This window comes from Melospiza georgiana, chromosome 2 (assembly GCF_028018845.1).
Source record: "Melospiza georgiana isolate bMelGeo1 chromosome 2, bMelGeo1.pri, whole genome shotgun sequence".
Classification (NCBI taxonomy): domain Eukaryota; kingdom Metazoa; phylum Chordata; class Aves; order Passeriformes; family Passerellidae; genus Melospiza; species Melospiza georgiana.
The window spans coordinates 76,116,244-77,156,027 of record NC_080431.1 but is presented as its reverse complement, the minus strand read 5'-3'; the positions used below and the strand labels follow the sequence as shown (position 1 = coordinate 77,156,027).

Genomic DNA, 1,039,784 nt, shown 5'->3' with positions numbered 1-1,039,784 from the left:
TCTCTCCCCCACCTCCCCCCCCCCTTTTGCTATTTTTACCACGGAAGTGAGGGAAACTAGGAGGTTTCCCATTTTTTTCTCACCTCCTCAAAACAGAAAACCATTATACAACTGCTTGGTGGAAAGTGCACCAGGCAATGCTCCAGACACAGACACTATTCTGACATAAGCATAAAGGCCACTTCATCTTTGTTTTTCCCCGATGAGACCGGCAGCTCGGCATGGGAAGGACTCCCTCTATGGACACTACTTGGCACAATGGGGCTTTGAGCACAGCTGGACCCAGGGCAAGCAACCATAAAACAAATGATAATAAAACAGGCAGGGAGAAATCTCTGCCGTGCTGCCCTGCCTGCTTACCCGACCCCGGTGTACTCTCACATCCTTAGGCATTACTTCAAGAGCAGATGGTGCTCTGTGGTAGAGCAAACGAGCAATTATCCTCCTGACACCCTGCAAGGCCTCCCCACATGCGATTGCAAGAAGTTACTTCACCCCAAGCTAAGAGCTGTTGTCTGGCTTCTCAGCACAATTGGATGTAATCAAGTTTAATTTGGTTGGTGCAGTAACTCTGAAGACTTTTGTAACTGGATTACTGTTGGCTCAACGGTCATGTGCCATTATATCTGCTGGAGAAAACAGAAGCCAGAATAAAAACAGATGCTTTCCCCCTACTCCTCCTTCCAGTGACACCCCTCCAGGATATGAGCTTGACCTGTACAGCCAATATAATGAACTAAAAATTCTATTAGAAGAAGGAAGTCATTGCTGTTGTATTATGTCCAGGCCTCTTCTACAAAGTGTAAATTACTTAGAATATATATCTCTACATTTGTTTACAATTGTTGACCGTGCACAGCTTAGAACTAAAACTACTGGAACAGAGACCTACTATGCATGTGAGCCTTTAGAATTATAAACTAAACAAACTATATATAACTATACAAGTAGGGAAGCTGAGACCATGAGCAGGAGTGAGTGGCTGCTGAGGATGGATTCGCCCAGGTCCTATTTTCCACTTTTCCTATTTTCTCACCATCTGAGAACCAGGAATATACAGAATGCTGTGTCCATAGCAGACCTACAGCTTTCCTGCAGGTAATCTACAGGTGAGAAAGGGGCATCTGGTAAATGTAACAGCCAGCAGCATAAAGACCTTATTTTCAGACCCCCCAGCTGCTACCAGTGTCAAGTCATAGAAGAAGCATGTGAAAGTCATCATACTTTAGGTCAAATTTTGCAAATTCAAGAGCCTGTTGTCTTTTGTAATGCCCCTCAAATGCTGACAGTTAAGACACACCAATATACTCCCAAAAGAAGCTGAGCACAGGCAAACAAAGACTGAAATATGGAAATATTTTCGCTTTTTTAACAGTGAAAATAATCACTGGAGCAGTGCATGGAGGGGATATGCCCTTGTGGTTTCAAAGCATTTTAGCCCATCTAGAGTGTATTATTATATTCCTGGCTGAGATGTCGATTGCATTTTAAACAGACATCTCCTAGAAGTCTAAAGTGTGAAGAGATTTCACTGAGATCAGAGCAAAAGCTGCTCTGCAGTTGCCAGTCCCAAATGCTGCACAGCAGCCACCCTCCCAGCTGAATGCTGTTAAGCTGTGGTTGCAGGCATATGCATCTCTGCTTTTGGCCAGATGGCTATTTTAAGTTTCTAATGATCTGGGAAATGAACACTTCATAATGTTCTGTCTCAGAGGGTTTAGCACAAACTTTCTTCCTTTTATCCGTGGCAGCACTGTTACAGATGGTATTGGATCTCAATTAGGGACTGGAGTAACGCAGTGCTAAAAACATCGTGTTTTAGCATGTGCTCCAAGGACATGGCATCATAACCCTGCCTGGCAAGTCATCCATCAAGTTCATTAATAAATAGGCCCATGAAATTTGTTAAATACTTCAACCTTATACTTCCTAAATCACCGTGAACACTAATAATTTATTAATGCCATTAGTAATAACGGAATTTGAAAGACTGTTTGAAGCCACTGTATAAACCAGGCCCTCAGATTTGATTTGTGAGGTTATTTGAGTTTTGCAGGTGGCAAAGTTCAGTCCCGTAGGGTGATCTGGAAAAGCACCAGCCATGCATGTTTACAGAGAAGCACCTAAAGCATGCTTTTCCCAGAACTCCAGCTGCTGTGCAGAGCCCCATGTCGGCAGCTATGACGCCACTTACACGCTGCTGAGCCAGCCTGAAAGCACATGGTGATTTATTTATACTAAACAGCTGCAGAGGTCATTTCAAGTGCTTCACAGAGATGCCATCATGTGAGCCCAACCTGCCAAAAAGGAGACCTCCTTGGTTACAGTGATGACAGAATCTCTGCAGTAGGTAAGTTCTCACAGCTGCATCTCCTGGAGCTGCAAACTGGCTACCAGTTGAGCACTGAGTTTCTGTAACTTCATGCAGAAATGGGAGAAACCTGTTCTCAGCTCTGATAGTGCAGCCTGGAAATGAAACCCTCATCCTGACCCTTGCTTCCCTCCACAGCCTCTGGCAAGTCCCTTCATCTGTCACTGACCTGGAGTGTCCCAGCTGTGTGAACAGCCCTGGCAGCACTGACACTGAGGGGTCAGTCAGCCTTTGGGCTGGCTGTGGTGGGAGTTCAGCTGTCTCCTGCCTGGATGTGCAGCCCACGGTCACAACGTTCATCAACGGAGCAGCAGCAAAGCTGGGGGAGAAGCAGAAAATGGGAGACCTGTGTCTCAGAAAAATACGGATCATATGCCTGCTTCACACAGCTTTAACCACGGTACTGAGCACAGAGAGCCCAGGATCTTCAAAGGGCCATCAGAGATACTGGAATTATTAGTCAAAAATCACTTTGAAGGTAAAGACACCATGGAAGTATTACCAAAAAACATTGTGTCAGTGAAGTGTAATTATTTTCCACTGTGACTGGAAATGTAGCCTCTTTTTAAAGCCATGACAGATAGTAGGGAATAGTTCCATACTGAAACTTAAATGTTTACATGATTACCAAAGCCTCCTACCAGACCACATTCTGAGCAGTTTGCATACTTTTTTGCCAGCAACCTGTATGATCAATGATTTCTAAAAACTCTGAACTCCATTCTTTCAGCACAAGTAGCAATACATTAACCTGCTGAAAATAGGAAGACACAGATATCAGTGTAGAGCAAAGCGCAAGATTAAGCCTTGCAAATAAAATTAAAAATCTACTCTATAGGCTGCCTCAAATTATTCAGAAATAAAATCAATTTTAAGAGCAATAAAAATAAACAGCAGGATTGCTATCTCTGAAAGGCCTCAGGACATACAGGGATAGATAAAAATCGCTGAAGCACAGTCTAGGATCTTAGAAATGCCAAAAATGCATTTGAAACCAGATCAGTTGCAAACATCCTGCCTTGTTTCTGGTGTGGCAGTGCACCCAAAGGCAAATAGAGGGAAGTCTCATGAGCAGGCACCAAGCAGGGATTTGGTTGATTTGGGTCACTTCCATGCTTCTGCCACACATCTTCCTTAACCGTGGGCAAGCAGATTAATTGCTCTGTGCCTCAATTTTCTGCAGTAAAATAGTGTCAGCAATAAGAGCTACATGGATTCTAAAGTAATTTCATCCGTATTTCACTCACAATAGAGCCTACAATTTCTGATGTAGCTGGTACATGACTTTTAAATGGCCATACAGTCTTGTCCCTCTCTGGCCCTTTATGTGAAAGCTCTCCCTTTACAGCATCTTTTCTGTACCCCTTGTGCAGCAGACACTGCGGCACAGCAGCCATAAAACAACAGGAGCCATAATTTCTTTGAACTCTGGGTCAAACTTGTTGTTAGCCAAGTCTGTAAGAACGCATATAGTAAATTACATATGTCTCTTTATCAGCAGGATCATAAAATAAAACTTTACAACCCTTCTGAAGGTCATGGCTCTGCAACAAACAGTAAGAGAAAACAATAAATTCACTCCCAAGACCACCATTTTTGTGGCTTGAGCGGCTTTGGATAGGTCTGAGGAAATTAGAACTCTGTCAATCTTTATACAAAATCTTATTTCTCCTTTGGACCCATCTCTCATTTGTCCCTAAGTGTAAGGTAAAGGCTAAAACAACAGTCATAATGGCTGTTACTGGTTTCAGCAACAGCAAAGCCACGTTTATCTCTATATACACATTTAATGGAAACAATGACAAAAGTGTTTCTTGGCAAATTAGCTCCCCCTCACCCCCTGAGGAAAAGCACATCTATAGGCTATTCCCAAAACAATCAATATTAGTCCAGCAAGCAAAACTGTACTTCACGTTTCCCATCAAAGTCTTGGCATTCCCTCAAACAAGCGATGCCTTATAAATTACAACTACTACTAAATAAACCAGAGAGAGAACTGCTGACCTGGGCACCTTGCTGTGTGTTTCCCTCAGGTCTGGGGGCCTGAATGCAGGTAATTCAGCTAAAATCCCTGTGCTGGTCTGCTGATGTTTAAACATTTGGCTCATGTACCTTTTTGTCTCTGCTTATACAGAAGGTACAACAGCCCAGGATCTGAGCACTGCCACAGTATCACAATGTAACTCATAAAGGAGAGAACAGCAATCTCTACTCCTAGCTTCCAAGTGCGCATTTGCTTTCCTGTGGATTTAAAAATGAGAAGACTGGAACAGGGTGTTAGTTCTGCAGGTATTATTTTTTCAATTGAAAATAGAGTACATTGGGATACTTTGATCTTACACATTAAAAAATTAAGTGAAGGGATTATCTGATATTCTTGAAGTGAAAAAAACAGACATTTTCCTCTAAACACTCTTCTGAGAGGCTGACATTTAGTTATGCAAAATTTATGGTGTAGCTCTTTTATCTCCCATCACTCTGTTCTAATGTTGCAAAGCTACCGATGCAGTAATCAATGACACTCATTCTTTCCTCTGAAGCTCAAAGTGAGGACAAACTTGAAAAGAGGCAAGCATGGGCTACTGAGGAACTGAAACTTCAAGAAATACTCACAAAATGATGCTAGCAGAGACAGTGCTAGTCACCTGGGCTTGAGAAGTGACTGTTAATGGCACTAAAAACACCCTAGCACTAAAACCCCACTGTGCACTGCAGTCAGCCTAGGAGGTGATTCCTGTGTGCAAAGAGTAACAGCTTTGTATTTGAAGAAGTGTCACAGTTTTTATCTGGCTTCAGCCACTGTCAGGGCGCAGACTCTAAGAGAAGATGTAGCAAGGAAAGCTGCTTAAATTAAAATCTTGGTGCATTTCCCTGCTTACATGTCCAAGAGAAATGACCTCCCCGTCCTCCAGATTAACTTCCGTTTCATTCTAGAAAGGAGATTCAAAGGAAATTCACGACATTCCACATGGAAATCCCAGAAAAAAACATGTCACATTCCTTGGCAATACCAGTCCATGTTATATATACATAGCACAAGGTGAACAATGCCAGCCTGGAGGGAGACAGTGGCTCCCACCCTTGCTGTCTACCCATAAATTAAGTTTCTCACAAGAATGCCAATCTCGGTGTTAACCCTGAGCAGTATCACAATGCAAAAAGGGCCTCAGCCTCTTCTCTCTCTCACCACTAGCAAAACCAGCACATGTTGAAGGCTGCTACCAAGACTAGACAACCTTTTCTTCCCCTTCTGAGCCATCCGGTTACCTCTCTTGGGACCACCCTGCTCAGCTCCTGCTTCATTTGCCAAATTACCAGGGGTAGTTTTTTTTAGCTTTTGGACCCAAGGGCAATGTCCCCTTAGCTGACTGGAAAGCCAGCTCATCAAGCACCTTGAAATGAACCAGGACATGTAGAAGACTGGGGAGACTGCTCCTCATGGATACCTAGTTGCAAACTCACAAAAAACCACTCACAGTGCATCCTTGTTACTTCTTTGTTACTTACATCTACTTATCTGCAAATCAAAGGTTCAACCTTTACCTTCAGTCATGCAACAAATTCTGAAAACGGCTAAGAACAAAAGGTGGATTAGACCAGTTCTTTGTTCTTGCCCTGTCACCCTGACAGCCACCCTGCAAACCTGTTTGAAGCAGTTGTGTCCTTCCAGTAACTTGTGACTCATGTCACATTAACCTAGAACTTTTTGGCACCTTCCATTGTATTCTTTTTTACATTTTGTTTTTCACCTGTCGCTTTTAGCTCCACCTTGCCCATCAGATCTGGCATCGCAGAGCAGAATCAACAACCTCCCTTTGATGCCAAAACCAACGCAGGCAGCCCGGAGCTGCTGTTGGGGATTGCCACCTGAGTGGACAGGAGATGTTTTGCCATCACCCCACTCTCTTCTCAGAAGTTAGGCTTCCACTTCAGCCACTGTCATTTACAGTGACTGTGACAGAATCAGTGACTAAGGACCTCAATAAGGACACCTGCTCATTGCAAGTCATTTAGGGAACATGCTATGGATGAGGCTCTTTGGCAGCTGTACTCTTTCCACATCTTTCTGCAGAGAAGTAATTCCAAAACATAAAGGCCAGCAATAACACTTTAGACAACATACTAAAGGAGAGATGGTCCAAATGCAGGAAGATACTTCAGTGTCTGATGTGGGAACTTCTCAGTGGTTTTAAAGGGAAGGCAGGTGCTCAAACTGTTTTGTGGAACCAGACTTGCCAACTCAGGGCTGTACTGGGAAATGCAAACCAGCAAACACACAATTAACACCTGCCTAATCAAGTGGATGAAGGAGACATGAAAACATCTTGATATGCAGATGTCTCAGTGCACACAAGAAACCCCCAAAGCAATGACCTCATGGTGATGTTGCTTGCATGATCATAACAGGTAAAAACCCCAGCCATGGAGCACACCGACACATGGCAGGTGCCACATGACATAAACAGGTATTTTTAGATGCTGCAGGTGCAGTTCTGCACAGCCTTACCAGAGAGAACTGTGACTGCAGAATTACCAGTGCAGTGCTAGTTGATTACAGTTTTTCAATTTCTTCCATCTACTTGGAAAAGAAGTTTTCAGGGCTGTCCTGCAGCCACTTCTTGTAGTGTGTGCCCATATACGTGGGGTTCATCAGCAGGAAAGCCACTACTTTGCTTTTCCCCTTTATATACATGGTTTATACTCCAGCCATAGTGGGCTCCAGAGTAGCAAGCACTATGCAAATGATAATTTGCTGGACTGTGATCATTTGGAAGGGAAGAAGGATGCTGGAAACCCTCAGTTCAAGTCCCAAATAAGTCACTGGTTTCCAGTTGCCTCAGGCAAGTCACTTGCTCTTCCCATAATACTGTCTTCAAAACAGAAATGAGTATTTCTTTACCTGGCAGAGAAGCTGAGAGCATAAACCCATTAGAGACTGCCAAGGAGTTCAGATCCTATAGTGATAAGCAATTACTTAATACACAGCAATGCTTGGGAGCATCTGTTGGTTGTTTCACAATACAGACCAAACTGCTTGGTCCAATGAGCACATGAGAGATTTTTGCAGCAACAACAACAGAAAAGCAAAGCAACAACAAAACCCCACCGTGAACTGCAAGTTGGCTCTGGAGAGATGGATGGATGAATGGACTCTTATTTAAATGAACATTTCTGTCTGCTGTGAATGTGTGCTTTCTTGTAGACAGAAAACAGATACCCTCTGCAAAAGTTGTGCAACTAATTTGGTTACACAGAAAATGAAACCTCTACCAGACACTGAAGGACACTCTCTCATGCTGAGAGCTACAGTTTTATAACAGAAGAAGAAATCATACAGAGTTATAAAACAACCCAGTGTACATCTTTATTGATGATTCACAAAATCAAACATCATTCAACAAACTCATTACAGCAATTCCAGTATGACATTGTTCCTTGCAAGGTTTGGCTGACTTTTCCAAGGTAAACAATATTTGCTTTTAACTCGGAGAGGGGAGAATCATGCTTTACAGTAGCCATTTCCTGACTGTAGCAGTAGCAAGTGTATCACAGCCATGACAATATTTTAGGTCACACTTCCTTATTAATATTTCACATAAAACCCCCTGCTACCTTCAGTGCTTGTTCAGTACTTCCATGGCATGTACTAGTCTCATGAGAATCATAACCCTTTAGTTAAGTGGGATTTATTAATACTCCAGAAGTGCAATGAAGACATGAGCTGCTATCAAATTAACTGCCAGTGTCCTTCCATAATCTCACCAGAACATACATTATTTTCAATAACCCAGTATTAAACTGACCAAGAGTTTCACTGATATAAAAACTTCCTTGATTTCCCACTGAAACACACTCAGTCATATCCTGGTATGTTATATACACACAGTTACACCAGTGGTTTTCTCCATGTGAGTCAACTGCTGAGCTAGAGGAGACAGGAGTGAGAAAATCTGGGGAAAGGAATAACATCTTTGATATTGTCAACTCCCAAGATGTACTGCAGGTAGCGTTCAAACCCCATGCCGAAGCCTCCATGAGGAACTGATCCAAATTTTCGGAGGTCTAGATACCTGTAATTTAAACAGACAGTTACATTTGCAGCACAGTTACGCTGACATCATTAAAGTGAGCTTTTCGTCCAGGGTTTTGCTTTCTATCTTAATTACTTCCCTTTGACCCTAACCACTGTGATTTCTCTGTTGGTCAGGGGCATGAAGAAGCAGAATTGTATCAGCAGAAATCCCAAGTTTAAAATCCCAAAGCACCAGCATAGCTGTGCTTTGCCAATACACTACAGCCTGTTTTTTTTGGAGCAAGAACGTATTTGGGTAATGAGGAACAGCTTGAGCACCATACCTCTGCTCATATTGGAAACAACTCTGTAGTTTTAGTACCAAAAATGTTCCTAGCAGAGACACAAACCCAGGTTCCTACAGAATCACTTCCACTACTGGAGGTGAAGCTCTCTGCTTGCACTTGTCTAGCCTTTGCCATGTTGGTGTGGAAATCTGTCCTGCAAATTCTTTCAATTTCCATTTGCTTTTCAATTGCCTAAGTAATTTAATTTCCAGCAATTTCTTTAGAAGCTTAACTAGGTCCTGCTGTCTGTCTACTCAACATTCCTTCCTTTTTTTCTTTTAAGGTAATTGTGATGGTGTTTTGCTACTTTTTCCCCAATCACTCTTACAGACTGATTCATTTATTTCTACAGTAAGCCAGAAAAAAAACCCCTTGAACATATCTTCTCTAAAAATGAGATCTGGAACAAGACATTTTATTTTGCAGAACAGCACCTGTTGTGCACAGAAAACTCAGAAAACGTTTGGAAGCAGATACTCTGAGTATATGGGTGTCAACAAGATTATGATGGTTCTTCTATAGTTACTCACTTCCCAGCTGGACTGTGGCTGATGTGATACTGTATTTGCAGCTATAAATTGTCCCTAACAGTTTTATTTTAATAGAAGTGAAAACATCTCAGTGCTTCTATTGATTTCTGGGGCCACTTCTGAGGTTGCTGAGGGCACCAAGTTATTCTTTATATAAATGCACCAGTAGGGGATTGAGTGACTCCAGATGTATTACTTGCTTCTAATCTTGGTATATGAATATTTCATCATCCCAGTTAAAAAAAATCAAGTGCACTTAAATATAAATGCATATGTTTTACTACTTATGCAGTGGAGTAGAGGGAGGCAGAACAGTGTGAAAGAAATTAAGACTGGATTGATTGCAATAAATGGCTTCCCAAATTTTACATACTGTTAATGAACTGCAAGGAAACATTATATTTGTGTGTATATGTACTTATATATGTATAAATATGTAAAATATATGTTATGTATATTTGAGTGTAGTTGCTTGGACATCAGATCTTTCTTGGCTTGAAGACTGTATTTTAACAGAATGAAGACAAAGCAATGCCCTTGGTCACCCTTACTTGCAAAATAAGAACACTCTCCCACAAATTCTATAGCTGCAAGATTGCCCTGTCACTCAGTTTGACAGTATGCCTTTCATACCATGAGATATTATTTTTCCTTACTGCTCATTAGCAGTAGTTAAAATTTGAGAAACCATTTATTACACTCAATCCAATATTCAGGTTTTTTCTTCCCCTGTGTTTCTCTTCTCCCCTCCACTGACCAAATAGCAAAAGGAGAAGCAGAGCTTACTTCTTGCTCATAGCACTGAGACACACAGTGAAGTTTGCAAGTTGAACAGCAGGCCCAAGAGTGGGACATGTTTTCTGATGACTGAGACCCATGCACTTTTCTCTCTGTGCTGCTGGGTGTTGGCTTGGCTCACTAAGGCTTGGTGTATGCACCCCACATCTTGTGATGAGCATTGTGCCCAGGATAAGAACATGCAGCCTGTGCAACTGCATGGTGGTCTGCATCTCTTTCCCCTTCACACAGACTGCATTAAGAAGAACTTGAATCTCTGCAAATACCCTGAACTGCTCCTGGGGAGCTCCACTGCACAGCTTTACAAGGGCTTGCAAGGAAGGTGATGGGCAGACCTGATGCTGAGGGTGGTGACTCACAAAACACGCATAAATGTGAGGGATATGGGTGCTGGTTGTGGCAGATCAGTCTGACCCAGCTCAGAACTGCCAAAGCAGCTGGTAACTACTGTAGCTGTAATCAGGAATACAAGTAACAGCACAAACTTTTCTGATGATGTCTGTAAGTGCATCAGCCTTTGCAAAGGCAGTTGTGACTAAGCCCAGCATCTTCTCTCCCTTTTTCCTGGCAACAGAGTTTATAAAGTCATTGTAAGAAGATGAAATAACTCAGCTACTTCCAGATGAACAATAGTAATAAATTCTACCCTAGCTTATCCAGGACTTTGATCTGTAGATCTCAAAGCACTTTGAGAAGCCATTTTGGCAAAAGGAGCGAAACAAAACCCATCAAAGTTAATGGAAAAAGTCCATTGAATTAAATGTGCTGAGGATCAAGACTCTGAATCCTTTCTGATGACTGTGCATAGAAGAAGCAGAAAAATTGAGAAATTTTCCATTCTTCACAGATGAAAGAAAAAGTAACTGCCTGCAGATAAAGAGAAAAATCACTTTAGGCTGGAAAATGCTCCCTGAGGTTTTCCTACATTCAATAGCTCAGAGACATTGGATGTTTCTCACCTCAAAAAGAGTCGTGAAGTAGTCTAGCTGTTTTTGCCAGTAGAGTTGAGCAGAGTTGAGCACTCTATTGGCAACTGGTGGACTGTGCAGTGTTATTCCACAGGAGAAGTAAGTTTCTGTGACCCCAGCTTGCCCAGGTGTTCCTGCTCTAGACCTGAGCACTGGTGGATCTTCAGAGATTTGAATCTTACTAAAGTGTGTGCTATAACAACATCCTCCAGCAATGAATTCCAGGAGCCCGTTATGTGCCATGTTAGAACATTTCCACTCATCCTTTTAAAAATTTATATTCTTTTATCATCATTGTGAGCTCCCTGTGTTGCACAGCAAGGCACTATGAAGAGCAGTGCTCTCCTAGTGACCATTCATAAACAGAATGTGCTCTTTTCAGTCTCTTCAAAACATATATAATCTCAACCTTTTATGCAATCCCCTTGCTATGCTGAAGGTTCTGTGGCCATTTTGAAAAAGGTAAGGCTAAAAGAACAAAGATACTAGTCCATGAAACTGAATATTCTACTGGGTGTGTGTAAGAAAAACCCCCCTGGCTTTCTGCCTGCCTCTGTCTGGTCCAGCACAGCATTCCAGTTTCTTCCCAAAGAGGAGTAATAGGACTAGGTGGCTGTCAAGGACAGTGATGAGCTACCTGTTTTCACTGGGCTCTGAAGAAGGTTAAAGGATGAGGTGAGTGTAGTCACTGGCCATGGGCTCCAAGCAGCTCATCAGTGCTACTTTGCCCTAAGCCCAACTCCTCTTTTACGCTGCCACACAAGGAGCCAACAGAACACTCTGACATTCAAGTTTCAAAGGTTAGCAGATGTTAAAGACCACAACAGAGCTCAATCTTCTTCATCCAGAGCAGGAGCAGGGCCAAAACACAGTAACATCCACTTGAAGACAGCAGACAACACCTGCTCTGCTGCTGTGTACTTTCACCAGAAAAAAGTTACACCAGAAGATCAAAAGGGTGCCTGGACTGTAAAGGCTCAGTATGAGACAGCTGTCTCCACTGAAGCACATGAAGACAACCAGAGTAAGGAAGCAGTGCCTTACACGTAGGAAGACTGTCTGAAACGCTGCTCACTCTGATGGTTGTGGGAACCTTACCAAGTACCTGCTTTGTTACTTTTAAAATGGCATTTGGAGGCTGCAAACAGGATCAAGTCCCCTGTTTACAAGGCAATATACTTAATACTCCTTGGTCACAGAGAAATTAATATAATTTATTATTAATATTATTAATTATTAATATATATAATTACTCCCAGAGTACCCTCATCACTCAACTTTCCCACCTCATTTTCACACACCTCTCAGTTTAGCCAAGATCATAATCTACAGCTCTGAGCTATTTTCCATCTACAATTCAAAGGAAAAAGTGTAAAAATAAGATAAAATAACTACAAAATCAAGCCAAAACCTACTTCAACTCATATTCTATATGGAAAGAAATTTGCCTAACAGGAAAGATGTAGTGTACTGAAGAAGACTCAGAGTTTGACCATGTCACTTTATCTATCTTTTGAAAGCCTTCCTAAAAGGTAGGAATGGCAAGAAGCAGAGCAGCATTTCAGATCATCACTTGCCTCTGCCTTATGATTCACCCACGAACAAGGCAATTCTGAAACTGTCCTAGAAACAGCCAGACCTACAATATCCTCTTGCTTAGTGGAGGGAATAAAACAGGTAGAATCAGAGGTATGGCAATGGTTAAGGAACTTGAAAGGAGATCACATTCAAAAGTCAGCAAATATTATATTTAAAAAGGAATGACTCAACTGTTCTTCCAGGAGTTTGTGAGCCAGCTTTGAAGACTCAATTCAATCACTAAATTGGAGGAGATTAATTTTAGTCTTTCCTACCACCTCCACTGAAAAGATGGATGCTGGCAAGGCACCTACCTGTATTCTGGCAGATTTTGGACTGCAGTCCAGAAGCATCCAGAATTACTATTATCCTGCACCTTCCTAGGACACCAGACCCTGCTAAGGCAGGGGGTAACAACAGCTTTAATCTTCTCCAGGAAGTTTCATTGTCTGTGATGGAGTGGAGGGAATAAAGGAGGAAAGAGTCTCCAAAACAAGATTACAGCAGGAAGAGTTTCCAGAATGTGATTGTTACGTATCACATGAAAATGCAAATGAGTGACAGGCAATGTCCTCATCTTTTTTTGAGGGAAGCATGAGGCAGGGCTGCACTGTCTTAGTAGTACTTAAAGGCTCTGCCATTGAACACCAGATCTCCTTGGGCTGCACCTCAGCATCTAACCACACAACTTATCACCTTGCTCAGGATAATCCCTCCCTCTGATAAAGGGATATGGTGTATTCTGGACCACAAATACAACAACAAAGGAAGAAATTAAATTCACCCTGTTTGCACATGGATGATGTGAAGATCTGCCATACACTGGGCTGTTCCTCAGTGATTTCATATTGAGGGAAGATGAGAGTGAAGAACTTATACTTTGCTTTTTTTCAAAGCAGCTTTCCTAATGATCAACCCAAATACTGCAGAATATTTAAAAATACTTTTCTAAATTTAAAATTCTCTGCACTACCCCTCTCTCAGTAGCTGTGATGAAGCACATACCAAGAAACACTAAGAACCTTCTGTCGTTTTAATGGGTTAAACTGTTAATTCAAAGGTTGATCTGTCTCCTTAGGAGGACAGTTTTAATTGCTTTAACTGCTTTGTTAGGGGAGATTTTTCGACCCAATTGCTCTGTCAATTACAAAGGGAGTTATTCATAGATCTCTTAAAGGTCACAAATTGCTGTGGTTCTGTAAGCTGTTTATCTCCTGCATGGTGGTCAGAATTGACCCAGCTTCCAACACAGCCTAATGATTTAATATCAAAAAACATTATGGGTTATAAATTAACCCACCTCATGCAGTCCTGAGAGGAATAACCTGTGCTGTGAGTGGACAAATTGGAATAACCTGTGCTGTGAATGGACAAATTGGAGGCATAAACTAAGTAGCATTAGATTAACCTTTGTTTAAATGAATTGGCTATTTCATTTAGACTGGCAGTGATGGCAGGGCAACAGGGCCAAAAAATTGTTCCCTCAGAACCAAACAAAACCAAACCAAAACAAACAAACAAACAAACAAAAAAACCAAACAAACCCCCAGTTATTTAAATAAGTATCAAAAGAAGAAAAAGAGCTTGCAGAACAAGGTGGCATCTTACCATTGATAGGCATCTGTGAGTCCTAATCTGTGAAACAAAAAAAAATTCCTTGTAAGTAAAGGAACAGAGTTATTCTGCACAAGCAGCACTTGCCTGGAAGACTAAGCTACTGAAAAAGGGAAAACCTGGTGAACTACTGTATGAAGCATGCATTAGGAGACAAGGATCCTGTTTTTTCTCTCTAAGGTTATGCTGGTTCTGCAGGAAATAGAATTTAAAGGTCTAAAGTATTTGGGCTTAACAAAACCAAATCCTGAGGACTCAAAATGGAGAAAACCATGTGAAAGGAGGTGTGATTTACAAAAGACACCCCATTTGTACCTTGAAATGCTTTCTATGACTTTCCTGACAAACAAGAAAGTCTGGCTTCGAACTCCACATGGACCCTTTTCCTCCTCCTAAGCATTGTGGAATCAGATACTGGCAGAAAGCTTTGACTGAAAAAATGCAGCAGGGAACGTTGTACTTTACATGAGTTGAAGCACGCCTGCTTCAGAGAGCTTACAGGGAGAGTAGCAAGAAACACAGGGAATATCATCATCCTACACTAACAACTGAGAACTAATGTTCTGGTGATTTTAATTGCCTGGTGCCTTTTGGATTCATTATGCTGAAGTAGATTGTGCTCTTCTCCACTGAATAGATATATCTGTGCGAGCATGTGGCTAATTTAAGCAACAAATTAATTCCCAGTGTGCAAATGGTGCTACTCTGGGATTAGCCTTCCCCCAGTATAGCTTTGCACAAATGTATGACTGGCCCAAACTGAAGTGTTTAAGTGCTGGATGGGACTTTACACAACCTGATCTCATGGAAGGCTCATGGCAGCAGGGCTGGAACTAGATGGTCTTTAAGGTACCTTCCAACCCAAACCATCCTGATTCTACAAAATTTTTGAACAATCAGATAGGATCCAGAGAGCAACTGTCTATGGAGAATTACCCAATACGTAAAGTTAATTATTAACTAAAAAGCAGCTTTGATATTCTGACATTGAAGTTACCAAAAATTACCAAACTAACACGATGCAGACTTAGGCAGCAGGGAAAGAGAAGCCCCTGCAACCCAGTACAGGTCTTGAGCAGTTCCAGTGAAGCTTCCCATGAAACTATTAGCAAAGAGCCATATTCTCTGAAATCAGGCCAGTCACTGAGGCCAGCTGCATCACAACTGGCAAAGCTTCTGACCAAAAATGCCATTTCTCAGTTACACAATGTGATGACAGATATCTAAGTTCTGTATATGTGACAACTTCCACATTCATAGTCCACTTTCAGCCACAAAAACTGAAGAAAAGGATCCACAGCAAACCCTGCTCCAGACAGTCACAGCAGAGCTGAGGCATCCTACTGCCCTGGGCTCTTAGCACAAAGAAAACTTTTCTTCTCTGATGAGCTAAAACAGAGGTGCTTTGCACACCTATGACAGAAGCACAAGAACTTCTTCACCAGTTTGCAGTCACCTACTCATATAAATAGATATCACAAAGACAAAAATAGGCTTCTTTTAAATACTACTATCTGGCTTTCCACTCCTCTGTCTTGCCAACCACAGCTGCTAAAACACTCTCCTGCTCAGGCTAGTCTCCTGGCATGTGCGGATTTTCCATACCTCTGTAAGCGTGATTCGAGGAAGGGCAGGCGCTCCTCTCTCAAGCTGCCTCCACACAACTCCCCTACTCCTGGTACAAGGAGATCAACAGCTGCAACCTTCAAAGACAGAAAACTATTTGAAGTCATTTCACATAGCCACACAGTGATTAGCAGAAGAAGTTAACACTGATGTTTTTTTTTGTAAAACCCTACTGTAATTCTTCCAGAGTCCAGGACGCTTAGGAAGGATTTTCACATACTTGAAAAGTCTTTTGTTGACAGGAGAAGGCTGGGAGGAATTTTTGCAAGGATTAACATCAGAAATTTACAGAAAACTGAAATGACAGCACTGATGTCTCAGACTGAGGACATCTACTGATATCTCAGACTGAAGACATCTACTAAGTGGTCTGAACTCACTCAACCACTTGGTTGAATCTCACCAAGTTACTCTGGTGACAACCTGTGTGGGGTTATAAAGAACCCAACAGCAGCTCAGAAAAAGGCAAGGACATGTGGGCAAGCTTTCTGAAGCCCTGATTCCCTGCTCTGATGCTGTTGCTTCAGCCCTATGTATCCCCATTCCTATAACCAGTTATAATGGATATGGTAGCAATGGCACTCATGCTGCATCCAAGTGTTAGGATCCAAGTGTTACCCCTTAGGCTGTTAGGTTTGGGCTGTCTTCTCTGGTTTGTCTTCTGAGGTTATTTTTCTTATTCCACAGCTGAAATGTTGCTAGAATTAAAGCCACTGAAGACACACTGGTGAATGGTGGTGTTGTTGCTCTTTTTAGCAGAAGCAATGCTTCAGGTTGTCTCAATTCAGTTGAGAAATCACAATTTCAAGGCATGAGATTTGATAAAGAGCTTATTTCTTCGGCCCATCTGCTATTTGAGCATTACATGGATGCTACATTTGGATGACAAGAGAATCACAGACTACTTGGAGCCATCCAATTCTAGGCCTTTCACTTAGAAGTACAGAAGTTTACCAGGAAAAGAAATAAATTATGGTAAACTTATCTTAAGGCAATTAAGCAAAAAGTTAACACTGCCCCAACCCCTGTTGTTCCTGCTTTGGGTATTTTCTTCTACAACAGAAAAAAAAATGGACAAGATCATCTGATGGTCACATCTTATCTTGAACTTCTTGGGAGCAGGCCCAGCAGATGATGTCTATCAGTAGGCCAAGACATGTTCCTACACAGGAAAGTGGTGGAGATGTGACCCATGGACTCACCGTGTGTTGAGGTCCATCTTCATTGTCCCGCATGTAGAAAGGTTTGAGGTCGTATGGGTAGTTCACCACAAACACAGGAACATCCCCACAGTGCTTCACCAGGTACTTCTCATGTTCTGTCTGGAGGTCACAGCCCCACTGTAAGGACAGCAAAAGGGGCCTGGGAATCTGCTTTGGTGCCTCTCGCCCATGGCAAGAGACCCAGCAAAATCCCTGCACATAGAGAGATGCGCTGCTTTGAATAGCATGAAACCAAGCAAAGCAACTTCTCATACAGGTCACTGGGAAGTAGACAGTTTCTCAAGTTTTCAGGCAGAGCAAAGCATGTAAATAAATATGATTTTACTTAAGAGAACAGGGCCAGATGGTCCCTGTATCAAGCACAAGCATCTGGTATCAAATCAGAAAACCTAAAACAAGCAAAAAAAAATAAATCCCAGCCCCAAAAACCCCAAACCACATGCTCATATCTAAAGGAAAACAGGCACCTCTCCAAAGCCAGCTCACTCGACCCAGCCAACCAGCCTTATTTCAGTATTACCTCTGGTGTATAGAAAGCAGCTTTCCTAGGCTGATTACTCTCTTCCCTGCTGTGTCCTGTTACATGCTACATTAATCCCCACTTAAGAAAACCTAGCACCCTATTAAGCAATTCTTTGTTATCAGAAACCATGGATATTTGCAATTCCCTTCATTTTTCCTTTTTTCCAGGGATGCTAAAAATCCTGTGGCTTTTGACTTGAGACCCCCAGTCTGTTCATAGGACATCCAATGAATATTGGGAGAATGGAAGGGGAAGAGGGGAACAGACCTTTCCCAGACTCTCTTCATATTAAAATATCCCAAGTTTGCTGTCTCAGATCCAGGTAGCACAGAGAAAAGATTTGAGGTTCTACACCCACTTGTGCACAGAGATGAGACAGTTACCCAACTAGCTATGAGGGTGGCTTCAGCCAGAGGGTTATTTTCCTTGAAGTATCATAATGAGATAATGATTAAACAATATAGACATAAGATGAGCACCACCATAAATGCTGTCCCATACTGGAGTGGGTGTCCATTTGAAATTGGGCAAAATATGATTTTTAGAAAACCATAACCTCATAGCTTTAGAAAGACTAGCATGTTGCTCTTTTTCCTAGTCAACATCTATGCTTTGGAAAGGCAAGGGATTCCCTTTACCTACATCTACATTACATGGCATTTTCACATGGTATGGGTTTATTAATCCTTGTCAAACTTTGGGTGCTATCCTCTTATCTTTCCTTTTCTTGAGAACTATTACAGCAACTCTTCTTAGATGATTGCTACTGTATCTGTAACACTCTCAGCACACTCACATACAGGAAAGAGAAGTGCCTTTGCTAAAGCCTTGGTCCTTCAACTGCAAGCTCATCACTTCCTTCCCTGCAAGTGTTACATGTTCTGCTGCTACGCATCTCACTCCTTGTACTGCTCCCATTTCAACCCCAAAGGGCAAAAGTTACACTAGATTTACAACCCAGCAAACAGGTTGTAATTGGATTTACAACCCAAAACCACCCCAGGAGGCAGATAATCTGTGCAAAGTAACAACTCTTGTGGTATCAGAGAAGGAGAGACAGAGGGAGAGAATGGAGATTCTACAGAGTTCAGGCTCTGTATAGGGACAAACCAGCTGGCAGTGACCTACCTCTGGCTTGAAAGTGAAAGTTTGAGGAGCTTGCTTCAAAATTTCCACTGCTTCACTGTAGGAAATTCTGCAAGAGGAAGAAAAAAGTCTTTAGGATAACTATGAAAGGAACAACAAAGTTTTCTGGCTAAGTGCCGTGCTGGAAAATTAAGGAGGCATTTCCCCACCACCATGCCAACTTGTATGTAATGTCAGACTTCTCAGCAATGCTTCTTTGGACAGAAACCAAAAAGCATTTAATATGGCAAGAATCCTATGTTTTCCTGTGCTTCAGCTACATGCAGGGCAGGAAGTGCTAAGCTCTCAACAGTTCTGCATTATTGCAATATTGCATTTTAGTCAGAAGTGAACTCTGCAGGGAATTGCTTCATAGAAATGGGTGGATTTTTTAAAGAAAACAATATGTCCTCATCAGCATAGCTACAATAACATAGCTCTAGTCCAGGGTGTGTTAGGCAAAAATAACAGCCCAGGGTGCAAAAGGGCTTGTAGCTCAAATGTTTCCACTTTACTTTAAAAACCATGAGATTTACGTGCAGCAATGTTTCTCTACTTCTCTGGCAGATTTGAGAGCAGATTCTCCACCAATTTCCACCAGCACAAAAGAACAGCATCATGGCAAAGCAAACAGAAAAAGTGCAGTGAACAATGCTCCAGGTTTGGTAACTGGAAATCAAGACTCAATGGAAGATAATATGGCAGCCAAGTTATCCACATACCAAGCCAAATGTTGTGGACAGAGAGAAGAAAAGAATAACATGATCACAATAATTTCATCTGTGCATCACTGGCTAATCCACTTAAAAACCAAATTCCCTAAGGAGTACAAGCTCTTTACACCCCATTACAAGGTTTCACTAAAGCAAGGAAGGCTTCTGGAGGAAATACCTCAAGAAGGAATATATTGCTCCACATGTTTGGGTTATGTGAGGCCACAGACCAAATGAGGTGTATCACTGGCACAGGTTCAACACACGTAATCCATGTGTGTAAGCCAGGAATGGCCCAGATCTGCCAGCAGCTGGTGGAGAGAGAGACAGAGAGGGAGAAAGAGATGATCTGTCCTCTCTCTCCTTTTCCTTGGAGCATGGGAGAAGATGAGCACAATTTTGTCCTTTCAGGAGTATCAGTTAGGTCCAAAGAGAGAACTGAAATGGGGAGATGCTAACTTCACTGAGGACTCCCATGGTACTCCTGCAGGCAGAGGCACAGGGGGGATCCATCATGATCCTGTTGCCCAGCTGTGGCTGTAGTTGCCTAACAAGATAACCAGTGCTGGGATGAGCATGCCTACAATGTTCTGTGGTATAAATGGAGAGCTCCATCATTTGAAGAGACAAGCAGAAGTAGGGAGGATGTGGCACTCTCGGGGATCAGTGAGGGAAACGCAAAGCCTTCAGCTCTTTAGCACAAAGAGAACTAGGATTAGGAGCTACACAATCAATTGGGAATAGAAAACCAATTGGGATTGTTAACTGCCATAAAATACTTTCATATAAAGAGAGCTACTGAAGTGAAAGTGTGAATGAAAGCAGAGCATCAAAGCCAAAACCAAGCAGGACTGTGAGCAACCAATGTGCAGGCACATGCTGGAAGGAGAGGATCTTGTCCAGGGGAGCAAAAGCCAAAGGCTGCAGATTCAGGTGTCAGTGTCATGCAGAGCTGAAAGGGCATGCCTGACAAACAGTAAAAGGGAACTGCAGCTCGTGCTCTTTTGGAGACATTATGCTAACTCAGAAGACATTGAGTTGTGAAAGAAAAAGAACATATGCAAAATAGGAACTCTTTCCCCAAAAGCCCTCTGCAAGATCATTTTGAAATAGTACTTACATCATAAATTTGTGCTTCAGCATTTGTTCCAACCTGCCCTTGGTCAAAACAAGAAAAACATAAAACATGTAAAGCCACCCTTTATGGTTCAGAAGAAAACTCAGGAAAGTGACCTCTCTCTATTTTGTAATTTGTAGGATTGCATTCTGATATAGATATGGGTCAAAATCCACTCCTGGCTACTCAGTGCTAAAAGGGTACCCAATTATTGAAGTTGATGATTCAGAAGCTACCAGATGAAGTGACAACTACAGTTCTACCACACCTGCTACCAGCTACACAAAATTGTGTCCTCTCTCTGTTGGCTTGAACAATCACTTAAGCTTAAGGTGATATTTAGCTTTTCAGTTTCTTAACAGAGGACAACACAGTAAAAAAAAAAAAAAAAAAAAAAAAAAAAAATTAAACAAATTAAGTCTTCCTATAGCCAAGAACCAGCAAAACACATGACAGGATTGCAGTTCTTTCCTGTCACATGCATTACCTTCTGTGCAGGAGCTATGTATTTATGAAAAAGCTCAACATCACGAGGACATTTGGAGAGCACAGTGCTTGTCACGGTCTTGAAAAGATCTTCCATAACCTAATAGAGAAAAAAGGAATGCATGAAAAATGAACATTGCTTAGGTGTCCCAGACTATAAATGAAACATGGTACACATCAGCCAAAGAGTACAGAAGGAGTTTCTGTCCTTCTGCATGGCCAGACTGCCTAAGAGGGAACCACCTCACCAATACTCCTAATTAGCAGGCTTGCTTAGTAGGTGAAGAGGACTGGGGCTTTGATTTTTTCTATGGGTTTAGGGTTTCAGTGTTGGCTGATGGAGTCAGTATCTTCAGTCACGTCTCTCCAGTAGAAAAAATCACAGCTAAAATATTCAAGCAGCAACCCTGGCTAGCCACAGACATGTTTCAACCATTTGTGGGTCTGGTTTCAGATTAATTCTTAGTGAGGCATCTGTCCTGTAATGAACAATTCTGGATTTATGCTTTGTAGTTAGAAAAGGCAAAACTGAAGGAAAGAGAATAAACATGCAATGTGTAGAGCAAGCCCATCAAACAGATCTCAGCTAGAGAGACTCTGTGTAGTAAGGGCAAAGTGAACATGTACAAGATGAGTGGAGAGCTAAAGCAAAGGACACATCAATGCAGGGATGTTTGAGAAACTAAAAAGATGTGGTTCCATTTCCCTAAACGAATGTGGATTAACTAAATGACATTATCATCCAATTTGGATATACTTATCCAGTAAAACGGGCTTCACTCATTAAAAAATTAAAATGCCATTAAAAGCCCCCACATGGGATGCTGCTGCATTTTCATCAACATGTTTTAAGAGTCACTTTTTCTTTTGGCTAAGCAAAGCAGACCATCCAAGACACTTGCAGTTGTGCAGACTAAGAGTTCCCATGGCTCCCTGTAATCTTACACCAGCACAAAGCAGGTAGTTGACACTTATGGTATCAACTGATCATCCCACCTCTTATTCAAAATCACCCTCCTAGTCTCGTTTTCTTTGTCAAAACAGAGCAATGCAGCTGGGGCTGTATGTCATCTCAGCCTGGGATGGGACAAGGTTTTTCCTAACAAAGTGCATCTCAAAGTTCTGGCACATTCCTGGTTGGTTGTGGATTTTTGGTTTGTTTTTTTTTTTTGTCAGTTTTAGGTGGGGTTTTTTTGTTTTTGTTGGGGTTTTTTGTTTTGTTTTGTTGTTTGGGTTTTTTTGTGAGCGTAACAACTGTTTCATTAATTGCAGAGCTGAGAGAACTGAAGTTTCCACTAATGCTATCTAGGTGAGCAGCAGCCCCTAGACACCACAAAGCCTGTGCCTGTGGAAAGATGAACCTGTGGAAAGATCTCAAGAAGAAGCAGTAGGTCTATGCCTTACAAGGAACCAGATCTTACAGGGTAAGAGGAACACAAGGCACAGAAACAAAGCAGCTGGGCTACTGACATAGCCAAGACGAGATTTCAGGCATGTTCTTCAAACTTATGCTTAGATGAACACTCTTCACACCTGCCCTAAGCTGCTGAAACATTGCTCTGTGCTGGTGAACAAGCTCTGCATGCCACCAGCCTAGTGGAGCTGGTAAAGCAGTCCATTTGTACTCCTCTGAGCCAAACTCAGACTCAAGACTCCTGCATCAACCTGGGCTCTCCTTTTAAAAAAAAGGAAGATGCAAATAAGGGAACAGCATTATCATATGCAGATGAACAGTTTTACGCCTCCTGGTACTCAAACACAGAGGAAATGAAAAGCCAGCATTCCTGCTGCTGAGTGGCAAATAACCAAACAGTCAGCTTTGAACTTTCTTCAAAGTAGCTAGAAAAAGGCTTATGCAAATGAAATTAGAAAACTTCTTAGCAATTCATCTGGTTTCACCAGGCAGAGACGAAGGGATTTTACATTAAGCTTCCTCTTTCTAGAAAATGAAAGTATCATCTGGTTTTGGAAAGGCATGTTGTTTAATTAGCACTTTTTTTCCTCACTGTGCGATAAAGTAACAATTAGGTTCCCACAGCATTCAACATAAGCAGCTTCCTCTTGTGGAAAAAAGATGTGGGTGGTATGGGAAAAACAATCTGAGAAATATTTCCAGGTTTGAGACTGAGGTTTTATCCTGGCAAAAAAGACAGACACGTGGGTCATACACTGGCCTCCTCACTGCTCTTATTTATGCCAAACAAGTACTAGGCACAAACAGTAGATGGAAAAAAAAAAAAGAGGGAAAAAAACCTCTCAAATTGAGAATTTATGTCTTTAAGCAGGTAGCATAATGAAGGACTGCAAAGTAGGCCATAAGAAAAATGAGTGGAGAAGTAAAATCACTGGCTTGCTGGTTTACGGGAACACATGAGTGTGAGATATAGGTGAAGTGATTGGTTTGAACATATTCTGGAAGATACATGTTTGACAGGAGACTTAAACAGGGGAAGAAAGGCACTGGAAGCACAGCAAGTGGCTCATCTCAGAGGTGGGGCCCTGGATGTCCCAAAAGCCCAATAATATGGTCGCTTCACAATGGTGGTGTGGAAACTGTGCTGGTAGGGGGGCAAGCAAGGAGGACAGAGGTTAACACTTTCTCCCTTCCCTCAACCCTTTTAGCCTTTCTCTTTTGATGTTCACGTTTGAAACTTCAGCAGTATCAACACTGGCCTTCCCCAATGTGGCAACTCTGTTGTTTAATGGTTAACAGCTCAGTTTTGATTAGGAGCAGCTCCGTTGCTTAATTTTTACCCTGGATCTTTTGATACTGCAACTTATCCTCTTCCCAAATAAAATTATGACCAGAGTTGAAACAGAGCAAATCATCAATAAAACAGCAGCAAAAGTCAGCAGCAGCAATTGAAGGTGCTGTGCACTCCAAGAAAGGTTCAAATCATCATTTTTATTACGTAAGAAAGATTACATAAGAAAAAATCACACAACCTGCCAGCAGGATTTTTATGTATGTATTTACCTGGGCCATGCATATGGATATAGTGTAGATCACAGGCTCCTTACATATGAAACACTCACCAGTGGACCACTGTTGCTGCCCCCATGCTTGCTCACACCCACTCTACATGTGCACATACACACAGAGGGGAGGATTCACATCTGATCTTGGTCATAAAATCTCCTCTCAGCAATACAACCAACAGCTCAGGCCCCATTTTGGAGAGATGCTGTTGCTGTGCAAGGAAAGAGACTTGTCTGCCAGACCACTGCTCCACTGTCCATTGAAGCTGAATGCTGATAAAAGTTAGGGAAGAGAACAAGCCTGAGCTATGGCAGCTGGATACTACTTCAGACAAGGAACCTACAGTCCTGCAGATAGCCCAATGTCCCTAAAGAGTGTTGTGCAAAACTCCTAGAACAAACCCTTCTCATGTGATTACCAGTGTTTGCTCCCTCAAGACTGCAGCCAGACCTGCCCACGTGCCTCAGACTTGCTACTGAAGACGGAATGCTGAGTGAAAACTAGTCTGGAAATCAAATCACATACATGTTTTAGATCCAAGCTCTCTAGAGCTGACACCCAGAATGGGTACCTGATTTCATTTCATGCCTCAACTCCCCTCTGTAAAATGGAGGTAATAATGCTCCATGTCACTAGGCTGTAATGACAGCAAATTAATTTTGATGAAGTACATAACCAGTGGAAGACAATACTCCTGCCCTCAGGACACAGCTCAAATACTGAGTGTTAAATTGCATGCCCCATCTTAAGAGATATATTCTCCATCCCTTAAAGAGACAGTATTCTAGGATATAATCTTGTTAAGGAAGACTAACACTATGCATAAACCCCTGACAATGCCCTCAGGAAAACTTCCTTCTTGCATTTCCTAACTTTACAGCCTAAATAATGCCTTTTTTACCATGGCTTTGTATGTGCTTTTGATGAAATTCAATAACGACTGTATCACATGGCCTCTTTGAGACTCCATTAGTGTCATGAGTGAAGTGGGATTCTTTAAATATACTGCACTGCTGATACAGTGGAATGAAAAATAGAAAATAATGGCCTACAAATACACCTACATGACACAGCAGTGAAGAGGGAGGGAGGGAGTGACAACAGGCATCTCAGAGGACAAATAATACTGGGGACCTTGGTTCACCAATTCAGGTACTGGGGGGCTGATGGCTCTAGGGGTTCCAGAAACTTCTACAACTGTACCACTTCTCCTGTCTGTCTGACCTTTTCCTAAATCCTTCTCTTTCTCATCCATTTTGGAGGAGAAAAGAGGTCCCTCCTTAGACACCCTTACATATACCCTGCACACTAAAGCAGAAATACTATCACCCAGCCATGCAGCATGAAGTACTGCACTGAGCACACGGGACTTTCCACAGAAAGTATTGTGAAACCAGCACTGTGAGAGTAGAAGCTCCTTTGTAGCACTAAAACACATTTTGGCACAGAACAGAAATTTAGATTGCATGATTAAGACACATGAGACTTCACAAGAACTGTGCTACTAATTTAGGAATAACTGAGCTCTACTTTGTGCAATTACAGAGGGGAAAAAAGGCTGCTGCTCTAAGACTTCAGACCCTTTGTTCCCTAATACATGTAGCTTGGTTATTAAATCTCCTTTTTCCCCTTTTATTTCATAATGAAAACTATGTTTCTTTTGGAGCTTTGGCTGAAAGATCTCAAGCCTCACCAGTGAATGGTAAACATGCACATCTTTGTAGCAAGGCTCTTTAATGGTGTATAAGCAAATACTTCAAGATGTCCCTGAAGAAGCTGAGCATTCCCAGCACAGTAACTTGCTCAAGTGAGAGATACTTAGTCCAAATGTCCAATAGCAATTTTAAAAATAAATTTTTAACAATACAGCTCCTTATGTGAGGACAAAGTTCAGATAATAACCCTGGCCAAGAGCCCTGAAGGCTTTCAACTGGGCGTTTTTCACTGAATAAAGAACTTGCAGATGATAACCAACAGACAAAATACCTGATGGGCAGATACATAAGAGAACACTGGATTTAGGTCAGTTACACCAGGAGAGACACTTAGGTTTTAGAGAAACTAGCAGGGTTTTCTGTTGATTGAGGTTTTTTATTTGGTTTGTTGTAAGGGAGATTGCTCAATGGTTTAAAAATAAACAAAGTGGGAACTCCACTTCCCCAAGTAAGAACACCACAAAATTAAGCCTGTTGCAATACATAATCACTATGAGAAATGCAAAATAATGGCTGCTAGGAGACTTTCTGTTATAGGGAAAGGTGCTTGTCAAAGACTTTGAGACAGAGGGAAGATTTAAAGAGAGCACAAGCTGAAATTTCACAAAATACTTAGCAACAACAAAGGCAAAAATTGAGAGGGAAAGTTCCTCCTTTCTCTACAAATAAAAGCCTTACAAATTCCAGAACAGTTCTCAAATCTAATTCTCTGAATTGTCTGAACTGGCTGTTTATACTTCAAAACCAGGAAGTTAAGGTTTTCCGCATGAGATATGTTGATTCTGTGTTGAAGGGCTCGAACACCACTCAACAGAAGACCCTGCTTACTATACTAGATAAAAGTAGTAAGGAATTCAATTGACTCCTGATTACCTAGAGAAACAAGGGGGCTCAGGAATTAAGGTGTGTACATATACACAGGTTGTGCTCTAAGAATACACAAAGCTGTGGAGAAAAGGAGAGACAAAAGAAAGAGGAGGATGCTATTCATGATGGAGCACAGACTCCCAATAGATCAGTCCACACAGCCCAGTGTCATGCAGATATCCCAGATTCAGAAGCAACACACAGAGCACACCAACTGTGCTCTCAGGCTCTGCTGCTTCAGCGCTGTTTATGACCCATGCTGAAGAAACCTGGATGTTATTTTATAAATCTGCAGCCAGTGCCTCAGATGTTTTTCTTTATAAGGTTATTTTTTCAATCACTTTCTACAGAGCTTATCTGATAAATGAGAGTGTGTGTGTATGTTTACATACAAGTCCTACTGGGTATAAACTGGCTTATGCTGAGACTAGTAAGGTGTATAGGCATCCATCATGTAGTTAAACTGCATCTGAGAGGTCAATCCTTAAAAATCAAAAACCAGCTGATGAAGGATTTTCTCCAGTCTTCTGCTAAAGCCACAGTGAACAGTGTATGCCAGAAACTGTTGTTTCTTCTTCATATTTCAATGCAGATTTCAAGGAGGCCTTTACAGAGCACACTGCTTAAACACTGCTCACTCAGTGGAAAGGTGCTGAACATTTTGAAAGGGAGAGTGCCACTCATTAGCACTAGTCAAGCACATTTACATTCCCTGGCAATACAGCAACTGTGGAGCTTCCCATTCAGATGAGGGCTGTGTGCACCTATATCTTTCTATCCAAAGGAAGCAAACTCTCCTCCTTGGGAAATACCCATGCAACCTCTACTTGGTTCTCACAGGGTGAGAGGAGCTGTGACCCCAGCTGAGGGCAGGGACCACAGGAGGAAGAAACACTGGTACCAGTCCTGCATAGACATCTGGAGTGCCCACCTGCATGATGTCCTGAAGGCTTTCAGTGAAGGACAGCTCAGCCTCCACCATGTAGAACTCTGCCAGATGCCGGCGACTCTGCGAGTTTTCCGCTCGGAACGTCGGGCCAAAGGTGAACACGTGAGTAAAAGCCCTGCAAAGCAGCAGGGAACAGGGCAGGTCAGGTCCAGCACACAACTGGGTCTGTTACACCTAAAGCCCTCACTTTTCTCCCAGCATCTAGAAATAATCATGTTTCCATTTCATCTTTGACCAGTTTAATGGCACTGCTGAATAAGCTGCTGTTACGTTCCTTCATCCAGGCGTGGAGAGAGGTTATTCACGCCTTGTGACTCAGAGATGTTGCACAAACACACTATTCGGCTTTCTCTGAACACAAGTCATGCTCAGGACACTTTTTGTAAGTGTGTGGGAATAAAACCCAACATTCTGCAGAACTGGATAACTAGAGAAGCATGTAGATACTATACCGATCATGCTATCCTCATCCACGTGCCTTTACACTTCTTTGCCTGCAATGCCTGACCTTCACAGATGCTGTGAGACCCCAGTGCTCACCAGAGCAGAGTGCGCCGTGCAGCTGGAGCTGCTGGGCACTGAGGGGTGGCCAGTGAGGCCCAGCAGGACGGGAGGTGTCCGGTGTGCAGTCCCCCTCTAGTGGTACGACAGAAGTTCATTGCTCAGAGAGCCATGGAGATAAAGAACTGGGCTCTTCCACACAGCCAGAAATAGCTCAGCTGAGAGGGGTCCCTACTGCAGACAACACATGGGGAGAGCACTTAATGCTGAAGCAGCCAGTGCATTTCCTATTATGAAGCCATTTCTCCAAACACCTTCTGGGGAGTCTATTTAAATACATCCTCTCTTGTTCTGCAGTCATGTCATGCTGTGATTCCACTTCCTTCATGAGAAACCTTCCTATCAAACATCAAGACACCTTTTTGATTTTACGTGGGAAGCTGCATGTCAAGCAATACCTTTTACACTGTGATCTATGAGCACATGAGCTCCTGGACACCCTCAAGCCAGTGAGAGCTTCCCAAATACATGCTGTGACATATCTATGTTTCCTCTCATGCTTCATGGGAAGAAAAACCATGACGGGGGAAGAGAGCGAGCTGCTTCAGAAAAACCATGAACTGGGCAGCTGCTAACTTTGGTACATCTTTAACTTGGTGTTATTTTTAGCTGCAGACAGCATGTAGGAGAAAAAGAACCCGATCAGTAGAGATTAAGCACAGTTTGACACTCATGAAAGGATGCATGCTAATTGCTGGGCCTGGCATTTGACTTGCATCTTGCTCTGCAAGCTTTCAACTTAAAAAGGATGTTCACTGAAGTTTCTGAACAGGCGAATTTTGTTCAACTGAAGTTTAAATAAACAACACTACAAAAAGCAGCATTTTTCCTTCGTCCCTTATGGAGACATCTGTGCTACAAATAAAGGAACACATGCATTCTGCTTCACTCATCTGTTCCCTCATGTCACGTGTTGGTTAAAGGTTATGATCCAAAGAAACAGCACTTTCTTTTTCCTTGAGTTGCTAATAGCAAACACACCAGAAGTTTCAGGTCAAAACTCTGAACATATAGCCTGCCTGTAGGTTTCTTTTCCCCATGGCTCTGTTTTCCTTCCTCCAAAAAACACACTTTCTGTCTGCACTTTGCTCTTTTATCTGTCCTCTCTCATATATGACCACAGCATCCGCAACCAACTAACCAGATTTTGCAGCAAACATCTTCCTTCAAGCATCATTTTCAGCATGCCACTATTCCCTCTGCTGCCTTTCTCACTTGCTGTTACTGTAACCTTCTGTTACTCCATTATTCTCCTTCAAACTGCCCTTCACTGTAGCATCTACAAAACCTCAGCAATGTTTAGATAAGTGATGTACCAAGACTATTACTCACTGCACAGGTCATTCACTATTCTTTCATCAGCTCCTTGTGATCCCCCATGTGTAGCCACCTGTTGTCTTGAGTTATGCAGAAATTCATGTTCTTCCTCACATGGCCTTCTTGGTTTGTTTTTTTTCCCATGCTACATGCACCTGGCACAACAAGGTCTCCAATCCAAAGTTTAAGAGTCTCAACTGCTATAGCAATACAAACAACAAATATAAAACACTGAGTCATGCAGTCAAAATCATCTTATGTTTAAGGCAGAACCAGTCAAAAGTTTTTGTTTGCCAGGTTGTGGAGGTTGGCCTGCAGTGGGAAACAGGAGTTAGAGGCAGGTTCTTGCTCTACCTGCCCCCGTGTTTCAGGGTTTTGCTAAAATATTTCAATTTGAGGTCCTGCAGTTAAAGAAAGATTTTTTTCTAAATAAATGAGTTTAGTCACAAGTTCAGTTTGTGACTGAGCCAGGATCAGACACGAGATGAAAATATTGTGAAAAGCTTACAATTGCTGTAAGTACTCATTCAGGTCTGCTCAGTATGATGTGCAGGTCTCTAATGTCTCTCTGACATGAAGGCCTCAAAGTAACACTGAAAACTGAAGTGTGACACTAGCTGGCTTGCATGAGATCCTTTCCCACAGAGCAACAGCCTGGCTTCAGGGAGAGATGTTTCTCAGTGCCTGTCCATGCACAGACACTGACACTTCAGTTACTGTAGGTTACTGGGGCAGGACAGTCTCCAGCAACACAGGCTACCAAGAGCACTTTGAACTGCACTTATTTCCTACTGATCAGCAGGCCAAGCATCATGACTAGTTACTCATCTTCCAAGGGGCTTGCTGCCTGCAAGATACCTAAAAGTAATCAGAAATAAAAAAAACCCCACCCTCTTATTGCTCCAAGATGTCAGCCATGGTCAAACACTTCATAGTCAATTTTGTACTGCAAGAATAAAGCCTCTCTGTGCCCAAGACAGCTTTTAGGGAGGGCAAGTGCAGAGCAACTCCCACAGGAACCAATTTCTGTCTTTCCTCAGCTCTTGCACACAGAGAACCACCTATGTTTACAAAACAAACCATTACCACTGTGACTCTCTGGACTACCCCAAGGTGACAGTAAATATAAGGGCCTTGTGATAGCCTGTAGAACCTAACATCACTGGTGTGAGGCTGAATTTGTCTGACCCTTGAAAAAATGGAAAAACAACACTCACCCCTAGCCCCCTTCCCCATCAAATAAACCCCCACCTGCAGGGAGGGGAGGAATCATTCATTTCTCAGGCTAACTGTAAAGGGGAAAGACAGATATGAGTAACTGTGAGAACTTCCCCAGGATCCTGGGACCCTGGCAAAGGGAAACTAGCCAGATGTCACACTGGCAAAGCGATCAAAGGAGCCCAGTAAATACAAGTCATCTGGTAACAGCACTGTAGCGCTGACCAGAGGCCTGGACATAACAGAGAAACACAGCTGAAAGTACACTGTTAGTCACTGTTATCAGCTCTGTGCATGAACAATTATTTTCCATCCAGGCATTTATATACTGTTTACTGTGCCCTGCCATTCAAGATGTTAAGCAAATGCCCATTATACAAATCAAGTCTTTATTTGTACTTCATCTGCTATAAAAAAACATATCTGTGATTTGTTACTGCTGTAGCACACTGAGCATGCACAGATATACCAGAAAAGAGGGATGGGAGTTGCCTCTGCTCTGATTTCATGGTACTGAGAGCAAATCCAGTTATTTTGTTCTACGTGCATTCAGCACCTAGCACAATGGAGCCTCAGTGCAGTGCTGTGACTCCTATGCTCTATGATGCAAATAATCAATCATTTAACATTCCCAGACCTCTGCAAGACTTCCAGCATTTAAAAATAACTTGAAAATTCTGTCTAAGTCACCAAAGGTGCCTAGGTCAGTTTGGGTTGTGGGCACGCACGAGTCTTTAAAAAAAAAAATCAGTAGTGCTAATTCCTCATCTCCAACAAAAGCATACACACAGGAGAGGAAAAAAAAAAGCCAACTAATCTGTTGAGCCTTTTTCCCCAGCCATTACAGGCAGAGCAGTAATGTCTGTAACACTCTCCTCGTATGTGCTACCAAAGAACACAAGAGAGGCTTTGAAACGAGTCCTTTTGCAGTCAGCTTTGCCCAGATCAGAGCTCTGGACAGCAAGCCTGAGTGCATTTATGCAGTTCACAGGCGCTGCCGGGGTCGACACCACAAGAAGGCACAGAGCTGCTTAATTAATTGCTCCCTTTCTGTGACTGTATTTCCCTCTGCCCAGTTCTCTGGGAAAAATTGAGAGCTTAATGTGGAGGCCAAGAGAATACCCACAGTACTCCTTCCAACACACTGAAACGCATCAAAAACCAGGGCCCCATCCTGCAAACACTGAGCTTTCTCACCCCAGCCCAATGAAGGGCCCAGTCACTTTTAGCTACAGGGTCTCAGGAGTCCCTTTGGACACCAAAGCAGTACCTGGAAGGGCTGCTGGGACACAGCCATCCTCTGCACAGATGGAGGTGGCTCACTGCTGCACAGGCCACCCTTGTGTTCTCCGCCCTATGAACAGCCAGGAAGGGAGAACCATCCCCCCTTTCACCTTTACTTCACACACTACTAAAACAGTCTCCAGAAGCAGTCACCTTTGGGAGCTCTCTGCCATGCAGAATGAAAGCTCATTTTGTTTGAGTTCACTGACATTTCATTACAGAGGAAGTGAGAGGAACCAATAGAGAAGTAATAAGTATCCGTACCCAAAGCTGCTTCAAATCATTCTTTTAATTAAACTCATGCAATGTTTGTAGGCCTCAGCGTCTCTGCCTTACTGGCAACTTTAATGGTGCAATCCAAATAGAATTAATTGTGCTGATGGTTCCCAAGCCAGGAATGGATCGTGCTCCTTTTCTGAGCCAGGACTCCACGCTGCTACCGAGGTAATAAAGACTTATTTGTGCTGTCGAACCAAGGGCATATAACTCTGAACAAGGCTATTAATCAAGAAGATGCAATCCCTGCACAGTCACCTTACAACCAATGCCAAGGTCACACCACACAGTAGTGACACAGCTGGAGGCAGAAGCTGGTTCCTGTGACTCAGGGCTAAGCACTAAACCACACCAGTACACACAGGGAGCAAAGATGTTTCTCAAAACTTCATCACCCCAGTGATTTCTACTGTAAGACATAAAAATACACTACCAACATGGCAGATGGGGAAGAATTCATTTTCATGGTGCCCTTGCTGTCACCCCAAAATACAAGACGTACATTGATTACTCTGGCAATATCTGTAGGGATGAGTTAAGCTGAACAGTGACTTGTGCCAAATCTCATCTTTGGCCATGCTAAATGAATACAGCATGTAACCCTTCAACACAGGGTGCTCCCTGCACCCTAATCCACCAACTCCTCCCTGCCATACACATACTAAAATCTAGATTGCAAGAAAATCTAGAAACAGTAACTTCTAACCCAAACACAAAAGAACACACAATGTCAGCAGAGAGGGAGAAACTCTCAGCAAGGTGACCCTGAAGCCCAGGAGTTTATCTATCCATTGTCCTTTCTCTTAGGAAGGGAAAAAGTTAATAAAGTGAGCCATCTGATTTAATTCCACTCTGTCCTGGCATGACCATATTAATTTTGAGCATGGAGGACCTGCCTGCTCCACTGAAATAAGCAGGTGACTTTGCTCAGCTGCCAAGATGCACCAGTTCGCTGCAGTGATTGACCTGAACATGAATGGGATTGTTCAGGGATTCTGAAATTTTGAAAGATGCTCTGGCCCTGTGCACAAAACCACATACACAGGCAATGATTCAAAATATCAGCCCAATGTTTCCTGGGTCTAGTTTTGGAGAAGCTGGAAGCCCAGAGCACCTAATGATGAGAGTGAGGTACAGATGCTCAGCAGTGGGGACAAGAGGCAGAATATTTTAAATCCTTGAGCTAGGTAGACTGTGTTAAAAAATACTTGTCAGAGTTGGACAGAAATATCTGCGTTTTAATCTCAGTGCAAAAATAATGCTCCCATTACTGTTGTCTGGTGGTTTGTATTCTGCCCAATGAAAATATACATTTCTGTTGAAAAGGCAGCAGAAGGGGCTGAATTTTACCCAGAAAAATGAGGTTTTAAAGACTCCCCACAGGCCATTTCTGCTTGCCTTCTGGGGAAAGGCAGATGAGAAAAGCTGCATCTTGACAAAGACTTTTGTAGCAGTACGTGAGGCTCAGGCCTGGGCAGCAGAGCTGGTGTGCTGAGTGCTGAGGTTTTGGCTCATGCTGCGACGAGATGGGACTGTACTTCCTTTTGTAAGCAGCCAAAAATAAATACATAAATTAAAAAAAAAAAAAAGAAAGCTGTCTAAGTTCCCAGACAGGGACTGGGAAGTGCCAACTTCCCCCTGCAGCCAGTCAGAGTGAAGCAATGCAGCAGCTTCTATTGCTGCAACTTCCAAAGGGCAGGGATCCACGATGCCCGCGAGGCTGCGTGTGCACAGCACCCTCCTGCCACGCTCCAGGACCTGCTCTCCCCTTGCCACAGCCTCTGATCCAGCTTCAGCAGCACAAAACAGAAGATGGGACAAGGATCCTTCCCAGGTCATCCCCTCTGCTTGAATACGATCCAGGCACGCTCAAGTAATTAACAACAAAGTGACCCATATACCCTAATTACCTGGCGATCACCCAGAATTTGTTTATTAAACCTCTCAGCAGAGCTAGACACTGGATTGTTAGTCTACAGATGGCAGGAGAACACGGGAAAACTGAGACAAAGGACATTAAGAGTTACTCAGAGACATACAAGTCATCTGCTCCAGGCTTAAAGACCTCATCAGCCTGGGTCCTCCACCCTTCTATGCAAGTGTTGTACTTCATTGTCAGTGGAGTCTTGCTCTGTCCTAGTTTTGATATTATTGTTTCTAATTAAAGTCAATAAAATGGCTGATTAGCAATGAAAACTCAAGCTGGGTTGATGAAAGCCACCAGAGTAGCTGAGGATTTATTCAAATAATCATTTCCCATTCTCTAGCTAACAGAGATATTCTACAAAGGAGTGATACAAAATGTTCTAAAGATTTAAATAAAACAGGTAGCTAAAATGTTTTTCAAACTTAATCGTCCCATTGACTCCTACTCTAAGGCATTAAAATACATTACCAACACGTTAGGAGGGAACAACTGGGTTAAATCTTTTTCCTTTCAAAGTGGAAAAAATCCATGTTCTATAAAAATTGCATTATAACAGCCAGGAAGAGGATAATTAATTTTAATTTTTTTTCATTTTTCAGATGAACATTGGTGTTATGAATTCTGCAAGTATCAATCACAACACAAAAAAGCATCAGTGGGTGCAATACTGAACAAAGGGAGTCATGGTTCAGGCCACATTCCAAAGTTTGGGTGTAACTATTTAAAACCTCCAAAGCCTCAAATTCTACACCAGCTAAACAAAGTAAACAACTGTATAAAAAAAATTACTAAAATCCATATAAAATGCAACATGTTACTGCTGACTACAACACGTATCTATATTCTATTCTCCTTTAGTACAATGGCAGCAAATCGAAGAACTTCAGGGCATGTGCTAATGGATTTGTGCATCTATTTCAAGGAAAGCTGCGGGAGCAAATAGGGATGAAGTTGCCTGACTTCACATCTCATCCTGGAGCCATCTCCTGAGGGACAGAGTCTCCTTGAGAAGCAGGAGCTGCAGCCTGGACACAAGGCAGGTTCATGCTCTCATAGGGTATTAAGTTTGCCATGGTGTTGTTTTGCTCACTGATGGTGAGCTGAGCTGCCCACAGGCTTCTTGCTTGCCTCAGTCACAAAGTAAAATAAGTTTCCAGGAGTCACCACAAACGTGGCAGAGGAACATGTGGGCAGAGGGTTGTGACAGCCAGTACTGTCACTCACAAAGCCACAGCTTCTTAACCCCTGCAGCTCTCACAGCATTGTCCAGGCACACGCATGCAGTGGAGCTGCAAGGCCCCCCACACGTGTGGATGCTGGGTTCTCCTGCCACAGACCCTACAGCACCTACCACTGACTGGACAGGGATGATCAGGTATTCAGAGAAGGAAAAGGGACTGTGCACTGGATTCAAGACAGAAACACACTGGTTCAACTTAGCTTACTTGTAAAATGAGGACCAAGAATTTCAGCTGAGGACATGTTTCACCAGATGAACATGAAACTGTCTCTTCTCTTGCTCCTTGCACTTGATTTTTACGGCAAGGACATAACACAAAGAGCACATAGTTCAAGACCGCAGGGATTGCATTCAGCCCTGCATGTGAGGATCCCAGAACATGGCTGAACTGCAGCTAACCTCAGCACTCATGCTTGCAAGCAGATTACCTGCTTACCCTACCCAAAATGTGGAGAGGAAAAAAGGACCAACAGGATATCCATGTGGCTCTAAAGCTCCAACTAGCCAAGCAACTCTAGACTCACTGTTGTACCTACAGAGTTCATCTATTTGGCCTCCCAGTAATACAAAGTCATTAACAATCACTGCAGCAGTCATGAACCAGACTGAAGTATGCAGTAATTGATTAAAACCAGACATGTCACGGTTGCTTTTTATAGATCCAATTAAGTGTCAGCCTAATTAATGGAACTTAGTGCACTAATTATAAGAGTCTGCATTATGACTCAGACTCAAACAAATGTTGTGCAAGAAATGTCAGAAATTTTTTTTCAGACATCCAAGATAAATAATTACACTTATTTTTGTTACTTCTTAGCAACAGGAATGTTATACAACTGGACATCATTCCTGCAGCTGCATTCAGAGGAATTTAAAATTGTACAGTGTAGAGCAAATATTTGTTTAAAGACAATGTAATCTGTGTCATCATTAGCAAGTCATTTTGGAATCAAATTTTAAGAGCGTGTGTTGCCAGACTGCTGAGAATGAAGCCTCTTTTATGGAAGGCAGCCTCAAACACATCTCTTTTGAGCTCTGCAGTGTTTTCTTGAATATCAAAATGACAGCTCTCTCTCATTCTCCATCCTCCATGCTTTGAAAAACACTGAAGTACTGGCATTTTAAAAGTGAAATCAGTGTGATTTTAGTACCTTCTGCAAACAACAGGAAATTCACTGAGTTCAGCTCTCTACAAACTCAGGCAGACACAGCCAAAATAGTCTGGATGACTGAAATGCTTTTTAGATCCTCTCTGCAACCTGCAAAACCAGTTGTAGGATTGCAGAGAACATCTGGATTAGGCAGAAGAGCAGCAGAATAGATGATGGTTTAGCAATTGAGGGGATGTGCTTGAGGAGAGAGGGACTAATTACGCTGCATCTAAACCAAGCTTGATAAGTAGATGTTAGCAGGCAGAAGTCTGAATGAAAGGCTGAGATTTCAAGTTAGCAGGAAAAAACAAGTATGGGGATGTTGAACTGAAATTGAGCTAGAGAGATAATTCACTAAGATGGTATTGTGCCTGAAATAGGTGGAGAGGACAATGAGAACAAAGGAAAGAAAAAAACTTAGAAGAAGAAAATTACTTGGGCTGGAAGGGAGCTCGGGAGGTCAATGGTTCAGTCTTCTGCTCAAAGCAGGGTCAGCAAGAAGGCCAGACCAGCTCAAGGCTCCACCTAGCTGCGTTTCTGGTGAAGAGCACACAGTGTCTCATCAATCTTGTTCAATGCTTGACTGATTTCTCCATTATTTTCCCACCTATGTCCACTGAGAACTTCACTTTTCTCAACTTATCCCCACTGCTTCTTGTCCTCCTGTCATTCACCACTGCAAAGAGTGGGTCTGTCCTTGGAGAACCTCCTTGCAGGTCCTAACAGCTGCTATAAGGCTGCCCCTCAGACTTTTATCTGCAGGGAACTTCAACACAATGTGAGATGAACAAGAGAGGAGAAACCTAGTGAGGGCCTGATAAGAGAGAAAAGAAACAGGGCTAAGGAGGGCAAGGAATGATGAGATAATGTATGCTGCTAATCAGGGAGGGGATATCTCCCAGAAGTTTTAAGAAAAGCAATTTTATTTAAGCTTATGATGCAAAAGGCAGAACAGACAGGGCCTGGGATGAAGTGTGGCACAAGGGAAAAACATTGATGTTAAACTATTAACAAGAAGGGCTGAAAAGAGAGGAGCATGTGCAGCCTGTGAGAAAGGAGAATAAAAAAAATAATTACTGCAGCCAGTGAGCTGTACTTCTTGACAACAAATGACTTTGGCTGTCTCCAGTATGGTTCTGAATCATCTTCAGCTGTCAGAGACCATCCAGCCCAGTTCAGGCCCCCAAGGGGACCTTTGTCCTCACCAGAGGACTGGGGGGCAAGGAATATCACATGGACTTCACAGCAAACCAGTGACATTTCAAACCAGATATGAGGACACAGACAGCCCTGTACTTGCACCACACACACTGGCTACTGACTCACAGGAGACTGAAGGGGAGAGCTCTATCATTGAATAAAGACTTTTCTGGAGACCTTAAAAAGCCCATGGATTTGCAGCAGCTGACAATGATTCAGACATGCTGAGCAGACAACCTAGATGCTGTCACTGCTAAGATGAGGCACAATGAAATGAGAAGTTGTGCCAAGTAGGCTGTGTGTATCATACTGAGAGACAAGATGAACTCCTCTGACCTTGCCTTCAGTAACAAGCACACAGCACAGCAGACGGTCAATAAACAGGAACATCTCTCTTCCCACTTTTCCTCAAAGAAAAAACTCATCAACTATAAATGGCTCACTGCTCTCTCCGGTGATCAGGAACAGCATCCCAAGCAATCCTGCCATGAAACAGAGCCCTGGACAACACACAAGCGTGGGCATTCAGGTCTGCAGATAAACTCTCTGCAAGGACACAGAAGATGTGATTCCAGACTCATCTGGTAAGTCTCCTCCACACCTCCCTTTCCAGCCACTGCTTGGAGGTTGCTCATGAGCTCTGTAAAGCTAAAAGCTAACCCCAAAATTACATGACTGCGTACCTGACCTTCTGCTCCCCTTCTACATACACCTCTCCAAGGACAAATTCCTACCTGCCTCTCACACCTATCCTGCTCCACCTCTACTTTCCAATGGACTTATGCAGGATCTGTCCCTCTCCCAAGTCCTACAAGTCACAAGAGAATATAGGTCAAGACTGGATGGGGAAGGTTCTCCTCAGCATTTCTATCTCAGTCTCCTCCCACAAATTCTCAGGAACAAAGTGTTCTCGAGAGCCTTAAGACTGCAACATTTAACATTATATCTAAGCTAAAGTAATTTTAGATGACTAGATAATTTTATAGATGTGAAGAATTTAGTCTGGCTAAAACAAAGGGTAAATTTCATGGAATCAAATCCAAAACAGATAAATCTTTACTGTTTTACCTGATTTGTTTATTGGGAAGACCAGAGTATTTCCATTTTGGAGGTGGAAAACTCACTTTTTTACTACTCTAAGACTATGAGTGAAAGTCTCAAGTCTGTCAAAAAGAATGTTCACTTTTATAATAGGTTTGGTCTTCATCTACACTGAATTTTCCCAATAAATTAACTAAATTAGTACACTGAGCAGCTGGCATGAAATCAGTGCAACAACCCTTATCTGAAGGCACATTTTTCTGAGCAGTTGCAATGTGTGTTCTCCTCAGACATGGTACTTCAGCCAAATCACTGCTGGCCAGCTGGACAGCTGATAGAGCCTGTCAGAGACCAGATCTCAGGCAGGTAGCACTGCAGTTGTTTGCCATGTACCAAGGGGGGCTCATAATGAACTTATGGTGACTTTAAAAACACTTTTAAAGTGATCAGTTACTGTGGAGTGGAAACCTTCTGAAAATGGGAGGGATAAAATCCTAGCTTTGGATAATGTGAACTTTAAAGATTGGCCTTTTCATCCAGGAGTTCTGACCTGTATTTCTAATAGTGTTTGCTGTCCATGCCTCAATATGCAATGTCGAGAATCAGTGCTGGAGTTTTTTTATGTAATCACTGTAGCACAGTTTATTGGCTGCTGATAAATAGCTGCAATGAAATTGTTCAAAGGGCAATTTTTGCATACAAATCAAAACATAGAAATTTTTTCAGAAATCTTTCTGCCTGGTTTGTTCTTCCTGAGTGACATGGTCTCTTCTCAGACCAGCTCAATGTCTGCAATATGCAGAAACACTCAAGCCAGACATTCTTGATAGACGGGGTGTTTCTCATGTGGTGCCCTGCCTGCTGTGGCCAAAGCACAGGTCACTTGGCAGCAGATATTAGCTGTGTCATCTCAGATATTAGCTGGGGCAAGTTAATGAGGAAGAGGTTTGTTAAATTGAAGGGGGAGAGATTTTGGTCCCTGGAAAATGAGATGGCATGGGTTTGTGTGCGTTAGACTTAATTGACTGTCATGCATTGTGACCTTTACTGAAAGATGTAATTCAAGTAAGTCCAAAGAAGGAACGTGGATTCTAATGATCAACCTGAAATACAATCTCTCTCTATTACATCAGGCTGTACCCCCTAAATAGTACACAGCCTCCTCTAAGATAAATTCAGCAGATTACTTGTCTGGTAAATACTTTTTCCATTGATATCACTCAGATGCACCTTGCTCTCTAAGGATGGATAAATAAAAAAATCAATGCTCTTCAGCATGCAGTACATTACAGCTTCATGTTCCTATTTTACAGTAGTGTGTTGTTCTTACAGACATTTTGAATAAATCTAGGGCCATCTAAATTTAGATGTGTTTATTCATAATGGAGCATAGCTGTTCTGGGAACCTGCTCCTTTTATTTTTACTTTATTTAAGTACACTGAGTTTTTGAGGCCTGCAGCTCAAGTGGTATTGAATCCCTTCAGTCTTCAAAAATAAATGAAGTTCTTCTGGATGCAAAAGCACAGCACAGATACATCACACAGCATTAACTCTCTAGATGCTGTGAGTCCCTCCAGAGCATAGAATTATTAAATGGTTTTAGAAGTGACCCCAAAGATAATTTTGTTCTAACTCCCTGGCCATGGGCAGGGACATCTTCCACTACCCCAGGTTGCTCAGAGCCCCACTCAACCTGACCCTGAACACATCCAGAGATGGGGCATACATCCCTGGGTGTGTTCAAGTTTCTCTGGTAAACGTGTGCCAGTGCCCCACCACCCTCAAGTAAAGAATTGGTTCCTAGTATCTAATTCAAACCTTTCCTCTTTCAATCTGAAGCCATCCCCCCTTGCCCTGTAACTCCATGCCCTTGTCCAAAGCCTCTCCTCAGTTCTCTTGTAGCCCCTTCAGTACTGGAAGGGGCTCTAAAGTCTCCCTGGAGCCTTCTCTTCTCCAAGCTGAACAATCCCAGCTCTCTCAGTCTGTGTGCACACAAGAGGTGCTCCAGCTCTCTCTCTAGGCTGCCCTCTCAGCACCTATCATCCAGCCACTGCTGGCATTTCTGGCAGATAACCACAGCAGATACCTGATGGATACCAAAATTACCAGCTGGGAATATCCCACAGACAAAGACGAAAACTTCTAATTTTGCTCACCCTGCCATTACTTCCAAATGGAGCTGGCCAGAAACTGTCAGGAAGGCAGGCACATTGAAGAAATGGCTCTTTTCCACTGAATCCTCTTCCTCTCTTGATGTCTGTAACAATGAGGAACAAGTCAGACCATTGGTGTTTAAATAAAGAGCACAGCACGCAGCTTATTTTCCCTCTTTTCAAAGCATCAATTTTCACTTTCCTACCAAGATGAACAGAGAGGAGGAAGAGAAGAATCTCTATCATTTGTAGTTTGAAGCTTCATACAGCATTGCCTTCAAAATTCAATTTCAAGCCTGATGAGAAAATGGAGGAGTGTTTTCTGTGTCAGCCCCACTTTCAGAAAAAAATTGAAACACAGTGTTATTTTCTTTTCACAGGGAAATGAATTTGTTTCCACTGGAAAAAAGACAAACAGAAATAAAAAAAAAGCAGTGCAATATCCTCTTAAGATCTGTTATTCAGTCTTCAAAAATATCTCAACTGAAACAATATTAATTTGGAGACATCACAGCTTACGCATTATATAGGCAGTGAAAAATAAACTATGTTTCATTTCAGCTTTTGCATGGTTTTTTTCAGGTAATCAGATATTTTAAGTATAAAAATCTACAAGTAATAGAAAATTTAACAAGTTCAGTGTTCCATTATGAAAAACCTCAAAAGAAAAAAAAAGTCCGAAGAGACAATAGGCACAGATTTTAAAAAATATATACAAAAATTCATCTGAAAACAAGAATAACCTTTAATATTTACTGTGGGTGTCAAGCACTAGAACAGGTTGTCCATAGAGGCTGTAAAGCCTCCATCTGGGGAGATATAAAAAACTCAGCAGCAGAGTACTGGACAGCTCGCTCCAGCTGACCCTGTTTGAGCACAGTGAGATGGATTAGATGATCTCTAGAGGTCACAACTCAGTGACTTTTAAAGAAACATGAGGATAAATTATATTGTGTATCAACATCTTGTATATTTCAATGTCATCCCTAAACTTTGGAGGAGCCAAAGATTCAGGAGAAAAACAGAATGAAACCTCAAAGCTAATCTGAGGTCTGACTGATCTACATTCACTTCCAAACAAAGACTTTCTTCTGAAATAAGTTTGAAATACCCAAGGTGTAGCTCCTAGGAGTCATGCTAAGTGTTGCTAGTTCAGCTAAGTATGCCACTGCCTCCAGCCACCCCACTCCCCAGCTTGCTTTGTCACAGGGAGCCTTGTTCTCCAGCCTTTGATGGCCTACAACTTGCCATTTTTCTCTTATGAGCTTGAAGGTGTTGCTTTTGTTCTCAAAAAGCTCTGCTGCTCATCACAAAGATAAAACAGTGACTTCCAAAAACCTCAGATCACAAGGCAGTTTTATCTCTTCACAGCATCACACTGAAGAAAAGAGCAAGCTTGCCTTGTTCCACAGAGATCAATGAAAATATGACAATTTGTGGCTCTAACCCCAGGACTGCTTCCTTTGTTTCAGAGGTTCTGTGGTTCTAAAAAAACCAAACACCAAACTCTGAGGATGCAGAAGCAGGTCCCTACTGTTTTCATCAAATAAACCCAGAGCATTTGCTCAAAAACAATAAGGATATTAATAAACATCAAACATTCACATACTGTAGCCCCAGAACCATGGCCAGAACACTAAAGAGAAGAGCCATGGTTTCTGATTTCTCTTTTCCTGCAAGCTTAGTTCAGACATTCCTTGTTTCACCAGTGAAAAATCCCACCTAATCCTAAGGATGCAGCTTCTAAACAATGAGAAGGAGACAAACTAGAAGCAAGAAAAGAACAAGAAGTCAGCCACAAAATCTCATTGCTCCCCCCCAATCCACAAACAGGATATAACTGTCTCCAGGAGCTGGGGCCTGGTTTATTTATAATGACTTTGTGTAATTTTTCATTCTTCAAATTAGATGTGATCTCAGAGAGACATAAGGAAAAGAGAAACACAGTGACTAAATAAAGCGAGACAATCTACAACTCAACTGGGCTCCTGAAAACCTGCAGCCTGTTTGAGAGGTCACTGAGAGATCCCAAGATGTTTGTCTGCATTGTGAGCAGCTCCTGAATGGCTTCAGACAGAAGGTGAAGCATAAACACAGCAATATTTAGATTAAATGTTACTGCCACATCACCATCTGATCACCTCCCCTCTCCACAGCTGCCCACTTACTCTCTCTCATCCTAAGGCACAATACTCAATACAATGGCACAACACAGCTCATGCAGAAAACTTTTCTGTGCAGGAAAAATGAAATACCTCCCTTTTTGTTCAGAATGGACACCTTCAGCAAGGGGAGATTCCAAAATTAGCAGCTGCACATTTCATAGGTACAAGTATCAGCTAATCCACTGGAGGTGATTCCTCCACTTTATACATTTGAGCACAGGCCAATGTTCCCAAGTGCCTGTGCCCCAGATTCATGCTCAGCCTTTTAGATCAAGATGGCTTCTTTATTATATGAAACCACAGCAACTGGTACAAAATAAACAAATGGTAGGGGACACTATCCCTTCACTGCTTACACTGGCTGAGACTGGTTTTCATGTCCATGACCAGCAAAATGAAGCAACAACACTGTGGTGCTTCTACTTCAATTAGATGGACGCTTCTCCCAATTCCCAACCCCAAAACAAGGACTTGATAAAAGATTAGGAGGTGAATTATGGGTGTCCTTTCAAGCTCTTTCCATCCCAGAGTTGACAACTACCCAAATTACAATGGGGGAAAAGGGAGAAAGAATCTGTATGAAACATCTTGGTGGCTCAGAGCAAATGTGCTATAAACATGCTAGTATTTGACATCAGCTTCAAAGGCTTTTTATTCTCATTCTAAATACAAGAACAACTGGATTTAGTACCTGTTTTGTTCTCCATCTCCTCAAATGTCTAATGATTTAATTTAAAATTATTCCCTTTGATGTCAGTCTTGTATTAACTTCTCCTTGAGGCAATTAGCTTCAGGAGAGTACAAACTGTTTGATTCTGTCTTACACTCTATGCAAGCCAAAAGCATGAAGGGATCAGAGAGGACTTGAAAAGCTCACAGAAATCATTGCTGTAGCTCTAGCCCAGGCCCACACAACCATGCTGCTGCAGCTTCCCAGAAACACATCTTTAATCCAGATTTGCCCTCTGTGACACCCCATTATAAACATTATTGGATTTTCCTTTTCAGACAACCCCTGCAAAATTTCTAACTTCTAAGAAGTCCTCCTTGCAATTCCAGTCCTAATTCTGACCAGCTGGACTTGCACTGAGCAACAGCAGCTGGTTCTGCCGAGACACACATCTCATAAACATGTACTGGAATGCATAACATCTCATAAATACAGACTGGACAGGCAGATATGAATCAGGTAGAAATGAGGAGGAACTGGGAGAGCTAGAACATGAAACAGCCAGCTGTCCCTCAGCTCAGGTCCAGCTTACCCTGATCCCTGCTGAGCACTTCTCTGAAATACCAGTCTCTCAGGCACTGGCTGCCTCCCAGAGCATCACACATCTCTAAAAGGTTAAACACCTTACGGACACTAATACTGTGTTGTGTTTAACTGTGATTCTCCCCAGCAGATCCCAGCTTTCTTTGGTGCTGACAAGGATATTTTTCAGTAGTACCAAAGGGATGGTAGGAGTAAGTTTCTGCATCTTCAGGAGCAGGTACATATTGCTGGTGCCACAGCTGGCACAGCCACAAACCTGCACCATCAGGAACATAAAAACTTTGACATTGACTCCTGTGAGTGAGGGGCAAAAAACCCTCGAAAACTCAACAACCTCCAGATGCATTTTAGAGAAGAACTATACCTGGGCAGTTCTTCAGGCTTACAGTTAAATGTCCTTTCAAGCAATGAAATGGCCTGATCCAGACCCTGGCTTCAGCCAGGTGCCATGAGGTGTGCATGGGAAGAGACAAGGCTCACACAGAGCACATTTTACCTCTGACAGGGAGAGTGCAGCACTCCTTACACATAGAGAGTGGTCCCAGGAAGGAATATGGCCACAGGTAATAAAAACTACATGTGAGATCTTCTTTAAGGAGCTGTGAATGCATGATACAGCTGTTATACTTTGGAACTCACTGCATACTGAGTTCTCTTAAAAGGCTGCAGCTGGGCAGCAGGGAAAGTGGCTGTGGAGACCCACACTGAACCAGCTGGAGTGTCCTGGGCCAGACAGGCTCTTACAGAGCACTGAGAAGCCTTCACCTTCTCCACATCAGATGAAAGCAACCATACAAAGAAAATTTTCCAGGCAGCAAAGTGGAAAAGAGAGCAAGAGACTCAGAAAACAGGGAGTCTTCAACACTGCAGACAGAGTGGGAGGCTACTGAAAATAGCAGGGAACAGACATGCAGCTGGGTCACAGGGATGAAAGTACGGCAAATTTCTTAGGACGCAGCCACAGAAGGTGACTGAGTAAAGTTTCTTGCAACATAAAAAGCTGCTAAGAATTCTAGACTTCAGAAGAAATAAAAAAGAAAAATAACCAAGAAACCAAAAAAGCAAGGAAAGAATCTGTGCTGAGGTGTAAGTGCTAAAACTGCTGGTATAGGGGAATTATTTTCAGATTAAAATAGAAAAAGGGCTATCTGCCCCTGCTGATCTGCATTCTCCCTATTTCAAGAATTACCTCATCCTGCTCTGGATGATACTAAAACACTGCTTTCAACAGTCAAACTTCTTCTAGTATTTTCAATATATTTACTTTATAGAAAGAAGCACAAACAAGATGCTTTCTCCCCTACATGCTCCCACTACAGGAAGACACTGTCAACAGTGCAGAAAGCCACAAGACGGTGTTGCTGATGTGGGTTAGGTTCTGTCTAGTAGTCTTCACACTTCTGGTAGTTTTTCCTCAAACCTACACTTTTCAGGTGGAAAAGTTTCCTCCGGAGTTGTTAGCATCTTGTGACTTATTTATTCTTTAAAATGTCCTCTGCTTACTGCACTCTTTTCACCATTACAGTACTTCATTTTAAAAACATTTAGTTGATTTGCCCAGCAGAGAGGGAATATGGATTCTCCCCCATCCCAAGTCCTAATATGAGACCCAAAGCTATGTACAGACTCATCAGTAAATCCAAAACCAAACAAAGATAATGAGGAAGCTGAGCATATAAACAAACAAATCCTACAGGATTAAGAGTTTTGGGAATCAAAGACCACATTTCAAAAAGCCTTTTCATTCTAACTTCAGATACATTTTTCCCCATTTCTTCAACTCACATGTAAAAACATATTCATACTCTCTTCACTTTCCATCCTTTCAAAAGAATGCACAGGCCTGAGCAGCCATCAGATGTTAGTCAGAGGATTAAAATTGTGCTAGTAAGAGAAAACAGCTATTTAAAGGCAATAGTACATAGTGGGTACATAAGCAGCCTCTACTATAGTCCTAAAGGCTATGCAACCAAAGCCTTCAACTTACTTCACCTGCAGCAGATCAGCAAAACTGGTGAGACTATTAGTTCTACACACTGCCCAAGGGAGCTAAAAAAAAAAAAAAAAGAAACAAACCCAAAAGGCAGAAAAACTCCAACCTGTTAACAGCAGATGTACTGCAACTACTACAAATTCAGGAGTATTAGGACACCAATTCTGGCTGCAGCTAGAAGACGGGTCTTAAAGAACAGGATTTAAATATTTTTTGAAACCGAAGAATCTAATTTGAAGGTTGTTTTCATCAACTCCCATCACCAGAAATCTTAGTTCCTCCTCAAATCTAAGTGGAACATGAATTTATATTCTCCCTTGTCCTGTTCAAACAGTGAATTAAAGGCTAGTTTAGAAAGTGACTGAATACAGCAGACAAGAATGTCTCGATAGTTGGTTTGGTTAAAAGCACATGAAGATTCTGGGCTTTGCTGCAAACACCATACCCTTATTATTATGTCTGACACCCTTCTGTGACTCCTATTTTGTGTCTGACAGCATTACATACATCACATGACATACAAGGCAGGCTCAATCTTCTCCATGTTTTCACTGTCAAAAAATAGTATCAGTGCTCCAGCGGAGTGACGTGACCCCAGCAGGATAGCAGGCAGCCTCAGAATTCTGCTAGCCAGGACCAGTTGTGAATAGGGCTTTGCAGAAACAAAACTAAGTCCTAAATTAAGCCAGACAGTGAAGTTGTAATCAAAGAAAAAAACAGGAAATCAGGGAGAATTCCCCTCCTCCCAGCAGCAAGTGGGTTTGTGAATTCCTTCCTTTATGGCACAGGCCATTTAATGGGGCCTGACTTGGCATTTAGTGCACACCTTTCAAGCTGTAGTTACATTTCTCCAAGACAGGTACTATTTGTACCTCAGCAATCCCACTGGAGAGGAATAAAATATCCACCTTGAACCACGCATTTAGATAAGATCCAGTTTATACAAGTTTCAGGCTCACAGTTTAGCACCTCAATCAGCATTTGCATCAGGGCTGCTGTCACCACCAGCCACCTACGCTGCAGTCCTGCATCCTCTACAGCTTTCAAGTGGATACAATTTGTCCCGAAGACGCAAAACACTGTACAGCTGCAAACTGCATAATGTTTCCATCATTAAGTGTCACTTGTTTTCACGTCTTAATTTGCATGCAACAGCCTGGAGTGAACCTTGGGTAGCATTAAGGCATCTCAATTAAACAGGAACAATTTAGTTTAGCTAATCAACCCTATTGTCCCAGCAAGCAAAAAGCTGAGCCACATGTACTGGTCTGGAAGGGAATCACTGGTAGCACAGGTTAGACCTTGAGATCCTGGAGAACAAGCAGACAGAAGCTTTTTTTGTCACAAGGCTGTGCAGAGTGGAAGACACGATCTCACAAGTAACTGCTACCTCAACAAATTTTCTTTTGCTTACAGATGAGTCACCAGCAAAGCTGGAGACAATACGCATACGAGGCAATGGATGCTGTTGTTTGAGACAGAAGACTGAAATTCACATACAGAAGTATAACAGGCAGTGGGATTCTGTATGATTAATGACTGTGGGGTCAGGAATCATGAGAAATTTGTGGGGAAGATCTTAGTGGTTATGGCTGTGTTTCAGTTTCACAGGAGGTTCTGACCCATGATGTGAAGTATTCTTATAACAACAGATTGTGGCAGTAATTTGGTGTTTATGGAGAAACTCGACAATATGGGGGGAGAATTCCAGCACACAACAGGAGTAGCTTGTAGGGAGAAACCTGTATGTACAAGCTGGTGAAAAGGAGTTTCAGATACTGCTGACTTTTTTTTAAAGAATTATCACATGATTAATTATATTCTTTGTTTCAAAGCTAAGAAATACTTGAGTGTAGTAGTCTGTCCTGAATGGCCCATCCCATCTCTTGGGCTCTTATGATCACATCATTCTGTTTACTAAGATGTTCCACCTCCCTCTGTTATTCTTTGTAAATTTTTCCACAGCACCAGGAATAGAACAACCTCATCAGTACAAAAGGTGATGATTAACGCACAATATAGCAACAAAATAAAAGATAATGTATCTGTTTAACTGTCTAAATTATTAGTTGAAACAAAGGATTTCTTTATTAAAAAATCACAGAAGTACATAAAAGGGTTTATGAAGAGAAATATTTCCTCTAACCATTAATAACTCAAGAACTGCTTTACAAAAAACCAAACCAAACAAACTTTATGAAACCCAACTTACCTCAATTTGAAAGAGTTCCCCAGCACCTTCACAGTCATTGGATGTAATTATGGGGGTATGAATATGCACATATCCATTATCCTGGAACAGACAGAACAGCAAAGTTAACAGCTGTCACCCTGAAGGATGACATCAACCAGTACACATAACTAGGCCATTAGCCCCCAGCCAGGACAGCACATGGAGTCTTTTGGGCAGCTTCTGGGACAGATGACAAACTAAATGCTACCATGATTTATACATCATTGTTTACTATCAGTGTGTTTTCCTCCAGGTTTCAAAACCAAAAGAGATTTATGTCATTACTATGAGTTTTTTGCAATGGCCTATTTCCATACCATTCTCCTTTCTTCTCACTTCCCCCAGCATTTTTATAGTTTTGGGCAGTTTCAATCAAATTCACCCCTAAGACCTCAACACTTTGTTTCTTTCAGCTTTTTGGAAGACAGTGGTAGGCAAGGACACACTTTGTGTGCTGCATTAAGAGACGTGACCAAATGTGTTGGATGACAAAAATCACGTACTGGATGAAAGAGACCTTAAAAACACCCAACCACCCATAAAGTGTCAGTCCTACTTTGCATCTTCTAAGATACTGAAGTCAAACTGATTTTAAGAGACAGGGTATACCCTGGCTTGGTTCTGGTCTAGGTACCTGCAGAATTACACATTCATGTAATAGTTCATAAATCCAGCAGAGGCCTCTGAAACCAGTAAGGCTGAATGAAGAGAGCCCCTGTTCTTTGGATTTCTCTGCAGTGCAGCCATGGCTTTTAAAACAGCTGCAACCCAATATTCAGTGGATAGATACATCTTAGCTGCACAGCTTTTACCAGAATAATATAATTCAGCCAGTCACATGAGAGGTCTTGGTCCTTATCACCAGCTTGTTAAGGGACTAGGAAGACAGAAGTAGTATTTACTGCCCACTCTAAAATTAATTTGGAACAAAAACCTCACATGGACATGCAATGCATTTTGTGGGAGTACAGTAACACCACCAAGAGGGAGCAAAGTCCCTGCAGTCAGCTCTAGGCTACCTTGGTTACAGGTGCAAATTCCTTGGCTCCTCACTGGGATCCAGTTACTGCACAGAAGGAAGTCTGGGATCCAGAGCTACTTGCTTTGCCTGGAGAAGGAAGTTTCAGTCTACCAGTACAAAATGCAGGCCTCTGACACAGTTCTCTGCATATTCAGGGCCCTGCTGGTGACATGGCCTCCCAGATCCACATGAGATGTTAAAAAATGCCTAAATTCCTTATACAGTGGTAGCAGTTGCTGTAAAGAAGCACGCTTCACATAGAAGATCCCTTACATGCTTTGGAAAGTACTGCAAACTGCACAGATCTGAAATAAGAGAATCCCCATAAAACCTCTTGGATAATTCCCCTTATAAAAGCTTCTAAAATAATTCAAGTTGCATTACTGGCTCTCACAAACCTGGAACTTAACCTACAGAATGGAATTTGCCATTCACAATGCAACTATCTTACTGTGCCTAGGAACAATGTTCCTATCCCACATGGACCACAATTCTCAGAAGATTTAAAAAGGACATTTTAGCTTTCAACATCCAAACCAAAGGCACTTGGCACTAGTCATTCATTCCTGGAAATGAACAGGCTAAAATAGAAAGGTTTTTAAAGTTACAGAGAGTCTTGATAATTTTGTGTATTCAAAGAGCTCCACTTATTTTCTTCCACCATTAAGCTCCTTACAGCTTTGCCCAGTGAAAATGGTCAAATTATACTTTGTAGCTACGGTATGTTCTGACATTGTCAAGTTGGAAATTGCAATATTCTTGGGATGATGCAAGTGGCAATTTTAAGACTTCCTTCCATTAGAGACAGAATAAAACCACAGACATTCCTGGTACTAGGAGAGTTCTCACACAAGCATTTATAAATATCAGGTCTGGGACCAAATCTTGCCTTATTCCTTTAAAAATAACTTTAGTGTAGCTGCTGCTGCTAAATTGATGATAGAGTCTATTACAAAATAGAGTTCTGCTCTTGAGCACTGTAAACAGGAAGGATTGTCAGAGTCTGAGCAGGAGGGGGTTTGGAGAAGCAAAGTCTGAGTAAGGCTGTTTTGTACCTCGGCTGCCTGCCTGTCCAGGTTTGGAAGCACAAAGCGTTGTAGGCCATGCCATCTAGTGGCTCGACACCGGCACAGACTGATTCCCAACACAGCTGGCCTCTGTCTTGGGAGCCGGCACAACGCTGAAACCAGCAGCTTTACCTGACATGGGACCCCCCACCCCGCCCCAACAAAACCCACAAAACTCATTCAAACACCATGCAATCCCACACAGGCAGTTGTCAGAGCAAGTAAGCCTTCTTTGCCATTGCAGGCAACAAAGACCAGCTAACCTGGAACCAGAAATTCATCTGAACATTTCTAACCAGTTTCTTAGGCCACACTAATTATTACAGATGAATTTTGTCATCAGAATTATCTGAATGTGATTCTATTCTATCTAAAGCCAGCTTATCTAAACTAAAACATGCTTATTTCCAGGAACAGCTTTAAAGAAAGGCTCAGGTGTGCTAGAGGACTCACTACCTTTCTTTTTCTAGTCACACATGTGACTAGAATCTATGTGACATCTGGCATCAGAGCCAATTCACTGCTCCCCTGCCTGCAAAAAGTCTGTGCTGTGCTCACAGCTTAAGAGTGACACATTCAGAAAACACAGGTGGCTCCCACCCATGAGTTTCAAATGCACCAGACCAGGAGTGTCATAACGTCAGCCAACAGCATCCACACAGACTTGCATTGCAGTAAGAGGCAAGAACTGAGAATAACATGAAGCTCTGAGTCAGCTGGTCTGTGTTCCTGCATCACAGATTTTTCCATGTGGGCGGAGGTTTCTGTCCAAGGACCATAAGGTCACTGCAGAGGATGGGTTAAACACAATCATATTATGTTGTGTTCCACAGACCACACACTTGCAGGCAATTATACTGCAACTCTGTGAAAGGGATAAATAACAGGAAATGGGTGGAAAGACACTGACAGGCCACAGATGCACTAACCAACATAACCAACTGCATAAGCAACAGTCTGGCCAAGGTGCAGCCAGGCTCTGGCCTGGAAAGAAAACCACTGTGTGCAAAATCCATGTCATGCTCCTTTCCCTGCTAACCTGCTCCCATAGAGCCAGCCTGGGTGGAGTGTTCTACTCGAGAGGCTGGGTACAGAAGGGATTACCTGGAAGAAGGAGTGGATGCTGGCAGTGGCCTCACTGCGGATTCGCAGCAGGGCGCCCAGCGTGTTGTTCCTGCAGCGCAGGTGAGGGAACTGTCGGACGTACTCCAGCGGGTGCCTCTCCCTCATTTTCAGGGGAAATGACTGGAAACAACAAGGAAATCAAAGTAAGAGGATGAGAACTTGGGAGTCCATGCAGTTTTATTGCTATTCACAGAATGCCATCTCGCCCTACTAAAACTCAGTCACCATTACAGAGCACAGAAGAACGAGATGCTTTTGCCTATCCTCTCTGCTTATTTTGTGTATTTTACAATGCATACAGCAGAGCAAGATCCATGAACATGAGAGGAAGTATCAGCATTCTAAAAGACTCCACCTTTTGGATGTTGAGCCCCTCTGAAACCCAGCTGTTCACCTCACTGCTGCAACAGCAAGCTGGTTCTGAACGTGCCTGTGGCAGATATGGCTCTTCCAGCTGCATAACCTGGAGTGTCTTGCCAGTTCCACTGTTTCTCCAATCCATGGTAAGCCACCTGCACAGGTAAGTGCTTCAGGGTGGGACAAAGGCATACTCCTAACTGTCAGCCTGTGCACATTTTCCATGGAGAAATGGCTCTGTCACAGAAAAGAGCTTTCATGGTGATCCGATGTTTCTCTTTTGATGCACCCTACAGACACCGCTGACAAATCAAAGTCTGCAGGATCACTCAGACTTAAAGAAAATACAGTTTCAAGCATGTTTTGTTGGATACTTGGCCCTTCAAGAATTGATTTCTAGCAGTCCTACCCCTTCTGCTACAGTGACATACCCAAATATCACAAGGTCCCACCACATGAATGGTTTCAGCTTGCAGCTCCATGTTTTGCATCTTATGAGGACTTTTGACAAGCTTCCCTTGCACTTCCACTGCACTTCCAAAAGTCAGGTCTCTAAGAAACAAAGAAAAAACAACAGCTTAACTAGGTGCTGATACAACTACATCCAGAAGAGAGATTCCTGTTAATTTAGCTGGATTACTGAGGATCACAAGAGATGCTATAGCCATAGAGCTTAACTGACGAAATGAAAAATTATTAAATGCAGAGGTGGGAATGGGAAGAGACTCACAAAGATATAGAAGAATTTAGAACAAGGCAGGAATGTTGGACAAGCAGGGAGAACAGTGACAGGTTTTTATCATAAGAGGCTCTTGGTGGAGACAAATGCGGCTGGCCAGTCCCTGGCACAGGGAAGGAGGCCTAAGCAGACCCCTCCAAGCACTGCTCAGCACATGTATTTCTCCAGTTATTTCAAATGGACCTACCTCTTTTCCAGGCTGGGATCAGCAACCACCTGGAGGCTTTCCAAAGAACTCCCATCATTTATGTGCAGGAACAAAACTTCCTTCTGGGATCGGACAGAGCGAACCCAGCCCTACAAGTAAAAGAAAAAGAGATTTGTTATTTTTTGGCAGGAACGCTGTGTGCTCATGCTCTTCTTCCAGCTGAGCTGGACACACCACTTCAGGCCTACTTCAGTTTCTTACTGAAATCAAAGTAACTGTTTCTTTAGAGGCAAAAAAATAATGATAATAAAAAACAAAAAGAAAAAAGTTAATGTCAGTTTTTGACTTCAAAGCAGAGAGAAACGAATCCTTAGGCAGAGACATCCTTCTGAGGCAGAGTCTCTTCCTGAGAACAGCAAGGATTAAAAAGATGTACCTGCACCTTTGGGGAGCCGAGAACACAATGCAATGAAGCACTCTAAAGATGTAAAGTGTTTTGGCAAAGTACATATTCCTATAGGTGATGTCCCTTCCAAACTCTTCTTACTAAAACAGGAGAGACCAGTAATGCACTATTCTTCATTACAATACACTCAAGACCATTCTGATGGTTTCCAGTATCAGTTTTGTTGTTGCATCCTTGTAGTAAGGTTCCAATGTTTCAAATCTTCCAATCTGTTCACTACTGGTTTATGTGCCCTAAAATGCTGGACTGCTAAAACAATGTTGCATGTTGCAGCCAATAGATTCACATGAAAAACTATGTATTCATGCAAAACAAAAATAAAAATTATTGCCTCGGATGTTTTTCCTTTCATCTCAAAAACCAAGACTGCTTCATTGAGCCCATGGAGAAAAAAAAAAAGCTATTAAGAAAAAAATTTAGAAATACTTTGTTGAGTTTCATGAAAAGCATAAAACTAATGATACCCCAATTCTTTGTAACAGCAAAACAGGAAAACTGACCATGTACAGTGCAGGCTAAATGTCTTAATTTGAGTTTTTTAAAGACATATAAATTTTAATTGCTTTTTTATGGGAAACATTAAGTCAGTACCAAGGCAGCAAGCAACAGTAATAGCATGCAAAATGTAACTCCCATAGTTGCTGCTCAGCTCAGCAAAGCTGAGACAAAGCTGGCCTTCAAAGCAAAATTATCTGCTGAGAGCCTTGCAGATCAAATTCTAACAATATTGTAGAGAACTAAACTCAGTGCTGATTAAACAACCAAACTGCCTCTTTTCCAGCCAGTTTCATCTTTTTCTTAACTGGAAGGGACCAAATAGTCCCAATGACTTCAAACTGGGCAAGTGCTTTAGGGATTTTTTACCAGGAAAACGAATTCAAATCCATCTACTTCTGTCACCCAGACAGAACAAACCAAGAATTAAACAGCACCAGAAGTAAAGTGTGTTATAGTTTTAAGAACTACTACTAGCACAGGCAAGCATTACACAGGCTTGTATAACATGCTTTCCATACTCTATGTAAGAACCATAGAAGATTTTAAAGACATGAATCTAGTGAGTCAGACAGGGTAAACCACCAGAAGGAAGAACTAATGCAAGAAACATGATCATCTGGGCATCCTCTTATTTGTATAGTGAAAGTATAAGGTATTTCCTACAGTAACCTGCCTGAAGCTGTTGTGCTTATCCTCTGTATTCCAGGAACACACCACGTGTGTTATACTGGATGCATGTTTAATGTATAATGGCAGGTATTTTTCCTCCCCACAAACACTCCTTAACAAAACACACCAAAAATGAGCAAAGAAACATTCTCAAGAGCTTTTTTTGCCACCTCATCAAGCAGTTCTGGAATCTTTTAAATAGGAGGAATCTTGCATCCTGCAATAGGAAGGAAAAGCACACCCACAGGCTTGTATTGGAGCAGCAGAGGCTGCAGCAGCAATGTTCTGACCACTTCATACCTACCAGAATAAATGTACAATAAAAGTGACAACCCTGACTCTAACAATTAGACTGCACATTCCAACAATTGGGCCATTATAAGGTTGGATTTAAGCCAGACCAGATTCCTAGCCCATTTTAATACAAAACCCCCACATTTTGGTAGCAAAGGGGAAGAGCAAAGCAGCAAGGGTCTGGAGGACAGGGAAGATGGAGGAATGACAGTATTGCAAACTTTAGCATCGGTTTATTCTAGCTTGCATTATTCATCAAACTACATCCAAAAAGAACCGACACTGGATGAGCTTCTTCCTACCCTATTAGGCTTAACCTATGTGTGAGCAGGAATACCAGTGTGTTACAAACTGGTTTTTGGGTTAGTAGAATTACAGAAAAGTTTGAACCGGAAGGGCCCTTAAAGGTTATCCAGTTCTAATCCCACTGCCATGGGCAGGAACACCGTTCACTAGACCAGGTTGCTCCAAGCCCCATCCTGGCCTTGAACACTTCCAGGGATGGGGCAGCTACATCTTCTCTAGGCAACCTGTGCCAGTGCTTCACCCCTCTACAGTGAGAAATTTCCTTCTTATAAATCTAAATGTATCCTCTTTCAGTTTTGTTTAAAACGGTTACCAAGTACCCCAGTCCTTTTCATATTCGTCCAGAAATACTGACAAGTGCATAGCCCTGCAGGGAAGCAGGGACTCTGTGTGTGCAACCACCGCTCTGCCAGTTGCAAACACCACAAGAAAGGGGAACAATCCCATGCCAAGGAAAAGTGCCCCATAGCTAAAATGCCCATTAATTCCAGGCCATCTTGGTTCACAAGAGGAGCCAAATACAAACGTCAGGGGAAGTGTTACCGATGGTTCTACTGACACTGCTCTAAACCTGGACGTATGTGGCACAACACCTGTGAAAAAGCTTTAAATACAGCAGCACACAGGCAATGGCTCGCTCTCCGGAACAGATAAATCCAACGCAGCGGAGAGCACGTTCAGCACAACCCAACACGGTGACAACGCTGCTCCGCACACGCCGAGTGACCCCGAGGCTCCGCTGGCTGCGACAGCAGGGCGGGAGAACGGACACACAGAGCGGCTCGGCACGGCGGCACAGCAGATCCGGGAGCTCAGCAAAACGCTCTGCAGGGCTCCCGCTTCGCTCCATGAAGCACGGGCGTGGGCCGTGCCCCTCCAGGCCCTCCTGTCCCCTCCGCTCGGTCCCTGGGCCGGGCGCCCTGGCACACACACCCGCACTCTGACCGGCCCCGGGGGGCACACACACCCGCACTCTGAGCGGCCCCGGGGGGCAGGGCACACACACCCGCACTCCGAGCGGCCCCGGGCACACACCCGCAGTCTGACCGGCCCCGGGGGGCACACACACCCGCACTCTGAGCGTCCCCGGAGGGCACACACACCCGCACTCTGAGCGGCCCCGGGCACACACACCCGCACTCTGAGCGGCCCCGGGGGCACACACACCCGCACTCTGAGCGGCCCCGGGGGGCACACACACCCGCACTCTGAGCGGCCCCGGGGGGCACACACCCGCACTCTGAGCGTCCCCGGAGGGCACACACACCCGCACTCTGACCGGCCCCGGGGGGCACACACACCTGCACTCTGACCGCCTCCGCCGGCTCCCGCGCCCCCAGCGCCTCGCGCACCCGCAGCCGCACGGCCCGCGGCAGGGAGGCGCAGCGGCGCAGGGCCCGCCACCCGCCCCGGGCGCACAGCATGGCGAGGCCCAGCGGGGCCGCTCCCCCAGAGCCCGGCCCGAGCCCGGCGCCCGCTCCCGGTTCCTGCACGGGCCCACGTGAGTCCGCCTGCCTCCCGCCGCCCCACGTGACGGCCCGCCCAGCCAATGGCCGCCCCGACTGCCCCCGGCCAGCCAATCGGAACAGAATGAGCCTCTCGGCCCACCTGTTCCGCCTCCCTGCCGCAAGCGGCTCTGGGAAATGTAGTTCTTCGTATGGGGTGGCGGCTCCTAGCGGGACACGTGGGAATGGCATCCCCGCGAGTGGGAGTGAGGATGCTCCGTGGCCACGAGAGGGATCCCGTGTTGGGACACAAGGGATCCCCGTGGCGGGGGTAGGGTATCCTACTGATCGTTGGGACAACCTCAGCAGCAGCGCGATCTGGAGGTGGCGTGCGGTGCTTCTCGGGGGGCTTCAGCCACTCTCCTGTCCTTCTGGGTTTCTCTCAGGGAGCAGTGGCTCTCTCGTGCCCCTCGACATTCCTCACTGCGAAAAATGCCTATTTTATGATTGGCTTTTCTCAAATATTAAAATTAATATTATATGTGTTGTGTTAGAAAGTAATGTTGTATTGATTCTCTTAAGTAATGTGTTAAGTTTTAAGTTATAAAAAATGTTAAAATATGCTATGTAGGATACTTTTTTTAAAGAAAGGACTTGCAGCGAGATAGCAGCCACAGGACACCTAAATCTTTCAGAGAAAAAGAATTTATTGCTCCCTTATCAGAAGAAATGAACTTCTTCCCGCCTCAACGGCGCTGTTAGGATTCAGAGGAAGAAGCTGACACTGACCAGACAGAATCCTGTATTTGAGTGGAATTTATGCATCATGTATGAAGTGTATGAATATGCAACAGGCTATTGTTTTTAAGGGTTAATTCTTTGTTAATGGGTGTCCTTTTTCAGGCTCGTGCTGCCCAGAAAAAGGTACGTGGACATCCATAACTCTGTGTATCTATTGTGTAATATTGTCCTAATTCAAATTGTCCAAATTATTATTAATCTAATTGTATTGTTATTTTTATGACCCTTTTATTACAACTAAACTTTTAAAATTTTAAAAAACAAGTGACTAGTGTTTTTCATACTCCCTTTTCCTGATAATAGGTGCACTACTTTGGTGTGCTCTTCAAGCCTTGATGATGAATAAACCTTTTCTCCGGTTTCTTTTTGAGGCTTATGCCCCTCTGTCCTTCCAGCTCTTGTGGGTGGATGGTGAGGAGCAGCCATCAGGGTCTCCGGCCCTGCAGGGAATGACTTGGCAACAGGGGTGGGCTTAAAATTGGCCATGACCCAGCAATGTGCTCTTGCAACCCAGAAAGCCAATTATATCCTGGGCTGCATCCACAGCAGTGAGGCCAGCAGAGCGAGATGGGGGATTCTGCCCCTGCTCCTGTGAGACCCCACCTGGAGTATCCAGCTCTGGGGTCATCAGCACTGGAAACACATGGACCTGTTGGACTGAGTACAAAGGAGGCCACAAAGGTGGTCAGAGAGCTGGACACCTTGGCTATGGAGATGGGCTGAGGCAGCTGGGGCTGCTCAGCCTGGTGAGAAGAGGGCTTCTTCCTTACTGCAGCCTTCCAAACTTAAAGAGGGCTTGTAAGACAGACAGAGAAACCTTTAGTGCAAAGATAGGGGACAATGGTTTTAAAATGAAAGAGTGTCGATTTAGATTGCACACGACAAAGAAATCCTCTGCTGTGAGGGTGCTGAGGCTCTGGAAGATGTTGGCCAGGTTGGCTGCCTCAAACTTTGAAGTGTTCAAAGCCAGGTTGAATGGGGCTTGGATCAGCTTGGTCTAATGGAGGGGTCCCCTGCCCATGGCAGGAATGTTGAAATTAGATGGTATTATAATGTCCCTTCCAACCCAAAACCTTCTGTGATTTTCTGAAATGTGTAAAGCCCTTGCTGCTTCCCCATGCAGCCTGGCCTTTGCTGCTCTGCTTGCCTGATTCCTGCCTGTCGCTGTTCTGCAGCTTCCCTGCAGGAGGGCAGCAGCTGAACACGCCTGCTGTGCTTGTGGTCAGAGGTCGCCTCATTGCTGGGCTTTGATCATTGCAGCACTGAGGGTCACACAAGAGAGCAGCAGTGGGATGCTCCAGGGCCAGGAGGTGCTGGGAGGCAGCTTTGGTAGTGACACTGCTTGCAGGGAGGCAAACCCTTTACCTTGCTGTAAAGTCCCAGGTAAGAAAGGAATTGCTGGCCAGAGGCTGCTTTTGGAAGAAACAAGCGGGGCTTGTGGAAAAGAGTGAGGAAAGCGTTTTTTACTTTCTCATGTGATTCTTTTTATCTGTGCATGAAAAGCTTCTTGTTCTCAAAGTCCAAAACTGCTTGCCAGGGCCTTCCTTCACCTCTGCTTTTGCTCCAAGTAAGCCTATGTCCCCACCCCTGGCTCAGTCCTGACCTGTGCTCTGGCCTGCCTGAAACACCATCCTGAGGAATTAGAGCTGCAGGGCAGGGCCACAGACATAACCAGCTGGATGAGAAAGACACTGAGAGGTAGGACAGGACACCTCAGGGGTAGGGTGCAGGGAGGGATAGAAGCACATCCTCAGGCAGCAAGGACAGCTTTGCCAGTATCTGACCTCTGTGCCACTGCATGGAATCGTGCAGACTGCCTGGACACACATGGGATACTGCCTCAGTGCTGGATGGAAACACAGAGGCACACATGTCTTTGTACTCCTCAGTGAGCAAAATTAATTTTATTTTAATGCCAATCACCATCCCCTCCTGTAAGGGCCAGCACTGAGCTTTGCTGTGTGTTGGTACACTGCTGTGCTGTGGTTTCTCAGAGAATCACAGTGCAGGAAGGGGCTGGTGCTGCTGCAGTGTCAGGCAGAGATACAGGATGTGAATTTGTAGGAAAATAGGTCTGTCATTCAGGGAACTCCTGGCTTAATGTGAGAATTAAACATGTGTGTAATGACTGCTCAGTGCATGTCACATGTTCTCTGTGCCTGGTCACACATGGTGCATTCCTTACTGCTCTCAGCTATGGGGTTTTTTTCTCCTGTTCTGCCATACTGCCCAGAATAATTTTTCCAGGGTTATTTGATTCATTAAACCCTCTTTGGACCACACAAACAATTAATGTAAGGAAGTATTAGAAGATAGCACTAGCGACAATGTCTAAACATACCAGGAAAGGGGTAAGGTCCTTCCCCTCAGACCCATCTGCTCTGTGGGTACACCTGTGGGTAATTGGAGGCAAGGGCATAACACAGGAAAGTCTGGCCTCAAGTGTTTTTGGACCAGACTTGAACTTTTCTCATCCAGGTGAGTATCCTTCTCTATAAAGTCCAAATGATATCACTATATTTTTGGGGGAAGTGGAGGTGAGACTGTAGTCAAATCTTCTGCTCCTGCTGTCATAAGTGGTGGGGCAGCCACTTTGTCTAGTAATGAGGGATATCAAGAGTAACAAAGAGAGAGATCATAGAAGCTCTGGGTCTTGCACAAGGGTGGAACAGAACCATGGCACCTTAGCATCACTCCCTCTTCTACCTCTTGCAGTGGTGAGGGTTACCCGGCCTTCACCTGATTAACCATCCTTCCCCAGTCTTCATGCCCCAGGAATTCCTTAGCCACACATCTCATGGAATAGCTCATGGAAATCCCTTACCCACACATCTCACAGCATAATCTCAGGGTTGTAGGCCCCAGTTTCTATAGCTACCCATCTTCTTTTCACTGCTGGATGCTGTCCTCACTGGCCAGCAATTTGGCACCATCAGAACCACAAACATTAGCCCCAGGGATGACCCCAGATCTCGGGTTCTTCAAGTAGGTCCTTATGGGTCAATGCAGTGCTGCAGCTAACTCCCAGCATTTTTCCTCTCTGGTACATAGACTGGGTGTTCTGGAGATGTTTCAGGTGTTGGCATAGACATGGCTGTGTATGAATGTATGTTTCATTTCTTGCCATGCGGAGCAGAACCCTTCTAAAAGCTTTCCAGAGAGCACTGGTGCTCTTTGTGGATCAGAGTAGCAATGTCAGTCTGGGCTGGGAAGCAGAATGCTGGTAGTCAGGGTGTCTGCAGGGAGGGAGGTTTAAAAGGATGATGAAAAAATAATGGTTCTTCTGTACTCATGTCTGGGTTTAGGAGACATGAAATGTTCCCAGTAGATGTTTCTGGTAGAAGCAGAATTTGTCTTCTAAGATGGTCCTTCACTGAGGGAAGAAAGAGAGAGGATTGAAGGTGAATGTGGCTGGGAGATGTGTAATGTGAGGTCATGTTAAAGGCAGTGCACTTGGAACAAAGGATGCAATGACAAATGGTTTGAGGGAGTAATATGTATGATATCTATTCCTCCTGTGGCTAGGAGTGATTCCTGAGGAGCACTGGCCAGCACTCTTCATCTCTCTCTTTTTTAGTTGAACAGCAAAAATTTCTCCCATGGTAACAGAGCTGTGGGGTAACCCCAGCTAGCAGGTTTGTTCTGCAACAACGTTTTATCCTTCTGAAATGAAGATCAAGTGCTTCAAAAATGAGCAGGAGGAGATGGACAAAGTTGTGTTTGAGGACCAACTCCTAAAAGAAAGTTAATCTTTCCAGATCCTGGTCATTTTGGAAGTCACACTATCACTGTGGCCACACTATCACTGTGGAAATGGGGAGATGAAAAAGTGTTGGGAAGAGCTATTCCTAGCTCTATGGGGATGGCAGGAAATCAGAAGAGATACCTTGAGGGGAAGCAGTGTCTATGTTCAGGCCTTTACTCTCTGGGCTGTTCTTTCAACAGAAACATGCTCTGGATCTGCTGTGAGCAAAAAGGAGGCTGGAATATTGGGCTTTGTGCTGGCTTACTTCATGATGACACTATCAGAGGAAAAAGAAGTGAATTATTCATGAGCTAAGTAGAAAACCGTTCTTAATGGGGCTGCAGAGAGATATTTTAAAGCCTGTAAAGCTTCACTAGAATTTAGATTTACCATGATAATTTCATTGGGTTCCCAGCATTCAAGTGGGTTTTATATCATCCAATCCAATATCTGTAGAAGCCAGTGATAGCATTTAATTTATTTTAATTGGTGTTAGATTGGGCTTTCACTGATGAGAAGTCATTTCAGAACTATCATCAGTTGCTGAAAGTTCAACCCAGTTCTCTGACACAAAGTCCTAGGCTATGGTTTGTTAGGAGTATTAAATTAGCTACTTATTCCCAAATGTCTCCACATTGCTTTGATGCAGACATATTTTGTAGACTCTGGAAGCAGACACATTCATACTTATTTTTAGAAGGATTAAATACCTTTCTTTGCAACTGCACAGGGGAAAAAAAGAGAGACATTATCTTCCAAAAAACTTTATTCTTATTCTCAAAATGCAGGTTTGCTGAGTAACAGTACCTTATCCCAGCGTTTGCTTTCTAATAATTTATAATTACTAGAACCACAAACAAGTACTGGGTGAGTCATTGTTCAGGGGTATTTTTCCTGGTGCAATGAGGAATATCCCTCAGCTTAATCTTGTACTGTTAGTTTTTTTCCTTAGCAAACTCCCTTAAGCAAGCCACATCTAATGTAGCCCTTTGCCCCTATTAATTCTCAGCCTATGGATTTAGGTCTCCAGCACCAGGAGAACCTGAATTCCCTGCCCACTACCACAGCTGTTAATAACTAGGGAAAAAAAAGACTTGGTGCAAAAAAAAGTTGTAACCCCCTTTGTTGGACCCAAACATCAGTTTCTCAGAGAACTATGATGAAAACAGCATACTCCATGCGTGTAAGTTTTCCAGCCTGCCCAGAGCCTGCTCTCATGGCACCTGTGTTGTTCAGAGCCCTGCATTATCCAAGTGATAAATGCTTTGGGTAAGTCTCCAAGGTGATCTCAGAAACTGGATTCCTCTGCCATAAATAAATCCTTTATGGGAACAGCCCAGTGCTGCCAAGGGCTCTCTGAAGGTCAGCTGACCCCACGGACCTTAGCAGCTCTCTGCTGTGGAGTAGCACGGATTGTTGGGATGAACATGGAAATCACAGGGTAATCATTCAGTGCTGTGAATATGGGAGACTGCTAACAGGAGCCTGGAGGAGCCTTTCCTGTCCCTCAGCTTAACTGGCAATGCTCCAAAACTTGTGTCAGAAGTTCCTCCACCCACTCCTGCTCCTTCTTTCTGCAGGGCTGCCCTGCTTTCCTACTGCATCCACAGAGGAAGTTGACATGGAAAGGGACACTCTGCTGGGTGATTAAGTCCACAGCAAACCTCTGAATCTGTGTGTGTCTCTTGGATTTAAAAGAATCTGTTGCTCCCTGTTTTTTTCCCAGCACTGTTCCTTTCCTACTAACTGTGGTCCATGTTAGCAGGGCACTGCCTCATCCCCTCTCAGAAGAACTCTGAATTTGCAAATTGGCAGACTTGCAGATTCAAGGGTAGTCTCAGGGACTGATGCTGGGCCACTGAGGCTTGGATGGAGACTACTCCTGCATTAAGCAGCAAGAGGAAGGCTACAGCTTCCCAGCCCTGCACCTACGTGGAGAGAGAGAAGGGGGAAGTACACAGTAGCATTTCCAAGGAATGTTTTGTATTTTGAAAGATTTATCTGAGGGTCTGAAAGGATTTAATAACTGTGAACTAATTAAGCGTACTAATTAACCCAGTGTTTAATCTCAACTCTTCGTTAGCTTTCTGTGCTACTGAAGCAGAGATGTAGTCCCATATATCATGACATGCAGCCACTTTGCTTAATTGTGATTTCTCTGCACATGGTGCAGGCACTGAGCCGCTGAGGTGATGAGAGGAACACGAAGGCCCACGTACAGGAGAAAATTAGAGGGGCGAAGCAGCCCTGTGTGACTAACAACCTTGAGATTATTTCCATGAAGAGGATATTGACAGCCTAATTTGTTTCCCCTCCCCATTATCTCTGGTTTATTCTCATTGATGCTGCTGTTTTGCTAAGGGAGGTGGAAGCAATCTGCTTCTGAGCACATGATGACAAAATGTCCATGTTATTCCTTTGTCCCATCCTTGTCACTATGGCTCCAAGCTGCACTGCTGCAACCAGGAGGAGGATGCTGCTCGCTTTCCCCCTTCATGATGCTTCCCCACGGGCTTGCCTTTCCATGAAGATTTTTGCTGATGCTACTGGTACTATTTTTGTGTGGAACCCACAGAGTCAACTCTCAGATCTCCATGAGCTGTTTCCTCAGTGCCACAGAAGAAGAGGCATCTGAAATAAATGCCCAGCTCAATCCAAAAATAGATCAGGACCGATGTGACTTTCCTGTATCCAGGGCTAAATAATTGTCCTGGTTCTGGAGCTGTGGGAGACCCTGGAGCAGGTGAATGTGGTGGAAGCAGGAGACGGTGTGCTCCACAGTAGAAACAGAGACAGAGGATTTAGAAGATTGAACATATTCATACGCACAAGGGCCATCATCCCAAGGCATGAGGACATCATCCCAAGATTGTCTCCTTGTGGATGCGATCTTTAGCGGGGGACATCTGAAATCCTGTCATTGCTTCTTCTCACAGCTGGCCTGAAAACTATGCCTGGGAAGATACCATGAACCCCAGACTGCCCAATCAAGGGCAGAATAATTGCCCCAACAGCACTCTTTGAACCAGCAGCTTCAGTTTGTACTCACCTGTAACTCCATCTCCGCACTGTTTACTTATTACTACTCACATAAACGTGGGATGGAGGTGAGCTTCTTTCAGGTCCACAACCTCAGCTTGTAGTCACGATTCCTTTAGGAGCTACTCACTTAAAAGTGTCTGGAAATGAGTCTGTGTGAGCAAAGGGTCATTAAATTAGCTGAGAAAACAGGCTGCAGTGGGGGAATGCAGAAGTCACCTTCCTTGGAAATTACCAAGGGAGAGCTAGGCACAAATCTGTATTGAAGGTGTCTTAGGAGAATGAATCAGACCTGCCAGGATATGGGGAGAGGGGGAGATGACCCACTGGGGACTTTTTTTCTGAACAGAACAAGCAAACGATTTTACGAGACCGACAATCCCCCAGTGTCTCCTTGTGCAGCCCTATGCAGCCAGCGGAGGAAATTGGTAACTGTACCCAGCAAGCCTGTTTTTAATTAACAAATAATTATCTACAAATTGCTGTAATTATTGCCTTGGATTCCAGAGGACAGGGACGTTAGTGCGAGATGAGCACAGTTTCCTTGCGAGTGAAATATTTTCCCTGCCTTATCTACAGAGCCCTGCTGCTGTGAGGTTTGGGACTCGGCAGTGCTTTCCTTTGGAGAAAGTGATAAAACATCTTGGGCTGGCTGGAAAGGGAAGCACGCTGGAAAAGGCACCAAAGGAAGGGCAGTTTCTTACATTTATCAGGTTGTCTGTCCTCATGCTGGAGTGTTTGGGGGATGCCAATTAAGACATAAACCTCATCAATGAGTGCCAGGAGAAGGGTTCTTGCATATTCGTGAGACAACAGAGCAAAATGAGCATCCTGATTTGCGATCATTCAATGAGAAAAGGATAAATCCAGCTTTGGAAAAAGATGATTAGTATTAATCCAGATCAAATGGAAGGCATGGTATTTCCCTGAGCCTTCAGCACTGAAGGATGCTGGTCTGGACAGAGTGCATCAGTGGCCATGACCACCTTGATCACTTTTTGTTGGGAGGGGACACAGAGCACTTCTACCTCTTTTTCTTCAGGCTCTGCTGCCAAACCTCATGGTGGATATCCACAGCAACCACTTTTTCACAGTTACAAAGAAACTCTCCCATGGCAGCCTAAGTACTAAACACAGAGATGTTTATTGTCCTGCAGGGCTTACACCCTCTCAACAAATCTAACGGGGAAAATCCACTCCAGCTTTCAGGAGAGGCACTGAGAGATGGCAGTATATCCTGGCTGGATGAACACAACCTGCTGAAGAGTTCCTGAGCCCAGACTTCAGCCCTGCTAGGTATGTTTAATCTCTGAATTCTGATGCTTTATCCTGTCACTTCTAACTGAATCCCCTCAATGTTGCCACTCGCTGCCAGGGTTTCCATGACAGCCTCCACTTCAAGAAAACAGGGTGCTTTTTATTATTCATCCATGGCATGTACCTTATGCTGCTGTGAAATGTTGCCTTTGTTTTTGCTGCTGTGTACTATGCCTTTTCCATGCAGATACTTACCATTTGGGGTAGGGGGACCCTGCAGCACCTTCCAAGGTGATGTGCATTGCCAACTCTTTTCAGCATCCCTTTGGTGGTAAGAAAACCCCATTTCAGTGAAAAGATGTGTTTCTGTACTGGGGAGGAAGGGAAAAGAACAGGGCAAGCTGAGACCTTGGCCCTGCCCTCACCCTCATCTTGCTTCTACCACTGGGACAGCATAAAAGCCCTTAATCCTTCTCAGAAATATCTCATTTGCCCTGAAAAGACAGAAATGGCAGCTGATTTTCTTCTTTATGGGCTTGCAGGAGGAATTACTTTGTATGCATGAACCTGCGTCCCTCCTGATGCCCAGTATGGTCTCCAGTGTTGCCCGGTCTCAAGGAGCTTCATGCTCCTCAGACCCCCTGAGGTTTAAGCTCCTGGCATGAGCTCATCCTTTCAGAGCTCACACTGGGACCTCATCTGGCACAGAAAGGCATTTCTCAATCATTTCAGGGCTCCTTGTCAAGCTTCCCTTGCTGATCGTGTGAGTGAAAAATTGCTCGCTGTGAGAGCTGGGTCTCTGCCCTTAGCGTGGCGCCCTAAATGCTGAGACCTTGTTGAGAATCAGTAATGCTCCTGCCTTGTTCAAGGCATGGCTGTGGCTCAAATATGTGGCTCTAACAGGAAAACAAAGAAAAATACACCATGTTTTGGTGTTAGGATCAAGTGGCTTTTTGTTCTTTTTTTTTCCTTAGTATCTATTCTCTCCCATGCACTGTGGCCTTTAAATAAATGGTTCCTAATAAATGAAAATAGTTCATTGACAAAGAAGCTGTCATGAGGAATGATTGATTGTATTTAATATTTTATTTTCAAGATTTGAAAGAAAAACTCTGAAATATCCTTTGGCAGGTCTGTGAACCTAATGGAGTGATTCACAGAGATACAGAAGGAACAGAGGGCTTGTTACAAGCAGAGCGGGACAGTATTGGTTGTGTTTCCTTCACACTTTTGCAACATGGCTGGAAAATACTGTGGGGAAAAGGCAAACAAATGCAAAATTCAGGTTCAGTTGTTTCAGGCCTGCTGACAGGAGAAAAACCAGGGTTTTTTAACGACTGTATATTCATAATATTTAAAAACAAAGAGAGAAAATCAGCTCTTTGTTGAAATGTGAATTTTCTTTTAAATTGGAATGTCTGTAGGCTATTGTGCCCAGCATCACTGTGGTGTTCTGTACCAGCCAACTTTAATGCCTTTGGAGTGTTCCCATGGGAAACCAGTATCCTGTTGTTTTACTGGGCTGCACTGGTGAAACAACTTGTCCTAAATCACACAAAAGGTCAAGGTCACACATGGGATTTGAACTCTGACCTTCTGATGTCTCCTTCTGTGTATGCACCATCAGCTCTTGTTTTTCTCATGCCTCATTTCACTCCAGATAGTTTCGCCTGCCTTCAATCTCTCCCAGCTGCCGATGATGCTCCTTGCTGCCTCCAGCATATCCCCACAGGGGACATGTCCCCATGCAGGACATTTTTCTGAAAGACTGGAGAAACTCATCACCATGTGTGAAGAGACCTGGTCATGGTCTCTTCTCAAAGTCAGTTTCTTTGTGGGCTAGCTAGTTGGAGCTTTCCCCCCGTGCAAAATCAACAAAAATGAGTATAGGAACAACAAGGTTTCAGGAGAAGTTCTGACCTGTTCTCCAGGTGAAAGTCACCTCCCAGTTAAGGGACAGCAGTGATCTTGCTTAACTCCAGAGCCTGCCGTGCAGGTGTCTGCACTGGAGTTGTTCCTTCTGCCTTCACAGCTATTGGTGACAAATAAGCTCCTCTAGGGACCAAGATGCCCCATCCTGAACTAGAAATCTAAAATAGCCTAGGTGCATGCCTCATCCTGGACTGGACATCTAAAGCAGCCTAGGTGCATGCCACAGGAGTGGCTGTGATGGCACCCTCAGGTGGTGAAGCCTCTGTGGTTGGATGTACCCATTAGAGCTTTGTTGGCTGCAGGCGATCCTTGAGGAGTTAGATCCACCCTGGAATGCGGGGGAGAGATTTTAAAAATATCTCTAGTGGCTTTGCATGTACAGGTGAGACCTCACTGCTGATAGAAAGTTTCAGGTGTTCAAAATGCCCAGGTTTTTTTCTTCCAAGGCACGACTTGCACGGGAAGCTCTTTCACCTTGATTTTCCTTCTTTTTCGGTTACTTCTTCCCTTTTGTCACTAGATGACAGCAGAGGACACACATCAAGGACTGCTCTGAATCCAGGGCAGGCACCACTTCTGCACCAGGCAGTTCATGGCTGGGTGCCCCAAGGCACTCACTTTTAATAACTCTTTACCTACTTATTTATCTGGCAGATTATGTACAAATGCTGTATTGAGTCAAATCTTAGGCTTTTTGTGTGGAGCTACTTGAGTGCATTTTCATGCTTCATCACTTCCATCATCCCCATCCTATTTTTAAGACTTTTTCTCTCATATTTACTTGATGCCTTTTGTTTTATACTTGGCTTGTGCTCTCCAAATCCATTTTACTTAATCCAACAGGAGCCCTTACAGATATAAGCAACTGAAGCACACTCCAACAACTTGCTTCTGTTCAACACTGTCAGACATAGAGCTGAGCTCCCAAGAGATAGGTGGTTCTTGAAGGGAGGATTTCTCTGATAACTGGAAATTGGCACCTAAATATGAGCATAAATACTTTAGATAGGATGGATGAATGCATGGATGGATGGATGGGTTTTAGAATGCAAAGTAATTACTTCTTGGTGGAATATGGGTCAGATAACTGACATAGTTAGCTAAAGGGTGAAATGGATGATTAAAAAAAAATTACTTAATTATAAATAATTCTGTTATCAGGAATACCCTTACCAGATAACAAGAAAGAAAAGGTATGGATTTTTGACACACGAGTCAACCAAATGGGTGATCTGTACCTGGGGTGCTCTGAAAGAGGCTGATTCAGTCTGTGGTCCAGCAGAGAGCTCTGTGTGAGCACATGGGCCTTGTCTGATGATTAACTGAACCAGGTCTCTGATCTGTACAAAGGTATTCTGTGGGGAAGGTATGATCTATGTTCCTAGGAAAGGCCAGGACACTTTAGGAGACATTCTGGTTGATTTATTCATAGTTTCATAGGAGATTCTGCAACAATATTTCACAAGGAGGATTTTCATTACAAAATTCTCAAACCTACATCCCCAACAGCAATCTTCAGTGCCTGCAGCTTTTGGGCATGGTCCAGGATTTTGTTCTTGTCAAAACAAGAGCAGAGGAGATACTGAGACCATTTGAATCTTTCAGATATTGCAAAATTAGAAAATGTATCTCAAGCTTCTTGTCAGTGACTAGAAGCTCACACATTGATTCTTACAGAGGTTGTTGCTGTTGCCTGTTTTACCTGCGGTGTAATTTATAATCTCAAAGGCAATGATAACCTGCAGATACTGGGAGTCCTTCATAGGCAGTCCTGTGCCCTGTGCTCCTATTGGCTTGAACCATGCAGGATCACAGTCCTAAGGAGCTGTTGTAGTGCATCCTGATGGAAAGAACTAAAACAGCCAGCATTTTCATTTCTGATCACTTGGTCTCTCTCCCACAGCTGGACGAAGGACAGAAGAGGATATTGTTTCTTTGGTGTCATGCTCTAATTGTTCCTAATAGACGGAACTTTTTAGGGAATGAGGCTTTCCAGTTCATTGTAACTGAGAGGAGGGCAGGAGAGGAGGGGGAATGTGGGGAGAGGGATAGCATGGGCAATCGGAGAAAGATATTTAAACTTCTGCAGCTGCAGGTGAAATATTCATAAACAATCATGTAAATATACCTCATTTCCACTGATGTCACTGATGTCAAATGCTTCATCCACACATTTGGGAGCTGCCCTGTCCCCAGGCTCAGGTGGTGGCTGATGGGTCACCGGGAGAGTCTAACTGTGTTTGGGAGCATGCCCATCACCAGCAGAGGACCTTGAACATCACTTGACATGTCCCAGAGCATGAAGCAGTTCCTATCTGAACCAGTTAGGATCTGTCCATCTGTTTCATGTCCTGTTTTAAAAACTGTGAATCAAGGTAAAATCCAGCCTGGAGGTGACAAGTATCTAGGTCATCCTGGCCATGTCCACAGCTGGCAGGGTGGAGAAGGGAGGGGAGAAGGGTGGCACTTACTGATGAATGAGAGCTGAAAGCAGCCCTTTAGGGATTCTGGTACAGACTGAATGTTATAGATCAGCTACTAATGACCTAAAACATTCACCTTGAGGTTCAAAGGATGACTTCTAAGCCTTGTTACTGCAGTTTTGGGACTAAAAGGGGTCCTGAAAAGGCCCTACAGGCTGAGCCTTGGGAGAAACAGCCTGCAGTTAGTCAGCTACGTGTCTGTGGTACCAATTGAGCTTTTAAATCTGGAAGCATCTGCCCCAGCAGTGATTTGATTTTATGCAACGAGTCTCATGCTACTGTATTGCTAAGCATGTCACTAAATCCTTGCACATCAAAGGAACAAGTAAATCAAGCAAAACTGCATAAGCCACTCTACATTCAGTTTTGGCAAAAGGTGCTTAGACAACCCTGGAGGCTGCAGTCCTCTAGCTAGCAGCAAAACTCACATAAGCCCAGAAGCAGTGCAGTTTTTCCTGCACCACCAGGCAAATGGCTTGCAGCTGAGATTGGATTAGAAACTGTCCTGGAGTCAAGTGGTCCAGGGGTCTAGTCCTGAATTTGATTAAATTTTCCTGGTGGATTGAGACATTATACTTAACCTTTTTATATTTCTATTTCTGGGTCTATATTTTTTCCATGAGGAAGATGAGAATTAATTAGATAAGGCTTTTTAGTGGAGGCAAAAAAGCTTTGCAATTGTTAAAGATTCAGGTTTACCCTTTGCTAAGCCAGCTTGTTGGAGCTCCTGGTGTCAGTATTGTAGTGCAGAATTTGTCTACAATGCTAATGTTAATATTCCTTATTTGTACTCCTGATCATACAAGAACTGATGCCTTTTGCTGCTCTGCAGGCATCAGTACAACAAGGAAATCACTTCACAAGCTCAGCAGCTGTTCTCACTCCCTGGGGCCATGGTCCAACACAAGAGCTGTCATTCTGCAGCACACACTGAGGGAGAAATCCCTGGGACAGGTCACTCACTTGTGTCTGATGGGTGACAAGGGTGGATAGATTGCTTGAAGGCTTGGTAGAGGCCACCATGGGCTGTAGGGGAGAAGATGCTGTGGTGGCTGTGGTGGAGAAGATGCAGTGCAGAAGTTGGTGTGGCTGAGTGATGGGGTGAACATGTCACTGCTGCCTGCACAGATGATGGAGGCCCAGGGGCTACCTTAGATGGGATGCCCACTATGACATGATTTGCATTCAGTGAATGGAGGTCTGAGGCTCATTGCATTGCCCAGGTGGCAGCACTTAGTGCAGTACAGAGGCTATGGGGGTCCTGGGACATCTGAAAGAAGGCTGATAAGTGCAATACAGAATCTGTGAGACACCTATACAGTCTTGGAGATTGGGCAGAACACCAGAACAATTCACATGCATTGATCAGATAAGTGTGGGCAGCCAAGTAGAACTGCAAGTCAATACATCCCATGGATACCAGGGAATGGTTCAGCCTGTAGGGAAGCAGACACCTACACCTGCATGGCTCAGTTGCTCTCCCAACTCCACAAGCGCCCTGATGAGCTCTTCACATATTTCAGCCAAAGCTCACCTGTGGCTCATGTAAACACTGCGCGTAGACACCGACATGTTGGGATTAAACCACTCTCTGGGCTCCTCCTAAATCAGATCTTCCACAGCAGAAAGGAGGGATCCTCTCTGGAGAGTGACCATGCTTCCTATAGCAAAAGGAGGTAAGAGCAGGGTTCTCAGGGTGTTTGGTCTTGCCCCGAGATAGGTTCTCATTTGAGACTATCCAGGTCAGGAGAGTTAGGGAAGGCCTAATATTTCCTGCCCAGAGCCCTTTGTACTGCAATTCGCTAGATCTCTTCCTGCCTGAAGTCCTTTCCATCATAAATATAATTCAGAAACTCAAGGCCTCTATCCAAATATACCAAACCTCTTGTTCCATACCAACTATTTACTCTTTCTTGCTGTAGCTCACTGTTCATTGTGCCTGTCCCACAATAAATGGGCTACAGTCACCAATGTCGTTTCATGTGGGTAAAGTGAAACCCAGTTAAAATGACTTTTGGTCAGTCCTGGATTAAAACATGTTGGAGTTTATAGACCACCATCCCCCCACAGAGCATTGCACAAGAAACAAATGGAACATGTCTCCTGGGGATCTTTCTCTCTAGAGAATCCAGATGCTTTCAAGGCGCCTGGTAACAGTACAAAATAGTCTGCTATTAAAATTCAAAAGCAAGTAAAATAGCCCTTCCCTGCAGGGTTTCTTTCTATGAGGCATTTCTGATGAGAATCCAGAGTCTCTGCAGAGGCCTGGCATGTGAAATACAAATTATATAGCTCGCATTCCCCTCTTTAGAAGTGACTGTGTGAAGCACAAAATCCCTTTGCAATTCACACTCATGATGAGAGGCAGCTCCTTATGTTCAGACCGCTCCTCTCAGCATGCCCTGGGCTGAAGGCCTGCAAGGCTTGTAGCGCAAGAGCTCCCTGCCCTTCCTAGGGTTGTCCCAGCTCAGGGGAGAGCACATCTCCTACATGCTTCAGAGCACAGTGGAGGGTCCACAGACAGAGCCACCCTCTTGCTTTCTCTAGCCACCTTGAAACACACCAGGGCTGCATTTGTCCTTCCATCCCTGTCTCTGAAGCCTTCCTGCTGACATTGGAAAGGGCATGTGTACAACTACACATTTTGGGCTGTTTTGTCCTGGGGATAGGTTAAAAATGAGTCATGGCCTTTTCCACAAATGACTTGCAGAGCGGAGTTTTTCCACACAGTGATCCATTATGAACCCATAGGTGGAGAAGATAATTATGACTGGTGTAAAGCTGTGCCTAATTTCCCACTCCATAAAGGGGAGACAATAACTCCCTTTCCTCTTGGAGGTGTGTGACGATTTAATCACAAGGCAAGCTCTGTATTTATAGATTTTAAAGACATCGCGGTGATTTTGTAGTCCCGCCTCCGGCATAACAAAGCTCAAAGCACATCAGCCATAAATGTCTGTGTTGAGTTCAGAATTTTGAGTTTGTAGCACATTTCTTAGAAAGACATGAATGTAACCAATCTGAAAGTATGTGTGCCAAGTTTTGAACCCCATTTTCCATGCTAACTTACTCACAGCATTGTATTTTCCATTTATAAATACAGCTTGGGAATAGAGTCTCCATTTTGTGCTGTCTGTTGATTTTATACTTACCCCCCATTCACTGCAAGATTGCAGTAATGTCAGCCTGCCAGCACCCTGATCAAAGAAAGAATCAGCCACATCCCTGAGAGATCATCACTGAGAAATTGTGGATAAAACCATGTATGTTCCTTTCACCAGCTGAGTGATATGGCAGAAAATTGTCTTCCTTGGGCTGTGAATGGCAGAAGGAACTATTACTCTTTGCAGCTGGGTGGGTCTATGTGTTTAGCCCTTCTAATTCATCATTTTCTTTGTGTTCATGTACCAAATTACAAAGGACAAAGGTTTTATTCTGCAATTTTTCCAAGAAAGTGAAGATAATCTCTGCATGATGTCCTGATGAATTAGCATAATTTTTTGTAAGCATATATAAGGATGGCTCAAATTGAAATTTATAGGAGAGGTATGCCCACATGCCCATGAGTCTCATTTAACAAACACAAGAATACATTTGGTGAAAGAGCTGAATTCAATTCTTTTCAATTAAAATATTTTTCATATAGTGAAGAACCTAATTATTTTGAGAAATCAGTTTAACCTGCTGTATTTCAAAAGAGGTTCAGTTTTGTTGTTTGGTGATGTGACAGACATTTGTTGTCCCCCACCACAGGATTTTGCTCTTGTAAAAGCTTTGCCTGGCAAGAGCTAGTGCAGCCTAAGTTATTTTTCTTATGCTGTTGAATGTGGCATCACCATAATAAATTTGAGGACATTTTTTCCCCCTACTCAACATGGGAGGAAAGGATGTCCTTCCTGATGGGATACATGGAGAAAAGGAACCTCTGACTATCTGTGAGAAGATTTAGGGCTCAGAAGATAAATTTATCCTTTGTCATATGCAAGTAAGCTAATCTGAAGACAGAGGTGCTGGTTGACCTCTACATGCCAGGAAGGTCTGGCCCAGGGGCACAGCATCCTCCAAAGTCTGCAGTTTATGAAGACTGTAGATCTCTTGTTCTTTCTAAAAGTGACATGACATGATTAAAAAATTTCCATGCCAAATGTTTGTGTGTTTTCTCTCACCTGCTGATCATTGCATCCTCTGAAGAGTGAAACTGAGAGCAGGTAGGCCTAGTGAGGTGGCAGCCAGGGAGAAGGTGTGGAGTCTGAATGCAGAGAGTTATGCCTGCAAGGAAGACTGAGATGAAAGAGCTGTACTGAATTATCTGACCAGGGACCTGCAGCCAGGAGGGCCAGCTTGAGTCCAGACCAAAACAGATGTGAGGGGACCTACAAACACTTTTTTGCAGGATATAATTTTTGTGTCTCCTTCTGGTGACCTTCCTGAAGTCACTCACACACCATGCACTGCAGGATCATCACTAGCCAAGAGGAGTTCCTATGAGTGCTCTCTCTTGGTGCTGACAGTGAGGGAATTGCTTGGATTCTCTGCACTCAGGTTGCTTCTCCATCCTCTTTTCAGGGTAAGGAGCCATGGCTCTCCCTGACTCATGGAAAGAGCACCTGGCTGATCATTGCTGAGGAGAGAGGTGACAGACTGGCAGCCAAACAGAGCCGGGGTAAAGTGTAGATGTGCATTAAACACCTCAAGTTTCATGGTCTCTTTACCTACTTGATTAGCATGACCATTAACATGAACAGTGCTTGTCTGAACTGTTTTGTGGGAGGCTGGGGAGGTCCCACGCCATGGGAAGGTGACATGTGTTCAAGAGGGATAATAGTGTCTCTTCTGTGCCTGGTAAAATCATAAAGAAGTTTATTCTGGGAGTTATTGCAATAATGCTTGAGAGACAATGCAGTCATTAGCCATAGCCAGTCCATAAGTGTTTTGTGCTCATGACTACATGAGGATGAATGAATACACCAGCTGTGGTGGTGACTCTGGCCTTTGTAGGCATGAAACCACAAGGGCTCAGGACAGTACAAGCCATCCAAAGCATATTAAATTTTGTCTTTTACCCACTGAGGAGAGAGACAAGGACACTTTGCGCATAGCTGGAGCTGGCACACAGCAGCACTGGAGAAAAAGCTTCACAAATCTTTATTTGGAACAAGAAGTGGCCAGTGATGCACCCAGAGCAGAGCTTGGATGGTGAATTCTTCACTGGGCGAAAAACTGGCTGGATGGCCAGGTCACAGGTGACTGATTAGGTGACAGGGCAGAACCATGGCTGTCTTGCAGAGCCACCTGTGATGTCACTGGAGACTAATTGGCTGATTCAGTATGAATGAACACCTGGCTTTTGCAGTGTCTGACTACCATATGTGATTGTTTCTTTTTCCAAGGCATGAACGTGGTCCGACAGGGACAATCTGCTGATGCAGGTTACACAGAGTATCTGCTTACACAGATACTGTATTCACAATCCCCACCTATTTTCCACTAGTAGTCAGCTGGAAGACAATACTACCTGCAGGACATCCAAGCACTGATAACAGCAATAAAATTCCAATTTTATTTGGAAAAGAAAGGATGTATTCCTTTGAGGATCTGCATACCATAAGAGGTGGAGCAATAAAACCAATAAGGGCATTGAAGCAAAGACAGATGAGAAGGTTGTGAGACAGCTGGACGTTTTTATGGAGAAAAGTAGAATTAAATTATATGTTGATTAATCAGGTAGGTGGGGCTGAGACTCCCAGAAATCAGAGAGGCAGATTAGAGGTGAGATAGCTTTTTCTTATTCAGTAGTTCCCTACTTCCCTTTTTATACCTGAAAGAATATGTTCCTCATAGAAAAATATTTTACACAACTTCATGGATGAGCCTGAGATGGCCAGAGTTTTGGCTCAATAGTGTGGGCATGGCTGATGCTAGAAATGCCTCACTGTCCTGTTCCATCTCTTGTCCAAGAGCGTGGTACCGTTGCTGTGGCTTTGGGTTGTGGGATGCTAACTTGGCAATTGAAAAGTCATCTTTTTGCTTTTCCCTCCACTCATCGTCATCCTTAGGTGACCCAGGCTTCCTTCCTCACTCCAGCCCCTTCTGAACCTTAATGAATGCTTGAAAACACACAGCAGCAATTTGAAAGTAATGTTGAAAATGGAGAGCAATGATTTCGGCTTTTCATAAGGATCTAGAATGTTTGGATTATTTTCCTCTGTCGGGGTTTAACCCAGCCAGGAACTCAGCTGCTTGCTCACTCCCCCCAGGTGGGATGGAGGAGAGAATCAGAAGGGTGAAAGTGAGAAAACTCATGGGTTGAGATAAAGACAGCTTCATAGCAAAAGCAAAATCTGTGCATGCAAACAGAGCAAAACAAGGAATCCTTCACCACTGCCCATGGACAGGCAAGTCTTCAGGCATCCCCAGGAAAGCAGGGCTACATCCTGTGTAACAGTGACCTGTGAAGACAAATCCATCACTATGAGTATCCCCCACTTCCTCCTTTCCCCAGCAGGACACCCTAAGGTCTGGGATATCCCTTGGGTCATTTGGGGTCAGCTGTCCCAGCTGTGTCCCTTCCCAACTCCATGTGCACCCCCAGACCCCTCGCTGTAGGGGTCAGTGAGGAGCAGCAAAGGCCTTGGCTCTGTGTGGGCACTGCTCAGCAATAGTGAAACCACCTCTCTGTTATCAGCATTGTTTGCAGCACAATCCAAAACACAGCCCCGTAGCAGCTACTTTGAAAAAAATTAACTCTGCCCCAGCCAAAACCAGCATATCCTCCCACTTGGTTACTTCTCTCCTTTTAATAAATCAAATAAAACTGTAGGAGCACTGCATTTCATCTTGTCTGAACTGTTATATTTCATCTCCTGAGTGGGTGGGTTGGTTTTTGTGGAGGGGAACAGCTCAGAGCCTGAAAACATGAGAGATGACTCTTTTAAGCTTTTCTGATTTCACGGAAAGTTGCCAGATAGCATTTTAATTAGGATCTATCAAAACCAATCAGGAAAAGAAAAAGGTTTGTCAAGTTCTTAGCAGCCGCTAAGCTTTTTAGAGTTTGTAGGATGGGGTTTTTTTGCCTTGTGCACAAATTTATTCATCCTAACAATTTTACAGCTCTGCTCCCTTGCTTACAGCACATCTCTCTGCATGAGAAACCTCTTCTATCATCTTTGCTGCTAGCTCCATTGGTAATTTTCCTGCTGGGATGGGCAGGAGCACTCAGGCATTGCCAAGGTAGAGATTAGATTTTCACTTTGCAATTTGGAATCTTTTTTCCTGGTGCTAAAACCATTTTCCTTGTGTGTTGATAATGCCATTATTTCTGTTTAGTCTCCAAAGTAAGTTTGGAACTCAAGGATCCTCAGGATTCACTTAGTGATGTAAAACATAAGCATGATAAATAACCATATTATATAGCTTACTAGGGAAAAAGGGGAAACCAGCACAATCTTAAATTAGAACATTTTCTTCAGCAGATTTTAGTGGAAAAGGTTTTTTCCACCCATTTGTAATTCCACGATGTGGTTCACATTATCTCTGGAATTCTTTGCTCTGTTTGTTGCGTTTTCAGAGATTTCGGTCCATAGGGAGTGAGTCAAATATTGAAAGTTAGGATCATCTTGAAGTGTTTTGCTGGATCAGAGATTTCATTATCAAGATACTGGTCACACCATCTCTGACATCCTGGAATATTTCTTGTTCAAAAACACAGTTTAAAATAAAATTGTTCACTTTCGTGTCTGATACAGCCACTGAAGGAAAATATATGACAGCTGGAGGCTGTAAAAACAGGGTAGGATCACTGAACACATCTGGAAATACTTTAATTACTGCACAGTCAACTTTGAATTATTTGGTTCCTATGTAAACACAAAACTAGTAATTAAAGTACAAGACTTTTAACTCATGTGGATTGCCATCTTTTAACTACTGGTTTGGAGAAGGGAGGGGAAAGAGAAGGGGTAATTTTACCTTTGTAGATTTGCAGGCCAAAAGCACCATTAGATGTGACCAGCTGTGTAACAGACTGATGAATTCCACCCCATTGCTCCTCTTTTGAGCCCAAACCCTTGAGTCCACCAGGGCGTATTTTCCTGAAAGACAGTGAATCTTGGTAGAAGAAAAACAAGAAATGATGCTACACATTGGACAGTGGAGGGAATACTTATTAAATGAATTTTAAGAAAGCATAAAGTTAATTAAAAGTTCATTCATTTCCAAGTTCTTTTTTGAAATAATCTAAGGATGAAATTTAAATTTGATTTGCAATAAACCAGTTACAAAGAGCCATAGTTCTATCTGTAATTAATTATATATTTAACTTAAGATATGTTAATAAAAAAATAATGGAGGGCAAAAGGATATGCAATCAAAAATCAGTCAACTTGGTAAATTATTCTGAGGAATTGCTTCAAATAAGCCTAAATTTGCTGACTTGCCATGAAACTTCGCACAGTTGGCTCAAGATGAGAAATTAACTGTGCTGTAAAAGTAAAACTGCTTTAAATATATTTTTATTGCATGGAGACAAGTGGGGATTTTTATACAGTATTAGGGAGGGCTTTATCTGCTGGTCTCCATTTTTGGTCAGCAAATCTTTCCTGTCTGTGTGTGCCGGGCTCTGTGAAAGCAGTGCCCAACTGCAGGTGATGTTATTGCAAAGCATTGCCTTTGCCTTGCCTGTCTTGAAACGCTGCACACCTTGGCTCTTCTGGATTTGCTTCTGTGCTCAAAGGACACGGCCCTGCTGTGCTGGTGGAAGCTGCATGAGATTTCCTCATCTGGATACTCGTGACCAAGCTTGACTGAAGGGAAACTCAAGGTGGACAAAGCCAAACTGGCATCCTACACATGAAACCAGCTAAACTTGCATGAGTCAGTTTGTCCTTGGGAAGCCAGGACTCCACAAGCCCAGGAGCCTGGTTTGATGTCCCAACTCTGTTCTGTGTTTCCAGCAGAGGTGGGAAAACTTGTAAAAAAATCCTGAATTTTTGAGTTTCTCCTCTGCCTGCTTTTTTTTTTTTTTTTTTTTTTTTTTTTTTTTTTTTTTTTTTGTTGTTGTTGTTGTTGTTGGGTTGGTTGTTGGTTTTTTCTCCCTTCTGAGGCCCAATGTAGAAAACTTAAAAATTTGAAGAAATGCCGAAAATGTACTTTATGTGGAAAATAGCATTCAGAATAAAACCTGGACATTTTTAGAGTAAGTATTATATTATTGCTACTGCACTTCTACCTTTTGCTAATAAATATTCCCAATGATATCAATATATATAAAATTGTATAATATTAATAGCGATGATTTCCACAGTTTTTAGACTTTACTACTTGTACTTCACAGTGCTTTGTTATACTGAATTATAGTGAATATATATAACAATGCCTTTTTCCCTGATCTTTCCTCCTGAATGATGAAGATTTTCTTCTTTGTCTGCAAGACAATATAAGAGGATGTAATCTTTCTTTTTTGCAAGTCAACAATATTGATGCTTTTTATTTTCAAGTCTGTAATTTCCCTACCTATTTTATCAGTATTTATAAAGATAAAACATATGCAGGCACTTTTGTATGCAGCACTATTGTATGTGTGGAGTGTATTTGTCACCATTGGGAAGTAAAGAATTTAATAGCACCACCAAAATATTTTGGTAGCATATAATGATAAAGAATATATTATTTATTAGATATTAAAAAATATTGAAAAATATTTTAAATTACAGATATCCATTAATCTTTTTCTTAAACATTCCATTGAAATTTCAGATAAACAGATCTGTGGTGTTACTTTCCTTATTGAAATCAAATTTCCTGCTGCAAAGGCTAAAAAACTGAATAGCAATTTGCCACAAGGTGATGGAAAGCACCAGGAGGTAAATACAGGTTACAGCTAAGAGAAAAAGGGGCTTTAGAGAGAGAACTAAAATGGGCTGCAAAAGAAGCAAATGGGAGGTGCAGAAGACACAAACAACAGGAGGCATTCGGTGATGCCCATGGATAGATCTCTCTTTGCAGCTGCTGAGACTTTACCTTTCAGGGCCTAATCTCACCCAGCAGGTTTTCTCAAAGGAAAAACATGGAGCTGCTGTGGAATTCCAGCCTCTTCCTCCAGATTGCAGTGGTGGCAAATTCACCTGAACATCACTTTTACCAGGAAAGGGTTTTCATATTGCATAATGTCATTGCATTATCTCATGGCTACAGAGCAGAGGAGTTTTTGCAGCTCCTCTTGTACAGTGTCTTATGTGTCTCGAGGTGTCTCTGCTTTGTGTGGTACAAAATTGTTGTAAAAATGTAGGATTGTAAAGTGATGCACTCAGAAAAACCCCAGTGCTAATTGTACCCATACAGCAAGGCTCTGAGCTGACTGTCACCTCTCACTGCTGAGATGGTAACAAAAATTTCTAAAGAAAGCAGCACCTCGATGCACAAGAGCTGTCAAAAAAATCTCCAAGTTCCATCTTAGGATCTGTTAGGAAAACAATACAGATCAAACCACAAGATATCATCATGCTGTACAAAACCCTCAAAGAGATCTTGTGCAGTTCTGCTTCCTCTGTCTCAAAACCAATCTACTAGAAGTGGGAATAGCAGAAAGGAGAATAGCAAGGATAATGAAAGATATGGCTTGGTTTCTGTACATACAACTGAGGAGGCAGGAATCTATAAAATCATGAGTGACAAGAAAAAGCCAAACAGGGAATAGCTAATTGTGGTTTCCAATGCAAGAATCATTAAATTGGAACGATGGGAGTATTTTACTGCTTAAAATGAAATTAAAAGGAACCATGTTCCCAAGGTGTAAAGGCTGTATTTCGTTCCACAGCAAGGAAGTGAAGTGCTGAAGTGCTTGCAGCAGAATACTGCTGGTGCAAAATTTAGACTTAAAAAGGTGGTCCAATTAGACATTTACTCTGCCCTGGCAAGGCATTTCTTGTGTGAATTTGGAATTTGGTGAAAAATTCTACCATACTGGACTTACAGACCTCGAATTTATCTGTGCAAGAGTGTCTGGTACTGGGGTTTTGATGAGAAATTTTATGCATGGATTCAAATCTTGTGGCAAAAAAACCTGGCTTTGGTTACCACATATCCACAGCACTAAAGGGACTGACTGTTGTCACTCTTGTAATAGAGAATGCAATTCCAGTGCCAGTTGTAGGATTTGAAGTGGAGAACAAACCAAGAAAACCACTACTGATAGCAGATACTCTCCTGAGAGTATTTCATGAGGCTGTACTTGAAAATGATACAGGGAACATTATAATACATGCATGTTTGACCAAAAAGAATTATCCAGTTTCAAAACCAACGTGGAATAAATTTACAGAATCAGCAGCTGAGTGTGACACATCACTGGAAGCAGCCATGGTTTTGATTGTGCACTGGCCAGGGAGTCACACGCGTAACCAATACTTCCAGTTCCACCTGAAGTGTTGAAGTGGCAATTCACGACAAGCTGGCTGAAGACAGCCCCACTGCCTTCAGAGGTGCTGTATTGTTTGAAATGCTTCAGAAAAATACAGGAAATGTAAGTGGATGTACCTTGAAGAGCCTAAAGAAGGGTATAAAAAGAACTGTTGGGAGTAAAAAATGCAAAGTGGACACAGACAAGATCTTGAAATGTGTGAAATGTGCTGAAAACTGCAATGAAACAAAAACTTGTGCTAATAAATCAGGACTTGAAGCTGTGGACCACATGTACATGACACAAGAGTGACTATTTGTCAGCTTTAGCATACTCGTCCTAACACTAATTGCTTTAGTGGAAAAACTGGCACCAAATCCATCATCAGTCATGCTAGTCTGATATTTCCCAGATGTAGGATCCCAGCAATAATTAGAAGCAAAAATAACCCTCTGGTTCAATAGACGAGACTTCAAACAATTTGTAGCTGTTCATGAGTTTGAGTTTCTCCCTGCCTCAAGCCCTGCAGAAAAACGTGGTGGAGGATACCAGCAAAGGTAGATGTCTACACAGTGGACCCCAAAATCTGAGGATGGGTGAGGAGGAACCTAAAGGTTCAAGACCCTGCAGCTGGCGTACACGTTGTTACCACAGAGGATCAGGGAGATACAAACGCCGGAGGAAGATTTGTGGAAGAATCAGAGTGCACTTGTAAGCTATTCTGAGTAAGAGGAATAGGGTTATGAAACCTGTCAAAATAGCCCTAAAAGTAAAGGAAAAATGAGAACATTGCAGAGCGGTAAAAGAATGAGCGGAGGGACAGAGATGGATGGGCCTCTTAGAAGAGCAGCCAGCACACACAGTGCTTCTGGGAGCTCCTGAGAGACTGACTGAGTGCTGTTAAAACAGTTAAAGTGGAGCTGAATGTGTATTTTTTTCCTAAGTGCCATAATACAAATTGCAATGTGAGCTAATTTACGGCTGAAAAACAGGGAGTTGTGTTATGAGGATATTGATTTCCAGGGTAGGAAACAAGGTGATGCTGACAAGAGATGGCCAAAAAGGAACCAGCAGGCTTCTGGAGTCAGTTAAATGTCATTGCTACAACTTGACTTTTCTAGTGCATGTTCAGCTCAGGCTGTTGTCCTGATGGGAGCCTGAGCCAATGTCTTGACTCTTCCTCCATGAAAACCATGGCCAAAACCTTTCCCTTTGAGCATCCCAGGCTGGTAACAGAGCAGGACACAGCCTATGTCTTCCTGTCTTCTGCTTACAAGTCGTGTAGTGTGACTTTGAGTGTCTCAAGTTGAAGTGTTGCCAGTTGTTTTACCCTTAAAACAATCAGAGGACAGAAGTAGGCTGCTCCTGTGGTCTCCCCTTCCATCTTTCTGCTATGGCTTCATGCTGAGCTGCATGGGGACTGCATGAACTGCCAGGAATTCATGCTGGACACAGACATAACATGGCAGAATTATATGGACAAGGTGAAGTGCACTAGACACAGATTATGAATTCTTGAAATAGAGTAATACCTTGTTTAGTGGGAGAAGCCCTCTTAAGCTCAGCTAGGGGAGCTCAGCCTGAGTGAGATCCACCACCTGTGGATCTTCATCCACCTACAGCCAGGTGTTCTTCACCTCCTTGCTGTTCACCCCTGGACAATGTGTTCTTCCAATGCAAAACTCATCACATCATTCAAGGAAAAAGCCTGAGTATCCTCATCTCTGCACCGTCCTACCCCAAATTGCTGTTGGACAGTTCAGCACACTGATCACCATTAGATCTGCACTGGTTACCTGGCTTCAGCACCATCAATATTCAGTCCATCAATGTGCAAATCCTACTCTGGGAAATAAATATCCATAAAATGTTTTGCTGGAACTCCCAACCAAAAGAAGGGCACATGATGCTCCTAGCTGGGCTGTACAGAAGACTGAAAGTAAGGTTTTCTGAAATTGCTTCTTGATTGAGAATATGTGTCCCATTAATCTTTTAAACAGAGCAATGTGAGCTCAGCACAAAAAGATAATGGAGCTCCCAATGGCATCCATGGCCCTTAGGACAAGGGTAGCAGTGCTTGGACCTGACTAAAAAGTCATTTAGGTGGATGTGGTATTCTCTGGAAGTGCCTAAAATACCACAGGCTATGTGCTGCCCTGCAGGTATTGAATGGAGATTCCTCTCCTGTCCTGCTTGGCTGCTTCTCTTTCTGCAGGTGTGCTTCACAAACTTATTTGTTGCCACTTAACCTTCCTTAACACCCCAAATCTGTCCCTGGCCTAAGGGTCCCCAGTATTACGAGTAATGACTGTGAGCTGAGGCTGAGTGATGATGTGGACCTTGTATATTTGGCTCGTGCTGGGTTTGCTCCACACTGAACTCCACACAGGCTGAAGGAATGGAGAATCCCTACCTCCACCATGTGGTGCTTGGAGAACCTCTGCAGAAGGAGAGACACTCATTTGATTCCTCTTGCAGCAGGTTTTGCATTTGGATTCATGGCTGTCATTGTTCATGTGTCTTGCTGAGCCTGTTTGATGAGGGGCATAGCATCATATGGCCTGAGCAAAAATGTTTATTCTGCTGTCCTGCTCTGAGGGAGCTTCTAATGAGAGAGGGAGCTCAGAGCTCTGGGCCCTGCTTCAGCAAACATTTCTCTTTTGCATCTTGGTCTTCACAGCTGAGACCCCAACCAGGTCATCCCTCTTGAGTTGATTCTGGATTCTTCATAACTTCTGGCTTCTGTGTTTCAGCTGTTGCAGTCATTTTTTCCACCAGGTAAAATCAGGAGGAGTGGGATTATGCCCAGCTACATATCATCCAAAGCACAGGTGTCTGGAATAGCCATGGGGGTGTGCAGATTTGGACTGAGGCCGGGCAGAAGCTAGGTTGCCCACAGCTTGGATGAATACTATCACAGCTGTGTCACAGCTGTGAGAGGGACACAGCAGCAGCCCAGACTGCAAATGCAAGCAGGGCTTGGCAATGGTCCTGAGAATGCTTAACTCCCTGGTGTAGGTAATCCATTAAAGGTGTTTGGTGGTTTTTTACTCCCTTCTCATCCTGTTATAAGGCCAGAAGCATTTGTGAACCGCTTGCTCATCTCATGAATATATAAGACTTTCCTTTGGCTGTAACCTCCAGTGGAGGCACTGCCAATGGCTCACAGGAGTCTTGGCAAACCAAAAGATTTGCTTTTCATTACCATTTGTGCCAGTGATTCATGTTATCTTTGGCTGGCTGGTTCATTGATGTTCCTCTGTTTCCTCAGGTCCTTGATCTCTGTAGCCCGAATGCGGTATATACGTGAAATTATTAACTGCTGTGGTTGCTTCTCCTTCACACAAATCCAGACACTAACACTTCACAAATTAGTACAGAACAAACAAAGCCAGATTAGAAGAATTGCTGAAGCTTTTCCTCTCTTATTTTTTTGAAGTGTGGTTTAGCAAAATCAATTCTAATCTCTTCTAAAAAATTATGCCAGTAGCAAAGTCCTTCTGAACTTTAATGACTATTTCCCAAATATGACTGGGAAACTCCTGCTATTTTCAGTTGAATAGGGAATTTTACAGAAGGTTTTTGTGAAAATAGATAAAATATTCTGATCATAAACAGCAAGTGATAAAATAAGGAGCTTCTAAACCAGACTGAAAACTGACTGCTCTGCCGTGCAGCCAAGAGGCTAATGTTTCATGGAGGTTGCCTGCAGTGCAAGTCTGCTGGGCTATCATTTCTTAAATCATAGTGGTTTGCTCGATCTTCCTTTGAGGGAAGAGAAGGGAATGTGTAAAATTAATGTCAGCAGACCCCTAGTCTCCACCAGAAAATGGGTTGTAAAGTGCATCTTTGCCATTCTACATCTTCCCTCTGGAGATGGAAGATATTCTTCTCCTTCTATTGGTTTGCAGTTTATTTTGCAATTTATCATCAGTTTTGAGTTTCTTTGCTCTTCCTTTTATTTTTATCACCCTGTGATGTCACACTGCAAAAAAATAACATTGTCTCTTTGAGGCACTGTGGGGAAAATCTCAATGGCCCATGGGTATTTGTATAAATAAACTCTTTTGCCATTCTTTAGGGCTGTGCTTGTTACCACCACGAGGCATTTGACCCAACATGATTTATTTCTTAAAATGGCCTCTTACAGTAATTCAGACCCAACATGGCTCTGAATTTGCCAATGGCATCAATTACAGATTGGGTTACACTTTCAGTTCATTGTCCCTCTGCAAGCCCTGAACGGACCCAGGAGTAGCTGGACAGCGTGATGTTGTCTGGTAGATAAATTTAAGACTGATGGAAGACCTGCATTCAAGTTATTGCAGCACAGAGGGATAAGATTGAATGGAAAGGAGGAAAGCAAGTCCAGATAGAAATGCTGGATCAAATCCTCCTGATGAGGATTTACACCCCTAAAGGGTTCACATCCACTGTGGGCACAGCTCAGCCCAGGTGCAGTAGTGTGTGGTTCTGCATCAGAGTCAAGACATCATCTGTGCTCATCAGGTGTTTCTCCACTCATTTCAGTGGAATTTAGATTATCATGGATTTAAAACTTCATCTTTTCCACTTCTGTTAGAGTTCACCTATAGACTCTTAATGTGCTCCTTGGGGAAGATGCCTTCCCTTTCTCTTTTCATTCATGCCCTTTCCACCTTTCTACCCAAATCCTTTTCCTCAGGTTGGGAATATCAGTGTGCAGCAGAAGAGCAGCTTGGGACACTTCAGCTGAATGTGACTGAAACTTGCCAGATTCAGGAAGAACATTCATGAATATTTCTCACTCAAGCCACAGTCAGTGAAAGGATTAAAGATCCTCTCAGATTTCTTCAATTTTAATATTTTTTAACCAGTTGGAAAACCCTGACATTGGAGGAAAGTCATACTCAGGAAAGGATCATAAAGGCAAGAAGAGGGACTGCAGCTTGATCTTTGTACAGTTCATCACTTCTTTTGTACAAGCCTCATTTCAAAGGATCATAGAATACTTTGGATTGGAAGAGACCTTAAGACCACCTCGTTCCAGCCCCACTGGAACAGGCAGGGATACCTTCCAAGAGACCAGAACCTGCCCAAGCCAGTTCAACAATAAACTCCAGCATAATGGGATTTGAAATGCCACTGTAACAACAGCAACAACATAATTGCCTTTGTTTATCATAAAGTTCCTTTTAGCTAGTTTTATTAAGGCTCTTGGGCTTAGGTGCTAATAAATTAGCATAAATTGCCATCTTATTAATGGCTCCCACTCTAATCTTCCTTGTGATGAGAGAGATAGGGGTGAAAAGTCTCAGAAGAAGTTGCATTTTCTAGCAGGTTGTTTTCTTATTACTATTGTGTAGCCTAGTTTTTATTATTGTGCGGTTTATTTTTATTATTGTGTGATTCATTTTTGGGAGTTGGGGTTTTTTTTTTGTTCTGTCTAATTGTAATTAACTAACAGTTGAGAAAGTCAGCCTTGCTGCATCACCCTCAATTGCTGGAGTCCAAGCTGCAGCTGTAATTTAGAGGGTTGGAATAATCACATAATTACTCTGCAGTGATTACAGGAGGCTTGCATGGTCAGTGGATAAGAGAGATTAAATGGCAGTGGGAAAAAAGAGGCAGACATATGTTACTAGTTAAGTTAACCACTTTATGTTAATCCTGGCCTACCCAGGGAAAGTGCCACACTCCTGCCAGAGGATGGTATGCACAAAACCTTTGCCCAGACTGTGGGGAGCATTGAGGCCTCATGCCCTAGTTCCATTGAGTGGAAAGATTAATTTTCCTAGAGGAAAATAGGAAGATTAACTCCTGGAGGTAATCTGCTTTTCCTTACTCTGGCATTGCTTACATGGCAGTCTTATGTGCAATTTCACTGAGATGGCAACCTAAACCTGGTGGGCGGCAGCAGGAATTGACTCCCATCTATCTAGAGGAAGGTCAGGTACAGAATTTGGCCCAACAATGCCTCAAGATGTGCCTGGGAGGCAAGTAGTCTGATAACCAAATCATGTTGCTCTTCTGTGTTAAAACAATATATCTCAAATCAGGTCTGAATGCTTAACATGACAGTTTGGAAGGGCTTAAGTGAAGGGGTGTTTTTCTCAGGCTATTTACCATGCAAAAGAAGAAGCGTTATTTTATGTCTGTTACTGATTCTCCATTAAAAGCAAGCCTTAAAATCACAATTTTTGTTATTAAAAAAAAGGAGACTGGTGAGATTGTAACAGGATGCTGCAGCCCTCCTTTTCATATAAGAAATTGTTAGGAATCTTTGTTCCCACCTTGGCTGGACACATGGGACCAGCAAAGCAAGGAGCAATGTGGGAACATTGTTCCCCTTTACTACCCTGGGGCTCATCCTCAGGACTGACCCTGCACAGAAACCCATGTGAATTTAACAGGTGTGTGACAAGATTAGATTCAGGGTGGCCATGGGCTTTACAAGGCATTTATGGGCACAGTTCTGGAGCTGTATTCCCCAGGCATCCCTGGGTGCTGTAGGGTGACACAGAAAAAAACAGAATATTTCAGTTGGAAGGGACCTACAGGAGTCCTCTAAGTCCATCTGTCTGACTGCTAAGGCTGACCAAGTTACAGCATAACTTTGAGGGCATAGTTCAAAGGTCTCTTAAACACTGAGGGGAACATCCCTGTGCTTTGGGGAGCATCTATAGGAAACCTTAATGCATGAAGCATGCCATCCCTGCTCCCAGCCCTGTCCTAACTTCTCAGCTCATGGTATGATTTTCAGGAGGGTAAATCCACTCACAGAAGTGTCCAGAAGAGCTGCCATCATGGATGGTCTGGAAAAGCTGATGACTTCTGTGCATGAGGACAGTGCTTGGCTGAAAGCAGGACATTCCAGACTCTGAGCAGAGGTGACCGCTGGAGATACTGGCAAAAGCCACATTTCCCAGGAGCCTGGCTTGCTTTATTTCCCTAAAAGCTTGGAGAAAAAAACCTTCCAATGAGATACAAAACCTGTTTTAAAACAGTGCTGGATGTGGTCCCTTGGTGGGGAAGGGTGGCTGTCTCAAATCTGCTTCCCAAACATCGCTGTGTTATCAGTTGTACAGGTGCAGTGTACATGAGGGCAATGAAGACAGGATAGCAGGGGATTAGTAGGACATTGCAAACAAGTTTGTGCTAAGTGGCTTAGGGTTCACCCTGTCCTGCTTCTAAATACTGACTTCTGCTGCTTTCACCTTCCAAAACACATAAGCCATTGATTATGATTAGTAAATGAATTCCTACAGATAAACTTCAGCCATTTGTTAACAGCAAGATGTGCCCCACCACCTTGTGTGCTTGTGTGTGACATTCAGAACTGAACTCGTGGTGTTTTGGTGCAGGGTGTCCATGCTGACATTCATCTGGACAGCCAAACACAGGATTCCATGCTATGAGAGCATGTGGCACGTTTACCCCTTCTGAAAATCAGTCCTAAGACCTGTAAGTACTCATTCTTTTGGGCCTTGATAACCAACATGGCATTACAGTGCAGAAAAAGATGGGGAGTACTGAAGAGATCCTTGGTTCCCATCGCTCTGTCTCTCTCTCTGCAGATCCTCTGCACCCATGTAGCACTTGAGTATCTACAAATAGAAGAATAACTATATGTAACTCCTTCTAGAAGGACAGAAGAAGTAACTAAAACAAAAATCAATTAATACTCTGCTGACACAATTCACATGGGGGAAACAGCCTTTCTCCAGGATGAGTCAGGTTCTTGGCTTTGGCTTTCACTGAGTTTTTTACCACTGTTTTCAATAAGAAGGCGTAGTTGCATTGCATTTAATATTTAATGGCAAGCTTGAAAATATTCCTAAACTCCATGTCACCCTTCTGCATGCCCTGGGCCCTGCTTGACTTGATTGTCCAAATCTACCAAAACTCTCAGCCACAGAGTAGATTCAGAAGCAATTTAAGATATCGTTACCTCTAATTTGTTTTTAATTCCTAACTTGGAATCCCAGAGAGCTGCTAGCAGTTTCAGAGTGATTGTGGGGGTTTGCTCCTGGTCAATAAAACTCCTTGGAAGAAGGCAGAAACTTTGCAGGATGTGGGGGGCATTTCATGCTGTCACTTCTAGGCTGACTCCTTGCAGCATCCCATTCAGATTCTCCCTTTGCAAGAGAGCCTGGCAGCAGCCAACAGCCTACATGTGAGCAACTTGGGCTTTTCCCCTCTTTATTAGGACACTTGGGGGCCTGTGAGTTTTTCTATCCTTAGCATTAAGGGTAGCTTTTGTGTCCTGACATAGGCTTTTGTCACCTTTGTGTCCAGTGTGTGGTAAGGCAACGTGCCTGTGCCAAATGGGAGGGAGTCTACTTGACAAAATCTTCCTCTTCTGCTCTTGAACTTGTGTTGCTTCACCTTAATATTTGCTCATGTGCAGAGCAGGGGACTGTTTTCCTGCAGTAAACCAACACCTTTATGCTCCTAAAACACATCAGCATCCAGCTTGCCCTCTGCCAAGGGTAACACCACCATCCCCAGACAAAAAACTTGTCCATGGCGAAAGACCATGGCAGGTGCACCCAGAGTGGTCCTGTCCCCACAATCAAGGGCTGCAATAAACCCCTACTCCCACACAGAGCTATTCTGATCCATGTAGAGGGAGTCAGGGCACCCAGAAGATGCCATGAGCTGTGTAGTCGCAGCAGGTAGTGGGGCAGCTCTCTCCCCTCTCACAGACCACTGCTCACTCAGCAAAATCTCTTGGACTCTCTGTATCCACCTCTGTGGTGCCGTGGGGTGGCTCCAGGAGAAGGGACAGAGCAGATGTCACTGTTTGTGGGCTGGTGGAGCCAGAACAGGAGGAAACATCGTTGCAATAAAAGAGCAGAAGTTGCAATTAATGGGGAAACGTGTGCCTTTCCCGATGAAATGCTGCCTTCCCCAGTTCCCTGTAGCACTTTTTCAGGTGCTAACATCCATCCTCTCTGCTCCACACCTGCTTGTTTAATCTCCAAACCAACTTCTTAGAAAACCTCTCCACTATCCATAAAAGCTGCAGACGGTGACATCAGTTCACGTTCCCTGTGAGATGATTATTTCTGGGTTAAAATATCAAATCCTGCACAATCTCTGGTGGATGCCCTGGCGTCAGGGCTGTCGACTCCAGGAGGTGGCAGCCTCGCACAGCGCAGGGCTCTCGTGTGCTCGCCTGATCCCACCCAGCTATTCGGAAAGGGCATAAAATATTTATCTGCAGATGTATTTGGATCTGATTCCCCCCCACCACCTCTTTGTATCTGAACGATCTCTTTCTACCTTTGCTGGCATGGCAGTTTTCCAGAAAAACGAGACTTCTCAATCTTGTCTGTGTTCAGGCTTAAGCAGGGTTGTGTGGGTTTTTTTGGGTTTTGGTTTGTTTGCTTGTTTGGGTTTTTGTTTAGTTGTAGGGTTTTTTTGTTTGTTCGTGTTTTTTTTGTTGCAGAGTGGAAAAAACCCCAAAATTATAACTAAAGGCTTTAAAGCTAATCCGAGGTTTCTGGTACGTAGAAATCATTAAAATCCAGCAGGTTTTACAACAGAAAAGGTGAAGTGAATTTGCAGAGTGCATATTTTTCCTTTCCCCGTGCTCATATTAAAGGTTGCTCATAATATTGAATGAGCCTTTGGCCAGAGACGTGCCGAGCCTTGCCCCTGTTGATCAACAGGGATTAAAAAAGACACCTGGGACTGTTCATGCCGAGGTAATGAAACAGGAATCTGAGGGCTCTGGAGAGCAATTTGAAAAGTTTCTTTTCTTATTGCTATGGCTGGGGCAGGCTTTTCCCCAAATTTAGTATTCTGTCCGGGAGAATATAAAATAATGAGACTCCTGCTGCTTCCTAGGGGAGACCCTTGAATTGCCTTGGAGATATCACCGTCAGCCTGAGGTTTTTTTCTGTCTAAAGCTGATCTGAAAAAAAGGAGCACAGAAGAAAGCAGGGGGAACATAAGCCTGGGTTGATGCTTTCTGGGGGTCAAAAATTACTTTTATCTTTTTTTTTTTTTTTTTTTTTTTTTGTTTTTTTTTTGTGGGAAGTTGTTTGTTGATTCATTTTACATAAGAAACACCAAGGTTGGGGAGTTCACTACTGAAAACATTTCTTTGGAAAATGAGAAGAACAGGGTATTGGTCACAGTGTGCTCTCAAGGTCTCTGCAATCGATGAGGAAGGGATGCTATGAGGCTGAAAAAACACAGGGTGTTTCACTGTTGTCCATTGAAAGGATCAAAAGCTGTCACAGTAAAAAAAAAATAGAGAGCAGCTGCTGGAGCAGTCGGGGAGGAGAATGCAATGTGGGTTTACAGCAGACTGGCTTTAGGGCATGAGGAATGCAAATGCCAAGGAGTTCCACCAACATGTTCCTTGCAAGTCAGGAGGAGCAAACCAGAGTGCCCCATGCAGAAGTTTGGGAAAAGCTGCTAAGAAAAAGTGAGTCAAATAAGGAGAGATCCGTTGCTGTTTCAGCTTGCTTTTAGCAGCTCTAAAACTGCTCTGGTGCTGAACATGGGCTTGTTGTGTCTCTGATGTTGCCCCTTGGGCTCTCACTGCTGGCTGCAATCTCTGACGGTCCCCCAGGAAAGCCATTATTCCACACATTTATGGCATGCTGGGGGCTGCTCTGCAGAGCAGAGCCCTGGCTGGCTGCAGCTGGGCTTGCAGACAAGGTGAGAAGGGCAGATGTGCCACTACAGTGATTTTTTATGGGGCCCTGTGGGCAAATTGCACCTGCCACACAGCCACTCCAGCTCTGAGGAATAAATGTAAGAAGGTTAGCAACCATCTCTGCTAGCAAGTTAAGTGAAATGGGGAGCTGGGCAAATCATAGAATGGTTTGGGTTGGAAAAGACCTTTAAAAGTCAATTAGCCCAACTGCCCTGCAATGAGCAGGGACAGCTTCCCCTAGATCAGATTGTCCAGCCTAGTGTTGAACACTTCCAGGGATGGGGCATCCACCACATCTCTTGGTGACCTATGCCAATGTTGTATCACCCACATCATAGGGAATTTCTTCCTTAAAACAGAGGCTCAACTTATCATATAATTTGCTTCCAGTCATTTGAGTGGTGATGCCTGGATGTTGCTCATGTTTCCCTTTGGATGGGTATGAAGGTTCAGGGACTTGGAGCTGCAGCTGCAGAAAGTGCCACCCAAACCCGGCTGCTTTTGGTAAGCTGATCCCTGAGATTTGGGGAGGGAGAAAGTGTGCTGGGGACACTGGCCAGCTGTGGGACACCAGAAATAAGCAGTGGCTTCAAAGTAGTTTGGGAGGCTGGATCACAGTAGCCAGGGGGATGAGCCAACAGATGATGAGAAAAACTAACAATAGAGTTTGCAAACCGTGCTGGGAATCCAGTGAAGGAAAAATCCAAGGATAAATCCCCTGGGTGAAAGCTGCTTTCCCCAGGGTGAAAGCTGCTTCCCAGCTTCTATCCCTCTGGATACAGATGACCTAGTCCACTTTCAACCCATTGGGATGTAAAACTGGCTATGCAGCTTGTGGAGGGTGTGCCAGCCTTCTGCTGGGAATCCATCTTTGTTAGGGCTGGTGTAGAGCTGGCATGTCTGTCATCACCCTGGACCCTTTCTGAGCTGCTCCTTTGTTCACTGGAGCAAAAAAACCAGGTCTCATGTGAATGGCTGAGCAGCTGGGCCACCACCTGAAAATAAAAGCCACAGGGATAAAGGAGAGCTGGCAGAGCCCCTTTTCACACAAAGGAGAATAAACATATGGAATAGGTTAACATGTGAGGTGGCTGAAGTCATGCTATAAATAAGTTCAGGAGGCATGTCGACAGGCTGCTGGGAAAAAACCCACAGTGGGGAGGAAGGGATTGTGGATATTAGGATGGGGGTGAAGGGATCCAAAAGATAAGCTTATGATAAAGGGAAAATAAGCTGGAGAAGCAGACTGGTCTCTTCCTCCAGCTGTGCTGTGAGTTGGAGGAAAGACCTGTTTCTGACCCACATGTCTGAAGCAGCAGTGATTGGTCTATTTGGCATTGGTCTATTTGGCATAAGGAAGGTTTTGCCCATAAAACTGGAGAGTGTTGAAGAGAGCTGGCAGCATGGTGTAAGAAAGTGGGTGTTAGGCACCTCTGGTTTTGAAGCTGCCCTAAAGGGTGGATGTGTGGGTTTGGAGGCTGGTATGGATCAGAAACACATCTGGAGAGGGGATGTCTCCAGTCAGTGTGTTGCTGGGAGAGGAAAGGGTGAGGGTACAGGGAAGGACCTCAGCTCTGCAGAGCACCTTGTCGAGGAGCAGTGGCAGAGTGCAGAGACCCCTCTGTAAATTCTCCTCTGCAGCGAGGCATGAAGAGCTCACCTCATGATGGAGAGAGAGGAGAGAGGAGATGCACTGCAGTAGTTCCTGAGGCTGGTGGAGACATGGAGGCCCAACAGTGCTCTGAGAAAGATCAGAACCTACTCCTGCCTCAGCCTCCAGTAACATTAATTTCTGTATGTCATCAACAGACATCAGAGAAAGGAGTGGTGAATTCAAATAAACTACTTGGGTGTAGTAGATGATTTTTTGTAGCCTTGGCCAAGCAGCTCTTTAGGAACTAAAATATGACCCAAGTCCACCAAAGCCATCCATCTCCAAGATTTGATGTAGTCTTTTATTTTCTGTGTAACAGACCTCTTTATTAACTCTGTGCTGGAAAGTCCCAGTGCTTTAACAGGAAATGTGTTCTGAGCTTTGCAAAGGAAGGTATTTCCAAAATCCTCACATGGACAAGTATCCCCATGCCAAAGAGAGTAAACATCCTACGCTGTGGTACTTGCAGATCCAGCCAAACCTATTTTACCAGCTACAACAGCCACTTTTTTGTCTGCCATGGTGGGAAATGAGCTGGGAATCTCTAGAGTGAGAAGCCAAGGTTTGATAAACTGGAATTTTAAGTGATGTTAATGGTGGGTTGCATTTCCAGGGAATGCAGCTGATGGGTTTTAGGGGATTTCTGACGCTTATCCTGACAGCAAACTCCTGATGTCTGCTCTGTCTTACTGGAGCCTGGTATCATTCACAGCAGAAAGGAGACATAAGAGCCCCTGAGCTGCATTCTTTGAAAATCAAACCCTTCTGTTACTCAAGTAAACGCCAAAGACATCTGTTTGTCTTGCAAAGGTGACAGAGCATCTGTTCTATGGTAGAATTGTTTAGGCTGGAAAAGACTGCATGATGGTCAAGTCTAACCATCAACCCAGAAATGCCAGAAACATGGACCTAAGTGCAACATTTCCATGCCTTTTGCATCCCTCCAGGGATGGTGACTCCACCACTGCCCTGAGCAGCCTGTCCCAGTGACTCTGGTGCCTGTGAGTGCTGAAATGCCTGGGTCACTATGTGTGTCTTGTGTGAGTCACCGTATTTTGTGACTTCCAAAATTCCAGTTAAACTGAAATGTAGGCACATAATTCCCTTTGCAGATCTGGGCCTTGGAGCAAATGTTTTAGTTCAAAGTTTTCCCTACAAATGTAGAGAAAGTAACCTAATGTGACGTTAGCCTATAGACATCACAGCCCAGTGGAAGCATCATCAGATGGTTCCTCAGAGTTAATTCATCCATTCATTATTAATGTGTGCCTGGAATTTCAATTTACTCTCATTAAAATGTGATTGATGGTAAAGATACAGCACATAACAGTCACACTGCACCAGCTCTTTCTTTGCACTCAGCAGAAAAACCTAAGAGCTGCTTCATGAGCAAAACTGGGCATTTTGCTTTGCTTTCTGTGCAAAAGTTGGGCTTCTCTGGTCTCTCTACGGTAGCTGCTTTTCCTTTGTCTCTTTCATACTTCATTACCATGCTGTAAATTGAAGGAAAGAAGAGCAAACATAGGAAATGTCACTACTGGGCTTGCGGCTTTAACGCAGGCACATTTAAAAGGTGCTCAGTGGGGTGAGCACTCATGGGGTGCCCCATGCCTGGAGCTGGTGATGGGGCCCTGGTAAACAGAGCGGTGTCACCATGGCACACGGTCACTGCCACCCTCCTCCTCCTCCTCTGAACGTGCGTGATGGTTTCCCGTGTAGCCTGGCCAGGCTCCAAGCTATGCTCTGAGCCAAACCCTGGCCTGCAGTCATACAGGAGTTAAGGCCTCATTAGTTTCTTATTCCCATGTCAGCAGGCTGTTAGCAGGCTCGGAATTGGCCAGCCGGTTTCTGGAGAAGAGCCAACCTGCAGCAGCACGGGCTCAGTCCCCAGCAGGCTCTGCTGCTGCTGCTGCTGCTGGAGAGATGCATTTTGCATGCATCCCATGACACTGGCCCCACTTCTTCTTCCCTCAGGGGACCCCTCTTGAATGAAGTTCTGTAGCTGATGGTCCCAGAACTTCTATGCTAGACTTTGTTGTCAACCGAGGCTCCTCAGAAAATGTTTCTCTACCAGCTACTTTTCATCTTTTCCCTGCTCTCCAAATTCCTGTGTGTCTTGATCCAGAATAAGCTTCTCTTGATTGCTTAGTTCTCCAGAGAGCTGTCTGTAACCCTGTGTGTGGTGTTGGATGGTGCTGTCCTCTGTGAAGCAAACATCTAAAGAGTTGGCTACCCTTTCATCTCTTGAGCCAAATTTTCAATGCTAAGTCAGAATCAGCAGGATCCAACCTGGTCTTCAGATCTTCTTCTGGACAGCTCCAGCCTTAGCCTGCAAAGAGCTGCTCTTTTCATCTGGCACTAGGCACAAAATCTACTGGCAAGAGATTTTCTTCCCTTGGATGCGTGTGGGGGAAGTACTGTTGCAAATCATGCTTAAAATTCAAGCTGGGCAGAAAAGCTTTGAAATGCCTTTAAAAGGCTGAGCAAAACATTTATGTATGGCTGAGTAACCTATCCCTGGAGAAGGGAGAAAGGGAACTGCTGGTGCCCCAACTATGATTGGGTTTTTTTCACCTATTCCTTCTTGATCTTGTTCATACCTTTTTTCTTTTCTTTTCCTTTCTTTCCATCCTTAGATCTCCCTGGTAATATGGTCCATATGTTTATTGTCCTTCCAGGGAAAGCGATGCCAGCATTCACATTGCACACTTCTACTCTGCCACGTTTTCCTAATGTGCAGTGGTTTGTTAGGAGGAATTTCAAGGCTTTCCATAATTTCCAAAGTTGGCAATTAGATTACTGCCTCCCCTCTGCCTCTTACAGTGAAAATAAACTCCCATTTCCTTCGCTTTCCCTCATACCAATGCCCAGGAATTTCCGAATGTTTTGTGATTTCTCCAAAGCTTTGTTCCTCCAGGTAACTGCAGAGTATCTGAGACAAGGTCATGGATCCCATACACAGATCTCTAGCTGAGATGTAGCCATTCCTTTGCTAAGCAAAACCTCTTCTTGCCCCTGATTTCCACACTGTAGCTTGACACCTTCTCAGTTGTTTTCTTTTCTGCAGCGTTGAAGATGGGGAAGGTTTCCTGCCCTGGGAAATTAACAGCTTTTGATGCCACACAAAGAGTATCAGTTTCTGGGTCCTTTACTTTGCTTTTTCTCTGTCATCTTTCTGTTTCCCTGTGATCCAGCAGGAGATGTGATTGTGAAACACTCTCCAGTCCTCTGTGTACATCTCATGGGATGAGATGGTGGTGGGTTTGGTAAGGATGGGAAATTGCAGATTCAGAAATAGAGGAGAATTTTTCCAGGCTGATTGACCATTTTTTGAATCACATCAAGTGCCTCATTCAGGAAAAATTTCAGCTCAGGACAGCAAGATTTTGCATAACTAAATTTCACCATGTCCCACTTACCCTTAAGAGATGGATTCTGCAATGGTACGAGCTTAAAAGGGAGGTTCTGCGAGTTCCAAGGCATTCAGTGCTGCTTTCTGAAAAGCTGTGAGAGCTTGGTAGAGATTACATCAAACTTGCCTCCAGGAAAATAAAAAATAGAGACTGTAGGAGCTAAGCAGTTAAACAGGAAGAGAGAATTCAGGGCATGTTCACGAGGAAGTTTTGCAAATCCCAGTTAGAAAATCTCAGTAATATTTTTGGGATAGGTGAAACAGAGACTTAATAGGAAGAAAATTTCCCATGCACTGAGGAGGAACTGTTCCTAGCCAGAAGCCTTGAGCAGAGGGGATCAAGTACAGTGCTTCTTTCAGAGAAAGAAGAAATTGCTGCTGAAAGAAAAGATATCAACAGTGTGTCTGAGTAGCCCTACGGATTGCTGTTCATTTATGCTAATAACGTTGAACAAAGAGAAATTTCCCCAGCAAGTGGCACTTTTTCCAGACCTGTGCTGTCAGGCAGGAAGTTCAATACGGATTTGAGTTGTTTGAGATTTGAAACTTGAGCCATTCAGAAGACCTAATGGTCTTCCTGTCGGATTCTTTAAATGACAAAATTCCAATCTTCTTGCTATTGGCTGTGAATTCATGCCAAAATTTCATTAACTGTTTCTTCAGGCTTTTTATGTGAGTTATCACAGCCTGAGATGGGAGTATTATCCCCATGCCTTCATTCTCAAGAGCTGACACTTCTTTCTTTAGCAAAAGAAGAGGATGCAAAGCTGTCCCCTATGGTTAGGGGACAATTTCTGTCCTGGTTCAGAAGATGTTTGATGGTAGCGTTGGTGTGCTCCTTAATTGTTTAGAGGCGGATAGTGAGTGTACAGTTTTCTCTTTCCTTGTTGAGTGTAGGAGCTCTGAGATAAGGACAAAATTTATGTTTTCTTTAATATATGATAATGAACTTTAACCTCAAACAAATTAAGGCCACATGACCAAAAATCTGTGATGTATTTCCTTTTCCTCCACTGATGACAGTTACTGAACTAGCCATGTGTTGAGTATAGCATAACACTGAAAACCAGCACACAATGACATTGTCTGGTTTGCTATTTCAATAGAAATTCTGGTTCAGGCCCCTAGAAGGTCTCCACCATTTCTCTCATTTCCATTCTGTCTGACAGTAACATATCTGTACCATTTCCATGATTAGGAAGGCTCTACTAAGGTAGTGCCAAACTCTTTGGGCAACAAGATGATGAAGGATCCTGTGTAGCATTTATTTTACACCATACCTGAGCATTTTTTAAAGCCATAGAGCAAAAGGATATTTGTCTAACTTGAAAAAAAAACAAACCAGAAAAAAGACAGCTCTTGTGTTTCAGGTGGATTCTAAAGTTGTTAAAAAATATTTGCTGACCTCAGAAAAATGGAGTTCTCTCACCTTGCAATGAGTCTTCAAGCCAAGCAGCAGAGGAAGTAGGGAGATATGGCTTGAGCTGTCTCAAAGGAATCAGATTCAGTTTAAACCTCTAGATTACCCATTTATTGCCATTTATTGGAACTGGTTTCCCAGAGAGTGGGAATTACTTTTCCCTGAATTACGCAAGAAGATGTACACCTTCCCTTCCAAAAAGAGTCTGGAAAGATCCTGTTTTCCAAAAGTACTGAGGGAAGCTCTGGATGCTCAGCCCTATATCTGATTTTATACTCTAGGAATGTTTTAAACTCCTCACAGACATTTTATATTCATGGAGTGTGAGTTTTTTGTGATACAGCTCTGGGTGAATATTGATTTTGTTCCACGCTCCACAAAGTTGCACTTGTGCGCTGTGGAGAGGAAAAGCCCTGGATTAAAGCTGCTGTAAGAAAATTCAGTCATGCAGCTCATGTATGTGGACTTGTACAGATTATGGGCATGCTTTATCTCCTGGATTAAAGCCTTCTGCCTTGGCCTGAGAGCTGGCTGCACAGGGACACACAGGGCACGTGGGAGTGCACACTCTCTGCCAACTCATTTTGTTGCTGTCTCACCACAGTTCATTCTGCCTTCACACTTGAGACTGTCTGAGTGTAGGAAAAATCACCTGGCTAGGGAAGGGAAATCTAACCCCACGTGATGACTTAGATGCTTCCTTGGAGCATACCAAGGAAGCTGTCCAAAGCTGCCCTCTAATTTTGGATCTTGGTGTGCAACAACACAATCCTGCCAAGTAAAGAAGCTCTCTTTAGGTCTAGGTGTCAGCGGCATGAGTCTGAATACATTGCATTTCTGTTTCCTTAGTCTGGAGATGTGGAAGAAAATCTGAAACAACACCTGCTGCCTGTCAAATCTGAATGAAGTTGCTGGGGGTGGGAAAAATAAGTGGGGAGAAGAAATCTACTGCTGGTTTTGTCCATGTTTTACCTTTGCCACTCATCTATTTGGTAAAATCATCTGCTGTCTGGGCATCTGCCTGTTGCTTAGCAGCAGAACTGTTCTTCTGATGCTCTGGAGGACTTTATCTGGGGACATGTCAGAGGAAAGAACTGGTCCATTATTGCTCTCAAACAGTGGATTTATTTTTTTCTTTATCCATGACTTAGAACAGCAAGTAATTTACAGAGAAAATACCTTGTTCCTCAGTAATTCAGTTTAAGGATGTATAGAAAGAATCTGGATGTCTTCTTTAGTACTTTATGTACTCTCTGAGCTTTAGAACTCTTATTAATTCTCTAGTACTCATGAATTTTTGTTATTCACAAAATTTATCTGGGTCTCCTTGCTGCCAGTGCTATCATGGGTGAGTGTTTGCTCATTGAATAAGACGTATGTGTCGTTCTGGTTTGTTGATAGCATCGTGAATCAATAGCTGTCAGGGGATGGTGGATAATTTGTGCCTTGCATTATTGCTTAGGAGAAGGAGGGGAGGTGTTCAGGAAATCAGAGAACACAATGAATAAGTAGGCACATGGGAATTTGTTTTGTTCTGCATTGGCATCCAGCTAAGCCAGAGGTAAAACTTCATGGTTTTTGGTGCAGCACTAGGTGACTGGCCAGGAGGATGGCACAGGAGAAGCAGGCCAGAGGTACATGCTGGCTCTCAGGGCAGTGCTCAAAAGCCACTCATGCTGTTGTCCCATTCCTGAGCATACCAGAATTGACGTGTGCACTTCACTATTTGTAAATCCCTTTCTGCCTCTGCACAGCCTTGGTCAGCCAAGCCCCATTTGAGAAGGCTTGCACACTTTCACCAGCACAGATGGATCCAGAGGGGCAGCAGCTGAGGAAGCTGATGTTTGAGCAGATGATGCACAGTGAATAGTTTGGAGAAGACACATGACAGCATGGGACAGGACAGGAACAGAAATCCAGCCTCTGCACAAGCGGCCAACTCCTTACAAACAGCACTGGAATCGTGTCCTGTGAGCTCTGCTCTATGATCTCCTTTTGGAAAACCTCATCCAACTTTATCCCGTTGTCCAATCCAGTGCAGCTGCTGCACTTTCTGCCTTCAAATTCCTGTTGGCTGATCTCAATGTGAGAGATGCTCTCCCATAAGGGCCTGTGCCCAGAGCTGGACCTGCAGAGTCCACCACTGAACTGAGCCACTTCTGACTCCTGCTGGTGCTGAGCACATGCTGGCCTGTGGTGTTTTCCTGCAGCTCAGCCTCCTCTTGTTGCAGTGCCAGAAGAATTAGGAAATTCAGTGACAGAATCACAGCACCATTAAGGTTGGAAAAAATCCCTAAACTCATAGAGTCCAACCATTAATCTAACAGTACCCTGTTGCACAGCTTAACCAGGGAGGTTGTCAACCACATTTACCTCAGGGACCAAAGGTTGCTGAGAGCTCTGGCCCAAGCCCAGCCTCTCCTCTGCACTGCAATCCTGTTGCTAGCAGCCAAAATCTGCCTATTAGGTTCTCCGCTGTCTCACATCCCTGTTTCCTTTCTACTCTCATTGTGTGATGTTCTTCCCTCAGAGCAGAGGTTTACAGGCTGCCTCTGTGCAATCCCACCTCCAATCCAGGAGCCAGTGCCAGCCCCATGCTCCAAATCACACCAGTCACAATGTACGTCCTGTTGCTGCCATTCCTTGGAAGAAGAGTCCCTCAGCCTTCTTTCTTCCACTTTTGAATGTGTGACCCAATCTATAATTTTTTGGCTCTGATGGCCAGAGCACACCTTCATGTTGGCCCTGGTGCAGAAGAGCAACTAATGGGGGATGAATTTAGACCTGGAACGCAGCAAACAGTGTGGATAGACATTGGCTTTCTTACCCAGTTAGTCTGGGATGTGTTGGCACCTGTTCAAGCAATTTCTTGTTCAACCTGGACATTCCTATCTACTTCTGTAACACTAGTGGGTAATGTTATGCAGCACTGAGGATAAATTCAAGGCCCAAGTGATTCCTGTGTTGTAAAGAGGCATTTTGAACTTCTGGCACGAGATCTGACTGGTGGCGCCCGTTTGAGTCAAGTCTGTTGCTGTACACCAAAGCTCACCTCTTCCAGCTGGCACAGCGAGAGCTGGCTGCCTTTCGTCTGCTTTGCACCTCATCAGCAGCGAGGATGATGCTGGAACCAATTTAGGTGGTGATGTGGTAGACAGTGCGTGAGGCAGAGCAGGATGCTGGGAGTGGCTCCGCATCTGTCTCCCATCACGGGCTCTGGCTGGGATTTCTCGTCTGGCTGTGGGAAGAGCAAATCTCAGCGAGCGAGGAGCATGTGCACCCGCAGCACACAGTTGTGGTGGGATTGCAGCTGGGGAGGGAGCAGCCTTTAATAAGCAAGGTTAAGGCATTAGCTTGGGTGTTGCAAGATCTGGGCTCTTCTGCTGGGCTTGTGTCACTCGCTCGTGAGATTTGGATCTGTTTTTTCAACCCAGCAGAGCCTTAAGCTCTTCCACAGTTGTTAGAATGCACAAAAATGGTCTTGATGGAGAGTGGTGCAGTTTGACATTTGGAAAGAAGTGTGAGGCCAGTTTATTGGTGAAAGGAGCCTTAGAAAATGCAAGGCATTGTTCTGACCCTCATTCATGGAGTAGTTGAGGTTGGAAGGGACCTCTGGGGGTCACCTGTCCAACCCCTCCCATTCAAAGCAGGGTAATGCTTCTTGTGCTGCTGGCTTCCAGCAATTTCTTTACTGGTTGTGCAAGGCTAAGTGAATTCTGAATTTTTAAATACTGTTTCATTGCAAAATTCCTTCCATTGTTTGTCTGGTCTGCATATCTTCTGAGTTTGAAAGAGCTTTTTGGGCTGAATGGTGCCAAAATGTGGAGTGGAGTCTTTCCTCTGCACATCCTCTGCTCCATGGACAAATGCCTGGAAATCAGTCTGATTCACAACAGATTTCAAGCCTGTGGATCCCCAGAGGGATCCTCTGTTTATTTCTGAAGGCTCTGGTGAGAAGAGAGATTGCATTGCCTGCACAGAAGTGTTTGAGTGATATGAGGGCCTGTTCCTCAGCTGGAGCAGATGACGCCCATTTGGCTTTGCCACAGGGCTCTGGGCCATCAACAGCCCTTGGCTGAGCACATGGATGCTGAGAAGCTCCACTGTCCCAGAAGGAGAGCAGGAGTGAGCAGCTGGAGGAGAGAATACCAGTGACCAGAAGTCTGTTCACCACGGCCACATCTCCAGCGCAACTGCAAGCCTCAGCTCACAGCAGGAACTGTGAAGAGTGCCCTTGGTTTGAGAAGGTTGGGGCAGGGCTTAACCCTCCTCTTCACACCTGTGCTTCCTGGGTTTTGGAAACTTTCCTCCAAATCACAGCCCTCTTAGAAGCTCTCAGACATTCCTTCACCCCTAGTTTAAATAGTAGTGCAACTTTATTTGGTAGTTATCTGTCTCCTGCCCAGCACCTCATCAACAGGGCACAGAGCTTACGTCTGCCTCATGTGGGCAGGCATCCTTTTCCAATTTTTTTGCAAAGTATGAAAGGCTAACAGAAGAAAGCTGGTTGCTATCTGTGCCGCTGCTTAATCCTCAGTCTCCAATTCCCGCTATCAGCACTATCAAGGAGACTTTTCTCTCTGCCACCATGTTGCAGAACTGCAGATAACATAATCCTAAATCCCAGGTAAAATTTTGACCCTTCTGCCGTGCAGCTTTATTTTTGAAAGCAAAGTCTCTTGCATCAGATGAATCACGGCTGGTAATATTCTCCTTCAGCCTATATTGCCTTAGCATCAAACTAAGCCCCATGTGCTTTCTGCTCTCTTATTTTCTGAAACCATTTTCAGTTTTCATTTGAAAATGTCTTTTAATATGGCCTTGCATGTAAGACCTTCTGGGAAGAGGAATCAAAAAAATTCCATGATGCATCTTTCCCTCCTGAAAAGCTTTGATTTATGGCTAAGAGGAATTATTCTTGCTGCCCATAAAGTAATTTTTCAAGCATGTTGGCCACAGACCAGGTAAGATTACTTCCAAATCCAGATAGCTGTGGATTTATCAAGCCATCTGAAATGCACATACACATGTACATATGTTTAAAAATATCCAGTGGGGCATTTTTGTTTTCTGTTACATTGAACAAATTCAATCAAATTCATTAAGTTCCCTTGGTTTATTACCAATGGAGTTGAGACTGGGCTATGGTCCAGGGACTGCATCTGTGCAGGTATTATTACCATGATCACCTGCACTTGTCATAGACCAGATTTTTCTGTGTGCTAATTACAACCATAATGTGTGCTTTGGTTGCAAACAATAATGTCTTATAGGAACACACTTTTATTCTTAACTGCATTACAGTAAAGCACATGATTCATGATGGCATCTTTTGGAAAACCCCAAGTGGCTGGAGTCTAAGCAGTATGGGAATTTATGATGAGCAAACCTCCCAGTTCCTGTGGATGCTCTTGGACACAGAGTGGGTGAACTTTGTGGGTTAATGCACTAATTAGAAAGGGTATATGGAGGCCTTTTCCAGGCAATGAGCAGCTACAGCACTGGGTTTTCATGGAAGCAGCTGTGACCCTGCTATCTCCAGCCATGTAGGTTGCTTGGCATTCGCAAGCAATATTGGCTTTTACGTGGATGTGGGTTAAAACCTTCTGCTGACATCTTTATGGAGTGTTTAATTCTGCTTTAAGATTAGGAAACTATTATTTTTGTCCAACATCAAGTTCTCATGGCCACTTGGCAGTGTGACTGCAGAGGCAGGAGCTGGGGGAAAATCCTGGCGCATCACAGACTGGGGATTAAAATCTTGCAAGCATGCTGTCTCCTCTGAACCTCACCAGTCCTGGGCTGCTGCTCCTTAAACAAGTTCATGGCCCCTGTGCCACTGGCACATTGTGAGCTCAGCAAATCCAAACTCCCGTGGTTAATCTGGAGGTGCCAATGGCAACTTCCAGTGCAGGTCCTGACCAGTGTGGCATCTGCTGCACCAAAAAGGAGGGCAAACCACCTGTGTAACCTGACATGATTAGCTTGGATTACTGAGCAGAAGAGTTTGACCAGTAAATGAGAAAGTCAGTCAGAGGGAAAGCCAGGCTCTGTATGCCTCATTGTGACCACGAGCTGCTAGTTCGCTGTGGTGTCCTGTAATGCTGTGGTGCCTGAATGCACCTCCTGCTCCTGCACCTGCCCAGAGCCAGGGGCTGCTGGAAACCCTTCCTAAGCCCTGAGCCAGTTCCATAACATGGCAACAACATTTGACTGCTTTAGAAAAGCCACCTCAAATGGTTTCTGCATCCCTAGAATCTCACCTTCTTGACATCAAATGCTCACTCACACAGCTTGAGGGCCTCTTCACAGCCAAGTCAAATAAAGTACCAAAATTGTAGCCATGATTTTCTGAACTAGTTTGGAAAATTTCTCATTTTGGGCACCTGACTTAGTGTGGTCCTCTGGAATCTAAAAGATGTGCTGTGGTCCTGTTGACACATGTCAGGTTGCTCACATGAAAACCCCTAAAACTTTCCAGTGACAGGAAGATCTTGCTGCCTTCCTCTCTTTGTAAAAAGAGTTTGTTATGAAATGTATCATACATGATTATAAAACCTCCCACCTTCTGTTTTGTGTCTTTCAGGGTGGAACTAAAACAAGCCACACACAACAGTTTCTCTTTGGGCCTTCATACTTAAACGTTATTTTTTCCCCCTATAGTAACAGGAGAAAAATAGGCAGTGACAACTGATGGAAGAGGAATTTGAGCATCTGGAACACAGTAAAATCCAAGAAAACAGTGAACTCTGTTAGATTTTCTCCCCACCCTGAATTCTGAATAGTTTTTCCATCCCACAAAAACACTCATAGAAGGGAGATGCTTTTCTCCCTGTTTAACTGTAACAGAAAGCATGCTGTGAATCAAAGGTGCTTCCAAGAGCATCTGGAAATATTTCCCACCCCAAGCAGAGACTGGTGATGCCTGCTGTGAATGATTTGCAGCATCCCCCCCAAAAAAAAACAAAAAAAAGAAAAAAAAAGGAAAAAAGAAGTGGGTGAAAGAAAACTCAGCTAGGACATTTTCAGGGGACAGCAGGTGGAAGAAACAGGGGCTGGATGTGGGTCAGCAGGTGGTACCCCATGGTGACACCAGTGTTTGCTGCTGTGAATGCAGTGCCCCTGGTCCTGGGCAGCTGCCTGACTCTGTGATGGGTCACACAGGGCTTGCTTCCAGCTGTCCTGGTGTCTTTTCCAAAAGCAACAACACGGTTAAGAGCAAATCTTGGTCTGTGGAACCCCCTGATTCCCACCTGGGTGGCAGTGTCCTGATTGGCAGTGGGGGAACCCCCAAATTCATAGTTACTGTTCAGTCCCATTGCTGGGGCACATTTCTGTGGTGCTCTTTTGTTGGCAATACCTGACTGTGGCCATTTCACAAAGTAAAGAACATCCTGAAGCAATGGTGAGGATCACTTTGGTGGGTCTGGTACACAGAGTCACCCCCTTCTATATCCAAACCATCTCTGCTGCAGGCAAGTGCTCCTTTGAGCTGGAGAGGCAGTGATATATCCTGGGACTGTGCTGCTTCTCCCAGGGAGACCAGGAGGGATACTGATCTCTCATCAAACCCTCTCATTTTAAGCAGGGAAGCCTTTATAGCCAGTGTGGAACTGCAAGAATTTGCTTTTCACTTGACATGCTCTGACACGTATTTCCTACATGATCTTGGCCAGTTATTTGAGATCTCAGTGTTTCAGTTTCCCATGAGAATATTAAGACTTCCCTTACGTTGAGGTTGTATTCCTTACTGCCAGGGAGGGGCTAGAGGATCACAGGAGAGATGGATGTTACACCTATATGTGCTATAAGCAGCTCTCAGCGAGACATTTCTCCCTTTCTTCTCTGCTCCTCACTGCTGGGGCCTCCTGTGTAGCCAGTTCTGCTTGCAGTGTGTTTCTAGGAGCTGGTAGATGTGGGCTCCTAATGATGCCCCTTCTCCAGACCAAGACAGCCATCAGAAGACACACAACTTTGACTGCAGGCTCACCAGAGGGTCACATATGCCATCTGCAAGGGCATGGTCAATTCAGCCCAGCTGCCAGGGCTGCCTGTGCTCCAATTCTCCCACCTGCTGCCCCTCTAACCAGGGCGGGTTGGGTCTACTGCTCTGTCATGGGCAGTTCAAGTAATGGACATAGAGGGCTTTTATTTAGGACTCGTTAACGTGAAGAAAGCCTGAGATTTTCTGAGCCTAGGAGAGAACAGCTTCTGCAATTAAATGGATGTTGTTCAGCACAGGCTTTTCCCTTTTGCTGGTTTCCTGGTGGTAAACTCCCAGCAAAAGCCTTGGAGAGCGATACGTGGAGAATACATAAAGACATAATATGGCAGAGAAGAAAATCAGAAATTTTTCTCATGCGTTTGTCTGTCTGTTGAGATGTATTTATTATCAGTTTCATGTAATTTTATATTTTCCAATGTATTTCAGATATATGGTATGATATAAAAATACGGAGTCTCACAACAGTGTTATAAATGATTGGAAATTACCAGCTGGGAAATTTGTCTTCTGCAATATATAACACAATGGAAGCACGTTGTATTAAAAAAAACCCCAACCTTATATTTAAAAAAAATAAAATAATAAAAAAGAAATACTTGTCATAAGCAATCTGTTTCCCAGGAATATTCTGGATACAAAGTGGAGATTTATAAACCCTGCAGTGTGTGCAGAGAAACTGGATGAAAACATGAGTTGCTGGTTGGCGTTAAACTGCAGTGGCATTCCTGCAGCTCTCTGCGTCCAAGCCATGTGTACAGCATGGATCACTTCCAGCCGGGAATCCAGCAGTGCTGCCGTCCTCCTTTCCAGAACTTGGGAAGACTGCACCTCCCTGGTGGGGCTTGCATGGGTACAGGACAGATGTTTGCTAGTCAGCAATTGCCCTTGCTAAGCTTTGGACGTGATTCTGGGCCTTTTCTTTTTCTCTCTTTTCCCCTCAGAGACAAGGAAATAAATTACTTTAATTCAGCTGAGGATGCGAAGAGCTGCTGTTCATCATGGAAGAAGTAGATGTTTGCATTTTTTGTGAAGGTAACTAGATTTCTGAATAACATGTATTTCAAAATAATTGTGCATCCGTGGGAATTCAGTTCCTGTTTTTGTGCCAAATAACCAGACATCTGTCAATTGATATAAAACTGGATGTATTCAACTTAATAAGTAGCAGGCTGTTGCTGTTAGGCCCTGCCACCAGCTGTGGCAAGTGCTATGCATTTGGCTATTGATGACTCTTGGTCCACGTGCCAATAGCAATAATAAGGCTAACCAAAGTGGCTCATGGAAAGATGAAAAAAATCCCTAGATTTTCATCCCAGGTTGGGAAATGGGCAGCATCTACTGTTCTCACATTAGCCAACACACAGAGGGATGTAGAATGAGAGTGTAAAGGGCCAGAAGCGATGAAAAACATACTTCACATTGCATTTCTGTGAAAAATTGCTTCCAGGAGCATGATGGTGGGAAAAAATGGGCCCACTGACCTGATCAGAGAAGGCTCACTTGAGCAGCAGCCAGGACTTGGCTGGGGCAGGGATATAAACCTTCATGCCTTGGTCTGACCAGATGAGTGCTAGTGGATTCCATTCACAAAAGGAGGAATAACTCATATTTTAATGCAACGGGTAGCCTGATGTAGGAGTCCTTCTATTTTATGGCATTTGTGAACTGTCTCTTTCTCCTAGTCTCATAACCATCTGGTAGTAATTAATATCCCCTTGGAAAGCCAGGAATTTCTTTTCCCCCCAAAGACACGTAACTTTCCATGCTTCCTTGACTCTTCACAGAGCCTCCAAGAAAATCTCTCCCAGCTACTTGCTAAAAAACAGTTTTTAGGGAATAGATTTACTGCTGAAGAATATTTCAAGCTTTTCCTTCCCATGCAGGCATCTTCTGAGGCCACATTCCCAGTCTGTTCCCTTGGGTGGGATGAGCGCACGTGGCCAAGGAGGTGTTGGTGAGGGAGAGACTCATGGCAGCCACGGCAACTCTGAGCTCAGCTTCACCTCCCTCATGGCCAGACAAGAGGAACAGTGAGTTCTGGAGCATGGAGCAGCTGCCCTAGTGCAGCCATCTGTCTTGGGATGAGATGGATCACAGCCCCATTGCTCTGGACTGACTGTAATGGGGGAGCGTCACAATTAGCGGGATGGATGGCAACACTTTGGAGCCTAATGGTGGGCGGGATGGACACCTCCTTTGATCACTTGTGTTGGAGGAGAATCTGCTTCTGCTATATGTGACAGGTCTGAAAAGGATCACTGACAGCTTTGGCTTCATGTGTGCATGAAAATCTATCTGTTCTCCTGGATGGCTGGTGGCACAGTGACCTCAAGGCTGGAACAGAATCCTGATGCAAAATGAATACCTAAAAATGGGCAGAGATGTATTTATGGGGCTGAGAGTGGATTCACTCAGTCCTTTTTGAATATACTAAAAATAAGCACAAACACTAATGGCCTCTTTAATGGTTAGAAAGACATTAATGTTAATGGACTTCTCTCCTTGCTATCCACTCTCTGACTAAAATGTGTTTGGTGTCATTGGCCAAAGTCAGACAATATCACCCAAACTAATTCTGTCTGAGTGAGTTAATGAGCAACACAGGCACTCCTCTAGGGATTTCAGGTGGCACAGCTGTGAAATATTTAGTGAGATAAGGACTGATGCTGTTTCAAAATAGTCCAAAGAAACACATCAAATCCAATTTTTGAAATGCTAGGACTGTGTCCTCTGCATACTGCTGTATTTTCTGTCCCTGTTTTTTTTTAACAGAAATAGCCAGGGAGCAGGGCAGGGTGGAGGAGGGGAGGAGGGGAAAGGAGGAAACCCACTAAAGGCAAATGTGGGAGAATTTGATGTATTTATATAAACCTGTATTTTTCCTATTTCAACTCTTTTTAAATTTTTTTTCCTGGAGATGGAAATTTTGTTCTTGCATTTTATAATCTTGCAGTATCACCTTTCCGCGAAACTGGGGAAAGTGGAGGGAAGATGGGGAACGCATTTCTGGTAATATCCAGCTGCTTTTGTTAGATCACCCGCTAATTCCCAGTCTTTGTATTCCGCAGCCTTATTTACATTGCATTATCATTTCATTTATGGGCCCCTCGGAGACCTCGGTCACTTTGGGGAGCTCTCTAAATTTGCCTTTCATCACGTATTAATGAAGTGTTAATAGCTGGCCCCAGCCACTTGTGAGCGAACATGTGCGGAGTGTTTGCGCCGTGCCCCTGGACATCTGCCGCCCCCGCCCCGGCAATTCCCGCTCGCTGCGCTCCCATCGGCATCCCCGCCCTGGGAGCCAGCACAGGGCACCTCTGGGTGCCGGACCGAGCTCCCGAGGCTCCGAGCACCGCGTCGGGTGGCAGAGCGCAGGAGAGAGAGGCGAAGTCACCGAAAATCGGGCGGTTTCTGGAGGCCGGCGCTAGGCGGGAGATCGGCGGGATGGGCGCGCATCTGGCAGCTGGCTCGCTCCAGAAATGAGGCAGAGCAGGGGCAGAGCAGGGGGGGTCGGTGACTTTTTCCTGCCCAAATTGGCAGGACAGGAGGTCTGAGCCTGTGCCACGTTCCCCAGTGCACTCAGGGATTTGGGGGTTTTGACTTGCCTGTTGCTGCTTTAGCAGTTACTTCTGTCAGTGTTTGTTCTGTCTGGTTATTGATTTCTTCCATGCAGTTCTTCCATCCAAACAAGAAGAAGAAGAAAAAAATTTAAATGAGCTGGGTAAAAAATGGAGAATGTACAATCATGAGAAACTTAACCTTTCTTTGCTATTTTTTTAAATTATTTTTTCCACAAAAGGCAGTTTGCAACTTCACGGGGGGAAATCCAACCCTTTTTGTTTGTTTGTTTGTTTGTTTGTTTGTTTGTTTGTTTGTTTGTTTTTTCCCCCAATCCCCACTATGAGGGAGCTTTTAATCGACTTTTTTTCTTAGGTTGTCAGGAACCACACATTTTCCCTATTCCCTTCTATTGCCTCTTGTGCATTTCTTTACCTTCCCTTTTTTTGTCTTCAGCCGCCGCTGGACACCTTCTGCCCTCACCTGGCAGCGCTCAGATCGCTGCTCCTGAAGCACAGAGAGGAATAAAATCTGATGCCCTGGGAGATGTTCTCCTGGGCGTCGTGCTAAGCTCTTGCAGGATCCGAGTGCCGCATTCGTGCCAGTGATGGGAAAAGGCACAGCGATTTATTTTAAATACACTTTCGGGAAGAGCTTATTGACAAGTCCTTGATGAATGCTAAATAAATGCATCTCCCAGACGTCATGACTGTGTGAGGGAGGGGGTGATAAACATTCTGAAGAAGATTTTAATGTCCCAAAACAACCCTTCCTGAGGCATGCCCAGCATCTCCTGGCCGCCAAGGCAGCAGGGGGCTGTGGTGGGGATAACGCAGATCTGGCTGTGCAGAATGGGCCCCGATCACTTGGGAGGTTGTGGGGACACATCACCTTCCACACGAGCAGTCTCTTTACGAATTCAACATTCCCATTAGCCAGGGGTGACATTTGCAGCCCCTCCAAAGGACAGGGACGTGTTTCTTGTAGCCTTTGCAGCCTGTGTTGCAAGATCCATCACAAAGCCCAGGTGCAGGGATGCTGTGGCTTTCAAACATATTCAAGAAGCACGCTGCCTCCTTTTTTTTTAATGCACCTCCCATTAATTCTCTAGGATATGTGATAGGATGCTACCCTCTTACCGCTGACCTTTTAATAACAATAAAATCATTCAGGGGTGCACTTTATTTTGATTTATCATTGCACAACATAAAGGGATTATATATCAAAGGAGGCACTAAAATGATAAGACTAATAAGAAGAGACCAGAGGAAGATGGGGAATAACTGGAAGAAGTTTCATTGGTATTTTCAGTCAAAGGAGATAGGAAACTATGGCTTATCTTGAATAGCCTTGGGAATGATTTTTTTTCTCCTTTCCAGCAGCTGAAAATGCATAGATCATGTCAAAATAAACTCATATTAAAAAAAAATGTACAGGCTATGTAGAATTTATCTCCAGTAATTGGAGTACTGGACATTTTCTGCAGGCTTCAACTATGTTATTTTTTTGTATTTAATTTTTTTTCAAAAAAGGAGATTTATCCATAGCTGTCATATATTTTGATTTTATTTCATTTTTATTATCAGAGCAGTCTGATCCATTGGCAGAGCAAATATCAAAAGTTAGGCTGACAAACACTTCAAGAGTTTCTTTTAAGAGAAAAGATGTTAAAAGGGAAATGATTGCTTTAAACTTCTTATTTTATCCCCCTTACACACAAGCTGACAGGTAACAACCATGGTGTTTGGAGCACAAACACGTTTGTCAAAGTGATGTGTAGGACAACCAAAATGCTTTGTGAGCTTGAGTCATGTTTGAATAGATTCAGTAAGAATTTCCAGGGAAACTCTAGGATTATCAAAACATTACTTTTTTTCCTTATGGATTAATGAAAGTGAGTGTTTTTACATATTTAAGTGGTATTTAAAGAAATCTTTATTGTATAACAGCCTTTTTGTTGCAAAGATGGACTTGTGGTAAAAGAAAAAAAATTTTAAAAACATAACCCAAATCATTCTGTACAGAGTTAAAGGTTTTGTGTGAGCTTTTTACCACTGTTTGGCCCAAAAGTCCAAACTCTCCCTTCCAGCTCTACCCAGCCTCCTTTCTTCCCCACTTTTTCAGCAGAGCAGCAGCTGCACCGGGGAGGGACTGAAAACAGGAGGCTGAAATTCAGCTCATCAGCTTGGACACAGGAGGTTGCCCAGTCCAGTCCCTTTCTGCTGCTGCAAGCCTTGGAAACTGGCAGCCCTGAACATTTCATCAGCGCCGGGATTTGGGTGGCAGCTGGCGGAGGAGCTGTGCTGCGGGCCGGCCTTGCTGGGTGAGGGTGCTGCGGGTGCAGCTGCTGCGCTGGAGTCCAGTGCTGGCTGGGCCTGTGAGGCCGTGCAGCCTGACCAGCCCCAAAATGTCACAGCTGCACCCCCCGTGTGCCCAGCGAGGCCTAAATCCACTGCAGAGCGAGAAAAGAGGGAAAACAAGGAGGAATGAGGTCTGAACACACAACGGAGGAGGTGCTGTAAGGAAAGAAAAGAAACAAATAGTCTTAATTATGGGGTTGGTGCGCTGTTTTGTGGGCTCCTGTCTTTGAGAATCCACGGATGGGTGAAAAATGAGGGTTAATGGGGCACGGGAAGGTCACAGACACTGGCATGAGGGGAAGGAGGCAGGCAGCAGCCAGAGCTGGAGAAAGCAAAAAGGAAGAAGTGAGATTCAAGTGTCTGAGCAAGCACAAGTGGGGCTCTGATGCTCATTGCAGTCCCAGGCTGAAATGGGTACTTCAGCCCATTGCTGAATGAGGACCTTTCTGAAAGACATTTTTGGCTTTGCAATTTCATCCTGGTGGCTGCTTTGGTAGCTGAGCTCCTCACAGCATGTTTCCTGCTAGGATGCTTGGGAGCATGTCATTTCTTATTCCAGGAGTGAGTGGAAAATAAAAGATGAAGAGGAAAAGCCTGAGTTCAAAAGGTTGGGTTTCTCCATCAAGTTCAGCTGAATTTATTTTACTGTAGAGCCAGTTCATCCACTTTCCTCAGGATGCTGGTCCTGTGGACAGGGGGATGGCCAGAAGACACAACCAGCCCACCTGAGACCTCAATCACTTTGTTGGTTGTACAGGAGTGTGTGGCAGTGGGTTCTTCTTCTACATATTTGAGCTAGAAAACTAAATTTAGGAGGAAAAATTTGGCCATCTCTAAGTACTTTTGTGTCGCACAGTGTAAAAACAGGACTGCTTTTTATGTCTTCCCAAGGGTTTTCATAGAGGTCTCTACCTTTCCCTGCTTGATCATAGGAAATATTGAAAACATCCTTGGACCCTGATCACTCTCTTGCAGAGTTTCAAGGCCAGAGCCAGCACAGATGGCATTGTTAGACATGAGAGGGGAATGTAGGAAAAAAAAAGATGAGTAGAAAAGTGCATTTCAAGAGTCGTCAGCCCTCCAACTTTGAAGTGACAGGGCATGTTTGCTGCACTCATTTCCCAAGGTCCCCACAGAATTGCTGAGAGGAAGAAAGCCGTGTTTAGAAAAGCTGCCAGATGACAAGACCTGGGGATGTAGGGCACGGAGCAATCACACGGTGCTGTGCTTGCTCAAAGTGCACCTGCAGGGAGGAGAGCAGGGATGGGAGTGTGTCTTTGTGCCAGTGGGGGGGGGAGCACAGGAAGGGATGGAGAATCTGCTAAATGCATATAAATACATCAAAATCTATCTTGAGGCTGCTCCTCTGAAAAAGCCACACTTATTTCTCTATGCACAGATATTCCTGTGTGAATATACAGCTCCATTTCAGCTGCAGGCTGTGAGCAGCACACCTTGGGGTGCCTGTGTGCTGTGCAGGTCTAAAACCCCGAGTTTCCTAAGGCCATGGGCATGCAGGACACCTCCCTTGGTGCTGCCCTATCAAAGGCTGGAGGTGGCTTTTTCTGACGTGACATCCAGAGGCAAGGGAGCACTGGGGAGGCTGTGGAGGAGACACAGAGCAGTGCCATCCACAGAATCCTCTTGCCCCAGTTGTTTGCCCCAATGCAGAGCTGACCCAAGCAAGAATGTACAGAAGAGGGCCCTAGATCAAAAGCAGCACATGTGCAAAATGACAGACAGAACACTCTAACCTCTTACAGCTGCCACTTCAGGCTCTTGGATCAAAATCCAGGCATGTTGAGGTCCTCCAGGTAACGTTCTACACGTGTCCAGTGCAACTCTGGGTTTTTCTTTGTGCTCCTCCTTATCCACCTTGTTTCTGGAACTTCCTTCTTGCTGCTGTGGGCTGATGGCTCCTTTTCCTGAGCCACCACCAGAGCCTGAGGAGTACAAACAACACTCCTGAAATGGCCCAAAACTGTCACTGCTGCAAGGCAGTTCACCAAAAATTCTTCATCAAAAGGCTTGTCAGGCAATAGAACCAGCTGTCCAGGGAAGTGGTGGAGCCACTGTAAGGATGCAAAATGTGTGATGATGTGGCACTTGGGACATGGTGTAGTGGTGGACTTGGCAATTAATGGTTGGATTTAGAGGCTTTTGCATCCTAAAAGATTCTGTGATTCTGGTTGCATAAAACTCCTGGAGGACATGAGCGTCTTCTAGATGGAAAATAACAGCATAGCAATGAGTTAACAGATCCCTCTCATCTCTTGCTCTTGGAGGCAGAAATCAAAGCAACCTCGTGGTCTCCCTGGTTTGCAGCATCTCACTGGTGGTGTGGCTCTGCTGAATAAACTTGCTGTAATTATCTGCCCACTGACTCCTGCTTGAGAAACCCTGAGATAAAAAAATTTTCTGAGCTTTGGGTTAAAAAACCCCCCATTGTTCCTTGAGAGAGAGGCTTGGAGATGCTCAAGCAGACTAATGCAGCAGGTTGAAGTCCAAACTCAGAGATGTGTTTTGCCTGTGGTTCTATTTAATTTAATTCAGAGAGTGGGAGATGAGCTGGTTTTAAAGCCCAAGCATGCTGTGCTGCTAACAGTAAGGATGTGGCGCTTACCCTGTTCCTGTATTCCATCCCATCCTTCTCTGAGTAAATCCTGACAAGGATATGCTGGCTGGGCTTAGGAAGGCTTGTGGTTTTACAAACACTATGCTGGAGGAGAAGGAGGTGTTGAAGTTTGTGGTTTATGTAGTGGGTTGGTGATTGGAGTTGGTTTTTAGACAGAACCCAAGAAATGTTTTTAAAGCGTCCAACTCACAATCATTCATGATATTCCCTTGCCTGGACTGTCACCGTTTCAGCAGGCTGCATTTAAAGGAGCTCCTTTGCCCTGGAAAATTCTCTGCAAAGGATCACCACCTAAAAATGACTGTTTCCAACTAGAACTGCCATGATTTGACAAAGGCTCAGCCAAGTTGTTTCAAAGGGATGCATTAATGACCAGATAATTTTTTAAACCTCATCTCTTTGCTGAAGAGTCTCTGTCCCTGCTCTCAGCAGCAGCTCAGCTTTTCTGTATCTTGAATCTCCACCCTTGTGGAGGAGGGCCAAAAGCATTGGGGGCACTGGATTGCAGCCCTCGACTTGGCCCAGGGTGGGGCTGCAGCAGCGCCCTGTCCGTGCTGTGCAGGAGGGGAAAGGGAGAGCGCTGCCGCCGGGATTTACCTGCCCGCGCTGTCTCATCACTGCATGGAGCACCTCACACCACACACCTGCAGCGGGACAGTGCTGGAGGGACTCAGGGGAGCTCAGGGGAGCTGTGTGATGTGACGTGTGATGCTCTGTGCCAGCCAGCCAGCAGCACTGTTTTGGCCCTGAGAAGGGTCATGAGGCTGAGCACTGACTCCTGGAGGGGTGACCCACCTGAAGGCACACTGCTTGTGTTCCACCAGTGTTCACTTCTCCCAGACAAATAGAATCAGCATTCTTTGGTTTTAGTACTTTTCAAGTATATATGAGGTGTGGTCCATGGTTGAGGCTTTAGTTGCTTCCCTGTGGGAATGCAGGACAATTTTTTTCTTTGCTCCCACCCTGACAGCCTGGAGAGACTCCTTGTAGCATTCTGAAAGATAAGCCAGAGTCCTCAGGCTATGGCCCCTATTAAAGACATGATGTGATAAGTCTGCCCAGGCCTATCAGACTGGCATGGCAGGGTGGCTGTCCCAAAAGCACTTGATTTACTACCCATAATATTTTGATTAAAACATTGGTCTTATCTGGCACAGCCACATGAGGCAGAGACAAACCTAGTTCGGTGACAACTTGACATGTTGCCATTTCCTTGGCTACCCTCGGGGATTAGTCCTTGGTCCAGTGCATTTCAATATCATTATCAATGATTTAAGGCAGGGTCCTTTTCGATGATAAACTGCAGGTGGCACAGGAAGTGAGGGATGGCCAGTCACAGGGGAATCTGAATTCCTTGGCTAAGCACAGCTTAGGAAAAGGCACATGAGTAACAGCCTGATGCAAACTAAGGCATCTGATTTGGAGAAAGCAGACCAGACCAGACCCATGGGAAACCAGAGGCTCAGGGGAGGATGTCAGGGTTGCTGTGTAATTATCTCAGTAGCCACTTTCTGGGGCAAAAAAGAAGGGGACAATGCCCTCCTCTGGAGATAAAAATCTCAGATGAGCATAGGAGCGAGACCCTGCCCTGTGCACAAGGTAAGTTAAACTATCCTGCTGAAGGTAAGGTGGCCAAGCACATCAGAGGTTGGAAAAACTAAGACTATCCAGCAGCTGGAAAATGGACTTTGTGCCATGAGGCTGCAAGAGTCCATCGTGCTCAGCATGGCACAGAGAGAGCAAAGGGGGAACTTGGTTGGTGTCAAGGGGACGTTTGCTTTGCAGGATGGCTTGAGGAGCTGCAGTTGGAAAATAAAGGCTGTGGGACAGGGCCCTGAAAGAAAAGGCATATTGGTGGAGAAGATAAATAACATTCCACAAGGAATGGCCAAGCAAGGGTAGAAACCTCAGGGAAACCTTGCAGGCATCAATATGGACCAGCAGCTGGACTCCCCTCACCTTGCTCAAGACGTGCATGCAAAGAGGCCTCACCTGGCTCCTGTGGCTCTGCCTGGTGTCAAGGGAGAAAGAGAGATGCTGTTTATTTCCCCTATCACAGCCATCTACCTCCAGAGGAGAGGGATTCCACACAGAACTGGGCTTTATTCTAGAAGACCCAATTTCACTTGGTTTTGGAGAGCAGCACAATGCTCAGGCAGTAAAGCTGGATAGCAATTCCCTGCTCCTCCTCCAGTGATCACTGCCCAGTCCTATGCTTCATTTTCCCATTAGGTTCTCCCCAAGGACCACCAAGGATGCTTCCCTCCACACGTTTTCTGAACATGCATGTTTTTGGCCTCTGTTTCCTGAAGTTACTCTGGATTTTTTCCTGAAGCACCAGAGCAGGCTGCCAGTGGGGCTGGGCCAGGCAGTGCCAATAATCACAAGGGAGTTTCCCTGGGTCACTGTGGAATGTGCTGCAGCAGCTTCTCCTTCCCCTCTGCATGAAGGAGGATCAGATGCACAGGTTTCTGCTGGATGTATCACTGAATCCAATGCTATCCTGATTTGTTAGGCATCTTTTGGAGTTCAGAATGTAGTTTCTCAGTTACGTTATCCTTCTCCTGGAATGGGGGCTCCTGCAGTAGAGGGAGGCTCTGAATCCCAAGCATCACCTCCTGGATTGGCAAAGCCTTGGGGCACCTGCAATCCCACACCCTATGTACAGGTGGGAAATGCACCTTCAAGTGCAAATTTCAGGAGTGGGGGGACATTTTGGTCAACTCTTTTGCCAGGTGCATCTCCCATGTAGGGGCCAAACAGCTGGGGTGAAGAAATCCAACATTTTCACAGAAAAAAAGAAAACACTATTTAAACACAAAATATTCTTTTATTTGTCACTGAAGGCTACACATGGTCATTTCTGTCTGTTTTCCTTTTTTTTTTCCTAGAAGGTATCTACATCTGCACTTATTTACAGCCTGGTTGTATTTACACAGTCAAGAATACAGTATTAGAAACACAAAGTATCGAGAAAAAAAAATTTCTCAAAAAATTAGTTCCAGACTTCAGGAAAATTATTACACAGGGTAATGACAAGAGTCTTCAGTGCTGGGCTTACAGATGCAGCTTTGATACAAAGTCCTCTTCTCGGCTGGAGCTGCATTAGAAGTCCTCTCACAAAATAAACATTTTACTTTATAGAAAAGTGTGATTCTTTGATTGGTTATTTCAACAATATCTATGAACTGTCCAAACATTTTATTTTTCTTTTTTGAAAGTTTTAGTGTTTGCTTGAACAATTTCCATGTCTAAGGAAAAAAAATTATATATATATGTATATATTTTTTTTAGTTAATTTTAATTTGTCATTTTCTATGCTCCCCGGAAAGCACTGACCTCTGGAATGGGAGTTAACAGCTGAGCTATGTAACACTTGGTCAGGAACACAAAGTTTTATTGTAATTAAAGGAGAGTACAAAAGAAACACAGATTTCCCTAGGGTGGGCTGGGTTGTTTTTGACTGGGGTGGCAGAGGATGGAAAATTGCCACAGGAAATGGCCCCCAGGACGTGCAATGGCCCTTCATCCAGGAGGGAGAAGGGGGGTGCTGGACAGGGCCCTCCGTGCCCCCAAGGTGTCTGTTTAAAGTTTGCTCTACAGTCGCAAGTAATTTTATTTAAATATTTTCAAGAGATGAAAAAAAACCAACCCAAAACAAATAAACCAAAAAATAAAAAAAAGCAAACACAAGAAGGCTTTGGGTTATTTTTTTATTTTTACAAAACTCATGGAAATTCTTTGGTGTAACGGGGGACTACTTAGTGATCATAATAAAATGAGTGATTATAATAAAAAGAGGTACTTGAAAAACTAGCTTGTCCTGTGGAGGACTGTAGCAACAGGAGCAAAAATGCCCCAGGCCATGCTCACCGTGGGATGGAGGATGCTGCTGGCCACATGGCAGCCAGACTTTATCCCATCAAATTCATCTCTGGCGTGGAGGCACAGTGTTCATATTCACCAGGTCTGGCAGTGCCACCAGGGCGAGGAGATAAACTGAGTAAGATTTAACAAGCAAAGCGATCTCCCTAGCTCCATTATTAATGTTACAGGCAGTCGTTTCTCCTCCCCTTTTAAAAAGCAGCCGCAGGACTAACCATGATCCCTGGCCCTGGTTTCAATTACGCCGAGATTGAATCAAAACAGACTGCTGTGCCGTAAATACGAGGGGGGCCCTCTCTGTAAATCGTAAAATTGAATTCTAAAATTTCATGTTAAGAGCCTTGTCTTTGCATAATGGATTGCGCTGCCATCCATCATGGTGACACTTACAAGTCACAGCTGAAAAAGTACTTTATTAGATTTTTTTTTTTTAACAATTTTGATTTATTCTGGTTACACTGTCTGTATAATAGACTGAGCAGAATTTCATGCCAGTCCCTACACTCAATAAAGCAACTACAGATATATTACAGAAATCCCTCACTGTTCCTAAGTTACGGCCAAATGGTGTCTCAGGGACTGCTCCCAGTCATCTGTGTCTTCTAAACCTGAATCAAGCACCGGCCTCTTAATGACCTTCATCTCATCAGCTCTCGCCTGGTGTTGTTTAGCATTGTTGGCCCATTTTCACTGTGGCTCTGATCAATAGCTCTGATGACAAAGATATGATGAGCTGCGTGACTCCCTCCGGTCACTGCTGCTTAATGATTTTTCCAAGTGCCAATCTCCAGTTGAAAGGGGAAAAATAAAATAAAATAAAGATCTCAGAGGAAACAAATGTGGCATTTCTCGTGATGCCTAATTGGTCTTGCTCCTCTCCCTCTGGGCTGGGTTCACAGGATGTTTTTCAGCTGCAGAGTCCTCATGGCACTGCTTATGTTTGGATGCCACACCAAGTAAGTCACATCACTGTCGTTCCTTCAAAGGGAGCATGGTTCAGTAACAGCTCCAGCTACTGAAGACTTGAGCTGTTGCCCTTTATTGCTCTCACTGAGAGATGCAGCCTCTGCTCCAAAGCACTGCATTTTCTCCTCTGAGCTGTGAGATTTGGTCAGGATCCTTCTCACTACTCTTTGGACTGGAGACAAGACCAGAGTTGAAAGTAAGTGAAGTTACACCTCTGTATTTTGATGGGGAACTCCTTTTGGTGAGGGCTGAGTCCTCTTTTTGGGAGTCAAGAACGAAAATGACTTCTCAAAAATCAAACCTTAAAGCACAGTGACGTTTTCCCCAGGAGATGGTCTGCCACACCTTTCAATGGGCCTTTGAAACAGCATCTAGAGCAATTGTTGGCATGCTGGAGGGAAGGGATGCCATCCAGAGGGACCTTGACAAGCCTGAGTGGTGGACCGGTGTGAACCTCATGAAGTTCAGCTGGGGCAATCCCAAACACAAACACAGGCTGGGCAGAGAATGGATTGAGACTAATCCTGGGGAGAAGGACTTGAGGGTATTCATGGACAAGAAGTTCAACACGACCCATCAGGGAGCAGTCACAGCTCAGAAAGCCAAACGTGTCCTGGGCTGCATCACCAGCAGTGTGGGCAGCAGGGCCAGGGAGGAGATTCTGCCCCCTGCTCTGCCCTAACCAGATCCCACCTGGAGTGCTGCATCCAGCTCTGGGGGCCCCAACACAAGAAAGATGTTGAGCTGTTGGAGCAAGTCTGGGGGAGGCTGCTAAGATGCTCACAGTGTTGCTCAGCCTGGAGAAGACTCTGGGAACCCCCTAGAGACCCGTCCAGTGCCTAAGGGGCTCCTAGAGAGCTGGAGAGGGACTTTGACAAGGGCATGGAGTGACAGGACAATGTGGCATGGCTTCAAAGAGAAAGAGTAGATTAAGAATTGGGAAGAAATTATTTCCTGTGAGGGTGGTGAGGCACTGGCACAGGTCGCCCAGAGAAACTCTGCCTATTCCATCCCTGGAAGGGTTCAAGGCCAGCTTGGATGGGGTTTTCACCTTTTAGTGAAAGGTGTTGCTGCCCATGGCAGGTGGTTGAAACTGGATGATCTTTAAGGTTCTTTCCAACCCAAACCAGTCCCTGATCCTATGATAGGGAGTTAAGTGCTGTGGGATTTGCACCCAAGACCTTCCACTCTCATGGAAGCATTAAATTACTTCACGCCTGCACATAGACAAAGCAAGAAGGGCCAGGCAACCAGAATGGTCCCTTGGGGAGGCAAAATAGACAACAAAAAAGCTGGGAAGGAGCTACAGGGCCATCAGTAAAGTGAAAATGCACTTGGGTTCCTGTAGAAAAAGCATTTTTTCACTAATGAATGGGTAAATTTAGTGCTTCAGGACTGAAAATGTTTTGCCATCTAGGTGAGGTGGAAAGCTTTCACAGACGCTGAGGATTCAGGAATGTAGTAGCTGTCTTTGGACAGGTTTTTCCCCAGTATTAGACAGCCATCCCTATTAAATTTTTGTTTTGATAGAAAGGAGCAACATATACATATATATATTTTTATAGCTATATTTTTCCCCCTTTTGACACAATGTCCATAGTTTCCATACGAGCTGCAGGCCCCGGAGAAGACTGTCATGGGCCCAGCAGGCAGACAGGTGTAGTCACATCCCAGTGCTGCTTGAGGATGCAGAAAAATGCAACACGAGGGTCTTGCCTTGGCCATGGCACAGAGCTCTGGGCTCCTGGCTCTGGGCATGCTGGACAAGCATGGAGGGACTGGGAGACTCTTGAAAAATGGGTGAACTCCTCAAAGTCATTAGCTCATGTAATAACCTGAAGAGTCTGCGTAAGGCTGTAGAGGTGCCATCTCAGGCTGGCAGGGTTCCAGTAGGAATATTTTACACTCCAATCTCTTTTCTTGACTCCGTGGAAAAATGGCCCATTTATTCTTGCACTGCACCTCTTAGCATTGTAACACATGGATGCAGGTGGATACAAAAGCATCACTTTTCTTCGGAGCTGCTTGGAACGGGGCAGTGTAAATGGGAGGCACAATGAGCTCTCTCTGCTCTGTGGGTCTTTTATCAGGGGTTCATACCTTTTGACCCTGCCTCCTGCAGGTCTCTTTTCATTCCATTCATGCTGTTTGAGACACTCACAGCCATCACAAGTTTGAGGTTTTAAGAGGGATTTGTCCCTAGTGTGACTTGGAGAGAGGGAAGCAGGGAGCTGGACAGCACTGGCAAGAAGGTGCTGCTTCCTTTGAGTAGGTGGTTACTGCTGGTTTGGTTAACACTGCCCCTGACCCCCACCTGTGCATCCCCAGGGCAACCCAGGCTTGCCAAGCACTTTATACCAGCCATACAGGTGGGAATGCCATGGCCTTTTAACCATCCCTGGCAGGCAGCAGCCAAAGCAACTGCTCCCTTGTAAAAGCCTGGAGCAGGTCTGGCCAACATGTCTTCTCCCACCTGGCTCTGCCAGAACTGGATACCCTTTCCAGCTGCCTGTGGTTCACTCCTGCCAAAGTAATAAAGGTTGTGTGCTGCAAGGGGTGGCTCAGAGTACAGCACTGGGACACAGCACCAGCATCAACACCCTTGCTGCAAGCAGGAGAGAAAAGCAGAAAATCAAACCCATAACATTGGTCATTGCCACACAGCCAAAGGTATTAGGGATTCGGAAATGGAGGAGGAACAGTCTGTTAGGGGAATTTCCATCCCATCACCTTCCTCCTGGCAAGCACCCGGGAACAGACAGGCAAGGCAGACGGAGCTGGCAGCCGGCTTCTATGGAGAAGCCGTGAGAGCACCGGGGCTGCCAATGTTTCACTGCTCGAGGACTGCATGGCCAACACACACCCCCGCTGTATCTGGGGCTCAGATCCTGCAGAGGGGTGCCAGTCTGTGTTGGAGGATGGCAGTGGTAGTGGCATGAGTGCAGAAGAGCTGCCTCTGAGTACACAGGTGCATTGTAGGACTCTGAGTAAGGAAACAGCCTTGGCATGGAGTTGTCTTGGGTTATCTCTCTGCAGAACCGGGAAAAGCCAAAGTGGATGGAATTAAAAAAAAAAAAGAAAAAATCAGGGCTGAGCTGTTCCCAGAGAGACACAAGAGAGCTCTTACAGTCAGTACATATGCAGGCATCAGTGTGATAGAGACATCTATCTAGGACCAGGGTTGGCCACCTCCAGCCAGAGCTCCATTGAGAGGTGGGTAACACTTCCGCCTGCAGGAACAGCACAGGACTGTTTCAGGCGGGGAAGAGGATGCTGAGCTCATCTCCTTGCTCCCTTGAATTTCAAGGACTCTTCCAAATACCAGAGCACAGAGGTTATGTGAATAAAAATTACATTAGCATGCTGAGCAACTTTGTCAGCAGTTTCTTACTAAAGCACTTGGTCCTCTCTGTAGTGGGCATTTCCACTGAACCTCCCCCTCGTCACTGCTAACAGTCAAGTGGGCTCTCCATTAAATTTGAGCTCATGTAAGAAACAGTGAGAGGGTTGATTTCATATTCTCCTTCTTGTCCCACCACACACAAGCTGTTGCTACTTATTAAACATTTTAAAATCCCTGCTGCCAAAGTCCCCAGGAGACATTTATCTGCCATAGTCATAAACGACTTGCCAGCATGCTACTCCAAACTGCATTTCCCAGCCAATAAATACAAGCTCCAGAATCAGGAAAAGCAGGGTTTGGCTCTAATTTTCAGTGGTATGTCACTGGGATACTATAACTACTTTTAAATTCAAATCAGCTTCCTAGAAATTAACTGGTTTTATCAGATACAGCACAGTGGACTGTTAAACACGTAGCCTCATGTACTGAAACACTATACATTTAATGAAGTTATGCCATTAGCAAATGTACAACATGGGTGCATTAAATCCACCTATAGAACAGCTCTACGTATGAGAGAGGATTTATTTTAGCTTTTCTCAATAGAGCAGGAGTCCCTTTTCTTGGCTTTTGCTAGGTTATTTAACTAAAACCAGGATTTGCGCACACACAAAAAACCCCAAAAAGTATCTACTCTCATAATGAAAAAAGACCAATTTTTTCTCTTTTTTTATTCCAGTTCAGGAAGGAAGAGAATCATCTTGCAAGGTAATATAATCAGTTCCTTTGCCTCTATAATCTACTTCTGCTCAGCAGGAGCCCCCAAAGAAACACTTTATGTCCCAAGTGAAACGTGAAAACTACTTGTAAGGTCCCTTTTGAGGCACATGATTTGGACGGTCACTTTCAGAGTATCAGACTCAGCGTTGTCTTCCATCTCCTTTCTTTCTGGGAAGAGCTCTCTGGCATGCCGTGGGCTCCCCCTGCTCCAGGTGGAAGGCTATGTCCCTGCCCCAAATCAGAAAGGGTTAGGATGACACAAGTTAGCACAGACACCCATTTCGCACTTACACCTAAGGACTTACGTTGACGACTCCCCACTTCAAATTCCTCACAAAGAGGGGGAAAAGAAACAAAAAAACCCAAAACAAACAAACAGAAAAAAGGACAAGAGACAGTAAATTTCACTGTGATCACACTACGGCAAAATATACCTTTTGTTCATTGCAAAAAACGCATGAAGGCCAAATTAAAGCAGGAAAAAAGTATGTTGCATGAGTTACAGTGCAACCGTATTATTCCTTCTCTTTCTATTTTCCTCCCACCCCACCTTGTTCAGTTTAGAAAAAGGATTGAGTACAACACAGTCAGGTAAGTGGCCACAAAAGAGTAGCTGTCTTTGGCAAGAAGTCACCGCATTGACCCTCTCTGTCACCTTCTGCCCATTTCGCTCTGTCTCATGAAGTGGATGTTGTTGGCGCTGTCTGAGAGTTCAGGGTACTGCTCCACTGAGATCACAAAATAGCCATCGTAGCCCTGTACCCGGCCCGTGTTTAGCACTTGTTGCTTCTCCCCTTCTGTCCACGAGCGAATACCCTCCTCCCCATCCCGCAGTCTCTGCTGTTCCCGGGACCAAGCTTGGGTGACGGCGCGCTGTCGGGCCAGCTCCAGGACGCGTGCCTTCTCCTCGTCCAAGGTGGTCCCGTAGCGCGTGTTTAGACACAGTGCACCGTACTGGAGCTGGATGTCCGTGTAGCGTCTAGTCCTCCCACTCAGCACTGTGTTGATCTGGGACACTGTCACATTCACGCCGTTCTCCAGGGTCCTCCGCCCGCCGCTGAGGCCCAGGATGGACAGGTCGCCCTCCGACGGCCCCTGCTTGATGAAATAGTGTGTGTCCACCCCGTCGATGGTGAAGTGCAAGTTCTCCAGGTAGTGGGCATTGTTCAGGATGGCTGCGATCCTCCGTCCATCCTCATTGGCCACGCTGATGATGTCCGTGGCCACGCGCCCGTCTTTCATGGCGAACTTGACGCCCTTGCCAAAGATGGAGCCTCCAGAAGCAAAGTTCTTGTTCTTCTTGACGTGCCGGCATCCAGCGATGCTGGAGCTGTAGATCTGTTCAAAGCGCTCCAGGGTGACAAAAGCCTTCAGCTGCTTCTGCACTTCACACTGGACCCCCAAAATGGACTGAGCAGGGAGAGAAAGAAGAGAATGACATATTAGAAAGAGAAATCTGATGACCCAAAAGCATTATTAGGATGCTGGAGAGCAGGAGAACATACTGGAGACATGTAATGAAGAGCTCCATTATTTTTTCCCCCTTATCACATTTTTTCAAAATTTTAATTCCCTTTCATGGGAGAGAAATGTTGTCCCCTCCTAATGCTCATTGTTTCTGAAACCTGAACTGTATTAAATCTCACAGACTGAAGGATGTAAAGGTAGAAAATTATTTTTTTGCCTCAGTGGTGTGGGCGTTGAGTTTGGATGCATAATTAGGTTGTGTTTCAGTGTTCTTCTGCATATAAGAAACAATTTGTCTTGTGGCCATGATGCTTTACCAAATGCTTTCAGCTTTTCTGTGAAACGTGGAAGTATTTCTAAAAGTTTCTTCTATTTTAACTCCACATTGTAACTCCTTGTGCTCCTTGCCCCGCATGACCTGTATGACCCTCAGAGTGGCCATAACCTCTTGATATTCCATTTCAGCCTGCCTAAAGCAGGTTGTTCAAAACTCAAGGAAGGCATTATATCTAAAACTTATTTCCTGGAAACCCCCTACAATTTGCAAGGCTCCCTGAGTTAAAGCCAACCACACCTGATGCTCAAGTTTTAGCTTATTTTGAAGCAAAAATTGAGAGACAACAGCCCAGATCATTTGCAGTCCAGTGCAATACAAAGGCACTTTTGCTGTTAGGGTATAATGGAGCAAGCACACAGTGAGTCAGCAGCTCATCATTACTGCAGAATGTTCTGGAAATGCTCCCATCAATTCATGGCAGTGCTGACTTACAGACTCCTGTTCACGAACAATTATTTGCTCAAATTTCACAAAAGCAAGAGGATTCTATGACAAAACTCTCCTGGCACTGCCAACGGCTCAGTTCAATAATGTAATGACACACAGGATTAAAAATAGGCTACAAAGTTTACTCCATTCCAATTATTTCGAGGAAATTAAACACCCATGAAGGATATTGCCCTAAACTGTCCATGAACTAGAGATTCACATCCTGGGTGCAAGAAGACAATTCAGATGATGCAGGCATTTTAGTGTGGACCTCTCACACAAGAGTTGTAATATAACAAGGGAAGTGAAATAAAACCTAATTTCCATGGTGGCCATTATGGGGTCAAAGGGTAGATAGAGGTCCAATTGTGTCAGGAACCCACATTTTAAAAAAGGAATCCACTTGCTGTGGCAGTTACGTCCAAATATGGACAACACTGGACAAAACTAGACCAGTGAAGAGCTTTTTGCTTTTATTTCCAGCACATCAGTCTCAAGACATTCAATGGAGACATGATGTTAACAGCTTGCTGATCCACAGAGAATGCCCAGAGAAGGTGGGGTGATACAGAATGACATAAAACCATCTCAAGTCTAGATTTCAGCCAATCATACATAGAACAACACATATTGACAAGCATTCTATCCAATCTTATAAAACACACGTAATGGTAGTTAAAACAAAGACTGGTTCATAAGAGACAAAGAACAGAGCTCTATTCATGCTAACCTTCTAAAGATATACATTAAATAACTTTGTTGCCATCTTAAAGCCAATTCTACAGAGGCCTATTGTTATTTGTCACGCATGCTCTACTGCTTGGGAAACTTTCTGCTTGCTTGGGAAACTTTTCTGCTGTATCTGCAATGCTAACAAAACTTCAACCTGAGGCCTATACTTTCTTTTTAACCATTTCTTAAAAACTTTCTAACTTTATGGATTCCAGCATTTCCCCCTCTCTGTTTGACTTAGAAGCTTTTATTTTCTTGTCGCTTGCTACTTGCGTTTCATAGCTCTATTGCAAAATTTCTGCTTATTATCTGTTGGAGACTTATTTGCACTAAACTGAAGCATTGCTATATTATGGCACAGCAACTTAATGCTGTGAAGGCTCAATCTTTGAAAGAGATATGAATCACGTTTGGCAACAGTCACAAGTCATTGTTCGAAAAACTCTGGTCAATTCCAAGGCCTTCATTCAAAACTTTCGTTCACGTTTATACTTTCGTCTACTGCTTTCGTGAGATTTCGAACACTCTCTGTGCTTCTACTTCTTAACTCTCTTGCCTGTATGACAAAAACTTCTCGGACTTGTTCATCATTCGCTAAACACAACAAAGTATACAAGGTACTACTATCAATATTAGTATTAGAACACTTAATACGTAAAGACTTATCTTGCAAAGTTGCTTTAGCTAAGGTGCAAAACTCTAATTTTGAAACCAATAATTTAGCTAGGAACTTCTATCTTCTTTAATTTGGGCTGTCAGATTCTTCAATTTTTGAATGCTTTTGTGAATGGATTCAGAATGATCAGACAAATTCATACAACACAATCTTTCAAATTCTTTACAACTATGCTTTTGTGCTAGTAAAAGAAAATCAATGGCTGCTCTGTTTTGAAGAGCAGCATGTCTAATACTATCAAAATTGGTTAACATATCACTGATTGCAGAGGATGTGGCATTAGCTTGTTTGCTCAGCCAGCATCTAACTCAATCTAATTGTCTCAATGCCACTGCTGAAGCTAATTGGGGTAAAAATATATCTGCTGAAACCCTTCTGGCGGCATTCTAAGGCATAAAATCACTCTGAGGCCTATACTTTTTTTTTAACCATTTCTTAAAAACTTTCTAACTTTATAAATTCCAGCAGCCATTTCCAGGGAAGAGTCATAAAGTATTAAAAAAAAAAAAAAAAGGGATTGAGCATTGCCACATTGCCACTTACTAAGAAGTTATGAGCAGTTTTGACTGTTAAAAGGGAAATCTATAAGGGAATAGAGGAATACAACTTCAAAAGCACATTTTAGGTTGTAAAACATTAAAATTCCCAGAAATTACTTTTGTTCAAAGTGCTGAGCAGGCTGGTGTACCTTCTCTGTTTCCCTTTTTGATTGACAGCATAGCAGGTGGAGCAGGAACCAGTTTCCTATGAAAAAGGAGCTCTTTCTGGTTTTCTCCATCCTGCCTGTGGGGCATCTCACACGTCCCCTAGAGAGCAATATAATTAACAGACTGGTAGGGAGCCGAGCCCAGCTTCTCTGCCAATTGCACAAGTGCTCTAATTATGCAAAAAATGGACGTAATTAATGTAGATGTCAGTGATGATGGACATGGAACAATTAGTCTTCTAGGCTTCATAAAACACTTACTGTTCTAAACAAGTGCACACTGCATAGCCTTGGTAATTAGCTACTTCCTCTTCAAAGAAGTTGAAATGGAGAGTTCTTCTCAGGTGTATCTCATATGGGTTGACTCCAGGTGGTCCCTTAGCCACTTTGTATGTCATGCTGCCTTTCCAACTTGCCTCAGCAACATTTACCAGTGATGGGAAAAGGCATCTCTCAGCACTCATACCAAATCACTGCTCACTCAAGGATGTAAATCAGGTCTTCTGGCTACACTGCTATGTCCTGTGATCACTTATGTATCACCATATACATATACATCACCTTGTTTACCAGCAGGGGAGTGATAAAGAGTCCCTGGAATTAATTGCACCATCTACTGATTATCACCTTGGAGAAGGGAGCTCGGGGAGGTCAGGCAGTACTGGGCATGGACGAATAATTCCCATCAGAAATTGCCCCTGTTCCCCTTCAATTTTGTCTTCATCACCTTATTCTTGATGAGCTGCAGGAACTCCAGTATGTTCTCGATTATGAGCAAATTATTAGGTAAAGATCCTCTATTGATGTCTCCAAATTAGGTTGCCCCAACAAACCAGTGGATCCGGACACCACCATAATATCAAAATTCACAGGCAGAGACCTACCTTCAGGTGTCTTAATCAAGAACAAGAGCACAATCAAAAAAGGGTTTTCTATTGAGGACTGGTTACTTCTGGGCTCTCCCCACCTTTTTTTCACATAAGGAAGTAGGAAATGAGATGTGTAAAGCTGTAATGCTGAACATTCACCATCACTTAAAATCACAGACTGGTTTGGGCTGGAAGGAACCTTAAAGACCATCTACTTCCAAACCTCCTGCCACAGGCTGGGGCAACTTCCACTACACCAGGTTGCTCAAACTTAACTATTAGCTATCAACAAATTCAATAACCAAATGCATCTCTGTTACCTTGAAAACAAGCCCAGGATGACTTTGAAATGACTTTTTGAGTGCATTTCTTTGATAAAAGAATGTATTTGGGAACAGCATTCTGTTAAAAGGAAAAGCAAACACATCCAACAGAAAAAAAACCCCAACCAACAAATTCAAGCAAACCAGAGCACAGCCAGCGTGTATGCTGTGCTGTGAATATAAAGAGGGTGGAGGCAAACAGATTGTAGTAGTTCAAAGAAGCAATGTATCCCTGACTTTAAAATTACCATTTCTGTTCAATCTTAGAACTCATTTCAATGAACTGGCAAGGAAAAGAAACAAAAAATTTCCATCCAAAGCTGCAGTGGCATGTGCTATTCTCTAAAAATTGCTACTGCTTTTAGCAACTGTAAACCAAGGCATCTATAAACCGGTTTTACAGACGAAAGAAGGGAATTTATCGCTATTTTATTTCAATATTTGTTGCTCGATGTGAGTGACAAATATGCTGGATTTGTTTTTTCTCACAGTCTTTTTTAATCAGATGTCCTTAGGTGACATTTCACTTTATCTAGTAACAACCCTTTGGAGAGAAGAGAACGACCTTCATCATTTGTTCTCTGCTGCACAAAGCTCAGGAGAGCAGCACATTACCAGGATCTCTGAATAGCCTCTTGCATTTTACCAGCACCTCTTGAGGATTTGAAATACCATTGCCAGATCCTATCATCTGTTGTTTTTAAATACCGCCTTCCAGTGTGAGACTGAAAGCTTTAATTTCCCATCAAGGATCCAAGATGTGAAATACGTGAACATGTTTCCAAGTTTCTTTCTATCCTTGTGCCATTATAGACAGATAGGTGTTTCTCTTACCACCATATGGCTTACAATGCAGAAAGCCACTTTTTCCAATAGGTTTGGAAGTTATTTCTCTGATATATGATTCATTTTTAACTCCTTCCTATCTATCACAGAATCACAGAAAGGCTTGGTCTGTAAGGGACCTAAAAGATGATCTTCTTCTAACCCTCCCACCAGGATGCTCCCACTAGACCAGGCTGCCCAAAGCCCCATCCAACCTGGCCTTGAACAATCTCAGGGATGGGGTATCCACAACTTGTCTGGGCAACCTGTGCCAGTGCCTCACTGCTCTCTGGGTACAGAATTTTTCCTAACATCTAATCTATACCTCTACTGTTTTAATTAAAAACTGTTCCCCTTTGACCTATCCCTATTTGCCAGTGCAAAAAGTTGCTCTCCCTCTTTTTTATAAGCCCTCTTTTTATTTACCTTGTAGCTCTCTGTTAACAAAGCCATTGTTCAGCCATCAGCTCCTCCCTATATTCCATGTGGCCATAACCTGGAGACAAGTCTCTGTTTGGATGTGCCCACCAGCATGGCTGCACTGCGGGCTCTTGGGTTTCCAAGAGGTGACGTGTGGGGCAGCAGAGGTGAGCCGTGGGCCATCAAGGCCAGTGCTCTGGATGCTGGCTGGCTGGGAATGAGCCAAACAGGAGCACTAACTCGGGCTTAGAGGGCAGGTCTCTACCCCACCACTGCATATGACTGTATGGGGATAACGAGGTTGAGTTCATTAAGCAGATTTCAAGTGTGGAGAAGTAAGAGGATTTGCCTCTTCCTCTTGCTCATCACTTTATAGATTTCTCATCTATTTTCATAAAGCCCCAAGAGCTTAATGTTTTTGAGACTTCAACTCTTTTCCCTGCATTGGATTCTTCGAAAACTGACCACTGCATTTGTAAAACATAACTGGGAGCTGATGGACAGACATGCAGACAGTGTGGCAGTCCAAGCCCAGGCCAAAGCAACTGCAATGTCAGAATACCTTCCCTGAATGATGAACACTGGCAGAGCCAATCCCTGAAACAGACTGTCCTTGGAAGAAGCTCTGCCAGAAAGCACAGCCTTATAGCTCACGTCCTGGCTGAGCATCCCAGAGCAGCCCTTGCCTTTAAAATGCTGCTCCAGAGGGGATGCCAAAAACTACTTCTCCAGCAAAGCCTGTAACAGGCACTGCAGAAAACAGGACCCTTCCTGGAGACAGTGCCCATGGGATGGAGAGAATGGTAGTTATAACAGGATGTAGATAATGATACAAGTGCTGACTCCAAAACACCCCTCCCTGGAAACAGAGTTGTTCTGGCTCCAACAATTACCTGACAGCTCAACTAGACAAAACAAGGAAGGGGAGAAAAAAAAAAACAACCAACAAAAAAACAGAAGAGAAATTGGATTCAGGTGCCGCAGTTCCACAATATGCCAGAGGTCACCCAGAGTCCCCCAGTGGCCAATAACACTGAACTTGTTCAACAAACAATTTAGTGACAGCTTCACAGTCGTGGGGAGGAGGGGGAAGTGCTGCACAATGGAGTATTGGATTTTAAATGTCACTTCAGAGCTTTAGGGGGTTAGTGCAAGGCTTATGACATGCTGGCTGTTTCTGAGGTGGCGGATGCTCAAAGTCAGAATTATCTCTCCTGTCTTCCAGACTGGCAAGGCGAATACCAAAAATGTTTTGGAAGGAGATGCTAGAGCCCTCTGGTTATGCACTCTGAAGAGGGATGAAGCAGCCATTTATGGGTGTTAGTTGCATTGTTATTGTGCTCCTGCTAGTTGTTTCTCTCTGATAAAAGAACAGACTTATTCTGCTGGGCCAACTTTTATCAGCAATGCTAGTGGAGTAGCTCAAATATACTTTTGTCTATCACAAGGAGGTAAGTGACCCAGAGAAATTAGGAATCAGAAGACATGGAGATGAGAAAGTTGTGGTACATCATTCAGTGATCAATGCCTTGTCCCGGCTACTTTTAAATGATAAAAGATGTAGAGCTTACTCTGTATGCTCTGCAATACCATTTTACAGTTTGATCAGTCTTATTAACTGAAAATGTTTCCTGTGCTTTCATTTACCTTGGTTTAATTTTGTCACTTCCTATGTGAAATTTTCAAAAGTTTTTATTTTCTTCTACATGCTTCACCAATAAATACAGAGACAACCAGTGACAAGGAGGACTGGACTGTGTTTGGGAGTGTGTATTGATGCCTCGAAGGGTTGGGAGTGAACAGAACTTCATGGAAGCATCAGTGTTGGATGCATGGATAGGCGTAGGAGAAAATGGATCATATATTCAGGCATCATATGTGAATGAATTTGGAATATGCAAATGTATGCCTGCCTACAATATGCTGGGTGCAACAGAAAGCAAGGAAATCCTGCTCTACAGCGTTGAGGAACCCTCGCTCTCACAGCACGATCCTGCAACTGTAGACTGAAATAAAAATGCTCATGTTTTGTGGCTGTCATAACAGGGGAAGAATATGAAACAGCCTGCAATGGTTAAATTCCATTTTCAACATCTGAGTGCAAAGGGACTCATCTGGAAGCATGACAGCTGTATAAAGCCCTCTTTTAATGAGCAGGGCCCTGCATAGCCCTCACTGCAACTTCTGGCTTTTAAAAATCTGTGTGGGCCATGGAGATTTCCTTTTCTTCTTATTGCTCATTAAAGCAGATTCACCTAAAATAGGTGGACAGAAGGGAGGGTTCTCCTTGATTTTATTTCCAGTTCATCTGCCTGTACGAACAAGGGTCAGTCATCACCTCAAGCTGTCACTCAAGTTACTTGGCTATTCAATAAGTCAAATAATGATAGTATAATACACATGAAAAAGTTATATATATATTACATACTATAATACACATAATGAAATAATGATAAAACAATAATATAATATTACCAATAATAATAATTTCTGTGGTGGTTCTGTGAGAGTTATTATCTACAGCACATAACAGTACAGAGATGGTCTTCTGTGTAGTCTCTGGGTGAGTCTTCCCTTTTTGCCTACTCCTGTACAGCTTTGCCCAGGGAGACTGTCTCCCAGCAGAGGGGAGAAAAAATCCTGAGGGTCTCTCTCATTAGAGAGATAACTTCCATTAGCATGTTATTGTTTAATCCAAGGAAATAAGATACAAAAAGGGAGTCTCTGTGCTCCAAACCACAACTGAGTTCCTGCACTGTAAAAGTTTTCAAGCATCAACCCAGCGATGGTAATTTTTTTAGTTCCACCAATATTATTAAGTGACACTTCAAATAAATTTCTTGTTGAAGTTGAAGCTGGTGCATTTTAACTTGTCTTCAGCACGGCTGTGAGGCTGAGTACCAATGATGGACTGACATTTGACTACTATCAATCTACAGTAATTTGTTTGTACCTTTGACTGATACCTTTTGTGGTTCAGGAAACGTGACCTCCTGGTTTAAGATGCATACCTCAAGAATCTTGCAGCAGGTCATCAAGATTTCAGTGAAGCCATAGGTAGAGAGGCTAGGAGGGCAGATGGAATCAATTCCATTGCCTACTGTTATCATATTATTAGCAGAAATGTGGAGAGCATGTCCTGATCTCCCCAGTCATGTTGGTGCCTCACTGCTCTTGCAATGTTCAAACAACCAGCAACAGCAAGTGGGAGTTCAGACTAAAGAGGATTCAGACTAAACAGATGAAAGCCTCCCCAGAATACAATCAGGCTATGAAATGGAAGAGAATCCTGAGAGGTAAGTGACTTTCAAGGTCATACACTGATAAGCAGTAGGGCTGGGACTTAACCTAGGGCTCTCTAATCCTGACCCTGTGTTCTAACTTTTAACAGTGCTGCCTCTGTCTTTCAGTTGAGTAAGTACCAATAGGAAGATGGGGAAATGATTAGGCTGTAAAAGCCTTTTTATTGCCAATTTTATCACTGAATTTTGCACCAGCATCTACCAAAATGCCTTGGGAAACAAGCCTGTTTTTAAAAGCAGGACACAGTTACATGGGATTTAACCTGGTCAGGTAAAATGAAAGTTTAATATAATAAAAAAATTCTTTCTGGAAAGACTCTCTGCAATACAAAAGAACTTCCTATGCAAGTAGTGTGACTTCTTGTTTAAGATATTTTAAACCAAAATGAATAGGTTTCTAGAACAAAACCCCCCAAACTTTATAAACCAATTCTCTATCAAGATTCACTTTTTTTTAACTTCTAAAAATCCTGGGTACAAAGGCCTTGAATTTAGCCTGCAATATGTGACAATGAAAGAAAGAAACAGTAACACACCACTTCACTGAGCAACCACCAGAAAATATCACAGGAAAAAGCCCCATTACATTAGGGAACTTAATATGTGATTATTTGGTCAGATTTCAATACTGGAATGGGGTTTGACTTGCTCTTCCTCTCACAACATGCTGGTAGAGCTTTTTCAACCAACATTGCAAATGGGTGGTTTGCTGATAAGGGCATGAGATACAGTATGGAGTTACATGAATCACCTTGCTATTGTCCCATTCTTGGGTTTTCATCTGTGTGTGGATTAGCTCATAGGATGGCTCCATGGCATCCATGTCTGGCTTGGGGTAGCCGGGGATGACATTGTGCAGCTGGAACCCAAAGGTGAGCAGCCAACTGTTGACATCTGCAAGGGAAGAGAAACATAAATAAGATTATCTGATCTCTCAAGCAGGATTGCCCAGGAGAGGGCCCACAGGCGGATGCCACAGTGGCTGGCACTGCAGCAGTCTGGACAAAATGATGAGCTTCTGCTTTGTGTGAAAAGCAGAAATCTTAATGGTCCTACAATGAGCCATGTGCCAAAATCTGGCCTTTCCACCTCCAGCCAGAGCCAAATCCTGTTCTTTCCCAGCTCTGAAACAGAAACGTTGGCAGTGAGCAAATGGCCCAAATCAAAGCCAGCTTCATGTCTGCCCTTCATCAGCAGAAACCAAGCACTGTTTGAAGGTGTGCAGAAGTACAGCAACAGCAACACACCTGGAGGCTGAGATGCTCCAGCCAAGTGGGTAGTGTTATCCACTCTTACAGTCATCTCGGAACACCTCAGCCCCAATACTTCTATCCCTGAGGACTCTCAAAGGGCCTGTAGGCTGAAGACTAAATTTAGAGCTATGTACCAGAATACCAGGATATCCAGGATGGACAGCTCAGGCATTTAGCTGGTGCCCACAGAAGAGGCTCTGGACATATACACTGCTTTTTCCATGGATTTCCACCTCAGTCCAGAGTTTCCTGGCATCTTTCATAAGAAGCTGCAGTTTGAGTATTAAACCAGTGTAAAGTCACATCATCTTTTACAGTGGTATTTATAATTAGACTTCATACTACCTGCAAGGTACATTATAGTGAAAATAAGTGTACAGACACGAGAGGTATTTTGCTTGGGTACTTTTTATAAACACCTTTAAAAAAGTCCATGAATGGTGAGAAAACTAGTGGCTACCAGTGATAAATTATTGTCTTATACAGAAGAGGGACCACTAGCACAAAAGAGAATGTGATGGAAAACCAGCCATTTGGGACATCATTCCTGCATTTACTTGCCAGTATATTTTAAAGTCTTCCTTGATTTTTGTTTGCACAGCTATTAGGAATAGCAGGCAAAAGTTAATCTGCTGGAGGAAAAAATTATGAGGTTAGGTAACTCCTAGATCTGCTTGGGATTAGCATCACTCCCTCCCTCACTTCAGAGCATTTGATGAGCCTTCATTTAGCTCCAGAGGACACACCTGCTACAATCCCTGAGCAATATGGTGTGGATTTGGCACATGATAGCAATTGCAAGGCAAAAAAATGTATGAAGGGGAAGTTTAACTAATATTAGCTCCCAGGAGTCTTAAGTGTCTGGATGTAACTGGAATTTTTCTTGGTGATTGCTCTGCTTCAAGCTGGAAGTGCAAAGGCTTGACTTTCATTTTGCTAAGCTCAATAAGTGTTGTTGAAACCATCTGAAGACAGAAAAAAAATTAAATAATAAAATATGCATCTTTGAATATTTTTTCTTTATTCCCATGAGCCTAAATTAATGTTTTGAAGAACTGGTTGGAAAAGAAATTATGGATGCAAGTGGCAAAAAATGCCGTTCCAGATGACTGGAGAATGAGGAGCCAAACAAACACACTATCTGTTGCTTGTTTTCCTACAGGCCAAAATGTTGCGATTGGGCAGATGTCCAAAAAGCCCTTGCGACAATCCATGTGGAAGAGGGAGGATTTCTGTAATAAAAACACTTCTGTTCACTCAATGTACAGATTGTTTTTGGAGTGTCTTTGAAACAGAGAGGCTAGGGGGGTATGAGAGAAATGAAAAGGCTCATTTGATTATTTTGTTGCCTAGTGCTAAGACAGCCTGCCTCCAAATCCTTCTTATCTCAAATGAAGAGCTTTGATGTACATATTGTGGACCAGGTGGTCAGGAGAACAAAGTAAAACAGTGAAGGTCAGCATTGGTGCAGGAATAATTTCCCAAGCACTTCAAAAATGCTAGAAAGAATACAGAGCATGGATGCTGAACTGTTGAAAAATATGTAACATGTCTGGAAATATCCAATACAGGTTTTTTTTTAATACTTCCCAGAAAACTGACTTCCAAAGCATTTGCAACAGGAGTTTGTTCTTTTTTGGGAGAGGTGTTGGAATACCCAGAACAAAAAACCACCAAAACAAACAACCTGAAACCATGAGAGGAAGGTATGGAGCTGAGAAAACAGAGGGGAAAATACTAATTTGCCAGGAGGCAGTGACAACTTTTTTGACAGAAAAGTACATTTCACATCACAGAGGTTTTTTTCAGCTACAGTAACCCTGCCAACACATTTCACAGTAAATTCATTTGAGGGCAAAGAAAAAGAGTGCTTAATGCAGACACATGTAATGGAAATGTCAGTTCAATCCATCAGGATTGCTGAAGCTGGCAGCAAAGCTCTGTGCCATGAAGTGTACAATCACTAAAATATTCATGTTTAACAATGGGCCTTGAAAAATATAAATACCTGCTTCTCCTGCTCTCCCCTCCACATACCTTCAATTTCTTTAAGCTCAGAGACCTCATCATTGTGGACCAAAGCATGTGCTGGTCACCCATGTCCTGGGCACTGAGCTCCCCTAAGGACAAACAGGTCCCAGTGTGGGAATGCAGGGACAGAGAGGTGTTCCCTGTGTCCAGATCTGGGCAGATTTGGTTGTGATGACAAGGACAGTCTTATCATGGGTCCTGTCCACAAGGTGCCTGGAAGCCTGAGCAAAAAAGTGCTGGTGCAGCAGCCTCATGTCACAGCACTCATCCCATAGCATGGCCTGATTCTTCTATGCACTGGGGGAGGAGAAACTTGAAAAATGTATTTGTGCTCTGTATTCTTGAAAAACTAAAAATAGAACTTATAAGGCTGCGGAAAAAAAATATTTGCTGCATATAAAATATTAGTGTATCAGTTTTTGACATCTTGATTTTACTGTCAGAGTTGTGTGGGAAGCTGTGCACCTGTTCTAACACAGGGCTAGAAAAAAATATTCTGTCCTTCCTTAACTTGAGCAGGAAAACAAAAATCTGTCAATATGCCACAAAGCAACAATTCAAAAACTAGATCTGTTCAGACCAAAAATTTCCAATTAACTTCTAAATTAAACTCCATGTTGATTTTGATTCCTTATTTGTCTTTTCCGGTTTTCAATCACTAGTTTACACTTAACTTGAGAAAGCTGAAAATCCAAAATCCATTTTTGTTTAAGGACATTCTGGAATTTGTCATTTAGACAATTTTGATAGCTGTTTATGCTTCTCCTGAGAAATCTCTCAAGCTCAACCCTCCCCCATAAACAAATTCAGTTTGACAAATAAGCATTTTCTGATAGGAAAAGTTATCCTGAGGTATTCCCTTCCAGCCTTTATTATCAGAGTGATAGCAACATACAGGATCTTAGCCTGCATTTTTGACATATTTACTTCCCTCATGGCATCATCTTCTCAGCTCTGGAGAAAACAACTTTTCATGAAAAAAACCCCATGATCTAATCCTTATGATTATTGCAGAAGAACCTGAAAGCACAAATCCTAATGGCTAGAAAAACAAGTAGGATAGATAACCCAAGATTTTTACTTTGTAACATTTATTTGCTATTAAGCAGATCTTGTAACTCAGGGGAATGCAATTATTGTTGAATTTGGGAAGGTTGTGATAGATGCAGCAGGAGAATTTAAAAATTTCTATCTCCTTAAGAAGTATGCACATTTGATGTGTGATTGTGGCACTTGGCTTTTCAATGGGAAGTATCTAGAAAAGAGTGCCACCAAAAAGTCTTCTCAAACTCTCCTCATTGCTACCACTGTTGCACACAGTATGAAACTAGGTTTGAGACTAGAGAAAGGGGATAAAACAAAGCTGACTGGAGATTAAACTGGGGGCAGCACACCAATGGTAGAGGGACAATTTGCTAGTGAGGTCCTTCAGGTTGCCATCTCAGTACAGGCAGGGGATGGCAGCAAACATTCAAGTGTAATCAGATGGCCAAGAAGGACAGTGCCATCCTGGGCAGTACCAGCAATAGCGTGGCCAGCATGACCAGGGAATTGACTGTCCCCCTGTACAGGGCACTGGTGAGGCACACCTTCAATCCTGTTCAGTTTTGGGCCCCTCAGTACAAGAAGGAAATGGAGGTGCTGGAGCGTGTCCAGAGAAGGGCAGTGGAGCTGAGGAAGGGTCTGAAGTACATGTCTGATGAGGAGCAGCTGAGCAAGCTGGGGGTGCTTAGCCTGGAGAAAAGGAGGCTCAGGAGGGACCTTATTGCTCTCTACAACTGCCTGAAACAAGGCTGCAGTATATGGTGGGGACTGCTCTGTTCTCCCAGGTAACAAGGAAGAGGAAACAACCTCAAGTTACACCAGGGCAGGTTTAGATTGGATTTTAGGAAACATTTCTTCACAAAATGGGTTGTCAAGGTCTGGAAGAGGCTGCCCAGGGCAGTGGTGGAGACACCATCTGAGAAGGGATTTAAAAGACATGTAGTTGAAGCACTTAGGGACAGTTTAGTGGTGGATGTGGTAGTGCTGGGTTAATAACCGGACTTTATAATCTTAGGGTCTTTTCCAAACAAAATGATTCTATGATTCTATGTATATAGGAAGGCCATTTAACATACAAAAGGATTTTGTGTAAAAATACCCCAGAGCTCATATTACAGCAATTTTACAAAGTTTCAGGGGAAGTAGTTCAGAGATTGCATCAAGCTTTGGGGTAGCTGTGGGCCAAAATCTGTCCTCTAAGTCTAAAGTACCTTATTTTCTTGACTTTTTGTAGACACTGTTGACCCTGCAAGGCCGATTAACTTTGGGCTACATAGCTAGTGGTGTAGTAGTCATGTAGACACTCTGAAATGGCTGACTGTAATGAAATGTTTGAATTGCTTTGCCATTCTGTTGAAACAATTCTGTATGCCATTTGTTTAGTTGCAAACAAATCTCTAGGCAAACTGCATAAACAGAGATGCCCCTCTAAAAAGAGAAAGGTTATCAGGACATTAATTGGCAGCTAAACTTCAGATATCTGAGGGGATAAAAAACTCTAAGCAAAATAAAAAGAACAAAACCTAAGAAGAGAAAGGAAACAGGTTTGGTAATTACAATCTCCATTTACGCTAATGAATTAAACATGCCCCTTACATGGGGGTCCAATGGCAATCTAAAACTTATGTCCATTAATTAAAGAATGGAAAACCTTATGGTGATCAGGGCACTGAGAGAGGAATTACCTATTGTACTGGTTTTGGTGAGGATAAATTTCTTTATAGTAGCTGGTGCAGGGCTGTGTGTTGCATTTGTTCTGGAAAGTGTTGGTAACACAGGGATGGTTTTGCTACTGCTGAGCAGTGCCCACACAGAGCCAAGGCCTTTTCTGCTCCTCACCCCACCCCACCAGCGAGGGGGCTGGGGGTGCACAAGGAGCTGGGAGGGGACGCAGCCAGACAGCTGACCCTGACTGACCCAAAGGATATCCCAGACCATATGGTGTCATGTAAAGCTGGGGAGGAAGAAGGAAGGAGAGGACGTTTGGAGTGATGGGGTTTGTCTTCCCAAGCCACTGTTTTGTGGGATAGAGCTCTGCTGTCCTGGGGATGGTTGCCTGCTGATGGGAAATAGAGAATGAATTCCTGGCTTTGCTTTTCTTGTACAAGCAGCTTTTGCTTTTCCTATTAAATTGTCTTAATTTCTGTCTATGGGTTTTCTCACTTCTTCAGTTTCCCATCCCACCTGGGAGGAGTGACTGAGCAGCTCTGGTGTGGGGCTTAGTTCCATCTGGCGTTAGACCATGACACCTATTTGCCAACGGCAAGCTTGTAAAAAATGCTTATTAATTTAAATATCTTACCTGTCATGTAACATTTGATATCCTGAGAATTGCTAATGGGGTTGTTGTTTTTGAACATATACAAGTTGAAAGGCATTATGTTATTGCTACTCAGATGCTTCCACATATCATGGTCCGGACTTGTCCAGCGACCCGCTAGCACATCGTAGTCTCTCCGCCCCATGTGGATGAGCTTCGTGAGGGGGTCATACAGTCCTCCATGGTAGCCGATGATGATCTGGAAGTTGGGATTAGTGTCCATATAGATCTCCCCATATGCTGTGTACAGTATCTGCTTGATCATTAAGCCAGTCCCACTGAAGACAGCCAAAGGAGTGCCAATGTTATCGCAGGCTATGTAGAATTCATCGCCGCTGCTGAGCTCCATTGCAAAGAGGTGGCCCTGGAGGTCATAGTACAGGGAGGTGATCTCAGAGCTCGAGTGGTTGTACAAGTGGGTCACCTTAGTTGGGTTGGTCAGATCTGCGTAGAAGAACTGCAAGTGGTGGCCATGGTTGGTTTTGCTGGAGACTCTCCTTCCTAGGCCATCATAGCGGTACTTCACACTCCACCCACTTGCTTTATTGTAGGCTTTGATGAGCAGGCCAGCTGAATTGTACTCAAAAATATCATTGCCCCTTTGCTTCAGGAAGCCATCTTCATCCATTTTGTACTGCACATCCCCCAGTCTAGTAATCCTATCCCTGAGGTCATACCTGAGTGGTGTAAGGCGGGCACTATTCCCTGGACTCAACAGATGGAGGTTTCCATTTAGGTCATAGCTGTAACGCCAGAGAGGTTTGTCATTGATAGACACAGTCTGCAACTGGCCATCAGCATCATATTCATATGAGTAACGAGTTGTGTTTGCGTAAGGGCCAACCTTCAGCTCCTTCTTAACCACTCTACCCATGTTGTCGTACTGCACAGTCATCCAGTACATGAGAGACCGGAATATTTCATACTGGACCTCCTTCATCCTGCCATAGGCATCAAAATGTTTAGTGTGGGTCATGACAGCAGTGGTGATAATCTGGTTGATATCATAGTAGATGACCCCGAATTTACCGAATTGCTCAGTTTTGCCTGACACGTCATCGTACCTGTAGAGATCGATAGGCAAAGGTGTCTCGTTGATGACCGCTTGCATGCTGGTCACCCGGAAGCTGTTGTCATAGTTGTAGTCAAAGCGTGCATTCACCATGCCCTCCTCAGTGAAGCGGAAAATCTGTCGGTCAATGAGGGGCCCTATCTGTCTGTACCTGATTGTGCAGGTGAACCCTTCATTCTGCAGGTTTATGGTCTTCAGCATGCCCGCAGTTTCGTCGTACGTGAAACTGATCTTTGTGGTATCGTAGAGCATCTCGGCTAACTTGGACAGCTTCCCATACTTGTAGATGACACGTCTCCCAGTGCCCAAGTACAAAGTGTGGAGGAGCTGCTCATCCTCTGTGAAGTCCTGAATTACTGAGGCATTGCCTTCTGGTGGCCGGTAGATGTTCCTGTAGTAACCAATGGAACGAATGGTTTCCAAAGTCTGACGGGCAACGTTGGGCATGGTCACCGAGGACAACCGGTCATTCTTGTCAAACTCAAAGATGTACTGTCTCTGGCTGTGAAGGAGCAGCACCATGGACTGGATGGAAAGAAGAAAAGTATAGATTATATCCCTGTTTTTCCAGCAAAATTATACTCTCACAGGACTTGGAAGATTCCTCAATCCAAAGAGCAGGGCAAGTATGAAAAATCTCTGTGAACCATAGAATTCAACAGTGAAAGGTAAGAAGCTGTGCACAGCACATCAAGTATCCTCAAACAGGAGTGGTCAGTGGAAGAAGCAGTTAATGCAGTGAGGAAGGTCCAAGTTCAGAATGCTCAGTTTTTTAAATCACTACCCTATAACTGTCTTACCAAAGTGCCAATAGACTTTGAAAGCTAACTAAATAAGATTGGTACTTAAACAATGCTTGAAAAAGTATCCCCCAACACCCTCCAATGATGAATTAATTCATTGTGTCAACCCATCTTCTATTATCCTCTTCCTCCAAACTTCTGCCTGCATACTTATTTGTTCCAGGATTTTTTTTTGCATATAACAAACAATCCACATAGATTGTATAACACAAGGAGTAAGTCAATACTTTTTCCTTTTTAAAAAGATATGGCACAGCTACAGTTTCCTTAAACTGTTTTAGGGAAACAAAAAAATTCAAAAAACCAGGAATAAAAAATTCCAGTCCCACATATATAATACATGGATCTGTGGGTAATTGAGCAGGTAATGCTGAATGGTAATACCTAGAAAATATAAGTTCCATGCTAACCTACAGAGTGAAGGCCCTGGGAGACACTGTAAAGTGTGCTAAAAGTATGGCTGAATTAATGTCTTACTTATTAATTATTATGTATTTTTGTAAGTAGAAATGGACCACTTGAAGAATGCAGGATGTCATACTCTATAGGTCATTGTTTTTCCAATGTTTTCATATGGAAAATCCGGCTGGAAATTCCTACTGCTCACTCTGTTGACTTTATCTGAGCATATTTTATATTGCAGTCAATGAAATAAAGCAAGACTGTGCTTAAAAAATCATGTGTCAAAGCTTCACTGTTCACATGCTCTCAGCATGACTGGGAAAAAAACATCTCTGACAATTTTCAACTGCTCTGTGGTGGTCTGGCATGAAAGCCACTTTGTGCACCTTAGTGGGACAGAAGAGGAGGACCGGACCGTAAGGACCAGCAATTAGCTGAGATGAAGGAGTGCAGCTGTACTGATGTCAAAGGAGAAAACCCATGTGCCTCAAATGCACCATCTCTGAGCGGTAAGACCATTCTTACCTTCTCCAAGTAGGTGTAGCTCCATGATTTACCATCAGCAAAGATTCTGGATGTAATTCTGCCAGACTGATCGTACTCCATCCTTTCTGACATTGTGCCCCTCTGAATCCCTGCAATGTGTCCTCCTGGGGAATAGGTGACATTGACCCCATTCAGTCTGCTGCTGGGTGACCAGAGACTGGGCCTCCCTGCCTGGTCGTAGAGGATGCGGAGCGTGAACTTGCGGTGGTCATCATAGATTTTCTCAGTCCTTGTCACACGATCAAAGTCAAGGGACAGCAGGTTTCTGTTGTGAACCTACAGGAAAAAGAGGGAGAATTAGGAAGCTGGAAACAGTGTAAGTTAGAAACACTAGCCTTGTTTCACCAAGTACCTCTTTACACCACACTGCAGAGTATCCAGCTGTTGATTGCTACTGGATAAGACACAATTTTTAAAGCAAAGAGTTATCCTAACATTGCTTTTATTGACTTCAGTGAGGAGAGAGGCAGAAGTATGGTACTTTTGAAACACCACAGTGAAGGAATATTGCTCATATCTCAAATCTAGATTTAGGACTGCTACAGCAGATGTGACCTACAGAACACAGAATGACAACTTATTGCAAGGAATATTTCCAAGATATTCTACTTATCAAACCTTGAAGACTGCGTCTTTTGCTTTCATGCATATCAGAAAACACTTGTAGAAAAGAGATGGATGTTGTGCCACCATAGCAGAAATCAGTGGTTTGCTCTGAGTTTACTGAATATAATGCAGGCATTGGAGGTTAAGCATTTCTCCTGAGATGAAATGTGGAGGCTTTAACCACTGTAGATCTTACAAAGACCAGGAGCTGTCCTGTAAGAGCTGGACCTTTAACTTCACTGTCTTGGGGTTATTCAGAGTGGCATAATTATACTCTGATCTTTGGAAATACAGAGGCACTCGAGATAAGCAAAGGTATTTACTTCAAAGGCAAGAGCAGGAATACATTTCTACTCAGGGATTGCAGTGCACAGCAATACAAAAAGGAGCTGATAATACAACTCATCTTTAGTCATGTGTGCAAGGAGACTTACAAAACCACATCACCACAGGAGCAAGGTACTGGTTTGAAAGCAAGGAGGAAAACCAGTATTCCCAGTAAGAGCTTGCAAGTGAAGACAGCTCTTTCTCCATCCCACCACTTCCAAACCTCTTTCAGCTAGGGAACATCTTTCTTCTGGAGGGGTATAGGTTCTTCTTGGATGAATCTCAGACTCCAAAAAGCTGACTTGGTTTTCAGTTCCCTTTGCAGCTATTCAGCTACAGTCAGTAAACCAGAGTCTGCTGCTTGCTATGAAGTTTTCAGATTTAGTTAAAAACACTGCCCTATCCTGCTCTGGGTAACACTGACACTCCTGACTGAAGTCTTCAAAAACATGCAGATGTGGCACTTGAGGACATGGTTTGGTGGTGAATATGGTGCTGGTCCTTATTTTAGTTTGACATGTAGGACTTTGTACGGTTGGACTTGCAGAGAAAGGATGGGGTTGAATCAACAAAGAGGTTCCTTAGCCCTGAAGAATAGGAGAGGGAAAGGCTGAATCACTGCAGTGCTTTTGTCTTGCATGGGCAGACATCTATGCGGAAGCCTAGAGAATGGGGACATCAGAAAGACAGAATTCAGAAAAAGGTATCATAGGAGCTGGAGAGAGAAGGAATTGTTGCCATGATGTAAGTGTGAGGATGATGCAAGAGGCAAGTGCAACAACAATTTTCAATTTATGGATAACAAGGATAAAAGGTACATATGACTTCAGGGAAGAAACTCTGTAGAAAGGTAGACAATGCTCTAATTAAATATGTGTGATATAGAGTGTAAATGTGCAATGGGAGAGAAGAAATCAGCCACTATAACAGGGAAGCTAGAAAATAATTAAAAAGGTATCAAAACTCTTAAGTACAGATGCACATGAGTAACTAAGAGGAATTTGGTATCTCCTAGGCGCTTGCTGCTATAGAGAGAGAAACACAAGAAGCAATTCCTTGCAAAAAGCAGGAAGTAATAGCATCTCTGCCTCTCATATATTCACAGAGCAGCTCCATCCTGGCAGCTGCAGCTTCTTTTGCTCCAGGTCTTTGCCAAGAAAGCTGGGAAGAGCTCTTCTAGGGCTGGAACAGTCATCCAGGCTGAATAAGGTCTTCCTGAGATGTATGTCAGCAGCAGTGCCACTCACTGGGCTGGAAGGGCCAAACAGCAGGTCCCTCGATAGCTCCTTAAGCTCAGTCCAAATGTCCTCTGACTGGTGCCATAAATTGTTCCACCCTCCCTATGCTCTGGTAAGCAATGTCTGTGTGACTAGTTGGAACCAATCTTGCTTTTCCTGTATTTTATTTTTTAATGATTTGTTTTCTTCCGCTCTCTTGATGTACTGTTTCTTTCATCTGTGAAGTGCTGCAATGCAAACAGTAACCCCTCAAGGTGATAAGCAAAGTGAACTCTACCCTGCCAGTAGCCTCTGAAGAGGGTCTAAATCTTTTTCATACTTGTTCAAGGGCATGCCTTGTATAGAAGTGAATTTTCTGCAGAAGAACTGACAGGGCTGCAGGCTGCAGTCCAATAACTGTGTTTTATGGTGAGCAGCTAAATAAGGTGCCATCCTCCATCCCAGACCTTATTCTGGAATGGAGTCTGAAAACCTCCTGCAAAAAGGTTTTGCCCCTCAGAGTGTTTGACAAGGCTTGTGATCAGCACAGGATCAAGACAGGGTAAATTTAAATCCACAGTTCACAGTGGATTTGACATCCCTTTAAAATGTGTGAGGCTAAATTTAACCCCTAACTCACGTTCCACAGTACTTTATTCAATCCCTTAGCTTCCTCTGCAGAAAAAAGAGCATAAAGACACCACCATCTCTGATTTCTCCAATGCTTTCTTTGGCACTCTTTTAGCTTAACTGATAATTAAACAATGTTCATTGACCTCCCTGGGAACACTAGAGTACAAAAAGGGAGAGGATTTTCATGAAAACAGCCTGGCAACCTTCAGCAGAGGAGGGCACAAATGCTCTTGCAGTGAGGACTCCAGGTGCCAACAACATCCATGTGATGAATGGCTGCCTACAAAGGAACTTCCCCAGCAAACTGCTAAACCTGTTGGAGTAGCCATAGCCAGACCTCAATGTCCTGCAGAAATTGTGGAGATCATCCTGGAACACCTTTATTAGTCAGCATAACAGGAATGGTTAGCACCATATCCCCTTCTGGTCATGTTAGCTATGGGGATTTCTGGGATACTAGGTCTTGATGCCACCACTAACCTGCTGCCAAGGTCTTGGGGAAAAAAAGTGAATTATGACAGGAGTTACCATACCAGGTTAAATAAATAAAAGAACTGAGCCAGCAGCTCTGTCTCTTTTTGTTGTCCCATTTGCTCTACTGCCAGAGATTATTTTACATCCTTCTTTATTGAAAACTCAAGTTTGTTGAATAAAGAACAAAAAAAAAAAAAAAAAAAAAAAAGGAAGAGTCCTGTTCCTTGAAGCAGGATTTACTTAATTCTCTCTCTGCAAATGAAGTCTGTTGCTGCTGTTGGCCAGGGACAGGTGGAATTCATAGCCAGCCAATCTGCAGAGAGATGTCTCACCACCGGGTGGGTGGATAGAGAATCACAACTTTTCATGGGGTGTGTGGGTGTGGGACAGAAAAAGTGAAAGGGGCTGCTTTAACATATTTGTGATGCTTTACAGCTGCCTGGCCAAGTACAGAGCCACGTCAGCACTGATGGAACAAGGAAAAAGCTATCAGGGTTGTCCCCTTTCCCTTCATCTGTGCAGAAGTCTCTGCTGTGTGCCTTATCCATGCAATAAGGAACTGTGTTTCGGGTTATTTCCTAGGGAGGCAGGTCTGGAAGTGGCCTCATCTTGCTGGGTGCTGGCTGAGCTCATGGCAACAGGCTGCCAGTCCACAAGCACACCATAGGAGGAAAAGGCACAACCCATAAAAAATGGATCCTTGTGATGACAGCAGAAAGGATCACTCTTTTACACTGTCCAGATCCTCACTTCATGAAATGATGCTGGAGCCTCCTTGGGATGTTCTTTCCCCATGAAGCACTACGCATTGCTGCTGTCTCGTGCGAGCAGTGGGGTGAGGGGAGAACAGAAGTAGTAACTTAGTCACACATAGCAGAAAAGGGTAACATTTCCCAAAATCAACATCCCAAAAACATGTTGAATTTAACTTTCCTAAGTTTCTCTCCTGCCAGAGAAAGCAGCAATTATTGGTGTAAGGGAAGTGGGGAACATCACCCAGAGAATATGTTAAATGTTGTGCAATCCCCAGGGAGGCAATTAGCACCTTGCAGGTTGTTGTATAAGGGGTGCAGATGCTGCCATGCATGCACAGACACAGAGCTTAAAACATCTAGTACACCCTCAACAACTTTGAACCCCCGAACACAGCCATAACTGAGTCCTTTGACCATGTAAGACGCACTTCTGATTCACCAGAAGGGTCCTGATAGGCTCAAAATGTGAATAAATGTTGGCAGATTTATAGGGATACCAGCAACTAGCCTGAAAATTAATTTTGCACATGTTTTTCCAACTGTAGTACAATATAAAACACAGATACATTCTGTGTTTGAATCTACTACAAAAAATTTTGGGACAAAAAACCTGATATGGGCAGCTAAGCTGTGGTTAAATGAGTGGAAACTGTTTTGAATACCAAATAGCTGTGACCCAGCTGCAGATTTCAGAAGGCCCTCTCTTCTCAGAAAAAGACCTTTCCGAAAATTTCATCAGTTATTAAAATGAAACAAAATATAAAATAGAATAGAATAGAATAGAATAGAATAGAATAGAATAGAATAGAATAAAATGGAATGAAATAAAATAAAATAAAATAAAATAAAATAAAATAAAATAAAATAAAATAAAATAAAATAAAATAAAATAAAATAAACCCCTCAGGACAAACCCAACCCAAAAAAGCGTGGTGACAACTGATCTGCAGATACACAGCAGTTCACACTGAAAGAGCAGCTTCAGCTTTCATTACTGTTTGCATATTTTTTTCTGGTAACAAAATATGAGGCTATCAATGCACAGGGAAAAGAACAGAGGCTGGGGTGGAGAGATTGAAGAGAAAGACTTGACAAGTGTGAGCGAGGAGAGACAGGAAAAATCACACCAAAGTGGCAGAGGTCATGCAGCAGGGAATAGGGAGAGGTGAAGAGCAAGGACTGGGAAACACATATCCTGAAACCAGAGCATTGATATTTACTGCCAAGTTTAAGTGTGAATAAATAGCTGCAGTCCTTTTGCTGGGGTGGCATTACACAGCACTAAGCATTTTTCTCAGAGGGTCTGAATTTGCCAGGTGCTGAGCAGCTTCCCAGGAACCGTTCATCAGCCTGTGACTCTGAGACTACCAAGGTACAGGGTGAGTGCACAGGACTTGCTATTACAAGTTCCCAGCTTTGCCAGCAGTTAGCAGATGAATTACAGCTTATTGTGCAAGATCTTTAAACAGCCCTGACAAGTATGAGGTGCGTTGTGCGGAACAATGTTTTCAAAACACATCAGTCTCAAGCACAGAAAGGTCTAGGCACTCCTGGAGGGAGAGTACTGTCAGGCTGTAGCTTCTTGTAACACTTCAGGAAACAATAGCAATTGTGGTGCAATGCCTTGTGAGCCCAGTTCTTCAACAGGTTCAACAGACTACCAATTTCAGGAATCCAGAGTTTTTTCTGAGGTTTCCCAGTGAACAGTATTCACAGAATCACTGAATGGCTTGGATAGGAATGGGCCTTAAAGATCTAATTCCAACCTTCCTGCCATGGGCACAGACACCTTCCATTAGACCAGGTTGCTCAGAGCCGCATCCAACCTGGCCTTGAACACTTTCAGGGATGGGGCAGCCACATCATCCTTGGGTGGTCTGTGCCCGTGTCTCATCACCCTCACAGAAAAGAATTTCTTCCTAATATCTAATCCAAACCATCTTTTTTTTCAGTTTGAATTCATTCCCACTTGCCCAATAACGCTATGTCCTTGCCCTAAGCTCCTCTTCAGCTCTCTTGGAGCCCATTTAGGTAATGGAAGGTGCTCTAAGGTCTCCCTGGAGCCCTCTCTTCTTCAGACTAAACAACCTCAGCTCTCTCAGCCTGTCCTGATATGCTTAGAAGGCTTTCAGTGCTCTGCTCTATGACTACCAGCAGCACAGGTAGAAAACACCTGCACTAACTGGTCTGGTATTTTCTAGTTACAACTGTCCCTGGTTTGCTTGAACAGCCTGAGATGATGGATCTGTGTGTCTGATGGGAGGTCACACATTCCCAGGGATGCAGAGGACAGGTTGGGAGATCAGCAGCATCACCTTTGATGGCTAAGGGAACATCAGCACATAAGGAGGCATAATGATATACTACAGTCATAAAGGTTATGTCACTGAGGGTAAACAGACAATTCTCTGTCCTGCAGCTCCATCCCTCTTGCAGACAATACAAATCATACCTATCCCCTTCTGCCACGAGACTGGGGACCGATGAGATGGGAAATGGAGGCCAAAAGTGCTCGTGGTTCTCACTTACCCTCAGCCGACGTCCAAAGACGGTGACCTGCCCTCTCGCTTGCTCCTTCCTCTGCCTCCACTCCACGAGGTTGAGGCCGTTGTCAATGGGCAGGGTGACATTCCTCTTACCCACCGTGGGGTTGACCGTGCCAGCCAGCAGATGTGGCTCGGTCTGCAGGGCCACCTCCATGCCATTGGCGAGCATCAGTCTGAGGGAGCCATCAGCACCGATGTAGTAGCTGTTTCGGACTTGGTCTGAAGACAGAAAAGAGTTCTTAGCTGAACTTTGGTGATACAGCTCCAGCTCTTTGTTTGCTCCCTTGCCTAGGCTGCACGAGCATTTTGGATGGTTGTAACCAAACACACTCTGTTACTCACCTGTCCCACTCAACGGGAGCAAAACATCATTTTCATCAGGGAAAGTAAACATGTTCAATTGCTTTTTCATTCTGATGAGGTTCGGCACCTCATATTCTTGCAGAAAGCCTTGCACAGGTTAAAAAAGTGAAAAACCATGTAATCCTTACCAAAGGATGCAGGTTCAAACCTCTTCCTCTAGGCTAAAACACTATGTGGTGAGATATTTGTTTTAAATCAGTCTGACTGAAAACTTTCCACGCTTTTATATCCTAAAATCCTAATTTCACAACAGTATATGAGAAAGTGGGGCCACCTACTTTCCTCAGCTCATTCACTGTCTCACAAGTGACAGGAAATTGCACAGCAAGTTAATGCTAACCAGTTCCCCAAACAACAGCCAAATCCTTTCCCTTGAGAAAGCTTTCAGGAGGCAACTGAAGTCCTCATGTTTGGAGAGAAAGCAGAAACATTAAGCTCCCACACGTCTCTATACATCTGGCCTCCACTAGCTCATCAAAGATCAGATTTTGAGGCCAGTATTAGGGAATTCAGGAGTAGAAGAGAAGAGCAATCTCTCTTCTACATCCTTCAGGAATCAGGCAGGCTGAAAGCTCATCCTTTGAATCTCCAGCTGGCATTTATCTCTGCAGAGAGTGGCTCATGAAGTGTAAGAAAGCATGAGACTTAGTGCAGAATGGCTTTAAAACATATTATACAAACACTGCCTTATCTGAAGCTCTTCAAAAGCTGGAAAATATAACCATTTCTGTCTCCCAGGCTGCCATAAACTCTTAATTGTGAATAAAAACACCCATTGAAAATTTCCATTAAGGGTTTTTCCTTTCTGAGGCAAGCTGGGTTTTGTTCACTAGTTGCTCTGCCATAGCTCAGCAGGAAACAAGATCACACTGAAATTACCATTTCTTGTCCTCAAGAAATAGATCAGCAAAGAGAACAGTTTGGTATAGTTAGGGAAGAAAACATGACACCAACTGGTCCTTTTTTATGTGGGTTTCATACTGTTCCTGTGGTAGCCAGCTGGAGTTCTGCCACAGAGACCTCAGCAGAACCACTGCTCAAGTTTACACAGCAGTGATAACGAAACCACTGGGGTACAGGATTTTGCCCAAAAAACATACAGCAGTGATCCATAATGCAGATCCAAGTATTTTAGCTCTACCACTGAGTATGTAAGTTGATGGTCTTTGACACAGACTCCAGCCAGATCAAAGCCCCTACATGCTTGAGTCTGCAAATGGAAAGAAGGGCCAGCAAGTTGGCTGCCACACCTCTTAGATGCGTGGTTTGATGCTAAAGTACAAGGAGATGGGCTTTATATCAAATCAATGAAAGATCCCTGAACAGTGAATATATTCCTCTCTCTTTTTTCCTTCACCAGCAAGCAGAGGAAGGCTTGAAGGTTTACCTGAAATTAATCAGACACATGATGTTCTCTTTGTGTTACATAAGCACCACAGAAGGGTTATTGTAACCAGTGCTCTGGTACAGTGTGGGGAATGTAAATCCTCTACTTTCAAAATTTTCCCAAGAGAAGACTCTTCCCTGGCTCTGGAAGGCATTTCTCAAGGGCTACATGAAATCCATAGGCCGCTGAATGCTGTATTTTAGACTGCTCTGGCTCTAGGGCACTACTGCCCTACTTTGGCGTTGAACAAATGCTCATTTTGTCACTAGTCCAGAAGATAAAATCCCACTGGAGTGTTGATGTGCCTGTTGTAGAAGCTCCTAATATCCTACAGGAATTGCAATCTTCTGAAAATGCCTTCTCAGATCTCACCTGTTCACAGTGTGATCCAGATTTCCTGAAAGGTTCACCAAGAAGTTGGTTCACCAATCTACCTCTTCTGCAACATTATTCAAATCTTTAAGTGAGTTTCTTCAGATGCAAACAGTTTCATAATTCTATACTTCTGAAGATAGTTAAGCTGTTTGTAATTCTGCATGTCATAATGGCCGGATTGTCCCTGTGCCAGAGGGCAGGACAATGACAGAATTGACTGTGGCATCATTATGTAACTGTGCCTTCAGTGCTGAGCGTATAAATCACACCACAGTCAATTTTATCACTAAAGGGCCCCCAACAGTGGGCTCCATTGCTTAATTAGGCTCTTGAGGTGAAGCCAACCTCATGTCTGTGCTGTTGCCACTCATCTTAATGTGAGTGAGATGGGGTGGGGTAGGTTGCATCTGTCTAGCAGTAAAGAATAAGAAAGTCATTGTATTTCCCTACAGGAATATGGGAACAGTTTGAGGGGGCTAGAACCCTCTCAGCTGTTCTCTCCAGAAGGGTAAAAGCAGTGTTTCAGGCTTTCGCGTTTTTAGTTTTCAGGCTTTTCATAGCAGGTACCTTCTTGTAGGAAAGGCTGATGTTGTTACAGGGAGGGGGAAAGAAATCGTATCCCAGAGATGTGGGAATAAATGTCATTCTGGAACATGCTTGCCCCACTTGGAGCAGTTTGTTCCTCACAAGGAGGGAAAATGTTTCACACCCCACTGTAATCAGTCACAGCCAGAGTGAATGAGATCTGGGGAGTAAAGAAAGCAGAGTCTGAAAGTTCCCTCCCTTTCCCCAAGCCCCAGAAAATAGGTGTGATAGCTCATCCTGATCCCAAAGAGGCTTCAGCTTTCAGACCCTGGAGATCCAGGCTGGCACTGTGCAGTACAGGCTCTGCCAGTACCAGCATGTCAGCACAGTGGTCCCCTGCTATTTATTCCTCTTTTATTTCCCACTTCATTCCCTTTTCCTCCACTGAATCAGTCCTCTGCTTCCCACCTTCCTACCACAGGCACAACCGTGCTCATTTCCCACAGCCATAAACTGGTCCCACCAGTCCTACCCCACCTGCCCACTTCTCCTTTGTACCTCTCCACGCTACCTCTCAGTTCAAATACAGACCTTTTGGGCACAGAGATGGTCATTTTTCTGGATGCCTCCTTGTGAATGTTTGAAACACCAGTGAACAAAGAATCAGATCTCCAGCAACCAGCTGGAAGCCTGTTCCAGAAGGATAGCAACTGTTGAGTTAGAAGCCATTAAGAGACTGAAGCAAAGGGGTTGGCTGGAAGTGTGGCTTGATTTATGCAACCCTTTTAGTTACTACAATAATGGTAATGATGATGGAGGACTGTGCTGCATGAGCCTGCATGGCAAGGGGACTGACTGAGAATGGAGCACAAAAACAGCTGCAGAGCACCCACGGTGCTAGGGAATGAGGCTAAGTAGGTGTGAGAGTGTGTCTGTACCAGCATGTGGGGAGCTCTGGTGCACTGAGAATGCAGGTGATTTTTGGCACTGGGATTATCAAGGCGACGCCTGTTTCCTGATCCATTGTGTGCAGTCTGGAAGGGAATGGGGGCCCAACCCACCTTGGAGCAGGGTGTAGAAGGCCCCTGATGCTGACAAATTGGTTGTAATTGTAACATCATCCTTGCTGGAGGTTTCCACCTGGACGTGCACAGAGCTGTCGGTGTCGCTGCGGAAGCTGCTCACTTGCCCAGTAGGGAAGGTCACGTTGGTCAGGCGGCCAAAGCTGTCGTATCTGAAAGAGAGAATGTAATGAAGTCAACAGCATCAACAGAGGACGAATTATCCTATAAAGTAGAGATCAATTCTTCAACTCATCATCCAGATTTTTCAGAGAGAAAAATGCACTGTCACTCTTTCAGACAGTCTTGATTTTTTTTGTCCTCATGAGAAGAAAATCACAGCTTTTAGCTGAAGAAATTGAAGTAAAGAATAGAAAAATACTAAATACATATTAGCTTGTACTTACACAATATTTTTACAACACTCCTCACACCTGCACTATGCGTCTTGTTTAAAAGAGTAACTTTATTTCCCATCTCAAAAGCAGTGGCCTGTGCATCCTGTCTAACAGAACGAGGAATTTCTGAAGCTCACCAACTGATTTGTCTGATTGTGTCCTGAGCTCAGTAATTTATTTTAATTTTTTTTTCTCTATCTAATTTTAAAAAGCTGTATATTAAGGTAGCAGCAAGGACCAGATTGGCCACATCAGATAGAGAATTTCCTTTGTGAATGTGGTGTAGAGTCCTGAGCATAGATGAACCCCCGTGTCTACCTTTTACTGTTCCTAGGACCATATGGAAGTACTGATTTAAAAGTGTAAAAAAGCAGACCAGTTTTCACCCCTACTGTGTCCTTGGCCTTTCCAATGAAGAATCAACATAAGCACCATCTGGGAAGGTTTCTGTGATGTGGACACCTGTGTGCCAGGGCCCAGGTAAAATAAGCTTCATACACGGAGGCCCCACAGCAGTTAACAGGCTGGAGGAGTTATTTTTTGGTAAAAAGAAAAACAGACACATGTGTCTAGAGCCCTCCTGAGTTAAGGGAGCAAACACCTCATTATGCCTCCCATCTGTGGCACTACAAAAAGTTTCACAGACCCAAAAGGCTGGCAAGGGACCTTTGCAATGAGGTTATTGTAGCTGAAATGGAGAGCAATAGGGAGCTCTACTGGCCAATCTGTGGAGGGCTGTTGAACCTTCTGATGAGAGGGACCTTCAGGGAAGGGGTATTTAAATAGTTAGGGAGAAACAGAAAAATTCCAGCAATTCAATTAGGGATAAATGTTTGGTTTTTTTCAAGTCCTGCCCACAACTCTTTTAAGAATGATTTATATGAAACTAAGTAGATTGTATTATGAAAATTTATCACTTGGGGAAGCAAAGTAAATGGTGGGCACCCTAACAATGGGTGTTCTGAAGAGGATTATAATAAATTGCTTATTGTGTCTACTGAGGATGTGACAGAAAGTAAATGGAAACAATGAAAATTCAGATTAGAAGCTGCAGAACATTTTCAAGGCCCATGGTTGCTCCAAGCAGAGGAATAGATGGAGCACTGCAAACCCCACTGTCCAACTCTTTTAAGAATAAGTTAGAGAAATGTCTTAGAGGGGATCTGGATACAGATGATCAGACCTTGGAGGGAGCAGATGGTTGAGGAGCTCTTGATGCTTTTTTTGGGACTACTCTGAACTAGGGAATAAGAAAATACACCCCATCTAATAACAAAACCCAGAAAACAAACAAAAAAAAATCCAAATAGAAGAGAGGAGTGGAGTCAAGGGGAGGTGTGGGGGGAAGGCAGGGCAGGGTAGGGTAGGGTAGGGTAGGGCAAGGCAGGGCAAGGCAATGACAAGGTGCTCTTGACCTGTAGTTGATGAGAGACCCATCAGCAGTCACTGGACTGGCTCTGCACTATACAGAAAAAAATTTGTCTCCTCTTCCACTCTCATTTTGCCAGATTCAAACACAGTGCTGGTTCGAATCACACTTCACTTTTGAAATATGGTGGCAGTGATTTAATGTGAGGAAGGGCTGGTTGAAAAGATTTTTGCCCAAGTTGGGTTATAGTGACTAAGTGGGTGACCTCATTGCAAATCTCTGCATCCCTCAGGTTTGGAGAGATCATCACATGAGGCTTTTCTTGCCCACTGAGCAAAAGGGGAGGCAGAAGGATAGAAGAAAGTATTTGCCCTCCACAGTCAGCCTCTGAGTCATGGATTATCCAAGCCTTGCCCTTCCTCTCAGATGTCCTGGCAATCAATCAGCCATTTGTAAAATGGAAAAGAAAGAAGAAAAAAAAAAAAAAACCCCAAACAAGAAAAGGTTGAAAACAGGACTGCATTGCAGGAGTTTGGCAGAGATCAGTTAACGCTTTTCCAAGCAGCTAACAGCACACAGCCTGGATCTGAGCTGCATCTCCATGCAAGAGCCAGAACTACAGTGCTCCCAGTACCAAACTATTTACTCCAGATTTGTGGCTGCCCTGTTTGCACTGAGACAAATGTGTTTTGCTTGTACTGTCTCCAGTCACCTGCACATCTCTTCCTAAAGCAGCATGTGAATCTTAAACAGAAAACATCACAGGCAGTCTCTTTACCCCATCTGCTGATACAAGACACAAGGGATATGACTTAGTCTTTCCTCTGAGCAGAGAAAACATTGTTATCACTGAAGGTGTGTTGTGTAACATCCCACATTCCTTCTACCACAACATCAATAGTCCTAGATATACAAATCAGTCTGAAATGTAAGGGTAGAATCAAGTTTGAAAACGTTCTGAAATTTCAGTAAGATGAATCTGAATTGGGCATCTCTGACTTGGTGGATTAGTAGGTGTGAGGGATTTATTTCTATTGCCTCATTTAGATTTTAAAAATAAGCTGCTCCTAAAAGTAAGCCTGATTCACCTCCTGAAAATAGTGTCACAAATCTAGATGTGTTGCACTGAAGTCCAATGGGTGTAACAGGTGTATAAAAGGAAGCAGGTCTGCAGGTTAGGGAAATAAGGAGTGCAAAAGCCAGGATGCAGGCAGAGAGCTTGTTCAAGTGGTAAGAGCTGAGTCAATGTCCTGTGAGTCACAGCTTTTTATCTTAATTGAATGGCACTCAAAAAATGCTGAGAGTGAGCACAAAACCTTTACTCCATGCAAGTCCTACTTATGTGCTCCCAAGAAAGCCTCAAAACCCTGTGGATACTCAGTTTAACAGCCCCCAGCAGCAGCAGACAGCCAACTCTTTATATTCAACAAATCAAAGAAATACAAATTGATTTGGGGTGAAAGGGACCTTACAGATCACCTTGTTTCACCCGCCTCACCATGGGCCAGGACACCTTACACAAGATCACACTGCTCTGAGCCCCATCCAGCCTGGCCTTGAACACATCCAGAGCTGGGGCAGCCAGATCTCCTCTGGGCAACCTGTGCCAGTGCCTCACCACACTCACAGTTAAGAATTTCTTCCTATCATCTACCCTAAAACCCACCCTCATTCAGTTTAAAGCCATTCCCCCTAGTCTTAATGCAGGATGCTCTTATTAAAAGGCAAGCAGTGCCTTTTTATATAATATTATGCAGTGTAAAAGAAATATTATTTTACATAGTATTTCTGTAGTGCCTTTTTAGCAATATTTTTATAATATTCCTGGACCTCAAGCTTCTAGCACCCTCACAAATTTGCCCACCTCTGCTGGGCAAATAAATCATATTTGCAAATATGCAACTGGAGAAACCTGCCAGTAACCTTTCCTTGTGCAAATTAGGCTAAAATAGCAAGAAAAAAAAGAATGAAAAAGCGTGATGGTACTTAGACCTCTGTGCACACATTCTTCTTGTGAAGTCAAAATGACTAAGTACAATGCACTTAATTTACATGGATACATTTTTACAGCTGTACAAAACTCACAGTACTTCACCAAAAGCAAGGACTCCTATTTGGGACTTTGGATCCTGAGAAGCAAGGCTACTTTTGGACCAGAACAGTCTGGAATGATCTGCTGGTACTGGTTTAAGATGTCTGCAGAAGTACATTAGACTTTTGGCATATCCTTAGTCACCCCATTAACCTTCTTCAGAAGGAACTAGGACCATCTGTGTTTTCTGCATGTGCAGGAGCTGCTGCACCTCTTTGCCCAACAGACGGACAGGAATCTGCCAAGGACGGGCTTTGGGGGGGACAGCTTACTGATCTGCAGCTGCAAGAAGATCCTGCCTTACAAAGGAAGAAAAATGAGAAGATAGAACAATGAGACCATTCCAATTTTTATTATTATTTTTAACGGGTGACAGATGAAGTGTAAAATGCTCACGTCCAGACTAAGGCTCCTTTTAGCACTGTGGTGGCAACGTAAACGGAGGTGTGGGAAGCCCATTAGCATGAACACACACAGCATTTTCTTCTTGGCAAGCAGTTCTTCTTCTCTTTTCTGTTTTTACTCAGAACTGGAGCATTTTCCCCCTTTTCCCTGATTTAGCTCACAAACACATACCTGTCACATACCCACAGTCTCCCAGGAATGTGCAGACTTGCACATCCCAGAGATAATATGCTTGACAAGTTAAATGTGCTGATTCCTTCCACCTCTGCTTTCAGCCCTATAAAGGCCCTTACAGGGCACACCTCAGCTTGGAGAGGAAAAAGCCAAGCAACTGGCTCTTATGTAGCTGCAGGTGTGCCCTGGTATTTGCAGTAACATAAATCTCTCCTAGTCACCTCATTTTGCAGCTAAGCTGCCTAGCCTGTTTCCACAGCATCAGGATTTAGGGTTGGGCCAGTTTTCATCACAGCCTAAGACTTCTGTGTTCTCCAAATGCTCTGAAAGCCCCAGAATTAAGGAAATACTGAAGCATGGGAGTGCACACAGCAGCCACTTGGAGCAATGAATCCATCACCTGCTAACACAGCTGCTGCCTCCCATTCAAACCTGCTGCAAAGCCGCAGCACTTACAATTACAGTGGCAATTATTAGGCCAGCAAAGGAATCCGTTACCATCCATTCCCAATTGGAAACGTACTTAGCTAAGGTTCAATGCACAGAATTAAAATGGTATTTGGTGCTTATGAGGTCTAATTGTTGGCTTGTAAACATTCAGAGCTTTCATTTATCACATTACCATTGTGTAGAGACCTGGACCTTGGGAATTAAAGAGCATCCTTAGTACCATCTATTCAGAAATCAATTTCTTGCCTGAGTTTCTGCATTTCCTCATTTTAGCCTCTTCACATTTCATCAGCCTTTTAAAACACAAGTCAAATAGATCAGAAAAAAACTCACTATAATAATACTGCATTTAGTGCCAAAGTGTCTAAATGGACCTTGCAAACTATATTTTGCATGTGATTATACCAACGTGCACCCAGTGCCTCTTAACAAGCTCGCCTCATCCCAATTTTTCAAACAACATTAAACACAACATTAAAAACAAATCTATAGCAGACAAACTGATAATACTCAAAAATGCATGAAGGCAAGTCCTCTCCCTAGTGACCAAAGACCAGGTTGTGGTCACAGTCTACTGAATTTTCTGACTGCCCAAGAAAGAAGAGGAAGATCTCGTTCTAGCTTTATGATATTCATAATTCCCTTGATTCTCAACTAAACTTTGCTATCAGGCATGAACTTCAGGGCAGGGCAGTGGCTCAAAATGTGACCTCATGACTTACAGAGGGTACTGGAGAACTGCTATTTTATCATGGCACCTAGTGGAGCTTCACTGCATGTTTGTCAGAGGAACAATATCGAGAATCTCATCATTTTATCATGTAGAAATTGTGGAACAAGTGGAACCAAGAAATCTTGCTAAAAGAGGAGGGAGGAAAAAAAAGCCAAAGGTGTTTCTCATACTCCAGTCTGCTGCAGGAGTAGAACAAAACCCTCACTTGAACTACACTAAATCAAATCTTGTAGAACTCTGTGTATGATCTGATAAATCACAGTCACACCAACCAGGGCACTGCCTTTGGCACTAAAAGCTGCTGGTGCTGGGTGGGACCTCTGCTGAGCCCTGGGGGTCACTGGGAAGCCATTCAAGGTCCTCCTGCATACTCAGTCCAGCTGGCTCCTACCTTCCATCCATTACAGTGTGTGAGGTTTGGCAGAGTTAGGTTCTCTGTAAAACAGCCTCCAGTGTTATGGGGTCAAAACTCCCTTACCATTCATATGAAGACCTGGCTCCATGAGATCCTTTGCCCTCCAGACAACTGTGAGTGACTTCTTGGGTAGTCCGTGAAAAGGTTTTGAATTTCTGGGCTTGGCTGGAGCAATGTGTAAGTGTTTGAGTCTGTACGGGAGGAGGCGACCTTCAAAACTAATTGGACACACACAGGACCTAAGTAAAAGAGCCTCATCTGGGCTAAATAATGCATAGAAGGTTTGACTTTGGCTGAGAGGGAAATTGAGTTAATGTACAGTGATAACATCTCAGTGAACTAATCAAGATAATTGCTGTATTCTTGATTTAAACAAATCCATTAATAAGAATTTCCGGATTCTGAAGCAGACAAACAGCAACTGCTAAGAAACTTTGTAAAGGCTGGTAGCAATTTTTTCAGGTCAAGTTAAAAAGCAGCAACAACAAAGCAGCAAGTACTCATACAGCATCCTTTGTCTTTTACTGGAAGAGTGGAACAAGAAGTCATTTCCCTGGCTGAGTTTCCAGATCAACTTCCTTTGCTGCTGATTATCACTGTTACTGTCACCAGTTCAATGGGAAGAAAAGTCTTTAATCCAGTTACTGGACAAGCTGAGCTGCACTGCATTAACTGACAGCTAATGTCAAGCCCACTGCAGGGGCAGGAAAGGTCTACATAATGCTAAAATCCTCAAAGTAGTCATAGACAGGTCTTTGGAGACAGGCTAATTATTGTGGGGAGCTAAGTTTCACTCAAACAAAAAGGGAAACTGCACACCATTATACATTGAGTCTTACTCAGAGCTAAACCTGATAAAACAGGATTGTTAGAGCAGGCTTGGGTGTAGGATGTGTGAAAGGAAGAGCTGTAAGGGCTGCGAGTGAGACTGCCATTCTCTGAAGCCAACACCAGTCTCTTTCCCCACAGAAAGGCAGGGACAATGTGCCAGTCCCTGGAGGACCTGGATTCCCTGGTGTGCCCTAAAGACAGACCTCCAGTACTCCATCAGTACATCCTTCCTCCTTCCCTCCTTTGCAGAGTCACGCCAATGTGCCCACATGTCAGAGCTCTTTGCAGCCTTAAGGTAAAGGCTAAGAAATGGCCTGGTAAGAACAGCACCTGGAGGAGAACCAGAGATGCTGGCTATGTTGGCTGGAACTAGATGTTCTTGAAGGTCCCTTCCACCCCAAGCCATACTGTGATTCCATGATGAACATGTAGTGATGCCACTCTCACAACACCACTGCTCTGTGATGCTGGGTTTCTGATTTATGGTCCTTTGTAGACAGTCAGGTGAAAGGTAAATATTTTGAGGATGTTCTTCATAGTAGAAGAACATGGTGCCACTGGTGCAGTGTAAACTTGCCAGCTGGATTTACTTTACTGTTAACTTTTTAGGCAGCAGTGTCCAGCTTGCCCTGGCACACAAACAATTCTTGTCAGCTGTGAGGAACATGAAACTTTTCCTCAGAGTCAGATTTGATGCCATTATTTCTTTGGCCATGAGCAAAACAGAAATATGAACTTCACCCTTCCCCTCAGTCAGGACTGAAAACTCCTTTAGAGCACCTTCCAGCCACTCATGTTCACAGGAATTCTCTAAACCACTTAAGCCTTCCCAATGTACATTTCTTGCTGTTCTGGCAGAGAAACCAATAACATGAAAGTAGTCAATGTTGATTTTATTTGGTTTACACCATCTTCTTCAGCTTCCTTGATAACAAGGAATTTAGACTTCATCCTGCCATGCCTGCACTCATCTCTGCAGCTTGTGTTTCAGTCATGCAAATTCTCTCTCTGGTGAGATTACATTAGAAGAAAGGCATCAGAGTCCTGATCTAAGATACAAAGAAATGGAGAATATACTGCTTTCATGGTTGGTTACTCTACCAGTTAGGTCATCTCGGCCTTAAAAAAATCACACCTTCTTGTCAACTTGAATTTCTCTAGCTTTGCTTTCCAGTCCCATACCCTTCTCAAGCCTTTCTCTGTTAGACTGAGAGTCCCTCTCTAGGCAAGAGCTTTGGCTGACATGTTGTGATCTGGACACTTCCCAGTCTCATTCATGTTGAGATAAATAGATCAAGTCTTTCTTGTTCTCCCCATGAATGAATTTTTTAAGAGTTTTTCTGCCCAGCCTTCAACTTCCACAGTTCTTCATAAACTGCATTTTTATGACCTGACAATATTAGTCATAGCAATGCTGCACAGAGAAAAAATCACCTTCCTACTAGCCACTACAAGTAGAGTGTGATGAGTAAATGCATTCATTTAGTTTGTCCATCCAAGCAACAAGTTAGACAGATTTGCCATGGAATCATGTGAGGATCACACTGAAGACTTGATGCCTTGCTACAACTCTGAGAGCTAAGGCTTAGCCCACTTACATGTGTACCCTGGCATCAAGACTGTGCAAGAACATATCTTGTTTAAATGAAACCTACTTTACCAAACAATTGAAATACGTGAATCTTATTTCATATTCTAATTTTATCAGTCTGATTTTATAATCTTTCCCTGGTTACACATACAAAACCTGGACAGAATCAATCCCTCTAAATCACTGATCTGCCTTTCAAGACCCTAGTGGATAGGACAGGACAGGACAGGACAGGACAGGATAGGATAGGATAGGATAGGGTAAGATGGATGAAAAAGAATAGTCTCCAACTCAAGCATGGGAGATTTAGGCTGAGCATATAAAAAAGCTCTCTAAAAGTAACAATAATACAGGTAAATACATTGTTATCACTAACAATATTTATAAAAAACTCAGATGACGGACAGGATCCATTTTACCGAGCTGTAGACATCTGCAACATAAACATCTGTATCCGAACTCATCATTCTCTACTACCTTTGCAGAGATAAACTTCCAGAATACAACTCTTCTCATCTAAAGGAAATACCTAACATAACTCATAAGAAACTCTGAATTGGCCTTTTTCTCTCCACCTGCCTGTAAAGGGTGGCTGAAGTAACTAATTCAGATATAGACTTTTACCCTGTAGTTTTATATAGTTGCATCAGAAACTGTCAGGAACAGTTAAACAGAGATAAGTGATCACAGGTTTGGATGAGGTATCTCTGAAGGCACAGTCACAATTCTATATTCAGTGATGCTGTGCTATCCTACAGTGCTGACTTGCTCTAGTCAAGATTTTCATAGTCCAGCCACTAGAGAATACTGTCTTCCATTTAGTTCTAAAAAGCTTTCTTATGACTCTTCTGAAGTGCATTAAAGGACCAGAATGATGACTTTCACAAATGCTCTATTTTGTTGGACAGCAAGAAATAATGGATCACTGTTATAAATATATCCACAGAGCTAGTTGGTTTTGAGCTTCTGTCTCATTTTATCTCCTTTATATTTTCAGTTGCACTTTAAAATAAAAGATTATGTTTGAGGTATAAATCTGACCATTATTAGCTGTAATATTTAGTTTGCTTCACTGTCTGTGGCTGCATCTGTTTCCAAGCACAGAACTATTGGGTTCTTTGCAAAAAGAAAATACCTCCTTGATTTAGCACAATGGTCCTGACAATATAGCTGGCTTTCACTCCTGTGGAGAAAAACACCCTCTTTTTCCTCCCTAAGGTCTTCCTCAAGCAAATTCAAAGTAAGAGATGGAGAGTACTAACTTGGATTCACTGAGGAATATTGCTACAGTAATTGCAAACAGAACATTGATAAAATGCTAATAACGTTTCAAAAGATTCATCACAGAGTTTCCATCAGTTCTTTTCAAGGAAAGAGAAGGAGCAGTGAGTATTAAGCAAAGAAACTTGAAACTGGGCCTGGAACATTTTAAGGAGAGAACCAAAGCAACCACATATCAACACACAGATATGTGGATTTAGCCAGCTTTCCTTTCCTGAATCCCTTTTTTTCCTAGCAACTTTTTTGTTTATCATCTTGGGAACTGCCTATTCTATCCAAATTGGATTCTTACAATGGGTCTATTATTATGGCAGCTGAACACTTCCATGTAACCATTCAAACCACGTGGGAAATGATGTACTTAAAGGAGCATTTCGAACAGGTTACACTTGTAAATAAAAATTAAACTAAGGAAGAGGGAGGGAAAGGGGCTCTCAACAACAGGATGAATCCTTCTAGGTGCTCCTCATCTAGTTATCTATCTTTGTCCTTTCTTATATCAGAAATGTGTTCGCTTCACTGTATTTAAAAGCAGGGAATTGCTAACAGCAGTACAGAGAAGATGTACAAATATTCAAGATACTGCCATCTCTGGGTCTTTCAGTGCATCCTATCTTCTCTCTGCTTAAAAACTCTTTGGGGATAGTCTTGAACAGTTCCAAGACTACTCTCAAAGCTTAGTGAGGCAAATTGCAACAGGAGGAATTGAGCAGTCCATTAATTACAGAATTGTTTCCAGAGCAAGCTCTCATTAGTCATTGCCAGTTGTCATTCTACACCAGACACTTCAAACAGGCTCAACAAAGACACTGCAGTATAGGAGGTAGGTGAAAAGCTGTGAAAAAAGAGGCTCTGATGGAACTTTCATACTTCCAAGGCTTTCAAAGCCAAGAAAAATTCTCTGACACACAACCTAAATCTCCAGTCCTGACTACAGCTAAGGAGAACCAGGTGTCCAAATTACTTAGAAAAACTCAGCAGAAATTCTGTTTGACTTGACTTGGTAGAGGGAGCTTATTCAAGCACTAATGCACCTACTGCCAGTACCTAGTGTTTGCATGAAATCCAATACTCTCTGTTCAGGCCATTTTATTTGCACAATAATTCTGATCAGGGAATTAAATTCTACCAACCTTGCATGGTTCAGAGAACACACAATGAAGTCAGCAGTGCCAATATCCATAAAATACTTACTCATAAAATGTTGTCCAGCCATTTTCATTGCTTTTAGTGGCAAGGAGACCAGAGTTGCCGTGGTAAGTCATCATGGCTACTTCATGCCCCTGTGTTGTCACACTCTTGAGTGCACTGTTGGTGCCAATTGTCACCCAGTAGACTTGGCCATCGGGCACCACCAGCCAGAGGGGCATTCCTGTGGAATCTCTTCGGATGTTGACTAAGTTGCCATTATTGTCAGTGATCAGGGTTATATCTCCGTCTCCAGAATAAGTGAAATTGTAAAGATAATCTCCAGTGGTAAGGCTCTGAGTATAAAGGTGCTTCCCACTGGTGTCAAACAAGTACAGTTCCTGGTCTATGGGTGAGGATAACTCATAGAGATTTTGTGTGTTGAGGAAGGGTTTGTTTTTCCGAATGAAGCGGATTCGGATGTTGCCCAGGTCGGCGACGTACAGCTCCCCGTCGGCGCACACGGCGAGGGAGGAGGGCGCGTTGAGCTTGGCGTCCTTGGCGTAGCCGTCGTCCCCCGAGAAGCAGTCACAGTTGGCATCGTTCTTGCAGTCGCAGCTGCTGGGGGCGCCGGCGACCAGGGAGATCTCCCCGTTGGTGGTGACCTGCCTGATGCGGTTGATCTTCTTCTCGTCGGTCTCAGCGATGTACAGCACCCCGTTGTGGGACACGGCCAGGGCGGTGGCGGACTCCAGCGTGGCGTGGATTGCCACCTTGCTGAGGAGAAAGTGATCCATGCCTGGCACCTGGCAGTGCATGGGCCTCCCTGCCACGATGCGCACTTGGTGGTTCTCAGAGATCTGCAGCACAACATTGTTGTCGAGGACATAGAGCGAATTATCCATGGGATTCACTGCCAGATCTGTGGGCCATTCCAGACGAACCTTCATGGTAAAAAACCACAAGGGAACTTTTATAGCAAGACATTTTTCTAGTGCATGATTGCTATAAATCAATCACAATGGGGATGGAATCAACATGGATTAAAGGGGGAATGGGTGAAAAACCCCACAACTAATTATTACTTGATAGGTGGCCACAGAGGATTTAACCTGCAGTGAGCAAGGGGGCCTTGCTCCTGGGCACGTGAAGCAGTCACAGGGAGACACCCACACTCTGCACTGGAACATTGGTGGGAACAGGATGATGGACAGAGGCAAACCATTCTACAATTTTCCCTCTCCAGCTTTTTGAACTGCTGGAAGCTGGACCTCATAGCAGAGACCTGGGACCGTAAATTTTGCTGTGTGAAGTGCTATGAAATCGGACACACAGAACAGTGATTCTTTTACTAAAGGATTTTTCACACAAGTGGCTGAACTCCTCTTGGCAAATGACAAGGAGGGATAGACACAAAACTGGCAGCTGTGCCAGCATGTGTGAATATCTGTTATAACCTATGGTTTTCTGCTTTATGCTGCAAAAATGCAGAATAGCAATTCACAGGAAACTCAGGCAATTTCAGTTCATGGAGTAGAATACTTGTGCCTTCACGGTGATTTTCACATTTTGTTTTAGCATAATGGAAAAATGGGTTCAGGAGTGACATATCCCAGTTCTACACTGATAATCCACTAAAACAGTGACTGGCAACACCACAAGTGAGTAAGAACTAGAATGACTTCATTTCTAGCTCTGCTCCTGCAATACACTCTTTTCAAGTGTGTCTTCTCTTTTAGTTGCTAAACCTAAAAAATGCTTGCCAACAGAATTCAGAACATTTTTTTTTGTAAAAAACTCCAAGTTGTGCATTTTTTGGATTATTTTATTTTATTTCAGGTGCATATAGAAAAAAAATTGGTCTTGTGCTGATGGGAACCTATTCACTCCAGTATAGTTTCTTTGTTTTGAACCTTCTTTTCCCACCATCCATCTCCATTGCTGCTTCCTCTCATTTGTCTGATATGACTAAGTTTAGAGGAGTATTTTGTAACCTTATTGGAAGGAGGAGTGGATGCCAGCAGACTCAGGTCCATGAAACCATCTTTCACTGTGATTTTACTTAAAACTGAGTAAGGAGAGACCAGGTAAGATTCAGGAACACAGGAAATTTCTATTTTTAACGCCTGTAGTTCAACATCTCTGCTAAAGCAATGCTTAATTTTGATGCTCCTATATGCCTTTTCAGCATTTATTTTAAAGGATCAGATGTAAGGTATTTAGTTCATTGTGTCTTCTAACGCTTGAGTGTGTGAGGCTTATTTTCATTGCTAAGCAGTTTGCTGAGCTCTGTCTACTCTGGTTCTCTGCTTGCAAAATCTCCTTCCTTTTCTCAGCTCCTGGCCTATTTTAACCCTTCTTGTAGTAAAACATTATAGCCTGTGGTTTTCGCTTTAATAATTCATGCCTCCATCCCTTCCAGTGGTCTTTAAGCTCTGCAGTCTTCAGTTAGCATCAAGAGCTGAGTTTATTCTGAACTGACAAGGGAATTTTCAATTTCTTAAAAACCATTCCTTGTCAACAGTGGCAGCTAAATATTTAATGTCCTCATGTCCCAGGCAGCCTCAGGGACCTGGCAGAAAGGACCCTTCTATCTGCTGTAAATGATGAAAAGCTGCTTCCCAAGCTGGATTTTATTTTTTAATTAAGCTTGTATTCAGTATGTTTCTCTACAACAGGAGTGGTTAATCTGCCAATCCCAGTACAGGTTAATCTAAAAATGGTTCCTGTCATTTTGTGACAGGAAAAAAAAGTCTTCAGCTGATACATGTTAATCTCAGAAGTATTTGAACATGACACTGGTTTACATAGAAACTACATAACCTGGAAGTAAATAATTTCTAAAGTCTGATTATACAACCGTCTTCTGCTAACTGACCCTGAAATTCACATGAAGAAAAAATTATCTCTGTAAGATGAGAAACATACTACAAGGTGGCCTTTAACCATCAAAATTTCCCTTCTATAAAAGGCAGAAAAACTTTTAAAGTCATAATTTCAGCTTGTTCATAAATTACAGACAGTGGGAGCCAGTTGCAAGGAAGCAAGAATAATCTTTTCAAATTAGAGGGAAAAAACAAGAATAGATTCCATATGGGAGCATGGAAATTATCTAGGTAGTTACAAAAAGGAAACGCCACTGACATCTATTGTGGCTGAATAACAGTACTTAGCCCTCCAGCTATGATCTATATTTTCATAGGAGAGGACAACATTCCTGCAGGCAGGCAAACAACAAGTGGCACAAAGGTTTCAAAGGACACTGTCCTAAACTGGCACAATTTGACAAGTTGGCCAGTGCCACACAAAACGGAATGCTGGGCTGTAACAGATTTCTCTTCTGCACCATCCAGCAGTAAAGCAATCAAAATCAAAATGAGATTTCCTCTTCTTTTTTTCTCTCCACCTTGAAGCCGCAGGACTTAAAAGCCCAGCATGATGGTAGCTGCAACCAATTTGCAATCTGATGCGATTCAAGATTCTTGTTTTCCTGCTGTTGCTAATTTTGGCACCACATCCTCCAATCAGTATTTCCTATGTTAATTTGATTCAGGTCTAAAATTGTGCTGGGCCAAATTAGGATGAGGAGAAGAAAAGAAAAAAAACTGTGATTAGCTAAGATGTTATAATGGAGCATGGCATATAGTCCCTGGCATATAGCGAGACATGATGGTAACAAAACCTGCCTTCCCAGGAATCTGTGCCTTCCCACTGACTGGAAACTCTGAAAGAAGTCAGTTGTGTGGCTGGGACATCTTCAAAAATTTCACCCCCAAAAATCTATGAGTTAGGGCAGTCAAGTCTTTCCTTCTGTCCTTCCTTCTGTCTTTAGTGGGTACTTCTTTTATGATCTGGTCAATTTTATACCATAAATTATGTAGAAAGCAACTCTCCTTAAGCCCTTACCTCTTTGTCAGACCTGCTGGGGAAGCACATAGACATGCAGGTAAGGGTGAAGGTGCAGGCTTGCATTCTGTAAAAACAAAACCAAACCACTGTCTTACCTGAGAAATGTCCATAACAGAGTCACAGCTGAGAGGCCGAGCAGATGTCAAGTCATTGGAACCCAACACAGTGGAGATTATTCCATTCTGATCAATCCTCCTAATCATGGTGCCATCCACAAAGTAAATCAGCCCAAACTTGTCCACGGTGATGCCTGGAAAGGATCAAAGAAAGACAGTCAGAAAGTGATGGCAGCCTGACACAAGAGCAATATATCTGAAGGCATTCCAAATGGATGAGAGGAGAGCTGGGCATGTTGGAGTCCTGGTTATCAAGAGCTTTGAACTGGCAGCATTCCATGGAAGGTACTTTTCAATGCAATTCAGAAATCCCTGCTCACTCCTGGAAAAGGGCATGGCATTCGGTGAACTGCCGAAATGAAAAGGTTTCCTAATAACTGCGTGTCTTGCATGATCAGGAACCTGGTTTTATTGCTCATGGTATGAATGGTAAGCCATGCACGTAGAAATGTTACACTAATGAATCTTTCAAAAATGGCAATAAAAAAAGGCTGTGAAATGTCCATCAGGTCAATCAAATTCCAGAGGGATAAATGAGAAAGGGCTTTCCCTGGGATAATCCTACTAATATACAGTGTTTCACCTGATTCTGAACTCTGCAAGTGATTAATTTCATTGCTCAAACCTCCTTTGTAGACATACTCCTGTCAGTGCATTTGAGGTCTGCTGACAGCAGTTACAGGCTGCTGATCTCATTTCTTGCCCTGCAGATAGTGCTCTACACTTTCCAATTAGACCACATAACAGTCTATGAGTGTGGTCATTCTAATTTTACATATCAGAAAATTAACAGATAAGGCAATTCTCACAAGGGCACAGAGAAAGGTCATGACTGAGGCAGGAGTAAGAAGTTAGGGGCTCTATTTACCTCCTCTTTGTGCATGTATAAATTAAAATAACTCCACAGTCATTCACCTCATCTACCCTATAGAGGCAGAATGTCACCCAGCATAATATTTGAGTGTGTTAAAGACACTACAAGCTTGTAAAGAAACAGAAAAAGAATGTAGAGGCCTGTAACATCTTTTTTTATGCAAGTGAAAATTCTGCTTGAAATATATGAATATTAGGATCTTCCTGTTTGGTTTCTTTTGCTTTCAGGGTTAACAATCACTTGGCAAAAAGCAGACATCTGCACTGTGCATCTAAGCAAGTATCTGAAGCTATTCCAACCAGTGGAGAGAGAAATCTACTTTGAAAGTGTAATTTGTATCACCCTAAAGCCCATATCCCCAAGTCACTATACAAATCCTACTGGAAATACCTTTTCCTCCCATTTGACTATAAAAGCATACTACAGCAAATACCTCTAAAGAAAACATTTATATTGTAGGCAGATTAAATTACTGATCTGAATTCTCACTAGACTGTCTCTTTGGCTGTCATCTTGGTGACAGAAATGATGGAAATTCTGTTTCAGATAGAAAGCTTTGAGAATGTTTGAGGAGTGATCAGACCTTGTGTTCCTCCAAAATGCTGTTTTGCAGCCAGATCTCCTTATTTGAAACATCTACACTCTCAGTCTCCATCCACTGTGAGCTCTGCTGTGAAGTGCAGATGCAGCAGTTCACAGATCAAAAATTCTAGATTTTAATAGAGTAGAGATTAATCCTCTGATTGCTTTGGCAACTAAAATCATGGCCTTCAGCCAGCACTGTAAGTATTGCATGGGCTGGAAGCCACGGAGGTAGGTGATATGTAGAAGAACATAGCAGATTTGATTATACGGAAATCCACACAAGATAATCTGGCCTGGCAGAAAAACATTAGGACTAAGTCATTGTTTGAGAGAAAGAACAAACTTCTGCATTGAGCTGAGATAAAGGAAGGGATTCAGACATGGTTGCAACCTGTTGATTCCAAGTCAATTAGGAGTCAGAAAACTGGTGTTTCCAATCACTGAGTGGAATGGGAGCTGTGTCTTATTGCCAGGAGGCAAAACCAGCATTTTCTTTACTTCTTCACAGCATGACCCTGTTTGAAGGGCATCACTTTGACCTAGATCAGATATTTGATCATCACACCTGTGTGGTTTAAGAATAGCCTCTACGGCAGTAAGAAAAAAAATTACTTGCTGCTTTCAAGATGAAATTCATTAATTTTGGAGGGGATTATATAGCAGGATTGCTGAGATAATGCATGACAGGACTGAATGACCTAAAATATTGCATCTAGTCCTACACTAATACCTGTGTTGAATTCATGCCAAAGACTCATCTTTGCAGGGCCGTGAAACAAGAGTCTCAAAGAGGGGCACAAGGCAACTGTTGAACATCAGAATTTACTAAGAATAGTGAGGCACTGGCAAAAGTTTTCCAAATAAATTGTGGCTGCCCCATCCCTGGAAGTGTTCAATCACAGGTTGGATGGGCTTTGAGTAAACTGGTCTAGTGGAAGGTGTTCCTCCTCAGGGTGGGTAGAAACTAGATGGTCTTTATCCTCCCTGCTAATCCAAACCATTCTATGATCTGATGAATGCTATGGGAGAAGCCACAGTAGTGGTGGCCATTTATTCTCACTGTAAATATAAACACATCACTTATTTAAACACTTTGTTAAATGCTTGCAGAAGGATCTGATGGGATAAGCGTCAATATCTCACTGGCATCCATGCCTTTCAGGAAGCTATCTTTACCTGCCATGAGATTTGTCAGCACTATGACCTCTTCAATGGATCCATCCAAGATACTGGCATGTCACCGGTCACTGTCATCTGCTGTTGAGGGTCTCTGCTCCTCTTAATTATTTTGCCTACTGAGTGCCAAGTTCTTTCAAGTTTGCTGGTATTTGCTTAAAAACCAACAACTAAGGTCTTTAAGCAATATGGCAGACATGCTTTTTTTTTGGAAGAAGCATGATAGAAGGTTCAGTTGATCTTAATTGGCTTTTGTCAAACACTCAAAAGAGTCTCTTACCTATTCCTTGGTTCACAACAAGTATTTTTCCGGGTGCCTGTCCATTACTGTGTGTGACAAGCCAAAAGCCAGTGAAGGGTGGCAGGCTGGATAATGCGATTTTCAATGAGGCAGAATTTTCTCCCTTAGCTAGTTCCATATGTATTGGATTGGACTTATCAGCAGTGTTTGCTGGCAGTGTCTCACTGTGTGCAGTGCTGGGGTTTGATGGCTGGTCTGATTACCCAGTTACAATAATAATAACCTGGATGCACTGTGGCCCTTGAGCCAGCTCTGATCAGCTGATAGGGCACAACTTTATTTTGCATTCCAGCTTAGACAAAGAGCTTGCACACCCAGGTAAGTGGAAGTGGGATAGCAAAGTTACCACTTATCACTCTGCTCCAGAGCAATGGTACGTGTATGTGCTCTTATCACTGAACACTTCTCTGCTTATCCCTCTTTCATAATGGCTAAGCAATCTGAATTGCCTCACATTTCCTGAGATGTTCTGTAGGGCAGCAGAGTTTGCAGTTTGTAAAATCCCCAAATTCCGACTTGCACACATTCCTTACATGGCAGCTGCTCCACTCCCTTCCTGATTTTGCTGAGTGTCTCGGAATCAAAACTAATTCTAGAGAAGAGCCCTGCTATCCCACAGACAAGTGTCTTTGGATGGATGACTTCAGTGAAAAGGGAAAGAAGCATCTCATGGATGCTTTGCAGCAGATTGTAGAGGTTAGGTTGGACCTTTCTGTTTCCTCTCTGATATAGGCACAGTTCCAGCACTGGGAGCTGGCTCCTGCAAACAGGCACAGAAATGGGTAATTCACATGTTATGCGTGTTAAGCCCAAGGCCTTGGCTTGCTTTGGCAGAAGGCTCCTCTCATGTTTCCATAGGAACATAAGGGAATTACAGCCTCTCAGCATATAGCTCCAAGTTCAGCCTCTCAGTTACTGAGAGGAAACAGCTGCTGCCACTACCCAGGTAGCATTGCAGATCCAAACCTTAAGTTCTGAGATATGAAACACATACGCTATGAAATCGTGCTGGCTCCCCTTGCATAAGCAGAGATCCCTCACAAAACAAGGGCTTGTAGCACCACGTGCATCTCACCAGTGAGCTGTGCTGATAGAAAGTTGATGCGATGACATTTGCTTGAAATGTCAGGACCTTGTAGCATGAAGAGGTGACAGCACAAGGTTATGCTACAAATAGCTACTGGGACATGGTGAGTTTCTTGTAGAAAACAAACCACTAAAAGTGATAGCATGGTGCATATAGCTCTAGTTAGGAAAAGAAAAAGGGGAAAACCCTTTTCACTGAAAAACAAGGTGCTTAAAAGAAATCCAAATTTGGACCTTTCTTGTCTGACTGGATGCTGAATGACTGAGTAATAAAATGGCAGATCAAAATCAATGTCAGTAAGTACAGAAAATTCACAAGGGAACGAGAAAGCCTAACTACCCTTATACACTGACAATCTCAAAAAGAGCACATAGGAAAAAGATTCTGGAATTTCTGTGAAAAGTTTTCTGCTAAGATCAGTTTTGTGCTATGCAGTGGTCAAGAAGGGAACCACAAGACAGCAAGGAATTAGCAAAGAAACAGAAAAAAAACCAACAAAACAGTGGCTTGGCCTTAAAAGGACCATTCTTTTTCATGACATGGCTAAAGAAATTGTGAAAATTATTAGCACAGGGTGCCTGGAAGAACAAAACTAGGTGTTCAGAAAGGTTTCTTAGCCAATTGATGCTAATATATGAAGCACAGGTCTGGTGCAACTTCTTCAGAAATTCCCCTAAATACTGATGATTAGCATCTGGAATGTTAGCACAGGAAGACCACATTGCCCCTGTCCCTAAGTGTCTTCTGGCCAAAGGACAAGAAATTTGTTCAGTCAGCTTCTGGTCTTTCCCAAAATGGTCCTATTATTATCTGACCATATAAATGTTAACAGATTGTGGAGGGTTACTTTCCTCAATTAGTTCTGTCGAACTCTTCAACACTTAGAGAACAACTGAGATTTTGTTTACACATTCAGCAGGGCAGAGTGAAAGAACCAATCTGTCCCCAAATTAATTACTTCATTTCACATTGGTGTTATGGTGCTAAATGAATGAGATGTCCCCTCTCTCCCCATGTGCCTTCTGAAACCTCCTTCCTATTGTGTCAGACTTGTCACTGCAATCTCTCTTAATTGCAAGCTCCTTGGTAATTTGTCTGCCACAACATTTTCCCGAGAAGAACCAATGGTGAGTACTCAGATGAAAAGAAATGCTCTGACAAGCTGGAGTTTTAATTTTTCTTTAGATTGCTTGTAGAAAAGGATCATTATTAGCAGATGATAATTAGGAAGTGGTAACACTTTAATTTGCAAGGATATATTGAAATTCATTAGCATCTGAAAGCTTTGCTGTGCTCTGTGGCAAATGAATTGGACAAATCAGACTGGTTCCTAATAGCTGTAATAAATACCCTGACCAAACAACTGCCACCCCTATTTCATCTGTGGATCTATCTATCCTGTGTTTCTGTAGCCTACCTTTATTAAACAAGCCAAAGATGGGTAAAGTGTGAAACTCCTGGAGGGTTTTACCCCTTCTAATTTCTTTTCTAAGCTAATGGTCTAAAAGGAGTTCTTCCTTCACTGGAGTGAGACAAGAATCTCTGTCCAGAAGGTATTTCAGAGAAATGTCAATACAAGGATAATGGTTCTGAACTAAAACAGGGTGGATTTAGATTATATATTAGAAAGAAATCCCTTCCTGTGAGTGACTGGCACTGGTTGACCAGAGAGGCTGTGGATGCTCATCCCTGGAAGTGTTCAAGGCCAGGCTGGATGGGGCTCTGAGCAACCTGATTTAGTGAAAGGCATCCCTGCCCATGGTTGTGGGGCTGGAACTGGATGGTCTTTGAAGGTCGCTTCCAACCCAAAGCATTCTACTCAAAGCATTCCCTCTGAACTCAAGGGAGCTGAGGTGAAAACTGGAGGAAGTGATCAAAACAATGGGGAAAAGTGTGCTGCTCAGAATGTGCAGAACCATTCTGAACTGTATTTGCTGTGGTGGGGACCTCACTCTTCAGGCTATCAGATCCAGGAGAAGACCAGAACTCCCAGAATGGGGTTCATCCCACCTTGAACATGTGCATAGTCACAGAATGAACCACCTTCAGGGTACTAGTTTCTTTCCACTGTGAAGAGACCCAAAAAAACCCACTAAGACCAGACGCTTGACTGGTCCAAGGGACTAAAGATATATGCAAAGGCATATGATGACAGCTTGCGATTATTTCTCCAGTCTTAATGAATTGCTGGTTTTCATCTGGCTGGAAGGTATCCCTCAGTATGTTCCAGCAAGCTGAAAATATCAGCTAATTAAAACATCATGAAAGGCAAGACTTTTATTCTTTATGATTTTTGAAAAAGTGCAAAGATGTCCTTAAAATACAGAAATCATACTTGGAATGAAGCAGTTATGTTCAGAGCAAAAAAAAAAAAAAAAAAAGCTTTAGGCTTAAAAAGTAGAGTTCTGTGAAGAGCAATGATTCTTGAAAAACTGACTTTCCAAGTCCTTCCCTGGCCAGCTGATATCTCTATAGCTACAGAATAGTCTTCTAATTTCCTTTACCATTCACTTATGAGTGTTTATTTGCCTGCCAAGACTCAGAAGCAGAGGGTCACTTGAGATCTACTGGTTACTTGTACAATAAATAATTTTTATTTTGAACTATTATGAAATACATGAGGGAAGAGCATTTGCTGGATTTTTCTGCTAGGATGAACGACTGTGGGAGCATAAACAATGGTGACATTACATTGTCAGCATGAGTTTTCACTGTTCATCATTTGTTGAGGGGACTGGGGAGTGAGTCACACCTGCCACAGCCATTGCCTCAGCAGAATTTGCAAAGTCAGGTTAGAATCAGATCAGGGAACACTGTTTAGGAGCTTTCTATTGGCAGTGCAGGCTTGCTTTCTGCATTATTATTTTCTTCTTGTCATTTTGCTTCATGTCATTTCCTCTTTCACCCTCAATTTACTTCTGTTTTGTGAAATTTTGGAGCTATGAGGAATGAATGCATGAATTTTGCTGTTATATGATTGAGGTGGAAGAATGGTCTCCTGAGAGCTTCAGTTGCCAACAAGATGGATTTCAGTGCTGAAAACTTTGAACTCCAGAGCTGTTTGCTATAGCAAAGCAGAAACATAAGTCATCTAAACCTTGTAACATTCACCCATGGATGGAAATGAATAATATTCCTCTTATCTTGTAGAAGGGAGAACAGAGGACCAACAAAAGTGGTGGGGTATTTGTTTTGCACTGATTGAACTTCAAAGAGGTGCAGAAAATTGGATTACAGATTTCTGGATTCCCTGATCTCATGATTCATCTGCTGGACTGCCTGAATATCTCTGCGCAAGTCACTTAATTTTCCTTTCAGTCAGCCTTCTCATTTCAGTGAGACAAATTCTACACTACAAACTGACCACCAGTAGCTGTTCCTTTACTTTATCTGTGCTTCTGACAATACTTTAGCCCAATATAATGGTTAACTCATGGGATTCTCAAGAGCTTGGAAACCATGCTGGACTCTTTGAATATTACAGGGGTAGAAGTCTGAGTTTTGATGCTTTTTGGCAAAAAAAAATAGGTCCTCCAAAGTACATTCTTCTGCATCCTTGCCAGGAAACAACTAGCTGACATAACAAAAAAACCACAACCAAACAAAAACCCAAACAAACAAACAAAAAACCAAACCCAAACAAAAACAAACCCCCCCAAAAAACAAAAAACCCAACCAAACCAAAGCCAAAAAATCAGAGCCAGACCTGGCACAAAAGCTCATTAAATCAGTTTGGATTCAGTAACAACAATGTCATCTCTATGTCATGAAAAATAACTTCCTGAGAATCGCATAATCATTGAAGGGTTTGGGTTGGAGGGGACCTTTAAAATCATTCAGTTCCAAACCCTTGCCATGGGCTGGGACTCCTTCCACTAGACCAGGTAGATCAAAGCCCTAACCAACCTGTCCTTGAACACTTCCAGAGATGAGAGAGCCACAACTTCTTTGGGAATCTCATCTGCTCTCAGTGAAATAACTTTCCATAAAATCACAGAATGGTTTGGGTTGGAAGAGGCCTTTGAAAGTCATCTAGTCCAAACCTGCTGTCGTAGGCAGGAGCACTTGTTAAAGGATCCCCAAGTTTTGCTGAGGGGTTGCTTTACAAAGAGGTTGGGATAGGCTTGGCCACTGTTGTGCTGAGGAAGGAGGGAGCTACCACTCTCCAGTGCAATGAAAAAAAAAAACATGCAGCACATTGATGTCAAAGTCAAGAACCTATAAATAATCTTGCACTCTGAACAGCTGCGCAGAAGGCAACACATAACAGGCAAAACCACCCCATCTCAATAAAACATTCCTGCATGGGTGTCCTTTGCAGCCCTCTTCACAAACACGGTCGAAAATCTGTGCACAAAGAGTGCCTTCCACCTCATCTCTATCTGCTCCTCCTCATCTCTACCCTCTCCACCTCATCTCTATCCCCGTGTGTTTTTATTTTTCTGAGGTGCTGTGGACAGCTGGGAGGAGCGACCTCCTCCATATGCAGAGCTTGTTACCTTGAGATTGCCAGACTGAAGTCTTGGCTACACACAGGACTGCATATGTTTGGCTAAACCTGTTTTGAACAATTTAGTTCACAGCCATGAAGGCTGCGTGATGCTTTTATTCTGATTCGACTGTGCTTTTATCACATTTCAGGATGCTGGAACCAGGTAAAATTAAGCTGAATTAGACCATTCTCATATCAAATTTAGTATCCACACCCTACAGGATTTAAGCTACATGCTGTGATACATCATGTCAATGTCTAAACCACCATTTGCATATTTTTGAGCTGTATGCTAGTTTTGCTGCCCTTTTACATATATATACACACAGCAATGCTTAAAGGCCTTTTTTTAATGCCAAGAAAGCCTCAGTGAATTGAATATTAGTGATTCCTGCCCAGGTTGGGAGGGACCGAGCACTGTTGGTAAGGAGGAGTAGTGGCTCCACAGGTATAAAAGTGATGGGTGGATTTGTTCCACTGCCCTCTGGACATGTGCCCATCATTGAACCCCTCTGGCCTGGCATTCCTCCCAGCCATGTGAATTTGAAGAAACATGACACAACTAGCTGAAGGTGAGACATACTTATTTCCAGGAGCAAGCCCTTAGGATGTGTTTCAGAACTGGAGAGGAGAGCAATCTCCAGTGTGACTAAACAAGCTGCTTTCAAAAAACCCCCTTTAAAATAGCCAGTGGAGAAGAAGCAGTCTCACCCCTGGGATTTGTAAGGGTGGCATCAGTGCCTTTGCCTCCATCTCCACAGCGGGTATCATCAAATGGGAGGCACTGATCCCCAGTTCCAGCCAAGACCTCTGAGTTCTTCACAATGTCTTTCACTGACGTGGTTGACTTGATTTTATAGATACGTCGGCTGTTGGTGTCTGAGAGGTAGATGGAGCCGGTGATCGGATCTGTGGTCAAGTAATACTTATGAGCTGGGCTGTGGCTGAAAAACAAGGGTATGACATCATTAATTTTTTGGATGATGTGCTTCCTTAAGTCAACAGGCAATGCAAACACTTTAGAGAATAAAAACGCATAGGGCAGAGAGACCGGGAAAGTGAAGGAGTGCTGTTTTGGACAAGGTTAGTACACGGTGTGTTACAGCATGGGATCCCAAGCTGCATCCATTAGCAGTCACTGTGCCTGGGGTGCTCTCTGGCATGGAGGGAAGCAACCAAAGGAAAGGGCTCTCTGGTCTGAGTGTGAGCCAAAACCATGCCAGGAACTACTACAGATTGAGTTCCAGTGCCTGTGTTTGCTTAATTAACTTGTTACAGACATAGTCCTGAAACTGGTGTTCGTGCAGTGCCAGGAAGTGAAGGGAAAACAGAGAACATTAGGGAAATAAAACAAATAATAATGAAAGAAAAATCTGCCCTCCCAACAAAGACTAATACAAACTCCAAAAGGAGACTCCCTGTATAAAGCACTTGAAGATACACCCTTCAAGATCACTGCATCAAGGTTCATCTGGTGCTCTTGCTGACTCCAGCAAAGACTCTAAAGTTCTGTTCTGCCCTCAGGGAGATTAAGGGAATCCTACCACTGAATTCAGCTGGACCTCAATGATGAGAGAAAAAAAGTAATTCCTGAGTGGCACATTTTGCCCCAAGTAAAGCATGAACTGAGGAACCTGAACATCAGTCCCCTGTTGAACACCCTCTGCTCACTGTTTCCTTGGACACAAGAAAGGGTGGCTGAGAAAACAGGATGAGCAGACAGAATGATAATATTTTTAGCTCCATGACTGCAACACTAAATAAGCCCAAGACTGAAGAAATTAATAAACTAGAATCCACTTTATGGAAAGCATCCAATAGAACTGGCCAGAAAAAAACAACCAGATGGGTTTAGACAAAATTTAAACTATTGTCTTGCAAGGACTTTACCTGTATTTTAACATAGATACTTAAGATATTAATATCTTTTATTAAAATTGTTGACTACTAGTGTGTAATGAGCTGCATCTCTTCTAAGCCTGAAACTAACAGGTTAGACTTTTAACATTTGTCCTGAACAGATTTATTTTCCTTCTAAGAAAGCCTAACTAGTAATTAGAACAAGTATGAAAAGTATCTACTTTTCTCCAGAACATCTTCAGGCTGTCCAAACTCATCAAATCCAAAGAATTCATAATAAAAATCTAGGCCACAGTTCACATATTTGCACTTAATGGAATTGTTCCAGGAGAAGCTGACTAGAAACTTGAGTGTCAATCACAGTTGACTTTATTCTGCATATAGAAAATTCCTCTCAACCTTTATATTAGGAAAATTACCCCCCTCTTCAGACACGTAAAAATTACTGAGTTATTCTCATATTTAAAAAGCAGCAAATTGGTTCTTCATTCAAATTATTTAATACTGTGCGGGTGAGGGAAAAGCACCTTTCTGATTTATTCTGGAATATCCCTTGTGATTTATCCTATTAAAGTCTGAACAGATTTCATCTCCAAAAATGACACTGATTCTTGCTAAATAAAATGCTCTGACCTTCAAGACAGCTCCAGCCTGACAGTTCAGTCTCCATCTGTATTCCTTCCCAATGACAGCAGGCTGGGAGGGTATTATTTCATTTACCTGCATGTCACTCACACTAAGCAAGTGGCTTCAACCCTGGTGGAAGAAGTTCCCTGTGGGAATCCATCATCCATTTTGATCAGGGCCTTGCATTTTTTGCTGACTGTCCTAACAAAGCCCTGCTGAATGTCAGTAAGCTCTTGAGCTGTTCATAATCTCTATTTTGCATGGGAGGTGGACAAGAGGAGGACAGATTTAATGGCACTTTGCAATCCTTTACCATCTTTGACTGGCAAGCACAGATAACTTTCCCAGAGTTTTAGAGCAGGCTATGTGCAGATGGGCAAAGGCAAATGACTTACTCAGAGATGGAGAAAAATGGGGACAGAGAGAAATTCCTGCTCCCCTCTCCCAGCAATATTGTTGTGACTAATTTTTGGATTGCACAGCCCCACTCTGGTGGATTTTATTATTGATTACAATCTTCTGTAAAAAAGACAGCTCTTAAAACAATTTTCTACTCCCAGCTCTTGTCTAGAATAGATGCTGAAACAACCTGTTAAAACAGTCAAGCTGGAATTTACCCCCCTGGCCCTGCCAACTGTTTTTAGCACTGCAGAGAGTTAGTATTGTACTCTGCCCTAGCATGAACTGCACAGTGTTATACACTGGAGGTTTTTTTGTCACTTTGAGATCCTTCAGGGTGAAAGATGCTTAAATAAACATACCCTGGTCATCTAAAATCACCCAAACTGCTTTCCTTTATCTGTGATAATGCATGAGTGGTGGAGCCAGGCACGTTGGGGATTCACTTTTTATTTAAAACCACAGTCAAAGGCAAATCCAAGTGGTAAACTGGACTGGGCTGAACAGGAACTGAAATAAATATGCCTGGGGTGAAGCAGAGAAGGCATTTTCCCCCCTTTTATCCCTTCTTGTTTCTCAGCTAGGTCAAAGTCCAAAACAAAAGACAAGACTTTTTACTATTCAAAAGACTTGATCGGCTATATTATTTGTAGTCTTAGAATATCTATCCCATATTGGCACTGCCAGTAGAAAATCACAGTGGAAGAAGAGCTGATTTCCCATTCAGAGTGTTCCTTGAGCTATTACAGTCTTTTAGAAGAAAACCTGAGCAATGCATTTGTATTTTAAACCCCCTGAAGCAATAACACTGAAATTGCAGTGATGGGATGGGATGGGCTGGTCCCTAGCCAAGAACTGACACTTTGGTGGGTATTAGTGGGCATGATGGTGTAGTCACTGGGAATGAGAACAGTCTCATGGTTCTGCAAGCCAAAGTGAAATAGAGGTGATACTGCTTCCCTGTATACTTGTGACAGAGTGATGTGCTGGGAAAGCACAGGGAAATCTTCCACGTCCACAGTGATCCCACTTCTTTGGGGTTATGTATAGTCTCTTCCATACATCTGCCTTCTCCCTTTTATCATTCTCATTATTTGGAGAGGATAGTACCAGTATCATTTAGGGAGCTCTGCAGGTATGTTAAGAGATTCAGACTCCATTTTAAAGTGCTTGTGCTTTATGTGATTCCTTACGCACAGGTACAGGGAAGAAACAGGATAAAAAATTGTGAGGGTGATAAAAAATTGCCAGGGTGAGCTGGCAGAGGCATGAGGTTTGAATTGTGAATTGCTTCAGTTGTACTATAATACGTGCACAGGCTTTGAACAGAGGCTGGTATTTTCCCTTTGGGCCCAGAGCCCATATTTTGGAGGAGTCCTAGGAAGGAACCTCCTGCTCCAGACTGGGAAGCCAGTCTCTAAGGAAAAGAGATGAGAAAAGGGAGATGGTTCCTTTTTTCAGCAGGTTCCCTACAAAACATCAGCACAGCACACTACACCTTTTTATTGGTTTCTGTAAAATGCCAAGGGATTAATTTCACCAAGCTTTAGATGGTTACAAAGTAGATGCTTACATCAGAGCTGGCTGCCTTGATTCCCTTTACAAGCAGTGGAGAGAAATATCACCTTTTGGGGTAGGACTTGTCCGACTATTTTCAACATTCGTCTCACAAGATTAACTGTATCTTAGTTTCTCAAATGCAAGGGCATCTATCACCTCCTCGAAGGACAACCTCTGTTACTGGTCACTGTACAGATCTGGCACCCACTGTGGCCAACAGACAGGAGCAGTCACACCTCCAAAATTAGCTACTCACAACCACTGACCTGGATAAACCCCTGGGGCTTCTTTGGATCTGACGTCTCTGTTTAAGGACACAAAACCACCTCTTTTTCTCTGCCAGCTACCCACTTTTCCTCTGAGTTTTGCTGGCCATGTACATTTGCTGGTGACTAAAGAACCACCAAATTCCTGCAGTCAGGAGGTTTTTGCTCAGTGGGGCTGTGTTTCCATGGCTCCATGCTAAGCACCCTGCAGCTCAGACCCAGAGGATTTAATTATTGTAGCTTGTGTGAGGTACTGGTCTTTTTTCCCTGGGTGACACTCAATAGATTAATACCTAAGGAAGCCACACAGTGCAGTGAGCTGGATTTGCACTTGGTCTTTTAGTGTTTGCAGTTTGTGTGTGATGCCCAAAGCTTTCTAGTGCGACATGCTGGACACTTAAATTTTATACCAATGCCATAAGCCAATCCAGAGATGGCAAGGGACTTTTTATCTGATCCTAGAGCTGTTTGCTGAGATACCTCTCTTTGTCACTAATTGTAGACTTCTCTCTACAGTATTAATGGAAACAAAAAAGGAAGAATAAATTTAAGTGGCCAGTTTTTGTATATTTGCAAGACAGAAATGGCTCACTCCCTCCATGTTCCTACAAAGAAGGCATCATGATTTGGTGATGCTTTTTGGCTTAGCTAACATCCCTCATTTAGGCTGTTGCAGAATTAGATCTTGGCTACACACACAGAGCTGTAAAGCCAAGCCTCTTAGTGGGTAGCTCCAGAACCTTTGGAGATCAAGCTCACCACAGCCTACATACTGGGGAGGAATTCCTTTCCCCTGAACTGAGGCAGCTTTAGCATATGGATTTCAGCTTTTCCAAACCACTATGATTCAGCCCTGTGGATCTCCCCTTTTACACCATTACTGGTCATTGGTGTCAAGCTTAGGACCTTCTGGAGTTTAAAGCACTGGAGCTTTAGCTGAGACTACACACACTCATTTCCTTGAGGGTCAGGAGCAAAGAGACTTCCTAGCAAGAAGTATTAAAGCAAATGTCACAGAACAGGCACTAAGAGATGGGTGACTCCTTCGACACAGTCACAGATGGAAGGATTTGATCTGGAGCTCCTCACCTGCTTCCTCCCTCCCTCATCCCCTTTAGGCTACACTGAAGCAGGCATGTCTTGGATTTATTTCACTTAATTTCTTAGTTTTTAGAAACTGCCTAAAGGCTGAAGCCCTGCCAACTCTGCCAATCTGCAGTGTTTGTGGCCAGTCCATCGATCTTCTTTCAGTTACTGTTTTCATACACAAAACCTCTTCTCATAACAGGTATCCAGCTGCTGCCCTTCACTGTCAAAGCAGATGCACTTCAGTGGCTGTGTATTTCTTGGGCATTAGGGATACAACCTGGCTGTTCCAAAGAGAAATGAATTTTTCTATAGTCTTCAAATGATGTGAAAGAGTACCTGGGGGGCTGGAACTCAGCCTGATGAGGCCAGTCAGTGAAAAGGTCTTGGGTACCAACCTCCCAGCCCTGCTAATAGATGCTTTGGGCCAGTCCATTATATTGTGAAACTCAAGCCCTTCATTATTGTTCTGGCAATAGGATAAAAAATCAGTTTCTACTCCATTTCATTTCCAGGCATGCAGATGAAAGAACATTTCTAGTTTAGCACAGCCTCTATGAAGTCAAAGAAATAGTAAATGCAAAGCATGTAGTAAGAAAAATCCCCAATCCCAAATGCAAAGGAAAACTAAACACACACACACAAAAATCCCAACTCCACACAGTCTAAGCTTCTGATTTAGAAAAGCAACCAGGGAGAAGGATGGGAAACTTGTCAGAGTCAAAGAAGTCCTCGCAAACACAGTCAGTGACAGGAAGTCGACATCTTCTGGAATGCAACTGATTGGATCAAACCCACTGAAACTCCAGTGAACCCAAGTGACAAATATTCTTAGTGACAAAGCTCCAATTTAGGAGTCTCTCTTTTATCTTGTTTTCTTGTCATTACTCTTTTATTGCATTTTCTGGCTAAGATTCCGAGTTGCGCTACCTCCTATTTGAGTCTGACAGACTTTCACATGTCAAAGCTCTCTATGAAAGCTCAGACTGAAAAATATTACAAAAACTAACTTCCCTGGCTGAGTAATGCTGGGGCACATAGGGATCTTCATTATGCTTGTTAAACCCCCCCAAACCCAAATGAAGGCTTTTCACTGTATGAGAACTATTTTTCCATACTACTTGTTCCAGTAATCTGTATCCTGATGCTGTTCCCATTCTACTTTCTTGGTTAATTCCCATCCATTTTTCTTCCCCCCATCCTCCTCCTGTTACCCTGCTTCTCTGTTCTCCCTGTATTTCCCCTGTCTCCAGCTATAACAGCTCATGCAGAAGTTTGCATGGCTCACATTGTGATTAATGGCTCCCAGTTCTGATGACTGATTGCCTCCGCCAGTTTTAATCACGCCAGCTTCATTTGCTATTGAATCATCTGGAAATGGCACTTGTGGCTCACTGTGTAACAACATGCAACAAGACAGGGAGCAGCATAAGAATTCTCTACTGGTTGGCTTACCTATGTCTGAAATCTTTATTTCTGACAGAAGACAGGAAAGCAGGGAATAGAAGAAAGAATGAGGTGTTAGCAGCTCAGTTCGATGCATTATTAGCAGATTGAAAACTTGACAGTAACTGTATCACACAATGCAATAATAAATAAAGACTTAGCTGGAATGACACTGATGTATTTTATATTGGATATTACTTGGCAGTGAGCTCACTTATGTACTGCTGCATATCACAGAAGAAGTGTGATCTCACCTGCTTAGAGTTATTCACTCACACAAGAGATAGGACCATGCGACTTTATCTATCATTCAGTGCAGCACTGAGCTAAATAGATGTAGATGCAGATATCTTTACAGTTTTTTTAACTCTCAGTCAAAGCAACACCTTGTGATTTACAAAGGTAAACTTAGGAGTTGCACAGTTATGGGTGGCAGGTCATTGCTGTAACCTCATGAACTCCAGCCCAGAGGACTGAAATTATGCTGAGCTGGACATTTTTCATAGGTCTAAGTTACACACCCAGCTGTAGCTCTCTGTGACCCACAATGCATTTGCTTCCCAGAGCACTACACTCCAAACCCACCCCTGCAAACAAACCTTGGAGCCAAACAGTGAGGGTGTTAATCTCAAAGGAGATGCTGATTTGAGAAGATACAAGCAAACTCCATTTCATCCAAAAGCAATGGCTTTCCTTTTAGCCAGCCAACATCTGAACCCACTTACTTTATAGCACACCAGAGTGAAGAAATGTTTATTAGATCCAGTAACCTGAGTGCTTGCACAGATGAAGCAGCAATCATTGCAGCAGATTTAACTCTGGAGTAAATTTAACTCTGTGCCTCTACACAACAGCCAGCAAGGCTACTCTGTCAAGGCTTCCAATTTTCTCTTCCCCAATGAGGAAATACTTTGCAAAACCTCTGTTTGGTCTGGTATTTCCACTGACAATGAAACAGGGATTGGGTTTTCAGAATTGTACTTCTGGGAAAGAGATATTAATCCTACTCTGTTGAAATGGGATTTGGACTCACCTAGGCTCTTCTGGAAATTTCACCTTTGGTCATTAAAATAACTTTCTGGCACTGGAAGGATAGATATTACACTCTAACGAGGACCAGGTCTGAAGCTTTATCCCAGCTTCCCACCTTACAAACATGAGAGATATTATGTTCTCATGTGTCATGGAACAGAATAGCAGAAGTGAGGCTCTCGCTTCCTTACTTGAAAGGTGCCCTAGCCCTCTGAGGTGCCCATACCAAGGCAGATATTCTGTAAGTGCCAGCCTTCTGGTGGTGTCTTTCTGGATTTTTTTTCCATGCACAGTGATCTACAAGGATGGTTCTGAACGCCAAATAGGACTTCTGGCGAGGTCTAATGACCATGGCATGTTTGTGCGTGAGGGGCAAAGGGGATCTTGCACAAATTTGGCTGCAGTCCTTGCAGAAATGCAGTAATATGTTTGTCCTCAGCAGCAGGGGGATATTAAATCTGAGGAGGGAGGATCTTACTTTCAGGAAGATTCTCACTTTCAGGCCAGATTTTGAGAGGTGAATGGGAATATTGAACCTTCCCAGCACGCTATCCTCATACTGACTTCTCAGGACCTGAGTTCAGGCCTGTGAAGCACAGAAGACTCATTCAGGAACACTCCCTTACCTCTATTTGACTTTCCTGGAGTGAGGCTTTTCAGGCCACGCAAAGCCCCATTGCTTTGAAGTTTATGCTTGCATTTGTAGAAATTTTAGATAGGAAAAATATCCTCAGTGAGGTCAATTTGAAATTTGGTTCAGTTACAATTTATTCAATTTTCTCAGAATTTGTGACGAATCATACTTTTCTCTCTGCTTCATTATTTTTAATGGATGTTCCTGCCCCTTCCTCGTTATTTCTCCTGGTATATTTTTTTCCTTTGCTTTCTGGCATTAAAAGGAAACTCTCCACTTACTTACAGATGCTTCCCATCTGCATATTCAGCCTGACACTGCTGCTCAGTTGGGAACTGAAGGGGGCTGCCACAGCTGTGCCCTCAAAAAACAACTAGAAAACTCCAGTCTGTGACTGCCTAGAGTGATCATCTTGTCTAAATTATGAGTGATTATCAGTCCTGATTCACCTTTACATATCATCATCAGTGCTGTGTCCTTCCAAGTTTAGGTTATCTCAGAGGCTGCTGGTTAATTTTCAGCATTCCCACTGGTTTCTGACTACAGGAAAAGGCAGACATCAGCACAGCCTGATTTAGCAGCACAGAAATGTGTCAATATTTTTGGCATGTGATTCAGTTCTGGAAGAACTCGCTAGGCCTGTGTTTCTCTGGTGTAAATCAAAGTCAGCAGAGTTGCAGAAGAGGCAGATCCAGACAGCTTTTTCTCTGTTTTGCTGTGTTGTTCGATTTTTTTTTTTTTTTTTAGAGTTATGCTCATTTTTCTTTTGGGTACATAGGATTTCTGCAGAACTTAAGAGCATTACTCTAACGGCCACATGCAGCACAGAGTACCTCAGCTCCAGTATGTTGGTGACATTGCCAGAGGGAAAGATCCTTCGGATGTAGTTGAAATCTCCAACATAAAGACTTCCATCAGACCCACATGTTAGGGCAACAGGAGCCAGGAGTTTGTTTCCATCTGCCAGACCATTGCAGCTTGGACAAGAAATGCTCCGCCTGCGGCCGTTGCCCATAATGCTTCCAATTACAGGTGGCTGCTGGGAAATGAACTGGTTTTCCCCATTTCCCTTATGCAAGATGCCTAGAGAGAGAGAAAACAGTACTATGGAAATTAAAGAAACAGGGAGACGGAGACCAAAGGGAGCACAAACTGGCAATGCTGCATGCCAGCTGGGGAATCTGTTAGGTAGCAAGAAGGCTGGTCATCTTTCATAGTATTGTTTTGTGATAGTTTCAAATGAGGACCCTTTTTTTCTGAATTAAGTATTTCTTTTAGACCCATCACATTTCCTGCAGAAGGAAAACATGTAGGGAGAACAAGACTATCTTTACCTTTAAATGAAATGCACTTTTCAGCATCTTATGAATTTTTACCTGCCCTGTCTCCTGTTCCTCCTTGCCCTGCAATTTGCAGTCTACCAGGTTAAAAAAAAAAAAAAAAGAAATTACATAGCTCATGGAAAAGTAAGGGCCAGGAAGACTATAGGACATTCTCTAGAGAAATGTTTCATCTGCAAAGTTTTAGAGGAGCTGTATCTATTTTCCCTCTAAGTGTAGCACTCTCTGCAGTGATGTGGGTTGAATTAGATGTTTGCTCCCATACCACTGTTATACAAAGGGACACAGTGCTTCCACCCTTGAACATGTTCAGATGAGCTTTTAAGCTTCCCTTCTGCAGTCCTCAGCAGTCTTTGACGCCTCTGGAACCTTCCATTCTCCTTTAGGACCCATGAAACCTCTTGTTTTGCAAGTACACCTTGCACATTGGAGGATGCCTCTGGGTGGATTTATGCTTAGTGACAGCTCCAATCTGAATAGGCCTCTCTTTGTTATTTCAGGAATATTTTCCTTCATAATACCCTTCTTTTAGGACACTACAAAATTGGGCTGACATTCAACTACTTCATGATGGCCAGCTTCTTTTACATTTTGTAAATCAAACCGCTTCTAAATGTAGGTTACTAGAAATAATTTGTTAGTAAAATAAACGAGAGAGTACATGTGTTGGTCAGGTTTCTTTCTTTTTTCTTGAATTCTTAGTGATAAGAAGCAACTGGGTCTTGCAATGCTGCATTACTCTTGTTATGAGTCACAGACAACCTACCACTTTGTATGTTGAGGGCATGGTGTTTGTCCAGGGACCATCCTCCAAGTTTGGAAGCATCAATTTCATAACCCTGAAGCACAGCTGTCCTCTTCTCCCACAGGATTAAGTCTGGACAGGATTCATACTCATAACCTACTGAAACTGTGAACAAGAGAGAAACAAAAGACTCCTTAGATTAGGAACTCAGAAATGCAGTGCCAGCACACACAGAGTCACAATTCAGCAGGGGTATGAGAATTTCTACATAAAATTGCTAATTCAATTGAAAATGTCATCATCATAATGCACAGTCTAAATATTTCTTAAAAGTGTATTCTGCATCTAAAAAGATCAGTGTCATTGTCAGTGCTGGGCAAATGTGCTAAAAATTTAAAAGATATGTTTTAAGGATATATTTTAAGACAATGGATATTAGGATTAGGACTTGATCTCTGGGAGTCCTTTCCAATTCAGGGTATTCTATGATCTGAGAGTGTACACCACTGATGGACTCTCAAATGGGAGAATTTTACTCCTATCTAATTTCTCTTATCAGAGTGCATGCCAGGAACCTAATCTTGATTATGATCTTTCTTGGAAGGTAAAGACTTGTGCAATTCATGCATGGGGCAGTGAGTCCCTCAGAGGCAGCAGTCTCAGCCAGGTTGACTTGTGGTCGTTGTTAATGTTCAAAATTTGCTTGCCGTGATGTCTAATCAGAGCCTTTCAGGAGTAACTCCACTGAATACACTGGAGTTGCTTAAAATTGTCAGCAGAAGGAAAATAATGGTTTTGACAGAATAATGATTCTTTTACAATTTTCTCTGAAGAAGCAGGACCATTTTCATTGGTCTGCTTTTCTTCTTCTAATCTTTACGGCTGAAGCAGAGTAGAACTGCAAGTTCCACACAAATGAAAAGCAATTACATAGATTTTTTTTTTTTACTAGATAGAAAAAAACCCTGTCTGATCTCACAAGTTTACCAGTGTCTTTGAAAAGTGCTGAGCTCTGAGAGAACTCAGGATTCGCCATCAAACATAGCCTTTTGCAGATTGTATCAGAAAAACATGTAAGTTAGGAAATGAAAGGTCAATGTTTTCCACTGTTCTGGAGGTGGGAATCATTGAAGGCATGAATGCTGATGTCCTCAGACCTGCTTGTGTACTCTGGAGCTGCAGAGTTGTTTCATGGAGCACTCCAGGACCCACTGGTGATCTAGCATCTTAAAGAGCATGCACGCAGAGTGCTTCGGGATATGCTACATTTCTCAGTGTGGACTCTGAGCTCGGTAAGGCTCAGCAGAGTGCATAATCCAGCCTGCTCAAGGCAGCTAAGCCTGAGTGAGAGGAGGAAGGCACCTATTCTTACTCCTAAAAAACCAGGCATCCTGCATCTCTAAAGAGACTTATCTTCAGTTGAGCTATGAGGCATAATGAACCATGCTTCTGTCAACAGGAGCTGTATTTGCTAATTTGAGATCTCTCCCATTTTGCTGATACCATTTCCTGGCAGCCTGAAGAGACTAGTCCAGACTCAGTTGAAGACCTGTAACTGAATGTCCACTGGGTGTTGACAGATGGGAAGCAATCACTGCAGAACTGCATTACTTCTGCTCATTAAACACCCAGTATGGGATGGCATTCTTGAATGGGTAACAAAGAGGAAACTAAGATTAGACCAGCCCTGAAGGTCAGGCACAAGGAGCAGTGGCAATCAGGGCTCTGTCCTAGGGATTCCTTTCAAAGCAGTGTTGACAGTTTTTGGCTATAGGTGAGAGGTAGCCAAACACTTCTAGTCCCAGGTAATTCCTTCTGTATGAATATGATGGGAGCAGCTCAGGATGTATGTGCTGGGCCATGAGCCAGTTAACAGGTAAGTACTTGCACTCTGTCCTTGGAGGTATTCAAGGCCAGGTTGGATAGGGCTCTGGGCAACCTGATTTAAAGGGTGTCATCCCTGCCCATGACTGGGGAATTAGAACTAAATGGTCTTTAAGATCCCTTTCAACCTAAACCATTCTGTGATTCATCTCCTGGGGAATGTGAGCTGCAGTAAATCTGCAGGGATCATTCATGTGTCTGCAGGCAGACCATACTGATCTAGGACAAGGTTTATCACTGCCACTTAGTTGCTTCCAAAAGGAGGCACAAACCCCGGGGTCACTTACCGAAGGCTTCTGAGAGCCCGTACACCTTCTGGCTGTAGACATCTGTCTTGTCCCAGATGAAATAGTAGGACAGGTCTGGGGCTGCTGCAAACCACTTCCTGAAGAGGCGTCCCTCGACAGCCACCATGAGGTGGACTTTCATGAGGTTGAAGGGGATGGTGGGGTGGGTCATGCTGATCCTCAGCACTGATTTGTAGCCAGCTGTGCGGCTGCTCAGGTAACTCACTTTTATTTTACTGCCAGAAACGTTAATCTCCTCTTGTAGAGCCTGTGGAAAAGCAATCCATGAGGTGTTAAATCAGCAGTGAGCAGACAGGAAAAGGCAGTGAAGCTGTAATTTATCAAACACACCTGTATAAAAGCTCTGGCAGGCATGTCTAAAAAGGCACCTAGTAGGCATCAAGTATGAAATCACATACGTAACTTATTTCTGGAAGCTAAGGAAGGCCTCCTGCCTTCTCCATCTCTGCTACATGGGAGAACAGGAAAACAAAGTGTCGCATTAAGTCAGTGTTTACAGAGACTCACTCCTAAAAGGAGTACCAGGACCCACAGAGAAAAGAGCCTGGGATCTCAGATAATTACAGCTCAGCAGTTTAGCTTCCATTTTCTGTCTTTTATCATAACAGGTTTTAGAGGTCTCTAATTTTTGTCTGCTGGTTTCCTTTTCCCAGTAAAATATCACACCCTACTTGGCCTTAAGGATGTTTCCTGGTCCTGATCATAACATGCAACTCTCTCCAAGATATTAGTGAATCCTGGTTCCACTCTCCCTCCTCTCACTTACCCATTTCTCCTGCTTTGAAACTGCTCCTCTCCTACCTCCTCTCTGACCCTCTCTACCTGATCTACCATCTACCTCTAGCCTTTTTTTTCATCTGTGTTCTCACCCTTATTTTTTGACTTTACATTTGTTCCTACTTATTCTGGTACTTGCTTGAAATTCCTTGCCTTCTTACTTAAGTGACTGAACTCTTGTCCTGACTTACCACCTACAGCTCCTTTCCATTCCCTTGCATTCGTCCTTCTCTTTCTTTTCCAAACTTCTCCATATTCTAAGTGAGCTGCTTTTATTCTCCCCCAGCCATAAATGTGGGTATTTTTGACTGACTGGGACAGTTATCTAACAGGTGCCCATTACAGCATAAAACTTCAGAAAAGACTGAAGAAACATCAGGGAAAGTATTTTCTACTTTGAAAACAGAAAAGTCTCAATAAAAACGAGATTTTTCAGGTAATTTATTTGCTAAGGTAACACCAGAACTTAAAATTTTGTTTGTCTTCTTCTTCTTTTTTTTTTTTTTATGGAGAAATGCTTGGAAAGCTTATGGAAAGTGATACAAGTACATCCCTAACACTGTGCTGATCTTTTAATGCAAAATGCTGGTAAAAAAATCTTAGGAGAAAAACATTGTCACTTTCAAGAAAACTTCACTCTTGGGTAAGCACCCAGCTTGGATATTTTTGGCACAAGCCAGCAACCTCTGGGGAATATTGAAAAATAAAGGTAGAAGCTTATCAGTGAGCAGGAAAGCCTGGTGGCTTTATGGGACGTGTTAAAAGGTCACAGCTGGCACAGTCCTCTCCTGTGCCACTTCTGAAGTTCTTCAGTGTGCTGGACCCTAAATGAACTTGGAAAACACATCTCTAGCAATAATCATCCTTCTGAATATTAAGGGCGGGGGAGGCTGCAAGGGAGGTGGGTCAAGAGATCCACCCATCAGGAAGGGATCACATCTATCACAGTGTGATTCTTGAGGTGTCCTTGGGGTGCAGGGTCAGAAGCTGGACTCAATGTGGGTCTCTTTCCACTCAGGAGATTCTAGGATTCCATGATCCTTGTGCCTTCCAAGTTATGTCACTCCTATACCCAGCTCCGTCTTTCTGCTTTCCGTGGGAGCAGAAAACTTCCTCGGCATAGTGAGTTGCTCAGCTCTTACAGGTTTTCTGGTTAGTGCTATCAAAAATGACAAATCTCGTAATCTGGCCCCTGAAAACACCTCTTCTGAGATGTTATCCATGGCCCAACACTTTTTAAAGTGACAACTAAAAGGCTCAGAGTGTTGCAGCACTTGAAAACAGACACATCCAGCAGTTAAAGCCCCATTCCACTGTGCTCATAAATATTTACCTTCTCTAATGCAGTCTTTCTAATTTACATATCTCAGTGCTTAGGAGGCTGAAATATGACAGAATTGGGAAAACCCAGGATTTTAAAAATGTATTTTATGAGATCATCAACAAGCTGGATGGGGACCAGGCTCAACGAGAGATGAGCTCACCCAAACTGCAGTAAAGGTGGTCCTTTGTATCAAATCTGTTTTCATATGTAACCCCATTAGGATAAAAACAGGCACAAATAATTGTCATGGAGATACTATTTAGAAAGCCTGCTTCAGATCCTTGTCATAAGTAATTATTTCTCTCTGTCGTGATCTAACTCTGCTGTCCACCATTCCAAAGAAAAGGTCATTCCAACACTGCCAAGGCACTGAGCAGCACAAGGGGCTGTGTTTAAAGGTATCTGCTTGAAGAAAGGGTTCAAATAGTAATTCAGGTGATTCAAAATGTATTTGTAGTTTGTAAGTTGTGACAAACTAGCAACGAAACATGGCACTGGAAGGGAGGTGTATAATTCAGTAGAATATCAGAGGGAGAAAAGGGGGAAAACAAGCTTTAAAATAATCTGAATGTGCTAGAAGTAATAAGAGCTAAATTGTGCCCTTATTTCTATTTGATAATTGCTGTTTGGCCCAGATACATTCATGTGCTGTGACTGCAGGCCTTGTGAAAGACTCTTAGGGTTTATCCCAGACTAACCAATATAATCTGCTCTTTTAAGAAGATCCAGCCACAAGGCTAGGCAGGCAGAAGAGCAGATTCTTCAGGCTTACTGGGGATTTACACAGGGTCACAATTTTCACTGTCATGTTCTCTTTCTCTGTGGTGAGAATCTGTTCTTGTCTTAGTAGCAATTTTTCTACTCTTTGCATGAGACAAGGTAGGAAATCTTGTTTCTTTGTGCTGGGTTACACATGTCTCTTACAGATACTCTTCACTCTGCCAGCAGACAGGCAAGGAACAGTCAATGTCTTTTTTTTTTTTTGTAAGATGCTCAGAGAGAATTTTAAAAAGGAAAACCATTTTGAATCTGATTCAGGGGCCTTAACATAGACATCAGTACTTTTGAAACACTCTATGGTATCCAAAACTTCTGCAAGGGCATGACAACTCTGACGTGGACCTTTCTGACATCTCCACCTTTCTGAAGCTACAGCTGGAGGCCTGAAGGGGCACTTCAGGGCATTCTGAATGGCCCCAAATCTGTCTGTAGGCACCTGAATAAAATATTAAAAATGTACTACTAGGTTTTTTGAATGCATCCAGGTAAAGAGCACTGCATTTATTTCTGCATTTATTTGTTGGAGCTCATGGGGTTCTTATCTACCCACTTGTCAAAACCTCTTTCCCAGCCCTGCTATCTGCTTGTCACCTCCTCCCAGCTATGTGCTTACACCTTTTATATTTAACATTTCCCTACTGAGAACTGTGTATTATAAAATGCAGCTGCGGGAATGGACAGCTAGGTTAATTTTTATTGTATGTACATCCAGTACAGAAATGAAAAGTAGTCCATTTCTGAACTGCAGTACAGTCAGGACTCCACCACAAATCAGATTCTCTTGTAAACTCCTGCACCACAAACTCTGCTAACCTTCAGTTGTCAATATTTGAGGTGGAATATTGATTTACAGGTTTTAGCTCAGACAAATGGCACACAGGAAAAGCACTGTGTTCATCATGTATGGGAGTCATCTTATGTCAATTTAAGAACCTAAGTTAGGTGTCTGCTCTGAACTGCTCTTTTAGGTCTTGCCTACAGATAACAGCAGATACAGACAGACTCTTTAGAAGGTTGGTATTGCCTTGTAAACTTAAGAGTGGGATTCAATTCCAGTTTAAGGCATCTAAATCCAGATGTCAACTTATGTGATGTTTACATCACATAAAAAACGTGATGTGAACACACACATTAATTCAGTCAGTGGAATCAAACTGATACCATCAATTTCAGTCAGTGGAAACTAACTGATACCATCAGTGAGAACCAGAAAGCTTCAGGGTGCTCAGCTTAAGTGATGTGTAGGCTCCACTGATGTACTGGTTAGATTTCTGTCCACTTAAATGGAAGCTTGGATATTTGGCACATATCCAGACAAGTGCACGTGAACTCTTTAAAATCTTAAAATTAATCTTTCTTATGTATTAGATTCCATAACTACAAGTGTCTCATGGGACTTGGGATGTCCAAGTGATCTGCCATTCACAAGGATATCCAGAAGTTATAATGCAGGACACTGATAGGGGGATCATTCTGGATTGGCAGCTGAAGTTCAAGCAGGACATCATCAGGACATTTCAAATGGCACCAAATATCGTTGATGAGGGTGGTAAAACATTGACACAGGTTGCCCAGAGAGATGGCAGATGCCCCAACACTGAAAACATTCAAAATCAGGTTGGATGGGGCTCTGAGCAGCCTGGTCTACTGGAAGGTGTTTGTGGTACCAAATAATGACTGAGGTTATGATCATAGTTGCACTGTATGAGATATTTGTTTTTTCCCAAGCAGCACTGACCTTTCATGATGTCTGTTTATTTCATAAAAAGATGTGGAAACCAAGATTCTGAACCAAGAATTTATAATATGATGGACTTTACAAGATACAGGACTTAATTGGTAATTATACTGGGACAAACATGGGAACCATAATTGTAAATTAGTGTGAGAAAGGATCATAAGACTTGGTCCAGAGAGAAAGGTAAAGAGACCACTAGCTTTATTGGTTGCTGGGTTTAGCACCTGGTTTATTAAAATTAGAAGGTATAAAGTTACTTCTTTTCTCATTAATGGTACTGCAACCCCAGTGGAGTCACGCTGGAAGCACACAGTTTGTCTCTACACTTGTTATCATTTCCTCCTTGGCAGATTATTGTCACTAAAAGCAATACTCAGGACATGCTGAATGCTGGCATATAAAATCCAGAGAACAGCCTGTCCAATGTAGCAAAGGTTGAATGCTGCTACATCCATGTCTTTCAGCAGAATTAGTATTTTTAAGGAAAACTGTTAATTTAGTTCCTTGGACTAAAAACTTTCCATTTGACAAAATACTTTGAAGCCACAGCAGATTGTTAAGGTTCTTTATCTGACTCATACTTACTCATAAAAATTAAAGGTAACCCTCTCACTCTGCTCATCTATTCCAAATGTCATGAAATGCAATAAAACTGAGGTGCTCTGCAGGCTGGCCCCTCTCACCCACCTGCTGGCTGACTGAATGTCTCAGCAGCTGAGTAGAGTGGGGGGGTATGACTTCCAACCATGAGAAAGTTCACTCCAACACTCCACCACCAAGGTTTATAGTGCCCAGAGGGTGGAATTTGCTCCTGAACAGAAGACAGGCATTAGAGCATCAGCCAGAAGGGCATCAGCCTGGTGCTGGGCATGTTGAATACCAAAGGCCTGAGACCAAGGGCTTGTTGGTCACACAAGGGTCCCAGCTCATGTGTTAGCCACAAGTGCTTTGCCTCCATCTCTCAGGGATAGGAGAAAAGAAATCTGGTAAAGTGAGTGCCTGGGAGCGAGTGCTCCTGCCAAATGTCTGAAAAATGGGGTATCAAATGAGTGCTTATTGTTAGGAGAGCAGGGGAACAGTTGCATTTGTGTTGCTCAAAGCTGTCAAAAGAAGCACAGAAAGAAGATGGGGATGAGGAGGCCCTGGCAGAGGTGGCTCAGAGAAATTGTGGATGCCCCAATCCAATTCAATGCCAGGTTGGATGGGGCTCTGATCAACCTGGTCTGATGGACAGTGTCCCTGCCTAAGGCAGGGGGGCTGGAATTACCTGATCTTTAAGGTCCCTTCCAACCCAAACCATTCTATGATTTTATTACTAATTGTCCCTCAGCTCAAACGGCTCATACCTGGATTTCAGGAACAATAGGACCTTTCTCTGAGCAGGAAGTTGCAAAAGCAGTGAGCGGAGAAGGAGAGACCACAGGGTTGGGCCGGGCAAAGTTACTGAGGTCACAGCTTGGGATCTCGTTCTCTTCGTGCCTCATGACGATGGTTTCCATCACAAAGAAGCGATCCCACGGCAGCCACAGCGTGTGCTCCTGGGTGATGAAGGGAGCCCGCTCAAAGTGCAGGATAATGGAGATTCCACCAATGGTAACAAGATCAAAGCTGTTTTGAGAGATGGAATACAAAATTAGTGCAAGCACTACCCCATCTGTTTGTTTCAACTGCCTAGCAAGGACCCCAGAAAAATAACTGTAAGAAATGTCATCAGTCTCATTTTGTGAACCTAAAATCTGCAGCCCAAATATAGTTTACCTGAGTAACAGCAAGTGCTGGAGGCAGGAGTCCAAGGCAGGAGTCCAAAGAAGTCCAGCTTCTTTGTCCTCATGTATACTGAAATCATACCCATCCCTTTTTTGAAACATGTTTATCTTTGTTGGTGCTTTTCTAGCACCAACTTATTTTGGCCATATATATTAATTTTCTTTTTTTTTTTTTTTTTTAAGTTGTGATTATCCAAACAAATGCACAGATTGGACCAATTCACGTGATGAAATAAACTATTTGGAAAGAGGTTTCTCTGACATATCCCCATATGAATTGTCTCTTGGCATCTCGCTAACTTGACTAATGCCTAATGCAACCCAGGGAACATGGAGAGCACAGTCATGGACTGAACCTAGTCTACTAGAAACACCTACAGTGCAGGGTGTCTGTGTGCCGCAGCACTCTGGACATCATCTTTTTTGACTCTTAAACATTTAGAGCAGTGCAGATGAATCACTGCCTGTGGTCTCTGACTTCACCCTAAGCTACCTCCTGCCAAGTGGCTTATCTGCCTGTGTTAGTGTTGGATAACAGACAGCCCTCCAGAGCTGTGTGAAAGAATGTAACCTTGATTAGGAAAATGTTCATCCTCTGGATGTAAAGATGTTGGGATAAGGTTCTGGTGGTTTTCTTAGTTTTGTATTTAAACTTCTCATTTTGTCACAGATGGAGATTTTATCAAGTACCACAGGGATATATCCACTATGCATAGACCCAAAAAAGAGGTGTTAAGTAAGAAAGGAAAGGATTTCAACAGAAATTGACGACCTCTTGTTTTTGCTCCTTTGTGTTTTTCTCACTGTCTCTTCGATTGCAATGCCAAACGTGCTTCAGGCAAAGAAAGTTTTCTCATCCCTGCTTCTCACTTTCATGCTTGGTACTGCTGTATGACACTCTCACTGAGAGTTTATGCATGTGATCAGGTTCACTGGTTTCAGCAGAGCTGCTCATGTGCTTAAAGAGCTACGAGCCTAAGTGCGTCTCTGCATGAGAACTGGGATCTGAAACACTCTTGATTGCCCAAAGCCAGATGATGCACCTTGTAAATACATGGCAAGAAAGGTGAAAAAACTATCTAAAAATTATTTTTTAAAATTAATTGTGAGGCTTTCAGATTGGAGCAACAATGGGCATGAACTGTTTCTAAAAAATGTCTTTGTCAAGGAATTTTTTGGGGGAACCTTTTCTATTTCATGGTTTATGGACTGAGGTGCCATTTAGGAAACAGAATTATGAAAAGGTTATTCATTAAAGAATGTTGAATTGAGTCCATGAGAGGAAGTGGAAAGCACTTCAAAAAGCCAAAGCCATATTTATTCTACCACTTGAGTTGGGGCATCATGTTCCCAGACCTATGGAGCTTGGCTTGCTGCAGCCTCAGGAGTAACCTGCTGGTTCCTGCCAGCAAAGCTGCACAACGTTTGTACCCTGATGTGAATGTTTCTAACAGTCAATTAGCATTTGGCAACTCCTTCAGCTGGGAGGGAGATGCTTGCTCTGCATGGATCCAGGCACTGAACGGGCCAACAGGAGGGAGGAAATAAACATTACAAATGATTCTCAACAAGTTTTTAGGCAAGTTGGAAGAGGTCTTATTTGCAAACACCTCTGTTTCATCCCTTTGGCTTCACTGAGCCTGGATCAGAGATGGAATCTGCTGGGGGGAAATGTCTTGGCCTCTCCTGCATCCCCAAAACAGGATGCAAAAGGAAAAGCACCACCTCCATGTCAGGCTCCAGCAGCTGTGAAAACAGAACCATGCAGTATTTTTTAGCAAGCGGTGTTGCTCACAAGCTGGTTTTCCCAGAGTCCCAGGATGCAGCTTTCAACTTATCTTGATGAACTAAACAAAAGGTAAACCCAAAATCAAGCAGAAAAAAACAAACGGAAAACACCTCCCAGTTTCTCTTAGTGAAATTAAATTTAACAAAAAGAAAACTGTCCTGGGATTGAAGAAACAAGATAATTTTATTTCTGTTTTTGCTGCTCATCTCTGATGTATTTTTTACCACTCCATAAAAATCATACTTGTCGTACAGTTGTTTTGTTGTTTTTCTTTAAAGACTCTGGAGAGACAAGCCGAAGGATGAAATTATCTATTTATCCAAAGCAGCTCAAAAAATAAAAACCCCACAGGAAAGTGTAACCCTTTCTCATGTCTCTTCTCTGAAAGCTCATTGTTTTTGGTATTTCTGAAAAAGCTATGCAAAGGCTGCTGAATGCAATATGGAAAAGGTCTGGAGACTTACTTGCTGCTTTATTGTGTTCCTACACCCAGGGATACTGAGGACCTGCAGCCTCTTTAAACTATCATTTTAATCAAATTTAAAACTTTATTTAAAAATGTGGTTTATAATACAGTACTGATACTTTGAACTGTCTGTTATCTTTGCTTTACACAGAAATGCATACAACAGAGTAGTTTGAGAGTTGTCACTTTAAATTCATGCCCTGTTATATAAACAAAGTCTCTGGTGCAGTAATTAGGCTAAAAACACAAGCAAGCCTTGAAGTTATACGAGTTTTGCTGAGTCTAAGTAATGTGACTTAAACAGGACCAGGGTTTCACTATTTCAGGCTGTATCTGAGCAATGTTATAGGAGAGACCTGGAATAAAGTGAGTCCCCTTACAGAGGTGAAAAATTTATCTCACTCTAATTCTAAAACTGAAATTTTACTTACTCATTTGGAGACTTTATAATGCCAAAAAGAAACCTCAAAACCCCCAAACCTGGAGTGACAAAATCAGCTTAGAAACCAATCTAGCTAAACTGATGCAATTGTATCTTTAAAGTCCCTTACTTAAAACCCCAGTTATTTCCCTGCTATCAGTAAACTGATTTACTAAATCAATTTAAGGCAACTCAGTGCACATTTTCAAGAATATATATTCCTATGGTGAATATGCCTAATAATAAACCTGCTGAGTTTTATGCAGTTATCTCATGACCCCCAGAACAAGGTAACTGCTTGCATGTGTGCTCCCATTTATTCTCCAAATCAGAATGACACTAAAGATGGGAGGGATGACCCTCTATGACTGGGAATGCTCTGGACTGCATGCAGCCTGCTACTGTAGTTCAGGAGAACCTGCTTCTTGTCTAAGAGCATCAATTCCTTAAAACAAAGTTGACCCAATCACATGACAACTTTGCTGTACAAAAGCTGATGAGACATGCCCTATTAAAAAAAATACTCAAACCCATAGAAAAAATAATAGAAACTGGAACAGCATGAATTCTTTACATGATTTGGAAAGTGCTTTATATATGGCATTAAATAAATACTAGAAAAATCAGTAAGGAACACAAGTAAATATTAACTCTCTTTCACTGGCTGGTTCATTGGACTGGGAAAGTCAAGAGATGCACCTAATTGTACCCACTAAATCAGAGGCTGGGATTAGAAATCAGGATGTCTGACAACATTTTTTGCCCTGACAAGTTTTAGCTTGAATGGTCTTACATAGTTCAAGATAATTTACAGACCACTGAGAAAGTCACTGGACTCAAGGATGGATTTCAAGGACTTTGAGTGACCTGGTCTAGTGGGAGTTGTCCCTGCTTATGGCAGGGGAGTTGGAACCAGATGATCTTTAAGGCTGCTTCCAGCCCAAACCATTGGGTTCCATGAATTTTGGTGTTCTTTAACTTGTCCATTTATGGACAAGTGGTTTTTGTCCACAGAGTACCTACAGAGTACACAGATGCACTGATGTGCCTGTTCATTTGACAAAATACCTGCATGTATCCCTTAGCCAAGTTGGGAGATATATTCATTATTCTGGAGGCTCAGCACTGCAACTGGATAATTTGTTTGATGTTTGTGCACCAGGTTTCTGTAGAAGCAGACTGCCTTGAGAGGAAGGTGAAGAAAGTGAAATCAGAAGAGCTGACACCACAGAGTCAGGGGGTGACTCCCACCAGTTGCCTACAGAAATCACAGCTTTAGGATGAATCCCACTTGGTCACAGATTCCTTGCTCTGAGACAGCTGATCTCTGTCATTTTTATCACTTAGAGCTGGGTATCTGCTGGGGGCTGAGTCAGCAAGCTGCAGCCCTGAGCTCCTTGAAACTAATTTAGCTTTTGGAGGCTGGCAGCCACTCCAAGGAACCAGGAGTCCACTGAAGCCTGGTGGAGCATACTGATGCTCCGGCTGCATTGCCTTCTGCCCTGTGCCCCTGCTCAGCTGGACTTTGGGAAGCACATAGCATGGAAGGAGCATCCCTTGCTTGAACTGCCAGTAGAAGTAGATTTGTAGCATGGGGGGGTTACCTCTCACCACTGAAGAATCAGAAAGAAATAGTTGCTTGAATATTACAAAGGTCTGGAGCCTGGATGGCAGCAGTCACCTCCATGCTCTGTCCCTTTAGCTTTCATGTTTGCTGGCTAGAGGTCCAGTTACAACAGGGCCCCTCTGTGCTAGGTCCAGCACAACTGCAATGTAAAGAGATGGTTTCTTTCCTCAAAGTATTTGTAATCTAAATTAATGATTACATACAGCAGTTGGGTGTTGTACACATACAAGGAAACAGACAGACAGACAGAACAAAAGGTTATGACAGGCACTGTTGTCCAGCAATCTTTTAGTCACATTTATCTGTTCTACTGGATACAGATTTTGTGCTGATCCATACACAGCAAGCTAAATATGAGAGTGTGGTTTGGATCCCATTTTGCCACAAAGTAGATTCAGTAAGGTTGCCAAAGATACCCTTAAGCACAAATGTTCAAATTTTCTCCTTTTTGCAGCAATGCCTAAGCCAGTGGCAATAAGAAGACACCAGCTCCAGGGGTGTCCTCTTTCTGGTATGTCTCTTTATCATCTGCATTTTATTGTCATATCGTTGAAGGGTTGGAGCATCACTTGGAAAGCCTCCCAGTCCCCACCAGTGTTACAGTAGGTGTGAACACCCCTGAGTGTGAACTGGACAGCATCAAGCACACGTGTCTAGCACATGTTCTTCTTTTTCATTACAATTCTGTTTCTCTGGCCAACTCAAATGAAACTTGTGGATTAGAGAGGTGCTAAAACCCATAAATCCTCTCCCAAGTGCTAGTGGTTAGTAGTCAATATGTAGAGCATATGCAGCTGGAAGCCCTTCTGTTACGCTTTTGTTCTTAAAAGAAAGGGAGCCAATTAGCACTGACAAACAAAAGATAAGATGAAAGACATTCCCAATTTGCACTGCTTTTGTCTTGGTTGAGCATGATTGCTCAGATTCTGCCTCTAACACAACCGTAATCTTAATGACTTCCTAATAATTTCAACATGAATTAACAAGAATATATCTGCTGGGAGCAGGAGACATCTTTTTCTATGTATGGGCACTGCATTACCAAATTGCTGGCTAAAGATTCTAGGTGATATCACTAAATTAATAATAATAAATAATGGGAAGGAAAGGGGGGAGGGGGAAGGGAAGGGAAGGGAAGGGAAGGGAAGGGAAGGGAAGGGAAGGGAAGGGAAGGGAAGGGAAGGGAAGGGAAGGGAAGGGAAGGGAAGGGAAGGGAAGGAAGGGAAGGGAAGGGAAGGGAAGGGAAGGGAAGGGAAGAGAAGAGAAGAGAAGAGAAGAGAAGAGAAGAGAAGAGAAGAGAAGAGAAGAGAAGAGAAGAGAAGAGAAGAGAAGAGAAGAGAAGAGAAGAGAAGAGAAGAGAAGAGAAGAGAAGAGAAGAGAAGAGAAGAGAAGAGAAGAGAAGAGAAGAGAAGAGAAGAGAAGAGAAGAGAAGAGGCTATTCATTTGTTAGGGAACTACAAGGATCATCAAGTTGAGCTGCCTTACAAGTTCAGGGCTGATCAAATTAAACCACGTTATTAAGGGCATTGTCCAAATGCCTCTTAAAACACTGACAGGCTTAGGACATTGAATGCCTCTAGGAATGCTGAGGTTACACTTGGTGCTGGTAGCCTGGTGTGCATCTATAGTGTGAGCTGCAGCTGAGCTCCTTGGGGGGCAGGAGGCCAAGCCAAAGCCTGAGGCAAGAGTCAGGGAACTACCAAGTAGCCACAAGGAGAGACGACAGGAGCTGATAACTCCAGACTTTCCCAGGCTTAGACTGTGAGGGATAAAAGTCTAGGGTTTCCTTTGTCCAGGGTCCCTCTTTGCAGGCAGCAGCTTGGGCTCTTTTGTTATTTAGTTATTGTACCAAGATTAAATTGTTTTAGGGATCTGGACACGAGACACTGCTATGGGACACCTGAGGTCTAGCGGGTGAGGAACCCCGGTGTGACTGTGTGAGTGTGGAGTGTGGCTGCAAAGGGACCCTTGTCCCAGCTCAGGTGGTGTGAGTGGCTTCTGGATAGTTCAACAGGGAAGTTTGCTTAACTGGAAGCCTGCTTCAGTGTTTAACCCTCTCAGTTAAGAAATGTTTCTACATGTCCAGTCTAAATGTCTCCCGGTTTTGAGCCATTCCCATGAGTCCTATCAGTGGATACCAAGGAGGTGAGCTCAGTACTTCCCTCTCCACACCTGCTCCTTAGGAAGCTCTAGGAAGCAATGGGGACACCCTTCAAGCCTCCTTTTCTCTGAACTAGAAAAACTCAGAGTCCTCATATGCTGCTCACAGGATATTCCTTCCAGCCTTCTCACTACTTTCTTGCCTTCCTCTGGACACATTAAGGGACCTGAACACTTTTCTTAAATTATGGGGCCCAGAACTGCATGCAGTGCTCTGAGCGAGGCCACACCAACACTGGATACAGCAGGACAACCACCTTTTTGACAGGCTGGTCATGCTGTGTTTGATACACCACAGGTTGGGGTTTGCCCTCTTGGCTGCAAGACACACAGCTCTAACAGCTTCTATTCAGCTGTTGCTGGCCAGCACCCTCAGATCCCTGCATGCAGGGTTGTTCTCCAGCCACTCCTGTCTCAGTTTATACTTGTGCCTGGTGTTACTTTGTTCCAGGTGCAGAAAATCCAGTATTTTGATTTTAAAATTCATCCCATTCATCACAGCCCAATGCTCCAATGTACCTACATCCCTCTGCAAGATCTCTTGTCCCTCAGGAGCATCAAGACCACCTCCCAGTTTGGTACCATCAGCATCTTGCTAATGGTGCATTCAACTCCTGCATCCAGGCCATTGATAAATGCACTGAACAAGACTGGCCCTGGAACTGAAGAGCAAGGAACAGAACTGGGGATCAGTCACCAGCCAGACGCAGCCCCAAAACAACCAACATTAATGCACCAACATCTTCAAAAGGCATGAATAATAAATGTGCTCTTGGAAAGAGTTTCTCTTTAGTGGTCATGGCAATAATGCTGTTACTGCTGCCTGAACACTGTAAATCCCGTACAGACATCCTACCTGCCATCTTGTCTGCTGATTGTGTATCCAAACAGAGGATTGTTGACAAAGCTGATGTTCACTCCAACTAAAGGGGTCCCATCTGCTGTCATCACCTGGCCTCGAATCACACATGCATGTCTGCAAGAAAGAGAAAAATAATAAGAAACAGTAAGTCTTTTGGACAAATGCAGTTTCTTCCTCTGTTGATGTGGCTAGGAATTCCTATGGATTAGAAAGGCAAGGCCTTTATAACCTGTAAAGCTGGAGGTCATACCATGTGTTTTGATGGTGGGATGCTGCCCTTGAAGGCTTTCTCAGGCATTGTGTAAAAACCTTGGATAATCAAAGTGAGGCTTACAATTACCCTATTATATGAAAGCAACTGCTGTAGCATATCCTTAAGTATAAATTTCTGTAGGATTTACAACATCACACCGGAATTTCACACAATCACAGATTCTCCTGAGATGGAAGGGACTCACAAGGATCACTGAGCCCAGCTCCTGGCCCTGCACAGAACAGCCCTCAAATCATACCATGTTCCTGAAAGTGTTGCCCAAGCACATCTGGAACTCTGGCAGGCTTGGTGCCACGACACTCCATCAGGAGCCTCTTCCAGTGCCCAACCAGCCTCTGAGTGATGAACCTTTTCCTAACAGCCAGTAGTGTTTTAACAGTATTGCCCTAATTAAAAGCAAGGTGCATTTTTAAATCAAAGAGAGCTGAAAATTACCATGCAGTACATGGACATATTTAAAGTACAAAAGCCCCAGAAGATCCTGACCAAGGCTTGGCAGCTAATTTCTTTCCCATTTGGGAAAACCATGACAGAAAATTTGCTGGGTTCAGAAAGCTTCCTTACAATTTGCCTGTGGAGCTGAGCACACTAATAGGATGGGCTTTTTCTTCCCCTCTTTTTCTTCCCAAGTTTGGTAGATTGCACCATTTTATAGGCTACATCTATTCCAACTACTCTGTGATCTGTAATATGCTCTTTTATCTAAGGATTTCAAGGACCTTTACAAACACTGATTAATACAGCCAGATTGGTATTTTACAGAGAGAGGAAATAAAACATGGAATGATTTTCAGTTGTCCAAGGTCAGTCAGAAAACCTGCAGTAAAGCCAAAGACAAATTTTCTTGGTTCTCATTCCAAAGTCTGTTTCCAGACTTCTAAGTCATTACTACATTGCTACCTTAGAAGCTTCCCATAAAGACAAAACATCACATGTCTGTGAGAGTGTCTGAACCCAATTTTTGGCTGAAGGTAACTATTTTTCTGAGCAGCAACAGCAAATTGTAGTGTCAGTGTGCTAACGTGACCCAATGAATAATTTTTCTAAGGGCTGTCCTGCTGGAGAGCAGAGATTGAAAGCCAATGTTTCTCCAGGTGCAGAACCAGATCTCAGCTAGAGTAAATCATCCCAGCTGCACTTCAACGGTGCAATGGTGCTTTGCTGGTTCACTGAGGCAAAGGATGATTTCTGCAATGTTTTGTAAAGATGATTTCATAAACACAGATCATTAGGGAAAGAGCCAGTTATTTTCTTACAGTCCACCTAAAAATCTGAGATTGTATAATGCAAGGAGATAAAGCATAACTTCTATTTAATAAAAGCTGCACAATTTTTACATTCCACAGTACAGCAAACAGACCATTTGCCAGGGAGTCTTAAAAAAATTCCTGCTGATCTAAATGGAGAGCTCCAATATTATCAAAAATTACTGCAGCGATACCAAAATCTGTCTGCAATCTGAGATGTGACTATATTCACATGTAATTTTGGAATAGGTCACAAGAAAATTAGATACTGGAAATTATTTTTATATCACTGAGTTTTCTCTGATGTATCATCACTGACTTCTTAGGAGTCATGTAGGAAAAGACTTGAATCAAGTTTGGAGCTAATAATCCAACAATCCTACAATGGTTTGGGCTAGAAGGGATATTAAAGACCATGCAGTTCCAAACTGCCTGCCTTCCACTAGACTGCTTTACTCAGAGCCCCATCTAACTTGGCCTTGAACATTTTCTGGGATGGGGCCAACGAGGGGAACAATATCCTTAATATTTCTTTTGCTTCTCCCATTAAGGGCTCTAACTTAGCTTTCCATATATAACAACTGGAAAACAAGAATCCAGTACAGTATTATGCACATCACTCTCTAACACACAGGTAGAGCATAACTCAAAATAATCAAGATGCCATGGAATATGCTTGGAAAAATGTCAATGCTTGGAATAATCCCAATGAAGTCAACAGGTCACCACCTGCAGTGCAATTTTTGTGTAAAGTGAACATGTCTGAGCACGTCTCTGAGCCAACAGCAGAACCTGGGCTCTCGTTTCCCAGTTTTTTTCATGACCTGCTCCACTCTGCCCCATCTTCTTTTCCATGCTTCAGAGAGACCAGAGTGGGTTTGAAACTTCCTTCTCTCAGTTTCTCATCAAATGAGCTGAATATTTTATGGAAGACAAGGAATCACTGCAAACTCTTTCATGAATACTAACACCTGAGTACAAAAGAATTGATGTTCTGTACCACATATTCAAGTAAACAGTGCAACTGCAAATGTTTTAAAATAATAAGAACAAGATCATACATTTCTGTGAATCCAAGAAGAACACTTCCACCTGTTTTTTTTTTTTTTCTTCTAAGGGGTCAAAGCAAGTAAAGAAAAACATACATGTTGCAGGTGCCTCTCCTACTGCCCTACACACAAGACACGTCCGGGCAGTTTTAAAGTATTAAGTAACAGTGCAAGCAGCTTGGCCTAGACCCTTGGCTCAGTAAATTGGGGATGTGCTTTATTTCCACAAGCATCTGCTCCATTACATATCACTGACAATTACTTCTACAAGCACCAGCACAAGGTGGGCAAACAGCGAGTTTCCTCTCACCTTGGCAGCTGTAGCAAATGCATTTGACAGCCCACCTTTGGAAGGAGACAGTTCCTATCCTGGATGATGCCTCCCAGCACTCATCCAACTCTTCTAACACACCTATGTGCTCATGGACTTGGAGGCTGTCTCTTCTCAGAGAAGCAGCTTGTCAGCAAACCCAGCTGCATCCCCACCCTCCTGAGGACTGTAATCATTGCTTTATTTCCATGCTTTAAGGAAAGATGTTACCACTAAGGGGACATCATTCCCAACCCACAGCAGTAAAAAGAAGATGGAGCAAGATGCATGAATCTGAATCCATTTAAAAGAGATAGAGATGGAAACTGGAAGAAAACTCAAGCCCAGACTGTCTCTGATGAGTCTCAAATCTTCTACTTCCCTGGGTGATAAAATTTGCCCCACTTGAATAAAACACAGTGCATTGGAAGCAGCTGGCTTCTCTAGTGTCAACATGTCCTTTATGAAGACAAGATTGAGTGTCTACAATGCCCCAAGCCCCCCAGGATCCTGGTTAATGCTAATTTAGTCAGCTATTTCCTTCAGCTGACCTTGGTCTAAATGCAATTACCCTGCAAAGAAGTTAAGTGGTACTGCTAAGATGCTCAGCTCTGCTAGAAGGTCTCCAAATACATTTACATAAAATTATCTCTCACGTTAATAGAAGAGATTTATTCCATCAGTCCAGGCCTGCTAGTTCAGAGTGTTTTCTGCAGTTGAACAAAATTCAATTTCTTGTAGCCTGAGTCTCATCTTTTCAATAAATTATTACCAGAGTCCACCTATTGCCTCTGGTTTTTGGTTTTTTGTTTGTTTTGTCCTTCACTACTGTTACATAAGACTGTGTAGATTCTTGTTTTACACGGAAAAGCAGTCTCCATTTCTCCTCTTCTTTAATTAGACTTTTCCTTTTAATTTTTTTTATTTGTCATAAAAACTTGCTTGAAAGACCAAATCATTGTCAAAATGCTATTTACGAGGCCAGATGGTGTATCAGACAATTTTACACTGTTGCTTTGTGAAGTTACCCTTCATTCCCAAGAAAATTAAATTAAGTCTTTCTGCTAAGATCTGGGCCACAGTGGCAAAGCAGGCAGGGGCACTCTGATGCCTTTACGTTCCTATTGCTCAGAGACAAATAAAATTTGACACACTGTCAACAAAATTCAAGCAGACCAAACCAGCCTTAGAACAGAAGCCAGAAAAGTAAATTCCACAAAAGCCATTTCACCTCATGGGAGCACATTAAAGATTTGTCTTTAATACTAACTCTGATCCAGTGTCTCACAACCTAGACACTGGTCCTTCCAATGCACTTTAGTCACAGATGTTTTCTGGTGACAGTGTGCTTGGTATTTTGAAGTAAGGGAAAAATACTGCTTCTGTTAAGCATTTTTCATTGTGAGAAGAAAATTCCATGCATCCTAAATCCCACTTTTTCTGCAAGAAATGTATGTTCTTTCTTTAACTGAGGATAGGTGACATGGGAAATCTCACTCCGATTAATTTCTGTTGCTCCTCAAAATACTTCCCACATACCTCATTCTCGTTTAAAGTTTTCAATGTGTGAAAATGGTTATCATGACTGCTTAGCCATCCTCAGCCAAGTTATTAATAACAAATATTTTAATTTGACATTAGAAATATTTTTGAACTTACCACTTTAATATTTTATTGGTATATATAAATATATATGCATATATATAGGATTTATCCTTTTCCTCAGGATAAAACTTCAACAGAGCTCCACAGAACAAAAATCCAGAAAATTATAATTCATTGGGAAGAATGTTATTAATGAAAAATAATCTCTACAGCCTTTCCGTGTGACACCAGTCATGTCAGCTGGTCTGTTCATGTCTCTTTACTGCACCTGCAAAATAAGAATCATCTCCTTACAGAGACATAAGAAGAATAATTGTAGTAATGTGATAATCCCTTTGCAGAGGGATTTTTACATTCTCATGGCATTCATCCGTGATCTGCTCAGTCTGATAAGTGCCTAGAAGTGCAGATGTGCTACAGTCTCTTGTCTTTAGCCTTGGCTGTGGCCTTTTTGCTTGAGAGTAAGAGAGGATAAAGCAAAATGTACCTCGTCCATTTTGGGTTGAATGTGCCTGTCTAATGTCAAACAACCTCAGGGCAGCCTTGTACCAGGACAGACAGAGCACTTGGTAGAATGCCAGGTAAAAGCTAAGGGCATCACGATCAAACACACGGACACACAGAAAACGCCTGAGCTGGCAGATGAAGGACAAAAGAAGAAGAGGAAAGATCAGAACATAGAGACATTCAAGTTCATTGCTTGTGGCAGTATTTCCCTCAAAAGCCGTCTGTAAAAACAGCCCTGCCCATTCGCCTCTTAACTGTGGAGAAAAACCTCCTGACAGTCTTTCCTTGAACTGAGTAAATCTGTCTGACTTTTTTAGTTCAGTTTAGTTGTAAGAAAAGCTTAAAGTCAAAACCTATGTACTGCTCTTAGCTGTCATCTGAATTAAGGAATTAAGGTAAGGAAAAAGAATGCAAATGACCCTTCTGAAGGTCTCCTTGTTAAAAAGAAAAAAGGCAGACTTTTATATAGGAAATTAAAATTGAAGAGGACTCATGCAGAAAGAATCCCACACTATCATGGACAGCACAAGTGAGCTTCTGAAAGGGCTTGGCACATGCTGGGCAGCTGGGATACAATCCTGCTGGATTTAGCAGGACTTGATGCAATAGGACATGGAACAATGATTCTAAACTAGAAGAAGGTAGATTCACACTAGATTTAAGGAAGAAGCAGTTTATGATAAGGATGGCAAAACACCAGTACAGGCTGTATGGGGAGGTTGTGGCTGCCCCATCCCAGAAAACATTCAAGGCCAAGCTGGATGGGGCTCTGAGCTACCCAATACAGCTAAAGATGTCCTACTCATGGCAGGGGCTAGATAGCCTTTAAAGGTCCCTTTCACCCAAGAATATTCTATGATTCTAAATAACTGATTAGGCTCATCTGAGGAGTTTGCACTAAGGGGAGCACGAGAATGCTGGTGTCAATGTGACAAAGGGACTAAATGCACTAACATTTGACCATATCCCATAAGGGGACCTGCTAAGTGGCACTGACACTTAGACATGGCTTGGAACAGATCCTGCCACTCTGCTTTGGGAGCCACGGATGGAACAGGGACCCTGGAGAAGGAGAATGGGTGACAAAGAGCAAAGTTTTTAAGAGCTCTGAACAGAATCAGTAAAAGAAAGCCATTTCTAAGTTGAAGCAAGAAGCTGAATCTGCCCTGTTTGTTTTACCTACTCAGTGAAGGTACTAAACAGGTCTCATCTCTGAAGGATCAGGAGATGCTGATGACTATGTGGGCATGGTCCTTAGCTGTTAACCTTTTGCAAGAAGTCTTCTACAGTATTTAGATATTCCATGAAAGAAACAGCAAAGCCAAGTGAATGAAAAGCTCCAGTGAACACCCATTACTTAAATTGCCTGAAGGACAGGGGAAAAAGCTACATAATGCTCAGATACTTTTATAGATGTGGCTAATGAAGTTGGTTTTTGAAGTCAAAAAAGAAGTGCTTATTAATCAATATTTATAACATCTCTAGACACAGATTTTATTCTTACCATCTCTTTAGATTGGGTCTAACTTGACAGTATCAACCCAGTGAGTGCTCTTCTTCTGATATTTTTAGTATACATGCAAGGAGACTTGGTTTTGTGATCAATTGCTCAGTTTCTTAGGCTTTCCACTGTATGCACCTGACTCCATTCTGCTCTGTGAAGACTTATAAACTGATGGTTCTTTAACATCTCCTTGGGCATCATCTTTTTTTAGCAGCATTAGTGACTGCTGGTTGTAGCTCCTCCAAAAGGAAAAAGAGGTATATTTATTGCATGACAGCTTGATAACAAAATGTAATATCCTTTGAGGACCTCCTACCACTCTTAGAAACTCCATGATCATTGCTCTCACAAGAATTCCCTATTGGCTCCATTCTTGAAAGACTCAGGTCCTTATTGTTTTGAATACTTCTCCCAGGAATTGAACATTATTCACCTTCTTGATGTGTGTCCTTTTATCTTTATGACAGCACAATCTTCCTCTCTGATCTGCCAAGCAATCTGGCCACTCTTGGATGCCACTCCTGCCATTCAGAACATCTTGTGTCTCTATGCCTCATTGACTCACTATTTTTACACCTCAAGATTTCTCAGTTGAACTATAATTGTAAGGTGGGAGGGTAAGGGATATGGGAAGGCTACTCAGCAGAGGAAAAGATGCTGATGACATCAGTGGAATTGTAAAACTGCCTCCAACTGTCTAAATGAAAGTATTTTAGAACAGAGTTTTATAGGAAATGCAACACATAATAAAGTTGGGCTGTGCTTTACTGCAAAGTTTCAATGAAGAATCCTTTTACTCACAATGTGATTGACTAATGCTTTAGGAGCTGATGACTCTCTCCTTTTCTCCAGTAAAACCAAAGAAACATTCCTGCTTTGCATAAGGTATTAAAGAAACACAATCACACTCATATTTTTTTAGGTCTGTACAATCCAAATCAAATGTCTAGTACTACATAAGGTACAAGATAATTTTTCCACCTAATACTGAATTATGCTTATTTCATGATTTTTCAGAAGTCATTTTATAGCTATTATTTCTATGAGAGATAAAGACTTTATGCTGCAATAACTTTCAGAGATGAATAGTTTATTCATGTCAAGTCTTCACTAAAAATGTCTGCAGAACTTAGTAGCTCTGTATTATTACAGTATTTTACATCTGGTATTTATTTTGTAAGCATTGGCCACATATTCAGCTCTGCAGAAGAACAGAAATAAAAGCACTGCCTTTCATTGAATCTGAGGCACCATGAAAACAAAACCAAGCAGAAGAGGAGGAAAAATACATTATTTCCAGGTTAATTATAAAATTATCTCTCCTTTGATGATCATAGGGGAAGTTCTTTAACTACATATAAGCTGTCTGATAGATTTGTAACGATCAAAAGGGATTAGGGAAAAAATGTCCAATAAAATACAAAAGATTTTATATTTGGGATTATAAAACTGCTTTTTTATATAGGAGGTTTTAACCAATTTAGCAAATAAATGCTACACTCTTTCTGATATGGCAGCTTTTTTCAGAGGACAGTAACTTAAGTACTGAATAAATATTTAATCAAATATCCATGTGCAGATCCAAGAGAATGCATCAACACGTACACCATAGTTTGGACTCCTAAATCCAAAAGTGCACATTAGTACCTCTGTAATCTGGGAGGTACTTAAATATCAAGCCTTCAAAACTTGCAAGCATGAAAAAAACTCCTAATGAGCTGCTTTCTGCACACTTCAGGAGCTCCTTGGGACATAGGTATCACCTGAGACCTTTTAATTCCAGGTGCAGGATGGTGCATTGTTTCTATCAATTGCCTCACTGGGCCTTGCAAGCATGCCCAAATCACACAAGGAAGATCCTACTCCTTCCCTTGTGCTTGGTCATAAATATCTAACATTTTAAAAATATTTTTAGAAAGCTGCAGCCCAATTTCTCTAATGACTGTACACGGGACTTATAGAATTACAGAATCATTAAGGTTGGACAAGACCTCGAAGATCATTGAGAGCAACGAAATTTCTTTTACTGACAGTTACAAAAGAGGAACATAATTGCCTCATGGTCAGGAGTTTTACTTTCATTAAGTCTTGCAGGTACAAATTCCACAAAGTTGATGTAAGTAGCTGCATATATTGCATTAATTTATTATATGGTAATAATGTTATGCTAAACTCAAAATCAGAGGGCAAACACTGGAAAAGAAAATAAGCCCTGTACATAGGAAAGGTAAATTTTAAAAGTATGCTTTGCTCTTAATTGCTCTAGAAGGGATTAATTACCAAAATAAAAAACAGTAAGTTTTTAAAAAGCTATGACTTGTACCTAATAAGGAGTTCGTATGAGTAGAAAGCATCAAAAGAAGAATGATGCCTTTGGAAGACAATAATGCTAGGAAGAAAAGGCTTGAAGACTTGCTGTGTTAGCCTGTTCTAAAATATGGAAAAATATGACCTTGCTTCCATCAATACAGGTACCATGCTGTGCCATGAGTGCTCACCCTCAGAACACTGGATGCTGTTTAATCTCTATGACAAAGTTTTAGATGCAGCATTCCAAGCTGTCCTAACCCAAACTGTCCCACCCACCCCATTGCTTCTGGGTGTCTGTGTACAGTGGGTGCACCTGACCCAGAGAATTTCCTGCTGATGAAGGGAGCTGCATCTGCCTGGAGTTGGACCATAGCCATGGGCTGGACTAGCCAGCTCAGGAAAAATCATCAGGATTAAAGCTACACCTGGTAGGTTTTGGTTCTTTGACCTCTAACTTTGTCTTCAACTAAAGAAGTGTTTCTTAGGTCACTGTATCAAAGTTACACTTTTCTTGATGGAAAAACATGGAAAAGACAGAGCACCTTGGTTTCCTTGGGAAGAAACCTCAGAAAGATCTGCTGGGGTGAACCCACAGCCCTCCATGAATGGGACAAAATGTGTGAAAAGAAAAGAGAAAATGCTTTGAATATATGCATAGAATCAGAGAATGGTTTGTGTTGGAGGGGACATTAAAGACCATCCATCCAGCTCCAATGCCCTCCCATAGGAAGGGACACCTACCACTAGATCAGATTTCTCAGAGCCCTATCCAACCTGACCTTGAATACTTCCAGGGATAGGGCAGCCCCAGCTTCTCTGGGCAAACTCCCTCAAGGATACTAAGAAAACACAGCAATGTTCTTCAAAATCACTTAGGAGTGACCAGAAGGACTACCAAAACATTCTGAAAAAACATTTTGATCCCCCCTATTTTCTTAGCTCTTCTTTGGCCATGATCAATATTCACAGTTTGGGTTTTAATTGGACTTGGGACCAATGCAATTTAACTCTGACACTAAACCACATTTATTTATTTATTTATTTATTCACAGTAAAACAGTGCACGAGTGTCTAGAGCATACCCGTCTCTCTGAGTTTCTAACTGTGCTGTGTAACCCTCTCCACCTGGATCAGTAAGGTACACTGCTCTGCCTGGCACACAGAAGGGACACAGGAAGGTTGAGTGACATGTTTACAGATGCCTTGTCACTCAGTAATGGGAAAAAATGTACAAAGTTAATTCGATCAGAATTTTAAATCATCAAAACCAACTTTTTCTGCAGACTACTGACCTGAGGGCAATCGGGGACTACACTTGCAGCTAATAACAAATGCTGCTCTCTGATGTTTCATGTAACTCAGATGGTTATTTCTAGCTGCCCAAGTAATCAGAGCAGGTTGATATTATTGGCAGCAAGCAGATATACACAATCTGTCTCAAAAAAGGAGGGGTATAAAACACAGTTACTTCAAAATTGAATTATTTGAAATTCTCTTTACAAAAGTACCAATTCTACACATGGTTTTCTGAGGCACTTTAACCATGACAACACTTAGCATAAAAGACTGTGGACTCGGACTGTTCTTGCTATTTCATGAACCCTCAAAAGAGAACAAATATATCAGGTATCCTACTTTATAGTCAACTTATTGACACCACTGCATCTTGTGCTACTCCTTATGGTGATGGACAACTAAGAATGGCTTAAAAACAACAAAGCTAACAGTAAGAGTAAGTGGTTTCAAAATCAATAAAAGAATGACTAAGTAGTAGAGGAGTACTTGTTATCTGTTCATCAAAATGATGTGAAAAGACATTCTGCGCATTCAAAATTTAATTTAGCTACTTGCTTTATCATCATAAACACTCATTTCAATATGGGTAATGATTATTTTTTCTTCCCAAACATGAATAATATATAATTGCTGGTATTTGGGAAGAGACAAGGTCTTTGCCTTTATCCATCAGGGTAATTTATCATTGTCTTTCTTTTTCTTCTGCACTGGTGAGAGAGCTTGTCAGCTCAGCTTGTTCTTAAGAAGCCAGAGTGTAATTCAATAATAAATTTACTCAAAGGCTAGCTGTCACGAGACATTCATTTATTTGTATCCATTAGGTGATCTTCACTGCTGTTCTCTCTGAAGAGTGGCTTAGCTGTAGTTTTGAAGCTCAGGAAATATATTGCAGAGATATTCAGTCACCTCCTTCATGCTGCTGCCACTTCTGCACAGGCCAGACAGGGATGCAAATGTGCCCCAGTTCTCTCAGGGTGAAAATTGGTCAGCCATGACCTAGTGAAGCTTGGAGGAGCACTCAGTTCCTGACCTGAATGGTGTGTGCCTGTGCCTCTGGTGCCCATGCAGGATGCCAGACACACAGGACACAGAGATCCATGCCACCCCTGTGTTGCCTGCTCATGGGGGATTGCTCACAGCAAATGACACGGATCCAACTCCAACCCTACTCCATGAGGACGATGGCGTTGGGACAGAAAGATATAGGAAGTTCCACGAACAGTAGTCTACAGTCCTGATCTACACCAAGAAGGAGACGACTTCATGAATTATCCCATCAGCAACAGGAGAGGGCTGTCCTAAAGCAGGATGCTGGAGCCCTCTATAAGAATAACTCCCTCTTGTCAGACAAACTTTTAAGCCAGCAGCTGGAAGGAGTGATGAAAACAGCTCACCTTGCCCCCAGCGGCTGCTGTGATTTTTATAGAGACACTGAGCAAAGATCCATGGATAACAGGGATATTATCACCTGTCTGTTGGAAAAGCAGCTGGTGAAGTTTCAGTGACAATGCTACTGAATAAAGGGCATATCCACACACGCAAAAACAGGCAGTCTTGCCTGTCCAGACTAACTGGGTCCCAGATGGTCCCAGACCATGCTTTCCCACGTATCAATCACTGACTACTGCTGAAGCACTGTCATTTCCAGGGTGACCAGAGGACCTGTTCAAAGGTCCAGCTTTTTGGGAGGTGAAACAAGCAACTGAACTACAGAGAGAGGCCAAATAAGCAGAAAACCTTTGCAATGGTTGAGTTTATCCAAATCTACAGGATCTTTAAGAACGAACAGGAACATGTGATGTCTTTTAAAACCCCAAAAGAGTAGTGGCATTTTCAACAACCCAACACTCTCATGAGTCTGGACCAGGTGCTGTCTCAGGAAAAAATATACCTTCTGTTGAGGTTCTTCAATGTTAGTTGCAATCACTCTTAAAAATCAAGATACTTGAGAGATGCAATACAATCCCAGCTTGAGGTGACATATCTGTAGACCACACTTAGTGGCACACACCCTATGCTGATAATTTGAGAATAGAAACCTCATAAATCATCGCTACCTCTGTATAATTCTTCATCCTAACTTAAGTAGAACAAGTTTTATTACTTCCACTGCATTTAATCAAGAGCAGTCATTAAAACCCTTCCTATCGATCTGAAGCTTTTCATTCCCTCACTCCAGTAACCTCCATACCAGACAAACATTTATGCTAGCAGGTGCTCATTTTGAATTCTGAATCTCTATCCAGTACCTGTGATCTTCAGAATGCCAATGAAGGACAACAATTTGCAACATAAAAGTGTTTGGTTATAATCTGAGTCACTGTTGTCAGTTTTCTTGGACCCTGATGACCTTGGAAGCAACAAATATCAGGGCAAATATCACACCAGGCCAATTTCCTGACACTGCTGTGATGATGTCAGCCTGTAGACTACCAAAACAGGCTGATGGGGAGCTGGTACCCAAGAGAAGCTGGCAGTGTCCCTCCATGAAAAGCATTAAGTCAGAGCTGGAGGGGCCTGAGAGACCACTTGAGATGTAAGTGCTGAAATAAATACCCACACAAACGTGAAGAATGGGTATTTTCAGTGCCAACCTATTAACTGCTGTGTGTGGGAAAGCTGAAAGTAAGCAGTTCATGACTGGGTGAAGCTCAACAGAGTTCAAACCTACGTGTTGACAGCCACCTCTAGGATCAGGGTCACTACTTCTGAAAGGCACCATTCAGGGCAGACACTGAGTGATCTAGGAATTTGACATCCCAGTTACCCTGCTACAAGAAATGATTTTCAGGGATGATCAGCCCTGACAGACAGGAATATACTTGAACCAAAATCCTGAGATGCAGTCACAGAAGTGAACTACTATGTTTTGTTTCCCAGTTCCTGTTTCTTGATGATGATTGCAGCGATAAATAATTTCTTGATTTTAGAACCAATCTATATTCAACCTGATTGCTTATATTGCAAATCACTCTAACAGCCATCTCTAGATGATATGATTTTCCTCAGTTCTTCTGAAGTCTCTAATATTCACACTATAGATCGCAAAATTTTAGTTTCATTCTCTTTTGTCTCTGTCAAAGGAAGATCCATCACTGCTCTTTAGGAGATACTTGTGCACAATGTCAATCACTTCATCTAGAAGAGCTGAATGGATGCCTTTCACTCCTTGAAATAAGGAAAGCGAGCAAACATGGAACTGCTCATATATGTTGGAAGAGAAGCATCTTGCCATACTGGATGGCAGGAAATTGTAGCCGAAGAGACAGTCAGCAGAACTACATCAGCCACAAAAGTCTTAAAGTATCTACTTCATTAAAAAATTTTCATTATTCTGCGTCTTGCTGCCCTTCCATGTCTTAAAATCGCCAAGTGGCTTATGCTTCACCACTTACTGAATCAACTCCAAAATTCACTTACCCTCCTTCAAAAGGATTGTCCCCTGGGATGACGTGAGTGCTGTCCTTGCCAATCAGGAACTTGATTCGATCATAGAAGGAATGCAAGCTCTGCTGGGAGATGGGGGCTTGTGTCTCCTGGATGATATCCAGGGGGTCCGGGGAGCCCAGGCACAGAGCATTAACGTGGCAGAGTGGCTGCAAGCAGCAGTCTGGGTCCATGCAATCCACCAGGCCATCTACAGAAGGGTAAGGAACATTTTAGAGCAATGGAAACATGGAGTGCTGCAGACTTCAGGTTGCAAGAACTCCTTCCAATGCAGACAACAGAGAAATGTGGATTTTCATTAACATTGAGTAAGGCATGTTCTCTTAAAGTCACAATAAGAAACTCAAAATACACATTAATACATAACATAAATATGCAGTAGTATGTAATACATGAAAACTCATATATAAGACTGAGCTCTCAAAAAAGCATATTTTAGATTAATCCTAGGATGTGCCATTCTACAACTCAGTCACTTTGATAACAAACTCCAGAGCCCCCAAAGATTGTTGTGGTGTTTTTTGCCAAAATACACAACTTCTGTACCCCTCTTCTAATAATCGCATCACATCAAAGCTACCAGGTTTGCTTTCAGCAGGACTAAATTGCAGAGAGATCTATACATGTAACTTAGTAAAATAAAGTAGAAAGTAAAGGATATTTTGCTGGGAAGGTTTGATCTCTTTTAACCTTGGTCACATTGATTTGATACCAACACAGAGTAACAGATGACCTCAAACTCTCAGGATATAAATCTTGCACTTTCAGCACCATTAAATTAATAGTAACAACAATAACAGCAGTGGACACACATGAAAAGTCTTGCTGAGTGTAGTCCAGTGAAATAAGGGTTTGCATATCAGTCAAGCCATGAAATGCAGACAGTACCACTCCCCCTCCCACCGCCATAGCAACATGCCCCATTCATTTGGAGATGCCACTGCTCATTGCAAACAGCTCAGTAAAAAGCAGTGACAGGAAAAGAAATACCAAAAAAAGCTCAAAAGAGGTTTGATGAAGCATCACATTTAGCAATAAAAGTTGTTAGCATGTAGTAGAGACAGATCTTTAAATCAGATAAGGGAACTGGATGTTTTTGTTCTGGGGTAATGGGATATGGAGCCCTTCACTTCCAACTCATCAGTTCAAGCAAGACAGTTTGACAGGGAATGGAAATTACTACCATGTGATGGCTGTTCCCAGACCTCTGTGAAATGAGTGGTTGGTCTCTGTGCAGCTGCTGAGAGCTCCATATGTCACAGACACCACCTTTACAGCAAGCATCCAACTAACAACACCAGCAGAGAGGCTAGAAATGAATGTGCCTGGAGAGCAACGCTGTCCTGAGAGGCAGAGACCTCCTGAAGTGGGATGAAATCTTTAGTTTTCAGGATAATGGATTTTTTTATCTCAAAGAAACAGTAAATTAAAACAAGACATTTTGTTATGATTGCCATTTGTAAAAGCTTCCATTTTATCCCATTTTTACCAGTATGAATTAGAAGTCCTTTCACTAATGTTATTGGCATTACTTTGTATTTACTGCAATATAAACAGGATGAAATCTCATCTTTCATTGTTCTGGTACTTAAGATGGCTCATATGTCATGGACTTGGATTCTGTTGAGTTATACCTGTTCCAATCTTGGAATATTTTAGTGTTTAAAACATCACTAACATCATCATTTCATGTGGTTACTCACACACAGAAAGCTGAACAAGCCTGGTAGGGGCTCCCAGAGCTTCCAAGTAGGTCAAAGACAATGAGTACCTGCTCTGTGCACATGCAGACACACACACAGACACACAGACACACACAGACACACATAGACACACATAGACACAGACACAGACACAGACACACACACAGACACACACAGACACCGGGTCATTTCCACAAGTGCTCTGCACTTGCCATTAATGATAATGGAAGCACTATTAAGCCAGCAACAGTGCTTTGAAAAACCCCATCTGTTACCCATACCTCTGTCTGTCCTAACATCTCTACATCTTTATAACTCCTCACAAAATTGCCACCAAAAATGTTCATCTTGGACACTAAACCTATCCATTGGCCTTTTCTCTTGATGACTAGTGATAATGAAAAAGAACTAATTAGAATTTCTTTGCCCATTAAAAAAATTGCTTGCTGCACATTATTAGATCGGTAGGATTCTGGAAGGTCAAATCTCAGATGGAGTTTGAGAGACCATTCACAGAACACAGACTGGCTTAGATGCAACAGGCTTAGTCACAACTACCTACTAAAAAAAAAAGAAAAACAAAACAACAAACCAGTCCTGTTACTATAATGACTACAGTTTCAAGCAAGATAAAATGTCATTTTCTCACACCCATTAATAATGTTTTCTAAGGCTACAGACACTTGGCTGAAAGGATGGCAAACCAGCAGTACCATACCTCTTCATTAACCTGTCTTTTTTCTAGGCATCAGAAATGTGTTGTGAGGCCTGAAGCTGCAAGACAGCAAGAAAATGTTGTCTTTGCAGGAAACTTTAGATAAATGTTTGAAGAATAGATGCAGAGGACAATGTTTTGAACAGGTGAGAATGATGAGGACTCATCTGCAGATAAGACTTTCAACTAATGTGTTTTGGACCTAAATGGAATAAACTGAGGAAAACTACACCAGAAAGGTTTGTCACTGATGTCCTAAATTCATGAAGGCACTTGAGGGCTGAAATGGCATTTAGCTACTCAACTCCCTCTAATACTAAAAGCCATTTCAGGACAAAGCATTTCTTTAGCTTAGGAAAATGTAATGGCTATTTTTGTCTGGGTCATGCAGAACAGCATGAGTTAATCTACAAGATCATAAGTAGTGATGTCTCCATGTGCATACTGTTTTCTTGGGGTTTTTTACTGTATGGTCCAAAAGTCATCCAAGTGGTACCCTACAGTGACTTGTCAGCAGATACAACAACAGTGTACACAGCTATGACTTTTCATGCCCTGAGCTCTCTCACTGGATCCATCAGAAGAGTGAGGATAAAGCGACATTTGTGAGAAGCTCCTGACCCATGACTCTGGCATTAACTGTCCAATTCAACAAAACAATATGAAGTTGTAATTCAAAACACCTTTGAAATCCATAAAGCATAAAGGTGAATTTTCATTAGAGATCACTGCAAATTTTTCAGACAGGTAACAGAGGAAGGTGAACATGGGGTCAATGCCCTCTGCACCCCAAGTTTAGCAGCAGCAAAGCCACAGAGACCCATCCCCTGCATGTGGATTCCTAACTCCAGTAGCTCCCAGAGCACAGGTAGGCTGCAAGTAAGTTCTTAGTTATGGACGCCTTTAAAGAGCCCTTGGTCTTAAAAAGCGACAGCTTCCTTAATTAAGTATAACTGTAATATGACCATGGCACTTCAAAGCAGAGAAAAAATGTGTTGCTAAATTATCTCCGCGAGAAGTTTAAAGTCTTGCATAGAGGGATTACTGCAATTCATATGTTTTAAGGCTACTATGATCAGCTTATCTGACCTCTTATACCCATAGGCTGTGACTTTTTTTCCCCACCCAGAACTGGATTAAAGCGTGTGTTTTAGAAAAATATCTCATATACCAAAGAGAACTGATTACAGTGAGTCAACCACTTCCTTCAATAAACTTCTGAAATGCTTAATTACTGCTAGGGAACTGTGTCATATTTCAAGGTTGGATTTGTCTAATTCCAGTATCCTACAACTGGTCTTGTCTGACTTTTGTCCATAAAGTTACCATAGTTCCTTTTGCCCTGCTGCTCTGATGTGTTTTCCATGTGCAAGTACCTCCACACAGAACAACAATCCATTTCAAATCTTTTCCCTGAACAGCTAAGGAAGAACAAAATTTCCAGTTTAAGGTTTGTTTCCCATTCACTGGATGTTTTGGTGTATGACATCCTTTGATCTCTTTCCAGTAATTTCACATCTTTTATGTGTGGACACCAACACTGGACACAGCAATGTGTCAGCAATATTGGGTGCAGAAAAGAGACCACTTCCTCTTCCCCAAAGAATTTTTGGGCTTCTATACTCCTAAGGTTCACAAAGGTGAAGGTGCAAAAGCCTTGCACTGAGAACTCATGTTGAGACAATTACCTCCAGTGACCTCAAAATCTTGTTCTGAGTCTTTGCTTCTCAAGAATCTCTCAACCCTCCAGTATAACATCCTTTATTTGTTCCCAGGGCTGTTTTGCATTTTGCTGCATTATGATATATTTTGTTTGTGACCTTGCAGTGATGTGAGTCAGATCACTCTGTGTCAAAATGATCTGGGTACATTATTTACCACCATACTGAGCTTTAGGTGACCTAAAAATTTTACCAGGAGAGAAGTAAACTACATTCTAAGACAATAATGAAAATGCTGAGTAGGGCTGGATACAACAACCAATTCCAAGGGATCCCTACAGAAACATCTTCAATCATGGATGCCTTCTAATTAAAAAATTAATTCAGAGATGTGTCACTAAGCCAGATTTTAAGACATCTCCTGTGTTCCTTCTGATTTCCAAGCAACAGGAATTTTTACATCTTTGAAACTGTTTATGCATTCTATATCTTTGAAACTGTTTATGCATATATATCCTTTGACAGTCCTGCTAAAACCAAACCCAAACTCTTTTGTCCCACTTCCTTTGCATGAAGCCTGAAATAAATACCTTTTTGCAATCTTAGAGTTACCATGGGGTGAATCAAACCACTGTTGTTGTGAAAAGGGAGCCACTGGCAAGACATTGTCACATCTGGTAAATAATGTGTTCAGTGGTTTGCATCTTTCATAAGATTCAAGTAATCAGAGAATAAAGCAGAGTGGATGGCACCTTTTCAGGTCATCTTGTGAGCCATGGCTCATTCCCTTCAGAGAGGGACATTAAGGAAAATGAACTGGGCTCAGCAGAAACCCTTTCTTTTCTGCCATTGAGGATAAAGCAGCTCCAATTTATTCAGCCAACACTGTATTTTAGGGGACCAAGACCATTTTTATCAGGTAATCTTCACTCTTTCTATCACTATACAGTGAGTTTTATTTTGGGATGACTTATCTAGCTCGTATCTTGTGGGTGGAGTTGCAATTTTTTTTTTAGAATGAAGCTCTGACTCCCTTAAAGACTGCAAATCCACCAATCCCATTAGTGAGCTCTTCAAACTACTACTTTAGACTGTAAACTCCCTGGGAGTAGAGACTGTCTTTTTATTTTCTGTTCACAAAACATCTGTTCCAGTCTCAAAGGGCTCTGAAGTGTCAGCACAAGCCAATGAAATAACCACAATTCTCGTTAAAGTTTTGTATCTGCAATGTATGCTCAGCTTTTTCTCCATGGGAGCATTGTTTCATGGAAGGGGCTGAACACCAAAGGTATCTGTGTCTTCTTGGAGCAGGACCTCAGCCTAATAAGTGTAACATTTGCATAATGCCAGCTGGAGAACAAGTGATTTTAACTGACTTTAAACACTCACTTTGACTATCAAGACAGCAACACTAAATAATAACAGATGGAAATGCTGACCTCTCTCAAGAATTTCACAAGATACTCCTTATCATCACTGCCTTCCACAAATAGTCACCTGGATACCAAATTTAAGAGGAGCTAAAATTACTTGGCTTTCAAACACTGCTCATGACCTATCACTTTCTGAAAATCACATCCTTTATGACGTTTGTCTGTATGATGAATGCAAAAAAAAAATCCACCCAAACCAACCAGATACTTTAAAATTCCTGCAAAATAATTGCTCTTCAGCAGTAATGGAGCTACTTGCTGTCCCTGCCCTCCTTGAGTAGTTGCTGCACTTGCTGGCTGCAAAGTGCTCACAAATCCCACAGCAGTCTCATTTCTCCTTCGTGTCCCGTGCAGTCAGATTCCAAGTTCCTCACTCACTGCCATGCAGCACCCAAAAGGTGTCAAGGATTAGAGCTTTGTACAGAAGCAAAGGCCTGATTTTGAGACACTACTTCTGCAGTAAACAAGATCAGCTAAGGGCTGATCTTGAGAGCTAATAAAATTTCAAATTAGCTGTGACTTTTCATGGCCCTACAATTGTGTTGGCTGATTTAATGGGCAGTGTCTTAACTGGCTGAGACTGAATAATTGAGCATTTCTACAGAGTTATGGATGCTGCAACAAAAATCATTCATGCTAACATCACCAACAGAATGCAAATAACCTGCAGCCAGAGGTGGTATTATCTGTTTAAGCAGACTGACAGGTGCTGCATGTCGAGTGTCAGGCTGGAACAGGCAGGGCATGGGTAGGGATGGACCTGTTTGTACACAGAGAGCATTCTGTGAACTGTGGCGCACTCTGGAAGCCCCAGGCAGACAGGAAGGCAGAGGGAGGTGAGCTTAAGGAGCCTGATTAGGGTGAATCTGGGACAGCACACATGACAAACTCAAGGACTGCTCCTGCTAAAGACCATGACACTTTTTGTCATTGACTGCAATGGGATGAGCCTCTATGAGAAACTGTATTAGGCAAAGCAAAACTAGCAAGTAAAAACAACAAGAAAACCCCATTGTCTCCAATGGGAGAATTTCCACTGGCAACAAAAGAATAAAATGCACTGATTATATAAATAATCGTGTCTCTTACCTCATCCAGTCCTTATCTTTCAGTTCCTTTTCGGTGCCATTCATCAGGCAACATTATCACTTTTTGTGGGGACACTGTCTTGTCCTTTGATGCTTTTGGATGAATTATTGGGAGAGTTTGGGTGGGAAGGGTTTTAAACGTAAATGCTCAAAGGTAAAGATAACGAAGTCTTAGTCTTACCCTTGAGCAAATCAGGTTTTACTCTTTCAGTTCTAATCTAAACTGGTTTAGAGGAAGGCTCTAAAGGAATGGCTCAGTACTTGCACAAACAAGTTATTGTTCACGTGGATGTTTGTGCTGATAAAGGTTTTACAGGAATAATGATGTTCTGATCCAATTCCTGAGCTGAGGACTGACACGCCATTTACTTGAATTGGATTTGGGGAATAAATGGATTTTACTCCAGTGCTTTGCAAAGATAAATTTTACTTATTCAACAAGAGTTGCAGCTTTTGGTTCCCCTTTAAGAAGACAAAGGAAAACAAAACACAGCTGTAAGGAACAATGGCAATATGACTGTTAACTCCCTGTGTCCACGTTAGCTATTCATATTCTCTTCACTCCTTCTATCCCACCTGCTCTGTTTTGATTTCACCTGAATAAGCTTCTCACTGCTTGTATCTGGGCTAAATTAGATTGCTGGCTGCCTGGGAAAGGAATTGCCCTCACATCTTTCTCTAAGTGTTCAGCACTTGTTTGCAAATTTGAAATAACACAGTCATATGTAACAGCAGTCAAGTGTTTGAATTACAGGACTCCTTGGGCTCTTGTGCAGAACCTCCTTCCCATAACTCAGCTCTCTCATTTCAGCAGACAATGGTAGGTTTCCTTCAAGACAGAGAGCATTTTCATAGCTTCTTTCTGAATCTATAGATCAAAGGCATTTCATTAAGGACTCCTTCAAAGTACCAGGATCTTTCCCAAGGTGGCAAGACAAGACACTGCTAGACCCCCCCGTTCACAACACATAATCCTCTCCAATGGCATGATCAACACATGCTCCAGGATGCCGGAATGCCTGGGTTAACACTGCCCTCCTGCCAGCCTTGCTGCCAACAACCAGCCACAGGAGACACCCATGTGTTACCATCCAACACAAAATCAGCAAAGAGCTGAAACCTGAAAATGTGAACTGGTCATTTTATCTGAGGATGAGTCAATTAACAGTCACCATGAAACAGAGGAAGAGAAGCTGGGTGATTTCTAACAAATTATACCAGCTACCCAATCTTTTAAATACAGCAGACTTTCTAAGCCTTTTAGCAGTGCTTTGTGGTTCCTCCAAGATGACCCTGTTTTTTGACTGGATCTATCTGTGATGATAAATGATAATTTATGATGGCTGTTTTCCCAGGTGCATTCACATCTCAATATTTCCCTCCACAAATGCAGCCAGCACATTATTGTGTAATTTTTTATCGTTTTGAGGAAGCAGACAACTCACACACCATGCCCAGGAGACAATCTTCTCATCTATTAAAGCCCAGGGCATGAGGGCAAAAAGAAGAAAGGAAGTATCAGAAAGCACCCCTCTACTTTGTCTGCAGCTCAACCATTTGCAAAGACAAAGGTTTGCATTCTGGGGTTCTCCTGGATTCTTTACTGTTCCCTTTAAAACCCTGAGACTAACTTCAGGTGCAACCCCTATGCACTGCACAGATCAGTGCAGACTTCTGCCAGCTCTCTAACACTTTTTGGCATGTGGTGGACAGATGGTGAACACATGGGTGTTAAGAAGGCCAAAGTGCTGTGCCAAAGTTTCTCTTGCCAAAGATTTGAAATGCTGTTGATCCAAAGCATTATGTAAGTCTCCACCTTACCACAAGCACTACCTGATCCTTGAATGGGGCAAGGCACTGTGGAGCTGCCAGTGGGCTGTGGTACAGTTAAACAAACAGCAATGATTTGCTTCAGAGAAACCATTCCTGAATTACACTGTCCCTGAAGTGACCTGCTCACCGCTCCAGGGCTGGGAGATTAAGGCAACTTTGAATTGTTCTGGGAGGGTCAGTCTGGAAAGCATACAAATGGCTCTACCTGCTAGATTTTGGGAAGCATCTGGTGGAGCACAGACTGAACTTGCAAAGGCAAAATGGGGCCATGGGTACATTGAAACTCTCTGTTTGTCCTAGGCTAAATGAGACATAAACTGAGGTGAAGGAGCTTCGCTAATACAATTCTTGCAGAAAAAGAAACCAGGATGGTTTATTTTTCTCAGTCCCAAAGGAAAACTGTTGACCAGATGACAGCTAAGAAAAATGAAGTTTCTATACTTTTATGTAATGGTGTGCAATATATGTTATGACAAGCCACCCTTATTTGACTGGGAAGGGTATCTATCTACCTAGCCATCTATCTACCTATCTAATCCCTTAACCACTAACACTCACCTTTGGAAGTATTTCAGTTGGGAAGAGGCAGTGGAGAACAGCAGACAACTGAACAGAAACTGCTAATGAACATGAAGGTTTAGATAATCTTGTGAACACTGTCATTTCAGACATATTTTTCATATGAGAAAAATATTGTCTCTTGCCTTCCACAAGTAAGGTAGATTCAAGTTTGACAGAGTTCAGCAGCTGCACAGGAACTGGATTTGTTTAAAGCAGAAAATGAAGGATGGGTCGGTTCCAGTTCCTGGAAAACCAGCAAGCTTTACCCTACCTGGAAGACTTGGCTACTCTGGAGAAGCCCCAAACAACAACAATGATCCTCAAATAAAGGAACTGTGTTGAACTTTTAGACCAAACGAGCAATTTCATTTAACATCTGTAGTCCTCTCATGATTTCACCTCAGAGTCGTCTTCTCTTCATGCAAACTCATAGAAATGGAGAACTGGACAACTCTGGCTCTCAACAGTTAGATGATTTCTCCAGAACAAGGACAGGTAACACAGCTTTGCTGTTCAACAGCATATTCATGAGATTAGTTAAGAATATCCTCTCTTCCCTTCAGTTTTTCCCGTATGCTATGTTCCTAGCAGAGGAGTCTACCAATGCAACAGAGCCCATATTTAGCCTATGGAATACCAGCCTCTTCTCAAGGTATTATCAAATGCCATTAACTCCACTTTTAGGACTTGTCACAGAAGATAATTTCCTTGATTTTTTAAACTTTCAAACTTATTCTTCAAGTACATGACAGAACACTCAGTGTGGGGTGAGACATATAGGTATTACCTGTCACACCTACTCTTAGGTAGTGAGTGTTTGCAGCCATGAATTAGAGGTTATTTTCTGCTGAAGTGAGGCAAGAACCACTTTTCTCATCTTGTTTTAAAGAAACACCTCCTGTTTGTTGCAATACAGGTGGCCTCTTAGGTCAAATGTACAAAATCTTGGCCTTTTACCCAGATTGTTACAGCTCTGTCAGTTTTTTCTATCAGTTTTTCTATCAGTTTTTCCTGAACTGATGCTGGATGATCACCTGCTCTCAGTTACTCACTACAGCTTCTTTCAAGTTGATGGGCTTGGTTTTTAAAAGTGTAAACAAAGTGGACCTGGGTGTGAAACCTAAGTGCTAGCTTTGATAAAGGACACTTTGTGGAGAGGGAACTGCACTCAGAAACAACTTTTTACTAGCCTTAACAAAGACTACATTTCACCAAGTTTCTTTGAGTGACTCCTGCTCAGCTTGTTATTGTTTATCTGAACAGCCTCCAAATTTAAGAGCTGAACACACCCTGTAATTTAGCACCCGTCTCCCTCAGGGCATGATTAGGCTGGGAGCTGATGAAAACGTTTCTGACTTCAGCTCTCATTATCCTGAGGAATTTCCGGCTGCAGAGATTTTGATTAGCAGACACTTGACACCACAGTGTAGGAACCAGGTATGAGCTCAAGCAGAATGAACGCCCCGGCACTGTGAGCAGCCCCAATAACCTCTTTCTTACCACTCGTGATACCCATTTTGACTAGGCCAGTTGTTTGACTTCTAAAGCTTCATGGAAGGACTTCTACCTCCATTGCCAACATTCATGAGCAAATTCCATGTTTGGATTCCTTCCAGTGAACCAAAATAAACCACCTTTCTTCAGCCCTGAGCATGCATCACTCCAGTGTATGTGACAGAATTCCAAAAGGTGGAGAAGGCACAGTGCTCATTGAAGAGAGCCCTTAGCAGTAACACAGCCAAATCAAAGGCACAGTGTATGACTGATTATCTGTATCTGTAATGCACACCATGTACATTTTCTTTTTTTTGAGTGTACGAAGAGTAAAGTCATCACCCATTTGTGGGCTCTGACACATGAACAAGCTGCCACAAGTAAGTTACAACCTATCAGTTGCTCTGTTCTTGCTGTGCACGCCATTGCTCCACACAGATTCACCAAATGCCAGTTAGTAGTTTATGTGCACTAACTTGTAAACCTGTCAATGCCTTTCGTCTCTCCTGTGTACATCTGCTGTCCTGCAGGCTTGCAAGGCAGCTCATTTCAAGGTGAGGGTAACCTAGGTAAAAAGGTTAACCCTTGATTCAGGAGATCCAAAGAGATGCTCAGGGTCTTTTCCTGCTCTTTGTGATATCATACAGTTGTGATTTACATGGTATGTTAGGCTGGATTACTCCTTCTGTCTCTCTCTTACTAAAGACTTCACATGGCTTTTGCTGGTTATTTTTTTCCATGGAAACTGGGACTAACCTTTGGTCTATTTACCATACTTTTACACATCTGATGTGATGACCTTTATTGCTGCCCTGTGTCAGCTGTAAATAGAAAAGACAAGTCAGTGATATTCAGTTCCATATGAGGTAAAAAGCCATCTTTGTTTTATAGTGTGTACTCTTTGTATGGTACTCCAATTTTTTCATCTTTTCTGCAGAGCTAATTTGGTCCATTTGCCATGCCAGATGTGCAGAAGTATTTTAAATATTCAATCAGAATCACAGTTTTTGTGAAGCAGATAATCACAGACTTGGCTTGGCTACTATTTTTTTTAAACTGTACTGTTCTTGTGAATATGATAAAACAGAGACTTGCAAAATGCAGTCTCCACTTCACAGTCTGGGACCTGGCCCAGACTTGTGGTTTACAAAGCCTTTTGCTGAGTGACAACAAAACAAATTATGCAGTCTCCCTTATGCCTTAAATTTAATATCTCATCTCCTGCTCTCTAATTCAAACCTTCACACTGCACCACAGTTTCCTTTGTAATGAGATAACTCTGAATATTAAGTTTGCATTACACAGAGCTATTATTCACATGCCTGACATCATTACATACGGAACAGTAATCAATAAAACATGGTTTGAAAGGGATTGGATGGCTTGTGGGCATGGGGATCAGACACCCAAGTTTCTAAGTTTATGAAAAATATCCATCCAAAGTCAGTAGTGACCAACTGCAGAGCCTTGATGAAAGCCTCAGGCAGCGAGGGCAAAGTTTGAACAGTCAGGGATGTTCACTGTCTGAGGTGGTCCCATCGTGTCACTGCTGAGCCACTTGGCTGGGATGGAGGGACTGGACAGGTGCACAGCCTCCGCCTGCTCTCTGCCCTATGGACTTGATTTGAAGACAAACAAATGTCCCTCTTCAGCCCTGGCACTCCAGATCCAAACCCATTTAATCTGAACTCAAATCCACTCTGGCTGAGTCAGCCTGGCAGATTTTGCTGTCTGCTCTCTACCAGCTGTCAAAAAAACAATCTGCCCTGCAGAATCAAGCCCAGATGACTGTTCACTGTGAGAGGTTTATAGGCTCTGTGAAGCCTGACGTATCACATGTGCTCGTGTCCTACCTCCATCGTTGTCTTTCCCATCACCGCATGCCGTCTCCATGGAAGTGTCACAGCCTGCTCCTCTCCAGCCCAGCTGGCAGACGCAGTGCCAGCCGTTCATGTCCAGAGTGCATCTGCCATTGCCATTGCACAAGCCAGGGCATCCCTCTGCAAGGCAAACAGCCACACATTCAAATACACTCAAAACACAAAGCAACACAGCCTGGAAAGGGCCTCATTGAACAGCTCTCTCCCTTTGCCTTCAGTTGATTTCTCCACTCCCACTTGGTGTCTTCCCACCTGGAATGAACTCGCTTTGGTGTCAGGATGGTGGTGACTACTCAATGGGCAGCTGCTTCTGGCTCTCCCAGGAGGTCCTCACAGCCCAACCACACTCACTGCACTGAGGAAATGGTGAGTTTCAGGGGGGCACTGAGATATTCCTGCTTCGTTGGTTGCAAAGGCAAGGCAGCACATTGCCCTCCAAGCCTCTCAAAACATTTGGTATGTGGAGACTAGTACTTAGGGTTACCTAAGTTGCATTTGGGATTAAAGTTCTCAACACCCAGCAGAATAAAGCAGATGGCTTTCAATAATACTGAGATCTCAGACTGGTAAGCATTCAAAACCAGCTGGAAAGGGAAAGGTAGAAAATATTTTGAAGACATCCAGTTTCTTTCCTGTAGTAATTTTGGGAGAGATTCATCTCATCTGGTTCAAATTAATTTAAAACTTCAACTCTCTGTAGTCAGCAGAGAAACAGACTGTCCCAGGGCAGAAGTCTCCTCATGGGGGTTTGATGCTCATGGTGATGAGCTAAAGCATGCTCTGGAAACATCCATTTCTCTCCAGTGATTAGAGAGAGTCACTGTACAGAGGCAGGCATTTTATAGGTGATAAAATTTAGTTTGGGAGGATGAACACCAACCTCCCTGTCTGCTCACTAGGGTTTGGTTTTCTCATCTGATGACCTCCTGCTGAGATTTTTGTACTTCCCCCCCACCCCTTCAAGGAACAGCAGAGCAATTTCCACAGTAAGCAGTGGTGTGAGGGAGGCTGCTTAGCTTAAGCCCCTCTGGGGGCTTTTTACCTGCCGAGCTCAAAAATCTTTACCACCAAGCTGTCAGAAATGTAAGAGACACTTAACAGCTTAGGAAACTGAAGTACAAGGGACTGAAGTGACTGTGAAGGTCACTCAGCAGGACTGATTACACCAGGGAAACAATTCAGTCTTCCTAAGCCCTGTTTTAATGCTTTCTCTATTTATATGTGTGTAGTGCTATCCTGCCACATAGTCTGAGTTTTTTAAGGTCCTCAGCTTTGCAAGACAGGTTTGTGAACCCGTGTGAACGACAAAGACCTATTCTGTGCTAAATACAGTGAAGAGGTGTGCATTGTCTCAACACCTGTTTGACCATATGATGTGTGAGGGTCTCCCCAAGGCAGAGCTGGGACCCAATCTAGAGTATCCCATGCCATAGTGCGTCCTGCACTGGGAAATGCAGCTTAGAAATGCCTTTCAAACAAAAAAAACCTGTTTCACAGCGAGATTTTTAAGTTCACAGAACCTTTCACAGGGAACAGAAAAAAACAAACATTTTTTTAGGACTGTTTTTTTAACAAGTGATTGATTTACACGAGCCAAATGGAAAAAGGAACAAAGGTGGTAAGGAAAAGTCCTTTAGAAGGATCTTAAATATATTTCTCCTTTACAAATGAATTTGTTGCATTTCAGTCTTTTAAATGTGTATTCTGGGATGCAGCAAATGTGTTTGTATGTGTCAGTGTGCTGTTGTGCATTTTGGTATTTACACACTATATTAGTATTTATATACTACAGAAGAGCTATTTATAAGCAAGGCTACTTGAAATTCTTAATTTTAATATCCTTCCTTTAGTTACTTACAACAGGGCCAAACATTTAACCATTACATCAGATTTTTTCCATGCTACAGCTAATTTATATGTTTGATCCCTTTACTTACTTTCAGTACAAGCTGAAAGCATTCAGCTATTTTGAGAATGAAAGAGGAAGAACAGTATTAAATAACCTCCTAAAATTACTTGGCTAGGTGGGTAATCCCATTTTGGAGTAGATATATCTAATTTGGATGAGACCATCCTGACAGTAGAGATAGGAGTTTTTCCCCTCTCTAAAAATCACAGAACTGTAGAACAGTTTGGGTTGGAATGGGCCTAAATGGCCATGGAATTCCAATCTCCCTGCCATGGCCAGGAATACTTTCCACTAGACCAGGAAGCTTGAAGTCCCATTCAATCTGGCTCTTCAAGTGCTGGGATATCCACAGCTTCCCTGGGCAACCTGTGCCATTGCTTTGGTTTGTCTAGATGAAAAGCCTCTGAAGAAATCTCGCTTTATGTGTATACTGGGTGGCTCCACTACAGCTTGGCTGGTGTATCACCACTGAGAGCACACCTCTTGTTTTTACTCCTCAGACTCTCTAAAACTTTTGCCAAAAAGTTCTCTTCTCTCTTACAGTTGCAGAGACTGGGCAGAACAAAGGGGCTGTAGTGTTGACCTGGACAGGAGTGAAGTGAGAACCAGAAAGAGCTGGATGATCTTGGCTCATTGAGAAGTGCCTGGGAAATGTAAGGGAAAGCTAATCTCTCTATAAAACAAAGACCTCATACAGAACTGCATGTGCTCTACTCTCCCATGTTTAGGAAAAAGGGAATTTGGAGTGGCAGAAAACAGATGCTATAGTTCGGAGGAAGCACCTTTGGCATCTGAGGAAATGGGAAGAGCTTGATTTGTCTCTCCTTGGACAATAGTGGCTGAAAAGACTATGATTTTTTTTCCCAAAAGTTAATGAAACACATAAACATTGAGAAGGGAAAACTTCTTAAAAGCTATTTAAGGTAAAGAGAGTATTGCTGGCACAAAAACAAATGGACATGAATAAATTCTGGCTGGAAATTAGGAAAAAAAATCATTTGCAAGGATCAAAGGAATGAAGTTCTGGAGCAGACTCCCTGTGGGAGTGTTAAGGAGAAGATTCTTCAGTTACTTTTCCATAGAGCTTGGTAAATTTATATAAAGTTTTACACAATGTGTCCTTGCCAGCAAAAGACTAGACTCTAACTGAGGTGACTCCTTTCAATCCTATGTAAATTTTGTGTGCAAGTCATTGTCTATATGAAACATGCTTGAGATTTCAGGATTTACTCTGAAATCTTCTTGATCTGCACCCAGAGAAAGCAAGTCAAGCATTTCAGAAAGAGGACAAGCAGAGAAAAAGCATCGGTCAGGAGAGGAGAGGAGAGACGAGAGCAAGTATCTCATAAGAATATCTATTCTTCTTCTTGAATACTACAGGAATCCAGGGTGCCCTGATGAGAGATAAGCATCTGTAGATACCTAAAGTAGGGTAACTCCTGCAATTTTATACTCCACTGTCTTGGCACTCTTTAAGTCTAGAAAGTAAGTTTGTCCCTTCCCACTAAGGAGAATGTAATCTCTGCTTCTTAGTAGATAAAGCTCTTCCAAGGAACCAGAAAGAACTGTTTCCTGATGACAGAAATGGCTCTTCACAGGTATAGGAACATAGAGATTTTCCAGACTACATAGTTCATTAAAATTTCAATGCTGTGAGGATTAAACTGTACCCCTAGTATCATGGTTTGGTAGGAGAGCAGACATTTTAAAGATGAATAGAGAAAGCAAACCATTAAAAGGAAAAAAAATACAGCAGTTGTTAGAGGACTTGGGTTTTCAGAAAGTTAGAAGACAACAGAGATGCACAAGCCAATATAGCCAGGAGAATGGACCTATAAGCACTATTTCTGAAGTGGTTCAGTGCACAGAGACTTTACCATCACTTACACTACACAGATAGGATGGTACAATCTTCCTCATTCCACAAACAGTGCACTTCAAAGCACTTGATGAAAAGATGATACAAAATAAACTTTATCCTCTCCTTTTCCCCCATGCTGGGGAATAAAGCAAAGAGATCATCTTGTTTCCGAATTGCTTCTGAATGTCACCACAGCAGGATGGCTTAATCCTCAGATTTACACCACCATAATCTTGCAGCTCTGATTTCTCATGGCTAGAAGTCACCAAAGATCCATTATTCCTGTTTGTGGTGTTAACTCTACTTGGGTGACTAAGAGAATTAAATACGTGAATAGGGCTCTTTCGGCAAAGGGGGAGGAAACCCTTTACGTGAATTTCAAACTTAAGCACATATAAGTGCTGATGAAAGATTCTGAAGGGCATTCACAAAGATGTTCAGTCTGCCATGCAAGTGAGAGAACAGACCAGGGAAGCAATATAAAAAGTGGGTTAATTTTGAAACAGAGCAGTACAGACCATCAGAGTCAAAGGAGACTGTCACCAGAAGTCATCCTGCAATTTTTAAGACTGTTGGTAAAATAATCTGCTCTTAATGATCTGTACAGTTAAAGCCTTCTCTAATTAGTCCAACTATAAGCAATATTTACTGGTATTTTTCTTCAAGGCAAACCTCACTGCCACTTGAAATAAGACTTAGAAGAAAAGGCTATTTATTATCTTTCCTTCACTGTCAGTAGGAGAGCCCTGATGGAGGTTCTTATGAAGTCCCAGAGAGCAGCTGAGCTCTGGGAAAGGTAGGACATGGCTGAATGCAACACGTGAAGATGCAAATGCCTGAAGCTTGAGAGAACAACAAACGCTATGAGACCTGCAGAAGTTTTCCTAAGACTTATAGGGGAGGAGTAAAGCATCAGCTGATCCTTGCAAACTATGAAAGCTTGTCACAAAACCAACTCAACTCTGAAACTACCACTGTGATATTCTGTGGTGACTGGAATCCAGAAATCCTTAATCAGATGTGTCCTCTAATAGGAAGGTTAAGAAGTTACTGACCAGAGCTCCTACACTGGTAACTGTGCAAATGAGGGAACTGGCCTTAGTCAGACCTTGGGTTCTTACTTGCTCTCACACTTCAGGAGCAGCCCTTGCAGCCACCCCTGAATTCTAATGTTGTTCAGCAACTTTAAAATTCAAACTAGCTGTTTATATATGCATCACTACAGTGTTGATGTGGTTAATGATTACTTTTGAAGATTAAGAACTGATATTCAGTAATAGAAATTAATTAAACTGATGTACCATCAGATTCAGTAATATTCTGGATGGAGACACTCTCTCTAAAATCAGCATCTCTTTTAATTATTATTAAAATAATAGGCACCTCTTCTCATTTTAAGCACTACCAATGTTAATTAGGCCTTAGTTTAGAAGACTCTACTCTGAGTCTAGTTAGAGCTTTTTCATTTAATTATGCTGATATTTGCTATTAAAAGTTGCCCTCCCATTTAGGAACAATTCTACATCTTCTCTGACTGACTGGTTTATTGTAAAGCTGTAGGAAAAATTCAGCAGTAAATCAGGCTCACCCTTTGACAACAGGATTACTGGGAAGGGATTTCAACCAGAAAGATGTTAATAATTAAGAAAGCCAAAAGGGCATGAGCAATTTAGTTTTGAAAAATGCACACCATGCAGTTAGCCAAGTAGAAAACCATGTACTTTTAATGTTTCAGCTATTGCTAATCTTTCCAAAAGCAGCCATGCATAGCAAGGGACGATCTTTTATTCTTAGTATGTTACTTAACCTGTTACCTACTGAAAGACTCATTAAATATAATGTGTCTTTATTATTGGGCATAAAGGTGAGTCAAAAAGCTACCTGGAGGAAAAATGACATCTACAAAAGACTTAGTTAAAAAAATTGGGCCACTGAATGGGCAAATCAGTACTGAAGGTTCCTTGCCAGGCTCTGCAGGTTGATTTTTCATCTCTTCTATGCCCTCAATGCTTATCTGCTACTTTTTCATGCAGCCTTCTCCAATACACATTGAGATGAAAAGGAGGAGTCCCGGGGTTTTGAAATGCAAAACACTGAGATGTGGAGCATTAACAGCAGGTTCTGATCAGCTCCCTAGTGATGGCCCATATCTTCCTCTGAGGATGCCACCATGTTTACTTCATAAGGGCACAATAAATGTCCCTCTTTCCCTGATCTAAGAAAGGGAATGTACTTTTTCCTCCCAATTTAAATAGAGTCAAACACTGGAGTTTTTTGGTGCTAAGCAATGAGAGAAAACTAACTACCACTGTACAATCAACTGATCCATAAAGAGAGGTCCAAGGACAGCTACCAGTTGCTGCATTACACTGAAGACGGAAGTATTTAAATTATGGACATTTCCTCATCACTGGTCTTTGTCTATTCAAACATTTTGCCTATTTCCAGTTGTTCCTGAATCTGCCTTTAAAAAAAGAAAAACACTGCATTGTAAATTCTCCTAGAGAAGTGAAGTCAGTAGGGCAACCATGTTTCTTGTCACACCACACAAGCCCTATATGGCAAAGACTTCATTTTAACTGCTCATGGGGTCAATACTTGAGCATATCTGCTCTTCAGCCTCAGCCTCTCACAGCTGCTATTTTTGATTGCTCAAAACCTGAAAAGAAGGATAGTACTACAGAAAAAAATTGATTTGTTCAACCTGATTTTTTGGTTTGCTCAACCAGCAAACATATGAAGCTAGCATGGTGTAAACCTTGTGTTGCTGTTAGTGTCAAATCAGCCATGTAGAAAAATATTAAAGTCCAACTCAATCATATTTATTGTCAGACTGTTGTATTTAACCATATGCATGCTATTTCAATATTTTTCAAAACCTAAGTGCATTGTTGAACTGTCTGTTTCTATTAAAAAGTCCTAAAGCAATTTAGCTCATTGTTCTGATTAACAAATAACTGATTTTTTTAAAAAACAGCAGGCGATCACTGTTCTTGAACAGTTCAATTCCTTTTCTTCTTTTTTGAAGAAAGACCTGTGTCCTAGACTTGTGTTACACTTACAAACCGGAGCATAAGGTTGGATTTTGTTGTAGTGTACATTAATGCAGCATTCACTAATTTCCACAGATTTTGCAGATTTATGCAACCAGAGATTTTGGGATCATAACATTTCTGTATTATGAGAAAAGCCCTCAATATATAATTACTTAAAGCTTCCATGTAGGAGTTGGCAGTTGTGGATCAAAAACATGAAGACTCCACATAGAAAGTGCACTCACCTGTGTTACAAAATGGACCATAGACATTTAATTAAAACACATCACTGTACAGGGTTCCTGCTGTATTCACAGACACTTGTTTTCTCCTGACTTGCCTCACCTGAGTGGGAAGGGTGAGGATGAGAGATGATTTGGAGGGGAGGGCAGGGACAAGGGAATGGGTAGGAACACTGATACGATGTTAACACAGGGTCACAGCACTTACAGAGGTATTTCCTACATAAATGACTGGAAAGTTCACCCTTCCAGACATTAGGGACCACTTTGGAGACAATGAGGAAGAGATGCAACCTCAACACAGCATGTTCACGGTGCATTTTTTAAAAAGAAACACAAAGACAATAGGAAAAAAAGGAAGGAAGAGCATACCTTTCACTACCTTATCCAGATAGTGAGCTTGGGAGATAAAAGACAGGACATTTAAGGTAGGATTGAATAAGTGCATTGCGGCTTACTACGAGACTGTGCAGGTGCTAGAAAGGCAAAGGAGAGTTCACTGTGATATGAAAAGAAAAACCTTGATTATGAGGAGAGAAAAAAGGAAGAAGAGTGGAGCACAGTGCTCCTCAGTCAAATGGCTTGAGAAAGCTGTGTTAAGGCATTCAGTCATCTTTGCTCATTAAGATCAGGAAGAAAAACAGGAAAGTTCTATATATATATTTATGTGTTTATATATATATATATATATATATATATATATATATATAGGTATATCTGTATATATGTATATCAGGATATTGCAATGCTCTGATGATTTGCAAGTCTCTCTCCACTTTACTGACTGCTTTGCAATTCATCAGGAAAGCAGAGACATTTGAAAGTCCTCCACCTTACCTGATTGTCTTATATTTTTCCATGCAAAAAGGCACAGTTCCGTCACCTTACCAGACTGGTACAGGCTTTTCCCTCGATCTTTTTAATGGTAATATACTGCATTTATGCAGCATTTTCTAGCCCTAGATCAAATTACTTTACAAATATTAAATTAACCTCCTGGAAAATATAAGAGATAGGCAAGTATTAATATATTAATTTTAAGGAGGGCTAAAGAAAAAGTTATAGACATCATGGGAGCAGTCATTTACCCAATTCCCATGGAACACTGATGTGGAAAACCACCTTCTTACTGATTTTCTGGTGTTGAGCAGAAGGCTGGTGGCAAAGACATCCTGCCTCAGAGACCCTTGGTTCATGCCAGCAGGCGGCACTCTCTGTCCTAACACCTGCTGGTCTTTAATAACAAAAGAGAGGCTCTGAGTCTTGCATTTCTCTATTTCAATATCTACTTAAACATTATTTCCCTTGTTCTCTTGCCTGCTCCCTGCAATCTCAGCCTCAGCTGTGTCCTGGTACTTTTTGAAGAAGTTTTTGTTTCAGGCTCGTTCAGGCAGACTGTCTTCCGGGGAGGTCATGGCCCTTGCAGGAATTATTTTTCCATCCTGTGAATGTAATGGATCTGTACAGGAACCAAGTGGAGAGGGCTGGGAGAGCTCACCCAGTGCGGGGCAGTTATGAGGCTTGGCAAAGAGGTGAATTAATCATGTTGATGTGGGGGGAGCGATGCAGGAAGCACAGCATCACCATCTGCCTGGATGGTGGCTGAAGCCCAGGTATCTATGTCCTGAATTTTGACATCCCCAGCAGCCCAACCTCTTAGCTCATTTTGCAGCTGATGGCAGTGAAGGTAGTTGTCAATGCCAACCATGTGTCAGTTATGTATCAATGTTTTCTTGTAATTTGAAAAACAATGAGGTTTCCTACAGGAGCAGCAGGAATCTTTCTTTTCTAAACCCATACAGGCTATACTTCTGCCACTAAAATATCATCTTATTCCCTACAGACACTCCTTTGGAAACCCTGTGGGCATGCGGGACATGCTGAGAAATTATGCAGGAGTTTAGAAGAAAAGCTACTTTTCTAAGGAGTCCTCTGCACTGAAAGGCACCACCACACTCAGCTCCATGTCACCACCCTACTTCCTGGAAGCCACTTTAGAACTGCTAGGGAGGAGCTCCTGTGGCCATTTTCCAGTGTGAAAGCCTCCTTGTTTTACAGCCTGAGCTGACTTGACTTGGTTTGCTTTGTCTGAAACACAATGGGAATGATAACAAGTACTTCTCTTGGCTTGCAGAGAGGGAGGGAAAGAACAGAAGTGAGAGCTGCTGCAGGCAGGTCCTTGAGAAGGACTTGTTTCCCACTATGCTCTCCTTCTTCATTTCCCAAATATTCTTTTTCCCTTTATCTTTCCTATGAGGTGAAGTGGACAGAGCCTCAGGGAAATCACTGGAGTTAAACTGAGATCACACAAATGTGAAAGAGAGGAGAAAGTAAACATCCATTGGTGAACCAGGGACAGCATGTGAAGTTTATGCTACAGGGTCAGGGAAAACACTGTCTTTGAAGTTAATCTGTGCTTAATATTTACTGGCAAATATGCTGCCAAACTATTTAAGGCCAGATTACCTTCAGATTGGTTCAAGATCATGTCAGAACAAAGCAGCAAGTGCGTATTTTCCACTGACTGCTATAACCATGGTCTTCTCTTGCCCAAAGGTACCCATCTCACCCAGGCAGGGAAGTGAGTGCCAGAGGGTAAAACACAGCTCAGCTTCTGCTGCAGATGCACTTGAGCACTGACTGTTGGGCAGCGGGTAGAATCATAGAATCATAGACCTGGAAAAGACCTCTAAGATCATCAAGTGCAACCACTAAACTCTGTCCCTAAGCACCACATCTATGAGATGGCAAGAACCTTCCCCAGACACTGGGAGGCTTATTTTTGTCTTGGGCCATGCATGGACTGTGTTGCCTTATGGATTCAAAGGGCACAAGTGATGTGTTAAAAAGCTGGGGGAAAAGAGACCAGGATCCACCTGTAATGTGCCCTGTCTGGATTCCAGCTGCTCCAGCAGAAACGGCGAGGCACTGATTACAACCTAAGCTATTCAGAACATGTGTGATTATTTATGCAAGAAGACTGATGAAAGGCAAACTTAAAGGGGCAGATTTCTCAAAAATCAGAGTTTTGCTATGTAAAACAAACCCCAGGCTGATGGCGCCATAAGCAGAAGCTGGCGTGGGACAGGCTGTCTGCCTGTCTGTCTGGGCATTGTTATTGCATCCATCACCCGTGCGTGCCAGGACCAGATTTCCGAAAGGAGTTACACATGTGGCTTTTGCAGAGATCAATGGGGATTAGGCACTGAGGTGCTTTGAAATCCTGCTAGGTAGGCTGTGGAGTGTTTGGAGAGCTAGCTGCTGGTCCCTCAGGTGTCCAGAGACTCTGGAGTATTTAGCTGCAGCAACTGAACTTCCAGAGATGGCTTTGGTCTTGTGTCCAGGCTGTTCAAGGATAGTGAATATCCCAACTCCACCATGCAGGGAAGCCCCCTGTATGAAATCATACAAGCTGGAGAGGGAGTTTTCACAAGGGCTTATAATCATAGGACAGGAGAGAACAGCCTTTAGCTGAAGGAGGACAGGTTTAGATTGGGTATTTGGAAGAAATTTTTTTACGTTTAAGGGTGGTGAGGCACTGGCACAGGTTGCCCAGAGAAATGTAGATTCCTCATTCCTGGAAGTTTTCAAGACAACATTGAATGGGGCTTGGAGCAACCTGGTCAAGCAAAAGGTTCCCTATCCATGTCAGTGGGGTTGGAACTAAATGATCTTAAAGGTCCAAACAATTTTTTGATTCTATGACTCTTAAACCCAGGAAATTTTCTGTGCTGCTTTCTGTGAGGCAAACCCTTAGAGCAGCCTACAAGAGAGCTAAGCTGTAATTTGGTCTTTCAGAGCGCACAGTAAGAGGGTTTATTTCATCTTTAAACTCAATGCTCCTAAAACCCACCGTGCTTCCTGGATGTAGTTTGGGCCAGAACAGAAGAAACTTGAATTCCTGCAATGTCTCTAACTAGAGATGAATTAGGAACATGCTGGAGAACCCATCACGGGAGTCTGGCACTGATGTTGTTGACACAATGTGTTTTGTTCCTTCCAGAAAATGACTGAACCCTTCTGCTGGGTTTCAGGATTCCTGCAGTTAGATAATCAATTTTCTGCTCTATTCCCCTGCACTAAGTCTGCTGAATTGGGATGATGAATGCAAGCTTCGGCATCAATTTCCTAGTTGGGAATTAACTGGAGTTACTCTAATGAAATCTCTGAATGTGAGCAATCAAGATAGTACATTTAGTGACACAATTCTTTGTAGGAGCAAACAAAATTAATCCACTGGGATCAGAATACCTTAAACACCATAAGGAAGAGCCTCCTATGACCTACAAAACAAAAGGATGTCTTACTCTCACACATGCTCGACAGGAAATGGAAGAAGTGTCCCCTACTGGTACGGTCCATTTCTACCGTGTTACCTGCACACACGGCAATACTGGTCAAGCATCACTTCAGCAATGGGGGTTTATGCTTGTCAGTGCTAAAGCAAACCGGGCCATGACACAGACATGTACGGAATTACCATCAACAGAACAATTTGCCATGCAGGGAAATTACACAAGGACAAGGGGAATGCTTTCCACGTACTTAATGTAATTCCAAGCCAATGTCCTTTCATTTGTGCCAACATAACTCCTGCTAAAACCATTCAATTTTCCTGGGTATTCACAACTTTGCCAAATCTCCTTTGCATTCTACACATTTATCAGTGAAATATTCTGTAGGAAATAGTGTTTACAGCTTCAGAGGCAGGAGACTATGTACAAATTTGTTTTTAAATCACCATGCAAGGAGATGAGGAGAGGGGAAAGTGAAAAGAAATAGAGTTGCTCCAGGATGTTATGTATCCAAGAATGATTCCTAAACCAAGGCAGACTGCAACAGGAAGGTAGCAGCACATAAAATGAGAGTGTGCACCAGTAAAATCTCAATGCTGACTGCATTGCAGTGCTGGCCTTTCCCATGATAACATTTATACTTAGAGTGAGGAATACTACAAATAAATTTAATTACCATGAAAGATAAAAGCTTGTTGTTCGAAAACAGTCCAGGCATATCAGCTGTGTGGAGAATTATCATATACTGAACTAATGGCATTTTGATTTTACAGCAGAACTAATAAAATGGCACTAAGGGAATGAATCAGGCTTTTTTTTGTCCTGCATAAATAAGTTCCATATAAAATTGTCCCCTGGATTTGGGGCCTTTTGCTGAATTTTTTTTTTTACTCTCATGAATCTGTGCTGCTTTCCAAATCAAACTGCTTGAATAAAAGGCTGTAAAATAATATTATGGAAACAGGATTTCAATTAACACAAGACTGCTCTCTTTTCATTTTAAAGTCATTTAAGAAACGTGGGTTTTTCAGTCCTTTACTCAGGAAAATATATGAAAGCTGCTAGGGACATCAACAAGACAGCAGAATGTAATGTCTAATGAGACAGAGGAAGTTTTAAAAGCAAGATATTTTTCATTAGGGGGATGCATGTGGAGACCTTAATGTGATAGGCTGACATTAGCATAAATAAATGATAAGTAGAATTGAGTCACAGATATGGTTTGCACCATTATCCTAATGCTGAAATCAAAATACTGAGATCAGGCTTCATTTCCTGTCTTTGCGTGTGCAAATGCACCTGGTGTTCAAGCAAGGGAAGTGATGTCTCATGTAACTAAGCTGCTAATCCACACAAATAGCTATGCTGATATTTGCCCAGGTATTGCTAGTGGTTAGTCTTGATGAAGTGTGATTTTTAGTTATCATAACACAATGTAAGTAACATAGAGGTAAATTTTCCTTGTCTTTAAAAGAAGCTGATTAAAATAAAATGACTGGAGGAGAATTTTCATTCTGGAACGATTCTTTTAAAGTCAACTGAATTTTTTCAGGTCCACACTGGCATCGTTGAGAATAGAACTGGATTCACTAATTTAGTTTTCTATTAATATACAATAAAAGGTATCTGGAGAATTTAGGGCTACTGATTTAATAGCATGACTACGGAAGGGGAACTGAAGAGGCTAAATGCTTGACAATCAGAAAGAAGGAAGAAGGAAAAATGCATTAAGTAGTTAAGTGAGAGAAGGAAAAGGTGAAGCCAAGGCAGTTCATTAATGATGCTGCAAATTGCTTAATATGAGAACTGAAGCTCTTCGCGTGATTTAGGCATATTGTTGGCTTCTTATTAATAATAACATCCATAATAAGAGACATGACAGAGAGAGCTTATGAGTAGTGCCAGTACATGAGGAATACAGAAGCAAAGTGAGAGGGAAGTGAAATGGTTAGAAAGGTAGCAGAACAGACAAGGGATAAGCAAGACAGAGTTAAATACCAGCCAGAAATCATCTGTCTGCAGTTTCCTCTTTTATACTGGCAAGCAAAGTGACAGTGCAAATAATGTAGCAAATAAAAGGAAAGAAAATTTAAAATCAGATGCATGTTTCTAAAAATGCTGTCACCAGAGTACAGAGGAGTCTTGGAGGCCACAGAAAGACCTCTCAAGAGAGGTAAAATGGGATGTTTCAAAAAAAGCTTCTAGCTGACATTTAAAGGCTTGTCAAACACCACATAGGTGTACTTCACGTCTGATAATAAAAAATATACATAGCCATGTCACCAACAAATGAAAGGACATATTGTCTTGTTCCCACATGAAAATGTATGATGTCAGAATTTGAAATCCAAGAACAAAGGTGCTCATGCTACACTAGATCACACATATTCAATTAAGCATGCGCCTTTTCTCCTCCCTGATCATCAATAATTCTCTCAAAAGAGTTGGGTTTTCTTTCTCCCTACCAATGGTGCAGTGCTCTCCGTTCCAGCCCGGGCTGCATTCACACTTGCCGTCCCGGCAGGTCCCGTGCTCGTTGCAGCGTGGGTGACACGCTCGCTGATCACAGGCTGTGCCCATCCAGCCCTCCTCGCAGCGGCAGGTGCCTCCCACACAAATGCCATGTCCTCCGCAGTCCGCTGCACAAATCTCTGTGGGAGAGGAGACAACAGAGACGAGGGCATATGGGTGGAGAGAGAGAAGGGAGAGGGGGAAAATCCAGAGTGTTATTGTCAAGAAAAGCAGACACACTTCACTACCTCGCCTTACGGGGCAATGAAAGGAATTCCTAGAGCTCATAACACTAATCCTTCCTGACAATAAGAATCTAATAAGTATATTACAAAAAAGAGATGGACATGGATTGCAAGGGTCTGCTGTGATTGATCTTCCTATTTGCTTTCTAATTCTCTTGCACTGCTTAAGCTTTTGTGACACTCAAATCCAAAGGGGAAGGCTCTTCCAATAAGCAGAAAGGAAGTCACATTTAATTAAAATCTGGTTAAGTGTGGAAACAATGTGCTGATAAACTACTGATGCTAAAGTTAAGTGCTGGCAAAGCCTGTTTATGACTTCTTAAACCATGTTCTTGGGGATGGGATTCATTAAAATCCTTATTCTTTGTTGAAATTTAAGAAAGGATATTTCTATTTCTAACAAATCTGCACATCCTCTATGTCCTTATTCTCCTACTACCCATTAAAACTCACCTCTCAGACATTCAAAGGTACAACTGTATCTTTTGTGAGCCACATGTACTGGAGCTGATAGGATGGTGCTTGTTCCCAAGTCTTATCAGAGCTAATGGAAGCACAGTCACAGCTGGGTATTTTGGTACTTACCGCCAAAAAGCAAAGAGCTAAAGGACCTTGCCTTTTCAGGGATGATGGCCTTCCCAAACCTCCCTGAGCCCCAGCAGGCCTGAGGACATAGGCATAATATTTTTAATCAGCACTAGACTTTTGTCTAAAACCTGGCATAGCCTTGGCATGAATTTGGGAAACGTTTTTATCTACATTGTATTTGTCTGGCAAAACAGAGACTTGGTGGAGAAGAGATGCCCATGCATACGGTGTTAAAGCACCTGTTACCACCATTACTACACAGGATTGATTTCAAGGAAAAAACCAAAACCCAAATACTGATGCAGTGTAGCACTGCAGATGAAATGAAATGAATCTATTTCTGCTGCAGACTCATTACTTGGCTGCTACTTTCCATCTTTCATAAGCCCTGACTATACTCTCCCTTCCTCAGCTGAAGGAGAAGCAATTCACAGTATTTCAGCCTATGAGGTCTTCTCTCTGACTTCTGCCTGGCACTTCTAAATTCCCAAATGTTTTGACCTCAAGCCTTCGGCTTCACTGAGCCATTTTATAGATTTTACAGGGTAAGGACACAGTTCCTTTTGGGGACATGGAGAAGTGAACAGAAGAAATGCTGAGCAGGGCTGGGTTGGAAGCACAGAAAGGGGTACGAGGGTACTCTGCAGTGCACATTTTTTCTCTGTGTCACTGGCTGCATATAAAATATTCAAAACTACTCAGCCTGCATTAACATCACACCTGACTGAAATTCAGCCATACTTAAGTTGCTTTTAACCTTTTGCTAATGAATACCCCATTTACAGGACACTTGGGCTATTCAACAACTTTTGATATCCTCCTGATATAGGGCTGGAACACCCACTTCAGCTCCAGGAGGAAAGCTCCACCAGAGCAGACAGCTGTGAGGTCCTCAGCCCCTTATGATGAAAAGGATCAGAGAGTTCTTTGTAGAACGGTAATTTATGATAGGAACAACAGTAATGCCTTGCATGTCTAGAAAACACCTCATTTTTAAATGTGACATAAGAACAATATCTAGCTCTTGCTTCCCAAAAAGCTCAGGGTGGTGCAACAGTTTCCAGCAAAACTCCTTTTACAGCAGCATTGTGGATGTCTCCAAACCTCCACAAACATTTAGTCTTATAAGCTTAAGTCTGCTACTGAAAGAACTCTGGAGTTCAAATGGGCTAAAGACAGTCAGGAACTTGTCTGTATCATTTAGAATAAAACTTGCAGAAGTATTTGGCTATCTTGGCTGCTTAAACAGAGCATGTGCACACACCACTTGCTGTTGAGATGTAACAGAACCTAATGTAGGATTTATTGGAAGCTAATAGAAATTGCACTATCAAACAATAAAGGCATGGCTGAGGAAGGGCTCGAGCTGCTGTCAGAAGTTTTTACTTTGCATCTGGCATTGAGAGACAGATTTTCACAGCTCCTAGCTGCGAGGGAGTTAATATCATACTACAGTACCCAATAAGAGCAGAAGGGATGGGCAATTAGTGAAATCCATCCTTGCTGAAGGGCTGGAGTCCAGACACGTGTTTTCTACTTTTTTCCCCAACTGCCAGACAGCACTGCAATGGAGTGTGGGCTGGTCAGGGTGGTGATGAAAACACATGACCTGCAAGTTGGTTAATATAGTAGTAAAGATGTACTAAAAAAAAAAAAGTAAATTTAGTTCTCCTTGGCTGACCTGATAAACAAAGTCTAGGGGAGGATAAAGGAAACAGCAGATTGAAAATCAAAAGCTAGATTTAAGCTGCTAAAATTTCAGCAAGCTGACAAGAAATACATTGAGAAAATACAAGGTCTGAGAGCACTGGTATTTAAGCCCGAACTCCAAAAATTACTATTGTAGCCTCTGGTGCTTTCCAGCACACTTTTACCATAGGGCTACTCTAGTTAGACTGCAATCCCTTCTCTGGTTATTAGTTCACATTCTTTATACATAAGCGTTGAGCTTGGATCTCAGAATATCAAATAAGAAGTAATTTTTTCTTCCTCCCAGTTTACCAAGCAATCCAGAGGATGCCAGCTTGGCCACTTCACACCTTCATTATATCCTATTCTTCCTCTTTGTAAAAAATTCTTCCTTATATCTAGTCTAAATCTACCCTCTTTTAGTTTAAAACAATTATCCCTCTTCTTATCACTATAGGCACTATTAAAATGTCTGTCCCTATCATTCTTATAAGCCCCTTTAAAGTAGTGAAAAGGCCACAATAAAGTCTCCCCAGGGCCTTCTGTCCCCCAAGCTGAATAATGCCAACTATCTCAGTCTGTCCCCATAGCAGAGGTTCCTCAGGCCTCTTATTATCTTTGGCTTCCTCTAGACTTGCTCAAACAGGTCCATATCCTTCTTGTGTTGGAGACCCCCACAGCTGGGTGGGTCCCAGAGCTGGATGCAGCACTCCAGGTGGGGTCTCACAGGAGTGGAGGGGCAGAATCCCCTTCCTCACCCTGCTGGCCACATGGCTTTGGATGCAGCCCAGGGCACTACTGCTTTCCTGGGCCGTGAGAGCGCATGACCAGGTCATGTCCAGCTTTTCGTCCATCCCAAAGTCCTTGTCCTCAGGCTGCTCTCAATCCCTCACCCCCAAGCCTGTATGGATACCAAGGGTTCCCCTGACTCAGGTGCAGCACCTTTCAGATAAAGTAACCAAGGCATAAGGAAGGAAAGTGATGGATCCACAGGAAAATGTGAACTCTGAGACAGGCTCATGAACACTCTGATGTCCCAATATGCAGTCTTGTGTCCTACAGCTAAGATGGAAACATCAGATGTCTACAGATTGGTGGTGGAGGAAAAAAACCCAGAGATAATGGGAATAGTGACAGTCAGAAGCCTTCCTGGAGTTATTTAAAGGTGTCAAACTAGGATAATGGAGTGCATTGAAAAATGGTGAAGAGAGAAAAAAAAATCATGTTCTGAAAAGCAGAGTCTCTGTGCAGTCATTCCTATGAAAAAGGGTGGAAAACCCCCTGGGACATTTACATCTTGACTGAAATATTTCTCAGAAAACATGCTGCCAAGGAACAGTCTTGCACATGTGGGCCAGGGATATGCACTGCATGGTATAAACAAACAGATCTTTAGGCTAACCCAGAAAGGGAATGCTGAGAACATTTTGGGTTTCATCTCCCACCCAGCTGAGACCCCAGCCAAACCACCACCCATGCACACAGAAGTGTGCAGGTTCCAGGCTATGAATGTGTAATTCATATATATATGATATATGAGGTGGTTTGGACTCCCAGGCCCCAAGGGCTGTCATATAGACTCTCAGCTGTGAAAAACACTTGTGAAACAAACTACTTAGGACAGTCTCCCTAAAATGTAGATTAATTACTTCTGACAGGGAACCAGGAGTCAGGAACTCTCAAAACTAAATCTTCCACTTAGTGCCAGTTTAAAGATAGATGGGTATCCTACAATTTAAACAGCTTTACAACACACAACCTGCTACATGCCCTGGACCTTTACAACACAGCCCTCTTAAATGCTCACAGGTTTCTAATGAGTGATTAAATAGTCAGAATAGATTTTACGTTTCTTGTGATTCACTAAGAAATGATCAAAATGGATTTCATATTAAACTTCCACTTAAATACATGTCTTTTTGAACAGAAAAAGACAGCTAAGGCTGTTTTACAGAAAAGGGCAGGTGAATAGTTTCTTTGTCGTTCAGTCCGAGGGACAGAATTTGTCACCTCTGTTCTTATTACAAACTGCATTTTTTGGTACATTTCCCAATTCTGTTGTTAAAATTAGAGGACATGATTAGCTACCATCTGAGCTGCATGAACAAATGAGAAGGAAAGCTTTTAATTCTCCTATTACAGTATTCTCAGACTGGCCAGCTGCACTATATTGCTCCTGCCTATTTAAGCTTAGTTAGAATGCTCTGCCTGCACATAAAAGACCTGCCTGTTAAATATTTTCACACCTGCTGTTCCCAAAAGGTGACTAAATATTTCTTTTCATCTTTAATCTCATCCAGTGTTTGTATGAACAGCTTAGCCACTCCTTATCCTTTCCTAGAGGTGCACTGTTTTTCCTCATTTCACAGTGTAGCTCTCAAAGCTGTTTGTAGTTCCTTGAAGAGAGGGGATCCTCTGAGTCAACCTGGTGCCCAATTCTAAGAGCAAATACGAGGCTTAATGTCCTCAAAAAGCACAATCAAGCCAAGCACCTCTGTGAGAAACACCTGAACTCTGAGTATAACCCTATATTTGGCTCCTTTATGTACTCACCAGAGGGCACTGATGGATAGGAACTGATTAATGGATGCAAATTTTTTTTTAAGGAATCAAGTTCATATCAACATTCCCATGGGGGGTTTTGTCATGTTATTGTCTTGGAGTGATGTCTTACATTGCCTGAATCTCACCTCATGTTATGTCAGTCTTTCCTGAAAAATTGAATTGAGCCTAAATGCCCTCTGTGGGCAAAGAAAGAAAGAGAGATTGTTCCAGAGGATGACTCACTTCAAACCTCTTTAATGGAGAATTTCTGGAGAAGACAGCACTCAAGGCATAGTTGGGCTTGGGGTGGCTCACCCAGAGGTCTCAGGTTATCAGAAACATTATTCTTTGGAAAGGATAATGGCATTCCAATACGACTCTGCTTATTTTTCATGCAAATAATCAAAAAAGAAATGTCTCCTCTTCAGTTCCAGGACCTGCTGTGTTTCATCACTGCTCATCCCCACCAGTAACCAGCCCATTACTGGGGCTCAGAGCAACCTGGTCTAGTGGAAGGTGCCTCTGCCCAAGGACAGGGGGTGAGAACTAACTAACCTTTAAAGACTCTTCCAAGCCAAACCATTTTGTGACTCTGTGAGCCCAGACTCAACTCCCTGCTGGCTAGTTTTTAGACAAATGGTTTTCCTTTACTTTTTTTCCCTCATTATCTCCTCATGACTGGTGGAGGGACTTCCCTCTGGTCTGTCAAAACTGCCTCAGAATTCTTCAAGGCTCTCTTAAAAATCCCAGTCCATCCTGAATCCTACCCAAAATCTTGACAGTGGCTGCTGACGTGCCTTAACTTCTCCACAATGTGTTGAGGAAAACTGAAATGTAATTTTAGTCTGTCTCCATCAGACGTCTCTCTCTGTTGTTGTTCACTTAAAGTTTAAGAATCTCAACTATCTGAGGCTAAGATTATCCTTTATGTTCTGCATTTGCACTGTGCCAGGTATAATGAGGTCACAGTCCATTAACAGCACTTCAGAAGTATTCTAACTTCTGAAGCAATTACTCCTACAAATAAAGAACTTGTACCTGTTTCTCTTTTTCTTTTCATATTCTGCTAAAACCTGGCATAAATCTGTCCCCTTAAGAACAAAAAGTCTGCTGTGTTGTCTTTGATATTTCAGAAGAAAGTGGGAAAAGAAACCCATCAAACACTAACCCAACAATGCAGTGCTTTGCTCAGGCCCTTTTTAATTGATGGAACAGACACAGGAGCCTCCAACACAGGAAATGGCATCATTCAGAATTTCACATTATTTTCACATTACATTAAAGACTGGTGTTGGGAAAGGGATAATGATGTTAATTTGTGTTTCATTTCTAGCAAATCCATTTTTACATGTTTACTCTGATCCCCCCACATATCCTCAAACTGGCTTGACAACAGTTTAAAGCTTTCCAGCTTAGAGAAGAGCAATGCAGATGAAAATTTTTCTTTAGCATACATGTGATGCAGAATCAGAGATTTAGCTGGTTCTGACCTGTCTGCTAAATCCTTTAATAAATATAGATTTAGTGCTAAAATGTAAGATCAGGTGAAATTGCTCAGAGCTTCATGAAAACTGGGTCAGTTCCACTGACCTTCAATATATTAATAGAAAATTTAATAATTAAAATCTGCCGTAACTAGGATTTTCTCATTTCAAGTTGGCTCATTTGAGGTAATTTCCAACCTCAGACAGATTTTTTTTCCAGAAAAGCATAAGAGAGAGGCACTGCACAGAGCTAAAAAGCTGAGTTTGGTGAAGAGCTAAGCCTTGTTTTCACAACCTGCTTTAGAAGGCAATTTATGGGGAATATCTGGGAAAAGCAAGAAATATATAGATGAAAAAACCAGAAGGTGTGTGATCAGCATGATTTAGATAGCAGTGAAGTGCTAAAGACATTCTTCATAACAAAACACATTTTGCAGTGTTATGAAACTCTCATTCCTGTGATTCGATAACTCTGTAGTGACATGAACTCCTGTGCTGTTACTGAAGAAGACATAAAGCACATTAGCTTTTAAAACCATCCTTTTTACAAATGTATAAGGAAAGGATCAAACTAAAGAGCAAGAAAAAACCTGAAAGAAGAGGTGTGGATTTTCTGTCACTGCCAGTAACTGATCTGTACCATGAAATCCTCTGAAAACCATCCTGGTTTAGTAGCAAACAGGGAATGATTGTGTAAGTTCTGCCCATGTCATTAATTGAGGGATGTATTTTTCCTTCAGAGATCATGTCCTGAAAGCAATGTCTGCATAATTTAATGCCTTTAAACAAATAATCTGTTTATCAATTTTTAAAGCATACATCAAATATTTAAATATTACGAATGTAGAAATAATAACAATTATTTATGTCTATAAATATAAAACCTGTCCTTTTAGGAGTGCAATTAAACTTTTGGTACTTTGATGACTCTCCACTCCCCTCAAGGGCCTCAATGTGTTTTACACAGCTCAGTAAACTGAATGTAACTAAAAGGTAACAGCTATTTATTTTCTTTCCATGCATGAGGAAATCATGATTAAAGGATGCTCTCTAGAGACTGAAAATTAATCCACCAGCTTTGCTATCACCCCTCATCAGAAGAACACTGACCTTCAGCAATGGCTGTGAAATGCAACTTGGACACCTGAATTTTCACCTCCTGAACACAAAGCCCTGAGGAACATCCTAGAATGCCTGCACTGGAGAATGCATATCCTGCATTACAGAGTACCCTAACCAGGACATCTGAGTTGGTGTGAATGCTGATTCTTGCCAGCTCTGCAGGAGAACTGAGTACAGGTCTCCAATACATGTGCAGGTGGGACAACTGCAACTCTGCACTTGTAGGAAAGACTGGCTATGACAATGGAGGTATAAAACACAGAACAGAAGAGGAGAGAGATTTTTCACTCAAAGTGGTTGAGCTGTATTTAGGAGAAGGGTGGTGAAAATCCCTAATAAAAAATAGGACCCATCTCTGGCTCTGGCCCTCAACTAGACACAGAAGTTTAACCCCACTTCATTTTTTTTCCCCCAGTTTTCTCCTGATATTTAATTATTTGCTGGCATCAACAGCTTTGTGTTTAAATTAAAGGGTTCTGCAAAACCCCTTCAAGGTCTCATTTCTCTCTGGTGATCCAAATCAGGAACCAGAGTGCCTCTGACATGCTTCACTTGGAGATGAATACACAGTCCACAGAGCAGCTCCTCACCTGGTGCTGAGCAGATCCAGGAGATGATCTTGTAACTCCCCTGGAACTCACTCCATCTCCAAAATGAGTAATGAAGGGGTTTGGTACAGTAATATACTTAAACTGATGTATGTGTATCCTCCAATACTGAGCCTCTAACTCTAACCATACAGGATTGAGCACAATGGGATTCTTGGGAATTCTTGCCAGAAACAGTAACAGTAAGAACAGGAGCACAACAGACACAATTAGCTGCACAATGTACACTGGTACAGCTGAGATGTCTTTTAATAAAAGACCCACTCACTTCGAAATGCAATTTCAGCTTGCTTCATATTTGCATAAAGGTCTTCCAGTTCCTGTCTGGAAAGTTGTAATTCTGTGTGATGAAATTCCATTAAATTACTGTGGTACTTTTTATCAAGTCCTACTTCCTACAGTATTTATACTCCATATTCATCCTTCCCTTAAATGGTAAGGACTGACCATCACTTTCTGTCTGAAGTATCTCCTCTATGGCTGTGATTTACTTTCATACTAGTGTCAACCTTCCATTTATTTATTATTATGAACTCCACTTTAAACTGTCTCTTGTTGTTGAACAGCAGGAGATGAAATGCCAGGTATTGTCAGGCTTCAGTCTTGGAGCCGAGATTTGTTGAATAAAAATAAATATCCCAAAGTGCAGGATTGTATTTTTCTCTTTGATGCTTAATTGAATCTCTATGCTTTCTGGGATGTGTTAAAGCTTCCCAGAAAAGAAACAATTTCTAATATATTAAATGAAGTTCCTAAGAAGGATTCTTCTCTGGGCTAATTTTAATTTCCTCCTCTGTCCACAAGGAAGAGATAATTTGACAGCAGAAATGTGTTTTGCTCATGCTTAAAAAGAACTGATTTATTTTCCAATTTGAAGAACATTTTGGTTCTTCTAAAATAACTTAAACAGATCAGTCACCAGTGTATGTTGAAGTGATCACAAGCTAGATTTTCTTGGGATTCCCTTACTCAGAGCTCAGTCCCAATATGGATTCCTTTTTCTTCAGACAACACTCTTCCAAAGAACTTAAAAATTTTATTGTTATTCATCTTCTTCAAAAGGAGACACAGAACACGTATGAAACATGCAGAGCTGACATATCCAGAAGTTAGATGTCTGTCTATCCACACAAATCAGATGCAGCAGTAGCTGTTCCAGAAGGTCTCTGTTTGCTATGCTGTCCATATGCCTCAACACTGATCTGAAAGGATCAACTTTATTGAAAAGCAGCAGAGCTCTCTCCAAAGAGCTTTCTAACTTTCGTCTGTCAACATCATTAAAAAGTGCTCACTAGTGCAAATTGTGATGATAGTTTTTAGAGTACGAACACCTTGTAATTTTAAAGGGGGGGAGAGAGAATACTGGATGCACTGATTTCAGTGCATCCACTTCAGACAGCTTATTAAATCATGGATTTCTGGCCTTTAGTAGATACCAATCCTCTACACGAAAGTTATTGGTCTTATATTGTCTTTTTGTTATGTTATTCTGTTTTACTGACTCACAGACTCTTTTCCTTGTTACCTAATCTTGGACATTCTAACTGAGAATGATACATAGAATCATTTGGGTTGGAAGGGACATTAAAGACCAGCTCTTACTCCCCCCCCACCCTTGCCAAAGGGAGGGACACCTTCCAACAGAACAAGCTGTGCAAAGCTCCATCCAACCTGGCCTTGAACACCTTCAGGGATGAGGCACCACAGCTTCTCTGGGCAACCTAGTTCAGTGTCTCAAATATGATTTGATGAAGCTGAAAACATCCAGTGAACTTTTGCAGGAACTCTGATTGTGATGAGCTCCAGCTGGCTTGGAGTGTAAGGTGACAGTCACAGGAGGTATCTACCAACAACAGCATGGAATTGACTGAGCAGCATGGAATTGACTGAATGCCAGTGGAGAAGCCATGACATGGAACCTACAACCATCCTTGCTGAGCCATGAGTGGCTTTATCCAGCATAATCAAGGTAGATCATGGCAGAGACTGACTCTGCACAAGTATCACCCTGCTGATATTGCAGCAGTATCCTGGTTAAAAGTAGGAATAGTCAGCAGCAGAGGTCTAGACTCAAAAATTAAGAGGCTCCTCCTTTCAAAGGAGAAGAAGCCAAAATTTGGTCATCTGAGACTTAGTGATAGAAATGATAAGTTCTGAGTGATACAAGCAAACATGCTAATTGCTCAGTCATCCTCAAAACACAATGTTTTAACAGTACTCTGCTTTAAACATGGAATTTAGTATGTTGTGGTGTTGTGAAACTTTTCAAACTAGTCACATTAACATGAGCCCCACTGACTCCAGTACAACACTGCTGTTTTCAGGCAGAAAAGACTGCAACACAAAGCATAATTGATCCAAACAAAAAGAACTTTTGAGCTCATGGTGTGACTGCTGAGGTCACATTTGGAGATAGGGAAATATGTTGAACTGAAACTGGCATGCTGGGAATTAGCCCTAATTATTGTAGGAAACAAACAGGGGAAGGAATAGTCTTCCCACTGCCCTTTGTAGGGGTCCATAAATTTTCACTGATTACTGCTGATGCAAGAGAGAAGCTTTGCTCATCACAGAATGCCTAAGGTCAATGAGAACCAGGGACTGCTTGTTACATGACTGGACACACACTATTCTCAGCCTGAGACATGACTTAATCAGAGCAAATGCTTTGTGATCTAATGGTCACAGACAGACTGATGATATCATTGCTTCCACTGGTTTTGGCCAAGTCTGAAATGACAGCTAGAACACAGGTTTTCATTTCCTTCAATCTTCCCTTTGTCACTGTGTCTGATCAAGACTGCATGGACTACTGCAGAGAAGGGGTTAAAAGTAAAATCCTAAACACATCCCAGAGCTGACAGAAGTTTGATGAATCTCTGATTGGCTAGGAAAATGTCCTAAAACAATTTCTCAGCTATCAGACTTAAAGTAGGATTTCATATTTGAAAGGTAAGTTATATTTTCTATCTTAGTGGGAGTTCTCTCCCTCCCTTTATTATGTCCCTTTCATCTGCTGAGCACAAAGATACTTGGACTCCTGAAGAATTGGACTCGCCACAAAAATAACTGCAGCCCATTTCAACTATTATCTTTTTTCCATCACATCAGGGTCTCCTTACACACATTTTTAATAAACAAAAGGAAAGGGAGTAAAAGGATATTCAAATGAAAGCCTCCCTGAATGCTTTTATTTCAAAGGTTTGGGCAGATCTTAGTTTTTTATTGCATTTTTAATAAAAAGCTTAGAAGCCTTTAAAGGCTAAGTTCCTCTTGGCAATGGGTAGCCTAAAATCTGTACTCACAAACTCAACTACATGAAAAAAATTCATGTTTTTCACAATGATAGTTCTAATTAACACTGTTGATTCTCTAGATTCACTAGTTTCTTCACAATCCACAAAGCAGCTATCTGCCAGGCAGAACCTGTGAGAACCTTGTGTGTGCACTGGGCTACACATATTTTTCCCTTTGAGAGAAAAGGTACTTCTCTCCATAAAAACTGGAGAAGATCACAAGTTCAGAAATCAGTATGTTAGGCTTCTGCAAGGCAGAGGATGAAATTCCTGCTGGTACAAAACATTTTCTAGCTTTCAATGACCATTAAAGGACCAAAGTAAGGCTTTCAGGGATGAGTCTGCAATTTAGGTATTGAGCCAGGAGAGATTGTGACGGTATCTTCTGAAGACCAGCCTTGAAGACACCGCGCTACCAAAGTTTCAATTGCCCCAGACTAAGGTTTCTCATAGGTCTGCCAGGGTAGTGAGATGAACAAGTAACAAGCTGAAGAAAGAGCATTCAAGGTGGCCTTTGATTACATAGCTGTGTCTGGTGACTTTTTCTTTAGTGATGAAGATGTTTATCAATTTCAGTTGTTGCATCCTGAGGTTTAGTTCTCTTTTTTTTCCTCATGCATTTTAAAGCTAAGAAAAAGACAAATCAGCAACTTCTTAGGCATTAAAAGCAGTCTTGGTCTGTAGTATGGTACAAGCCTCTACCACGTCAGAGTTGATGTTATATCCATCTTTTACAGAGACATTTTTACCCCTGAAGAAATGATTGTTTAAAGAAGACTTATATGAATGTTTTCTAAGGATGGGTTTTTATCTTGGTGGCCTTGGGCATGGTAAGAAATTAACATGGGATTTTGTTTGCAAAAGTTGATACCAGTAAGCCCAAGGAAATAAAATTTTATCACAGATGTTTGGTTAGCTGTGGCACTGTTTGAACAACGGGATATGACATTGTGTGATAAAATGTATGAGAACTGCTTCTGTGACTGTGTGTGCATGTGTGTATGTGTGTGCAATAGTCTCCTGCACAATTCCTGGTGAAAAAAAGACAGTGCAATGTAAAGGTGCATCTACTTCAGCCTAACTCTTTAAAAGTTCATTCTTCATGGTCTCTTTATCTATTAATTGGAATAGAGAAAAGATGCCTGTTTCAATGAACTGTACCAACTTTGTGGTGGGAACTCTTGCACGCTACCTCAAAGACTGTTGCCATTGTTAATCTACACTATGAAATTGATACTAAAAAATTCAGCCATTACCATTAACTGATACAGGGTCTTAAATCTAATAATTGTTTGTGAATAACCTTCAATTGATCCATACTCCTGCAGAGTAAATAGGAGCTTTTCCACTGACTTCAATTCACTGTGCAATAATTTACAAGAATATGGCTTCCTGCAAGCAGAGACATGGATTCGCACACCATGCTAGTTTTATTTTAAATCCAGCTTCTCAACCTGCTAAAGTAAGTAAAGTCATGGAAGGTGGGTAAATACCTGGTCTTCTGCTACCCTGTGGCTACCCACACTATTTCCCCACTGTGCTTGGAGGACAAGTTTATCTAGGACTATCTGCCATATGTAGTTCTCCACAACCCTGCAGCAAAGATTGATGATTTGCATTTGCCTAAGGCAAATTTTAAATGCCTAAATATTTGTGTGATCATAGACCTTCATAACAAAGTGCGTCAGTAAGTCCCTGGGAAGCAGCATTTGATCCCTGCCACAGTGGGGACAAAAGGGCATAAAGTCATAAAGCCAAATGGCATATCCTCAGAAAACCAGGTTAGCAGCAGAAGCGATGAGAGGAGCTATAATAGGACCAAAGTACTAGATTTCATGAGATATGGTCATGCAAGCTCAGCTTCAGTCTCTGGCCAGGCATGCTCTCTCAGTCTTTTCAAAATATGCTAGATATCATAACTTACTTCTTTACTGAGCCGCAGCATCCAGTTTCTAAGTCTTATTGTTAAATGTGCAGCCCATGACTTTAAGTCTCCACTGGCAATTTAGGACTACCACATACAAAGTACTACCCCTACTACTGCTTTTCTCCAGTGTATTTTCAAGGGTCTGAAGTACTGCCTGGATGTCAACTGTGCATAATCTGCATGAGTCATTATGAATGAGTGACGGAGAAGGGATCCTTATCTGCATACAGGTCAATCTACAACCACTGTCAACTGCCCAGAAAAAGTCAGTACACTTAAGACACAGAGAACATAATTTCTATTGCTGCTAAGTATATTCAACTTTGCAATGATTTGAATGAATACTGTGCATGTAAAGATGTCAACTACCAAAGACAGAACAGTGTGAAAATCGCCGATGTAAATTTGAGGAGAGTGAAGGACAACACCAGATAACTTAATTCCTTTAATAATGATTTTGCATCCAAGCCTAATACTGTTTTGATGGGCCTGGGATTATACTGATGCATCAGTGAGATCCCTCTGGTAAATGGTGCACTCCCCCAGTGCACAAGACATGACTCACCTATTCATTTCACTGCAGTCAGCAAACATGCCTTAAGGTATGTGGTGTGCTGCCTCTTGATTCACTAGAAATAGTTGGTCCAGTTTAAATAGGTCAAGAGTGAGACTATATCATACAGTAAGTTCTGTTTTACATTGCAGCACAGGCCATTTCCTTCTTCCCACTACACTCAGACAACAGGAGGTTAAGAGACCTGCCCCCTAATGGCTTTATTAGTTGCCAGATAGGGCTCATAAGAGGAGAAGGGAGATAGCCCCCAAAAGCCTGGGATGCAGACAATCTGTGATAGCAGACTGGAGGAATGGAGATAGGCTAAGTGGTTCCTTAATTCCTTTACCAAGCATTGCCTTGGACTTTTCAGCTGAACTGGGTTATAAAGGCCTTTTTAAAATTTGCTTGTGCAACAGTACAAAGATGCAAAAGGGAAGTGATTTAATTATCCCATGGAGAAAACAAAATACCACTTTTATTGCTCAGTACAAGTTATCACTTGGAATTACTTCTGTACCTTTCTCTAAGATACTCTTTCTAGTATATAGGAATCAGCCAAAAAAACAGTGTATATTGAGGGAAAAGTGATCTACAAATTGTCCCTTGTATGAAAGGGTGGAATATATTTGAGAAGCATTTTCCCTGAATGACAATTCTGAGGTAGTATGGCAGCAGCCCTGTCTCAGCATGTCTTGGCAGTGGGCAGACACAGAAAGTAAAAAACCCCAAACCATATTACTACTTCTTCCTACAGTGCAGTTCAGAATGGGAATCTCTCACAAGAGACTGAACTGGCACAGCTTGTCTATGAAGGCTAAGTGGAATGAAAAAAGATAATATAAACAGGAAATAGAAATCTCTGTAATATTATTGTTTTGTGAAAAGTGAGGGTTTTAGCCAGTAATGTGTGTTCTCTAAGATTATCACTAAAGGCAGGTAAAATCTACCTACTTAGCTGAAAGATGCAGTCTAAGGTTCAAAGAGGCTCTAGTTTTACCTTCTACATATGACAATCCACAGACTTCAGCTACTGCTTCCATACTGCCTGATAACCTAAATGAATACAGCATACAGCACTGTACACAGGTGCTATTCTTAAATTCAAGGTGGTAAGAGCTGGAAAATCCACTGTGCCTGTTCATATTCTGTGTTTTCAGATCATTATGCTGTTTCCAGGGTATGCCTCTCCATGTGGTTTATCAAAGGGGCTGTCCTTGGCACAAATCCACATGGGCACAGTTCTATACATTTCACTGGGACTAAACAGAGACCTAACTGCTTTGCTGAGCTGAGGATCATTTCTGCAAGTACTTAGCTCTTTCCCTTAGTAATCCATCTGCCCTGTTTGGTCCTGTTTTATAGAACAATAAAAATCTGTCCCTTTTAGACCCTTCTACAGAACCTCCACCCCAGTGGGCTGGGCAGCAGTGTGTTATTACATGCAATAGCATACTTGCTCACTCTATTTTAATGATGCAAGAAAGGACCACATATCCTGTGAGTAAATCTGTCTTTCAAATCAAGTCATCAATTCAGTGGAAAGGTCTGGGCTAGAAATGGAAGTTTACAAATCATCTTAGCTGTGATTTTAGCTGTGAGGCACAATAACCTGAATGTTACAAGCAGCTCAGTGAGGAAAAAGGTCTTGGAATGATGCTCAAGTTTGTCTCAAATAACTTCATGCTGCCAAAGAAAGTTTGCACTAGATGGATTTATAAAAGCAGTATAAGGAAAGCTTATAAATCATCTGTACATGACCCTGCAGGTTAACAAAGGGAAAGTGAATTCTGTTTGCACATTGAAATAAACATTTTTCTAAATCCATCCCTGCAATCCCCAAACCTCTGTACAAACACAGAATAATGACTCAGTTATGATCTATGCTACCAACTACAAATACATGACTACCTTTCCCCTTATGGTGGTTTTAAAAATAAACTCACACAGTATGGAATTGAAGATGTTAATATGGGGAAAGGAAAAGCCTGGCACCAAATTTATCTTCCCTTCAATGCATGACAGTTTCCCTACGTTCATCTGCAAAAGTTTTGATCAACCTAGCTTCAGCCCTAGGCAAGTAGAGTAGGCCTCCTCTTCTGATTATTCCTCAGTCCAGTCTATTTTACTTTATGATAAGATTCTAACACCCAGGCTAAATGATGATTGTCAAAAGGGTTTTCTTATGTTCTTAGCACCGGTTTATTCAGTTTGCCTCATCCTTGGAAATAACTCTCTTTAAATACTTGCAAACAGTTAACCTGATTTTCTTTACTCCTGATAGCAATTCCTCAGTGAAAATGTTGTTTACATATATTTTCTACTATATCTACTCCCCTAATAGCTTTTTATTTTGGGTTGCTTTGCTGAAAATTCCTTTCATTTCACTGCCTATACTGAGCTGCCCTGGATTTCTGGCCTAGTTCCACTCCAGTTGTGTAAGGTATAGAAACTGTTATCGCTGAGGTCTTTTTTTGTGAGCACACAATACAGGACAAAAGCCAAAGGACTGATGCTCTGTAGGTTCTAACTATTTAATGTATTCCACTATTTCTCAGTGTGGCCTTATCTAAGAGCTAATTGCATATGGAAGAAAAGGGTCCTGAACAATTTTTCTTTAGCCTTCAATTCCCACACCTGATGTAGATTTTGAGCAAGATGCCAATTCAGAGGAGGAATGAATGTTGTTCATTGTTCCAAACCTCTACACAAAACTGCCCATAAAAATCTGTCTTCTTGGTAGCTGCTTGTACTTATAAATACTTTCACTCAGTAAACTTATTTTTTTAGCTGGTAGAAGAGAGTCTTTTAATATGAACCTCATGAGGCACTCATCCTCCTCTAGCCTAGAAAAGCACAAGCTTTGAATTCAGAAGGGAAAGGAGATCTGACAGATTACCAAATCGTCCTTCTTGTTTACAGCCACTAAAGATTATTTAGTCATCTCCTAAAAATCAAAACAGACACTTTAGTGGTCCTGGGGTTCATCAAGAACTATCACTGGAACAAGAAGTTATATGTAGACCATCAATTACATTAACAGCCATATAATGAACAATAGCAAGCCTAGGTGGCTTTAATGGAGTTATTTATGATATTACCCTATGCTCAGCAATGGTATCAGAATTATTTATGTAGTTGAGCTATGGAATTTATCCTTCCAGTCATGCCCTACATTGGGCAGGAATTCCAGTGCTTCACTGGAATACATCTGTAGCACCTTTCTGCAGAGTTACTGAGTGTTTCACAAAGTTTACCGAAAGACCAACAGGAAGTCAGCGCTGACGTTACCGATTGAGCAGTCGTGGCCAGTCCAGTTGGGATCGCAGCTGCAGAGTCCAGTATCCGGGAGGAAGGTCCCATGACCAGAGCACTGATCCAGACAGGTGGCTCTCGGGGTCTCACAATTTGTTCCTCCCCAGCCAACCGAACAGTGACATTCTCCTCGGACACACACGCCTCGTCCCGAGCAGGTAGGATCCATGCAGTCCACTACATGGGAGAAGGAAGAGGAAGCAGACAGGGAAAGCAAATGGGACTTCAGGAAAAAAGCTATCAGACTGCTGTCTACACAAACATATTTACACAGTATCTCAAGGTTTCAATCAAAAAGCTCTGCTGTGAACAAAACAGATGCTTCATGCAAGAAGTCAGTGGCCCTAAAAGGCAGTGAGACCTAAAACACCTACATGAGAAGCAGAGAAAAATCTAGTAATGAAATCCATTCTTTTATGCAGGTCTGCACTAATAAGGGATCTTTCTGGTAAGAACAGGCTAATATCAATTAAGAATAAAATAAGAATAATATTCTATCGTACACATAGTGTGTCTTCATTTATTCTATTAAAATAATCTAAATTACTATTACTAATGAATTTGAAGCTGAGCCCTAGTTTTCTGAGAGAGAATTTTGCATAAAGATTCAGCAGAAGCTGACATTCTTATTCAGCAAAATACATGCTTAAATTGAAGAATGTGCTTAAATCTATACAGGTTTCATGGAGACTTAAAGAAATTTCACACTGAAAAATAGCCATAGACATTTTTTCTTGAATAAGGATTAAAATAAAATCATGCCTTTTTTATAATGGTGTTCTTCTGGTTTTATTTTTGATCAATTGATACTCTTTTTTATAATGTTTGAGGTTTACTTCCCCCCCACAAAGAGGAACTTTCCTAACAAGATCAGAGACCATTTAGTGAGGGGTATAGCAATGTACACCAAAAGACCAAATGTACTCCCTCCCTGACTCTTGAGTTATGTGTTTTGTAGGCAACTGTCAGCTGCTCTGCCCACAGGGGAATTTCACTCAGTAATCGAAAAATATGAAATGCACCAGACACCCTCCCAGAAAAACCAACTGGAGGAGTCGATTGTCTATTTATAGATAAAAGCTGATAGGACAGCCTAGAGAAATTCTTCCCGTCTTTTGAAACGGTGTGTGGCAGTTCCCTGGGGATTGGTGACAAGTGTCAGTCTGGCTAAGCAGCACAGGAAAACTGTCCAGCTTCTGGCTCTGATACAGCAGAGCAGAACATGGCTACTGCACACAAGACAGGTTTGTGGTTCAGCTTTTACCCTGGAAAAGCTAATAAGAATTCCACTGACCTGTTTAAGATCCAGAAACCTTAAAAAGAAACACAACAGCTGCTCTGATAATTCCCTGGATTCTCAAACCCTTCTCAGTCTGACAAGTAATGGCTCAGTTATTACTATCCCAAGGCATGAAAGAGAATTTTCTTTTTTGTTTGATTCCTGGAGCTCTGCTCATAGCTGGAACAATCCTCAAAAATTTTAAGAGGCTGGAAAGGATGAGTCCATAAATCTCCTTCACTGTTAGCGAACTGGGAGCGAGGGTGCCAATTTTAGCATGAGACCCTTGAAGCCCTGGCCCTGTTCTTTCTCAGCAGTAATAAGTATGAAAAGGACTAAGGGACGGAGTAGCAGCCTCGTCCGTTCTCAGCAGATGGTTTGAACATAGAGAACAAAGATCACAGGCTAACTGACAAGAGGCTACCTCCAGGCAATTAATCATCCCCTCTGAAGGTCAGCTGGGAAAAAGGTGAGTTTTGCAGGGGCCTCCATCACAGGAGGCAGACAATCTGCTATCTCAGCTCTAACACAGATGATTATAGGAGGGGAATGTGCATGTCAGAACCCCCCATTTATCATAATCCCAAGGCCATTTTTCATGTTGAAATGAGCCCTTTCAGAAAATGTCACACACAACGGCTACTTTAATCTCAGCCTCACTGGATCTATCTCTTTAGGCTTTCTGCACCATCAGAAGGGCCCTGGGACAGGATTACAGGCTTCTGCTTTCTTCTTAATCAATTGCTTAGTGGATTTGGAGTACAATGGTATATTTTTAGGGAGTTCTGCTTGACAAATTTAGCTGCTCAGCTCCGGGAGAAGCAGAGATGAGGAGCTGGCCATGAGGGCAGAGCTGACAAGATCTAGTATACCCGGAAAAGAAAAAAAAAAATCATATGCCTGTGTTGTTGGTTGGAAAATGTCCCAAATGGCCAAATTCTTGGTTGGAAAATGCCCTGTTTATAGTTAAGCCTTGTGCAGAATCTTTGCTAGGGAGATAAATCACGTAGCAAGCAAGGTTAGTGCCTCTTCTACACTTTTCCCCAATATGCTTCATGCTTCATTGGTCACACAAGTTATTAGGCTTATTCAGTGCCCAAAGAGTAACTTCTCATATTTCACTTCTTAAATTTGCTCCCCTCCCTGCAATGTCTCGCTGGCTTAGGCCATGCCTTATAAAATATGGGCCAATAAACTAAGGGAAGAGAAAAGAAAATCTTGCGTAGGATTGTTGGCTGATGTTTTATAAACATTGCTGAACTTCTATGGGGGAAAAAGAAAAGACAGGAGAAACCCTGGAATGAAAACCCATTACAAACATGGACCAAGCAGCGAAGCTACAAGAACTGAGAAATAATAAAAAGTAATCAATACCAGATGGTCCTTCTTAGAAGAGAAATTAAAGAGTAAAAGCAATTTAAAAAATAGTATAAATCAACTTTTTTACTAAATCTAAATATGTATATATATGTTCTCTAGATTTCCCACATGGCATATTTCTGAGCTGCTTCCCCCCCCACAACGTAACACAAATTATGCCTTGAGTATCAAAAACATGCATGCTTAGAAAAATACCAAACAGCCCATAAGAAAAACCATGTTCTCTTTGTTCTTCCTCCTTTTTCAAGTTTTGACCTAGTGGGACTGACACTGTCCCCCGCTACAGCGATAACATAAAATAACTGAGCAGTGCCTGGCTTTTCTGCTTTAAACGTGACCAGGGAAATAAAGGTTCCTGTTAGAAAAAGGGCAAATCTCACTCTGATTTACACACATTAAACACTTCTGGCTGGAGGCAAAATTGGGATCTTTTCATTTCTGTTTATCCAGTAAAGATATGATCTAGTAAATAGGAGGTCTACAGAGATGCTTTAAAGATACTTGAGTAGTCACAATCTTTGGGTTTTGCACACCCCACAGCTTCACTGAATTGTGCTTTAAACCAAATGAGGCTTTCACAAGAGATGGCTTATTGTTACAAGAGCAGATACTGTGATACTGTCTTCATCTCTAACATTTACTGACACTGAAGCCATGCTACATCAGAGATGTCCCACTCCAATACATTATACACATCAAAAGAATTGCTAGATTAGATGCCATTTGAATGTCTGAGTCCAATTCAGCCTATTTTCATTGCCTAAAAAATAAAGCCATTTCAGATAAATCTTTATCCTGCATACATGAAGACAACCATAAATTAATTCAAGCCGTTGTCATTCTTGAATGAATCAAATGATGTCTTTAATCTATCAAGCGGGGAAAGAGGCCTTATATATGTACTTGTAGAAGTGTAATTTAAGAATAATTATTTATCAGGTCATCAGCCTCTGAGAATAGTTTTCAAAAGTTTTGAACATTATTCTTTAAGTAATGCTCTTCTGGATATATATTTATACTCTCTGAATGATTTATACACTTGCAAAACTGTCCACTTTTTCATTAGCAGTAAGAAGCAGTCACAGACTCAGGAAGATAAAGGTTTATGTTGGCAGGTGAGTTCCTACACAAAAAGATTAAAGATAAGTACTAAAAGTAGCCATAAATCTAAATGTAAATGAGAACTGTTTGGGGGGCTAATGTGAGAAAAAAGCTATGGAAGAGCCATTAAAATAATATCTGACTTTGAAGCAGAATTTAATTCAAGTCCTGAGCATGTCTAAGCTTTTAAAGCTGACAAGGACCAGGGACTTTTTCTCACACGCCACCATTTTGTGTATGTAAGCAACTGAAATTGCCTGGCATAGCGCAGCAGAGAAGAAAGAGCTGTAAAAGTAATTATACGTTTAGATGTGTAAATGGAAATGATGCTTCAATAAGAACATTTGAACATATGATTAGATGTTCTGGTCTTTCAACTAGATTCTTCTATCTGAAGCATTTGATGGCTTTTCATCCAATTATTGAACAAGTATGATAGCTAACAAGGAGTTATGACAACATATCATTTTTATGTTGTATCCATCTATTGTATCTGTAAGGTGCCTATTATTGTTCTGTTTAAGTGGCAGTCCATGCTGAATTGCCTACATCCATATAATTACAGAACAACAATCAAAGCAAAAGGCTAATTGACTGCATCCTGCAAATACCTTCTTCACAGCTCTCGCCTTTGTATCCCGGGTTGCAGATACAGGTGCCCATGATGCACGTGCCATGGTTATTGCAGGAGACATCGATGCACTGGTTGGTTGGGACATCGCACTCTGCTCCTTTCCAGCCACTGTGGCACAAGCACCTTCCTTTCATGTACTGCCCATTTCCACTGCACAGCACTGGGCAGGACGCTATGGACAGACAACAAAAATCACATTAAAACAAACGGAAAATCATTTCAAAAAGAAGCACAAGAGTCCAGCATGTAATTTACATTCTTCATACACAATCTTCACTGGGGTATGCTGCTGTTTGTTTTGCCAAAACCCAATGTTTTATATGGATGATACCCAGCTGTTAACTGTATTCTCCTACAAGTGTTTAAAACAAACAAACAGTGCTCTTAAGTTAGACTATCTTTTTGCTTTGTGTCTCTGATACCTTTTTGCACTAACTAAACTCATCGTTTTCTTGTATTCTGATTTCACAATGTACTGATGTCTTCTTTGTGGAGCATCACTGACCTTAGATTGCTTATCACTATCCCTGACCTGCTGGCAGACGTTCCTTGACACTGCCTCAGTGGCACACAAATCACTCCCCTGTTTTTTTCTGAGTTAACTCTCAGCTTTATAGGTTTCAGTTGCTTTGCTCAGAGCCCAGAATACCACATTGGGACTACTTCCCTGATTTAGCTCATGTCATTCCATCAGCTATCAACCTTCTTCCCTGAAAGGGTTGTCAAGCACTGGAGCAGGCTACACAGGGAAGTAACTCAGTCACCATCCCTGATGGAATTTAAAAGATGGGGATTTGGCTTAGTGGTGGACTTGGCAGTGCTGGCTTAATAGCTGAACTTGATGAAAAGAGTTTTAGAGGTCTTTTCCAACCTTAACAATTCTATGGTTCTAACTGAATGTCCAGCCCCCATTTTTGGTTATCATCTCTGCTGGACTCCATTCATCACCAGCCACAAGGCAAAATTGGCCTCTACTGTTTCTAAGTTCCCTGTCATAAAAGCTATGTAAATCTATCCTCTGAAATTTGTATAATTTATAAAGGATTTATAAAGGATTTTTAATTGTCCTTGTTTCCAGAGAAGGCAGGTGACTCTCAAGGCCACCCAGATACAGGATTTCTTTCCTGTGATAAAGGGAAGAAGAAGAAAATGACAAGCTCAAGCTGTGGCATGATGGCATGATGGATCCCAGGATTAAGCATTTTCAGAGCTGAATTTGGAAAATGCCAGGAAAATTCCAAATGAATTTGGAAATGGGATGAGATGAAGGATACAGAACAAGTTCCTCAAGGAAGCAGAGGGCATCAAGGACCAGACCTCAGCCTCCAGGACGACAGCTTTTTGTAATCACTGCTCTGCAAGCTTTCTCCAGCTCCTTTCAGATGATGTCTTCTCCCTATGGCATTCTCCACACCAGCCACATTATACTCCTTTTGTCCCCTCTTCTGATTTTGCCAAGGAAGATGCTGATTTCAGTCCCTCAGAAACAACAGCTTTTTCCTGTTCACTCTGCCTCAAAACTTCTTGCTTAAGTCTTGTTCTCTTTCATTTTATTTTGCTCAAACTCTGCTGCAAGGACATATATTCAACACAGACTGCTCTTGTTCACTGTTGCACATCAGCCTTAGGTCAGAGCAGCTGGTCTTCTCATCTGCCTCTCAGAAAGGCAATTTATGAACAATTTTATGCAGGAAAAATGTGAAATGAATATTCCATTCTGCTGCTTAATCCAACTGAATTAGGCATGTGATGAATTCTCTTTTGCTTTGTTCCTGACTTTGTTTATGTGTGGGAAGGGGTATTACATGGTTAAGGAAAGCTTTCCTCTCCTTCTCTTCCATATTTTCAGACAGCAATCTCACAAAGTGCATCATGAGTTGTTCCCACACGTCTTTATAGTCAAGTCAGTTTGAGTGTTCCAGAACTACAGCAATCTCAATAAAACACAAAGCACTGCCAACTCTGACTGTTAAACCAGTTTGATATGCAGTGAACTGCACTTGCCTGACCAAGATAAAAGAGGCTTAGGAAAGAAAGGAATTTGGCAATTGTTATTACTAAGGAGCATTCTGTTCACTTTAAAGGAAACACGATGCCGTGGTGCATTGCAAGCGCATAATTTGCAAGATGGTATCTACCTATACAATATGAGACTTAAATTGTGTAAGATACACTGTATTGTGTGCATGGTTCACAGCACACTCACTCTGTAATTTCACTTTTCAGCTAAGTGATGGAATGTTCTGCCCCTCCCATCTCAAATTTCAATGCTCAGTAATGGACATTGTTCTTTCAAGGCACTGGCAGGGGATAGTCTGCAGTTCTTTTCAACAAGAAGAAAGAGTAACTGCCTTTAACCAGGGAGAGGTTGCTGAGAAAGACTTACAGATTTCCTGACAAGACAGCTGATCACTCAGTAAAAGATCAGATAAATTACTGACCAGCTGCACTGAGACTGACACTCCACAGAGCCTTCTGTGGAGAAGTCCTTCAGCATCACCTGGAAAGAACTGCTTCAAATGTACAGGCAATGGAGAGAACAAGACTTCCTCTGTAGCATGCAATAATGAATAAACACAAAAGAGGTTTCTGAATTTTTTCTCCTGGTATTTATGCAACTCTTTTCCGTATATAAAGATATATAATTATTATTTGATCATTCAGATTCCAACAATGTCTATGATGGCAAAATTACAGTAATTCTCTAGTGTGGTAATGATAGCAGCAATCCAAATGCATACTCTTGTTTTTTGCAAAGTTGAGCATCAGTGAGTAAGATCATTTGTTTGTTTGTTTACTTTAAACAGAACTTGAAAGGGCCACCTCCCATGTCCAAGAAAACCTTCAAAAAGCCTATGGAATACACCTCTGGTGACTTGCTCTCATTTATTTTTTTTAAATAATTAGTTAATAATACATTAGAAATTAACCATTACTAAAATGTGAAAGGCTTTCTGCTCCAGAGTTTCCCATTCACTTGGATGGTAAATTGCAAGGCTGAACTGAAATAAAGGAACACCCAGGAAATCCATGGAATGCTTCCTGCGAGCAGGAACCCGCTTGTTTAAGGATTACTGCTCCGCACAAGGATTGTGAAGGGCTGCAGATGGATACTGTAACCGCCTTACACTTGCTGCCTTCTGAGGGACTTATAGATCAAAAGAAGAGTCTTGGATGCCCCTGAAAACCAACAAGACAATCCTGGAATCCTTGGATCTCATGCTCATGGCAATATGATCTATTTAACACACAGTGAATGGACATGCATATACAAACATAAATTTGGCATTCCAGGTATTTTTCTGTCTTCCTAAAGGCAGAGTGCAACATCTGAACCCAGATGATTCTGAAGGAAAAGACAGAGTTTAACAAAAGGTGTTCATAGCAGCTGGAGCATGTGCTCTGGCGAAATGGGAGACTCACATCCCTCCCTTTAAAAGCCTGAGAAAGTTCAGGGTAGCCAGGGAGGGGAGGTGAGTTCCTCTGCAAGTGGATTCAGAACAAGAGTTTAAGCACTCTGACTCACGGTGAAGAAAGTTCTTCTTCTCCATAGACTCTACAGGGAGCCTTGGGGGAAATAAGCCCTGAACTTCTGCCCCTACTGAAAGTTAGGAGGTGTGAGCTGGAATATGCTATGGGACATGGAAAAAACTCCTTTTGTCTCCAGCTCTAGGGATTTGAAAAGGAGCTTGGAAATGCAAACCAAGTGTAAGGAAATGCAAACCAAGTGTAACCTGAGTCAGCAAGAAGTTTGACATAACAGCTCTCAGGGACACAGCTTGCCACATCCATCTTACTGGGCTGTGAACTCTGAAACCCCGCCGGGTTCAGCCCGGCCCCGGCCCCGCTGCCTTGGCAGGGAGCTCCTGCCGGCCCTGGGGGTGCTCGGCTCCTTATCTCTGTCTCCTGCCTCGCTGCTGGGATGTGACCCAGCTCAGCTTGGGGGGGAGAGGGCTGGGGTTGGACAGAGTTTAACTCTCTCTTGGGAAGGCGCCAGCCTGCTTTCCAAAGCAGCGATGAGCTGGGGTAAAGACCTGACCTGCAGCCTCACCGCAGCTCCTTGGGTGGGCACTAACGTTTTATGCTACCTCCCTCTCCAGATTTATAAATAGTTTGCTGGACTGTTTGAGCCAAAAAAGGCCTTGAAAAGGTTGATGCACAGTATCCTTTCATTTCCCACATGCAAGGTTTTCATATCTTGGTTTGAAATGTGTTCTTACTAAAAGTATTTCAGTTTGTTTTTTAAATGTTTAAATAACCTAAAAAATTCAGGCCAAAGAAAACCCTTCCAAAGCCATTTATTAAAAATACTTATCACTTGAGCAGAAAAATGTATTATACTGTTTACTGGGGTAAGTCTCCTTCCCAGTCCTCCCAGTGTTTTCTCTTTTGGCCAGAGTAACCAGTTGTTCTGCCATTATCCCACTCCTAGCCTTATGCTAACGCTGCCCTATTCCCCACAGCCAGGCTCAGGCAGACTTGCCAGGTACTTTCTGTATAATCAGTATCTTAAAAGAAAGTATCATTATACTGTCATGCCACACCATGATAAAAGTGCTCTGCTAAACAAACCATAATGCCACATTTATAAGTCCTGTTTTCTAAAGTCAATTCCAGAGAGAAAATTTCCAACATGACATTTGCCTGTCCACAAGCAGCCCAAGGGGTTGTGCTGTTGCTAAGGGCACAGCAGGCACGATTAGGAAAGAATCACAGCATCATTAAGGTTAGAAATGCCCTCTGAGATCGAGTCCAACCCTGAGCCCAGCACTGCCAGCCCACCTCTAAACCATGTGCCTAAATGCCACACCTACACTCCCAGAGATGGTGATCCCACCACTCCCCTGAGCAGTCTGAATCCTTTGCTGAAGAAATTTTTCGCAATAGCCAATCTAAACCTCCCCTGGCACAACTGGAGGATGTCTCCTCTTGTCCTATCACTTACTTAGGAGAAGAGACCAATTCCCACCTGACTACACCTTCCCTTCAGGTAGTTCTAGAGACCAGTAAGATGCCCCAATCCTTCTTTTCTCCAGGGTAAACACCCACGAGCCCCTCAGCTGCTGATCGAAATTTTAGCAAATTTGTGGCAAACAAAATTCACAGATCAACTTCTTTCCACTCTACTGCAGCATCCCCACACTGGGTGAAGAGTACTTTGCAGAAGGCACTGTCATGAATATAATTTCCAGGACAAAAAGTTAACTGAATGGGAGAGGGTAACAGTTCACCAAGCATAAACTCTTACCTCTGCCACAGTCAGGGCCCAGAAAGCCAAGGAAGCAATGGCAAGTTCCAGACACGCAGTCTCCATTCCCATAGCAATTACTGGGACAGTTATCCACTGATTCTGGAAAAAAAAAGAGAACTCAGACACTTCTTTAGGCAAGAAAACACTTCTGAGTTTAGGAGACCTCTGGATGGGCAGGACATTTGAAACTTCAAAGCAATTGCTGCACTTGGGTTGAAAGCATTAGTGTGAGCTGCACTAAACCTTGCTCATCCATTTACATCAGTAGCTGGTTCAACTGCAAATTCTGTGATTAAATATGAGCTGCTCAGAGCCCACCAGGTTGGGCATTCTCTCAGTACCTGAAGACTTCCAAATGTCTTTTCTTCCTGTATATTTTTACGACCATTTTTCGTCTTTGAATTTATTGAAGGGATGCAATACACACCATTCTCATGGCAGAACATACACTGCTGGTCCAGTTTTGTTGACTTGATTAAGTGACCTTGAGGCCTTTATTTGTGCCAAAAAGAGCTGAGTGATGATAGGTATGTTCCCTTATGAACTTACTGAACACAGACCCTTGGTTCATCCTATCTGCTGGTTCACGAAATACCTCTAACCAAATTTCTTCTTATTTGCTCTGCAATATTATATTGAATATAATACATTATATTTTATATAATTTGTATCTTTAACAGCTTAAAGTGCTGGGGCTAATATTCTATTTGGTGGAACAGGAATGGGTCTATTTCACATTTTCTATTTCTAGTTATCATCTTAAATTCCCTGACTTTGGCAAAAACACCAGCTATTCATTTTTCAGGGGAAGTTAACAGGTAAGTAAAATGTTATCTAGCACTTCTCTTTCAAAGAGAGTTCAGAATATTGGGACTAAAACATATCTTTCATTAAAGAACAACACAAGCTGGTAAACACATCAAAAAGAGAATGAAAATAATCTTATTTTCTTACACTAAACTGAGTGAAGACTGAGTAAATGTGAGTGGGGCTTTGAAAGACATTGTAATAAATACCATGGTTCATTCTACAGTGCTATTTCACATCTTCTCTGAGGGAGATGCCTATCAGATGAAAACTGGATTTGGTTACAGAGCAGAGGCACTGGTGGTACACATGGAGTGGGGTGAAAATCTCAGCCCTGTGAATAATGACTGCATTTGCACAGATACACTTCATGTGACCTCCTGGGAGCAAAGTTATTTGTAAACTCCCAATCAGTGCAAGTGAAGAGAACCAGCGACAGCAGAGATGTGAAGATTAGTTTCCAATCACAAATGAAAGGAAGCCAGTTTCTGGATGGGTGTTTGCCAAAGAGCAGAGGTTTCTGAAGGACATTTTAAAGGCTGTGGTATAATTCAATAATTCACAACGGACAACAGCAAATTTAAATAATAAAACCAGTTTAAAGCATTTATGTTTTAAGTCCTGGCTTCAGACATCTCATAAGCAGACAGCTCCATGCAGCAAGAAAGGTACAAGGAAGTGCTGTCAGTTTTCTAACACTCAGTAGTTAAGCCGGTATTCACTTGATGGTGTGTGGAACAACATGCAGTCAACCCCTTAGGCTTGAGCTGCCATCTTTGCTAGTTAAAGAGCAGCCATGCTTCCTAGAATAAAGATGTAACAACTAAGGCCTTGTGCATTTATAATGATATTTAGGAATATAATCTCTCATTTCATAGCAGGTATAAACACAATTCTATCCTGTAAATCAAAAGTCAATATTAGCCCATGTGTATACAATCTTCAGAACTCTGACATGGGTTAATGTCATAGTTTTGTTTTTGTTGAAAACAGAAATTAATTCACATTATGATTTTTTTCTCTATGCTTTTTTTACAATACTTATATTTTTCTTTTCTTCAAGAAATATACCCAGAGATTTAGGAAAAGGAAGTTATTTATGTACATACTTACATGCATGAAGAACATAGAGAGTGAGTTCTGTGAAACAGGATAATGAGATGGGCAAGGAGATTTAACCACTCCTGCTGCTGAAAGGGTCAGTCCTTTTCCTCTAATCTTCTCATCCTAAGAACAACTCTAAGCTCCCTCTTTTTGTGCTGCTTCTGGCACTTGTCAGACCCTCCAATGAGGTGGTTAAGATCAAAAGGTGGCAAAAAAAAAAAAGAATGCAGCAGAAAAAAAACCTAGAGTATTTTTTTTCCCTGCTGCCTGAAAACTGAGAAGAGAAGGGCTGTGCTATTCAGCATCAGTGCAGCTGTCCCATGACACCTCACCATCCCACTTCCAACTGGGTCAGGGGCTGCAAGGTGGAGCAACCCTGCACAGATATAACATGTGTGACCTTTGAAGTCAAGGGGAATACCTCAGGTCATGATGCAGGACAGACTCACAGCATTAACAACACCTTTAGAATATTAAAAATTATTTTTAAAAGTTTTTTCTCAAGTTTTCGCTTTAATGGACTAAACTGAGATCTTGGAAAGGAGTAAATATCCATATAGTTTTCTTGGTATATATTTGTAATAAAATATTTTAGTAAAATAGTAAAAAGACCCACAAAAACATCTAGAAAGTATCTTAAAAGTAGCATAACATCAAGCATGGCAACTGTTCCAAAGTGTGACAATGCACTACATCAGCTAAATGGTAATCTTTCTTACTGGAAACAACATTTTGCAGCTACAGTGGGTTCAGCTAGTGTGTCTGTGATGCCTAGGACAAGACAGGTAAGACTCTGCACACCAATTCAATGTCCACTTCAGATTAAACTGAATTACATCGTCCACTACAACGACTATGTATAAAGTTCAGAGTGACCACAGAAACAGAGCAGACCTGTGCTTAGGTAACAAACCTTTCCAGAATTTCTGGGTGAATCCATGTAAGAACCTTTACTCTGGTGGTGCATCCTTTCCTCCTCTGACTGGTTCAGCAGAGACGCCTATAATGGGGCAGATCCCTGCCGACAGTCATTGACATTAACACATTAAAAAAAAGATCACATCTATTTTCTGGTTCATATGCAGATCTGGCATTCCTCATTGTAAAGCTGCAGTGATATGCACACATATCACTTCATCTGTCTCTACCTCCTCCATCTCTGGTTTCCCAGGTACTTCTTTTCAAGGGTGGCCAAACTTTCTCATGCCATAGAGTGGCTAAAGGAATTCAAAAGGAATTAAAAAACAGGTGGATGAAACCCATTTTACCTTCCTCACTGAAGCACCTCAATAGCTCTTACTTGTGACCTGAATACCCTCTGCTATTAATAATAGAGTAGGCCCTTAAAAATCCTTTCATCCCATTTCACTGCTTTCTCTGATGTCCCTTGTTTTTCTAATATTGCCAAAAGTAACATTTTTAATGTATTCTCATTTTACACTACCTCTATTTGCCCTGGAATAACCTGCCTGACAGAGATTAGATGAAGTGAAAAGAACTCTACTCCCTCTGTGACTTGTGCCACTTGCTGTTTTTTAGCAGTTAAGGATGCAAAATTTCCTGGTGATTCAGGGCAATTAAGGTCTTCACACACTCCCAAAAGTTCTTCACTACTGAGCATCAATTCTGAAAAGTGATGAACGTTCATGCAGTGCATCTTTGTCTCAAAGCTACTCTCAAACAACTCCAAAGTATTTCCATAAAGGAAGTGTTAAATTAACACACTTTTTTTCCTCAGAAACTCCACAGCTAATGAGCACAAAACAAGGCAGAAACTAAGGCTTGTGAGAAGCAAGTCGGCAAGCTGTGTGTGCAACACTGAACTTGCTCCTATTTATATTCTTAGGCAGAATCACAACCTGGAATTTCTTTCTACTTTGAAATTGCAGGCATTAGCAAGTTATACTCACTCAAGACTTCTCATAAAAACCTCTGTTTTCATCCTAGGACTGAATTTTGTTTCAGTGGTTACAGACTGCCAGTTGGGCACCTCAGAAAATTTTCTGGCCCTTCTGGCATGTGTAAGTGCACACATATTCATGCACAGTGCTCTAACACCTACATTTCAAGCAAAACAGGAGGAGGAGGGTGACCTGGCATCAGAAGTTAGGGAGTTGTGGTGGGAGAACCCTGGAAAGAATAAAGAATCAGGCACACATTTTCAGAAGCTAGGGCTTAGCCAAATTATTATCATATGGGATAGAAGGACACAACTTTAACATTCATGGAGTCCCTAAGTCAGTGGCACAAAGCAGCTGTCTTGAGTATGTTCACAGTCAGCATTGCTAGAGAGGTGACACACTATCAGTCAATAAGCAAAAACAGGCCACTGCAGTTATGGCTGGCTTCTAGTCTACATTACACAGCTTATTCTGTAAGCTGTTCACATAATTAGAGGAGTATTTTCAATATATACAAAATTCCATATGGTGTTTTATGAATAGTACCATGGGAACTCCTTTAGAGAATTATGACAATGTTTTTGTTTTCTTTTATTTAATTGTTAAAGTTCACTGTGAGACCATGAACAATTCTATTTTAGAAAGAGATACATATGTTCTCTGTTTCCAGTCTGATTCCCACAGATTTCTCTTGGCTTCCAAATCCCTGAAGAGATCTGACTGACACCAGCCGGTAAGGGCAGAGATTAATAACTGGAGGGCCAGCCAATGGATGATGCATGATGCCTTCATCAGGTTTTGCTGTTGAATGAAAAGAGATCACTGAAAACACAGTTTCCATGTCACTTTTCAACCACCAGCAGGACTGAAACTTCCAAAAGCAAACAACTCACACCAGGGGCACATAGGCAAAACTTGGGGTGCAGGGTTTCTAAGAGGGAATGCAGAAGCTTGCCTACGGAATTAAGTGTTCTGACAGCTTCACAATCTAATTAGCAACTGAAAAAGCAAGTCATTTAATGGAGTCACAGAATCACTGGATGGTTTTGATTGGAAAGGACCTTAAAGACCACCCAGTTCCAATCTCCCTGTCATGAGCAGAGACACCTTCCACTAGACCAAGCTGCTCCACAGCGCATCCAAACTGGCCTTGAACACCTCCAGGGTTTTGTCAACCACAGTTTCTCTGGGCAGCCTGTGTCATTGCCTCATCACACAGTGAGGAATTTCTTCCTAATATCTAACCCAAACCTGCCTACTTGTCAGTTTAAAGCCATTCCTCCTTGTCCTATCACTCCGTGCCCTGATAAAAAGCCCCTCTCCAGCTCTTTTGTACAGCTCCTTTAGGTACTGGAAGAGCTCTAAGGTCTCCTTGGCACTGTCTCTTCTCCAGGCTGAGCAGCCCCAACTCCCTTAGCCTGTCTCCATAGGAGAGGTGCTCAAGCCCTCTGGGCATCTTCTCAGTTCTCCATTATAAATATCCTCATACTTCTCTGACAAAAAGTCTAAATGACATAAAGAGACACTTGGTCTTCAGATCCACACTGTCATTTTGGAGAATGGTATGGAAATGCCCTGTCTGACAGAGCAGGTACTCCCTACTCTAGGACAGCCTACCCCTGACAGGAAAAGGAGGATGTACAAAACACTTTCTGGATTCATAAAAATAAGAAAGGGAAAACATCCATTAAGTGCAAAAGCCTAGACTTCTTCAAGAGCAAAACTCTTCTGAAGTACTCTTTAAGGTCCTTTCTGCTCATGAGCTTTAAATATCAAAGCAAACAAAGAAAGAAACAAAAAAAAATTCTCTAAGTATCCTCAGCAGCTATAATTCAACATATTGCAAAAAATAACATTGATCTGCTATTTTTGCCATTTCTTTCAGGGGATGTTTTTCAGTACAAGTAAACTCACAGCTGGCAGATTTTGAGGGAAACTTGGCTGAAACCTTTGTCCCATTGCTAGTTTTCCCACTGTAATCACCCTTCACTCTGAGAGAAGCCATAAACTGGCATGATCCAGCCATACCCACAGTAAGACTTCACACTACACTATCTTTTGTTTAAGGGTATTATCAAGTTCAATATGAAATCGCTAACTGTTACCATTCCCATTTTTTTTTAATGTTGTTAATCTGAGGCACGGACACAAATACAACACAGCATTTGCTTCACATTATAAACTGACTCATGTGACAGCAACAAAGCTGCCAGGCTAATGGTCTGCTCAGGGGACCACTTTGCTGCTGACAAAAAGCCCCACGAAAGCCAATTCTACTGTGGTGAACTCTATAAAGATCTGTCAGCCTGGCTCACAACTACCGACATGAATTACCTTTATCCAGATGCAACACAATAAACATATTAAGAAGCTAGACAAATTTCTAGATTCTTGATGGACTTCTTTTTTATATACTCACCAAGTTTGCTGGTCAGCAGTACAGCTACTTTAACAGTATTTCTGCCTTATTTATTTACTATGCAACATCCAACTTAATAGCTTGTTTCCCTATCTTTGGGCCAGAGGCCAAGGCAGATGTTTGCCTGACACCAAATCCTATTAGAGGCTGCAGTAATACAATTGTGTGTTAAAGATAAATATTTTATAGCCTGCACTTGCCACCAAGCATCATCATTCCCTAGGCATTTAGAGGCAACTATCTATCGGCAAAGAAAAAATAGTTATCTAGCTGGCAACTGAAGGCAGTAGCTTTCTGGGAGTTAATAAGCACCAGGACTGCTTTCTAAGAACTGATTAAATGCCATTCAGTGCTATGTGGCTGTATGAATTCAAATGTAACTGTTTCATTTGATAATCTCAAAAAGATACTTTGGAGATGGCAGTGTTTGGTGTCAGAAACATGTATGAACAGCACTAGAGCACGACAATTAGACCTTAATGAATCAATGCTAATCTCAGTTCAGGAATCAAGGTTCAAGGAATACAAAAAACTGGTACCAGTGAGAATATTCCATATTAGAAATGAGATGCAAAGAAAAGAGCAGGGTTTTTTTAAGTATCCTGTCTGGTCCCTTCAACTAGTAGTCTACTCCACCACTACATAAGAAATGGCCTCAAAATCTTTTGTTCAGTTCTGGTGAGAAGATAAATGTAGCTGCTCAGCCTAAAATAAATTGCCACAGCTACTCATCTACCAGCCCAGGAAGATATTGCATACATAACTAATTGGTACAATAAAAGGTTTTTATCCTTTCCTAATAAATGTTGACTATCTCTATACAAAGATGGATTAATTCAAAAATAGTAAGTAAACTAAAAAAGGAGGTAAATAAAATAATTAGAATAGAATTGTTTACTGTATCAAACAAATACATACATTTATTGTCACACAGAAATATATTGTTCCTAACTGTCCACTGATCTATTTTCTGCCTATTTGTGTTCCCCTGGCTAACAAAAACGTTTTGCTGGGAGGGAGGGAGGGCACAGGGAGCAAGGCAGCAAGCAGAGAGACTTCATGGTTTGTATTTGACCTTGAAATCCTCTGTCAGCCACAACAGTACAAAAGGGCCATGAGGAGTGTCCAGCATTCCTCTCACTGTACACTGAATCATATTGCTTGGGAGAGTGAAGGGACACTGCATTATTTCACCTTACTCTTTGCTGCTGCACTAGAGCAACCTTAGAAAGCCACACACTATTTTTCCTAGATCTGCTTGTCCAGGATAAAACTGACACCTAGAAGTTCATTGCAATAACATCTCTCTTTCACAAAAATGCTCCTTGTCACTGCCCCGACTACGTTAGCAATAATTTTAATAGGAAGTCAAGCGGTATAACATGAAAGGCAAAGAGGATTCTGAAGCTCTGTGAACACATTTAATTTACTTCCCAGTTGCAGAGCTGGCAGTCTTGTTTATTTTTAAAAGAAATGATGCTACTCAATTGAATTTCACTGCAGGAGAGGCTGGATTCTCAGCCTAGAGAACTGTCACTGCCCTTGTAATTGTGATAACAATGCCAAGGCAGACGTGGAGGTGAGAGGGGATAAAACAGGTTTCAGATGTCTTCAAGCATCAGATTTGACACTATGAGCCAAAAAAAAAGAAAAAAAAAAAAAGGAAAACAAAGGTAAGTAGAAAGAAAATACCCTGGAAACAAAGGAAATGTGGAAATGCTGGGTCTGATATTCTCTTGCTCCTCCTCTTCCTTCCCTAGATGAAGCTTTAAAGGACTGATTCCTTCTTACAGTACATCATCACCTGCTGAGATTTCAATTTTTCTGCTTCATTTTTATTTTGTACAGCATTTATACTTCTAGCTCAAGTATTCCACACCTGGCAGCCTGATATGTGAAAGTCTTGACATCATCATGGAAACTCAGTCATTATTTTCGAGTGCTCTTTCACAGTTTTCTCTTCTGTAGGGCACTAGCATGATGCTGATACTACTAATGCTGGTTGATGTTGTGCCAGATTTGTATTTTATTTTCTTTTTCCAAAGGCTGGGAGGTCTGTTTTAATTAAGGACCCATGCATATAACTCTGTTTTGCTCTCACATCCCAGTGGAACTCTAATCTTCACATGCAGGTATAAGGATGCTAAATTAGGAAAAGGGCAACAAGCAGGCAGTCTTTTGAACAGCTCTTTAAATCGCTCCTGAACCTGGAAAGTGAGAGAGGACATAACCACAATAATGAATTGAATGTTATTCTCCCTCCTCTTTTTTCTGCAAGAACGTTTTAAAAAAGCAATTTGCAAGTGCAGATACACCCCCATCTCCATGAGGGTACTGACAAGAGACACCTGCCCCTGCCAGAAGTGACTCTGCAGGCTGGGCCATTTTACAAGGTGATGGTGAAGCACAGAAGGTTTGGTGCTCAGGGGCAGTTAGGTCGCTTATTGAAACCAAGAGCTGCTGATTTTGCCAAATTTCACAGTACAACATGTGAGCATATTTTCCCTTGAGCTGTCTATACTTTGTTTTTTAGGCCAGGTTTGAGATGTATATCCAGGTACTCAAATGGCTCTCATGGCAATCATATCAGTCTTTCTCACACTATTTCAAGAACATTTGACTTCAGTCTCAGCTGGAAATACTAAAAAGTCAGATTTTTTCTGTCTTATTTTGAACTTCTGTTCTATAGAAAGAGGGACCAAGTGGGAATAGTTGGGGAGTAAATAAAGAAGAGAACAAGCCTGATTATTTCAGAAACCTTTGCCACATTTGGTCTGAATTTGGGCTGCCCTTTGAGAGAGAGCTTTACCTTTATCTCCCTGATTCATTCCTTTCTCTTACTGCTTCCTTATTAAGAAGAAATCTTTCCAGGGCAGAATGCCTTATAATCTGAAGCTCTCAGATGGCTGAAAGCATAAAGTGTAATGGGATTTCAAAAGCACTTGGGCATTGGTCAATGTATATGACCATTTAACTTGATGGTAAAATCTCCCTTGACTTCACCAACTTTCAGGAAATCCTGCTAATGTATTTCTGCTGTCCATAGGGCCAAACAGGGAACACTGTTTTCTTACAACGTGAGCAATGCTAAAAGTACAAAAGGGTCTTGAAATACAGTTCTTAAGGAATCATACACTGACCATCTGAAAACACCCTCTGTTCCAAAGCACTTGAAATGTGATCACAGGTTGGAAGTTAGCTAGGAAAAAAAATTCAGTGAATGATTTTAAACAAAGAGTAGCTGTTGGACTGAAGTCTTCTTAATTTTCCTTCTACAATGCAGCTTCCAAGCACAATAAGACCTTAATCCATTCTTGTAACGTAACTGTGACATGGCTGTGGAGATCTAGAAAGACACACTGTGAACAGTTATTTTCTTCTTAGATTCCTTTTTTTGCAGTTGGAATATTTTTAAATCTGAATTCCACTCCAGTAGATGAAACTCTCATATCCCCTATTTCTCCAGGGGATTGCATAGAATTTTTTTTTGTTCCTTCCCACTCTCATAAATTGTTACAAACTAATACAGGAAACAACAATTATTCAGCCTTCAGGGTTCAACTTCTGGAGCTGCACTAGCAAGAGGGAAGTTACTTCACGTTCAGTACATTACATTTTCTGCTGTCATAGCTCAGGGCAAGGCTAAATCTGGCCTTGAGTTTCATTTTAAATGATGTTTTAAGTTGGTGTATTACAGGAGGAAAAACCCAAACCATTCTTGCATACACACACAGAGAACTACAAATGTAATCTCTTTTGGTCAAACAAATGCCATGAAACCTTGGCAATGCTGTAATTTTGGATGCATAAAACAAATAAAAATTCATTTTACTCCAAGTCTTTAGTTAATATATCCAGCTGATAACTAAGGATGCACTGGCTGGATAAACTGATATGTGAGGTTCAGTTATCTAAGTGCCTGGTGCCAGGGACATGCTCCCAAGCAGGATGCCTGACCTGCAGCCACTGCTACACAAGAGCCTGACTCCCCTCCAGGTTCTTTGTCAGCCTTGCCCCCCTGCAGGGATGCCCCCAGTTTTCTGGGGCATCTGTGGCAGCTGCATTGAACTCTTCTGTTCTGGTGGTCTTCTGTCAGAGGCAGACAAAAAGCAGTTCTTATGGCTCTGTTCCTGGCCCTTGCAGACTTGCTGCACATATGTGGTCAAATCTTGCTCCTTGTCAGAGCCTCTGGCAAGATGTCTAGAAATCAGTTTAAGATAATCTATGGAACTTTTTCTGAGACTGTTGTAGCACTCAGCAAAAGAAAGCAGTCACACATCTAATATACAGACCAACTGTTATTATTTAAAAAGTCAACATATGCCAGGAGTGACTGCACAGACCATGTCCCTCTCATCTGCTCGGCCCCCATGCAAAATGAAGATTGGTCCAGTGACTCCTGAGGTGCTGATGTTGTTGGCTTCTGTTCTTTTGTGGTCTTGAATGCAACTATGTACACGTGAATACAGCCTTTGGAAAAGTGAGGCTTTGAAGTGTCTGTTGTTCAAGCACAGAAAGAGTTTTCTTTTTATTTGCCAAAGCGGACAAGTAACTCCCACAATCTTATTTCTGTGCTTTAGCAGGGAGCATTCATGGAAAGAAAAGCATGCACAAAGCTGCTCTAGCAGCTCGGTAATACGACACAGGAATAAAACAAGCTGTGCTTACATTAGCCCGCAGTCTGGGCCGCGTGGAAAGAGCTATATACAAAAGTGTAAAAACGAAAACCATATGCACCGTTTTACACATTTCTCCAGAACCCCTCAGACAGCACTTACATGCCATGTTATTAAGGCAGAATTATGCTCTTCTGAAAAAAAGTGAACAGAAAAACACAGGGACTGAAATAACAGAAAGAAAGAAATAAGAGAAAGAATTAAGAGAAAGGAATAAAAGAAAGAAAGAAAGAAAGAAAGAAAGAAAGAAAGAAAGAAAGAAAGAAAGAAAGAAAGAAAGAAAGAAAGAAAGAAAGAAAGAAAGAAAGAAAGAAAGGGAGGCATATACTTCAGCAATAAATAAACCTTTTCTTGACCCTAAAACTAAAGTAATTCCCCCAATCAATAAACCTTTTGTACAAGCTCTGTCAGATCAAGAGAACTTGCCTGCCTGAAAGCAGCACACGGACATGCAAGTTCAATGCTACCAGTCCATGTAAGTTCAGATGTAGGCAAAGCTTTTCAAAATGACAAATCTACCTTCATTTTTCTACCACTTTAAAGCATGATTAAAACCAGACAAAATCTGGAACATTAAAGACACTCAGACATCTAACTTCTACTGAGATGAATACTTACTGGCATCCATCCTGGCCTAATTTCTTTTATACAACAATATAAATGAAAGTACCTGTCCATTTTTCTATTTTCTCCACTCAAGTTATCACTTGTAAGACCTATTGAAAGAGGTGTGTACATATAGAAATCAAAATAAAAAGTTAAAGAAAAAGTTCAAATATAACATTAAATACGTTACCACATCTCTGTTTTAAAACTAAGCTAGCTTTACACATTTTAATTTTCTACTGCTTGCTTTTATTCACTGATCATCAGTGAAGAGATACACTCTACACAGAGAGGCCATGGAAGTTTTCACAGCCAAGCATTTGACCTTTAAAGGCTTCTTATTATTTAATTATCTTTGAGACATGTCCTAATTTCCTCTTTATTAGAGATGCCTTACGTCTTCAATAGCAAAATCCTGAAATAATAATTTTGCCTGCCATTATGGCTTGGGAAGAAGGGTTATTATGCAAGAATTGTTTCAGACACTTGCAGAGAGAAAAAAGGTCATTACAAGTAACATCTAGATTTGAAACAATTGGTCTGACTTCCTGTTCTTTGGAAGTGCTGTTGATCTTAGCAGCAGCAGGTAGAAAGCTGCAGTTAACATTTAGGGAGCAGTGTACCATAGGATCACATACAAACATTACTGACTGAAGCTGAAAGGGATTTAAAAACCAGGAGGAATGTTTGATCTGGTAGGAGTTGTCTGAAAAGGCAGACACAGAGATAAACTCCAACACTGGAACATGCTCACCCTCTTGGCTCACTTCACTGGGAAATAAGGCTGTTCATCAGTTTTGAGGAAAAACATGAAAAGATTAAGGGTGCACTGATAAAACTGTTGTTGACTTTCAGCTGCTAAAGTTTTTAAGGGCTGTGTCACTATCTATCCAAAATCATCATCACTGTTTTACTGAGAATAGCAAACAAATTCTGGATATAAGGAGTGCAAGCTAATGTGGAAAGTTTCACTTCTGCACAGCCCTCTTTCTAGTTCCAAATCCAGGCTCAGCCCATGCTTATTTTTTATTAAGCCCTATAAAGAGAACAGACTAGATTTGCACATGGGCTGGATGAAAGAGAAATTTCACCAGGCACACCATAACACCTGCTTGGAGTGGAGAATTCCTGCAGCTCACAAAGCTCAGGCAGAGGGAGTTCACCCCACACTTCTGTCCTGCCCTGTGATACTGAACCTATCCGACTGGGCTGGATTTGGCTCCTGTCTTCTTGCCAATCTTCTGTATGGATAAGTTCAATTCTCACAGAGGACCCCCCACACTCTGTGGCCAGCTGGATGTTTAAAGGAAGACACTTTGCAGTGCTGCAGCATAACCTGAACCTGCTCTGAAGATAAGCATTTTCAGTCAAGCAGACCTGTCAACAAAATGTCATTCATGAGATCAAATAAACAAGGAAAGAAAAACTTAGCACAGCCTGGCAGGGACTCACAAATGCATTTTTTTTGCTTTCTACATGAATTGAGCGACTGTATCTTTTCTAAAGACTACCTGAAACCTATGAGCTTGGCCACACTCAGAGAAGCTAGGTAAGAGCAGAAAGAAGGAAACAAAATATCAAAAAAAGGGTTGGCAGCAGCAAGAGAGTAATCAAAAAAAGCATCACCCATCTGACAGAGCATCAGACATCTGCTTGTAGGGGGGCATACAGAGCCAAAGTCGAAACAACTATTTACAGAGCCTGCAAAGCTCTGCTATTTTTTGTAGCACAGAGATCAATAACATCAAAAATTAGGTGATTTTCCTTCCTGGCACAGTTCTCATATTGCTGTATTTTTTTTTTCTACGCAGAGCAAAAAAAGAGCTGTGAGTGTGGGCAGGAATGGGTTACTAACTAATTATCTGCAGAGGGTTACCACAAGGTGGAAGTGCTCCATGTTCCTCTCTGAAACAGAAGGGCTAAGATGACCATACTCCTGCAATAGGTGAGAACTGAGCTCTTCCACGGAGCAGCTGGAGTCTCATTAGCAGTTAAGGAGTTCTGATTCAGCAAAGTACTTGCTGAACTTTCAGCCTCTTTAGCCTAAGGAGAAGTTCAGAAAAGGGTAGCTGGGACATTAAAACCACCTCTCCTCCTTCAGAGTCCTGAAGATCTAATAGTACATGGGGGACTTTTAAGTTGAGTAACTGTGGCATTAAGAAGCTAAAAGCACTGTGCAAGCCAGAACAGATCACATCCCATGTTACTCTGCACAGTATCCTGACTCCTCAATATTTACATGAAACCAAATAAGACTTTTCCAGACATTAGCAAAGCAAGTGTAAATAACAGAAATGGCTTTGAGACTTTAAGTAGATCACACTTCTGTATCCCTCTCTGAAGTGGAAATTGCTAGAGTTTAAGTTAACTTAAACATAAGCAGCAAAAGCAATGGAAGCAAATCCAAGCCACTCAGATACTTGCTTTTCCCTTTGCTAAGAATAAGCTAAACACAAAGGCACTTTCACACAGTGCTAAGGAAGCCATTGTCACCTCTCACACAAGGAGGGTTCCCAGTCCCATGCTTGTTTCTGTGCCCTGCAATTTCTCCTTTGAGCTCAGTCCTATTATGAAGTGTTCCTCTGCTCACACTCTCCATTCCTGAGTGTGAAGTGCTGTCCTAGGGACTGCATGGGGTAGGTTACATTCTGGGCTGTTGCAGGAAGGGCTTGTGCCTTTTTGGTGTCTATTACCAGGTGCTGGATGTGCTGGCAGCCCCTTATAAATCACACTGGAGTTCATCTTGCACTTCAGTGGAGGAAACTACTTACAGCAGGGTTTTTTTACAGATGGCAGAGGGAGCAGAAAGAATGGTCCTTTTCTTAACTAGAGCATTGTCTCATGTAGAAGATAGGAATGAGATAAAACCTTGCATCCTACCTCGGGTGTTCTACATGTGTTTCTTGTCGCTTGCTGGGTGACAAGCTGGTAAACAGCAATGCTCTCCTCTCACAGACAATTGATTTTGCTTTTCCTTTTGATTTCTCAATGGCCCTGCACAGTTGAGACTGCCTGAGCTCAGCAGTAACAGCTGCTGGAAGACACTTTGACTCCACAGATGCTCTTTTCAGGTTCTCAGATGTTTCTTGCTTCTACTGAGCAGACTTTTGGCCAAAATCTGTCACAGATGTGCTGATTCCAGCTGATTCCTCAGCCTACTGTTTTGCTTCACTAGACAAGATTGCTCTAAATAAATTACTACTATCAGGCAGATCGTGGCAGATTGTGAAGCCACAAGGTGCTTCTCAAAGAAGTGTTTCTATTAGGAATTTCAGAAAGTGCCAACAATGTAATTTACAAAAAGGTTAATTTATTATTGAAAGACCTTGACCATCCATTCCTTTATAATGTGATGAATTGTAATTTGGAAGAATGGGATATAAAAACGCTGTTAAAGGCAGAAAACTTTTCCAGGATATTTTTCCCTCCACCTGGATTTCCTGTATTATTCAGAAGTATAAGCTCTGACAGGCATTACAAGGCTGTATTCTCCCCAGGTTTACATTCAGTGCATGTAGCAGGCACACATTTTGAAAACACCTAGCCCTTCAGTGAGGATGATTCCACACCCATTTAGAAAACAGGCCAAGTTGCCATCTCCCGCCCTCAAAATCTATGCTAACGTTCCTGAGTGGATTTAGTTATAGCTTTATCACATTCCAAAGCTGTATAATGGACAGCCTCACAATTTATGAAATTAACTGTGCGTTATCAAACTGGGAATACAGATGCCTTTTTCCATTTTTCTCCAGTTTTCACTAGAATAATGGAAGCCAAATCATTCCAGGCAAGAACTGCACAGTAATTGCAGTTGATACTGTCATACAGAGCCCGCAATGATTTGCTGGCTCTGAACTGCTCGGTCTGTTGAAACATAGCAGATAAGACTTGGAAAATCAGCAGTCTTTCCATCCAACATGTTTATTGCTGAAGTAAAAGCTATTGCCATTTATTTTGGTGAGTCCTCACTCGCAGGGGATGTTTGCCTGAAGCAATGACTGCACAGTTTGACTTTATGAACTTATCATTACGATCACCATTATCAATTTTGTGCTTTCTACTACTATCTGTGATTATTAATTAATGCTTCATTCATTTTCCCAGCAGTTCTATCATCCTCACAGCATCTCCAGAGAAATGTCACTCTCCTCAGTTTTACACAGTGAGCAGCTGAAGCATGAGCCTAGGCTGGGGAGGAATTAACACATCAATCAGAATTCAGGAGTTCTAGGCTGCTGGTCTGCTTCTCAGATCATTGGATCCTACTTCTTCCTGCATCGCAGCTATACTTTTCAAACTTGCTCTTACTGTAAACCCTATGTTAGTGGAATAATAAAGGGAGATATTTTAGGTGGTCTTGCCACAGGAATCAAATGAAATGGCAGCTTGCCTCTGACAGTCAACACAATTCCTTTGAAGGTTCCTTACCCTGCACAGACAGATCTAAGGCTCCCATCATGTGTGACTTATTTGTTTTGTGTTGCAGCTTTACACACTGGTTCATAAGCACTGTCAGGTTGCCTTATTCTCTTTACTTGGGCAGTGAAAAAAAATAGTAACACTACAGTACTACAGTATTTATGTACTTACAATCTAGCAGCCATGTCTTGCCAGACTTCATGAATACACTAGAAAGGCTCTGAAGCATTAGAGTTACACAAAACACCTGACTGCTTATTTATTTTCTTTTCAAACAACCTGTTTAAAACTAGATGGAGGACAAAGGTACCACCTTGTTAAGGCTATTACAGTGATTTTTATGGTACTTATACAAATGTTGCACTTTTCTGGACAGATTCTAGCCAATAAGCCACATTTTCCTACCTAAAATTTTTACTTAAGTCTGTTTCAAAATTCATAGCTTGTACTTAAACAGGTTTTTTACACTACAGCTTTGTGTTGATGTACAGCTGCCAGTGGATAAAGTGATTCCCACCTGTGTAGCAAAAGAAAACTTCCTTGTTTCTGAATCACAAAAACCCTGAATGATTCAAGGTCAGCAGGGGATATATCGAATATATCATGGGCTCCATACCATGGACTGCTCTGTTTATCATGCAGTCATGGAGGTACAGCAGAGCAAAACCAAAAAAAATAAGATTGCCTTGAAGACAATCTGACATGCTTCTCACCCTCACCATTCCCTTGATGCTCAAAGGCAAATTAAGAATGCTTCTTTTATTTTTTTTTTATCTCCTTGTTTTTCCCTATATTAGTGCAATGAGGCCAAGAGAAAAGTCTGGCTAGAACACTTAAGCATCACTTTGAAAACAAGAACAATAGTGACAGTGCTTTAAATGTGTTTTCTGCTCTAAGAGCCTTACTGATTTCTTTCCTGTGATGGGAAATTTTGAACTCAACACATTCTTCAACAAGGAGAAAAAGCCCTCAGAAGAATGTCTTAGGCTTCTGTAGTTGTTGTAAGTAAAAAATCAAATTACTAAAGTAAACTAAATGGAAGTAAATCTGCATTCTATAAAGTAAGACTTCAATTTCCTAAGCTAACATACTTCTAGAAGTAACTACCGCTAGTGTTGCTCAGCTGCAAACAAGACAGAACATCACATTCCCAGGTTTTAAATTTAAAACACAGTATTACAGCAGTTTCCATTTCTGCATTAGATAAACTTTAGTGCTAAAATGGAATATTGGGATGTTAATGACTTTGCTTTAGTAAGACCTAAACTTTTTAATTAACCTGCCAAGACAAATTACAGCCCCTAGCTCTTAGGTAACTATTGCAGACAGCTGAGACTCAACACCAATGCCTCTGTTGGGAGAGGGATTAATGGCAGCTTTGGAATGAGTCTGCTTTTTTCTGCAAAGAAAAAAAGTCCATTAAACACTGCGGTCAGAAGAAAGCTGAGTGCTAGTTTTATGGACTAATCTTTAAATTACAACCAAATGAATTTTGGTATATGAACAGTTTAAGCAGGTCAAACAAATTTAAAATTAAATATTACTGAATCGGAAACAGATTTAGATATTTACAGGGTGGAAGAAGAATACTCAGTGTGCTGTCAGGCACCCACTGGCAGCATCTTCTCCTTCATGGACAGCAGCAAATCCATACCTGTGAGCTGAACTGACAGGGCATTTGATTGCCAGAGAAATCAGAATTTAGTTAATTTGTTCTTCTTAAGCAATCTCAGCTTCCTTCTGTTAGCAAGGAGAAACAGGGATTCCTGTTTCTGTGGTTGCTACTACCAAGGCTTACAGTGCCCTTTTTTGGAGTTTTAACCCCAGTACTCTGCCTGAACTCCAGCTTGAGTGATTTTGATGGTGTTCAATGGCAGAACTGTCTGTCACACAGAACTGGGGAATGGTGCTACTCTCTGTTCTTCAATCACTCCTACACCTCTGCTAGAGAAAGAGAAAACACCTTATCAAACAAACAAAAAACCAAGCAAAACCAACAAAAGCCAACTAAATAAAAGGAAAATCAAAGTAAGAAAATAAAGCACGGATTTTCCAGCTTGTAATCCATGTTTGGCACTGTGCAGAATCTCGTTATGATTATAGTTACTTAAAAGACCTACAAAATACTTACTCAACATTTAGGGTCTAACAGTGTTCAGCATATTGCTACATACAATCCCCTCCAAGCATTTTCTCCAAAACCACACAAAGCCATCATGCAATCCGAGTACGTGTGTTAATACCTGGCCCCAAGGCATACTTAGGAGTTTAGGAATAATAGAGGAAATCCTTACCAATAGCAGTAGTAAGGAAAGAAACCACTTCCGATTCCTTGCCATCATTGTAGAAGGCTAAATGCCATATTCCTGAATCTAAATACTGGATAAATCCTGTCTCGTGGCTGGCCAAGGGCACAAAAGCTCTGTGCTGCCGCTGAGGTCCTTCCAAGCTTCTCGCCTCCTGGGTCAGCAGACGTCTTCCATCAAGGAGCTCGACAAAGTCAAACTGAAACAAGAGGGAGTGATGTTTGTGTGTTTATCAGCTATCCTCAAGCTTAATCTCTCATTCTGGGTCTGGAGAAGCATCATAAACAGGATCTGCTCTGGTAACTCAAGTACTTTCCTGAACTACCTGCAAGTAACCATTTTGGAAATAGCTAGTATTTGAACATATTTTCCTGTAATTATATAAATCTTGAAATCATCTTTGTTTAGAAGGTGACTTGCAGCATATTTGCCTTACTGAGATGTTCTCATTCTGTAGAAATATAGGCAGGAAATCATGAGATCATGCCTCAACTGCACTGTAAATATGACACTAAGCAGCTTATTTGTTATCTTTTTTATGTCTTGGCTAATATGGAAAATAAGACAGAAAAATATATCTAGCCCAATTGGGTTGTTTGCCAGAGTTGCTAGGGGTCACCAAGGGAAAAATAAAAAATATTTTAAAGTGAACTCTGGTAGAGGTTTTGCAGAAGTATTTTGCTTAGCCAACAAGGATTTTATCTTAAAACAAAGTGGAAAAAGTGGTTAAAGGAAAGGTGGTTAAAAGATCATAAAAAATTGAAGGTGGAAAAGAGACAATATAGAAAAGTCTCATTTAAGGAATGGCTCTAGGTATTTTCTTCAAAAGGATAAATTTACTTTTTGCAAAGGTAACTTTAACTGAACCGCTTTGTGTTAATACTAGTATTGCAACTCCCTTTAGTCCCCTATTTAAATAACCTTCCACTGATTTTCCACAATAATTGTATTTTGTCTGGTATTATACTAATGGGATGAGGCAGATATAAGCCTAGCAGACATCACAAATGTTAAATGAACCTTATCTAATCTGACTTGTATCATGTGTTTAGATGACCAGGACACCTTGCAAGCAGAATCCAACAGTTGAGGCACTATTTAGCTTTTCTGTTCCCTGACTTCACTTGGTTTTACCTCTCTCATTGAGCTGATCAGGTAAGTTTGTGAGTTTTTTTTGGAAGGAAGAAGAAAAACAGGCAGAAAGAAACAACACCACCTATTTCTGAATCCATAAATGTTGCTGCACTGAATGGCTGCTGAGTGTTAGTTGACTGTGCCATCAATATTTAGGCTGCTTATCCCCTTTCACTTTACTGTAGCAAAATTTGGGTGCTTGTTATTAAGTTGTCTGGTATGGTCTTCAAAGTCAACCAAGATAAGGACTTGATGACATGTTCTTTCCTATGTAGGAAATGTTAAAAAAGAAGTTAGGCTACTAAGTTAAAAAAAGAAGTGTTTATTTCCAAGAACATTTTGAGCAATAAGCTATGTATGACATAGCTTGCATAAAAAATGACAAAATTCATCCCTAGATTATTTTAATTATGTATTTTTTATCATTTATTTAGAGGAAATTATTTTTGATCCTTGCTTTAACTTCTATTTTCTTTCGGCCGTATTTCAGTATACAGATCAGATCACAAATTTGGTGCTGAAATGTCTTTTTGAGAATGTAAAAGCTGCCATACTGCAAAGGTCATTCCTTTTGGGGGTCTATACAAGTTAGCTTTGCCAGAGACAGAGTTTCAGTTTAGGAAAAATATGACACATATATATATATATAAGTTATAAAAATATACAATCTAAAATCTAACAATACAAGCAAGTACAAATTCTAAACAATCGCAATTAAAAATGCACATTTCTGTTTCAACTGTGCCCTGGGGGACATCAGGCACAGCACTGCCAGCTGGGCAAGGGAGGGAATTGTCCCACTCTGCTCTGCACTGGGGCAGCCCCACCTCGAGTCCTGGGGTCTGTTTTTGGTGCCACAATATAAGAAAAGCATTGAGCTCTTAGACAGTATCCAAAGGAGGGCCATGAGGATGGTGAAGCTGTGGAGGGGAAGCTGCATGAGGAGTGGCTGAGGTCATTGGTCTGTTCAGCCTGCAGAACAGGAGACTGAGGGCAAACCTCATCCCAGTTCGCAATTGCCTCACTGAGGGCAAGTGCAGGGGCAGACACTGATCTCTTACTTGTCTGTGGTGACCAGGGACAGGAATTGAGGAAGCTGCCTGAAGCTGAGTCAGGAGAGATTAAGGCTGGATATCAGGAAAAGTTTTTTCACTCATAGTGTGGCTGAACACTGAACAGGCTCCTCAGGGAAGTTGTCACAGAAGTGTTTGGACAATGCTCTCAGGCACATCTTGGGGTCTCCTGTGCAAGGCCAGGAGTTGGACTCAATGATCCCCATAGGTCACTTCCTACTCAGCATATTCTATGATTCTATGAAAACAGAAGGATTTAAGAGGTTACTGGCAAGTGGTTGGTTTGAAAGACACTTTGGGATCCAGGTCTCTGTAGCCACTCTGAGCATAAACTCTTGCCTAGGCTGATGCCTCCTCAGGTCTCAGTGTGACCATGTCTGACACAGCTGAGCAGGACAGTGACAGAGGACATCATTGTGGTGTCTGGGTGCTGGGAATGTCTCAACAGAGCTTGAGTTTGAGTAAGGAACAAGTGAACTGGAGAATGTAAAACCAGTAAGAGAAAACCCAAAGTATTTTCACATTCATTTTGGAGCAGGATGGAACAGCTTGACTCGACTTTTAAAATAGAATTCAAGAAACTATAGGTAAAGTTCACTTCACCGAGTGCTGTTATCTCCATGGCAGCTTGAATTAGTTTTCTAGAATCACTGGATTGCAAGCAAAGAGACACTTCCAGGATGCAACCTGCCTCATTGTAAAGCAGACATCTAAGAAATATCCTGTGGATTGTGCTTACAAGCATCCACTTCCTGCTATATATTAGATGTAGTGAGATGAAAACAATTTCAAGGCACTCAGGTACAGTGAGCTGCTGCTGTTCTACTTCAGTCTGGGTTATACTTGGGGCTTTCTGCCAAAAACAAAAGGTTTTTTTAATAAATATTAGCAAGATGCTGCTGCATATGTTGATGAATTTCGCCAAGCTACTAGTTACTAGTTGTAAATACTAACTGACCCACAAATGGATTGGGCTTTATTGCATTTTAATACATTCAAGGATTTTTAATAGGCAATTAGTTACTGCTAGAAAGGAAGTAATTGATAAAGTACCATATTAATCAATTCAAACTGTACAAATGGAAAAAACCTCTCCGCAAGCAGTGATGACCTATCCCTAAAATTCATGATTTATTAAAATGAGTTCTAAAAAATATTTGGTCTAGGAAGATTAAATCTAATAGACCACAACAAAATTGTGTAACTTATTATGATTTGTTGAGAAGAATAAGAAGAAATGCCTTTTGTCAATAGTAAACTATTATGGGCTTCTGCATGATCTATTTCTAAGACTATAGAAATTTGGAACTTACATTTTCTTCCTACTTATTAGTGACCATAGCTGTTGGCAATCTAAAATAGAAAACAATCACCACAGCCAGAGAACGTTTGCCAAAGAGAATTTGGAATAGTTTGTTATTTAAGCATGGATAGCCATGACTTTGAGCCTTGCATTGGGTTTGCATGGCCAGGTTTTGGTAGCAGGGGAGGCTGCAGGGGTGGCTGCTTTGAGAAGCTGCTGGAAGCTCTCCCTGTGTCTGAAAGAGCCAATGCCAGCCAGCTCCAAGACAGACCTGCTACTGGCCAAGGCTGAGCCCCTCAGTGATGTTAGCAATTGTCACCTCCTTGATAACATATTTAAGAAGGCAAAAAAATTATTGCACAGAAGTAACTGCAGCTAAAGAAGAGGGGAGTGAGACCAATTATACAGACACAAGGTGAGCGCAGAAGGAGAAGCAGGAGGTGGCTCCAGGCGCTGGAGCTGAGATTCCCCAGCAGCCTGTGGCACAGACCATGTTGAGGCAGCTGTGCCCCTGCAGCCTGTGGAGCTCCAAAGGGGAGCAGAGATCCCCCTGCAAGCAACCTGGCGAGAAGACCCGTGCAGGAGCAAGTGGATGCCTGAAGGAAGGCTGTGACCCCATCCCAAGCCTGTGCTGGAACAGGCTCCTGACAGGACCTCTGGCCTCATGGACAATGGAGCCCACACTTGAGCACATCTGCTTGCAGGAATTAGGATCTCATGGGAAATCAATGACTGCACTCTGTGGAAAAAGTGAGATTTATTTGTTAAACTTTAGGTTTTTTACTTAAACAATTGAACTTATCTGTGTAATAACTTCTGTTCCATAACAAAATTTAAGATGATAATAAAATAAAATGAATACAGAGTTCTGATCTAAAGTTAGTACTATGCAATCATGACTTGAGTTTTTTTTAAACTAACACAGGATTTTTAAATTATAAATGTTTGAATCTCCCTGTGAAAAGAGACTGATTAGAAAAGGGCAGTAACACCATTTCTGTGGCACTGGAATTATGATGTGTTGACCCTACTGATATATTTTAATTTTGCAGAAAAGTACATAGAGAAGCATAGACTTATGACATCTCTTTAACAGAAATAAGTGGGAGGTGTGTTAATATGTATAAAATACCACATTATCCACAGAGATCATAATAAACATATTTGTTTGTTCAAAACCAAAAAAAGGTGTCATATTTCTATAAATCTCTAGTATTTTCAGCTAATAGTAGAGAGCAAGGGCAAGACACACTACCATAAACCTGCTAATTCTTTGATAACCTGCTGATGCCAGTGGGAGTAAGACACTTTGCACTGCCAGTGTATTATGCCCTAATGTATTAATCAATCTGGGTAAAAGCAGCTTAGAAGCTGAAACAGAAAGGAGAGAAAAAAAAGTATAAATTCCTTACTTAGGGAGATGGTTCTTAAGACCTTTTCTCACAAAGTGATTTTTTGATATGTTTTTTTATCAAGGTGTATTAAAAAAAACATCTGCTTTCATTTTAGTCCTACAGAATAATAACTTGGATCTTGATTTCTGCCTAAGTTGGTGGCTTTCTGTAAAAAACTGGTTTTCTTTTCTTATACACTACTGGGCCCTGACAAACCTCAGTCTAAGCAGATAGTCAGCATACATCATGTGAAGGGTTGCTCAAGGCATTCTGACATGGAAGACAGAAGTGAACCTTGCTCACATAATGGTGGCCAACTGGGGTCTTGCTGCCCTTACCATGAGACAGGAAAGGCAGGGACTGGAAGAGAGACAGACCTGATGTATATGAATCTGCTTAAGAGAAGATTCCTTTGGATGCAGTTTGAGTGTGGCTGCCTTTGTGCAAAGCACTGGATGGAGAAGGTGGTATCTTCTGCTGTTTGGAGCAACCAGCTGGTACCCTCAGTGGCCACCAGCCTCACAAAACTCTTCTCCTCTGGCAGCCTGCTGCCTCAGGCAACTGCCTGCTCTTCCCCTGCCTACAGCCTACCAGATTAATTTGTGTAAATTTTTTCAATTATCTCTTGATTCACGTTCTCCGGATAAATGACCTTGGGCATCTTGCAAGCATGCAACAAACTCTTGAAAGAAATAGATGAAATAATGCATCATACAAACATCAATTTGAGACAACATAATTTAGTAAGTGAAACATAATTTAATTAAGGAAATAAGGTCCCATTACCTGTGTGTGTGATGGTGGGAGTCCTTTTCTGCCATAGATGCCAACAAGAGCAGCCTTTCCTAAAGACACATTGAATTTCAGATGCACTGGGTGGTCGATGAACACCTGAGATCTCCAAAAGATACCAGGAGGGATCTTCTGTGTGGCTCGTCTGCCTACATCAATTTCTCCGGAGTCTATAAAACTGTCGTCTGGAAAGAAACTACTGGGCTTTCCTGCCAAAACACAGGAACAAAATTCTTGAATTAGTCTTTAGATCCTGAAAGTAATCTAATCATACTGGTATCTCTGACACTGATCTTGAGAAATAGTCTGTTAGTGTCCTGAAGTCTTCAAAGTACTTTGTCTAGCCAATCCATACGATTATGGGAAAAAAACCCGTCAGGATTATTTCTGGCTTCAATAACTGTTTTGTTTGAAAACATGAGCATGGGAAGAGCAACCTGGAGAAAAATGGCCTTTTGTTTAAACTGTAACATCACAGAGTGTGTAATTACATTCCAAAGACAAGAATAAATCATCAGACATTATATCCTACATTAATAGAAGTTTAGGAATGGAGAAGTCATCATTAAATTAGTAAAGAGAAGTGTAGTGAGAATGAGATAGATGTACCACAGAGTGGAATGGTGGGGTGGGGAACAGCAGCATGAACGATGCCTAAGTGGGGAAAGGAAAATGTTTCTCCATTAAATTAATCCTTGACAGTGGTAACAGTATTTGAAAGAGTAAAAAAAAGGCAAATAAAAAAAAGGACTGAGATACAAAAAGGAGACAATACCCTGCACTTGAGTAGTATCTTTTAAGAACCACTAGAGGTTTTAATTGGGTTTCAATATAATCTGTAAAATATGCTATTATTATCCATTTTCTTTCAGAAGACAAATGGAGGCATCTGTTTCTAAAACTACCAGGCTGGAGAGCCTGGGTATTCAAATGGGATCAGGACATGCCATAATGTCCAAGGGAGTCAGCAGGGAGCTTGGCACCCCGAAAAACATACCTGAGGAATTCCAGGTTGGAAATTTATGCAGTTATAGCTCCCAAAGCAGATGGCTGCTTCAAAAAATCTGGACCCAAAGGAAGATTAGAGAATGAGGGGCAGAATGAAAAATCAGGTGCCAGAATGTTCCCTTTTCAGCCTGTGCTATAACCAGTGGCCACAGCTTTAGGCACAGAACACAGGGATGATGAAGAAGGCAACTGCTTAGCAAACAGCCTTTATTAAGGACACTTCTAGTGGAAAAGCATGCAGTAGCATCACCTGAAAGACTCTGGCTTTAGCAAAGAGAGCAACATGTCACCAACAAGGACTAATTATTAATTTAGGAAATGCAAATAAATTTGTTTCTTATCTCCATGCCATTACAGCACACACTACTCTGCATTTGACAGAGCAAACAATTGTAACAAATTGAGAAGGGAACTTCTCACTACATACATTCTTTTGTACGAAAATCACGTTATGAATTTTTTTTTCTTCCAGTACCTACATTTGAGGATGGGGGAAAAAAAATCCTTTCCCATCTATCATGAATTTATGTCAAATAGTCTCAGAATTTACTTGCCATATTGAAAATGGGACTTGTAGAACACTGCATTTTATTATTTCAAATGACATTTCCATTATGATTACATAATGTTAAATATAGTATTGCCTTAAATTTCTCCATATACCATCCCAACACAAACTCTCCAGAAACAGATGTAAATTGTTAGCTGTCTCTGAAAATCAATATAGAAAGTATATGCATATTAACTATTAAGGATGGAGAATTTTTCCTTGCAGAACTTTTGGCTCCAGTAACACTAAACCCCTGATTTAAAGTCAGCAACTGCTTAAGGATACTGCTGGAGCAGGACTTGATGGCATGAGCTATCTTGAGGCAGAAGTTCTATGCATACCAGCACAAAAGGTTTATATATGCAAAGGCTGTATGTTCATACAAAAAAAGCTACTCTTAATTTTATAAGATCTCCATTTATCTTTGCTCATCATTCTCAAAGAAGTACAGGCAGGAAATCTGCTGACTTTTATCTTTTTTCAGTCCATGTATATAATAAAGGAGATAATAGGAAACAGTTTAGGTAAATGGGCATTCTTTCTGAATCCTTCTGGGCTAATAGAGTTTAATTGTACAAGGAAAATAAATCAGCTATATTTTGAAGGGAATTACTTTATCAACTGGATTGATAGTATTTATTTCGCATACTAAAATTTTCTTTTCACACTCCCAGGATTATGAGAAACAGCTCCAATGTCTTCATGCAAAGTTCTTACTGCACTATTGTAAGATGAAAAGACTGAGGATTCTATTAAAGAAGAGCTAAAGATATCACATGTTCTGGTTCAAATGAAGGATATATTTTTTTCTGATTACCACTGACATGTTTTATAGATTCTTAGATATTCAGATGAAAACCTGAAGTATTTGATAAACCCCATGATTGTTCATTAATAAAGATTGTACATCAGAGTGAATCAGGGAAGGTGAGAATTTAATATGACAGATGTTGCTATGCAAGATAGAGCCTGGAGAAAATGAGCACAGGGTGTATTCTGTAAAGATCAGCACTTGCTCATGCAAAAGAAAATGCTTCTGTGATTACAAAAGACAGTCTCACAGAAATAATTTTTTGTACACACAATTACAAAGTTTATGTCTCCTCTTGGTGGACAGTTGTATGTCTGAAAAGCACATATCCTAAGAGCTGTTATGTCATGTTGCCAGAGGTTGAAGCTTGTCCTGATAGAGAAGTCAAATAGGAGAAACTCTCTTCTGAATTCAGTCCCTGAAATCCCTCTCTGTTTCACCAGTTGCAGCCTACAATAAGATCAGGCCCTGTGGACTGGATACTTCATGAAGAAAGTACAATAAAAAAGCCATTTCAGCTTCTAATCAGAAATTGGCTTTTAATCAGAATACCCGACTCCTTAAAATTAACTTCAGGTCTGAGTTCTTAATTGGGCTGTCAATTACTTTGCTCTTTCTGCACATTACCTTGAACTTTTTAGTTACCGTAGCAACTCTTCCTAATTTCTTCATATCCAAATGAACTATTTCATTTCAGACCTTGCTGAATCTCTCTGTATTTCTCACAGGATGGTTCCATGACCCATCAAAACACTTAAAAACACACACAGCTCTGACTTCAACCACAGTCAATTACATGCTTAAATGTAAGCATGTGATTAAGGGCTTTGGTAAACGGGGTTGGGCTTAACAGAGGTAAATGCTGTTCTGGAGCACGGCCACAGATGAGAAAGGATGACTTACTGAGAGCTGGCAAGACACTGGCAATGATTCATTCAGATCAGCACTAAGGATGCTCCTAACACATTCTAGCCTATTTCATTCTGATTCAGAAGACATTCAAATATATTTCAATTCTCTTTAAAATAGATTTCAATCACAGACATTCTGGTTTAGAACAGAAGCCCTGCAGCACTGCTAGCCCAGAATTAGTTACACAGTTACCTGATGGGGAGAGAGCTGCATTTGAAGGCTGGACAGTATTACTCCTGCACCAAAGATGTGCTGATGTGCTTTTTAGTCAGGACATGGTATTTTCCTCTAAAGCCTACAGATTCCCTAAGATCTATACAAAGCACTAACTTGAGGGGTCTTCTCATGACACAACTATGCTACTTCCCAGATTTCTCTTTTAACAGAGCAGCAATCAAAACTTCTACTCATGTCACATATAAACGTGGCTAAAATGAAATTAAGTGGAGGTCTTTGGCTTGGATGGCGGCTTTGAATACCTACATTTTACTTTGACTTTTAAAAGGAAATGGACAGATCAAAGCTAGATGATTCAAAAATGAACCATATGGCAAGTTAGAGGGGAAAAGAAAAGGATCTGTCGTGAAGTATTTTTGAGTACAACAGCAGGGCTGTCTGCAGCTTGCTGTACTGTCTAGTAAGGTTTGCTGAGAATAACCTGCTTAGCTGATTTTTCCTTGTAGCAACTTGATGGCAGCCATCAGTTACCAGTAAATGCACTATTTTAAGGAACACACATAATTATGGCCTTGATTTGGACTAATAAAGACAGAAAAACTCTTATAGGAAAACACCGCTACAATTAATTTAAATTAAACATCTAAACACAGGCTGTCAGCCAAAGCCTAGGGAACAATATGGAAATGTTTGAGTTTAGCGAGTTGCAAGAACACTAGCATACATCTTATCTGTGCAAAAAACTTCTACCAAAAGAACTATCAAGAATAGTCTATTACCTTACTGGTATCTCATAATTATATACAGAGAAGCTTAACGCGCAAACAAAAAAGCTTTCTGAAAGTTTGCATTTCTCATTTCTCCAGCTATGTCTGGCGAGGGATAAGACTTTGCAGAGCTTACAAGTACTTTTAGCAGTGGTGCCTCTAAAAAAAGAACACAGTGATGTAAAGCTGCTGAGTAAGGTGCTGCTGACTTGAGGACCCATAAGCTGCTTCTAATTTCTATCAACACCATGATACTTTATGGAGACTAGGCTTTTTATCTGGCTACTTTTGCAAAGCTATGCTCAACTCTGGAATGCCAAAAATTACAGTGTAATAGCTCTTAGTAAGTAATTTGGTCCTCAAAACATTTGCTAAGTGGCAACAAATAGTCCAACTCAAACATTTTTGTAGTTCTGTAGAAAAAGCTTGATCCAGTGCTCCAGGAATCATTTAATTTTCAAGAGACAATGTTTTTCCATGAAAACAACCACTTGTGGCAGGGTTTTCATGCTGGCCTTCTGTAGTCTGTGAGAATGCCTTGAATGTGTGGAGAAGGTTTCACACAGTTTAATTGCATTAGTGGACATCAGAGGGGTATGAAACTTAGAAACATATGGAAACAGGACTGACAGCTACTAGCTCTAGACATGAAAGACTGGAGAAGCACCTGCTGATGGCAGCACTGAGGGTAATGGAACATGAGACTGGACGGCTGGAGTTTAGAGGCAGACAGAGGACTCACAACATGGACACACAGCAACCATACCTTCACTGGCTCCTTTGCCTTTCCTGTCAGGTAACTCTAACCCTGTGCCCCCCGAAGGATATAAGGAGACGTCCGTTGGCACTGGCCAACTGCTGGCTGTGTCTTCCGTGATCTCATACATCTGCCCTTCCATCGGCTGCAGGTGCCAGTTTAGGCCAAACAGGTGCATGGCTGTGGTGAGCAATGAGAAAAGTCATCTTTTTCTGTTTGGGAGAGTTGCAGAACTACAGGGGCACTTTCTCTTTCTAAACCCTCGCTCCAGTGCCTTATTAGTGGTCATTGCTTTAGGACAAGAATGGGATTAATGTAATTAGACAGCCCCTGCTGCTTCTACCATACCAGCTCCCTAGGTCTTTCCACCCACTTACACTTGATTTACATCACCTGTAACAATCCACTCTGCTTCTTCCAGCAGAACCACTCCTGAATCATGGTCTGCATAACCAGGCACAGTGTTTCACAAAGCTCCCAAGGCTGGGATGACAATGAAGTGAACACAAATACAAGAAATACAAGGAGTATTATTTCTTAACATACCAATAAATCCTAGGGAACTGCACTCCAGTTTGTTTTGCCATATTCACAAGTGTATTATATAGGTTCTCTTTTTTTTTTTACCCATCAATTATACACAGAAGCCTTTACAGACATCTCTGACAGCTTTTTCTGGTTAAGACCAAGTAAAAACAGGCAATTCAAGACCCATCTTGTGCACATGCCTTTGTGCTCTGCATCACAAATGTGAGCAACTATGTCTGAGCATTCTTTCGTACAACTCAGCCTCTTCTATTCAGATCAAAGACATATCCTTGAGAACTGAAAACAAGCATCACCATTTAGATTTGTGTCACAGCAGGGCAAAGCTCTCTGTAGGTTTCTGGGCCATGCAAAGTCACCCAGGGCACACGTGAGTCTATTTCAAGGCATTACATGAAGACAAGTAAAGTTAAGGAAAAAAGAAAAACTACTTAAAAAACAAATGCATGTATGAGGAGTATGGAAATCATATGCTTATACACCTAATACTTGCCCTTTCAAATATAAAGCAAAAGAATGTGGCTTGTGGCTTACCATATCAGTTCTTCCACCCCAACATAAACATTTCATACTCAATCAGTATCCAGCTTAGCTTCAGGCTCTACACAGCTAAATGATCTGATATTTGCTACATTTGGAATGACATTTCTTTTTTAAGGGAAAGCCTTGATATTTTACACTATAATTTCTCCAAGAAACTATACAATGGCTCTAACATCACAGCCATTTAGTATAAACAGAAAAAAAAACAAACTAAAAAAAAACCCCAAAACCAAAAAAACCAACAAAACAAAAACCCAGTAAAGAAACACCATTTCCATGGCCTAGAACTCTATTTTTATTCACAAACATACACCTGAGATTGGCAACCATTGTTAGGGACAAGTGGTTAGTTTATTTAAACCTTTGCATCAGAAACAATCTTTACAAGAGAACTGAAAAGTAATCTGAGTAGCTCTCTGAAGACAGCATGTTTAGGCAATTTAGCAAAATACAGAATTTATTCCACTTCAGTCTCAATTAGGTCACCTATCATTTACTAACATAAACAAGGTTGTCTTTGCACAACTACAACATCACAAAACATGAGCGTAAAATTCTTTTTTACCATGTAAATGGAGACTGTGTTTGTTAACAGTTTTATCCATTAGGAAAGAAAATACACTCCTTAAACTCCCACACAGAAAGGAAGCACAAAAAGGAATGTGTCCTGAAGGCCTGTTCAACACTCATTTTTATACAGGTACATATACCAAGAAGGAATGGTACCAACACCACTGGTAATATAACCAGGGTACTTCAAGAAGAGGAACAAGTATTTTCATCTAAAAGGGATATATACTCTGCAGAGAAAATGAGAAGAGGGAGGAAAGGGAAGAGATGAAATTAGACCATGAACAAGAAATCTGCACTAAGCATTTGGCATCACTATGCTTGCATAATATCTTTGTGTTTATACAGCCCTCATCATCAGAGTGCCTGGGCACTTCATAGCTATTAACCTCACAAAACCTCATCAGGTAGGAATCTGCTTTTTTCTAGTACACAGAAAAGAAAAGGAGAACTACAGTAGATTAAAGGACTAACTCAATTCACTTGTTTGGGCATTAAAATGCAATTTTGTGTTAATTCACTTAACTTACTGTATGCTTACAGGGTTGCAAGCTCCAAGAGGCATTTCATGCAGCTCTCTGCCAGCAGTTCTGTTGTAAGCTCAGTACTGGATGCTGTCTCATAATTCCATCCAGGCCGGACGTTTCCAAGGACCAGAGTGTTACCCAGACGCCGCAGGGCTGTTACAGAGCTCAAGGGCTTAGATGCTCTGAGCACACAACTTCCTATGTTTGACATGGGATCTTTGTAGCTACAGGCATGTTTGTAGTTCCAAGCAGAATGGAAACTGTACTCTTCACTCCTCCAAACTCGGGCATTTCTAGACAGCAGTCAGGCCTAAATTCTGCTGGTGCTAATGCTTAACATCAGTTCCATCTCTCAGACATCTTCATGATAGAATGACCTGCATGAGCTTACAGTGGGCATTCCTCATCTAGGGAGAACTGAGCCAGTCATTTGCTTTCTTTGTAACACCATTTGACTTCCTATGTCCTTTGGACATCTCAGCCTTAGTGCCACACAGATTTTTAGGAACACATTGCAAGGCCATTGTTTCCCCAAAAGGCTATTGCTGCTTCTTCTCCCCTTAGGAGGAAATTTTTTATTGTAGATCATTATTTACTGCAAGCAAATAAAAGTGAAAAACTCAACATTGCTTTGGGTGCAGTGGGCATTTTTTACAGGCACTAAAATTAATTTAAAATACATGAGAGGAAATGTCTTAACAAGTGATCATCTTGCTTCAGTTTAACAACAGAACTGACACTCTGGAAGATGCTACAGCTTTTCTGCACATTATCCATCCACTTGTGCAAGTGGATCAACCATTCCATGTCATCATTCAGTGCTCAATGTTTGAAAAGTGTCTTACAACTTCCCAAAATAGAAAATACAACCAAATTATCTGTAACATAGATACGGTGTTATCACACAGTAGTTAAAAGACTTGTATTAATGTTAACTTTGTACCTTTGCTAGTAGATTTTGTCTAAAGCAAAAAGCTTCCTGCGTACATTGATCTCATCATCACACAGGTCACAGAATCACAGAACGGTTTGGGTTGGAAGGGACCTGAAAGACCACCTAGTTTCAACCCCACTAACATGGGCAGGAACACCTTCCACTAGACCAGGTTGCTCAATGCCCCATTCAACCTGGCCTTGAACACTTCCAGGGATGGGGCATCCACAACTTCTGTGGGCAACCTGTGCCAGTGCCTCATCAGCCTGATAATAACAATTAATTATATCTAATCTAAATCCATTCTCTTTTCATTTAGCACCATTATGGCCCTGCCACTAAAAACTTTAGTAAAACATCTCTCTACATCTTTCTTAAAAGCCTCCTTTTAAAGTATTGAAAGGCTGTAAGAAGTTCTCCAATGATAAGCCATGAGAATGACAATTATGCACACCATGCATACAAAAGTGCAAAATGTTGAAAACCAGAATTATTTGAATAGCATTTTGATTATCAAGTGGCTTAAAAAATTCAGAAAACAGTGTAAAAGCTGAGAGCTACTGCTCTATTCAGGATTTCTGAGTTGTTGTTCTCAAGCACAAAATAAAAGTCTATAAATATCCCCTTTCATATGGCAAACAGATATCATGCAATTTCTGCTATAACCACAAAAGTCAACCTGAAACAAGAACAAAGAGTCTAATTTACTTCGGAAACACACTCTTGTAACAGCAGGTATTTTATGAGGATGTCACCTGAATAAGTGATTTCATTACTATATTCCAAATATCAGCAGTGTCTGATTGACAACCTGGTGGAAGATTCATTTCTCGTCTTGTTCTAACTGCCACACTGGTGATAAAAAGTTAAGTACTAATAGCAGTGGATATTTTGGGTCTTTACATCTCAATGGGATGTCTAAAGCTGTTGTTGCACACAGTTGTGTTCAAAGGTTTTATGAGTCAACCTTGATCTGTGCAAATTCTTTCCCACAGAAAAAAAACCAAACAACTAAGGACCATAATCATGGAAAAGCCCTGTAACCATGGATGAGTACCATAATAATATATTTTGAAGTGTTAATGTTCCTAAGAGGGAAGTAAAGCTGTAAACATAGTTTCAGATTCCTGATGTTCTTAGTCTCTGGGTCAATGGAACCCACTGTGGACATTTTTTCTGGCTTTTTTTTGCCCCTGCTCAGCTAGACACATGATGTTGCTGACACAGAGTAAACGCCCTCCTAAAAGCCCCCATGTCCTTCTCCATCTCTGTCTCCAACATGACGCTCAATAGATTTTCAGATATTGAAGGCTCCCCATGTATTAAAAGAGCACTCTGCAATTAACAATCATTAAAGTGTACACTTTTGTAAAATACCATGTAGCTTTCACTGCCTAGGAAGCTCCATGACAGGCTCTTTGCAGAAGCTTTGGTTATACTCCCCATGGAGTAGAAAACTCTCTTGTCTCCCTTCTCCTGGAATGAAAACAATACTCAGGGAGAAACCCTGCTTGCTCTCTGGGCTGTTTCACCACCACCAACTTAGATGATATAAAGGCATCTGGGGCCTCTGGCCCATTATGCTCATGTTTTGAATTTAAAGCTTTGACTTGCATGACCTTTCCCCTGTAGCTAAGTGCCAGCAAAAGATGCCCTAAAACTTGCTGAATGGGTAACAGAATTTTCTGTGGCAGACTAAATCCCCTTATCCTCAGTCCTAAGTCACCTGTGTCCGCCTTCTTAGTGGAAAAAAATTAGAGATCAAACTCCAGTCCTTTTAGGGTTTGATTATTTTGCAGAATTCAACATTTCAACCATGCCAGTGTGATATGGCTGTTCTTTTCTGGACTCAGATTCACTTTAGCAGAGAAAATTTGCGAAGACTTTAGCATCATCTGAGTTATTTAATCATACAAATAAATCAAAGTTCATATTGATAGAACCAAGTATTCAGGATCATGATTCTTCTGATTTTAACATATTAGTTTTTCCTATACTGCATTACTCCTACTCCATAGCTACTTGTGGACACCATAATCAGCATCAGCAGATGCTGTTAAGTCAAATAAAGAGGAACATTCTTTCCAAGTTTCTTTTGAAGATGCTCAGGCTTTTGATTATCTTTGTATTATTGCCACTTGCTTATGAGACAACAAAACACTAAAGTCAAAACAACTTACTCAGCGGAGCAGTGAACAAAAGAAGTGGTACAGCATTTAGAATAAAAAAGGACAAACAAAGATAATAATTCACATGGTCAACAAAATGGACATCTCTTAGGACAGGTTGATGGAGCGAAGGAGTTAGCAGAGAGAGGCAGATGATTGCGATAGATCACAGGGAGAAGAAAAGACAAGACATGCTTACTGAAGCATAAGAGACCCCCAAAAAGCACACCAGTCAGCAAAAAATTGAAAAACAAACTGCTGGCCCTTTATTAGCTTGTTGCTTTGCCCAAAGCAGCAAGCTAAGTGTAATAAATAACCGAACCAATCAATTAGGATGTTTGGATTAAGGCTACAGCTGAAGCCACCAGGTGCTTCCATAGTGTTTGTTAAAAGCATTCTCACAGCAGCTCCCAGGCTCTGCTGCTTCCTTCTCCCCTGCCCTCTCAGGGCTAAGCCCTGCAGGTACCACAGCTGGCCTGGAGATTGCTCACCCAGGCAAAGCTGCTACAGAAACAAAGGAAAGAATAAAATAGCAATTTTTTTTCAGCTAACAACTGATCTTGCCCTGAACAATGAATAAAGACTTTCTCAGAATCAAACTTAACAAAACACATTAATGATCCCTACCTGAGCCTGGACTTGCAGCAAGCGCAGTGGTAAAAGGCATAAAGGCAAGACAGAAGTCTTTTGGGATTCTCATCTGAAAACCTCAGCCAGTTGTTTTGCACTAAGAATACTCCAGGTTTTGAATCCATATTTATGTAAGAATATATGCCCGTATATGTCAGTGTAATTGCTTAAATAACAGAGGGGAGGGCACAAGCTTTGGAAAAGCTTCACAGCCCACCTCTGCACAGGCACCCCACCCTCCCCAGCTCACCTGTACTGGCACTGGGCTCCATATGGAGAAGTTTGGCTTTCCTTCTCCACTGGTTTCTACAAGCACCTCACTGCACTGCTGACAGCTAAGCCTAAGCCAACTCAAGCCAAAAGGCCACTCCTTGGAAGGAGAAGGGTTTTCCAAAGCCTCCCGTGCAGCATGGGGAAAAGGAGAAAATGGAAAAACACTGTGTGAGAAGGAACAAATGAGAAGGACTGATGCCACAATGGACAAGAATAAAAATGAGAAAGGGGAGGAAGGTGAGAAAAATATGGAATGAGAGAAACTGAGAAAAAGAAGGTTAGAATAGAGCAAAGATAAGTTAAACAAAAAAGTATAAGGGATTTGGAATAGGAAAAACAGCTGAAGCTCAGTGATTGAGAAGACATTTTTAGAGGTTGGTTGTGTGCTCTCCCCTCTTTGTGTAGAAACAAGCATAAGATATGTGGTGGTTACATATTCCTCTTTAACCTTCATACTTACTCAGATCTACAATAACACGCTCTCCAATATGATACCTGAGCTTTGCTTTTTTCCTCCTAATTGAGAAAAAGCTGAATCTCACCACCGAATTACTCAGGGTTAATTTTAACTCAAGTAAATGTATTGCTTTCAGTCCTGTCTCTGGAAGAAACTTGACTGTAATTATCTGGATAACTGTCTCTACACTGAAATCATATGATTTTTGTATAAGTGGTAGAATTGACTGTTGCAGAATAAACCATATTTTTGTGACATCCAGTGTTATGGAAAGGAGCCTTACAGCATGAAATAATCACTGGTTTGTCAGTCTTCAATAAATCAACAAAGATTAGGAAGAACGGGAACAGTAAAACAAACATTAAAGAAAAAAATCAAACTGTTTTTCTCTTACACTGCTGTTCCATTTCAGTGCTGGCCAAGGCTTCTGTGGCAGAACACACGACAGTCAAGGGCTGAAGTGGCTTTATGGCCCTCCTGGTGTAGGAAGAAGGCAAAACCTGGATGTAGCATATACTATCTGCTCTACTTGTTTGTGTGGCCAAGTCCCGGACTAGACAGATCCAAGCTGTTGTTCATCTAAGAGCACGGGGACATTTTGAGTGTTGTAGTGATTTAACACCCCAAGAACACATTCATAGATCTGGAATTGAGATCTAGTGTCTTGACTGAAGATCCCAGTGTTTTGTAGTATCATGAATTCACATCTTTTACACATACATACCCAGGTCACTCAGCCAGGCACCATGAGGCAAGAAGAAGGGGTTTTCTGCAAGGGCACTTCTTGTGTGGATTTCAGCAGTTGCCTTGTGACCAAAAATTCTGTACAGCACTCTGTGTCATTCCTAGTGTCTGAAATTATTTCCTATACATAAATGCTTTCCATCTGTGGCTTAAAACTCTCACTCAGGAAATGGAAAACCTGACTTCATAAATCATCTTTTGCCCGAATGAATGTGAATTTGCACACCAGGACAAGACTGCAGTCATGTGGGAACAGAGAATCCTGCATACCAGGCTCTCCACAACCCAGATGGATTAGAGCTGCTGTGCAGCTAGAAATGTAAAATTAACAGGTCACAAAGGAATGGAGCCCAAAAGGCAGCTTGATTACATGTTGTTTAAGTGAAGACTCTAAGCTTGCAGCTGGGAGGTCCCATGGCTCTGCTTCCTGCCTGTTGATTTATTTGACACAAGACAATAGTTAAGAAAAATTAAAAAAGCACCAGGAGGGACATTAAGGGTAATGCTCACTATTGTAAATTCCCCATTTGCCTCCCCTCCTAACAGCTCAATGATCCGCCTTCAATGAAAAAAAAGGGTTTTCAAGTCTCCTTCATAGTTTGGGGTTGAAGACACTTTGTTGGGCTGGGATGTGATTGCTTCATCTAAGAATTGGACAACCTGCATCCACCCATCTCAGGGTTAAAGGAGGAAGGATTTTGCTGATAAAACAGAGAGGTATCTGTGTTTGTTTGTGGGACTTTTTTAGGACCTCAAATGTCCTAAAATATGATGTAGGTGCTTTCACAGCCAGCTCAGTTCTGACACATGCTATGGGATACATCTAGCGATTCCTGGTATCCTACCTTGCTGCCTGACTATTGCTTCATGTTTAAACTATGCAAGCACCAAAAATGGTGCTTTTGGAGATAATTCACTTCTCCTTCCCTCAATCAGAATCACCACACGCAAAGGAGGAATACAAATGACAGAGAGCTTCCTACCTTTTAAAAATTTGCCAGCAAGGTGGGAACTACCTTTTGAGAAAACAAAGCATTGTGCTGAACACCTGAAATCCTGCCACAAACACATTTACTTGCTTTGATTTGACACTAGCTATTCTTTGACCCCTTCTGATTAAAGAAGAGCTGTATCCAAGATTTCCACAATAGAAGCAGATGGTCTACCAAATACAATCAGCTTCTTCTCTGGAGAACACTTTATATTTTAATTTAGTTCCCAATTGTTCTTAATAATGAAGAAGAAAGGCTTCCAGCTGAAGCACCACATTTCTTTGAAACCTTCAAGGAAGTGACTAGAAAGGCATGTTTTAAAATGAAGCAGTTAAACTCAATGTTTGTTCAATGCAAAGAGTCAGCACTTCCTATTCAATGTCTTCCTAATTGCCCCTGAGGATCAAAGTCTTTTGAATGATTGCCTGTCCATTCAAATCATTAATAGATGATCATTGGCCCCTCCAGTGCTACAGTAGCTTGTAATTTCTTGCAGGAAAGGGAAAAGGCAGTTTTAAATGGGTATATTTAAATATTTTTATGCTTTTTTAAAGGAGGATATTTTTAAAGTGTTAACCTATAGAAAGTATAGACATAAAAGTGGCATGGCTTATCTGAGGAGCTGACTGCTTAAATACCTTTGGTAATTTCCTTTACCATTTACACTAATTTCAAATAGAGTAAGAAGTGGAAAGATGGACCTCAGCATTATTTGGCTGGTATTTGGCAGCCACCTGCAACAAAGAAATTTATTTCAGCCCTCAAAGCTCTGGTAGAATTGGTGTTACACATGCTCAGGCTTTTCTCAGTAAAATAATATTTTGCCTTCTAGATATCCTTTTTGGCAGAGACAGTATTAAAATAAATATTATGGAGATATTTCTTCAAGATCAAAGTCAATTATAAGATGGTCCCACTATACCTCCAAATGGAGTTTTAATTTGTGTATCTATATTAAAAATAATCGATTTCCCACCGGGGTATTCACTTCAATTAGAGAAATGAGGACAGGCAGCTCTACCAGAGGGCCTCTTATCCTGCTTTGCATTTACAAAAATTCTGGGCTAGCCTGTTGTGGACAGTCTAATTTTACAAATGCCCTTTCATTACACACATATAAATTGTGAGGCATTAATTAAAAATGGTGTCATTTACATAGGTAAATCCATTAGCTCTCTCATGCTTCCTTCCTTGTTATCTCAACTAGGGAACTTTCAGAAAACCTATCTTCCAAAAATAATACAATAATTTGCCCAAAGACTAAAAACCACAGTTTGCTGCGCAGAAGTCACAAACTACATCTCTCTTATTCTAAAACCCCAACACAACAGAGGTGGGATCACAGTTTAAATCAAATATCCCAGTTTAAGCATGAAGATCTGAATATTGCTGTAGAATTTGATGTGCGAGCTGATCTCTCAGATGGCTGCCTGCTCATCTGTCCTTCTGAACACGCACATGATTTTATTGTAGTAAGACAAGTAAATGTCTTTGAGACCACTGCTTGTGTTTTAATCCTAAAATCAGCTGAAAACTGCATTAGTGTTATTAGTCACTATGCACATTCTAAAAGCACCAGAGCCCCAGTTGGGCTGTGCTAGTTGATATAAGAAAAATTAACAAAATGGCAGTCTCAGAATCCCTTGATGTCCAAAGCACAGGTTTAACTTGAGCTTTACTTAGCCTAAGTAAATCTGGTGACTTCAAGAGAATGATGGAGGTGTTTAAAGTTGAGAACAAATTTACACATTTTGTAGATCTGGGCCAGAGTGTTCATCAGCATTGTCAAAACTGAGCTCTAAAGCAGAATCCTGTCAGCCTTGAGCCAGCTGGAAGAGATACGAAGAAATTTTAACTGTACCAGTGTTCAGGAGTATTTTGTTGTTTTAGCTGCTTTGGATGACAAAAACACAGGTAAGTTTAAAGCAGTCTAGGAATGTTTTAGTTTATTTTCTAGTTTTTCTTTACATATACTAGAAAAACAAATACTCTTTGAAGGGGGGAAAAATCCTTTTTTTTTCTGTACAAAAGCTTGGCAAATGGATACAAATGCACAGTCTGAGAAAGTGGATAAAGTGGGTGACACAGCACAATTAACAGCACAATAATTTTTGTGTCTGTCCAGAGACCATGAGCAAAATCCAGCACAATACTTTCAGATGCTATAAATCAAAATGAAAGGTTCAGATCAGAGTAAAAAGCTCTCTCAATAACAAAACACAACCTGATGATTTGTTCCCTTGGACTTAGAACTAAATCCAGCACATAGACTAAGTCAAGTGCTAGCAAGTGCAACCCACAGTGTTCTAGAAAGACCCACAGACATCTTTATATTTAATTTTACCTAAAAAAAGCAGTTGCTAAAAAACCCCGAAGTTTGCCAAGTCAAGCACTCAAAAATGAGCAAAGAACAGAATTAAGACTGCTTTTGTGATTTTACATCAGCCCCTGTATGCATATGTACTCTGTAATAGCCTTTAATTCCCTCATCACAGGCTATTTTTTTCCACTGGCCCAATGCTGAGCAGAACAATTGCACAGAAATTACCACTCAACCCTGGCAACTCCAGCATTGTAGCACATTCAATTGCTTTCTAGGGATGCCATATGTGCAGTCTGCTTTGTAGCAGTAGGAGGGGGTTGGAAAGGGAAGGAACACTCGGCATGGACAATTTTCCTACTGCACTCTAAATAGGTCCCTACTGAGCATGTGTGAACTCAGATTTTCTAGTTTTGTGGTAGCCAGCTCAGGGTGGATCAGAGGTGTGATAAAGTACACACTATTGCTTATTCTACCTAATAAAAAAAAGAGGTGTCATGATTCTCCATCACTTCAGTACTTCTGCAATACAAACAGAGAACAACAGCAGATCCAAAAGCAGAATTTTGCCTAAATGAGTGCCACATCACCTGGTGGATCCAGATGCCTGCTCTCACATCTATTTAGGCTATAGAATCACAGAATCATAAAAGTTGGAAAAGACCTCTAAGATCATCAAGTCCAACCACTAACCCAGCACTGACACGTTCACCATTAAACCACATCTCCATCTGCCACATCCATGTGCCTTTTGAACAGTTCCAAGCATTTCACCATGGGCAGCCTCTTCCACTGCTTGACAACCCTTTCAATGAAGAAACCTTTCCTAATACCCAATCTAAACCTCCCCTGGTGTAACTTACAGACATTTCCCCTGGTCCTATCACTGGCTGCCTGGGAGAAGAGGCCGACCCTCACCTGGTACAATCTCCTTTCAGGCGGTTGTAGAGAGATATAAAGTCCACCTGAGCCTCATTTTCTTCAGGCTAAACACCCCCAGCTGCTTCTTATCAGACTTGTGCTCCATCCCTTCCCCACCTCTGTTGTCTATCTCTGGACATGTTCCATCCAGCACCTCAATGTCTTTCTTGTAGGGAGATGCCCAGACATTCCCTTGTGATAATTTAGGCCATGATAATTCTGGTTTATCATTAAATACAAATGTAAGAAAATGCTTGCTTGGGGGCCCAACACACTGCTTTGCCCCTGCATCCTCAAGACTTAAGTTGATAGTAGTGAATTAAACAGTACTAAGCAGGATAACTTGATGTTCTGTAACATTTATTTGTTAGAAAGAACTCTACCCATGGCACTGCCTCTGATCAGCCAATACCTTCCAAATTCCTGTGCACTGTTCAGCTGGCAAAGACCAGAGATCATTCTTAACAGCTGGTTTGGGTCTGAATACCCATAGGAGTTTAACAGTAGAGAAATGTATCCCTTCTGGACCAGCTGGGCACCTAGAGTGGTCCCATGTATATGTTCCACAACCTGGAGTAGCCTATGATACAGTATGACTGGGGAAGGTGTACTAAAATCAATAAATTCTTACTAACCATCAAGATTAATGCTGTTTTGGAACATCATTATGCTTAGATTGAAGGATTTTTTTTTAACCAAAAGCCTCTGGAAACTCTTTTAATGCTTGATTTCATTATAATTTCTGCCATAATTGAAATGGATTCTCTCCATTGATACTCCAATTAGATTTTCTTTTGAAATACTTAGGGTAAGCATAGCTATCATTTCTGCCAACTGCCTGGTTCTGCTTTGCTTTTTAAAGAGTTTCTTTTCACAATGAAGTGATGCTGCAGTTGTACTGAGCAAGCAAGGTGAGATGCTGCTGCTGTTTCACACGCTACCATATTTGAAAACAGCCAACATATCCTGTTGTCATCATCTGCCTAGGCAAGAGCAACAGGGACACACTTGGAAGTTAAGGTATCATAAAATCAAATGGAGAGGAAGATAGGAAAAGCTGGAGATGATGGGAGAGTTTATAGGCTAGCATTGAAACACAAAGATTCAACAACCTCTGTCTATAGAGCACCAGAGCCTACTATCTCAAAGGGAAGTATGGAAGTGGTCCTTCCAGAGCTTTTAAGTTTCAGCATAAACAGTGGCTTGAAATCTTGACAAAGAGGAAAAGAGTGGACTGGACATTCTGTTCATTATTTCACAGGTCATCGGAATGTTACCTGAGCAGTATACTTAACAACAACACCTCACCCTATAATGATGTCTGTCTACTACATAGCTCAATTTTAACTACAGGTAAAAACCTCTGACAATACATCACTGCGCACATTCAATAGAAATGCATAACCTGGCTGCAAAGCAGGCTTTGAAGCCATCTTTTAATTTATGCTAGAAAACAATGGGAGATAAACACTAAACTATACCAAGGAGCATTTTTCACTGCCAGTGACATCCCTAATTGAGATTACTCTATGACTAGTTAGCCACAAAAACGTTTGGTATTTAAAAACATTGAAAAAGCCCATTACGGGAAACAATTCTTTCTGTCTCCACTTAACTGCAATTAAATTCCATTATTTCACACTAATTAGTATGGAATAAAAACATGGACTCAAAGAAAACTCCTTCCACAAGACATATAAAGATCCGTAAAACTGATTTTTTCAGCATCTGTGCACAAAGGTCAATCTAAGTTGTGAAATAAAGATTATAGCAGCACATCTGTGCCACTGTCATAAAGACAAGGCCAGCACTTCTGGAGTCAGCCTGCTGTTATTTTCTTTTCTGGGAGCTTAGAGCAACTATAAAACCTCACTAAAAGCAACTGATAAAAGCTTATGGGTTGAGAGCCTGTATCTGACCATTTAATAAAACCAGATGGAATTACATTAATCTCTCCTTGTATTAAAGATTCTTAATTTTAAGGAAGGATCAGACATCTAAAGGGCCAACTAATGCATGGTTTCATGGCACACTGATGCAGACTCCCAGATCAGATGGAGCCCGCTGGATGCATAGCCACAACCCACTTTCAACTGGTTAAATAATCAGTTATATTGGTGGTCTACTTCTGAATGGAAGTCATTCTTCCAGTGATCCCACAATGATGAAAGAGGATCAGACTTTGACAAAAGGACCTATTCAATCAGTGTCAAAATAAAACAATAAGCGGAAATAAAAAAAAGTAGCATATAAAAGCCAGAACACTAGGGGAACAGAGAGTAATCTATATAAATCTAAAGCCAGGGAGAGAGGCAAAAAGAAGCTGAGGACATCAAGAAAAAATAGTCTTGGAAAAAACCTACAGAACAATAGAACTTTTTTTTAAGTGCACTGAAACCTAGCAAAATGAGCGGCAATATTGATGGAGATAGGGAAATTGCTAATAATGGTGTAGTAAAGACTGAAGCATTCAGTAAGAATTTTTGTTCTAGCTTCAGAAAATAACTACAATAATGCAATAATTTCACAGGAAATAAGTTTTTTCCGGTCCATTAGTAACCAGGAATTATACTGAAGTACATCTATTGAAGGACAAACATTTTTAAATCTGCAGGCTCATTTAACTTGTACCCAGTAAAGAAGAAGGAAGAATCTGACTCACTGATTAATACTGAACCAGCTACCAAGAAATTAGAACAAGATTAATGCTCTACAAATATTTAAGAAGGGAAAAGGACAGGATACAAGTCACTTGGTTTGGGTAGTCTGATATCTACTACAGACAAAATAACAAAAACCATAGAATTGAACTGATAAAGAATAAAGAAAGTCAATGTACGGTATCTCAGGCCAACCATATTGCTTTTCTGAACAACAGATCTTAAAAAACAGTTACTCCTTCTTTGACAAGATTACAGTTTAGCAAGATATGTGATTTAGTTTGATGTGATTAAACAAACAAGCATTTTTGAAGGGTATAAAGACATGTATACATGTATTTAAAAACTAACTGAAAGACATTAAAATTATCACTGCTGTTGAATAATCATCGCGTTAGAATTTCTTGTGAAGTTGAACAACTGATAGTTAGCCTGAAATTATTCAACATTTGCATCAGTGTTATGTAAGTAAATATAAAATCATGGATTGCTAAACATGTAGCTCAATACTTCAAGTGAGAAATACAATGATGAGGGCAGAACAGAAAAACAGAAAAGCAGGGCAGTAACTAAATTTGAATGATTCAAACAGTGTCAATGGTCAGCCTATATACTTTGGATAATGGACCACAAACTGTCCATGAGATGGGACAGTGGCAACTGGAAAGCAAAGAGAGCAAATGACTTAAGGAGTAAGAACAAGAAAATGCTGTACAACAATATCCTAGTGTAACTTTTATAACCCAGAAAGACCTAATGGGATGCTTACACATATAAGCTGGGAAGAAGCCAGCTGAAGGACATATGTGACTTACCTATGTAAAACAGGTAGAGTAAGTAGCTGGGGTTTGCTGGGCTTCGATGTGCAAAGAGGTCAGTCTGCATGATGTGATAGTTAATGGATTTTAACTTACTGAAAATTGAGAAAACAGTTTTAAATGAAAGTTATGGGAATCCTTAGGCTTCTTCCTGCCTGCAATAAACTGAATTAGTTGAGAAAAGATGTAAACTATCCCAGTATATTTATCACTGTAGACTCTGAAGAAGTACTAACCACTTTGCAAAGCAGAAATTTTGCCGCCAAGTTCAGAACATATTGTCATCTCATGGATGACATTTTAGTACTACGTTTTAGTACTTCCCAGTTTCCACAGACTGGGCAAGTCTGGCAAAATAAGCAGGTCTGCAATATCTTCTGCTCCACTTTTTCAGTAATACTTTCTTGCAGAAGTGTCTCTCCTTTGAGTCCAAAAAAGGAAAGGAAGCCCGTGAAGGGTCTAGAGAGTAAGTCCTATGAAGAGTGGCTGAGGGAGCTGGGGTGTTTATCCTGGACAAAAGGAGACTCAAACGGGGGTCTTATTGCTCTTTACAGCCACCTGAAAGGAGCTTGGGAGGGTCAGCTTCTTTACCCAGGCAGCAAGTGACAGGACAAGAGGACAGAGTCTCAAGCTGTGCCAGAGGAGGTGCAGACTGGACAAGAGAAGAATTTCTTCAAGGAAAGGGTTGTTAAGCAATGAAATGGACTGCCCAGGGAGGCGGTGGAGTCATCATGCCTGGAGGTGCTCAAGAAACAACTTGACATGGCACTTTTTGCTGTATTTTATTTGACATTGTCATGTTCCATTGAAGGTTGGACACAATGATCGTAGAGGTCCTTTCCAGCCTAAGTGATTCTGTGATTCTTTCAAATGCCTATCCATCATTTCTCTAATCACAACACTTTTAAGTTCAGGTTACAAATCTTATTTAGATTGAAACAGTGAATGTTCTTTAATGGAGTTTCTATGGCAAGGTTTTTAATACGCACCTGAATGAACTGATCTTAACAAGAATAAATTTAAAGTGGCATCTTGTACCTTTATCACTTTTATTTTCAGGCACAATAGTGGACACATCACTTGTACTTCCTTCGCTCTAAATTATAAAGCTAAGAGTAGCTGCTATCCAAACATACACTGGAAAATTCAAAGTAAAAAAAAAGATGCACACAATCACCTAATAATACAAAGAGCTCTTGATGACTTTGCAAGTGATAGAAAATAAAAGGTCTACATTATAATTCATACCACCATGTACTTAAAGGTGCAGCAAAAGACAACAAAACAGGCACAAATATAAGACTGAATGTAACCCACTGTAGTTTTAATTTACACAGAATCCTACAATGCTTCGGGTTGGAAAGGACCTTAAAGAAAAGAAAACCATCTAGTTTCCAACCACCCTGCCATGGACAGGGACACATTCCACTAGACCAGGTTGCTCAAAGCCCCATCCAACTTGGTCTTGACCTCTTTCAGGGATGGGGCAGCCACATCTCCAGCAACCCATGCCACTGCCTCACCACTCTCACAGTAAAAAAATTCTCTCCAGTGTCCATCTAAACCTACTCTCTGATTTAATTTTGTATCTTTCTCTTTTCTCCAATAATTACTCTCCATTTGTGCAGGCATTTTGAGAGGGGCAATGCTAGTAAAGAGGTGGGGCTGAAGCATTTGAGTCACTATTTCATTGTGGAACTGGCCAGGGAAAGTTTATTCTGCCAGATTACCTGAGGCAGCTTTCCTGAGCTCACTGCTACTCACCAGCCTCTTATAAATTGTACCCACAGCAGCTGCCCTCGCTAATTCTCTAACATAGTGAAGTGTGACTGAGGTGAACACGGAGTCCTTGACCTTCCCATCTCTCTGCTACAGAACAAAAAATGCAAAAAGATTTCTGCAACTCCACGCATTTTTGAGTAGTGAGACAGACTCTTAAATTGATGGTATCTCTCCATGGGATTGAGACTCTTTTCATGCCTTAGCCTTTCTGAGAAAATCTACAGGGGCAAAATTTGAGACACAACAACAAAATAAGATCATTCAAAACTGGATGGAAGGGTTAAGATCTGTCATGACTTATATTTTATCTTCAGTCAGGTCAATTTCCAGAACCAGGAATTTATAAAAATACATGCAGATTTTTCCAGCTCCATTGCAAACACTGGGCCCAATGCCACTGACTATGACTGTATTTGAACCAGTGCTGAAGGAAATGGAGTTGCTGCAGTTTAAGAGAAGCATGCGCACAACAAGATTAAGACCCTTATTTCCTAAATGTCAGTGGTATGAAAGGAAGAGCTAAATGTCATCTAAACTGTCCTGCTTAGTGAGGGAGGCACTAATCCTCTCGCCCCACCAATGTTTATCTGCATTTGGTACAATAAGAGCCAGCTTTAATAGAAAAAAACAAAACACCACATATTCAAGTTATACTACACAGGAAAAAAATGTAGTGCTGGCTCGTGATGGTGTCTCAACTCAACCAGTGTCCTGGAATGTAGTTTCACAAACATTTACAATACACAAAATATATCACTGGAAATACTAAAGCACCTTTTAGACTGGATCTGACACTTTTATTGATTAAGGGTAAAATTAAGTAAATGAGTTTGCAGTTACTGAGTGAACAGAACACAGTGATTTTGTGAAGATGTGAACGAACGAAAAAAGGACCTCAAAGCTCTGTTTGAGGTAACAGATTGACTTCATAACATAAAGGCCTTCCTAGAACAGATTGTTTAGCTCCCATTTCTGCCTTTTATCAAAGACAAGACGGAAACAGAAAACATTCAAAGATTTTGATTTAAAATCCTTGTAAATCAAAAGAACAAATGTCAACAGTAGCAAAATAGAACTTAATCCGGGATCAGAAAATAAATATTAAAGCAGAAAGTGAAAGTAGCCTGTTGGCAGGGTAATAAATTGCTTTATATTTATTTATAACCTTAATATCAAGGTATAAATGTAGGATTAATAGATATGGATCAAGTTTAATAATTAAGCATTGGTAACTTTCCCTATTGATCTCTTACTATGTAAACACCATGGTAATTGGTACACTACACATCCATTGCTAACTAATTAGATTTCTAAGAGCTTTGGAGAGCTGCTTTAAATTGGGTTTGCTCCATAGCATCAAAGAATCATGGACAAACAGAGCTAAAGTTAGCTTTCGGGGTGATTCTTAGACAATAAAAAGAAAGACGCTTTATAAAACACATCATAGTCCTAGCACACTTTTACTGTCAAAGCATTTTGCCTGCAGCAAGCAACACTGTTCTTCAAGTGAAGCTGCATCTGTACAGACTTACAAATGAACACAGAGCTGAAAAGTAGAGAGCTCTGACTCCAATCAAAAGGAATGACTGTTTTGGCTTCATAATATATTTTCCAGCCCTAGCTTTAATCTAAATCAAATGCCCATCTTTCTTGCTGTTCATGCAATGCAACCGCAGCACACGCTTAAGTATAGGAAAATTGCAAGTGCCTAACACCATCAAATTGTACTTCCATCTAGTCTGGAATCTACATCAGGGAGAGGATAATAACTTCTGTTTAAACAGCCAGAAACCATTCTCCATCACTAATTAATTCAGAAACTGTTCCACAGACCTAGCCAAACAGCTGCTGGGCATGGAGATCTGGACAATCAAACAGGTATTTTCTGTTTCTAAACTTCCTCCCAACCAGTATAGCAATGCCAGAGACTCTTTACAATGCTCTGCTAGCAGGTCTGGCATCTATAAGGTACAGGAACTGCTGGCAAAGTATTAGAATAGCAACACACCTTGTGAGGTTGTCTCTGCCATTAGAATCTTGCTAGAAATTAGCCCTCCAAGGCAGAACTCAATGATGCTATACAGACCTCACCAAATCCCAGCAAAAGCCAGGAAAATTTTTCTTGTCTAGCTGTCCATTGAATGGACAATCCTAAAATGGGGAATTCAATTTTAAAGTCATATCTCTTCAGGAACTCCTGGAATAGCAAATTTGCAGGGCACTTCTGAGCTGCTCAAGGAAAGAGAGGCCTTTGATTTCAATGGTTCCATCACCTTAATGTTGCAGCCCTGATGTGCCCCTGCTTTTCTCCTTGGTGTTCTCACGGCATGAGACAAACTTCTGTGGAGCTCATGGGATTTGCATAAGCTCTGTGTGTGCAAACCACTGATGGGCACTGTCACCACTGCTTTGGTATGGTGTCTGACTCTTTGAAAAGGGGCAACAAGTCAATCAAAAGCTGGTTAATTCAAATGAAAATCAGCTTCTGGTGTTTAATACACTCTGTTATATTTTTTTGTCATTATCTCTCCAGACCAGTGACTCAGCACTGTAAAACCTTCCCCTTGATCACAGTGTTGACACATGACGGCAGCCTTTCAGCTGCCATGGACACCTATTTATGTCTCCTCTCCTCACTTTGAAACGGCCCAGCAAGATAAATGAACCTCAGGCTGCTAAATGTCATAAAGACTTACATGAAATAACAGAAACTCTGCCTTTTAGCCTCAAACAAATGGTTTAGCAAGTTCTCCAGGTGAATTTCAAAAAGAAACTGGCTTCAGCAAAAAACTTCAGAAATGACCAGTGCCTTGTTGTTCCCATGAAGCCCTGCCAGCCTCAGATGGGCACCCACCACAGTTGTGCCTGAGTGTCTGTCATGCGGGAAGTACTGCCCGTAGCAGAGTCTCTTCAATTTGTCTTTAGCTCCACACTTCTACACACAGGCAAGGCCTGCAGTGGGCAGTTTTTAATAATTAAATAGAAAACTGTGACAAGCCTGATGCCGTGAGGAACATCCTGAAGGCCTATATACCACTCTGAAGTATTTCCATTATCTAACCAATATACAAAAAACCAGATTAAATGCCAAGCTGTTGCAGTGAGACCCAACCTAAAGTCCATTCACTTAAGTGGGAATCTTTTCAATAACCTCAGTTTGCTCTGGAGGATGAAAATGGTCATTAAAAGATAACTTCCATTTTAACTAACAAGAGCAGATGGAAAGCAGTCAAGTTCCCAATACTCAGACTGTTAGACAGATTAGACCTTTTACTCATGACTAAGTTATACCTTACCACTCAGACTGTCCCCATGGCATTTAAAAGAGCAAGGTAATGCTTACATGAGAAAAATTATCTGTAAGAAAATGCAGGGGGAAGAAAGCCCAAAATTGAAGGAAAAACAGTAATTTGTTTGCAAACAGACTAGGTTACTTGGAATAATAAACAAGCTCCTATTAAGAATTACATAGTTCATATCAAAATGCAAAATGCCTCAGTTTAACTTAGTGAAAGTACATTTTGACTGTCTCATTCATTTCTTTTCTTTTGGGTTAGGTGATACAATTCTCATCTGCAACTTGACAGGATGTAAAAAATAATTACAAATGAAAAGGTTATTCATAATTTTTAAATGAGTTAATTAGTAAACCCCGCCAGAATCACTCATTACAGTAATTAATAATTGATTATACTCGAAATTAAACACAATTTTTCATCAAAATCTAATTAAATATCTGCCTTTTTTCTCGTTGATCAGAACACTGGGTCTGGTAGAGGCAATCTTTGCTAAATATGTTTATGCTGAACTGAACTATTGGATTTGATTTTTAATAATTGGTAGTTCCTTTAGAAATTAGTAATTATGACCCTTAATTACAGTGGTTCAACCTGCTCAGCATTTCTGGAACCTTGCCAGCCATCCGTGGTGTCTGGCAAATGCCAGGGAAATCACTTCAATGGAGAGGATAAAAAACATGGGAGGGCACTCACTGGACCTTCCTCTTAACAACATTAACTGTGGTTTTAAGCAGGCATGTGATCTTTTGTGAACTCTGAGACAAGGTTCTGAGTTGGAAAGCAGCAAACCAAACTCCTCTCCATCTATCAACCAGCACACACCTCCTTCTCCTCCTCCAGAATGAACTGGCGCTGCTATGCTGAGCTGAAATGATTCTCCTTTCTCCTCTGATACATGGAGATTACGTCCAAAGGAACCATGTTCAGGACATAAGGAGAATACCAGACAAATGAGAAAGGTGACTCTAAATGTACAGAGCAAATGATGAAAACTGACTGCATATTTCATCAAACTGCTGCTGATTTAATGTTGGTTAATTAATCATTCCTGTTTCTCTTACAGGAGACATAAAAGTGACCAGAGTATGATGCAAGGCAGAAGTGGAAAAGTATCAGTCATTAAAGAAGTGTATATAAAAGGAACACAGTAAAAGCAATCCTTGGTGGTGGTGCTAATCATATTCATGTAAAATGAAAGCAAAATCTTTCGATCCAGATTAAGATTTGTAATTCTAACCACAACCTTTTATAGATCATTAGCGTACAGCAAGTCACAGCAAAATCAAAAAGACTCATTTGAGCCATGAGAAATGGGCTTTTTTTACCCATGAACACATCTAAAAGTGTCTGACAACTGGAGTTTGCACCACAGACAGTTTAACATAGAAGTCCAGGAACGGACTTTTTAAAGACATTTATAACACACATATCAAAGAGAACTGAAGAAAAAGTAATGTTAACATTCCAGCTTTACAGGCTTAAAAATACAGTTTTCACTTCTAGCAGTTCAATTACTTTTGCAACACACAAAAAGAATGCTTTTTTGCAATGAACACTGACAAGCTGCATAAAACAAAGAAATTCAGATCATGCACAGTTAAAGAAAAATTCACTGCTTTTCCACCCAAGATGCAAATTTCACTAGCAGCACCTACTCTAAAAAGGCCCCGAGGAACCACAATCTCAACCCAGTCCTTCTCCATCCTCCTGGTCACCCTGTGAACTCCAATATAATTAGTTAAATGTCACTGAAATGGGTGTGTCACCGAATGATAGAATCAAACCACATTTTTGGGTACCAGGATCTTGGTTCTGACCTGTCCCACCAAAGTCAGCACTGAGGGACCTGGATGTGACTGGGACTGGGACATCCTGTTTTAATGGGATGCTTAGAGAAAACCAGGTGGTTTTGCCTCACTCCAGGTACACTTTTCTCTGCACAATGTCCATGATATTGAAGGGAGTACAACTCCCTCATATGACTCATGTTTTACTAAGCCCTTCTGGCTTTATGACAGGTGTTAAGCTCCCTACCACAACACTGCAACACAAACAAATCAACAGATGCCTTATTTACCCGTCACTTTGTACCACAGTCTTGACCCTCTGTTTCCCAAACATTAGCAGTACGGGAGGGTTTGTAGAGAAATGGAATAAAAGAAAGAAAAACAAACAGCAACAAGCTTACCTATGAAATAGGCCAGCAGGATCACCAGCGTGACTGAGATGACAATGGCACTCAGAGCAGCACATTTCCAGTTACAGTACTTATAGGGTTTCTTCAGGTTAAAGGCAGGCCTAGAAAAGGTACTTCTGGGAAGGGGCCTAGGGGGAGGCGAGTACACAGTGCTGGACGTCAGGGGATATCCCGGCGACGTTGTACAAAAAAGGGGAGAAGTGCCTCCAGGTTTGAACAGGAAGTGCCTGAGGGAAGAAAGACCAACAGCAAGTGACTCCTCACACAAATCGATGCTGAGGGAGACGTGGGGTGGGAGAATGGCGACTGCTGCCAGGACGAGGAAAGCAGCTCCACACAATGCTGGCTACAGACATGGACGGCATGCACAAAAGAGAAGAATAAAAATCAAAGGCAAGTCACATAGAGTAAAAGAAAACAAAACCAAACGAAAAAATCAAAGTGCCAACAATGCCACAGAGAACTCTTCAAGGGCAGGAGTCCCCTCTGTGGAAGAGCTGGCGTTAGAGTGAGATGAAAACCCCAAGCACAGCTACGACAGACTGGTGGCACGGGCAGAACTGGGAGCCTGCTCGCACTCCCACAGAAATGCCCTACGGAGGCTGAAGAGGAGCGGAGGTCAGATTAAAGAAGGGAGGGCGTTTATCAATTTATTGATCACTGCATGAGAGCGTTTTTTGTGTGGCATCGGTGAATGGAGATGGGGAAAAGGAGCTTAAGCCATTCCAGAGCACCCAAATTGTCACAGAGGGGAATATTCACACTGTCCCCATCCAGCAAATTTAAGTGTCAGACAATGGCGTGGCTAAAAGCATCAAAGTCCTGTGTGTTGCCAGTGGGGAGAAGCCCCTGCTTCCACAAAGCAGTCCAGTGCACCTTGGATAGAAGGCTACTTTTAAAAAAGTGTGAATTACTGTCAAAGGCAACAGCATTTCCTGTCCAGTGACACATTGGGAGGCACCATATTTTGCCCATTATGACAAACGCAGCCTGAGAGCCAGCCCATGAGCACCTTCGGTGACACTCATGGAAGTCAGCATGGAAAGAACACACTGAAGCCCATGAGTTTCTGAAATGAAATGTCCCAGTGGAACTTCTGTCCATGGGAATACTAAATGAAAAACCTGATTTAGGTGGGACATCATGCTGTAAAAGGCATTCAAATTTTGGGAATGAAACCAGGGAAATGGAGGGGACTAATCTACCACCATGCTTCTGTAAAACAAAAATGGAGCTTATGAGGACTGAGAAACAGCCTCAGTGCCCTTTGCAGATTCTGCCACGGCTTATGGGGCCAGATTTGCAGCCAGAGTAAATGCAATCAGCATGGATTCGTGGGAGTCAGTCACTGGCTAATACCAGATGAAGAAGTGACTCTATTTTCCCCATGAAGTTACTTGTGCAGTGACGGGGGGAAACATCACATGCAGAAACATCACAGTGCAGAAAAGCCACCAATTCATGCAGGAAAATGCAACATATAATTTTCCAAAATAGGTGTCTGTATTAATACAGCCATGGTTCTACTGGTACTCTAAGCATGACTGCTGAACATTAGAGAAAGATTCGTTATTTTTTTATTTCTACTAATGCTTTACACAAAAAAGAAAAAAAATTACAATAAGTCAGATACTATCCCCTTTTTGAGAAGTATTTCTTTAGATAGAGATGTATCTGTTCTGAGCAAAGAGGCACCTGCAGTGCTCAAGTACACCAATAAGCTCTTGTGTGAATGATGGCTACCAAATTATGAGCTGCCAACACAAGATTCAACAGTTTTGGCACCAACTATCAAGTTAAAAGTCCATTATAATTTAAAAGTTATGTGATCAAAATTTGCATAAATGTGCCAGAATGTTAAGGTTAAAGTCAAACTCCAAGGCTTGGCTGACATACACCACTAGCAGACACTTACTTGTGAAATAATGTATGTGGAAGATATCAGTTAATCAGTGAAGTATCAGGCTGTCAGCACAATAAAGGTTTCAGAGTTTTATGAAAATTAAATTAATTTTGGTTAATATGGGAGTTGAAATTGCTGTAGGTACTTCTTACAAATCAAAAGAGTTTCAAAACAATAAGGGGATAAAAAGCAAATGGCATGCAGTGGCTCACTAACATATTAATGAGTTTTCCATTAATATGTACAGGACACAATGCTCTAAGCCCCAGAAATTAATTTTTTAAAGCCATATCGGAAGAGGTCAGCAATGGTGTTGCCCTTAAACATCACTGGTGTGACCAAATGCTTTCATGCAAAGATCATAATGACTGTACAGTAAACAGGAAGACCACGTAAGTGTCACATACCCATCATTGTAAGCACCGTCATGTCGGGAGGAGGTGAGAATGTCCATCTCAATGAGGTTGTCCTGCAATGTCTCTAGGAATGTCTGCTTTGCTATGTTTCTACATACATATGGAAACATGAATGAAGCCAGTGAGTCATGCATATATGAAGTGTGATCTTATAAACCACAATGGTTATAGTGCAGTTGTGCATGGAATTAGAATGATGGACCATATATTTATATGTATAAGATGCTACACATATACATATATAGCTTTTTAAAATGTTCATTTCTTTATATATACACTATATATATGCATATACACACATACAAGCACACACGCCCATGTGCATGTATCAAAAAAGTGGATGTCTTTGTTCAATGCACATTATTTATTTCCAGCGACACCTGAAACCTTCCAAACTCCTGGATCCAAAGGACCAGATTTCAATTCAGCCCAGCTGAAATCTGGTTATACTCCTGCACCTGTGTTACAGTAACTCTGAAAAGGGACAGCACAGTATCTCCATCCCACTGTGGCCAGTACCTTGGTAGCACTTTTGCACTTAACTTTCTTATGGATTTCCAGCAAAAATCTGCCACTCCTTTGCTTTAGTTTCATTTTTGTATTTGAGGACTTTTTAGTTTCCAGTTTGATTAATTTATTTCCCTTGTTGAATAATAACTCACTAAATAGAGTAAAATGTAAATTTTCAAGATGTGACTTTTGCTCAATATCAGTATTCCAAATGAAAGTCTCTTGGTGATAAGCAGATATAAGCCAGAAACAGGTTAAGCTGTAACCCAAATTCCAACACCAGAGTATTGGCTATAATCTGGAAAATACAGGCAATAAGCAAGATACTTAGGGCCTGCACATGCAAATGCTCAGGACTGACACTGCACACAGCAGCAGTATTTTGCAGTATTTGTCCTCACGGCATGTTCTTTTATAAGTCACATTTTGACCTACAAATGCTAAACTGCTTTGTACTTTTTGAGAAGAACAGCAGGAACATAAAGAATTAACTCAGAGGCACAGCTGGGAACAAACTGTGTCTTTCTCACATTTGGGCTTGTTTCTCGAGACCCAGCAAAAGAACATTCTTCCCTTGTTTTTTAAAACAAAATACAGTCCTGATTTCGCCAATGTCTGTTTTCAGCATCAAAACTGAATCTAAGCATGAATGTGAATAAATCCCCTGGCAGAAACTAGTAAAAAAAATATAACAGCATTGTGACATTTTATCACTTATGCAGGATTAAGAGCCTAGAGCATGTAAGTAACATGAACTCAAACAAGAATTCCTGTCAAAGAAACTGGATTCAGGTAACATGCTAAACCAAGAGAAACCAGCTCTGTCACATTATACAAACCCTGACACTGTTTTTTCTAAAATGTTTTCAAACCTAATTTTCATTTCTACTGCCTCCTCTTCCTGCTGCTAATGCCAGCACTTGTTTAGCTCAACTCCCTGCTTTTGGAGGCCTTCGGGCTGCTTCGACAGAACAGATCTACTCCTTGATCTGAATGAAAGTGAAGTAACTCCTATTCATAGCTGTGGAATAAAGTGGATCAACATGCATGAGCTGTGTGCCATAGCACTTGAGACATCAATCCATCCCCAAGTGTTTGCAGCTTCCTTACATTCCCTGGGAATGCAGGAAAGACTGGATGTTGAGTTCAATGCATAGAAAAAAAGAAGCAGCATATGTGCATGCATTGAGCATTTAATGGGTAAGAGGCAAGGCACCTAGCAACACACCAATCAATAAAAGTTCATCGTTAGTTAAAATCCATGTCAAATTGGTTCCATGAATTTCAGTTGTGGATTGTCAATAGAACAGAGGAGGGGAGGGTTACACAATCTCGTAACGTATGCATTTATAACAGACAGGTCGCTGGGTCACCTCAGGGACTGATGCGTGACTGTCCTCCTCACGGAAGGCTCACGGAGCCTGATCCCTTGGAGATTACCTGTAAATCACTGGCTAATTACAAAACACTCTCCTTTCTCATTAGCAGTAATGGTGGGAGAAATCTGACCTTACATGATTACCACATGAAATTTCCTGGGAATGGAAGTCTCCTGAAAACTGCTGATTTGTCAACTAAATGTCCATCTAGTTGGCATTTGTTTGCTCCCACAAGGTCTCATATAAAGGAACAGAAAGGAGGCCACAGAAGGAAGAAGACTGAGGAATAAATATGGGGGGAACTTACCTGTCAGGAGTGACTGCTGAGCAAAGATCTTCTCATCACAACCTTGATAACACATGGCTTTTAAAGCAACAAAAAAGGGAGCAGACAGGAAAAGAAAGAGGAGAAAGGAGAAACAGAGAAAAGGGAGTAAAGGGAAACTAATGAAAAGGAGGGAGAGAAGAGGAGGGGCTCTTCCTCTTGCAACATACAAAATTCTCAGATAGGCTTATCCTGTCAGTTGTATATTTGTGCTGCACATCTCTGCTTGCCCTTGCATTACAATTTAGAAATTTCCAGGCAGTGACAAACCAGTCTAAATTCCCAGTTCTGAAAACTGCCTGGAGTCCATGGCAGTCAAAATCAAGCCACTTCAAACTGGTTAATTTCTGTAACTGCAGGCACATTCCACAGCCTGTGACAATCCTAGTTTAAAAGATGCAGCTTTTTTCTTCTTGTGTTCTCTCTCTGTTGACTAATATGGGATTAAATAAAACCCAACGGAAATACAATTCCATTTTTGACATGAGATTACCATAATCTCCTAACTTCGAAAACCTTTATTCTTGGATTAATGTCTCTTGGCCAGAATTTACATTTCTACATACCGGACATTTTATTCTCATAGGTGATGGTCTTTTTATTTGGCTCTAAAAATCTTTGCAGTGGAGAAGATGGGGAAGATCAGACACATGGAAGAGGCTGAATTGGGCACCCAAGTTTGCTAAAAAGCTCTGAAGCCTGGTCTTTTATGTCTACACTATTCCCACTGAAGGAAATGGAAGACCTCTGCATGCCAGAAGAGCTGACTGTCAGAGTGGAAGTTAATCCAGATATCCTGATCATCTATGCAGCTCAGCCTACTCTCTCTTTATGACACCATTACAACACATTTTATTTTCTTAACATTGTGTAAGTGAAGGAACAGTCAGTAGTGATCATTTGCTGTTGGCACAAAATTGCGTATTTTCCAACATGCTTGTTGTCAAAAAGAAACACTGGGTGAAATTATACCATTTCAACCAGTGTGTCAAAAGCCTCACCATCAGTCTTGAAATGACCTGTTTTCTACATTAATAAAATGTTTTCTAGCTGTTTTCTAAATCAATAAAATAGTTAGACTGAGGACCAAGTACAAATGTGACTGATCTGTGATGCTAGAGTGAAATCATCAAGTGATGCAGAAAGAGCTCTTCGTGCAGTTAGACCTCCAACTGCATGTGACCAATCCAACCTGCAACAAGAGCAGTCTGCTTCAGATCTTGAAAAAATTTCATCCACAATGTTTTCACAGGGAATAAATGAGGAGAGCCTTTAAGATTTTGTACTACTAAAACAGTGTATTATCTCTTCTATAAAGAATTCACCACCTGGCTAGGAAAAGGTACAGAACTTCCTTCTGAATTATAGAGGATTATCACAAAAAAAGCTGCAGGAGTAGGGCCTAAGTATTTTTTAATGTAATTTTAATAAGAATTACCACATGAAACTCAATGCTTTGGTATTTGTGCTTGAGAATTACTAACACAATATAATTACTAAAACTGTTGCCAAATCACACTTGCATTATTTGCTCATAATTTTGTCTTAATCTTTTGGATCCAGGTTCTTAGTTGAGTCTTTTTAATCAAGCAGTCACAGAGAAATTAATTATCTTTAAATGCCAAAATGTGATATTCAGGTTGTTTTGGAAGTTTCAGAAGGCCAGCAGATATAGCTCATTCTCAGAAAGACTGACAGATGTGCTCATTTTTAAAAAAACCATTCTCTTAGCAGAAATTTGCAAAACTGGGTACAACTTGTCCCATGATACAGCTACAACTATTGCTGCCTCTCAGTGAGATTCCTGCAGGCAGTGATGTTAAAAATATTGGCCCTGTCTCAGTTTTCAGTTGTTGTATGAATTTTGCTGTCTAAAATCTTGTTGGTTTGAGAAGGTTAGACAAAGACAAAGGTTTGAGAAGGTTAGACAAAGCGCACCATGTTCTACGCTTGGAAGACTCCTCTGCAGACTGAAAGAGACACCATGTATGGGAGCTGATGACTTCAGCATCCCCAGTGGCTGCTCGGTAGCAAAGGAAATAGAGAAGCAAAACCTCTGGAGAAAGCAACTGGGACTGCAAGTAGATGCACTCACCATCAGATAGGAGGACTGAGGCTGAGGGAGTGTAAGAGTTCTCTTTTCCAGAACCTACACAGAACCTGAACAAAGCTATGAACTACAACAACTTGTTGTTGTACATCCTTGTTACACCCTTCAGGTGTTGCATAGGTGGAAAAGAATTTGAGAGCTAAATGGAAACACCATTAGATGGCTGATGCTGGGCTATCCAGTGTTTCATGCTTTGGGAGCAATGTTGAAAAGGGCAGCAGCTGACCTCTCTTCATTAGGTGATACAAGATCAACCTTTCCTGAATTAAGTACTATGAAAGGACTGCTTGATAAGGCACAGCTACAAGGCTAAATCTTTTCAATATACTGACTGATTTCAGTTTTTTAAATAGGATATTGATTTATCCTACTACATAGGAAGAAAAGACATTAAAGGAAAATAAAAGAAAGAAAACCAAGAACATTTTAATCTATGATCCTGATTCCAATTACAAATGAGGAAAATAACCTTATAAACAGCTGTTAAAGACAACATTTTTAGTTTATGAAAGAAGAGCAATTTCCTCTTCTCCTAGTCCAAATAAAAAGACACAAGGAATAATAAATACAATGCAAAATGCATAAGTCAAACACCAGTTCACAAAGAAGGTGGCTGGCTATGCAATGTGTGTATTGTCCATAACATCCTGAGCACATAGAGTCAGAACATTGTAAGTGCTAAAGAAAGTGACCTACCTTGTCTCCAGTGGGATGTTACTGTTGAGTAACCAGTTGTCCTGAGCATGGGCTGGCTCTTGAGTAGTGGCTGGCTGTTCTCCAGAGAGAGAGTGGTCCGTGGGAGCTGGGCTGGGGTTGCTGCGCGGAGTGAAGTTCCCTCTGTTCAGGGAATTGATGGAGGCTGCGTGATGCTGATTTGGGGTGTGAGCATGTGATATTGGAGGAGGTGGAGTTCGAAGTCTTGAATGATTTTGAATATTTGGAGGATGATCTAAAACATAAGTAAAATACTTTTAAGGTTCATGATTTGAGTAGTTCCATACTGGGTTAATCTATGTGCAGACACTTCTAAAAAGTATGAAGGCTGGGGTGTCACACATCCTAAATGAAAATCAAAAGGGTAACACAGCCTTGTTTCATATGTTCTAATGCCATAGCATTGATCCCTGAGCCAGCTAGAAAAATAGTTCAGTCTCATGCACAAAAGTTATGAAACTTTAAAGCACTGCAGAAAGGCTGTCCTGACAGCCAAGTTAACTTCGATGAACAACTGCAGGTTGCAAACTGCAATCTATCTGTGGCACTGATTTGTGATAAAGCATGAAAAATACAACCAGTCTGGATAGATAACACGTTAGAGTCAGTTTATGATGGATATACAGCTCCCAGAGAAGTTTGTTCTGCCCGTTTTGCCTGAGAAATTTCAATAGTTAAGTCAAGAAGAAGACGAAGAATACATTTAATCACAGACTGGGTTTGGTGAAAGCCATAAAAGCATGTCAGGGTTATACAGTTTAACAAAATCCAGTAGTTTGTACTCTTAAAATGTACTCAAACTGAGTAAAAAATGCATGTGGCATAAAATCTGCGGTGTCAGGAAAATGAAACAACAAAAAATGAATAAAGATGTTAAAGATCAGTCGTATGGCTACTTTGAGTAAAACTCGGAGTATTTCTTAGCCAAGAGACTGAGGAATGCAGACTGAGGAAGATAAACACCCAGGAAAGATGAAGCAAGTGCTGACCATATCTCTATTTTTACTTTTTTTTTAGCTAACCATAAAGCATTTTTTTCATTGTTTTTTGGAAATGAAGAAAACTAAAGTATTTGATGGAACTGGAGGGAGATTGACAGTATAGCACACTGCATATGAGAAACAGGACATATATATCTCTCTGCTTTGAGTGGGTTCATGCTCAAAAGTCATTAATACTGTTCACTGGAACAGACTGCCCAGAGAGGTGGAGGAGTCTCCCTCACTGGAGATGTCTGAGAACTGTCTGGATCCAACTGTGTGCAATGTGCTCTGGGCTGACCCTGCTGGAGCAGCAAGTTTGGACCAGATGACCCGCTGTGGTCCCTTCCAACCCCACCCATTCTGTGATTCTGTAGTACACAACACTTCAGTGATGCCTTATCTGAAAAGAGTGTCTATCCTATCAGTCTAATACTTACCAGACTTCTACATAATGAGAAATTAACCCCCATTTATTCCCTAATTAGAGACCTCAGAACTGAACAAACCATATGTAGTTATAAATTACAACAAATGGAATCAGACATGTAATAGATTAGGACTTGGACTTAGGAGGGGAACAGAAGAAGCATGCTCAGTGTCTCTGCAGCTTCTCAGATAGTTAAACACATTAGATGAAACATGGAGATGTGTGAGAGAGCAATCCTGCCTCTCCTCACCCTGTATTGACTCACACTGCCTCATCATTAACTATGGCAGGTTACACCAGAATCTTATGGTATTGGAAGTGGTCTAGCAAAAAAATACGTGTTAATTACAGGGGTGCCATTATTCTGACTGGACATATATTTACCTCTGGCTATGTCAGGTCAGACACACAAATAGGAGTATATATGCCATAGGGAGAACTGAGTCGTTTTAGGTCCCAATCTTAAAAGCCAATTTTACCCTAGATACCCAGAAAAGTCACACACATACTTACTGGTCTCTCTATTTTATGTCAGTAACACAGAAAACAAGTTTAAACAGAGGTCTATACTGGTCATCTACATTTGGACAGACAGACTTTTCATAGGAATTTAAGGAACTATTAAAAAATCTGACATAGCAAGCTCAAACAAACTTAAAAAAGCCCTATAATGCCAATAATACTGGCCTCTGACTTGCACATCAGCCAGCAAATGAAAGGGAAGAGCAATGAGCACAGACCTTATAGACAAGTATCAGAACTAAACCAGGTTTGATCTCAGCTCTGCAGCACCATGTGAATCGAAGTGTCCAACCATTTTTGGACTGGATATTAGTGGGGACTCTTGCTCAGTTGAAGTCCTGACCATTGAGACAATAGAAAAAACAGTGAAGGAATTCTACTCCTGGTTTATTGACAAAATTAATGACTGTTTTCCTACTCAACAGACAGGAATCAAGATAGGAAGAGAGTATTAAATGCAGCTGAGGGAGATAGAGGGCATCCAACAAATAGAAGGTTTCCAACTTTTAGGGCTGTCAATCTATCACCATTAATAAGAACTGAACTCAGCCCAGAGAAAATGACTTGTCTGTTTGGGAGAAACATACCAGAGGTTTCCAAGATCAGCTATTTAAGTTTTTAGCATAGCTCATGTCTGAGATGAATACTATGCAATCTACAAGGGGGCTAAATGGGTGGATCTTGAAATAAGAAATAGGCCTTCTGCAAAGTTCTGTTATTGGTTGACTTTTCCTTCAGGAGGCACACCATTTTCACACTGTGAGTCAGAGACTGTTTTCAACGATCTGTTATGTAAATTTCAATTTACACCATATTATTACAGACACATTGCAGATGCTATTATGGATAATGCTTTTGAATCAAGTAAAAATGTGTTATTTTCATTCTCTATTTTCATATCCTCTGTGATTTCTTTGCTAAGTAAAGACAGCACATCTATCTCACTCTGGTCTATGAGATTTTTCACAGGATTTTATAGCTTGCATTTTGTTTTTTCTGACATTTAGGTATCTTTTCCTTCCAGAATGTTTTTTATTTCCTCCATATACAAATTCTGAACACTTATGTCATGTCTGAGCACTATGGAGTTTAATATACCTTGACTAGAATTAGTAATTATTTTCTTTGCCTTACGATCTTTTTTTTTTAATTGTCTTCTTCCAAATTAAGGAACATCAGAAATAAGGTACAGACAAAAGCACAAGCCAGTAAATTATCCTACTGAAAATTAGTGCAGCTGTGCAGAATTTCCTTGGGGCAAAAAAACCTGTTTAGGTTCTTACCCTCTGATGTGACCAAAGCTCCTATGGGATTTGTAACAGATCATGAAAGCTAAGCAAAAGGAAAAAAAAAATCTTTATTGATTTCCTAAAATTTCAACTGTCCCCTTTTGTGAGTATGCTTGTAGAAGCTGCAGATTCCCCACTGCTGGAAGTGTTCAAGAACAGGCTGGATGAGTCTTCCAGCAACCCAGTTTAATAAAAGGTGTCCCTGCCCATGGCAGAGGGTTGGAAATTTAAGGTTCCGTGCAACCCAAACCTATGATTCTATGAGTATTAACTAGACCCACAATGTTTGAGTGGTACAAACTGTGTGACTGTATTTACCCTCAGGAAGGACAACTTAATGCTGGCTGCAATGGCTCTCACATCATGACCGAGCATAGATCTTACACAGTGGGAAGATGCTCCGATCATCCACTGTTTACTACACAGAATTGAATTTTTACAGAATTGAATTTTTACAGATCCCACCACGTAAGTGGGATACAAAGGAAGTCTGCTACAGCTGTCTACCTCTACCAGCAAGCCTTTACTGGGACAACAGCAGCACAGGAATTCAGAAGACATTATAAAGGAGCAGGACACTGTGGCCAGTGCATAAATTGAACAAGATTCCCCAAGACCTTTCTTAACCAAGTATGAGATAGCTAAATGTGACTATCTGTAAGTTATCTTTGTTTACTACAAAAGAGAGAATTTTCAACATTTTCCTTCTTGCAATTTTCCTCTTTGGTTTCTAAAAAGACACAGACACAATCATTCTCTCTCTACTCATTGTCAGAATGAAAAACTTGACATGATCAGAGGGATCAGCTGAGCTAACAGAACACCAAGGAATAAAACAAACACCTTGTAAAGCCCCTCTCCCCCATCCATCCAAATTTCTAGTAGTCTCAGAGTCAAGCTAAGCAGTTTAAGGGTTGATTTGTGCCTTGAAGGGAGAACAGAAGAGACCTGTCAATAGCAAAGGAGTCTTAGACACCAGTCCCAGTCTCAGACATCAGGTGCCAGTGAAAGAGCATCCCAGAAATAAAGTTCAACATTTCTAGAAGACAGGCTGGCAGCTCTGCAAGTCTAAAGAGCCAGAACTTAAAGAACTCCCCATAACCCTCATTTTCTCTAATAGTTAGCCAAATGGTATCTAACATGTCTGTATTCAAATGCAAGGAAGCTTTGGAAATCTGAATGCATAAACCAGATAGAAATCAAGCTGCTTTTATGTTAGGTTTTTTGTGTTTTTTTAAACTTGTTTCCTAACATTAAAATGTCATTGACAAACACTGGCTTGGTAATCACAGATAAAGCAGAGCTGAAAGATATTGCAGTTAATGAAGCTTGTACTTGGTATGTATTAGAGAGCCTTGACAGAAGGTTGTGAATGAAGAGCTGAATAAATATGAACCATAAAAAATTACCAGTGAGGACCTAGTATGACAAAATTTCAATAAAAGGTCTGAACCTCATGTTCCTTTTCTCTCCCTTAATCTTTAATGAGTAGTACTGTTTTGAAATTAGTCTATGTAACAATTACAATTTCTGATTCATTAGGTTTTGGGATTGTATTCAGAGCAAATGTGCTAACCTCTGAGTGAAAAATACATTCTCATTTTTTTCCCAGCTTATTCTGTTCCTCCACACATTTGTCATTTGTACGTCTGCTCACATTCAGACAGACTGATGCCTAACTGGTGTCTGGATTAGGTACAGGAAATATTTCTTTTTACTCACTGTATATATTGCCAGGTGGAATGAATCACTCTGTGCTCCCTTGAACTTGAGCTCCACAGTAGCTGTGATGATGAACTTGCTAGCGTGACTTTGGACAATTGTGCTCGTGCCCACTCACAAGGAGAAACACCCAGCCCTCACCCTGCCACCCCTTGCAGAGGAAACAATAAACAATTTTTTTTTAAACAATGTACTCTGCATTCAATTGACAGAACAGCAAAGAGCCAGGACCCATTTCAATCTGCTGCAGATGTACACACACGGCACTTGCACCAGCCAGCTGAAATCACCTTCACAGGGCTCCCTGTCCTGTTGGGTGCCACTGGGTATGGAGCTGGGGTGCTTCTCTCATGAATCTGATGAGGCACCTAAGGTCAGGTGCACTAGAAAGAACTAACCTGGGTCTTTTCCATCACCTTTGTAGGAGACACAGGAAGTTTGCTACTAGAAGCGAGACTGCTTGCCAGAAACAGGTTCCCTATCAGACACATGCCAAGCCAATGACGGTGTCTGCAAAATGAAAAGGGAGCAGAATATTTAACCCCCAATTTGGCAGATAATGGAAAAATATTAGGAGGAAAATTAAAGTGGGAGGAACTGTCTTCTTGGAGGGTAGCTTAGTGGCTTTTGATTACAGCCAGGACAAATTGCAGAGCCAGTTTTTCTTCTACCTGCAGACAATCCAGCTGAATGTGTAACATCCAGACTGAGCTGAAGCAGTGTGTGAAGGTACCTCTTTTGTACCAAGCCGGTCCACCTCATGGCTGGCACTGATATTCTGCAACCTAGAGGAGAATTTCCTCCTTCAAGCAATGTCTGACAACAGTGTCTGTCTCCATGGGACAGTCCAGCGAGGAAGCCACCGCAGGGTGGATGAAAAGAGATGGAGTGAAATAGGTCACTCAGCTGTCAGATGATTTATCTCAGCAGAGATAAAGTGTTTGCAGAAATGTTTTCCCTCACTAACACTTAAAAACTAGAATCAGTGTTACAACTTGAGTGACTGTATCTCCTCTTAATACACACAACCACTGAATTTCACTTAAGACTAGCTTCTCCTACTATCAAGTGGAGTGTTTTCAACAGACTGTGAAACACAATTTTCCTGTAGCAACATCTTGTGTCCCCAGTTTTCAGAATGACACTGAAACATAAAAGGAAAGCAAAGTGCTGATGTATAACCTACATTATGTAACAAAACAACAACAGGACAGCTAACCTTACCTTTTTTCCTCTGTTTTATTTTACGTAACAAAATAACAGGAGGCTGCTGTTCCATTAAGGGCTCTCACTTACAGAAGAGCATAGTCCTCATCATGCAGTTAGAAACATCAGTGTCTGTGTCCTGGTTCTAGAGAGTATTCTGGCTCAGAGTCTTTTTTCAGCTGAACTCCTCGTGTTGCAATCTTCACAACCTTGTATCTCACCCTTACTTTATAATGCCAGTGCATAAACATGCAACTGACTGTGGATGACTAAAGCCTAAAGAAGAGTTTTCCCATGCAACTTTGGTGCAGTCTTCTGTTCAGAGAAATCCACAAACATTGGAAACCACTTACTAGAGGAACATCAGCTATATAGATGGAAATAGTTTTGAACATCCCTCTAAACGTGCAACTTGGACATTGAATCTGCAATAGCATGTGTTACAAAGACTTAGCACCAAAAAAAGCTGCAGAATATAAAACCTGTGGTGTATTTTCATGGCACTACTCACTGTGCCTGTGAATGTCTCCAGACACTGGCTGTAGCTGTTCTAGATATTGTTAGTAAAGCTACACATATCAGGGACCAGTGCAGAAAGACTCTGTAACTATCACAATCTAAACTTGACTTCCAGCAGTATACCACGTGTGAAAGAGGCAATCATTCTTCATCTCACAAACTGACCATAACAAGTAGCAAGTGGAAATGAGGGACCTCAAAGTCAGGCAGCAGATAAAATGGCACTTTGTTACTGACTGACAAGACAAGACTTTAAAAACTTATTAAGACTTCATTGTGAAACATTACCAGGTCATAGCTGTACTTAAGAAACTTCATTTGTTTAGATCAATTACGTCAAAAATCAGGCCCATTTAGATGCTATGTATGCATGTGTAAAATGAGCTGAAGCTCCCCTCCAGCTCCACAGATCAACACTTCATTGGCTTTACTGTTTATAGAAAACCATGGGTGCACCACATCAAGTCCAAACAGGCCTCTCCTCTGCATTTTGTTCATCAAATGTGTACATTACATGCAAACTTTCCTCTCAAGTGCCAAAGTGCCTTTGCAAAAGCAAGATATTGACTTCTGGGTTTGAAATCAATTTTTTGTTTGATGCTGGGCTGTCAAGCTTTGCCTGTACATAGTCAGCAGGAGCTCTGGGTGGTTGTTTTTTCATCAGCATGCATCTGACTGGATTGAATGCCCTACAAGTAATGGTTTTAAAAAGGTTCAGGTCACCATCAAAGGATGATATGCAGACTTTTAACTCATGATGTTCATTACTCAATAAAAGGGAGTCACAATCTAATAAAATCAAGGCAGAGTATTACTGTTTAGCCTCTGACAGTTTATGAAGAATCATTACCTTTAGCACAAAGGAAAGTGGAAAAAACCCAGAGTATCTGGCAGAGTGCAAATTCAAATAACATATTTAACTTGTGAAATAATTTATGGGAAGCACAGGAAAGTAGCTTCTACTGTGCCCAGCTAAGCAAATTTTCCTGCAGCCCTGGAGGCTGAATTTTCTGCTGGACTTACTGAAAAGAAACATCTTTAACTACCCTGACACCACACACTGGAGGCAACAGTAGCCTTTGAAGTCTCAAGCTGTTGAACTGCTGGCCTTTCTGGTCTAAGCATATAAACAAACAAATAAACAATGCTTCATTAGAGCTCCTTTCCTCTCAGAAATGCCTCAAACATAAAAACTGACTGTGAGCCTCACCACTCAGGTGAGATGCTGCAGTAAACCACGCTGTGTTCTCAGCCCCTGAGGTCTGGGTTCTCATGTTTGGAAACCCATAACTGCTACTCTCCTAATTTTCACAAGGATGCTCAAATGAGCTTGCTGTGCCATTCTGACAGCACTGATGGCTCCTGTAAGCTCCCTTCAGCTAAATGACTGAAGATAACCCACCTGCACTGCATCTTAGCAGGGTACAGCACCATAATGTCAGGCAAGAAAATCCACTGGCCTGGAGCTAAGGATGGTGCATCCGTGCTCTGATTGCAAGTTGCTACAAATTAGGCTCGTTCAATGTTTCTAAACCTGTGTGTCTAAAACTTCAAAACCCAGCTCCTGAAGAACTGGGATCCTGCAGCTTTCTCTTTTCTCATTTGTAGTCACCCATGATATCCCAGTAGCTGTAGTTTAGCCAACTATGCCACTTAGATTATTGCTAGTCTCCTGTCCTAAGTGTCCGACCTGCACAGACTTGGCAAAAGCAGCGGGGTGCCATCCCTCAGGCCTGGGGAAATGGAAAAAGTTCTGTTTTGCTGCCCCCTCCACTGCACATTTAAGAACACAACTGTTATTACACCTAAGACTGTTCTTCTTGAAAGAAATGTAGTGCATTTCTCTGATGTCTGCAGTTTATTGACTTGAGGCCCCAAGGAACTCTTTGATACAGAGAGAGTTTTGCTCGTTTCCATCCATACACTCTCTCCTGTGTCTGTTTCATGATCCTTTCATACCATAACATATGGAGACAAATATTTATACATTTATATGAAACAGATAACCACCCAGTTCAAACCAGACATGATTACCTGTACAGTTACACAAGCAAATCTCTAAATTGTTTGTGTAAAGCGGTTCCTGAAACAGAAGTACATTACCAAAAGGTGCCTCTGGCTGCTGTTATAGCAAATAAACTCAGGATTTTGCCAGCAAAGCTCTCAGATATTGCTGGCTTTTTGTTTTTTCATATACCTATATTAGAAAAATTGAAATATAGACCTGATCTTTGTCTGTTTCTCCATAAAAATAAAATGAACAAATAGTCTCTATTTTGCTTACGCCCTTCAAAAATCTTATCTAAATTGCAACATTGTTGTGACTTAGCTGTGCACAAATAGATAGGACTGACAGATCCCCAGCTCCATCAGCAAAGCTGACTATTAATAGCAGCTGAGGAAATAGTCTGATTTATGTATTTTTTACAATGTTGTTAGCCATGACAATCCAGAGCCCATCCTCTTGCAAATATGAAGCACACAAGTTTCATGCAGTTTGACCATGTGCCAGGACCACGTATGTGCTCATAGTGGTCAGGGTGAAAGATTAGTATCTTGCAATTTTTTTTTTTAATTTGCTGTATTTAATGTTAACTTGCAAGCTCTGGGTTTGGATTCCCACCTCAAATGGCATGTAAATCCCACAGCCACCAGGGAGTTGCGCGGCACAAACACCTGAAGTGGGGTTTTGTTTTTTCTTTTCATTTATATGTCACCCAGGCTTGTAAATGACCAAGTGTATGAAAACACAAAACTCCATTATTTCACAGCACAGTGCTTATGGAATGCAACATGATGTGGTCCAGCACAATGCTAGCAAGAACTAATGATTTTAATTATTCAGTCTTGAGAAAGAAATGGGAAGATTTCATGTTGGCAGCAACTGAAATAAACTAATTCAAGTCTTTGCTGGCAAACAGAGATTTTTTTCGTGACTTTGGATCAACTTCTTTGCATGCTGCCCCCCAGGCACTACCAAACACAGGCACTGCACAATACATAACCAGTTCTCCAGTTTTCCCTTTGTTACCCACTCCTTGCCCCTATCCTCCTTTTAATTTTTTTCCTGCCTTTGAAGGTTTCACAAAGAAAATTCTTTTAAACTCCTCCAAAGCACAACATAAACTGGTGACGGCTCCATCTGACAGCTGTGACTGACATGGTGTCTGTCACAGGGATTACTCCCTACATCCCCCGCCACCATCACATACACAAAGCTGACTGACTTCCTTTAGTGAAAACCATGGGTGCAGATGAGTAAAATCTCTCTGCACAGGTGGGAAACCTTATTCCCTTTGGCACAGGAATCTGATTTGTGAGAGCTGGGCTCCATGACCTTTCCCTTCAGGTTCTATTTGGCATTCTTGGAAGCACTATAGCAGACGGCTGCACTCCAAGTAATTCTGAAACAGACATAAAACTTTTATATTTTTATTAACACTTGAAGAGGCCACTAAAAGAAAATCAAAACTATGAATCTGTCAAGACACCTCTCAGCAACACTGCACTTTGTTCACAAAAGCACCATGATGGAATGGCAGTGTAGCTTATCCAGCATGTATGGTTTTCTAACTATTCATAATGCTTCCACCCAAAAAAATCTCTGTACTAATTGATACAGACCCTTTGACAACACATGTCTGAGAGGAAATATTCATCATGAGTCTCATTTGTCACTTTCTTTTTTTTTTTTTACTTCTACACTTCATCTTGCAAACCTGTAGTGCTTAAATTACATAAATAAAACTATAAATACACTGCACCTAAATATTAATAGATCATAAAGACATTTATACATGTTCTGATGTTAATTTTTCACTCCAATATTCTGATGTACCTTTTTGTATTTCTCTGCCTTAATACAGCGAGAAAAATGTATACTGTGCTACAGAGACAGAAAAAACATGTTATAGTAAAAAGATTTTGTTTTTTTTGCTTAATTCCGCCTCTTAACTTTTGTTTCCCTTCCATGAGCTATTGGCTTTATTGGCAGTGATGACTGCTGCCCTTCAACTTCCATCTTGGAAAATAGGCTAATTTAAAATGAAAAGGCTCTGGTAGAACAAAAAGACTGCCTTAGCTTTTCTGCCAAAAAAAGAATTATTATTTATAATAAAAATTGTTACTTATAATCCTAGTGCTTTTTGTGGGTTTTTTTCAGTGCAGGGGAAACAGAGAAAAGCCAGGGTACATGGCTATTCAGCAGTTATTCTCATGTGCACAAGGCACAAGAGGTTTGAGAGAGGCAGATCTATTTCTGCAAGTCATTCTTCATCGACACAAGCCTACAAACTGTCCATGTGTGAAACTGGTTTATTACTGGAATCTCTACATATGCAAAGAGAGAGAGATTTTCAGGTACTCTAACAGAAGTAAGGTACGAGCTCCCACTTCTGCCACTCAGTGATACCTGCGGCCTTAAAAAATTTACCAGGATAATTTGAAAATCAAGCCCCAAATCAGTGACATTAGTGCAGATCCCAGAGCCAGGTGCTTAGGTTGTTTAGTAATGTTCTTTGGAAACACAGAGTCCTAGCCCTGTCTGAAGGCTGGTATTAGCTGCAGGTTCCCTTAGCAAGTGGCAGCTCAGGAGAGTGACAGCGCGCTCCGATAACACTTTGGCACGAAGCGCGCGGCTTTAGGCGCAGATTATCACAAAAGATGAGTTTTGTAAGGTTCTTTTCATTACTTCCTGTAAGTGCTCTTGACATTCTTTGAAGCAGTTTACGAGAGCTTCCTAGGAAAAATGTCAAAATAAAGTAATAATTTTCTTATAATACTGTTCAACAAATGTGAGCATGGCATGGTTTAGAAAAGATCAGTGGCTTATGAAGACAGTGCAAACATGCACACATCTCTATATTATCAAAGGCTTTAGTGTGATCAAAACAATAAACAATAATTTCATATATGCTCTGTCAGAGAACTGGAACAATTGTTCAGTGTAGAAAAGGGATTTTTTATGACTTCCAAGTAACCTGACAATATACATTTCAGCTATATATGAAACTCCGTTTCAGACATTGCTAGTTATTCTCTGAGCAAAACAATTTATACCAGCTTCATGCTGGAAACATTTCCTATAGAATTTATACCCCTTCTATCTCTATTTAAATGGAAAAAATGGTGTTCAGAATGCAGTTGTATTAAAATACTGCCTTGTTTTTTTAGGGACAATCATGTTAAAGTTATTTTAGTCTGCCACCAGCACTAATGACACAACTCCAGGAGGGTGACAAAATTTTTTGGTTTAATTAAACAGACAATCATTAAGATATATTTTATTCTGTAATTCACAAATAACATGTGATAACAAGGGTTTATTTTTGTTCCCTTCAAAGTCCCAGAGCCTCCTCAACCCTCTAGATGAATGATGTAGAGTTTGGAATGGACCCATCACAAACCACAAGTTGCAAATTAAACAGTGGGATGAATAACTGGCTACAGGGTTTTACAAATGCTAACAGAACACATCCTATTCAGCCTACTGTGAGAGAATCTCTTCCAAAAATACATTTCTGAAGCAGAAGTAAAATCACTTAATAGCATGATTTAAATTAATAATGACTGGATACTTTAAACTTTTAGGCTTAAATTTCACGGAATTTGTTTATGCATAGAACTTTGTATTGCTCACTTTTAAGTCAAACCACTTCACATATTTACCAAACTGACATCAAAACTACAGGAAAGAATCATTCGACTCATCATTGGAGAGCCACCAAGCCTGCCAAAGAGCAAGACAGCTTCTGTATGAAGGATGAAGCCCTGACTGCACTGAAAACAACTGTCAAACTCTTTAAGACTTTAGTAAGGTTGGAATTTTACAGCTCATTTTCTGGGAAAAAAAAAAACTTAATACTTGAGGGTAACTTTAATAGTGGAAACCAGGCAGGGCTTTCTTTATTTTTCAGTTCCAGTGATCAAACCATGACAGGGACAGATCTGTGTGAATCCAGCAGCCTACTTCCCTGCCAGCATAGCCATTTGGAAAGAAACGTGCAGAAACTCCCACAGAGATCCCCTGCGCTTGATCTGCAGCAAAACTCCTGTATTGTCAATACTCGCCTTCATCTGCAACGCAACTCTTGATGTCAGCAGCGGTTTTGTGCACAGTGTGGGCAGTATCTGGCTCCTAAGGAAAGTTTTTGACACTAGGGATGCATTGAGATTAATCAGCATTTGATGCCTCACTGAAGAAAAACAAATGAGCAGGGTTTGTGGATACAGTGAGTGAGGGAAATGCAACAGCAGCCAGAAACTAGCCAGAAAAATTACAAATGATGCCAGAGAAGAAGAGCCAGAGTAAGGCAGAGGAACATTAGCCCTCAAGAAGGACCACTGACAGACCCAATTATCTTAATCTCTTCTACAACTTTTCTTCTAAACTATCAACTTTCATCTAGACCATCCCTGATCTTCCCCCATCAGTCAAATCTGAAATTCACAATCTCTGCCAAGCTATCCTTAAACCCAGCTCCCATAAGCCATATACGCCAGAAGGGTTGGATGTATATGCTCAAATTTCCCTGTCCTCCTCTCCTACCCAGTCCAATCTGTATCTACTCAAAGATCCACAGGCAAAGCATCAGACTGCTCCCTGAAGTGAACCCACAGACCCAACCAACTCTGCTGGGATCTTGGGGTGGTGGATCTTCACCTTCAAGAGGTGGCCTGACCTCATAGAAAAACTCTGGGCAGCAGGGAATGCAGACTCTCCATTTCTTTAAATTCACAGTAGTAACATTGACAGTTACAGCCCTCCCATGCTTCTGTGTAATTGCACAGTATTTACTGGAGGAGTAAAGTGATAGTTTCTCTATTTGGGACATGGTGTTTTTAAAATAATCTGTCTGGTACACACTGGGAACCAGAAACACAAATAATAATTTTTATTGCATAGGAACTTTCACCCAGGATTGTTACAGTAATTTACAGCATTAATTAGTTAAGAGCATCCGATAACAGGACTCCATATTAGATGATTATAGCTTTAATTAAAGGTATTGAATGATGAAAGGAACAGAGTTCAATTTGTACATGAAAATAGTGAACTCCAAAGTAATGAAAACAAAGTTGAGCACAAAGACTTGTGACTAAGCATGCATGACCATATGTATTTCATTTCTCAATCTGCTTCCATCTAGGAATTTGTATGTTTTGGCTAACCTGCTGATTGCTGACAAAAGGAATGGGCATTGGTGTAATTCTCCTTATCTTTCCTGTCACAAAGGTGTCAATTTCCACAAAACTTGTAGGATTTTGGTATCTTTGAGACCTCTGCTCCCCATTAAGAAGCCAAAACTGGGCAACAGCTTAAAAATACAGATAACAGGGTGTCTGCCTGTCAGGCAGACAGGCAATACAGGCATTTAGACCTTATTTTCTTAGGAGATAGGTAAAAATTACGGAGATTGCACTGGGGGGACAAATGCAGATTTTATCATGAGTTACAAAACAATTTTTCACAAGCCAAACAAAATTATTGCTTTTCCTTATTTACACACATGCAAATGGTCTTCTTTATATGAAAGGCTACCTCTATCTTGAGTTCAAGAGCATTCTGGTCTAGTGGAAGATGGACCTGTCCAAGGCAGGGGAGTTGGAGCTCAATGATCTTTAAGGTTCCTACAAACCCAAACCATCCTGTGATTCTATGATTTATGGTGAGAAAAAGAAAGTAGTGACAATCATCCTTTTGTCTTGAAGAAAGTTCGAAGTTTTTTTAGGAATAAGTATAAAAGCTCCAGTGAAGTGAGACATCACCCACTGAAGGTGCAGAAAGAACCTTCTTTTTTTTCTCCCTGTGAGAGAATTAAGATCTTTTCAAGATAATCCTCAGAAAGACAGCATCCAGTTTATGATGAGGGACTTATCCAATGAAATGGCATCCTCATAATGATAAAAGGTGTCAAAAATTGTGGATGACGCACTGGGAGTCATTCAAACTGCAGGGAGGGGTGTATCCTCTATATGCATACTACAGTCACCCAAGTTTTCAGTAACTCTGCACTCTGCAGGCGAGTGGGAATCAACAGATTCTGAAAATTTTCTTTTATTAAAAGTTTGCATCCCACCATGGGTAATTAGCTGCTCAGAATTGAAGGATGGCAGATAATAACACTTGTACCCAAAGAGATCAAGAGAAACTTGATAAGTTCCTCTCTATGATCATCCTTCCCTGGAGACCAGACTCTCTAGCAAATCAAGCAGTGATCCATGAACAAGTATCAACAATGCTTCTACCACTTAGCTGACTTGGAGCTGCTGATAAATACTCTGCTGACTCCAAAAGGCATTGTACCTGTGAAGCACACCAAACAAACAGATATGAAAGCAAAAGGAAGGCTCTGGTTGGCAAGGAACAGCATTATGGCTCAAACGGCTGATCTGCAGACAAAGGCAGCTGTTTGAGCTGTGTAAGGTTGTCCAGAAACTCAGCACCTGGCACAACAAAGGGAACAGAGTGGTTTCCTGCTGAAAAATTAGCAAAAACTCCATCTCGGTAGTGAGCCGAACAGCCTTTCATAAGCTTTCATCTGCTGTACATTTCTGGCACAGAAACACAGAGTGTTCCAAGTGGTGGTATGCGAGTGTGCAGGCTGCCTGACTGACCTGCTGGTAAATGCACTCACCTGGACAAGAGATGGCTGCTGAGGGGTCAGTGCCACGACAGCTGGGCTCTGGTGCGGGCTGCGGTGCCGCACTGGTAGCTACTGCTCAGATCTCAGCGCCAGAAGCAACTGTGGTTTAGTCCTGAGCCAGGGTCAGAGTCGCGCCAATGTGATTCCTCACAGATCTAACAAAAACACAGCTTGAGCCACAGACACCTTTGATCAGCAGCAAGAAGAACTGTGCTTCTTTAAACAGAAAAATCCCAGGAGGGGCAACTTAGGTTGTTTTTTATTCTTGCAGCTGTGAAGGCTTCCCTATACATGTACACACTGCATTCTTACACTTTTCCTTAAGCACATGACCCTGGCATTTCTGAAAGCCGGCCCAGATACTGCTCTGATACAATTTAGAGAGGCAACACTCTACGCTGGACAAGACACAACTGGAAGGAAGATTCCAGCAAGATGTAAAAAGGGGGGGAAATGAAGAGGGCGGAGCACCCAAAAACTGCCAGGCATCCTGCACAAAGTATTCTAAACCATTAAGAGTGCACAAAACCAACAGGCAAAATCTGTGCAAACTGTGTAAGATATTATTGTTAAGCATCTACTTCTACACCAACATCCAGAGAAGATGTAGGGTTTGTTTCTTTATTTTTCATTTCAAATGCTGACTTATTTATTCCACGTGTATTCCCACTAGCTCAGGTTTATGAAACAAAGAACCTGACTGGTGGAGAAGTTTAAACATATGAAGTAGTCATGCTCTCATCTTCTGGCATACTATTTCCTTTTTCTAATTTATTTTACTGAACTTGTCAAGAAAGGAAGACTCTCTTGGCGAATCAGAATGAGATCAAAGGAGCAATCAACAACATATATAGCTCACAAATCTTTGTACCTAGCCTCCCAGGGACTGGAAGCACATTCAGGTTTAGATAGAATATCCCCAAGGATTTACACCTATAAATATACCTAATAAACTCAGTAAAAACATGAAGTGTGAAGTAAGCACTTCATCAAAAGCTTATTTTGGTTTTCAGCAAATAAGAAAATTAAAACTCCTGCTGCCCACATGAGTCTGTATGTCTGCATCTTTCTTCATAGATAAAATTATTCATAGCATATTAGAGCTTGTCAGTCTGTTTAACTAGAAAAAAAAGACATATCTGTCCTAGGGGAGATCTAAACAACTTCATTATGAAAGCTGTGAGGGAGTCACAACACATTACGAAGAACAAATGCAGTCTGCAGTGGTTTTTCGGCTCTTTCTACACCATTGACTCACCAGAGGAAAGTACTACTAATTACACCTACTTGCATTGATTATTTTTTTTCTTCAGGATGGATTAGCTTGTCCTCCCCTACATCTAATGATTTAAATTAGAATGAAACAGCAATGTGATGGAGGTTGGAACTTATCTTGAAAGAAAGACATCAAACATGACATTTACAAAAAATAATTCTCTTTCCTTAATTGCCCTTCCAAAATAGGCTAAGGTTCAAGGGATGTGACTTAGCAAATACTACAGTGGTATAATACACCACACATTACAGGAAATGCCATATATATTTCTTGTGGCTATATAAGGTTCAGTGATCCAGATCTGGATCAGATATGATCCTGTTTACACCAATGTAAATCCAAGCTAAATTCCACTGAATCCAGGGAATTAGTCAGATCAGAATCTAGTTCACTAAATCATACATTATTCCATTCATAGGCATACTCTTTTTATCTGTCTCCTCCTTTTCCTCTTACAGACCCTCCAGTTGTGCTGTGAGGACCATGAGGATCATCTAAATGAAACTCATATGCTATGGGTCATAGAATATCTCCCCATCGTTTCCACATCAGACCCAGTCCTTTGCAGTTGTGGTAGAAAAGATCAAACACTCCTGCTGATTTTTTTTGTTTGTTTTTCATTTGTACTATCCCTGTGAGAACTCAATAATTAGGAAACAATTGCCATGGTAACATATTACACCCAAATCTGATCATAATTAAATCAGTCCCAGAATTTCTATCAGGTTCTTCTGAACAGTCAACCTCTCCCTCTAATCATAGAAGATTGTATTTCATCCACCAGTCTGGAACTTTGTTCAACCTGCTTGTTGTGAGGTCAATCTGAGATACAGATCTTAAAGGAAATTCCCTGACCATTTGTCAGATTATCTGCCTCATAATTTACATGCTATATACATGCTATATGCACATGATTATAGTAATCACCACTCTGTCCTTTTGTTTTCCATCCCCCTTCTCTTCCAGCCCTCTCTCCAGGTAAGCAGAGATCCTTCTGTACCACCTTTGCCATTTTGTAAACAATGACAAAACACTTCTTAATTCCTAGCTCTATTCTTTGCACAGACAGTTAGAGTGCATATTGTCCCATGGAATAGTTACTATTAATGCATTAAAATTTGAAAACTTTACATTTTCTCATTTAGTTATAAGGCAGATGCAAACACAATCAAAAAATCCATGAAAAACAAGAATACTACAATGAAAATGAATAGTCATTTAAATTCCGTACAGATTCATATGAACTGATGCAGTGGCTCATCATCCTGTAACCTGACACAAAACAGGCAGTATCAGAAGTACTGGCAGCATTCTGAAGGATTTAGAGGGGTAGGGGTGGGGAGGCACAACAACAGCTTATCTGGATATTGCACAGAACATACAGAAAATGACAAGAAAGAGATCTGATAGTCAATACATAGCACAGGAATCAATATACACCAAGGAAACAAATGACTGGTACTCCAAGATGCTGAAGTGGGCTGAGTCCTTTGTGCACTTACAGAAGTGCATGCATTACACTCAGGCTGCTGGGAGCTAATATCACTGCCTGGACAAACACTTGTTCGAGGACTTTCATTTTCATCAGTGCTACCACAGAATCAGACAATGTAGTTTTGTATTTCCTCTTGTTTTTCTTTAGCCTACTCTGATAAATGGCAATAAAATAAATTAATTTACCCAAGCTGAGTCTGTGTTGCTTGAGACCGTAAGTACTGAGTGATCACCTTGTCCTCACCCCGATCCATTAACTTTTTGTTGTATTTTCTCCCTGTGTCCTGTCAAGGAGGGGAGTGACAGAGGGGCTTGGTGGGCACCTGACAGCCAGCCAAGGTCAGCCCACCACACCATCAAACCACAGCTCTCCAATTGAGCACCAGAGATGCTGTGAGGGACCATGTCAGAGGACTTAAAGAAGCCAAGATACATTACACCAGTTGCTCTTCCCTTCTCCACCCACATGGTCACTGCATCACAAAAGGACACTGGATCAGGTCTGATTTGCCCTTCACAAAGCCATGTGGCTGGCTCTAGTCACCCCCCTGTCATCCATATGCCTACACATACCTTCCAGGAGAATATGATCCATGACCTTATCAGACACTGAAATATCTGACTAGCTGACGGTTCCCAGGGTCCTGTATTTACCTTTTTAAAATAAGGTGTGATATCTTCCCTCTTCTAGGAGTTTGCTTGACTGTCATGACTTCAAAAATATGATGGAGAGAAGGTGAGCAACTGCATCTGGTGGTGTCCTCTTATGCTTAATTCATTATCATGTGAATGGTAATGCTCACTATTGTCCTGCTGGATGAAGGAAAACATGGGGAAGTCCAGGCACTGAAGACTGGGGGCAGTCTTGACCTTACAGCACAAGTGTTATTTGCCTTGACTGACCTCACAAATAATTTTTTGCCTTTTTTTTTCAAATACTTTTATTTTCTGCAGCCCCACTAGCTTAGGCATTATATAACCAGTGCTTTAAAAGCTAGGAGAATTAAAGGCTCCTAAAATCTCTTTCCTTGTAGATTATTTTCTTCATCTGCATGATCTTAGTGACATATGTAAAACTCGTGCCCTAGATTTTAATGATGGTGACCTTTGGGACTTACAGTTGAGTCAATGCCATTTTAAACACGAGTCTGCTACTGTATTATATCTTTGCAGCTGCAGCCAAGTGAGAGGATGACAAATGTAATTACCAGCTTTTTCTGTGAAGATTCCTATCTGAGAAAATGCAAGAACCTTTACAAAATGAGAGAATGGATATGCCATGACTTTGTACCACTACCACACGTGGAAGTATTTACTTTTAACCAGTCAGATGCATTTGGTTTGGAAAACAGAAGTGCATATACATAGTTAGGAAAATGTATTGCCTATACACTACTCCACATGTTTATGTTCTCCTGGAATTGGAAATCCTTTCATAGATTTGCTTTAAACTGCTATTTTGTAATATTTGCAACAGTGTTCAGGTAGAAAGTAACACTGTGTTTAACAGTTTCACATCATGAATGCCCACTTTGCAAGCTTAACTTTGAAAACCAGCTGACATAACCCAGACAATGAGAGGTAAACTGACTTGTTTGAACCTTAGGTATTACCACTAATAAAACATCTGAAGATAAATTGATGTAAAGACTATTTATTGACTTTACTGGGTTTACAGAAACACATATGAAAGCAATTTGGTTAATTATTCTACTGAGGCATCCCAAGACAGAACAGAGTCTGTAGAAACCTTGAGATGTCATCCCTTCCCTCTTACTTTCTTTACTTTTTTTTTTTCCCCACTAGCTGGTGATAGCAGCTGAAGCTGCCCTCAGAACCTTGGAATCCTACTCCTGTCTCTGTGGGAGGTACCTGTTTGCACTGGAATAACTGTGAAGAAAATTTAGATTTCCATTTAAACTACAACAAAGTGTTTGAGCATGTATCAAGGTTCAAAAAGAGGACTACTACCTAGATCAGCCAGTTTAGATCGTAGAAAATTACTTCTATGGCACTAAATATTTTAAAATATTTTTGATTCAGCACTCCAAGTCCCTGATGACAATGACAGAATTATTTTTAGTACCCATTGAAAGACATTTTAAAAGGTAAGCTTTTGTGCAACAGTTTTTCCTAAAAAAAACTAGTAAATGCATGAATGCACAGGGGAAACAACAACTGAAAAGGAATTTGTCAAGTGCTTCTGCAAGGTACTTCTTGGAGATGTTAAATGTCTCCCTTCCTACACAGTTTAGATTTTGTTTCAGCATCCTTTCCCTATTCAGTGTCAATGCACAGACTAATTGTATGTTATCGTAGCAATTTCTGCTGGGAAGCTATTTCACATACTGCACCATATTGTACAGCTACTTGCATACCTATTACTGGGTCAGACCAGAGAAGAACTTGATGGTATAATGAATTCTGTACGAGAGAGAATCTGCTCTGTGGTTCATTTAATGCTAGTGTGGAATAAATCTGTTAACTTCAGCAGACTCGTGCTGGTATAATTCAGTGTAGATCCATGCAGCGTGTCGATAAAACCACTCCCTGCTGAAGGGGATCACACCTGCTCATTCACTACACATCACAGAGCTACACCAGTACAGCCCCACTGCCAGCACTGTCCTGCCTCAGCCAGCTAATGGGAAGATCAACTTACCCATGTGAGCTGCTCAGACTCCACTTTGTCCACAGGGGCCACAGAGCCACCGCTGCAGAAAGCAAGAGGCTCAGCCATGCAGTGACACTGGGCTGTGCTCGCTCGGCACCTCAGGCGCACGCTGCTTGCAGCAGCTCCCAGGTGCCAAGACCATGGCACTGGGACGCTCCTGGGTGAGCTCCTGCTTCTCCTGGCATGCAAAGCACTGTGAAGATACTCAGGCTGCACCTCCTCTTGAGCTACTGCAAGTCACAAAAAAATCATTGCTGAGGTCCCACTAAGTTCTCTAACAGATATATGGACAAAACAGTGTCTTTATTACTAGAGAAAGAAATAATGTTCTCTTACAAAGAAAATTAAAATGTTGCAAACAATTTAACTAGAAGTCTCTAGTTAAATTCAAAGTAAAAGTTAGAATCTCCAATCGACAAGCCAGGGAAAAGCCACAGTGACATTAATTTGCTTACTGGGGACAGATGGATGAAATGTTTTTCCCCCAAGGATGTTGAGGAGGTGGGTTAGTTAACAAGGCGAACCTGGAGGCTACCCTGAATCCATCACAAAGATGGGAGAGCCTGCAGGAGGAGGTGGCATTGCAGGTGGCATTACTAGCAGACTGAAGGCTTACAGGGAACAAGGCAAAGGACAAGGACCTGAGCAATACTTTGGGGCTTAAAAGTTGAGACAGAGCAAAAAAAAGGAAGGAGTTAATGAAGACCCAGTGTTAAACAGTATCAGCCATAGAGCTCTAAGCAGGGCAAATAAAATTCTCTGTAGGTTGAGAAGTCCAAACAAAAGAAGGCTAAAAGAAAACAGAAGAGGAACATGAGTAAAGCAAAGAAGCAGGCACTGGAAAACCCAGATGGTACATTTGGTCACAGGCACCAAAGAGTTCATGAAAGCTGTGCACGTGTAACCACAGGCAACCATCAGCTCTGACATCTGCATTGCCAGATTCCCACACTTCTGGAAGATAAATAACCTGTTTTGAAGGGAACACTTCAAATAATAGTATAGATATTACTGTAAATCACAGTCTTATTCTTCAGCTGTATTTCATCAGCTTTACCTTATGTGCCATCTTTCTATCATGTGCCAGACAATGCTCTTCTATCCTATTATCTGCAAACAACCACTCCTAAATTCAGTACTTCACAGTCACGTAATTCTGCTCTCTTTCAACCCACATATAAATGTCCAGTTCCATAGGCTAAAGGTAATATTTCTATCATTGTCCCCAGCAGCTCTCAATACCAACACAAGGATGAAAAGAAAGAAAAAGCCTTGCTGTACAGGGCATCTGAAGCAGGCTTTCAAAGTTCTACAGCCATCAAACTAAATCACTATCCTTATTTACTATTTTTGATGTGAGCAACTGTCTTAATACTTCATGCATCACAAGAACAAGAAGAGCTCTAGCTCCATCTAAACATTTTGTAATGACTACCACCTATCCAGCTTGCTTTTGAAGGAAATATTTACTTGTCTTCATTAAATTTCAGTGGCACGAGACCACAACACACACACACACACAACCTCAGTTAAATTACATGACTAAGCCTCTCACAGGCTAGGTCTCCCATACAGAAGCACAGGACAAGTCAGCTCACATTGAAATTGTTGAGAAACAGGGTGCTGACCAGTTCCAAAAATTAGGCACTTCTGTGTCAAACGAAAAAAAAAATCCAAAAAATGTATTGAATGGGATTGCAAAAACTTAATATATCTATATATTTGTAAAAACTTAAAATATATATATATTCATGAGGTGTTTTTAATAGCACTTCTTGATCTGAAACGTCATTTTCATACTCCTCATTCAGTGATTACTCAATACCTACAAAGTAAACAGAGATGAACAATCCTGTAAATATATTAAATGAAGCCTTCCTTTTTCATACTGATTTCAAAACTGCAATACCAACACCAGCTCTGCTTGAATTTTAGAAAACTTTGGTACTTGAGCAATCCACCTTCTTACCATGTAAATCCATTATAGCATTTGGACTAATCCTGTTGTCAAAAGGATTCCTGAGAATACCAGGAGGCAGCTAATTTTACTATGTTTTTATTCTTGGCAGTATCTGAAAACTGGATGTGTGGCTATTAAGAAAGTAAAATTCACTCAGTGAGAGCTCCAAGTAAAGAATAATCTCCCACATAATAATTTCTGCAAGTCCACAGGCATAGGTCTAAGGTTCAGTAGGTGTCCTGGAGCTTACAACCATGCCTCTTTGTTTCTCTTGCTTGAATAAACATTTGATAAAAGAAAGATGAAGAGAAATGTTAATCCTGAATTTGTATCTCAAGACACGCAGGGGGGAGAGAGAGAGAAAAAGAGACACAGGGATCTGGCTGGATTTTCTTACAAGGTTATAGGAAAAATAAATCCAAAGATACTAATCAGGGGAATTATCTCTCCTCTTATCTAAACAGCTACTTTAATGTAAAGTCAAGAAATAACTGGCCTTCCAGGAGGACACATGCTTGCATAAAGAGGAAGATACACAGGTCAACTCAGCTTTAAAAAAAAACAACCAAAAATGATAGTGAGGAATGGGAACAGCTTCAGAAATGTATAGCGTTTGGGGACACATTGTGGAAGGGACTGATGGTCTCCACAGATCCCTCCAGTAATTTACCAGACAAAAAAGTTGTGAACATAAAACAGAGCAACATGAGTCCTCATCCCACCAGTGACTGTGACTACTATCCTTGTGGTCCAAGACAAGCTACTTAATCCATATAAATCTTTCCATCTGTGCAACAGATTAATAATATTTACCTACTCACATATTTGGGATTAAAACATTATTGTTATTTTTAAAATATGTTGAAGATGAATCATGCTATGTAATTGCTAAATATTATTATTACTAAAAATGTGACGTATTGTTTAAATTAAAGAAAATAGTATATCTTTATCTTGTTGCTTAATATAGTTACTGCAATTTCTAGTCTGAATGTTCTGTATTTATTGTTCGCATTGCACTGACGTGTATTAAATTAACAAGATTATACTGTATGATTGCTCTCCTCTTGAGACCCTTAGGAAATGAGGCTGTCCTAGGGAGTACAGTGTTTAAATAAATATTATTTTATGCATCAGTTTATAGGCACAGACCGTCATTTTTTTGCATCTCTGGATGTGTTTTTAATGTTACCTAATTCCACATTATGTTTAAAGGAAACTTCATTGCTTGAACATTAAAAACAAAAGAGCAGAAAGTATATAAAATTGGACCGCAGGAAGCAATCCCGCAATGGAGGTTGAAGGGACGAACTGTTCCAGCTCATTCTTCTTTCCTGAACACTTACTTTCTGCTGTACCACTCCCACCTTACAAACTTCACACACAGTGGAGAATAGGATGCTCTGCTCACTTGCGCATCCACAAAAGCATTTCCTTTTCTTTCAGTGTCACCGGGAGGAGCACACGTTACAAACCCATCACCCAGTCCAGCACCAACCAGGCTGATCTCTGGCTCTGCACACCCACTGGCACAGTGCTCCTGTGAGTGGCTGCACACCACCACCTGCATTTCCTGACACGCCTTTGGCCACACATTCAAGAGATACCAGAATCCAGGAGCCAGGCCCAATGGCCTGTGCACACACAGCCCCACTGTTTTCTAGGTTAGCAGATTTATTACTTGAATGGGTGTGGGCTGCTCCTTGATACCCAGACTCCAAGTTCCAAGCACAGACACAGCCAGACTAGAACCACTGCAGAGCGCTGTATGAACACCCCTTGTGGCAACTGTGGCTCGTTGAACACAGACAACATTATTTAGGCATAGCCAGAGCTAAGTTAAATACAGTTGGAGTCAAATGTTCAATTTCCTGGCTTATATAACACTGTTATCACAGTCTGAATTTGTCAGAATGTGGAATCATTACTCAGAGTGTTGGTAGGTTTTGTACACCACCTGAAGCATATTCCACAGCTTTTTCTTCTTGTGGAATAGAATTTACCTACCCATGTACTTCTGAATGAGTGCCATGCTCTGCTCAAAGCAAAGGTTAGAGGGGTTACTCCTCAGTATATAAACACGGAAGCCTTGCACCTCCACTCTTCTGTTAAATTAGAACTAAGTTTTTCTCTTGTTTTAGAAGCTTTTAAGGCTGCAAATAAATCAAGACCACCCTGCCAGGCTCCTAAAGCATAAGCTATTCATCTAGAATAAATTCAGCTGTCATTTAAAGTTGAACTAGATTGGACAAAGAGGCAGCAATCAAGACATTTTCATGTGAGGTAGGTAATTACAGAATCTGTTTAACTACAGTGATTAGGCACTGCTAAGAAGAAGCTCCAAGAAATCTCAAGCAACTTGTGAAGGAGGAAAAATAAGTTAACAACTGTGGACCTCTTGCAATGGATTTGATTTTTCCTCCCCCTTCCCCACCTTATACCAAACAAGCAGGTTAACAAGAAACAAAAGGCAGATAAGGGAGTGCAAGTGGATCAAGGGAAATCCTCAAACAGTATGTCTGAATGTGGCATTAAATGGTTCATTTGGTGGTAAGTGATTAAATGGGAGAGGACTTTCTTTATCATAGAAATTGGTCCTCTATACTGTTGGACCTATGCTAATGATTTGAAACTGAGAAAAAAGGATGACTGTGTTATAATGGTTTATAATACACCACTTCATGCTGGACTATGAGGAACATTTGCATTAATACAGCCAGGCAAGGAATCTGAACAGTAATGGATTTTTGTTTGGCAGAAGTATTCTCACTAGTGTCCAAAGTTCACAATCTAGAAAATGCTAGCTTTTTTAATACACTAACTTATAGCAAGATGTGTCATTTTTAGTTACAACACAGTGAAAACAAAGGCTCTCCTATTATACTGAGAAGTCTCCATTTCCAAGTCTAATTAAAATTAGCCTTGTGATGGGAAAAACTATACTGCAATCATTGGGTAAGTGCAAACCTGTATTTAAATCATAGAAATCCTTTAGGGCCCTAATTTATATTTTGCTTATATTTAAGCTATGTAAACAGGGATATTCCTTCAAAGAGGGAACGCTCAGCACATCAGCTAAGAGTTTCAGAGACCAGAGGTAGTGTTTCCAAATTCATTTGCTAACTCCCTTGCCACTTGGAGTAACTTTAAATTAAGCTCTCACCATATTACCTCAAATGGCTTGATAAATTCATGCAAAATCTGGGAAGGAGGACTAAAATGCCTTTAAAGATCTCAGTGGTGCAATCTCTAAAATATTTCAAACTTTGAAGAGAAGAAAAGGTAGCTTCATATTATGACCAGAATCTTGGATAGAACCAGAAAAAGCAACACATTCAAACCCTTTAAAAGTCAAAAAACATCATTAAAGGGTGATTCCTTCCTGACTTGATCTCCTTGCCCCCACTAGAATAACAAATGGTTATGGTTCCATTTTACAGTGTAGCAAGGAGGATTTGAGAATCTGCAGGGCCTCATCTGCTGCCTGTTAAGCAAACACCTAATGTAATTTTAAATTTCACTTCATCATGGTGATAGCTTCAAGCAAACCCTTCCTGTGTGCCAATCCTCCCTCTCAAAGGCACACAGCCAGTGTTGCAGAATGGACAAAACCATCCCAAAACAATCAGCTCCCCTATGACTGTGATTTATGACATAAGCTACACTTGTAGGGACACGTCTCCTCATTCTTCTTCATTCACTTTAAAGCAGTGCCTTTTAGTTGGTGAGTACAAAGTGCTGAAGCTACTTATTGTCACAGTGGTAAAATATAAGGTTTGATGGGGCATAGGGCTGAGTCTGTGGGGATATTTAGGTATGTGAAAGTGCAAGAGAGAAATGATGAGGTCAATACCTCTGAAAGCATCAGAGGTGCATTTTCTAGAAAGCCTTAGGCCCAAGTGAGGCTTCATTTTCAAAAGTATGCCATGCATTTTAGAGTCTAAGTGTTCCCAAAAGTTACTGTGACTTAGGCTCATACATCACTTGGGCACTTCTGAAGAGTACACCTTCAGTAAATGTACAAAAGTGCCTGTAGCAGTGAGGTACCTCTCATAAGTGTCAGGACAGTGAGGCTGCTTGCCTGCTAGGCACTCTTTATAAATCCCCTGGGAATCTTCCTGCATTTTTATATGCGTAAATAAATCTCACCTTGTCCTCTAGTGTCCTTTAAAAGCAAGAGGACAACTTGCACACAAGGCCACTGTGTGTGTATCAATAAATCCCTGATAATCATATCTCCCAGTGACCACTGATACAGAATTACTGCTCGGGCTGGAGCAATGCCAGCTCAAAGGCAGCCTACCAGCCCCAACAGCCCAATCTGACCTACAAGTGTTAAAGCAAAGGACACACGCAGATCATCTGGGGGATGATCTGCAAAGATGGTAACAGCTCTGCCATCGAGACACCCTGGCCAGCCGACAGCTCTCCCAACTTCAATGACCATATTCCTCTTGATGTTCAATGGATGACAGAAAATAAGGACATAAGCACTCGTGGTGTCCAAGGAGGTCTTCAGATTTTCTCTTCTGGGCACTAAACTGGAGAAGCAAAGGCACTATGAGGACAACATTTCTCTGGTACAGGTATTCCCACCACAGAAAATTACCCGTGCTACTCAATCTTCCTGAGTAACATGCCTCTACAGCTACAATAAACGGACCAGAAACCTTGCCCCTCCTCATTTCAGACTGTAACTGTTTGACCACAGAACTGCTGTCCCTAAAATCTAGAAATTCTAATGACTTACTAGAAATTAAGGAATGTCAATATTCAACAACCCAGGAAAATGTTTTGCTTTCTACTTGCCAGCTATGTACCAGCAGGCCATACCTACTATTCCTTCAGCAAATGAAGATTTACAGTCTCCGCATAGTTTAGAAAGAACAGAGCAGGTACCGGGGGGAAGAGGAACTTCTCATGTACCCCATCAGCTCACCCTTAAAAGAAAAAGTACCCAGTTAAAGCCTTGTTAGTCCCTGGGTCTTTTTGTGGGGTTTCTGACACTAAAGTATGTGGCTTCGAGCAGCAAATGTGGAGGTCAAGGAAACTCCCCTGAGAGGAGCTGCAGTGTCCAATTGCAGCATGATGTTTGCTCAGAAGTGATGAAAGAAATGCCAGCCTCCTCTTCCTTTCCCTGGTACTCACCTAAACAAAGAGATGTGCAAGGGAATGTGCCAAAGCCAGTGTTGACTGTGCCCAGGAAGTGCCATTCGGCCCTCAGAGGTTCCCCTCTGCTTACAGACACACAGTAGGATATGAGGAAGAGAGAATTATCGAGACAGACAAATGGTTATTTAAAATAATTATCATGTTTTTTTTATAGAATAGCCAGTGCTGGACTCAGTTCTGGGGTGGAGGGGGAAGGATCTGTAAATTAAATTCACATGATCCACTCCTGTTCATTCACACGGTTATATAAACTGCCCACTGGCAGAAAGGTGGTCATTTGTAAATTAAAGAAGGAAATTATGTCACCTCAGTACAAATATGTTGCTGATGAAGACTGTTTATGGTAAAGATAAAGAAATAACCAAGTAGATGACATGGTGGAGCACGACTTCAACTAAATCCTTGTGGAATTTCACCTCTGGTTCTGCTGGAGGTTCCACTGCTTTAACAACGTAGCTGGGGCACTTTGTCCTGCACAAGGGAGAAGAGAATGTAATGGATAACTCCTTAATTACACGGTCTATCAGATGCAATGTTCTCCCCAGCAGCAAAATGTCCATTGGCTTTTACAAGGTACGGCTGGCAGAGGCAATTTATAGCAACTGCCCTAATCCTTGGAAGGAAATGTCTTCGTTCTCTAATTACCCAAGGTTTGGGCCTTGTCCATTCTTAATGAAGATAACAGGAATTCCACTTTTGACATAAACTTGAGTAGAACAGACCCTCTAGAACAGCAAGCACTGGAAAAATACTGATGTAGTCATAAACAGCTCTCAGGCAACAGCAGGTCATATACTGGTGGGTGTTCTGGGATGAGTTCAACATAAGAAGTACTACCCAAACCTTCACCATTTCCTAGCAAATGGTTCAAATGCTCCATGTCTCAAAAGCTATGAGATAAAGCTAAGAAAAAAGTCATAAAATAGGAACAAAGTCTAAATGTTGAATGCTGTTCTCCACATCATGCTGGGAGGCCACAGCTTATCCCTTTAACTGTGAGAGGAAGCATTTTGGGCAGAGAAAGTATAAACACAAATACCCCAAACACAGGCAGTGTGATTGCAAGTGGAAGTCTGTTACAGATAATTCATGATTCCCTAATTCAGGCTCCATATGACTGCTGCAGGATATGCACTACAATCTGATCTCAGTGTTTGTCACTTGTCAAAAAATTGAGAACAAAGAGCCAATTAGCTGTGGTTTGTTTTCTTTTATTTTGCTGGAAATAAAAGCTGAGCTATCATACAGAAAAAAATTCCTGGTGTGTGTACGAGGCAGGGAGAGGAAAAAACCAATAAACAAACATTTTTACAAAAACTCAAATCATAGGACTTGCAAAATAAGGACAGCTGGGATGCATAAACAAGAGCATTAGAAAAAATTTATTTTATACAACAGAAACTTTCCTATTCTGGCATTTGTTCTTTCAATATACAGTATAATCACTAACTTCTACTGCAAATCTGCAAAGATTTTAAAGGCAGCAGTAGCTGCAGTGGGACTGGTTTTTGAGGCTGTCTGAAAGGCAGTGACTGTCACATAGTGCTCAGATGCTATTTAACCATTAAGACAACACTGCTTTGCATTTGTTTGGAGATTATGATAATAGACTGTTTTGTGACAATGGAATTAATTGCTCCTCCCCACCTTGTTATGCAGTAAATAAAGAGACTCTGGAGACACATCACCAGTATTCCAGTGCTTCTGCAGCGAAACCCATCACAGATGCCTAAGATACAGCACTGAAAGATAAAAAGGGACCACCTGGCTTCATAGCCTCATCTCCTGGGTAAACCATTCCACCATGTTTCACTCCACTGAACAGTAAACCAAAAGTTTTGAATACAATTTGGGGAATAAAAAATAAAAAAGAGACTACTTGAACCTATTGCTAAGACAGAGAAATCTGGAGGGGTAGAGTAGAATTACTGAAATTAGAATGCAATTAGAACAGAGAAGTCAATATCCCTGTACTACAAAGATGACACGAGATCTTTAAGGGACCACAAAGAAGTGGTCAAGGTTTTGCTTTGTGTCTCAGTTAAAGAGAGCGCTCGATATGGTGCCACAGCACTGACTGCTAACAAAAACTGATCATTCAGGAAGTACCAGCAACACGCCAAGCAAGATCCACAAGACCTCCTGGGAGATTTCCAATGCAAGGATGGATCCAGTCCAAAGCCTGATTGCATCGAAGAAAGTAATACATGACTAGTTTATTCAGACAGCCTAGTGTAACTCTAACACATAAACACTGTTGCTTATGGCAAAGGAGACAGCATTTAGCAATTTGCTTAACACTTTGCACATAAAAAAGCAATTAGAAAATTAATTTCCATCCTGATTTGAAATCTAGAAATATTAAAAAATGTATTAGTGTTATGTGTAAGGAATTGGCAAATACCTATAGTAACTACTATAAGAACACAACTCTTCCCATTCCTACTGATAGTGGTGGGACTATTTTATGACTGACATGTCCAGTGAAGCCTTTCACTCCTTTTTAGGTTCTGTATTGAATTAGGAAAATCTGCTGCTTTTTCTCCTATCACAACTCTTTGTCCTTCAGTGTTCTGTTCATGAACTACTGAAGCCTATTATGTTTAAATAATAAAATAATGGAAACCAAGACAGTGATTCTGTACAAACGCAGATTAAAGTTCTTTACCTAGAGCTGTGCTTAGGTCACTCCCAAGGGAGGCTGAAGGGAACAGTCTTTGTGCATAGGGGAAAGCACATTTCATAGCTTAAGAGAAGTACCTGTTACACTGTTGCCTTTTAAGCAGCAATGGGAATCAAGCAATGTTGATTTCTAAGAAAAAAAAAAATTCAAATTTGGTTTTGAGCACAAACAGAGATAATTAAAGCCCTTGCTCTAACAGGAAGCTGCATTAGAAAACAACTTTGCACTTTTGAGGACGCACACTGTGTTCCTTGTTATGCCAATTTATTTTAATTAATCAGAAAAACATTTATTTGAGGTATTAGCAATTCTGGTGCTTAGCCTATCATTCTGCCTCCCTTCTAAATACCCAGAGTGGCAATTCCAAAGTTGAGCACATCTGGTGAAAGGAGGAATCTCTCCTTCGGGCACATCACGGAAAAGGAGCAGTATAAATTCAATGGGCCAAATCTTTGTCCTTACACTCACCTGGAGAAAGCTGAACTGTGCTGGAGTTCACCACCACAAAGAAATACAATTTAACCCTTAGTGGAGTGTGAAGTGGGGCTCTTGGCATTACAGGAGCCCGTTCATGCTTGCCAGGGAGGACGTGTGACAAACCACAGAACCTCCCAACAAGCAACCTGTGACTCAAATTTAACCATGGTGGGAGCAGGCCCAAAGTCCCTCTGGGAGACAGACGGAAAGCTGAGAGTATGGCGAGGCTGGAAGGACCAAACAGCTTGGATGCACCTAGGTGATACTCCTGGAATACAAAGGACAGATGAGATCTTCCAGGAACATTAAAGACAAAAAGGAACCAGAGGATGACTCAGACTCATTTCAGGTTTCTCTACAGCACCTGTCATTTCTGAAACCATCACTGAGTTTCAGAATATCTGCCTAAGAAGATGCTCCTCTCCAACAGTATCTGGAGAATGGAAATTAAAAATACCATCTTCCATGTTCCTCTTTGCGTTCTTCATTCAAATAATAGGAACAACTGACCTGTCCTCACCTGCTCTTGTCCCCTACTTTGTCTACCCAACCCAAAAGCATTGGATAAAAAGGAGACCCCCAAAACACATGTGACTGACATGACTTCTTAAAAAATTCTGAAGTTTAAAAAAGTTAATTAATTTTGATAATATTTAAATTAAAATTAAGATCTATTTTAATAGATTTAAAATAGATTTCTATTTTAATAGGATGTTTTGGATTTTTTTTTCCTTTTTTCTTTGGTTCTCTGTACCTGTCCCATACAAAAACCTTATAAAATAAAAGAAAGAGCACTAGAAACTTCATTTTACTCTTCTTTTAGTTGGACTAAAGTTAATGGGTAACTGGAAAGTTCATAGGGCTGGCATAACAAAATAAACACCAAATATTTCTAGAGGCAGCAAAAAGAAAAGCAGGATTTGCCCTGACACATGCAGAAAAAAGCGCTACCAATATCACCAGTAATATCTCCTAACTGGTACTGTTTGTGTTACCAGAAACATTAGAGGCCAGTGGGAAAAAAAGCAGCTTTGACAGTTGCATGGCAACAAGAAAAAGACTCAGGGATGCTCCCTGAGGATGAGTGTGGCACAAACAGGGAGCAGACAGTAACTTGGCTCCAGCTGAGCTGGCTGTGTGCTGCCAGCCTGACCTTAGACCAGCTATAATCCAGCAGGCAGCCATTCCCACTGCACAACTCCGCCAGCTCTCTGCCAGTGCCTCTCGTGTGCAACGGGGCCAGCTTTCAGCATCCAAATGGTATGAAAGCTCTCAGGAGAAATAAACCAGAAGATCAACTCAAACAGTGTGTGCAAAATGGCAGCAGCAAACAAGTCCTCCAGCTCAGGGAGTTTCAGCACTCAGGTGCTTCTGCAATACAGCATTTTGGGAGCTGCTGCACACTACAAACTGAGACCAAGAAGGGAAATGTCCCAAACTCACAGTGTGACAGCCCACAGCACCATCAGGAGGAAAGCCAGCCTTTCCACAAGGCACTTAATATAGAGACCTGAAAATAAACTGAGCTCACATATTTTGCTCACCTTAAACTCCTGCTAAAGTGATTGAAATTGAGGCCCAAGTCCCATTTGACTGCTGATTTACTCAGGGTACCATTCTTCTGTTAACACATGCAAAACTGTCCCTTGCCATCTCCACAATTACCACATTTTGCTGTGACAGTGCCTACACTGTCACAGTATAGTCTCTTTTGTATATTATAATCACTACCAGTAAGGGCAATTTTTTGTATAATAAAAATTACCATATTTTAGCAGAAGACAGAAAAAAATCTGTAAAACTAATGAAGAGCCTTTTTTTTTAATTACAAACCAGAGAAGACCAAGCAACAAGAGAAGTGTAACCGGGGAGAAAAATTTGCCCCAAACCTTTCATCCTCTTTCACAATAATTTTTTTTCTCTTCGATTTTTAACCTTTTCTGTCACCACCAGCACTAAAAGCTGCTTTTCCCCCCCCTTTTGCTGGAAGAACAAACAAACAGTTGCCATTTCAGTCAAAGCAATGTTATTCTTTGGCTGCCTGGCACCGGTTTCAGCTCACAGGGCGGTCAGTTCCTCTGGCTCCCATCCAGCAAGCTGAATAAACCAGTCTGGCAGTAAGCACAACTCTGTTTAGGCTCAGAAATCAGTGCTTCAGACCTGTCTCCAACCTGAGCGCTTCCAATTTACAGCACTCCAACACCGCAGGAAGTACACCAAGCCAATCTGAAACTCAAATATATTTGAAACAAAGCTTTCTTCCATGCTTTTAGGTCTTTTTCTACACTCTTCTTCCTTCTCTCTTTAATGTTTGCAGGTTGGAATTTAGCGCTCTTTTTTCTGCCAGAAGTTTGGCCTTTGCAAGAAATAACTTCATCCAAGTGTGCCATTTCCTCCAAAAGGCGCAGCAGTGGCAGAAATCAGAGACAGATCATTATCATCTTTTCTCTGTTTCTTGCTTCTCTCCTTTTGTATGCAGCACTATGAAAGTCAAGAACTTTTGTGAAATTACAAAACTCATTTTTTATAGACATGCAGTCTCTCTGTTCAAGACTTTGCACTCTCAGAGCACAAAATAGAAAACACAAGAAAACGTGTAATACAAGTTGTAATTTGTAATACAATACAAGAGAAACTGTGGTTCAGCAAGTGCAAAGGCATGCTGGAAGGATTATAAGTGCAGGACTAAGCACTTTAGACTCCCCTTATGCTCCGCTCTCTAGCAGAACAACACTAACAGCAGAATTCCACTTTACTGGGATAAGGGACGGTGCTTATGAGAATGGCAGGAGATGTGAATGCCAAGGCTCAGAAATTGTATTGAGTGCTGTGTTTCAGTGCTCAGGTTATTATTTTCCCTTTCCTCCTCTCATTTTTCACACCATTAAAATTCCACCTCAGACACCAGACTCAAAGTGAACAAACAAACCTGCATTGTTTGCTATCCAAACCCACCACGCTCACACGGCTGCTGCTGAAGCTGCAGTGACACTTGAGCTGAGGAGCACAAACCACTTGGGCAGCTCACAGGGGGAATGCCAGAGTGACAGATTAAGTACAAAACTAACCCACATGCTGTGTTTCTGCTGCACAGGTGTGTGCAGGGATTATCCTTCTGCCACGCAAGTTACTTATGCCAATCTCAAAAGAGCCTTTCTCCTTCCTTCTGTTTCTCCACAGAACCACAGAATTTTTAGGTTGGAAGAGACCTTTAAGATCATCGAGTCCAACCCATGTTCTAATACTTCAACTAGATCATGGCACCAAGTGCCACATCCAGTCTTTTTTTAAACACATTGAGGGATGGTGACTCCACCACCTCCCTGGGTAGATGATTCCAGTATTTGACCACTCTTCAGTTATATGAAGTAAATTTTCCATGGCTACTGTGCCAAAACCCTTCCAGGGAAATTATTTTGTAAAACTTCAAATATTATCATTACTTCTTGTACACAATAATTTATCAATCATTGTAACATGCTACAAGGCTAGATCCTACTCTCAGCATCTCAGCAGATGGAAGTTACCCACATTCTTTGAAAGAATCTTAAATACTACTTTTTTGCCCTGAAAAGAACAATTTGGGGGGAAAAAAATTAAAGCTTCAAGATCACTTCTAAATTCTGCACATAAATATTATGCTAAGCCAAGATGGAGACAAGTAGTAAAAAAGATGCAAGAACCCTGAGACATGTCTGAAGTCCTCAGATAAAAGTTAGCACATACAAATTCCCATTTAGAAGCAGAAGTAATTTGAAGAAGTTCTACTTAATGGATGGCACAGAAAATATGGGTTCTGGTTTCCAACAAAAAGTGACATGCAGTAAAATATTTAGGCAATCTCTTGAGGATATGTAGCATTTCATAAATTAAAGGGCTTTAGTCAGCTTTCCATGTGACAGCAACCAACCCACAGTTCAGTCAGAGGAGAAGTGCTTGTGTTTAATCCCAAAATGGATTGGAAGAACTTCTGGCATGAACTGACACTGATATAAACTGCTCAAGAGTTTTTACAGAGAATAAATGGAAGAGAAAGCAAACTGTTTTAAATTGAAGCTACCATAATATTCAGCAGAAGCCAAAATTCTCTGTTCCGAAAGCCATGCGACTAAACACTGGGATGTAATTTTCAAACAGGTAAGTAAACTGCCTTTATAAATTCCACCACTATGTTTAAAAATCATTTAGCTCTCATTCCAATTTATTAGGTGTGTCTGTGTAGCTTTGGGCAGAAAATAGGGTGTACTGGTTGTTAAAGACATGGGAGAGTAAGGGGATGTGAATCCTGCTGTGGTGGTATCACAGAATGCCTGGGTGACCTCGGGCTAGTCAGTTGTGACCCCTGTAAAATGGAGATAATCACACTTATCTGATTCAAGGGGGTACCAGGAGACCTACTGTTTCCTAATTGTTCAGAGATGTACATGGGAAAGGCACAATATACAGTTACATGGGTTAGGTTTCTAGAAATATCTACTGGTGACACAATAGATTTTACCCATCTGTGTAAAAGTGTCAAGTACTGCTATTATTTTGACCTCATTGATAAAGAAAGGATGGGTGGTCTGGTAGATTGAAGCACATTTTGGCTGGAAGCTATTACCCTTTGAGACGACCTCTTGTTCCAAGTTTCATTGGTGTATCAGAAAAGTTACAGGCAGCAACAGTAAGGGTTTCTGTAATTCATGCTACAAAAACACTTCAATCTGTTTTATCTCCTCTGACATCCTACTCCTCTGTACTAGTCCTAATGATATTTTTCTTAATCAAGCATATGTTAATGGCAAGAAGCAGTGTCACTTCTTTCTGGTTTTACCTGACCTGTCTTTGGGCGCTCACTGTATCTGTGAAGCTATACCAAGCTCAATTGTCTCTCACTATTAGAGAGGGGTAGAAAAACTGACTGTCATGTTAAGAAGGGCATAAAAAATGATGGTAATTTAAGAGGATGACTGATTTTAAAACAAGATACCTAAATTGAGGTAAAATGTAGATCCTTCTGATAGTTTCATGTATCCATTCAGTTTTAGAGAGAGAAGTTGTTTAAGGTGATTTGGGCAGGATTTATGTAAACTGAGTAGCAAGGAAAAGAGATGATTTACATTAAAAAATATCACAAGCAACCATCAAGTAGCAGTAGTTTTACTGCTGAAATGTGACTCTGGAGAATTTTTACAAAATCTCCACACTTGGCCAGGAAGGGTAAGGCAAGAAAGGGGCCAGTATGAAAGTAGTAGTTTTAACCTGGAGTAATCCATGCTGATTTCTATTTCACCAGAATAATTTTACACCAGAAATATCCATACAGAATGCAAATACTGGCACCTCTGTCTAAAGCACTCATTTACCACCAAGTGCCCTTGTTTTACTCAGTGTGTTTGCAAGGATGAACCACTCTATCATTTGTATCAGTAATGCAACTCCCACCCACACGTGCTTCAACCCCAGACTTGACTAATGCATGAATCTTTATGCTGAGCTCCTTATGAAATGCTGTGTCCTATCACGTTGCCACGATACTGCCGCTAGATTTATGGCTCTAACTAAATCATCCGATCATACCACTTCTGTGCTGTGCTTCTTCCATTACCACCTAATGTATCAAAAGCATCGATTTTACACTTGCCAGCTTTTCTGCCGGAGCACTCCAAGGTCCTGCAGCACTTTATTACACCCCATGCCCACTCCCTGAGCTGTCATGCTAATGAGCCATGTGTCGCTACTTTAATTTTTCTGAAGCAGGTCACAAAGCTCAATTCTCCCCTCACGTGGGAGAACCTGAGTCCAATTCCTGAGCCGTCATGGCTGGCTGATTTTGAATAGTGCATATGATGACAGGCTCTCATCTTACTGGCCTGGCCACCACAGCACCCCTTCCCTCCCAAATGCTGAACGAAATATAGCCATTTATGGTTTCAGAATGCTTTTTCCTATTTACAGCATACTGTACTTACCAAACACCTAATATCCTGAGGTGTCCAAAATGCTGAAATTATAACCTACTTAACCTCAATAATTCTGAGAGGTCAATTTTTATCTCTACAATAGGGGCCTTATTTCGACTGAAAGAAAATGAAAGACAGCATGATTAAGAGACTCAATTGTCAGGACACAGAAACACCCTGGGAACCCACAGAAATGTAGCAAAACAGAAAAAGGCTCAGATCCTCCAGAAAGGACCAATATATTTTATGACCTGCAGGTATGAATCCCTTCCAACTCCAGGTATTTTATGATTTCTATCAATTTACTGCCTTGCCAGGATATCAGTTAGGAAAGGTAAGAAAGACAAGAGGTTAGAGTAGTAGCTTTTAGGTTACCCTGAAAGGCATCTCAAAGACATTTGCTACATTTTGTAAGGTTAATTTCTGAGTAATGTCGCTGTCCTAAGACGTAAAAGAATAGGAACAACTAGGCGGCAATTAATGAGGGCCAGTTCAGCCTTCTTATTTTGACCATTCCTACAAATAAGGCTACTTGGTGTTTGAGACCCTTGAGGAGCAAAACATTTGGGTCTCAGTAGCTTTGCTTGTTTTAGAATTATAAATGGCATGTGAGCTGGGGAGAAATGCATCAACCACCATTCTGTTAGCAACTGTTTTCCACATACATTTGTGTTTTATTGGTAGAAAGTAGTAGATTAAGATATGAGGTCTCTGCCATTTGGTACAGATGTCCCAGCATCATCATCCTTGGAAGTGTTCCAAAGGTACTGCATGTGGTACCTGAGGACATGGTTTAGTGCAGAACATGATGGTGCTGGGTTAACAGCTGGACTCAGTGACCTTAGAGTATTTTCCACCCTTAATGAGTCACTGCACCTATGAAGTAACATGGAGTCACATAGCCCATGTGTAACATGGTTCTTTTGGCCCACCACTGTTGTCTTTAGTGAATGGCTGCACATTTTCATGGTACTTTGACATGTCAGTATTAGCTGACCTCTTGTAAACAGAAATACCATATACTAACAGAAATACCATATACTGCATCTGAATTTTATCACCTTTGTCATACAATATTACATTTTATCTTTACACTTTCGCTTCCTTTATATGGAAAAGGCCTCAACTACTAGGCTGCCATTAACAGACCTAATTATTACATGGAAAGAGAAAAATCATCTACTAAATCTTTCCTGTTAAAAGTGAGGACAGACTGAGAAGATGTGCTACAAAAATGCTGACTAAACTATGCAGCATCACCATCCCTTACCTCCAGAGACAGAGTACATGTTAAAAGCCAGCAGTAAAGCTCGGAGACACTGTGGATTTATCAGCTGAATGGAGAGGGAATACAACAGTATTTTTCATTATCAATCCGAAATTAAGAATATTAAAATCTCCAAAACTTCGAAGGAGCAAACAATAGTGATTATCCCCCCATTTTATTTATGTAAGAGTCCAGTACCAGCATTTAGGTCACTTAGCCAAGGTCACCAACTGTAACTAGCCATCAGTTTTTTGACTGGTGTTGACTCCCACTGCACTACTTACTACAAAATATAGACCTTGCAGATGTAGATTCTGAGCTAATGCCAATCATGCTTTTAAAGCACTATGCCAGCTATTCCATCTCTCTTGGGGACTTTTTTCTAAATTCATATGGCAGGACTCAGAAAGAAACAAAACCTTTAACACTTCAAATTCTGGTGTTTTCCAAATTTCCATCAAACTGAATTTTTAAGTTGGGTGTGTTCACTGGGGCTTGTGGACCTCAAAGCTTCAACCCAACTGACTCTTAAAGAACTGTGACAGTCTTTCATACAAAGCTCTTCATAGCAAAGATTCCTTCTGTGCCATAACTGCCCATCACATCAGCTTTACTACCAAGAATGGGCACTATGGGCTTGGTCCTGCTGTTAAGACACAGGGTTAAGGACTGCTCTACCATGAAAAAGTACCCTACTGCTTTGCACCCAGGTGCACATGGAAAGCAACTTCAAAGGATACACCATGGCTTATACACACACAGCAAGAAGCTGCATGATCCTCTCATGTCATATTTCAAGTATCATTTTTCACAAAAATCACGCTGGATTCACAAAAAACACTTTTTCCTCTGAATTCTGACACAAATATTTGTTAACCTGATCCTTTTTCTTTTACTCAGAGCCTCAAAAGCTTCCACCCAAAATACCTAAAGCTATCATTGCTTTAGCTGAAGAATTTGTTGGGGTCACATGATGGTTTGAAAGCTGTGGTTGAGATTAATAGTGTGTTACAATAAACACAGTGAATAATGCAAAGCACAGAAACGATGGAGGAGGAAGTGGGGGGGGGATACATCTTCTGAGGCTATGCAGTTATTGGATGTTTAGTTTGAAAGAACACACAGGTCAGAGTGAGACTTCTGGCAACTTCTCCCTTACAAATTAATCACCAGTTCACAGTGACCAGCAAATTTTAGCTTATAAATAAAGTTCAAAGCCCCCAGGTCCTCATTTAAAAATGGAGACATATGGCTTGCAAACAGCTAATGGAACAAGCCTTCCCAAAGTTTGAGCTCATTCCCAACTGAGAGATCCATTTCACAGTAATAACACAGTGCAGCCATGAGTACATGAGCTTCAGACTTCCTTCCTGTATTTTATAATACTCTGCACTTCCACAGCAGCTTTTATCTGGTGAGTGGAAAAAGTTCTGATGAACATCAGTTATGACTTTTCAAAGTGCAGAATGCACTGCAGAAACTGAGAACATATACAGACCCTCAGCCACACAGGCTTCAGCTCAGAGATGATACTTACCCAGAAACAAAAAGTTCAATGTTGTGCAGGGAAAAATCTGAAAAGATTTAGAAAAAAGATTAGCTTACTCTCTGAAACCTGATGTCTGCAAGTTTGGAGCCACAGGTCCCTTCTTGTCTACTTGTTCACCATAGCGTAAACCATGTCTAGCTGCAGTAATATCATATAAATAAGAAAGAAGTTCAGAAGGATACCAAATCCTAGGGTTTGCTATAGCTCTCATTTGCAACAGAGAAAACTGTGGTTTAAGTTTTGTATCTGAGAAGCCTGTGGCAGAAATCAGAAGGCTGAATTCCTAGTACTCACTCCAGTCCCTGGACAACTCTGCCTTCAATGTTTTGTTCTTCTAAAGCTGCCCTGAAAGCATTTTTTCCACACAGAATCTACTGCTTTGGGGGCTTCGTTTCATGTTAGTCACAAATCTCTCAGTATAACCTGAGGTAGACCAAAACACCGGCAGTCCTGCAGTGAAAAAGCATCTAATGGGCCATAAATTAATGTTTCATTTCCTTTAATAGTGTAATGATTAATTCCTTCTTCAGAGCAAGATTTTGTTGTACATTTGATAGTTACACTATAAAGAAAGAAATGGGTTTTTTTAACGTCAAAAAGGATCAAAGCCAGAACACTGCTATTTTTGTTTGTGATCTTGTAGCTTGACTCTTCAAACAGTTTTTTCTCCCCAATTTTGTAAAAAGGTAAAAAAATCCATCTCAGATGAGACCTTGCACAGCTTGTCAAGTTTTGACCCACAGTGAATTTTTTTTTGCAGATATAAACCCTTGAAAGTAGGGGTTTCTAATGGAAATGCTGACATAACCTTAACTATACCAATGCCGCCGTAATCTCAGGTTACCAGGAATATTTCTGCTGCCAATTCCATTTAACAAGTCTGAATGCATATAATTTGTTCCAGTTGTCTTTCCTTGGAGTGGGGCTCCTTTGTGCACACTTTCCAATGTGGCTTGCATTAAAAGAAAGGAAAAAAACCTCCTACTCCTATGTAAATTCATATACACACTGATACGGCCTTATCACAGTTAAAAAGCTATAAATCTGCTTTAACTGATTCAGTGTGTTCCTTGGCCTGGAAAGGTGACTTGCTTCATTGCTGCCCTTCACTGAACGTGACAATCATAACTTTGCTTTATTCTTTCTGAGATATTTATTCCTTGCAAAAGAACCTCCCAAAAGCCCCCGAACTGCCTCTCTGTGTATTCATACTATCCCCTACTGACCAAGGGTCCCTCTGTTTGAGCCAAAAGGATTTGAGCTGCGTCAGGATTTGCCCCTGGCTATGCTAGGAATCTCATCCAAATGCCTCCCACTGATACCAGTGATAAGAATCTAGTCCTATAGCAAATTATTTGCTTCTCACCTTTGGCTCATCCTGAAGCCAAACAATTGCCAGGTTAAACAAATATTCTCAGGATGCAAAGTGAATTCATAAAGCAAGAGCTTAAGGGATAGCAATGTAAGTGGGCACATCTAGAGCCTCATGTCCTCTGAAAAATCTGCAGCTCACACACTGGCATTTCTCTGATCTTTCCTCTCAGAAGAAAGAGTGAAACAGGAGGAACAAAAACTCAACAGGATGGCTCCACTGCTCAGTGAATAAGAACAGGAATAATTCATGATATGATCCTCCTCGCAGCTGCCAGTTAACAGCTTCTTACTTGATCTTCAGGGTCTAAAAGGCAATAGCTGATGCCTGGAAACTCAAAACCACAACCTTGTTGTCATCTTTACATCAGAGATAAATTCAGAGGAATGAGGGCAAAATTGTGAGGACAAATTTTCAAATACATAAGTGAATTTTTGGAAGGTTTCAGTGAGTTTGAGCAGGCACCAACTGTAAAAATCAAGCCAAAATGGTCATCTGCACAATAACCCCTCAGGCTTCTGGGGACCCACAGTCAAGACACAGCTCTAGCCACAGTGAGTGCAAAAAGAGAACTCTCCTCAGGATGACTCAAAACCTGGTGGCTTGAAATGTCTCTGTCTAAATTGAAAGCTTATGGTTAATGAGTTTCTTGTTTAGTTTTCTGCCTAAAATTAAAAGAGAGGAATTAAGGTTATAGTTTCTCAGGCTGAATTCTGAGCACGTTCCCAAATTAGAGGACAAATTAATTGAAAAATTATGTAAAATTGATTTTCAAAATGCTTTTGTTAAAGCACCTCATCTAATCATCACTACTGTTTAAAAAAATATAATTTTACTAAAGAATATTTTTTAAAGTACTGCTAAACTAAACATCTATTAAACCTTTCTTCTCCTTAGGATGTTTTTACTAAATTTCTGTAGTTTTGGGGATGAGAGGAGGGGGAGGAGGGTGATGATGTTAAAAGAGTTTTAATAGGAAATGCAATAACAAAGAATATTTAAAACTTTTTAAAATACACTTGGAAATTGATTGGCTATATCTTCCAATTCCTGTTTCCCTTCTGTAATTATGAATTACCATTATGAGTAACACTGACTGCTAATGGACTCTGCAAATCTCTGATAAAGGATGCAGAGATTAATTGCTATTCTTACTTAACACAGTTGCTTGAGTAGTACAAAAGAAGCAATAGAAAGCACTGTGCAAGGACAAAACACAGCAAGAGAACAGATCCTCTGTTCACAAGCTTTTTTGGAAAGAAAAATGAAAGCTTTCCATAAAAAAACCCCTGAATTTAATTGGAATTTATTGTTAGTTTTTAGATGAGAAAATATCAATTATTCAGATTACATTATCAAAGGTTCTTTTGCTCTCCTCAGTCAGATTCCTGAAAATTCTCCACTTGTAAGACGCCTCACATGATACTATTCCTTCTTCAAAATCCTTTAATATTCAGAGTCTTCTGGCCTCCCTGCTGCAGTTTGATCTCTCTGTACTTTCAGTCCTGGTGCTGGAGCAGGACCCCGACAGGAGAGCTGCAGGGTGGGAATCTGGGCCCAAGGGTCAGGGGAGCGCTGCCGATGCGGAGCAGGCTGGCGCTGCACTCAGCCTGCCAGCGGTCACAGCTCAGCGCGGAGCGCGCCTGAGAACGGCCGTGCCTGCGCGGCACACTCGGCAGCACCAACCGCACCGCGGACACAGGGAAATAAACACGGAGCGCTCACAGACACATCAAAAACTTCCAGCAGAAAGTGTTTCAAGTGACTTCCCTCTAGATCCTGAGGAAATCCAGCCATAGCAGCAGCAGTGGCACATGATCTGGTCAGTTACTGTAAATTGCAAGAAACGCACCATTTATATAAGATTGTACTATTTGACATAAAAAGATAAGGCTATAGGAGTCCCCAGCAGCCTTTTCATGAAGGATTTATCTTCTCAAATCTGGGCCAAACTATTGAATAAATAGTGGGAAGTTCTTACTGAAGGACAGGAAAGGAAGGTGAATTACGAACAGTGATTGTATTTAACAGCTCAAGACTGCTTCTTAAAGCTTAAAACAAACCCAACAAACTTTAAAGAAAATACGTTACAAATCAGGAGGCCCAGATTTAGTCAGAAATGAAAATGAAAATCTTTGGGGGATCTACTGCTTCAAATTGTCCAGCACTCTAAACAAGAAAAAGTGGCAAAAACAATACAAGCACCTTCATTAACTATATGAGCATGGATTTTGATGGTCAAGCAGCTCATTCATGCACATCTCACTGTGCAGAAGAAGCATGGTGTGGCTGCTGGGGGCAAACTGATCCTGATGTGCTCTATTTTCCACCAAAATCAGGGATCATAGAGAAATTGCACACGTCTCCTAGGATCTAACCTTAGGATATTTATGCATGTACTCAACATGGATTTCTCTCCTGGCCCACTGCCAATGTAACCTGTGCCAAGGTAAGGGCTGCACCATCCATGCTTTATGCAACTTTTAACCCTCCTCTTGGAATTCAAAGTGTAGTAATACTGAGACTCATGCCCGCCTTTCCCCTCTTTCTCCAGCAGCAATGTCACTTTGGGTGACTGGCATCATGACCCTCCACTGCTTCTTCTGTGAAAAATGCCCTTAGTTGTAGAAAAGGTGCAAAACTGGTTAAGCAGTGGTGAGCCACAAGTTTTTGTAATAGGGATGTATTTGAGGGAAAAACCAAAGAAACTGGGGTATGTATATTCAGAGGTGGGTGATAAGACTCCAAACTGTATTAGATTCTTCCCAGAGACTTTAGTAGATGGTACCTTCAGTATCACCCAAGCAATTCCTAGGACCAGAGAGTCAGTTTTAGATATTCTTACAATTTACTGGTATTGCTTTACTTCTGTTAGAATTAATTACATTCCATGCTCTGGTCTCAAAAATTGTGTTAGTATTTGAAAATACTAAAATACCCCAAACCAGAGCTGATTCTGGGATTTTGTGGCTCCCATGAGCAGAGGCTGTTTTAAGTGACTACATCCAGTCTGCCTGATACAATCAGCTCAAGAGAAACACAGCAGGCCCCACCAAATAACAAAAGCATGCTTCTCATGGAACGCCTGCTCACTGATGGAAGAAGTCACACATTTCGGCTTTGACTCTGAGGCAACACAACCAGTGCTGGAACTTGGATGTCAGCTTTCCACAGATTTTATACATCTTTCCAAATCTGTTCTTTGTCACTCTGTACAACAGCCATCTCCCTACCTCAGAGATGCTTATGTCCCCAGTGCCACAGCTGTGGATGCTGAAGGGACATGGGCAGCAATGGTCAGGCTGATGGGCTCCTCCTGAACACCATTCCCTACAGGCACTTCATTATTTTAAAACGTATTTTTCATGTCATTTACTGGTTCAAATGGAAGAAAGCTGCCATTAATGAGCTAAGCACCCACATCCACAGCCCTCCTTGGCTAGTCCTCAACCTTTCTCAGCTGGCCAAGATCCTCCCTACAGCCCCACTTGTTCATGCTTCTTCTCCCATACCCTTGTCAGGGACTGCATGTTCTGATCCAGCACAGCAGTTGTTAAGTTTCTTAGTACAATGAGATTAAAGATTGGATGCCTTCAGACAGTTCTGGCTTCTCCCGAGTCCTACACATATATACCTACACACCAGTATAATAAGAAACCTGAAAAACTAATTAGTGTTTCTTAATGCCCACCAAGATACCACATGTCAGCCAACTTTTCAAATAGTACTGAGATGCTAAAGTCAGGAAATTTTAAGGTTTCTGAAGGGAAACATCCTGAGATGTTTCAGAGAGACAGGGCTGTTTAGTCTGCAGAAGGAAAGGCGTGTGACCTTTTGATGCTAAAATGGGGATTATAAGGAAGGTGGAGAGAGACTTTTTACAAGTGCTTGTACTCACAGGATAAGGGAAAATGTTTTTTAACTAAAGAGGATAGATTTAAATTTCATATAAGGAAGGAATTATTTATTATGAGAGTGATAAAGCACTGAAAGAGGTTACCCAGTGAAGCTGTAGCTGCCCCATCCCTGGAAGTGTTCAAGGCCAGGCTGGATGGGGCTCTGAGCAACCTGGTCTAGTGGAAGGTGTCCCTGCCCATGACAGGGCTTTGGAACAAGATGATGATTAAAGGCCCTTCCAATACAAAGCATTCTAGGATTCTCTGAAATGGAGACATTCACACCTTAGTTAGGTTGGGTAATTTTAGGTAAAGTAAAAAGCCTTCTGGACTTGACATATATAAAAAGAAAAAATGAAAAGGTCCAAGTCTGAAAAATCTGTTTTTCCTTAAAATCATGTACCTGCTGATATTATAGGTACAATAAAAATTTGGACTTTCAATGCTCTAAATTACTTAGAAAAAAAGAAAATCAAACCATGGTTTGTAACACATCTATTACAAAACTTCAAGCCCTAGAAGATGCCCGTGTATTTATATACCTATTAGCTGGTTCCAGCCTGCATTTGAAAGTTTAGGTGGACATTTTTCTGGAAGTGTAAAAATAATATCATGGACAATATTACCTTTCTGAAATAAAAGGAACTTTGATAAAGAATAGCCTACTGTATATTAAAAAAGTAGCATGTTTCTTAAGCTCCATGTGCATTATATTTGCAATTTACATGGGGATTTGTAACAGCAGTGCTGCTCCCTGGGTGTTACTTACTTTGGATGGACTTCTCTAAGGCTGAGTTTACACAGCTGTGGTAGGAAAACCTAGCCACAATCAATTAAAAAGTGCAACACAAATCCTTTGAACAGCGTTCTCAGGCTGTCCTGCTGTTGAGACAGCTACTATTCTCTGAGAACGAGTGCTCTAACTGTATTAAACTTAGTCCTAACCAAAATAAGCTTTTACTAATTTTCACCATTTAAGGAACATAAAGACCTGCCTTTGTCATTTAAAATTTAAGCTGACTAAGCCTCATAGAAACAGAACATTAAAGAACTAAAGCAATTAAATCCATTTACAGAGGTCAGAAGAGTCTCTGGGTTTTAGGCATGATGGGCTTGTATGGTCTGTGGTTGTCATTCACATGAACTTTTAGATTACGGGTTGATAGGTGGCAAAGTGAGCCACCTTTGTTTTCCTCTTGATAGCAGAGTGATGCTGAGCTGATCCTAGCAGGTCACCAGTGTCCTGCCATTACCTGCACTTCTGATTACTGAACAACCAGAATAAGCAAGCAAATGAGACCCCAGATGCCTTGTCTTTGTGTGGGACATATTTATTACCAACCTACTGAATCCTGCACACAAAGAAGGCCTCAGGGAATGGAGTATGTCTACAAGCTGATGCAAAAAGCACTAAGGAAAAAAAAAAAAAAGCAGGCTGCTGAAAAGCCTGAAGTCTAACTAACTCACCAGCACATTGATAATACAATAATGTGGTCAATCCACTGTAGACTTTGAACAAGGATTTTTTTTTTTTTTTGGTTTTCAGCTAATTAGTAAAAGAAGAGATTAAGGTTTTTAATCTCTTGCTCTTTCTTCCCTCTTTTTACCTGGAGGGTGTGCATGTATGTGTACAAATGTATTTCCTAAATGAGCAAAGAGAAAGTACATACATATACATTATGATGTGGAAAACATGAGGTGGAGTGTGACTTAGGTTTCATTTCCAACAAGAGGGTAATTGACATTATTTCAGATTTCCATGTTCTGTGACTGCAAGCAGTCAGATGTGGGTGTGTTATAGGGTGGGAGGGGAAGGGGGAAGCTGAACAGAGGATATGAATTTTAATCAGTTTCCTGAATGAATACAACACTGTATTTCCCCCTACTCTCCTTAGGATGACAATTCAGAGAAGATAACCTTCTCCTTTGAAAAACCTTGAAAGGAAAGTTTGTTTTTACCATAACAAATGCAACAAAAGAGGAGGGAAGCTGGGAAAGGGAGAGGGCAGACAAATTAAATGTCAAACTTTCTTTCCTTACTTGAAGATAACAGCATACTAGGAAACCTTCTTAGAAGCTTAACATAAACGCAGTTAAGCTGTTGCCAGCTGCAGTAAACCTCTCTCTCACCTTTGTTTCTCTCTTTCAAGATATCTTTGAATGCCTTCTCCTTCATCATAAATCAGACCTGTGAGCAATTATCGCTCAAGCCGGATGGCAGCGGCCTGAGTGGCCACTGCTATTCCACTGCTGTAATCTGCACTTCGTCAGGTTACACTACCCTTGATGAAATTTCACATTTCTTTGCCAATGAGCGTTACCTCCGTTTATGACTCACTGTCTTTGCAACAGAGAACTGTGAATTTCGTTCCTCTCCTTGTAATTTGCTTAAGCATCGTGGACCATCCGGCCGTGCTGAGCACCCCCAGCAACCCATCGGGGAGTCTCAGAGCATCCCAGTAGGATGTGGTTCTGCTGCTGTTCCTCAAATACTTCCCCTGAGGACACTTTCAGCGCCTCGGAGGGGACTGGACACAGACACCCTCCTCTGGGACGGCGCTGATGCCACTGCCAACTATCACAGGAACTCTTCGTGTTCGTCGTCCCCTTGCCTATCCATGCTGCCCTTGGGTGACAGATTCTTCTCAAGTTCCGGCCCCGCCAGCCCCCAGGCTGCATCTTGACGCCATCACAGAGAAGGGGAAAGCTCTTTGCCCACTCTTTCAGCCAGAAGTTAATAAAATAAAAAAGCCAAACCACCCCGAAGTTGCAGCCCCTCAAAAGGGAGCGGGCTCCGGCCGTCAAGTCAAGCCAAGTCTGCGAGCGCTGCCCGGGCACCAAACGGGGCTGCGCGTCCCGCACCGCGCAGCGCGCACGCACCCGGCACCGACCTGCCCAGAGCTGCCAACCTTTGCCAGGCAACTTTTAACTCTTTATATAAAACCCCCACACCAATCCAAAGCGCACACCCGCTCTCCCAGCCATCCTACATCCCCGCGCACGGCTGTCAAGACCGGCATAAAAAAGTAGGCGCAGAGAGAGAAAGAAAGAGAGAGCGAGAAAGTCACTCACCGTTGGCGGCGGCACAGAGGTTTCCAGAGCCACTTTGAACTAAGAATGACTGAGGGACAAACTCTTCCTCAGAGTCCGAGCCCGCGGCCGCCCGGGCCGCGCCGTCGCCCAGCGACCGCCCCGGGCCCTCATTGGCCGGCGGCGAGGGGAGAGGGGAGGGGGACTGCGAGCGGGGGGTGGAGGAGGCGGACGAACAGGGCAGGGGGGGACCTGCGGGCCACAGACACACACACAGAGAAGGGAGGGGGAAAAAACACAGAAAGAAATAAAATGAACAAAAAAACCACGGCAAAACACGGACAGAGACACAATAAAAGTCGAGCCGGGGCACGAGGGAAGGCCGCCCCCCCACCCCGCCGCCTTCCCCAGCGGGGCAGCCCTGCCTGAGGGGCGGCCGACTGCACGTATCTGACCCCATTACCTGCTGCCCCTCGGGCTGTTACTGTCCTTTAAAACTCCTATCCTCCTTATATCCATCCTTTAAAACTCGCATCCGTCAGTTTTTTTGTTGGGCTTTTTCGGTTTGATTTGGTTTTGTTAAGATTTTGACATTGGCGAGAGCCCCTGATCCGAGATGCGCTTTGTTCCCACGGCGTGGGTGCTCACTGTCAATGAGTCGTACTCATTGATGCGGCCGCGCTCCGTCTTACTAACGGGAAAGCTTTGCCCGACGTATTGTGAGGCGAATTATTTCAGATTTTAAGTGAAAAGTGTAAAGTCCTTTTGGGGATTGGTTTAACAATTCCCTTCCCTCCAGTTTATAAAGCAAACGGCTCAAGACCTCCACCATGCAGGCAAGAGGTGGAGGAAAGGTGTGGACACCGCTGTGTGGGGTAGAAGCAACTGAGCAAACCACCACACTGATAACAGAGCAGAAGCACAGCTCAGACTAGTGTCGTTTCGTTGATTAAATGATGAAAAACACAACAAATAGGGTTCTAAGATTATATTTTACACAGAGCTGTGCCTGACTGAGGAAGAGCTTCTAACTGACTGCAAAAAAATTTAATCAGGTACATGTAGGTTGAGTAGATCTAATTGGAAAAGCTTACTGTAAGCAATTAATGGTTATCAGGGTCTTATTCCAAACATATTTTTAAACAAAACGGGGAAGTCAGAAGTGCCAAACTGGCAAAAAAACTATCAGGCAAATGTGGAGGTCAGATACGTGCAGTACATCAATAAAAACAGGGGGAATATGAACACAGACATATAATACAGGACAATGCATTTAAACATGAACTTTTCACCTTGCTACATTTGATCTGAACGTCATAATTAATCTCTCATATTTTCCCAAATACTGAAATTTTATCATGAAATATCCATCAAAATAAAAGAACAGTCAGCAGAAGAAAATCAGCAAACTTAAAAATCATCTGTTTTTATAAAAACACATTTTGAACACAGCATAGCTCACAACATAGCTGTACAATATTTCTTACTAAACACAACATGAACACTTTAGAAACGAACACAAACCTAAAACAATAAAGTGGGTTTAGCATTTAAATCCCCCAAAGCTGGTTCTGCATATATATTTCCTTCCACCTTGGTCATTAGTTTTTCTCATCACAAGCCCTTGGTGTCACCTGCTTGGCATATGCCAGTCCTATAAATTGCCAATTATAATCAGACAAGAAATTGTGGCATCAGAGGCAAACCCTTGGATCCAAGGAGAATACCAGACTGCACCTGTGCTTAGAGACACTTGTCACCTGAAGGAGAAAAGCCAGTGTTGGTTGAGAGGCTACACTCCCTTGTGTGAACAGCAGCCTGCACAGCATGCAGACCACGAGCCGAATTTGAGCCCTGTGTGTTTTGTTATGATCAGCAGGGGAATTGTCTCAATCGCCTTCTTTCTGACAACCCTCCAGACAGAGAAGTTCCTCCTTTAGGAATGCAGCTCTTAAGGAATCTGCAGCCCACTTCACACTCCTTGAACCTTTTTATGGTGCCAAGGCTCTAACCTTCCCATTGTGCTAACTAGTGGTAGGAGCTGGAGACAGACAGGAAGAAAAAGGAGCACATGCAAGTGGATGAGCACTGCTTTCCTTGTCACAGTCCCTGACATGAAAACTGATATTCAGCTCTAATTCTGATCTGCTTTTGAAGAAGCAAAGTATACTCTTTGTCATCCTCTTTGTGGCAATAGAGATTTGATGAGCCCTGACATGTAACAAAGTTTAAATCAGGACTTTGATTTGCTATGCTTTCATTACAAAACAGGGTGACTTGTATTTCTAATCCTGTGTAGTAGTCAGAGGCTGAATTTTAGTGTGATGGTGACTGAAATGGAAAAGAAGTGTAAAATCAATGTCTTCCTATAGACCCATACAGTTTTTCAGTGTACTTTGTAAAGAGAGGACACATTTTTCCAGCCATTGATAAAGACAGTCTAGATTAAAAATTTATTTCAAGCCTATGATTCATTTACACAAATACCAGTAAAATGCATAAAAGGGAGTTAATGGTGTAGCTACCCAACCAAAAAAAAAAGTGGACAAGTACAGTAGAGCCCCAAAGCTCTCCCTGTGTTTTGTTTAGACAGTATGTTTGGCATAACTATACATGAATTCTGTAGTCTGGATGTAAAGAGCAGGAGCAGAATGAGCTGAATTTGGAATTGTAACCCTATAAGCAAAATGTCAGTGCTTTTCTCAGTCCACATCACAAAGTTTCTGCCATTTCCACATGGTTGCAAGTTGTTGGGAGTTTCTTTTGGAAGGAGGTTTTCCCATCTCCCAGTATTGTAGTTTTGGCAAGAATAAAATAAAAATATAAATAAAAAACAAAACCAGAACCTTTTTAATGGCAACTTTGGGTTTTAATCAACGACACCATTGCAGAGCGCACATGAGAAGATCCCATGGGCTTTCACGGTCGTTACGTGCACTTGCAGCAGTGCGTGAGCTGACCTTTACAAGGGCAGATTCTCCAGGAATTGTGCAGAACAACCACTCAGGGCTGTGCTGCTATGAAGGGCACTGGCACATTCCACCGTGCTCTGTGGAAAATTGCCTTTTGGCCACGAATGACGGGGTGGATTCAACAGGAGATTTTGCCAGCTGCTGGATGGAAGGTGTGCCCTAGGCAGCTCTGCTGGCAACAACCAGATATAAAATGCATGGGAAGCAAAGTGATACCTTCCTTTTTAGCAAGTCAACAAGGCTGTAAGGCAAGCATGTGTTAAGTTGTGGATCCTTTAAGAGAACTGCCTCCTTTTTTTCCTGCTTGGACAGAAAACCAAGAATTAAATCTGACCTTTTCACAAAAATTAAACCAAGAGAGAGAGGAAAGCTGCAAGTTTGTTTCCTTCTCAGACAAGTATCTCATTGAATTTACTGCAACTGCAAGTCCAAGTAAAACAAGCCCATAAACTTTCATTCCAGCTGCCAGAGCAAAATTTCTAATTGATTAGAGCAAAATGAATTTGCAGCAATACTGGGTTGCCATGGAACCTGAGCAAGTAGGACAACTTACTTTGCAGAATGTGCTGTTTCTCCTTCAAAAATACAAAACAGAAGGACTAGATAACACATTCATTATGTACAGTCTTGCAATTTGGAACTTAACTCAAAGAAAAACAAAACAGATTCCAAGTATGGGCCCCTTGGCATCCATTTGTAACAATCTTATATATCCACTTGCAGTGAACAGTCAAATTATGTTCTTTGGACTTGAGGCAGGAATAATAGTCGTTGAATGTCTCTGTATGAATGATGTGATACTAGCACATATTCAGAGGAAAAGAGAACAGAACCTTGTATTTTATCTATGTGCCAGTATTTCAGATTAAAATTAAAAAAAAAAAATCCTGGGAAGATATGTTGCAGTGTCTGGTAGATTTATGAAAGTACTTAGGAAACACAAACTTTGGAAATAGGTTAGTACAAAGAATCTGTTTCTCAACTTAACCAAGGAACTCTGCAATATTCAGGCAACTGCTTTAAATTTAGGGAAGAGACAAGCAGAGCAGACCCTAAATAGTTAGGGGAAAGTAAGACAAACAATAAACACGCCTTCATTTTGTGCTGCACATTTGGCTGTAATATTTAAGAATTATTTTATCTCTCACAGGATTTGGCATTCAGAGATCAAGAGCTGATTTAAAACGGGTGTATTCATGCTAGTATGAATAGAAGGGCTGCCAGAAATACAGAACATTCACAGAGATACTTCTAAAGAAGGTCAGTAAATTGTTTCATGGACTATATTCAGCGGATTACGCTCATATGTTTGTAATTTGTCCCAAAAGAGGTGAAAAAGAGTGGGTATGTACAACGGCTGACTTCTCACAGAGCTGAAATGACAAGGCAACAGGATTTAATAGTGTTCAATATACCCAGAATGGTATTATCTGTGATCAATAAAGAAGTAGTATCAGCTTTATTCACCTGGTAACTTCTTCATCCAAGAACCTTTAAGGGTTTTACAAGCATTGGGTATGTAAACTTTGAAATAGTGTTATCAGATATCTTGGGATATGTTATCAGATTGGCTGATACAATGGTCAGAGGGCTGGAACACTTGTGATATGAAGACAGGCTGAGAGAGTTTGAGTTGTTAAGCAGGAAGAAAAGAAGACTCTGTGGAGATCTTCCAGCAGCCTTCTAGTACCTAAAGGAAACTTGTAAAAAAGAGGAAGTGCGACTTTTTACACAGGCAGGTAGTGACAGGACAAGAAGGAAGAGTCTTAAACTAAAAGAGAGGAGATTTAGATTATATACTGGGAAGAAACTTTTCACTGTGAGGATGGTGAGGTAGCCCAGAGAAGCTGGGGATGCTCCATCCCTGGAAGTGTTCAAGGCCAGGCTGGACAGAATTTGGACAGCCTGTTCTAGGGGAGGGTGTCCCTGCCCAGGGCAGGGGCGTGGAACTGGATGATCTCTAAGGTCCCTTATAGCCCAAACCATTCTGGGGACCAGACTTACATTTCCAACAGATAAATAAACTGAGGCACAGAGATGGGTAATAATTGATTCAAAATTCTGTCATTTCCTGTTCCTGCATGTTGTATCTCTAGCCACAGAAACAGTCTAAAAGCCTGCTGTCACATTAAAAATATTTTTAATTAACTGGATTCCCACAATAAAGAAACAACAGTCATGGGCAATTGATTGCAAAATTATTGCAATTACCTCAGTACAACAACTGCAGTAGTTCTCACATAAGAACATTGGCATTAAGTCCTGTCACTGACATTGCCTTTGTACCACCTTAAAATAGCAAAGTCTCTAACCAAGGTTAGAACTGGTGCACCAATGATGTTAAGGACCACTCCAAACAAAAGACATCACAGTACAGCTCTGGCCTTTAGAATGAGGCTTTGCTTTGTGGGTTCACAGGAAGGCTGTGTAAATGGTAGCGGAGTGTGTTCTGTAGTGTGCTGGCTGAGATCATTATCCTGTTAAAGGAAAGAGTGTAAACAGACAAACTTCTTTGAACTGTTTTTTATGTCTTCTCCTTACTTTACACGGGAATTTTGAGCGATCTGTACTGACATTGTTGTGAAATCTTATTGATCAATATTAACTTATAGCTAGTCTTGTGCCGGAGAAAACCATGACCTGCCTAAATAACCCTTAGGTACCTCTGTATGATAAAGGAAATGAATTAATCATTAATTCTAACACTCAGGCAGTTCCACCTCAGAGTGTATCTGATTGATTAAAACCCCACAAGCATGAAGCAGTCCTGCAGAGCTGAGATTCTGTGTGAGAGCTATCCTTGCAAAGCAGCAAGCAGGGTGGGCACCAGGACATCCCTGACTGGTGACACATAGGACGAAGTGGAAAGGACAGTGCCCTGCCTGCACAGCAGTGTTTGGTTCCCTGCAGAATATAAAAGGCAGTGATTTGCTCCACGGCTATTTCAGGGCATCAGAGATCCTGCTGGACTGAGGAGAGAGGGAGAATATCTGCCATTTTGCTTTTCAAGGCAAAGGGGAGTGTATACGAAGATGAGCCCAGCTTATCACATGTTAGAAGACTGGTTTAGCATCCAGAAGCTTCACTCCTTCAGAGATGGAGAAAAAAGGAATTTTCCTAAGGGACAAACAGTGTTCATGTCTTTCTCATGGCAGCGTATCAAGCCTTTCTAGTGAACAGCATAATACACCTCTGGAAAAAGGGTGAGCTGAACTAACTGTCTGGTAGAAAGTGTCAGTGAATCACAGGAGTAAGGAATTGTTGCACAGATTTATTGCTACTCTTTAACAATAGGTGGTCACAACATTCTTAGTTCAACAGGCAATATATATCTTGTGTTTAGAATTGATTAAAAAAGCAGTCTTGGAAAAGTACTTTTAGTTATTTATATTTCCTCAATTTCCACCTGCACTTATGTTCATTTCAGTTAATTTAATTTCATGTATTTGATTTATAGCTTTAGAGCCAGAGGGGAAAAAGAATGAAACAAACAGGACAAATGAATATCATCTTAACAAGAAAAACCTGGGCACTTGCCACGTCACTAAAATTAAGAAATGAGTAGTTGTGCCTAGAAAATGAGAAATAATCACATGCCCTGTATGAAGACTGGCATACTGGGGGGATAAGGGTCATGTGAGGTTAAGAAAGAAAGAATAAATTCACCTGGGCTGAAGTGGAGCATGAAGAACACATGTTACATGAACTTCACCTGCCTTGTGGGTGATTTGTGTTACTCTTCCAAATTGTGTGTTTTTCCCCTCCACTATGCTGTGACGATAGGCAATGATTTTCTTTAGCCATTTACTAGCATAGTGCATTTTCTACTGAGGAAGTTAAAAAATCACTGTCAGCAGGGCTCGGAAGCATTCTTGTTTGTACAGAGCAGTCCTCGGTTAGACTCTCGTCTGGATGGAAAACCTCTAGATTGGCAGCAGCTCTGTGAGGAATGAAATACTGGGATATATAAAAGCATCACAGCTGAATGCCTGTTACCTGCCACTGTCCCAGCACAGATCTGGAGCGAGCATTTGGATCTTATACAATTATCCCAAATGAAGCAGAAGGTAGAAAGGGACAAGAAACAAGGCAGACCTCAGACCTCCTTTCCCCCAGCAGAGGTTACTAACTTGACCCAAAACAGCAGAAAGCAATTATTGATTGAGCAAGATGGAGAGTAGCAGGGAGAAAATTGTTCCCTTCCGAAGCGCAGTTCCTCCATGGCTTGGGGTGCTCTGGAGCAGCACAGGCACACTTAGAATTTTTTGCCAACAGAACAAAATCATACGGCCGATTTTCAGAAAATTACACGGGCAATTGCCTGAGCCGGATACTCAGCTTGCTCATTTGTAGGCACAACAGTAGAAACAGATTGTGTGAGTTAGCTACATGATTTTCTACAAGATGCGTCACCAAGGCTCTAACCGTGCTGCTATTTAAAAGCACAAACAGGTAACATAATTTCCAAATATGTGGGAGATTCTTATATCTTTTTCAAAATCAAAGAAGTAAGGATCAAGAAAGAAAGACTTTCTTCTGATAGAGACAGTATAAACAATCCTAATCACCGCAGAATATTTATATCATGCCTTGTAAAATATTTATGCAAGTAATTCACATCATCTAAAGTTTTAAGGAAAATGTGACCCCCTATTTATGGCTCAGCATTACAAATGCTTCTGCAGCTTTACTGAAACCCAACTTGTAAAAGAATAATGTAATCAGTAGGCAGTCTGATGAGCTGCCCGTGAAGAGGCCTCTCTCAGTCTGACACTAATGCTCTATCTGATCCAAACACCCAATATAAAGTATGAAGTTCTCTGCAAGTGATTACATGCAAATCTCCTAAAAGGTCCATTTTCCTGTATTTGATCACCAAACTGTAGGCTTTATAGAAATTGCTTTCTGTAAGCTCAGTGCTAACAAAATGGTTTACACTAGCCTTGGAGAACTCTCCCTGAAAGGCTTGGTCAAGGCAAAGAACTTGTTCATGCTTCTGCTATCCCAGCAGGAAAGAGTTATTACGCGTGGGCCCCTGCAAGGCTTTTTCACCTGCCCTAGCAAATAAAATTTACAGAAATGTCATGCAGGGTGGTTGGCAGTAATTTTCTAAAATTAACCTTAAAGTAATGCCAGAGGAGACAAAATTATGGAGTGCTAGAAACCAACCAAAATCACGTGATGTTAGAGCCATCTAAGACAGCAAAACTAATTCATCCCACAGCCAAAGCACCAAAAAATCCACAAGTTCAGCTCCCGATCAGCGATACACTCTGCAACTGTCCTGGCCCCTGGGGATGGGTTCTAACACATATGTGTAAAACAGTGCATGGTGAGGCAAACTGTGCTGTTAAGGAATAAAACGTGTATTTCCACCTGTTAACTAGATAATAACAAACAAGCATCTCTGGAAAGGGGTGAAGGTTGCAGTTGTTAAGAGAAATCCCAGAGTTGCTTGAGGAAACAGAAGGATAATGTGATGTTGTGCAGCATAGTCGCTATAGTGTCTCCCTACAGTCAGGGGAAATACAACCTTTATCTTCCAGAGGCCACTTTTTCAGTCTCCAGTTTGAGTTGGAATGTCTCATTTCTCTTCACTGGCTATACAGGAAGCCTTGGTGATCCTTACTTGTGCATAAGTGAAAGTGTCATGAACCCAGGGTTTAATGTCTAGAATGTGCCTGAAGGTAAGACAACCTCACTGAGATGCTTTTGGCAGTGACAATTTGGGTTGCTCCATAATAGAAATCCGTAATTGGCCCATCATATGTGCACATCATATGTGACACTTCCCTCCCAAGCTCAAAGACAAAGGTACAGTACACTACAGTACAGTACAGCAGCAATGGAATTGGTGATGAAACACACAAGCAGCTGGAGATAAAAGTTTCAGGAAGGAAAACTCAGATGCAAGGCTATTTTATGCTTCTCTTGGGATAAAACATAGTCTTCCTGAGTAAGTACAGTCCAAAGAAAACATAACAGCTGCAGGTTCTGGCAAAGGGTTGATAAAGGTGTACTGCAGTGAGACCTACCTGTCTATGCATAAGTGTTCTGGGGAGGAAATTTGGGGTGACCCGAACGTTCTCTCAATAAAGAGATTGTATCTATTCTGATTACTGTTAAGATTACTGTTGACTTTGAATTTCCGTACTGCATAAAACAAATTAACTTGCTCAGCCTCTAACACTTACTGGGGCAGTCTCCTCCTAATCCCAATCTTCATCCCCACGAGGGTTGGACGCTTGCATCCTTAAAGTTTATGGGACCTGTTTTCCAGTCACTGTTAATTCTTATTTTCTAGCCAAGCTCCCTGATTTTTGTAGGATTTTTTCTGCAGTGCATGATTTCAAAGTAGACAAACAGCCCTTCCTGCAACATCTAAGAGTCATGGTTCAGAAGATCACTTTCTTTCTTCAACTGAGAAAGAGATCAAGGCAATTTGTGCTGAAAGACTCTTCTTAGATGAACTCTTAAAGGGATCTGATTAAGAAGAAAGGTTCTTTTCCATCACACTGTATGTGAGCTAGCCCTGGGGATCTGGAGTTGGAGACAGTGGAAAGTGTGAAGCTCCTGCAGAAGGGGAAGCAGGATGACTGCCCCAGGATGGTGCTGAGACTCAGTCCATGTACTCCAAACACCAGCAGCAGAGCATGGGGCTGCAGCCCTGCTAACACTTGTGCTCAGCACTGCGCTGCCATGTGCAGCCTGCAGCACCTCCATGGCTCATGTCTGCACCCAGGTTGACAGTGGGTGTTAATCCTTTCCAGCTTACTCTGAGAGTAACTCCCCACTCTGTAACCTGGGGAAGAACTCTTTCAGATCTGTCTGATCTGATCCTTATGTGTCAGGCTCTCATTTGGCATCCACCTCATACTCCTGAATGCATCTGAAGATTGTACATACCCTGCGCCTGGCACAGCTCATTAAAAACCAGACCTATCCTGCATCTTCCAGCAATTTCAATCAGTTTTGTCTATTCATTTTGTAGGCTTTTCAAGACATGGACTCCTTCTCCTTGTGTGCATGTGAGGCATGCAGAACTGCAGGACTCTGATCTTGTGTTTAGCCATTAGGTGTTCTTGCAATGCAAGCTGTAAGAACAGAGAAGCTGTTTGTGCTCAGGTAGCTGTAATTACAGTGGGGGAGAGCATTTCAGTGCTCTGTAGGGAGGGAGAGGGTGAGAGTGTCCCTTCGCTAAAATCTGCAGGCAGGACAAGTGCTGTGTTTCCAGGGAGATACAAGTGAACATCACACACTTAACTGAGAAAGCTGCTAGGAAGATGTGCACCCTCACTGCTCTATTCCAAAATTTCACCTTATAAACTTGACTTCAGCTTTGTCTTCCCAGAAAACTTTCTGAATTTTTGCTGATGAAAACATATCTGAATCTGAGGCTATGCATCTGTAGAGGATGCTCTTCTCTCCTGGGAAAGATTGCCATTTTATGGTATTGCCCAAGAAGGTAATGCAGGAATATGACAATATTGAGCCAGGAAAAAAATAGTAACTAAAAGTAGTGATTTGCTTTACATTTGTTTCAGTCTTAGAACAACTCAGAAACTAAACAGTAACAGCCACCCACAAAAAGAAAAGAAATGGATCAAGAGGAATTTTCAGGTATTGACTGACATTTCAAGTTCCAAAACATGGGAACAATCCTTTTCCCTCCAAAATAATTTATGTATTTCAGCAGACAGCAAAAAAATTTGCAATGCAATAGCAAAAATTCAGAAAGTTTGAGAAACCACTGATGTTACTGTCATGTTTTTTTCTCCAAAGAATTTATTAATGTCTTTAAAGCTGCAATTTAAATACCTCAATCATGGCTTTACTGACTTTTGCCCTGTAAGAAACTTTACTTTGACTTTTGTTCCATTCCCTGCACAGTGGAAAAGATGAAATTTTTCAAGTGACTATAAAGAGATTGGACCCAAATGATGATTTTCTGGATAGAGGGAAGGTTATGATAATTCAAAACACATTGCAGGGACATCAGAATTATTTAAAAATTCCAGTAGTTCAGAGAAGAGTGGCTATAAGCAGTAAAGCTAAATACAGAGAGAATAATACCTGGTCTCATTCACTGAATGGTCTCTCTGACTCTCATTTCTCCCAGCCTCTGTCTGTTTTTCAGAGAGATAGTTAAAGGAATTAATTAGTACTCAAGAAAAAAAATTCTTTAAAAGATGAGAGCAGTATTAGAAAATAACTCATTTCTTGGAAATAAGGCACCTGAGCCCACATGAAAATGTGCTGCTGATTTGCCATAACAGAACAAACTACTGGTCCCCACATATACCTGTCCTTTTCCCATCAATGCCTAACTGCAGCCATGCAGTGCTCCAATAAAACAGTTTCTAACACCCAATGGTATAGGGGGAAAACTCTTTCTGATACTGCCTAGTAACCAAAGCAAGGAAAGGAAGCAGGATGGCTAAGATACCTCATTTTTCCTGACTGTTGAAACAGTATGTGCTAGGTATTCTAGATCATTGGTAATTATTTCCCTCAATCTATTTGCTTCAAAACTAACATGTAACAGGTAGCTTTGCATGCTTCTTATGAAACATTCCCTGCTTTTCTTTTTTATATGTAATGGTTTTAATCATGGTAAAATGCTAATGGGAGAAGAGAATCCTTAAGTTTTGCGTGATAAAACAGCCCTCATTGGTTTTGTCCATCTCTGAAGTGGTTATTCACTATAGCATAGAATCCCTGCTATAAAAAGTCTAACTTTAAATTCCTGATCAATTAGTCTGGCCAGCCTGACCCAGAGTTTTGCAGGTCTAACAATGCCCACTCTCAGAGGGCTTCTGCTGAACTGCACTGAACACTCCTCAGCAGGCTGGTGAGTAGACTATATAACATCATGGTCTCTTTTATCTCTAATTTTGATGATTACCTGCCTGACCTTTTTGGCAGGCTTGACCTTCTGTACACTATTCAACAGTTTATACAGCTATTTTCTTTCTTATGATTCCTTTAGAACTAAAGACCCTGATCTGCAAGCAGCATGCAGACCCAGCTGCCTTTCATCAGTCCACATGTGTGCCAGCCAAATGCCTTTGAGTAGAGAATCTCTGACTAAACAGCACTTGAGGCACTTCTGCAGACATTACAGCAGTTCCACCACCCTTTGTGAGCCACTCTGGCTTCAGCTTTGTCCTAATTTTTACCTTTTGGCTATCTGTGTCTGCATTCATATGAGCTATGTTTTCCCCATACTCTTTTAAATTTTGGTTGAGCAGCACTTATATGCACAGAAAAGAGGCTCTTTTCTCTAGGACAATTTTTCAAGTGATGCTTTTCATTTGCAAAAAAACAACATAAGAACAAACATTAAAAAAAAACCCTTGAAAATTCTAGAAGTAGAAAAGTCCTTTCAAAATGTATGACTTTGATTCTATATGTGATCAGTTGCCTTGTTCATAAAGTGTGAAAATCAAAGGAGACAGCAAAATAAATGTAAATAAATGATTCTGGGGAGATTCCTGAGGTTTTGGATGGTCAGTAAACTTGATCACTTCTAAGGGCTACCCAGTTGCGGAGGCTTCTCTGCTCACTAAATGTCTTCCTACTTAACCTGCTGGTTCCCTGATTTTTAACATTAAAAAGAGTGTTATCAGAGAGAGAAGCCTGTCTGTGGCACAACCTTGCTGAGATACAGAGCCCCCTTCAATTCTCAAAAAACTGAAAAGTCACTAATACCACCCAAACTGAGTGGAGCCTAGAATCAAGGCTTCCCACTTCCTGAGGAAAGGTTCCAATTCCTAAATTATTTTAGAAGAGATCAGTGTTATCATCAAACATCAGAAGATGGCCTGAAGGACTGACACTCAAACGTTTCCTATTAGTCACACTGGAAGATTTTAAGAAAATCATGTAGGAAAAAATGTAGGAGACACTCAGGCTTCCTGTGCCTGGTCCAGGTGGGAAGAAATCCATATGATAGGCTGATTAGAACATCCCTTGCTTTTCTTCAAGGCCATCTACCTTCTTCCACTTCTATTTACACACACAAAAAGCAAAATTTGGATTTTAGTGTACAGACTGGTTTTCTCCCAAATTGTTTTGGATCTGGTTTCCCAAATTTCACTAGATTTCTTGGACTCCTAAATTTTGTGTGATGAAGGATGCATAAAAGCTGCAATTTGCAGATCTTAGTCCTTAGAGGAAAGAACCTAAATTCACGTTTCCTTTCTTGAACAGAAATGCTGAAGTCATCAAGTCAGAGGCCCTGACACAGAGCACATCAGGGTTTTCTTGTTATTTTGGATCTGATTTCTTTCATAATTGCAGAGAACCAAGAGCTTACGGTGAAGACAGTAAGTAAATTCTGGTGTTTTTATTTTTATAATCAAACAAACAATGGTTTGCCTAAGAGGCAATGCTCAAAAATTTTATCAGATATAATCATAAACAGTGAATATTTCCAAATATATCTCAAACTATCAAGAGTTACCTGCACACAGACTTTGTACAGAAAGGATGAGTTGTATTTTAACGTTCTTGGCTGAAAAAAGCTACTGTCTATCCCTGTGCCTTTGGGCATAAACTAACCCACCACACGCCCATGGGAAAACACCACACATTTGGAGATGCTTTAAGAAAAACATAAGCTCATTGCTCCCTGTCACAGCTCAGTTTATACAGAAGCTACAGTAAAACTCATTTATGTTTGGGATTCTGGCCGTGGACAGGTAAAGGTGCTGCTGACAAACTGTTCTGCATCTGAAGGTTCCTGAAGGCATTCCTTATCTGAGGCTATTTCAAAGGCAGCTCTGCTTGGATCTGTCTGATGATCTACAATAACTGTGCTGGCTTCTGGTTTTTCTTTCTTTATCTTTTCCTTTCTCTTTATGTTTTCTTATACGTGGAAGCTGATGCAAAGATAAATGTGAGAAGGCATGACATTTCCTTTTTGTTAGATGCTCGTGACTTTTATTATGCATGTCCCAAAAGGAAGCTTAACCAGCACCTGCTATTTGAGTGTTTCTGCCTTCCAGTCAATGAAAGAAGAGTCTCTGGAACCAGGGAGCAATAAAGCTACTTCAGAATCAAAATGGTCATTCTGGTGTGAATATTAAAAGTTCTCTCACACACTCATGCAAAAGAGTTCAGATAGCCATTGTTCTGTGCCATTTACCCTGCAAAAATATATACACTCAGTTATAAATTCTTAAAAATTTATTCAAACTTGCATTTAGCTGCAAAGTCTGCTGCTTCTGTTTCAGATTTGAAGAAAGCTTGTCCACTTTTTCCAAGTATATAACTTCTAATAAAAGATTCTACCTGTGCTTGTGTTTCCTTGACTAACTTGTCAGATTATTACACCTACAAAAAACCACCCCTAGGCTGATATTTCAAGGTCTGAAATGGCATACAGATGTTTGATGGCTTATTTTGTGAAATAACTTTCTACTACAACATGGGGTTTATAACTGTATTGGTAACATAACCATGTACAGCTCTTCTGGTAGTAGAGCACCAAACAGATTTCTCCACATCGTTCTAGCTTTGGTGGGGGACTCTGACATCTAGTAATACAACAATGTGAAAATGTGATGAGAATTACATTAAAGAAACCTATTCTTTAAAACATAAGAAAACACAGGTCTCAAGCAGCACAGATAAAAAGAAAAGCTCAGCAATCTGAATGTGTCCATCTATGGAGAGATCTATAGTTTTTATGTAGATTTAATTTCTGAGCTTTGCTGTTCCCTATCACTGATGCCATCCATGTGAGCATGTAAATATAGGCAACAGGAGCAAAGGCTGTTAGGACTACTTGGAACAAATAATGAACTGAAGTCTGAAAACACACATTGCACTGCGTCACTAGAAGTTAAATCTGCTAGAAGCAGAATGGGGAAGACCACCAGGAACCAATAGAGAAAACTTACAGGATATGGGGAATAGACAAAAAGACATGAGAGTTTTGTATGGCATTGCAAATTAAGATACACAGAAAGAGAACTGGTGAAATAATGGTAATGAACTTGGCCATTGGACCCACAGGATGAGAAAGCATAGCTGTGCAAATGCTTTTCCATCTGGTTTACTCAATAAAACACATGTAAGGTCAGAAAATATTTCATGGGAAAAGCCCTTCAGCTGCTCTAACTTGTGAGTTAAGTCAGGTAGAAGAACTGAGATTGGTCTGTGGCTCAAAATCTCCACAGCAACAGGCATATCTGCTACTTTTGTTAATGCTAGGTGGAAAATGGTAATGTTTTAGGGTAGAGAAAGCAGTTGTCTCTGATTCTACACAAATGCTAGTTTAAAGCTCAAATAAGCATGGATGTTCCTTAACTGTGAAAACAGCTCTTTAGGCCATTAACTTCTGTGTTTCCTCAAGAAATAGGTATATTTAAAATAAATCCAAAATTCCATGGCCACGCATTGTAAAAATTCTTGCTCTTTAAAAAAGTGAACAAAATTCAAGGTCTGCTTTTGTTGTGGGCAAAGGTCAGTTGGAGGAACAGAGAAGGTTTTATGATCCATTCTTCTTTCTTACTTGCTGTTGCTGGGAAGCTGTGAAGCCAGCCAAGAGATGGATTAATGAATGTCTTCTTTACACTTCCCATTTTATCCTTCCCAATGGTAAAAGGTGTTTGTTAAACCATGTAATGGAAAACTGGACTGATGGAGCTGGGTTATAGTTTTTGGAAGAGTGCTTTTCAAACCATTCCATTTTCCCAGTCTCATTTGTTCATTAATTCAGCTGTCTCTCTTACCACAGCCAGTGCTAAAATTCATATAGAAATGATACATCCAGCAAATTGCACATTGCTGTGTAGGTAGAAATTGCTCCCTTCAGATCCCTGGAAAGTGATAAGCACATGCCCTTGAGCTGAGGGGTTTTAAAAAGTCTCTGTTGCATTATGCAAATCTCTAGAACTGATTAGAAGTTTCTGAATAATAGTATCTTCTTCTGCCACCTGTTCACCAAGGCCTTAGGAATCACTGGAAGAAACTAAAAATCCAAACTCAGTTTCCAGATCTGCACAATATATCTGACAAACTGACTGACAGAAACAAGTTTGCTTCCTAGAGGAGAAAAACAGATGAGCAATAAAGCTACCAGGCCAAAATCTTCTAGTGGGTCAGATAAGAGCACACCACTTCCCTTGATTCCCACCACAGGGCTCTATCCACTTGATCACCCCAGCTGCATAAGAAACTTAAGTATTAGTAACGAAAAGTGGCATCAAGACTGAAAAGAAAGCAAATTAAACTAATCTGCCCCTTACAGCTTGGTGTTTAAGAGAAATCTGCCATGAATAGATGAGTTTTGTGAAAGGTCTGTTTTAATAAAACCTGCCCTCATCTCAAAAGGGACTAGAACTAGACTGCAATGAACACTAATAATACCAGCTTTTCTGCTACTTGGTAAAATCCTATTCATAAATAGGGATTTTGCTAATTAACTATCTTGCAATAGCAAGCAGAATTGTACATTATTCCCAAATGAAAGCATGGGAAGTGTTAAAGAAGACACCACATTGATTAATGTCTAGCCAGGTGTTTGGTGTACCCAAACTCTTCCTATGTGACAATTTTTTCCTATTATTTTTTTCTTTTCATAAATGACTTATATGAACTCTTTCAACAGCTACTTTAGTTCTTTCTTAAAAGACTGCAACTTGGCAATAGAATCATGAAATCATAGAATGGTTTGGGTTGGAAAGGACCTTAAAGATTACCTACTTCCTAACCCTGCCATGGGCAGGGACACCTTCCACTAGACCAGGTTGCTCAGGGACCCATCCAACCTGGCCTTGAATGCCTTCCACTTGTGATGGGGCATCCACAGCTTCTCTGGGGAACCTGTGCCAGTGCCTCGCCACTCTCACAGTGAGGAATTCCTTCATAATATCTTGCCTAAAGCTGCCCTCTGTCAGTTCAAGCCGTTGCCCCTTGTCCTGTCACTCCATGACATTGTCTAAAGTCCCTCTCCAGTTCTTTTCAGGCCCCTTTAGGCACTGGAAGGTGCTCTAATATCTCCTGGAGCCATCTCTTCTCCAGGCTGAACAACCTCAACTCTCTCATCGTGTCTCCATAGCAGAGGCGGTCCAACCCTCTGAGCATCTTCCTGGCCACCTCTGGACCTGCTCCAACAGGTCCACGTACTTCTTATATTGAGAGGCCCAGAGCTGGATGCAGCACTGCAGGTGGGGTCTCAGGAGAATGAAGCAATAGTACAGTGAGCATCTTAGATTGTCCCAGAGCCTGAAATTACCAGAAATCAAGCTGAAGCCACTATGAACAATAAAGTGGAATGATTATATTTATGACTGACCTCTAAAGAGAGATATTGTCTGATAAGTGTGTTACAAAAAACCAGGTCTGTATAAAAAGACTTGTAGGTAGAAACGTCCACTACAGGAAATCCATAAGTATTTATAAGCCACATGACAAAAATGTGTAGCTACGATGTAAGATTGATGGAATAGGCTTAGAAAATTGTCTGTGAGACTCTCAGGAGATGGAGGCACACACAGCTGGCTTCAGACATGTCAGCTCTGGAAATGAAGAAGTTGCATAGATACAAATGAGCTGCTCCCTCACAGCCACCTTTCCATGGTGTGTCCCTGACCTTAAAAAGCCTCTTTAGGGTTGCCAAAGACTAGGGAGACTTGCCAGCACAGACTAGAGCCATCACAAAACCCTGCGGCACTGCTGCATGACACATACCAGCCCTCAGGTTTGTCAGGTCTCTAGAGAAGCACAAACCAGCTGAGATTCGAATCTTTCAAGGTACCTACCTACTTTGAAGGATAAAGGCTTGGGAGGGAGGCACATTTCTGCAATTCTTAGTTTGAAGTCCAGCACTGACAAGTGTGAGCATCCGAACAAAATGCATATCGCGCCTTGATAGAGCTGATTACCAAAGGCAGTTTTCCACATGGACTATACCTACTGATTTTAATTGAATTACTAATAGTATAAGGCACTATTTAATGACACTGAGGGAAGAGAGGGGGTTGAAAACCAAAATAATTCAGTTCCTGTTGGCTGTGTTCATGCAGAGGTGCATTTATTCTGTGAACAACTCCACTGAAATCAATGTGTATCTCTGTAGAATAACTTTTTGACCAGTTGGACTAAGAGAAAAACAGCCTGGCTTCTTTGAATGAGAAAAGTTGCATAGAAGTATAGCATTATTTTTATACCCTTTCTTATTAATATATTAAACTTCTCATCATTCTTCAGGAGAGATGAAGCACAGCAATGCTCAACACAACAGTAGGTTGCAGTCAACTGTGTCATTCTGTCAGATAGATGGCTTTTACATGGTGTCTCCTGGACAGCCAAAATATCAAGAGGGTAATTTCTCTCTAAATTATGGCTGTTAGTAATTAATCCTCTTTTACTCTGGACTTGGGTGACCTTTATAAAGAGGCAGTTTAAATAAAAAAAAAAAAAAAAAACAAAAAAAAAAAAAACCCAAAAACAAAAAAGGGAAGAAATGAGCCATCCATCTCTTCACAAACATATACACTTTTGTCTTAAACTTGTAGTAAGAACTATGAAAAGAATAGAACACCCTACAGCTGACTCAAAATATAGACCAGAAGATATATACAGATGACTTCTGCTGTATTTGAGGATAAAAGACTTTCCTGTAGTGGCAGTGGGAAGCCTGTGACCTCTCCAAGGCTTGTCAAAATCAGGTCATCTCTGTGATAAACTGCTCAGTCCTGCATTTCCATCTCGAAAAGTTTCCTGATGAAGTGTGAAGGAAAATGTCTGGCCTCTGTAGATATGGTGTTTCTTAAAACCTTGATGAAAATCAAATGTCTCCCTCCCTTTATTAGGGATGTTAAACAGAAGCAGCTGTGCAAGGGACATGCAGTCTCTTAGCATGACCTTCAGAACTGGTACATGCTCACTGGTAATTGCACAGCCATAGCTGCTTATCATATAGAAAGTGAATCCAACACCTTGTAGGAAATACCTCTGAGGAAACAGAGTCATGATGAAATGCTGCCCTGCTTTATTTTTGTGGGTGAATTCTAGCATTTATAAAAATAAACTACGTCCATGACAGATAAAAAGCAGGCATAGTTTTTGTGCAGACTGTTTGGGGGTGAGACAGCCCTGCCTATTTCTGTTACCAAAGACTGCCTCACTTGCAAACTTCTGGTTGAACCTTTAGTTTTGTTAAAAAAAGAGAGGAAACCATTCCAAAGCTGTCCCACATGTAAGGAGAAGTGCAACCCTTTAACATAGGTTTAAAAAAAAAAAACACATAGGAGAAAAAGTAGAAGGATTTGGTGGTGAAACCATCCCTGTGTTTGAGCTGCCTTGATTTTTGATGGTAGGCAATTTGGGTTTGTCTGGGAAGGTTAAGTAGGGAAACCCTTATTTTGCAATATTTATTTTTTCTCATCTGAAAATGTGGGAGCTTATCTGAAGAACAGTGGTGACTTCTCTTTCAGATACAGCAATCTCTTCCATCTCAGATTCGTTATATGTGATTTTAAGCTCAATCTAATTGAGACTGCCTTATCTATGTTATTCTTAGAAACCAGAAATTAATCCTTAAGAGCTCCAAGTTTATCTTTTCCCTTTCTAGCTACATCTCAACTCGAAAAAGCCCATGCCATCACCCTGCCCTGCTTCATTTATCAAAATAATACAGCAACTAATCCTTCTGGAAGGACACAATGTGAGACATTGCAGAGCAAGACAGCCACATCCCCAGGGCTCTTTTGGGGAGTCAGGGGGGCTGTGTGGGGGCTGTGTGACCATACTGTTGTTCCTAGGAGGTTTGGTTGACTGATTAGGACAACTGAATTTGAACACATCACAACGTGATTCAGCCTTGTAGGACCTGAACCTCTTCCTAATCCCCATCTGCAAGTCTGTGTTTAGGGAGGATGACCAGAAATTATCACCTCTCCATGAGACCCAAATGATTAAGATGGTGTCTCCTAGTCCATCACTATATCATGTCAAAACCTGTACTGTTTGGTGTATTAAGGCAAATTATCAATTGTCAGAACTGTCAGCTCAGTTCCCAGATCTGTGTTTGCTGCACAGAAAATACCCATCCTGCTTCTGTTCCAAACCCCAGCATATTCCAACCTGAGCCAAATGTCCACATGGCAAATGATCATATTAGGTGTAAAGCTTCCCTCAGAGAACTGAGACCTGTGTTTATTTGCAGAATAGGTAAGATCTGCTATTAGGGTTAAATGATGGAATGGGATGTTTGCAGGAAGATGTTTAAATAGTTTTGGTTCAGTGAATGCAGATTCCCAGTAAGCATTATAACAGACATGGATAAAGAGTGCTGGGAACTTAACTGCTTGTCCAGGTTTAGGCATAAGTTTAACAATTGCTGACTTAAGCATTTGTTTGACTTTCTTACTATAAATATGGAGCAAAAAGGTTTCCTACTTTCTTGAAGACAACGCTCACTTCTTAAGTTTATTTTCCGGACTTCTGTACCAAAAAGTTTACAGGGATGTGAATATATACACCTAATGCATCCAAAACTCAGATCAAGTCTTCAAATCTGAAAGGACCAATTCAGATATCTCAAACCAATTTATTTCTAACACTCAGGGTTTTCCAATTCAGTTATGTGACAGAACATGATGTCTTAATGTTCAGCAAAACCTATCAAATCACAGGGTGGTGGCCCATAGAAGGAGTGTGTTCTTGTAGAGAAATGGCAGCATTGGAGATGCTGGACTGTTGGCACAGGGGCAATTTGCGAACTTAAGCGTAAGTCAAGCACCGAAGCACAAAAAATGTTTTAAGATCAGTGAACTGGACAATGTTGTTGATCCCTGTAGCAAAGAGGGAAGGTTTGAAAAAGCAACAACTGTATGAGCAGCCTAAACATGAATAGTTAGGCAATTGTTCAGAGTTGGAGGCATTAGGAATGGAAAAGACCTACAGAAAGAACCACAGTTATACTGCTTCAGTGCTCTGTCCTGCGTTTCAGACTTCATGCAGACTTCTCTGACCAAAATGTAGATTTTAATATGTGCACTGTACAATCAGCTTGATTCAGGGTCCTGAGTCAACCTCTTGTAGAAAGAATATTAAACTGCAAGGCATGAACTGGAATTTAGAAAACAAGAAGAGGGTTTTGGTTTGTTTGTTGTCTGTCTTCCCTTCATCTTCCCTCTTTTATTTTTTCTTTTTAATAGGTTCTGAATACCAGCATGCATTAAACACTCTGCAAGGCCTTACAAATATTCCTGTCCAGAAGGGAAACATTTTCTTTCCACGATGTTTGAAACAGGTATGTACAGTGCAGGGATTCACACCAAACAAAAATCTGCTAAACAAAGCTGGTTGTTTTACCAGTTGAATGCAAAGTACAAATCCTTCCCTCAGGACACGATTTTTAGTGGTAGAAAGCGAGGTATGTAGAAAAAAAGGTGAGATCTTACAAGAATAGGAAATTGCTCCAAGTCACCCTTCTGGAATCAGGGACAGAGAGGAGGGAGGAAGAAATTGCAGAAGTATGTGAAGACAATTTCTGAAAAATTTCAGCTTGTGGCCATGTGTGGCACTCATAAGCTCAATATGTGGCTGTTTTATATATGCTGATTTACACACTCTGCAAGAGAACTTAGGTCTGAAACATGACGAGAGAACAATGCCTATCCCAACATGAGATCCTTATGGCACTTCAAGGCAACATACTTGCCAAACTAAAGAGAAATTTCAACAGGAGTGATAAAAGCCATTGTTATATGTGAAACAGTGCTAGCAATTTACTCACAAGAGGTGCAGTGTTGTTTCTGTTGCCTTTTAAAAAGCCCAGGAAGCTTGCTGTCATTTTGATTCTGGAGACTAACCTCTGATCAAAGTTTTCTTTAGCTTTCCTTGTTTTTGACAAGTCTCCTTTCTTCCAGCTCAGTTGCTTTATGTAAAAGTTTGCAGCAGCCTGCAAGAAGGCAAGCCACAGCCTCCTTGCCTAGCAGCTGTTCAAACTCTCAGAAGTGAAGGTGCAAGATAAGAGCAGAAGTACAAAGATGGGGAGCTGGCCTAAATGAATGACCATCCCAGCTACACACTTGAAACTGAAAGAAATTAAGTAAAATCCAAAACAAGAACAGTGAAAGTTTTAATGCTGAGGGTGATAAAACACTGGTACAGGTTTCCCAGAGAGATAGTGGGTGCCCCATTCCTGGACACATTCAGCGTCATGGATGAGGCTCCAAGCCACCTGATCAAATTGGACTAGATGAGCTTTAAAGGTTTCTTCCAATGCAATCTATTTTATGGATTTTATGTGATTTCCACCTTTTTCCAGATCTTGAATGTGTAATGGAAACTGCATTCTTCCTGCTGACTCTGCTCTCTTTCCTTTTTAGCCCCGCTGAAACCCGCATTGCTTCTTAAAATGGCTGGCTTTGCTGGTGGGTCCTAAGGCTAAGAACTCTCCCTGCCATGCTGGCAATCTGAGGATAAATACGTTAATAAATACAGGGATGCAGCCTTTGCAATAAGACCTGGGCTTGTCTGCCTGTGCACCAAGTTCATCAGAAGCAGTTCTGTCAAGGTCTCTTTTGCCTTGGTTTAATGGTTGGCCTCAGCACTACATGGCACTCAGCACGGTACATGGCTGCAGGACTTCAGGGTTTACACCAGACATGAAAGAAGCTGGCAAACAACTGGGGTTATGTGAGCTTATGCAACAACCCATTGTAATGTATTTACTGTCTCTGAACCTTTTTAGATTTTCTTTGGATGGAAGCCCTTTGAATGGGAAAGAGACTTGAAAAAGATACTAATTAGAAACTTGCTAAACAACCTAACAGATGACAAATGTCTCCACCATTGAAAAGTAGAGGTGAAAAAGACCATTTGCATCCTGTTTACCTCTTCCAAAGATCAGGTGTGACACTATGTTCATACATTATCGTGTATTTTACTCTGATAGACTTTTAATTACTAAAGTGATAAGGTCTGTAGACCATGCAATATGCTGCACAGAATTTGCAGTATTTTTTGAATGCAGATTTATATTTCAGGTAGACTGATAAGAAAAGTGATGTAGCTGAGGGAGTAAAACACTACTCACTTTTTATCAAGATGACCTTTAGTGAAATGGAACTGTAATCCTCATTAAAAAAAGCAACAGAATTTTTACACAGAGGACTTCATATTACAATTAAAGTAGGCATCTATCTGAATGCTCCTGAAATGTATAACAAAAGATGTTTGTCACCACAGTTAATTTCTATCAAGGGTGATCTGATTGCTAAAAAAGTTCACTTTGCCTTGAAAAATCATTGGCATAAAAAGTCAAGGTTCAGGTGACCAGCAGAAGAGATTACATCAAAAGCATTAAAAAATAGGAATAAAGTCTTGCCAAGTATTTTTTCTTTATGTTGAAGATATTTCAGTAATATTCATATTTCTGCCATTCTGGCCATCTAGTAGACATTACTGCAGAAAGTTCCCATTCTTTGGTATTCTATTGAGAATCCAAAAGTGACTTTTATATAATTCAGGCTTCAAACCCTTTTCTGCAAACTTGCTCTAATTATGGTGACCAACTGCTGCAGGCTAATGCCACCCCTGCAGTAGGCAGTTATATCTGAGGGGCAATCAACTCAAAAATAACAAATCCAAGTTACCCTGTGTCCTCAGGCAAGCTGTGTAACACTCAATACATACCAAAGTGGTCTTCCAACTTTCTAATTTCAGGTATTTGACATCCAGCCTGAACCCATGCCAGTGATTATTTGCATCACTTTCCAACCTGCAGCACTCTGTGTCTGTTATCTGAGTTACTGTCACTACCTCTTTGAACAGCACCAAGACCCATATGGCTTGATTTACTGCCTCATGGAATTAAATAAGCAGCACAGCATCCACCAAATCGGTCTTTTTCAGAAGGATCATAATGATTCTCATGAACTCGGTATCCAGCCCAACTGATCCAGACTTCCCTCCCTCTTAGGCAGTTTACCCATTACTGAATACACTTGGCACACACTGAGCCTTTTTCCTCGTCAGATCTCTGAACTGATGGCTGAGCAGCCTAACCCCTAGAAGATGTCCTGTGTGCTTAGTGAATTTTTCATGAATCCCACATTAAATCTGCAGGCCTTGAGGTGCACTAAGGGAACTGACATACTTACCCTTCCAGATCAGCACCATGTTATCTTTCCTAAGAAAGCACAGGAGCACCTTTGTTTTCAAAGTAGGTGTGGGCAAAGGAAAGACCATGGTCCTCACACGTCACTCAGCTGCCACATCATCATTCTTCCCAAGTGCATTCCTTAGGCCATTTATTAGCATTGCTAATGTCAAGCACCTCATTTTTATGCTGCTAGCAGCAATTGTGAAAGCCATACTGAACTTTCTAATCCATTTATCTATTAATTTATTATCTAATTAAGGCTCACAATGACAGTCCTATTTGTTTAAAAATGCCCTCAAACTAAACCAATACAAAACACACATGCATTCAAATCAATTAAAATGCTACTCGCTAATGTTTTCCTTAATCAGTTGGTAACTGTTCCATTACCGTTTAAAGAAAGGCAAAATTAATTTTAACTTCATCGTAATCGTGTGACCTACTTACACGGTGCCAAACAGATACAAATGGATGTTACTGTCATGTCATAAGGGCATGGAATCGTACCAGCCATGAATTTTGCAAGAGCTGTCCTAGGAATAAGGCTATTTTGCATAAAAGGGCCCTAGAACACGAGTTTAAATGCTGTCACTGAAAGGTAGGCAGGCAAAAATGGAGATTTCAGAAGAGTTTATTGCAGTTTACATCATACCTTGTGCTGCATTTCTCATTTTTTCTTCGAAGGGCTGTGCCTTTTGCACAAGAGCAGCAGAATCTAGTGCCACATGCTGAACACCTCATGTTCATCACAGGAAAAAGGGAATCCATCTCCCTGTGTTGTTTAAACAAAGCCTGAGCACACTCTTTACCTACTGAGCTGTGTAAGGGACCCTTTCAATGGTGCCATCCAGGCACAGAGAAATCCTACACAAGTACCTTAATGCCATTTGTTTCAGTCACTGAGTTCAAAATACAGTTGTTTTGCATCTTTCTTCGGATGCAAAAAGTGCAGGCACTGCACATTTAAACTACATGCAGATGTTACACTGTCATCTACCTCCTGATACCTTCACCTTTCCTGAAGTGAAAGATTAAACACAATGTTAATTGCTTACTATGGCAAAGGATTTCTGGGGCACAGCTGGGAGAGAGTTCTGCTCCCTTCCCTCTTTCCTTGCTGCTGGAGTTGCGGTAGTAACTACACAGATTATTACCCTGGAGAGGGTTGCTCCATTTGGTTATTTAGAAACATTTTAAGAGCATGTTTCAAAGCCCACAGTAATGCGTACTGACACCAAGGTCTGAAACACAAATCCCTGCAGACTCAGTCTATCCTGTTCAAGCCTGGAAATGCATGGAGGAACATTCATTCATTCTCCAGAGCTATGTTTGAACATGACTGAACTGCTGCTTTTCCCCTCCTGCATGAAGCATCACTTTCCCTTCTGCTCATTATTTATAGTACACCATAAGACATTTTTAAGATGAGGAGAGGAAGAAAAAGCCAGATTGAAGATACACAGACCTGTAGTTTCTGTAACTAAAAATGACTAAATAACATTTCTCAACCTATTTATTCCTGAGAATTTTTTTCTTTTCTTTTTTTAAGATGAAACAGGTAGCCAAAAGAAAAAGAAATTTCATAAACAGGATATTTATACACACTACAATTCAACTCTTGTATTGGTAGAGTTTAAAAACCCCAGCTCTGCAGTGACTGAAATGACACAACAGACATACCTGGGATGGAAATCACTTGCTACGCCTGAATTTTCTGCAAATCTTTTAAAAAGTGAAAAAATACACCTGAAGAGACTTATTTCCCTTTGCAAGGGAAAATAAGAGAGCAGCAGAAAGCTCTCAGGATCTGATGTTGATCCTTCTGAAGTCCAGAGAAGACTGTACCTGAGCTTCAAACCCTCACTGCCTTCCAGCACTAATGTCAGCCCACAGGCTTGCAAGCTGATTTTCAAGTGACAGCTAAGCCACCTGAAGAGTTACTCTGCCTTATCAGTTCAGTGAGGATTTTTCTGATCAGGTTTACTGGATGATGTCTTCCTGAGTGACAGTGATGGTCAGAATACCGGATATGTGTTCAATAAAGCACATTCCACTCCCAGAGCTTATTTCTTTCCTTTTGTGCTTTTTTTACCCTAGCTGACATTATGACACTTAATTAGCCTTAAAATTTGAAATGTTTTCTGGATTAGAGATTTGTTTCATAAAGCCTTGGAGGAAGTGCTAGGTCTGATTAGTGATGCCTGACTCAAAGGAAAACAAACTCCCAGAACAGCCTCCTGACAGGTAATCTCCAATCCTGAATGATGTAAGACTAGGAGAGGAAACCACTACTGCAAAGGATTGGGACCTATTCCTGTCAAATACCTTCAGTGAGCAGAATGAACAGTGGCCATGTAAGAAACCTCTTATTCTTGTAGTGACTGGTGCCTCATGTGAACAGCCTGAAGGTAACTCTGCACTGTATGGTTTTGGTAGCAAAAGAGGCTTTACCAAGGCATGGCTGAGCTCCCCCTGGGTTCTGCTTCTGCATCAGAGAATTTCAGAATGGTTTGTGTTGGAAGGGACCTTAAAGATCATCTAGCTCCAAACCCCCTGCCATGGGCAGGGACCTATTCCATAGACAGATTGCTCAAAACCCCATCCAATGGGGCCATGAACACTTCCAGGGATGGGGCATCCACAACTTCTCTGGGGAACCTGTGACAGTGCCTCACCTCCGGCACAGTGAAGCATTTCTGATTCACTGGTTGCTGATTGCAGCAAAGATGCTCTCTGTGGAATAGGGATATTCCTTGCATTACTGAAATAGGTCAGCTCCAAATCATAAAAAAAAAAAAAAAAAAAAAAAAAATTAAAAAAAATTAAAAAAAAAAAACCTAATTGTTACCTGCCCCTTAGGATCTTTTCGACCACACAGAACTCATAAGCAGCACTACTGCTGTCAGCAGAGAGTTCTTTGCTAAGGCTCCTCACTGGACAAAGAAGATGAATTACTGCTTGACTGGTAGACTGGACTGGCAGCACCACTGTGAGCAGAGGGGCAGGACACAGTGCAAGAGGAACACTTCGTGAGGAGGATAGTGGCTGGAACCTTGACTGAAGGAGTGGCCAGAGAAAAATGATGACCAAGAGCTCAGGCTAGAAATTGAAGGATGAAAGGATGAGTCTTCAGAAGGTCAGACACAAAGACCAGATATTTTTGTGGAACTCAGAAATGGACCCTGTGGGTGCTATTACAACTCAGTCATGCCATGGTACAGTCAGCAGCGCTGGCCTATCTGCCTGTCAATCACAGCTAAACTCCACTAGGCAAGAGGGTGCAGGCAGTCATCCTCTCCCCACATTGCCACAACACTCCCTTGGATTGTGTTGCTCTGGCTGCATCCTTACACTCCGTGGGGAGACTCCTTCAGTGTACCCAAGTCAAATGCGTGTCTGTCCTGGACTTCCCTGCTGGCAGACTGAAGTCAGCACCCATGCGAGCATCCTGCACACCCAAAAGGACACTGTGCCTGTGCCTGTGGCTGTGCTTGTAGATTTGCTCTCAGTGTAGCACACAGGTTTACTCCTGAAGGCGGCCTCAGTGATCAGAAGTGCTACACATCCAGCTCTGAATATAATTTTGCCAAAACTTAGCAGGAGCAGAGTGCAAACTGCTTTGGAAAAGAGGAACATGAAAGGCCATGATCTGCTCTCCCATGTAGTAAAGTAAAACAAGCTTATACCACTGTTTCAGTGCAATAATAATAATAATATATTAATACTTCATTTAATTTAATAATAGGTTTAGGGAGAGGATTGGTTGAAAACAAGTAATTGCAGTGGCATATCCTGCCTATATTATGATCCTTCTGAATATCTATCAATGTGCAACATCACATCTATTGATACACAGTTATCACAGCTATATCAATATCTTCCTATATCAATATATGGAGTGGGGGGATTGTGAGACAATCCTAATATTGGTGTGGGATGATTGCTGACAAAAAAACCACTGACATTTCTATGGAGTTTTTATACTGCAGATAATTCCAGGAATGTGCTATAAGAAAAGTAAAGATCTCCTGTCGTTCAGTTTTCGATTTTCAATTAATTTTATACTATAAATGATGCTGTGCTCTAGAGAAGCTGACATAAAACCAGGTTGTTATGGAAAATCTCTGCAAAATGTTTGCTAGCATTGTTAATTCTTTTCTTAAAAAAACTATCTCCCTATGCAATTATATATGAAGAAGCAAAAGGTTATCTCTGTTGTAAAGACACATAATGGAGAAAATACTCAAACTGTTGCAATGACATTGCTGGAATTTCTCCTCCAGCATGACTGTGCTCTCAATTACAGCAGAAAAAATGTGTTAAATATCAGTCAGAGAGGAACATCATCCAGTAACTGTATACTTCTGAAAAGCTTTTAAATTCCAAGGAAATAATTTTTTTTTACCTACCTTATGCTCAGCTTACGAAAATAAAAGAGAAATCAAATAGAAATGGCTGAGAAAGAATAGCAGAAATCTCCAAGCTATAGCCCAGAAGGGGCACCCAGAATTTCTATTTACTAGAATTATTATTGGTATTGCTATGTTGTCATTCACAGTGAGCCAAAGCCCCTTTACAGTGAACTTCTGCAAGTTACCCATCCCCCATGATTCACTTGCCTCATCTCTAAAGTGGAAATAAATATCCTTTCCACAGCTGGGTCTTGTAAAGTTGCATTTTCAGGATTGGAATGCCAGTATAAACAGGTTTCTTATTCAGGGCTTTATAAACTGTAATGAAAAAAGGCTGAGTAATCACTGACAGTGTTGATGCCTTATCTGAGATTCGCCCTAAGATCCCTCTAGTCACAGGAAAGTGACAAATTATTTTTCTTGTGTTTCTAATAGAGTCAAAATGAGCATGGTCCTTTGTAATAGTCAGTTCCTTAACAAGCTCATAAACTTTCATTATGTCTTGCTCTGCAGAAATATTTGTACTGCAGAACCAGACATCAAAGATATAATGTAACTCTGGACACTGGGACTACTTCACCAACTGCTGCTTGCAGGTTATCTATAAGAGAGCAACACATTGCTTTGTTTTTATGAGATTCTGTAAAAGGAAAGCTGGTACTTAGAAAAAAATGAAATGCTGCAAGCAATATATTGGCTGGATTAACTTCACCTCAAGAACGTATTATTTGAAGGAATCTTTACCAAGTTTCAGTATAAACATGTTGTGACTGTGCTTACATGGAAAGTAAAAGAGTGCTCAAGCTCTAGTTCACATAAATTGCCTGCTTAATGTTGCTGGGTTCACTGTGGTCATGGTTTGACCCTCCTGTGTCAGCCTGCCTCTGTGTTTGGGGCCAAATCCATCCTCCTTCATCCACGCATCTTTCCAGGAGAAGTTTCTGTGCTCCTTTCTTGATGCCCAGTGTGTGACCGCATGTTTCTAATTAGGTTGGATCTGGCCCATCATAGCTGCATTGTTCTGAAAGCTGGTAGGCACTACTTGGTTACCAAAAGGCAACCATGCACCATCCCTAGTGGAATTTTCACCAAACTGATTCATTGCCCTTGGGCTAAGAACAGAGCACAGACCTCAGTTTTGCTTAGTTTAGAATGTGAGGAAAAATTAAAAGCTTCTGGCCTTTTTTGAGAATGCATTCAGAAATGCTCTTCTGTCAAACAAGTGTCTCTGTGTCCTTGAGATAGAAAAAAACCAGTACTGATGGGCACTGATCAGCACTTCCAAGGGGACTTGGAAGTGACAAAGACATCCATTACCCTGGAGTAGATAATCAATAATAAGTGGAATGGAAGGAAGGGAGAAAAGAAAAAAGAAGAGAAAAGAAGAGAAAAGAAGAGAAAAGAAGAGAAGAGAAAGAAAAGAAAAGAAAAGAAAAGAAAAGAAAAGAAAAGAAAAGAAAAGAAAAGAAAAGAAAAGAAAAGAAAAGAAAAGAAAAGAAAAGAAAAGAAAAGAAAAGAAAAAAGAAAAGAAAAGAAAAGAAAAGAAAAGAAAAGAAAAGAAAAGAAAAGAAAAGAAAAGAAAAGAAAAGCACAATTGATATAATTCTGTGAGGATAGGCTCATTTGAAAAGTTCTGAGAGATTAATAAACAGCAGCTCTGTGCTTTGATAATTAATCTCTGTTAACAAGTTTTAGTCCATGCACGCAGTATTTAGTTTTTGTTTCAGTACATTCTGAGAGGATGGAGGGAAGGAGAAGGTTATGGGATCTTCAACACAGAACAAGACAAAGAGTTAATGGGAGAGATTACTGCTGTATAATCCTTAGCAAATGGCATAAAAGCATTACCTGTACTGCTACCACGCCTGCTTGCAGAGATATGTCATTGCCAGGAATTTAGTTGCTTCTTCTCTGGCCTCTGTAGCAGTAAGAAAACTTCAAACTGAAGCTGCTATTCTGTAAGGTTTCCTTGCAAATCCATTGGATTTTGCTCACAGGACCATAAAAATTGCCATGCTGGGTCAGATCAATGGCCCATATAATCCAGTAGTCTTTCTCCAACAGTGACTAATACTATATGTTTTGGTAAATCACAGGAAAATGTAAGAAACCTTTCATGACCAATTATGGAACAACTTTCCCATAGAAAGAAGGCTTATCCTAACTTCTGGCAAAAAATAAAGCTTTTTTGCTTAGAGTCTGAAGGATTTCTACTAGCTCCTGTCCAACATGACTCTGGTTATATTTGCTATTAATATAGATTTCCATTCCTTTTTCAAATTTGGTTAAGTTTCACTTAACATTACTGTGTTCCAGTGAATTTTACAGGTTAAATTATCTTTAGAAGTCTGCCTTTTATCACTTCAAAACTTATTGCCCTTCTGTTGCAATGGATGGCTCTTGTTTTTATTTTATGAGTGGGAGTAAATAAGGCTGCCAATTTACTGTCTCTGTAGTATTCAGGAAGTAATATACTTCCATGAGACACCTTTTTATTCACCTTTTCTTTAAAGTGACTGTTCCTCTCTCTTACCTTTGCATTCTTCCTAATATTTTCTGTGCTGTGCGAGACTTCTTCCATTCTTAAATCCATCTATTTCGCTAAATATAAAATGAGGTGTTTATTTAGATCTGTTCTTTTCTTCTCTATTATTATTCTCTATTTAACTGGAAAACTACAATGACTTGGCATTGAAATCTATTTTCTGAATGTCTGATTTGAAATTCCCTGAACCAGTCATTGCATTCTTACCAAGCTCCTGCCACCATAGCCATGAGACATTAGGCTGTTTGTGGTATTATTCTTAAAATCCAGTTTTAATATTCTAGCAATGTAAACATTTTCCTACACACAGTTCTGCACTGAGTGCACGATCTCCCTGTTGTTTATAGGTATCAACCCCTCTTCACTGATTTTTCAAGTCAGAAAAGGGTTTATTGAATTTATTCTAATCATACATCTTTTCCCTAATCTCTTCTGCTAAAGACCTTTATTCGAAGTCCATGTTAAATACAATCAACTGCCTTTTTATCCGCTGTTAAAATCAACTTCAAAGTAGCCTGGACAAGACTAGCAGAGAGAAAAAGAATGTTTACATCTGCTCCATCATGTACATTTGGTACATGCGGCTTATTTGTAATCTAACACTTACAATATTTTCTATTTTAGCAAACTCTTCACTGCCCCATTATCTAGAGATCTCAGTTTCTTTCTGAAGAAGCAAGCAGAAGATGCTCAGCCCTCTAAAGCCTAAGCTTGAGTTAGTATCTTCCCTCTCTGTGAGCAGCACCAGAGCTGTTCCCAGCAGCTGCCAGAGAATGAGCGCCTCTGAACCAGGAGAGGCATCTAAAGCACTTGATTTCAGCAGTCTTGTTTCAGCAGCAGTGCACTTCCTATAATGATGAGAATACAAACACTGTAGCACCTCTGAAGTGCAAGTTGTTCCCTGAGGCGCTTGTTTTGGTGGTGGTCATCATGCTGTAGAGATACTGGTCTCTTTTTGCTGAATACCAGGACTGCCTAAGGGATCAGCTTGGAACTAATGGCTTTGATCTGCCTGACTAAAACTGCCTGAGATGAATCCTTCACTAAGTGACCTGAGAATCTTTAAAATAATGCTTTTTTTATGGTCGTCTCTGGCATTTAAATTCAACTTTGTTGCTGTTTTTGAGCGCAAGAGGAGCTGCAGGGCGCAGCAGACTGACAATAGGCAGTGGAAACTGCTAAGGAATAAACCTTTTTTTTACTGGGAGGTAGACCAAGTCCTGACACATGTTGCCCAGACAGTTTTTGGAGTCTCCATCCTTGGAGATATTCAAAAGCCACAATGGTCACAGCCCCAGGCAATGGACTTTAGGTGGTCCAGCTAGGGCAGAGGGCTTGGACCAGATGATCTGCAGAGATCCCTTCCAACATCAACTATTTCATCATTCCATGATTTTGAAGGAAATTCAGTTTGGGATGGCCTTAGGATATTGCATTGATTTGTGGACTAGTTTGTCAACCCCACAATAGGAACAGATGTGTTAAGGACCGGCCAGCTCGTCTTCAGATCCCAAAGCCTCATTGGCATAGTTTGCTTGAGTCCTGAGGTCTGCACTTATCCTCTCAGAAATGCTGTTCAGCTTGCTGTAGAAGGACAAAGGTTTTAGAAGTATCATGCTTTACTGTATGCAATATATGGTCAAGAGAACTTCACTGCAGGAATATCTGTTGGATGCTTTTCAGGAGAAAATTTAGGACCCACTTCCTTTAAAAAACAACACTTGAAAGATGATGTATAAATATATATGTGTGTGTGTAAATATATAGATGTGTGTGTGTGTGTCTGTGTATAAATAAGGTGATCAGACATTCTCATACCAGCTGAATCTATATCTATATAAATATTTTAAAGACATTTTCTTTCACTTCTCTTTAAAAAAAAAATTACCTTAGTAAGGTATTTCATCTACAGTGAATATTAAGTTGCAGCAGTTAGAAATGTAGCAAGGAAATTGTGTTATGTGATGGGATGACAAAAACCCTAAGCTGTATCTCTCACAAGAAATCAATGTACTGTGTCATTTAATGTCATAAAAAAAACCCTCCCAACAAGATGTACTCAGAGTAGTATTAGCAGAAAAGTGAGCTTCTAATGGCCTTTATTGATTAAGTCAGAAACAGCAGACAACTCTGAGGATATTGCTGTTGTACAAAACAATTGGAAGTACCACCACCTTACTTTATTCTTAAGTAGATTTAGTGAGGATGCCCAAACTCAATATCTGTGGAACTGCCACTGGAGCAACTGCAGCCCTTTGCAGTTTTCCCATCACCTTTTCTGAGATACTCCTCCTTTTTTCCACAAATTGCATTTGTTAAGTACAAACCCTCCTTTGACCTTCTCAGAGACTTCCTGAACCATCCTATTCCCCCCCTGAACATCTGTCAGATGTTTGCACGAGGAAATGAGGACTAGAGTTCCTTTGAGAGATAGCAGCCCTAATGATATAAAGAAAACAATGCTGCTTATAATGCTTTGGGGAATGAATCCACAGTGACTGTAGAACTCTCTCTGTAGGACAAGATACACAGAAAAATGCAGCTGAATTATGGAGGCCTATGAATATGCCATCAGCTGTGCTGCCATACCTGAACAGGGTGGGTGCAGGTCTCATGTGTCTGGAGGGGACAATGGTGTGTGATGCAGAGATCCATTCCACACTGGCTGATGTTGAGAAGCACAGAAACGCACTTGTGATCTCCACATGGTAAATCTGCTCCTATCCTGAGGCATATCCTAATTGTAAGATGGAAAATGTAGCTTTCCTATTCTTTCCTAATGCTAAATTATTCTATTTTGCAGAGAGGGAGCTCAGAACATGCTGGCCCAGCTGCACAGCCGTAACTCATCGAAGAACAGCAATTCTGTGAGGTTTGACTGTGTGCCCATGTCCTCCAAAAAACCTCATGATAGGTACAGACCGTGTCGGCGGCCCCTTGACTCACTGCTCAGCTGCTTTATTGAGATGAGAGCTGCTGAGAGCCATGGCCAACAGCATTAAGGGCCCTGCAGAGCAGCTGAATGCTGGCCACACAATGCTGTAAATGGGCCAGGACGGATGTTTTGGACAGGGGCCAGATCACCATAAATGCCAGCCAAGGAAGATGGCTTGCGACTCACCCCTTGGTAAATGCACATTTATTTGGTGCACAATTTCTATACCTAAAGTAAACAGAGAGACAAATAGACAGACTCCGGAGTGGTGTGGAGAGGTGACAATAAATAGGGATGATAAAGAGCCTAAAGGAAAATTCTGCAGTCAGCCATGAAAATTCCCACTCCCCACTGGCTATTTTACAGAGAATTGTTTTTATCTTGCCAACAGTAAATAATGAAGGCAGGTTTTGTAGCTGGATGAAGGGCACTGAAGCAGTGTAAGGACTGATCAGAAAGGGTAAGGTGCTGAGCATACACAGAGTGTGCAGACTGGAAGCTGGGAGCATCACTGCTTCTCTGCTGTTAAAAACACTGGAATCACCCCAAGCCATTGAGCCTTTGCCAAGTAATTCACCGCTCTGTGGACAGACTCTGCTTCTTGTTCGTGTTTGCTGATCTGATGCAATTCCTAGTGCTTAGTGGTTTAACAGAACTTTCTGTGAGACACTCGATTTATCACTGATAAATCACTGATGAAATCTAAAGTTCAGTTATAAAGTGAGGGCTCAGCCACAGCTGTATAAAAGGCTTTTCCCTGGCTTAGAAATACACCAGAGAAGATACTCAATATGATGGAACCTCTGCAAAACCTCTGCACTGCTCAGGCTTTGTTTCAGGCTTTTGTTCTTAAACCATAATTATTGTTCCTGACTAATGATGGAAAAGATATGTACATCATTCCTACCATGCCCAACCAGTTTTTTCCTACCCTCTACCAGCTCTCAGCTCTGTTATGCTCAGAGCAAAGCAATGAAACTCAGCAATGAGAGTCTCCCTTTTAACAGGAACATTTTGTATTTTCAACACTGCCTCTCCATTTCCGCCTTTGCATAGCATAGATGAGTGGATGGATGCTGGATAGCTGGCTGCCTTAGGATGTTTCAGGGCTTCTTGGTATTTTTTCTTTAAGCGATGCCTCAAAAGTAGCAAATTTTCACCACTTTCTGTTCAAAACCTTGGGAAGTCCCCTCCTTTCACTCGACAGTATGTTTTAGATATGGAGATGGTGATGGCCAGTGATAGGACAAGTGGGAATGACTTTAGACTGATAGAGGGGAGGTTTAGATTTGATTTAAGGAAGAATTTTTTTACTGTGGAGGTGGTGAGGCATTGGCACAGATTGCCCACAGAAGCTGTGGCTGGCCCATCCCTGGAAGTGTTTAAGGCCAGGTAGGATGGAGCTCAGAGCAACCTGCTCTAGTGGAAGGCTTCCCTGCCCAAGGCAGGGGGTTGGAATTGGTTGGTCTTTAAGATCCCTTCCAACCCAGACCATTTTATGATTCTATGGTTCCGTGACTTCCTTTCCTTGCAGGTGTAGGCTGAGGAAAAATCCCATGAAAAATTTTTAAGCATTCAAAATAATTACAGATTTGTATTTGAGGCAGGATCTTCATCTATTTGCATTTCAGCAGGTCAAGTAACCGATGACACAAACAACAACACTGCAAGCAATTTTTTAATGTGGACTAGACTTGCAACTAGAATGTTTGGGACCACACTACAAATCTTTTTATTCCTCATGCCTGAAGTGCTAATCATACAGGCTTTTGCAATCTGTCTTAGAGATCTCAGTGCACATCAGACCCAAATCTCTAACCCAGCACACCACTTGAAAAGAAGGTTCTGCCCCTTGATCCCAATATACACGAAAACCGTAACAGATCTGCAGGGCAAAGCACCGTCTGATTATTTCTTTGTCTGTATCTGTTATTTCCCAATAATAGATACAGTGCTGCTGCTCTGGATCCTGACCCCCATTATAGTGATACAATGCAGCAGCTCCACCGACTTTCTCATTTGTGCCATCCAGAAAGGTGCTGCAGCATGAGCCGCTGCCCTGCCATGCATTTGTGTTTCATTTCCACGCATTTCTTGCCTAATACGGAGTGGGACAAACACCAGCACAGTTCAGCCTTCACCTCTTCTTGGCACGATTTATGTGCATCATGCAGCAGCTCTACTAGAGATTGTTCTCATTTATACTGGGCTCCAGCATATTTTCTCCTCAAGCTAACTCGATACCTTTAAATAGAAGCAGCACCTGAGCAGAGGAATGAAACCAAGAGCCGAAACAGGGAGAAACAAGCGCCTGGGCCCCATGGCATTAGAAGTGAATCTCACAGTAGCCCCATTTCCACTGTAAACTTTGTAAAGGGTACACACACTATGTCTGTGGAATCTCACTGCAGTGACATCAGTACACATGGCTTTTGCTTAAAAAATTGAAATGTATGGATACTGTTTACAGCTTGTATAATGGTGCTGGGAATCTGGTTGGATTGAAGTTTGGTATGAAATGGGACATAAATTTGAACACAAACTTTAGCCAGTTTTGTGCTAAAATTTGAAGGGATGTGCTGGTCTGTCTTCCAGACTGTCTTACCACTTAATAGGCTGCCTGTTGTTATAGGACAGTGGTGTTCTAATTGCAATTAGTGGTTTAGGGGGATTTTAATTGCAATGTAGTGGAGAGGACTGCCTCTCGATTAGTTTCATTAATGTGGCGTTACCTGAATGACAAACAGTGATAGGTGGCTTCTTGTGATTTAGGAAAATTTACCCCTGAAGAAATAAAATTAAATTACAATAGGCCATTCCTAACAAACAAACAAACAAACAAAAACCAAAGGAGGAGAACTACCTGTTAAGCTGATTTGTTTTGCCTAATATAGGAAAACAAATGCAGGGAGGCAATATACAATATTTCAAGCAGGTAAACACTGGCAAGAGGGAAAAGCAACTGAGGTAGTATAAAATGATGTGAATAATTTGAGACTGAAAAGGAGACTAATATTCCTGAGCATCAGAAGAATGAAGTAGCTGTTTCCAGTAAAAGAGATCAGAGCAAGGCACCAATCTGGCTTCAAGATGAAATGTTTATCTCTGTCTATAGTGTGAGTTGGGATTTGATGAGGGAGTAGGAACTTGGGAATGACAGAGCATATTTCTCAAAGATTTGGACAATTTACTTTATTCAAGGTGAGCATCAAGATAATTTTCAAAGAGAAGAAAAAGAAGGAAATAATGGAGGGGAGATAAGAGAAGGAAGGAAGGAAGGAAGGAAGGAAGGAAGGAAGGAAGGAAGGAAGGAAGGAAGGAATTGAAAGAAAACCAAGAAAAAGAACCAGCAAAAGAAAATAAAAAAAAAAAGAAAGAGCAGAGGAGAAAAGAGAGAAAGCAGGAAGAAAGTGAAAAAGCAAGAAAGAAAGAGAGCAAAGCAAGCAAACAAGAAAGAAAGCAAAGAAAGAAATAAAGAATGAGAAAGAAAGAAAGAAAGAAAGAAAGAAAGAAAGAAAGAAAGAAAGAAAGAAAGAAAGAAAGTGTAATAACCTTCTAAACCAAAACCAGCTACACCTAAAGCCCAGATCACTTCAGAGAAGCTGATTTACTAAAGCTTTCTAACATTTCACATAATCAATTGCATCTCACCATTGCTTGACTATTGTTTAACATACAAGAGCAATATAGTTCCAGACCTTGCTTGGGGCAGGTAATGATGGTGTGTTTGTGTGGGATGGAGCAGTAATTCATTTCAGACACGGAGGTAATTCATTGCAGACACGCTTTAAGAGACTGGGGGGAGAAAATAAAATGACAGATGATTTTATAATAGTTCAGTATTATTTTTTTTAGCTGTTGACCCTGGAACTGGTAATAGCAGGAAATGGAAAGATTAGCATAAAGAATGGTCATTGATACTTGGGGTCTGATAGTAATTTTTGCTGATCTCTATACTTATTTTGAAAGGAATGAAGCATTAAAAACAGCCAAGGTTTTCTTTCTTGCACATACTTGCACAGTCTTACAGCTCTTATGGAAAGTGTAAAATGGGTGAACAGGAATTATGCCAAAGGGTTTTTCACAGGAATAACTCTGAACTTACATTAAACATGACAGAGAATTAGAATTTTATCTTCTAAATTGAGTAAGACTTCTCAGAAACCTACAGATAATCCATCTTTTTCCATTAAATTCTTTATTTTTTCATATGAGAAGAAAAGCTTGATTTTGTTTACAGTCTGTTTAGTAATAAAACCTGTATCTGCACATAAATTAAAAGAGTGGATATTCATACCCAGACAAATAGCTAAATAATAATATAGAAAAGAGATTGTTTTAGGTAAGTCAGAGATGGAATTTTTGGGAGGATGCAAGGAATCTACCTAAAACATGATAAGAATCAAGATGGCTCTTTAAGATATTTCCTCAGAATTTTTTAACTGAATGGCCAAGTGACCATTAAAGGATAATGTGGAAATCATGATTTATTAACTTAGGTTCAGGTCTGCAATGCAACACTGTCTATCCAGGCAACACTAAAACCACCAGAATTATTCTGTGCTAAAGAAGTACAGAAATGGCTTAGGCTTATTCACACTTGGACTGCTCAATTCAGCCAGCAGATTTATCTCCCACCTCAGCAGACACTCCTGCTGCCCAAGCTCTGGTCTGACAATCTAGCTGGTCCCTTTCGCTGTCACAGTTCTGAACTTATGGGGCAACTTCAGTGATGCCACAGGTAATCCACAGCCCTTTTACATAGCTGTCTGGGTTAAATACACAAAACAGGTGATGTTACTTGAAATTTATCCTATATAACCTTGTATTCATCCTCTTTTTCTAATTACATGACCCTGGTGTGAAAAAACAGTCAAGGAAGGATGGATGCACCTTAGTTAGGAGGGAATATCATCAATGGATGACACAACCTGGGTAAGTGTTAGCAATTGCACTGAACAGTTAACAAAATTGATGTGATTTATAGTAATAGACAACTACTTGTGTGACTTTGAGACTTGAGGGCTTTAAATGCCTAAAGGAGTCCAGGTGAAGAGATACTGGATAAGGAAATGGGAACTCCTGAAAATGGTCATTTTTCTAGTCCTGCTATCAAGTCTAGGAAACTCCTGCAGCATTCTCACCATAATGTGAAAAATAAAGCAGTCGGATGTTATATGACTGTCTTAATTGTGGTAATTGTGCATTTTTCAGCACAAAGAAGGAGGATGCTGCTGCTTCTACATTAAAGGGAGAGTGAGTTTTATGAGTCGTAAAATAGAAGGAAACACAGGAACATTATCTCACTGGCTGTAAAAAAAAGAAAAAAAAGAAGGAAAAAAAGAAAAATATGATGTGAAGACTTTCAGGGCTTATCCTGAAAAACATAGATGCTGGAGGCATTCAGTAGCTCTCTGGACAGGCTTTTTGTCAGGGAATAGTATTGACGACAAAATACTTTGAGCTGATGAATCCCAACATCCCTACAAGTGAGGAACAGAGGCATTACTGCAACAGGGCTAACTAGGACACCACTTAGGAAGGACCCTCTGCAGCAGCCAAGGCATATTACATCTCCCAACAAATGAACAAAAGTATGTGTTCCCAGGAAATTTCTTTTTTTTCTCATATACTGGTCTCTTTAAAGCATCTTTCTACAAACACTTGCTGCTTGACTTCCTTCCTGACACCACGAGGAGTCCCATTTAATTAACCTGGCAGCCTACGGTGGTGAAAATAGATTGCGGCTTGTAAGTGTGGGGATTGACAGTCTCTGCAAGCTGCCTCGGTTTGCTCAGCTACAGAAGTTATTGTCTCGCAATTATTTTGATCCTATGATTCCAGGTTGTGCATCCAGTGGCTTGGCTTTGGCTGCAACAGTAGCTGAGGATGGGGAGGAGGGGGAAGGGGACATGGAGCATCAGCAGTTCACTCCCCCATGTCTGTGTTATATTGGGTAGTGAATTGCCTCTGGCTAATCACAAGCCTTCTTAACATTTTCCTCTGAGAAAACAGATGATCAAATGCAAGAAAGCCTACTCATTAAAACAAGTGCTGGGAAGGTTTTGTTCTTTTCAGACCCATCCCTGTGTTTAAGTACCTAGAGAACTAACCACTGTTAGCTGAATAGCATCTGTTTACCATCAGCTTTGTCTGAAACCTCTCTCTTTTTTTTTTTTCCAAGTTAATAAAAATGGAGTTTGAAAACTGGTTCTGATTAGGCAGGTCAAATAATGAAAACACTCTCTAAGGCCAGAATATACTTGAGGATTGCACTGCAGAGCAAAACAGCCCATAGAAAACACCAGAAGAATGGCAGCTCAAGGCAGATGGAAGTGGCCTACGAGGTGCTGCCAGGTTTGGAGGTGCTGCAAATGGAGCTCCAAAAATTGTGGGTGAGATTCAAGCCATCTGAATTTCTGCACTAGATGCCCAGGAAGTAGCATTAGATCCTGGGGAGGGAAAATATAAAGGAAGATTAAAAAAGCCTCTCCTTTCTATTTTTAAGGAAATACTGTATGTACACAAGAATGGTGGAGGCTGCAGCAGAGCTTTCTTTTCTGCATTTCTTTCTGCCTACTTCACAGTTTTTTGCTATACACCACTTCCACTAGAGTACTTTCTTTCCTACTGTTATTAAGATAAATTGCCTATTACCAAAGTAGCTCTAAGGAAGGAGAAAAAAAGTGTCTTTTCCATCACAATGCAGTCAGGTTCCATTGTAATTGGCAGCGTGGTGGGTATGTCACTCCCACCAGGTCCCTTGCCCAGCTGATTGAGCTTGTTCTTTGTGTGAGATGCTCCTATTTGTGTTGATTCATGTGACTTTCTTTTTCAGTCTCTCTTTATGGGTTGTCCTTTCTTTCCCTTGCAGGAGATGAACAGCCGGGGGGAGGAAAGGAAGTTGTCAGCTCTATTTACTGGAGTTAGTACTGCTGTGGTGAACGTGATTCCTTCTTTTGTGTTTTGTGGGTGCTGCAGGGTGAAACTGTAAATTCTAGTTATAAAAATAAAACAGGAAGCACAAGATAAGCAGGTGAGGTAGAGCTGTTAAACACTTTAGTATTTGGATGGCTGGATGGGTGTCCCTGTTACATGAACCTGGCAGAGAGGTAGACAACTTTCAGCTCCTACTTTGGAGTACAGGGGCAGCATCCAGAATTTCAGATGTCTGGACTCCTGAGCAAAACTGTATTGAGAAAATCTAAACCTACAGCAAGAAAGCCAAAGAGGGACTTTTAACAAGGGTGTGTAGTGATGGAACAAGGGCGAATGGCTTTAAACTGACAGAGGGTACAGTAAGATCAGGTATTAGGAAGAAATTCCTCACTGTGAGGGTGGTGAGGCACTGGCCCAGGTTGCCCAGAGAAGCTGTGGATGTCCCACCCCATGAGCGTTCAAGAGTGGTCTTTGGATGGGGCTTTGAGAAACCTGCTCTAGAGGAAGGTGTCATGGCAGGGAGGTTGGAACTGGTGCTTTCCAACCCCAACCACTCTACAATTCTATGATCTATTCCAGGTGACACCCCACTGCGACTGGCCTTTCTCTGTTAGCCAGCCTCTGAGGGATACCTATATCCCAGTCGGTACTGCTGTGGACTGGCCCATACCTTGGCTTCTCATGCTCATCCGGCACACTCAGCTTGGCCACCCCAAAGAAGACCTGAAGCCATGCAGAGCTCACCAAGAGCCATCCCACACCTTTGCAGCTCCTTGCCATGCCTGCCACATAATCAACCAAGCCTTGTCATGATTTTATCTCACTCTTACTGCTTTAATGCCTTAAAAAGTCTGAGCACCACTGCTAGGGATTGTGTTTGAATCCTCACATGTGTGACCAAGAGTATGAATCTCTCCCTTCTTAATACATCTGGGATAGCTCAAGGTACACTACTACAGGGTTGTCAAGCACTGGAACAGGTTGGCCAGAGTTGTGGAACCACCATCCCTGGAAGTGTTCAAACGGTGTGTATAGACAGCCCTTAGGAACGTGGTTAAGTGGTGGGCTTGACAGTGCTGGATTGATGGTTGGACTCAGCAATCTTAGAGGTCTTTTCCAATTTAAATGATTCTAAGACTGCTCTGTTCTCTTCACTCCCAGATTCAGATCAGATCCACAGGCTGTCCCTTTTAGAGTTAAGTAGCCTGGAGTTGTTTCCCCTTGCAGAAAATTGCTTTCAAAGAAATATTTGAAAGGAAAGCTCCTTTCTCAGTGTCTAATATAGTGCAGATTTCTCCCCTACGTTTGTCTGTGAGGAACCTGGGATCCTAGAATCTTTTATCAACATCTGGCCAGAGTCAGAATTTGGATATGCCATGACTAGACCAAGACATGTCTTTGAGAAGCCATAGGATGTCTGTGCCAAGTTTTACAGGGAAAACTAAACCTCAGATTTAAGTGTAAAACCTGGGTTTAATCCATTGCTGGCACAGACTTAAAAACTCTGTAACACCTTCTGTATTGCCATACCTCCAAAACACACACACGCACACACACACACACACACACACACATTATCCCACTTTATAAGCACTGAATATTTGACACTTATGGGAAGCTACATAAAAATGCAGAGGTTTATCAGATGGAAAAATGCAAGCAGCATCTTCATGTATCTTTTGGGATTTAAATGCATTTCTTTTAACTATTTTTCATTTGCATTCACAGAGAAATTGAGAGTCACCAGGAAGAATAAGCTTGCTGTAAAACACAAGGTGAGATGTGTGGTGGCTGCAAGGCTGGATAATGTCATTTAGATTTTGTAGTGTAAATGCAAACATGAGATGGGTAAGCATGAGATAGGCAAATCAAGTGCAATATAAATTGTATAATAGTACTAGAGAAGAGAGAAATAGGGCTCATGAAATCTAAGGACTTTCTTCGAAAATAATATTGTTAGCCAGTTCATTAGGGAAATGGAAGTGAATATGAGTATTTGATGTAATATATTAAAGAGGATTGAAAAGAGTAAAATAACCGCAAGCTAAGAGCAAGGATCCTTCAGCACCTTGCATGCACAGATTTCAGTTTAGCCATCTCATGCTTGTGTCCAACACAAAGTAGGTTTACAAAAATTAACCCTTCTTGCAAAGAGATGCTTCTACAATGCAGAGGCATAGAAACTGGTGGCATTGCTCTGATCCATGTCTATATTGATGTCTAGGTCATCAGCTCTATGTATGTCCTTCATTGCATAGAATTTTTTTTTAATTAAAACTGCCATTCAACAGAGTAAAGAGAAAAATTGCCAAGGGAAAAAGAGTAATCTTTGAAACATGTCACAGAATGGGAAAATATGCTTCATTCCAGGGAGCTGTCATAACCCCACAGAAAAATTAGCCTCACATAGGGATAATTTCAAGACCTATAGAACTCCATAGGAGAAAATGAGCCTTCACTGCAATGGGTATGAAGTCTTATAGGGTCACAAAAAATACGAACTCTTCCTTCTCCTGCCACTTCGAATGTATTTAATGTGTTTTTCTAACGCACTAACAAAACAAATAAGCTTATCTCACATGGAAAAATAAAAAGCATAAACACTGTTATATCCATGAGTAAAAATGCTTTCTCAATCTGCTGTGGTCAATTTCCAGCCCCTGCACCCCATGCTGGCAAAAAAAGAGCTGCAGGAAATAAATGCCTTTTGCATGGAGGGAGACTCTGCTGAAGGGTCTGCATCTCCCTCTCCACAAAGTGAAAATCGTCGTAGGAGGCTCTAATTATCCTGTGGCAAATTAAATGGCAAAACCAGCATGAGCTTCTGAGTCTCAGCTGTAGAGCAGAACTACTGGTGGGGTTTTTGTTGTTTTATGTTCTGGCTTAATGCACAGGTCATCATTACCAGACACTTGGGTTATGCCTATGCATTGCAGCCCAGGACAGGAATTACATGATGTGACCGATATTTCAGTACCTGAAGGAGTCCTAGGGGAAAGCTGGAGAGGAATTTTTTATAGGGCCAGGTAGTGACTGGACAAGGGGAATAGCTTTAAACTGACAGAGGGTAAATTTAGATTAGATATTAGGGGATGTGAGGCACTGGCACAGGTTGTCCAGAGGAACTGCAGATGCCCCATCCCTGGAAGTATTGAAGACCAATCTGGATGGGGTTTTGAGCAAGCTGGTCTAATGAGTATCCTTGCCCCTGGCAGCAGCACTGGAATGAAATGATCTTTAAGGTGCTTTCCAACACAAACCATTCTGTGATTCTATGATATATTTCACTTTGAAAGAATGGGAAAAGCAGTGTCTTTTCCTAGGCAAAAACCAACCAACCAAACAAGTAAAGGAGAGCTAAGTTCCTGAAAACTATAAAAATTAGGCTCTGTTAATATCCTCTATCCCCTCTCTCAGCCTTGGTTTGGGATTGGCCAAGGAGTAAAATGTCCTGCAGCAAACAGGTTGAGTAGCGATGGTGAAGCCAGGAATTTACCAAAGCCCAGGCACGCAATTTGCTTCTCTTCATTGCTCACAAAATCTGCACAGAGTCAAATCAAATGGATAAGCAAGTTATCTGATCACAAGAAACAAAGCACCAGCAGTTTGGCTCCGTGCTTGGCAGTGTGTTTCTCATCTCTTCAAGGCTTTTTCAGTTCCTTGAGCTGTGAGCTACCTGTGGTGCCAGAACCGCCAATGCACACTGTCAAGGATTGGGTAAATACTTTGTCTGCGAGACTTAACTTTTTGTAATAATAGAACATGATCCAAACAGTGAGCTCCAAAACTAAAAGGAACAGAAAGCTTTGCATGTATATGTCAAGGCACAATTGCATATCTGTCTTTAACTGTAAATACAAATAGTGTGTGATGCCCTGGCAGCGTGAGCTGCACAGCAGAAGCACAGCATTCCCAAGCAGGGTACTGATCTGAGCCTCTTGCCATCTGTAAGAAGCAGAATTAGCACCTGGTATGTAAGAAAATTATAGTGGACTGGTCAGTTTGGCTTCACTAATGCTGAGATTATATACATTAGACATATTTATGATATTGTGATATATATAATATTATTTCAAATATACCATTGAAATACCATTGAAAGGTCTAACTGGGATTCAGACAATCTGACCTGGAGGAGAGCTGGACATGTGTGATCCTAGCCATGGAGCCAAATCTCCCCTTGATGTAAATCAATATATACCTTTTCTAACCAACTTTAAAAAAAACCTGTGTGTACTTGCATGTACACCTGTAAGTACATGTTTTATCCTACTTAAGGAATTAGAACTTTTAAAAATTATTCTGTATTTTGTATCCAACACTGACTGGGTTTAGCTCATACATTTAGGCTAAGCAGAAGACCTTCTCCCTTCCCCTTCCATAATTTTCCCAGTGGTCCAGGATTAACAGGAGTAACTTCTCTGCTTGTGCCTTACAACTAGCACCCTGTTGATACTTACCAGCAGTAACACAAAGAAGTAATTTTTGACAGCTAATGCAACCCTCCTCTATGTCCCTGCCACTTTCCTCCTGCTTCAGGCCAGCTCCCTATGCACGAGACAGTGCTGTAAGTGTCACAGTTGTGCAGAAAATCCTGGTTTAGGCAAATTTCTTAAAACTTTGGAACTTCCCTCAGTTGCCTGACTTGGTAGGGGCTTTTAACTGGTTTACAGAAAAAATCCATAAAATACATGTTTGGCAAGCTCAAAAGCAAAAGGTGAAGAGAAAGAAGAAATTCTCATTGTGTTCAAGTCTCATTATTATGAAGTTAAATTCATTAATTTTTACAGGTTATTCAAGATCTCTTCATGCTGGTCTTTGGCAATGCAGACAATAGACATTTTAACCACTTGTTTGTGACATGAAAGCAAGATTCTCACCAAAATTTTCAACCTGTGGGTGGCAAAATTTCCTCTGTTTGAGGAGTTAAGAGCTTCTGAGCTATTTCCAATCTATGGAACAGGCAATAAAGTAAATCCAATAATGCCTACTGCTATGTTCAGGGCTCTGATCCTCTTCCTTTGCAGTGCATAATTTAACATAAAGCTCCATCTACTACAAGATGTGATCTGGCAAGCCAGGAAAGTGCATTGTAGGATGGCAGTTACATCATACAGTGAAGACTGAGAGAAGTATACTTGTTTTCTCCTGCATGGTTAATGGAACTATTTTATCTATTTTTCTGTAATCCTTCAACAAGTTTTCCTCTGTAGAATGAGCCTGCAGTTTGTCTTCCCTAAGAGACAAGGGCTGAGCTCCTTAAGATGCCATATGTGCTATCTAGGGAGGAGGGAGACAAATGACCTCAGTAGCTCTTGTTACCCTCGCTCTGGTCATTTGGCAATGACTCTTCAAAACAAAGCCCAAAACAAAAATGATGCAATGTGCTTCTTCTTTAGAGTGGCCAAATTACTCTTCAAAGAAATAGGACCAGATTTTCCAGTGGCACAAACTGTTCTTGACTCACTAGAAACGTGGCCACAGAGACCAGCATCTGATAGGAATGTGGCCACCTGTTCTTCTGTCCTTGGTATTCACACTGTACTGGGCACTGGTGAGGCTGCACCTCGAATCCTGTTCAATTTTGGGCTCCTCACTACAGGTGCTGGACTGTGTCCAGGGAAGGGCAATGGAGGTGGTGAAATGTCTGGAGCACCAGTCTGATGAGGAGCTGCTGAGTGAGATGGGGAAAAGAAGGTGTAGGAGGGACTTTATCCCTCTCTACGCGTGCCTGAAAGGAGATTGTAGCCAGGTGAGGGTTGGTCTTTTCTCACAAGTAACACCTGGTAGGACAAGAGGAAATGTCCTCAAGTTGTACCAGAGGAGGTTTAGATTAGACATGAGAAATTTCTTCAGGGATAGGGTTGTCAAGCTTTGGAACCAGCTGCCCAGGAAAGTGAAGGAGTCACTGTCCCTGAAGGTATTTAAAAGACATGTAGACATGTAGACATGGCACCTGGGAAATGGTTTAGTGGTGAGCTTGCTTTGTTAGTGGTTGAACCTGATGATCTCAGAGGTCACATTTCTCCCCTTTCCATCCTTAAATGGGAATTTCACTAAGATTTCTTTATCTTGAGTTAAAATTCTCTACTACACAGTGACTGCTCAGAGTATATTGTTCACAGAATTTGAGAAGTGCTGCCTCTAACAGGGGTTTCAGCATCAGGATGTATTGTTGGGTTGCACAGAGCTATTAAATACCCAGGGACTAAGTAATGACTTCTGCCTTTTCACCCACTTTTCTCTTGTGCTGTTGCAACAATCAAGCCTGAATGACAAACATCTATTTAAAGCCTGATTTTGATGTTGACAGAGCAGATTTCCATTCAAATGGGAACCAAAATGGAAGCATCCTCTTGATCATGAATCTGTAAAAACAACTGGTATCCATCTTTGTGCTGATGAGTACTTGATTGTTTGCTCAGTGCACAGGTGGTGAGCTCTGAATTTTGGCTGGTAAGCATAAAAAGGCCAAGTATAGGAAGGAGGAAAAGGAGGGAAGAAAATAAGAAACCCTCCACAAGAAAGTGGTTCAAAATACCAGAGCAGAATGGAAATTGGTGAGAAATTCTCCCTTTTGTGGTTTTCCTGGTCTAAAGAGAAGGTGGATATATTTTATATCATTGTGTGTTGTATGTTTCTGCCCTCCCCTGCAACTTAGTGCAACCTTTCGACCATGAGACATTCTCTATTATATGCATATGTGTATATATATATATATACACATACATACACACACACATGCATATATATACATATATACATACATTAAATATATTTATATGCATGTGCGCATACACACACACACACACACACATATATATATATATATATATATATGAACATTGATCTACAGATTCTGAGACAATTTAGAAAGTACAATAAATATTCCTGAGTGGAATATAAATTAATTCTTCTGACTCAGAAAAGTTAGCAACATATGGTTTGTAAAAGTCTGCACATTGCTAAGGAAAGTAAGTTCTCTGTGCCAAACCTCCCACATATCTACCATGTGGAAACAGGGAAGAAAATGTAGTGACCCAAAGACCCTAAGCTGGTTCTCTAAGGCTGATGAAAAAGCTTCTCTTAATGTTCATACAGAACTTTTAAGATTTAATATATTTATATGTTCAATATATACATATTGTGGTAGAATTGATATATCATATAGATACATCTTAATATAAAATACACTAAATAGATAATAAATATTTATATCTTTAATATATATTTCAAACAAGATCTATTTTTTATTTGTTCCTGCACTTGGCATCAACAGGATTGCCTGGGCTCAGCTGGTCCAATGCTGGCACCTATTAAAAAGCACCTTTTAAAGAAAGGTGATTGAATAGCTTTATAAATAAAATGCTGGACTGGCATCATTGAAATATGATATATGAACAAGAAAAGTACACAAAGCCCCAGAGTAGGTAGGATCAAATCACAGACAGCATATTGTCTCTGTTTTCAAGTGTTTTGAAAAGGACAAACCAACCAGGATGCTGGGATAAGGCTTTGATCCTCTCTTTGTAACAGTGCTATGCTTTTAAGTCCTTTTTCTGAGTGGCAAACCACTCATGAGTTAAGAAAACACCACAGTGCAGTTCAGCATGGAAAAAACCCCACTACCCTCAAGAAGATATAAATAATTCACTATTGTAGAGAAAGGCTCTGGTACTACAGGGTAAAGTTGATGAGCAAGTGATAAAGATATATATATATATATATATATATATAAACACACATATATATTTATATATATATATATAAAATATAAACATGAAGATTTTATTCAGTACTAACAATGGTGCTAACAAAAGGAAGCACCCACCTCTGGCCTCATAAAGAATAAAGACAATTTAGATGAGAAGAGCTCCTGAGCGACACACACACAGCAGACAAAGGAAAGCACATTCCAGCAGTGTTTCTCAAGGACCTTGAAAGGCTGATGAGTAAACAAAGAAAATTCGGTGAAGGACAGCAGTGGTTCTTTCACCTTCATGTTAGACTTGACTGAAAGAGAAGAAAAAGCTGTAAGGAAGATTTCTAAGAACTCATCCCCATGATGCCTGATGAGTTTTGTCAGGATAACTGTGCTTGCATCATGTGCAGCATCTCCTGCAGCAGGCAAGCGCCTGCACACAGACCTTGCAAAGCAAATAGGAAACCAAGGCAGTGCTGCTAAGAGCAAGGGACAGCTATGGAGTTATTGACAGAATCACAGAATGGTTTGGGTTGGAAGGGACCTTAAAGATCAACCAAACAAAGGTCCAACACCCCTGCCATGGGCAGGGACATCTTCCACTAGACCAAGCTGCTCCAAGCCTCATCCAACCTGGTCTTGACCACCTCCAGGGATGGGTTATCCACAGCTGCTCTGGGAATGCTTTGCTTCACTGCAAAGAATTTATTCCTGACTAAAGAATTTTTTCCTAATATATAATCTAAACCTATGCTCCTCTAGTTTAAAGCTATTCCCCCTTTCCTATCACTATCTGCCCACGTAAAAAGACGGGATTTATTGGAAGTACTGAAAGATGTTCCAAGGTCTCCCTGGAGCCTTCTCTTCTCCAGACTGAACAATGCCATTCTCTTTCAGGAAGAATCAGAAATAAATTTCTCTAGTCCTGTGTTTTCATTCCAAGACTGTGTATTCTTACTCCTTGCACAGAGAAGTGTAGATGCTACACTTTTATAAGGTGTTTAATCACATCAATGGCTAAAGACAAACAAAAAGCTTTGCCCTAAAACAAGCAGCTGGGGTCTTTAACACTATATGGGCTGGATTGATCTTCCCTGAATACTGTGAGCTGGAGCATCAGGAAAGACAGAATCTTTATTTGCTACATTTTTAATGGCATGGAAATTTTTGGAACTTTATCTCTGTGGGGCAATACATTAGGCACTTTTCTATCAGCCCAGCAATGTACTGAATGCAAACTTTTAATCAGCAGAAGTGGATCATGGCTAATTGACATGATGAACAGGAATAAAAGAGTCTTGCACCTTTTTGATTTGTTTAATGATACAAATTGGATTGTGTAACTAGAGAGCAAACTCTCTGAGCTGTGGACTGCCCTTTATAACAGTGTATCAGACTCAGCACAGCAGGATCCTGATAATTGCTTGAGGGCTTGAGGTGTTGCTGAAGGAAAAGCCATCACTGAAGTGCCAAGCACAACAACATTTGAATTATTTACAGACTACAGGTGGGCTATCCATATGTGTCCATACATATACTCATAATCTGCTTGGTAAAACATTCTGAAACAGAGTTTTTTGTAGAGTGGAAATGCTGCATCCATGGAATAGCTTCCCATGCCAGCTGAAATTGGGATTCAAATTTGAAACTGAATTAATGCACGAGGAAATTAGGGATTGGCATTTAGAATCACATCACCACTGTTAGGACAGAAAATGATACATACAACTTCTCCCTGCAATGAGAGTGGAGAGGATTCCTCTATCCTACAGGCTGAAAACATTGAACTAGCATCTCTGTATCCAGCCTCTGATTTTTGAACAAGAAAACAAAACTGCAACTAAAAAGCAAGAATGTAAGGAAGGACCAACAAATCTTTAAGTAGTGTGTTGCCATTTCTAAACCCCTACTAAAGAGATAGAGTAGAAAAACCCCAACAGCAGTTCAGGGTAACTGTGCATGAAAAGCATTCAGCTATTTTCATTTCAAGGCCTGTTGACCTGGGGGAGCAGCTCAAGAGGTAATCTCACCCTAACTGATAGTATAGTGATATGAAAATCTTCTGAGCATTGAAAACATAGGGAGAAGCAAGGTCTATATATCTGTGTTTGCAACACAAGATCCATCATCCATCTGTGGTTTTATCAGGCACCAATTGCCATAGTAACCCCACAAATCTCCTACCACTCCCTTGGAATCATCCAGATCTGTCAAAAAACCCCTAAGAACACAACCATCACTTCCCAGCCCAGCTCACAGAGCTCTGCATCATTAACCATCAGGTAATGACCAAATGCTAACTGCTTCATTCCCCTGAAGTATGGGAAGGTTGTTTCAAACAGCTGAATATAGTGCTTGGAAACAACAGCCCCACTGAAGTGGCCTGTTAATGAATGATTTATTAGGCAGCAGCTTTCATTGGGATCATTTCTTAATTAACAGCCACTAACTAGTTGATGGCTGAATAAGAAAAAAATGCCTAAATATGATGATTTTAATTTTTTTAAATTTAATAAAGCCTGAGATTTTAGAAGTCTGTTGATGTACCAGTTCTCCTTCCATACTGGAGCCATCCCCACAAGAATTGGTCTGAACCACGTGAGATGCGATCCGTGTTGCTTTCTCCTTCCACGTTTTCATGGAGGAATACTAAAAGGCTTCAGTGTTCAGTCTCTCCACTGTCCTGCTGAGATTCCTCTGTTATAGCTTTAGTGCCTCTAGATCTGGATGCAAGTGATTTTTACAGGGTCAGGCCATGACGCAGGAGTAAAGCAAGGAAACAACTGAGAATTCCTGATATGTCTTTCGTAACTTAGCTACACATAAATCCCCTTACTTCCTGGGAAAGGCCAAAAGAGGATCTAAATTCCTCTTTGTACAAAGGGAGAAGGAAAGATACAGTACAAGAAGGGTTGTTGAACAATGGGGTAATGCAGAACAGGACTAAAACCAGAGGCATGTTGCAATCCTATGAAAGGAAGTGAAAGGATTTTGGAGCTAGGACAGCAATGTAGGATTTCCCTACCTAAAGGGCAGCCAGGTTTAATGTATGCTGGGGAAACTGGAAACTGGAACTGGAGCAAAGTGTGTCCTGAGGCAAGAAGGGAGGTTTGGATGTGTGTGAGCCTGAGTTTTCAGAGGTGACTCAGCTCTGCAGCATCAGCAAAGATGGGAACGAATGGTGCATTTCTGCTCTCCTTCAGACACAACCTAAATATGCTCAGCAGAAAACTCTGATCTTGCTGTAACTGTGACATTTTTTTACTTAAAATAATGCTTATTTTCTTTTCTTGTCTTGGGATGTGAAACAAACTTCAGTTCTTGCCTGGACCTTGCTCCAGCACAACTGAAAAACGCCTGGCAGACTTACCAGTTTACATATGCTAATATGATGAATTTTCAATATGCTCTAGATGAAGCAAGTTTTGCAATACAAAAAAAAATAAATCTATTTTCAATGACATAGGAAAATCACTTTCCTTTGTAATAATGCAAAAAGGTCATAAATAAATTCTACTTCACTGTTCTTATCTGTCACGTTGCAGAGTTATGCAAATGCCAGGACATTAGAAGCACAGTATTTACTAACTCTGTGAAATCAGTACAGACCTGGAGGTATTTCTTCTCTGTATTTCTTCATCATCCTCACAATGGTATTTGGATGGCCAGGGGTGTAAGTTTCTTGGTAAATGTCAAATAACTTAGAAAATGTAATTCTTAACAGTTCTCAAAGTGCCTTAAACTTTTCAAAGCCTCAGACGTTAGACAACTTCACAGTGAGTGCTTTCATCAAGCTTCAACTTATCCTGGCAGTGAGATAATGAACAATTTAAACAAAATGAATGAGAAAATTAAAATTAACAGTCCAGAAAACTCTAAATAATGAGGGAAGACCCTCTGATGAGTTAGAAATATTCAAGCTTTTTGAAGGATTTTGAGTATTTGGCTGTATGTGTGTATATAAAAATTCATAACCTTGTTCATAATAACCATTATTGCTCTATGATCTTCAGAGTTAGACAGACTCTATGCCATATACTGGAAATAATCTCTCTTCTGTTTATGGTTGCTCTCTGGAATAACATTCATGAAGACACAGGAAAATTATTTGCATTAATTGAATGAATCCAACTATCATCTACACCTTCTGCAGAAACAATTTTTTTACAATCCTTTCATTTACTGACTCATGCTGGAGTCTAAGCCGGTTGAAGACAGGGTCATTAAATCCCTTCACATACAACTGAATGCTCTGAAAGAGCCTCTTTAAAGTGACACAGGAGTGTCTCAAGACAAATAGTTACCTATGCAGCTACTTCTGCAGTTGAACAAAGTGGCTCAAAAACCATGCTCATGATTAGAAAGAAAAGTCAAGAACAATGTGTGTTTGATGGAAAGGAAATAAAGAAACACTGAAATGACATAAGGAAATGTCATCTCCATTCTCATTTAACTCATTTCATCTATTGTCATCTGGACTTTACTGCAGAACACAAGAAATATACAGCATTGTTTGCTCACGAGTTGTCTCCAGGAATGTCAGATGCAGAGGATAGCAGGATGTGGATATAATAAGCCTAGTTTACAGCTCCCCTATCAACTTAACAACATTATGAACCGGGATGGTGTCCAAGACTCAAATGCTCCTCGCAATTAAGCAATGAGAGATACCAGCTCCTATAGACAGTGCCATGGCTTGAATCCTATTGTTCTGAAGCTTTTAAAATAGATTTCTGACTCTTAAAAACCTCATGCACAACAAAAAAACCCAAGGAAAGGTGATTATCAGACAGACCTAGCAGATGTTTGTGGAAACGTTTAGTTGCAACCCCAGCACTCATGTGGGGCTTGCCAACAATTGCTCAGAGGTTTAAGAATGCAGACGGAATCTGGACTAAGTCAGTGTCTATGGCTATGGAGGCAAATAATTCAAATGGGTGTTTTCATCTTATTTCAACAAAAGGTAGTTTAACTTCATGGAAAATGAATGACTGCAAATCTGATACATGATTTTTCCTTCCGCATCACCCTGGGTCTGCAAAACAAGTCTGAGTTTGTGAATCCTCCCTTTTCTCCCCTCCATAATCTGTGCTACTTGAGCCACATCCTCAGCTAATTTGGCAGAGCATAAGGTATCCCAAGAGCTAATGACTTAAAAATAAAAAACAGTCAGATTTGATTCTCTGCTTTTTTGCAACATGAGAAATCATTTATATTGCCACAAAGTAAGCTAAAATGGTAAAGAATGCTCCTATATAAAACTGAACTTTTTATAACAACTCTGAACCTGATTTTTACTAATTTGCAGCCTGTTAATGTACCCAGTAATGAAAAGTTTGCTCCTATATGTTTGGGGTTTTTTTCAGTTCTAGATGATAGCACCAGAAGAATCTTTCAGAAACAAGGCTGCTTCCTATTCAATGTTAACTTTACACATGGGAAGCCTGATCATGTGCCATTAAAGTCAATAGGATTTTTATCACTGACTGTAATGAGCAAACCATCAGACTATATGCTTTTTTCTCTCCCCTCACTTGGTTCCTAAGTTTCTCATTATCTTTATTCAAATGACTTTTCCCTGATTTTCTGTACTTGCTTTCCCTTCAAGTTTTGTGCCATCAATACCCCACATTCAAAACCAGTGGTTCAATAGGAACCGTTGCGATTTTGTCCTTTAAAAATGCAGCTAACGTATTATTTTGCCACATTTACAGACAGAACTGGATAGGTTGTGGAGCTCTCAGCAGAGTCCCTTTGGAGGCTTGGTTGCCATTCAAATCAAATTGAACAGGGCATGAACATCAGTGAACTAAAAGCAATCAAACCCAATGTAACACAGCTGGAGAGGCCAGCTTGGCAAAATGTTGAACATCCAATGCTCTTGATGATTAAATGAAGCATAAAGGTTTTTGGCACCTGTTAGCATCATGCTTTGAAGTCCTGATCTTGCAGGGAGCTTCAGCTATGCTTAATTTTAAGGTCTTGATTATATCCAACAACACCAACAGGTTTTTGTTCCAGATTCATGACATATAACTAGAGACACTTCATTTAAGCAGAGATGAGATAAGCAGTGGTCCTCAGCCTCACTGGAGAAGCACAGGCAGCCCCTGGATGTTTTCTCTGTTTAGGCATTAAAATTGTTGAAGTGATTTACATGGTGTGAATACTTATAAAAAATTATGATGGTAAAATGACATACTCAGACGATCCCAAACAACCTCTCAGGGTCCTTAAACAGAACTTTTCTCCCTCTGCTGTTGTAGAAGCATTAGATCCCAAATCACATACAGACACCAATAGATCAGGAACTCAGAAAGTTGCATCAGCATTACAGAATAAAACACTGCAGCGTCAGGTAGCTATATACAAAAAGATTGTATCAATCTGGCATAAACACGGTCAAAATTCTTTTTAATTAAGGAAAAGAAATACTTTGGCACAGAAACAGAAAAACCAGAAACCCAGGCATGCATGCAATCTCATTTTCTGGCAGGTTGTTCGTATCAGTGGAAGGAAATGATCTAATTATTTTATGGACAGTGTTTGTCCCTGAAGACCACAGCCTGGAACTTGGGGGAAAACAGTCTATCTGAAGCAGCTCATGATTTTCATACACCAAGTTAGTTCTGGTATCAGTGAAATGAGTTATATGAACTAAAAATAATGCTTACCAAGGCTGATAGGCATCCAAAACCTAGCTATGTCCGAGGAAATAAGGACAATCAGCGTCAAAGACACTAAAAATAGGGGTTTTTCCCAGATTTGTATAGATGAAAAAGCAACCAGTCCCCTAAAGCCCTTTTTCTTTGTTTTCATATCTCTTTTTAGATATGTGTTCTTGGGGGGACTCAGAAACTCAGTTCTGCACTTTTAAACAGCCTCCATGTGCTCAAAAAGGGTAGCCAGAGGCCACATTTTTCTGTGTTGTTGGCAAAAACAGACTTGAAGTTTGACAAGAACATGAGAATCCAGCATAAGGGATGGACTAGTGTCTGCTGCTCTCTTTCAAATTTCTCAATACATTTATCTTCATCACTCAAGTAATGTGTCTAAATTCTCAGCTCCTTATTTTTTCTCATCAGGGCTTCCAACAGTTCTAGGAATGGAGATGACTGATGAAGTAACAACCAGTGTCACATTGTCTCTTAGCCTTAAAGGATAAGGTAACAGAATAATTTTCAAAGGTGTGGAAGGACATAAGAATTTTTTTTCTTTCTTGAGTTTATCTTTTTTATTGCTCTAACTGGAACCTGAAAATCACTGCTGTGCAGTTTGTGGACTGTCATGAACCGTGGGTGGTTCTTGTTCTGATTTTGGCTTTCTAGGATGCTCTGTAAGCTTGTTCTGGCTTTGGAACTGCTGCATATCCCTCTTTTGTGCTTTCTGCTCTCGTGCTCTGCCTGGACACTGATCGATTATTTTAGCAGAGAAATCAGTATTTCTAGGGTATGGAGGGCATGGGATTGTGTTAAACAGGTTCAGGCTGCAGGGTCAAAGCTGGCACTATGGAAATTACTATGGAAATTAAATGAAATTTCACTGAGCTCTCAAAGAACTGAAATCAAAGAATATTTGTGCTTTCCTTGATAAAAATAAGGAGCTGATCTCTGACCTCTATATATGACAGGAACTTCCCTTAGTCCATTTTCACTTGTGCTGGCATTTATAGAGTCTGACTTCAACAAAGTACCTTCCTCATTTTCAGCTCTTTCTTTGTATTTATAATGACTTCTTTTCATCCTACCTTTCAAAGCCTTGCCAAACACTTGCATATTTAGCTTCTCATTGATTCTTTGGGTATTATTAGACCAAATTTAACACTGAATAAAATAAAATGAACTCTAGAATATTTAGTAAGTCAGCTTCCCAGCTTGGATGAGACAGCAGGAGTCCTGACTCCTTGGCTGTTATTCTAACCACTAAACCACATTCCCCTCTCTTGCCTTATGTCTTCTGGGAATCATCCATCAAATAACTTTCCTGCATTTCCTTTTATTGCTTCCCAGGTAATGTTTATTGCTTTGAAAGTAACTAATCATGGGTTGGGCTGTGCTTAGATGCAATTAAAAGAATATTCCACACCCCCTTCTTAAAATGCAGAGCATCTCTGAGATTCCTAATCATCTGAGTTTTATAACTCTGTTTTATTACTTTCCAAATATACAATGCTCATAAAAAAGGTAATTGGATCTTTACAATAATGCCATTTTCTAATCTTCACCAATGAAGGAAAATTATCATCATGTAGCAGAATATTACGTTTCAATTGTTTTGCTCTCTTATCCCATGTCAAAAGTTTTGAGGGCAAATGTACGATATAAATACTAAGCCATCACTGCTGAACAAAATGGTCTTTAGGGGTTATGATAATTCTGTTAAACAGGGAGCATCAAGGATGAAGGGATAAGGCAAAAATATAGAGACAGGATAGCCTGAAGTAATAGAGAAAAAAAACACAATAGCAAGTATTTAGTTTAAACTCTTATTATATAGGAAAACTAATAGCTATGTTTTGCCTCAGTTCTTAAAGTACATACAATCACAGAATTATTTAATACATAAAATCACAGATTTATTTAGGTTGAAAAAGACATCTAGGATCATCAAGTCCAGCCATTAACCCAGCACAGCCAAGCCCACTACTGAACTATGTCTTTAAGTGCCCTGTCTTTCAAACACCTCCAGGGACACTGACTCCACACTTGCCTGGGCAGTCTGTTCCAATGTTTAACAATCCTTTTTTTGTGGAGAAATTTTGCCTAATATCCAATCTCAATCTCCCATGGCACAAACTGATGTCATTTCCTCCTATCCTCTCATCTGTTATTTGGGAGAAGAGACCAACCTCCATCTCACTGCTGCCTCCCTGCCTCCTTTTGGGTAGCTGTCCATGGCCAGGCAGCTCTGCCCCATGGAGGCACATTGGAATCCTCTACTTGCTTTAGTACTGGAGTAGTTTGAAAGTGGCTTCAACAGCCACCAAACACAAGAAGAAACACACCACATCAGGGATGACAGTTTGATCCAAGAGTCAAAAAGTGCAAGAACAGCAACGTGTTTACTAAAAAAAAAAAAATTAGCTGTTTTAGTGTCAGGCTTCATCCTCAATTGCTCTTGTTTTCAGAGGAGCTGAAAGTAAGATCGAGCATGGGGCTCAAGCTGAGGCCATTTTTAGAAATATAAAGCCCTAATGAAGGCCCTGTTGCATTTCCCTATGTGTGAGGTGGGGACAATAACCTCTTTTGCTGGCAAGTGCTGCAATTCCCTTAGGATGAGGATTGTTCCTTAATGTGAAATGAGCAGCACTTTGCTCAGCAGGGCTCTGACTTTTCATTGAATGGCTTGAATTTGCAGCTAGGCAAAAATACACAAACTGAAAGGATAACAGTACTTGGGTAGATTAACTTCAAGCTACTTTCAAACTTCCCTTGCCCCTGTATTCCTGTGGTGAATGCAGAGATATCATTTCTGTCTGGAACAGTTTGCAATTAAGAAAGCCCTCTGTTCTCCGGCATGGGAAACAAGCCTTCAAACATGGCCTGTCTGTGATCCACTCCCACTGCCGTGGAACTCAGCCCTGAGAACTGGCAGTCATTACAACAGGGGCTACTGGTACTGAGAAATGACCTGCCTGACACAGCTCTCTCTGCCACGTTACACAGGACACTGCAGGCATTGGATGACACAGAAATGAAAGACAAATGTGGGATTAATAGGGATGTTCAAGGTCACCAACATTACCACACAAATATAAGAAGCACTGTCCCATGCAAGCCTGCTCCGGACTGTCTAAAAATTGGTTATTTTCTTGTCTAATCTTCTAATCTGGAAGGAATTCCAGAAGTAATTGTCTAAATAGTTAGAAAATTTCTAGTTTTCTGTCTGAATTTATTTTTGGCGTATTTGTAGTCATCTGTTCTCTTGCCAGCATCACCTTTTAGCTTAAAGACCTCTGGTTCCTCCCTAGTATTTACCTGGTGGATATACTTAGAGTCTGCAATTTTATTATTTCCCTGCCTTCCTCCTCCAACCCTTCCTGTGAGAAATGAAACCCAGACTGGCTTTGCAGTAATCCCAAGCCTCGCTGCACTGTAGCCATCCAGATTGAAAACTTTTTTTTGTTGCAGTTTAAATTTTTCTTTCTTGAACATGTTCAGCAGAATATAGGTGCAAGGAGGGAGAGGAGGTAAAAAAGTGTTATAGCCAGCATTGCTGTGAAGAAAATGAAAGTCCAGAGAGAAAAAGAGATTTGAATATGTTGACACAAGAAAGAACTAAAGCAAGAGGAGATTCTGAGTCTCTCGATGCCAAGCACACTACCTTCAAACACACTTCTTCATGGCATACCTCCCTCATAGCAAAGGGTTATTAAGTGTGAGACACTTGGTTCTCAAACGCAGCATTTCACCCTGTGATCTTGTAAGTCTCATCTAATTTGTTCATGAAATGAAAATCTATCAGGAAGGCTCTGCTGTCTTTGCATATTAACATCAGCAAAAACTAGAGCTTTCATCATCATCTTCCTTGCTTTTCCCCTTTGCAAAAAAGGCAGTTTGAAGGTTACACTTAAGGTCAGCCGCCATCCACATTTATTGGTCTATTCCCAGATTTTGAGTTATTGATATTGAGCTTGTCCAGGAAATCAGTGTAGTACAACATAAGACTCATTGATAGCCTGCTGCTCTTTATGCATTTTAAAAAGATAACCTTACAGAGTAAAATACATTTTTTAAAGAGAACTTCAATGTCTTCCCACTGCCAATTCAAGGCTTTGCAAATTCTTGGGCTGCTGTTTATTTTATTTTTACACTGTCTTTCCCTAAAAGCTGTCTTAAATGGTCAAAGCAGGTTTCATTCTTTCTTCTTTTTTTTCATTTCTCCTGAAGATGAAACAAATGCCCACTGCACAGATATTCAGCTAATTGACCCATTTGGATTTGATCCCTGCATATTGCTAGACTGTCTTTTAGCTTGCTGGGCCCCAGGAATGAAAACAGAATCACGGGCTAGGAGTATCAGCAGGGCTGTGACCTCTGTCTGAATGCTACTTCCCCCAGCCTCTCACTGGTGGTCTCTGTTTTTTGCCTTTTCCTTAAAATTCGCTTGAGGGACACAAGTATGTCCCTGTACTTTGGTTTTCAGAACACCCACAAATTCACCAGTGTTTTGCTTTTCATTCTCCCGCCTGCCCATTCTGCCTGCTGTGTGTGTGTTTGGTTGCTGTGCAGCTCCCCTCCCTTTCCTGCCCTAATGCTGTTACAGGATATTGCTGTTTGCTAAGAAATGAAAGATGATATTTAAAAGGATGCTAGTACTAGGTTGACTGCTGTTGAATTTCAGAGTTGCTGGTACAAATACTGAATTGTATTACTCTCATGGTAACGCTCTCCCCAAAGGATTCTCCTCTTGCCTCATATGCTCAGTCCCTGGTCAGTTCAGATCTGATTGCTCATCTATTAGATGTAATAATAGTATTGTGCTGTAGCTCTACAGTGCCTTTCATCTCATGTGTTTTACAGTCTGGGCAGCTGTTGTAGAGAAACAGGTGGAAAGCTGAGTGTGGAGGCTCTTTCTAAAGTAATTTCAGTTGACATATATTTAGTGAACCCATCCTGCTGATAAAGAGGTACACTGTGTATTATTTAAGTATATATATACACACAGCTAATTAAAATGACAGCACTGGCACCAGTGGCCAGCTGGGACAGATCTCTCTCCACAACACCTTTCTTCAGCAGCCTTCCCCACCTTCCCAGGCTGGTCACCAAGGAGTATTCACCATCACTGCTGTTTCAGGACATGATTTTCGTTGTCTCATGATGACGGGGGGCATCTGTCTACACACAACTTGGGAATTTGGCAGTGTTTTATGAAGTTGCCACTTCTCTATCTGCTCTGATGTACTATCAGCAACCCAAGCGGAAATCATAGGAGGAAGGATCCTGTTTGCACAGAAATAAGTTGCAAATGTGGACACTGCAATAGCCATATTAATGGAAGTGTAAAAGAAGATGGAAACCAGAGCAAAAGGGATATGATTTTGGAGGGTAAAATGGTAACTCAGAGAAGTACCTAAAAAGTCTGAATGAATCTGCTTTGCTTAGCACAGCTGAACTTAGGACACCTCTGGGAACTGGGCCAAAACACACACGCACATATATGATATAGCACAGTGTCCTATCAGGATATTATCTGAGACATTTAAAGCAAAACTAACTGATCTGGGCACTACTTGTGTCTGTTATTCTGCTGATCAGCTCTGGTGATACCAGAGTAAGCTCAGGGGCACTGGGTGAAGCAGCTGGCTAGCCCAGGAGCAAAGCCCCAGGCAGATCTTTGATTTTCTCAAACCTAAAAAAGCAAGTTGTTGGGCTAGGAGACAGATCCTGAAGCCTGATGAGCAAGAAGGGGAATTCAAGTGAAACTATGACAGCAGTGAGCAACCGTATGAGGAAGAAAGGTACTGGCACAGTCTCCAGTACAGACACAATGTTCTCCATGGACTGAAATTTCCTCTTCCAGTAGAGGAATTTGCTATATTGGACTGGTTGGTGATCCATTAATAGGAACTGAATCTTGGCAAGCCACTGCCTGTTAGCATCCTGCACTGATGTGGGTGCAAGTGGCTGAGATGTGCAGGCCAAAGGGAAAGACCAAGAGAAAGTGAGAATGGTGGCAACTTTGCCACACACCGAATGGCAAATTCATGTTTTCTAAAAGTAGTGATTTGCCTTTGTCACAACACTGACCTGCACTGCAGATTCAGATTTGCTTGTAAATCTCCTCTTGGTCAGGCACCAAACCTCCTGATTCCAACATGGCAATGCAATAAATTGGAAGTGATCTGCTCAGAAGTATATGTGGGATGAAACCCAGAGCAGCATTACAGACCAAATTCTGACATTGTCCATTTGTGCCTCTCAAATAATGTCAAATAATAGCTTCCCACAATTCCCTCTGTAATCCCAGAAAGAACAGATATTTCTTTAATAATTTAGGGTGAATATCAATTCTGTGGTGGTGATAAAACCCAAAAGACTTTCCTCTGGTATTCCTGAAGCCGTGCATATATGATGACCATGTCAGCATGGGCACCAGGATACAAGGTGTTTCACAGTAGTATTACTCTTACTCCAGCTCAACTGCTCCCAGTTGAAATACAGTTCTTCAGTGGAGACAGATGCCAAGAGCAAAAGACCCTTCTGTTGTGTGGGGGGGTGACCAGCGTGACTATATATTCATGGAAACAGATGGAACAGTTTATACTACAGTACTCATGCATATTTGGTTTGTATTTGAATGAAGACTAACAGATGCAATGTGCTATTTTATTTTTTAGGAAATATATGATTAGATATGGTTAATTTGCAGAGGGTAATGAGCTACATGCCCTTATTAAAAAGTCGTATATTTATATACATTTCTAGCAGCAACATCTTCCTCTTGAAAAAGGGAGCTGTCTGTTAAAAACAGAAGATGACCTTTTCAAACTGGTGCCTTAGTTGAGTACCTGCTCCTTCTTCACAGCTTCTTACAGATGTTTATTAAGAAATTGAGACAGGGGAGTACTGATGACTGAATTGTGATCCTCCAGAAATTTGTTCTCTGCATCTGGTTAGATTGTTTTCATATGTTTATACTTCACATATTGCTCTCTCAACTGCCTGAAAGGAGGTTGTAGCAAGGTTGGAGTCAGTTTGTTTTTCCAGGTAGTAAGAAATAGGACAACAGGAAGTGGCCTCAAGTGGCACCAGGGAGTTTAGACTGGATATTAGGAAAAGTTTTTTGACCAGCAAGGTTGTCAGGCATTGGAACAGGCTGCCCAGGGCAGTCAGTGGTGGAGTCACCATCCCAGGAGTGATTTAAAAGATGCATAGATGTGGCACTTGGGGACATGGTTTAATAGTGGGCTTACCAGTGCTCTAGTAATGATTGAACTCGATTACCTTAGTGGGCTTTTTTCAATCCAAACTATTTTATGATTCTATACCTAAATAATTTTATTTGGTTTTGAGCACATCTCCAGGAAAACTGCATTTCATTCTCATTGTGTTGACAAGGTCTTCAACATCTTGAACTTGACTGACCTTGATATTTTAACCATCATATAATGAGACATTAGGTGAAATATTACTAGGTGAACTGTCACTTACTTGGACATTAAGCAATTAATGTCCACTTTGGAGTACTTCTTCTTTTTACCTTTGTGAAAAAGAAAATTCATATACAGATACTTTCCTTCTGAATTTAATAAATAATACCATGTCCTAAGGCGAGAAAGTTTTCCTTTTTAGTCCCATAAATTCAGTGGACTGACCATGCTAGAGGTGTATACCATAATTTCTTGAGTGTTTCAGAGTGTTAGAGCCAGTAGTGGAAGATCAATTCCTATTCCCTGAAGATCTCAATAACATTCTGGGTAGACTCAGGGGACTGAGTGTCAGAGTCCTGAGGTCTAGTCTGGGTCTCGCCAATGGCAGATAATGCAACATCAAGCAGGTACAATTAACACAGATGGAAATACATCCCAAGGATTGATCACCTTGCCTTGCAGCTGCCCATGTACACACACACTCTGCAGGCTTGCACATCATCAAGTTGCAGACTTGTACATTGCCATTTTACAGCAGTGTCATGAAATTTACTTCATCTTTTAGCAACAGGGAGTTATTAGTCTATGATGTGTTTGCCTGGAGTGCTAAGGATGGTAGCCAGTTGTTTCAGTGCTAACTATACAATGATGATGAGAACAACACCTTAGCACAAAAACCTGGGTCACCCTTTCCATTAAAGTACTCTGAGATTTTTAACATCCTTGCAGAGCAGATGAAATCACAGTCTCCTTCAAAGCAAAGACCCACAGTGCCACATGGCTGTGTTTTTCTGTCCTAGTGTGATGAAAAGCCAAGCAGACTAGGCTGATGAGTTCAGTCCAGTGGGAGTGTGAGTTTCCCAACATCTGGCCCAGGCTTTACTGATGTTGCTCAGCCACAGGAACATCCCTCGCGCCAATTTATGAAGCGGAAGCAATATGGCTTTTTTCATGTCGTGTATTATCAGATCAGGTCTATCTCAAATAAATCATATCAGCCCACACTGTCATCTCCTTCCACCCACTTTTTGTATAAAACTTCCATCAGCCAAGCTTACATGCATTGAATTTTCACAATGGATAGTTTGCCAAAAAAAAAAAAAAAAGGGACAAGACTTGGCCTTTACTTGAGAGACAGCTTCCTTTGTAGCATTGGGAAAGGAGGAAGAATTGTGATAAACATCATTACTAGCAAGTAATTTTTCCTTTTCTGATGCAGCTCTACAGTGAGTTTGTTATCTGCCTGCATGAAAGATCTTTTCAAGATGTTTCTAGTCCCCAAGGAAGTGAGAGACTAACAGAGTCTTCCAAATGATAATAAAAGAGGGATGTCAGGGGGGAGAAGATGTCTCTCTTGTTCCTCTAACACTTGACAAAGCACTTTGCCCCCCTTCCCAGCACTAGTTTCCTAAGCAGTTTGGGAGGGAAATGAGCTTGCTTGCAGATATTTTTGTTCTTTAGCTAAAGAAACAAATGCATTCACTGAATATAGCTCTGCCAAGAAAATAAGAACATGGGCAGGGCTTTGAATGGAGTCACTGATGGGAATGAAGGAGAGGAACAGTTTGCTGTTTGAATTGCTCATCAGGAAGAAATAAAGATGGAGAAAGGGAGGGAGGAAATGGAGCTGTTTGAGTGAGGATGCTGAATGCAAAATCTGAGTGGAAGAAATAGTAAATGCTGAGAAGAAGCTGGATGAGTCTGAGTCATGCAACAGATTTTTTTTCCCCCAAAACTGTGTAAAGCAGACGCTGCAACAACCGACCTCAGAAACCTTTCATGCAATCGTTGTAGGAAAAATGACCCCAGGGCAAGGTCATATCTTCAACAGATGGACAAAACCAGCTCTTCTGTTCTTCGCTCTCTTGCCCAAGTGGGCTGGGATCTCAATGGTTTTGAGTGGCATCTCAGAGATTTACAGCACATCATGATAAAAGGAGTACTGCCTGCCTCCTAATGCCCTAAACACAGGGATACATAGATCCTCAAAAAATCCTAATTTTTGCTCTTTTCATACCAACTTTCCTAGCACAGCCATATTTTCAAAATACTGTCTGCCAGTGCCCTTCTGAATTCCCTGTAATTTATAACACTCTTAATTTAAAATATTAGAAACTAAAGTAACTAACCAATTTTCAGACAGTATTTTAGTAAGGGAAGGTATGTCTGCATATTTCCAAAAACATGCAAGTAAAGAATCTGATAAATTTTTTTTTCATCCTAGTCTGGAATGCTATTCATAGGCTTATCTAGATTTGAAAATGTATTAATATAATTATTCTTGGAAAATGATTTGGAATTATTCATTTCCAAGTAATTCTCTATGTGGAATCAGAATGATCAGATACTTGTGCCAAAGGAAACAATAATGAAATAATTATTTCATAAAAGGCATATTAGTACATTTCCAATTGGAGAGGAGCTGGTATAAACAGGAAAGAAGCAAACCCTATTGTCTCCCTCATTCCTTACAGCCTTGTTTTACAGCCCAATAGGCAATAATGAGGCTGTAGATCTATGTCGTCTTCTTAGAATCCAAAAGGCTTTACAGAGTCTGTTGGATGAATTTCAACACCCTGTTCAAGTCCAAGGAGGAAATAAGCTCTTCCAGAAATTCACCAGTCTTCCTTTTTCTTCTTTGAGTCTGGCTGTATCTCAAAGGAACCTTATGGACCATCTGTCCCTCCTATCCTCTCAACCCCCACATGCCACCATCGATAAGACATCAATCTGTGAAGCAGCTCTGGGAGAGATTTTTTAGTAGCTTCTCCAGGAAAGCATCTGAGTGATTCCTTTGCAGAATCTATCTGCTCTCTGTGCCTGCTGGGGAAAAGGGGTATTGACCTCCCCCCATCTCTAATCTGGTCTGGACATTCTTCTCTTGAAGGATGCAAATATATTGGCAAGAACTTTAGACAAAGCCAAGAATGAATTAACCAAATCCAATTCAGGGAGGACATTGATAAACAGTGCATGGCCCATGAGAGCATTAAAGGTTTGGAAAACATTACTTACAGTGAGAAACTCCAGAAGAAAAGAACTAAGAGAAGGTTAAGAACTAAGTTCATCACTGTCTATGGGGAAATGAATCTATTGGAGTACTGTTCGGGGGCAATAATAGATGTTCTGGGTCTACGGTGTCTTTGGGAACCCTTCCTGAACTTCTCTTACTTTTTGTGCTTATGTGGGACTAACCATAATCTGATGTAGACAATGCAAAACACTGCTGCCAATGACTGAGATAAAAATGATTTGGGGCTGCATTTTCTTGATAGTCTAGACTAAGGCTCTATCTAAAGGTCTTAAAAAAATCTTCTATTGTGAGGTAAAATATCTCCCTAGGAAAAAGCACTATTACCTTCCAAAATATTCCTTTGGGACCTGGTCTCCTCCTTAGTCATGCAGCTTACAGAGAGAAATTTCCTGAACTCTTCTGTTTAAGTTTGTCTCTAGATATCCACTGAAATGCTGAGAAGCACTGAACTGAGTTCCAGAACTTATGGCCTCAATATTTACCCTTCTAGCCCCAGAAGTTCTCTATCCAACAATTCAACAATTAATGCGGCAATATCTTTTTTTTTTCCCTGTCAAAACTTTGATAATTTTTGATCAAATAATGAGAGGATTTCTCCATTTGCATTGAAGAGATAAGACTGTCCACTGATGTTTCTCCAGGTTTCTTCTTCAATTCACACAAATCACAAAGTCTAACAGCTCACACACATGACCCCCATTGAAGGGAGCTATGAAAATATCCCATTCAGCCTTAGGACCCACGGAGGTTGTGTGAGTTGACCTCTGCTTTCTGCTTGCTCCAGTCACAGAAGGAAAGTGACCAAAGAGGGAAAATTTGTCCTGATTTGAGAGCAGCCAGCACACCAGTGGAAAGGGTCCTGTGCAGATGGAATGGCAAGGACTCCCATCAGGGGGAATCACACTTGATGGACAGTCAACAGCCAAAAATATTCAGGTGATGTTGAGGGACACTGTGACCTGACAAGAGACATGGAACCCTGTTGATGTGCCTTGTTAGACAGTAAGTCTAAATTATAGGCACATAATTTACAAATACATACATCTTTCTTCTATTTGCATAAATGTTTAAGTGAACCTTTACCAAACAAACTTCTAACATCTCTACAGCTCCATCAGGTAACACTCCTCTAAGGCCTTTCCTTATTCTCCTTTGTAGACTGATCCCATGTCAGAGTTTCTAGTTTCCTGCTACCAGGAGTAAGTATCTGTAATATCCAAAGTCACTACCTTTCTTTTCCTGAGAACTAAGGCAGGATTAACACTTCTTCAAACTTCTGCAAACACAGCACTCATTTCATTCTCCAATATATGACGGGTCAAATCACCAGTCTGGGTAACAGGCTTCTTTAAAGACAGCTAAGAATGCATCCAGCAAATTGCACATGTTCCAGAGGGAACACCTTAAATGCCAAGGAGGAGTGGTACCAGCTACAGGTAAAGTTTGCTTTGTTGAGCACTAATGAAACTAATGGGGTATGTTTATGTCACACCTTTCATTCCAAATGATCAAGTGCTTTGCAAGCCTTAATCATTTCACCCATCACTGAACTGCAGACTCCTCTGGGGTGGAACATTAACAGCTGCTTGGTAGAGCACAGCAGCAAGCCAGAGCAATTAATGAAGGAGAAACACCCCTTCCAACTATAGGAGCAAAGGGAATTTTGTTAAGTGGAATGTAATTATCCAAAGCAGAGAGAGGGAGACATTTCCCTTCATACTCATAATCTGGGGTTACAGCTGCTTTTCCAGTCCCTGTGTTACTGGGAAGTCAGCATCTTAGCCTGACTGAGGTTGCAGTGATCCATTCTAAGAAAGAAGCAAAACTCCCAAAGGAAAAACATCTTGAATTTTTCTGTGGGATACCAGATTCTCACTCCTTCAGATGAGCATTACCATTTGCCTTCTTCAAACAACTAAACCAAACTAGCAGCAAACTAAGAAAGTGGCTGGAGATAAAGGCCCAGTGCATAAATGTTCCATACAAGCAACATGACTTCTCCATCAGCTATAAGATCTGCACATTATACAAGTACAAGAAATCATTGTCTCTAAACTATTTGTGGCAGGGTGGCCTCATTTAAATTATAATCATGGTTTTAACCAGGAAGCAGAGAATCTTGATTTAAATAATCAGGTTTAATCTTGTTTTGCATGTGTGCTTTTCAGTTATTTTCTTTTAAAACTGGTTGATTCTCACTGATTGGTATAATTTGCTGCTTCTTTATGCTAAATCAAAAAGTATCCTATATCTATACATATTTATTTCAGCAATTATATAGTTTAGCATGCATTTATTCAGATTCCTACTTTTTTACATTTTTTATGAAGAGAAAATGGTGAACAACAGATTTCTTATTCAGTAGATGATTACTGGAGTTTTTAGTATTTTTTTGCTGTCTTACATTTATTTGAAATTCACGTCAAAACTGCATTTAAATGGAAACTGGAATATGGTCATAATTTCATCCCCTCCTCTCAAACTAAGGGTAATAAAAGTCTTCACCATGCTGGAGACTGAGAAGAAAATAAGTCTTGCACAGAAAATGAATTGGTGAGAACAAAGGAGGTGACCATTCTTGCTGGAGAGCTGGAGTGCATTTCCAAGAGAGTTTGGCAATGCTCCTTCCTTGCTGGCAACACTGGTTTAAATAGCCCCCAGATGTTTCTGTTATGCCACCCTCAGACACTGGCCCTTATTTGACGCAAATTAGGAGGATCTTCTGTTGGGTAGGATTTCTGCTACTCTATAGAGCATTGAATTGATCTCTCTGGCATGGGAGCTGAGTGGAGATTGTGAAATCAGGAGCTCTCTGGGCTGGCACCCTTGAGAAAAGGCTTTAAAACACATGGGTTTGGGGGATAAGTCAGAGCTGGGCTCCATGAGCAGTTGCACTACCATGACCATAGGGATGGAGAGCCCATGAAAGGGCATGGGGATGGGTACCCAGGGTGGCAACCTATTAACCAAGGTGGTGCCTCAGATGCAATCATAAAATCACAGAATTATTTCAGTTAGAAGGGACCTTACAGATCGTGGAGTTCCAGCCCCTTGCCATGGTCAGGGACACTTCCTACTGGACCAAGTGAGTGTTTTAGAACCTCATCTAACCTTGCCTTGAACACTTCCTGGGATGGGTCATCCAGAACTTCCCTGGGCAACCTGTCACAGCACCTCAGTATCCCCACAGTAAAGAATTTCTTTATATTATCTAATCTATATCTATTGTCTGTTAGTTTAAAACCATTCCCCTTGTCCTGTCACTATCTGCCTGTGTAAAGAGCTGTGAATTATTGTTTTCTTTTTATATACATGATTCAATAAGATCTTTGCAGTGGTGGAGAAAACTAAACTACAACCTGCCCTAGAGCATATAATTAAAGTTTTTAGGGGCAGTCCAAAGAAAAACTGAAAACTTTGCAGAATTAGGGCAGTAATGCATTTTCAATCACTGCCCTTGATTGAATGAAGTTGCTAAAAGTTAATCAAAATCCTCTGAGAAATAAAACAATGAGATTTTAATGAATAAATTCTCATGGCAGACGCTATGCTTTCCTTTATTTGGAGCTCAGTGTGCACCTCTGGGCATGGGTAAACCAAAAATAACATGCTCTTTCCTCTCACTTTGTTCTGCTTATAGATGGAGACACATCTTCACTGAAAGAAACAAAGTCAGATACCTCAAGGGGCATTGTTGGAGACTGAACCAGATGTGGGCTAACACTGTGTGCTGAACTCAGAAGCAGATTCAGTGGCCCAAATGGGAATTTAGAAATACAGACATGGGCATCTGGAAATGCCCAGTTGGGAAGAACACTTGTAGAGGGAATAGTGGGTATTGAAAGCCAGGTGCACCAGGCTTTCTTCCCAATTTCTTCTACTCTTCAGGGAATAATGCATGTCTTTGAAATGCTGGGATGATGAATGGACATGTCCTACTCACTGCAGCTCAGTGTGACCCCTAGAGATCCAAGATGAAGGAAAAAAAAGGAGAAAAGGCAATTGGGAAACAAGCTTTGGCTCCCTGCTCCATGCTTACCCAGCTGGCTAACTCTGGAAGCACGAGTCTGTGGGCCACGCAAGGTAGATATCCAGCCATTTTGAGTTCTCAACCACCACCCCATCCTTTGATGGGACATTAACTGTCTCCTCTAGTTCTTGGTTTTTCTCCATGCTGCTTCTCTTTTGTGTATCCCAAAGGGATCAATTGTTTGCCTAGAATAGAGTTTAGGTCAGACCCTAAAAATAAAATCCTGCTCCAAGTGACCATTGACCCTGATTCCAGTACCATGTCCAGTGCCATGCCAGCTTTGATGGCCCTCAGTGTCCTGACCATAATCCTCAGTCCACAGCAGTAGCCATTCCTGACTGGCAATGATACACAAATCCCACCCCAAAACCAGGCTGGAAGCAAAGCTACTATTGAAAGGTTTCATGCTGCTGAACACTGGTTTATTCCCCTTGGGGTGTATCACACCACAAGAAATTATTTATGGCACTCAGAAACAGTGTAAAAAATGCACAGATTTGCTTCCAAAATACTTGGCAGCTTGCCTGCAATATTAATAAATGCAATTATTTTTCTTTAAAAAATCACCATGACAAGGCAGTTTAAAGTGGCAAAAGAAAGGACAAAAATTAATCACATAACTACAAAGAACAGTAAATTCTTACCTGTTGATGTTGTTTCTACATGCCCTCTTCACCAATATTCAGGCTAATAATGAGCGTCTTTTAGTGCTTTTTCCCTGCCTCATGGCTTCACCATCATCACAATAATAATAATAATGTGAAACCTACACACTAACCTGTACTGAACTGCAGTTCATTACAGAAGAATAACATTGGGAAGGACTGAAGTGTCAGCATCCTTTCAGATGCAGATTACAGTAATGCAGAAAGTACATTCTCTATGGGACACACCATACAGGAATAAAATTAGGAAAAAGGAAAAGAAAAGAAAATTTAAAAAGAAAATAAAAAGGAAATACTTCTTTTCCTCTAAGGACAAAGAGGCCAGCAATGAAATAAATTAGCCCTAGAAATAAGTGGGAATTCCTTCACTGTGAAACAGAATCAAGATACTGACCACTAATGCTGCACTTGAAATACTAAATTCAGATTAATCTCATATACCTTCATCTCTTAAATGGGGAGCAAAGATGCTTCTGGTTCCCTTTGTTGTGCTACCAAAGGGTCAACTGGCTCCCAGCTGTCTGAGAGGCAGTGACATCATTATTTTGAAAGCCGGTTTTACTCCCAGTGGGCTGGGAGTTTGTTGAATGCGAAGGGAGATAAGGGTCTGTGGTCCTAAACCCCATGAATTCACTGTCTCATACAGGTAAAACTTTCCCTGAGACTCTTGTGAAGGAGTGAGGTGGTGACTCACCTATTCACTTTCAAGAAGTATCTCAGGACTAACATCTAAAAAGGACAAAAAAGATAAGAGGACAGAAAATATGAGGTATCTATCATCAAGAATGTCAGTGATTAGAAAGTTGGATTATAGGTAAAGAAGATGTAACAGCCTTCAAGGGAGCCATTTTTCTGTGGAAAATGTAGCATTTGATGGTCATACAGTTAAAAGTCTCCTTTTTAGGACTAACATTCTTCATAGGAATATTAGTATCTTTACAGTTGGAGAGCCTGAAGGCACATGTCTTCCCCTGACCTTCCCATTTTAAGCGATCACCAAATCTCTGAATATCTCTGTAAGATGACTTCAGTAAATTGCCATATCCAGCAGTATCCACATACAGTTAAAATGGGGGTTTTTTTGCAAATTCTATCTGGAAAGGGGCAATGTGAGAGTTTTGAGAAGCTGAAATGAGGAAAGGTATCAGTGAAAATTCCCTTCTGGATGTGCTACTACTTTATGTAGTTCTTCACTAACTTCTGCAATCGATGATGGATATTTAGGGGTAAGGATTCTGGCTAATTTTTTATTTCAAACTGAAACATGTTGTTAATATTGAGGTTACAACTGATGTGAGACCAGTGAAAGATGACAGCCAGCAGATGTCTGATCTTGCCTGGGCTGTTCTAATTTACTATTGTTTTCCCTTACTAAAAAGTTGTAAGGAAAACTTAATAAAATATAGCTCATAGTACATCCTTTTAAAATTACTATTTATTCTGAAAAATATTTAGTTTTTTTAAAAAAATTCCTTTCTGAATTCTCCAGAATATGAGTATCACATTTTTGCCTTCATGGTTTGCAGAAGAAGCATGTCTGAAGCACACTCTCATTTACTGGAAGTACTTTATAATGCACTGTTTAATTCAGAGGAGAAAATAAAGAGATGATGTTGCTGCAACCACGGTAACAATGTTAACAATGGAGTGGATGAAGCCTGAAAGGAAATTACTCAGCAAAACATGGTAATAAAAAGAAAAGTCACCATGGATTATCAAATGGGGTATTTAACAAATAATATGCAATGCAGAGATTACACAGTAATTCTGGCACTGCTAATTGCACTGATATATTGAACTGTACTTTGGGCCAGTGATTTGGGTCAACATGATTTGGGAAACAGGAAGGTGAGTGCAAAGAAAACTGAGTAAAAATTCTTCCTCTGCAGAGAGTCAGAGCTATTAAGAAGTTACCTTGCAAGGCACCTGGTAGCAAATACAGACGACATTAAGAGAAGCGCTCTCAACAACCAAAGAGAACAAGGAAAAAACAGAAATAATTACTATTTGTCTAAAGCTCTCTTAGCTGTTGTAAAAAGACTCTGAGGAGAAAATATTTTCAAAAGGCTGATGAAATGTGTCTTGATCATTGGAAAGCTTTCTGATTTAATAAGAGGCCAAAATGACTATCAGAAAACTAGCAGTGGACAGCATATTGTGATGTATTTAACCAAAAGTACTGGGATCTACACCATTTGGGCATGCTGTTTTCAAAAACCAGACTGTTATCACCATGTACCTAGGACCTGGTGTAACACTGCTGATGGCAACAGGAGCCTTCAAAGGCTTTGGCTAGTTCTGTATCAGTCACTACTGAATAAATGAAAGCATCAGTAATATTTATTAACTGCCCAGAGAAATAAAATTGTAGCATTTCTTTGGTGTTCTTGTTTGAAATACTTGTCTTTACTTATTTCCTGCTTTAATGTACCCCTGTGTTTTTAATAGGTTCTATAAGCATTCAGTTCTGCTGAGTCCTAAAACCCTATTCAGTTTCTTAAGCACTCTTTCTAGCAACAGTAATGGCTCAAGCAGTGGAAGCAGAGAATGTGGTGGTTACTGCAAGGAATGCCCTGTAAATCAGGTATTATGTCAATTAACATGGCTAAGAGTTGAGTCTGGGATGGTAGAGGAGGCAGAGCTATCATGTGAGCTTTAAAGTTCCTGATTGCCACTATGCTTCAGTTTTACAACAGCCTATCAGAATTTTTCAGAACGGCAATTTATTTGATGAGAAAGCAAAAATTAAGTGTAAAATATCTACTACCTTTCTGGTTAAGTTGGTAAGGCTTGGAGAGCATGTTTGGAGATGGAGCTGGTTGTTGCTTGGCAGTTTTAAATGCATTCATTTAAATGCAATCCAGAACAGCACTGACTAAAGGAAAAAAATGACAGAATGGTTTGCGTTGGACAGAACCTTAAAGGCCACCTAGCTCCAACCTCTGGGATGCCCTGGGAAGGCAGAGACACCTTCTACTAGACCAGGCTGCTCACAGCCACATCCAGGCTAGCCATGAACAAATCCAGGGATGGGACAAAAGGGAAATTATTCCTCTTTGTAGGATGTGGGTCCAAAATGCTGCTCTTAAACCTTTTCATCAGTAAGTGTCTGTATTACTACAGTCACCACATCACTTTTGGCACTGAAATTGTGCTGTACTGTTTGTTTGTTTGTTTGTTTGCTTGTTTGTTTGTTTTTAAAGGGCCGCAACTCCACTTTCACAAAGACCAATTTTAAAAATGCTGTTGATCCAGGTGTATGGTAACCCTGTAATGATTGTACTGAGTAAACCAGTAAGTTCATTATCACACTGAAGGTAGAGAAAAAAGTGGTTCGGTTTTGTTGTTGGTGGTGGTTTTTTGTTTTGCTTTTTTATTGTTTTTTCTTTTTTTTTTTTTTTGGTGGGGTTTTGTTTTGTTTTGTTTTTGGTTGGTTGGTTGGTTGTTTTTTTCAGGGTCTTTTTGTGGGTAGGGATTTCATATTGGAATATCTATGCATTTTCTGCCTATCTCGCAAGTTCAAATCTGTCCAGGGGTTACCAAGATGATTCATAATACTTTGGGTGGATCTGGATTAAGATCTCTATTACAGATCCAAAGGAAATAGACACAGCCCAGTTCCTGGATGCTTGCACGCAAACACTGTCCATGTCCACACATGTTAGGAGTCCCCTAGACAGTACAAAAGCCCAGCCTGAATAGTCCTGCACAGCACCAGAGGAAAAAGGCGCAGCAGTGCTGCAAGAATTGAAACTGGAGAAAGAGGGATGCTTGAGAGACCCACACAGAAACCCACACTAGACAGCATCTAGTCTAGACCTTTCTCAGCAGATCTTTGTCTAGTTTACACTTAAAAGCTTTAAGCACTGGAAGTCCTCAGACTCCTCTGATCTCCTCCAGTGCCAAACTGCCTTCCAACTGTTTATGAGGAGAGAAGACTCTAGATGTTGTCTTTCAACTGTTTTTTCAATGGGTGATGTTCAGAAGATGGAGTCAGACTGTTCTTGGAGGTGCTCAATGGGAGCAATGGACATGAGTTGCAGTTGAAATCCATACTAGCTCTTAGAAAAAGAGCTGTTCACAGCAAATGTGGTCACCTCCAGAGCCAGGATATAGAGGCTGTGGCCTCTCCATTCTGATAGATACTCAAATTCTCAAATTGCAACTGAAAAAGGCCCTGAGTGACCCAATCTGACTTCCAACTTAGCCCTGCTTTAAGCAGGAGAGGAACCAGAGACTTTCAGCAATGCCTTTCAGTTTAAATTATCCTGTGGTACTCTATTTTTATAATGATTTCCTTATGATTAGAAGTTTTTTGGGTTGGGTTTTTTTTTTTTATGTGACTAAACTGCTGAAAAATAAGGCAATTTCTGGAAGACTATTACCTCGTTTTTCTTCAATGTGCTCTTCTCTATGGTAAACAATTGCTGGCTCAGTACAAATCCTGTTCGGGGTTAGCTAAGGTACCGCCAGGAAACTCCAGGCTTCACTCCAAATGACCACTTCAGGAACTTCTTTTGCTCGAATCAGTCTTGCTGAGAAATGGTGCAATCTACTATAGGAAAGAAGTTCTCCTAGAATCTCCTAGACTTCCAGGAACCAGACTCCCTCTGTGCTTGGTTCTGAACTGTTAATGGGAGTTCACAGTTCCAGTTCAGATCATGATCATGCTGCAGAAAACCCCTTGAGGCATAAAAAGTGCCTGCTACATCAGCAATACAGTATGATGGCAATGTCCCCAGGCAAGATGCAGCAACATGAGCTGTGCCTCTGTCCCCTCACTGTGCAAAGTCACTGTCCAGGTCAAGTGAAATGCACTGCCCACTGGAGGGGAAGCCATCGTGGCTGTTTGAGTGGGCAGGATGTGAGCTCAGGGCAATGCCAGAGTTATAACTCAGCTCTTTAGTGAAAACAAACTCTCAACTTATTAAAAGCATTTGGCCTCCTAGAAGCATTCAACCTAATGAAGGTGACCCTTGGCACTCAGGACAGAGGCTTGGAACTAGATGTTTTTTAAGGTTCCTTCCAACCCAAACACCTCTGAGATTCTGTGAAAACCTCATAACAGTTTAGATAAAGCTACGGATGGCTTTCCATGCCAGCTCCCTGTTTAAGCGATCTATGGACTACAATACACCATGAAACCAGAGTACTTCATAGACTTCCTTAAGGACAGGGACAGACTTTGACTGTCCTTTCTGAGCAGCATATCTGTTCCTTTAAGGCATCACCACTCCTGAAATAAAAACAAACCTACTTTTCAAGGGAGTGACTCCTCTCCTTTTCTAGGAACACAATAAATGTTTTGGCAGAATCGTCCTTTGACAACTTTGGATTTACAAGCATCAGAAGGAAATTCTGATTATTTATTTTAGATAAATAATGAACAGCATAAAAACTGCTGACTTTGACCTTCATTGGAGAAGTTGGTTTAATGAGTACCATAAACTCTTCTATTGATGGCAGGTTCATAAAGTCCATATTGACTTCCGCTAAAGGCTATAACTTCTATCAATACTGTCAACAATTAATATTGGCTCATAAAGGCATCCTGTAAACTGAGTCATAGCATTATGTTAATTTACATTGCCATTAGCAAAATTTCATGTCTTCTTGAAAATGTTTCTTCTATAAATCTGGGATTTCTCAAAATAGCATGTGTGATAGCTAGCAGCCCAGAGAAACACTACTTATGTGGAGTGAGGAGGGAGGAAATGCCTTTATGTTCAGCAGAAAAAGCTTCTGAGAGGATCTCAGGCTTCATTTGCTCCTACAGTAGGTCTCAGGCTGTGAGGAGTTTGTGCACAAAGATGCCTTCATCTCTGCCAAGCAATTACAAAGGAAAATGCTCAAATTCTGCCTACTAAAAAGACTTTTTCCCTAACCTTCTTTTCTTTCTACCTTGCAACATTTGTTTGCATATGTTTATATCACCAATTCAACCACAGTCCCTATATCAAAGTGAACTTTTTCTCAGTTCTGGACCAGTTTTTCTGACTGAACATGGTCTGATGTCTATGACATCTTCCCAGGAAAGTCTAAGCATCAGATGAAGCTCATCACCAGCACAGTTTGGATCTTAATGTTTTCCTTTAATCTCCACCACATCTTTTTTGTCAGTATGAACAATACTATTACATACCGGACACCACAGCAATCTATGTTTTATTTGTGCTGCACAGACTTTTGATTTCAGTATGATACAGCCTTTGTCATTCAAAACACCCAACATCTAAGACTGCAAATGCCTAGGCTCCAAGGAAACTCTTATACAGCATTGTGTGTTCTCCACCTCTCATTTCTCTTTTTCTAGCTGCCATGAAGTGATGGTTCAACAAATGGTTAGCGTGCCATTAAAGTTAAGGAAAGAGGAATTGAAGGCTGTCTCCAACCTGACATGAGTCCTTCTCCCTCTGTGATTACTTTCAGTAAAGCCTTTCAAGGCACGTGAAGTTGCTACTGTGCTGTTTCTAGTATAATTTCATTTGAAAGTGATCTGTAGGTACAAAGTTGCATTTGCAGGTGTAGAGAGCAGGGAAAAAGACTCCAATAGATAATGCAATTCTTTTCTGTTAAGACCAAAGGGGCGGCTGGGGGGGGAAACCAACCTAGAATTCTGTATACTGCTTTTCTTAGTAGGCATGGAAAGAAAAAATGTATGGGATAGGATTGCAGCTGCTCATACATCACATGGAAAGCACAAAAAAAAGCTTGGATAGAGGAGAATGGGATGGCAGTGCAAGGCGCTTGCTTTTGGCTGTTTTCTAGCAATTTCTTATGAATGTGCAAAACTGTATTTGACTGTGATCATCCCTCTGATTTTTCATCAAACCACAAGGATCAGAAGGAAAACAATGCAACCTGCCACTATGTGTCTGCTTGTAAGACACTACACTAAGAATCTTTTAAAAAGTATGATAAAGATAATTAAAAAATATTCTTCTGTACATCCTTTGAACAGAAGACCATTTATCTTTGAACTCTGCCTAATATATCATTATCTCTGAGTAGAAACTTAATAAGCTTCAACTGTAATTTTGTTGGAGTTAAACATAAAATCATGTGGGTGGTGTATGTCTCACTGTCATGGCTTCCAGAGGAAAACTTATCATCATTTGTCACTATAATACCGTGGCAGAAAGCATGAAAAGAACAAGTGATACAGTCATTTCACATGAGCTTTCTGCACCGAGCACAAGTGCCCAATGACTTGCACGCAGCAGCTATATCAAGAAGCAGGCTGTGCTATAATTGAATTAAAGGTGCAAAGGCATATAGGACTGGATGAACTCCTGGGTCAAGCTGCAATTGAATCAAAGTCCCCTCTCCTTCTCCTACACTGCTTGGCAGAACTGCTGACCAAAAGGTTCCCAGACCTACAAAAGGCACACAGGAATCCCTGCAGGTGGGGACACAAAGTTACAGAGATTAAAAAATCTGTGACCTTCAGCTTTTATTTCACACAAAGAAAAAGGCTTCTAAAAATATTTCACCATCGTTTTCCTTCAGAGAGCAGTCAGCCAATTTACATAAATGAAGCGGTTCCTGTCAAGGAACTAGCAAGGAAGAGAAGAAAATTATCTGCCCAGAAAATCTGAGCAAAGATAAGAGTAGCATTGGCCAGAGGAGGGGAGATTTAAATGCCTTCCCTCTGAAAGGTCCCTGCAAAAAGCAGGGAGAGTATTACAGCTATTTAATGATCTCTGTCGCAGTGATAAATAAGTAGGAGCTTCTCCAGCAGTTCATTAACAAAGACTCTGTAGGACAGTAAAAAGGCCACGACTGGGGCTGTTAGAAGAGTGTTTTCATGGAGTCTGATAAAAAACCTCATCACTAAACCTAAGGAAGATTAAAGTGGAGTAGTAGGAAGAGACATTCCTTATAGAGCTCGGGGCTGACACTTGCATGCACTGTTACCACTTACCTGTTTCAGTATTCTCATGCTCTGTGTCGGTGAGGGTGAGGTTGGAGTTGGCCCGGCTTGACAAGCAGGAGCTGCGCCCGGACTTGGTGTTGCGTCCCCAGATCCTCACTGGGTGCTCGGGTGACATGACCACATCTGCCTCCGTGTCGGCATCCGAGCCGGCGCTGAGGGAGTAGCCACAGTGAGGCAGCCCGATGTCGGTCCGGTACAAAGCCCCGTGTGTCGGTGTCACATCTTCAAGTCCCAGCTCTCGTAAAGAGAAGTTGGCTCCTGTGAGAAAAACACATCAGCTGGGTTATTCTTTAATAGGGCATAGTGCCATGTAGCACAAGTCAAAAGCTGAAGTGTTCATCTTCTACCTTCATGTGGGACACAGCAGCGTGACAGTAACACACAGCAACGTTATACCAAAGATACCCTTCTTCTATGGTCTTGCTCTGAATGGGACCAAGAGACCACAGAATCATAGAATCATTAAGGTTTAAGATCATCGAGTCCAACCATTACGTCCAAGTCCACCACGAGACAATGTCCCTAAGCATCTCATCTACACTTTCTTTTTTTATAACAATTCCAGAGACAGGTGATTACTCCACTTGTGTAGGCAGCCTGTTCCAATACTTGACCACTCTTCCACTGAAGAAATTTTTCATAATATCCAATCTCAACCTGCCCTAGTGTCACTCAAGACCATTTGCTATTGTCCTATTACTTGTTACTTGGGAGAAGACACCAGACTCCACCTCATGACAACCTCTTTTCAAACATGCCAGGACTAAAAAGTGGCTTCATTCCTGCTTCTGGAACCTGACAAAAACGCAGGGCATGTTCAATTAAATCATCAAGTTTGAAACCAAAAACGGATGTAGAAATGGTGCAATACTTTAGGAGAGGCAAAAAGTAATCTTCTTGTGAGAAAAGCAAAATGAGGCGTGCAATGATCAAAAGTCCTACCATACACCTGACAACTTCCCTACAATAGGCAATTTGAGTGAGTTCTGCTCATTGAAAACTCTGAAATTACATACTGGGGATTTAAATTTCCTTTGGCGATTTCACTTTCCCTGTGCTGACCACTCACACCTTGACACACATTTAGCTATTCATTCTGATAGAGATTATTTGGCCACAAATAGATGCAATTGTTTAGCTGACTAAAAATATGACCTGAAAAGTGACCCTTGACTCCATGTCTAGTTACCTGCAGAGCTTCAAAATCAGACTGAATGGATGTGAATAAAGTTTCAAATATTAGCACACTTTGTTTGGGAAGAAATTGGGGAGAGCAATTTTAATCCACAAGAAATTGGGGAGAGCAATTTTAATCCACATTTATTTATTAATGCATGCATTTTTTTTTTTCATTTTTTTTTTTAAACCCTGAATATCTTGAAAAGATTTTGGCCAGTCACGAGTGCCTTTAGCTGCACAGTGCATTTATACAGCTCAATGCACCCCTGCTTCTGTTATGCTATGCTATGCTTTGGATGGATTAAAGAACTGAGCAGTTTGCAGCTCAGGCATATTTCAACAAGATAAATCTGAATGCACAATCTCCAGGATATTTCAGGCACTAACCTTCCTTTGAACACTGAAGTTCATAACTACTCATTATTGAAATCTGTTCATCAAGTCTGGATCTCAAGGTTGTATCCAAAGCCGAATTACCATTTTCTCCTTTCTCAAGACCCATAATTGTGTGGTTTATCTCACATTTCTATTTGTTGATGTCAAATATCATACGGTAGAAAATGTGTATCCAACAGAAACAGTCAGTTTTCTACTTTTCCAGATTGTGGTTTCATACTTGTGGAAACACTCTAGCTTGTCCTTGAACCCTGATGATTGCGGAAGGTCTCTCATATTAGAGCACACATGCATCAGATGACACGTGGCCAAAAGTAAATGCTATGTTACTACATTTTTTCATTTCATTTTTTCAGTTGACTTTATAGCTCACAGTGAACAGAGAAAAGATATCTGAATGCAAGGTGAATAGCTAAGACTGGACAACATTTTCATGTATAGCTCAGAGAATGAGCTGTTTGCAGGAGAAAATTCGGACTCAGCTGGTTCGGGATCTGCAGCTGACAACACTCCAACTGCATAAAGGATTCACGAACTTCACACCTTTTTAATTGACCAAAAAAGATTATGCTTTCAGACAGACAGAAAAGGTTGCTTGGGGCTCACACCTCTGCCCGACCCTTGCTTGAGAAGCACAATGCAAGCTTGTGGCAAAGTAATAACATAATTACAAAGGGGTTTGAGAGATTGTCCTCTACATTCTCATGGCATAAGGAAGCAAATAAACCTGACCTAAGTTATAAATGCCAGGGAGCTGTATCTCCCCAGAGACCTTGCTCTTCTCTTCTAGTTTCAGCTTATGTTTAAGACCATGGTTTTCTAAACCATCCCTTGTGGAGTACTGAAAAATACATTTTGGTTTTCCTTACGTGTTTGAATCTCTGATGTCATGTTCCACCTTTGCTTGAAAGAAGCCACACTCAGCATCATCAGACACATCAATGTGCAACATGACTGATGTTCTCCAGCAACAGCAGCTCATAAATTATGAAAAATGACTGCTACAATTAACTCAAAATCAAATTTATTTGCAATAAACAGCAGCAGATGCATTGATTTTCATATTCTATGCTCACTGTTGCCTTTTAAGCTGGAAGAACTCAAGTCAATAAAAGGAGGATAATAAATATCCAAGACTTTTTAATTCAGATCTGGTCTATTTTCTCCTGTGCTGACTTGCACATTTGCTGACACTCACTCTAGCTAAAACCATTTAAATGCTGACTTGTTTATTTACTGAATTTATTTGGTCAATTTGAAATGTTTCCCTCCTCTGCCTTCCAAACCAATGCAGGAGAGAAATTCACTTTGCCTTGTTGATGTCAAGCAGGCTAATAAGGCTTGGTTTCAGTTGGCCTCAAGCCAAGCAGCATCACAAAGAGAGGTCCATTCATGGCTTACTGCCAGTGAAAAATGTGGCACAGAAAGTCTGGGATAATTGTTAACACTCCTCAGGCCAGTTTTGGGACCCTCAGGATAAACTGAGAGAAAGCTTTAAGTGTAGCCATTTGTGAGAGTTATATCAGAGACAGAACTGATGCTCTGACATGGTTAATCTTAACTTTTCAATGAATTTCAGCTACTTTGACCAGTCATTTTTACTATTTCTCAGTACCTTCAAAATTTTCCTAGGGAAGCATGAACTTGTGTATAGAAAAATTACACTCCCTGCCAACAGACTGGATTCTCAGAAAAAGTAATCTTTTGTGGACTTCTTAGGAGAAGTCCATAGATCTGCATGGCCTCATGAACTTCCAAGTTGAGAACCGCTGACCTGGACTAATTCACATCTATCCTGCATGGTGAATATATTGTATCAAATAAGCAAATGCAATGACCTAAAAAGTTTCCTTTTCTTTATAATGTCATACATTCCTTAGAGGGGATGAAGTACTTCAGAGTTGCTAAGAGGGAAACTGCTTTCATGATGTCACAACGTTCCTTACATCAACTATTGGCCCTTTTGTTGATTATTGCCTATTGCAGTTATTCTGAAACTCAAACACCAAAGCCATATGCATGAAGATACTTCAGCAAATCATTTTGCTTGTGTGTGCCTTGAAGAGGAGTCTTGCACCAAAACAACAAGTGCATGATTTTTAAGGAAAAATCAAGCAGCCCCCAAGTTTAATGAGTGTAATTATATGTATTCCTTTTGGGGAATCAGCTTCTCCAAATTGCAGAGGATGTGCTCAGAGTACTCTGAGTAGGCTAGTTTATGTCCATTTTCTGGAATGCTGCCTACTCTATTTGACTCACTTTACCATTTTATGCTTTTCTTGATGGACTTCTAAAAACAATTTATGTGAAGTCCTGGTAGGAATCTGAACTACATCTCTACAGAAAAATTAAGATGAGTCTTATAGTAGGGGACAGAAATCTTCCTCATACAGGCAATAACAGCAGTGAAAATGGTAACTGCACTGACTTCAGGGTATCTGGAATCTCTGTTAGAACTGTGGAGTCTGTGGTGGCTCTTGAAACTCCACATCTTCACCTTCACAGATACCAGGACTCAGATTCACTAAATGTGCTCCTCTAAGGCCTAAAGACGTTCCTTACTCTTTAACATTGCAGCATGTCCCCAAGGCAAACCTAAAGCCTGCAGACTGTGTACAATGCCAAGAGGGGTCATTCCACCTGGAATCCATTTGTCTCCTTTCTTCCAGGGTTCTTGGGTTTTGCTGTGGACCAGATGGACAGTGTGGACAGTGACACTCTCCACTTGTTGCCTCCTGCCTCAGCATCCTTGTTGACTTCCTTCATGACCGAGCAGACATGTGACACAGTGAAAGTTCTCCTGAGCAGGCAGGAACATTCCATGCCACATCAGTACCGTGCAGCACGTGCACACGGGGCTCTAGTCTCATGGTGGGAAGTGGCAAAGTGCTGCTGCAGACAGAAAGACTAAGACATAGAGAATGTGTCTTAGTAAATGCTAATGCACATGGGATATGGGTATGCCACTTAAGGACACTGGGCTGCACACAGTGTCTTGTGCAATACAGGGAAGGTGATCTCTGCCGCTCTCTTTAAGTCTCTCTCTTACATCATGCTTTTGGCCTCAGAGTCTTTCAAAGGTAGCCTCCCACTCAACTCTGGCTCTCAGCTGATTCCCCCATGCTGCTTACAGCTGGTGAAAAGCACCCACCTGCTCGGCAGAATTCATCAGCCTCCTGGTGCACCATGTCTTTGACGCGATTGCTGTAAGTCAGCCTGGAGTCCTGATCATAAGCCTTCAGGGTCTCGCTGGAGCTGTAGGACTTCTGGGGTGCCTTGCTGTCCTCACTCTCGGCTGAAGAGCTGGTGTAGCGGCGCTCAGTGTCGCGGCGCCGAGTCAGAGATCGATACGGCTTCCTCTCCTTTACATCCATGGCACCCTTGTCTGAGTATTCAACATTAAAATAATGACGTCTGTGTGGCGGTCAGATTAGAATAACCTGAAAGAGAGAATTCAAAAATGTCATGCCTTTGGGCACTCAATGGCTAGAGTTTACCTTCTTTATACATTCTTACACTGAAGAAAAGGGATGTTACTTAATGGATTCCAGAAAAACCCTCTTAGAACAATTACCAATAAAAAGAAAGTCTCAATTATGTGTGACTCATTTAATAATTGCCACTGCTAACAGGATACATATATGCACCAGCCTGCATCTGTCTGAACTAGACATACACTTGGGAATTTGAAACTGACTGTGATATTGTGTGTCTTCTTTCTGTAGCAAGTGATTCAGACACCTCAAGGAGGCATGTATTCATCAGGCATCTAATCTCTGGGAAACCAGGTAATGTCTCTGTTTGGGCAGCTGGAGGGCTTTGGAAAAATGCTGTCCTGTGGTTTCAAAAAAGTTTCCACAGATCATGAGGTTAGAATGTATGAACAAAAGTCTGAGATGGTATAAGAAGGCAATTGGGAAAGGAGAGGGAGAAAGGAAGGACTGAAGGAGTGACATGTGGATGGAAATTGCATAAAAATGTCTTCCTTTTCAGAGGGCTCATCTTTACTCAGCTGGAAATATATTAAAACTTAAGCAGAGCTGAGAAAGTGTAAATAAATGACAGTGTTCTGCTTCATGTAACAACATGGCCTGGGATTTATTTCTGTGGAAAAATCAATGTATATATAAACACAGCAATACAAGTGTACATATCTGCACACAGAGAAAACAGATATCAGAAAAAATGTATTAAAAGTATTTTTGTCAAAATAACTAATAAATGGTATTTTTACTTCAAGTTTATTAAATGCAACAGAAAACAGAAAAAATAAAGGCAATGCCTTGCATCAAGATGGAAAAAATTGTTTTTTAGTATCTAAACTTGTTTATGAGGAAAAATGATAAAATACAAACCAAACATGGAAAATCTGTAATTATGTGCTGAGCTTCTCTGAAACTGAATCCTCCTGCTAAAGAACAGAAGTTTACTCTAAATGCCACCCCAGGATATTGTTGTTTACCATCAGCATTTAAAAACAGAAAGCAAAAGTTTCAGAAAGAACCTATCAGCTCCTGGTATTTTTCACACCAAATACATATGGAAATATATGGCAAGAACTGAATCACATTCTGTTGGCATTTCTTCCTTGAAAAGCTAAACCCTGAATGTACTAATCAAATCTTTCTCATCCTGACTCAGATCCTAGACTTGCTTCAGATGCTGTGTCCTGGATTTCAGAGAATCAGAATCCTAGAATGGTTTGGGTTGAAAGGAATCTTGAAGATCCTCTAATTCCAACTCCCTGCCATGGACAGGGACACCTTCCACTAGACGAGGTTGCTCAAAGCCTCATCCAGCCCGGCCTCAAACACTGCCAGGGATGGGGCAGCCACAGCTTCTCAGGGCAACCTGCGCCAGTGCTTCACCACCCTCACAGGGAAGAATTTCTTCCTAATACCAAATCTACATCTGCCCTCTCACAGCTATGGTGCAGTAGTTGAGGATGAATGTGCTGTGAGCTTTGTAGGTCAGCTTAAAGGGATGTGGTGTAACGTAGCATTTGTGGGTTTTAAAACTGAGGAGTTTTAAGCAAAGGATGTGTGAAGGATGGGAGACTCCTAGCACAGGTTCAGGTAACTTACAAATCATAATAGTAATACTGAAGCCTGAAGACAACATTTTATTATTAATCTCTTGCTTGAAAAGCTGTCTGGCACAAGCAAAACTACAAAAATATTGGAGTTGAAGACAGACTGAAGGAGGAAGCAAGAATGACAGGAAGGCCATGAGGTAGACTGGTAGCTGGGCAAAGAAGCAGGGTTGCACTCTTGGGTCTCTCCTATTTCTGGAATTCTGATTGTGTTAAAACTGCTAAAGGATTTTAGTCCAAAAACACCTCCAAAACCAACTTTGCAATGACACACCCCAATTCCAACACCTTGTATGGCTTCTGTAGCATTCTTCCTGGGAATTAAGGCACTACTATAACAACAAAAAAATATAATCCATTTTCTCCAGTCTATTCCAGAGATGGTGGCAGACCAAGCTCATACATTCTGTTTGTCAGAAAAATGCATAGAAACTATTGAACACTTAGGAAGGGAGAGGGGGGAGGAGGAGTGTCTTTAACAAGCTTTATCTAAGTCATCCACAGAGACTTGAGCACCACTTTGACTTCAAATATGTTTTTAAACCCATCAAACTAATTGACTTAAATTCATTCAGGTAAATGCACTACAGTGAATGCAAATGGGATTACTCATGGGCCAAACCTGACATGTTAAATGTATTGCAGAGTAAGGGTACAAAACTAAGGCCTGAATGTAGAAGCAATAGTGAAGGAGATTGCATTGTGCTATAGAACAATAGCAGCATGTATGACATCTACCAAATAGGAGATTTTTTTTTTTTTTTGCATTGAATCAAACATATTGGTGCTTTCACACTGGAAAGAAATAAAAGAAATAGAGCATCTGATTGCCTTTCAGTGCATTGTCATCTCCCCTTTCTTTAAAAAAAAAAAGATTTTTTTGGCTTGAAAAATTGTGACTTTTTTTACACTTGTTATTGAATCCGTTTGTCCCCTTTATAGCATCTCTGTTTGAAAATCTTAGAAGGAGCAGGTTTGTTATACTTTTGAATATAACACCCTAAAACAGGCTCCTTCACAAAAGCCCATATTGTGAGCCGCTATAATGAACACTGAAATTGTGGTTTATTGTTATGGAGGATGAAGATAGCAGAATGTGAGTGAGAAGTGGTTACTCTCTAAGAAAGAAATGAGGAAAGGTGGTATCTGTCTGCTCCCGAGTATTGTAGCAATTCCTACCTAGGGCTGGTCATTTAAAAATCCTCTAGCAGGATAGTAACATGTGCCAAGGAAATCTTCTTGCACTGCTAGAGCCACAACGTACAAATAGGGTCTGTAATTACCATTAGTAACCTTGCAACTTAGGAAATGACAAAAAAACATGAGGAAATTGACTGAATTCCCACCAGATGAAGGGTTTTCTTTTTGTAAGGAAAGGTGTTGAAAAACTGAAAATTCTCCTACAGTTCATCAAAAATAGCCCTGTAAATTTGCACCATCCATATGCACATTCCTCTGCAACAGTGTTTCTATTCCCAACTCATTCATGTCTTTATAAATTTAACTCTCTCAACTTTTTATTTCTCTCTCCCTCACAACTTGGGTTGATTTTCCAAATAGAAAGGTTACCTCCATAAAACATAATGAAGGATTTTTTTTAAGCTATTTTTAAAGACTGAACCGTTGTATTTACCTGACTTAAGTAAGTTTCCAGCACTTCTCCATGGACATGCAGTTCTTGTCATCTCAGTTTTATGGCCTAATTCCCATATGGTTTAGATACCTTACTTTCAACGGAGTTCTGTTGTCAGAGAGTTTGCCTTATAGCTTTTCTGTGGTAGATTATTATTTTTTTCTGCTACTCCTTGTGTCTAGATTTTACTTCTGCTACAAGTAGAAGTGCCATCAACACCTCACATTTTTCCTGACTTCTCTGGCACATGACAAACACAAAGAATCACACTCGTCTCAATTACATACTCAACCACCAGTTTCTTTCCGTCCTTAGCTCATGATTGCTCCTCATAATTTTAAAAGCTTCCATAAACTTGCTGGACTGGATGTAAAAAACCAGGCTTTCTAATATGGACCTTTCCATTTCCGTGTTCATTTTCCCTCTATAAAAGCACAAAACTCTTCTGCTCTGAATCATTTATATTTGGAAAGGACTTTCTTGTCCTATAATGCAGTGTTTCTAGTTCTGTTTGTTTCTTTCATCATACTGCTGTCTGCATAACATATAAAATTTCACCTTTTTTTCCTTTTTTAAAATTCTACTTTAAGGCCAATTAGTTGCAGTAGCCATTCGTATTTTTGGCAGCCTTCTGTGTATGGAGACGCAATCCCAGCCGAATCACAAACTGATCTGGAGTACAGCTCACAACAGAAGCATCCCTCTGTCTTTACTTACTCTACTCAGAAAAATCCCACTGACCCCAGAAAGGGTTACTTAGAAGTAAAAGCCTGCAAAATCATATTCATTGATATAGTCATATTTTTCAGGAGTGTGGCACCCTTCTCACATCCCTGCACACATGTCAGGGAGTGGAGTAAAAAAATCAACATTCTGGTTCTGGTGCAGTAGTGCAGCAAACATAATGCTTTTTTGCAGCACTTTTTATTTTGCTTTTGCTTTGGCTGCCTCCCAAACAATCCTTTTTATGATGTTTTATCCTTTATATCTCTCCTCCTCATTCTCAGTTCTGTTGGTTTTTGTTGCTCTTTGGAGCTTTGATTAACCACACTGGCTTTGTGCTGCAGAATCGCACTCAATGAATGGCAAGGGGTATGATTTATTTTCTGAGTCACTGCTCAAAAGAGAAACTTGCATCAATCAAAAACCAGACAAGGGAGTGTGACACCACAAAGTGATATGCTGGGAGGTGCTTATAGCAAAAAGGACAGGTGGTCTTTGATAGCTGACTTACATTGCAGGTCACTAATCACAGAGATTAGCAGCAAGGTGATAGACAGTGCCTGTTCTGGGAGGCAGCATGTCATATCATCCAATTTTCTGTCAAAATGTGAGGGTTTAAACAGTACCGATAGCTTTATGTACTTCCCATATAGTTATGGCAACAGGATGATGAGAAAGCTGGAAGAGTGAAATATCTTGTCTGCAAGAAAACGTGTGCATGAGCTCTGGTGGGTTGATTCCACCTCCACCTTTGTGCTGAAGGAAGCAAAAGGACTACTTTTCACTTCTCATTTGTTTTCCTCTGCAAAACTGCCTATGCAAAAATGGTATTATTTTACTTGTCAAGGCATGTTTTTTGTCTTCTTGAACTCAATCTCATTTCACTGCTTAGGGCAATATTTTTCCCTATTTTTTATTGCTGCTGCCCCTTGTAGAATGAGCACAGCCATAGGATGCCGAGCAGTAAGCTTAATTTTATATTCCCTCCTTTGGGCTGCACAAATCAAATCATTAACTAAGACCTAAAGCTGGTAAGTAGTGAGCAAGTATCCTTTCTTACACTTTATAGAGGAAGAGATGAGCCACGGGAAGTCAAAGCGAATTGCTTAAGGTGGTACAAGAATAAAACAACACAACTCAGGGCAGCAACTTCATCTCCAAGGCTGAGTCTGATACTGAGCCCTTGATTTTTTTGAGAACCAAGTCACATAAGCATAGTAGAATAATTAATTTTAAAAACTGTGGCCAATGCATGCCTGAAATCATTGTTGGAGAACAGTAGCATGAACCTCAGGTATTATTAACAAGATTTTCACCTTCTATATAAACCTTCTCAAAGACACCAACAGATACTGGGGGCAAACCAGCAATGTTATTTGGGAAATTAGCTCCAACTCAAGACCACTAAGCTGCAATCAAAGAAGTTGCGAGTTCAGATGATTAAATGACTTTGTGTTAGTGATTATTAATATCCTACACCAAATTAAGTCATCATCTTCTTTCATCATATTTGAAAGAAGGCAATCCACTCTGACAATCCTACCATGTCCATGAGGATGGAATGCCTTGTTCAAGTCTCCTTATTGTGATTTCACAGGCTCAAGGAAAGGCTTGGGCTGGAGGGAACTTTAAAGATCATCTAGTTCCAACCTCACTGCCACAGGCAGGGATGCTATGCACTAGTTCAGGTTCTTTAGAGCCCCATGCAACCTGACCTTGAAAAACTTGGCCTTCTTTATAGAAAATACTGAACCTGAGCAATCTTATTTGGTCATTTTTATTTGTCAAAAATTGTCTAAGATATTGTCTCCCATTCTACCTCATCTAAACCACAAAGCTGGCATAAATGTAGAGGTGAAAGTTCTTTCTGATGCATTCAGCAAATACTTCAGCATGTACTCAGGGGTTATTCAAATCAAATTGGTATTGCCTGGTGATCAGAGTCAGCAATGATCTGATCTTAGCAAATACTCTACTGTGGCTTAAACAGTGTGATGCAATTGACCATGTTTCTGGGAGATTCTTCCATAACATAAAGGATTCCTGTGTTTTTTATTAAACCTTAAGCTTCAGATTTATAACAGAGGTTCAAACCCCAAGAGATCTTCATAAGAAATAAATTAAGCTATAGGTACAACATCCTCTCACATTTTTGGCAAAGACTTAGGAAAGAAGCAGGCACAAGAGAGGAGGAGAATGAAGAGTTGAATTAATACTGCTTGGCTTCAATCCAGTACTCAAAGAAGGTAACAAAACCTCCCTTTTCTGGTCTCAACCACTAAGCCTTTCTTCTGCTGGTAAGAGACTTGCTAGACAGTTGGTAATGCCTTGTCCAAAAGATGTGGTTTGTGACCCTTTCATGAATAAATCTAAAACTGCATTAAGCTGGAGGCCCAGGAAAGCTTGAAACAGTAGTGGTGGGAAAACATGGAGGAGGCTGGAATGCAATTATCTCAGTTATTTCTGGTTTGCAACTCCCTAAGTCTTCTGTCATGGGCTGGAATATTTAACTTGTGCTAGTGGAAGATTTTAGGGCCTGAAGTTAAAAATTCTTTTGAATGATTTTTGTCAAGTATAAGCAGTCGACAGTTGCAGCCATCAGAATCCTACTCTGGATTACTTCAAAATAGAAATTACTTTGGAAAAAATCTAGTTTTATACTGAAATTCTCATTATGAGTCTATTAGCCATTCTTGGATGAAGTGGGTTTTCTTCAGAACTTCAATTTAAAAGAGAGTGCATAATGGCATTTAAATAATAAATGCTGCAAGATACAGCCTGACCACGTACACTCTTTTATGATCAGCCTACAAATTTTTCCTAACTGTCTTTGTCAGACTCAAGGTTTGGGTATATGATCAGCAAATCTCAAGAGTGACAAAGAACTGGTGACATAAAATGCTGGTATTCATTGAAAGTATTCCCATTCTTTCTCCATTACCCACATTTTGCTAATTTGGGCTCTTACCTGGGATACATGAAGCTATAATTTATGTCCTTTATCTGCATCAGGACAAACTTTTGAATGTGTCTCAAGACTCCTAGGTGAAAGCCCTTGGCATAGCCTTTCTCAATCTGTTTGGGAGAATTTTTCTTTTTTTCTTCCAGAAAATAACAACATAGCCTCGGTTTGTTTGTTTAAAAAAAAAAACAACAAACAAGCAAACAAAAAAAACCTCCAACAACAAAAAAACAAACCAAAAAACCCCAAAACAAACAAAAAAGAAAATAATTTCTAGTCACAGAACTGTAGAATGGATTCCATGACAACAAATAAGATGTCTTTGTTTTGGAAGGGACCTTAAGGATCACCTGCTTTTAATTCCTTGCCATGGACAGGGACATCTTTCACTAGACCAGGTTACTTAAAACCCTTTCTAACCTGTCCATGAACACTTACGGGATGGGGCACCTACAATTCTCCTGGGCACCCTGTGCCAGTGTCTCATCTCTTAGACAGCAAGAAAAGCCTGGTACAGGACTCACTCAGGGTGTTAAGCTTTATAGCCACTCCTGGGTAAGCTTTGTGTCTAATTCTCAGTGTTCCGTTGTGGTCTACAGGAGGTCTTTGTAATTAAATTGTGACTCAAATGAAAATGTCGCGACAATCCCAAGACAATTCCCATGCACACCTTGTGCCATCCAACCTCTTTATTCCACAATTAGGTAAGTGAATTCCCATGCCTAAATACACTAGCTCTGTATCCCTACTTTCCTGTCAACAAATTGAATAAGGAAACTATCCATCTTTATTACCCCTGTATGGATTGGATGCAGTCAATTTGGAAGACAAAAAGGGGACAGTGGTCGTGAACTTAGGAATCAAGGTTGATCTTTCACCTGTATCCACTTCAGCAAATTTCTCTGCAGGAACACTGGGTGTGACAGTCCCTCATGAGTATGTCCTCAGAGAGTTTGCCTAATCACATTTGACTCTAAATACTTTTGGCCTTCACCACATCCTGTGTGCAGTGCCTCAATGTGACTGTGTGTGGCGTGAACAAGTAATTTTTTCATTTGAAGTCACTGTTTATGGTCTTTTTCATGGGAGTATTGATGAACCATCAGCCTTTTCCATAAGAAAAGAGGCTTTGAACTCATACCCACTCTCAGATGTATCTTTTTGCATTACACATTATTTCTGAAAAGAGCTGAATGGAGGCTGAGACTCTTTTAGGAAAGAAAGCATGTCTGCCTTTTCTGCCTGCAGCCACCACCCTGTATCCATATTCCTCAGCAAAGGTATCATGTTGATGTGCACCTCCTGTTTGAAACAGAGTTCAGAGCATCCTCTGTTCTACACCTTTCAGATGCAGCCTGGGGTTTGAGCAGCTCACAGGATGACAGCTGGAATTGAAGGAGACCTGTAGTATAAAACTTCCAAGATCTGAATTTTTTCTCCTTTTTGTCATTGTCTTGACTGTGAAAATAGAAAAGTAGTTTTGGACAACACTGCCTTTCACTACTGCCATTGAATAGCAGGGAATGCCATCAGCTCAACTGAATTTGGAGGAATATACTTAGAATTATGCTCAAAAAGTATTGCTAGGGACAGATTTATTTTGTATCTGCCTATTTATTAAGACTAATTCTATAGACACTGCAGAACAATAAGACGAAAAGCTTCCTGCAGCAGGGGGAAGCTCTTACCTAATGAGGCAGGACACTCAGAGTAGGGAAAAAGTATTACCATCCCTCTTTTACAGGCAAGGGCAACTATCTTATCCAGTTACTTGAATTCATGTAAGCAACCCAGGAAACTCCTGCAGGATTAGTCACAAGGCCAACCTGTCCTTGTCTTACTGCAGTATCACATGTAAAAATGTCCCTGCTCTTGTCACGGATGCTTCGGTACTGGGTAATCTCTCCTGGCCTTCCTTTAGCGGGGGGAGAAACCAACCTATTTTCTTGTTCTGATAAAATTCCCTAAAGGGTTGAACTCCAAACTAAGTTTATTAAAACATGAATTATCTCTAAAAAAATACTGCAAGGGCTCATGAATTGATTCATTTTAGGACTTCTCTGTGAGATAATCAGAGTGCATTGAGAGATGCCAGGGATTGATTAATCAGTGTAACCCCTACTGTGTCCAGAGCTTCACTTTCAACAGCACAATAAGCTTATGCAGTAGGAAGTGTATTTTTCTTAAGTAAAATGTCTATGGGGAAAAAAAGAGAGAGGTAAAAATAGTAAATTAGAAATAGAAAGTGTTTGGGGTTTTTTTCTGAAACAAAGGGCGCCTTCATTGGAATAAAAAGGAGGAGTATCACCTCTAGGAAGAGATTTTAAGCACATGCAAGACGACTTACTCCTGATTGCTGGGCTGCATCTTAGCACTGCATGTACAGGGATATGGAGAAAAGGCTCTAGGGAGACCTTACAGCACCTTCCAGTGCCTGAAGAGGCTACAAGAGAGCTAGAGAGGGCGATTTGCAAGGGCATGGAGTGATAGGACAAGGGGGAATGACTTTGGACAGACAGAGGGTAGGATTAGATTAACTATAAGGAAGAAATTCTTCCCTGTGTGGGTGCTGCTACACAGGCACAGGTTGCCCAGAGAAGCTGTGGCTGCCCCATCCCTGGCAGTGTCCAAGGCCAGGTTGGGGCTTTGAGCAACTGGTTTAGCAAAAGGTGTCCGTGCTCATTAAATGATCTTTAAGGTCCCTTTCAAACCCAAATCTTTCATGATTCTGTGATTCAATCACCTTCCAAAACAGACATCAATACACTCTTCCAGATGTATAAATGCCACTTGACTGAAAGGTGCATTAAGGAGGGATCTTGACAAGGTAATGACAACTGATACTGTAGTTCAGGTAAAAAAATCAAACATTACATTTATTCTATTCTTGCAAAATGCTGCTTTTCTACTTGCCCAAATCTAACAGAGTAACAGTAGGGTTTATTTTTACTTTTTTTTTTTTTTTTTTTTTTTTTTTTTTTTTTTTTTTTTTAACACACAGCAAAAACTCAGATTTCTTACTGATTTTGCCTTCAAGTCCATTTTCATCTCTCCCATTTTACAGGCAGGACAGACCAACAGAAAGGAGGTGACCTGACCAAATAATGCAGGAAGTCAGTGGCACAGACTACACAAATCCCAGGTCCTGTTTGCACATCAGAAGCCTGTTTACTGGAGTTCTTGGATTCTGTGCCAGTAATAATGTAATTCAATCATCTTTCAGTTGGTAAAATGCTAGATAAGAGATTAAGGGGTTTATCCAAGTACAAACTGAAAAATGAATTCTGCACTGTTGGTATTAAGATCACTAGTTTAGAGACTAAGTGATAAATCTTCTGGTTTGTCATAGGAAAATATCTTATATTTGACTTTCTGTGGCAAGACAGAATGACTTATTAAATCTTTCTTATAAGAACAAGTTTTGATAACATTTAACAGAATGAATTGAAAGGCCCACTCTTTTGCTGAAGAAAAGCTTTGCTGCCAAGCTAAGGAATCCATCTTAAAGAATATTCAGCAAAAAGACATCGTGGGAAGAAAAAGAAAAAGCAAATAAAGGAGCTGAGGAGGGGAGAAAGCAATTGAAGATATAAATGTCTCTTCTTAGTCATACCTTTACTGACTAGCTAGACCAAAGATTAGAAGTAATTGAACTAGCTCTCAGTCAACAAAAGATGCAAGTAGATTGCAAAACAGAGTGGGATTACATTAGTTTACACTAAACCAAGACTAATTAGTGTTTGAGCAGTGCTTAAAAAGCAAAAAGTGATATATAAATGTTAATTATTACTATTTGTTTCAAATGGATGCAACAAACACAATCTTTTATATGCCTTAGGAAGTAAAAGACAATGAAGCAAAACTCACTAACAGCCTCCATCATGGAGACCTATCAGATCACACTTGGGAAAACACATGGAACCTTATTCAGTGGCTGTCTCTGAATCCTGTTTCATGTGAAGTCATAGGTGACTGTCTGTCTCTGGAAAGCCTATATTCTGAGAAATTATAAAAAAACAACAAAGCCTACCCAAAGCACAAAGGTTACCAGCTCCACCAATGTCAAAATAATAAGAGAATTTAAGAGATGGAGACCATAGTTTTCAGTAGCAAGTAAACCACCTTCATTTTGGGCCATGCAACAGTTGCTGAGATGAAGAGATAGTTATGTCTACTGCTGAGAAGCAAGAGCAAGACTGGGAAATAGCACCAGTTTCTCCTATGCCCTGCTGTACCACTAATTTATTGTGTGATCCTGGACAAGGCATTTAACCTTCTGGGCCCATTTTATGAGAAACAGATATAACCATTCTCCAGCTGTTTCACAGCCAAGTAAAAGGTCTTTTTTGATGCTTTTAAGTATGTCATTTCAATAAATAATTTATGAGACATATCACTATTAAGAAGATGTCTGAGAGAGTCTAGGAGTCTAACAAGAAACTTATGAGGTGAGATCATACAGTTTCAGGATGGATTCTGGGCTATAACATGCTAATGATTTGCAAAGATTATTAGGCTTGTTGGAACCATGGACATAAAAGAAACCTAAAGTACAATGCTTATCTACTTTTTTGCAATAAATTTTCTACCAATTTCCTTCCCACCTTGGCAAACTCTTGCAGAGAAGAATGATAAATAGCAGGGGTCTAACCACATCGTAAGTTTTAAAAATCGCAAGGGATAATTCAATTACAAAAAGTAATTTGTATAAAAGAAATATTTTGCCAGGATATGAGCTAATAAAAACCTATATTTAAGCCCACGATTTCCAAGGCAGTATACAAATGTTAATTTATTAGCAATCATGTCTGTAAAGGAAGCAGTACAGATGGAGACAGAGGAGACAGCAACATCCTCAGTCACACACTCCTGAAGCCAAATGTCTTATTGTACATATCATTGCCCAAGTGAGGCTGGATCAATGCTTGCATCTGTTGGATGCAGAAATCTGCAGGAAATCCAATTGCCAAGAATCCTTTAAACATAAGTTTGTTTTCACCAAAGTGCAGGCTCCTGGGTTTGAAAATGTCAACCTCAGTAGAGGAATGGTTCCCTGTTTCAATGTTTCTGATGACAAACCCTACTTGAGATGTTCCCTCCTGCGAGGGCTCAGCCACCCTGCTGCTTCCTGCCTCCCTGGAGATACTGATGCAGCTGTTCATAAAACCACACCATAAGCAGATCAGGGAAATTGTCTGGAAATTAAAAGAAAAAGAGCCCTTATCTCCCAAATCCTTACCTTTTTATTTTTGTAGCCTACCCTGATTTTATTCAAGCGAGATTAATATCAATCTGGTTTTATAGGGGCACTTCACAATTAGATGCAAGGCTCAAGCAAGAGGAAATACACTGGGATGGGAAGGAAAACAGATTGAGATACTCTTTTCTATCATCTAAGTTGGCAGATGGAGCTGTTTCCACTTTGGGTCATTCATGCAATAACTTGCCTGACCTAAAAATCCTATTTCTAACCAGTTTTCAAGCAATAGAACTGGAGGGTTCTAATAACCACTCCAAAATATCTTTTCCAGCACTGGCCCCTTCCATCTATGGGCAGATGTACATTTTGTGACTCTGAGAGATAGTATTGCTCCATTCCTTGACAAGAGAGCTGCTGCTGCTCCATGGAAGCCGCCTTGCCATGCTGAAACCCCAAGGGGTTTCAGGGGTTTCTGTGTCCACAGCTCATCTTTTCCTCCTCCTTGCTTACACAGCAAAGTTTCTCTGCCCTTAATTGGAATTTCTGTTGAGACTTTATTCTCTCTTCCATTACCTTTATCATACTGTTCTCAAGAAGAGTTGAAAACTGATGTAAGCAAACCAGTTAAATGCAGCCAATATATTTTCCTCCCTTCACTTCCTTGTTTTTCTTTCCTTTTTTCCTTTTTTTTCCTTTCATTTTATTTCAGTAGCAATTCCTGGTATCTCATGTAGGAAAAATTAATGTTAAAAACAACTCAGACCTTTCTTACTACTTTTTAGCTTTTTTCCTTTGGAAATCATGCTGTGTATAAGCTATATCTTAAGGTATTCCACAAATCACTAGTTTTATTCCTATATTTCTGACCAATGAGGAGTGAATCTGTTGTGTCATTTCCTGACTGGCATTGAGTTTTATACCACCATGGCTTTTGTGAACGGTGCATCTGATCCAAAGGCTTTTAAATTACTTAGAAGTATTTTCCATTCATTTCACTTGGGGAGTAAAATGGGGCTTTATAAGCTCAGCTCTCTGTACAAAACCTTTTAATGTTCATTTTTATGGTATGGGCTGCACTGCATCATATTTCAGTCTCCAAAAGTGTCAGTGCTGAGGACAAAAAGGAATGAAATTAAGAAATTGGAGTCTTTTGAAAATCTCCTTCTCAGGGTGAGCCAAAATGAAACTATGAAGAAACTTGTAAGAGAGCACATTGGCAATTTTCTCAGATGCAACCTGTGACCTTGGGAGCTGCTGATTTGCCCCCATGGACCCTTGAGGGGGCCTGGGTTTGATGGAGCAGTTTTTTCTCTAAAATTAGGCTCCTTTCTGACATAATAAGCATAGTACCTTTTATGATTAAGGCATTTTAAAAAGTTTCTTTCCATAATTATATGTAGCTGGGGTCTGGAGCAGTCCAGCCTTCAAGCTGTCAATAAACACGTTTAGTGCCGAGTTGGGTCATTAGGCTTACAAACAGGTTGAACCTAAACACTGGGGTTTTTAAGCTGATTTCTTGGGTAGGTAAAGAGATATTTATATTTTCATTTAGTTTGAGTGATACCAGCACCTGCCACGTGCTCTAAACAAAGCAGTTAACCCATAACTCCCTCTGTCAACTCCTGTTGATGAAAAGCAAAGCAGATAAATTAATGGCTCCCCTGAGAGGAGAGAACTGAGAAGGCTCATGTAAACAAACACCTCACAAAATACAACTGTATTAATGGAAATGGAAATGAAAGAGAAAATGCCTCTCTCCATCCTTGATAGGCACAGCAGGATGGAGGCAAACACTCACAATGAAACTAAAGGTGGGGAACACACACCAGGCTCTTAGGGGCTCACTCAGAGGCCATTAGTGCAGATGGAAATATTTCAGTCCAGCTGACACCACTGGCAGCTTTTTTGGTGCATCTGACTTTGTAAATGTGACCTCTGCCCCTCTATGCTGGCATGGACACAAGGTCCTGCTCCTGGGAGTTGCACCCTGCAAACAGTAATTAAAAGTGAAAAGAGGTGAAATATGTGATTCTTTTAAAAATCTGTCTTGCTCTTAAGGAAATATAGAGGATGATCCATGCTCCTTGGCTTTTTCCCCCACCTGAGGGTGGGCTTCAGTATCTTCAGCTGCTCTGTCTCAAATGTGCTGAGGGTATGGTGCTGTGACATAAACTGAAGAACATTCAACTACTTCATCTGTGAAGGGATAATGTTAGGACACTTAGATGTCATAGATTCATTGAATGATCTGGGCTGGAAAGGACCTTAAGATTATCTAGTTCCAGCCCCCCTGCCATGGGCAGGGACACCTTCCACTGGAAGATGATGGGGATGACAATCTTATAAAAAGCCAAATGTGCAGGTCAGTTGCATGGGCTCTAGACAGGAATAAATCTAATTAAGAGAATTTTTTTCCTCCCATCTCTATGACCTTCCTCTCTCAAATATGTTTTTCCCCTTTTCTCTATAATGGGAAATTGGATTTTAGTTTCTTTTCCTGTAACTGCTTTGGAGTGGTCCTGGGTACCACAAGGCTTGTGCACCTCACAGTCCTCCAAGGCAGAGGAATGTCTGCACAGACAAAAAAATGACAGATCTCTTCCCTATCTCACCCTGGCTGGTTATTTTTACCCATGCACGTCTCCTTCCTTGAGATAATACTGGCATCTGTGTGACTTTCATCTGGCATGAAATGCTTGCAGAAATTAAAATAAATCAAAAGTGTGGTTTTCTTTCTGCAGACCAGGGATCCAATCTGGTTCCCATTGCTACATGGTAGAACTGGGTGTAGGGCAGCCAGAATCTGCTGCTGGCCAAAGCTACAGCCTAAGAAAGGACTTATAAAAGACAATAATTCTGTGCTTAGGACAAAGGCAGGTCCCACGTCTGTGTCGTCCTGCTGTATTGTTCAAGATGGCAATATAATTCCAGTCTGCTCTGCATACCCAGAGGTTGCATCATCTGGACAGAGGGTATGAAGATTTTTGCCAGACTGGAGGATCTTAAGTGCCTTTTTGCCTCCCACACACCTCAGCTACTCCTGGAATGTGGAGGAGAAGCCCGTAGCTGAACTTTCTCAGCTAAGCTGAGCTTCTGTTGGGCTACAAATTGTAATTTGGTGAAGGATGTGTATAAGGAAGAATAAATACAGCATCAAAGCAAGGAGCTGCAAGTGAATTCTTATTCACATTTGTTTTAACTCCTACCCTGGCATTGCTTATTGCCTGTGTGTTGGCTTGGACCAGAGCCAGGGAGTCAAACAATGTTCTCTGCGTAATTATATGCTTAATGGAAACAAGCAGAGGTCCCATGGCCTGGATTTGGAGAGGACTGTTTTTTAAATAGTTGCCTCTGAAGCAGAGCTGGGAATGAATGTGCCAAAGCCACGTGCAGAAGGGACAGTGGAAGGGCACCATCCTTAGAAGGAGCATGTGGTCTAGGACTGTGCTCTGTAGCCAACTCTTGTATCAGTCAATGCCTTCTTTGGCACTTTCTCAGATGGTAAATCAAGAGCAAGAAGTTGCACCAAGGGGTCATTGTGGCTTGCTGAGGAGCAGGTATCTGCAGCTCTGAAAACACATGATATGACTGATGCCAAAAACAGAGCCCAGGGGTGCGACAAGAGGTGATGTGGCTGTGCTTGTGGTGACATGGAGTATTTCCCTTCCTGACTGGTTTTCCACATCACTCTTTCTTCTAGAGGTTAATGGTCTTATAAGGGCAGCAGCAATAAATAAATGTGCCTAACCTGGAGCCTCATTCGTGTAAAGCCCAGCATTACATACCTATTTATTAATGTTGCATAAACTGGGTTGGCATGAGGAGGGAAGCATGAGCCTCCTTCCACCTTCCATTCCACTGTCTCTGCTGTGACAAGGGCAGGAGAGCAGCTGGGCTTGAGCATATTTTAAGCTCCTGATTTTATGCTGCTGTGCAGAGCTGCTCTCAACATGAGGCCTTGGCATAAATGTACAGAGAAGGGGCGATAGGATCACAGACAGACACCGTCAAGATCCCGGCCCAAGGCAAACATGCCTGTGGCTTTCTTTCTTCATGCTTTTCAGCTCAAATTAGCTTATCTGTGTCAGAGAGGGCAGCTGTTCCATGGGGGAAGGAGGAGGGAAGGTGTAGATCACGTATCTGACTCCAGAATTGTGAAAAATAAGTAAATGCAGTGGGAAAGGGACAGAGACAGTGGCTGAGATCCCTACCTTGAGCCCAACACTTTCTCCCATGGGACTGCAGAAAGAGAAACACTCCTGGGAAAATGCTTAAGCAGTGCATTAATTGTGTCAATATTATTATCAGGCCTCTCTTTGTCCCTTCCTTAGCTGACACCTCCCACCCTTTTCTTCCCTGTGTTTATTATAAACTGGTATAAGAACTACAGCAGATTTACAGTTGGCCCAGGGTTTTATATAGGCTAAGGCTGAAATTAAACCATTTCACTAAGACATAAGAAATGGTTGGTCTCAGTAATTTTTAGGTTTGGAAACAAATGTATATAAACTTAACACCCCCACCCCCCCGCTCCCCCCTCCCCCAACCCTTAAGCAAACAAACAAGCAAGCAGCAATAAAAGCTGTAAAAGGCTTTGATGGTTACATTTATTACTAAACAGAAATGCTAGTAATGTGTTGGTCCTCAACCTGATTTTTCACCAATCTAATCTGGGAACTCAGCTCAACTGAAATCCAAGACACAAATGAGATATCTACACTAGTAAATTAAATATTTCATTACAGTAAATAACTGTCTGGGACTAATCCCTGGAACTGAGGTCAATTGTCATGGGGAAGCCTTCAACTATATAAAAAACCCTCCTAGGATCCAAAACAGGGTGATGTAGTCTGTATTTTGGGAATGGTTTCTGGGCTACGCTGGTGCCTTAGTTGTGCTCAGAAATTGTAGGCCCAGGTCAAAACCTTGCTAGGAACCTCTATTAATTGCTGTTTAGCTGCTATTCAACAATATAAACAATAACCCCTTGGTATTGTTTCATTTACTAGCATAAGCAGAGCCAAAACTGCCTCTTGCCAAACTGTAAGGAAATAGATACTTCCATATTTAGAATAGTTTTCAGATCCACTTGTAAAAGAAAACTTTTTTCTTATGATTATGAGTTAATTATGCAAGCCCTGAAATAAGTGTGATATCCTGTTCTAAAACCCAGTCTAGCATTGCCTTACGTGTATTGCATGAAAGAGCTGCATGTTGGTAGTCTCAGAGCTGGCAGGTGCGAATATAACCAAAATTCAGACCTTGGGTTTGGTTTTTTAAGGAAAACCCTGCTCCTTCCCCTCACTCCCAAGATTGTTGAGCAGTGTAACTTTTCTTAGCATTCAATTTAATTTTCTTTCTTCCTCTCTCTTTTTTTTTTTTTTAATTTAAGAGAAAAAAAAAGTCAAATTAAATGAAACTGATCTTTCATTAGAAACCCATTGATGGAGAAGATATCATTTAGAACAGGTTGCCTGGGAGTGAAGGCAGCATCAGCCAGAAAGGAAATGCTGCCAACTTGCCCTCCTGACTCTAATCTCTGATTTTGAGCTATTACATGAAGCTCTGCAAATCACCAAACAAAGTGAACAATAATGAAGGCATGTTTAAGGAAGAAAGATGCCATTTGCAGGGGGATTACTGGACATGAATGGTCTCTCTCCCAGCTCTTGGCAAAGAATGAATTGCCACTGCATTGTCGTCAAATCAAATATTCCTACAGCACCCCTAGGGATTGTTTTGCAATTTTGTTAATATTTTAAAAGCATCCCTTGATCTCTCCCATGCCTGCCTGCAGCTATGATTTCATTTTGCTCTGAAACAGATGTCTTCTCTCTCTCTCTCCCTTCTCCCCTCTCTCCCTTCAAGTGTTCACCTTAATAAAGTACATTATGAACAATTGATTTTGAAGCCCATGAGCACATGGAATTCAACAGCATTCAGACCACTTTAATCCTAGCCATATTTGGAGAATTGGCCTTTTTGCCAACATTGGTCAGACATGAGTCTTAGAAGAAAAACAAGAAAAAAACAAACAAGAAAACAAAAGCTCTCTCTTAGAGCCACAGGACAGAAATGCAGAGTCATGACTGTTCAGAGCACCTTGGTGGCCTAGTTCAGAAATCTTGCCTTCAAGATGAATTCCCAACATTACTGTAAAATTACTTACGAATTACACATTAAACGAGGGACAAACATTTTAGCGGGTTTTGCTGAGCTAGGAAAAGGGATAATTGTTTTACACTAAAAGAGGATCAATTCAGACTACATATATGTAAGAAGTCTTTTAAAATGAGGGTAGTGAGACACTGGCACAGTCTGCCCAGAGAGGAGGCAAGTGCCCCATCCCTGAAAGCATTCAGCAGGTTGGATGGGGCTCTAACCAAGTCGATCAAGTTTAAGATGTCTCTGATCTTGGTAAGGGGGTTGGACCAAATGGCCTTTAAGAGATCCCTTCCAACCTAAACCATTCTCTGCTTCAATTATTTTTTCCAATGAAAACTGAGTGAGCTAGTACTGGAGTGGCATACCAACAAACGAATCAAAGCCTGGGCTCTTTGTACATTTTTTCTGTGAAAGAAGACCTATCAGAGTCCTAACCAGAGCAAGGCTACCTACCCTAGCAGCATTTATGTTGCTGTTTATCTTCAGGATATAGAGGTGGAGTCTCCCTGAAGGCCAGGGCTGTGACTTTGCTTGACATCTGCAAGGCACCATCCATCACATGAATTAATTATGACTCACAAGATGATAGAAAGTGTGGCAAAGGCAGGTCAAATGCCCTGGCCCTGGCTGAAGCACAGGCAGCTAAGTGATACTATTTGTTGCAATGACCCACACTCCTACCTATCCATCATGATAAAACAAGATTGGCTTGTTTTCTGGTTGAGCCCTTTCTACTGATTTCCACTTGTTTTCAATAATTTTGTGGTTCTCAGATGTGGATATCACACCAAGGTAAACAGGAAGGTAGAATAATTAAAGGACTTAGCACTCATTAGTAATAGAGGTTTACCTGTTGAGCTGTCCATGGGATGAATAAAATGATCTTACTCATTAAAAGCTATGAAATGACCACAGATTGTGTGTGGTAAAGCAGAACTCCAGTTGCACCTGGAGAAGCAGAGGTACAGAGGAAGAAAATAGAGGGACATACCCATGTGGTGAAACACTGGATGCCTCAGCTGGCAGCAGAACCAGGGACTGAACAGAGATCTTCTGTTTCCCAGTCCAGACCTAGCCTAAGTCTTGCAGTTAGGCTGCTTTCAACTTTGAAAGCATGTTTATGCTTTTCTGTCTTATTGCAGAGTAAGCATTATCCACTGGAGAGCATGCTTCCATCCTAAACTTGCAGGCTTAACAGCTGAAATTCCTCTTTTCCTCCCTTGCCTTGGCTTGGCTTTTTTCCTTCCCAGTTAAGTGTATTCAAATATGCAGATGCTTCAATGAACTCAGGAGTGGATATTTCAGTGGTGACTTCACATGCTCCTCCTAAATTCATCTAGTAAGCAATTTTCTTTAACTCTCTTTTAAATAAAACAGAGCTGGATTGTCAGACATTTCTTTTTATCTGTATTGCTGTTCAGGTCTCATTTAATATGTATACTCAAGACAGAAACTGTCAGACATATGTTTAACTTCTCTAGAGAGACACCAGTTTGATGGCAGAGGACTGGCCAACTTTCTGCAGTCAGAAGCAGCCTAATTCACAGAGTGAAATAACTGCTACTATTTCAGATCTGATCAGCTCCAAAGACCATCCAAAGACAAGCCTTGTCTCAGAGAGGCACCTGCAGACTGGGTTGGCGACTGGGTTGTGGGGATTTTTTAGCTGTGGTCCTGTTTCATGGCTCTGCTGAGTTGGACATTGTTGGTCCCAGGACAGTGTCTGGAGGTCCTGCCTGCAAGGCTCAAGTCTAAGCAGGAAACACTTCCACATCATTTGGGGAGAGGAGGTTATGCAGAGCCTGGTGGAGCCTGTTAATTTGGCACGCACAGAGGGAGAAAAAAACACCAGGGAAAGTTAAGAAGAAACTTTCAATGGATGCAGTCTCCTCATAGCCACCATGGAATTTTCTTCCCCAAATCAAGAGAACCAGCTTACAGTACTATGAAAGAAACAAATAGGATGTGAACATGCATAGGAGCTTAAAAAATCAAATGTGCTCCAGGATCTGAAATGTAAACAGGAGAAAAATTTGAGGTAGGAGCTTTAAGAGGCAGTAAAGGTTACCCAAATTAGGAAGAGACTGACATGGTGAAAGAAATGCACAGCAGAACTGTGAGCTGTGAACCTGAAGTATTTGTTTCTAAAAGACTCTAGCAGCTTGAGGCTGGCAGGCCCTGATAACCACTTGTGAGCTGGCTGATAAATGGATCAGATGCATTCTGTCACACTTGGCTGGGGATGCTGGCCATGAAACAGAGAGGGGGATTGGTGTGGAGTAGAAGGTCCATGTAGCCCATGCTGTTTGTGTCACTGCCCTGTGACTCATTGCTGGACATAAAAAATAGTACCTCGAAGAAGAGCCTGGAAAACACCATGCAGTGGAGATAATCAGCAATGTCTGTTTCAATACGATGTTCCTCAAACTTCCTTTAATTATGACCTGAGCCACTGAAATGCATAGTCAGAGTGACAGCATGGTACTCATGTAATATTTCTATCTTCTTAATTATACCAGAAATATGACAGATACTTTTTTATTGCCTTAAAACAGTAACAGCAGCAGCAAAACCTAGTTTTTATCAGTTAAAGGTCAGGAGGAGGGTGCACATATTCCACAATTTGTTGTGGAAATACAAGAAAAAATGTAGGAGAATCTCAGGGTTTGTCATGGTGCATTAGAAGCTCCAAGGTAAGGCGAAGCTGGCGTAACCCATGCAGAAAAATTTGTTGCCTTGTCCCAAATAAGCAAATGTTGTACCTAGTCCAGTTCAATTGAGTCCCAATGATCCCAGTGCAGGGCATGTAAATCCAGACTCTATTACTAATACGATTTAAATAGTTTAATTACGTCTCTATAGCTCTATACCTGCAAAGGACTGTCTGAAATTCTGCTCTTGCCTTCCATACTTGTAAAACAGGAGGTAATTTTATCAGCAGACCAGAAACAAGGATTATTCATTTCTCTATATGTGCTTCACAGTGCAGAGCATAAGCCATCGTTATACTTTTTTCTTCATTAATTATTCCACATCTTTCTCTCTCCCAAGGACAATCACGCCTCTGGTATTATGGTGCTATTGCTTGTGGAGGAGAATGAAGTTGTGGCACCATCCCTGGGCAGGAGGGTTGGAACTACATGATCTTCAAGGTTCCTTCCAGTCCCCTGAGGCCGAAGGGGAGAGAATATCAAAGTTCAGCTGATCTCAGCAGAGTCAGCTGCTTTGCTACTCCCTAACATCTTAAAAATAAACTGTGATGGGGTTAATTCCTACATCAGTCAAGCTACAGAACATGAACAATCAACGGACTGGTGATGTTTTTCTATACATTTGATTTAAAGTGTTCCTAGGAGGAAGGATGGGGAAGATACAGTGACCCCTTTATTTAATTCATAAACTGGTGTCATCACTAAGTCGTTACAGTTTGCTAGCTTCTACAGCAGGGAAGTGTTTGTCTCTCTCTACTTGACTGCTAAGAGCAGACTCGAAGTGTTTCACATATCCCTAGGTGGTTAGCAAAAGAATATACATGTGGATATACTTATGTACAGCTTGAAGAGAGTAAGTAAGAAGAATTGGTGCATTAAACATCTGCAATAAATGTATGCAGATCAGCAAGCAGTAAAAAACAAAGGAGTTATAAAAGTCCAGAGGAATCCGAAAAATGTAAGGAAAAAAAAATGGATTATCAGTGCTACGATTAAATTCAGAAGAAAATTTGATTAAGAAAAAGGAAATTTCTGATTATCACAATGAAATATTTTCCTAATGATCAGATCCCTTAGGGAAGTAAAATATAATAAATAATAAAGAAAATAATAATAGTAATAGTAATATTAATAGTAATAGTAATAGTAATAGTAATAGTAATAGCAATAGTAAACAACATCTGGATCTGAACATGAGAAAGAACTTGTGCAGGTGACAGTGCGCTGGAGCAGGCTGGCCAGAGAGGTTGTGGAGTCTCCCTCACTGGAGAGGGAGGTATTCAAGAACAATGCAATCCTGTGCCATGTACTTTAGGATGACCGTGCTGGAGCAGCAAGGTTGGACCCACCCAGAGTTCCCTTCCAGCCTGATCCATTCTGTAACTCCCCAAAGCACTATAAAAACAGAGTGTTGTACAAAAATGAGCAGTCTTATGTTGGATTGGAGGTTGAACAGCCTGGTAGATTCTCTTCCATTTCTTAAGTTTATGATACTGTATCATTCACAGTGGAGCTAGATAAATCTATCTCTGTTTCTCAGTAGCCCAATCCAAGGAGATATAGACCAAGTTCCTAACCACTTTGGGACCACCAAGATTTTTGATGGAAAGAGAAAACAAGTTGCTTCCAATTAGTGGAGATCCATACCCATACCACAATGCTGAGGTACCCTCCAGGCAACCAGAAAGCTTCGCCGACCACAAGGAAGTCTGAATTCACATCCTCAGCATTGGGAGACCAACTGTCTATAAGGAAAACCTCTGAAACTGCACAACTTCTGTACAAGTCTCTCCCTGACCCAAACATCTGCTTGTTACTTGGGTGGAGTGTGGTCTAGATTTCTTAATGGTAATTCCCAGCAGTTCGTAATGGGCCCTTACTAATCCTTAACTTATGGCAACAGCTGTTGGAAGGCAGCCCAGGAGGGTGGTTGGGTTGACAGCTCGACTGAGAGCAGGAGAAGCTTCTCATTGCAGCTTTGATGGAGAGTCAGGGCCACCGGGTAACAGCACTAAGCTTCAAAATACCCCAGTGTTCTTGCTTTTGTGAGGCACACACACTGGAGATCTGGAAACTGTCAGCTTTTTCCAGCTTTGTAGTACCCTCAGGGAGGAAGCAAATACTCTGAAGATGTGCAACTCTAACTGCACTAACTCAATAGCAACAGTGAGTCAGGGCGAACAGACCTACCACTACAGAGAGGACACCAGAATGGAGAGGCATTTAATTGACAGATGTGAACTGCTTAGCATTAGTGGAGACAATGAAATACCACATTTGTGAGCAGTAATGCAGACTTTATCTGATGTACAGTACATCTGTGCCTTAAATTTCCTCTAGAGCACAGTTGAGTGCTAATCCCCTTTTCTTGTTATACCCATCTCTGGCAGTGAATACACTTGTCAATTAAAATATGTTCTTTGAAGTTATTTCAAGCTTTCCAGAGTAAAGAACTGTGAAGTCTCACTATGACCCAGGATTAATTGAGAAGGTCCAAATTTGATCTCATTTATGGGAGTGTAAATGTGTCGTAATGCTATTCTCAGCCTAGCAAGAGAAAATATTTACTCTTTGTTGGTAATGTTTGGGGTTTTTTTTTCAATCGTTGGTCAGGAAAAATTAAGGTAGTTTTATTCTTCAGCTGATAGTCTGTGGATTCCATCTTCATGTGGATTTCTGTGGTGCACAGCTGCAAGTTCTTTCTTTAAAATAAACCCAGGTCTGAGACAACTTTGGGCCACAAAGATGATCACAGGGCTGGAGCATGTCTCTTGCAATGACAGGCTGAGAGAGCTGGAGTTGTGCAGCCTGAAGAAGATAAGGCTTCAGGGAGACCTTAGAGCCTCTTCCACTACCTAAAGGGGCTAGAAGGGAGCTAGAGTGGGTAATTTGAAAAGGGCATGGAGTGATAGGACAAAGGGGAATGCCTTCAGACTCAAAGATGGTAGGTTTAGATTAGGTATTAGGAAGAAATTCTTTCCCAGGAGGGAGGTGAGGCACTGGCACAGGTTGCTCATAGAAGCTGTGGATGCCCCATCCCATTCAAGGCTGGATGGGGCTTTGAGCAATCTGGTCTAGTAGAAGGTACCCCTGCCCATGGCAGGAGGATTGGAACTTGATGATCTTTGTTTGTCCATTCCAACTCAGACAATTCTGTGGTTCTATGATAAGTTATCCAGATAACCATAAGATGTAATCTGCTGAAATATTTACCAAAAAAGGGGAAAATTTATCTTGTTTGTTATCTATCATTTAGAGTGTTTCGTCTCTTGACATCTCTGGACGACATCTGTGCTAACAATCCTTCCACTGATGGTGTGAGTGAAATGGACACAGTATTGAAAATCAGACCCTCATATTCTGTTTCATGCTTTTATTACATATGCTCTGACAGAATCAGATGCAATTAATTGCTCTTATCTGGCAGCGATTTACTGTATAATAAACTGTTATTCAAAGTTATCATTACTATATATTGCGTCTCCTGGAGAAGGATGAAGAATCCAATATTCAAAGTGGTTCTGCAACTGCATGAAAACTCTCATAACAGACTGGAGAAAGTCACAGACAAATCCAGTTCAGCATCAGATATATATACCTCCTCCACATGAATTGAAAACAATTCCTTAGACACACATAAGTTAGTAGATTCACAACCCTTTCCAGTTAAGAAATGATGCTATAGATGGAGTTTGCATATGGAAAACATGCTGCGTATTCAAAATTGAGATGTGGCATGGAAATCTCATGTGAGCTGATTTGTGGGAACAGTAAGACACCCCTTGACAAGCTTGCTAGGATGCTACTGAGAAGGCCTGGAGAGCATTTGAAGGATGTAAGATAGTTTTTCTTTTAAACTGATAAAAAATAGGGCAACACAAGGTCAATTTGATGATCAAACTTGTTTCATTGGTATTTGAGATGTCTCTGGTCATTGGAAAGAGCTGGGAGGAAGCTATGCAGGAGACGAAGGGCGGGGAGAAGACCAAAGCCATGTAGGTAGTGACAGCAAATGCAAATGGAAAGCCATTGCCCACAATTATCATTTGACAGATTTTTACCTATATTTACAGAGATAAATGAACACAGGAGGGATAAAGTGGCAAAAAAATTTGGTAATATTTTACAGTGGAAGTCCAATTGTATAGCAATGGTCTTTCAACAATATAGAAAGAAAAACAGTAAAAAAAGAAATCACCAGCTGAGTGTTTGGACACTTGACTATTCCTTGACTATTTCATTAATCCACTTTCATTTATTTCTAACTTGATGGTGTGATCCTTAGCAGTTGATTAAAATGTAGAGAGTGGCAATTAATTCAATTAATGTTAAGTAAATGAAAGACAAGCACATGTTACATGAGTCTTGCAAAATTTGATGCAATAATAAACTCTAACTCCCTGTGCCTTCTTCAAAACATTAACAAAGTATCATCACACTTCTATATTGTATTACAATCAGGTATTATTGCCAAGACATGATTTCTTAGAAGACTATTTGGAAAACAAAGTACATTAAGCACCCTCATTCCACTTTGCATTTGACCTGTGTTTACGCAGCTAAATTTTGCTTCTTTGGGAAGGTTGTGAACATAAATAATTTCATCTGCTATTTATGTTGCTTTTATCATTGCATTTTACTGCAAGAAAACACAGTTAATAAATCCAAATATGTATGAGAAAATATAAAAACAATAAACTCCTTTTGCTATTTAGTTCTCTGAGTGACATTCTTGAATATTTTAATGTTAATTAATGATGGAATCATGTGGCATTCATTCACACATGTAAATGGAAACAGAATCTAGCCTCCTATTATAGGATGTTTGTGTATATTATTTTTTAAGTGGAAGCTGGTGGAAGAAAAATCAGTCCACTGGGTTACTTCAGAATTATTTTCAATGGGTTTCAGCACTTAAAAGTGCTTCTAAAATTATATTAACTGAAACTCAAGTAGAACCCTGTTGAGTGCACTCATGATGCTGCAGCTACAATCACGAGGCTTAGAGAACTGTGTTACACAGATGTAGACTGCCTTGATGTCTCTAGTGCCCATGTAATGTTCTCCTTTTCTCTCTCCACATGGTTTCTTCCCTTTGCTCATTTTTCTTATTGTATTTTATTTTTTTTACAAGGGCAAGAGAAGGGAAAACACAGCTGTTGACTCTCACAGATCTGCAACGTGGCAAGACAAATCTCAGAGGTGGTCAAGACTCAAAGGCTTGCTGGGAAGCCTGTGCCTTTTGGCTTCTGCTCTCTATTATTTCTTGATCAGCATTCATCAGTACTGCCTTTGGGAAAAGAAAAGAAGAAGGAATGGGAAACAAGGGTCGGATCTTTGTGCTGTTCATAGGGCTTGCTCACTGTACAGCATCCTAAATAGTCCCCTAACTTCTTTGGCTATTTCTCTAAGTAAAGAAGCAATTCACTATAATCAACAACACCAGTCTTTTGTAAAGTAACAACTCCCTTTCGAAACCTAAAATAAGCTTCCGTATCCATATTAAACCTTGCCGCAATTCTTTCCTTACAGTATTTGTCTGTCATCAGTTCTTCCTAAAAAAAAGGCCTTATTTAAATCCTTTCCCTGATCCTGCACTCACTGTGTGCTTTTATATATTCTTTTGGTCTCTGACTTAACTTGCCCAGACAGAGCTTTGGGAAAGGGTTTCAGAGACAGGGACCCCCAGGTAAGAGATCTCTTGCACTCTGCCACTGTCCTGATGTTTGACCTTGGGCAAGTCAATAGTAGATGGGTAACATTAAAAAGCTGCATTTGCCAATATTTAACAGTTGATGTTACACAAATAACATTATAACTTCTGGTTGCTGGAACAGGATTAGTCTGTTTAAACTACATCCAACTGGCACTAATAAAGTGAACAAGAACCTTTCCAAGTTTGAAGAATAACATAAAAAGAAAGGTAAAAAATTATAAAATAATAATAATTTTAAAAAGTAGAAAAACATCCAGAGAGATTAGAGTCAAGAATTACTCTCAAAAAGTTGTAATAGAGGTTCCATTTTAATGAATCACAGAATCAATTAGGTTGGAAAAGACCTCTGAGATCATGAAGTTCCTATGGACCAGACACCACCATGTCAATAGACCATGTCACAAAGTACCATATCCAGTCTTTCCTTACCATCTTCAGGGATGGTGACTCTACCAACTCCCTGGGCAGCCCATTTGAGTGTCTAAACACCTCTTCTGTGAAGAAATCCCTCCTGATGTCCAACCTTAACCTCCCCTGGCACAATTTAAGACTACGTCCTCTTGTCCCATCCATAGTTGTCAGGGAGAAGAAACTGACCCCCACCTGACTGCAAGTTCCTTTCAGGTGGTTTTAGAGAGCAATGAAGCCACCTCTGAGCCTCCTTTTCTCCAGGTGAAACTACCCCAAGTTCCTCATCCTCTTCTCACAGGACTTGTGCTCCAGACCCCTCACCAGCTTAATTACCCTTCTCTGGACACGCTTCAGCACACTTCAATGTCCTTGCTGAGCTGAGGGGCCCAGAACTGGACACAGAAGTCGAGGTGTGGCCTCACCAGTGTTGATTATAGGAGCAAAATCTCTTCCCTAGTCCTGCTGGACACACTACTCCTGATACAGGACACGATGCCATTGGTCTTCTTGGCCACCTGGGCACATGGCGGTGTTGAACAGCATTTCCAGGTTCTTTTCCTCTGAGCCACTTCCCAACCACTCTACTCCAAGCCTGTGGTGCTGCCTAGGGGTTATTGTCATCCAAGTGCAGGACCTGGAACTTGATCTTTTTAAATCTCATATCACTAGTCTCGGCCCATCAGTCCAGCCTGTCCAGATCCCTCTGCAGAGATTCCTGCCCTCCACCAAATTGACACTTCCACTCAGCTTGGTGAAGGGCAACTTTTAAAAATTTAGGACACAGTAAATCAGACTGCAAGTTTCTACTTGGAAATATCACAACTGTGAGACTTCAAATGTCAAGCTACCATGCAGAGTACTAAAACACAGCCAATACAGGGTAGAGTTAGAACGTAATGTGCTTGGGAAATGTGTCTTTCCTTTTAGTGGAGAAAACTTCCAAAATGGGTGACTGGAAAATGTCTTTTCAGCAGCTGGATCTCCCCTGAGGGTTCTCTAGAACTGGCCATGAAACATCAAGCTTTGCAAGACACTGATGCTCTCTCCATCCGAGTTACTTTTTCCTTGTCCACACAGCCTGCTCCGAGCACTGGCCTTAGTGAAACTCAGATTGACAAAGCAAAAAGTAGGGAAAATGATGAAATTCAAAGCAGTTGGAAAACAAACCCACTCCCAAACTCCCTCACAGAATCAAGCAGGAGAAAAAGGACAGCATCCTGGAAGTGTTCAAGACCAGGTTGGATGGGGCTTTGAGCAACCTGGTCTAGTGGAAGGTATCTTTGCCCTTGACAGTAAGGCTGGAACTAGATTGTCTTTATGATCCCTTTCAACCCAAACCATACTAGAATTCTATGATTCTAAAATCAGATCAAAGCAAACTCTATAGCATTTGCTGAGCTTTTGTTCTGTTACAAAGAAATTAATTGTTGGGTTCTTCTCTAACTTGCATTTCTGAGTCATTTGGTTTTAATTAAACCTCTGATTGTCATATTTTCTTGGATCTTGCTATTGTGTCCCTAAAAGCACCATCTATGTTCTGAGGCTACTTTCTTTTGTTTTCATCCTAAAGAAAGTCATGTTGTGGAGGTATCCAATTTCATCTTCTTCTGCCTTGATTAGGGAAACTGATTGTTGAGCGTGAACTGAGCACAATCCTTTCTAAATTGTCATTATTTGTCACCCTTTCTAAAGGTACCCCCTGATCAAATCCCAGACTCCTAGGGTTCAATATACCATCAGTACTGACATTTATAGTAGCCTTGAGTCACAAAAACTTATGGAAAAGCAGGGATTTCATTTGACAAAAGATGCAGGTGTATTTGCACTAATTCCCTACCAGTGTCCTAGTGTACTTCATGGTTTCTGCTAGGCATAGATAATTTTCATTCCCACTGTGAGGTAAATGGAAAGTTTACCATTAAATGGAGGCTGGAACTGGGTGATTAAGGTCCATTTCAACCCAAACCTTTCCATGAAATGCTGGGAAAAAAATGCACTGAAGACATGTCCTTTGGAAGAAATTCCGATTCCTTTCCTTCTAGCCTGCAGCAGCTCAGAGCTGCACATACTCCCATGGAGAATGACTGTCCATTCCTAGCACCCTGCACAACCCTATCACAAGATCTCAGCCCGTAACACAGCCAACCATTCTGACTGAAACACAGCCTTGGGTTGCTGTCTCACAGGATCAAAGAGCAGCTCTGAAAGCACAAAAGCAAACCAAAAAAACCTTCCTGCTGGTAAAAAACCCCAAACAATCAGAATTTGTGATTTGGTCTATACTGTGTATAGATGGAGGTTGGTTTGAATTTACACCCTTGAAGAACTAGAAGCAGTGCTCAGGTCAGAGGAAAGCTCTCTAAGGGAACTCAAGGTTCTATACTGAGCCCAGAATCATGCAATTTGTCCATCAATGACTTGGATGAAGGGACAGATTACTCTGCAGCAAGTTCACACCAACCTGAGAAGAGTGGCCAACACTGCAGAGGGCTGTGCAGGCTTTCAGAAGGGCCTTGGAGAGATGGGCAGAGAGGAACTTCTCAAATTCAACAAGGGCAGATGCAGGGTGCTGCACCTGGGAAAGAATAAACTCACAGAGCAGCCCAGGCTGGGGGCTGCCCTGCTGGAAAGCAGCTCTGCTCCTTCCAGAGAAGAACCCAGGGGTGCTGGTGGACAACAAGCTGTCCATGAGCCAGCAGTGCCCCTGCTGCTAAAAAGGCCAATGGTATCCTGGGCTGCCTCAGGGAAAGCACGGCCAGCAGGGCGAGGGAGGTGATCCTGCCCCTCCACTCAGACCCGGTAAGGCCACGCCTGGAGTGCTGTGTCCAGTTCTGGGCTCCTCAGCACAAGAGAGACATGGAGCTCCTGGAGCAGGTACAGTGGAGGGCTATGAAAATTATTAAGGGACTGGAGCATCATTCTTAGGAGGAAAGGCTGAGGAAATTAGGCCTGTTCAGCCTCAAGATGAGATAACTTGGAGGGGACCTGACTAATGCACTGAACAAGGAATGAACTACGGTCCTGAACAAGGTTGTCAGGAGGATGGAGCCAGGCTTTGCTCAGTGGTGCCAAGCAATAAGACAAGAGGCCGAAACTGATGCACAGGAAGCTCCATTTGAACAGGAAGGTGCTTGGTCACCTGCACAGTGACCAAGAACCAGAACAGGCTGTCCGGAGAGATTGTAGAGTCTCCCTCACTGGAGATACTCAAGAACCATCTGGACACAATCCTGTGCAAGGTGCTCTTGGATGGCCCTGTTTAAGCAGGGTTTGGACCAGATGGCCCACTGTGGTCCCTTCCAACCTGACTCATTCTGTGATTCTTCGAACACTGAAATAGGTAAATTGTTTCCTCTCGTGGCTCTTTGCAGCTACATCACTGCACACTACATGGTCCTGGGGAGCACAGAGCAGTAGAGATTTTGGTCCCTGGAGCCCAGGGCTGGGAAAAACCTTTCATTTATTCTATAGATAGAGGCATGAAATGTAGCATGGAGGAATATAAAACACAACAAAGCATGAGAACAAACTTAGCTCTGCTTAGACAAAGGACTTGTGGTTGCTTCCCTCTCACCTTCTCTCTCATGACTGCATGGAAAATAAAAACAGTCGTGGCTATAAATAGAGCCACTAAGGAAGGAGGACAAATCCTGCATCATTCATGAACACGAATCTCAGACATTCTGCCAGAGCATAACTTAAACATTTGCTTACATCAAAGTGGAGCATGATCAAAAACTGCAGGCTTCCCTCAAGGCTTTCATTCAAAGGAGAAATAAAGAAAGAATTGCACTCTACCTCTGCCACTAGATGCATTGTATAAATGAAAATTAGTGTAAACAGTCTGGAGATAACTAAATATTAAATGCACACAATTTATATAGCTTAAAGGAAAACAGTAATTGGTTAAGCTCACAAGAGAGCTGAAACTCCACACTCTATTGTTTTGTTCTTTAGCAAACAGAAAGAAATGAGTAAAAAAGAGCTACAGCACCATTCATAGGTCATCATTATCTCCCTGAGTACCAGAAGGGAATGCCTTTATGTTTAGGCCCCCACAGTCACAGGCAATTATATCAAATTCTAAGACCTACCTAAATTAAGACACTCTGATGGATCCGTCTTTCCCCCAGGACTGGAGTAGCCCACATCAGATACAGCAAAGCCACCCTGAAGATGCCTAATTTGGCAGGAAGGCTCCTAATGCACACACTGAGTTATTCAGCAACAAAGCCAAGCCCTTGCCCACACAACATCCACTCACACACCCTGAGCACAAGCCGTAAATCACTCCTCTAGACAGCGCAACAATGGAAAGACCTTCAACACCTATAACCACCAGAGGTAAAATCTACACTGGGCCACCAATAAAAACCATGGCAAACTAAGGGCATGGCCAGTGTTGTAAATCCCTTTTAAGGGTGGGAAGTATCTTGCGAAAATTCCTCAATGGACCATCTGCCACTTTTCTGGAAAAGCTTTGTCATTCTGGCTAATATCACCCAGGGAAAATTCTTTGATGAACCTGGAAGACTCTTGGTGTTCCTGGCAGAGCCTGCTATGTCAAAGACACACTCTCCTGTCAATCAGTTAATCCAGTTAATGAGCAATAGTTAATTGAGTTGATGACTGCAAACTTAAGGATAGGATATTACCAGGGAGCTCAGAGCTTTTCTCCCCAGGGTGCTACTGTCTACAGCCTTCATGGAAAGCCAATTTTTTCCCCTTTAGCATATTATTCAAGGCCACATATCTATCTTACTATAAGTTTGCACAGTGCTGAGCACAACCAGGCTTGGGTACCATTGCAACACAGATTTGCCAGGTTTTTCAGTAAATACTCCCAGTGACTTCAGCAGAGAACTGTGCTGCAAAATTGCTCATCATAGCTCCTAGTAAAATCTGAAGGAGACAGAAAGAATGTTGAGGATAATCTCAGATCCTACAGCAGATCACCAAATACTCATGTAAGAATACTTCTTAAGAGTAATTCTAAACATATATAAGTCCGAAAATTACTTAAAATTTCCAAGTGTATCTCATGTCCAGGTAGCAAGTGGGATTCAGATCCCCAAATTTACACATCAGGAAGTTGTGTGTTTATATTTGAGGTATGCTCAGACTCCAGATTCTGTTAAGAGTGGAACAAGAACTTCTAGCAGATAAATAATTTAGTCATGAAATAGGCATCTGAAGTCAGACTTAGGTTTTAAAAAATTAATAATCTGAGGAGTTGAAATTTGTGTATGATTGGTGAAGGCACTGGCAGTTCTCTGTTTCCTGAATCAGCTTTTTGTCTTTCGGATACAAACCTGGTTGCAATGCAGCTTCCTGGATATGTGCTTTTTTTTCTTTTTCCAGGCGAGGATTAAAGTCCCGCTACATTTGTCTGATTTGGTGGTGGGGGTGGGGCGGGTTGTGACCTTTAAAGAGCCATCAGCATTCTTCTGTTAAAAATATTTTTCCTATGTCTGGTAAAATTTCTTTCTCTATTTATTTTTTATTTGTAAACCTGTTCACCCCCAAAGGATGGTCAGTCAACAACATGTGAGCAGCTCTCATGGAGATGTTTTAGAGATCTTTTGAAATAGAAAGCATTATAGTAAGTATAGGGTAACAGTGTGGCTGTAGGCCTAGCCAAGCATATCAGCTTTTTCAAAGGGTCAGGGTTCAGCCTTATTTTAAATCATTCCTACTGATGACCAGTCTTTTGATGTCTGCACTGTGCTATCAGGTCATGGTGCATTTAGATGCTTCTTGCATATTTGCATGCCCCTGACAGACTTTGCCACAGTTCCCCATTTAAATGGCTTGGGTAAGCGGGTTATAACCATCAGAATTTGCTGTGATGGTAGAGGGGGAAAGCAATGCCATTTATACTTCTGTACAATTTTAGTTTTCTCCCAGCATTGGCCAGAAAAATAACAAGCACTATAATGATCTCTGCATCATGTATGCAGCCCAGAGAAATGAATTAAGTTGTCTGTCAAGGAAGGAGCAGTGCATATTACTTCTGATACCTTTCTCCACTGGATTTTTCCCCTTTTAATCTGCATATTTTATACCTCCCTATACATAGATAAACATTATTTTTTAGATTAAGGGCAACTAGCCAGCTAGTCCTACACAACAATTTAGAACAAAAACAGAGTATGAATTCCTTACAGGTGTTAAATTGAAATACATCTGATTTATATTCTGGTGTTAAAACAGCTCTTTCAATGTTTCTAATCTCCATTTTGAGCGTTTTCTTGTCCTTTAGAAATCTATTATTCATGTCCCCTCATGAACTTATAGCTCCATATAAACATACAAGTACCAGGAAAGAAAAGCGTCTGCCCAATGGAAATGGAGACCTAAATTTGGAGTAAGTCAGTATTGAAAAGGATGTTTGGGCAAATGGAAATAGATAGGAATTGTCTTTTGGGGAAAGAGAAAATAAAGTAATAAATATTGAAGGACAAGGAAGAAGCAAATTTGTGCAAAACTCTAAATGACAGAATGGGGATAGCAAATGGACTTGGTGTTTCTTCCTCATTGAAATCCCACTGAGAATGCTTCTCCAAGACTGCTGCTTTGGATTCCTAACTCTAAATATGGAACTCTTGAATATGTGCAATATTCAAGGCAGTTCTCCACCCCTCTTTGGAGGAATTCCTGTGAAACCTATTTTGCAGATGTACAACGCTGCCCAGTTTCTTGCTCCACAAGCTGACTGAGCCCTGAGGATGAAGAGAGAGTTCCCATCAGTTCCCAAATAAGCTAAAAGAAAATTTCTGGCCAATGCACTTATCATTTGGGCTTTATTATTTTTCCTAATGTAGTAAAGATTCAGGACACAAGAGCAAACAGAGAGTGTGACCTCAGAAAAGTTCCATAGTAGGATTACTTTCCACTTTCCATTGACATTGTTCAGAAGGGAAAGTGGATCAAGAGAATGAAGATGTTTATTTAAAACACACTGGACATTATTATACATCAATTCATGAAGGACGAGAGAGATTGCACCAAAGTCCTCAATAAACAAACAACTTCCTATCTTGAAAGAATTTTGGTCATGGTCCTATCTTCCCTAATGAATCTCTTCCTGAAATTTAATCATAAACTATCAGAATTACTCATTCTGTATCAGTAGCACTCACAAAGTTAAACCACACTTATTCAAACCCATAACTTTATTTTTTCTTATATCATGTGGCTCAAAGTCATTGAACTCAACAGAAAGTGAGCCATTTCCTTACTTTCTGTGCCATATAATTATTATTACATGTTCAATTTTCATTCCTTATTATAGATGTATTTCACAATGTGTGTAACTGTACACAAATAAAAATCTAATTTAATCAATACCAAACCCACATTTTCCAGCTAATGATACCAATAATTCTCCTTTGTTTTCTCTATTTATGTCAGTGGATACCTGAAAAAACAATTAATGCAATGTTGCTCTAGAGCTAAGGAAGTAAATTGACTTCCCAAGCTAGGGAATTTTTGCTGAAAATTTAATTTTCAGAATGACTGAATAAATAAGCCATTGTTATTTAAAAATTAAGCTTATTCATATGAAGCCTGACAAAGCACTGTCAATAACCTCTCCTAATAACCACTTTCTTCTACAAGAATATGCTGATCATAGAAAGGTGGCGATAAATAACATCCTGTTTGCTCTTCCACAGCAACGCCGTTACTCACCCATATTTATAACATGCCATTTACTAAAGTGTGCACGTTTATAGGCTCTCTGGAAAAGTCTGATAAGGACAGAGATTGGTGGCAGGCTATGCTCCAAATGACTCAAACTTCCTTGCTGCACTGATGCCGGCTTTCAGCAAAGCTGGACCAGAGCACTCAGCATCCTTCAGCAGCTCATTTTCCATGCTCTCCTTGAGCTTTGTGGCAGCGGGTACGTAAGGAATGCAAAGTCATGCTCTTGTGTGCTGCCCTTTGGCTTCATTATTTACTTTACACTCTTCTACCTGAATGCATCAGAAAAGGCTCTTTTTAAGACTTCTCCCTGCTTTCAGCAGAAGCCTGCTGTGTGGCACTGTTAGTCTAATCTAAGCTGGTGGGAGGGCCTGCTCGATGGCTTCACCAGGTGCTGGGCTGGAGGGGGCTCCTCACAGCCATGTTCTGAAAACCTTCCTTATTTACCCCTCTTCTTCCAATGCCCACCCACCCTGCCTTCGGCATGGCCATTCTTTAATTGCAGCCCAAGCTTAAATTCTTCCTGAAAGCATTTTTAGGCAGTTCCAGAGTTGCTTTTCACTTGTGAGTGCTGAATGGCAGCTTTGATGGCATATGCATACCTAGCTTAGCAAAACGTGTACATAAAAGAGGTAAAAAAGGGCTTTGTTGCGCTTTCAAAGCTTCAGCTCCTGCCAGTGCCACGGGAATTTTTCCAGAGTAAGAAATAACCTAAATAGCTATTCCACTACTGTCTGATATGGAAAATAAGAAATAATTATTAAGAATTATCTCATTATAACTTCAGTGTGAGGACACTGTGGAGAGTCCACCAAAAGCAAACAGCAGAAATCCAGCCTGAAACTTCTACCAGAGCTGCCAAACTTTGGAAAGCTGGCCTGAGAGGTGGAACAAAAGCCATGCTGGTAATCCACTCTGCTGATAATGTCCTTCCATCCATAGTGTGGCCCCAAAACAATGTAATCAGATGGCCTTTCGTCAAAAACAAATTTAGACCAATCTACCATATGTATTTCTCAGTCATGGCCTGACAACATACTGCAGTTATCCCCAGCAGACACAACTGTTTACATTTTACACACATAATTGGGTCTGGTTCAGTAACATTTTTCATTGGTGTGTCTGCCAAAATTATTAAGCTATTAGTACATGCTGAATCCGTGCCAAGCAAAATATTTGCCAATAAAATTGGCCTTATCTGTATAAATGCCAAAAAGGTTTGTGGTTTTTGGTGTGTGTGTGTGTCTATTTTTAAGACTTTACTCCCTATACGTAAACGTTGAACAACATGACTGGACATTGATGTAGCATATTAGACTAAGATAGTCCAGGGTTTGGATGTGATCCTTGGGATCATGTCTTGTCTGCCATGTTTTCTGCCGCATAGAACCATAGGGTGGTTTGGGTTGGAAGAGACCATGAAGATCATTCAGTTCCAATCCTGCTGCCATGAGCAGGGACACTTTCTGCTAGACCAGCTTGCTCCAAGCCCAATCCAACTTGGTCTTGAACACTTTCAGAGATGGGGCACCCACAAATTCTCTTCTCTGTTGCCACAGAGATGTATGGCATCCAATAGTAAAATCCATGGAGGAATCTTCTTATATCACTTCTTAGCAAGGTGTGAAGGACTAGACACCATATCCACACTGAACTTGCGGGAGAGGGAGATCCTTAAGCTGGAAGTCCCTCCCCAGCATGGAACATTCAGCCCCATCTTTAAATATGAACCTGTAACACTACACAGTTCAGATTATCACAGCCACTCTGACATCTATCTTTCTGTCTAACACCCCAGACTATGTATTTAAATTCAGATCCAGTCTTCACTACTTACAAGGAATTACAGAAGTTTAGCTAGTTGCATTTTTTTTAATGCACAGCTTTTTAAAATCTTAATGTGTGTTGGTTTTGTGATTGGTCACAAAAGTAACCAGAGAAAGAGCAATTTTGTTACTGGGAGGTAGATTCTTTTTCAGTACTATCAGCAGCTTCACCAACGATTCAGGCAAATGCTTTCTCAAAACCAGTTACTCACACTGCGTCTCAGCTTCCCAACTGAAGAGGAGGTGTGCTATGTTATTTAAAAATGCCTCTTTTTAAATCTTGTGGAGAGGAAAATCGTTTGTAAGTGGCAATTATTCAGGGAAATTTTCTCCCACCTCCTCAGGAAATAGGTTGTTTACTGTAATATTCTCAGTCATTCTTATTCAGACCTTCAAAATGTGAGTCCCTCAAACTCTCCAACTCCTTGAGATCTCTCCTTCTGGCAGCCCATTCCTGGGAAGCAAAGAAAGACCTGAACTCCCACACACTTAGGCAGGGGTTACTGTGGCTTAAATTTATGGGGAACAGGACTGATTATTAGTATTGAGCCTTCTGTGAGGTAAAAGAGCAATGCTGAGATAAAGAACAAAAGCACAAGCTTTACTCTTCAGTGTAATTGGACATCAAAGATGGACACTTGTATTTATTTGGGTTAGAAGGTGCATTATCAACAAGGCAAAGGTAGATGACAGAACTTGCAAATCTGTGACACGATAACATCAGACCTCAGTTAAAATGATGAAAAAGAGGCAAATTTTCCACCCTCATTAAAATGTCTGTGGTATAAGTATCTTCATGGGATTTACAGGTGCAATTCATCTTATCCTAATGCACACATATAAAATACATCAGCTAAGGAGCTCTGCAGAAGGCTATTTCCCTTCACTGACAGAAGATAAAGTCCAGAGCGACTAGCCAAAATGTGGATGCTCGCACTGCTGAGAGCTAAAATACAAGGCATGGCAATTTCAACTTCTATGAATTGCCAAGTGGTTATGATTTTTTTTAATCTGCTTAATTTCTCAGGTCCCAAAATTTTGATGGATCTTTTAATACTCAACAAGCCCACATGAGTAATTCAACATCTGGGAAGATCAACATGCCAGTAAATTATTAGTTTATTAAACTGAAAAAACATATTCAGTTTAACATCTCCAGATAATGCGCTTCCCTGGAAGGAGCACACAAATCTATGAAATACAGGACTTCAAAATCAAGTTCAATCCTTCTATATTTTTAAAGACCATACTTTGAGAAGCACAGGTTTTCATATCACCATATTCTGGCATTTTTAGTGCTTTTTATTTCATCTAGTCTCCTTTTTTTGGGTAATCTACACAGAGTTGCACCAATTCTCCACCCTTTGCATAACATCCCCTTAAAAGCCATTGAGTATGAAAGAACAGCAAGTCGGCCTTGACCTCACCTTCTCTGTATTTGAAAGGGGGCCTTTATCTTAATGTTCTCAAGTTGTGTGTCCTGCTTTGATTAATACACCCATTAGCCCATTGCTTCTATTTTTTTTTTCAATCACTCAGCATACAACACTCATCAAGAAGCCTTAAGGTTAATTTTAAATGATTTTTCCATATGGTAACTAAGAGACGGCATTCCTGCAGCACTGGCTGTGCAGCTGCACAGGGTAAGGTGGTGGACTTTGCCTTCAGGGATGCAAAGAACAGTTGGAATCAATGAACTTAAGCATCTTTTCTGACATAAATGGTTCCATGAAGACACCAAGGCAGTGTTCACACCTACGTGGCCTTTGGGCAACATGAGGTTCAACTCCATCTCACCCAACCTGGCTGATGTATCTAGGTATTAAAATAAGGATTTTCTTCCACTAAAGGGTACAGACAGAATGGAAGTTCCTGAGGATGGTTTCCTCATTAAGATCTATAAATCTCCGGAAGTGACTATATCTTTATCCAAGGGATGCAGGAAATAGGATTAATCTCACAAGACAACTGCCCCTTGCTAGTTTTCTAGACTCTCCTAATGTATAGAAAATAAAAAAATTACACTTTTGTATTCAATTTGGCCGTCCTGCCTTATTTGTTCACTGAAGATGAGAGGAACTGAACACTTAAAATTCCTTTTCTTTACGTAGTTAAAAAGAGACACTGAGGGTTTTTTTATGTGAGATGTACTGCTGAAGTAGTGAGAAGCAGGGTGATCCCAGGCTGCAACTCACCTATTCATTATTTTACTGTACTGTGAAAAATGGAAATCCACTGTTTCTTGTAATCAGAAAGGGGTTAGTGAAATCCTATTAAAAATGGTTATAAAATTTCTATGGAAAAAAAAAAAAAACAACACAGGATGGTTTAGCTGGAAGGGACTGCTCTTGAATTGCTCTCCTATGTGTCACATCTCTACTTCTGGACACATCTCTTTCCTCTTGTTTAGTTCCCAAGGGCTATGCAGCTGCTCTAAGAAAGAAGATACCACCATTCATGCAAGAGATGATAATCCTTCATCACTTACACCTTTCCACCCTGACAACTGCTGACTATGGCAGGAGCAACACAGAAGGGAACTGCCTTTATTATATTTAATTTTTTTTTTTAACATTAGTAGAAAATAAAGCCTTCCACCTGCTATTGTGCAGCTGAGTTTCTAATCTCTGGTGCCAGCATGACTGCTGGGAGATGACCCTCAAGCGAGGGGAAGCAGGGTTAGGCACGCAGGGGCAGGACAGCTGTGCTGATGTGATGTGACACACACGTCTCTACAGCACCCAGTAAAGATATCCCCAATTGTTAATTGCTGGGCAACATTCATTATTTCCCCCATGGGCAGCAACTCTGGACTGCATTCAGCACGCTGGCATAGAAACTAACATCAAAATTATTTCACTTGCTTTTCCTATGGAAATACACAGTATTCAACTTTTCTTTTTAGAATTTTAATTTTTTTTTAATGATCAGCCATAAGGAGGTGGCAATAAATCCCAAAGGACAACTCCACCTATCATTGTTGGCTCCAGGTAATGGTGGGACTGATAAAAGAAATAGAGTATGAGAACATGGAGCCATTGATAAACTGATAATGAGTGCTGCTTATTAAATACTTTTCCATGTGTTTTCTTTTATTTAGAGTCCAGGCTGTAAATAGCAATTTGTTTACTTTATCAACAAAACATTCTGCAAGGCCTTTTGCAGACCAAGTAGGTGAATGCTTCCAGATCTCTCTGCAGTTCTTATTTTTCTGGTCAGAACTCATTTGTCTGCAGAAAATTTGGGTTACAACCAGAGAAAAGTCACATTCAATTTATGCACAAATCCAGACACTAAAGGACTCAGAAGGTGCTGAACATCCACCAGGTTTTTATGATTACCAGGGGCCTCTGCTCTGCTGACAACTAAACCTGAAATATTGTGACAGCCAGCATGGGTGACAGAGGAAGGGATGGTAGGAGCTGAATGTCTGGATACCAAAAGCAAAGGTAAAGAATCAGTGCCATAGGCTGTCAGTACTGAGATAATTTTGCAGCTGAAAGCAGTGACTTAGGCTTACTTTCAGACATCAGCTGGAAACTAACTTCAATTTTCTTATCTATAAAATAGGTCTAATTCTATTTGTCTTCCTCTTAGGGCACCATGATGCCTTTGGGTTGCTAATGTTTTTGGATGCTCCAGGCTTCTTAGGAAATATGAGCTACCCAAGCAGCAGTGGAAGTGCAGTGAGCACAGGTGCACTCTGCACTATACAATATGTATTTCATCCATATAGGATGCTAATGCCAGTTTAGAGAGGAAAAGGAAGTCCTTAGAAGATATTTTTTCTGAATTAGCAAAGATTATAAGGGTATAGCAGAGTTTGAAAGAATTCCAAATGAGGAATCAAACCAGAATTTATTTGGTTATAAAAATCCCCATGAAACTTTAAGAGGAATGAGTGTGAAGACTATCCCTTGATTTAATTATACATTTGTTCATTATTTATGTAATATTCTGACCTACCCAAACCTTTTATTTGCATGTGTAGTTCTTTACTTAAAAGAGTGATTTTTTCCAGCACTCCAAACATAGGTCCATTTTAAAAATTGGTGTCTCCATACATGATAAACAAGGTACTGGGAGGGACTCAGAGGATAAGTTAATGCATCTATTTGTACAGCACTCTCAGGCTGGTTTAATGGTTATGGATGAGGATAGATGTTTCCAATGCTAGGATATGCCACGGTGAAGCCACATCTAGTCCAGAAAAAGTTTTGGTGATGGAGTTTTGGAAATGGATAAAATTTTTTGTGAGGATAGAGTTAAGTTTCACCATGGCAACTGTATGGTGCTACACTTGTCTTCCCAAGAAACCATTACGTGTGATGGAATCCTCACTTCTCAGGGGTAGCCAAACATCTGATGGAAGTAGTACACGGGTTTCTTATTTTGTTTTGGTTTGCCTGTTAAATTATCTTTATCTGAACTCATGAGCTTTTACAGTTTTACTCTTTCAATTCTCTCTTCCATCCCACATGGGGAAGTGAGCCAGCAGTTGCACAAGGTTTAGCTGCCTACCAGAGCTAAACCACAACAGTGGGTTAACCTTGAAAATGCCATGACTCAAAGTAACAGTAATGGCCACCTTGAAAAACCATAAGAACGCAGAACTTTATCTAATGGCCAGGCACACAGTCACTTTCAAAGTGAAGGGATTTTAGCCCCTTCCTCCAGTGAGTATAACCCATGACACTTGCCATCTAGTGTCCTTACCAGCATCTGCCTACAAGTCTATTCCTATTAGTGGTTACTATAATATGCCTTCCATTGAGTTCTTATTATATAAATATACTCCTGCTGAAAGGAAGGAGTCCAAACTATTGCAATGTGGACCAGAATAAACTCTGGGATGTTTCAATTTATTTCCTTAAAATGTTTCCTCTGTGACACTGTAAGACTACAAATCTCCCTCAGATCACGCTCGTCACTTGCAAAATAGTAATAACATTTCTTAACAAACACACTTTCCTATCTATTTCCTTCTATATAGAACAAAAACATTTAGGGATAGGGAGTCTAGTATTTAGTGCAAAAGCTCTCAAACTAACTCACATTACCAGATAGTTTCATAAAAAATTGCTAAGTGATTAAGGTGTAAGCATATGACAGAAGCATCCCTAGATGCTCCTGTTTCCAAGAAATTTAGCTACTGGAAACTTTTAGAAATATAAAAGTACATTTAAATCCACAAGAATGATACTCAGTTTGAGTTTTGACAGAAGGTTTTAGGTATAGTTTTAGCAAAATCTTTTTTCCATATCAGATAAAGTCCCTGAGAAATCACTCCTATCTCCACACTGATATAACTTCAAAATGCCACACACGAAGCACTCCAACATCATTAACTGGTGTGCAGTGTTGATTTTTATGTTGCAAATTTGATTGAAAACAGAAGTTTATCAGTGAAATGCTGAAATAGCCTTGAATATGGGGAAGTGAATGAGTATAATTGCTGATGGGTTCTTTTTATTATCAAGGAGTCTTGATTATAGCTTCATAGACTTAAATTATGGCAAATCAAGGACAAGATCAATTTACTATCTAAGCAAATATTTATGTGAAGCTGGAGATTGGCATATATTGATCTGTTTATAAGGACCATAATTCTTGCTGCAAAATGCATTGGCATTGAGAAGTGCTCTTTTCTCTACATGCTTCCTCAAGAGCAAGGAGCTGAAAGTCATGAATCAAAAAGAAAACATGATTTGGAAAGTCAGAGGGCTCATCCCAGTCAAATGCAGCTGCAAACCCAAATCACTTATTACGGACAGTCCTTTAGATGGAGACTGATTAATGCCGAGTTGTGCATTGTAGATAAATTGATAAACAGTTCTTATAGTAAGTTAGAAATCCTGCGGAAAGGACAAGAAAGTGCTCAGAGCACCTAAGTTGTCAGGCTGGCAAGTATTGATGGGCAACATCAGCCAAGGCAGACCATCAGCTGCAACATCCTGAGTCTGCCTGCATTTGCAAGAGGTCACTTCGATATAAAGTAAAAGAGTGTTCCTAACTTGTGGGATGAAGAAGGATCCCTGTGAAATGATGACCAATCCCAACAAAGGCTGCTTTTGTTGGAGGAAAAGGCGAGTGTGGGGGCAGGGAAGAGAAGAGGTCAGATTATCTTTTGTTGCATTTGACAGTTGAAAAGGCCCTGGTGAATAATTACCCTTAAAACTAACAAACAAGGATAAAGAAAAAAAATACATTAAAAGATAAGAAAAAAACCCTTGACCTCTCCCCAGACACAATAGATCCCTTTGAAATAAAAACAAAATAAAAATAACTCATAGGGGAAAAAAATAACTTAATTTGACTTTCCTTTCTATTTTTGGGAAGTATACACACATGCTCACATACATATATATACACAATTGGCAGTCTCCCCCTGTCACAGTTATCTTAAGCTCTTCTATACTTGATCTATTCAATAGCAAAGCTTATGCAAAATGCAATAAAAAAAATCAAGGGAAACTCCAGCAGCAAAAAGAGCACCCTTGGTTGAAGGCTCTATTGGTTTAGCCACAAAAGAACAATTCCTGTTGAAAGTAGTTGTCACCTGTTTTGCATACTCCCTATTTTGCTCTTAATTGGCATTATATGGAAACTTATCTACAAGGCCATGGGAACCAAGAAGCATCCCTTACCCCCTCCTTCTCTGAACAAGGAGAACCCAATTAAAGCACAATTATCTCTCTTCTGCTATTAGCATCCTCCAGCAACAGAGACACACAGATAGGAGAAGCACTGTTAGTCTGACAGCAGCCACCTTTTCTTATGAAAATTTTTGTAAATGTCATAAAGAAAATAAAGGAGACAAAAATGGTCCAGGCTTTGGTGAGCTGAAGGACAGTATTTTTTTTTTAATTATTTGAACTGGATTTCCAGATGATTTTCTAAATACATTTATTTTCACCAGGGAGTAACTGACCTAAGACTGAAAATGCACTCATTGTGTTTGGAGGCAAGCCTGGAAAAATAAAGGAGATGGCCAAAGAACAAGAGGAAAAATAGACACAGGTGTCTTCCCAGAAAGTCCAAGCTATCTCAGAAAGCTGTGAAATTGACAATTCCTCTGGCAGGACTATGGAAAAACATCTCAGGGGAAAACAAACAACCATTTTTCAAACTGAAGCTCGGTCACTCCTAACTCCATATCCTGCTGCTTAACATTGCAAATCTACAGCCTACATCCTGCATCCCCGACATGGATGGTCAGCACTCCAAGATGATCATGACTTGGAAAGCGTTCCAGTGACATGATTCATGGGTTTTCTGGACACAATCTTTGAGGTGTCCTTGGAGAATGAACACCCACCACTGTTCTCAGTTACATAGGTGCCTGGCTGTGACGGACTTCAAAGATAGCTCTGCATACCCTCCTTATCAGAAGCCATCCCCAAGTTGGCAAACATTTGCACTACCACTCATCTTGTCTCATCAGCAGCTACTAAGAATATGTATGTGTCAGGAAACATCATGCATTTCATCACTTCAGCAAGTCGTGCCATCACAAAGCAATTTGTGTCCCAGTTGATTCCCTCAGTTTCCCTCTTGGATGACAACTACAGGCTTTAAAATACTGAGCAAGGAAACAAACAAGCTCACCTATTTTTCTTCTTTTTTTTTAATTCTTTGGGATATTCCTCTGCTGTATTTCCAACATTTAACAGATCCAGTTCACATCTTATGTTGAAGAAGAATGCAGCATGTCCAGGCAGAAAGCTGAATTCTCCTCTTAGAGGTGCCCCAGAGGTGCCTGTCTGCTGCCCCAAGGTCTTGCCAGATAATCTCAATGTTAACCTTTTTAGGAATTTCAGTTTTACACTCATTTCAAGTACTTGCAAATTGATTTAATTTCCCAAACAAGTTAATAGCATAATGCCTGGAAGGATGGTTTTTAGGATGTCATCAGCTCTTTGACCCCCTACAGCAGATCTCCTCCTTTCTTCTCTGGAGAGCTCAATGCTGCAGCTACACACTTCTCTTGTCCAAAGAGAAAACCATGTCAGTGCACATGTGCTGTTTGCTTTTGTCATGGCACACACGGTTTTTGCTTTTACCCTGGTTGGCCAGTGCAGTGAGATGGAGACAGACAGTGTCCCTTCTCCAAGAGTCAATGGAACAGAAGTGGCTGTGACTCTCTACATAAGCAGGGCAATTGAAAACAGGAAAAACAGTTCTGCCAGTGGATTTATTCCCAGATTAAATGGAACTTCTGCTAGTTGGGTAAGTGTGTTAACAGATCACCAAGGACTGGTACGGAATTGGTTAAAGAAATCAAAAGATCAATTAAAGGGCAACAATGTGAAAATTATGCCACTGCATTTAACTACAAAAATAAAAAACTTTTCCCTGTGTCCTACTACCATCTAATACCCAGAGGCTGCTCTGAGAGCAGTGGAGCAGGATGAGCAAATCCTTGTCTTGTAGCATAAAGATGAAACCTGCAGGGAGACAGCTGCAGTGGAAAGGATTGAAATTAATGTCAAGCAATAGATGAGATTTTGGTGGAGATTCTGATGAGATTTATTGCTGAAAATGTTTTCCCTGGCAAATGTCACATCATTAAAATTTAAAAAAACACCCGCAATAGAATTAGGAAAATAAAGAGAAACTCAAAACCACTGTCCTGATAAATGGCAGCTTGAAACTCAGTCCCCAGGCTCTCAGGGTCAAAGATGGTCTTCTTCATAAGGAAGTGTGCAGAAGTGCTAAAATGTCCTTTCAGATTCTTCCACCTCATCAGGTCCATCATCTGTGACTCCAGAGCACATGTTTTATGGACAGTAAGGATATTTTGTCAACATCTGGCAGGGTGTGGCTGAGTCTAACTGGGAACAGCCCTTGGAGCAAATTCTGCAGCTGAGCACATCCCAGCAGAGCCACATCATTTATACACAGTCTAATATGGGTGAATTAAGATCCTGTAAATATAAACAGCATATTTGGCATTTGCCTGTTGAAGAAGCAAGCTCCTTGGGGAGTATCTTCTATGCCATCTTTGATGGGACAGCCAGAAGAATTATTCCTTAATGCCTGGTAATTACACATGAAAGTGCCAGTTCCCTGGCACAGACAGAAAAAAATGAGGATTGCAGGTGAATTGTATGTTTGCCTCAAACAGTACAGCAAATCTGCATAAGGTTGGCCAAGATAATTTTTATTTTCTCAAAAGGATTGAATGGTCTGTAGGTCTGAGTGCATGCCTCAGGCACGCACCTACCTGCCCCTCCCAATAAGTATCTTGCATTTAGTAATCCTTGAAGAAAAAAAATTGTTTTTATCATGCAGGGATGAACAATCCTCCTCGAGCCAGATGCCCAGCTCAGAAAAACATTTCTTCAGTCTTTGGATTCTCTGTACTTGGGTTGCTGTTCTCATAAGCACTTTTGTTTGTTGGTCCAGCTAGATTTGGGAGATCCTCGTGAGCATGGTTGCATGGAACTTGTCTTTTCTGAGTTGGCCTATAATTCAGAGGTGCTGATATCTCTATTAAAACCCAGTGTAGCTACCTTTACCAACAATACCATGTTAGGTTAATATATTGGCAATATACCAACAGTGTAAGAGTTACCTACACACATAGTATTTATGTATATTGCTAATATTACTAGCACTACACATGTTCAGAATGGTAGTTTCACCTCAGTCAGACTATACCATTTCTGATAACAGGTTAAGTCTGATAAAATAAAGAACGTATTTCTCTGCCTAGACCAGGTAACAGCTGTGTCTGCTTGGCAGAAAGAAGAAAATAAACTATTCAAAAATAAGCAATAGACCAAATTTGCTCTACTTACCAAATTGTTGACTGTCCATTATTATCACTGGTAACACTATGCTGCTATAAGAAAATGGAACTGGGGAAGAATCTCACCTGTGGAAGCATATTTTAAATTGTCTTCTGTACTTAAGCCTGTCCTTCAATGTAGGGCTTAATAGGATTTCTCACAGGAGCTAAACACATGTTGAACAGTTTTACAGCAACAGTACTCAAGGGTGCTTTCTTGTACCAGGTGAAGACAGATTCTGTAACTCACTTTCAATTATTTTTCCATACTTCTCTTGTTTAGATTACCCTGTTGCATAGAAATTAATGCCCCTAGTCACTTTGTTGTTTGTTTTGCCTGACGACCTGCAGGGGCTTCTTAACCCCAGTGAGAATGTACACAAAATACAAACTTCCCCAGCAGCAGAGTTGAGGATAGTCAGACACAGTTGCAAAATTAGCATTAAAATGGGATGAAAAAGCTCTGCTTTTTCACACAGAAACATTTCATGCTCTCCTGCAAAATGGAAAGTATGCTTATGTGCCCCAAAGCAAATTTTGCTCCCTCACTCCACTGTCACCTCACCCTAAAAGTCAATGTCTAATGAGAATCTGCATATTAAAACAAGCCTAGATTGGCACAGATGGAAAATTTGAAAGCTTTGCCATGAACAAGTGAATTTACCTCAGCTATCATGAGTAAGCAAAAGCATTTTCCACTGCCTAAATGGGCTACAGCAGAGTTGGAGAGGGACTTTTGACAAGGGTGTGGAAGGACAGGACAAGGGGAAATTATTCAGACTGATAGAGGGCAGGGTGAGATTAGATATCAGGAAGAAATTCCTCACTATGAGAGTAGTGAGACACTGGCTGTGAAGATGTTGGTCCTCCGTCCCTGGAGGTGTTCAAGACCAGGCTGGATGGGGCTTTGAACCACTTGGTCTAGGGGAAGGTGTCCCAGCCCATAGCACAGGGCTGGAACTAGACAGTCCTCATGGTGCCTTCCAACCCAAACCATTCTGTTAGTCTATGAATTTATGGTTTTATGAAAAGAAAACTGAGATGATAATTCCTGGATGCAAAGTTGCCTTGAGTCCTCAATAAGTTAGCTCTCTGTTCCATGGCTGTGGGTGACAAACAAGGGCTTGCACACAGTCCCCAGTGGTGACACGTGGCACCACGGGCTGTGCTGCTCAATCAGGGCTGCAAAGTAAGGGGTGTCACAGAGCTTTGGCCATGGCACAGAGGGGTTCTGACCAGCTCTTGGACGATGGCACAGTGCTTATAGGAGCTACACATCTGCTGCAAGGGGAAGATATGCAGGCTTGGAGAGGGAACTGAGGATGCACAGCTCCCACTGAGGCACCTGTGCTGTTTGCAGTCACTGGCTGTGACAGCAGCACACACGAGCTGTGTGGGCCTCGTGCATGGCACTGTTAGATAGGTCTATAAAGTACATTATGAGATCATCCAGAGATACACAAAGAAGCCCTGAGTGAAACTCTGTAAGATCATAAAAGCAGTAAAACTGTGCCAGAACATTGGGATGGCTCAGCCTCTTCATGAAGGTGGGGGGTATGGCTAAAAGCTGTCACACTTGCAGGCTGTGGATTAAGCCCATGTCATTATGCTCTCCATATAGCACATAGTTTTCAGAAGGAAAATGCTATGATATTTTGGTGTATTTGTTAAACCTAGGAGATGAGCAATAAGCATCCCCATTTCTCTGAGATACACTATATCTGCAGCTAAAGGCGATTCCCCTGTTATGAAGTTCTCTCTTTTTCCAAACAGAGTAATGATGGGATCTTTGTTATTTCTTTGCTGTTGTGTATCGGTTCTTTGGAGGGTGTGAGATCACATCTCTTGCGTGTCACAATAGGAGGAAAAAAACTGGGCTGAAAATCCAAAGCAAAAGAAAAGCAAAATCTGATGTGTCCAAGAAATGCATCTGCAATTCACTTGCAAATCTAAACAGGGAGAAAATGATTGACAGACAATGTACAAACAGTTCTTGTAATAAACTTTTGAGTTCATACTGGTTTCTACAGCCATCCCCCAGCTGCTGCATACTCCACAGTCAAGTTGCTAATTACAGCCTTCCTGTTGTTTTCCAGTTCCTCCTCTGCTAAATAATGGAAGAATAAAGGTTTAGGGAAACTGATGCACTTGACAGCAAAAATAAATAAGGAAATGAATACATAACTAACTAAATAAATAATTAATCCAGTCATCTCCAAGACAAGGCTCTTCTATCATACCTCCGGTACCTTGAGCCAAACTTCAAGGGTTATTCAAGAAAAATGATGATCTGGCACCTCAGAGAATAAGACATAAGTATCAATGCTTAATTAACACTGCATGACATTAATTTAAATAAATAGAACCTTTTAGAAGGATGTCTCTCTATATTGTGGGTTGAAACAAGATGCTTTGTGGGAAGAATGACAAGCTCCCTAGGATTATGTAACATCTCTATGGTTATAGCACCTGGAGGCTTTGAGTGTATCATGAGCACAACATGTTAGATGCTGTATAAATATACAGTTGCTGAAGATGCTTATCTTGGATTTGTACTGTAAACAAGAAGACATGCCATGCAGTTCTGGTGACAGGTTGATCAAGGCTAAGAAGACAGGGGACCTAAGGAAATTTGAAAACACATTCACATTATTTAGCAGTTTCTAATTTGTTGGGACAAGGGGATTTTTACGAAAACTTATTCCCAAAACTTTATCAATGTAAAGTGCTTGCAAAAGTCCCCAAAGACATAAAAGTTGCCTTATGGTTTAACAGGAAAATAGAAAGGAAAGGAGTGCACAGGTTGCAGCAGAATAGCATGACAGTCAGCAACAACAATCAGTGTTTTCAAGCTGGGTACCAAATACCAACTACCTAATGCCATCTTTCCTCACCTGAGTAAGAGCAGTCTGATCAGCAATGAGCTACAATTTCCACTGAGAGCTGCAGGAGGACAGCAGCTCCAAAAATCATCCTCTTTCCAGATTAATGTTGGTGGCTTCTGAGAAACACTCTATACCCCCTGAGGCATGCTGTTACTTTTAATGAGACAGTAAAATAACAGACCCTGTTATTTGTACTGTTCATATTCATCTTGTGTGTGCATTGAAGAGGGACAAAAAGGTGTTTAGAGGGCTGGAGACCTTCTCCTGTGGAGACAGGCTGATGGAGTTGGGGTTGATCTGCCTGGAAAAGAGAAGGCTACAGGGAGACCTTAGAGCCCCTTCCAGAACTTAAAGGGGGCTATAAAATAGCTGAAAGAAGGACTTTTGACAATGGCATGGAGGAAGAGGACAAGAGGGAATGGCTTCAGTCTGGCAGAGGTCCGGTTTAAATTGGGTATTAATAAAAAATTATTTCCTGCGAGAGTGGTGGGGCACAGCCACAAGCTGCCCAGAGAACTGTGACTCCTCCATCACTGGAAGCATTCAAGGCCAGGCTGGATGGGGTTTTGAGCAACCTAGTCTAGTGAAAAGTGTCCTTGCCCATGGAAGGGGGTTTGGAATTAGATTATCTTTGAAGTCCTTTCCATCCCCAAACATTCTATAATTCCAAGACTTCGCAGATAGTATGGGACCAGCTAGTATGGCATACCTTTGAAGCAGCTCTGGAAAGACTCCTCGAGGGGAAAATGTGCCTCATAGCTGGCATGACTGACTCCACTATCCAGTTGGACATAACTGGGGAAAAATACTGTGATTCCTCCGGAAATAACTGATTTGGATTCTATTATTGACTCTTGACCTTATGTCACTACTCAGATCTCCTGGTAGCAAAAAGGTTATAAAATACATCATGGTTGTAAAAAAACTGCATTTTGAAATGAGTAGCATTTTGTAATGAAAAAGTCTTCAGATTACATTGACAAGTAAGAATTCACCTTCAGTAAAAAGCTATTTAGATATGTCCTCTAAAACTTTTGTCTCTTAATAGAGAGCTTATCATGTGCAGCAACTCCCAGAAATTTGAGAAGTTTTACTTTAGAGATTTCCTCGTCTTTTTCTTACTCCACTCAGCTTTCTGTCACCTCATTATACTGTTACCACTTACTATGAAACCTTGACTTTGAAAACACTTTTTCTCTTTTTCTTTTTTCCTTTTTCTTTCTCTTTGTTTTTTATGCCTAGTCATCTTGCAGTGAGATCTTTCTCAGGGGTTAACTTTTTGAACTCTTGCTACAGACACAACACTTCAGCTCACACCAGCCCTAATACTTCCCTGCTCATGGCAGGAGGGGATTGGAATTAAATGATATTTATGGTCTCTTCCAAACCAAACCTTCCTATGATTCTAAGATTATGGAAAAGAAAAAAAAAAAAAGCAATTTAATTCCTTATAGGAGTACATGGTTTCTCCCTAAGGAGTAATGAACAAAGTCCAGGACATGACTCGTAGGCAAAATTTTCATGCTTTGGGAACTGCCTCTTCTTTCTTATGCCAGTATCTGTGTAGTGCTGGTGATTAAAGCACTGGTGTTCACTAATCACTTTCATTCTGTCTTGCAAGTACACATAATTCTGCATTAATTTAATTTAAATATCACTTTATATTCATGGCTTTGACTTTTAGAACTCCTCCTACTGTACTTGTAGTTTTAATATTAACAGACATTTCTTTCTCCCAACTCATCACTCGTATCAAGATTCCCAGGCTGAGGTGAACATTTGCTGCTTCTTTATATGGCAAGAGCCACAGGTGCCCCAGCTCTTCAGTTCTAGGTGAAAAGTTCTTAACTATCAGCCCTCAGCAACATTCTCCAAGAAAGTGTGTTTTGATTTGAAAGGCAACTAGACAATCTCCAGTGGTCCCTGCCAGCATCAAATATTCCACGATTCATTGATTCATGCTTCTGCTTCTCTACCATTTCCTTGTAATGTTCTGTCTACTGAACAGCCCCAGCTTGCTTGACATGTCCCAGCAATGATCTCCAAGCAACCTTTCCTCTTGATCACTGTGGATAATGCCAATATCCTGTAACCTTGATTATCATCTTCAACTCATGTTCCTGTCCACTCCAGATGCCACTTCGCAGTTACACTGAAGCTACACATACATTCAAAGTATGTTTTGTGTATCATACTTCAAATAATGCCTTTGCTTGCTCTCTACCCATCTAGGTAAATCTCTTATCTCACACCTTATCTTTAAACATGTCAATTTCTGCAGAATTCCTTCCTTTCACTTACATCACAAAGGTAAATTTGCCCTGATGATATTCCCTGGATACAAAGGCCATTTTTCCAGATATAGCATTGAGTTTCCTTCCCCATTTCTATCAAAACTAGGCTGTCTGCATCCGATCAACCCATGTGTTTTCCATGATCTATGCACTGGATTTTCAAATGAGTGCTTTTGTATTTTCTTTCATGCTGATCTCCATAAACAGATATAAAATTACCTTGCTAGTGACTTTCTTTCTCTGCAGCAACATCTAAAATTCTCTGACAAGGACTAGGTTGCAAGTGTGCTATTAGTATTGCCTGTCATACTGATCAGCACTTTCTCATCACATCCAGGGGTCTCCTCTGTGTGTCACTATCCATAGCTCTTGACTTCTACTAAGACGTAAGTAATTTCATGCAGAGAATGTCTGTTTCTAGAGTGCCTGGCACAGCAGAAATGAATCCATGACTGAGACTGTGATGCAAATTATCCTTGTCAGCTAATAAAAATAGACATGGGTCAACAATAGACCCGTTCTAGAGAAATTAGTGAAATTCCTCATTACTCCAATTAGGGAAATCTCCTCAAGAAACATTACAAATATCATAATTTTATTTTAAACAAAAAAACATGATTAAAATATCCCAGGTACTGGAATGAGTACTCACTTTTGGTAGTTGCCTTCTAAGAAATATCTAGGAACAATCCATCAAATGCTTCTTGTAGGATACTGTTTTAACGTAGACGTGTTATTCTCAGTCTACCTGAAAAATATACAGACATAAGAAAAAATCAGTGTTTTGTTCAGTGATTTTTAACTTATTTGCTATAGAAAAAGAAATTAAAACAACTACTTACTGTTATACCGGGTATCTAAAACAGTCATCTATACATACGTGGTTCCTGCTGTAATATCACATCAGCACTACTAGGGTATGCTTAGTTAGCTCATAGAAAGAAATGCATTTGTTAAATACAAACTAAGATTTTTTATACAGCACTCAGAATTGGTGCCTGTCCTTGACCAACTGTGCAAACATCCACATCCTCTTTTTGGCAAGCCAAAAGAGTAATTCATCAATTCCTCTACTGGAGGTTCAAGAGTTTCCAATTAACATAGTAGTTGTTCCTTTCCTCTTCTGTGTTTTCGCAGGCTTCAGAAGGTAAAAATAAAAATATATATTTTTTTAGTTTATATGGTTATCTCAAATATCTAGTTTCTTCTCTTCCTTTGTGAGAAACAAATGGCTGAGATCTTCCACAGATGATCTGATCTTTCTGTTTCCACTTTCACATCAGTAAACTATCCTGTGAATTGTGTGTGGTATCGAAGAGTCCAAATTTAATGATGCGTGTGTCACAAACCTACCACACTACAAGTGGGAGGTTCAACGAAAGTGTAGAGCAGCACTGGGGCTCCTCTTCTGCCTCTCATTAGCTAGTTAGTCTCAAGTCCCTTTTCTTAGCTCCTTTCCTTGTCACAGGGAAACCATGTCCCATATAGACTGGGAAGGCAGAGAACACAGAAAGAGGGTGTGTGTAGTTTCACTGAAAGCCACATTTGTCAGACACATCAGCTCTCACAGGCTACCCACTTTGTTAGATATGCATCTATTTTACATTCACTCTGGTGCACAAGGTCTTGAAGAATTGGAAAAAAAAATAGAAGGCTGAGTGATATGGTAGCATACTGTTAGGGAAGTGGGATTCCATGTCTTTGGCAGCTTCTTTCTGCATATATGGTCCAAAACTACATTGACCTTTGAATCTTGCCAATTGCAAATTAATTTGAATCCAAGCTGTCTATTGAAAAGGTACAAAGGTCACCTTTAAATAGCTGCTCTGCTACATTGCCCTTTACTCCATGGTCCACATCCTTTGTTTTCTTCCAATTAATTCTGCTTCTTCAAGAACACTCCTTGCTGCTGATTGTGCTCTCGTACAGATTATTTCTCCTCCACATGCATTTTTCAAAGCCGCATCTCATTTTGTCATTTCCTGCCTAAGGTTTCTAGTCTCTCTATTTTTGCTGATTTATGCAGTGCCTCCCAATTTGGATCATTTGTGATTTTAATTAACATGTACTCTTCTCCTGTCTTCTGGCTAATGAATGAAGATATTTAAAGAAGACTGGACTCAGGACTGCTCCCTGATGTTCCCCCACTAGAAAACTCATGTGATTCAACACATTTTCATTTATTATCTCACTTCACTAATGGCCCTGTAGATGGTTTTTAATCAACATCACAGAGTCCTTATCTAAGCCAATCTGAATTAATTTTCTGAGTATCTTCTCTTGTTGATGCTCACTTCAAATAGAAGAAAACAAAAGCAGAAGAGGCCATCGCTCACCAGAATGCTTTTCTGTGAGACCTGGAAATGAGGAGGTAATGAGAATAAATTGTTCACTTTCCTCTCTCAGGACTCTTGTAGACTTAGGATCCCCTAAGTCACCATAATACCTATACTACTACTGATTTTCAATATAAGTATGTTAAAACTGTTTGTCAAGGCAGGGAAGTGTTATTATTCCCACTTTGGAGAATAAGCTCCAGCACAGAAAATATAAGGAAGTGGTCTGCTCTGCTCCTTTAGCAGTCATGGTTAGAAACTGAGGGTTTAAGTTTGCTCTTGCATTTACACCTGTCTTCTGAAAGTTACTGTGAGATGCCTACATGTATATCTCTGGGATGACCCATCAAATGCAGCATCAAAATGATTTCATCTCTTAAACAAAAAAATAACCAACCAACCAAACCCAATCCAACCAAAAAAACACAAACCCCTAAACATCAGTACATCTGTATTTATATAATGACCTGAATGCCATTTTGAAAGAACAGGCTCAAATAACATAAAGTGATTTAGAAAAGGTGAGACTCAGGTATTCAGAACATAAAACTGCCTAATCCAGACCACAGGATACAGAATAAGTCTTATAGCGGTACCTGTTGGATCTGGTCCTTAAGTTATTTGGGCATCTCTTTCCCACTCAGCTGAGTTTGAGATATTCCTGAAGTTCTGGACCAAAATGCTTTCTTTGATGCTATACAGGATGTTTATACTGGATTTGAATACAGATCAACAAAGCCTAAAATGGGCTCCCCACCTAAGAACTTCTTTCCTTTCCTATCAAGAGTATAATTATGTCATGTGATGGACATTTCAGCTCCAGTCATGGTTCTGTGTTCCCTAAAAAGTAGGGTCCTACTGACTACATGCACAGCATCCTCCACAGTCAGCTCCTGATAAACAATTTTAATATGTTAGTTACATTCCTTTTGGATGAAAATTAAAAACACCTTTCTGCTACAGCAAAAAGGCATGTATAGCATTGATTTATTTATGTGGGTAATGTATTTTCTAAAATATTAATTGATGTTTCTGAATGAGCTCTGAATTATTTTCAAAATCTTGAAGCTTATGTGTTTTTTAATAAAAGCCAGCAGGACTTATTTAAAATGTTGCTATTATCCCCTCTTCCTACTCATCCTCTTTATAAATCAAAACCCATGGAGAGAAAAACAGACCAACAAAACCCTTCCACACCCATTAAAAAAAAAAAAAAAAAAAAAAAAAAAAGGAAAGTAAAGGAAGAAAAAGAATAAAAGAATGAAAAAGGACAGGGACCAAATATTTCCAGAAGCATCAGCAATCATAAAGAAACCAATCACAAGCTAAGAAATTATCTAAGGGAGCACAGAGGGAGGTAACAATATGAAGAAGACAATTTAGAAAATATTTGCAGGAGCAGAATTTATAAATACTCATTATATCTTTTAAACACATGTCCAAATTAATATGTGTTCTTGCTTCTTCCTTTCCCATTAATATATTTAATGCAAGAGGATATATAGGATAAAATATTGTCACCAATATTCTCTTTTTATTAGGAAATAATTACACAGTTTTTTCACTCCAAACTTTTAAACATGGCCCAGTTGGAAATGAATTGCCTTTGACTTGCTAAAAATAAGCATGAGAAACTTAATCTAAGTCCATCACCACCGCAATTTATACTATACACCACTTCTGTAAGGTGTAATTAACAGTGCATTGCTATAATTTATTATTGGTTTAAAAAGCCTGAAAATCAGATCCTTACAGCAAAATGGGAAAATGGGAAGCTATATGCCAGGCATATTATTGTGGCTTATATTAATTCAGTTATTTTACCTTTGGTGCACATCTATCTATCCATACAATGTGAATGCTCCATTGAGAATGATGCTGGGTACTGAACCTTCGGCTCAATATGAAATATGAACTCTGAAGCATAGCTCCAATAATACTTCCATTTGCATTATTATGATTAACATTCCTCTGAATAGGAAGCATACACTAATATTAATTGCAGAAATAGTGAGATTCCAATTGTCATAAATCACTGTGCAGTGTAAAGCAAGAAAACAGCACAGAAAAACTCTTTTTTGGTTTTTTTTTTCTGAGTTCATTTCAACCTCATTTTAACCAGGCTTATTCATTTGTGTCCATTGACAAGGCAGTAGTTATGCTTTTCTCTTGATTAGCACATTCTTTAGGGTAAGGTCCCAAACAGCTTTCACATGAAAGGTTGAATCCAACAGAGCATGTTTTTTCTCATTAAAGACTTAGCATTCACCCACAGGTAATTTATCACACACATACTCCCTGTCTCACAGGAAGGAGAGTGGCCTTGAAGCCAATGTTCTTGGTCTGATCAGAAGTTTTTTCCACAACAGCTGAAATGAATGCCTTTTCAAAGATGGTGATTGCTGAATTTATTTAGTAAGTGAAAATATGGGAAGGGAAAAGTACAAGGAGACATTTTGCCTTATTTGAAACAATATTATTGCAAAATCTGTATGATCTTATTGAAATTTAATTAGTATATTTATATATTTGTATCAAGTCAACATTTCCCCTTCACTGCCATTTCTTTCTTCCACAGTTAGCAAAACTGTCAATATTCATTGATTCATCAAAGCAAGCAACCCTGACATTTGGTGCATCAGCTTTCATTTGTAACAGGCATACGATGCAATGATTTATTTTGATGTATTACATTTTACCCTACAGAGCATCCAAAAATAAAAATGCTTTCATTAGAAGTGTTGTGAAAACAAGGCATCTTCACACACAAGGAAAGAAAAATTTCTTGTCACCTGTGCTCTTTAGTCCAGACTTTTGATGGTTGGATTGCTTTGGAGTTTGCCTGCTTGGGGGTTTTTCAGACCCCCAAATGTATCATATATTAAAAAAGCAACTGGAGGGTCTAAGCAGTCAGAGCAGAGATTTTCCTAGCTGGTGTCCTGCTTTGATTAACTCACAGTAGGTGAGGTGCCCCTGAATTACTGTGGTATCAACTGAGCTCTTAATGACAGGGCCCACCTTGCAAGACAATGCTTTTCCTGAGACAGCAATTAGTGCCAACCTCAAAGACACCAGAAATGGTCATAGATAGCCTGGCTGCTTGGCTGCCAGCGGGAGGGTGAGGAAAGGTCATGGACATATCCTCACCTAGGACATTCATACTAACTGGCTTTTCTGGCCAAGAATACTTTAGTCCCCATCTTTGCTCCTGATAGGAGAATCCACAAAGCAGTTACACATTTTCAGATAGGAAACATGTTCCAACTGCAAATTCTTTTAGCAGACATTTACCATTAAGTACAGGTTTAAGTCTCACCGGGGACATCAGAGCTTCAACATGTGCTTGAAGTCAAGTGTTCCCTCAGAGGGCTGTGGCTGAATGGGGACAGTCTAATGAACTGGAGATGCTAAGGACCAGGAGTAAATACATATATGCCTGCATATACTGGTCTCTGCTGCTTCTGATTGTGTCTGTGCTGCACATTTCTCTCCAGCTCCTTTTCCATTATCATCCTGTGCTGCAAGAGATGATGCTGACACAGCGACTAAGTGGAGCGAGACAGGAAGCGGAGACAGGACAAGCAGAAATGAGCTGAAAATCATCCTCCCAAATGAAGCCCTGCTCACAGGACAACATCTCATTATTTTGTTCCCCCATGGAGAACAGAAAGGCATGGCTGATGTGTTTGGAGATCATAGGCATGTTCCAAAACGCAGCAAATGAAAGCAGAAGAGAATCTATTTGGGTTATGCAGAGCCAAAGGACAGCCTTCTGTAAGATGGCATTTGCTTTGCAGTGACTGAAGCCCAACCACCACCATAACCTTTTCATTCTCTACAACTCCCTGTAAGGAGGTATTAGCAAGGTGTGGATTGGTCTCTTCTCCCAGGTAACAAGCAACAGGACAAGAAGAAATTGTGCCAGGGGAGGTTTAGATTGAATATCAGGGAAAATCCCTTCATTGAAAGAGTTGTCAGGCACTAGAACAAGCTGCCCAGGGAATTGTGCAATCTTGAACTTCAACAGCCAGAATGGTGCCCCAGTGCAGTGGGTGTTTTTCACATCCCAGTCTGTTCCAGTTCTGTTGTAAGGGCCATTTCACTGTATTTTATCTCTTATGTTTTCTTTGTTTGGTTGTTATTTTTATGGTTTTGGGGTTTTTTTTCCTTTAAAAAGGGTGAAGCTGTTTTTTAAGTAGCTTATAGAAGAGGTCAAAAAAAGGTTACACAGTGGAGGCTTTGGAGGCTTCTCAGAAATAAGATAATTTTCTCGGTGTGTAGTAATTTCAAGTGAAAAATTGGACTTCTAGGAAATGATAACAAAAGTAAAGGATGTTGAATGCATCGCAGAAGAATTACATTTTATTGTTCATCAATGAATTGCAGTGCTGTGCTCTTTGCATACCAAGGTCTTCTTTCTCACTTGAAGGAAGATCACCAGATATGCTTTGTGTGAAAAATTAGCTTTCATGTTCTAGTTTTAACTGTGCCATGCCTAAGTCTCATTTTCTTGCATACGCTTTGGTCATGTATCCAACTAACCTCATACATCTGTATAATAGAAGGCAAAGAGCTATGGCCTAGACTAAGTTACATGTGTAGTTTTAGTTAAATGAGTTACCAGTCAGTGAGTCTCACCCAAAGATATGTTTTCTCAGTGTAAATGAATAACCGCTCCACCAGTCATTAATTTTAATGCTGCACTGACAAAGGCTGAGCAGCATTTCAGTAATGACACTGTTCAAAATATTGCAATACACCACAATAAAAAATGTGGTAAATAACTTATTTTATCAAGCCAGGAGAACTCAAGGACGAAATATCCTCTTCTGGTCAATTGGAGCAAAGAAACAGGGCATTTCCATCAGCCTGCAAAGTTGCAACCTTGATTGAGCTGCTTCAATTGTGCAAGTTTCACTCAGTGAACTCAGATTTCAGGTGGACAAAGAAATTGTATCAAAAGGCAACAACTTCTCTCTCACAGAAAACTTGGTCCTCTCTTTGCCGAGTTTAAAATTAACACACCATACTATGAGGAACTGGAACATGCTGTCCAGAGAAGTTGTGGATTCCTCCTCCTTGGAAGTGTTCCAAGACGAATTGGATGGGGCTTAGAGCAGCATGGTCTAGTGGAGGGTGTCTCTGCCATGGCAAGGAGGTTGGAACTAGACAATCTTTATGGTTCTTTCCAACCCAAAACATTATAGGATTCAATATCCATCTGATCAACGCTTGTAAACATTTTAGAAAGCCATCATTCTTCCACATGCAAAACCTTTTTTTGGATTGTACTTCAAAATTTGCTTTGACATGCTCATAATGCATATAGCAAAATTCAAAGCATTAAAATACGCCTTTTATGCAATAGCATAGCCAAAATAAATATTTTCCAGGTCTACTGTGGAAAAAAAGTCTTCTCTGGCTTCCGGATCATTTTTTCAGCTACTTCTTTATCTGTGGGAAAAATATTTTTTCTGTTGAGTTCATTTAATAAGTAAAAACATTTCTTCTGGCCTATTTGAACTGCGTATTTAAAATGTCATTGTAAAATAAAGAGTTTTTGTATTGCCTAGAAAAGTATCACAGTATGTTGTCCAGTTCACAACAGATGTTTCTGTAATTGTTCCTTGATTCTGTGGTGGCTTCAGGTCTTTCAGCAGAGCCTTGACCAGCAATAAAATGTAATTTGACCATAAATACACTTTTCGTTAAAGCTGTTAAATGGAAGGAATTGTCTTCCCTTTTATCCACTGCTGATCTAATCCAAAACCCTTCCAAAGCTTTCAAAGGATGGGTAATTGCTGCCCCTATTTTTTTTTTTTTTTTGCCAGAGGGTAGGTAAGCTGACATTGAGAAGTTTAGAGGAGCACAACTATTGAGCTCAAGGATGGAAAACTTGACCCTAATAAAGGCTGGAAATTGTGGACTAAGCTATATGGACCCCATGTTTCTTGTAAACTATGAATACTGCTGCATCTTACAGATCCAATCTGGTCATTTTCTAAGTAATTTGTACATTTGAACTTTGACATCCTCTGGCTTGGAAATATTGAAGAAAAGTGGGAATTCTCTGCAAAGTTTTTATGTCACTTGCCACTGATAGTACTTTCACCTCAAAAAATCCACTGAAAAATCTGTCCTGGCAAATTTCTTAAGGGTAGAATACAAAATACGTGACACCAATGATTAACAAGATGTACAAAGTGAAAGCTCTCAGTATAACCATTGCATCAAATTACTGATACCTGAAATGGACATTAAATAATATTTGAACATATTTTTAAAAGCTGTTTTCTCAGAAATTAAAAAATTATATTGCTTCTAGAGTGGACCAACAGGTAGTAGGTCAGACAGTTGCATTAATAAGAACAATACAATGTGAACAGAGGGCAAGGACACTGCTCCTGAATCTGAGTGCTTCTGTGTTGGGAGGATGTGCTCCTCGCCCTTGACTCCTCCCTTCCTGGTGCTGTAACACTGCTAGGGAGGGTGCTGAGAAAGGGAAACACTCCTGGTGGATTGTGCAGGGACTTGTGATTCCTGCTCCTGTGCCTCTCCCTCTAGCTCAATGTGATCACACCCCAAGACTTGACAGGCCTAACGGGGTATGGGCAGTGCTTTACAGGTGTCTGACCAAGTGTGCTTCTGACCCTGAGAGATGTCACCACCTATGTCAGGCATCTTCTGGGCTGGTGGGTCAGACACGTCACTTAAGGAAGACCTGCACCTTTCCAAATCAGTAAAGAAAGACCAGGTTGGATGTCCTGGGACATCCCAAATGAATCAAACCTTTAATTCATCAGAGGATACATTCATAGCTGTATTCTACCTCTGCAGCCCACAACACATTATGTCTACCCTGTTGCTGTGTGCTTGGTAGGCTGTCCTGCTGGCCCTCATGCTGAGGCAAATGTAGGCATGCTGTGATGCCCTCTCTGGAAACCATGGAAGAATTTACCTCATGTATTTAGGCAGCATATTGACATCTGAATGGCTTTAACGGGAGTCTCTACTGCAAGGGAGCAATCAAGGTTAGAGCTATGAAAAGGCTTTCATTTGTGATGACAGGAGAAGTCTGTAGCCTCTGAATGCCCTTTGCTGCCTACTTTGCCTATTCTGAAAACCCAGGGTGAATAATTTAGATACTTCTGGAAAATTGCAAGAATGAGGCGGTATTAAAAAAGGTCGAATCATACACATTTATTTATGTGGCTGGACACACACACACACAAACAAATGTATCTACATATATGTACATACACACATGCACATATATATGCACATAGTGAGATTTTCTGTTCTCCAAATAACTACAAATAGCACATGAGGGCTGAACAGCTGGAGCTAGATTGGTATAGTGTACTGTACTGTAGTGACTCAGCACAGGAGCATTTAATTTCCTCCCAGAGCCAGGATGTCTCTCCTTCTCAACTGGAAAGACTGGGGTGGCTGACCTGCCTTTATTTCTTACTGAGTATCTCTGATGACACCTTGTAAGGAAGATTCTGTAGATAAGAATTGCAGCATTTTTCTTAATTTCCCTTAAAATAAATTAAAAATGGGTATTCAGAAGAACTCAAACCTCACAATATTCACACTCAAATGCAAATATCCCACTTAGTTCCTGTGCCATGAGAAAAGCCCCATCACTAACCCTCTATTCGGACCTTCTTTCTATGTAACCCCTTAATTAAACAGGAGCACATATTTTTGCATGTGCTGGGACAGCAAGAAGGAACCTGTTTAATGAGATGCCATAACAGCCCCTCCACCTGACTTGTCACAAATATCTTTACAGCTGTGCTTGTACCAGGAAAAATTCACTGAATTCAGGAATAGTTCACTGAATTATTTTTTGTAATCAGCCTTACTACCATCCCATCCCTGCCCAGCTAATAAATTGTATAAAAATAACATTTCTGCTTCTATAGAAAATTGTAATTCTCTAATGGCAAAAGCATCCCTTATCCAAGCTACCTCTCAGGACAATATGTTGTACAAATGACATTAAGTTTTGACTTCAGCTACTCTTCCACATTTAATTTGCAAGAAGAGTGTCAAGCTAATGTTATCATCTCAAGTAAATTGATGGGATCTTTCCGCGCACAATAGAAGTTGAATAAAAGCAGAGGATCCTCATGCATCCCTCTTGCTCAGCTGCCAGGACTATATCCCTCCTGCTGCTGTGTAGTGTAGCTTGGTATTTTACTTCTTATCAATAGATCTCCATCATTCTGAATGAGAATGACGATCCCTCAGACCTGGTTTTTAAAGCAAACCTATATCCATAGGAGCAATTAGTCCCCCGCTGTGAGTTTAGACACACCAGCTCCACTGCAGCTGCTGTCTGTTGCCAGCACTAAATTTTCCTCAGTAGTGGATACCCGTGTTTAAACACTTTGATCTTCTTTATCTCAGCCAGGAGATTTGAAAGCCTCCTGGTTAAACAAGTTTTCTTTTGGATGAAACTCCATCTCATCCACCATTTCAGTGCGGATCCAAAACATTTGTGCTTTATTTACTGGAGGGGCACAGTCTTTTGAAATGGCTTCTCACATCCTCTCAGGAAGACTTTTTTTTTCATTCCCCCCTAACGCTGAGCTTAAGTAACAGTACTTCAAACAGCAAATAAGAGGCACAAAGGGGACTCAGTCTTCTACGTAGCAATTCAAAACCATCTTAATCTCCATCATGCACTTTCTGATTTTCTTTTTAATCTCCCGCAGCACAGTGTGCACCAAACACAGCTGAGAAGTTGCTGTTTAAGCTGCCTTATTACTGTTACGCTACGAAAGCTTAACTCCTGTTTGGAAGAGATGAGCACAAATGAACAAACACAAGGGAACAGGCATCTTCAATGTGGGTACAGCAGAGTAGTTGACAGAGGATAAGAAATAGTGTTGGGCTGAGGTTTATTCTGTTTTCTCACTTCACAAGCAGCCACAAGTGAACTATTAGTGATGTGAAACTGCTGAGCAGGGAAAAACATGGGGTGACTGTTAGGCTTATTCCTCCAACCACTGCAGAATTCCTGATTTTCCTAGCCAAACTAACTCTTTCCCTCTTTGCGTACCATAGGGTTGATACAGCTGTGAATAGGGAATCCAAATCAAATCTCATTAATGAAATTATTTACCTGAGCTTTGGATTGTAGATTGATTTACCACCAAACTGACTAAATTTATTCTCATATAAAATGTTACCTCCAGTGATAAAAACAAGAATTACACTGCTTGTAGAGCTGATGGAAAGAGGCAAAGAACAAACCTTACTGCAGCCTTTCAGAACTTAAAAGTGGCTTATAAGAAAGATGGGGACAGACTTGAGTAAGACCTGCAGCAATGGGACAAGGGGTAATGAATCTAAATTAAAAATGGGTAGATTTAGAGTAGGTAGAAAGTTTTTTACAGTGAGGGTGGTGAGACACTGGCACAGGCTGCCCACATAGGTGGTGGGTGCCTCATCCTTAGAAACATTCAAGGTCAGGACTGCAAGGCTCTGACCAATCTTGTATGGTGGAAGATGTGTCTGCCCATGGCAGGGGTGTAGAATTAGATGACTGTTAAAGGTTCCTTCCAACACAAACCACTCTGTGATTCAGTGATTCCAGAAGGAGCCCAGAGAGTTTTACTGATATTAAAACTTTCTGAATGTTAGGGTCATATTAAAAGGGCTGTGCTCTTATCAAAATACTTGCTCAGAAATGCAGAAAAAGCATTTTCCTTCACCGCAGTACCAGGTGCTGGCAGTGGCACAGAAATAACAGAACAATTGGAATAAACAGCATAATTAGAGACTTTGCCTTTTTTTTAAGGGCTTGCTCCCTAGGCATGATTTTAATTCTACAGACAATCAGAAGAGTTGATAGAGAGACAGATAACTGAGTCAAAACTAGGTGAATTTTGTTTCTGCTGCAGTTTGAGTGCTCCCACCCTGCACCAGCTGGTTTTATTACGCAGGTGGATGGAATGTGTTCTGCTCCATTTCCAAGGGAGCCACACAAGCCTAGCATAAATCAGTCAGCGAGTACCTTGAACCACACATATTAGGAATGTAAGCAAGAGGAATTCCAAAATGAAGCATGTTTAGACAAAGAGGCAATTATGGCACAGAGAGGAAAGGAGTGTAAAAATTTCATCTGGAATCAGGGATGGAGCACAGTAGCACAAAGAGGTGGAAAGTCTGATTCTTTATTTATATAGGCGCATAAATGGGGTGATTTTAATCCCCTGCATATGATATAGCAATATCTATTAGAAGTGAATATCACAGACTGATTCCCAAAGAGTATTTAGGAGACTCGTCTTACAATATCCACACAGTTCAATGAGGCAGACTCAGGTCTCATTTACAAAGAGTCTGCCCAGGTGTGCTTTTATGGACATTGGAGTTACGCAGAATGGAGGCAAATGATACATAAATGTCGTGCGTTTGCACTGCAGACAAAGGAGGGGTGAACAGAGCTGCTCGTGTCGCTGCATGCTGCAAGCTTGACCATAAAAATGCATTCCCAGTGGGTCAGCACCTGTTTAGATAAATGGTTTACTTGAAATACACAATGCAGGAGAGCACGCTCATTTATCCATATGGCACTAACACGAATTGCCAGCTGTGGCCAGTCGTCCAATATGTTCTCTCTCCATCTATGACATATGAAACCATATGGAATCATCTATCCATTAGGAAGAGATCATTTTCAGACAGGAAGGTTTTCTGACACAATTATTAGCTGCGGCGTTCTTGACCAGGAACAGGCCGAAATAGACAGGAAACAAAAAGAGGCTTATGCTGTCTTAAAGGGTCATGTGAAGAATTTTCTGTTTTTAAATTCATCTTTAAAGTTTCTCTTTTTTTTTTTCTTTTTTTTTTTAAAGAGTGCCTTTTATCTCTCAGCCTAATGTCATTCTGCTGCATGAGATGCCTTTCTCTTCACCCATTTCTGCAGCAAGTAATCATGGCACAGGAGGCTACTGGCTTCTTTGGAGCTTGGGCTTGACTGGGGCCAGCAGGCAGGTACATGACTTGCTGGAAACAGCCTCTTTTAGGAGTAACTGCTCAACACCCTGTTCAGCAAATAAGTGGTCCCAAAACTGTGACTCAAATGTACTTCGTTCCCAAGCGTCCTCGTCTACACAATGTAGACTTTGCTCTGAACTAATGCTAAACACCGTATATCAGCATAAAATCAAAGGAAAACAGCGTCAAAACAGAGTCACTGGCTGAATTCAATAATATCTTTATTGAGACAGAAAATCCTATTAAGGCAGTTCGCCTGCTCTGAATCTGGAATAACTCAATTACTCTTGATTTGCACCAATGCAAATGAGATGAGAATCTGCCCCCAGAACACTTGGTAGCTATGCTCATTGACATGATCAGAAGTACAGTGTTCCCTATAATCAGCCTTGGTTTACCTCTAATGGATATAAGCAGAGACAAGAGCCTCAGGCATTTCAGGCTGTGGAGTGAATAGCTGATCCCTGTCTGCTTGTAGAGTATGCAGATTATGTATGGGGAATCAGAGAGGCTTATTTTGGAAATTAAGCAGCCTCCAAATGAGTCTGAAATCCAGAATTATTTCTTAACGGCAGCATTTACAGGTAGAGGATCTCTCCTCCCATATGCATTGCATCTCACCTAATCCAGCAGAAACCTTCTGAGTTAAATCAGCATGCAATGAAAATAAGCTCTGACCTTTGGTACAGCCCAGACTATCCATGGAAGAGAAAGACAGCATAATTACTACTAACTTTAAAGCTAAACTGGAAGTAAGAAATCCTTTGATCTAGCACCCTAGTACTTGAAACAAGGTTCAGGCTCCTACATCCAGTGATTAGAGATAGACCAGTCCACAGACAGTTCAAAACTCAGTTGTGCCAACTGCAGACTCAATAGATGATGCTAAACACAGGTAAAATTTTGTAAAATGATTGGTTACAGTCTTCTGCTTAACACATCAGGGGCCCATATCCAGTCCTTTTCTTCCCCTTCCTGTTTTATAGGAGTTGAGGAGATAGATCTTTTGAAAGGATTTGGATCTGGGTAACAAGTTTTGTGTTTTCCTGCTAACAGTGTCATATCATGTATTCTGAAAGAGAGAGATAGAGAGCTGCTTCTCATACCAACACAGGCCACAGTTAGGGAAGTAAATGGGAAGGCGGGATGAAGACAAAATATATATATATTTGTAATCTATCTATCAGAACACAGTAAGAAACACCAGCCAAAAACCTTTGCAAGCAGTCTAGAGGCTACTCACACCATAACAAAGCAATTTCATGTGCAGTAAGTGGAGATTTCAGGCAACTTTTTCCTGGCTAGATGTCCATATGCAGAAGGTGACCACAACAAACACAGTAAGTGAGAATTCATATAAAACACTTCAGAGTGTTTTAGGCACCTATTTACAAGCAACACAAAGCACATAAAATCAGGAACCTAAACCTTCTGCTAGTTAATGCAGAAATTTCCAGATAAGGTAACACTTAAAATTAGTATTTAACTAACAGATGGCACAGATAGCCCAGTAATTGTCCATTTTGCTGACAAAATAAGGAGACAATGACTCAGTCTTGCCTAGAGACAGCACTAACTGGGAAGCAGGATACACCGATTTGTTTCCTGTCTATATGGAATGAGCTACACACATTACTATTTTCAGGGACATTAGCCCATAGTTTTCCAGTCCTTTTCTGACACTGCAGTTCAGATAATAAAGGATGCTGTTGACTGTCTACTAGTTACAAGCACTTGTTCCAGCACTTCTCTCTTTTTCCCATTACCAGGAACACTTTTGTGATGTATCTGATGCTTATGATGTGTTTCTGAATATCTGATTTTCTTTCCCAAGCTACGATGATATGGAGCAGTACTGGCATATTGGCATCTCAGAAGGTTTCTAGTATTCCAGCTTGCAGGTTGTGATCCCCGTTCTTGTTGCAATGGCTTACTTATTTTTTTGACATCATGACAATTGTTCTCCCACTGATGATTTGCCTTTCTTTGGTCCTTTAACTGCTTATACTTGACATGTCTTCATCATGCATACCTGACATATTTTAAACACCACATGCAAGCATCTCACCAGAGGAGCAGTTTAGCTCAATGCCGTGTCATGCCATGCCTTAGTAGTTCAACCCATTGTTTTCCCAGATTTAAATCCATACCCGCAATTTTCTCACTCATATTTGTCACACTCTGCCAGCCACGAAGTCAACACACCACTTCAGCTCTCAAATGTATATCTCTACTTTAGGCTAAAATTTAAACCAAAATGTTTCTTAAAGCTACTAGTGTATTGGTTAGGACTGTGGAGATCATAATCAATCAGAAAGTCATAAAACAAGATAATTCATAGGCTTTGATCCATTTTTATGCACAGACAGGGTGTTTAAAACATACAGATCTATAGAAATATTCCACATAGCCACCAAAAGTTTATAAACTGGCATTTGCTGCTTTTATAACTATATTTGACCAAAACATCCTAAAAATTCAGCAACATTTAGAGGTTGTTGTTACAACCTAGCATATTTGCTGGGAATTTATAGGATTATTTGCTTTGTTCAGTCTTTTGCTGATTCTACACCCACTACAAATGAGCACTATGCCATTGGTGCCAACCTGAAAGAGTATTCTGAGAACATGGATAGTAACAGAATTTATCTCAAGCACAAAGCTTTGCGGATATATAAAGCATTAACAAAGCCTACATCCTGCACAGACCATGCTCTCCAACTTGAGTAATAATCTCTTCTACAAAAAGGTTGCCTTCCCACTTACAGGAGCAACAAGCTCCGGAGCTGCCCAACAGCTGACTTGAGAGCCGTTGCACTAAAATCTGGAGGAAGAGTCATCAGAAGTTGTCTGCTTTAATATTTGTCACATTTAGCCTTTAAAAAAATCTTCCAGGTACATTTATTCTCACAATTTTTTTAACATCTCTGGTCACAAGTCAAAGCCAACTTCCCAAATGTGGCAGAAACTATATCAAACTGTAACAGGACCTGAATTCCTTCTTATATCTGTTTTATTTAGTGATTGGGAAGAAGATGTCCAAGACATACTACAAGGTGGATCAGTATGGAAGTGTTGTTTCATTCTGCAAAACTAAAGATTCCAGCCAGCTACTCTTTGAGAAACCCCTGGAACAGTTACTCCCCAGAGCTGCAAACAACAAACCAGACCTTTAGACAGGTGGGGCGTAGCCAGAATTACCCCTGGTTTTCATTAATTTCAGTAGAGATGCATTGACACTGACATGGAATTAGTGTGAAGAGTAGTTTGTCTCTTATTGTAAAAGGCCAGTGCCATCCAGATTCAGGGATGATACCTGCATCTTGTCCATTGCCATCATTCAACAGAATTATGACTCATCTTTGCCTCCTATTCCTTTCCCCCTTGTCTACTGAGATGTGATGCCTTCTGGGACAGGGTCTCTCTTATACACATTTAGCTGTGGGCTGACGTTGCCTGAAACTACAGCAGCATCCAAGTGCTGTGGTGGTGTTCAAATACAAATACTCAAAACAACAGCAAAATGTCTACACCTACATAATATCTTTTCTGTGTGGAAAAGGGAATAAGCTGCAAAAGTCAAAGTCAGGTCTGCTGTGATACAGTACCATGGTTTGTAACAGTACAGTTATTTTAGCAGAATATTTATATTCTCAGAAGACATAGTTATACTGTTAAAAAAATCCAGTCTGTGCTAGAGTAGAATCTCTCACAATGCTGCTGCAATCTTGGCTGGTACCTGTGGATTGTACTGCAATGAAAATAATGAATAATAAAAAGTAATAATTGAATGTGAACTGCATGCACTGGGCTGTCATGTGTGGGCAATACAAATGACTTGCAGAAATTCTTCCTGCTCCTCTGTATTCTGCTCTTGGTGACAAGCTCTTTGTCAACTTTTCCTTCACTGTTAGCAATGAAAATGTGCATGTGTGGCAGCCAGTAACTCAAGCTTCCCATGGGGACAGTTAATTCTCTGCTCCTTGGTCCTGCGCTTATTTCCCTCAGTCACTTTTCCCCTACGGATCCAGTAACAGAGCAGAAAACGTGCCGGAAAGAGAATGAGAGCAATAATTAACCACAAGGAATGAAGGAATGGAACTGCTTAGAAAGCGCAAGAAGCAATGGCATGTCAAACAGCAAAACATCACTGCCTAATGGTTTAAACAAGGAACATGAAAGCCTTGCTCTTTCCTTTCCAGTGACACAGGAGTCTCCCTATCCACAGAAATATCTCTCTGTTAAAGGATAACATTAAACAATCCAATCTTTAATAAGCCACTGGAAACCCAGAGGCACAAGACAGACTGCCTTTGTTTATCACAGCCCTTATATGCTCAGAGGTCTTCAGATGAATGAGGTGCCAGACAGCAGTCTGGGGGGACTGGGGGTATTAACTCAACACCCTCCATCAGCTTCACAAAACCATCCCTCCATGCACTCAGACCCCACCCTGGCTTTCCCACACTGGCTGAGGATAATGAGGAAATTATTCCAAAACTATAGAGTCTAAAATAAATTTGCTTCTATCTGAAAGTCAGATTTTATGCCATATATTTATACTTTACATCACATTTTTACAGGATCCACATGCAGAGGAAAAAAAAATCTTACCATTTATGAGTTCAGCAGTAAAACTCCAAAGGAGTTACTCACTTGCCAAATAGGGGCTTCTAGTTTTGATTGAGATCTCCTGGGGTGTCCCACAGCTTGTTGCCTATCTCATGTCCACCTTCTAGAACACCTTATGGCACCTCATAAAGCAGTGAATGCCTGTGTCAGGTACTTGAGCTCTTCAGTATATTCCAGGCTACAGTTTTACCCCAAGGCTAGTTTGTGATGAGATGGCAGAGTTTGCAGAAAGTTTTCTTTTCTTGCTTGGATCACACTGACAATTAGTCCTTGGAGAACAAAACATTGCAGAGGCAGGACAAAAGCATGTGAACAGCACAGAGCTCATTTCCTCTCTGGCTGGCACGGGGAGCAGATAGAGCTTTTAAACAGCGAGTGTCAGAAGAAAAACTCTTAGGTCTGGATGTCAGGTCTTAAAATTTTTTCTTATTTGTAGGCTGAAAATTCAAAACTGTAACCTGTTAAATAGGGATTTGCCTAATACCTCATATAAAGCTCACTGAGTTTTGCTCTAATGCCAGTTCTACACCTGTGTAACAGTGTTGGCTTCCACATTTGCAGCACTGGGGCACCAGCTCTACCTAATTTAATTGCAAGCATTAGATCAAGCTGCAGAGACACACTTTCAAGAACTGGGATGTTTGAAGATCCATCCAAATCCTTGATCAAGACAAAGCAACCCCAAGCTACCTGTTTCATGTTTCTCTTTCAACAGCAAACTAACACATTTGGGAAAAAAATGAGGCTTGTGCACTGTTCATAAAGGCTGGGCAGGCAAGCTTTGCCAAGAACTTTTTTCATATCCAGCTCCACGTGCAGCCACCTGGGAGCTGCTTGACTCCCAGGCTTGGTGGAAATCATGGCAACTTCCCAAACACCTAATATGCTTGTTCTAAGAAAACAGACCCAGTTTTTATCTTTATCTTTAAAAGTGAAGCAACCCAGAGCTCTGTCCCATTAGCTACACAGGACAGATAAGTTCAAAAGCACTTTGGCAGGGAACGTGTATCTGACACCCTTCCTATAAATGATGCCTCTTCAAATAGGTTCCTAAGCTAAACCTATAATAGGACTTTGTTAAACAAAAGGGGATTTGTGAAGGTATGTGGCAAAAATCGGCCAGATGATAAAACAGATTATGCCTAGAAAACTCCTTTGAGCTTACAGTTCATCTAGCTGGATAATCCCATGTATGAAGGCGGGACCTAAAAAGGTGGTGAAGCCTTATGTAAACAGGTAAGCAAATCCCTGCACAAAGCATGAGCCCTCTCTGGAAGCTGTAACGGAGAATCAAATGCATGTGGGCTGGGTGTGAATTCCTCATTTGCACCAGGACAGCAGTGTATAACAGCCTCCTTTGCTCAGCCTCACTCCTCACACTTGCAGAATAAAGACTCACAAAACCTTTAAAGACGCCAGGACGATGTTTACATCTTGCTACAAGGAGCAGCGAGCAGCAAGATTTTGATCAAGAAAATCTTCTTCAGAGTAAAATAATCACATGAAGGGGGAGAGAGAAAACAGACTGATTGTAGTGTGATAGAAATAGATACTATGATTTTTCTTGAACTTACAGAGTTAACTTTTGAGAAATTGCAGAACTTCCAAGGGTTAAGAAAACCTCCAGTAGAGTATGAGCTTATACATGATCAATTTGTCCAACTTTTTGTTTTCCCTTTCTTACAGACCTCTTTGATGATTTTCAAGGCAAAGAAAGCCGGGCATTTTTTAGAAGGGGGCATCATGGCGAGGGAAGGGTTACAACAACAGATGCCCCACATTTGAAGTGCTTCTCTAAGCCTCTGTATGCACACAAACAAGAGATGCTGCTGAGCCTCTCTTCACATTAAAAAAGATAAAATCAGGTCACTTAAGACAGAGAGAAGAAAGAATGAGACGAAAACACTGCTCAGAAGTCACCACTAAGGGAACATCATGTACATATAAGAGTAATGCAAAGGGAAAAGTAAAATTCCTGCAGACTTCAGCTCTTGCATGAATTCTCTCTGTTGCTATGAGAATGATTGGGGTTTTTTTCCAGCCTTTCTTTCCCCACCTACAAAACGGGGACAGCACTTACATAACCACTTTGCAAAGTGCATAGGAGGATTAGCTGGCTGTCATCTGTCATATGAGCAGACCTATGAAAGTGCGAAGGAGTATTTTTAATAAATACCTCATTACCTTGTTATATTTTTGACTTAAATTCTTCCCAGGAAGGTCAATTGCATTTTTTTTTCTGCCATCCTCCCAAAAATGGGCAGACCCCTTAACTATCTCATCCCTGATGAGCCATCTTTACCTAAAATAACTTGCACACAACATGATGTGTTTCTCTTGGTCAGTCACGTATGCAAGTCACAGTGAGCCACACATTAAACAATAACAGATTGATTTGTTTTTTAATAATCTGACCTTGTTTGATCTGGACAGGCAATGGTGTTTTACATTCTGTCATGCTACAAACATGACAGGCTATGGATCCTTGTTATGCTGCTGTGAATATTGAGTGATTCAAGTGAAGGATTCAGAATTCCACCACAGAAACAGAAATCAAAATAACTGTAAATAATGTGGGGTATTTAAATAACTTGGAAGTGGCTGCAGCCTTACTCTTCAGGCTTTAACCTGCACAAGCCCATGAGATTTTGTGCTCTTTGCTGCTAAGGACTGGGGCAAATTTCCATCATACGCAAAGCCTATTTCATTTGTTCTAATCAAGTTGACCTGGATTTACTTGGCTTCCTCCAAGCAAAATTCACTGTACTGCTCAAGAAAAAGAAAAAACCAAAACCCTCACAATATCTGCCAGATGTAGTGACCCTCAACTAAAAAAAAAATAAATTCATCAGCATATTATTTTATTTCTTTAGCTGATTTGCTTTTGTCTCCTAAAAGCCTCTGGGACACAAAGCCAGCACTAACTTTTGTCCCCACCACAATGCTCAGTGATAACATTAGCTTGACCCACTTGAGTGTTGCAATGAGTTATGGTAATAAATGACTGAAGGCAAATTGACTCTCCCGATTCTCCACAATGCAAGTCTCAATGCATTTGAGAAGACTTGTTTGTTTTTCATCATTTTGAAGGCTTACTACTTACCAAGGAGCTCTTTCTAGGGAGAGGGAAGATGACCCATGTAAAGATAGTAATAGTAAATAGTAATTTAGACTCGGTTTTTTGCACATTACACAAAAGAATGACTATAACCGGGCTGGAATAATACTGGAGACTACTTGAAGGGCAGGTCTGATGGACATGACACTTGGGCTATGTTGCAGAAGTGCAAAATAACAGTCTCAGAAGGCAGCCAGGAAATGGAAAAGGATTCAGTCTAACCCTTCTCCTGTTTTTTCCATGGAATTTTCCTAATGGTGGCCTAACTGCTCTCCCAAGAAGTTACAGCACAACTTCCGTTTCTATTTAGTCATGTCATCTCCATAGCAGAACAAACTGCAGCCCCTGGCAGACTTTGCTCATACTAGAAGAGGGCAGTTCTCTGCCGTCTTTGCTCTGTTAGGTCCTCAAGTAACTACTCTAGATGACTGGATCCACTCCTATTGCCGAAGCAGCTTAAAGCCCTCTTCAAATTTCTGTTATTCCTGAGTGGAAGCCTCACTCACCTTCCTTCATCAGGCTATGATGAATGATAGTCCTTCCTCTCTTGTGTATAAGACATATATAAGCAGAAGTAACTGTTTGCTTCCATACCCTTGTGAACCATCTAATTCCAAGCCCCCTGCCATGGACAGGGACATCTTCCACTAGACCAGGTTTCTCAGGGACTCATCCAACCTGCCCAGGGATGGGCAGCCACAACTTCTTTGGGCAACATGTGCCAGTGCTTTGCCACCCTCACAGGAAAGAGTTGCTTTTCAATACCTAATCTAGAAGTGCCATTACTCCTTGTCCTCTCTGTCATTTTCAACAGTCCCACTCCAGCTCTCTTGTAGCCCTCTTAGGCACTAGAAGGTGCTCTAAGGTCTTCCTGGAGCCTTCCCTTCTCCAAGCTGAACAACCCCAGCTCTCTCAGCCTGTCTCCACAACAGAGTTGCTTCAGTCCTCTGAGCATTTTCAGAGCCTCCTCTGGCCCTGGCCCAAGAGATCCATCTCAGTCTCATCTTGAGGACCCCAGAATTCAATGCAGTACTCCAGGTGAGGAGCTTGGGCATTAACCAGAGCTAGTCTTGTCATCAAATCTGATTAGGCTTGGATGTAAATGGTTGCAAGTATGATGCTTTGAGGAAATGAAGATGCAGTCAAATAGATCCATCTGTTCCTCCTGAAGTCTAGAGAGATATTTGTCTGATACAAGATGAAGAGAAAAATGGCACACAAGACAACTGGCTTTAGACTAATTTTAAAGATGTTTCCTCATTCCGTCATAAAACATTCTGACCATTTGCTTCAGTGATGGTCAGAGCTGGATGTGTCTTCCACGGCTAAGGAAGTGATGGTCTCCATTCACTGCTTACTTGTAACTGGAGGGTTCACTTCATGCTGGCATTTTGTTAGGCAACATGGAGTGAAGGGAAGACCATCACATGGATTAAATTAATTAGCAATCCATTGCTAGTAAGCATCATTGCTAATGATGACTTTTTTTTCCCCACATCAAAAGGCAGTTCATGCCAACAGAGCATTATAATGAGAACAGGAGGCTACATTTCCCAGATCAAGGTTTTGCTGGTAGAAGGGGAAGACACCTTCATGGGTTGGAAACTCTATCAAGCAGGCTAGGATTGCTCTATAAATTACATGCTGGACATGAGTTACACTAATCTCCATCACTAGAGACTCATTAATTAGACATTTAAGAGCAAGCACATAAATAAAACACCTTCAAATTGTAGGCAGATTACATGCATGCATTTGGTTCTGTTATGGATACATTTTCTTCATGATTCATGCTATATGGCCACTGGTAACATTTGAAAACTTGTTATCCCAGGCTGATAAGTCCAGAAAGTACTTCCCAAAAAATCTACTGCCCACACTGATCTAAGTTCAACCTATAAATGGTGCATCAGGCAATTGACTTGGATTGTCACTGTGCGTGGCTTTTTGTCTTTTCTTGCCATTCTTCCAAGATGATATGAAACAATAGCTGCATTCCAGGAAAAAAAAAAAGAAAGACAAGAATATTCTTAACTTGATACTTAGTTGAGGAACAAGAGTAATTCTTCCAATGGATTAAAAGAACACCATTAAGCAGTTTTAGAGCACAGTTTGTGAATGCAATGATACTAACAGTTTACATCACTGCAGGACCTTCACTTTCAGAAAATTCTGAAGATCTTTGCAAATTTGAATGTGTGAGGAAGTGTCATACAGCAATCTGAGTTACTTGAGCAACTCTGTGTGAACACAGCAGCAGGACAGTGAATACTATGAAAAAGGCCTGGCTAATGTTTTCTGTGAGTCAAAACCACCCACTGTCTCAAAATTAATTCAATGTTTTAATGTATATGTGATAGATTAAATACTCTGTTTGTCCAATGAAGGAATTTTCAGTTCTTCACCAGATCATTGCACTTTATAAATTTTTGTAGATTTGCTAAATCTTTGCAACTTGGTCCATTTTCTTCAAAAATTCAGTTTCAGTTGTGATCCTTAACTATATAATTGACAAATAAAAAAGCAGCAACCAAATCTGGTGGTATATTGTCGCCAGGTCTATAAGTTGGCTATTCTTTATAAATAGAATTATTTCAACCATTTTTTACAAAGAAAATCTTAGATTATAAATTTTCTCAAGGTTATTTGTAATATTATTTTTCAAAAAAAGTTTAGAAACTCTACAAGAATTGAGGCATTTTAATTGACTTGAAGTACATGCATTTGTTTTGGTTTTTTCCCTTGAGCAGTTGCTTGTATGTCTGCTTTAGCTCTGCTTGACACAATATTTCTGCCCTCTGTTTTTTGGAACTTTAGGTGAATCCCAATCTTATTTCACAGCTGCACTGCTTCATTCCTACTTGCTTCAGGGTGAGGGGAGCATGCCTGAGCAGAGCCTGAGCTCTCCCTCAACACTTCTCGGTATGTACATGTGGAACATGAGATGTGGATTATTACCAAATAACACAACTTTAGCTTTAGGAGAGAGCCAGGCATGGAGGAAATTGTGACTCAGAGAGGAACACTCTGTAGTACTTGGCTTCTTCAGGGCTGCTGTAACTGACTCATGGTGTGCAGCCCTTGCTGAAGGCTGTGCACTAAAGTGATGATGCTTTCACACTTGGTGAATGTCAGTACAATTCTACTGAGTCAGAAAGTCGGGGGGGATGATGACTGACATCTGGCTTTTCCTCCCACACTCATCACTGGTCAGGCTGCACCTTGAATCCTGTCTTGTTTTTGGCCCCTCACTACAAGAAACACATGGACGTACTGAAGTGAGTCCAGAGAAGGGCAACAGAGCTGATGAAAATTCTGGAGCACAAGTCTGATGAGAAGCAGCTGAAGGAGCTGGGGCTGTTTAGCCTGGAGAAAAGGAGACTCAGAGTGACCTCACTCACCTGTTGTAGTATGAACTAAAACTACCTGAAAGGAGGTTTTAGACAGGTAGAGGTTGGTCTCTTCTCCCAGAAAACAAGTGACCGGACAAGAAGATAGAGCTTTCAGTTGCACCAGGGGAAGTTTAGATTGTTTATTAGGAAAATTATTTCAACCAAAAGTGTTGCAAAGCACTGGAACAGGCTACCCAAGGAAGTGGTGGAGTCACCATCCCTGGAGGTAATTTAAAGACATGTAAATGTGGAACTTGGGGGCATGGTTTAATGGTGGACTTGGCAGTGCTATGTCAATGGATGGACTTGGTGACCATAAAGGTCTTTTCCAATCTAAACAATTCCGTGATTCTAAGATGGAGCATGGCCCAGACTCTCTATTCCAGGTGAATGCAAGTCTTGTCCCAGGTATCACATCAACCCCCTTACACTACTGGGGCCAGGAGCTGAGCTCCACCTGACTTGCCAGTTGCTGACATTGTTTGGCTGTTGGTGTTACATGGTTTTGGTTCTGACCACTCCTGCTGGAACTCACCAAAACAAATCACCTCTGGCTAAGGTAGGAATGAGTATGTGAGCTTCTTGGTTTTGTCCTTTAGGCTATGGATACTTGTCCTTTAGCTGTTAATTAAGTCTCTAGAAGTCTTTTTTCTCTGTTTTTGCTTTTGGTTTTGGGTTTTTGTTGGTTTTGGGTTTTTTTTTAAACAGCATAAACACAGCTGCAGGGATCCCAAACAAACCGCCTACTTCCAAGGGAAATTTCCCTGAGTACGCAATTCTCAGTTTCTTCCTTTTTTTGTGGTTGTATTTATATATTTATTTTTTATTTACCTTTTTTTAAATGTATATCCTATGGAAGCTGTGCCACTGACCTACTTTTTAAAATGCATTTTAGAAATCCCTAATCCTAGATGTTTTAATAACAGCATTTATATTAGAAAGGGTAGTTCAGGCAGGTACCAGACCAGAGCAAGCATTTACCCTAGTGTGTGTGTAAAACAAAAACCAAAAAAAAAGATCTTTATAAAAATAGATTTTGTCAGGCTTTTGAATAATGCAAACAGTGAGCTGAATTGTGTCAAAACATAAACCAAGCAATTCTTTTTAGTGATGCAAATCTTCTATAGCCAGTCTGAAGTCTCAGCCACAAAGGTTTTTCTGCAATATTAAAGAGCAGACCTTCCTTTCACTGCAGAGTGATAAAGAGGCACTAAGCCCTGCTTGGTTGTTAGTCACAAGTCATTTTAATGTGGGTCTGTAACACTGTGAAAGGTGACCTGCAAAAGGCAAGTGGCAGGCCATAATTCAGTGCCTTGGAAGGTAACACCAGGATCTACTAGCTGATAATTGACTTTCCTGTTATACACTTATCATCTGTAACACTTTTAGACCCTCAGTGGGTCCTTGCTAGCTGTGTCTGTGTTAATCTCTGCAATGGGGATGGAGCAGTAAACTGTTCAGAGCATGGGAATGACTTTCTCAGTCTGTATGAAAGCAGCAGCAGCAGCAAACATGTTGCTGTCAACCCATCTCCAGTTGTCAGCCACAGGCCACAAATTAATATTATTTTTATACAAACACTACCTGCCCTCAAAATTGACTGGGATCCTGTTGTAGAAGCACAGGATAAGATTACCGCTCTCCTAAAGAATTTATAATCTGACCAGCAATGGGCTGAAGAGCATTTGGGAACACCATGGCATTTGTGCCCTGTTCTCAAACACCTCTCTAAGTGCTGACACGTGGCTACTGTCAGAGACAGACAGGAGATGAGGTGGGCTTTTGATGTGCCTGATGTGAGCTTAAGGACAGCAAGAGAAAATCCATGTATTAAAGCCTCAAGTGATTTAGCCAGAGCCAGGTCAAGAGCCGAGCAGTGCAGAGAGGCCAGGGGTTGTAACCCCAGAACTGCTACAGTTCATCCAGACAGGTGTCTTCCTCCTCCTCCTCCTCCCATCTCTGCAGACTCTCAGAGAGTCTCCTAATACTTGTGCATGCTTTCTTTAAGAAGAAATTTCTTCCAGACTGCAGCAGGAGTACTGACAAAGACAGTGCCTGGGCTGCTGGCACTGCTGCTCCTCCACATTTGACATTTCAGAGGCAGGACTAGCTGCAGAAGCTAGCCTGGTTAGCAGGAATAATGAGAACAGTGTGTACCTGCTCAGAGCAAGCAGGGATGTGTTCACAGATGTACTCCTGTTACATCCCGCTTGTGGAGTTTGATATTCACCTCGGTGGGATAAGACAGCCTTTAAGGCAGCACTGCTGATAGCAGCAGTCTGCTGGCTGCTTCTTGATACATGCAGAGGTTTAAGTAGGGAAGGAGAAGCAGTGGAGTACGCTGAGAAGACAAAATACAGCTGGGAATTTCTGTACTGCTCCCTTCTAGCTTGGAGAAAGGTACCACCAGTGGAGGAACATGAGCCAGTGGCATTACTCAGTTTACGAAATGCAAGAACAGAAAAAGCCTTGGCTTTATGCTCCATTGCTGCCTTGATGAAAGATGTCCCACCTGTGATTCCTCATTTGCACTGTAATCCTCACCCGCCTTAGTGTGTATATTTTGGATACAGACTTTAAAGTTGTGATGGTATCAGGTTTTCAATAGAGTTTCCCCAGACATACCTCACAGGAAATTTGTCTCTGGTTTATTTTGTAAATCTGATACATGATCTCTTCCTAAGGCAACTAGATGTGTTGTCTTTTGGAGGGTAGAAAGGGAAAGAGCAAAGAAAAGGATTGGGAAGATTTAGCGAAATCTACATTCAAAAATGCCAAACTGCAGTTGGCATATGGACCCATTTTTTTTCCTCATTCCTCTTTGGTTGCTTTAACTAAATAATGAACTAAGACTGACTCTTACCGATAGCGCCTTTGGGATGTTGAATATGTGATGAATCCCAGAGCATTAAGTTTTGTTATACTAATTTGCTACTATGAAGCTGAATTTCACCAAAGCAAGCTTGTGGCTCTAAAAAAATGTCTTCAGCCACGCTCAGTTCTGAACTAAACCATGAAATTGTAAGTAACAGTCATGTCTGCTGTAAAAAGCGAAAATATGTCTGTAAAATACACATGAATGTAAAAACTTGCTTTTGAGGGACAGCTAAACTTGACCATCAGAATGTAATTTAGAATGACTGAACAGGAATGTCTGTACCCAAAGGAGAAAAAAAATTGAAAAGTATCTAGAAGGAGGCTGCAATTTTTTATTTAAATTTTATTTAAATCCATCATATCTGTTTTCTTTATGTCAGGTACCTCTAAATGCTTGTGAAGAGCTGCAGCTGTTTGAAATCCTGATACCAAATTGAAAAACATCCTGCCACCTTGAATGCAAAAATCAATACTGAGCCCCTTTACCATGAAGTAGCAGCTTTGAAGGTCAGTCTCGCACTGGCAATGTGGAGCCAGGATGCATGTTGCAGTGCAAGTCTTTTGTCTCCCTTTTTCCTCATGCATCTGGAGTAAAATATGTATGATCGATATCTTTGTGATTTCCTTTATTCCAGTCAAATTGGATACCACAGACGTGAAACTCAACCAATTTCTCCCTTGATCTCCCCCCCTTTAAAATGACTTGTCCCATTTTATCTGTTTGTCTTCTTGTCCCATTTCTTTTAAACTCAGAAATTTCCCCACTCAAAACACAGCATTTAGTAGCATTTCTGCCTGAACACTAAGTTTTCTAGGAATTCAGGTTCAATCAATCAGTTAGAAGGATTATTTCTGATTCCTGAAGACTTCTGACTTCTGCAGTCCAAAATTAGGAGGATAAACTTTTACCTGCAGAATTCAAAGTACAGTCAGGTTTATATCATTCACCATATATACCTACCTCAATCTTTTCAAGCATTGATGTGTTTTTGTAGTGACAAATGGTAAACTAAGTCAGGGTTTCTGAAGAGAGGTTCCTCAAAAAATCATTAAGAAGAGGAGTCACTAAACCTAATCTGGACTTTGCTATGAGAGCTAGAGCTCAGTGGGGAAAAAAAAAGACAACTGATAGACTTTCTGATATTTTTTGTCCTGTTCACTTGTAGTCCAAAAAATAGTTCACATAGTTCACAGGAAGCTTAAATGACATTACAGTATGCAACTTGTTAAACCAAGGGGTTAGGGTTTTTTAGGTTTCTTTTAATTATTTTTCTCCTTAAAGGAAAAAAAAATATTTTTAGAGAAAATGTCATTTGCAGCAGGGAAACAGTTACAATTTGTCTGGTTTCCTGTGACTTTCACCTTCTATGCTCCGTGGTGTGAGAAGGTCTGTTCTGTTTAGGGGAACCAAACTGTGACAATCATTTTGTTCTGGGACACAGTGCTCCTGTCTGGTGCTTTTGAAGATCTAGTGGCCTAAATTCAAGCACATCTGAAGGACATTTCTGGTTGCATGAGTGAAAAAGCCATTTTATTTCTAACTGAACTTTTTAACAAAGTATGGATACTGAGTAGGGAGTTCTAATGTTAAGGGATGGCACAGAACACTGGGTATTTCATTCTCTAATGCATGTTGACATAGATTTATATAAATACATATTCACACATATAGAATGAAATCCATTGAAAGTTTTACATATAACACTGTATGTACAAGCAGTAATCAATGTACAGAAATATGCTCAAATGGAAATATGTACTTATGTGTAAATATAAAGCATAATTTGATGTTATTAATCTATACCACCAAGACCTGTTCCCATGATCTGGTTAAAGCACCTCAAACCACTTTTGTCACTAGCATTAAAAACCAGCATTCAGGGAGTTAATGCTAAATGAACAGTCAAAATCTCTAGCCAGTAAAAATATAAATCTTCATAAACCAGGCCTGTAGGTACAGCTATACCAACAAAATCTGTCCCTGTGCAGATCAGGTTTATGCCCTCAAAGGAAAAACAAGCCTTATGAATGTCCCTAAATTTCTTTCAGGTACAAGTGTAATTCTTTCCCTACTGCATGAGGAGCCACATAGGAATAATGCAGTCACAGCTTTTCAGAGTTACTTGAGGTTGTATGCAACCAATTCCTTTTCACTTCAATCACCTTTAAGATTTCAGTTCTAGAATTCTATCTTGTATTCCCAAAGTACCATGAATTTATGATAAAGTTAATCAGCCTTGTCCCTTAGGATAAATCATGCACCCCAGGAAAGGCATTTCAAGACCTTTAGAAGTGTAGCAAAAAACCCTGCAGGTTAAGAAGTGCTGTGCCTTAGTAGAAACACTTCCTCCCTTGTCCAGGATGGCTTTGGCTATCAAGAGGTAAAAACCACTATGAAAATGCTGTAAGTCTTTGAACAACTCTCTTTGGCTGTCAGAGAAAAGGACCTTTATATGTTGTCCATGATACTCAAAGTTATGTTGTGCCCTTGACTACAGTGCTCAGGTTCTCCTGCAACCTGCACAGAAGAGAAAAAGTAGAGACACAAAGTACTTTGCCCAAGGTCACTAGAGTGTTGAACTACATGTGGACCTTGGAGAACAGCAGAATTCAAATTTCACTGAAGAAACCTCTGAGAAAGCAAGAGAATACAAGAAAATATCTCAGCCTGGCCAATGTACAGCAGCTGAAATCAAAGACGCAGCCAAGCTCTGAGCCTTCCCCACTGGTTAGTGCATGATTTCCAGGTCATCAGTGAATGCTTTGACAAAATTTTCATTAATCCTGAAATTAATTTCCAGTTTGATTACATTTCCACTTTGCTGAGAACGCACCCATTTTTGAGGCATTTAAACATATCCTGATTCCCACTGAAGACACTGAGAGAAAAGCTTATTAGCTACTTTTTAATTTAGAGCAATAAACCTCTTAAGGTTATCAAAAACGTTTAGCATTTCTTGATGGTTTGCTACTTGAAAGCAGGGATCATCACTCACAAAAAACCATAAAGGTATACCAAAGCCTTAAAAAGAATGGATTTATGTAGAGTCCTTTATTTTACAAGCACAGATACCACAAAAATCTACTGATTTTTACATCGCTGAGATCTCTAACATCCCACATAGCCTTCCTTTCTCCTGTGATGGGGACCACAAAGAAGATGTCCCTAAATGAGCAAGGAACAAAGAGCTGTGGATTCCTATAAGGTTTCCTGCCATGCTCAGGGAGCCTCAATGTATCTGCACCTGCTTCTGAGGTCCCTTGCTAGGCTCTGCAATCCTACTCAGGCTCCCGACACAACTCACCTTCTACCACAAAGCTCCTTCTGACTTGCTCCCATCCTTTATACAACAGAATTCATTTTCCCATTTGGTATTTTATTTTGATGTTCCAGGCATAAAAAAGCAAATGGTTCCCTCAAGCCATTTTCTCTCTGTGAAACTGTGAAATAGCTTTGCAATTTTGGAGCAGTTTAAAATGCATTGTTATATTGAGAAAGAAAAGGGGAGTAGGGGGGAAGCTCCTGACTATGAGCACTGAATGCTATAGGAAAAACGGATTGAAATTCTTCAAATAAGGATTTCATAGCTTCTGCAGCTATCAAGGCGGATGGCTCCCTATTTGCATACTGCCATCTATATAAAAGAAATGAGACTCAACGGTTTTATTATAATTATATAGCTCGGGTTTTAGTATTAATAAGCCTATTGTTATCACCACTGCCTTTCGAAAAATCCTCCACATTTATGTCATACAAACTGAAATATCTGAAATACTGCAATTTATTTTTAAGGCACATACTAAAAAAGTAAATCCTTTCCAAAGATTCTTGCTCAGCACTGAACTAGTTTGTTGGAGATTATCACCAAGGACTGTGTTTGATCACTGTGTTTTTCAATATTCTCTTGCTTGCTGAGTGCTTTATTTAAAATTCACAGCAGAAGGAGGATGCATACTTTAAAGATGGTATCAGTGCCATTTTCCATGGGACTTCAGGCAGTTCCTAGCTGCCTGTGTTGATGTTCTATTAAAATGGAGCATCCTTCATTGAGCCACAAAAAGAGGAGACTTATAATTAAGGTGAAAATGCTGCTCTCCTGTCTATGCGGCAGAACTCTTATCAGGCCTGTGAACTCTTATCAGGTGCTTTCTTATCTCTCCTCCTGTGCATCCTCTTCTGGAATCCCACACCAAACTCCCATGACATCAATGGAAGCTCTACCCTTAGTGATGTGAAAACACAATTGCTGCTGGAGTCACCAGAGTGTGGCTCTGCAAGCACACTGTGGTCAGGGACATGGTACACACAAAGGAAATGTAAAAGGAAAAAATCAGTGGCTTTTGAGGCTGATACAACGTGTGACAGCATACTACTATGTATATGTATATATTGTTCATACGTAGCAAAGTTGTTCATTTGGTGTCGCAGCCAGACAGATAAGTTAAGCCTCAGCTGAAATGCTGCAGTTCCAAACATTTACAGGGACACATTCTGGTGAGTAAAGTAAGTTTTTCTTCCAGAGCAGAAAATTTTAAAGCAGACTGTGTCTCAGTTTCAGAGATTTTTTGGGGTTTATTTTGCATAGGAAAATAGAATCATAACTTTTTCAAGCAGATAATACAAGGAAGCTTTGTGGAGAAGATCACAGTGATAAAAGTAGGGGTTTATCTAAGCTAAATCTCTGCATGCCAGTCACTTCAGCTTCAGAAATGCCAGCAGGTCCTATTTGCCATCTCATGGCTGATCTCAATCCATTTCTTATGGACACAGTGATAGAAGTGGGTTTTCAGGGAGAGGTTGGAGAAGGACAGATATTTGAGGTATTTGAGGGAGGAGGGCAGAGGCTTTGAACACCATAAGAGGTTTGAACATAAGATGATGTAATAGAGAGCTGTCAAAACACATGAAAGGTGAATGAAGGAGAATGGGAAAGAGATGTTTTACAGCCAAACAACACTAAAGAAAAATTTCTAGAGCGAGCAGAGAAGACAGGGAAATGATACAACAGAGAAGGGGTTACTGCAATCAAAAAAGATAGTAAACCTTCATGGCAACTTTCTTAAAATTATCAAGTTCACAATAAACTCATTCTGAGCAACACTGTCTGATGCCTTGCTTGAACAAATTACCACTGAGATTTACTCCCCTCTACAAAAACAGCTCTAGCTCATTCTTCCCCCACCATGAAAAAGACCTCAAGTCTAGATTTATCATGTCCCTGCTGACTTGTCACCTTGCATTATCCTGACAGAATACAAAAATCTTGACATATACCCTCTAGTAAAAAATTCACAGGACTCCCAATGTGGGAAGGATTAAGCATCATAATAGCCAAACCAAACAATTTCTTAGGGGGTTCAAATAAAGTCTGTCAAACATGTTCCACAGCTCTGAGAAGAAAAACAAATGCAAATGTAAATCACCTCTAGGAAAGGCAAATTCTTTAAGGTGTCCAAATGCACTAAATCAATCTCTGTATTTTCACTTGGGCAGAGTCCACAAGCTTTCACCAGTTAAAGAACCACAAGATCAGAGAGCACACAGTTTGGCATATTTGTATCAAAAGTTCCCAAGGCAAGTACTGAAGGTACTTTAATAGAATCCAACTTAGCTGAAAGAACTTGAGCAAGGAAGGAAAAAATATGATTAATTAAATTTAGACAACTGCTGAAGAAACTCCATCTTCTGCATCTTCCATAATCACATTTTGAGAAAAATTTTTGACTTAACATGCAAACACTTGGACCCAAACTGGCATCCAGCATAATATACAGTTATTAGCTATGTCCACTGGAAGACTTAGCCAAAATGAATACCAGATAGAGACACTTAACTGCAAGTTTGGAAGAATCTGGACCCATTGGCTCTCTCAGGAAGCAGCAGGTATGGCCATATGAATTACTGAAGAAATTGCACGCAACAGGCTAAAGAAAACCTTACTCTTTGTCATGTTCTAAGACACTCTTAAAGCAACAAATTTCCCTCAGTATCAAAGAAAAAGAAGGTAAGCACTGGAAGAATCCTTGATAAAGAGTTCCTGTTTCAGTTTCAACTTCAGAGGTCTGTTCCTTCATTATGGGGTTAATTTGTATCACAAAGAAATATCCATGGTACTAAGTGAAATACATCTGCTAACAGAGGGACTATCAAAGGAAGAGACAGCAACATTTATTTCTGAAAGCAGAAGCTAATTAAATTCTGACTAAAATTTGTTTAAACTCAAAGAACAGTGAGAATAGTTATAAAGTGACCAAAAGCTCCAACAGTCACCAACATACCATATTTTGGCATTGATTGAGAAAGTCCCAGCCATACAAATACTTAATATGTTGCAACTCAAAAAGGGCACTGCTCAGGGAAATGCTGCAGTCCTTGTGATGAAATAGATGCCAGTGGTTGCTATTCTGGCTTTCTTGACTATGAATCTTTTACTTGTTCAAGTCTATGATGCAGAGAGCTCCTGTTCACTCTCACTATTTGTTAGACCTTGAGAAAACAGCTATGCGTCTGCTCTCTTCCTCCTCTTAACCTGCCTTAGGCTGAGGACTCTTCTGAGGACACTGTGTCTGAGTCTGAGTCCACAGCTCAGAGATGTGCTCCTGTGTGGGAGAATGAACCACTATAATTTCAGTGGAATCCATCGGTAACACAGTTTTGTTTTCCTGCTCCTCTTCTCAGATGTATCTCTCAGCAACTTTCCCTGAGTTAGTTAATGCAGCAAACGAGATTACACTATCTGCTGCTGTGGATATGCTCAGACAGCATACTGCCCATGTTCTCAATGTCACTCTCCACCATCCTCCTCCATTCTTGCAAATTTAAACATTTCAAAACCTCTAGTCAACATGGACTGATCTATTACTAATCTCTGACAAATCCTTTGTTAATCCTTCCTCACTTGTGGCCCAAAAAGTAGCTACTGAAGCCAAAGGGAATTTGACTCAAAAAGACATGAATTTATGGCCATGATGCACAAACAGTGTTCAAATATGGAGTAAAAATAGATCTGATTCCTGCCAAACAGAATTCTAGAGAAATGGGCAGACTGGGATGCTTGTTGTCTTCTAGAGGATTAATGCGTTCATACTATATCACAAGAATGACAGAGCTGGCCCTCAAATACACCATATTTTTTGTTAGAGAACAGTAAAAATTCTATGAGGACTTATAATTTGGTAAGATTAATTTCCTTTTCTAAACTGTTTTCCTCCATTTTTAGATAGTGTTTCCTGGCATGGAGTTTTAAAAGTCATCCTCTTTTTTTTTAGATTCCAAGATTTATTTGTTGTTATTTTTTATTCCACATCTTCCAGTAGCTGCCAGGAAAAGCAATCTGGAATCAAGGTTTTCTTACTTTATATTCTGGACAGACAAATATTTCAAGAAAATATTCTGCAAACAATATGTACTGTCTGGATCTGCAAAGATTAAATAAACACAGAAAGAAGGGTGAAAATGAGGGAGTAAGATCACAAAATGAGAAAATCATCTGGCAAAATGAGCTTCAATTTACTTTGTCTTTTATTAATATGAAAAGATGTTATTAACAAGCATGAAAATCTCTGTGCTCTGATGGTTGTCACATTGAAAACTGTAGTTAGTACCTTAAATTGGAAAAGCCAGAAGTCTGAGTGAATTTCCAAGTGTCAGGTGAAGGACAGACCTAATTTCTGTTACTTTAGAATTAATCACTTTCTAACATGCAAACTGTATCTCTGGGACTAAAGATTACAATAATTTTACCTTTTTATTTTTTTTTTAAATACAAGAAGAAAATGCAACGATTAAGTGATTTAGCCAGAGTTACATAGGGAACTTGGTGGTGAATTCAAATGCCTTATGCTCAGTCTTGTTCTTTATAATATGAGATCCTCTTTCTTAAAAAAATACCAGAGAAAATATACAAACAGCCAGTGGGGAATTACCCTAAACAACTAAAAGTCAGTCATGCTTGCCAAAACAATTGACACTCTACATTTTGCAGAGCAGAGGGACTCTTTTAGGCCTATGTGCTCACTTGCTAAGTTGCATACTTTGTAAGACACAAATAAAGATTTACTCTAATGTGCTGTGGTGGTTCTCACCCAGGGGTTTTTGCTTCAACAAAATAAAATTTCATATGAATCACTCAACAAGTAATTAAATGTGACTGAGAATACATCCTTGTGGTGTGCTTGAGTGTTATCTTCATTTTACCAAGGAAACTGAGGAATAGAAAAATTAAATGTTAACCCTAATCAAGCAAAAAAATGTTGATCTTCAAATCTAGAAACAAAACCTATTTAATTTTTTTTCTTTAGCTTTGTGCCCTGGACTATTTTTCAGTAGGATGTGTGACTGTTGTATGTTGGACAAAAGAGTCCTAAACAAAAGGACCAATGGTAGTACTTCTGTCTTGATTAAAAGTCAAATATTCCCACATTGAAATTCTATGGAACTGTGATTTGGTTTCTATAGAACTTATGCTATCTACTATTTTAACAAAGAAATCCATAATACAGGACTTTTTAAAACATCACAAAAGATTCCAATAATGAGTTCTTACTCTCTATTTACTCCAGAAAAGCCTTTAGTATGAACTACAGAAATCAAGTACCATCCTATTAAATTCAGCTGACATTTCCTAGATATGACGAATTCCTAAAAATTGAGGAGACCTTTTTCCTAATGTCTTCCATGAGAAGGGATCCAGACATGAAACCTCTCTTCCCTGTTGCCTTCATTCCCAATGAATTAGCATTAAGGCTACCAAAGCCCTTTTCTGCCCTTCCCTATACCTCCGGGTTTGCTGCATGAAAATGGCACCTTGTTCTTGCCTCCTTACATGGTAATGATCAGTCTTGACAAGGGTTTTCAATGCAGGGGGAGCAGTCATGGCTACAGGCAAAATCACAGCTTCTGAACTTCATGCTTGTCAATAGCTGTTTGAGTTTGCATTGCCATACTAATGTGCCTTATATATATTCCCCAGGGCTCTCCACACCATCACATTGCTGTTGTCTTATTCATCAATACAGTCAAAACAGATCCAGATGCTGTCAGTTAAGGTCAAGACAGGCCTATTCCAGATCTATGGAGCAAAAAGAGCTTCATCCTATCTTATAAAAGAAGGAAACATTGTGTATTCATTTAATAAGTAACTATTGGGTTATATAACTTTACCAGGATGGCCCCAATAATTAACCTTAACTGCTATACTGAGATTAACCTTTTATGCCATCCTCTCTACTCTCCCCGCCCATTTCTCCTGGAGTGTTTTTGGTGATTGGCACCCACACCACTGCACAGTCTGCAGGCCATGCTGTGTGAGATGGCATCTGAAGGGATAGGAAATGACAGCCTGTCCTTCATCCCAAATGGAAGAAAAATCAAGTGAAGGACTGGAATGTGAATGGTTTGGGGAAGGATGGCCTCTGCTTATCTACAGCATGAAGGTGCAGCATGCTGGAGCTTCACCAGCATTTCCTGCATTTAAAACTCCATCACTGGAGACACTTCTGCAGGTGCTCGTACAATTCAGTTGACTGGTTCTTAGCCTTCTCTATTATTTTTTTAATAATTTCAGAAAATTCCATCCTAAAGCAGTGCACCCAGTTGGACCCAGATTTTAAAACAAACTTGAAATCCCTTAAGCTTGAACATACATGCTACTATACACCAACAAATACAGACCAAATATTTCCTCTGCTCTTTAACTCCTTTGAAAGGCTTGTGATGAGTTCAAACTGCAAAGGAATGACTTTCAACATGATGGTCACTGTGTTTCTATTTAGGCACTGATATGGGATGGATTCGGGACTCAAGGGGAGCTGAATGCTTCAAAATATAACTCCAGGGAAGTGCCATTTTTTATGAAGTCCTTGGCTTTTCTACTAAGATTAGTGACAAAGCAGACACCTGGCATGTGCAAGGGTTTCTGCACTCTGCAGATCTGATGGCGCTGCCCAGAAAAGTTGTCTCCTCAGAGCTTGCCCTTGTGCATTCTGCCTAAGGAAGTTTGCTTTGTGAGCAATCTCTCCTTGCTTCCACTGTCTCAGCTATCACCACCATATTCATTCCCAGGAAAATCAAATATACCACTGTTGTTGTAAATATTCAGCTTACCAACAATTTCAGAAGTATAGTTTGATGAGTTCTGTGTGAAAGCACAGCGAACCCATTTGTGGTGCCCTAATTGCTACATGTACAAATGTAACAGAGACATTGGCTCTTACTTTAACACTAGTTCTCTTCTGCAAAAGACAGTGTCAGAGAAGTAAGGCAGCTGCCTGCGCAGAGACACAGCAATAGTCTAAAGACTTGAATAAAAGTAGCAGCAATAAGAAAGTAAAATATAGCCACTGTGTCTCCTGCAAGCCTAGTTTGATAAAATCTGTCATCGTTCAGTATACACAAAAACTACAAAGACATGCTGAGCATGCAAAATTGGTAGACTTTTCTGGGGAGCAATAGGGACTGCAGACCTCCAAAAGCTATTCCTTGTTCTCTTTTCAGAAGGGAAGACCTGTCCTGGCCTTCTTTTTCCTTTGCTGCTCCGCAATCATCTGTTGATAAGCTGTCCCTTTCTAGATACACATTTCTTGAAGAAGCACAAGAGAAGTATTTGCTCAAATTTTTTTCTGCAAGCTCTGACTTCCTTGGAGCTGTTTCTCTGCCACAACCTTACCTTGGTGGGGATTTTGGACCATAAAAAGAAGATTGGCTGTCATCATGCTGAAAGTTTCCTCACTGTGCAAAGATAAGCTACTGATTTTTTTTATTTGATGACAAACTCTTGCCAAGTATTGATGCATGAATAATATTAATGTCCGTCCCTCTTTATGTCATGTACTTTAGATGTATCATTCTTATAAACCAGTCCCAGCTTCCTAAACCAGTCTGGCCTATGGCAAGCAAGAAGTATAAAGAAAAAAAAAATAGCCACCAAAGATGCATCTTGTGCAGAAAGTACACACCACACTGTGAACAGGGAGAACAGCAACATCTGGAACTGCCTCATGACCAAAAAGCATCCTGAAAGCCAACTCATGCAGATGTGTTCAGCCCAGGAGGTTTACAATGCTCATCCCTAACCTACAGAAATGCAACATGCTCCAGAGAAATAAATGGAGTAAAAATATGTATTTGATTTAGGATGAACAGGGGAAGAAGGAAGAAGAATGTGAAACTTTCCATTGGGTTATTAAACTTTCCTTTTCAATGTTGTTTCTGTTCAAGCAAGTGACTTGCCAGCATAGCTGAGCTGATAATTTCAGAGCCAAATGTGCTCAGTGCCAGTGTCATCAAGAAGGATAGATTATAGAGCTGCTTCTCATTTATGTGCTTGTTCTGATGAAATACAGACATTTATCTTTGTGGAACTAGTAAAACAATTGCATCATTTTCCACTGCAAATTGAATCAATGTACCCAGTGGCTGCTGAGCTGGGAGCAGAGCTGGAAACTCTAGGTTCTGCTATGCAGCTGCTCTGATGGTAGGATCCATTTTGCATTCAGCTTGATTGCCTTCACCTTCCATGTCCATTCCCAATCCTTTTTTAGAAAACCCACATATACAATAACAACAACAACAAAAAAAAAAACAAAAAACAAAAAACAAACAAACAAACAAACAAACAAAAACCCCCCAAAAATCCCAAAAAACCCAAGCGGACAAAAAAATCCAAACAAAACAACCAAAGATAATCCCCAAAAACCTAGCTTTTGTTTTGTTTTGTTTTCTCCACAAACCCTCCCCAAGTGAGCCTGAGGGCTGTAATACTGGCAGCCCTTTGTTCAAGTTTGAATTGCTGGAAAGACTACCCTGCATCCATGAAAAATACAGATCCGACATGGAATTCCTGCCAATGCTTAGAGATATTTGCCCCTGAGACTTTTGCTCAGGTCATCTCTCCTTAGAGAGCATCACACCGTGCTCCATTCTCTTGTCAGACCTCACACAGAGCAAGTAATTCAGGAAAAAATCACAGCTGTTTAGTCAAACAGAGAGGACATGGACACTTTCTTTGAGACCTCCGGCCACTTGGGCAAGTCTAAATTTCTGGAATCACCTATCCAAGTGTAATCGCTGTATAAACCAAAAGATTGCTCCAGAGACTATAACTTTGTATGGGGAAGGAAGCAAGTGCATGATACATACGGTGGATCTGCCAAGAAGCTGTGTGAAAATACAAAAAAGCACCTAATCAATATTGCCATGGCATGATTATTAGCTATTACTTACATCACTAATGTTCTTTAAGTCCCAGGTAGGACATGCGGGTGGATTTTAGTTACTTATATACTATCCTGCTTGGATTTTACATCACAGTTATCATTCCAAGGTGGGAAGCTCAGATAATGCTGGACTTCTACAAAGGCTGCAGATCCAGCTGGTACCTGTGTCCCACGTGGTACATATGCAAAGACAAACATCTCTTCCAGCGAGGAATCCTGCCCCTGACAAATTACAATTTAAGACGATAAAAATCATAGAATCAGAGAAAGGCTTGTGTCAGAAGAGATCTTACAGGTCATCTATTTCCAACCCACCTGCTGTGGGGAGAGGCACCACCCTCCAGATCATGAACAGAGAGGAGAAGGAAGAGCACAAGAAAATGATGAAACCTTAGTACAGTGCTCCTGTCACAGCTGGCTGATGGCTGGGAGTTCTTCAGCAATCCAGTGAATGACGGCTTCTAAAGGTAATACAAGTAGGACAGTGGTGCAGCTGTAATTGTATTAAGGGGCAAAGTCTCCTCCAAGCATGACTGTCAACAGAGGAAGAAAGCATGGAGGTGCTTTCTGCACTGCTACAAGTGTATTTACAAATCAAGCAGAACACATAAATGCTGGGGATTTTATGTAGGTCTTTCAACTTCTATTTCTGTAACTCCAGGGCAAGAAAAAATAGCCCTGTGAAGAAACAGCAGCAGAGATTCTAACTACAAAAGTAATCAGTATTCTAAAGACCTTGGAAATGCACTTATTTATGCTTTTACAGGTGATTTTAAAAATCTCCAGCTTCCTACAAGTTATTTCATTCTTGAAATGGTTTGGTTTTGTTAATCTGTAGTTCCTGATTTCATTTCTGTGCATTCCAGTAGTGTTTAGAGACTCTAAACAGCATTAATGGTGCCTACCATACAAACCCAGATAACAGACAATGTTTACCCTGAAGGCAATTAGAAATAGGGAGAAGATGCATCTGTGGTATAGAATCGAGCAGAAAGGAAAAAGCTGTCATGAGGAAGGATCCAAAGGAAATCCAAGATTTGCAAAAGTGTGGTTGTTTATAGGGCCTCAGGGTTTAGCTGCACTAGCTGAGATGCTTCCAAAGGGGGTTGATAATGCAAAGCATTCATTGCCATGAAACAGGATTCAAGTCTGCCTCGAGTTAATCACTTATAACACCAGGAACTGAAGATCTTACACTTCTAAAGCAACATCAGTTTAGACTTCCACAAATTAATCTTCATCCAGTGCTAATGGTGCTCAGTACTGGCTCTTAAGACTCCACTCTTGAATAGTTCATAGTCATGCTGCTTTCAGGTTTTCCTGCTTATTATGAGAAAAACAACAAACACTGAACTCAAGTGAAAATATGCTTTGAAAGAGGCAACATTTTTGGGGGGGAGATTTTATCTGCTATTAGCCCAAGAGATTAGCTTGGAGAAAATGAGTAAGTTGTTAGGCACATGCTGAGGCTTGAAGCAGAAAAATCCAAGCAAAATCAAAACTAGAAATACTTAATCCAAATTTGTCATCCTACAATATTTTGGCAGAAAAGTTGGTGCAAGTCTGTACTCCCAGGCACTCAGTCCTGCTGGATCCCCACCATTCTCACTGAGTTGGGGCAGCACCACCATCTGAATCACCACAATTTAAATAAGTGTATTAAATGATGCAGATTTAAAAGTGTTATTTCCTTTCTTTAAATCTGAGTTGCTTGACTGTAAAATCAGACTCTGCAAAAGAAGCAAAAAGATGGGGATGAGAATTATTAAGTGGCTTTAATGCCAAAATTATTACACATTTAAGTTTAATTAATGTGTTAATTAGAAAATCAGAGAGAAAAAATATACTGCCGGTGGTTTTGGAGCAGAGGGGGCTTCTGTTCAAAAGAGATGGTTTGCCTCAATAGAAGAGAAACAGCCATTCCCTTAGTTATCCAAGGCACTAGTTTAAAGATTGTATTGCTCTTCATTGAAAACATTCCTACTGTTCACTTGCGTCCTGTATCAAAATATCCTTCACAAGACAGTTCCAGGTCATTCACCAGCTCATCAGCAGGGTTTTGCTGCTCACTTCTGCATATGGGTAACAGCATGAAACCCACGCTGTCTGCCAAACAGCCCATATATCAGAGTTTACCAGGCTCTGCTGCTGCTGCTGCTTTTCCTCCCCCTGTAGAATGCCACAGGTTACAGACAGACAGATGAAACGGGAAATACTATAGCCTTTCAAAGGACCACAGTAACTCTTAGAGGGAAATTATCCTTTGATTGCACAACAGAGATTCCCACACACAGCTGATATTAGGAAACACCCATGTAACGCTACTTCCAATAAAGAGGCACAACAAAACGTGTTTCTCAAGACAAAAGAATGAAATCTGGCAACTTTGCATGGCTGCTTGGCAAAGACTACAAGTGCACTAAAGTGGCTGGTTAAATGCTAGAATTACAATGATAATTGGAAATGGAAAAGTCTGGAAACATTCTAACTTTGGAGGGTTTTGGTGTTCATTTTCTGTTTCTCCTGGCTGGTTGTAACGAGACACTACAACTGCTTTCTGAGCCTGTTCTTCTGCATAAATACATGCCAAAGGTAGGAGCAGACAGCTGCTGAGAAATCCATCAAGGGCTGTTAAACACAAAGATACCACCTCTGGCTCAAGCAATCCCAGAGTAGCAGATTGCTGGGAGGTGCTCTGGGGAATTGTGCCATGTGTCTGTCTCCCACCCACATCTCCGCAGGACAGAGATCCGGTACCACAAACGGCAACTTCTGCCCTCAGCCAGTACAGCTCTCTGTAAGCTCTGCTGTTAAATGAGCACTTCATAACATTTCATTCAACAGACACTTTTGGAAACAGATGCTTCCCAAAGATGCTTTCATGAAAGATTTGAGCCAATTAAAGGGGCTTTCAGGAAAAGATACCTCCACATGCAGTGAAATTTACCCTTTGCAAGGGTTTGCAGACGGCTGCTGTCTCTTGTACCACAGTAAATCCCCATCAAACATGGTGAGACAGCCATAGGCTGTATTCCACTGAAAAATTCAGATCCTAAAATAAATCTTTTAAAGTGCAAAGGTATTTGGATGTCAGGAAGAGAAATCTCTTTCAGGTCAGTCTCTGCTAACAAGTTACTCATCTATTTTGCTGCAAGGATTCAGGGCTCAGTTCTCATCTCAAAACATTTAATTAAGCATTTAGCCAAGTCCCTGAAGTCTGCTTAGAAAACTAAAGAAAATGCGAAAAATCTAGATTATTTAGGCATCAGAACACTATTTCCTTTTCTTGCTCATCTACATGTGAGAAAAAGCCTGAAAAGAATTTGGTCCAACCTGGCACTGAAAAACTCCACATCTGAGCAGAAGTAAACATCAGAACGTTTCACCTGATGCAATGATCTTTTCAGAAACTTTATCAGCAGGAAAATGTAAGGAATTATAAAGAAGCAGAATCTGTAACATGGAATGTGACAGTGGGCTCCAACAGAAAAAATATTACTTTGTATTTATGTATGTAATGTTTGTATGTAATAACATGTCAGAGTTACTTAGAAAATAAAATGACTGATGTATAAAGTTGAAAAGGAGGAACTTCATTCTAAAGTAGAGGAAGAAAAAATCAGAAATACTATCAATGTGCCATCTAACCATCATAGCTCAAAACAATCATCATGTGCCACTGCTTGTTGGTGGACTTGGTCAGATCAGTGGTCACAAAAGACAGAATTTTAGGAAGTTCAGGAGGCCTATTAGTATTAGGCACCCAACCTGACAGGAGGCCTATTAGTGTTAGGCACCCCGAGCCTGCTGAGTTTAGCCTGGATTTGGGACAGCTATAGGATCTTTTAATGTCCAAGTGCAGGTATCAGCACCTAAAATATCTGGCTCTTTAAGAATCCTTAGCTCTTACTGCTCTTTTAGAAAGCTGTGTGACCCTTTTGTCAAACTCAGTGACATTTCTAAAGTTGAACAGAATCAGAACAACAGATTTTGGAGCTTATAAAGCAGTTGCCATATGGGAAAAGTTAAAAAAGAAACAGGCACACATACAAGACAGCATGAGAAATGATGGCTCTGCTTGGCCTGGGCAGTGTTTGTCCTCTCCTCAGAGGATTTTCAGCTACCTGAGCAATCAATCCAAGCACTAAATTTGCTGCTTCTTGTCTTTGTTAAAGAAAATCTACCAATAAATCCCCATAAGAGTTTGTGTAACCCAGATCAGTCAGTTATTTCTTTCTCTCACAGCATTCATGGCTTAACCAGCTGGCTCCCACACTGCCCAGGCACAGACCTTGTTAGGCACCAGCGGCTGAGGCAGCCTCGTGCGGCATTTTGAGGAGGCCGGCGCACTGTAAAAGCTCCCAGAATATACTTTCTGTGTAAGTATAAAGAAGCAGGAAAGCCCCAAAGTAATTTGTTTTCTTTTATGCTAAACAGGAAGATGTATGGGAAGAGGAGAACTGCTTATTAATCCCAACCAAACAGTAAACTCCAGCTGAGCAAACTCTGCCATTTGGTGGACTGAATTTCTTAATCAGGAAAACATATGGAGAGGCAGTTTCAGCAACTGAGACAGGAACAGGAACATTCAGCAACTGAGACAGCAAATGCTTTCCTATTGGTGTATACCAGAAAGACAACACAGTTTGCATTTACAAAAAATGGAATATTTTTGCTTTTTTTGCCTTGTACAAGCAAATTAATGTTAAGGGAACACAGTAGCTTCCCTGTAATGTCGTGAGAGCAGCAGAACCAGTGAAGATGGCTCAATTACAAAAATAAGAATGCTGTATGCAAGTCAAAAACCAAATGAAGCAAAACTAACCCATGCTTCTGATCTGTTCATCCCAGGAAAGTATGTCAAGAAAACAGCTTAGACTCTGGAATTTGTTGTCAGGAAAAAAAGGAAAAAAACATTCATTATCCCAAGAAATGTCAGAAGCAAAGCCTTGAGAGGAAACCTGCTGCCATTTCCATAAAATCATAGAATTTGGTTTGGGTTAGAAGAGACCTTTAAAGCTTATCCAGTCCAACTCCCCTGTAATAAGCAGGGATATCTTCAACTAGATAAAGTTGCTTAAAACCCTATCAAGCCTGGCCTTAAACATTTCCCAGTATAGGACACCTCTCTGGGCAACCTGTGCCAGTGTTTCACTATCTTCATTGCAATAGCATTCTTAATTATATCTAATCTATTTATATCTTCTTTTAGTTTAAAATCATTACTACTTGACCTATCACCACGGACCCCACTAAAAAGGCTGCCCTCAGGTTTTTGACAGCAGGTTTATCCAGCTGACAGCATCTTTCCTCCTTAGTGAAGCAGAAGATAACCAAGCACAATGCTGATGGACACTGCTGATGAATATACAATCTCTCAGAAGAACTTCATGACCCAAACTCTTGAATGTTTCTGATCATGTGTACAATCAGCACTAGGGCCATCAGCTCCTGCCTGGCACAAGAGGTTATGGGTGGATTGAGCAGATGCTCTGTTGCCAGTGCATTTCTGCTAGAATTATTCCTCTGTGCTCTGTGTAGCTTAAAAGGAATCATAAGGGCCCCAGATTTTAAAGTCAGAGAAACAACTAAATCCCACAGTCCAATTAATACATGCAGAAACAGTGTCCCTAATTTAGGTAGCAAGGTCCAATCAACATAGTTCTCTGGCACATTAAACAGGTGGAGTATATTTAAGTACATGTTCTTGCTGGAATGTAAAGTTGGTAGAGGGTCAGAAATAAGGTCTGAATTTTCAGCATGATCTGGTCACCAGCTTGTTTTGTGTTGCATATCAATATTCAGCATTTCACTAAATTGTGCATATTAAAACAAAATTATGTGCAAACTTTTATTTAAAGAGATGGTCACAGATACAAGGTAGCTTGCAAAGAGATACATAGAAATGGAAGGTTACTGTCTGAAGAAATTTCTGTGATAAAGGGATATGTGTCATTAAACTACTCACAACCAGAAAACCAAAACCTGGAGTTGAAGGTAGGACACTAACAAGATGTGCCATTTGTGGGACAAGGGTAGCAGAGTAATACTGATTCTTAGATTTACATAGGATAAAACTTTATATGCAGTACAAATTACAACCCAAAATACAAATTTTAATTAATTCATAAGCTGCTTTGTAAAAGTAGCTCAATTCCTACTCTTTTTTTTAACCCCACTGTGGGAAGTTGTGTGATCTGACCTTCCCACAACAATCTCAGTCTCTTTAGACTTCTGCTTACAGGTAGAAAAACACATTGTGTTGTAAGCAATCCTCATCCTCCCTGCCTTTCACAACAGTGTAGGATCAAGAGTAACCTCCTGCTGAGAAGAAACAGGCTGACCCCACTGTGAAAGAGAGATCAGTAAGGCCAGATGGGTTCCCAACACTACACTGAGCACTGAGGGCCGGAGGGAGCAGAATGACACCAGAAGAAGGGCTTTGCTGATCTCACCACGGAATAACTGCAGGGAAATTTTCACCTTCTTGAGGCACTGTACCAACACCTGTTTGTCACCAAATTCAATACAGTGGCTCCTTGGTCACAACTGAATTAGGTGGCCCCATCAGGAATCAGTGTGAAAGTAATGAAAGGAGTAATTGGCAGTCAAGGGAGGTGGCTGCCCCCCTCTACTCCACTCTGGTGAGAGCCATCCCAGAGTGCTGGGTCCCACTCTGGGGTCCCTAACATAAGAAGGACACGGACATGTTGGAGCAACTCCAGGGGAGGCCACGAAGATGCTCAGAGGACTGAAGCACCTCTTCTTTGAAGACAGTCGGAGAAAGTTGCAAGTGTTCAGCCTAGAGAAGAGAAGGCTCCAGGGAGACCTTAGAGCACCTTCCAGAACCTAAGTGGGCTCCAAGTGAGCTGGAGAGGGACTTTTGACAAGGGCATGTAGTGATGGGACAAGGGGAATGGTTTTAAACTAAAAGAGGAAAGATTTAAATTAGATATTAGAATGAAATTCTTTCCTGTGAAGGTGATGAGGCACTGTCACAGTGCTGGAGAAGCTGTTGATGCCCCATCCCTGGCAGTGCTCAAGGCCAGGTTAGGTGGGGTCCTGAGCAACCTGGTCTAGTGGAAGGTGTCCCTGTCCATGGCAGAAGTGTTGGAACTAGATGCTCTTTAATGTCTCTTCCAACCCAAAGCATTATATGATTCTACATTACTCCAGCTTGAAAAATCACGGCTCAGCATCAACAGAGCAGCAAAGCTCTATTTTTCACTCACTACAGGAACTTTCACCACTCTCCTAGAGGAGGTTTCTGACCATTTTAAAGTATAGGTTTTAAAGGACATTATCCATCTCATTTCTGCTGCATTGTTCTGAAGACTGAGCTTTGTGGATTTTGACAAGATTAATCTCTCCTATCTTTAGACACCTAGAAAGTACAACTTCACATCTGGTCTGATCCTTTGATATCCACTTTAAAGGAAAGAAAGGTGTTTCTGGGGTGGAATTCCATCCCATCCCAAGGTAGACATCTAAAACAGGTCAGAGAAATCGTACTTGAAGAGTGTCTATTTTGCCCCTCCATTGACTGCAGGAGTTAAGCTGAGGAGCTCACATGCAGAAAATTACACTGGAATGTCTGAGGCTGGAGGAGGTAAATCCCACCCTAGAATATCTCTCCCAAGAGCTGTCAAAGTTCTTCACTGAAACTCTTTGAGGCAAGGAGTTATTTAGACTGCAAAGCTTTAGGGGGTCTTTTACTGTAGGCTTGAAAAGTTATTGACATATTGGAAACTCAGTTTAAAGGAAAGTCTTTGCACACTGTAGTGGTACTACCTGGTGGGAGTTCTACACAATTTCTGCTTAAATGAAAAAGGAATATGAACTGCTGCTTGTTGCTAAACATGATCCCGCTCTCCAATATGCAAAATCCCATAGCCAATGAGTTGGATTCTCATATAAATTACCCTAATGCAATGAGAAAGGGCACCACCAAAATTCAATTACATCCAATTATAGTGGTTTAAATCTGAGATAAAGCAAAGCCAGAATCAGGTCTAGTCTGTTCCACATTGATTTCTAAGTTTTCCCTATGCTCAGCTCTCAAAATAGCTCAAATATTGATGACATGCAGAAGTGAAGTTCTACAAAATGTCATTTTGATAGTCATTTAATTATGCTAATTGTGACTTGTTATCCTCTACCTCTTATTTGTACATTTAAAACATACTCAATTCCCCTCTAGCAAAATTCTTTTGTCAAAAGAGATCCAATAATTGTTGTTAGCTTATACTTCAAACCTCATCCCAGGAAAAGATAAATTAAGATATTAAGGTAAATGCAGAGACAGAATTTAATAACACTTAAGTGCATGCAACTGCTCAAACATTAAAAATACTATTAGTAAGAAATTCTATGTCTTTTTTGTTTGAGAAGTTTCTGTTCTTTTAATGAGGCTGAACCATTTTGCCTCAGAATAAAAGCTTCCAAAGCGTTTTAAAAGGTAAGAAAATCTAAATAAATTTTTAAGAATTCTTGAAGTAGCTTTTGCACATACAGCTGCATTGCCTAGAGTCAACCACCACATTTCCTTGCTCTTCCGTGATGCAACTCCATAAGGACCCTTCCAAGCTCTCTGGTTCTGCATTTCAATCCCTACACCAGGGTTTCTTGTTTTACAACCAGAAGAGCAACCCTGAGCATAGTCTATTTCTGAGCTTGCCCACCTTCCCAATGTGTCACTGCTGTGCACTCATGACAGTGAATACACTTCTTAGAGGAAATGCAAAAACCTGTTTGCCCCCCTGTGCTGATGGCACGTGGGGACTGCTGCGGTGGCAGTGGCAGTGCTGTGAGCAGGCCAGCGGTGCTGCAGCACCCACAGACAGAGATTCATTTCTCCAGTGACTTCAGAGCTGTCCTCAGATAACAGGGACTTCTGTGGAGACAGGAGCACTGCACTGTGCTGATGCAGCACCTCTCTGTGCTAGTCAAACACAGGAGTTGTGGGGTGATGAGTCTTCCACACCTCATGGGAAGCACAGAACCAGGTGTGACAGCAGCTTCACAATATCTGTCATGGCACAGTAGAAACTAAAGATCTTCTGTTCCCTCATATTAATACATGATTTTTTCTATCCAGATGGCATATTACCACAGTGTTCCACAAGGGAGAATGTTCATATGCCCTGAAGATGTCAGAGGAACAAAATCTGCAGCAGAAAATGAAGCAAACTTTTATGCTTCAGAGTCCCAAGCTCAACAAAAAGTACCTGTGCATGTGTGGGCATAGACTTACACACCAATACCTACAAAGGCTGGGGAAAAGGGTATTTTCAAGAATATAAAAAGTTACCAGTTTCTAATCCTCCAAAGCCCTAAATATTGCACAGAGAAGACTCATATTTAGAAACTCTGACTCAAAAGTGGCTGAGGTCTGGGAAAGACACCTGTCACCTGTTGATTTCACAATGGTTATAGATAAAGCTTACCACACAACAATGCAATTTCTCTCATTAGAGGATGTTTATATTTAATTAGGTAACTTTATTTTTTATTATGTATTAGTTCTCCCTGTTCTTGTCATTAGGATATTTGTTTACAGTAGCAGTAAATGCTTTAATAATAAAAAAATGCTGAATACAAGTTTATTAGAATTCTCTTCCTTAACGAAAACTAAACCAAACCAAACAAAGTGATTTCAAAGCCACTAATTACACATGCTGTTCTTCACGAGAGGCATTTCCAAATGCAATGTCTCTAACAATTTTGTTCTACTGCTGTGACTTACGTTCACAGATTCTGTGGGGTCTAAATGAAGCAGAAGGATTAATTGCATACAGATGCTTTCCTATTTCTGCTAGCCACTGTTTTTTATTATTCTTTTATGTTTTTTTAAAAAACAAAGCAAATAAAAGGATTTTACACTATACTAAGAAAGTTAAATACAACCTGTAAGAAGTAATTATAGGCACAAAACATATGGAAATGCCATCTCTTGTTTTGGTTATATTTGCACATAATGTATGCAGAGCAAGTCATGATTAGCAGACAGGAAGCACGGTCTGTGATTATGCAGGATTTGGTAATTGAATCCACCAAGGATAATGATGCTGACCTTCCCCTTCGAAAATAAACTAGGCATTCAAGTTTTAAGTGGTTTGCATTAATTCTAATTGTATAGACATGTCTACCCAGACTGCTGCTGGGAGGACCCGGAACAGGTAAGTAATGATTACATTAGAGTGTTTTATTAACAGCAACTAAAGTAATGCTGTTTACAACAACAGTGCTTGGACCGTGTAAAACCAAAACCTGAATATCATCATTTTCACAGAGGTACACACACCAATGCTGCACCAAGCACAACAAAAAGTTGCCCAAGGGGCTCTGTGGCTAGTGAATACTCCTTGTAAACCTACACAGAAGAAACGAGTACCTAATTCATGAGAAATCTGCCTTCTTGCCTCTTCTATTATCCTTCAATCTTGTAAGGAACATAGAATTCCACAAGTTAGAAATGCAATGGAATTAAACAAATAAATGAATTATCTATCCCAGAGACATGGCATGTTTTGAACTACCTATGAAACCACAGGTTTTTGGGGTTTTTTTCCCCCTTGAATTGGTAATTTTTAGCAGAGATATTAACTTGGTTCCACTTTTGTAGTTCCAAGAACAGAAACTATGGAAACAGACTGGTGTCTTTCCTATGGATATAGACTGGTGTTTAAACACTGGTGTGTTAAATCTGATATCTTGCCTCCCTGCAAACTGACCTAGTTCTCAGTTAGCCCAGGGAATCCACCCCCAAGTCCATCTGTGATGCTCTTTCCTAAGCCCTGAAGGCAAATTTGCCTCGGTCCAAAGCCTGCAGCAGTTTTACTTACAGCACCACCAAGTCTATGTGTCCTAGCCTGCAGTGGGACAAATCTGCCAGAGAATAAAAAGCAAAGACCAATGGCTTAGAGAAAGCTGCGTGACCCTCCTATTTGCAGGATCACAGCAAAAACATGTTGCTGATTGGGAGCAAAGTAAAGGCCACGGTCTCCTAGATGCTGTCTCTGCTGGATATAAAATCTGTCTAGAATAAGTTGGATTTTTTTTCTGGAAAAAAGTTTAAGGGTTTTTGCATTTCTTCTAGACTTCTGATGTGTGTCAGCCCATCACATGTGGGATCCAGTTGCCTGCCTCAGGTCTGGAAATTACAGACAATTCCATTTTTCTTGAACATATCAGCTCTGTGGTGCAGGCATGGAAAGCAAATATTTCCCTGTGGAAATGCCAGACTTGCACATACTCCGTAATTTCTGGTTGCAAAATTCATGCTGCTGATTCTTGCTGTAACACACAGGACTCATATAGCAAACTTTTGGTGTGTGCATTGGAAGTCCAAGGCATTCAGGAAGCACTTGGCTTATTGCATGTGCACTTTACAGCCACGTACAGACTTTCCTGCCAGGACAATGGCAGAAAAAAAATACTGCACTTCAATTTCTGCTTTCCTTTACTCCCTAATGCAAATAAAACTAAGCCACTGATGAATTTCCAACTGGCCCTTAAAACTGATGACTGATGCCCATAAGAATAGCTCAAGGACCCAGAACTGCAAACTCTAGGAATCCGGTCTCAGTCACAATACACGTGGATCCAGCTCTGCAGAAACATCCCTGCAGTGTCTAACCACCTGATTAATCCTGTCTGCCAGGACACAGAGGTGGGAATGACTGTTCACCAGTGATTACAGAGGAAAAAGTTCCCAGCAATAGTAAGAAGCAGGGATGGCTGTTCTATGGCAGACTACTGACCTGAGCAGGGAGTGCTTAGAATCTAAATTACTGAAAAACAGATTAGAGGAATCACAACAAAGCTCTATAATTGCACTGGAATTAAGTTATGTGCTTAGATTTTGCATGTGTAAAAATTGGCTATATGGAATGCACAGGCTTTCACCTCTGGGTAACTGGCTTACAGCTCTATTATATTTAATGGACAAACAGGAAAACATTATGTAGTCTTCACTTAGAGTGTATTTATGACTCAACAACAGTCTAAGAAGTACGTCCAAAACCATTTTTTCAGCTCATTAGAATAACTGCAGGAGGGAACCATGATAGTCTGAGGTTTGTAAGGTGACATGAAGGTCAAACCCATATTCCAGGATCATTGTTTTACTAGTTGCTTCTCACTCTCTGCTGCCTAAGATAGGGATTGAGGGTCTCAGTCCAAGTCCAGGTGCTTACCTACATCTTTCATACACCCCCCACATGGGTAATAGGCAAAGAAAGCATACAGATAATTTACTTGTCCAGAAGAAACAACATCTTGTATCTCTGAGCACAAAAGTCAAGCCTTCAGTTTGGATAAAGACCTTTAGGCCTCCCAGACAATGGAAGAGAACTTGTTTCACTTTTGCCCCATTTGCAAGCTTCTGGATACAAGTAGATTTAAGGACAACAACCCAACTCAAAGGCCTAAAGAGCTTGTGGAACTGTCTGGACACATAATGAGCTTTTCACAGACTTCATTATACTGCCACTTCTCCTTGGCCCTACAGACCACACGCTTCTACCAAAGAAATTTAGCAGCAGTATGGGAGGGACAGGAGCTTGAACCTTGGTGATAAAAGTAGTGATAACAGCAGTGAGAGCTCAACACTGCAACACTGAACTACCTCATTTTGTGCAGCTTTGGAAGAGAGATGTGGTAGTGTCAGTGGGACAGCTGTTCACATCCACCTCTGCAGGGAAGAAGCGAGTGGGCTCCGTCAGCCCACATCGCTTGCTATCAGCCTCAGCTTCTCTTTCATGAAAAAGGTCATTGAATCTTCTGTATCATCTCTAGCAACAGGAAAGCGACAAAAGGACCAGAATTAGAAATGTTTCTCTCCCTTTCCAAGGCTTTTCTGTCTGCAGAAAGACAACCTAAGAGGAAATCTGAGTCGTGACCTTTTTGCTTACTGAAGCCCCCTGTGATCAGTGGCCTACAGACCACACGCTTCTACCAAAGAAATTCAGCTGCTAAGGCAGCTTTGGTCTTTTCAAGGGTGATTCAAGGGTGACCAGCACCCAAAACAAGTGCTTGTGATATTCAAACTAGAAATGAAGGGAAATATCCACATGGAATCCCTTCCTGCTGCTGATGGGCAGGATGGTGCACACAGACTGACCTGGATCAAGCTGATAATAGACTGCTTCTGTTCACAGATGAAGGAAAATGAGTCTCAAATTACCAGAGCTCTCCCTGGGCTTTGATACTATCATGCACACTGCTGCTATCCAGCCTCAAAGTCATAACAGGGGCAAGCACTGTGGCACCAAGGAGGGACGATGTGGTTTGTAAGAGCAGATGCAGGCAAAAAGAAAGAAAGAAAAACAAAGGAAAAAAAAAAGAAAGAAAAGCACATCCTTTCTTACATTCACCATCCAGCACATTTAGTATCATGATCCTTGTTTTCTTATGGTATGAAATCACATGGGACTTAAAATATTCCTCAGGTTAATAAAAAATCAACTCAGGCCCAAAAGCTACAACCATTCCACCAATTTAAACACGGATGGGTTTTGGGCTGGAGAATTGAGTGTGACTGACCACATTGTTAATTTCAGCACTCTCTCTGGTTTGGGTTTGGTCCACAATAACAACCAATCTCTTAGGAAAAGCCCAGGCAAATACAGCCAGTAATAATGTGAGATGACAAAATGCACAACAGACTACAAAGAGCGTGGCTTCACTTTCTTAGCAAATTACCTTGGTACTTGTTTCTTCTAAACCACTTTTCCTGAATGACACTATTGAGACATTAAAGGATCAGAGCAAAGGACAGTGAACTGGGAGCCACAACATTAATTATGGCTCTGACACTGGTTACTGAGGAGACCCTTGGCAAATCACAAATTTTCTGTGCCTTCTGAGTGAGAAGACGATGATAGCAAATCCTTACCACATGTCAGGAAGGAGAGACCTAATTAATTAATGCTCAGAAAGTGCTTTGGAGATTAAGTGTGCAAGTCTTGATGCCATGAGAGCTAAATATTATTACTGAACACAGATTCATACATATGGGCAAAGGTTCCCAGAAAGAGAAACAACAAGGGTGGGAAGCAAAGAATGCTCTTACAGAAAAATACTCAGTGTAACTCATTCTGAAGCTCTTTCCCAGCAGCCAAGTGATTGTTTTCCTCTAGGTATAAGGTTAAAAGGATTCCTGCTAAATACCCAGTATCTATCAAGGTTCAGGGATATGACATCAGCTGCAATTTTCTCTTAAACAGCTCTCACTATTAGTAGGGGCATGCATTTATTTAACCAATTATTTAGGAGTAGACATCACTATGAGGAGTTAGGGTTTTCATCTCTGTGTCCTCTCAAGAGTACTCTTTGGTAGACAGCTGAAGAAACACTGTTAAATATAGGCAAAAGACTCTAGCTCTGATCACTTATTATTCTACTGCTTTCTGTATGGTACTGTCAGAAACTGGGAGTTCAGCTCAAATGCGATGGAAGTTGGGCCATAGAGAAAGGAACAAGAGAAGGTCCAAAGGGAGAGCCACTTGAGGCTAGCATCAAATTCTAGCAGCTCTTGCCCAGAGCAAAAAGAATCCAACACTGCTTTTATAAAATCCTTTATATGTCCCTTTCTTTCTGGAAAATGAGCTTTTTCAGAGACCTACTCTTCTTGAACAGGTCAATTTTTTCCTCAGTAGAAAAGGAGGCAGCAATATGCTACTGCATAGGTGGTCACAGAAGAGAGCTCAGTGTGAGGAGCAGGATGAGTTAACATAAAGAGGGCATGAATCTTTCACCCATGAAGCAAATCACAACTTTACCACAGACTCTGGCAAAAACGCATGAAGTTGCTATACACTGATACTCACAGATTCATGGATTTTAAAGGACCTTCAAAATCACCATTATTCATTCCTGCATAATGGCTTTGAACTAGATCTTATCTTTTAAGAAGATATGCTATCTTGATTCTAAAATCCCCAGTTATTTGCAGGATTAAATATGACCCTTGAGAAATTGGAGCCTAATTTCAAGGTTGAGGTTGTCTTGGTTCAAGCTGCATCAAGATACTCTCAGCTCATTTCAACAGACTGAAGAGCCATTTGCAATGTTTATTTTCTGAAAAAGTACATGTAAGAACCTAATCAAGCCTCTTTCTGCTTCTTTAACTCAAACTATATTTATGGTATTCTGAAATCTTCCATTATGTGCATGACTCTCAATTGCTTAATCATTCTTGGGAATTTTGCCCGAATCATCCCCAGTTTTTAAACATCCCTGTAAAAGCCACAGGCAATATTCTGATAACAGTCTCATCAGCACAAATCACAAAGATTATACAGTTAATTTTATTCAAGCTACCCAAAACCTATGTCACATATTTTTGGCATCAGTGTTCTGTGAGTGATAAACTAGGATCCCAGCATATCTCTGAATCACTGACTCTAAAAATAGAACCAATCTGTGGCCTTTGTTCCCACACATTTGACTTTACTTTTGTCTCATACCCTGCTATCAAGCAATCCAGATTGTTCTGTATCACTGATCAGTCCTATTCATGATTTATCACTCCCTCAAAACATGAAATCTGAAAATTTTATCAGTAATGAGTACATCTTCTTCTGTGTTCTTCCTAGAATTTTCAAAAGCTGAAATTCAGCAAATCATATGTGCTTGACCCACTAGAAACAGCCCAGCTCAATGTTCCCATTCACAAACACATTTTAACACCTAATATTCATCCAGGTTTTAACATTTTAATGAGTTCTGGCTGCATCTTCTATCATTCTGGTTTCCTAATCAACACGCCATGCAGCACAAAGTCAAGAAGTCTATTACATCAAAACTAGTACCTTTCTACACTAAACTTGTAATCTCCTAAAAAAGACATCAGGATTATTTGACAAGAAATATAGTTTATTCAGAAAACTACATTGATTGGCATTAATTGCATTACTCTCCTGTATGCCTTTAGTATTTGAGAGCTGCATCAACCAAGCCATTATTTTGCCTGGGATCAATGTCAATCTGACATGTCTGTAATTACCTGGGTTGTTCCATTTACCCTTTTTGAAGCATAGGTACAATGTTACATTTCCTTAAGCTTTGTTAAGGATGCAGGTTTTCATGTCCACATTGACATGCTGAGGTGACAGAGACTGAGGCCTCTGTGGGTGAATTTGCCCTTACAATAACTATTGTTATTCTTCTCTGCTTGCAGAGTTAAAAAGGGTAGCATTACTCCCTAGAACCCCAGTCTGAGAAAGTCTGTATAAGGAAAAGTTCAGGAGCATGTGAAGTCTCATGCAGTGAGAATTAAGTTGATCTGATACCACCTCACGTGCTTCCATCACTATCCCAACACTCTTCCTGCAGGCATCCATGACTCACTGTGCCGTCCTCCTTCCCACTTCCTGTATCCCAAATTTCTGGCAAGATCACTAGCTACAACCTGGTTGTACATGAAGTCACCACAGAAGAGAAGCCTTCAGCCCTGCACTGCTGGGCATGTCTTGCCTCTGAAGAAGGCTTACTCAAGCCATTAAAAGCCAAGGCATGCTCCAGCATGGGAGAGGTTAGCTGGAGAAAAGCTAGATCTGATATAGTACAGGGAAGACCTAAAACATGCTATTTCTGAGACCACACTGCTGGAAAGGCTTCTAAGAAGCCCTGTGATTAACATGCAAAGTGGCATTTCCAGTGAATAACAAATTTAATAATTTAAAATCTTTTCTGTCACTACAAAGAGACTAAGATGCTACTACAAAGACAAGGCTGAGGTGTAGACTATGATCTCCCCATTGGAAGGAACCAGGTTTGGCAGCAAAGCAAAGAGTTCCCTGTAGCATAAAAGGAAAATTTGGCTAAAAATAGTACTACCAAATCCAGCTGTATCAGACTCAGTTTTAAGACTGGCCAAGTTCAAGCTTGGCACTACTGCAACGCCTCACTTTAGTTCATCCAAAATTCACATCAGCATTTCTCCCACTCAGTGCACTGACCTGGAGAACTGTGGCTGTGCTGCATCTCCCTGGCACACAGCAACTTGCTCAAGGTGATTCACAGTCACATAAAGCTGTGTTCCCAGACACAACAGTCAAGATGCTTCCTTAAAACCTGCAGAAACAAGTCCACTTTCACAGCTCTTGCAGCTGTAGGTTTTGCAGCACATCAGCCGTGCTCCCTAGGACAGCAGAGATTATGTCTGGCCATGACATCTGCTCTGGGTTGTAACCAAGCTCACAGCTTTCCAAACTGATTCTTTTCATTCTGCATTTTTATGAGGGTTTATCAGATTTGAAATACCTGCTTTATTGATATTTGTTTTATCCATAATGCTTATTTCAGTGATTGATTCCAGCATTTCTAATTTAAAAAAATATATATACTTGTCTAAACTATTAGAAACCAATCAGTCTGTGTAATACTCTGAAAGAACAGGTCATCAGCCACAAATTCATAGGCGTTACCTTCATTCACATATGAAATTATTTCCTAGACCAAGAAGACAATGCTGAGAGCTGTGTTTGATGCATGATACACAGTTTAAATTCCAAGACAGTATGGTCTGAACTGAGGTATCATTCCTGCTACTCGCTGTGATGCTCCATATCAGATGTTCATCCTGCATCATGCTTAAAGAAACAAAGCACCAGAAGAATTTTATTCATTATTCATTCCCCCAAAAATTGTGTGGAAAACCTCCTCACTTTCTTGTGAATAATGTGTACCTTTAATGTACTCCATCTAGTTGATGATGTAGAAACAAAAGACAGAGGAATAAAAGGAAGGAGAAAGCATGTTCTGTGCACAATTAAATATGACCATACAGCATATAATTTAATTAAGACACTGTAATGTGCTCCTGTGTTCTTGTTGCTTAGTACCTGCACTCAGGCAACAGTTAATTAAACATGCAGCTTAACAATGGTGACTGCACCACACATTTCATAATACTTTGTATTAAAATTTTATTTGTGACTCAACCCCAAAAAAATTATTTGCTTTGCTTTCTCATCTTGTCTAAGTGCAAAGAACTATAATCAATCCAAGAAGCCACAATGTTTATGATTTTTAATACTGGGTAAAATGAAGAAGAAATAAACATATTCAGAAAGTACAAGATGAGTCTTTGGGGATCAGCCATATAGGGAGAGAACAGACTCTGGTGCTGTATCTCATTATTGTATTTGATGTAAAATAAATAAATAAATACATAAAAAGCTTGAAATATGCCTAGGCTGGCAATGAAACAATCCCTTCATAATTCATAAATGATGAACAAAATACTTCTTTTCTTTGTCTGCTGAAGATATTTTAAATACTGTTGGGATTACCAGATGTGTTTGGTTTGAGGTTTTTTTTTTTTGGTACGGACATGGCACATGCCAGCTGGAATGGCTGAACACACAGACCTGAGTCCACAATGTAAATAAAACCCATCACTCCTTTTTTCTCTTGGCTTCTGCCCCGTGAGCAAAGACAGACTCAGGGCTGGTTTGTGTAAGTGGACTGTTCTGCAGCTCGATTGCTTGCTGTTGAGCCTGTGACTGTCATACAGCAAACACCAATACCCACCAGCATCTTTACCAGCTTCCCTATGGAGCCTTCTAGGACACTTACTGACACAACATCATCAAGAAGACTCTTTAGAATGCATCTCATTACAATGTATAGAAAGGTTATTGCATAATTATTCACTTTGTTAGTACATTAAGGTGGCCATATATTCAATCCCAGTAAATTAACTGACCAACACAGTCAATTATCTAATAATAAACCTGGACCCTTCAAGACTTCCAACTAAATTAAAGGGTCTCTTGCAGAAGAAATGGAGTGGCCATAAAACTCTCTGTGACTTAACACTGTTAGAGGAGTCTAAACATTTCCTGACTCCATTTGGAATATAGATTTTTTATTTTCTTCCCAAATGACCACAGGAAACAGGTTATATCATTTTAATTATTGCTGATGCTACTCAGGGGTTCTGAGAGCAAGCCAATAATCCCGAAAACAGGTCTCTTCTTTTATGTAGTTCTCTTCAGCAAGCCTTCTACTCCCACACTTAAACTCTCCATCCACCTTATATGCTATCTTTTTTAAGGAAGCCTTCAATATTGGCCTAAAACACTTTCATTCTCTCCCTTCTCCCATCTCAGTTAGTCCTCCCCCCATCATTAACTATAAAGTCCAGATTGTGAGACTCAGAGGCTAATGGAATGTCTAATGCAGAGCAGCTGTACATTTTTAATGCAAAAGGGGAAAAATAAAGGCAGCATATGGTTTTATGTAATCTTCCTATGAATTTTTAACTGAGCGTCCTAATTCATGTCAGACAGAAAGAGCTTTTTTACTGGTCCTTTGTGGTTAGAGCCTGCTAGCATGAAGCATGCAGTACTTTAGAGCCATAGTGAGTGCAGGTGAGATTGCTCTGCAGTAGATGCTGGTATGAACGGCATTTGTTTTGTATTGATGCCTTTAATAATGACAATTCAGTGGCTAGAAAAACAAAGGGATGTATGAGCAGAATGGATGAACTGGTCTCCTCTGCACATGACTGTTCCTGGGGGTTTTGTTTCATAAAAATAGAAAGTGCTGTAACAGCTTCTTGCCCTTCTTTTCCTATAAAGTGCTCATGAAGTCCAAAAAAAGAGAAAGACAAGAGGGAGGGAGGGAGGGAGGGAGGGAGGGAGGAAGGAAGGAAGGAAGGAAGGAAGGAAGGAAGGAAGGAAGGAAGGAAGGAAGGAAGGAAGGAAGACAGGATTTTTTTCTGAAAGTCAATTTTAAAGGCTCATATTTGTTGACTCTGCTCCCTGACCTATCATATGTCAATATGCAGGGCACCACAATGTTTAAATTCCTTCAGTCCTAAATGACATTCATTTTCTCCCTACATGACTATTTCCATGAGAGGAACTTCCTAAGGGTAAGGTAAACACAGAGATAAATGATCTAAGAAGTTTGTGGAGTCTTCATCAAAGGAAGTCTTCAAAACAAATTACAGAAACATGCACCAGAAATGACAGAGATACAGCTGATCCTGCCCTGGGATTTTTTGAACCTCTTTCAGAGTTATAATCCTGTGATTCCTCTGTAGCCTCAGAGCTGACCAATGCAGGTTCCTGTGCTACTTAGCTATTATCCTCTAAAAGCCCCCATATTAAACTGATCTCTCACATCCATCCATTTTCTTTGCTTTCAACTTCCCTCCTTCTCTAGCTTGTTGCTCACTCTATTTTTCTTATGCTATATTTAAGAACCCTCTGCTTCCCCCTTTTTCCTTGCCAAAGTGGCTACCCTCCCTTTCTAACATACCAGCCCCACTCTTCATATTCTGCTTTTTCAGAAATCTGTCAAACTCAAAAGTGTTTTAGGAAGGAGACTATTTTACAGGTGAAGAAACAGAATTGGAGAGAAGGGAAGTAACTTGCCAAACAGGCGGCAAAGAAGCAGGGATGCCACGCCAGTTTGAAACCCAAGAGGAATACTTTGTTGTTATCCATTAACTTCTACCTGTTGTAGTCTTCTTAAAAAAATGGACATGGGAACTGAGGATATAGGGTGAGAAAATCCAACAAGTAGATGAAGAGACATTTATGGTGGTGTTGCCATCCAACAGGGTTGACACATTCCCTAAAGATAACATTTTTTTAGCCAATTATTGGCCAAAAAAATGTTATCTTTTCTTACACATCATAGTCTTCCTGAGTCCATACATATTTACGTGCCAATAGCAATTTCAGCAAGAAGGTGGCGGGGGGAGGGGAGGGGAGGGGAGGGGAGGGGAGGGGAGGGGAGGGGAAGGGAGGGGAGGGGAGGGGAGGGGAGGGGACGGGAGGGGAGGGGAGGGGAGGGAAGGGAAGGGGAGGGGAGGGAAGGGAAGGGAAGGGAAGGGAAGGGAAGGGAAGGGAAGGGAAGGGAAGGGAAGGGAAGGGAAGGGAAGGGAAGGGAAGGGAAGGGAAGGGAAGGGAAGGGAAGGGAAGGGAAGGGAAGGGAAGGGAAGGGAAGGGAAGGGAAGGGAAGGGAAGGGAAGGGAAGGGAAGGGAAGGGAAGGGAAGGGAAGGGAAGGGAAGGGAAGGGAAGGGAAGGGAAGGGAAGGGAAGGGAAGGGAAGGGAAGGGAAGGGAAGGGAAGGGAAGGGAAGGGAAGAAAAGAAAAGGAAAGAAAAGAAAAGAAAAGAAAAGAAAAGAAAAGAAAAGAAAAGAAAAGAAAAGAAAAGAAAAGAAAAGAAAAGAAAAGAAAAGAAAAGAAAAGAAAAGAAAAGAAAAGAAAAGAAAAGAAAAGAAAAGAAAAGAAAAGAAAAGAAAAGAAAAGAAAAGAAAAGAAAAGAAAAAAGAAAAGAGAAAAGAAAAGAAAAGAAAAGAAAAGAAAAGAAAAGAAAAGAAAAGAAAAGAAAAGAAAAGAAAAGAAAAGAAAAGAAAAAAGAAAAGGGGTACAAGTTTTTCTCCTGGATCTTAGCAATTCCTTGCAGAATTAGGACATGGTTTCAAGTTCATTCCTTCTGTCTGGAAAATCTGAGAATAATTTCCTTTTTAATTGAAGGGTGAGATTTTTGTCTAATTATCTGACTGTGAAAGTTGAATCCCAAATGTGGTTTGACTAGCATTAAGATTGCTAACACTATCAACACTGAAATCTTTGAAAAGAAGCTCCTGCTTCAAAATTAGTCTTTTTCCTATATTACACTATGTAAAAATGTTTTATCCACTTTGTATGGAAAAAGCCAGTAACATTAGAGAGATCTGGTTCCTATTTTCAACCCATGATGGATTATCTGGAACCCTGTTTTCTAGTGTTGCCTGCAATCTTATAAGGAGTGATCTCCGGTGACATGTCTAGCACTGTGCCATGCACTCCAAGCACCTTCATCTTCTCTCTCATGGGACCTGATTTCCCTTTAAAAATCAACTGCTATCACACATGAAGATCTACACATACATGTTTAAATTATAAATGCAAATGAAGATTCAGGCCCATGCAATTGTGCCTGAAGATAAAGAAAGATATTACTGACTTAGATCTAAAAGCTGGATTACATTGCAAAGATGTTGCTGCTATTGCCAATATCTTGCCTTGGGGCTTACTATGAACTTGACTCTTGTTTGTTCACTTATGTAAGACTGACACTAATGCAGCAAAGCCAAACAATTCTGAACTTATTCTGTGCTTGCAGGAGAATGACATTTGCCATACAGCCATGGGCCTCATTCAGCCAGGGAGTGTCAAGTATTTCTACAGACAAGAAGAAAAAGGAAGCATTTAGGCAGGCTACAGTGCTTGGGCACAATCAGCATGGCTGCTTGGAGAAAGAAATGTATAATAATCCACTGTAACTGAGCCAAACACTGAGTCCAATGACTTATCCAAAGGCAGACAGAAACAACCACAACACACGTTTTCTAACCATATATATTTAGTAATGCCTTCTGTATATCTGATTTCAAGGTCCTGTGGACAAGTCTTCATGAAACTCAAATTATTTAGGACTTTTATTTTAAATAGAGTAAAAAATTGGATATTTTCTGTCCTGCTTTTATGAATAAAATCAAAACTACTCTCTCCTGACCGGTGTAAAAAGAATACTCTCTCACTAAGAGAATCTAATTTAATCTCAAATATCACACAAACTCATGAGAGCATTCACCATTACAAAGCCAACATTTTGTCTACCACAAACATTTGCCTACCACAGTGACAGTGAAGAAAAAAAATGCAAACATATTTTTTGTGAAAAGTGACGGAGTTTTATTCCTCCTCCCAAACCACCTTTACATGGTCCAAAAATATATTTCAAGTGTTGGAGGAAAAGTTTTTATGCTGAGCTTGGCTGTGCAACCTCTGCCATTCACCTACCTAATTATTTCACCTAACCGTCACCACTTTCCCATCATATAAAATGGACTAGTATTCCTTATTTATACATAAAGCACTTTGAAACCCTTTACTTATATACAGTCTCAGTGTAAGAGATGTATGGAACAACACTAAAAACTCAATCACAGAGGTGGGGAAATAAAATTCTTTTTATTATTCTTGGTTTTGAGGCAGTATTATTTTTGTGAAATGTGTTTTCACTGCACACCTCTCCTCCCCACCTCATTTTCTGCAGCGTGCAGATATTCTGTTCCATTCACAGCTTCCCTGGTGCTGGCCTTGCAGAAGATTGTGTGCCACAGAGACGTGAGAAATGCAGGACACAGGACAGATCATGATGGAAACCTCTGCCTATTAGATGCTAATGAAAAAGGCTTATGAAATAATAACAATAATAAAAGGATTATTTGGAAAACCTAATCATGATGAAAGTTGCCATTATTTTTTAATTGGAATAGCAAACCTGTTGGGATTACCCTGAAAATGCTCCTTGTCTAAGATTAAAGTTCAATCATTTTTTATACTATGAATACAATAGTTTACCAGCTATGCACCTTTGTCTTCTGGACCAGTGAATAACTGGTTCAAGCTATGGCAGGAATTCATTCATCCTTGACATCTGAATGAGTAAGGGAAGAAAAACTCCAAAGACTTCCTGCAAGGAAATCTGCAAGAAGGAAGTCTCTTCTCCCAGGACCATATTTGTCAAAAGTTTCATTGTCCATTTTCAGTCCTGCTCTGATGATCCACACAAGATCATGAGGAACACAGCTTTCTGGGAGTAGTGCTGCATTCACAGCCACAAGTCTCATGAAGCCTAAGATATGTCAAAACAGCAGGGGTTCATTAAAAGCAGTCACCGTCATAGCCCTTTGTTCACAGGAATGTAGAAGGATTCACTAATGAGGAATGACTTCCAATAGTAAACATACAAAATACAGTTATGTGATGACAAAGAAGGTGTCTAAATAGCACAGAGACTTTGGGAGATGTCAGCATCTTGGAGACGAGTAAGCTATTTAAAATGGTACAAAACACTTGGAGCACGGGGATGTATTTAAGAAATGGAAATACTAGGGTTATTAGAGGAGGAAGATATCAAAATACTGACGATAAAATGGTTTATCCAAAATAGGTGCCTTGTCAGTGGATTCAACTGCTCAGGCTACATTTAGTTGGAATAGAAAGTTATGTCTGTTAGGGAAGTCTGCCTTTCTACCTTTAACTCACAGAGAATATAATTCAGCTATAGCATCCAAGTGGGTTCATGACAATTTCCTTTTTTCCCCCCACTTTTATTAATATTTAGTTTCTGTCTGTGCTCACAGAGAGCTGAACACACACCCACATAGCAGTAGTTAAACACTCCCTTGCTAATGCTAAGGTATGTCACAGGTTCTATAAAAAACATTCCTTTCCCACCCTGTTAGCTTTAGTCAGGAGGGTATTAGAAAGATAAGACCTAGCAGCAAAACAAAGAGCATCAGAATAATTCCCAGTACTAATTTCACATATCACTCGAATCCAAGACCCTTGAATCTCTAGTAAAACTCTGCTGCAGGAGTCCAAAAAGCTTCAGAGTACACTAAAAATGTTAGTATACTATTAACAACTAGTATACTACTAGCAACTTTTGTTAACTTAACTGAAACTGGTTGTCAACAATAGCCCACTCTTCTCTGAAGTCTGATAATCTAAAAAGCACAAAAAAGGTCCTCAAATATCCCAGGTGGCTTGAAAATCTTTTTTTTTTTCAATATGGATTTTCAATAATTTCAACTGAACTCAGTCCCAGCAGCATATTCACTCTTTATTAGAACTGACAGCAACAATGAATTTCATGGAATCATAGAATGGCTTGGGTTAGAAGGAACCTTAAAGACCATCTAGTTCCAACTCTTCAATGGGCAGGGACTTCTTCCACTAGACCAGGCTGCTCAGAGCCCCATCCAGCCCGGCCTTGAACACTTCCAGGTATGGGGTAGCCATGACTTCTCTGGGCACTGTGTCAATGTCATACCACCCTCACAGTAAAGAATTTCTTATTAATATCTAATCTAAATCTACCCTCTGATTTGTAGCTATGTAAGTCATGGCACCTGGTTAGTTTGGGTTTCCCTTGAACCATCCTGTGCTTTTCACTTTTAGTGCCAGGATAGTTAATGGGATTACTTTCGGAAATTGTTCCTTGATATTCTCCAGTACCATGGTTTTGTTTTTGTGGTTGATTGTTTTGGGGTTTTTTTTGCACATATGTGGGAAAGTGAGGATACAGATAACAGAAGATTCTTAGATTCTTTTTCACCTTTCAGTCACTCAGATAGTGCTTATAAGACTGGGCAGTATCTTGTGAGCAGGTATGATACTGCTGTGTCTACAGGACTCAGCTCCAGGTCAAAAAGTGTGACTGTGTTAATAAGGTTACAAGTCTGAGCTCTTATACCCTGCTAATACTGAGCCTACTAGTATGGGTTTGGCCACAGGCGATGTGGTAACGCTGCTTGCTGCTTGGCTTGCAAATGCAGGCCCCAGTGGCACATATCACAGCATTCCATAATGCAGAGAGAATTACTGCCTTCTCCACCTGTGAGTGGAGTTGGCACCAAAGTGTATTTGGAAGCTTTGTGCTGCACTAATGGCAGTAAAGGAGTTGTCTCTTCTACATACAGAAAACACCAAGAAGCACACGATAACACACAATGATGGGTACTCATCCCTTTGGAAAGGACAATAAGAATAGCTTCCAAAATCAAAGAATTTCATGAGAAAAAACATTGAGAAGTGCAAAAGCAAGAAGGATTTTTCAACTTCACAGTCCAGAGGAATATGTTTGTGTTTATCCCCTTGCTGTGGGATTCAAATGGCACTACACTGCAGCTCGTCCAACTGGCACTTCCCTGAACACCAAGCATTGGCTGCAGAATGTGCACATTTCACTGCAAGATTTTATCTGTGCAGTTGGAAGGCTGTTTGTGCGCACATTTCAAGTAATCCAAACTTCTTCAAAGATCAGTTAGTAAATTATACAGATAACCATCTCAAGCCTGAGCAGAAGGTTAGGGGTCATTTTTGGCTTTTTTAGGCTGCCAGGAGAGAACAAATATTACTTTCTCCAAACTGGCATGCATCCTCATAACAAGTCCTGGTGCTTTTTATTGGCTAACTGGACTGTGACCCTTGAAGCCAGCACTCTGTGCTTAGAAACACACATAATGCTGCAAAATTGAGAAATTACAGATTGTTATCAATATTAGTATGATTTTTTTTTTTTTTTGCCATTTACTTAGCAAAAAGACAGAAAGAGCCTGGGTCAGTGGCAGTCGTTCAGGCTTGTCACTTTTCATCAGCTTAAGTGCTGAGAGCAGATGTGAATCAGGTTACAGCTAAAAGCTTTATACACCAGTATTCACAGCCAAGAGTGCATTGGATTTGGTTAACTTTTATACGTTATGATTCCTAAAAGGGGAAGGCTCTCAATGACTACGAATCCATTTGAGGTAATGCAAGCTTTCTTGGAGCTAACTGGCTCAAATTTGTTAAGGAGTACATGCAAATAACCTGAATCCTGCTGCAAGCTAAGCTGACAACTCAGTAGCACCCAGTACAGACAACAACAGACTACAACAAGCTTCAGCGCACAGCATCGTGCAGCTCATGTGAGCACCTCCACCCCCTTTTTTAAGCACATAAGTCACATTTGTTGATATTAATATCCAGCAGATGACTATCTAATAAATACAGCACTCAGAAAAACCTGTATATGCATGCAAAATGGGGCTTACTCTCTGGAACAGCTCTTTGAATGGACTCATTCCAAGACAACTCTTCTAAATTTCCTGTCTCCATCCAACTGCTCAGTTAGCTGAAAACAAGTAATCATGCTTAGAAGATAAAGCGTTCTTGCATCTTCTGGGATGCAAATTCCCATTTTGCATTTGGAAGTGTTTGGAGACTGGCTGCAAGAACATCCATCTGCTTGCTTGCCAAAGCAGAAGGAGCTCCATAGCTGTTATTAAGTCTTACACGTCATTTCCCAAGTTCACTGCACTCTACTGGGGTGGCAGAAAGGCACTACTCAACACCTTCTTAGTTTCAGTTAATTAGATGACCTAATTTTTAACCATGTTTTGACATGGAGATCTGTGGATACACAAATAATGAGTCCAAAGTGGTAACAGTATGTTTTAAAGTGGTTCAAGACAAGTAAAATTAATTTGGGATGATCTTTAAGAAACCAAATATTTCTAAGATGCTATTAGGATGAGCCCCATAGATACTGGTTTTGATATCTGGCATATCCTTCCCACCTCAACATAAAAAATCACCCAGTCTGTGCACAGACTTACAGAAAGGTGTGGAAAAAAAACCCAATTTTTTTTGGTAAAACCATATGCAGTCTGTATTAGCTGCCACATTTTAGAAAGCTCCCGAATGCAGCTGTCAAGCAAGAAATGCAAATAACAACTCTACCCTGGCTTAAAACTCTGTTTTCAGGCTTTCTAAAACCCTGTTGTCTGTATCATTTCCATGTTTCTTGTCTTTTAGTAACTCTATCCTGCCATAAGAAAAATGTCAATTGTCTTCCTGTGCAAATCTAGGATTAATGATGTAGAGAACAGATGCACTACAGAAGAAACAGGCAGTAACATTTTTGCTTAACACACTAAGTTGTAGATAGGGTTTGAGACTGCATGTAAAAAGTATAGGAGAAAGAGATAAGGTTTCAAAAACCAGCCTAATGATTCATGTTTTGTTCTGCTCAGTATGTAGAAACCTGAATAATGACAACAGCAAATATATACATGCACAAATGCACACAAACAAAAAGGAAGAAATGAAGCAAAATATTTGGGTCTCTTGTAAAGCTGCCACTGAGAGAACTATGGCAATCACTGGCAGTGATCGAAGTCTCATCATATATATTAGCTGCTAATAGCTGGACCAGTTCCAGCTTGTACTTTAATCCTATTTCCAAATCTCCTGATGCTGTGGAGAAGCCTGGTACATCTCAGGCAATCTGAATGTGAGCAAAGGCAGCAAGAAAAGGTTAACAGCATCAAAGAGAAATTCTCAGATAAACCAGCAACTAAAAGTGCTAAAAGTCCCTAATCTTCATGATTTGAGTAAGACACTGACCATGAGACAGAGTCAGAAAAAACCAGCAGGAGCTATGGTGAAGTAGAAATAATTTTGTTTTCTTCTGAAGTGTGTAGCTTTCATTTCAGCCTTGGTAGAGGAAGGGTGGATAAAGGGCCAGATTCAGACACCTGAAATTAGACCTCCACAGGATAGGCAGGTGTCTTTCTACACTTCAATTACAGTCAGAGGAGACCTAATCAGCACAGTCAGTGGAGTCTAGAAAGCCATCTGGCTGGTCAAATGCAGGTGTCTATCTCAGGGTCAGATAAATAGCCCTCTAAGCTTCATTGTCTGCATTGAATAAATCAAGTTTAAAAGGAACTTTGCCATCTAGCTCACAATTCGATTCACAAGACACTAAAATTAATCCGGTTGAATGTGCTGATAAATCCTGCCCTACGCTTATTTTTTTTTTTTTATATCCTTATTTATTTTGATGTGGCACTTTCCAGGTCATGTCCATGCCTGTATTAAGATGAAGCAGTGAAGCAGCTCAGGCACAGCATATCTGAGACCTTACAGCCCCTTCCAGTACCTAAAGGGGCTACAAGAAAGCTGGAGAGGGACTTTTGACAAGGGCAAAGAAGGACAGAAGAGAAGGTAATGGATTTAAATTTACAAAAGGCAGGATGAGAGTAGGTTTAGATTAGACATTAGGAAAAAGTTCTTCAGTATGAGGGTGGTGAGGCACTGGCACAGGTTTCCCAGAGAAGTTGTGGATGCCTCATCCCTGGTGTAGTTCAAGGTCAGTTTGGATAGGGATCTGAGCAACCTGGTCTAGTGAAGGTGTCCCTGCCCATGACAGGGTGGTTTGAACAAGATGGTCTTTAAGGTTCCTTCCAAACCAAACCATTCTAGGATTCTATGGTTTACCAAAATCAGCATTTTAACTATGATATTACAGACGTCTGTCAATATTACAAGGCAGCCAAAAACTGCACACTGCCTTGATTGCTGTGCAACTGCAGATTTTCAGGAAGATAATAAGCAATATGTTTTTCCCAAACTGAAAAAAACATTTCATGCATTTCTACATTCCCCTCATTCTGATAATGCTCACTCTCTCCTTCATACTCATCTTCCAGCTTATCGTATTTTAATGAATTCCTCCCATGCATACTTACAGATATACAGATCTGAGATAGTAAGCCAAGGCCACTGCAATGAAAGTGGAGTACTGAAATACAAGTACCTCTCCAAAATTTGTAGCAAACATGTAACACAATCAATAAAACCAATTTTGCAACAATCTAAACCCAATTTATTATATGTTAAGGGTTATTTTATTCAGTTGCCTTTTTTCTTTCCCAAAGAAATCTCTTTGTAAAGAACAAAAAGCAGCAACTTCTACAAAACAGATATTATTCAAAATAACCTGCACTCACAGCTTTTCATCTTTCCTCACCTTGAATCAGAAAAATCTCAAGTGAGAGCATATTATGTCCAAACAGACTGCTTGACCTCATCTAAAACAGTACACCAGGAGGAAATGAATGGGAATTGTCTTTATTTTTCATAAAAGCTTATTCTGTCCTTGACAAAGTGCTAACAAGGAAGCATTATGCTCAATTAAATTGTTTATTTCTGTAAAGTCTCCAGGCCAATGTGTTTTGTTATTGATTATGTGGAATCAAAGGCAGCATTTTTACAGGAGACAGAAAAGGCCAAAATTTTACTCCAAACTGGTCATTTTATTTACACTTAAATTCCTGAAATGTGCCAAACTCTGTGTAGCAATCAAAGCCAAATGATAAATCCCCACACCTCCTTATTTTGGTATAAGTACCTCCTATGAGCCCCATATGATGGTTACACAGACTGGGAATAAATGTAGTAATTGAGAGGAGAGATGAAATTTCAAGAATTCCTGCATACCAGCCTGCATTTAAATCATTAAAAATCAGAAAAACCTTCTCCAGACAATAATTTTTGTGCTCTATTTCTTCCAAGGTACTTTTATAAAGGAGGTCATATGTCCGTCCCCCTTTTGGTATGAAATGGAGCCCTTTAAACCTGTTGAGTTGTAGCACAACAGCAATGACATTGTTAGCTCAAATAATCAACTTGCAAAACACAACTTTCTTCATGGCATCAGTTCCAATGGTTTTAACAACCTTGTTGTTCTTCCACTGACATCAGTGTATGCTGAGGAGGTGTGAGAAAGAGAGCAAGAAGTGGGCAAAGTTTGGCCTGTTTGCCAGAACAGCACAACAGAGTTTAAGACATTTGTCTTTTTAAGGCACATGTCTTTTTGACTAAGTAATTTCACACCTGTCACAGGAGAGAGTCAAATACAACTCTTAAATCTTTGATATACCCTGAAGTTCCATCACTTAATCTCTCCTGAAACACAAAATTGTTCATTTCTCATTAATTGTCCTTTATGCAGAGAGTTTTCAATTAAACTGGGAGTAGTGTTACACTCCTTACTTTGTGATACTAGCCCCCAAAGATTAATAGATTGCTCGTAATTTCTCAACTGCCGTCTGTGTTCTATTACACTCTCATCATTTGTTCTGATTATGAGACCAAACCAGAAAGTGTCTCACAGAGAGTGGCAGTAGCCATCAGGATCCCTGGGGGAGCCCTTTTGGCAGAAAGAATGGCTAACTTAGTCTGAATGCAATGACAAAGCTAAAGTGATTGCACAGAAGCCTAGGGCTCCATGGAGGATGCCATCCAAACTTAGGTTGCATTTACTAACTAACTCTTCAACAATGTCATCCAAAAAGGTGTCTTTGTGTGCCATCACCTCTGTGTGCTTCTGAGTTAGTGGGGGTTTGCAGTAGTGTCGAAAAAGAGGCTCAAAAGAAAAAAAAAACCCTATAATTTTAGGAAAACATGATTTTTAAAACTAAGCCTTCTGAAAAGACAATAGTAAACAAAGTAATGGGAGTATGTTTGCTTAAAGGAGTCACATTGTGTCACTAACCTGTTATACTTACTACTCTGCTTTTATCATTGCTGTTTCATACTTGCACTCAATAAATACCATACAGGTGTCCTAATAAATTTGCTAAGATTAACTCCGTGCTCTGAAATATTACAGATTTCAGAAAAAAAAGTGTAGTTTTATATTCACATTCTTGTCACCAAAAAATAGCTTTATTCGGGATGTTTCATCCTTTAACTCTCTTGGGTTTGAAAATAATTCTCCCTACGAACAAGCAGAGCTGAAATAATCTCTTGCTGGGATCACACCAGCTGCCGAAGCCCTAGTGATTGTCCACCATCTTCAGCGGTTCCCTCCAGGGCTCTGAAGGACCACAGATATCTGACACAGCTCATGAACAATGATGTCCTTCACAACATCTCTGTAAATTTTTCCAGCAAGACAAGGGTTTGATTTTGGGAAATAGTCCATGTTTTGATCTTTTTGTCCTGTGACCTCTGGGGCCTCCAGTACAAGACAGCCACGGACAGACCCGTTCAACCAGGTGCAGAGGGGGGTCACAGATGTATCTGAGGGATGGAACAACTCTCTTATGAACACAGGATGAGAGGATTAGGGTTGTTAGCCAACTCTCTTCAGGAGAAGAGCGTGCTCTGAGAAAGACCTTATTGCGGCCTTTCAGTACTTAGAGAGGCTTTTAAGAAAGACAGAGACTTTGTTCCCCCTTCCTCCTCCTTTATCTAAGTTTTACTGTTGAGCAGAGCTCTTGTGATATAGAATATCACTTTGGTCAGCTTGGGTCAGCTGTCCCAGCTGTGTCCCCCTCCCAAGAGCCCAGCCTACTGGTGAAGGGGGAATATTGGAGAGACATCCTGGATGCTCTAGAGCCCACCCCAGCAGGAGTCCAAGCACTGGCACATTATCAATACTTTTCTAGCTACCAAGCCGCAGCACTCTAAGGGCTGCTAGGGGGGAAAGTATCTCCATTCCAGCCAGACCAAATACAGCATCCAGGATTTTTATTTCTGGTATTTTAAGTTTTGGTCCATCTCAATTAAAATCAGTTAGAAGTCAATTTCACAGCTGCTGGTTTTTAAGATCTCACAAAAATGATAATTCACTTCTAGGCAATAATTTACTTCAGCACAGCAATTCCCAGGATAAACCTGACACATTTTTAAATCTCTCTCACACTCCCTTCCTCATATCCATCCTTCTGTAAACCAGGGCTGTGGAAAGGACAATGATCTTTTTTCTTGAGAAGTATGGGAAGGAAGGGAACTACATATCTGTTTAACTCACCCACAGCCACATCTCACTGAAATTAGTTTCCAACTACAAGAACAGGAGCTGTCTGTGCTTTGTCCATTGAAATCTGAACCCTCCCTGTGCTTCACTTTGCCTACACTAATGGCATCTCATGGAAAGACAAGCCTGAATGCAAGACATTCCCAGACTAGAGCTTCAGAGGTTTTTTTGATGTGAAATCTCCTTTCTTGGTTAAAATATTAGGACTATATTTACATTTTGAAACCGATCCTAAGCACACTCCTGATGGATAAGAACAAGATCAGTCCTCAGATGAAATTTATTTTTTAAATAAAGGTTGAAAAAATTGTGCTTGAAACCGTAGACACATATTAAAGTGGATAATTAAACTCAATTGCCCCCATGGGAGGTGGACTTTAGTGCAAGTTGGTTGCCAGTACAAGTCCATTTAATATATTGTATATTATTTCTTTCAAGTTTATTTGGTTTATATTGGGCTGCATAGAATTAAAAATAGATGGGGTAAAGGCATTACCTGAAGTCAGGTACTTGGATTGCTCACAGGGGTGAGAAAGATGGAGGAGTATTACACCCTGGACCCCCAAATCCAGCCAGGGGCTGCACTTAGTTGATGCAGAGCACCTCTGGAATGCAGCCAAGAGAGGGATGCCGTGGGGCTTGGTTCGCTTCTCTGAGGAGCACAGGAAGACATGCCCAGATCCAGTGGAATTTAATTCATACATCTTTTTAGAGCAAACCTAAGCCCAGCATGGCAAAATTTGAAGATTGACTCATTAGCTCAGCTGGTATATTACTGACTTCTGGTAAATCTCAAGCCTATATTTCCTCTGGGACAAAATTCAGTTTATTTGTATAGCAAGTAGCAAAGTGATACCTTGATCTCAATTAGTTGCTAATGTTATATGAACACACATCTTTAATAGCCACAGTCTACAGAGGCCTGACAAAGGGTCAGGTAAAAGGATCTGGATTTAGTTGAATCCTGATAAAGCTCTGTTTCCAACACCAGGTCTAAACATTACCCAAGTTTACCTTCCCTCTCCTAAAGACCATGCTTTCAACACTAATGAATTAACACAGCTCCCACAAAGCTAGTGGGATTATGCACGTACAGCACTAACTGATAATTGAAGCACATCCATTTCCTTCAACATTATTTTCACATCTTTTCCCCAATGACTGGCTCCCACTTATTTCTACATAAGTTATTAAAGTAGATCATATGCCATCTGCCTTCAACCTTACCCTCCATTACCTACGTTTGACATGGTTAGTTTTGAAGGGGTCTATAATGTATAAGAGGTAATTAATGTATTCCCAGTCATCTACTCAACATGGAGGCAGCCTTTGTTTTATTTGGTAAGGCATTCTGTGCATCAAAGTAAGTTTTCATGCAAATTATCAATTACTGTATCCCAGTGTATCACTTGCAAAGTACTTTTAGATGGTGAGACATGAATGCCACTGTAGAAACATTTATCATATATTCCTGATGTGGACAAACATGCCTTAACTGCAGCCCACTACTGATTTAAAAAAAAAAAACAACACTATTTCAAAGAGTCAAACATCTGCCCAATTCCAAAGGACAGCATCAGAGCACTTAAACAAAAACACAGCAGGGAATTTAATCATGAGAAAACTGAAGTGAAAGAAGGTTTTGTATAGGCAGAGCTAGTTTTAGTTCTTTCATGGCAAAAATAAAGGGGTCAGAGAGATCAAGAGGTCACCCATTCATGGGTTAAAAAAAAAAAAAGAACAAAAAAGGACTTTTCTATAATCTACTATGCAGTGCTAGGAAATGTCCAGATCAGGGTTTCCCTACCCTGTATTCTACCCACCTTGAAGGATAAAGAAAACAAAATCCTTGGGCTTCAACCTCCCAGCCAGCTTTTATCATAATCCATACTATTCGCAAAATAGACTGGAGGTGACTTATGTGGTGACCTCTCACCACAATTCAAAACGAGTCTTAATGAACTAGGGTAATTCATTCCTCTGGCAGAGCTTATGAGATAAGGCAAGACTGCACTGGTGGGCTCAGCAGACTGAAATGTTAATCTTTTGTAGTCCCTGCTCCAGAGGACCCCCAGGTCAAATCCTGGTGCTGCCGAGAAGTAGAAGTGCCTTTGTTTGGGGTTGGAGAAGCATGGTTCTTGATTTCAGTGTTGCCATTCACTCTGCAGAATGTAGTGTGCGTGTGTGATAGTAAAAACAGCCTGTAAAGTTATTTAAAACCATACAACAGAACTTTCTGTTGAAAGGCAGAGAACAAAGGCTTAAAATAAGAAAAGAAAAAAAAAAGGGAAAAAGAAAAAAAAAAACGGGAGGAGATATTTAAGGAGTCTGAAACAAGAAAGATAATAAGGCTGTGGTCCCAACCTGCACTTCTGGCCCTTGTCCTCCTTTTTTGGGTCATTAAAAATCCACTGTGACATTGCTTCAAGAGTTAAAAACTCCAAGTGGAATGGCTTTGATTATTCATTACAAAACAGGAATGCATACCATTTCACCCTACAGCAGTAGCACAAGTATGATTTACCTTATCAAATGACATGACATAAACATCTCTCATTTTCTCTTTCCTGCTCCTAGATAAGCTAGCTGCTTCTGAACTCCAGTGCACAGAGCAGTCACTGGGATTTCTTCCTTTGAATCAGTAGAACAGAGATGCTGAGAAAGGTAAGGATCTGCTTAAAGTTACAGTGGAAAAGTATGGAGCAAAAATTGGTCTAAAATTCACAGATCCAAGTTCCTGCCTCAGTTTTCCTGCTTATGCTTTTCTTTCTCTTGGCCCTGGCAGCATTTGCAAGGCAGCAAAACCAGTGAAAAGGTCTTTGGACATTTGACCAAAAAAAAAAAAGTAAGAAGAAAATTATAAATTGCAGGCCTGAATGTAAATAAAGTAATGGAGAAGAGTTAGCAAGAAAGGTCTAAGAGACTTCCTGGCAAAAGAAGTGGACATAAAGTTAGAAAAGAGTTTTAAACTGATTAAATGGTTTGCTATACTCTATTTCTTTTTCAAGAAGATAGCAAGGTGGATGTACACAGGAAATAGAACTTCTCTAATACTGTAATAGCAGACTCTAGACTGCTGGAAAATTATATTTAGGTGGAGAAAATATATCTGGGAACTGCTCATAGGCATCCTGACCTCAGCAAGTTCATCCTGAATGTGACACGTTTGTGGCCAGCAGAGACCAGCCTACTGGCCAAGTCCAGGACTAGAGTCAAAAGACCAGTGAAAAAAAATCTTGCTTTTTCTTAAGTTATGGCGAAATTTCTGCTATGCTGTAATTGGGTTGGAATGGTGGGCTGTAGGCTGACCCCAGTGAGATGAGAATGTGTGATAGGTGCTGCTTCAAACTACTGACACATTTCTGAATTTATTAGAAAATTATTCTGGTATTGAGAAATGCAGCTCTACTTCTGCCTTTGTGCTCAGGGGAAATGAAGGACCAGTTCTGAGATCCTCTCAGTACACAGCATTTAAAGGCATAGTCTCTTTTGTTTTTTTTTTTCTTGTTCCTATTTCCATGTTGAACTTGAGAGTGTTTGAATGATGAACCACACAAAACACAATTAAGTGCCATGGAAACTACTCAGGTTTCAGCTCAGTGTGATCAACTCACTTGCACATTATTGTTGTTGCTGTTACTATTATTGCTATTAATTTTTAGGAGTATGACTAATGCACCTATGGATATGTGGATATTGTATGGCATGGAAAGGCAATTTGGCTTTAGTTATAATGTTACATTTTTCACCCGACCTAACTTCTGCAAAGGAGAAATGAGAGAAAGGTTATTTCCAGACAATAGCCAATTCTGGGGTTGGGTTTGAACAGGGGTGAGTGCCACATCACATCAGGGAGTCCACAGGATCTTCAGTGAGTGGATCCTCAAGATTTCCTGAAGTGGAAACCTCAGTGAATAGCCACGATCTCTCATGCAGGTGCTTGGATTGGGTAACTAGGACAGCAAGGATAAGGGCCATGACAGAGGGCAAAGGGCACCCACCTCCAGAAAGAGAAGTTCCTCCAATTTTATTGTCAATAATTTTACATCAGTGTATCCTGCAAACACATTCCATCCTTGCATGCATCCTTTACAAATAGGAACAAGATTTTTTAAAATAATTTTTGTCTTTTTCCCTTTGTATTAATATTTCTTTTTTACTCCTTGCACAGATCACAGATTTCCCAGGCCTGGTTCCTACAACCAATTAATCAATGGAGATACAAGCAAGACTGGAAATTGAACTTGAGTGCTATATTAAGAAGGCTTACCACTTTACTTCTGGATAATTAAAGCTACTCATGGTTAGATTTGTGCAACAACTAGGAGGCGTGATTTCAACAAGTTGATAATTTTCTTTTGTGGCCAAGCATTTGAAAAATTTCTGCAGTGATACCAACTCATGTCAATGCAAGCTAGTCATCCAAGTTTGAAGAATACTTCTGCTCTGAAGGCTGCATTCCTATAAAATTATAGGGAAAGCATTTTCTTCATTACTTTCTTTTAGTTGGATCTGTAATGACTTTTATCAAAAAAGAGAAATGAAAACAGGGAAAGTACAAAAGAATATCTACCATGGAGAAATATACTTGGTGAACTAAAAAAAAAAAAATAAAATACAGCTACGTTATCACAGAGTAAAGCCCTGCAATTAAACCTATTCTTTTATTTCCTACAAGTTTGCACATTGTAATTCACTAAACCAAAAGGCCAGATCGCTCCGCTACCTAGATCCCTTGCAGTCTACTTAGCCAAGGGTGAAATTAATTGAAATTCAATGGTAATATGCTGATTTACAAGTAGAAGATCTTTCTCAGAATACCATAGAAGTCTCTTTTGCTTTTGAATGGAGCGTGATTAGATTTAGATTAGAGAACATATAGAAACACAGAAAGATAAACAGTTGCCACGGCCTTTTCTTGGATCATAAAAATAATCGGATTCAGGGTTAGCTTTCTAAAAAGAACAATCTGCAGAAAGAAAAATAAAGGAGCATCTTAAGCTGCTGTCACCACACTCTAAAGTGCCCACACAATAGGTTCACTTCAGAGTGAAACCAGTTCTCCTTTTGGTTCATTAGCTGACATTGTCTGATGGGCAGCTTTGCTCTTTGCAAAAAACAGTTCAGAAATCCTGAGTGAAAGGTTCAGAGCTGGACAGAGCAGACAATCATTCATCCGTTTCACGATCACAAAATTCAGGCACCTGTGTGGCTTGTGAGCAACTGAAAACCAGCATGTGAGAAAGGCTGCTTGCTCCTGGAGCAAGCGTCTGAACTTGGGCCCCCAGAAGTATTTAACCAGAAATCTGCCTAGAGGGTCTTTTTGCCATTTGTCTTTTCTGCTTCCCTCTGTCTCTGAAAGGGTTTCTTTTTGATGAATGATTGCTATCTGCCACCACTCTCCTTTAGGTGAAACACTATGCCCTTTAAACAGCATTGATCAAAGACTAGGGAGTAAAATAAAAGAAAGAGAGAAAATACCTTTGTCTGGAAGTGTTGGAAATCCAGGAGAGCAAATCTGAGTCTTGCTCACTGGTTAGTTATTGAAAACAGAAGACTTTGCCTTAAACACCCCTGAAGCATCACATTTAACTTCTGCCTGACTAACCAATGGAGGAAGATGCCAAAAGCGTTGCTGCCTTAATAGGAATGCATTTGTGACCAAATAAAGAGCTATCTCTGGATACCAGGGTTTTGTGTGAGCAGAGCACTTATACAACATCTGAGTATCTGGGCTGCTGACCCAAAAAGCAAGATTCTGTCTTGTGCTCCTGTGACCATGTGTCTACCCTCCCTTACTCAAACACCTTATTAGAAAATATTACCCCTGACAGAGAGTTTACATGGATGTGGGAGGCTCAGACCACAGAGATCTTGAAATGAGCTAAGGTCAAAAAGCTGTTGCTAAATATGTGATTAAAAAAAAAAAAAAAGAAAAGGCTTTGAGCATTACATCTGCTTATTAATGTCTAAGGTCCTCTCACAGTCATAAAAAAAAAATCTGTTGACTTTCTCTTGCGTGAAGGCTAATAAAGTGACAAGCAAAGTGAGCAGGACTTGGCATTAATGTGCCCCAGTGACTGTCCTCACTAGCAAAATCAAATTTTGTCCACTATCAAATTGTTGGGATCAGCTAAGAACAACAAGCTAGGATCTAGACATTCCATGAAGAGCCAGTATTATACAAGCCCATGTTTTCACTGCAGAACCTCTAAAAGAAAGAGTTTGATCTTTCTGGTTGTTATTCTGATCCCAGAGAAACTCTTTATCTTTAGCATGAGCGCTTCTAATTCATAGTCCCAGCAAAAAAGTTACGAGCTGAAGTAACAGGAAAGCTGTTGTACCACTGCTGTCCTTAGAAGCAAGATAAATGGCACAGAATGTTCCCTTCCTCCCGAAGGCCTCCCCACCTGATTGAGAAGTCAGTCTGGTGTGTTGCCTTACTTGTAAAATTGCCGCTTAGAGGAAGACACAGTTAAACATGGTCACCACTGGAGATACGCCTCCCTGTGAAGTGATGAAGTCGTCAGGTGGCCACTAGATAAGCCAGCTAAAGAGGGTCAAGAAAGCTGTCCTCCACTTGATAGCAGCACCTTAATAGCTTTCTAAAAACAGTAGGCCATCAAGTACCCAGACAATTTAATTTCACTTCTCAGCTGGAAAATAAGTACAGTGCTTAGTTTCATTCAGAAAAGAGAGGGAAATGGAGAACTCATCTGCGCATTGATGCATTTGTTCACTCATTACCTGTGTTAACTCCAATCTACTGTAAGTTGCAAACTTTCAGGAAATTTTCTATGCCAATATGTGATGACACTTTACCATGAGTATTTTCCCTGACACCTTTCTAAGCTCTTAGATTGCTTGGCTGCCTTTTTATGCTACAGGAAATGTCTCTGTATCATTCAGAGATGATAGTAACTGCATAAATGTACTCCTGCTACTCTACCTAGCAGTGATACAGTTAATAACAAGAATGTACTTAGTGGGCACCTCTATCTCCTTAAGCTTGTGAAAAAGTCTCGTGCTGAGTTAGTTTTCCAATTTGACACAGATTGCAAGCAAGTGTGAGCCACTTACAGTCCTCCAGAGTTTCTTGCAGACTTGCACAGACACAGACACACTGTTAAATTACATTCTCTAGTGAATGGTTAAACAAAAATCTGGAGAAGGCCCAGATTTTCCCAGCTTCTTCATGAATGGTTCAGGACAGACATTTTTTCATTTTGTCATTAACTGGACTGGGATGATACTTCATCATGCAAACGACAGTGTTTGGAGATTTGTGTACCTATTTTTTTTGGTGTAGCTTTAGAAAGTTTCCAAATGAGTAAGATAAAGCAGAGATTTGACTTCTGCCTTGCTCAATCTTCACCAAAGTGGGACTGCAGTCTCAGAGTACAAACACAGTAAAGATCCCAGCCATAAGCCTCCCCACAGCAAAGCCACTGACTGCTGTCAGATTAACGTGCACTGGCACCAGGGGCAACAGACAGTCTGTAATGGCAAGAGCAAATCTGTGATTTATCTGCCAAATTTAGGATGTGTTGTATATATAGTGACTCATAGTAGTATTTGAAACATCTTTTGCTCCAGTGATGCACTTTAGTCAGTGCTTTGGTATGGCTACAGCTCTTCAGCCATGCATACTAGACTTGATAAGCTGAAGACCTGCCTATAGGTCTACAACTTCATGGAGACTTCATCAATGCTGGGGATGCATGGCATTTCACCACAAGAAATAATGGTTCTAAACTAGTCTTGACGAAACTGTTTTGACTGGTCAATGAAAGTCTGTGTGGTAACTGAAAAACTTCAATAATGTTATTAATTATTAGTGCGATTAGAATTGTCCCTTTCAGTTTTCTAAGCTATGATACATGCCTTTTCAAATCACTGAATGGAAATGCTTTCAAATAAGACAGTCTGGAAATCCCTTAAAGTGCTCCCACCAATGTTGTTCTGCCAGAGTCTTTTATATTCTGTGCAACTTCACAGGCAAAAATCTCATCAAGGTACCAAATTAAACTGTCATGCTGCTCTGTGACTCCTGAACTGCTGGCACGCCCCAGCTGTAATGCATGTTATTAATAACACCAAGTTGTCGGGAAAAGAGTTTCCAGGTCATATTGTAAAGGCAGCTAATTGGTAACAATGAATGGCAGATTCCCTTTAAAGTTCTGCAAATAACTGGATGCAAACAATGCCACATGATGCAAAATATAGAGACAGACAAGATTAATACTTACTTTTGTCACAGTTGTACCTCTTACTAAGACCCTTCTAAAAAGCCAAACCAAAGTATTTGCAGAGAATCTAAAGCATTCAAATGCTTCACTTTCCAGACAGGAATTAGTTTGCAGGCAGCATAGCAGGAGAATGAATAAATGATGTGGGTCATGGTTGATTATTATTGTTAATCTATAATAACCAGCTAGCCAAACATAAAGTAAAGGTTAAATTTCCAGAGGTGTTGAGATGCTATTGATAGATTCACTTGCTCAAATTAAGACCACTGTCGTGGGTTGACAGCCTTTATCCCAATATCGTGTGTTGTGTCTGGCAGCTGTGCCTTTTCTCTCTTCCCCCCCCCCCCGGCCGTCTTGCTGCGGCGGGGCGGGGAAGAGAGGGGGGGAGTGTTTGACCAGGCCTTTTTGCTTTTGGCTTTTTGCTGCTTGGCTTGGCTAGCCGCTTTGCTTGCTTGCTTTCTGCTTTTTGCGCTGTTTTTTTTTTCCTTTTCTTTTGCTCCCTCTTTCTTACCCTCCCCTGAAGATACTGGACCGGTTCCGGACCTGACCTGAGACGTCCAGGACACCTGGAGCTTGCAAGAGAAGCTTGACGCCCTCACCATACACAAAGTCTGTTTCTTTCCTTTTCTTGTGTTGGGGAGTGTTCTTTTGTTACTTGTAAATAAATAGGTTTTGTTTTCCACTTTGCTCCTCCGAGAAATTCCTTCCCGAACCCGGTGTTGGGGGAGGGGTGGTTGGAGGTTTGTTTTGTTTTGGGGGGCTCCCTTTTGGAGATTTCCCCTAATTTGTCCTAAACCAGGACAATATACTTTTTGGTGCGTTGGCCGGGAAACAGAGGCCAAAAAAAAAAACAGTGGAAAAAAAACCTATAACAATAATATTTTGGTTTTGGCTATTTTGGTGGGCATATTGGTGATTCATAATGTCATTTGGAGTGGAAGCTTGCCGGTATTTCTGGTCCCTAGGGGTTTTTGAAGTTTTAATACTTTTGTGGTCCCTGGGGTTATTTCCTTACCCAAAAATAGCTCTGATGTTGTCCCTAATAAGTAGCTTTTGTAAGCGGGGGGCACTAACCAGAATAGTCATTGTGCTGGTCTTATGTGTGATGATGTGTCGGATAAAAATGCTGGACTTTATTTCAGGAATGTATGGGTTGCTGTTATGGTTGTTTACTCAGTTTGTTTGGGGAGAAGAAGGGGAAGGGGCTTTTCAGCCTTTGTCCTCCTTCTTGTCCTCCAAATTGTTGACATCTCTATTAGAAAATACTGAATTTCCCCTGAGTTTGAAAGAAACCATCTTTCTGGCATTTAATTTATTAAGCCTTTTCTATACTGTCTGGAGTGTGTATAAAATGAAGACTGAGATTTCTAGAGGGGTTAGAGATACTCCTGACTTAGGAGTAAAACAAAGCAGGAAAAATCTTGACTGGAGTGGGAAATGGGAGGACATGGGCCAGACTTTAAAGGAATTTTCCGATCCTATAGATTGGGACTTTCCATCTGATCAAATTCAGGATCCAGTCAAGGTGGCAAAGTATTTGAGGCAGAAGTGCCATGGTAATACTAAGGAGGAAAGGGTTACTGCAGTGAGCTGGGCCTTGGCGTTTGTTTACCGTACTCTGCTAGATACTGTGGAGCAGCAGATAGCAGAAAGGGAACAGGGAGATAAGTTAGTTACTATCCCAGTGACCCAGGCTGCAGCTAACATCCCAGGCTCCAGGCTAGCAGCTGAATCAGACAATAGGCCCCAACCCATGGCTGTTGCAGCTAATACAAGAGGTGGAAAGTGTAAAGGCAAGACTGATCGAAAGGTGGAGGATGATGATGATGATGCAGGAGAAGGACCCTCACCAAAATCAGAGGCCACATCAAGGGGCACAGAATCTGGAGCTAATATTGACTCCTTTTCTCTGAAGGACCTCAGAGGCCTAAGAAAGGATTACAGACGACAACCTGACGAATCTATAATTAGTTGGTTAGTCCGCCTTTGGGATGCTGCAGGGGAGGTTACAATTTTGGATGGTACTGAAGCGAGGCATTTGGGATCCCTGTCACATGATCCTGTCATTGATCAAGGTATGATGAGGGGGGCTAACCCTCACAGCCTCTGGGAACGGGTCCTAAGAAGCGTAGCAGAACGATACCTGTGTACGGATGATCTCTATATGCAGCAGACACGGTGGAAGACCATAGAACAGGGGATCCAACGCCTGAGAGAGATGGCGGTGGCAGAGCTCATTTTCTCAGATGATACAACAACTAGGAATCCGGACCTGGTACCATGCACACCTGTAATGTGGAGGAAACTTGTGCGACTTGGGCCACCTGAATACGCTTCTGCCCTAGCAATAATGAAGCGGGATGATACATATGAGACTGTGCTCGATATGGCAAAGAAGCTTCGAGCGTATGCAGATGCTGTGCATGGCCCAACTCATGCCAGAATTGCAGCAGTGGAAACCCGACTGCAGAAACTAGAGGACAAAATAGAGGAGAATCATAAGAAACTCCGGGAAGAGATTAAGGAGGACCTTATTCAAATCTCAGCTGTACAAATTAGAGGCCCTGGTGTCCAACGCTGGCGCTCCTTTGATGGGGAGAGAAGGTACATCCCACGGGCTGAGTTATGGGCTTTTCTGCGTGAGTCTGGAGAAGACATGAGGAGATGGGACAGAAAACCCACCGCTGCTTTGGCACAACGGGTGCATGATTTGAAGAAAAGAGAAAGTATCACCAAAAGGATAGCAGCTCCGGTCGCTCGCCGCCGAGATGTTAAGTATGATGATGACGATGACATGTCCGATCCCCTTGAAGGAACTTCTAAGGCATATGCCCAAGGAAAGAAGGACAATCTGGCTTAGAGGGGCCCTGCCTCCAGCCAGGAAGAGGCACGGGAGAACCGGGTTTTCTGGAAGGTGTGGATCAGATGGCCTGGCACATCAGAGCCACAAGACTATGAAGCATTGGTTGACACCGGATCACAGTGTACCTTAATGCCATCGGAACACGTGGGGACAGAACCTGTTTCCATTGCTGGAGTGACAGGGGGATCACAACAGTTGACTTTGTTGGAAGCTGAGGTGAGCTTGACTGGGAAGGAGTGGCAGGAACATCCGATTGTGACTGGTCCAGAGGCTCCGTGTATTTTGGGCATAGACTTCCTCCGGAATGGCTATTACAAAGATCCTAAGGGATTCAGGTGGGCTTTTGGAATAGCTGCAGTGGAGATAGAGGGTATTAAACAATTGAATACCTTGTCTGGACTATCAGAGAACCCATCTGCAGTAGGACTCTTGAAGGTAGAGGAACAACGAGTGCCAATTGCCACCTCAACAGTGCACCGCAGGCAGTACCGGACGAATCGAGATGCCGTGATCCCCATCCACAAAATGATCCGAGAGCTGGAGAGCCAAGGGGTGGTCAGTAAAACCCACTCACCCTTCAACAGCCCTATCTGGCCCGTGCGAAAATCTGACGGAGAATGGAGATTGACTGTGGACTATCGTGCCTTGAATGAAGTGACTCCACCACTGAGTGCGGCTGTACCGGACATACTGGAACTGCAGTACGAGCTGGAGTCCAAGGCAGCAAAGTGGTACGCGACCATTGATATAGCTAACGCATTTTTCTCCATACCTCTGGCAGCAGAATGCAGGCCTCAGTTTGCTTTTACATGGAGGGGAGTGCAGTATACCTGGAACCGACTGCCCCAGGGGTGGAAACACAGTCCTACCATCTGTCATGGACTGATCCAGGCTGCACTAGAAGAGGGTGAGGCTCCAGAACATTTACAATATATTGATGATATCATTGTTTGGGGGAACACGGCAATAGAAGTGTTCGAGAAAGGAGAGAAGATAATTCATATTCTCTTGGAAGCCGGATTTGCCATTAAGAAGAGCAAAGTCAAGGGACCTGCCCGAGAAATTCAGTTTCTGGGAGTGAAGTGGCAAGATGGACGGCGTCAGATTCCTGCAGATGTTATTAACAAAATCACTGCTATGTCCCCACCAACTGATAAGAAGGAAACACAAGCTTTCTTAGGTGCTATAGGTTTCTGGAGGATGCACATCCCTGAGTATAGTCAGATTGTGAGACCCCTTTATCTGGTTACCCGCAAGAAGAACAACTTCCATTGGGGCCCTGAGCAGCAGCAAGCTTTCATCCAAATCAAGCAGGAGATCGCTCATGCTGTAGCCCTTGGTCCAGTCAGGACGGGACCAGATGTGAAGAACGTGCTCTACTCTGCAGCTGGGAGCCATGGTCTGTCCTGGAGCCTTTGGCAGAAGGTGCCTGGCGAGACCCGAGGCCGACCATTGGGATTTTGGAGTCGGAGCTACAGGGGGTCTGAAGATAACTATACTCCAACAGAAAAGGAAATCTTGGCCGCCTATGAAGGAGTCCAAGCCGCCTCGGAGGTGATTGGTACAGAGGCACAACTCCTTCTGGCACCCCGACTACCGGTGCTGGGATGGATGTTCAGAGGAAAGGTTCCCTCTACCCACCATGCCACCAATGCTACTTGGAGTAAGTGGATTGCCCTCATTACGCAGCGCGCTCGAATTGGGAAGTTAAATCGCCCTGGGATCCTGGAAATAATTACAAATTGGCCCGAAGGTGAAAGCTTTAGTGTCGCGGATGAGGAACAAGAGCCAGTGACCCGGGTTGAGGAAGCTCCGCCATACAATCAGTTACCAGCAGAAGAAACGCGTTACGCTCTATTCACCGATGGTTCTTGTCGCGTCATAGGGATGAAACGGAGGTGGAAAGCAGCTGTATGGAGTCCCACTCGACGGGTTGCAGAGGCTACTGAAGGAGAAGGCGAATCCAGTCAATTTGCTGAAATCAAAGCTATTCAACTGGCCCTAGGTATTGCAGAGAGAGAGAAGTGGCCAAAGCTCTATTTGTATACCGATTCTTGGATGGCAGCCAACGCTCTATGGGGATGGCTGAAGAGATGGAAAGAGGCGAACTGGCAGCGAAGAGGAAAACCAATTTGGGCTGCGGAAGAGTGGAGAGATATCGCTACTCGGTTAGAGAAGTTACCTGTGAAGGTTCGCCATGTAGATGCCCATGTCCCCAGAAGTAGAGCTAATGAAGAGCAGCAAAACAACCAGCAAGTCCATCAGGCTGCAAAGATAGGGGAGTTGAAGATAGATCTCGACTGGGAGCATAAGGGAGAGTTATTCTTAGCACGATGGGCCCATGATGCCTCAGGCCACCAGGGGAGAGATGCCACCTATAAGTGGGCACGAGACCGAGGGGTGGATCTAACCATGGACAGTATCTCTCAGGTTATTCGTGACTGTGAGACGTGTGCTGCCATTAAGCAGGCCAAGCGGGTGAAGCCCCTCTGGTATGGGGGGCGGTGGTCTAAGTACAAATACGGGGAGGCCTGGCAGATTGATTACATCACACTGCCTCAAACCCGCCAGGGCAAGCGCTATGTACTAACCATGGTAGAAGCCACCACGGGATGGTTGGAAACCTACCCTGTGTCTCATGCCACAGCCCGTAACACTATCTTGGGCCTTGAAAAGCAGGTCCTTTGGAGGCACGGTACTCCCGAGAGAATTGAGTCGGATAATGGGACTCATTTTAAAAACAATCTTATTAATACTTGGGCTAGGGAACATGGCATCGAGTGGATATACCATATCCCCTATCATGCACCAGCTGCAGGGAAGGTGGAAAGGTATAATGGATTGTTAAAAACCACCTTAAAAGCATTGGGTGGGGGGTCTTTAAAAAACTGGGAGCAGCATTTAGCAAAGGCTACCTGGTTAGTTAACACTCGAGGTTCCACCAACCGAGCAGGTCCTGCTCAGTCTGAGCTCCTTAATATAGTAGATGGGGATAAAGCCCCAGTGGCCCATGTCAGAGGTTTGTTGGGAAAGACAGTATGGATCAGCCCTGCCTCGAGTACAGACAAACCCATCCGTGGGATTGTCTTTGCTCAAGGACCAGGTTATACATGGTGGATAATGCAGAAAGATGGAACAACACGGTGTGTGCCTCAGGGAGACCTGATTGTGGGATGAGACTCATATATGAATGTCATTGTTTGTTGAATGTGAGACGGAAGGAAACTGTAAGTGTCAAAGGTCTGAGCAAGTAAGATGAGAGGAATGCGTAAGTGTCAAAGGTGTGAGTAAGTGAAATGAAAGTTTTTATTGTATATTCACGATATGGGATAAGGGGTGGAGTGTCGTGGGTTGACAGCCTTTATCCCAATATCGTGTGTTGTGTCTGGCAGCTGTGCCTTTTCTCTCTTCCCCCCCCCCCCGGCCGTCTTGCTGCGGCGGGGCGGGGAAGAGAGGGGGGGAGTGTTTGACCAGGCCTTTTTGCTTTTGGCTTTTTGCTGCTTGGCTTGGCTAGCCGCTTTGCTTGCTTGCTTTCTGCTTTTTGCGCTGTTTTTTTTTTCCTTTTCTTTTGCTCCCTCTTTCTTACCCTCCCCTGAAGATACTGGACCGGTTCCGGACCTGACCTGAGACGTCCAGGACACCTGGAGCTTGCAAGAGAAGCTTGACGCCCTCACCATACACAAAGTCTGTTTCTTTCCTTTTCTTGTGTTGGGGAGTGTTCTTTTGTTACTTGTAAATAAATAGGTTTTGTTTTCCACTTTGCTCCTCCGAGAAATTCCTTCCCGAACCCGGTGTTGGGGGAGGGGTGGTTGGAGGTTTGTTTTGTTTTGGGGGGCTCCCTTTTGGAGATTTCCCCTAATTTGTCCTAAACCAGGACAACCACCAAGCTTATACTTCAGATTCCCTCTTTAACCTTTGGAGAAACAGAGGCACTGCTCGGACATAATTCATCACATCTGCAACAGTTGTGAACAATGCCTCCTTTAATAGTGCCTCTTTCCTTACCACCAAGCCTAAATATAGACCAAAGTGCTTAGCATAGATGGAGACTTTGAAGTTTAAGCAAGATGAATCACATTTTTTGAGAATGAAAGCCACATTAAGAGTGGCCTGTCCAAAAAGATGGGTGGAAGGGTACACTTCATATGCACCAGGTCAGTAAGTCTGGGAGCCAAACTGTCCCAGGCTATGACTTCTTCCTTGTGGGCACAGCTTCATGAGCCGGAAAAACAAAAAACCCATATAAAGCACTGTTTGAATGGCTTCTGTTTATTGTTCATCTTATTAAACTAACCTGCTACCTATTTTGCATACTAAGAAGTAATGTATAGCCCTCTGGGGTCTGCCTTTCAGGCAGCCTCCAGGGACAGGGCAGACACTTGGGATTTGAACATCTCCTGTGATAAGTACTGAGCAGGATGCCTATATTCTATGAGTCCTTCTAGTTTGAAGACAGGAAGGGGTTTAAGCAGTACACAGGTGTAGTCATATCACTCTGCAGCAGTGTGAATTTCATCCTTGGTGCCTCTAATCATCATCTGCAGAATGATTCAGAGATGTGCAGGGTATAAGGCCAGAGGGATCTGTCTCCAGCCCTTCACAACACACCGACAAAACAGCTATTCCCAAGAGGTGGATTAAGCCTTCTGAAAGATAGCTAACCTTGTTTTAAGGAACCAGAAGGATGATAAGTCTAACACCAGTCCTGGTAAGGTGTTGCAACGCTTAATTACCCTCCCTGCCAGAGAATTGCACTTTCCTTCAAGGTTGAATTTAGCTTTGTATTCCAGCCAATGAATCATGCTATACCTTGGTTTGCAAGACCAAGAAGAACTCCTTGTCTAAAAGTTTATCTGGGCATTGGTACCTGCATATGGAAGTCAAGCCCTTGTCAATTTGCACTTCCATGGACAGCAAATGGTCGCTCTGTACCTCTGTATCATAAAGGCTGTCTCCCCGGACCTTGTTTTTGGGCTCCCTTGCAATTCTCTAAGTTTTCATTCACTGCTCTTCAACTCAGTTGAGGAGTGATCTCCGGCTCCTGGAGATCCAGATAGTACTTGATATACTGTACATTGGTTTTTTAAAAAGACGTATGAATCCAGCTTAAATATACTGCCACACACTCTCACTCAGTAACTTCTTGTCTTGTTTTTAAAACCAGGTTCCTGACATGTTAAATGGAAACTGTGTACAAAGTACAAAACCCATGTTACATAAGTTTAACTAATTATTTGTGATCTCTGTCTGAATTACTGTTTCAATCTTCTTCCTCTTACACAGAAATTCTCTCCTCAACTAGAGCCAATTTCATAATTTCTCTGCTATTTGTGTTGCGTCTCTCTTAAGTTAATATTGAAAAAATGCAAAATTATACCATTATTTCACAATATTTAAAATATTTATAGAATAATAACATACAATGTAATATTTTCTTGCCATTTTGACTACCATTGATCTATTACTAGAGAAATTTCCAGTGAATTTTGTGCAAGCAGAATCTACCTTTTTTTTTCTTTTTCCCTTTTACTGGGGGTGCAGGTTTGCAGACACTCGACAATCAGGTAATATATCAGGAAAATTTGAAAAACATTGCAATCAGCTTTCTCCAATTAAGGTTGTTTAAGAGCATTGAAGTTCAGCCTTGGTTGAAAATAAAATTGTGAAACCAAGTAGCAGCAGAATTGTAGAAACAATGCATCCTACCATGAGTCTGGGTATGTGTTGCTCCTCTACTCTATTTCAGTGAGACCCCACCAGAAGTCCTGTACCCAGATCTGGGAATCTCAGCACAGAAGAACACCAACCTCTTGGAGCAAGTCTGGAGGAGGCCACAAAGCTGATCAGAGGGCTGGAGCACCTCTCCTATATAGACAGGCTAAGAGAGCTGGGGTTGGTCAGTCTGGGAAAGATTCTGGGGAGACTTTAGGACTCCTTCCAGTATGTAAGTCGACTCCAATAGCGCCAGAGAGGGAATTTTGACATGGGCATGGAGTGATGGGACAAAAGGGAACGGTTTTAAACTAGGAGATATTTAAATCAGGTATTAAGATGACATTCTCTATTGTGGTGAGGCATGAACAGAGGTTGCCCAGAGAAATAATAGACGCCCCACTCTGGGAAATGTTCAAGGTCAGGTTGAATGGTACCTGGCAACATAGTCCAGTGGAATGTGCCCCTGACCATGACAGGGGGTTTGGAACTGGGTGACCTTTAAAGGTCTCATGTAACCCAAACCAGTCTGTCATTCTATGATTCTTTAAGGTCAGAAGATGGCAGGCTTTTGCATAAGAAGGGGTGTGTTTCACCACCTGAGTAAAATGGGAGGGGGAGTGGGGGGGCAGAAATGATAAAAAGAACTGTCCCTGAAGAGTTATTCAACAGTTAGATGAGATCACATCTGCAAAATCTGCAAGGTAGCAATTCCTGGGACATGCTGACAGCAACACAAACGTTACTGGGGCCTTGAAACTCTAATCAGCTTCACAACACTGTGGCTGAGCTGCAAATGCTGTGCCTTGCAACAGCAACTCATGGTCACAGTGCTGGATGATTCTCCAACTGCTGCTACAGCATTGCAAGATAGTTTTTGAAAAGGCAGGATAAAAAAGGAGACAGTGGATAAATATATAAATAAAACCTGAGGAAGAAGACAGTCTGAAGGGCTGATGACCAAATAGGGCTACATGTTGTAACTAGCAAAAGAATGCTTTCAAGTCACGACCTGCATATACACATGTATACATGGCCTGTATAGACACATGTGAAAAAGAAAAGGAGACGAAGAGGGAAGACAGAAAAGATTAAGATGGCAGTGGAAACGGGAAAACAACCAACCTGGACAGTAGAAAGAGTGGTGTTCATGAAAAAAGATACCCCTGCACAAAGGTCATGGGTTAAGAGTAGAAGTGGTAAATGTAAATTATAGATATGTAGACTTGGTAAGAATACCCTCATTCCCATAGGGCAGTGAGAAACTAAGGTCTGATAGAAAAAGGATACTTAAGAAAAAGCTCTAGGTTCTCTCTTGACTCTGACAATGCCTCTGCCAATATAGACAATGCCTCTGAAGCTGTGAACAAGCTATTTCAAAATTGTGAGCCTCAAGTCTGCTTTGCTTAAAACATAACTGTGACTAGAACAACAACCAGTTTATACACATTATTTATGTTCAGACATAATTGTGAAAGTACCTTGCAGTTGTGGAATATAAGTATCACAACAGCACTTGAATAAATTTTATAATTATCCGTTTTGGAAATAGGGAAAGTAAGACACAAGAAATGTAAAATCAGAAGTCTGGCATCCATGCACATGTTCAAATCAATAGTTCAAGGCTCTTTTTTAGACTGGCTGCCTGATGTAGTGCAGTTCATTGCAATAGTGTGGAAACAGGATTTCTCCTAAAGTGGGATTACTGTACTATCCTAAAAAAAAAGCCAAGAATGTAAAATAGGAATTTCTGTCAATCTAATTAAATTTATCATTGTCTTAAAACGCTTCTTTCTTAGCACTGTCAACACCCATTGTCTCCTGTAGAAGCTAAACTAGCTTGGACTTCAGCAGCAAGCTTCTCCTCAGTGCTCCAACAGCTTGCTGGCCTCAGTGACCCCAAAAGCCAGTGCTTCATGTCCCCATTTATCTGAGAGCCAACATGAACTCTACCTTGCTGCAACCAGCATCCTGGCTCTCCTGTGGGCAGTTCTGAGCTCTCTTATCTGCTCAGAATCTTTTCGTAGATTTTTCCTGCTGTGGTGGACTAAATACCACAGACAGAACAGCAAAATATAGCTAAAGCAGGAGGTAAGTGTTCCTTTGCATGTGCTTCAAAGCAAGAGCACTCCTGTGGTTTTCTGCCTCCCACCACACCCTGCAGCTTCAGAGCTGGTTCAGGGCCAAACCTGACCTAAAAATCCTGTTCTCAACCTCTTTCTTGGGTGTGGGCATAAAAATTGCCCACGGAGATGAACAAAAGGGAAGGCCACAGGTCAAGTATATTTCTGACATTGCCTCATCCTGGTAATTTCCCCAACAAGACTTCCATAGAACTGTTGAAGAGAGCCCAGAGGAGGCCACAAAGATGATTAGAGAGATGGAACCCCTCTCCTGTGACAGAGGTTGTTCAGCTTGGAGAAGGCTTCCGGAAGACCTTAGAGCTCCTTCCAGTTCTTAAGTGGGCTACAAGAGAACTGGAGAGAGACTTTTGACAAGAGTATGGAATGACAGGACAAGGTAGAATTGCTTTAAAATAAAAGAAGTGAGATTATGATCAGATATTAGGAAGAAATTCTTTACTATGAGGCAGTGAGGCATGGTCACAGGCTACCCAAAGAAGTTGTGAATGTCACATCCCTGAAAATGTTCAGGGCCAGGTTGGATGGGGCTTGGAAACTGGTCAAGTGGAAGGTGCCCCTACCCATGCCAGGGGCATTGAAACTACATGATCTTTAATATCCCTTCCAACCCCAGTCACTCTGTGATTCTGCAATTCCAGGCTGCTAAAATACAGTATGTGACTAAGCCTGCTCTACATGCAAAGGTACAGTGGAAAGACACTGGACAGGCTACTAAACTAAGATCCCAATTATGAGCACCAGGATATAATTTCTAATAAGGCAGGATGCAAATGGCCTCTCTCTGCCTTGCCACTCTTTGCAGGCCGAGGTACCCGCCTTTTTGTACACACACAAAACTGGGGACCACCTGTCCTAATGACACAGATGATAAAAACTTAACGCTGAGCTCAGGTAATGTGCATTAACAAGGTTTTATCTGTGGCAAACAAATGGCACTTTCCCATCCTTTTAGTATTGTAAAAAGATATTTTGTAAAATCCATGAGCTTGTTTTACTAGTATTAAATAAAGATCTGGAGAAGCATCTATCTATCTATCCTTCCATCCATCCATCATTAGATGTAATTTAATACTTAATGACATTTGTGATCATCATGCTATGCTTGTAATTGAAAATGAATAATTGAAATTCCAATTACCACAGGGGTCAGTGTAAGGGGAATTCATATAGTAACTTGCTAGGCAATAGCCTAAATTTGCAGTCATGTTAGGACTGCAAACAATGTGTCTCATTCTTCAATTATTTATTGGGAAATGTCGTCTTAATTTCGCTTAGCTATTTCTGTGAACACTCAGGGCATTGTCCTGAAAGGCAGAAAATCTAGACTTCCTCATGCTCATTCAGCATCTAGCTAGAGAGTCCTGGATCAGCACTCCTGTGGGGCTCCCTGTTGGCATCTGTCCTTACCAGAGCAGCTGAAGGTACCACCAGCAGACTAAGTGCACTTCAATACAGACCTCACATCTGTCAGCATGAGGGAAACGGCAAGAAAGCACAGAACAGCACAAGACCAAGAATACAGGATACCAGTGCAGTTAGCCTTCAAATAATCGATCTTGGGCCTCAAACAACATCCAGTGGCAAATCATCAACATAACAAAAGAGGCTCATTTTCAGGCTATTAGCTGCTTGCAGTACAAGGAACTTTTCTGGCTTTCTCAGAAATCTGATCCCCTAATGACTGCAGAAAGGGCAACAGGACAGAAAATAATTACAGTCTGTCAGACAGTCTGGCATTCAACCTTCCACATGGTCCAGCAGACGGTGTCAAAGATTTGACCTCAAGGGGGTTTAAAGCACATTGTCACAAAATACTCATCTAAATGGTCGACAGAGCATCCTACAGCTGATCAATGTCTTAAGTGAGCAATACTTAGCAGCTGAAATGTGTTTGATTAGTACATCTAACCCCTGATTGACTGGTTTTCTAAATAACTAATTGCCTTGTTCGTGGGGGAGCAAAATAAAACTTTAATAAGGGACAAGGATCTCAGTTTCTCTGTAGCAGGCTACAAGAATGCTAGCCCTGCTTTTCACTGGTCAGCTTTAGGTACACATATGAAACCACTTGTATATTTAGATCCAGAGTTGTAGAATTTCAATGCTTTCCTAATACCCAAAAATGTGGCTTAGTGGAAATTTCTCTCCAACTTGCTTCAATGCCAGGAATTCTATATATTCCTTTAACATGTCTTTCAATCCATCTGATCTTTCCAGAAAGATATGACCGGTTTGGATATTAAACTCTGAACACGCGACTTCAAAAAAAGGAATGAATACAATAAATTATATATCCATACTGGGTTTTTGATTAGGCTGCTGATCAATTTACATTGGATCTCTGTGTACAGGCAAGGCTCTCTCAGCTTCTCTTTGGACCAGCAGAAGCAGGCATCTCCAGAAGGCAACTTGCTAGAACAGGTCATGGAAGGCAAATAGAATTGTGGAACGGCTAAGTTTGGGAAAGATCTCTGAGGTCAGAGTCTACTTGTTAGGCCAGCACTGTCAAGTCTACCACTAACCCATATCCCCAGGTGTCATATCCACATGCCTTTTGAATACTTACAGGTATGATGATTCCATCACTCACCTGGGCAGAAGATTCAAATGTATGAAACTGATCTCATCTGCCTTAAGACATAGATCTTTCAAGTGCCCAGATTTGTGAAGTGATTCCTACCCAGTGTGTTAGGCTCTATGTATTTTGATCAAAAAACTGCAGAGTGCTTCTGACATCCCACTGCAGATTCAGGTTCACAGGTAGAAGGAGACATGCAACCTGTGATAACCAGCTCTAGTCAGAGGTTTATATATAGTCCTTTGTTAATTAAATCTGGAAGGACTGATGATTTCAGCAAGTACAGCCTGGTTTGAAATGCAACTAGCAGGACTGAAATGATTTCCACTTCTTCTACAGAGATACCAGGGTGAAGGGCAAGAAATAATCATATCACAGTCTGGTGATAATGGCCCTCTGGCCTTGTCCAATAAAAGCAAGTACCACTTTTTTACTAGAAAGAAAAGGGAAAGGAAGCCTTTGACAGAATTATCTGGAAAAGGCTCATCTCAGTTCCAACCTTAGTCCATTGCACTCTCCCACCAAGACTAGATTCATCTTTGCAGCAAATAAATATTTCCTAAATATTCCAAAATATCTGTACTTCAGGACATTACATTTGTGCTTTTCCCTATGTGGCCCTCCTGTCCTGGTTGGTGTTTCTTGGCAGGACTGGATAATAGGTGCTAAAGGGACCGTCACTCCACTAGGGAACACCCTGTTCCTCTTCATCAAAAAACAAAAATTCATTTTTTGATGAAGAGGAACATGCCTCTCAAAATTCAACCAACATCCTTTCCTCTTTGCTGCAGAAATGCCACTGCAGGAGACAAGAGCATTGCCAAGCCAAGTGCTAGCTAGTCTTCCATACTGAGCCAGCCACTTCACCTGCAGGTCCATGGCATCAAAGAAGTTTTTCTATATTGCAATTTAAACTTGGAAATCTCTTGGTGTATAAATAGTAAAGTGTTAAAATTATCTTCGTGTTGTTTGAGCCTGTGCCTTTTTGGGTCAATACTACCACAGTGCCATCCAGGTCACAATATTGTTATTAGTGTCAGATTTATAAGGACCATCAGTGGGTGAAGTGTCCTTAGAGAGGCTTTTTAAACAAACGTGATTTCAGCTTATGGAACCAGACCATCATTATGTCTCTCAACAACCAAAGAATGTGTGTTTACACAAGAGGAGGCCACGGGTCAGAGGCAGAGAGCAGAAGCACAGACAGTGCAAATCAATATTTTTAGATAGTTTACTGTTAAATAAACTGTAAGACCAGGCCCAGCTGGTTTGCATCAGCTTCACCACTCTTAGTATCAATGGAAGAAGGACTGTTTACTTGTATCACAGTTATGGATCTCGGCACAGTCATCTCAACAAACTGCTGCCTGGAAAACCTCACATCTTCTCCAATTAGCAAGTCATTGAGAATGTGGAAGAGGTATACAGCTTCTTGGCTTACAAATAAAGCAATTAAAGAGCAATTTAGACATCAGAGTAAGGTCAAATATTTAACTTCTCAGAGCCTTTGAGTAATCAGGCACTGCTGGGTGTCAAACAAGTCATGGGATTGGAATGACCTGATCAAGAAAAGCAGTTCTTTCCTCTCCTGATGCTCAACCCAGGGTTTTGCCTTCTGGATGCAAAGTCCCATCCCTCGTGTGCACACCAAAGGCCAAAAGGCAAAAAGCTTGCCAGCAGAGAAACAGAGACAGATGCCAGTCTGTTAGCTGACAAATCTAGGAAATTTTCTCTTATTTTGCTGCAAGGTTGGCTGTAATAACATGGTGGGATGGAGGAGTTGCCTTCGCTCTGCTGCAGAGGGCAAAAGGATTTTGAGTCCACTCACAAGAAATGTCAGGCAGAATAAATTTGCTGCTTGGCTTAGCAGTGACAGCATCAGGTTTTTCACCTGTTTCCTTGTGAGTCATGTCCAACTTTTGGACATGCATTTCCTGTGTATCCAACACAGCCTGAGGTGGGAACTAATGAGAGGCCTGGTTTTGACATGTGTTGATGTACATAGCACAGTTGCCTAGCACAGGTGCTGGCTTGCACATATTTCTGCTCACTGCATTTGTAAGTCAATGGGAGCTCTGGCTCTGTTCCTCATGTGGAAGTCTCCGCTCCAGTCTCTGAAATCTCTCAATACTCAGCACAACTTTCATGAATACATTAAATACCTTTAGATCATCTACACTCTGTGAGAATTACTATAAGTCTTGTCTGATAACATAGCTAAACAATTACAAAAATTTGACTTCTTTTAACCAGTGAAGATTACAATGAGGTTTCTTTTTGCCTCTGAGCTGTCATGCCTGCTTCCTCCCTTCTGAACTTTCACAAACTATTTTTTTAAGGTTTAACCTTTATTTTACTTTTTTTTTCTTATTGAAATAGACAGAAAATGCTTTTTCATTATTTACCAATTAAGTGACAGAAACGCAAAGGAACAATCAAGTCACCTAAAGGCTAAAAAATAGAAATATTTCATTTTCTTTGAAAGACAAAAAACTTTTTAAATTGTCTTTTAAATCATCTTTTAAATCATAACGGTAAATGTTGATTGAAAAACTCAATTCCATATCACTCCAATGGGCATTTGATTAAAGTCTAATCTAGCCAGGATATGTGTGTGATGGCTGCTTTTTTTACTATTATTATTAACAGAAAATATTTATACTCTAGTAGAATATAAAATTTCACATGAAAATTAGCATTATTACTACTTCAATTCTGCTGCACTAAGTATTCTTCTTATCCATGTGTAAGTCGATGTAGTATTACATCACTTCATTAAATTTAATAATCAAACTTTATTTCCCAGCCAACATCTTATTGACTGTCGCTCTGCTGACTTTTTGTCACTGCTGTCTTCATTGTCTTTTGATTTTCCAATATTCCCTATATATTTTCAGTGCAGCATTCCCATACACAGGACCTCATTATGAGGTCATTACAATCAGCACCGGTTTGTCATGAAGATAAACTTTGCCTCAGGTTTAAAATGAAGTAATAGCATATTTCACTGCAAAATAAAAACATCACCCACTATCATTATGAGTAATGCATACTACAGCCATTGGTTATGCTGCTGAAGGGGTTTTGCAAGACTCTGGCTTTGTTTGCCTTTTTGATTCACAGGCTGAATCCCAAAAAACCAAAAAGGACCAACTATATCTTGGATTGACTTGAGGGAGCTTGCTTACTGTTTTCCCTTTCACAAGAAAGGCAGCTGCAAATCTTAACAGGAAAGAAAAAAAAAACAAACCACAGAATGGGATCAACCGAAACATTTTGCTTGGACAGATATATCATATTTTCCTTTGTGGAGGCTGGATTCTACCTTGATTCCCTAGCATTTTTATTTATTTAGGCCAGCAGGCTTAAACCAACAGTTTTTAATAAGCCACTGAAATATTTTATGTCAATGTTTTTCTAGTTTTCTTTTTTTTTTTTTTCTCTGGGGGAGAGTACTGTTAAAATGTATGGATGGCCTATACAACAAACAAACTATCTGAAATAGTGTATGCATGACCATTAACCAAAAGATCAGAGCATATCATCAGCAAGGAATTAAGGCTCACACACACTTAGCACAAATTTGTTCTATCTGGCAAAGAAAGGATGAACTTAAAGTAAGAGCTGTCTTCTGAAACTTCCTCTGTATTGTCATTGTCAAGATTTACTTTCTGTGACCTCTCTATGGATTTTCCACTACAGCAAGATCTTCTGCATCATGTCTAAAAGTCTATTAATTTTTTTTCTTTGCTACCCATCAAAACCATGCATAAAATTTAATCACAGTTGTCTCCAGAAAGAGGGCAGAGGAAGTCACTAAAGAGACGATGTCCCCTTGACACTGCCCACATTTATGGCTTTAAAACTGCAATGATGTGGTTTATCTTAACTTGAGTTTCCTAGGTTGGCCAGCCCTTCTCAACCTCAGTAACCCTCTCTTTGTTCATCCAAGACATGGACAATGGTACCTTGCACGGTTCCTTGCTCTTTTTTGCAGAAACATACTGATCTAAACTCTCACAACAGAAATAGATTTAGGTTTAACCTTGCTCTGCAAAAAGAGGTGAGACAGGGTTTCTGCTAACACAGGACCTTACTCCTTCTCTATTAACTGATCTTAGAACCAATTTAAAGGCTGTTTGGAAGGGAATGCTCTTTTTCCTCCTGGTTGAAGTTTTTCCCCTTTGCAGGCAAGAACACCAAGACAGCCAAGCTACTAGCAAAAATGGGATCATCATCATATGGCTGCACAGTTAGGACATTAATCTCTAGCCCTGATTTTTCATCCAAGAATAGGGTCTCTTCTGCACAGTGGAGCAATTTCAGCATGAGTGACAGAGAAAGATTACATGCAGATAGGAAGGAAAATCATATCATTTTAGTCATCCTCAGTCTCTGTCCAAACTTGTCACCCTGGGCTGCTTTTTATTCCCCAGAGAGAAGCAGAGAATTTTAGGCATATATGATGTGGTTTTATTTTAGGTGTGTCTTCTCTTTCAACCTGAATGTGCTTGTTTCTCTCCACTGACTTAAAAAACCAGTCTGTGATGACTGTCTCAGCTGTGAATATTTACATTTGATCAGATGTACCTAATACCAGTCTGGGTTTCTGTTATCTTCCTTTCCAAAATAAACTTGCATTTTGTTAAGAAATGTCTTTCATACTATCTTAAAACAAAACTTTTATAAAACCCAGAATGAAAAAAAAAAATCAAATTAAACCCTCCTGGTTTTAGACATTCATGTCCTAGAACAGACCCTGATATGTAACCACCACTGTTTGGGCAGCCAGAGGGAGAAACAGACTATAAACAAAACTGAAACAGACTTTATTGATTTTTCCCCATGCAAGCTAAGCCCCATGCAAAATCAAAATCAAACACAGAATACCAATAACTAACAACAAGTCAAGTGCATTTTCAAATTAGTTCCCTCTCCATGGTCTAAGGCAGTAAGTCAGATTAAGAAAAATACCTGCAAGTTATGATTTGAAGTGGATTATGTCCACTTAAGGATTCATTTCAATAGGTTTTCATGCTGATGACCTTGAAAGAATAAAGGAATTTACATTATCCAAAAGCTGTTTACCATGCACAGTTCTCTACTGCCTTTGCATCATAAAGCTAAAATGATTTCTCTCATAGAAAAAAAGCTACCATGGGACTTGTACTCTTACTCCAACATCTAACCCCTTTTATCTAAGCTCTGTATACACTTTTCCAGCTTACAGAGCTATGGTACCCCACCACATGACAACTCTGGCTCCAAGAAGAGACTCACAATTAGGGTTTAATCAAGCAAGATTCGTCCAAAGTTGAGAGCAGGTCATAGATATACAAGGAGACACTTACTGTGAACATGCACAGGGTAGGATTTATCCCTCATTAAACTCTGGATATTGACTATACCTTCACATAAGCTAGCCACGCACAAATCCTCTGGTTGTTGATCTGATACCATTAGCTCCTTCCAGCTGGGATGAAACCCAGCCTGGGAGTGCATCTTAGAATAGAGTCAGGCTAATACAGCTCCTGAGCTGCTGCATCACAACTGTCCTGTTCTTCTAAAATGTCCTCTCTGTGCACAGAGATGCTTGTACTGGGGTGACTTCCTTGTCATGAACTGGCTTGCTGAAGAATGCCTGACACCAAATAGTTCAAATTGCTATAAAGACACATCTGTGAAATACAGATCCCTCCAAAACTGTGTGGATGGAGAACTTCTGAAATATTTCATTACAGTCCCAGACTCTTCATACTATCTGGGCTACTTTATGTATCTTGCATTTTAAATTCCCTGGACTTTTTCTCACAAATAAACATCCTAAAGGAAGGACAATTTAATTTACATTTGGTCAGGTTCAAAAGTCACTGTAATTGAATAATAATTTGCCATGAAGTATGGATGTGAGTCCTCACGCTTGCCTCTTGACCTGAAAGGATACGGCTAGTGAAAATGTCTAGCACATAATTACTGTGAGGCTAACCCTGAGGCTTGGCTATTATTCACAGGTCAGTCTCTCTAAGATAATTCCCAGGATAATATTACTGAAGAAAACACTCCCCCTGCATAATGCAACACCTGTCTCTGTTTTGAGACTGGGGATAGAGATGGGGGGGTTGAGCTTTACCTGTTTTTCTATCTTGTCATTAAGGTTTCCTATAGGGCAGGGGATGAAAGCAGTAAAAGGGGGGAGTAAAGAAAAAGTCACTTTGCAACAATGAACCTGCAGTGATTTTATATTCATTACTAGGTCTATAACCAATCATAGAGCGTGTACAGATGAGGAAGATACAAATTCTCAGATTGTGCAGCAGGACCAGGTGCTGCAATTGGAGAATGGAAGGGGACAGGTTTCAATATACAAAGTATTTGTAAGCCCAAAAAACACTAACAAAAGGGCCTTGTCAGAGCATATAATCCTTTTCTGGGCACAGGATTATGCACACCTCACATCATTAGTAAGAACTCATCTTTTTAAGTCTTGACAACACTGTAAAGAAATTGGTGTGCTTCTATTTTGACTGCCAGCAAACCACGTCTCTTTATTGAATTCTACTGCAGATGACCAAGAAGAAAAATAAACATGTTGAAAAGTGATCTCGGAAGATCACTTAAAATCATTATTAGGTCTTCTTTTTGTCAATATACTTCCAGGACCGAGGGGGAAAAGCCATGGAATTGTATCATTTAGGTTTGGAAAAGATCTCTAAAATGACTGAGTCCAGCTATTGTTAACCCAGCACTGCCGAGTCCACCATCAAACCATGCCCCCAAGCACCACACCAAGCGTACAGTTTTGTGCACATTAGTGTCACAGCACATATCTACAGGCAGGTATGCACCATATTTCAGGCAAGGTCAGGATGCTCCCTGGACTTCTACAGCACTGCAAGGTACGTGAGCATGGGACAGATCAGGTCATAATCATGAGCAGGGGTGAGCCCAACCTGCTTTATTTCCCATCACAGAAACCTAGTAAAAGATCTCTAGAGGTCATCTAGATCCTCCCCTTGCCCCGAGGCAGGGTAAACTAGAGGGAGGTCATGCCTGACAGCTGTTTGTTTTACTTGTTCTCAGAGTGATGGAAACTTCACAATCACTGCAGATAATCTGTGCCTAGTCTTAAATGTCCTCATCACCAAAAGTCTTCCCTTCCCAAGGTTAGAAATCCACCCTTGCTATTGGAAGACAAGAAGGAAAGAGCAACAACAGGAAAATGCACAAGAGGGGAAAAAAATCTAGGGGAGAAAAAGGAGAATAAAAGAATAAAACCTACAGGGGTTCATGGATTGATTTGCATAAATTCAAAATTTTGCAACTGTGAAAGCAGTGCTGAAGGGGAAGTCTAGTTGTCCCAGTGCCAACAGTAAGAATAATAATTAATAATTATGCATCTGGTCAAAGGACAATGGTACAGTAAGGTTACATGATTAGTCTGATCAGCAACATAGAGGAGTGATGGGAAAAGGTATGCAAGGGTCCTAATTAATGCCACTTTAAATGCTATTAATAATGTATGATTAACTACTAAATATTAATCTCTTTCATTACCTTCTTTTACTTTGCCATACTGCATAGCAGGCAAAAACATCTCTGCCTATGACAGTATATCGGTAAAACTTGTTGGTAGATTTATCAACCCTGTGTTGAGCAACACGAGTCCTGATGTTCAGATTTTAATTTTTACAGATCTCTTCAATTCCACTTGTGTTAATTATGCCTTTTAGCACTTTAGCTGAAAGAACTGGGAGTATCTTAATTACTTACTATACTCATTAGTATTTTTTGTATTGTTGATTGTTTTGCTTCCAATAATTTTAGAAAATACAGTTGAATGAACTGGTTTGTTCTAGAATAGCAACACAGCATGGAACAACTCCAAAAGATACGTTTTAAATTGGAAACACTTGCAAAAGAGGAAACCAGCTATCAGTCTCGAGTTACTACTACTGTAACTGGAAACAACTTTACAACTACATTTGTATAATTCATATTATTTTGCCAACACTTTGAAGTTACACTTTCTTCCCTCATTTCTTAAGTCAGCAAGAAACGGTTATTAAAGGCACCTTTTTAAAAAAATGAAACTGTCAAGATGTGGCTTTGAAATCTTTGAAAAGACGCCTGTAATGTATAATGTGCTATAAGCACATCTATTAAATCACGGTTCTTGTGGTTCTAACACAGAAATACCAGAAAAGAATTCTTTTCTTATAGGGTCAGTAGCTACACAATAATGGGAAACACTTGGACTGAAAGGCAAAAGTTGGCTAAAGTAAGCTCCTTCCCATCTGCTTGTTATCAGCAGTTGTAGGAGCAGAGCAGGTGACCCATAAATATATCTATTTTTTTTAACTGACAGGCTTTTGTTTGGGACTGAGTGACAATGAAGGGCCTTATTTTAATTTATAGATATTGTCCAGGAATTCAAAATTAAACAGCAGGTCTTAGTAAAGAAAAGAGCAATGGTGAGAGAAACTGAAATTATTTCCCCAAGTTAGAATTAAGAAAAATGTTGAAAAAAATTAAGTCCTCAGAATTTGCCATGCATTTGCTCGAAAACAGAAGCAGCCTGAAATCAATAGGAAATTGATCAGTTAACTTACCCTGTCCCAAGTAAATTAAATGCCAAGAAAAGTAAAAGTACTGGAAAAGACATGAAGAGAAAAACTTTGGGCGCACAAATAAATCCAAGAGGAGAAGACAGACATCAAAGTACACTCTATTTAGTATTGAAAGGCACAAATCAAGATTGAAAGGCAAAGCTGAACACATTCATACTAGAAAAAAGTGTGAATTAAATATTAATAGTGAACACACGTGACCACTAAAGCACAGTTGTGTGATGGGATCTCAGTCTCTTATCATGCTCAGTGCATCTTCAGAAGGTAAGAGTTGTCCACAGAAGTTGCTAGGCTCCAGCTGGGAATGAATGAAATTCCATCACCTCCATTAAATGGAAGGTCAAGGTGGAAAAGCTAGTGGTTTCTGTGACCTCAAAAATCTTTGAAATTATGAAACCATTAAATTAGGTTACTGATCTAATTGTCCGGGTCACTTGGAATTGTGGGGATTTTATTCAGGCTCTTAATTTAATATATGACTTACCATAGTTGAGATAGATTCAATAATTAACCTTTAGTTATTTTTCAAGACACAGCCTCTCTACAAACAAGGGATTTTTGCAGATTGTAAGTGCTGGTTGGCATTAAGTAACTACAATTTGAAAAAAAACCCTTCAAAATCCCTTAAAGCCAGTCTGTACTGCATCCTCTTTTAAATATTTTGTCATCAAGAACATTACTGAATTGCTAAAGCAATTAAATATTTGTTAATTAGCAATAAAGAAAAATCAACTTATGTAATTATAACTGAATTAAAAACAATGGAATTAATTATTAATACTAAAGATTGGCATTCTTCCCAGAGCTGTAAGTTTAATTTTACTTGTCTTTTTAAAGCTAAATTCCTTCTGTGCAATACATCCAGCAAAATTATTGATGCTTGTTTTGTATCCAAGCATTTTGTAGAAGAAGGAAATGTGGAGCACTCCTGCAGCTATATACCTTGTGTCCTAATTCAGTGAAAACAGTGCTTCAAATTTCTTTAAAATTCAGTTTTCAGGACAGATGTTTCTCAATAACAAAGGAAAAATTAAATCAAATTTTTAAGGAACCTCCAAGAGTCCAGACATGACATTATATTCGTAAATAATCTACTAAACTATTAAGGCAAAACTGCTGCAAGTAAGCTTTTCCACTTAAATAAAAGTAAGAGCAGCCTGTAAAATTAAGACTAAGATATTGAGTTACCCAGGGAAATGGACACATAACCAAGCCTTCCAGAGTTCAAGAAGCATTTTGACAATGTTATCAGTCACAATGTATAATTCTTGGGGTTGTCCTGTGCAGGACCAATGTTTTAGTCCGTCCCATCAAATAGACTTTGAAGTCAAACATGGTCCTAATCACTCTATTTTTCATGATTTTCTAGGCCAATTCCCCTCTGAGAATTATCTGTCACTGTGAATTGAAGGTGTGATTAGAATAACAAGTATAGAGTCTGCTTGGTATTACTCCATGATGGAGTAGCAACTGATTTGTCAATATTCCCTTCTTGTGCTGGTCTGGTACTCATTTTAGCGCACATGTAAAACAAAAAGTTAGAGAAGACCAACAAAATATCTCTTTCTTTGGAACAAAGAGTCATTACTATGAACCAGGAGTACCCAGGCTGATGTGTGTGTCTGTGCAACTCAGCCATCAGCCTGAACACCCTTCCCACAGTACTACTGGTATTTCCTCGGGGTTCAGTTTCTATCACCAGTGTCAGTACTGCTTCCACACTTTCCTAAAGGAACATCTGCAAGCAACTGAAGGAGCAAAGTGTTGGCTCCAAGGAGTTGTGATTAGTCAGTGTCCAGGAGAAAAGGTCAAGGATATGAACTGCCAGGCTTAACACAGGTTTAAGACAATGGGAGCCTGTTAAACAGAAGGTGAAAGTAGGTTTGTTCATCTTGATGTACTCCATATACTCATTTATTGAAAAGCAGCTTCAGAACTTCGGTAGAAATTCAGCTCTTTTCTTCCCTCAGCCCCCTAACTATGCTGCCACAGTTCCTACCATTTCAGCTCTGCTCTTGTTCTACCTGCTGTTTCCCTCTTGTTTCCCTTCACTCTTACCCCTCTTTTCTGTGCTGTCCCTCCTACTCAGATGTATTTTTTCATCTTTTATTTTATAAATTAATCTCTCTCAGGTCTGCTCTCATCATTTTTCGATGGCCAGCAGTACTGTGGATCTGGTGCCTTTCACTTCTTCCCTGCCTATCAGCAGCATTAAGGCATGAAGCTTGATAAAATAAAACCAAACCTGCTGACAGGCCTGGCCAAGCAGTGGTTTAATACAATTAAATACTTACTCAGATTCAGATTTGTTATAGTTCACAACCAGTCAAATCCAAATGCCACTTTGTCCTTTTCACAGTTATGCCATACTCTCCTTAACACCAGCAGAACAGGCATGTGGCTGTATGTATTTCCATGGCAAAATAAATGTTGCCTTGCTACAAGTATATTAGTCTCTCTCTAGAGACCATGTGTTCTAATATAGCCCAAATATTCATCTTGAATCCTGAAAAAACTTTGGGGGTTTTTTGGGTTGGCTTTTTTTTTAGCAAAACAATTATACAGCTGTGGTTTTAAATGATTATAAAATGGATATGGAGCTAAATCTCCCTGATGAGATTACAGGACTGTGTTGTACCATCATTGCCTTCTTTCCTGAACTGTGCAGACCCACTATTCCAGGCTTTAAAAAGCCAAGACCATACTTCTTTACCTATATGCCTTGGTCATTTTTAAGGGCAGTTAGTAACCTGAATGGCGATAGTATTGTAGAACTCAGTTTTCAATTAAACTCATTTATGAATTTATGAGCATCAGGATTCTCTGCATCATATTTCCTTTACAACAGGGGAAGAACAGCAGCAGTGACATAAGGCATACTTATACTGGTAACCAATTATTCCCATTGGAAAGAGATGTAAGTCTTCACTTACAGTTGTACGATGTAAGTATCACATCTATGAAGGGCAGAGAACCCTCAGTCAAAATGTATTATGGTCTCATCTAGACTTTTCCCAGTCATACCATGAAAGAATGGTCCATTTATTTTATTTATTTTTTATTTTCAGATTTTATTTATTTTTTATTTATTATTTTTTTTTAATTCAGTTTTTAAGATTAAGTCTGAAAATTAGCAGAAATTGGAAGGGTCACTGTGCAGACACAGTGAACACAGGCTTAATTCCACGTTGATATTGAAAAGTTGAACATATGAGTGACTAGTAGAGGAAAAACAGGTGTTCTAGTTTTCACTCTAAAACCAAACAGTATTTTCTAAATATTTTGTGGCAACACTTGATTCAAGCCAGATTTCTTCTCTTGAAAAGTTCTGCCATCTCAAGCGTCTTCAGCAAAACAGAGCTGATGATGTCCAGTTATCTATCCTTGCTGATACTTAAACCTGATGAAATTTTTAAGTCTTTCCGTGTTCTTTATTTGTATATCTTTCTAAAGGTCTTCTGAAGGCTTAGGATTTATTCACGTCTCCACTCATGCACGAAGAGAAAAGACAAAACTCAGAACTTAAAAACCTCCCAGCAAAATATCTGTCCATGCCCTCTTATACAACTCTACACTGCAGTGGGAACATCCAGGCTTTATGTGTGCTGAACCCATTGGTCAGTCTGGCTCCCTGTACATCAATACCCCAGCAAAAAGTGTGCCATCTATCACCACCAGATCCTGAACAAAGACACCCGTTCAATATCAGTGTCCAATCTCCTGAGTGAAAAAACACATTCAGGGAGTTATTATTATTTCACAAATGTTGTTTATTAATCTGATGGGCTATAATGTTTGAATTTAAAATGAATCTTTCTAACATAGAAAATGCCGTCATTAAAGATACTATTGCACAGGTTAAAAAGAAAATTGTTTTGCTGTGCATAATAACTCTTCTGCTAAAGATGCTCAGCAATCCTTTGACATACACATACTTTCACCTATTGTTACACAACCAGCACGAGGTACTTAAGGTGGATCTGTATGAACTCCTGTTTACGTTGTGTACTGATGGTCTGAAAGAGCAGCTAAAGCCAGGTGTGAAGCCATGTGAGGTTGACTGAGTGTGATAAACTATCACAGATGATAAAGGATCAAAGAATGATATAGGTTGATGAGGAACCTTAAAGAACATCTAGTTCCAGTATGCCTGCCATGGGAAGGGATACATTCCACTATACCAGGTTGTTCTAAGTCCTTCTCAACGTGGCCTTGAACACTTCAAGAGATGGGAAATTTTCATAAGAGGTCCCAGATAAGTGCAGTATAACTGATTACAGGAATGCTAGTAAATGTAAAATAACTTAATGTTTCACTCCATAGTGAAATGGAAATAATTGGCAGAGTTAGTAGGAAAAATTACTACAGATTTTTATACATGTCCTGAACTTGATTTTTGAGAAGTACTAGGCATATAACTAAAACACTAAAAATTTCAGCTAAAACACTGGGAACTGCCAGAAATATCATCACTATTTAATGGAAAGGGAACATCAAATGTTAAGTATATCCTATCTTGAGTCTGACTTATTGTAGAGAAAAGGCAAATTAATTTTATGATGATTTTAGAGTTTGCAGTACCTGGCATCTATTTTTAAAACTTACTAGTAAGAGGGTAAATATGATTTCAAAAAGAATCCTCTCAATATACTCCAGAATTGTTTCTGCATATGCCTTTTGAAGCTTTTCTCATTTTTTTGCCCCTTGCACCTATTAATATAGACTTTGCAATTTATCTATCTTTATCAGCACAAAAAATGAAGGATTGAAAGAGTTCCACAATATTCTAGTTATGATACCAGCTTGTGATTTGTTTGTGCCTTTCCAGACAGATGTCAGTTAAAAGAAAAAAGGGAAGGGGAGAAGAGGGGGATGGCGGGGGGGAAGAAACAGCAATAGTACAGGACTGACTGACAAGTGGTATCATACAAGATTTCCCTCAAATATTTTATGAAAAGGACATTGGATTTCATTAAATTCTGTTTTCAAAAGCCATCTCTACTGAAAAGAAGATGACCAGAGGAATTAACTGCTTCTGTCCTTTGGATCATGTACCAAATTCAGAGTTCACCTTCTTGTAGCAGAAGGCCTCTTTCCCACCTGCCCTATCTGCAATAGGAAGATAAGAAGCAGGTGAAAAGGTCTTGCATCCTTATTATATGCAAAGGATAAAGGCAAGTTTACAGGGCTGGGTGCCTTTTTAAGAACCAGCTTAAAATACATAATTGCTGTACCTGCTGATACACTGAGGACTGGGCTATCTAGCCACACAGGTGTTGAAAAAAAATACTCAGAAAACTGCTTCAAAGATCTACTTTGCAATATTTGCAGTAAATCTTCTCCCTGTGAAAACCTCCTTAACTATTCTAATAGTATGAAACTTCAAATCTCTCCTATCAGTTGAAGGCCACCCAAGTGCAGTGGAAGTTGACGTAGCAGAAGATCGTGGCTCAGACAATCCTATACTTCACACACCTTTCAGCCTGCAGTTGTGTATGTTTCACTAAAATATGGTGAATTAGGACTCATGCAGCAGGGTGTGAATTTGGAAAGGCAGGAGAACACCTTTCAAGATGTATCTTACACAGATATAGCAGCTGGAGCCACCAAAAATAGCACAGATCAGAGTCAGGGAGGAAAATACAGTGTGCAACAGAGCAGTAGCCAAGAAAAGAACATTTTGACTACTTAGATCCAACTTCAGGAAAATATGAGAAGAATATCCAATTTAGGAATCATACCCATGAGGGTTGAAGAGCCTGAAATTGCTCTTCTGGCTCAGTGCAGAGTTACCTGTGAGAACGGCATAGATATAACGGATATTATGGAGCCTTCTTTGCAAATCTCAGTCCTGATACACATACTGGTGATTTCCTGCCTATAGTCCTGCCTTCTTTTAGTCCAGAAACAAGGAGGCAAGTGGAAAAACGTGCTTCCCCCCCTCATGTCATTGGTAGAAAAGGAAGTAAGGATAAAAGGATGGAACTGAGTGGAGATGAGAAAGCTGGAAGCAGATGGTAGGAGAATTCCAGAGTATCTAAGCATTGTCTGTATGACCTATCTGTTGGCTGGCTGTCTTGCTTGATGTTGAAGCAAATCACAGTGGTTTTGGGAGGAAAATTTAATAATGGGAGAAGCCCTTTGGCCCGTATGTTTACTCTTCAGGCAGTTTGGATTTGTCTACTGTGTCCATCATATTGCTGTCAGGAACAGCCTGAGCTGAGGACCCAGAAGGATTAACCTCCTCCTTAACAGGAATATTCTGAAGGGACTGATAACAGCTCCCTTCATTGCTCATGTACAGCAAGTCCAATGACATGACACATGAAGAGAACCTGTAAGGATGGGAAAGTATCCAGCTAAGAATCTCATCCCACTACACATGGGTATATCTAGTGCAGAAAAGACCAATGCTTAATCCCCACTACAAAAGTGATAACTTGGAGAAAGGGAACTTCAGCTAATGCTTAGCTGAAGCTAAATATGAGTGTCAGCAAATTTATCTGACCTCTTCTCACACTGTTTCAAAGGGCTGTCAGAGAAGGTGGCCTTGTCCTTCACTGTTGGAAGCAAATAAACAGAAAAAACCCTGAGCCACTAAGACATCCAAAGTTACAGAGATGCCTTTGGATGCTGAAAAAATTATCTTTCCAGATTTTAACTTGAACTTTCATCTTTGATGGCCTTTCTTCCTAGAATCACAAAATAATTCAAGTTTGACCAGATATAGTAGGTGGATCAAGAACTTGCCCCACTATTTGAAAGTCACCACATGTAGACATTACCCCACTTTTCTGGTCAACCTATCCAAATACCTGATTACCTTTATGTGGAAAACCTTCAAAAAATTTGTTGGCCATTTTTCCTTCTTTAACCACTTTGCACCTATTATACAATTTTTTTTTCTCACAGGCTGAAGTCACTGATAGTGACTTCAAACCTGAAGCTAGCACATTGTCAATCTTTAAATTACTTTAAAAATATTCAGTTTACAAAGCTGGTTTTGGTTTCGAGGAGAACTCTGTGCCTCACTTCACATAGTGTAGTTCTTCCAACAGGTTTATGTCTGAGGTAAAAATTACTCTACACATCAGCAAATATGGTTTCTTTTGTCCCAGCTCCAAAAACAAAATCAAACTTATCTGAAAGTTTGCTGGCCTTCTATGCCTTTCCCAAATCCTGATAAATTATCATGCAGCAATGCCAACTATTCATTATAGAAATGATCCATGCCTAATGAAAGAGGTAGTGTACTTTTATATTCCAGGGTACTGGAAATTAATTTGCATAGTGGAGGCTTCAAGGGTCTGAGTATACCTATATCTATTCCCATACTGGGCCCATTTTCTGGAAAGAATACATCATTAACAGAAAAAATATATAGTAAAACTACGCATTTGCCAAGGGGTATTTTTATTCTAATGTAAGCCAATCTTATTAATTTCATTGTATAAATGTGTGGCATAGACTGATATAATCTATCAAACCCTTACAAATCCAGAGTAGTTGTAAAATTACTGCAGCTCAGCCCTGTGTTCTCCACACTGGCCACACCACTGTCTTTAACTTCTGACTGCTGAGCAGGACCCAAAACTGCAGTGTGATAACAGAGAGAACAAACCAAGAGGGGTACAATGTGTGAAATAACATGGTCTGGGCACGGTCAGGTAACTATCTGAGATCATCTCCTGTGTCCCTTTTGCATAACAGAGATGAACCCTGACATGGAGCAACAAGTGCTTTATTTTGTAGTGCGTTAATCTGCAGTCTGGGTAACTTGAAGGACTGTCAGAAGCATCAGAAAAAAAGTGAATTTCATAGCAGAAACCAAGAAAAACCATGCTAATTAACTGACCATCCCTTAACAAGAGGAATCACAACACTTCCCATAAACTGGCTCAGGGAAGATACTCCTACCAGACATAGTCTAGCTTCTACCAGAATTCAGCTAGGTGAAGAGGTGCTTTGAGAAGCAATAAACCCAAAAATTATCAAGTACTGTATGTTTCCATGAACCTCCATGAACCTCCTACCTTGTAGAAACAGGTCTTTGAACCTCAGGGTCTTTGAGGACATGGCACCAGCAAAGCAATAGCCTTGATTCTGTAGATGCCTTACAGTGGCTCCCTGTGTGTCTGTTATGGAAGCCCTACAAGCAGAGCGTGCAGCCAAAGATTATTTTTCTTCCAAAGCCCAAACTTGCATGGAACTCTGTTAATTACATGCACCGTGGAAATGTCAGCCTTTACTCCTCTATATATACAGCATACTTTGTCCTTCACACAATGATTTTGAAGCACTCTGCAAATATCATTTGATAGAATAATAAGGTATTATTATTGAATCTTTATGTCTCCTGCTGTCCCAGGAGCATTGACCTTGCTTCCCCAATACAAAGGTCTGTCTGCCAGGCTAATCACACTGATATCTGAGTACCTCAGGAGATCCTTACGTGGCAACATTTCTACAGGAACTCAAAACTGGCCAGACATACTGATAATATCCCTGTATTACTCATGTGCACTTCTGCAAGGTTATAAACCAATTCCAATTTCAAATGTAAATTCCCTTCCTGGTGACATGTGGAGAGATGCATGGTTCAAATAACTCAAACTGTCCCCAGCAGTCAGGGTTCCCCACACAGGTAGCAATGGATGAGATTTCCAAGCAGATACCAACCACAGGGAACTAAGATGAATGAATCCCCCATCCACTCTGTTCCAGCAGATATGCAGTACTGATAAATGTCCTTGAACCACTAAGTTACTATGGGAATACGCTTTCATTTATGTCCTTCACTTTCATTTGCCAGGACAATGCAGTCATGCTGTATCTTTTAGCCATGAACAACCAGATATTAGCTCACCTTCCCGTAAGTTGTTTTTTTCCCCTTGATTTGACGTTGTATAGGCATATCCATAAATATCCATGCACACAGCAGGGTATATGCAATACATCTGACAGGGCATAGTTACCCCTAGCACAATACCACTTCTTAATACAATTTTGGCTGGTTTCCATAGCTGTCAAAAAGTCCGGGTTAGGTTGATAGGTCTCTTAAAATGTACAATTTCTGGCAATCAAGTGGTTTTTTTCTTCCTTTGAGAAAGTCCTGATACTTATGAGGAGGGCATTTTCTTTCAGGAATGAGATATTTTGATAGTTGCTGAACAAATTATGATACAAAAGCTTTTATCTACAGTTATGCAGATACTTCAAGGCAGCATCAGCATCCTTTACATATCTGCACAGCTGCAAAAACGTCCAACAGTTTCATTTTTCCACTCAGAAGCTTTTTATTTATTTTCTTTTTTGAAAAGAAATGCCAGAGCTCTACTATTGCCTCACAACTTTTTATTTGTCCTGAAAAGCCTTGTTTTCTCCCTCTAGTGCAGTGAAGATGCCTAGGCTATGGTTCCTTTTCTTGCAATACCTCTGGGAACCTCCACATGAACAAGGGTTTTGATATCACGGCACTATTGTTACACCAATTTCTACCAATCAACTACAGTCAGAAATCAAAATATTCTTTTAAATACACTTATTTTAATTCAGACCTTTCAAGAACAATCTGCCTGTCACTGGTACAATATGTATGTTTAAAAACTTGCCCGAAGCTGCAAGAATTCAGGGTAGTCTCATTACAATACAAACACAATAATCTGAAATATGTTTTATAACCTGGACTGGGGGAAGAAAACATTTATAAGCTTATGCTTATTGCTTAAAACCAAAGGAGAATCAGTACATTCTTGAGACATAAAGCTACACTCTGAACCCTATCTGAGTAAAAATTCTCCTGCGATGAATTTCAAAACCAGAAGTGTCATAGGACTCAGCCTTGTCCTTACAAGTACATTACAAATCTTGTTAACTGATTTCTGTAGTTTAAAGTACAGTGTTCCTGGCTTCAAGTTGTAGAAATAAACTCAGTTGGGTTTCTAAGTCTTTATGGCTCATTGAAGTCTTGGTGCATGTAGGAACAATTCAAATTTCTTTCGTTCTCTCTGAAATGTTTTGGGATGGACACTCATTTGTAAACCTGAGGTACAGCATACTGCAGCTGACAAGTTCTACTTATTAACTGTTGCACCTTATGCAAAACCATTAGATGAATCAGAAATAGTATATCCACGTGATATTTTGGTTGCTCTCATTCAAGAAACGTGTTGGGAGTCAAGATAAAGTTGTACTTCAATATAGAATTTATGTGGTGGGGAAAAAAAGTGCTATCTTTACTTGAACTGGGAGTGTGCAGGAGTAAATAGATGAGTGTTGGTAGGTATTTGGTGAATTGGAAATGCTGGTAAAGCACAGGGAATGGAGGTTCTGTGGTATGGAATAAATTATACTAAGTAGTATATAAGCTGCCATGAAATTATATTTAGGTTATTTCTGATACTTCAAATGAACTTCCAGACCAGCATATTAACACTGACAGTATCATTTATTCAAGCTTCAGGAACCCGGGATCATTTCTCATCTTGATTCAATCACTTTGGTTAAACCTCTTCTTAACAACACAGCAAAAAAAAGGATTTTCCAAGTGATCACTATTTATTAGACAATAAATTTAAATGACACTGCAAATATAATTTCATGGTTTTTGCTCTTTTCATTTCTTTAAAAAAAAAACAAGGACGGAGACAAACAGCACTGCTTAAAATATCATAAGAACAATCTTGATTTATCAACTCCAATGTAAACACACATCAAAAGAAAATTATAAATGTCTAATACCACACCCATGATAGATTAAGAGTTGTACTTCTTTGACTCATCTTTACAAATAAATCTAAAAAACAATGATAGTGTACTTACATATTTCAGATCCTCATCTGTCTAAGAATAGAAAGCACTGAAGTCATGTGTCAGAATAACTCGGGTGGTCTCTTCTCAATTCCCTTTTTGTGATCACCATCCACAAAAATCAGTGCGCCACTGCAATGGTCCAGCCATCCTCACTACAGAAAAGGAGCCAGGTATTTAGTGTCAGACAAGACTGGCATGGATTTGTAAAGGTTGCTTGCATGGCAGCTGTCAGGATTCTAAGACCCAGATTCCCTCTATCTGCCAGAGTCCCTCCATCAGAAGCCAGGGTATCACATCAGACAGTAACTGGTACCTTTCTCTAATGTCTGTACTGATATGGATAAATGGGTATCTACCTCCATATCTACTGGCTAGCCATGTCCATGCTGCCTCTCCATGCTTTGATTTCCCCAGGAATAATTATAACATGTTCCAGGCTTCTTCCTGCCCAAGATATGCACACCATGCCACTATCCATTGGTGGCTTCACACAGTCTCAAAGGCTGGATAAGGAGTATATCAAATGTAAGGTGCTCCAAGCTGAATGGAATGAAACTGGACCTAAGTTAGCATGCACACATGTTTAAGCATGAAGAAAGAGGCAGTATGTTTTTCGTGGGACAAACTTTCTAACTGCATTTTTTCTTACTTTTCTGTCTATATTTTATGCTTAATGCTGGTAAGAAAGCATATTTTGTTTTTTTTTTTTTTTTTATATCACTAAAATGCTGTAGGTTTTTGCAGATTATATTGCTTTTTTGGAAGAAATTTAGGAGAAACACTTCTATGTCTGACACCTGGATGAGTCCAACTGTTTTAACACACATCATCAAAATTACCATCTCAGTCCCTTACTTCATATTGCTCAGACACCTTCACTCAGTAATGTCCTGGGCACTTTTTTTAGCAGCTCTATATTTAATGGGGACTTGAAGACAACTCTCAGTTTTAGAGGTACTTGAATCTATATTTACCATGAGACACACTGGGTAATGTCACTCTGTTTAGTGACAACATTCACTAATATAATGCGTGGCACAGCAGAGAAAATGAGCCAGTATATGATCTTGCTAAGGGCCAACAGTTTCTGATAGGTCACAATTAGCATGCCCCTCAGTGTTATCAAAAAATAGCTTGAAAAGTTGTGACTGCAGATGCAAGATGCAGCCCAGCTCAGCTGTCCACATAAAACTGTCCAGTGCAACTAGAGATGCCCTCGTTTTTCTGACTGTCCTTCAGCTGCTGTCCAGAAAGACATGGGTTTCTTGCAAATCCTGCATCTTCTCTGCCAGTCTCTTAAACAAGCTTGGGCATATAAAACAGCTTGGGGCACCTCAAATATCTCTAAGTTTATTGTAAAATTAAACTTTGTACTAAATCACAAGTTATACACTGACAACAGGATCTGTGATCCCCCCATCTCACTACTGCTACTCCCCATACACAAGCCCAGCAAATCACCCCTTTCCACAGGTATTTTCAGGGAATGAGTTGTATAACAAGATACCAAAAATTTTGTGTAGTATGCTACTTATGCACATGTATGCATGCTATATCAGAGCTCATATTTTTCATTCTTTAATTAATATTGCTTTTTTGTAAAAATTAAAGCAGTGGGATTCCAGAAAGCCACTATGTTTTGCTTGCTAGGAGCTGGCATAAATTCCAGTAGAGATAATGCTGTAAATGTTGATCATGTTACAAGTTGGCCCACCTACTGTCACTTCAGGAAGCAGAGGTTTAAATATAAAACTACTATTTTTAACTGAGTTAATATTGGAACTGAAGGAGAAGACGTTCAAGCTGGGGTAAATAGTAGCCTGGCTGATGTAAGTAGCAGTATATTGATTTACAGCAGTGAAGCAACTATCAGAAACAGTAACTCTTTACTCCACCAAGAGCTCCACAAATGTATTTATAATTTTATTTTGATAAGGAAAAGAAAAAGTCACAACAGAAAGTTGAGATTATTCAAAGGTATCTCAGAAGTCCTGAAAAAATTCAATGAGAAAATAAATGGAAATATAGAGCTTGTGTCCTAGCCCAGTAGACTGCTTCAAATCCCTGAGCTAAAATATGCACATTATATAACTATGTGTTTTGTTTACAATGAGCAGTATATTCCAGACATAATTAAAATAAAGAAAATTGTTATTGGATACCTCTGGATGATAAAAAAGGCCCAAACAACCCTTCACCAAACCTCTGAGGTATTAAATAAAAACAGGTTTTATACCATAAGCATTCATTTATGTTTTCTTGTTGAAGCTGCAGTTCCTAAAGTACTGTACGATTATTATTAAAAAATAAGAGCATGACCATCCAATTTTATTACTAAATTGGAAATAGGAAAAATAAAAATAACAAAATGCTCTAATACTTAAAACTCACAATTTTACATACCTTAGTTTATCTTGATTTATTACATATTCTAATATTGGGCATTCTTTTTGGGTCTACTCAATAGAACTTGGCCTTTGTAATACAATATAAACAAAATTAGAAAAGTCTAAGAAGTTTAACCCAAGAGAAACCTTACTTCTCAAAAAATCCAACTAAAGGAGCCAAAGCTGTGTTTTCTTTTTAAATTACTTTCTCTCTCTTTAGCTGAGGTGTTTAAAGACTCCATAATGAAGCACAGCACTGAGCGCAGCACAGGAGGACTGAGACTATGGGCTTTAGGGAGATTAATGGCTGCAGAGCGGTTCGCTTTTTGTTACATTAACCTGCCCAGAAAAGCAATTCCCTCCACAGCCCCATACCCAATCCCCATAAGTGGAGACATATGGCAGTTCTGTGATACAGAGAACACACTGTGGTGGTTTTATTGATATTGGGACTGCTTCTTAGCCGGTATAAGTCTTCTCCACTCAGCTATGAATTGATCCCATTGACTCTTGGCAAAAGCAGAACAGTCATAAAGGTTAATGCTGCCCTTGCAGTCAGATTCCTTCTCTGAACTGCCCTGTGAAGGTGCCTCTCTCCACTGACTCCAGGGAAACTGGCAGATTAAATTTAGACTGAGCTAACTCTTGTGCCTCTGCCGCTTTGGTGGGATCAGTCTGTAAAGATGTGCTTTTCTCTTTGTCCATGATTCTTAGATGTAAGTCTTTTGACAGAAAACCATCAGAAGTAGCAAAGAGAGCGGTGCAAGTTGTGCATGGCCATCACTGTCTTCTTATCTGGAGAAATGTAAAATGAGCAGAGCTTCTTTCTCCTTTCCTCTCTCCCTGCCTCCCTCTATTTTCTGCCTGTCCATTATCTATCTGAGGATAGTAATCATTAAAACATTTCAGAACCCATATCCCAACATTTCCATGTTGAACTAACATGAATACTTGGAATTGGAGAGCTGTGGCGCATTTTGGAAGGACCTTACAAAAAGGGGTTTCAGCTCAGATTCTTGGCTAAAGGACAAAAGGCTTGGCAATGTGGCACAACATTGCACATACATAGACACACAGAGATAATTTCGTATTTTCTGCTTCCCTCCTCAGATTTCTCTCTTCCAGCCATCAGCTTCTCTGCTAACCTTGAAACTACAAGGAATTTCATTCTGTGGCTTGTGTTTCCTCCAAAGCAGAATTGCAGGACCTCAGTTCCTCCCTAGAAACTATGTCTCCTGGAGTCATTATTCCCTCTTGGCCTCAAACCACTTCCTGCAATTTCAGAGCCACTGAAAACAGCAGTTTCAAATTATCTATTAACCCATGAAGGCTAAGCCAGCCTGGATTCACCAGAGCTCCTTTGATGCATTTTTCTTTTGTCACACATTTCTTTCTTCCTATCCCTAAATTCGGAAATAGAATTGAAAAGATTCTTCCTCAGACGAGTTTTGGCCCCTTTTACAGACCTTGTGCTCTGAATATTGTTTTGTTTCCACTTCCAGACTACTGCAGACTACTATTTACCAAATCTATCTTTCTTGAAAAATTCTGATGACCTGTAAAAGCTGCAACATTAACTATCAAAACCCTTGGGTATAGCCAAAAACGATTATGTAAGGTTCAAGGCTCAATGCCAGATGAACAGGCGACAGATCCACTTATCATCAGTAGGAACAGGCACATTAATTGGCTATGATACCAGTACCGTCCTGCAGCATTAACAAATCTCTTCTTGATTCTGAATGTTTCCCCAGAACACCCTTTATTAAATAAGATAAATAATACTGAGGCCAAGAGTCACACTGCTTCATCTGACAAAACTCAATTATTTATGAACACTTCCCTGACTCAGGCTTGGTAACCTGTAGGCTGGCAAAGAGAGCTTTTTGGTCTACTGACTAAACATTATTATTCTACGCAGATGTGTCTTCTGTATTAGAGAATCAACAACAGAGAAACGAAAACACATTAGTCCTGTAAAGCTTCTGGACTGGGGCAGAGTGCTTGAACACTGGAACACTTTATTCTAGAAAGGCTGCAGAGACTCCATCCTTGGCAACACTCAAAACGTGAGTGGACACATCCGTGGGCTCTTGTGGCTGACACTGCTTTGAGGAGTGTGTGTTGGACTGGATGATCTCCAAGCTCCCTTCAAGCCTCTGTGATACTCTGTAGTTCTGAGTCCATGAGACGAAGCCACAGTAGTGAATTCCTCAGATTCTGTTCTGTACTGAGTGCACGGCCCTTCCTTGTACTCACACAAAAGCCAAAATACTTGTAACTGGCTACTGCTTCCAGCTGTTTAACCACGCAAAGATGAATAAAATACTAGGAGACCCTCATGCCAATTTTCTTGCCTGCAGGTGAGAACATGAAGTAACCTGTGGCCACCGTTTGGTATGGTACATCCAGAATTCCCCTGCAGTTAAGTGAACTCTTCTGTAAAACAATTTGACCCTATTTGGCACAGCTGCCATGCAAATATTTAGTATGATTCCAGGCACACTGTGCATCATCATCGTCAGCATGGATAGTACAAAAGTAGTGATACACTCCAATAACTCTGCATGAGAATGGAGAAAGTAAAACACAGATAATTTTACTGGAATACTGACCGCATGTTAAAACTAGTAGAAACAAAGTGTTTCTTTCAAAATTGGCTTTCACCTACTTCTTGAGTTGCCAATAAATGGTTCTGTGACCCATTTCATTGAAGAAGAGCTCAAAAGTAATAATGCAATAGGTCATGGAACTCAAAGAGGATTTTCTGGGTCAAGTCCATCTTGCCAACACAATTTCTACCTTGTGGTCACATGTTGCTACCTTGCCTGCACTTGATATACATAGATTTTGATGCTATCAACAGCCCTCTCCATGTAGCTTGTTAGCTAATTATGTGTTCATCCTGCTATAAATGACATTTTCCCCATCCTTCTATCCCCTTTTGATCTTGACAAGAAGGAGAATAATTTTTTTCTTTCTCCCCCAAGGGGCATGGGGAGTTTTCCTCAGAATGATACAGTATTTCCTCACACTTGGAACAGAGCCTTCTGTTTGCACACAGTACTGGGGAATTTTCAGTGCTGACACCAGTCACGCTGGCATGCACACTTTATACCTGCATAGCCAAAGGAACTGGCAGATGGTTGGTGACAAAAGGAGCATCCCATGGAGCTGCAGGAGAACCATCTCAACAGATCCAAGATTTCAGAGCCTGAAAGACACCATGCAACAGCCCAACCGTATGAATGCTCAGCATTCAGCCAGAAGTAAGGCAGGTGCTTGAAATGTTTGCCAGGACTCACTCATTCAAACGTGTTCAGTCTCCAAGATGGAAATAAATCTAGCAAATGAGTGTGGAATGCTTTTACAAAGAGATGTAAGAGCAATCACCTGGTGTAGGAGAGAATATACCACTTTGTTTCTGCGACTTTTTGGTAGCTGAAGGAATGACTTATAAAAATTGTCCCTCCCAGGCCTCCAGCAGGAAGAATTGTCCCTTCCAGCAGGAAAGCCAGTGAGAGTAAGTAGGAGTAATGAGAATGTAAGATTTTGAATTAAGTAGTGCCTGAAAGAGATGTGCTACCAAGCAAGTCTCATTTCAGTGTGGGTCTCCAGGACTAAACATCTGCCATTCCACAGCATTTGGTGGGGACCATTTCATGGGAGAGGGGTGACTGCTGATGGTCCAGGGCTGCATAAACACTTGAGTTGTAAGCCTGATGGCTGATGGGACTGGAGAGGAGGGAGTCAAAACTATTGAGCTCAATATGTTAGACTTGTCAGATTTGGATCAGTTCTGCTCTCTGCTTGACAGCTTCATATTTCATGTCATCCTACCCTTAGCAGGCAAGTGACACACCTGGAGCTCTGTCTCCCATTTAAAATTTTAAAGAAAAATGTGGGGGTTTTCTGCATCTTTCCTTTCTGAAGTTGGTGGCAGACTAAGGAGGAAGCATTTAGGTACCTGCTTCTCACTATTAATTTATTTCTTAACTCCCCTGAAATTTTACAAGTACCTCAACTCCTGCTGAAAAATTTCCCATGCTGTAGCTACAATGCACTGACATGATTCACAGTTCTTGTTAAGCAACAGTAAACCTGTCCCAAATGTGTGGAGCTTCTTCATTCTACAAAAGAAATGAACCATAGCAAAGATCATTGCAGCTAATCCGTCTTCAGACACAGGAAGATTCTTCTGCACCTCTGCATTTCAGAAGATGACCTTTATCAGATGTAAAGCCTACAAATATTTTCTGACTGTGTAGGGCAAACTACAGATACAGAATTTGATGCACAAATGTAACAGCCCTTCTCCTATCATACATCAGCCAGTGTAGCACAGATGCAATGTCGCAGAAAGAAAAGCATAAAATAGACAGAACAAACATAAAAACTAGTTTATAACTTGCCAATGGGAAGAGGAGACCAACTAAAACAATTTGTAGTGAAGGTCCAGTGGAATACCATGGAGTTAGTCTCCCTAAGGGAACGAAGGGAAGACAGGAACAATACTAACTCTCTAAATCCTAACACTGATTGGGAGAGGTGGTGCTTCTGTGATCTGCCAACAAGAGTAAGAGTTCTTTGCTGAATAAGCAACTGGCTAGCTGATGTAGGGAGCAGTGTGCACATTGATGCCCTAGGGAATCAATTTCATGATCAGGGGACCCTGAACATGCTTCAGTCTTCTCATAATGAGTGGACTGAGTGTGTTCACTAAAACTGAGATTTCAGGGCTCAAAGTTCAAAAAGCTACCAGAGCTTTAATTTTTAATAATTTTTAATAATTTTAAATTTTTTTAATAATTTTCCTGTTTCCTCCTTCTCTTGTCCCTTCCAAAAACAACTTCACTATATTTTTTTTTCTTGCCACTTGACTGAAATCACCTGGGGGTTAATTATCTTTCTGGGATGAAAACCATATGCTGTTTCATGTTCTTGCATAAGGTTAAGCTGAATATGATGAAACCAATCAATTAAGTCTTATGGGAAGACAATGGAAGGGAAAGGAGGGTGAAGACTTGCCAGGAGTTAGTGTTCTCATTTACTGACAATGTAATCCAAGGTAACAGACAAATATTAAAATTTGCTTGCTCCCAAGGAAAAGAGCAGAGAAAGTGCTGCCTGTGTCACCATAAAATGAAGCTGGGGAACACTAAAACAGGGAATATTAATTTAAACAAAGTGGGGGAAATCACTGCTTATGACTGGCCAGATTCAGACTATGCAAAGGTCACATTATTAAAAAAAAAAAAAACAACAAGTTTTCTGTGTATTTGGTTTTGTTTCTTTACGTTTTGGCTTTTTTTTACTTTGCAGCTTGCAGACTGCTTTGAACACTGATGGATATTTTGAACACAGCAGATACTGTGCTGATGTGCATTCATAAAATCCAGCCTGTTATGTGGGTCTACACCTGTCATTTCACTTTAGTGCAGGAACAGTCCCTAAAATGTTAGCCTGATTTTCCAATCTATCTGGCATGTGAGGCTGGTTCTTATCACTGCAGATAGTTTTCCTTCAAGCTAGAATATGGACTTTTTGTGCTGGTGTGGCAGGGATAAAAGAGAAGAAAAAATAGACGTGGAAGTGCTCCACTAAGAGTCCCAGGCTTGTAAAATTCCATGCATACAGAAACTGCATGTGGAAAGAAGATCTACAGCCACATGCAAGTTACTGAAGGCAAACATTGCAACATAAGCTTAGAGTTGTTTACAAGTAAATTCTTCATAACTCCTAAGCCAAAAACTTCATTGCCTGACTAATTTCCTTGTCAAAGAGAAACATTTCTTTGCCAGTGAGAAAGAATAATTACAAGAATCATTCAACCCCCAGCCCTGCAGAGTTTAGGTTGTACATGGGTTAACATTTCAGCGCAGTTACACTCCCTCAGCAGCTAGCATTTGGAAAGTGTGTTACTGAAAAGAAATAAGCACAAACATACACAGATGTCTACTGTTCTGGGTTCAAATAACCCTTGTGGAGAAAGAGTGGTGTATATACATATGGGTGTGCACGTGTGTGGGCATGCATGGGAAAGCAAAAAGAGCTTTATTTTTATTCTGAATCCCACCTAAACAAAGATCCTAATGTTATCCCTTGGAATGAGGTAAGAAATATGATCATTTGGTTCCAAGACCTGTCTGAAAATACAGTTTTTGTAGCCCTGAAAGCGCAGCAGCCAAAGTAAAAGAGATCAGATGAACCGCATTTAGAAGTGATGCAGTGAACTGGTACGAGGGGAAAGTGCTTTTAGTGATCGATATGAAAACAGGGGGCTTTCATCTAACCACAGTGAGGATGGCAAAGAGGAATTTGGGCAATATAATATGGGATAAAAGGGTGGATAGCCTCTCATTTCAACCTAAAGACTTAATGATGCTTATTAAAAGGTTGTTACCTGGTTTCATGGAAGAATTATTACCCTCTACCTATTTCCTTAGAGTGAATGACCTGACAGAGAAAACCAAGTTTACTTAAGTCCTTGGTCCTTGTTATGGAAATGTTCTTCTCATTTTCCTGTGACTTTGCCAGAAGACCAACCCATGCAAACCAGCAAGACACAGTGCAATTCCCCAGGCAGCATGTTCATATTACAGCACTTGGGTCATTAGATATTACAATTTGATTCACATAACAACTGTTTAGATTCAGGTCAATGTTACAAATAAATGAGAGCTTTGAAATAGCAAAGTGTTCTCATGCTTAAAAAAATGCACTGGGCCAAAGTCGTGTCTGGAGGAGACACTGAAGACAATGAACTTCCAGCAGGTGAGCCAGGCTGCACATTTCTGCTGGGGAAATCTTTCCACCACTGCAGCATTTCATTATTGCTGTCATTTTCTCTATGAATTATTGCCTTCTTGTCAGATTTACCTCCCCTTCCACTTGAAAACAGTCATCTGGGGAATAGGCCAGCAATAAAACAAAACCTCCTGGAGGTTAATGTTGCAATGACAACAACAAAAACAGGAGCTGGTCTACCTCTTCAACTAGGGGACCAAACCACATGGTACTGGTTCAGCTACAAGAGTTCAATCTGTCTGCATCTAAATGTAACAGGCAGCACTGCTTTTCTGGCACTGGATGACAACAAAGTGTTTTGAACTCACAGTTACTAGATTTGTTTAAGGCTATTTGGTGTGTGTCAAGACTTAAAGTATAAAGACTTAAAGCAGTGAAATTCAGATGAATTCCTGTACCATTAAAAAAATATTAATTAGGTTTTCAGTTAATGTTAGGAAGTCTCATGGCATTTGACTATGAGTATACAAGGTGCCAGCATTTCTACAATTCTACAGTAAAGAGACATGGGGCAGAGATATGCCCTGGGAGACAGGAAACCAGAGCATCAAAATGCCCTTCTTCTTAACCAGAACTCATCCAACTGCATAAACTGGCCTTTTCTGGTGAAAGAACTATCTTCTCTCTTATGTTAAACAAACTGTAGTTTAGCTACAGTTAACTGGGCCAAATCTATGAAAAGCTATTATTTCTCCTGTATTCCACATGAATATGTTTGTCTTATATGTGAAACCTAACTCTGGAGTTAAGTCTAACCAGAACCCAGAGGGAGCCTAGATGTAGATTCATGGAATCATTTAGGTGAAAAAAGACTTCCAACATCACTGAGAGTAAAATACCTTTCAAACTGCAAAATGGAGGAAATGTTTTTAAGTTAAATATTTTGAGACATGTAAAATGTGTGAGAACATTTCTTTAGGAATTACCATGGCATGGAATCAAGCCATAATCGAATGAAATCAAAGAACCTTTCCTATGTTGCCTTCCTTGAATAGTCATTTATGAACCAGAAAGTAAATGCACAAAGAATCTTAAACAACAACCAATCACAGCAGCAAAACTTTGACACTTCTTCACACTACTAAGTAGCTTAGAAGCTAGAACAACTGCAACAAGAGATGAAATCCAACTTTACTGGAACAAATTGTGCTTTAAATTACATTGGTGCAGTGCCACAGAAGTCAATGGGATATAACCTTCACAGCTAATGAAAGAGGTCTACTAAATTTGTCCTAGTCATCTTGGCTGCAGAACCTCTTTGCACACTCTGCGCACAGCCTCTTGTTCCCTCTCTTAGAATAAGTAAAAGATTTTCAGTTAAAATACAAGCTAATGAATTTCAGAAACACCTTTTTACAGTAACTCCTCAGGTAAATAATGACAGTACACTGGAAAGTACAGATCAGATTTACATGAAGACTGCCAGAACTTGAATTTAAATCATTGCAGTCTGTAACTTTCTTGTGAAGGGAAGAGGGACAAACACTGATCTCTTCTCTGTGTGACCAGTGACAGGACCCAACAGAATGGCTTGAAGCTCTGTCAGCAGAGGTGTAGGTTGGACAGAAGATACAGGTTCTTCACCCAGAGGGTGGCTGGGCACTGTCACAGGCTCCCCAGGGAAGTGGTGACAGCACCACCCTCACAGAGTTCAAGAAGTGTTTGCATGATGCTGTAAGGAATGGGTGCGACTCTTGGGAATGGTGCTGTGCAGGGTCAGGAGCTGGACGCAGGGATCCCTGTGGGCCCCTTCCAACTCAGCTTATGCCAGGATCCTGTGAATCAAAGTCCTTTAACCATGGGACCTCTTTGTAAAGGAGCAGATTTACTGTAAGGTGTAGGAGGCTGGCAAGCATTTCAGGGCATTGCCCAGTGCACCCTAGTTACTGCTTGTGTGACTGCAAGAGGAACTGTGGAGCAGATCCTTGTCCCTTGCCTCCTTCCCTTCCAGAGCAGTTCTGATTCCAGCCCTACATATGGTAGTGGGGTAAAGAAATTCCTGAGATGCTTACACCTAAAATTTATGATGTGGCAGACATTCACCTGATGATCCTCTCAAATACACACTTCAAAAATGCCTACAGAAATGAGTTTATTTATTCTTAAAGAAACTGATTCGGCTGAGAAAGGGAAGGAAGGAGGCAGTAAAAATAATGAGAAAATAATAACTATCATTATCCATAAATATTAAAGCAGATTAACAGATTATGAGATTAAAAGGCGAATGAATATTCCATAGTTTAAAGTTCTAACAGCATTAAGATTCTATTTCCTGTCAACTAATTTTAAGTTAATCACCATTAATTTTTCAGAGCTAAACAGCAAAAGAAACAAGATTCCTCTATTATTTGCCATACACTCTAGTGGTGTAGGGAGTCCAATATGAATGGAATGTGGTGAAAAAGTTTCATCACAAGATAATTTAAATTATGGCTAGAAAATACTTACTAATCCATACCCCTGCCACTGCAATGTCCCCTCTTCTATGGAGCATCTGATGAAGTCTCCTACTCAAAAGGTTTAAAAGTGACTTAGTGGTTTGAAATCTTCTGCTATTAATTGACTAAATCATTTTTTTTTAGTAAAACCTCTTAGCAAGAAGTCTTTAAGTACTCTATGCTATACATCCCTACACAATCCAAAATACATAACACATTAGAAAGGCATTTGAGCTCAGTGCAAGTGACAGAGAGATTGTAATTTCTTTTCAATGCAAATAGCTCACTGCTTCCTTCCAATTTTAAACATTGGTGCATTTTTGTTCAGTAAATGCCACCATCTTGCGATGTTCAGTTTAGGCATGTTGAATATTTTTCTAATTGTGTATTTACAAAATTTTGGTGTCTGAAAGGCTCACACAGGAAAGCACTTTAAATCAGCAATTTCTACCCTGCTCTTGATGGTTGTTAGGAAACCATGAGGTCCTAGAATAGCTTGGGTTGGAAGGGACCATAAAGATCACCCAATTCCAACCCCTCTCCTGCCACCTTCCACTAGACCAAGTTTCTCGAAGTCCCACTCAACGTGGCCTGCACTATGAGTTCTGGCATTTACAAAGCATTTTGCACATGAAAACACTTTCTCTTTGAAGACTGTATCACCACTACAATATCAACAATACAAAATAGTACCAGTGAAAAACCCTGTACAACGGCTGGATAAACATTAACTTACACTGCTGAACAGAAGGGCGTACACATGTAGCCCATCAGCTAAAAGGCTGAAATCAAATCAAAAACCACTGTGTTGAAACATCAGTAGAAGGTGGCAGAAAGTCACAAGGTATTAATGTTAATGTTTACTTCCCAGAGAAGTTCAGAAAACAACTTCATGCAAAGCCATAATTATATGTCTAATACGACCAGCAACAAACCAGATACTTGCAGGATACCTCAGGTCATCAGATGCACAAAATGCACAATTTGAAAACACAGGTTACTGTATTTGATTTCATTTAAATTTAAAAGAGGTAACTGCACAAATGTCAGAAACAAATTAGGTTCTGTTCAACTTTTTCTGCTGACATCTCCTTCTATCAGTGTAAATAGCTGACCATATGCATGAGCAATTTCTTGGTCACACTGTAAGCAGGAATTTCTTCCTGCTTTGCAGCTCAAAATTTATTTTGTTTAACATAATCCCATCATGCCAGTCTTTGTCACCTTGGGATAAGAGAAACAATCTTTTCCCTTTATCCTCTGAGAGCATGACTTTCTGTTTCCTACCAGGTCAGGCTGTTCAGCCCCTAATGATTTTTGCTGCTGTTCTTGGAATTCCCTTCAATTTGTCAACATCCATCACTATATCCAAGTTGCAATCTCATCACTGCTGTACAGCAAAAAAATCACCTCCCTATAGACAAAGGAATGACAGCACTGCACATACAGAGCAAAGTCACAACCTCCCTTTCTGTAATCCTCTAGCATTGCAGCATGCAGATATATCATTTGCTGTCCACTAAAACCCCAAGGCCTCCTTTGACATTTCCACTTTCCAGGTATCTTTGTCTGACTTAATAATTGTGCTTTAGATTATTTCCCTCTCAGATTTATTATCCTACATTTTTCTAGGTCAGATCTCACTCTCTTAGTTAAAGCACGTATTTATGCCATGTCCCATTCTCCTTGCACTGTTATTCAATAATTAAACATAGTTTGTTATTTCAAGGCAGAAGTTGAGAGATCCTTATTAAGATTTGGACAGGATTTGATCAGAGTATTTCAGTCCTTTTATCCTTTTATGTCTTGCATTTATTCAATTGGGTGCTACCTCCATGTCCACTGCTGGATTACGCATTTTTTTTTTGTCAGTGTGACTGCCTGTAGAGTGCCAAAAGGCAGCCCTGGAGCTCTTTCTTACCTTTACATGTTAACCAGATAGAAAAATGCAATCATCTTACTAATTGTAGACAATCCATTCCTGAACAAGTCTAAAAACCTCCACAGTCAAAGGAATTAAAAAATGGACACGCTCAGGTTACAACTAATCTCATCTCTAAATATGAATCAAAACAAAGTATAACAAGCTACACCCCAGAAATGTTTGTTTCATTTCAATGGACATGGGGCGAGCCCAGTACATCTGGCTGCAGATCCATAAACAGCAACAAACAACAGCAGAACATTGTGGACATCTTTGACATCATCATTTACTCTTTCATTTTGTTCCTGTCTACTAAAATATAAAAGCATTAAAACTTCTTCATATTTAGTTTTTTCTCACGTAATAAATTTTTTCATCTGTGTAACTTAGGAGCATTTTTGATGATCCATGTTTAACAGTAAGTTTTACCCAGCAGATTTTTAGGCAGTTAAAATAGTACTTGAGTACTATATTCTTTATCCAGTTTTTGAATAATTGTTCTAATTTTTTTTTTTTTCATTTCAAGTCTTGAGACAGATGCCTACTGGTATCTTTCATCCTCTGTAATTTAATTTCAAGTATTCCACTTGCTGCTATTCATTATCAAATTGTATCTCAGTGCCATTACAAACATGATATTCATTATTTCAGTATATAGTGGTAACATAAAAAAATAAATGAAGCAGCACAAAAAACAAACCACCCCTCTCATATATTTACTACCTTAAAAACTTATGAAGGAGATATTTCTCTCAATGGTATACAGAAGACTCTTCAAGTGTTTCTTGCATCATTTCACTAAGAAAAGTTAAGATAGTTTACCACAACTATAACTGCAGCAGCCAACTGTTGCACAGATTTTTAACTTAATAAATCTATTACAAACAAAGAGTTGAAGGTGAAATTCTGATCATAACCTGGCTTCTCTAGCTCTGCCATAACATAGTCCCTGAATCCCATTAAACCTACCAAATATGAAGATACTTGCCTCCCATATGATACTGTACATTAAGTTTATTTCAACATGGGAAATCTCTTTAAGTTTTATTATAGGAATACCTATGATTTTTACTGTTTGTTTAACAACATGGAACATTCCATAAAGATCTGAAACCTTAATTACACTCCTCTACCTAATCCTCCAGGGAATTAATCGGAATAGCATATTAAACACTTTTTTTTCCTGTTCCTATAAAGGGTCTTCTGTTATCCATTGCCATTTCCCACACTTTTTAAAATTAATCAAATTCAATGTACTAAGCAGCTTTATAAGCCAGTGGGCTCCTGCTTTCTCACTAGTCTCAAAAATTTACTTTTACAATGTAAGCGGTGTATCTTTTTAACACCTGAAATGTTTTTGTAGAAAACAAAGCCAGTTCTTTGCTGCAGTGATAGCAACAAATACCTTATTAATATGTGGTGCTAAAATAAACAATGACTATGCAGTAACAATGCCCTATTCAGCAGGTTTATTCCCACCTCCCATGTTCCTATTGATTTCAGTGGTAATCTTTATTGTAAAGCTGTTCTTACAGTTCCAACATGAATGCAAGCAAAACTTACATCCTGTATGTACCTCCTCAAAGTAACTCTTTATTACACTTCAAGTTTATGCATCAGTCTGCAGTACGAGGGCTGAGTATCTATCAATGAGTTCATCATTTTAAAAGGAAGATAATCGGGGGAAAAATATTATTTTAAAGCATATCTCATTCAGAAATGTTGGGAAAATCCTGTTTGATTGTGAGACACCTTGTATTTAAAAAAAAAATCCTGATATAGGCCACTATATGAGACTACAGTAGAATGAGTTTCAAAATAAAGGGTACAGAACTAAGTGAAAGCAGCAAAAGCAGCAATGCCCGTTCTGCGTATTTAACTGTAACTACAAAGCAATTTTAATGACAGACCATGGCATCCAGATACAGATCAGCACATCCCCTTGAATTAATTAACAGTATAAAAAACGGATAGTATATTAGGAATGGTGATTTCATTACTGAGTTTAAAATATTCCATGTGAGAGCAAATATTAGCATTAATGGTGTATTTTGGATGATGTGGACAGCAGTAGAACAGAATCAGAGTCATTAAGGTTTGAAAAGACCTTTAAGCCCATCAAGCCAAATCATCACCTTAGTACCACTGCCATGAACACCTTAGAGCCACATCCCATACATGGGCAGACATATCCGTGTCTTTTTTGAACACTTCCAGGCAGGAGGATGTCTCCATAGAATGTGGACAGTCTGTTAAATAGTTTTCCTGATACTCAATCTAAACTTCCCCCAGCCTGAGGCCATCTCCTCTTGGCCTGTCACTTGTTGCCAGGACAAGAGAATGACACCCCACTGGCTACAAGCTCCTTTCAGGCACTTGTAGAGAGCAATAAGGTGCCCCCTGAGCCTCCTTTCCTCTAGGCTAAGCACCCCCAGCTTGCTCAGCTGCTCCTCATCAGACTTGTGCTCCAGACCCTTCCTCAGCTCCACTGCCCTTCTCTGGACACGCTCCAGCAGCTCAATGTCCTTCTTGTACTGAGGGGCCCAAAACAGAATGATTTGATCTGTGGCCTCACCAGTGCCAAGTACAGGGGGACAATCAATGCCCTGGTCCTGCTGGCCGCACTATTGCTGATACAGGCTGTGATGCCACTGAGGTTCTTGGCCACCTGGACCCTCTGCTGGTTCATGGTCAGACCAGTCAGACAGCCATATGAGATTTTTATTAAAGGGACAAGTTTTCCAAACTTCGGCATTTTCAAAACAAGGATACATCATTACTGAAGAGCAAAATAAAGTTTGTCATGTCCCCCAGGACTATGATCCATGAAAAGCATACACACCACGGAGTGTGTTTGTAACCTGCTGTTGTGTGACTGAAACTCCAAACGTCACAAGTGTGATGTGTGAAATATTAGGAACAGGCTTCCTAGAAAAGTGGTGGAATTACCATCCCGAAGGTGTTCAAAAAACGGAGTAGATATGGCCTTTAGCATTACAGTTTAATGGAGACTGGTATTTTGTCAAAGGCTGGATTTGGCCATGTTGGAGATCTTTTCCAGCCTTAATCATTCTATGATTCTACCTCATCCCACAGAAAAAAGCAATCTGGATTACATTTTTGATACTAAGAAGCTAACAGTTTTCAAGTGATTGTTTCAGAATAAAACATAAAAGATGGTTTTGTTTCAGTGCTTTTAAAATCAGAATAATTAAATTAACTAGTGCACTTAATGTACTTTCCCATTCCTGGAGGTGTTCAAGGCCAGGCTGCATAGGACCATTTTAATGAAAGGTGTCCCTGACCATGGCAGGGGAGTTGGAACAAGATAATCTTTAAGGTCCCTTTTAACACAAACCATTCTACAGTTCAGTGATTCTACTTGCATTGTTTCATTGGACAGCAAGACACACTTACTATTTGTAGATTCTGGTTAGAAAATGCATGTATCTGTAGACAATATTTTTACTTAAGTACAAAATCTAAATATAGTTGATCTTGCATAGTCAAGATTAGCAAAAATTCTAAAAGACTAAAGACTAGAAGCCTGCAGTAATCTTCACAAGTTGTTCTAGGAAGCTTTGAAGTCATCCTTAACTTGGATTAATTTGGATCTTAACTAGCACTGCCATCCCATACACTACAAGACAAAAATTATTCCTCCAAACAATGGTTTCTCCACTTTTAGATGATGAGTAGACAAAAAATAACTCATTATCCCTAAACGAAGTGGAAAAGCACAGGTAGTTCTGGAGGGAGCACAGCATTAGGTGAGAACATAAAAGTATGGGACAATAAATAAACCAGTTCAACCAGTTCAAAGTGGACATGAAAACACAAAATCAGTTTTTGCTTCTGTTTGTATTCTTCCACCTTGCAGGCTAAAAGTAGTATTGGATCAAATCTGCATTTTCTTTTCCAAAGCTATTTCACAAAAATGAGCAATTTTTCAATATTTATTGCAAATTTTCTATTACTTTTTTTCCAGACAAACCAAAAATGGAAAAAAAATCCAGCAACACAGATTTTTGCAGTTGAAAAAAAAACACGATGCCAAACAATAAAGCCAATAATATCAATAATTATTTTAGGAGACCTGATGAAGCAGGCTTGCATGTGGGTGTCTGTTGCCATTTCAAAACCACAAAAAGTAGGCTGCCAATAGCGCTAACTGAGAGGAAACAAATACACTTGCAACTTCTCGGCACTGAATAGTAACTGGTATTTATTGCATTTAAGCTCATTTTATCTGACTTTTCATTTAATTGCACTTTGCTTCTAACAGAGTGCATTATATTAAATATTTACTATATTGGTTAGGATGTCAAGACACACTTTACTGTCTTTTTAGATTACTGAACAGTAGTTCATGTAGGAATTACTTAGGGTTGCTGAAGGCAGAGAATTAAATGTGATGGGGTGAAATTAGAAAAGGAAAAAGTATAGGCAGTTAAAGTAGTCATATCCAGAAACCTGTAAACCATTTCTCAGGGAAGAACAGATCTTTCCTTTCTTCAGATTTTTTCAAATAGACTAAAGGACTGACAACAGCTGTTCAATAATAAATGGTGCTGCACAGAAAGAATAAATCATGGTCTTTGTTGATAGCACAACAGTCTCTTGCTGTAAGCAGAGGCCTGGGAGTCAGAAGCTGTTTTCCCAGCTCCGCCACTGACTTCCTTTGTAATCTTTTTTGGATCACCTCAGCAATTTCACTCTCTCTTGGTCTCTTGCAGAGTCTTAAATCTCTCCAAGTGAGGTCTAACTGTAACTGGGGCTTGTCATCCCTGCAATGCAATGTTATTGTCACTTGCTACAATGCAAATAATAAAGAAATGCTGTGTTTTCTAGTAATGCTCACACTCTTCATCTTACACCACATTGCATTAGCTTTTTTCTCCCCATTCACTTGCAGCAGGATCTAAAAGAACCCAATCACTTACTTGGAAGCTTGCAAACTTATACCCCTGGAAAACTTCATGTTAAAAAGACTTTATAATCTACAAGTGAAATGATCACAGCTCTCAGAAACTCATGCCTAATCTCTTTTACTCTAGTCCTTTGTCAGCTGCCAACATCCAACATCTGAAGAGGTCCTACACTTAACACCTCTTTTTCATGACAGGAACAAGACATAACTTTCTCAGAGATAGATGTTCTTGTGCTGTTAGTCACCAGGCTGCTTCTATACTTGAGCAAAGAACCACCTCCAGAAAATGTTTCTCTTTCTATTAATAAAACCAAGATGTCTACATGATTCCTCTAGGAATGACTATGCTGGCTTGGACCAGTGACTCATCAACTCGAGTGACCAACATGGACTTTTGAGGAAACTGTCCAAAAACAGATAAGGAAATTGAGAGCTATGTCTGCTGAATATTTTCCCAGACCCCAGGTCTTCAATCAGAGACAGAGATGTTGTGATTAATTGCTTTCAAAAGACGTTTCTCCATGAAGTTGTTTGAAACACGCACAACCAGCTAGATAAGTAATCTGCTGATGTTTATGGTTACTAAAGAAGCAGCTCAGTCTGTAAACTCTGTATTTTATTACTGTTTTGCAGCAATTTTTATTTTTATTTCTGGCGGCATTGTACTGTCCCCTCTTTTATTCTGTAGGAGAAGGAAGCCATGGTGCTACAGAAACTGTCAGCTTGAACACTATTCAGGAGGCTGGGGTATTTGCTTGGAGGAGACTGAATCAAGTGGTGAGATTACCTACAGGGAAAGAAGAATAACTGAGAATCATATGCCAGACACATTGTGGATGTCCCATCCCAAGAAGTGTTCAAGGCCAGGCTGGATGGGACTTTGAATAGCCTGGTCTAGTGGAAGGTGTCCTTGCCCATAGCAGGGGATTGGAACTATATGATCTTTAAGGTCTCTTCCAATCCAAAATATTCTATAATTCTATGAAAATTTAAGGCTGGAGGAGGAATTGAGAGATAAGGGGAATGAAAACGTTTCCTTTCTACCAGTAAATAACCACACTTTCCAGGTGTGGCCTGGAGCCAAGGCTTCTGTTCCAAGTGCCCCTCTGAACTTGGCCCCCCACACTTTCCAGGAGGTTGGTCACATTAAACTGCTCCTTGTATTTTACTGAGAATTGATAGATTGTTCTGCTGATCTATGAACTCCCAGTCCATGCAGTAGCTGTCTTTTAAATCATGGGCTGGAGTCTTTCCCAATTTTCCACTTCTAAAATCTAGCCAGTTGTCATATAACTACTATTTTCCCTCACACTTCCTTACAATAGGACTGCTTTATGCTTGTTTATTTTGCTGCTGTGGGTTTCTTTTGATCACAATGGATCACTGTCAGAGCATGAGTAATATCTACAAAACTGCAACTACAATCCCATCTATCATCACAAAACTTCTTGAAAAACAGTAGTACACCTCTTCTGTCCTTCAGTGTACTTTTGGACCAATCCTCATTGTACTTCCCCCAAATCCAGCATCAGTTTTCTTCTGATGACAGGAAAAAAAAAAAAACCAATAGGAAAGTCTTCCTGGATAATGAGAGAAGGACTGGAGTTTAGGTCAGAAGAGCACTCAAAATTTAATGATGGAGATCACAACTGTCATCTTCTTACGTGCATCTCCTATTGTTATTCAGAGAAAGGAGATAGAATAGGATTTTCTTTAAGGAACTTCTGGTTTTTTCCTATATTATATCACATTGAGTTCAATATAAAACAACAGAAAACATGTTTTTGTACATACAACAGAAGACGAGCTCTCCATTGTACTCTGTTTAGTAAGATGTTTCTCAGCTAGCTTTCTCATTTGTAAATAGAATCATAGAATCGTTACAGTTGGGAAAGACCTCCAATGTGTCCAGCTTTCAACAAATACTCTATGCCAAATAAACCATATCATGAAGGTTGAAGCTGACCTTGTGGTCTTCCTGATTTAGAATCCCTTTGGCTAAATTCATGCTTGATGGGATGGACTCTGAGTAGGGTATGGAGAAGGTCTTGGTGTTTAAGACCCAATATCTGTTACCGAATACTCCTGGGGGAAGCTGGTGACAGAATTGAGAGGATAAGCCATACTCTGGAAACTAAAAGTAATAGATGGGAGTAGGGAGGAGGAAAAAAGTCAGATGCCAACAGCAAAAAAAAAAGCAATAGTTTTAAACTGCCAAAATGCCCAATCAGCTCTAGTCCACAGCACTGTCAGATAGTTTAAATCCACTTCCAGTGTCAAAGCTGAAGTGGAATCTGTTCAGTGGTCAGAATTACTTTTCATTAAAGGAAGTGGCTACTGGGAGTACAAGTTGCAAACAGGCTTCGGAGGAGAAAACGAGTAGGGAGAGGATCAAGGAAATCTCACAGTGAGGGAGGACTAGGAAAAAGCAGGCTTGATCTTCCTCTCACTTAAAGCAGTTCTGCATGTTAAAACAGCTGATTTCAGAACAACCTGCCCCATATTTTCAGCACTGTAAGAACATGAGACCAACTGTGTCCCCAGGGAATGCATTTTTTAATATATATCATCCCTGTATTCTTTTGTCTATCTTTTCTTTAGCCATTTTAATTTATTTCCACTTTCAGGAAAAAAAGTATGAGTAAATAAATTACTTTATTAGAAAAAGGAATAAAACAAGCATTTCCTCAGAGTTCCCATTCATATATCTATTATGATGGTATGATAACTAAGTTCTGAATTTGGATTAATATTATATACAGGTGATGGCATATGGCAACAAGGATGTTTATTAGCGTATGTTTCCCCCAAACCTTTAATTCTTGTCTCAATGTGGTGACAAAATTTGTTATTTTGTCTTATCTACCAAGAAGTCTCAATGTATTTGCAATAGAGTAGTCCAGGGAGTATCAAAAATTTTGAGTTATATATGATATGGTCAGACAACACAGCTGAATCAGTTTTAAGGCAAACATTTTGCATGATGCTTGCTGATCAAGCAGCCAAGTACTCTACAACCATAAAGCAGGCTGTGTTTACATGTGTAAGCATGAAAATTACTATCAGGCACAAATATATATCAACACTGTGTTGCCCGGCCCCTGACAGTTGAGGCTATGGCCAATATATTACACACAGATGTACATTTTGTAATGCTTTCATTTAAAAGGTTTAAGCTGTTTCCAAGGGGACTGCTCCAGCTCCCAGACAAACGGCCGCTTGACAGCTCTCCTAGCGCTCAAAGCTCTCATGCAATTTTGTTCAATACACAAAGTGCCAGACTGAAGGAAATTGCTGTTCCTCATCTGATGCTAAGTGATTGGCTTTCTATCTTCATTAAGTGTGTGCTACTCCACGTCTCAAAGACATTTTACCTTGTTCTGGAATGTGAACTTTAGCAGCTTTTTGAAATACCCAGAAGGGCTTGTGGAAATAAGAAGGAAAATCCTAAAGTCCTGCCCGCCCATGCCCTTACCCCTGTTAAATGGATTAGAGATTGGACAGATCAGATGTTGTCTCACTAGATGTGCTGAGTTAGTCTGAAAAGTTGGTTTCAGAATTCAAATGAGATTCTATTCCCCATGACCCCAATCTCATCTGCAAAGGTGAACTGGGAAAGGAGGAAAAGAAAAAAAGAGTAGAAAAGAAAGATTTTGTCTGTGAGGGGAGCATTTATATATGATGGATTACAAAATTAAGGCAGTACCAGGGCAACATTAGCAGTGCTTGTGACTGTAGATTTCCCTGGCTCACTACAGCACCAGATGCCCTCCCCCTTTTTTAAGTCCAATGAGGATCCTGATACATAGATTCATTAAAAATGGGGTTCAGCCTTTAGAGAAATGAACATCCACTTCTTTCTCTCTCTCATTTTGGTAATAATGAAGAGCTGCTGCACCTCTCAAAGCTTGAAAACACAATTGTACTGTTGAAAGCCACTTTAATGAGATCTCTGTTTGAGAGTCAGGTCTGATCAAATAATAGACCTTCCCTTTTTGTGTTTAAATATGGGTAAACAATGTCAAAGTGAAACCTAACCAGAAGAAATTGTATGAGCTTCTTACATTTGTGCAGATGTTTTGTTCCACTGCAATTTAGAGCTTTACTGGTCTGTGACTGGTCTAAGGTCTGATACAAAGCCACTACTTATTTATGAAGAAAGGTGACTATTTACCCTGCTGACAACTCAGACACTAGATAAAAACTGAAAACGGCAAAAGCATTATGCCCTGTGGACAATATAAACACCCTTGAAAGTCTGGGTGGATGATGGCATTATGGGCCCTCATCCACTCCTTCCCATACTCCCTGAACAGCCAATGCCTGTGTGTAAAAGGGATAGAATAGTGAAGGCATCATTACTGGGAAAATGTACTTTGGGCAGCATGAGAAATAGTCCCATTATAGTCAAGCATGAGAGGACAAATTTGCATTGAGAAATCCCAGGAAGAGAATGGTGCCAGCATTCTATTGGAAATGACCAAGCATCTGCCAGGTGAGGAATCCCATAATACTTTATGATGCACTGGAGGAGATTCACTCACGGTGGAGGAGCATGGTTGAGTGGTGGACTTAGCAGTCCTGGATTACCAGCTGGAGTCGATGATCTCTGCAGTGTTTTCCAACCTAAGTGATTCTATGACTCTATATATGTAGTTATGCAAACATTCTGCTCCACCCCCTGAAAATGTTCCAGCCTGCACAGTCTTCATCATCTGAACAGGAAAATCATAATAAACTCAAAAGCTGTGGAGCTCTTCCATCTCAGGGATGAGGGTAATGGTCTCCAGAGGCTTTCCGCGCATTTGAAGACCTTTCCAGGTGCTTCTATATGATTTACGAAATCAGTAACTCTTCATCCAGCTAAAGCTTAGCACTGGAAGATTTTGGGGGACAGATTCATCTCACTCTTACTTTGAACATTTAACTGACTTGCTAAATTAAAAGCATTATCCTTTTGTGGAATGGAAATAATTTATTGATAGATAAAAGTGCTTCTGTTCACTGGCTAAAAAGGCAGCCTAGAACAAATGAATTTGTAACATAATTGACACTGATACAATTCAAAAATTAAACAGAAGGAAATCCGATTATTCCTCTCACAAGACAGGATTCCCTCTAGGACATCAGCCACTGTGTTTCTAAAACCATCTTGTGTGTTTAGTACCCCCACCTGATCTGCGTCATGCCATAATCATGAAATCAGAAAAGCAAACAGAAAAAAATCCTACTTTTTAAAAAGTGAAAGTATTCAGGAGTTAAAGTGAACTGAATGTTCAGATTAATAATTTCCCAGTTCCAAAAAAGCTGTATGATCTAAAGGAACAGATAACTATGCTGATGACATTTTGTCAGCAGCATTCCAGGAATACTTTGTGAAGGAACAACTTTTGTCTTTACTTTTCTATTAAGAAATGATAATTCAAATAAATAGCTGACAGGTTTTTATTTAAATTTCAGATCTCTATTAGGATACATATGGAAAAAATTATATTTAGAAATTTGAGAGCTTTGTCTGTTAGATGATGCAGAGAGACTGGCTACAGGAGAACATACATGAGAAAGACTGATGTTTTCCCAATGCAAGTTGCACAGGAATGGGGATAAACAACCCATCTACATGGAAACACAATTCCAGTAGCAGTTGTTAGCATTTATGAATGTACAATCCTATCTTTATATTCCACATGTGTATATAAATTGTCAGCCTTGCTCTGCACTTACCCATATGTCATACCTGTGAAATATTTTATTATATAAACAAAACCATGTTTCACTTTATGGGCCAGTATTTCCATGCAGATCTGACACCAAAAAGGGTGCTGTGCTACACTGTTATTATGTCGTCTATCAAGAAGCTCAACCAGTGCCTTTCAGCATGCAGAACCCGGAGACAGACCCTTCCACACTAATCTTGAGACAAAGAGCAAAGTATACAGTCTTTCCTCCCCATTTCTCTGCAGTTAAATCAGGGAACCACCTGTTTCTTCCACAGGGTGGTGAATGTTTGTAAAGTTTTCAAACAAGTACATGAAATTATTCATGAAGCATATAAATATTAATGGTTTGATTCAACATAGCAATAATCTGTCTTTCTTCAAAACCTTCTATTATTCTCCATCACCACAGCATCTAAAAAAGAACCAAACTATACAATATTTCATGAGCAACCAAGAGCAATAGAAAAGTTCTGGGACTTCTTGGTGCTGCTATGGCTTTTCTCCTTGGCAATAATTCTTAGGTTTTAGAAAGGAGAGTTTTCCATTTTTGCTCCTGCTTTGATTTGTGGTTTTGATGGCTGATTGATTTTTCTGTGTAACTGATTTTATTTTGCTGTTATTTGACTTACTAAAGTCAGTAAAGTGAGGGTTGAGGCCATGACTGTGTTTTGAACAAACTTCACGTTATGTTGGAAGGATTTTTTGAGTGTGCACTAGACCTTTATTAAGACCCATGCAATTGTAGTTTTCCATCAGTCAAGACTCTCCATTGGTACAATGGAGAAATTTTTACACAGTTAGCAAAACAGGTGTAAAATAGGGTTGAATCTAACCCATTTGTTCCCTTGTGCCATGTTAACTACGCTATGAGGCTGGGAAGATATGCCCAGTGTCTTGCCCCATCTGTACTGAAGGACAAAGGTGAAATCAGAGCTCTTCACAGTCGTGAGGACTCACCCCAAGGATGATGTTCTCACAGGGGCTGGACTAAATTCAGCTTCACCTTCAGAGGTAATTTAAATACACAAAAACCATCCACAAGCACTGAGGCCAACTGGCACAGAGCAGTGAGCATCTAAGCCAGCAACCTTTCATAGTCTCCAAAACAACACAGATGCATAAAAGGGACTGGTGGAAATGAGCTCTGTTTTTCTTTTTTAGTTCCTGATCCAGACTGAAGTATTACTTGGGAGAGCACCAGTTGACACAGGTGAACACCATATCACAGATGCTTCTGACAGTGCAACGGCAGAAATTACTGTATTGTAGTGCATAGGACTGTTTCCAGACACTGTTTAATTTACTTCTTGGACATAGTCTTCATATTCTCATCTGTGAGATGAGCTCTAACATCTACTGCAGAGGGAAAATTATTCAATACATGCCCTGACTATGCCAGAGCAGGAAGGCCTGGGAATATTAAAGTAGTTGCCAAACAGTAATGCACAATGTTTTAATTATTCAGAACCACTCTGCCATTGTCACAGAGAAAAGACAAGGGCTTGGCAGAGATAAAACCCCACCATCACCAGCAAAACCAAGAGAGAATTTGGAATCCCCAGGTGTTTCTTTCCAGATGTTGTCTCTGATGATGCTGCTGTGTGGGTTTAACTCTTGAGCCAGAGGATAAATATGAAAGTTAGTGTTCTGTACGTATCCACACCTGCACCTTTTTAGTACAAACAGCACAATTCAAGCAGAGGAGGTTAATGATTTCCCACACAATGTAATCTAGTTTATAGATCTGTATAAATGTTTTATGGCAACACTTGATTATGTGATGTCCCAAATGATTTATCAAAGAAGCTGATGTAAAAGACCAGCAAGAAATGCTGGGGAATTAACTGTCTCATTCTTTCTGTGGAAAAAACAAATACTCAGAGCCCTCAGGAAACTTGAAACCTGTCTGGTGCAGAAAAAAGCTTGTAAATTGTTTGCATTTCATGACTCCCCTTAGTTGCAGGTAGTAGTGATAAATTCACAATTTGTGACAAGTAAAAAGAGGAGCAAGGAAGGTGCAGTGCACATTAAAGGAGTTTAATCACCTACAGAATACAGTTTCTGCATAGCACTTTTTCCTCACTGTGCCTTACTGCTCAAACTGGTGAAAATAAAAGAGGAAAAGCAGGCTTCATAGTGGACTTTAAAATGCTGAAATAGCAAAATATCAGGAATAGAATGGCAAATAAAAAAAATGCAGATTATCTGGGAGAAGTGTATCATCCAACTTCTGTATCAACAGTCTCTCTCCAAGAAGGGCAATAAAGCTCATAAAAGGTCTGGAGTATATGCCTTATGAGGAGTGGCTGAATGAGCTGGGGGTCTTTTCTGGAGAAAAGAAGGCTCAGGAGAGACTTTATCAATCTCTACAACTACCTGAAAAGAGGCTGTAGTCTGGTGGGGGTTGGTCTTCTCTCCCAGGTAACCAGCCACAGGACAAGGGGAAAGGCCTCAAGCTGTGCCAGGGAGGTTCTTGTTGGATATTAGGAAAAATTTCTTAATTGAAAGAGTTGCTAAGCATTGGAAGAGGCTTCCCAGGGAAGTGGTGGAGTCACCATCCCTGGAAGTATCATAAAAGAGTAGACATGACACTCTGCAAAGGTGGTTTTGTGGGCGTGGTGGTATTTGATCAAAGGTTGAACTTGATAATCCAAAAGGTCTTTTCAACCTTGAAATGCTACAATCACAAAAGACTGGTAAATGAGGACTACCCCCCCTAGCCAGGTTACCAAAACCCAACATGCACCTGTGGTACTTTCGCTGTGAGCCGTGTCTGTGAGTGACGAGCTCCTACAACCTCCTAATGAACTTCGACAGAGGAAATCACAAAATGGTCTGGGGATCAGGATGCTGCTCTTTTAAGCACTTCAGCAACTCTGTGATGATGCCCTGATCTGTTTATTTTCCGCATGCTTGGACAAGACAGACAAGTCACAGACTCAGCGTGGATTGTAAGCACTTACATGAAGCATCTGAATGAGAAGTGCAGAGATCCAGGTAACTCGGAGAGAAATGCAGCTCATATGGTGATAAAAGCTCCTTTATTTTAACCTGTGGTATCCATGAAACTAGCTTTTTTATGCATAAACAAAGGCAATCTTAGCCTTCTTCTACACAATGAGCTGTAAGTACATAGAATAAAGAAACAGCTTACAATTGTTCCTGAGGAAATTTTCTGCTCTGACAGTGCACGTGCTGGTTGCATTCTTTTACTAGCCTAAGAGACTCACTATTAAAAGGATGGTATCTTATCCCTGTCAATTCCATAATTCCAATGCACAGTCTCGGGAATACCCGCAATTGAAGAAGCAAATGAATGAGCACAAAAGAAACAGAGTAATGCCTGGGATCTGACCTTTTATGTCAAACATTATTATAAGTGAGTAAGTGGGAATAGATGCAATATTCCTTCAAGAATCAGAAACAGGTGTTGGCAAAGGATTTGTAAAAAAGGCTGAAAACCTGACTGTTGTGTGATGCACCTGACCTAAAGCCTCATCAGTTTATTTCTCTGTCATTGCAAGATGATGATCTGATTTAAAAGGCCAAAGGTGGCATATGTATCGGCATGTCACTGAACACAATTCTTGTGTATAAGGTTCTCACTGAACAAACAGTATTTTATCTATAGCAAAACTATATTAAGATAGTAGCTTTGTAAATTTGATCATCAGAAAGAGTCACTCTGCATAAATTAAAGAGTGTCAAAAGTATGAGTATTAACCTGTGATTGTTCCCACTTTAGCTGATATGATACCTGGAAGAGTTTTGATCCAGCACTTAAAAACTATTTTGGAGAATATTTAGCTTGTACGGGCAAGAGGATATCCGAAGAGGGTGTGTGGAAATGTTCAACTCTGTATGAAGGAAAAGAGAGTTTAGAGATAAATTCTTAAATTTTACAGGTTATCAAAGTAACACCTTTGAGTATGTGCTTTGATTTAAGCAACATGAGAGAAAAGTTAAAAACAAATCAGACAAGAGGAAGTGCCGTGATCTTTATTAATTCCTGAGAGATAAACAAAGGGACATTCACTGGAACGTGGCCAACATCATAAATTGTAGGCCAAGAGCAGAAGAAGAGTAAAAGATGGCATAATCCACAATAATTTGCAAAGTTAAACTTTTAAATGCCCAGCGTTAAGAAACTGAAGCCCACCTAAGCTGTTACATGAGTGAAGTAAGGAGACAATGCTTGCCATCAGTTTTTATTGCCTCTTGACTTCCATCAAGCAGCTGATACGGACAACAGCGTCCCAGAGGCAGAGGTCTGCTGGCATCACAGAGTGGTTTGGGCTGGACGGGAGTTTTAAATCTTACCTAGCCCAACCTCTCTGCTATGGGCAGGAATACCTTCCTCAGACCAGGCTGCTCAAAGCTCCATTTAACCTGGTCTGTAATATTTCCAGGGATGGGCCACCCACCACCACTCTGGGCAACCTGTGACAGAGTTTCTCCATGCTTATTTTAAACTTCTTCCTTATATCTAGTTTGAATCTACACTCTTTTAGTAAAAAAACGTTACCCCTTGTCCTATTGCTACATGCCTTATTAAAAAGTCTGTCCCCATCTTTGTTGCAAGTTCCTTTTAACTGAGTCTCCCTGAAGTATTCTGTTCTCCAGGCCGGACAACCTCAACTCTCTCAGCCCTTCCTCACAGGAGAGGTGCTGCAGCCCTTTGATAATTTTTGTGACCCTCCTGTCAGCCTGCTCCATATCTTTCCTAAATTAATAACATTTCTACATATTTACAGCTGATGCAGTATTCCATTCCTGACTGTGAGCTGTTGATTCACTGGTTCTTGGAAAGGTAGGAGAACTGGAAAAGAAAATGTGCCGTATCAATCCTTAATCAGAAAATATTTTATGAGAAGCTGCTCAAAGAAATACACTCTATAAACTGTTAAACAGTTGGCTGGAAATCACAGCCCGAAATGGCCATTTTCAAAACAGAATTCTTTGAATCTATGTGCTTTTGTATATGTTTATGTACACATATACACTTATATGTGTACTTATATGTGTAGCTATAAATAAATAAATAGTAGGAAAAGGCTGCTTCACTAACACGATGAATGATACTTAATGTTTACAGAAGACAAGAATCTGTGGCTCCGGCTTGGAATCAAGCCATACTGGTTCAGTGTAAATTAGTAACTGCATGCCAGGAGAGCTGGTCTGCTAAGATATTTGCAGTGTTTTATTGCCTGGATTAATTAATGCTAATGGTTAAGAGAATGATAATCTACTGGCTTCCAAGAGGGAGTCAGGCAGTCTTCCCTGCTCAATGGAGTGTCAGAAGATTTGAAATATTTGAGATTTATACAAGTCAGTGCTTGAGCTTCCCACTCCTGGAAATTTGTTGTTAGAAGGTTCCCTGGAGCTCAAGTGGATATTATGGCGTCCTAATGGACTTTTATTCTTTTGTAATTTCTGTGAATTTTGGTTCTTCAAAAAAACTATGTATTTAATACTTTTTTTAACTTGCACTTTTTAATGCATTATGCATGTTTGAGGTTTAGCTGCCATTCTCTGGTTTGATCACTTTTGTACAGAATCAGTCATTTCAAGTCCTTGCCTAAAGTATCACTACATAACAATCATTCTCATTCTCGTAATATATTTAAATTTTTTATTAAGCTGTTTATCTTTCATTTCAAAATAGCACTGTATGTGTTCAATGAAAGATGAAATCCATTTTGTTTTCCTTACTGTATGATAGCTAAGACTGTCAGTTAGACTTCTAGTCTCAGAAACAGACCTGAAGATCAAAGAGGATCTGAGAAAAGGAACCATTCATTAACTCAAGAATTTTAAAAATTTGAGCCATAAAAAACCAAGCATATTATGAAAGAGGAGTCAAAAATGTTGGAGTGATATTTTAAGATGCTACCATTCTGTTCTTGTGGCTTTTTTATATCAATAGAAACTTATTTTCTACAGAAAAAAAAAATAACAACTATTATTTACATAAATTTTGTAGGGAATATTTCTACTACACAAATTAAAATAATACTAAAGACACCCTGATAATAAGGAACTTGTCACTCGGAGGATTGGAAAATTGGTGACTAACTGAATTAGAAACTCAAGACTTACATGCCATTGCAATATAAATATTCCTCAAGGATTTCTTTTTGCTGTTATTTACTGAAAATAGTAATTTTTAACTAGAAGCAATCATTAAAGATTTACATACATACAAGTCTAATAAGAAAAAGGAAGTATTTATATTTCTTATTTTTTCCAAAGAGTAGTGCTGTTCCTATTATGTGACAATGATGAAGTTCCTTTAAGTATTTCTTAGAGAGAAAGTTTTGTTCTTGAGGATTGATCTCTTTTATGACAACAACTCAACACAACTCTGCATCTTTCACCTGAAAAGTGTGAGACAGGTGTGGAGAATATTTCTTGGCATGGAACTTTTATGTTTTTAAGTTCCCTGTAACTTTATTTTATTTCCCTCTAGCAGCTGGCGCAGTAGATTTCTAAACCATTCCTGTAACTTTTTTGGATGAAAATTTTATACCCCTTCAAGGACACCTACAAGTCATGTATTGACTTGACAGGGAGGCTGTCAGAGTCTTGATAGTATTTTCAGTTCCTTTAGTTTTATCCTCTCAGAAACAGTCTTTGCTATCCAAGAGTGGCTACTGAGTACATGTTTTGACTGGCACCGATTCAGGCACTGCTCTTTTCACTGATGCTAGCTGGTTTAGATATCAGCCTACACTTTCAGAAGCAGGGTCTGAAAACATAGTCTAAAAATTACTCTGGCAATCACATCATTTAAAGCCAGAAGAGAACGCAAGATCATTTTGCATGACTGCATGTTATGTTACAAGCCACTACATTTAAGCATTACACCTGACTAATTTACAAAAATTCAGTTTGACTATGCTGTGTAGGTCCAGATTCATCCTGTATGACATAAGACACCCAGTGAAATGCCCATCTTGGATCCTCTGCAGACAAGAATCTATAGAAAAAAAAAATACCCCTCAAGAGGGCAAGCCAGACCAGGATATGAGCTGTCCTGTGAAGAACTCCTTCTTCATGTACACAAAGATGGCCTTGAACTTCTAAAAAAATGCCTGAGAGTTTTAATGACTATTTCTATGACCCTGTGGCAACTCACATGGAAAAAGCCAAAGAATATCAGGGAAATTAAGGAATAAACAGAGAACAGAAATAAAATATTATTATAACATTGAATAAAGTCCCAGTATGTCCAATTCTTGCATATAAAATGCAGATTCCAAAACAGCAGAACTTTCTTGACAAAAAGACGTGAAAACTAGAAATTTAAAGGACACAAAAGTATAGGTAAGCTGGCTGATTAGGACAACTAAATACACTGAGGTTCTCCAGCTTGCCAGAGGCAGCTGAGACAGACTATGACTGAGACAGTCTGGATGTTTTCATGGTCCCTTTCAACACCAGAGCCAGCTAACAGCAAACGAAGCCAGGTGGTCAACTGAACCAAAGGGAAGGGATTTGTGTGTGTGTGTGTGTGTGTATCCCGGGGTCAAACCACGAGAACACAGCCGTGCTGCTCAGCGTGTAGTTACGCGGTGGAACTCAGAAGTCTGATAAGATGAAATAAGGAGCATTTCTTGTCTATGACTTCTGTCCTCCAGAGGTTTTTAAAACAAATCTTATAATTTAACAACCGTGCTTAAATAGGAAACCCATTGCTTATTTGAACAGTGCAGGAGGTATGAATGACAAAAAAATGAGAGAAAAAGTTCATTGACTTGCAGCTTTTGCAGCTCCAGGAACAGACACTGTGTACAGACAGAATAGTAGCTCAGGAGTGACGATGACTGCTGTTGGGCAAAGCAACATCTGTCTGAGAAAAAACATCTGGACTGCTGGAGGATTCAGTGAGGAGTAAAATTTATCTTGAAGATTTTCCCTGTGGACTGGCAAAAATGCAGTTTTTACACAGCATTGTTTTACAGCAGTTCAGTATAATTGTATTAGAAATATTAAGGATACTGCAAAGTGGCTATTACTGATACTCTTTTAGGGAGTTTTGCCATTAGCATCACATCAACAATATCCAAAACACTTCCAAAAAGCCATTTGAGAACCAGACCACACCTCATATTTGAGATCAATACACAGAGACCTTCCCACTTACTCAGTACCCAGGGGTTTGGATTCTATTTCAGATATTCTTAGCTGCATTTGGTCCACAATGAAATGCTACAGAAATCTGTGATCCCACTCTCACAGATGTTCAAGCAGCAGCCTGGCTGATATAGCTCATAAATTCAGAGTAGGGGGTGGCTGGAAAATGCTGCTTTCAGCTGTCCAATGTGAATGTCACAAGGAATAGGCATATGGTTAAAAAAATCATAGACTGTCCTAACCTGGACCTGCAACTGGATGCAGGAGAAAATATGCCTTTCTGCTTTTAAAGAATTAATTATGTAACAGAACTAATATGCCAGAATTGCAGCAGTGATAACTGACTTCATATAAGCAAATTCTGCCTGATATAAAAGAATACAGTTGTTCCGTGGTTAGTAAACACAACCTTTGTGAATTCAATCAACAAGTTTATAAACACTGAGTGACATTAAAAAGAAAGTGACTAGCTTTAGGGTATATGAAGTATTGCAACCCCATGGCAGGAAAAAAGAGTAATTGCTACAGCAAACAGCTCAGCAGCTGGTTTAGTTGTGTTCATCAGCAAATGGTGATGAGCATGATCCTGCCCTGCATTCTTGCAGCTGCAAGAAGAGATGGCCTATATATATATATATACATATACATATACATAACATAAGGCTACTGGAACTACAGAATGATCAAAATGGAGAGAGACTGCATATCAGGAAAGTATTTTTCACTGAAATGGTGATCAAGCATTGGAACAGGCTGCTCAGGGAAGTCGTGGAAACACAAGCATGAAGATGGGGGACATGGTTTAGGGACGTGATTTAGTGGTGGACTTGGCAGCGCTGGGTTAATGGCTGGACTTGGTGATCTTAGAAGCATTTTCTAAGCCTCAGGATTCTATGATTCACTGATCCTGATCCATGCTGCAATGTTTTCTGCACATCATTGCATCAGTAACGAAAGATGATACCCCTCTGTAATAATTCGGCAGCTCTCTGCAATTTAACTTGGTGAATGACCAGCTCTCCTCTTTTGATCATCAGATGATGAGTGCCGCCTGTCTAAGTAAGGAGTCCATGTTTTCAGATCGACCATGTACCTGCTGAGATCAAACAGCAGAGTCACCTTTCAGGTCTAACATCATATATCCAGAGACACCCCTGCTATGACAGAAATTACTCGTGCCTCTCGTGATGAAGGATTTGCATTCATCCAGCAGGAGGTGAAAGAAGACACCTCCTCACTATGTGTTAATGTTTCTGTGATCCAGCAGCCCATGGGGAACCAGCTCCACACTCCACAAATGCCCAGCAAGACATAAACTGTCCATTTATGAGCCCACACTGGCCAGCACAGAGGACAGTTTCCATACAGCAACTACTCTAAAACCCTCTCTTGTGTGTTGTGGCTACTATGGTCTCAGCAGCCAGCAATTCAGATTATTGCTCAAGGCCTGGATCCCAACTCATCCTACCCACTGAACAAAGGAAAAAAACCAGGACGCACAAATTAAACATTGATAATGATCTCACTGCAATGAATAAAATTTAAATTATTTTAAATGACTTCTTGATTTGTGGGCAAGAATTAGCACATTCCTGTTTAAGTTAGAAAATGCAAAAAAACCCCAAATTCAAAACTAAATCAAATACCTAGCCACACAGCTCTTAAAAGTTGCTTCATACGGGTTATCTATAAGTCAAAAAAATTCAGCCCATTTGGAAAAATATATTACATTCAATATATATTAGACTCAAATATCACAGAATCATAGAATGGATTGGGTTTGGAAGGGACCAACCCCACAGTCATGGGCAGGGACACCTTCCACTAGACCAGGTTGCTCAAAGCCCCATCTAACAAGACCTTAACACTTCCAGGGATAGGGCTGCCACAGCTTCACTTGGCAGCCTTTGCCACTGCCTCACCACCCTCCCAGTAAAGAATTAGTTCCTAATCTAAACTTATTCTCCTTAAGCTTAAAACCATTACCCCTGTTACTGTCACTCCATGCCTGTGTCAAAGGACCCTCTCCAGCTCTCCTGGAGAGCCCCTTTATGTACTGGAATGTTGTATAAGATCTCTTTGAAGCCTGCTTTTCTCCAGGTTGAACTGCCTCAACTCCCTTAGTCTGTCTATATATAATAGACTCCAGGGGTTAAGCTAGAGACACACAGGAAATTAGCATGCAGTGTCTCAGACAAAAGGACAATATTCTCACCTACCTACAAACAGCAATTTAAATGCCCAGACACGTGAAGAAATGTTTTTTCTTAATCCTATTAAAATTCACCTGTTACTAAGAACGCATTCTGTTAAATGCATGGTTTGCCCTAAGTGTTATACTACTGCATTTTACTTGGAATACTTAATTGTTTCCCAAGAATAGCAAATGGTTAACAGCTCTTCATACAGGAGCTGTGGAATGGTTTCTGTAAATTTCACTGCAGTTCACTGCCTGCATTTACACCAAGTGAAAAACGGACTTTCAGGAAAGAAAAGAAAAAAAAAAGGAAAATACACAGGAGAAGCAGATAAGCTTTATAGATCCTAGAAGGCAAATGTGGAACTAGTGCTACAAAGAAGCTGTCTGCTGCTCCAGAGTGCAAAGTACCTCAGAGGTGTCAAAATACGAAGGCAGAGAGATAGAGCTTCCTCAGGTTAATGGTCTGATAATATCACTGTTGAGACCTGGAAAGCCATTGCCTCAACATCCATTTCTGGCAATGTTGATATAAACTCCACAGGGGTGGGGCTAGGGGCAAATTCTGGGGCTTTGCCTGCCAGGCTGATGAAAGAAGGAAAATCTATTTCACTGCTTAAAAGACAAGAGTGGCTTTTGGTGCAGGAGGTCAGACAGATACACGGGTAAGTTGCTGTATAGGAGTAGTCTCAAAAAGGACTACTGAAATGAAAACCAGATAAGGGCCTGGAACAAGATCCTACAGTCTATTAATGCCCTGGAATAGTGTAAGAGAGACACATGGGAACTCAGACATAAGGAAAGTGATTGGGGGGGGTGGGTTGGAGTGTTGACAACAAATATGTTTGTTCTATGGTAGGTAAAAAACCCCTCGGAACAAAAAGCTCTTGCAGGCTGATATGGGAAGAATAACTTGTTTGTGGTGAATACAATGGGGAATTTGTTCACGCTGCTGCAGACAAACCCATCACTTGAAAGCTGAAGTCGTTGTTTTGACCCTGTTCACTCCATGTTATCGAGGCACCCCAACCGGGCATTTAATCCCTCCAGGACTAAAGAAATCCATCTCTCTCCCCTCTTGTGAAAAAAGGAAAATTGACTGCTCTGGGTGTATCTCCAGCAGACTTAGGCCCAGCAGGTGCTGGATGTGTGCAGCATCCTGTTCATGGCTGCCTGCATTTCGCAAGTGTTGCTATCAGTGCGAATGAGAAAGCTGCTCCACACATGGTCCCCAACCAGTGCTTTCTTCATTTCAGACTAAATCCTTAGCTAGAAATGGAATTTTTAAGTTCTTCTCAAACATAATTTAGGGTGCAGTCATTTCTATAGAGCCTTCTGGTACAAAAAACATTTCAGGTTACAGGGCACAATGAAACACCAAGACGATGAAGCAAAATTAATCAAAAATTACTGTTTCGAAGAAGAAGAAAAATGAGCACTGTATTCTGATTCTCAGTAACAATCTGCCTCCATGAAAATTTCAGGTGGACATTCTGGGAAGAGGACAAGGAAGAGTTCTTAATCTCGTGAGACCCCAAACCAGCACAGAGATCAAGAGCAAAAGCATGATACATATCTGGCTGAAATCACTCCTGAGGCTGATTATTATATGCTGGATGTAGTTTGCTGTTGAAGCTGGGCTTTTCTGGGTTACAAGAATAGAAAGGACATTCTGGATTGAGACAGGAATCCAATTTTACTACCAGCATAACATGGGCTCCCTTTCATATCATATGAGCATCCTCAGTTCTCTATCGCTGAGAACACAGGAAATGAGTTTGGACTTAAATAATTCCCTGGGTTAAATAATTTAGGCTTCTAGAAGGAAAGGTCAGCTTGCAAGTGTTACTTTAAAATTAATAAAAGAGTATAGGTATTCAAAAACAGCAAGAAGCAATAATCTCATCCAGGTACCTTATATTTTTTTAAACATTGCAACAAAGGAATTTATAATTTTCAAGGATGGAAAGGACTTGCTCTCCCAATAACAAACTGGAGATCCTACAACATTATCCAGCAAATCTAAATCTGATAGTACCCTACATCCAAGACCATTGCACCGTTGAATCCAGTCCACAGGTCTCACATTCAAACCCCATGAGATAGCATCAAGTCCAAACAGTCCTTCCAACTGCTCTATAAAAAGTTTCTCCGGTAATAATAAGGTGCTAAGCATTGCATTAAATATTTCTGGTTGGGCAGATCTGCCAGAACCTTGCTTCACCATGGGAGTCCTCTGTCTTGAATAATGTCAGGAGGACACTGCAATGAGTCAGTCACGAATAACTATATTAAATATTTATTATCTTGTGGTCATCATCCTTAATGAACGATCCAGAAGAAGATGGGGGTCAAAGACAGGATGAAAAGTAAGAGATACTGCTTTCAGGGCAGCAGAGAACAGAACAGGCAAGGAGGTCAGAACAAGGGTACGTGGTTCTACGGGCGCATGGGTGATGGCTCAGAATGGAAAATAAAGGATGGCACATAGCTATGAAAGAACAGGGAGCCAGAAGAACAAACTTCCAGAGCAAGACAGCTGCTGAATGAAGTCATCTCAGAAGGTGTACTAGCGGCAGCGCTTGGCAAATAAAAAGTAGTAGTAGAGCCTCTGAATTTACATGGTGGGAAAATGAGAGACAGATGTAGGGGCAGAAATAGGAGTGAGGAGGAGAGAGGAAGAAAACAGAGACCTTGAAGACGGAAAGATGTGGGAATAAATTTCAAGCAAATGTGCAAACAGTAATGGATAATAATAGCACTCAGATGTTATGTAAGATCCTGTGTGTTTGCTGAGGGAACAACAAACTTCAGGCTCAGTAAAGGATGGGCGGGTTTATGACGGGAACGTTTGTGTACAAAGTAGCAGCAGGCTTTCTCAGCAGCGGCGAGATTTACATCCTATGCAAAGATATCACGGAACAACAGAATGATTGGTATTGAAGGGATCTTAAAGATCATTCCATTCCAGCCCCTGCCATGGGCAAGGACGCCTTCCTCCAGACTAGGCTGTTCAGGTCCCCATCTACCCCAGCCCTTGAACACCTCCAGGGCTGGGGTAGGCACAACTTCCATGGGAAACCCACGCCCGTGCCTCATCACCCTCATAGTGAAGAATTTCTTCCTAGTATCTAATCTGAACCTAACTTCTTTCTGTTTAAAGCCATTCTTCCTTATCCTATCAGTACAAAAGAATACATGTCAAAATAATGTCTGTCTGAGTATACCAAACAATCACGCACTTCAGGTTGTGAAAGTTCTACAATAAACAAGCCCAGGGACAAGGGCAGCTTCTGTTTACATCAGTGCTGGCACTCTTCTCGCAAGTCCTGAGGAAGGACCAGAGCTCCGAAGATGCTGCCTGAGGTAGAGTACATCAAGGACACAGCATTATCCATTCCTGTCTTATTGCCCAGAAACACACTCATCTTTCATAATCAGCAAGACAGCAGCAAAACTGTCTGGCATAGCACCACGTTTTCATTTTTCTTCATTTAATTGTGCTCTGTCCCACGGCACGGATCAACAAGCAAACAACAACATGCAAAAAAGAAACTAAGAGCTCGTCAGCAGGTCTGACTGGGAAGATTTACTTCTTGAGAGCTGGGCACAGAGCCAGATACATCGATGGCAGGACTTGCTAAGGGACATGGAGGCAGTGCTGGGTTTTGTAAACAATTCTGAGAGAAGTGGCCAGAAAACCGAAATCTGAAAGAAATAATCTTTCAATTTCACATTACTGGCATTAAACTCCACTGGAGAAACTGACTGAACTCTGAGCTGGCATCGCACAACACTTCAACCTGCACCAGAGCTTGCACAAACAGAAATTTACAAGAACGGAGCAAGGCCAGGTTCCGTATTCTCCCAACTGGCAAAGGAATTCTGTGGCTTAACTGAAATGGCTTTTCGGACACAGCATATCTTAACTCTCACACATTCCTTCTCTCCATCCCTCCCACCCCCCCAAATCACACTGTTTCCCTGAACAGCACAAATTCCAGTCCAATCTCAATCTGACTCCCCAAAAGGTGTGGAGTCCCCTTTTCCCTCTCTCCTTGGCACCTGCTATCTCTACAGCAGAGACTGGACCTCTTCTCCTGCGCACGGGCTCTCGGCGCTGCCTTGGCCATTCTCCCACCGAGGCACGGCCTTCTCGCACTGTAAAGAACTGCTGCAGAGCGGCTTGTTTCACCATTGCCCGGCTCCCTCGATAAGATCTGGGAAGGCAGCGGGCCATGGTGTTCCCTGGCCAGGCCGTCCCCCGCGCTCCGCCCCGCCGCCATCGCAGCCGAGCGCCCTCAGCGCCGAGCTGCGCGTGCTGCCGAGCGCTCGCGCGCACCACGCGCACGAGGCGAGCGGGCGGTTGCCATGGTGGCCAGGCCGGCGTGAAAGCGCCGAGTCTCTGCCGTAAAGCGGCGCCGAGGCCGCTGGCAGCGGGGGGACGGAGCTCTTCGCGGGACGCCGCAGCTTCCTGGTGGTCATTCCCTGTCTCGCTTCCTGTAATTATTGGCTTTTTGCTCTTTTCTGTGTTATTCCTTGCTCTTTTCTTTGATGGTGAATAAAAGTGAATTATCGTTTTGATTGCCACCGTTTGACCTCGTTGGTGTCTCCGCGCTCCGTCTATTCGAATCCGTCCTGCCCCGCCCTCCCGCTCTGTTCGCTCCTCAGGACACATCCGGATCGGGACACAGACACCTGCCAGATGCAAGAAAAAACTGTGCTCGGTGGTTAAACTCATGCATTTGGCAAGACAGCAGGAAGGAGAGAGAATGGTGTATCCTTGTCGTGGATTTCTCCAGAAGCCGTGGTAATCCTTCCTCAAAACCCTTTGACAACAGATGCGACTCTGCCACCCCCAGGAAGATTCCAGGGTCTGGAGCACAGTGCCAATCCCGTTTACAAAAGGCAAAGGAGACAACCAGGAGCAATAACATGGTTCATGGATACACCGTCCTGAGATAAGAAACCCTAAGAACACTGCTGAGTAATGCACAGCCTGCCTGTTGCACTTGTCTTCCGTGAATGTCAGGGACCTTAAAAAGGCTTTAAGTATGGTTAGCACCATATTAAATATTGATCAACTTGTTCATGCTGAAGTGAGTGACTTCACCAAGATCATGCAGCAGTGGCAAAACCCTGGAATAGACAACACCGTGAAGAAAAGCCTCCCACTCAGAAATTGCCTTGTTGACATAACAACTGCATATTTATGTAATGCTGTTGTTCACAACGTACCTGTGAGACACAAGGGGTACCTGGAGGTCCTCCTGCTCATTCCACAGCACTTACAGAGTTATCTAAAGACATGCAATGCAATGCAGTGCAATGCAATGGGACCCCATTCTTTATTTCATTAGATTTGGATGGGGCATTGATTCCTCAGGCTGAGAATGGAGAATGGGGAATGAGGAAAATGTGCCCACCTCATTGAAGAAGCTCGAGTAAGAAGAAAGCAAATTGGAGGTTCTGAAAAAGCACAAACATGTTGCTTTTATCTAACACAGCAAATCCTACTGACTCTACTATATGTCTGTTGCTGGTGTTATTCCTTCTGTGAAGATTTTTATCCTAACTGTCCTTCAGACTAGATTCCTGCATTGTGTTCATTTTAGATTTAAACCCAAAATTTGTCCAGAAACTTCATCTGAACCTGAAGCCTAATTATCACCTTCCTTTGCAATATTTTATGTATCTGTCAAGATAAACCATAGTCAGGTTTTGATGCATATTTCATGTTGCTTAGAATTATGGTCTGTGCTAGAGTGACAAACAAGATCACTTGCCTAATTTTATTATTGCTCAAAAGTTATGATCTGCTGATAAATTCTAGATTTATGTACTGTAAGGCAGGACACTCTCATATGAGCGAGTCTCAATTTTAGCAAAAAATTATTTTTTCTGTGCAACAAGTCCTTGCTATCCATCAGGGTGTATTTTAGGATCTGCCAGTGTATTTAGACATACTATGTAGTTTGGCACAGTAGGGGATCAAAACACTATTTCAGGATTGCTGACACTTTGTCAATGTAAGTGATTTCAGAAGGTAGCTTTGTTATATATTTTTGATAGACTAAAGATGAATTTTTTCAAAAATGAACAGCAAGGGACACATGGTGAATGGGGAGTTGATAACTGTGAAAAAAGCAGCATCAGCAAGGAACTGGGTCCCCAGCTTTCTAGGGACTTCTGCTGTGAAATCTGGCTTCTTGCCTCTTCCCTTCAGCTTTTTCTTCTAAAGAGTGATAAAATTGTGCTACTAATTCTTGACACAAGGAGGAAAATGGAAGCTCTGTCCAGACGAGATGGCAGTGCTGCAGCAAATACATCTGATGCTCCTGTGAAGGAGTAGCCTAGCAGAAAACCTTCATGTGATTTTTCCTTGCTAGGAAAACACAGCAAAGATGACTCCATCCATTTTGCAACTTTGTCATGGCAAGACATGATTTCTTAAAAATCCAGACAACAATGGTTGTTTTAACAAAGGATTTGTATGAGAACAGGGATGCTGTTAGGAATACACAGGAGTTAATGCCTTGGTTCACATGGAATGAATAAGGTACAGAAGGTGAAGCAAGAAAATGAGGACCTGCTCTATGTCATTTTTGGTCCTGATGGACACTTTTTCATGCCATTAGTAAGCAATGGTTTGGCCTGGTAGGGATGTTCAAGATCATCTAGTTGCAACTCGCCCAACCATGGGCAGTGACACCAGCTATTAGATCAGATTCCCTGGAGCCCTATCCAACCTGGCCTTGGACACTTCCAGGGATGGAGCAAACACAGCTTCTCTGGGCCAGTATTTTACTACCCTTGCAGTAAATCATTTCTTCCTAATCCCAAACTTAAACCTGCTCTCTTTCAGGTTAAAGCCATTCCCCCTTGTCCTATCCCTACATGCCCCTGTCAAAAGTCCCTCTCCAGCTCTCTTGTAGCACCTTTAGGCACTGGAAGGCTCTCCAAGGTCCCCCTGGAGCCCTCTCTTTTACAGGCTGTGCTGCCCCAAATCTCTCAATCTGTCATCCTAGAAGAGTTGTTCCAACCCTCTGATCATCTTTGTGGCCTCCTCTGAACCTGCTCTAACGCCTCCTTGTCCTTGTTGTGCTGAGATCTCCAGACCTCAATGCTGTAGTCCAGGTGAGAGTACAATATTAATTTAGCTGTCCTGTTTTCATGTTGGGTTTGGCAGTTGCAGCTGAGCTAAGTAAGTTCTCCCTGTGTTGTCACTTGGTAGGACAATTTCTCATTCTGTCCCCAGATTTCTCATGTAACGAGGCAGGATGCTGTCAAGACAAGGTGCTGAGTTTCACCCATAGTGTGAAGACACTACAAAGGTACATGATAGAGTTATTGCCAGCAGCATCTGTAAAACAGATTCCAGACAGGGCTGTGCAGGTGTGAGATGACAGTCATCATAACCAGGGTACCATCAGTCAGTTCCCCGTCCCTCTTAACAATTTCCAGCTGATGGCTCCATGGGTTGTCATTTTAAAAACAAATGGAAGACCCATCATCAAACTAGCCCCTTGTGCCCTCCTATCCAGCGGTATCTAGAAAAATCTACTGACCTTCAGAGAGCAATTTAGGCCTAAGGCTCTGAAATTAAACTGGCAGGTGTGTATTGAAAGCACTCATTTAGTCTCCAGTGAATGGGAGGTTAAGTAAGGTCAGAGTACCTGCTTGACTTACATCAAAAAGTTTTTCTGTTAATTTTTTTGGTTGATCTTGACTCTTTCCCTGCAAATGACAACATTATTATTAATGTTAATTAGCCTGGGCCAAATAATGGGATCATTGTGGAAGGAACAGCTTTAATGTGTAGAAGTAACATCTAATATGTGGTGTAATAGTGCTCTGTTACTACTCAATAAAAATATATTTCCAGTGATTAAATACAGGAACTGGAATTTCAGTCCCATTAAGTTAATGGCAGAACTCCCAGTAACTAGAATGGGATGAGCAGTGCTCACTTTTATAAAAATCCACTACTTTCACCATTTTTTTACACTTGAGTAAGCCAAAGGAAATGTCACTCTGCCATGCCAAAGACCTTATTTACTCTTTTCCACAATTCTTGTCTTCTCTGTCCTCAGTTTTAAGAATCAGATCTCTGTCTTTCTCACTCCATCTTACCATCATGTTCAACAGACCTGCACCATATTACTTAAGCAACACAAACTTTTGTTTCAGATTCTTAGATTGAGTCAGAAATTGCACCTGCTTCTTAAATGTTTTAAATATCACACATAAATTAAAATAGTATTGGTCCACAATAGGAACATGTACTCATGCTTTTATATCCATTTAAATAAATGTCTTTATCTTAACCTCAACAACACCATCTATTTCTAACCAAACTTTTTTTTTTAAGATAATTCAAAGATGGATATTGAGGGCTCAAAATATCCATTCTTGTGACTGGAAAAAGGTTCAATTAGAAGAATTTGTTGGGTAAAAACACCTCCACCGGTCCCTTTCTTACTATAAAATATTTGGAAATCCCAACTGAATGTCTTCTGTATGAGTGCATAGCAATGCTCTTCTGAATAAACAAGGTGTATAATTCAGCTGGGATGCCCCTACCACTCCTTATGTACTTTGGACAACCCACTCACATGTTAACAGTAAGTCTGATGCATGTGGCAGATAATAGACTTGACAAATCTACACATCAGCACAGGTGTGGTAGATCTCATGGTTCCATAATACTTCAGTCCTATAACACATGGATTTCCTGCAGCATAGAATCATAGAATATTTTGGTTGGAAGGGGTCTTAGAGACTATATAGCTCCAGCTTCCTGGCCCATGGGGAGGGATACCTTCCTGACCTTGAACACTTCCAGGGATGGGGCAGCCACAATTTCTTTGGGCAACCTGTGCCAGTGCCTCATCGACCTCACAGGAAAAAATTTTTTCCTAATATCAAATGTCAGCCTGCCTTCTATCAGTTTGAAGCCTTCCCCCCCTGCAACTACATGTCCTTGTTCAGAAGTTCCTCTCCAGCTCTCTTGCAGCCCCTTTAGGTAGTGGATGAAAATCCAGGTCCTTCCAGAGCCTTCTCTTGTTCAGACTGAACAAGCCTAACTCTTTCAACCTGTTTTCATATCCACCAGGTATGACCAGAAAGTCAGAAATCCGTATGGTGGGTTGAGTTGACATCTGTACAGGCCTAAGTAAGCCTGCACAGACTAAAAATACCCCAGAGAGAAAGTTCAGCCTTGAGCAAACTTTCACATTAGTCAGCAGAGCTCTAAACACAGCCACATCTTTTGTTCTGTCTATACAAATCTTGCCAGAGACTTTCTGTTGCATAGTGCATAAATAATGTTGTGCTTCTATTCTCTCTCTGCATTGATCCACACTGGCCTTTACAACTTCATCTTGGGTGACCCTGCTGTCAGAGGTAAGACCTGTCTGAAAAAGAGCTGAAGACCCAGAGTGTAAAGCAAAGTTTACTCTGTTGTGACTGTCACCATGATCTGCCCAAGTGCCCTTGGTGAATTGCTCCCAGCTCAGGTAGGGTTTTCTTACCTGAGAGGTCCCAACAGAACTGGAATCACTTCACACAGAATTCTTTTAATCTTCTTTCCTACATCAATTCCTTGAAATCCGTTATCTTGCCTGAAAGGAGATTATTATCTTGCAAAAAAAAAATTTTTTTAAGAAAGGGCATTTCATCTAATATATCTTAATTGCCATAACATTTAAAGAAGATACATGATTCCCTTAATTCAAAGGCTAATGAATCATTTTTAATCATACAAAAATGTCATGTCCTATGGTGGTAAGCAGCCTAAAAAACCCAGGAGAAGTTGGTAGGCATATGCTGGCTTGCTCTTTCTGTAACGTGAAAAAAATGCATGAGCCTGCTGCTGGCTTCTGACTGCACATGCCAGTGTTAACTTTGGAGAAGTAATCACTTGCTCCTCAACTCATTCCTCTCTTTTCATCATTTGATTGCAGATTCCAGATGGGTTTGGTAGCTAGTAATTACTTTTATAACTAGAACTCACTTGCAATGCATCAGGTTAATGTAAATGGCATTCTGTACAGACACTCATAATCTTCCCTAACTTCTCTTCCTTCCCATGCCAATGTAATAGTATTTCCTTAATACTAACCAAAGAGTGATCTCTTGTCTTTTTTTGTTGTTGTTGTTTTGACAGCAGGTATGTGGGAAGGAACAATTTATATTTTTTCAGGCTCCTCACTCTCCTTCACTATGTTTATTAAATCTGCATGTGTTACTTTTATTTCTTAGTGCCAATGGATTTTTGTTCTAATTACAGCAATCTGATTTCAGTTTATTTAAATGCTGATTTATGTTTATGCTATCCCCTGGTATCAATTTCATTCCAACTAGATCCCAATCTAACTTAATTACTTGTAGTCTTGTCATTCCAAACTAATGCTAATTAAAACAGTTTTATTACTGGAAGGTATTAAAGATTAACCCCTCCACTGTTCTATAGAAAAGAAAGTAAAGTGAAGGTGAGGAAAAAAGAAGGTTTACAAAACCAGAGAAAAGAGTGCACAGGAATGTCCATTACATGTGTTTTGTTTGATCACATAGTGTGCTGTAGTTGCCTAGGGTTCACAGCCTGATTTTATTGCCTGGTCTGGGGATCGCTTCCTGTTCTCACCCCTGTTGTTTCCATTTCCTCTTCTTTAACCTTGTCTGGGTGCAAGAGTTGCAGAAGATGAAGGTACACACCTACTGGTAGCCAGCCTCTCCTCTCTTCGTGTCCCCATGTCCCTCTTCATCCCCCTCTGCCACACCTCTCCACACCTCCTCTCAGTGTATCTCACTTTCCCTACCTCCTCTTCTTCATCACATATATCCCACTCTTTGCCATTCTCTCAAATCACACACTTGTTCACATTCAAGGAAAACAGTGTTTTAATCTAATGATCCTCCCTGTAGGCACGTTTTAATCACACGATCCTCCCTGTAGGCTTAGCATGGGTGAAAATCTCTGTCGGTGCATTGTTCACTGCTGTTTGATTGTGTCCAGCAGAAGATGAAGTTGAAGCACTGCCCAGCCTTAAGCTTTTAATTGCAAGCACTTTGCAACCAAAGAGAGAAGGTGTGTTGGGGTGAGTTTGAGTAAGATGTTAGGAAAAGTTTCTTCATCCAGTGAGTAGCTGAGCACTGGAACAGGCTCCCCAGGGGAGTGGTCACAGCACCAAGTGTGGTGTTCAGGAGTTCAAGAAGCATTTGGAAAATACTCTCAGGTACATGGTTTGCATTTTGGAGCTATCCTGTGCAGGGCCAGGAGCTGGACTCAGTGATTCTTGGGGGTCCCTTTCAGGATAATCTATGACGGTTTTTTTTTTCCTATGTGGATTTGACACGATAACATAATATATTGCAAAAACAGAATATATTGCTACAACTCTTCAAGCAAACTAGGGGAGTTAGTAAGCTGATAAAGCACCAGCTGAGTGCAATTATGTCCTGTGCAGTGCTTATAAACTTTACCTGCCTCTTCAATGCTTCCCATAAATCCCCCTGACTGCAGCATACCACTGTGGCTTCCCAAAATCCCTCCCCATCTCAGACACAGCTTTATTTTCCTCTACCTTATTCCTAAGTTCACATTTGCAGAAATGGTAATAAACTAACTCAGTTATTTTAAGAAAATCCCCAAGTCCTTACTCTTTAATGCTAAAATAACTCCACATATATCTTTACAGGCTTACATATGCACATGTATGCAAATGGCCACAGTATTGGACTCAGGTGTTTGGCTTTCCATCACAGTTTTTTGGTTGGTTGCCAGGTAACTGGAACACTTCTGATACTCATGTGCAGAAGACATACTTAATTGTTTTTCACATGTATCCAAATTAGGAGCCAGCAAAGGCTACTGTTATTTCTGCTGATGAGAAAGTGACATCTGTGGGAACACAGAAAGCTACAGAGTGTGTCTGTCTGGGGCTAATTGATGTATAAAACTTGCCGACAGACAGATGTGAACAAACACTTCTGACAAACAGCATGATTATAAATTAACTTCTTCTTTTTATAGGAGGTAGGCTAAAAACACACAGCAAGGAAAAGTAATGGGTGCAGGAGACACGTTATTTATTTTCTGCATCCAATGAAGCACAGCAATTGTAGTCTTGTTCTGTGGGCTGGTTTCCTGTTAGAGTCTGGGAGTAGGGGAAAAAGAACTGAAGAATGAGGATGATCTCTACAAAATGGGAAGCATATTGCAGTATCCCAGGAAAAGAAATAAATAGGATCTCTCTGAACTCTCTCTCTGAATTTGTGGGTTTTAGCTGAAGTGGATAGGTCTGATTGTTATTAAGGAATTTCTGTGGTTTTTTTCTTAATGAAAATCACTCCTACAGAGACCAAGAAACTTAATTTCAGGATTTGTGCATTAGAGGAGAAGAGAGTGTGAACTTCATCACATTGCTTTGATACGTAAATAAAGCTGTGCAATTCCTTTGAATTGTCTCTTAAGTCAGTGAACAACACAACTGGTTTCCCTAGGAGAAGAATGGAGGGTGTGAAGGGATGGGTGTGCCTAACAGAAAACTGAAGTCCTCTGTGGATTTATGTGAATGCAGAGACTATTCTCTAAAATAATGAAGTTCTTTCCTCAATGTCCCAGAAGAAAAAAATAGAAAAAAAAAAAATCCTACCTCTTCATACCTACATGAAAGAAAAAGAGTTCCACAAACTATTGTCTAGATGAGTTTCACTTTATTTTCCCATATATAAGCAGGAGGCAATAAGAAATAGAATTGAAATTAATTTGTCTCAAAGTAGTGGAAATGAAATTTTTATAAGTACTAAACATGAAAACAGACCACAGAAAGTTACAAGAAAGATTACGTTATCTAAACTCATTGGTAAAGCAAGAGGAGAAATTTAAAATACAGGTAAAAAGGAATTTTCTTATTATCCCTTAAGCTCCCAACATCCCTATCTGCTCCTATCCGTGTTCTACCAGTGCCATTACCAAGTATGAGGCAGCAACAACTGGGACTAGTAGAAAGGAGTATGTGTATGCCTGCATTTTATAGAGAGGGAAAGCTTGCCATCCATCATCACAGTTCCAGAGGGAGGGGCAATGCTGAATCTTTCCTCTACTATGCTTTCCACCACCACACAAAGAAATCTCAGTGAGAGAGAGAGAGCAGACGAGTGCTAAGTGCACCAGCAAAAGGGTAGATATGGGAAAAAAAAAAACCCTCAGAAAAGTCATTACTCATCATTCTTCAGATTTACAGCCTTCAAGGTCTGGGAGGGTGGGCGCTCGGCACAGGCAGCAGCAGCACACACCGCTGCTCCTCAGCTGGGGCACGACCTTCCCTGACTGCCCAGCCCTGGGTATGCAGATGATGGGAGAAGGGCAGGGAAAGTTCCTGCTGCTCAGTTCTTGGGGTGCTGCCCTTGTACAGCTGCCTTGTACAATTCAAAGCAGCAACACCCAGCACTGGATCTGTGAAGGGCAGTGAACAGCCAGCAGCAATTCTGGCAGCCAGTGAGGGATTTTTCAGGACGAAAGCTGAGTGCAATCAAGGAGAGGTAGGCAAAGCAATCCCCAGAGCTGTGGCTTCTGGGAACAGCTAGGTACAGAGGCAGACCCTTGCAGGCAGAGGCTTGCTGGATTCATGAGTGTTCATGGTATTTACCCTGCTGAGGGTCCGTGGTGCAGTGAGGTTTAGTACTGAGGGTCCTGTTACCCTCATTGGCATCCAGCAGAATCTGGTGTGAGGAAGACGAAATACAAGCAAAATGAGGTCCCAAAGCTTATACAAACTCTCTAATCTAGGCTGAAATCTTGGCAGACAGGACATGCCAGTGGGACACAGGACTTGGAGTATTCCTGGGAAGATGATGTTAATTATTCCTGTCATTAAGAGCAGCAGGAAATGAGTCTTTGAGAGCATCTTGTCTTACATACGGACACACACAGACACACACACACACCCAGGCACAAGCAGGCTTCAGGAGAAAAGGTTGTTGCTCCGTGTAAAGGAAACTAAGTCAATATTATCTTTTAATAACAAATCCAAAAGGAGGCAAGCTGTCCCAAAGAATCAGCCAACAGAAAACACGATTCACAGGAATATGACAGATAAAGGGGCCTCAGTTGAACAAATTAGCATGTGCAAATATTTGGGCTGATGATCTTGATGGAGATTTAAATTGTAGAGACCACATTAATAAATTGACATCCCGAACTGGAGTTGCATAAAAAGAACCTTTCCCAACCCAGGAATTGTTTTTACTGCCTTCTTTTCTTTCAGTTAGTAGAAAACATTTTTCCTTCATGCTGTGAGAAACAGCCTTTTTTTCATCGCTGTCCTTGCTCTCAGTTTTCTGATGACTACTTTGAGTTTAATAAGATGCTATCAGACATGTGCAGTTAAAGCTTGGGGATGCATTTCTGTTTTCTCTTGTTCTTGCACAACACAATTCCAGTGGTGTCGCTTTTACAAGGCATAATGTGACTCCTCACAGGAACAGTGCAAGACAAAACCAAGGTGTTGATGGAGCACTGAAGCATCCCTCCCCTGCTGTGGGACATATGTGCAAGGAGAAGATCTCCTGTAGTCCCTCTTCATCTTAAACCCATCCGGGTTTTTCCAAAGTGCTCTCTAAATAAACAGGGCAGGGAGAATTATGTTTTATAGGCATGGAAACGGCACAAGTTACCTTTTTTCTTTTCCCCTATAGAATCATAAAAAGGCTTGGGTTGGAAGGTATCTTAAAGATCATCCAGTTCCAAGCCCCCTGCTGTTGGCACAAATGCCACCCACTAGATCAGATTGTCCCATTCACCCTGGCCTTGAACATTTAATATGCTTTCATTTTTCATGCTTTTGTATGTGTAATACAATTTATGCTAGGATCTTCTGAATGGGAGGCAAATTATGCATTCAAGGAGAAAAGGAGAGACTGAGACAAACTAATTTTGCTTTGATTTTTTTCTTGATCCCAAGAAGAGAGAAGATGAAGTGCAATCTCTTTTCTTATCTGGCCACCTTGGTCTTTCTTTTTACTGCCACAAAAGCAAGGAAAAAAATAATGCTGGAAATTCTTGTGCTCCAGTGTGGTAACTCACAACTTTGAGGAGTGAATTAGCCTGCTAGTGTCATAATGTCTGCTAAGTCAGTTAGAGCAAGGCAGCAAGGCTCTAGCTTTTGTACTTATTATGCTTATCTCAATTGCTATTCACAGTCTGAAGCCTCACTTCCCTGCCATTTTATACTGATCACTGTGCTAGACGGAGGAAAAGCTTATGACCATATGGTAGCATTTGGCTGCTCACCCATTCTCAGAATTTCACCCAGTTCTCATTGACTTTCAATGGCATCTGGATGACTAATTGCCACAGGCATCTCTCAAAGCCTCAGCTACAGCACCCCAAAGTACGCAGGTTACTTTCAAGTCTAACCACACAGAACAGCAGGTTCCTGCCTCCAGGCGTTTGCACCTACTGTTAGATGTTTATCCTTAAGTGGTAAAGATAAGTCAAGCAAGGCAGAGTGCTTATGGCAAGTCTCAGGCCACGTTGTGTAGCTGGAAGTTTTAGGAAGAGCTGGGCTAGTCAAATGAATGTTATCGTGCCCTTTACAGTGACCATCACCAGAGGTAGCAGGAAAGGTGCTGAGCAGCCTGTGCCTTGAGCTGCAGGATTTATTTTGTGCTCTGCTGCTGATGTCCAGTAGAGCCTCTGCCAGGTCATTTAACCCCTGTGCCATTTTTCTATATCAGGTCACAAAGTGTTGAGAACAGGACAATGTTGAGAGCAATCTTCCAAAGGAGTTTGTCATGGAGACTGGCATTGGTTGGAATCTGACCTGGAAAAACTCTGGGAGAAATAATAGCAGCAAGTATTTCTGTGTTCTCAAAAGAATTGTGTGGACACATCTGCACCGTGTGAGCTGACAGTACCCACATAACTGACATGAAAGTGGCTGCACTTGGTTTTGTCAAGGTTTTTTTCCTTCACAGCCCCCCAGTTTCTGCAGGCCAAAGGAAATCCTTTTGAACAAGATGATTCAGAATAGAGGAAAGCAGCATGTCGTGTAAACAACTATGTGAGGCAGGAAAAAATAAAAAAGAGACTTCTTCTATCCTAAACAACAGCAAGATCATTGCAGAGGTCAGAATGGCCAGGGCTGTAAAAAGCTTCTAAAAATGTATGTGCTGCTGTTGAATTGCTTTGCCCTCGTCTCCAGAGCTTCTCAGGGAATTGTATTCAATCTCAACTTTTATGAAGACAAGCCCAATGAAGATTTGGTCTGCAGCATTTCTGGCTGTAGTCTGAAATGTTGCTCAGGATGTCTTTAAAGATTTAAAAGGAATTTAGCTTTAGTGTTGTTTGTGTGTGATTATTGTTGGATTTTTTTCCCAAACCACAGAATTGCTGAGAGGTTTTATACCTTTTCTACTTTCTCCCTTCAAAGATTACGGATAGACTCATCACCTAATTATTTTGTTTCCATCTTGTGAACAAGATCTGGGGAATAAGATAGAAAAGAACATATTTCTGCTTGTATCTTACAACATGCCTACACTGAAAGAAATTATACATAACAAAATTTCATTCCAATTTCCTGTAACATGGCACCCTGTGAAATGGGAAATAAAAAGAGGAGACGCTGTTAGGCACAGTCTGTTCTGTGTAGTTCTACTCTGCTCCAAAGGAGTGCTAAATGGAAAGCTTCAGTTTCAATGAACCTTTATTGACATATTTAGTAATATTAATAAATTATTAAAATAGAAAAAGAACAAAAGTTCCCATGAAAATATACACAGATGTTATTTAAGCAGCCCTTGCCTGAATTATAAGAAAGCCAAGTTTCTCACTTCTGGAAAGCGGAAAAGTAAGTTGACTATGAAGCACAAAAAAAGGTTCTTTAATTGTTTTTTTATTTAATTCATCTTTCTTTTCCAAATTCACTCAATACCAAAGAAAGTAAATGTTTAAATGGTCATTTATACAGTTAGGTTTTAAAAATTTTTGTTTGTAGTGTAATTTTAGTTGGCTGTGCTCCTTCAAAAACAGCCAGAATAATGGCCTATCTGCATTCATGTTCAAAATATAATATAGAACAAGTGATATACCACATATAGTATGTTATGTACATCATCTGTTGTATAAATAAATAAAAAATAAAATATTAACTAAAACAACAAGCATCTGCAATATTTCAGCCATTCATTTTATATCTGAAAGCCATCTCATGAACTTAAGAGAATCTGTGTTGAGATCATGGGTTGAAGACATACATTCCTAAGGTAAATATTGCTACTCGTCAAATACATGGTTCCTGGACTGTCTAAAGAGATTGATGATAACACCCTTTGCTTCTCAGTGCAAAGAAAAGAATATTCTGAATTTTAAAAAAATGCTTCCCATAGTCAAATGTTAAATAAAGCATTACCATAGATATAGTTTTTACTATGTCAGGTTGTATATATCAAGAAAAGTGTGGGAAATATATAAGACCTCCCTCATTAGACCTGCATCCTGAGGACAGGATGTGTATAAGAACCACCATGTGTTTCCTGAGATTTGCAAAACCAGAAAATTCATGAGTGACATAAATCAAGGCAAGTCTATGAAGCACTATTTCATATTTTGGTTTCCCTTAGCAAGTATTCTCCCTGAATGTCTGACTTCAACAGGAAAATGCAAATGGAGGCATTTGCCCTTGATGCTTCAGACTTGCATACAAGTGCCTGAGTCCTGATTTGGCAAGAAGGTAATGGCCATCCTGATTTCAAAGGAAATCTCTGGATGTTGGGGCATCTTTAAGGTCATAAAGAGATCCATGGGATTCCAGCACACATTTAATCATGTGCCTATGTATTATTTCTGAAGTGGGCCCAACAGCACAATGGAAGCTTTCTGAAAGTCTGAAGTCCTTACAGACCTCAGGCTGTGCTTTCCCATTATCTCACCATTTTTCCTTGAGATTTTGGCAGTGATCTGTGTGTGTTAGTGCTGACATTGAGCAGGATGAGAGATCACCCACTTTGGAAGTGCTCTGAGTTTGCAGTGCCCAGCTGTGCTTGCAATTTCTGCTCTCCCAGTTTTCCTGCTATACAGAGGATGTAGAGGCATCAGGGCTCATGGGGAGCCTCCCCTCTGAAGTCTTCTACAAGCATCTCCTCCTCCATGGAACTCAAATTCACACAGCAGCAAACCACCTTTGCCTTTTCTTTATGCAAAGTCTATAGAATGTAATGGATTTTTGAATAAATGGTGTTCCTGTAGCTTTTCCTCCAACAATTTCTTTTTCTTATAAATTTTAAGCTCAGATTCAATTTCATTAAATGCACAGATGAGCTGCTGGACTCTAATGAAGACTGAGCATGGAAATATAATTCCATGCTTTTACTGGTCATTTCACCCAAAGGTGATGTCTTTCAATGCTGAAAGGAATTCATCAAAGAAAAAGGTGATGGGGGAAGTCAGCCTCTTCTCACTGCCTGCTGCCAGTTCAGGGAGAAGTGAAATGAGCTGTCAGAGCTCAAAGAGAGTGTGAGAGGGAGACATGCCTGTAGTTCACTGTGCACCTTCTCCCTAGAGCCTCAGGAGGAGATTTTGATGGTGCAGTGATCAGAAAGATGAATTCTCTGGTGCTCTGAACACACCGCCAAAAGACAAAGCCCTCCCTTTGCTGCCAAACCCTTACATGAGCGGTGTTCATGCAATGACAGATCTTGAACCCCATGTATGCAAAAGGGAACCAACCCAAACATCTTTCTCACTGGTGCTGGATAATCCCCTGCCCCATAGCAGGGTCTGAGTGTAGCACAGGACCTTCATTGACAAGAGCACTTAAATTAATAAAGAATTTCTTTCCATAAAGGCCACCAACCTATGCCAACCCAAGGCTGCAATTTATATTGTCCTTGCTGCTCTGAAGATCTCTCCTTGGCCCAGAAGAGAGGTCCCCTGCTCCTCAAGGCAAGCTTTCTTGATTGTTTAACATCCCTTGTTCAGCAGCAGCAAGCTTCAATGATAAAATAAAATTCATAAAATCAGGATCACAGAATGGTTCAGGTTCTTAAAGATCATCTCTTTCCAACCTCCCTGCCATGGACAGGGACCCTTTTAACAGTAGAAGCATTAAGGGTAAATCTGATCACTTTTAAATGTACTAAAGGTAAGGTGCACTTCACTCCCAAAGAAGCAAGGAAGCATGTATTTATGCTTTAAAATCAAGGGAAATAAGGATAGCAGGTTAAAATGCTTCTGTAAGATGGAAAAGCTAGAAGGAACATTTTTTTTTTCCCCAGGAAATCACTACTTGAAAATTTCACGGACAACACAGCCGCTTGAATAATGAATAAAGCAGACTGGTTTAAATGCAGTGAAATTGCCCTCTCCTCAGCTTTCTTTTAATATTTTGTGGCCCTACAAGGAGCCTTAGAAGAGGCAGCCCTGTGACATAATAATCCAGTCTCCTCCAGCAGCTGAGCCGAATCAGTCAGTAAAACCCAAAGCCACTACACTACATTTTCAAGCAGGAACCTCAAATTCACTTTTTCATGGCTAAACACTTGTTGGTTTTACATAGGCTGAATTAAAACACTGAAAACCCCCAACCAAACCAACACCAACCACAAACAACTTAAAGGACTAAATTCACACTGTTAATAGTTCCTTAATTGCTAACCTGGAGGTCCATAGCAGTCCTGATTGTCACTTAAGTTATTTTATAAATGCATGTTGATTTTGAAATTGTAATGGTGCTGAATTAGCAAATGGATTAAGAATGGCAGAAGAGTTTTCTGTGTCAGGGGTCCTACATTATGAATTATAAGGTTTCCCTTTCCCTGTATAACACCTGGGATTGCAAAACATTTACGAAAAATTAATTTCTCATCACTCAGAACACCCTAGGAAGCAATCAGATGTTTGTGTTCCACAGAAATTAAAACCACAGCCCTAACAAACCCGATGGCTTCTGTGTATCTTGCCATGAGGTCCACTGCTACATTAAGACCAGGAAAGCTGATTTTAATCGAACTTTGTAGACACATATTTTTCCATGGGGTTGTGTCTTGTAATTAGTTACTGATGTGTCTAGAAATGAGCATGATGTGTCTAGAAATGAGCAGACTCCAGCTAGAGTCACACTTTCAGCCCTCTCCTGAGATTCCACACTTCTCTCTTGCAAGTGAGGAGCCCTTCCTGAGCCCCCCCAGCTTAGATTGTTCAGAGGGTCACCTTCACTGGGGACCCAACAACCCTTGGGACTGTTATTTGACTGAGAAGGGGTAGCAGGGGCACTGACAAAAAGAGAACGAGAATCATGGAGTCATTTAGGTTGGAAAAGATTTATATGATCATCAAGTCCAACAATTAACCTCACACTGCCATGTCCCCCAGTATGCCATGTCCATGTCTTACATTACTCATGTAAGAACAATGAGATTACATGAACCTAATTTTGGAAAAAAAGAAGCCTAAACCCAGATTCTTTTGCTTTTTGTCTGTGCACTGAATGAATCTTGGTAATTCTTATTTTTCTGTTTTTTCCTGGTGCAACCAGATAGACTATAAAACTGGAGTCTGGTCCTTGGCAGAGAACTCAAGTGATTGGGAAAGCCTGTGACTGGTTAGACTTCCCTGCAACAGCAGGGATTTAATGTATTTCTCCCTTGCTGTACAGAGCTTTTGAAAAACTGAAATAAGCTTTAAACGCTTTTGCTTTTTTTCTTCATCAAATGGTACTAAAGCATGCACAGTTAGAAACTGATTTTCCTTTAAGGAATAAAAAAATAAACAAGTTGAGCATGCACCTTCAAAGAACCAGCTTGACATTACTTGAAATTATATTGCAGAGAGTGGAACCAAATTCTGGCATTAGTTTTTATATACATTGAATATTTGGTCATCTTCTAGTTCATGCCTTACAAAGATGAAGAAACTCTGGTGGCACCAAGCTAGCTATACACACTAGAAAATCATCCAAGCAGCCATGTTATAATTTAATCATTTACTATTAGAGAATATCATTCCACTGTCAAGGTATACTTTTAGTCAGTCTGGTATAAATGGAAAAATAGATTTCCATATGTTAAGGGTTGACCTGAAGCTCTTCAGAATTAGATCATAATTATTAGAAAAAATTTCTTTTTCAAAGAGTTGTCAAGCGCTGGAACAGGCTGCCCAGTGAAGTGGTAGAGCCACTATCTCTGGAGATTTTTAAAAGATGGGTGAATATGGCATTTAAGGACATGATTTTGGGGTGGACTTAGCAGTGTCAGGTTAATAGTTGGACTTGATGGTCTTAGAGGTTTTTTCCAACCTAAATGTTTTTTCCAATCTAAACATTTTGTGATTATATGATTCTAAGATATTTACAGGGTTAAAAGACTTCTCTGGAGAAGCCAACAGCTGATGAATATATTAGCTTAACTCAACTGCATTTCCCTCCTGACTGTGCAAAAAGGAGCTACACCAGTGTGCCCAAAATGGGAATCAATTACTCCTCCTTCTCATGCTGCTAAATATTCAGGTCCTGTTGGTGCATCTCCTCCTGTTTGGCTCGAGTTCTCTTGCAGGTTAGCAAGGAAATCAGATGCAAATCACATAGGTGATTCCTCAGCGGGAGGACAGAGCTGTGGCTGCCAAGGAGGAGGCAGGCTGCCTTTGTGTTTCTCACACAGCACTTAGCCACACAGCTCCCATTGACTTTCAAATGGGAAATATGTAGATGCAAGTAAGAGTTATGGAAATGTAGCCTTTCACTGTATCATTAGTTTTTTGTTTCCATATGACAGACACTCATGATTTATTTTGAATATTTAAGCTGTGCCAGTGCTTTTTCCTTTTTCTTTTTTTTTGGTTCTTTTGGTGAGCATGAAATAAGCAACCCCAACAGTTTGGCATGCACCATAAAGAAGCTAACACAGCTGAAGGGTCTGTTTTGTATATCATCTAATCTAATTGCAATGTAAGTAGTCTCCTTGTAGTTAAAGTACAGTAATATGGAGGGGGTCACCTGGGTTGTGTTCCTCTCTGCTAGAAAAATCAATTAGTCTATATGCATCACGTTTAAAGTAGAAATAATGTTTTATTCACATGGGAGTTTAAAGCCTTTTTCGAGCCTTGAGGAGTGCTCTTATATTTTTGGATTCAGTATAACTTACTATCTAGGCCATACACCGATACCAGCAAGCTTGAGACTATTATAGTTGCCTCACTCACACCATCCCACTAAACATCTTTTATTGCCACTTTTTTCTGTGGTTTAAGACTGGGCTACATGGGGCACAGTCAGCAAGATTTTCTGTCCTCATGTTAACAAGAAAACTAGAAATTAACTCCACTAAGTGCAAGGATCCATTCTGTTTCAAACTGCTATATATATATACATATATATATATATATATATATATATATATATATATATATATATATATATATATATATATATATTTATCTCCTGAAAATCTTATACAATCCTGAACATTTAGATTTAGCAGAATCCTTCACCTGATGGTTTGATTTATCTTGCTCCAGCCAGCAAAGCAGTTGAGCTACTTAGTAATTCTGCTGAAATTACTGTTGAAAAGCACAGACATTTGCGTCTCTCTGAATCATGTCTTTATCACAAGAAATTCAGGGGCTACCAGATGATCTGACCAAAGAGCTAAGAGGGATCATTTCTCTTAACTAAGCTTTTCTCAGAGGGAAATGGCTATTTGCATATTTTACCAGAAGTATCAGTCTTTTATTAGTTATAAGGAAGCATAATGGTATCTGCCTATATATTATCCGTCCAGTAGTACCTATCTATACCTTATTTTTCTATTCAGGACACTTTGTTGAAGCCTCTACACTTGTGCAGAACTAGAAATTACTGGCCTCATCCTTTTCTCAATTAAGTGACAATAAATCAATAAATCATGAACAGTTTCACCAAAACCAGTGAAATTTCTTTTTTTTCTTCTTTTTTTTTTTTTTTTTTTTTTTTTTTTTTTTTTGTGTAAAACTGGTGGTGAGAGACAAGAGGGCCCTTGATTCTAACAGTTCTGTCTTTAAAACACTCAGTCCAAGGGCCTTCACCATACAGCCCCTCTCTACAACAGAGTGCATTCCAACAGGAATCTGACACACAGTATTTACAAAGAGTGGAGCTAAACTGTTTTGTTAGGGTTTATTTGATCATTTTTAATGGAGCAGAGCTAAAAACTAATATACTGCCACAGGCTGCCCAGGGAAGTAGTTGATTCACCAGCCTTGGAGATGTTTAAAAGACATGTAGATGTGGTGCTTTGGTTTAGTGGTGGGATAACACATTTACTGTTAGGTTAATTGTTGGACTGGATGATCTTAGAGGTCTTTTCCAGTCCAAATAATTCTATGGTTTTAAATGCAGCACATAACACAATCTTCCCAATAGGCATCTATTCATTAGAGAATAAAGGATGATCAGCTGCTTCATGAGTGGGACAGCTTGAAAACGGAAGCGTGCCAAATAATTTCCTGCACACACTCTCCAAGTTTACAGAAGAATTTGGGTTGAGTTTGATATTTTGTCAATAACTCAGCAGAGCTAAAACTTTGGAAAAACAGGTGGGAGAAACAGTTCACAAAGAAAACAGACAATTTTGTAACAGTCCGAACCATTATCTAACCTGTCTCTTTGAAAGGCTTGGGACAGACTATAAAAACAGACTGCAATTACAAAAGAGGAATGAAATGAATATAGTTTGTATGTTAGGAGGATCTTTCTTTCTTCCTGAAGCCTCTACAAAAAACATAATTTGTGCTGGCATTGACCTGCTTTTGGGGGGATCTTGTATTTCTTTACTTCACAGGCTCCCAGAGGCTTTTGTGTGGCATTAATATTGGTAATGACAGAGTCTCTTTCCCTAATAAGATATAATGGAGGTGAAAAATAATTTCTATGGCTTCTGCAAGGAACAAACACTGTGTTCAGATTCTGAAAATTCAGCTGTTTGTTATCTTCCTGCAGCCATAGGACAAATTGAAAATGTGTATGTGAGAAGCCGAACAGGTTGAAGGGAAAAAGGCCTGGGAGAAAGGAATGCAACAGCCCTTGTTTCCACGTGTGCCTGGGTCTCAAGGTGTTTATTACCCTTGCTATAAATATAAGGCTTACAAAACTTTTTTTCCAGAATGTCTTCACCAATTTTTAAAATTTCTTTCTCTCATTTTTTTTTCTAATCCCTGCCAAGCTCCTTTCTTAAGGATATACCAGGAAATTCTTCACAGACAGTTTTTTTCAGAAAAAGTTAAATGCAGGCATGTTGGCAGCTATTTTGGTTACCTAGAAGAAAAGGTGCTGAAACTGCAGGAAGGAAGGGGAAGAACCAGTTTTTAAGCTAGGAAATACCAGAAACTTCCAGGGTTTGCAGGCACATAACCATACTCCATCTCCGAGTATGTGTTTTGTTATCCCAAACTGGTGAGGAAGATGAAATCAGTGTTCACAATCTAGTCTTGCAGGTGCAGTGTGAGGGTTTCATCTCTGTGATCTCCAATTGCTCTTCATCCTTTCTTTCAGTCTTTATTCTCCCTTCCCCTCATGATGACAAACAGGGGCACAAAGAAACAGGGAGGAACAGAGTGAAGTGCTTCTTTCCAGCAGCCACTCGAATTTCAAGCAGAATACTGAAAGAACCAGTACAAAGGAACAGAGCTGTTGTTTTTTTCCCCTGCTTGCTCCTTGTTAAGCTTCACAGCTCAACAGGTGCCCTACTTTGAAAGAGAAAAGGCAACAAAAACATCCACTCACTTTTCTAACTTGTTAATTAACCTTTTTGCTTTCCCTGTCTACATTTCTTTTCTCCAGGGCTCTCCTATCTAATATTGCCTTTTGTGAGACAAGATGGTGGAAGATGAGACAAAATGGCAGAGGGATGAACTACCAGTTACTGGGAATCCTTTCAAGCAAAACATGTTGAGAGCATATGCAAAGGTGCTGCCTCTCTTCTTAGATCATTCCCTTGTCAGCAGGATGTGATAGGCAAAATCAAACCAATATTCAGAGATTTTCAGCTGCAGATCTCAATAACTGGCAAGGATTTTATAGTTGTTTTCCAAATGGGAAAGAAAGAGACAGGGAATTTGAGAACATATGGTGATAGAATAATGAATGGGTAAACAGACTCCTTCTGGGCCCTGTCCTTCATTAAACCCAAAGGAAATTAACCATCTTAGATTCAGTGTTATAATTATAGACATTGACCATGATTTCATGACCAGAAAGAAGCCATTGCAAAGGTCTTCAGCCTCCTTCTCTCAAAGCTGATGTACAAAAGTTTGGAAGACATATATAAAAACTCAGCACTGTGTTTTGCAATTTTGCTACCCAATGTGTTCCCACTTACTCCTGTTGAGCAAAGATCAAACAAATCATGGAATAGAGAGGTCAAAACTCAGTTTTACCACCAAATGCATTTCTTATCTGCAGATGTCTCATTCACTAGGAAGCTGCAATTCTAAAAATGTATCTATAAAGATGATAATAGATACAAGGATCTTGTTGTTTACCAGGATATTCTTCTGACCCTGAGGCCATTCACAATCACATTAATCTTAACTTTGGAAATACATTATGTGTTCAATTTAGCTAAGAACAAAATAATGAGCAGCATCCCAGCAAGTATTTGGTTACCTCCTCATCTGTTTACCATGTGGGGACACATGGAAGAAGATCTGTTTCTGAAAAAGACACTTCCTTTTATTGCATTGGTTGCCAGCACCCCTGAAGTTTAAAAAAATTAAAAAATGGGAAAAGTAATTAAAGCATGCTAGGCCTAATTACTTTCCTGCCTGCTTTGACAGTGTTTTGGTGGGGAGAAATCGTAGTACTTCAAACCCCCATGTCTGCTTAGGAACTTCAGTCCCCAAGCCTTCTGCTGAGTAGAAAGCTGGAATTCTCTCTTCTTAACTGGACAGCCTCCTGCTTTCATCAAGAAACTTGACATTTTCCATAGCCAGCTCCACATGATATTCCTTCCACAAGGTACTATTTGAGATCCAGGGATCTGAAGAGGAAAATACAAGTTTATATTCTCAACATATTAAGAATGTTATTAATTGGATGTTGCTTGTTGGAGAGTGCTGAGGATATTTAAACTTAGAGGGTAAATAAAGAAGATTCAGAAATAAAGAAGATTGTTGGAAGGCAGAGGATGGTTCATGCTAAACAGTTCCTGTAACTACTCCAAAGTTGGCTATATTAGAGGTATAAAGGTTGATACAGAAAAGCCCTGGAAACATCATAATACTAATACTAAAACTCAAACTCAGAAGAAAAACTCTGACGAAGAGTGGAAGAAAATGCAAAATCCAAAAGGGAAGAAAAATAATGGCAAGAGAAATCAGAGAAAATTAATGTAAAAAGCAAATAAAGTAAACAGTAGTAATCATGCATTGTAGGGCAAATATCTACTACATTGTTTGGGGAGCAATTTTATAAACAAAAACCAAACCAAAAACAACCAAACAACCAAAACCCCAAAAAACTAACAAAATTCAATCAGATTTGAAGCTAGGGATAAAAAAGTTTTTGAAATAAGGAGAAAATGAATATTTCAGGAGAAGTACTTTTTTCCCATTTCTCAGCGTTCCAGCCAGCTCCATCTGGAATGCTGCATCCAGCTGGGCCCCTAGCAAAAGAAGGCTGTTGACAAATTTCAGGGAGTCCAACACAGGCCACCAAGGTGATCAGGAGGTTGGAGGAGGTTGGAGCACATGATGTACAAGGAAAGGAAGGCTGAGAGAGCTGGGTTGGTTCAGCCTGGACACTCAGCAAGGATTTCATAGCTGCCTTACAGCGCTTCTGAGCAAGTTTTTTAAGAAGAGAGAGCCAAGTTGTGATGCATGACAGGGAAGGATCCATCTGGATTAAAGGAAAAAAAATCCAGTGTGAGATATTTAAGCCCAAATAAATTGTGGAATCTCCATCCTTTGAGATTTTGAAGGCCTGACTGGAAGAATCCCTAAATAATATGTTTTCACTTCAATGTTGACCCAGCTGTGAGCAGGAGCATGGGCTGGAGACCTTCTGAGGCCCATTCCAACCTACATGATCCTCTAATAAGAGGAAAGCTTCAGCAGAAACATTTTAGATAAAGCAATCTGGGAGACATAAGAGCTCGAAAGCAGAGTGAAAGGCTGTTGTTACTGGAATACAGGGCAATCTAGACACAGGCCAAAATATTTGGCATTTAAAATGAAACTTTGGAAAAGAAACTTCGGAAAAGATGCAAAAAGAAATTAGCTATGGGGAAGGATGTCAGATTATAGTCAGAATTATACTCTGTGAATTTCTTCTTTCTAGGGTAAAGAATAAAGTGTAAGGTGAAAAGTGGGCTCGGTGAGACCATGATTTTCCTTTGCTTCTACCTTTTGAATAACCATGGAGGGATAGATTTTGCAGAATATCACTCAGTGCTTTGCTTTCTTCCCTTCATGAATAATTTTGGTTCATATTTGGTTATGACCCAAGTTAGCATACTTTACACCTCTGTTTTAATGGGAATAGCTTATGCAGATGAAACCTTTTTGTTGTCATCCTTCTTATCATCAAAAGCATATATATACTACATTGATGCACGTTGGCTCTTGTGTCTTCAGGCCTATCATTACTCTTCTTTTTATGTGAAGTGGATAATAGGAGAAGCTGATAGATGAACCAGAATATGAAGTATGTATTTGGATGGGTTATAACAAAGTTTGGCCAGAATTTGCTTTAGCAGATGCCATAGTTACTAGAGGTGTATAGTTTTTTTTTTTGTTTTTTTTTTTTTTTTTTTTTTTTTTTTTGATAACAAACAAAAATTGTCATTCACTTTGCACTGGGGCACATTCTGATTGTTTTTTCAGTGTTTGCACTTGACTCCTCATCAAGTTTTGCTGCTTCTTGGGAAACATTTGTAGGCATTCCTGAGGGTAAATGGAGCTTTGTTCTGCTTCTGCTGAGGCCAAGATTTTAACAAATTGTAGTATGTTTGACATTTAGGAAAAAAATATAGCTCACATACATCACCAAATGATAGCAACTGTACAAAATAGCATTGCTGTGATATTTTATTTTGCATTGACTGTTATGTGTGTTCATTGGTTTCGAGATGTCCTGAAGTTTCATTCCTTGGAACTGAAACTCAATCATTAAATTTGATGCCAAGCCTGTTTTGCAAGACTTTTCATTACAACTGCTTTGCTACACAACTAAGAAGTACAATTGGGAACAAAAGATGGTACTTCCCATTCTTTGCTGCCAACTCCTCAGACCTCACCACAAATTCTTTTCCATCTTGGCCCTTCTTTTATTTGCCATTTGTCAGTTACAATGTGTGTATTAGAAAGATTGCCTTCACAGAGGGAGCTACTGAACTTTTAAAGGAGCTCATTGACAGGCTTGAATAAAACATCCATAAGTTCACCTTCCTGAGCTCTGTGCAGCTGATTTATCTTTCCAAGATCTGCAATGCCCTGATGATGATTTGGAGACATATTCTTGGATGAAGAATTTCAGTGCCATACTTCTGTAATTATAAAAATGAAGAACTTATTCCCTTTCCAAGTAATTCTAAATTTTTTGTAGTCTTACATGAAATCAAGTATTTTTCCAGAGAAAATAAGGATGCCCTTTACACATGCTAAAAAAATTCCCACACATTCAGTGAAAAACTCCCAGTATTATGAGCACATGGGACCACAGGGAAATACAGTGTGGCATTTACATTCCTACCACCAGTCCGTAAGACTTTATCTATGTGGCTTTGCAGGATGATGTGATGAAGAGTCTGGTCTAAGAGACATGCTTTTCCACTGAATTTAAAGTCATACTCCCAAGTGATGGTAGAAGTAATTGCCACTGTGTACTCAGAGACAAGTGGTCAGAGACTGGAGGTATCAGGTGATATTTGGAAAATGACCAAGTAGCTCTCTTACTAAGACAGAAGATGCCCTGTGAAGAATTTGCCACACTAAGACTTATATCCACTAAATTTCTGACACCTTTTATTTCAAGATCTCTCCACAAGATAGAGCCTTGAGGCCATCTGCTTTTTTGGAGACTCTTCTATGCTAGTCATTTCTAGGGATCCAAATAACCTGGAAAGGAACATAGAGTCTTAAATGCAGTGGAGAAAAACGTTTCCTGTGATTGCCTCAACTTACACTTCATTGCAGCTGGTTACTATAGAGTTTTAGCTATTCTACAGACTCCAAATTTTGCCCAAATGCGGATAGTGCTGACAGATTGCCGGAAGCCAGATAGTGACAGAAAAAGCAGGACAGAGTATTCTCTGCTTCTAAGACGTGCAGGGATGATTTGCTGGAGACACTGAATTTCAGTACCCCATTTGACAGCCACCTTCATCTTATACTTGTGAAGTTGAATAAAGTGGAAGTGTCGCCTCCTGGGGTACATAGTCTACGTGATTTGCTCAAACACCACTGAAAGCTCCAGGGCCCAAAATTTCTTGTGATGGGCTGGACAGTGCATGCAGCCACTACTGCTGCTCTGATCCACACCTGACACTAGGAAACATTCGCTGTTACAGAATCAAAACCAGCCACAGCTAAAATTTCTGAGACGACCAGAAGAAAAACGACACAAGAAAAGGAGGGAGAGGAATTAAAATTAAGTCAGCTGCTTCATTTGGCACTTGATATTCCAAGGGATCAAGAGGAATTATATAAGAAAAATGCACAGAAGACATACTGTGCATTGCTGTTCATTATCAAATTAGCACATTTTATATCATGTTTCAACCTTCTTTCAGGCTTTGCCTTGTAATATATGTGATTAGAAGGGAAGTAATATTAACAATTTTTAGTGACTACTTAAAAGTAAAAATGAAAAGGCACTTTTACAATATTTTAAATAATAATTAATTAAACAGAGGAAGGTATACTAAAGACACAAAACTCCATGCACATGAGAACACATGGAAAAAAATTTCCAGGCCTCTGTCTTTAATTGCACACAAAAGTCATTGTTCTCCAAACAAAAGAAGCCATAGAGTGAGTGTTTTATGTTTCATTGAGTCTTTATAAATTTCCATCACTCAAGATGAAAGACACACCAAGTCATTGGAGCTATTTTTTGCTGGTCTCACTGCCCAAGGTACTATTTTTCCCAATTGATTTATTTTAGCTATTTTAGTTATTCATGATTATTCTCCCATCTCACGATATGACACATTCACATGGTGCTTTTTCTCTGGTGACCGCAAATTCCTTAAGCAAGTAATTTATTTTACATCACTGTGCTTCAGAGAAGATGCTCTGCAGAAAACAGAATCAGACTAGTAGGTTGCTCAAAGTCTGAAGCCAATGGGTAAAAGAGTTAACTTTCACATTGTATTTTGTTATTAATTTGTTATTTATTTTTAAATTATTATAATTATCAATATCATTATCATTATCATTAATATTTTGCAAATATTTCATTTTATTATTTATCTTATTAGTGTATTATTATTTATTGATTTTTTAAAAGTGCTGGGTAAAAATCTGTGCATTCTCTCCTCTGTTGTGCAAAAACACAAGATCAGTGCATGGTGCAAAGTTTTAAAAATTATCCTTATTCCTAAAAAAAGGACATTCGGAGTTGTTTTTTCATTTTACCAAAATTAGTCAAACAACAATTCTTATATAAGATACACTAGCTAATAAGGAAAAGCAATATTTGTAGTCTTACTGTTTGAAGAGTACTGAGAGGTGTAAGGAATAATTTTTATGCCTGTAAATGAGAAAACAGGAGGATCCAGACAGGGAAAAATTATTCCTGAATGAATCACACATATATGTGTGATTTAATTTTCACCATGGATTTAACTGAAGGAACATATTCCTTTTCCCTTGCTTCTCAAGTTCTTTCCTTAGCCCTCATTTTTTAACACACAATGAGAGAGGGAAGAAAAAAGAAATAAGTTATGGGTGTCCTCGCCATGCATTTGGATACAGAACTTGGAAAGGAAGAGGAGAAAAGGAGCTACAATGAGACCTTTAAACATAGGTGTCTCTGGGGTTAGCAGAGCTCAGTGATGAAGGGAAGCATTAGGATTTATGATAAACATGCCGTGCACACAAATCAGACACAGTTAAATCCCATCTGTCCCCTGCACACATGCAGATGATACATTTTTCTTTGAAGTAGGCTGGTGACACTGTCAAGTATTGCCCCCCTGCCCCAGTACCTACCCCACGGCTTTGAGCATCATTCCTTATGAAATTCCTTCTGTGAAGAGAGCTAATCAGGAGCAGCAGTCAGGCACTTCAAATATTTTGTGGGCAGCATGTACCAATAAGGATTACCTTCCTTTGCTTCACAGAAATAAGACATTATAACCATTAAAAAGTAAGCCAGTGGAGACACCCAACCTCTAGCTTTGAGTTCCTCAATTTTCTTTCTTGTCAAAAACCAGAGGTAAATTTTATTTATGGAGCATAAATACATGACACTACTGGTACTATCTCTTGACTTTATAGGAAACTTTAATCAGGAAAAAAAAAAAGATGTCAGGGAAACTGGATCTTCCAATCACCTAATTAAGGCTATGTTTGCATACTGATTTCAAGGCTGAGTACCTCTGTCCACAAGGTTGAGTACCTTTGACAATTCACTCAACATGTACCATATGTAAGAAACAGCAGGATATTAATCACAATGAAAAAGTGTGTTCTCCCCATTCTTGTACTCACTATAGTTGTTTTTTTCCTAAATGTTATATGTTCAGAATCAAGGAATTACTACTATAAGCTATTAAAATGAGGATAATACCTTTCAATTGCTCTTTTGCAATAGGAAGACAACATATATTTGCTCTGTCTTGGAAAATGAAAAAACATAGAGATGATTTTCTGCTGGGTTTTTTCTTCTCCATGCTTAGTAATACTGTTTCTGTTTTTCAGACAAGCATCTCTTCTCTCCATGATCTCCAGAGATAAACTGAAGGTCGTTTTGATTTGATCCTTCTCACTTTCCAATCTTCTTATCTCTTGAACTAATGTTCTCCTCACTGGTCCTTGTGTTTTCAAGAGCTGAAAACACTTTGAGACACATCCTGGTTTGAAAAGTTCTTCTCTCCCCATTGCTGTGGACTTTCACTGACACACACACACACACACACACACTCTCTCACACACTCATACAGAGATTAAATCTTTCTTCCTTGGGTTTTCTTTATTTTCCAGGCTTCACTGCTTCTCATTTAATCACACATATCATGAACATGATTATCAATCCCAGACTACGGGATATCAGACTACAGAGAACAGATTAAAGCAGAATTATTCTGCATTATTATGTTTTCATTTCCTGAAGTTTCCTACGTGCAAATCTATTGAACTTATTATTTTAAACATTATTTTTCATTTGTGCGTATAGAAAAAGAAAGTAGACACAGAACTATTAATACTAAATGTGCAAATTCAAAGCAGAAGATTGCTATCACAGGCACAGCATACATATAACTCAAATAAAGCTGTACCTTGAAAAAAACATTTAAAAATAAAACAAACAAACAAATGAAAGCAGTTCAGTTTGAAAGGGAACAGAGGCGAGAATACACCAACATTCTTAGAAGAGCAATCTTCAGTCCATCCCCACTGGTTTTGGATCCCTGTCTTTCTCCTCAGCTGTTTTTCAGTCACTTTCCCTGTGTGGTGTTTTCCTCACTGCCTTCAGGAATCTCTTTCTTCTCCTGCTCTTTAACTCTCCATCTTCTTACCGCTTCTCCCCCAGATTCTGCTACTTATAGAGGAAATATTATTCCCATCCTGGAGTTCTCCTAATTTGTTCCCTGATTATGGAAACATCTATCCTAGCTTCTTTTCTTTAGTTCTTTTGCCTATTTTTCTCTGTCCGCTATCTTTTCCACGACAATCCTATTTAATTACTCCCTCTTCTCTACTTCCTACCTATATTCCTTTTTCAAAACCCTTCAGAATTCATGCTGGGAATCTGATAGGTAATTATTTATTGCCAAGCCTGCAGACAAAGGGAAAGTGCCTTTAATGAGCGGACATTGGGGAAGTCCTAATGACAAACCATGAGACTGCTGCACAACTCATTTAGGAAAATCAGGAGATTTCTAATGAGATGAGATCCTCAATTGCTATAAAAATGTATAACTTCTTTCAGAAGATAATCAAGGATCTGCCGCTTCAGGATCTGTCCTTCAGATAGAAATACAGAATATAACAACATCATCCGATATATTTTCAAAATGCCTTGGTTTTCATTTTGCATCTTTAATTTAGATGTGAAGAGAACAGGGTTCTGGGTACTTTAGTACCAGGGAACTAAATGCTCAGTTTGGAGTTTTATCTGGTTTTGGATTTTGGTTTTTTTCCTCTTTGCCTGTTTACAGTTATTTTTTTCCCCTAAACTTATATGCAGAACTTCTTTCTTTTTTTTTTTTTTTTTTTTTTTTTGCGAGAGATAATCAGACTTTTTGTTGTTATTATTATTTATGTTTAACTCTTATCTGAAATTAGGCAGCAAACAGGAGCTGCTCTGCTGGCTCAGCAGGCTGAGGGGCTGAAGTATAGATTGGTTTGTTCTCAAGGGACCGGAGGCTGATCTCCTTCCCACACAAGCTATTTGGGTAGAAAAATCACAACTGCTGTAATGAGTAGTATCTTTATTTCCACGTGTCAGCTCAGAGGGTGGTCTTCTGGGAGAAAATTAAATGTGACCTTCCACTGTAGATGGGACACAAACACACATATATTGCAGAAGCTTCTGCATCAATGGCTCCTGCTTGCAGTTCTCTAATGTGCAGTGATCCTTAAGAAGGGTACAAGGCCCAGCACTTTTCTTTGAGGATCCAACATTGTATTTGAGAGATTTTGGAAGTGAGCTGAATATGACAAGCATTTTTGGACATACTCTCATTGGCACAAGCTAGGTGAAATGCTGTTAATTTCAGTGTTGCCCCTGAACTAAACATACAATAATAGCAGAATTTGGTTCCTATTTCCAAGGTAAAAAAATGTCTTGTAAATTTACAATATCATGGACTCTAGGACTGTGCTGCTCTATGCCTTGAACTACCATATAAGTACCAGATTTCCCAATAAAAACACACTGCTGGGAGATGGCAACAGCATTTTTAAAACCAGATTATTCTTCTGAAGTCAATGACATTTTCAGAAGCATGGAAGAGATCATGGTTCAAACCACTTAATATCCAGCTTTTTATACCACCAGCCTTCATTTCCTTCTCTACTTATTTCATCTTGGACTTTGCATACTAATTTTGGCTGGGACAGAGTCAATTTTCTTCATAGCAGTTTGTTTGAAAGTTATGATTAAAACTGTGTCGCTACATTGTGCTTAGTTATTGCTGAGTGGGCTTACACAGAGTCAAGGATTTTTCTGCTCCTCATCCCAACCCACCAATAAGGAGCCTGGGGATGCACAAGGACTGGGAGGGGACATAGTCAGGACAGCTGACCCCAGCTGTCCCAAGGGGCATCCCAGACTTTATGGTGCTGTGCTTAGAAAGAAACCTGGGAGCAGAAAAAAGGAGGGATGTTTAGAATGATGGCGCTTGTCTTTCCAAGTCGCCACTAAATACGATGGACCCCTGCTCTCCTGCACGTGGCTGGACATGTGCCAGCCATGGGAAGTGGTGAATTAACTCCTTGACTTGCTTTGCTTGTGTACAAAATGTTTTCTTTACATATTAAACTGTCTTTATCTCAACCCCATGAGTTTTTGCAATCTAACCCCTCAGATTCTCTTCCCCATCCCACTGTGAGGGAGTGAGTGAATAGCTAGGAGGGGTGTTAGATGCTGTCTGGAGTCAACATACAACAGCTTGATAGATAAAATTGCTTCTCCTATTTAAGTGGGTCCTACAGACCTACCACATATAGCAGAACATTTCTTACCTTAACCCTTACATCCATTATTGTACAAATCTGGAACTAATCAAAGGACTCCCTTTAACCAAACATAAATACCAGGTGCACTAAGGAGTCTTCTATCTCTATGAGGCAGGACCACTTTGCAAAGAAATTCTGTTTCTCACAAATCTGTCTGTAAACAAGGGACAGAGACTTCAGTGAACAGTGACTTGATGGTCAGTGACTTGATAACATGAGCTTGATGAAACTCTCTTTTCAATCATCTTGGAGAAATGAAAAGAGCAACTACAATCTGAAGCCTGTTTCTCATTTACTGTAGCAGACTCATAAATAACTGTGGGAGACACTATATTGCATTGTTTAACATGGATGAGTCTATGGATCAAAACCAAATTTCCAGGATATAGGGATTCGCCACTCGATAAAACCACTGATGGTGAACATATCATTCCAGTGATGCCAGTGGAGTCATACCAGCCTATAATTACAGTAATGGCAATGAAAACCCATCCCAGGGTAAAGATAAATAGATATATAGCATTAAATAAAAATAGACAGTCAGAATAACTACCTCAGCCTTGAGTAATATGTTGTGTAGCAAGCTTTACTATTACTTTTACTCCTGGGGAATTTTACACATGGAGGATAGGCTAAATTTCATGTGGAAGAATCAATTCTTGGGACAACAGAAAATGACAAAGATAAAAGCAATGACAAATATGGCTAAAGGTATCACAGAGAAACAATTGCTTTTCAGATTAACCACCCCTTTCTAAATTGCCAGTGGGCGTCCATTGTAAAAAATAGGGTGTTTCTAAAATCAGTATATTAGGCATTTCAGGTCCCAATTTGGGAAATTGCTTTAGAAAAGGAGGAAATTTTTGTATCATTCTTCATTAATTCTCCACTTCCTTAAGCGCTTTGGGAATTATCTGTTAAAACAGGAATGCAGTGAAGAAAAACTAAAAGAATGTGAGGAAGTACATAAAGTTGGTCCCATGTCAGCAAAGCCTGAATTGTGATAAGCAAGGCTTCATGCAAGGAGTAGGTATTTTATGATGTCACAATTTTTGGTTCAATAATCAGTTGTCAGGGGTTTTAAGCTGCAATAAAAGCTATTGCTTGCCAAACAAAACACTAATTTGGAAAAAAAGAATAAGGCCATGAACGCTGTTGCATTTACAAGTTACCGTTACCTGTAGTAATGCTCATGAACCTATGGTCTGATAAATTTTGTAGAGTCCAGCAAGTTTTCTTGCCAAAGCCAAATAATGTGGTTTGGCTGAGTTTGCTTCTGCCATCCCCATTCTCCAAAAGCCCATCCATTCCCATAAAGCAGAAATCCCAGTCCCACTCCCTCCCCTCTGCTGACAGCAGACAAGATATCGCTGCTCTCTGCTCTAATTGGGATGACTGAAATGAGAACACCTGGAAATACAAAGTGGACAGGAACATTTCTTTCTTTATAGTCCAGTCCTTTGGAATCTGCTCTTCTTCTTGTTTGACCTTGAACTATGAAAAACCATGGGCCAAAATCACCAAGGGACAAATGGATGCCACAATCCACAAACTGTCTTCTCATTTAGCTTGCTCTTTATTAAATTTTATGTACAAAATGGGGTATTACTCTATGTAGTCCAGAACTTTCTGAAGTGACTTCGTCCAAGTATTCTCTTGTAGGATTTACCTTGCACTGGTGTAAATGGCTGCAAAATCCAATGCCAATTAAGAAGAAGGAGGGCAAAAAAGATGCTCAGAGGTCTGAAACACCTCTGCTATGAAGACATACTGAGAGAGTTGGGATTGCTCAGGCTGGAGAAGAAAAGGCTCCAGGGAGACCTTAGGACACTTTCCAGTACACAGAGGGGCTACAAGAGAGCTGGAGAGGGATTTTTGACAAGGATGGGGAATGATAGGACAAGTGGGAATGGCTTCAGGCTAAAAAGTGAGTAGGTTTAGTTTAGCTTTTAGGAAGGAATTCTTCAGTGTGAGGGTGATGAGGCACTGGCACAGTTTATCCAGAGAGGTTGGACATGCCCCATCTCTGGAAGTGTTCAAGGCCAGGTTAGATGGGGCTCTGAACATCCTGGTATAGTGGAAGGTATCCCTGCCCATGGCAGGCAGAATGGAACTAGATGGTCTAGTTTGGTCTAGTTTTGGTTTGGAACTCCCAAACCAAACCATTCCGTGATTTTCTCCATCCAGTGGCCACATTAATCAGGTTTACAGGTGTTTGAAAATATCCAAGTGAAACTTGGATCAAATTACTTTGGTTTTAAGTTGTCTTATTTTGGTTGCAGTTTGAGGGAATGTATAAATGAGCAACTCAGCAGTTGCTGCAAGACACAGCAGTTTTGAGCCAGCAGCCTCCTCTGCCTCCAGACTTGTTCACATGCTTGTTCACAACCATTCCCAGTGCTTATATCTCAACTTCCATGCAGGCACAGAGTTACTCTAAGAGGTGCATACATAGGCAATATAGAACAACGGTAAGAGCAGATCAGAGTTCCAGCTTCCATTTCAGTAACACCAAAGAAAGGAGAGAACAGTTTTCCTTTTTCCTTACTTTTTTCTTTGCTTGCTAATAAGATTAATGGATTTCTTGTTGTGCTCTTCTCAAAAGAAAACAGAACTCGGTGTGATGGGAAAGCAGTATTGCAGGCTGGGCCAAACCAGAAAACTAAGAGGGAACTTGAGACTGCAAAAAACCAAATATATGATGCATAATGGGACCCATCTGCTTGTACTGAGATCTCTCTGGATGAGCAAGAGATAACAAATTTCAGATTAAATAAATACTATATATTCGTATCCATGCTTTCTCCACTTCAAACTGCTCAAAATCAGAAAAGAACCATTTTCTCTTTCCAGAGTCGACCATTTTTAGAAGATTTATTTCACTTCTGTATCTATTCATAAATTCCAGTTCAATCTTGACCCAGTAGAAGACACTTGAATTTCTGCTGCTTCATATTCTTTATCTCTTGCCACATATGGGGTATACAGGGATGTAAACTGCTATCAAATTATAAGTGATTTGCATTCATTTTGTATATATGCAGATTAGTGCAAAATATGAAATATGGCAATCAATCCAGATGATTAAAAGAAAACCTTCTTACATGTTCAGTTTTCTTTTATTCAGATTTAGGACAAGTGAGTACCTCTGAGCAAGCTCTTGACAAGCAAAAAAAAAAACAAAAAAAAAAAAAACCCTGAATAGTTCTGAAAATCAAAGCTCTGCTCAGGAAGTGTAGTTGTCACTATTTCTAAACATGTACAGGGCAAAGATCACTACTATCCACATGGGAGATAGCAAGAATGAGGTCCTGAATCTCAAAATAGATATATATTGTGTATTCAAATGTTATACAGGTAAGAGAGACCACTAGGAAGATTCTTCACGCAGCACAGTGTAGACTGTAGGTAATTCAAGCTTGAGCAGAAGTATTTACTAAAAGGTACAAAGCCCCAAAACATATTTCTCACCTATATAATTATTACATACCTCCCCAGGTTGTTCTCTTCATAATAAATAATATGCATTTTGCTTCAGGTCTCTTTGTCTAGAGTTAGTTTCCTGACATTTTTTACTGATGCCTCTTTGCTACATCTGTCCAGCAGAGGCCCCTGCCAGTGAATTTCTGTTGCCTCTGCAAGTAGCCAAAATAATCCCATCACTCCTTAACTTGCACTTTGAGGAGATAAACAACTAGTGTTTTCCTTGTTGCTCACAGTGTGATCTCTTACCAAGCCTTTAATTATTCTCATATCTCTTCTGTAGTTTATCAATATCCTTGTCTTTTCCACGGGTACCCAACCAAAGAAGTATTTCAACAGAAGTTAACCCATGCCACAGAGTGAGATGGTTTCACTATGCCTTCATGAGGCTTCTGTGCTTGAGTAAGGTTTCACATTAAACTGAAAGCTCCTCTTTTACCTATGTATTCATAATGCCAGAGAAGTGTTTTGCAGTTTTGGAGTGCCTGAATAAAGGATCCCCAATGAAAAGATTGCCTTGCTTTTACTTCTCTTTGAAGAGTTTATATTTCATTACATTAGATATGAGACCACTTGCCTGTACACAGCTCACCAAAACATGTAGGTGTCTGTCACTAACTCCTATTCTTCCATTACTAACTCCCCCTGATGCCTCAAAGCATCAACTCAACTTTTTAGATTGCCTGCAAACTATTGGCAATGGCCTTGTTTTCTATCCCAAGTCACTGATAAACATGGGCAGCAACATAAATCTAGGAAATGGAGTCTATAATATTTTTAGAATTGAATTGGAAAGACACATAAGAAAGTAAAAATATCAATAATAACTTACGGAGAGAGACTTACACACGGTAAGTGAACAATTCCCTTTATGAGTAAAACTTCAGACAGAAATAGCTCTTCTTACACAGACAGGGATTAGTTAATCTGTGTTTCTGTATCCAATATACTTTATGAAGGATAAAAACCATTTTGAATTAATGTGTTGGGGTTATTAAGAGTCAGCTGACACCTGCAGATAACTACAGGCAAGTAACAGGAATACTTAAACCATTATACACTTACTCATCTCACAGAGGGGTCTTTAACCTCCTGGCTTTATTCTTACATAGTTTGATTACTAAAGCAGCTCTTCTATCATCATAAGTCCTTGGCAATACTAGACCCCCTCATGATTCCAAAAGCTAAACCCTTTACCGTAAAACACTTTTCTGGAATTTTTTTCTTTTTTGAACTATACTCAGTATCGTCCTGCAATACAGAATTTTGCAATGCCTCTGTCTTTATCTCTTTCAGTCACTGTTTCTCAAGTTAGAAGTAATATGCCTAATAATCATATGGAACTTTTTCAAAGAGTAGTTGGGGTGCGAAGAATACATACCAAGGACATCTGTGTCATCCTCATACCTTCTTACCTCAGTGTTAGCTGTCCTATCAGTCAAAGAATTTCTAATTAGGACCTTCAAGATACAGAGCCAATAACAAGAAATAACAGGGAGTTACTGGCATGCTAGTTTTACTTCAGAAAGACTTAGAAAAACCTAGAATTTCAGATGAGTTTTCTTACAATCTATGACCCTGCCTAATTTTTCCAGTAAAAAACCCCTACAACACGTGGTCTCATATGCCTGTCCTATATTAAAGTCAAGAATATAAACTGACCTGATTTGCTGGTAAGAACCTAATTAGCATGGCTACAGGGTGAGCAGTCCCTCCAAAATAATAATTTATTAGCTAGAATACCCTGGGCCTTGCCCAATGTAGATTCCTGCCAAGGAGATCTGAAGAAGAAAGGGATCTAACCCACAGGATTTTCTGACTCTTAGCACAATGGATTTTGGCAAGGAACATTTCCTCACCATGTTCACTGTAAGTTAATAGGAGAGGAGAAAATGGATTTGATACCAGTTGGGCCATGGTGGCTACTTTAATTTCTATTAGTAAGCTGCTCTTTGGAGACCACAGGGTAAGTCACTGTCCAGAGCTCCTGCACTATTCCTTTATCAAAGAGAAAAGCAGCGTCAGCTTTGGACAGGCTCACTAAATAGTTGCTTTAGCTGGACAGATACTGGGAAAAATGTTGGCATCTTTGCCTCAGAGTTTTGTTATCTGTCTTCATCATATCTCTCACTGTAGCTTTTAAGAGAAGATGAAGGTTTCTTGGGTTAATCTTCCTAAAATATAATTTCATACTTTTTTCTCTCCTCTGGATGGCCCCCCAAAATGATGTCTAAACTAACATAATTGTTATGAAGGTTTGAAAAGATTTAGGCTTCATCATCTTGCTTTGGATCCTCCTTTCCTGGTGTTTCAGTATTAGTTGGAAGATATGATCTTTTCTTACATATTAATCTGACTCATCCTGTATGGGCCTTTCATAAGTTTTCTGATTTGTGTGGCTTTAGTACATCTGTTGTTCCTACCAATCACAAGTCAGTTAAAGAAATCTTTAAGACTTAAGAAGGCTTTCTCCACCTCCCAGTCACAAACTTCTCCCAACACCTCATTCAGTGAGGCAGAAAGCAGCCTGGACAAAAGTGGTACTTGACCGAACAGTTGAGATAGCTGTATGTTTTGATTTCGTTCTTTACATGGTTCTTTTGTAAAAGTAATGAGGAAAAATTAAGCCAACAAAGGAACTTGCTTTCATCCAGGAATGCAGATCTTTTCTCTGTTTGCATGCCAACTAGTCTGCTTCCCTTGGCATTTTCTGTCTCCACCTCAGTTTTCAGGGTAGAAAACACTGAGTCATTGCTGATAAAACAAGCAGGAAAGTTAACTATATTGTTACCACCTATCAGCTTCCTATATGAGGGGACTGTATCTAAACTGATTCAACAGGGCTCTCACCCAACACTCCACTAATGTTGCATCTGAGATAGTTTTGACACCTTATTCCTCTTTTAAGACTATGCTTGGGATGAGAAGATAGAAAATTTCATCACCAAGGGCAGTAACTTGGAGTGATTTTGTACCCAGGTCTGCTTTGATTTGCTTTGCTTCCCGCTTCCTACCTTATTGTTTTCCCCCCCTTTCCTAGAAGACAGAGTCATAGAATCATAGAACGGTTTGGATTTACAGGGACCTTTAATTCTCATTTAGACCAACTCACCTGCAATGAGAAGGGACATCTTCAAATACAGCAGGGTGTTCAGAGCTTCAGCCAGCCTGACCTTGAACATTTTCAGGGATGGGGCATCTACGACTTCTCTGGACAACCTGTGCCAGCATTTCACCACCTTCATTATAAAAATATTTCTTCCTTACATCTTATCTAAATTACTCTCCTTTAGTTTAAAAACATTACCCCTTGTTCTCTTGCTAGAGGCCCAATTAAAAAGTCTGTCCTCATTTTTCTTACAAGCTTCTTTTACATATTGAAAGGTTACTATAAAGTCTCCCCTAAGCCTTCTCTTCTACAGGCTGAACAACACCATTTCTCTCAGCCTGTCTTCAAAGAAGAGGTGCTCCAGCCCTGAGTATTTCTGCAGATCTCCTCTGGACCTGCTCCAGCAAGTCCATGTCTTTCCTGTGCTGATGAATGCAGAGCTCCAGCTGGGGTAAGGACAAGACACCGTCCAGCCAAAGTGTGTGCTCTGAAATTATCAATCTCTGATGAATATGGCATCTGCAGAAATGATAGATATACTTTTTGCAAGAGTGACACAGGATTCAGCCCTTTTGGTATAATTCAGAATTCAGCTAATTTCTAGGTATTTTGGGACAATGTTGGTCTGGGAGAGCACCTGTTCTGAAAAAAGCCTGTTACAGACATTGCTGGACCCTGTGAGCTGCTGGCAGCTAAAAGGATAATCTTTTCAAAGTGGAAGTAACAGTTCTGTCTCACACAGAACACTGGAGTTGTAATTCAAAAGATCTGATAAATTTAGAAAGGATTTTGTTCACATGTTTGAAGTAACTGACATTTTTACAATCGGGCCTGGAATCATCTTCTAGGATAACATTGAAGGGATCAAAGTAAACACGTGTAGGAACCTAATAAAACCAAATGTCCCAAATGACAGGTCAACTAACTTTCTACTTCACAGTGTGACTATAAATCTGATTCCCATTCAATAATTTTGTGCAAAGAATGATGGACTGAATTTCTGTAGCCTAAAAGGAATGTGCCAGGACACTGCAGTGATATATTAAGGGAAGGGAGAATGGGACAGAGCTTCCAGGATTCCAAAATGATGTGGCAAAGAGGAAATAACTGGGAAGTTATTAGAAGACTTTTTCTATGGACAGATTAATTGAGACAAAAACACAAGTGAGTTCTTCTGGCTCACAAAAGAGAGCTGCAAACAGATCAGAAGTCCTCAGGTCCCCTCCTTTCAACTACTTTCTATGGTCAAGGTGTCTTCTCAATAACTAGTCAGTGTAACTAGATCAGGACGTCTGGATTTGTTTTATATTTATGTTTCAAGTTTAAAGTTTACCCAGGAACTGGAAAAGGTGTCCTGGGGAGTATGCCCTTTAATTAATGTCTCTGTAACAACCAAGAAAAGGGAATCATCCATCTTGCCCTGTGGGATATGATCTGCAAGACTGGGAGTTGTTCAGCTCCTGCCCAAGCTGTCTGGCACATATGCTGTAAAAACAAGTGTCAGCTAATGGAGCATGCCCTCATGCTCAAGGAGAGAGGAAAATGCATTGTGCTGCATGTCCCAGTGGAATTGGGCTCTGGACAGTCAGAGACCCATAGACATGGATGGCTGTGCTCAAAGTGTCCACCAGGTGTTAAAATTCAATATCAGTCTGTCATTTCCCTTGTTTTCCCTTAAAGCTGATTAATCTGTTTGACAGCTGTCATTCCAGAATGATACTTTCTTGGGTATTCTTACTTAGAGAAAAGGACAATGTCTATCAGCCTTTTGAGTAGGATCGTGGCTGCATCAAAGTTGATCACAATCAAATATTTTGTCTATATTACAGACAAAAAAACAATAACCTTGGACAAAATTAATCAGATTGGCAACAGAAATTTTAAAAAGACTGTCTCCAAGGAATTAACCTGAAATCTACACCGTAGACATAGGGTTAAAATCAGAGATGATTAACATTAAACTTCCCTTGTTCGTTGTCCCAGCTGCAAGAGTCTTGCAGTGTTTTACCTGGTGAGACAAGGAATTACTGGAACTGGTCCAATTCGACCATGCAAAACAGCTTAACAAGCAAAAGCATCATTTGTGGCAATTTTCCTGACGTTCCAGAATGACTCTCATGGAACCTCAAAGGTGAAATGATCTAACAGAAAAGTGGAATTGTTTTGAAAATGAAACCCCCACATTTCACATCAAGTGGAGCTAGGAAATAGGACCCAAAACACCTTGCCTCCTCCTGCTCTTACAGAAAGTGGTTAATTGCTATATTTGGTGAGAAAATGTATTTAAAAGCATAAAATTGAAGGTTTAATTATATTTGGTATGTGTTACTGGCAGAGCTTCATGAAATGATCAACAATTATCTTTCTCATCCATCAAGTGTTCAGGGATCACACAAGGACAGGGAGTAGGAATATGAAGTAAGCTGTGCCAAAAACATAAAAATGTGTTGTTTCTCTTGTAGCTTTCTTCATTTTTTCCCCCACACTTTCCATGCACATCATTCAAATTAAAGTGGGTTTTTTCAGCGTAGCTACTTTCTGACTTATCTGGAAGCAATCAACCCCACAAAACCTTTTGAGCATCAAACGCGCTACAGGACACAGTGGAGTCTCATTTTAAACCAAGAACAAATTAATGCATTCCAATTTAACTTCAGCACTTGATTAACCCAAAATGAATAAAAAAATGCTGTTCATTGACATGCAAACCCATCTTTATTATATTGCTACTCGTAAAACTTCATATGCAATGGCACAATGCTGCCAAAACATTCAGACAACAAAACCAGATTAATTTTGGATATTTACACATGTTTCTGAAAGACTGAGATATTTCATGCCTACAACCACTTTAATTAGTGCTAAAATTACAATACAATGCATCCCATCAAAGTAGGCGTGGTATTTATAGCTGCATATTTAACTCTTGGGTTGTCAGGTGCTCTGTACATTGGGATCACGAACATCCTGTTTAGCTAAGAAATTCAGAGCTTAAAACACAGCTGGAGGGGGATGCACAATATTCCATGCTGTGAATGCCACTGGAAAGATGTAACTCATGAACAGTGGCTTTATTAGTACTCACACACTTATCTATTTACTTTGTGATTATTTCTCGTTGAGGTGCTCGGCCTATTTGTGAAGGATGAACAGTAGAAAGCTTGGTGCTGCTAACAGATGTGGATGCACTTACTGGGAAAATCCATTACTTCAGGGAAGGGCTGAGATTTCTGTGGGATTCTACAAAAGGCTAAGCTTTTGACACATATAAAAGTCCCAGAAGAGCAGTTATTTGTTGTTTATTGTAAGGGGTTGTTTGGAATGGTGGCTTGAGGCCTAGAGTGTTCTAAATTCATCACGTAACACACACAATTTTAGTTACCCACAGGGGATCACAGCTTGAACACCAGTATTTGGTGTTCCAGCCTGACCACCGTAACCAAAGCAGAGCTCTTCTTGTTTTCACCATCCAAAGCTGGAATTCAGAGAAGTGGGGCAGCACAATGGAAATGTTCCCTACCACACCACAATGCACAATGTGTGCACACACATCAAGCACAGAGAGAGTCAGAGCTTGCCAACCACTTCGGAATTTAGTTTTGTCACGCTTTTATTGAAGATCCTTAGCAAGCAGAGAGAGCAGGTAACAGGGTGAAGGAATAAAGAGCTCCTTTAACTTCTGTGCTTGAAATCTGTTTGCCCCCAATTACCATCTGTCAAGGCAATTCACTCAGGTGCTTGCATTTAGCTGGGATGAACAGGTACACAAAGACATGGCAGAACATGTTGCACTCAATGTAGAGGTGACACAGAGCACTTCATCCACCATGTAATGAGGACCTATAGCAGATATTTTGACCTGGGTGTTGTGTGGAGCCAACTTCCACTCGCCATGTCCGATATGCTATTAGCACTGCTTAGGTTTAAGGATCTCAAGTTTATGCCAGTTAGTGCTGGTTAGATAATAATGATGGGAGGCTTTGAAAACAAATCTCTATCTTCTGTTTTTAAGGACAGAATAATCCAGTGGCAATTCCACAAAGTAAAAATTAGGGACTCTGACTGCCCAAAAGAGCTATTTTCAAAGGTCATAGGCATTGTTAATAGAAGCTTGAATAACGGCGACAAATAAAACCTGTGAAATATCCAATAACTCAGATGAGCAAACAAATATCAGGTTGTAGACAACAGAAGCATGAGGCATGATCCCAATATATAGATTTCCTTTCAAAAGGAAACTGGATGTCTACTTGCAAATATCCACTAAAAGCCCACACATTAACTGCAAAGGAAAAAAGATAATAGTTGAATTCATTTAGTTCTTTTGTTCGACTGATGGCATTTCATGGCCATCAGTCTGAAATGTTGAAAGAGGCCCACATTGAAGATAACCCTATAAACAGGGTAACTTGGGATTTAAAAAAAAAAAAGGCTTAAAAAAAAAGGTAAACTTTCCCCACATATGGTTCTAACAGATGTGGTTTTAAATTACCATTGGGACATAATAATGTTTTTTGAATAGACTGAATGTTAAATAGTTGGCTCCTCCTATGTGACAGACATTAGCGCTCAGTGATTTAAGCAGAAAACTCCCCATTTGTGTATTTAGCTGGCATGTACTTCATTTTCAGCCCACGCCGGTCAGTATGATTTAATACCTTGGCCTGATGTCCCTCTCACCAGCAAGAGAAAGGATAAAATTGGATTAAAGACATGAAACAAAACAAAACCAGGCAACATCACTCCCCTAAGCAGCCAATGCCAGGCTCCTGCATTGTTCCTTACACAACAACTCCCGCAACCCTGCAATGGGAGCTCACTGGAGATGACAGCTGAGGAAGAAAAACATTAAATAATTCAAAGCCACTAACATCAAGTCTGATGTAGGTATAAAAATAGTTACAAAATACCACTCTACATGTTTTCATTATAGGAACTTTGACTTACTTGGAAACATCAAGAAAACCTCAAACCTATGCCACTCCCAGCCTCACATGCTCAATTAGTCCAGCAGTGGAAATGACATCCATTTCCAAACCAGCCTTCAATTTTCATGGCCATTTTTTGCTTCTGCACTGGGGGAGCCAGCTGTGTTCCACAGCAGGAGTGAAAAAGCCTGATCCAGAGACCATTAAAACCAACAGGAGCCTTTGAATTAACAGTAATGATTCTTGGATCTGGCCCTGGTATAAGTTAAAATGTTGTGGTGCTTTGGGGATTGAAACAAGATGCAATGTGATTGGCTTTTGTTATCTTCAAAAAAATCTCTGTTGCTGGGAGTGTCCATTTTCAAACACTCAGTCTGCCAAAGCAGTGCACATTTTAAATAAAAGGCCTTAATGAAATTTCTTAATCAGGAAACATGATGGCAAGGTGAGATCCCACATAGTCTGTGTAACATTAACTCCAGGTGTTTTCATTTGAGCAGAGGGAAGGAGAGAGAAACAAACAGGAGTATTGACATATGAGGAATATATGCCCCCACACATTAGATTGGGAACCTTTACTGGGGCTGGGTATCCCAATTTTATTGATTTATGTATTTCATGCACAGCAGAGATGTTACAGAATTTTCAGTCTTCCATGCTCTGAAATGGAGGATGGGAAGAAAGAAAACAAAGGGAAAAAAAAGAATCAGAATCAGTGTTCTCAGTTCACAGAGCACAACAGAGCACCAGCTGCAGGAATCCAGCACTAATGATGAAAGAGTTGCTAGAGGTCCCTCTCTTCCTGATGTTCCCCCATTTTCTCACCCCCATAAAGATCCACTTTTACTCCCTAGTATCAGCTTCTGATATACCCTTCTTATCTGTTACCATCTTCTCAACTAAATGCTTGCTGTGTCTGATACTCTCTGGAGAAGACATCAGCCAAAATAAATAAATACATTAAATTGAAAAAAAATTAATTATGCAGAAGGTATAAAAGAATACAAAGCAAAGTGATGCAGGTGTACAATAAAGTTGCTCTCCAGAGCCTGTGATCAGCAGCGTTCAGCACAGAAAGCCACAAACAGATGACATTTTAAAGCATATGGGGGACATGCAGGGCTGCAAGCAATGGTTTGTAGCTTCTAAACGAGTCATTTGTGCATCCCTCCAATCCCAAATAAGATTGTGAACAGCAGCAACAGTAATAAGCCATAAAAGCTAAGCCCTAAAGAAAGCCCTGTTCAGGTAGACCCAAGTGCTTGCCATGAAACAGGGCTCTAAGTGACAGGCAGGTGGCTTTGTCTGCTCACACTTTCTTGTGAGATAAAAGCAAAACCAAGAGAGTAGGAAAAGTTTCCAAATCCCAGGTGTCTTTGCAGTGCATCATGAACACAAGAGGGATGTTAGGATAGAAAGAAGATGGAGGTACAGGGGAAACATGTCTGGCTGTGAGAAGATGATCATTAAGTTGTCCCTTGGTATCAGGATTCTGGTGGTGCAATGTGGAGGAAGCAAGGGCATAATTTCCTGCTTTTGGGAAGAGCAAACACTGGCTAGAAAGAACTATGAGAAAAAAAGACTGTTAGATGCTGACAATGAGAAGAAAAACATTTGAGCAACAGACAACTTCACAGTCAGATGTCACAAGACAGTCAGGCTGGTTGTTCTTACTTTATATAAAAGGTATTTTGTTGGTTATATATTTGCTCAGATTATCCCCAGGACAAGAATAAAAGTCAAAATGAGAGCCTGTTTCATTGCTGGGCTTTCTGATTCTCTCATGAAGGCTCCAACCATTACGCTTCAACCTACTTTCACAGTACTGGGTAACAAGCTGGGTGATAAAAACATCAGATGAAACTCAGTATCAGTAAAAGCAAAATAATGCATAAAGGGAAAAACAGTTCTAACAATGCATACACAATATAGGCAGTAAATTAACTGCTGCCCCACAGAAGGCTGGTTGAGGGATTTCCATGGGATGCCCTCTACAACTACTGGCTCTCTGCTCATGCCAGTTAAATGCACAGGAAAAATTCTGAGATACATTAGGGAAAAAATAGACAGTGAAAAGAGAAAAATCATAGAATCATTTATATTAAAAAAGACCTGTAAGATGACTGAGCCTAGCCATTAACCCAGCACTGCCACCACTATACCATGTCCCAAAGAATCACATCCACACACTTACTGAACATTTTCACCCATGGTGATTCCATCACAGCCTCATTCCCTCATCAGCCTGAGTTTCTCTCACTTTCCAATACCTGGTCCCTCTTTCACTGAAGAAATTTTTTCTAATATTCAATCTAAACTTCCCCTGGTGCCACTTGAGGTCATTTCCTCCTGTCCTGTCACTTGTAACTTGGAGAAGAGACTGACCCCCACCAGGCTACACCCTCCTTTCAGGGAGTTGCAGAAAGCTATAAGGTCCCCTCAAGCTTCCTTTTCTCCAGGTTAAATATAATATGGGATGATGTTTTATAAGGTAACATGCATTTCTGTCTTAATGCTGCATACATTTTGTTCTACCCATGTCTAAAATACAGAGCAGAATTAATAAAGACAGAGGAAAAGGAAAAGGCTGAAAATATTATCAGGAATATGGAAAGACTTGCAGAATAGATAAAGTAGGGTGGGGATTTTCATCTTGGAATAGAAAAACAAAACCAAAGAGTAGAAGGAATTTATCCTGCTGTATAACCCACAAAGTAGGAGTCATCTAATGAAATTACCAAATTGAGAAGTTAAAGCAGAAAAACAGGAAGGCTTATTCACTCATTGCATCACTTTAAATTTTGAAACTTTTTCTTGTGGCAATCACAACTACATGCTGGGTTCAAAAAGAATCCAGCAAATTGTTAGAGGACAGCGGCTTCAAGGCCTACTAAGCAGGATGGCTTGAAAGACTGTCCTGAAGATAGAGGACTGTAATGAAAAAGTGCACTCTGTATTTTTACATGAATAAAATTTTAACATGAATAAAATTAGACTTTCTATCAGTACAATCAAACTGCTGTAAATAGTTGGCAAGCTAGGAAAAACTCCTTGGTCATGGGATTAGCCAAAACACCCATCACTACCACAAAGCTGTTTGTACCCCCTTCTTTCTCTCTTCTCCTTGGCAAATGCTTCCACCACATTGACTCAATGTAAGTCACTAAGTCATCAGAAATAAACCAAAACCCCAAGCAAAAGATGGAGCTTGTTTTGTCCTGGGTTGATAAATTAAATGGTAGAATCATAGAATCACAGAATGGGTTGGAAGGCACTTTAAAGATCACCTAGTCCCAGCTCTCTGTGCCATGTGCAGTGGCACCTCCCACCAGACCAGGTTGCCCCCATCCAGCCTGGGGGCATCCACAGCTTCTCTGGGCAACTTGTGCTACTGCCTCACTATTGTCACAGGAAAGAGCTTTTCCTAACATCTAATCTAAATCTGCCCTCTCTTATCTTAAACGGTTACCCCTTGTCCTACCGCTAGTGCCCTTGTCAAAAAGGCATAAATCATCAGACATGTTCTGAAGGAATCAAAGGACAGAAGCTGGGGAGGGAGGACATTGTGAGGGGAGGAGAGTGGGAGAGCAGGACCCCTCTCCTTCCATGCCAGTGGGTCCTGAATTTGGCTCTGATGTGAAACTGCAGCCTGAGAGTCACTTGTGATGATGATAAAGAGAGAAAAAAGCTGGCCACATCAAAATGCAATTATCTGTTCTTTCAGTTTTCTGGGTTTCCATTTGGTTTTTCCCCTTGTTTTTTTGGGGGGGTTTTTTGGCTCTGGTTTGTGATAACAGTTGCTGTTACAATATAATGTTTCTATACTAAATAATAATTCCTCTGTCAGCAGGACACTGAACCTGAGGGTGGGATACATGGGAATTTGTGGGTTTGCTCCGTCAGTGCAAGATCTCCTGAGATTTCTTTGGATTTAATTCCATCCTACAAATCTTGCAATGCTGTATCACTTTGATGTGACTTTGTGGGATTCTCATTACTTGTATTCACTTCAGTTTCCAAGAAGCTTGAGATTTCATCATCTGCTAACATATGCTGAAATGCATGTGTCAGATCTATAATAAATTTCCAATATAAAAAAAAAACCTATAAAACACACAAGTACGAAATTAGTTTGTAACACAATCTCCAGTTCTCTGTTTATTAGGAAAAGGCAAAGTTGGTAGTGCTGTCAATTATGGGAAGAGTGAAGCAGCTTTAATAATAAAACAGCATTCACAGTTTCTTATAACTATACTAAGCAAATTGTTTGGCCTGAAAATTTCCATGCCAGCTGTCTGCCTCAGGCTGAAGTTTTTTGGAAATTTTCAGTCAAAACAGTTCAGCAGATTCTGAGAACAAGGCTAAGGAAAAATATGTTGTTTTACTAACGTTTAAAAAAAAAAAAAGCTTTAGCTTTCTTTCTGAAACCTCCTCTGGGATTTTTAGGACTTTAGAGGAAGGACTTGAAATTTGCCTGGGAGAGAACTGTTTTTCTTCTAATGAGTTTTGTGCCTATCTGTGTGAATTAAGCCAAGTTTAGACATCTCTGATAAAAACACCGTTGCTACATGCTCCTGGGTGCATTTGTACATATTTGCCAGCTTCCATCACTTACATTTCTACCTGTGTATGACAAGACAAGATGTTTTATGCTATGGGAAGTGCCAGGTCTGTATTCAAGTGTCAGAACTGCAATCAGAGATGCTCTCTGGTTCTTGGTATGACCTCAAGCTGGTAGGAACTGAATGAAGTTGGGATGAGAGACTTGGAGAGCAGGGGTTAGAGAGGTGAAAACAGGATTGTAGAAAGGAGCTGGATGAGGCAAGGCATGAGGAGAAGACCAGACTGAGTGGGATGGGCTGAGATCTGTTTAGAGAGGCAGAGTACTCTGTAAAACTAAGCCATTGACACACAGAGAGTGACCAAAATGAGGCAATGTCACAAAGCTACTATCTCTTGGACGACTCCATAAAACCAAAAGAAATCAACAAAAATGAGACTAACAGACCAATAATATGATTTTAAAGTATATATTGGAGACCCATAATTTAAGTAAAAATCACAATAAAAGTTGCCTTACTCAGGTGTCTGAATAATGAAACAGTAATTATTTACAAGACAGTGTTTTACCTGAGCTGGCCTGGAGATGAAGCAGTGAGAATGAGGAGTAGAAGAGGAGGTTCACAATCCCTGTCTCACCCGCTGCAGAGCTGGGAGGTTGGTACTCACCAAGCAGAGGATTGTAGAATGAGGAGAAATGTGTTTCAGATTGAGGTAGCCAAATGATGCCCCAAGACTGTGGACAATGCTGGGCAAGTCCATCAACCCAACATTTCATAATTGCGTTAGAGTATGTTGCAGTGCATGGATGATCATCTTGACAGCTCAGAGGCTGATCTGCTGGAGTGTCAAACATCCACAGCAGCAATTAAAGGCTGTGTGAACTTTGCATTGTTTTAGCACCACCGTAAGGAAACACCGTAAGTAATCCCTGATCACGGCTCTGCCTGTGGGAACACATTGGCCAGCTGGCTCTTGAGATGGTTCTCTGCTTTCTAGAACAAAAGTCTGTGCCAAAAGGCTGATCACACCTTAAACCCAGCTGCCCAAAGGGTAATTTTCTAGAAATAGAAGCATTTGCTTGTTCCAAACTGACAGGATCTGTGCTGCCCACAGCCCAACCACCTAATGCTGTTTGTATCAACAGGCAGAAAGAAAATTCCAGCATCTCTCATGCTCTGCCAGTTTTTCCAACCACTTCTGGCAGTCGCTTCTAAAAGCTTTTTGGCTGACCAAACTCTCCCTTCCTATTCTTCTTTATGTTACAGAGAAAAGGATGAAATGTTTTTCAGCATCCAAAGACACAGAGGCAGTTCAAAAGGAACTAGCAGAATATTGAAAACCTTCCATTATACAATTTGGGAGTTCAGTTCATTTGTAAGACTGACCCATTTAAGTCCAGATGACCCAGTGGAAGAAATTGTTTATGAATTGCAGGCCTCCAGGACTTTGCTCTTATGCAAACAGACAGTGCTTGAAGATGCTGCTGCCTAGGAAATGAATCCTGGCTTCTCTTATACTCCACACAGCATGATATCATAGGATCATAGAATATCCTGAGTTGGAAGGGATCCGTAAGGTTCATTGGGTGCAACTCCTGATATAGAAAACCAAGATTGATTTTATGAATTGACCCAATATTCCCCAGAAGAAACAGGCCCAGAATGGATTTTTTAAAGCAATTTTAAGATTTACAGTAGACATTTTGGAGTTTTGGAGGGGGTGACAAGAAAGCCTACGAGCCCTTATTGCACACATGATGCAGGGTTAGACTAAAACAGAAAAATAGGATTTAATCTTGTGTTTCTAACTTTTTACTGTATAACTAATCAATCTCCAGAATACTTTGAAGTCTCAGTGTGTGCAAACACCTGTGCAGGCAAGTGATACAGCTTCTACTCTGTGCTTAAGGAGAAAACTGCACTGAATAATCACATAAGACCTAAAGCAATGGGGAGTGAGACATCTCCTGCTTTCATGTTTGCTGTTGCTGCTGGGGTAGCACATCTGCCACCAGTGCCTAGCAGTGATTAGGGCAGTGGAGCAGCATTCTGGCTGCAGTGCTTATCCTAGAGCACAGCAAATGCTACTTCAGTAAAATGTGTGGAGATATTGGTGAAATCTCACTGAGCCATCCCCATTTAAATGAACTGATAGATGCACTTCAGTGAGCTCCTCCACCTAAATCGAACATCAGCAACTCCTCTCTCCTTTTTTCTTCTTCCCCCCACTTAAAAAAAAAAAAAAAGAACAAGGATTGTGTCACATCCTAGAAAGCAACTTTAACTTGGAAAAGGAAACTTATCTGTCAGCCCTAATTTGTTTCATAATAGGCTTTCCTTCTTCTTGCTGCCAACACACTGGAAGAACAGAGAAATCTGTGCCTGCTTTCATGGACATCTTCACATTCAAAAGATCACCTCTGCTGATATCCAGCAGGGCAACATTCGAAGTTTGAATCCCCCTACAGCACAAACAGCTCCATTCCAAGCAATTTGGTATAAAGGCAAAAGGATTTTTGTGAGTAAGGCTTAAACTTTCCAAAATTTGAACTTTCTGTAAGAAGTGTTTGTCACTGCACACAGACAAGGAAACATGCCCTCCTACTCACATTTCAACTCTGTCTCTACAGATGCTCCAGGGAGAGTAGAACAGCTGGCAAAAAAAAAAAAAAAGCTATATGTTTCTAACAAAATTATTTATCTATCAAGGGAATCAAGGGTGAAACAGCACAGAAGAATGAAAATTGTACATTTATTCCTGACTACTGTAAGTCCTATAGCCATGCTACAGCACCACTCCTCTTGTTAGGCTGACATAATTAAGATATAAATTTCTCCATGATTCTTTTTCCTTTTAATCTAGAGCAAAGAGGAAATGCACATATATACTTATGCTTTTAAAAAGTGTCACATTATAGGACATTTTTCTCTGAAACATATCGGTCAAGGATCCATGAATACCCAATTCACTGGCAAGTGGTGCAAGTTACTCTGTCAAAGCACCTAGCAATGCCAATTTGTCAGTTCGAAGCAGAAACAGAGTATTTTAGCTTTTAGTTACAATAAGCTATGCTGATGGACCTTGTAACAGGGCAGGTAACAGCCAGTCTTTAAATCTGAATTGACATTGATTTACAGGGTTTCATTTCTTTGAATCAAATCTTAGAGAGAGCGAGTTTCAAGCTACTTCATCTCTCGAAATTACAACTACGCATTTTTTAAACACAAGAGTTTGCTTTAAGAAAAGAAAAAATGAAATCTCAACCGTCTACACAGTTAAGATAAAAGGGAAAAGTGATGTTAAAGATACAAAACTAGCGAGGTTTTGTTTATTCATCTTTTTTTAATTCTGCTTTTCCCCTCCATAAATTTTTAAAACCGCCTTGATTTGAAATCCTAATAATAAATATGCCACGCAACATTCCTCCTGTCAAATCTCTCTCTTCATGGTATTACTGCAATATTTGTAACTTTTGATCTGGAAACATCAAGTTACATAAGATCATAGTTCTTCTTCTTGTAAAGATGTGATTCTGTCAGAAAATGAACCATTGAAGTGGGAACTCAACAGAACTGGAAATGACTTTCCCAGGGAAAAGGTAGTTCTGCTTAAGCATCTCAGCTATTTTAAAGTGCAAGAACTCAATGTTTTATTCTCCTGAGCAGAGAAATGGCAAACTACCAGGTTAAAAATAATCACAGTAGGCTCTTAATTGGAATAGTGTATATGTTGTAGACAGAATGAAATAACATTTCGTTATTATGCACTCCAGGAAACCAATAAAATAAAATAAAATAAGAAATTCACTTTGTAAAACAAAAATAACATTTTCCCTTGCCAGCATACTATCTGCTCACCAAAATAAAAGGAAAGCATCTATTTTAAATGAGTCAAGGAAAATAATTAAGCTACATGGACTTAAAATTGCAGCCTTCTCAGCCCAAATCTCACTCCTTCCCCAAACCCACTGAAATTAGAGAGATGTCTCTCTTTTTCTATCCATGTAGTAAATTAAATCAGGGGGAGGGGAGACTATTTCCCCCCCCACCAGTGAAAACCAGAAGAGCAGTTTTACCCTTATCTCTGGATGATTTTTCCCTATCCTTTAAAATTAGAGAAGGCAAATTCTCCCCAGAAAAGCCTTTCTAAACCAGGACCCTTTGCTAATGAGAAAAGGAAACTATGAAGTAAACTTCTGCATCTCCTTTTGCCTCTTACTCCTTTCCTTGCCAAAGAACAACCTGAGACCATTTTTTCCATATTAATGACCCTCTTTCTTCACCAAAATATCACATTTCTTCTCCAGGTCACACATATAAATAACAGATGAATTGAAAATCTCCCCTTGTGAGGATGTGAACACATTCATGTGTGTATGTATGAGAAAGGAGGGTGAGGCACAGAGGCAGAGTCCCTGTAAAGATATAGTGCATCTCAGAGCAGTGGCCAGTAATTCCCAATCTTGGTGATTCTTTTTTGAGGGAAAAAAGGGGAAAAAAGTGAAACAGGTTGTCTGCAAAGGTAGCTCTCCTCCTCCCCTGCCCCGGTCGTGTGTGCAGACCCCCTTCCTGGGATGGTGGGTGCAAAGCAGAGGTCCTGCTCCCAAGGAAGGTGCAACACAGGTTTCATTTTCAGGTGCCTGGGAAATGCCCGGCCACACACTGAGACCTCACTGTTGGCCCCCTCTCTGCCTCCAGACCGGCTGCAAATTAGCACAGAACCTACTTTTCTTTGGCCATGCACTGACCTGGGGATTGCCTTCTCAAGGGATCAGGGCAGCAAGGAATTCTCCTGGCTACAAACCAGCCCACTCCAGCAAGGAGTGATCCAGCAGCGTGGCAGAGTCTGGGAGCTGGGAATTTTACAAGGACGGGCAGCTCGAAATGGCCACAAACGAGCAAATTCCTTCAGCCCTGTAACACAGGCAGAGTCGAGTGAGCTGCTCTGAAGTCCTGCCTCGCTGCAAAACTGTGCAAGGGACGCATCTTCCTCACTTTATGCTCCCCCCCACTGCACTACACACACATATATATATATATATATATATATAGATAAATATATATACACACACATACTCCTTGTTTTTTCCACTCAAGCCCATAAAAGTGCTACAGGCAGAGGCACTAGGTGGGAGGCGCCTGGCTCTGAAGAGGCCAATGAAATAAATTAAATACAAATCACTGGCTCAGCCCCAGCCTCCCCCAGCTACCAGGGGAGAGGTTGGGGTTCCTGACGGCCAATCCCCGGCTCCTGCCAGAGCCAGAGTGCGGGTGGCATACGTGGACTGCTGGCATGCTATAGGTGAATGTGTGCTAAGCCTTGGGTATTGCAGGCACATATGGTGCACATGTTGGGAGCAGAGCACTTTCCATAGGAGAGGAGGGGCTACACTACTAGCAGGCAATTTTATTAGGGTCAGCGAAGCCGAAAGAAATGGGATTGGGATAGGCTGGGAGCTGCCAATTTCCCCTACCCAGCTCCGGCGCCCCAGAGCAGAGAGCGGCACGCTAACAACTTGCCAGACTAAAGCAGAAGTTTACCTATAAAAAGCACACAGACAACTTCAAACTTCAAAGATTTGCTCTCATTTTCTCATTTTATGGCCCTCCCTTCACCTGGGACTTTTCTCGGGGGAGAAAAAAAAAAAGAAAAAGATGCGGCTGTAGAGGTGAGGCTTCACTGCAAAAAGTTAAGAAGGAAGATAGGGTTGAGGTGGAGAGACTAATTTTTAGTTTGATTTAGGAGTTTGGTGTATTGTCTTCTTTATTTATTATTTTTAAATCATAAGAAATTGAACTTTCCAGGAAAAACCATGAGCAAATGCATTCAAGATGCAGAAAGGTCTTACCCATCTATTCAATGACCATTTAGTAATTTCTGTTTTGGCTGTATGAAAAATGTATTTCGGACTATGTATCCCCTAAAAAAAGGTAATGGCATAAATATGGTTTTTTGGCTGGGTTTTGGTTTTGGGGTTCTTTTTTTTAGTTTGTTTTGTTTCATTTTTCATTTTGTTTTTGTTTTCAAATCATGTGCTTACATGGTTGTAACCACCGTGAATTTCTAAGTGTGGTCATGATAAGAAAGTAAATAAATACTGCCTTGTGAATACTTCTAGAGTTTTGGGGGGGAGCTAATTATTATTTTTTAAAGATTTAGAAATTTCTTAACTACCACTTTTTTGAAGTAAAATATCCCAGATATTTTACACTATATTTTCAATCAAAACAAATCCCAGGAAATAAATGCCCTCTGGTAGCAGCCTGGTTTCAGGTTCAACAGCCCAAATTTGTATTTGAGAATGCAAATTGCTGAGAATACAAGCACGAGTCTGAACCACTGCATTTCTTCCAGGCACTCCAGCATCTTTTCTCCAACACCACACTATTTGGGCGATCTTTTAATCCTGGCAGGGCATGGCTGGAAGCAGGGCTTTAACATTTAATGCCTAAGAAACAGACTTGTCACTCAACTTGCAGTCAAGCGCATTTCTTTCTTTTTTTTTTTTTTTTTTTTTTTTTTTTTTTTTTTTTTTTTTTTTTTTTGCTTTTTGTTGGAGGCAAACCCACCTTTCCTTGGAAAATGGGAGACCCCATCGTCACCCCCGATTCTAGCGCGGATCCAAATGTAAACATACACACACTCCCACCACGCACCACCCTGCAGCAGGACATGAGGACATGAGTATGGGGGTCTCAGACAGAGCCGAAGGAGCCTTGTGGGCTGACAAACACCAAGGCACTTCTTTCTTATTCTATTTTTTTCTGCCTCCTTTCCTCCCTGCTTTTACTATTACATAAATAACACCGATTGATCTGAAAGCTGCATCCTTGCTCCAGTGCCTCCCAATCTGCACTGCTGCCTTCCCCCAGCACAGCCGCCCCGCTCGGGGTGCAGAGGGAAGGGTCGGGGAGGGGGAAGGTTGGGTGGGAGAATCCACTCCAAACATACCCTGAAGCAAGGTTTTGGCAGTCTGGGGGTGCCTGATCCTCCCCCCCCGCCCCAGCCCGAAGCTTCCCGCAGCATCTTTGCTTCCCTCCGAATTGCTGCAAACTGTGCGAGGGGAGGGCAGGGAGCTGGGCAGGAGGGAAGGATGGATGCTGGGGAGGGAAAGCCAGGGATTCAGAGAGCTTCTCCCCAGCCCCAGCCTGTGTGCCTGGCTGTTTGGTGGGAAGAGGGAAGGGGGAAGGGAAAATTCAAGAAGGGTCTATGGCATAAATACACTTTTCAGAGGAAAAGCGAAGCTTACCATGTCTGCAGCTTCCCCCCACCGAAATGCCACTTCTGTGTCCAGCGATCCCAAAGTGGAAACTACAGGCAGGCACCGGAGCTCATCTCCGCAGGCAGCTCAGACATACACCGCTGCCACCCCCAAAAATCAAAATCAAAATAAATTTAAAAAAAAAAAAAAAAAAAGAACAACGACCGGTCCAGCTTCTTTCCTGACAGGAATCGTCCTGGTAGGACTGCCCAAAATAAGCAGCTGCAATCCAAAGGCTTTATTTAAAGCTTCCCCCCTCCTCCTCCCTCTCTCCGTGCCTCGCTCGCTCTCTCCCTCTCGCTGTTACACACAGAGAGAAAGAGAGACACACACAGGTTACATGAATGGGAGGCAGGAGCCGGCGCTCCCGGCTGGAATGACAGGCGCACATGCGGCGGGCGGCTGCCCGCCCCAGCGGCGTGGGAACAGCTCGGACACGGCCTGCGGATGCGGGGAGAGGGGCACGGGGTGGGAACAGGCGTGGGCTGGCATGGGCATGGACATGGCAGAGGCGTGGGGCTGGGGAGGAGGACACAGACACGGGCACGGCAGGGACGTGGGGCTGAGGACATACAGACATGGGCATGGCCACGATCACAGAATAGACATGGGCCAGGGATGTACAGAGACACGGGCATGGGGAGAACACGGACATCGGCATGAGGTGGCAATAGGCTCAGGCATGGGCAGGATGCAGTCGTGGCATAGGCATGGATCAGGGGAGGACACAGACATAGGCATGGGCACTGGGAGAAGGGCTCGGGCATGGCATGGGCATGAAGGGGATTTGGGCGTGCACGTAGGCATGCATGGCATGGAGAGAGCATGGACGGGGCTATGGGGAGGGGATGGACGTGATGTGGGCATGGACAGACCCATGGGCATGGTGAGGCCATGGGTCAAGTGTGGACATGAGAATGACAAGGTAATAGGGACAGGAGAGGATGTGCTTGGGTATGATAGGAATGGGCTGGTCTTGGCCATGGATTACATATGGGGATGGGTCGGAATGGCACTGGCTTTAGCGTGAGAATGGAGTGGGGATCAGGATGGAGGCAAGAAGTGGAGATCTGCCTCAGGTGGTGCCTTCATGCCCTGGCCATGGTGAAACTCCCTCTCTTCTTGGGGTCAGGTGGACTCTAGTTTCAGGCCACATCACAAGGAGGAGGAAACCTCTGTTTCTCCTGTGCCTCTAGTTAGGCAGCTTGCATAATGTCTTGCTTTTGGAGTCAGGGGGCATCATCCACAATGGCATCAGGGGATGACATGATTATCATTATCAATTACTATTTTTAAACTTATTTTACAGAATTGTACTGTTTGATAATTAAAGTCAAATTCTCAGAAAGAAGATCAATGCTACCAGTTTCTGCCTTTTATTTATTTGGGGGGAGGGGGGGGATTCGTTTGGTTTTATCTGTTTTTAAATAATTTTTAACAGTAGTGACAAGAATTTAGGTCTGTTTAACGCTGCTATTCAACATGCTCTGAAGAAAGAGAGGGTTACAGTGTTGCTAAGTGTCAGGCCCTGCTACTGCTTCACTGCCTGACCTTGGGCATGTCCTCAATAACTTATCCCTGTCATGCTGTATCACCCATTGCCATTTACACTCAGCCTATCATTTTCTCATTCCCCAAATAATCACATTTTTCTCTTTTGAGTCCCTCCTCAAAATTTACTCTTACAAAACTTTTCAGCAACAGGATTTGTGTTGACATCACAAATCTTGGAGTGACGCTGGATTCAGCCCTAACCCGCATTGTAAGAGGAGTGCTGAACATAATGGACTGCAGTACTTCCTGCAGTGCTTTGAGCTACATGGGAATCATCCTCTTCATGGCATACCTTTAAATCAGCCAGATGCAAGTCTGCTGTGGTCTGCCTTTTTCTTCTGTCCTAAAATTTCAAGCCTTTGTGGAAAGCAAGAGGTAAGATATGTGTTTTATTCCAAATCCAGAAATCTCAGTAAAAAGGCGCACGGCAAATCAGAACATCATCCTAAAACAGCAGAGTCCTCGACATAAAGGTCTGCATTGCAAAACAGCTGCTGCTGTTCACTGGTTTTTTTCAGACATACATATTGAAAATGAAATATATTTGCATTGGCCTTATTACCTCTGGAATATATTCCGCATCAGGAATCTAGACTCTAGACAAAGGTAATTTAGGTCTCCGGAAGAAAAAAGTTTAACTGAGAAATATATATATTGTTAGGAATAGACCTCATCCAAATTCAATGGTAATTGTATAAGCCTTTCAAAAATCATACAGTATGCAAGCTTCCAAAATTTCGGAACAAGAAACATTTCCATTTAAATGCCAAGAAGCAATTTTTCGTCTCTTGTTCAATACTAAATCAGTCACATGAGCAGTTTGCATTTGATTTTAGAAAGGAAATGGAACATCTTCTCTTCCAATTACATATAACTTTTTCTTGTTCTTAGTGCTCTTACAGTTTGCATTACTTTCCTGTGGTTTTGAAACACTTAGTTGATATACCCATTCACCTCAGACATTTTTTTGGTTTTTTTAAAACTCAAGTGACATTATTAAGAAAAGATCAGTAAACTCAATTGGGGAGTAGAATGCTGTTTATTTGAATTCTGGCTGGTGAATTCAAGTTTAACAGGTCAGCACTGTTTGTGTAATTGGCCTTTTTCTGTTAACAGAACTAGACAATAATGCTCCTGGTAAAAAAAGAACAATAGTAATTTAATGGAAAAAAGTGACTTTGCTTAGGAAAATCCTGCTCCTGCTTCAATTCATAGTGAATTACTGTGGTCACAGAAGTGTGCTGAATACCAATTTGGAGCATATTTTATGAAGATGTACATTCAAAATATCAGTTTTCATCAGCCTGCAACGTTGTGCCTGGGTCCTGCACCCCAGCAATTTTGCACTTTGCTCCTTGAGAACAGTGACTATTGAGCCAAGTTCTCCTCCATGCAGGGTTTGTAAGAGTTTGTAAAGAAGCCACACCTGTGGGACAAGAAGGTGAATGACAAGGCTAATGCCTTTTAGACCCTGTATGCCAGAGAGCAAGGACAGCAAGTGCTGGAGCTGCCACTCTGATTGGCGCCTGGTGCTCCCAATGCCGGCTTGTGTTTCCATGTTGGCATTCTCTCCAACGAAACAATGAAAACACATTTTGTAAAGTCCCCATTCATCAAGTAAAAAAAGCAACATCTTGTGGTCAAAGGCTTCTGGCTGGCCAAGTTCAACAGCAGTTGGTTTGGTGAGCCCTTTGCCTTAGTGGAGACATCTCCTAAGGGGCTGCACTACTTGACAGCCGCTACTAAAGATTTTAATTTTTTTCTACATCCAGGAGAATAATCCAGAGGGAAAACCCATGTATTTTAATCAATGGAAGTGAAACCATTTGCCTTTCAGAGACTATAAAATACACACCCCAGGGTTCAATGCTCTTTTCTCCTCCTCCAGAAAATTCTTAAGGGGAAATCACTCTTTTCTTGATGAATGTGCAATTCAAATGCAGAAATATGCCATTCTTCATGCTTTCTCCATAGGGTGCAAAATGATTTCTGTAATTAAACCCTTTTTGCCAACATTTCCTGATGAGAATTTTTTTTTAATAGAAGGGGAAAAGTTATGTACAAGAAGGTTTGCAAAACCAGGTCTGGAGTGTTTGACCTTTAAGCTTCTATTTGAATTAGCTCTTTTGTTTTAAAGGTGCATGAGGACATGAGGATGAGGAATATTAGCTATTTTGTTTAAAAGGTGCATGAGATTCATGAGGATGAGGATGAGGAACATGAGTAAGGGCTGAAGCTTAAGTTTCCAATCAGGCACTGATGAAAGAAATGTCTGCAGGAGAAAGAAAAATATGAGTATCACTGCTACCATCAGAATAGCTATTAGGGATGACATTAGCACGGGGAGCACACAGCCCAGTGCTCAACACACTTTAGCAGCCCCAAGTGGGTAACCAGGGTCTGTGTGGGGATCATGCTGAAATGTGTGCTACAGCATCAGTGCTGCACTGGTTCCCATGGTAGCTAGATCAAATCCAGCTTCTCTGGTACATATCAAGCTGTGAGGGGCAGTGCAGACAAAATTGGAGTCAATTAAGAAAAGCACCTGTGTGAGCTTTTGTAGGTCTTGGACCTGAAGTTCACAACATATTGCTGGTCACCACAGCTTGGACTATGTAATATAGAGAGATCAGGAAACAGGACAGAGCTTTTAGCCACCTACACAGTTAAAGGGCAAAACCCCATTCCTGTATGATAGATGGCAGGGCTGAACCAGAGCTGGATGCAGAGCTGAATCCTGAAGTTCCCACTTTGAGTTATGTCTCTCTGACAAAGCTCTTGAACAAGGTGGTGGAGCAGAAATCACTGGTGCTCTTTATCAAAAGCAGGATTTCCCTTCTCTTTCTCTTCGCTCCATGAATTCTTGCAGCTTAAATCTGCCTGCATTGACTAGAGAGATGTTTCCACTACCATAATCTCATGGTGCCATGAGATTATGTCCAGACTGGGGACAGAGAAATGCTATCACGTATTCAATCACAGAATTACTAAGATTAGAAAAGACCAACTGCTGACCTAGCAGTGTCAAGTCCATCAGTAACCCATGTCCTCAAGTGCCACATCCACAAGTCTTTTGAATGCTTCTGAGGATGGTGATTCCCCCACTTCCCTGGGCAGTCTGTTCAGTGAAGAAATTTTTCCTAATATCTAGCCTAAACCTCCCCTGGCACAACTCGAGGCCCTTTCCTCTTGTCCTGAAGACTCTTTCCTTTTGTGAGGGTCTTTCTTTTTATTAGCAGGTTTTTATCAGGCTGCTAAAGGCTGGAGAGGTGTCACTGTGCTGACTCTGCCTTTTGCAGCATCTCAGTAGATCTTAAGTCTTGAGAAGAACAGAGCTAAGCATCTACCCTCAGTACTGGGTCTTATATCCTTCCTTTCCTTCCTTGCAAAGCACCAGTGTCTGTTGTCATACCTGAAAACAAGCCGAGGCATACGATGGAGCTGAGAGCCTGCTCCGACTGCTTACTCAGGAAAAGTTCCCATCAAGTGAATTGGCCATTTGCCTGAGTGAATGTTGCAGGATTCGGCCCATATGCTTCTCAGCTCTTACATTTGCATAGTGCAGAATATGCTTACAGTACAGTGCCAATAAAACAAAACTATATACAGATAAGCACAGAAAAACCAAGAGCACAGTTAATACCATTTACAAACAGCAGCTGAGCTCTGCAGCTGACACCCAGGCTTATAGACCATGCTCTGATGTGGGTAATATGCACAAGACAATTATTTATAGGCAATTAGGTGGAAGGTCCTGTAAGTATATAGGTCTGTATTCTCCTTTCCTTAAGCCTATTACATTCTTTTTCCCTGTGTATTGTTTATATTTTAACTCTGTAAATACATCCTTTTTTCTTTCTTTTTTTTTTTCTTTTTTTTTTTTTTTTAAACTAACGAAAACATTTCAGGAGGCCGCTTCCATGGAAGACAATTGTTCTTGAAGTAAAGATTTTGGGATTGTATAAACATACTGTATGTACCATATAAAGTGAACTTCAAATGAAATATTGGTTTGTTCAGTTTACTGAAGTAGAATGAGGTCTCTCTTATCCCCAGACATTCCAGTGATGTCTTAGGAAGAAGAAAAATCTTCATCAAGAAGGTGTAGATCATGTCAAGAATTGTATAAATTGCTCAGAGGATCAAATTACACCTTTTCAAAGACATATTTTCCTCTCTAAAAATCTTAAGCATGCTTTTTTAAATCCAGGGATAGGATAAAATATTTCTCAATTCACAGCACATGATAAAACAGCAATGAACAACTCTGATATAATACATCTTCAATACAATTGACCATAAGTATATTAAAAGAAACTCCAAAAAATAATTACCCTGTTACCACACTGTGACTTTACTTCCAATTTTGTTCACCTTACTGTACAAAGCAGATGGAATAGATGGATTTTATATTTCTAATAATAATGGAATGTTCAGGATTTGACATAGAAACCTGGCTACCAAGGTAATAGGTACGTATAAGAACCTATTTAGTATAGCTGTGTGAATAGGAATTGCCATTAAATTACAATGAAATACTGCAGCATATCAAGCAATATCAAATAAAACTTAGAAGGCCAATCTGCAGCCATATTCAAGACATAACCTCATCATGAAAGAGACTTTTTTCCTGATGAAATCTTCTGGTTTAGACACATGTGTGTTATTTTTGAATTCTCCAATAAGGCCACGTATCTTGACTAACTTTGTGATCACTCCAGATTTATGCCTGTGCAATAGCAAAATTCATAATAATAGTCCCATTCACATGCTAGATGCTCTTGGGAAATGAAAAGCCAATTATTTCAATCACAGAGAGTCTTGGTCTTACTAAAGGAGCAGATCTGGAGACATCTCTGCCCTTTAGAGAATAACATCTGAGCCAGCAGAATAAAGCCCCCACTTCCCCAACACCTTCACTTCTGGCACCTCCTTTGCATGCGTTGAACCAACCATTGACTTCTGAGATGACAAAGTACCCACATTATTGTATGACAACAGAGAAAATGGTGATCTTGTGGTATCGACACAGCAGATCTGAGTACAGTAACTGGTTCTGATACACATTTCCAATCCTTGTTAATTTTTTAGGACTCAACCCCCAGTCCATCTCACTGAATCCTCACCAGAACAGTAAATAGCATGAATATTCCCTGCCTCCTGCCTGGGCTGCCTTCATCAGCTGACACGTCACCACTCACAAGGAGGGAGGGATTGAGCTCTGCTCCCACTTTCTGTGCTGTCCTCCAGATAAATTGTGTTAGTTTACTGGCAAAATTTAGTTTTTATTATTGTTTGCACTTCAGAGTCAATATGGATATGGAAGAATAAGCTGAAATGTATGCCTTTTGCATCCTTAATAACAGCGTGGCCTCTCCATAGCTACGCGACAATTCCCTAACACTTTATTTAACGGTAGCAATTTATCATGTCTGACGTATCACAGTGAAGTAGTTCAGTATCCCCAATTTACAAGAAGCACTGTTCTCTGTGCCTATTTGTACTGCTTATTTCAAGACAGACCAACAGACTGAGTGCTATCTTTCAGCTTGGAAAACCCAGATTCAGTTCCCTGGCATTGCAAAAAAAAAACTGTCTAGGCTTCAGTTTCCTCTGTATAATATACAGATAAAAAGACTTCCTCGCTTTATCAGATGTTGTGGGGATAAGTGCATTAAAGACTGCAAGTCCCACCAGCACTCCAACAGCCATAATTATCTCAATTAGACACACGTGGTGCAAGTACAGTGATATTTAATACATACCCTATGTGTAGAACCCATGAGTCAGGGCTGATACGAACACAAGCCATGCTAAGGAGTTAAAAATGCTGCTCACCTGCATGCTCTCCCCTGGCTTATGCTGCATGGAAGTTTGTGTGTCAGAATCCAGCTTCGGCTCGCGGTCACGACGGAGCGCGGCTGCTCAACTCCGTGGATTTATTTCAGTCGCACGCTCCTGGAGGCAGGGGCCCATTGTCTGGGCTGAGACACTCAATCTGGAAGGGAAAGAATAAAAAGGTTCCAGTGTGTAAAGTCATTCATTACAATCTGGAATGAACAAGGAAATCAGTGGGGTTGCTGGAGGTTAAGCAAGGGCAGAAATTGGTCTTTTATCATTGAAATGCCATAGGAAAAAAAATTACATAAAGTAAGGGGTCTAATCCTGCACATCTCTACTCACATCTCTTGCCTTTATTCATTGCAAGGGGTCATAAAGAAACAATCATGTACATTTGCAGGACCAGATGTTAAATGCATTTATAACAGAGTTTCATAAGCAAGCAACTTCTTTTTCCTTGGACAGAACTCCAATGAAATTTTGATACGACCTTTATATACTTTCAGATAAAATAAGATTATTTGGATTGCCATCCTACATAAGTAAATTTTCTACTATAACTTCAAACTCAGAGGCATGAGAACATGCTTCAGAAGTCAGCAAATATTTTTGAAGATTAGATCTGGTGTTCTTTTAAGAGGAACTTCTGTAGTGAAAGAAAAGTAAAAGGATTGATTACAAAGCTTTCAGTACTGAAGGTGCATCATATTACTGGAAAGTGTGGAGTGAAAGTTGTTCTGAAAAGCTCCAGCAGCATCTGTGCTTATTTTATTGTACTAGTTACCCTTGGCTATGATAACTTTATGCACGGCATCAAAATAATGGGATGTTTTCATAGCTATCCTACAAATTTAAATAAAACTGCGAGCAACACAATTGCTTTCTAAACTGCAGTAATTGACATTACTTTCTGAAAGTTTTTATTTTCTCCATTTCAGGACTGCCCGTGTTGCAGTGAGCATCCACAACCCTACATCCAGGCTTCAGATGAATCCATCAGTGAGGACGACTCAAAGCCTGCTTGCTGAGCAACAGTTCTTCAAGCAGGAAATTGGGTTCAACCAAGGGTTCCCACCCACTGTCCTGGCAGGAATTCCATAACCTCTGGGGCCAGGTTTTGTTCATATATCAAATTTGTACATGATAATCCTCCCAATTAAGGCATTTCACCTTTCACTTCCTTTACATTCCCCACCTCACATGGTAGCTCACTGTGCTGCTGAGGATGCTACAAAGGAAGGATGCTACAAAAATTACTATCTAGTGGTAAAAAATGGCTAAATAAAACAGGTGGTTGATCCTATAGACTGTTACTCAGTCATGAGTCTAACAGGGACCAGTCAAGAACCTGTGCTAGTGCACCACCACTACTAAAGCCCAGAGAAGGGTTGCAGAGATTAAATGCCCTGCCCATGGAACCACGGCTGGAACTAGATGATCTTTAAGATCCCTTCCAATCCAAGCTGTTCTGTGTGTCTATGAATTTTTGCTGTAGCATTTTCATATTTAGTGACTACAGATTTAGAAAATGAGGTTAAGTGGTGGGTTTTAAGATTCAGTAAGCAGCACATTTAAAACTGGCCTTTTTTCCTATTTGAAATCCCCAGATATAGACTACGTAGCCTGTTAGACCTGACCATGCCTGATCCAGCCATTTTCAGAGTGCAGCTGGGTCAGAGGATGGGTTCAAATAATTTTCAGGGTAAGAGACTACAATCTTAATATGCTACTTCATTTACCCTCTTGGGCTGGGTAAAGAAAACATCAGAAAATCTTTCATGATCTTGTTGGGTGAAATTAGGAAAGGCCACATGAATGCCTTTAAATGACAATCCACAAAGGACTAATGGAACTAGTGACAAATCTGCCTTCCTTTCCCTTTCCCTTTTGAATCACTGTGCAGCTATGCCAGTCTGCTGTGAGTTTACTTAAGACAGAACAGGACTTAAACTCACACCTGCAAGGCAAAATAAGGTGCTTCCTCTCCCTCTCCCTCTGCATCTCTCTGCAGGAGTGTCTGACACATGACATCTGTTAATGAGGGTTATAATCCCCCCCTATCCATCCTGTAACCCTGTACTAGTAGTGCTTAGACCCAACGGCCTCTTTTCCTAAGGAAATAAGGCTTTTATAGGAGTGCTGTCTGTCCATCTGGCTCTCCATCTGTCAATCCTGTGCCCAGCAATGTATTCTGAACCTGGTGGCTAATTTCACCCCATTCTCTAGAGAGGTAAAAGCTTAAAAGATACAAATATCCTACATATATTATGAAAATCAGTGGCGTGTGAGACAAAGCACAGCTCGTGTGAGTGAAAGGCTGTGGTATAAGCTCGTTAGCTAATTGCTTGGCTTGGACTGCCAGCTGGCCAGTCAGTGCATGCAAACCAGCCAGCTCAGCTACCTGTGAGTGACTTCTTGGATCTTCACACAATGCACCTGGCAAGCCAGCAGAAGAGAGGAGACTTTTGTAGAGGGAGTAGGTGTGCACAGGGAGAGACAAAAATGGAAAGGAAGACTTGCCAAGGGTTGTGGTCAAAGAGAAAATGGTGTTATTGAAGGGGAGGAGAAAACAAAAGTTGGAGGGTGTGATTTTCTGGAAAGGAATATATGATTTAAGATGTTAATAGAGTGACTTGGTTGTTCTTGAAGGACAGGGTTTGACTAATATCTTGAGTGAGGATTTTCCTTCTGTCTTTTATCAGAACCTAGAAACAACCACTCTGTTAAAAGTAAGCATCCTTATAATCTATACCTTGTTCCAGATACTTGAAATGAAGGAAAGAGCAAAAAAAGAGGACACTAGCAGAAGACACCTTATGGAATGAGCCTTACTATACCCTCTCCACAGCTACTAAACAGAGGCACCAGAAAACAAACTGGATTGCATTTTAAAAGTCCAATTTAAAATGCTCTCAGTAAAGGCATACAGTAAATTTGCCGCAGTGTCAAAGCCAGAGCATCCAGTCTCCAAATCTCTGGTGCTGGAATTTCCCTGGTGTACATGGCAGCAGAGTTGCTCTGCTCACCTCTGCGTTCAGCTGATAGATGCAGTGTTTGGGTGTGAATTACTACCCTTGCTCTGTCAGTGGAGAATGAAACCCTACTTCTGTCTTGGTTCTACCATCAGTTATTCAGATCCTACTGCCACTCCTCTTTCAAGTACATTTTGGGATTATTTAGTACCATTTCACTGCCAGAACACTTGGTTTTCCCCATTCCCCTGCTCCCTCACCCCTTACATTCCTTTCTGTGTTTGATGCATGTTCAACCACAGCCTAAGAGATAAAGAGCAAACATTCAGAACAGACAGACTCCTAAAAAATCAGCTGAACTCAGGATTCCTAGTGTCAGATGATAAGGTGCCCGAGCTAACCTACCGATAAAGTATGTGGTAAGCAAACCCTGTGATCTACACAGATAGCTTAAGCTTCTGCAGTGCTAATTACTATTACAACCTTAAGCTAATATTTGAGCCTTTCTTTTGAGCAAGGATGTGTAACAATTAGATTACAGGATTTGGAGCATTACAAAGAGAGATAAAAGCAGCAGTTTCGTCATGGTATGTGGTATTTTGTTTACACAGAGATAATAGCAATGATGATGATAATAATTTAATAACAGCTATTTTATTTAGGTCCAAATTCTGATTTCAGGTGCATCACACCTGCGACAGAATTATCCTGGAGTGATTTGGATTGAGGCATGCAGATCTCTAGTCAGAGACCATTTTGAAGTGAATTGTTCTGAAGAGCCCAGCATGGTGTACAATTAGTTCTAGGTACTCATGGTAGTAAATAGTGAGCCAATATTTCCAAAGAAGGGCCTGGGATTGAATATTTCTCTTCACTTCTGCCCTGAGCATTGCTGAGAACTCTGATGATAGGCATTGCACCCTGATCCTGATGACAGCTCCAGCAATGAAAGGGACCTCTGTTTCTTTGGTCTCTGCCACCCTTATGGTTTCCTCTCTCCCCACTCCACAAGAATATGCATATGTAAAAACACAATATGCTTGGATACAGTGGTAATGCATAGGGAGAAACAAAACAACAGAGAAACAACAGTTTACTCTAGCTGTGTGCCAGATTTAATACATGTTATGCTTTAATTTGCCTGGGACATCATCTTTAGAACTTTCTACAGTGTACTAAAAAGAAAAGGCATCTTTTCTGCTTGATATTTCAGCATGTTTTTCTATGTCTCACTGTTTTGTTTTTTTTTTATTTCTTCTCCTAGGCACCCAAGGGGAAAAAAAATCACCCCATGTCCATGACAACAGACAGCTTTTCTGATGAACCATAAAATTCCTTGCCTCAGAGATAAGTCAGCTCATACAAATGAGCATTTGGCCCCTGAAATTTTGTTGCTGCTGAGATCATAGAAAATATATGACAAAAAGACCCTTTGCCAAAAATTGAAATCAAGATTTACCTCTGCTTTGGAGGCTAAAATCAAACTTCCTAACTATGACAGTTTTTCAAGTATTTATCACCATTTCCTGTAAGACAGAATCAGTCACACAAAGCAAAGCTAATTTGTATATCCACTCAGGAATATTAAAAATGCTACTATAGCATTAAAAAATAAACCTATCTCCTAGCCGTGGATTTAAAGAAACTCTCAGCAGCTGAAAATCTGGTCCCAGAGTCACAAGCAGAAAATAAGCAAGGCAATTAACTGAAAAAAGACAAGGACATGTTTTAGCAAGCCCTCATTCCACTCTTAGTCTATCATAAGTATATAGGAAACCTAAAAGCAGGCAAGGTAGCCAGATAGGATATTTTTCCTTACCCATAGGCACCAGGGTCTTTTCAGAGAGCTGCATCTCACAGGCAGTCAATACTTGGTTGAAAACTTGAAAAACAGGTTTTAAGCAAAAACTCTTCTGAGAATTAGATCCAGACTGGAGAGGCTGAAAGCATCACTCGAAACAGCCAGTTTAATTTATTCAAAGAAAAGCCACATAGCTCAAGGACAGGTAAGTAGGTAAATAAGCCATTGTCAGCCCCTTCTTGGCAAAGAAAGGTACCATGAGAAGCCTACATTAAAGGAGAGCTCTGCATGGGAAATGAGGGAGCCTCAGGTACAGACATTTGATTTATTTTTTTCAGAGTGTGGCACAGGGGAGCGTGTGCTGGCTCAACCTGTTGTAATCTAACATGTGGGTTGCTAGTTGTTGCGATGATATTGCAGCAGCCTCTTCATTAAAGGAGCTGTGTCTTCAGCAGCAATGATGCATTTTCTACTTCTGAAATCAAGACTTTGTCACTGCTGCTCTTGCTCTCTGTTGCACTTCCCGCTTTACCACCTTTTATTTTTTTTCTTTTTTCTTTCTCATAGTGAGCAGTATGAATGCAGAGAAGGATGGATGGGTACTATATGTTTCTTATTTGCTCAGCTGACAATCCTTTTGCTACTTCATTTCACTTTAATAGGATCTTCTTGTTACCCACCTACTGTATCTCAGCATGGAAAATCCCGGCATCAAAAGGTTGAAAGCTGGAGGAAAAACTTGCCTCCCTGCAGCTCTAGATGAGGTGAGGATGAGACAAAGTTGCTTTGCAAACAGTATTAAGGCAGTTCAAGGAAGTGTAGGTAAAGGACATTAGCTTCCCCCTAAATTAATCTCCAGCAGGCTTTTGCTTTTTCCAAAGGCAAAGAAGATGAGGAAAGAGTCACAAGTATCTTAGAAGTGCAAAACTGTCAAGAAGAAATGGTCAAATGATTTCTTCCATATGACATAGCTGTGCATTTCTATTCAGCTTGTGTAAAAGGAATTCCAAAAAGGAATCCTGCGACAGAAAAATATGTGACAAACAAAAGAAGAGTAGAAACTGTGTCTGGGCAGCCCCCAGCTGTGTGTTGGTGTGCAGGGCTCTGAGTGTGCATCTGTGTGGGGACTCACTTGTAGGCAGCACTGGGACCATCTGCACAAGCCCAAGTTCCTCTATCATATCTACTGATGAGTTTCAGGGAAAGCAGCCCTGGTTTAAAATAGCCTCTGGAATATAATATTAAAACCTTCCGCTTAAAACCAAAACTGTTTTGAAGCCTTAGCTGCACCTCTCTTTCCCAGCAGTTACTCTGGGCTTCAAAATCCAATGTCTTATGTAAAGTCTCACTGCAGGGTGGGAGGTGTTACTGAGAATTGGATGGGAGACACCTCCTGTCTTGGTCTGGGGGAAATCGAGGGTGAGATCAAGGTGACAAAGAACCAGAGGGGATTAAATCCGGCATTTGTGCTGGCAAGGAGAATGAGGCGGGGTGGGGGGGAGAAATTTCAGCTCTGCAAACGCCAGACCTGACATTTCTGCTGTGTGCTGTGCACAGCGGCAGCACGGAGCGCTCTGGGAAGCGAGTGTGTACCGCTTCCCTCTGCTGGAGGCAGCCCAGACTGTTACCTGCCTCCCTCCATCCCTCAGTATTTCTGTAGGTACTGAAAATGCTCCAACCCCTATCATCTGGCACAGCAGTGATAATGAAGTGGCCACAAATCCTTTCAGTAACTTTCATTTATACAAAAGTCTCAGTGCTGACTGGGGGGTGGAACACAGCAGCTCTTCCAGCACAGAGGAAGAAAAAGGATGAGAGGGAAGGGATGTGTTTTGCAGAGATTGTTTAAGCTGACACATTTTGAAAAGAGCCAGAATACCACAGCCTGGACATGTAACACTTCTTGAAAGAAGAATGAACTGTCTGATTGCTCACAGCTTTGCACAGCCACGCACAGCCTCCCCCAGCTCCAGCACTGTGCAGCACCAGTTAGGGAATGCTTTGGCCTTGTTCAGTGTACTGGTGTCCATATAACCATGCACTGATCAAGTTTGTTTTGCAGCTTGTGCAAGATCACAGGTCAAGGGAATGTGGGGGACTGAATGAATTAGTGAAGAGAAAAAGAACCTGCCTGCAAGCTGTCTTCCCTGTCCACCTCTTGAGCTGTTAAAATATTTAATACAGTACAGTGTAACTAATAAGTTTCCCCATCTAATCCCTTACTTAGAGATTGTGAACATCAATGGTTTTATGCCCAAGGTGAACTATAGGCTATAGAAATGGATAGTTCAGACGGAAATGATTTTTTTTTCTCTCTTGAGTATGCAGAACACTTCTTAATATTTAATATTTTATATTTGCCCTTGGATATATCCTGATGACATTCTCCAGTAGCCTTGTGAGACCAGCCCCAGCTGGAACAGTCCCAACAAGACTAAGTTGATTGGGGCTTTGAGCAACCTGGTCTAGTGGAAGATTCCCTGCCCGTGAGAGGGGTTGAAATGAGATGATCTTCATGGTCCCTTCCATCCCAAACATTCTGTGGTTCTTTATCCTATGACCACCACTCCTGTAAGGCCACTGAATGTCACAGGCTTCAGGAGTACAGGGAGTGTGAAAGCCTTGGAGAGCCAGGGGGGTTTTGATACTCTTTCATTTTGCTGATATCAGCCTTGTCATTATCCTCTCATGAGTGCTCTTAGAAGAGGAATCACAATCTAGTAGCTCTTTGGCATCAATGCACTAAACCCTTTAAAGTTTTTTTAAAAAAACCAGACTGCTACTGCAAGAAGCCACAAACATGTTACACAACAATTTCCAGTGCATGAAAAAAGCACTATATTTATTACAAAGGTATTGTCCATTAGAACATGAAGAAAAGAAGTCAAGTTTATGTTTTGTGCAAGAAATATTCTTGTTTACCTACCATTTTCCTCAGATCGACTAATTTTGTAAAGGATGCATATTATCCCTAGCCTTCCTGCCATCCCAGTGGTGTGGAAGATCATGCTACCTCCTCAATCAGTCACCCACACCTCTGGTGAAACAAGCTTGCTTTGTGATTCCTATTGAATCTTAGCTGTAAACCCAGCCTCAGTAAAACAAATCAACAAATACCTCTTTAGTAAGAACAATAGGGAGTGGGTAAATACGGTGAGATTCCATAATTTCACTACTTATTTATTTATTTTTAAAGGGAAAGGGATGGCAATTCCTCACAGGCTGAATGATGACAGCCATCTATGCCAACAGAGATGCTTGCTGCAAACAGGAGCTTATTTTTGTTAAATAAGCCACCAAATAAAGGTGTAAATTAAAAAAAAAATGATGATTTCTGTATCTTATGTGTATATCTACACTGGCATTTAGCTTTGCATCAGATGGGTGCTATTGAGCACCCCAATCTGTTGGCAGCACTTCAGCATTTCTACAGAGACAAGAGGGTTAAACAAGTAGGAGACATCTTGTTATGATTACGGAAAAAGACAGCTGAGAGAGACTAAAACCATTGTATATCAAGATATTACTAGGTACCAAGGCAGAATTCTTCCTAAAAATCTGTGACATGGACAGGAGCTGTCATACAAAGGTTACCAAATATAAGTGGAAAATAGGGGAAGAACATCATCTAAGTACTGTCCCTCCAGTTAAATGCCTAACACTTGAATTTTGAGAAATTTCATTATGACTGTTGTGTATAACAAAAAATGTGGGTTATTAGCTCCTATTGGCAAATAATTACTAAATTTATCCCATGTACAATTGCACCAAAACAAAAGACATTACAGAAGTGAGGTTAGCCTGTAGTGGCCACTCATGTCTTTGAGATTTTGTTCTCCTTGGAAGTGTGAAAAATTAGGTTTCCACTTTTGCATCAAATCAATAGCAACCTCCATAGGCACTTCTTTATTTGTATTTAAAAATAAAAAATAAAGAAATAAGGATGCAAAAAAGAAGAAAAAAGAGGAGAAAAATATGGAAAGGAAAAACAGAAAAAGGGAAAACAAAAATGAGAAGGAATAGGGAAAAAGGAAAACATAAAGGAAATCAGGGGAAAAAAGAAAAAGACAGAGAAAGATGTAACCAGAATATTTTAAGATGTGCATTAAAAGGACTGTTCTCTAAATGAATAGGAAACAACAGATTTTCTTCTGTCTTTCTTCCTTCTGATAAGAAAATTCTGATTTCCTTACTTCAAGCAAGGAAAGATAACTAAATTAATGAGCATGCTGGCCACACTAGAGATGCTTTAATTCCAACCACATTTGATCTTTGTCTAATATTCCTGATTATCTCCACCAGTATGAAGTACTCAGGCAATGAATGCCCCGCAGGTAGGGTATGGTACTGGATATGATGTTAAATATAAAAATCTCTCTAACTGACTTTTAAAACTATTTCCATTGTACTTTTTCAAGCATTCTCTGTCATTGCCACTCGTCTTTGACCAGAAAAAAAAAACCAGACACATTAACAAAATCAGAAATAGAATACATGTTGAGGGTGATTTCCTGTGCAAAGGGAATGAAAAGGAAAATACTTTCCCCTCTCATTAGAGGGACAGCCTGTAGTAGGGTGAGCCTGAGCAAGGACAGTGATGGAGGGAGAGACCTGAGGCAAGCCAAGGTCTGGACCAAGAGCTTTCCAGGGATTGTCACATTTGGCTGAGGACAGAGTGTTTTGGCAGGGCTGCAGCCTGTCCAGCAGCCTGCTGGGAAAAGAATGGGTACATAAGGCTGATGAGGGAGGAAACACTGACCTTAATTTTGCTTCCAAAGACACTATTTTTTCCTAAAGTTAAAAATAAAATAAAATAATAAAATTAATAAATCAAAACAAACAACAAACCCCCAAAAAATATGTAATATGGTTTTGTAAAGGTGCAATGCAAAATTAGATAGCATGTGTGACAAGTGAAAATTATTCTGGTCTGTAACTGTTAATGCACAGTCTGAGTGGCACTCCAGCCTCCATGGCCTCTTTCCACAGCTCTCACAGGACTCTGAACAGAGACTGACACAATGAAGTTTGAGCCCTTAGACAATGCACTGCTGAACCTGTTTTCCTCATCCATAAAAGTTAATTAATAAATGTTTTATGAACCTTTCACAGGCCTATGCTATCCTGTGCTAGAAAAAAGGCTAATTTTGTTAAAATATTTAACACAAAATGTTTTCCCATTGTAAGACTGTTTTCAGAAGAACTGCAGCATTTGACCATCAGCTTCATAAAGCTCTGTCAGATCTCAAGCTACAAGAAATATTATGGAGCTAAATATTACTTCACCATCCTTGTGCATTTTGGCTTTACATTGTAATAAGTGTAAGGTTCTCTTCAGAGTGTCTCTGCAAAGGACAGGGCTCTGTCTCCATCTTTTTTCTATTCATCAGTGTCTTGTACTTTGCTCTGTAGAAATGTTTGCAGTGATTTGTAAGCAGTCTACGCAGAGGTAGACTCAGCTGAGAGTTATTATTACACTCAGACAGCTTTATGCACTGACCGAAGATAAAATACACTCATCTCCTTAATACTATATATACACTTTCTCTATATATAGCATTAAAATGTCCTTACTGATGCTCAAACCATAGGATCTGTAGCTTGAATTGATATTTATACTTTTTTTTTTTTCTTTAGACCTACCACAGTACAGTAGTATTCAGACTGAATCAAGATAGCTTTGTTTAGTTTTGTTCCAGACTATATAGTGCAGAGACACAGTGGTTCAGAGCATAACTCTTCAGACCAGGAGGCTGGACAACTGCTACTGAGCACTCAAGTCTTCTTAACTTCTTTGTAAACTGAGGAGAGCAGTGATTTGTCAAACTGCCTTGAGATGTGTGTCCGGTAGATGCCAAGTGTGACTATAAATATAATTTGGGCAACTAAAGGGGCTGAAGCCAAGCCCTTTCAGAAGCACATTTTTAAACCAAGGAGGCTGAAAATCTCAGGCTCCCCTATTTAAACTAGAATGCTTTCAAAGCTTGCCAGATCATCCACATTGAATTTGGACAGAGAGTTCCAGAAAGAAGGAAATACTGTTGACCAGGCTGGTGGCTTTGTGCAAGCTCTCTGTGACCACTAAAATCAGGAATATACTTATTAAGTATTACATCAGAGCTAAGATTGTTAGAGGATTGCACTCCTCATTTAGCAGAGATCTAGAACTACAAGAAGAGTTTTGGGCCATTAGTAAAAATAAGGACAAATATGTGCTCCTACACAGAAGAACAGTCTGGCAAATTCTCTCCATTACCACTGAATCCTGATTGAAACCTCCGTAATGCATGGTAACTGCAGCAGCTCTGCTAAGATTTCTCAAGCAAAGTCATTGCAGCCCATTGCAGAATCTCTTCCCTCTTCTCGAGGTTCAGTGACCCATGGGTCAGGGCTGTTAATGTGGATTTCTACGCTGCTGCAGCCATAGTGTTAAATGACAAGGATGACAGTCTTGCTAATTTATGCAGGCACCGAAAAGAGAGCTAGCCCATAATTTTGTTATGTTTCCAGGGCTTGACTTTTGTTCTAAATGTCAACAGGGTGTGCAAATGCCACGCAAGTCTCCCTTAGGACTTGGCTCAAGTTCATATGCAGATACTTCTGAGAATGTCTTGGATTCATGAACTTAAAAACCTCAGCTTAAATATACAAAAGTAAAACTAGTCTTGATAGACAATATAAAAATACTGCATAAACTCCTGAGAATTTCTATTAAATTTGTGCACAGATATGCACAAATGCACATATATATCCACACATACATTCTCTGTACACAAGATTTCAAGATAAGAACATTGGTCAATTTTAAGCAGTCCAGTTTACCTCCTTGGATTTTATTTGCAGCTGATTTACTGGCTTTCCCCATTTTTCTTTTAACTACTATGTTGCAAATTTCTTAGAATGATAGGCCTGGAAGCTGTCTCTTCAAAAGGAAGAACATATAAGCACTGTGAGAGGAAACTCCTCCAGACTACTCCAGCAGTGTACCTCAGGCTTTTTCTGCATAGAAATGCTTTTAGATGTGAAAGACCCGATGACACAAAAGTTCCTATGTGGATCCCTCCAGGGCATGGCAGTGCTGAATTGCTTGGCAGGGCTGAATGGAAATATCTGTGCAAAAAGCTGCCCTAGCACTTGCCCATGCAAATAGAGGGCTTGTGTAGATCTCAGCTGAGTGATGATCAGGAAGGCAGAGCCTGTTCTGGATGAGGATATAGGGTATTTTAGAAGTAAGTGTTTTCCTGGGCATGTTGAGGAGGTTAAAAAGTTTGAAGAAGAGAATTTCCAGACAGAGGATGTCTCTGAAGTTCTCTGTTCTTTTGTTAATGTTCTCAGATAAATTTTCTTGAGCCTGGGTAAATTGGAGTGGAAAAGTAAAAAGAGCTGAGAGACAGTAGAATAGCCTCAGAATCAGGCAATGAACAAAGGTGTGCGAAAGCATAGGAGACCCAGCTCTTCATAGGTGTTTAGATTATCCAAACTCAATTTAATCTGTGATATCTGATCATCATAGCAAGCTTCCTAGGAGCTCAGTTGATTTGATAGTTCTGACTTGTTATCCCCTCTCTGCCAGATCTGGCATATGACAATCATGCCCATAAAGAATTCAATTATATATTTAGTAATAATTGAGAAAGATTTATAAGGCCACACACACAAATTCTTTTCCAACTGTGATCTTGGAAAAAGACACCATTTACGATCATGAAAGCAACACGTTGCCATCCAACCACTACCACTATCCAACTTAATCTCTTGTACTGTTCAGCTTTCACACCAAACACTTCTTCTGTAGAGACCAGTAGACTCATCTGAAGACAGCATCAATGCTGGGGTTTTTTATCACCATACCAAGGGAGGTACAGAGCTATAAAGCTGCTGGCTAATACCTTTCCTTAAAAACTGAACATCACTTGAGCATGTGATATGCATTGCAGCATGCAGAATGTTTGACATCCCAAATCTTTTCTTGTCAAAGCAGGAGCAGTACCTGATTCCTCAATGGCTTGATTCCTTGTAAAATTGCTAGCAGCTATTGAGTTTTTCAGATTTATTCTAGAGCAGGTTTTCAAGACTGTCTGTAGAATGTCAGTATCAAAGATGAAGCTGATTTTATTCTTATATTTTGGGCTCTTGACTTAAATACACATTTTTGAAATGTCTTTCTGAGGCTTTCCTTATTAATAAGTGCTTTCAGAAATAAATGTTGGTTGTCACAAAAAAATTTGTTTCACATTTCTATTTTGTTTCCTGTCATATTGTAAATTCTTGAAATCAAACATTTAAAACAGTAAAAAGATGTTCCAATAATAATTAACAAATATTTCTGCGAGTGAGAAGATAAAAAAGCCTGCAAACCTTGGAATATCTGTTCTATGCTATCTATAGACCCTCCACCACAGCATCCCATTCTTTTTTCCTTCCTTTTACTTTCTTTTTTCCTCTATGATCTCAACTCCCACTTCCAAAGCTTGCAGATATCCTGTAGATAATCTTTTTCCCTAGGTACCTTCCATGCCTCCAGGCTCTCTTCTAAGTCTAGCAATTATCAGCTGGCAAAAGGCCTCACATGCTGTGACTGGTTCCAAGATGACTGCTGGTCACTACATGCAGGCTGATTGTGCAGGGTCAGACCATGCAGAAAAATGTCCCATCATAATTTATCTGACCAAGGGTTGCTCCCAGATTTGGAGGGTATTAATTTCAGTCTTTTCCTCCCACTTTCTCATTAATTTTCATGAACCTTATCAGTACCTCATTATATTTTCTGGGAGATATCTAGTTCTCGTTCAACATGACTAATTCAAAAATGATCTCAGGTTTTCGTAAGGGAACTGATAAACAGATGGACAGGCAGAGCAACTGCATAAGGCTTCAGGAACCCAGAGGGAAAACTAAACTGTCACCAAGTTTGTACTCTAAGGATCTCAGGAGAATTGATATCTATTCATTAATTCTGCTTCATGACATCACCTCATCAGAGAGATAAATATTACTGTTCTTTAATTTATAAATGGGTCAACAAAGGCATGAAGAGGTCAGGAGACTTCTCATGGTCCTAGACCAAGTCTGTGGTGGGTCCAGGGATATTTTTTTGACTGACCTGTACTGTAACCTCAAAGTCACTGTGTACTCAACCTGGTTCTTTATTAAAGGTGTGGCTTTGTCATGAAGCAGGATTAGGAATAAAGGTGCAAGCCATGGAGGACGTCTTGGGACAGCTGTCATGGCCTGACTTATTTGATCCTTGACCCATCCCAGCTACAGGCAGCAGGTTCTGCTGAGACACCTGAGACACCATCCCTGCATGGGCAGAGGGGCAGCAAGGGTAAGGGACACAGACATCACTTGCAGACTCATTAGACTTCTGAAGATTAAAGTCACTGCACCTGATATCCACCTTGAGCCCTTGGATCCACACATTTGCCTTTGTGTGTTTTCAGCTGCTCATCCTCAGGTCCTGTCATATCCCATGGGGCAATTCCTTTGAGTCTCCTGCTGCACAGATACTGGCCATGCCCAACTTCTTCCTGTAATTAGGTTTGCTCCTGCACCATCTCCCCTCAAGTTCAGATTCATCCTCTTGCTCAACCTTATTCTCTTCCCCCCTTCTGTTCCTTGAAGCAGATGAGAGATCCCTTCCACAAAACATCCCCAGTGGATCTGAGACTTGGGAGGGGAGGGGAGGGGAGGGGAGGGGAGGGGAGGGAAGGGAAGGGAAGGGAAGGGAAGGGAAGGGAAGGGAAGGGAAGGGAAGGGAAGGGAAGGGAAGGGAAGGGAAGGGAAGGGAAGGGAAGGGAAGGGAAGGGAAGGGAAGGGAAGGGAAGGGAAGGGAAGGGAAGGGAAGGGAAGGGAAGGGAAGGGAAGGGAAGGGAAGGGAAGGGAAGGGAAGGGAAGGGAAGGGAAGGGAAGGGAAGGGAAGGGAAGGGAAGGGAAGGGAAGGGAAGGGAAGGGAAGGGAAGGGAAGGGAAGGGAAGGGAAGGGAATGGGGTTTTTCCATTTGTACTTTTCTATCTATGTTTTTCTGTTAATTGATGAATCAGAAATGAAAAAAATGCTTATCTCCTAAGTTAACTACAGAAACCTTGATTTGATTTCTGTCTATCGTGACGTCTGTCTGCATGACCTTGGACCTGCTATTTCCTCACCTTAAAAAGTAGTATAAAAACACATTCTTGCATTTTTGGCTGAAATAAATCATAGGCTCATCAGACAAGCCTTGCTTGTCACTATAGCCTTGTATGCACATACGGTCCTGATCTCAACTGATGTCTCTAGGTGCTAATGCAATGCAAAGACTCTGCAGTCAGAACTTTGCAGTCAACTGTGCTAAGTCAATCATCTTGTGAAAATAAAAGCTTTGAGAATCCCATGAGAAGTAAATAAATAGATAAATAATGAGCAATCCCACTGCACTTGAGATCATGTGGTTTTGGACAGAAAAAAGAACTTAGCACAAGTGTAAATAGCAGCCCTCAGTTCTTCTTTCTCAAAACTCCCCTTGAAATGTCTGCCATCCTGCATTTTTAACATTTTATCACTGGAGCACAACAAGGTACTTAAAATAAAATATATTTTTACTCAGCCATCTTGCCACTTGAAGATTCTAGACAATTATGAGATGTAACAATCTCAAATTACTTTTCTCATTTTTTCAAATTAAAGAGTAAATGCTTTTCTCTTCTGTGAACAGGGTTTAGCTCACAGAGATTGCTGGGCCAAACCAGAGGCCTGCCACTTACAATCCACTTCATGTTTTTCTAGATCAGCAATTCTCAAGTGCCTCAGGGCAGCTGGATTTGGATGCTGGGAGCTCTGAGTATGTTCATAGCACTACCAGATAAACCACATTGTAACTCATTGACAATCAAAACCGTAGTGGTCGTGGATTTGTATGGGACCAGCTGCTTAGCAAAACTGCTGGCCTGCAATTTTTAATGAAATCTGCTTTTCTGTCTTTCATGTGAAAATATTAGTTTGCTGAAACCAGTGCCAGTAACAGAAAGGACATATCAACTTCAGCCTAAATTTTTGTGAGAAAAAGGTTTCTGGCTGCGGCTATGAAGTTGTGAAGCAGAAAGTCACTCACTCAAAAAAGCCTGGCTATTGATGACCAGCAAGTCCTCTTGCAGCTGTATAAATAATGAAATACTCATTTGGCCAGAAAAGACACAAGCTCTTTAGTCCCATGCTTAAAATCTAATCTGGGATGTGAGAAATCTGCACATTGAAGTCCTTGCTCCAATAAACATGCATTTATTCACCCAAAGATTGTGGGCACCTGAAGATGAGGGAGAGAGACATGCCTCAGGGAGACCCAGGAAAATCCTAATGTCCACAGTGGCTTTTCTGAACCAAATAATTACTAATGGCATAGCACATACATATTCTTTCCCCTCCCTCCCCTGCTTTCCCCCACTGCTTCAGATAGTTCAGTTTGACTTTAGATCAATTTTTTTTTAAACCTGAACAGTTTTGTAGGGACAAGAAAACCATTTCCAAACCCACCCAACTCTACCTGGCATCCATCACCACAGAAGCAGACACTCAAATACTAATGGTGCCTGTAAAGCAGAAATTGAACTTTACTAAAAAAAAATTAAACCAATTAATCATAGGCCAAAACTTCAGAAAAAACCCAACAGAAATCTTGCAGTGTGCTGTTAAAGCTGCCAACTTCTGGGATTTGCAGCAGTCTCACAGGAGCAGTGTGTTACTCCTCTTCTGCAACAGCTACACTGAAAACAGAGCTTTAAGCAGGGCCAAGAGTGCTATGGTTTAGAGAGTCAAATCTATCTCAGATATGTGCAAATTCACTCAGACTCAAGATTTTTTGCTTTGTGGAAGCCTTTTGTAAAACTAGAAATTACCCGAGGAAATTACACGGGCTAGAAATTACCTGAGGATCAATTGTTTGGCAGTTTGACAGGTCCTTCTTCTCCCAATTGTCTATTGAAGGTAGATACATTCATAGATATCTGTCTCTTGCTCCTCCTCTTTTCCTCATGATAAATGATATCACACATAAATATATGTGTGATATAGCAGGGGTACACACAAGGAAATGACCTTTCCATAATTGCCTTTCAGTGAGTCTCCCCTCACTTTCAACAGTTTATCCTTTTCCATGAACCTTAACAAGAGCCTCAGTGGTTACCTTTGCAGAAGTTAATATTCTCCCAGAAAATGTTTCGGCTTTTTCAGGCTGGACAGCTGCATTGTGTATGGGCACAGAGGGGCAACAGCCTTTCAGGAATGCCATTTGCATAGGTGTTGGCAAGCCAGGTTGGCTGGAGGAAGGTTGAATTCACACCACTGCTCCTGATAGGCAGAGCTGTGGACCCTGCCTGTTAGCGTGCTGTGAGTGGGGGCACGTGTGCTTTCGGACAAGAAGGACTCCATGCCTTAATGCACTTGCCAGGTGACTCCTGTACTGCCTAGCTCAACGACTGTGAATTTTGACTAGGCTTGGCTGCTGTGCAATGCAGAGCTATTCACCTTTACAATCACTCCCTCCCCTCTCCCGTCATCCCCCACTCTACAGCTACTTAGAGAGCTAGGCAAACTTTATCATCAGAAAACAGATCAAGTCATTTGGCTCAAATCACCAGAGCGCAGCAGCAGAGCACAGCATGTTGGAAAAAAAGGGGAAAAAAAATCTTAATTTTTGGCTTCTTGTCAGGTTTGGGACCATATTTGCCAAGTATTTCATGAAGGATAGTTTGGATATTATTCAGGGATCCTCCTGAAAGCAGCATGTACCACAAAACGCACATCCCTACTTAGGCAGTTTTGCAGACTCAGGATGTGCTAGATGAGCCTTTCCTCCCTGAGATAAATCCAAGAAGCAATTATTCTGAGAGATATTTTATCCTGGCAGAAGCAGGGGTGTATTCAAGTACTTTAGGATTTAAGGGCCTTGCATTTTGGTGCAGGCTTCTTTAATCCAGTTTTGCTTTTTTAGTAGGGTATTCTGTTTTGTCCACACTCAGTAATACTTGTCTCTTTTGTAAAGGACTTGGAAATGAACAAGTGAAAATACAGCGTGATACAGAATGCTTGTTTACAGGGATGGTACCTCTACCACCTACCTGGGCAACCTGTGCCAGTGTATCACCACCCTCACAGCAAAGTATTTCTTCCTTATGGCTAACCTAAATCTACTTTCCTTTAGATTAAAACCACTACACCTTATCCTATTGCTACAGGCCCTGCTAAAACATTTGTCCTCATCCTAAGTGCCGTCTAGGTCTTGGAAAAGGCACTAAGGTCTGCCCAGAGCTTTTTTTCCAGGCTGCACAGCCTTAACTCTCTCAGCTTGTCTCCACAGCAGAGATGCTCCAGCCCTTGGAGCATCTTTGTGGCCTCCTCTGGACCTGCTCCAGCAGGTCCATATCCTTCTTATCTTGGGGACCCCAGAGCTGGAAGCAACATTGCAGGTGGGGTCTCACCAGAGCAGAGGGGTACAGTCACCTCCCTCGCCCTGCTGATCATGCTTCTTTTGACATCACCCAAGATATTACTGACTTTCTGGGCTGTGAATGCACATTGCTGGGTCATGTCCAGGTTTCCATCTGCCATAAACTCAACATGATTATTCTTTTTTTTCACTGTTGTATAGAGTAACAAGTATAGATCCAAACTTGATGTTTTTCAGAGAAACAGATAGGCAGAAGTATCTTTGGAGTATCTAAAAAGATGAATTTGAATTCTACCAACATTGTACTGTTCCTACCTGTTTTCAAGCTCTCCTTGTTACATGGGATCTACAGTACTAAGAAATGGTGCTTATTTCATCACTGCAGACCTCAGGGAAACACTGAACAGAATCAGACAAAAAACTGACAATTGTCAACCTTCATGTGGAACCTCTTTTCACAAACAGGAGATGCTTTTAGCATATCTTTAAAAGGCCGATGTCTCACAATCTTACTGAAGTCAGGGAAGAGGGTTGACACTGGGACTTTATCATTACCCCAGTTTATTGAGGACAACTCTTAGCAAAACACTTTATTTCCTAAATATTTTATGATATAATCTGCTGATTTGAAAACATCTAACTGGTCCAAACCATTGCTCACCATATCCTCCTCGTTTCACTATTGGCACTCTTTTGACCCTGGTATGAATTTTATTAGTCATCCAATCACAGTTAATCTTTCTAGGAAAGAAAAAAGCAAAAAGTCAATGAATGCTTCAGCCTCATCATCAGTTAACTTCTTTATTTGTCCACTGAATAATGGTCCTGCACTTACATTTCCTTTAGTGACAGAACTGCTCTAGGCAGCTTGCCCCTCCTCCTTTCCTTTTGCCATCTCTCCTTCCCTTGCTTACCACTCATTTGTGCCAGTACAACAGTTTGCAGGACTGCATGGTGAACAAATTAACTGACTGAAGTTAAAAATAAACATGTTTTGCTGGGTTATTTCATCATGCTCTTATCTTCCTCTTATTATTATTTCTGTTGCACTTACCCAATATGCTTTTATATTGCTGTAAATCCTTTGCATAACATTTTATCCTTTCTTTGTCCCTATTTTCTTCTAGTTATATTATTTCCCACTGATTTGACCTATCTTCCATTGACTTTCTCACTGTTTTCTAAATTTCATAGAATGGAGATGATCATGCATCAGACGAACTCTTATTAACCTTCCTACACCTTCCACATGATAATTTGAGCCCCAGAGCTGTCTTAGTCAGCTTTTGGGAACTCTTTCCCCCTACATGTGCTGCCCCTGAGATCGCTTCTACCAATCAATTGAATTTATTAATATACCTTTGCCTAAATACTTTTTTTATTTTCTGTTACTCTATCCTCAAAGGAAGTAGGGTGTCATCCTCTTCTATGTGTTTTTCTACTTTATTTTCTCAACCAATTTATATATATTGGTCAGAAGAGTACCTACAAAGTCTTTTTTTTCACATCAACCATCCCAATTTTTAGAGATAACAGGCAGCTTCCAGAGCAACCAAGGAATTTGCTCTTCCTGCAGTGTTTCTATTCCAGCTGTAGTTTGGTGTCACTATGCCCCACAGACAACAACCCCTGAGGTTTGAAATATTCCAGTAGCTATTCAAGGCATTTATCTCACTTGCCTATCTGATGGTTACTTCAGCCCATCCCATCACTCTGTTGGCTTCCCTCCTACCTCAGCAAGATAGTTTCTGCAAGTGTCACACTGAATTCTGTCTCTCAGAGCCAATGATACGCTTTGGTCTATAAACCATGTCTTCTCTCTTTTCCACTGTCCTCTCTGGACAAGCCATACCTTTTTACATCACTATTCCAGTCACATGAATTAGCCTAGCAAACCTCTGCTAAGCCAATTAAGACATAATTCTAATTATGTATTAAGATTCCCAGTTCCACTGGCTTATTCCCCATACAGCTTACATTAGTGTATAACCATTTAAAATGTTCAGAAGATTGACCCAGTGGTTTCCTTTTCATCTCCCCTTTCTCCCTTTGTTTGCACGCTCTCCAATTTCTGGCAAATTTAGGTGCTTCCACATCACACACATTCATAACTGGTAAGCAAAGTCTGGGACCACACATTTTGATACTGAGGTAAATTATATTACTCAAATACTGAAATATTAAAATACTAAAATATTCTCAAGCACTAGAATTTTATAAAGGAGAGTATTTTCTGAAATATCAGCACAGTTACTGGATGTGTTAATAGCGTTAAAATAAGAAGGAGTGAGACAAATAGGTATTAGTCAGTGGAAAACATAATCCACAAATAAAAATCAGACAGACTAGAAATGAGTCATATAGATGATTTTTCATTAGTAGGGATTTTTTCCAAATCATGTTAGACCATCCCCACATCTCATCCCCGCCTCAAGCTGTCAGAAGACAAGGCAATACTTTATTTATGAATGGTTTTGGGCTTTCTGTGCCTTGGAAAATATGTTTACAAATTGACTTGAATAGCCAAATTCCAGAATACTTCAAACTGCTGACAAAGCAGCCTCTCCCTTTATCTCCTACATTAAATATAAAAGGCTTCCATTGCATTCTTTCATGCAAATCTGTACCTGTACTTATACATTCACAGACTTGTACATACACAGACACAGATTCACAGCCAGCAGACCAGCTATAGCTTCCCTGAAGTTGCAAGGAGGCAAAATAATTTTTAAAAATGACATATTCAGCTATAAAAAATGGCCACATTACACTTTGGTAGCAGTAACAAATGATAATATTTTGCTTAGTATTTCCATTTCACTTTCCATCCATCATGGACTTGTATTTTGGCAGCAGCTTTTTGTACATCCATTTCTTGCTGGTATTTGCCAATGCAGCAAACCACTATGCCTTTAATCCTAAACACTTTGAGGGTCCTTTGGCAACATCAAGCATGTGGCATTGGTCATCATTGAACAAGCTGCTATTGGCCTCTCTGGTATCCTACAGAAACATGGCTAATATGAATCAGGCTATAAAATCGGGGGTAGAGCAAATAGCTCAGTAATGCAGCCTTCACTTTGTGCTGCTGCTCTCTCCTGAATTAGGTATAACACCATTAATAACCCATTTTAATGTACAAAACACAAAGAAATCCCCAAAAGATCATAGTCCCATTGACCTTAGTTTGTGAGTATTCAGCTTGTGAAACTGTTAGATGATCCTTACATTTAATGAGAGACCTGGTAATCTTACACTCGGCAGTCAAAAAGTGAAACATTGAAAACTGGGATTGCACCAAACCAATTAGCTGTAAGGAGCAGATTAACTATGAATGTAATGAGGTTTTTTTTTGTCAGTCAGCATATATAGGAAGCTCCAATGGGAGACTGAGATCTTGTAGATCTATCAATTGTAGAAGAGCCCTGAGACTATGAAATCAGACTCTTCAGTGAAACACCTGAATTAAGCAGGGTGGATCCAACCATACATGATTCATGCAGACATGACAGCAAAGCCAGGACTAGAAACAGCTTCTCAGCTCCCTGCCCACCATTGTAATGATCATAATATGTCTCTGGCAGACAAAAGCCTGCATCAGGAACCTGCAAACCAGGTACTTGCAACACCTCCAAACCACTGCCAAACCCAGATACATAATTTACTGTGCACCACCCCACCAATGGGTATCCTTCTCAGAGTCCTAGTTGCAAACATAATTCAAAATTGGTTTCAAATATACACTAGAGAAATGAGCAGCCTCAGGGGGTGAGAGCCCTTAAATCATGGCTCACCATGTGAGAGTGCATGACTTGTCTCCCCTATGGCTTGACTCCCCTGTGGACAGTGAAGCACCACAGTGATAATAGAGCAAGGCTGCTCACAGCAGACACAGTCACATCTTTCAGCCCACTCTGTGTGATAATAGATGCACTAACGTTTTGACTACAGCCTTGTGTTTACTGTGGGTGTTAGCTGAGACATTTCCATGTAAATAAAACATTCATCAAGCTCACAAAAATGTCTGCAGAGCAATTATTGCACAAGAATGGTGAGCACTGGAGAAGCGGGGTCATTCATCCATTCCATTTACCTGCTTAGGCTTGTTGCAAAGGAAGATGCCACTTTCACGGATGTTGGAATTAGGTCAGGTCTCCTGTGTAGAATCTGTGTGGGCCAAGGAATAAGGCTTGGCATCAGGAGACCTGGTTTCTATTTGCATAACTTCTGCTGAGTTACTCTATGGCCTTGAGCAACTCGCTTTGCAGCTGCATGGTGCTGTTTCCCACCCATCTGTAAAATGGGGTTAATGGTACTTATCAGCCTTCGCAAAGTACTTTTGTGATATAGAGATGAAAATGATGGTGACTGCTAATTGTTTTCACTCTCTCCATGGAGAGAAGCTTTTTTCCTTCCAGGAGTGTAAACCCAAGCCCATTTTCTGCTACTTGCAGAGTTTAAGTTTCCATTTGCATGGATGGCAGCACCCTTTCCTATAACTTTTCATAAATGCAATGTGCAACATCTGAGATTGAAGACACCTGGGTAATATACAGCCTCAGAGCAATGATGGACAGCACAACTGAACTCAGACTACAGAGAGGGCAAAACAGGGTAGAGGAAAACCACTGCTATTCACAGGAACTGAGGGCAACAAGAGGTTGATTTGGCTCACCAAGGTCAGATGGATATGCTTAAGAAGCTGTCATGAAGTCCAGGTCTCCTTGTATTCAGATTAGTGAATTAACCCTACAAGCTTCCTTCCTTTAGTGTCCTTCTGGATTAATAACAGGCATTGCCAGGAAACTTTTCTTTGTGGTTTAGTTTTCATTTTCAAAGTGTTTGTGCTCCCCAAATAGCTATTTTTCCTACAGACTGATCACTGACAACATACAGCAGTAGGGCAAGTATCTGAAATTTCTTAGTTACTGGAAAAGAAGAGCTTCAGAGACCTTCCCTTATTAGCACATTAATTGCAGCTGTCACAGACAGCAATTATTTGCTCAATTTTCCTCAAATTCATCATTTTCTTAAGAAACAAAACCAAATCCAAAACCGCAGTAATGAATATTCAGAGTATCCTGGCACTTGAAATCCTGTTCTCATTTTGTAGCTGGCACTGGCTTCTTCCTATCTGAACACCTTGCACACCTTTCAGGCATGTATGATTGACAGCTGTCCTGCACGCATAGCAAAATGAAGTTTAGTCCCTCATATCACAGACAAATGTACTTTGACAGCCTCAGTGCTGAGCACCACGCCACACAATCCTCCCAGAAGAGGTTCCTTCCAGAGTAAACACCAACTTCTCTTAACTACAGCGGACGTTTCACATTTCTCTGCAGCCACCTGGGCGTACTGGTTTTGGCTGGGATGGAGTTTTCTTCAAAGTATGGGAGACTGAGACAGTGTTTTGGATTTGTGCTGGAAACAGCTCTGATAACACAGGGATGGGTTTGTTACTCCTGAGCAGTGCTCACACAGAGCCAAGGCCTTTTCTGCTCCTCAGTCCCAGTCCACCAGCGAGGGCTCTGGCGGTGCGTGAGGAGTTGGGAGCAGATGCAGTTGGGACAACTGACCCCAGGTGATCCAAGAGATATCCCAGACCACACGGCATCATGCTCAGCATATGGAGCTGGGGAAAGAAGAAAGAGAGGACATCTGGAATGATGGCATTTGTCTTTCCAAGTCACTGTTACAATACGATGGAGCCCCACTGTTCTGAAGATGGCTAAAGAGCATTCTGCCTGTGGGAAGTGGGGAATTAATTCCTTGGCTGATTTTGATTGTGTTCACAGCTTTTCCTTTCTCTATGAAGCTGTCTTTACCTTAATTTATGGATTTTCTCACTTTTGCCCTTCTGATTCTCTCCCCCATTCCTGCTGGGGTGTGGGTGAGGATCTGAGTGAGGCTGAGTTGCCAGTTGGGGTTAAACCATGACACTGTACAATGAAAACCATCTACAGATCTTGCAGCAGTAGAAGGGGAAAATAAGGCAAGTAATTCCTAGGATCCCTTTAGCCATGTCAACTAAAAAAAGATCAGGAAACCATGTTCCTCACCTTTAGTCTTTCCCTCTTTAAGCTATTTGCCTTCATAGGCTCCCTCAAGAGTGGAGAGTGCAGTCCAGATGAATTACAGCACCTCTGTGAAACAGGCAGTTTCTCCACGGAACCTCAATTCTGAAAAAAAAACATTCTCAGGAGCCTAAAAGTGCTTCTTAAAAAACTCCATAAGGCACTGCTGATGTATGCATGGAGGTATGTATGAATGTATGTATGTATTTATATATGAATGGACAATGTTGCAGCTTTCACACTGAGAAATGATGAGTTCAGGAGATGATGGATTGGGCTATAAATAGTCTGTAGGAGGCATGAATATATATTGTTGGGGTGCAGAGGAAGCCAAGTACCTTGTCCACTTGCATCAGACAATAAAATGCAGGGAATTTTAACTGAGTAACTTTGAGCTGGTATGGCATGTGCAAAATCAATTTGTTATGATGGAATATTTAGTATGATATTTAGATTAGTGCATTTTATCACTAGACAGTGCTTTTATGACCATCTAGTGTAACCTACATATCACGTAGCAATTTCTGTAACTTCATGACTAATGGCTAAATTAGAGCATATCTTTTAGAGAGACACCACATCTTGATTTAGAGCCTCCAAGTCGCAGAAAATATAACACCTCCCTTGTAAATTGTTTCCAAGGTTCATTACTCTTCCTGCTAAAATTTGCACCTTATCTTTAGGTTGAATCTATCTGGCTTTGACTTCCAGTAAGTGGATCTTGTTATACCTTTGTCTGAGGGATGAAAGAGTCCCATCCTACTGAAAGCTGTCTTCCTGTGTAGGTGCTTACAGTGCCAGCAAGTCTCCTCTTATCTTTCTTTCCACAAGCTAAATACACTCAGTGTCAAAATTATTCTTTCTTGGGATGGGAAGATTGACAAACTCAGGCAACTACCTGTACCTACTTGCCTGAGCATCCTTACTTAATCAGTGGAGGCTCCTCCAGATGACAATTTAGCTAATTTCAAGTGTAAATATGCCCTGAAGGTGTCTCTTTCTCTCTCAGAATCTATTTAACGATTCTAGGGCAAATATGACTCTCACTTGGATGCCTCATTTAAGCAACTGGAGTTTGGTGAGGTTTCCAGCCTTTAAAAAATGTTTGTCGCTTTCTGTTATCCTTTGTATTTTCTCACAACTTTTTGAAAGGATGAACATGAGAAATGGAGACTCATGCCAGCCCCAGCTTCCCTCAGTAAAATAATACACGGTTAATGATGCCTCCATTGTCCTGTTTAAATTTTACCAAGAGCAAAATAAGCCTAGTGTCTTAGCCATCAGCTCCACATTCACAGTTCATATTCAGTACATTGTCTGCAATGACCTTTCAGTATTTTTTCAGAGCTTCTGCTTTCCCTGAATACAGTCCCACATTCCCTAAGGCTCCGGGATACAGAATTTTCAATTTAGGGTTATATTAAAATAGATTTGTAGTGTACTTGGAGCTGCCAATCAGGATCAGGACCTCACCATGCAAACAAACAGTGAGAGACAGTCCCTGCCCTGAAGAATTTACACTCTAAATTAGACAAGACAGACAGTAGTAGTGTGTGTGGGCGGTTAAATGGAGACACTGAGAAATGAAGGCCACAGAGAGGTTTGAGGTTTCTCAGACCTTCCCACTTATCAAACGGATGTATGAGACTTGTTTTGCTAGTGCTCTCTGGACTAGTCCATCTTAACATCCTTTTTGGTGCAACCCCTCAGGGCTTCAGGTGCAGGGCTGCTACCACATGAGCAGTTCTGTCTGACCCATATCCCACAAATACGCAAAATGTATTTTGTTAGAAGTATGCACTGGATGGTAAACTCTGAGCTGCAGGAAGTTCCAGGGACAGAATCATCACTAAGTTGAGGCTTCCTGCCAAAGATTCTTCCAGGCACAGGCCCTGTTTATGGTTGTGGCCAGGATCAAACTAGGGCTCAGCCATTCCCAGAAACAATGCCTAGCTTTTCAGTGGCTGGACCAAACTAAGGTTAAAGTGGCAGGGTTTCTTCTCTGTTAGTATTGATTTATCTCTGAGGAGCAAAAGAGATGTACAACATGTTGATCTGCCCTTCTTACCAGCGCACCTTTCTTCTCACATGCTTCAGGGTGACCACCCAGGCTTTCTTATGACTCTTTTGCTCCAAATCTTTTCAACAGGAAGGATTTGAAATATATTTTAGAGATATAATTGCTATTTAAAGGTTTTGGAGAACATTTAAGTGGTGTCTGTCAGCACAGACTTTCCAGCTGAGTAGTTTGAGCCCTATAGCCAGAGGTGCAGCCAAGGGACAACGGCTGTGAATGGGAGGGTGACATGTGGAGCACTTGCTTTCATGAGATTTTGGGCCATCCTCTTGCTCTGGGCAGCTGGGCAGCTTGTGGATATGTGAGCAAGCTGGAGATAGGGTTTGCATGGTACAGTTTTCCACAGATCCATTCTGCTCCAGTTAAAGTCCATGTACATTCTTTTGTTCTTAGTAGGAAAAGGAAGATTTGACCCTTATTTTAATCTCACTTTTTCTGTCATTTCCCAGTTTTTATTCCTTTGTAGGTTTTCAACATGACATGGGATAAATTGACTAAATGTTTCCAAAACAGGGCTGCAGGGTAAAGCCAGACTTTCTGTTATAATAATTATCCCTATTTACTCCAAGTTGGAGTCAGGAACTAAGTTATCTTGACCACGTGACACCATCAAAACTGTAAGGCCAAAATGCAAAATGGGAAAAAGCCAAACTGGAACAAAATAAAGCAGAAAACTGAAAGAGGGCTGGGATTGGTGATGGCAAGAGCAAACAGGGACTGACAAAAGCAGAAAGGATGAACCCTATTATATGGTGTTATGCTTTGAAACACGAGCCCTGCAAGGCAAAATAGGAGCTAATGCCTCTCCCTTACCTCAACGAAACATATAAATATCAGTTAATTAACTTTCCTCAAGGACGAAGGGAAAAATTGCTGAACACCTCTAAAAGGAACATAGGTAAATCAAATTCCTTGCTTGTAGTCTATTAGCCACAAAAAGGTGAAAATTATATACACATGCATAATATGTTTTTTATAATTATATACACATATGAAAATTAAAACAATATAGATAAAGACAACTAAGGAGTAAAAAAAAAATCCCTACCAACAAAACATGTTTTAATTTTATTTAATGAATACTAAATAAAAGACAGTAAACACTTCACAGGAAACCCTCATTTTGGATTTGCTATATTTTTCAGTGTTTGACTTTGAAACATTAATAACATTTGTCCAGGCTGGCTTGGGATGTAATTTTTTTTGGGTAGCAATGTCATCTTTCTTTGTAAAATGCCTCTTTGCCCTGTGCTGCTCTTAGGGAGACAAAGAGAAAAGAGAGATAAAACCAGATGTGCTGTGTACTAATCTGATTGCTTAACATGTTTTTCTGGAAGATGCTCTGATACTGTGATGATTCAAGCTAAATGAGAACTTGCAGATAAGTGGAACTGAGCCCCAGGTTGTCAGTAATGAACTTCAACTAACTCACACTGGGCCCAAGCCCAGTAGCACTGGGCACTTTTACCTACCACAGAAGGCAATGATAAGACACGAGTATGCTGGTCTCCCTGCGGATCCAAGATATTATACCACTTGCAGGCAAAATTACATTAGCTGCTCACTGTGCTGCAAATTTTAATGGTTTATAAGCAACAAGAAATTACCACATTGTAAATTTGGGATAGATGACACAAATCAGACAGACTTACAGAGGATGCTCCCTTTGCTCTCAGCTGAGTTGTACTTTATTAATATCCTGCTATCTCTTTGTTTACAGCACTGATTGGTTTTATGAGTGGGTGAAGTGCATTTTGCTCATTTGTTTTGGTTTAGCATAGGGAAACAAGAGTAAAAGAAAAGGAAAAAAGAGAATCACTCTTGCAGCTCTCCTCTTTTCCCAGACCTCCGATCCACACTAGAGGAAGAGTTATATTAGTGACAGGGTAAGTGCGCAGCAATCCTCACACTGTTTTCTTGATGATGTGCTTAAATGACATTGTGGTAGGCGTGCTTGTTTCTGAATAGGGACATCTACCCTTTTTGCTATTTGCTTTGGGTTTCCTCTTGCTGCTGCCACCACTTCTCCTCATAAAGCAGAGTGCACACAGGACCCTGGGCCACGTGGCTGATGGCACACACACAAACCTGTCCTCACCATACATGCATGCAAAAAATTCCCTCTTAGCAAAGCACTGCTCATCCTTGCCCTCACTGCATCTCCTCTCTCCAGCGAATCCACCGGCGCAGCAGTGTAAGAACAGATCTCTGCACATTACTATTGTGTATAAATATTTCCTGATGTCCTGCAGGTGATGGAAAGACACAGAAGTCCTGACATGAGCATCCTTTTATCCTGCCATGTTCACTAGAGAGGTAAATTTCACATATAAATTCTTGGGGCGATTACTCCAGCTATTTGGATGAGCAGTCAGTGAGTGGATGTATATGGTTAAAGCCTGGGATACAATATTTGACACTCATCCTGAAAACCATTGGACCTTTAAAGGAAATCTAGTCCAAGCCCTCTGCAATGAGTAGAGAAATCTTCAACTAGATCAGGCTGCTCCTCAGCCTGACCTTGAATGTTTCCAGGGATGGGACATCTACCACCTCTCTGGGTAACTGTGCCGGAGCACTACCACCTTCTTTGTAAAAAATGTCTTCTTCATATCTAATCTAAATTTACCCTCTTGTAGAGAAAAGCCTTTAGACCATGTCATACTGCAACAATCCCTGCTAAAACCTTTGTTCTTATCTTTCTTATACACTTAAGGTACCAAAAGGCTGTGATAGGGTTACACAGGTCTTCATGAGGCTGACATAAATTTTTGTTTTTCTTTAACATTGTAAAAGAGGATTTTAACTCTTCCTCTGAGTCCTGAGAACTCAGGTTCACATCACTCACACTAGAACATGCAGCCAGAAGTGAGGAAAAAAAGCAAGTATGCTTATGCACAGGTCTGTTTCTCAAATATATTTACCTCTAAATGATTGGGGTTAAGGTGTAATGAATTGCATCCAGAGCAATCCATTTTCCTCTGTCTTACTGCTGAGCTCCATGCTCAGAGACACAGTAATATTGTATGCACAACTCACGAGATGAGCACACTTATATTACAGCTGCCACTTGGAAGGCCAGTGAGGAGGGAGTAACAAATGCTGCATTGTCAGTTTGCAACAATAAAGAATCATTTTCATTCCTTGTGCACAAGAGCTCCAATTATAATCTAATTCAATTCAGATTAACTATGCTTTGATGGCATTTCCATTACATAAAAAATAAATTTATTAGCCAAGTATAATATGTTTTGTCTCTAGTTCTAATGCTAATAAGGAGACTGTTTAACTGCTTTAATGCTGCATTTTAACCACAGTTATAAGCTATTTCCTCAAAATTTATAATCAGAGTGTGCAAATATTACACTGGAAACTCACAGAAAGGAAAGTTATCAGGATTTACAGGTGAGCTGCTAATAAAGGCTTATAATCCATTTGGTTTAAATCCCACCCATTAAGAATTTTCATAAGGCTTTCAAAAAAGATTCTTTCCAGGTGCTTCATCCCATGCTAATTGCATGGTCTGGTCAAAGGCAGCAAACATGATGGGATCAAATTAACACTGCTTTATCTAAGGATTGTTAATGATTCAGTGCAGGTATTTCTAAACTACAGACACCTAATCTTATTATAGCACCAGAGCTGAGTCTTTATGTTCTCTACATTATCTTGATGGCTTCTGTGCCACCAGCCTCTCCAGTAATCCTCAGCCTGTCCCTGAGTTCCTGATGGGTTTGTATCCTGCTATTTTAAATGCTGTGCTGGGGTCTTAAGGACAGGCTGCTCACTCTTGCCCTCTTTGCCCAGTGCACAAATGGATGGAGGCTCATAACTAATTAGGCATTCTGATTAGTGGAGCACATATTTATATTTCCACCCAGGGCTGTAAGGCATGTGTTTGAGCTACTACAGATGAGAACCCAAAGCAATCCTCCCTCCTGCGCAAAGTCACAAAGTTGGATCAGCATCTGCATCACTTTGCTGGTCTTCAAGCAATCATTTTTGGCAGACTGTGCACAGGATGCTGGCATGGGGTTTGGAGGCTGAAAATTCTGCTCTGTGCCAAAACATGAGGGACTTTGCAGAGTTAGAGCAAACTATGAAACTGTATACTGTGAGAAAACACACTCAGCACAAACTCAACCTATTTAGTGCAGGAAAGACCCTGACAATCCATCTCAAGGTAAAGGATAATTTTTGAGTAACTTGCATTTGAACTGAAATGGCCACTGCTTGGGCAGCTTGCTTCAGTCAAGAAACAGTTGTCTTGGAAGAAGCTAGATACCACAGCTCTGGAACCAGTCAAGATGGATGCAGTAACAGATGGAACATTCTGATTACTCCAGATTGATATCTATGGAAGCTCCGTTTTAATTACATTCTACAGTGACAGAAAACCAGACCCCTGCTGTACTTATGAATTACTTTCTATTCCAATTTACTTATCATGGATGCCATTAGTTTATGTGAACAGAAATTAACATTTGTTTTCTTCTTCTCTTTCACAGTTTCTTTTCAGAACAAAAACACTTTCACTGGGCAGTCATCATTAAATCAAAGGATATCTGAGGGAAAATAAAAAAAACAAAACAACAAAAACAACAAAGCACCATAAATAGCCCCCCAAAGTTCTGAAGTAGTATCTTCCAAAAGGAGTAGGAAGACAGAAATGCCAAAGGCAATTTGGTCCATTAGTCAGCCTTCTCCAATTATTTATGATAAGCAATTTACCCAATCTTTTTAATAGTCTTATAGGGAAAATGCATTTTCCACAAACAGATCAGCAAGTTGATAGTTACTTTTTTGCCCTCAGTTTAAATCTTCTTTTTCTTCCTTAACAAACATCTGCAGACAATATATCTAAGCTTCTGAATTTGTAATTTTTTTTGCAAGTGCAGTTGCTTACACGGGTAAGAGATTTATTATAGCAATCTAATAGATCAAGTAACAAGAAGATCTAATGACCGGACTCTAAAGCTGAATTAATTAACGCTGGATATGCTGCATAATTTTTTAGTTTTAATGTTTTTGGGGGGACAGTTAGGGCAATTAGTCATTGGGATAACTTAACTGGAGATAAGGCAGAATTCCTATGGCTGCAAATCTCTGATACAAGACTTTCTAAAATACATATTCCAGCTAAACTGGAAGATGGAAGCTACCTGTCAAACTCCATGGCCTTTTGCTTGTAGGATGTCAGGTTAGATGAGCATAGTGTTCCCTTCTGGCCTTAAAATTTATGAAGTATTTATTTCAGACATGATCTGTACTAGTCACCTAGGTCAAATAGTGGGTCAAACGTTTATGAAAAACCAGACAAGCAGATACAAGCATCACCATGGGGCAGAAAGTGGTGATCTTCACCCTGTGAAGTGTTTCAGCCAGGTTCTCAAAATTATGACCAGAAAGCTGAGGGTAACCTGGAGTTCTAATCCCACAGCTCAAGTGACAGCTTGAAGTGAAACAACTAGCACTGAAATGAAGTATTATCACCTTAGATGGCAGGTTACAGCTGCTGAAAACGTGCTTGTGTCTAAATTAAACACAAATTTACAATTGAAACATAAAGGGGGGGGGAAATCAAACAAAACCCGACTCCTCCCAAAACCCTATCAAGACTTTATTCCAGAGTGCATGAGAAGAATCAGCATCATGTTTCTGCATAAGGTGGTTACAACCTCTGCTTTGTGCCCAGTGCTGGTGACACAACCTCTGCAAAGGTGCTTGGTGGAAACACCTCGTAATCACACAGAGCTGGAGGCACTTCAGAGGCATTGGCTCCAACAATTAAAGAAGTAGGAAGACTGATCGGTGAGGAAACAGCCTCTGAATAACTTGGGAAAGTGATGACTAAGGCACTAAGTTTGGTCTTGGTGAATTTTATGGGAGGTTTGCAGCTTTGCTTGATGAAGGACAAAGATGTGCTAATCAATAGCATATGTTCAAAATGTGTGAAAAAGAAGAGGAAAAGGAGTATTTTGCCACTGCACAAAGTATAAATAACATAGAATTAGAATGGAAAAAATATAAGTGAACATTTCTAAAATATCAGAATTTATAACAGGCAAATTATGCAGAGAAAATGGGTGGAACAATCCAATAGAAGAGAATATGGTTTTTATACTTTTAACTAACTTTTCTTATGAAAGATGTATTAGGAGTTGAGAAGACTGGAAATTGAGATTTCCTAGTCCTCGAAGATGAACCTGGATAAGGCCTTGAGAAATTTTCAGTTGATTCTGTAAGGTTTTTTTTCTTTATTGTCCATCAAAGCCCTGTGACCTGAATCTGTCCAGGACAAGAGGTTTGCAAAAACAGAGTTCCCCAATTCTTTCGCCATCAAATCTTCAGAGCAAAACCACATAACTAGGACCTACCAGAGACTACATCCTGCTACTGGATTTAGCAAAAAAAGAGGGATGACTTTTTGATAAGATCCTACATATATATATATATATATATATAACTCAAGTAATGTTTTAGAGGCTTGTGTCTTATTGTTCATTAATGGAAAGTCTATATTTCATGCATGGAGTTGAATTTAATATCTATTAAACAGTAATATAGTAAGATGCACTTATGTATCTAATATTCTGACCTGCTCAGTGAAAAAGTGCTGCAACAGTTCTTGTCTTTTGCCTTCCTATTATTCATTGTTTATGAACTCCTATCCAAATATTTTAATTATGAATAATGAAGAGTCACAGGAAGGAAATCTAGTTCAGTACTTCTTTCCATTGAGATTAATTATTTTTCCCTCGTTTGAGTTTTGGGTTTTTTTTTTTTGCTGTTTGTTTAGTTGTTGTTGTTAGTTTTGGTTTTTTTGACTGGAGGGCCAGCACTACAAGAAAGATCACCAATTCTAAGAAGAGACAGTTGTTATCAGTTTAATGGCCAGTAAATAGCCAGATCCTGCCATGACCCAAGGGCTCTTGGTTCAATGGGAGCCAATGACTAATAAAGATAGGCAACTTTTCTATGCATTGATCCTTGCTTATACAGTTCAGGAAAACACTGAGAGCAGGGAAACCATGTTGATGGCAATAAGGCATTTATGGCCTTGAGAAGATGCTTTTTCCTGGCCATCTGTAAGTAAAGCCTCAAATTTTTTTCTGACTCTGAATCTGCTACAAATGATATGAAATGTTGGTGTTGGATTCAGAAGTACTTTAATAGCTTTAATTACAATATAAAATATGCTGAGCTCATTTTGTATGCATCGTCCCCCTTTTAGCAGTTGGCCTTCCATTTTATTTTTGTGGACGTGCTGGATATTGTGTGTGTCAGGCAGCTCTTTCCAGATGTGAATCTGAATGCATGAGGAAGAGAAAAACGGTCAGGCATGGAAAAGTAGTAAGTGAGAACTGAAAAATAAATTGCAAGATTCTTCAGACAATGTTATATAGGAAGAAAAGAGATAGCTGCCTCCAGATGGATCCCAAAGCAGCCCATCTGTTTGGTTTGCATGGAAGCAGTCCCCAAGCAAGGAGTGATGATTCAGCAATTAGAATCAGAAAAGGTAATGGACCCCATGCCAAGTTAGCAGAGCTGCTGTAGACCTTTCTCTGTTTTGTGTAAGCCAAAATATACAGACTTATTGCCATGTTTATACCATCCTCTTTGCTCTAAACCTGGTGTGGTCTACTCCAGGTGTGATTCTCAAAAATTGGAAAGTCTTTAACCCTACTCTACACTACCTACATGTCCTACTGGATCCACCACAGCATCTACAGTCTCCAAGCACTCCCAGCAAAAAGTCCTGCGTGTGCTGGTGAAACCTTCTGCCACACAACAGGCAGGAGAAGACTGAAAATGATGACCAGCCATAGTGTCTATCCCGGTCTTCCGGAAACTGGTGCATCATCCTATATATATTCCTCTTTGTCTGAAGGCAAGGACTGGCTGCAGAGTGAGTAAAGATGGGATTTTCTTCTGAGAACTCCAGCTATGCAGAAACTGGGATGCACTGAGGAGAAAAATCCCTGACATCCCTCTAGACTCAGGTGCCAGTGTGAACAGCCACTCCACAGAGCAGGAAAGTACTGAGCACATGGCCTATGACAGGCTTTATATCACTGAAAATGGGAACTCCCACAGCAGTCCAACAGCATGAGAAATGAGCTACAGAGAGAGCAGAAGGAAGAATGGACTGGACCATGCTGAACAAAGAGGAAATCACATAATCAGGAAGAAAATGTATGGCCCTTAGCAAGACCTCTGGTAGCAAAATCTATGTTAACCATATGACCTTGTAAATTTGTTGAATGTACATAACTATGTTTCCTCTGGATAAAATTTTTATTGTGAAGAAAAGCCTCCCTCAAAAGATAAATATGTTTCAAAGGAAGTTTGAATGAAGTTTTAACAGATCACACTTACCCTTTTGTATAAGGGAAAAGAAATGCAACATTCAGACAGTACAAATGAGAAATTTACGGCAAGTTGCAAGTCTTCTTGTGTTGTTCCCCCCCCACTCCCTTCAAATTATCAATAAGGAGGCCAGCTCAGTTTGTTTTTCTGACATTATAGGCAGCAAACATTTTCTTTTCATAAGGTTTGTTGTGTCTCAGAGTGATATTAAACTATTTGCATTAACAATACTCAAGGCGATCTACCATCAAACCAAGTTGTAGACTCAACAGCCTGATTACATCATCTTTGGGAGAGGAAATGAAGTTTAGCATTCATTTGAACATAAATAAATTTAAGCAGTTACTAAAAACCTTTAAATCTCATCTCCTACTCAGTTTCAATAGGGATAAAATTCTCGTAGCAGACTAGGAGAAAGGGAGCATCTCAGATATCCTGATCCTTTCAGTATTTTGTTAACAGCTATTAATTTAATAAAAAGTGCATTTTAATTCAGACTAACACAAAATCCTGGCGCATGGAAACCAGAGATACTGGTTTATTGAAAAGACCATACTTAAAAGGCAGGGAAAGGCTATGGCCAGCAAGATCTAAAGCTTCTCTGTGGACCACCAGCTGGAAAAAAATAGTACAAACTATGAGTTGCTATAAGAAAGAATGTAAATAAAATCTTTGTGTGCTTAGCTATCAAGTTGATGGGACTTATGAGGATTTTTTCCCCTGGACTGTTCCCAGTAATCACAGTTCCAAAAAGATATTAATTAAAACAAGACTTTGGGAATTATCTTAAAAGGATAATCTCAGATAGAGAAATATGCTTTTAAGGGGGAGTCAGTTTCCCAATCTGTTTAGTATACTGGTAGATGATGCAGAGCTGACATGGTCATAGGTTATATGCATTGAGAGCTTTCTGACTGTAAATTGATCTTTAATCTCACAGAATCCTAGAAAGAGTTAAGTTGGAAAAGACCAAGTCCGCCTTTAAGATGACCAAGTCCACCAATTAACCCATCCCTGCCAAGTGCCAAGCCCTCTCTAAGACATGTCCCCAGGTGCTACACATACATATCATTTAAATGACCACCAAGGCTGGTGACTTAACAACTCCCCTGGGCAGACTTGTTCCAGTGCTTGAGAAACTTTTTGGTGAAGAAGTTTTTCTTAATATCCAACCTAAATGTTTCCTGGCACGTATGGAAGACTTTTCCTCTGCCCTATTGCTTGTTTATTGGAAGAAGAAACTGACATCTTCCTTGAACCTCCTTTCAGGCAGTTGTAAAGAACTTATTTAGAACAAATAAAATGAAAAAATTGCACCAGCCCGTGTTTGGAAGCAGAAACTTCCAAATTCATACTGAAACAGTAGCATGATTATGTCCTCAAAGAATGTGTCTAGATTTCATGGTAGCCCTTCATCAGTTAAACTCAAGTTTCAGCTACAGCACATTCATTTGAAAAGCAAAACACATACAGGCAAAGGTTTCTAAATTGACACAGAGGTTACTGAGTAAGTGCTGTGCTACTGGATAACACAAAATTGAAGGAGAGATCTGCCAGTGTGAGGTCTCTTGTGGACAGCTATGCCACTGAAGGATGTGGTTGGGAGGTACTGAGCGTGTCCTTCCTGCTGCTGAAGCTCTGGCAGCCCATCCATTCCCTGGCACTAAACTGGGTTTTCTCCAACTTCTTGACCCCGGACCTCCAGGCACATCCAGGCAATAATCCAAGAAAACGGCTGTTCCTGATTTCTCCCTGATTCTCCTGCAGTGGGTGAGAGACTTCTGCACTGGGCAAAAACCAAGGGGCTTGTGCCTCATTCTGTCCCACCTTTGCTGTCTGTGTGCAGCAGCAGCTGCCTGTCCTGGTGCCTTGGCTGGAATTCTTCCATGTCCCACATGGCTTAGGGGAGAGATGCTCAGCCCTCCCACTCCCCACATGGTTGATTACTGCCCCATGTCTCCACACTGCCTTGCTGGAAAATGAAGGCAGAGGATCATGTGGATTTTCATTCACAACTGTTTTGCATCTGTAAAAATTATAATTCCCATCCTTTTTCTTCTCCTTGGATACAGAATGGTTTATACTTAATGATTCAGCCCACACTAGAAAAACACATCTATCCAGAAAACTGTCTGATGTGTTGATGATGACTTTTTTTAATCATCATCCATTAAGCATTGACAAAGATTAGTACATCTTAAAAATGTATTGTTTAACTGTAGCAGTTAACACATTTTCAAATAATACAATTTTCATATTTAATCTCTAAAAAGGGGTGATTAGAAATATGACAAGTATCTGCTACATTCAGCTTGTTTTTGTAGTCGTGAAGAAAGTGAATCTCAAGCTACATTTACAGAATGAACTTTTGAAAGCAAAAAGGTCATGTCAGTTTTATAATACCATTATACTTACAGGCCGAGGTACCCCAAACAAATCCAGGTTTAGAATCACATAATTGTTAGGTTGAAAAGGACTTGTCAGATCGCTGAGTGCAATGGTTAACCCAGCACTGCCAAGCCCACCACTAAACCACGTCCCCAAGTGCCACATCTAAAGGTCTTTGCAGTCCCTCTGGGGATGATGACTCCATCACTTCCCTGGGAAAACCATCATCACGTCTCTTTAGCTAGCTGGAGTCAGCTGCCCCAGCCAAGTCTCCTCGCAGCTGCTGGTGCTCCACTGCAGACTCCCCACAGATGGGATGATGTGAGAACCTGCAAAGTCCCTTACTCAATGTAAACGTAGCTAAAATTTTCCTCAAACATCATAGCTACTTTCAACAATTTTGGATGTTAGCAGTTATGGAGTTTTAAATATTATCAGAAATATTTCAAGTACAACTCTTTTTTTCCCTCCACTACTTGTTTGGAAGGCAAAAAGCAAATAAATATTTATCTTATGTATGTATACATGTATGTGTACACACAAGCGTATAAATATATATGTGCACACATATAATCTAATTTTTTACTTCTTTATTTTACCTGTATCTATCAGTAATCTTAGAATAATCTGTTACTCCATTCATCCATTGTGACAAAACCAAGTTTCACAAGTAGTAAGGTATGATCCTTTTCTCTTGTTGGATAGAAGGAAAATGCTCAGACAAAAAACACAACTCACTAAGTATGAATAAATTATTTTGATATGGCATAATAGGTATACTATGCAAAAAGTCCTTATCTGCTTTAGCTTATCCTCAGTAATGCATTTGATTAGATTTTTGTTTCCTTGTTTTGATTTGTTTAAACCAAATTTGACAGTGATGAGTATCTTTTAAGAACAGCGTAGCAAAAAAAGGACTGACATTATGTATGTAGAACCTGCTATAGGAGTTTCAAATACTGCAAACAGACTTTGGATAGATCCATTGGAAACACTTTTAAGAATGAAGAGATATGCTAATGCTTTGCTTTTTCCTTTCATCCAGAAGCCACTACACATAAGTGAAATACTGTATTATTTTACAAGGTGTAAAGAGCACAAAAGATTTTGACTTTCCAGTGGACAAATCACCCTGGGATTTCCAGGTCAGCTGCAATGAGATTCTTCTCAGCAACTCAAGGTAATACAATCTTTATCTCTGTGACTTTTACCTAAATGTGCAAATGGAAAAAAAAAAAAAGACCTATCAGCTTTCTGCTCAGCCAAATTAACTGATTTGGATGTTCATTCTTTCACAGTTGGCTCTGAATGGAAAAGGTGTTCTGCTTCAATCCCTACTATGTATTTTACAAGTTATTACTATGCTTATTCCTTGTAATAGAACACGTATGTACAGACCTGCTGAGGCACTATGAGTAAATATGTACATGCCTACAACATCACATTTATGTATTTCTTAGGTATCCAAAGGTCCTTGTGCTTCTGTCAGCAGCCTGGAAGGACTGTGTGCAATTTAAAGAAGTCTAGGCTGACACTAAAGGAGGATGGGGAAAGATCACAATTGCAAACCACCCTGTATTCCTCACCAAGGACATGAAACTAGGTAGACTCAAGTGGAAAACTTCATTGCAACAAATGTCTTGCATAAAGGAAAAAAACCTACCAATAGAGGGGAATCTAAAACGAAAGCCTCTGGGCAGACTGGCCATTCTCAGCGTTACTAAGTAGCTACAGCTGCTGTGTCAGAGCCTCAGGGCACAGCCTGACAGGGTTCCAAATAATAAAAATTGGGATGTTTGCTGCAACTTGGTTCTCTTGTTGATACCATTCACCACATATTCCTTAATTTCATACACTGACGCTGCTGCTTCCATAAATTATCACATTTTATGGTTTTATTGCTAGCAAAATAAACTTTGATGACATATTTAAAAGGCATCAAGGCTATGAAAATGAGTTTGTATTTGTGGAATATTTTAAGTTGTATTATTTTCAATATATTACAGTCAAAGGTGGAAAAAAAAAGTGTTTAAATAAAAGTGACACAGTGAAGGTTATTCTGACCACATATATTCACAGACACACGTAAAAAAGTCTTGAAAGATGTCCCATCTGCCAGGGCTCTCCATCTGACTGCAGCAGGGAGTTGCTTTGCAGCCAACCCATGATAAATAGAATGAATTCAACAAAAAATGTGGCAGGCAGCTTCTTGTCAGTCTTACTAATTAAAAAAAAGCAAACAGATGGACAAGCAATGACTCTTATTCAACAGGAATCTGGGCGCTTTAAGTGAGGAGGCACTCTCAGAATTTTCCTAGGATGTAAAAAGGAGTGTCCTTACAGATCAGTTTCCAAATTCTAGAGCTTAAGGCTTGACACTCTGTTTTTGATTGTCCTCCTGCAGCATCTCCCCCATGCATACTGGTATTGCTCTTATACAGAGTTCTGCCTTGCCTTGAAGGAGCAGGGCTGAGTGGTTCTTGGAGAAATGGGAAAGGGCAAGGGAAATGAGAGATCACAGGTTTAATTTAATTATGCTGTCAAACTTAGTATTTTTTAATCTTCAATTTGTAACATATATAATATTTAAGTACATAATTGTGCATTTTGATTTTTGTTTCTTATTATTAATAATACAATATATAATAGAGATAACATATAATAAAATATAGTCACCTTTTGCACTAGTGAATTATTACCACATCAACAGTGTCTGTGGGAGGATTGCTAAGAGGGAGGGTGATTGCTCCTGAGGAGCAACAAGCCTGAAAGCAAACAAATGAAAGAGGAGAGGGAGATGCAGTGCTTGAAGCTTGCTCTAAGATGAGAGTGGAACAAGATGGAAGAGACAGCACACATGAAATAACGTGAGCTGAAGTGAGATGCTGCCAAGGAGGGTTATGTGGGCTCATGAAAAATGTGCTTCAAATCAGTGCAAAGCAACTGGGTCCTGCAGATGATTATAAAGGTGAAAAAAAGGAGGGAGAAGAAAGGGGATAGCCACTACCAGGTAGAAATTATGATGGCTTTATTTGCACCAGCTTGGGCAGAGCTAAGAGGGACTAAAAGTGAAGTGGAAGTGACAGGAGATAAATTGTAAAGGTGCTAGTTGAATGGTAGCCACACAGGCAATGAAACATGATCACTACATTTTCAAAGGAGAATGAGCCCTGATTCTACTACATCGGTATCACAAGAATAGGACACAACCATGGACAGAAAAATTTTACCTAAAACACAATAACAAAATCATAAAATCATAAGATGGTTCCGGTTGGAAGGGATCTTAAAAGATTGTCTAAGATCAATGCCCTTATCATGGACAGGGACTGTGTAACAACTGAAATAGTGGAAAAATATGATTTAAAATGCATTTTTTTTCTTCCATTTTCTGTCAATATAAACATAAATTATCTCATTTGAACTTCTGGCACCTCAGTTAAAGACATTCTATTTCAAAACATTATTTCTACAAAGACTCGCAGACATTCTGAGGTCTCTACATAGTATAATGTTTGTAGGGCTTTATTCAGTGCACAGCAGTATGTATTCAAGCTTTTTTTATTGTATTTAAGGGCAGGAAGAATACCAATCTCAAGAACTCCAGAACTGATGAGCTGAGCTGCCAAAGCCATGAGATTTAGTCTGGAAGTTATTAAAATTTTCTGTGCTAGCCTCCAAAATTTTGCTTTTTGAACAGCCTCTTTTGACTTTGAGCAAATCAGCCAACTCACAACAGTTTTGAGTGAGCAGGGCCAGCTTTCTAGTCTCTTTGGGAGCCTCACTAGAAGAACCAGCTGGGACTAAACCACAAAAAGCTGCCAGCTGGTGTAGCCACCTTTCCCCCTCCAACCAAAATGCCCAGCAAGAAATAACTCTGTGCTTCTCTAGCTTACTTTCTGCCAGCTCACTACACAGCCTTCTTCCTCCACCAGTCCTGAGTCTTCATCATGCAGTATGGCAATTAATTTTCCATTCTTCACTGTAACACATTTTAAACCTGCTATCAGTAATGCTGAGTTAAGTCACACACCCTGGAGGAGTTGGAGGACCAGAACCATGGGATGTACCCTGGGGTCCTGCCTGCATCCAGCACGTGCCTCCTTTTCTGTGCCAATACCATCACCTATTCGTTCTGCCTGACTCATTCCCAAACCTTCCTGATAGTCCTGGAAGAGGAGAGGGGAAGCTGCATCCTCCTCTTTATAACTGATCCAAATACCTGCAGTATTTGGAATATTCTAAAACTCTGACTATTCTAAAATCATTGATCACTCTCCTGAAAATATCAACTGGATACTAAAAAGCTGTACTGGAGTAATATTTTCAAATTTCCTTTTATAGATATCTGAAAGCTTAGGTCTTCATATGAAGGCATCACTTTGGAGGTACAAATGTAAAAAAAGAATTAAATACACCAAAAATTTCACAGAATCATTACAGTGAATCTCTTGCCTGTGAAATCTCTGAACAACTCTTAATTTAGACAGTTAACTGATTTTAAAAACCAGTGCACAAACTACAATGGGGTCAGTAGAAAAGTTCTAACAGATCTGCAAAAGGACACTGAGAGAAATCAAGTGAAATTCAAACAGGTGACATCTCTTAGAGGGGAATATGTCCAATTCAAGATGTTAATTCTGAAATAAAAGACGGCTAAAAAATCACTGGAATTGATAATTTTATCTTTTACAGTCTGACTGAATATATTTAGTTCTCTTTTAAAAATCAATAACAGAAATCTCAACAACTATTTTTCAGGGAAAATCTAAAACCCAGATGTACTGGTCCTGCTCCCAGTTATCTGAGCATTAAAATGAGAAAGAAATTCATAAATGCAAATGTAATTCAAATCAACATCAGCACTGTCATCTGCAGAGAACACAGTATAACAGAATCAACATCTACAAACCTTTGAGTTTTATCAGTGTTATCATTAGCAAAGCCAAATTGTGAAATCCTCAGTCTGTTTCTCCTGCAGCAAAACTCCTCCTCACTGGTATGGGACTTCAGGACTGAGTACGAACATCAAAGCTTGGACTCATCCTCTGAGTCCCCAGATTCCATGCACAGTATTACAAATAGGATTTTCAGGATTGTAACACTTCTGTGATTCAATCCGTGGTTAGCACTGCTCCATAGAGTCCTGGATAGGACTCAAGATTGGTCCTTTTCCCTCAAAGTTCACAGAGAAACCTTTTAACTTTAGGACCTACTGAGTATATGAGAGTTTTAAAAACTTCTGCAGGACTACTACAGACCTTACAATCTGTTTCCAACTTAAACAGAGAGCTGGATGTGCATAAGACGAAGGAAGGAAGGAAGGAAGGAAGGAAGGAAGGAAGGAAGGAAGGAAGGAAGGAAGGAAGGAAGGAAGGAAGGAAGGAAGGAAGGAAGGAAGGAAGGAAGGAAGGAAGGAAGGAAGGAAGGAAGGAAGGAAGGAAGGAAGGAAGGAAGGAAGGAAGGAGAAAAAGAGAGAGAGAAAGAGAGAGAGAGAAAAAAGAAAAAAGAAAAAGAAAGAAAGAAAGAAAGAAAGAAAGAAAGAAAGAAAGAAAGAAAGAAAGAAAGAAAGAAAGAAAGAAAGAAAGAAAGAAAGAAAGAAAGAAAGAAAGAAAGAAAGAAAGAAAGAAAGAAAGAAAGAAAGAAAGAAAGAAAGAAAGAAAGAAAGAAAGAAAGAAAGAAAGAAAGAAAGAAAGAAAGAAAGAAAGAAAGAAAGACAACACCCTCTCCCCAAACCTACCAAAATTAAACTGTCTCCTGCACATCAAGTGCTCCCACTTTTCAAGGGGAGTGGTGATGGGAAAAGTGGTAAGGGAGAACAGTTCTTGATGTGACAGTTGTTAGTCATAGTGCTTAAATGCTCTACTGGAAAGCACTCAGATAAAGGCTGGGTATGAAGCAGAGCATAATTCTGCCTTTTCCCTATCATGTTTTGTAGTCTACATCCTCTGCTCTTTCTCAGACATGATGAACCTTGTCTCTCATTAGGTACAAATGGAATTTCACAAACATTCACACATCAATTTTGCTCATTCACTCAGCTGAATACACAGGACTAGGAAAATAATCCTTTGGTGGCCTAAATCAAAGATTTACACTTTACTTTGCATATAGGAAACTGCTAAAAGATCACAATTCCATAACAAATCTGACTGAGTAACAAAACAATCCCTCCTTTTCTTTCCTCGTTATTTCTGTTCTCCCTAATGTTTTAGATGCTTGGTCTTTGTAATTATTTTATTATTTATTCAGTACTCAGAAAAAGACACCTAAAATGACAATTCCTAATCCCTAAAAAGCTTGGTGAAAGCAGGCATTACGCATTACTCTGCCTATGCTTATTTTTGACAATTCCTTATTTTTCTGTCCTGAATAATTAGTGGAGTCAAGATGCTACTTGCAACATTACATGATATAGAAAAGACTTTTTGATCAATGCTGCACATTTCACAGGGCTAACCATGCTATCACTGTGAGAAATAAACCAAATACTCTCAGTCTGACATAATCATATTTAATAAGGTTGAATTTTCAACTCAGAGATTTACTTTTTTTCAATGGCATATATTTCCTGAAGGATTAGTTGCAAAGCAATGGCAATACTTTTTATTTTTTCTCTGAAATTATTTTAGTTGAAGCCCTGTGCTCTGTTCCTATTACCCCTTCTTTTATTAAGGCTTCTCATCACCAAATACCCAAGTATATAACACGAAACGCTTCACAAAATTAACTCTAAGAGTCATTAGAGATGTCTTATAGTTGGGAAAGTGAGTGAAAGGGTATCCAGCAAACTAAGGATCAGTACACTACAGGATCTTGCACAAAAATCAGGTTTGGTAATATCTCAGGTAATAATAAAAACCATTGTGCTATGCCTAGTTCTGAATGAACCAATGCATCAGCTTATCCTCAACTTATTTTTCCATTTTCTGAAAATAAAGGTAATAATTATATTCAGTGCTAACATCACTAAGAGGAAAAAAAATCTTCAGTTATTAGCAAATTTTATGCATAAATTCATGCTGTGTGAGTAAAATAAAAAGGTATTTGTTTCATTATCTCTAATAGGATACTGAATATCATTATGTTTCTATTGATACCAGCTAATTTGAAATGGAAGAGAAGAATGGTAACTCCTGCTCTAAGTGTTGGACAGCAATAATAGGCTGTTCTGTATTGATTTTATCTTATTTTATTTTATAATAATTTCATTGTATTTATTCTAACTTACTCAATTTTATTTCTGTTATTTTAATCTGTTTTTTTTTTTTTGTTTTGTTTTGATCTTTTTAAATTTCTTTGGGCATTATTGTATTTAAACCACTTCAAATGTAGAAACTTTTATTTAGCAAATATGACATTGGCACAGTCATACAACAGGGCCATCTTGAGAACAAAACTGAGTAATAACTGAAGCCCGGGCCTCCTTTTCCATTATCCATCGTGAATTTGTGTCCTAAAATAACTCCATTGGTTTCAGCCTTCCCTGCAAACCCTGGATCGTCTGAGTACACACAATAGAACATACCCCTGGACAAACAAAAGGAAGGCAGATTCAACAAAGACTGAGCAAGAATCAGAAGTACCAGCGTTGTAAATCTAACGTGACATTTGAAAACATTCCTTTTTCTGCTCGTTTCTGACTCTTTTGCCTTTTAGTTATTCAGCCTGCAAAAATCATCTTTTTTTCAGGTCAGGGGTTATGTTTTATTCTCATTGCTGAATGTAAGAGGGACCCAGTTCAGGGCATTTTTCTAGTGTGAAGGAAATGATAAACATGACCGATGTTAAGAGGAGCTTATTTTCAGGAGACAGTGCTGGCATTTCACAGAGCTGCTACTTTATCTGTATTTTTAATTAAACTATCAGCGACTTTTTCTGCAGATACATGTTTGCAAACATGTTATTGGGACACAGCATAGGAGGAAAATTCAGAGGAGGTTCATGGGAAGGGGCTGCTATATTTCAGCACATGAAAAATCTCTACAAAACCAACAAAATTCCCAAGCCTGCATTTCCTGATAGGCAGCATGGACCTGCAGAAGAGGAGTCAGTGCCAGCCCAGGGATGCTGAATTCCAACATCTCACTGCAGCATCACAGCTGACAAACTTCCCAGTGTCACACCACCACGTTGGCTTGTCTGGATCTGCCTTGGGAGCAGCTACAATAAGACACATCCTGCAGCCTTATCACCCTGTAGTTAAATGAAGTAGACAAAGCTCAAGACAGAGAGCAGAAAATAAGATGACCCAGGTGCTCCAGCAGCAAAAAAGGTTGATACAGACATCACCTGCTGCAAGTGTGGCTAAAAGTGAGAGCCACTGCAGGAGGCTGAACTGCGTGGAGAAACAAGGACAAGCAGTGTTTGGGATTGCTCCAGAAATACTGATTAAAACCTGTACAGCACTGTGTGAGGGAAAACTGAAAGTAGGAGGCAAGTTGGTCTCTTATTATGCGTTGAGAAAAGTTTCAAAGGAGAAGCAGGACATATGCAAGAGAGCAGGAGAGAGACTTTTGGCAAAGGCATGGAGTAATAGGAAAAAGGGGAATGGCTTTAAACAGAAAAAGTGAAGGTTCAGGCTGGGTATTAGAAGAATTCCTTATTGTGAGGGTGGTGAGGTGCTGGAAGAGGCTGTCCAGAGAAGCGGTGTCAGCCCCATCTCTGGAAGCGTTCAAGGCCAGGCTGGATGGGGCTTGAGCAACCTGGTACAGTGGAAGGTGTCCCTGGCTATGGTGGGGCTTGGAAATAGATGATCTGTGGGGCTCACTCCAACCCAAACCTTTCTATGATATGTGAGTGAATAGCATATAATTTTATGTATGTCAAGGTTTAAAACAAACACCCTTTTGCTTTAGTGACTGAGTTTAGTGGGGGGAGGGAATTCCAAACCCTTTGTTTTGTTGTTCTTTCCACAGCAAAAAAAAAAAAAGATATAAAGGGAGACTTTGCTTAGGATTAATTATTGAGTGTTCCAGAGCTTTATAATATATTTATATACTCTCTTGAGCTTGGCAAGCTCTTTTTCTCTTTCTCTTTTACTCTGTCATCTCCAACCCAGCACTTTTCACTCAAACACCCAATAAGACCCTTTGTAGTATCAGAAGAGAAGGAGGTGCTGAGGGAAATGCTGGAACCCTGTACAGCTCTCATGAGTCTTGCTCCAGCTAAGGGCTTCCTGAGCACCTCCTGAAAGCAGCCTTGCTCCCAGGATTCAGGAATATGGCTGCAGAGGAGTATATTAATGCTCAGGTCTAATATGTAAAATTGAAGCTCTTTTAGCAATACATTTTACTACCATAATTATTACCCCCGCCACAGAATTTTATGTGCTTGTGCCCCTTTTCTACATAGTTTGGGGTTTCACTTTAATCTTATCCCTCTCTCCCATTACAGCATTAAGAAGAAAAACCAGATTAAAATGCATTTGCAGTTTGAAATAAGGATGGCAGGAGGATTTTGATAAATGTCTGCCACAGGAGAATGAATTTTATTAGATGGAAGTACAGCTGCTGAACAACTCAGATGACCCAGATGATGCTGAAAAGACTACAGCTGATGGATGAGAAAGTAGAGCAGCTGTGCTTCCAGGGCTGAGGAGTGAAGACACAGCTCTGATGTTTGCCACTGTTAATGAGCCCTTTGCAGGTACATTGCCTCTCCAAAGCCCTAAGCAAACAATAATTAACATACTTATTTAGGGTCTTACACTTGCAGGGACAGTGAAAGAGTTAAATAAGGTGAAAACTTGGCCCCATTGACCTCAGCAATGGCTAGATCACTTTTGTGGAGCCAAAAGTTCGCCACAAGTGAAAGTGGTTTTCTACAGATTACACTAAAAACAGCATTCTAAAAACAGCTTTTCACCGTTTTTATGGTGGTGAGAGCAAGTGGCTTGGTGACTGGTGACTATCTGGTGACTTTGACAAGCAGAACAACTAGACATGATTTTATATAAATGTTCTAGACATATATTTGTTTGTTTAATTGTTCTAGACATTACCTCTGGAGCTTGGGACAGTAGCAAGAAAAATCAATTCTGCATTAAGATGCCATCTACACTTTCCCTGTTTTGTACTTCGGGCCATGTACAAAAAATACCACGACTCTTCATTCAGACTGGCATGATAGCAGTGAAGAAATGCCTCTGAGATACTGGTTACACATCTTTGAATTATTTCTCATTGCTAAATAATGCCCTGGTTACATTGCTCTTTACAAATTGGTGACCTGGAGTATTCACATCATTTGTATGTTAACCCACAGCTAGGCTTGTGTATTGGGCACTGTGCGCTTACATGTACTCCAGTACAGACACAGGCTGTAAGTATGAGGATATGTCACAATCTATTGAACTAATAGCATGAATTTGAAATTCCATGGTAAAGCCTTTACATGAAGGATAACAGCTTTATTGAACTACCAAAACAAGCACAGTTTGCAAGTTATTTAAATTCTGCATTTGAAAGTAGAGAGGGTCTCGTAGTCGGTTATCTAGAGAATATAGATATGGCTCCAGAGGAGGAATATTTGCCTAAACACAAACTTCCACAATGTGTAGATATCTTCATCTGAGTTAGCCAATATGAGTTAGCTTCTTTTGTACTTCTCTGACTTCATGTAGAGGAAACACATCTCCAGAAGCAGAATCACTAAATCTTAAAACAAACTTATGATTTTCTTGACTCACTCTGGAGGGATTCAGTCAACCAGCTTACATAATGCTACCTACACTGCAGATATCTGAAATTAGGGGAGGGAAATCTTATGCCTGGTAGTTTATGTTACTCCCTCAGCAGCATCTCAAGTCAACACATCCAAAGTCTTCAAAAATACTTATCAGAGAAATAATCTAATCCAAACTGGCTAATGGAGAGAGATAGCTACATACAGACAACCAGCTCTGTCCAACATGAGATACTGTCCTATGGAGTTATATTTCTCTCTCTATCTCCTCTGACTAGATAAGATACTTAAATTTCATGTGGCTACAGTCAGGGAAAAAAAGTCCCCCAAGGCTGAATGTCTTCCTGTGGTTCAATGAATGAACAACTGATTTCAGTTTAATTCTCTCTCACCACGTTAGAGGAGTGTGGAAGAGTTTAGCTTTAGTCTTGCTACTTCCTGCCTCTCCTACAAAGGATGCAATTTAGTGAGTGATAAAAAGTGGGAATTTAAGACTATGACTTCCTTTACAGGAGATTGCATTTTCAAAACACTGATGAACTTGGATGGCTCGACATTCACAGGTCAGACTTGGATTCCTGAAGAGGGTGATTTTCAGGACTCCTCTTTGGCTCTCATAAGGTCTAGTGGCATTTATTAATTATTTTGGTCTGAGAAGTCAAAATAACAAATTGTTTTGTAAATGCAGTTCCTAGTACAAGTAGTGCTTACATAAAACTGTAACAACACCAGAACCCTCAACCCCATGTAAATATGTTAACACTTCAATTACATCTGTTGCATGTCAATATTTTAAAATTCAATTTTCAAACTCATGGCCAGATCCTGACTTAATTAAAGGCATACTTCTTTCTAAGAGTATTTAAATTCTATAAAAAACATTCTCAGAAGAGGCAAGAGGGAGAAATACTTTCAGTTATCATAAAGCCAGCATAAGAAGTTTGGTATCTCACATGGTATCTCCCTGTTATCCTGTGAGGGCAAACGGGGTAAAATAGGACCACACTGCAAAAAATTCTCCCTAGAGGCCATCACTTTCTCCTATAAGAAGCCTTATTCTTTATACTAATTTTGCAAATAGTGATTCAAAATATTCCCTATTCCCCTTATACTCCCTTGTCAGCCTGACCTCACCTTCTGCCAGATGAATATTGATGCAAGAAAGTCTCAGTTCTGTCAGCCTCAGATACTTCTTGTCATCAAAAATCACTTGCAAATCAAGAAAAAAAGCGTAATTTGTCCTGCTAGAAGTAAGTAATGAAGAGCATTTTACAATGGCCCACACTCCAATTTTAGTGTGGCTGTTAACCAGCTGAGATCAGCTTCAGCCTCCTGAGAGTTGTGCAACAGAGTTGATCAGTGAATGTCCCTAACTCAGCACTTAAACACAGATTTGTGCTGCCCACTCCACTCCAGCCCAGAGCAAGTCTTCACTGTGTGTTCCTTTATATTCCATGCTTCTTCAGGGGCAGTATTACAAAAACTTTTTACTCATTTAAGTAATTACAAGCCTGCTGCCATTTCAGTTTATCGTCCACAAGTCTGCACATTTGTGTTAGAGGACAAGACTGTTTACAGCCACAGTTCTCAACAGTAATCCCTTTTAATACATTTGATAGAAGAGGGAAATGTCTCCTATCTCCCTTTCTGTTCCAGCTTTCAAGACTAATGTATTGACAGTACTTCTTTCCTGGTAATCATTTTCTTAATCTCTGGATTTTTCTAAGATTTTTGTAACCTCCCAGAGCTTTGCTTTGGTTTTGTGTTTACTCAGTCTCCAACAACAGAGCTTGCCTCATCACCGTATATAGTCAAGCACTTCTCTAGCTTCATGTCATTAGGCTTCAAGGAAGTGACCCATTCTCCTTCCAACAATAATTCTGGAGTGCATCCAACACATGGAAGGACTAGCTTTTGTCTCTATATTCCCCCCACTGGATAAATGCTTGCTTTCCAGTAGAATTCCTCTGTTTTTATGCGTCATTCAGTACTATCACTCAGTGACTACTTGGACTGAAGTAAAAAAATAAACAGCATAATAAGACAGAGTACCACTAATAATGTAAATTTTAAAAGAAGAATTAACTACTTATTTTGCTATTTTTTGGCTACTGGCCTTTCAAAGCTTCTATCTATCTTAGAAGTCTTACAGGAAAAAAATAAATCTCAAACCATGCCAGGCATAATTCAATCCATAATAACAAAATTCACAACTTTGGGCCAGAAGAGGCTTGCATGAGCCAAAAAGAAAGTCTGCTGTAAGATTTCAACTCCTGCCTCTTGGACATATCACTGCTGGCCTTGGCCAATGCGATACCGCAATTTGGTGCCAAAACTGTCTCCAACACTTTAACACCTCTGTTATTTCTTTGCTGTGGACAAGTAGATAAGCAAGGGTGATGTCCAACTTTGGCCTGGTTCAGCAACTTTGGCCTGGTTCAGCAAGTGGGAGACTTGGGTTAAATGACTTCCCTTGTTGAAAACATCATTCACAGATCTGTAGGGAGCCCTGAGTACAGACTAGGCAGTGCTCTAGCTCCCTGCTGAAAGTACACCAACAGGCAGGGAGAAAACACACACTGTGATTCCTGGGGTTGTCCTCTTCAGGGCCAGGAGCTGAATTCAATGATCCTCATGGGTCCCTTCCAGCTCAGGAATTCTGTGGTTTTATAGCTCTATGTGATTCCATGAAATGAAGTTTCAGATGGCTAGAAGTAAATCATGCAACTCAGGGACATGAGAACTCTGCCATAAGAAAGTAGCCCTCATTCCAGTTTCTGCTCTGGTCCTGTGAGTCACATGGATGCAATCCTGGCTGCACTGTATGTATGAAATAGACTTATTGCTGTGGGTAGGCCGCAGTGTTGAAACAGTCCTGGAAACATCAGATTCCATACACTTTTCCAAGTCAGGTCTCCCTGTGCCACTCTTCTCTGTGCAGTGTCAACATGTAATTTGATTTGATTTCTGAATGGCTCCAAAGGATGTCAGCACTAAAATTCAGTGTAAGGTATTTGCTGCCTGAATCTTTTCGGGATGTAATTTCCTAGGCTTCACTTCTGATGTTAATGTAAAATGTAGTTGCCTAGGCTTCACCTCACATGTTAAATGTAACATGTTATAATGCACCTGTAGAGAAACTGAGTGAATTTCCCACCGTCTACCAAAGAGGCTGCTGCAGGAAGAGATTTAAGCATTGCTGCCTGTCATTTCCATGAAGACACTACTTATCTCTACTTCCCCTGAAGTTGAAATTTACATGAGAAGTGTCTGGGTGGTATGGAAAAGGAGCAAAGGGAAATTTCAGAAAATAAAAAAAGGCTAATGCTTGTTTCAGAACAGGCAGGGGTGGGATTGAAAACAGGTGATCTTTAAATCCTTTCCAACCCAAATCATTCTATGATTCCATCATTCTATGAGCTTTTTTCCCCAGCCACAATTTTCATTATTTTATTCAGAACCTTGTCCTTCTAAAGAGGAAACTGGTGGAATTTATTAAATGTAATAGTTTCATAGAACTTATTACAATTTGTCAGCAATTTTACACTGTTTTTTAAGGAAGGGTCTGTGAACTGGGCTGGGGTCTGTGAACCATGGTGACACAACACTGACACTAACCACTCTGCCACTGAGAGTCAGTCATTCCCTGTTGCCAGTGAAAGCCTTATGTAAAGATGAAAAGTGAATCATTATCCCAATGAATAGCAATTATATCTTATCAATTACACCATTTTTCAAAATGGCATTTTCTCCTCCAAAATCACAACTTTTTTACACTTCATCTTTCCCTTTGTTCTTTTCTTCTCTTTTTATTTTTTCCATTTCTTTCCCTTTCTTAGTCCTTTCACATTCTTTACTACAGAAACTCCTAGTTTCCCATCTTGGATTTTACCTTAGTTTCAAAAGGATCAATAATTTCATAGTGAATGATTATTTGAGAAAGACTGTAGTAGAAAATAGAGATGAAAAATAAGCATATTCCAAGCACATGGGTTTAGGTTATTGATTCAGTAAAAGAAATCAGTACATCTGAATATTTGGAAAGTTTTTTCCCAACTAATGAATATACTTCAGATATATTTTTTAAATCAACCTATCCCTTAGATTCTTCCAAATTTGAAGGTGCTGTAAACATAAAAAGCAGAATGTAATCAGGCCTCAAAAAAGGATTTTCAACACCTCTGTTCTTCACGTTATCTTGTCTCTCCTCGATTCAGGCAAACTGCAAAAAAACTCAGTGCCAACCTTACAGGACTCTTATGCCTCTGTAGAAATGATCTTCACAACTGCTGGGTACTGTAGGCACACACCTGCTCCTTGTTTTATGACTGGGAAACTGGGTCATGGGGAAATGGACTGGCTTCACCAGAAGTCACTCAGAGAAAGAGTGTCAGAGCAAAGTATAAACCTGATGATCCCAACTGTGTCTCATGAATCAATTATATTTTCTCTTTATCTGTTATTCTACAAGGATGCTCTAAATATGTTGAATTATGTTTTGACACTTTTGAAACAGACTTTTTTTTCTAAGTTTTTGTATATTCCTTTTATACCATCTGCAGAAATTCCAAAAGCTGTAGTTTAATTTGGCTTTTGTTGTATTGTACTGAAATAGAGATTTACTGAAACTCATATTCCATTCCATTCTATTCACAGTGAAGAATAAATCCTACTTTGCAGTACAACGATTAATATTGATTATATTACTTGAAAATGTAAGAGACTGCACACAAATATATTTTCCATGAACCAGTGTTCTAGGAAGGACCTCTATTTATGGTAGCTGCTAAATATGATCAAAGAAGTGACTCTTTAAAGAAGATAGTTAAAAATATGGAATTAAATACCAAGATTCAGTCTCAGAGGAACAACACTTCTATCTATACAGGAAAGACTGGAGAGCAAACCTATGATAAGAAAAGCTCACAGTTAAGGGGCAAAGTTTGGAATATAGAGTTTTCCTCTGGTGGAACAGGAAACAAGGCTGAGGTTCATGGCAGACAGTGCACAAGAAGGAGTGGAGCATCCTATGGCTGTCAGAAGCTGATGAGTTTCGTGAGTTTCAGATCATTTTCCATCTCAACATCGATGTTGAAAGTCACCAGCTCAGTTCATTTGGTGCTGTCACACGTCTCTGTACTACTTTTCCTCTTCTCAAATTTCTAATCTACCTTCTCATCCTCTCCAATCATGTAATCTGCTTGACCCTCTCATCCTGCCCTATGCATGGCGAACTGCACATTTCAAAAAAGCAGAATCAGTGATGGGGCTGGAATCACAGCATTACAGAATGACAGAAATACTCGGTTGGAAGGGGCCAACACCAATCACCAACTCCAACTCCTGGCCCAGCACAGAATGGCCCTCTGAACCACACCATGTACCTGAGAGCATTGTTCAAATGCTTCTTGAACTCTGTCAAGCTTTGTGCTGTGACTACTTTCTGGAGAGCTGGGTGTGTGGTCCCTTTGAAGAAGTTTTGAGTTGCTCAGAAGCCAGTTAAGCTTGTTCCAAGATACTATCTGCAGGGATTTTGTGGCATAGGTGCACATGCAATGAGTTTGTTTGGGTTTTTCTTTTTCCTTTTTTCCTTTTTTACTAGCTATCCAATTTAACTGCATTTTTGAGTGTGTCAATAATCCACATCAATCCATAGTATAATGACTATATTTCAGAGTGCCAGTGATGTTTGAGATCCCATGATTTAATTTCACTATGACTTCATATCATACATTTACAATACAGACAAAATACAGACAGACCAGCAAACAATTCCAATTGTGCATTAAGGAAGCCATGCACTTTGGAATTGATGTAAACCAGCACAGGACTCGATCCTCCTTTGGGAACAGCATGCTTTTGTCAGAGCCAAGTTGATAGAGGTGACCCTACCAAACAAAGCACTTCAGATACTGTCCAGCAGAGATCAGCAGTGAATAGACTGCTGTCAATCAACAGAATCACCTTTCTGCTGATAGTGGCAGGCAGCATTTGCCAAGGGCTGTGCACCAAATCCAGACTGCTGAAACACCAGCGCAGTGACTTAGCCATGAAATCATCCCACTTCTTTGCAAATAGAGTTGGATATTGTTAGGAGACAGGTTTAAGAGAAGGAGGGAGGGCACTCCTCTTGACAACTCAAATTCATAAATCAGAGCCAAAAGAAGCAGGTTTCTGGCTACACTGCATTTAGATCAAAGGCTCTGTTATAGCTTATATGATTAATGAAAGATGAACAGCATTCCAAAGATTAACAAATTTAATTCCTGAGAGTGTAGCAGTTATCTGTGTGGGCAGACTGACCCCTAATCTCTGACTCGGTGCTGGACTGTGCCACCCTCACGTTTTTTCTCTGCTCCCCCTCCACCACCCCCATCACGCTGGCAACTGTAAGATGACATTGAGTAGATGAATTCTGAACAGAAAGATAAAACAATGTGAAAGGATAGAGATTGGGAGCTTATCAGCCAAACAGGACACCGGATATAAAAAGTAATCAACTTAAAGCTCTTATCAAAATGTTTCCTGGGAACAGTTTTGTTTGGTATTGTTGGTTTTTTGTTGGGTTTTTTAAAATAAAATCTGTCATTGCTCAGGAAAAATTACAGGATTATTTTGAAGTAATTGCATCTGATCTATTCTGCATGTGGGCGTTTATGTGTTCCCTGAAGAATGCACATAGTTTGTAAGTTGATGTGTTTTAAGCCAAGGGAATTAAATTATCATGTACAAAAGGACTTTATATGCAAGAGGAACCCAGACATAACTTTTTCTGTCCTATTTAAAGGATGAATGGGAAAATACTAAAAAGGAATGCATACACTGCAGTATGTTAAGAATATAAACAATTAACAAAATATTTAGACAAATTACATATAGTTATGTTCTAAAACAAAATAGCTGCCTGTAAAACCATCCTTACTAGAATTCCCTAGAACTTTATTTGCAGAAGTTATTTGAAAAGGTTTTGAAATCTTACAGACAATTCCATAAACAAACAACTCTAGAAGTAGAATATTTTTTTTGTTTTCTGTTGTTGTAAGAGTCAGCTTTTAGGATAAATAATTTTCAGTTTACATGCCTACTCTAGTATGAACCCATCCTGTTATCCACTGCTTAGGCATTTTCTAATCTGGACAATATAATTTCACTCATTTTAACAATTTTCTGCTCAACAGAGAAAAAAAAAGTGATATTATTTCATGAATTTTTTTCTAGCTGTCCTTTTTTTAGTATTATTGCAATGAAAAAGCTATTGGGCATGTGAGTGCTGGTTTTACAATGAAGGGTAAATACTTCTTAATGAGCTAGATAATATGATATCACTAAAAGAGTGATAATAAGAAAACAGAGTAGAAGAATACAGTCACATGGAAAATGTTTCAATACAGACAAAGAGATAATTTCAGCATCTTCATTCCTTGATTCCATCCTCATTTCATCATGGCATTTGGCATAGTTTACTTGGGGTTGGGTTGAAGGCAAATTAGGCTTTTTTTGTATTCCAGCAATTCATTTATTTGACAGCATAAATCATGGGAGCCTTGGGGTTTTTACTTAACTTCCTAGATTCCAGACTATGTTGTGGTTTAGGTTCTGTGCTGGCCAAAAGACCCTTGTGTGTTGGAAGCCTACCAATGACACAGGAAAGTATGCTATGGTTTGAGTGGTGTTTAAATGAACTCCTTTGGCCAGAGAGATCTCCTAGCTGGATACCACAAGGTGATCTCATTAGGGAAGGACACAACTCCAGCTGCCCCGTCTGCTTTTCCAGGACACAGGAAGTTAATTTCTTCTAGTCACAAAAAGAATCTGTGCAAAACATACCACAGCTCTGCCTGGTGCCCCTACCTTGGCATTCACATGCATACAACAAGAGGTTCAGTCAGGCTTGAATTCCGCAGGAGGTGTGTCCTTAATATTAAATTTCTTATGAATATTTAAAAGTAATAAATGTCAAATTAAATGTTTCATGATCTTGTTTTGACTAAAAAGACCTTGAGGAGGATCAGGAAGAAGCCAAGCTATTTAAATTGGCCAGTCAGTGAGCTCAGAGGAACCCCCCACAATTTCTATTGCTCTGGAGCAGCTACCCTGTGATAGCAACAGTGCTTGAATCACAAGAGACAGGCACACTGATGTATGGTGTGCCTACTCTTAGAAGCAATAAAAATGTCTGTGCCTTGCTCTATTCCAACAGATGTAGTCTAGATGGAACCCCAAATAATGAAGCAACACGCAACAACATCTTCAGTGCTTTCTTTACTCATTGTCTCATAGTAGCTATGGGATTTTGTTGTGACCTCTTGACACATTGAGGTGTATGAAGTAGATTTCAGCAATTTTAAGTAAATCCAGCTGCTTAAACTATCCATTTCTATGATGCTTTATCGTGATCAACTTGGATCTACTTGGGTCTAGCCTGAAAAGCATAGTTGTGGAGAAGAAACCTCCCACCTTCACTGGAAGGTGGAATTATCGGCACAGACACAGATATTCCAAAGAACTTTTTTGCAGCCATCTAGCATCTGCCTTATTATAGCCCATTTTTTAAGAAAGTGAGAGTTCAGGCCTCATTACTGCAGACTGTGGAAGCAACATCCATAATCTCAACTATTAAGGAACAGGGAAAAAGAAGTTAATTATGTACAATTACAGTTATCTTCACCTTGGTGTGCTTTAATGAACTGCAAGAGTTTAACTCTGTACACACGACTTTTACAGAGGTGAATAGATTAGAGACAAACTTGTGAATGACCTTTGCAGAGTGAGAGCTGGTACAGGGGCAGAAAAGGTGGCAGCTGAAATCATAGGGAGGGAATGTATTGTTTCTCAGCCTCTTCACATTTAGTCCCTTCTCTGTTCAACTCTTATGGGCTTGCATTATTGTTGCATTCACTTGAAAAATAGCCAAGCTTTTAAAATCATGCCAGAGAAATATTCCTTTAATAATTTTTTGTTCTTTCTTACTGTCTGGAATTTTTTAGGTTTGAATGAAACCAAGAAAATATTAACAAGCATTCAACTCAAAGCCACTCATCCTATTCACACACCCCAGTGTGGCATTTGCCTCTGGACTAATCAAGTTAGTCTTGCTTTGCCAGTCAAAGCTGAAGGCAAACAAAAGTCTCACTTCAGTTAATTGAATCTCATGTATGCTGTCCAACAAGAATGCAGATATTTAATTTGTTATCACATTATTCCCACATGGCAACCACCTAAAAGTTCATGTGGGTTGGGAATCCAGAGCTTTAGGCATTTCCCAAACACACAGTTAAAGGGCAGTTTCAAACTTCAAGACCTTATTTTGTAAGTGAGATCCCTGGAGACCAGGAATGCTGAACTGCCTGGACTTCCTCTGTTGACAATTTCTGGTGGAACAATGTTTTTTGCTTGTTTTTCTTTATCTAAAGTAAGTGCAAGTTTTTCTTCATGCCCGTAGGAAACCTTTCATTGACCCATTTCCTGAACCAAGCAAAGAGCTTATAATTGGGTGAATTAGCCACAGGAGAGAAAGCAAACTTTAAAATAATTGCTCTTTTTCCTCATTTATATCAACATTTTTTTCTGCAACAAGCCACCTGGCTCCAAATATTTGTTTTCTAATCACCCAAGAATAAAACTCACCAGACAGCAGATCCTGAAAAGTCCTAGAGCAAAATTCTACTCAAATCACATCAGCTTTCAAAAGCCATTCAAAAGGACAAGATCAGCAGAGCATACCCCCATACTGTGCATCCTTTGGTTGGAAAAGTGAGCCCTCCTGCAGCTCAGAGCTAAGGAAGAGGGAATTTTACTCCTCAGTTCTCATGAAGTACATAGAGAAAAGGAGGGAGGGAGTGAAGGGAAACTAGTGCTGATCAGAGGAACTACTAATGGAACAGGAGAGTTTGAAGATGTCTGATCTCTTCTCTGCCATGACAGCAGATAAAGTCTCAGATGAATTATGGAACACAGATCCCTGTCATGCCCCCATGCAAGTGCAAGGAATAGCACAGTTGTGTACTCCTCACAGGATACTCTGCCAATTTTCTATTCATTCCCCACCTACTTTATAGAAATAGATATTTTATATATTTTCTGTAGACAATACATGCCATTTTTTACCAGTTTTTCTCTGATGTACTCAGGGCAAGGGTGTCTTTAAAATATTCCTTGCGTTTTTGCATCTGTGTAGGAAGACCATTGGAAATCATTATACTGCAAGCTCTGCTCTGATTTAAACATTTTGGGTTCCAAGAAGGTTTATCTCCACCCTGCTGCCTGCACACCTACAGCTACAGGAGTCATCTCACCTCACTTTCACTCATCTCCAGGGCCAACATCTGCATGCAAGCTCGTTTTCACCTTCTCTTCCTCACAGTCACAGGAAAGAAATAAGTCCTCCTAGGGAATGATTAATTTGACTGATTTCAAATAGCTGCCGTATGGCGAGATAATTAGGCCTTAGAAAAGCCTAATTATTTCTGTTGGCTATAAAGGGAACTTGATGATTCCTAGATGTACAGAAACCTACTCTGGCTCTGGCATTTCCTGAGCTGCAGATCATCAGTAGCTGGAAGAAAGACAGCTCCATGCTTGCCTTGTCCTTTTGCTTTTCCCTCAGCACCCACCTTCTACCTACCATGGACAAAATGGTCTTTCAGTGAAAGACAAGTTTTACCAAATTGTGCAACCTTTCTGGAGTAACTCTCATCCTTGGCTCTATCCATGACACCTGCTGCAAGGTAGAAACTACAAAAAAAAGGTCTTTAAACGTATCCAAACTCCAGGTAATGTAAGAAGCAATTACCCTTTGAGACCTGCCAGTCTGCTTGTAGAACATACTCTTGATATGTAGCAGTGCAGACATTCTCTGTGATCGCTTTGTATATGTGGGAAACAGGGACTAAGGGGGCACAGACCTTCTCTTCATGGAGGCTGTCTTCAGAGGGGTAGGGAAGTTGGGGCCTCCTACCTACCTGGCTTTTCCACTGAGTCAGCAGAAAGAGACCATTTAGCCCTCAGGTCCTTTCTTCCCTGTCCACTAAGACAGGGCTCTGAAGCCAAATTGCAAGGTTTTAACTGCCATGAGGTTGTGGATTGACCATGGTTTACCACCATGAGCCCACCAAGATGCTATTTCACTCTTCCTCATCAAGATGGGAGAAAATACAGTAAAAACTCATGGGTCAAGATACAGACAGGGAGATCACTCACCATGTACCTTCAAAGGCAAAACAGACTTTTCTTGGTGAAACTTATTTAATTTCTAGATAATTAATACAAAAATAGGATGGTGATAAATAAATTTAAAATCATCAGGTACCTACTCCTCACTTCCTCCCAGGCTCAACTTCCCTATGACCTTTCCACTGCTTCCTCCCTGAGCAGTGCAGGGGGATGGATGGGAGTTGTGGTGAGCCCATGGCATTTCACCCCTGCTGCTCCTCTGTCTGCATGCTGTTCCCCTGCTCCTGCATGGTGTCCCCACCACAGGGCAAAGTCAGATCTGCATGGACCTCTCCAAGGTGGGTTCTTCCCATTGGATTCAAGGACTGGTTCAGAGTGCTTTATTCCATCGGCTGCAGTCCTTGAGGAACAGACAGCTCAAGTGTGTGTTGGTGTCTCTCAATGACCCTTCAAGCAGACCTGATCCTGTGGGCTCCTCTCAATAAGCCACAGTTTCTGCCAGAAGCCTGTTCCACCACGGGCCTTCATGGGCTGTAGATGGAACTCTGCTCCACCATGGACCTCCATGTGCTGCAGGGGCGCAGCTGCCTCACCATGGTCTCCATCACGGGCTGCAGAGGAATCTTAGCTCTGGTGCTTGGAGTACCTCCTCCTCTCTCTCACTGACCTTAGTGTCTGCAGGGCTGTTTCTCTCACATTTTTCTCATCCCCCTCTCTCACTGAGTAGCGTTTTTAGCCCTTCCTTCCATATGTTATCACAGAGGCATCACCAACGTTGCTCATTTGCTCAGCTCTGAAGAGTGGCAAGTCCATCTTGAAGCCAGCTGAAAAGGGGGCTTGTCTTCCTATAGAATCCACCCCTGCAAGCCCCTGCTGTCAAAACCTTTTTATTTAAACACAATACACTTCACAAAGGCCAAGATTTCCATCCGTGTCTTTTCCTAGATTTGTCAGTCAGTCAATGTATGTGTGTATGTTTTATGTATGTATTCATGTATGTATGCATCTCATCTATCTATCTATCTATCTATCTATCTATCTATCTATCTATCTATCTATCTATCTATCTATCTATCTATCTATCCATCCATCCATCCATCCATCCATCCATCCATCCATCCATCCATCCATATATCCATCCTCTCTTTTCTGCAGACCAGACTCTTCTTTGGGCATATTTTTCCTTATTCCTCCTCATAACCTCAATTTAGGGCAGTAGTAATTAGCCACAGGTGCAAAGAGTGCAGCTTCACACTCTTTGCAAGGAAGAAAGTGATAAATTAATTTTCCATGTCTCTCTGCAACGTGCCTTTTAGGCTCCTTATCAGGGCAATACTTCATCAGTGCTGGTCCCTTTGCTACTGTCAGTTATTTCAGGAATGCTATGAAATTAATGAGACTAATGGCTTTTGTTTCTTTGTTGTTTGGGTTATTTTTTTCTGTGGGTTTTTTAAAAGGTACAATTTGTTTAGAGGTTCTTTTTAGCCCTCACATCTCCCATTACACAACTCCCATTATGTGCACTGACTGCCCACGGCCTCTTTTTGAAAAAGAATAAATTGGGAAGCAGATATATGCAGTCAACCTCCCCTCTGAGGAAGCTAAATGGAAAATTGAAATTATGCTGTTTCAGAAACACTTCTATACAAAAATTTTAAAATGTGATTTAACAGACCAGGTTAACAGGCATTTCAGGATGGCTACAATAAAATCACAGGTGTAGAACAATATCTTTAACCCTATTCTGTCATTCTTGGATGGATCATGAAATAACTTTGCAGCTTTCATTGTGCTGTGGAATAGGGCCTTTTGTACTTTCATCATCTATATACCCACATCAAATTCCTTTGCATAAGCATATAAATTAACATATGTATACGTAAAAATTAATGGAATCAAATGTGAATGTCACTAACCAACATAATCCCAAGAAGACAAAATAAATTATGTTACCTCTGACTTCAGTTTTTCTCTCTATATCTCCTATTCTGTTGGAACTTCCATACTTTCCTTTCTAGTGTAATTTAAGTATTTGGTGAATTTTCAGCAGACAAGATTTAGACTATGGAGAGCGTGAACTACATGTTCTACGGTAGATTAGCAGTTTTAAGGCAGTTGTGGGAGGAAGTCAGGATTTTTCTTTTTCTGTAAACCTATCTTTAGGATTAGTGTCAGGTTTTATTTTGAAAGACTGTTATCTTAAAATCATCTTCTAGTGTTACAGTTGTCTATGTCAGAGAATCTCCAAGAAAAACTTGTCTATAAGTAACTGAAACTGCTTTTCCAGCAGAAAGAAGGAGCTGCAAGAAGGAAAATATTCAGAGCTTGTATTTGAGTCCTTGTCCTCCACCCAGAGGTGTACGGGATGCACTGAAGTCTGCCTGAGGTGCAGACTCCACAAAAACTTTCATGGATATGAACACTGACTGATGTGTTCATGGAGCTTCTCTCACTGGTAGGAATGCTCCTGTGGAAGCTACCTTCATTCTCTGAGGGGACAAGGAAGTTGGAAGCTGTACTAATGGAGGCTCAGTTATTGGTACAGCTGACCATTTTTAATTTTTGCTTCTTAAACATGAAAGCAAAGAAGAACATGGTCTAGGACACACACTACAGTAGCCAGGGCAGTTCCTACATACAATTATGCACACACACATGCACATATGTATGTTCAATTCTCTGGAAAAGTGATCTAATTATCTATAGCAGATCCCTAGTCTGTCTCTCTTATCTCCGTTTTCTTTTTCCTTCTATAGGGAAGTGTCTATCTTATCACAGGCAATAGCAGTCTACAATAGAGGCTCGTTACATTAAAACCCAACACCACCAAACAAAGAACTCTTCCTTCCACTTCAATACATAGTGAAATATCTCCCAATATGCACACACAGACACACAAATAAACCTATAGAATGAACAAAAATAAAACACAGTGGGGGATGGGCTCCTTTGTAGTCATCTGGCAGGGGCTGTGTAGCTACAGACTCATTTTACTTAGCTTCGAGTTACATTTACTGTTGGAAAACATTAGCAAGCCACCACTCAAGGTTCGTGCCTGCTCCTCTACCATGATGTCACATGAGAATGTCTTTGTCCTCACAGACAGGGGACCCTACAGGGTATGTTCCTTGGCTAATGCACCAGTAAACTTGTCTGGCTAAGCACTTCAACCCCATATTGCTCAGCTGATATCTTATCACAGTGTAATGGAATCCTAGAACGGTTTGATTGGAAGGGATCTTCAAACCCCCATGCCATGGGCAGGGGTTCCAGACCAGGTTGCTCCAAACCCTATCCAACCTGGCCTTGGACGCTTCAGGGATGGGGCAGTGTGGTGGCTCTTCCTCTCCCCTCCTCTCCCAGACCACACTATGATTCTTTAAATGACCTTAAAACACTCATTCACAAGGGGCAGCCTCTGAGCAACCTGTGCCAGTGCCTCCCTCACCACTCTCACAGGAAAGAATTACTTCCTAATATCCAGTCTAAAACTACTCTCTTTCAGTTAAAAGTAATTCTCCCTTGGCCTATTGAACTACCATTTTACTCAAGCATCTTGTGATAGCCTTCCTCAGTGCAAGGTATAAATGTAATTGTAAGAGTAGGGCTGTTGTGCAGAAAGATCAACACTTTAACCACTGAAATATCTGGATCTGCTCTGAGTAAATGACATACCAACTCTGCCACCAAAACAGGCTTACTGGACTGGCTAAGAACTGGGTTGCACCAAGGAAATTCTAAAGGAAAATTATGCTAGTCCAGACATATAAATGCGCTGGTAGTGTAGCAAAATAACTTTTTTGCTAGCATGTTGTGAATTTTATAGAAAGGATAACAGAAGATAAAGACAAACAGAGAAAACCCTAAGCAGGACATTGAGAAATTCTGACACGGACAGTTTTGAGACTGTGAAATATTCAGAGGAATGCAAAAGTACTATAAGAGTCTGAAAGTTATTTTTATTTTGTCTTACCAATTTGAGCTGGCTGCTAATCTGGGAAGCAGCCAGATTTTTATTTTCCTTCTCTTGTGCCTTGTAAACGCTTACTTATTTAGTTAAAATGCAAAGATTGTTAAAAACACTTTACCAGATGCTTCCCTGGGTTCAAAACACAATTGCCTTTGGAACTCACATTTGGTCTTTTTATTCTGCTTATGGTAATTTAGTCAACCTGTGTGATAGCAGTTAACTGTTCAAAACCTCACTTCTAAGATGTATGCTCTAGGTCAAGCGTATCCTCAGAGATTGTGCCCAGGAAATCAGGGCTATAAATATAAATATCGCAATCTAAAATAATGTAAAGAGAACCTTACTGAGAACACCATGTAAATGACAGCCTGAAACAATATACAGAATTCATTATTGTTTTATTTGTGCTTTTGCATCCTTAAAAGCAAATTACAGGAGATGTCTGCATAGAGCTTTGGGTATTCAGGTCCAATCTAGAAACTGTTGTAAATTTTCTAACAGTTTAAGGAACTCTGACTGAGATGGGTGTTTCTGTGCTTCTCCTCTCAGCCTATTCCACTACAATGATCCTTGAAGAGAAAGCATTGCTCTGGAGAATATTCAAGCCAAAGGGTGACTACTTGCAATTCAAATGAAACGCCTTCATACTTCATCAAGGAAGGAGAAGGGAGTCACAGAAATGTCACTGTCAAGAATTATCTTTCTTCTTACATGATATCTTTATGCTGAATTTTTAAGGGTCACGGGGAGGATTGCCAGTTCAGTTGCTGAGTTGTTGAGATCTGATGTGTCTGTCGGGGTGCTTTCTTAGCATCTGTGGACCAAGAAGACAATGAAATGGGCTATTTTTGCTAGAGAGCAAACCTCTTTTCAAGTGAAGCAGGCCAAGACCACATGTCCTTTTGAACTTTAGAGCTCTAATCTGTGTTGTTGCTGTCAGTTTTACAGGGAAAATGAATTTTGTGGTGGAAAGTGCTTACTTAACCAATCTGAATCACTTCATGAAATACCAAGATATCTGAAATATTGATACCTGAGAAACATTCCATGACCTGTTGATACCCTGTGAACTAACCTCCAAGGTAAAAAATTGGTATATTTCCCTTCTCCAAATAAGAAGTCTATGGCAGAGAAATTCAATGATCAGCTAAAACCCACACAAGCCTGATTAGGAAGAGAAGAGGATCTGTATTTCGTATGTCACTCGACTGATGATTCCCTCAAACTCTGAATGTGCAAATCAATTTTTTCTAATGGAATAACTGATTCTAAAGGAATCCAGTGAGAATTTGTTATAATACCTTAAGATTTGTAGCCCACTTGTAGATAGGAAGCAGACCAGACCTCCATCTTGCACTTTAGGTGGGTGACAGTAGTTTCTAGTCCTCATTTTCAGAAATACATGTAATGGAAATATGAGGAATAGTAATGACTGTCCCCTCCATCTCCATCTCTTGCATACATATTTCACACTTCCGTATCTCAACCTGGAAGATTATCATATGTATTTCTGTAATGCTTAAGGCTCCTATCTGCTTTTAAGATCTACACAGTTTAAGTATTGAAATGTTATGTTGGAAGTATCTTTGAAGGAACTGGCCTGACAATGTGAATATTTTTATACTGTTTAACAAAACCTCCCTAAGATGGCCTTTAATGATCTGTAATGATGTCTTAAAGATGGAGACTCTGCGCCTTGCACTTTGAATTTAACTTAAGATTTTCCTTTACTTCAAATAATGAGACGAAAGCAAAACCAATTTGCAGTTCCCATTACTGGTTTTATCCAGGAATTGAGAGATTAAACAACCCCACTATATTTCTTAGAAACAAGACAGCAACATTACTGATCATGACCCCCTAAAGCTGGAGGCCTTGTTATTAGTAATTTCCAGCTGTGCTCCTAGTGGATGCTTCCACCCTGGTCCAGCAGGATCCCAAAGGGCATGTCTACACTTCAGCTGCTGAGGCACCCTTAGATTTATTGTCATAACCAGGAGCATGTTCTCTGTAATGAATAAACATTGCTGTGGCTCTGTCGCTTTCTGATTGCACCAGTTAACAGATGGACATACAAATTTGGGTTGGCACCTGCTACTGCACAGTTTTCCCCCTTGTTTTCCCAAAAGGGAGAGAGTTTTGTTTGATCTTGGGTGTTTAAGAGTAGAATCAGACCCTCGAAACTCATAAGTAAGGAAACACAAGTGTCTGAAAAGATAATGGTTTGCACAGCCCTGGAAAATACAAATGTAGATTGTTTTAAATACAAATAAACTTCAGCAAGTTCAAGCAATTAGCTTGGCACAGCCCTGAAATGTGTTTAATGGCTGAGTGATCAAAAGGTTTTCCATCAACTTTAGCTGAATCAAACTGGTAAGTAAATCTTTCCTTCCACATAATTTTCTGAAGTTTGAAGTGACAAATTGGACTGAACTCAATTAAAGCAGCAGGTTCTGTACGTTTAATTGCAAGCAGTGACTATGATTGTGAAGGAATCCAATTCAGAATGAAAACACAGATGTGGCTGTGGCAGAGCTCTGTGAAACACAAACAGGCGAAATGAAGTTCAATCAGAAAAAAAGTTACAGGCAATGTAAAATTATGTATTCTGCCGTACTTTTGGAGCAATAGCTGTAGGCAAGTATTAGAATATAAAATTGGGAAATGTTCACCTAGCTACACCACTGCAGTCCAAAAAATGCTATGTGAAAAAGTAAGTAAATATTTGTACAGCAGTTTGACTGTGGAAAACACCAGAAAATACTAATGGTATTTTCTATCACTATGCAATCACACTTCAAATAATTAGTTGTAGCATCAGTTAGACTATATTAAAAGGAAAAAGTTTGTGCTAAAAATGGTAATAAAAGAACAACTTTGTAATAGGACACTCAGTCATTATGGGGGAAGTGCTTAGGGGGTACATTTAGTATTTAGTCCTTCAGTATACACACATGGCTCCCATTGATATTAATGGGAGCCATACACATGTTCAAGGGCAGGTTTCAACCTACATCAGGAAAGCTAAACTGAAAAGGAAGCAAATGTAGCAGATCAAATTATTCTTAAAATTGACCCAGCTGAACAAGACATGTGCTAGCATTTTTAGCCCTACACTCAGTGAAAATTAGAGTTGTTAAATAAGCAATGGAATCAATTTTAAGCAATTGCAGTGTGTATTTATAGAAACAACACCTCCATTAAATATCTAAACAACTAAAAAGGGAACCTATTAGTGTTTAATTCTGGTCCTTGGAAAAAAATTATTTCCATAGTAAGGAAAGTGTAAGAATCATTTTAAAATCTCAGCAGGGAATTTCTGAACAGCCTATGAGTTCTGTTTGAAATTGGGAGCTTTTTGTATGTATCTGTGTCAAGCCACAGACAGTATTTTGGATGTGGGATTTTTGTCCTTTCACATCGTGGTTGGGGGTGAATAGTACAGGCTGTTGTGAAAGGGCTAACCTATCAAAAAGAATAGAAAGATTAAGAAAAAAAAAGAAAGAAAAGAAAAAAGGCCAAAACGCCAAAGATAACGTGGTAAAACAACTAAGGTGAAAACCCCTGTTTGAACTGAAAAGATAATCCTCAGAAAGCAGAATGAAACTTTCCAAAAACGAGAAACAGAAAAGAGCTAGTTAAATATAAAAGTACAGTAAAGAAGGACAAAGGGAAAAAAAAATCAAGAATGCATTGGTAAAACCATGAAAATGAAAACTTTTTTCCCAACATGTCAGAATGTTTCTAGGTCGGAGATGATCAAGAAATAAAAAGATCATGCAGTGAAGATAGGGCTATAGAAAGAAAAAATCTTCACCATGATCATTATCAATAAGTTTGGGGTGATTGCCACACCAGAAACTTTCCTTAAAAAGAGGTGAATTTGAATAGTTGTTTCAAATTAGACTATCAGTAGAAAATTTTAGAGGGAATAAAAAAAATTAACAGTATTGCATCACCAGGACCAGATGGTATTCACCCAAGAGTTCCAGAAAAACTGAAGTATGAAATTGTCAAACTATTAATTATGTTGAGTATTTTTTTTTTTGCCTAAAACTGAGTGCCCAGAACAGAAACATGATGCCAATGTGGAAAAGAAAAAAAGGGAAAAGGAAAAATTAAATTTTTTTTTTTCAGAGGAAGTATTGGAAAAAACAGATGATAAAATTGTTCTAGTCAGTTTGATTAAAATTGTAATATAGAATGGAAACAGGATACACATGGAAAATAATGGAAAGGGATAATTTTTTGAGGGGGCAAGATTGTGATTCCCAAATCTGTCAGAACTCTTTTTATCTTCTAGGCTTTTTTTAAACATATTTTTCGTTATATTTTGCCTCCTGCTGAGTATCTTCCTCAGGTTAGAGGACGGCGAGGGAAGAGTAATGTCTTCCTGAGGAGGATATACAAGGAAAGACAGCATTGGAGGCTTTCCAGGGTAGGAAGAAGAAGGCAGTGTCAGTGTGAGATTTCATTATTCTCCACACTTGCAGATCTCCAATAAGACCTTATTAAATTTATCTGAGAGGTGCAAAAGCAGTGGACTTCATAAAGTATCTAGACAGGATATGTGCTGGTATAGGCGAGGAGCAAGCAGTCTTCTCTTGTAAAAGTATGCACTCTAGGCATGTAATAATTACTGCTTTTAAAACTTTGATGACAATTTTTAAAAATGCCTTTTATGAGGAAGCTTCAGGAGTGACAGGTGATGATAAATAATGAGAGCACACAAGCTTGCCCACCCATGGCAGTTCATTTCTCCTATGTTTCCCAAGCATCTGCAATGGCTGTGTTAGGGAAGTATATAGAGATTTATTTAGGCAATTTGTTCAGTCCCTTTTTGATTCTGCTGATGTTATCTGCCTTTATGACCAGTCATTAAGACAATGCCTGTAATTTCCTGCTCAGAGGCTCAAGAAGGGCTTTTTCCATGCTAAACCCATCTTCTGCATGCTCTGGTTAAGTGTCCACCCAGCTCCTGTATTGCTAAATGGCAGCACTTCTAAATTCACTTTACCCACTGTCTTCATGACTCCAAGCAGTCACTTGATCCCCTGATCATTTTAGTTGCCCTTTTCTGTTTCTGGTTTACATCCACCACACCCTTCTTGACCTTGGGAAAAGAGGCCTGACTGTATTATCCTTAATGTGGATGCAGACCAGTTTTACAAAGCAGGGATATAATGCACTGTGTCTTATCTTCCATCCTCCTCTTCACTGATGACAATGTTATTGACCTTTTTGGGTCTCATTACCTGTTGAAGTTATTGTTTCAGGAAAATATCCATGGTGACTAGAATATCTCCTTGCAATTCTCTTTTCTGAATGCAACATCATTTATCTGTGTTTCACAGTCTTTTCTCTAGATTCATTCATTGCCTTGTATTTTTTTTATGGGAACTCACCTGCTAGCTTGTGGTCTCTTTGCTCAGTTTTGTTAGGGTATAAAGCATTTGACTACCTGATAGAGCTTAATGTAATTTGTAATCATAAATATTTCACCGTTTTCTGCTTCCTCAAGGGCATTGATGATGATGTCAAATAAAACTCACAGCAGTCCTGGGGCATCCCAGGGCTGACTATGCTCCATCTTGAAAAGCAACAAATAAGGCTTTGCTACTTATCCTTTTCTTACCTTTCAGAGTTATTTTCTCAATTCCCATAGCAACTTACTTTAATAATGTTCGACATAAAGACTTACCAAAGTTAAGCTTTATTATTTTTAGTTTTTTTCAAAACCTATGTACAATATGACCACTCTATCCTTTTTTATTGAGGTGCTTACAACTTCATGTTTAAACAGCAGCATACAGTAAGATGGAACTTCCCTTTACAAAAGCTAAGCTAATTCTTTCCTAAGAAGGTAATGCTTGTCTGTGTGCTCACTGTACAGTCTCAATGTTCAAAATACAAGTAGATCCACCTCAGGTGTTTAAGACATGAGGAAACAACAAAATTGGTGATAAGCTGGTCAGCCTACTAGACTGTGATATGAGAGAAAAAGCAGTTGCACTGAATGAAAGTATTATTTGTTATTATATTTTTGTATCTTTTAGCAAATTAGATGGAAGAATACTGAACTTGCTACTGAAAATCAATTGATTTCATATCTGTTAGACACAAAATAAAGCTATTTCATGTAATTTAATATTAAAAGTATGACCATTAATGAGTCATAAAACATGACCTTTGCTTTATCTCTCTTGTAATAGCTCAAAGCTCCTTGACTGGATAAAGCCGAAATGTTTTTTACAACTTTACGGCAACCAAACCAGTCCTAAATCTGAAGTAGTTTGTTTATCACTAATTTGGTGCACCTGTGAAATTTCCTTGTCAACAGTTTCTGCTTTAAAAGATGATACTAGATCTTACTTGTGAATTTAGATATAGCTCATCTGAGAGGAAGATTATATTCAGAACTGAGGACACTTTACATCTGAATAAGAGTTTCCACATGGGGTTTTAAGATGCTTGAACTGTGATGCTCCAAGTTCACACCTCCAATTAATTTGAATTAATTTTCCTAAGTGTCTAGATGTCAGCTGGCTCCAGAACTCTAGATATAAACAACTTCACACTCTGGCAAAGCCTAGATATAAACTTGACAGCTTGGATGCATTTTTGTTGACTTGAAGCCAGGACTTGAAGCAGACAGAACAAATTAATGTGTGAAATACCCTTAACCAGTATTTCAAAATTCTGAGAAACAAGTTTTACCAAAAACTGCTTGGAAAAGTCTGAACCATATTTCGACAGTTATCATGTTTTAATAAGGTTTATCTGAGCTCAGCCTCTGGAAACCTTGAAGTTTGCTGTCTCGATAAAACTTGTTTCATTCCATATCTACACATTCTGTGCTTAAATGGGCTTGGCACACTTCACATCAGCTAATGCTGCATTAGAGAGCTGTATATGACACAAAAATGTCAAAGGCAGCTTTATAATGTAATGAAAATGCTCTGAATGGAGACTTGGAAAAAGATTCCTTTGCTGTTACATATTGGTACATGTAATACTGCACCAAGAGATATCAGAGCTTTGATCTTACATGCACCTAAAAATATCCAACTTCAATAGAGCACTCAAACAATTCTTTTCCCTCACAATGAACCCATATGTTCTTCCAGCACAAAAGAAAATTAGCTTTTACTGCTCAAAATTAAATGCTGGAGAACAAGCCAAATATAGGTCATTTCTAGCAGGGCTGTGATCCTGTTAGATAACAGACAGCTAAGAAGGCTCAGGTCTGGGCAGCACACGCATGGAAGACAGCCAGAGGGCTGAAGAAAGCTCTAATTTGGCAAATAAATTGGAAATGGACCAAGTGATGCAACTCAGTATTGAACTCTGCCCTTCCACTGTTGCAAGGCAATGCCACGGTACAGAGGCAGGACATACTGGCATGAAGACTTGTGGTCACTAATGATGACGTGGCACTTGTACAGGAAGAGTTTTATTAGCCCCAGTGTCCCAGATTTGTTGCAATTTCAGTAATGATATTCCACTGACCTACATTTCCCTTGCAGGGAAATGGAGCTGGCTGAGGCTTTCCTCCTGTTTGTGCCTCGGTGGCAGTTCATCATTGCTGTGTGTTGACAAACAGCTGTTGTGCTCTACCCAGGAGATGTGTGGGCACTGCACACAGCATCCAACAGCTGACGGTGATACAATAAACCCCAGAACAAGGGAGATTGGACATATGGCTCTGCACCTTTCTCAGCCACCACATCTTCTGTCATGTCTGTACAGCATGATGTGGCCAAAATCTGTGTAAGGGTTTTTGGGACCTCCCGGGACACTACTTTATGGCTCAATTCTATTACCAATATATTTAAATTACAATAGGAAGAATCTGCATTTTTTGGTTTAAAAATTGTTGTGTAATTGTTTGGCGGTCAGGCACTGCAACAGGCTGCCCAGAGAAGCTGTGGATGCCCTGTCCCTGAAACCATTCAAAGCTGGGTTGGATGGAGCTCTGAGCAACTTGGTCTTGTGGAAGGTGTTCCTGCCCATCACAGAAGAGTTGGAATTAGATGATTTTGAAGGTATCTTTCAATCCAAACCATTTTATGATAATTTATTTTGTATAAGAATTTCTACACTTATATGAAAAAAGAAAAAAAAAAGGAAAAAATTCAGGGCAACAATTTTTTGGGTGAAAGTGCTACTTTCACCTGTGTTTTCTACACATGCAAACAGAGGCACGAACTTCTTTCAGCGTCAGCTCATTGTTACACTCATCCACTTTCCAAGCCAGACCAGCAGTTAGGGTTTGACGTGTAAGACCAAAAGATCCAGTGGTCATTGTCTATGAAAGTGCTTTGAAATGGACAACAAACTGATTGCCAAGACAAAGGTGAAGTGAGGTACCTGCAGTGAGAGAGAGCAATGAAGCGTTACCAGGTAGGAGTAAGTGAGAATATAAAAGACAACGGAGAAGGCAGGAGACAAGAAAGATGAAAAAGAGGGCAAGGGGGTCTAATGAAAACTTAATGGCTTTGTGCCGGTGAGTAGCGCTCCTCTGTCACAGCAATCTTCAGTGTGAAGCAGCAACACTCTTCTTGCTGTATGTAATTGTGTCAGGGAGAGCCTATAAGAAATAGGAAGAGACAAGGCTGTATGCATTCACGATAAAGCCTTATTCTTGAATTTCCCCTTTGTGGAAAGCATCAACTCAGTGGCTAATCTAAAGTTTTGGTAGGCTTGAGTTTTGTCGCCAGGTGTATCCCCTGAGAGTGTGGAGCACAGAGCCATGGGTGCTGAGTGGGTGGCTCAGCCATGGGGTTCAGAAGCTTTTGCCTGTCTGTCAAGAGTTAAATGTCTCTTCCGTGCCGGCTGAGGTGGTCCCAGCTGATTCCTGTACATGGGCTGTTTTGAGACTGACATGAAATTAATTTGTCATCCTAAATCAACAGCAGGTCAATTGAATATCTCCCTCCCATGGTGAATGATGCAAGACATTACAGAGAGGAAAAATAAAAGGAATATGGAGCACCTGTCTCCACTGCAGAAACGATGTCTCTTCTGGGACTTTTTCAGTGCCAAACAACTACATTTTCCATGCACACATACTTGGAAAAAGGATTCAGTTTGCAGTGCAGCCACAGCCAAGTAACTTCTAAAAGTATGGTGAAAAAAGGGAGGAAGAAATGAAATAGGGTAAAAAAAATATTGAGGTAAGTTAGGAGCATGCAGGAAACAGCCTAGTTTTCTATCACCAGTACCCTGGTCTGGCTGAGGTGTACTTGTACTTGGGTTACACTCTGGAGCATGACCTGCCTGCTCCTATTACACTGGTTTCTTCTAGGGAAATGAAATATTAGCCTATTTTCTTAACTTGTGTATTAAGAAGACAAGTTAATTTTTCACCCCTCTAGTGAATTATTATATGATCAGTTTATATGAGAGATGTCCCAGGAGTAAGAAAATGAGTCATAACTCAAAGGAGGTGAAGCTACAAATGAGTAATGAAGAATGTGAAGATCATTCTTTCCCCTCAGTGCCTGCACTGGCTTGTACTGCAATTAAAAGGGCAAGGGAATAGGTAAATACACAGTTGAGCCACGAGTCATCTGTGTATGTTGTGATCTTTGGAAAAAAGTCTTACAAAGTTTATTTTTGTTGGAAATGAGCATGTGCAGCTATGAAACACATTAAAAGCCCTTCATTTTCTACCTAAGAGCTTCATTTGAGCGCCAGGTTGTGGAGCAGCTCGTACAGGTGAGTTTCCTGAGGACACAACAGTGACTCATTTCAGAGCTCTGTTCCTCTCCGTTGCTGTGTTCCCACTGTCTCTTCCTTGGAATGTTCAGAAAAAGTTTACTCTGTAAACTGAGCTTCCAAAAGGCACACTGAGAATGTATTCCAAGCCTTCATTATTATGGAAGTGATCTGTGTGGTTGAGGGGGAAACTCCAGACTGAATGGAAGTATATTTTTAAATGTCCTCACTTGCCTTAGTTCTCCATCACCTGCCCACAGGCTACCCATTTTGACTGCTTAAAATTCCTTCCTTACCCATCTAGTTGCTTGGAGTACAGCAGTCAGGATCTGATCTGTTCTTGCTGCAGGTTTAGTTCCACAAGGTGCAAAGACCTGATTTCAAGATCCCCACACTTCCAATGTTTATTCCAACTCAGCTGCTAGTTGGAATGCTGTAAAGAAGAGCCTTCATTTTCTTTTCCGTATGTCATAAAATCATGGAATCTCTCATTGGTTCAGGTTGGAAGGGACCTAAAAAATCATCTCGTTCAACCCCCCTGCCATGGGCCAGGACACCCTCCACTAGAAGATTTTTCAAAGCCTGATCTTGAACACTGACAGGGATGTATTCCAAGCCCCATGCAGTGGTGGATAGTGTATGACTTGTGTATGGAATCATGGAAGGAGGTGGAGAACTAGATTTTGGCACCTCGGGATGAAATGGAAAGTCCCTGGTTGGATGATAGTGCAGACACTGCTGGGTGGAAAGTTGAGGAAATCTTCAAAGACTCAGAAATTGCAACTGTGAGGTGCACTCCTCTAAATCACCAGATATCTGCAAGATTTAGTTTTTGGTGTAATAAAATAGTTTTTGGAGGTATGTTGTCTTTTGTTTGAATTATCTTCTGACCAGGCCAAGGTAACCTCAAGGGCATCTAGTTTTCTTGCTGTTCCAGAGGGAGGTTGGGACAAAAAAATCTTTGCTCTCTGAAATTCAAATATCCCTAAACCCTTGGAGAAATGTGTCTCCACCACTTGTCTCAATTTCTCCTTTGTTGGAACAGTAATAATAGTCTTCTTAATATCCGCATTAATATGTTGGCTAAATTTTATATAAATATCAAGGAAGGATGGCAGATGCAAATGGCTGCTGACAAGAGTGATCTAGAGACTTAGATTGTATGCAAAACTGTATCCAGTTCACTGATAATTCAGTATAAACGCATTTTCTCATCGCATTTGGTAACATTTTACATACTATGCCACAGTGTGACTGTTAGAGAAAGAGGAATAGGAGCAGTAAGAAGACTTTCTCTTAGACAGGACTCAGATTGGCAACAAATCTCAAGAAAGCTAGAAACCACACATCTGCTGACATCACTATCTAAATACAAGGGCTTGTCCTTCATGATGTGAAAGCCAACACAGCTGCCACCCCTCCTTGAATACGGAATGAAACAATTTGTTACAAAAGGGACCTCTCTAGATCAATCTAAAAATCACTACCATAGGCCTGGAAGCAGATATGACATGCAAAACTTGACACCAATAACCCTACAAGGGTTTGTTCATTCTAATGATGCCTGGTGCATTCTTCCTCAGCATGTGGAAAAGTGCTTAAACAGGCTTTAAATAGCAACATATCAAAATCACCAAGTACACAAGGCAGTTTCCTTCCACTCCTTTACTAGATTGGACATTTGGTACATTTTGGAGTCACGTGTAATACATAAAAGTTGTTTTTTCCTTTGCCTACAGACTTGTAATAAATTAATGTTAATACATCTAGGTGTGCACTAGGATGGTTTGCCTTCCATTCCCTCACAAGGAAGATGCTTGAAGGTCATATAGGGCCTCTCCCATTTCTCAGATACATCTGTTTGCTAAACATATTTTTCTCATTACATGCTACTTATTTCAGTTGCATTCCACAACAATTGCCCCTTGAGGTTAACAAATACAATAAGAACCACCTACTTAAAGTAACTTGAATTTTGAGGGCTCCTAGCAGCAGTTTCAAGCTGACCTTATGCTCCTACCTGTATGATCAGTTCTCCTCAAAGTCATATTATTCTCTTCCAAGCAGCCATGCATCTGAACCCTGCATCTGAAAATAGTGCAGAGTAAAAATTAAGCAACTGCTCAAATCTTCTTTAGCAGAGTCATCATACCCAATTCAGAGGTCACCTGCAGTGACTCTTGTAATTCTACTTCATGATGTTAAAACACGAAACAATACAGAAAAGATTGTTCTAATTTTTCAAAATAGAAGAAAGGATGCAGAATACCAATGTATCCACCTTTTGAAATGGATACATGTGTTAGCAATAATAGAATCATGAAATCATGGAATAGTTAGAACAGACCTAAAAGATCATCTCATTCCATTGCCCCTGCCATGGGCAGGGACACCTTTCACTCGAGCAGGTTTCCCAGAGCCCTGTCCAAACTGACCTGGAAAACTTCCATGGATGAAAATACATATGTATTCCATTGCAGGAGAAATAATGCTCCTTTAAGAACGTTACATATACAGATTTTTTTAGGATACAATCTAGACAAATTCTGTATGACCTATTTATGTTTCATGGAGTACCCTGTAGTTGTTGAGGCTGTTGAGGTTGTTTTATTGGGGGATATTTCCAGCATTTATGGCGAATGAAAAATCCATTACCAGGCAGCACTCTAGAAATGAAGCCTTACAAAGTCAGAGGCGCTCTGACTGGAGAAAAACTAATTCAGCTTTAGCAGCCAGGCACAGGCAGGGCTATGATGCAGCAGGGCTGTGGCTCAGGCTCAATATCATCACTGGTAACAAAAATTTTGCCAAGAAATGTGGAAATTCTGTTTGACTTCATGAAGCCAGACTGTGATCCAAGTGATGCAGTCACTTCAAACTCTGTAATGCCAATATGGACTGTGTGTGGCTTGCACTCTCACTGCTATTGATGCCAACTGTGACATCTAAGTTAGGTCAGGGAGAGCCAGCAAACAACACAAAGACACAATGGAAAACCTGCCATTATGCTAGTTATTAAGCAATCTAAATTGGAGAAACATCTTGTGAAGGTTTGACTATTTCAGAAGTTGCACTCTTATTTTGTGCTATCTCAAGCACAAGATAAAATTCCATATATTCACTGAGAAGTTATAAGATGCAAAGTCTTTCCCTATCAGATAATTTTCAACTTATTCTCCCAAGTGGATTTTCTAGTTTCTAATACAGTGTTGACCTAAAAGCACAGTTTTCCTCTCAGCAGGGGGATTTTTGAGGCAGCAATCCATTACATAGCTGTTTATTTGCATGAATCTTATGAAAAAAATAAAGTTGATCCCTTATGTCTGTGCCAAATTTCTCAGTTAAGACCATCTATTCAGAGGCTCCAAGAAAGCACACTGAAGGAAGAAGAAGCTGACATGCAATGTGAGTACAGCAGGCTTTTTCCTGAAATGCCAGACTAAAACTCCCCCCTACCTTGTAGACACTGTCTGGTTTGCATCACGACGTTCTGAATGAGCTCATTAGTGTGTGGGGTGCAGTGACACCGAGCTCAGTGCTGCAGCTGAGATGGCGCTTCCTGCCCCAGAGAGATTACTGCAGGTCCAATACCAGAGCAACTTGTTGAAGTTTTATGGCTTAAGCTATAAAGGAGGCAAGACTTATGGCTTTGGAACACTGAGGAGTTATGGCAGCCTAACACGTTACTGTCTCTTGGAGGAGATGTATTTTTGAAAGGTAACTGCCCGTGTGTGCTCCTAATCTGTCCCAATTGCAAAGTAACGGAACTTAGCTTAAAAGTCTTCCAGTGAAGCTTAAGCTTCAGTGCATTACATCAGTTTTAGGGTGGGCCATGAGCATGCCCCACAACTGTGCCAGTGGCTCAGAGTCAGGGGTAATTTGTTAAGCCATGGTAATGCAGCTGTGGAGCTGTGAGACCACAGTCTGTGATCTAAGGATTCCTTCCAGCAGCAAACCCCATGAATCGTGTCCCTGGCAGAAAGCATAAAGGGAAAGGAAAATAGAAAACTGAGCAAACAGAAATGGTTTGCCGGTGTCATGGCTCTACCTTTGACTTTGAATTTTTATATCGATGATTGTGGTACAGGCAGCACAAGCTTCTAATATAGAGGCATGCCAATTAAATTAACTATCATCATTCTCTGCTTTGCTTACTTGAGGCTTTTGCTTACCTTTGCCAGAGCAATTGAAGCAATGCTTAAAAAAAGGCATCTGGTCTTCCCTAGCTGGCTTAGTTTCAAATTGATTTAGTTAAGCTAAAGCAGTATTTCAGGTCTTCACAAGCTCCTAACTAGCTGAATATACCTGTTTTTGACATTACACAGGCTTCCTTCTATGTAAGTTTTCTGCAGGTAAGTACCACACTTTCTATTGTTAAAGGACAATATATTTTCTAAGAAGATATTTAGTAGTTTGGATTTCCATTTATTTGTTTTTGGATTTGTTGGATTTTTCCCTAAATGGAAAATCACTTTGGGACACAAAGGAGGCAAATTCAAAATCAGGGAATTATGGAATGATTTGGGTTGGGGAAACCTTAAAGATGGATCACCTAGTTCCAACCTCCTGCCGTGAGCACTAGCTCAATTTTTTTAACTCTCAAAGGACCTTTACTGGATTCAGAGGCTTGTTAAAGTCCTAATGGAAGGATAGGTATTGTCTAGGTGGACCGTCAAGAGATTCGGCTTAAAGGTGGAAATGCCTTTAATCTGCACAGATGATATTCTTGGATTTAATCTTCCCACACAGCTTTCACCCTGCTTACAAACACCTCTTTTTATTAAATAACTGGTTTATTTCATCACCACTGTTGCTGATTAAAGTGATGTTTACTGGCCAAAAAGAGTCATACCCACTCCATTTAGACCAGATGCAACCAAAAGTTTTGAAGTTTCAGCGATTTCTTAAAAATTAAAAAAAAAAAGTCAGGTGTATGGAAGAACTTGCTGAGGACACTGCAAAGATATTTCAGGAAAACATAATAAACATAGCATGACCATTCTTTGGATTTTATTCAAAATTTAGGATCTACAAATGCATATCATTTGTAGATATGTCTAAACTGTCCTTTACCCAATTATACTGGCTGTATGTAGACATTAAAAAAAAAAATAAAATCCATTAGACATTTCCTTCCAAATCAGTGAAGACAAAGTTAATCAGGATTCATTAACCCTGAGTTCTGTGCCTTACTCCTGTGTAAGTAAGAGAAAGACAATATGTAATGATGCAAATTTGGATGTGACCAACCATGAAGAGGGGAGAATGGGAAGTGCTTGTTGAACCTTACTAATGTGAGGCTTTTTGGGGAGCTGTGTGAAATGAACAAAACAGGCTCTGGAAAGTGGTGTCCTACCGAGCAACATTTCCACAAGAGGAAATGTGCACAAAGAGCAGCTGACTGTCTATATAGCTCATTCTGTCACAAAAGAAAAGAGTCCCTTAAAATTTAATAGGACTGGAATGAAGAGAAATCTTTAGAAGGGTTTAAGACAAAATGAAGACAGAAGACTTTGAGACAAAGAGATGGAATAATCCCCCTTACATGAAATACTTAATGACTGAGCTCCTTTCTCTGCAATTTTAAGTTGGTCAAAGGAATTTAATAAAGGTTGCATATTTCAAGAAAGATTTCTGTAGGGAAGCTTAAATTTCTATAAGAAAGTTAATGTTCTTTTTTATAGTCCATACTGCATTTCCAGGGGTGTTAACAGAACATCATGGCAAAAATGCCTGGAAACAGAATTGTTGTGCTTTGCAAAGTGGTTTGATGTAGCTCACATATACAGTATAGCTGCACTGTGTAAGCAAAGCCCTGCATGGTCAGGATTTACAGAACACACAGGGAAACCAAAATTGCATTCTGTGCCTTTAATACCCTCCCAGGCAAATGTAGATAACTACAGATAAAAGCACAAAGTCAAGGCATTTGGCTGGTGAAGAAATTAGTCAGGGAAAGTTGCAAGATTAAATAAAAGGAATATTGCTGCAGTCTCTTATTTCATAAATCAGATAAATCACCTCTCCTACATCTCTTCTGTGGCACTTATTTTCTTTTTCTGGCATCACAAGTGTTGGCCTCCTAAAATTCTTGGCCAGTTACAGGAATGATGAGGAGAAAAATCCCACTACTTTTAAGATAACAAAATGAAATTCCTAGGGAAATTGTTTTAAATATTCTAGTCATAATTAGAATAATAGAATATCCTGAGTTGGAAGAGACCCACAAGGATCGAGTCCAACTCCTGGTCTTGCACAGGACGTCCCCAAGAATCACACCATGTGACTGACAGTATTGTCCAAACACTTATTGAACTCTTGAACATCAGGTTTGGTGCTGTGACCACTTCTCTGGGGAGCCTCTTCCAGTCCCCAAACACCCTCTGAATGAAAAAGTTTCTGAGTTCTGAAGTTTCTGAAGCTACACAATACTTTTTATCTTTGTGCCCCAGAAGTAGTCATTTAGGATGTAGAAGCACTTATTCAGAGTGTTGAATTACTGAAATAGGACATTAAAATAATCCTCAGGAGATATCAGGTGTCTTACATTAACATCTGCATTTCCCTTGATGAGTACCTTCTCTGTTTCAGTAGATATCTTATTTGTTACTTTCAGGTTCATCTATTTTCTACTAGTTGAATCACCTACAATTAACACCTTAATTATTAAATGTCTTCTGCTTGAATTTCTCTGAATTTGGAAGGAAATTTGACTGGCTGCAAAAGTACTCCTTATTGCTATAGTAGAGTCATTTATAACGAGAAAAATCAGCAAACCAAAAGCAGTGGATACCTATAATCTACAGGGTTTATAGTTCTAGTTCCTCCAAAAATAGTAGAAGATTGAAAACACTAATAGAAAAAAGAAATATTGTAATAATTTAATAGAATCCTGGAATGATTTGGGCTGTAATGGCTCTTAAAGACATCTAGTTGCTACCCCCCTGCAATGGACAGGGACACCTTCCACCAAACCAGCTTGCTCAGAGCCCCAACCAGCCTGGCTTTGAGCACTTCCAGGGATGGGGCATCCACAGCTTCTCTGGGCAACCCGTACCAGTGCCTCACCACCCTCACAGGAAAGAATTTCTTCCTAATACCTAATCTAAATTTTCCCGCCTTCAGCTTAGTCATCCCCCCTTCTCCTATCATCGCAAGGCCTTATCAAAAGTAGCAATTACTAAGGCACTGTGTATGGTATTTTTCTGAATGGACTTCATGTCACCTCATGGCAATCGGACTTATCAGCTGTGTAAGTCCAGGTACGTACAATATTAGCCTTCAGCTGAAAAGACAGAAGGGACAAGTGCAAAATTAGAAAGGTCTGATAAAAGGAGCAGTGTCAGAAATGAATTGCAGTCTGCATAATTTGTGCGATCTGCCCAGCTAATTATATTGGCATTCAATAGCACTATCTAGTTAAGGACCTGTCAACATGTCTTCCAGAAAATCTTATTTGCTGGATTTTATAACTTAGTTGTAAGGAAATCAATTCAAGAACGAATCTTGACATGCACAGCTTAGTACTTAAGAGGTATTGGTTTCTACCAAGCAACAGACAAACTGCACTCAGTATTTAAATAGCCACCACTGGCCAGCATGGCAAGACTGGAAAAATGGAGTATTTCTTTTTACTTACATCAGGAGATAATTGCATTATCTGAGCTATGTTATTGTGACTTTTCATGGAGGAAAGACTCAGGTAAATAAAATAGATTTTATAGGTATTTTTCACTTATATGATAAGTAAATATCCTTTACATCCTTTATTTTTCATTTAATTTTTTTCTTGTATGTAGGTAAATTAATATATTGAGATCATTCTTTGTTCTTATACCCCTTCCTATCTTCCTATCTCCTCCCTGCCATGGCTTTAATGTTTCAAATCTCATAATGAAACACTTTGTAAAGTGTTGCTTAATGCGCTGGCACAATGATACTGAAGTTCACCTCACAAACCTAAATTTCAAAATTCATGCTGCTTACAAAAAGATCCTTAGCCTGGAAGAAAACACCAAGTGCAGACCATATCATCCTCTTGTTGCTACCAATCTGTTCAAATCTACATCTATGAGCACTTAAGGCAAATGCCAAGCATAGGAAAAAGCAAGTGAAAACAGCAATGTTTCTGACACGTGATGATGAAAAGCTATGAAAGAAAATGTTAGCTAGTTCAGTAGCAGGTGCTGTCCCTGTGCTGCTTTACATTTCAGAAGCTTAACTCTTAATGTGTCTCACTGGTACTTTTATTTGTTGAACAAACGCATATTTCCCTGCACTTTGGAAATATATTATTTGCAATATTCAGGGTAAACAGAGCAGGAGAGCCTTGTTACTCTGGTATTCAGTATCTATCACCAGAAGCAAAATTGTTACATTTTTACATGATTTTGAGGTGTCAGTTAGTGATGTCTTCTTATCTATATTCATGCTTGTTCTTAACAATGTATTTTTCAGTGATTTCTCTGATTTACTTCCTTGATTTTTTAAAGCGCATTTCTTTTCAATTTTCTATGGCAGTAATTTTCAGTGCCATCAATTTGTCCACATCAATAGGAAATGAATTCTGGATATCATACTTTGAACTCTTGCTCTGGAGACAAAATAGGACCCCTTTTTATCTTGATTGCTTCTTGCAGCATGTGGAACCCATTCCCATTGTGGCAAAGAAAATGGTGTTAGTTTTTACATAGAGCTTCATGATATGCCAGAAATGGAAACACACCTGAGGTGTTTCTCAGAGTAGCATTTGCAAGCTACCTTTCTGGGTAGCATCCATCTAGATGATAATTGCTGGTGTTTAATCAAAGTATTATATGTTTTTGACAAATCCCATCAGAAATATTTCTTTTTTGTGGAGTCACTTATTTTCAATGGCTAGACTTTGCTTCTCAAAGCTTAAAAAGTATTTGCTTTTTCTTATATTGTTCTTCTGTTTTCTTGTTGCCTTGCAGAGGAAGTTTGTGGAAGGATTGACAGACAAAACCAAGGATTCAAAATCTTGACCTTGACCAGTCTTGACTTTAAAAAACAATGCTAGAGGCTTAAATTAATAAAATGTTCAAACAGGGATCTGAATGTAACCTTTCCTCTTAGTTTCTAAATTCAGAACCAGCAAAATAAATATCTCAGTCTTGCAAATTTCCTTAAGGTTTTTGAATTATTTTATCTCTTCAGGAAGCATTTCTCAGATGTTCCATCAGTTTTACCCCCTGGCTCCCTTGAGATTGAAGAGCTAATTGTTATTTGCACTTTCAGCAAGGGTTGTGCTGTTCTCCTGGCATCACAGTCATGAAGTCTTAATACAATTCTTGTTCTTCTCTTCTCTGAGACTATCCCAAAGGTCTCCAATGGGCGGGTAATGAATGATAATATACTCAGGTTGCAGCCAGACTGTGTGTGTATATATACATATTAAGAAGACCGCTTGCAGTACAGAAGATTTAATAGCATTCACATTGCTCTGGCTTCTTCTTTGACCCATGACCTTGAGGAGAAGTTACCTTCAGAACTGTATTCTTAACACTTCCCATTTCTGTTCTGCAACTTCTGATCTAACATGCAGAAACAAGAGTGTTCAAAGTCAAGGTTGTTGAAAAATGTCAAAGATTTTTCAAGAAATTTGGCTTTAATGACTCAAAGAATGCTAGAATACATATAAAAAAACATATAAATGTTTTTAAAGTTTTTTTTCAAGTAGGGAAACACATTTGGCTAAAAACCCTGAGGAATTTTGACTAGAATTTCTGCAGAAGTTATGATCTAGTGTCTGGGCTCTAGTCTAGCCAAAGAGAAAGATATATGGATGCCTTTAATTTTCATAATCTTGATAATTAGAAACAAAATATTAAAAAAAAATCAAAAATTAACTGGGAATAAATACTAGCAGTAGTAAACAGCTTAGAAAACTCTTTTCTGTGAGTTAGCTATGTCTTATTGGGACAAATAGTTAAAGGTGCAATAGAGAGAGGGTTTGCCTCTCTCTTTCTCATTCTCCCGTTTCTATCTATAAACTGTGTTTTGTCATTCCCCCAGCTGTGCTTAAAGTACTGCTAGGGCAAATGAGCAGTATTTTTCCTTCAGCAGGAGGTTCCTGAGCTGTTTTCTACTGTCTCTTGCCAGAGACAGGATACAGAGCTAAAGGGACAGGTGGTTTGATCCCATAGTTGCGTACGATCATTCTTATAAATAACATAACTTGTCTGGAAACTTATTCAGGAAAATACCTTGGGTAGAGGAAGTTTACTTTTAGGCTGGGTCATGTGAGGGATGTGGTTTATGCTGCTCCCCTGGTGCAGCTCTTTCCGCAGAAGCAGTAGAGGGAGAGGGATAAGCAGCAGTGAAGGGATGAGGTGGAAGCCGTAAGGGTGTGCGGGTATAGAAATGTCAAAGCTATGTATGGCAATGATTCTGATGGCAATATCTCATGCAATTTCAACATTAAGTCATGGCTTTACGCTATAAAGCTCTTCATGGCTAAGAAATCATAGCATTGCTTCATCCCAGCTCTGCAACACCTCTGAGTTTCTGTACTATGGTAAAGCATTTCTCTCCTATACATCACTAGCTGTGATGGTAATTGGGATGGATAAATGATACTGCTTTTAGAAAACAAACCACTGAAAAGCATTTGGCTTTTAAAAAAATTTTGTTTGCCACTAAATGAGAAGAAAGGTTGTGTTCCCGCTTAGAGCAGCCCCACAGGGCCTTTAGCTCAGCTGAGGGGATAACATGCTTCACTGAGTAGACAGGGAATATTTCAAGTTCCTAATGACACAAAATCCTCTGCAAGGTAAAAAAATGGCTTCTGACATGTACAACAACCCTTAAATAGCCCCGTTTTGTTCTGTAAGCAAAACCACATTCACCAGCTGCATTACAATTTGTCAGAAGATTTCCAATCCATGGAAGAAACCCGAGGATTTATGTTTCATTGGGGCATAAGTCATACCTGTCTCTTAAAACATAATAGAAAATCCTGTATTTATTACTAAAAAGGCTGGATAAATTTTCCTTGATAACTGTCCTGTCCCTTCAACTTCTGCCTTCATAGTGACAGGCTCTCTGCATTCAAGCATCAGCCTGTGATCCCCACAGCTGACTGAGGAGCAAAGGGTAAAGAAGCATCTGTCAACTTTCAATTATCCCGTGGTGGTATCCTGATAATGTCTGTTAGCCAGAGCTGTGATGTCTGGGCTTGTATGTGCTCTCTTTGAATTCAGACCTGACCTACAAACACAACTTTGGAGACAATAAAAGGGAATTCAGGACTAAAATTCAGTACAGAATAGAATGGCTTATACGAGGTTGCTTATGATAGGTTGCACTTGGCACTTAAGCTTACTGTATTCAGTGAAGATGTAGAACTGCATTAGGTTGCTCAAGCTTTCTTGTGCCATTTGACATGTCCCAGGGCAGCCAAAGGGGATACCAACTACTGGAGGACATGACACAGAAGTTGTAGAAGAGTTTGGTCACCTAGAGGAGCAGCTGGAAGACCCTACAGAGTATCACACAGTCTGAGATCTCTACATGGGGAGCTGAATGAAGCCTCGAATGTACACATAGATATTTCCAAGCAGCAACACAAGTATATTTTTTTTAAGCTGGAGCTGAGTCACACACCAGATGTCTGCAAGAGAAGTGTCTTTGTGAAATATGAGTATACACTGAGATTTGTCTAGGCCCTAAATTTGAAACATAGGGACATCATGCCAGTAGAATTCACCACAGTAAAGCTCCAGGCTGAAAACTAGGACATACTGAAAGTATAGATGTGCATATATGGGTGGCAGGTTTTTGTGGTTCCTTTTTAATGTAGGAAGGAAATTAACATCCTCTCTTTCCAAGCTGAGTGAAGCTATTTCCTATGCATAAAAGCCAGAAAGCGGCCTATGTACTACTATCTCAATCCACTAAAAACATTGAATCAGGGATTTCAAATGCAGTTTAGCATTGCCTGAGTCGTCTTCTGGCTCTTCTATGGAGTTAAACAGCGAAGGAGGAAAGAGAAAAGCTCAGGCAATGAAGAGCTCCTTTACAAGCACTAAGATTCTTGGCTATTCCCAGACAATAAAAACTGACTTAAAATCCTTATAATGGATGCCTTGTTACTTCACTGCTCCTGTAAAACAATACCTCCTTAAAAGCAGTCCACAGCTTTATTTTTCACACTATCATATTCCATTCCACTACGATCAATGACAAAATTTCTGCAGCTTTTAGAAGAGGAATTAGCATGATATAAAGGTATCTCCTCTCATTTCTGTCTTGTCTAACAACAAAAATCTATTATGTAACTTTTTCTAAAACATTTCTCATTCTGGTCTAAATACTTTTGCCATGATATCACAGCTCTTAAAGGAGAACAGGCTCAACATTACTCCCTCCTCATGCATAAAAGCTATGGTATATTCATCATTGCATTTGAGTCATTTTTTGATACTTATTATTTAGATGTTCTGTTCTTTAGCCGCTCTATTCTTCATGCAATCAAGAAACCCTTTGCTAGCACAATATCCATGGTTTTATATAACCAAGCCTTATTCAGACAAGCCAACATATTAGACCTCTTTTACTGCAGCTGCACTAAACCACATACAAAATGTAAAACACTGGCCAAGACATGGAAAAAAAGAGTCTATTTTGAGTGTCCAACTTGATAGTTTTACAAAAATCCAGCATCGAGATGATGGGTTGCTGCTCTATTTTCTTTTGAAAGATGGACGCTAAGATATCCCAGGCTGAATGTCAGATGTGAATTGTCAGACCCGTTTTGCATTTCATTGTAACTATAATTCTATGTGAACTCTAGAGCATTTGGATGCTATCTGAACATCTCATACATTCAAGAGCATTTCAACTGATTTCAACATACCAGCTGCTTCATTCAGTAAGATATGGCCTTATTAAAGCTAGGTCTAATTTCATGCATTGCACAAAATTAAGGGCTCAAATAAAAGAAGTTGAGCTGAGCAACAGTGGGAGAAGGAAGAAGATGGATCATATATGCAGGACCAAGCAGTAACAATCTTCTTTCTGGTTGTGTAAGAGTTAGCCATCTGCTTGTTTTCTCTGAATTCTGTTTTGGGGAAACTGATCCAATTACCCTCCCTAACCACAGACCTCTTGTTTTCCCTGTGGAAATGAGGATAGGAACTGATTTAGTCATGGTGGGAGTCAGAGATTTGTGATAGAAATGGTTTTGGGTCTCGGTTGGGTTTTGTTTGTTTATTTGTTTTCTGTTTTTTTACATTTTGTATACGATTCTTCCTTCTCCTACATGGGTGGGAGAGAAATGTAACGGATGAACAAATTTCTAACATGAATACTTGAAGAATTGCATATGACAACACTGAGGAATGTACTTTACATATTCCCCACTATTTTTGTAAGCTTTTCAGCGAAATCCTGGGAAAATAGTTGCTACAGGAACAATATGGAAGCATGAATCCTCAAGTTACTCCTTTTGGATCAAAAGGACATATCAGGTTCCTAGTGGTTTGTGGGCTTGATTATTGTATTGAGCTCTGTGGTCTAGACACTTTTTTATACCTTACTGGTTGAAATGGTATTTTTTCCTTGTCACACAACCCTTAAAAACTGGATGATTGGTTTACTTCTAAGATACATGGTAGGTGAACAAGCTTAGCTTTGCTACGGGTCCAAAATACAAGTCTCATCTGGTTAAGGTAGAGAATGGAGTTAGTTAAACCAGCAATGGATCACGGGTGACAAAGGTGTCTAAAACCCAGAATATAAGGTTGAAAAAAATGAACCAGAGACTTAGGGAAAGACAATTCCTATGACTTGGGGAGAAAAGATGATATAGCTTTGTGCAGTGCATCTATGAGAGGTTGTGTCTGACAGGTCCTACCTTACTGTAAAGTTGGAAAGTCTTCTTTGCAGGGCTCACTCTTCTTAATAGCTGTGTCTCAGCACTGCCTCATGGGATGGTATTCTGTACACTAAGACAAGGTTGCTTGAAATGTAGCTAAGGAGAGAATGAGGAAGGAGTACAAGAGGTGAACACCGCAGGAAGATTTTGCTGCCCTATTCCTTGATCCATTTTTCTTCTCTGCTCATGTAAATCTCCCATCATCATCTGTTTGGATGGTTACTGTAGTAATAGTTGCCTTTACACATTATATGAGGAATGGGAGGTGTTAGGTCATGGACTGGCTGCCCAGTAGTTCAAAGCCCATGTGGGAGGCACCACACTTCCTCACAGACAATCAAGCTGTCTGGAGAAGGAATTTTGTTCCTGGCCACCACATGCCCACCCAGCTGCTTCCCTGCCAGTGAAAGCTGACTTCATGGGGCAGAGGAATTGGAAGCTCTACTCAGGAACTGCTCTGAGTCACACTCTGAGAGCCTCAGCTGGCCTCATTCTTTTGGTGCTTCAGTTGGAAAGTAAGAGAATGTAGCTTCACCCAGTCTGTCTCCTCCAACTTTTCACCAAATATCTAAGTCAGTTCAAAACAGAGTTTCTGGATCATGGCAGGATGTGAATGGCACTAGTGAAGATCTCCAGAAGCTTCTAACCTGCTGCAGGATGGACAAACTGAGAGGATGAAACCTTGCAGGGACAGCGCTGCTCCAACAGAACGTGACCTAAGGTCATGCTGCACAGAATGGCGCCTGCTGACTTGTCTTGCTGGGAGGTGTAACTTTATGCAGTTACACTTCTAGCAAAATTGCACTTCAGTCTTGTGCTTTGCTGTGGGAACATCTGAGTTCAGTTGCTTGGGACAGTTAGTTGACAATAACTTTTTTCTTCTGTAAGAAAATTTAGGATGTCTTTTCTCCTCATTATCTTTTTCTCCTGCTCTGTCAGAGTCTTTATTATAACACAGCCTTCCAGCCTGTTTAGAAAGACTTGAGAGCATTTTTACTCCCATAAAATAAGGTCAATTACTCATTTTTCATCTATTGGTATTGACACACAGGTTTTAAGACATTCTGTAGTAAAGGAAATAGGCTCTTTATCCTGATAAAATTGTCTTTGGAGGTATTCATAGACAACTTAGTTGTGTATCATGTCAGTACCTCAAGGCTGATGTATCATTAATTTTGGACTCTTGTCAAAATCTAAGGTGGCATTCAGTGCGATGAATAGATAAACACTCTAGACTGCTGACCAAAAGCTTTCAGATTATCTGTGAATGTCTGTTATAATGTACTTCAAGGACTGTGTGTTTCCTCTTTGTCTGTAGAAATGGTGACCTTAAATATATGAGGATATGTTACCTGTACTTTCTGTTCTTGTGTCTGACTCACACCAAAGAACCTTGGAGCCCTGGGTGATAAAGTGCAATCTTTCAGAAGATCAAATGTCATAAAGAAAAATACCTTAAGAACCTCAGAAAACACAAATGTCGTTTTGGTAAAAACTTGTGTCCCATAGAGATTCTTAAGATTATGCAGACATAGAATCTTTTTTACTAAGAGCAACCACCAAGAGTCCTCCTAAACATAACACCTCAGATGCAAGTGTAATATTTTAAATAGTAATTTAATTATTTTAGTGAGGCATGGGTTTTTCTCCCTCCATCTAAAGTAGCAAGTGAGCTTTTCAGCCTTGTCCAACAGTTCTTACTGCAAAAAAGCCTAACAATCTCCCCTTTTAACTCTCCCTTTTATATAAACTCTCCACACAGCATGAAGATGTTATAAGCTATTATAGTTATGAACATCATGCTAACAGCCTATCAATTCCCAGCAACACACCTTTTAAAACTCTTCTCAATTCTCATCTTCAACGAATGTAATTTTATCAAGAACATCAGTAAGATGTGTTTTCAACCCAAAAATATTTTGCTCTATACTAGTCCTATTAAACACTGCATCTTTTCTATTTTTATTTACATGTACAATTGAGACATATATTCCTTTAAGAAGTACAAGCATTCTCTTACATTTAGCCTGTTTACCCTTCTAATACATGTAGCTCTTCTACTGAAGATTCCAGAATGCTTCAATCAACAGATTGGCTTCTGTATTAGCATCTGTCTTAAAAGATTTAAACATGCCATTTCATTTCTGGTTGTTGATCTAAATTGCGTCACAGTTGTCTCTGCTCCCTTAAAGAGCACTACCTTAACACTGTGCTATCCACAGCCAAACACAATGATGGTGAAATGATGGCTTGAAACTTTTGAAAAGTGGCAAAATCTATTGAAGCTTGTTCAATTTTCCAATGTATCTGACATTTTCTTAATTTGTGCTGGTCTTAAGCATTTACGCCATGTGCTATTCTTGTTTTTCTCTACACTTTCCATGATTTCCAGCTCTCAGCATTATGGATTCTCATGCACATTTATTCTGTTATCACCAATAACCTCCATATGCTTCATTCTGAATTGAGTCACCTCTTTGTCTTGGAAAATTAACTCAGTCTCTTGTAGCAGTTTCTAAGTGGTTTTGTTCCATCTATAATCCAATCTCTCATCATAGCCCAATGAAAGAACTGTAATACTGACTGTTTAGCTTCTTCTTTATGAGGTTTATTTAAGTATGCTCGCACTATTTTTTAAATCCTTTGAAAATATTTCATATTTATATAGCGTATGACGCATCCTTTTCACTTCTGAAGCACATTTTCATAGTCAATAGCTGACTTAGATGCCAGCAAACTCAATTTGGAAAAACAAAACCTTTTGAATTGCATTTACTGTAGCAAGAGATTCCTAGCAGCCAATGTTTACAGCCTAAAAATTTTGTGTATTTCTGTCAGTTAGCATATTTCTAGACAGCTTCAGTTCAGGCTTCTGCAGCTATCATATCACAAAAATGCTTGGAAATTGGACCATTTCCAGTGACATCTCATCACCTCTGACAGTTCAGCACCCTCCTGAGCGGTACCTCTGGGCTCTCTTTCACAGCTTTTCCAACTACTGGGTGTCTGGATGTTTTCCTGCCCGTGGTAGGGCCTGGAATTAGAAGGTCTTTAAGGTTCCTTCCAATCCAAACCATACTCTAATTCTATGATACATATACTTGGCAGTTTAGGAGTTTGTGGTACAGGATACACCTCCTTGGCTGCTGTACTAGATTCCCTGTAGAAAGGATTTGCTTTGATATTTCCTAGATATCCATGAAGCCATAACACCTCTGCTGGCATATGGATATTTTTCGTATTTTATAACTTGTTAGCAGTAGTCCACAAGCAACTGGTGTGATCTGTCTGGAGGGAGCTCTTAGAAGCTTCAAAAGAGTGCAGAATACATCAGATCGCCTCTTGCAATTACTTGGAAAGAGTGTGTTCTGTTCTGATGATAAAGCCATGTGATAGTTACAGCCCTTTAAAGGTAAACTGGTCTGGGCTCCAACCACCATAGGTTCCTCCTATTGCTGCTGTGTCCTGAAAGAGCATTTAAGACATTTTTGGTTTTTTCTGTTTTTTTTTTTTTGTTTTGTTTTGTGTTTTTTTTTTTTTTTTTTTTTTTTGTTTGTTTGATTGCTAACATTTCACTCAACAATAGGAGTAAGTGAAAATTCCCACAACCCACAATTGTCCGTATTTGCAAGACTTTAAGCACAATGCAGAACATGCATGATGAATTGTCTCATAGTAACAGTGCTAGATAACATCTTATATTTTGGATTATGAGCTGATGAGCTATGACTCATCGGTTTATCTCACTGATTATGATTTCACTGCTCCCTTCTGCTTCCCCAGCTGTTGTGTTCACTGGTAGCTGCTTACCTTGGACTGTAAGCTCTTTGGGGCATGAAGTACCTTCCAGGAGCTGTTGTATCATGTCAGAACAATCTGTGCAACAAGTTACCCTCTCTGCTAATGTAGCAGAAAATAAGTGGTCATATTAGTATGTAACGTTGCATGCTATATGTCCTCAAAATCTAAATTTTCTTTTATTATTTACTGAGGGATCTTTGTCCTGAAAGCATGTTTTTATATCACCTTGTATCTTGCAGAGAGTAAGACTCTGATTTCACAAAGTCCCTCAGAAGTTCCAAACTGCACTAGTTGCAGGTTGAAATGGAAGGACCCAAAAGCCCACCATACCTCAAAACAATGTTAAAGAAGGGAGCAGGAGCTGAGAGGATCCCAAATAAAGTCATTTTATTGAGCTGTAACACTGCATAGCAGCAAAGATCTCAAATGCATTTTTGTAAGGGCCAGTTTCAGAAGTCAGATTTCAAAGTCAGAATTTCAAAATAGCACAGGAATTTCTTTAATATATCCTTAAGTGCACTTTTCCAAATAGACAGGTTACATTTCCATTTTCGTTTCATCTTTCCCGGACTTTGAACTCCTTTCCCTCTCCACTTCCTTTTCCTTATCCAGATATACTTAAAACTGTTCAAATTTTTCTGGGGATTTCTTTGGTCTATACTTCAGAAAATTTACATGCCCTTTTCTTATAAAATTTTCTTTTTCTTTGTCTGATTTACAGCTCTTTTGCTATTGTCATGTCTTGTAAGTATCCATAAGGTACAATAACTTTCTATGCCTCGAGGTTTTAAGACTTCTATTTAAATACCTTTCTGGTGATTGACTTTTTAACTACAAGTCTGGGAATTTAAAAGATGCACTTTCTTGTCAGAAAAGCAAAATTGGACATGACCAGCTGAAGCTCTTAGTGGTCTAAAACTGGTCTCATTAACTGATCACTCAAGATACAATCAAACTTTCCAGAGCATGTTTCAATTCAAATTTCAGACACAATAAACTCTCCTTTTAGGCTTATCAAACTGAAGCATAGCCTGCTAGGATCATATTCTGCATGCAAGGAAATTGCCTGCTGAAGTTCTCTTCAGCCCATGTTGCACATATCTACAAGGTCATCAGTAATATATATATTAAAAAAAAAGATTATGCAAAATATGCTCAATGGCAGCAAAATTCATATTCCTGTAATATTTTGCTATTAACAGTGGCGTTAGGGAGATTTAACCTAGAAAATGGATATACACTAAATTTAAGTCAATAACTAACTGATGAGAATTAGGATTAAATTTAGTTATAGTTTATTCCATGTTTGTAGATTATATATTGCTGATAACTTTAATGTTTAGTATTGGCTATGAAAACATCTGATAATGATGCAGAAAAAAATTCCCTTAAATAGATTAATGATGTGATCCATTGTATTTAATCTCATATCCCCATGTCCTCTGATATAAATTGTGGCACACATCTGAGTCTTGTTAAAAGGAAACCGTAATGCTTAGTCTTATAATGGCAGGATTATAGTGATACATTTTGAAATGGGCAAAATCTTGTTGCTATCTAGCATTTTTCAGAACATTGTGAAAGAGTAAAAGTATTGCAGGAATTACTGGGTTGTTTTTTTTTTTGTTAAAATTGTAACACCGTCTTAGAATGACAATCTGCCTTCCCAGCTTCCATCTGGAGTTTCCCTTCAATAAATATTCTTTTCCTCTCAAGTTTGAGAACTAAATTATTCAATGATATTGCTTTGTGATGTTAAACAGCTGTTGTGTTTCACCCCTAAAAGCACATTTCATTGATGGCTGAAGCAATTCTTTCATTTAAGCTTTATTTTTAAAATGTCCTCTGTACCTTGAGCTAAATGCAATATATGCATACTAGAAAATTCTATGTATTTTATCACCTGTGATGAAAGCAAGATCTTTGCAAATGACAGATTTTATTAATCCCACAGATGCCACTGAAAAAGGTTTTTAATAGTAACAATGTTCCGGAAAAGCATAAACCAATTCAACAGACGTTTTGTGGACATTTCATGGACATTTTCCAGGGGAAAGATGAGGGAAAGGCTGTGGATCTTGTCTATCTGGACTTTAGCAAAGCCCTTGACACCATTCCCACAGCATTCTCACAGAAAAACTGGCTGCTGAGGGCTTGGAAGGGTGCCCTTTTTGCTGAGTAAAAAAAAGTCTGGATGGTTGGGCTCTGAGAATAGTGGTGAATGGAGGTGAATCCAGTTAACAGCTGGTCCCTAGTGGGGTTCCCCAGGGCTCAGTATTTGTTTAATATCCAGTGTTGTTTAATATCTTTGTCAGTGATCTGGATGAGGGAAATGAAGTCCCCCTCAGTCAGTTTGCAGATGACACCAAGCTGTGTGGGAGTGCTGATCTGCTGGAGGGCAGGAGGGCTCTGCACAGGGATCTGGACAGGCTGGATTGGTGGGTCAAGGCCAACTGCATGGGGTTCAATATGTATGAGTGCTGGGTCCTGCAGTTAGGTCACAGCAAACCCAGATAGTGCTACAGGCTACTGGGAGGCCCAGCGGCTGGATTGCTGCCTGGTGAAAAAGGACTTGGGAGCAATCTTTGAAAACTGCGGAACATGAGCCAGCAGTGTGCCCAGGTGGCCTAGAAGGCCAATGAAATATCAGAAATATTAGAAGAGGCTGTCCAGGGAAGTAGTGGAATTACCATCCCTGGAGGTAATCAAAAGATGTGTAGATTGTCATGGTTTACTGATGACCTTGGCAGTTATCAATTGGGCTTCATGATCTTAGAGGTCTTCTCCACACTTGGTGATTCTATGATTCTGTGATCCCAGAGAAATAAAGGAGCTGTTTTTCTGAGAAAGCACCTACTTTTATTTACTGATGAGAAATTTCACAGGGCCATATTCTGCCTTCAGAGAGTCATACATAAATCAAATTGATTTCAGTAGAAATTGGTTGCTTTTACTGGAGCAACAGTATTGCAGAATTTTCTATAGAGATTCCAGCTAGATCTGCCTTTAACATCAAAACCCCCATTTTACACTTGAATCAGCAATTTTAGCTTCTAGATCTGACAAAATCATCCAGAGGGAAATAAAATCTCCCATGAAGAGCTGAAGCCTGGCAGAATGTCCTAGAAAGAGTATCAGCTTGCTTTCCTTCCCCAAGCATCTGCCCCAGGTCATTCTCAGAGCCAGGGTGCTGAGAAGCAGGGATCATTTTTCTAACCTGATTGAAGCTTTCCTAATTTGGTATGCAATGAAGATTTTTAAAATTATAATTAGTGTAGATCTGAGAAGAGTGAAAGGAGCCATGGCAGTTTTCTAACTTTTCTTATATTTATTATTCCTTATAATATACCAACACCAAAGCCCTACTATTTGATCTGGCTCCTTATAAATACAATAATTTCATTTACTAGAAGGGCAAGGTCATGTTAAGATCTGTCCATGTAAAACTTTCAGTCAGTTATACTATCAGATGGTCTAGCCTCTGAGTGATCCACTAATCAGATACTTGATGGCTTCTGGTGAAGAAAAAACAGCTAGAGTAAAACATGACTAATATGTTCTCCTGCTCACTGTGACCTGTTGTTTTGCTTGAATTGCTTGAATTTTAGGATTCACAATATATTTTTCTATTTCTTCCTAACTTTTACAGCAGCATCATTTTTCGTCTGTCACTAGCTGCCATCTTTGGAGCTGAGCATCACCAATGTGAGCAGGACCTGAAAATTGCTCAAGTCAGGAAATGAAAGTCCCTGTTATATCAAAATGGAAAGGGAAAGAAATGAAATAGTCTACAGTTTTGCGTCTAGACACCATTGCATTCCATTCAGGAAGTTTCACACAAGGGATATAATGTACTATCTAGCAGGTGAGTAAAAGGAATGTAAATCAGATTTACTGTGTTCTCTGATCTTTCCAATAGCAGTGATGTAGAAGATACCAATGAGAACTTTGTTAAGACTCTCCATGCTGTGGTCTATCCATTTGTATAGTAATATTAGTGTTTGCTAACATATCTGAAAAGTTTACATTTAAGCCGCAGAATTGTAACCTGGGGGCTATAATTAACTCTGACTGTTACTTAGACACATCACTGTGGTCCCCAAGCAGCTCCAAGCTGAATTCCCCTTCACATCCTAGTGAGTCTTTCTTTTCAACTTCTAATGACTCTGGAAGAGCCATGCATAATAAATACATAGTTCACAGACAGCTACTTAGCCTGCTGTCTAACAAATCTCTAATTTGTTATCTAGTAAATATAGTAACACTTAAAATACAGAGACTCAATCAATGAATCTCTCTCCCTGTCTCATGTGTCTAGAATACACAAATGAGATTCACTGCTGCTGTTCGTGGGCCAGCCACTCAATAGGTATACATATTACAGTAAATATACATGAAACATCTTTTAAAAAATGTACAAAGAGCATTAACATGCTGAAGGGAAACATATTATTTGCTTTTCTCTCCTTGTCTTCTCTCCTGTGATATCCTTTGGCTTCCCTCAAAAGGGAAAACGAGGGAGTCAATTATCTGCAAAGGGAGTCAAGTAACTGCAGCAAATGCCTTGGGCCTACACCTGATTTCCATGTGCTATTCTTTATTTTATTAAAATAGGACTAGGCAAACCTACTTCAGATTGGCAGGATAAAATTCAATGCTGCATGTTGTAAATATTATAATTCCTCGTGACAGTCGCTGTGAGTTACAAGGTAAAGGGAGGAAGCTACAAAAACTAGTAATCAAATGGGTTTATTTAAAGGTAATCCAGTGCTATATGGAATTCAACAAAAATATTTGTTTATATTCCTGAAAGAGAATTACAACACCCCAAGTATGTTTCATTTCAAGGACTGGACAAAACAACCTCTAGTGGTCCCCATTGACCTCAACCATTTTGTCATCTGTGTGGCAACATGTTGAGTTTCCAGTAACAGAATGAGAGTCTGTGAGTCTACAGTAAAATTTTACATGTAATTGGACAACTGAAACTGAGAAATCTGTATCCTGTAGGCACTGACTACCCCTACTAATGAATTTATTTAGTAGGAATTGTGTAATTCTCTGCATGTGGTAATGAAGGCATTGTGCACTACCTGACAAAACACATTAAAGTTTGAAAATGCTGCCTTAAGTGCATAGTAGAGATTTTTTCAGGGGTTGGTAATTTTATCCCACTATTTGGTTTCATTACATGGAATCAATCATCTCCAGGGGGTTGATTTTAGACAGCTCAGAAATTTTTGGTTTGAGGAGTACACTGAATATTTTTCAGGATTTTAATTTGCATGGGTGGGTGATCCTTCCCCTCTGATTTGTTTTAGTTTTGAAATAGAAAATAAGAAAGCTTGTCAAAGCCTTTGTTTTTGTCTGGCTTCATGTCAAATCCATGTAGAATTCTGCATTCTGGCTGTATTTTCATAGGCTGACCTGGATTTCATGAAATTAAAAAGATTTGTCAGCTTTCAGAAGAAGTGCAGCTGAGATATCAGTTTGTAATTATATCTGAAATGTGGTCGTCAGTTGAGTTTGCGTTTCATTGAAACCATTATTCTCAGCATTGTGTTTTTAAAACAGCATGTTTTGCCAAAGAATGCTGCAAATGATCTGTTTGAGACTAAAAAGCAAACCAAAATATGTTAAATGAAAAACCTAACATAATTACCCAGGCTAGTCAAACTCTTCCCTCTATTTTTGCTGTGACTCTCAAGATACTTAATTGTTTTCTTGCAATGACACCAGCCACCCCTTCAGCAGTCAGTGCTTCACCACATCACTCAAAAAGGCTCACTCTTGGGAGGGAAAATGCAAGTGAGAATAGACATGTTCTAAAAACACTCAACAAACTAGGCATGCTTTTCCAGAGTTGGGATTTTGGGTTATGGAATAAAGAATCACTATAGAATTGATAAGGAACTAAGAAACACCATGAACATTTGATAGGAATTCTCAGAGAGATTTCTTTTTTCAAAAGGACATAAGCACTACTGATAATGATTAAAGTTCAGTTCCAACATCCTGTAACTGTCTTGTTTTACTTCTATTTATATTTGGGTTTTTGTAATCTCTTTAGAATAGATAAAGATAAAAATCTCTGATGATTTTGATATAAATAAATAATTAAATTATAAAAGCCTGATTTGATAGTTATGAGAACAATGAGATACAGAGAGCTGAAGTTGACTAAAATATTTCTAAAATTTTAAAGATAGACCACAGAATCTGGAGGTGGTAAGTAGAGGGGTTTTGTGTATTTTGTATGCTACCAAGGAACAAAAGACTTTTTTTCAGTCTTTTTCAGTGTTTACATAAGTATATTTGAGCCAAATCCAGGTCCTTGTCTAATTGATACAACCCAGAATTTCCATATTTGGAGAAGTTTATCAGTTGCCTTTAACAGGAAGTTAAAATAAATAGGACAGTTGATTACAGGGACACAGCTATAAACAATGGAGTGTTTTAATGCTGACATAGTGAGATTAATGAGCTATTAATGAAATCCCCATTTAAAATTATTTTGTCCATGAATTGTGTGTGGTGGGAATCTCTATACCCTAGGGGAAACTAGTCAGCATTGAGTAAAACACACACATATATGTTTAAAATAGAAACACTCACATATCTATTATATATATGTGTGTGTGTGTGTGTGTACACATATATCAATCAGTTTTCTGATAGACAAGAGGAAGCCAAACTAGAATGCAAATATAACTTCTGGCACAGAGATCAGGTCAACCCAAACAAACTAAAATTAGTTGATGATTTTCCAAGTATAGATTTACATATAAAAAGAACAAAGCAGTTTAATATATTTGCTGACTTAGAGACCAATTCATCCCCGAGGAAAGAGAAATTCTTGAGTATGGCTGTTGTCCAAAGTATTATAATTAGGAGAAACTAAATGAGATTTTACTTTGGTCTTGCAAAAGAATCTATTTTTTTCTTTTGGCTTTCACGGGATGAGTAGGTAGAAAATTCTGTATCCAGTCAAAATATTGAGGATCCATTAACAGGATTTTAAGTGGGAAAACAATGGTGTTTCTTGTTAAGAAACTTGTTTGGGTTTGATTCAATTTCTGGTTTAGTCATTAAGGCTCTGCTGGCTAGTAATTTTGATATGAAGTTGTGTGTGACATCCTATCCTGTAGTTGCACGCTGCCACAAAAGATACCTTTCTTCATCATGGGATATGTGATCCAAATGGAATGGTTTCTATTATGCTTTCATCAGGTATATAGTGGGGCATGGTGTTTTCAGTGTTCAGCCTCTTTTCCTTTTTGTGAACAATAGTTTACAGGAAAAAAAAAAACCAAACCACAACCCAATCCCTGCCAAAAATGTATTTCCCTTGCTTTAGACGAAAGCAAACTTAGGAGTGCAAGAAAAGGTCATATTCGTTTTTCTTTGAAACAGCTTCATATGATTTCAGGCAAATCCCTCCCACAGCAGAAATGGATTATGAAATTCTAAGTCAGGATTGATTTTTGAGGACCAGCCTGCATTCTTCAGCACCCTTGAATCAAAAGGTTAAAACAGCAAATGACTTGTAGCAAGGAGGAGTAATTATGGATGTCCTACTTTATCCACACTAGACATTAATTGTAAATCCTCTCATTGATAGCAAGTGCCTGATCTGACTGAAGTCTAGCAAAGAGCTGCCAAGGACTTCAGAAGTTATTAAATGAGAATATACTTGTAGCACATGGCAAGGAAAGAGTATACTTCAGATACTAGGTTTTTATTAATTTGGGAAGATAATTAGCCTTCTTCCTCTCAAGCCTGCAATGATAAAAATCAAAGGATTTAAATCGATCTTCCCCTGTCAGAAATGACATTTCTTCCATTCCCGATTACAGTTAGGAAAGGAAACATGCTCTGCTATCCCCATCATCCATATCTGACTTACTACATTTTCTTGTGGAAATGTACTTTAGTGCATTTCACCTTGGTTTATTTGTTATTTAAGAAATAAGGCACCATCCTCTTACACGCCTTACATGTAAGTGCTGTGAAGTCTTTGGCTGAAAATCCTACTTAAATCTAAAACAAGAAAACAAGCCTCCTTGGAATTGTCCCAGCAATATGTCAAAAGCAGAGGACAGCTGAGGAGAAGGGTGTTGTGTATGTGAAGGAGAAACTACAGTTTTGGCTTTTTTCCTCTGTGTTACTTACGCACACAAAAACACACGCAAAAGAACCGGGGAGGGCTTCTCAGAGGAAGTGAGAGAATTTACGCTTGCTATACCTCGGCAAAAATCTGATGCTGGTTGGCCAAGTTGAAGTAATTTTAAAAGCAAGCAAAAAAATCCATCAATAAGCCCCTTTTTAGGTCCATTCTAGAGCACAGGTAAGGTAGAGCAAGGGAAAAATTGTTAGACAGTAAACACTTGAATACAACGTGGCTGACACTGAGGTACTTAAATAGATATTTTAAAGTATTTCCTTTTCCTCATAATACAAAGTTCACTCAGAAAGACTGTACACATAGAGAATTCTTCCTAACCACAGTGTTACAAATAAACCAAAATATTTTACCACAGGCAATAATTAGACAGAGAATCATTGGTAAAATCCTGCTGTAAACTGTATTGCTTGCTGGAAGAATAATCAAGGAGTTTCAACAGTGCTTTTCAGAATTGTTATTTCCTATCCCTTGTGAGTAAGCATTACCCATTTTCTTCATCCATCTATCAGAAAGGTTCCCATGCACATCCTGAATGGATGTTTACTAAAATTTGTCAAACCTCCATGTTCAGCTAGTAGGAAGTGCACATCTGCTTGCTGGATCTAAGGATGCCCAAGTGATGATGGTGTTCCCAACAAAGGGAAATAAAATTGTGATCTTCTTTGTCAAATCATCCCATATATACAATGCTACAAACAAGCAAACACTGCCTTAATAAAAGAATTAAGAAATGACCCTACAAAATATTTCCCTTATTTTAGACTTTGAGTGCAAGTCTGTAATTTTGGCTGTATCACACAATAAAAATACATTGATTTATGCAAATTTTTACTTCCCAAGCCCCAAAACACTTTATGAGCTGTACAACATATACAAGAACATTTTCACTTAAGACTAAATGCAGCAATTTCTGCAGTGGAGTTCTGCATCTGTTAATTAAGGTACACTTGTAGCCCAAATTTCATTTTACAATACCCTCGTGTGCCATCTCCATACCTCAGCCTGGGAACTAAAGCAGTGAGGTTGCCATTAATCTCTCCAGGCTCAGGAACTCTCCCAGAGAGATTATGAAACTAGATTAAATCTATATAGAGAGCTCATGGGAGTACAAAGTGTAGACATAGGTCAAAGTCCTGCATTGAGGGAACACCCTTTTCCTATCACAGAACATTCTATATATAATGGTTTAGTAAAGATGATCTTTAAAGATCATCTAGTGCCAGCTCCTCTGCCATGGGCAGGGTCACTTTCCACCAGATCAGGGTGCTCAGAGCCCCATCCAGCCTGGCCTTGAACACTTCCAGGGGTGGGACATCCACAGCTTCTCTGGGCAGCCTGTGCCAGGGCCTCACTATGCTCACAATAAAGATTTTCTTCGTAATATCTAATCTAAACCTGCCCTCTTTCAGTTTGAACACATTACCCTTTGTTCTATCATTTCCCCTTTATCCTATCAGGGTACCAAAAAAGGTGAGTGGTATTAAACTTGCAAACTACAACAAAGATTTTCTTTATCCTTCCAGGAGATAAGAGTGGCATTTGGCCTCTGAAAACGTTCATTGAGTAGGAGGTAGGGCTTTTCAAGCATCATAATTGATAGATTTGTAATTAGCAAGCTTTGCAGCAGGAAGAAAATCATTGCATGATGACTAGATTACAAACCCTGTTCTTTCATCCTGCTGCTTGTGATTTTGCAATGGCTTTGATTGTAGCTTCTCTGACATTTGCATACCTTCCTAAGCATTTGAGGTGCATGCTGATTTCATGTTTTATCTCCTTTTGATATGTTGCAGGTGCTTGTCAGTGACTAGCTGAATTTCTATTAGTGTTAGCTTTTATTTTATTGAAATATTTGTGCAGAATGATATATCACTGAAGCATAACATGACTCCATCCAAATCCAACTGTGTGGAAAGACTTACAGAAGGCACTGAATGCACCACAGAAGAGAGGTGTTTTGGTCTGATCATTACAAGTAGGTGGGTAGGGAACATTTTTTTAACTGCATGCAGTGCATGGGGAGCATTTAAGAGCAGTTTTGCATCCATTTGTATTCAGCAGGTTATCTATGCATATGATTGATGTGGCCTCCCCTTTTCCCTCAGTTGCTGCCTTTGCCTCATGATTAACACCAATCTAGTACCTTGTCATGACTGAGGCATCAGTGGGATTTCAGAGTGACAGATGCCCTCATGGCAAATACACTCAACAGCAACTGGAGCTAAAAGGCCACTCTTCAAAAATGGGACATGTTGACAGCTGTGGAAAGGTATCATAGTGTACCATGTGCTATTAGGTTATTTGATCTTGTGCTTTGAGGAAAGATTTTGGGCTGGTGACTTAGGAATGTTACTCCAAATCATTATTTGTTGGCTTCCTTCACTTCTGAAACCTGCATTTCTTCACCAACACTGATGATAAAATCAAAATATTCAACAATTTTATGTATGAAGCTTTAGTCATTCAGGTGTTTGTAGAAATTTGGGATTTTTCCATGATGATACTTGTAGAAAATGACTAGCAGGTGTGTAAGATTATTTTCACATAGCTGTAAGAACAGCAGGCATCACAACCTATTTTTCAATGTCTCTTTCAGCCTGTTATTCCATTTGCTCATTTTTATTTGTTATTTTAGGGCTCAGTTCTGCAATGAGAGATAGGCAAATCACTTAGACAAAATTCCTTCAGAATGACCTTTTTTGGGACAGAGAAGCTTAGTTCACAGTAATGGTAAATGGGCATTTATATAATATAAAAGAATCTGTGCAAAATAAATTCTTTACTATGACTGGGAAAAAAAAGATTAAGGAAAGTGTGCTCAAAAATTTCACTGCCCAGCTTATATTTTTACAGCAAGAAATGTTGCTAGCCTGGTGTTCAGTTTAAAGGAATCATGAAAGCATCAAAATTTCTTGTTTTCTAGCCTTTGACTAATAATGTGGAACAAAATATGAATTACCAACCATCAGCACTGTATTTTTGTTGTTTTCCTCAGTCTCCAAAGGGTTTTGGGATATCAACAAGACTGTGCCTTCCAACAGGAATGAGGTTAAAGTCACCTTCCACCATCTCAAACTCAAATTGTGCATACGGGGGGGACAAAGAGTAATAAATTACAGATGGATTTTTTTACTGTATTCAATAGCAAATGATACCATTGTATTTTTTATTGTTTCAGTATTTTTTGAGGTTGGCAGAGAGTTGCATTTATTTTTCTATGTGTGGTGCCTAGCTACAGAGACACTGGTTTCACACAGAGGTATATCTGGAGAGTTGATATATCATTTTTATTTATTTTTAATAGCAATTCATTTCAGTGACCACAGGAAGGGCCTGTGCTTTAGAAAGCCAGGCATTATCTGATTATTATTTTTTACATTAAAAAAGGTCATTCAGGATTTTGAAAGATTTTTCTTGAACTTCAATACCAAGTTACATTCAAATCAGCAGTTCAAATCAGCAATCACTTTTAAGAATATTAGTTTGGGTTTTTTTTTTTTTAATAAGTGGGGAGCACAATGGAGAGTGTATTTATTTATAATTATGACATTTTTATTATTAACCACGTAGATGACACTGAATATTCATAATCCCAATGTAAAACCAACCTCCGGAAATTATAAGTAATACTTAAATCTTTTTTATTTCAGTAGTGATAACAGATATATTAGAAATGCGGCTTCTTTATAAGAAATGGCTAAATTTGCAAGAACAGGTTTATGTGTTTTTCCTGAAGAAACTCTCTGTGATATAAAAATAAACCCTTGCTTTTTTTTTCATCTGCATTAATAACTGCACCTAGAAATAATACAGACAGTTGTGGTAGAATATACATCACGCAAACTCATTTATAAACAAATCTAACTTTATATATGAGAATAATGATAAAAGGGAGGTCTTTTGCAAGATAACTCATTTTTATAGAGGAAATGGCTCAGCTGCCCTTGACAGGTTTTTTGAAAACAAAAGAATTAGACTTTGACCAGCAGCTCAACAGGGATTTTTGGCAAGGCTGCTTTTATCATTTGCAAGGGCCAACAACTCCCTCTGCCTCACACGCTGCACAAGGAACAGTAAATGAGTTGGGGAGGGCTTTTATTTGCAGGAAGAAATGACAGTGCCAGGACCACTGAATTTTTAAATAGATGAAGATAAAAAATGTGCTTCTTTGCCCCTGCTTTAATGCGCTGACGTGCCAACGTCACTTTAACAGCCTAACAAAATAATGTTTGCAGAGATTGAACCTGCCTCTCACATGCTCAGTGGTACATTTGCAACCACCCGCTCCTAGCATTCCCCCTCATTTCCTTGTAGAATTTAATCTCAGATACAGTAAATTAGATGGGCAACTTATGCTGGATTCTCTCCCTAATGGGTATTGCCAGCAAGATTCAGGGTATTATGATCTGTTGTCCTGCATCTCAAGAGGGAATCTTATTGCCACAGAGATGCTTTCCCAGGCTGTGCTATTCATAATGACTTGAAGCAACATTTCGGTCCTTCCTCCTCATTTCATTGACCCATGCTCATCCCTTCCTTGCCATTTTCCTTCTGACATTCCCTCTTCCATTTTGTTTCCCTGTAGGTACTTTCCTCTAGAGCTAATGACCTTTTATAAATATTGTTGTCTTTATATTTTGTTTCTAAAATGACATGTATAAGGGTGTTTACAGCTATATTCAAGAGTAAATTTGTAGGCTGTCTTTTTGTTGACAACCACAATACAGTATTTCTCCAATAAGGTTTAACTTAGAAATGTTGCCACTCATCTCAGTGGTTTCGACTCTGTCCTCTGAGGCAAAAAATCATCATAGTACCATTTAATGATGAACTTTGGGCATCAGGTTGGAGTGTCTTGTTGAATGCAACAGAAATGCTCCTTGCAAAAACATGTTTAATATTCAGAGGTGTGTGACCTTTGGTTTTGCAGTCAGATAAAACTTGGCTTCTTTTTTCCTGTCTAACATTAAAAAGGTAAGGAAATAAGAAGATAAGGTAAATTGCATATTTATGCTTATTTATATCTCCCACAAGGAATCTGAGAAGTACTTAGAATGCAATTATTTAGTTCAGATATTCTGTCCAGGAAAATGTTTCCACAAGTGTTTTACAGACTTACTGTAAATAATACAATCACACGCTTCAATCATAAATAAGCAAGGAGGAGCAGGAAAGAAAGAACTGAGGCATAAACAGAGATTTGAAGTCTGCTGCTGAATCTAGGAGACAGCAGAATGCAGAGTGGTTGCTCCAGGTGACAGAGGAGAAACCAGGTCTACCAAGGATGACAAGGCTGGGTGAAAGAGGGAATGGAGGAGCTGGAAGTGTGAGACAGATAAAAAGTGTGAAGTCCTGTGCAGGAGCTTCTGGCAGCTCCATTTGGAGGGGGTTTTGTGGTGGGGGAATTTTTGCAGGTTGTGTTCTGCTTTTTAATCACGTCTTAAAGGGATATGCTAGACCACATTTTTTTTGTTTTTTTTTTTTCTTTGTATTTGATTGTGAAGGTGGATAACTTCATAGCAGAAAAAGAAAAAGGTATTTTGAGTACACTCTAGTACCATGAACATGTTTCCTGTTACAGAGGAAGAAAACAAGGATCAGAGCACCACATCTGGACAAACAGAAAGAAATGTGTCTACCACTTTGTTAAGCCAAAGGACACTGAATAGTGTTCAGGGAACTCTTACTGTGGTTCTAGTGATGGAGATGGGTGAAGAATCCTTGGAGAACAAGATGGGAAAACTGGGTGGCTGTTGTCAGGTGTTTCCTTTAAGGGAAGCAGGAAGACTTTTTTTGAGAGATGTGCATAAACACACAACAGTAGCTCCTGGTGAAACTAGGAGCTTTCAAGAGGAGAGGAAAGCTGTTCTATTATTATAGTGTATATATATATATATATATATATATAATGTATATTATAGTATACTAAACCCTAATGACCATTATGTTGCCAGAGTTGGACATCAGACGTCATCAGTGTCTGTCCAAGAGTGATCCTTGGTTCAGATCCCAGTTGGAGCATAACAGCCCACATTTGAGAGGAGAATAGATGTATGCAACTTGCCTGTGGTCCCAGATGCATAATAAATTCTGAAACACGGTAAGAAAGAGGTCGGGGAACAAGAGTTTACTTAGACCCCAGTTTTACTGTTGTATCACAGGACAGATGAAATCCAGCTCCTGGGAATATTTTTCTGCTACAGGTTTGTTTGTATACATGTGGCTATTATGATCAGCTCCCACTTAGATGACTTTTGAAAGCATGTTCTCTATTAGCTCAGAACCAGCTACATACATGGATTTCCACATCCTTATAGGATTTCCTATGGCACGAGCCAGGAGTTATCTACTGATCTCACATGAAGACACTGAGATCTTCTATACATCACCAATACTTTTCTTACCTCTGACCATTCTCTGACTCAGTTTCTCTCTTTAGGCTTGTTTGTAAAGATTAAATCATTGCAATGAAGATTTTTGAATGTAAAACTCCTTTTGTAATAGTTACATATCCTTTCTTATTTTGAGCAGAATTACTCTGTCTATAAGTCTGCCAAATGGACCTGGTTAGAGCAAGGCCCATATATATTGGTCCATTGTCAACCTTTTGCCTAACTTAGGTAATATATGCAAAAAATAAAAAAGTGTCAAACTGAATTTTGGTGACTATTTCATGTAATGATTTGGAGATTCTTGTCATAATTGAGCCTTCATTAAAATGTGAACTATTCACATGTAAGTTTGGTATTTAAATGAACTCTTGAAAAGGCTCCAGATAATATATCCTGAAAACTTCATGAAAATATGTTATAGGCTACTGGCCACAGTTGGCTCATATAGGCCATCATTTTCCCTTAGATGACAGCCTTCTTTATGTCTTCCCTGACTTTTTTTCCTTTAGTTTCCCATTTATCTGCCTGTCTCAGCTCTGTCATCTCTTGGCTACACCATAACTTTTTCCTACTGAATCCTTCAAAGCTGGAAGGCACAATATGCAGTAAGAGTTATGGCTTACCCGTGTCTTTAGCTCTGTGATTGTCATTCTTCACTTTGCTTTCAGGGATGGAAATTCCAAGATTTGCCCTTGACTCTGAGGTTATTTTTTTTCCTCTCACAGCTTTTCAGCCTGTTTCCATGCATAGAGCTTTCTCTGGAGTGCTGCCAGAAGTTATCTTTATCCCATCACCCCCCTGCTGTTGCCAAAACTCTTACTCATATGCCAATTGCAATTCAGTAGTTTATAATCTCTCTTAATTTCTCGTATGCGCATTTTACAGAGTAATGCCAAGCTACTGTCAAAGCACATCCATTTCCAATCCATAAGCACCGTCACTGCTGTCCCCATGATCTTAGAGCCACACAAGAATCAGACACAAGGGTTAAATTAAACAGGGGTGATGAAGGGAACGTTTGTATCAGATACTAAATTAGCAGACTTTATGCCTTCATAATTATAAATTTCTTACCATATTCACAAGTCACTTGTCAAAGTCACCAGTGGATCCAGCTTGGGTCAATTTCTCCTTCTAGAAGCCATTTTTAATTTGAATGTATGTATCACATTTTAAAACTGCAACAAAAATCTTCTTTAAATTGAAAATGTGTGTTAAAAATATCAATACCTGATGCTGAGATCATCCCAGTGTCTGACACTACCTGCCACCGGGTGGAAAGGTTTCTTAGTTGCATTTTTCTCTTGATTTAGTTGATTAAAGGTTTCTGGGAAAATCCCTAGGTTTTTAATGTGCAGTGCAATCCAGAAAGGATAGATTTTAAGTAGCTGAGAAAGGCTAGAACTAACTTGCTAAATTACCTTCCAGACATAGCAGTTGGGACCCCATAACAACACAGACTGGGAAATCTGCTGAAGATAACTCTGATGGTTACTCACAGTAGGCTTCATGGTGCCACTGCTACCCTGAAGCCTGGATTGTCTCAAAGTTGGCTTGAGCCTGTTTCCATAAGTCAGTCACCACATTTTAGGCTTACTATAAATCTGTCTTGTGCTAATTTAAAACAGATTGTCCTGTGGCTGTTTGAATTGTGACAACAGTGGGTGTTATGTCCTTATTGATTTGAGCACTGTTGTTCACTCTGTGCTCTATTCCATAAAATTGGAAGGATGGCAATGTGAGTGAAGGCCCTTTTTGTGTAAGGGGTATATTCTCTTCTATATTCTCTCCTCTTCAGTAAATACCACCATGAACAATTGCCACTGCTATGAAAGATGCTGCGTAAAGATGAAGGTCTACTGAGAGTGAAGGTCACACTCTATCTTGAAAAGTTGACTTCAGGCCTTCAGGCACATGAGGGGCTTAGAGATTTCAGGCTCCAGTTACTATGTTCCATTATGTCTAAAAAAAGATTTTGTAGCTGATTGTGAGCCATACAGATATGAGAGAGATACAGCTTGAGGCAAGGGCATTTTTAGTTTCTGGATTGTGGTAAGGACTTTTTTAGCAACATGCTAAATATACAAATTCTGCATTTTATCCAGTAACTCCTGGAGGTAAGACATACAAGCTATTCTGAGAGTAGATTCAGAACCTCAGGACGGACATTTCTCAAGTAAGTACTGCCTATTTTTGGGATGTAAAGCTGTGCTTCATCTTGTCTTCTTTTATTTCACCTACTGCATATCTGATTGCACTGTGGTGCAGATTAAACAGCACAGATAGAAGGTGTCCCTCTTTCCACACCAGTCCAAATGCAGGTTTACCTTGAACCTACCTAAAATTAATGCTCACTTTTGGACTGGAAGGTCCTGAGACTTATTTTGCAAAGGAATTGCCTAAGCCATAATGAAAAGTATGAGAAACATCTCCTCTTGATCTCACCCTACTACTACTACTACTTGCACTAATGGCAGTGACAGTAATGATTGCTCCTACTAAAAGTTTCTGCTCCTACTAAAAGTTTCTTAGTTTTGTGTCTGAATCACCAGAAAACTTGGTACTTTCAGTTTGCAGTGGCTGAAGAACACTGTTGTGCTGCCTGAACTTAATATATTTAGACAAATAGGTGAAGAACTGCTTACAGAGTGACTCAAGATAGCTCCTAAATGTCATTGAATTCCAGAATTTCACTTCAGATGACAACATTGGCACTTCAAAGCATCTTGTCAGAGGCAGTCGTCAAGTTTATAAGTATTACAACAATTGATAGACCTAGGAATCATTAAAAAATCTGTTTCCATTGAGACTTATGAATCTGAATTAAAATTATGCAGCTAAATCCGGTGGAAGCTCTAACCTGAAAGTGATGGGAATGTTGTGCTGAAGAGCAGAATTGGATCTGGACTTGAGTTTGAGGCCAGAGGCATAACATGCCACCTCCCTCCTCAGATACTTTCTGAGGTGAAGACATCCAAAGTCTGTCACAACACCACAACCCATAAGATAAAAGCAAAGCTTTTTTAATATTGCACCCACTCAAATGTCAGTCAGGGAGCCTCTTAATCCTACACTGAAAAGAGGTGTCAGGTACCTTGCTACAAAGAGGCGTTCATTTTTTCAGCAAGTTTCCTTGATTGTGAACAAATAGGAAACCTTCCTAACTTCCTGTTTTGATGCAACAATACTATGGGTAAAATAAGAATTTTCCTCTTCAGCCTGTGAATGTTGAAATATTTGTAAGACTATTCATGTGACAAAACTCTTTACCTTGAATGTTCCTCAGCTGAGATCTGTGTAATCTAATCTTCCTCTGTATTTTTTGAAGAAAAAACAAGGAGAAAAGAAGCTTATATGAAAAAAACCCCCAACATTCTATAACCAATTTAAAGTTTTACCTAGGACTGCCCTATCTTGGCTATCATTATAAATATCTATCAGCTAAAGGGATTAATTTTTTATCAGCATAAAGGGATAAATGTCTAAATGGGTAATCAGACTCACTGTGAGAAGTAAAATTTGCTTTCCAATTTCAGCTGAGTTCACTTAAACTGCCCCTATAACTTAAATTATAGTTTTATTGATGTTTAGAACTCTTATCAGAAAAAACAAGGAAGAATAATAAATTCTATTACACAATAAATTCTATTTACACAATAAATTCATCCTGATGGAAGTTCCACGAAGAGTTTTTGGTTTTTTTAATTGGTAAATCTGAGCCTCTCTTTGCTTGTGTCTACTTAGCCTTACTTAGGAGGTATCCCAAATTACTCCTCTTACTTTGTAGTTGGTTTAAATTTATCATTTCAATACTAAATTTAAGGGTAAGTGCCTTACTTCATTCTGTCCTCTTGAATGAGGTTCTTCAAAAGCTGTGATAATTTAGTATTATTTTTTCATGCTAATTAGGTATTTAAGAAAGCATCTGATAGTGTAACATGGGCATTTTCCTGCGGATGCAAACTGAGGTCTTGGGAGTGCAAGTTTACACCTTTAGTCTTGCTGAAGGACAGTTTGTTCCCCTGTTAAAAGAGCTGTGTACCATCACTGGCAAAATCAAAAGCTCCAAGTAAACACAGGTTTTCCCTTGTCTTTATCATGCTTGTGCAGCTACAAATTTGCAGCAAGATTTTCACAGCAGTGTACCTTCAGTACACAAATGGAAAACTCTCTGGAAAATGAAATGAGGGAGATGTCTAGTGAAAATAGAAGTTTTCAGAGGTATATGTTAGCTTCCATTGACTTCTCAAAGTAGTTAACCTCTGCAGAAAAATTGGGTTGCTGCTTCATTTGCATTGAGAGCTATCTAAAGTTCACCTGAGCCTTTGAAACTTTACATCATAAAGGAAAAGTGGAGACATGCGAGAATCAGAACTGCAGAGAACGTGTCTTGCAGCTATGGTAAAAAGGAAAGTGAAGGAAATAAATTTCAAAATTCCTCAGCAAGTGGCTTCTCTACTTGTTCAGGAAGCCAATAGCTGTAGAACCAGGCAGGTTATTAAGCTGTATTTAAGACTGAGAAGAAGAAATCAAAACAAAGCTGAGTGTGACTTTGGTCATTGTGTAGGGGATGACAGAAATAAAGAAGCAAAAGGTCACAGGAGGAATAAGTGCTTGATCTTCAGGAATGATGAATGACAGCGAAACAGAAAGAAAAACTTAAACACTGAAATCGATGGAACTACCTGGACCTTGAAAAATCAAGCTAAGGAAGAGAGAAACTCTGAGGGAAATTTGTAGATGTTGACCTCCTAAAGAAGAAGAAAGCAGAAGGGACAAGAACCAAGAAAATTAAAACAGAGGAGAATGCAGAATTGAAGCCAAGTTCAAAGTTAATTTTATTAGAACCGCCTTAGCATTTCATTTTAATTTCAATGAATGTCGACCATGTTTGCTAGCATTGAATTTCACCTACTGCCGTGAAGCCACTTCTTTTGTGGGAGACAACTACTTGGAGAAGACATTGTGTTTGCTGCATTGTGTAAATGCTAACTCAGCAAGGTAAGAACAGTAGAGGCTACTGTACTATAGATGTCAATGCATTTATATTTTTGAGGGTACCATATGATTCTTTCCGTCTCAAGACAGCCTAGTGCCATATGTAAATACTTTGTTCTCATTCTTGTTCCATTCCTTTCATCACCTGGGCCTATGAAACTGATCCAGCATGACTGAGACAGAAGGATCCTTCACTTCACAACCATTTATTTTGTTTTATTTCACTTAGGTGATTGCTAATCCACTTCAAGACTATGCTCCTTATCCTGTGGAGATTTAATCTCTCTGAGAGTTCCTTATGAAAAAGTATGAAAGTAAGTTATGTCCACTGAATCACCTTTATGTACTGTTTCATTAACTTTTCCAGAGAATCTGAACAGGTCAGAGGTGCACTATTTTTTTTTAAGAACTTATGATCCTATTCTGCAAGTACTGTTCTACTCTTTCCTTAATTAAGAATCTACCATTTCCTCATTTCCAATTTGTACCTTAGCTGAGGTAGTTTATGTTCCAATATATTCACAGGTAGGATTTCCAAATATTTAAACCAAGCTTTGTGATTTGCTTTCATTTCCTGACCAAAGATATGACATAATTTATATGCATTAAAAATGTAAAGGATCTAATTTCACAGCAGGAAAATTTCATCTTAACAGGAATTATTGGCTTGAACAAGTTTTCTGAGAATCACTCTATTCATTAGAGAAACATGACCTCTGATTCATAAACCTATGGATTCATAGAAAGGTTGTCTGGAGGAGACTTCTGAGCACACATTTCTGCTTGATACAGTGACAGTGCTCCTATGACTAGGTGTGGCACACTTTGTGACTTTGCCCAGTAGAGTCTTAAAGCCCTCCAAGGATGGACATTTCACAACCTCTGTGGGTAACTCTGTGGGTTCCAATTCTGTACTACCTCCTGAGTGATTTTTTATTTTTTATCTAATATCTGATTTGAACCTGTTAAGCCACAGAGTGTGGCTGTTATTGCCTTATCCTTTGTTTTGCCACCTTTCACTTACCGGAAGAGTCTGGGTCAATCTTCTCTGAAACTCCCCTACATGCAGTTCTTGGCCAGTGTTAGATTCACCTGTTTGACTCTATTTTCTAGAATAAACTAGACCAGGTATTGTTGCTGTGGACCAGCCATATGCCTTTGGCTACTGCTGAACCTCACAACCTCTCTCCACATTATTTTTAATTGAATTGAGTACCAATCTCTGTGAAGTCTCACCATTGCTGGGAAGAGAATGATAGTTTACTTTGATCTGGTGGCTGTACTTTTCAATGAGCAGTATTTCCCTTTTCTGGTGAAAACACATTCAGTAACTCATATTCCACTTTGGAGACCACCATTGACTTTTCAGTGGGGCCATTACTCTGTGAGATTCTTGCCATCTTGTCTGGATGCTTAGGATCACTCTGCCATATGTGTAGAACTTTCCACTCTTCTTGCTGAATCTAATAATGTCTTTGCTGTATTATTCCTCAAGTTTGTCTAGGCCACTCTGGCTAGAAGTTCTGACACTTGCTTTCAGCCTCTGTCCAAGTTATAGTCACCTGAAAATATACTAAAGATACACTAGATAGTTGTCAGGGTCTTTGATGAAGGTGTTGAACTGTATGGGATGTAGTACTTAACTGTGGGTTGCTCTGCTTGTTGCTGTCAGCCAGCTGCACAGTGATCTCCATTCTTTGATTCTCGTGATCCAGTCAATTTTTTCTCACCTTACAGTCTATTCATTAACCTATATTTCCTTAGCTTCCAAATGAAATGCAGCGGGAAACAATATCAGAGAATATGCACATTTTGATTTGCATATATGAAAAAAAGATAGTTCCCTTGCATCATTTCCTATAAGCCTCAATAGCTTACATTTCTTTTTGTTATGCTATCTCAAGAAACAGTTAACTACATTCCCCAGTTTAATGCCTTGAATATTGTCAAGATAAATCTCCTTTTTCTTTTTTTTTCTTTTGGGAGTCAGATCCTGTCCAACACAGATTTTGGGCTCTTCTCATGTACTATCTCCTGTGGGATGATTTATGCAAGTGTTTCAGTGAATTACAAGACTAATGTAGCACGTACTCCCACAAATGCGTGCCCAGCAGCTCTCAAGTACTGCAGGATATAGAGTTTCAGTTCCCCATAGAGTCCTTGGTGTCTTCTTACCCTGATCAAGACTTCCCCTGGTCAAAACTTCCCCTTCCACTGCTAGGGCAGGAAGCAGATGCTATTTGTAGATGGGTTCCACACCGGACCTGTAAAGACATTCACTGAAACCATCTCAGAGCTTTTCTTCAATAAGGACCTTCTTAAAATTTCCTTTCTATACCCAGCCACTGAAACTTGAGAATTGATGTCTATTTCTCTCTCTGTAGCTCCAGTCTGTATTGATCACTGGGTTTGGAATTAGACTCATATGGTTAAGGGTGGTGGGCATTATGATCATGGACATACAATAAAACTTATTCTTCTAAGTAACCAGATGAAAACACTTTTAAGTTGCATAAAAACAAAACTAGCAATTGACTAAATTGTCCCTACTTTGGGTTTGTTTGTTTGGTTTTATTCTCCTAATACAAACCATTTAAAATTCTACTTAAACATAGGAGACACATCCACTAATCTAGACAAAAAATATTTACATCATGGTTTGCTTACTCTCTCGGTCATATCTCTGACCTTGAAACTGTAAGCTCAATATGTGAGGCAGGCAGACACCATTTCTGATTTATTGCAATACTGGACAAAGTACTGCTTATGCTGAACACAGAATCTTCCCTTCAAGTGTTAGGCCACATTGCTCCTGTATTTCTGCAAAGGGTGTCTCAGTTATTGACCACTGTGTTATCCTTGTTCAGAATATTGTGCAGTTTTCTCTGAGTAAATGAGATTTTACAGGAAAAAGGTACCAAGACCAAATATCTGAGACCAAACTAGATTTTTCTGGGAACTTTTATCCAGATCTCACACCCATTTTAATAAGCTGCCTAGCACGTAACCGCTGACTAACTATGACCATCACTCATCCCCCACCAAAATACAAGCAGGCTAATATGAAGTTAAGGAGAAATAAAGAGATTATTACAGGGATGAAACACCTCTCCTGTGAGGAAAGGCTGAGTCAGAGTTGCTCAGCCTGAGAAAAGAAGACTCTAGGAACATCATGTAGGACCTTTCATGACCTAAAGTGTCTGGAAGAGTGCCGGAGAGGGACTTTCGAGTCGGACATAGTGAAAGGAAAAGGGGCAATGAGTTAAAACTAAAAAAGTTTAGGTTGAATATTAGGAAGAAATTCTTCACTGTAATGGTTCATGAGACACTGGCACAGGCTGCCCAGAAAAGTTGTGGATGCTCCATCCCCAGCAGTGTTCAAGGCCAGGTTAGATGGGGCTTAGAGAAACCTGGTCTAGCAGAGGGTGTCCCTACACATGGCAGGGGGTGTTGGAACTAGATGATCTTTAAGGTCACTTCCAACACAAAACCTTTTATGATTCTGTAAAGCAGTAGAAAAGACAGGCATGTAAAGGTCAAAAGGCCCTTGCCTCCCTACCAACTTCAATAACAATTTGGAGAGATAAGATAATCTTGCTCCTAGTGTATGCATTCCTCAAAACCTAGTGCTCAAAGCTTGTTTCAGTTCCTAAAAATATATTTTGCTTACATCCTTCACTCATACTGTATAGAATATCCCCAGAAACGGAGTCCAAACCACTGGCAGCATTATCTCTGAGAGCTGGAACACAGCTCAGCATTCCAGCATTGGCAAAGGAAAAGTAGTGAGTGTAATTAGTTGAAACAATACTTTAATGCCTTGGTACATTTGTAATCCTATGCAAACACCGAGATGACTGCATCTCCACAGTAACTCTGATGACTTTAGTATACTTAAAATGGATTTAGCTCATCAAGAGAAATGCTAGACATGTCTCACTCTTTAAATATATTCATTTCCCTTTGAAATTGATTTAATGAGGAGGCTGATTTAGCCTATACAATCAACAGAATCAGACTTTAAAATTGCATACTATATTACATTATCTATATGTATATATATGCATGCACAAGCACATGCACATCTATATTTTTGTATAAACAGATATATAGATAGACACTGGTTTTGCTCTTTGGTCACCTCTAGTCATCTTTCCACAGAAGACAGTTAAGAAAAATAATTCAGGAATCCTATGCTTCCTTAAAAAAAGAATATAATCTGGCATTCCAATTAAAGGTTTATAACATCCGAAACCCTGAGTGTTAGGGGTTTCTGTAGAAAAAAAGAAGAGGGTAATTGCAAAAGGCAGCAGCAGATATTGTATTCTTATCAGATATTATATTATTTTTATTATATTAAATATTATATTATATTGTATTAATTGTATTATATTAATTATATTATGGTAATTATATTATATTACATTTATAATATATATTCACCCTCACCACACAAGCAGAATGAATACCCTCCCATTGATTACAATGATACATCCCATTTGGTACTGGAAAGAAAACAGGTTAGGATTTATTGCAATATGTGTGTGCAAAGTATTTAAAAACTGGTTGCATTTTAGGGAAAATTGCAGTAGCTTGTTTTTTCTACTTAGTTAATGTTGAATTTTATGTACTAAGACTGAATTATCCTAATTTCTTTCCAGGGGAATAAGAAATTTGTGACAACAGTAGATTTTGAAGCAAAGCAATTTAAATTTTATAATTACTAGGTAGTAAGAGAAGGGGTAAAAGTTCAGGAAGTCTTCATTTGAGGCTATGTGTGCCGATTAAGTCAGGATGGAATTGCTGAGGAGCATTAGCTGGTTTCTATGGGCTGTGTTCATATTTTAAGCAGAAGAAGTGCAAAATGCAATTTTTCATATTGTTACTGTATAAATCACGTTTGTAAGCAATTCATTATCTCTATTCTCACTTTTTGCATAAGCCATATCTTATTTACAATGCTAGTTTACACATAGTAACCTAAGAACATAATCTAATACGAGACATCTATAGTCACAAAATGTCCCTTTTCCATTTGTGTTCTATTCACTGGTTTTTAAGAATGGCAACATGCCTAGAGACGTGGAGAGGAAAATGATAGCTGCCTGAAGCTATTCAAAAGGTTTCAGTTAAAAAAAAAAAGGACAAGAATTAATTTATTGTAATGCTGGATATAGCTATGAGTAATTGGATAAAACTGAGAAATGGAAAATAATGGCTGATTATTGAGAGTAGAAGTGGGAAAAGAAGATGGAGAAAGAGCCTGAGATCTATTAATCCGTAGAGTAGTCTCCAAAGGGGAATAACATAAACCCCATTTCTTGGCATTTAAAAGTAGACTGAACAAAAGGTGAATAACTGTACATTAGGGAACAATACCACATTATCAAAGAGTTTAATGAGAGATCTAACAGAGCTTTGCTGCCTGTGTAACTGTCCACTGATACAAACTTATAAACTCTTATGGAAAGTTCTCATTCACTGCAAACATGACAGGATTTTTCTTAACTTTGATCATAATCTCCCCCAATTCTTTTCTCCAAGTCCTCTCTTTCCTGCATCATGAGCTCTTATAGTCATGTATCAGGTAGGAAATGCCCCAGGGAGTCAGCCATCCTTCTGATGAATCTCAAAATCATTGCCAGAGCTCAAAATTGTGGAGACAGTAAAACAACACTGATGATTAGCTGTACTACTAAAATTTTTGAAAATATCTTTATCTCACAAGAATTATTGTGTAAGTTTAATGAATGGTCTATTCATGCTATATTCCTTAGATCAACTGACAGGACATCTTTCAAGAAGGATACCAAAATCTTCAGGGAACTGCTGAAAGTAAAGATGTGATCAATTTTTCTCAAACACATAAGGAATGGGACTGGATTCTCTTTTTGTTTTTTTTTTTTTTGTTTGTTGTTTTGTTTTGTTGTTGTTATTTTTGGAGTTTTTTTCCTGCTCTGTCAGGCTGCCCTATAATTTCTTTTGTAAATTGCTCAAACTTCTTGGATAAAAAAAGTTCATGATATCATAGAACCATACAATGATATTGTTCAAAGTAACTTTAAAAGTCATCTAATCGAACCCCTTCTGGAATACTGTGGGACACCTTTCACCTTCTCAGATAACTCAGAGCCCAGTCCATGCTGACCTGGAATGTTTCCAAGAATGGGCCATCTACCACTTCTCTGGGCAACCTGTTCCAGTGCCTCACCACTTTCATTGTAAAAACTTCATTCTTGTATTTAGGGCAAACTAACCCTTTTTTCATTTAACAATTACCCCTTGTACCACGACACCATATTTTGTTAAAAATCCTAGCCCTGTTTTTCCAATAAACTCTTGAAGTGCCCTCACAGAGCAGTCTTTTCTCTGGGCTGAGCAACCCCAGCTCTCTCAGCCTGTCTTCAGAGGAGAAGTGCACCAGCCCTCTTATCATTTTTGTGGCCCTCCTCTGGATCTGCTCCAACAAGTCTATGTCTTTCCTGTGCTGAGGACCTCAGAGCTGGACACAGTATTCCAGGTGGGGCCTCATGAAAGGGGCGTCCTTTCACCTGGCTATATTTCTTTAGATACGGCCCAGCGTTCAGGTGGCTTTTTGAGCTGTAAGAGCACATTGTTGGCTCATGTACAGCTTTTCATCCCCCACCCTGTGTTGATATTGGGGATTGCACTGACTCAGATTCAGAACCTTGCACTTGGCCTTGTTAAACCTCACAAGGTTCCTGTGAGTCCACTTCTCAAGCTTGTCCAAGTCCTTGTGGATGATATCCTACCCCTCTGGTATGTCAACCACACAACTCGGGTGTACGTCACTTACAAACTGCTGAGGGTGCCACTCGATCTCACTGTCTATACCACTGATGGAGACATTAAACATTACTGGGCACAGTACAGATCCCCAGGGGACATAATTTGTCACTAATCTCCATCTAGACGTTGAGCCATTGAGCAAAACTCTGTAGATGTGACCATCCAACCAATTCATCACCCACTGAACAGTCCACCCATCAAATCCCTCTCTCTCCAATTTAGAGAGAAGGATGTTGTGGGGACCTTGTCAAAGAACTTACAGAAATCCAGGTAGATGATAGCCACAGGTATTCCCTTGTCCACCGATGCAGTCACTCCAACATGGAATACCATGAGGCTGGTCAGGCTAGACTTGTCCTTGGTGAAATTGCATTGGCTGTCTCAAATCACCCTCCTGCTCTTCACGTGCCTTAGCAGAACATTTAGGAACACCTGTTCCAATGAATCTAACTAATTTTTTCTCAGTTCTATATATTGTTTGCATAGCAATTTCTTCTTCAGTTCCAATTCCACTGATAATTATTAAATATGAATGTCCTAACTGGGAACTGTGCACAGTATTCTAGGAGAGGAATACCTGTTGCAAATTTGATAATATTTTCAAATGATGGTGGTGTTAGTACATGAAAGATCATGTGGGTACAGAATCGCGTTTGTTATTTTTCATGGTCATATTACACATTGTACTGAAGGGTGTCCTGTGACTGGAAGAAACAGAAGTCTCCTTATCACCTCCTGATAAAAGCATTCAGTTTAAAGTGGACTTTATGTTCCAAGTTCCTCGAGGCTTGAATCTCAATTTTCACTATTAAATGTCCTCCCTCTTTTTTTTTTTCTCACCCTCAGAATGATCCCATTTACCCTATACAATATTCTGCCTGCTGACTGATCTTGCAATCAATGTATTCATCACATGAAAACGCACCCCTAACTATCTACTTCATGAATATCTTTCCTCCCAGTTGTAGCTCCTTTTCCAACACACCTTTTATAACTCTCCCATCAACCTGTTCCTTAACCACCTTAGTACTCTCACTAAACTCATCTTCATTGATTTAAGTAATTGTTTCCATCCAGTCTTTCACAAAAAACTTGATAAATCAAATCCTCCCATGAATCACATAAAGCTTTTAAATTCAGTCCAAATTGATTAAATATTTGTCTATTTTTCATTTATTTTTCATTTAAGGAAAAGTCTTTTGATTTACATTCTGAATAGTTTATCTGATATACTCCAACCAAAGTAATCTCAAATCCAAACTGAAACACAACTAGTTTCATTATCTCCACTTGTCTGTGGTCACGTTAATTGCCAGTTTTTGAATTCTTTTTATAGATCCTGTGTTCTCTTGTTGAATACATGTTGAATACATTGCTTCTGAAGCAAGACACTTGCATTTAAACTTGTTGTGGCTTTCAGCATTTTCCTCACCAAATCACATATTCGTGTTCTAGATCATAAAATTCATACTCCTAACTGGCAGAATTGAGGAACTGCCATTACATGAGGGATCACTTCTGTAGGTTGGTAGGGAAGAATACTTGAGGTGATTGGCTTCAATTTCCAGGATAAGGGGATTGGGTTGTCTACACTAATTTATGAAAATGAAATCCTACTTAACCAGATTGATATTGTTCATTACATGATGATTGGCTCAGTGGATGAGAACACTGGTCGGTGTGTTCTCTGCACAATTTCACATGCACACAGCTCCATTTAAAAACTAGAAAACAGTATTTTTATTGTGACAGTGGTTGAACACAAGTTGCATAGAGAAGTGGTGGGTTGTCCAGACTTGGGTATATTCCAGCCTGGACTGCACAGCCCCTAAACAACCTGCTCTAAGAAGACAGGTTGGATCATGCTATCATCCCCAGAGGTTCCTCATACTAACATCCAAAACAACATCATCACTTCTGTGATACATTATTTTGTGGTTTGAATAATTCACATTTGAGTTGTTGAGAAAGGGAGTTTCCTGCTAAAGTGTTATTCACTAGGGCAACTGAGAATTTCTTCCTTTTGCTTTGCCCTGCAAGTGACTCTAACTTCTTAGCTATAAGACTTTTATGGAGTGTTGTCATTTTGAGCTATTCTTTGTGGAGGTCTGAAATTTGTGTGAGATTTGTGTGTAAAAATATGAGTTCTTTTCCCTCTGCCATCCTCTCTCAGAGAAATACAGATGGATGAATTCAGTATGCTAGACATATTTTCTTCTACAGAAAGAGCAAAGAAGCCTTTCTGCCCTACTTTTGGTAGAATCTGAGTCAGTTTGAACAACAACAACAACAGGTAGTAAAACAGAGCCTTTGTTTAAATAGATAAGATTTTGGTGTGCAGCTTTTGCAGACACTGTAGTTAAGGTTTGACTCTTAGCGTTTCCTAAGGCAGCATCCAAAGATATGTCACTTCATGTCAAAGGGTGGCTGCTTGAGGAAATACCCATGCTGAATAGCTTTTCCCCATTTCTTTCATTGTAAATATTATTCAAGAAATATTTTCTTGAGTTGGTGAGATTTAAAATTTTTTTCCTTTTTACATCCATGATCTGGAATAACCAAAACATACAACAAATGGTCATATAATTCTGATTTAAGGAAAAGTTTTTGGTAGAATTTATTTCATGTCTAGGAATGGTGTGTTTGGTTTAGAGACCTACATTTCCAACTACATTTTGAGGAAGAAATGTGGACACAGAGAGGGACAAACAGGTGTTCAAAAGTGTATACACACACCCGCACACACACACACATTAGAGTCAAAAGATAAAATAACTCTTGTTTTGTTTTCTCAGATACTTATAGCTTTGTATATTTTGGTAATGAGATAGGCCTCTTAAACAGAAGTCTGCAACAGGATAATAACTTTGCAAAATGTGACCGACAGTAACTGCACAGTCTCTTTAACCATGCTTTTACATCTATCAAGAAGGCCTTATACTTTCATCACTTTTCAAACATGTTCCAGCTGCATGTGCTACTGAAGCTTCAAAGGAATGAATAAAGAGAGTTTGCATGAGCTAGATGAGCTGACATGTTCAGTGAACACATGACAAAGAGGACAGTGCTGTATCACACAGTCACACCAATAGAAAGGACTGCTTTACCTTCTGGATAAAGTATTCACACAAACAGACTGCATTACAAGTGATATTTTAGGTAGAATTTATTGCTAGTGGGTGTCCGTGCTGAATATCTGTTGTAATTATATACCCAATTGTATTCAACAGTTTTAATAAAATCATAGAAACACAGGATGGTTTTGCTTGGAGGGGACCTTTACAAATCATCCAGTTCCAATCCCACTGCCACTGGCAAGGATTTCTTCCACTAGATCAGGATGCTCAGAGCCCCATCCAGCCTGGCCTTGAACATTTCCAGGGAGGGAGCACCCACAACTTCTCTGTGCAACCTGTGCCTTTGCTTCAGCACCAGCACAATAAACAATTTACCCCTGATATGTAATCTAAATCTACTGTCTTTCAGCTTAAAGCCATTCCCCATTTTCCTATCACTGCTTGTCATTGCCAAAAGTTCCTCTCCAGCCTTCCTTATACATCCCTTTCAGGTCATGGAAGGCTGTTCTTGCCATTCCTGTTTTTTTTCTCAACTGATGTGGAATGTTTTCCTTTGGGAAAGAGCAGTTTCAGAAATCAAGACGTCTTTCTATCATGCTCAAGAAAATAAGAAATGAATAAATTCTGGCTAAGACTGATGGGAACCTGGGACTTTTACTGTATGTGGATGTCATAGGTTTGGTAGCAAACTCTGCGGTTCTTCAAGTTTTTGGGGTCATCCAGCTCCAGTCCTCAGGAAATGATCATCTCATCATATTTCTATTTAATTGATATTCATTGCAGAAATAGAAAGCAGAGGTACATCAGGCAGATGTGCATGAGTAGCTCCTTGACTGTCCAGCCCAACTTCTACAAAGGATAGAGGAGATATAAGATTTATTAACTCTAATTTCCTACAATGGAATTGCTTTCAGCCCACCACTTCTGTCACTTGTACATGATCTACTTGCCAAGATTTTTTTCTTGCAAGGAAGGGATAAAGAGCTCTCTCTCGAAGATTTCAAGCCCTTCAGTTGGAACTGGGAGCATAATTATGTTTGAGGATTTGGCTTAATCAAAGTTCTGGATTTTGGCATCAAAAAGCAAAGCAAAACTAAATCCCATTATTTTAGAGGCATAGAAATGTACATATAAATCCTCTGAATAAACTGCTTGCTTCGGCTTTAGAGTGTGAGTGTGTGAAAACTTAAATTTATACTAGAAGTGATGCCTCTTCACAGCAATACAATAATCATTATGTGTTAATGATTCCCTAATGACAGATTTAACTGAACATTCAGCAAGAGTTTGCAAGAGATTAGAGCTTGCCAAAATTTGCTTTGATGATCCCATTGAAATTAGAACAGTCCAAGAAGGAAGATTGCTTTGAATTTTATGAGTTTCACATTTTTAGAAAAATCATGTTAACTGAGCAGTGGCCATCTTGATTGTGGGCTTTGTGTTCAGTTATGTCAGTTTCATCTACAATATAATTTTTGGTCCTGGTACCTATGGCCTCCAGCCTGTAGACCACACTTAAATTCATTCCCTTGATGTACACTCGATTCTTTCTTGAAAGAAGGTAGGAATGTGGGATGAAGTTCATGTATCCAGGTCCCATCCCTACAGGGGGTTAAATTATGAACAGCAACATGCCCATTAAGGATAAGAAAAAAAACCCCAGAAGCTCTGAAGAGGTTGTTCATCGTGAAATTCTCTTTAACAATGTTATTCACCATCCTCTGTCAGAGGACCTAGAGCAATGAAAAGAAATACTATCAACCTTAAAACAATTTATGCAAATGCAATCACTGCACAAGGTAATGTACTTTAGCTACATGGGAAATTGAAAAGGCCCACATTATCACAGTGATAGAAGAGAAAATATAAAACATGGATGTGTTTTGTAAAGATTAATTTGCAGACTTTTGGAGGTTTATCGTGTGTATGAATTTTGTGGTATAACTGGTCTGCAGCTAAGCACCAGGCAGCTGTTTGCTCACTCCTCACTGCATCAGGATGAGGGGAAGTGGATTCAAAGGCCAAAGTGAGAAAACTCATGGGTTGATGTAAGAACAGTTTAATATAATATTAATACTAATATTAACAATAATATTAGTGATGAAAGTAAAAATAAAAAAGAGCCTTCAGATCCCTTATACCCCTGGACCAAAACTGTACCAGCTGACCTTCAGTCTCTCCAGGCATTTTCTACCAGAGGCTCCAGGTGAATCTGTTATCCCTGGCTGAGGTGCAAAGAACATATTTCACACTTTGTCTTGTCTGGACTGTCCCAAGAACTATTGCACAGCTATCTCCCATTTGACTTTTTTTAAGGCTTGCTTCTGCTCAGGTGCCCATTCAAAGTCATAATTCTGGGTCACTCCATAGAGAAAGCTTATGATCAGACTGTAATTTGGAATGTGCATTCTCCAAAAACCTACAAAACTTAAGAAATCCTGTGTTTATGTTCTGTTAAGTGGTCAAGACAGAGCTGTTATTTTGCCTTTGTCAATGGCTTTATCAGTACCAAGTGATCCCAGCTGCCAGATTTCCTTATGCTCTAATTCCTGACTAGTGGCCCCAATAGACCATCATCAGTAACTAACATTTCATATATCTCAAGGCTCACTTAGAGAAAGGGATGAGGAGATTTCTATTGCATTTATGATTTCAGTCTTTTCCCCTTGTTCTTATGACTGCTTTTCTGCTTTTTCCTCTTTAGAAAACCTTCTTCATATCTTACTAAATGAGTCCTCTTCTCCCTTACAGGAGACCTTCCAGAACCATCTGGAAGCAATATTGTGTAATGTGGTCTAGGGGTTTTTCTTGAGCAGGGAGTTTGGACCAGATGACCCAACTCTGGTCCTTTCTAACCTGACCCATTCTGTGATTCCAATTCTCCCTTTTAGTTTTAGAGGGGACTGATCTAGTGTCTGGATTACTGGTTTGTTTTGTACTGGTAGTGTACTGTTTTTTGGTTTGTTTTCCGCCTTTCTTGCTGAGGGTGATGTGTCATAACCAGCAGGATTGTGCCTCTTTGGAATAGTCACAGCATTTTATTTTGCAAATGTTCTACCACTTTGTCTGGATCTTGTAACTTTTGGGAGTGAAGTTTCAGAACATTTGAAGTCACCTTTGAGACACCTTCCCATATTCTCCTGCATGTTGTGCCGCCCATCACCATATTCTTATAAGGAATCTTATTAGCTTTAGGCAAAACCAAAGCAATATTCTTAAGAAATACCATTAGAAGTATTCTAACTATTCTCAGTTGTTCAAGATACTGAGAAGTTATTGTGGCTTTCATAGAAGAAGAAAAATGTCATTCTGTCTTGCCTACACAAAATAAAAAACCCAAAACCCAAACCACAATAACAAAACAAAACAGAACCAAGAAAACTCTAAAAATACAACCCCCCCACCCAAAAGAAACCAACCGTCCCCCCTCCAAAAAAAACCCCAAAAAACCAAATAAAAAAACTCAACAAACCAAACTAGTAAAAGGCATTATTGTTTATTGTCCTCATGAAATTGCATCTACAGTACAGAGCGCAAATACCAGATTAAGCTCAAGGTCAGTGATTTAATAACAAATCTCCCCAGCAAAATATCACTAACCACTACAGAGCAAAGCAAACTGCAAAAGCCAACACCAACTTTTAACATGTACAGCAAGAAAAAGGGAAGGGTACAGATCAGATAAAATAATATCAAGAACAGAAGGATCAATATTGTGACCCAAAACTGTTAACAAGTATAAATCCCTTCTAATACACTCTGGTCAATCTGTTATTAAATGAAACCCTTTGAGACTCACATTGGGTGTCAAAAAGATCTCTCATGGCTTAAGCCCAGCCAGCAACTAAGTACCACACAGCCACCCACTCACTCCCCCTGCCAACAGAATGGGGGACAGAGAATTAAAATGGTAAAGAAAAGAAAACTCACACATTGAGATAAAAACAGATTAATAACTGAATTAAAATTAAATATTACTTTATTACTACTACTCCTGCTGCTACTAGTACTGCTTCTATTAGTACTACTGCTACTACCTCTACCATTATCCTAATGAAAATGAAAACAACAGAGAAAGACAAGTGATGTAAGTGAAAATCATTGCTTATCGCCAGCGGGTCATTTTCCAAGCAGCGGCCTCTTGGCCAGTCTCCCCTTCATTTACTGCTGAGCATGACACCATATGGTCTGGAATATCCCTTTGGTCAGTCAGGGTCAGATGTCCTGCCTGTGTCCCCTCCCATCTCCTTGTGCACTTCCAGACCCCTCATTGATGAGTGGGTGAGGAGCAGAAAAGGCCTTGGCTCTGTGTGAGCACTGCCCGGCAATAACAAAATCATCCCCTGTGTTATCAAAACTGTTTCCTCCACAAATTCAGAGCTTAACCCCATACCAGCTACTCTGAAGAAAATTAACTCCACTCAAGTAAAAACTAACAGAATAAAATTTGTCATTTTGGGAAGATATGCTATATTTCTATGTCTAGCATACAGTTTGCGTTTCAAAGTCTAAAATTCAAAACAAATCTACTTAGAGAATTCTGACCCATGCTTATGGCATAAAATAAATCTCTCTCTGAAATTTATTTATAAAATGAAAGTTTTGGAGAATGTGATCTTTGCCAGTTTCTTCTAGTGGCAAAGGAAATGAGGAGAATGGTCTTTCAAATGGAAGCCAGTCTTTTTTTCTTCAGTGGAGAATGAGTGTTCGTCATACCACAGTTAGAGCAGAGGCATAAAAATAGAGCAGATCCATCCAATATTTTGAACTTACCCCTCAGTTAACTGCTAATCTCTAGTAATTTGCAGTTCAGAGACACTTGAGGCCTTTCTGCCCCTGGAACATGGTCAAGGTTTTCTCAGAAAAATTAGGACAATCAAGTAGTGTCTTTGGAGGTTTTCAAAAGACAAATGCAATTTTCTCCCTGTGCTCCAAATTTTAAAAAGGGAAAAAATTGTGTCAGCAGGTTCAGCTCCTCTTAATTTTTATATTTCATCTCATAAAACATAAGACATACTAGTTTCAAGCATTGATATGTATTTAACACTTTTCACACTAATGAAGACTGGTTCATGTATGGTCTTGAAGCTATCATTTTCTGTCATCAGTTCATTCCTTATTTAGTTTGTTTATGAATGTAACTAAACCAGCTTGCCAAAAGTGATAGTAACAACTCTCTTTTTTCAACAACTCTCTTTCTTCCTGCTTTCTTTTTTCTATGCTTGCCTGCCCCTGCCTCATGGTTCCCTTAAATAATTTTCAGCTAATAATATTCACACAAAAATAGAATTAATTAAAATGGTAATATTATGTCGGCTCTAAAATTCATTTAGTCAGCAACAGGACCAACATATACCTGTTCACCAGTCAGATGTAACTTTCTTGTCTGTTTTCCAGATAAATATAGTATTTCCTGATATGCATGAAAATATGTAATATACTGATTTTTTTAAATGTTCACCTTAAATTGGTGCATTATATAGAACCCAATAGCCTTGATCTGGTTGTGATTCTTTTTCTTATGGTCAGGTGAACTTTATTAATGGAATGGAGACACAATGTAAAAGATAGTAGAACCACATATTTGTATGTGTGTATGAAAATTTTTTGTAAACTTTGTTGAGTTATTTGGAGAATATGTCCAAATCCTCCCCTTTCTCTCCAGCCTTGACACAAACTTCATTTTTAAACACAGCTATTTTAGACATGATTAAAGGCATCCCAAATTATGGGTAAAATAATGATTGTATTGTTCACAATTCCTACTTTCTAACTACGCAACTGTAGCTCAGCATGAAGCAGATTGGTCTTTTCCTATCTGATTCAATTCCTCTTTCAGGCTTGAGTGTTGACTGTAATTTGCAGACATGTAAATATGTAGAAGTGAACCATATATAAATTAGTAAAGCCAGAAAAAAAAAAAGCTAGGCTCTTTTTGGAACTCTTTCTTTCTTACAAATCAGCAACTAAAATCTCCAGCCTAGGAGACATACAGGAGTTCAAGCAGTATATTACTCTGTACAAACACCTTTTTACTACATTCTGACAGCTTTTGACAAATGTAACACAGAGCAAAATCATTTGCAATGGCTGCATCTGCCTCTTTAGAATCTGTGATGAGAACTGCAAAGACTGGTTATTTGTTTAAAAGTCAAGCCTATGTGCGGCAGATTTTGTGAAGTGTGAATGGTGAAAGCACTTCTGTGCCATCTTTTCCTGTGTCTAAGTGCAATGCAAGCAGTTTCTAATTTCCTAACCTGTACCTTTGGTATTTTAGCTTATTTCCAAGGAACATTTGGCAAATAACCTGTAGAAACAAACCCTTGTGAATTAAAATTCACAACATCACCTCTGAAATGAGGATGCATAGGCTTGTTTTGCTTAGGAAACATTGTTGTAACCTGACTGTATAACTGTTCTTGGGATCACTTGGATGGTGGACACTTTAATCAATGGAAGCATTTCTTTATTTAATCTAAGCTTGATTGAACATTTCTTCCCATGATACATAAACTTCTAGGATCTCCTGGTACTGAAAAATGGTAAAGAAATATTTGCACTGGTTGGCGAGTTCTAGTTTAGTGTCGCTTATGATGGTGAAATTTGTGAGAGTCAGTTAATGGAAAAAAACCCAACGGATTCACACTTCCAAGCTTTGATGTAAAGATAAGACTAGAGGTGTTCTAGTAAGGCAAATGAATCAGTTTTTCATGAACTGCCTGATTTTCTTTATATAAGGACTGAACTGAATTCTTTCTCTCTTACCAGTTATCATTATCAGCATCTGACAAATAACCAATTCTACAAGTAAAAATTCAGGTTCTTTAAATTAGGTTGCTGTGAAAGTAACACAGATTTTATTCAGGCTCCTAGTGTTAGCCTGGTTATTTTTCTTGTTTCCCTTCTCCTACAATTTTCGAAATATACTTTAAACTACAAGAAACAAATCATATTATCTATCCAACAGCCTAATTCAAGTTGCTATTAGAAACGCGACAGCAGAATTATCTCTATTATCTGCTAATTTAAGCATATTGACCTTCTTTCCCCCTGCTTCCTGCCAAGTACTTAAGAGTTTGCATGGGTATAGATGCTTGTGTCTCTTATGCAACACTTCCCAGCTACAGGGGCTATACCTGCATGAGATGATTCCTTATTATCTTTCCCCAGGAGATTATCTCCTTCACAGCCTCAAGATTGATTTTTTTCTCCCTGACACTGAATTCCTGAGCATACTGCAGGCAGCATTCTTCACATTTTATATTATCTGCAAAAAAAGCCCAGCCCAACCTATTCTTCCTCTCAGGCAGAAACACAAACTCTTATTCATTATCTCCAAAGACAACGTGTTTACTCTGGAGTCTGCTCTTCCATATCTTTCACAGCTTTCAATACAGGAAATAGTAAGTGTTTCTCTTCTACCTGAGAGCAGAAAGTGGTCTTACACTGATTTTTCAATTTTTTTTCTTTCTGGAAAGGGTGAATTTCTTTTTAATTGCCTGGGCTTTGATCCTGTAGTCAAAATCACACATGTTACAGAACAGATAAGAAAAAAGCCTTGAGTTTAATGCAGAGGATAGAAACTTAGCAAATGGATAGAACATGGGATTGAAAGGCAGGAGGTTTGGGATTTATTCTTATCATTACTATTTGCTTCTACATGATCATTGTCAAGTCATTTAACCTCTGTGTCACATGTTCCTCTATATGCAGAATTAAAAAATAACATTTCTCTATTCCAGGCAGATACTGCATAGTGTGAGGCCTAATTAAAGCCAGTAAAGTGTTTTGAGATCATTGGATAAAAGGTGCTATAAAAAGTTCCAACTATTAATTGCTTTGTGTTCCCTAGAAGATTTTAAGTCACACACCTCTTTGAATCATGGATCTCTATAAAATGAAGATTGCTATCTGTGCAATCATGCAGTTGTTGGCTTTTTAATTTCAGAAACAGATGTGTTGTGAGAGTGAGCCATCCTTACTTACACACTAACCTAAAATCTTAGCTAATGCCTCCAGACTTCAGGGATAACACATGAAAACAACACACCACTAACCCAGTTTACTCTCTTTGTAGGTGTCTGCAAATTCTTTCGACTTTCTGTTTTAAGTCCACCACTTTATGTCTTTTCTTCGGAAGATCAAATCTAATCTGAAGCCAGTTTCTGTTTTGTTTCCTCACCCCCTTTCTGGATAGAGCACCTCCAGGAGGAGATGAAGGGGGTGGAGAAGGTGTATGAATTGACTGAAATCTTATGCTTCTCAGATTACCAAGCTGTAGACTATGCTCAATAAAATGGTATTATTAAACCAATATTATCTTGCATGAATTCTGAGAAGGCAAGAGTTTCTTCTGAACATTTGCATGGATGTGAACCACTGTGCAATGCAATCACTTTTCCTTTGGTCACCTTTTCCTCCTACAGGGTTGAAACAGGCAAAACACTTAGCAGACACCCAAAACCTGTGTTATTTCACTTCTCCTTTAAGGAATAATCCGATTTCTTGCAACTCTGGCAAAAACTGGCCAATTTTTTTTTTTAAGAGAGCCAAGAAATTTACTGACTATCACTTTACATATGACTTCCCAGACTCCCTAGGCAGGTATTTGGTTAATGGCTGTATTACTTTCAGCAGAATGAGCTATTTCTTTTCAAGAAGATACAAACACAAATTAAACCACACCTTTAAAAGACCAAGCAATCTGCAATTGTACCATACACCTATCACCTTATGCTAACAAGAGTAGCATGACTAAGACCAACAAAAGTCAGATTTTTAAATAAATAACACACATCCAAACACAGTTAGCTTCTCTATCACTTGGCCAAAAAAATCCATTAAAATATATAAAAGCCCAATTTCTTACATGCTGAATTAAAAGCCATTCATGATCTGGACTTTTGCAATTAACCATGAAGCTGGTAAAAGGCAGAAAGTAAAAGAAACATGTCATTGGTAAAAAAAGGTGAAACTCTATTACTGAACTATCTTACTGCTCAATTTTTAACCCTAGCATTGATTCTGTCAGCACACTTTATCTACCTGAGCACAATTTAGAATCGTAGAACAATTAGATGGCCTGTGTTGGAAGGGATCTTTAAAAATCATCTTGTTCCAGCTCCCCTGCAATAGGAAGGGACGCCTTGTACTTAACCAGGCTGCTCAGAGCTCCACCCAGCCTGGTCTTGAGCACTTCCAGGGTGGGGTACTCACAACTCTGGGCAACCTGTGGCAGTGCCTCACCACCCTCACAGGGAAGAGTTTCTTCACAATATCTAATCTAAACTTACCCTCTTTCAGTTTGAATCCCTTCCCCCTTGTACAACACGCTCTTGCAAAAAGCCCCTCTCCATCTTTCTCATAGGCTCCCTTTGGGTACCAAAAGGCCAGAATCAGGTCAACCCCAAGCCTTTTCTTTTCCACTCTGAACAATCCTGATTCTCTTAACCTTTCTTCTAATCATCCTGGTGGCCCTTCTCTGGACTCGCTCCAACAAGTCAACATCCTTCCTGTGCTGGGAACCTCAGAACTGGATGCAGTACTTGTGTTGGGGTTTCACAAGATCTAAACAAATGCAGTGGTGCTGAGAGGGCTGTGAGGAGTCAAATTCCAAACAAATTTTCACATAAAAATTGACTTTTTTAGGTGATTCAAGACTAGAGAAAGAGACTGTTCATTGCCAGACAGAAAATGTCCATAAATGTCAGAAAACCAGCAATGATGATGAATGTAACTTTTTCTAAAGTAAAACTGCCTTTTTAAATATTTCTAGGGATAAACTACAAGTTTTTCTCCATCAAAAGCAAGATTAATTACATCTTCTTGACCTAGGGTCTCCTATAAAAAAGGAGCCAGCTTACTGTATTCAAGTATTGGAGAAAGATCCCAGACTCTGCTGTGGGTTGTATTTTACTACTTATTCTAAATTCTCCAGCTGCAGCTGCAGTCTTTCCCTTCAATGTTTATTGTTATTTAACCCATAAGGAAATGTAAAGGATGAAAACATTTTTGATCAATGGATTCAGTCCTGGAATTTCTTTGCGTATGGCTCCCTATGATTTCTGCAGTGTGAATATCTACTTCTAACTTGACTCTACAATAATTTGCCACTCAGGAAAAGGTTTTTGAGTGGATATTAGCAATTTTATTGTCTTCTCCTGTACCATTGCTACTGTTTTGGTCATCAGAGAGTGAAAGACTGGAAGACGATACGTGTGCAATCTTACAACTGTCTTTATTGAATGCAATGGCAATATTTTTGAGATTGCCAGTCCTATTTCTATGTTTTATTTCAAGCTGTTTCCAACAATTATATAGTAAAGCACCTGTGCTGCATGAGTATCAAGTATGTTAAGGACAGAAATTTTTGCAGATAAAAGAACTATTGTTTTTATTTAAATTAATTTTTTCTTATTCAAGCAATCCAGCAGAACAGTCTACACCCAAATTTATGAATATGTTAAGGCAGAAGCAGAAAATTAAAAGGTGACTGTATAGCAGCAGATCTAATTGATATTATTCAAGCTGGTGAAGTACAAGAGCACAAGATATGAAAAGATAGAGCTCAGTTCTAAAAAGCCTTTTTCAAAAGAGTTCAGATTCTACTAGTTACACAGAAAAGAACTGCTATAACTACTTATATTTTTATACAGTTGAGATACACAGAGAAGTGTCAAATCTCCCAATTCATTCACCTAATTGTAAGGCATATAAACAGCATGATTATTTGCTAAAAGGATTATGATTCCTAGTGTTTGGAAACAGAGCTGTTACTTCTTGTAATTATCTATTGAGTTCATAATAATTTCATTTCAAGACACAGTGCCGATTTCTTGTGCTTCCAAAATGATATTCTGCCCATGCATGTGGTACAGTTGCTGTGTATGTCCATCAGAGCTGTTTTCTGGTGTGTTTAGAATATGGCTTTGGTGGCTTCCCAATATGGCTTTGGTGGCTGCTAAAAGCATCAATCTATGACTTTAATCAGTAGATATGTCAATGTGATATGATCATGTATGGAACATAAGGCTGTTGCTTTCAGATAGGGTATCCAAGCCACACCCTTTCAAAGCAAACAGGGCAAATAGATATTGCCTTTATGCTTTTCAACACATTGAGAGTGCAGTTTGAGATGGTTGTTAATGAGAGCCTCCTGTCAGGGATTCACCTTCCAACAAGCCCAAGTTGATGCTGGTTACTCCTGAGATAGACAGTACAGATTTCACCAGGTGAAGGTTGCATTTGTTGGCCACTATAATGTAGAGGAGAGAGGTGACTTTTAATCCACAGCCTCCCTTCCCCCTCCACCCTTCCTACACAACCATTTCCTTGAGCAAGATCATCTGGTAATTTTTGCTCTGGATTCAGGGGCAGTGTACTAGAAACAAGCAGGGCTGGGAAAGGCTACAGGAGATGGACTTAATTCTATATCCCAATGGGGATCAGTTATATCTGACTGAAGATTCTCCAACCTGTTCTGAAAACCCTCCAAAATACATCCAAGCAGTGTATTCCAATCTGTCTAAGCTCTCTGCTATTACCTAACCTGAACTGAGTTCAATTTAATTTTGCAACAATTTTCTTTCTCCAGGATGAATTTAATGGAGACAATAAAGCATTTATTTCTTTTTTGAAAAGCTTATCACCTATTTTAAGCTCATCACTGTAAATCAGCCCAAGCAATTCCATCTTTCTTTTCATTCTTGCTCATGAACCTTGCATACTCATCCTTTTTTATCCTCAGAGGTCTATGTCCAGCTAGTCCATAGCTTTTTTATAAGTGTCCCATCATGGATATTCCAGAGGTTGTATCAATACCAAACAGAGCATAGCAGGTGGTTAATTTTGCATTTTGCAGGCTATACTTTTATCCACACTGCAAAATGACATTTTTCCTTTTTACAGAAACATAGTATTCTTCACTCATATTCCCCTGTGGTGTTTCATGGCCCTCTGCTAGGGAGACTGGACAGAGTTCCCTCTGCAAAATAAGTCCTGATTCCCCAAGTGAGCTTAAGTTTTGCTCAGCATGTAAAAATCTGTGGCCTCCAGCAATCAAAGCATTCAGTGATCATACAGACTTCTGAGAGCAAGTAATACTTTAAAACAAAAGCATTTAATATAAAATCTTAAAACCACAGGGAAAATTATGTGCATATCTATGGTATTAAGTACCTAATTATCTCCCACAGCTGGATCCTAACCTTACTAAAGAAATCCCACTTCCCCTTTTCTGGCTCCCCAACTTCCCTCTGCATCTTTAGAGTCCCGTTGCTCTCATCCATTGAATATTAAATCATTAAATTTGTCTTGAAGATTAAGTAAAGTACCTTGGTGTGTGTATATCATAAAATAGTTTTCTGATCATCACACATCTCACCCAACTACACAGAGCCCCAGCATGTTAGAATAAGTTAGGTTGGAAGGGACCTCTGGATGTCTAGTTCCCCCTTACTTCAAAAGCAAGTCTAACTGGATGAGGTTGCTTTGGAAATCATCCGGATGAGTTTTGAACATTATCTGTAGAAATAATCCCCCTTCTGCCAAGGACATATTTTGATCCCCTCCTCCTGGTACATATTCAGGTAATGTGTGAAAATACAACACTAATATTTTTCCCAGATATTTGCTTTCTTCCCAATAAAGACTTCACAGGGGAGACCAACTCAAGACATTTCAAAGTGTCAAGTATTTCAGTCACTGTGGCTAACAACAAATAAAATGTCCTTTGTATTTCAAAAGTCTCTAGAACATGTATCTTTATGCAGCAACCTAGCAATCCAAACATGGTGGTATCACCTTTGGTCTCTTTTCCACATTTTTGATACAAAATCCCAGCACTAACAGCATTTCAAGTGCAGATGTCACACCCAATGGATGGAAGTAGCAATCAGCGTTGCAAACAATATTGAAAATGCACGAGTTAAAGCAACTCCATTTAAAACAAAAAATTACATTTTATATTATTAATTTTTTAAAAAATTTTAAGAAGTAATAGGTTTTATCAGGCCTAGTGAAGATAAGTGACTGTTTAGTCACTCTTAAGAGCTACCTGGTGATCTCTCCAATTATGTAAAGAAGAATAGTTCAGTTCATACACTACTGTACATGCATTACTGTATCTTCTCACAGATGCACAGTTTCTGTTCTTCAGAAATTACTCACTCAACATCATACAATAAACCAGAGGTATCAATAGGACTATAGCTTGAGCAATTTTGGCCAGTTACCTTAAAACTAATCTTTTAAACATGTGATTTTCTTTAGCACCTGATGTATATTAATTAACTACAAATAAAAGCTGCACTGATGTTTCTAGCCCCACAAACACTCTTTAGCATCAAAACTTAACCAAAAGCACAATATCTACAGTAAATAAAACAAGACCAGTCCAAATAATAAAAAAAGTGAAAAAAGGGATTAAAAAATAGTAAAAAGTTTTATGACTCTTGCAGCAGTCTGTGAAATGAACTTTGGACATTTCTGATGAGGGAGTACCTGTAGATTAAGAAAACCTACAATGCCTCATGATACACAATAGCACAAAATGTTTTCGTAAGGGAGGGAGGAAATAGGATCTAGTAGTACTGAAGCTATTTGGGAAAGGGAACTGCAAATATTTAAAATATACAATTTAATTTGTTTTCTTCTGTTTTTCTTTTTTTATTAGTGAAAATCCAATTGGACATGATTATAAACCTTCATTCACATTGTTGGACCTGAAATGTGGCAAAAGAGAAGAAAAACTACAATCACTTACCAGCAAGTCTGTTTGCCAGGTAAATATTTCATCCAATACTTGTATGATACTCTATCTCCAACAGAATCCATATATTATTACCAGTGTCCTGTAAAATGATAAAGACAAACCATAACTCTTTGAGGAATATTGTAAATAAGAAATGCAAGTACAGTGTCAGTGAGAAATACTGTATACTATTGAAATTTCATATCATATCTACTAGAAGAGTGTAGCTATTATTACAAGGCATTTTAACTAAGATTACTATTGGGAAAAATGACATTTTAAAACAATATAGCAAAATACTGGCAGGTCTTTATCATTAAATTAATAAAAATGCTTATTAATTTATATTATAAAAATCATATTCATGATAAAAAATGAATAAAAATTAAATTGTGTTGATCTACTTGAATGAAGAGGTTTTTCTGTTGCTACTTGAAAATCCAATGTCAGTCTTGCTAGAGAAAAAACTGTTTGAAAGTACAATATGTGTTCCTCTGCTTTACCTCCTTGAAGCTTAGTCTAAGGTAGTTACTAGATTCTTGCCTGAATCTGGTAGAGAAAGAGAAGTACCTCTGAGAGCAAACCGAGTCACCTGTGTGGATGTTCCTCTCTTCACACAATTTGTTTAGATGGTCAGTTCAGCCTGCACTGCCAGCTCGTTAACATAGAAAACATGAATCCCACCCAGAAAGTGCAGGGGAAACAAGAATCACATCGTCTATTTTTATTTTGACAATGTTTTGCTGTCTCCCACTCCTTCAATCTGCAAAGTGGCAGTGGCTCAGAAGGCAGGCATCTTCAGGGTTGGGAAATTTTCTTAGATGAGAGTTCAGGCTTTAATAAAATTAACTCCCCATGAGCAAACCCATGGTGTTAGGGTCAGAAATACTGCAAATTAAACTTCATGCACCTTTCCCAAGACCTCCCCTGAGATAATGAGAGAAGTCAATGGACAAACCTTAAAGCTGTTGTTTCACAGTGAAGGTTCAGAGTGCACAAATCCCTGTTCAGGGCCCCTATTTGAATACACTTTTCATCTCCTGAGTATTAGTAAGACACATAAAGCTCAATGTTTACAAAGAAACTGCAGTATATGCAGGCTACAACATAAATATTTTACAAGTGTGCAGAACCCGCTAAAAACGATCTTTTCTCGCTTTTACTAATGCATCCCTCATACCAATAACAACCTTAGTACATGTAATCACTTTATGTAAAAGGAATAGTCTTGCCAAATATGAAATGGTTGCTGAGATACAGACCAATCTGCCCAATAAGAAACAAATATTATGTTTCAATCTGTTTTTAGTGAGTCCAGGAGCATCCTCATCTTAAATGCTCTTTAAGAATATTTTCTCACTTAACATGCACCAATTAGAAGGAGGAAAAGCAGATGGCCAAAATAAATTAGAGACAGCATACCAGCCCTGCCTCAGATCATCACCATTGGCAGATCTGAGCAGCATCTCCATCCAGTCAGTAGTTAGGAAGAGAGCTATGTGGATTTTTTTCCCCTATTCCTTTATGGAATAAAATTGGAGAGACACTGCAGCTGTCAGAGTACTTGATTAGCAGATCTGAAGAAAGCGGAAATCTGGCCAAGGATATATAAACCTTTCTAGGACAAAATTTTCTTAATATTCAATTTAAACCTTCCCTGGCACAACCTGTGACCACTTCCTCCTGTCTTACTCCTTGTTACTTGGGTGATCAACCCCCACCTTGCTGCAATCTACTTTCAGGTACTTGTAGAGAGTGAGAAGGCCCCTGAGCCTCCTTTTCTCCCAACTAAATGCCCCCAGCTCCCTCGGCCTCTCTTCATAATTCTTGTGCTCCAGACCCTTCAGCAGCTCTCTTGCCCTTCTCTGGATAGGCACAATGACATGTCTAACATGACATCTGTGCTACTCATCAAGAAAACTCCTGAGTAATTTTTTTTTAGATTGTTTGATTTGTTTGGTTTTTTTGGGGGTATTTTATGATGATGGCTGCAGCTGCTCCATGGTGTTGACATCAATGGACAGCCATCCCAGACTGTAACACAGCATTATGGAGTACACACATGGTGGAGCTGAGGAGCAGAAGTCAGGGCAATAACTGGATGATGGGGAAAAAATGGGACATTAGGGATAGACCTCATCCTGTGTGTTGGAACACCTGAAGCTTTCTGAGGCAGCTGAGCTCCCTGACCTGCTTCTGTGCTTGCAGAAATTAGTCACACCAAACATAGGTTTTGGCAATCCCAAATGACTTATCGAAAGTATTTTATCTTTCTGGTGAGAAAGTGAGAGTTTGAAGAAAGATCTAAATGCACAGTTTCACTACTGGACCAAAATAACAGATCAACCAACCTTGAAATGTTATTGTTTGCTTTATACGATTGTATAAAAATTACCTAAACAAGCTATGAAGAGTATTAAGCAATACTGAATGAATGCTGAGTGAATAAAGAAAGTGATTGCAGAGCAGTTAAGCATGAAAGAATATCTGAAAGGTTTTGGGTTGTTTTGATTTTTTATTTTTTCTTCTGCCTTTTAAGCTGAAGATAAATTGCAGGCCACACATGTGCACAAGTTATAAGCTGGCTTGATTTTCACACAGACAATGTTATTTTTTGCAGGTATTTTTCCCCAGTTGTACTACTAGAAAGTGTAAGTACTATATGCTGCATCTAATTGACACAGCTGCATTTCTAATTAAAAAACTTCAGGCATGTTGCAGCTCAGAACTGAGCATTTAACATGCCATGAGCTTTATAAGATACCATTTGTCTCCAATATGAATTGGGTAGCCCAGTCTCTGCACAACTAGGGGCTATTGTGCTTTGCCGTGCCATTTTGAATGTCTTTTATTTATGATAAATAGTCCTTGTTAGTGTTTCCACTATTGCTGAAGGGTGTTCTACCACTTTATATTTTACTTTTCTTGTCATTTGAAAAGCTTTTTTTTTCAAAAGAATCAGCTTCTAAATACATTACTTTTGTCCCTTAGACCCTGTATTTATGATATATTTTATAGTTGGGCCAGCATTATTGTAGATAGGATTTTTCTTGGGATGAAGATATGTCAAAAATGTGTTTGCCAGAGCTTTGGGAAAGCCTTGCATGTGGGGACCTGTGCCAGATATCGCAAAAGAATAGATTCATGTAATTCCAACATTTCCAGAAATCCACTTTGTTAGAAATAACTTTTTATAGCGTTTGAGCTTTTTCAGGCTCAAATCTGGGATTCACAGAACTGTGGAAATATCATATCATGGCATATAACACCATTTGAATTAGAGTCCTGCTGTGCTAGGCATTGAACACAAATTACATCCAGATTGTCCTTTAGCCCTAATTGCTCTCGGTTTTTATTTATAGTTTTAAAAGAAGAGACAATCGGCCATAGAAAGTTCTAGTCTTTCTTAATAATTGCTTACAGACATATCTCACTGAGAACAAAACCAGTTGCCATTTTCCATTATCTATGACAATCACTCACAAAGAATACAAATTCACCCTCCTAAAATAGTACCTCTGACCTTCAGAGAAAGTGGTGATTTGTACCAACAGCCTAAAGTAAAAACTAATGTAGCCAACTGGAATCTGGTGGGGCAAAAGTGATTTTTGAGTCATAACTAAGCAATAAAATCATGTTTTATTATGAATTTCAATAGTTGCAGCAATATAGCCATAAGAAACTTAAATATTTGTTTCATGGAACTTGCTTATTGACTATTTTGCACTGAATTCTCAAGATTTACACTGCAGAACTGAAGATGTTTTGACATGTGTGCAAGAATAGAAGGTGGGGTAGGACTACAAAGAAAGATACATCTCATTGTGGTATCATTGCAAAAAGAAACCCAGCGGAGAGGCTGGAACTAGATGACCTTCAAGGTCCCTTTCAACCAAACCATTCTATAATTCTATATGATTCTATGGTTTGCTAGGATATGTGGCTGCTTGGATACATGATTTTGAGTGGAGGTCAATTTAGAGTCAGGAAATGTGAATTCTATGGAGATTTTTCTTAAATTAGAAAGTCAACAACATATGACTTCAGAGAGTCTAAAAGGCAGCTCAGTTGCCACAGAATACCGGCCTCTACCAGACGCATAACAAGTGGCCTCTGCCACTTACATAATAGGGTGAAGCATCTCAGCTTTAGGTTCCAAAGAGCATGTCAATTCCTAAAGGACACACCTCAGAGGTCTTGCATCAGATTACACACCATCATGTAAATGGCTGGGATGCACCCTGCAATATCTCTGGAACGCCAGAACACCCCCTTGTTGAGGGAGTTTGTATATTAGTATAAAAAATGAGTATTTGTATATACATACACACATAGGATTCTACTGCACCTTCTCAGGCCCCTAATTTGTCCAATCCATCTTGCTATTAAATCACACACACAGGAGATGGATAAAAGGAAGATAGACTAGGAGCACGGCATGAAAGATTTAATGCGATGAAATGAAAATCTGGCCTTGAATTCCCTTCTTCCTTACAACCATCTTTTGCCATTCAAGTTACCTCAGGGAGGCAGGTCACCCACACTTTGATTCCTCTTCAGATTTTGTGGCTGACAAAGGGAATGTTAGAACTCCCTGTACTTCAAAACTAATTTATATTTACATCCATTTTGCCAATGTGTTACTTTAAGCGTGATGTGAAGGAGCAGTCAGTTTAAAGACTATAGTAAGCATTTACACATATCACTTTGGTATATCTCACAGTGGGATATTCACAAAGGCTAACTCAAGTCATAGGCAACTTAAAAATAATTTCCCCAGGCTTCCATTATAGTCAGTTCAGGGAAAGGATCCTCCAGAGAGTGATCCAGATTAGAAGACTAACTTTTGCTAGCTTTTCTAACTGTCCCCCAAAGAGGATCTTTTTATGAGTAATTGTCAGTCAATTCTCTTGCAAATAAACACCTGCTTCAAACATACAGACAACATAAAATTAGTCTCTTTCTGGCATCCTCACTGATTTTTCAGAGTAGCATACATTCCTATCAAGTTACAATTATTTTGCAAAATACCACTTTAGCAGCAGGGTAGCTGTGTAAAGCAGCACTCAGCACTTGAACCATCACTGCATCACCTTTTTCAGCACCCCTACACTGAAATGTCAAACCATGCTTCACCTACTTGTCTAGGTAGTCCGATTTTAGAGATTTCTATGTGTGACCAAAGCCCAGGTTAAAGACGATGCTCCTTGAGTTAACACTACATGGAAGATAAGTTCTAATGAAAGCTACAGAAAAAAAAGGGGGACTGGACAACTCTACAGAATAAGCACCTGCTTGCATTCTTACATCCACATGAATATCCAAAGAAGTGTGATCTTTGGAAAGATGAAGAACAACACACTTGTACCCCTGCAACCCCCTCACTGTTGTTTTTGGTTTTTTATGCAAAAATCAATTTTCTCTTTGGAATTTCACAGAATATGGTAAAATTCTCATGGAGCCAGCACTGTTAAGACAGTTCAATTTATGTTATCTAGTAATGTGATGATTTATGTATTCCTTTCCAGAATTCATCTGTGATTTAAACAGAAAGTCTTGAGCTCCTTGTCAGCAGTTCAGATATTCTTGTGAATGCTGTATAGACTTTGTGGAAAGAGAGAGACTGACAAACTGTATGTGGTGATGTATCTGGTCACTGTAATTATTCATTTATGTATTGCTAACTGGCACTGCTACTGTCAGCTAACACCAATTCATTCATAAAATTTCTTTAGTGGCAGCTAGTTTCTGGTTTACAATAGTTAGAAATCTGTCAGTCATGGTGCAAAGAAAACAAAAGCAAGCTTCTTAGTTGCTACATATTTACAAAATGAAATCCAAAGTCCTACAGTTCATATTAAGATTTTTGTTGTTACTTTCTGTATTATATTTTTGTAGATAGACCTGGAGTTTATATTTGTGTCAAAATTAATCCAAGACACCAAGTTTTAACTTGAAAGAAATGGCAACATGGATATTTTAAGTATTTGAAATATCAATGGAAGGATGAACACAGTGGAAACTGGACTGAAGTGATTTGAGAAAAGCTCAGCAATTTTACATCTGTCTCTGGGCATATTTTCATTTTTCAACAACCCAAGCACTGAAAAGGAGTAAAGAAGAAAACACTGTTGCAACAAAATGAGATTATATTGAAGGCAAGAGAAAGAGCTCAGGATACTTGAGTAGGACAACAGTGCAAAAGTACACAGCAGTGCTGGCTTCCAGCTCAAATGTTCTTTAGTCACTGCTCACAAATGCTTAAAATGGCAAAAGTTTTATAATGCTTTAAATCCATAAAGATATTTGGCTTCCTACAGGACTTGTTTCCAAAGTTTTCAGTCTGAAGAAGGATTATTTCTACAGTTAACAAGGAGGGACAGGAGAAACCCTAGAGAGAGTTTCATCACACCTAAGTTGGACATCTGCATCTGAGTCAGTCACCCTAGGCTTCCTTTCCAGTCAGGAAGAGTGAGCAGCACTGCTACATTATGAGACATCTGTCTCTTTTAGACTTCTTCTTCAAGATGACATGTTTTTCCACCCTAAACCCCCTTGTTTCTCATCTTTGATTTTAACTGGAGTCTGCTTAACTACCTCAGATAGTAGATGTTTAAACTCAGATATGAAAATCCTTTCTCTGCTCTGTCCAAACTCTCCCAGAATGGGCACGGGACATTTCCCAGTATCAGCTGTCATGCTGAACATACAGAACTGTGTCACTCAAGTTGAACTTTCTCACAATATTTGAGAAAAGCGAGGAGCTAGAGTTCGCTGCAACTGAGTTTTTGATAAAAATATTTAGCTAATTAAATTAAATATATTTTTCTTGTCATATTTAATAATGATTCTGATGAATAGACACTTAGGTGACATGATCTTTTATGGGGTTTTTTTGAAAGGTCTCATAATGGGCCAGATATATAACTCTCCACTTACATATACCTCTCCACTTTTCAGTAGGAGATATATGTAAAAATTCCTAATAAATATTTTCAGTCAGAACTTTCACATCTTTTTAACTCCCAGTGAGGAGATTTTCCTGTTCATGTTTTTCATAACCATGGTATTTCAACCTTTTTTAATACAAGTGAGTTCTTTTTACTCCTTATGCATACAGCTTTGCATTTAGATTGTCCACAATTATATTTATTGACAGGAAATGCTGTTTTGCATCCAAAGCTACACAAGACAATAAAAAGATTTTTGCTTCTGTACATACCTTCAAGAAATAAGAAAAATGGTCTTTAAAGAAGCATTTGGAAAAGCTTTTGTGATTTACTGGACAGCAGCTAAACTACAGAGATTCAGGAAATTCCTTCACCTGAAGATGGTTAGAGGATAGAAAAATATTAGATGTAAGCATCAAATCTGCATGTTCAGTTCATCCTTTTTTCCTGCAGTCTGCTTGTAGCTACTACTGGAGAAGGAGAAATGCTAAATGAGCCCAGGTTCTCCCGCTCAAGCCTTTTTAACAGAAATTGAAAAGCTGAGGATATACAATGTGAGATGGTGGCCAAATAACAGAGAACACTTGTCAGCTCTAATCCAACTCATTTACGTAGCTGGAAAACATTAGTGTTATTCATTGCTCTCTAACATTTCATCAAATGTTCTTCAGGTGCATACTTAAATAGCAATGAAATAAAAATATTGAAAGTTCTATACATTTGCACATAACCCACTTCAGGTCTGACCTTTTAAAAAGTGTTTGCAACTCATTAAGTGAAATCAATACCCTTAATTAGCATTCAATTGCTAAGAAAGGCAAAGTCCTTTAAAATTTTATATAGCATGTGTAAAAATGGAGTTAGGTGTATCGGTTCCTTTATCAACAGAATGAGCCTAAAGATTGCTTTTTTATTATGTGCTGACAAGTATCTAAACTCTCTCTATTTTCTGAGAGAAATCAGGTGTGAGAAAATTAAATGGGCAGAATTTTAATGTATTTATTGAGCTAAAACAAAAAAAAATGTTATACTGTATCCTTAAACAGAAAGGTTAGATCAGATTCTGGTGGATATTCCCGTAGGAAGAAAAGACCTAACATCTCTTTTACTCTTTCACCCAAACACTGCAAATAATAAACAAGGAAATCTTCTGATTTCTAATGCCATTGATTCAGTCTTTAGTTTGAGACTGAATATTCTTCCAACATTTCCAACACTAACCTCCTGAGTATTTTAATTTTTATTTTTTGACATTTGACTAGATTAGGAAAACAAAAAGAAAAAAACTGGTTACTGATCCTGGCTTTGTAACAAGAACCTCAATCACTATTTTCTGCTTCAAATCAAGAGTTTTCAATTACAACATTTTTTTTCCTCATTTGGAAAAAGGAAACATGGTGATCTAAGACGTTGCACCAAGTGTCCAGGACTAAATTCAGCAATAAAAAAATTGACAGTGGAAAATAAATGTTGATTATTGCTATCTTTCATCATCTGCATTGTGAAGATTCACATATCTCTGTTCTAGCTTGGACAGTCATTGCAAGAACAGACTTCATTCTAGTGTTCTGGATAACTATCAAGAAACCTGTTTTGGAAAGCAAGCTCAGGATGGTGGAAATGTGTTCCCTCTTTTGTCTGATACCTCTTGTCTTACAGCAGAGTACTTACACCAAACTGTTGTTTCAATCCCATTATGTGCAAACATCTGGGCAGTTTCCGAATAACATAAAACAAAATTATTCAACATTTTCCTAGTCTGTGTGGATTTAAGGTCAGAACAGATCAGTAAAATACCTGTCTGATTTCTGGAAAAGCACATAACAAAGAACTTCACATGTATCAAGATTATGGCTTCTGCTTGAACTATCACAAACTCCAGTAAAGGATATCTAACCTCAGCTTTTAGACTTCAGGCAGTGAGGAATCCATCATGCATCCAAGAAAGCTTTTTCAGTGCCTAATTAGCTTTACTTAGTATATGTACCTAGGTTCTAGCCTGGGTTTATCTAGCATCAGCTTCTACTCACTGCAACTCATTATGACTTTCCAGTGAATTAAAAAGTCATTACTATCAGATGGCTTTCCTCACTTAAGTGCTTGTAGACCATGATGAAACCACCTCCTAAACTCCATTATAAGATAAATTGATTAAGAATTTTACCATATCTCCTCAAAGGGCATTAATTGCTTGTTGAAGTTATTAGGTAGCAAATATACCAGTATGTTCTCTAAAGACTTCCACAACCTCTCCAGCACATCATAAATCCAATATTCAAGAATCGTAGTTCTTTTTTTTAAACACTCCTTGTCAGTGCATGCTGGGAATTTCTCAGCCAGCAGTAAGTTGCAGAAAGAGATATGGTTTTAAATTCTGTGAAATTCTTCCCCTCTTTCTGCCTTCCAAGCCTAACTGTTTTCCAAATGTTTTAAAATGTTACAGTTCTTGTCTTTTGAGAATGGAAGCAGTTAGGCTCTCTCAAAAAGATTTAAAAATCTTACTCATAAAATCCATTCTGTTACTCCCTTCCAGCTAGTTATCCTCAATCTTCCATCAATAAGGGGATTTCCCCTTCTAGTTTTATATGTAGGAAACACATTGTCTAAATATGGAAGGTTTTACACATCTATATAAGAAAAAAATCCTGCCTCTCTAATCTGTAAATTATCCTCTCTTGTAATCCAAAGCAAATCTTATATATAAAACTTAGCTACGTAAACCTGTTTTATCTCACACACTTAGGCAGAAACTCAGTGTTAAACAAACAGCTAAGATCTACAGTTAACTTCAATAAGCCCTATAGACTCCACTTCTCTCTCAATACATAAATTGTTGTGGAACTTATTACTCTGGAATGTTTCCTCCAGCAAGAATATGCTATAAGAATGAAAAATAATTGTCACTAATTTTGAGATCAATTCATGGCAACAACAGCATATTCCTCTTTGAATGATGCTCAGTTACCCCTTGCTTGCAATGCCTGCTATTCAGTGTTTGCTGTAAACCTGATTAGGATCAATTTGACTTGGACTGCAAAATTCTTGTGTGTGTGTGTATCTATATGTATATATCAGTATTTTTTGCCACTTTCAGTAAAAAATGAGGTGATCAATGTATCTTTTTCCCTTGTGATAGAGCAGCACAGTATCAGCAGTCATATTTTGACTCCTTTTAGCTGCTGCTGAAGGTAAGAAAGGTATCGCCCCACTATTAAAGTTGCACATATGAGCAAGGAACTTTATTTTGAGCAGTCCTTATCACCTTTTATGGGTGGGGTTGAAAATGTCAGATCTGAAAAAAAAACTTCCATAATCTGGAAGGTATTTTTATTTTCACATTTTATTATCCTTCCGTGTGTTTTAAGATGGCTCTGAAATATGAAGCTAGAGCTACACCAGCACTTGCCTTGGTTCCAGAGGGGAGGTGGTATAATGCAGGCTACAGATTGGTACAGTCACATCAGGGTGTGAGGTTTCCAGGTCCACAGGTGGAAGACACTGGCTCCTCAATGCATGTCTTGGCATTTGGGTGTCCATGCAGTGTCCATAGGTTCGGACAAGTAGCAGTGTCAATCTCGAATTCAAAAGTTGTATTAAAACATCATGGGTTGACAATATCCCACAGGTGAATAGAATGAATTATATTTGTATAGGGTTATTCAAATATTCGTATTTTCGCCTTGTTCCTCCTTCCTTTAGATTTGTTTGCTAGGTTATTATGTGAGTAATAGATCTATAAAATCATGCATAAAAGGGTAGCACAAATAGTTACTTATGTTGATTTGACTTGACAATCTCTTTTGCTTCCTTTTTCTCCTATTTTTTTAACTATTTCTCTTGACATAACTCCAGCTACTTTCAGCTTCTGAGTCCCAAAGCTACCATCTGGCCTGCAGCTTGGAAAAGCTGTTCTCAATGTAGAATCTTCCTTATTTGACACTCCAGTTAAGACTTTTTATAATCTCTACTCCCACTATCCTAGGCATGCTAATAAAAAAAACAACAACAAATATTACCAAATGAAACTGAAGCAAAACTTCTATGGCAGGAAAATAATTCATGCCAAAGATGCTGAGAAAATTTGAATTCACTTCAATACTAGCAATCTGCTTACTCGAAAAAATAAAAAGGCAAAAAACCCCACAACCAACCCCCAAATACCAAAAATCCCACCTGATGTGATTGTGCAGCAGGTACCATGGGAAGAAGTATCTGCTCCATCATGACACTACAATACTTGAGCTGATGTTCCACTTGCTGCTGTTATACTACTAGACAAAGTCATGAAATGGCCAACCAGTCTTTTTATTTCTTACATGAAACAATGAAGTCCATTAATTTTTCTTTGGAGGGTTTGTATTTTTATGGTAGTGTATCAAAATACTGCTTTTAGTTTCATCTTTTGTCTTGTTGAGAACAATGAGTGAATCATTGCTTAGAATGTAATATACTATGCTAACTGTACAAGTATCCCTGAAGTAAACACTTTCTAAATCTGATTTGCAATACTCATACCCTTGTCTTTGATTTGTCAGGAACTAACTGCACAGTAGTACAATAGCAAGCAAGGACAGAACAGAAAATCACACTAATGTAATTATTATCAGGGATTGGTTGCAGTATTCTAATAAAAAGAAAAGAAAAAAGACTCATAAACTGAATCCTCCTGGTGAAAATAGGTTTCAGAGAAGTCTGCAAGAAGAAACCAAATCTAAACACCAACTGTAGCTTGAAATAAACAAAGGAGACTGGAATGTTTCTTACTCCAGCATTTTATTTGACTCGTTTTAATAGTTCTGCACATTCCATGATTGGGAACCATTTGTTTATAAAGTCTACTGAATAGCTCACTAAAGCTAAAGACCCACAGAGAAATATTTCTTAGAAGGTCATATTGGGTCACTTGCTAATGCTCTCGTGTTTGGAGACAACTGTAGAACTGGCCAGCACCAGATGCAACAGAAGGATACACAAACCTCACACGAGCGAGTATTATTGTGTCATGGAGTTGTGATCAACACAATGAAGTCCAAAAGAAGTTCGAAAGACTGCTGATTGCCAGTGGTGTTAGTCAGGAATCACTCCTAAAGATAATTCTGCTTAAAGTCAGTGCTAATGGTCTAGGCAGTGGGACAGACAGCTCAGCAAGATTTTGGGTGAAGGTAGATCAGTGTGGGGAGCACTCAATAAGCTGATAAGGTCAGCCAATCAGAGAATACTCAAAAGGCTGGAGATATGGATTTGAAGGAACTTCACCAGAGAGAAAGTATGCAGTCCTGAAATGGAGAAGGAACGATTCTGTGCTATAACACAGTCTGTGATCTGGTTGTGACAGACTGTAAGAACAGAATCTGCAGAACAGAAAGGTAAAAGGAGAACTTGCTGTTGTTTACAAGAGTCTAGTCAGACAGTATAATGTGGATGAAAACAGACACAGAACTACAGAACAAAAAATGGCAAAGGTGGAGCTGCAGGATGGGAAAATTCTGATTGTACGTGATGAAAGGTGACAAAACATTGGATGAGGTGGCACAAAGAGGTTGTGCCACCTCTATCTCTTAATTAAAAATCCAACTTGGAAAAGATTCCAAGAAATCCGGCTTAGGTTGGCCCTGCTTTGAGGAGCAGATTGGACAAAATTGGCTTCAGTGACCTCTTCTGGTTTAAATTAATCTACGAAATAATATCTTAGTATTTAAAGCCTAAAAAATGCTGTAATTTTGTTCTCTCACAAAATCTTCTTCTGCTCCTGCTGTTATTTCTGAATATTCTTTTGGGCAATAAATACAGCTCAATTCTTGTCTTTAATCTCTTGATAACAGAATTCTGCTTATCTCACTAATAAGTTTTTACTTGGATGTTCAGTCTGATTAATCTGGTCTCCTGTTAAACTTTCAAATGACTATTAATTTTGTTTGATTTTACTGATCAATGGTATTTTTTCTACAGTGGGAATTCTACTTTTTTTTTTTTTTTTTTTTTTTTTTTTTTTTTTTTTTTTTTAGTTTTTCCATGCTGCCTATCTTTTCTAAATCTCAGTTTCTGCAATATTCAGTGTGAGATTAGTAGTCTACTCAACACTTAAGCAGGGACAGCACTGCTCTGTGGGATGGTATAATCTATGCTGCTTTTCTTTCCTTTCCTTGTTTACTAAAAAATATTTTGCTTTCTAATACCAGCTGCACCTTAAGAAAAAGGTGCTATGTGTAAACATGCCATGCATAAAATATACGAAGGCTGGATTTCTAAGTCGAAAATTTCATTAGGATTAACAGGCAATAAAGGGGGTAGTGGTGGAGGAGCAGGAAAGCAATCTCAATTGCAAGTTCCCTCTGCTACCTACTGAAAAAAACCACTATTCTGTGGAAATAATTCTTGGCTAAGGAACAGTATGCAAAACCACATCACAGTCTCTGCTAGCTGAGGATCCATTCTGCACTGGTATGAAGATGTACAAGTATACATCTCTTTGACTGCAGAGGCTTTAGTTGTGTCCTTGTTTCCAGGCTAGATGGGAAGCGTTACTATCCTCTCCAGTGTGTTGATTTCTTCTAGACTCCAATCCTTATATTTCTATTAATCCTATGAGGAATCTATTCCATGAAGAAGCATGAGGTATAAGTCTTAATAACTTAGGCACTAATATGGAATTTCAAGAGACTTCGATATCTGATCAACAGCTAAAATACATTTTCTTTTTTTGAGCTTCTTAGGGCTGGTCACACCTCCTCCTAGAGGAAAGGAGGTTGTGTGGCTGATATTGACAGCTCAATAACTCCGTCAGTTCTCTCAAATTACATTTATCTTAATTATTTGGGCTCTGCAGTTCACAGAGATGCATGAAAGAACTTTTGTGAGACTGTCAAGTACAATGGTCACATAGCGACGTTTGCCCCAGAAGTCCTGTATTCCTGTTGGATTAATTCTGGGATCTTCACAGTGTGTAACACACACCAAACTGAGAAATGAAAAGCAGATACCCAGAAACTGGAGCCACCTGAGAGGCTGTGCCCATGTGCCATGATGTGACATGAAGAGGGTCTAGCTTGAGTTTTGGAAGTGTCATTACCATATCAGCCCACTGCTATATCAGGGGAAACACAGTCTTTTAAGAACAGAATGCATGAACCCTTTTATCTTGTTGCGCTTTGAAATTGCTAGTGCATTAAAAAAAATAAAGCTTAAAATCGTTCAGCTGACTTTTTTGAAGGCAGATCAGAAGCTCTTACTGGGAATTTTGTACATTTACGTGTATATGATCACATGGAAAATATTTAGGTTTCTTAAATTCTTGTTTTTCTATACACACTACAGTACACAGTTGTTCTGTGTGAGGGCAAAATACTACATAGGTTGCAATTTAAGAGAAAGAGACCATTAGTACAATGTCTTATTTCTTTGACAAGCTCATACTTTTATACTGTATTAAAGCAAGGTCAACTCAAATTTTACATTACTTTTCCTGGAAAATGCCAAGAGGCAAGAAAGTGCAATGTAACATCTCTTGATTTTATATCCAGGTTCTCAAAGAACAAAAGGGAATTAAGCACTCAGTGAAAAATTTTACCGTAAATATGTATGTAGAATTTCTATTCATTGAGAACTGTCTAGGAAGACTTGATTCCCAAGTTGTAAACTTCCATTTGCCTTTATAATTAGGTGATCATGTCCACATAGCAATATACTAGCACACAGTGCTATACAAAGAATGCACCTGAAATTATTCAGGAAAGAACATATTCCTTTATTTCATTGAAACTCACCTCACATAAATTAAAATATTTAAAGCTAGGAAAAAAAAAAAAAGCCCTCCCTTTTACTTCTCTTGTTTTGATATTATTTTATCATTTGGGTAAAAATACGGTAAGATACTCCAGACCAGTATCTTTATTAATTTCATATGTCTACTGTGAATATCCTGGTGCGTTAAATTACCAAGCAGAGAAAAAATTTAACTTTGCAGATGACTAGAAGAAAAAGAAAAAACAAACAAGAAAAAATTAAGAAGGAAGAAGGAAGACCTCAGCAATGTGACAAAAATATTAGCTAACCATTGATCAAGTGAATGAATATTTCAATGAGGGGGGAATTAAAACTGAACAGCATAATAAAGACAACTAACAACTAAGGATGCTGAATCATAGTAAGGAGTCTGAGCACATTGCAATTAAACATGGAGTATAAAAAGTGGTATTCAGAGGAGAAGCTTTTTGCCCCTAAATAATAGTTCACATATGCATTCATAGAGGAAACAGTTTTTAATGAGAAATTCCTTCAACTCTTTTCATTAAGAAGTGACAAGTTTCATTAGAGGAATATTTGCTGATATATTTTCTTCTCCCCATCCCTTTGCTAATTCATCCCTACTTATGTCACATCCTATTTTTGTCTTTGGTGAATTTTCCAATTTATCATAAAAGGAGCAAGTCATCAGGTCCATATTTTACTAATATGGAGCAAGAAAGAGTTAATGAAACTTCACTCAAAAGACAAGAAAGCCCAATAGTTTCCAAGAGCTAATAAACAAGAATTCTACCCAGTTTGGGGGAATGTTTTTTCATTTTGGTTTGGATTCTTTTGCAAGGTTTCTGCTTGCAGAGGACACATATGCTAAAATGTATTTTTTTAAAAGGTCATTATTTGATATTTTTCCAGAGAAAATGGAAAAGACATGAAAATATAATTTTTTAGCTTGAAAGGGCTACTGAGGTCAGTGATCAAAGAATGAACACATGATAATATAGCAAATAAGCAAAGAAGTCAGAGCTAGACTATTATTTTTACATTAAAGACTCAGGTTTCTGGCAGGCAACATTTATGTCAAAACAGGATATTGAAATACAATACAGACTGCTGTACATGAGCAAATTCTTGGGAGCTTTGAGGGGGTTCTGTGGAGGGTTTTTTTTCTCTTCATGGGCTTTATCTTACACATTTCCAGCTACAGGAGAGAAAGCTAACCCACAGAGAGCCCATGAGAAAACCAGCTGATACTGGCATGGGCACAGTGACTCTGATCTAAGTGGAGATTGCTGCTCAGCAACAAATGTAATGGTTAGGAGAATAAGGAAGCAGTCAAAGGGGTGATGGGGCTTGAATAAAATTCAAATCAACATATTCATGGTATTTTGAATTAATCTTTATAAACTGAGTACAGAATGATAAATCCAGGCTGAAAGAAAAAGAAAAACTCTTCAAGCATTAAATAAGAGATACTTGTAGTGATTTGCAGTTATCATAATTTATTTATGACTTTTAATTGAAATATTATTTATAAAGCAACGGTAGCTAATGGCCATATTTTTCTGTGAAATGTGTTGAACTACATAAACCAAAGAGAGTGCCTGCCTTGTGAATTAGATGGAAATTTCAATGATTAATTTGTTTCTGATCTAATCCTGACCAATAATAACTCCCTGAATTCCTACAGCACCTTCATAGGAAAAAGGGAAAATATAAGGAATTCCTCTGTGTCTTATGAGTAAAAATCTCTGGATGAATAATCATTGCAACTGATACTTTTACCTTAACCAGTTAAACATCCTGTGTCTTGTCTTTTATAAGCTGGGTTAAAAATATAAAGTCATAATGCTTAAGTGAATATTCAAGAATAATTTTTAAAGGGATTATCAGAACTTTATCTCCAAATTCACAATTCTTCATCTATCCTATTTTCCTACTCTATTCACCTTCCTTCATCTACCCTAATTCACAACTCTTCATCTCTTGCAAAAACCCTAACTGGCTAAGCAGCATAGTTTTCAATAAAATAACATCATTTGAACAGTATTTCAAAAAAGGCTACACAGCTTTTTGGGGGAAACAAATGAATTATGCATCTTAAATATCAACAAATATTTATACAGCTAACAATCTGCATCCTAAGTGGTCTCTAGAAATTTAAAGAAAGGGCATACTGTAGTACTCCATGATAAACTCAGTAATAATTAGAATTCCTAGCAGGCTGTTAACTAATGCAGACATATTAACACGTATTTTTAGCTGAGCTTAGTTTGTTCTAATAAAATTTAAAGAAGCATAGCTGAAGGGTAAGAAATAGTAGCATCTGCTCTACTACCAGCTCTGCGTTCTGCTGTGCCATTTAGGCACTGCCAGTGTGTATGTTTTTGAAACACTGAAATGAAGACCTAAATTGATCACTATTACTACTTGAAAATAGTCTGTGTATAAGTCTCTGCTTTTAAATGCTGTGATACAGGATTTCTGGAGGGCTGCAATCCCAAAAGTAGCAGCCTAAAACAGAGACTTAGCTCAACGGAAGTGATGGCACTTGATCCTTATGGCAGTCTCTCAGAAAACAGATACCACTGCATGCATCCCTACACATAGCTGTGTGTTTCTCTTTGATGTCCAGTCTCACTAAAAACAGACTTTTTCAGTTTTTCAATTTTTCTAAATATCTTTGTACATTCTAACACTGCAGGTATCTGTTTCATGACTGGGAATCATGCTAAAGCAAGATTGGCACAAATGTTAAATGGAAAGTGATTTGTTTGGTAGAACTGATGTTTCTTAAGTGATAGATATTTATTTGAAGGAGAAATTTCAAGGTGAAGAAGAGTCTGGGCCTTTAGATATGATTTGGGGGAGTAAATATTGCATGAAAAAGTAGTTCTTGGAATCTTTGCAAATAGCTTGCTGCATGCTTTCACCCTTCCCTTCATATCTGCTTGCAGGCTGTGCAGTCAGAGTCCTGTCAATGGCATTTCTAAGATATGATGGGTTAATTCTCATCTCTCTGGGCATCACTGGTGCTTGACAAGGTGTGAGATGTGAGGGCACATCGGCAGTGTGGAGCATGCTGAGAACCTTGGACAGTGTAATTCAGACACCTCAAGGAATATCTCCCCCAGGATGTCTCACAGAAATGAGGTTATAATCTCAGAAGTTGTTCCACTAGATTTGCTTTCCTTTAGGAGTTGTGAAAAAATATAATTTAGTTGTCTTCAGGCAACAGGACAAATCTCTTCAGACTTCACACACCAGACAGGCAGAAAGAAACAGCAGATCTATCCTGTTTACTGAGTATAGCTTGGTTTAAGTGACCAAGGTAACATTAGAAGGCATGTAGCAACTTTTGGGAAGGCACATGATAAGAATTAATTTAATAATTTGTGAAGTATTAAAAAGAAATATTTAACCTTTTGTTTTCTTTTTGGATGGAAATTATATTTAATCTATGGTGTATCTCTGCAAATGCTGTCCTCCTTCCTCAAATATTTACTCTGGGGATCTCAGTATATAAGCACTTTTTATTGCCATGTAATTTGCCTACAATAGTGGGAAGGGAAGGGAAGGGAAGGGAAGGGAAGGGAAGGGAAGGGAAGGGAAGGGAAGGGAAGGGAAGGGAAGGGAAGGGAAGGGAAGGGAAGGGAAGGGAAGGGAAGGGAAGGGAAGGGAAGGGAAGGGAAGGGAAGGGAAGGGAAGGGAAGGGAAGGGAAGGGAAGGGAAGGGAAGGGAAGGGAAGGGAAGGGAAGGGAAGGGAAGGGAAGGGAAGGGAAGGGAAGGGAAGGGAAGGGAAGGGAAGGGAAGGGAAGGGAAGGGAAGACAGATGAGTCACTGCAACAATTAACAAGTTACAGCCAGGGATTGCGCCTCTGAAGCAAAGTTGAGAATCCTGTTAGTTGTGCCCCTTACAGATGGCTCACAGGGATGGGAAGCACATACATGAGTGTGGGTTAGTACAGGAGTGGTTTATTGGGGCAGGGTAAGGAGGAAATTTCTCAAGCTTCCTTTGTCAGTGTGTTTTGAATGCCTGACCAAGAAAAGCATCCTAAGCCATCATTAACAGAAGTAAATAAGAACCTAGCAGGAATATGATCCATATTGCAATGCAACTAACTGGTGTCTAGAGAGTAAGAAAGTGTTTAAGTAAGAAAATAAATGGGAATGTTATTGACAACTCCTTTTCCTCCAGAGATATGGTCTTCCATAAACATCTTTTGGTTTTCAGCACCTTGCTCATTTTTCCAGCAGGGGTATGGGTCACCTTATAGTAAAGCTGAGTCTAGTGCCAATAGGTTTGCTTTTTAATTGCCTTTCACAGGGGCTTTAGTGGGAGTGTAGAGATCCCAGGAGACACCCAAGAGCACAGAATGAAGAGCATGGAGGTAGGACTGTCTGCACACAGACTACATTTAGAGAGTAAATATCCCATATGAGAAAAACAAGAAAGATTGCACTGCACTTACAGTTTTTTAATATCATTACACTGCTACTCAATGCAAGAAAAGAATTCCACAGCTCTTAACTCTTGAGTTCCTCTCTCAAGGAACTCTAAGTTCCCTACACTTTTCCTCCTGTGCTGCTTTCTCACCATGCCTACCAGACACTTTCAGTTGTACAGCCTTTCATAGCATCTGATAACTGCATAAAACAAGAACTTACTACTTTTCAATTGTTTATCTCTAAATATTAGTGCAGAAAATTGTTATAGTTGTCTTGTTTTTAGTTAAGTGGGAAATTTGAACTCAGTTTTTGTGTGGCAAGTAATATATAAATGTAATAAAATATTTTGCATTTCTCAAGAAAAAGTTTATGTAGACTATTTAGAGATTATGCTGTTTTTATAAGCAACTTTACTGTTTATATTAATTTTTTATCTACTCTATGTGCTTACACAATTACTATAATACCTTAGAGCCTCAAAACCCTTTGAAATGGAGATGTTAGTAAGATTGGAAAAGAAAACAACAGAGCTATTATTTAGCTAATAAAGGAGGGTCAGAAGCCCAAGAGCCTTTTGACACAGTCATGTCACTTGCAGTTGTATGCATGTACACCTGTAAGGATCTAGAAGAGCAAGTGGAGGCTGGTTTGGCACAGTATCTGAACAGCTAACTATATATGTCTGAATTTGAAGGAATTTTCAGCAACTACTGTCCAAGTTTGCATTGGTGATAACCATCAATGACAAAGACAAGAGACTTTTAAAAAATATCCAGCAAAATTCTCTCTGTTGCTCTGATTTTTTAATAAATTTAGAAAAATTGTGTTCTTTTGGCTTTTTATTTTATTTTTTTAAGATTGTTGCATAAAATGTAGGTAAATCAGGGTTTTGACTTTCTAGACTGCTGGACTACCTCGTAATACAAAAATCACTATTGTTTGAATGTATTTATTTTTCTTTGTCTGAGGAAATTTTAACCAGTCTCAAAATTTCAGCAATTCAAAGAGCATACCTTTTCCCTGAATGCTAATTAGCTTGATAACTTTGTTTATTTACAGATTATTAAGCAACCTGTTAAATTAATATGTAGCATCACAGCACACCTTTCAGGTTTCTTGCAGCTGCTTGCTTGGTAGATTGTTTAACAGAGGAGCTGTGGCTGATGGAATGATGGTCTCACAGGATTTGCAATTTACTGAAGGAGCAGTTTTTTTTGCACAAGTTGTATTTGTGGCTCATTGGATTGTCCCAGAAGTCAGATGTTAATTGTATCAATAAACATAGCAGCAGTGCCTTTCACCGGTCCCAGGATAGCCACTTTTGCTTCAGCTGGGGTTCTTAAAATGTTCTTTGACGGTATTTTTCCACAGTTGACTTGTACCAAACAGCTAGCATTTCTCTCTGAGTCATCTACCAAGAAAATTGGAGCTGCTGGTGAAATATCCACAGGCCTCACTCTGCTACAGGCATATCAGGAGTTTCAGAAGCAAATCAATAAATTATTCCCACAGACCACCAGTCAGTAATAAAATGAGATTTTCATCAGTAATAGTAGATAATTTTTGCATTCATGCAAACCTCACCATTATTGCAAATTCAATTAGCTCTGATATTCCTTGTTAAAATATTTTAAAACTTGTAAAAGTGGATTCCAAGCTCTGCAGCGTCAGTTTTATGATTGGAGGGAAAAGCAAAGGGATACAGGCAGTTCTGCATGTATGTAAGATTTTATAAGAAGTTCCTCTCATAATGAACTCTGAAATTCTTTATGTTCACATTATGCTTTTTATCACACCATTACAATTTCAACCACTTCTAAGATCTTCCATTATTAGTTGCATTGAATCAAGCACCTATCTCAGAAGAGATAAACTTTATATCTTAGATTTTAGGGAAAGCACTCTAATAAGTGGAATCTGAAAGAAAATACTGTTGGTTATTACTGAGAACATTATAAATATTTTAAAATGTCATTTTTCAGTTTCTTATTACATAGTAATTAACACAAAATTGAAATAAATTCTGTGCAGTACATCTCATCATTTCCTAGCTGGATAGATGACACTGACTTAAAATACCTGCACAGCAATAAAGTTTATAAACCATTATGCAGCAAAAAAATATAATCATTACTAATGGAGTGCTGAATAGGAGCTAAATTCTTCTCAGTCCCCAGCAGAGTTTAATAAAACAGATGAGTTGAGTATCCATCACCTGAAAATCCTAGAAATTCAGTAGTTCTCTCTTTTTTTCTCTTTTTTTGAGGGAATGATTATGGTTGGAAATTACCACTGGGGAGAGGTTTTTTCTTTTTATTTTGCCCTACTTGAAAACATGCACTTATATTTAGCAAAGCCTGGTAAATGTCAGTAAGAAGGGCTTTTATTTATTTATTTTTTAAATATATGTTTAATTAACCAGAGTAGAGAAGGCAGTTTTCCCATTGTGGGGCTCGGAATATTTGCCCATGTCTGAATCTGCTCTGAAGTACATGGTTATACAAAGCCTTGGCTGCCCTGATCCACTGCTGGCCCTGGTCCTCTCTGAGCTTTCACAGTCCCTTCCAACTGTCCCTTCTATGACCCTCTGATGGTTTGAAAGGAGTGGGATTAGCCCACACTTAAAATCTTGGGGTTCTGCAACTGATTTCCAATTGATTTATCCTTTTTATTTATTTTATAATACCCCTTTGTCTCACTGCTGATATTGTCCATCAGTTATCACCAGACAACCCTGTGTCAATCCTCCAGCATGCAAACTCAATAGGTTTTCAATGTGACTTTTCCTATGGCAGAAAAAAAAGAAATTAATCTGTTAAAAATACAGTCATTTGAAGCACAGATAGGCTATTTTGAGTTCACTAATATTTTTCTTAATGTAACAAAAGTCAGGGTAGAAGTCATGGTTTAATTCTTTCTGGATTACAGTCCAATCAGGACTTGTTAAAATTGCTCCCATGTGGAACAATAATCCATAAACAAAGAAAGAGAGGAGTTGAGCCTGCATTTCAAGGACAACCCCCCACTACTTTGAAAACCAAAACTCTGTTTTTCTTGCCATTGGTAGGAAAGCTTGAAACACACATAAGTGATGCACCACTTGGAGGAAGTCTGCTCAAATGGCGTTATGAACAAAATATATGTTGAATGACAAGAGTACTGTGGAGATTTTCCCCCCACACTCTCCCTTTTTCCATAAGGAAGTCTAGAAATATATGGTATAATAAAGGACTTAGAAAAAGTATGTTCAAATGGTATTATGAATATACTGTGCTAACAGAGGAGCTACTTTCCATGCCTACATGAAAATAAACCAGCTGCCTTCACTAAAGTGGATGGGGTTTATTGTTATTCTGTCTTAATTCAGAGATTTCCCTTCTGGTAGAATTCAAATATATACTTATATATATGAAATAAATTTAAAAAAAAAGTAAAAGTTCCTCCCCCCCCCCGAAAAAAAGAAACCCACTTAGGTAAAGAACATCAAAAATGCCTTTGATTTTCTCTCTATTTTTTTTAAAACCTGTTCCTCACAGACAGTTTTAAAACTGACTATTTAGTGCAGCTCTGGACACCTGATGATTTTTAATGCAATAGAAAATTTTTCTGTTCTTTTCAAAAAGAGAAACCATCTCCATGTGGGATTGAAGACAAATACCAATCAACATGACAGGCAGAAACAAAGACATGCTCTGCTGTATATTCTAATTCCCTCTTCATCCAAAATGGTAGATATTCAAAAATCACAGAAATTTATACTGGTTTTTAATTATGAACATAGGTCTCAGGTTATCCCAGAAATGCACACTTCAGTGACTGGTGCATTCAGTGGACAGATTAAAGATTAAACAATTAATTTTAATTTGCTTAGAATAAATGCAGTAAATTCCATTTTATGTTATGCTGTAAGTACACTGATTGCAATAAGCAGCGTATATTGCTCTGTAATTCCTATTTTTCCCTTCAGCTCTTTCTGTGATATTAGTAATTTCTGTGTATTCACATTCTAGCACCCTCTCCAGGTATCAGCATACAACATTAGCTCAGAAATATAAAATAATCCATCTAGAAACTCTGTGCATTCTGTAAAAACTCACAAAGGCTGAGAAACCAGATATTACACAGTATTTAGGTATAGCATAATAGAGACTAACACTGTAATTCTGCTCCTAATGAACACCATGGACTTCTGTCAACGACTTCTGTAAGAATAGGACTTTGCATAAGAAAAACACCATTGTACGGTCACCCACTATAATCTGCATAAACATGTCAGAGAAATCAATCTAGTAACATCATTGAATCACTTCTCATTATACTGGAGTACAACCTTTAAATCCAATTTGAGCATGAAACTGTTAGAATTATAAAATCAAATCCATGTTAAATACACTCAATTTCTCTCTACTTTGAATTTGTCTACTTTTAACTTCCAAGCACTTGATCCACCCGTAATGCTTTTCTGCTGTGAGAAACCTTCCACAGTTTTACAGCACAATTACTGTCTTTTAATATTCTTTAGCATGTATTTGCTACAGGGAGCAAAATCTTCACACTGGTTTGGTCTAAATCAGCTGTTTTTCTGTCATTAGGATGATTTCTATTTGCATTATATCTCCTTTCATCAGCTGAGCAAGACAAAGGGGTTCTAAGGAGAGTATCCTCATGGTTTCCCCCACTCAACAAATAAATATATTTAAATATATTTATGATAGAGTCACACTGAGGGAAAATTAGGAAGAAACACTGGTTTCCCCTGTTAATTAAACTCAGTGGATTTCTGTAAGTAAGCTTGGCCTGTCTTCTCTCACAGGCCAGAGAGACCTTCCCAGGCTCAGGAAATCCAGAAAAATAGCGCTACATGTAGCCACAGGCGTCTGCTGCAACACCTTCCCTAATGTGAAATATGTGCCGTGGGTAAAGCTCCATTTGAGCCAGTGACCCCAGAGAGCCTTTCCCAGCAGTGAGAAAAGCAGCCCTTGCTCAAGCGCAGTTTATCTCTCCTAAAACAGACATCTGAACTCAGCCAGACGAGTCGAGGCCTGAAAGGACCTCCAGCCACCAGAAATGGGGGCCAGGGCAGTAATCTCAGATGGAGGCGTACTTAGAGGGGTTACATGCAGTTATGTTTAATTAATTCCACCTTCCCTGTAACGCTTTTGAAGAGAAACATTGTTTTAGGAAAAAAATGCCAGGATTCAAAACTCATTTCTTGTGTGGGGAACAGGGGTGTTTAATCAAGAGTCCCTGCTTCCTAAGGAAACAAATAAAATTTCTGGTTTCCAAACAGATCTTGTCGGAAAGAAAAGACCATTTCAGTGTTTGGATATAATGACATAAAGGGTCAAGATGCTAGCATGACTGGATGTTCTAAAAAATACTTTTTTCTTGGTAAAATTGTATAGCAATTTCAGATTTATTAAAACTGTGATCAAATCTCTAATAAACATTCTTTTCTTTATTGAATACTTCTTTAGCATTGACAATAGATTCAGTTAATGGGGTATGAATATGAATTAAATATTTGGGTATTTAGAATTCTGAAAATATTCACTATTTCATGCAGAAAATACATTTTCAAAGGAAGTAATTTTTTGCTAGATACAAGCATCTCATATAAAAATCTTACATAATTTAGAATTTGTGTTTCTTCCATTTTCAGGTCTACAAATATTTCATTATCATTTTAAGAGTGATTTGTCAGAGTTAATTTATGCAACTAAGTATTTTTTCCAAGATAAAACAATGAACAAGAAAAAGAAAAAAACTTTTCTCATATGGTTGATAGAGAACCTGGGTTAAGTATATTTATAGTTACTGTAAGCATTATTTTAAAGCAGTAGTGATTTTATCTAATTGACAAATTAGTTTAGAAATTAGGTGAAAAAAGAAGTGAAATATCATTTGGAATGGGAGAAATTTTTTAATTACAGCTCTTTCCTTATAAAGGGAAAGATGCAAATCCAAACCACAGAAAAAATACTCTGCTGCAGTAACCTACACAGACAAACTGAATAGCAGATGCAGAACTGAACTAATAAATAATTTATTGAAAACTTTCAACTCCAAACTAGCAACTAGTTAGTGTGTGTTGTAGTAAAAGGGTTTTGTGATTTTAGTTAAATGCTGATTTTGATGAGTTTAAATGATAGAGAAATATTGTTGATGACATGTTTTACATTTCTGCAAAACATTTGAACTGATATCATGACAGGTCCTGCTTCATGAATTCAAATAACAAAATCTGCAATAACAATAAAAATATGCACATTATTTTACAAACTGCTTTACGTATAATTATGAAAACGTCATTATTAATATGGAACTTTATCTGAGTACCTGTATTTTCCCTCAGTTCATCAGAGGACTCCCATGTTCTATGTTATTTGGACATTTTAAGAATGACTGGGATAATTACATTAGTTCTGAAAAAAAATCTCTTGGTGACAGAACAGGGGTGGGAGTGGTTAATGAAAAAATTTAGATTTGGTTTCAGTGAAACAGTATCTATTTCAATATGGCCAAGGACAATGTATATAGGAAAAGATGCAAACTACAATAATGATGTGGGTTTGCTAACCTGGGAAATAGTGATGCTGAAAAGTAGTTAGGGCCATGGTGGATAATCAACTAATAATGAGATCCCAGGTGACACTGCAGTAAAAAGAAATAATGGATAGAAATATGAGATGGTGAGTGGGAGTTGTGAGATTATAATACATCTACATTTGACAATAATGAAACCATTCATGGAATAATTTGTCCATTTCTGCTATTAGTGTACTGAGAGATGCTAAAAAACTGCAAGGAATTCAGAGCAGAGCAAGGGAGTAACTAAAACCTGGAAGGTGATGTGGCATCCTAGCAGACAGAAGGTACTCCATCTTTCCAAGGTGATGTGGCATCCTAGCAGACAGAAGGTACTCCATCTTTCCAAGGAGAAAACTACAGGGTCAGTCGATGGTCCCTAAGTGTCTGTGTGGACCACAGAAATTCAACAGGAATCTTTTCAGTGTAGAATATTACGACAAAACAACACCAATATAGGAAAGCCAAGATGACTGGCATGTAGGGATGGAACAAGTGGTAATTTTAAAGGAAACTGGTCTGGCCGTTGAGAGGCTGTGGCAGTGGTGCTGCCAGCTCCAGGGACTGTCACTGTGGGACTGAAGCCCCTTCACAGCAGCGGCTCCAGTGACCTGACGGGTCCCCACTTGACTCCCCCCACACCCACTCACACTCACACCCACACCCACACTGGTTTCCTGACTGGCTCAACCCTGGATTTCCCACAGCAGGGTCTCTGATGCCTTGTTCCATAAAGCCATTTATTCACAGTGCAGAGCTGGTGGCTCCAAGGAGGAACCCAAGAACAAAGGAGCCCCTGTGTTTTTCCCCCTCCCATGCCAAGCATGGGAACTCTGGAGTTGTGGTCACCAGGATGGACCACAGGCGTCTTTGTTATGTGAAGGGGCAGCTGTTCACAGCCTCTGGCTCAGCCTCCCATCCCTGGAGCTCGAACATGCAGCTCCAACTGCAGCTGCTCACCCAGATACCTGCACTGAGTGTGTTCCTCAAGAGTAATTTAAACTGGCAGAGAGAAAATTTAACTTCAGTATTAGAAAGAAGTTCTTTACTGTGAGGGTGATGATGCACAGGCACAAGTTGCACAGAGAAGATGTGGATGCTCGACCCCTGGAAGTGTTTAAGGCCAGGCTGGATGGGGATTTGAGCAAACTGGTCGAGTAGGTGATATCTCTGCTGATGCCAGTGCAGTGGAATGAGGTGATTTTTAAGGACCCTTACAGCCCAAACCATTCTATGATTCCATTATTTGAATTCAGAAAGAAAAAAAAATAAACGGAAATTATTAATCTGTGGAATCACTTTCAGAATTTTGTGGTGAAGTTTCTGTTATTAGAAACTATAAAGCCAGAACAGGATGTTTGTTTCACAAGACACCACATACTTTTCTTCAGCTCTGAATATTGCACTTTGGGTAGGAATTGATGCATGGTACTCTCATGGTCAGAACTTATAATAAAATTGGAGTCTTCCCTAAGGCCTACCAAAATCTGTGAATGGTGTTTATTGATATGGAGAAATAGCTGGCACTTCCAGATGTGATTTTGAATATTGCCTCTCATTGCGGACAAAAAAATTGTTTGAACTTTCATTAAAGGCTCCAGCTTATGTACACTTAAGATATTATGACTACCTGGAGGCTAAGGTCTTAGCCACAGGCAGTAGATCACAGGCATGACTTGATCTTACAGATGCTGGACACATGGAAGTGAATGTCAAACTGAGAGCATGGTGGGTCTGCATGATTGTTCTCAGCATGAAGGGTGCAAAATTTGATCACCTCTGGTCCTGATATCCTGTGCTCACACTGGGAGGAAATCTGCCTAAGCCAAGAACTTTTAAAAGAAGGACATTAAAGGGCCAAGTGCCATTTGGTTTTTCCAATTGATAGTTTGTGGTGGAGACCTCAACACTGATGAAGGAAGACACTGAAACTGTTCCCTTTACGTGGAACATTCTCATCTGGTTCCCCTTATCAGAAACAGACTCCAACATCTTCTGCCCTTGCCACCTGGAGTGCAGATCCTGGTCCCTTGTAGGAGTCCACAGTCTGCAATAAAGGAAATTACAGCAAAAAGAGCTCTGGGGGAGAACACTGCTACCTTAAGCTTCAATTATTTAGAAAGACCAGTCTGATTTCACAAGTTATTATTCTCCTTCTTATTTGTTACACCAGTGGTTTGTTCCAATGCCTTTCCCCAGGAGGCTGAGCCTGAATTGTATTCCAGGGGCAATTCAGAAACTAGAAGGCAAGCTGGGCCTCATTTTTGAAAATTAACATTTAACTTTAATTGTTCCTTCCCACGCTACTTTGAAAATTATTCCTCTGTGCAAACTGAACAAGAAAGGAAAAGGTCACGTTCAAATGTAGATTTTAAAAAACCCTGAACTTTAGCTCTAGTTTACCACCTTGTCTTCATCTTAAATATAGCAATAAAACCAAAACAAACCTTGTCTGCATGCCTGCTTTACATTAGAGCCTTACAAGAAAAGTTATATGTTGTCTGCTTCTTTGCTTAAAAGAAAAATAACCAATTTGCTCTTGTGTGGTTCAGGGGAAAATAGCCTTGAGAAAATGTTATTGATGTAGTGTATTTATGTAGGGTTGCATGACAAATTATGCCATCAGCAAATAAGGTCAGAGTAGCAGAGTGAATTACTGGCAAAAATAGGTTCCTTGCAAAGGACAAAGGTTCTTTTAAATGCATATAAACCTTGAAGCCATATGAGAAGAAATAATACAGATTCAGTGTGGAATGTAGTATTTTAAAGCTCCCCAAAACTCCATATGATTATTTGTGGATGACTATTACTTTTTCAGGAAGGATGAAGAGGTCTGCATGGCAGAATATCTGCCTGTCATTACTGGGAGGCAATTTAAGGGCTTCCTTGAAGTGTGGTGCAGCTGCTGCAGTTAGATTTGGACCCTGCCTTCAGAGGGGAAAACATTGCATTTAGGGATGAGTTCCTACTGCTTCTCATGGAGTCCTAATGTAGTTTTCTATAGTGGGGAAGAAGGAACACATCCACAGATGCCAAACAACCTTCTTAATCACAAATATGCACAAGAGCACACTGCAGAGAGGAGCACACTATTTAACTTTTAACAAAGAAGAATTCTGCTCTACAGTTCTGAGTATCTCATGTAATTCCTTATCTATCTGAAAGCTGTTTAACACAGGTGCTGCTAAATTATTCGTAGTGCACTTCAAGCCTTTTGGTGAATCATTAAAGTGAGTTTTGAAGGTTTATATCTGGACAAGTTCTGGGTTATTGTAGCATAGTTGTTTAAGAAAACAATCATAATCAGATTAATTTGATAATTAGTCTTTAAATAAAGCAGCCTATTAAGCATGTACACAATGCTTTGCAGTTGCATTTGGCAATAGCATTTTTTAAAAGACCAAAGTCATTGCTTATCAGATGCACCAGAGCCCTCAAGCTACATATTTCGCACTAGTCATTCATGACAATGCAAACTTTGGAGAAGACAGAAAGATCTTCTCCTTTTTAGGCATGCCCTCACATTTGGGATAGAGCAACACACAGGATGAGTTCACAGGCACAGCCAAAGCCAGAACTGTATTTGCTGCTCTGAGTAACCTCAAGACCATCTGCTCATGGTGACCACCAGCTTGACAGAACTGATACTGGAGAGGGTGAATTTGAGTGGCCCAGAGATGAGCCAGTGAAAGAGCTGACCCTGTCCTTGCAGGTGGTGAAGGTCCCCAAGGCAATCTCCATCCTAATCCCATACCTGACTGGCAGCAAACATCATGGTTACACGTGTGTACAATTGTACACATCAGGGCTTGAATCCTGACATGCAATGATTTCTTCTGTTCTCAGCATATTTCTCATCCCAGGCAAAACCAGACATTGCTGATAGGATCATAGAATATCCTGAGTTGGAAGGGCCCCACCAGGATCACTAAGTCTGGCTCCTGGCCCTGCACAGAACAGACCCAGGATGGTCAAGTACAGCCCAAGATCTGTTCCTGATAGGCACTTTGGGTATCAAGAACTTATTTTCAGGGCTTGGAAGTCTTGCTAGGACATCACTGGGCTGCATCTGGGACTGACTGTCGTTGTTGGGATGGGCTCTGGATGGTGAGACCCTGCTCTGCTCTGAGGGGATGCCTCTGTCTTCTCCCACCCCAGGAGCCGCCAAGCCCTGTGCCCTCAACTCCTACTGTGGGTGACAGTGGGCAGTTAGGAGACAGACATTTAACAACTGTTCTTTCCAAATAAGAACTTTTTCCTTTCAAACCTTTAAATATCATTGCTGAACTATCTATCATGATAGTGAATCATACAGCATGGTCACTGATGTTAAACTGGCAGATAAACCAGCTTTTTTATGCTTTACACTGCTCATTTTTAGCTTTCCAAAACTTTGTAACATCACCTCTTACTTCCTGGGCATTTAACATTGTCACTGTGCTTTTGCTTTCCCAAATGTTACTTGCTGCATAAGACTAAAGAATATATCTGTCCTTTGATTGTGGCATAAGAACAAAATCCTGTGAAGGAGGTTTATGCAACAAGACAGTAGAAAGGGACTTGAAGCAGTGTGATTGAGAAGAAATTATCTTCTTTACACAGGAGGCAGGTGCTTAGATATATACAGTTCATAATTATTGGCTAAGAAATAGGTCTAAAGAGTTCTGTGGTGCATCAGCTGTTAAAGTAATAGTCTGTGAGACTGGGTTCCTCGACTGCAATCCTGATTTATCATCAACTTCTAATTTAGTGGTAAGTAAGATCTTTCTGAGCTGAAATCCAACATCTTTTAAAGGTGCTTCTTGCTGATGTAACTCAATTGATTCTAATGGAGTCACTTTCACTTTACGTCAATGGAAGTGAAATTGGGATATCATTACAGTCTCAGTTAACTCATCTACCAAGTAGATTCAGTTTATCGATCAGAGCTAGGGGACAGTTTAGAGCTGGAATCTTTATTTTGTTCTTTAAAACCGCAGCTTTTTGTAATTAGAAAAATCAGTAGGAAACATGACAACTGTTCTTATTTAAAGACTGTGACTCAAAAAAGAATGCATTGGACTCTTGCATTGAAAAATTGCATGATTTTTATAGAATTGTAGAATCATTAAGTTTGGAAAAAACCTCTAAATTCATGGAGTCCAGCCACTTACTTCTGAAAGCAGGCAAGGAAATGTGACAGGAAAATCACACCTTTACAAGTTGTGATTTTTTTAAAGATTCAATTCCTTGACAATAATTTTTTGTTTGTTTATTTCAGCTGACATTTCAAGATGCGAAAAATTACTGAAACACCATATTTTCTTCAAGGCAGTGTTTAAAATATTATTTGCATGACAAGCTGAACATGTGTCAGCAGTGCCCTGGCAGCCAGGAGGGCCAACCATGTCCAGGGGTGCATCAGGCACAGCATCACAACTGGGCAAGGGAGGGGATTGTCCTGCTCTGCTCTGCACTGGGCAGCCTCACCTCAAGGGTTGGGGGCAGTTTTGGGGACCACAGTATAAGAAAGACATTATTGGGGACCATTGAAAGGAGTGCCACCAGGATGGTGAGGGCTCTGGAGGGAAAGCCATATGAGGAGTGCCTGAGGGCACTTGGGCTGTTCAGCCTGGAGGAGACGAGACTGAGGGGAGACCTCACTGTGGTCTGCAACTGCCCTGGAAGCAGACGGGCAGGCACTGATCTCTTCTCTGTGGTGGTCAATGTCAGGACCCAAAGGAATGGCCTTAAACTGTGTCAGCAGAGATAGGATATTAGGAAAAGGTTCTTCAGAGGGTAGTTGACCACTGAAACAATCTCTCCAGGGAAGTGGTTGCAGCACCAAATCTACCTGAATTCAAGAAGTGTTTGGGCAATGCTCTCAGGCACATGGTGAGACTCTTGGGGATGGTCCCGAGAAGGGCCAGGCACTGGACTTGATGATCCCTTGGACCGGACTTGGGTCCCTTCCAACCTTCCAACTCAGGATATTCTATAATTCAGTGATTCTATGATCTCTTGTTCTCATTTATTTTACAGGGGTGTTTGATGGCTCAAGTTAAGTCTAAAAAAAAAATTAAATAAAAGTTTTGGTAAGAAGAACTTAAGAATAGTTAAACCTGTATTCTACTACAATTTCCACTAAATATCTGTTACCCACATTCACCCTTCTAGCTTTCTTTTTATCCCATGTGACACATTTCTAGCATGTTTTTATTCCCTTTAGGCTTTATGCTTTCTTGTGATGGGCCATCTGGCTTCCCCAGAAGAGAATGGTTTGTGTTGGAAGGGACCTTAAAGATCGTTTAGTTCCAATGCCCCTGCTGTGGGCAGCGGCACCTCTCACTACACCAGGATGTTCAGAGACCCATCCAACCTGGCCTTGAACGTTTCCAGGGATGGGGTAGCCACAGCTTCTCTTGAAAACCTGTGCCAGTGTCTCACCATCCTCAAAGTAAAGGATTTATTTCTAATGCCCAATCTAAACTTTCCCTCTGTCACTTTAAAGCCATTCCTCTTTGTCCTGTCACTACATGCCCTTGCAAACCATTCCTTTTCAGTTGTCATGTAGGTCCCATTCAGTTAAACAGAGTGGGAAACCCTAGAGCGATGTGCTCCATTTGGCTTGCTTGCAGAATCTAGATAAAAATCTGCATTTTTCTATCTAGAAGGGTTTTTATTAGTTTTTCTTCTTTCAATTTCTGTGGGCAGGGTGCAAGTTTTTACATCTTGAGCCCAGCTTCAGTAAAAGTTGGAAGCAGTTCTATTTTCTCTCTTAACGGTACAGAAGAAAGGACCAGCTTACATCTCTTGATGTGAAAAGGGTATCTCATTTGCATTCTTAGTTATAGGAAATTGTCACTATGGTACATAAAAGGGCCATTCAATATATTTACTCTACAGGGAAGCACATAAGTACTTTATCCCTGTGATACGTATGACAAAGCAGAACCAGACAGACTGTATGCTAGATATTAAGAATATTGAATGACTAATTTTCAGAAAGCCAAGATCAGGTGCCTGCTAAAATTAGCCTTGTTTGGGTTTATTATTATCGTTATCGTTATTATGATGATAGTGACTGGACACCTGCTGAAGCAGCAGGTTAAATTGTATTAGTCAGTATCTAAATATACACAGAATTAAAAATCAGTTTCTGACTACAGTGCTTACTGTCTCAGGATGAAATGAGAAACCAAAAAGGGATTTGGATAGAGAGGGAGCTACAGAGGGGTGAGATCCAGAGCTACACAAGGTTTCCAATATGATATCCTCAAGAGGCATCACAGACATTTTATGAGCTGTGCAATCGATCTGAGCCTGCTTCTATATTGAATAGATTTATATCTTTATAGGTGCTTGTATACACACATACAAATACTCATTATGCAGTTTCACAGAGGTTTGCAATTAAATCTTTCTGTTCCTGCAGAGGGCCAGGTGAAAAGCAACAAAGTGCCTTTTTGAAGGTGTTGCACATATGTTCTAAGGGTGGACTTCTGTAGCTGGTAACTAAGACACTGTGTTTTAGTAGGTGGTAAGTCATGAAGATCCTTGAATCTGAAGATTGATGGTTTTGTTTAATGCTATGCAAGAGCAAATAAGGGAGTGTCTAGAACAGAACTGAGATTATCAGGAAAAAAAGGGAAGGCTAAGGGAAGCAACATCCTTAAAAAAACCAGAAGTTACCACATTTTACTTCACAAGACCAAAAAAATCAAATAATAAGTCAAATAATTGAGCTGTTGCATGACCACAATAGGCACAATACAACTGATGTGAATGGAGGATGACAGAAAAGGCCTAAGAGGTTGTTGTGGACTAAGCATGAATCAGTATTTGCATGAGAATACAACAAAACTGCTCCATAAGAACAGCAAGATAAAAGAAACAAATATCTTCCTTTACTTACTCCCAGTGAGGCCACACTTGAAATAATGGTGTAGTTTTAGACCTCACTAATTTAAGGGAAAAAATTGGAGGGAATGTGTCAGACAGCTGCCAAGATTATAACTAGCCAAGGCAAGTGACGTATGAGGTGAGTTTGAGAGAACTGAGCTTGTTTAGTCTGACAAAAGAGACATTCCATAGCAGTCTTCAACTTTCTGAAAAAAATGGAGTTATCCAGGGTGGATATGGAATCCCAGTTCTTGCAGTTTTTCTATATTTGTCTAAAATAATGGCTAACTTCATCTGGTGTTGGTGGTGGTCCCGGTCTGGGTGGAAAGTTCAACCAATGACCTCCAAAGGTCTTCAAACAGCATTTTTGGGATGACAGAGCAGTAGCTATTTTGCTGCCAGTGGTTCACCTTTTTAAGGAACCAGAGAAAGCTGTCTGACCCAGACAACTACATGTAAGAACAATTCTGATTAAGTGACGAAAATCATGCAAACCACAGGACTGGTATTTATAAAAGTATTCCTGAGCATCACTTTGACACATAGCATTGAAATGTTGAAAGGGTCCTTTAGTGCTGTGCCGCAAAGTCCCAAAATTGCTGGTCAGATATGGGTCAAGCCAAGGGAGAAAGTGAATGAGCTTTCAGGGATAACAGTACCCACTAAATTCCTAAGAGTTCCTGTCCAGTTATATTAGGATCACCATCTACGAATAAAATATGAAAAGAAGACTGTATGTATTCCTGCACAAAAATTTAAAATACTGGAGAATAGCAAAGTAGCAGTGCATGGAACTGCATTGACTCAAAGTGGAAGTTTGGGAGATTGAGTCATAAGAATAGGCAATGAAGCTGATTCTTTATGTTTTGAGTTTTAAAGCATGATTGGGACATACTAAGGAGACAGTGATATATTTACAAGGGAAAATGGACAAGAGGGGCACATAGGAGGACAATTTTTAGGTTTTGATGATTCCTTTAGGGCTCATGTTTGTGCAGAATTATTAAGGACATATCAAATAAAACATACAGCATCAGTCAGAACAACTCAAGATCTAGCTTCTAGCTTAGAAGTTCGTCCCACTCACTGACAAACAGTACATGAAGAAAATGAAAAAATGAAGCATGGAACTTGAAAATGAAACCTCAAAAATCTGAGAATCCTCTGACACAAAGCTGAGGTTTGGCTTCCTGCATTACCCAAGAAGCATGATGGCCTCTCAGAGATGTCTTTCCCCAGAGGCACAGGTTTCAATTTGCACCAGGCTCCCAGAAACTATTCAGTGAATTATCACTAAGTTATTAAATCCTCCAGGGCTCAACCAGGTCCCAGTTTAACTCCCACTGAGCATTGGCAGAAAGAATGTGATAATTAAAAGAGAATGTGGTAAAAGAATGGACATCTATTTGAGATGTTGCCTGGTGTTAGGAAAAGGGGTGTGTTAATGTACAAAAAACATATGAAACAATGCCAATTATAATGATGGTTTTCACCAGAAGGTACTCTTAAAGGGCATCTGTCATCCAGAATTGAATCAAATTATTTACTTCTAATGCCAATTGGCAATGTTAATTAGCACAGTCCTTAAAAATCTGTTCCTTGAAGAAGCCCTTTAGATGGTGTAACATGCCAATGTGATTCTAAGCCCTTATTTTTTCATGCTGCAGATTTTTAAAACAACTACCCTCTGTTCAGTACTGGCAATGCCAGGAAGAGCTGGAGAGCCAGGAAGAGCTGGAACACCAGCTCCTGTAAGGGCCATCTTGCTGTCATGGTTAATCAAGAGCTGCTAAGAGGAGCAGCCTTTTGAAATGATAATAACAACAACAACGGTAATAACTATGGTGGTGGTGATGAGACATGTACTAAACTACAGGAAAAAAAATTCAAACAATGAAATCTGCCAAGTTGCGGTGAGGAATACTGCATAAGAGTCAGGTACTCTACGGCTACAAATATTCAGATACTAAAAGTATATGAAGCAACTGCAAAGATAGGCTATGGTAGGTTTAGTTACTGAAATCTTTTATTTCCCCTAAGTTCAGACACAGGTGCAAAGAAGAGTGACACAGATAGAGAACATATTTTGTGAGAAGGGATTAAACTAGTTTATTCATTTAACAAGATGAAAGTATTTATGGGATATGATTGCAACCTATACAAAAATATGCTTTCCCCTTCTCCCTTTTTATCTCTATAATTATGTAGGGAAGATACACATGAACTGGTCATCAACATCACTGGAGTGGCTACTAATCAGATATTTATTAGTTCAGGAGTAAGGTGTCATCATAGCTCTCCAATAAAAAGGCTGTGGAAAGGAACTGAGACTAGGAAGGAACTGAGATCTCTAGGACTGAGCGTACTGCAAATACAAGGAAGACTTAGGATGGAACCTGACCACTGTAATTGGAAATCAATTTCTATAATCTGCCAAAATAGTTTTAAAACCTGAGATCTCCAAGCCATTATCTTTTCTGTCTTGTAATGATCTAGTGGATTTAGAGCAGGGAGAGGATGTAATTTTAGGCATAACGCCAGAGAGCAGCAAATAGATTTTGGGGACCTGCAGAAACTGGGCAGCTTTAGCTTTCCCGTGTTTTCTTTTGTGCCATGGTCCATGCCTTGGCTGTTGGACGGCCTTGCTGGTCTTCTTTCCAAACCAGTGCTACTTCAAAGTGTCTTCATAACTCTTCACAAGCTCTTGTGGTAGTGAAGGGTCTGGAGCACAAGTCTGATGAGTAGCTGAGGGAGCTAGGGATGTTTAGCCTGAAGAAGAGGAGACTCAGGGCAGACCTTATTGCTCTATTGGAAGTTGTAGCCAGGTGGACAGTCAGTCTCTTCTTACAAATAACAAGTGACAGAACAAGAGGAAATGGCCTCAAGTAGTGTCAGAGACAGTTTAAATTAGATATTAAGAAAATTTTCTACAGCAAAAGCATTGTCTGAAATTGAAAGAGACTGCCCAGGGAAGTGGTTGAGTGACCATCACTGGAGGTATTTAAAAGATTTGCAGATGTGGAACCTGGGGAAATGGTTTAGTGGTGAGCTTGGAAGTATTGGGTTAACAGTCGGATTCAGTGCTCTTAGAGGTCTTTTCTACTCTAAATTATTCTATTTTTTCCAAGTGTCAATTCTTATTATTACTGAAGTTTCTTAGTGCTTTCCCTTTTCTCTCTTTTACTTCTGCCATCTTTTTCTCATTTTTAAAATGATATCCAGAACCTCACACTTTCAGGACTTGTTTTTCAGATAAACTTCATATAGCAATGCTTAGAGCCTGGAAGCTCTTCAGATCTCACCAGCTGAGATTTCTCTTGGCATTATAACATCCCTTGCTGGCATGCAGTCAATGAACCCTGCTAATATACCATCAATCCTGACTGGCCCTGGAGAAAGGAGAGTGCCGGGACTTGGCCAGAATACTACTGCATTTGGCTTATTCCCAACTGGAGTTGTTTAAAACAGTCCCCAGGATGCTTTAACACATGCCAAAGACAGCTCAAAAATCGGTGAGCTGACTCCCTGAGCCACCCCATATCCTGCATCTTCTGTGCCCAGTGGTCTCTGGGCACATCAGGCAACAGGGGCCAGGCATCTCTTCTGATCCCCTGCCACTACCAAACTTCAGCATGATCAAAGCTCCCCAGCACACCTATCCTTCTGCCAAGTAGCTGAGGATTGCTGCACACAGGATGAGACGAGTTCTACAGAAATGTTGAGACACTTAGGTGAAAGTTTCAGATGTGTAAACAACTGTTTACACATTATCATGCTTTAGAACACTGTGAAACAAAGTTAAATCATGAACTCCACATGTTTCAGCGCACGTGTTCATGAGGCACAATCTCCCCTTTCTGCATGTGCTTTAATTGGCACACACTAATAGGCCAGTAGTCTCTCTTGCCATAAAGCAGATGTGTAGGCAGTTGCAGAAATGTAGCCCCTTACCTTTCATAAATTCTTTATTTTTTTCAAATATGAGTTACTTTGAAAGCAGTGGACAAATTCAGTGTGCGAATTGCTACTAGTTGCTCTGGCTTTGTGGAGATAGAAAGGTGCAAAACAAGTATAAAAACTGTTGTTACTGTCTGTGTTTCCACTCCCTGTGCCCTCTGGATGTAAACAATGACATAAGGCAATAAATTGTCTTGGCTGAGACTTGGCAACAGAATATATTCAAAAGTCCTTCATTCTCCTCCACTAAACTCATTTGATTTATTCCTTAAATCTGCTGAAATCAATATGAAAAGGCTAACTTCTAAATGGAATAAGTTCTTTGTTCAGACACTGAGCCATCACCATGACAGTGTCCATTTTCCATGCTCAGTTGAATCAGTACATGCCTGCCTGCCAGCTCCACCGACTTAGCACGGGCAGGGAACGTGCACTTAGCTTTGCTGGGAATGTTTATTCTGAACATCATGGCAGGGGTTTTTTTTTGGGCCAAAGAACACAGGAGGGCTTGTTTGTCCTGAAATTCAACCTGTCACTCTGAACTCAGGGATTAACCTTATTTTGCTAGTGGGTTTTGGCAGCTGTGGCTGGTAATTTTGTAACTTTTAACTTTTGTGGTTTTGATGTGGGTTTTGTTGCTGTAGTTGTTTGATTGTTTTTTAGTTATTTGGGTGTTTTCTTCCCTTTTTAAAACATTTTATTTTAAATAAAGCCACATCAATATCTGTCTTGCTGCTGTACTCAGGCCTTATCTTATGAAAAAAATCTATTTAAAGATAGCACCATGGTGTGCTAAGTAATACTGCTGGACATGTTGAAAGCTGCTGGGATATGTGCTCTGTGCTCTGATATGTGCTGTTGGGATATGTGCTCTGTGCTCTACAGATCCAGGGACCATAAACCCTTCAAGAAAGGGACATTGTCTTCTACTCAGTTTTGCAGACTCTGTAAACACCTGTCATGTTACGTATAAAAAATTGTTTTGGGTAAATGATGGCTTTCAGGCAAATACAGAGAATTTTAGGCAAATTCAATGCCTTTAGACAACAGCTTAGATTAATGTAGTTTAGTGGAATGTATCCCTGGGCATGGCAGAAAGGCTGGAAATACATGATCTTTAAGATTCCTTCCAATTCAAACGCAATCTGAGATTCCATGAATCTATGAAATGCCATATTCAAATATCCAGCAATATATCCAAATCTGTTTCTACCAGCCTGATTACCACCAAAATACCAATTCCCTCAAACAAGAAATTCATTGAAACTGCAGTAATATTTTTTAAAACTTTTTTTTAAGGCTCATCAAAATCTCTTCAATTGCATATCTGTGCCTTTATTATGGTTATGTTTCTATTTATTAACCTTCCTTTATTTTCCTTATTCCACTCTCTCTCCTGTGAGAAACATTTGAAATTTGACCAGTTTATTTCTGAATCCTGGGGTACACCATTTGTGCTGCACACACTTTCAACACAAATACACACTGAATGCTCTTACATAATAGGACTTTCCAGAGGGACAAATAAGGTAAGGGACAAAAGTTTAAGCCTGTTAGTCAAACACATGGGCATTTGTTTGTTAATGGCCTAAGCCCTAATATAGTGTTGGCGCAACGTAGTGCATTTACATATTACAATATCCACGAAAGGATTAGAAATAAGTTTACAACAGATTGTCACCTTAAATGCAAGAGTGTCAACATTTGGGGATAAGGACATTTCTTTAGATCCAATTACTGAATAAAATAATGAAAAGAGATGTTGACGGAAGACTTTTCTTTTTGTTTACAATGAGTGAGCAGCACCAAATAAACTTCTAAGCCAAAGCATCAACTGTCTGCTGAGACTTGACAAGCCTCACAGTGATCTGATCCCCTGGTCCTGAAAAGTTAATAGCAAGCAGCAGAGGTCTTGTCAGGTGCCATGTACTTGCTGTGACAAACAACTTAATTGTGAAAGACACAACTAATGATTGGAGATTAGTCTGAAATGCATCTTGAACTGGCTGTACTTCCACATATATGGGAGAACTCATTGCGACCTTCCAGCAATCAAAGGGGGATTACAAAAAGATTTAGAATGATTTTTGCATGAGAAGATAGTGATAAGTACAAAGAGGAAGGGTCTTGAACTACAGGAGGGGAGAGTTAGGCTGGATGTTAGGATGTTGTTTTTATTCAGAGGGTAAGGAATAGGTTGCCCAGAGAATCCGTGGCTGCCCCATCCCTGGGAGTGCTCAAGGCCAGGTTGGATGGGGATTTGAGCAGCCTGGTCTAGTGGGTGGCATTTCTGCCCATGGCAATGGGGTTAAACCGAGATGACTTCTAAGATCCCTTTCAACCCAACTATTCTATGATTCTCTGAAAATATTATTCTCCCTTTGTTAACTGTCCTGAAATTCCTCATGTTGGGGAGAGAAGCCAATAGTCAGGACAAGTGTGGCTGTATGCAGACCTTATCAAGCACAGTCAAAACAAAGGCAGCATCTACAGTGTGAACAAGAGGAATAATTATGAAACCATACATAAATACATCCCTTTTTCCATAAAGAAATTTCTTCTCTGGGTCAGACCAGTGACTCATTATATTCAGAATGCAGTGTCTGGAAATCTCAGACACATGCTGCTTTGAGAAAAATATCAGAAGTCTCTGACTGTAAAATTCCCTTTATTCTAACAGCTAATGCTTAAATTACACCCTAAAGTAGAAGTTTTGTATCCAAAAAGAAGGGAGGTATGCACACAGATCACTCTTGTTCCAGTACACATTTAGATGGTGGGTAAGGCATGCCCCCACCCAGGGAGTCCAGCTTTATCCCCCTTTGCAAAGCTGTTTTCCTGGCAATGTATTTCACAGGTTGCATATCCTTGTACCACATTTTCTTTGCCTACTTTTAATTTCTAAGTTTTCTTCCTTTCTTATATGCTAAGATACTTTGCAACATGTTTTACCTTCCCTGTGCCATTCCTTATTTTATGCTTGCAGCATATATTGTAGATCTCTGAAAACATATCCTACCAAGCCTTGATCTTTCATGAGCCTTATAGCTTTTATATCCAAGTCAAAAAGTTAAAATTTGCTTATACCATGAATTTAAATCACACACCACGTGAGATGGGTGAAAGCTTCCATGTGGCACAGGAAAGAATATGAAATAATCTCTATAAAATAATTAAACATTTCCATTCAATGTGGCTGTGCTTCTTTTCAGAAAGAAAATTGCTATAGAGAAACGTAAGCTTGTAGGAGTCAGTCGACACTCTGTCTGGTGGATTACCTATGTCAGATGGATTATCTGTTATGCTTATTTGTGTAAAAAAGATAAGTTGTATTTAACAAACCCTTCCAAATCTTCTTCTACTTGAACTTGAGAACAGGAAGACATAGCAACCAAAATCTGAACTTATTCTCTTTTGGCAGCCATGAAGCCAGAGGACCTTAGGGCAGAAGCCAACTGACAGCGAACATAAAACATGGAAAAACTGAGACAATTTTGCAGAGCCACACTTGTGCACTGGAATATCTTGCATGGTCAACCACAGATTGCACGAGCAGTGGTGTCTGGAGTGCCATAGGCAGGAATATGGGCAAGACATGGGAATGCTGTACTGGGAAAAATAATTGCAGGCTTCAAATGGAGTCTTAAGGGAAATGGAAATAATCAGGAAACTAAAATATGTACCTTTTTATTCATCAGGGTATTTCCAAATATCTGAATAAATTAATTAATAAATACATAAATAACTATGATGCACAGAAGGAAGCTGGACAAGATGAAGCAGGCTCTCTACTTCAACTCTATTTCACCACTTAGAAACTTGTGTGTGAGCAGACCAGTAAATGAAATCTTGGGCACAGATATGGTTCATTTTATAAGAAGAAAAGCACTTCCACTTCAAAAGCTGTGTGAAGACAAGCTACCAGGAATCCATATCTGAGGCAAGGCAGGCCAAAGCTGACTTGGTTTTCAATAGCGCATTTGAGGTTTTGCTTATGGCTCCTCAGATCATTGTTTTGGGCAGCTTGCACTCTCCAAAGCCTTTTGATGCTGGCTTGTGGTCTGAGTAGGATCCCTCAGTGTCCTACTGAGCTCCCTGCTGGGACATTGGTTATCACCCCTCAGTTTCTACAATGAAGCTTTGGTGTGGTGGTCTCTGGGACCCTCCCAGCATCTCTTTCAATTTTCACTTCTGCAATGAAAATGCTCGGTGCTCACCGATACAGTGATACAAAACCAGGGTGCAAGGAATGGCTCAATTGCTTGCATTTTGAGGAGAAACAAAATTAAAATAGGTGCTAAAACTACAAGCATTATCAGATAACAGGGGTTGCTATCTGGATAGCTGCAATGAAACTTAAGAGTCATAGCAATGTAACATCAGCTGCCTCAGAGTTTGTTTGCTAAATATCAAGAGTCTGGACATAATGAAGAGAACATAAATGCCTTTTAGACCAGAAATGTCAGCTCTGTCTCCTGCCAGCTACCATATCATCCAAGCAGGTTGGACAGTTGTAACATCAGTGACACAGTTCAGATCAGATGCATCACAATCTGAAACCAAGAATAACACCAATGTGCTCTCCAGATCAAATATATTTTCACATCAAAATAATGGTTGCCTGTGTTTGCTGTGATACCCATTGCAATATTCAGTTTACTGAATTTTAATGTCCTTTCTTCATTGCACTTTCTTTATGATAAACTCCTTATTTCCTGCCTGAATGTCTATGATTTGGTACTTCACTTTAGATTTTCTGCTAGCTTTCTTTTCTCATTTTGTGTGATATTAATTTGATGAGGTCTCCCATGCTTTAGCCACAGTCTGCAAGCCAGGAACATCAAAAACTCCACAGTTCTTTCCAATATAACAGAATGATGAATGCCGAAGGACGCAATAAGACAAAGAAAATCAGTTCTAAACTAAAAGAAAGGGATTTAGATTAGACATTAGGAAAAAGATCTTTACTCAGAGCATGGTGAGGCACTACAACATGTTGCCCAGAGAATGTAGATGCCACATCCCTGGAAGGGTTCAAAGCCAAGATGGATGGGTCTTTGAGCAACATGGTCTAGTGGAAGATGTCTCTGCCCATGGTAGGGGGGTTGAAACTGAGGATTTTTAAAGTCCCTTCTAACCGAAGCCACGTTATTATTCTACAGGAAAGAAAGAAGTAAAAATGCCCTTATTTCTGTAGAAGACTCTGGGCTGACCTATCCAAACAGAATATTTTTATCAAAGCTCACGAGAAAAGAGAAAAGAGCTAGAAAGCTCTTAAGGGTTTTCCAAGGTGGACCGGATTCAGACAGTTCTGTTGAGGCTCTGGGGTTCATATGTCTTTCTAAAGGGTTGCTCAAGGCCCCTGCATGGATTGTCCCTTATGCTGACTGTGTCTCCAGATGATTAAATCACTTCACTGAATCAGTTGTCTGGGCAGTTTTATAGCTGCAGCTGTGAACCCCAATACAGGAAAGGTAACAGCACTCCGTCTCTCAAGCCAAATATTAAGTATGTGCTTGGGGCTCTGAAGTGCTGAAATGCTCAGGCTAACACCATACTGCAGATGCTCCTGGATGGTTGAAGAGCTCATTCCTGTGGTCAGAGTGCTTGGGTGAGGTTTTATGAGCAAGCAGTAGGTGGGATGAGGGTATCCTCAGTAGAAGGCTCACGTCATCTATCTCCTGTGACCATGTGTTCATTTTTCTCCAAAAAGGAAAGCGTGATCAAGTTGCAGAGAGTCCTTTGGTGGCACTGTTCTTTGGGCCAGGTGTCAGGGGATGAACAAATGGGCTCTGTTTCTGTTGCTCCTAGTCAGACATCCACAGCAGCATCTTTTTCATGCCACTACCATATTCATGGGGACCACTGCAGCTAGACTATTCTGTGTCAAATTGACATGGAAGAATGTATTAGCAGTTAGGGACAACAGGCAGCTTCCAGGTAGTTATTGTCAGTTGTTTCTCTCTGCTTGGTGAGAGTCTTATAGCAGTGATCTGTTTTCAGCCTCAGATGTTGCCTGGCTTTCCAGGAATAAGGCATTTTTTGTCCCTGAATTTCTCTTATCACTACTGCTCATTCAGCTGCATAATCCTCTCCTGTTTTGCCTTGTACTCAGAACCATCAACCAAAAATCTGCTCATAGTTCCAGACTAAGCATTTTCCAAGTATTATCGGGATATTTCCTTTGGCAGATTGCAAGCATGGGGAAGGGAGGCAAGGTAGATTTGCTAATGCTGCGTAACACGGCATCTCAGGTGCAAACCCAGTGCCAGTGCTGTAGCACTGCTCCCCACTGCTGCTCATGGCAGTAGAAGTCAGGGGAGGTCCATGTAGTTACAAGAATTGAAGAAAAAAGAAATTCCTATACATTTATGGATATTATGTATTATATAAGTATTTATGGATATTATATTAATATGTTAATATATAAAATATTATCTTGAGATGTAGTAGCAGGCTAAGGAAATTTAAAGGGAAATAACTTCCTGATAATGGGATAAAATCTAGTAAAGACTTTATCTCATCATCTGAGCAATGGTGGAAACTAAGTCAAATAAAGTAACCCTGGAGCCTTCTGGGATGAAAAGAAGGTGTCCCTAGGGCATCCAGCATTGTTCTTGATGAAACACCTCAAAAGACACAGGAATAACAGCCCTTTTATTTTTCTCTCTCCTCTCCCTTTCACCTGTTGAAATAACTTGTAAGAAACATCAGCATGTTACCTTGGTGACCACTGAGCAGTGGTCAGTTTCTTCCTCTGTATTTGTTTGAAATCATAAGAATATTTTTGTCCATTTTTATGGTTTTTTAATAGTCTATTATCAATAAAACAGATTATCCCTATTCCACAGGGGTTGATACATGTGAGAGTAAATGGACTCCATTATTTGTGTGACAACATATCCGGATCAACACCTATAATCATCTCCCTAAAATGAGACATTAAGGCAAATGTAATTCATAAAAGGCTCTTCACTGCTCAACCTCCCAAGTCATGTGCTGTCAAGATTTACTTTCACATGCAGCCACTTTCAACTTTCTCCTATGAAAAACCCATACTGAGAATAGCTGACAATGGTGCCTTTGCACCCTATTACAGGTAACCTTAATCCTTAGCAACACATCTTGTCTCTCTTATATAGAAGTCAAAGCAGGTGCACAACTGTTTGTTTCCATCTTCCCCTGAAAATGCTGACCTAAGAGTTATCCTGCAGCCAATCTAAAGGACAGTGTCACTGTCAGGGACTTTGGAAGTTATCCACAATACAAAGACCTTTCATTGCAGCTCTGTTTCAATATCTCATGCCCTTGGTTTTAAATCTTATCCAAAAGGTAAGGAAGCCCTTCCCAGAGTACAGTAATACAGGCCAGATATTATCCTGAAAAAGATTATATATGATCCTGAATTTTTGGTGTCAATTTAATTTCTATCTCTTGCAACTTCTATCCCTCTCCTAACTGTTTCCTATAAGTCTGTGCACTGTTTTTTTTCTTTTCCACTCTACTCATCTCCCCTGCCCTTCAAGAAGTAGAGGTAACCACTAATATCTAGAGTTTTATGAGTTTATGACTTCCTGGTACAGGGGAAGACCTGCAGCAATAAATTTCATAAAAAGGCCCAAACATGGGCCAAGTTTTGTGTTTCAATTGGAAATTGGCTGCTGCTAAGCCTCTCCGTAGTCATAACATGTCAATCACTTCTTTCCCTGCTTTCCCTGTACCCAGTCAACACAGCTGAACCTGAATACAGAGGTCCTTCATAGCATCTATTCACCTCTTCATATGTTAATCTTTGTTTTCCTGATCACCCATACTTAATTAAAAAAACTGGCATTTTCCTCTATAAATGCCCCTCTAAGAAGTTCTTCCTCTTAGAACAAAAATCCACCAAGGTGGGAAAGAAAATGGCATTTTTCTCATGGGTCTAACTACACATGATGTCTCTTACATCTAGGAAAGCCAAGAATGATGACCACAGATTCAAAGAATAATAGAATCAAAGAATCATAAATCATTGAGGTTGGAAAAAGATTTCCAAGATTATTGAGTCCATCCATTAAACCAGCACCACGTTGGAGATCAAGAAGCTGTGTCCTCAGGTGTCACACCCACACAACTTCCAGGTACGGCAATTACACCACTTCCCTGGGCAGCCTATTCCAATGGCTGAAAACCCTTGCAGTGAAGAAATTTTTCCTAATATCTAGTCTAAACTTCCCCTAGCACCACATGAGGCCATCTGGGGGAACACGTTGAAGAATGTGTTTTAAGTCCATCTCAGAGGATGTTACTGGTAAAAAAGCTCCTCCAAGTGCTGCTGGTTGTGAGCTGGCCATAGAGGGACAGCAAGGATAGCCATTAACAGATTAGGCTTATGGCTGTACTCAACGATTTTAGAGGTCTTTTCCATCCTAAATGCCTCTATGTTCCTATAAATCAGAAGAAACCTTCAGTCTGGTAACAGCACAAATACTTTGCATTGTTAACCGTTGTATTGCACAAAAAACCCCAACAGCAAAGCAAACATTTCCGCTCCCTGTGTTGAATAAATGTGAAGAAAAAAATAGAACAAAAATAGAAAAAAGGGAAAAAATGCACTAATCTTTTTGGTGTAAAAACCAATAGCAAGATTCGCAATGACATAATCTGTATCTAGGATCATCCACTAGGTTACACACAACATTTTGGGAAGTGGAAGCAAACATATTGTAAATTAGCCAGCAGTGGGTGCCCACACAGTCTCATGAATTCGTTGGAAACATATTACAAATGTTCTGAAAGAGGTTAATTAAACATTTTCTACAAGGATTATGGGCTTCACACAAAACATACCAAGCTTTGAATGTACATAGAGCTTCATGGAAATCAGACTTAATTTACTATAGGTTTTGTTTCTTTGCCAGACATTAAAAAAGCTGAAATGTTCAAGTCAAATGCAGCCTGTTTATAGTCAATAAAGATAATTATGTGGTGAAAATGTGGCCATCCATATTCCAGTGAGAGGGAATCAGGCATATGTAATAAAATATGTAATAAAGAAAACCCTTTAAGGTTTCAACACACATTCCCTAAACCTAAGACAGAAAATTTATCTCCGAGGACACACATTCTGCTTGCACATTATGGGGTTCTGAAATAAAGTGCTGCAGTGTCAAATTAGGTAAAAACAGGAAAGGGGAAATTTTGCTCCATGTAAAAAGACACGTGAACTGCCAGAACATACTAAGAATTATAAAATAAAGTTGGATAAGAAAAGACTTGTGTGACTCAAACTAATGATCTCACAGTTCCTTTCAACAGCTCTATGGCAATGTAAGCTATATTCAGTTATTTTAATCCCTCAATATTAATTATAAAAACTATTGACAAAAGAAAATGGTAATGCATTCTGTATTTTTTCATGTTGAGATTAAATGTTCAAATAATTATCCATGCAATGTTACGGTCAATTATATACACCAGGGCAAAGCAGAGGGAAGACTTAGCACTTGTTCATGTCATGAGCAAAACTCATTAAGCCAGAAGGTTTGGTGCTGTTTCTTTACACTAATTTGCCTTGATCTGCTGTGGTGACACTGTTCTGTTATGTAAATTATGCCCAGCATAATTAACTATGTACATTTTTTAATAAGGTTGGATACACTTTTCTAAATGGGGCTTTGAGTCACTCGAAGGTTTCAGATGGAATTTTTAAAAATAATGGTGGGGTTAGGAAATACCCAGACTGTAAGACTTAAAAAGTTGTTTGCACAGTATTGTTACCCTGCTATATACATGATGGGTTCCATAATTCTATCTATATGGGAAGAAAACTGCCAGCTCACACATGCATACCCTAAAAGCCTTCTGTTTAAAATCACCTTGTTAACTCACTAAATGAAAGAGAATTAAATCTATTATAGATACTTCTAAAGAAATTTTCTTCTTTTTGGATCCTTCCAATAATAAAGAAAAGAAACAAAAATTCATGAAAATTCATTAAAAAAAAAAAAAAGGTGACCATAATACCTGAATGTTTCCAGGTAGATGCTTTCTGGCACCAATTAATTTTATTTTCACTGAAAGAGTGGTTAAGCTTCAGAACAGGCTCCCCAGGGAAGTGGTGGAGTCACCATCCCCAAAAGTGTTAAAAAAAAAAGTAGACATGGCACCTTTTGATATGCTTTAAATAGGCATGATGGCATTTGGCCAAAGGCTGGATTTGATCTTGGAGCTCTTTTCCAAACTTAATAATACTATAATTCATTCACTCAAGATTATTTGCTTGTTTGCTGCTTTAAAGAGAGTATACAAAACAGTTCATATTTTTTCAGCTTAAGGAAAGTACTTAACCATTTTTACTCAGGAAATTCCCTGTGGAGCTGTCTAAAATGGTATTTTTGCTGTATATAAACACAATTGTTATATTTTTATCTACTGTTTGCCCAAGGATTTCAAGACTTTACACTACTCTTAATTAGGCCTCACAGCGAGTTTTTTCTGGTGAGCACGCAGATGTTATCAGAGAAGTTTTGTACGTGGGGAACCCGAAGCAGAAGGGAATATTTTGGACAAGCACTCTGTGGCACAGATAAGATTGGAATCAGGTCTACTGACCACTTATCCTGTGTCTCTAAGGCACAGCAAACCTTTTTCAGTACTTCATGTATGGAGAGCCCTGACATAGCAAAGCTAGAGAAAAACCACTGGGGTTCCCAGGCCACTTCTTGCAAAGCCTGTGTTTTAATTAACATTTAGCTAAGGGAACTCATGTGAGTATTTTATGGGCATAGCTAAAATCCTCCTGCTTGATGACTGACGATATTGCATCCCTCCTCAGCAGATGGATTAAATGGGAGGTATATTGTGATTCAAGTGATGGTCTTGGCTTCAGAATGTTAACTATTTCATACCAGATACAAAACTGATATTATTTCACTTCCCACTGTCTTTACTACAGAAAGCAATAGATGGATATGCTGCTCAGAGGAGCTATGGCTGCTTGAACAATGGAAATGTTCAAAGCCTGGTTGGATGGGGCTCTGAGCAACCTGGTCTAGTGGGAAGGTGTCCCTGCTTATGGCAGGAGGGGGTGGGATTAGATGATGTGTAGGGTCCCTTTAAATGAAAAGCATTCTATGATTTTATTTATGGATTTTTTTGGGGGGATGTGGTGGTGGTGGAAGGGAAGAAAGAGCCTTGAATAAATAGATAGTGCAAAGAGGTTAAACCAAAACCAGTGATCCTGTTGAATCTGTCTTCTGTGGCAAATATTTCTGACAAGAGGATGGATAGTGCTATAGGGAATGATTTATATTCAAAACTAATTACAAACTCCTCTATGATTATAATATTATTAATGGATTATAACCTAAAAGATGCATGCAGAAGTGGAAGGCAATATTTTTTTCAGAAGGGTGCTGACTCATGATCATCTGAATATGACCAAATTTACTCACCCATTTCTAACTTCAGCTAGGTAAAAAGCTCAAAAATATTATTTGCTTTACTTTTTCAACATTAAAACAATATGTTTTGACTTTCCAGTTCAAAGAATTGTTTCTTGCCAAAAGTCAGTTCCATTTTTTAAGTGATTTTAAGAAGGGGTATAGAGACCTTGAAATAAAAGGCCATGTGACAGATCAAACAAAATATTTCTTCTGCCTCAAAAATCTGTCATAAGTTTCTCTACCCACCAATGAATCAAATCTGCATTTGTTTAGACCCAAGTCTGCTCTAGAAAATGCATCAGATGATTGACTAACAAATTATAGAAGGCCTGTAGTAACCCCATTGTGGGATTTAGCACTGGAGGACAGAAAGAGTGAGTGAAAGTATGAGGGAGGAGGTCACACAAAGAGTGGGATTGTTACTTTTTTTGTTAAACTGACCTAAGCAAGAACTTCATATTCTGAGAAATCTCTTGAATTGTGACCTTACGTCATGGTATTTAAAACTAAAATGTACAAAGGACTGGAAAAATACTGTATAAAGATCAATTCTGCAGTAGGATGTCATAAGAATTAAATAAAATACTTTTCTAGTTTTCTTTCTAAACCTTTGTATACCAAACACAAATCAAATTTATTTCATAGAGTCAGAGAATGGTTTGGGTTGAAAGGGACCTTAAGAACCATCTTGTTCCAACCCACTGACAAGTGCAGGGACACCTTAGCACTAGACCAGATTGCTCAGAGCCCCATCCAACCTGGCAGTGAACACTACCAGGGATGGGGCATCCACATCTCTTCTTGGCAAAACTGTTCCTTCACCACCCTCCTAGTAAAGGTTTCCTCCCTAACATCCAAGCTAAATCTACCCCCTTTCAGCTTAAAGCCATACAAATAACTGCAATATAAATGTGGTTGCCCCAAGCAGAAACTGTTTCTAGATTGGATAATTCTCTTTGCCATATGACTTGGCCTGCTGACCCCAGCATCTAAGATCCTGGAAAACTTCCCTGGTTTCTCTGCCCTAAACCCAGCTCCTCAACATGGCAGTAATAAATGTAGACTTCCTCTCTAGTAAGATGTTCAGAGTCATCCCTTTAAATCTACTCAGCTATAAACTTGTACCTGTGCCAAAACCTCCTGCTTAAGGAGATGTAAAATTACACAATTAAAATGATGTAATTGAATTAAATATATGGATGAATTAAGTTTAATACATAGGAAAACTTCCTAGTGGCAAGAAGTTGACTTCAAAGGGGTTGAACGTGGGTGCAGAGTTTGAGGCACTGGAGAACTGATTCCTCAGGTAGAGGAAAATGGAAGAGGGCAAAATAAAGTCAAGTTTAATTAGCTTACAGAGTCACATGGGAAGCAGCCATATGGGTCTGTGCAGATACAACTCTTTGAAGAGAATTAATTGCTTTGACCTGGTGCTGATTACAGCTAGGAGAGAAGGTAGGATAAGTCTTACATTTGGAGAAGCAACTTAAGGGAAGAAAATGCTAAACCTTGAAAAATGGAGTGGCCACAGGAGTCCTGGAGCAGAGAGTGACTTGAAAAGTGACCCATCTTTAAATCCTTGACAAAAAAACCCTAAAAATTCAGTAATTAGGCTGAATGGTGATATAAAATGTGTTCCCCTACCACAGACATCTAACCTACCTTCAGCCACAGTATCGCAATCCAGAATGTTGCTACAACTGCTGTGTCATTGAGGACTTAGCCATATAAAAGTCTCTTAAACCTTCTCAATAAAATAGATCTTCATACACCTTTGTAACTCTTGATTTGCTTTAAAAGGTACACACTGCCTCAGTAAGGAAGACTGCCTCAGTCTTATGTAGGGAAGTACATCTTATGGTACTACTATGCCCAGCTTTGCCAAGGTCAGCTCTTCCTGGCCAGACTGAAACTTATGTAAATTGAGAGGGTAAGGAAATCAGGCACCATTCCCTCTGCCAGGCAATCCAGAAACAATTTTCTCATTAGATTTACTTCTTCTCACTTACTGAGGTCATTGTACGGCTGTATCTAGTTAAATCAGGAGTGGATGATACACTGACTGAAACAAAATTATTGTTTAAAATTGGAATCAAAACACTGACAAAATCACTACTGCATCAGGGTATCAGAAACTGGCTTAGAGATATAATTTAGAAACAATATAAGAAGTTCTTGTAACGAAGGAAGGACTTCTCACAGGAATTTCAATTAAAAACTTAAGCCTATTAGGAGTTGATCAAGTTGAAAGAGCAATTATTGAAGAGATTTTATGGCTGTTTTTACCAGGTGCCCGGTTTTTTTTTTTTCCCAGTAGATGAATCCCACCCATTATATCACATATTGCAAGAACACATCTGATGAGAGAAAAATCTGTTCTTAAAGAGCTTAACATTATTAGCATATGCTTTTTTGCGTGTTTAAGGCTCAAACTAATCTTAAACAATCCTGTTCCTTGTGGCTAGTTTGGTGGATTCTAATGCAATTTCTTGGAGGGGTGGTCTGTACCGCAAATGAGAACACCTAACCTTTATGTTGCTAAAAGACTGTAGAAAATTGCATTTTAGCCCTGATTCTTTCATTATTTCAGCTTGATTTGTGGTTTTGGGGTGGGAAGTTTTTATTTGCTTTTGGTTTGATTTTTATTGTTGAGTTTTTCCCAGCAATGTTCTATTAAGGACTTAACTTCTGAAAAGGAAGGAAGGAAGTGCCGGAAGGAAGGAAGGGGCGGAAGGAAGGGGCGGAAGGGGCGGAAGGAAGTGGCGGAAGGAAGTGGTGAAAGGAAGGGGCGGAAGGAAGGGGCGGAAGGGGCGGAAGGAAGTGGCGGAAGGAAGTGGCGGAAGGAAGGGGCGGAAGGAAGGGGCGGAAGAAGTGGAAGGAAGTGGCGGAAGGAAGTGGAGGAAGTGGCGGAAGTGGCGGAAGTGGCGGAAGGAAGTGGAGGAAGTGGCGGAAGTGGCGGAAGTGGCGGAAGTGGCGGGCGGAAGGAAGGAAGGAAGTGGCGGGCGGAAGGAAGGAAGGAAGGAAGGAAGGAAGGAAGGAAGGAAGTGGCGGGCGGAAGGAAGGAAGGAAGTGGCGGGCGGAAGGAAGGAAGGAAGTGGCGGGCGGGCGGGCGGGCGGGCGGGCGGAAGGAAGGAAGGAAGGAAGGAAGGAAGGAAGGAAGGAAGGAAGGAAGGAAGGAAGGAAGGAAGGAAGGAAGGAAGGAAACTACAAATGGATTTGCTTTGATAAAGTTTTTTTTCACACTTTCAAGGACGCTATTTGTCTAAATCTTCTGTCTGGAGTTAGGTAAAGCAGAAGAGCAGGCAGGTGTTCATGAGTTACAAGCAATGCAGAGACTTGACAAATCTCAGGGCACATGCACCATCAAAATTTCATGTACTTACTGGGCAAAAAGTATAAAAAAACTGTAATTTTTTTTTCACTGATCTATTGCTTTTTTGCCTTATTGAGAATATACTACACTGTAAATTTTTTGAGCAAATTCCCACATTGTATATGTTCTATCACAGGCTCTACCAAGAAAAAAAAATAAATAAATTCCTGGCCTTTTCCTTGATGCAAAAATTTCCAGCAAGCATTAGATTTCTGAGTTTTGGATTCCATTTCTATAATTCTCACATCTGCTCAACTTTCATCCCCACTTTTTTTTGGAAGATAATCCTGAGCTGTTTATATGGAAGAAATATTTGAAAATATTGCAAGTCTCATAGTGAGAATACAAATCACGTTGAAGGTCATGAAACAGTAACAGACAAGAATAGCCAGCATGTAAAATAAGGAAGGATACGGATCTGTGAAGATGGCCTTGTAGGATCAGATAAACCAGACATCAACAGGCAAAGACCTGATCTGGTCAACAGTGGTGCTGGGAGACAAAGGGTTGCACAGAATAGAAACCTCCTGGCACATTTGGGAGAAGAATGTGGTACCTATTATTGGGATACTTTAGAGCATGCTGTGACAGGACAAGGGCTTTAAACTGAAAGAGGGTAGATTTAGATTAGATGGTAAGATATTCAATGCTGTGATGGTAGTAAACACTGGAACAGGCTGCCCAGAGAAGCTGTGGATGCCTTGTCCTTGGAAGGTTGAATGGAGCCCTGAACAGCCTGGTCTAGTGGAAGGTGTCCCTGCCCATGGCAGAGGGGTTGGAATTAGATGATTGTTAAGGTCCCTTCCAACCCCAGTCATTCTGTGTTCCTATGATTCTATGGTTCTATGATTCTGTGATAACTTGTCCTTGCCCCTTCTTAGGGCCAATTTGATATTTGTCAAACCACTGCAGCCATTGAAATTTCAGGTACTGAAGTGGCAATGGCTAGAAAAAAGGACCCGACTTCTTGAATTTGCAATGTTGTCATAAACAAATTGTAAAAGAGCCATTAATGCAACTCAATGTACCTACTAGAAGAGGACTTGGGTTTACAGCTTGTGCTAGTAAATCATCATTGTTGCTCATCTACTTAGACTAATGTGTATTCCTGTTGTCATTCTGCTGTTTAATTATATGATCTCTGTTGAAATACCACCTGTGAAGTAGGAAGTCCTGGATGTCTTCCTTTCAATATTGTATATTAACAGGACCATAGAGGGCAAAGATAACTGCAAAATGATAAGCAGCCTCACTGAACACTTGGAAGCGATAGTAAAAGGAGGCTCTCTTCTCATAAATTGCTGAGTAAGTGTGGGAGATATTTATTTGCCCAAGATAAGCACATTAAAAAAAAAAAATTAAAGCTTGTTTAAACATAACATAAATGAAGATAATGGGAAGAAAAAAGTCTGACTGAAACACACCAACCTAGACATTAATAGATAATTCTATTCCTTAGGGAAAGAAAGCTAGTGTTTAAACTTAATGTTCTGCTTGTAATTTAATGGAAAATCATAAAAAAACCAAAACCAAACAAAAACCAAAAAAACAACAACAACAAAGAAACCAAAACCTCAAAGAACAAAACCAAAAAGAACCCCACAAACAACTACTGTGTTATTTAGGGCAAAGAGCCAAGTCTTCATTTCAAAGGAAACATATAACAATTGTAATTCACAAGAGGCTGTTTGTATATACTTGTTCAATACAATGCCTAAAGCAGCCCTCAGAAAAAAATGAAGAGCATCCTTAACTGGCTTTCAAGCTTGTTTTTGCTCTTCTTTTTCTCTGAGAAGGAGCTTTTTTTAATTGTGCAGAAAGGCCTTAATCCATAAACTTCTGATAGAGTGGAGACTTTCCATTGACTCCCACTGGACTTTGGGAAGTGGATTTATCCTCAGGTCAGTAAATCAAAGAGTATCATTCAGCTATAGGAGCCACCACACAATCAGTTCGATCATGTTGGACTAGTACCTGTTTGCAATGGCATCATAACTAACACTGAGGTGTATATCAAACCCTCCCTTGGGCCAGAAGAGTTTTGCTGCTTGAATGGATATTTTATGTGAAAGAGTCAATCACCAGTTTGGGCTTGGTGAGGTATATCCTCCTTGATTTGGAAGGGATAATCCAAACTTTCCATGAAAGAATGCTACATAGGTTGAAATCATTAATATGTCTTCCACTGTTCCTGTATCTTAAAGCAAGGTAATTGATGAACAAAAACTTCAGCCTTGCAAGATACCCTGATTGAAGCAAGCTGTTTGTTTTTATTTTCAAAGGCCACCAAAACCCATAAACACTGAGTGGCTTTCAAAGACCATTTCTCTCAATATCTTGTTCTTTAACTGTGTAATTCACACACAGTGAAAAGTGAAAATACAATTGGCTGAAGTGTAGGCAGATAACTTGTGTACTACTTTCTTACCTCCCGAGTGAATTCCCAGCTGTAATGGTAAGGTCTGGCTTCATTTAATTGGAGTGCCAAAAATCCAAGAAGGACAAAAGCCATGTAATTAAAAAATACCCTGCACTTCTTCCAGGGAGTGATTTGAACATCCTTGTCCTCACTGACACAAATTGAAGAAGAAAACCTCAGGTTCAGTGCGAATCAACAAAACAGGCTTTGTGAAATCATCAGTCAGCTGCTGTAGTCCATCTTTTCATCGGATTTATGTCTGCCATCCATCCTGTGTTCAGAAGTGTTATCTTCTTTCTTTTTGGCAAATTTCCAGAGCACAGCAAAGAAAATGCCTCAACAGATGGAGAAAAAAATATATCTGTTCATCTGTAGGAGGCATTTTTGCTCACTGATAACAAAGAGCTAGAAATGAGAAACTTTTGTAGAATAAAGTACAAGACCTAGTGGTGAAGGATGAGGAAGAATAAAACCTGCCAAGATGCCTAGGTTCTTAGTGAGTTTTCCTTAGGTTTTTCCTGTTTATTACTGGTACACATGACTTCTTGCTTTGCAAAAGACACAGTCTGCAGGTACAAATGATTTATGCTGTGCACTTAATGGATGACTGGATCTTTTAATTTATGGACTTTGCAGCAACAATAAAAAAAACCTGTAGGTTAGTTAATGAGCTTTAGCAGTCTCAGGCAGTTAACACTACATGTCTGATATTATCAGAGTTGGTACTGTAGGTTAAGCCATAGATTTTGCAGTGAAACATAAACTGATTTCTTCAATGAGTTCATTCCAACTACTGTATTGGCTATTTCAAGATTTGGAAGACTTCAGAAAAGCTTATTTACTATACATTTTATTAGGCCTGAAGACGAAATTTCTATTTTTAAACGTCAAAGTTATTGTTTCTGGTAACCACAGCAAGTATCTCTTCCAGCCTGGCCTGCCAGCATCACATCTGTGCTATGAGTGTGTAGAGGCTCACAGATGCAGTCTTCCTCTTCAGCTGCAGTGAGTTCACACCATGCCCAGAGGAATGGTGGAGACCCCCCTGCTTGGCCCATTTCATATCTGGTCTTCAAACTACATAAGCTCTACTGGTGGAGAAGGAATCTTCAGCCCATTTTCCCCAACCAAAGTAAAAACCCACTCTGTTTTAACACTTTTCTGGACACCCTGAGCCAGTTAAGTATAATTTGCCATAAATATCTGATGCATGTCAAAGGTTCCTTTCATTTACTGCAGCAGTGATGGAGATCTGGTTCAACACTGACCAGAGGAGACTTGCAGATTTCAAATTTTTCAGCAGCTTGGTGTTTCATTCAAGTTTTCTGACATCTGCCCTGATATCTTTATCCTTCATGCCATTCCCATACACTGCCCCAGTAGCACACTGAGGAAGTTTTTGCAGACCTAAGCCCTAGGCTTTCATTTATCACTCGAAAAAGAGAAAACTTGCACCAAAATATTCAACATTAACATTTGTGCAGTTGGGCAACCAGAAGAAATGAGGAGGTTAATTTATTTTTTTTTTCTCTCCAGATTACTGCCAGGTTGGAGGACTGGGACAGGACAGAAAGAGAAGAGGCAGAGCATATGGAAAGAACAAGACTGACTATTTAGATGAATATTTAGATGAATGACTCTGTAAATTGCTGTGGATGTCACATAGCATTAAGCCTGTTACATGAAAGGAAAATAATCCTGAAATTTGAGACCCATTTTTTTATTGTTAGCTTGGAATAATGCTATGTCCCTTAGTTTTTCTACTTTCTTATTATATTTGATACCACAAAAATGAAAAATACAACATTTAGGTGGTAGGGAAGACAGGCTGAGCCCTTCAGTTACAAAACACTGTGGGCACTGAGCTATTTTTAAAGTTTCTTGCTGTTCTACTATGCTGTTTGAAAGCTGCTTTTCAGTTCAGTCCAGCATGACACAGGACTTGGTCCTACATTGCATCACATTCTCCACAGGTTGCAGGAGATATTAAAGCTCAGATGGTCCACATACAGTTTTGAATCTGCATTTTATGTGTTTAGTTGTTGTTGTTTTATGGGTTTAGTTGTTTCTGTTGCATTCCTTAGCATTGCAGCAATAACTCTACTCTGTTGGACTAGACATCCTCTCAAACCCATAGCTACGCTTTAAATTTAGAGCATTGGCCTGTTGGATGTTGGAGGCAGGAGTACACAATGTTCTGAAGGATTGTTCCTATTGCTTTTCAGCAAGGTGCTCTAGTGGTATTCTTTTATTCTGAAAAATGACCAAAAAGCTTTTCCTTCCTGCTTTTAGCCCAGGAATCAGCTGAACCCAGGACTTACAGAGTTAAGCAACCACCCATGAACCATGAGTATGGTTTCTGAGCATATTAATTTGAGCTGCAAATCACATAGAACTCTTTTCTGTATTTAGAATATTCATCTATATTTAAAACAAATAAATATAAAGGAAAATAAAGAATGTTTTCTCTACTGACTCTTTAAGTAACTAAAGATAAGATAGAAAATATTTTATGAATGTAAGATGTACCTTCTGACTTAGTTTATTCCAGAGAAAAAAGCTAAATACATATTGTTGGGAAAAAAGTTTTCTAGAATCTATAACAAAACATTCTGTTAACTTGTAAGCCTTTCTACATAGCTACAATGTGATTCTGATCTGTTTATTTATCTAGAGTCTATAAGTACTGGTGTAACAAATAATGATAATAATAACCTTGGTCATGCATTATTGAAGTTAATCTTACAATCCCACTATTGTTAATAGCAAAAAAAAAAAAAGATTCTTGATGATTTCCATTGAAAGTATAAAGAAATGCTTTGAAAGTATAAAGAAATGCATAACTACACATCAGAGTACACATATATAAAATTACTTTTAGGGGAAAAGCTGGTGCACAAAACTTCAAAATCAGCATTTTCCATTCCAAAGTTTCTATATTATTCAAGTTCATCTTATTTCAAATGAGCTTGTACTTTGCATGTAATGTTGTCCCTAAGTAAAAATACTTGTGTTTTCTTCTTTGATGATGGATCCAATCAAATTTTGTTCCAAAAAAAAGAAAAAAACTTCTATAGTCTTAGAAGTCAGTTTTTTCTTCTATTCTCAAAAAAAAGTGATTACCAACATCCATTTTATTTGCTGTGAATAAATAATTCAGATCTTGTTTACCATATTATTAAATTTTAATTGTTCTCTTGCATTTTCTCAAATGTAAACAAACCTGTGTCAGAACAAAACACTGCTTAATTATGGCAACTTCAATTGCTCAACAAAAGAGACATTTCAGAGCAGAATTTTTAGATTGTCTAATTCTTCCCTAAAGGCAAACTCAGCTTTCTCAAAATTATTGCCTATCCATTTTATTAGGAATCCTCCAAGGTAAATTTTCTAAAGATATTAAAATAGAGAGCATTTCAGCTCTTGAATATTTTTTTCAATGAAGATAATTGCATATTAGTGAAATTTTTCTTTGTTTAGCACTGTCCAGAAACCTGTGTTAAAAGTGATGAGACATTCATATGAGCCTGTACACAAAGAAAGAACACAAAAAGTACCACAGTTCCACTGGGTAGCTTCGGATCTTTTCCAGCCTTAATGATTCTATTATTCCATTCTGTGATTCTATGAAGTGACACTCACAGGGCTTTCTGGAGGACAAAGCCTCACACAGGTAACGCAGACCCAGCAAACCAAGTCCATATTTCACCTTAACTTGTATGACACGTGGACTGTGCTTTCCCAGGAGTCTCAGACAAGTAAGATGGTGCATGCAAGTGGTCCTGCAGACCTGCAAGATGAGGCAATGACCAGTTCCTTATTTTTGCATTGCTTCCAGTGAAAGAACTCTAGTGATTGAGAAGTGACAGCTGGTCCCAGCTCTACAACAGTGAAGGAAACCTCTGCCTGCTCCCCAGGAGTCAATATATTACCACAGCACTATGATGGTGACATGTGTGCCAGCAGAAATCTGGGTTGCAGTAAGGAGTGTAACTGCTGAATATACATTGATGGGTAAATTGTCTGAAATATTAAAAACAAGCATGACCACATTGGGACTAATTAGTGAGTCACAGACCTAAGTAAACATATTTGAACAGTTTGTGGGCTAGCCTGGACCACAGGAAGAACAATCATGAAGCTCTCAGTCCTCAGCTCTTGCTGACATGCCTGTACAAGTGCATTACATGGACTACCAGTGACTCAGGGCTCTGGGCTGCTAAGTGGTCAATGGGAATTTTTCAGTGTAAGTGTTGAGAAACTTGGGAAAAACAGATGAATATCTCAGAGCCAGAGCAGGAGAGTTGCTGTAAATGGAGCAAATAAACAGCGTGTTACTGGAACAGGGCCTCCTACAAGCCTTGTGGTTTTTTGCTTAATGTGTTATATTCCCATTTCATATGCCTCAAATTATGGACAATGGAGAAGATTTTTGTTCATATTTAGCAATGATTGTAGAAGGAAGAAAAAAAAGCCCAAGATGCTGTCATCAATATCCAGCTGCAATCTTGCAATCACAGCTTCTCAGAGAAAGTCTCTTGCTCTATCAGAAAATACATGTGTGGTCCGATCTTAGCCAGAATGTTTGTCTGGAATTCCTCTGCTATTCTCATCTAAGACTTATGTTTATGACTGCTTTTGCACAGCCTTAGGGGCCCTATGTCCTACCAAGAATTCTTTTTTCATGATGGTAAACTAAAGGACTCTAGCTGTAACCAAGTGATCTGCCACTCCACTTTAATATTGGCATGACACAAATTTCTGATACACAAAATAGACCTGTTCTTCAGCAAAATTTGATGCCCCCTAAATTTGTTGAAGAAATAGCATAAAAGAATAAGCTGCAGAGAGCTGCCTGCTTGACATTCAATCCCCAGTGAAGAAGTGTCTGCAAGTTTTCTTTCGTTCCAGTGTCCTTCCTTTGGAATTTGCTTGTGACAGCAGCAAACAATAGATCTGGGGAAAAATAGTACATTTCAGGGCTGGATCCTCAGGCACAAGCTAAGGGACATGTAGTGCAGGCTCTAAGTGAGAGCTGAATGCTGCAAAGCGTTTAGCAGAAATAATCTAATAAGGGCTGCTGAGACAACCCAGAGGTGAAACCCTGCAGAGGTGCCAGAGCCCTCAGATGAGCCCAGAAATCTCTTACTGCCTCTCTGTGATCCACTCCAGTATGTGCATGTGCAAACTGAAGTAAAAATATAATAAAAGGGAAATTTCTACCCCTGCTGCGCCTCAACACAAATAACTCTTGAGCGTCTTTTTTGGATTATCAAGAAAACACAAGAAATGAAAGGCAACAGAAGAATTGAATTTTTAAACACTATTTAAGAAGGGATTAGTTTCGTTTGTGATTTTTGCTTTGTGATCTAAGGGCTTGGAGAAGAAAGGTCAGGAACTCAGAAGACAGAGTGACCTACAACCACCAGTGGTGTCACTCATAAAAATGGATTTCCAAATATTCCTGCTTCCCTTGTATTGTCACTTGAAATTTGAAGTTTCCATGTGTCCCTGGACAATGCAAATTTTTCATGTAAACTTCACAGCTAATAAAGGGCTAACAGAGCTGCCATGCCAGTTGGAAGGGATGGAGACTTTTTATCACACCTCTAATTATAACATGTGCAGTGCTTTCAAAACCAGATAAGAAATATTCATTTTGAACTCTCCATAAGCCTGAAATAAACTAAATAACTCCTTCTGTCTGTTGCATTTGCAAATCTAAATGTAGTGCACAAGTCCATGGTGTTTAAATTGTTGCTGAAGAGGAACCCAAATCCGACCTCAGACCTAACCCCCACTGTAATTTTGTTTTGGTATTGGGAATTTCTGTCTGGACAATTTCAAATATAAGTGACCTTTCCCTGGAACTCTTTCCCCACGACATTTAAATAAAACTTGCCCTAAAATTCAAGTAATAAACAGGGCTGCATAACTCTGAGGCTTGGTTATTAAAACAAATCAAGAAGCTGAGAGGAGAGCTGAAAAAATGGTTTTTTTCCATGTGTATTTCTCTCCCTAATATTTTGCCTTGTTTTGAGTAAGCTTAATATATTTCATTTTTAATTCTGTTCCAATGCTCTATTTTATTGCAGTAACATTTAATTGGTATTTCCATGTATCTTCCTCTTTCCAGCATAGATTACTTTTAAATAAATGTAGGATAATCTAGAAAAAATGTTGATAACAATTTCTTACTTATTCAAACTTGAAATGAATTTGAAAATACTTTTCCCTTCCAAACTTTTGTGCTAAAAGAAATCTCACATTTGTTAAAAATGTTCCCCAGACCAGGTTATGTGCACCTGTCTGACTGACATTTTTATTTTAAAGCATGCGATTTTAATCCTGTGTGCTCAGTGACACCATTCTCAGACCATAATTTATGTTGCTAATAATGTGCTTCTGTAAAAAAAGAAGTCCAAGGTGACGGTGAAGGAAAGGTTTGGTTGTCAGATGCCACGGCAGCAAGAGAGATTTGACAGCAGGAGCACAGGGTGAAGAGGAAAGAGCCAGCTGTTGTTATGTGTTATGTTCCTCCATGAGAGGGGGAAGACAGAACCACTCCTGCAGTTTCAGCTCTTTCCCCTTCAGCCAAGGTGCTTTTTCTTGAACTTTGACACCAAGCTGAGGAGTTAGGATGTCATTTTGCAGACTGAAAGCTCAACAGGGCAAGGACTGTCTGGTTATTTGGACTTATCCCACACTCAGCACAATGGAGGCTCGAGAGAGACTGTGGCCTAGGGACAGTGCAAACAATCGCATAAATAACTCCACACATGCAGGAAAATCGTGCTGGAGAGTTTAATTGCTGTGACAGTACCAATGATGGCTCAGGTAAAAGTCTACTTAAATTCCAACACTGCATTAGCAATCTGGGACAATTTTCCTTGTACGTTCACATCTCAAGTGTATTTTAGATGGTCTGAAAAAACAACCCCTGCTGTCAAGCATTTCAGCTTTTCTGCTATCCAATATTTTTATTCCAAACACACATTTTTAAGTGCAGATAGGGCTAAGTGACCAGCAAATCTGATTACTGCCAGTGCATAATGCCTGACATCCTTTATGCACTTGGTTCTTGACTCAACACAGTGGGGGTTAATGGGAGCTGTGAGGCTAATGCCCCGTGCAGCAGGTTGAGAGCACGCCTCTGAAAATTAACATGGTAGGCTTTCCATCTTCATCAGGCTGCTTTGCTGGCTATGACAGTGATAGGTGCTGTGTAACATCAAGAAAGATCAGACCATGGCACAGGCAGAAATCCTGTCACACCAACGCAGATGTTCTTAAGGACCAAAGACGTTTGGAAGAGGTCTCCTATCTCAGGAAATAAATTGAATATTATTCTAAAAATCACACCAGTTAAAAAAAGACGTGGTGGAAAATTACCACTATAAAGGAACATTTTCTTTTAGTCATCACAAAAAGGATGGCCGTGGAGGGAAAACAATAAATACAGTGGAAGCTACTTTTATTCTCTGGGTTTTCCACATATTCTACTGATCTTAAGGACAGCCACATTTCTTTCTTCTCACCCTACTGCAGGATCCAGTGAAATTATTAATTGTTCAGGGAAGGGGTGATGCCTTGTTATGTGTCTGGTACAATGGCCAATGAACATATGCTGGTATTTTTAACAGCTCCACTGTGAGAGTTGTTGTAAGAATGTCTCAGTGAGAATATAATGCTTTCCTTGTGTGGGAGGTCAGGCTAGATAATTTTAATAGGCCCTTCTGAACGTGAAATATATTATCAAACAAAACCACAGTGATACAGGCAGCAATTATTTTCATAATGAGAACTGGTAATTGTGTGGACAGCACTGAGTAAAAATAAATGAGATCTGTAGACTAATAACAGACTTCTGTAACACTGAGAGGAGCAAATACTCCTGTAAACAGAATTGGTATTGCCACTACTTCACATTCATGCAGCATTTTGCAGAGTTGTTACTTCATTTTGGAGAAGAAGCATGAACAGAACAGAGATTCAGTGGTTGCCCAGCATGCAGTGATGCACAGGATAAAGCTCTGGGTCACCTCTGCCAGCCTGTCTTCTCCCCTCTCACATCTTGCACAACTGGAACACAGCACTGGTGAGGTGTCCCTCTCCTGACCCACACTGCTCCTGTTCTCTCAATGCTGGGTGACACCCTGGGGACCTCTGACAGTTGTGTCCCCTCCAGCATCAGCTCAGACTGCCAGAAAGTCCCTCCAGCTCCTGCTGGCCCCATTTCAGGTGTGGTGTTTTTATCAGGGCAGGTTGGAAGAAGAAAACATTAAATCAGTCATGTGATGACCTTTACCTGCAGCTCCACCCTATCTCTGAACACATCCTTTTGACAAACACTCTCTCAGAAGTTACCAACACTAGCATATACTTGGGGTTGTGAGAGTGTCATTGTGCATGCCTGCGTGTGCAGGCATAAAAGAACAACTCAAAAATACATTTTTATTGTTCTAATTGTTTTCTTGCTCTTTCTTCACTGGCCTTAATTGTATTTAGGCTGAATTCTTTTGCTCAGAAATCTTGCTACTTCTGATTTTGGATTATTGGGTTTTGCCTTACATCAGTAGACACATGCATCCTCACTGAGTAGCTTTCCTCTTACCCTTAGTGGTTACTGGAGACCCATTTGCACACACTATGTGAAATGTCTATAAGGCCTGGAGCCAAGTTCTGAGCTGATGTAAATAAGGAGCTGTACCAATTTTCACCAGCAGATAATTTGCTATGACACTAAATTTCTCCTTTCTCCTGTCCCTGATACAGGATGGTCTGTCTGCCACATGCAATAACAGTAAAATGCTGGTAAGATTAAAGGCCCCTTCTAGTAACCTTTTGCAATCAGATTTAGTAATTGGGCCATGGGACTCACAAAACAGTGTGGTTCTACCTCAACTACTAATTATCTGGCACTCAAATCCCAAATTAGACCTTATGCAGGGGATTGGAGTCTTAGGAGGATGTGATTCTCTCCTGTCATTTTAAGGAAACAGATCCTTTCATACACTGCATGTATAAAAATGGGAAGAAGATGACAGGAGCAATTTTGGTTCCTTGCTATTAACATTCATGACACCCATGCTATCTGGAAAAAAAAAGAAAGAAAAGAAAAGAAAAAAGAATTATGCCACAATAGGGATGTTTTGGCAGTCTCGGAACGACTGCACTTATGAAGGGCTATTAATAGATTAAGATCGTGTCTGCTGTGCTCCCAACAGTTACCTAAGGATCTTGAAGTGTACTCGTAATAATAGCAATGCTCAGCACTTACAGAGTTTTACATCTCCAAAGTACTGCACAAACATTAACTAATTGATCATCAGATCCACACAGATCTGTCAACATTCATCAGAAACACATTTTGAAGGAAGACCATTCCAGTTTTCTAAGTGTTCATGCTGCAGATCTGTTCAGTAGAGGCTGAGTGCCTTCAGAGCATAAAATTCAGCATTACAAGAAACATCTGTCATGGACGTCCCATTTTCTCATTTTGACCTCATGGGAAGAAATATTACAAGGCAGAACATTTTCTCAGGAGAGGTTTTTGTATTGCATATGAAGGTATTATTTGCATTTTTTTTAAATATAGGTATTTGGATTAATCTGTAGTAAAGAGGACACTGATGAAAATTTACATGATGTATTTTTTGGTAATTCTTGCTTTGTTGGTGAGCATCCTCCAGCCGTATCCTTAGAAAATTGGATACAAGAGAACAAAGTCCTTCATTGATGTTTTTACACCTGCAAAGATGGTTGTCTTTGATTATGAAAATGAAGTGGACCTAAAACTAGGAAATATAGTGGTTTTTAATTTTTTTTTTATTTTTTATGGATTGCTATGTCATTTCATTGAGATAACAAAGGGAGACAAATTTCAGTTTGACTTGTGCATTTTATTAAATTTGAGAGGTTCTGGAGGTTCGTTTTCAGCACAAGGCTGAGCCGTTGCATTGGTCTCCTCATACCAAAACTGACATAGAGGAGTGCCACAGAAATCATTTCCCCTTGGTGAACTAGTTTATGAGTCCTAAATGGCAAAGGAAACAAATTACTAGATGTTAAACCTTATCTGATAATGATGAACTTGTTAACAACCTGCAATACACATAGACATGATCACACTGAGAGGCTGTCCCCCTTCTGCATCCCAAGCTCCACTAAAAGAATACCGTTAATAAACAGAAAGTCAGGCTCTCCAGGGAGTTTTATTTACTTATCTGTCCTTAAGCAAACCTAAAAAATTTGTGTGTATGTATCTTTAGATATATGTGTGTGTGTGGTTTTGTATTTATATATATATATTTATACCTTTTTTATATATATATATTTATACCTTTTTTTGATCATATAGTATTTTTCTGACTGATCTGATTTCTCTCGGCCCAGAATTGCAATGATACAGAATGTTGTTTTCTTGTTTTTACACAGTATGGAGGTATTTTTTTGTTTTGTCTTGGTGGGTTTTTGATTTATTTTGTTTAGTTTGGGTTTTGTTTTGTTTTTTTGTTTTTCCTGATCACTTTTCTGTTCATTTCCATATGGGAGTTTCTGTCATTTGAAATGCTCCAAATATATTAATGAACTCCAGCTGTATTGTAGTGCAGGGTAAAGTGTGATAAAAGAATAAAATTATTTAAGGTTTCTCATGCATTTAGATATTGAATGCTTGATTGTTGTAATATTATTATAATTATACTTTTAGGGAGGGTGTTCACATGTAGTTTATTAGATTTTAAAAAATTACAATAGTGAAAAACAAAGCAAAATCTCATCCCTTGACGTAGTATTAAAACCTACATGATTCATAGGCAGGATTGGAAACTTTAGTTACATCCAATGAAATTAAAAAATAAGAACTTCTGAGTGGTAACCTAAAAGATTTAACAAGTATAAACATTTTATAAGAATTTTCTTCTGGGTTTACTACTTTTTTGTTATGCAGTTGCTGTTGTATAACTCGCTTGCTGGATCCCTTTTGTCCTTGTTAAACTTCCTTCTCCCTTGCTTTCTTCATTAAACTTTCTTTCCTTGTGTGTAGTTTTTTTCTGACCTAGACCATGTGTGTATCAGGATGATGATTTACTGGGTGTAATGTGAACACAGCACCATGTAGGTGCAGAGGAACACCACAGCTCAGAGTTAGCAGCTCAGAGAAAGCACAGACTTTTGCTAATCCTTAAATTCTGGTACATGCCACAATCACCATGTAAGGCTGAATCATTGTCCTTCTCTTTTATTAACCAGCACTCTCAATTTGGAGCCCAGGGAAGCTGGAGGACATCCTCCTCAGGTTCTGCATGCTCCTAACAAAACTTGTCCCTCACAACACTGCAGGAGGAATTTCTGCTGTTTCCACTGGCAAGGGTAACAGTAGAATTTTTAACTTGTTCCCTATCACAGGAGCACATTTAGTGATTTGTGATTTCTCATTTTAAATTTCTAAGTATCACCTCCTGACCATGAACTTCTCTTTTTCTTAAGGGGCACTGATGCACTCCCTCAGTACTACACAAGGTAAATGAAAGAGGCAGAAACAGAAGAGCAGGCAGCTCTTCAAAAAGAATTTGGACAACTCTCCCAGGCACATGGTGTGACTCTTGGGGCTGTCCTGTGCAGAGCCAGGAGTTGGATTCCAGTGGTCCTTGTGGGCCACTTTCAACCTAGCAGGTTCTAATCTTCTATGATTTCACTATGAGTTCTGTGACTAAAACAAGGGACAGCAGCAAGAGCAGAGGTGTGTCTCTTAAGGCATGGTTGACACATCCTTTGCAAGTCCCATAAACCTTTATGCTACAAATGTGGATTGCAGAGTTTCCACTGGTAAAATCTCTTCAGGCTGTTAGAAGGAGTGCTATGACTCTGCTAATGAAAGGATTTTGTTCCAGCCTTTCCAAGTGCTACTCCCAGACTTCTAGTGCAGAGTGGTTCTCCTTCCTCCTCAGCCTTTCAGTTTCCTCCTTTGTTATTCAGTTTCAGTGTGTCCTTTTGCATCCTCTTGTTTCCCTTCATAAACTCCAGGTTTGCTTTCACACACTTCTGCTCAGACGCAATCCCTCCCAATCAATTTTGCTCATCCAGTCCATTTTATTCACTCCTGCTTCTTATCTGGCCTCAGTTTCCTCAACAACCTCAGACCTACCTTGTGATGTTATACCTTTCTCCTGAATCCTACATCTTGTGAAGCATACACAATACCCAGCCCACTTGCTTCCCTTTAACCTCCCTCAATCTATATTCTCAATCTTCCATTTCCAGGCCCACTGCTCTTATTAATTTAATTCCCTAGGATGTCCTATTTCCAACTCGTTTTTGACTCAAATGAATATGTCTTCCTACCAGCTTGACTTCTAGTAGAGAGAGAGGAAAAACGTTTTTCAATTGTTGCAGAACCTGGAGCATACCAGGCTAAGAAAAGACAGACATGTCCTTAAAGGTCTATCTGATTTACACCTCAAGGGGTGTGGAAATTCAGGGTGCTCTTGTGCTGTGTTATGGGCACAATGAAAAATCCCTTAGGCTAGGCTGGCTTTAGAATGGAAAGCAGTATGACAATATCAAAAAGGTGATGACTTTGAGGGTTGCCACCTTCAGTCTCAGCATGACCCCTATATAATTACTCTTTCCAGCACTTTTTTCTCCCCATCTAACTCTGACCTTGCTTAGGTTTCCCCAACACATCACTAAATCATACTGATCACATATGCCCTCCATTCTGTGGGGGATGAGCTGCATTAGATGAGCTCAGGGAACGATGACACGCCCAAAGAAGCTTCTTGGCTCTTCAAAGAATCACATAACTTTTAAATTACTTGTTTTAAGTTACATGTAACTTTCAAGAATGTGTTTTGATTGTTTCTTGGCATGCACTTGCAGACTGGTGTCACAAAGAATGAAAGGGTACCCAAAGCATGTAGGAATTATTAGACATCTCGTGAAGGTCTGTCTTGCTTACTGTGTTTCCAAATAATCAGTGATTTTCAGATAAGCTTCCAAGAACTGAGCGTCTCCTGTGGAGCATATCCAAACCTCCAAGGACTACAAAAATCCAGCAGATAGTGAAATTCCTGTCTAGTTATGAGAATCCCAGCTTCAAGTAATACAATGCATTTTTTTTTTTCTAATCCCAGATGAAGTCTGAGAGTGAAAATGAAATGAGAAGCTCTCTATTGGAGACTGAGTCTGTCTGTAAGTCTTAAACACCCTTGGAGAGGGTATTTTTTATTTAAAAAATGTGTTTTGCCAGTCTATTGGGAGCCATCTATGTATCACTTACAAATTCTGTTGAGTCTATGAGCTCTCTATATTTCTACTTTTGTGGTATCTTTTAGTGCATTTGTTAGATGAAATCACATCAAGCCTGTGGGTTAAAGGGAAAACGAATACAGATCCTCTGAAGCCCAGGTCAGACCTCTCTCCATTAAGACAAACTCTCCACATGCTGCCAGTTAAAAGTAGGATTCTTTTTTTCCTTGATGTCATGTCAAAATACAGGTTGAATCAATGAAGTAGAACCAAAGCTTTAAGGTTTTAGCTTTGAAATTTCTCAGCACTGATACATGAAATGGATACTATGAAATTATTTTGTTTACAGTTCTATACCATGGGATAAAAATAGATTAGTGAATTTTCACAGAGAAAATGAAGCCTCTTTTCTCTTTGTTTTGACTGAGTGCTGAATGCAGCAGAAGCACCTTTTTATTTAGTGTAGTCTCATGATTGGCTACACTCCCATTCTGTAATTAAAAAAACCCAAACCCATCAACACCCAAAACCCTGCACAGAAACAAGGCTTTCTGCCAGACAGACATTTTTGTGTGGATAACAGAGCAAATTAGACATAAGCTTGCAGTGGCAGCACAAAATAGCTGGGTAATTTCAGAAAAGTTTACCTTCAATCTTTAAAGGAGCAGCATTGTGATGCTGAAAGTTGTCACACATAAATTGCTATTTCATCTCTAGAGCAAACACAGACACAGAAGAAAATGTGTTTCAAACAGGGTGAATTCCAAGGTGCTATAAAGGATGTTTTATCATGGTTTCCACTGTAGAAAATGCAGAGAAAGGAGCATAAGCATGTCCCTGGCAGTGCAGAAACCCTGTGTGGTTTGTACCCTGTTAAGGTGGGGGGCACGGGATGACCAGTATGTAAGGTTTGGAGTCAAGAATTGCAACCTGGCTTTTGTTCTGATATCCTTGAGACTCCAGGCAGGGAAGAAATTTCATTTCTTGCCTTAAGTATTGTTATTTTTAGAATGTGCATGAAAATGTTTTCCTGTGTTAGAGGGCAGATTTGAGGGTTAAGACTCAAAACTGAGAAGCTGAGACTGCTGATAGGGAAACAGGAAATATCACTATCCTGCCTCGAGCAACCAATTCCACTCCTTGTGTGATGGCAAATTACTTTTGATTGATTCAAAGTTCATATCTCAACACAGGCTGTCCTTTGAACCATGCAATCCTAACAGGCACTGAGATCTGAAGGCGCCGTTCATAGAAATAAAGAATCATAGAATGGTTTGAGCCAGAAGGGGCATGAAAGACTTCTTGTTCCTATCCACCTGCCTTGAGCAGGGGCATCTTCCACAGACAAACTTTTTCAGGGCTCCATACAGTCTGGCCTTGCACATTTCCAGGGATGGGGCAGCTGCAGCTTCCCTGAGCAACCTGTTCCACCCTCCCAAAGAAGAATTTCTTCCTAATCCTGAATCTAAACCTGGTTTCTTTCAGGTTAAATCCATTCCCCCTTGTTCCCCCTTAGAAAAGTCCCTTCCCAGCTCTCTTATAACCCCTTTTAGGTACTGGAAGGGATTCTAAAGTCTTCCTGGAGCTTTCTCTTCTCCAGGCTGAACAAACTCTACTCTGTCAGCCTGCCTCCACAGGAGAGGTGCTTCAGATCTTGGACCATCATTGTGGTCCTCCTCTAGGATTCCACAGGCCCACATCCTTCTTGTGCTGAGGGCTGGACCCAAAGCTGGATGCAGTAAGGCAGCAGCGGGTCTCACAAGAGCAGAGATCCTTGATCCTGCTGGTCACTCTGTTTCTGATGACCAGCTTTCTGGGCTGCAAGTGCACATTGCTGAGCCATGTCCATAGCTGGACTCATAGAGACAAGGAGGAGCAACTCTCAGACCTCTCAGATCCCACCAGGGTCTTTTCCAGGAAACCCAACCACATGTTCCATTTCCATATGTGTTTGAAGCACACAGAGCTGGTGAACACCAGCTCTGCTGATCTTCTGTTACAGACTCTACTGAGCTCAACACAAACCCACTGTGGCTCCTTGCAAAACATTTGCTGTGTTTCATCTGTTATGGTTACAAAATAAATCAAATATCTGTTCTTGGATGTTTTCCCTCTCTCTATCCCAAGCTGCTCTTTCAACTCACTGTCCCTCAAGGATCCTATTTCAGTGTTAATATTTTATGCATTTACCATTATAAATAAAGAATATAAACATGGAACATAAATGCATTCCTGAAGGACAAAATAGCACTGCAAACCCCCTATTTTGCTCTGAGTTTGACAAATTATTTCTCAAGAGAATAAAAGGTGTACCTAAGGAAATGTCTGCCAGTCAAAAGTTTAAATGAAAAACAGAGCAAGAAAACATGCAATGTTTTAAAGTTCTAACTAAATTTGAACAAAAGGTACCTTGGGGAAGCAAAAAAAAAGAATGGTATGTGTCCATTAAAAGATTCACATGTAACCTTTGATTTCTTTTGTTCAGAGGACTTTGAGATGATAGGAAGAAGATGTTAAAATGGGATTACATCATCAGCCATGCAGGGACTGGGGGAGAAGTCAGTCACTCGATACACTTGTCTCATTTTTTGTGCAAGATGTTTCAAGTATTCTGAAACTAATAAATGTGATGCATTAAAAAAATCTCAAAATTGTAACCACTGATATATTTGAAGACTTTATTCTGGATGCAAGAGGCTATCCAGGCAGTGTTACATTTCTTGGCAGAGAGATTCTGCAAATATATATTAAAAAAAAAATAAAAAGGACAATAAAAAAAGCTGCAGAGAATATGCAGAACACCTTATGTACTAGATGGGAAGAAGGGAGTATAGAGCACCAGTGAAGAAAGGTCTGAGCAGACTCTTCTCTTCATTCCCTGTGACCTAACCAAAGGTCCTGACCATCTAGGGGAAAACTTCCAGTTCTTCGGAAGAATGACAGAGCCAGACTTTTAGTCCAGGTCTAGTGCCGGAGTGAGATAATAATCACAGGAACATTGAATAACTGAGGTTGGAAAAGACCTCCAAGACCACAAAGTCCAATGTTACCTGATGCTTCACTGGGCCTATTGCACTTCTTCCCTCCATCATTTCACAGATGTTAAAGTGTGATCTTTGTCCCTTCAAGAAGGTGAACAGCCAGTAATGACAACCAAGCCTATATTCCAGATGATGTCACAATTTCTAATTTGCCATAGACTGTTATTTTGCAAGGGAAGAAAAAAATCCTGATATATTATGAACTATGAATTTCTAGGACTCAGTAACTAATACTAAATCTGGATGGAGACCTTCAGTTTACATTATAAATTGGTACAAATTATGCCATTTACAGCACTCTGTCTGGTTTCAACATGACGCCTACAAATGTCACTTACGATTAATAAAATCTCTGTTCCCAAATGCATTTTACAGTTGTTTTTTTTTTTTCCCAGAGAGAAGTACTTTGCACTTTTTGAACTTCCAGGCTGATGGGTTGAGCACACAATTGGTACAGGTTTTTTTTTGAAGTGGATAATACAGTACATGGCTGAGAAAATGACAAACCAGATGCAAAGTGGATGGTCTCCCTTGGGGCTTGGAGAAGTGGAGAAACAACAAAATCTACAGGACATTTCTAGTGAATCAGACCCTTGTTCTCCTCCACAAAGGATGAGGGGGAAAAAACATGGTGACACATAAAACATGTGGTAACAAATTGATGGCAACTTCTACAAAATGGGAATATGAACTACATGGCATGTAGATAAAAGAGAATGCATCTGCAAAACATGTGAGGAAAATTGTGAATATAATTCTAGCAATTATGATTATAGTGTTGTATACGCTACTGCACTTAATTACAATTCTCCATTCTTTTCATGCTATGGAAATGGACTAAATGTATCTCAAAAGGACAAGCAATCTGTGGCATGAATAGAAACCTCCTTTATCTTAATACAATGAGGACCACATTTAACAAACATGGCAGCATCTCTGTGAGAATTTTGATTACAAAATGAACATTGTGATAAAAATTAGCAGCCTTTATTTTTTCATCTGAGAACATGAGTAGGATTATTAGTATTATTAAGAAGATTTGGATTGTTTTGTTGCTTTTTAAAAAGTAGTTTCCTTTAGGAGTTACATTAAAATTATCATCTTTCCTTTAGTAAAAATATTAAAATTTTATTTTATTGGAAGGGGAAGAGGTCTGCTTTAAAAAAAATTCTCTTCATTTGTGCGCTTAACACTTTCCTTTTTTTTCTCTATTGGAATGAGAAAATGTGCAAGTTTCATAGTACACACATACTCAATTAAAAGTTAAAACATGTTCATAATAATCCATCTTAAACTGTGAACCAGAACAGTTTGTCTATCTAGATCTGTGAAATATTTGGCAAATATTGAATTCTGTTTAGGAACACTGGTCTAGAAGGGAGGCCTCAGGGAACTGAATTAATATACAGGAAGTTTTTGGTATGCATTTAAAAGTGTACACTCAAGTTTTAGGTGCTGGTTTCAGGCAGTTTTCAGAAGTTCCACTGAATTAAATGAGCCAGGGTGGATTTACAGGATCTGGAGAACTAAGTCATCATATCTCTTGAGAGGGGAAATGGTATGAAAGAATAGTGTGGTACAACACAAGGTTTTTGGTGGCCCAAATTTGGGGCAAAGGTATCCTTGTGTATAGTAAAACTGTGAGTTACACAATTCTTTGTAAAGATGCACTGATAAATCTTAACAGTTCATTACTCCATCATGTATACTGAAAAGTTAATTCATTTTATTGATTTGCCTTTTTTTTTTTTTTTTTTTTTGTGACTGTTTAAGAGTTCAATGAGTTGGATAACTTCCCTCTAAAAAACTCAGAAATTCTGGCTGTATGTTCACAGATGAAGACTTTGTTGCATGGTGGTGCTGTGACTGGCCATACTGGCCACTCTCAGACCTACTACCCAGGAACACACTGGAGAGAAAAGAAACCAAGCCAGAGAAAGGCGTATAAACCTGCTTATTATGACATCTATATGGTTGTCATTATTATTTCTTTTCTGCTCAGGAAGGCTTTTGAAGGTTGGAGGGAGAGTTATTTACTATGAAGTGAACCTTGGATTCATTGGGAAACTGCACACTTGCCTCTTACAAAAAGAAGCTTAAGTTAATCAGAGTTCATTAAACTCTGTAGAAGTCTTAAGTGCCATGGACAACTGAGATGATGCTCTCCAAAGTACAACATGTGAGAGTAGCAAAACTAGGAAGGAAGAGTCAGTGTCCTAGCTCTGCTGAAGCATGTGAGGCTTGTGAGCACCCACACCTAGTGATCTACACGCAAACACAGCTGATCAGCTGTGCCTCCCCAGCAAAATCTGTGTGTAGGCCACATGTGAGTTGATAAAAACTGGGTTGAATTTATTTCTTAAATATTTTTAAAGTATTGATTCAGATTCCAGATTCTCTGTAGAGTTCAGGTAGAATTCTCTAGTTTTCCACCATCTGCTATAATTCCTGCAGTAAATGATGTAAGGTAGGACATAAACAACACTTCTTCTCCTAGCTGAATTCAGGCTAATTTAGACAATTGCAAATGTCCAATATGTACACTGGAGAATTAATTACTATTTGTAATTCCCACAAGCCACTTGCTGTGAATTTTCCAGCATTTGCTTTGCCTGTTTTTCAACCAGTCCCTATTGCTGCATTCTGTACAAAAGCTGACATTGTTACTCGAGGTCACCTAGCTGAGCATTTCTTTCACCCCCTACTGCCTGCCACAGAGGCTTTGTCTAGACTTAGAAACACCAGCTAACTGAGATGATTGATTCATCCCAGTCTGGATAAGCTGTATAGTTCTCAATCTCAAATTTGATCTCTTCCCATCTGTATTATCTTGGATTCATCATAACCCTTTCTCTGTAACCAAGACATCCATGTTTTAGTACTAAATATCAGAACTCCAGAATCTACCACACTTTTGTCACTGTTTGATTAAGCTTCTGTTTCACCTAAAGCCTGCAAAGGACATTTTATTTCTTTTTAAGTATTTTTATTTTTGCGCATGTTAATATTTTTCTTTAGGAAGAGAAAATTCTTCCTGTGCAGTATTTAGTCCTTGATAATAAGCAGAAGATGATGCCTTTTTTCCTTTTCTTTTTTTTTCCTTTTTTTTCATGGATAGCCATATCTAGGAAAAAGCTGACTGCTAAAAAGTTACTTTGAACATATATAATCAGATAAGAATAATTTAATTAAAGTCCATTAAAAAATCTAATATTTATTATTAGCTTGTGTGCTTCCTAATTGTTTTATAGGCTTTTATTTTTATGGCAAGATTCCAACCATTACAAATACATGGAACTTGATACATATCCAAGCAAAGAAATGCATTTGCAACTTTGTTTAAAGAGGAAATTGTCAAAAATGTCAGAGCATAACCTTTCACAACAGAGAAAAAATAACTTTGCTTTTAATTATGTGGTTCTTCTCTTCCTTGTTAATATATTATAAAATACATTACCAATTTTGGAGGGCAAAAGGGGAAAGGGGACTGCACTTAGAAAGTGTAGGACTGTGTAATGTCAGTAATGCCAAGAGATTAAAAAATTAAATCAATATATCAGTGTTCACCCAATGCATTGTCTTTTCCAATTTTTCTTGTGAACACCAGAAATAGATTCTGACCTCAGCCAAATCTTGGTGCTGTAAATACTATCCTTATTCAAAAGAGAACTAATTTAACTTTTTTTTTTAAATGAATAGCAGTTTATAAATTGGGGCTTCTGAATGCAAATATTTTTCTAAAGACTCTCTGGGACTACTCTGTGCACTTAATTAGGTAGTATCCTTATGTCTGAATTAATGAGTTAAAAATGTAGAACCCTTACAGATACAGTAATGTCCACTAAAAAGCTCAGAGAATATGAAATGTAATTCCATTAGTTCTGGTTTATGAGGAGCTCCTGATATCTTGATATCATTCATTGTAGTCGCGCACTGATTTTAAGAGGTGAGTAATGTCAGAAAGAAACATTTCTTGCGGTTTTTTGCTTAGCAATTAAACACAAGTGTAACAGACACAAATATAGCTTAAACAGCTTTAAATTTAAATTTCTAGTCTGAAAGTCGAAAACACAGGCAATGGGAAAATAATGATACCACGGTTACCTGGGGAATTCAGCCAAAGGGGAATCAATTTTATTGTAAAGATCATGCTTTTAATCCACCTCTACCTGAGTGCCAGATGGTCAAACCAAAGAATCAACACATTAGGCAGATGGACTTGGTATCTGATTCCCAATTACTAGAGTTGCTTCATGTGGAAGGTTACTTCTACTGATCAGAGAAAATTATTTGTGCCCAGATGGTGACAAAAAAATTGCTCACTCTTTCAGTATTAAAGGTTTCCAATTATCTTTCAAAGAAAGGCAGTATCATTAAAGATTTCATCCAAGGCCGATGGAAGGTATATATTGAGGTTGGTAGGTTTGGATCTACCTTAAAAGTGGGTGATAAAAACTTAGGGATGAGGAGTTGTTAAGGTACGTAAGCCAGGTGATTAAGCTCTGCCCTATGTAGAGCAAGAAAAAAGCCACTGGACATCACACAAGAAACCATGGGATGCAACAAATTACTCTGTGAGACTCAGGCCAAAGCTTGCAGGGAGAGATGGATTCTGTGGGTGTTTGAGGAAGAGTCTGATCAGACACAGCCAAAACCCACAAATACACAAGGGGGCTCAGGAGCTTCTGAGGAGCAGAGCCTTGTCAGGACTACACGCAATGTACACACAGAAGCAGCAGCAGTAAGACTGGTTGGGGTTGAGATTACATGAACAACTATAGCAGAAATACAATATTTGAGCTCAGATTTGACAGAACTGGGGCCAATAGAGAGAAACAATTGTCTGCAGATTGTTTATTTGTGAAGAGACAAAAGCAGTGAAAGAACCAGCATGCTAAAATAGAAAAGCAGTAGAATAGGAAGTGGGAATAACCTTGAAGCCTGACCAGCTGGAGGGGAAAGCACAGGACAGGGCCATCAATACTACTGAAGCCCATGTGACATTACACTGCTTCTGTTTCTGCCGGTGTTGCTAAAGGTATGGTTCCCTGTTTGGGCTGCTCTGTTCACACACAGTGTGTGCATGGGATTGCACATTCATCCCTGCTCATGGATGGACCCCAAAATGAAAAAAACAGCAGCCTTATATCCAGCAGTCTAGGAAAGAAGAAATCCTCAGGTCTCAAGGACTAGCAGATGTCTTTTCCTTCTAACAAAAAGTGTTAAAAGTATTTAAAATAATCTTAGTACATATTGTAGGACAATAGACCTGAAAACAATAGAATTCTATGAAAGGCAATAAAGCTCCATTAAACCTTGTTCAGGCTGCTACAGACAACGCTGCATTAGCTGCCAGCTGTACATAGCTATTTAGTCAAATTCTCTATTTCAGTGACAATTCACCATCAAAGGGATAAATGGAAGCATTGTTTGATGGATTCAACAAGTTGGCTCTGTAGATATCTGTGCATCCAGAGGTTAGAGGCAGGCATTGTTCTGACTGGAGCTCATGCCTTCCCAAGCTGACACACTTGAACTGGGTTCCAAATTCCCTCCCCCATCTCATGTGCTCATAACATTTGCATTAACTAGCAGCCTAGGGATGAGAGACTGTTAATCTTGACACTGAGATATAAATAAATGAATAAATATTATATATACATAACATTTATAAGCATATATGTAAACTCACTATGTATTCTTTTTGGGCCAAACCAAAACGCACACTTTCTTACCAAGTAATGTGTATTTTCTTTGGAAATAACATTTAAGCCAGTAAAAATCTTTTGTTTTAAATGAAAGTTGTACTATTTAGCATTTTTTCTCCATTTCAAATGCCATCACTATTTTGAAATTACTAATTTCCAAAATAGAATTCTAGCTGGGAGACAAAGAAACTGGAATTATAGCAGACATCAGTATCTGGAATTTTTAAAGGTTTTTCTTTTCAGGTTTTTAATAGAGTAGAATCAGAGAACCATATAGGTTGGAAAATACCTCCAAGAACATTGGGTCCAACCATTATCAATTCCCTCAAACTTTGAATCTTGTGAATAGTCTAAGTACCTTAAAAATTATCACTCCCCACCCTCAAATCTCTCTCTAACCTCAAAAACCCCATTCCCTGTACCACCTGTTTATCTGCCATTATCTGCTGAGCAACAAGAATGGAAACTTCTATGAAGTGCAGATTATTTGACATTGGGCAGATGCACAATACACTGCACATCGTGTTTTGGGTGTTTTTATAAATTGCAATGAAATTTTATTCCCCAGCCCAACTGCTAAACTTGGTCCAGTTGTAATTAAATACAGCCTTCTGTTGTTAAAAAGATCAGCTTTCCAAACTACACTGGTTTCATGGACTGATATGTCTGTTCAATGACCAAGTTTAGACAGGGAGGAACTTCTGTTCCTCCTTGTCCTAGGGGACTGCTTTAGTTTCATACAAATATGACCTTTGAAAGAAAAGGATAAAAAACGCTTTTTGCCAGAAAAGGCTGGTGAAAGCCATTTCCCCTGTGTAAATAAAGGGAAAAGACCAAGGTATTTAGTTCTTTTGAGGAACAGTTTACATCTGTTTCAGGTGCATCTGCCAGGAGAGATAATTTTAAATGCAAGCACTTTGCAACTTTGACAGTGATATTTGCTATAAAATACTGTAACAAAAACAGGAAAATTGCCTGGAAAATCTGAAGGGAAACTGCAATGATCAGGAATGGAAGAAAAGTTATTTTTTATTGCAAATGCATGTTTTCTGTGGCTAAATATAATTTTGAAATTCTTAGCCAGTGCCCATTTGTTTATATTAAAAATGAGGTAATAAAGAATTTAAATAGTAATGATAACATTATTGTTCTTTAAATTTAAACTCCTTCATTAGAAATAATGAAGACTTTTCTTACACAGATTACCTGTCTGGGCAGGCACTGAGGGTACAGGGCAATGCTAAAGCTGCATGACAGGGATGGCATTGCTTTGCAGATTTACTGCACTGCAGGATAAGCAGATAGAGCAGAAATGCAAACGGCTGTGTAGGTGAGCAGGTGAGACGTGACATTGACCAGACACTTTAAAGATAGTTTACAAAAAGAGACAGGATTGGTATGACCTTCTCCTGACTCTCGTGTTATTTATTCTGTAATGACGGGTTAATGATTCTCTATAGCAACCACCCCAGATTGGTTCAGGAATATCCGTGGCTCCCAAGAGACTCACTTGAAACAACCCCTCTCTTTAAGTAATCATTCATCTTATCTCAGAGCAGTGTAAGACTATAAGGTAGGCTATAGAATAAATATGATAGGAACTTTATTGCTTCTATCTTAATTCCTAGGAAAACCTGATTTCTTGGGGTACTGAAGAAGCAGTGCTAGGCAGGTAAAGGAGACCAAGAGCTGACAAGCAAAGGACAGGAGGCAGAGAGAAGAAAAGGTATGTGGCAAATGGAGATATTTATAGTGGCTTTATGGCCTCCTGCTTCAGGGGGTAATTTTCTCTTTGGGTCTGGAAAGTGTCTTTGATGAGTCCCAGAGTCAGCCAGGACTTTAAGCTGAGCCTGTCAACACCTCCCTCTTAAACAGAGGGCCCCAAAAACCCCAAATGGGCTTGACAAATCTTGACAAAATTTTATAAGAATATCAAGGTGATCATCAAACTTTGTAAAACAGAGAAGCCACAGAACTTGTTTACCAAAATGGAAAAGAATTTGAAACAAAACACCCCTCTGTTGATCTGTTCCATAGGGAGGCCCCTTTCTTCCCAACTTCCCTCTACAAGCTCTGGGTTAAGAGCCTTCTTGTCCTCTTCATCTTTCTGCCCCTGGTTCTGTGTTTGCCCCAGTGGCTCCCATTGCATGCAGAAGCTCATTTCTCTCCTGATTTGCCCCATCCAGCTCTGCTGCTCTTCTGGAAGAAATAACTTTCCACCAGTCTGGAATGCAGCCTCCTCATATCCTGCTTGCCAACCACATTCAGTGAAAGGACTTAACAGACATTGAACACTGACCCCAGGATCCTCTGTACCACTTCTTGGGCTGCAGGGAACTCCCAGCAGGGCTCTGGGCGAAGGATGCCTCCCATCCATCATATGGATGTTCTCCACAAGAAAAACAAGACACAAGGAGCCCTGACCTCCATAGAGGAGGGTCTGGAGTCTAGCTGGGATGTGTGGCACAGCTGACTTGTCATCCAAGGCCTATATGCACCCAAACCCTGCCCTACTCTCAATGATTACGTAATATGAATACAGCATTTCCTTTCCCTGTATTTGGTCATTAGGCCTACCTAGCTGATTACAGTTGAACAGGAAGAGTTTTGGCCTCTGGATTTTATTTTCTTGGTAATTTTCATGGCTTTTTTCTGTGCATTAACACATTTTGAAAAATTGTTGTTGCAGAACATGCCCAGAGATGAGACCATCCCTATTTATTGTAATTTCTCAGTTTGTAAAGCAGGAAGGACTTCTCTAGCTGTATACCTCCATACTTAGATTAGGTCAGTGATTTGTAGAGAAGAAGCTGTATATATAAACCCCAATTTATTTTAGATGGCTTTCATTGAAAATGAAAGTGCTTTGGAAGCATTAAGTGCAAATAATTTACAAGACCACAGGCACATAAAATCAAAAAGATTAGAAATCTTTCTTATTGTGTCTTATAATGCCTCATGTACTGGAACAAAAGGAAAATTTTGAAATTTTAATTTTCTAGACTAAGGTATTTGGCAGTACTGACTCTCCTACACCAAGAAATCTCTCACCACAGGAGCAAAGCCTATTAGCATTGAATCATGAGAGACAGTTTGGTTGTTTGTTCAAATTTGAATACTATTAAGATAATTCTAAAAGATTTTCACCCTTTCCCATGAAAAAAACTAAAAACCATATGTATATATATACATGGGCATATTTAAACCATTCTCTGCTTTGAATATGCCCTAGCCAGAAGAAATCGCTAAATAAGTCGTTATTAGGGTAGATTTTTCCATCCATTGCAGGCCACAAAATGTCAATTAATGCACTTCCTATGGTCATCCATATGTTGCTTGGGACAAATATGATCCAAATACAGTGCACTGCATGTGGGGGCAGAAGGATAACTTTATTTTCCTCATCTCTATCTGAAGTCCAAAGCATGTGACAAAACTTACAATACTGTGGGTGCTATAATACTTCTAAGGACAGAATTCCCTGATTTGACCTTTTTTATTAAAGGAATCACTGAAGATGCTCTGAAAGCCTATATATCCATGGGCACAGCATATAAATAAGTGCATGAAAAATCTCAGAATCATTGTATATGAACAATCAACCATAAGACAAGAATAAAAGTAAAAGTGCAATTTATATGATCAGTAGGACTACAAGTTGCTTGTATGATGGCACAAGATCCTTATCATACTTTCTTTTTTAATTTCAAGTCTTTCCTCAAAGGAAAACACACCAGCAATAACACAGTTTAATATCACATGGAGAAACTCTATAAGAATAATTAGAAAGACATAATTTCTTTTCATATTCATGGGGTGTGCTCCAAGCTCTGAAACAGCTTGGAGGCAGACAGAGGGGCTCTAGCTGCCCAGCCTTCATGGATTGTATATAAATATTGAGATTATCACTTCTTAGAGTTTCTTCTCCCCACCCAGTGTGAATTTATGCTTCTCATCATTCAGTTCATAAATTTTATTGTTGATAAGGATGCTGTTACAGCACTGGATTGGAAAGAGGGGAAAGAATTCAATTGCCTAAATACTGAAGTGGTGCTTTAGATATGCCAGGTTATTCAAAACATTCCCATGGAGCGGGTAGATATGACCAGGCAACCTCTGGAACAGCAATTCAAAACCTAAAGGGATATCCCAGGGAATGTTCTACAATACTAGACAACTTAGTTTAAGAAACAGAAGCCTATCCTGAAGGACATGGGTGAGAATGATGCAAAATGATTTATCAGGCATGCCTCAAATGCTGCATCATTTTGGTCTGCTGCAAAACTCTCTTTAGCACCAGAATTAACACGGTTTTTTGGAATGTATTTGATACCAAAAAATATAAGATTTATTTTTCCTTTTATTTTCAATAATGACATATGAAAAGTAAAGGCTGAAATATAGTCTTTATTCAAGGGGACACTGTCTGCCAGTAGGTAAGCCAGTATATTTAAGAATTAATTTTTCCTCTGAAGGACATCAAGAGTGACAATATTACCAAACAGAATGCTGCAGGCAATACCAACAGTGAAGTTCTATGAAATTGATATTTAGTTTCATCAAAGTTTACTCAAAAAAAAAAAAAAAAAAAGATTGGATATTGGAGGCTAAATCACACATTTCTTCTTAGAGTGAAGACTCTTTGAAAGGAAGTACTGGAGCACTTCATTTATTTTTGAGTTCGTGACTTCAGACAAAGTTCTCACCTTTGTTTTCTTTCAATTAAATGGACTCATTTTGGTCACTCCCCCTTCTCTCCATCCTTTCAATGTGTCCTAGGAACACATCCCAGTAAGTCCAAATATCCCCTCAAGCAAATATTTTTCTTAGAAACATAATAGAGAATAAAGCAGGGAGACAGCAGTGCTTCATTGATATTAAAACCCAAATCTATGAAAATTGATTAAAAGGCTGATTACAAGTTTTCTGAAATTGGTGGCAACTATGCAGTTTGCCTGGTATATCCACACCATCTGAAGACAGCAAGTAAGACAATAAACCATTAAATGATGGATTGCTGGTAGTTGCATTAAAGAATTTGCTGTTGTTATTAAAGAGGATTTTTATAAAATTGTCCTCTGTGAATATATAAATCCAAATAAAATTAAATGTTTTTTACAGAAACCTCATCTTCATTTTGCAACTTGATTAATTATAGTTTTGTAATGGGCCAACATAGCACTGCAAATTTTCCCTTTTTTAATACACAGAATGTCCAAATAATCAACTGCAGCATAGGTGCAGTTGACCTGTATATGTGCAGAAATCCCATTTACAGAATTATAGAATGGTTTAGGCTGGAAGTGACCTTAGGAATCCTCTAGTTTCAACCACCTCGCCATGGACATGGACACCTTCCACTGGATCTGGTTCCTCAGAGTCCTATTCAACATGGCCTTGAACACTTCCAAGGATGTTACAGTCACATCTTCTCTGGACAACCTGTTCCAGTGCCCCAGCACCCTCACAGAAAAATTTCTTGCTAGTATCTAATCTAAACCCACCCTCCTTCAGTTTGAAGCCATTCCCCTGTGTCCTGGTTATTATAAGCCCTTGTAACATATGACATGCTTGTGATGACAGACATGGGATTTTTACACTTTTCCCAGGTGCAAAATATTATCCTTTGTAGGAATAATCTATATATATAATCTACATATTTAACACATACTATTTTTAGACACATATGTCTGTACCTCACACAGGCTATGTAGCCAATAGTGTGAAGTGGAACCACAAGCTGCTGCATCATATTTTAATTTATGGGCAGAACAGTGGCGTGTGTGGGTTAGCAAGTAATGTCATCAGCAGTGTGGAGGTAGTTTTGATACAGAGCGATAAAGAATTAAATAATAATGGCAAATGATTTCATTTTAATTGGTACTTAGTAACAGCTCGCCTGCTCTAAGAAGTTTGAATAGGTGACCCTGAAGCATAAGACTTACATCTGTCCTAAATCCATCCTGATCAGAAATTGGAGACATTCCCTTGCTCAAATTTTTGTTCCCATTGCAGAATTGCTAAATGTCCATCCGAAACTTTTCCACAGTATAAACTCACCTAATTACTACTGAATAAGAAATTACTACCCTTGGAGTTTAATGAGATGTTTTACACACCACAATTGCAGGGTGCTCAGTTCTATAGGAAGACAGAAAGCATCGTAAAAAAAATAGAAAATTTTACTTCAATTATAGTTAGCAATTTGTTTTGAGTGTTTGAAGATGAAGGCTGAGACTGGTGTCATCAGTATCTGTCTGTGGTGTGTCTGCCACCTTAGCTGGTCACTGAAGATAATTTTTTTCTCATTGGAGAGAGATATTTCTTTGCTGTGATTCATCTGACCTTTTTTGGATGTGTGTGATGAGTTCAATTGCATTCTTGGAGTGTCCAGGTTCTGTGAAATGAGCCCAGTGTCACTAGGCAGGGGCATATACCTGCACTCTTGAGTGTCTGCCTCAAATGTGAATTCCTCCTTCTACAATACCTTCATTTGCTGGCCCTGTTCCTTAATACACTAGGGGTCTCGAGTATCCCAACTACTAACCAGAGACTACTCTAATAATGGCTAGATTTGTCTGCTGATAAAGAGGATCAGGTCTTCTCTTATTTCCTTTTCCTAGTGTTTTACTGTCACATTTGCATGCTTGTTTTTTCCCCTCTATTTTATTTCCCCTGGTGTTTTCAGAGGTGAGGACTCCTACTCTTTTCAGCTGACATTTAGTAAATGATTTGCTGGATTTTATGAAACTTCACTTTCCTGGGAGTAAAGTTCTGGATTCAAAGTGGGAAGATGTGGGTGTGCATCCTTCGAGCTTTCTTTTGCCTGATGGGTATCTCAGCACAGTGGAAGGAGATATGTCCTTTCCACTTGGTTCGGCAGTTAAAACATCAGAAATGAAAGAATAAGCAGAAGCGTGGAGGCAGTGATGCTTGAATACTGCAACATATCTAGGTACAGATCTTAGAATTGGTGCTGAGATCTCCTCTAAATGGTCAGAACTATTCACTTAAGTGATTCCAGGAATACTAGAGATGACTTAAAAAAGATTGGGTTTTGTCTTCTAAAGAACTTTATTCTGATTTATGAATTATGTGGCTTAAAAAGGCTTAAAATGACCATATTTTCTTTTTAATTGACAGTATCTTGCTATATAAATTTTTAACAAAAGAAACTAAACAAACAAACAAACAAATGCACTTTATTTTATGAAGTTACAGCCTCAAATTAGAAAATTTTTGTTGAGAACTGGAATTTTTCTGTATTTAGATTTTTCATCCCAAAACAGCTTTTGGAATTTTTCTCTTTACATGCAGACTGGAATTTTCAATGGAAACATTTCTGATTACCTCTATTCTTAATATTTTGGAGCATGGCTTTTGATGTGTCCAAAGAGATCTGTCACTTCTAAAATGCTTGGGACTCATGTCTAGAGCAAAAAAATCATGAAAACTTCTCCAAATTACATGACTATATGACTGTAAAGTGACTTAAGTAAGCTAATTCATATACACATTGATTTCCTAATAATATGTATTTACATTGCTTCGTTAAACCATTAAAAATTAATTTGGAATTAATTTCCTGCAATCTCCCATGCAAACAAATTCTTACAGAAAGAGGTAATTACTTTTCTTTGGGTTGGCATGCAACTAATATATCTGTCTAGATATTTAGCATGCAGTCATTCATGACAGATTAAAAATCTTGAAAGGGTACATGAACAAAAACAGTAAAGATATCAGGTTTTTTTGCCTGTGCTCTGCACAAAAATACTTTCCTGGTGCTTGCCACATTTCAGTAAATACTGGCTAAGCCCTATGGTGAGGAAGCATGGCCATGGATACTGCTGCCCATGCTATAAGATGCAAAGCCTGTAAAGTGTAAGGATTCAAGAATGACAGGGTGTGGCACTTGGTGCTGTGATTTAGTTGACATGGTGATGTTTGGACAAAGGTTGGACTCCATGACTTCGGAGTACTTTTCCAAACTTAATGATCCCATGAATCTAAAGGTCATTTAGAGGAACTGGCAGAGGTTCTGTCCTACACTAGATTTAGGGTGAGGATGGTGAGGCTCTGGCACAGGCTGCCTGAAGAATCTGTGAATACCCCATTTCTGGAAGTGTTCAAGGCCAGGCTGGATGGGGCTTTGAGCAACCTGGTCTAGTGGATGGTCTCCCTGCCCATGGCAGGGAGCTGGAACAAGATGATCTTAAACGTCCCTTCCAACACAAACCAATCTACAATTCCATGATTCTATTAACTGAGTACATGTCATGGAAAACCCCTGGCCCTGCTGATCTATCCTTTTTCCTGTGACGACTTCTTTGCCCAACAGGAGGTGACAGTGGAAATAGTATTGCTTTCCTGTTGCACCTGAGAAAGTATAATTATAATCTTAATTTCCTTTTGCTCCCCAGAAGAAACATATCCCAAAGGAAGGAAAGGCACCATGGCTCTCTTCCTCTGGGAAATTGTGCCTCACAAACTGTACCAACAACTCAGCATTTTTAAAAGGTGGTAATGGAAACAGTATTTTGACTCCTCAACTTGTGTTTTTTGAATGGAAGATGATTGCATTGTGCATGGATCCTTTTGCAATGACTTTTTTCTTTCTGCTGATAGGAGAAGCAGTCTTAGGTGCTTCTCAGGATAAGCAGCAAACACCAGCTTCCTAATCCTGTGTCATAGTTTTTCAGGCAAAAAGTACAATTTTGTCATAATAGGTAATTTAGTTTTCTCATTGCCAAGAGAAATGAATGCAACAATGGATTGCTTTTCTAGGATTGCCTCTGCAAAGGTTTCTGTAAGTACTGCTTTGCAGCGGCCATGAGCAGAACAAGGTACAGCGTCATCAGAAGCATCTGTTGATTTTGGAGTTTTGGGGTTTTGGTACCAGCAACTGGAGCAAGTGCAAGCGCATATGGCAGTGTGCCAACACCAGTAAACATCCAGTCAGGCTAACTGGTGAGTAGGGTGGAGTGATCATAAGCTGGTGGGGTGTATGTGTAAGTGGGGGTGTGACAGCTGAGTGCAGCTTGTCCAGAGAAGCTGTAGGTGCCCCATCCCTGCAGGTGTTCAAGGCTGGGTTGGATGGGCCTTTGAGCAACTTGGTCAAGTGGAACGTGTCCCTTAACCAAGGGATACCTTGACATGGGGGCTGGAACCAGATAAAGGTTCCTTCCAACCCAAGCCATTCTGTGATTCCATGATTCTACAATTTCATGACATGGCTACTGGAGGTACTGGGGGTAGAGGCCAAATGCTGCAGAGACTGTAGTGTTTCGGAGCTGACCGAGTTAACAGTGTGTGTGTGTGTCTAGAGGGGGCAAGTGGGAAACTTCTGTTCCAGCCAGCTACTGGGCAGACAGAGTCCCCTTCCTGAGTGGATCTACATTATATATCTATACATAACGTTTTTTTTCCAACTAGTGGCCTTTCCACTTGCTAGAGAACAGAATGAGGCCATTGCTGCTGTTTGTGCTCATGTAAACACTCAATTTGCAGAATGTGCTGTTTCATGTGACCAGGCATGTGCCTACAGGGAGCACATGCCCAGACTTGCTCCTAATTGGAACTGGAGACATGGGGGTCCAGCTCCTCACCTTAGCTGGCCTATCAGTTTCAGCAACCCTCAAATGCTTGCACGTACATTTGGGTGAAACTACCCATCCAGAGTGAACATTCCAGATGCTTCTCTCTTGTGTTGGATAGGTGATTCTCAAAGGCAGAATGAGTCTCTTGTATTTCAACGACATTGACTGAAGCAATAATGAATAATTCCAAAGAGGCCTCTACTTCCTATTAGTTGTGTGCTCACAAGCAGCAGAGCAGAGAAGGAATGTTGAACATTTTTCAAGCTTTCAGAAACTGGCTTGAGCATCACATCCTGTTCTCCTTGGCTTGCTATCAATTTGCAGCATATCTGAATTTTTTTTACCCTTCATTGATTCTGATGGGTCCAAATTCTCTTGGCTCTGTTCTTTACATATACCCTCCAAAGGACCTTTCTCATTCTGGACTGGCTCAGATCTACAGCTCAGTGTCCTATCTCCTTCAGTCTGCTCCCAGACATGTAAAAGACATTTTTGGGACCCCTACCAGCCATCCTCTTTGTCTGACAGGGGCTTTCCAAAATCTTCTACAAAGCTGTAATTTCTTGCAGACCCTTTACCACAGAGCCTGCTGAAAAAGAAAAAAACCCTCAAGAAATTGGCCATTGCTTATCAGGCTGACCAAGAAAGAAAATGTTTCCTTCTGTTGTCCTGTCTCTTTGCATAAGGCTGTTTTCTCTTGCCTTACATTTTACATACAAGCTCTGAGAGACAGAGATTGTCATTTTAATCTGTATTTTTCAGTGCTTAGCAAAACAGCTCATGACGAGGGCTCTAGGCATTACAGTATATATAAACAGCAGCAACAAAACAGATATGATGGCAATTCCCAAGTCATGGCTTGAAAAAACCACCTGGTCACTTCACTTTTCTGGGCCTTTATTCATTCAAGGTCAAGGAGGTGAAAGAGCAGAACTTTCTCAGTAAAATCTCTCAAACTTTCCTAACCCAAGTAATGTCTGCAAGTTCTTTTTATTGTTCCTTGTCACATTACAGTTCCGCACAGTTAAAAAATATCGTAGAAGCTACAGTTATTATAGTTATTAACATTTTATGGCCTTGTTATTCATACCTTAAGCTCCTTAAAATGAAGTGGTGCATTTTAAGAGAGCAGCATGTATTTAATTGATTTCACTGTAAAAAGGTTGTCCTACTTCAGTGGTTTCCAGTCTTTTTCCTTGGGTTTTGTTTCTATTAATGATGACAATATCAATTTTATGTCTTTAAGAGAAGTGACACAAAACACAATTTTCTTACTGCGCTATCTTGGTTTAAAAATCCATGCCTCTTTCATAATCAAATACCATGGAAAGATTTGCAGTGTTCTGAGCTACCTGTTCATGCACATATCCATGTCTGCTTTGGAGTACAGTGTCATGGATTCATTGGCAGTATAATTGTTCTTGAGTTATGCACCTTTGCCATGGTCTAAGTATCCTTGGAGAGCTATCAGGAAGTTGCTGATGTCCAACAAGAGAAGTTTATATTACCTAACTTTTAAATGCCTATAGAGCAGATACTTGCATTGACAGTTATTTCTTTAGAGTCTACTTCCTACTGCTGAAGAGAAACAGGGCTGCTGACTTGAATAACCTTAGGAATATAGGGGACCTTAAGATCAACCTCCCTCTAGACATGCCCTCTTTTCTTCTTTGAATTTGTGGGAATCCTAAAGTAAAATAGAGTCCTACATAGGTCTTGTGTGGTGGCAGCATCTTTGTATGATGAAATTTCTCTGTGTCAAGACCCAAAATCTAAATATTTATTGAACATTTCCCTTTAATGTTGTCCATTTTCACTGCAAAGGGACAGGGAATACTACCTTATTCTAAGTGATATACAGATGAAATCCCAGAAGTCTTAATTCACCACCAGGGATTGTAATCACTGGAACATAAAACTAAAGCATTCTGATCATTCGGAAGTACTGAATAGCAACTTCCTTATCTGTTCTGACTGAAAGAACTTCAGACACCTACATTTGGACAATGTAAGCTTATATTTCTATGAGATCAGGAAGGTCAAAATCAAAGAGAATGAAAAAAAAATAGGCAATTGAATTACAGAGCAGTGATAAAGTCAAAGTAGTATATGTTCATTTTATCTTTCCCAGACTGCATGAGTCACTACAATTTTGATACTTCAGTGTACTGGCAGAGATTGATAGAATAGGAAATGGCTACTCATGCATTCATTTTCATAAAAAGGGGCAATGAGAAATGAAAGAAATACAAACGTAACCCCTTTTTTTCTATATCACATACCCATACACCTGGCACATTTCTGCTGTCTTGGCAGCTTCTGCTGTGGACAAAGCCAGGAGTTGAATGGGGCATGGCTGTTGCCAAACACACGGAGACCAACAGAGGGCTTGTACTGTAACTTATGCAACACAGGAAGCGTGTCAGGACAGTGTCTAGAAGGTCATGTAACATCTGCCTGTGTGTTCCCATTGGTCTGAAACCCCAAATATACCCAAAGATTTAGAATACATGAACATATGGCATGGATGTCATTATGGTTTAGTATGGACTTGGCAGTACTGGATTAATGCTTGCCCTCAATGATCTTAAAAGTCTTCTCCAATCTAATAAATTCTATAATTCTGTGATTCCAAACGCAGTATTTTCACAGTCTATAACTTACTGTATCATTCATACAGCTTTATTATTTCAGGAAATCTCAAGTAATTTAAGACTACCACTAGTTCTCCTTCTTTTAAAAGAAAAGAAATTTTAAACTCTGACTGAAGTTTTAGATATTTTCCTTGTTCTTCTTCAAGGATATTGCATAAGCACATGTAGGTCAAAGAGAGAGCTGCTAGGAAGAAAAGTGTCTGCCAAATATTTTTGAGCAATGTATTAACATTATTCAAATTTCTTTAAAGAGCAGTCCTTCCCCCCACAGTTTCTTCTTGACAGGTGTCAGTTGATGAAGAGATGAGTGCGGGGGTGGGTGTTCTTATCTAAAAGGATTTTAAATAATGTTACTGACATTACTTGAATCAAAATTGCTGCCTAAGTAATGTTACAAGGAGTTTTGTCTTTTAAAGGGTATTAAATTATGTTACATTTCTCAGTAGCCCTACCTTTCATACTCACTTCTCCCCTCTATGTGGGACACAAGGATTTGCATTTTTCTGGGTTATCAGATGCCCTAGTGGCACATGATGGGTCATTGTTAATAAATTGAACATTTCACAAACATTGGTCTATAGAGAGACCAGTGAGCCTCAAGGGTCTGAAATACTGGCTTGGTTTGTTGTGCACCTGTGACAGTTCAGCAGCTCTGTGGCTGTGGAGAGGTCAGGGCCTAGAAACATTGGGTATGAGTGATTGGGTTTGCACTTTAAGAAGTCCTTTAAGAAGAGCTGAGGAATGGCAGAGGATTCCTATCAAAGAATTTTAAGTGAATTTAATATAACCATATTTGTGCTCTATGCCTTTTCTCCCTGCATTTTTTCTGATCTGTAATTAATAAAAAAAAAAAAAAAGGAAAAAAGAAAGGGATAAAAAAGGAAGTGAATTTCACCCCCTCTGAGTGACCCTTTTTGAAGAAAAACTAATAGCATTTTTTTTTCTTAAACTTGCCCTAAAATTAGGAATTAGAAACCTGTAATGTTTCTATTGAATTTAATTGCGCATATCTTTTAAGATGTCAGCCAAGAGACTGGTATAGTTTTATTACAGAGTGGCAGATGACATGTTTGAGAAAATTCTATATCTTAATAACTGTTCAAAACTAGATGCTCTTGTTGATAAATGCAGTAATTGTATTCTACTCAATTCTTTGCAAGGAATATAATGTGAAATGGAAAAAGTAAGAATAAGATTCTTTTGAAATCTATATCTGATTCTGCTGGAATAGATCATCACAGAAAAGTTTAGGTCTTGTTGCCATAGTGTCTCTAAACAGATGCATCAATGTTAGTACTAGAGGTGTTTGGAGGAAGACCTCAAGATTAAAATATTTTTCCTAATAAGGGTTTTTAAAAGTTGAAATGCTGTGGAACTGGAAGCATTTTTCAGAAATTATTCATGTCCTGCATATAGAAGGGAAAAAAAAAAAGCATTTTATAGTTCCTAATGGAAAGAGTATAGAGTTTCCTAGACAATCAATATAACTGTGATGGCTCATGATTGAAAGCAGTTGTTTGCTGAATATTTGAGAGATGATGGTATAAGTATACGTATCTTAAAAGACGCAAAACAAAAGTTAAATAAAATTAGTCTTCAAAAATAAAAAATCAGAGAAATACTGAAAATGTAACATGCTAAAAAAACCCCAAACCCAAAACCCAAGTCCCATCTTTTTATAACTTGGATCACTTTAGTAAATTTTCTAGATCTGTGGAAGAATTCTTCAGCCCCTAAAAAAAGTATTTTATTCACTGTGTATTTCTTTGTTCTATATGGAATTAATCTGTAAGGAAAACAATCTCTTAGTACATTTTCTTTTCCATAAGCTGAATTTATTAGAGGTTTAGAGATGCTGTTCAATGTTATTAGCAATATGTTGACTGACTGCATGAACAGATCAAAAATTATTTTTTGCATTTTTGTGATTTAGAGATTTCATTTTTAATACATATGCAAATATTTATCCTATAAATGTGGCAGAAAAACGATTCCTAGATCTGCTGTGATTTTCTATTAGACAAACAACCACCTAGGCATGTAAATATGCAATGGATGGCCAAGGAAGGGAGGTAGTGAACATAGCAAAAAGTAAAATCTGGAAATTTGTGTTTGAAAGAAGCAGACCTGGTGCCTCTTTTTCTTCTTTTCCTCCACAAAGGTCCATAAAGGATAAGTTTTTCTGCGCATCTGAGAAAGCTGAGATGACTCCAATTTGTTCTAAAATGTAGAATTATTTTGGATGATTTAACTTCACCTTTTCATCCTCAATAATGACTATTTATCTAGTGTTATATCTTTGTGAGGTTCTCTTCAGATATGATGAAAAAGACATGACCTCTGTTAAGAATAACAAGAGACAAAGGAAAGTAGGTGGGGAAAAAGGTTTATAACAAGTAAAGGTAATTGGCTGGCAATTGCACATAAATTTCAGAACATCAGCTTAGCATCAGGACAGAGAGGAAAAGGGGAGCAGTTTAAGTTAAGTGCTAAAAAAGGCATTTGAAAGTGAGGAAAGTAACCCCCAGCTCAACAGACAAAAGTGCACTACAAAACTGTACATGAAAAAATTGGTAGACTTGGGGTTGTGAGTTTCTAATAGTCTGCACATCTTAGTAGGCCCTAAAATTGTCAGAAAACTAGGATAAAAGGAGAGACTTTGGATCCCTAGGTCCTTCCCTTTTTCTCCACCCCACTGCTTGTGTTTACATGTCTTTTCTTGATATGTAATGCCTGGAAATGCAAAAGAGGGACAGCACGACAGTGTCTGAGCTGTGAGTCTGTGATAATTCATATGTTTATGACCCCAGCAGACCCCAAAGAATACAAGGAAAGAAAATGTTCTTCTTCTGAAAGCTGTCACACATGAGGGACCCATATGAATCTCTCCTCCATGCTGTCTTCCTTCAGACAACACTGTTGGCAAGAGATTGGCAGATGAGCATATCAAAGGTTTGGCTTCCATTCAGTGTAAATTTGGAAGAAAGGTTTAGGCATGCATTACAGAGAGAAATGTCTTGGGTCACTCCAGTTCTTTGTACACCCTAACTCACAGAACATTTTTTCAGAACATAAGCTACATTTTGAAATTGGTTCTGAAGTAATTTCTCCCTTACTCTTCCAGGTCTAGATTTTTTCTAGTGTTTGTTTCGTTGTTTTTTTGGTTTTTTTTTTTTTTTTTTTTTTTTTTTTTTGCATAGTTGCTAATTCAGCCACAGTTATGTCCAGCAGTTTAAGACCAATTTAACTTGTGGTTCTAGTTCTTCCCTGATATTTTTCCATCCAGTATATATATAAAGAGGATTCACAAACTGATCTCACTTTAATAGAAGTTTCTCATTTTCTAGACATTCCAAATAGACCTCTTGTACATCAGACTTTGCACATGCTCCTGCTCAAGTTGATGATGATGCCTTTGAAGACTTTTTCTGTGCCACCAACACTTTGTTATACCATTGAAACACACACCTTCCTATAAGCATCATATTATTCATCCTATTTTCTTACTCTTCCAGAACCTAAGAATCTTTTCCTCACTTTTCCACAGAAGACTGCAGTTATGGTGACATGTGCATTTTTCACCTCTATGCTGCACTGCTGTTTTTCATTGCATGCATTGCTGAACGGAAGAAAATAATGTACAGTCTCAGCTAGGTACTGACCTCCCCCATGTATCAAGATGAGCCATAAACATATCTGTTGCTCCCCTGGCTGTTGGTGAACTCTGCTCTTCATAGCAATTCATACATAAGGCTTCAAATACCTTAGAGATTTCCTTTCTAGGTGCCTCAGCAACTACTAGAATATTTTCTAACTATTTAAGCATAAGTCATACAGCAGGCAGGAGAAAAAACTCCTTTCATTGGAGATGAATAGGTTGACTGCACTTCCAGGAAACATCAGCACTAGACTGAACTACTTCATGGCTGACTGAATCAAGAAGTTTTCTGGCTTTATTAAAATCTCCCATAATAAACAGAATGGAATTCGAGTCTACTATCTCCACATAAAAGTTATCCTATCTGGAATACAACTTTGCCCATCAATTAGCTGCTAAACCCTCATATATAATGGTGACACCCCACAACAAAGACAACAGAAGTACAACATAGACTCTACTCACTTGAGTGCCAATCAAAGAGCTTTTGCTTTTCAGATCAGTGCATTTTCTTCTAAGCAGGAAGAACATGAATATTATAGTGGTCCATGACATTTGCAGGGATGTCCAAAATGAATATTTTTTAAAATCAAAATAGAGCTTCTCTGGAGTCCAGCTGGTGTTTATTAAACTCTTCCGTTAAAAAAATTGCTAGGACCTTTTCTTGTGTTTACAAGATGAAAATGAATGAAGATACATAGCCAAGCAGGAAGCAAAGGAAAAAAGGAATTAATATAGCCTCTATTTTAAAATAAATGTTTTTTTGGAAGATTTTTTTTCCTTTTTTATTAAGCCAAGACATTCTCTGTACACTGAGGTCTTGCAGGATGATATCTAGAGGGAGTTTCAGGGAATTTTTAACAAAGAGCTGTGTATTTTCTTTGAAATATACCAAACAATTCTTTATACTGAACAAATAAATAACTGATCAGTAGTGATCATGTGGAGCTCACTGCCACAAAACAGCCTGGCCAAGCATATAGCAGGATTCACAAGGACATGCCCCGTGCTGCAACATGCAGTGGTGGAAGAGTCAACTAGTGTGCACAGTTGTTTGCAAGAATGCTGCCTACAACGCAACAAAAAAAAAAATTAAAATACAAGGGCATCAGGTTTTTTTCCTACCTAGCAGAGCAGGGACAGCAAGGAGAGACCCACAGCCAGTGTGTACATGTCTCAGTGCACACAGGTGGGAATTAAGGGACTGCAGGTACTGATGTGGGTACCCACAGTGGTATGGCCAGCACATCTCCTATACAAATGTTGTGAAAATAGGGAAAACAGCTCTGAGAAGAGGGCTGTGTTCTTCTGACTACAGTATCCTGGGAGAAATCTTGTGAACTCAACCCAAGGAAGTTGAAGGAGGCACCATCCATGAAGGGGTTTAAAAGACAAGTAGATGCAGTGCTTAGGGACAAGGCTAAAGGGCAGACTTGCCAGTGCTTGGTTAATGGTTTAATTTGTTAATCTTCATTGTTTCCGCCTAAGCAATTCTATCATGCTGTGATTCTATAACTCTGTCTGCATACCCATGCATGTGGGTGTGATTAAAACTTTTGGGGAATAGTTATGGGAGGATGTGTCAAAAAGCACAGGTGGTTGTTAGCATTTTGCAAGCATCAGATGTTGTGGTTTATTTGTGTTATTGCTGAATTGATCCTGACTGTATAGCTCACTGATTGTGAGATAATGATGTGTCCTTAATGAATTGACATACCTCCTTCATAATGATTTGATTTTAACCACATGAATTGAGCAAGGTTTTCTTTCCCTGCAACACATGGGAAAGGAGGAATTGGTTTTAAGGCACAATAAATGAATTAATCTTATGTCAAAAATCAAATCTAAAGAGAATGTGCAGTGGTGAGGGGGGAACAAAAAATTAAAATTCTTACTTGTAGTAATTGCACTAATTTTCAAAGTGGTACCTTATGACAGGATGCTTCCAGACCATTTCAGCTAAACAAAAACAGAAAGCCTGTCAGAAATGGCTTTCCCAGGACATTTCTAGGTCATCATCATACAGAAAAGTAGTGGTTTCAAAGGACTGAGGTAAATGTCTGCACTTTTTGCTTGGTAAATCACCCTGGTCTCCTAGCTGGAGAAATTCAGACAAGATTTTGGCTCAATACTCCATTTCATGATTTCAAGTGCGTCTCCAGTTGAACTTCAGAAGCATATACTGATGGAAAGATAATAAGTACAGATCAACAAAAAGATAAACACTGATAAAGTTAAATATGAACAGAAGCTTCTATGATGATGCTTTTCTGCAGACAAACAAAGTAAATTAAGATGTCAAGCTGTGAGATATCTACCAAATAGGCTACCCAGTAAGTACCAGAATTTAAAGTACAGCCAGAGGTGTTGGAAAAAAAATACACAGAAGCTTAAAAATATATAAATAGAAAGATAGAAAGTAAAAGAATTTGAGAATTCAGAAGTACACCAGAACACCCACTGAGTTTGTTTTGAACTAATCCCATCCATTTCTATTTTTATTTTATTATTTTTTTTTTCTGAAAACTATAACCACAGATTCTTTCTCAGTGGCCTTTATGCCTCTTTTAGCTACTTAAAAAAACCCCAAAAACATAATCAAAGAATTACAGCACAATACCACCTATGGTTGATAAAACTCCTCAGAGCAACAGTGTTGAGACATAAGTACGCAGGAGAAAATGGACTTTTACTCAAAAATATTAAAGAGCTGAAGTAGCAGTAATGGGAGGGGTGTCTATTGTTAGGGCTACATCCAGGAATAAAACTACACAAAAAGTGTAACCAAGTGATGCTTATCTAAAGTAAAGGAGGAGAAAAATATTCCACTGACACCGGGAAAGAGTGAACACAATACTAATATGTGCAGTCTAATAGCTGCAACAGATGAGTCAGGATATCACCACATTTCATCACATTGCACCTTAAAAAATATCAACATCAGCAAGCCTTGCCACATCTAGCTGTAAGCAGTGATACTCTATATTTTTGGAGGTTTCTGTCAAACTTTTAACTTCTGAGAAGAAATACTTTTATTATGTCGTAAGTTCAAAAAATGGTAAAACCAAAGCGCTATTTTGCCTAACTGAAAAATGAAATGAAAAAAGCAACAATTACTGAAACATGCAGACAAAATTCTTGGCCAACACCTTCCTAAGTGACGCACTTTTTCTGCTTTTTTTCTTTTCTCCTTAGCCTTTTCATCCCTGTCTTTCAGAGGATGTATACATGACATGCCTGATACTCCTGTCATAGTTGTTTGTTTTAAAAAAGACCTAATTCTACGGCTGCACAAAGAGTTATATCTTTGTTCACTGAAATTACACCTGCTTTGCTTCAGTGTGAATGAAGGGAGTTTTAAACAGCTTCTGAGGATACTAGAGACAATAACAAAACTGCAAGAGGGTATACATCAGACAGACAGATGAGATGTCAATCCAGAGTTCTGGCAGAAGAGGTTGCCATGGAATTACAGATACCTTGTAGGTGTGAATAATGTTATTTTGATATCTCTTGAATTGGATAAGGAAATATTTGTCAGTAAGTTTGGAGCTTACCTCATCAAGGTTTCTAAAGCTAGGTGTGATTCAGAAGACTGAGAGACCCTTGCAGTCTGAAAACTCATGAGGGGGAGAGGAGGGGCAGGCTCTGATCTCTTCTCTGTGATGACCAGTGTCAGAACCTGAGAGAAAGGCCTAAAGGTTTTTCAGAGGAGGCTTAGGCTGAACATTTAAAAAAGATTCTCCACCCAGAGGGTGGTTGGGCTCTGGAACAGGCTCCCCAGGGAAGAGGTCCCAGCGTCAATCCTGACAGAGCATTTGGACAATGTTCTTGGGCACAAGCCACTGTGATCTTTGGGGATGGTGCCTGTGCAGGGCTGGGTGTTGGACTTGATGATGAGCCTGATAGGATATCTTGTGTGACTCTGTGTTTGACTCTGATTCAGGTTCTGCCTATGGCTAGTAGGAAAACAGCGACAAAAAAGTCTGATCATGTTCGTTATCGTGAGTATTCAGGTTGGGATGTTTTTCTAAATAGCTTCCCTCTGCTGAATACATATAGAAGGAACCTCATCTTGGCCTAAAAGTCTAATTTTTTGTGGTTGAATTCAAGTAAAATGGATTTCACATTTCACCTTATTTTAGGAGGGTATTATTTGGCCTTGTTCTTGATCTCTGAAGACTAGAATACAGTCAAATAAGTCTCAGATAATCCATCTGAGGACAGAATCAACTCATTTGTGATCAGGTGGAAACTCCAAGTTTAAACAAGCTAAGTAAGTGAAAAGCAACAGCATCTCAATATTGATATAGGATTGTAAAAAACTGAACCTCTACCCTGCAAGATGTGGCAGGATTTGGGTAAAATGTTCTGTGATGCCATTTTGGATATTTCCCTTGAAGAGAATGCATACATTACTTATGATCAGGCACTCAACAGTATAATGGCAAGCTAATATCCCCTTCAGTTTGGGGCTATATTTAATAACATGCCCCAACATCAAATTTCTTTTTAACCAATTGGTTTCAATATAGATCATCTGAGAGGAAAATGAAATTTGTTGCAGAAGTAGCTGTTCAGGTGTGTGTAACCTCTGAGCATGATTGCTGTAGTTTAGCTGTAGGGAAAAATATTTTAATATTTTTGATCATACCAAAAAGAAAGAAAAATCCAGGGAAGGTGACAGCCTTGTTCATCAAATGAAGGCACACAATCTTCAAGTCAGTGAATGATGCCAAGTAATGGCATGCAGAAGATCATTTCAGTGACACAGAGAGAAGAGGAAGAATAATTCTTTTGTTAATTACAACAATTAAATTCTGATGGATAGAACATTTAATGGTACAAAATAATTACAGAAGGATTGCCTAACTTAGTTATTTGACTACTTAAAAATTTGAGAGAGAAGCTTTTCTACTCTGCAGGATGCACTGTTCTATTTCACGTCCTGGTAAGGAAGATGAACAAGCAGGTGATTTGGTTATCTTAAAGTCCTTGAGAAACAGGAACCTGAATCTGGGCCTCATGGGTATCTAAAAAACCCATGAGAGGTACTTTTTCAGTTTCTCAGTCACTTCAAGATGGGAAATACCCAACTCCACAAAACACCCTGTTGTGACAGGAAGAATATTTACAAGAGCATGTAGCCATAGGACAAGGAGGACTGGATTCAAACTGACAATGGGCAGATTTAGAAGAGATATTGGGTAAAAATTCTTCACTGTGAGGCTGCTGAGGCATAGGAACAGATTGTCCAGATAAGGTGTGAATGCCCCGTCTCTGGAAGTGTTCAAGGCCAGGTTAAATGACGCTTTGAGTAACCTGGTCTAGTAGAAAGTGTCCATGGCAATGGCAGAGAAGTTTGAACTAGATGACCTTTAATGTCTCATCCAACCCAAACTGTTATATGATCCTGTGACCCTTTGACATCAACAGTAAAAATCCAGTTGGAAATGGCTGCAGGTTATAGTTCCAGTCTGAAAAAAAAGCAATATGGCAGGATTTTTCTATAGGCATTCTTCTCATATAATGAGGAATTGGAGAAAAAAGATAAATAGCTTCTCATCAGTAAGCACAGTCACCTCAGCTAAAGAGAGAAAAAAATCTATATAATGTATTCTGAAAAAGCGATAACCATATTGTATTTCTTCATCTAACTGAAGTTTTCAGAAGACAAAGCTTGAAACTTAAAAAAACAAAAAATCAAAGAAAATTAAGTAGCCTGAATTTACATCAGGGAGCAAAGTGAAATCTTTTCTGAACAAGTGATTATCAAATTACAGACCTGTCACTACAATTTCCTGAAAGGGTCACCACCTTCTCTTGTTCCTGACAGACAAAGAAAGTGTGACAGGTTTGATCAATATTTCAGTTAACAAAACAGCTGGCTAATAAGAGGACTTATGACAGACAAAGGTTTGTTTCAAGACAATAAAATAAATATTTTTAAAAGATGTGTTTTGATTTCCTTGTTTTGTTTTCCTTTTCTAGTTTGTTTATTAATTTTCATTAATCTGCATTTTCCTTTTTCAAGCTTGAGATATGTGTGTTCAAGATTAAATTTGAAAAGATATGCAAAAAAGAATAATCAGGAGGCTGTGTAAACTAAAACAAGAACATTTTTGGTTATCTCTCAGTTGTAAAAGCTATGTTGAAAGGAAATTTTAGCACACTAAATGTATGTCCATGACACTTTCATGTTATGAACCCTCTCCTTTTTTCTGCGTCTGATTCATAGACAAAAACACAAAGGTTACAGGACAAAGTAGGCAGATCTGTCCAGCAGAAGCTAATATCCATTGTTAAATTATTTTTCTTCTATTAGCGCTGTTCGAATTCCAGATGATGAAACTCCACAGAAGCTTGAGCAATTTTATAATACTTTAAAATCTTGTGATTACTTCTTTTAACCTAGCAGCACCCTACTTTAAAAGCCAAATCCCTTTCCTTTAGGTTTCCAGAGACCTTCCCGGGAAGTGGATTTTAGTTCAAGGCAAATTAATGGAGTGTGACATTGAAGCCTTTTAGTCTTTCTTCCTTTGAGAGCACAATTTATTTCTTGCATGAGGGTGGGGTCTCTCAAAAGGGAAATGTATGCACGTGCCAGTGGTGCACTGCAATAAGAAGAGCACTGAAACAGCTGCACAGACCTTGATGATTTCCTAAACCCTTAACTGCTGCCCTTACCAGTGCTTGTTCGGTCACAGCTGGATTTAGAGGACAGCATCAGTGCCCGCCTATTCTGCCATGCACAAAGAATTCTGAAAAGGATTAGATCGCTGATTTCTCCTTCTGTGTAGTCATAACATTTAAAATACCATTAAACCTTTGCTTTTGCTTCTCTGTGGGTTCCTGTACCCTACAGCTTACCACATTTCAGTGTCTGCAGGGGTTCGTATTGTACTCCGAGCTTTGTGTAATGTTGTAATGTTTCCATAAAGCCATTACGTGGAAGATTGTTGCAAACTTTGTTTTTCATTTTTCTACAGCACTTTTGTGTGACACTTATTTATATACCTTATTATGCATTGTAGTCCCTAGTGATCATTTTTCATAGTGATCTAACTTGTCTGGTATTCTTCCCCTAAAGGCTCTAAACACAGTGGCTCTAAATAATCTCAAGGCTTTAAAGCTGAGCTGTTCTGATGCAGCATTCAGCAGCTAAAGCTTTCCACTTGAGCTGTCATCTCAGTGCGTGGAGTGGCAGCTGCAGCTGATTCGACTCAACATTTTATGTGACAAAAGCTGTGCTTCTGGGAAGAAAAACCACCCCAAAAGATGCCTCTGGGCAATGGCACACGTTGATCTCGATGAACAAGCCAGGTTTGTGCAAGGCGACAGATGAACCTCCCACCACCTCGACTCCAACCTGCCAGGGATGAGCTGCAAACTTTGCTTTGTCAGAGAATGCTGAACCTGAGTTACACTGATGTGACCAAAACCAGGGTGTTTAAATAGGAGATTGCCCCATTTGTAAAATATTTGTGTCCAAGCTTGCTACAAGTCAGTGAAAAATTATCTTAACAAGAGCTGCACCCTAGAAACTTTGCTAGATATCCAGTACATATACATATATATATATTTATTTTTTTAAAGCACACATTATTATGTTAACTCATGACAAATTCATTCTAGGGAAAAGGAAGAGAGATGAGATGGAAGGGAAAATGGGAGTTGACATTTTGGTGGCTTCTGTTTGTGTTTATGTTCCCACCCCCTATGGCCTTTACTTAATGCCTTGAGAAACCTTTTATCGAGCCAGAAGAATGCCAGCCCCAGCGGGTTATGGTAGGGCTTATGTTGTTTGATTCAGACTCTCATGCTGATTCAAATTACTTTCTATTACACATCAAAGAAACCTCCAGAATTTGTCATGTTCAAATTACTGCGCTATTCCTGGGTGTTGCTTATTACCATTAAACCCTCAAAGGCTCCAGACTCAATTAGTTGTTTCATTTTATAACAGCCTTTAGCATCCATGTATTCATGCATGAATCCTTCCCTCCCTCCTTGTAGATTCTGAGGGCTATCTTCAACAAAGCTCCCTCTAAAACTTATACCCTCAATGGCTCAAATGGACAGGGTTTTCAATGGGGAAAATTCCACAGAGAGTGCTATGGATTTTGCTAATCACTAGACCTTACATAGTTCAAGTGGATTCCCAAAATTTTCCCTGGAAGACAAATTGCCTTAAAGGCCATTTATTTTGCTCGACTTTGGTTATAAAAAATGTGGGCAGTTTAAAAAACCAAATTGCTTGAATTCCCTGTGATTACAGTGAAGAGATACTGGCATCAGTACTGAGCAATTAATTCCTTTCAAGACTAGATATCTGAGATATTTAGGATAGATTGCCTGTAGAGGTGCTATATTCTCTGTGTTGGCTGTAGATAATTACCTTCGATGACTAACTTTCATATGGATAAAATTAGATGATGTGATGATAGACTGACCTTGCACAGGAATGGCAATTTCAAAAGCCTATGAGCATTTGGTTGTACAAACGATGAGATATAAACATGAGGCTTTGGTAATAACACCGATATTTACATACTTCACATTTTTCAGATCACTTGAAAACATCAAATAATTGCTGAGTTCTGACAGTTTTGTGCTGGTTTTATTTTTTTTTAATAGTTCAGGCTGATTTAAAGCTCATCAGATGAAATAGACTGAATCTAGCTGCTACATCTCAAGGCCCACATTACTTATATATGTGCAGATTTTCATGCCCAAGATAAAGGAGTGTTAAAGAACACTGGCAAGCCCTTAAGTCATACAGAGTTCTGAGGAAGATCTACAACATGTTTTCCTTAAAATGGGCATTCAGAAAGCACCACAAAGACTTCAGCACTCTAAATGTAATTTTTTTGTTTTCTTTGAAAAACACAGTAGTACACTGAGGTTTAGAAACAGAGGAATTTATACAGTACATAAAGATGAAGTTGTTTGAATATAAATGCCCTCCTTGCTCATTGTGCCATCTCCTTCCTTTCCCCTTGTTTATTAATAAATCATATCTGGCTTTGTGGCATGTAATTGTTCCAATGGATTCCTCACACTCCCCTCAAGGTCAAAGGTCCATAAATGCTCCATTCTCATTGTTTGAGAGATGAAAATGGGAACCTCATTTCACGCTAAGATTATGGAGCACTTGCTGCACCTCAGCTCATTTCAAAAATGTGACCCTTTACTTCAGCATTCTTGAACTTTAGAATAGTATTTTCCTAATCTCACCTGGTAATTGATGCTATTTGCTTATAGTCTCCTGCCAATGACTATTGAATTCAAATAAAAATAATAACAGTATAGAATACCCATATAATGGTTAAAAAAGGGGTCATGGTGTAAACCTGTCTTGCCTATCCAAAATGCAGATTCAGACATTCCAGGGAATCCCCTCAGTACAGAATTCCAGAAAAAGTTGAGGAAACAGTGTTTCTCCCAGAGCCATCTGAGCTATAATCAAATTATAAGGAAAGAATAAGTAAATGAAAAGGTGAAAGCATCTTCACATGACCAGAGGTACTTGGATTTTTCTGTAGCTGGGTTAAATTTCCTTTGAAAGATTTCCACACCAAGAAACTTGTGAAACCCCTGTCTGCTCCTGGAGCACAGACCATCAGAAGTGTCAAAGACTTCACTATATTTAGTTGGATTTGTTAGCTTGTATTTCCTGGTCCCAGTGTAGACACATATTTGGCTTTGTGATGAATTGAAATGATGTGAACTGCATGGCATTTGATCTAAGACAGAGTCTCTGATGGATGCAGGGGTATCAAATAGTCTATGACAGATGTGAAGCATCTGACAGGGAGAAAAAGCTGTTCCATATCACAAGAGAAAAGAAGTTTCTGCATTATTTCTCATTTAATGTCATGGTTTAACTCCAGATGGCAACTATGTACTACGCAGCCACTGTCTCTATTCCACCTCCAGGGGGATGAGAAGAATTGGAGAAACAGGTAAAATCTGTGATTTCAGATAAGAAATTTAAAATTGAAATTTTAAAAGAACACTAATGATAGCAATGTATTATTGAAACAAAAAAATAATGATGATGATAACAACAAAAACCAGGGAAAAAATGATAGAGAGGACTAAAACCCAAGACAGACAAGGGATGCATAATACCACTGCTCACCCACTGACAAATGCCCAGGTCATCCCCAGCAGCAATTGACCAACTCCTCTCAGTTTATATACTGATGGGATGTTCTATTGTGTGGAATATCCCTTTGGCCACTTTGGGTCAGCTGTCCTGGTCATGCTCCCTCACTGCCTCTTGTGCACCTGTGCATGGGAAGCTGCATTTAGGGTTAGCACAACTCAGCAAAGACTAGAACATCAGTGTGTTAGCAACACTGTTTTCATACTAAGCCCAAACCCTACAGCACTATATCAGCTACTTTAGAAGAAAATTAACTCTGTCCCAGCAAAAACCAGGACATAAGCTGTCATATTCCCTCCAGAATCTCATGTTTCTCATCAGGTGTTTGATGCCATATTCAAGTTCTAGCAAATAACAAGAAGGAAGAATCTCAATGAGGAAGGGAATCAGATTAGAATCAAGAACCAGTGTTAGCAGGCAGCAGTGAGGGGTATGTTTGCCCAACATCAGAGTGGAAGTGTGGGTTTTTTATGAATAATTACAGAAACTGAAGTAACCTTTCAGAAAAAAAAATCTGAAAATTTCCTAGTAGAAAAATACAGGAGATATTTCAGCTGATGTGTAATGGCAGAGAAATATTAACACTGCTTCTTGGATCTGGCAGCTTAAGCACTGCTCAGAGCACTGCAGACTGTACACATTTATGATGTTTATTCTCCAAGGTTAAACTTCAGATTTTCTTAACATTTATAAAATATACTCCCATTTAGAAACAATGCAATGGAATAAATATGAAAAATATTAATACAACCATTCATATTTAAGAAGAAAAAGTGCTTCACTGCTTTTGGTCTTTTAAAGATAATGTTTTTCTGTATTTACTTCAAATACAATGTAATCACATAACTTCAGCACCTGCTGTCCAGAGTCCTTGGGGTTAGGTGAGATACAGACAACAGCCTTGGTAAATACCTCAGCTTTTCTGTCCTCTTACTTTTTATCAGGATATAAAATAAAGCAGCAGAAATTTCTTATCTTCCTAGTAAAATGCTGTGAGTAATAACTAGCAAATGCCTGCAAAGTTCTAATAACTTTAATCCTATTTACTGAAGAGGTCAAACTCTTGTGCTTCCAAGAGGAAACAAAGATTTTATAATGTGAAAAAAACAGAGATTTGTTCCAATGCATACATTAGTCCTGAGGAGAGACAGTTATCCTTTCAAGCTCATGGCAAAGAATTGTAATGTGTGGTGGATAATTTGATACAACTTTATGTGAATTAAGATCAAGCAGTTTTTCAACACTGTTTTTATTTAAACCCATGTTTCATTGCTAGGCTGTGCACATCTTTCTGCCTTTGCTCCAAGACAGTTCAATAGAATAAGCTCAGATCTAAAGGTGCTTCTGTTCTCAGTGAGGTCTACCTTGTTCTCTTGAGAAAGAAAACCAGCTCTGTCAAAGCCCCTCAGAGAGCAAGTGGAATGGACACAGATGTATGTATATAGATTAATCAGCCCTCATTAATGCACATGATGACTTTAATTTTTGTGCTAACCTGTTCTCACTGGGGCAACAAAAAAAGTCTAAAAGGTCATGTGGTAGTATATTGTAGCTATGGGACAGAGACAAATCATCCTGTGTAACCCCACTGAGTGACAAAATAATTGAATGGAGATTTTTCATGGAGTTGTTGGTATACAGCAACTCACTACCTGACGGTCAAAAGCTTAAGAGCAATGATATTTGTTGATTGAGAATCTTCGAATAAATGAAGCGTCTCCGCCATGCAACCTCTGCCCATACACTCAAGCTCAAGAGAATCCTTCCAAGATAAGCTTCTAATGGATTTAATGTTCTCAGGCTACACAGGCGCTATACACAACCTAATACATAAATTAGGTTACAAAAGTCTACTTAAAATGTATTTAATCTCACCTGCATGAGAACAGATCAGTAAAATGGTAGACAGTATTGTTCTTAGGCATTCACAACAGTTGTGATAAACTGGCATCTCCTCACTTTGGTTTATTTTAGCTTACATAGAGTCCATTGGAAATGAAGAGTGAAAAACAGTCTGTAAGCAGTGTATTCCTTTACATTGTTGTCGTATTCCATTGTGTCATTTCAGCTGATATTAAGAGCTGTCAGATCATATTAATGCTATAAGTCAAGGAAATGGTAATGGGATGAGACATACCAGATACAGATACCAGGAGCTAAATCACAATTCATTTGCATGTCTTCATTGACTTCATTAGTTGATTGGTATCTCACCATGATCACAGCAGTCTTCAGAAAAATAGAAATATTTTGCCTAAGTACATGTAGTTCGAGTATCAGTACTGAGAAGTTAGACTACATGTTACAAAAGATGCTAGTTTTAGATAAGTGTATATAAATTTATTTTTGAATCTTAAGCTCTGAGAGACTTTTTTTTTTTTTTTTAATAATACTGTCCTTAAGATAGCTTTTCATGTTCAGTAACTCTAAGGGGTATTAGCTTTTCAGTAAAGAGTCTCATCCATGGCATTCTATAAAGCTATATGGAAAAGACATTTATGAGTAGAATACATAGAGATTTTCAAACTCATCTGATGTTTTAAATTCCATTGACAGTCTGGAAAACAAATTTGTTGGATTTGGGATGTTTGCTAGTGGTTTGGTTTTGTTTGGTTGGGTTATTTTGGTTTGGGATTTTCTTCCCTTTCAAGGGACAGTATTCTTGACAAACATTAAATCTTTCTGTGTCAATACCAGAACCATTATTTCTGATACATTCACCAAAATTTCTTAAATTTCTCAGTTCCCCTTTATGCTGCAAATAATGAAAATAATCTTTTGTCCAGAGAGTTTATTTCCATTCTCAACTCTGAGTTGACACTCAGGAGCAAGAAGATTCTTGAAACACTTCAACATGTGCTTGCAGAGAAAATAGGGGGGTTGAGGCACTTTCAGAAAACAAAACTTCTCATAACTTGCAGGTTTAGATATCCAAGTCATCAGTAGAAATAAAATTGTTTTAAAAAGGGCTGAATACATCTGGCTAATATGAAAAAGATCTCGATACACTATCCTTCCTTAAGTGCTAGTCTCAGAAATAAAAAAGAAGAACAACAAATAAACCATTGAAGGATCCTGCCTATCTTCTTACAGTTCTGGTTTCCAAGAGGATAGCAATTTAGTCAGTTTAGAACTCACTAAAGTTTCCATGCAACTTGAGCCATGTTGAATTGAGCATTTGATAGACTAACTCTGTAATGTCTGCACAATGAGCACAATATCTTCAGGACTAGCCAGGCCACTGTACATGACATAATGTCACCATTTCCCTTAAGAGATTTCTCAAGTAAAAAATATCCAGGAGCAAAGAATAATTGACAGCCAGATCTTCTGATAAACATGATGGAAAGTCAGAAAAGACATTAAGGATACAGAAAGGAGCTATAGATGTTTCACACAGATGGAGAACATGTTAGATATGATCTTATTTATACAAGATCTTAGCTATAGCTGACATGCTAAGATGGGGTTACAAAATCAGATTTTGGTTTCTTTAAGCACTGGGTCTGTATGTCTTCTTCTTAAAAATGTTTGATGTTTAGCCAAATTACAGCTTCAAATTTAATGCTGGATGATAGAGCAGTCCATACAACCTTTATACATACAAAACATCTGGCACTGAAGGCCATGATCTGGATTTAGTTCTGTAACTAATCATTAGATAAACAACAAGAGCAATGAGAGAATAATTCAGCAGTTATCAAAACACTGTGTTTCTTTAATAGTTTTAATGTAATTTTGAAACTAGTTTAACCATGTGTCACTTAGAAGGCTACTGCAGATGCATAAGATCTTTGGTTGTTAAACTGAATGGCCAAACCAATCCCACATTTTATTTTTTTCCCCAAATCTGAACTGTTATAGGTATTTTTTTTTTTGTATTAAAATAGAAAAACTCTGAAAACCAACCTCTGTCTTAAACTTTTTTTAGCAGGAGCATAATCTGATATTATGACTTAGGCTTCAGACACATGTAAGCATGTCATAAGATGAATTTATCCTGGCCACTACCTCTGTAACCTGGGGACTATTAACAATATTTAGCTTAGTGGAGCTCTTTCTGACATCTGCTAGTCCTGAGCAGCTTCTTTACTCTCATATGCAGTGGCATTGATAAAGTGCATCAGCATGATAAAATTGTCCTCTCTTTAACTCCCTCTCTAATTGGGATTCTGCTCTTGAGTTTTGCCTTCCTCATTGAAAAGATCCAATTTGAGCAGAATGAAGCAGACTTCCCATTTCTCGGACAAAGAAACTGAAATTGCGCCTGAAATTTCACCTTTTGGCATTTATTCTTTCCATCTTAAAAAAACCACTGAATTCAAGGTGCTAACCTTCTAGATAACCCTTTTTGTCTCTAGATTGTTGTTAAAAAACAAACAAAAATCTGAATAAATGCAGCTGTTATTTGTTCTAGAAATAAAGTTATTTCCATTCATTTTAGCTACCTCTTTAGTGAGTTTTTGTGCCTCATTGCCCCAGCTCTGTAGTCTACAGCATAGAAGAGACAAGGTGATTAACAAAAAAAAGCAGTGAGGTGTGCTGTGTCTGTTTGCTACATTGATGGTTTCTTAGAGTTTGGTACCTGATGAAGGGCAGGCTCTCTCTCTTTTTTTTTTTTTTTTTTTTTTTTTTTTTTTTTTTTTTAATTGATTTTATGTAGAATAGAATCAGAGAACCTAAGAATAATTTAGGTTGAAACAGGCCCCTATGATCATCATCGTGTCCAGCTGTTAACTGAGCCCTGCCAAGCCCACCACTAAAACTTGTCCCTGTTTTCTACATCTACACATCTTCGGAATACCTCCAGATATGGTGACTCCACTGCTGCCCTGAACAGCTTGATACAGTGCTTGATATCCCTTAATAATTTATCTATATTTATGTTGGATGCAAACGTATCCTGAGGTGTATTTTGGTAGCCATCTTTGATTTCCATACTATTCAAATAGAAATTTAAAGATTTTTCATCCTCTTCCAAAGTCAGAGTTTTGCAAAATAATCAGACACTTAAATATCAGTCCCACTGACGTGGCTGCTTACACATATCTCTTCGACAGATCTGGGGTGGATCAGATACAACAGCAAAACAAAAGCATCTACTGTATCCCCAAAGCTGTGCCGAAGTGTCCAAGGCAGGATTGTTTTCCATATTGCTTCAACTATTGGCAAAATGATTGACAAGAGGGTTTATCATCTTTCTTGAGCAAGTTCATCAGTGACTAACAGTCCTCCTGATAATCACTGAAATACCACACCAAAACAATTCAGCTATTAATTTGTCAGATCAGAGTATTCTTCTGAGTCATAAGGCAAATTCATTTTATTTGAATGTCAATTAATAAAACAAGGAGAAGGGAAAAGAGACCCAGGCTTAATAAAATCTCTCATTAGTCTATTAATGTAACTGTAAATAGAATCTTTTCTCATTCTATTGTTTGGCTTCTTAAATAGAGGAGTTTATATTAAAAAAAAACCAAAAAAACAAAACCCAAACCAAAACCACCAAATAGAACCTAGTCCAGGGAAGTGTATGAGTTAGAGGAGAGTCTTAGAATTTTTGGGTAGCATATCTGATTTCAGGAGCTACTGATGAGGAGCTACTGATGAAAATCTCTGTTCATGGAAGCCAGCAGAATTCAAAGGCACCCTCCTCTCCCCAGATGATGTTAACAGGCAGTTTATGGATTCTTCAATGAGCAGATGATTCCCTTAGCACACTTTGGGCAGACGTATGCCACAGTCTACAAAATGGCCACATTGGACTTATCTCTGTTATTTCACAGCAGCAGCAGCAGCTCTACCCCATGACCTGTCACTTCTCTCTCATCTTATATCCCAAGTGCATGTCTATGCATGATGTTAGTTAATAGAAATTACTGCAGAGACTCCTAACTTGCCTCGTATTTGTGGAATATCCAATCTGGGCAAGTAATTCCTGGTTCTTAATCTCTAGTAGTGGGTTTGTCCCTTACAGGACCTGAGGAGAAGTGGATCCTGCAATCAGAGAGAGCTGCTGTCTGTGTTACATATCTCAGACTCAATTAATGGCATGCCAAGCGCCCCTTGCTTTGTCAGACATGTCTGTTCCTACTGCCCGAGAGCTCTTAGAGATAATTGATTCTGGCACTTCTATTACTACCCAGAAACACAAGGGCATATTTTTTACATTCACTCAGACAGTGATTCCTGGAGAACGGTTTTTCTACAGGATAATTCTTGCACTACCTAATTGTGCCTTTGCTGAGGATGTGTGCAGACATGGCACTCAAATAACATGGTGATGAATGCATCATAAGAGTGATAGATTCAGCATGCTTTTTTTTCAATTTTCTTGTTTCTATACATCTTTCATATTCAGTCAATGAGACAGCCTTTAAATTGAAGAAATTCCTAGTACTCCAACATCTAGAAAAAAAAATTATCTGATATCTTCTTCCTTTTTTATTCTTTCCTTTCTGTACTTTTTCACTTGTAACTAAACATGAGTGAGAACCAGCTTCTAAGTTACAAAATGTCATAGATGTCACAAGTAAATAAAGACAATTATGTATGTGCATTCACAAGTAATTTCATCACAGAATATTTGTGGGATGCAGAGATACAAGTACACACAAAACCTCTTCATTTGGTATTATTGGTCATGATTTCCTTGTCCAGCTGAGTGCTTGTACACACAGAAAAATGCTTGTGCTATGAGAATTAAAGAAGTGGGAAAGAATTGGAAGAGATGGATTTTTGGTGCTTACATATAGGTAAATGTCCAACATGCACTTAATTTTCCTGTCAGTTCCTTAAGACTAAAAGCTTATGAATATAAATTTTATCAGTGACTTTTCTGTGATGTAGTGGAAGGAAGAACTAACAGCACTATATTTGAACAATGCAAACTTAGATCAAAATTTATTTTCCAAAGTTGATAGGCCAAATATTCACAAAAATCTTATTAAATTACAAGTGAAAATCTACATGCAGACAATGAACTGCACATGTCCACAAAGAGTCATTTATACTCCATTTCTCCTATTATCCATAGGCACAAGCCTATTTGCTCATAAATAATTGAATATGGGTCAAATTCACAGCAGCAGGAACGTGACTAAGCTAAGAGATTTAGTCCTTACTGGTATCTGCTGCCTTGTGCTTCTATCTAAACACAGAATGCACTGCTCCCTCAATACTTCAGCTTGAGAGGCTGAGTTCAAACCCTTGTAACTCAGATTTATATGAGGGCAGAGGACTGGGAAGAGTTTGACTAGTGGAAATGGCTACTGAATCTTCAGCTATCCAAGCAAGACCAAGCAAAACCTACTTTTTAAAAAATATATCTGGATGAAGCAAGCCCCTTTGGTGTTTCAAGAGCATAAAAATCACAAACTGCTTGAAAATACTGGTCCATCTCCAAAAGATGGGCCAAAGTACAATTTCTTGTGCTGTCAGAAATCTTTCAGTAGAGTTATTTGAAATGTGGGCTGAGGAAGATCAGAGGCATATGGAAGATACTTTAAATCATTTGAGTAGGTGTTTCTCTATGACTTGGGATAATTGTATGAACCTCACTGTTCCCCTGCTGCCTCTGCCTCACAGACTCCTTTATTTCTCTCTTTTGTCCCTCAGAGAGTATGAAAGAAGGAGATGTTGTGGTAGCCTCAGCTTTTCCAGGGGATGGGGCCACAATGGGAGATGTGTGCACAGAAAACACAATGGGCAGAAATACAATGTTACAAGACACTTGCTCATTGAGTGTTTTTCTCTCTCTCACCATGCCTGAACATGGATATCCACACACAAGACTGCTGAGCAGGGATCACAGGAAGAAAATTACTCCTAACTGCGAGACATGAGAAAATTATACCTGCATAGCCACAGAGTTATTTTGTACATTTTATTTGTGAGTTGCTGTTTTTAAATACTGAGGGAATTTACGTCTGTTGATAATTAGAGATGTTTATGACATGCATTAGGAGTAACTCTCCACACTGGCTTTTTGGAAACATGTGAATTCATGTTAATGGCTTGAGTTTGCTAACAATTTACAGGCAAACACTTACCACTCTAAAACAGCACTTACTCATTTGTTCCTCATATTTTTAATTTTATGTGTATCTCTGCCTGAGATCCAGAAATTACTTACTCCATCACCCATGCTGCTTCTCCTACTTAAAGATGTAAATGTGTCCCAATTGCACAAGATATTTAGCATATGCTTAATTTTAAGTGTATGAATACTCCTACTGAGGTAAATGGGACCACAGCTAAGAGCTAAGGCTTACACTTAAATTGCTTTTTCAAAGCTAAGAGAGAGCACAGACTTGGCTTCCTGAATCTTGCACTATCCAGGATTTTGCCTCATGAATTAGTGCTATGCTGTTGTGTAAATCCTCCATTGAATATCATCCCGCCAGGTTCTCTGATTTCTCGCTTGTTTTCCTGAAGTGTCAAGCATCTCATTTACCTGCTTGCAAGTGTTTTTTTCTAATGCAGCTCTGAGTGAATAATAATTTCTGGAGTGTTCAGGCCAGCACTCATCTGCATGAGCATGACACTAGCTGATGATCCAAGTGTTATCCTCAAATTGCAATGTGTCGCTGCGTGGATTTTACACAGTGAAGTACAACCTATCAAAACAGTGCTTTTCTCTGCTTTTCATATTTTTACAACCAGTAGATGTTTTGGATGATGGTTTTAAGGACAGCGAGGTCAGTAAAAGTCAGCAATGCAGTCTATCTTAATGTTCATAGAAACATAGGATGGTTTGGTTTGAAAGAGACCTTACAGGTCATTCAGCCCCAGTGCCATGGAGAGAGTCATCTTCCACTAGACCAAGTGGCTCATAGCCCCATCCAACATTGCCTTCAACATTTCCAGGGATGAGGCATCCACAATTCCTTTGGGCAGCCTGTGCCAGTGCCTCATCACCTTCACAACAAATGTTTCCTTCCGGATATGCAATCTAAACTTTTCTTCTTTCAGTTTGGAGCCATTCCCCCTTGCCCTGTCCCGGCACGCCCTTGGGTGTTCTGCACAACACACCTGAAGCCTCAAAAAACAACACAGTCAGACAACACAATCCTTATTTTGGGAAACATGACCCCAAACTGCTTTCTAATTCTACAGAGACTTCACCCTTAATGAAATCTGACTATTTCAGAGACCCAGACAGACGAAATTCTGCTATTGCCCTGAATGTTTTTTTCTGTGAGGATCAAAGTGTTTATACACTGTCTTGTTCAACCCTCATAATACAGAAGGATTTCTATAAAAACTGGCAATTTATTCACATTTTAAAATCAAAACTATAATCTGAACATTTGAAAGACTGTTTGTCTGACCCCTCTATTTTTTCCTTTATGCTTTTCAGTTCTATTCTCTACACTTTTTGGAGCAGGGAATTCTCTTTTATGGTGTTTTTATATAGGACAGATAATAGGTGCTCTCTTTTAAAAAGGAGCTTTCTCTTCCATAATACGTGGTCCTTACCAAAAAATCAAAACAATTACAGCTGTGCATGCCTTTTATTTTTTTACAGCTTTTCACGTGTGCTTCTCAAGTGCTATGTAGAGATAATTCTTACTATAATATTCACAAAATTATGTTTCTTAATACACTTGTCTGTTAAAAGAAGTCTTTAATACAAGCAAAAGATTCAACATCTCTAAAGAAACAGTAAAAAATCCTTCAAATTTTGTCAATCTATTAAAAATAAATATTCATTGTAAAAAAGGAGACATCTTGGAGGTAATGAGAGCAGATGAGGAAGGATTATCAGGTAATACATTCATGTCAGAAAGCGTCAATTCCTGTTTTATTTTGGCAGGTTATCTTTAACACAAAATAGTATTTCAGCAACTTTTTGTTTTCTTTAAAATTGCTTTCTAAAGACTATTAACAAAATAAAGAAAACAAAATTTTTCCAACTACTCTATGTATTGAATAAGAATGGACCCAAACAGAAGAAGGAAGGTGTTTTGCGTGTTGGGAAACTGTCCTGCTAAAGCAGGTTTTTGGAAGGCAAATCCTATTTGGAAGAGTAGTTTCCAATCCCTCCAAACAATATGCCATCTTTCTGGCCACACCAGGGTTAAGTGTTGCAGCAGGCAGGAGCAGGAGCAGCAGCAGCAGGGCCCTGGGGTTATGCAGGGGTGACCTCTCGCTGTGTGAAGGGGGCACAGAGGGTCAGGGACTCACGTTCTTTAGGGTTTGCCAGGGACTGTGGTCTGGCAGCTCCAGGTTCCGCGTCCTGAGCAATGCCATGTGAATCGTTTGCTTTTCCTGTACACTCTCTGTATTGTTCTTACTGTTCTCTTTCTTATTTCATTGCTGTTTCTAATAAATGCTCCTCGTCTCAACCTGTGATCTTTACTTTTTTGTGCTTCCAATTCTCCTCTCCAGCTGCCGCAGCAGGAGGGGAGGAGTGAGAGGGCAGCGCTTGTCTGAGGTGTTTCAGTGGGAATACTAAATTGAGGAATACCATTCTTAAACCCTGACATTCTACACTGAGATCCCACGGCCCAAAGGCATCCAGGCAAGCAGAGAAAGAGGATAAGTGAAGCAAACAAAAGATGATTAAATAAAATCTTTTTTTTTACAACTGATGTTACCATTGAAGGGTTTACACTCAAAAAATATAGATTTCATGACGTCAGGGATGTCAAGAATATCTGAGGCTGAAATGTTTGAAGGTAAAATTGCCTATTGTCATCACACTTCACTAAAAAAAAATAAAATTCTTCTCCATTTAATCAATTGATCATGTTTCATTTTAAATATGTGCAGATGGACACAATTGAAAATCACAGTAAGACAAATTCTGTAATGTTAATATACTCAATATCTGGATAAATGCCTATCTGATGCATGAAAACATCACCTACCGAGTTGTCTGTGGGTTCAAATTTCAGCAGAAAGGCATAAATGTAAGAGTCAATAGTATTGCTTTTATACTGATGTATATACAAAATGATCATTAATTACAACAGTGAATATTCCTCATGGCCTTAACACATATCTTCCCTGGAAATTCTCCTCTCTGCTAGTGAAGAATTCAAGGTCTGTATTTATTGCTCAAGGCAGCCATTTCTTTACAGCAAATGGATTCTGGAAAAATACTTTATTAGGATTTAACTGTTGGCTACATGTTGCTCTGAGAAATAAGACAGTGTGTATTTTTGAGCACTTCACCTGCCATAAACAACTTTCAGATCTGTAGATAAAACCTATTATCTTCATGCACTTGATTTACAGAGCTATTAGAAGTGGTTCTGTGTTTAGCAGGAGGCGCTCTTGCAGCACAAGAACCTGCTTCACCTGCCTGACATCAATCAGAGGCAGCTAATCACGATCATAACGCCAGTGCAGTGACTGGGAGGATGGTGGTATGGTCAAACCAGGGAAGGTGAGGGGTTCCTGACCACTACTCTTTGTACTCCCACTCCTATCAATTCAACCTGTATTTTAGTGAAGTATATTCCCTTTTTACATAATTGGTGCTAAAAGTGGAAATGAACTGCAGTGGAATGATGATTAGCAGCTTGCACATAGCATATTCACATAGCATATGATTATTCACATAGCATAGGATTCCTATTCTTCTTCCTCAGACAGAGGTTTTACAGGATCTGATTTATCCACAGGTTGAGGCTTGCATCTGGGACAGGCACAGGCCACCCACCGAAATCAGTAAGAAAGCAATATATCAGGTTTGCAGGAACAAGCCTTATAAATTGGCTTTTATAGGTGTTCCTTACTTGATTGTGTTCTCCTCATGCACAACTGGCCACAGCTTTGAAATAAAAAGACAGGTAAAGGCAAGCACTCCTCATTATAGTCACTAAAATAAATTGTTTAACTATACTCTCTCACTGACAAAAGTCCAAATCAATTGATGGGTTCTTATTCCAATTCTATGTGCTATTACATCCCTTCGGAGTAGATAATTACCCCAGCTGAAAGACCTGTTGAACAGTTCTTTCCTGATCAGAAATAAGTGAACACTACCACTCATGGAATTTGCAAAGAAATATATTCCACAAGCAGGAAATCTGTACCCAAATGATTTGCCTACTCAACTCCAGGAATGACTGAACACAGAGTAAAATTTTGGACAAGAGTTTAATCAAAAAACAGAGACCAAAAGCTGTCAGAAAATGTCATATAATGTGCAAGAGAAGAGAAAACTTTCAGTGTAAAAAATATGTGGTTTTCCAGTGCATTGATATTCATTTTTCCTGTCTGTACATTTCTGTTTACATTCCATGTAGAATGAGTGGCCAAATATTTACCAAAAATAAATGTTAAAATTGCAAGTGGAACCATTGTGATGAACATTCATGCAAATGTATTTGTGGTTGAATGGATTGTGCCTTTTTGCTGTCAACAATGAAAGTGAAACCCTGTGGTTGATTTAATAAATCTCTGCTAGGCATCTAGATGGAGTTTAACACAGAGAACACAGGATATTTGAGGCTTGCCATTGTGCACAGAAAAGAAAAAAATCCCCAAATACATGGGGAGAAAAAGCAAGTAAACTCATCTATTTGTAGATACTATTATTTGGATAGAAAGAGAAGATAAATTTGTCAGATAAAATATTTATGGAGACTTTTAAAAAATGTTATTTTCATCCTGACCAAAGCACAACATAACTGAACTGTGTACAACTGAGACATAATGAAATGACTTTCCTTAGATATCCAAAACTTATACAAACTTATTTAATATTTTATAGTCCCAGTATGACATTTCATGAGATCAGACTGACAGCCTTTGACAAAGAACAAACATAGAACAAAGAAAAAATGCACTAAAGAAATGAAAAATGAGAAAAAGTTCTGAAGCCAAAAGTAGTGTATCTTTCCTTTCAAAGGATTTTGTTTAAAAACATGGAAAAAACTCCAAATATTTAAATGAAGATATTAGCCAATGATAATCACATTTCAAAAGAGGATGGAACCTGATCTTATCAAAGGTTGAAATAAGTTTGTATGCAATCTAAAACAGATTATTCCCTGTAAATAGAAGTAAACCACCAAAAAAAGAATAAAAATAATTCACTACTCTATTCCAATAGAAGTTTGCAATATGTGTTTAAAAATAAAATATTAAATTAAAATAAATAATAAAATTAAATTTAAAATAGAATTTAAAAGAGTAAAATAAAATAAATCAAACCAAAATAAAATACTGGTTTTTTCAGTTACATGACTGTCCAAAGCTCCCGGATGAGTTTCCATGTTATTCTGTTGACTAGGTATCATGAAAAACTCCTCAGTACTCCTCAGTACTGATGAACTCTGATTCAAGTGTGATCAAAACTCAGCTGCTTCTTTGGAATCATGGATTATTAGAAAGATTTTAAAAAATCATTTTTATATACATATTTTTAAAAGAGATTTTGATGAGAAAGTAACTGAAACCACCATGTGTGGCATCTTCTGGTTTAAGAAGGGAGAAAATTAGTATTCTACAAATAGATAAAATGTCATCAGAAAGTTCACCTTTCTTCACAATACTGTAATTAGTATTTCATATACTATAATTTTACCCTTGATGAGATAAGCACTTTCTGAGGAAATTTCAATACTTATATTGCTCGTGCTGGCAAAAAAAAGCAATTTAAAATGACAAATTTTAATACTAAATGGAGGTCCGAACCTTTTGATATAGTGGCACGAACATCAAATATTTTAGGTACCTTCAACGTTTTAGTGACTTTATAGCACTGCAAACAGGCCCCTCTCAGCCCTTCCTAATTTCTCTTTATTTTTCCTAGTTCTTTTTGTCAAAGTCATCCTTCTGCATGGCCCAGCTTGGCACAAAATCTGTTTTTTCTGCCCTAGTTTGAAAGACTGTCAGTTTTGTTCACATCTAAAGAAATCTGAGATCGTCACTCAGGGCTCCCTTTCATCAGCAGGTGTCAATTGAGCAGAATTAAAGTGCTGCAGAACCCCTTCAAAAATACATGGTGCATATTTGTGTAAGAAGTTGCAGCTAAACACAATATTACATATTTCCTCTTATCTTGTTGTTGTGCTGGGACTTGTGTCTGCAATTTCCAGACATGCTTATTTTGTTCCTAAATACCAGCTCACAAAGGTTGCACCATACTACAAAGCATTTTAAGGGACTGAGTTTACTTTGGTGGTTTGCAAGGATTAATCAAGTCACCATAAATTAAAAAAAAAAAAAAAAAGACAGAATTTCTATTTTCAAGACATACTGGAGATCAGAAAAATATTATTACTTCACTTTAGAAAAATCCCCCTAAGGCAGCCAGAGCTCACGCAAACTTAATGGGACTGGGTTCTGTTACTGATCAACCCAAACTCACCAAAAGGAAAACAAAAACCTTCAAACATTTTGATTAAATCTTTTTTAGCTTAACCCGAGACAGGCTTCTGGGTTTTATGTCCAAGCCAGATAGAACTGCATGTTTTTTGACTGAGACTATTATGAAGTTCCCAATGATTCAAAGACAAAACTCAAAGGGAACAGGTGTTCACCTACATGGCTCAAAGGCAAAATACATTCTTGCTTTGTCAGAATGAAGATAAATCCCCAAATTTTACTCCATTGGAGTGATAAATCTTTGGTCTCATGAAGCACAAAACAGAGAGAGAAAGAGAACTGACACTTCCCTGCTGGCTAGGCATATCAGCTGTATTTTCAAAGGAAAATGTGATCTTTGACTTTAAATTCGCTCCGGCAACAACTTCCACCCTCAGTAGGAAGCACTGGGTGACAAAGGGCTTCCCTAAGGGGGTGCAGTGGAGACAACTGTTCCCTGCTTTGCTCTGAAAATAGGACACTGTTCCCACTGCTCCAGAACAAGCTCATTTAGTTTCCATGTGAGCCTTTGTGAGGATGCAGGTGCCCAGCAGTTGGGGGTGAGGGGGCAATGGCTCATGGACAGGCAGTGATAAAACCCCAGACTGGGAAAATCTGTGTTGCTGCTGTGTGGCAGTGCTGACGACCCTAAAACCTTTGTGCCAAGAGCTTGTTGCTAGTGGAGGCGAGAGGAAGTGCTTCCATTAGTTGCTGTGAAACTAGCGTGTGCTGTTTTGCTCAGTTCACCCCAAAATAAATTATAATAATATGGAGATTTAAATCTTCCTGCCCCAGATTGTAAAAGTCAGGCAATGCTATACAAAACTTGAACAAGCTTAGTGACAAATTGAGTGGACACAAACTTCTTAATTTTTTTTTCCTAAGAGAAATTGCATGTGATAAGGAAAATCATATCAAGGACTATAAAAATGCCTTACTATAGATAAAACTAATTTTTAAAGTTGTCAGTGTAATTGGCAGAAAACAAAATGGAGACACATCTTAAGTATCAAACGTCCCAGGAACTCTGTGTCCTTTCAAATGCTTAGGAAACAGCTTTAAGCCTAGAGCAGGAAATTAGTCATCATACTTGGCTAAAACTGACCCACATGTCTTGCCAAAAATGTTACTGAAAAAAATAGTTTTAGAGCTCTTAAAATTCTTCGTGAATTCATGAAATATTTTATGAACACAGATGATAAAGAAGTAGCCATTTCAAAGACATTTATTTTAGTTTAAGATTAAAAGAAAAATTGCAGGTTATATTTATTTTAAAAGAAACAGGCAAAGGGTCAAAAAATAGCCTCAAAACCCACAGTTTGTATGATTTATCAGAGACTAAATTGCTAGCTTGTCTTCACTCTTCAAAACAAGCAGCCACTTCAGTAATGAACTTTGTAACAGGATTCCCTTAGGGAATGGCCTGAAGTTGTGTCAGGGGAGGTTTAAGTTGGATATTTGGAGAAGCTTCTCCACCAGGAGGGTGGTTGGGCACTGGAACAGCTCCCCTGGGAAGTGTTCACAGCACCAAGGCTGACAGAGTTCAAGAAGGGTTTGGACAATGCCCTCAGGCACACGGTGTGACTCTTGGGGATGCCCTGTGCAAGGCCAGGAACTGGACTCAGTGATCCCTGTGGGTCCCATTCAACTCAAGTAATTGTACGATTCTATGAAAAAAAATTCAGAATGAATGGATGGAAAAGATAGAAGTTATTGACATTTCTTTACCTCTTATAGCTTTTATATCAGCAGCTGTGTCACAGACATCCACAGAGAAAAACTCTACCATTAAGACATGTTAATTTTTGTCTATTAAAACTCCAGTGTAGACAAAGCATTTTTACTCGCCTTAGGAGAATCATAAATTTTCCAGAGGTCAGAAAATATTAGTCTGTTCAAATAAAAATGTTCTGTAAGAATGTGTCAATGTTTGCACAAGTATCTTTGCTCTGAGTTTAAGTCCTCTAGTTTCCCAAATGCTCCAGCAGTTGCCTGTAAAATTCTATTGCAGGGCAAACTGAAGTTATGTTGGTTCATACCTTCCTCAAAAGGTACCAGCAAGGTTCCACCCTGGCTGGAACTGCAATTTAAAAGCATTTCTCTTGGTCTGCCAGTCAAAGAGTTGCTTGGAAAGATGTGAGGGGGAGAATTTCCATTTAACAGTCATTTTAGGGAGTTTGCCTGTTAGTAGTAGATTGTCAGATCCATCGTCAGAAGACAATCAACATTTTTAAAAGCATTTTTACCTCCTGCATAGGGAAATGAAAAATGGCCACAGCTGATCCTCTCTAAAAGGTGTCTGGGGAGAAAGTGATTATAAATAGGGCAATTTCTCAGTAGCTAAACCCATGTGCTACATCAACATTTCAGACTAAATCTGAATCTTTTTATAAGAATTTTTGGCATGAAATACTCTCTACATCTTTACTTCCTCCATATTTCAAAATCACTGGGTGGAATCAGTGCTTGAAATCAGTCCTAGCTCTGACAGCTTTCTTGCCTGCTTAAGTAGGGCAGCATGAGACCCAGAAGTTTGTGGTCCAGGGATAATTGTTGAAAGAAGCATAAAATGACTTACGTGGGAGAAGACCTCAGCATCTTGGAAGCCTTGATATTGTCCAAGCAGGTCTAGTTTCAGATTGTTTATCAGTGCATTCACCCACGCACTGCTTGCTGGTTACCCCTTGAAAAAGTTTTCTTAATTACACAATTCCACGTATACACTGTATTGTCCTGGCTGTATTTAAGACAGCAAAACAGGCCACTCAGTGGGCTCATAGTTGTCTGAGACATGTTTAGAGTTGAGGTGGTATGAAACAGCAGAGTAAGTAGACAGAAAAGGATTGTACCTGTCCACAGCTGTGCAAAGATTCTGTAAGAAAAAAAAATATTAAACAGATTTGAAATACTAAAAGTATCGTGGGCTGTGAGCTAGGACAGGTAGGAATGCTGATGGGCTGGATTAGATAATGTTCCTGGGAGGCTTGTGGTGATTGAGGGAGATGTGGAAGGAAAACAGTAGGACATTGTCTCTTCAGGACTGTGACTGATTCCCAAGAGAGAAGAGGTGAAGGAAGAACACTAAATACAAGCCAAACTCAGGCAGTACACCTCCCACTACAGCCTCAATACAGAAATAGGGATCTATGTATAAAATGCTCACAAACTGCAATTCTTCACGAAGTAATCTCTTTCCTTGCTGTCATTACATTGAAACTTGAGGTGAGAAGTGTTTGCAAAGGCTGAGTCCCCTGGTTGGTCTTAGGAGAAGCTACAAAGACATAGTCCATCCTTCAGATGATAAGAGCTGCTCTCACTCTGAGGTCAAAAAGAGAAAAGCCCAGGAATATCAAAACTTCAATTTTGCAATGATAAGTGGGTCTAAATTGTTAATTTACTGTTGATTTTTCATTGACACATGGATCACAACCAAACTATAGATACCTATAGGTAAGTGCACTCTGTATAAAAAACACATGTGGCAGGATAAGTACACAAAAAATTGCATCTTATTGCCACTGGAGAACTGCACAGCCCTGTTTTGTGTGAATATTGTCTGTGTATAGGATGTGCATAAACTTGCACTGTTACTTTTACATTAAAAAAAAAGCAAAATAAGATGACAAAAAGAAAAAAATTGCAAAGACATAATTTTAGTAACTTCTTGACAAGCACTTAATGTCTTCCAGTCAAGCAAGAATAGAAAATATGTTAGTTGCTTTTTAAACTCTTATTCCAATAAAAAGTAATTATAGTGATTAATTGCATAATGATTACTGTAATCACAGCCTATTCTTAGTTGATTAAGAAAGACAGAAGCAGCTCAGAGAAAGCTTTCCATTAAAACTATTTATGTTTATTTTATTTGTCTTTTGCTAATTTTCTTATCTGAACCCGAGTGGCAATATTTCAAAGACAGCCCTGCCAGTTGCTTTGAGACTAATCCACTGTCCATCAATAGAAACTCCATTTAAGAGATTGACAAATGTGTAAAGTGTTATTATAAAGGCAAGAAATTCTTTTACTTCAACTACTACTGTTTTTTCTGTTGCTATTACAGTTTTTCCTGCTTTTAAACTGAGTACCTCTACCTCATTAGAATACTTTGAAAGAATTTCCATGTACTTTTAAATACATATAAAAAATTTAGCATAATATGTATATTGAGAAGGCATATGAATTCCTTTGAAGAAATGACAATGGTGCGAACAGATATGGGTTTTCATTTTGGGGGATGGAAGTCTTGGATGCTGGTGAAAATCATCACATTTCTATCAGTTCGGATGGAGTTGTCATAAGTGACACCATTTAAGACTCTGCTCTGTCATGTTGTTCTTCCTCCCAGTCCATTGGGACACTGGCTTTTATTAATTTGGTGTGCAATGAGATCAGAAACTGCTATGACAGTCAGCATTACAAAACTCAAAATAGTCTGAGTGATGGACAGAGATCTCAAAATATTGAGATCTACTTTTGACTTATATAGGGAAATTGAGAGAAGAAAGCAGCTAATAACCAAGGCAGATGCTTTAGTTAAAACCTGTTAACTGCAAAATGACTCAGTGATTCCTAGGTCCCACCCATGAGCTTGATGTTGCTGTACTCCAGTATGCAAGAAGTTTTTTGGGCATAGAAGTACACAATGGGGGTGTGTTCCAATGATAAATGGCTGAGGTGCCTGAAAATATTCGTGATGAGTATCACACAAAGCATGGAAATGCAAAACAAATAGAGAAGGAGCTGTGATATATGAGAGAACCAAACTGTATCAATGGGTGTCAGCTCATTCCTCAGTGTGTGAACTCAGCTGTGCGAAAAACTCAATGAGTTCAGCTGCGGCACCAGCAACACAGCAAGATCCCCTGTGAAACTGTCCCAAAATGTTCTCCTAATGCCATATCAGTCTGCAACAGCTAAAGAGTGAGCTCACCTCTCTTAAGTCACATCCCAACCCTTCATCCCAGTGCCAGAGAGCCTTTCCATGATGGCACAAGTTCAAGACAAGCCACTAGACTTTACCCAGCTTTTGGTACATCTACTACGACTACAGACAAGATTCTAAAGTCGTTCAGACAAATGTCAATGCACACGGTAGCTGTTGAAAAGGGAAAACACTTTCTTCTGTATAATTCCTCCACCTGGTGGCCAGGTCAGGGATTTGGCTAGTCCAGGTGTTGGACACAGGGCCGACCACTTCCCAGCTCATTATGCCCTTCCTGCTTAAGGTGCTATTTACCCTGAGCTGTCAGGTGGAGCTCAAACTCACAGGAGCCCTGACCTTCTGTTTTCTGAAACTGGACAGGTAGCCCATATTATTTCAAGCACATACTTTACTGGTAAAGAGCATCATGATTTTTCAGAAATTCTTTACCTTTCGGGGTTCTCCCCTGAACCCCGAAAATAATAACTTTCTTCAAAAGTGAAACCATTTGCAGAAAGGGACCAGTTGTGAAAAATATCACATTTCAGTTTTAAAGAAAATATATCATGGTTTGGAATTGTCAAAATACGCTGTTTTGGCATTTGGAAATGAAAATAAAGGGAACTTTGAAAGGTCACTATCAAAACAAAGTGATTCCAAATTTATAACTGGGTTATTAACTCAATTTCTTTGACAGAGTTCTTTTATTATTGTTTTGCTGCTTTTTCCTCTTGAGCTGTCCTTTTTTTCTTTTTCTTTCTGTCGTCCTTATTCCTCAGCTATTCGGTACTGGAACATCTGTAAGGCAGTGAGATATTTAGACAGCCTGCAAAATTTTCAAATGTGCCAGGATGCATTACTTCTTTCATAACTAACAAGACCAAGAAGCTTCTTTCTATCCCACATCTCTAAATCCTCAAAGTACTTGCAAAACGGAAGATCTGCTTTGCACCTGGCACTCATCTGTATACTCCATCACACTGTTTTATAGTCCTCTTGAGTTAAAAGACACACAATTATCTCTACTGCTTTTTATTATAAATTCATATGCGCATTAGAGGTGCATTTCTCTCTGTCTCACTATTTTTTTCCTTGGGCTGTAGCTTTTTTAGTATGTTCTCCATTGCTTACTACTCTTCTCTTTGCAGTGAGGATATATTGAACCTGTCAAGTTTATTTAAAGAAAAGTTAAACTGGGGAAAAATCAGGAGTATGTTGCCTAGACAGGGATGGTAAGGTATTCAAGACAAGGCCTTGCTCCACTTAGCAGACTACAAATCCTCCAGATGTCGAGGGAAGCACAGAAAAGCAGATGATAAATGGCAAGTGAGAAACTGTACATTGATAAATGGGACTGCAAAGAAAGAATATATCTCCATCAAATCCTTCATTGTTGCCTGCAACCCAGCTGAATTGCAGAGTGCTATTTTTATAATCAAACCTGCCAGTAATCAGTCAACGGGAGGCATGGCCCTACATGTGTATGAGCCTAGAAAGTGAAAGGAAATTGTAACAGAGAGAAGGGAAAATAATCAGGTTGTTCCTGTCCCTAAACAGATGCCCATCTTCCTCATCAACTGTGGACTCAGTGTCCTTTAGGGAAGGGGCAGAAATCATGAACTCTGAGAGGAGAGCAATCAAGGAAAAGGTATTAAGAGAATTCTAATACAGCCACCGATTTTCCTTAAAATGTTATTGAAGAAATTAATAAAAGGCTTTTCTTCATCTATAATTATATGATCATTGTTACTACTTGGCGTGTGTTCCCTTGAAGGATGTGTTCAGGCCATAGATGGGCTAATGACATGTCAAAAACATTGGGTAGTCTTGCAGCACCTCTTATTGAGTCTTCTCTATTAATTTGGTCCTCAGGCACAATAACATTGAAGAATCTAAAAGGAAGAGACAGTAAGCAGAGAGGTGACCATGAGATAATCTACCTTGCTTGGATTTTGTGGGGATTCTTTAAAAGAAAGCAAATCTTTGGAGGTAAAAATCTTCAGAAAAACTGAGATTCAGGCTTTGAACTGCTGGGACAGTTTAAATGGCCCCAGAGTACAGCCTGAACCCAACTTAGCAACTTTGGTTTCTTATCCACAGAAAGAAATCTGATCTCAGCTCACTGCCCTTACACAGCTGGTTTGAGTATAACATTTCTTTGATAAGTATGATTGTTGACAACCCCTGCATTTTGATGCACCCCCTAAAATAGGCAGGTTATGGAGCTGTAGAAGTACTTTGGAATGGTGTGTCTTACATTCTTTGTAAGGGAAAGGTAATTTTCGTACAGGCACATTTATACCAATGTGTTGTCACTTGTGTAGCTGTAGGACTTCATTTATATGGGAGAGTTGAACCAGTTCAATCAGGACATAAGACAGCTTTATTCCATTGGTTTCTCAAGGTTGGGATTGAAGGCACTTGAGATGGTAGTTCATGTTTGGACTCAGGTGTTTATTATTTCTGATCAGTGAAACAGCCTCAGAACAATGAGTTCAGCAGCCTTTCATTAGCAAGGCACAAAATGACTAACTATCTCTTGTTACAAGGTCTTTTAAGACTAAATTATCCAATTAAGAAAAGACACCTAGATTATTTTCCCTTTTTACCCAATAACTGATCCCTCAAGGCCTGCAACGTGGACTTTTCTGTCCAATTACAGAACATCACCCAGACTCATGAAGAAGAGGCATTAAGAAGGTAAAGATGAACAGTGTGTCTCCACCCTAAAACTTCCATCTTGCTTCATATTTATTTCTATATTCTAAAACCTCAAACTTTAAGTTTTCCACCCTGTGATATTAAACACTTCTAACCAACTACACACCCATAATCCCAGTGCTATCAATCAATTTTTAAAGTCTTCTCCACAGCCTCAGGTCAATTGTAGTGTTCTCTTGTAGGTCTGTGCCTTTAAGCACAGAAAGTTTAAAATTCTCAGCATCCAGGATTCCATCATTGTTCTACTGTTTACACATCTTTCAGCCCACAATCACTCCAAACTGAATCCATCCAACACAAGGCTCCTGGGCGCTGTTAATAACTGGACAGGGATCACATGAGAATCTCAGGTGCTATAGGACTAAGGCAATAATATTAGTGAACATGAACCACAAACCCAAAGTCGGTGGAAAGACTTCAATGAGCTCCGTTGTAATTGCTGTACAGCAGGATAGGCATTAAAAAGTGGCAAAAAATAGACATCTCTTTCCATCTACACATGTTTGCAATTCATATCAATATTTATATATAGATATATGAGACATGCTTCATAATAGGATACCTTGAGGTCTTAAAATTGAATGATATGGTTTCTTGCTTGTAATACAGCTACTGAAAGAACCTCAACTTGCTGTACAGAATATCTTTCCCTTCCTTCACAATTTAATTTTAAATACCTTCAGGAAGTTTAAACTCACATATAATATGCAAATTATCCATATTCTGAAACATCATACTGATTTACATTGTAATTGTTCCATTACTGATGATAATGGAAGTTGCATGTCCAAGAGTACTTATTTTTATTAGGTAGGAACTTTGAAAAATAGGCTGACATTGCTTTGCTTTTGCAGCAGTTATTACAATGTGAATGGAAGAATCATAACACACCAGCCATATTGGAAGAATATTGAAAATCACCCTAGAGAGAGTCTTATTTCTCAGAGGTATATCATAAAGAAAAACCCCACTAAAATGACAAAAAACCCCACACCATCTATTCAGGACTTGATGAATACAGCTAAAAATAACAGTAGTAAATATAAAAATACTAGTGATATAGTTCATGCCATGAAAATTCATACTTAATATCAGCAAAGTTATGAAAAATAGTGGTGGGGGAAAGCTTGCATATTATCTAACTAGTTCTGACAGTGTTGCCTACATTAATCTGTGACAAAATGATTCCTGGAATGGATTTTTTTTTGCTTCCTCTCTTTACTCTTTTTTTCCATAATTTTGCTCCTCCCACCCTTACTCTTAGGGAATATAACACTGCTTGATAACTTTAAAGATGGACCAAAAATAGACCATCTACTTGGCACCTACTATGGGTATAGAATCTCCAATCAAGATATAAATGAGAAATGAGATCATAAGAAACAGCAAAGATACACATTTGATTTATGAAATTGTTAACACAAATCAAAGGGAAAGATTTAAAATTAAGTATCAGCAGTATGCATACTCAAGGAAAAGTAAAAGCAAAGATACAATAGCCCAAACTCATTTGTTTTAATTTGCAATATTTGATGCTAAATAAAATATATAAGGTATACAAAATTAATAGCTTTTTTATTATGTTCACCTGAGATTTGTAGTCATGACATTTCTATTTCAAGGTCAGGTGATAAAAAGGAAAGCTTAGATATCTTTGTTTCTGTCTCCAGGTACAATGACATAAATAGTTTGACCTTTGGATGATGACCATGGAACCACTCTGAATGGTGACTCTAATGCTGAGTTCATTGCAGTCTCAGACAATTCCTTTGACTTCTGTGACTCTCAAAGATTCATAGTGAATATTTGTATGTAAGGTGAAGAGGGTATTTCCATAAAATTGTGGAGTAGGATAATTTAGGTTGGGAAAGACCCTTAAGATCATTGAATCTAACTATTAACTGAACATTTGCAAGCCCACCGCTAAACCAAGTCCCCAAAAGTACATGTCTTTCAAATACCTCCAAAGGTGATGGCTTCTCCACTGTCCTGGACATCCTGTTCCAGAGCTTGACAAATTTTCTGTGAAGAATCCTTCCCTAATATCCAACATCAATCTTCCCTGGTGCAACGTGAGGCCATTTCTTCTCATACCATCATTTGTTGATTAAAGAGACCAACCCCCAACCTCAATTCGACCTCTTTTCAGGCAGCTGTAGAAGACAATGAGGTATCCCTTGAGCCTCCTTTTCTCCAGGCTAAACACCCCCAGCTCTCTCAGCTGCTCCTCATCAGATTTGTGTTCCAGACTTTTCCCCAGCTCCACTGCCCTTCTCTGGACACACTCCAGCACTTCAATATCCTTCTTCTAGTGAGGGGCCCAAAATTGAACACAGGATTTGAGGTGTGGCCTCACCAGTAATGAGTACAGGGGAGCAATCCCTCTGCTGGTCCTGCTGGTGACACTATTTCTGATACAGGCCAGGATGCCACTGGCTTTCTTGGCCACCTGGGCACTCTGCTGGTTCATGTTCAGCTGCTGTTCGCTAGCAACCCATGTCCCTTTCTGCCAGGCATTTTTCCAATCTCTCTTTCCCCAGCCTGTAGAACTGCAGGGGGTTATTGTGACCCAAGGGTGGGACCTGGCACTTGGTCTTATGGAACCTCATACTATTGGCTTCAGCCATTCTATCCAGCCTGCCCACATGCCTCTTCAGAGCCTTCCTGCTCTCCACAGACCAACACTCCCATCTAACTTGGTATCACCTGCGAACATATTGAGGGTGTACTTGATCCCCTCATCCAGGTCATCAATGAAGATATAAATGAGGCAGGCCTAAATACTGAGCCCTGGAGAACACCACTTGAGATCAGCCACCAACAGGAATGAACTCCATTTACCATTTAAAAATGTCTACAAATAAAATGTATAAAACTGTAGCCAGGGAGACTATAATCACTCACTAACAATTCTGGTCAGACCTCTGTAAGTCAGCTAAAAAGGCTTAAATGTTATGTAGATTTTTTTTCAGGATTCAGTTTTGACCAGGATCATTTCCTGACTTCTCTCACTGTTTGATTAAAGGTCCTGCTCACAGAAGAGGAAAGCAACCTCCTTAATTTATGATATAGGAAAGGATTTGCCTGGGATATTTGTGCTCCGAATATGTAACATCATCCTTTGTATTTTCATTTCTTTATAAATTAACAATGGACTTTGCTGAGAACTTTCTGCTGTATGGTAACATTAGACATTTTTTTCTGTCATTCTTGTTTCTCCTTCTTTTGTAGAGTGTGGCCCCCATAGGATATGATCCTCAACAGCAAATCTGAATTGAGGAAAGGAAGTAAAGATGATTTCCCATAGAATTTGCAAGAATGCAGATTTTTTTTTTCAAATGTCCATGTGCTTCACAAAATCTTTTATTTATTTTTGCCTTAGGTAGTGATAATTCATTACAAATGTATGTGATGATAAGAGGAATTAGTTTGAAAGGAAGAGGCCTCTCAGAGTCACTCCTGCCTCTTGCTGCATTTGTTTGTGTTTATGTAAGCAAAAAAATGGCATGCATTATCTTTTTATGAGCCTTGCGATTTATTCTGTTTTGTTGTCAGACCTTTGGGAATGCATTCTATAAACTTTATTGAGACAAGATATCTAGAGGCGTTTGCATATTTGTGAGCTCAGCACAATATTACTTTTTAATGCACTTTTGACTTTGCATGGAGAAAATGGAGTAAGAAAATGTAAAACAAATATATTTCAGGTAGCTTCATTTTTATTACCTGCTTTTTGTTTCACTAGGTTAAAAACAAGTAAAGATTCAATCATTTAAATTTAATAAACACTGAGATCCACTAGCTTAATTTCTGACTCTTCTGTGGCTAAAAATGAAAATTATTTGTCAAGGTCTCAATTTAAAAATCTATTAAGGATAGGTCTATGCTAACTGGAAGATGCATATAAATGTATTCTGGTATGGTTCTTGAATTGGGCTTTATGACATGTGTCTGTTTGCAGTAAAAAGACTTGCACAGATTTTGATGTGGTTTTAATTCTCTACGTTCTTCCTGATATTGCCCCAAATTGAGGCAATATCAGAAAGAACGTAGAGAATTAAATTGCAGTACTGTGCTCAGCTGTGCAGCTGTGAACGTAGAGAATTAATTGCAGTACTGTGCTCAGCTGTGCAGAGATATTCCTACACTGATGCAAGTCCAGCAGTAGACCTATGAAGGTAGCCCAAGGCTCAAGAATGTGCAATATATAAGCAATCAGACCCTGAAAGAATTGTTTTTGGACAGCCTTGAAAAGAGAAATTGAAGTGAAATCTTACTGTGGTCTTCAGCTACCTAATGGAAGGAAGATATATGTGGAGCCTTCTCAGAAGCATGCAGAAGAAAAGGGGGCGATGAAGAAGGGAAAATCTTTCCACTGGGCAGGTAGACAAACTGAAAAGGCACCCAAAGAAGTCTGTCATGTTCCCTTAATTGAAAGAAATTTAAATGTATTTTTTAAACAGATCTTAAATGATCCGTACACATTTTACTTTAGACACTTTATTCACACATTAGTGGTTTGTCACTGTTGGAAGAACAGGTTTAGGTATTAAAAACAATTAAATTTTTTTTTTTTTTAAATTTCTGTTCTTTGCACTTCCATCTGTGTTGATATCTGAGAACTCTCCAATGATGTCAGGGGTTCAAATATGAGAAGAATTTGCCATTTCTGGTTTATTTTAAAAGAAAATATTGGGATACCATGATGAAGTTAAAGTCCCACTGGCTCCCATATTTCTTTTTCCTTTCAGCTAGTTTCTTTGTCATGATTTGTACCTTTTTTTACCCAAACTGCCCATTAAGAAGTTAGAATTTATGAGCACTCTCAAAGAAAAAAGAAACAGATAAGACAGTATTTATGGAAAACCTACTTATACCATATAGAAACACTTCTGATAGAATCTGGAGAATGAAACTCCCTTTGGAAAGGTTTGTGATTTGTTATATTTTCCTTCTCTGATAAAATCACTTGATTTTAAAATAACATCCTCACTGTCAACTTGGGTAAGTGACACAAAGCATCCTCTCTTCCTCATAGTGTAGAAGTTCCTCTGAAAATTTTCTTTCGTTCTGAATAGAAATAAGAATAATGTTTCCTTGTTTTTAAACGAGCATAGTGATTTTCACACTCTCTCTCTGTAAAAAAGAAGGGATGTATTTGGCCGCACTGGCACTCTTCTCTTTCCTCAATTTCCCTCTATAACAGATTTGGTTGTGATTTTGACTGTGCTGTGATACATGATGTGCACCTGTTGCAATCTTGTTTCATTATGCAGACAGAGGAAAAAGAAAAACAAACAAAAGCAAAGGGGCAGTTTCTCCATTTAGACACTAATGCAGCAGTGCATACTTCATCATTATTCAAGAAAACATGCCATGAACGTGCTGATGGATGTGCTCAGGTCTTATGTTGAATTAGGGACTTAATGACGAAAGACAAGCAGTAGAGCTGAACAGTTCATATTTGGAGAACCATGTCCCCATGGAACTCAAATGTTAATGACAATCATATACTGCATCACAGGGAAAAAAATAAAGATAAATAGATTTTGAGGAAACTGCAATGTATGTTGTAGCATTACAAATAATCACTGTCCCTAGCGTTCAGACTTTGCTTTGAATATTAAAACTTTGGGGTTTTGTTGAAAGTAGAAACAATATGAGTGAAGCAATAGTGTGCCGGAGCTTGTTGCCAGAGGAGATTGTGGAGACACAGAGTATCAAGAGGTTCAAAAAGGATTAGAGAAATTAGGCTGACAAATTAGATGAGGCAAATTAGACATTAAATGAGCAAAGTCAATACAATGCTATTGAGTGACTGACAAAACAAATAAAAAAGCCATAGTCTAGAGGGACTTTGATGAACTGTAAGGTTGAATGAGCAGAAACTTCATGGAGTTTGGCAAGGAGAAGAGCAATGTCTTGTACATGAGCAGAATAAAGGCATTTATCATTATGGCTGTTAACTGACAGGCTGAAAGAGTTCTGCTGCAAAGGACCTGGGCACAATGGGTGGACACTATATTTAGCAGGAGCCAGGAGCACAATCACTGTGAAGAATGCATGTTCCTTATCTGTATACAGTATGAGAAGTGCCAGGAGACTGAGAGTGAATGTTACTCTCACCAGTGCAGATAAAGTTCCAGCTAGAAGAGTGCTCAGTCTTTTACCTCTCAAATTCAAGAAGTGTGTAACAAAACCAGAGGTAGCAGAGTGACAAGTGTTATTGAGGCCCTAGATTACAGAAAGTGGAGAGAGAGAGGAAGATGAAGATATTTATTATGACTAAAGTGAGTAAAAGAAGAAGTCTAATGTCATCCTGGAATTGCTTCAAGAACAGTTACAAGGATTACAGAGTCCAGTTCTTCTTATTAGTGGCAGATGCTAAATGAAAGTGGAATGGACACAATCTGGGGCTAAGGGGTCTAGATATTGAAAAGATCTTTCTCTCTGAGAAAGATCATAACACTGCAACAGGAGGAAGAATCCACATCCTTGGAGATTTTCCACATCTTGTTAAATAATCACTGCTGACCTGATTTAGTTTCAGCAGAATTCATGCTCTGAGCAGTTTTGCAGGATTCAGGGAGGTGGGTGGTGCTGGCTTTTTAATTATCTTTTTAGTGACATGGAAAACAGAAAGCTTTAACCAGACGTGAAAGGGAATATGGAGAAATGTACCCTCTAAAATCCCTACTACAATAATTTTGGACAAGTAATCTACCTTCAAAGTTTAGACTTGCATATCCTCCCTAAACAGCCTTTTATGCCGCTACTTTCAGAGAAAGAATAAGTGTAGGTAATATCGATAGGACATTTCTTGTGTTTTAAGAAGGCAATTAAAAGATGGTGCCTCTTTCTCGCCACACATCCTCTCTTCCGAGCATATTGCTGTCTTAAAAGTTGTTCCTCTACTGTTTACTTTGTCTTCCAACAAGCAAAGAAAATTTAAATCTATAGTATTTGCCCAGCATCTAGCTCAGGTCTAAGAACACAATATAAGAAAAGACATCATCATACCAAGGACCTCTTCCTTGTCTACTATGTGTCTCCTTACAGTCTACTGATCCCTTATAAGTAACAAAAAATCGGCTTTTTGGTGGAAAATAATAGCTTCACAATCGAATAATGAAAAAAATTCATCTTCAAAGGATACAAGGAAGTTAGAATATGGAGAACTAGTGAATTCATTGATAATACACCCAGACATACAACCAAGTATGCTATTTCAACAATTTGAAGCAAAAATATATGTGATGTATTTTGTTTTCTCTTTACAGCAAGTCCAGAAACAGTATGAGTAGGAAAAACTCATGGTTTAGAGTAGTTTTTTTGATTTGGTTTGTTTTAAGAGAAAGTGGCACAGCTGGAAAAATTAAATGTGTTCAGGTTTACAAATTTATGACGCTGTATCAAAACTGTCAAATGACCATTCTTAGATTGTCCCCAGACGCAACTTACAAGAGTAAGCAAAAAAGAAAGTAAAGATTTTCAATTTGACTCTAGATGTCACAGCAGCAATCTTGGAAAATTCAGGAGTTTTTGCCTTTGAGGTGTTTACTGTATAACTTTGATTTTTAGCAGACAACTTTGAACTTTAGAGACATATTCTCTCTGTCCATTATTTTCCTTCCCTCTCTCCTTGAAGTATCTTCATGGCCCCTTCTTGCTTAACTGGAACTCCATGCAAAAGTCATCCATCAGCAAAAAAATTGGACGGAGACTTATCTACTGTTTACACAATAAAAATAATTATGTTTCAGAGGTAAATCACCACTACAGTGGAGAGTCAGTGCACTTTTCAAGCAATGCTAGCCCAGTACTGTGAGTGCGCAGCTATAATGCTACCAGTGTGATTGCCTGGGGAATACAAATGCATTAACAACTAATGGGATTATTGACCTCATGTCACAGAAATGAAATAATTTCTGTTTTGAAACTCTGGTTTAATTGTCATAATTAAGAGTTCTATCCCTCCTGCCTTGACTTTCACAGGCAGTAGATGAATGAAATAAGAAAGACATGTACAAAAATTCTTCATAAGGCTGGATGGGTACAGATAAGAATATAGAAAGTTGGCAACCAATAAATACACTATATTTTTTGAGATTTTTCATGCACAGTGATTGGTTTATCAGTAAATTTTTTCATATAAGTAAAGAAGTTTAAGAAGTTTCCTTCCTTCTTTTTCTGGGTAATCTATTTGTCCTCACACCAGCACTCATTACCCTCCACTTTGGCACTGATAAAATTATCTGTAAATCCCACAAGGTAATGTGGGCCAGAAAAAGATTAATGTATTGGAAGATATTATTTTTATACTTTTTAATTTCTTTTCAACTTCATTCATATCAGTTTTATTTGCTAGATCTGTTTTAAAAGGTTTAAAATAGTTATTTTTTTAAAAAGTGAAAATATAAAAATGTGCTTGTTTGTTTCTTCCTTGTCTGCTTAACAGAAATTCCTGATTATTTAACCTCATATAGCAATATTGGCCCATCCTTTAGTAACTGAGTTTTTCACTGGCAAATAATAGCTGAGTCGTTTCAAGAGTATGTTCAGCATTTCTCTGGAGAAATTGACTTCCCATCGTGTGGATGGATGTACTCTTTCCTGAGTAAAGAACTGTTTGGACAGCTGGGCCCAGAGAGAAGTGGCAAATGGCTTTGATTCTAATTGGTGGCTGGTCTCAAGTGGCTCGGTTTGAGCCAGCCCTGTTTAACATCTTCATGGGTGACCTGGATGAGGAAACCAAGTGCATCCTAAGACAGTTCACAGACACCACCAATCTGTGCAGGAGTGTTGATCTGCTGAAGTGTAGGAAGACCCTACAAAGGGATCTGGACAGGCTGGATTGATGGGAGAAGGCAAACTGTATGAGGTTCAACAAGGCCAAATTCCATCTGGGTCACTACAACCCCAGGCAGTGACGATTCCTCCTTCTACTCTGCCCTGGTGACGCGGCATCTTGAGTTGTGTGTTCACTTTTGGACCTTTCACTAAAAGGACATTGAAGTGCTGGAGGATATCCAGGGAAGGTAACAGAACTGGGAAATATCTGGACCACAAGACCAATGAGGAGAAGCTGAGGGAGCTGGAGTTTTTTAGCCTGGAGTAAAGGAAGCGCATGAGGCAACTCATTGCCTCCTACGACTGCCCAAAATGAGGCTGTGGGAGTTTCAGCGTCTCCTCCCAGGTAAAAAGTTATAGGATGAGAGGAATTGTCCTCACAGTTTGCCAGAACCCAAGCAGTTAGATATTAAGAAAAATGTCTTCATAGGAAGGGTTGTAAAGCATTGGAATAGGCTGCCCAGAAAAATGGTAAAGCAGTCGCCATCTATAGAAGTAGTCAAAAAGTATGTGGCTATATCACTTGAAGACCTTGAAGACCTGGTTTGTAAACATGGTAGTGGCAGTTAGCTGGGGGTTGGACTTGATGATCTAAAGGTCTTTTCCAAGTTTAACAGTTCTATGATCTTCCAATGTTCCTATTTAGATTTTCTTGCAGCCAGGTTCATAGCTGACTTCAGAAATTACTACTGTGCTATACAGAGACTGGCTTTGACTTGGATATGTCCTGTAGGACCCCTGAAAAAGGCTTGTTTTGTGGACAGGCTTTTTAACTACAGGAATGTTGTTCAACACAATGCACCACAAAGAGCCGATACATTTGTCACCTTGTTTTTCCAGACAACTCAGGGATTTATATGGTCATAAAATTCCTGAATAGATCAGAAATTTCACAACCATGGATGTAAATCAGATCTACAAGGGTGTTCCGTCCTCCCTATTTCTTTGAAAGAAATGGGTGAGAGAAGCAAAATTTTTCCATTTGAAATAAAAGGTCAAGAGTAGAGATAATGAGATGGAAAGAAGATCCTTTCCTATATTTTGAAAACCGCAGGATCAAAGAATGATAACATTAGTCTAGAGAAGTCTCACAATTAGCTTTTTCTTGAGATCATCTTCAATTTCAATCAGAAGTGTTATTTTATGACTACTTTCACACACTGATGGTTTTCATTACCCCAAAGATATTTTAAGCCAAAAGTGTGCTGTTCAGATGCAGAAGCGTACCACTGAAGAAACCTATATCCCTGTTATGGGGATGTAATGAACATAAAATCCTGTCCAACTATAAATAACTTGATCATTTCTCAAACATTAAGAAGGCAGAAACAGATATGCTTGAGTCAGTGCGATTACTGTGAGAGAAGAAATGAGAAAGGTGGTTTCCCTTCTTATCTAATTCTCCCTACTTCTTTTATTTTAATGGTCTTGTTCATGTGGAACAGAAAATATACAACGTAGCAGAGGCAGCACCTCTGCTGAGGATCCCAGTAATGGAGGTGAAGCCAATTCTGGAGTGCACTTGCCACATGTCAAAGGTGATGAATGGAAGATGGTTTATTAAGTCACCTGGGCTGTTCCCTTCTGTGCCAAGGTTTGCTCCAACAGTGTTTCTGTGTGTTTAATGGATTAATGCAGTTCAATGAAGTTTATTCATGAAAGAGAATGTGGGCTCAGCATTTTCTCCCAAGTAAAGTGTGTGAAAAACACTGCTTTACAGAATTCTGATTTCATTTGCCAGGAACAGGACCCAAGAGGACAAATTCACTATCCTTTACATCATACCTTTCCTTTAGCTCAAGTGACAGAAATGAGATACTTAGTGCAACTCTTGCTTAGTATTGGAGTATGGAAAAATTCTTAACAATGCAAAAAGGGCCAACTTTAATCGCAACTGCATGTCCCTGAGCAGCACATATGATACAATAAATACCTCTATAAGTTTTGGAAATGTGGACTTTGTTTTTGGAGCAGGAAAGATGGGAAAAAAGCAAACAAAATCTAAAACTAAACATAAGGGTATTTTCTGTGTATGTGCTGACACAACAGTGTTTTTCAGGAAAAGTTTATACTTTGCTGTGTTTTTCTTCTTTCATTGTAAAAGGCATCAAAGAAAAAGCAAAAATCATGGACTTGAGTATTTATCCTCAAAATGGAGGCTCTTGAGGGAATGCTGCTGATGATTGAAAGAGCTTTTCAAACTGTTTAAATTTAAAGGAGTTTTCTAAGAGTAATAAAATAATATGAAAAATCAATCTCTGCTTGTGTAGTTATTTGTGAAACACATAAACATTTCAGGGGCTAATACACTAAACAGAAAACTGTTGGAGGAGAAACTCTGGATTATTATATAAAATTATCTGTTGAAAAACATCAGATAAGAACAAGTAGGAAAAAACTTGACCCCCCCCTAAAAGAAGAAATCCCCCTCTAATCACATTTCTTTAGTATTAATGAAAGAAAGAGTTTTTGTTTCAGATTTTGCAAGTCAAAGAGAATTCAATAAATCTTGATCAGTATAGTTTCAGGTATGTGGTGTGAATAAAGATGAAGGTTAGGTTTAGGATGCCTGTAAGGAATGGGTTGTATTTCTAATTCTGGTTTTCACTGATTGATAATTATAAACAATCAAGATGACCATAAGCTACTAGTTATTTCATAACTAGTAATTTCTGAAGTGTTGTATTGCTTTGCAAAGAATCTTAAGGTCAGAAAAGGATGTAAAAAAAAAAGAAACTTGTGGTGCTTTTCTAATCTTCCTGATCTTTCAAATTTTAAACTTGTCTTTGGTGAGATGACACATCTGATTTTCAGGCCTCCTAGTTCACCAAGTCAGAATGCCATTTTTTTATGTCCAGAGTGAAAATACAGTTATTTTTTCTTGCTCTATGGCATATATTTCTCTTCTACAAGAACTATTTCATCTGCCTTTGGTGTGCAAAGAACACTGCAACTATATCACATAACAGAGTACATTCTCAGCAAGTATACTTCAAATTTATGTTAAGAAATAGACACCTGACACCAAAGTGAGGTAATTCACTGCAGAAAACAAGAAGTTTATATGTGTCATAAGCATTACTTATTCTAATTAATATATTACTTATAATATCCTTACTCCCATATAATTAAAACCAGAGTACATGTTCTGCACCTCTGTTAGGCATCAATCAAGAATACTTGTACAACACACAGACAGACATCAAGTAGATAATTTTTCAGAAGGATGAAATTAAAAAATAAATCTGGAAATCCAGAGATGGAAGCAACACATTGATGTCACAGCTATTAAGTTTAATCCATCTCGGTTTGTTTTATTCTTTCCAGTGAGAACATCTCCAATTTATCCCCAAAGAACAGAGAGGAACATGGGGAAATTAGAAGTGAGTTTTGTTTCTTTTAGCAAGTAAAAATGAGTCATGGGAGATGATAAGTTTGGAAAGTTCATGGAGTTTCCTCTTTTTTAACATGTTTAAAATATTCCTTTATTGTCTTGCATGGCATAGAACTTAGTTGAGCACACAGCCAAAACTGTGCTGGGGAATGTCCTGGAACATTGGAGTTAGCACAAGAGAAATTCCATGACTTTTTAACCTTTTTTGCCCAATTTTCTTTCATTCTGTTTTTATTATTCTGCCCTCCACCTCCAATATGTTGGAAAGGATTCTGAGCAAATAAAGGGATCACCAAGAAGATAGAGAGATTTCTTGATTTTGTCAAGGCTGCATACAGGAAAATAAACTCCAGAAGCAGTGAATCCATCCTTCAGACCAGCTGGATTTATGACAATAGCACGGACTGTCAAATGAATGGGCAGTGCATAATACCCCTTAGTGTCTTGTACTGCAATGTGACAATTACCTTGGCTCTGGATAAAGAGTTTGGAAATCTTCAGAAAGAATCTAACTGTAAAAAGGGATTTTTTATTTTATTTTAATAATAAATCTTTTGAAGCAGGCTTTTGTTTCTGAGTGTGCACTGGCAGGACCAATCATCTAAATGTGTGGCTTGCTTGCTTTTTTTAAAAGGCAGCATTTCGGGAATGTCTAGAGTTTGGAATGTGAAGTAAGAGGAAAACTAAATAACATGCTCAGTTTCAGATAGTCACTTATAATGTAGCATAGAATAATATATTTTGTTCCATGTGTTGACATCTCTTTGACATATGGAGATTTCTTATTTATATACACATTTTTTATTCATCACTGCAACAGATAGTTGAATAAATATGAATAAAAGGAATAATTTGTTCTTAAAATACTTCAGTCTGGATGGAATTTTGCATCTTCAATACATGGTTTTGGTATATTTTGGGCTAGTAACTTGGTGGAAAGACTAGGAAATGTACAGCTTCAAGCAAGAGTTTAAGGGGGTTTTGTTTTGTTCTTTTCCATACTGAAAGGATCACAAAGTAGGAAGTAATATAGGACACAATTTTTGTTTCAATTATGGAGTTACACTAAGAAAATACCAAAAGTTTGATGGTTCTGAATATTAGAATTTCTTGTTTGGGCATTAAGTATTCTTATCCTGTCAATCTTATGGAAATGAAAGTGGTATGGAATAGGTGTTAGAAATTAAAGCCATTTCATATAATTATTAAATGTGCCACTCCATTCTGAAACGGGTGCAGCATTAAATGGGCTTTGTTTGATATTAATCAAACTTTCCTACCTGAAATACCTTCTAAATTTAATGACTCTGTTCTGAAGTCAAGATTGGCTGTCATTCAAATTCAGTCTATGGGAGGATACGTCTTTTAAATATTTTTTTTACTATAAGATTACTGTACACAGAGCCAAAGAAAGCTGTACAAAAAAAATGTAATTATATGAGATGAAAGATAGAATAAAACTGTGGGAGAGAATAAAGGTGTACCATTCAATATCTCATATGTTCTTTGTCATGGAAGTGATTTCTGCAGTTGTAAGAAGAATGATAATTTACTCGGGTTTAGATTCTGCATTTGTTAAAGCAGTGTTGTACTCTTACAGTGCATGTCATGTAGATAAAGCTCAGTAAAAGGAGAAAATAGAAAGGAACATGTCTCAGTGGCAGAAACTCTTCTATTTTGCTTTCATAGGATGTTGCCTAAAAGTCTGCATTTCAAAAAGATCAGTGTTATTCACAAAAATCAAGCATTTAAAAATGTGAAGAAGTTGTTACACATCATCAGATTTTCATTGAAGGTAAGTTTTCACAAGAAGAAAACTGCTAAATAATATGATTGAAGGGAATTTTACTGATTTACACCCTTTGAGAATCACAGAAAAATGCGCTATGGCAACAGATTAGCTACACAGAACAGAGGAAATTTTTTCCCCTCTTTCCAATTTTTCCCATCCCAGTGGGATTTGAGTCCATTTTTTCTGGTAGAAGCAGAGAGAAAGAGAGAAAAACTCTTTTTCTACCTACTGATGTGACACCAATCTTACACTTCTGGAGCAAGTTGTGTGAATGAGCCCTCTCATGCCCATAGAAATGAAGCAACTTTCAGTTCAAACAGCAGCTATGGGCTTCGTTATTCAATTGCAAAAGTAAAGCAGATGGAACAGATGCTATTTCTTTGTGGCTCTCCTCCATTTCAGAATTCATATCCTTTCACTCAGCTCTGTGGTCTCTAAAAAAATTATTTTCATGCATCAAATTGTTTTCATGGTTAATGGGATGCTGAGGGACAACTGAGACTATAGTCCCTACATTATTACTGTCTCTCCCTGCAGAGCGCAGGTTCCAGAAGTGACCAGTCCAACATCTTGCCATGTTCACAGCATGACTTGAATTTTAATGTAAAATTCCATTCATAAATACTAATTAAAGTTATAACTCCAGCACAGGAAATTAAGGATGGTAATAAAAGAGCTGGCTGGAAAAATTCCATGCAAAGGGTTTTTCTCTCATTCCATGTTACTTAGACAAAACCAGTTCAATTTTTTTTTATGTGAAATGACATTAACTTGGACAAATTTGTATTGTATGGTATTGTACAGAAAAAATACTTTGAAAATGATGTAGCATGACTTTTTAATTTCTTGGGAGAAAACTTTCTATTTTGAAGAAAAATTGTTTTAAAGTTATTATTACCTAACAAATTTAGAAATATTAAAATAATAAAATATTTAAATGAAATTATTAACCCAATATAAGGACATGATGATGTTTTACTCTCATTTCAGCTGTATTTGACAAACTAACATATTTTTAGTGAAAAAAAAATTAGTTCTTTTGTCACCTCTAGTTTTATCTCTCCCAGAAACTAAAATTAAACTGGCCATTTTACTTTGGCTTTATAAACATATAACAATTGCATTATACCCTGAGAGAATTGATAGATAGCATAATAAACAACAAAATATTTAATCTGATCTGCTTATTGCAAGGTGTATACTTTTCTTAAGAAAGGAAAAGCAATAGATTAATTGATGTCTCAATAATTATGTACTTCATAAATTCTCATATTGGTGGTTAATTTAGAAATTGGAAAAAAGAGGATCAGTAAAAAAAATTAAATAATTAAAAGTAAACAAGGGACTTGATAAACAGAATAGGAGACAGCAAACAGGAAAGAGTCCCAAGAACTGATCTGTATAAGAGCCTTATGAAAGTTTCTTAATGTTTTGGATACAAAAGTTAAATGTGAGTTCACAGAATTTGCCGATGTTTCAGAGAAGGACAGCACAGCAGAAACAGAATCTGAGTATCATGGCAGAATCATTAGATCAAAGGAGGAAATGAATAGAATTGTAAAGACATTTAGGACATCAAATTGTCTTGAAAGAGCTATTAAAATTTCTCAGATGAGCGAGGGGCTTTTTGCTCAAAAATAGCATGGGAAGAAGACATTGGTTCATCATAAGATGTCTAAAAAATGTCATTATTAACCATCAAGAAAAAGGTAAATGTGGAAATGAAGTGCATTAAGCAACACATTTTCAGTAGAAATCAGAAAGTAAACTTAGGGAAAATAGAATGCTATAAGAAAAAGAACAGATTATATTTTTACCAAAGGAGAGTAAAATTCTTGTCTCATTTCATCAGGTTAAGCACAGCCTGAATAGAGAATATGATTTCTTTTTGCAAAAGGCATCACTAGGGACAATAGTTATCTTGGTGAGGTTGAGTAAAGAATAAAAATATGCATTTCCCATAAAGTTTTGTGAGTTCAGGATGGGGTTTTTTGTTGCTGTTGTTGCAGGGTGGGGGGATGGTGGGGGTGATTGGCTTTTGTCATCATTGTTTTGGTTTGGTTTCTTTAATCCACTTGGATTTCTATGCCAATTTGGTAATACAGAAAGGACACTGTTAAGTGCAGGCTTTAAGACTAACACTTGTAGGCTTTAAGATTAACACTGCAGCAGATATAAAATCTGTTGGTAAATATAAATTCTGCTTCTGAACTACACATTCATAATTTTTTAAGACTCTTAATTTCTCAGCATCTAGATGCCATTTATTTGAAACCCCTAATTTAAAGAATACCTTAGTTAACTAACATTTTATGCATACCAAAATGGAATCCTAACTATGGGAGGAAGTGGGGGAGCGGGAGGGGAAGCAGCTCAGGAAAAATGAGGATGCCATGATATCAATGGTATCATTAGTTTCTAGCCACTTAAGATGATACTACTTCTGGCTGCAGAATACTGAACATATTAAAAATTTTACATTCAGAAAACACTGATACATACATCGAATGTATCCTGGACTAATATTCACAGTATCCTCTTTTTTTTCCAAAATCTCTTCCTACATTATTCTTTTGAAGTTGTTATAATATCTATATTTTTAAAAAGGATGATTTCTGTATAGAGATTTCCCTACCAGTTAATTCATTTCTCCCAGGGGAGGACATTGCTTCATTTTTTTTTATTGAAGCATTAGGAATAGTTCTTAAATTAATCTATCAGTACTTCTTTTTTTCATTTTTTGTTTTTCTGTTTTAATGAATTCTCAGACTTATTTATAAATTTGAATTAAACAGACATGGAAAATGTAACTACCCATGCTGTGTTCCAAATGGTTCAATTACAGGTAGAACTCTCATGGGAGACAACATTTACATTCAGTGATGTCTCAGATAAATATTTTCTCATTTTGGCTGAATAACATAGTAATTTCTGTATTTCATAGGGACAGCTGAAAGAAGAAAATAATTGGTATAGCATTACTGCCTTGTCCTTTATAACCTCGATCTTAAAGAATAAATGTCCCTTAAATGTGATTGAATGAAGACTCATTAGTGGAAGTTATATGAGATAATCAGACTGTCAGTCTGCATTTTTTGGTGTCCAGAAAATGAAAAGCAAGCAAGACACTTACTAGAACAAGTGAGACATGGTTTTTGCTGTGATAAAGATGCAATCCAATACAAATCTACTAAACGTCATCTTCTCTTGGAGTCAAAATGACATCTTTATTCTCCACACTTTTAATCCTGAGGCACCTCACAGCAGCAACTGTCAAACTAGTGCTAATTCAAAAAGAGCCCTGGAGGTGAAAATGTTTGACAGCCTCTCTCAGTTATCCAAATGAAAAATCAGGTTGTTTTCTTTCACCGTCTTTTTTGTCCACTTCTGTACAAACTTCCTTCAATTTGCTTTTCAATTTCTTTGTCACTGCCAACCTCCCCAATTATTCAACCTTAAGATTTCTTTTCCTCTGCTGTTAATGATTCAGATGGGATTTTTTGTAGTGTAACATACACACAAATAAAAGGTGTGAATTCCCTAATATGAATGGTAAAGGTACCTTGTTTTGGGGCTATACACATCATCTGAGAAGAAGAAAAGCCTCAATCTTATCTTTGTTTTGCAGAAGGACTCCCTGCTTTCTGAATATATTAATTTACATAATTAACATAACAGTAAAAGTGAAGATTAAGAAAAAAGCGTTAGTGCCAAAGTAAGTTGGAAGCAATCTTATAGGGCTTTGGCTGCTCTTGGCTTCTAATTCACTCTGTATTGATGCTCTATTAGGTGTTATAAAGGCATGAAATGTGGACTAGTGATTTAAATATAATGCATTTATGGTGATTTTCTATCTCTGTTGCTATGAACAACATTAATTTTATAGTATACAGAATATGCAGAAATTAAATAGTCGGAATAATTGCTTAATCACTCCACAGTATTTAAGGTCATTGGGTCACAAGGCCACTCCTTCATTAAATTGCAAGTCACTGAGTTCCTCTCAAAGACCCAGAGATTCTCATAACAGAGATGTTTGTGGATGGCAGGAAATGTGGGATGGCCCCAACCACATATGGATGGAATAAGTGTAGCTGAGACATTCAGCACACCACAATGCAGATGTCCTAAGGTGTGTCTCAAACCAGTGCACATGCGATGAACTAAAGGTGAACTCAGAGTGAAAAGTTAGCCAGCAAAAAGATTTAGTGCATGGCTGCATTCCTGTCCCTGGCGGTGGCTCAGGCCATCCCATCAGTGTGGTACATCAGCAGCCTGGAATTCTCATGGACTAGGTGTGAAGAGACACTCAACAAAAGAGACCACAGGGCTGTCTAAGCATAAGACCCCTATCCTGGCTGGGATCAGGGTGACAGTCGAATTCCAGGGTTTTACAGTCTAAAAACTGAATCATTTTACATCAAAATCATGGCATTTATCAGTAAAATTAATTGTTTTCAGAAGCCTGAAAAAAAAAAAAAGACATGGTAAGCAAGTGAATTTTTTGTTTGTCTTGAATCTTAACCAACAATCAAGATTCAGTATGTCAAATTTTAGCCAAACTGTTCAGCTGCTGGGCAAACTCTGGGAACAGTAAAAGTTATAGTTGCATTTCTGTATATACTCTGAAGATTTAATGGAATAATATCATGTTCAAAAAGTCCCTTGCTGGGGATGACAAGAAAAAGGCAAACAGCACATTTTTGCACAAAACCGTCCTGATGTACTGTTCTTTTGTGAGTATTTTGTATTCTTAGCTTCATTAGATTGGCTGTGGAGGAATTAAATTTAATGCAGCACTCTACAGTCCTACTTTCCAAAGGTCCGTTAAAGAACTTTCAAGCAAATATCACTGGCGTCAATGGAAATGGGATTTTCCCATTGTGCTCTGTGAGCTCTGGATCCTATTTCATGTTTACAAGTTATTTCTGTGTTATTTTTCAAATTGTCGAAGGTTTTTTGTAAGGTTGACATTAAGCTGTGAAGAGCAATGGGACTAAATTCACCATCTTAGAGCCAGTAGGTTATCTCCAAAAGGGTGTCATGGCTCTGATTCATTCATGAAACAAGGTTCACACAATCTGTTATGTATTACAGTTTGCCTGACTACATTTTCTTCTTTGTATCTTGGCCAAGACATTTCAGTGTTCCTGTTCCTTTGAGACCCTCTGTTTAAGATGTGAGTGATTTCCAATGCAGAACATTATTGCTGCAATTGATTAATTAACTCTTTGTTAATAAAGCCACCACTGAAATTCTAACTTTTTAGTCCGGGCGCTTCCACTTTATTTTATTCTTTAAAGTGTTTTTTTAATGGTGTGTGAAAAAACCACAAATATCAGAATTAATTTTGATTATTTCATGTTGGTCCTCTGGACATATCAAGAAACAGAGATTAGAAAAGCTGGATAAGGGTTTTCCATCTCACTCCAGACAATCTTCAAAGAAAGTAAATTACATTTATTATTGATCAGCAGGGAAATTCATAGTGCACAAGGGAATATCCCCATTGGGCAGATTGGTTCTCAGGCACAGTTATTTACCCTCCATTTGCTGTCTTCTAGAGAAGAATGAATTAATCTCTTCATCCTTTAAAACAGGCTGGTGGGAAGATGCATGGAGGATCTTTACCTTTTCAAATAAAATGTCTTTTAAGACGAAAATGAAAAAATCTGCCTTGCCGTGTGAGGCCCTATGAACAATACATTCATGGCATGTATAAGGAAAGTGTTAACATTTATGCAGAGTTTAATGCTTTTTTTAACTGCCAGAACCATAAAGTTTTCTGATTTGCTGCTATTCTGGATTTTCAAGAGCTCGTGAGGAGACCATTCAGGCCAAGCTTTTGGGCAGAAGAGCAGCAGTAGTGCACATCATCCTGTACCTGCCATTCCAATCCCCTCCTAATATGAGGGAGATTAAAGTTCTGTGTAAATGAAAATCCATATGGATTTATCATTTTCTGCAGGTGTATGATTTGGCCTCAGATAACTAAGCACATGATTTGTCCAGAATAATATGACTAGTAGAACAAGGATAAATAGTGCAGATTTTCTCATTTTAAAAATAAATATCACATTGCTGATCTGCATGGAATATAAGTTTTAAAATTCAGATGTTAAAATTCATAGAAGAATTGAAAACCTTTAATTCTACTCATTGCATGAACCTAGTATTACCCCAGCTACCAAAGTATCATATGATTTAAATTTTTCTGCCTAAGTCCTTTATTTCATTCATCAGACAAAGTTGCCAAATCCTTCTTCTAAGTGGGCTTGGAGCCAAAAAATGTCATAGCTCTTACAGCTGGTTCCAAAAATCCAGAAGGAATAGATTTCCACCAGAAATGTAACTTGAAAGTAAAATTGAGGAATCACCATAATTTAGAAATGGATGTTTTGAATTTTCTTTCTTTGAAGTGCCATGTGGATATCATAGAATCTTAGAAAGGTTTGGGTAAGAAGGGACCTTAAAGCTCACCTATTTCACCTATTTGCAGCCCCCTATCATGGGCAGGGACATATTACACCAAACAGGGTTGCTCAAAGCCCTATCCAACCTAGCCTTGAACACTTCCAGGGACTACTTCTCCTGGCAACCTCTTCCCTTACCATCCTCACAATAAATAATTCCTTCCTAATATCTAATAAAACCTAGCCTCTTTCAGTCTAAAGTCATCACTCCTTTTGTCTATCTCTACATCCCCTTGCAAAAAGTCACATATTGGCAGATAACCCAAGGTGGTGATAGGAAGCGGACATTTGACCATTTACAAGTTTTCCCTGGCTAGAAGTCGCTAATACCCTTGCTTCACACATTACCATTCCTTAAAAAAAAATGCTGCAAATGGGCTCTTCACAATTTCTGGCTGAAGAACACTTCATATTTTGGTTTTGGTAATAAAAATCTCAAATAATGAAAAAGACTTGGAAGGTTTCTAAGGATCTCTCTCAACATGACAGTCTAACAAGTGCATTATTCTGGATTCTTAGTGAATTCAGGATATTGCATCAGGTACTTGCCTCTGCAAACTCTTCTCAATTGCAATAGTGTTTTATGAGTAACTTAACTGAGATGGGATTTAAAAGATGATTGGGAGATCTGGGAAAATTTCTTCAAGAATAATTAGCAAAATGGTACATCACTAAGGATAAAGGGAAAGATTGCCTTTGTCTTGCTTATGGTCTAACAGACGTTGCAGCTGTGGGCTGAACTCCAGAGCAAAAGCCTCACAGCACCTTGAATTATTTCAGTGTGAATATTTCCATCAGACGGGTTTGATCAGTTTATTAAAACATATGAAACTGGGACGTGACTCAAGATATTGTCTACATTGTGATTGTAGTTCAAAATTATTTATTTTGTCTAAAATGTTCTTCTGTACTCCTCTTAGCTGCATCTTCTAGTTCGATTGTCCAATAATTTTGGGGTATTATATTTTTAAAATAAAGGTCATCCATTTTAGCAAAATCTAATATTAAAAAACTTTGCCAAGCACCCTCCATTCTAAAGCTTATTTACTGGTTAGCTCTATAACATAATTACAGGTTTAGTAACATGTTTTACTTTTAGCCAGTTCAGATATTCACTGTCTGTGAAGCTGCTTAAAACTATAGAATCCTTATAGGGCTTATTCATCACTGAAGTCTTATTTTCTGAAGTAAATTAATGATTTGCTATTCCTGGAGACTTTACTGTGCTTATCACTGTATTAACTTGCATCAAAAAAATCACACTAAGCCATTTTTCAAATCTTGACAAAAATAGCCTAGAGACATTCTGGTGACTGAAGGTCTTGAGGGAGAAAAAAAGCAGGTATATTTTGAATAATGGAAATGTACTCAGTTAACATCAGGTGTATTTGTCAGAGGTTATTTCCAGCATTCAGGATCAGCCTTCCTTTTATGAAAAATATGTCAGAATAAGTAGGAGATGATATTGGGAGGATTTGGAAAAAGGAAACCCATGTATAGCAGTTAAGACTTTGGCTTGACTGTGAATATTGTTTGGGTGCCAATTGGCATTGGCATTGTGCATCTGACACTTGGAGATCAATTCAAAAAATCCAGTAAATGCTTGCAACAGGCAAGACAGTAACATCTCTGAGACAGATCCCTGGCAGAGGAAAGAGTGAAGATGAGAGAAAAGATTTGTAAATGAACAGGTATTTTATTAATGAAAGTGGCACCTGGAAAAATTAAAAAAATGTAAGACAATGTTGAAAAAATATTACCAAAAGAAAAAAAAGAAAGAAAAAAGGGGATTTTGTTGGGGTTTTTTTTGGTTTTTTTTTTTTTTTTTTTTTTTTGGTTTTCTTCCCCACAAGAGAAGAATAATATATCCCATTGTCTCTTTTCTTCCATGAGGTAGTAGTTAAAAGCTGCACTAAAACTAGTAACCGTGGAGGTGTCTTTCCAATGGCAATTAACATTGTGATAGATGTTAACAAGAGAATCAAACAACTGACCTAGGAAGAACAGGTGGTTTGAGGACAATTTCTTTAATTTGAAGATTCCTAGGAAAAAGATTTTTGATCAACAGTCATAATAACCATAGAATTATTAAGGAAAAGACCTCCAAGATCATCAAGTCATCAAACTCTGTGTAACGAAACCTCTCACTGCATGTGTGTTTGGTCAGGTATAACAAGGATGATTTCTGCGCTGTACTGTAACAGACACTGAGCTACCACGTGTCACAGAGTGAAATAGGCAGCAGCTCATACAGACTAGGAATTACACGCACATTTCAAAATATATGAACAGTTACAAAATTGTAAGATCGGTAAAAAAGTGGAAACGGAAATGAATTAATTCTTGGACTTCACCTGTCAGGCTTATGCAGAGATTTTGATGTTCCAAGCACTAACCAAAAAACATCAAAGAAAAAGTCAGAGAACTTAGTAAGTAGGAAATCAGAAGAAATGAGTAGGAAAAAAGTAGTGCTTCTGACAGACCTTGAATCTTTTTCAAGGAAGTTTAAATAAGCATGACAAATTATGAACTAAATGTTATAATGTAATGCAATGGAGAAGAGAACAAACAGATCCTCTCTCAGACATTCTTGTGACTGGACTGTAGGAGTGCTGCCAAATTTGCTGCTTAGTTATTCCCGAAGATCTTTTTATAGTGAAATTTAAAATTTCCTATTTTCCAGTTTACTTGTATTGCATTTTGGAAAGAAGAGTAGGGTCTAGGGAACTTGTAAAATTTGGAAATGACAGTGTTCCATGTAAGAATAATAGGGGCTTGTTATGCAGTTTGCAATAAATTTTCACGTGGCTCTTGCTCCAATAAAGCAGTTTGGATTTATGGCAAGAATGACTGAAAGGACTAAACATATCCTTTCCATCAAATCACGTCAAATGCATTCAGAAATGAAAACTGAAAAAATAATAATCATGTGTTTTGAGAGTCTAACTGGAACACTGAAAAATGAAATGGTTTAATTCATATGTCTCTTACAGTTTACAGCATTTAATGTTTTCCTTCTAAGTTAATTAGTGATATTTTGAATAGAATACGATTAGAAATGCAACCTAAAATGCAAAGAAAAGCTCATATGATTGCTCTACAATTCAGAGACTTATCAATATAATCCCTTGTGTGCAACTTTCACCCTTGTGGCTTGATAAATAATTTCTTTGTCATTTCATATACCTGACCTGATTAACAAAGGATTGATTATTTCCTAAAACAGTTTTGTAATTAATACCAAAGTCACACTCCATCCCCCTTGTTGATCCTTCCCTCTACATGTTTCTGATAAAATATAATTGTGTTAATTCTCTCTGGATTGATTAGATATAATGTTCAAAGGGAAATCTACTTTATTGCTGACCTAACGTACCTTTGTTAATAAGAATTTTTTTAATATTACACTTCAAAGATGAAAGTTTCTTAATTAACAGCAGAAGCTTTACTGAACCAAGTCTATTACCGTCACTACGCCATTTCCTGAGGCTCTATTATTTTCTTTATTAACAAAATCCATTTGAGATACAGGCTTGAAAATAATATTTAGACACAATGAAAAATGTAGTGCTCTGAACATCGCTAATAATTTTAAAAATAAAATTTTATGAACTAAACTTTTTATGTAAAGAAGAACAACTAAAATGTGTGCTTGGAGTGAAGTTCACCACTTCACTTCCATTTGGAGGATTTAAATGGCACTCGAGTGGTTCACATGTCTTCAGATCTGCAGGGGGTGAATTTCACCCCTAATCAAGGCAGTTTTTATTATGTTATTTGAAAAAGTGATCTTTTCTAACTCTGAAATTCATCTCAATATTTATATTTAGTTGATAATGTGCTATTTTTAAAGTTACATTTATGGTAGCAGAGGTCAAGCAAGATATTTGCCAGGAAATAATCTACACTGTAACCAGTCCAGCAACTAACAGTCAAATAAAGGATTTCATACAGTGGTCCATAATAGTATATAAAATTCACCAATGTAGAAAGGCTGTCCAGAGGGGCTTCAAATGGCTTTTTTTAAATCCATATTGGTATTTACTTAGCCATTTATGGTATCTGAAGATGACTTATTTATGGCCTATCTTTAACTACTTCTCCTTGATTCTTTTCTATGTTCATTATTTTAAAAATTAATAAAAAATAAATTTAAAAGAAACTGCTTTCTTTGTTTCTGCCTGTTGACAGAAGAATATAATATTTAAGGCTTCTCAGCAAAACTAAGGTTAAAAGATCTAATGGTGGTTCTTCCAATGGGAAAAAAACCCAAATAAAATAATTTCTAAATAGAGATGCAAAACAAATTTTCTCTGAAACACACTACTCAAACATTGAAGCTTGTGTATTTGAGGAAGTGCAGTCCTGTATCTGTTCTTCAGCAGGCAATACTGGCAGGTTAACACATTCATGGTAAGATTAATTAGGCCCAGTAAAAATTGCATGCATTATCATTAGCATGTTGTAGGTCTTAAGCCACCTCAAATTTGAAGACTGACATTGACCTCTAAAATTCTTAGAATTTATGTAAGTTATTATCTCCCAGTTTAATATGCAAACATGAGGGGGAGAGAAAACTAAATTTCCCAAGAATTAAGGAGTTACAGTTTAAGGAATTTTTTTCTGTTACTATTGAAAAAGTTGCCACCAGTTTTTTAAAAGTTCTCCTTCCAAGAACATAAAGAAGAGAGAGCTGCTTTAAAATGTATTTTTATTAGTTTAAAAAGAACACTGATGAACTTGACTGAGAAAATATGAGAGTCTCTTTATTGCTGTGCATTTCTATGAAATCCTATCTTTTTATCATCTATTTTGCTTGAAGAGTATTGAAAATCAAGGAAAGACAAAAGAAAATATTCACTGAAAAGAGCTGTAATCCACTGGTTATCACATTGATTATATATATATACATTAAAATTAGGAACATATGCTGGATATTTACAAAAAAAAATCAAAAGAAAACTTGGAAGAATACAATACAATGGCAATGTCACTGAAATAAATCAGACAAATTAGAAAAAACAAGGTATAAAATTCTTTTTTTTAAAAGGAAAACCTTTTGAGAGTATAATATTAAAGACATGTGCATTATTCATATGCAGTCTGGCCACAGTATTTGCCTTCTTTACCTCTCAAATACATATTACAGGAAATCACTTGCCTTTCGTTTGTCTACTTCTTCCAATGTTTTGGGTTTCAACTACCTATGTACTATCTGTACATTTTACAATTACCAAAATATAGAGTGGAGTTTGAGTACAGAGCAGCTCATCAGAAAAGGAACAGGAGAATGAGATTACTAATTACAATAATATTCATACAGACACATCAAAAAGCAACTTCAGACCAAATTCATAAACAGGATTTTTATAGTTAAATGACATGAAACAACCTTCACTTCCAGTCAACTCTCTTAAACTGCACTGGTCCGGAATATCCTTTTGTGAGAACTATGTTCCAAGGAAACTCTAAAGCATTTAGATAGGATTCAGAAGATAAAAAAAAAATAAAGGAATAAAACCCTTGAATTAGAAAGTAAGTCTCCAAAATACATAGTGGTTGAATCTGTGTAATAAAAACTCCTATGAAGATCTGCTAATGATTTTCAAATATTTTAAAGGCTCCATAGAGGAAGAATTAACAAAAATTTCCATGTACCTATTGTGGGGAGAATAGTTGTAGTGGGAGAAACTGCGGTGGAGATCTAGGTCGGATACTAGGAATAAATCTTTTAATGATAAGAATAATTAATAAGTGGAATTCCTATCACTTGAATTTTCAAAAGAAGAATAGGAATGTATCCGCTGTTGTCAATTTGATTCTGCCCTGGGGCCATGGATAGGTAAAATGATTATTCGAGTTCCCATCTACATGTATCTTAACTCTACTAATCTAGGATAGATTGTCACTTTATAGGCATCAGGTTTTGTGAAGATGTTAATGAAAAAAATCAAACACAGGATGTGAACCTACTCCTGTTGCTGATGTATTTTTGAGAGACAACTAGATAATAATGTCTCCTTGTCTGAATCTCTTCAGGCAGTGATAGAAACGTAAGGACACTGTAAACAGTGGCAGTACTGTAATTTTCTGAGATTTCTGGAAAGACAGAAAATCAGAATGCATCTTTTTCTTGTCTTGAAGCCATTCATCAGCCATCAGTTGCACGGGAGATGATCTACACTTAGACATGATAAGATATCACAATGAAAATAATCTTCCCATTGCTTTTGCTCTATAGAAACAACTGAACACTGCAGTGGTAAGTGCAGCAAAGCATATTTTTGCAATGCAAGTTCGTTGAACTTTGGAAAGAAAATCTGGTCGTCTCATTAGAAAAAGGAAGGCCACCAAGAAGAGAAATCTGCAAAAAGACTGAAGTCAAGAACATTAATATTACTCCTCAGTAGTTTTGTATTTGCAGGTTTTGCTTGAAAAAATTATACTCAGGTTTTTGACCAAGGACAATACAATAAATTAATGAAGATACATGTTTTTGGAAATTAATACAAATAGATTAACAAATAAAGGTTGCTCCTGACAAGTCAACAACTGTAGAAGATACGGAATGCAATTCACTTGCTGTGAATTCTAGTTCATTGTAGGAAAAAAATTATATCTACAATCTAAACATGAAATAGGTTTTCAGATTTCAACAAAGCACAGAATTTTAAAATGGAAAACCCACACATTATATTTACAATGGGCTTTAAATAGAGTAATGAAGATACCTATTCATTACCAGTTTGATTTCATGTCTTTTCAAGATGTTGTAAATAGTTGACCATCTCAGGCTCAACAATTGCAGGCAGAGCTCCTTGCCATATTGACAATGGCATGAAGACTATTGTTCCCAGTCTCTTCAGATCAAGTTCACATGACTGCATTTATTTGAAGTGTTAAGGTGGAACTCATTCCTCTTCAGGAATTCCTAATGCCCTAAATTCTAATTCTACTTTTTGTCTGTGGTGAAATCAAGTCAGCTGATCCACCAGCAGGGGCAAGATTCAGCTGCCTTATCACAGGCTATGGTACCATTTGAGATGCCATTTGAGATGGGGTGTCCCATCTGCCCTCCAGCTGCAAGTCCAGAAAGCAATGTCTCCTGTGAGTTCAGCATCATGGCTCTCACCTCTCCTGATGCCTGGCATAGCCTAGGGTATCATCAGGGGCCATATTTAAGCAACCAAATTGAGAAGTGAGTGTTTAGTTTATGAAGACAGAAACCGCTCTCTGGAGTTGACTGACAACGCCTCCAGCCACTATAAGGGGACTTAGAAACCTACCTTCTCTGCAGACACCTCTACTTTGGGAACATAAACATAGTTGAAATTATTTCCACGTTTCATAAAATTATATATATATATATATAATTTTGACCTCATAATTGCTGAGAACAATCTACTTTAAAGTTCTCTTTTTTTTGATGTGTTTTCCCTGTAAAGGTCAGTACAGGTTAAACCCATTGACCCTCTGGGCACATTTCAAACCCTTTGACTGAGGCTTTTGCCTTAGGGGAGAAACAGGGCATTGGGTAAGGTCTATATTATATTGTGCAGCTGAGTCTCTTTCAATTTAGTTTCACATCAGTCATCCATTACTCATTCTTCTTAATAATTTACATGGGCATCCAGAGATATTGTGATGAGCATAATTTAAAAAAATATTAATAATTAAGGGATCTAAAGTAAGAAGTATATGAATGAGGATGTCACACTGAAAATTATCTATTGAGGATGATGTATACCATAACAGAAAAATCAGATACAGTGTTCTTCTATTGTTAAAGCAAAAGGAAGCTTCCCTGGTTATGTTGAGTAATCTGAAGCTTTAGAGTCTTGAACATAACATGTGAAGATTTTCTTTATCCACATTTACCTTGAATAAGAGAAAATACATGCACTGGTGAGTCAGTAGCTTCTTTCTCTATTAACAGATATAATAGCTGTCCTGTCAAAAGGATTATCACAGGGATTGTCACAAAAATTACTTAAAATTGTGCCAGTCGAAGCACTGATGAATAAACTACTTAGAAAATATATGTACCAGTGAATCATGATAAATAATTCCTTTTGCAAGAAATATTACTCAATCAGAACTCAACAGTGTTGTGAACATCTTAACATGATTAACATTTTGTGCCCTCAGTGCTCCTGCAGAAATGCAGCATATATGTCACTATTTTCAAGTTTAACAAATAATTATTTTAAGTTGAAAAACTTAGAATAAGAGAATGTTAAAACAGGAACAAGAAATAGGGAGAACCAAAGGAATGAAATAGTACAAACCAAGGATGTTATATTTTCCTGCAATCATAGAATCATTAAGGTTGGAAAAGACCTGCAAGATATCAAGTCCACCCTTTGACCTAATACCCTCACACCCATGAAACCATATCATGAAGTGCCACATTCAATTGTTTTTTGAACACTTGTAGGGAAGGTGACTCTACCTTTTCCCTAGGGAGTCTGTTCCAATGCTTAATCATTCTTCCAGTGAAGAATTTTTTTCTAATGTCCAACCTAAATCTCCCTTGATAGAATTTAAAGCCACTTCCCCTTTTCCTATCACTAGTGGCCTGGGAGAAGATACTTATCCCCACTTTGCCACACCCTCAGTCAGTTTTGCATAAACTTTGCTTCACCTTGTACGTGTCTTCTGATTCATTAATTTTATAATTTTATCATTTTATATCCATCTTCATATTGTTTCTTTAAGAATAATTTCTTGTAATTGTTTTGGTGTATGTCAGTTAATATTGAAGCATGATTGTTGCAGGTTCAAGCAACTTCAGTCCAACTCTTGCTGTCATTACTGTCATACTGCTGCTTATCCTACAGACTTCAATATTTTTCATCTAGTTTTTCACTTTTTCTTCTTTTAGATATTAAATTTTCTGGTTTACCCCAATGGTTCAAGTTTTTTCATTCAGCTATGTGTGAGATGAGAAAATAAGCAAGACAGAAAAAGCAGTGTATGAAAGCTGCTATGCCCTAAAAGAAGTACCAAAGTATAAAGAGATACAGCTAGGTATAAAGAAAAATAGTTATGCACTTATTTATGGTAATTGTAGAGGAAGGGCTTATAAAAAGGAATATTCCTTAAACTAATCTCAGGATCACATTGTAAATATGGATATGCACATACAATGCAAATACCATAAAAATATTACATTGATATCTCAACAGTAAGGGAAGATTTGATCTCTTCCAATTTCTAGTCTATCTTCTGGAAACAATAATTTCCAGCATGCACAGGCAATAAGGGAATTCAAGCACTGAGAATTATGCCATGTTGCACTAGACAGGAGGACAATGTCCATTGCCCAGTGCATTTCTCCTTAATTAGTACTATTGCTCATTGTAACTGACTCATACAGTTTTGTAATTATGTTAGAGTGAGGAAGGGGAATTAGCATGCATAAAAATTGTCAATATTTTACAGATTTCAAATAGAGCAATATATAGTCACAATTTAAAATTTTTTTTCAAGTTTTATTTTTGGATTTAGTGGTGTTCAAATTTTTATAGATTTATGATTTACAGATAATGAAATAATCAGAAGAAAAACACCTTAGAAGAATTTCTTGAGGTAACCACTGCCTCCATTTGACACAATCCTTTTTACAAAAACTCCTATGTCCATCAAGCACCTACTGTTTTATTCCATCTTCAATTCTAGCTTCTTTGTGTCAAGCAAGATACTATGAAGTGAATCTACACCTACAGTTTCCTGAAAAATAAGATACCCTGCGCCATATGCTATAGGTATAAAGAACATCCTTCTGAGAGAATCACAGGGCTGCTAAGCATGACTCCTCATGGCTGTGAATGCTCTAAAAGACAGGAAATTTTTGTACTGTAGTGCAGAAGTGTAAAGGAGTGTGTACATGCTTTATACCATTTTGGCTTCATATGACCAGAAGAGGCTCAAATGCAATAGAATTCCAAAATGCACTAGCAATCACAGTTGCTTTTCTAAATAATAGACAGGATAACTGGAGCGAAGAAGGGCGGGAATACCTGCACCATTGACGCTAGATGCCAGAGAAATAGCTTGGAAAACTGTTGAAGCTGGGCAATTTTACATGGTACAAGTAGGGTATGAAGTAGTCACAAAGGTGAAGTAATGTCTAGAACACAATTCTGCCATTTCTGGGCTGAGCACCTAACTTTCTCAGATGCTGTATGTTAAAACACATATGCACCACACAACAAAACCTTTTAAACTTCCTCATTGGGCTGGAGGTTGGAAAAATATTTTCCCCCCAATATGAAGTTTCAATAGCCCTGCAGGCAAAAAGCCGGCATTTTGGAGTATTTAGGATAATTTCACAATAAACTAGAATGCAGAAAGAAGATTTCTGTGTCAAATTTAGGCACCTTTGCAATTATATAGTCCTAAAAAGTGAGTGGACTGGATTGTTTCTCTTAGTGTTGTGTCCTCCAAGGTTCAATAATGAGCCCAGTGTTGCTTGACTAACCATCATTTGTTTGGATGAAGGAGTAGATGCCTCGGCAGCAAGTTCACTGGTGACACAAAGCTGAGAGGAGTGGCCAACACCACAGAGGGCTGTGCAGCCCTTCAGAAGGGCCTTGGAGAGATGGGCAGAGAGAAACTTTTGAAATTCAGCAAGGGCAGATGCAGGGTGCTGCACCTGGGAAAGAATAAACTCACAGAGCAGCCCAGGCTGGGGGCTGACCTGCTGGAAAGCAGCTCTGCTCCTTCCAGAGAAGAACCCAGGGGTGCTGGTGGACAACAAGATATTTTGTATTTGGGAAGAGATAACATTTCTTTGCTATGAGAGGATACTGGATGAAAAATATATTTATATGTGATGAATAAGCATCAAGTACAATAAACAAATGTTTAATAGAAATAAGAATTATCAGCTCATTAAAGTTCAGTGTGAAAGTTCACAGAATGTAGAGATTACACTAACAAATAAGAACTAAGGAATAACCAAATTACCATTAAACCAGAGATTGAGCATTTAAATTTTTTTTGTATTCATGTGATACATAAGATGATGCAAGTTTTCACTGCTTCCAAAAAAAAACCCAACAAAAACAAGGAGTGAATAGATGAGAATTACTTGTTTGTGGCATAAATAAATGACTTGCTGTGGGCTGTTGTGCTGTAGGCTGTGCATGTACATAGCCTGTTATGAAACCTTTACAGGGGTTTTTGGCTCATTTCCTGTACTAAGTTTCAAAATTTCTCCACTATATTGGCATTTTCTGGAACTCCCTTGTTCATTTTTCATTTCAGCTTGGATCTGGTTCTTTTTTATTTTTTTCCTTTAGTAGTCTCATTTTCCTTTGTTTTCAGTTTGAGTTTTTTAAGGATTATTTAAATTATAGCTGTTTTGCCGCCTGAATAATCTCTGTCATCTTGTGGATGACTGTGTTTGGTCACAGACATTTTTACTGTGATGGAGGTCAACCAGTGGAATAAAAGACTTGCGGTTTCTCTGTCCTTTGAGACATCCAGAAAACAATTAGCCTTGAATATCCTGCTCTGTATGACTCTCTTTATTAGGAGGTTGGTCCATGGGTATACTGAAGTGCTTTCAAACTCTTTGATCTTATGCTCAGCTCTTACACTCTGCTGACCCAGATTTATTTCTGTAGCAAGTTTGAATGTGTAAGGAGGTTTTATTGCAACATTCAAAATGCATAAAAGGCTCCAGAAACTGAGAAATGCAACACAAGCTGAAAGCACGGTGGAATCTAGGCTGTGTAAAGGCTGTTATGCTGGAACTGAAATGACACTAAGAAGTATTCACGTGTCTTTCCTTTCCAGGAGCAAATCACACTGGCACACCCTCCCACGTAATTCTTTCCTAAAATATTATTTTGTCATTCAGAATCTGCTGAAATTCTGGTAGCGTTTTTCAGGAAATATCCCATCTTTACATTTTTACACTACGTAAAATAAATGAGTAGTTCATATGTGCCTATTAATATCTTGGAGACGAAATGCATAAAATCTAGAAATAAATTATTGTTGGCAGAGTCCTTGATATATTACTTCAGAAAATATTATTTTGTCATGTCTGTCATGCCACATGCCATCAGCCAGTATCTCAAAGTTTTCTCCACAATTTTAGGGAGACTAAAATCACGCATAATCCCAATCTTACCTGTCTCCCTTATCTAATCATACAGTATTTCTTTCTCCTGCCTTTCCTGTCATGTTGGTCTCTTGCAGTCCCCTGTTATTAGGCCTACAGCACTATCTATGAGCTCAATCCAATTGATTCTCTGGCATTAGAGTTCTTTTATGTGTCTTTTATTTCTGAACAGATAAGGGCAAATCTTCTGTTTTAGATCTTTTCTTTCAAATATCCTATAATCATGTATTCAACATAAAAGCTTGTTTTCAGGGAGAAATAAAAAGAAAAAAAGAAAAAGGAAAAAAAGAAAAAACCACCAAGGCTCTCACTATACTGTGATTTCTGTGCATTTTCATACTCATTTCTGATTGTAAATAATTAACTCTTCACCGTTGGAACAAGTTTATATCAACAATGAAATTTTGACATGTTTCAGATCAGGTGTTTTTGTAGCCTGATTCCATAAGTCTATGCAATGTCCTAATACAGTATGTATGTGCCTACATGTGCTTGTCTATGTGTCTGCATGTTTGCATGACTGTCTGCCAATTCTTTAAATTTTAATAATTTGATTTCAAAATGAGTTCAAAAACTATGAAGAAACATTAAAAATTTTAATTTCCTTTAAATTTCACATAGTTGTGAATAAATAGAGATTCCCTTTCTAATGCTTCTACTCAGAGTTGGATAATCTTGACCTAATAACCAAAGAATCTACAAAGGAGAAGCACACACGAGGGTGGCATAACTTCTGCTGTCCATGTTTGTTACTTCAGTGGATTATCATACTTTGCTTCCTTTTGTTACCAGATTTTACTCTTCTTCCTCCTTTCCTTAATTTCTATGTGTTTGTTTAATTACTAAAAATATATTGAGAACAAATGTAAAGGTCATTGAAAGACAAATGTTAAATACACTTTCCTCAGATGTTTTTAAGGGGAAAAACAACAGCAACAAAAAAAGATCATTTTTTATTGCCTCTTATTACACCATCATTGTATTACAGGTATTTCCATCAAGGATACAGCCAGATCTTTCTGATATTGTCAGCTTTTAAGCTGCATACAAGCAGCATACTGGGTTTGCTGAGGAAGGTTATAGCACATTACTGCAAATCACTAAAAAAAATTATATCAGTTCTATGCTTTTGATACCAACAGAAAGCAATAATCTAAACCAAGGTGATGTATAAGATAATGTCATTTTAGCTGAACTAGAATTGTGGTACTTGATCTCCTTACATACAAGATCTAGGGACAAAAAGACATTATACATTTTGTGTGTTGTCTCCTGTATCCTTTGGTAGATTCTGTGTTTTCTACTATCCTACTATATACCAAGCTAGCACACTCTGCATGGAACACAGCTGTGGTTTCTCCCTCGAAGAACTGAGACGCTCTTTCTCTTCATGCTTCACTGGCTCCTCAGACCTTCTGCAAAATCCTTCAAAGACACGTGAAATAGCACTGCACGTATGGAGAGCTGACACAGTGCTCAGTGTGTCAGTTTGCTTCTGGCAGCGATAGGGTGAGATTCTCAGAGTGCTGTCTGTATTCAGACACCCCATTCTTCAGTTATTTCCTCCACATCTTGCTAAAATGCACTGAATGGGCTGAGCGCCTCAGGTCAGTTGTGCATCTGGGGCTTCTTTCTACCATGCATGGCCTGTTCAGTCTTGGAACCCTTCCAGGGAATTCATTCACACTGACATGAAAATGTCAGCCTAAATCAGCCTGAGGTTACCACAAGGAGTTTAAACTACAGATAAAAAAGATAGAGACACAGGAAGGAGAAGGTGCCTAATTTATGTTGTGTTCATCCCTAAGTTTGGTCATAAAGCATCCCAAAAATTGACTTAAGGTTTTGCATTGCCTCTTGCCCTCTCTTGTTCTGAATGTTAGTTTTCCACTTCAAGCAGCTAAGGCACAGGACCTCATCAGAGGTAAGCAGTTTCTCTTGAATGTGTTGGATGCAAGAATGATTAGGTTTGCCAAAATTCTTAGCTACCAAACAAATTAGGTAAAAATGAATTTAATACCTTCCAATCTCTTGAAAGGTATTAAATGCTAAATTATAAAACGTTTCTAGAAAACAGAGGTTATGTGTCTCCTCTGGATCCTTTTTCTGTTCCTATGAGAAATGCAATCAATGAACAACCTGAAGGTGATTTTGTTCTGCCAAACTTGAAAATATCCAAAAAGCTCAAAAGTACTTACAAGTTAATTATTAACAGTAATATTATACAGTACTGTCATTATGTTCCATGTAGTAGAATATTTTTTAGACAAATTATGTCTTGAAATGCTTTTCAAGGTCATAATATACACCTTAGTGACCCAAATTATAGCAAAAAAAAAATTGAAATAAAAAATAGCAGAAAACCAGTGAAAAACTATTTTGAGGTGTGCTTTGTAAATGTATTGAGAAGAAGAATGTGATAAAAAGAAAATATGAGACAACAAATTGTAGTGACAAAATTTTAGAAAGAAACTACTGGCAGCTGTTGCATAAATGAAAAGGGAAGACACTGGGGAGGCTGCTGAAGTACTGTGATATGAATAAAAAACCAGAATGATCCCCTACTAGGCTTTCCCTTTCAGCTATGCTGGAAATATGCAAACAATTTTGTTGGGAACATATCTGCCATCTAAATTGTAAATATTTGAAATCTTTCCTCAAGTTGTAACTTTGTTTTCTATAGTTTGCTTTTAACAATACATACTTATGTAAAGTTTTACTTACAAAAAGAAGAAGCGTGAAATCAATGGAAATACAAATTTTTCCTAGGCATTTTTTATTTAGTTGCCTGATTATAATGCAAAAAACCACTAGTTCTATATGTTGTGAAATTTATGAAGACTGGGATAGGAGTAATCTCATCTAAGTCTGGCATTTACAATGGAGAACTTGACATCCAAGCTAGTCATCCAGGGGTACTTTAGCCTCTGAAGAAAAACAAATAATTTTGGAGCATGGTTCACATCTCTCTGCACATCTGCACCAGGTTAGATGAATGGTGCCCTGCAGCGATTATTTTTGCCTCTATGGAGGAATGAGGACATTTCATTTCAGCACCTACACTGAAAACCTCTGCAGGTAAATGAGGTGAAACTTCTGAGCATCACAGACTCCACGAACCACGAAACCACGTGTTTCCTTCATTAGCTACAGCCTAAGATAGCCAGATTTTTAGCTGTGTTGTCTCCTATCAGACCCATATTTGGGCAGGATTTAGGTTTTAATGCACCACAGTACTAAGAAAAAACGTCTTGGATGAGCTTTAATACTGCCCTTTTAAAAATTTTCAAGGAAAAATCATCTTGAGTGTGATCATGTGGCACATACAGAGGCACATGAAGACAACTGAGGGATCAGGTCCAGTGAATGTGGATTTAGAAAAGGCAGGTCCTCCCCAATGAACCTGATCTTTCATGACTAGGTGACCCTTCCAGTGCATGGGGGAAAGGCTGTGAATGGTGTCTACCTGGACTTCAGCAAAGCCTTTCATAATGTTTTACACAGCTTTTTCCTGGAAAATCTGGCAGCCCATGACTTGGACAGATGCACTCTTCTCTGGGTTAAAAAGTGGCTGGGTGTCTGGGCCCAGGCTGGGTGAATGGTGCCACATCCAGCCGGTGCTCAGTAACTGGCAGTGTCCCCTAGGCATCAGTGTTAGGCCCAATCCTTTTTAATGTCTTTAGTGGTGATCTGGATGAGAGGATCATGTGTTCCCTCAGAAAGCTGGCCAGTGACACCAAGCTGGGTGGAAGTGTTGATCTGCTGGAGGGCAGAAGGCTCTGCAGACACATCCATGGGCCAAGGCCAGTTGTATGAGGACAAGCGCCTTTGGGTCACAGCAGTGCTGTGGTCTGGGGATAGAGTGGCTGCAAAGCTGTCCAGTGAAAAAGAGCTTGGAGGTGCTGGTGAACAGCAGCTGCACATAGGCGAGCAGTGTGCTCCAGTGGCTCAGAAGGCCAGTGCCATTCCGGCCTGTGTCAGCAATGGTGTGGCCAGCAGGACCAGAGCAGCAGGACCCCTGTCCATGGGACTGGTGAGGACACACCTCGAATCCTGTGTCCAGATCTAGGCCCCACAATCCAAGAAAGACACTGAGGCACTGGAATGCGCCCAGAGTGTGGAAAGGCCTGTAGCACGAGTCTGATAAAGAGCAGCTGAGAGAGCTGGGAGGTCGTATAGTCAGCATACCTGGGGGTCTTCAAGGAACCACTGGACATGGCACTTAGTGCCATGGTCTAGATAACATGGTAGTGTTCAGTCAAAGGTTGGACTTGATGTTTGCAGAAGTCTTTTCCAATTTCATTGATTCTGTGGAAAAAAAATGCTTCTCACACATAGGCTGAACCAACTGCCCAGAAATCTTAAATTTTTAATTTTAACCCAAACTGTTTTCCTATCAGAATCCAGTATCTGATCATTGCTGAGCTTAACTTGACATTTGCCCTAACTTTGCAGCCAGTCACAGTTCTGTAGTTGACAGTGGGGTCTGTGAGAAAAGACCCATTAGCAAAACTTATAGTCAGGATAAAACACTGTGACAGACATTTTCATTTCAGGCTGAGTCCAATTGCCTTGACATTGACTTTTTCAGGTTCAGTTGTCAATTAATAAAACAAGTGTAGGGTTTTCTAAGATGTTTTCAATGGTTTAAATTGCATTAATTTTCTTAGGTTTCTACAGTGACTATAAATTGAATAATCGTGGTACAATTCCTGTTTTTTAATGATTGGACACATTTAATCCTGAGACCCTTTGGTTATACAACATGACCATTGTCCTCTATTTATTAGGTATGTGTGAGAAGGGGGGTCCTGACCTTCAAAAGCTCCATCTGAAATGATTTAATCAAATTTTAAGACAACGATTTCTGGCAAAAAAGATTAATCTTTTCAGATATGGACTGTTATACTCTCTATTTGCATACAAAAAATGTGCCTTGGATGTTGGTCAAGTTGCCTATAAATATGCAATAGGTAATGATAAAGCTAGACAATGCAGCATCCGTGAACCTGAGACCCAATTTCATATCAGTCTCCACATCTTCCTATCATTACACTGTTAAGCTTTGGGGTGTATGTTACAGAATTATTTTACAGATAAAAACCTACAGACATATTTTTTAATTAGATTCCACCACTGTCTCAGCACGATGAACCCACCTGTACTGATTTTCATTTTATGATGATTATCTCTAGGACATTTCTTGAAACAAAAAGAAAGAAGAAATCTCCCTAGCTTGAGGGTGATAGACTTCTTTATCTGAAACAAACTAGTTTTATTAGCATGCTGCCAGAAAACAGAAAAAAAATATATTTGCTGATCAACTGGAATAAAATTTAAGATATACATACAAATATGTCTTGTTTTATATATGAACATTTGATTCTGCTTCATAACAGTATTGAATTATTATTTGTGTGGAAATTGTTTAATAAAATGCAGAAAGACCACCTAATGCAAAATGGTCATAAAAAATGTTGCTGTGCATATTAAGAGCATTTATTGATCATTAAATGCACAGGATGAGCCAAGTGAGAGCCTGTTCTGCAGTGTTTGATGCTCCAGCCAGAGTGACTTGGGATGGTCTCTGCCTTTCTGTTTATGGAACCAAGGAGAGTTGCCCAGAGAAGCTGTGGATGCCCCATCCCTGGCAGGGCTCAAAGCCAGGCCAAGTGGGGCTCTGAACAAACTGGTCTAGTGGAGGGTGTCCCTGCCCATGGCCAGGGGCTGGAACAGGATGAACTTTAGGGTTCCTTCTGGCCCTAACTGCTCTATGATTCTATGAAGTCATCAATGGGTGTATTTCAGTGCATTTTTTCCCTTCAAATCAACCATTCACTCAGTCCACACCTAAATTGAGCAAAAATCTTGAAGATAAAATAACAAACTCCTGCTTAGCATGTGAAAAGTCCAACACTGACTGCCATCCATGAGGATATGAAAATGACTTAGTTCTGGATCATCTTAGCGTATTTTGCTTGCAATATTCCTCATCATCTACCAACAGCAAATAGGACATACAGAGAGGATTTAAATTGAATTCTGATATTTATCAGTTGTCAATTCAGCATCTACTGCAGAGAAAATAATGCCACGCATTGACACAGCCACCACTAGATTCTCAGTTTGACTTTTCACAGAGAACTTTATGGATTTTGTGATTTAAATTTCCTTTGACATTTTTTATTACACAGTTTTGAAAAAAATGTCAAAAGGTAAGAAGAGAGCAGTGAGTAGTATCAGAAAAATGGAGAATGTCATGAAAGAAGCAGCCTTTTGGGTTAAAAGAAAAAAAAAAAAACTATGACATTTTTATATAAAGGAATAACAGATATTAAAACGGTGGGCATTAAATGTTACTTACAGGGAAATAAGCAAGATTATAAAAATGTTATTGAGGCTGAAAAAGTGACCAACTCAATGGTTTTCCTTGCAAACAAAATTCTTTGTCTCAGTGCACTAAATGAGAGAGGCATCCCCTGTGATCATGTAAAAAATGACAATGTGACAGTTAATTGACAATAGCCTTACTGCTTCTCAGAGGAAAAAACAGTCACTGTAATACCTCATAATGAAATGCATTAGGCAGCCTAAATGTACTGATTGCTACCAGCTTCTCCTACAACTGATTATATTTGTGAGATTGTTAGAATATGGCTTATAATGAGAAATTAACTCAACCTTGACAAGAGAAAGATGTTAAGTTCTCTTTAGTTAACCTCTGAATGCTATGAATTATTGCATAGAGAGATATTCAATTGCAATGCATGCAGATCAAACCCTCGCTTCTATTATTTCATCAGTTGTTTACAGAACATCAAGTTCATACCTCTCAGTATGAACTTTTTAAAATATTGTGTGAATAATTAAATCATACTATCTCCCCTGTACATCCATGCAGGACTGACTAACATCACTGTGGTTTCCTAACATTTGCTCTATAATCCATATTATTTACAAAGACATTTTCAATAATGTAGTTCTGCTCAGAGAGCTTCTTACATTGTTTTTTAAGACTTTTTCTGTTTTTCATAGCAAGGCAATTCATTTCAGAATGTGTAACAATGTGTATCTGGTATTTTAATATACAAAGAAAAGCTTTGCTGCAGACGTTGCCTCAGCACCCAGTTTTTGAAAGGCAGCTATTTTGCAATTTTGGATTTTGTGCATTTCACAGTCTAGAAGTCTGTAGCTATTACAAAACTAAATGTGTTTTATGTATAGATTTCTGCTTGGAAACACTGATTTTCCACACAACAGGGACTTCTGTCTCAAGGCTAAAAAATCTTTCAAAAAAAGGTTGTTTGTTCAGCTTTCTTAATCAAATCTTTAAAGAACACCAGATCAATTGCAAAATTACCTTTATTTACTGTGCAGCATAGATTCTATATATATATAGGTTGTATATTTTGCACACCTTTGTTTCTACATCACCCTTTGGGAAAAATTCAGCTGCTTGATAATATCAAAATCAGAGATTTTGTTGTAATACACTCTCAACCCTGCAGCATCGTGGGAGTCTCTCGTTTCAGTCAGTGGTAGATGCTTCAAGAGAATAGGTAAAGCCAGGAGACTTAGAATCCTTATCTAGAAATCTGATGCTGATGATGCTGCACCTCCACCAAATCACTGACTTTGTTCCAACGTAATTGCATCAATGAACAAATTTTAAAGTTTAGGACATTACAGTGGATGAACTGTGAGAATATACATTAGGTCTACCTCTTAAAACCAAGGAATGAAAAGCAAGAGAAAGAAGAACAACTGAGAGGTATTTTCTATTGTAACTATTTTCAAACACCTTGATAAATTCAATGTTATTGTTTTCATTGTCCTCATGTCATTCAGCAAAAGTTTTATTTAATGTTTATAATCTTAATATTATTTCTAAAAGAACAAGGGGAAGATATAAAATGTTCCTACATTCTGAATATTTTACTTATCCTGCTGGAAGTAAAAAGACAAATTCAAGACTGAGTTGTGATTGTCTTCATCCAGAAGTTACAGCAGTAGTTTAGTAGAATATATGACAATGAGAAAAAGTCCTTTTGCCACTGAATATCACACTTTCTTGTCCTTGTTTTTATTACTGCTATAGTAGCTTAGCATTTCATTGAACATTCATGCAAATTTATTGAATAAATAATGATCATCAATCTGCAAGTCAGTTTGAAATATCAAGATAGTAAGCTTTCATACTGGGTCAGAAATCCTGCCCACACGAAAACAAGAAAACCCAAAGCCACCTGTATCAAAGCAAACCTGTAAAGACCTACCTCTCATGGAAAAGGTACTGGGTGCAATTGTAATATTATATTAATGAGCTTTGGGAATGAATGATTTAAGAATTCCTAGCCTCTCAGCTATGATCCATTAGTGGGTATAGATTCAGTGGGAGTTAGCACAATTGGGCAAAGGCTCCTTAAGTGGAAAATTGATCCTAGTAAGTGCTAGCTTACTTGCTTGACACCTTAATGGCTCCTGTTTTAATGCTTTGAACTTTTGCTCTGTGATAATGCGAGTTCAAGTCCCTCTTGGGACGTTGAACTTTCACTAAAGTCAGAGTGAGCAGAGGGGAATCTGTCATTCCTTTACATTTTAATTAAAAGGACAAGTTGAAAGCAATGGAGAAAATATAATGAAATTACCATCATCATCATCTAGCTCTGGAACTGGGAAATAGACCTGTTCTGTCATTTAATCACGGGAATGGTTGACTAGGGACTTGAAGCAGGCACTGATTAGTATTAAAAGGTTCTCTCTCCAAACTCTGAGCTCCTCAGTCACTGTCTCCCTTTCTGGCCAGCCTGATGGAAATAAAACAAAAAAAGTAACAAAGAAGAAAACCCGAACATTATTTCAATGACTTTGAACAGAGTTTTCATTTCTAGCACTTATTAATCAGACATAATATAAATAAAATGAAATAAATGAACAGTTTCAAGAACACCTCCCAGACTAATTAAATAGTTCTCATAGAACTCTTGGGAGATGGGCAATTAAGTAATTTCCCAAACAGATAATTTATAAAAGTTGGGTAGAGAGATGAACTAGGGAAAGGCACCAGGGAGCACAGTTAATGATAATGTGGAACTTCCTCAGGTCCCATCCTTTGCTTAGATTTGTTGAGCGAGACTGAATCTACAGGGGAAAAAAAAGCATTTTCTTGGGTTATTAAATGAGCCTTTTACAAGTAGGAAAATGATACCAGATTTAAAATAATTCAAACATTTATCCCTCCTTCTTTCCCCCTCAATATCAATTTCTGCCTCAGTATGACACAAAATTTAACCCTTTAACTGCAGAAAGCTCAGAAGAAAAAAATACATTTTGTTTCTGTATAAGCTTTCAAATTTGGATTTTTATGAAGATTTATGGGCATGAAACTGTTTCCTTGAAAACTTACCCAAATTTCAGAACAAACATATCCAAAGGTTCCAAATTATTTTGTATGATCCATTTAACTTTAATTTTCAAATTTCTAAGGAGAGCATCTGCCAGAAATCACAAAGCTTTTGCTTTGTTTAGCAGACTCTAGGTCTGGATAAGCCTTTGAGATTTTGGATGTTTATCCAAGTTCACCTTGAGGTTTTTCCATACCTCTTAGGTGTGCTACTGCACAAGAGGAATAAAATATTGACTCTCCTTGTGACTGGTAGCTAGAGTTTCTATTTCTGAAATGGTCAGCATTGAATGATTACAACTTGGTGACTTAAGCACTGGTACTTACTCTTGCCATCTCCCTGGCAAGATGACCAGAGAAAATGAAAAACATTTGTGGTTACCTCTGGTATTTAAATATTAATGTCAAAGCTACATCTGATGGCTAAACACCAGCAAATAAAGGTCTCTACTGCACAGCACTTGGTGTGTCATCAATTCAAAAAATATGAAGAAAACTCTTTTCAACTTGAAGGCTTATCCACATTTTTAATGTCCAATTTTCTTCTGAAATAGCATCTTTCAGCAGATAGACATAACTGTTCATGGGTTGTTCTCACAACTACCTTTACTACACTGAGCCAAAGAGCTCAGAAACAGACTCTAATTAGATTTCTTTCATATTTTTTACCACCTTCCAGAGTTGTTCTCATCTAGTTATCTGTTTCCAAGCATATAATATTTGTTTGACTCCCAGTGTTATAAAAACTGGTGAATATTGTAAGCAAAAATGACAAATTAGTAGGATCCCAGGGAAAGTGTCTGGGCAAAATACTTTTAGGAGGAAAATAAATGGAAAAAACTGTAAACCACCTTTCTTCCTTTATTTTAATGGTTGATCCTAAGGCACTATTAGTTCAATCATGCTACTAACAAGGTAGAAGGTCCGGAAAGAGTCTCCCTGAACTGTTGGACTTACCTGTAGCAATTGGCTTCTTGTTCATAGTGGCTTGGCATTGCTTGGCTTGCAGCTTGTGGGAGTCATTTTAAATTCAATGAGAAATGGCTCACAATTACATGGACCACTGCCCAAACAGTAAGGCCGGCTTCCTTCTACCAATCAAGTCCTCTTCCTAAAAGTTGCCACCATGACATACATAGACACCAAGGACAATCAACCAGTTTGGCCAGATCACCTGTTTACCATATATTTACTATTAAGGGGATTTTTGGGACTTACGGAAACCTCAGTCCAAGAGTTTCAGAGGTTGTATTAAAGAGACAGCGATACTAAATGTTTAATCCACAACTGCTAAACAGAAAAAAATGTACCTTTAATTATGTGATCAGAACTAAGCTAGTATTTATAACGTTTTCTAAACTGTGCCAGAATTGGGTTTATAACTAGTGTTCAATGTTCAGGTAAATACTTTCCCAACCAAACCACTCTGGTAATGTTTACAGTGATGTTTAGGCAAAGCCAGACATCTACTTTTCATCAGGTGGTCCATATCTGAAAAGCAAACCAGGCTCCCAAATAGAGTATTTAGAGCATCCCAAAGGAGAACTGAGTGCACAGCATTATGAATCATAATCAGACACATCCTTTCAGTCTTTCCTTTCTTCCCAAAACTTTGCACAGACTTTTGATATCATCTACCTGAAAGAAAATTAATATATAATAAAAAAACAATCTGGATGCCCTCTGCCCTCCAATCCAAACCAATATTTGCTCACATTATCTGGCAGAGAGGCCAAATACAGAGAAAATGAATTCCTGGTATCTGATAAATAAGTGGGATTTATTTACAAAAATTTGTTTAATTCTGGTCTCCTGCTTGTCTGCTGGTTCATCTGCTCTATTTCACTCATTTCATGCAGCAGAGGGTTTTTCAATTATAAATCTGGGCAGCACAGTATATTTGAGCATTCTGTCAGCTTGATTTGTTTTTATGCCTGTAATGAATTTTAAACTCCTTCCTCAAAAGTCAGCATGTACAATCTGGAAATAGAATTTCTGGGGGTTTTTTTGGTGGAATTACAAATAACCAGATAAATGGGAAAGGACTGAAGATAACTACCAACCCTGCAGGAGTTGGTGATGAATCCCAATAGACTGAGAAGAGTATAAATCTCCTTTTCCTTCTGTTTGCGTGGGGTCAGTGGCCGGAGACAGGGAGGACATGCACCTCAGAGATCCTTGTGATCACAGAGAGTGTTTTACTGTTCAAACTCACTTTATGCAGGGGGTTTGAAACACCCTGGTCTAAGCTGCTGATGGGTCTCAACTTAACACCTGCCAGTCCTCTGACCAGTGAGATGTCTGCAGTTAGGATAGAACATAATTGGGTGAGGCCCCTCTGTCACCCAGGGACTGGCTTATTGAGCCAGGCTGGGTTTCTTATTTATTGCCAAATTAATTGCTCAGCCACAGACCAGCTGTGACATTTATTTACTCTTCAGCCTCCATAGTCTCCTCCTTCTCTTTCTTATTTAATCCAATTTATTTATTAATGAGTCTCTGATCATTGTTTATATGCTATACTGAACACTAAAGAAAAGCTAAGCCACAATTGACCTAAATAGTTAAAATTTTTGGGCTTGATGATTTCAATTCCCAGAAACCAGAAACTACAGTGTTCCTTGTTGGCAGCAAAGAATCCCATGGGAAAGAGCAGGAAAAGGTGTCTACAACTTCAGGCACAGTGTCCTCATGTAGGATAAAGCTACACCAAGGTGAGATCATCAGGGCTGAGCAGTTTCTCCTGGAGAAGACTGGAAAATTGAGATATTTCTTCTTCTCTTTCCTCAAGATGCAGGATGAATGGAAGGGACATGTTTTCAACATCATGTGTGTGCACACATATATTTTTATAGATAAGACTATTCCCTGCACTTGTAAGTATTACTGGGATTACTCTAGGGAAGAGGAATATATTTTGGAAAAAAACTGACTCATAAGGTATTTTATTGCAATTTACAATGACCTGGAAGAAGATTGTAGCCAGATGTGGGTCAGCGTCTTCTCACATATAACAAGCTCAACATGAAATGGCCACAAGTTTCACAAGGGGAGGTTTAGATTGGATATTAGGGAAAAAAAAAACCCTCATTTGAAAAGATGATCAAACACTGGAACAGACTGCCCAAAGAAGTGGTGTAACCACTGTCCCTGGAAATGTTCTGAAACCTGTGGATGTGATGTTAGGAGACATGGTTTAGTGGTGGGTTTGACAGTGCTGGGTTAATGGTTAAACTGCATCTGAGAGAGAGGTCGTTTTCAGCCTTAATTTTCTTGTGACTCTATAATTCTAAGACATTGAGATGTATTTACAATATATGTAGAAAAGTTGTCAAAGAACTGATGTTTCATCAAAGGTAAATAATTGATGAGCAGCCTCTCAATGTTGTTTTTTTTGTCTCTGTGAAAACAAAGTCTGCTCAAACACCAAAATTCTACTGAGGTACTATGGAGCATGTCAGTAATGAGCTTTCTGTGAGGTGAAGGCTAGAGGTATGAAATAGCAGCTCATTTCAGGGCAATCCAAACTATTAAATCTCCCACTGGCAATCTGATGAGTCCTCATGTTCACTGTGCCCCATGAACAAGGATGTGTTTTTCTTGCTAGATCTGTTAAATTTATTGACAACCTTAAGCAGTAGAAAGCACAGTGCTGTTCTGAAACTCAGGGCATTCCCAGGACAATCATCAGTAAGTGGCTAGCAAACAGAATGGCAGAAGAAGTCTGTAAGAAATCAGAGATCACCAAATGTTCAATACCTACTGGCTGGAAAGTGAATAGCTAAGAGCTTGGAGAAATCAGGTAATTAACCCAAAATTCTCTTCTGTCAATAGAATGTACTTGCAATGACAAGTTATTTTGCTGCACAATTATGCTGTCATACCTTTTCTATTACTCTATCTGGTTTGTGTGGCAAGGTTTTGGTGGCTGGGGAGTTACAGGTGTTGGCTTCTGCGAGAATCTGTTAGAAGCTTCCCCCATGTGAGACACAGCAAATGACATCCAGATCCAAAGGTAGACCCACTTCTGGCCAAGGCTGAGCCCACAGCAATGGTGGCAGCACCTCTGGGATAACATATTTAAGAAGAAGAAGAAAGGTGGATAAAAAATGGACAAAAACTGCAGCCAAAGAGAGGAATGAGACTGTGTGAGACAAACAGTTCTTCAGACCTGAAGGTCAGTGCAGGAGGAGGAAGAAAATCTCCAGGCACTAGAGATTCTCCTTCAGCCTGTAGTGCAGACCATGATGAGTCAGGCTGCCCCCTTGCAGCCCATGGAGATCCAGAGTAAAGCAGATATCCACCTCTAACCCCTGAAGGACCCCAAGTTGGAGCAGGGGGAACCTGAAGGATGCTCAACCCCGTGGGAAGACTGTGCTGGAGCAGGCTCCTGGCAGTCTCCTGGCTCTCTCTTCAATGGAGGGATGCTAAGCAGGTTTGATGGCAGACTGTGACCCTGAAGGACACCCATGCTGGAGCCTTTTGTTCCTGAAGTACCGCACCCCACAGAAGTGGTGCTCCATGTTGGAGCAGTTAATGAAGAACTGTAGCCCATGGGAAGAATCTTATGATACAGAAGTCTGTAGAGAATCGTCTCATGTGAGAAGGACCTCACACTGGAGCAGGGGAATAATGTGAGAAGTCCCTCCCACTCCCTGACAAGGAAGAACTATCAGAGAAAATGTGTGATGAACTGACCACAGCTCCCATTCCCCATCCTCCTGCACCGCTGAGGGGGAGGACAGAGGGAAAATTGTAAATGAAGTTGAGCCCAGGAAGAAGGGAGGGGTAGGGGGAAACTATTTTCAGTTATGGTTGTTTTTCTTCCCTGATTCAATTTGCAATACATACATTTTCCAAGGTCCTGTCTGTTTCACCCATGGCAGTAATTGGTGAGTGATCTCTTGCTGTCCCTATATTGACAACAAACATTTCAGTATATTTTTTCTTCCCTTTCCAGCTGAAGATGGGATGTATAGAGTAGCTTTGGTGGGCACCTGGCATTCAGCCAAGGTCAACCCACCTTGCTTCGTCAAAAGTAAATGGGTTATTTCTTCATTGTGACAAGGGTAACTGCAGTGTACTTAAATCTGTGCAGGTATTTGGTGTTTTTCTGCACACATACTAAAATACTGGCATCTTTGCAGTCCCTTTTTTCCCACATAACTTGGAGCTGGAGTTTCTGAAACTGCATATGAGTGACTGAAAGCAAATTGTACAGTTTATTGAGCTCTGAAGGCTTAATTTTATTTCCTGAGTCAAGCCATTACTTTAGCCCTTATGAGAGTCCTCAGTATAGTTCTTATGGTAGCCACACAAAGAGTTTACTGGCTCTCTGATGGAACTAGAATGAATTTTGCCCACATAATTATCTTCTTTCCTGCCTTTGTCACCAACGCGTCATTATCCTTACTTGTTGTTCCAATTAAAGAAATGGTCACAGGGAAATTATGTGGGAAACTAATGTTCTGTGGAATGCTGGAGAAAGTGAAAAGGTAGGATTTTGCCCCCATGATTTCGAGACGCCACGAAGGGAAGGGAGGAACTTGCTCTCTTCTCTTTGGGCATGGCTGGCTGGGACTTTGGGTTTTGTGGTTTTGGGAAAGACTGCACAGCAGAACGAATTAACAGTCTCTGATGCTACAGCATTGATGTCCTAGAGCCAACCCAGGAAAGAAAGGATTACAGAGACATGTCCACCTTGAGTGTGTGCTACTTTTCACAAAGAAAGGAAAGCACCTTTCACAGTCAGAAAATCCCTGTATTGTTAAAAGACTGTAGGTAGCTTAACTGATAGCACTAGATGATTAATTTTTTATGTACAGTTACATGACTGGAATCTCACTGCTACTGAATGAGCAAATTCAGGTCAGGAGAGCATGGTCTGAGAGAAGGGCTGTTTCAACAGACCTTTGTTTGCATATTGGACTTGCATTTACCTTGAGAACAGATGAAAGGAGTAAGTTTTAAGCCTGCCAGGGGAAGAAAGAGCTTGTCAGCAAATGTGAAAATAAAGGTGTAGGTGCATCCTGACAGCAAGAGATAAGTGACCTTGTAACTCTTGGATTTTTTGCACTAATCAAAGCCACTTTTCTATAACATTCAGAATTGAGATATTTATTCTGTGGTATATAATTTTTCCTGGAAAAACATATGTTTCACATGTATGATGCTACTGAATTTTCCTCTGTAAATGTGCTAACATACAGAGGAAAGGCAGATGGATCATTGGCCCCCAAATTAATTGGCACAAGGGAAACTTGCAAAATAAAATAAAGTGAACACAAAACAATGAGGGGTGTGGTGCTTGGAAGACAAATTAGACACAACTCAGGACCGGAACAAGTTTTGCAAAACAGCCAAGGAGGCAGTGAGATGAAGAGAAGCAGAACATTCACTTTATAGTTCAGAGGCCTTCCTCTCCAGTTCTCCAAAGATTTGAACTCCAAGTTGGATCCCAAAATGTTGCTCTCTTTGAGTATTGCATATATGAGAAATTCCTTCATTTTGCCCTTCTGTGTATTTCTGTAGCTGCCCAGTTGTAAGTCTGCATTGGCTCTAGCTCTGCTTACCATGTATTAATCTTTTTCCCTGGATGACTTGTGGGAACAGGGGTCAGTGAACCATCTGATAAAACCCGGCATGTAATTTATGATAAATCCATTTAGCACCTTATTTTACTGAGGAACTAGCTTTTGAATGAATTTAGGCACCCTTGTGAATTTTGTGTAAATTTCCAGCTTATTTATATTTGGAAGTAATAATTGTATTGACATTTTAGTTCTTCTAAAAAATTACATAATCTTATCTAATTTGGTGAACACAGCTTCTGCTTCATAATTTCATGGCATTATTTTCTTCCAAAACTCTAATGGCATTGCACACTACTAATAAATACACAAACTCATGCTGCTAACATCTTTTTACACAGGTCTGATGTGGAATTTGCTGAGTTTCTTATTAGATTTCTTTCCTCTTTCCCTGCTAAGCTGAAGCTTCACTGTGATGCCAAGCTATAGTTCATGACAAAACTCATTTAGTAAATGAATGAGGTTGCTGTAGATGTCTGCACCAGAGCTAACCATGCTCAACGCCTTTAATGGTTGAAAGAGAGAGACAGACATTTGAAGGCCACGAGTCATGAATTCCTGAACCTTTGAGTTGACTGGAGCCACAGAGACCCTCTTATTGTTCATGACCTTGAAAAGATCCTAGCTCAGCTGCAGACATCCACATTGAACTGAATAATCCCACAGCTGCCCTTCAGCAGCCACACTGTAGAAATGACTTCACAATATTTCCTAATTTTCCCAAATTATTAAATAAAGACATGATTTGTAGGGTCAAATCAAAGTTCCAGCTGACTCCACATTCTTTTTTGTGACTTGGATACTTTTATTGCCTCCTGTGTCTGTTTGTTTTGTTGTTAAAGAGTTCCTAAAAGTATAAAGCTGATGGTACTTGCACAGCTGAAATGTCTTAAGTGAACATAGTCAAGAAGATAGATGCTTTGGACTTAAAAGGAGAGTATGGATTTGTTTTTCTTATCTCTATTACAGAAAGTGCTATGAGTGGATTTTCCAGAATGGTGCTATAAAAACAAAAGTTGATTGATTAATTCAAAACCTATAGCTAGGCAATGTTTTCCAGGGATACTTACAGGAAATGTACAATGGGCTATGAAGAGAAGTAACTTACTATGTACGCACCGATGGGCAAATTTACAGTGATCTGATACCTTTGGCTATGGCAGTGACAGATGTAACAAAATTCCCATTTTTACACTCACTCCTTCCTGTCATGCTGAATCAGAAGATGAGTATATCAGGACTGCAAACTTAGTGATATTTCCTAATTGCATCTTTCAAATGTTTAAGCATATAGGAAACGTGACTGTATAGATATAAAAATACATGGAGAGTTTGACTTCAGATTGTAGGAAGTTCACTAAAACTAGCCCAGGTTAAATGAAAATATGTGCAGGGCACTATTCACCTTATGCTGCAAGAGCAGTAATGACAGAAAGGGTGATTTTGCCAAAGCTTAATGCAAATTTGTCCTTTGCTTTCAGAGGTCTTTGAACCAGGCCATACCTGCTTCTAAAACCGCTGTTTGTAAGAAAACAAGAGTGTTAATGGGTTTGAATTATATGCTTAAGAGGCAGGTTAGACATGAAATGCTAACCAAATAAGAAACTTCGGGGAATTTACCTGAAGAAAAAAAAAAAAAGTTGAAACAAAAACGTCCCTCCCTGAATTGTTCCTTTCCTGGTTTGGTTGAGATAATCGGGTTGTTGTTCCTCCATCAGCATTTTCTCCTCTTCCACCAATCTAGTTACATCAGTTGGCAGATTTAGAGGTATTCAGCATGCTTCTCATGAACCATTTTTACTACAACATTTTTTGTAATCAGAGGTAAACCGTTGGCTATTTCCCTGAATCATAGCTCTTTGCTTCTAATGCAAAAGTGTGTCCCTTTTGACCTTGCTGAGGTACCGAAGAGGACAACTCCTGGCTCACTGACTTCACCCTCCCACTATCAAAAGCATAACCTGTTTCTGATGTCTTTCAGAAATAAATTGAACTTGATTTAATTTCACCCAATGATGGCACAACAGCTTTAGAACCTCACCCTTCTAAATCATCATCTTTTAATAACCAGCTTAAATTTATTAATGATCAATTTATACGGAGATATTTTTGTGTCAGTTAGGCATCCCCTTTTCCTTCCTAACATAAACATAGTTTTGATTTATTTAAAAGGCTATACCACCAGTTCAGTTACATGAATTCAAACTTATGTGTATACTGTAATGAACATAATTATTCCAAATGTTTGTAGTGCACACAGGCATAATCATTGGCATTTCCAGTGAACAGTGAAATAAAAATATTTTTAGTCAGATCCCATGTGCTTACCCTAGAAGAAAAAGATATATCTATTAAATTGAAACTCAAGGAGAAAGAAATTAACACATGAACTCATTTATTCTTCAGTGTACTTTTCTCCACAGGAAAACTCTTTCTCAAATTTATTCATATGGGTGAATAAAGGTTTAAGAACAAACATTTGCTTCTGTTATGACATTATTTCATGGTTAGCTAACAACATAATGGGCATTGAGAAAACAGCAGCATATACAAATATCTAAAAAATGTAATAAATGCTCCCCTATAACAAAAATACATAATACAGTTCTCTTCCCCATTTTCATAAAATTACTGTTTTCTCATTTGTGCCTTTTTTTTTTTCTTTTTAGCACAGAAGATGTATGGATGTGAAATGCACATATCAGGATTATCTTAATTTCCTTTTTTTGTGATAAAATATGATAACTTTAAATTGAATTTTGTCATAACGAGGAATAAGAAATCACTGATCCTTGTTGCTGGTATTACTGTGTCTGTAACTCTTTGAATTGGTATCTGTTCCTGAGGCAAAATGTCCTAATCTGATTATTTAAAATTACATCATTGATTAGGTGTGAACAAATAGACTCATGAAATGGAAGGATGTACAGCATATCATGATTAGACTGTCAGATGCTCCTGGCAACATGCAGGTTTAAAACCTCTTACATCTAACACCCCTCCCACTTCCCCCCTTTAGAGATATAGTGTAGTTCTGCTGGAGTCCAACTTAGGATGTTCTTAGCAAAGGGACCTTAAGCTACTTTTATAAAAAGAAAATCCGTGACAACAAAGCACAAAACATGACTTTAAAATATCTACTGAGAATCTGGTTTTGATAATAATAAGGGTAACATTTAGGTGAGACTTATTCTGAAAATGCTGCTCAACATATTAATCAGGATTACTTCACTTTTGACTCCTCTCCTATGCCTGTATTTCATTTAATGCATCTTTAATCTCTGAGTTTGGCTAGAAACATTTAGTTGTTTTATGTACAGCATTTAGAAATTTTGTGGAATAATAACAAGAAAAATAAGGATGAATCTTTCTGATAACAGGACATTAGATTTCCCTTTTCCTTGTGTCTATAGATCTGAAAACAAAGAACTCTTCAAAAATTTTTAAACACATCCTTTTGAATAAAGGGCAATGTTTCATATTAATAATAAAGTAATAAATATTCAAATCATGTTGATTTGAATCCTAAGATATAAAGAGTGTGCACTGGGACTTTGTGAAGACAATGCTACTTCACAGTCCTTGTACATTTGTATTTGTGCATTTTGTTAGACTACTTGAGTCATGGGTGGGTATCAAGGCGAAGAACACAGAAGCAGATGCAGAGGGAAAAACTGGCTTTGTCATTCACCAGATTAGGAAGTCAGAGGACATTGGGAAGACCACCCCTAAAAGGTACACATCACTTTAAGCTAGTCAAGTTTTTCCTTCTATAGAAAATGAAAAAGGAAATGGAATTTATCCATCTTACATATCTAGAGTTACGGAAGATGAAGCCAAACCTTAGTTTTTAACCCCCCAAAAAAAAGTCTGCAATAGAAAGATTCTTAACATAAGATGTGATATCCTAATATTTTATGACCCAACTTTGAAATTATAAATAAATAGACACATATCTGTTTTTTCTAGTTACATGTTGGTTACAAACTGTCTTGAAAGAACTCTCAATTTAAATTGGCTAGCGAATGATCCTACATCAGCACTGAATTTTCATAAGAAGTAAACGTAAGAGCAGAAAAAATGAACTTAACCAGGTCATACAGACTATTGTTATGCAAGGTAAAATCTAGAACTTTCAAGGTTAATTACTATAATTTGAAAAAAGACAGTATTCAGATACTGCTATTTCTATGTAATTAGGTTGTAATTCCAGCATAATTGCACAGTGGTCTTGCTTTGCAGTAGGTTGCTAAACTGTATTTGCACAGTTACTTATGAATGAGTTAATGACACAAATGTTGATGCCATATAATTTTTTTGTTACAAAATTCCTTCAATTATCAAATGGGGAGTGTATATTTTTTCAATTTTCTTCATTGTAGAATGTTTAATAACATTTGCATGTCATATGTAGGCAGCATGCAAAGCTTGTAGGAGTTAAACACAAATCTTAGAAGGCTTTACGTTATACATTATGCATTATTTCTCATAACACAGAGCTCATAAAAAATACATATCACTTGGGCTGATAAAGCTGTAAGCAAAAGAGGGAAGACTGAAACCTTAAGGCAAAAATTTTCTAATGAAATGTAATAAATACACAATAGGAATAATGCTCAAGTAATTTTAAAGAAGTAGTGGAAGTGACAATTCATCCAGTCTCATGTGACCTCCTGTTACCCAGTTACAGGGAATGATGGACAGCTGCATCAGGAGAGGAAAGCATCTTGTACTACAGAGGAAACAAACTCTTCTAAGCAATTTTTCTTGATAGATGTAATCGTTGTCACACAGAAAAGGGAAAAGAGAAAGGAGAAAAGAACTCTTTAGAGCATGCTGTCCCTTAAGCAAATAACAAAACCTACAAGGTGGCTTTAGAAGCTTGGTAAACTGTTGGAAGAGCCAAGGAGAAGTTTTATTGTAAATTCATATTTTATTCATGCAACTGCAAATAGTTGTTCATTCAATGTTTTGGTCTCAATTTTTTTTTTTTTTCTTTTGGACCAACAAAGCTTGTTCTGATCACAGTAAGGAAGATTTTGTCATGGGTGTGGCAGGTCTTAAAATGGTTATCCTTCCAAAATAGCTGACAAAGCACTTCAAAGCAGGGTGTTCAGAAGGTAATGATGTTGTGCCTCTACCTTAGTGCACAGGGTATTTAGAGAAATTGTAACTCAGACCTCTGAGGGCATGTGCCGGTTAGCCCCAGAGGTCTCTGCTATGTGTCAGTGCAGCTTGCAGTCAGCAAGCGTGAACCCCAGACCATGAACATCCACAGCTGAAAGCGTCCAGCACCAGCCTCACCAGGCCAGCTAGCATGAAACATTCCTCTGCACTGCCAACAAAACCAGTCAGCCTCCAGCACCCAAACTGCATCCTGGGAATCATTCTTTGCTGTGCTCACTTCCCAGTACCGCCTGGAAGTTGCTAGACAGGAAGTGATTTGGCCAGGTTGTACAAATTCTTCCTTGTCGAGTATCGCTATTGTATACATTACATAGAGAAAATATATATCAATATGATATATTTACACATTTTGGAAAATAAAGAAAAAAGAGTGTGATGTATAATCTTAATTATAATTAACAAAACAATTTTTAACACTTCCTTTAACAAAAGCTGACGAAGTCAAAGTTAATGGAAAACTGTTCAAGCAGGTATTTGTGTAGGAAATTCACCAATCAAATAAGATAGTAAAAAATCCTGAAAACTATTTTTACTAGATGAATAAAAAATCCTATGAAGTTAAGCACAATCTTACTCAAATGGATTATGTCATCTGTGTAAATAATTTATAGTGGTTATTTAATAGAAGGTCAGGTTTGCAAATATTGGGATTTTCATTTGAGAACTAAGTACCTCTCCAGCACCAATGAGCATCCAGTGTGGGCCAATGTACAGCACATCAGCCATGGATACACAGCAGAACAACTCATAATGCAGTTTGAGCCAGCAGTTTTGACAAAGTCATGACATAATGAGGTTTTAACAGAAATACTCCAACAAAATGCAAAACAAAGAAATAAACTGAGGGAGAAAGCTCACTGGACATTCCCATGCATTTTTAATCATTGTAGCCAGGGTTTACAGCTAAAATTTTCATATGAATAAAGTTAAAAATTGGCATTATTTTAAGTGTTTAAGCCCACTATCAAGTGGAGCTTGTACTTTTAGCTGTCTTGAAGATCTCTTTGGCATATCTTCCTTTTGAGTAAGCAAGCCCCCTGAAATACTTTGTCTGTCAGAGTGATGATATAGGCCCTCTTTGTCATCATGTAAATACTTTAAAGAATACAGAAATTTGAAATCAGAAAGTCCTGAAGAAGAAAAGAAAAACCAGAGAAAAAAATTATTGCTGAACAAACTACATTTATGAACAGCACTGTAACTGTAACCAACTCCCTTTAACAGCAGTCATCACCTTCTCCTGTCACATCCCACAGACACAAGAAAATAAAGAGTTTAGAAACCAGATTTTCTATACAGTGGCAATACCATTAGCTGCCTTTAAACACTTCTGCTTTCATATGAGAAGATGCAGTATTCTTTTATAACTTTTTACCAAAATTGAAATTCTATCAAACAGGGCTTCATTTGCCAAGCAGAAGTGCAGTATCCATTAAATAGCTGTTTGACTAGTATGCTGCTGGAATGCAGGCACAAGAGTTGATATTATTTGCCCAACAACTCCATAATGAAACCTCTTCACAACAACACCCATTTTTTTGTCAGGAAAATATGATATATAAACACAATAGTTGGTTTTGCATCCAGACCTCAGGATCTATCTCAAAATACACGAACTTTATAGACTTGAAAAAGTAGAAATGTGGCAAAAGATCTGTTTTCTTCAGATTTTTCTCTATTCTAAATTTATTTGGGGGGTGGGGTGGGGTGGGGGGGAGAATACAAGTAATGAATTTGCATAATAGTTCCAGATATTGATCTGATACTGTAATTCTCCATGTCTACTTAAGTGTACAAAATTATGTCTAAAGCTGTCATTAGAACAGTTATTAGAAATAAACAGGGTATGAACAAAAACTATT

The 1,039,784-nt window shown here is 40.2% G+C and overlaps 2 protein-coding genes across 7 annotated transcripts; both read right to left on the bottom strand.

The window, feature by feature from the left end:
* Positions 1–7,711: 7,711 nt before the first annotated feature.
* On the bottom strand, positions 7,712–56,690 carry NARS2 (asparaginyl-tRNA synthetase 2, mitochondrial). Of its 2 annotated transcripts, XM_058019103.1 has the most exons (14): positions 56,568–56,690; positions 53,073–53,182; positions 52,578–52,698; positions 51,769–51,909; positions 48,556–48,636; positions 40,916–41,016; positions 27,526–27,658; positions 21,034–21,132; positions 20,550–20,587; positions 18,720–18,786; positions 17,048–17,185; positions 15,825–15,922; positions 14,214–14,240; positions 7,712–8,442 (listed from the first exon to the last, which is right to left on the bottom strand). In XM_058019103.1, the coding sequence occupies exons 1-14, from the start codon at positions 56,688–56,690 to the stop codon at positions 8,298–8,300; spliced, it is 1,422 nt and encodes a 473-aa protein (XP_057875086.1). In that variant the 3' UTR covers positions 7,712–8,297. The 2 variants fall into 2 exon arrangements, with proteins under 2 accessions (XP_057875086.1, XP_057875087.1); XM_058019104.1 differs by lacking the exons at positions 20,550–20,587; positions 21,034–21,132; positions 27,526–27,658.
* A 67,051-nt stretch (positions 56,691–123,741) lies between these two features.
* Positions 123,742–718,425, bottom strand: TENM4 (teneurin transmembrane protein 4). Of its 5 annotated transcripts, XM_058018885.1 has the most exons (34): positions 718,293–718,425; positions 625,552–625,694; positions 513,448–513,543; positions 460,832–461,120; positions 456,094–456,363; positions 377,756–377,965; positions 329,588–329,840; positions 324,559–324,657; positions 322,240–322,475; positions 299,877–300,047; positions 294,880–295,094; positions 289,178–289,388; positions 270,949–271,050; positions 265,678–265,872; positions 261,283–261,483; positions 243,890–244,075; positions 237,502–237,528; positions 230,056–230,202; positions 217,688–217,904; positions 204,160–204,279; positions 196,421–196,682; positions 190,435–190,702; positions 188,285–188,428; positions 187,012–187,261; positions 184,522–184,542; positions 177,980–178,212; positions 168,733–168,887; positions 164,795–165,672; positions 153,862–154,034; positions 150,134–150,369; positions 143,572–143,868; positions 140,752–142,366; positions 134,873–135,015; positions 123,742–125,445 (listed from the first exon to the last, which is right to left on the bottom strand). In XM_058018885.1, the coding sequence occupies exons 4-34, from the start codon at positions 461,052–461,054 to the stop codon at positions 124,687–124,689; spliced, it is 8,517 nt and encodes a 2,838-aa protein (XP_057874868.1). In that variant the 5' UTR covers positions 461,055–461,120; positions 513,448–513,543; positions 625,552–625,694; positions 718,293–718,425; the 3' UTR covers positions 123,742–124,686. The 5 variants fall into 5 exon arrangements, with proteins under 5 accessions (XP_057874868.1, XP_057874869.1, XP_057874870.1 ...); XM_058018886.1 differs by lacking the exon at positions 377,756–377,965; XM_058018887.1 differs by lacking the exons at positions 324,559–324,657; positions 377,756–377,965.
* Between the last annotated feature and the right edge of the window lie 321,359 nt (positions 718,426–1,039,784).

Bases quoted from the DNA above. Each gene is read 5' to 3' on its own strand.
- NARS2 (XM_058019103.1), bottom strand. From the start codon at position 56,690: ATGCTGTGCGCCCGGGGCGGGTGGCGGGCCCTGCGCCGCTGCGCCTCC. The intron at 18,787-20,549 runs GTAAGTACTATT...TTCCTCTTGCAG, and splicing joins CTGAAGCACAAATTTATGAT to AATTTCCTACAGTGAAGCAG. The intron at 17,186-18,719 runs GTAGGTCACTGC...CTGTCCTTACAG, and splicing joins CTTTCACTTTCAAGCCAGAG to TGGGGCTGTGACCTCCAGAC.
- TENM4 (XM_058018885.1), bottom strand. From the start codon at position 461,054: ATGGATGTAAAGGAGAGGAAGCCGTATCGATCTCTGACTCGGCGCCGC. The intron at 168,888-177,979 runs GTGAGACTGCTT...GATCCTTTCCAG, and splicing joins CACCCTTACAAATCCCAGGG to GCATCACCGTGGACAAGTTT. The intron at 135,016-140,751 runs GTAAGATATTTA...CTTCCCTTGCAG, and splicing joins TATCAAATGTTACATGACAG to ATGTCAACAGTTGGCTGCTC.